The following is a 1,016,194-nucleotide window of genomic DNA, read 5'->3' on the forward strand; positions in this document are numbered from 1 at the left end:
TTGAGGCCACACCCTCAATTATCTAACTTTCTTCCACTAAGCCCCACCTCTCAAAGCCTCCATCGCTTCCCAATAGCATCAAGCTGGGGATAAAGCCTTTAACACATGGCCCTTTGAGTAACATTTAAGATCCAAACTAGCAGAGTTAATCAGTATAGGTTTGCTAGAAAAATAGAAGCTATAGAATCTATCATCTATCTACCTATCCAGGGAAAAGTAAACAAAGATTTAAAATATTGGCTCATGTGTTTATTGTTGGGACTAGTAAGTCTGAAATCCACAGGGTAAGTCAGGAAGCTGGATATAAAGGTGAGATCCGATGCCTCAATTTTAAATCCAAAGGCTGGAAACAGAATTCTGTGTTGCAGTCTGGAGGCAGAATTGTTTCTTCTCTGGGAAACCCATCTTTCTTAAGTCCTTCAACTGATTGGATGAGACTCATCAGCATTAAGAAGGATAAGCTGCATTGCTTCAAGTCAACCAATTGTAGATATTAATCACATCTTGATAGCAACATCCCGAATGGTGTCTAGTCAATCAATTGGCCACTGGCATCTAACCAAGTTGATGCATGAAATTAAACAGTGCACAAAACAAGCATTTGGGAAGAAGTGTCTTTGTAAGGTATAAGGAAGGCACGAGAGTGATAGCCTATTAAATATAGGCTTAAATAGCCAGGAACCTTTGGAGGAAGACTGTGATGAATTCCATGTTGTGCTTCTTAGTGGTTATAGGATCTTGGAGATGCACCCTCATCAACAAATGCAACTTCTCACAAAGAATCTGGATGATTAAATGGGAAAATAATCATAGACCACTTAAATCAGTGGCTGCCACAGAGTAAGTGCTTCCTTAAGAAATACTGTTATTATCATTAGTCACTCAACACAGTCCAATGATAGCTGACAAGACTGACAATTTGTAATAAAATGAGAGACAGTTGAGTATACAGATATTCACACAAAAAAGTCTACCTAAGACATCATCTTTCCACATTATATTTGGTATTTTATGAATATTTTAAAAAATACTTGTAGGAGGAGGGAAAAATGGGGAAAGGTTGATCAATGGGGACTAAGTTCCAGTTAGGTAGGAGTGAGAAGTTGTGGTGTGTCATTGCAGAGGAGGGTGACTATAGAGAACAATAATGAACAGTACATATTTAGAAGCTAGAGAACAGTAAAGTGACAGTTTTCATTATAAAGAAATCGTAAATGAGGAGCTGAATATGTTTAGCCCAATTTGAAAGTTACTCAATGTATACATGTATTGAAATATCCACTCCATCAATATGTATAAATTTTTATGCTTTGTGTATGCTAAAAATTATGTCAAAAGATATTTGGATATAATTTTTAAGAAATATTTTTCATTTGCACATGACTTAAGAAATTATTCACTTTAAAATACTTTGCTACTATTTTTCCCTTTATAATACATTTATTTACATGTTACAAATATCTGGTTTTCTGCTATTATTTAATCTTTGTCCTTATTATTAGCTCTTATTCTATGTTCAAAAATCTTTGTATGAATCAGATTTGATTAACCATTGCCATTATTCAAATTCTGATCTCTTTTATTTTAGAAAGTGTGTCCTGTTGTACTTTTCATTTTATCCTTAGCAAAGTCCCTGGCCTCCCCCTCCAAACTTTCCTGTAGTAGAAGTAAGAATGTCATTTATTATAAAATGTGCCTCTTTGAGAATCTCCTTCCCCACTGTTCATGAGAAGATCAATATTATTGTTTAAAAGCTTTTAAATAGAGATCATGAAGTGCTTTTCCAGAGGTTAAAGAAAAAATTGGTAGCAGCCCTTGGAAGAAACAGTCCCCTGGATTTTGAACAGGAGGTATTTGGGGGTTTAATGAGAATTGGGACCCATGTCCCTTTGCACTGAAGCAAACATTGAAGATAACAAGACAATAGGAGGCAAGGTGAACCTAGGGAACCTGGATCTAAGCCAATGAGCCTCCAATCCATAGCAAAGACTCTGCACTTAAGCATTAGCAGAGATGCAGAAGGGCAGATTGCCTCCAGGACAACATGTAAGTACCTCAGTGATCACCCCAGGGGAAAGAACTCAGAGGGCCCTTGAGAAAATTTATAGCCATCATTAGATTCCCAGGACCTTTGCACAACCATGGCATAGGATAAATAGGCCCTGTGAAAATTAATACTAGGTTTTCTATCATTTTTTACAAGATAGGGGCTCAGAGAAGAAATATAACTTAAGAAATATGAAGAGCTATTAGTATTTGCAAATTAACATTCACTACACATTACAATTTTTACTGAATAACAGAAACAAGGTTTCACATTCAGGAGATTTATAAATAATTTTTGATGCTACTGGCTTGTGACAAAACAGTTTTGACACATTCAACTTTTAGACAGATCTTCACAGTATGCGTTCAGTTATTCACTTATTCACCAAAAGTATATTGAGTTACTTTTATGAAAAGTCATATAGTTTGAAGGATAAAGAACCTGCAGTTCTGTCCAAGAGCAGGAAAATATGGGCATTTTCAGTTACAGAAGACGTAACACACACACACACACACACACACACACAGAGAGAGAGAGAGAAACAGAGAGAGAGAGAGAGAGAAACAGAGAGAGAGAGAGAGAGAGAGAGAGAGAGAGAAACAGAGACAGAGACAGAGAAACAGAGAGAGAGACAGAGAGAGAGAGAAAGTGAATTTGCCTTTTCTCTCCTGAGTCCTCAACTGATTAGATAGTGCCTATCTATGCGGACTGGGTGAAGACAGATCTTCTTACTGGGTCCACTGATTCTAATGCCAATTTCCAGTCTCTTCTGGAAACATCCTCACAAATCTACTCAAAAATAATGTTTTACCAGCTAGCTGAGTAACTCTTAATCCAGTCAAGTTGACACTTAAAATTAACTATCACAGTTCCACAAACTCATATAAAGGCCAAGAAAATGGAAGAAGTTTGAGAATATACATAACATATACTATGCTATACGCAAAATCACCTCATTAGATTCCCAGGGCCTATGTGAAATCTTGGTGTGGGATAAGCAGGCCCAATGATGATTAATATTGAAGTCCTACCATTTTGACAGGTTAGGAGCTCTGAGCAGAAATATAACAAGAGAAATGAAGAGCTATTAGTATTTGCAAATTAATATTCACTACAAATTAAAATTTATACAGGATCACAGGTGACTTAATCTTTGCCATTGGACCAATCCCATGCATCTGATTCTTCTTGCCGTTTATCTTCTAGGAGGTACTTCATTCCTACTATAAATAGATTTCTGCCATCTCACTTATCCTCCAGATATGCATCATGTTTTGTCTCCAACAGTGCACGCAGTTGCAGATCACACTGGCACCTCAACTACACACTTAATCAGTTCAAATATAACTACCACTTCTTTGAACAAATTAGCAATAGACTTGTCTTCTTTCCTTGTGATTTTAGGAAAAGTGTGTTCAGCATTTTATATCAGTGCAAAATTAAATCTTCTAAGTCATGAAGGAGCTGATAAATTGGTTCCTTTTGAGGGCCTTTAATTTTAAGAAGTTCTTGATTTGAAAAAGTTCCTCTGAAAAAATCTACAAGATTTTACAATGTGACTGAAATTTTACATTTCTAGACTTTGCTTCATCTTCTTTTAATAAGTCATGTCCTAATAGTGTTGAAAGTCCAAAATGAAGAGAAAAGTTTCAAACTTGATCTCCTTTTCTGTTATACCATGCAAAAACTGACTGGCAAAGCTAACAGCATAAAATCTCTTAATAATGTAAAATGGTGTGGTGTACCAGCCTCCTGACTGGCTTAAGCAAACTGCTGGATTCTCTTTTACATTTCTGTTACAGGTGGTGCTCCATTTTTGATAAGTTTATTCAGCTCTTCCAGGTTTATAACAGACTTCTCAAATTCTTTACCTGCAAATAATTTAACTCATCCTAGATTTTGTGTGCCTTTATATATCAAGTTTTATTGTATTTTGTCTTTGTATTAAATAGATTCTTAAAAATTATCAGGCATAGTTCTAAGACATTTTCTCCATATTCATAACACCCTACAAGGCAGATATTATTCTTCACATAGAGCAAATGAATTAACTGTAATTAAAAAAATAACTTTACTCACTTGTCTAAGGTCATCCAACTAGAAATTATAAATTGAGATTTTAAAAAAGTTTTTGGTAAATATCTCATGGTTCCCTGTGTTACTAATACTTAACACAATAATATGCAATGCTGTTACAACACAACTGTGGTTAAAAGGAAATATGAAATTCTGTGGTTTAGTTAATGCTCCAGAAATATGTTTTGAAAACCAACTCCACCCAGTTTCCTGTATTTATCTTGCTGATACTGATATTTCTGTTGGTTTACCTTCTAAGCTTGCAGCGGCAATTATTTCCTGGAACAAATAGTAAGTCAGGTTTGCCTGATCACAAAATTCTTTGCACCGGGATATGAAAGTATATTGGCTTCTGTCCTACCAACAGTTAGGTAGATATGATCCTTTAACTCTGGTGTCATCACTGCCACCAAGCTGTGGTAGCACTCTGAGGGGATGTCCTCCCAGACCATGTTCCACCTACTCTGAGAACCAGCAGTATGAATGATCCCAGATTAACAGTAATGATGTATGCTCCTGATGTACCCTCTCCTCATTCTCCCATGCTGTCCAACTGAGAAGATTCCTGGCCTAAACCACCCTACCTCTAGCCAAAGTCTTTTGCTCAAGTATGTCCAGCAGTCATTTAAAGCACTCCCAAAATCCATTCTCTTTTCTTCATCTGAATACATGTAAATTCTGAAGTAGCTATGCTTTACCATGTAACTTGCTTATTAGTTTAAATTTAACTGCTATATAAGCCTAATATTTTAAAATAATTATCCCTTTATTGCTAGATAGTGACTCCCTTAAATGCATTTTGTTTAGGGTCATTAATCTCTTAGTTACATTTTTTATTTGTTATTTTTAGATATATGTGATAGTGGAGTATATTTTGACATTATACATAAAGTATAACTTATTCTGATTAGGATCCCAGTCTTGTGATTGTACATGATGTTGAGATTCACTGTGGAGTATTTACAGATGTACATAGGAGAGTTATGTCTGATTCATTTTATTGGTTTTCCTATTCCTATCTCCATTCCCTCCCCTTCATTTCCCTTTAGACAAAGGACTTCTATTGAAGTTCTATTCAATGAACTTCTATTCTCCCCAGACCCCTTGTTGTGTGTTAGCATCCACGTATCAGAGAGGACATTCAACCTTTGGTTTTATGGAATTGGCTTTTTTCACTTAGCATGATAGCATACAGATTTATCCATTTTCTAGCAAATGTCATAAAGTCATTCTTTTTTATGGCTGAGTAATATTACATTGTGTGTGTGTGTGTATATATATATATATATATATATATATATATATATATATATATCACATTTTCTTTATCCATTCATCTGTTGAAGGATACCTAGAGGCAACTATTGTGAATTGAGCTGCTATAAACAATGATGTGGCTTGTGTAACTGTAGTTCACTGATTTTTAAGTCCTTTGGTATATGCCTCGGAGTGGTATAACTGGGTCAAATGGTGGTTCTATTCCAAGGTTTTTGAGGAATCTCCATACTGTTTTCCAGAGTGGTTGTACCATTTTGCAGTTTCACGAGCCATGTATGAGTGTATATTTTTCCTCACATCTTGCCAAAAATCTCCACCAGAAAACTTATAGAACTCTGTTGAGGGCCACAGCCAAGTCGGGATGACACATGGCATTTTTGCCAGAAGTAGTGGTTGAGAGGTGACGATAGCGAGCCATTAAGATGATGACTTTTGAGTTCTGGTGGAGTTCCCGTTGAGTTCCGCTTGAGCTCTCACGGGGATTCCCAGAGAGTTCCCATTGGTTGGGGAAGTGCTGGAGGAGGGATTTTTTTCCGGTTGCTGGTTCCTTGTGGAGCCACGTGGGTTCGGGAGAGTTCCTGGGGAGCGTGTGTGGAGTGTGCTGGTGGAGTTCAGAAATAAAGTTTATTCCTCTTGAGTGGCTCGTGATTTGTGCCCAGCCAGACTGCGGCAGAACTCATAAATTAATTTAGCAAAGTAGCAGGATATAAAATAAACAACCATAAATCAATTATGTTCCTATACATCATTTCCCCATCTTGGGCAGGAGAAGTGCTAGTGGAGGCTGTGAATGATGGCCCAGGATCAGAGGACTGTTCTTAACACACTTTGTTCAAATGAGTCCCATAAGAGAACAGTTCCCAAGTATTGGCTTAATTATGGGACATAGGATTTCTTCTTTCGTTTGTGGGTCTGGGAGTACTGGCCTGGATCTGAGCTCCTCCTTGGTACTTGTAAACTATCTACTCTGCAATGTCTTGCAGATGGGGTCCCAATAAGTGGCTCTCTAGGTTGCAGAACTGGAAAAATTAATCAGCGGTGTCTAGGCCCTACAAAGGACCCCATTAAAATGACTACTAGAAAATAACAACTAGAAAAACAATAATTAGAAAATTTGAAAAACAATTTTTTTAAAAAAAGGAGCAGGACACAATAATAGGAAGAGAAATCAACAAATTTTCTATTAAACAATGTAATTTGATCTGAACTCCGAGACAAGCATGAATTGGAGAATCCATCTGATGAAAAGCATTCAGGTTGAGGCGAAAAACAGGTGGATGTGTTGGAAGTATTTGGATATGGCACATAAACAATCATGTTTACACCTACACCCTGCACAGCCAGGTATATACTGCCTTCTTTGTCAGATAATTCAAGGCTCATTCTTGCAGAGATAAGACAACAGATACAAGGACACCAGATACACCCAATGCAGTATATGAGGAATGAAAGCATAATATTAAAAACAGTTATCAAGAGAAATACTGAGAAGACCCTCTGATTATTCTCCTCAGGCTACTATAACAAAGCACCACAGATGAGATGGTTTAAAAAACAGAAATGTATTTTCTTGCAGTTTGGGAGGCTAAAAATCCAAGATCAAAGTACAACATGATCAGTTTCTAGTAAAGTCTCCCTTGCTGGCCTGCAGATGATCACCTTCATACTGTGTCTTTACACATTATATATGAATATATATGGAATGAAATAGGAGATATGTGTGTGCATTCTATATTAGCACATGTGATTATGTATGCGTAAATACATTAGCACATGTGATTATGAGGCTGAGGATTCTCAAGATTTTCAGATGGTACGTGGGAGCAATGATGGCATAGTCCCAGTGCAAGCCTCAAATTTTAAGAAATAGGAGAGATAATTAAGTAGAAAAAGTGAATTCTCTTATTATTTCACCTTCTATTTTATTCAGGCTTCCCACAGATTGGATGAGATTTCATCCATATATTGGAGAGCATTCTGCTTTATTCAGCATACCAAATTCAATTGTTAGTCTTATCTAAAAACTTCTTTACAGCCCAACCAAGAAATAATGTTTAGCTACATATCTGTACATCACATGACCTGGTGAAGTTGACACATAAAATTAACCAAATGTGTGTATGTCTAAGAAAAAAAAAAGTTTAAATCTCAATGGAAGTTCTATAAGATAAAGTTGAGAAAACCTCACAAGATTGTTTTTTTCAGTGCTGAGGATTGAACCCAGGGCCTTATGCATGCTAGGCAAGCACTCTACCACAGAGCCACATTTCCAAACTAAAATATATTTAAAAGAAAAAAAAATAAGAAAATTATGAGAGAAAAATGAACATCGGGTATTGGTGTAAAAAATCTAACATCTACAATAACAGTTCTCAGAAATAGAAATTATATCAAATTTCCAGACAGAATGTATTTCTTATATATCCATCATAGTGAAGGATAAAGATTCACACAAGGTAAACTTAAGAAATCCCATAACACTTGAAAATAAAGAGGTAAGCAAAAATGTTTCAAAGGAAGAAAGTATTTTATTGAAAAGATCTGAAATCAACCTAATGTTAGTCTTTTTACCACAACATAAAATGGTAGAAGAAATTTGAAAATATCTCTTCCAATTTTCAAGAGGAAAAATATATATTCAAACTGAAATTCTATTCTCAGTCAAATTTATCAGGTGAGAGGGTAAAATAAACTTTCAGACATGAGCTATCAAAATTCTTAACTGTCCACATACCCTTTCACAATGTACCCTTTCCCAGAAAGGTGTTGGAGAATTTGATGATGAAAATGACGATGTAAACTGAGAAAAAGGGAGAGATGGCATATTCACCTGGGTCCTACCTCAGAGAGGTGTTACACTCAAACTGGGCCGTTGAGTTGAGTTTGATAGAGGATGGCAGGTTTGCAGCCTATGAGTAGCAACAATGGGGAGCTATTACTATTTTTATTTCCAAAAATATAAGGAGTAATTATTAGACACTCTCACTCCAGGAAAAGTCACCTAGAAGGAGGTGTGACCTATGGCCAATAACACAGTCAACCTGCAGCCACCTCTCAGGACACAGGGTAGAAGAATAAGTGCCTTAAATTTCTTCTTCTCTAGGCTGCCATCTGCCAGTACCCTCATTGACGGAACCCAAGCAGAAACCAGAAATGTTAGTATCCTGGGCAGAGAGGAAAAGCTTGAAAATGGATCTAGAAGGACAAACAAAAATTATCACATATCTAATATGTGTATTAGCTTCACAACTATAATGAAATACCAGAAACAATTAACTTGTAAAGAGAAAAGGTTCATTTTGGCTCATGGCTCTGGAGGTCCTATTTCAAGACTAGGTGACCCCATCACTTTGGGCCTTTGGTGAGGGTGGCACATCACAGCAGCAGTGCATGGTGGAACAAACCAGAATCCCATAAATAATGAAACAAAGTGAGATATAGAAGTGCCAAGGCCCCCCAATCCCCTTCAATGGCACTCACCAACAACCACAGAACTTCCCATTAGCCACCCTCCTCCAAGGTTCCACCACCTTCCCCATTGTGTCACACTGGGACAAATTTTTAACACATGGATGTTTGGAGAACACTTACTCATACCACAGCAACATGGTACTCAAACAAGTGACTCAAACAATAAAGAGCACTCACTCAAAGGAATTCCCAGGAAATGGTTAAGGAAAGTCCGAGGCAGGTCCACTCTAACATTTGTGTGATCTGGGACAAGGAATGTACAAAGCCTCTTATCTAAACTCATCTTACATGTCCACTCTTCATACAATGCTGGATATCCTGCTTCACTTGCCCCCCAAACAGTGGTTACTCCTTGATTATCATTAAGTAGCTGTACATGGAACAGTCTGCCCTCACAAAGACAGACTTGGAAACAAATTACCAGGCCACATGCACAAATTTGCTACCCCTGATCAATGAATTGCAAAATACTGCATACCTGGAACATGGTCTATAGGGGGTTATACAGGATCTGGATAGAAATGCCCCACGTGTTGACCCCACAGATTCTTCTCTCTTTGGGGAGAACTCACATATAGAAATGTCAGAGGGTCTGCAAAATAGAGGGCAAGGTCCTGGCTTCCCTGGTCTGATACTGGTACTGCTCCCAAAGGAGCACTTGTGCAGAAAGCCTGGTGAGCACCAGAGCTTATCAAATAGGGAGGCAATGACTGCTCAGGCCTGTCACCATGAAAAAGGAACACAACCTTTAGTTTGAGTGACTGAGTGTACTGAAAGAAACAAATGGTTCAATAAGGGAATTCGCCAATGAACTTGGTAATAGGTATACAGGAAGACAAAAAACAACAACAACAACAACAAAATGGAAGGCAATTATTAACTCCTAGGGAAACCAAATGGTTATAAATTTGGAAATAATAATAATAATAATAATAATAATAATAATAATAATAATAATTTCTTTTATGGCTAGGGTAAAAGTTCACAATATTTTAACCAATATTTATTAGGTAATAAAAATTATTTAGTAGTGTTTTCAGAATGGGGAGGGAAAGCCTTGTGGTATAAAAAAGTGAAATGTCCCCAAGTAGTTAGGCTGCAGATGATATCTGTTTATTTTTTAACTAAGAAAAAAGAGTGTTAGCATAGAAGCATATAGCAGCTAAAAGAAACAGCTAAAAGAGTTGAAAGTAATCATCTCTGGAAGAATTGTGGGTGGGAATAAAGTACATGGACTATAAATTTTTGTCAAATCCCTTATGGATTCCTCCTCCCCCTTTTCCCTTTTCTTTTCTCTTAAAAATATGTATTAATTATTTATTTTTCCTTTTTCTTGTAGAATCTTGGGCTAGCAAGTCCTATGGAAATATTCAAATATGGAAAGAACAAAAGCTTAAAATGAATAAATTCAATGCTAAACTGTAATTGGATGAATCAGTGTACACTCGTCTTTTTTTTTTTTAATGCAGAAATAGATGCAGGCGTATGTAAGTATTTGTGCCTATGAACTCACACATCTCTCCTCCCTGTCTTCTGAGAAGCCTAAAAATAAGGATGCCTCAGGAACAATGAGAACATCTAGTACTTCACTCTTTCTTTCTAAATAACATTAATAATAAAATGACTCAAGGAGAAGAAGCACAAGATAAGCCTTGTACATCTTTTTGTGTCAGAAGGTGCTCAAAAATGATTGAAGAAGTCATCAAAAAGGCACAGGAGCTAGCATTAAGAAACTCCTGATGTGAATGAGAAAAGAATTCATAATTCTACACCCAGATATTTAAAAATGAGTGAATGAATGATTGTTTAAAGTAAAAATGGGAAATTTGTATATTTTAATCAAAGAACAATCAATATAAATAGAAAGAGTGATAGTGAAAAGAATCACCATTTAGGAATTGATCCTAAATTGAACCTAATAATCGATTCAGGATTGACTCATCAACGAATGAAGTGGGTGGAATTTTGTTAAATATCAGTATAAGCATATATATATATATATATATATATATATATATATATATATATACATTTATATATATACATTTTTATATATACATATATGTATACATACACACAAGTGCACACACAAATATTTGTTTATAAATTTTAAAGTAGAGAAACTGAGTAACTATCACCCTACAAAAGATCAAAATTAACATTATAAGTAATGGCATAAAATAACTAAGGATACAGACCATTTTTATGGAATTCCAACCAAAAATCTAAGCTGGACTTAATCATGATATAACACCAGGCATGCACACATTGAAAGATATTCTATCAAATAATGAGCCTATACACTTCAAAAATATCAGCATCATAAAAGACAAGAAAACACTGAAGAAAATTACCAGATTAAAGTTGATTTAAAGAGTCATTTTAAATAAATGCAATACACACTTCTAAATTAAATCTTGGACCAGAAGAAAAAAAATGTTTGCTTAAAAAAAAAAAAAAGCGTTATTGGAAGACAGATCAATTGGTCATTTAGTTCAGGTCAATTAGCCTTTTCCAGATGAAAAGCTGATTTAAAAAGCTAAAATAATCTTTATTTATTGACTTACTTATTCATTCATATATTTATTTTTGCTATGCCAGGGATTGAACCCAGAACTTTATACATGCTAGGCAAATGCTCTACAACTGAGCTACATCCCCAGCCCTAGGACTTAAAAACAGCATACTACAGGGACACAGCCACATCAATGTTTACAGCCGCACAATTCACAATAGCTAAACTGTGGAACCAACCTAGATGCCCTTCAGTAGATGAATGTATAAAGAAAATGTGGTATATATACACAATGGAATATTACTCAGCAATAAAAGAGAATAAAATCATGGCATTTGCAGGTAAATGGATGGAGTTGGAGAATATAATGCTAAGTGAAGTTAGCCAATCCCAAAAAATAAAATGTCAAATGTCTTCTCTGATTTAAGGATACTGATTTATAATGTGGTAGGGGGAGATGGAGGGATTAGATGAACTCTAAATAGGGCAAAGGGGAGGGAGGGGAAAGGAGGGGGCATGGGGATAGGAAAGACAGTAGAATGAGATGGACATCATTACCCTAAGTACATGTATGAAGACACGAATGGTGTGACTCTACTTTCTGAACAACCAGAGATATGAAAAATTGTTCCCTATGTGTTCAATATGAGTTGTAATTCATTCTGCTGTCATATATAACAAATTAAAATTTAAAAAAAAAATATCTTTTATCTAAAAAATCCTAAGAAATCCAGCAAAAAGGTGTTAGAGCTAACATATGACTTTCAGCAAGTTTAAAGTATGCCAGATAAACATCCAAAATATCATTTGTATTTCTATATATAGTATCAACTAACAATCTGAAAATGGGAAATTAAGAAAACAATTTCAATTACAATAGTAGCAAAAGGAATAAATTTACTGAGGGGAAATAGTAACAAAAGAAGTGCAAGACTTGTACACCGAAAACTATAAAACATTATTTGTTGAGAGCCACAGCCGAAGGGGCCCCAGCAAACTTCCAGCTGCCAGCAAACTTCCAGCTGCCAGCTGATGATGGGCTCACAGCGGCCCCAGCAAACTTCTAGCTGCCAACTGATTGGCTCCTCTGCAGTGATGCTCATTGGGCTGTTTCCCTGCCCTTTCAGACCACGGAGCTGCTCATTGGGGGACTTTTTTGGCTCCGCCCACTCGACCCAGCCAATCGGCCTCAAGAGCAGGAGGAGTTAGGGAGGTTGAGAGGCTTGTGGGAAGCCTGTGGTGGCAGTTGGGCCCTGAGGGTTTTTCCTGAGGAGCTGTGTGGTGTGGTCATTGATCATTGCCACTGGGATTTATCCCAGGAATGCAAGAATAATTCAACACATAAAAATAGAGTACAGCTGGGCATGGAAGTGCACGCCTATAATTCCAAGAACTCTGGAGGAGGCCCAGACAGGAGGATTCCAAGTTCAAGGCCAGCCTCAGCAGTTTAGGTCCTCAGCAACTTAATGAGACCATAACTCAATTAAAAATAAAAGGAATGGTGATGAAACTCAGTGGTAAAGCATGCTGGGTTAAATCCCCAGTAACATCTCCCTCCAAAAAAATGCATTATAGATGGTAGTCTAAGACATTATCAACAAATCTGGAAACTGGAGAGATGGCTAAGACTGACCCCAATATTATGCAGGATCTCATTTGGTGGGCACATGCTCCTGCAATGAATGCAAGATACATGTCAGATCACGTCAGATCATTACAAGAATTGACAATATTGGTAATCACATCCATGATTGGATAAAAATACTTCAGACTTTATAACACAGGCTGTGGTGGAAGTTTCAAAATAAATAAGATATTGCCACACTAAAGAGTTGAAGGTTGCTAGTACTTTACACTGAAATCTGGGACACCATTTTCCTAAACTAAGAATGGTTTCTTTCAGCTAACTACTATATGTAGAAAGGTTTTATATTATAATGTGAATTCTTATCATATACTATTATAGTTAGTTGAGAGAATAATTTTTTCACCAGCTTCTTGAACAGAGTATCTTCCTCTTTTGGACCTGTTCAGTCATGCTATTAATTATCAAACACTGAAACTTGTTAAAAATGTCAATTATGTAGTGCATCACATTAAGGGGAAGGAAAAAATCAACACAATCATGTGATGCAGAAAAAGCTTTTGGCAAACTAATACTTTACCATAACTGAAAAAGACACACAATCTCTCTCTCTCTCTCTCTCTCTCTCTCTCTCTCTCTCTCTCTCTCTCTCTCTCTCTCTCTCCCCTCCCCCCTCCTCTCTCTCTAACACACACACAAACCAAATTTTTTTAAAAAAACTTCCTCATTTTGATAAGGGCATTTATGAAAAATCTAACATAATATTTATTAAAAGTTACAGCCACAGAAATTAGGCAAAAAAAAAAAAAAAATCCACCTCATAAAGAAACAAGAAAATCCTGCATACAGAAAAAACTAAGCCAGATATGGCAGTGAACTCCTGTAACATTTTTGGAGGCTAAGAGGGAGGCTGAGGAGGAGGACCACTAGTTGGAGGCCAGCCTGGTCAATTTAGTGAGACCACAACTGATTATAAAAATCGGCTGGGGATGTAGCTAAGTAGTAGAGTGCTTGCCTATCATGCACAGGCCCTGGGTTTCATTTGATTCCCAGTATCACACCCAATCTCAATCTCTCTCTCTCTCTCTCTCTCTCTCTCTCTCTCACACACACACACACACACACACAAACACAAACACACACACAATTCTAAAGAATTCACACAATTCAAAATAATAAAAAATAAGTTCCCTTTCCTAGTTTCTCTTGTGGAATAGTTTGAGGGGCACTTGGTATTATCCTGGATGGTCAGTTTTCTCTCCTCTCAACTCCAGCCCTTGCCAGGAAGCCAGCCAGGTTAGGTGCTGTGATTATTGGTCTTGCCACATTTTAAGGATGAGAGAAATGCTAAGTGTCTTGCCCAAGGTCAAAGAGCCAGATAGTGTTGGTTCCTGAGCTTGGGTCTCCAGAGAGCAAGGCTCTTCCCTCCCAGGAGGCATTGGTCCCAGCCCCTCAGAGCCTCCCCCACAACTGCAGAAATATGGTTCTCTGAACATGGAACAGGCTGGCAGGGCAGCCATAAAAACCAACAAAAAATGTTTCTAAGAATTAAAGAGTCATGGGGGTCAAGGCACTCCCGACTGGGGAGTGAGGGCCCAAGTCCAAGAGGCCTTCATGTGGGGCTCACATCCTGGGTGGGATGGGGCCTCCTGCTGCAGCACTGGGTGGATGGGAAGATAAACACAGGGTCAGTACATGGGGCTCTCCCTAACCTCCACCCCAAAGCTCACAGTCAAGTCACTGGGCCTCTGGAGGCAGGACAAAGGAGAGGGCTGGCACAATAAGTCACTAAAAAGGCTCTTGGGTGGCAGTGTGGGTTGCCCATCCCACTGTACTCTTAATGCTCCTCTACTCTATAGATTTCACATTGAACTTCAAATAAATATTTCAAAAAAAATTATAAATTACTAGACTAGTCTCAGTCCTCATTACCAGCTGAGGAAACTAAGGAACAGAAAGGTAAGACTGGCCCAAGGTCAACCAGCTAGTTAGCGATACAGTCTTTTCTCTTTGTCTATTCAGGGACAACTGGGTGTGTTCTGAAGCCCTGTGACCTGGACCCTACATCTTCCAGGTCTATAATCCTGCTTCTTAAGCTCCAAATGCTTCAGCTTCAAGGCTAATGCCACCTCAAGGGTTTCTTTAACTCATGTGCAACCCACAGACACCTCTCTCCCAATGCACACTCACCACTCCTCACCTCCTAGAGAGCTTCATGCTCACCACTCTGTGGGGGGCCCTGCCCACCTGAATCAAAATCAATGGTTGGTCCCAGGGAGGTCTGTGGGATGGCATGGTGGGGAGAATCTGGGTGAGAGCAGGGCTGCCATGGGCTCCCACTCAGTCTCCTCCTTCCCTGGAGCTACACAGCTTCCAAAATGTACCTGGGGAGTGACAGGCCAAATGCATAAAAGGGATCGATATCCACCTTGGCCTGGTCTCCCTGACCACCCTCACCCTTCATCTTGGAAAACACAGAGCCCAGGGCTCCCAGCCAGGAGCCTCATCCAGGCTGCAGTTCCCCTCTACCTCATTTCTTGGGGCAAAAATCTACAAAGGTAAAAAGAGGAACATTCCCAGAGGCTCTCAGGGTGCTCTAGAGAATAACACCAAAGAAAAGGAACAGTGAGTGTCAGGCCTGGGAGCTGGGGTAGGGGACCAGGGAAGAAGACCCAGCTTCACCCCACTCCACCTGCCCCAGGGTCCACCACTTGAGCCTCTGATTTACCAACTCACTTGGGTCTCAGGGGTACCCACAGGGTGAAGTAACAGTTCTGGGCACAGCCCTGGTTGAAGAGGTTGTCCTCATGAAGGAATTGTCCCTGGAGGGAGATGGGCATGGGAAGAGGAGCTCAGAACCAGCAGGACTGGACAAGGCCATCTCCAAGTGACCCTCCATAAGTTGGTCAGCTAAGCCAGGGCTCAAACCCAGGCCTAGAGCAAGACTCCAAGGCCAGGGAAGCCCAAGAGTGACCCAGAGCATCCTGCCTTCCTGGGATTCTAGGAAGTGTGTCCTCCCCCAACATATTTGTGAGCAGCTCTCCCTAGACACTGCTGACTCTGCACCCACCCCTCCTGCCTTCTCAGGGCTCCTCATCCCCTTGTGCCTCCCTGTGCAGCATCCTTGCCCTGTCTCCATTGGCCACAGCTGTCCTCCCACCACGTCCTTCCAGATGCCTTATAAGCTCTTCCTTGTGCTGCTTCACAACTGCTCCAAAGACAGTGTCATCACACTGCTCCCACTTTACTTTCCCACCTCTCTTTTTTTCTTAAACATGTGCCTTCACTGAATTTCACTATCTGGAAGAGAAAGGGCAGCGAGAATGCCCAGTCATCTTTTCCTAGTCAAAAAACCTTGGTTCAGGAATCCTGAGCTAAAGGCCTGTAGTAATCAAAGCAGTAAGGTCAGCTTCAAAGATCAACTCCTCCATTGGATACTGGCCTCTTTTCTCCCTTATTCCACTTACTCCTTTCCCCCACTCCATCCATTCACATCACCCATTCCTCCCCACCAGACCAGGTTGAGGCTGACCACAGCTTCAACAGCTTTAGCTAGTGAATATTCTGTCACCATGGGAAGTGGCCCAGCAGCACCTCTCTCCACCCTAAACTCTCCCATGGCCCAAGCATGAAGACTTTGATCTTCGCCACTATTCTCCATTAGAAAGAAAGTAGGATTCCTCATCAGGGCAGCTCTGGAATATCCCGCCATGTCCAAAAAGCAACATGAACCACTGTGCTCTATGAGTCTGCCTCCTTTAATGTGTTCACAGCACTTAAGAAACTAGTATCCAGCCAGGTGCAGTGGTGCACACGTGTAGTCCCAGTGACTTGGGAGGCTGAGGCAGGAGGATTGCAAGTTCAAGGCCGGTCTCAGCAACTTAGCAAGGCTCTTAGCAACTTAGTGAGACCCTATCTCAAAACAAAATATACCAAGGATTGGGGATGCAGCTTCAATGGTAAAGCACCCCTGGGTTCAATACACACTATCAGAGAAAATTAGTTAGCAGCAAAATATAAAAACACAGAATTTTTAAATTTGGAGAAAGAATTTTTGATTAGATGTTGACAAAATATAGAAAACGTTGATTGTACATAAGGTATAGAAAAATCCTTAAAGGAATGATAATTAATAATTTTTTAGGAACTGAGCAGTAAATTTGAATATCTTCCTCTCCCCACATGAAACCCTATCAGACATGAATAGACAACAACAGCTCTGAAGCACCCAGACCAGCTTCTTTCATTGGCTTCCTCCTGGGGCTCCTGCTCCAATTCTCTTCTCATAGGCTCTCACACTCCACAGGACCAAAATCAAGTGGCATCTTCCTCTTGCTCCACCTTCTGCCCAACTTCCTGCTGCCCCTCATTCTTCCCCTTATCCCAGGGAGATCAGGGCAACAGGCTTCTCTCTGTTTCTTTCTCTCTTCTGTCTGCAAATGTTGATTCTTTTGTTTGTTGTTTCACTCATTTATTCAGATTCATTTTCTTTGTGTGTTGGAGATTGAAGAACCCCGGGCCTTGTGCATGGTAAACACATGTTCTACCACTCAGATACACCCCCAGCCAGACAGGTCATCAAGGATGCCTCACTCCAGCCAAACAATGTGGTGCACTCCTGATATCTCAGAGACTAAGGAGACTGAGGCAGGAAGATGGCAAATTTGAAACCAGCCTCAGAAATTTAGTGAGGTGTGTTTCAAAATAAAAAAGAGAAGGGACTGGGGATGAAGCATCTGTGCTAAAGTGCCCCTGGGCTCAAGAACCAGTAGCTAAATAAATAAATAAAGTCCCTGCACTGGGGTTTGAAAGCACACTGCAAACAGCACAGCCAGACTACTTTCAGGATGGTGATGTCACTGGTACAACAAAGCCCTGAGCTCCCTGGGGAGTGGCCAGGATAGTGTAGAGAGAGGGTATCACGGGAAAAGAGTAGGCAACCCAGCCCACAACAACTAGGTACATGGAGTAGAAACCCAGAGAATTAAACAATAAGACACAAAAGAGGGATATTTCAGCTACTTCTGGTTTGGGAGGTTATGTCCAGTCCAGAAAGAGTAGTCTGAAGAATGTCTGCTGGCTTGGGCCATTCATGACAGTATCACTGTGACAGTTAAGTGTTAGAGTCTGTAAACAAGTCAAAATAACACCTGGCATTTTGCCAGGGGAATGTTAGAGTTCGTAAACAAGTCTGGATGGTGCCTGGCAACATGCCAGAGGGAGTGGTTTGAGAAGTAACAAAAGCGAGCCATTAAGTGTGGAGATTCCTGATTGGTTGACTGCTGTATCTAGTTTATGTTAATTAGATAAGCTATGTGGAATGTATAAATACTGCTCCTGTCCTGCAATAAACAGCTTCCACTCCTGCTGTATCAATCTACACAAGTTGTTCGTCACCCCCCAGTTATTTTGCCCAGCCAGCCAGGCAGCGGCAGTTAAGGACTGGGGCTGGGCTGATGTGGGCCAGGAAGTAAAGGATGGAGCTAGTGAGCAGGGTCAACTTTTTCATGGAATAAGGCACAGAGGGTTCAACAGGGGAGTGGAGGCCTGAGACATTAAGGGTGGGGCTTGCTTGGCTTTTAACATGAGGCACAATATTTGTAAATGACCATGAGAACCAACGGTAATAATACTAACAGCAGCACATAGGGCACTTTCTGGTACAAGCCACTGTTTTATGAGCCTTTTGTGATCTGAAATCAGAGGTAGACTCAGTTCTACTCTGGGACAACCCAGAGCTCCTCATGAGGACTGGATCTTCTGAGGTCAGACTCACAGACCTCAAGGACAGATCTAAATATCCAGACTAGAGCCAGACCGTGGAGACACCACCAAATGTCACCAGCATTACCAGCCTCCCACAGTTCCCTAAATGCAGCAGGCACTCTAGACCTCTGTGCTTCTAACTATATATCCTTCTTCCCCTCCAGACCCTCTCTCTCCACTTCCCTGCCTCTGCACTATATCACTGTCTATTTTCCCTTCTTTCTCTTTGTAAGAAACCTGACAGCTTGCAGGGAGACTAACGGAAAGGCAAAGAACACGCCACTGACATTCAGCAGCCACAGCATGTTGAAAGTAGCAAAAAGACCAGGGATAATCCAAGCATGTCCAACTGGATGTTGGTGGGGGGCTTCAAGTCATTGGAGAATGCCATAACTAGGCCTTCTCTTCTGAGCAAAATGAAGCCACCAGTGACTTCTTTTGAGTTGACACCCATAGTGTCATGACAACAGCAGGGAAGGAAAGAATACCAAGTGTGACATCACAGAGATTCCAGAATGGGGGCTCTGTCTGCTTCCAGTGACTTCTGAGAGCAACCTTCCTCACCCCCACATACCCACATGTTGTGAACAGGGACATCCTGCTCTTATAATGTTGGCTTTGTTGGAGCTTGTGATGATGTGATGTGGTTTGTCCCCCAGAGGTTTATAGGCTGGAGGCTTGGCCCTCAGTGTGGCAGTGTGGAGGTGATAGGACCTAAGAAGTGGGGCCTAGTGTGAGGTAATTTGGTCACCAGGGATATTGCCCTCCAAACAGAGTAATGTGCTTCTCAGGGGCCCTCACAGATGCTGGCTTAGAACTTGTGATCCTCCTGCCTTAGCCTTCTAAGCCACTGGGATTACAGGCATGTGCCACCATGCCTGGCCATGTAAATTAAATTGATTAAAAATAGATCAGGTCTGATGGCACTGAGATGGGGGCAAAAGGTCAGTGTAGATAATAAATGATAGTGTCAGGATGAAGGTGGCTGATTCAAAAGGAAATAGCACATCCTCCTCCTCCAACTTTTTGCCAGGGTTGCCTGCCTCCAAGGACTTGTTGTTAATGAGTACCCTCTGGGTACCTCCCTCCCTGACTTTCTGGCGAAATATGGAAAATAGGGAGAGATACTAAGATGGCTCCCTTCCAGCCTTTTGGCAGGATGGGAGGAGGGGGACATGAGAAGAAAGGAAACCTGAAATCTATAAAAGGTGCAGGACATCCTCACTCTATCAGGCACTAGCTTTGGTCTCTAGCTCTGGACCCCCTCCAGAGTGTAACAGGCTGTGACTTTATGGTTTGAATATGTGTGCTCTGCCACTCTCCTACCTAATCTCTCCCTCTCCTTAATCTCAGGGGAAACAGGATTACCTTTCTCCCCCATTTTTGGCATATTTTTCTGTCTGTGTGTACACATCCACCATAGGAAAGAAGTAATCCAGGCTTTGGGGATGGTACTAGAAGATCTCAGAAGTGATATCTTCCAAGTTAACAAGTGAATGACAACTCCCACAGAGAACATGTGGAATATGGCTTTTGTATGACTTCTTTTAAAGCCCCTGTTCCTGCTGATAGGCAGAATCACAGCCTCAGGGACAGGAGTCCCCTGTGTTTCTCCTTCACTAGCACAGCAGTAAACCTTCTTTTTCCTTTTTCTCAAATAAATAAATAAATAAACAATAGCATTATCTACTTCAAAAGACAACGTATCTCTATCAAATTAAAGGACCCGATAAAACATTTGAGAGTATTTTGTGTAGTACATACTTAATTTAGCTCTCATATCACTATTAGTCATATTGTCATTGCAATCAGATCAAAATATATGAAAAGAAATCAGAATATTCTCCAGTAAATCCATAGTAGCACATTTTTCATTAATAATGCTAACCAGAATATTTTGGCATAACTGAGATAAGAATGGGATTTTTCATTGTTAAAGCTTTGGCTTTTGTTCAAAATCTGATTCATCTTGATGGTGGCATTTCTCAGTGAAAGATAACGCTTTCAGTCCTTTAAAGTATTCATCACAAGCCTACCTGTCAAGTTTTGATGATGGGTGGGAAATGATATAGACAGTAGGGAGCACTCTTATTAATGTCCCCTGAATGTGGCATTTAAATTTTTATATATTAACTGTAAAACTGAAATACTTCTGCCAACTAACAGAGCCAAGGTGGTATTCATGAAGTATACAAATGAAGCCAATCAGAATAAAGTCACCCATCTAAAATGGGCCAAAGAGTTTAATGTTAGCTCATCTCAGCTACAGGCTGTCATTAAGCTGTGTGACTACTTTGAAGGGATTAAGATAAAATTTTGAGAAAATCATCAACGAAGAGGCATCAGACACCTGCCTCTGATAACTTTTGATACTGGCATTTCCAAAGAAAATAATTTTCAAATTTCCCTAAAGCCTTGGGTCTCCTCATCTTAGACATAAGTCCTTTCTTACTTATTGCAGTAAGTAATTTCATTTTGCCTTTTATACTTTGAATACTAAGGAAATTCTTCCATATTACTAATTTTTAGAAGGAAGTTTTATGCATTATCAAACAAAGCACCTTAGCTTATTATCAAAAGAAATGCTGACATACATGGTTATTTTATTAATATATTGCTTTTATCTTAATAATTTACATGCACATCACATTTGAAATGCATTATTAGCCAAGCAAAACGGCATATCAGTAAATCAAACCCAGGCCAAATCCTGATATCAGAATGCTAATATAGAGCACATCTCCAGGTACCAAGAAAGAGAGAGCTAGAGACTGATTTACCACATGGATAGACATTTTTAAAATTATTATCTCCAAATATAAAAATGTACATATATACACACACACACATATACGTACATACATATATATGACCATATACTTATTAAATGTAATTATTTAGATGGGCTCAATAAAACATAAATAGAAAAGCTGTGGAGTTAATTTGTCTGTCTTAAAAAGCAATGTATTCTCCATAGCAGCATTTTCTAAACTAGATAGGCTTCAAATAATCAATTAATGCCCATCAATTTGGTGTAAGTTTCTTATTAGAATCTCCAGTGCTTTACTTCAATTCTCAATGAATTATGTCCTTCCAAAATATTAGATTCATGAGATTATTTCAATAAATAATTTCTGATATTTATTTAAATAAATTTTGAAAAAAAGTCCATCAAAGTGTTATCTGAACAGTGTTACAATGATTTAATTTGAAAAATACTGAAAGTATACAAAGAAGCAGCCTACACATCCATCAGTATATAGATCACCGATGTTTGCTCTCTTCCCAACCCCATCTCATACAGGAAACTACGTCAACAGTTTGAGGCCTGTCTTTGTAGATGCTTTCCTAAGTCTACACAGGCATAGTTGTGGATGTGGATGAGTGTGTGTTGGGGGGTATATTTATATGTAAAGGGGAACTGAGCTATTTGTATGAAACTTTTTAAATTTGTTTTGCTTAAAAATACATTGTGGACATATTTTGAGGCTCTTCTTAGTCCTTTTTCTAAGAAGCAGACTGGGTATGTTGTAAAGAAAAAGGGTTTATCTTGGCCAACAAGGCTAAAGGATCCCATTCTAATGATGGCTTTCTTGCTGGCAGGTATCAGAATATCATACCCAAGGTAACATAGAGTGTGCCATGGCAAGAGACAGAGAGCTCTGAAGACCTAGCCAAATTGACTCTTATAGCAGACACAATCCCAAGAAAACCCACCAATTCATTAATCCATTTACCTGTTACTCACATTAGTAGATTCGTGAAGGCAGAGACCTAGTCATCCATTAAAGGTCCCACATGGTCTCACCTGTTATTATTTTATTATAGGGTTAAGATGCAAAATAACTTTTGGAAGAGACAAACCATATCCAAACCATAGCACATGTGTTTCTACCTTATTCTTTTATTGGTGGTATAGCACTTCTCACCTTCTGCTATATAATTTCTTAATTTGTTGTGTTTATTATTCACTTTGATAAGAATATTTTTTGTTTTCTGCCAAATCTAAGTGCTCAGGAAAATTCCTACCTATAGAAGGTTCTTGATAAATATTTGTTGACTGCATTAAGTTCTGACTAATGTAGACCCTTAATTGATTTTGTTACATCTTTATTAGTGAGCATTGCTTGCTTTTGTTCTTTGCAATTAAGAGAAATGTTTCAAGATTCTCCTTATAGATATGTCATGACTTGCTGAGGCAGTTATTACTTAAATGTCTAGAAGGTATTTCCTAAATTATAATGATAGGCTCTTAAAATATTTATTTTAATAAAAAATTTAAATATATATGTATATATATATATATATATATATATATATATATATATATATATATGAATTACTCCACACACACAAAAAAATGTTATACAAAGAAGGTTAAGCTTGACTTAGATGACAAAAAAAGGAAGTCTCGGTCTTCACTCCAATTCCCCATAGAGAGTTTGACTAGTTCCTAGTTATCCACAGACAAGAAAATGTTTATGAAAAACTCCATACCTGGGAAGAAGCTTGAGACACCCACATGGTACGTAGAACTGAATGAAAGTTACCTTAGAAGGATAAAAGGAATGGTCTCACTTCTACTATTCCACCCCTTTACCTCCTTTCAAGCCAGTACACCACATAGAGGGGGCCCTGAACCCATTTCTACAGAAGGACAAGAGAACTGGAGGCACATATCCAGACTTCCTAGCTTTCTGAGTTGCTGCTCAGGAAGGCTACTGTAGTCTTACCTCACAGGGTACCCAGGGAGAACAGCATGGCTAGCCTGCCCAGGATCAGGTTAAAACAAGAAGACAGTGTTCATAGTGACTAGTAGGCAGATCCTGGTCATAGCTCTGGATTTCTGGCAGTTGTGGAACCCAATAGGAGAATAAGCTGCAGAGCCCATCCATAATGGTGAACTCATCACTCTCAGAGATGGGACATTCAGTCTAACTTTAGTCCTGAAGGCTAGCCTCCATCCCCCAGCTTCAGAGCCAACCTCCAGGCTCTGCGAAAGAAGAGAGATGCCTATACATTTTGGAGAAGTGTAGGGACTGTATTTATTTAATATGGGAGGATAGATAACAGCTCAACTCAGCAGAAGTTCAACCTGCAGTAGTTCCCAGGCAGGAAGATACCCACCTCTGTGCAAATCTGAAGAAATAGGGCTATTCTACTCAAGAGTCTAAAGAATAACTCAACAAAAATAACAAATAAAGACAGGAAGGGAGGCAGTCCTCAATTCTACATTTCAACAGAGCATAGTTTCTGGGTCTTGTATATTGCAAGCAGGGAGTAATATAATATCAGAGCTTATGCGACAGACTTGCCCAAATTCAGAGCCCAAATGGTGGAAATGCTGGTCACAGGGAATACATCCTGTGACAAGCTCACTCAAGGTCATCACAGTGACTAGCCAGTACACCTGACATTGAAGCAAAGGGAATAATGCACCCAACTGGAGAACCCACAACAATCTCAACCTGCTTAGGGTCATTACTAGCTGGACCTTCCAGAATCACAGGCTAGATTACATAGTGAAAGTCTGTCTTGTCAACAGCACAGACAATAATAAAAGGACTCAGGGATTACAAAGAATCAGACAATCATGACATCTCAAAAGTCAACTAGTAAAGCTCCACCAATGGACCCAAGAGAAATGGAGATCTCTGAAATAACTGACAAGGAATTCAGAATAATATTAAAGAAGTTCAGTGAACTACAAGAAATACAAAAAGAAAACTGAATGAAATTTGGAAAATAAAATGTTATTTATAACGGTTAGTCTGGCTGCAGCAAACTAATCGGGGGGTGATGAGCAACTTGTGAAGGTTGATACAGCAGGAGTGGGAGCAGCTTTATTCTGGGACAGAGAGGTATATATACATAACTGAATACACAGCTTAACTTAATTAACATAAACTAGATACAGCAGTCAACCAATAAGGAATCCTCACCTTAATGGCTCGCTGGCGTTGGCTTCTCAAACCACTCCTTCTGGCAAAGTGCCAGGTGCCATCTTGACTTAGTTGTGGTCCTCATCAGAATGGGATAAAAAGTTCGACAACAAATAAAAACAATTAAAAAAAATAGAAATTCTAGAGATGAAGAATACATAACTGCACTGAAAATTCAATAGAAGGTTTCAATAGTAGACTTGAGTAAGTAGAAGAAAGCCTCAGGAAGCTCCATGACAGAATACTTGAAATTATCCAGAGGAGCAAAAACACAACAGAAAGAAAAAAAATGTGAGGAAGGTCTATGACAAGTAAGAAACATGATCAAAAACCCAACATTCAATAATAGGAGTTATGAGTTACAGAATAAAGGAATACAAAGGTCAGGAAATATTTTTGAAGATATAAAACTTGCAAAATTTGAAGATGCCAATATCCAGGTACAGAAATTGCAGAAGTCTCCAATAAAATTCAATCCAAAGAAGAGTTCACCAAGACATATAATAGTCAGAGTATCAAAAACAAAGACAAAGAAAAAAGTCCAAGAGCAGCAAAAATATAAGAGATATATCATAGACAGTTGGGTCCTAATACAATTATCAGCAGATTTCTCTGCAGGAAGAAAAGAGTAGGAAGATATATTAAAAATGCTGATAGAAAAATTAAAAAGAGAAACAAGAAATCTTTACCCAGAAAATCTACTTTTAAGAAGTATGAAGAATCTACTTTTAAGAAGTATGAGGAAGGTGCAATAGTGCACATCTGTAATCTCAATGGCTTGGGAGACAGGAGGATCATGAATTCGAGGCCAACCTCAGCAACTTAGCAAGGCCCTAAGCAACTCAGTGAGACCCTGTCTCAAAATAAAGTTTAAAAAAGGGCTGGGGTGTGGCTCAGAGGTTAAGAGCCCCTGGGTTCAATCCCTGTATGTATGTGTGTGTGTGTGTGTGTGTGTGTGTGTGTGTGTATATATATATATATATATATATATATATATATATATATATATATATAACCTGTTTTCCTAGGGTTACTAAAACTAAAACAACAGGCCACTAAATTATAACATAATGCATACTGAAGCTCAAAAAATCAATGGCATAAGTAATACAAAGCCATTTTTAGAATATTCTAATACTGTAACAGTAGTGTATAAAACAATTATATCTCTAGAAAGAGGATAAAAGAAAAAAATGTCCACAACTAAAATAAGTCATCAAGAAATACATATTACAAAATGATGTCAATTCTGACATTAAAAAAAATGAGATGAGACAGTAAAAGTGTAGAGCTATTGTATATAGACAAAGCTAAGTTGTTTTCAGTTTGAAAAAGGCTGTCATAAGAATGAAATATTTTATGTTATCCTCGTGTTAACCACAAATTAAACATCCATAGTGGACACATGAAATATAAATAAAAAGTATTAAAAGCACACCACTGTAGAAAACCATCAAATCAAAAAGGAAGAGAACAAGAAAGAAGAAAACCCCCAAAAGGAAGTGCTTACAAAATGTTCAGAAGATCAGAAAAACAATGAAGAAAACATAAGTGATAAGTACTTATCTACCAATAATTATCTTGAATGTAAATGAATTAAATCTTCCAATGAAAATAGCATCAAGTGAGAAAGAGCATGGGTAAGAAAGCAAGATTCAATTCCATGTTGTTGACAAGTCACTCCATTTTTTAAGACATGTAGACTAAAAGTGAGGGATGGAAAAAAATATTCGATGCAAATGGAAACCAAAAGGGTAAGGTTAGCTATGTTTATGCCAGACAATATGTACTTAAGGCAAAACTATAAAAAACTACAAAGAATGGTATATTTAATGGTAAAGGGGTCTATTCAGCAAGATATAATAATTGTAAATATATATGTATACAATATAGGACCACTGAAATATAGAAAACAAATATCAAACAATCAGGAGGAAGTGATAGATATAATACAATAATAGTATGACACTTAAATCCCCAAATTTTCACACTAGCCAGATCATCTAGACAGAAAATTAATAAGGAAATTTTGGACTAGAAGAACAATTTAGACCATATAACCCTAACAAATATAAAGAATATTCTCTCAAATAATAGATGCATACCCTTCACAAACAAATAAACAAAAAAAATATTAAGGGGATCCCAATAGGATAAAAAGAAATAAAATCATTCCTGTTTATAGATGACATGATCCTACATGTAAAATCCTAAAGAATCCATTTTAAAAACATTAAAATTAATAACTGAATTCAGAAAAGTAGCAGCATACATAACTAACATGCAAAAATCACTTTCATTTCTTTACACTAATAACAATCTAACCAAAAAAGAAATCAAGAAAACAATTCCATTTGTAATAGCTTCAGAAAACTAAAATACTTAGAAGTTAATTTACCAAGGAGCTGGGAGACCAATACGGTTTACACCAAATTGAATGGAAATGGAGGACATTGTTAAATAAAATAAATCAAGCTCAGAAAGACAAATGTCCCGTGTGCTCTTCTGTACGTGGTAATGTAAAAAAGTTGATTTGATTGTAGAATAGTGACTATCAGAGGCTAGAAAGGGTGATGGGGAGGGAGGCGAAAGAGAAGATGATTAACAGGTACTCAAAGCCAATTAGATAGAAGGAAGAAGTTCTAATATTATACTGTACAGTGGGTGGACAACAGTTCAATTTTCTACTGTATATTTTACAAGTAAATAGAAGTGGGGCTTGAAGACTCCAAATACAATGATAAGGAGATAGAAACATTAATTATCCTTATTTTATTAACATACATTGTATACATACTGAAATGTTATATTATAATATAATCATTATACTCCTATAATCTATCAAATTACCAAACTGCACCCCATAAATAAACACAATTATAATAACCATTGTTTTTAAAAAAATTAAAAGAGGGCTGGGGATATAGCTTACTTAGTAGAGGGCTTGCCTCACAGGCACAAGGCCCTGGATTCAATCCCCAGCACCACAAAAAAATAAAAATAAAAATAAATAAATAAAATAAAAAGGAAAGAAATTGAAGAAGACACAAATAAAAATAAAATTAACCAGTGTTCAAAAATAGGGAGGATTAACATTGTTAAAATACTCATATTATTCAAAGTGATCTATAGATTCAATGCAACAATCCCAAACAAAGTTCCAATGTCATTTTTCACAAAAATAGAAAAAAACAATCTTAATATTCATGTGGAACCACAAAAAATTCTGAGTATCTCAGCAAACCAAACAAAGATGGATGCATCAGATTACTTGATTTCAAACTATACCACATGGGTACACCAATTAAAACACATAGTACTGGCATTAAAATAGACATAGTAATCAATGGAATAGACCCTGTTTCTCACCAATTAACACACAAAAAACAATTCAAAATGTATTAAAGACTAAAAATATAAGAGAAGAAACTACTAGAATAAAACAGGGGCAGTGTGTCAGGATGTTGGAATGGTCGAAGATTTTTTGGAGAAGACTTCAAAAACCAAAAATAGACAAATGAAATTATAGCCATCTAAGAACCTTCTGCACAGCAAAGGAAATAACAGCACAGAGAAAACCTATAGAGCAGGAGAAGATATCTTCAAACTAGGCTCTGACAAGCTATTTACAACTATACATCTAAAAAGCTGTTGATATCCACAATATACAGAGAACTCAAAAAACTAAAGAGCAATAAACAAATAACAATAAACCCAAATGACCCAATTTAAAAATAAACTATAAAAACTATAAATTCTAAATAAACATTTCTTAAAGAAAGACATACAAATGGCCAACAGGTATATGAAAAAAAAAAAAAGAAAGAAACATGTTAAACATCACCAGTCATCAGGGAAATGCAAATCCAACCACGATGAGATATCACCTCCCCTCAGTGAGAATGGTTAGCATTAGAAAGAGTAATAATAACAAGAGCTGGTGAGGGTGTGTTGAAAAAGGAACACTTGCACACTGCTGATAAGAATGGAAATTAGTACAGTCACTATGGAAAATAGTGTGGAGGTTCCCCATAAAATTAAAAATAGAACTACCATATGATCCAGCTGTCCCACTCCTGGATATATATCCAAAAGAAATTAAATCAGTATGTTGAGGAGACATCCGCACTCCCATGTTTTGTAGCACCCTTCATAATAGCGAAGATATGGCTAAGTGTTAATCAACTGATTAATGGATAAAAAAATACTCATAAAAAGAAAGAAATTCTGTCATTTATAACAACATGGATGGAACTGGAAATCACTGTTCTAAGTGAAATAAGCCAGGAACATAAAGAAAAGTATTACTTACATATGGAATCTAAAGTTGATCTCCTAGAGGTTGAAAGTAGAATGGTGGTCATCAGAAGCTGTGGGGAGGAGTGGGAAGGGGTGAGGTTGATAAGAGTTGATCAATGGGTACTAAGTTATAATTAGGAGAAATAAATCCTCCTGTGGTATTTCACAATAGAGAGACAGTAGATAATGACAACACACTGTACATTTTGGGAAAAAAAAACAGAAAAGGATTTTGAATGTTTTTACAAAAATATATGACAAATGTTTGAGGAAATGTTTAAACTTATTTAGCCATTACTCAAAGTATATGTGTGTGTGTATGTACCCCATTAATATGTATAATTTTATGTTTTTATTTATTAGTTAAAACTAATTTTAGTTTAAAAAATAAAAAATAAAAAAGGCAGTGATTTGAGTAGGCATTGTGTCTGGAGTTGAATTTCATGATGCTTCTTCTCAGTATTATTTTAAGAACTATAATGACCCAGTAGCTTTGATCGCTGACAAACACAATAGGATAGTTAAGGGAGCTGTCAGATCTCACTGGGTCATCCAGATGAACTGAATCCCTTTGCCAAGCTGAATCTGAGCTGAATCCAAGACCTAGACCATCTTTCTAAATTCTGATTTTTAACTTTCTCCTCCCAAATTAACATATCTAGATCTATTTAGATTCCTTCATACATCCCTCCCACCCCCACCACCATCTTTCCTCCATTAAAAAAGGTTACCTTTCCAACTTCCTAATGAAGGAAGGCCTGTGAGGGGCCTACTTAAGTATTTTCATAAATGGACTTCAAAAGTTCTATTTCTTTTGGAAAAAGACAATTCTTTGAGTTTAAGGTATGGTTTTAATTCTAACAAGAATAGGACAGTAATCAAGTCTTTTCTTGGTTAAAAAAAAATAATAATCTTTAAAAGTGTTTGCCTAAACCAGAGCAGAGAAGTGATGCACACCTGTAATATCAGTGGGGAGGCTGAGACAGGAAGATCTCAAGTTCAACGCCAGTCTCAGCATCCTTAGCAAGGCACTTAGCAACTCAGCAAGACCCTGTCTCTAAATAAAATATATATTTCTTAAAAAGGGATGGGGATTTGGTTAAGCACCCTTGGGTTCAATCCTTAAACCAAAAAATTAAAAAACAACATAAAATGAAAGTGCAGAAAACCTCAAAAGATGTTAAATTATTGTGAAATTATTAAATGATGTGTTCTTATACTTATCCATTCTCTCTGTCCATTAATATCTCATGATTTTTTTTTGCATTAATCTTTTTCCAGGCAACTTCCAACTTATTCCCTTGTTGGAAAGGCACCACCATATTTTTGAAACCTATAGGTAGTCAACTAAAGATTCACTGAATGACTTCATTATAAAGACATTGATTGAACATCTTCTGTGTGCAAAGCAAAATGGTGGCTGTTGGGGTAAATACAAAGATGAGTTATCACAGACCCAATTCTCCTAAAGTTCACAATCTAGTAGAAGAGTTGGTAACACAACATACAATTTAGTGATAAGTAAGATGTTGAGAAAAAATAGAGGAGGAAAAAGAAATCTTTAGAATAGAGAAACTTTCTAATTTACCATTATGCCAGATTTACATAATTTCATGTGTTCCACTACAAAGCTGTAAGTTTTCTTGTTTAAGTTCTCATCTCTTATTAATTAATATATTACACGTAATTATTGAGTACTTCCTGTGTGCACACTATGGCAAAGGGATATGTCAGAATACAGAACTGACATCATATATAAATAAAATATTAGTGACTTAATTTTTCATAGGGAAGCATATATAACTTTGTTTGAAGTTTAATAGAGAATTTTAGCTCACTTTCATAGAAATACCTCTTAAGTTTTATCTAACACTTTTTATGTCATTTTTTCTCCATCCCAACATTTAGAACTGAATTTCCCTGCTTTTGGATTTTCATTTCAAAAGGTCTTTGGATTAATGGGAAAATCCAGGATTTCTGTCAGTGAACAGAAGCATAAAAGAAGTCATTACAACACCTGTGAATCTTGGTATTTATCTGGCAGATCTGTTAGAAATAATAATATTCAAAACTGTTCTAATCCTTGCAACTGGAAGTGGATATCCTATAGCTTACTAAATTTTCTTGGGCCTCAAAGTAGATGACTGAAAACCTATAAATTAACAAAAGTCACTGTTTGTAATGTATACAGGGTATTTCACAATTTTAACATTGTAAAATATTTAACTCCTTTAGTGATACCAAAATATATTTAGATGCAAAAATGCCCACCCAAAAATACAGATTGCAGTTATCCTTACTGTTTTAATAGCAATAAGTTCATAAAGTGAAATTTTTAAAAATTATTGAGAAATTTGGTTTTTATTATGAAAAAGAGAATTGCTCCTGTTAGAAAAGTGCTGTGAGAAAAAAAAAAAATTCTTAATTTTATACCCAAATGATGAAGTGGGGGGATTGAACAGAGAATTTGAAAAAGAATAGGAACTCAAAATTTCATATCTACATTTTCAGGAAGCTACTGTAAGATGTGTTCCATCAAAATGTGCTACTAAAATAAGAAAGAAATGGACGGTTGCCCAGATGATGGAGGAGCAAACACAAGAAAGCTACCAAAGTGACAGTTCAGATGTAAGTGGGAAGAACAAAGGCTCTTAGTTCATGTGGGCTGCAAAATTACCATAGCCTATGTTGCTTATGAACAACAGAAATCTATTTCTCACTGTTTTGGAGGCTGGGAAGTTCACAGGCAAGGCACTGACTGATTCAGTGTCTGTGAGGGCCCACTTCCATTCACACTGACTAACCTTATATGGTGGAAAGGGTGAGGAAATTCTCTGGAATGTTTTATATAGGCATTAATCCCATGCAGGAAGAATTCCTCTGCCTCGTGATCCAATCATCTTTCAAAGGCCCCACCTCCAAATTACCCCACATTGGAATTAAGCTTCAAAATATGCATTTTGGGAAGATACAAACATTCAGTTTACAGCAAAAAGTTAGTGTTCTAAATCATCACATTTTTTGGAACATTTGAAAAATATTAGCAGTGGGTATATGAGTGATCTGAGAGAGAATTTGAAAAGATGTATTGAAAATCTAACAAGACTGGGAACAAGGCAATTATTAATTCAAGAAAAGTAAAAGACTGAATAAAAGTAAAATGTAATCATAATAATATATACTTGGCTTATTAATAAACAATATCTACATAGTAAACACTGACCAATGACTTAAGCAAATATTTTATAAAGATATTTGGAAGATAGAGGAAGGGAGGAGAAGTGAGTTTGGTAAAGAGAAATGTATATCTTCAAGAAATATCTAAATGTGATAAGTCAAGAAAAAATAACATACTCATAATTTATATTTGGAAAGAAGAATCAACTAAAGCTGTTGAAAACAAATGTCGCTGGTTGTAGACTTGAAGTGAAAAAAGAGAAGTTTCTCATGTTTATTATAACTTTTAAAAAACTGCACATATTATTTTGACAAAACATCAGAATATTTTCAATTAATTTTCAAACAGCAAGATACAGTCTACCTAATCTAAGTAGAGAAAAAACTTGTTAAAGGATATTGAAGAACTCATAGTTTCACTAGGTGGGCTAATGAATATCAAGGGGTGAACATCCAAAAGAAGACAGAAAATTAACACAATAAAGAAATTCCTGTGGCTGAAAGTTGCACATCATGGATATGAACCATTCCAGAAAAAAAAATGGATGCTACATACTCATGTTGTTCACTTCTGAATCAATCTTTCACAGCATGAATGAACAAAGCTATTATATTCCATTCCCTTGGCTTAGGAGAAAAGAGGTCTAGAAAAGTGAATTTTCCTAATCCAATGAAGTTCATTAGATTAGACAAAGGGGAATGAAGAAATGGGTACGGTGATAAGACTTTCTGACAGTAGAATGAATCTGACATAACTTTCCTATGTTCGTATATGAATATATGACCAGCATAACTCCTCATCATGTACAACCACAGGAATGAGATCCTAATTAGAATAAGTTATACTCCATGTATGATAATATGTCAAAATACATTCTACTGTAATGTATACCTAAAAAGTACAAATAAAACATTTTTTAAAATAATATTTTTTTTAAAGTGAGTTTTCCAGATTTCCCTGTGGTTGTCCACAGTAATAACTATACAGGACACACCAACATAACAGTTCCTTTCCTAGAATGCATGTTTTCCTTATTGATATATGAACATCACTGATAATTCTTTTAAAAGAGAGAAAATGTCATAATTCTGAATTGGCAACTTCTGAAAACATATTATACATCCTGGTGGACTAGAAATACCTAAGCAAGATCTATTCAAAGGAATATGAGTGTAGATTTGGAGCTGAAATATAAGTAAGCCAGTTTGAACAAAAGCTGAGAAGGGATAGAAAACATTTTGTTATACTGAAATGTCAGAAGTTCAGATTTTTTTTAAGTAAACAACTCTGGAAAATATTTAAAGATTCTGGCATAAGAATGGCTTCCTACTGTTAACTTTATCTCTTCTACATGCTATGAACTAAAGATTATTTTTGTTTTAGTTGGAAATTGGGGATCTTAAGTACAAATCTTGATGATTATATTTTTTTTAGCTAGAATTACCATAAATGATGTTACTTATTAGCAGTGATTTTGTGACAGTCAACTAAATTGAGAGGTAAGCACATCAATTTGCCTCCAGGGTAATCATCTATGCATAATTAGAAATAGGAAAAGACATAAAGAACACAAGAAAAACAAGTTAAAATCCATTCTATAATACAGAACAAAAATTGGAATAGTTACAGCATGGTAGAAGGGTCCTGGTTTTATCTAATCTGAATCAACCTAACACCAATAAATAAGTCTAGCCCAACAATCCAAGTATTTATTTATGTATCTATATAAGGACTTCCAGGAATATTTTCACTTCAAAATTCTTCAGACCCATCAATCCTTCAAGACAGAGTAATAGATCTTAAGATAGCAACTCAAGTTCTCAATATAGCAACTCATTAATTATGTTTTGCCTGAGAAAGACTGTAACAGTCATTGATTCCAAAAATGCACATGATGGTAATAAATTCAGAGTGGATTCAGGATATAACACCTTCATTTTACAGCTGATAAAACCAAAAATATTAAAATTTAAAAATGATCATATGTTCACTTTATATATGAAAAAAGAAAAAATTCAGGAAGTAAGAACAACCAGAAAATTTTTAAAACAGATTTTTGATAACAACTGATGAATGAATGAGATATCATGTCTCTTGATAAATAAGAAATATTTATGATTAATAAACATGAAAAGTCTTAGCTCAGTGATAATTAAGGATATCTAGCTCAATAAGAGGAGAACACTGTACACACAGTTGATTCTTGTTATTCAAGGTGGTAATGTTTTCCAAAGTTCCTAGATGATGGAACTAGCAAATACTGAGCCACTGTTTAAAGGAACATAGGATAAGTTTCTTATGAATTTGTTACTCACATTTTTATCAAATATTTGTATATGACTTTAATTATATATATGCATTATCTTTTAAAAATAGTTTTAGTTGTAGATGAACGCAATACCTTTATTTATTTATTTTTATGTGATTCTGAGCATAGAACCCAGTGCCTCAGACATACTAAGTAAGCACTCTACCAATGAGCTACAATCCCAGCCCTGCATTTTCTATTTATAATAAAACACTAGCCAGGAAGGGTTTGTCATTTTCTTAACCCTGGGTAATATGACATAAATTTTATTGGCTTTCAGCCTCACAACAAGGCTTTCTACTTTTCATTATTTATTGGTCATCATCTCATGAATCCACAATTTTTCTGCTCTTTCATCTTTGCCAATAACATCATCATGGACTACAGATATACTTCAGTGTCTTCAAGAACAGATCAGCAAATTTCCTCTTCCTGTTCTGGATTCACCATATTGTTGATTTATAACATTGAACCCATTTCCAGCAGCATTATAACTCGAGCCTGAATGAAGCTCATCTGACTCATGGCATTTTCTTCAGAAGGCACATCACAGCTTTCTTACTCATGGGAATACCAGACAGACATCATTTCACTGCTATGCTTGGAGGCCATCATGAGCAGCAAAACCACCCACAAAAATACAAAAGTGCAAAAACTGTGGCACCAAGTTGACCATGAAAAAGATATTGGTTTGTAGAATAAGGTTAAAATATGAAGGTGGAGTGCTGCCTTGTCTGACCTTGTTTGACCTTAGCTAGGAATGGAAAACTCAATTTTTTTGCCACTCAGCTCATGTTCATGAATGACAGGAAAATGTCTGGAGTATTGATTTTGGAGTTAAAAGTACATTTTAATGAGTAGGCCAATTCATGAATAATGAATATTGATTCTATATTGATAAAAATTTCAAAAGAATGATAAGACTAGGATCAACAAGGATGGGGGACAGTAGACATCTTTCACTGCTAGAGTGTGACTTTCCTCTAAGTACAGAATATTAAGAGGCCAACCTAGGAAATATGAATCAGAAACCTTAAAAATGATCACAGGCTGTGATAGTTAATTTTATTGTCAATTTGGGTAATGGGGTTGCTGAGATTTTTAGATAAATATTGTTCTGGTTATTTCAATGAGGGTGTTTTGGGGGTGAGATTAACATTTAAATTGGTAGACTAAGCAGATTACTGTCCCTGGTGTGAATGAGCCTCTTCCAATTAGTTGAAGGCCTAAAGAGAACCAAAATGCTGACTGTCCACTGAGGGAGCATTCCTTCTGTCCTGGTGCCTGCAAATTGAGAAATTGGTTTTTTCCATCCTTTGGAACCAAACTGAAACATTCACTCTTCTTGGGTCTCAAGTCTGCGACATTTAGACTGAAACTTCACAGGCCTTCCTGGTTCTTAGGTTTTTGGACTTGAGCAGGAAGTTATAGCATTATCTCCCCTGTGTTTCCAGCTTGTTGACTCACCAGCCAAATCTCCCTCTACTCTTTTTTTGACCTTGACCCCCCCCACACACACACATTATACATGTATATGCATCATATATACTATTATTGTAAATATCTTTATATACACACATAACACATGTATCACAGCTTCACATCATGGGCATACACACATCATGTGTATGCATATATTATATGTATGTATCCTATTGGTTCTATTTCTCTAGGGAACCCTAATAAACATACTTCCCCCTAGAGATGTACTTCTAGGAATATAGTCTGAGAAATTAATCAAACTATATGCAAAAAGATTATATAGATATAGATACAAAATATAATTATGAGTTTGTGAAAATATTATCTATAATAGTAACAAATTAGGAAGACTAAAAATATCCACAACAAATCATTTTTTACATCACATTATACTATTACATCCATAATTATGATATGGATATGTTTGTTTACATGAAAAGAGGCTTAAAAATATTAACTAAAAGTATTAGTACCAACCAAACATAACTGAATCATGTTTTAAAAATGTATATGGTGTGTGTGCATAAAAAAATGAGAAAAAATGAACACACACACACACACACACACACACACACAGTAGAAGGAACTCCAGACTGGTGTTAGAGACCAGAGTTCTGAACCTAGCTCTAATTTCAAATGGTGGCTTATGATTCTTTGGATTCTTTGGTGAAGTTTCTAAGTACCCTCCTGAGTTCAACACAGGAATCTAAGGAAGCACAACATGAATGTGTTCTCTGTACACTGCATGTTGGGACACTAAATTCTGACCTGGGGGCATGACCTTGACCCTAACTTAGCTTAGTCCTGGGACCATCATCCCAGAATGGAGGGATGCAGATCAGACATTGCTTTGCACTGTCTGATTGCCTTGTTCAAGTGTGCTAGCAGGGAGAAAGAGATGGTATATAGTAAACAGAACATGGATGGGACTGTTTGAATAGTAATTCTTAGGAACATTTTACTCAGAGACTGCTTTATCTAACTAATGGCATTCTTGTAAGTTCTACATTCTTTAAAGAAGGTAAAATGCATTGTAGAGTATAGAGATGTGAAAAAGAAATCGTAATTGTTTCCTTCTCTTCTTTCCTTCACAAATGATGTAATTTAAAATTAGGTTGATGATGAATAAACTGGTGAAAGGAAGATCTGTTTTCTTCATAATTGTCTTTGAGCTAGAAGTTGTCCTGGTCTACCTAATGATTATATAGGTTAGCTGATAAATTATAACTTACAATGAATATGTTGTCACAGCAGTAAAAAAATATATAAAGCAAGTTAAGCAATAAGAAGCAAGAACAAGGATTTAATTTTGGGATCCAATTTGGAACACAATTAAGGTGATATAGGAGGCTAACATTTCATTCATCTAATAAAATATCTCTAGGCTTGCTTGTGATTAGATGCAGAATCATTTTCCATCCCCTCTAATAGATAATAGCTCTGACACTGTGTCCTTTAACCAAGTGCCAAAGAAATAGCTCAATATACTCCACGAGGAAAACAAATCACACCTTGTCAGAATTACATGATTCCTGGATTCTGCCCATTGAAATAGTAACATAGTCTGACCTTTATTTTTTTTTTACTTAAGAATTCTGACAGGATTTTAGGATAAAAGGTTATTGCTTTATGTTGAAAACTTATTATATTCCTTAGAAAAAAAGTTATGTGAACTCAAGCGGATGCATAACTGGGAATAAATTATAAAGTCTTCTATGAATTCCATGCATCTTAGTTTAGAGAGGAAACCAATTGGGCATCCAAAGAGATAATCTCCCAAATATTTTCCTGGTCCCAGATCATAGTTTTATTTCTGATTTCTCTCAAATTCTCTAAATCTTCATTCTACAACTATGTGCCAAGTTACCTCAAGGTGATATAGAATGTTCATAGGGGGCATGAGATATTTTATATTTTTAAGGGGAATATAGTCATACTTATCTGTGAGAGGTCCTGTGAATTAATTATAGTCTCAAGGTAATTCACAGCTTTTGTAACATTTCTTTTAATGCCATCACACCTCTTAGGAGCTGAGTTTTTTACAGTTGACATGACAAAAAGCAAGGAATATAGAAAAATAAATGTGGAACAGGAAGTATGGCTAGTGGTATCTAATTTGTTTCTGAGGTTTGAGAAATGCAGGGCCCAATGAGGGCACACATCCCATTAGGACATAATTGTGATTATTGAAGATTGATATAAAATATTTTTCAATGTATGGGTATTATTTTTTCAAATGGCTACTAAATTTCTAGGACGTGAATACTTGTTTGGACTTAACTACTTAATATAATGAATTGTTAGATATTTCTTTGGCCTAATGATGCTGTGAAAAACAACCTCACAGAAACACTAAAGTCCCCGTGATGGAAAAAGTTCTGTAAGCACTGTCCTACAGCTTCTTCCACCTTGTCAATAAAGCTCTGATGGATGTTTGTCTTCAAAGGCACAGACATCACAATCAACTGCCTGAGGGTGCTGGGGAGCTTGGTGCCCCCTTTCACTGAAGCAGAAAAAGTTAAAATAGATTTTAGGTCATTAAGATATTTCTAGCCTACTGAGGAATTCTTGCTATGGCTCATGTTAAATATTTGTCACCTGAGGACAGCCATCTGTTCTTTACAATTCTCATTTGGCTGCAAACTCCTCTCTGCCTGCCAAAAGTATTAGATGGTTGATGGCTTGATTTACAAAATCAGGATGCTTTTGGATTGCTTATTGTATGTGCTTATTTATAGCAATATTTATTCTATCTGATCTACTTTCTGCATTTTTCAAAATAAAAGATCTACATCTCATAAGTATACTATTTAATTTCTAGTTATGTTGCAAACTGTAAGCTCCATAAAATAATTATTTATCCTTTCTGTTTAAATTAGAAAGCTGGAAAATAAATATTCAGAACAGTCTCAGTTACTTACATTAGAAATAAGGCACAGAAATTCCAGTTCATAATTGCTTATGAAAGATCTACTAGAATCTGTTGGAAGACGTTCCTCTATATTCACCCTCTGGGGTCCCACCCCATTGCTACCAAAGGGGAATACCAATGTAGATGACTCCCTTTCTTTTTTCTATCTTTCCTTTTATCCTCTCTTAATCATAGCCACTCTCTCCAGATTGCCTGGTTACCCTACAGACCCCCAAAACATCATGTGCCCCAAATTGTTCTCACCAACTTTCCTCTCATAGTGCAACTCCATCCACCTTCTTTTTTTCAACCAATATCTTAGTCGTCCTTTATTCCTTCTATCTCATTCCCATTAACCAATGGATTGTCAAGTCTTGGCAATTTATCTCTTCCAATCATTCTCTATTCCCACTGCCACTTGCCCAGTTTGGTCCTTTATTTCTTCTCTCTGCAGTTCATTCTTTACAAAGCTATATTTACAAAGTTATATTTACAAGATTCACATAGGCTCATGTCACTTCTATAACTTAGTTTTCCATGGTTTGGGTGTGTATGATTTGATCTGTTTGGATCTACAGGATTTATCTCATAATCTTAGTTCACTAAAGCTTTGACCTTCTTTTGGCTTCTCAGATATCCTAGCACATCCCTCCCCTGTATATAATGCTATTCCCGCTACCTGAGAAAGTTCCTACTTTGTAGTCTCTCTCCTTTCATATTTGAGATAGTTTTAGACTTCTGTTGTTTAACTCAGGGATTCTTAACCACTAAACCACATCCCTAACATTTTTTTATTTTGAGGCAGGGTGTGAGGCTGGCTTTGAACTTGTGATCCTCCTGTCTCAATCTCCCGAGCTGCTAGGATTACAGGTGTGCGCCACCACATCCAGCTCTGAAGGAATTTTTAATGCAAGACGACATATATCTGCTGGCGCCAGCAACTATCCCACTCCACCTCCAGTGGGGGAAGAAGTGTATTCGCCTCTACTTAAGTTTTGCTAAAGTTGGCTTCCAATATGAAGGAGAGAATAGTTTAAATATACATATGTAGTGGTACAGTGGTGATCTGTATGATCCACAGTAATAAAAACTCAATTCTTAACTGATTGTTAGAAATCTTACAAACACTTGAAGAAGTCATGAACAAAGTTCTTTATAAGGTGGGAAGATCTCTGTTAACCATGTTTGCAACTTAGACACCAAAGAAGAAAATATTGACATATTGTCTTCATAAAACATTGACTATCTATACACTGCAACATATATCCAAGTATTTATCTATTTATTCAATTGTTTAACACATATTACTGAATCTCTACTATGCTTTAGGCTTTGTGCTAGCTCCAGAGTCAGTCCATCTTTGGATGGACTGGCAAGTTAAGGAGACTGGCAATCTTTATCCCAATCAGTTAGCAATTTGCTGTGGGTTGCTCCAGGTGTTTGAGGGTGCCTGGACAAGAGGCACCTGTGTTTCCAGGGTCACTATTTAAACAAGGCTGCAGTTGTGATCTCTTAAGAACCAACATTTATAACAGCTGTGGCATGGGTTTACTGACCTTTTAAAGGTTATCTGGGACACTGCAAGATATAGATTAATCTTGGAAGTGCAAATCTAGTACAACTCTAGGTTAAGCAAGGGTCTGATTAGCATAATTATTGTGTGAGTGGACAAGGATATACTAAAACTAATTTCAACACTAGTTAACTTGTGGCAACAGAATCTACAGCCAAATGGGTTGGTCACTTTCAAATGTTTTTTCTATTGAGCCTTCAGAAGCAAGAGTGGCTTCTTTGGATTGAGTGAGCTCTTGGGGTTCTGGATTGATTTGTGGAATAGAAAGGGATATTGAATCTGTTGGAAATCTATTATATGAGGCATGCAGAGGAATAAAACACTAATAAAACTGACAGACCTCACCATGCTTGTACCATTAAGCTAGCAAGGAGCCCCACCAAGTATAGGTTGAAGAGGAGGAAATCATGCTTAGAAAGACCCCCTGAATATGCTTTTTTCCCCATGTATGTGGGGCTGAGAATCAATAACTTTGGAAATGGTGAAAGTACATAGCTTTACTATGTAAAACTAGTAGTCAAGTTTTACATAGTGCCAATCTCCAGGCCTGAAAAAGGAAAGAAAAAACACATGAAAGGATTCCTTATTGATTGACCTACTAAGATAATTTTCTGTATTTGTGCAGTGATTGCTTAAAATGTCAAACACTGGTGAAACCAGAATCCTCACAAACTTTCCAAAAGTATGATGATTTTATTTATTTATTTATTTTTGATATTTTTGGTAGCACTAGTAGTAATAGTTAATGTTGAGCAAAATGATACTTATTTTTTCCTAGGTCTGTTTCTTGATTCCTACTAAGACACCTTGGTTTTGAACTTTAAATTCTCTGGTTATTAAATTGCAAATAGTTGAGCATGATCATATATTTTGTGTTTTATATATTTTTTAAATGACTAATACATTCACATAGCTCAAAATCCAATATCTGTGACATGGTAAATGAAGACAGAGAGAGTGTTTTGCTGGAGCTGGCTCGCACAGGCTCATAAGAGCCACTGTGCACAGCTTCTCCCAACTCTGCTTTCAGTGGCATCACACTGGTATCTTGAAAATAGACATGGTGGCATATTTACACGACAGAGATTGGCAGGTGCTAAAAATCAAGTCTCCCCTCACTCCAGCTAGTTATTAAACATCTACCAGAACCCTATGGTTCTTATCCCCATTTCTTACCCCTGGCTTCCTAATTTTGCCCTCCACTAGCAACTACTATTATTTGGGAATACTGAGATACATTTACAAACATATTTTGAGCATAAATAAGCAATATATAAATATACACATATATTTATCCTTCTATGACACAAATACACAAATAGTAACTTTCTTTTTTTTTTCTTTTTTCTTTTTCTTTTTCTTTCTTTCTTTTTTTTTGATACTGGAAATTGAACCCAGGGGCATTTAACCACTGAGCCACATGCCTAGAGTCTCACTAAGCTCCTTAGGACTTCACTAAGTTGCTGAGGATGGCTTTGAACTCCTGATCCTCCTGCCTCAATCTCCCAAGCTGCTAGCATTACAGGCATGTGCCACCATGCCCAGCAATAGTAACATTTTATACATGCTGTTCTACTCCTCGGTTTTTCATTTAGATCACTTCATCATTGGTGCATACAGCATTTCCTCATCTAGTTTTAAGTGGCTGCAAGGACATCTGTTAAATGTGTACACCATATTTTTTAAATTTAAACCAACATATGAACATGTAGATTGTTTTTCAACCTGATGGAGAGACAGCATTCAGCAATTACTTTGTTCATTGGTCATGTTGCACATGAAGCACATATATGCAGAGTAAATTTCTGAAAGTGGAATTGTTGCATATAAAACAAAAAAAATTAAAATTTTAGTGAAGAATATCATATTATCCTCCAATTGAAAGTGTTCCAATTTGCACTCCATCATTTATAATTAAGGGATAGCCATTTTATCATTCAGCTAATATAAAGTCTGTGTTACAGAGAGATTGTTTTTCTATTCTTCCTCAATAAACATAGGGTAGACACAGTATGGCATCAGATCATTAAGTGAAAGCCTTCTTCAACTACAAGTCTCTTGCGCAACTTAATTCTCACTTGTAGTGCTTTGTATAAAATGGTTTCTCTTGAAACTCTTAAGGAGAAAAATCATAAGACTTCACATGAGAAATATTTTTATATTCACTTTTCCAAATTTATATCTTATTATTGCCACAATCAGAAAAAAAAAGAGTATGAAATGATGTGGAGAACTTAAATTAGGCATTGTTTTATCAGAAAGAGCAGGAGCATGCATTTAAAATGTTCATCTTTAAGGAAAAAGAAGGAACAAGTTTTTTTAAATTACTTTGCTGTAGTGCTAACAAAAGAATCAATATCTGGCTTTTGCAGGAGCAATCCTATAGAGAAAACAAAATCATTCACCCTTGTAGCTTTAAACAATAAGCTTCTGTGCCTAAGGAGAAAAGGGCATCTTCTAGCGAAGCTTTACAAAATAATGAGAAGCAGAAATTACTCATGGTCCATTCTTTTAAAAGACTTGTTTCATGAACATGAAATAATTAATGCACCACTCCTAGTGCCCAAAGCCTTAAAATAATTCCTCACAAAGTTTACCAAGTAGATTTTTAAAAGCACATTTTAGCCAAGAAAACTTAAAAAGCAGAGAGTGTGTGTCTTCCTTTCATAAACTATTATTTTACTTGAAGACTTTAACAGGCAAAATGCCAACAGAGTTGTCAGATAGAATAAGCTTTTCAAAAGCTACAGGGAAGAGATTAAAGAAAAGGTGCTCAGTTTACCTTAAAGGAAATAAAGTGAAATGCAAAGGGGACAAAGCATTTTACAACCACCAGTGGCCTTTAGGCTGTGTGCTCCAAGTCTCTGAACCCTCTTGGTGTCTTGAAAGACTATAATATTTATTATAATTAAAAAGTCAAAGCTAACACAATGTTCTATGTTTATTCTTCATCTAAAACACTTCCATAATGCTTAAAGTCCTCTCTGTTGGTGTTTGCTGTTGTTGTTTGTAGTTGTGGGGATTGAACCCTGGGTGCTTTACCACCGAGCTATATCCCTGGTCCCTTTGAGACAGGGTATCTCTAAGTTGAATGCACAATCCTCCTGCCTCAGCCTTCTGAGTTGCTGGGATTACAGGAGTGTACACCACCATGCCTGGCTGTTGGTTCTGAAAACCACATTTTTGGCACATTGAAAATCTGCTGTCCACCCCTCAGGACAGAGTTCTCTTTAACTCACATATCTTACGAGTTTCCTTTTACTGCAGGAAACTATAGAACAAGAAGTAAAGTTATATGACAAACCATGAAATGACTGATAGAATGAGACTATGAACAGGGAATTCTGGAAATGTGGTCAGATCTGGCAAGAACCATTGCTGGGAACGCTATCAAAACTTTCAGGTCAAATCACCTACGCAGAAACACCACAGCAATAAATAAATAAGTCTTTGTTTAGTGGGAAGTTTTTGAGTAAAATAAGTCATATGCAGAGTGTGTTAGTCATATTTTCATCGTCTAGACTAAAATATTTGACAAGAACAACTTAAAAGAGCAAAAGTTTATTTTGGCTCATGATTTCAGAGGGTCATTCCATGGTCAGCCAGCTCTATTGCTCAAGGCCCAAGATGTGGCACAACATCGTGGTGGGGGAAAGGCTCGGCAAAAGAAAGCTGTTAGTTCATGGCAACCAGATGCAGAGAGAGCAAGAGAGGAGCCAGGGACAAAAAATATAAGCCCCAAGGGCACACTCTCAATGACTGGTTTCCTCTAGTTACACCCCACCTGCCTACAATTATCACCTGTGGATTAATCCATTTGAATTATTAATCCATCAATTGGATTAATCTACCAATCAGGTCACAGCTCTTATGATCTAATCATTTCATCTCTGAACATTCCTGCAACTTTTGGGTGAAGTCTCACATCTGAACTATGACACAGAGAAAAATTATCTTGTTTTCTTTCATATGTGGAAGCTAGATTGAAAACAGGGAAGAAGGAGAAGAAGAAGGAGACAGGGAAGGAGAAAAGAGCCATGAAATTGGAAGTGAGACCAATTGGGTATAGAATGAGGATTAAGGGAGGGAGAGGGTATTGGGTAGTGAAATTGGTCAAATTACATTTTTATGTACGTAGGGACATCCCACAATGAAACCCACCATTCTATATAAGTAGTATGCAGAAAAAAACTAAATGGTTAATTAATTATGTTTAGTGTGTTAGATCAGAATCAGAACATCTTATCTTTAAAAATAATTGTTTTTTAAAAACCCATTTCCAAATGAAACATGATAACCATGCTGCTGCCTCAGGAGACCTGTTCAAAACAAAAACTCAGACAACAAGGTGGTGAGAATATGTCCCAAGAGACCTTGTCTAAAGATGCTAAATATAGGCGACAAGGTTAGCTTTAAGATAAAGAATCACTTAAAAAAAAAAAGAATTGCATCACCTTAGATTGGGTAGAGAGAAGTGATAGGAGGGGAGGGAAGGGGAGGGGAAGGGAGGAAAGGAAGGACAGTAGAATGAAATAGACATTATTATTGCTGTGTGTATATAGGTGACTGCATGACCAATGTGATTCTGCAAACTGTACACTCAGAATAATGAGAAATTATATCCCATCTGATTCAAATGTATGATATGTCAAGGCCATTGTACTGTCATGTGTAACTAATTAAAACAAATAAATTTTTTTAAAATCCCCTTATTTTCACATCAGAAAGAAGTGTTGCTTCTGCACTGGGAACAAGTCTTTTTCTCAGCCAGGAAGTTGAAAATGCAGATCTGATATTCAAATGCATGTAAATATGAAACTCTTCAACATAAAGATCAGGGTTGAAAGATGGGGTGAGGTAGATGCAATCACTGGGTTCATGCAACACCCACTTCAACGCCTATTTGCTTGTCTTCTTGTATGGTGGCCCTGGAACTCTAACAAAACTTCCCTGGTGTGTGGCCCCGTTCCAACAAGATTTGGAGATTAAAGTGGGCAACAAGAGGCAGCTGCCAGTTATGGGAAGAAGTCACTTTCACACAGGCAGGTGGAGTCGCAGAGGTGCTTGAGTCTTCTAGAACAGCTGTCCAGAAGCTCCTAGCTTGCTTTCCCAGCATCAGGAACCCAGTGGTGATCAGTCCTAACTGGTCTCTTCTGAGCTTTTCTGCTGGCTGCATCCCTACTGGTTTTACATTTTAGCTTAGGGCTCAGGAAACTTGGAGTTCCTGTGAGTTTCCTTATACAGTTTTGTGAGTCTCTTTATGTTTACATTTGCTGAAGTAGGTTTTGTGATGTGCAAATGGGAATACATTACCTAAGGAAGCCGTAAAGTAAGAGAGCCATGGTAAAGGTATTGGGCAAATTGAGAAAGAAATATCTGAGAAATATCTGTAGTACTCCTACATCAGTGTGATGGAAGTTTATGTACTATTCTGTCATAATGGATGTTAGGCCTTAGTTGGTCTCTGCCTAAGAATCTTCCCCTGCTACATCCTCTGTCTTCCTCGCCTGGCCCAGGAGAATGCTTTCTACACAGCCACCTTTCAGGTCCCATCAAGTCTTGTGGTGTCCCTGATATCTTCAGACCAGACTATCACTGCTGATTAAGGGTCTCTGTTCTCTATGGCCTTCCTGGTCCCAAACCCAGTCCTCTTCTCTTCCACTGTACCCTCAGTATTACTAAAGTTTAAGGGGGTTCCAGAAACCCTCATGTGCTTCTTTCTCCCTTCAAAGTTGCCCTCAGACCCATGGCCATAGAATCTTTCCCTGACCCTGCCACTAATGCCATGTAGAATGCTAAGCCACTTCAAGCTGGGTACTATGAAGCCTTGTCACCTCAGCAGGAAATGCTGGGCAAGGGAGCATCAGTCTCCAGACCTTATTTCAGTGATCATTCTATTATTCCCACCCCACTCTTTCAAAATTTTCAGAGTTGGGAAAGCCCCCAAACTGATGTTTGCTGTAGATTTATTTTAAACATCTGTTGTGAAGAATTCTCATATATTTCCAGTTGGAGTTTAAATTAGTAACACCTCTATGGGGGGGTAATTTTGCAATATTTAATAAGTTTTAAATATACTTGAACTTGAGCAGCAATTCTACCTTTAGAAATTGATACTCTAGCAACAATCATGCTCTCACAGAATGCCCTTTTTAAGAGGTTATTCATTGTGGGATTGAAGTAGTAAAAGATTGAATACTACATTCATGCCCATTAATAAAAGACTAGCTAATAAAAATTATCCTAAATCCACATGATGGAATACTATAAAAGTATGAAAATAATGAAGTGGCTCGTTGTGCACTGATTTGTAAAATATATACCTGGAAGGTTAGACCAAAACCAGAAACATTAGTTGTCAGAGTGGAAAGCAGATAGGTAGGTATGGGTAGGAAATAGATGGATTTGGAAAAGAAGAGGCAGAGAGAATTTCCACCAGATATTCTTTAATACTTCTTGAATTTTGAGCCTTCTGACTGCAGAACCTATACATATCCATAAATGTACTTTTTATCTTGAAATACATTTATTTTATGTTTTAAATCTACCCTGTCCCTTAAAATTATAAAACAAAATTTTTTTATAATAATATAAATTTTTTTTCTAAGCTGAGAAATTACTTCTTTGTTCACTGGATTTTCTTTCTTCTCCCTAAAAATACAATTGCTTCAGTTTTAATGAGAGAAGAGGCTTAAGGCAAAAAGGAAGCAATTCTTAGTTCTGTAGAAAAAGCAATTACTGATAACTAGAATTGAATGATATCAATTTAACATTTTCAAAACTATCATCTCTCTATACGTGGGTAATAACTGAAATTTGCATTGTTCCTCATTTTGATTGTTGTGGGTTCAGTGTTTATTTTCAGTTCATTCAGTATTTACAACAAAACTTATTCTAAACCTGACTTTGTAAGGTTTTATAGATTCCATAAAATTATATCACTTGGAAAGAAAATGATGAAACAACTTTTTGGTGGTTTCAGATAATTAAAAAGCAGGTACTTGTTTTAGAGTGCTTAGTACATATCAAGCATGTCCTAAGTTAATTATTTGTTTATTCATTTGCTTATTTAATAACTCTATTAAGCTGATATTTTTATTATCAGCATTATACACATGGGGTAACTGAGGCACAGAGAAGTTCACCAGAGTCACACAGATAAGGTGAAAGGAAAGGAAGATTCAAACCCTAGGTCCTGCCTCATTAAAAGATAATGGTTCTAGTATGTTCAGTCACTGTCCTAAACACTTCCATTGATCAATCTTTCTTGGAGGGCTTAACCAATTAAATCCTTACAACAGTTCTATGAGTAGATACTATTACTTTCCTATGAGAAATAAGCACAGAACATTTAGGAATTTTAAAAAACTTCATCATGTTCTTAGCTACTATACTATAGTATTTTATCCCCCCAAAACACTCAAATAAACTTATCTCCATCTTTAAAGAGATGACTCCAACTCAGTGCAATTTCCTAGTTCATATTGTAATGAGTATAGAGACAGGGTTTGAACCTAGCCCTGCCTGCCTTCCACAGTCTGGGATCTTCCCAGTGTAATGCTCTACATCTCCCTCAAGAAAGATATCTGGACCACGTAGCAGGAGGAGCAGGGTCTGGGCTTAGCTTTGTTACTAACCCTCTATTGCTATGGATAAATTTGTCTAACCTCTCTGAACTTTAATTGGAACACATTTGGTTTGGGGTTTGGGGGTTTGTTTTTTGATTTTTGGTACTAGGGATTGAACCCAGGGGTGCCTAAACACTGAGCCACATCTCCAGCACTTCTTTGTATTTTATTTAGAAACAGGGTCTTGTTGAGTTGCTTAGGGCCTTGCCAAGTTGCTGAGGCTGGCTTTGAACCATAATACTCCTGCCTCAGCCTCCAGAGCCACTGGAATTATAGGCATGTACCACCACACCCAGCTAACTGACACACTTTAAAAAGAAGTAGGGGGTGGATGGGCTAGGGATATAGCTCAGTTGGTAGAGTGCTTGCCTTGCATGCACAAGGCCCTGGATTGAATCACCAGCACCGATAGATAGATAGATAGATAAAAGGAAGTGGGGGGAACAGATGATTTCTAATACAGTTACATTCCTGAGAGGCTCTACCATGAACTTTCCCTCTCTGTCTTTTCTATCCATTTAGAAATTCTATACAAAGAAATTTCTATTTATCCTTCATATTTTGACTCTAAACGCCCAGGAAAACCATCTCGTAGCTCATGTATAGGCAGCTAAGGGCAAAGTTTGATGTTTTGAAATAGAAGAAATATTCCTCTAACAAAACTTAGGTTCAAATCCAGACCTGGGTTCAAATCTTCGCTCTCTTATGGATCAGTTGTTCCCAATTCAAACCTGTACCATTGCTCCTGCAGATCCTTCTTCCTCCAATGCCTTCTCTTTTCCCTTCTTCTCCTTTGAGATCGCAAACCCATAGTACTCTTCAAATCCCATTTTAATGCTCCTTCTCTATGAACCCTTCCTGTCCCCATGCTCCCCACATATGAAACAACTCCTCTAGCATCCAGTCCATTCCTTTTCCTAGACAATTTACAGGGTACTGTAAATGGGGTAGTTCTCCTCATTTCCCTTTCAGAGCACAAAGACATTTTGTTTATTTTGTTATATTTTAGCAGTTTCTCTGTATCTTAGGTCAATTTTGCCTCTATACTAGAATCCTGTCTTTTACTTTCATTTATTTTTTTTTTACATGTGAAACCATAACACATGGTTATTTCTTCAAATAACAAAATAATCCAACCCTTTGATCTTTTCTAAAATAACATTCCCCTCTCTATTAAATATTTTCATTACTTTTCCCTGCCTTTCTGAATCCCCTTCTCTCTTTTTTCCATTCTTCCTTTTTTAAAATTTATGCTAATTTGTTGTATCTGACAGCAGAATGCATTCCAATTCATATTACACACATATAGCACAATTTTCATATCTCTGGTTGTACACAACATTCATGTCTTCATATAGAGAGAGTGATGATGTCTATCTCATTCCACTGCCTTTCTTACTCCCATACCCCCTCCTTTCCCCTCCTCCCCTGTGCCCTATCTAGATTTCATCTATTCCTCCTATGCTCCCCCAATCCCCATTATAAATCAGCATCCATATATCAGAGAAACACTTGGCGTTTGGTTTTTTGAAATTGCCTTACTTCACTTAGCATCATACTCTCCAACTCCATCCATTTACCTGCAAATGCCAAGATTCTATTCTCTTCTAATGCTGAGTAATATTCCATTGTGTGTGTGTGTGTGTGTATCTCACATTTTCTTTATCCATTCATCTACTGAAGGACATCTAGGTTGGTTCCACAGTTTAGCAATTGTGAATTGTGCTGCTATAAACATTGATGTGGCTCTGTCCCTGTAGTATACTGTTTTTAAGTCCTTTGGGTATACACCAAGGAGTAGGATAGCTGGGTCAAATGGTGGTTCCATTCCCAGTTTTCCAAGGAGTCTGCATACTGCTTTCCAGATTGGCTGCATCAATTTGCAGTCCCATCAGCAATGTATGAGTGTGACTTTTTTCTCCACATCCTTGCCAACACTTATTGTTGTTTGTATTCTTCATAACTTCCATTCTGACTGGAGTAAGATGAAATCTTAAGAGTGGTTTTGATTTGCATTTCTCTAATTGCTAGAGATGTTGAATATTTTTTCATATATTTGTTGATTGATTATATATCGCCTTCTGAAAAGTGTCTATTCTGTTCCTTGGCCCATTTATTGATTGGGTTATTTGGTTTTTTGGTGTTAAGGTTTTTGAGATCTTTATATATCCTAGAAATTAGTGCTTAATCTGATATGCATTTGAAAAAAAAATTGCACTCATTCTGTAGGCTCTCTATTCACCTCGCTGATTGTGTCTTTTGCTGAGAAGAAGCCTTTTTTTTAAATCCATCTCCTTTATTGATTCTTGATTTTAATTCTTGAACTATAGGAGTCTTATTAAGGAAGTCAGGGCCTAATCCGACATGATTGAGATTTGGGCCTATTTTTTCTTCTATAAGCACAGAGTCTCTTATTTAATTCTTAGGTCCTTCATCCACTTTGAGTTGAGTTTTGTGTATGGTGAGAGATAGGGATTTAATTTTATTTTGTTGTATATGGATTTCCAGTTTTCCCAGTACCATTTGTTGAAAGGGCTATCTTTACTCCAATATATATTTTTGGCACCTTTGTCTAATATAACTGTAATTATGTGGGTTTGTCTCTGTGTCCTCTATTCTGTATCATTGGTCTACAAGTCTATTTTGGTGCCAATACCATGCTGTTTTTGTTACTATTGCTCTGTAGTATGATTTAAGTTCTGGTATTGTGATGCCACCTGCTTCACTCTTCTTGCTAAGGATTGCTTTAACTGTTCTGGGTCTCTTATTTTTCCCAGATGAATTTCATGACTACTTTTTCTGTTTCTATGAGGAATGTCATTTTGATTGGAATTGCATTAAATCTATATAGTGCTTTTGGTTGTATGACCTTTTTGATAATATTAATTCTGCCTATCCAAGAACAAGGGAGATCTTTCCATCTTCTAAGGTCTTCTTTAATTTCTTTCTTTAGTGTTCTGTAGATTTCATTGTAGAGGTCTTTCACCTTTTTTGTTGATTCCCAAGTATTTTATTTTATTTTATGATACTGTAAATGGGGTAGTGTTCCTCATTTCCCTTTCAGAGAATTTGTCACTGACATACAGAAATGCCTTTGATTTATGAGTGTTGACTTTATATCCAGCTACTTTTCTGAATTCATTTACTAGTTCTAGAAGTTCTCTGATGGAATTTTTTGGGTTTTCTAGGTATAGAATCATATCATCAGCAAATAGTGCTAATTTGAGTTTTTCTTTTCCTATCTGTATCCCTTTAATTTCTTTCATCTGTCTAATTGCTGTAGCTAGTGTTCAAGAACACTAGAAGTGGTGAAAGAGGGCATCCTTGCTTGTTCCCACTTTTAGAGGGAATGCTTTCAATTTTTCTCCATTTAGAATGATGTTGACCCAGGACTTAGCATAGATAGCTTTCACAATGTTGAGATATATCGTTATCCCTAGTTTTTCTAGTGTTTTGAACATGAAGGAGTACTGTATTTTGTCAAATGCTTTCTCTGCATCTATTGAGATGATCATATAATTCTTATCTTTAAGTCTGTTGACGCAATGAATTACATTTTTTGATTTCCATATGTAGAAACAAACTTACCTCCCTTGGATGAGCCCCACTTGCTTGTGGTGTACTATCTTTTTGATATTTTTTGTATTCAATTTCCCAGAATTTTATTGAGAATTTTTGCATCTATGTTCATTAAAGATATTGAAGGGTTTTTTTCATTGATGTGTCTTTGCCTGGTTTTGGAATCAGAATGATATTTATCTCATAGAATGAGTTTGGAAGTGTTCCCTCTTTTTCTATTTCATGAAATAATTTTAAGAGTATTGGTATTAGTTCTTATTTAAAGGTCTTGTAGAACTCAGCTGTGTATCCACCCGGTCCTGGGCTTTTATTGCTTGGTAGGCTTCTGATTGAGTCTTCTATTTCATTACTTGAAATTGATTTGTTTAAATTATGTACATCACCCTGATTCTGTTTTGGCACATCGTATGACTTTAGAAATTTGTCAATGCCTTCAATATTTTCTATTTTATTGGAGTACAAATTTTCAAAATATTTTCTAATAATCATCTGTATTTCTGCAGTGTCTGTTGTGCTATTTCCTTTTTCATTACATATGATAGTAATTCGAGTTTTCTTTCTCTCTTTGTTAGCATGGCTAAGGATTTATCAATTTTATTTTTTCAACAAACCAACTTTTTCTTTTGTCAATTTCTTCAATTGTTTCTTTTGTTTCGATTTCATTGATTTCAGCTCTGATTTTAATTATTTCCTGTCTCCTACTGTTTGGAGTGTTGATCTTTTCTCCTTTTTCTAGGGTTTTGAGATGTAATGTTATCATTTATTATTTATTTATTTGTTGACTTTTTCTTCTTTTAAGGAATGAACTCCATGCAATGAACTTACCTCTTAGTCCTGCCTTCATAGTGTCACAGAAATTTTAATATGTTGTATCAGTGTTCTCATTTACCTCTAAGAATTTTTTAATCTATTATTTGCTGTCCTCTGCAACCTTTTGTTCATTCAATAGTATATTATTTAGTCTCCAGATGTTGGAGTAGCTTTTATTTTTTATTTTATCATTAATTTCTAATTTCATTCCATTATGATCTGATAGAATACAGGGTAGTAGCTCTACTTTTTTGTATTTGCTAAGAGTTGCTTTTGGCATAATATATGGTCTATTTTAGAGGATCCATGTGCTGCTGAGAAAAAGTGTATTTGCTCATTGAAGGATGAAATATTCTATATATGTTAGTTAAGTCTAAGTTATTGATTGTATTATTGAGTTCTATAATTTCTTTGTTCAGCTTTTGTTTGGAAACTCTATCCAGTGGTAAAAGTATTGTGTTAAAGTCATCCAGAATTATTGTGTTGTGGTCTATTTGACTATTAAACTTGAGAAGAGTTTGTTTGATGAATGTAGATGCTCCATTATTTGGAGCATATATAATTATAATTGTTATGTCTTGTTGGTGTATGGTTCCCTTGAACAGTATGTAGTGTCCTTCTTTATCCTTTTTGATTGACTTTAGTTTGAAGTCTATTTTATTTGATATGAGGATGGAAAACCATGCTTGATTCCACAGTTCACGTGAGTGGTATGATTTTTCCCATCCTTTCACCTTCAGTTTGTGAGTATCTTTTCCTATGAGATAAGTCTTATTGTTGAGACTTTTTTAAAAATCCAATCTGACAGTCTATGTCTTTTTATTGGTGAGTTTAGGCCATTAACTTTCAGGGTTATTACTGAGACATGATTTGTATTCCCAGGTAATTTTTGTTTATTATTGGTATTTAATTTGACTTGGTTTCTAATTTGATTAGTTTTTTTGTTTGTTTGTTTGTTTGGTATGTAACTTGACTTGGTTTCTAATTTGATTAGTTTTTTTGTTTGTTTTTTTAGGGTGATACCTCCCTCTGCTCATTTTTATTGTTGTTTTTCATTTCCTCCTCCTGGAATATTTCATTGAGACTGTTCTGTAGTGCAGGTTTTCTAGTTGTAAATTCTTTTAACATTTGTTCATGGAAGGTTTTTATTTCATCATCAAATTTAAAGCTTAATTTTGCTGGATATAAGATTTTTGATTGGCATCCATTTGCTTTTAGAGGTTGGTATATGTTGTTCCAGGATCTTCTAGCTTTCAGGGTCTGGGTTAAGAAATCTGCAGATATTCTAATTGGTTTCCCCATATATGTAATCTGATTCCTTTCTCTTGTGGCTTTTAAAATTCTCTCCTTATTTTGTATACTAGGAATTTTCATTATAATGTGCCTTGGTGTGGATCTGTTGTGATTTCATACAATTGGTGTCCTGTAAGCCTCTTATAGTTGGTTTTCCAATTCATTCCTCATGTTGAATTTTTTTTTTAATTTTTATTGTTGGTTGTTCAAAACATTACATATTTCTTGATATATCATATTTCACACTTTGATTCAAGTGGGTTATGAACTCCCATTTTTACCCCGTATACAGATTGCAGAATTACATCAGTTACACATCCATTGATTTACATATTGCCATACTAGTGTCTGTTGTATTCTGCTGCCTTTCCTATCCTCTACTATCCCCCCTCCCCTCTCCTCCCCTTCCCTCTTCTCTCTCTACCCCCTCTACTGTCATTCATTTCTCCCCCTTGTATTATTTTTCCCTTTCCCCTCACTTCCTCTTGTACGTAATTTTGTATAACCCTGAGGGTCTCCTTCCATTTCCATGCAATTTCCCTTCTCTCTCCCTTTCCCTCCCACCTCTCATCCCTGTTTAATGTTAATCTTCTTCTCATGCTCTTCATCCCTACTCTGTTCTTAGTTACTCTCCTTATATCAAAGTCATGTTGAAAATTTTTCTGATATTATTTCATTGAATAGATCATTCATTCCTTTGGTTTGGAATTCTGTACCTTCCTCTAACCCAATAACTCTAAATTTGGTGTGTGTGTGTGTGTGTGTGTGTGTGTGTGTTTCTATCCCATATTTCATGAATGTTCTGCTCAAGGTTTCATACCATCTTTACTACGAGGTCTACATTCTTTTCAAGAATATATATTTTGTCTTCATTGTCTGAGGTCATGTCTTCCAAGTAGTCTAATCTGTTGATAATGCTTTCAATTGAGCTTTTGATTTATTGTTTCTTTCATTTCAAGGAATTGTTTGTTTTTTTCCCCAAATCTCTATCTCCTTTTTGAAGTAATCTTTTGCTTCCTGTATTTGCTTATGAAGTTCTTTATCAAAATGATCTTTTGTTGCCTGTATTTGCTCTCCTTTATCATCTTTTAATTCATAGAACATTTTAATTATGTACATCCTGAACTCCTTCTCTGTAATTTCTTCTGCTGTGCTGGCCATGGACTCTTTTTTTTGGGGGGGGGAAGGGGGGGCACTTTCTTTCCTTGTTTTTTCATGTTGGTTGTTTGTTTTCCCTTTTAGGACTGTGGATCTGAGGAATTACTATATTTACCCTATAGGCTTATAGTGTCCCTGCAGGATTCCAATACCTCTCCTTTGAGGGGAAGAACAATGTTAACAGATCCCAATACAAACAATATACAACCTTAAACCAAATAGTTGCTATTAAGACATTATATTTTGATCACAATATACAGAAATGGTGAGTTCAATTATTATCTACAATAATCAGTAGGTTTGAAAAAGAGTTTGCTGTTTCTGATGGTAGACAAAGAACCGGGGATGAAGTATAGGATGAGATGTTGAGGGGGTAGGAGCTGAAGATATAGAGTTAGTAGATCTTAGGAAGTGTGAAAGAGGAATCTAAAGAAGATGGTTAGTAGAAGGAGAAGAGAGAGAAAGTGATTTGGGTTAAACAAGTAAGTGGGAAGACAGTAGAGTTCATAAAAAACACATAAATAATGAGAAAAATTTTACAAATGTAAAAATATGAGAAAAGAGACTGCACAACTGTAATATACTATTCTGACATTCCAGTCCTCATATCCTAATTCATACAAAGTACTTAGTTTCATATATGTTGTGGATGTGAGGGTGGGAGAATACAGAGGGAGGAAAAAAAGAAGAAAACAAAACAAAACAAAAGCCTCAAATGAAGAAACAAGGACTGTTTTGGTTGGAGATCAGTATCTTTCCTGCTTCCTTTCTCATTCAATAGTTGGGGTCATCTGTTGTTAGCTGGTATCTCCACCCTCAGGATGGTGAAGGTAAGCAGGGTGGGAGGGTTGGTCTTGGGTGCAGGGCACTTGGAAGTTGGGTATGGCACTTGCCGGTCCCTGATGGGAGACTGCACCCAAGGATCTCCTTTGGGGCCCACTAATGTGATACAAGCTCCTGATCTGATCTCCTTATATCACTGTAAACCTCACAATGCCTGGTCTCTAAATTAGTCTCTAAACTGTATCTCACTCACCCTCTCCCTTTCTACTTCCAAATGGGAACCTTTCTCTCCAGAAGGCTTGTGGGTTGTGTTCTGGGGGAGGCGCACCTGTCTTGGAGAGCAGTTTTCTATTGGGAAGTCTCTGTGTGGGGTTAGTGGCTGCAAGGAGAGGAGGGTGTTGGGGATTTTAGGTACCTGCCCAGCAGATGTTCCAAACTGGGAGTTGCCCCAAGTAAAGACGATGAGGATAGTGATCCAAGATGGAGGTGACTGCTTTGAGCAATGGGGAGTCGAATCCGGTGGGGAGGGGACCAGGTGATGGAGTTGGACAATGTGTTCAGAGATGCAGCTGTATGCTCCTTCAGACCCTGTGGGATGTCTCCAGGTGCAGGCAGGCTACAATGCATAGGGGACTATGGCAGTGGCTGCAGAGTCCCAAGATGGTGGCTATGGGGGAGCCCCACATTGGTAAATGGGAGTTCATATGGGAGTGGCATGAGTAGCGGCCAGGTGTCCTGTGTAGCAATGGCCTCTGGGAATATTGTGCAGGTGGACAGCCAGGAGTCCTATAGGGTGCTGATGTCAGTTGTCCCCCTTGGGCACCCGGGAACCTTGTGTGGATGTGTAGTCGGGGGTCCTGCAGGGACACTGAGGCCTGGAGCCCTGAGCAGGCACAGCGGCTGCGATTCCTATGTGGGAGTCTTCTATCACTCCCAGTGAAGCATTATTCCCACTACTTGAATCACATTATTCCCACTACTTGGAATTACACAGAATGCTGTTTCCCTCTAGCACATCATCATGGATCTCCTCTCGTCCTTTCTTTCTTTTTAAATGTGTAAATTTAATTAATTTAACGGGTGTTTTTTGAAGTCCAGCTTCAAAATGTTCAGAACTCTATCCCTGTAGGACAGAGGTTGAAATTCTCAGAAATAATCTCTCCCCTCAAGGAATTCATAATCTACTCAGAAAGAATATGCAACACAACACAGTTTAAGAAACATAATTGCAACACAATCACAGTTTAAGACATGCTTGGAGAATAGGAGATTAATCTTAGTTTAAAACAAATAATGCGATACACACATACACAAAAGCTATCTTGAAAGCAAACTAGCAAAACTTATAACACATTTTCAAGACAGTGTTTTTAACTTTATTAAAAGAGAACCCAAGGTGCAAATTAATTATAATTTTGAAAGTTCTTCCAATTTTAATAAAACAGGAAACAAGGTATTTATTACTGTTAGTTTGATAACTAATCAGATAAACTTATATCTAAATATCAAGGGACTTTATTCAATATTTATTTAAGAAAAATTTTCATTATAGCATAAAACTTCTTTTTGTTTTGTTTTTAAGACAGGTTAAGCATTAAGCTGTTTTTAATGGACACCCAAGTCCATTATCTTATCTATAAGATAATGTTTTTTTTTCTTTTTTTTTTCTTTTTAATTTTTTATTGTGGGTTGTTCAAAACATTACAAATTTCTTGACATATCATATTCCACACTTTGATTCAAGTGGGTTATGAACTCCCACCTTCACCCCATACACAGATTGCAGAATCACATCAGTTACACATCCATTGATTTACATATTGCCATACTAGTGTCTGTTGTGCTCCGCTGCCTTTCCCATCCTCCACTGTCCCCGCTCCCCACCTCTCCCCTCCCCTCCCCTCCTCTCTCTCTACCCCCTCCACTGTATAACCCTGAGGGTCTCCTTCCATTACCATGCAATTTCCCTTCTCTCTCCCTTTCCCTCCCACCTCTCATCCCTGTTAAATGTTAATCTTCTTCTCCTGCTCTTCGTCCCTACTCTGATCTTAGTTACTCTCCTTAAGATAATGTTAAATTTATGTGGAAAATTTTCAAAGGAGTCCACTTCAGTTAAATGATCAGAAGCTATTTATCATCCTGAGCAATCAGTGGATACTTTAGACTCAAACAGATAAAAGACTGCTTTCACCTGGCTAGTATTCCTATGGTTTCAGAACAAGTGGCTTTAAAATCTTTGGCATCTAAACTCTGGTGAAGAATGAATGATCCAACTTGGCCAGAGCTACCTTTCTAGCCCACAAGAGGCCACAGCCTCTTTCCCTGGAAGAGCCAAAAAGCAATTTAATTAATTTCGTCATTAGTCTTAAATGAGCTGCTATATATTTTATAAGCACAACCATAAAAATAGTTGTTCATAGTCCCATTAACATATTAGGTTGAAGATATAATCAATGCATTAATTTACTTTTCTATTGAAGAAATAGAAATAGTGTAGAGGGCAATGCATAAGTAACATAGTGCAGTTCCAGCAGTTGGCATATATAACATTTTTTGTTAGTGAGATTAGAATAAATTAAATTAATTTAAACCTTGCACCAGTCACACACATACAAACAAACATGAATAACTATATACATACTGGAGTATAGAGAGAAGAATCAGAGAGGCTGTTGTTCCATGACCCTTTGCAGAATTTTACACATTAGCTGACATATTTTTCTTAACTTAACCAAAAGCCAACGTTTTAAAATATCTCACACATTGAAAAGTAACTTACTGCAAAGCTCAGTGAACAACTGCTCTACTGAAAACCATTTTAGGACTAAGTGTCGCTATACTAGAGTTATTTATCCATAAAGCCAGTCAGATGCATATTTATCATGTTCTAATTCATCAGCATTAAAAACTCAGACAGTATATAAGTGAAGCACACTAGAGTTTTCCCATTATTAACAACAACAAGGAAACATAAATACCACCTCCTGTTTCATCCAGGGTATGCTTAGCAAGATTTGCAATGCATTTTATTATTATATTCACATAAACTATGCAAAAGGAAATTTAAAGTAGAACATAAAGTTTTTATTTATTCCTATTCATTTTCAACATTTCTTCTGATATGGCTTTGAAATAATGATAACATTTTATTTTAGTCAATAAAACCAATATTCTGTTTTTAAGAAAGGAATTATTAAAAAAAATTAAAATAATAGAAAATGATGCATTGGCTGAGTTCTTTGTATTTTAAAAATTTTGTATCTACAGCACAAACATATTTTAAAACTATGACATAAAAAGAACTGCTTGGCCTTTGAATATATTGTAATCTCTATAAATCCTATTTTGAGGAATACTGAAAGAAAATTTGCTTTAACCAGGAATGTCTTTTAAAAAGGAAACAAACAAAAAAAAAGTTTAGTTTTTTCTTTCTTTCTTTCTTCCTTCCTTCCTTCCTTCCTTTTTGTCTTTCTAATGTTAGCTGTAGGAATTTTGTGTAGTTATGTAGTATTAAAAAGTAGAAAGAAAACAGAGCAGCTATAATCCCACTATTAGTAATATATTAGTTAATTTCTTTTAGGTTTTAAAAAAAATAAATTTTTTAGTTGTAGTTGGAACAATACCTTAATTTAAGTTGTTTGTTTGTTTGTTTATACATGGTGCTGAGGATCCAACCCAGCACCCTGCACATGCTAGGTGAGCACTCTACCGGTGAGCCACAATCTCAGCCCCTTCTTTTAGGTTTTTTAATGCACAATTTTTGGTTTGGTGCTGTTTTTCTCCCATGGTTATTTTGTTGTTGTTTTTATCCTGCTTTAAATTCAGGGAAAGGAATGTTAGAATGATACCTAGATTTCCATCCTGGCTCTACCTCTAACTAGTTTTTGACACTTTTTTCTCTAAACTATAAGTTACTCATCTATAAAATGGAGATGATATTGATATTTCTCTGTTGCAATCTGACTTAAGCATATATGGTTCTCACAATTGTCACATTCTTTAGGTGGAAGATGGTACCTGCCATAATCAGGACTCTTTCTAAACTCTCTCTTTGCTAGAGAACCTGCTGCCATGAAAGATAGCAAGGCTCAAGCTGATTTCTACCATCATACAAACATTCCATTGGTGTCAGGAACGCTAACTCAGTATCTTCAGATAACTTCACAGCAATATTCTTCAAAATTCTCACTCAGAAACAAAGATATTAGCAATATTTTAAGATCCTTCTAAGAGGATCCTTCTAGCTAGAATAGATGATGAAATCTTATGTACAAACTCAGAGCTATAGGCCACAGGGTTTTCCAGATCCAAATATAACACTCAAGCAAGTTTGTAGGTATCTATGAAGTATTTCTAGCTAATCAACATATTTGGAACATCACTCATTTCGCCAATAAGAAATCACAACTAAATGTTTCTTATGCTAATATTTAGTGAAAAATCACATAGTGATATTTGAAACACTGATATAAACCCTCTGGCATATGGATTCCTGATTGATGACTTTCGAATTTCAACTAATCATCTCCAAAATGAATATTTCTTCATTAGAATACTTGAATTGTTGATGAAATGTCTGTGTTATAAATAAAAACTAGCATACAAATATCTATGATAAAATATTTTAAAGATGACTAGGGATAATTAAAAACTATCTCATATGCTGTTGCGAAAATTCAATGATTAATAATTTTTATTGAAATACAAAACTGTGCAAGAATTATTCTAGGTTTGGGGAATATGGAAATGAACAAGAAAAATCCCTGCTCTCTTGGACACCATATCAACATTGTTAGCATCCAGGCACTGTGCTCTCAGTAAATTATCTATTAGAATGAATAGATGGTTGATATTTCTGCTATTATCATGAATAGATGATGATGCTGACGATTTGTTTTGTACCTATTGACATGCTCTCATACACACATGAACATTTTCTCTGAATACTGTCAGTTTGCAATAGTGTTCCAGAGTCTGAATATGCTGCAATTTTCTTAACTATTCTTTTCAATGGCATTTAAACTGCTTTAAAGTTGTTTTAAATTAGTTAAGATAATACTGTGAGAACCATCTAAGTGCAAGGAAGCTCTTTAAATCTTCTTCTTTTATTCTTCCCCCTGATCTTATTCTCCCTCCTAGCATTCTTTTTTATTTGTTTGTTTTTCCTTCTTCTTTTAAGAAGTTTTTCCCTAGAGAAGGTTCCCAGAAACCCATGCATTCTCCCCCCCCCCCCCCCCCCCCGCAATGGTACTTACAGGATGCCAAAGAGGTTTCTGGGCCACGTCGCTCAAGCAGCAGAGCTCCTTGTACCACAGGTTTATATTGCAGAAACCTTTTCTGTGCCACGTTTCACTCAATGCGGGCAACCTTTGGTGTCCCCTGATAAATGAGTGAGAATCATTTTCCAACTGTGGAAAGTACTTCCTCCAGAACACGAAGTGGCACCCCACCACCCCCTAACAAGAGACATGTTCTAGTCCGCTTTTTCCCTTCTGTGACTTAAAGACCCCACCAGAACAACTATAGAGGAGGAAAAGCTTATTTGCAGACTCACAGTTTCAGAGGTCTTGTCCATAGAAGGCCCGCTCCATTCCTCCGGGCTTTAGGTGAGGCTGAACATCCTGATGGAAGAGGGAGGCAGAGAGAAGCAGCTCACTCCGCCATTCAGAAGCACAGAGAGAGACTCCACCTGCTAGATGCAAATATATACCCCATAGCCATGCCCCCAATGAACCACTTCCTCCAGCCACGCCCCACCAGCCTCCAGTCACCACTCAGTTAATCCCATCAGGGATTAGTTCACTGATAAGGTTAACCAGTGAATCCTGTTCCCTCCAAACCTTGCATTTTCTCACAGGTGAGCTCTTGGGGGACCCCATATCAAATCACAACAGGACATTATATTGCTACTTTAGATGTGCTTTGCGAAAGGACTGGTAATTGTTACTATGTCCTTCTTTGCCTTTTCTTAAGGGAATTCAACTTTCCTTCATTAAGCGGATTCTAGGTTATAAAATTAGCTAATTTCTGGAAACTAGGGAAAGAATCATGAATTTTTGAGGGGAAGCTGACCCAAGTGTTTGGACTATCTTTGACTTATTTTAGCTGTTTATGTTGAAAATGTCTATGTTGACTTCCATCCATCTTAATTCTTAAAATACTGTATTCTAGTAATCATCTTTATAGATTGATGTATTCCTAAATTAGCAAAATTTTTAAAAGGTTATTTAAATGGAATATTGATTGACATGAACTGTAAAAGTTCTAAGATTTTAATTTATTCACAAACTAACAAGTTAAACCACCAAAATTTCATGAATGTCTATAGACGACATAAGACTTATGGATCAGAGACACAGCATAGTTTATTAATCAGAACAATAGCAGTACTAACCAGAGTATTGGTATATTTTGTGCTGGTTCCCCAAGCTCCAGTTCTCAAAAGCCAATGCAAAGATGAGATGATACCTGAACATGCAGCAGAATATATTATAGGAAACCACAGGAGATACACTCTTGAGATTAGGGAATGAGTCTTTCATAATGGCCAATAAGCATGCCTGCCCCTTGCTTTACAGGAAACATTATTTCCATCTTTCAAAACTGTTTGCTAAACAGACACCCTTATAAAGATAGCTGAAACAAAAGGCAGTCAGTTTGCCAATTCTCAAAATGTGGAGAAACATGAGAGATTCATGGAGAATTGTGTCCAAAATGTGTAACATCCATTTTAAAAATTCACAGTATTTGTTTAGCAAAATATGTAGGATCTACAGAAGGGCTACAATGTTGGTTTGGGAATATACGACCTTCATGAAAGGATTATGGTGTTTAGCCTGGTAAATAATCCCTTAATGACTGCTTTGTTAGCTGAAATTTTTAAGTTTGGATTATGTGACTTGAAATTTTGTTGATTGTGGAAAGTTGATTTCCTTGATTTTATCTGAAATTATTTTATTGTGCTTCATTGAATCTACAATTTAGATTATAAGATGCACCATTATTTTGTTTACCATTAAGAAAAAACATAATAACTATGATCCAGTGTTTCTTATCACATCCACTGTAAAATGTATAATGATTTTAGAGATATTTAATCATGGAAAATGTGTGTCTTAAGATCAATAAGATATAAAAGAAGAAATACGAATGGCAAATAGACATCTAAAAAAATACTCAGTCTCATTAGTCATCAGTGAAATGCAAATTAAAAACACAATGAGATATCATATGTATGTCTATTACCAGTATGTGCAGAAGAATGAACTCCTGTACACTGATGGTGGTAATGGAAATAAATATATTCATGATGGAAAATAATCTGGAAGTTCCTAAAAGATATAAAATAGAACCAGCAGGTAATTCATCAATTCCTCTTCTGGGTATATATCCAAAGGAAATGATACCGGTGTGTCAAAGACATATCTGAACACCACATTCTTTGCATTGCGATTCACAATAGCCAAGAAATGAAACAATGTGTCCATCAATGAATAAATGTATAAAGATTATATGTGTGTGTGTGTGTATATATATATATATATATATATATATATGTTCAAGGTAATATATAAATAAATATATAATGATATATGTATAAATTTGTACATAATAGCATTACTAATATAAACTACACATTTAGTCAACCACAGAAAGTGAATTAAGCCCAACACAGAAAGACATGTTCTCACTTCTATAGGAAATCCAAAGAATTTAAACTCATATAAGCAGGGAATAGAATGGGTTTTGCCATTCAATGGTGAGATGTTGGTCAAAAGCTATATAAAGTTTTAGTCGCATAAGAGCAATAAGTTCTGAAGATCTATTGTATAGCATGATGGCTAAGATAATGTGTTATATAGTTGAATATTGCTGTGCAGATCATAAACGTTCTTAGCCCAACAAAGAGTAAGTATGTGAGATGCTGACTCTGTTAATTCATTTAATCATTGCCCCGTGTGTGTGTGTGTGTGTGTGTGTGAACATATACAAAACATTCTGTTGTATATCATAAATAAATGTGATTTTTGTATTTAAATCTTTAAAAAATTGAAAGTCAGTGAGATATGTATGTTTTTATTGTCTGCCTTTCTAAATAAATTACAAACTCAAAGAAGGTAGAGACTTTCTATATTGATCATAAATATGTGCCCAGTGCCCAGAACAGTGCCTGGCATATAATAGACATTTGGCAAATAATTGCTGAATTAATATAGAAAAAATTTTTGTGCTCTAGCTTCCTCTTTTCTTTTTTGCTTCTCCCCACACCCAACTTTGTCTTACAATAGCATTCAGTTCCACTTACATATAGAATCATCTGGGGAGCATTAAACACATACCAAATGCCTTGGCCTCATCTAGACTAATTAAATTAGAATTTCTTGGAGCAAGGCTCAGACATGGATGTGTTATAAAAACTGCCCAGGTAAATCTAAAGCACATTGAGAAATTCTGAACCATTTATCCATGCTATGTATTAATTACATATATACATGCAACAGCCATGCATCTCTGCATTACAGTTTCTCTATCTATATATATTTGATGCAAAGGAAATCATTGATATTCCCTTAAAGAGTAATAATCCAGAATGCTTGCTTAATACGTTCATATCAGTTATATCATTTTATTCTTAAATAGTCAGTTGAGAAAGGTAAACCAAATATTATATCAAATTGGAAAAAATTTGAATCTCAATTATTTACTCAAGTGAAAAGTGAAGGATAAGCACACTTTTTCCTCCTCTGTTTCATGATTTCAAAAGAATCAGAAACATGGTTCTAAATTATCCTTAAATCTCTATATTCAAATGACTTTTTAACCCAGGTATTAGCATTAACACTGAGAAAGACCTAATTTCTGTGAGCCATTCATTCATTTAACAAATATTCACTGAATGCTGATCTGTTTGTTGAGTGTACAATATTCCAGATGTTATTCTAACGCAAGCTGAGCTTTCCCTGTTACTGTTACTCCTCACAAGCAACCAGTACATTTTTCCATCTTACTGATTCTTAGCACTCTCTAGATCTTCCTTTACCTTCCTGGTTTAACCCAGTTCTTTAGGGTTAAACCAGGTTACCGAACAACACAAGTCCGTTCATACTGTTCCTTTATTTGAAAGACTGTTAATTTTATTTTAAACTTCAGTGCCCTGCCTTCTTCACACTTCAAACAGTGATTCTTTCCTCTTTCCTTCCTTCAGTTAATTTTAATCACTTAGTTTGGGACCCCCTGAAAACAGATTGAAACATGCTAAGAAATAATATCCAATTAACCATTGGAGAATTGAAACTTGAGAAGTAAGTTCGTGTTTTTTTTTTTTTTTTCAGGGAAAGTAAAGTCTATATCTCTAATGTGCTAGAAAATATTTTTCCTTGAGGGTAAAGATAATCATTAAACTCTCATTATAATTTTATAAAGTTGGAAACATTTTCTAGAATTATAAGAGAGAGAGAGTTTCAGCAACAAGGAATCTGCACTTAAATGATCTTATGTCCATAAACGAAAAGGACTTAAAATAAGGCATTTTCCCGAAACAACTGTTAAAGACTCTTAAAATCAAAAGTCACCATGATGAAAGTTTAGGCAAAGTAGATACACTGCTCTAAGGTTCTTAGGGACAGACCAATTTCCTCCTGGGGTATTATTACATTATTAGAAAGCTAATAAGACATCAACCATCCTTAGAAATATTTAATCCCAAGGATTTATGTTACACAATTAAAGTCCTCATTAAGGAGTTTCATCCAGAGGCATTTAAACTGATATGAAAATGATAATGCCCTCTTTTTGTTTTACGTAGTTTCTTTTTGACTTTGAAGTGAGAGTGTGAAGAATCTATTGCTTCTAAATACAACCAACTACAACCAACATTCACAAACTGTTCAGCCCAGATCTTAACATGTTCCAAACATAGTTTTGGGAAATGCTATATACTATTTCTTTCCTAAGCAATCATTTGCTAATCATCCTGAAGATTCTCAAATGACATGCAATAAATTGGGTAACTATATATTTGTATTTGCCCAATTTTTTATTTACTTAACCTTTGTTCCCGCAGAATTATAATAGTGTTCCCTTTCTCTCACACATGTATTCTACTTTTGACAGTAAGTTATATGGTCACTGTTACAATTTTAGTTTGCCACAGAGTAACCTAATGTTCCCAACCTTATTTTACCAAGGAAGCTGTTTATCCTGTAGCACTTATCAACCTCCTTGGTAAATTCTATTTTATAGCTTTCCTAATTAATACTTAAGATAGTATCTGTCATTAGTTAAATTTTATGAGAATTTATTCCTGTCCTTCTCTTAGCAGTAACCATAAAATTCAGTTGCAGGAAACAGATGTAGTAGAAGAAATGAAGGCACATTGAGGCTTGTGAGAGAAGGTTGCAATCTACAGCTTCTTTTTCAGGTAGAACACTTGCTAAATTGTAGCTGGGGGACATCTGGTCTGTCCTCCTTCTTAGCAGGGTAGTACCAACTCAGCTGTACCACAGTAAGTGGATTATAGCTGGGATTTGTAGCAGCAGGTGTTGCATGTCCCTCGTTAGTCCCCAAACTCTCTCCTTTCCACCACCTGTCACCTATTATCCCCCTTGAATATTGGTGATCAAAACAAATGAACCAACAAAAATACACCGCCCAGTGGCCAGGGTGGAGTTGAACTGCTAGGAGCTTTGTGATCCCTCAGTGTCCATTCAATGTCCACACCAGCTATGACTGAGTTTGGGGGAAGAAACAATCAATATCAGAGGAATCCAGCTGCTCTGGGGAGGTAGCCTTTTGTCTGGGACAGCAAATATTGAAAGAAATATGGCTGACCTGAGAGGTCCATAGCAGAAGAGGAATCCTCTTTAGAAACAGAAACCTATAACTAAGGTGCATTTAAAGTGTCTGTGTCATTTGGTTTGGACCAGTATTACTTTTTATGGAATATGAGAGGGAGTTCAGACTTTTATTATCACCATTGTTACAGGACTTCACAAAGGAGATCATTCAAATCTACGTATATCAAAAACACAACCATGCCTTTAATTTTCTTCAAATATATACTTTTTCAACTTGACTCCCTTTTGACAGCAAATTCACATAAAAATAAATCATTATACTATCCAGGCAAAAAAATACTCATTACATTGAAATAGACACAGGATTCCTGCCAATAAGAAAATCAATTGCAATTTCAAAAAAATTGTTTCTAACTACAACATACCCAGTGTTCTATGGAAGCCATTTTCTGGGGACTATCTGGGTCCCCAAAAGACTTTGCAATACTCTCCCACACCATTTTTAAATATTCATATGCAGTATTTTTTCTTATAAAAATAGCTAACATCTATACATATATTTCATGTGTTCAGGCACCATTCTAAGCACTTTCCATGGATCTGTTCACTTAATCCTTGTACAGTTTAGATATGAGGTGTTCCCTCAAAGTTCATTTGTGACACAATGCAAAAAAAATGTTCAGAGGTAAAAATTATCAGATTATGAGAGCTGTAACCTACTGGTGAATTAATGGATTAACTGTATGACAGGAGAGTTAGGTCACTTTGGATGTGCCTGTCTCTCCTTCTCACTCCCTCACTCTTTGGGTCTCTCACTTTTCCCCTGGCTATTGTGAACTACTTTCCTCCACCACACCCTTCCACCATGATGTTCTGTCTCATCTCAACCCCAGAGCTATGGAGCTGATTGACATAGACTGAACCTCTGATATCATGAGCCCAAATAAACTTTTCCTCTTCTATATTGTTCTTTTGGATATTTTGATCACAGTGAAAAAAAGCTAATTAATAAAATCCTCACAACGATCTTCTGAGATAGATACAAATATTACCAACCCCATTTACACATGAGGAAACAGACTCCGAGTTTACTAACCTACCCATGATTACCTCTCTGGTAAGTAGCAGCTAGTAATGTCCTCACCAACTACCTCTCTCTTTTTATAATATACTGTATCTTTATGTGAAAGCTTTTGAGGAGAAGTACTGTCTTTTACGTTTATTTCCAATATCTCATGGCTTTCTTTAGATGCTGCAAGAAGTGAAGGATATGATAAATATTTTAATCACTAGTAATTATGTTTCAGATAAATGAAAGACCAATGTTCTATGCATATGTGTCAGACAGATTAAGGATTTACTAAATATTTGGTGAATTTTTTTCTGCTAAAGTATACAAAGACTATACCAACATTTCCTAAAAATAGTAAATACTGAGTTATTTTCTACTTCTGTAGTCTATAAAATTAAATAACAATTAAGCAACTGAAATTATATTCAATACATGTGTGGTTATGTCCAAATGAACTCCATTATCAATGTATAACTATAATGCACTAATAAAAACATTAAAAAATTGAACAATATTTCTTCCTAAATAAATATATATGAACACTAAAAAGTATATTTTTATATACTAAAAACAACATTAAACAACATTTCTTCCTAAATAAATATATATGAACACTAAAAGTATATTTTGAACAGCTTTTGGGGGGGGGGGGCAGGGGGGAGTACCAGGGATGGAACTCAGGGGTACTTGAACACTGAGCTACATCTCCAGCCCTATTTTGTATTTTATTAGAGACAGGGTCTCACTGAGTTGCTAAGGACCTTGCTAAATTGCTGAGGCTTTCTTTGAACTCGTGATCCTCCTGTCTCAGCCTCCTGAGCTGCTGGGATTACAGGTGTGCGACACTGCACCCGGTTTGAGCAGCTTTTTTGAACTCTCAATTCTCTCCTTGCACAGGTTAAGACACTGTATTGGGTTAAATAGTTTTCCCTTAAAATTCACATCTCACCAGACACCTAGAATATAACCTTACTTGGAAATAGGGTCTTTGCACAAGTAAATGATTAAGTTAAGATAAAGTCATATCGGTTAAATTAAGCTCTATATCCAATGACTTCAGTCTTTTTTCCTTTTTCTTTTTCTTTTAAATTTTATTTATTTATTTTTGTAAATATCAATGTGATTTAGTTTTTAATGGCTTTTACATATATACAAGAATGGAATGCATTACAATTCATATTACACATGTACAGCACATTTTTTCATATCTCTGGTTGTAAATAAAGTATATTCACATTAATTTGTGTCTTCATACGTGTACTTTGGATAATGATGGTCATCACATTCCACCGTCATTTCTATCCCTTGCCCCCTCCCTTCCCCTCCACTCCTCTACCCTATCTAGAGTTCCTCTATTCCTCTCATGCTCCCCCTCCTTACCCCACTATGAATCAGTCTCCTTATATCAGAGAAAACATTTTGGCATTTGTTTTTTGGGGATTGGCTAACTTCAATTAGCATTATATTCTCCAACTTCATCCACTTACCTGCAAATGCCATGATTTTATTCTCTTTTATTGCTGAGTAATATTCCATTGTGTATATATGCCACATGTTTTTATCCATTCATCTATTGAAGGGCATCTGGGTTGGCTCCACAGTTTAGCTATTGTGAACTGTGCTGCTGTAAACATTGATGTGGCTGTGTCCCTGTAGTATGCTGTTTTTAAGTCCTTTGGATATAGAGCAAGGAGAGGGATAGCTGGGTCAAATGGTGGTTCCATTCCCAGTTTTCCAAGGAATCTCCATACAGTAGACCATTGGTACAAAATAGAAGACACAGAGACTAACCCACCAAATTACATTTATCTTATAATAGACAAAGGTACCAAAAACATACATTGGAAAAAAGATAGCCTTTTTAACAAATTGTGCTGGAAAACTGGAAATTCATATGAAACAAAATGAAATTAAACCCCTAACTATGCACAAAACTCAAAGTGGATCAAGGACCTAGGAATTAAACAAGAGACCCTGCGTCTAATAGAAGAAAAAGTAGGCCCTAATCTTCATCATGTGGGATTAGGCCCCAACTTCTTTAATAAGACTCTTATAGCACAAGAATTAAAATCAAGAATCAATAAATGGGATGGTTTCAAACCAAAAGGTTTCTTCTCAGCAAAAGTAACAATCTGTGAGGTGAACAGAGAGCATACATCTTGGGAGCAAATCTTTACCCCTCACACATCAGATAGAGCACTAATCTCTAGGGTTTATAAAGGACTCAAAAAGCTAAGCACCAAAAAAACAAATAACCCAATCAATAAATGGGTCAAGGACCTGAACAGACACTTCTAAGAAGAAGATATACAATTAATTAACAAATTTATGAAAAAAATGTTCATCATCTCTAGCAATTAGAGAAATGCAAATTGAAACCACTCTAAGATTTCATCTCACTCCAGTCAGATTGGCAGCTATCAAGAATACAAACTGCGAAACTGATGTGACTCCATTTTTGAAAATAAATAAATAACACCAGCTCCTACCTCAAGGCCTGTACTAAGGAATGGAGCTTGACTCTTGTCTTTGGAAAAACCCACAGAGCCTTTCTAGGCACATACCCACCCTGCTGAGTTGTTTGTCTGCAAATAACAGGAGAGATCTGAAGCACCAGGTGTCCCTGACTCAGTTAGGTTAGGTGAAGACCCATAGCAATGCCCTAGCAACCACCAATCAGCATGAGACAGGGAAAACACCTGGGTTGCCAGATGACCCCCCAGTAGTTTATGGTGGTTGATAACATGTTGGGAAACCATGTAATTTAGCAAGTACACCCCTCATGGCTTAAACCAATCAGTTCAAATGAATACCCCTTTTGTACTGATCAATCACTCCTACCCAACTTGTTCCCGTCAGTGAATGTGCTAATCAAGTTTTTTCTCAGCAAAAGAAACAATAAGAGAGGTAAATAGGGAGCCTACATCCTGGGAACAAATGTCAGGAGAGGCCACATCCGGAGCCCCTAAAATTCTTAACTATACTTTAAATTCAGTTATCAAGACAGAATCTCCTAAGATGATTTACATGAGAAATGCACATGCCTGAATGTTGAGAGCCACAGCCGAAGGGGCCCCAGCAAACTTCCAGCTGCCAGCAAACTTCCAGCTGCCGGCTGACGATTGGCTCACAGCAGCCCCAGCAACATCTAGCTGATTGGCTCCTCTGCGGTGATGCTCATTGGACTGTTTCCCTGCCCTTTCAGACCACGGAGCTGCTCATTGGGGGACTTTTTTGGCTCCGCCCACGTGACCCAGCCAATCGGCCTCAAGAGCAGGAGGATTGTGGGAGGTGGAGAGAAGCTTGTGTGGGAGAGAGAGGCTTGGGGAAAGCCGGTGGTGGCAGTTGAGGCTCTGAGGGTTTTTCCTGAGAGACTATTTTGTTTGTCGTGTGTGGTTCTAAAAATAAAGTTACTTTCTTTTGACAAGTGGCTCCTGATTGTGCCCAGCCAGACTGCGGCATTTGGTGGCTCGCACGGGGAGCGACTGAGGGTAAGTGAACTGCTCGCCCCTGAGGGCAGGGCGAGAGGATGGGTAGCCATTTTAAGATTCTTCTTTTGTTATTTTGTTTCACTTTTGTTTTAAGTTGCCTGTCCCTGGAGATGTGTAAGATGGAAGAAAAACCGCTCACATTTGAGGAACAGATAGGGAGAAAGGACGGATGGACATTTCAGGAGGCTATTATAATGATTTTGTGTTGTTCCAATTTTGTTTCACTCAGTTTCAGTTTTGTTAGGCGTTATCTTGTTGGGTTGTATTATAGTAGAAATACGGGATCAGAAATTAGTAAAAAACAAACTGAAAGAGTGTTAAGTAAATTGTTAGAGGAAGGAGGCATCTCAGTAAAATCAAGAACAATCAGGGCATACGTTGATACAATACAAAAATGTAGCCCATGGCTTTTTAAGGAGGAGTTGTTAAATATATCACAATGGAACCATCATGGTGAAGATTTAAAAAGAATAGAAAAGAAAAGCCCAGGGACTCTGCCAGTTGGCACATTGCCATTGTGGACATTCGTATCTTGTTTGCTTAGTCCAAAGCCTTCAGTTCAGACAATGGTAGAGGAAGGAGAAGACATAATGATTCAAGTAAAAGAGAAGGTCTCTCAAGTTAGTCAGACAGAGGAAAAGATTCAAGTAAAAGAGAAGGTCTCTCAAGTTAGTCAGACAGAGAAAGAAAGTGTAAAACAGAAAAAGCCATCAGGGGGAAAGTTACAACAGGAGACTGCTACTAACACCTTTCTATCACCAGAGGGTGTAAGTGTCCAACCAACAGCACCACCTCTACAGGAGACTGCTACTAACACCTTTCTATCACCAGAGGGCGTAAGTGTCCAACCAACAGCGCCACCTCCATATGCTGGGAGGCCCCCAACCCCCGCAGTTGATAGTTGGGATCCTGAGACAAGGTCTCAAATATTAACATGCCCTGTATTTGAGGCAGGAGGGCAGCGATTTTACCAAGTTTTAAATTTCAAAACAGTGAAGCAGCTAAAAGAGGCTGTAACAACCTATGGTCCTCAAGCACCCTTCACTGTAAGCTTGGTCGAATCCATTAACAACTTGAACATGACGCCAGCAGATTGGGCTAATATGTGTAAAGCTGTGCTAAATGGAGGACAATACCTGTTATGGAAGGTTGCCAATGAGGAATTTTGCAAGGAGACGGCTAGGCGAAATGCAGCAGCTGGTTATCCTCAGAGAAATCTAGATATGTTGTTAGGAAAGGGACCTTATGAGGATCAGCAGCAACAAATTGCATATGATCCTGGCGTATACGCACAAATTGCTGCAGATGCAATTAAGGCATGGAAGACTTTACAAGGACATGGAGGTTTACAAGGTCAATTATCTAAGGTAATACAAGGAGCTAATGAACCTTATGCTGAATTTGTAGATAGGCTTATTCAAACAGCTACCAGAGTTTTTGGGAATACAGAACAAGCAATGCCATTACTAAAACACCTGGCTTATGAGCAAGCGAATCGTTGGTGCAGAGATATCATTAGACCATGGAAACATGAAGATTTAAACACATATATTAAATTATGTAGAGACATTAATTAACAAGAGCAAGTCGTGGCAGCTGCAGTAAAACAGGCTTTAGATGCCAGAGACATTAATGAACAAGGGCAAATTGTGGCAGCTGCAGTAAAACAGGCTTTAGATGCCAGGCCAAGAACATGCTACAATTGTGAACAAACAGGACATTTTAAAAGGAATTGCCCCATTGGAGGAGGGTTTAACAAAACTAGGTATCAAAGGAGTAGAATACCAGGTATTTGCCCACGATGCCGTAGAGGGAGACATTGGGCTAATGAATGCCGTTCTCAAACCACCATAGAGGGTACTCCATTATCAAAAAACGAACAAGGACCAGGTGTTTATCCACGATATCGTGGAGAAAGGCATCGGGCTCCATTGCCAAAAAACGGACAGGGGGGCCCAATGCTCCGGGGCCCAAAACCACAAATATACGGAGCACTGGAGGAACCCAGCAACCCCATCAGGGTAGTGCCCAGGACACATTGTCCATCAGATCCCTCATCAGACAAACCAGAGGGAGCGCAGGGTTGGACATCTGCGCCTCCGCCAGAGCAGTACTAACTCCAGAGATGGGAGTTCAAATCATTCCCACAGGGGTGAAAGGACCTCTTCCCAAAGGAACAGTAGGCTTATTATTGGGACGCAGCTCTTCTACTCTAAAAGGACTTATGATAAGTCCTGGGGTAATTGATCCCGATTATGAAGGTGAAATAAAAATTATAGCCAGTTCTCCAAAGGGTATATCAGTAATTTCACCAGGAGATAGAATAGCACAGTTACTAATAATACCCAGCCTACATGATAAATTTTCCAGTCGTACTGTAGAAAGAGGTTCCAAGGGATTAGGCTCCACAGGTGTAGATTGGGCTATGCTTTCTTTAAATTTAGATTCTCGCCCCATGCTAAAACTAAATATTCAAGGACATGAATTTAATGGGCTACTGGATACAGGTGCAGACCTTAGCATCATCTCTCGTCAAGAATGGCCAAAACATTGGCCATTACAACAAGCCACTCAAACGCTTCGAGGCCTAGGAGTGGCGACTAATCCCCATAGAAGTGCAATGGTATTAGATTGGAAGGATCCTGAAGGATGTGAAGGAACTATACAGCCATATGTATTGGATCATCTTCCCGTAAATTTATGGGGACGAGATGTCCTAGATCAATTAGGTTTGACATTAACAAATAACATCAACCAAAATGCACCCACTATTATGACTAGACAAGGTTTTAGGAAAGGAAAAAGATTAGAAAAACAAGAACAAGGTATAGCAGCACCAATACAAATAGATCAAGGAACGGACAGACATGGGTTGGATTTTCAGAAAGGGCCACTGAGACAATAAAAATTACTTGGAAATCAGAAAGACCAGTATGGGTTCCTCAGTGGCCCCTGACTAAAGAAAAGATACAAGTAGCCCATGACCTGGTCAAACAACAATTAGCAGAAGGACATATACAACCTTCTGTATCTCCCCATAATACTCCCATTTTTGTCATCAAAAAGAAATCTGGTAAATGGAGATTAGTGCAAGATTTAAGAGCCATTAATAATGAGATGGTTATTATGGGACCTGCTCAATCAGGGATTCCTCAGTTGTCTGCTTTGCCAAAAACCTGGTATGTTTTAGTTATAGATATTAAAGATTGTTTTTTTTCAATTCCAATTCATCCTGAGGATAGTCCACGTTTTGCATTTACTATCCCTGCACTGAATCATGAAGGTCCTGATCAGAGATATGAATGGAAAGTACTCCCTCAAGGGATGGCTAACAGCCCAACTATGTGTCAAATTTATGTTAACAAAGTAATCCAGCCACTTAGAAATCAAAATCCTGAACTACAAATATTTCACTATATGGATGATGTATTATTAGCACACAAAGATAAAAACACATTGCTAGAATGTTATGCCACACTTACAAACTTATTAAAAAATTATAATCTAGAGATAGCAATAGATAAAGTACAATTAAATTTTCCAATTAATTATTTAGGAGTTCTATTATCCTCAACCATGGTCCGTCCACCAAAAATTCAAATACGAGTAGATCAACTCAAATCACTTAATGACTTTCAAAAGTTATTAGGAGACATAAATTGGATAAGGCCTTATTTAGGTATACCAACAGGAGAGTTGGGACCTTTATTTGATATCCTAAAAGGTCCATCAGATCCAAATTCACCCCGAATGTTAACGCCTGAAGAAAGAAAGGCATTAAAAATCATTGAAACATATATGGAAAATATGCATTTGGATAGAATTGATATAAGTTTGCCTTTATTATTTATTGTACTACCAACAAAAAATATTCCTACAGGAGTATTTTGGCAAGAAGGTCCATTATTGTGGATACATTTATCTTATTCTCCTAACACTATTCTTACTAGGTATCCTGAGGCTGTAGGACAATTAATACTCAAAGGAATAAAAGCAGCAAAGGGAGTGTTTGGAATTTCTCCCAATAAAATTATTACTCCATATACTATGAATCAAATTGATGAGTTAGCTAATGAGTTAAATACTTGGGCAATAATCATGTGTAAATCTAATGTTTCATTTGATAACCACTTACCATCTAATCCTTTATTGTCTTTTTGGTCATTGCATCCTGTAATTTTTCCAAAAATGACAAGAAAAACACCTATCATAAATGCTCCAAATATATTCACTGATGGGTCAAATAATGGTACAGCAGCAGTAGTTACCCCTGATCAAACTTTTACATTTTTAGTACCCAAACAATCAGCTCAAAAGGTAGAGCTTAATGCAGTTTTACAAGCTTTTGTGATGTTTAAAGATTCTGTATTTAATTTATTTTCTGATAGTCAGTATGTAGTTAATGCTATAGTATCTCTTGAAGATGCTGGTAGGATTTCCCCTTCTTCTACTGTTTTCTCTTTGCTTTCCACTATACAAAGTCTAATCTGGGACAGAAAAGATCCATTCTTTATAGGACATATCAGGGCACATACAGGATTGCCTGGAGCCCTTAGTTTGGGCAATGATTTAGCAGATAAAACTACACATGACATACATATTTTCTCTACACTAGAAGAAGCTATAAATTTTCATAAAAAGTTCCATGTCAATGCTAATACTTTACAAAAGCATTTTAAAATAACTAAGGAACAAGCTAGACAAATAATAAAACAATGTCAAAATTGTGTGACCTTTTTACCACAAGTTAATCTTGGAGTCAATCCTAGAGGATTGATACCTAACCATATTTGGCAGATGGACGTCACACACTTGCCAGAATTTGGAAAATTAAAATATTTGCATGTTACAGTTGATACTTCTTCTGGATTTTTGATGGGCTCCCTTCATGCCGGAGAAAAAACTAAAGATGTTATAGCTCATTGCTTACAAAATTTTGCCACTGTGGGTGTTCCAAAACAGTTAAAAACAGATAATGCCCCTGGTTATACTTCTACCTCTTTTAAACAATTTTGCTCAACATTTGGCATTACTCATATAACAGGAATCCCATACAATCCACAGGGACAAGGCATAGTTGAAAGAGCTCATCAAACTATTAAAATGTACTTATTAAAGCAAAAAGAAGGAATTGGGAAGGGGTATATATTCCCCAAAGATAAACTTAAAATAACCCTTTTTACTCTAAACTTTTTAAATTTGGATTCATCAGGACTTAGTGCTGCAGAAAGGCATATGTGTCCAAAAAATGTACATAAGCCCAAGGTACTTTGGAAGGATATTCTAACAGGACAATGGAAAGGTCCTGACCCAGTAATTGTCTGGAGTCGGGGGTCTGTTTGTGTGTTTCCACAGGGAGAACAGCAGCCGATTTGGATTCCAGAGAGATTAACCAAGGTCCTGACCCAGTGATTGTCTGGAGTCGGGGGTCTGTTTATGTGTTTCCACAGGGAGAACAGCAGCCGATTTGGATTCCAGAAAGATTAACTAAAGCGATTTCTACAGACCAAAAAGAAGATGATTTGGCTGAAATCCATAACAACTGATATCCAAAACTCCAGTTTGGCTATTCTTACATCTGCAACAGAACCAGGATGCTTTTTTCAATATCTGTTTTATTATTGCCCTTTGCCATATCATGAAGTTCTATTTTGTTTTTTGAGCTCATACAGACCTAGGTTAATGTTTTGCTGATCAGTTCTATTTTTTGACTATAGAGTTTTTAAACATTGCAATGGAGATTTCACCTGTAAAAAGTTATAAGGCCTTTACTATAATGTTATGTGTTGTATGTATTATATTATGTGTGCACACTTGTGTTTTGTGTTATATGTTTGAATGTACGTATGTCCATATATCATATATGATGAGCGCTCATGATAAAATGGATCCAAATATTTTTTTTTCACGTGATTTATATGGTTTAATTTAAATTGGGTAAACAACTGTTGAGGATTGTTTTAATATGTAAACAAAAAAGAAGGTTAACAGATCTGTTTGTTTACTTTTACCTTTCCTTTTCATTATATTTAATAATTCTCTTAAAGATAATGTAAATTGTTAAGAAAATTGTTTTCTTTTAGTGCCTTCTGTAGTGTTACATAATTTTTTCTTTAGCCATTATTGCCAGAATTCCTATCTTCATCCCAGTGCCGGTGAAGACAATGTAAATTGTTAAGAAAATTGTTTTCTTTTAGTGCCTTCTGGAATGTTACATAATTTTTTCTTTAGCCATTATTGCCAGAATTCCTATCTTCATCCCAGTGCTGGTGAAGTGAAAGATAAAACCAATCTACAGCTTCTACAATAGCCATCACTGAACTGCTTGCAGAACTTGCCTGGACACATTGTGAGCTCACCTGTATGCATTGTGAACTATCTGTTGGTACAGCGAATTGTGGTAGTGCTGGAGTATTTTTGCTGATGGTGTCACCGGTGGTACAATTTAGGAGCCCTCAATTGGCTTAATGTCATGGCATTTTGCATCCTCCTCTACTAGTGATGGTCTAAAATTTGGGGGCCAACAGAGGTGAGGCAAAGAACCTCACCCCCCCACTGGTGCAAAGGCCTATCCACAAGTATGGCTGTATGCTGGACCGGTAGTCAGTGACGGGTATGATCCAATTGCAGTGGTACCAACCTAAGACAGGAGGCTGACGCCTAGAGGTCAGTTCATCCGATGACGGGTAAGGACCATATGTTGAATTGGACTGCCTAACAGGCACGGTCCCTAAGCCACATGCTTGTTGTTTAAACAGAGAGGGGGAGATGTTGAGAGCCACAGCCGAAGGGGCCCCAGCAAACTTCCAGCTGCCAGCAAACTTCCAGCTGCCAGCAAACTTCCAGCTGCCGGCTGACGATTGGCTCACAGCAGCCCCAGCAACATCTAGCTGATTGGCTCCTCTGCGGTGATGCTCATTGGACTGTTTCCCTGCCCTTTCAGACCACGGAGCTGCTCATTGGGGGACTTTTTTGGCTCCGCCCACGTGACCCAGCCAATCGGCCTCAAGAGCAGGAGGATTGTGGGAGGTGGAGAGAAGCTTGTGTGGGAGAGAGAGGCTTGGGGAAAGCCGGTGGTGGCAGTTGAGGCTCTGAGGGTTTTTCCTGAGAGACTATTTTGTTTGTCGTGTGTGGTTCTAAAAATAAAGTTACTTTCTTTTGACAAGTGGCTCCTGATTGTGCCCAGCCAGACTGCGGCACCTGAAACAGTATATTTCAATCTTCTTCTCATGCTCTTCGTCCCTACTCTGTTCTTAGTTACTCTCCTTATATCAAAGAAGACATTTGGCATTTGTTTTTTAGGGATTGGCTAGCTTCACTTAGCATAATCTGCTCTAATGCCATCCATTTCCCTGCAAATTCTATGATTTTGTCATTTTTTAATGCAGAGTAATACTCCATTGTGTATAAATGCCACATTTTTTTTTATCCATTCGTCTATTGAAGGGCATCTAGGTTGGTTCCACAGTCTTGCTATTGTGAATTGTGCTGCTATGAACATCAATGTAGCAGTGTCCCTGTAGCATGTTTTTTTTTAAGTCTTTAGGGAATAGACCGAGAAGGGGAATAGCTGGGTCAAATGGTGGTTCCATTCCCAGCTTTCCAAGAAATCTCCATACTGCTTTCCAAATTGGCTGCACCAATTTGCAGTCCCACCAGCAATGTACAAGTGTACCCTTTTCCCCACATCCTCGCCAGCACTTGTTGTTGTTTGACTTCATAATGGCTGCCAATCTTACTGGAGTGAGATTGTATCTTAGGGTGGTTTTGATTTGCATTTCTCTGACTGCTAGAGATGGTGAGCATTTTTTCATGTACTTGTTGATTGATTGTATGTCCTCCTCTGAGAAGTGTCTGTTCAGGTCCTTGGCCCATTTGTTGATTGGGTTATTTGTTATCTTATTGTCTAATTTTTGAGTTCTTTGTATACTCTGGATATTAGGGCTGTATCTGAAGTGTGAGGAGTAAAGATGACCTTGCCTTCATAGAAGGTAAAGATCAGACAAGAGTTTTGAAAATAATTCCAAGTATCATAAACGGTTTTGGAAGTAATTTCTAATGTTATATTTAATCCATTAATTAAATTTGAAATTACTGAATAATAAATCTGGTAATTATTTTTTAAGTAGCCAAAATTTAAAAACCTGCTCAAGTCAGTTCTGATTCTATGGAGCTATTTTGTAATTCTACAAAAACGTTTTAACCCTTTGTTTTATTTCCTCATGTAAGTCCCTCCCTTTTTACAATAGGATCTTCAGGTTGGAATAAAAGGAATGAGAAAAATTTCATGTTTATAATTTGCCTTTGGTGCCACTTGGCAACTATATTAAACTCTGAAAATATAACTCAATTAATTATACTTAAAATATAATGGTGATGTTAATTGGAACCTAGTGCTACCAAGTTTTTTCTTACTTTAACAGTTTCTTGATTTTCTAATAAGACTTAAGAGGCTAAGTGTATTTCCCAGCATCAAGAGGGAGAAATATGTGGTTTTAATTTGTTATAAAAGTAATATTTACAGTTTGAACTTTTTTCAAATTTTACATTGGGGACTTAAGTACTTGAATCACTGAAAGAGTTTGGTTGCTACAGACTTCAAGTAGCTCTGGAATTGTATCCCTGGAGAAACAACTAGAGAAAGAAATGAGAGAGGAGTGTGAGGTGAAGGTGATGACTAGTTCTTTATTCTAGCCATGAAAATATAATTGACAGTTCATTAATTTTTCATATGCAAGATAAACATATGACTATAGTTTCTCAGTAGAGAAAAAGGCACTTGGAGAAGCAGTATAATAATCAAATGATTTCCCTTCAAACTTTAGGCTGGAGAATATATACAAATAGATGTTGCACTCCAACTTCATTCATCAAAGATACAAAGATGCTGAGTTACCTTTTCATTTAAACAGGTCCTGAGTTCATACGGGATCCTTGGCTACATGCCAAATCAATACAGTACTATTTAGTTCTCATGGAATATATTTATTAATGTCTATGGCAATCTTGAATGGTAATTGAAATTTCTATATAAGGTAATTCTCAATAACAAATATAAAAATTACTAGTGGCATCAAGCCATACAATGTTTGCTTTTCTAAGCTATCTAAAAACAGAAAAAGAAGTCAGTCCCTGGCTTAGTGTTACACTTTTCTTTATTTGGTACTCTTATGATATCAATTAAAAAAAAAAAAAATGTCAGGAAACCATGGGATGCTGACCCATGGCCAGCTGGTCCTCCACCCTGAGACTTGGTTCACAATATCTTGAATCCAGCCTGGTAAACCGGTCTGATAGTGTTAAGAGAAGGGATGGTCAGGTGGGGAAGCAGGTGGCCAAAGCCAACCCTGACTATATGGAGGGAGTAGATGTCACTTTAAGAGCTGAGAATAAAAAACAGAGGAATACCAAAAAGGATTAAAACTCACATATGCACCTTGTACCATGTGCAGATACAAAGGTATTTATTAATTTAGGTCTTCTGTCCCCCCAAACCAGGGACATTTGTAGACATGGAGCTGAAGGAGGAAAATGGAGACAAAATCATTGGCATCACAGTCTCCATTCCATTACCCTCGATGTGCCTGGGTGCCATCTTCAGCGATAAGGAAATGGAAGCCAAGAGGCTGTGAACTGGGAGAACAGAGAGGCTTAGGAACTGCTCTATCCACTCCAAAGTAGAGGTGCAGAATAAAACTACCTAATAAATCAGGATCAGCCTGGTGTGGTGGCACATGGGTGTAATCCCAGCAGCTTGAGAAACTGAGGCAGGAGGATTGCAGGTTCAAGACCTTGCAACATAGCGAGGTCCTAAGCAACTTAGTGAAACACTGTCTCAAAATAAAAAAACAAAGGGCTAAATAAATAAACAAATAAAGGGCTGGGGATGTGGCTCAGTGACTGAACACCCCTGGGCTCAATTCCTGGCCAAAAAAAAAAAAAAAAAGAAAGAAAAGGGATCAGCAATCTGTTGGGATGAAAGCAACTATACTTTGCAAAGGACATAATCTTTGAACTTTAGTGCAAAATATTTTTATTACACTATTCAGATCTAAAGGCAAACAGGGTGGGTAGGCTTTAGACAAGTTGGTCTGCCTTTCTCCATTTTCATTCTGCCTCTTAGGGGCAATCAGAACCCTCTGGATTTTACCTAGTGATGCCCCAGCCCCAAATCACCAGGATTCATCAATAGTCATTTTAGCTACCCCAGACTTTGGAGGTGGGTAACCTACCTCATTCATACAGAAACCTGTACCAATCTACTCATCTCCAATTGAGGATTTCAAGTCTTCAGGTCTTAGTTAAGGAAAATTTCAAATATTACTAAACTTGTTAGGGAAAAAGAAAAAAAAATGAGTAGTCTGTTATTATAATTCATCGGTATTTATTACAACCTTGTGGATAGAGCATGCAGGGCCAGGAAAAGGTTCCCAGGGCATTCAGATATAGGGCTTCTGATCCTGGCTATCCTATTGTGTAACTAACTGGTGTTTCAAAAAAAAAAAAAAAAAACACAAAGTAATGTGTGTGTGTGTGCATTAAATACAAATGTATTTTCTAGGTGAAAAGCCCATATTTCATTTTGCAGTTCATTCCATTGTCCCCAGGTAGATTAAATGTATTGGTTTCAAAGCTGAGGTTGTGGCTCAGTGATAGAGCACTTGCCTAGCATGTGTGAGACACTGGGTTCCTCAGCAACACATAAAAATAAATAAATAAAATAAAGTCATTGTGTCTATCTACAACAACAAAAAATATTTTTTAAAAGTATTATTTTCAGGTTAGATACTGACATTTTTTCCTTTCTATGTTTATGCTATAGGTGATTTTTCTTCCAAACTAGTTTTGTTCTTATTAAATATGTATGAATGAGTGCTCTTTAGCCATCTCAACAAAGCAGCTTCTTCTGGTCTTCAATAGACACTTGGCTTAACAGCACATTTGTGATTTTGAACTGTATTGTCCACACTATGAGCAAATAGCAGACATGGCTGCTGTGGGACAACATCTTTTCCCTGACCCTGCCCAGGATAGCAGAAACAATAAATAATAACTAAATAAATACCAGAAACCAAAGCCTGAACAAAGTGGCTGCTTTTGCATTACCATGATACTTCTTGGTTTCATCTGCATTTTGCATGGTTTATATTTATGTAAGTAGAGCATAGTTTTTCCATGCCTCTATTAATTTTCATGAAGTGCCCTAGTGAAAAATCAATAATTGCTGAGTTGTTAGGTCCAGATTTGCCTGGGATACCTTGGATGTGAGTGAGCAGTCCAGAATTCAACCAGGGTTGTGAGGACATGTCCTTCTATAGAGAGTGTTTGCATGACACTTTATTTACCTTGGATGGTCATTTTATTTTCCCTAATATGCTATTTATTTTCTTTAAGTGGAATCTATGAAAGTGAAATCTGCTTGATTATTTGAAAGTAAGTGGTAGATGAGGCAGATCAACTTAGATTATTATTCTGTTTTCTTTGGCTAGACTAATTAATTTATTCTTCTGCCTCTAGTTGGTGTGTTTCAAATCAATGGAGATTAAAGAATTTATACTTCTCTGGAGATCTTTAAATATTTCGTTTATTTAAAGCTCTGATAAGGCCCTGCTACTACATAATATCATTCAAAGGAAGAAGATGGCTAGGTGTGGTAGCCCATGCCTATAACCCCAGCTAATCAAGAGGCTCAGACAGGAGGATTGCAATTTTGAGGCCAGCCTCAACAACATAATGAGATTCTGTCTCAAAATAAAAATTTAAAAAATTGATAAAAGTACTGGGAATGTAGCTCAGTGGTAAAATAACACTGGATTCAATCCTCAGTACTGCAAGAAGAAAAAAAAGGCGGTGGGCAGAGGGTGGGGGGGTGGGGAGATGATGACGAAACCAGGTTTTCTTCTGGCCTCTAAGCTAAGAAATAGTTTATGGCTTCTGTTCCACACCCATCCTCTTGCTCAATGAGACTTGATGTGGAAGGAGGGAAGAGAAACCTGAGAGTCGAATGAGTCAGATGAAGATTCAGGGACCCCAGCTCTAGCATGAACATTGCTTAGGTTATTCCCATTTTACTAGAGAACACAGACGGGCATCTTCAGACTAAGATCTTTGGAAAGCTAGTGCATAGTGTTGCCAGGGATCCAAAGGTGTCTCCTTGCCAAATCAGGAAGAAACACAGATACCTGATACTACTATTAGAGCACAACAACCATGATTTGTTTACCCTAGTGCATCGCCATATTCTGACCCATGACTGAGCATTGTTTCTTGAAATTTTAGTTCATTTATATAATATATACACATATTCTTATACACTGAGTCATGGTATATTTATTTCTTCCTGTAGTTTTAGTCACAATCGAAACTAATTAAACTGCCAAAATGCTCTCCTTTGGGGATTCTTTGTTATTCTATAAAAGCCACAGTGTATAGGTTCCAGAAACATTGTTTAGAGGCAAAGCAATCCCATTATGATTTTTTTTTCTCAAAGAGCAAGAGATTAATAGAACTATTGACTCGTGCAATTCCCCACTGCAATATTCTGAAATCTCCAGTGAGAATGTGTGAAAGGCAGCAATATCTCACTTTTACAGCATTTGTAATTTATTTTAAGATACTTTGCATAGACTGAAGTATTATATACAAGGATGTGGGTGTCGGTGTGGATAGAGGAGGTTAGTTCACTCAGGAAGTCGACATGGAAAGTACCCTAATTATGAATTCACCCCCTAGGAATGGTTGATCAATCCTTGATGGAGCAAATCAGTGACTCAACCCTGGCAGAACACTAACATCATCTGAGGGCTTTTATAAAAAAATTTAATGGTTATATTATTTTACTTTACAAATTATCATACAATAAAATGAACCCTCTATTCTCATTTACTGTGCAGTTTTGTGAGTCTTAATAGATGCATAGATTTATATAAGTACCCTCACAATCAGAAAGTAGCTCTCCCAAACTCCTTTGTGTGTTCTACCCTTTCCAAATCAAAATGTCCCCATAACCCCTTCCCTTGGCAAGCATGATTTTGGGGGAAGCTTTTGAAAAATGTCCATGCCCAAATTCTGCCCTTAGAGCTTCTTAGATAAACCGGAACGGAGGCTGGGATCTTTTGCAAAAGTTTTCCCAGTGATTCTGATATGCAAGCAGGATTGAGAAACTGGGGCTCTCACCAGAGTTCAGATTCAAGAAGCAGCTGCCACAGGCACTTCCCCACTCTCCATTTCAAATTAGCATTGTCTCACTGGACATTGTTTTATAGGCCTGGGATGGGGAGGATTGTGTTCAACATAGTGGGTGAGCTGGAGGGAACATTGTACAGGTACCACCACCCTCTCACCAAGTGGGGTGAGGATCTAGTGTGTCCAAAACTCTTGCAGAAGGGCAGACAAAGACATAGGGTGTGACCAGAAATCTTGCAGAACTTTGTTCCTGGAATATTATAGGATCTGTCCTGAGCAAATCCTTCATGACTAATGATTTCTAGAATGCCCCCCAAAAACAGGGTATTGTGACTTTCATAAGAGTTTAGATGTCTTTTTCCATTGGCCTGTGAATATTTTCTTTGCAGATTTGGTTTGAGATTTGGTTTTATTTAATGACCATCTGATGGAGAGATGGTGAGGTGGGAACATTAAGTCCTTTCAACTTCTTATAAAGCAGTAGCTCCCAGCCTTGGCCATACCATTAGAGTTATCTAAGGCAATTTAAAATTCCTAATGCCCAGACTACACCCCCAAAGCAATTGATCCAGCAACTCTGGGATTGAGTCCTAGGCATCCCTATTTTAAACCTTTTCACATGAATAACCAAGGTGGAGATTGTACCAATAATATATTTTAAAAAATCATCTAAAATCTTAACAAATAAATTGGCTTATTCATTTCATTAGGTTGAATTCTGTCTTCCATCACCAACACACCCAAGCCTGGCTTCCAGCAGAGCAGCTGGCCAGATGCCCAGGTACACCAGGCAGCTGCACATCATCTTTATAGCTGACATCTCCCTTTTAAGTCATAAGCACTGCTTAGAAGATGTTGTAGTTATCTATTGCTGCGTACCCAATTATTGCAACACTTAAAAAAGTAAACTTCATCGTCTGGTGTTTTGTGTGGGCCAGGAATCTGGGATGACTTATCTAAGTAGTTGTTGCTCAGAGTTTTTCATGAGGCTACAATCAGGTTGCAATCATCTGAAGGCTTGCTCCAAGCTCACTCCTACTAGCAGGAGGCCTCAGTTCCTCCCTGGTTGCTGGACAGAGTCCTGAATTCCTTGCCACATAGATGTTGGTATCATCATAAGGCTGTTGGAATATTCTCATGACATGGTCCCTGGATTCTTCCAGAGTGAGCGATCCAAGAGACACAGCACAGAAGACACAATTTTATTATACAATCAAATCTCTGAGGCCCACAGTTACTTTGATTAAATTTATTTGTTGGAGGTCAGTGACTTAGTCCACATTCACGGGAAGGGGAATAGTCTCAACCTCTTAAAGGGAAGACTATGAAAACCATCATAAATGATAAGTAGCAAGGGTAAGGGGACATAAAAGGTGTTTTGATCATCATTGTGGGGGAAAAAGAGTAAATATGCTGGGGTATATGAATTTAAAAGGAATCAGATACTTACAAAAAAAAAAAAACAGCAAGAAAAAAAACTAACAAAAAAAAACCTCTTAAAGCTGAGACCACAAATTTGACTCTAATATATTAATGGTCACCCATTGTAATTGGATCTTAAAAGAAGAAAGAACACAGCAGATCAAAAGATGTCATCTCATCTTGTTCAAGCCCATGTTTTCCAATGAACCAGTTCTTTAGAAGACATGTATTTTATGGGGAATGCTATGTATGTGTTAATGGATAAACAGAAATGTGTTAACAGATAAACAGAAATGACATTTAATTTCAAGCTCCATTAGTAACATACAGGGAATGGAGAGAACAAGGTCAGACAAGATGGTAAAGGACAAAAGTATTTCATTTCCAATTACTTAAAAGAGTGTACAAATGTAGAAGCTAAGATAATGTTGAGGGCTTGCCAAATGAAAATAGAAGGGATCAGAGCAAAGAACCAGAAAGCTTTAATACCTGAATGTCTCAAAATCCTCTATATTCTATGGAAATAATTGTTTTTACAGCAAGCATTTGGACCATATAGTCTGCAGGTCAAATCCAGTTTTTTTTTCTGTTTATGTAAATAAAGTTTTATTGGAACATAGCCACACTCACTCCCTTGCGTGTTGTTTTGGGTAGTTTTCATTGTACAACAGTAGATCTGAGTTAAGTTCAAGAGAAGACCTATGGCCTGAACAGACTAACAGAGTTACTACCTGGTCCCCGCAAATTGTCAATCTTTGGTGTAGATTAGTGAATGGGGATACATGAGTATTCCTAACTTCATTAGGATAATCCCTAAGCTTTTATTACATATTCTCTGGGCTGCAAAGGCAGATCAAAGAGGAAAATCATGTTTGTTTGTTTTTAAGGCATGCAATCATTTACTTAAATTTGCTATGTTTGGGTTAATATGACTAAAAGTTAGTCAAAAGTATTTCCTTTGTCAGGCTAATATTATTCTTCCTCGTAAAAAAAAAATAGTGCTGAACTTAATTTTCTTTAGTCTGTTTAAGAATCTCAAACTAGCTTAAGAAAAAAAGGGGTGGGGTGGGGAGGGGGAGCTGGGAATTTATTGGCAAATAGTCAAATGAAGTCAGACCCTGGGAATCTGAACACGATTCGCTTTCTTGTGTCTCTTGGCTTTCTCATTTTCCTACCATGTTTTTCTCCTCCTCCTTTTCCACATTCCTGCTCCTTTTTCTGTTCTGGCCTAATGTTTTCCTACTGCAATTGGGTTTTCTCTATGAGAAGAAAAGTATGGACTCTTGACAGCTCCGGATGTGTTTGCTTCATGCCACAATCCAAGCAGCCTGAGGGTATTTCTCTCATCCAGGTTTATAAAGAAATCCCAAAGTGAGAGGCTGCAAGGCTATTTGGGGATTTATCCCTCCTTTCCTATGACCTCGTATAAGGGGTGCAAAAGTTTGGTCTATCTCAGGTCTCAGGCCCACTCCTGTGGTACCAGGATCTGCTACAAATAAAGAACAGAAAAGCAGGTGGTGTGCAGACAAAAGCACAGAGCTCATTCCCCATATCCAACGGCCTTTTCATAGCACAAGAGTCAAAGGGAGACTCTGAAAATCAAGGGTTAAATGTCTTCTCTCATATATGGAAGTTGAAGAGTACAAAGAAATAATAAAAAACAGAGATCTTGAGAAAATAGAACAGTAGATTAGGAGCAGAGGACGAAGGTGAAGGGAGGAGTGGAGACAACTGCGAAGAAATGGGCAATAAAGTGGACCAAATTATTCTATGTGTATGTATGAACATGCACTCCAATTGTATATATATATATAACTGCAATGCATCAGTTAAAAGTAAATTAATAAAAAAATTAATTAATAAATAAAAAATATGGACTTTTGACAGCTCAGGATGTGTTTGCTTCATGCCACAATCCAAGCAGCCAGAGGGTATTTCTCTCATCCAGATAAGTGGAGTAGAGGAAGGGAATCAGGTGGAGGGAGGAGTGGAAGGAAGGAGCTATTACTAGGAAACAGAGAAGATTGTTCTATGTGTATGAATGTCATAATGAACCCTACTGTTATGTGTAACCATAATGCACTAAAAAGAGTCAAAGGAATTTCAAAGAAGATGTTGCACCTGTTCTTCAACTTTGGCAGGCCTCTCCTGACACATAATTGATTATTAAATATATTCTGATTTGAAAACCTATCTTGATTTCATAGCTTCATCACCTGTTTCTCAAGGAATGATTTATTTTTCGTCCTTCAATTGAGCTTCAAGGACAGACATACAATGCTACAAACTGCTCTGATTCTCCCTTTCTCTGATCAACTTATTCCAGTTTCTTAGTTCCTCCTCAAGACTCTGTGGTTGAGATTTCACTTATTTTTGACTCTCTAAAGATTTGTTACTGTAAAATTTAAAGCACACCTTCTTAACACATGAATCTCAGAATGTGACACAGAACAATAATCCAAATGACCCTGCATATATTTGGAATTAAAGGCAGAATCAGATTTACCTGGAAAGAATTCTTAGCTCTGCCACTAATTTGTTGTATGCTATTGAAGCAATCAAAATTGTACTTAGAGAAGAAGTATAAGACATTCAATTAAATAAACATTTATTGAAGATCTGCTGTACATCAGCAATGAACAGTATGTCTTGACCCTCTCAAATCATATATGGCTTGGAGAAAATAGACAAGTTTATAGGCTGCTTTCATACCCTGTGATATGAAATGGATGTGCAAATACTATAGGAAGACAGAGCAGGGATTCAACCTGGACATCCGAGTGAGTTGAATTCCCCTCTTCCCAGAGGAATCACTATATGAAACCAAAGCAATCAGCCAGGCAAAGCAGCAAAGAGTGAATAAAGGGATGAACAGTGTTTCTGGGGGACATTATTTTTCAGATGTACCATGATACAAATGAGCATGATTTGAAGGAGCTAAATATTATCTGGGTATCAGTCAGGAATCTTCAGGTAGCAAGTAATAGAAATTCATTTGTAACTGGTCAAAGTATGAAGTGTTTTGCTCATCAACTGTTTTAGTTTTTTCATCACTGTGACCAAAATCCCTGAAAAGAACAACTTAGAAGAGGTGAAGTTTATTTGGGGCTCATGGTATTAGAGGTCTTAGTCCATAGATGGCCAACCCGACCCCATCTGGGCCCAAAGAGAGGCAGCACATCCCAGGAGAAGGGCTCACAGAGGAAAGTCTCCCACCTCATGGCGGGGTTAGGAAGCAGAGAAAGAAATGGGGAAGGGGCTTCCAGGAAGATGAACCTTCCAGGGCAAACATCTAGTGACCCTCCTCTTCTAACTATGCCCCACCTGTCTACACTTATGACCCAATTCGTGAATGGACTGATTAGTTTACAGGTGTCATAATTTAATAATTTTACCATCGAATTTCCTGCATGAACAGGAGCTTTGGTTGGGATACCTCATATCCAAACCATAACATAAAACAACCTATAAGTAGACTGCGATGGCATTAGTTATAGAGATCTGGGATTGGAAAAATGCCGCAACTCTTTTATCTCTGCTTCTACCTTTTGCTTCTTTTCATGGGTTAGGTTTTTTCCTCTACTTCACTTGTTGACTGTTTTCTCCATACAATTAAGTAAATGAGCACTGGAAGCTAGATTCATGAAACAATAGCTTTTCCATTGGAGAGGAAATATGAGGGGCTATTTTCTATTTGTTCTAGCCTGTAAGAATACAAAGCATTGTGAGGGTGATGTTTTACCCACCTAGCAATTAAATGAGTTAGCCTGTTAGTTTCCAAATGTTAGCAGAAGTCACTAGGCTGTTCAGGCAAACAGAGGATTTTTTGCTCATGATACAGCAGGTAGCATAGGCTTCGTGTTCACATCAGTTCCTTTGGTTTACAAGTGTCATGGGGATAAGAGGATGTTAAACACAATGGGCTTGTGTCGAAGCTGAGGATCCCAGATCTTAGGAAACCTTCACTTCATAAAGTGAAATGCTAGCAAATCTATTCAGGTTTTGTACTGAAGGGAGACATCATCTTCTTTATCCAAATCAGAGAATCAATCTGCTCTTTGACACAGAGGGAAATGTCTTTAGCTTCCAATGAGGATTGCTATGCAAGGGTCTTTTAAGGTAGTCCAGGATAAGAATTGTCCTACAGTGTGTAGGAATACTACAGATTGCCTTCCAGCAATACCAGAGAAGGAAATCAAATTGATGTGTCTGGGGTCAAGTGCCTAAACTGATCATGTACTTCTTTTCAGAGAGATGAAGTCCAATTATTGGCTTTGGTTAAGTCAATTTTTCCAACCAGAGGCTAGGGTCAAGGTTGTTTACCAAGACGTTAGAATGTGCTTGACAAAGACAGTGAAACAGTGTATATTATCAGCCTGGTTTGCTAGCACTTCACACACTCCTTGTACTATGAAGACATTCAACGCATTCAAATAATTTTCCTTCGTAAGAATGAGTCACTGGTATCCGTGGCTAAGATAATGGTTATTATGTTTGAACAGAGGTTGTTGTTGTTTTCTCCCCTTCTGCTGATTGTCACTGATACCAAATCCTTTGACTTTCAGTTGCACCAAAGTCACAGATTAATTGGCAGGATAAATACAAGTGGTATTTTACTTCTGTTCAGCTATTAATACAGGTCAGCTCAGGCTTAGTTCTCCTGTAAACATTGGTTACAAGGGCCCCCAACATGGTGCCATACATTGATCAGAAAGGTTCTGACTGCTACTTTCTTGGGGGGATTTAATAGTTGTTTTTTTTTTTTTTAAATTGTGTATGTTCACATGACACTACCATATATTTTCTGTCCATTTCTTTTTTTTTTTCCTCCCAGAACTAACTTGATACAATAAAATTTGAGCTCTATTTTTAATGTAAGGGGGAAAAAATCCAACTGTCAATCCAAATAGAAAAAGATAAGGAAAATATAAATGGGGGGAAGAAGGCATTTTATAATTCATTAATTCATATCAGTATCTCTAAATATATTTTTTATGAAAAAGAACTGAAAAATGTTAGATCAGAAACTAATAAGAAATCACACATTTTAAAAGATTTATCACTTGCTTTTTAGAGCTTTATTGACTATTACCTGTTTCAATATGTTTCAAATAATTAAATACTGCAACTGGGACATTAAAAATACAAACTAATTTACCAAAATAATTGTATTCTGAATATTATGTACAATATTATACATTTTACATTACATAAAAGGGTTTCTATACATAAAGGTAAGATTTGATTCATCATCATTGGAAATCCAAAATACATTTGAACAAAACATTCCTATGCATACATACACAATTGCTCAGCTGGGATAATCAAAACCATACATGAGTGTGGTTATTAAAAATAAAATTACATTCATATAATAGTGGTAGAAAATGAAATTTGTTTCTATTACTTTGAAAGTATTATTTTAAAAACCACACACATGAATTATATAACCTAGTTCTATACATTTAAAAAATATTTATGCTTGTAACTGAAATATGTTATTTCAGGGGAAGTTTTTGACTTTTAATTTCCTTATTTTATGGGATTTTTTATAATTCATAGTCATTAAACTAGCAAAAACCATGCTGGTGCCCAGCAAGTAGAAAAGCCACAAGGGCCTATCTTATCACTGTGTATATATTTCACCACATAATTTTGAAAAATAATCCTATGAAGTTGTACAGTTTGGTATGCCTTCATATTCATAATTGGCATCAAAGTGATTGCATATTGAGGCACAGAGCTTAAGGGAGAAATACATACTGTGGTGAGGAACTAGATACTGAAAGACAGATATCATTAGGTGACTTCAGAAAAAAATATCGTGAACAGGTGCTTATGTATAAAACAACACACACACACACATCAATTTTCTTTTTAGGCAAGTTTTGTCTTTCAAAATTGTGGATACAATGATGTGTCTGTTACACCTTGTTTGAACACTGAAATACCAAATTAAGTACATGATGCTGCCATACAAGTCTTAATAGCATCTCACTTTGAAGCTTGATTTCCCTCAAGCAGAACAGTTGTGATTTGAAGTAACACCAAACATTTTCTTAACTGATCTGAAATGCTTGAAAAATGGTACATTTACCCTGCAACAACAACAACAACAACAACAACAAATGGCTTTCCATTTTGAAATCTGTATGTCACTCTGTATAGAGCTCTCATTCCAGAGATACACAGTCTGGTGAAAACTCTACCAGAACTATACACAAGAGCCTCAGAAGAGCAGCAATCAGTAAAACTAGCCATTCGCCTTAGAGTTTACACAGCACTTTTGCAATAGGTCTTGTTTTTTCAATTCTGTATTATATGAAAGGCAAATGAAAGAACACCTGGAAACTAGAAGACAGGAAGGTAACAAGTTGAAACAAACACCAAAGCAGTGCTCTTTCCAACATCACAGATTTGAGAGAAATGAGAATCAGAGCCTAAGGTACGCTTTACTGTTTTTCTTCTTGGTCATGATTAGCCTGTATATAAAAGTTCTACCCTACGTTATCAAAATATATTCATATAAATGTATGAGCATTTCTAATACAAAAGTTAAAAAAAAGTCTAAATTCTTTATTTTTTGTAATTAAATATCCTAGAGTTCAGTAGGCAGATTCCGAAGCAGCTTGAAAAAAATTTGTTGGCCGAGCACTGTCCGGAAGTTGGGCACAGCTACATTTCAGCTCTTCGATGGGATTTCTCAGCAACGGCAGCCCCATCTTCCTCCTCTTCCTCCTCTTCCTCATAGTGTTCCTCTCTACCTTTGGGGCGGTTGTCCTCTCTAACTTCTTGCTCTTCTCCATCGTTGTTCTTATCATCAGCCTTAACATTAAAAGAAAAAAGAAAAACTAAGAAATAGGGAATAGAGCAAGTGATGGACAATTTCTCTCTAAAACAAACAAGGTGCGAATTCATTCAGTTTGGGAGAAAGGGAGGAAAAATGATCCTATAGGCAACAGTGCTACAGCCTCTCCTGATCGGCATGTGATCAGTCTCCTAATTCTAGGCCGACGTCTTCAATTCAGGGGCACCTTACAGGTATCCTCCACTGGTGTCTGTCCCAACTACACCTACATACCTCCTACCTAGTGCATGGGTGTACATACACACACTCATATATACTCAGTAGAAATATATTTTCCTGAACATACGTTTTCATCATTTTCACCATAGGTCTCCTCAGCATTACGCTCCAGTTCCCTTTTTTTCTCTTCAGTCAAATCTTCCTGAACCTAAAGCAAACCACAAAGAATATGTGATGCTTTCATCATTTCAACACCTAAAGCAACATGTTTTGATTTCCAAAAAGTTCATTTGAAATAGCAGGAACATAATTACACTAGAAGTAAATTTGAAAAAAAAATAAGTCAAAAGTCTGATTTGTCTATTAAGGATGAGGAAATATTCAATATACCTATCACGAAGATCAATGTGATAGATTCTCGGTCTGACCTTTTGTTTGAGTTTCTGATTTCTCTAAATAAGAGTTAACTCTTCAAGGATAACACCTGAAGAAATTCCAGCTTATAAAAGTCTAGGTCCCTCTTTGCAAAATGAGAGAACTGTGGAACTCTGAAAGCTCTGACAGAAAGTAAGTTGTATGAAGGCAGGAACCTTCTAATAGAATGCATGGTCTTCAGTAATCTGATGCACAAAAGGCACATTGAAATGCTTAATAAATATCATTGAGTGAGTTACTGAATAAACCAATGTAAAAACTATCCCCATAAAAGCACAAAAAAAGATACCACTGTCTATATTCAAAGTAATAGAAAATTGATGGGTCTGTTCTCTGGGCATATCAGTGACAGAACATGGGACACCGTGCCCTTGGTTCAGCTTTCTTTTTTTTTTTTATATTTCAATGTATTCCAATTTGAAAATAAGTTCACCCTTTTGGCTAATGGGGATGACATATAGAAGTCAGGTTCTCTTGAGATGCTTGAGTTATTCATGGACAAAAATTCTGATTCTCTTCATGTAATTTGTCAAATACTAATAAAAATGGCAAATATACCAAAAAAAAAAAAAAAAAAAGAACAAACCTGTCACGTTTAAATACCCAGAAAACAGAACACAATCATTTCAATTTCTGTATGAAGTAGTCTAATAAACTAGTTTAAATCCCTATCTCCATTTAGTGTTTTAACACAGCATCCGTTTTAAATAGTTTTCCTTTATGCATCCCACTATTACTGTTTCATTGATCCTAACTATTTATTCTCAAAATGCAAATCAAAGAAAGGATCTAAATTTTTACTGAATAATCTCTCTTTAATAACCATATCTCATAGAAATACAAGATAAAGTATTTTCTAACTTGCTAACTAGTTTGAAAACCACACATATACCAAAAGGTCTAGGTCATTCTAATTTTTTTTAAAAAAACTGCTGAATACAAGTTAGGCATAAAGTAGTGTCCTGGTACAGACCAGGATCATGGTATGGGTATAAAAGTCCTCTGGGGTAAAAAAAAAAAAAAAAATACATGTTTTTTGGGGAAGAGTTGAGTAGTGGTTGTTGAAAATCTGAGAAATGGGCAAGGGATGGAAAGTAAGCAGATACTATAATTAAGCAGGAGCAAATCAAGTGCTGCCTCAAGGTAGCTGGACTCCCAGCTCTTTGGATTCAGTGTGGACTTTCGGAAGCCTACAAAGGTGACTCTTCAAAGATGCCCTAGACAGAGCCAACTCTTCGTGAATCTCTTCTAATCAGCCCCCGGTACTGATTAGAAGACATTTGGCTAATGGGGATGACATATAGAAGTCATCCCCTAAATGAAACTGGTTTCAAATAATACAGTTTGAAGAAAGAGGCACAGAGCATCTCTATATTCACATTTCCTGATGAAGTAAGCTAGGGATACCCTTGTCTCACCCTATGGCTCAATCAGTAGTCCAATGACATCTCTTCTGCCATTTGTCACAGAACCTCATAGCAATGTCCCACAGGACATTGAAATGAAGACAATGAAGCACCTATTTCAGACTTCATTAAGGTCTAATTGAAACGTTAAATTGCTTAAGCGTCCTTGTCTATTTTGATGAACAAAGATGTCTTCTATGTGGGTAATAATGAAAGTTCAATTTGTGAACACTAAACATGGTGTAGTTGAGAGTAGGAAAGAACTGCCTCAAAATTATGCTGTATGGTGGAAAGAGTACATAAATCTGGGGCAGCGAAGTCCAGACAGTAATTATTTAGTCTTTCTGGGCCATAAGTTCTGTCACAACTGCACAACTCCACCAGTATAGTACAAAAACAGCTATAAACAAGGTGTCAACAAAGAGGCAAGGCTGTGCTCCATAAAACTTTATTTACAAAATAGGCTGCAGCCTGCATTTGCTACCTCCTAACATACTCTGTGAAGACAGACAGACCTGCACCAAAGCCTCAGTGGTAGAGTGCTTGCCTAGCAAGGGTGAGGCACTGGGTTCGATCCTTAGCACCATATAAAAATAAATGAATAAAAAAAAAAGGTATTGTGTCTATATACAACAATTTTAAAAAATAATAATTAAAAAACCCCCAGTAAGTTCAACTTTCTATTATGAAAATCTTCAAGCGCATGCAAATAATCATTCAATATAAGTTTTATAAATACTTCCAAGGCTCCAACTGTCTCAATATTGCCACACTTCCACAGTCTATCACTTTTCTATTTTTTCAATTATTTATTCTTAAGATTTCTAGATATCATGTAATTTTACCCTTACATGTCAAGGTATGCACCTTTAAAAGAAATGGACGCCTTTTTATACAAACATAATGCTAAAATCACATGATAAAGTCAATAATTCTGTGGCATCATCTGATGACACTCTTCTGATTGTCTCAATAATGCCTATTTACACTTGATTTGTTCTAATCATGATCCAAAGTCCACACATAACATGGGCTTCCCTCCATTATTTTTATCTTGATGCTATTGACTTGTTCTATAGAAGCACCCACATTTTGGATTCATTTGCTTCTGTATGGTATCACTTCACTCATTCCTCTAGTCCCCATATTTTCTATAAATCAAACTTAACTTGAATATGAGTTAGTCAGAATTCAAGATGCTGAATATTTCACATTTTCATCACATCAGGAAACACATAATGTCTGTCCTACTTTTAGTAAGGCTGAGGTTGGTCAGTGAGCTCACATGGTGACTGTCTGATCTGTCCCTGATAAAGTACGTTGTTTATATAGTAACATCATTGATGATTAATGATTAAATCAATGGCTTTAAATAGGGGTTACAAAGATACCAAGTTTCTAGTTTCATCCTTCTTTCTGCATCTACCAATTTAATACAGAACTCTCCCACATTAACTATACACTTATCATGCCTGGTGCACTTAAAAATGACATCCCTTGAAGTTAGACCTGCGGGGGGGGGGGGTGCGGCTTCAAGTACAATTCTAACAACAAAATAACAAGCTGTGGGACTTTGAAAAATTCAACTAACTTCTCTGAAGGTCAAAATATCTTATGTATAAAATAAAAGGGTTGGGTATAGGGTTTGAGAATCATAGTGATATGGGCAATGACCGAACAGACTCCATTTTACCCTGAGACCCCATATCATGTAAGAAATGCTTTTCCTGTGAGAAAGCCCCACCTCTGTACCCATTAATAGTTACCTAGCATAACATACTTGGCAACACAAAATAATAATTTTTATGCAATGTAAAATTGTTCTCTTTGCTTTCCATTTTTCTTGGGCAATGTACCTAGACGTTAGTAACCATTCTCTAACTTGTACTGAATTAGGGTCATTTTGACCCACTTCCATTCTGCTTGCTTGCTGCTATGCCAACCTGGAAAGTCCAGTGGAAAATACCAATGTATCCATTGCATTGTCTTGCTACTTGACCAATCCAGCTTCTGTATGTGTTTGCTTATAGCTACATCAACCCAGATATAGTTTTTGCCTTTAAATATCCTAAAATGCTCAGGCTTGGGGCTGTTCCTTGCAGAGACAGTTATGGGTCCTGCGGGGAGCAGTCGCTGGCTGGCTGGCTATATAAAGACTCTTCAATTTGGACAAAATTGGGACTTGGTATGTTTTCTGAGTGACCTGCCCCACAACAATAGATGCTTTTAAGACTGAAACGAAAAATGCTTTAGCAAATGTGCTTAGACACAGCATTCTGCATAAATGTTCAGGGGGTTACACTTCCCCAATTCCTCCACCATTGTCTGCCTCTAAATAAGGTGTTCCTGAAACATGAGCATCATCTTGTGGGTGGGGAAGGGACTTCTGAAGAACTGATTCCAAGCCCCACAACAGAGAAGATCCAAAATTTCCTAGAGCAGGGTTTAATCCAGGGATTTGTATTTTTCACAAACTCTTCACTATGATTCTTGGGTTAGGCACCATAGCATACACCTATAATCCCAGCAGCAGCTCAGGAGCCTGAGGCAGGAGGATGGTGAGTTCAAAGCCAGCCTCAGCAATTTAGCAAGGTCCTAAGCAACTTAGCAAGATCCTGTCTCAAAATAAAAAAGTTAAAAAGACGGGATGTGGCTCAGTGGTAAAGCAATTCTGGGTTCAAACCTTGGTACCAAAAAAAAAAAAAAAAAGGTGGTTCTTGGTCATAGTAAAAGAGAACTATTTCCTTAAGATGCTGGGTTAAGAATGTCTCCAGCTTGGGGAATAATCTTCCTTCTCTGAAGCCTGTTTTCTCATTCTCGGCACCTATTATAAAACACTTAGCCTGTTTACCAGTTATCAGTATATTCTTGAGAACCACTGATTTAATTTACTCTTTAATTTAGGGAATCCATCCACAAATGAACACTGTAATTTTCCAGCCATATACAAGTATATAAAAACAGAGTCTTATATTCACATTATTTTAATAAGATATTCTAAATGTTTGGGGTAAAAGTAATTCAAACTCATCTTAAAGGCATCACTGAAAAGAATGGCGTGGCATTTCTAATTGACCTTTAAAATACCCTTTGACAAAACCAGAGGCACCCTGTGTTACTGTCTGATAGCGTAGATGCAGCAATGACGTCTGCTATACCGAACCCTCTTTAGAATCCTGATGAGGCTGAGGCAGCGACTCTGTTGAAGATTTCCCATAGGGGTCCTCATTACTCATGTTCCTCCACTGGAATCTAACGTTTTAGACATTTGAGAAATGAACCTTATGTGATAAGGAAAAGTTTAGTAAATGGCCAAAACAAAACAAACCAAATCACTAAATCTAAAATGTGCTTTCACTAGTTACTGGGTCCCGGCCAAGTGTGCTGACACCTTTGTTTACACACAGAAGACACTGTGGGATGAGCCAGGCACTAGCTGGCTAAATTCTGAGCAGTCAAGAATGCTAGGATCCAATGAGGCAGGCAGCATGTGACAAGGAAGTCTTTGGCAAAGTCGGCTAGAATGAAGGACACCACTGCCTGAGAGGCCATGCTAAATGGAAGAGTTTCCACCCATCAGAAGCTTCTTAACTTAGGGAGTCCCAGGCCATGGTCTGGGTTGGTACATATACATAGCTGGTCACTGAAGGTGAGCAAATAACTTTGGACTTGCTCTTTCCTGAGTGTTCAGATTAATCTGTTTTCTGCTACGTTTGAGCAATGAAAGCATTCCAAGTTTTCAAGCATTCACTCTATCTATATACATATCTGTATGTATTTTAGCATTCAGATAATTCTGAAGTATAACACAGCACTTTTTGCCTATGTGATAACTTGTCCTATTTGCTGAAAAGTAGATAAAATATACAGGATGTAAGCAGTATGAAGAGAACATTATGGTGGGTATGCCCTTTACCCTGACATCAAACAAATAAATCAGGATTGCTGGTCAATAATCATAATTTTTATGTCTTAGACAATGCTGCTGCACTAAGATTTAAATACCAACAACAACAACAAAAAAGAAACAAAAACAAACAAGGATAGTGCAAATTTCCTAAAAGCACACTTGTTTTGGGTGATCTACTCATCGTTCAGATTTGTGAGTCTGATGGCTCCTCCTCTGAACAGGTTTCCCACTGGCAAGATACAGTTCCTCCTGAGGAGCAAATGCTGGCAGCTAGAGTTTGGCTGCAGGCTGGGAGGGAAGGAAACTGAAGGCCGCTGCAGCCCTACAGCCCTTTGGCCAGGTTTACTGGAGATGAGAACCATGCAGTCACTCAGCATTAAATGGCTTTCAAAGTGCTTCCGAAAATTTTGTCCCAGATTCACATACAATTATAAACAATACCATGGGTGCTTCTAATTCATTTTTCTCATTTTAACCACAGTTTGCTGAGTGCTTCAGCTATGAATTATCACTAGGGCTCAAATGGTATTTGGCAACCATCTTTCTCTCCCCTCTACAGAATATGACCTAGGAATGATGGAAAGATGCAAAAACTAATCATGTCAGGAAAGACCAGAAAACATACAACTCCTCCTGAACAAGGGATGTTCAGGGGACAGGAGGAAAATGACACTGGGAAGTAGAAAGGTTCACAGGGCCTCCTTGGAACATTCACCTGGGAATAGTCTTGAATGAAGGGTGGCAACCTGCAGCCTATGCAAGAAGGCTTAGAAAGCTGGGACAAACACTATTATAAGAATTCTGGGCAAGGAATAAACAAAGCAAAAGAATTAGAACCTGGGGCTGGTGCAACAAGAGGAAAACAGCCCTGTCAATTTGGCCGACCTGGCGGGAGGGGCTGCTGAACCTCTGGGTGCACAGCCTCCTTTGCCTTGTCACCCTCTCCTGCCCCTTGCCTTGGTGATTCCTGTTTTTCTGCCCTGCTCCCTACCGGATCTCCGGATTTCTCTCTTCCACCTTACCTGATCATAATACAAAAGTGAAAAAGAATCAGTAAATACTGATTAAATTTTTATGTTTACCCTTCTGAATTTTTAAAAAGAAGTCAAGGTGAACCCTTTTCTCTCTTAATCCCTCAAAGATTCCTGGTATCTGACATCATGAAACAAAGTAATATTAGTCTAGACATCCTGTTACCAGAGAAGCCCAGATGAATATCTTCTTCTTGCTAAATGTCTTAATATTCAAGGCTGTGGCTTCTCTAATGCTCTCTTTCTGATAAGACAGCTCAGAGTCTTGATTAAGATGAACAGCAGGATGATAAAAGATAGAGAATAGAAAGATCAAGCCTGTTAGACAGAACATAACTTGAGATGTTGCCACTGGCCATTAAAGGGCAACACTCTTTTCTGTTTTCCTGGCATCAGCACAGATTTTAGCATTAGTTCCGTGAAGCTGCAAATAGCAGTAAAAATAAGAACGCAGACCCAGGCCAGGGAACTGAGTGCATGCTGAGCACATGCTTCCTGAACAGGATGTCCAGTGGTGGGCGTGTTTCTTCAGTGGGTCATGGTCAACCTCCCCAGAGGTTCCCTTAGGGATAAAGCCATGCATTTGCAAGACACCTGGCTGATGAGTGGCTCTGAACCAGGCATTTCATCCAGGAATTACTTACTGGTCCTGAGTGAGACTAAACGTGGGGTCAAGGCCTGATTCATATCATGTTCCATCATATTCCCAAGTACTGCAAGTGTCCAGGTAGGAGAAAGCCATGGCAAAAAAGGCTGCAGCAAATAGCCTTCGCCAGTTGATTGAGCACAGGAATGTGGCATCACCATAGATGCTAACTAATGATAATATGCCAGATGCTTACAAGCTAAAATTAAGTTATTAAGAAATCCTACCTAAAAGCATTTTATTCAAAACAGTTCCAATACTTCCCCTTCTCTTCACTGTTTTTGTGGTGCTGGAAATTGAATCCAGGCCCCCATGTATACCAGGTAAGTATTCTGTCACGGAGAACAGTGACAAATGCTCCTCCATGTCTGCTCCTCACTTGTTCAGCTTCCTCAAGGTCTGGTTGCCTTCCCAGACCTTGTTTTGGTTGAACTTAATTAAGATGCTAAAGGTCTTATGAGGGAAGGGGTCAGAGGGAAAGATTATAAAACTAATAAAAATGTCTGGCAGGTGTTAACATGGATTCCAGCTGACATTGCGGGGTATCCCTGTGAGGCAGACTCAGGGGACATGTGCCCAGAGAAAGTGACAGGGTCAATCCATACTCCCTCAAAGGTGCAGAGCTTTGTGCTCTCATTTGTGATGGAAAGAGACATGAGAAAATGTTCTCATGAAGATCACATAAATCTGTCTGCCGTTCCTAGAAAGTCGGCTTTATTTGAAATTTCTGAATCAAAAGTCTCCACTGCCATGGTTCATTTCCTCTTAAGCCACCCTTTCGTACCCTGCCTAAGTCTCTCTGAACATTTCTCTGGAAGGAATGTCAGAGTCAATACTGCCAGGGTTTGTTTACGGTTGGTGTGACAGACCAAACAACTGGATCAGCCTCCTGCATTCAATCTTCCTACCTCCTCCTCTCCCTCTTCCTGGTACTGTTCATCAACATTATCCTCCTGCTGGTCTGGATTTCCTGCCATCTGTTGAAACAAAAGGGGAGGCTCATGTTACTGTACATTGGAGATGCCTTGTATAATACTTGGGGACAAAGAAGAAGCATGCCACCATGAACAGTGCACTCACAATGCACTGGTGGCCAGGAAATGATGAATAATCATTGCTAACACAAAGCACAGGGTGTCTGTTACCCTGAGTGCAGGCATGTCTTTTCACATAATGACCTCGAAACCACTAGAGTGGCAAACCTTCTCTCAGTGCAGATTAGGACTAACCTTTCACATAAACCAGGCATTTATTAAAGTGCTCCGGTTAAATCTACCCTTGGTAGTGGCATCTGCTTACCACCAAATGCTCCTCCATGTCTGCGTTCTCTGGCTTTCGATCGCTTTGTTTTGGCTCTTCGTTTTCATCTGGCAGATTTTCTTCTCTCACTTGTTCGGCTTCCTCAAATTCATCTTCGCCTTGATTATTGGGGTCATCTGCTGGGTTTATATCCTCTACAGCTGCCCGCTGTAAAATTTTAATAAAAACCAACCGCCACTTCAAAACAGAGGATCAAGTTTAATTTCATTTGAAAGGCCACACACTGGCAGAAAATGAAATAACCCTTCACTGCATCGTTCATCCCTGTCCCTGCCAGCGCTCACAAGTACCAAGCACCCCACTGTCACAAGGTAGAACTCCTGCTTCACTTGTGAGAGGCTGAGGAATCAGAAGGAAGGATAAACGGTGCTTCCTTTCTGCCAAGTAATTCCAACAGTCTTCCAACCGCTAGCAAACCAAGAAATGTGAACAAAACTACACAGACAACCAGCAAAACAGCTAATAAGTTGGAAAACCAAGTGGGAGGAAAACAAATCAATGCTAATGTATACCGAAGACTTAGATAGGTGAAGTGGTAATTCTTTTCATGGTGATGTTGATTTTTATACAAATCTCCCTTTTATGCGATTTTAAACATGTAAGTAAGTGCAAAGCAGCTGATGGGAAGGAAGATCTCTATCTCTGAGAAGACCCAAGCCAAAAAAAGGACTAACTCTACAGAAAATGGTATATTTGTAGTGTGGACCATGTTCCTTCCTTCCTTCTTTCTCATTCATTCATTCATTCATTTTTTATATTTTTGGTAGTGGGGATCGAACCCTAGGGTGCTCTACTACTGAGCTATATATCCCCAGCCCTTTTCATCTTGTATTTTGAGACAGGTTCTCACCAAGTTGCCAAGGGTGACCTCAACCTTGTGATCCTCCTGCCTCAGCTCCCTAAATCATTGGGATTACAGGTGTGCTCCACAGCACCTGGCTGAACTATTTCTTCCTTAAGAAACACCACTATGAAACTGAGAGAGACTACACTGGCAAGGGATAGGAGAAAATCTTTGGCAACATATTACAAAAAAATATACCTCCAGACCCACCTTTGAGTGGTTCTCAGTTACTGTGGGATAACAAATGTCCTTCAAACAATCAACTTTAGAATTATTTCAATTTCCCACTTAAGTTCCCAAGGCACCTTCCAAATAACACACATCATAACAAAAATTCAGCTTTTAGGAACAGAGAAGGGCAGAAATGGTGATGTTTGCTGTGAGCGTCCCCAATCCCTCCCAGGTCATCTATGGGACACTTACTGAAGTGGCAATTGCTTTGGAGAGACACTGAAGCTACGCAGTAAGATTCAGTCTCTCCTGGTGTTCTCCAGACAAGATTGTACTTCACTTTGCTGAAGAACCCTGAACATGCTCAAGAGCTCATTGCTCTCAGCTGATCTATTATCTGTACACCCCTGGCCGTAAACTTCATTCAAGTGCAAATAACACTCTTCTCAGGAATACAGTGACAAATCCTCACCTTTACACTAATTTCTAATTACTCCATAAGCTCCTGTCATACAGATTTCCTTCATTGTTGGCAATAATCTGTATGGGAACAGAGGAAAAGAACAGCACCCTCTCTTCAGGAAAAAAAAAAAAAAACACTAAGTATGTCTTGCTATAGTTCTTAAAAATGTGCACAATGGTTCTAAGACTGACCAAGTAATAAGTGAGGGCTCACAGGCACAAACAGTTATATTCAAATAAAACAGCTAAGACAAAGAGGGACAAATGGGCTGACAACTTCTAATTAAAAGAAGGCATGACAGAAAGACCAGTGTTCCCCATATGTCTCCAAAATGTGGAGAGATAAGAAGAGTAAAGGGTCACTGGCAAGTAGTCAGCCTCCAGCCACTCCCAGCAAAGTGACTGTCCTTCACTCTCCATGCACACTTGCTTCCTTGCTCTCGTGGGACAGCCTCTCACTCTCTCATTCTCTAACCCTTGCTCTATCATGACAGTATTTCAGGGCTGTGTCCCTGCTGCATGCTTTCCTATATACCAGTGAGGGTACAGCAGAAAAACCTGCTCTGTGAGTCAAGTGGAAAAGCCATTTCCATAAAAGGGCTGAAAGTGGCCAGCAGAAGGACTCTCTCTGTGATTATCAAGGAAGGACATGGATCTTCTTTTCAATTCCCTGGATCAATATAAACTGGATCCACATGGCAGTAGGGATTGAATATTATAAGCACAGGGGGTTGCTTTACTAGAACAAAAGATGATAGCAGCAAAAGGTAATGAGAAGCCAGGAGCAGTGGTGCATGCCTATAATTCCAGAAGCTCAGGACACTAAGGCAGAAGGATCACACAGTTCAAGGCCAACCTCAGCAACTTAGTGAGGACCTAAGCAACTTAGTGAGACTCTGTCTCAAAATCAAATACAAAAAGAGCTGGGGATGCGGCTCAGTGATCAAGAGCTTTTGGGTCCAATCCCTAAGAACAACAACAACAAAAAAGGTGATAGAAAATTAAAATAAGTTGTGAACGTCATCTACACACAACACATGATCACTCACTGAATGTTGGCTTACCCCCCTTATGAGCAAGGTCAAAGCCCTAGACAACCCAAGTGAATCAGGGGTCTCATTCCTTTTTTGGAAAACACAGAATAATGCCAGTTATTAGATGTCTACTTAAATGTTCTCCTCCCTTGTGGTACTCGAGCACTTCTTTTCATGAGTGAAACCACATATTTCACCAACATATTTATTAAAATGGCCCCTGGACTGTTGGGAGGTGACAGAGTCACATGCCACATACCCTGGCAGGCCACTGGACAGGCTCAGGAAAGGGTAAATTCTCTAACTTCCTTGTTGGCCTGCCCCGTCCCCTCCATCTTTCAGTGTTACCTCATATTTCAATGCCTCTAAATTTTACTTTTCTAGGTTTTAATTTTATTAAGTTAAAAAGTGTCAAAGGGAAAAACTTTCAACATTATTTTTTCCCAAAACAGCCTTTAACCCCGTCTCATCTCACACCCCCTACATCCTGGTTGAGGGTGAACTATGCTGCTTATAGGTAATTATTCAAAGCCCTCTGTGTGCTGATGAAATGACATGCACATCTGGGGCTGGACACCAGAGTCAGACAAATGCTTAAGGTTTCTTTCTGCCTGTGCGTTTCCAAGTGGCAGATCCAGGGGTGAGGATACTTACATCTGCCTCTGATTCCGGGTCAGCTTCGGGGGGCCCTTGTCCGTGAGGCTCCTGTCCATTTCCTGGGTCTCCTTCTGCTTCATCTTGGTGCTGGTTGTCTCTTTCATAGGCTAGCAAATCAAAGGAACTACAATCAGCTGAAAGAATCAAGCAGGATTCCTCCCTTTCAACTCAAAGGAGAGCCTCCAGGAGGCCTCTGGAGACCGAGTCCAAGTCACCCACTCTTTCCCATGCCTCGGTTAACTCAACAGCTTTCTTGCGTAGTTTTGTCCTTTTCCCAGACTGTGTCTAAGAGGTTGGGTGGGGGTGCGGGGGGAAGTGTCGCTGTTCTAATTTCCCAAAGCTATTTTTTTTTAATTTGTTCTAATCAGTTACACACGACAGCAGAATGTTTCTAACAAGCTGCATTTCCCCCTTCGGCAGGAAAAGGACCACAAATCAAACTTCCTTCATAAAAGAAAAGTCCAGACCATTGGACATTGCTAAAATAATCAATTAATTTTTGGATAATATTAAAGGTAATGGCAAATTTCCAGTGAAGGTACACTGGGGGGTGTCATTAGGAAATGAAAGACAAAATAATCTCAATTGTGTAATTCAAAAACAAACAGAGCCTGTCATGGATGCTACTATGGCAACAAGGATACCACAACAATACAGGCCATCACACGGTTATGCTCACACATAAAACTGGAAAGTTTTTTAAAAAATACTTAGATGAAGAGAATTTTAAGAGCACACAGGAGAAGAGCGAATCACTTTTTTAAAGTCAGATACAAGAGGAAAGGTTTAAGAGTATGGAGAGCATTTAATTTAATATAAAGACAAAGAGTAGCTCACTATTAGGCTACAAGTTCATAAAGGGGTTAATTAAATAAAGAAGGGGAAAAACTGTTGCTCAACAGTTTTACTGATAACAGAAACAAAAAGCTCAAAGTCACCACAGGGGACAAAAGGGAATAGGCTCTTCACTCTCAGGGCAACCAACTTCACAACAAGCTGTTGAGGGAGGTGTTGTCATCTTACTTTAGACTCTCTCTAGAAAAGGAGAGTTGCCTTCCAATTCTATCATCACAGCAAGGAATGCATGACTAGGCGCTTATCATGAGAGAAAGCCATTGCTGATTTAATCTGAAAAAGTTTTAAGGCAATGATGTAAAGACTTCCAAGGTCAGGAGAAAATGTAGAATTTCTCAAAGCATAATAATCCTGTGATAATTTGTCAGAAATAACTATTTGATATGCAAGAAGCTTAAATGATGGGGAGAATAGTGGAGACAAGAGAGATTATCTTGACCAGTTCTCTTTTCTTTTTGTGGTACTGCAGATCAAACTCAGGACAACTATGGAGCACTATGGCAAGGATTAAGACTCAAGAAGTGACAACAGAGGCATGACTTCTTTGACCTCACTCAAGTATGCATTTGGCTTGTTGATGTTAGGGAACACTGGCTCACTGATACTGTTTGATATAACCAGGTAATGTTATTAAAACATTCATCATCTGAGAAGTCTTACCACCTCCTTCCTCTTCCTGGATTCCCTGGTCCTCTGCTCCCTGAACGATATCATTATCCATAGCATTATAATGAGCTTGCTGCCTGCCCGGGACACAAACATTATATATTCAGAGATACAAATTAAGTGGCACAGTTTGACACAAGTCATTTATCTTTTAAGGTAGTAATAAACAAGATTTCTCAACATCTTTTAAAAAGCCATAAATTCTTTTTTTTAACTTTTAGGTACATGATAAAGTATGATGAAAGTTCTAGATATGCTTCCAACAGATACATTAAAAAGGTAAAGCACCGTTCAATGATAAAATTAAAAGGTTAGCACAAAGTCTTCTAAGCTACTTTGAGACTTACTCTATCGCTTTAGAGAAGAAAAAAAGAAAACCTGATTATTTTTAAAATTAAAGATTTGCCCTTTAATTCTCAATTCTCAGCTCTTCCTGGACTGCATGAGCAACATGAGCCCCTCCTGTTCCTGGATCACAAATACACAAAACTGCTTGCAGTGGGAGAGGGGCTTCTATGCCCATCGAGAGAAGGGGCAGGCTACCGTAGCTGCTCCTGGCGCCGCTGCTGGTCTTCCTCCTGCTGGTCTTGCCTCTGCTGGGCCATCTCCTGGGCCAGAAGCTGCTGCTGCTGCTGCTGCCGTAACAAGTGTCCCTGCAGCCTCTGCTGGTGCAAAGCTTCCTGGTGTTCTCGCAGCCGCTGGGCCTCCTCATCCCTCCTTGCCGCCAATCTCTGCTGTTCCAACTGCTCCTCATATGGGGACCGGGCCCTGGTGCCCGGCTTGGCTGAAGGGTATACCTGGGGCAAAGACAGTTGATGCTGAACAAGAGGGCTCGGCTCCCCAGGGGTTTCTCTCCCTTTGTTCCCATGACAAACTCAGGAGACAGGCTGGTTTATTAACCTATTTGTCACATGAACTGTGATTATAAATAAAGCCCAGAAACTCCTATTTTCCTGCTATCTCTGAATTGCCCTTGGCTTTGTCTAGTGACTGTTCTTCCCAATTTGCTGGCACTAAGGCAGACTTTCAATATGCTCCCTGATCAAATGGAGCACAGGGCACAACACAAGAAATCAGTTTTGGACCATAATTAAATTTGTATTTACAAGGCTCTGACGCAAGCAGGCACGTGGTAACCTCACACTAATTGGGCAATATGTGAAGCTAAGGGTTTCTCCATGAAGAGTTAAAAGATCTAGGGATACTAACTTCAGCAATGTATATGCCCATCACAGGCTAAGCACAGCCAAAATAATAATGTCAAATTCCAGATTACTGTGAAAAAGCAGGAACTGAGTTCCTTCAAAGAAACTAAGAATAGGTGAAGAGACAGTATTGTCTGATTAAAGAAAAATCAGATCCAGCAATTTTTTTTTTTCTTTTGGTACCAGGGATTAAACCCAGGGATGCTTAGCTACTGAGCCACATCTCCAGCCTTTTTAAATATTTTATTTAGAGACAGAGTCTTACTGAGTTGCTTAGGGACTCTCTAAGTTGCTAAGGCTGGCTTTAAACTCTTGATCCTCCTGCTTCAGCCTCCCCAGCTGGTTGTATTACAGGCACATGCAACTGCACCTGGCAGATTCAGCAATATTTAAAACTCCACTTCCATCAAGTTTTTCCTCATCTTCCCCTCCCCTCCTTGACTAACATAAAAACAAAATCTCTGCTACAGAAAGAAAGCAAAGTATGGAGGGGAACTGAACCAAGTGGAGAACTCTTACGGAAGGGCATAAAGTGGCAGAGCTTCTCAGGCTAAGGTGGCACTTACAAAGGCTGCCACACCTACCCAGTCTGAAGCCTCAGGAAGCCTCAAGTTTCAGCCTGAAGCTTCAGAGTTATAAACAGGTGATCAGCTGGGTACAACGGTGACCACTATCACAGAGGCTTGGGAGGCTGAGGCAGGAGGATCACGAGTTCAAACCCAGCCCAGCAACCTGGCAAGGCCCTGTTTCAAAATAAAAATAAAAAGGGCTTGGGATGTGGCTCAGTGGTTAAGAGCCCCAGCCTTCAATCCCTGGTACAAAACGAAAACAAAAGAATACACAGGTAATTACATCCAGGTAAAGGCCAGAGGCCCTGTGGCTGGATATCAGTGTAGAGCTAGCAGAAGAAAGGTACCTAGTTGCCCTCAGTGTGGATAGATTTCAAGTTCTTTTAAAGTTTTACTTACAATAATGGCTGTTTTATTAAGAAAGGGAAAAGTGTACTTATGTAGAAGAGTGTGGGCAGGAAGCAGGGTCTCAGCAAAAACTTGTTCAACACACTCACCTAGTGCACTGTCCCTAAGTGTTAAAGCAGCTTGTCACAGAAGCTTTTTGATTCATCCTTGACAGAGAACAGGCAAAAGCCAACTCACCAACTGGCGAAACTAAACAGAAGGAGGGGGACTATGGATCACAGAAAAATGAAGCCTTTGTCTGCCTCAAGCTGCTCAAGACAGGACTTGACCCCATCTTGGGAAAGTGTCCATCAGGTGGTCCCGTATCCACCCTGTCGATAATGTGAGGATGAGTCTCTTACTTGCACCACTGACAACAAGGACACATCTACACACCAGCATCAACTGCTCCTGTCACCAGCCATCTTTCTGAGCTAGGTAAGAGCTGTGCTATTAATATTACAAGACAACTTAAATATGTACACATGATGGTTAGTGAAATCACCTATTTTTGTAGAGATTTTTCTTTTTTTATACATATATATTTTTTAAAAATTCTTTCTGTACTTGTAGATGGGCAGAATGCCTTTATTTTATTTATTTTTATGTGTTGCTGAGGATCATACCCAGTGCCTTAGGCATGCTAGGCAAGTGCTCTGCCACTGAGCTACAGCCCCAGTCTGGCCCTTTTTTTAAAAAAAAAAAAGCCTTAAGATCCACTTTATTTTTGTTCCCCATCCCAGTGGACGTGGGTGGGTGACCACACACCTCAGCCTGAGCGTGCCCCTCCAGGAGGTTGGCAGCCTGATTTCGTTCCTGCTGTTCTTTCCACTCTCGGTCCTGCTCCTCTGGTGAGGGATCATGTTCTTCCTCCAGACGTTCTGCCTGCCCAACCTGCTCCATCTCCTCCTCTTCCAGGGCTTTTCTGTGCTCCTCTTCCACCTGATGTGCCTCTGGCTCTGGGGGTACCACTTGTTGGTTAGGCTGGGCCACAGTCTGAAAATGTGCCTCTTTCTGGGTGGGAAAATAAGGTTTTGCGTCTTCTGTTCTTCTCGGCATTGCTTCATGTTTCTGCCATACATTGCTGTATCGAGACACCTAGGCAAGCAAACCATAGGAAATGTTGCTCGTCCTTTTCAAAAGCAGTGATATCATTCATTAGCATGTCCTTGGAGGTACAACATAAGAAAAATTCTGGAGTCTTGAAAAATATACATAGTCTCCTGACTTAAAAAGATAGGAGCAATGGAGCTACTTAAATTCCACTGTATAATTTCACCTATAAAATGGAGAGAATACGGGCAAACTTTCATCTCAAAAGAATATAGTCAATAACCAGGGCAGTGAATCCTCTAAGTAGCCACATCTCAGAAGTAAACCTTTCCCAAAAAAGCAACCTAACTCTCCTACTTTCCCTCAGAATAAAAAAGGAAAAAACCTTGAACTTGAAGTGATGAAATGTTTGCACAATTTTTTCAATGTAAATTTAATTTGCAATTAATTACTTGAAAAGAGAAGAATAAAGATGCAAATGAAGAGGAATTGGGTTTATTTTTTATTAGTTTGGTTTACTGGTAATTAAAAGAGATCACCATTACTAATGGATATCTCTGTTGTTTTAAAAATGCCTGTTAAACAAGATACAATAAAATATTCTTAATATTTTTAATGCATTTAAAAAAATTGTAACCACAAAGGGTCTTTTGTACATATTTTGTATTGTCAACATAGAAAAATCAGAATAGAAAGAAATAAAAATAAATCTTTTTTTTTTTTAAGAATACTTCTCACTGATTGGTTCAAATCAGTTTTTACTTTAACTTTCAGACATCTCTATGTGATCCGAGTTACAGGAAGCTGTGGGGAAAGTGATACAGCATTGATAGCAGAGTATGTCATGCCCTTTACCCTCAATCTTTTTCATCAGGAAATAAATAACTTCTTCAAGTGAGATTACTCTCTCAAATTGAAATAATTGTGAAAACACTATTCACAGACAAGCAGAGATATAATTACCAAGCTTGAGAAGCTGGGCTACATAAATAACACACAGGAGAGAAAAACCCTTTCTTAGGCAACTTTCATAGGTGTACATTTTACCAAGGCCCTCAACTATCTGGAAAGTTTGACATAACACTGCCCTGGCTTTATTGCAAATACTTCTCTCAAGGGCTCTAAGTTCTCTGAAATACCTGTCATTTATCTTTGCAATATCCCTGTGAAGGAGGTTAGAGCAAATAACTACCATCTCCAATGCACAGATGGACAAACTAAAACTCTGAAGCATCAGAAGATGAATCCAGTAAACTAGAACAGAATCACACTAGGAAAGAACAGAATCAAATGCCAGGCCAGTGATCTGGCCACACTCTCTTAAGTTAGCAGCTAACATAGGGTCCAGGGAGAGAGAACGAGAATCATGAGGACACTGAGCCTGCCTGTTAACCAGTCACATCAACTCCATTATTTCCACAAGCAGGAAGGTCTTCTCAAACATTTATTGTTGAAAATAACTTTGTCAGGGGGAAGATAACAATATTTCTCATTTTTCATTAAATACATGATTGAAAAACAACTATGTAAGAATTAATGATAAAGAGGACAATACTTTTGATGTTCCCCTTATGAAATATTCTTAATCCAGGTTTAATTTTCATGAAAAATAAGAATAAAGTGCATTATGGGACTAGCACTCATACACCAGGCAGTGTTTTAATGCAAATTTTGACCAGCTTTGTATGGACCCAGTACTGCACTAAAGTCAAATATATTAACTTTAATACCTGGGTGGGCTGTCACATAATATCCTCATGATCATTTGACCTTCTCACACTATCTTAAAGAGGGAAAAATATCCACTGACCTTGAAAAACTCAGACACTACAATTCCTTTAAGACAAATCCACATGAAAAAGACAAAGCCAGGAAAATCTTTTCCAGAAAACACTACAATAACAGCTCTCAAACTTCTCTCCAGACCAGCTGAATCTGAATTAGAAATGCAAATCCTCAGGCCTCACCCCAAAATAACTCAATTTGTAAGTTAAGGAAACTGTGGGGCTGAGGCTCAGCAGTCTGAGCTTTAATAATCCCTATGGAGGATTCTGATATACACTAAAACTTCTCTGAACACTTCTCTGTAGTGGGCAATATTGAGAGTGGTTCACCCCGTGACAGCCTGACAAGGAAAGTGATCTAGTTATCACCAGTTTTGCCTCTCACCTCTTGTGGCTCTCTGGTTGGCTGCTCCCTTGCTGCATTGTAACCTCGTGGAGAACGTGCCACCTGGGTAAGGGTAGCATTCTGCGGCTCTGCTATGTCAGGATTTCGAAAGCTTGGGATCCTATTCAGAGTATCTTTCAGTTGCTTATATTCTGCAACTTGAGTCTGCATATAAATTGCACAATTGAATGTAAATTGCACAATTTGAGGAGGGAAAAAAATATCAATCATAGATGAGCATTTAGGTTCACTGGAGGACTAGACAAAAATATTATACCTAAATACAAATATGTGGATTATTTTCATGCATTACTATTCTTCCTTAGACATGCTTAACCATTTTTGAGCACATGCAAATTAGAGTTAAAGGAAACAGAAAAAGTATTCAAGACAAATGTTAGTTTTATGCTACATGAAACAAAGAGAGAACTTCTGTAAATAACTTTCCTCTATAATTATGAAAAGTAAGACAGCTATGCAATCCAAGTTTTATCACATTCAAACATCTATTAAAAATCGACAGTTATACAAATACAGGTGCAGATATCTTTTACCAATATGGTATGAGTAACATTTTTCAGTGAAAAGAAATATATGCATGTATATGTGTGTGTAACATAATTGTTCAAGCAAGCTTCTCTCACTACCCAAGTTGCTAGTTAGTTTGGGCTCAAACAGGGTTCCTGCCTTGCTAAAACACTTCTGATGCTGTGTTCTGTTTTTGTTTGTTTGTTTTGTTTTTGAAAGCAGAGAGAAATAGGCAAGAAATAGAGCTGGATTTTTGTTCCTCAATTCTGAACGTCCTTTTCTTTCAAAGTGACAAAGGTAGTGATGCAGCTATAGGATAGAACTGGAATACACTCATATAGGAGAATCTGTGTGATTTATGCTGTGGGAATTGTTGGGGGGATACATGTGCGTGTGTTTGTAATGTTTTTAATACTAGGAGCTGGAAAGGTAGAAAATAAATCAACAGACACTGTGTATATATAACTCATCATATATATCCACTTTGTTATCATGCAAGCAGAAATGCTGTGTGTGTAAACACGCACTGACATAAACACATACAAAGAACACAGAAATCTTAAACAAAATCCCCAGGCAAGGCTGCTTCCCTCATTGGAGAGTGCAGAGCAGATACATGGAGCCATGGCCAGCCAGGCCTCTGTGGCCACAACCCTGCACACACTACCCACAGTTTTCTTCCCCTAGGAAGAGGTGTCTTTCTGCTTTTTTGAAAACTTAAAAGTAAAGAAGTTAGCTTGCTAAATCTATGTCAAAGGAGCACCATCATAAAATCTGTATAGCAGTGCACCACTACCTGGCCGGTGGAAATCCCTGGGGTCTCACCCTAGAAATGATGATTTGAAGGGGCTGATGGGGGTTGGGGGTCTCACTTCAATACCAGGAAGACCTGAGCTTCAAGTCTGACTCCTGGTCACTAATCTTGGGTCAGCCACTTGGCTTCCCTTTTGGCCTCAGTTTTTTAGTTATAAAATGTTATATGCCTCACTAGATTATGAAGAATAAATAAAATTCTTTTTTTAATATTTTTTAGTTTTAGTTGAACACATATCTTTGTTTTCTTTTATGTGGTGCTGAGGATCGAACCTAGAACCTAGTGCCTCACGCATGCCAGGAGAGGCCACATCCGGAGCCCCTAAAATTCTTAACTATACTTTAAAATCAAGTTATCAAGACAGAATCTCCTAAGATGATTTACATGAGAAATGCACATGTCTGAAACAGTATATTTCTGCCCCACTCTGAAGAGATTTGAGGAAAGTTCTAACATGGTTATGGACTGATTCTTTGTATCTTTCCAAAATGCACATACTGAAATCCTAACCCCACATGTGAGGGTATCAGAAGGTGGGGATTTTGGAAGGCAATTAGGTCATGAGGACAGAGCCCTCACCATTGGATCAGTGCCTATGATAGGGTTTCTGATAGCTTTTTCTGTCTCTTTCTGCTTTGTGAGGATGCACAGAGAAGTCAAGTGTCTACAACCTGGAAGATGACTTCATAAGAACTGATCATGCTGGCATCCTCACCTAGGACTTCCAGCCTCCAGAACTATGAGAAATAAATTTATGTTGTTTATAAGCCACAGTCTATGGTGTTTCATGGCAACAGCTCAAACTAAGACATATGGCTTTAATTTAACTATTGTACCTAGTTATATAACTATTTAAAAAAGAATAGGAAAAACTTGGAGCACCCTCCCAACAAAGGAAAATAGACAACTACACATAAAATATTGCTTCTCTTACAAAAAATACAAAGTTAATACGGACAGTGTATATATTATAGAATTTGTTTTTGGCTATTAAATCAACCGTTTCACTTATATTTGCATAGATTTTCAGATTGTGGCTTAGTCTAATATTTTACACACAGTGTTCAAATCTGTTTGCCACATTTTACAGTATAAAGAACTGCTTCACATAAAATAACACTTGATAAAAGTTTACAAAGAAGGCTTGGAAAGAAATAATCTCCTCTAAAGTCAATTTATATTTACATACATGTTAAAAATTACCACACAGCAACAGTTTAGTAGAGATAACCAGTTAATGACCATCTTTTAAAAAACAAAAGATAGAAGCTACAGCCTCTGAGCTGGGTCAGGGTCTACTATAGTATACTGCTTAAAAATTTTATAAAGACAAAAATAATGCACAGCCTCTTGATAAGCCGAGATAGGTGGTTTCCTTTTGCCCTTTTCTTGTGACTCCTTCAACTGGAAGAAAAGTGAAGACCTGGCTGAACACAGTGACTAAACAAGCCATTCCTGTTTCTTTGCTTCTACCAGAAGCACTCCACACAGCAGCACTTTAATAAGCTCTGCAACAATTGTATTTGTTCTTGTTCATTTAGTAAATATATGCCGAGGGCCTGCCTGCCTGTACCAGGAGTTGTTCCAGGCTTTGAACAAATGGAGATTATGACTCTTGTTTTTCCTTCTCTATTGACCCTTCTGCTTTTCTGTACTTTGACCAATACCACATAAGCCTTGTCCCAAAAGGAGTGTGTGCAGGCTGGAATGAGGAAGGGATAGAAGAAAGTCTGACAATGATTTATTTAGGTGGCTAGCATCATAAAATCCTACAGATTCTATGCCAAGAGTTGACACAGATAAGATTAGTTGTGAAAGGCCATATGTACAGGACAAAAATCTGTGACTTAAATAAATATTAGATAATTGCATGTAGGATCTGGTAGAAGTAGAAATAGTCAGATGCACCATGTCACCAGTGCAAAAAAAAAATCATCAAGAATTTATTTAATATTCTCTGGAGTGAATTTTAAAAGCATGCACTGTGCTCAGGATTAGGATAGCTCTGTCCTAAGTAACTCACTGGCTTGTCAGAGTCCACATGCATAAAGGAATTCAGAAATATTAAGCAGACTGTAAAAAGAACCCACAGAGGCTGCTACCCTTCTAACCTGTGCAGCAGCTAGTGCACTCTTGTGGTCTTCCAAAGTCACTACAAGTTGTTCATGCTCGGAGAGTAAATTCTTATGCTGTTGCTATACAAAAGAGAATTTTACACATTGAACTTTATATTATAAGACAAGTTCTTCTTTGGTATGACCACCCCAATGTTACCTGCTTGTTTTTTTGTTGTGGCAGCAATTGTTTCGTTTAAAAATTATTGGAGAGAGAAGACTATGATTTTTTGTGGTATTCCAAAATCTCAAATGTGCTACCCAACTATAACCATTTACAATGAAATCAAAACCAAAGCAGCAAATATCTCTTTATTTTTAAGACTTTGCCAATAAAAATCTTGTTAATATGCAACCATCTGACAAAAGAATAATTTCAGTATTAATGAAAATATTTCAATTTTCGGACCACCTTTAGCTTACAATACTAAAGGGTGAACGTATCAGGTACATTCCAGTTATGCAAAGCCCACAGTCACAGTCTGGATTTGTAAAGCAGGTCAATTAGGGGATGACTTTTAAAGTCATTCTACACAGTATGGCAGGCAAACACCCAAAAGGCAAATGTCTGGTTAAATTTTACCTTGACATCTTGAAGCTGTGTATGTATGTCTTGGTGAGCTTTCCTTAATTGTCTATTCTCTTCTCTCAAATGGTACACAGTTTCTATTTTAGAAAAAAGAAAAGAAAAACCACACACACATAAAGCCTTGAAATTCTCAGGTTTTTGATTTTATTAAATCTGAAGCCTCTATCTTCCCTCCACCCCCTATACACACACACACACACACACACACACACTGCCCCAGTACTGGAAACTGAACCCAGGGGTGATATACCACTAAGCTACATCTCCAGCCATTTATATTCTTTTTATTTTTGAGACAAAGTCCCACTAAAATTGTGGAGGCTAGCTTCAAAATTATGATTCTCCTGCTTCAGCCTCCCAAGTGGCTGAGATTACAGGCATATAACACCATGTCTGGCCTTATATAACTTATTTTTAGGATTTGCTTTGAACTTTGATAGGATAACAATCCAAATCAACAAAAACGACATGATATTGGGATACAACGGGGATTTCTCTGGACCTGGCTCAGTGGTTTACTTTTACACAAGCTATGTGTTATAGATGAAAATTTAAAAAATTTTTAACTAAACATGAATTAAAAATGAAATATTTATGTTAATAAGCAAGCCCTTAGGAATAAAATGTAAAGGGCAGGAATGGTCTCAGATTTGAGTGTTTTCACAAATTAAAGTTATCAGCAAGTACAGACTCTATTTCTCACGGTGTAATTTGCATAGTCCTCTAAAGGTACTTCAATTACAAAGGCAGCTCACAAAATTACAGACAAACAAAGAGAAATCCTATTTATCTGTGAAAAAACTAGATGTTTTCTTTTTCTTACCATTGAATTCTTAATTAATCCAGGCTCAACTTCTAATAGCTATATGACAGTTATTTTTGTTTGTTTGTTTGTTTTCAGAGCAACAATGTAAGACTGTAGCAGTCAGAATGAAGTCCTCTTCTCCCAAGCACTACTGTTCAGGGAAAACTTTCCACTTAAAGATTCTAGATCCATCTCTTTTATCACCTTGGTGGATTTTCATCACTTCCTGTATCTGGGCATTGCAGATTAAGAACTGACAGTTGCTGAGCCAAATTCAAGCCACAAATATCATCTGACCCCTGAAATGCTGGCCTTTATAGTATTTCTCACATCGCCACCATTTCAAAATAAAGAAACTGATTCTGACAAAATCCAGCAACACTGGACCAATTCTCATGTTCAAAACACTGTGCAGAAACTGAGTGTTAGTATAGTGGCTATATAATCATTTTCCAATGAGAGATGCTTTGGAGATGTAAAGTGGGTTCTATGATCACCTAGTTGGGACAGCAGGTATGAACCTGGACTGTCCTGGGGCAAACTGTCCCTAAATAATAGCCATCTCCTTCAGCCAAGGCTCTAACTCACCATGTATGCTTAGTACGGAAGGAAAGTATTAATCACCAGCTCTCATAAAGCTCTTGCCATTTTTACTCCCTTATAGACCCTTCCTGATCCCTGGACATTGGATTTGTGATTGGGTTTGGGGGAGAGATCAGGAATCAGGTGGGAATTGTGGCTAGTAACTGGGTAGCACACCTACATGTAAAAATGGATTTTCTCAAGAGTAAAAACTGGATACCACTGGCAATCTAAGAGGACTCTATGATGTGTGCCATCGGATGGTGGCCTTCAGTCTAACACAACACACATTTGAAATACCAAAACTGTGCTAGTGTTTGAAGAAATTTCAGGCTATAAACTTAATGGTGGTGGCCCCTGGGCCTTTGCTGGGCTCCCCTAAGCTAGCTGTTTAACTAGAGCAGGCCTCTACTTCTTCATTTGTTGAATGAGGCTGAGCAACAAACACACCTAAGTGGCTGTTATGTTAAATGAGATCATCCACATGAAGAGGTTCACTTGGTTCCGTGCTGGCGATCAGAATGATGATAATGAAGGGTGATTATCTTAGCTTTGTGCTATGGGCTCACCTTGCTAGGAGTCCCAAGTTCTCTCCTTGTATCACATCCAACTACCGGAGACTGCTTGGACTCCACAACTTAGTTGGCCACCACTGACCTGCACTGATCACAAGGTGCTTTAACTTACTGTCCTGTGGTTTTGTCAAGAGTCATAATCAAACAAAGGTGCTAGTGTGAACACTGTCTGTGAAAGTGTCAAAGTCACTGTCCACACTCAGTTGTTTCAGGTCTCCAGAAAAGTTTCTTTTAAAATTGGTATCAGAAGTACTGCTGTCTTTGTTCTCCTAACTCACCGGTATGTTCTCTTTCTGATGACTGAACCCCCAATACTTACTGTATTTCCCCTTTTGTCCTGGGTGCCAGGAAGTTCAGATCAGATTATGAGACTCAGTTCTCAGAACCCACCTATGTGTCCTACTATTTTCCTCGGTTCTGCTTTCTGCTCTGTGTAAGTAGTATGGTTTAGATGAAGTGTCCCCCAAAAGCTCATGTGTGAGACAATGCAAGAGAGTTGAGAGGTAAAATGACTAGGTTATGAAAGGCATAACCTAACCAGTGCATTAATCCACTGATAGGAACTAACTGGGTAGAGATGGTAGGAAGGCAGGGTGTGGGTAGAGGAGGTGGGTTACTGGGGATACATGCCTTTGGGGTTTATATTTTGTCCATGGTGAGGAAAGCTCTCTCAGTCTCTCCACTTCCTGGTGTCATGTCCTAAGCCACTATCCTCCACCACATTCTTCTGCCATGATGTCCTTCCTCTCCTCAGGCCCAGAGCAGTGGAGTCAGCTGTCTACATATTGAGACCTCTGAAATCATGACCCCAAATAGACTTTTTCTCTTCTAAAATTGTTCTTGACAGGTATTTTGGTCATAGTGACAAAAAGCACAACTAAAACAATAAAGTTAAGAAATTCAGTAGTTTAGACAAAGGGGAATGAAGGGAAGGGAGGGGTTGGGAATAGGAAAGGGTTAAGGTGGTTAAACAAGAAAGACTAAACACTGGAAGCATTCACAAAAGGTGGCAAAAAGGAAATGAATCTGACATGATTTTCCTATGAACATATATTACTATACCACAGTGAATCTCCACATCATGTACATCCACAAGACAGGGATCCTAATTAGAATAAGATATACTCCATGTTTGTATAAATATGTCAAAGTAGACTGTCAAGTATAACTAAAAAGAATTTTAAGAGTAAGGGGTAAAAAGACCTAAAAAAACCTGTCTTTCAGGGTTATTGCTGAAGTTGAATGTACTGAAGTATAAATCAGGCCTCTAGAAAATTTTATTTCTCATTTCTTATTGGATCTACGTATTATCCATATATTTTAATGAATTTACATAAGTTAGCAAACACTAAATAGTGTATCCACAAGCTAATATCTCTTGCCCCTCCACACAAAGCTGTGACTTTCCCAGACACTAGAATCCTCTGGTTTTCTCTTCCTTTATGCCACCTTTTGTGAATGCTTCCAGTGTTTAGTCTTTCTTGTTTTCCGTATCCAATAAATCCTCACCACCTCCCCACTATGATAGACATGCCAAGGACACCTTCACTGTCTTGGGTACCACCTGCTAACACTGGCCCAACTAGCAAGACCACCTTAACCCTTCCTACGATTGCCTCAGTCATAGCTTACCTATTTCTACAGGGCTTTTGTTATAGCTTGTTCTTTTTTTTTTGGGGGGGGGGAGGGAGGGATATTTATAGACAAAATAAAAGTATAGAGAGGCCATATGTGCCCATCACCCAGCTTTCCTCCATGAATCTTAGTAAATGTGGCCTACTTCTCACACATGAGCTTTTGGGGGATACTTCATCTAAACCATACCACTTGTTTGCATAGTACAAAAGATTATAGCCTTATTCAGATTTCACAACTGGTTTTGCATGTACCAAGTATCTTTTAAAACCACTATTCACACTCCAAACTTACTTAGCGCTAATGCATTGGACTGCAGAATGCACTTGTTTCCTGAACTCATTCATACTCAAAGAAGTAATGCCTTTTGTTCCCTATTACTATGAAAACATCTGCCCCTGGTGTTAGTGAAGTGAATGCGCTGTCTGCTGATCACTATTCTACCTGCTCACACCATACCCTACCAGGTGTATACATTTATGGTCATCCTTATTTAACAGATAAGGACAATGAAGTCTTTGGTGATAACACAACTTGCCCATTATCACATTAGTCTTTGAAAAAGCCCAGGTTCACAGCAGTCTGCAACTAGAGACTGAATTTTTTGTAGCTCCTCTCAGTTGTCAACCAGAGGTCTCCCTGCAAACCCTGGGGAGTTTTGGAACTGTATGGAACAATTTTTGATCATGACAGTAACTAAGGAACACAGAAGACATGTAGCAGGTAGGGAATCTAAGATGCTAAATGTTTCAAAACACACATTCAGAGAACTGTCTTGCCCAAATTGGCCATATGCCCCATTGAAATAGAATAGAATAGGCTGAGTCATTTATTTTGCTTCCCTATACAAATCCATTAAGATAAATACGAAAAGTTACAAAGAAGCAAGTAGCTGGTAAAGGCACACAAGATACATGGAAATCAATCACCACACAAAAACAAACAAGATGAAAATGTATTATTCTACAGAAACATTCACATGACTCTTATGTACATATCATCTGGCTAATTTGATTTTCAAAATACCTTTTAGCTTAGAAAGTTCTTGTTCCTTTTCTTCCTGAAGTTGCAAGTATTTCTGCTTGTGGTCATTGAATGTTCTACTGAAGTCTTCTCCTTGTTTACGATGTTCCTCTTCCAAGTCACTGTGCTGTTTCTTCAGCTCCTCATGTTGACTCTGCAAGACAAAAACTTGAGCAGAGATATACATTCTCTAAATCATATAACACCCTTTTTTCTTTTCTTTCTTTTTTTTATCGTGGTACTGGGGACTGAACCTGGGACACCTGAACGCGATGGAGATACATCCCCTTCCCTTTTTAAGACAGGGTCTTGCTACATTGCCCAGGCTGGTCTTGAACTTGTGATCCTCCCCAGTCCCTGGAGTTACAGGCATGCACCACCACACCTAGCATAACAACCCATTGCCTGACTTTTTCTTGGATGAAGTAGGAAGAAATGCAGACATTGGCTTTGTTTTCCTCAGCTTGGTGTTCCTTTGTGCAGCAATCCCCCATTTCCCCCACATTTCAAATGAATAGTTTAGATCAAGGCCAAAAATAATTTTTCCCTTAGTTTTTAGCATCATTGGGAACAACAAGAAGTTAGCATGAAAGATGGAAAAGAGAAGGATTTAGAGAAAGTCTGAGGGGCTCAAATTACTGTGGAAATGAAATAAAGCTAATTACCCTCCACAAATATTATAACTTTCTTCTTTTCAATCTGTTAATTTCCCAGCAACACCCAATTCTCCCTCAGTATTCATGGAGGATTGGGTCCAGGACACCCCTTGGATGGCAAAAGCCACAGACACTCAAGTCTCTTAATAGCACAGTATTTGTGTATAACCTCTGCAGAGCTCCCCCAACCCATATTTTAAATCATCTCTAGATTGCTTATTATATACTTAATACAAGGTAAATGCTATTTAAATCACTATTATATTGCTAAGGGAATAATGCTAAGGCCAACAGTTGTATGTGTTCATTACAGATTCAATTTTCCCCAAATATTCCAGAAACATGCAGGCTGGTTAAATACATGGATGCAGAACCCATAGATACACAGGGCCAAATTTCTCTTCTTTGGTTTTCAGCCTTTCAAGTAAATCAGTTTAATAAAGAGAAAAAATAAACAAATCAGACTCTTTTCCTTTTTCAGGAGGTAATAAGTCAATAGAATTGATTTCTATTTACCTTATTTTTATTATAACCCAATATGAAATCATAGTTCAGTTAAATGCCACAGCCTCCAAATGATTATTGTGAAATGACAGTCAACTTTAAGTTGTGTACTACACTCATGACAATGGGAAAGGTTCTGGTTTCAATAAAAAGCCTGTGCCCTACTGATATGGGGAAAAGAAAACACAAAACAAAGAGCTGGCGGGACGGAGTGGATGGCAGGATTTGCCCACGCCCTGTGGAATGACGTGATGCTCATCTCTTCTAGCTTGACAGAAACAATGAGTTTTTTCCTTTGGTCTTCCTGATCCACAGTAATGAATTTTACCCGAGGACCAAGGAAGGAAAATGTTTAAATAGTAAACTATGTTCCTGTGGTAGGTAAAAGTACATTTATTAAATATTGGTAACACAAAGGAAGCATTTTAAGAGTTCTACAGTCTCCAGTCTGTCTTAGATAAAAGAAAATGCCTGAGGAAAATGACTGAGAAATTAAATAAACAATTTTAACAATAAAAACAGCAAAATAGGACTGGAGTTGTGGCTCAGTGGTACAGTGCTTACCTCACATGCGTGAGGCACTGGGTTCAATCCTCAACACCTCGTAAAAATAAATAAATAAAATAAAGGTTGTGTCCATCTACAACTAAAAAAATATTTTAAAAAACCCAGCAAAATAGGAAATGAGGGGACCAAAGAGCCTGTTGTAAAAGAAATCAGGTGATACATCAAACATGTTCTTCGTGAATAGTATGTTGGGATACTACAACTATATGTAATTTTTAACTAAATATGGCTTTAACATACTATAACACAACCAACCCTCTGTAAACTTTCTTTAATCACTTTAAAGATCATTGATCCAAATATTAACTAATCCTTTCATTTATTCATGAAGAACAACTTTAAATTACTCACTTTCAACATCTGATGTTGGACATTCAATGCACTGTATCTGCTATTGGAATCTTGCTGTAAATTGGAAAAAAAAAAGTCAACAAAAGGAAACTAATCTGGTTCTCTTGCTAAAGACAGCTTCAAGGTCCTAATAAAAGATTTTCATTTATTTCACATGTATAAGATAAAACGTATTCTATGCTTGAAACCGGATGTCTCTAGGGCTACCTCTCTATTTAATAGCAGAAATAAAATTTTCATATTCTCATAGGTTTGCTAGATTTTAGAGAAGAAAATGTGGGACACTGAATCATAAAATGAAAGGATGACAGGGCCCTTAAAGAGATAATTGAGCTCTGCCTCTCATAGTCTGAAGAACCAAGCAAGGCCCAGACACAGGGAGGAACTGGTGAGACACATGATCACTGCACATGGCTAATACCTTGCGCTGGGTGCTGCAGGCAAGGGGGGAAAGGGAACATGTCAACTGCACCCCAGGTATCACAAGCTCAGCATGACTTAAGGGAGGGAAGAGAACAGATACGTTCCTTCTCTCATTTTTGGTGGGTAAGAAACTCAACATAGATGGATTTTACCACAGAATGGGAAATGAAGATAGGCCAAGGACCAGGCCCAGGGCAAATGCTTCATTAAGCAGTAGAGTCAGGGCCAGAACCTGAGCTTAAGCCTGTGGCTCATCTGCATGTTCAGGTCCATGTTTCAGGGGCGCAGCTCTGGGGTCCAGTGGAGCATCTGCATGTAGGGGCCTCACACACTGCCACCATCCTGGGCAGCCACATCTAGTCAGTATACAAAAGACACCTGGAATGTTCCCTCCCTTCACTATTATGATTTACCTATACCCAACACACCCCTGCTTTTCTCCATCACCAACACAAGTATATTTTTAAGTATGTTTTTTCTTATGCTCACAGCTTCTAAAATAAGCTATATTTTTGCTTTATCATTTTATTTCACTGCTTTATGACTTTAACTTACAAAGAAAATCACATTACAAAATGTAGAATAGATTGCACATGGTCTTGGCTAAGGTTTTAAAATCAAGTAAGAATTGAAAGCTGAAGGCCTCCTAGGCAATTCAAAGAACTGACTTTTCTCAGTTTTAATACCCCCAAACACTAGCGTTTTATTCAACTAAGGCTTGTATATTTTTCTTGGAGTAAGAGAATGACTTGCTTTTCTCTAGTAAATTTGGACTTTACCAATATTTTTAAATGCCAATATCATTCCTTCCTTCCTTTATTCATTGCACAATTGTGTTTAAATGCCAACTCTAGGCCAGGTCTTGTGTTAGATTACACTTGCAAAACCTAAGCAAAGCATGACATCCTATAACAAGAGACCCAATAAACAAATAAATGAGTGAATAAAAATAATCTTCTCTGCATTGTTAAACATTGAAGCTATTCTCAGTTTACCACTATCATCAATAATGTGATAAGTAAAGGTAAATTTTAAAAAAAACATATTTTAAGAACGTCCTCTTAGAGTTTTTTGGATAGTAAAAGAAAAAAAAAATTCTGTCAATCCTACAATCCTAGTGATCAACAGAATGAAATATTTTGCAATTGTATTTCTCTTTCCTTCAAGTTTCATGAAAACAAATTAAGGGAAGAAAAAACAAAAGCAAGCAAACAAAAAACACTTACCCTTCCTTTATTTAGTGTTTCTTGTGCTTCTAATTTATAAACAAGGAAATCTAGGAGACAAAATGGAGAAAATAGAGTATAAACTCATTCACTGTGGAACTGTAAAACATCTAGAAGAATAAAGGCAAACCACTCAGACTTGCAAAAATGTTTTAGGTTTAAATCAATCTACTTGATGATTTATATACTTTATACTACCCTCTGAATGCTTTAGAAAATTTTGAAGAAAACATTACAGTCTTCTTCCTTACCTTGTAGTTGTAAATCCTGCATCAACAAAATTCACATTAAAACCAATTGATTAAAAGTGCACTTAGAATCTCTCTGTGGTTAATTTGTTTTGAAATTGAGGGGGGAAATACTTGCACATCTGAAGACAAGGGTGATTTATGGCTACCCTCTAGATGGCATACTAAAATTCTTCAAGCCCTAAAAAGAGAAATCAAGCCATCCAAGCCATCTTTAGTGCTCTGAAAACTTTATTATCCACTAGATGGCTCTATAAAATCACTCTGCATTTGAAGACAAGAAGACTCAATCCTCTCAGAGCACTGTAATGATGTTAACTTCTGTTCTTCACATAGGCCCAACTGAAAGGTCAGCCAAGCTCCCAACCAATTCAAACCTCCCCGATCGCCTTTCTACCCTACCAAGGGTTCAGACAGAATACTGACTCTGTTTTCAAAATTTATCACAAAACATGAATAACTAAAAATAAGACTGTACTTTAACTTCAAGCCATGAGCTGGATGAGGGCTGTGCATTATAGGAAAATCCTAACAAAAATCAACAGCATTGCCTAAAACCTGCATACAACGCTACTTTTTCAAACTGAACCAATCAGCTGTGCCAATAAAGGGTTTCAGGGATTAAAAAAGAAATATTTAATTCAAAAGACAGCAGATAGTGTGATTGATTCATTGTATTATACATGGGTATCTGTATGTCTCTCAAAAGTGTTATCTACTGAATAAGGCTTGCTGTCCCCCACCATCTGGGACAGAAGTTCCAGGTGTTGGTAATATATCTATGTAACATTCAGATAAAAAGTCATTTACTTCTGAAATAATACACATAACCAATATATAAACTACCTTGAGGTGGCACAAACAAAACGAAAGATTCCAAATGTAATCTCAAGCAGGAATAGCTGCACAATGCTTAGCATATCTCTTTCTCTATCTAGAACACTGATTTCAAGTTGATTTGAAAAATATTTCAGCCAAAAAATAAATAAATAAAAGTCATAATCAAGCCCATGATGCTTTAAAATTGTACGAAAAGTACAGAAGACACATGGCACAATTTACTTACCCTCCTTTGCTTTCTTATGTTCAAGTCTTTCCTTTTGCAAGGATTTCTCTAATCTTGATCTATGTTCGTACACAACTGCAAAGAGAAGAGTTAAAAGTTTTTCTTCAAAGAATTAGAAATTCTACAATAATAATGACATCTGTTCAAAACAGGAAGAACGCAGTGTAGGGCCCTTACACAATTATAATAAAAACAAATGCATTATACGTTCTATTTTCTTGATAAGGGATAAACATATTAAGACACATAATTATTGGCTGACTCCCAGACAGTGTCCCCTTTTCTAGAGTAAATACTCTGATACATCTGCTTTCTTTGCCAGAAACTGTTTCTTCCCCTGTCTTCAAATGCAGGTTATCTCTGTGAGGTTCACTATCTCTTTCTAGCCAACAATGTCCACCTTCTTACCCTCAACCACCACCTGCAGATCAGCTGTCCCCACATTTTTATTTCCTGCTCTCACCTGTGTTAGCCACTATATTTCCACCCAGATCTCTCCTCAGTACTACAAAACCAACATGATCTTCATCTGAGCAGAGACTGCCTGGACCAACCTTGTCAGGAAACCTTGGCAGCACGCCACTGGGGTGAAAGAGAAGGTGCAGTCCCACCCTGGCCTAAGTCAAGGCAAACAGGTAAGAGAAGCATAGAGCTGGAGTGGGGAGGGACTCTCCAAAGAACCCATAAAAGAGCCCACAAAAGAATGAGTCAGGTCTATCAGCTGCCAAGGCCCAAAGAAGTCAATGGCAACAGAGGTCAGTTCTGTAAGACCCTCTGTCCTCCCCGCCCACCCATCTACTCTGCAGAGGCCAGGGATGCCGGTGAGCACAGGCAGTGTGTTGGGGGAACCAGGGAGAAACTGAACCCAGCTCTCTTCCCTGCTGCAGGCTTCATGACTGCAGGAAGCAGAAGCTGCAAGAGAGGGAAAAGCCCAACTTTGAATGAACCAAGTGTTTTTAATGACACGGGACCAGACAGAAAAACTGCCAAACGGACACTGTGTGGGTATAAGCCACTGAATGTTATGTTTTGTTTTTTCGAATCTGAGAAAAGCAGAAGCAGCAGCTAAGTCTGTCTTAGGCTTCACCCATGAACAGAAAACTTGGCCGCCTGAGTGGTTGGAACAGGCAATGAGGGGACATGGGGAGAGGATGGATTACATTTCTGATGTACCCTTTGGATCCTGTTTGTTCAGCATTGTGTAAGCATGATCTCATTCCCTGGCATGTGAGGCCAAACCCGTTATTCCATTCTTTTACCAGACCTGAGCTCCATGGCATTCCATGATTTCACCATCAATCACCAGCTGACAGGTATGATACACACAACTTCCCCAATGCTACCGGCTGCTGCCAAAGTCATCATGGTCCCAGCAATTCGCCTCCCCAGCCCTACTCTCCGCTTGTGCTGCTAAAGGGATTCTCCTGCCCTTTTCCCTCGATCTCAGCTGCCATTTCCCAGCAACTGCCACTCTTTTTCCACCACAGCCACCATCTCCTGGATCCTCCACCTTCTCCCACACTGCATCTCGTCCTGTCGTCCCACATAAGCCTCCCTTTCCTGGGGTTCCACATGCAGCTCTCACAGACCCTGTGCCTACTAGCACCCCTGCTAACATCTCTGCCAAAACACCTGGGACTCCTGTGACCACACAAACTGGCCTGATGCAGTCCCCGATGGCATGAATCCTCAGCCAATCACCAAAATAAGCCCTGCCCCATTTCCGTCCTTTACCAGGCTGCCTATTTGATTCACAAGACATCCTTTTCCCTCATTATTACTACAAAGGGATTCAATACAACCCCACATGTATGGGGTCCCTACCTGGACTAAAATTCCAGTGTTGGGAAACCACATTTTTTTCAAACATTTATATGTGTGGTCCTGGGTCAATTCCAAAAGCCTGTTGAAATCAAAAGATTTCCTGGATTGCTACTAATATCCTCATCTTGAATGATTTGGTGGATAAACAGACAAAGGATAAAGATTAACACTATACAGGTTCAGTAAGCCAAGCCCTAAACTGTACGCTCATTCCACGACAGGGAACATAAGGGGAATTAAATACTAAATTAAAATACTATCATGATACAACAGAAACAAGAATAGGCTGCTACAGAAACACCTAAGCTGCCCAGCTGGGCGCAAAAACACTGCGTCTCTCCTAATCCACTGGCCAAAGGTCTTATGGTCTGGGTAGAAAGCTGTAGGAACATAAGCAAGAAGGTGAAAAGGGAATCTGAAGCCAAGCACTGAGGCACACCCATGTAAGTCCAGCTACTGGGAGGCCGAGGCAGGAATGTCAGAAGTTCAAGACCAACCCGGGCAACTTAGCAAGACCTTATCTCAAAATAAATAAAAAAGGACTGGGGATGTTGATCAGTGTTAGAGCAGTTGCCTAGTATGTGCCAGGACCTGAGTTCTAGTCCCAGTTCTGGAAAGAAAAAAGGAAAGAAAAGGGAATCTGGGTATAGTAGGTGACATTACAGACTGGACTTCAGCAAGCATGTGCTTCATTTTTAAAGGACAAAACAGGCAAGATCTTGCTGAAACAGCTGAAGCAGAAGCAATGGGTCCCAAGTCTAGGGGCTTCTGAATGGGAGGTCACCCATTAAGGGGGAAACAGCCCCAGCACAGCAATACCATGATGATGGCGATGATGATAAAGAGCAGGACAGTCAAGAGGCATATGTGAGGGCTGGGGTGCTCATCACCCACCCCCAGCAACCTCGGGTTCTAAATGTTAAACATTATTATGGAAAGCTAAGGATAGAGAAAAAACTGAATTTAAAATCTTGTGAAGTTATTTACTTAGTAAAATAAGGCAGCAAAGTGTGTTTCCAGGGAACCAGGTAGTGACGATTTTTGACTGAGGAAGCAGACAACTCATCAGTGTGATTTCATCCTCAAAGAGAATAGAGTCCACCAGATTGGATCAAGCAGAGAGGGAGCACGGGGGATTCAGGTGGAGTGTGCTGCAGAGAGGTAGGAGATGGTGTTTCAGTCTGTATTCTCTTCCCTGGAATTCAGTCAAAAAGATAATGTGCAACCTAGGTCCAAAGGACCCATTTATCAAGTTGAACCATACAACTGTCTCTGACAGTCTCATTCTCAATGGGAATTTACACATTCAACATATTAGCAGCAGTGTGTCTGGAGAGCCAGGAGACTCTAGGATACTTACTTAAAAACTGTCATAAATAACTCACATAAAGCCTGTGCAATGCCCCCCCACCCCCCATGGAGGCATGTTTGGGCACTCTGGTAAGGATTCAAAGATCCTGGGAAATCTGAAACACATGCATGACTACACAGTCACATCACTAATTATAAGGTCTAAGGCCAGACAAATGTGATTTTTGCAAATATGGTAGGAAAAAAAAAGATGTGGTAAACAGGAATGAAGAATATATGAAGAAACCATGAGGTAATTGCACTATTAATAATGTCTCGCTCAGAACTGGCCAAGCCATTATTTCAGCAGCAGCTTCTAGTCCTGATGTAATATAACTTAAGAAGTCAGACTTGGCTTGAGGGTTGGAGGATACCACACTGCAGGAAGAGGAAAGAGCAGAGCAGCAAAGAGTGATGGAAATGTGGAGACGCACTGTTCTTCATCACTCTCAGGAGAAAGAGAAATAGAAAAAGAGGCCTTAAATATAAGCTGAGGAAGGCACATTAGGTAAAGGGCAGCAGAGTGGAAACCAACCCCGGGTTAAAAAGTCTAGAAAGAAGGGGGAAGCGGAGCACAGAGGGGAGAGGCAGGTGGTAATGTAATGGCTAAGAGCACAGACCTGTGCCTGAGTTCAAATCCCAGATTCATTTTTTATGGGGTGAGCTGCTGAATTTCTTAGCATCCGAGTTTCCTTTTAGGGTCTATAGGGATAATAACATTACCTGTTTCTTCAAATGCATACCAGAGTTAAATAAGTGAATATGCAGGAAGTCCTCAACTTCTGATTCTTTGACCTCATAATGGTACAAAGCAATATACACTTAGTGCATACAGTACTTTGAATTTTTATTTATACAGTGGCTGGTGATAGGTGACTGAACATTCTCTTGCAATGCTGGGCAGAGGTGGAAAGCGGCAGCTCAGCCAGCCAAGTGACTGAACACCCCACACTCTGCAGTGTACCCTGCTGCCAATTTATGAATTTCAGAAGGTTAGCTATATGAAATGCCTTTTCAACTTATAATACTTTCAACTTATTAGTTTATCAGGACATAACCCTATCATACATGGGGGAACACTCATATATTAAGTGCACAGAACACTGCCTGACACACAGTGAACAATATAAAATACTGAAGTTTTTTAACCTATCTATTGGCTTAAAAGTGCAAGAGAATGCAGGTCACAATGGTACTCTGGAGGCTGGGGCAGGACAATTCCAAGTTTGAGGCCAGCCTCAGCAATTCAGCAAGGCCCTCAGCAACACAAACCCTGTCTCAAAATAAAAAAATAAAAAGGGATGGGGATGTAGTTCAATGGTAGGGGTCCCCTGGGTTAAATCTTGGGTACCAAAAAAAAAAAAAAAAAAAAGAAAAGAAAAAAATGTACAAGAGAAGGAATCAAACGATCTCTCATAAGTCCTTCCCATCTTATATTTAAAGTTTAATAAAAAACAAAGAACACACACATATTACCATATATACACTGACTTGAATGGCAATAATATGGTTCTGTTTTCTTTTACTTACAAAAATTCCCCTGTAAATAGAGAAGCAAATAAACATCCCCATAGCTCATTAAGCCTGTAAGCCTTTTTTTTTTTTAAATAAAAACTGGAGAGTAAAACAGACCAAATAGAATCTTTGTGTCCTTATAGTACTTCTAGAAAATTTCACTATTTAAACACACACGCTCACACGCACACCCTTAATTTCTTTTACTAACATTTTTCAGGCTTTTAGAGTGGCAATTTATCTAGCTAGGTTTACTGTTGCACTTAGAAGGAGGATTGCTAATCAATCCTTGTCACCGATCTCTGTTTTTCTATTTATACTATGGAGTCAAGGGTATCAGTCAAGATGAACTAATGCTGCTAGATACTCTACGACAAAAAAATGGTATATAATGAGTATTCTCACAGCACCGAACGAGCCTAAGGAAAAATAAGTATAAAAACAATGGCTCAATCTCAGTGTTCAAGTTATTTAATGCAAAGTTAGACTGCAACAGGAATAGGATCTGAAACACAAGCATTTATAAGAAAAATATGAAAATCCATAATACTCATTTCCTCCCCTGCTTACTGAAAAATGAATATAATTTTTTCCATGCAGTGAAGAATGGAAAGAGGTTTTATTTCCTCTTAAAAAACACTCAGGAGTTTTAAAAACATGCCAGCTTCCTGCAGCAATTTTCCATTTTAGCTCTGACTTCCATCTGAAAGCCACAAAAGAAATTAGCTGTATATATTCACTTGCGGGCAAAATAGGCATTTATGCCAGTTCAGAGCAAAGTGCTCCAATTCAGAATTAGAATGTGACATTCCAAAATTAGGCAGAAATCACTGCTAAGTCCCTTAACACCTGAAGCCAAGGGACCGCAATGTTTCTTTGGCGGCAGTGACAACCCATGGAACTTTGCTTTCAGTTCAGACTACAATCTGATGTTTTTATCTTTACAAAGCAAACAAGTGACCCAGGCTTGGCATCAAAGTCACATCAAGATCTGGAAGCAACTTTATCATCTCTGTGTGATCAAAGTTAAAACAAACCCATCTGTGCTTTGGAGAACTCTGGCTGAGGAAAGTACCAGAGCAAGAAGGATGACCCCTCCCTCCCAAACTAAAAAGAAAAAAATAAAAAAGGCACATAAAGGAAATCAATACACACAGTTCCCAGAACCCAACAATTTTAGGTTTGGGAGGTTTATTAGGCCTAAAGGCCTATATATTTGTTACAGTCTTTAAGAAAAACTTTGGGTTATGGTTCTGGTAGCCGGAAGTGGGGTGGATGCCAGGCACAGGTCCACCCCTCCTCCACAGAACAGTGTGCTGGTGATTCAACATGAAGACAACAAAACAGATACATTTTTTCCATCTATCTTTTCTTCCTTTCATAATTTTACTTCAAGTCTAAGAAAGAAGACAGGAGATGGCCTTAGAAAAAAAAATAAAACAAATAAATAAAAGAAAAAAGGAAGCAGACAAGTATTGCCATTTCAAGGCTCATACTAGGTTCTTCCTGCAGCCCCCGGTGGTAGGGAAGGAAGGGGATCCTCAGGCACAGCCTGCTCTACACCCTCTTCATGGCTCACTGTGGTCCTTCACAGATGACTCCAAACTTTATTAAGTCCAGCTTTTATTTCTCACTCAGTCCTGTCTCACAATGCTATGCTCTGGATCTGGAATGTACCCTAAAGGTTATGTGAAAGGCTTAGTTCCCAGGGTGGTGCTACTTGGAGGTGGTGGAACCACTAGAAGGCAAGGCCTACCAAGAGCTTCTTAGGTCATTGGCGATATGTCTTCAAAGAAGATTTTTGGACCTCACCCACCACCCCTTTCCTTTTTTTCTGCTGTTCTCTATCTCATGTTGTAAGCAATTTTCTTCTGCCATGCACTGCCACCACAATGGGCTGCCCTGTTACATTCCCAAAAAAATGGAACCAAAGAATGGATTATGAATGGGAACCTCCCAGACTATGAACCAAAATAAACCTTTCTTTTTTACAAGTTAATTACCTCAAGTACTTTGTTGTAGTGACAGAAAGTTAACTGACACACACAACCTTTCCAATCTCCTTCACAATTTATAGCTGAATTCAATTATTAACAACACTTCATGTTCAAGGCCAGGATGGGGCAACCCCTCCCAATTCATATGCTGAGTGAAACCAAAAGCCTTCACAAGGCTTTACCCACTGTTCATCCTGTTCTGGCTTCACGGCCTCCTTACTCCCTGAACATGCCAGAAATCACTGCCCATACTGCCTTTTCCTTGGGTTTCCACTATGTCTTCTCCAGGTATCTAAAAGACTAGATTCCTCACTTCTGTCAAATTTTTACTAAAAAGACATCTTCCTGCTAAGGACCACCTCTCCAATATTGCAATCTGCCTCCCACCTTCAAAATTTCCAATCTCTTTTCCTACTTAATTTTTCTAACACTGATTACTATCTACTACATATTTTGCTTATTTGTTGTATGCTTATCCCACTAGAAAAGAAGCTTGAGACTGAAACAAAAGCTTCTCATTTGCTCAATTTCATTTTGATACCCCTGGTGCACTACTAGATCACAGGCATTCTATAGATGTTGGATGGATGAATGAATGAGAGAGAGAATAAATGAACAAACTACCAGCCTTGTAGCCTGGGACTGGCTGACTCCTTTTCTTCTCCTTTGTATGTCAGGTCCCCATTACTGCATCAGTCCCCATCCCTCAGTTCTTAATAGCTAATGGTACTCAATAATATTTATTCAATGAACAAATGTATTTTGAAGACTGTTTGTTCTTTCCTTCCTGTGTCTGCCATCATTTATGCCCCAGCATTCCTAACTGAATTCCTACACTGCCTGGCTCATTAGTACTCATACATCCCAGAGAACAGACAGATAACAAAATAGAGATTAAATATAAATTCATCTGTTGATGTATAGGCTCATAAGATTAGCATTACTTAAATCACAGCCCTGAAATATAGATGCTTTCAGAATGTTGAAAGAAAAAAAAAAAAAAAAAAGAACAGTCTGATTAGATACTTCTCTACTGCATGGCAATTGCAGTATTTTTTTTTTTTAAACTGCACAATAAAGTTCCTATAATAGTTCACACAAATGTCTATTTTTAAGTTTGCTAATGCATACAGTCTATGAACTAGTTTAAGGGGAAATTTTAACCATGATTTGAATTGGTGCTTAACTGCCTCTTCTATTTTAAATAAAAATATACTTGGGCTTTTCCCCCATGCACTCTCTAATTGAGATTCGGATTTTTCCAGCAAGGGCTGTACTAGCTGACTTAGGATATATTTGTTGCACTAGTTTTCTTTCTGGCATTCTTTCAAGTGTTGAGCCACTAATAATCATTCTGATTTTCAGACACAATCTATTCACTCTGGGGAAAGGATTCTTCTCTCAACAGCACAGAGCTACTGTATTACAGCCCAACATGTTCCAGACACCCTGGGAAACACCAAGGTGTAGGAGTTACTCTTACAAAGGCTTACAATCAATCAATTTAAGTTGTCAGAAGAGGCTAAGACAGGTAAGACAGAAGATGATTATAGAGATCACCAAAGGTTAGGCAGGCTGGGACGAAGCAATGGTTGGCTGAGCCAGCACATTTTACTAACTGAATCTGTTAGAGTGCTGAGGGGAAAATATGCTCCTGTCCCATGACAATGCTTCACTCTAGAAAGCAAAGCTATATACTTCAAGTCATGCAGGACTGCATAGGTATATACAGGTTAGGAAGGCAGGGACACAGAGTAATAACAGCCAGTTATTCTAAGGTTAGATATTATCAATAGACCTGTGTGGCAGAGGTAAGATTTTATCTGAAGAGCCTATAGTATTTCAGGAACGAATGCAGGAGAGAAAGGAGAGGAAATGGAGAGGGGGAAGAGACAGAAGGAAGTTTCCTGGTCCCACAGACTGACACAAGGGTGTGTTAAGAATACCCTTAGGATGAGCTAAATATGCAAAGGCACACTATCTTTACAATGCATCTATGAATTTATGCATATATTCTTCAAAACTGATATGCTTGAATCAAACAAAAAAGGACATTTAATTTTCATTAGTCATCTGATATTCCTCCCCCCCATGGAAACCTACTTCTAAGAATACTTTAAGAAATGCTAGCAAGGAGGGAACATCCTAAAATTTAGTGCTCAAGTATCAACCCTTAAATGATTTTTCTATTGTATTGCAGAGAACACCCACATGCAGGTCAGAATGAACCTGGCTACCGCTGGCTTTTCCATCAAATCAATGCAGCAGTAAACAAGCATTCCCACCTTTATCGCCTTCATCACCTTCAATTTCAAGTTTTTACTTCAACATGTGAAAACGGGCAACATATCTTGGAAAAGGTTTTCATAAAATTCTGGCTTATAAAGAGATACTATTTAAGGTCTTTTATCTCTATTACATCCTGAATATTTCATTTAACAAATCAAATATTTAAGTGAGCACTCAGTATGTCCGGGCATTTAAAAAAAAAAGCAGTTTTTGAGGAGTTTATATACTGACAGAGAGATACAGATGATAACGAATAAACAACAAATAATATATAAGAATGTAATTGGTGCCACGGGTAGTGGGGGAGAAAAAAATATAAAAGACACAGAAGGAGACTGGAGGTATGGAGAGGGTGAACCAGGTTTCATTTTTAAATAGATGGCGAGGGCAGGTCTCACTGAAGAGACATTTGAGCCAAACCTGAAAAAGTGAAGCAGCTGGTTTCACAGGCAGCAAGGAGACAAGTGCTCCAGGGAGAGGGAGCAGCCCACGCAGAGGCCCTACAGCACCAGCATTCCTGGGATGTTCCAAGAGAAGCAGTGAGGTCAGTGGGGTCAGTGTGCCTGGGGCAGAGCCACCTTCCAAAGCACAGGGTGAAGGAGGGGAAAGGGCAGGTATCTGTGGGTCTTGCGGGGCTTGTGATGACTTGGGCTCTGACTTGCAGAGAAATGGAGAACTCTTGCAGAGTCCTGAGCAGAAATGCAATGCTGACTTCACAGTAATCAGTTCGACTGAATGGGTCCAAGGTGCTAACAGGGAAAGTAATTAGGAGGGGCCCTCTACAAGGGTCCAGCCTGAGGAAAGGTCGCAGCAGGACCAGAGGGGAGGTGATGACAAGCTCAGGTTCTACATGGGCGCTGAAGAGCAGTTCACTGAGCATTCTCGGCTGACATGGAGAAGGTTGCTGGTACCACAGGTTTGTGAGGAAGATCAGGAATAAGAACTTATTTATTATTCAGTGATGAACTCAGTCTGGAAATGTCAAGTTAGACTCCCAGAGAAACGATGACACTAGAGGAAGGACGGGAAAACCTAGACAGCGGGGAAAATGTGTAAGAGCACCAAGACCAAAACAAAATTCTTCAGACCTTCCTGAAGATGAGTATAATCTGTATCTGCTGAAATCATAAGCTCCTGGGCCTCAACCCAAATCAACTGCATCCAAATTTCCAGAAAGAAGGCCCAGCACTCTTGAGTGTTTAGCAAGTATGCTGCACCCACTGCTGTGGACATTTACAGGGGAATTCTGCCAACACTGGAGTCAGCACAGAGTTTACCACAGAGCTGACAGGAAGGTGGTGACACAGTCAGGGGCAGAACCAATGAGTTGGTGCTAAAAATGACTTAACTGGATCTATGTGATTATCAAAAAGAGCTCTAAGTGTGTAGAAGACAGAGCAGAGAATCTAAGAGAGAACACAGTTTCACAAAATAATTAGGAGGTTGCCACAATGCAAAAGATAAAATAAAAATAAGCCCAAAGGAAGGTTAAATTTCCTTTTGCCCAAATATAAGAAGATCTTCAGTTTTGCCAACATGCCAATGACACACTCTTGTAAAAATGTTGATTTTTTTTTTTTCTAAACGGAATATACAAAACTTTAGGGAAGTGAAAAAAAAAGTGGGACAAAGAAGATGAACAGGTATATTTTAATAAATGTTTTTTAAAAGATATTTTAATGGCCATCAAATGTATGAAAGTTTCAATTAGTCATCAGAGAAATGCCAACTGCAATCGCGGTGCAATACCACTATTTTCTCATCAAAATATAAAAGTGACAGAAAACAAACTGAGAGCAAGAACGTGCAGGAGGAAGCTCATGCCTTGCTGACGAATGTAAACTGTTCTCACCATTACAGAAAACTGTTTGCAAGTGTTTTTCAGAGCTGCTGAGGGCACACCTTGACTCATAAATCCCACTCCCAGGCATCCACTCAACCGAACACTTGACATTGATTCACCAAAAGTCACATAGGAGAGTTTTAATAGCAGCAGTGTTTACAACAGTCCCCAACTGGAACCACCCCAAGTACCTATCACAGTATAATGAATCCGTTGAAGCTGTTCAAAACCTGAAACACCACCCAGCCAGGTGAACAAATGCACTGTAACCACCTAGATGAATCCCACCAACGAAACCTCAAGGAGAAAAGCCAGACAGCAGAGTGCGACTTACTCAAGGATTCTATTTATGAAAAGTTAGAAAACAAGCAAACCTCATTTATGGTGACAGAAGACAAGCTACTGTTTATGCTGTGCATGTGGCGGAGGCCCAGGCAATGACGGGAAGACAGAAAGAGGGAACATTTTGGGGCAGTGGTGGTGTTTTGATTCTTGGTGTGAGCACTGGCTATGCTGTCTGCCTTGTAAAAACTCACTGAGCTGTACGCTGCTGATTTATGTACTTCTATGAATGTATGATTTGATAATTTGCCAAAAATTCAAGAGATTTATGATATAGCTACCTCTATATAAAGTCATGGCATTTGTTATTTTTAGTTACATAAATAAAATTATCTGTGAAATGTAATATAAAACACATTTAGATAGGTCCCTTTTTTCTATATATCTTTTAAAAACAATTTATTAAATTCTTCATATGGTTAATATCTATGTACACATCAACTTAAGTCATTTTTTTTCCTTCTTTGACCATTTTCTAGAGCACACTTCTCTATGCTTGAGATAAGGCATTTGGGGGACTACTGCCTGATGATGTGACGAAAACCAGGATGATTGCCATTTCCATTTGTTCCATAGGGGCATATTCATGCTTTTTCTATCACCAGCTCCTGAATGTATTGATTTTGTTTTTTGTTTGCTTGTTGTTGTAAAAAGCCTTGCTTACAAAGACATTTTGCATTTGCAATTGTGAGGACACAATCTTGGGAATAAATACCCACATTATTTTAAACAATACTGCAGTCTTTAAAAAAAGATTTTGTCAGGTGCCTTCCAGAAATATCTAACCACATTAAACAAGGTCATTTTGGGCTAATGTGTCTTCCTCACACAGTGCTCTGCTGTTTGAAATAAAGCAGTGAAGAAAGCAGCCAGCAATAGCGGAGGCTTTGTACTGATTCCAGTATGAGATGCCTTCTTTTTTGAGGGGGGATTTTGCAAAGAGAAAGGAAACTCACTTGTTATGTGCACATATACAGTAATCATTGACAGAGGAAGGGGAATGAACAGGAGCAAAATATGTTTAGGATACTGATTTAAAACGCAAAAGTGACTGATTCAAAGTACACTACAAAAACAGATTCAAGGATGGGTGAAATGTGGACCAAAGATCAAGGAAGATGAGGAGAAAGTACATCATTCGTTCCATTTTAGATGTGTTTCATGTTGAATGGGAATATCAAGGTAGCACAGAGGAGCATGGACACTAGTCTAAGTAATGTGCAGGCTACTGGCAGCTGAAAGGCCACTATGAGGAAGGTCTATGTTCCCCACCACTAACATGACTAAAACCAACACCGGACCCCCTGGAGTATATCCCTGTTTCCTCCACAGCCACCTAAAACATCCTGGCATCCGATGTCGATGTCCACCACTACCAGCTGCTCAACTGCTTCTGTTTACCACTGAGGAATCTTAGAACTGAGTTATAAGAAACTATAAAAAGTCTTCACTGGGGAGACAAAGTTGACAGTATATATCTAAAAACCTGCTTCACCAGCTTGACTGGGATTCTCAGTGAAAATCCTGTATTCTCATTTTTGGCAACTTGAAGCTCTCCTTTAGGACAACAATCTAAAAATTTGCAGACTTCAAAAAAAAAAAGTTTTAGGTTCACAACAAAATTGAAATAAAAGGTCAGAGATTTCCTTATGCCACCCTTCCCATTTAATTTTTTCCTTTTCTCATATTTGCTACAGAAAATGAATACTTTCCTGAGGGTTTAAAAACACATGTGGCCCTGAACATGAGTATCTTCTGCCCTAAGATACTGGGTACTGCTACATGAGGGGAAGGGGATGGGCACTTCATTATTTATTTTATTTTTTAATATTTTTTTAGTTGTAGACAAAAACAATATCTTCATTTATTTTTTTTATGTGGTACTGAAGATCAAACCCAGTGCCTCATGCATGTGAGGCAGGTGCTTAACCACTGAGCTACAACCCCAGCCCTGGGGTGGGCATTTTAATCAGTAATCACTGCACAGCGTGTAAAAGCCCTTAACAGTTGAAGCTGAGATCACCAGGTGAGACCCTCCAGGTCAAACTGAAGAGTTACTCCTCCTTCATTCTTTAGGAGAGGACACAGTATTTAAAGAAGATGTGGGTTTTAGAGTGGATAGTGGGAGACCTTTGATGAGGACGGGAGGATGTGGAAGGTTTTATAAAAAAAAAAAAAAGCTTTTCTGGTGGGCAGGTCTGTCCTGCATCATGTGAAGAGTCAACTGAGTTGGTAAAGGCAAGACCTCAGAGGCCTCCCTGGGCTGATGATATCCATCCTCTTCTTCCCTAGGAACCTCAGTACCTCTTATCTATAGTCTTTTTTTTTTTTTTTTTTTGGTACTGGGGATTGAACCCAGCACTCAACCACTAAGCCACACCCCCAGTCCTATTTTGTATTTTATTTTCAGACAGGGGCTCACTGAGTTGCTTAGTGCCTCAGTTTTGCTGAGGCTGGCTTTGAACTCGCCATCCTCTTGTCTCAGCCTCCCAAGCCACTGGGATTATAGGCATGTGCCACCGCACCCAGCAGTCCATAGTCTCTTTAAAATGTTTATGTATACATCTGTCATTCCCACTGCATTGTGGGATTACTTATGAGAAAACTGACCTCTTTTTAAACCTGTGTCCTAGCCTTGAGTCTGGTACAACACCAGTACATGCTGTTCCTTCAATGACTGATTTTTGCAAACCAAAGAATAAATGCATCTAACGCAGAAAGTCGTGACGTTACCACTGTAGTCTTTCTATCAAATGTTATTTCACAAAAAATACATGAATATAAATATTTACATGAAAAATGTAAATGGTTACATTTGAGACAAGACTGCTAAGAGGCCAGTTTCAAGAAACTTTAATTTCAATACAGCTGATTTGTACCATTATAAGCATAGGAATTCACTGGCAACCTCTAAAGTTTTTATATGAAAGGTAGAAAATATATCTACATTTAACAAAGCATATTGAGAGTTTTGGAAGCACAGTAAAAAAATCAATCAATAGCCAGGCTCTATGGAGAGGGAGAGAACCAGATGCTAAAAGCAAGAAAAAATATTTGATATCAGCATTCTGATTAGACTTTGAATTTTTCTATTCCACCCCATGCCATAATCAGAATTCAGATAAAATCTACTGAAAATAACTTAAATGAGACCGAGATAAATTAGCTTGGGAGGAAAAAAAAAGATAAAGGAAAAATAAACAGAAAAACAAACAGAAGCAGATAATGCCAAGAGATAACTTAATGAGGATTTTATAGTAGTTTGAAGAAAATAATGCTAGCCAGAGCCAAGATTCCTCAGCAACTATCTGACTGACAAATCCGGTTCTGTCCCCCGAGTCAGAATCTTCACGTTTTTGATTCCTCAGCAGTAGAATGAAGTAGCTGAAGAGCTGAGTCATCAAGATCCTACCCATGTGAAAATTCTGTGATTTTAAAGATGCACATTTATAGTAAAGGGAAAATGTACAGAGGGTCCTCGACTTCAACACCTCCACTTGCAGTTGTTCAACTTCATAACTGTGTGGAAGTGTTGTATGTTTAGCAGAAACCATACTTTGAATGTTTCATTTTGATTTTTTTCCTCAGGATAGAAATAAGCCGTACAATACTCTCTGGGGGCAGAGAGCTGAAGCACCCAGGCAGCCATGGGATCAGAGGAAAAGCAACTGGTCTTTAAGCGTGCTGTTGTGCTAAGCCAGGATGGTGCATAGGTTAGGTGCACTTAATGCATTTCCAACTTGGCTGTGAGTCAAGTCAATTTCAACTCATGGTGAGTTTACTGGGATACAACCCCACAGTGAGTCGAGAAGCATCTACAGTAGTATCAGCAATATATGATTCATTTCAAATTGCTTTTGAATACTCTGAATGACTTAAATTTGAATAAGAAAGAAAAAGATTCAGTTTAGCAGAATGCTAGTAAAGGCTCTAATTTTTAAGGAAAAGGATTTTACAAAAGACGACTCTGTCACTTAAAATTTTCAATGACTTGAAAACTATTACATGTGAACTAAGACCCTATAACATGCTTAAGTTGTCCAATAGAGGGGCTCTCCTTTTCTATATGTATGATTGACAAATGCAATCACATTATCTTATTCTGACATTGAATGAACAATAATAGCCGCAGGTGCATACAAACACAACTGCTCTGACTACAAGAGGATCTAAAGTGTGAGGCTGCTTAGATTTCCCCCATTTTATGTATGAGTTTCTATTTAATCCTCCAGTAAAAACTTTTATATGTCCTGGGAGATAACCAAGTATGTGTGGGGACCACCTTGGCTCAGGTAGGAGAATGTTAGGTTCCTCCACGGAATACACAGGGCTCTGCACACATCTGCTTATGTGTTTCTGCAGGCCACCTGTCATGGTGAAATGGGCCAGGGGTTAGAAGCCCAGAAATTGATTTAATTTTTAATCTGAAGAGTATTTAATGCCTCAGACTTCATTTAGCAAATGATTTACAAACAAGGTCTCTTCATTCTTTAATATTCTCTGGTTCTCCAATCTGGTTTAGTAGGCAAGGACATACAATCAGAATTATGAAATGACCTGGATAAATGTTTAAGATCTGAGAGCCTAAGAATGGTGTGTGTTCAAAAAGAACACTGTCTTAACAGAAAAGAGAACCCAGTGAGGACATAAAAAAAAAAGACAAGAACACAAGAAACAACATCTTTTGGGCTGAAAGGCTAAAACTGGAGCTGATGGGCTTATGCCCCTTTTTCTTCTGCAAAGTATCTGAAAATGATTAAAATTGTTTTGACAGCTGCAAGTAATTTGGAGGTAGGTGAAAACAGGAAGTTCAAGCACAGAATAACCTCAGTAGTTCCAGATTGTACTAATTCAATACCTGATATTCATTATTATACTATATATTCATTTTCAAGCACTAAGAGTTAAACTAATTATAATCATAGTACTTAAACCAAGACTCATTAGCATACTAGACATTTCACCTTCATGTTATTTTCCCATTGAAAAAATGTAAATTAGAATTTCTCAGGAAGAACAGTCATTCCATTAAATATCAGGGTTCTATCCTTTATCACCTTGTAGAGAAACCTGTCACTAAGAGGTTAAATGTATTTGAGAATGAGTGTTTTTGAGGAAAAGAAGTCCTTTAAAATACACTTTAGTAGCAATCATGATAAACGATGCTTTTATGGTCCTTTACAGGTTATATACCAAGAGGTTTTATATCCAATTCATATATAATCTGTGGGTGAACAAGTAAGGTACTAATTAGAAATTACTCTGTCTAGTCATCAGGGATAGAGTGACCTTTCTTTCACCAATAGCTCATCTTTTGTGTACAGTACTGAAAAATGCATTTACTTAAAATGCATTATACATTTTGGTGATGTAGTATGGTCTGTAGTATGATCTTTCATTGTTCTGAATCCTGAAGAGTTACTTCATAAGGAAAGGAAACTACTTAATATGGTAATTTTGTGTCATTCATGAATCTGTGAGAAAGAAAAGAGACTATTATCTTCTAATTTACCTTCACATGTTCATGCAACATATGCTCCCCTTCAAATCTGCATGAATACAAGGAAGTAAGAGAATTAGGGTAATTTTTAGTTAATATTCATGCTTCATTCTTCTTTTTTTTTTTTTTTTTAACCGGGATTGAACTCAGGGGTACTTGACCACTGAGCCACATCCCAGCCCTATTTTGTATTTTATTTAGAAACAGGGTCTCTCGGAGTTGCTTAATGCCTTGCTTTTGCTGAGGCTGGCTTTGAACTTGCAATCCTCCTGCCTCAGCTTCCCTAGCCTCTGGGATTACACGCATGTACCCACCATGCCCAGCAATGCTTCATTCTTTCATCTTTATTTTAGATTCTTGAGAACATACTAAGAAAAATTTTGGTGGATCTTTGACCATGTCAAAATTTTGACATGGTCAAAGATCCACTATTAAAAGATCCAGTATTAATCCATTCATGAGGGTTGAGCCCTCATGGTCTAATCATTCCCTCATGAATGGATTAATACTGATTATAAAAGAGCTTGAGGCTTTCAGTTCAATCTCTTCCTTCCACACTCTGGTAAGTTCTCTCACTCTCTCACATTCTCGCCCTTCTGTCTTCCACCATGGGACAAAGCAGCAAAGGGGTCCACACTAGAAGTGAGCCTTTCAACCCTGGAGTTCCCAGATCCAGAACAGAAATAAATTTGTGTTCTTTACAAATTCTCCACTTTCATGAACCCTGTCATAGCAGCACAAAACATATGAAAGACACCTTCTGATTTGAAAGTAGTTGCTAAAATACTGACTGAACTCAGTAAATCATACCCATCAAACGCACTGGAAAATATAACACAAACATTTGAAAAATAAAAAAGCCAAGACTTATAAATATTTCCTGAAAGGCAAAAGAACAAATACTACATTATCAATATGCAGAATGTGTGTGTGTGTGTGTGTGTGTGTATATATATAAATAACATTTATGTATGGGATAGAAATCAAGTATTTACAACATCCTTTTAAATGTTTTGTGGCTCTGAAAAGAATATAAATGAAACCTAACAAGAATAAATTATAAATTAATATTTTCTAGCCTGGTGTTTCTCTGATTATATAAAAAAAATAATTTTATAGTTCTTTTAACTTCAGAACTCAGAAATAAAGGACATTATGAGTTAAATTTCTCATTCTTTTTTTAATTTTTTTCTGTATTTGTAGATGGATAGCATGCCTTTATTTTATTTATTTATTTTTATGTGGTGCTGAGGATTGAACCCAGTGCCTCACAAGTGCAAGGCAAGTGCTCTGCCACTGAGCCACAGTCCCAGCCCTAATTTCTCATTTTTTTTTAAATTAGTTTTTAGTTGTAGTTGGACACAAACCTTTATTTTATTTGTTTGTTTTTATGTGGTGCTGAGGACTGAACTCAGGGCCTCGCTCGCACTAGGTGAGTGCTCTACCGCTGAGCCATAACCCCAGCCCCTAATTTCTCATTCTTAACTTTAATATATTTATAAAATATCACTATCTGGTGAAAATATGTATCCAATATACTACACTATACAATGAAAATAACTTTCACAGATTTTCCTTAGAATGTTAATGAGTAAGAATTAATTAATCTATGCAAGATAAAACAAATGCTGATATTATGGGTGCATTTTTCTGTCAGATTTACTTTCCTTACCATGATGAAAAAAAAGTGAAACCAACAACAACAACAACAAAAAGACTATGATTAGAAACTGATCATTTAACACTCTAAGGAAAAAAGCAAAAAAAAAAAAAAATATTTTTTCTTAAAATTTGGCCTCTAAGTAGTTACATTATCAGAGCAATTTTTCCCCTGAGTCTTGAAAACAAGCATATGATTTTTTTTACATATCAATTTCTTACAGAATAAAAAGTTTTTTAAAACAATGTTCTTTTTCCTATATACTAAATAAAACATTATAGTATTAAGTATAGATATTATAAAACATGAAGAGATGCTTCATTTGTTTTTTTTCATCTATTTTTTTCCTTATCATTCTCTAAAATTCCAATTGGAAATAAGAATACATAAAGCAAAACACCAACTTAGATTAAGAAAAAGAACTGTGCTTCCATTTGCTTTGACTTGGTAAATAAAGATGAAAATAAAATTTTACAGATGTTTCCTTTGATGAGGAACATCACTATGAATATTGGCATCTTTTGCTTCTCAAAATTTTCTGCACTTTTCAAACACTGACACAATCATAAACTGGTATTTTAACTTCATATTAATGAATTATGACAATGCTTGTTTTACTATAACTCCACATAGTAGGATTTTTTTCGTTATGCGCTCAATTTTTAGAAGGGAAAAAACAGGAGCTGGGGATGTAGCTCAGTGGTAAAGCACCTGGGTTTGATCCCCAGCACTACCGAAAAAGAAAACTAAACTAAATAAATAAATAGGTAGAAATATAGATGAGAAAGATCAAACTCTACTCATAAGGACAGCTGGTTCTTTATCCAAGGACTGATACACATGTGGCTGATTCTTCATATCTATGTCACCAATACAGAATGATAATTGATATTTTGGTGATCCTCATTCTTACTACTGAAATAAAGCAAGTAATTGTTTGGAATGCTTTTCAATAATATAACTTGAAACTAAAAGGATTTTCTTTTAACCGATTTCTCTTCCTTTTCGAGAGGAAAAAATACAAACTCAAATGCAATAGAATGATTTTAAATAGAGGCCAGAATCCATACAAGTAGAGAAGATAATGTTTTCTATTTAACACTGACAACTAAATTCACCAGAATATTCCATTTCCTGACTATTCCACCTAATTGAGTTTTGCTGCTTTGATGTTCATAGTCTGAATAAAATGAATGAACAATGGTAACGACAGCCTTTCAAAGATATATAGTGTGAGAGAAATAAAAATGCCTGCTAAATATAGCATGTATTATAATATGCTCCACTTACATTCCTTACTAGAGACCTTATAGTAGGTCATCAGAGCTTTATGTGATCTCTATTTTTATTTTCTAAGTTAGTGTCACTTTAGATCTTTGGTCTAAGGTGGTTTGTTTCCAACTCTGGAGCCTTTGTATATAGGAAGATGAAGTTGCTAACTCCCCATTAGGTAAGTACTTGTTTTTTCAGATGCTGTAGTTTGTTACCTATAAATGGCGGGTGGGGCTGATTCACTTTTTCAAGATGTTTACCATGACTAGGCACATGTCAATGCTCTCACAATCCTGATAACCAAAATACTCTTTATTTTAACAGGCAATGGTACAGGCTAAGTGGCTGTGTAACTTACCAAGGTCATTCAGGTATTTAACTGGAGTCCAGATTTGAACTCAGGTCTACATTCATTCCAAATTTGGGCAAGTGCATAGCTGTTTCATCAGTTTCTGAGCAGGCTACTCACACTGTGGCCTCCATAAAGTCTCTGAAGTAATTGTCTACCTCACCAAACAGATTTAAAAGCAAAGTAGTATAAAAATTCATGATGAAGTGGGGCACAGTGGTGCCCACCTGTAAGCAGAGCAACTGCAGATCTAGCTCAGTGATAAAGCATACCTGGGTTCAATCCCTAGAACCAAAAGAAAAAAGAAAAATGATAAATCCAAAATAAATTATTTTTACTATTCTCCAATTAATAGATCATTAATTAACCAATAATTGTCTTTTGTTTTTCAACCCAGGGAAACCACATTAATTTTTATTAACAGGTTCTTAAATGAGTTACTTAAAACCATTCATTTCTGTGACTTGCCAAGATGAGGCACATGGCTTTATACCCTGAAGGGAAAGCTTATTGGTTCAATTAACACTTTTCAGATTAGAAATGAAATCCTATATTCTGAAAAAAAAAAAAAAAACAAAAAACTGAAGTCAGACAGAAGTTCCCCAATTTTATACTTTTTTTAGAGTAAGTTCAGTTTTCTCAGTGAGCGGTCATTTTCTATCCTAAGGTGTTAAATCTCTTCTAAGCCCAGTCCTTTTGATGTCCACAGTGAAGGTGACAGCTTTCTCCCTATCCCACAGACCAGGGCTCTCCTCACAGAGCCAGAGTGGATCAGAGACAGGTGCCTGGGGCACACTGCATAGGGCAGCCACTGGAGCCAGCAGAAGACTCAAACATGACCTAACCAGGCCCCCAGCCAACATCATCAGTGAGCCTCAACTCCAGCACTCCTGGAGGAAAGGGGAGTTGTACTAAATTGGAAAGAAAAAAACTGCATTTGGTGTCAGCAGACTTGCATTGAACTTACTTCTATATTTCATTCCCTTTGTCATTTGGACACATAACCTTTCTGAGCCTCATTCATTAAATCCATAATGTCAAGGATAAGGGCCTAATTCAGTGTATGGCACATAACAAGTACTCAGTGAAATTCAGCTGACTTTAAAATAAGACAAGAGCAGAGTCCCAGCACTTGTCCCAAGGCTGAATGATGAATGGATAAAAGACATGCAACATTCTGGAGTTAGCAACCCAGAGTGAAGGAGCTGGTGCAAGCCAGGAGCCGGCCCAAGGGGGAAAACAAAGCAATGAGCAGCAGGAAGAAGTCAGAACTCAAATGGGATGTTCTCGGGCAGACAAGATAGTCCACGAGGCCAAGCTGATGACCCGGTTTTGCTTGATGACAAAGAGAAATGCTGACTTCACTGTTTCTGCTACTGAATAAATCACAAGGGTGGGTAACCTCAGAAAATATGTGAAGGAGTAGGAAAACACAGGTAATTAATGGAGGTTGTAGAATTTTAATTTAAAAATTCCTCTCTCTGAATGTTATTCTAACTTTGGGTATTTACAGTGACTGGCACATCCTCCCATGAAACATCCTGGCTGAGATGCCTGTAACTGAGTTCCATGGTTTTAAGCCCCAGGGAGGGTGTGAAATACCACGCAGCAGTAAAAACTGCTTCTGGGTATCAAATCTCTGAAGGATATCTAGAAAACAAAGGGCAGGCAATGTGGATGCTGCTTACCAAGGTGTTTGTCACTGGGCACAAAGTAACAGAGCTTGAATCTAGTTCAACCCGGTTGAGCAATGATGGGAAGGAAACACTGTTAAGGAGTAACATTCTGCCCTTAACGTACTCATTTACCACTTAACACCAACTCCGTAAGGAAAATGTGTTTGTTTTCAATAAGGCTCAGAAAGATTCAACCCTTGCTTCATGACCAAAAACTAAAACTTGGCCGAGTTATGCGGCAGTCTTACTTCAAAGCCAGCTAAGATACATTCATCACTGTCAAAAAGTTAAATAGAAAACCCTAAGTAAAATATAAGAAGTTTTAAAAAAAATAAAAAATAGGTGAGTCCCAGACACACGCAAAAGTGGACCAAAATGAGCTAAACTAAAAATAAAATCTCACTTAACACTTAATTCCTTGAAAGAAAAATTGGGGATATGTAGCCTTAAGTCCTTAAATATAATTCTATATAGTCCTACCAGGATTGGTTATTTGGATTTCAAGCCCACAGCAAAGTCAGACGAAACAAATTTAAAGAGGGAGATTCAATAACTACCCTAAGAAACCGACAACAGCAAGGAGTACTATTAAAAAAAAAAAAAATCACGACTCAGAACTTACACTAAAGGTGCCCTGATCCAGGACTATTTTTTTTTAAGTTGTAAGATAATTTTATTTCTGTATATACTACTAAATGTATAGTTTTTTACATTTTTTCCAACTTCACTGAAATATAACTGAGCAATAAAAACTGTACATATTTAAAGTATAGAACTTTAAGTGTATATATATATATATACATATATACACACACAAATGTATATATGCATGCTTTGTAAAATTATTGCCATAATCAACCTAATTAATACACCTATCCCCATTCATAACATATTTTCTTTTTTTATCTATTTTTTAAAATATAAATGATAGCGGAATGCATTACAATTCTTATTACACATATACAGCACAGGACTATTTAACATATGAGCAAACTGTTCTTTGTATGATGAGCATGAATAGTGAAACAGACTTTCATGTATTTTTAGTCATGAATAACATACTGAGGTTTTCTTAACTTTTTTTTTTACTTAACTTTTCTAATTTTTTTCGTTCAGATAGTATAGTTTGTTTCTTTCTTATATTCTGAGGATGTTAAAAAGAAACACAGTATTAATAACAGAGCAAAATAACACCCATAGAGACATCAAGAGGGTGCTCTATCTCAGAGCCGCCTCCAACTTTCATACTTCCTCCAGTTCTGAAATTTTTTCTCTCTTCATTTTATTTGTCCTCATGTGACCCATATCATTGTGTGCCTTTCTCTACTAACAGGACTGCTTGAGAACAAGGACCATGTTTTATTTGTGTTGGCAACTTCACAGTATCTAGCACAGTACCTTGTACATACACAGAGTAAATATTAGTTAAGGCCATTAAATTTTGTTCACATATTCAATGTTGCCATACAGGCATGCATGCAGAAATGATTTCATATAAATGGTTAAAATAAAACTTCCAGGGCTTGAAAAGGCAAACTTACTTATCCATAAATAAACAAGTGATTACGTACTGTAGTTCAGACCTTGTCCTCAGCTCAAAGACTGTAACAGTGGACAGAAGATAATAGTTCTCTGCATGGGAAGTCCTTATAATCTTATAGTAGAAAGACAGACAAAGTAGGCAACATCCAAGGTGACATACAAATGAGATTTCAGGTCATTATAATTTCAAATAAGAAACTAATGTAGGCTGATAGGTTAGGCAGAATTTGGAGAAGTGATGAAGACAGTCCTCTGTAAGCATTTCTCTTATGGCTTATATAGGTCTTCCTCTTAACATGTCAAAGAAGAGATGTAGTTAGGACCTCTACAGAATCCTCAGAGGTAAAACCACAAATGTGCAGCTTCAAAAACGACAGTGAAATCTCCATGGACAGCATGCCAGCCTCCGACATTGCCCCCAGTGATCCCCACCTCTTGGTACTTGAACACTTCTTGTACACTTCCCTCCCACACAGTACAGGTTTGGTCTGTGTGACAACTAGCACACAGCACAAGAGATGGTTATAAGAGACCGTGGTTTCCACATTAGGCTCCTCCTCTGTTGGATCCCTTACTCTGTGGGAAGCCAGCTGCCATGTCACGAGGACATGCCGACACTCTATGGAAGGGCACACGTGGTAAGAAACTGAGGTCCCTGGCCAACAGTGAGGAAGAGCCACGTGAGTCAAACGTGGATTCTCCCCGAAGACTGCAGCCCCTGTTAACAGCATGATTACAACCTTAAGAAAAACTCTGAGGCAGAACCAACCACCCAGCTGAGCACCCTCAGGAAACCACATGAAATAACAAATATCCAAGGTTTTGTTGCTTAAGGGTATTACATCTTAGAGCAATTTGTTATTCTTTTTCAGGAAGAGGCCTAAGTAGCTGAAGTCTGAGCACAGACCTGAATTAAGAATAACTAGTGATTAATAGATCTTAGGAAGAACATTCCAGACGGAATAGTAGCCCCATGAAGATGCTAAGACAGATGTGAACTTGGAATGTTCCTGAAACAGCTAAAATGCCCTCATGGCATTAGGTATGTTAGTGGCATACAAGAAAGCTGGAAGAAAAGGGCTAAAACATCCTTCAAAGAGATGGAAAGCAACATTACCTAATCTACATTTTATAAATGATAATCTTTGTAAAATACTGGGCTACCTTGTGGGAATGAAGACTACCAGCAAGAAAACCAAGTGGAAGCCTTCTACTCGTCCAGTCAAGTGGTGATGCGTATCATTTCCAGTAACTCAGAGTAGGATGTTAGAAATAAAAACATGGCTTGGTTAGATGAAAGACACATCCATATTTTAAAAGTAGAGTGAACACAACTGAATGAAAAACATATCCATGTAAACTATAGCATTCCAACAGGTTCTGGTTTTTGAGTGACACAGCACCCAAATAGATTTAGACAGTGGCAACATTAAATGTGATCTAGTGATCTAGGGTAACTCAAAATAAAAAATAAAAAATCATTTGTATGGTCGTTAAAAATCATTATCTTGCCTGGGGTTATAGTTCAGCAGTAGTGTGCTTGCCTAGCACGTGCAAGGCCCTGGGTTCAATCCTTAGCACCACATAAAAAATAAATAAATAAATAAAGGTATTTTTAAAAAATCATTATCTCTTGTTATTAAAACTATGGGGCCTATGTGCTGGGGTTGTGGCTCAGGGGTAGAGTGCTTACCTAGCTCGTGTGAGGCCGTGGGTTCAATCCTCAGCACCACATAAAAATAAATAAATTAAATAAAGGTATTGTGTCCAACTGCAACTAAAAAATAAATATTAAAAAAACAAAAAAATCTATGGGGCCTAGAAACAAAGACCTTTCCATTTATAAAAGAACTAAGTAATCAGTAGAACTTTTGGTGTCTGTTTTGACTGGTGCCAACCAGACTGTTTAAGCAAAAACTAGTGAAGGAAAAAAGAATTAAGTAACAAAACAGAGATGAGGAAGACCAAAAATAAAGCCAAGTTTTGTGTTTTTTTTTTTTTCACATCAACATATTTCCAAAGGAATGACATTAATAACAAGAAGTATTTCTTTAAGTTAGAGAATAAATATACTGGGAACTGGCAGACTATTCACTAGTTTCATAAAGCATTTAGAGTTTCAATTATTAAGGCTTAACAAGAATCTACATGTCCTCACTGAAAATTTTCTAAGGAGGCACTATTCACAAAAAGTACACAAATGATCCTGTCAAAAAAGGTCTGCCTCTTCTTACTGCTTCTTCTATTATATGCACAAAAAGCATGTCAAGATGACTCACAAGAAATATCCATTTATAAATCAAGTCTACATTTGTTTACCTAGAGACGAATTTTCAGCTTCTAACATTATTAGACTGACAGACATGAAAAAAAAATCAAGATTTAAAATGCAAAACACAAACTGTTATTAAGGTTATTTTACAGAGGGGCTGGGGTTGTGGCTCAGAGGTAGAGCGCATGTGAGGCACTAGGTTTGAGTCTCAGCACTACATTAAAAAATAAATAAATAAATAAATAAATAAACAAACAAACAAAGAAAATAAAAATACTGTGTCCATATGCAACTAAAAAAATTATGAAAGATTATCTTACGAGGGCTCTACCTCTGAGCTATAACCTCAGCCCAAACAAAGGAGCTTCATGATTCCACACTGTACCCTATCTTGAAACAGACTGTGGTACATGGGGCCATCATTCCAAATGTTTCCTCCCTCATGCTGGAGTTATACATCCACATCCTGCTATGCACTCTGTAGTGCTCATCACTATAGGCAGAGTGCTCTTCACCTTCCCATTTATGTTGAACTTGTCTGTGAGATCTGTTTGATCCACAGAATGTAAATGGAACTGACAGTGAGCCGCCTGCAAGGTGTTAACACTCACCCTCTTCTGCTCCTGTGATCTCCCATGAGAAGATCATCCCCAGGTCACAATCCTTTCAGCTCCAGGTATAGATTAGAGGTATGAGGAGACAACCTGAAATCCACCAAAAAACCTGTTGTTCAGGCCCAGTCCCAACCCAGCCCATAATGGCCAAACCACAGACCTGGAACATGATTATGTTTGTTATTATAACTTTGCTACTATAAGTCACTAAGATCTCAAATTTTAATGTAATGGTCTGTGTTACCTACAATGAAAAAAAAATGATTAAAAAGTAGTATCTGTATGTCACAATACTAATTTCAAAATTGTTAATATTGAACTTATCATTGTTGATAATACACATTCTAAATTTTCACTATAAGTACCAGGTAAAATAAAGTTATATTTAACAAAAAAAAAAAAATCCACAGTGCTCTTTTTATATTTTATATAAAATCATTTTTGTATTGCATACCATGTAAAAATGAGGAAAAACAAATCACTGGTGAGATTAGATGTTATAATGAAAAGGTTTTGAGAAGTAGAAGAAAAGTCGCGCAGTACTTTAGTAGTAAAAGAAACACATGGTAGGTAGAGATCTGTGACAATCCCAGGCCTGCCATCCACAAGCTGTGTGCCCACCTCAGGTCAGCACTATTCATAGGAAATGCTCTTTTAGCAGTTATGATTTTTAAAATTTCCAATAGCCACATGTGAAAACACAGAAAGCATATGTGCAGTATAAGACTGCAATAATAATCTGTTTATCACAACAGTTAAACTGAAATGCAGTTCCACAAAAACAAGAAAGTTATGTTTTACAGAAGCTGGGTGTGGTGGCACCTGCCTATAATCCCAGCTAATTCAGCAGGAGGATTACAAATTCAAGGACATCTTAGGCAATTTAGGGAGACCCTATATCAAAATGAAAACTAAAATGACACTGTAGATATAGGTCAGTGATAAAGCACCACCAGTACCAAGTAAAATAAAGTTATATTTAACAAAAAAAAATTCACAGTGCTCTACTTTTAAATTTTGAACTTAAATTTAACAAAATTTGAGATTCAGTTCCTTGGTCACACTAATACTTCTAGTGTTACCGCCACACTGATACTACTGTATTGGGCAGCACAACTGTAAAGTCATTCCATTTATCTGAGGGTAATTTTCTTCATGGATACACTTCATGGATACAAATAAAACAGTTATTTGAGATAAAGAATTTCAAACATAAGTGCTTACAGAGGCTGGGCTAGTAATATGAATGATCAAGGCAATTAAAGTGGCATTTTAGCCAACTAACGCCCCCTTCGTATCCTATTCCAAACAGGAATGTTGGTCCCATCTTATGGGACCTCATGACTTTTCCAACAAAGCTGGAAATCTGGATGTTTACCTAAAACCTCTTTTCTTTTTCATTTTTCCATGTAGACACTACTATGAAATTTTTCAGAGCACTGCATGGGCAAAACCAAAACATGTCCATATGCTGATATTTGCAACAGGGGCTCTTACTTTCCCTGCTCTACCAATCTATGATTTATTTAGAGGAGTGGTATGACTTCCACATCTAGAAGCTAAAACACACAGCTGGATAACTGGTTGAGTGGTGAGCTTGAAAGCCCCTCTGTGAAGTCAAGGTGAAGTCTGAGTTGCCTGGTAGTCTGCGGTGAATGTCGGAACTCTAGGGTGAGCTTAAGCTCTTTCTACGCACCGGGATGCAGAGGAGTCTGAAACGGAATCATGCTAAAGCAGACAGCCTAAGTCTCCAATTCTGGATAAAAAACAATGTGCCAGAAACAGAAAAGGTGGTAGAGCCAAGTTCCCAACAGTGACTATCTCCCTCAAAACCCTGGAACCCAGATCCTAGGGAGCCTGCCTGGGCCCTGCCTGAAGGAACAAGGTAAGCTGAGAGTGGAAAGCAGAGGGGCAAGAGGGATTAGTAGTTTGGGGAGCCATCAGGACCTTCCATGTACACAGAGGACAGAGATGAAGAGGGGTGGCAAGTGGCAGTTGAACTCTGAGGCCACCAGTTCTTAAAGTCCAGGTGAGTCACCACCTGGGAGTATTCTTAACAGGAAGAATATGAATTCATAGCTTCAAAGGAGATAAAGTGGAAAGTTTTTGTGAATACTATAACACCTCATTTTAGTTCCAGGGTAAGGAAGCCTTGCAAACTGGGATAACAGCAAAAGCCATGAGTTAGGATTCAAGTAACTTGAGCATTAATTCCAAAACATGCCACCGTCTTTCTGGGTGACTTGTTTCTCAAAATTAAAATAGTAATAATGAAGCATATTGCTTTACTCTATAACACAGGGTTGTTTTCAGACCAAATGATATAAATATTAAGCAATCCGGAAGTATAAATTTCTCATAATTTCAAGACTTTTTATTAAATTTACTAAGCAACTGCTAGTGGATTCTAGGAATGCAATTTTTAAAATGCCATTTAAGTCTCTGATTAGAGACTTATTCCAATTGGGGGCAGGAAACAGTGGTTATGGATTCAGGAGGAGAGTGACAAGCACTGACAACCCCATTTCACACTCAAGTACCTTGCAGCCATGTCTAAAGGTTCATAGGGTGAGACCAGAGGAGCTCACATTCCAATATGCACTTAAAAGGACCTCAAAAGGAAGAATATACCCTGAAGCAGTAGTTCCTAACCTTTTTCAGGTCACTGATGCTTTGAGAATCTGATTAAAACTAGGTTTCCATCTTGGAAAAAGACACATACACAGAAATGACGTGTTTTTAGGAAATTGGTTTAAGGACCCCCAATGGATCCCAAACTGAAAATGTTACCTGTAAGAAAGAGAGGGTCACAGACAAAACTCTCAATATGGTCTTAGGCAAAGAGTAGCTGCTAAATAGGAGGCTGTCTTGGAAACAGCTGGAGGCCAAGAATAAGAAAAAGAACAGACTTTATAAATGTTCTACCCTATTCAAAATATTGCTACTGTAGGCCCCTCAGGAGAGTTCTTAGACCCTATACAAAGGGTCTTAGACAGACTCACAAATACCATCATTCTAGCTAACTGGCAGCCACTGAGTCCTTGGCCAGTGTCAACAGGAGGAAGTATCCTCCAGTTCAGCCCCTAGGAATCCTAGCCAAACTCAGAAAACAAAAGGAAACTCATATAAGAAAAATATAATATGTAAGTCTCCTTAAGAACCATATGCACATCATCAATACATTTCAGAACAGGTGGGGGTTGTATTCATTTTGGCTTTTGGAACAGAGAATAGAAAAGAGATTATGTCATAAGGGTCTTAAGGTATCCATGGAAATACCACCATGAGCAGAAGGCCACAGGCCCCACAGTGCCAGTGAGTATCGCAGCAGCAACCTGGCAGCCACACACACAGCAATGATGGGGGATGTAGGGGTGGGGATGGGGGGGGAGATGGCTGATGCTATAGAAACTCAACAGCAACTTCTCAGTGACAAGAGCAGACCTTGCCTCAAAGCTCAAATGGAGCATGGATGCAAACGAATGTTGATAAAATATTCTCATTTCCAAATCCAATCTCACATGAAAATAGAGACGTTTCAGATAGAAGATGTATCAGATATTAAGCTGATGACAGATATTATACTTGATCTTAGCCAAAAGACTGAAAAGCAATGAAATACATTTCAGAAAGTTCAAAGAAAGTCAAATTTAAAATAGATATAATTATCTTATGTATTTCTAATGACTAAAACATGTTTATGAGAATGAGGACATACTCTGAACTTAGAATTACAACTGTCCAGACATACTTAATGACTTTTTCATAATGTGCTCTTATACTTTACTTTTGATTTTATTTTATTAATACTCCATAATACTATTCATATATCATAATTTTTTTAATCTTGACTTTCAAAGTAGGAGTCAATAAAAAAAATTAAAATTATCAGTCATGCAATTAATGCTTCAAAGGTATCCAAGACCAGTAAAACTTTGTGGGGAAAAAAAAGTAAAAAACAAGGACTTCGAGCTGTGGCTTTAGATCAGTGGCAGAGCACTTGCCTAGCTTGTGTGAGGCACTAGGTTTGATCCTTATGATCACATAAAAATAAACAAACAAAATAAAGGCATTCTGTCCATCTACAACTACAAAAAAAAAAAAAACACAAAAAAACAAACAAAACAAAAAAAAACAAGGACTTCAGCAAGGACTCCAGTCTATGAAGTCAGAAGCAGGTGAAAAATGTTGCTTGAAGAGACACACTGTTCTCCCTTTCTACTTACTTGCCAAGGAAATGCAGTCCCTGTTAGGAGGAGGAAATTTTAACCTATTATCTACGGGTTTGGAAACACCCCCAATGACAGGGTACCTTCCACTTTGTTATTTCTGTCAACAGTCTACTAGCTGCTTTATATTTCAGAAAGTCTCATGGAATTTTAATTTTTCCAGGTCAGATAGTTAAGCACCAGATGATTTTCCTTCCAAGTGCCATGATTTCAAATGCCACTTCTTGCTAATATACTATGAACTTTATAGCGAATCACATTTTAATATGTATTTTTACAAAATTATTAAGTAAATAATCCAAGAAAATAACTGAGAACACAGCCTGCACATAGCAAGTACTAACTGGATGCAATGACTTTGGTAATGATGATGTGGCCACAGTGACAGCATAACATTCAAATAAGGATCCTTGCCTCATGGTAGGCAGGGACTGAGGTAGTCCCCAATGGTTCCAACCTTCTTTCTTCATATCCTCACAAACCCTTTTCCTTTGAGTCTGGGTTGAACTTGGTGATTCGATTCTAAGGAACCAAACATGGCAGAAGTGATGGAATATCACTTCCAAGATTATTAAAATACTTTCACTTTCTTTCAGTGCTTGCATCCCTCTTGCTTTCTTGGATCTCTTGCCCTAAGCACAGCCAGACACCATGTTGTGAGGCATTCCTGTGAAGGGCCCTGCAGAGCTGAAGCAAGTTGGAGGTGCATCTTCCCAGACCTGCCAACAACCCCAGGAGTGAACTCTGAATCAGTCCCTTCAATTCCAGTCCAGTGCTGAGAGGAATTCAACTCTGGTCAGCAACTTGACTGCAACTTCATGAGAGACTTTGAGACACCCAGCTAAGCCCAGATTTCTTTCCCAAAGATGTTAGGAGATAATGTTTGTTGATCTAAGTCAATTCATTTTGAGATAATATAGCTTTTAGAGAAGTAGAAGTGGATTTGGAATTGTGTAGTGGACTGTAAGAAGAGTATTTTGAGAATGTAAGAATTTGGGAACATAGCATACACAAGTTTGGACTTCAAGAAAACAGATGGAAGGATTTAAGCAAACATGAGAAAAATTTATCAGAAAGCAAAAAGTATGGAATACCCGAAAGTTTAGTAATACACACCATTATGTATAGTTATGTGACCCAGTCATCTGCACTTATATAGGAAGTAAAAATTGACAGATAAACAGTTAAGACTTCCTAGAAAATGTTACAGATGTCACTTTGGTTTCTTCTTACTATTTAATACCAAACTACAGGGAAAAGGTCAAATGAGGGGAAAAGGGCTAAACAAAAAACAAAGCCAGAAGCCAGAATTTGATGGTTTCGGAAATTCGCAGCCTCTCTAGACAGAAAATCATGCTAAAATTAAGAAAGGCACCACAGGAAAATATGGCACCACCAGGACACTATCATAGAAACATGATCTCAGGACAAAAGCTGAGAGTATGGTCATAACTCTCTTTATTACAAATTTGGAGGATTAAAAGGAACGTCTTGAGGTACATTCAGTCCCACCACAGGACCTCCAAAGAGTGTCTCAGATCCTCTAAACAGATCTTCAAGAAGTTTAAGGGCCTTGTCCCTCACCAGTTTCAGCATACACCAAAGTAGAGAAGAACAAATCTCCAAGAGAAAGGTGGGTGTGGCTTCTGTCTAATGGAAAAAAAAAAAAAAAACTTCAGGAAGTTTTGCAGAGAGCCCACAAAATTTTTGAGAGGGCTGTATCAGGAGAAACAATGCCAATATGAGTCTGAAGTGAAAAAAAGAAGCCACGGATCTCCAAAATTCTACTGGCAGAAAATCTGAAAAAATACTCAGCTGCAAACATATTCTACCTTTCATTTAAAAAGGCAGAATTACTCAAAGGTTAGCACTCTTTGCCCAAAGGTAGTGTCAAGAGACATTGAAAATTATCGCCAGGCCTCAAGATCTAATCAAGAGCAGTTGCCAGCTTGGATTTTAGAATTGCTAAGGACCAGTGACTCCTACCTACTTTACATTTTCAGCCTTTTTTGAACAGAAAAGCAGCATAGGTAGTCTATGTTAAAGGCAGATAATTGGACGATTTAGTTTCACAGATAAAGAGAAACTGTATTTGAAGAATTACACATAAGGAATTATATCCAAGAAAGCTCACCACACTTGGATCAAACCTGGATGACTTTCAGATTTTGAGCTGATATAGTAAAAAGGATTTAGTTTTCATATTCTAACAGAAGTGATGTTTGGGGCTGGGGTTGTAGCTCAGTGGTAGAGCATTTGCCTAGCACTTGTGAGGCACTGGGTTTGATCCTCAGCACCACATTAAAAAAGAAAAAAACAACTAATTAATTAATTAATTAAATAAAGGTATTGTGTCCATCTACAAAAAAAAAATTAAACAGTGATGTTTGACAGTATTATTTAACTTGTTTTAGAGCATCCAAACCTCTGAACAGAATGCAAAGTCCTTTTAAAAATTCCCTCTCAGCTTATTAAAAGGTTGTGATATTGAGACAGTATGACAAAAATTACAGATTTATAACATTAAATCTGGCCAATGTAAAACTTGATTAATTACTCTATTTAAACCAAATTAAGTAATTGAATAATTATCACCTAGCCAATTTAAACCTGTTTATCATTAATTTTAGCATTACAGCTATCGTCAAGACAGCACATAAGCAATGTCAAAGCCCTCTCAAATATCTTCATTTGAAATTTTTGTTATTTCTTACAAATTTTCAATTAAGGAAGAAATTTTGAATTAAATGTGAACTGAAAAATGGAATGTTTGATTCCCCTAAAATGATTATAATATTAATTCACTTATTCTCAAAAAAAAGCAAATGATATCATTCAAATGTTCCACAATACCTATCCTTCAGAATGACAGCACATCTTTTACTTCTCTGTTCGCTATCTATCATATTGTGACATTTTATATATGAGAAATAGTTAAAGCAATATTTTTTAAATGTCAGACTCTTACAGAGAACAATTTATTTCATACCCATGTCCCCCTAGGCCATGGGCCTGTTTAGTGAAGCTTATTAGTGAAGGCAATGACTGACAGACATGTCCTCAGTGTAAGCACTCATGGGCCAATAAAAACAAAGAACACAAATACACCATTCAGAAATACACAGCATTGTTTAAAAATAGCTGTGCCTATTGCTATTCAAGCTAAGGAAAGGGTGTTGTTGGGTCTGTAAAGACAGAACAGGGAAGTGAAGGAACAGTGTCTTGTTTTCGAGTCTGGGCTTAACTTCAGACACATGGCAAATGACTTACCCATCTCAGATTTAGTTTATTAACTGTAAAATTCAGTGTTTGTGTAAGGTTTGATCAGTTAGTACATTTCTAAACTTCAGACCTCTCACATGGGTTCTTTTTTAAAAAAATTCTTATTTGTTCCTTTTACTTATATATGATGGTAGAATGTATTTTGAAATATAAATACATGGAGTATAACTTCCCATTCTTGTGGTTGTACATAAGGAGGTGGAATTACACTGATCATGTATTCATATATGAACATAGGAGAATAATATCCAATTCATTCTACTGTCTTTCCTTGCCCATTCCCCTTCCCTTCCTTATATGAGTTTTTATCACACTGATGTAAAACCTGTAGGATACTTAGTTAACAAAGATTCACTTTCCCCTAAAATAAACTTCTGGAAAGAAAACTTGACACCACTGTCTCATCAATTAAAAATCTGATTTACATAGCATTAATGGATGGTGATCAATAGATCATTTAAGTTAAAATTATATAACATAAGACAAAACAATTATTAAGTTCTAGCTGTCAGTCTGTTGTCTACCCACAGTCTGTTTTTCTTTGGAAAAACAGGTGAGCAGTCATATCTAGCAAAGACATTCTAGCATCAAACCGAGTTTATCCTTGTCAAGAAAGTACTAAAAAGGAATTATAAGTTTTTCGTCATATGATTCAATTTCAGGAAGTATCTGCATCCACCTAAAATCAATTCCACTGCCAACCAAAGTCATCTTCCACAGCCGCAGCAAATGTCCTACACCCTGGAGATGGTGCCTCAGATAATCACAACTGTTACTTTCAACCCTTAATTTTATCTTGAATTCTCAGATGACCCACTTAACCTACTTTCTCCAGCCATTAATATCATCATGAGAGATACTAAAATAATTTTGAGGGCAATGGTTTGTCATGGAAAAAACACAGGCTATAAAGTCACATTAGGGTTCTAAGCTCAGTTTCATTAGATCACATCTCTTCACTGCCAGGTTAATTAACCTAAGTCACAGACTTGTTGATCAGTCACATGAAAGTGTCGCTGATTAACAGTATTATGCATGTAACATGCTTAGCAGAGTACTTGAACATGGTAGGCACTCAATAAATGTGTATTAAAAATAATTCAATCTCTTCAGATAAATCTTCTAAATCCTACCATGAAAAATTTACTCCACATTATCACTGGCTCCAAAGGGAAATACATATTACCATTTTTCCTTCACAGTAAGCTACATTCATATATACCTTTCATTTCTAAAGAAAGCTAGAAAATTCACAAATCACCTACTGGCCAACACATTTTGTCCTTCATGATAAAACAGGAACATTTGGTTGCCAAACTGAAAAACAGCAACTCTTATCTGCTGTTCTGTAAAGTGTTTTCAGGTTTTCTTCCCCCGACCCCTGCCAAAAAAAAAGGTAAAAAGGGTAGAAGAGACAGAGAATGTGTGTCTTAAAGTTTCATGGGCACATAGCTCTGAAAACAGCCACATTTAGACCACAACTAATAACACCAGTACCTATTACATATAGCAAAGGACAGGCCCAATACAAGCAAGCCCAGTACTAACCCAGCAGCAGCAGCAGTAGTCCTGGTCATCTTATACACGGTAGGAATAATGTGCTCCAGGACTCATGCTAGTCACTTTAGATATAGTATTTGTAATTCCTACAAGAGTGCAAGACAGACCTCCTTAGCCCTAATCCAAATGTGAAGAAACTGAAATCCACAGAGGTCCCCAGTCTACTTGAGATCAACCTATTGGTAAACACCACCACCTTTGCTGCCCGAAGGAGCTCTCCCTTCACTATTCTCTACTGTCTTTTTTAGAAGATATGAACAAGAACCTTCCTCAGTGCTTGAAAAGTCATCAGTTGATATCAATCCCCTTTTTTCTCCCTCCCCTCTTCTGGTTTCTCTCCATTATTTTGCTTTTGGGTGCTCCATCTTCAGTCTTCATTTTCCCAACTTCAATTCACTTATTCCTTCAGCCACTGAAATGCAGTCTCGTATCCCAACCCTACAGGAAACTGTCCTTGCTGAGTCAGGAAAAAAATTTAAAAAGTGGAGGTAAGGTTTTGGAATGCACACTAAAAGTGCTTTCATAATACACAATTCTCTTACATGGTCAACCAGTTATTCTCATTACAGAGTTGGCATGTTCCATTTTACAGGGATGACTAAGACACACATCATGTATAAAACTGGTTATATATTTTTGTATGAATCATATGCAAACTGAATCAGTTTTTAAAAGTAACTAGAGCTTTTTATCTTTTAATCGGGGAATGAATGTATATGTAAAAACCTACTGAATTTAAAGAGCATTCTTTTAAACAACAGCTTGATAAAAACCTACTTTCAAACTGTATGATGCGCATTAGTGAAGCTATTTCACCAACAATGTCTAATTGATATTAATAAATCCCAACTTTGCCCTTGATTTCGACTACATCTACCATAACATTGCCCAGACTTGACACCTATATTAGAGGTCTGTGAACCACTCTGTTGCACTTGAGTCTCCCCAATAGACCAAATGCAAGTTCAAACACTAATGATCATGATAGCCTATTATAAATCCTATTATCCTGATTATTACACATGAAGAAACTGAGTCACAGGGAAGTTCACTCCCTTGCCAAATATCACAGTAAAAAGGATAGCAGAGAGTTAAGCCTATGTGCTCAGACCTGAGCTACTACATCTACTACACCTCACTTCCCTCCATAAATAAGCACATTCTTAGGCAGAGAGAAGACTAGATAGATACAGACCTACTATTTACTGAGTACCTACTGTAGGCCAGGTACAAGGCAGTGGAAGATGAAGGAATTAAAAAAAACAAAAACAAAAAAACCCTTGCTCCTGACTGAAGAGATTTTTCTGTTTTGAAAGAAGATTCAGCCAAAGTGGAAAATCAACATGTATCCAATTTCAACAAAAAGTCTTCATGTTTAGACTAGTGGGCCATAGTAAGTGTCAGAGAGCATAATACAAAGGACAATAACCTTAAACAAATGTGACTCTCAAAAGCACCCAATTCTTTTATTTTAATTATCCATAATACACTTTTCTGAAATAGGAACATTTAAAACATTATGTAAACCTTTTTCAATGTTTTTTTTTTTGGTCATCATATGGAAGATAAAAGGCACTGTAGTACTGTAACCCAGTGTTGTTTTAGGAACATGGGGCTCCTTGCCACTAAAGACTATTTATAAAACTGTTTCACAGTTATCTTTCTCCCAGATCTTAATGAACATGCTATTTCACTTAAAGTTGCACCCCTCTCCTAATCTGGGATGATCCAGAAGAGAGTCCATCAGTAACCATACTCTTCATTCTATATTTAAACATCAAGGAAGAATCCTTTTCCAGAGTAAAGTCCCCTGGATTTATGCCTATCTGTCTATTCTCCTTGATGTTCATTTAGAAATATCCAAAGTACGTGGCTAACTACAAAAACAAATTCTGTCAATTTCAAAATTTGTACAAACCTGGGAAGAGAAAAAGAGACAAACCAACTCAAACTCTGATAATAATAATAACAGCTGGTCTTTAAAGAGCAGCTGTGTGCCAGGTATGCGCTAACAGTTCTATGTGAATTATTTTATTTAATCCCCAAAACACCCCTGCAAAATGAGTCATCCTAACTTCCATTTTATAAATAAGAAAAATGAGGCCAAAGTTCATACAAAAAGTCGCAGAACTAGAATTTGAATCATAATCCAAAAACCTGTCTGGCTTTAAATCACATGCTCAGGATAAGATGCAAATGTCTCTGGGGCCTAACCAAGTAAAATAAATGTATGAAGTGGCTCAGTTTTAAGATTATAAAGCTGTGTTCCTCAACCATGGCTGCACTCTGGAATTACCTGGGGAGCTTTAAAGACTACTGGGGCTTGGGTTCCACCCCTTGCAGATTGTGATTTAATTGGTCTGGGAGCTGCTAAGTGATTCTAATGGGCAGTCAAGCCCAAGAAACACCACTGATAGGTACATAGAATGGTGCACTTGAAAAGCAGTGGAAAAAAAAAATTGAGTGTAAAGTAAATACTGTGCTGTTCAAAGGTTGTCACTACTCTGCTACCAGCATGTGACCTATGCACTACTCCTCAGTGTAACTAAGGTGCCAGTATGGGAGCTAGAAACATTGATGATGGATGGATGGATGGATGGATGGATAGACAGATGATTGATTGTTTGAATGAATGACAGAGTCAGACACAGACATGGTTTTTAGTGGAGAGGGTAGGCTAGTCTCTCAACTTTCCCATATCACCTCTCACTGTCTCCTGTTTATAGGACTATTCCACCACAAAATGTACTCAGGGTAAAAAGTAACCTACTTTCAAAGGAATCTCTAGAGTATAGCCTACTCTTCATGTGAAGATGAGCTAACTATGCTCATTTAAAAAATGTATATTATCAGAACCAAAGTACTTGAATTTTTTCAAGAGTCAGGTTTTTTAAAAGAAGGCCGCTCAGAATTAACTCTGATTCTAATCCAAGCCAGGTCAAGAGATCTTACCTCACTAACAAGTCTTAAGAAGGGAGAGTCTGATGCTCTAAAAACCCATCTATGCAGGTAGTACATGAAAATGCTAAAAAATATCATCTGTCATTGCAAAAAGAAAGAAAAAGTTGCATGCCATCAGAAAATGTTCATTAAATGGCCTGCAAACGTGAAATTCAAAATGTTACAGAAGAGTGAATCCATTAAAAAAAAAAGAAGACACTTTAATCTGCTTGTGAAATAATTCTTCCTACATAGTCATATTTTAAGTGTTGCATCACTATAATCCAAGAGGAAGTGGCAAGAGAGTAAATTAGGAAATGAACTTTAAAGCCACCCATTCAAACTAGGTAGAAATATTTTCATCTCCTGCTACAAAGCAAAAGTTGTGCATGTTAATGATTCCCTATTACCATTTTCCACCCCTCTCCCTACAACCCCACAGAAGGAAGACAAATTAAAAAAGAAAAGAAATTGAGATTGATTTTCAAGTGGAATAGTGCAAAAAAAGCTGTGATTTAGAAACCAGGGCCTCTGTCAACAAGTTCTAGCTTTGGCAGTTAAGGCAAGAGAGCTACTTGGGCAAAATATTTTGTTGTTTAGTTTGATTTTTCAAAAAGCAGAGACACAGAAGCAAAGCCTAATAAAGCAGACAGAAGTGCCTGGGATCAACTTCTCACCACAGTTCAGAGTAATTCCTGTTGGTTGTTTAAATTAATACATATGGATTCTCCTTTTGAGCATCAGGTACTACACAGTGCCAAGGATGTAATGGAGAAAATGAAGCCCTGCCTTCCTGGGTCTCCTAAATAAGAAACTAAGGCACACAACCTCACTATGCATGCCCCTGCCACACCTCTGTGAAAATCCAGTCCTCGTTGTTGTCCAGTCCCTGTGTCTCCCCTCAACCCCATGAACTAGCAGACAACAAGTTCTTCTGTTGGTCCTGGTGCACTAAAATTCACAGGGAAACTGCTGGTAACTTCTAAATAAATAATGCCCACCTGCCTTACCCTCCTCATACCAACAACTCATGGGTAAATCTGAACATACTAAAAGAAAAATTTTTAACCTAAGAGTATGTCAAAACAGGTTTTCCTTTTGAGCCAAGCCCAGCCACATATTTTCATTGCCTGTGGCTATGAAGGCTCAGTGGGCTAAAAATACTTTCCTTTTTCTAAGTTGGGAAGAACAAATGAGTCCAAGCAATCAGCTGTGTATCATTTTCTCTCATCTTAAAGTTTTTACTAGAAAACACCCGGAATAGCTGGAGCAAGGAAAAGGCATCTGTTTCATATTTGTATTCACACACACAAACAAAAAGGACCCTCCAGCTTGCTTCTGCCTAATACTATAAAATAAGCTATATTTGCATTATCAGCTAAGACTGTCAGCATTTCACTATTTATCACTTGGGGGTTGTTGGAGGATGGCATATGTGTTGAAAACAAACCACAAGTAGAGGTAAAAGCTAAAAGCTTTCAAAAAATATATACATATATGTGATGACTATGTCCTTAACAAGACCACATGGTACAGTCATGTATCATTTATGTTGAAATTTACATTAAATGATATTCCAAACTAGAAGGACACAAGCTTTAATTCTTTCTACAGATTTTGCACATTATGTTTGCTGTGCCTGACAACGTGAAAAACTGTTTCTGCCCTTTGAGTTCCCAAGACTAACTGTAAGTGACAGACACAGACACACACACACACACACACACACACACACACACACACCTCTGATGAATTAAATGCTACTCAGGAAGACAAATCTTTTTTTTTTTTTTTTTTTTAAGACAAAATACCTGCAGCATAGTGAACAGTTAGGTAGTCTGGGCTTTTCCCACACACCCAACACCTCTCAAATCACCCTATTAAAGTATCAATTAAAAAAAAAAAACTAGCAGGTTTAGGTCCCATTCAACTGCTACTAGTTGGGGCTATTATTTTTCCTTGAAAAACATCAGTTTGAGAAATCTCTGCTCAACTCCTCATTTCTTAGGCGATTGGTAAAGTCAACTGGAAAGCAAACACCTAGAAACCACGGAACCATACCTCTCTGGGATAGGCTGGCAGAAGCGGCTGGAGAGTTACCAGTATGCCTGCTTGGACTGTAGCTGGGCCTTTGACAAGTGCTGGGTTAAAGTAGTCCCTGATCACCCGCCCACCAAACGCCCCGCTGGAAGATGGACTGGTGCTACAGATTTCAAAGGAAACCGCTGAAAGGAAGGAAGAGAATGGGGATGTCATCTTCCCTGACACTTGGGCGGGGGACGGGGGGGGGGGGGGGAGACCTGCACCGCTCATTCTGATGTCCCTGAAGGTCAGAGGTGACAGCCTCTGTGTCAAAGGCTAATAAACGTCACTTTTCCAGCCTCGCTGAAAGCACAGGGCAAAGTTGGCCAAGGGCCGCGCGCGTCCACTGTACCTTGTAACTGGGCAGAGAGGGACTCCTGGTGCTGCTGGTACTTGAGCGCCACCGCCTCGGCTTTCCGCAGCTGTGTCTGCAGCTCGTAATAGAGCATCGCGCCATAGAGAAAGCCAAATACCACGGTCAGCAGCAGCAGCGTCTGGAAGATCCGCTTCTGTTTTCGGGAGCACATCCCGTTTCCCATAGTCCCGCCTAAACCCTGCGCTGCGGCGGTAGCGGTCGCCTCCTCTCCTCCGCCCGAGCGTGCGTTCAGCAGCGGCCACCGCAGGAGGTGGCCGGGCGCCGCATAAGGAGACGCGAGACACAAAAGCGGGGCTGGAGGGGAAGTGGCGCCCGCTCAGCCCCCGCGCGCCGCGGGGCGCACAGCCATCAACGCCGCCAGGGCAGGGGCCGCCAAACTTCTGCGAGGCTCGCTCTCAGCGAGTGCCCGGGCCCAGGAGGGGGCCCTCCGCATACTTTAGAACTGGCTGCCCTAGCGCCAGTCCCCAGACACCGCCTGCTTTTTTCCTCCTCCCCACTTTTTGGCCTCGCTGTCCCCGGCGGCTCTCGGGAGTCCCGCCCCGGCTGCTCCCCGCCCCCTCGCGCCGGCTCCCACTGCACGACTTTGTTGCCACTAAAAGAGAGGGTGCTAGCCCAACAAAGGGAGTGGGCTCCGGGCGGAGCCCCCGCTCTTGGCTAGCCGGGTGGGTGGATAGGTGTGGGGGGGGGCAGGTTGCTTTGGCCGGGTTTGGGGAAAGGTGGTACAATGTCACTGACCCGGCTGCTGGAGCCTCGGCCGCCGCCACCTCCCACCCAACTTACGTGTCACCCACGGCCCCGCTATTCTGGCCAACGGGATTCCGGGAGGAAGTCCCACTCGGGCTCCCCGCTCATTGGGCCTGTCCGAGCCGCCGCTCCCTCCCTTCGGGGAGGCAGTGCTAGGCTCGATTGGACACTCGCTTTGTCCGTCCGACCCCGGGCCGCGCCTTCCCTCCCAGATCGGGGCCGGCTCAGGGCTCCGTGGGCCGCGCGATTGCCTGGCGCCGGGGTGCGCCCACGTGGAGCCCGGGCGGGTCGGGGAGAGGTGGAGGAGCGGGAGACTCTGGGTGGGCGGGGGACAAGTCTGGGCCTGAAACTGGGTGAGGTTCCGTGTGCGTGCGTCTGTGTGTGTGTGTGTGTGTGTGTGTGCGCGCGCGCGGGGGGGGGGCGCTCTTGGAAGGCACGTGGGGAGTAGTACAGTATTTGCACAGATGAAGACGTGGATGGCAGAAACCGCGTGCACCCTGCTGAGTACTCCCTCCACTTTTTTTTTTCTTTCACTGATGCGGCAGCCACAGAGGATAGCCACAAAGTCAGCACAGTCTCCTTAGTTGAACAGGAGATGCCCTGTGGATGTCTTGCCCCATCCAATTTACTAACCAAGACGCTTGCGTGGTCACAGATGGTATGACAGGAGTTGGGAGACTTTAAGCTTGCTAGACTAGTACTGCTCAACTGTCCACGTGGGGTGGGGAAATCAATTTGCTGTTGGCAGAGAAAAAGACATGATCTCATGTATTTCCCCTGGCTGCAAATAGAATAATTTAAAAACAAATCTTACAGGCTGAAATGAGTTTGCATTCTTTTTGTCATATGTATTTGTTTTATTGGTGGCAAAAAGTACATCAGTTACATTTGCAAATTACATTTTAAAGGCCAACAACAGTTCCCTTTGTCAAAAGGAAAATAAAATAAAATAAATGTATAATCCCAAATCGCGGCAGAGAAATCAATAGTGCGTTCTTTTTATGTACTTGGAGGGGGGATTTACTTTACGCATAAATGATCATTATTTCTTCTCTTGATCAGAATTCTAAGGTAAGTAAATTATTTTTCAAATGCCACAATAATGTGCATAATTTTTATATATTCTAACTGAACTTTAGTTGTCACCATCAATAATGGGGAGTGCTCAGGATAGGAGTAGATCTATTTAGCCAATACAATCTAAACATAGTCCCTGTTGCTGAATTTTTTAGGTGGACTCTGAAATTATAAGTTGCCAAGAGCCATAAAAGTGAACCAATTTACAACCAAGCTAGCCTGTGACATTTATACTACTGCAGAGATTAAATGTGCCTGATACGTCCTTTTTGCTAATGAAGAATAACATATATTGTTCAAAATGCTTTCACTGTCTTACTTATTAAAACAGGGTATTGAACATGTTGCTAAATAAGCCATATTTTACCAAAGTGACTGATAGCATTAGAAACTTCCAGGTCTTGCAGAAAGTTGCTCAGCAAGACTGGAATCTAGATCAGCATCCTCCTCTTTCCATCTCTCTTCTATAGAAACCAAGTTCACATTCTTTTTAAACATGTAATATTAAGAAATTGTATTTGGTTCATTATGATGAGAAGTACCTAATTTGAGAAGAAAATGGTCTAAAGTATTTTTGGAGTCTTGTTCTGTGTAAATAGTATGTGACTTTACTTGCTATTTGACACTTTAAATTTCCCTCTTTCTGTTTTAGACATTGAGACTGGTTAATTACTGGGATCCCTGTAGAATTCCTCATACCTAAAAATTCGTTCTGTTTTTCAGTGTAAAAGTTGCTATACAAATATCCATAACACTACCCAAACTGCTTTGGAGGGCTTAATTAAGTTTATAATAATTATTCTGGCCTACACTTGAATTGAAAATTTTCTTGGCCACAAAAGGAAAAGAAATTTTACAGAGCATTGGCAAACTATTGCTCATCTATCACTCAGTATGCAGTATTTAGTTGTATTTCGGGATCTTTGGGAAATTCTTATGCTTCTTGAATACATGATTATTCATTTTAAACTTCTGATTGCTTCATATCTAATTCCAGACTCTAAAGGTATTCTTTGCCTAAAGCTCCTGTCTGACTTTACAGAATATAATGAATGTAGACTATAAAACACAACTCAATATTTTAGTCATAAAATTTGAAATGGAGAAAAAATTATTATCTGAACTTATCCATTATTTCAAATTCAAGAAGAGTGTGTAGGGGCTGGGGTTGTGGCTCAGCGGTAGAGCACTCGCCTAGCACAAGAAAGGCCCTGGGTTCGATCTTCAGCACCACATAAAAATAAATAAAGATATTGTGTCCAACTAAAATATAAATATTTTTTTTTAAAAAAGAAGAGTGTGTAAAAGTACATAAAATCACTAATGGCAGTGTCTTTAAAATGTTACATTTCCAAGGTGAAGTATTCTGCTAGTCTCTTGAAGATATCAGTACAGAGTTGAATAGCTAACACAAAGGAATCCAGGATCTATTATTGAATTTACATAACATTGCCTTTGAGTAGAGCTTTTAATATATGAGCTACTTATACTGCTCTTGGAAGGTCTATTGTTACTTTTATTTTTTGTTTCCTTATTATTTTAAAAAATATTATATTTCTACATGAATATAATTTGACACAGTTAAAAATATATGCTTAATATTTGAAAATTGTAAACCCTGAGGAATTTTACTGACATTACTTTATTTCTAATTAGGAAGAAATTAAAGAGACTCAAAACCTTATATTCAAGAAGGGCTAAGTTAACATTTGGGAACTTTAGCATTCTCTCTGGCTTAAGAGAATTTGTCATTTTAAACAAATATGTTCATTTTCAAATTGGGGGAGATTGAGAAAAATAAAGTTGGGAAAGAAAATGGATGTATACTTTAAAATAAAAAGATGGTTCTAAATTAATAATGTTTGGGATCATAGAGTAAATAATTTCCATTGTCTGAAATTTTTATTTAAATCTCTTTACTACAAATGGAATTCAGTATTTTAATTTGCAAAGGAAATCAACACCTAAAACAGATGAATACGGGAAATTTAAAAATGGCTTTTTAAAGTAAAAAAAGTCAAGGATCATATGTTTTTTCTCACGTGAAAGCTAGAGAGATAAAGGGGGGAAGGGGTGGGGTGCGGGGGGCACAGACAGCATATCATGAATAAAAAGGAGACCAGGGAGTAGATGAAGGAGACCAGGAGGGATTGGAAGGGAGAGAAAGGAGGGTACCAGTCTGTGTCCTTGCATGAATATGTAACAACAAACATTACCAGCATGTATAATTATCATGCACCAAATAAAAAAAAAAAAAACAGCTTGCTAGTATCAATGAACAATTGTTTCAACCTTTTAATAATTACAGAAATCGTGTATCTTTCATCCTTTACAAGACTTCCACTCTATTTAAAATTGTCTTTTTGCCACTTCATCCACTTGTTGTCATCTAATTAACACACTTGATTTGCTGCTTGCCACCTTTACCAGGAACCTTCAGCAGGTAATGGAAGCTACATTCAAGGTATTCTGTGTTTTTGAGAATTGTGTAAGAGATGTGTTATAACTCCTTTTTCACAGGATGTTGCTCAGGACCTGATGGTAATTGTCAGCAGATTAGCCAAGAAAAAAATGTAGCTGGTGGCTAAAAGCATGGCTGGGTAGCTACACTCCACTCACTGTTTCTGGGTGCCTTGCTGTGGTCTGTTACTAACCTCTACCTTTGCAGCTTTCAGCTATTTAAGGAGTCAGGCAAAGGTAAAGAGGGAGGTAGATGATGACCTTTCATAAGTAAAAAAAAAAAACTGTGAACATTTCTAAAGCACAGTACTTTGGTAATGGAGAAAATTATTTAGGATGCCCTACTGCCACAAGATATATAACTTGACTGAAGAAGCAGGAACTATTGTTTCAAATTTCTTGGACAATATTTGACAATATTCTAAAACAGGACCATCAAGCACACCCTAAATTCTGAAATTCAAGACAGCACATGAAATTATGAGTTTATTGCTTAGTGCTTATAATAATTAGTATATAATGAGCTAACTAGCACAGTACTTTTAGGGGGGGAAGTTTAGTTTTATAGAACTTTAGAATGTACAGAAGGGAACCATCTATGAGCCTCAGAAGTAAACTTTCAAAGTCTTCCAATGGCTCATTTGGCTTTTCACTGTAGCACAGCTTTTAGTAACTCAGAGACCACAGGAAATATCAGTATCCAGGAAAACATAAAACATAATCTGTGTGTGTGTGTGTGTGTGTGTGTGTGTGTGTGTAGCTAGGAATTGGACCCTGGGCCTCTTGCATGCTAGGCAAGCATTCTACCATTGAGCTGCATTACCAGCCTCAAAACATAATATTTTTAATGTCCCCCTCCACACACATACTCAAATGTAGTTTGTTGGATTTCTTTGTCTAAAGGATACACTTGGCTTTTCTGTGACTTTTATAAAACTGGTACAATTTCTTCCATATTTTTACTGGTGCATTATGGTTGTACATAATGGTGGGATTTGTTGTTAAATATGTGTACATGCACACAATATAACATAATTTGGCCAATATTATTTATTTCCCTCCCCATTGGTATTATAATTTTAATGTTATATGATAAATATTAATAATTAATGTTATATGATATATAGTTAATTGTCATGAGACATAACTGGTCATATTTCTGATGTATCCAATGCTAACTCTTGAGTAAGATAGTCACCATTTATTTTAAAATCTATTCCTAAAGGAAATAATAATCTGTTTCATAAGTATTCTTTTTAAAAAAAATTCATTAGTTGTAGATGAACACAATACCTTTATTTTATTTATTTAATGTGGTGCTAAGGATTGAACCCAGTGCCTCACATGTGCTAGGCAAAGCACTCTACCACTGAAGCACAACCCCAGCCCTCATAAGCATTCTTTATGCTATATTTTCCAAGAATATTTTAAGTCATAACAAAGGAGTTATCAGTAGCATTACTTAAAAATAAAATAACTTGTCTAATAAAATATAATAAGAATCAAGTTATTACAATATTAAATTCAGCCCAAATTAAAATTATGAGATAGAAACAATATCTGGGATCACACTGCTGTTTCCCATTTTATTCTGTAATTCCACTCTGCAACCCCTGGAAACAATATTTTAGTAACCGCTTTTAATTTTCCAGAGCTTTCACAATGACAATGCCCTTCTCTCACAGCCTCACTTCACCCACATGCATACACACTGGACTTTCCTTCTCGAAGACAAAGTAGGCTAATCTAAAATAACCCTTTGGCAAAACTCCCATCACTGTCAGTTTCTTTTCTTGAAATAACTATTAATCAAAGGAAAGCAAATTGGATATGTTAATTAATAGGAAGATATTTTAAATGAATTATTAATTTATTTTTCCTTCTGAGCAAAGACTATGGATCTAAAGGGTTTTTTTTTTTTAAGTATTTTTTTAGTTGTCAATGGACTTTTTTTTTTTTTTTTTTTTTAATGTGGTGCTGAGAATTGAACCCAGTGACTCACACATGCTAGGCAAGTGCTCTTCCATTGAGCTACAACCCCAGCCCTGGATCTCAAGGTTTGACTTTTCATTATCTGATCCTTGATGCTTCAGCCCAATTATAAAAGGGCATTTAATACATGATGTGAGCTGGCATGGTGGCCAGCGCCTGTAATACCAGTAGCTTGGTAGGTTGAGACAGGAGGATAGTGAGTTCAAAGCCTGCCTCAGTAAAATCGAGGTGCTAGGCAACTCAGTGAGACCCTGTCTCTAAATAAAATGTAAAATAGGACTGGTGATGTGGCTCAGTGGTGGAGTGCCTCTGAGTTCAATCCCCAGTATCCTCCACCCCCCAAAAAACAGATGTCTTGATATGCATAGTGTCATGGTACAAAGCCCATTTGAGTCACAAACTATCTGTGAGGTCAAGAGGAAGTGAATGCCAGGGGTGTGGCACATATCTGTAATCCCAGTGACTCAGGAGGCTGAGGCAGAAGGATCACAAATTGAAAGCTGGTCTCTTCATCTCAGCATGGCCCTAAGCAATGTAACGAAACCCTGTTTCAAAATAAAAAGTAAAAAGGGCTGGAGATATGGCTCAGTGGTTAAGTGCCTCTGGGTTCAATCCTGAGTAAGTGAGTAACGGTTAGGACCATTAGTTCTTTCATCTGTAAAAGGGAAAGGATAATCACATTTGTCCTGTCTGGTTCACAGGAAATCTGTTCACAGGGCTCAAGAGAGAAGTGAAACTTTAGACTTTCAAATGAAATGAATGTACTTGATGTTGTCTATATGCTTTGAAAAATGACATATGATTTTTTTAATTAAGCTTCAGCTACCCAACTTAAAATGATAATTTTCCTATTATAATTATTAATGGAGAATTTTCATTGTTGAGTAGGAGTATGTTATGACTTCAAAACAAAGGGATGTATGTGTGTGTGTGTGTGTGTGTGTGTGTGTGTGTGTGTGAGAGAGAGAGAGAGAGAGAGAGAGAGAGAGAGAGAGAGAGAGAGAGAGACTTTCCTTGAAGCCCAACTTCTAATTCTTGGGTTACCATTTGCAGACTAATGTTTTCAATACACTTTAAATCTCAGTTTAAAAAAAAAATAGTTACCACATACAAGGCACAGTGCAGGGACAAAAGTGCAGGTGGCGGATGCAGGGATGAAGGCACCAGTGATCCTTGATGCAAAGAGCGTGCAGATTTGGTACTTGTTTAAAAGCTGTATTGAAGCTGTGGTTGGAAATTTAATTGCACACAGAGCGGGCAAAACAGGGAAGGAAGATGCCTTCTTATGCAATCATGGGAGAACCTGGCTTTAGTAGAATCAGTTAAATCTGGGAATTATAAAACTGATGCATAGTCACCTTAAAACCTCAAAGTGTACTTTGATTAAATTGTCTTTTAATGTAGCGCCAGTGTTTTTGGTTGTTGTTAGAGGTTGGTTGGTTGTTTTTGGCTGCTGTTGGTTAGAGCTCAGCTTTAGCTTTGCCTTTTTTTTTTTAAGATGGACACAATATCCTTATTTTATTTATTTTTATGGGGGTGCTGAGGGTCAAACCCAGTGCCTTATGCATGCATGTGAGGCAAACGCTGTACCACTGAACTACAACCCCAGCCCTCAGCTTTGCCTTTTAAGCCACAGAGCATCATCATTTACAGATTTCAGTCAGACCATCAGTGAGAGGTACATGGTAAGGTAATCTCAAAGTAAAATACAATTAGCTTTTGAGGATTCTTTTTTTTGGTCTTATTTTTCACCTAATTTGACTGTAATTTTTATTTAAGCCACCAAGCTCTATGAAGCGTTCCCAAAGCACTCTCTTAATTTTCATAGAAACAACTCTTTTTTTTAATCCACTCTCATATTTCTAAGTTTACATAATATTTGATTAAGTTGCATAATTAAAATAGCAAATACAATCTGTTTTTAGAAAAAAATGCTTGTTTCTACTGAGCATACAGATCAGTAGACATGCAAGGCTTAATACAGATTAGTTTCTGTGCCACGAGTTCTCAGCCCTGGGAGATGAAAGAGAGAGGCAAGTGGTATCTGTCTGACAGCTTGACTTTAAGGAGAGGAGAACCATCCCCAACTCAGTGAGTTGGTTAAGTGGAACCAAGTTCTTCTACCACACATTGAAATTACTAGTGAGGTAAAAGGAGAAATCAAGGAATCGGGGTCCAGAAAAGGGGAGAGAAATTACCAGAAAACCAAAGGAATTGAGAAGAGAATTCTTTAGAAGAATGGGGAGTGTTACTGACTGGACTAAACAGAAGGCAAGGAAGAAAAGCCTAAAAAAGGCCATGCAGTTAACAGCAGGGGCAGAGGTAGAAGATCGCAATCAGTTGGGAAATAAATAGGTAAGAGGTAAATAAGTGAAGAGCCACATTCAGGATGGACTCTGCTTTTGACGACGTGTTTGGCTGAGAAGGGAGATAAAACCAGGTGTGGCTTCAGGAAGAAACTTGTTGAAAGAAGGTTTATTTGAAGGGTTTTGTTTCAGTTTTGGTTTTTGGCTTTTTGGTGTGGCACATATTTATTAGTGCTTGAAAGGGGAGTGGGATTGATGTAAGATGTAAGGTGCTATATTTAAACATAGACTCTAAGAAGCAAAGAAGGCTACGTTTTAGACATTAGCATGTATGGAACATTATTTCTTAAGGCAATACCCTCTTTTAGTTCATTTTCCATATGAGAGGCTTCATAAGTTATTGAATAAATCCTTTCAAGTGTTACTTGAAAGAAGAAAATCGAAGAAATTGCCTGGCAAATTGAACAAGAAACTTGTTTGAAGGACGAAGGTCTTATAAGCTTCTATGTATTCACAACAATAAACAAGACAGCAAAACCTTATTTTGTAAACAATTAGCAAAAAGCAATTATATTTCAGCCAGTCTCTGAAAAGCATGAAGACGGTTAACTCATAATCTTATCAGTGAAAAACAGATCAAGTTTATCAATATAAGAAGTTTAGGAAGATTTGTAGGTCCATGAGATCAGACTCAAATTAACTCAGGATATATTTGTGACTCTAGAGTCCTTTGCGATCATAATTATTAGGCACTCCCACACAAGAATCCTTCCTTTTATAACCTCCAACATCATAAGAGCAGGATGTCCCTGTTCACAACATGTATATATGGGGGTGAGGAAAGGTTGCTCTCAGAAGTCACTGGAAGCAGACAGAGCTCTCATTCTGGAATCTCTGTGATGTCACACTTGATATTCTTTCCTTCCCTGCTGTTGTCATGGCACTCTGGGTGTCAACTCAGAAGAAGTCATTGGTGGCTTCATTTTGCTCAGAAGAGGAGGCCTAGTCATGGCATTCTCCAATGACTTGAAGCCCCCCACCAATGTCCAGTTGGACATGCTTGGATTATCCCCAGTCTTTTTGCTACTTTCAATGAGGTGTTGCTGCTGAATGTCATGCTGTGTTCTCTGCCTTTCCGTGAGTCTCCCTGCAAGCTGTCAGGTTTCTTACAAAGAGATAGAAGGGAAAATAGTCAGTGATAGTGCAGAGGCAGGGAAGTGGAGAGAGAGGGTCAGGAGGGGAAGAAGGATATATAGTTAGAAGCACAGAGGTCTAGAGTGCCTGCTGCATTTAGGGAACTGTGGGAGGCTGGTAATGCTGGTGACATTTGGTGGTTTCTCCACGGTCTGTGTCTAACCTGGTTATTTAGATATGTCCTTGTGGTCTGTGAGTCCAACCTCAGGTGAGCCAGTTCTCATGGGGAGCTCTGGGTTGCCCCAGACTAGAACTGAGTCTGCCTCTGATTTAAGATGCAGGTGGTTTGCTCTGAATGGGGAGTGGGGCTTTGCCCAGGTTATTGCCTTCCTCTTTCTGGTCACCTTTGGCAGCCTGGTGTCCCTGAACTTCTCTAACCCAGGTATCTTACACCGAGGTAAGGCCTCAGACCCCTGGGAGAAGGAGGTGGCAACCCAAGTGCTGAGGCCTACAGGGGTGATTTCTAAAGTGCTGGTCCCATCTATGGCTCAGGATCCCTTCTCCCCATGTCATCATCACTTAGGCCCTGGCACTTCATTTCCCAAGCCATGGAGGTGAGAAGAAACAGGATCCTGGAGGTTTTCCAGTTGCTTTAGAAGGGAGGACTGGCAGAGAGGCCAGCAGGTTCTTCCAAACCACACAGTTCCCGCTTTCTCCTTCTCATTTCACACCCAACTTCAAGCACTGATCACTATTCCAAAGTGGGGAGCCCTATAGAGAGCTCTTGTGGCTGGAAACCCTCTTATCTTGGACTGCCAGCCCATGGGATTGGACAGCTTGCTCAACAGGGACTGGGATTCCACTGCCCACCTCCTCCCCACCCTTCTTGTTGCCCAGTGATGCTATGGGGCTGTCCTGAGTAGCCACATGATGGAAAGGCCTTCTGCCACTGCCCAAACCTCTTCCCATGCCAGGCTCCCTTGAGCAGGACCCTGAGGCAGCATACATCGCGTGGATATATCAAAAGGCTTTTTGGATACCCTGGTGTCCCCATTGCTCCTTCCACTGCCCACCCAGGACCTTCCACTGTGAATATTGTAACATCTGTGTGGAGGTGATACTCTTCTTCCCTGTCCACTCACTAACCCATCAAGGGGCACCTGGCCAATACTGGGAACCTGACAGCATAAGTGGGCCAGGAGTGGGTAAGAGACCATCTTTCCACACTGCTAAAAGTGGCTCCCAGCCACTCTCGGTTGCTTATGTTTCTTATCACCTCTGTATCTGCACCTGGCCTGAGAGTCTGGCCCTGTTTGCACAGGTGCTGACATGCAAAAGACTATCACATCTGTACGGAGCCTGGTGGAGTCAGGGGGAGTAAAGGCAGCACCTGTCCCATCCGCTGGTTTGCTGATACTAGATACCCAGACCCTTAGGCCAGCTGCTGCTGTGTTCCTGGGGGTCTTTGCCTGTCTTCCTCTGGGTGTCCAAGTTGGAATCCTTCCTGGTTTCTGAGTGCTCCTCTCTCATGTGCACACCCTGCATGGGTTTCCAAATGAAGAAGGCTGGCTGGGCCAGGGAGTTCTTTCCATGCTTATCTAGAATCTGAGAAAACAGAGGCCCAGAGTTATTCTATATCCTGCTCTGAGTGACACCAGGAGAATCTAGTCCCTAAAGACCTCATTCATGTGAGATGACCTGATGAGCCATGGAGTCCTAACTGTGCTCTAACAGTGGAAATGCCAGGTTCACCCTGATATGGGAGCCCACATGTAGGCCTAGAGGGCCACTTTGGTGGAAGCCTGAGCATTTGAAGGTGATGGAGGCCAGGCCAGATAGACCCTCGAGGCCTGCCTCCTCTCCCCTAGGAGTTTGACCACCACTGTATGTGGGTGAACCACTATGTGGGGCACTGTAATAGCCAGCTGTTCCTGCTGCTACTTGGGTCCCTTTGCCTTTACGTGGGTGCCGTGCTGGTGAGGTGCATCATGTTCTTGGTGTGCACCAGAGAGATGCCATTCTTCTTGGACAAAGCCATGGCATATCCACACAGTCCCAAGGGCACAGATGGGAACAGCAGGGGTTGTGGGGAGGAAGGGGCAGAGAGCCAAGGGGTGGTATAAGTGGGGGCGGGGGATGTTGTGGGTGGAGTAGAGGGAAAAGCCTCTTGGGAGGACCTATCAATGACATGTTGAAGGTGAGTCAGGTCAGGGAGATGGGGGGGTGGGTAGGATGGACTGTGCAGTTGAGAATCTAGTGGGTCATAGAGAAGGGTAATGAAGGTTGAAAAGGGACAGGAAGGAGGACAGCGTGGTAGAGTGAGGTTTCCCTTGGTTTTACTGGACTAACAGTCCAGTCCAGGGAGGAAGAGTAGGTGACAGGTCCAGTAAGAGTGGAGTCGTGTCAAGGAGCGGGTCCAGGGAGGAACTGTCCCCAGGCTTGACTTCTTAGCCAACTCACAGCTTCATAGTGGCTCTCCCTGCCACCTGCACCCTGCTGCCACTCATCTTGGGGCTCCTGAGCCAGGCTGTAGCAGTGAGCACCGTCACGCGCCCCTATGAGGGCCTAGATTCTCAACTAGACAGGTAAGTGGGGCCCAGTGCCTGTGCTGGGATACCCGGTTGTGCACCTCTGCCACGTGGCACTTTCTGTGTCTTCTCCACTGCCGTTGGCCCTGATTGTGCCTCATTAGTCCTTCCAGACCCACCTTAAGATGCAGCTCAGATCTCTCCTCCCCCTGGAGCTCACTGGTCATTCTCCTTCCTAGGTGTATTGCTTCCAGAGCCTACTGTGTGCTAGGCTATGTGTTATTTGAGGGATGGGTATAGAGGTGAGTAAGTACATCCTGCACTTGTGTTGATAAGCATCCTTCAATCAGAATATCACCAAGCAGACACCCAGGAGCACTCTGAGGGGGGTGTCAGTCCTCAGTGGTGTAACAGACTGGAAGAAACTGAGAGTTTGGCAAGGCCCACACTGTAGCCATTCTAGAGACCTAGGTATGATTGTGGAGAGGCAGAGGACAGGAGGGCATTGCCTATGAGAGAGACACCTGTGCAAAAGGCACTGAAACTCAAAAGAAGGATGATATTGGAATGATAAAGATATTGCTCTAATTTCAGATTAAGGTGGCATGGGCGATGAAGTTGACCCTGTGGGGATCAAGATTAACAAGGCCCAGAAAGTCAACTATAGAATTTAGTTTGGATGAAATAAAAACCTGGGAGCCATGTAGGATTTTTTTTAAAGTCATTTATTGAGGCATATTTTTACACAGTAAAATTCACCCTATTTGGTCTATGGTCAAGGATTTTGACAAATGGATACTGTCCTGCGCTCTCAACCATGATCAAGGCTAGACCAATTTCACTACTCCAAAAAATCCTTTCATCATCTTCTGTTGTCAGTTTCTCTCCCTACATTCTTCTGGTTTTCTTTCTCCAGAATCTGTATAAAGGGAGTCTTTGCCTATTTAGCCTGGCTGCATTCATTTAGTACAATGCATTTGGGATTCATCCTTGTATTGCTCCTATCAGTTCTTTATTTCCTTTTATTGCTATAGAGTATTATATGAATGCCCTACACATTATTTATCCATTTGCCAATTGAAGGGTTTTTACACTGTGTCTAGTTTTTCTGCAGTGTCTCTGTTTTGTTTTGTTTGTACCAGGGATTGAACCCAGGGATGCTTAACTGCAAAGCTACATCCCTGGCCTCCCTATACCCACCTTTTTAAAATTAGTTTTTTTCTTTTTCAATCAGGGTTTCACTAAGTTGCTGAGGGACTTGCTAAGTTATTGAGGCTGGCTTTGAACTTGCAGTCCTCCAGTCTCAGCCTCCCTTACACTGGGATTCAGGTGTGGGTCACTATTTAACATAGTTTTTGACAGTTATAAATAAAGCTGCCACCAACATTAGTGTGCAGGCATGTGAACATAAATTTTCATTTCTATTGGGTCAATTCTTAGGTGTGGCATTGCTGAGTCATAAAGCAACCATGTGTGGAACTTTATAGGAAATTGCTGTTTGTCTTCCAAAATACTGTAACATTCCTAATTTCTACCAGCAATGCATGAGAATTCCAGTTGCTTCACATCCCTACCACAGTTGACACTGTCATTTGTTGTTATTTTATTTTGTAATTTCATTGTAACCTGGCTAATATATGAGTATTGGCATTTTATTAAGGCTTCCGTTTGTGTTTTCCTAATGAGTAATGACGTTGGGCATATTTTCAAGCCTTCTTGGCCATTGGTATGTCTTTGGTAAAGTTTTGGTAGAAGTTCTTAGTTTTGTTCTTTTTCCAACACTGGTGATTGAATCAGGGGTGCTCTACTGCTGAGTAGTGTTGCTCATTGTATGCGGAAAATCATGTTCTCTGTGAAAAACTGTTTTATCACCTCCTTTCCAATCTGTGTGTCTTTATTTCTTTTTCTTTTCAGTGTTGAATAGGAATGATAGGAGTGGGCATCTTTGCCCTGGGATTCCTTTAGTATGACAATCACTTGACTAAAGGGTCTTTCAGGAAGTCTGTGGGCAGCTTCAGTGGGGGAGGGGGAGGCTGCAGACCCTGAGACAGCTGAACAGACAGAGGAGCCTCTCTGCTCATCACCTCCCATCCTTTTAGTCACCACCCCTCCACTGCCATATCTGGTGCCCCTCCCACCTGTGACTCCTGTGCTTGGCCCTTATCCATCAGCCCTGTGGTCTGCCTGTCTTCTCCTCTCTCCAGCTTCACTCCATCATTGAGTTTGCCTGGCAGCCTTTTCCCTTCCTCCATCCTGTGGTTCTTCCAGCCCCAGATTAGGCCATAAGCCATTGCCCTTCCTCCTCTGCTCAGAATGAGGCCCTCTAAGTCCAGGATCCCTAGTCTCAAGAAACCTATGTGTGGCCTGCCCTCTGGGATTCACCAGACAGGGCTCCTTTCCATTAGTTGCAGCACCCACTTCAGGCACTGATTACATGCTCTAACTTTCATTCCCTCCTCACTCCGTTCCCTGACTGCAACTCCTCCTGAAGCCACTTGTTTGTTGCTTGGTAGCAAGGACTCTGGAGCCAGACCACAGAAGTCTAAATCACAGCTCTACAACATACCAGCAGACAGACCTTGTGTATGCTACTTAGCCACTTGATCACTCTGTTTTCCTATCTGTAAAAGAGGGAAGCATGGGTTAATTCACAAACAACACACAGAACAGTGGCTTGGACCAGAAAGTGCCCTATGTGCTGCTGTTACTATTATTACCATTGCTTCTCATGGATATTAACACATTTCTCCTCATTTTAAAAGCCAAGCAAGCCTCACCCTAATATCTGCTGTTGTACTCGCTGTGTTTTACTCCTTGAAAGAGTTGACCCTGCTCACTAAGCTCCACCCTTCATTTCCTGGCCCACAACAGCCCAGCCCCAGCCCTTGTTCTCACCATGATGCTCTCATCAATGGCCAAAACCAGCAGACATTCTTTAGACTACTCTCTCTGAATTGAACACAGCCTCTGAAACCAGAAGTAGCTGAAATAACCCTCTTTTGTTTCTTATTGTGTAATTCTCTGGGCTTCTCCTCTGCATGTTCCTGGGTGCTGTGAACTGGGTTGCCTAAGCACCAAACTACACCCTGAGTGACCTTTGTGCTTGACCTTTACTGTTTAGTTTACTTCAACCCAGATTTTCCTGGGCCATGATATTCTCTCTCTGCACTAACCTGGCCAGTTTCCACAGAGCTCAGGGCCTTGTGTTGCTGCTGCCCTCGCCAACCTGAAAGTAGGCTGGCTGTGCTGTTTATAGTGTGCTTTAACCCCCCATGCAGTGACTGGGCTTTATGTTTTTGCTACTGGGTATTGAACCCTCAGGCCTTTAAGCACCAAGCTACACCCCAGTCCCTTTTTTTTATATTTTGAAACATGTTCTCACTAAGTGGCTCTGGCTGGTCTCTACCTTGCCATCCTCCTGCTTCAGTCTTCCTAGTTGCTGGGATCTTGCACAACCATGCCTGGCTTGACTGAGGCATCTTTGATGCCCTGAAATATTTCTGGTGGGGCATATGAGTGGTAGAGCATATGCTTAGCATATGTATGGCTCTGAGTTCTTCAATCCTCAGCACACAAAGAAAATGAATTTGAATAAATGAGTGAAACAACAAACAAAAGAATCAATATGTGGGAATAGAAGAAAAGAGAGAAAGAAATAGCAAGAAGCCTGATGCCCTGATCTCTCTGGGATAAGGGAAGAAGGAGAGGCAGCAGGAAGTTGGGCAGAAGATGGGGCAAGAAGATGATTCCATCTTATTTTGGTTCTGTGAAGTGTGAAGGCATTTGATACGCAGAATTGGAGCAGGAGCCCCAGGAGTAGAGCCACTGAGAGAAGCTGGTCTGGGTTCTTCAGAGCTGCTGGATTGTATTTGTGTCTGATAGGGTTCCATGTGAGCAAAGGAAGGAATTCAAATTTACTGCTCAGCTCTTTTAAACATTTTTTAAATTATCATTCCTTTAAGGATTTTTTCTATACCTTATGTGCAACCAACATTTTCTATATTTTTAAACATCTAATCAAAAACTCTTTCTCCAAATTTAAAAATTCTGCAAGTTTTTTAATACTCTGCTGTTAATTAATTTTTTCTGATAGTATGGATTGAACTCAGGGATGCTGCATTGAACCACTGAAGCTGCATCCCTAATCCTTGGTATATTTTGTTTTGAGATAGGGCCTCACTAAGGGCCTTGCTAAGTTGCTGAGACTGGCCTTGAACTTGCAATCCTCCTGCCTCAGCCTCCCAAGTCACTGGGATTTCAGGCATGCACCACTGCTCCTTGCAGAATACTAGTTTCTTATGTGCTGTGAACACATTAAAGGAGGCAGAGCCTCCTAGAGCACAATGGTTCATTTGCTTTTTGAACATGGTGAGATATTCCAGAGCTGCCCTGATGTGGAATCCTAGTTCCTTCTAGTGGAGAATAGTGGTGAAGATCAAAGTCTTTATGCTTTGGCCATGGGAGAGTTTAGGGTGGAGAGAGATATTGCTGGGCCACTTCCCATGATGAGAGAATATTCACTAGCTAAAGCTATTGAAGCTGTGGTGAGACTCAGTATGGTCTGGTGCAGAGGAATGGGTGAGGTGGATGAATGGAGTGAGTGAAGGAGAAAGTTTAATACAGCAAAGAAGAAGCCAGTCAATGTGTCCAGGGCAGTGACCTTTGAGCTTGACCTTTACTGTTTAGTTTACTTCAACCCAGATTTTCCTGGGCCATGTGATTTTTGACTAGGACAATATGTCTGAGCATTTCCACTGTCACTGCTCTCCTAGATAGTGAAATGAAGGCACATATTAGGGAAAATGAGAAGGTGAGAAAGTGAAGGGAAGCAGGGTTGGTGTCTTTGGAGCAGTTGTGAAGCAGCATAAGGAAGAGCTTATAAGATATCTGGAAGGATGTGATGGGAGGACATGTATGGCCAGTGGAGACAGAGTAAGGTGATGAGGGAACCCTGAGAAGGCAGGAGAAGGTGCAGTGTCAGCACTATCTGGAGAGAGCTGCTCACAAGTGGGTTGAGGGAGGACACACTTCCTAGGAGTCCTGGAAGGCTGGAGACCTAGGGCCATTTGGGTTTCCCTGTCCTTGGAGTCTTACTCCAGGCCTGGGTTGAGCCCTGAACAATTTAAGGAGGGTCACTAGGAGATTGCCTTCCCAGTCTGCTGGTTCTGAGCTCCTTTCTCCATCCCCATCTCCCTCCAGGGACAATTCCTTCAAGGGGACAACCCCTTCGATCAGGGCAGTGCCAGGAACTGTTAGATCACCCGCTGTGCACCCCTGGAAACAAATTGAGTTGGTAAACCAGAGGCTTAAAGTGGTGGACCTGGGGCTGGTGGTGTGGGGTAAAACTGGATCTTCTTCCCTGATCCCTTACCCCAGCTCCCAGGTGTTGAGAGCCACAGCCGAAGGGGCCCCAGCAAACTTCCAGCTGCCAACTGATTGGCTCCTCTGTGGTGATGCTCATTGGGCTGTTTCCCTGCCCTTTCAGACCATGGAGCTGCTCATTGGGGGACTTTTTTTGGCTCCGCCCATGCAACCCAGCCAATCGGCCTCAAGAGCAGGAGGAGTGGGGGAGGTGGAGAGGCTGGTGGGAAGACGGTGGTGGCAGTTGGGCTCTGAAGGTTTTTCCTGAGGAGCTGTTTTGTTTGGTGTGTGTGGTTCTAAAAATAAAGTTTCTTTCTTTTGACAAGTGGCTCCTGAATTGTGCCCAGCCAGACTTCGGCATTTGGTGGCTCACACGGGGAACGACTGAGGGTAAGTGATAAGGTAAACTGCTTGCCCCTGAGGGCAGGGCGAGAGGATGGGTAGCCATTTTAAGATTCTTCTTTTGTTTTGCTTCACTTTTGTTTTAAGTTGCCTGTCCCTGGAGATGTGTATGATGGAAGAAAAACCGCTCACATCTGAGGAACAGATAGGGAGAAAGGACGGATGGACATTTCAGGAGGATAGAAAGGCTATAATGATTTTTTGTTGTTCCAATTTTGTTTCACTCTGTTTCAGTTTTGTTTGGCATTATCTTCTTGGGTTGTATTATAGTTATAGTAGAAAAATTCAAGTAAAAGAGAAGGTCTCTCGAGCTAGTCAGACAGAGAAAAAATTCAAGTAAAAAAGAAGGCCTCTCGAGCTAGTCAGACAGAGGAAAAAAATCAAGTAAAAGAGAAGGCCTCTCGAGCTAGTCAGAGGAAAAAATTCAAGTAAAAGAGAAGGCCTCTCAAGCTAGTCAGACAGAGAAAGAAAGTGTAGAGCAGAAAAAGCCATCAGGTAGAAAGTTACAACAGGAGACTGCTACTAACACCTTTCTATCACCAGAGGGCTTAAGTGTCCAACTAACAGCACCACCTCTACAGGAGACTGCTACTAACACCTTTCTATCACCAGAGGACGTAAGTGTCCAACTAACAAGGCCACCTCCATATGCTGGGAGGCCCCCAACCCCCGCAGTTGATAGTTGGGATCCTGAGACAGGAACTCAAATATTAACATGCCCTGTATTTGAGGCAGGAGGGCAGCGAATTCACCATGCTTTAAATTTCAAAACAGTGAAGCAGCTAAAAGAGGCTGTAACAACCTATGGTCCTCAAGCACCCTTCACTGTAAGCATGGTCGAATCCATTAACAATTTGAACATGACGCCAGCAGATTGGACTAATATGTGTAAAGCTGTGCTAAATGGAGGTCAATACCTGTTATGGAAGGTTGCCAATGAGGAATTTTGCAAGGAGACGGCTAGGCAAAATGCAGCAGCTGGTTATCCTCAGAGAAATCTAGATATGTTGTTAGGAAAGGGACCTTATGAGGATCAGCAGCAACAAATTGCATATGATCCTGGTGTATACGCACAAATTGCTGCAGATGCGGTTAAGGCGTGGAAGACTTTACAAGGACATGGAGGTTTACAAGGTCAATTATCTAAGGTAATACAAGGAGCTAATGAACCTTATGCTGAATTTGTAGATAGGCTTATTCAAACAGCTACCAGAGTTTTTGGGAATATAGAACAAGCAATGCCATTAATAAAACAACTGGCTTATGAGCAAGCGAATCGTTGGTGCAGAGAAGTCATTAGACCATGGAAACATGAAGATTTAAACACATATATTAAATTATGTAGAGACATTAATGAACAAGAGCAAGTTGTGGCAGCTGCAGTAAAACAGGCTTTAGATGCCAGAGACATTAATGAACAAGGGCAAGTCGTGGCAGCTGCAGTAAAATAGGCTTTAGATGCCAGGCCAAGAAAATGCTACAATTGTGAACAAACAGGACATTTTAAAAGGAATTGCCCCATAGGAGGAGGGTTTAACAAAACTAGGTATCAAAGGAGTAGAATACCGGGTATTTGCCCACGATGCCATAGAGGGAGACATTGGGCTAATGAATGCCATTCTCAAACCACCATAGAGGATACTCCATTATCAAAAAACGAACAAGAACCAGGTGTTTATCCATGATATCACGGAGAAAGGCATCAGGCTCCATTGCCAAAAAATGGACAGTGGCCCCAATGCTCCGGGGCCCAAAACCACAAATATATGGAGCACTGGAGGAACCCAGCAACCCCATCAGGGTAGTGCCCAGGACACATTGTCCATCAGATCCCTCATCAGATAAACCAGAGGGAGCACAGGGTTGGACATCTGCGCCTCCACCAGATCAGTACTAACTCCAGAGATGGGAGTTCAAATCATTCCCACAGGGGTAAAAGGACCTCTTCCCCAGGGAACAGTAGGCTTATTATTGGGACGCAGCTCTTCTACTCTAAAAGGACTTATGATAAGTCCTGGGGTAATTGATCCCGATTATGAAGGTGAAATAAAAATTATAGCCAGTTCTCCAAAGGGTATATTGCCGCAGTCTGGCTGGGCACAATCAGGAGCCACTTGTCAAAAGAAACTAACTTTATTTATTTTTAGAACCACACACGCCAAACAAAACAGCCTCTCAGGAAAAACCCTCAGAGCCTCAACTGCCACCACCGGCTTTCCACAAGCCTCTTTCTCCCACACAAGCTTCTCTCCACCTCCCACAATCCTCCTGCTCTTGAGGCCAATTGGCTGGGTCACGTGGGCAGGGCCAAAAAAGTCCCCCAATGAGCAGCTCCGTGGTCTGAAAGGGCAGGGAAACAGCCCAATGAGCATCACCGCAGAGGAGCCAATCAGCTAGATGTTGCTGGGGCCGCTGTGAGCCAATCATCAGCCGGCAGCTGGAAGTTTGCTGGCGGCTGGAAGTTTGCTGGGGCCCCTTCGGCTGTGGCTCTCAACAGTATATCAGTAATTTCACCAGGAGATAGAATAGCACAGTTACTAATAATACCCAGCCTACATGATAAATTTTCCAGTCGTACTGTAGAAAGAGGTTCCAAGGAATTAGGCCCCACAGGTGTAGATTGGGCTATGCTTTCTTTAAATTTAGATTCTCGCCCCATGCTAAAACTAAATAATCAAGGACATGAATTTAATGTGCTACTGGATACAGGTGCAGACCTTAGCATCATCTCTCATCAAGAATGGCCAAAACATTGGCCATTACAACAAGCCACTCAAACGCTTCGAGGCCTAGGAGTGGCAACTAATCCCCATAGAAGTGCAATGGTATTAGATTGGAAGGATCCTGAAGGATGTGAAGGGACTATACAGCCATATGTATTGGATCATCTTCCCGTAAATTTATGGGGACAAGATGTCCTAGATCAATTAGGTTTGACATTAACAAATAACATCAACCAAAATGCACCCACTATTATGACTAGACAAGGTTTTAGGAAAGGAAAAAGATTAGAAAAACAAGAACAAGGTATAGCAGCACCAATACAAATAGATCAAGGAACGGACAGACATGGGTTGGATTTTCAGAAAGGGCCACTGAGACAATAAAAATTACTTGGAAATCAGAAAGACCAGTATGGGTTCCTCAGTGGCCCCTGACTAAAGAAAAGATACAAGCAGCCCATGACCTGGTCAAACAACAATTAGTGGAAGGACATATACAACTTCTGTATCTCCCCATAATACTCCCATTTTTGTCATCAAAAAGAAATCTGGTAAATGGAGATTAGTGCAAGATTTAAGAGCCATTAATAATGAGATGGTTATTATGGGACCTGCTCAATTGGGGATTCCTCAATTGTCTGCTTTGCTAAAAACTTGGTATGTTTTAGTTATAGATATTAAAGATTGTTTTTTTTTCAATTCCAATTCACCCTGAGGATAGTCCACGTTTTGCATTTACTATCCCTGCACTGAATCATGAAGGTCCTGATCAGAGATATGAATGGAAAGTACTCCCTCATGGGATGGCTAACAGCCAAACTATGTGTCAAATTTATGTTAACAAAGTAATCCAGCCACTTAGAAATCAAAATCCTGAACTACAAATATTTCACTATATGGATGATGTTTTATTAGCACACAAAGATAAAAACACATTGCTAGAATGTTATGCCACACTTACAAACTTATTAAAAAATTATAATCTAGAGATAGCAATAGATAAAGTACAATTAAATTTTCCAATTAATTATTTAGGAGTTCTATTATCCTCAACCATGGTCCGTCCACCAAAAAATCAAATACGAGTAGATCAACTCAAATCACTTAACGACTTTCAAAAGTTATTAGGAGACATAAATTGGATAAGGCCTTATCTAGGTATACCAACAGGAGAGTTGGGACCTTTATTTGATATCCTAAAAGGTCCATCAGATCCAAATTCACCCCGAATGTTAACGCCTGAAGCAAGAAAGGCATTAAAAATCATTGAAACATATATACAAAATATGCATTTAGATAGAATTGATATAAGTTTGCCTTTATTATTTATTGTACTACCAACAAAAAATATTCCTACAGGAGTATTTTGGCAAGAAGGTCCATTATTATGGATACATTTATTTTATTCTCTTAACACTATTCTTATTAGGTATCCTGAGGCTGTAGGACAATTAATACTCAAAGGAATAAAAGCAGCAAAGGGAGTGTTTGGAATTTCTCCCAATAAAATTATTACTCCATATACTATGAATCAGATTGATGAGTTAGCTAATGAGTTAAATACTTGGGCAATAATCATGTGCAAATCTAATGTTTCATTTGATAACCACTTACAATCTAATCCTTTATTGTCTTTTTGGTCATTGCATCCTGTGATTTTTCCAAAAGAAAAACACCTATCATGAATGCTCCAAATATATTCACTGATGGGTCAAATAATGGTACAGCAGCAATAGTTACACCTGATCAAACTTTTACATTTTTAGTACCCAAACAATCAGCTCAAAAGGTAGAGCTTAATGCAGTATTACAAGCTTTTGTGATGTTTAAAGATTCTGTATTTATTTTCCAATAGTCAGTATATAGTTAATGCTATAGTATCCCTTGAAGATGCTGGTAGGATTTCCCCTTCCTTTACTGTTTTCTCTTTGCTTTCCACTATACAAAGTCTAATCTGGGACAGAAAAGATCCATTCTTTATAGGACATATCAGGGCACATACAGGATTGCCTGGAGCCCTTAGTTTGGGCAATGATTTAGCAGATAAAACTACACCTGACATACATATTTTCTCTACACTAGAAGAAGCTATGAATTTTCATAAAAAGTTCCATGTTAATGCTAATACTTTACAAAAGAGTTTTAAAATAACTAAGGAACAAGCTAGACAAATAATAAAACAATGTCAAAATTGTGTGACCTTTTTACCACAAGTTAATCTTGGAGTCAATCCTAGAGGATTGATACCTAACCATATTTAGCAGATGGACATCACACACTTGCCAGAATTTGAAAAATTAAAATATTTGCATGTTACAGTTGATACTTCTTCTGGATTTTTGATGGGCTCCCTTCATGCCAGAGAAAAAACTAAAGATATTATAGCTCATTGCTTACAAAATTTTGCCACTGTGGGTGTTCCAGAACAGTTAAAAACAGATAATGCCCCTGGTTATACTTCTACCTCTTTTAAACAATTTTGCTCAACATTTGGCATTACTCATATAACAGGAATCCCATACAATCCACAGGGACAAGGCATAGTTGAAAGAGCTCATCAAACTATTAAAATGTACTTATTAAAGCAAAAAGAAGGAATTGGGAAGGGGTATATATTCCCCAAAGATAAACTTAAAATAACCCTTTTTACTCTAAACTTTTTAAATTTGGATTCATCAGGGCTTAGTGCTGCGGAAAGGCATATGTGTCCAAAAAATGTACATAAGCCCAAGGTACTTTGGAAGGATATTCTAACAAGACAATGGAAAGGTCCTGACCCAGTAATTGTCTGGAGTCGGGGGTCTGTTTGTGTGTTTCCACAGGGAGAAAGTCCCCCAATGAGCAGCTCCATGGTCTGAAAGGGCGGGGAAACAGCCCAATGAGCATCACCGCAGAGGAGCCAATCAGTTGGCAGCTAGAAGTTTGCTGGGGCCACTGTGAGCCAATCATCAGCTGGAAGCTGGAAGTTTGCTGGCAGCTGGAAGTTTGCTGGGGCCCCTTCGGCTGTGGCTCTCAACACCCAGGCCCTGACACTCACTGTCTATTTCCTTTGGGGTTATTCTCCAGGGCATCCTGGGAACTTTCCTCTTCTTGGCTTTCTAGATTCTTGCCTCAAGAAATGTGGTAAAGGGAAACTGCAGCCTGGATGAAGAGCCTTGAGCTCTGTGCTTTCCAAGTTGAGGGTGAGGGTGGTCAGGAAGTCCAGGCCAAGTTGGGTATTGACCCCTTGCATTTGGCCTGTCACTCCCCAGGTACACATTGGAAATTGTGTGGCTCCAGAGGGAGGAGGGGACTGAGAGAGCTCATGGCAGCCCTGCTCCCACTCAGGTTCTCCCCACCACACCATCCCACAGACCTCCATGGGCCCAACTCTGAACCTATTGATTTCAACTCAGGTACACAGGGCCCCCCGCCAATGGAGTGGAAAAGCTGAAACTATCTAGGAGGTGAGGAGTAGCAGGTGTGCATTGGGAGAGGGCTCTCTGAGGTTTGCACATATGTTGAGGGAGGCCCTTGATGTGCGGCTGGCCCTCAAGCTGAAGCACTTGGAGTTTTAAAAGCAGGATTGTGGACCTGGAAGGCACAGGGTTCACATCACAGAGTTTCAGTGACAGTCCCCAGAAAGATGAAGAGATAAGACTGCACTGCTAACTAGCTGGTTGGTCTTGGGCCAGTCCCTTTATCTTTCAGACAGTGTTGCTTCCTGAGCTTGGGTCTCCAGCTTGGGCCTCAGTTTCCTCAGCTATTAATGAGAACTAAGACTAGTCCACTAGTTTATGATGTTTTAAAGGTTACGTGAAGTTTTATATGAAACATACAGAGTGGAGCATTAAGAGTGCAATGGGGTAGGTAACCCTCAGTGCCCCTCAGGTACTCTTACAGTAACTTTTGGTGCCAGCCCTCTCCTTTTTCCTGGCTCCAGGGGTCCAGGGACTTGCCTGTGAGCTGTGGGGTGGAGGTGAGGGAGAGCCCCATGTACTGACTCTGTGTTTATCTTCCCATCTGCCCAGTGCTGAAGCAGGAGGTTCCATCCCACCCAGTGATGCCAGGATGTGAGCCCCAAATGGAGGCCTCTTGGGCCTGAGCCCTCACTGACTCCCCTGTTGGGAGTGCCCTGCCCCCATGACAGTTTAATTCTTAGAAACATTTTTTGTTGGTTTTTATGGCTGTCCTGCCTGTCTGTTCTAGGTTCAGATAAGTGTGTTTTCTGGGGGTGTGGGGGACACACTGAGGGGCTGGTCTCCTGGAAGGGAAGAGCATTGCTCTCTGGAGACCCAAGCTCAGGAAGCAACACCTTCTGGCTCCTTGACCTTGGGCAAGACACTTAGCAATTCTCTCATCCTTAAAATGTGGCAAGACTGATAATCACAGCACCTGACCTGGCTGGCTTCCTGGCAAGGGCTGGAGACGAGAGGAGAGAAAACTGACCATCCAGGATAATACCAAGTGCCCCTCAAACTATTTCACAAAATAGAATGGGAACTTATTTATTATCAGTTCTAATTGTGTGTGCACTTGTGTATATTCTTAGGGGTGTGTGTGTGTGTGTGTGTGTGTGTGTGTGTGTGTGTGTGAGAGAGAGAGAGAGAGAGAGAGAGAGAGAGAGGAGAGAGAGAGAATGTGTGTGGTACTGGGCAATCAAATCAAACCCAGTGCCTTATGCATAGTAGGCAAGCACTTTACCAGTGAGCTACATCCCCAGCCCTTTCTTATATTCAGACATGTTCTGACCAATTGACAGGCTGACCCCCTTCTTGTGTTCCTTCTGTTTCAGCCTCTTATATAGCCTCCAAGATCTTACATGAGTTCACTGCCATATCCAGTTTGTGTTTTCTATATGCAAGATCTTACCATCAGCAAATAGACAGGTTTTTTTTGTCTTTCTTTCTCAAGTGGATACTTCAAAAATTTTTCTTGCCTAATTTCTGTGGTTCTAACCTTCAATAAATAATAAATATAATTTAGATTCTTAATAGATGCCTTTCATGAGTTTGAGGAAGTTTCCTTTTATATTTGTTGCTGTTGTTGTTGTTGTGTGTGTGTATCTTTTTTAATTATAGAAATGTATTAGATTTTGCCAAATGCTTTTTATGCACCAAATGATCATGCTGATTTTTTTCTTCACTATTAATGTGGTGTACTACATAATTAACATTAATCCATTTTTATTGTTTAATACTTAATAGCATGACCTTCCAGGTCCAAGACGTGAAGCTACTATTGTTTACAAAACTGGGATGGAGGGGGGGGGGTCACTCTATAAACTAACTTCATAGTATGTGATAAGAATGTGCGTAATCATATAAAACTTTTCTACACCTAGTAGTTAACTGCTAAAAACCATTGTTAGCTTAGGAAAATGATATTCCAGATTTCAGTGTAATCTATTAGCAACCTTCAGCTCTTTTGTGTGGCAGTCTTATTTTTGTTTACAAACTCTTCCACTCCAGCCTGAGTTACCATCTATAGTGTTTTTCTCTAATCATGGGTGTGATTACCAATATTGTCAATTCTTGCAATGATATGATGAGACGTGGTCTGACATGTATCTTGCATTCATTGCAGGAGTATGTGCCCACCAAAGTGAAGTCCTCCTTAATGTTGAGGTTTTCTAGTTATAAAATCATATTGTCGGCAAATAGTGCTAACTTGAGTTCTTCTTTTCCTATCTGTAACTCTTTAATTTTTTTCATCTGTCTAATTGCTCTGGCCAGTGTTTCAAGAACCATGTTAAATAGAAGTGGTGAAAGAGGGCAACTCTGTCTTATTCCAGTTTTTAGAGAGTATGCTTTCAATTTGTCTCCATTTACAATGATGTTGACCTGGAGCTTAAAAGATTGCTTTTACAATGTTGAGATATGTTCCTGTTATCCCTAGTTTTCCTAGTGTTTTGAACATGAAGGGGTACTGTATTTTGTCAAATGTTTTTTTCTGCATCTATTGAGTTTATCATATAATTCTTTATATCTATTGATGGGATGAATTACATTTATTGATTTCTGTATGTTGAACCAACCTTGCATCCCTGGGATGAACCCCACTTGATGATGGTGAACTATGTTTTTGTATTCAATTTGCCAGAATTTTATTGAGAAATTTTGCATCCATGTTCATTAGAGATACTAGTCTGAAGGTTTATTATTTTTTTCTTTGATGTGTCTTTGCCTGGTTTTGGAATCAGGGTGATATTGGCCTCATAGAATGAGTTTGGAAGTGCTCCCTCCTTTACTATTTCCCGAAATAAATTGAAGAATATTGGTATTAGTTCTTCTTTAAAGGTTTTTGTAGAACTCAGCTGTGTATCCATCCAGTCCTGGGCTTTTCTTGGTTGGTAGTCTTCTGATGGTGTCTTCTATTTCATCGCTTGAAATTGATCTGTTTAAATTGTGTATTTTATCTTGATTCAGTTTGGGTATAACATATATGACTCTAGAAATTTGCCTTCAATATTTTCTATTTTATTGGAGTAAAAGTTTTCAAAATAATTTCTAATTATCTTCTGTATTTCTGTAGTGTCTGTTATGATATTTTCTTTTTCATCACATGTTAGTAATTTCAGTTTCCTCATTCCTTCTCTCCATTAGCATTGCTAAGTGTTTATCAATTTTATTTATTTTGTCAAAGATCCAACTTTTTGTTTTATAAATTTTTTCAATTGTTTCTTTTGTTTCCATTTCATTGATTTCAGTTCTGATTTTAATTATTTCCTGTCTTTGGCTGCTTTTTGGTGTTGATTTGTTCTTATTTTCCTAGGGCTTTGAGATGTAGTGTAAGGTCATTTATTTGTTGTCTTTTTCTTCTTTTAAGGAATGAACTCCATGCAATAAACTTTCCTTTTAGAACTGCTTTCATAGTGTCCCAGAGATTTTGATATGTTGTATCTGTGTTCTCATTCACCTCTAAAATTTTTTAATCTCCTCCTTTTGATGTCTTTTGCAATCCTTTGTTCATTTGGTAGTGCCACAGTCTGGCTGGGCAAATAACCGGGAGGTGACAAGCAACTTGAAGTTTGAAACGGGAACTAGTTTATTGCAAGTGAACTCAGCAGGGACTGAGCGAGAACTCAAAGTAGCAGGCACCCGAGGCAGCAGGAGCCGCTTCTCTGCAGGACAGCAGAGGTACATATACCCAACTAATGACACACAGCTTAACTTATTAACATCATCTAGATACAGCAGTCAGTCATTAAGGAATCCTCAACATCTTAATGGCTCGCTGGCATTGCTTCACAAACCACTCCTCCTGGCAAAGTGCCAGGTGCCATCTTGACTTGATTTGCATCCCCAACATGGTAGCATATTATTTAGTCTCCAGGTGTTGGAGTAGCCTTTAATTTTTATTTTATCATTGATTTCAAATTTCATTCCATTATGATCTGATAGAAAGCAGGGTAATATTTCTACTGTGCTGTATTTGTTAAGAGTTGCTTTGTGGCATAATATATGGTCTATTTTAGAGAAGGATCCATGTGCTGCTGAGAAGAAAGTGTATTTGCTCATTGAAGGATGACGTATTCTATATATGTCAGTTACGTCTAAGTTATTGATTGCATTATTGAGTTCTATAGTTTCTTTGTTAAGCTTTTGTTTGGAAGATCTATTCAGTGGTAAAAGGGTGTGTTAAAGTCACCCAAAATTATTTGTTATGGTCTATTTGACTCTTGAACTTGAGAAGAGTTTGTTTGATGAACATAGATGCTCCATTGTTTGGGGCATACATATTTATAATTGTTATTTATTGTTGATGTATGATTCCCTTGAGCAGTATGAAATATCCTACTTTATACCTTTTCATTAACTTTGGCTTGAAGTCTTTTATTTGATATGAGGATGGAAACCCCTGCTTGTTTCTGTAGTCCATGTGCTTGGTATGATTTTTCCCAACCTTTTACCTTCAGTGTGTGGATATCTTTTCCTATGAGTTGAGTCTCTTGGAGGCAGCATATTGTTGAATCTGTTTTTTGTTTTTTTGGTTTTTTTTTTAAATCTAATCTGCCAGTCTAGGTCTTTTGATTGGTGAGTTTAGGCCATTAACATTCAGGGTTATTATTGAGACATAATTTGTATTCCCAGTCATTTGGGTTTTTTTGTTTTGTTTTGTTTTTGTTTTTTTTGTGTGTGTGTGTTTAACTTGACTTGATTTCTCCTTTGATTAGTTTTTCCATTAGTGTAACACCTCGCTGTGCTGATTTTCATTGTTGTTTTTTCAATTCCTCTTCATGGAATATATTGCTGAGTATGTTCTGTAGTGCAGGTTTTTGAGTTGTAAATTCTTTTAACTTTTGTATATCATGGTAGGTTTTTATTTCATCATCAAATCTGAAGCTTAGTTTTGCTGGATATAAGATTCTTGGTTGGCATCCATTTTCTTTCAGAGCTTGACATATGTTGTTCCAGGATCTCTTCTAGCTTTCAGGGTCTGGGTTGGAATACCTGCACATAATCTAATTGATTTCCCCTATATGTAATCTGATTCCTTTCTCTCTGGCTTTTAAAAATTCTCTCCTTATTCTGTATGTTAGTCATTTTCATTATAATGTGCGTGTGGATCTATTATGATTTTGTACATTTGACATCTGATAAGCCTCTTGAATTTGGCTTTCCAATTCATTTTCCATATTTGGAAAATTTTTTGATAGTTTCATTGAATGCTCATTCCTTTGGGTTGGAACTCTATGCCCTCCTCTATCCCAATAAATCTTAAATTTGATCTTTTTATGCTATCTCATATTTCTTGAAAGTTCTGCTCATGGTTTCTCACCCTTTTCACTGTGTTGTCTACATTCTTTTCAAGATTAAACATTTTGTCTTCATTGTCTAAGGGTCCTGTCTTACAAATGGTCTTATCTGTTGGTGATGGTTTCAATTGAAATTTTAATTTGGTTTAGTGTTTCTTTCATTTCAAGAATTTCTCTCTCTTATTTTTTTAGAACCTCTATCTCCCTATTGAAGTAATATTTTGCTTTCTGTATTTGTTTATGTAATTCTTTGTCAAAATGATATTTTGCTGGCTGTATTTGCTCTCTTATATCATCCTTTAATTCATATAACATTTTAATCATGTATATCCTGAACTCCTTCTCTGTAATTTCTTCTGCTGTGCTGGTCATGGATTCTAATAATGTGGCATCTTGATATGTTTGGGGCACTTTCTTCCCTTGTATTTTCATACTGCTTGTATGACTTCCCTTCTAGCACTGTGGGCCCAAGGCATTATCATTTTTACCCTATAGGCTTATAGTGCCCCTGAAGGGATTCAATACCTCTTCATGGAGGTAAAGGACAATGTTATCAGATCCCAATATAAACAATATACACCTTAAAAACAAATGTTTGCTTTTAAGATGTTTACAGTTTGGTCACAATGTAGAGAAATGGTAAATTCAATTATTATCTATAATATATTCAGTAGATTGTACAGTTTCTGATGGTGGACAAAGAACCAGGGGTGAGGTGTAGGATGATATGCTAAGGAGGTAGTGTTGTTGTATCTTGGGAACCATGAAAGAGAAATCTAAAGAGGAAGATTAGTAGCAGGAGAAGGGAGAGGAAGTAATTTTGGGTAGGCAAGTAAGTGGGAAGACAGTAGAGTACATAAAAAAAAAAAACAACACATATATATTGAGTAAAATAAAAAATGTTAAAATAGTAGAAATTGGTGGGATAAAAGAATATATATCTAATAGCTATAATGTACTATTCAGGTGTCCCAATCTTCAAAATTCTAATTCATGCAGAGTACTTGGTTTCACATATGTTAGGGATGTGAGTGTGAGAGAACAGAGAGGGAGAGGGGAAAAAATCTTGAAGGAAGAAACAGGATTGTTTTGGTTGAAAATCCATGTCTTTCCTGCTTCCCTTCTTATCCAATAGGTGGGATCATCTGTTGTTAGCTGGTATCTCCACCCTCAGCATAGTGAAGGTAATCAGAGTGTCACTATGCCAGGGTAGTGGCTGCTGGGGAGATGGGGAAGTTAGAAACTGGGTACCTGGCCAACCGGAATTCCAAACCTGGGAGTTGCCCCCACTGAAGATGGTGATGAAGGTGGCCCAAGATGGAGGTGCCTGCTTTCAGCGGTGGGCCATCAGGTCCTGTGGGGGGAGCCAAGCAATGGTGTTGGATGATGAGTTCAAAGACAAGCTTGTGCAGTGTGGCTGTCAGCTGACTTCAGAGCCTGTGTGAAGTTCTTGAGTGCAGGCAGGCTACTGCGTGTAGGGGACTATCTGCTGCTGCAGAGTCCCAAGATGACCACAACCAGGGGACCCTCATGTTAATAGATGGGGGTCTATAGAGAAGTGATGGATGGAGCTCCTGCAGGTAGGAAGCTGACTGATATTCTCTGTGGGAGTGGCGTCAGTAATTTCTACTCAGGTGGGTGGCCAAAAGTTCTGCTTAGGTGTTGATGGTGCCTGCTTGGGTACCAATAGTCCTGAATGGGTGAATATTTGGGAGATCTACTCTGATGTTGAGGCCTGGAGCCCTGGAGGGGCATGGTGACTGTGATTCTCATGCAGAAGCAGGGATTTCCCTTGCAGAGAAGCAGTATTCTCACAACTTGAGTCCCAGGTCATGGAGCAACACAAAATGCTGCCTCCCTCTGGCCCACCATCTTGAATACCTACTCCATTTTGTATGTTGAATCATTCTTGCATTCCTGGGGTTAATCCCATTGACAATTGAAAGGCGAGTTCTCACCCAAGATGGAGATTCAACCAAGAGATTTTATTGGGGGGCTGCTCAAAGGGGAAGAAAAGGAGAGGCAGAGAGGAGAGATGGAGGACAGAGAGGGAAAAGGAGAGGAAGAGAACAGAGAGAAAGGGAAAAAAGAGAAAGAGGGAAAGAGCGTGAGCTTGCAAGCTTCGGCTTAAGAAGGGTTGTGTAGTTAATGTGGCGGGTGCTGATTGGCAGGGTGATTCAGGAGCTGTGAGTGGACACTGTGTCCCATGGGATTGGTCAAGAAAACTTTTGAATTTGGAGCCCTTCAAAGAAGAGGAGAGGGGTAAGGGATTACGTGATGTTTTCATGAATGGAAAATTTAAATTGAGTCTTCCACACACCCCAAAACAATGATATGTAATTTTTAAATATGCTTCTGACTTTGGTTTAGTTTTTTTTAAGGACATTTGCATCTATACCCATAAAGGGTATTAGTCTTAAGTGTTTTTCCTGTCGTATCTTTGTCTGGCTTTGGTATCAGAGTAATATAAGTTGGGATTTGTTCCTTACTCTTCTACTTCTTGATAGAGATTGAGATGAGTGGTATCTATTGTTTAAAGGTTTGGAAGAATTTACTAGTGGCAGAAGCCAACATGCCTAACCTACAGAACAGGTGATTAGAAGCCACCTTGACTGTTAATTTTGGCACCCAAGTCTTGTAGATGGGTAGCTTGTACTAACTACTTCTAATTAGCTGATGGGTGGGCATTACTGTCCTCCAGAAAAAATACAGAAAGACATAGGGGTATGGAGGAGCTTACTCTGATGATCATCTCTACAGAGCCCCCATCTGAAACTGGTCTTGAAAATCAGGATAATGTCCTATTCTCTTCACTGTTGAACATTCAGCACCCAAAAAATGCCAAGGCAAGAGCAAGCAAAAAGTTTTATTTAAAGGTAGGAGAGAGAGAGAGAAAGAGAGAGAGACCTCTTTGAAGGGATAGCGAGAAATGAGAGACGTGTGAGAAATGGAAGATGGAGACCAGGCAGAGATACATATGAGAGTTTATTTGTCAGAGCTGACAAATAAAGTCCATCTCTCTATAGGAGAGAGAGGCAAAGCAGGCTTGAGTGCTGGGACTTTTATGGGGGAGGCTCAGGAATCGAGATGGGTGGATCCTAGTGTGGGTGGTTAAGGGTTGGGTTGGTATGAGGGAGTGGTGAGCCTTTCTCAGAAAGGCCCTTGAGTGGGAAAGTGAAACTTTTTCCTTAAAATAGTGGCTGTCACTTAAGATGGCCATCCAGATGCTAAGCAAGGACCTTATATTCCCCCCCCCCTTTTTGTTTTTTATTGGGACCCTTAGGGAACAGTGACTAGGTCAATCTTCTATAACTGCTTCCTGCTGGAAAGGGGTGGCATTTGAATCCCTCATTAGGGGCATGGGATGTCGCACAGATTGAGTAGTGGTGGAATGCTGTCCCCAGTGCCCCAATTTTTGATAAGGGATTGGTATTTCTGTAAGAAAAGCTGGTTTAGAGTTTGATTAGAGATTTTTTGGATCTGGTATTGAACTGATTTAATGACACAGGGGGTAAGCATTAACAGAAGGCTTATGATAAGGAGAGGGGTCAGAAAAAGAAGTGCTCACTGGAGAAAAGGGGGTAACTTAGCTGCCATTCTTCAGTAGAGGAGAGCTGTTGTTTCCAATGTTTAAGGTCCTGTTGGAGTTGTTTTATCTTATCCTTTAGTATACCAGATTGATTGACATAAAAACAACATTCTTTATGTAGATACAAAGTCTGCCTTTTTTGGCCTTAAAAATATCAAGATCCCTTTGATTCTGCAGAACCACAGCAGCTCAGAAACTGAAGGAAGGTTGGGGGTTCTGGCCTTGGAGAAATGTATCTTGAGAGGGCCTCTGGATGTCACTGAATTAAAGGGCAGAGAAAACCATTTTAAATGGTTGTTATGAACAATATGGGATGCCTCAAGGCGGGCTGCTGAGGGAGTGGTGAGAAAGACCTGATAAGGTTCATTCCATTTTGCAGAGAGTTGAGACTGGGGGGGGGGGGCGCTGTAGGGAGGGTTAAAAAGTACCAGGTAGCTAGGAGACAGAGTGGGAGAAGGGGAAGAGGCAGAACTAGGCTTCGCCAGAACAGCATTACTGTATGGCCGAAGAAGGAACCTAATGTATGCAAGAAGGGGCCAGAAAAGATAAGGAGCCACTGGGGTAGTGAAGAATCAGAGGGTGGTGAGCTGAGCAGGAAGATCAGTGTAGACATTGAGGGAGGCTCCCTTCCAAAGTGAAATCTCTTATGAGGGCAACAAGTTCAGCCTGATGATTTGGATGTATTATTGGGAGGGGAGCTGCCTCTACAACCAAGGTTAGAGAGACTATAGTATACTCTGTCTGACAAACTCCCTCTATGTGTATGTTGCCTGGAGCAAGGAGCCTTCCTGTATGTGGGAGGGATGTGGAAGAAGCTCCTCCAGAGTTTCAGTGCATAATGGGTAAGAGGAGAAGAGGTGGAAGAGTCCTGAGGAGCAGGGAAGAGAGTAGTAGGGTTTAAAGGTGAGCACATGTGAAAAGTAAGACTGGAATCTTCCATCAGGGAAACCTGTAGAGATAAAAGGCAGCAAGGAGATAAGGAATGTAAGCCCTTGTAGGTAAGGAATTCCTTTAGGTGATGGGAGCCAGGATGGTGAGTTGGGCCCCAAAGGTGAGTTCCTTTGACTTGTTAATGAGTAGAGAGGCTGTGGCCAACCTTAGTAGGCAAGGGGCCCATCCCCAAATAGGAAGGTCAATACCCTTTTATAGATAAGCCACAGGGACAAAGGTTGGCCTCAGCATGTGTCAGAGGACCTTAGAGCAAATTCCTGCTTTTCAGCCACTTAAAGGTGAAATGGGCCTGTGAGATCAGGGAGATGGAGAGCAGGGGCCTGGAGGAGGGCCTGCTGGAGCATGGGTCAAGGGCTTTATAACAGAGTGCAATAGGGGTTCAGAGAGTGTGCCCTGAGCCACATTATATAGAAGCTTAGCCAATATAGACTAGTTAAGAATCCAGGTTCTGAGGAATCCTGCCATACATAGAAAGGAAAGAATTTCTTCTTTAGCAGAAGGCATGGGTATATTAGAGATAAAGTCCTTTATATTAACTGTAATGGCTTTGTGTGTAGGAGTCAGGAGGAGGCCTAGGTATGTTACCATTGCCAAGGAAAGCTGTACTTTGGATGGAGAAACCCTATAGTCACAGGGAGAAAGAAATTTAAGAAGTTTACAGGTGTCCTGATGACTGACTTCAAAGGAGGGACTGCAAATAAGGGGGTTATCAATATACTCTAGCACCATAGGTTGAGATGTACGGATGCTAGGTTCTTAGCCAAGGCTTGTCCAAAGATATGAAAGCTGTCTGGGAACCCTTGGGGGGAGAATTGTTCATGTCAGCTGAGTGGAGTTATAGGGCTCAGGGTCTGTCCATGTAAAGGCAAAAATGTCTTGAGAGTCAAATGGAGGGGAATAGAAAAGGGGGGATCTTTCAGGTCTAGTACTGAGAATTAAGAGGTCCCAGAAGAAATGGTGGAGAGAAGTGTATAAGGGTTGGTTACCACTGCAGATTGGATGGATTGGGATGACCACAGAGTTGATAGAACAGAGGTCTTGGACCAAGCAGTAGGAACCATTAGGCTTTTTTACTGCCAATATGGGGTGTTATAAGGGGAATGAGTAGGTCTAAGGACTCTCTTTCACAAGAGGTCTTGTAAATGATAGGCTGTAAGCCCTGGAGTTTTTGTCGGGAGAGCAGGTATTGTGATTGGGCTAGAAAATGGAGGGGGTCTTTGAGAGGGATGAGAATGGACTTATGGTGTGAGGCAATAGAAGGAGTTGAAACTTGCCAGACAGTAGGGTCCACCTCAGAAGAGGGTAATGGGAAGGCACTGGCAGATAGAATACGGTATGGCCCTAAGGTAAGGGTGAGGATCAGGGGAGCAGCAGGTGAGTCTGGATGGAAGTGTATATGAGGGGAGAAGGAAAGTGTAATTCCCCATAAGGGGAACATGGCACTGTGGAATGACCAAAAAGGAGTGAGTAAAAATTAGAGAGCCAAAAGTACAAACAAGAGTAGGTGTTTGTAAGGGTTGGTAAGGTTTACCTTCTACTCCAACAATAGAGGTTATAGAACAAATAGTAAGCCCCAGAACTCCTTGAGGACTGAAGATATAGCCCCAGTGTCTAGGAGGAAGGAGATATGCCTACCAGAAATATGCCGAGTTACCCTGGGTTCCCATGGAGTGATGGTAGTGGTCGGGTGATGGGGACTTGAGCCTTGTCAGTCCTCTGCAGCCAGTCCTAAGAGTTGAAAAGGGGAACCAGAAGGGCAGAGTGGCTGGGGGCCACTATAGACTGGGGGACAGTCAATGGTTCAGTGTCCTTTCTGATGGCATTTAGGACAAGGGCCCAGAGGCATGCAAGGCTTGCAAGGACATATATATGAGCCCAGTGACCCATATGACCACATTTAAAACAGGGTCTGGGCAGTCTCAAGGGACCCTTCCATGGGCCAGCAGAACCAGGGACAGAGGCTAAGGCTGGACCAATGGCTTGAGCAAGAATCTGATATTTCTGTTTCTGGGCCTTCTCATCTCTCTTGTTATACACCTTAAAGGCCACTTCCAGAACCTCAGAGAGTTAAGGGTCCCCTCTCGAGGCACCTTAGTTTGGCCTTAATATCAGGGAAACTCTGGGAGAAAAAATAGGTCATTAGTAGTTGTCTCCCACCTGGAGTCTCAGGGTCCAGGTTAGTATATTGTAATAAAGCCTTGGCCAGGCGATCTAAAAATGCTGAAGTGTTTCCAATCTTATCTTGGAAGATTTCCTGGAGCCTTTCATAATTGATAGCCTTATGGGCTGCCTTTCTGCCTTTCTGCCATGAGGCAGGTAATGAATTGGTTTCTGCTAGTTCCTCCTCTAGGCAAATTATAATCCCAACTGGGGTTCCCATTAAGAACTGCTTCATTGTCAATCGGATGGGCAGGGGAGATCTGATGTACCTCAACAGCATAATTTCTAGCTTCTTCCAAACTCGCCTGAGCTCTTTGGATAGGAGGGTGTTAGATAAGATCATATGGACATTGTGGAAAGTCAAATTCTATGATTGAGTCATATATTGAAACTCTTTGATATATGCGGTATATCAAAGTACAGGACCCAAGCCACTTTTCTATCTGTGAAACATCTGACAAAGAGAAATGCACCCAGATTGCACCATCTACCCCAGCCACCTTTCATAGAGGACACAGAGATTTGGGTTGGGCAGCAGCAGCCTGTGAATGTGTGACAGGAGGAGAGATGGGTGGAGGGGCCAAAGGGACAGTTGCTGTGGAGGCTTCACTTGAAAGAGAATTGTGGTGTGGTGGGGCTCATCCACTGGGTCAAAGGAGAAGGAGTCCTAGGTAGGATCTTCTGTCCCTTTGGAAGCAGGCATAGGGGAAGTGAGAGCTAAGAGGACTTGTGCAGGAGAGCAAGAGTTGTAGAGACATTGCTTAGAACATAGAAAGGATAAGGCCTGAACGTATGATATCTCTTTCCATTTTCCTGAATGCTCACAATAGTTGAAAAGATCCTTGATAATATTGGAATCTGGAGTGGCATTAAGCAGCCATTTAGAGTCGTTATCCAAAGGATATTGAGGCCAGATCTGTTTGCACAAGAGGATAAGTTTTGAAGGGGATAAGGTCTGGGGGAAGAGAAAGAGAACTTAGGTTATCCAGGAGGCAGCCTAGGGGGGACTATGGGAGGGAATGAATGAGGAGCTGCCCATCGTGAGATGTAGGAGGTGAGTTTAGAGGTGGGGTGTCCCCTGGTCTCTAGTATCACCTAGTCTAGAGGACAGTTACACTTGGGGTTGTCAACACCACTGGGTAAGCATCGAGGCAGAAGCCCATAGAGGAACTTGGGCACCCAGCTAGGACTATGTAGTATGAGTTGAAGTTTGTAGAAAGGGCAGAAGTCCATAGAGATTAACCCAAGGCTGAGAGATAGTCTTACCAGGAACAACTCCCAATCATCCTCGGTGTTTTTTTCTCAAAACCTAGGACCCAAATAAAAAACCACCTATGTACTTGATTGACAGTAGGGATGAGCTGTAGGGATCAGCTGTGGCTGGGGGTGCACCTGACCACATGAGAACCCTGAGAGTGCCTGATGATCAACAGTCCACTATCCTGGACCCATACTCATTTAGGTAGACCAGAGAAATGTCCAGTGGTGGGTGCAGAGAAGGCGTTCAACAGAATGAAGAGCCTGGTCCCACGATGGAATTCAGATCTGGGCCAGAGGATGCTCAGTGACCCTCCAAAAGGGGACGGGCACACTGGGGAACCTGATCCCAGGTTTTGGCATCAAAATGAAGGGAAAGCAAGGAACAGGAGACGGCTAAACAGAGACCTGGCAGAGATACACATGAGAGTTATTTGTCAGAGCTGACAAATAAAGGTCATCACTCTATAGGTGAGAGAGGCAAGAGTTTTGGGACTTTTATGGGGGAGGCTCAGTGATCAGAGCTGGGCGGGTCTTTGGCAGGTGGTTAAGGGTTGGGTTCCCATGAGGGAGTAATGAGCCTTTCTCAGAAAGGTCCTTGGGCAGGAAAGTGAAACTTTTTCCTTAAAATGGTGGCTGTTACTTAAGATGGCTGTCCAGATGCTAAGCAAGGCCCTTATACTCTCTTTCTGAAAGCTTCATCCTTGTCCTCAATGCCAATTCAACAATAAGGACAGTTTTGTATTGTTGTGGTTTTTTTGAATACTTATGTTTTAGTTGTAGGTGGACACACAAGTATCTTTATTTCATTTTTATGTGGTGCTGAGGATTGAACCCAGTGCCTCACACATGCTAGGTGAGCGTTCTGCCACTGATCCACAACCCCAGCCCACTGACACAGTTTTGAAAAAAAGGAAAAATGATCATTGCTTTACTAATAAAGGAGAACAGGGGACTCCTGTTCCAAAAACTGATTCTGCCCATCAGTAGGAACGGGTTATAAAAGAGATGATCCCAAGGCTACATTCCATGCATTCTCTGTTGGAGTTATAATTCACTTGTTAATTTGGCAGATAGTCATTTCTGAGATTTTCTGGTACCATCCCCAAAGTCTGATTACTTCCTTCCTAGGGTACCTATGTACTCAAGGACAGATGAATCTGCTTAAAATGGGAAAGAACGGTAATCCTGTTTTCCCTGAGATTAGGGAGGAGGAGACATTAAAGAGGAGTGGGAGAGAGGAAGAGAAACAAATATATCCATTTTTAAAAATCCATTGCAGGGGCAGAGCATCAAGGGCTATATCCAAAAGCATGAAGTGTTCCACTGATATATTTCCCCACTGTCAATTTCTACATTCCATATCTATGGAAAAATGGATGACAACATCTCCAAACGGCTTCCTGCTGAAAGAGAATGAAGTTGGGGGGAGTAACTCAAAGTGCTTGTTCTCTATCAGGTGCCTGTGCGTGTGTGTGGGGGGGGTGGGCATTTTAGGGTATTCAGCATCAGAGCAGTCCCGAGGTCCACAGTGACAGATGCAGGTGACTGAACAAGGCATACAGAGGGTAGAAATCATACTAAGACAGCAATAAACAGACAGTAAAGCATTAATTTCTGTAAACAATTAGCACAAAAGCAATTATTATTTTAGCCAGTCTGTGAAAACCATGAGGACAGTAACACATAATCTTATCAGTGAAAAACTGATTAAGCTTATCAATGTAGGAAATTAGAAATATTTATAGGTCTATGAGATCAGACTCAAATTAACTCAAAATATATTTGTGACTCTAGAGCCCTTTGCAATCATTACTATTAAGCATTCTCACACAAGAACCCTTCCTTTATAGCCTCTAGCTTTACTTACTTTTGGGAGGGCTGACATGATTGTATGTCTTAAGTTACATTAAAAAAAAACATTGATTTTTCCCTTTTAAATGTCCATATAGAACTGTGCTTAGGCTATACTCTCCTTCCAGGTGTTTTAAGACCAAGTTGGTCAAAACTGATATTGTTCCTATTTATTCTTAAGAGTCAGATGAGATTCCTCAGAGATCTTTCTTCAGCATGTGTGCAAAGCCTCTTGTATTCCTTCATTTTGGAAGGAAAATAGAATAGTTATCAACCATCTTAATTACAGTACATAATGAATGGGATAGCTAAACTCTGTGAGGAGCATGACCAACTCTGCTTGGTTGAATTAGTGCTGAATAAATTCACAATTCCCTCATATCCTATGTCTTTTATGATCCTACAAGGGTTTCTTCTGCCATTCCTTCAAAAACCCTAGGAACAGTTATTTATTTCTGATTTTGTTCTTTTTTTTCTTTATGTTTATGAGAAAATAGGGACATTCATTTTCATTGATTCATCTGATCCTATTTCTAATATATTTGTATTTTGAGGTAAGGACTATAAAACACATTCATAAGGGTATTCAGTCTAGAGGTCCATTGTGGCAGTTGGTGGGGGACCAGACAAGGTATACGTAGGTCAGGGATCATACTAAGACAACAATGAACAAGACAGGAAAGCATTACGTTTTTGTAAACAATTAGCACAAAAGTAAGTTGTATATCAGCCATTATCTAAAAACCATAAAGACAGTAACTCATAAGTATACCCGTGAAAAACAGATGGAGTTAATCTATTTAGGAGATTAGGAAGATTTGTAGGACTATGAGATTAGGCTCAAACAGATTCAGGACAAACTTGCGACTCTACAGTCCTTTGTTATCACTATTATTAGATACTCCCACACAAGAACTCTTCCTTTATAGCCTTCAGATTAACTTACTTTTATACCTTCCTACTTTTAAGTAATTAGACAAAGAGAACAAAGGGTGAATATTATCAATAACTTATGACAATCCGTTGTTCTTAGGATAAATGATGCTTTATGCTCCTTTGCAGTTTTTAACATTGTTGAGCACATCCCTCATCATAAGATATGATTCTTCATGGAGTGAGTGATATCACACTATGCAAAAGGAGCAGGATCCTTAGCATGTGGAGTTACCTTTGCACACATTTCCACATTCCCCTTTCCCATGATAATAATCAGTCAGGTGGCCTTTCCCACAGATCTCAAATGTGACTAAGATATCCATATCAACATTTGCCTCCACTAATCATATCTAACACTGTGCCTGATCCATAGTTAGCCCTGAATTCATTTTTATTGAATAAATAAATATTGATTGAATGAATTTTTATTGAAAGATGGAATCTACTTTTCATCCCTGATGTATATCAAAATAAAATTTAAAAAAAATCAAAGAAGTTCACAAGAAAAATGTCAGAGGGAGAAAGAAAAGAAAAAAAAAATTCTGCAGGAAAATGTGAGATAAAATTAATCTAATTTTAAATATAAAACATGCTTTTAAGTAGAGAAGCATTAGAAGAAATAACAACTAAATAGATTGACTACTTGATAATTAAAATGATCACATTTCAAACGCTAAAATTTTAAATACACAGAGAAAATATTTGTATAGATTAAGTAGATTTTCTAAATCACAGATTTAACTTTAAATCATATGATTTTAAGTAAGTTGTTTAAAACAGAGATAATTAATAAAAAGTCACAAAACTCATAAACAGATAATTCATAAGAGAAACAACCAGAAAATATGTAGCAAACTATTCAATTTCATTAGTAATCAAAGTAATGAAAATAATACTAGCAATCTTTTATCACTATAAAATCAGTAAACATATTTTTTAAAGTTCCTGTTAAGATTTGTTTGATGCAGTAACATTTTTTTTAAAGGGATCTTGAAAGGGAACTCTGAATTACTACATGTTTTCTGAAGAGCAAGTTGGCAATATGGCTCAAATACCATAAAATATTCAGGCCCTTTGATTTAATGTTTTCCCTTCTAGGAATCCATCCGTAAAAAATAATGTGGGACACAGCAAAACATTTTTACATGCAAAGATGATCATTGCAAAGCTAGAGCTGTGGTTCAATGTGATTTATTCCCCACAGTTCATGTATTGGGAGGTTGGTCCCCAATGTGGTGGTGTGAGAGGTGGTGGAACCTTTAGAGGTGAAGCCTGGTAAGATGTCCTTGGGGTGGATGCCCTCAGAATGGATTAAGGTAGTTCTCTGCTTTAGTTCTGGTGAAAATGGTATAAAAGAGCAAGCCTGGCCCCAACCCTTGCCCTTCCTCTTCCTCTCCTCTCACTACATGATCTCTTCCTCTCCCACATGCCCACAGTGCCACTACCCACCCTGAGGTGGAGCAGCCAGAGGCTAAGCTGCTTGCAGGTTGGGTCTCCAAAACTCTGAGCTAAATAAACCTCCTCTTTACGTTTTCCAGCCTCAGCTATTTCATTATAGTAGTGGAAAAGAACTAGCTAGTCACTGCAGAAAACACTCTGGATAAAGATTTGTCTTGCCTACACACAAAACGTCTGCCAAAATTGCCATCTGTGGCATCACATTATGCCTTATCCATCATCATGGTTATTTCACACAGCATTGCTTCTGATCAAGGAAAACACTTCACAGCAAATAAAGTGTAGCAAGGAACCAATGCTCATGGAGTCCACTGTTCTTAACACACTTCCCACAACATCTGCAGAAGATGATTTGTCAGAACATTATAATGGTCTTTTGAAAAATGAGAAACAGTACTAACCAGGTGGTAGGACCTTTAAGGCCTGGTCAAAAGGTTTATATGCTCTGAATCAGCATTTGATAATACATGGCACTGTTTATCCCATAGTCCAGATTCATAGGCTCAGGAATCCATGGGTGGAAATGGCTTCCATCTATTTGCCCTTTCTCATAATATTTCTCCTTCCACAGGTCAGTTAAATCAATATGGGGATTCTGCCAGCTGCTAAGTATATCTGTGTTTTAGTCAGGTTTCTCTAGACAGAATCAATAAGATGTTTGTTGGGGGGAAAGGGAGAGAGATATCAGAAAAGATCTATGAAGGGAACTGGCTCAGATGTCACTCAATTATGGAGGCTGAGAAGTTCTACGAGATCATCTGCAACCTGGAGATCCAGGGAAATTGGAAGAATAGCTTATCAAGTCTGATGCCCTCAAAACCAGAAGAGCTGATGGTGTAACTCTTACTTTGAGGCTAAAGGCCCAAGTATCCAGACAGTCACTGGCCCAAGTCCTGGAATCCAAAAGTTGAAGAACCCAAAGTTCTGATGTCTGCAGGAATAAGAAAAAGGGCATCCTGGATTCAGGAGAGAGTGAAAGAATTTCTCCATCTGCCTTGTTTTGTTTCATTCAGGAATTCTACCTATTGGACGATGCCCATCCATACTGAGGGTAGATCTTCCCCAGTCAGTCCATTGACTTTACAGACTAAACTCTTCTGGAAACACCCTCACAAGAACACCTGGTATAGCCCAGTCATTCTAATCAAATGCTGAAGCACTGGCTTTCCCTTTCACAGTAGGACTTGCTCAGTGCCTACTGAAGCACTGAGAATAATTAATACAATGATTGAGAATTCATAATTCTTTATAAGCTATCTGGATATCCCTTAATTCAGTCAAGTTGATACTAAAAATCGATCATTGTAATCTATTCCAGTTATGCACTCTGAAGGGGGGAAATAACCATAGAATGGGTTTGGCAGCTATGTTAGTCCATTCAGGCCGCTATAACAAAATATCATAAACTGGATTGTTTATAACTAATGAAAATTTATTCTGCATAGTTTTAGAGGCTGAGAAATTGAAGGCTAAAGTGTCACTAACTTTGAGACACTAGTGAGAGCCCATTTTCTGGTACATAGAAGGTACCTTTGGACTGTGATCTCACATGATGGAAAGGGTGAGGCTTCTCTCTGGAGTTTCTTTTATAAAGGAATTAATGCCACTTATAAGGGATCCATCATCTTGGCCTAATAAGTTCCCAAAGGTCCTACCTCTAAATATCATCACCTTATGGGTGAGGATTTCAACATAAGAATTATTAGAGGGGACACAAACATTCAGACCATAGCAGAGACTTGCTGCTCTAATGTAAGACAGACCTGAGCTCAGACTTCACTGATCACCTGAAATGCACTAGACTCTAATGTCTGATGGGACACAGTAATATTTGCAGTCTCCTGGAATACTGTCAATCAGAGCCAGAGTCTGATAGTCCTTGAAAAGTTTTATTATTTCCTTCTCTCCAATGCATATTTACTCTGGCTAAAGGCTTTAGGTCCGTTTTAGGGAAGCTGGAAGAAAAATGAACAGAATAGATTTTTTGGCACTGTACTGGGGTTCTTCTTCAAGGGAAACTGGCTCCTTGTATTTGAAAGAGTCTATAAACCATGTTTATAAACTGACTGGAGTTTGGGAATTGATGAAGGGACTACGAATCAATTTTATTTTATGACTTAGGTTAGACTTCATTAACTTGACCTAGAACTTCTCTGCTTATACAGATCATGTAAGAATTTAGTAGGCATTCCATTTGTTTCACTAATGGGAATATTAAGTTAAACTAGCCACATGTATGAGACTTCATGGGTCAGACTATTCTTTTGTTGTTGTTTTTCTCCTCTGTGAGGGAGATCGAACCCAGGGCCTTGAGCATGCTAGCAAGTGCTCTACCTCTAAGTTGTGTATCCATCTTGAGTCAGACTATTACGATTGTTACTTTGAGTCTGCTGTCTATTACAGTACCCAGGTCCACCTTGCCTTTGATGACTGAGTGCTGCTAGTTGGCCTGCCACCCTGAGATCTAATTATTGTCATTGCATTTAGGTTTTTCAATTCAGTGACTCAGTCTCCACTATGAGCTCTGGCCTAAAGAGAAGAGTAATCACAGAGCTCTTCAAGGTTGTTAGGGCCCCCATTACAAACTTATTTCTTAAAGTTGTGGTGAAAATTATGTACTTTGGATTCTCCCAGAGTGGATGAGTTAGAAATAAATGACAAGTACAATCTAATATTCACAATTTCTCCCAAAGCCTTTGAATCTCTTCATTTATGTTAAACTAAAGCATGTCTGGCAGTTATAATTCATTCATGGTAGGTCAACTTTTCATTCATATTTGAAAGAAATAAACAAGATGGTAGAACCCTTCCTAATTTCCAAAGCTGCAACACTATATAGGATCTCAGCTTTGTGAGCCCATATTAATAAATTCGGATTGATTCAACTCTACATTCCTACCACCATATCTACAATGTACATTCCCACATGTTCCCTGATTTCTGCCTGTGTACATATAAATTATTTTTTTTCAGAGTTTAACCCACTGTGTACTTCCTACTGGGACTTGAGACTAGTTATAGGTATAAAAGTGAGGTGGTAGGGTGTCCTGAGAAGAGTCTATATTGTCTTGTATGGTAGTTGTCTCAGGGATGGCCATTGTGGATTCCTCAGGTAATGCAGGGTTAATCCCATTAGATGAGGGTGGAGAGGCCAGTTAACACTGGGTGTGGGTAGCTATGACCACTGGAGATGGGGAGACCAGTTTTTGTACTACAGGAAGAGGTGGATTCCTTTGGCAAAGAAAACTCATCAGAATACAGAGCCTCAGTGTCCTCAGTTTCATTATAATCTCCTCATATGTCCCCCTTAAACTTATGGACCCTAATTTTCCTAATCAGTATCCTCACTTTAACAGTAGGCAATGTTCAGGACTGTGAGTTTAGTTTGTGTTCTGATTCAGGAAATTGCAGGATTAGATTATGCATTTGTTTTTTCAGCATTTTCATCCTTGCAGCTACAAAAGAGAAGAATCTCCTTAGGGCACATATGGAAGCTTTCAGATCATTTATGAGATGTTTGAACTGGGAATTTACATCTCTAAGCTTATCATTTTCTTTCATTACTCTTTCCAGCTCCATTAGGAGCAGTCAACCTTTTTATATTTGTTATATTTCCAAAAGTGTTTGGAAGTATCATCTACACAGTCACCTAGCTGCTTGCTTTTTGTAAGTGTTTGATGAGTATCCAAAAGAGATATTTTGCTTACCCCTATTGCCAGATCATTTGATGAACTATCATTATCCCTTTACTATTAGAAACAGTCATTGGTATCTCTACATCTAATCAGATCAGAGAGCTGTCTTAATTCATCCAGGCAGCTACAAAAAATACCTCAGACTGGATAATTTATATACAATAGAAATTTATTCCTCATGGTTCTAGGAGGCTGGGAAGTGCAAGATCAAGGCCCCAGTGGGTTCAGTATCTGGTGGGAACTTGTTCTCTGGTTCATAATGGCACCTTCTTGCCACATCTTCACATGCAGAAAGGGAAAACATGTATCTTTTATAAGGTCACCAATTATGAGGAAAGAGCCCCCCTGACTTAGTCACTTCTCAAAGACCTCACCTCTTAATACTATCACACTGAGAATTAAGTTTCAACAAAACTATTTCAGAGGAACACCAAATTCTCAGTGTATTAGTACTAAGACCATAGCAAAATCTACTTCCAGCAACCACAGAACCAATCTTTAGAGATATATTCCTCTAGACCCACTCTTGACACTAAAATTTGTATATATATATATATATATATATATATATATATATACACACACACACACACACACACACACTCCAGAAAAATAGAAATGAGGGTATATATATATATATATATATATATATATATATATACCTTATAGAAATAAATTCACCTTAAAGAATTGGCTTACACAATTATGGAGTCCACGAAGTCCAAGATTTTAGTCTGAAAGATGAAGCATAAGAGAAATTTTAGTATAGTGTGAGTCCAAATGTTTGAGAATCAGGAAGGCAAAGAGAAGAAGCTCCATTCTAAGTTCAAGTCTGAAGGCAGAAGACTGAATTTTCTGTTTTAACACAATTGACAGAATTATTTCTGGGCTGAGAGATTGTGATTCAGTGGCTGAGGGCTTGCCTCGCATGTGTGGGGCACTGGGTTTGATCCTCAGCACCATATAAAAAAAATAAAAAAAGAAAATAGAGGTATTTTGTTCATATACAACTAAAAATTTGTTTTAAAGAGAATTCTTTCTTACTCAGCTTTTTATTCTATTCAGGCCTCCCATATGTTGAATGAGGCCACTTGAGATGGCAACCTGCTTTTCAGGCCTACTGATTCAAATATTAATCTCATCTCAAAATACCCTCACAGATATACCCAGGAAAATGTTTAACCAAATATCTGGGTTACTTGTGGCCTAATCAAGTTGGCATGTAAAATTAATTACTCCATGGAAGATAAAAGAAAAGAAAGGAATCAAAGATCCTTCATGTTTTCTACCTTAGATTCTTTTATGAATTGTGGGTCAATAAATTCTGAAGACAATAGGGAAGGAAGGATGCAGGTGAAGGACAGGTAAGAAATGCAGTGCTAGGCATGTTTTATAAAGCCTATATTGGACACTCAGTTATAAATATATGGCTTTGAATCTCAATTGGAAATGTAATAATAAATATAGCCATCAGTACAGAAGCTTTAGAGGGAGCGAATGGGATGCCCCAAAGAAAGTATACATAATGAGAAGAATAGAAAGTGAAAGATGAAGCCCTGGAGGATTTTGAACCTGAAAGGACAGAAGAAAGTTAAAGGTATAGAGGCAAAATAAATAAGTCTGAATGAGAGGAGAAAAGTAAGGCAGGAATTTCCAAAATAAAGGAAAGTTAAATTATATCATCCACTGCAGAGAGGTTAAACACAACAAATACTGTTAAATTTCCAATAGAAATGACCAGGAGAAGGTTCTTATTATCTTCAAGGAGAACAATTGCAGAGGTGGAATGGATTAAGAAGTAACTTACTGCAGAGAAGACAGAGACATATACTACTGTGTCAGCAGCTTAGATGGATGAGGAAGTAAAGTGATGTAGATGGAAATAGGGTCAAAGAATTTTTATTTTTCTAAAATGTTGAAAGGAAGATAAGTAATAGGAAGAGGAAAGATAGGAAACAACGGTCCCTGGAGCCATAAAATAATGGAAACCAGAACACAAGACCATTTTGGACGTGCTGGGATCCCTGTCTGTTTATGATTTTCTGGTCTAGTTAAACATAGGAAAGTTTGTCATTACATTATTAAATTGCATTCTGTTATAGGTGATAAATAACAATTTCTATTTTTTAGCTATGTGACCTAGGCTTAGGATCTTACCTAATTCCATGATTTCAAAAAATATCTATATCTAAATGGGAAAAAAATATTTGAAAGCGCTATGCAAACTACAAACTGAAAAGAGCTATTATAACTGCCAGGAATATAGCCACTGGTGGGAGTGACTTCAAAAAAATTGCAATTTTGTCTTTTATGTCTACCTAAAATATATCCCAGGATATATTTTGTTTTCTTTGGCAAAAGATTCACAAATTTCCTTTTTGGTTTTTCATTCTTTTTTGTTAATTTTCAAAATACCTACTAAATCATGCCTTTGCTTTCTATTCTATGGTTCAGTTGTCTGCTTTCTTCTTCATTCATCTAATGATTTTTTGAGGGGGGGGGGTAGTTGCTGAGGCTGGCTTTGAACCTGCAATCTTCCTGTCTCAGACCCCCAGGCCACTGGGATTATAGGCCTGGGCCATTGCACTTGGTTTCTAACAATCCTTTAAAGATTATCTATTTTTATCAATTTCTGTCCCTTGGATCTATCCTGAACACTGTAACTTAAATTTAACTTTCCTAAATCACTCATTGCATTTCCATTATTCTATTCAAAATCCTTCAGTGACCTCTCTTACCCACCCCCCCTGCCCAGGTGATAGAATTTGGGGTTCCTCTGTGTGAAGCAGGCTGGCTATGAAATATAGCTAAGAAAAGAAGGTGGTGAAAAAAACCACACCACAAAGAAAGTAATTCTAGAAAGTGAGGGCGGGATGGCTAATCAACCTTAGGGGTCAACTTCCACACCAGAAAAAGAGAGTGAGAGCTTGCATTTGCTTTATTTCTATGGAGGAATTTCAAAGGCTTTCTACAGAATGTTCTTCTCCAAATAAGGTAGGAGGTGGGCTGTCCAGTTCCCAGTGGGTCACTCCCAACTCCAGAGCTAGGAGATCAGTCTTCCTAGCCAAGGGAAGACAGAGGTCATTGTGCAATTCATTAAGTGAGAGGAGCCACAAAAGAGCTTGCAATGCCAAACCAAAATCTCCTTGGCTCAAGGCTGAGAGAAGACTTCTCAAATAGCTCAGGGGTGGCTCTGCCCAGACCTCCCCAGTCTATCCCCTGTACTAAATACAGGATAAATTCTGAATTTCTTAGCCTCACATCCAGAGAACTCCATAATGTAGTCTCTACTTTTCTCTTCAACCTTCTAACTTATACTTTGTATCTAGTTATCTTCCTCCTGGCTTAAATTTTGTGTGTTCTTTGTTTCCTAAAAGGCATCTAGATGAGCCATGCAGCATAATAAGAATAGTGTAGTGCCAAGAACCACCATTCCCTCTGAAATGAGATTGATGTCCACACAAGTTCTACACTGCACGACCTGCATAAACATAAGTGGAAGTCACAACAGAAATATTCCAACTTCTTGTATCATAACCTGCAGCTGGGTTGCCATTTCCATTCATCTAGAAACCTACATGTAGTGAAATTCTAATAACTCTATCTTTGAACTCATAAACCTAGTACTCACAATCTTCTTTAAGTTAACTTCACTATAACCATCTGGCCCAATTTTCAACATAAATTCTCCATTATAAGTGAGTCTATAAGTAAGTCTCTACAAATAGAGTGTCTACTTTGAAATTTTGTTCTTTGTCTTTCCATCTTATTCTTTCTTAACCTATCCCAACAATTAAAAAACAATCTATCTTTTGTTAATAAGGTGTTTCTCACCACCTCCAAAAAATCTTCAGTGACTAATCTATTCCACAATCATCCTAAGTTATTACTAAGGTTATAATGTGTGCTCAATATTTAACTTTTAGTTAATACCATGTTTTATAATCTTTTGTTTGTCGAACCTCAAATTTTATCAACTACCTACTAGACTATGATTCCTTGGTGATTGTAACTTTGGCTTTTATATCATTTGTATTCCTTAAAAATAATACAAGTTCATGCTTATTCATGTGATATTTTCACTAAAATTTTAAAATTATTGAGTTAACCCTCATGGCAATCTGAAAAATTCCTAAAAAGCTCACTCAATTTGAAATTTGTAGTGTAATTTTGTTAAATATTTTTATCATTTGCCTGTGAGTGCCCTCATTCTGGACTTGATGTGACTATCTGAAACCCCAGCTGAGCCAAGGATGGTCTTCCTTGGAGTGTGCGCTGTGAGGCTGCTTGTCCTTCTCTTGACCACCATCTCCATTAAAAATGAAGTCATATAGTCACAAAAAGAGTAGCAAGACTGAGAGGAAAAACTGCAATGATATTCTCTTCAATCTTTTTATACTCCAGGTCAGGTGTATGCTAGGACTGCCCATTTATATGATCCAGTGAATTCTTCTTTTAGAAACAAAGTGAGTTTCAGTTATTTTGCAACTGAATGGGATCTTACTCATAATTATGTAATATTATTCTATTATCTTCATTTTGTATATGCAAAACCCATTTTTGGTGTTATGAGTAACACCTATATGGGGAAGATAACCTATATTCTGCCATCAAGTTACTTATAATCTAGTAAATGAGATAAAATATGTGAAGATAATAGCACAGCTTGATATATGATAAATGCCACATGGCATGTACAAAAAAAAAAGTAGATTTGGATAAAAGATATCTGGAAGGATCACAGAGGCTTCCTGTAGAAATTGATAGTAGAAGTGGCCCGAGGACAATGCAAAGCTTTTTCAAGGAATGATGAAAGATCTAATAGTATGGAAGTATTTTGTATAGAAATAGAAAGTAAACTAGCAATAAGTTAGGCCAGAGTACTTAAGCTTAAAAACGCACGTGGGCTTTGTTTTTTAGAAAACAGGAAGCCGTAATAGGATTTTGAGATGGATCAAAGTATTATAAAATTGCACTCAGTATAAAAAGAAGAAAATTGGCACCAGTATATAATCCAAGAATTGGGGAAAGGAACATTTGATAGTATGAATCATAAGATCTTTAAATCTCTTTTTGTTCATAGTGTTTTCTTAAATATTTCAAGTGAACAAGAATGTGAAAGAGTTTAAATTAGTAGTTGTCTGGTGAGGATTCTAATTATTTATTATATCTGTATTTTTCAAAGATTAATATTTTGCTCAAATCTATAAAGCAAGTGTTGTTATCGCTGAGTTTGAATTACTTTGTTACTCTAAAACATTTAATAACCTTAACTCTCCACTTAATTCAAGGGTGGGAATTATTATATTTTCATGAAATACCCATAGGATTGAAAGTAGAGTGCATTCTTTGGATAGTAATACTTAGGTAACTTGAGAGAATAAATTTTCTTTTTCTTTGTCCTTTATTCAGTTATGATTGGCACTTGGAAGCCTTGTTTTTGCATTGGGAGCACATGCTTAGGAGGGAACCCAGAGATGTTCTCTTTCACCAAGTTGTGGGCAGAAAATGACATACAATTCAGCACAAAGCCAAATAAAGAAGCAAACACCCCACAGACTCCTGAGACAGGCGCATCTGGAATTCTGGGTGTAGCTGTGGTCACATGCCAAAACTCTACTCTGGAGGAGTTAAATAGGACCCTTTCCCAGAACTTCTGAGAACAATCATGGCAGGGCCTCATTTGACTGTCACGATGTCAAGTATCTGATGACCAGTTGCTCAGAGGTTTGGAGGAGTCCCTTCTGCCTAGCAGCTGCCCAACTGGTCCCAATCACTTAGGAGAAACCATGTTGCTCTGTGACAAAGAAACTCTCTTAATCTGGAAGATTAGAACTCACTTGATAATCCCGAGATTCGTAAAGAATTAAGTTATATTTTGTTTGCTTTACTGGTAGAGTCGAGGAATCTTGTTATGCATTTAGAAAGATTTTCACTTACTATTAATTTAATTTCACTTTTTTAGAAAAACAAGTTCTGTGTAAGAAGGGTGATTGCCTACATATTTTTGTAACTCAGAAAAAAAAATACAGCTGTTGCAAAGTTTTTCTCCTTGGTTATTGGCTAAATAAAAATCACTGACATTTCTACTTTGAATTCATATTGCAAACCTGAACAGATAAACCTGTTTCAATTTTAATAATCTCCACAAAGCAATTATATCTGACATGAATTTAGTCAATAATACACACTTCTGTTTTTAATCTGTAGAATTTACCAGAGAAAAAGCAGTTCTAGGAATAAACTGGGGCTGTGAAAAAAAGCAATTGAGAGTGCAAAGTTTTAGAGACAAGGGGACTGAGAGAGAATGCTATTTCTAAGGAGTGGCTCCTAAGGGAATAGTGGCCTTATTGTTGTGAGCATGCCTAAAGGGATTATTCCTCCTGTTTATTTATTTTAGTTCCTATGTACTCATCTGTATTAGCATTAATAAATTACTCTTTGCTTAAGCACCCCCATGTAAGAGCCTATTTTCCTCCTAGCCTGGAACATTGCCACCACTACCACAAGATGAAACAAGCATGAAAGATTGAGAAGTGTTGCAGTGAAGCGACATTCTGCTTTATTTTCTTTGCTCTTCAGATAATAATAACTCTGGGGAAGGGAGAGAAGCTCCAGAACTGCTTTGTTCTCTTCAAAGCTCAAGCCTGGGGAAAGAAAGTAAGACAAGACACCTTTCAGGCCAAGGGGCCACAAAACACATCAGTCCTCTGCCTGTGTCCTTGTAAGTTCAAAATGACTTTTTTTTTTTTTAAAGCTATGAGCAACAGGTAGGGGGGTAAATCCCTTAATGGTGACATATAAACCAACACTTTGCTTTATGTACCCGTTTCATTGCATTTTCTCTTGAAAAATGCAGAATTTTAAGTGTAAAGAGGAAACAAAACTAATAAAAGCATAATGAGAAACTCTGGATTCTCATTGAGCAATCAGATACTGTAAATTAAAGGAGCACATCTTTTATGGACATAATTGTAAATGGTTCAGAGAGTAGATATAATTACAACTTAGAGGTACACAGATGAATACAGATTTACTGGGGTTTACTGTTAGTTGAGATGCTGGTTTTCAGTTGAAAAAAACATAGCACCCATGGATCCTCAAAAAGAGCATTGTGGAAGGAACCTAAGTGGCCATTGATTTGCAGCAGGTGAGTACCCAGACCCCCGGAGGGAGGAAAGGATAGGAGCAAGACTTCCTCCAGGAGCATATGCTTTCCAGGTCAGATTCCTCTTCTTCCAGCTCACTCATGTCCAGGTTCCCATCCTCACCTCGGCATCAGGTCTAGCCTGCCCGATTCCAGCCAACTCTGCACACTCTGTCCTTGACTAAGGAATCTTGCTTTTCCTTCCCTTATCCACTCACCTGTAAAATGAGATGTCAGATGACCTCTTATGTCTTTTTCAAAACTAACATTTTAAAGTTGAAGTTATGAATTTGAGACAAACAAATGGATACTATATTTACATGTCCTCTTGGCTTGAATGTAGGTGTGTGTGTGTGTGTGTGTGTGCGCGCGCGCATGCCTAAGATTCTTTCTAGATCCTGTTGTAATTACTCATGCTTTTTCTAGATGTCCTTGGTTAGTCCTTAACTTACCTCTGTCATCACTGAGAGTATCAAATTGCCTCATAAATTGTCTCTTACTACTCAATCTAACATTTTCCATATTCAAATCATGTGAATGTACTTCCATTTCAGCTGAATCTCTCAGCTCCACAACCGTGGAAGTGTCAAAGAGAAGGAATCTGGAGCTCAGGGTGTGATGGCAGCACATCTCCAGAGGAGTAGATTGTTTTAGGAAAATTTATGGACATAATTGTAAGTGGTTCAGAGAGTAGATGTAATTACAACTCAAATACTACTCATGCACTCCATTATCCTCACAATCTCTTGATGCTGATTGAACACATGAGTCTTGTTTGCCACGATTCCCTCACAGTTGATGAAACAACTCTCCTATTGCTGATTAGGTATTTGATTTTGAATTACTGCTGGCAAGGTTTGGAGTTACGGCCACTCTTCTTTGAATATTGAATGGATGAAATATATCCAATTTGAGATTCTTAAAAATCAAATTTATGACAAAAAGTTGGTTTTGATATCAAAGCCTTAACATATGAAGTCCTGAAACTGTAAGATGTCTTTTTTTAAAATTATAAACATATTTTTAAAATAACCCCAAAGCTTTGTGTGTTTACTTATACAACACATACTATCATTTTTTTTCTTTATTCTTTTTCTTTATTTTTTTAAATTTCAGGAAGAAATTGGTAAGGGAATTTATAGACCTTTGTATGTTGTTCAGCTTTCCATTACCATAATAAACACCTGAAATAATCAAGTTATAAAGAGGCCAGGTTTATTTAGGTTCACAATTTTCGATGTTTCAGCCTATTATTATTATTTGGCCTTGTTACTTCGGGCCTATGATGAAGCAGCACATCCTGGCAGGGTTCACAGGGTGAAGCAAATTACTCGCCTCGTGGCTGGGATGTGAAAGAAAGAAAAAGAGACCAGGTTCACATGGTCCCTTTCAGGGCATGTCCCAGTGATTGGAAGACCTCTCACTAGGTGCCACCTCTTGAAGTTTCTATCATCTCCCAATTGTACCTCCCTGGGGAACAATTCTCTAACACATAGGCCTTCAGGGGACATTTCAGTTCCAAACTAGCATCATGAAACTGAGAGGTACAAGAGTTGGGTGGGTACATCCAGTTGCTCAACACATTTGTCCAGAGCTCACCCTCTCTTGACTACTTTGTACTCCAATGCAGTTTTATTTAGAGGGATAAGCAATAATGTACCTTTGGAAATTCATATTCAGAATTGCTGCATGACTCATTTCTGGAAGAAGAGGTCTTTTTCCACCTTATAACATTTGCAAAAGACAATAGTTATCTTTGCATGGAAAACTCTTGACTGCTCAATTCATGAGGATTGGAAAATCAAGTCCTCTGAATGCTTGAGGAGATTGTCTTTCCAAAGTCTGGGTAATCCCCAAAGAACTCAGAAGATGACCCCTGACTAGGTTTGTTGAGGAAGATTATTTTTATATCTTCTTCTGTGCACAGACAGATATCAATAACTTGAACTTTCAAAACTCAGCTCCATAACTTCAAAGATGTTTCATTTAAAACAACTTGTGCTCTTCTCTTACAGGTTTTGCCCAAGTAACCGGGGTAACTACTTTGCCTTCCTTTTATTGGCATACCAGTAATATTTCCTATGTGTACCTCATAGTGAATAAACATGACTGTTCATTTTATCTTTTTTTTGGAAGGAAAAAGGAACAATTATCAATCATCTTATTTAGTTACAGTACATGATGAATGGGGTTCAGCTAAACTCTGTGAGGAGCTTGACTAACTCTGCTTGGTTGAATGAGTGCTGAATAAATTCATGAATTCCTGATATCCTATCTCCTTTTATGATCCCTACAAGGCTGTCTCCTGCCAGTCCTTCAAAAACCCCAGGAATGGTTCTTTGTTTCTGATTTTGTTCTTTTTTTTACTTTATGTATATGAGTTTCACCAGAGGAAATAGAGACATTCATTTTCATTGACTCATCTGATCCTATTTCTAATATATTTGTATTTTGAGGTAAGGATTTTAAAGCACATTCATATACATCTGAATTAATCCTCAGAAATACCTCTGAGACTAGCTTAGATGGTCAGGATATACCTTGTTGTAGCAACTGCTTTTCCTTTATAGGACATAAGATTTATTAATTGCCTATTTATTATCTGTGTGACTTGCTCAGTGCTTGACACACAGTTACTGCTCCGTCAGTACTCGTCAAATGAATGGATGATATTATGAATAAAAAATTTTATCTCTATGTTATAATCGGGAAGATAGACTCGGAGTAACTTGCCTAAATTCAAAGAGTTGAAAATAGTCTAAGTCAGGGCTCAAACTCTTCCAGACTTTCCTTTCCCATCCTGCAGTTGCTAGACTGGAGACAGAGTACCCAGAGAAATTTCAAGAACAAATAGAACTGGTAGTAGTCCAACAGGAAGTACAATGATGTATTACTTTCCTGTGTGCCATGAAGGTTGGTGGTTTAGAACAATAGAAATATATTCTTTTATAGTTCTGGAGGCCACAAGCTTAAATCAAGGTGCCAGTCAGGTGGTTCTTTCTTGGAAGCCCAGAGGAAGAATCTCTTCTATGGTTTTTGTCTAACTTAGAGTATGTTACCAGCAATTCTGCATTCCTTGGCTTGCTGCTGCAACTCTCTAATTTCTGCTTTTGTCCTCTGTCTCTTTTTAATTGTTATTATTTTTGTGTGTGCTGGGGATTAAACTCAGGTCCTCATGCATGCTAAGCAAGTGCTCTACCACTGACATACACCACAGCCCTATGCCTCTGTCTTCCCATGGCCTTCTGCTTTGTGTGTCTGTGTGTCCTCTGTTCTTACAGGATACCATTGTCATTTTTTACAAGGGATTGTTTTAGAGACTTCACTAATCTATCATGATCTCATATTTACTTACAGTTTAAGTACATAGGCAAAGATCTTATTTACAAATAAGAATCAGGGATTATAACGTCAATATATCTTTTGCAAGGACACAATTCAACCCACAATAAATGTTTGTTTTTAAACTACTAATATGTGAATAATTGAAATATTAGTAAAATATTGGCAAACCACATACAAAACACATTAAAATGATACTGCACAAAGCTCAAGTGGGTTTCATCCCAGGGATGCAAAGGTTGGTTGATTGGTCTGATTTACAGAAATCAGTAAATAGAATTCACCACATAAATAGACTTTAAGACAGAATCACATTATTGTCTCAATAGATGCAGGAAAATCATTTGCCAACAGCATCCATTCATGTTTAAAACACTAGAAAACCTGAGGATAGAAAAAACATAGCTTAACAATGTAAAGGCTATATATAAGGAACCCAAGACCAACATTATTCTAAATGGAGAAAAACAGGAAGCATTTCCACTAAAACCAGAAATAAGACAAGGATGCCCACTTTCACTACTCCTATTCAATGTAGTTCTTGAAACTCTAGCCAGAGCAATTAGGCAAGCGAAGGAAATTAAAGGGATAGGAAAATTAGGAAATTAAAGGGATAGGAAAAGAAGAACTAAAATTACCTCTGTCTGCCAATGACATGATCCTATATTTAGAAGACCCCAAAATCTTGGCCACAAGCCTTATAGAGCTCATAAATGAATTCATCGAAATACCAAGATACAAAATCAACCCCTATAAATCAATCACATTTCTATACTCCAAGGATGAACCCGCTGAAAAAGAAATTAGGCAAACTATCTCATTCAAACAGCCTCAAAACACAAACAAATAAAACTAACCCCTGGGAGTCAATCTAATAAGAGGGTTAAGGACCTCTATAATGAAAACTACATAATACGAAATAAATTGAAGAAGACCTTAGAAAAAGGAAAAACCTCCCATGTTCTTACATAGGCAGAATTAATATTGTCAAAATGGCCACACTACTAAAAGTGGTACACAGATTCAATGTAATTCCTATTGAAATTCTATTTCCATGACGTTCTTCATAGAAATAGAAAAAGCAGTCATGAAATTTATTTGGAAAAATAAGAGGCATAGAATAGCCAAAGAAATCCTTAGTGAGAAAAGTGAAGCTGGAGGCATCACAATCCCAGACTTTAAATTATACTACAGAGCTATGGTAACAAAAACAGCACAGCACTGGCACCAAAACAGAAATAAAGACCAATGCAATAGGATAGAAGTGACAAATGGAATAGGATAGATATGACAAACCCATATAAATACAGTAATCTCATACTTGACAAAATTGCCAAAAACATCTGTTGGAGAAAAGATAGCCTTTTTAACTAATGGTGCTGGAAAATCCATATGTATTACAATGAAAACTGAAAATCCATATGTAGTATAATGAAATTTAACCCTGTCACCCTGCTTTAAAACTCAACTCAAAGTGGATCAAAGATCTAGCAGTTATAACAGAAACCCTGCACCTGCTAGACGAAAATGTAGGTTCAACAATCCATCATGTTGTCTCAGAAACTGACTTTCTTAACATACTCAGCATTGTAAATAAATTCTATATATAACAAACCCAAGGCCAAGAAGGAAATAAAAAAAATCAATAAATGGATGTTATCAAATTAGAAAGCTTCTTTGCAGCAAAGAAAAGAAGAGCATGAAGAGACAGCCTACAGAATGAGAGAAATTCTTTGCCATTTGCTTCATAGATAGGGCATTAATATTCAGGATATATGAAGAACTAAAAAAAATAACACAACAAAAATAACCTAAGCAAATAACCCAGTTGATAAGTGGACAAAGGAACTAAAGAGGGACTTCTCAAAAGAAGAAATATGAATGCAACAAATATGTGAAAAATGTTCAACATCTCTAGCAATTAGAGAAATGAAAATTAAAACTTCATCTGATGCCAGTCAGAATGGTAGTTATCAAGAACACAAGTAATAATAAATGTTGGCAAGGATGTTATGAAAAGGGTATGCTCATACAAAAATTGTTGGGGGGACTGCAAATTGGTGCAACCATACTGGAGAACAATATGGAGATTATTCAAACAACTAGGAATGGAACCATCATTTGACCCAGTTATCCCAGTTATGGAGCTATGGAACCAATGCCCTTCAATAGGTGAATGGATAAATAAAATGTGGTATATATGCACAATGGAGTGTTACTCAGCCATAAAGAGGAATGACTTTAGAGTATTTGTTGGTAAATAGATGGATCTGAAGTCTATCATGCTCAGTGAAATAAGCTAATCCCCACAAATCAAAAGTCAAATGTTTTTTTTTATCTGATATGTGGGAGATAATCCAAAGTAAGATAGGGGGATTAATAAAGAAGAATAGAAGAAAGATCAGTAGAGTAGACAAATGGGAAAGAAGGGAAGGGAGGAAGGATGGGATAGGGAAAGATAGTGGAATAAATCTGACTTAACTTTCCTATGTATATGCATGAATATACCACAGTGAATCTCACTATCATGTACATCCATAAGACACTAATTTAAAAAAAAAAACTATAAGTATATAACAGAAAGATTAATAGAGTAAAGGGAAGGGAACAGGAGTGGATGGAAGGGAGGGAAGTACTGTAGACTTAATTAGAACAAATTATATTCCATGCTTTTATAATCACATCTAAATAAATTCTATTGTCATGTATAACTAAAAAGAACCAATAAAAATACTAATATGTGAATAATTGAAATATGGCTGAATTATTTCTACTGCTAACATTTGTCAAAGCATTGATATTATAACTTTATTAAATGTCTTAGTACACTATTCCCTAAAAAAATGTTTCTTGGGCTTGTTGTGATGGCACATGCTTGTAATCCTAAGTCACAGCCAGCCTCATCAAGTCAGGGAGACCCTGTCTCAAAATCTTAAATTTTTTTAAAGTGCTGGGGATGTGGCTCAGTGGTTAAGTACTCCTGGGTCCAAACCCTAGTACAAAGCCCTGCTCCCAAAATGTTTCTTTGAACATTAAGAGGTACTGTCAATGGTGGGGGGATAAAGGTTTTATTTTAAAATAATATAAAGAAATAGAAGATAAAAGAAAGTTAGGTAGCCTTGATGAAGGACTCCTCAGAGCCTTATGAAACCCTGGCTTTATAAGTACCACTATATTGTAATGATCTTTTTACAAACTTGTCTCAACTACTAGATTTTAGGCTTCTGAAAGGTAGAATCTCTTGTTCTTTCACCTCTGAACCCCCCAAACACACTTGGTGTTGGGCAGCTACGGGGACACTTGGTTGTAGGAGAACAACCCCCACAAGGTTTGCTATACTAGCATATCAACTGCACTGGATGCACAGGACATCTATCAGTTGGGTTTCTTTCAGCTACATGTCACAAATTATGACCATTCTTCCTTGACCAAAGGGGGTTTCTTCTTCTTAAATAGTTAGAAATATTAGAGGTGGCAGCCTTGAACTGATGTGCAGTTGCTCAAAAGGTACCATCAGGGATATAGATCATCTTGTTTCTGTGTTCTACCTCCTGTGCCAGGAAGGTTTCACCTCAATTTTGCAAAATGGCTACTTTATAACCAGTTATGAGCTCCAGGCAGTAAAAAAGGGAAAGTTTTTATCTTCTCTCTCTCTCTCTCTCTCTCTCTCTCTCTCTCTCTCGCTCTCTCTTCAGGAAACAATAGCTCTCCTGGAAAACTCACCAAGAATTTAAACCTATTTATTGCCAAGAATACATGGTCATCATCAGCTTGCAAGGGAGTTAGGAAAGTTCATTTTCAAGTAAAAAAATGGGGTTCTGTTGGAAAAGAATGAGAAAAAGGTGTTTGAAGAACAGCATGTCCAGTAGTGCTCAATACATACTCCATTGTCACTATGGTTATTGTCCACTGGGTTACAGTTGTGGCTAGTGCTGGCTTCTTGTCTTTATGCAAAAAGTTTTAAAACTTTGTAGGTTTTAAATTCCATTGGAAAAAAAAATGTTGTTTAATAATTACTTAGGCTCTTAGGTTATATAACATATTAGTAATAATTTATCTTGATGGAGGAGAAAAATGTGTTGGAGAATGTCCCAGGAATTCTCGACCCAGAATAGTAGGCTCATTGACTGATTATGCAATTGCTGAATAAACTCAAAATACAATTGAATGAGGAATTAAATATATTATTTCAAGATATTCCATTGATTTATTATGTTGGGGGGAAAAAGTACCAACTTTACTGCGTATCTTATTGATTTGGCTTGATAAATAGAGTGTTTTAATGGAGACTTTGATTCAGCAATGTGGCAAAGTTCCGAGCATGTGTAGAAATCTTAAATCAGACGGAAAACAACTAACAAGACTTGGGCCATGCTGATAAGATGTTTGCTTTGCAATCTTGCTGCCCTTTTCCTCCTAGATACAGCCATGCTCAATTAAAATCCTACAATGTTGACTAAGTAACAGGGCAACAACCAATGCTTCAATTGTGGAGGAAAAATTCCAAAGTGCATTTGAATAATAGGAAGCACGAACTCAAAAATAGAAAGAGCTTTATGCTGTGATCACACCAGTACAGCTGCCAGAGATTCCCCCCCCCCCCCATTGATTTTGGGAGTGTAGGAGATGCCAATTAAAAACAAATAATTTTAGCAGCATTGTCATGACTTTCTGTCACATTTAATTAAACAGAAGTTGGGGGAAAGTAGAACTTTGATTTAGCTGCTTTGTCTTTCATTCTATTCATAGGCTTCCTGTTTATATTTAATAGGTGGATTCTGGGATATAGGACTAGCGGCCCTTCACAGTTTTTTTTTTCTTTAATGCTTAACACCAAGACAAGTAATTGAAGAGTTGCTCATGATTTAACAAGATACTGTAGGACACCTGTTTTCTCAAACATCAATCCAATGGGTCTGAGTGACCACTTTCTCTCAGGGTCATCCCATAAAATTCTACTTTTGGGGACAGAATGCAGAAGTTTTGGTTCTGTTCTCTGTCCCAAAGATTATGAAATTGGGTCTAAAACCTGAAGAAAACTCATTTTGATGGGACCCAAAGTCTTGTTAAAACTCTGTCCCTAAATTTGTGGTGTGACCACCCACAAGAGCTCCTTGATAGAAGCTCATTTTTTTTAATGGTATATATTTAAGGTATGAAATATGTTGTTTTTGATAAATACATGTAGTAAAATAATGTTACAAGTAAGGTAATTAACATATATGTCCCTTTCCATAGTTAGCTTTTGTTTCTTATTTTTCTTTTGGTGTGATAAAATATACTCTCTTAGCAAACTTTCAGTATACAATATTATTCACAATAATATCATTAGTGCTATACATTAGATCTCCAGACTTATTCATCCTTATATAACAGCAACTTTGTATGCTTTTGAACCACAGGTCCCCACTTTCTCCCTCTCCCGACCCTGGTAACTACAATTCTACTCCCTGTTTTTATGTATTTAACTTATTTTTTATGTTCCATGTGTAAATTAGATTATGCAATATTTCCCTTCATTTGACTTATGTTACTTAAGATAGCATCCTGTAGTTTCCTCTATATTGTCCTAAATGGAAGTATCTATCTCTTCTTAAGGCTGAACAAACACACAGACACACACACACACACACACACACACACACTACATCTCACAAATTCTTCATTCATTTGTTGATGAACCCTTAGATGATTTCTACAATCTGGTTTTCATGAATAGTGCTATAATAAACACAGGAGTGCTGATTATCTCTATGATGTGCTAATTTCATTTCCTTTGGATACATGCCCAGCAGAGGGATTGCTGGGTCATATAATAATTCTATTTTTATTTTTGAGGAAACTGCATACTGTTTTTCATAATGACTGCACCAATTTATATTCCCACCAACAGTGTACAAAGGTTCTCTTTCTTTTCTCCTCGCCCTCACCAATACTTATCTTTTGCTTTTTTGATAATAGCAATCTTAACTGGTAGAAGGTGATATCTCATTGTGAGTTTGATTTATATTTTCCTGATTATTAGTAATGTCCAACACCTTTTTATACAAGCGTTAGCCATTTTTGTCCTCTTTAGAAAAACGCCTCGTCATGTATTCAGGTCCTTTGACCATTTCTTAAATTGGGGTTTTGTGTCTTTTTTTTTTCCTCATTGGTCATTCATCTATTAAATTTTGTGAGTTCCTTATACATTTTGTGAGTTCCTTATCACATACATGGTTTGCAAATATTTTCTCTCAATCCACAGACTAACTTTACACTGTGTTGATTTTTTCCCCTTTGATCTGCAAAAGTTTCTTAGTTTGATGCAATTCAACATTCTTTCTTGATAATAATTCTCAACAGAATAGGTATAGAAAAAAATTTCCTCGACCTAACAAAGGCCATTTATGAAGAGCCCATAGATAATGTAGCCTATGAGGAAAAACTGAAAACTTTTCTTCTTAGATCTGGTCTAAGGCCAGGAGGCTCACTTTTGTCACTTGTATTCAACACAGGACTGGAAGTATTAGCAAGAGCAAGCAGTTAAGAAGAAGAAAGAAAAGGTATCCGAATTGGAAAGTAATTCATAAAATTATCTCTGTTTGCAGATAACATGATTTTATATTTAAAAAAACCTCAAAGATCCTACAAAAAATCCTTTTAGAACTAATAGATGAATTCAGTAAAACAGCAGGATATAATATTAACATCCCAAATCAGTTGCATTCTTTATATTTCAGATCTATTTGAAAAATCAGAAAAATAATCCCATGAAAAGCAACAACAAAAATAAAATAGTAATTAATTTAATCAAGAAAGTGAAACATTTGAACACCAAAAAATATAAAACATTGATGAAAAAGTGCAAGAAGATGCAAATAAAATAAAAAATATGTATTGATAGATAATGGGAATTAATGTCCATACCATTCGAAGCATTATATACATTCAATACAATTGTTCTCAAAACTGAAATAGTATTTTTTACAGAAATATAAATTTTAAATATGTGGAATCACAAAAGATCCTGGATAGTCAAAACAATCTAGAGAAGAAAAAAAAAACAAGTTGGAGACATCTCTTCCAATTTCAAATTACATTACAAAGGTATATTAATCAGAACAGTATGAAAGTGTCAGAACAACAGACATGCAGACCAATGGGATAGAACAGAGAGCCCAGGAATGGACCCAAGCATATGTTGTTAGCTACATTCCAATAAGGCCATCAAGAAGACACAATGGAGAAATAATGGTGTCTTCAGCAATTGTGTTGGGAAGATCACTATTCACATATCATGAAATTGGGCCCTCTTCTTACAACATACATAAAAATCTATTTAAAAATGAACTAAACCACTGAGCCACTTCCCCAGCCCTATTTTGTATTTTATTTAGAGACAGGGTCTCACTGAGCTGCTTAGCACTTTTTAAAAAATTTATGTATAACAGCAGAATGCATTACAATTCTTATTACACATATAGAGCACAATTTTTCAAGTCTCTGGTTGTATACAACGTATATTCACACCAATTTGTGTCATCATACATGTACTTTGGATATTAATGTCCATCACATTCCACCATCATTTCTAACCCCATGCCCCATCCTTTTCTTTTCCACCCCTCTGCCCTATCTGGAGTTCATCTATTCCTCCCATGCTCCCGCTCCCTATCACACCATGAATCAGCCTCCTTATATCAAAGAAAACATTCAGCATTTGTTTTTTTGGGATTGGCTAACTTCACTTAGCATTATCTTCTCTAACTCCATCAATTTACCTGCAAATGGCATGATTTTATTTTCTTTTATTGCTGAGTAATATTCCATTGTGTATATATGCCACATTTTTTTTATCCATTCATCTATTGAAGGGCATCTAGGTTGGTTCCACAGGTTAGCTATTGTGAATTGTGTTGCTATAAACATTTATGTGACTATGTTCCTGTAGTATGCTGTTTTTAAGTCCTTTGGGTATAGACCGAGGAGTGAGATAGCTGGGTCAAATGGTGGCTCCATTCCCAATTTTCCAAGAAGTCTCCATACTGCTTTCCTTATTGTCTGCACCAATTTGCAGTCCCACCAGCAGTGTAGGAGTGTACCTTTTTCCACACATCCTTGCCAACACTTATTGTTGTTTGTCTTCACAATAGCTGCTATTCTGACTGGAGTGAGATGAAATCTTAAAATGGTTTTGATTTGCATTTCTCTAATTGCTAGTGATGATAAACATTTTTTTCATATATTTGTTGATTATCTTATATTAGACAAAGGTGCCAAAAACATGCATTGGACAAAAGATAGCCTCTTCAACAAATGGTGCTGGGAAAACTGGAAATCCATATGCAACAAAATGAAATTAAACCCCTATCTCTCACCATGCACAAAACTCAATTCAACATGGATCAAGGACTCAGGAATAAAACCAGAGACCCTGCGTCTAACAGAAGAAAAAGTAGGCCCTAATCTCCATCATGTGGGATTAGGCCCCAACTTCCTTAAGATGACTCCTGTGGTACAAGAATTAAAATCAAGAATCAATAAATGGGATGGACTCAAACTAAAAAGTTTCTTATTAGCAAAAGAAATAATCTGTGAGGTGAACAGAGAGCCTACATCATTGGAGCAAATCTTTACCCCTCACACATAAAATAGAGCAATAATCACTAGGGTATATAAAGAAATCAAAAAGCTAAACACCAAAAAAACAAATAACCCAATCTAAATGGGCCAAGGACCTGAACAGACACTTCTCAGAGGAAGATATTCAATCGATCAGTGCCTCTCTTTTTGCTGAGGGTGGCTTGGAACTCACTGTTCTTCCCTCTCAGCCTTTGGAGCCCCTGGGATTACAGAGTTGCAGTGGCTGCGAGCCCGTCTGGATTTCCTTCAAGTTTTTAAGGAAACCTGATTAGTATGCCAAGAGCACATCAGGACTTAGGTTCTAGGGAACCTCTCAGGATCCTTTCTCAACCTCTTCCTACCTCAAGGCCTTCACCCGGGCCATTGGTTTTGCCCAGAACCACTTTCTCTCCCTGTTCCTTTGGGTCTTACATGCCTTTCGGTTCTCATTTTAAATTTTATTTGAATACTAGGTGAGTTTTCCTTAGTTCTGAGATTCTTGGCACCTCTCTGTTTTATAGAACATAGCATATTTATAATTATTAATCATTTAAAAATTATTTGGCTAGTACATTACTTCCTTCCTTGAGTGGACCTTAGTGGAGGCAGGTCTGAAAGGTATAGAGGAGGCGTGGAGCACCCAGCACTGAGCTTCATCTCACTTTAGCTCTTACACAGTGTGTTATATTGGCCTCTTTACTTGGTGCTTGTTTCCTATCAGGTTTGTGCCCCAGCACTGGGTACTTATAATCTGGCACTGGCTATTCCCAAGCCCTAGGAGCTGACAATCTAGAACCTAGTAACTAACTTTTCACACTAGCATATACTAAATACCAAACAAATTAGCAACTATGATAGACTTGTGCTGTCCATTACGGCAGCCACAAAGCACATGTTTCTATTAGGCATCTGAAATATGACTAATGTGAATTGAAATTTTCTATAACTACAAGATACACACCAAAGGCAGGCATGGTGGCACATGCCTTTGATCCCATGACTAGGGAGACTGATCCAGGAGGATCACAAGTTCGAGGAGAGCCTCAGAAACTTAGTGAGGAGAGGTCCTAAACAACTTATCTGGGAAAAGGATTGGGGATGTAACTCAGTGGTAAAGTGGCCCCGAGCTCAATCCCCAGTATCCCCCAACCCCCTAAATGCACACCAGTCTTTTTAAAATATATTTTTTAGTTGTTGATAGACCTTTATTTTATTTAAGTATTTATATGAGGTTCTGAGAATCAAACCCAGTGCCTCACACATGCCAGGCAAGTGCGCCACCACTGAGCCACAGCAACCCTGCACACCAGATTTTGATGACTTTGATGACTTAGAATGAAAAATTTTAAGAGAATGTGAAAATATCTCAATAATTCAGTGTTTTATGTTTAAGTGATGAAATTTTGGGTATGTTGAGTAAAATTAAACATAAAATTAATTTCATCCATTTTTTTTTTACTTTTGTAATGAGCCTACTAATTTTTTTGGTGGGGGGGGATTGCTGAGGATTGAACTCAGGGCCTTGTGCATGCGAGAAAATTTTTTTAATTAAATATGTTTCATATATATGGGACTTACATGATACTTTTTTAAAAGTATTTTTATTTTTTATTGTAGTTGTACACAATACCTTTCTTTTTTTCTTTTTTTTTTAATGTGGTGCTGAGAATCAAACCCAGAGCCTCACACATGCTAGGCAAGTGCTCTACCACTGAGCCACAACCCCAGTCCATGATACCTCTTTGTAACCTGGCTGCTATGTGATTTCAGAGGAAGTATTCTTTGTGGGGAATGCTTAAGTAATTTTGATGGGCACTGAATGAGGTGGACATGAGATCAACAAAGAAAGCTGGAGGAGACAATTTAGACCAGTGCTAACAAAAATCAAGATGCATATGCTTGATAATTCATAGGAGGCATTGATTAGATCTGTCTGTCTGGGAGCAAACAGTCATGGACAATAGTTGTCTAGAAAGTATTTGAGTGTACACAGAGCAACCTCTAGAGTAGGTATGGGGAGAAGAGCGTGGAAGTATTTTGGCAATGTTTAATGTGCCAGAAAAAAGAAGAGTGTTTTTCTTACATAACTAATGGTAACTGCTATGGTTTAGATCTGAGTTCCCCCAAAGCTCATGTATGAGACAATGAAAGAATGTTCATAAATGAAACAATTAGGTTATTAAAAACTTCACTAATAAGTGGATCAATTCACTGATATTAATTAACTAAGTGGTAACTATAGGCAGGTAGGGTGTGGTAGAAGAAGTACTGGGGGAGTGCTTTTGGGGGTTATATTTTGTCTCTGGTGATCTTAGCTCTCCCTCTTCTTCCTGGTTTTCATGTCCTGAGCTGCTTTCCTCCACCATATTCTTCCACCATTATGTTCTGCCTCATCTCAGGCTCTGAGCTGTGAAGTTGGTCAACCATGGACTGAATCTCTGAAACTGAGCTAAAATAAACTTTTCCTCCTCTACATTGTTCTTGTTGGGTCTTTTGGTCACGGTAACAAACAAGATGATTAAAAAATAGTAGCAGTCAGGGAGAGAAGTTTAAAGAGAAGGGTTTGAAGAGTTGAACAGCAGAGGAATGATCAGGGGTATCAGACCAGGGAACTTTAATTCTAAAGGCAAATACTATAAGGACCAAAAGCAGGTTATAGTCAGTCAATTGAGACAAGTCAAAGTAAGATGTTTAGAACCAAATCTTTTACAGGGGCACTTTGATGTGTGGGGCAGGCCTTAAAGCTCAAGTTTTTAGGGAAGATGAGGCCATAGTGGGCTATGTATGGACTTGGATGCCAAGATAAAGACTTTGAATACAGACCTTTAGGTTCTTGATCTTTGTGAGTGGGATGTTCCACTTCCAAAAGTCAACCTTAGCAGGGGGAATGACGAAAAAGTAAATTAGAAATGGGTAATGCTGAGAAAGGCAAGATTTTCATTCAGGAGGGTGCCCAATGGTACACCGCAGAAAAGAACGGCAATCAGAAGATGAGGCTGTTTGGGTGGAATGCAGGTCAGGCCCTTGGTTTCTTTCAATGCCAGGGAGAGGAGCCACTGATGGAGTTTTTCGGGAAAATCCTAGAAAATACATCCCTGCAACAAAAATGATCACTGGCATTAAAAAGAAGGCAGTAGCGGTAGACTTAATAGTTTATCTTAAAACATCTATTAAAGAGTAATACTTGGGCACTGCCCACCTTACTACAAAATAGAAGTGCCTCATGTCTTTTCATGTATATTATAATTTAATTGATTACAAACACCAGAATTCAGATCATAAATGGCTGACAGAATTATTTTTGATGGACAGTACTGATTTAAGTAAGTTTGGCTTGTGGCTAAATGGATATATCTTGTCATTTGTTGTTAATTTTCATTGTAATTCTGGTTCAGCAAGTACTGTTTTCCTCTTCTAAAAATATGATAGGACTAGACGGGTATTGCTCAACATTTCACAAAGCTGAGGAATGTCATTTCAAATCTTACTGGTCTTACATTAAACTTATGTAACTGTTTATATTGACATGTTTGAATACTGGGGAAATCCCTTCACTGTCTCAAAACTGAGCAAGATTTTCTTCTGTTTCAAATTGTGTTCATTAGCCTGTTCACGGAATGGCTGAAGATAAGGAAGCAATGTCTACTTTACATTTTTGGTCCTAACTATGCCAATCTAATTATATTTCCCTGTATCTAAAATGCTATCTTTTACTTATTTAAAGTAATTTTAGCATGGCTTATAGATAATGCAAATCAAAAATATTTAACACTACTCACATTTTATACATGACCTATAAATTACAATGCTTTTGAAAATCAACATGACAAGATACAATAACAAATTAAACATTATTTTAAAATTCTTTACCATCCAAGTCAGACTAAATTTTAATTCAGGATTGTTTTTAAACAGAAACATGCAAGATGGCTGCTTCTTAATCAGCTTTTTCACTGTTGCAACTAAAAGACCAGACCAGAACAAGTGTAGAGTAAGAAAAGTTTATTTTGGGGCTCATGGTTTTAGAGGTCTCAATCCATAGATAGCTATTCCTCTGGGCTCAAGGTGTGAGGCAGGACATCACAGCAGAAAAATACGGCCCAGGAAAGCAGCTCATGTGATGATCAGAAAGGAGAGAGAGAGAGAGAGAGAGAGAGAGAGAGAGAGAGAGAGAGAGAGAGAGAGAGATCTCCACTTGCCAGATACAAGTATATACTCCAAAGCCACACCCCTAATACCTCACCTCCTCCAGCCACACTCAACTGCCTTCAGCTACCACTCAATTAATTTCATCATTTGATTAATTCACTGATTGGGTTAAGGCTGTCATAACCCAATAACCCAATAATTTCTTCTCTGAACCTTCTTGCATTGTCTCACACGTGAGCTTTTGGGGGACACCACATCCAAACCACAACAATGGCAAAATGCATGTGTGTGTATGTGCGTACATGCACACTTGTAGGTATGTGGTTGGTGCTTTTGTTGATCCATTAGAAAGATAAAGTATAGCCAGTCACAGTGGCTCAGGCCTGTAATCCCAGTGACTTGGGAAGCTGAGGCAGGGGGATCCTAAGTTTGAGGCCAGCCTCAGTAATTTAGCAAGGTCTAAACAACTCCGAGAACTCCTGTTTTAAAATAAGAGAGCCCCCCTGTCTTAAAATAAGAAATAGAGCTGGGAATGCAGTTCAGTGGTAAAGTGTCCCTGGGTTCAATTCCCAATACCAAAACAAGAAGAATAAAAGAATATGATATAGTATATATATAAAATCAGAACAACTTTAGAAATTATATGATCATAAGATTGTCAAAAACAAAATCAGATACCATGAAAAAAAAAAGTGTTGGGTAAAGAGTAAGTGGATTTGATGGATCCTAAGAGAATACAAGTGATTCACCTTCTATAAAGATTCATCTGAAGAATGGGTCTATTAGTCAAGCTAGAGGATGAAAAGCAGAGACAAAAAGAAAAAAATTAAAAGTTTTATGAAATAGTCCCAAATTATGTAATAAAGACAAGAAAGAGGCAACTGGAGTAGGATAAAGAGAGGTTAAGAGCTAAATTACACAAAAAGATTACAAAGTCTAGTGATGGCACACATATTGAAAACCAAAGAAGACTCCAAAGTTGTGATCCTTCTTTATCAAAAGAACATAAAAAGCATGAAATTCAATCGAGGGACTTTTTTAGGTGGAGAAAGAAATTCATTATTAAGCAGGTTGAATTTGAGGTACTTGCTTAAGATACTCAAAAGGAGATTTTCTTTGGGCAGTGAGAAATATAACCCTAGGTGAAGATCAACAAAAGAACAGAGGAAGGAAATTTGGGACCATTTATAGAGAATTAATTGTGCAAATGGTCATATCACAGTGAGAGAAAAAGAGAGTAGCAATAGGACTTAAAGAAAGGCTATAACTGGGCATGGTGGTGCATGTCTATAAACCCAGTGGCTCAAGAAGCTAAGACATGAGAATCATGAGTTCAAAGTGAGGCTCAGCAACTTAGTGAAGCTCTAAGTAACTTAGCAAGAAACTGTCTCTGGGGCTGGGGATGTGGCTCAAGCGGTAGCGCGCTCGCCTGGCATGCGTGCTGCCCGGGTTCGATCCTCAGCACCACATACAAACAAAGATGTTGTGTCTGCCGAAAAACTAAAAAATAAATATTAAAATGCTCTCTCTCTCTCTCTCTCTCTCTCTCTAAAAAAAAAAAAAAAAAAAAAAAAAAAAAGAAACTGTCTCAAAATAAAACATAGAAAGGGCTGGGGATGTGGCTCGGAGGTTAAGCACCCCTGGATTCAATCCTTAGTACCAAAAAGGGGTGGGGGTGGGGAAGGCTGTAATTATGAAAGCAGAGAGGGAATAAAGCCAAAAAAAGCATTAAAAAAGATGGCCAAGACACGGGACAGGGGGTGGGCTAGAGAGCCTAGAAGAACAGTTAATCCTGAGGTCAATTTCTTGGGTGTGGCCATCATTTTAGAGAGTTTGGTTTCAATAAGATAAAGAGGGCCTCTCTGGGTGACAATTTTGATAATAACCTACAAACAGTCTAATTTTAATTTCAAAATTATTATGAGTAAATTGCCTATGAATTTATCTTATTCCTTCATTATTCTATTTATTAATTTATTCCCACAAGATCTAAGGGAACACCCTATTGAACATATTTGAATATGTACTATCTTGGCAGGACATTCAAAGGCAATGTGCATCAGTGGAAATAATTTTAGCTGCAAAATGAGATCAAGATTCAGGGACCAGAGACTGGATTCTGGTCTCAGATGTGTCATTCGTTAGATATACGATCTTGAGCAAGCTGCTTAATTTCCCTGGGCCTAAGTCTCTTGCTCTATAACAGTGTGAATTTGGACCATATGCTAGGTTTTTCACATTAGCTTTTCATCATAAATTTTTGTTTAAAATTTTTTAAAATAAAAAAAATTGTGTTATTGTTATAAGAATCTTAAAACTGATCATACTTCTCAATGCTAGTAGACCTTTTGCAACAAACCCTATGTTACATTATTTTATATTATATTCCTTATTCCTATTTCCCACACAAGATGGAGAAACAATTTATTTTAGTAGCCATTTTATTGAGTAGGCGAGAGATAAGACATTAAAATAAAGAGTTGGCATAAGCCTATATGTATATATAAATCTAAATACTTCCTACTTTATGAATTATACCCTAATGATGTTCTGCATTCTTGGTTGAAGCAATGTCTTAGAATATTGAAGGTGCACATACAGTGTTAAAACTAGAGGGCTGAAATATCATATCAGGATATGGACAAGGAACAAAATGTGATATTAATGGCAATTGACTATTTTTAGAACTGCTTAGGGCACAGTCATGTCTCTCAACAATATATCAAACTTTGTAAAATATTATTAGCTTCTGAATTTTGTACTCTATGAGTGAATTACTATTCAAAAATAAAATTAAGAGCAGGAAAATAATAAAAATGGTAATATTAGTACATTTTTTCTTTCAGTTTTTTTAATATTAACTAATATATCTTTTCAAACTGATTACATGGGCATTATTATACACTTAAAAGATTATTTTAAAAACATACTTTAATAAAAATATATTCTTGGACTGGAGCTGTGGCTCCGTGGTAGAGCACTTGCCTAGCACATATGAGGCACTGGTTTGATCCTCAGCACCACATTAAAAAATATAAATAAAATTATTGAATTTTTTTTTAATTTAATTTTTAAAGGCAGGATTTAGAAAATCAAGATGAAATGTGTAGCTTCTGTGACAGTGGGTTGAGGGAACCATAGCTGTCCACCATAGAGATGCTGCAGAGAAGTTATAGAACTACTTCCCAGACAGCTGGTTGTATAGTTCTCCCATGATTTTTCAGAGTTCTGACTTTTGTTATCTTTGTTTTGTAACTAAGAAGCTGTAGTTTTCAAGAGTTTTCCCCTTTGATGTTCTTGAGATGCAGAATGTCCTTATTCTTCCCCATCCTCAAATTAGTTTCCTACCCAGTTATTTTTATTATGAAGGAAATGAACATTTTAAACATTTCTCTATGGCAAAAACATTAGGAGTGTGTCAGTTTTTATTATGAATATAATGGATGCACAGTTTCCAGTCTGTATTTCTGTTTTAACGCTTGGCTGCTGTTTAATGCGTTCAATAAATGCTATCGATTGCATTAGTGAGGTCCATTTATAAAACAGCTGTTCTTTATAGTCAATATATCAATATTAATTACTAGATAAATCTTCCAAATCTCCAAAATGAAAACGTTAATGTTCATTTTGTAATATTGCAGAAGTACATAACTCTCAAGACTCATAAAAACTTCAAATAATTTCAAAAGCAAGTCTGCTTTTTGTTTCTAGCTTATATGGAAAAATTGGTCAATTTATAACAATTGTAAGTTGAATGGGAAGTTTCCTCTGTTTAAAAAGACTGAGAATTGATTTAGGAGAAAACATTAGACCTCTTAGATTTGCTTTCATGTATTTAAAACAAGGCTCTTAGGTTATTTAGCTCTGTGTGTCACATAGGGATTTTGGAGAGGAAAATGTCTATCACAACAAAATCCATGTTATAATAACAACAAGTAGAAGCAGAAATCATGTGCAATTACATTTTGATTAGCAAGAGAATGTAGAGTTTATGAATCCTAAAACAGCTATTTCTCAATACTATATTTTAAATATAATACAAAAGGGGGAATATATCTTCCCAAGTGATACATATTATTTTAGTGAAACACTGGTTGCTGTATTAACCTGGTAATTCTCCCATTAAAGGTGTCTGTATGTGGGCAGTAGCAAGATAAATTCTGTTAGATTATGTTATTTTTTGTAGCACTCAAAATGTGTAACATTGTTAATACCTTCTGATGTAGCAAAGAAACATTAAATTATATTTTTCAGGTTACTTCAGTGTCCAGGAAATGGCAATTCTTTGTAAATATTTAATCTAAACACTATGTGAATGTTAATTCATTCTTTGTTAGAACATCTTATTCTAAGCTATGTTAAGAAAATAGGATTGCAATCTTTTTTCAGTTTTCAATCTTCTTTGAAGCCTGTCAAAAATTCCTGCACACAGGATGCAATTTTTACTTTCCTTTTATTCATTGATTCTTTGAAAACATGAAGGTAGAATTACAATATTTATATATCTTTCTGTTTCAGGAAGCTCACAGTGATGAAACATTGCTAAGTTATCTGATTCTCTTAAGAGTATAGTTAGTAAAGATTTTCTTTCTTCTAAATAGGAACTTAAATTTGAATAATTGGAATTTTCTCTTTTTTCCCATTAGTATGTTCTATTTTTAGAAATTTTTATTCAAGCCCTTCATTAATTTTTAAATCCCACTATTGAATTTCCTATATATTTTATTTTTTACTTTTTTATTTGTTCTTTTTAGATATACATGACAGTAAAGTGTATTTTGACATTATACATACATGGAATATAACTTATTCTAATTAGAATCTCATTTTTGTGGTTGTACATGATGTAGGGTGAAATTTTCTAAGTGTGAAAAAGAGACTGATTTGCATGTGTGTGTGTGTGTGTGTGTGTGTGTGTGTGTGTGTAGTCCAAACAAAAGGGATGGATTAGGTTCAGCATTAAAAGTGACAGCATATACATCAAAATATAAAAAAGAATTTTGTGGCATAATGAGATATAAATTAAACCAACAGCCCAGGTTTTCTATTTTGTGTTCTATTTTATTTATAAGTAAAGACTTATCTAATCTCTGGGTGTAACCAAGCATCTTTTAGGGCCATGAGTTCACTTGCCCCCTTCCTCGGGTTAACCTCCATCACTTAACAATGGTTCAGAGGTCCAGTGGATCTTACACTAATCCAAAGAGCACTGGCAACCCAAGCAACCAAAGTTAAGACAGGGCACAATTCATGAACCTGTGGGGTTTGTATCTGGCACTGCTTAAAACTGAGGCAGATACTCTTCTCAACATGTGTGTTAAACTAAAAGAAGGCAAGCCCACATACCCTATTGCTTCTGTCTGAAATCCAGGGAAAGTCTAAACCCAGCGGACAGGACTGTTAACCAGCCTTGCAACCTTTTTCGGCCCCAGAATTTACTTTTCCAAAATTCAAAGATGGAATGAATCTTTAGCACAATATATTCATTTCCACTTCATTTTGTCTTGGCTTTCCACTTAATATATGACCTTAAACTTGTTTTAATCTTGAGAAAGTGCAAATCTAGAGGTTCCTGCAAAGTGAAGCAAGGGGAGTAGTTAGAGTCTTAAAGAATCCACTATGACTAAGATCCCAGCTGTGCCAAACTTTGTTCTGGCAAGTATAAGCTTCTGACTCTTGGTAGTGTCAGGAGAGTCAGAGACAAGATTCTTCATCTTTAAAAGGAGGTTTGAAACACTTTGAACAGGGATCATCACTGTTTAGGATGTTTAGGACTCAGAATGAAGAACTTGGCATACAGTGGGTTCTCAGTAATATTTGTTTTGAATCCCTTTTGTCTTTTTCCCTCCCTCCTCCTTAATGGGAATACAAGACTCTTGATAATAGCAGATTCTCTGAGTGTTTTTCTTTCCGTGTGGCACTCTGACTCTTATCTTTTTCTCCTTTCTTGAAAATGAATACTCTGTTTTCTATTAAATTATTTCATGTTGGAATGGCCTTCTTGCATTATAATAACCCCTTATGAGTTAGACATCTGTCATTGAATGCATGGGCTCCCTCTCGTCCAGCAAGGAGGTCCATGGAACAGGTCCATAGAGGAGAGTGTGGCTGTGGAGACACTAATCAAGACCTCTGGAGACCAAGCAGGAAGCAGGTCTGATTTTATTGTGCAGTTACCATGTGTATATACTCAGGCAGAAGCTAAGCAAATTATAGGCAGCCACCAATGCAATTATGCAAACTGCCCTTGCAGTGACCAATCAAGGAACGGGCTATAGAGCAAGCACAGGGACTGCAACACATGGCCTCATGCCCAGGACTGTGCCTACAGGTAAGCAGCCTGCCTCTCATAGGCCTAGCACGAGGGGAGTAGCCTGCCACTCAGACACCCTTAAGGTATGCCATGTATGCATTACTCCATGCACTTGTCCCCACAATTGAAAAACAGTTGGCTTGCTGAAGAACTGTTATTTTAATGTTAGGAAATCACCCTTGTATAGTAGTAGATTTTATTTTGTGTATGGGTTTTTTGGTTTTGTTTTGTTTTGTTTCTGTTAACCTTTATGGCTATACTGATTTTCAACTCATATTTTGGATGGAATTTCTTTTCTTTTTCTTTCTTTCTCTTTTTTAGTTGTATTTGTAGATGGACACAACACCTTCATTTTATTTATTTGTTTATTTTTAATATGTGGTGCTGGGGATTGAACCCAGTGCCTCGTGTATGCAAGGCAAGTCCTCTACCACTGAGCCACAACCCCAGACCCTGGAATTTCTTTTTATTATAGATTGCAGTTCCTGCATTTTACCTTTTCTGAAAGAGATAAAAGTACATGTTTTCACTGTTACCATTGGGAAGTTATGAGATGAAAGGGAGAGAATATTGTCACTGGACAAAAGATGAGTTAATTCTTTTTCCTCTTCTAATTTTGTTTCTTGAACTATGGATTCTGTATTTACTTTCCAAACCTAAGAAAGGGAAAATATCTTCTCTCTATGGTTTTCAGGTTTTGTTGTTGTTGTTGTTGTTTAATGTGAGTGTTTCTAAACATAAAAAATATGGATTACTGCTAAAGCAAGCAGACTGTAAAAGAGTGAAACTGTAGAGCTCATGTCTAAGGTACTTACTAAGTGTGAGCACCAGTAGAAGAATTGTATGTGAACTAACTTGTTCATGTCATGAAAGCCTATCATTATCCATGAGGATAATGTTACAGAAGAGGACACTGAGGCACAAATATGACTTGTCCACTATTCCTCTGAACTGTCAGAGCTGGGATCTGAACAAAGAAATCTTGTACTATGACTTTAACTACCTTAAATTGTATGACATGACCTTAGTCAGGGATAGTATCAGCTCCATCTCCTAAAATAACGCTACTCAAAATGTCATCCTTGACCAGATGAACCAGTAGGACCTGGGAGCTTATATTCAATGCACAATCTCAGGTTCATACCCAGGCTTATCAAATTATAATTTGCATTCTAACAAGATCTGCATATGTACAGAATACACATTAAATTTTAGGATTATATATATATATATAGTGTGTGTGTATTATATATACATATATATGTATATATACACATATATATAACTTCTTTAATATATATTATTTTTGCATGCTACAAAGAGGAAAAAAAATCCTGAATTTTAGATCTCAAAGGGATTTAGAGAAAATATAGTTCAATCTTCCTTTTGTAAGTGTTGAAAATGAGTTATAAGATGGTTAAATATGTATTTAAGAATAAATAAATATTTATGAATTCTTGAGAATTCAATAAGCATTTACTGAGGGCCTGTCACCTGCGAGACAACATGCCAAATGAGATGGGGATACAAACATAAATAAATCATGCCCTTGGAGAACCTAGTGGAGGAGACAAATAATAAGTTCTTGAAATTTATCAGGGCCATGATAAAACCATTATGTCTTTCTGTTTTTTAGACTGTGAGTCACATATTTTCTTTCCCAACCTAAGGAAGGGAAAACATCTTCTTTCTACAGTTTTCAAGATGTCTTTTAAGGTGAGGGTCCCCAAACATATAAAATGGATCACTGCTCAAACAAGTGGATGGTCTGAAAGGAGTGAAGACTGCAGAGTAGAGATCATAGACAAAAGGAGAGTGGGGTGGGGACCAGAAGAGACTTCCTTAAGGATGTGATATTGGAGCTGAGTTCAGAAAGATCAATAGTACTTCCAAAAGGTACTAGAAATTGAGCCTTTTCATTTGCAACTGAGCCAATAAACATCATCAGAAGAACTTTTCAGAGGAGTGGATCTCTATTTCAGCTTCACACAGAATCAACTGGAGAATTAATGTGAGATCAAGGTCGTTAGAGCTCTCCTGTGCCAGGTGTCCTGCTTCATTGTCTGGACCTTCTATTTCATCTAGTTCCTGACCCAGGTTTCTACACTGGAGTCATACTTGCTACTTACACAATTTTGAACTATATCTCACATCAAATGCCACATTCTTGTGACCCCCATAAGCATGGAAAACTTCTTACACAAATTCCAGTCCATAGTCTGGGAGGCCAGACCGAGGGCAGGACTTCCTGATCTCTAGTATAACCCCCTTTCCACAGTATACAGTGTCGTGATTTTCCTCAAAGTAAATTAAACATAAGAAGATTTTATTTCACCATTTTGATGAACATGATTTCACAACTAATGAGGAGACCTGGATTCAGTGAGAGACTAGGCAAAAGTCTTTGTAAATGAGGTAGAAATGTGATACGTTTTGCTGATACTCTATGGGCCATATACAAGTGAGACAGTTCATGTTTCTCAAATATTGGCTTGGGGGGATCACCCACATTAAACTTTCCTGGGGAAACTAAATAAAATTCAGATTCTGATTCCTTCTTGAATCCACCAAATAAGAAACTCTAGAGTTGGAATCTAGAAGGTAAATATTTAACATTCACCAGATATAATTATCATGGACATTAGGTTTGAGAAAAACAGGGTAAGTGTATGATTTTTATCTGAAGTAATTTTCTTAATCTTTCAGATTCATGATATTCATTTTTCTTCACTTATTCTTTCATTTATATCCAGAGGAAAATGTGTTGTAAGCTGTTAGTGAACATTATAAATAAAACAAGAAGTGCATTTCAAATATTTGAGCTGGCAAATATGCTGCTTATTTTTTATGTTGGACTTTTTAAAAATGCAAGAGTTAAAAAATGCTTGTGTTTTCAATGTTTGGAGCATGTATTTATTGAAGTGATTTCATTTTACAGCAGTGATTTTGTTAATCAGGAGTAACTAACAGAACTGCAACAAGGAGAGTCTGGCACAAAGCCCAGGGATCATGGATGCTCCATATGTACTGCCAATGGGTAGTGCTGATGAGACACTCTGTGTGTGTGTGTGTGTGTGTGTGTGTCAAGCCCAGGGCAGGCACATGCTAGCAAGTGCTCTATCTGTGAGCTACATCCCCAGCCCAGAAGTTCTCCTTTGAATGCCCAGATTTGCAAGAGTATGAAAGATGTCTTCCCTAACACTTGTCAACTTGCCATGTTGTGGAGCAACTGGTGTAACCAGACAACAACCTGGAGTTGAAGTCACATGACTAGAGGCGAGTGTCTTCCAGGCTACTCTCTACTTCCCCTAGTTTCTCCCTTTCTCTCCCTGGCCTTTTGACCACTACTCTTCATTTCTGCTGCCTATATTGGAACCCTTTCATATCTGCCTTGGATTACTGCAAAAACTTTCTGATTTCCCCTTCATCTTCTCTATTCTACCTGCTGCCAGAATCATCTTCTAAAATCAAATCTGTTTCAGTTTTTAGCTTAAAATGTTTACATTAATGTATTATCATTGCCTACAAGGTCAAGTCTAAAATATTTACCATCATAATGATGATACCTGGCTCCTGCTAACCCTTCTCCTCCTTGACTTCAGTCACTCACATGCTGTTTGCAAACTTGCTCCACTATGCGGAGTGCAATTCATTTGAGTCATTCATGAGATATTACCTCTGAGTTTCTTCCTCAGGCTAGCGATAAGAATGCAATCTATCAACCCTCTTGAAAGTATATATTTCTGGCCAAGTTTCTCTACATTGGTGCATTACCATTATACATAATAGTGGGATTGGTTGTGACATATTCATACATGCACACAACATAATTTGATCAATTTTATCCCCCAGGACCTCACCTTTTCTTCCTCTCTTCCATCTCCCTGGTCACTGTCCTCTGTTCTACTGGTCTCCTTTCTATTTTCATGGGTCCCTTTTAAAATATTTTTTTTTCTCTCTAGCCTCCACATAGGAGAGAGCACATATGACCTTTGACTTTATGGCTTATTTTACTCAACATGAATGTTCTCCAGTTCCATTTATTGTCCTGAAAATGAAATAATTTCATCCTTCTTTATGGCTACACAAAGCCCTATTGTATATATACACCACATTTTCCTTATCTATTCATTTATGAGAGACATACAGTCTGGTTTTATAACTTGAATTGTGCTGCTATAAACAAGGGTATGTATACATCACTAGAGCATGCTGACTTTAATTCTTTCAGATAAACACTCAGAAGCCATATAGCTAGATCATGTGGGGTTCCATGTTTAGTCTTTTGAGTGACCTCTGAGCTGATTTCCATAGTGGTTGTATTAATGTACAATCTCAATAGTACTTAAGTATTCCTTTCCCTCCACATCCTCCCCAGCATTTATGATTACCTGTATTCATGCTTACCTGTATTCTTGCTGGTTATGATTTTAACTGGAGTGAGATGAAATCTCAAAGTAGTTTTGATTTTCATTTCCCTGATTTCTAGGGATGTTAAACATTTTTTTCATGTTTGGCCAAGGGTTTTAAAGGTCAAAATATATAATATTTTCCCCTTCAACATCAGCCTGAGTTCCTAATGTGTGCAACTGCTACTGAGAAGGAAGGAGGAAGTAATGGAAAGAAAAAGAAAGAATGTCATCTTGATACCAAGGTTTTTTACCTTAGTCAGTGAAAATGCGTCCTGGGAACTGACAAGTTGCTCTGATTGTCACGTGAGCTGACAGAATCTTATGACAGCCCTTTACTATCTGGGGCTTTTTCCTGAAAGCCTTGGTACTTGTAATCCCTTTTCCATGTTCAGCCTTACCCAACTGGGACATTATCCAGAATATCTATATTCCACTTTACCAGCTGGGGAAAAGATGAAGCACCTGAGAAAAAAGTCAAGACCTGTCACATGGTGTGTCATATGTATCTGGAGACAGGAAGAAAGGGCTCTAACACTGCTGACTGCTGACTCCTTCAGCAGTTATTACTCCAGGCCTGATTTTTTCTTGGTCGGTTGTCTAGCATACTTAGAATATTCAATTAGAAGATAGGCTAACTTTAATATTCTCTCTCCAGCTTGCTAAAGACATACCTAAGATTAAATATTAATGAGATGCAAGTGAATAATTCTGCTCAATTCCTAACATTTCTCTTTTTCTTTAAAAAAATCCCCAGCTGTCTTCAGATGCTTAGATGTTTGCTCTCCAACAAGATTCTTAGATGTTTTGGGGCAAATATTCTTTCTGTCTCTCAAATAAAAATTCTTTTATTAGGTTACTTGATTAAAAAATTATATAGCAAGCTTTAGGGGCTGCATGTTTGCAAGATGGAGACAAGCCAAGAGCAGAACAAAGTTTGACAGTCACAGTAAAACAGTGTCATTAAAGGCTGACTTTCCTTTCTTCCTTTTATCTCTGTAGTCTCTTTTTCTCTCTCCCGCTTGGTATTGCCATTTCTGCCTCATCTTTTTTTTTCTTTTCCTCTTTGCTTCCATTCACTTATTAAACAATGTAATAGAAAAGGAACAAAACTAAATATTTAAAATAAAAATATGGAAAAAATCCATTACTGCTTTTGGGGAACCTACAATCTAGTTTTGGGAGAAATACACAAGCACACAAGTAATTACTAATATTTTAAAGACAGAAAAGGCTTTGCTACCTCCCCTTTAATCATATAGGTTTTCTTTCTCAGTGCCAGGACAGCCTGTGATCTATACATGTCACTCTCAGTAGCGAGTTGGACAGTTCTAGGAAGGGAGCTAAAAAAAAGTAATAATGGTCCTATAGTTCATGCTAAGAGATTTAATATTTGTCTTGAAGTCTGTGAGAAGCCATTGTTAACGGATTTTGAGCAAGGAAATAAGACTTGCATGTTATTAGAAAAAATATTTGGTAATAATGAGGATAACAGGTTGTAGAGAGGGGTAGAGCTTTAGAGGTAGGGAGAACTTTCAGGAGGGTATTACCATCACATAGATGATAATAGAGACCTGGAGTAGATCTTCTGAAAGTTAAGCATATGTAGAAGATGCAAGGCTATGACTTCTAGGAAAGATGTGGGAGAATAGTGGAAATGCAGAAGATTAAGGTAGCCCTGAGCTATGTGTGCTTGGTGCTGTTTACAGAGATACTAACCACAGGCTGGGTTGGAGGGAAGTGATAATGGGTTCAGTTGTGAACATGTTGGATTGGAAGTCTTTTACTGGACATCCAACATATATTTAGGGGACAAGAGTTTGCAACTCAAAAGAGAGATCAATATTAAAGACAGATCAGCTTTGTAAATTGTTAGTCTATAGGTGAAATTGTTAGTCTACAGGTAGTCATTAAGACCACAGGAGTGCGTACAATTCCACTTGAGGATGAGGTGAAGAGTGAGGAGAGGAGGAAGATCAGAATATTAGGGAACACTATTACTTAAAGAGATGGCAGCTAAGAAGACTGAGATTAAATGGCCTGTGAGACAGAAAGAGAGGCTAAAACAAGTGATTTCATGGAAACCAAGGAAGAAAGTTTCAAGAAAAGGTAAAAATTAGAAATGAATGTTGTAAAGAATCCAAGTTATGAAGGAACAAGAATGTTCATTGCATTCAGCAACACAATGGATTCTGGTGACCTTAGTGAGAGATGTCACTGTGGAGCAGGTAGGGAGGGGAAGTCACATGGTGTTGATTAAAGAGAGGAGAGGAGGGGACATGGGGAAGCTGGAGAAAAGCTCAGAAGGTGAAGGCTCCATGTGGAAACATGGCAATACTAGATTGAGAGCAGAGAAGCTGTGACTTAGCTTGCACACCTTGCATGCTGGGGCTGGGGACAGCCTTTCTGTGGAGGTCCAGGAGCTGGAAGGGAAGAGAACAAAGATGTGCCAGAGCTACATGGCCACAGGAAGGCACTGGACCTGCTGTCTCTCCTCTGCTTACTCAGAGCCCTCACTGTGGAATGGTCTTGTAGCAGGTTGTAGTGACTTTGAGCACCTTGTAAGGATTTGTGAGAGTCTCAGGAACAGAAAACTGACTCTATATTCTATTCATGTGCAATTCAACCTCAATATGTAAAAAGAAAGGAAAATATACAATTGTTTTCAATCTCTATTCCCCGAAGCACTGTACTCTTCACATGAAACCCCTCAAAGAGTGGGACAGGAGAGAGAGAGAGAGAGAGAGAGAGAGAGAGAGAGAGAGAGAGAGAGAAAGAGGAAGAGGAAGAGGAAGAAGAAGAGGAGGAGGAGGAGGAGGAGGAGGAGGAGAGAAAAGTCTGTCCTTGCTTGACCAATCTCATTTATAGTTTATAATACTGAAAATGGAAAGAAAGGTGTGAATTCATTTATAGAGGAGAGTTCATATACTGGGTCACATTTCTATTAGTTATATCACTGGCCCATGATTTTTTAAAAATTTCTTGTTATATTATTTTTTAAAAGGGGTGTGTGTGTGTGTGTGTGTGTGTATCCCCCCAAAAAAAATCTTGAAAAGAAAGAGTCTGGAGATTCTAGAAAGGAATGATCTCAGAAGAAGTGGCTCATGTCAGCAGATGTCACATGTAAGCTGTGGCGAAGACTGGAGGAAAAAGCTCTTTCCACTGATTTGAAAGAGCAGAGAAGTCAGAGTCAAATGTGAAAAGTAAGGAATCTGACTTCCTGTTTGTTGGTCTCTAGTTATTTCACATGAAGAAGACTTATCTTGGCCCTGAGATGCATCCTTGGTAGGGCTACAGGCATACCCGGGCACAGTGGGTAAACTGGAGAAACAGGCTCCAGAGTCATCAGTTATATAAGTCAGTTTCCAGAATAGCTTTATTGTTCTGTAAAATGAGAAAGAAGACAGAGATTTTTGTTGGGAATAAAAGTGGGAAAAGGGGGGCTGGAGTTGTGGCTCAGCAGTAGAGCGCTCATCTAGCACGTGCAAGGCCCTGGGTTCGATCCTCAGCACCACACAAAAATAAATTTAAAAATTAAGGTATTGACAACTACAACTAAAAAATAAATATATATTTTTATATGTTTATATTTATATATTTATATATATTTAAAAATTTATATATAAAATATATATAAAAATATATATTTTTATATATTTATTTTTTAATTGTAGTGGGGGAAGGGATAAGATGTTTACTTATAGCCCCTCCAAAAGGAAGCCACACCAAAAAAAAAGCTGTAAGATTTATATTCCCTGAGACATTTGGGCACTCCCCTCCCATTTCCTGATTTCTCTGAGATATCCGACTCTAGGTAAGAGTTGTTGGAACAAAGCCCTATCTGGCATCTGGAGGACCCTGGCACTTTGGAATCCTCAAACTGCAGTGGCACAGGCATGTGTGAAAAATAAGGAGGTGCTCAGGGATACAAAGCTGGAGATGGTGTTGGTCTCTATGGTATTGGTGTCTCTTAATTTGGAATGGATTCTCCATGCAGACGCCCATGAAGTCACAGACTGCCATCCTAAGGGTGAGGGCTATACCAATTCACATTACATTTTCATGGAAAAAGAGGCATGTTTCTACAGTGTAAAGTAGGATGGACATCTTTAGGAGATGGCTCTAGATAACTGGAGAATGGGACAGAGCCCTGTTTGGGAAAGATGAAAGATTACTGCACAGGTTAGAAGTCCTTGCTGAGAATGGTGAAGGTAGTTTGTACCACTCCGATTTATCTGCTTTTCTTTAGTGTTTAGTGTTTGGATGTCAGAATGTAGAATGCAGACAGCTAAATAAACCCAAGGCTGAGAAAATGGAAAACAGAAGGATGAGGTCATAATAAGACAACCCCAAAGAATTCCCAGAAGGTAGAGAAAGGTACCTAGAATTCCCATGGACTGAACAGGAGAACACAGTTGACTACAAAAGAATAAATCCCCTGTTTTAAAGCTTACTGTGGCTGGTGTGGCTCAGGGGAAATCTTTGTTTCAGTTCTGGTAAGGCAGACCACAATTGCATTAGCATTTTTGGCAACCACATCATACCGTTGGCATATATTGAGCTTATAGTCAAACAAAATCCCTAAATCTTTCACACACACTCCTCTTAAGCCATGCCTCTTACCATCTTACACTTGTGAAGTTAATGACTGTTTGGGGCCTAGAAGTAGGGCTTTACGTTTATGTCTAATAATTTCACCTTGTTGATTTAGGCTAATGGGACAGCTTTGGGTGAATATATTATATAGTGATTCGGGTTCTCACAAACCTTTTTCCATACTTTCAAGAAGAGAACCTATAGAGAAATTCTTTCTCCACAACCAAAATAATGCATTTACCCAACCACCATCCTGTTTTTAAGTCTACATCTTCATTTAGTCTAAGAGAAACTCTGTCCTCTTTGGCAGCTCCTGAGCTTCCAAACCACCTTGGTTAGGATATTTTTGCCTGTAAAGCTGGAATGGTAAATCAACCTGGAACAAACAGTAAGAACATTTATTACTGCATAGAGGTTGGGAGGGCCCAGGCATGGTACAACCATGGATGTGACTTTGCTTGTAGGTGGGCGATACTTTCTCCCATGTGTTTTCCTCAGGTCAACTTTGTGGTTGTAAGTTGGGCTTACTGTGTAGCAGTAAGGGTAGCATAATTCCTTGTTGGTGTTCAGGGAAGACAGGAAGGAAAGTACAGATGGAAGATTATTCTTTCAGTTTAATTAGGACACCTACTAAGTCCTAGTCATTCCTGATTTGCTTAGGAGTGAGGGGCTTCCTGAGACATGGAACTTGCCGTGCTTAAACCAAGAACATCTTGGGCACACAGAGATGGTGGGTCAACCTAGCACCTCTATTTGGACCAGTCACCATTGTCAAGATAATACTTGATGCCCAGTGGCTTAAGCTAAGGCTCCTGGCAAAATGATGGTTACTCATAATTTTTGAAAGTTACACATTTCTGAAATGTGACTCCAGCCCATCTCTACTAGATTCACCTGGATGCAAATTACTGGCCCTCTAGATCTACTAGTCATGGGCACTGGAAATCAGCTTTCACCAAACACTATGAATTGCATTTCTATGCACCAGTGCTTGGAGAAACACTGATTTAGACAAAACAGTACTCACCCCTGAAACTGGGATCAACACCCAAAATGGCAAGATGCTTCATGGTGTAGCAGGGCAGGAAGGTATGCTGGACCTTATATACCAGTGATATACTTCCCTGGGTTTCTAGTAAAGTCATCCTTCTGCTCAGAATAGGGTGAGGTTGGTTTGGGTTTGCTTGGTCTTAAGACAAATCATCCTTTTACTAAATACAAATCATGCTCGAGAGGTCACTCTTTTTTTTTCCTTCTTTCCTTCTGGAATCAGTATTAAACCCACAGAAATAGCTTATAGGACCTATAGTTATCTTTTTTTTAAAAAAAAAAATTTGTTTGAAAGTCAAAAAAATGTTTCCTCATATTCAGTCTGTGGGGAAGCAGCACAGGTTTGCGGTTAAGAAATTGAGCTTTGGTCAAGCATACTAAGCAAAGGATCTGAGCCCTTCATATGCACATACTGATTTTGCATATGTTTATAGTTAAGTTATGAAATACATTGTACAAAAGAATAATTTTAGAATTTACCTTGTTGGATATTTAGAGAATTAGATGAGATAATGTTTACAAAATTTTAGGACAGTGCTTCTCTGATTAAGTGGTAAGAAACTTTTGATAATTCATACCTTGCCTTTTCATTCATTTATTGCTTAAGGTGTTATGGGTAGTGAGTAGGGCTCGGTACAGTATTTACCACTAAATAAAACAGATGAATATATATTCATCTGTCTATATTCATATATAATGTAGATACATAACAGATAAATGGATAAATGTAGCTGTGTCACTGTAGTATCCTAATTTTAACTTCTTTGGATATATACCAAGGGTGGGATAGGGAGCAGTATTTTTAGGATTGGAATTTGTGGTGACAAGAACTGCCAGGACGATGCCTCAGCAGAAGGTGTAGATCAGATGAGGACAAGAATCCCCAGAAACAACAAAATACATAGAAAGATCAGTTAAAACATGTGGCTCAGCGGTAAGAGTGTTCCCCTTGCACATGAGAGACCCTGGATTAGACCCTCAGCACCACATAAAAATAAATAAGTGAAATAAAGGTATTGCATCCAACTACAGCTAAAAAATAAATATTAAAAATATTCTGGAGGGCTGGGGATGTGGCTCAAGCAGTAGCGTGCTCGCCTGGCATGTGTGTGGTCCGGGTTCAATCCTTAGCACCACATACAAACAAAGATGTTGTGTTCGCCGAAAACTAAAAAATAAGTATTAAAAAATTCTCTCTCTCTCTTAAAAAAAAATTCTGGAAATAGGGGAGTGAACGGCTCTAAAGCATTGAGTCCTTTTGGTCTGGACTCTGGGAGAATATGCAGATGATCTCACCAAATCCCTGTTGAGTACCTTGTGTTTAACTGATCTTTCTAGTCCCTTGTTTACCTTCAAATAATAGATTTAGTCCAAATTTTTTAAATTACATTTCGAGAAGTTAGTTTCCTAAGTAAATGTTTCTAGTTGTTTAGGAAACATTCATATCCACTTTCTTATGTTCCTGCCCCAAATCTGGACAATTCTAAACAGAAAACTTTCAAAAATATTTACTTTAAAATGTTAATATCACTTCTGATGGAGAAATGAGAGTGGGAAGCATAAAATATGACAGGCTCGCAAAGGCAAGCAAAATATAACAAAATCCATGACGAAAAAGTATTTTTAAGAGAGGAAAATGCATGTTTTTACTGTAGCTATTCTGGTATTTAAACGAGCTGCACCAAGTTTCTTCAGTCTATTTTTCCCCCCTTCAGCAGTTACTGAGGCAGCTTGGGAAGATTAGCAGGGAAATATCCCAGGAGTATCGCATAGGAAGAAAATATAAAAGCCTAGTGAAATAGTCAAAAAGACTTTTGCCAACCGCACACAGGAAACCATGGGTCACTGGGGAGAAAAATCTGAACAGCCCAAGAAAGAAGGAACTTCGGATGGCGGACGCCACCTAGTGGGCCTCTGGAGGATTCCACAGAAAATAAAATGATGAGGATTTCAGATGTTGTGGAAGGCTTGAAATAATTATTAGGAGCTTTCTTCACTCTTTAAATAAACATCCACTGCGAACTTCTATGTAACAGGCACATTAATGAGTACTGGGACTTAGTAATGATTTGTAGTTGAGTCCATGAACCTAGATGTCCCCGAAATTCTAACTTTATTATTTTTCTGACATAATTAATATTTATATTAAACCTCTGTTTTATTGGTGGTAAAAATTTAATCTCAGTTACTAAAGAACTCCTATGCCCCATGGCCTGGTGAGGTCTGAGTCCGGGGGGTTTGATGATGGAGAGGCAGCTGCACAAGGGAGGGTTCATCTAGCTTCCTGCAGTGCTATCTTTATATAGTCTTCAGCTGAGATGCTTTTTGTTTCTGTCTGCTCTTTGAACGTTGGCTCTCATAAGTCATGATGAATCAGCTCTTATTTCTAAGCACAGAGTTTCTTTGAGTTTAGATCATTCTCAGTTATTTCCGTCACCTTCTGCAACATTCTGCTGCTCTTTTACTGCTGTTTACTGCAGACACAATGATTACCCATAAAAACTGTCTTGAAACTTCCCTTAGTTTCATGTCATTTTGGCCTCGAATTCTCCAGATCTCTCTTGGGCATCTTTTGCTCCATTTTCTAGAGGCACAAAAGAGTGTATGTTCAAATCACCTCACATGGCTAGATCACAGGCTACATTTTGACTAGTAAAGGTAGCTGAGGCCAATTAGCTAAGTTGAGGCCATACATCAAAAGATTTTATATGGTCTGCTAAAGGATTTTGCACATATTGCAGTTAGTAAGTGGCCACAGTGGTATAGGTACTGAGTTGGACACTGGAGAATTGTAATTTAAGAAACAATTGTGTTAGTACAACTGATTGGACTTGGAAACACCAACCACACTCAGTCCAAATATCATCATTGTGCAAATATGACAAAAGCAGTTCCTAGAGATAGAGACAATCCATGGGTGTACAGTTTGTGGAGTAGAGTGGTCTGGGATTTATCCCAAACTTGGCCAGGTGTCTTGGGTAGTAAACAATCTGCCTTTCCCAATGTGGTGACCCTAAGCATTGAAATGGAGCGTCAAGTCAATATCCTTGAAAACATGTCTGGAAATAGATTTCTACTTACTAGTTTCAAATATTTCTGAATTTGACAAGCCAGGTGTAATCAGATGGGTGATGTGAGTTTCTTCAGTTTTTCCCCCCTTGAAATTATCATAGAGTCAACAAACATAAAATGTCTTTAGAAAAAGAAAATACATATCTTAAATGATTCTTATGAGAAAAATTATCTCCTGATTAAATTTCTGAAAAGCGTTTTTCTTGAGAAAGTCTAAAACAGTCACATTAAAGAGTCTAAAGAGACATAATGGGTAAGCATGACTAGTAAACACAGTTATAATACATCCTGGATGTGATCCTTGAATAGGAAAAGGAAATTACTTGAAAACTAAAGAAGTCCAAAAAGTTATGGGCTTTTACTTAATAATAACATAACAATATTTATTCAAATGTTCTCTAATATGAGATTTAAATACCAGGGGAAACTGGCTGTAGAGTACACCAGAAATACCTTTACTACCTTCTCAATATTTTAAATTCTAATTTGTCATATATGACAGTATATATGAATGTATTACAATTCATATTACACCTATAGAGCACAATTTTTCATATCTCTGGTTGTATACAAAGTATAGTCACCATTCATGTCTTCATACATGAGCTTAGGGTAATGATGTCCATCTCATTCCACCATTTTTTCTACCCCCATGTGCCCTTCCATCCTCTCCCATTTTTCTACCCCCATGGGCCCTTCCATCCTCTCCCACCCCTTTGCCCTATCTAGATTTTGTCTAATCCATCCATGCTCCTCACACCAACCCCATTATGATTCAGCCTCCTTATATCAGAGAAAACATTCAGCATTTGGGTTTTGGGGGTTGGCTAATTCTCTTAGCATTATATTCTCCAACTCCATCCATTTACCTGCAAATGCCATGATTTTATTCTCTTTTAATGCTGAGTAATATTCCATTGTGTGTGTGTATGTATATATATGTGCATGTACCTGTGTGTGTGTGTGTGTGTGTGTATATATATATATATATATATATATATATATATAAACATTTTCTTTATCCATTCATCTTTTGAAGGACACCTAGGTTGGTTCCACAGTTTAGCTATTGTGAATTGTGTTGTTATAAACATTGATGTGGCTGTGTCCCTGTAGTATGCTGTTTTTAAGTCCTTTGGGTATAGACCAAGGAGTGGGATAAGCTGGGTCAAATGGTGATTCCATTCTAAGTTTTCCAAGGATTCTCCATGCTGCTTTCCATATTGGCTGTACCAATTTGCAGTCCCACCAGCAATGTATGAGTATGCCTTTTCCCCCATATCCTTGCCCATACTTATTATTGTTTGTATTCTTAATAGCTGCCTTTCTGACTGGAGTGAGATGAAATCTTAGAGTAGTTTTGATTTGCATGTCTCTAATTGCTAGAGATGTAGAACATTTTTTCATATATTTGTTGAATGATTGTATATCATCTTCTGAGAAGTGTCTGTTCATTTCTTTGGCCATTTAGTGATTGGGTTATTTTGGTTTTTGGTGTATAGATTTTTGATTCTTAATATACTCTAGAGATTAGTGCTCTATGTGATGTGCATGTGGTAAAAATTTACTCCAAAACTGTAGGCTTTCTATTCACCTCACTGATTGTTTCTGTTGTTGAGAAGAAGCTATTTAGTTCGAATCCATGCCATTTATTGATTCTTGGTATTAATTCTTGTGCTATAGGAGTCTTATTAATGAAGTTGGGCCTAATCCCACCTGATGGAGATTTGGGCCTACTTTTTCTTCTATTAGATGCAGGGTCTCTGGTTTAACTCCTAGGTCCTTGATCCACTTTGAGTTGAGTTTTGTACATGGTGAGAGATAGGGGCTTAATTTCATTTTATTGCACATGAACTTTCAGTTTTCCCAAGACCATTTGTTGAAGAGGCTATCTTTTCTCCAATGTATCTTTTGGGCGTCTTTGTCTAATGTAAGATAATGAGTTAGTCTCTTTGTCCTCTATTCTGTACCACTCACTGGTCTACCAATTTGTTTTTGTGCCAATACCATGCTCTTTTTGTTACTATTACTCTGTAGTATAATTTAAGCTCTGGTATAGTGATGCCACCTGCTTCACTCCTCTTGCTAAAGATTGTTTTAGCTATTCTGGGTCTCTTATTTTTCCAGATGAATTTCATGACTGCTTTTTCTATTTCTATGAGGAACGTCATTGGGATTTTTATTGGAATTTAATTAAATCTGTATAATGCTTTTGGTAGTGGTCATTTTGACAATATTAATTTTTTGCCTATCTAAGAACAAGGGAGATCTTTCCATCTTCAAAGGTCTTCTTTAATTTCTTTTTTTTATCATTCTGTAGTTTTTATTGTAAAGGTCTTTCACCTCTTTCATTGATTCCCACGTATTTAATTTATTTATTTATTTACTTGAGGCTATTGTAAATGGGGTAATTTTCCTCATTTCCCTTTCAGAGGATTTGTAACTGATATACAGAAATGCCTTTGATTTATGGGTGTTGGTTTTATATCCTGTTATTTGCTGAGTTCATTTACTAGTTCTAGAAATTTTCTGGTGGAATTTTTTCAGTCTTCTAGGTATGAATCATATTGGGAAATAGTGATGTTTTGAGTTCTTCTTTTCCTATGTGTATCCCTTTAATTTCTTTCATCTAATTGCTCTGGCCAGTGTTTCAAGAACTATGTTAAATTGAAGTGGTAAAAGGGGGCATCCCTGTCTTGTTCCAATTTCTAGAGAGAATGCTTTCAATATTTCTCCATTTAGAATGAGGTTGGACTGGGGCTTAGCATAGATAGCCTTTATGATGTTGACATATGTTCCTGTTATCCCTAGTTTTTCTGGTAGTTTGAACATAAAGATGCGCTGTATTTTGTCAAATACTTTTTTGCACCTATTGAGATGATCATATGATTCTTATCTTTAAAAGCCTATTGATGTGATGAATTACATTTATTGATTTCCATATGTTGAACTAACCTTCCATCTCTGGGATGAACCCCACTTGATGGTGGTGCGCTATCTTTTTCTATTCAATTTGCCAGAATTTTATTGAGAATTTTTGCACCTATGTTCACTAGAGATATTGGTCTGAAGTTTTCTATTTTTGATGTGTCTTTGCCTAGTTTTGGAATCAGGATGATACCGGCCTCATAGAATGAGTTTGTAAGTGCTCCCTGTTTTTCTATTTCATGAAATAATTTGAAGATATTGATATTAGTTCTTCTTTAAAGGTGTTGTAGAACTCAGCTGTGTATCCATCCGGTCCTAAGCTTTTCTTGCTTGGTAGTCTTCTGATGGTGTCTTCTATCTCATCACTTGAAAATGATCTGTTTAAATTGTGTATATCATCCTGATTCAACTTGGGCAAATCATATGACTCTAGAAAGTTGTTGATGCCTTCTATATGTTCCATTTTATTGGAGTACAAGTTTTCAAAATTATTTCTAATTATCTTATGTATTTCTGTAGTGATATTTCCTTTTTCATGAATGTTAGTAATTTGAGTTTTATATCTCCTCTTCTTAGCATGGCTAAGGGTCAATTTCATTGATTTCAGCTCTGATCTTAATTATTTTCTATCTTCTACTGCTATTGATGTTTATTTGTTCTTCTTTTTCTAGGGCTTTGAGAAGTAATGTTCAGTCATTTATTTGTTGACTTTTTCTTCTTTTAGGAATGAACTCCATGAAATGAAATTTTCTTTTGGTACTTACTGCTTTCATAGTGTCCCAGAGATTTCAATATGTGGTCTCAGTGTTCTCATTTACCTCTAAAAGTTTTTTAATCTCCTCTTTGATGTCTTCTGCAATGCTTTGTTCATTCAGTAGCATATTATTTAGTCTCCAGGTGTTGGAGTAGTTTTATTTTTTATTTTATCATTGATTTCAAATTTCATTCCATTATGATTTGATAGAATACAGGTATATCTCTACTTTGCTGAATTTGCTAAGAGTTGCTTTGTGGTATAATATATGGTCTACTTTAGAGAAGTATACAAGTGCTGCTGAGTAGAAAGTGTATTCATTCATTGAAGGATGAAATATTCTATATATGTCAGTTACGTCTAAATTATTGATTGTATTACTTAGTTCTATAATTGAGCTGAACAAAGGTTTAGCTTTTGTTTGGAAGATCTATACAGAGGTAAACGAGGTGTGTTAAAGTCACCCAGAATTATTGTGTTTTGGTCTATTTGACTGTTGAACTTGAGAAGAGTTTGTTTGATGAATGTAGAAGCTCCATTGTTTGGGGCATATAAATCTATTATTGTTATATCTTGTTTATGTATGGTTCCCTCATGCAATAAGAAATGTCCTTCTTTATCCCTTTTGATTAATTTTGGCTTGAAATCTACTTTATTTGATGAAGATGGACACTCCTGCTTGCTTCCACAATCCATATGAGTGATATGATTTTTCCCAACCTTTCACCTTCAGTCTGTGGATGTCTTTTCCTATGAGATGAGTCTCTTAGAGGCAGCATTGGGTCTTTTTTTTTTAATCCAAGCTTCCAGTCTGTGTCTTTTGATTGGTGAGTTTAGGCCATTAACATTCAGGGTTATTATTGAGACATGATTTGTATTCCCAGGCCTTTTGTTTATTTTTGGTATTTAACTTGACTTGGGTTCTCCTTTGATTAGTTTTTCCTTTAGTGTAATACCTCCCCATGCTCATTTTCATTGTTGTTTTTCATTTCCTTTTCATGGAATATTTTGCTGAGGATGTTCTGTAGTGCAGGTTTTCTAGTTGTAAATTCTTTTAACATTTGTTTATCATGGAAGGTTTTTATTTTATCATCAAATGAAAGCTTAATTTTGCTGGATATGATATTCTTGGTTGACATCCCCCTTTTTTTCAGAGCTTGATATATGTTGTTATATAGGACTTCTAAGCTTTCAGGGAAATCAGCACATAACCTAATTGGTTTCCCCTATATGTAATTTAATTCCTTTCTCTCCTTACTTTTAAAATTCTCTCCTTATTCTGTATGTAGGTATTTTCATTATAATGTGCCTTGGTGTGGATCTGTTGTGATTTTTGTACATTTGGCATCCTATAAGTCTCTTGTATTTGATTTTCCAATTTATTCTTCATGTTTGGAAAATTATTTCATTGAATAGATTGTTCATACCTTAGGTTTGGAACTCTAGGCCTTCCTCTATCCCAATAATTCTTAAATTTGGTCTTTTTTATGCTATCCCATATTTTTTGAATGTTCTACTCATGGTTTCTTATTATTTTCACTGTGTGGTCTATATTCTTTTCAAGATTATATATTTTGTTTTCATTGTCTGAGGTCCGGTCTATTCTGTTAGTGATGCTTTCAATTGAACATTTAATTTGGTTTATTGATTTTTTCATTTCAAGAATTTCTCTTTGGTTTTTATAAGAACCTCTATCTCCCTATTGAAGTAATCATTTGCTTCCTTTATTTGTTGATGAAGCTCTTTGTCGAAATAATCTTTTGCTCCTGTTTTGCTCTCTTATATTGTCCTTTAATTCACAGAACATTTTAATTATGTACATCCTGAACTCCTTCTCTATAATTTCTTCTGCTATGCTGGCCATGGATTCTAATAATGTGGTATCTTGACATGTTTGAGGCACTTTCTTCTCTTGTCTTTTCATATTGCTTGTGTATCTTCCCTTCTAACACTTTGGATCTGAGGTGTTATCATTTTTACCCTATAAGCTCCTAATTCCCCTATAGGGCTCCAATACCTCTCCTTTGAAGTGAAGGATAATGTTAACAGATCCCAATATAAACAATATACAACCTTAAATCAAATAGTTTCTATTAAGATGTTTATAGTTCGGTCACAATGTACAGAAATGGTGAATTCAATTATTATCTATAATATAATCAGTAGGTTTGCAAAAGGGTTTACAGCTTCTGATGATGAGCAAAGGACCAGGGATGAGGTGTAGAATGATATGCTGAGGAAGTAGGAGGTGAGGATATAGAGATATTATATCTTAGGAAGTGTGAAAGCAAAATTTAAAGAAGAAGGTTAGTAGCAGGAGAAGAGACACGAAGTAATTTGGGGTAGACAAGTGAATGAGAAGACGGTAGAGTATATAAAACAAGCACACATATATATTAATAAAAATGTTAAAATTATAAAAATTGGAGAAAGAAAAAAAATAATATACAACACAATTATAATATAATATTCCGACATCCCAGTCCTCAGTGTCCTAATTCATGTGAAGTATCACATAGGTTGCAGATGTGAGAGTGGGAGAATAAGAGAGGGAGAAGGAAAAAGAAAAAAAAAAGAAAAATCTCGAAGGAAGAAACAAGGATTGTTTTGGTTAGAGATCAGTATCTTTCCTGCTTCCCTTCTCATCCAATAGGTGGGGTCATCTGTTGTTGGCTGGTATCTCCACCCTGAGGATCGTAAAGGTAACCAGGGTGGGAGGGTTGGTCTTGGATAGAGGGCACCTGGAAGTTGGATGTGGCACCTTCCAGCCTCCGAAGGGAGACTGCACCTCAAGGATATCCTTTGGGGCCTGCTGGTGTGATGTGGGCACCTGGTCTTATCTCCTTATCTTGCCTGAGGTCCTCCCAGTTCCTGGTCTCTGTGTTAGTCTTTAAACTGTATCACACTCACCCTTTCCCTTTCTACTTCCTAATATGGGATCTTTCTCTCCAGGGGGTCTTATGTGTTGCATTTGAGCACTGCACACCTGCTGCACCTGCTGCACCTGCTGCACCTGCTGCTGAGAACTATTTTGTATTGGGCAGTCACTGTGCCGGGTTAGCGGCTGCTGGGGAGAAGGGGAGAGTTAGAAACTATGGGTACCTGGCCAGAGTTCCAAACTGGGAGTTGCCCCCAGTAAAGATGGTGAGAAGGTGATCCAAGATGGAGGCAGCAGTTTTCAGAGTTGGGGTATCAGGTAGGGTGGGGGCAGCTGGGCGATGGTGTTGGATGATGTGTTCAGAGATGAGCTCTGTGTTGTGCAGTAAGTGGCTGTCAGCTGACTTCAGAGACTGTGCCATGTCCCCTAGTGCAGGCAGACTACTGCGTGTAGGGGACTCTCTCAGTTGCTGCAGAGTCCCAAGATGAAGGCAACCAGGGGAGCCCTACATTGGTAGATGGGGGTCCACACAAGACTGGTGGCCAGAGTTTCCTGTATGTGGGTAGCTGCTGGGTGTCCTGTGTGGGAGTGCTGTCTGGGATTTCTGCTGGGGTGGGTGGCCAAAATTTCTGTGCAGGTCCTGATACTGGTGGTCCCAATTGGGCATCCAGTAGTCCTGCATGGGTGAGTAGTTGGGAGACCTACTTTGATGCTAAGGCCTGGAGTCCTGCATGGGCACAGTGGCTGTGATTCCTGCACGGGAGCAGCTGTGGGGTGTCCTCTATAACTCACAGAGAAGCAGTATTCTCACTACTGAGTCCCAGGTCACAGAGAGACACAGAATACTGCCTCCCTCTGGCCCACCATCTTGGATCTCCCCTCAATATTTTCATATATCTAAAATTTCTAAAACTAAAATCTACCTTTATAAATTAAATAAATTGGGGACAAAAATATAAGAAAATGTTTCCTTGAGTTAGATTTACCAGATTGCTCCTTGGCAGATTCATTCTGATAATCATCAAGGGATGTTTGGACTTACCTACAGCCTAGTTGGGAAGATGAGCCATCCAATTTTGTATGAATGTATCACAAACAGGTAGCATATATTAAATTCCGAAAGAGTAAAATGCAAAAAGAAATTTTGGAATTTGAAGCAATATCTTTGGTGGAAAAGAAGTGTTGATTTGTGGTAGGCAAAGAGATATGCAACAATTTTATGTAAATGATACGAGGTCAAGTGGACCTAAAGAAAGAGTGAAGCTTAGATCTCTTTTAATTGGCATGATGTCACCTTCTTCACATACTAAATAAAAGTTTTTAATCTTGTTGAAGTATAATTCATGAATTTCTTCTTGCATGGATTATGCTTTGGTGTCTTCTAAGAAGTTCTTGCCAAGTCCCAAAGATTTTATCCTATTTATTTTCTAAGTTTTATGCTTTACATTTAAGTCAATGATCCCTTTTGAGTAAAATCTTTTTATAAGCTGTGAGGTTTAGTTTGAAATGACTTTTTTCTTTTTCTTAATTTCCCTCTTTTCTTTAATTTTTGCCTATGAATATCCAATTGCTTCATCACTATTTGTTGAAAAGCCTGTCTTTGCTACATCTAGCTTTCCTTTGTCAGAAGTCATTTAAGTTTGTGTGGATCTATTTCTGGTTTCTTTATTGTGTTCCAAGAGATGCAAGCACCTATCCATCCACAAGGCTTCACTGCCCTGATTACCATGGCTATATGGTAGGATCTAATGTTGGGTAAATGGCTCTTTTCATTTTACTCTTGTCAAGATTGTTTTAGCCATTCTAAAGCTTGGGCCTTTCCATATATTTTTTTAAAAATAATATTTATGTTTTATTTGTAGTTGGACACAATGCCTTTATTTTATTTATTTATTTTATGTGGTACTGAGGATCTAACCCAGCGCCTCAAATACATTAGTCAAGTACTCTACCACTGGGCCACAATGACAGCCCCCTATATCAATTTTAGAATAGTTTTATCTATACTCACAAAAAAAGTGTGCTAGAATTTTGAGAATGCCTTACTGTACTCTATTCAATCTTATTTTGAGGAGAATGACATACTGTACTGTATTCAATCTTCCAATCAATACAAATTCAAATAAGAGAAGTTAAATTTCTTCCTTTCCAATCTGTATAACTTTTATTTCTTCTCCTTGCCTTACTTCAGTGCTTAAAACTTCAAGTAGTATATTGAATAAGAGTGGTCAAGTGAAAAAGTGCAAGGCGTGGTGGCACACCTGTAGTTCCAGGAAGCTGAGGTAGGAGGATCGAAAGTTCAAGGCCAGCCTCAGCAAAAAGCAAGGCACTAAGCAACTGAGTGAGACCTTGCTCTAATTAAAATATGAAATAGGGCTGGGGATGTGGCTCAGTGGTTGAGTGCCCCAGTAACCAGTCCCCCAAAAAAGTGAATAAGCACCAAATTTTTCACTTTTTACATTTCAAGATATCAGTTATAGATTATTTGTAGATGCCCTTGAAGTAATTCTGCTTTATTCCTAATTTGATGAGAAGTTTTAACATTTCATGTTGTATTTTATCAAATGCTTTCTCTGAATTAATTGATTTAAATATATAGATTGAATTACAAACATTGAACTAAGCTTTAATACTATAAAAGAAAACTGCAGACCAAAATTTCCCATAAATTTTGGTTATGGTATATGATTATTCTTATACATTATTGCACTTGGTTTATTAATCTATGGATGAGGAATTTTTTTCACCTAAATTCATGGGAAATTCTGATCTGCAGTTTTCTTTTATAGTCTCTATTTGGTGTTGGTATTAGGGTAATATGGATCTCTTTTTGTCTAGTTATTTTAAAATTTATCATAAATTTTTGTAGACTAGGCTGGAAAATGTTCCTTTTTTCATTTTCTGGAAAAATTATATAAATTTGGTGTTAGTTCTTCTTTAAATAATTGATATGAATCTACAGTGAAACAATTTGGGCCTGGAGATTTTTTTTTCTTTTTTTTTTTTTTTGCGGGGGGGGGGGGTGTGGTGGTAAGCACAAATTCAACTTCTCTAATAAATTAATTATTTAAGGAAAATTAAATTATCTGATTCCTTTAGTTGGAATTTTTGTAGTATCTGGTATTTGAGGAATTAGTTAATCTTTTCTAAGTTTTTAAATGTATGGGTGCTCCATTGTTTGTAGTATTGCCTTATTATGCTTTATAATGGCAAAAGAACCTGTAGTAATATCTTCTGTTTCAGAACTGGTAACTGTGGCCTGTTTTTTGTTTTTTTGTGTTTTTCCCCCCCAACTATTGTCAGTCTTGTTAAAGGTTTACCAATTTTACAGACTGTTTCAGAGAACAAGCTTTTATTTCGCTGATTTTCTCACCTGATTCCCTCCTATTACCAATTTCATTGATTTCTGCTCAAATTTTTCTATTTCCTAACTTTCATCTTTGGGTTTGTTTCAGTCTTGGTGGTTTTGTGGTTTTGGTTTTGTTTTTTTTTGTTGTTTGTTTGTTTGTTTGTTTGTTTTTAGGTAGGAACTTTGATTACTGATTTGAGAAGTTTCTAATATTTAGTGGAATAAATGTCCCTTCAGGACCATTTTAGTTGCATTCTACATATTTTGGCATGTTGTATTTTCACCCAATTCTCTGTATATTTTTATTTTCCTTTGAGATTTTTTTCAGCAGGCATATACCATTTAGATTTGGCATGTGAATCTTAACTTATTTTTGTGGGCATGTGAATCCTAACTTAATTTTTAGAGATGTATGGTGTTATTCACTTTTCCTTTATTTTTTTCTGGGATTCCCACTGGCCTGTTTGTGCTGGGAGGTAGAAATGTTTCCGAGGATGGAAGCCTGTTGTCTCTTGGTGAAGAAGAGTAGTCTTAGGTCTATGAGGTCTATGAGGGCAATGAGGATTCCTGAGATGGTCAACTTGTTGAGGCAGGTTTTTTTCTTGCTGGTGTTTCCTACAAGACAAAGGTAGAAAGTTCCACGCCTGGAGGGGGAGCAGAGAACTTTCCTGGCTGTAGGACTCTAGGATCCAAACCTTTTGCTAGTGGTGTCCGGCTCATCTAGAGTTGTCAGGGCAACTCTGTGTAGGAGCAACAGGCCTACTGGACTGATTTCTGTTGCTAAGTTAGGGGTTGGGAACCACCAGGTCTGAGTTGCCCTCCTCTGTTGTTCTGTTCTGTGCTCCTGTCCCAGTTCCTCTTACCACCTTTTGAAATTCTCCTTTAGTTTCCTCTTGTGTTATTTCAGGAATTATACTTTTATTTAAGGGGGGGGGGACAAGGAGAAATAAGTCCATGCTATTTTGTCTTGACAAGAAGTTTACCTTTTTAAAATTTTTTTATAAAGCAAAAGTTGAAGCCAGCAATGTGCAGTGGCCTGTGCCTATAATTCCAGATACTCGGGAGGCTGAGGTAGGAGAATCACAAGTTCAGCCTCAGCTGACCTTAAGACCCTGGTTCAAAATGAAAAGGGGTAGGGATGAGACTCAGTGGTTAAGAATCCCTGGGTTCAATCCCTGGTACCAAAAAAAAAAGTTTATGTATGTATGTATTTATTTTTAACAGGCAAATAATATATATATATATATATATATATATATATATATATATATATATATATATATATATATACACACACATTTATGGGATATTCTATGATAATTCAACATATATGCTCAACAAATAAAATCAAAACAGGATAATTTCTACATCCTCAAACGTGTCATTTCTATGTGCTGAGAATGCTTGGACTCTCATTTCTATTTTTTTTTTTAAGTTATAGATAGATACAATATCTGCCGCAGTCTGGCTGGGCACAATTCAGGAGCCACTTGTCAAAAGAAACGAACTTTATTTTTAGAACCACACACACCAAACAAAACAGCTCCTCAGGAAAACCTTCAGAGCCCAACTGCCACCACCGATTTCCCCCAAGCCTCTCCACCTCCCCCACTCCTCCTGCTCTTGAGGCTGATTGGCTGGGTCGGGTGGGCAGAGCAAAAAAAAGTCCCCCAATGAGCAGCTTCGTGGTCTGAAAGGGCGGGGAAACAGCCCAATGAGCATCACCGCAGAGGAGCCAATCAGTTGGCAGCTAGAAGTTTGCTGGGGCCACTGTGAGCCAATCATCAACTGCCAGCTGGAAGTTTTGCTGGCAGCTGGAAGTTTGCTGGCAGCTGGAAGTTTGCTGGGGCCCCTTCGGCTGTGGCTCTCAACATCTTTTAGATACAATATCTTTATTTTGTTTATTTTTATGTGATTGAACCCAGTACCTCACATGTGCGAGGCAAGCACTCTGCCACTGAGCCACAACCCCAACCTTCTAATTATTTTAAAATGTCATACATTGCTGTCTACTACAGTTGTTCTACTGTGTTCTAGAACACCAGAACTAATTCCACCTATCTAACTTTTCTCATTCTCTATAGACATTGCTACTCTACCCTCTTCTATGAGATGAATTATTTTTAGCTTTCACAAAGGAGTGAGAACACACAGTATTTGTCTTTCTGTGTCTAGTTTTATTCATGTAGCATGATCCATGTGACACACATTTCTTTTTCATCTTTTTGGTGTGAGTAGGAAATATTTCTCTAAATTAATTCCTCAAACATTTTATCTTATGTTTTCTTCTAGAAGTTTGTTAATCATGTTTGAGATTATAATATATTTTACATTTTTTATGTATGCTGTGAAATAACAAGGTTCGTATTTTGTCTATGGCTAGTTAATTGTTCTAGCATCAATTATTGAATATTTTATTTTTACCAGTATTGGATTGTCTTTAATTATTTAAGAAACATCAATTATTTATACATAAGTGGGTCAATTTATGGACTCCATCTGTTCTATTGATTTCCATTTCTATTGTTACACCAGTAAAAGTCCTCTAACTTTGTTCCCATTGAATTTCTATATTATTTATAGAATCAACTTTTTAATTTCAATAGCAAGTGGCCTGCTATGATTTTGTTTGAGGTTAGGTTAAATTCACAGAACAGTTGGGCACAAATTATTTTAACATTATTGAAATTTCTAATCAATGAACATGGTATATCTGCTCCATTCTCTAAAATGTTATTTATTTTCTGTAAGCAATGTTTGTAATTGTTAATATGCATGTCTATTCATTATTTTTAAAAGTATCTCCACATATTTCAGGGCTTGCAATGCTATTGCATTAGAAACTCTTATCAAAGAATGTAGGATCAATGAATAAATCAGTTATTATCAAGGAAAAATTGAAAATAAAATTGCTAAATAAAAATAGCATTCATATTTTCTAGGACTTTGAGTGTAGCATGAAATAGTCTTTTCTTGTTCCCAATCTTAAGAAAAAAAACATGTAATATTTCACCATTTGGTATTATGTTATATTAAGAAAGCTCTCTGAATTCTTATTTGGTGAAAAATTTCACTTGTTTATTAAGAACAAGTTTAAATTATATAAAATGATTTTTAATCCATTGATATGGTCATATTTTTTATCCTTTAGTTTAATATCATGCACTTTTATTCTACACACCAATTATCTGAATATAGTGTGTGTGTATATATATATATATATATATATATATATATATATATATATCCTTCTTTTTCTCATTTGTCAAGATTTTATTAAATATTTTTATATCTTCTTTTCACAAAGAATAGTGGTGTGTGATTTTTGTTTTATGTGTATGGTTTTAGGACTAGAGTATGCTGATCTTATAAAGTAAGTTAAATATTTCTTCCTCCTTTATTTTTTTTTTCAGAATTTGCATAGAACTTGTATTATTCATTCCTTAAACAGTTGTAGAATTCAATATTGAAGGAATGTGAACCTGAGAGGGTCATTTTTCAGTTTATCAGGGGGGTGGGAGATGGAAGGGGGTGTGGGGGTTAGGGGGGAAAAGGCAGACTCTCTTGAGTTGTTATCTTAAATATTTCTTCATATTTAACCAATAGCAATGGTTAAGGTTAACATTTTCAGGCCCATTAAATTCTTTCAGGTTGAGATATGCATAGCAGTAAAGTTTTCAAAAATTTTAAGCAAACACTTAGGTCCATTTTTATTTTCCTTTATAATTCCTCACATACATGAACTTCCAAATACTACCACACTTGTCCAATAAATTTAGTTTTCCTGTGGCTTAGAAGCCATTATGGTACAATAAGAAGTTTCCCCTTGACAGTTGAATTTTCTCTCCTTGATGATATAGATGAGTATAGTTTCATCATTCTTCATTTCACTCAATGGGAAACTGAAGTATTTTATTATATATTAGTAAGGAAAGAACTCAGGAAACTCATTGAGAAAATTTTTTTAATTTCTTGGTTAATTGAATGCTTTCCTTTTATTCTAATTCTTCCTTCATTATTGACTTTTTGGAACTTTGAGCCTATCTCACAATTTTTCCCTTTTCATTTTAAGTAAAAATTGGAATATAGACACTTCAAGTGTCTATGTTTTTGATCATCTTGGATACAACAAAAAGTAAATATATATATATATTTTTTTAATGAATGTACTTTAAAAAATAACTGCTGTTGAACCACAAAACTTCTTTTCTCCACACTAAAAATTGAGACTGGCTTCTTTTTATACTTTTTTACTATGACTTTTTTTTCTCTCTTCCTCTTTTTTTTTATAAATACCTAAAAAACTCACAGCAGAGTTGGAAACTATGAAAATAATGCCATTGATGGAGAAGAATAAAAGGACAACATAATTATTTTTTAGAAGTGAAATTATACACAAAGGAAAGATTAAGACTAAAAATTTCTGGAATGCCACATCATAATCCTTACATGAAAATTACATTCCAGTTTATAATCCTTTCATTAAATCTATTTTCATCACATACCAGCATTCAAGACATAAAGCATTATTATGCATTAAATGCACTATCTTCTAGGGTTTTTTTTTTAAATTATAAGTGTTGCAATAGCATTTCTCTTCTCTAGTTTTTTCTCCAAAAATAATATTAAAACTGTTGCTTAGTGGCATAAGATGTTTTGTTGTGTAATTTGAATATTTTAAAAAGTTTTAAATTTTTGATTGATGCATAATATTTGTATTTATTGGGCACATCATGATAGGTACTAATTAATTCAGGTAAATTAACATATCTGTTACTTTAATTTTTATTATATTTTGGATAAGTACCTTTCAATTCATTTTTCATAACAAATTTTGAGATATATAATATATTACCTTTAATTTACATTTGCCCTTCTGTTAGATACCAAAATTTTTCCTCCCATCAAACAATAATATTTTCCATGATGCAACCACTCTCTCTTGAATCTTCCATTTTCCTCTATTTTTAATCATCAAGCTACAGTTTCTGGTTTTCATTATGGACTAAATAAGTGCTTTGGGCTGACCTAGGTTATTACCCTCTAAGGTAACATATTTTTGCTATAAGAAATTATACTTCAAATAATAATCTTTCTTCATCCAAAACAAGATTTCTTAAGAAAGTTTATGTTTATTATCTTTAGTTACTCACCTTCTATTCTCTCTTCAACTATGACAGTCTGATTTCCATGACCAATCCCTCCCTAGAATTAACTGTTGTTGAAGGTAATGAGAGTCTTGTATTCGAATTCTCATTCTCCTTGACTTGTTTTCCCTCTCGATTGTATTGATTCTGTTAATTAATATAATAATATGACAATTTTATCTGTACTTTTTAAAAAATATTTTGTTTTAGTTGTGGTTGGACACAATATATTTACTTTATTTTTATGTGGTGCTGAGGTTCGAACCCAGCACCCTGCATGTGCTGGGTGAGTGCTCTACTGCTGAGCCACAACCCCAGCCCTTTTTCTGTACTTTTAACTAAATTTTCCCTTTTCTGTTTGAGCAGGGCTGGTTTTCAATTTTCTTAGACTTGAGTATATTTTTGCTTCACATGCACTTCATCGGTTTGGTCAATCTCATTCACTCTCAAGAATTTAACCCTCTAGACTTCCAACACTTACTTTTTCTTGAGTCCCAGTCTTCAATTCCCAACTCTGAAAAGTAGTTCTCTTTTTCTTCCTTTCCCTTTTTGACTTTTGACTAGTGCAGGTCATTCAAAATCAACTCAGCTTCTCCGAATTATTTAAATGTTAGCTAGAACCCATTCAGTGTTGGAAAAGTGACAACTATCAGATCTACACCTTCTAGATGTCCATATAATGTCTTTGAAAATTAGACACATTTAACCCTTTATATGAAATATTGCACTTCCAAAAACAATGTATAATCACTCCCATAATGTAATGATCTATTTATAATAAAACATTTTATACAAATCTATGGTGAGGAAAAGGTAGAAATCCCCCCTCTTTAGCTGCTATACCATCAAGCAGTATACAATCTATACAAATATACCAGAAGAATAATATATCGCATCTCTAAGGCTAAGAAAAAAAAAAAGGTCAAGATTGTGGTTTTCATTGCTGTGGGCTCCACCACAACTGAAAAGACCTCATTTTAGTTATCTTTTACATCACTGTGACCAAAAGACCTGACAAGAGCAATTTTAGAGGACAAAAAGGTTATGTGGTGCTCACAGTTTCAGAGGTCAGTCCATAGGCAAGTGACTCCATTGCTCTGGGCCCCAGGTGAGGCAAAACATAATAGCAGAAGGATGTGAAGGAGGAAAGCAGCTCAGGATATGGCCATCAGAAAGCAAAGAGAGCTCACTAGTAACAAAATATCTACCCTAAAGGCACATCCCAGTGACCTACCTTCTGCAACCACTCCCCACTTGCCTACAGCTACCACTTGGGTAATCCATTCAAGGAGATTTATTCACCAATGAGGTTAAGGCTCTCATAACCCAATCATTTTACTTCTAAACTTTCTTGCATTGTCTCATATATGAGCTTTTGGGACACATCCTAAAAATTCTTAGTGATTCCTGCTACCTTCAAAACTAAACCATAGAAAAATTAGACAATCTTATTGATTCCTGCTACCTTCCAATGAACAATTCATAGAAAAAATGATTTGCATTGTGGATTATTGGGAAGAACACCTTTATTGGCATGAGATAGCCATATGAGGCAATATCTTGGAGACATGTGAATAAATGTCTTGAAAATATAAATTCTATATTGTTCCTTGTTGGAATATCCATAATATGTGAGATACTCAGTGCCCAAGCAGATGGTAAATAGAAACCCTGAGAAAATATAGTTTGTAAACTCACTGACATTTCCATAACAAATTTCCGTTGGTTAAGGAAATTTTTTGTGTTCAGTGATTTGGTGCTCAGTAGACTTAACTATAGGTTCCAGATAATTAGCAAGTCATCATGAAAGGTTGAAAACAGATATTTGGAAAACTCTAGGAGAAGCAGAACTTATTATCTTTTGGTGATTTTGAGAGCTTTCTTTGGAGCATTATTAGTCACCTAGAAATAGCATCTGATGACAGATAGTGACTGTAATTCCTGACAGAAGTTTGCAATGTCCAAAAAGGTAGACCAGGAGAACACAGCATAGGAGTCTAGTTACTTATTACACATACATATAATATACATCATAGACCCATGTTAAATAGAGCAATAAAAAGATCACACTTATGCATTTGTACCTTATGATTCATTTGATTTATATGAGCATTTTGCAGTGCTCATATATATATCTACATGTATTTCTCAGAAACATCATTAAGTTAATGTAACAGTTCACTAAGAGCTGTAGCTTATTCATAATTCTATTTTCAGTATGTTTATGTGTTTGCCTTTCTAAACAATAAGGAACACAGAAATAGGACAATGCTAAAAATATAAAGTTCATAAAAATATTTATGTTTAGAAAGTTGTATTATTTTTCTTGGTTATATTCCTGAAGGGAGATTTTGTGAGATGGTTGAATAAGAATATTTTTGTGAACTTTGGTATAGATTTCTTCACTCTTTTCCAGAAGGGTTATTCAATAATTTTCTCTTCCTCCTCCACTTCCTCCTCCTTCTTCTTCTGTACTAGGGATTGAACCCAGCGGCATTTAACTACTGAGCCATATCCCCAACTCTTTTTAATTTTTAATTTCTATTTTTAATTTGAGACAGGGTCTCACTAAGTTGCTCAGGGCCTTACTAAGTTACTGATGCTGGCTTTGAAATTGCAGTCCTCCTGCCTCAACCTCCCCAGTCACTGGGATTACAGGCATGTGCCACTATGCTTGGCTACAACTTCTTTTTGACACATTAATTTGACTACTTTATCAGTGGGAACTATGGGCATAATGTAGCTGGATTTTTTTTAATAAGCTGATAAAGACTTACTTTATTTTTAATAAAAAGTTTTAGAAATGCAAAGGAGATAATAGCTCAATAAAGTGGATTTAACATAGCCAAAGGGGTGCTGATAAATATAAAGATAAAAGTTTAAACAGGTTTTTAGCAGCTTGCTATCCTGTATTCTGGACTATATTTTCTATACAGTGCTTCTTTTTTTAAATTGATGATGTGAATAAAGACGAGAAAATATGTTTAAAAAACTTGATGATCAAGAAGATTGAGTTTTAGGAGGCATTTGTCTGGTTAAAGTTTGTAGACAATGGAACATATTGGTTAGTTTCATGGGGTTTGGTTTTAAAAGCAGCCCCATTACTTGCTGGTTCTCTTAACTTTGGTCAAGTAACCAATCTCTCTCCATTTCATTATCATTTTCATTTTGCTCTTTCTACATAAGCCTTTTCTTATTTGTACACGGTGGAGACAAACACATTTTTTTTTCATGATGTATCTTAATTTTTCTTTCCCTTTACACAGTTCTTTATATCATTCTATCATGCCAAGATTGCTATTTACTTCCATCAAGAAATGAACTTTAATGAAAGATTTATGTCTTCTTTGGTGGAGGTGTGGAGGGGGAAGTGAAAGAAGTTGGGGACAAAGAAACATACTTCTGATGGTATTATCATGAACAGTGAAATAAAAAAGTGTGCAAATTGTTCTCTAGCACACAGGAGCTATGCATTTAATTATTATGAACATAAATGAATTTTGGCAAACTGGAAATCTGAGTCAATTAATAGGATCATGTCGTGCTAGGGATAAGTATAATTTATATACCTGGGTCTAGAAATGAAAACATGATTTGGGTGCTTTCGCTGCCTGGGAGACCCTGGGCCCAAATGCCAGGACTTCCTTGCCAGGTTCCCCTTCAGTTCCCTGCCTCGGAGGCAGCTAGCTGTTCCTTCTCTGCTCTGGGTCAGGCATTCAGAAAGTCCTTGCTGAAATCCCCATTCTTTGGAGAATTTGGTAACATAGTGTGTGATGTACGCACTCGGCCCTTTCCACCAGGGTTGGTACAGTAGGCTTCATCAAACTTAGCTGCAACTCAGAATAGCTCCTTCAGCACCTGAGTAAATGCCAATGGTCTTTCAGAGTGTGGATTAAGAGTACAAGCTAAATTCTCAAATCCCAATTAAGAAATGGAGGGAAATTTAAACTGTCTCCTTCAGAGTTTATCATCAAGACAGGAAACCAAAGGACAAAGACTTTGACCTGCTGTATTGCTCTGTACAATCCAGTTCATGTATGGTTTACAGACTTGGCTGAGGTTACTAATAAGTAAATAAAAAGTTGGACACTTCTGTCATTTGTATGCTTTTATTCACAATTTACCACAATGAGGGCTGTTCTGGAGATAGCAGACATGGCCACAGTGGCCCTGCATTTTATCCTGGTGATGTGCATTTTTTTTTTTTTTTCCCCAGGTGGAAATCTAATAGAAGCACCCTACGTGGATACTTCATGGTGAGTAGCTCTATGACCTGGGTAGCAATTGGTGCCTCTCTGTGAGCAATATTGGGAGTGAGCCCTTCATTGGGCTAGCAGGATCTGGAGCTGTGAGTGAATTTGCAGTGGGCACATGGGAATTCAATGCCTTACTGCATTTGCAATTTCTGGGATGGGTTTTCATCCCAATTTACATCCAGTCAGGGGTATACATCATGCCTGAATACTTGTCCAAGAGATTTGGTGGCCATAGGATTCAGGTCTACTTGGCAGTCTTGTCTCTGAATCTCTTTATCTTCACCAAGCTCTCCATGGATCTGTATTTGGGTGCCTTCTTTATCCAGGAGTCTTTGGGTTAGAACTTCCATAAGTCTGTAATCTTGCTCATTGGATGAGCATGACTGCTTTGCTGACTGTCACCAGAGGCCTTGTTGCAGTGATCTACACAGACACTCTGCAGGCTCTGCTCATGATTGTTGGGGAGCTCACACATATACTTTCTCACCTACCAATCCCCATAATCATATGTCGGCCTCACTTAACATCCCTTTCATCTTGTTGACATACAACTTTTTAAACACAAATTCTTGTAACGTCTACCCTAAGAGAGAATCCCTAAAAATGATGACAGATAGTGATTGTAATTCCTGACAGAAGTTTTCAATGTTGTTCCATGGCCTAGATTCATTCTTGTGTAGACCCCACCTTCAGTGGTACTGGTGTGCTGACCAACTAAGTCACTGTACTTGCAACTTTTGGTAGCCAAAAACATTGCTTACGCCAAAGGCTGGCTTCTTGAAGCTTCTGTCAATGTTTATGATAGTTGTCCCAGGAACAATTTCCAGGATACTATTTACTGATGACATAGCTTGCATCAATACAGAGCACACTGCATGCAAGTGAAGTGTGAAAGCCAAGCTGGGCGCTCCAATATGGCTTACCCACGCTGGTGATGAAGCTTGTTCCTTGGAGCTTGATGATGGCCATCATCATTGCAGCTCTAAAGAGTAACTTGGACTCTATATTTATCAATGCCAGTACCAAATTCACTCTTGATGTAAACTCATCCTTGAGAGTGTAAACTCCCAGCACTAATATTTGTGGGGAGGATTTGTGGCTTTTATGGTGGTGATCAGCATAGCGTGGGTATCAATCACTATGGAGATGCATGGAGGCCAACTGAACCTTTATATTCAGGAGACAGCAGATTACCTGACCTCCCTAGTTATGACCCTGTTCCTTTTGGCAATTTTCTGGAAGTGTTGCAATGAACAAGGGGCTTTCTATGGTGGAATGGCTGGAATGAAGGAAAGCTGCTCTCAGAAAGATGAACCATAAAAGATACAGGAGAAGAGCATTCTGCAATGCAGTGAGGACATCATTTATGTCATTCCCAAGGGGAAATCTGAAGGTAGAATTAAGAGATTTCAGCCTGAAGATGTCAATCTTTTGGTGACCTGCAGAGAGGAGGGCAACCCGGTGGTTTCCTTGGGTCATTTGGAGGCAGAAATACCAGTAGATACTTATTCCAATGGGCAAGTGGCTTTCATGGGTGAGAAAAAGAAAAAGAAAGAAATGGAGAATGGAAGCCAGTAATGGAAGTTCAGAGACTGGTTTTGTGGATTTAAAAGTAATAAAAGCATCAGCAAAAGGAGTCTCAGAGACTTGATGGAGGAGGAAGATGTCTGTTTACAAATGTTAGAAGAGACTCCACAAGTTAAAGTCATACTAAATATTGGACTTCTTGCTGTGTGTTCTCTTGGAGTTTTCATGTTTGTTTATTTCTCCATATAATGAGAAAACACTAGTCTTTGGGAAAAAAATTATGTAACTGTTGCATCTCTTAGGTATTTTTTACACTGTAGGTTTTAGCCAAATTTTACTTAGCAGAAAATCATCTATTTGCAAGACTTTATTTTCCCAGAGATGGATTAAGCTAAATCTTCAACTTTTAAACGAAGCAAAACAGACTTGAAAAGTTTAAAAATGTGGTTTAAAAATTTCCATACCAAAGTAAGGAGAGACCAATTATTCTCAGATATCTTCGAGCAGAATATATGTTAAGGTATCATGAATAAGATATTGTCTTCTCTCCCAAGCCTTGGGAGATATTAATGCTGAAGTAGAAGATTTATTTATTTCTTTTTTCTGTCTCTGTAATTCACACTACCTTTTTAAAATACAATAACTTAATTCTCACATGTTGTACAATCAATTATGTTCTGAAATGCTAATGTGTGGTATGCATTTCAAGACAGGTTAGTTTGCCAGGTTAATTTTTTGTGTGTGAGTCTGTGGATTCTGATTGCCAAAAGAGAGGAAGAATGTTATCTTGTAGGTATTTTTGTACCATCTGTATGTGGAATGTTGGGAGTGAGGATTTGATCCCATTCTTCCCCCACCACCACCTGTTTTTTCCTACTTCCACTGAAGTTTAATGAACCACATAATGATCGTGAAATCTGTTTATACAGTTACATATTAAAATTGTATTACCAAATGATCATGAGGGGAAGTAAAATAAATGTTGCTGATGATCAGAACCCCCCTACAAAAAATGATTGCTGTCAGCTTTAATTATAAAAACACTACTGAATTAATTAAATATAAGGTTAATGGTATGATGTATCATTTAAAAACACTAACAACTACATATGATCTATGAATGATTTAGTACAAGTGTTTAGAGCAAGAGAGATGAGAGCCCTTTGTCTACGCTGTGCTGGTCACATCACTGGGTTTGGGATTAAACTCCAGTTTTTAAAATTGATTTGTTTATATTATTAAGATTTTTCTCTTTCAGTAAAGAAAAATTTTTTTGAGGAGACATTTTCTAAAATAGTTACATTTCATGTGAAGAAGAAAAGTCAGGGAAGATATGATAGCGATCCACAAATATTTGAAAAATACTATCTGGGTTAATTAATTAAAGTTCTTTTCAATGCAGGTAGTAGGAATTATGGAAATGTGGAGAATTTCACAGCATCTATGGGAAGTCTAGCACCAGGCATCAGTTTCATAGCTCCAGGTGTCTCACAAGCAGCCCAGCTCAAGTCTCCTTCCTAGGGAGCCACCATTTTTTGCCTCAGCACCAACAAGCCATCTCTTCCTGGTTCTCTGGAGAGAGAAACTGACTATGCAACTGACCTTCATATCTACTCTTTAGATCAAGGAGTGTAGCAGGGAATAAAGTAGGCTTTAAATTTAGCTTCCTAGGAGTCATCACTGAAACTGCCTCCCTTCACTTTCATTTCATGCCATCTCTAAATCCCAAGTGGATAGATTTTTAAAGAGGCTTTATTGATAGTGTTCTCCATTTCTTTCAGTGTATTGCTCTAAACCCATTACCTGACAGTTGCTGTTGAGCTTTACTTAAGGCTGAGCAGAAGAAAATGTCCTTTATTGAGAGTTTGCTTTTCCTCTGAAATTAATGATTAATATGGTGCACCTTCAAAGGTAGAAGGAATAGCTGTAAGGTAATGGGTTTATTTTAAATCTGGGCCTACAGAGGATAGACCTTTTTATACTAACATTTTAAGTAGTTATAGAATTATAGTAATTTATTTATATAAGAGATGAACTTTGGCAAACTGAAATTTATAATATAACCTATCTCTGTTAACCTATTAACATGGGAACATTAATAGTGAAAGGTATCAATATTTATAAACATTTAAATCAATATTGATAGACTTAATAAATTAAATATCCCAGTGGATATTTATACTCATTTTTCTGATGGAGAAGCAAAAGCATCAAAGAAGAATTATGCTTCAAGTTGAGTTTCAATATTGATTTAATGGCTAAAAAAGCTATGCTTCTCCTGGATCAGTAAAATTAAAAACAACAACAACAACAAAAAAAAACCTCTTAGATACTTTATAGTGGAAATTGAGGATTGGCAAAACATTTTTTGGTAAAGGTGAGATCAATAAATATTTTTGAAGTCCACGTAGTCTCTGTGCAACTACTCAGTTCTGCTATAAAGGAGAAGCATGTTCTCTGGAATATGGCTGTGTTCCAGAAAAACTTTACAAAACCAGGTGGTACATAAGATTTGGCCCAGGAGCCTCAGTTTTCTGATACACATTGTACCTAATTATGTCTCTGTACAAAAAAAAATCTGAAGACTCCCCAAATCTAGTTCTTCAAATAGGTCCAGGAGTCTTAGAATGTCAGCTCACATGACCAGTGCATTTTAGGTCTAGATGTATTTAAGGAATTTGTCTGATTTTTTTCATTGAAATTAATATTCCAGAAATCACAAATTTTTCTTATACAACCTTCATAATTTTTGGCATATTATATAGAACTTTACCTTTATTTGTTTTTGAATTAATTTTTTTTCATCTAACCAAATTATGTAAAATAGAACAACATATCACCAATGTAAATGTAAAATCAGCATCACTTATCACAGAGAAGGTGCTTAAAAACATCAATAGAAAATGTGTATTTGACCTAATGTTATCATTTTACCACCAAAGTAGTAACTATTTTTGGAAATAGTGGTTTAAATGGTTTCTGCTCCCTGTTTGCTTTCCAAATTCTAGCCTAACCAAGCAATCAGTCAGCGAATCAGTCCAAAACTGGGGCTTCCTTCCCCACAATTTTTTTCCTACCCTTCCCCTTGTCAGTAGCCTCTACTTTCCAAAAAGAAGGAATCTAACAGAACCCACCTCATCTCTCCTCTCCTACCCCCTGAAATGATAGTATACAAATATATCCAGTAGGCTTCACATCCTTCTTACCAATATCACACAAAATGCCACTCAAGTCAAGGATCACCAAAAACCCCAGGAAAGGACTTCATGTGGCAAACCATGCATTTTGTCTTTTATTAGAAAATGAGTTTCAGACTTGATTTGCTTTGTTATATTGAATTTCAAATTGTTTTTTTCCCTTCAACTAACATTGGTTAATTAGAAGATTAATTTATAGAAAGCACATAAAATTTTAATCATAAATATACATAAAGCTATTCAGAAAACAAAAATTAATGGAGGAAGAGATGGTCCTACCTTTCCTTAGTGCAGTATGTGCAGCTCATTGCATTAAAAAATATGGACATTGTTTCAGATTATGTCATATTTAAGACTTGGTCTCAGGCCTTTAAATCTCTTTATGATGTAAAATTTATTTCAAATACCTCAAAATATTGTTTGTATTATGGAATGTTGACTTATTTGGTATTACTTTTTAAAGTTGAGATAGATGCTAAAAATACTTGATAAACATAAATTTTATCTAACCAACAAATGACCCTGAATCTTCACCTCCTGCTTGGCAGAGAGCATTTCATGGAAAAGGCACAAAAAATTGACCTACTTAGTCTGATACAGAAGTTGTCCTTCTAAATTTGAGAGATTTCCAGTTGGCAATGCAATATCAAAAAGGCCTAATCCCTCCACTAACTGCCATTTCTACAACTACAAAAGATTATAGAGGGTCACACTGTCCATCTGCCATCCTTTCCAATGAGTAAAATTACTGTGGAATCCATTTAATAACCCACAACCAAACTCCCTCCAAACTCATGGCAATGCTGGTTTTGAAGGTGGATCCACTAACCCAGTGCCTGCTGAGCCTGAACACAGTGTTCTACCCCACTCCACAGGGAACAGGAAAGTAAATAAAGGGAAAATGCCTACCCCAAGATTAGTGGTTAATACTCCATAGATATTGGCCTCATTTCTATAATTCCTCCTTAATGACTCTTTGTGCCAGTCGTTTTATAAACAATAATGATTATTCTAACAACCATCCAGCCTGGTGGATATTTATACTCATTTTTCGGATGGAGAAGCAAAAACATCAAAGAAGAATTATGCTTCGAGTTTCAAGTGGTGTCATCTTTAATGTTTCTGTTTTACCTCATAACCTTCTTTTCTTCTTCCATGCATTTTGAGTCTGGAGTCTACTTGATTGCTTAAGTTAGTACTTAATAGAGTACTTTTCTCTATTCTCTACTTTCGAGGACTTTCTAGAATATCGTATTTGGCTTGTGTATGGAAACTGTGATTCCGTGGTAATATTTCTACAGGATTCTGTGTCCTCCCTGGATTTATGGATCAATGATGGCTTGTCTCTACTCCTTGATCTCCTAAAGAATATCTTCACCAGGACCCTTCCTTTTCACTAAGGTTCCAGCTGTAGCCTCTTCTACCACTCTTTCAACTAGGAAAGAAGCTATTAACTAACAACCAGCAGGCCATACCCACCTTAAAATATGTCTGTTTATCCCAGTGATGGTGTCGGTGTTGTTCTAACATTGTGAACACATTTAAAATTGAGTGATTCCTGAAGCCAGACACAAAACACCATCTTCTGATAAAATTATATTTGTATGAAATATCCAAAACAGATAAATTCATAGAAATAAAACCTAGCATGGTTGCCAGGGTGGGAAAGGGAAAAAACTGCATAGTGGGTACAGTTTTACTTTGAGAAGTGTTTTGCAATTGACAGAAGTGGTGATTACACAACAATTTGAATATATCAGATGCTACTGAGGCGGTCATTTCACAATGATTAATCTAATGCTGTGTGAATTTCACCTGAATCAATGAAGGAATGGACGAATTTCAGATTTTCTATTTTTTTCATTCTCATCATGAAACTGTCCACTAAAGCTAAGGAGTCACTAACCATTTAGATGAGAAGATGCACTTTGGGGCACAACAATCCCCAGCATTCTGGATGGTTTATTTGACTCAGAGACTAGGAAATCAGATCCAGTTACTATACTCCCAAACTCTTAACGTGACTACAGCAGAGATTTCTTCTTATTTTCCATCAAAAGTGAGAAAACAGGATAATTTCCAAGGTCTGTATATTTGAAGGAGAAAAGTGGAATCAAGAGAGAAGGAGTGAAATTTATTTTCTTTGTGGAAAAGAAATATTATCTTTTGTATTGAATCTATTATGTCTTGGCATCCCATATACAGGATACCCATAAACACTTAAACTGAGCAACGAAGTCACTGTTAAGTGGTAATTCTGCAAGTGAAACACATTCATGTTGCACAAATGTCAAATGGAAGGCTCACTCCCATGCCCGCTTCTGTGGGTATTTGTACAGGTTATTTCTAATTCAGGCCAGCCTTCCAGTAATCAGACTCAAAGGAGTGAACAAGTAGGAGAGAACAGGAATCAAGTGAAGTAAAGACCTGCCGTGACAAACAAAAAATTGAACAGCATCCATTTTCTCCCATCATTTGCAGATGCTCCAATGGTAAAAAGTACTGATTCCTTCTTCTAAAGAACTTCATGGAATGATGTCTGAAATCAATTGAAAATAATCAGGATGAATGTTTTTACTCCTTTAATGGTTTCTTCACTTGGGAGCCTGTGTAGTAAAGAATTCAACCTTGCCCCAAAAGAGACCTGGCCTTTGATCTTGCCTTCTGGAATGTATCTTTGATGTCTGATAGGTCTGAAAGTAGATTGATTGTTTGCCTGGGCCTTGGTTCACCAGATAATCTAATAAAATAATATATGGTGAGAGACAACCACACACACAGGTAGGCTTTGGATGGGATGTGATTACACCAGGACAACAACCAGTTTTATTTAAGGTAGGGGATTTGGGCTATGTGATGTCAGACAGGCTGGAAACCAAGAGCAATCGTGTAGGCACACAAATCTACCTATAGTTGTTGAGAGCCACAGCCAAAGGGGCCCCAGCAAACTTTCAGACTGCAGCTGATGATTGGCTCACAGCGGCCCCAGCAACTTCTAGCTGATTGGCTCCTCTGCGGTGATGCTCATTGGGTTGTTTCCCCGCCCTTTCAGACTGTGGAGCTGCTCATTGGGGGACTTTTTTTGGCTCCGCCCACACGACCCAGCCAATCTGCCTCAAGAGCAGGAGGAGTGGGGGAGGTTGAGAGGCTTGTGGGAAGCTGGTGGTGGCATTTGGGCTCTGAGGGTTTTTCCTGAGGAGGTGTTTTGTTTGGCGTGTGTGGTTCTAAAAATAAAGTTAGTTTCTTTTGACAAGTGGCTCCTGAATTGTGCCCTGCCAGAATGCGGCATATAGTGTTGATGCAGCGGAGTCTTAGTACAAACTCTAAGCAGTGAGGCTCCAAGGAATTTTCCAAGTTGCAATACTCCATGTGTATTGACAAACATCTATGCCAGGAAAGTAATTCACCCTGAATCCAGGGAGAGAAAGCTCCATGTTTAGTACTTTCCTGGACTCCTTTCTATATGCATCATTCATTCCCTGGCTGATTTTAAACTACATCTTTTTCCTGTAATAAAACATAATCATTAGTATAATAGTTTTCAGTGAATTCAGAGTCCTTCTAGACAATTATTGAATCTGAGAGTGGTTTGGGGGTCCCCAGGAAGTTGGTTGTCGGAGTGAGCACCGTCTTGTGTGGACTGGGTGCCCTTTAAATTCACATTTGTGTAAACTTCTCACAAAACCTCCTTCCTAACTTTTTAAAAACACATACATGCTCACATGCATGCACACACACATTATATCTTGATTACTTCACAGAAGTAAAATGAGCAGGACAGATTTCACCTCTTCCTTTATCCATTTTCAGATTGTTTTAAACTTTCTTTTAACTATGCACTTGTTTTTAAGACCATTAAAAAAAATTCAGAGTTTCATCATTTCAGCATTATGCCCTTATAAGCAAGAAAAATTATGGAGGAGGAAGGTGGTTGACAATGATAACAGAAATAGTAAATCTGGAAACCAATCACAGAAATACATAATTAAGGTGAAATTATGCACAATACACTATAATTTACTTTAATCCTTGGCATAACATTTTAAAGAAACATATTGAATTACGTATCATGTGTCTGATTTTGAATAGCAATTAGGTCATTTAAACTATAATTAGAATTTTTTCAAAAATCATCATGACTCTCTAAATATGCATTCTGAGCCATAATATTGCTTTATGGAAACCACATGAGAAAACTATTTAAGGCATTGAGAGTTTCATAAATTTATGTATACATATATTTTGGACAATATAGAGGTCTTTTGTTGGGGGAAAAACCAAATTCCTCTAAATGCCAACTTTAGAGTTGTATTTGGAATAATATTGGGAGACAGAATTTAGGAAGCATGGAAGGTACCCAAAATAAATAAATGAAAATAGCATTTGCTGATTTCTCCCTCCACTTGTCCTTCTTGGAATAAGGTGGCACTCTATACTTAGGCAAAAGGTGTAAACGTTTCATGATGTCAAAGATAAAACTGTGTCAGAGACAAAATTAGCAAAGGTAGTATATTTATAAACGGGGCAAAGAGACCCATCTGTCATCAATCTCCATAGCAATTCTAAGGTGGTAGAAATCAGAGCAAGGCTGATAGAAAAAAAAAGAGAGAGAGAGAGAGAGAAAGCACATAGTCATATTCATATTCGCCTATACATAAAATGTAATTATATCAAAAAGTCACAATGAAACCCACCATTCTGCATAAATAACATGGACCAATAAAAAAAAAAAAAACAGTAGTTAAAAAAAAAAAAAAAGAGGAAACACAGGCTCTGATGGGGAAGCATTCTATTAAGGTGGGGCCTTTGGAAACCAGAGACTTTATATCTCGTCTTAGGCACGTTTGGTCTCCTTTGTTGACTTCAAGGGGGCAAGTGAACAACCAGGGGAAACTTGAAAAGTGGTGGGAGTGTTCAGAGTTAGGGATGGTCACTTTCCTTAGCTGACCATTTCCTGGACCTGGTGGTGGTCAATCCAGTGCTGTTTCTGAGATTTAACTATCATAGGCTTATGAAGCCTATCATGACAGTTTCTCAATGAAGACAGGGTTGAACATTTATCAACTAATATTCTAGGGTGAATCACCTGCCTCTTCCTCCCTTTCTACCTTTTCTCCTGTTGTTCCCTTCCTCATTCACTCAACTATGAGCATTGTGATGACCTTTATAACTTTTTAAATTAACACATAAAAATTGTATACAAATGGCCTTTCTGTGATGTTTTAAGACATGCATGCACTGTGTAATAGGCAAATCAGGGTAAGCATATCCATCTTCTCAAAGATGTATCATTAGTTGGTGGTGAAAACATTCCAATCTTTTCTTCTAGCTTTTTTTTTTTTGATACACAGTGCTTTGTTGTTCCTGATTCTTTTATTTGTTCTTTTTAGTTAAACATGACCATGGAATATATTTTGATATATCATATACACATATATACAATTCCCATTTTTTGTACATTATGTGGAGTTACACTGGTCGTGTATTCATATATGAACCATAGGACAGATATGTCTGATTCATTCTACTGTCTTTCCCACTCCCATCCTGCTTACCCCAAACTCTGCCCTGTTCAATCAGGGGAACTTCCCTTCCCCCCAACCTACCTGCCTATTGTGAGTCAATATCAGCATATTAGAGAGAACATTCATCTTTTGTTTTGGGGGGAGTTAGCTTATTTCACTTAGCATGAGGGTCTCCAGTTCCATCCAATTACCAGCAAATGCCATAATTTCATTCTTCTTTAAAATATTTCACTGTGAATATATACCACACTTTCCTTATCCTTTTATCTCTTGAAAGGCATCTGGGTTGGTTCCACAGTTTAGCTATTGTGAATTGAGTGGCTATAAACATTAATGTGGCTGTGTCACTATAGTATGCTTATTTTAAGCCTTTTGGGTATAAACCAACGAATGGGATGGCTGGATCAAATGGTGGTTACCTTCCAAGTTTTCTGAGGAATCTCCATACTGCTTTCCAAAGTGATTACACCAATTTTCAGTCCCATCAGCAATGTATGAGTGTACTTTTTCCCCCATATCCTCACCAACATTTATTGTTGCTTGTATCCTTGATAATTGCCATTCTGACTGGAGTGAGATGAAATCTTAGAGTGGTTTTGATTTTCATTTCTTTCATTGCTAGAGATATTGAACAATTTTTGTATATTTATTAACCAATTGTATTTAGTCTGTGAAGTGTCTGTTCAGTTCCTTAGCCACTTATTGATTGGGTTATTTTTTTTTCTGGTGTTAAGCTTTTGAGTTCTATATATATCCTGGAGATTAGTGCTCTATCTGAGGTGCATGTGGTAAAGATTTTCTCCCATTCTGCATGTTCTCTTTTCACAATGTTGTTTCCTTTGCTGAGAAGAAGCTTTTGAGTTTGAATTAATCCCTTTTATTGATTCTTGATTTTACTTCTTATACTTTAGGTGTCTTGTTAAGGCAGTCAGGTCCTAAGCCAACATGGGGAAGATATGGGCCTACTTTTTCTTCTATTAGGCATAGGTTTTCTGTTCTGGTGTCTAATTCTTTGATCCACTTTGACAACTCCTACTTAACCAGTGCCACAGATGTCTATTCTATACGAAGAGGGACCAGATGTTCCCACAAAGTGGAAACCAGATGTATAGAATCAAGGGTCTCAGTGTGTACACTGGGGGACCTATCAGAATGGCGAAGGGTGTTGTGACCTTACTGAGTGTAGTTTCCTTTTTCTCAAAGTGGACCATGATGGAGCAACCTATACCATTCGGGGAGAGAAGGCGGAATTAGTTTCCCAAAGCAAAAGGAGTTTCAGCAGTTGCAGGGATGGTCCCTCAGTCCCTCCCTTTACTCACAAGAATAGCTCCTCTGGTTCAATCCAAGGCAAACTCACTCATCTCCCAACACTCCTGCAGTTGCTGTCAACAAGTTCACTTGCACCTTGAATCCTCAGCATGGAGTGGGTTTCCTTGAGAGCCTGGCCTGCCCAAGAAAACTTAAGCAAGGCCTGCTCTTGGGTCCCATCTGGAGGATGCCAAATTTGTTGCAAGAGAAACACAGGAGACTCTTATCCATAAGCCTGTGATTCTGCTCATCAGCAGAAACAGGGGACTATAAAAGAGGTGACTCAAAGGCTACATTCCATGAGTTTCCTGTGGGAGTTGTGATTCACTTGTTAATTTGGAAGATATCACTTCTGAGATTTTTCTGGTACCATTCCCAAGGTCTGCATTACTTTGTTCCTATAGTGGATTTGTACTCAAGGATAGATAAATCTGTCTAAAATGGAGAAGAAAGGGAATCCCATTTTCCCTGAGATGAGGGAGGAAGAGAAATTACAGAGGAACAGGGAGAGAGGAAGTGAAAGAATCATATTTATTTTAAAAATCAGTTGAGTGACAGAGCATATATATGCAAAGCATAAAGTTGTACCATTGTTACACACTGAAGAGGAGGGAATCCAGAGCTGCTGTCTGAGAAAGTGGGGGTGTCATGCACCTTTTATAGATTTCAGGTTTTCTTTCTTTTCCTGTTCCCCTCCTCCCCTTCAGCCTATGTGGCCAAAAGGAAGGAAGAGAGCTCTCCTGGTTCCTCTCCCTATTTTCCACATCAGCCCAGAAAGGCAGGAAGGGAGCCACCCAGGGGGTACTCATGAACAAGTCCTTGCTGGAAGGAATAATTCCCTAGAGGCAGGCAACCTTGGCAAAATATTGGAAAAGGGAGAAGTCCTCTGAAGATATCAACATTTTATTTCCTTTTGAATCAGCCCCCATCTTCTTGAACCGATCATTCATTATCTAAGCTGACTGTCCTTTCCCCAGGCCTCTACCACCAGTACTGATCCATTTTTAATCAATTTAATTTCCTTGGCACAACCTGTAATCCCAGTGTTTTGAGAGGCTGAGGCAGGAAGATCATAGGTTCAAAGCCAGCCTTGGCAACTTAGTAAGACCCTGTCCCAAAATAAAAGGGCAGGGGATAAGGCTCAGTGATCCTGGGTTCAATTCCCAACCCCCCCAAAGGGAAGGGGCTCTTCATATGGGCTTTGAACATTTGTACAATTTCTGCATCTGAGCACAGACTTCTCAGTTGATGGTATCAGTTCTAGAGTGAAATTGATGTCACCTGGGTCACAGGCCTCACTAATCACTGCCAGAGAAGCCACAAGTATTGGGACATTTTCAGCTCTAATTGAGATGGGAAAATGGTTTCTGCCACCCACCAAAAATATGGTGAGCAGAATCTGACAAACACAGGGGGTTTCGGGTGCTCAGTGACCAATATAATGACACATTCAGTGTAACAGAAACTCAGTTATTTTCTCCTAATATGCAGCGCAGGGGGAGGTAGTTGAGGGATAGGACGGGGATTCAACAATGTCACAAGTTATGTCAGGGTAGCATGACTTGTTGCCTCAAGGGTCCCACATGGCACCCCAGGCACCAGGTGTAGCTTCAAGACAGAAGGTAGGCAGAGCTCTGCCAACTGCATCATCTTCCCTTTTATTGAAAAGGCAAAAGCTTTTCCAGAAAACCTCAGTAGACACTGGCACATGTCTCTTTAACTGGAATTGTGTCATAAAGCCCACCCTGGAAATGAGAGAAACTGGGAAGCTATTTAGTTGGATAGATTGCTATATCCTTCCTCAAATTGGAACTCTGTTACAACAAAAAGGAAGAAGTGGAGATAGGATAAGCAATGAGCTCTGTCTGCTTCAATTAGCACTGGGCCTGGAAGGGTGGTAAGAATTAGCCAGCAACTCCCCATGTCATCTCCCCAGAGAACTTGTATTAGCCTGCTTCCTGTTGCTCTAACATAATACCCCAAATGCATACTTTGTACAGAGATGATGATTATTTACCTCAGAGTCCAATATTTGGCAGGCCCTATGATTGACCTTTGATGAAGGTCATCATAACATGGTGAATGGCATCATGGTGGCAGGACATGTAAGGGGTAGAGATTGCATGACCTGAAACCTGGGTAGGGATAAGTTTTGTCCTTTATATAACTCACCCACTCTCACAGGACCATGAGAAGTATGTTACTCCCTTCTGAGGCCATGATGCCCAGTGACCGAATTAACTCCCATTAGGCCACGTGTCTTACAAGTTCTACCACCTCAACACTGTCACACTGAGGACCAAGGCTTAGCCTATGAACCTTTGGGGGACAAACCACATCACACCATCACAAACTCCAACAAAGCCAACACCATAAGAGCAGGATTTCCTATCCACAACATGTGTGTATGTGGGGGTGGGGAAGGTTGCTCTCAGAAGTCACTGGAAGCAGACAGAGCTCTCATTCTGGAATCTCTGTGATGTCACACTTGATATTCTTTCCTTCCCTGCTGTTGTCATGGCACTCTGGGTGTCAACTCAGAAGAGGTCACTGGTGGCTTCATTTTGCTCAGAAGAGGAGGCCTAGTCATGGCATTCTCCAATGACTTGAAGCCCCCCACCAATGTCCAGTTGGACATGCTTGGATTATCCCCAGTCTTTTTGCTACTTTCAATGAGGTGTTGCTGCTGAATGTCATGCTGTGTTCTCTGCCTTTCCGTGAGTCTCCATGCAAGCTGTCAGGTTTCTTACAAAGAGATAGAAGGGAAAATAGTGATAGTGCAGAGGCAGGGAAGTGGAGAGAGAGGGTCAGGAGGGGAAGAAGGATATACAGTTAGAAGCACAGAGGTCTAGAGTGCCTGCTGCATTTAGGGAACTGTGGGAGGCTGGTAATGCTGGTGACATTTGGTGGTTTCTCCACGGTCTGTGTCTAACCTGGATATTTAGATATGTCCTTGTGGTCTGTGAGTCCAACCTCAGGTGAGCCGGTTCTCATGGGGAGCTCTGGGTTGCCCCAGACTAGAACTGAGTTGGCCTCTGATTTCAGATGCAGGTGGTTTGCTTTGAATGGGGAGTGGAGTCTTTGGCCTGGTTACTGGCCTCCACTTTCTGGTCACCTTTGGCAGCCTGGTGTCCCTGAACTTCTCTAACTTCAACATCTTACACTGATGGAGAAGCAGGTAGCACCCCAAGTGCTGAGGCCTATAGGAGTGATTTCTAAAGTGCTGACCCCACCTATGGCTCAGGATCCCTTCTCTCCATGTCATCGTTACTTAGGCCCTGGCACTTCATTTCCCAAGCTACTGAGGTGAGAAGAACAGAATCCTGGAGGTTTTCCAGTTGCTTTAGAAGGGAGGACTGGGCAGGCTGGCAGAGAGGCCAGCAGGCTCTTCCAAACCACACAGCTCCCTCTTCCTCCTTCCCATTTCACACCCAACTTCAAGCACTGATCACTATTCCAAAGTGGGGAGCCCTATAGAGAGCTCTTATGGCTGGAAACCCTCTTATCTTTGACTGCCAGCCATTGAACAGCTTGCTCAACAGGGACAGGGATTCCTCTGCCCACCTCCTCCCCACCTTTCTTGTTGCCCAGTGATGCTATGGGATTGTCCTGAGTAGACACATGATGGAAAGGCCTCCTGCCACTGCCCAAACATCTTCCCATGCTAGGCTCCTTTGAGCAGGACCCTGAGGCAGCATACATCACCTAGATGCCCCTTTGTTCCATCCGTTGCCCACCCAGGACCTTCCACTGTGAATATTGTAATATCTGTGTACAGGTGAGTACTCCTCCTCCCTGTTCACTCACTAACCCATCACTGGGCACCTGGTCATACCAGGAGCCTCACAGCATAAGTGGGCCAGGGCTGGGTATGAGACCATCTTCCCATATTGCTAAAAGTGGCTTTTTAGCCGCTCTTGGTCACTTACATCTGTTATCACCTCTGTTTCTGCACCTGGCCTGAGAGAATGGCCCTGTTTCCATAGGTGCTGACATGCAAAGGGCATCACATCTGTGCTGATCTTGGTGGAGTCATGTGGAGAAAAGGCAGCACCGCCTCTCCCATCCCTTGGTTTTCTGATACTAGATACCCAGACCCTTTGGCCAGATGCTACCCTGTTCTGGGGATCTTGCACTCTGAGAGGGAGTAGGTATAGCAGACTGGAAGAAACTAAGTTTGGTGAGGCCTACACTGTAGAGTAGAACATGCCACTCTAGGGACCTAGGTGTGATTGTGCAGAGGGGGAGGACAGGAGGACATTGCCTGTGAGAGGCACACAGTGCAAAAAGGCACAGAAACCTGAAAGTAAGATGTTAAGGGATTGATGAGGATACGGCTCTCGTTCAAGCACAAGGTGGCATGGGCAATGAAATTGACCCTGTGAGGGTCAAGATCAACAAGGCTCAGAGATTCAAGCATGGAGTTTAGTTTGGATGAAGTAAACTCCTGGGAGCCATGGTAGGATTTTTTTAAAAAGTCATTTATTGAGGAATAATTACACACAGTAAAATTCACCCTTTTTGGTCTATGGTCAAGGATTTTGACAAATGGATACCGTCTTGCACTCTCCACCACGATCATTACCCCAGAAAACCATTTCATCATCTTCTATTGTCATTTTCTCTCCCTACATCTTTCTGTTTTTTCTTTATCCAGAATCATATGTAAATGGAGTCTTTGAGTGTTTAGTCTGGCTTTATTAATTTAGTACAATGCATTTGAGATTCATCCATGTGTTTCTCATATCTCATAAATAAATATTATTTATTTCCTTTTATTGCAGTGTAGTACTATACCCTGCACATTATTTATACATTAACCAGTTGAAGGATTTTTATTTACATTGCATCTAGTTTTTTCAGTGTTGTTGTTTTGTTTTGTTTCTACCAGAGATTGAATCCAGGGTGCTTAACTGCAAAACTACATCCCCCACCCTCTGCTCTCTTTATTTTTTTCTTTAATTTTTGTTGTTCTTATTGTTTTTCAGTCAGGGTCTCACTATGTTACTGAGGGCCTCTCTAAGTTGTTGAGGCTGGCTTTGAACTTGCAGTCCTCCAATCTCAGCCTCCCAACAACTGGGATTCAAGTGTGGGCCACTGTGTCAACCTAGTTTTTCACAGTTATAAAGTTGCTACCAACATTGGTATAGAGACATTGTGAACATAAGTTTTCATTTCTGTTGGGCAAATTCTTAGGGGTGCCATTGCTGAGTCTTATGGTAACCATGTATGGAACTTTATAGGAAATTGACAAATTTGTCCTCTGAAACCATTGTACCCATTCCTAATTTTTAACAGCAAAAATGCATGAGATTTCCATTTGCTCTACATTCTCACCAACATTTGACACTGTCAGTTGTTTTTGTTTTGTCTTTTTGTTACAGCCTGTGTAATAAACGAGTAGTACCTCATTAAAGCTCCAGGTGTGTTTTCCTAATGAGTAATTATGTATGTTGAGCATATTTTCATGTCTTCTTGGCCTTAAGTATGTCTTTGGTAAAGTTTTGGTTCAATCTTTTGCCCACTTTAAAAAAAATGGGTTGTTTCCTTACTGAGTTTTATAAGTTATCTATACTGGATTCAGATCTATACTTTGTAAATTTTTTCTTGCAATCTGTGTCTTGTCACTTCATTTTCTTCTTAGCATTTTCCAAAAAGCTGAAGTTATTACTGTTGTTGTTTCAATACTGGTGATTCAATCAGGAGTATTCTACTGTTGAGTGGTGTTGTTCATTCTACGTGGAAAATCATGTCCTCTGTGAAGAACTGTTCCATTACCTTTATTCCAAACTGTGTGTCTTTATTTTATTTCTTTTTAGTGTTGAATCGGAATGATAAGAGTTGGCATCTTTGCCAAGGGATTCCTTTAGTATGACAATAACTATTATTACCATTCCTTCCCATGGTTGTGCCTCATCTTAAAAGCCAAGCAAACCCCTCCCTTATCTTCCCAGGCCTCCACTCCCCATTCTCACCCTTTGTGCCTTATTCCATGAAAGAGTTGACCCTGCTCATTAGCTCCACCCTTCACTTCCTGGCCTCCATCAGCTCAGCCCCAGCCCTTGCTATCATGATGATGCTCTCAAAGCCATCAGTCATTCTTCAGACTATTACTCTTGGACTGGACAGTCTCTGAAAACAGAAGTAGCTGAAATAACCCTCTTGCATTTCTTATTGTGTAAGTCTCTGGATTTCTACTCTGCATGTACCTGAGTGCTGTGGGCTTGGTTGCCTACTCTTTTTCCATGACACCCTCTCTGTACCACCCTGGCCACTCCCTAAAGAGCTCAGGGCATTGTGTTGCTGCTGCCCTCACAACCCTGAAAGTAGGCTGGCCATACTATTTGCAGTGTGCTTTCAACCCCTAATGCAATAACTGGTCTTTATTTATTTATTTATTTATTTATTTATTTATTTATTTATTTATTTTTTGCTATTGGTTATTGAACCCACAGGCCCGTAAGCACTTAGCTACACCCCATTCCTTTCTATTTTATATTTTGAAATACATTCTCACTAAGTTGCCAAGGCTGGTCTCAAACTTACCATCTTCCTGCCTCAGTTTCCCAAGTCACTGGGTTCTCAGGCTTGCACCACCATGCCCAGATTGACTGAGGCATCTTTGATGCCCTGAAATATTTCTATATGGGGGTGTGTCTGAGTGGTAAAGCATGTGCTTAGCATGTGCAAGGCCCTGCATTCTTCAATCCCTAGAACACAAAGAAAAGAAACAATCAACATGTAGGGATAGAAGAAAAGAAAAGAGAAGAAAAGAAAGAAGCCTGATGCCCTGATCCCTCGGGATAAGGGGAAGAAGGAGAGGCAGCAGGAAGTTGGGTAGAAGATGGGACAAGAGGAAGATGCCACCTTATTTTGGTCCTGTGGAGTGTGAGGATGTTTGAGACACAGAATTGGAGCAGAAGCCCCAGGAGTGGAGTCAGTGAGAGAAGCTGGTATGGGTGCTTCAGAGCTGTTGAATTCTGTTTGTGTCTGATAGGAGTCCCTGTGGAGAGAGGAAGGTATTCAAATTTACTGCTCAGTGTTTAAAAATTTTTTAGTTATTATTCCTTTAAGGATTTTTCTATACCTTATGTATAATCAACATTTTCTATACTTTATAAACATCTAATCAAAAATTTTTCCTCCAAATTTAAAAATGCTGCAACTTTTTTATACTCTGCTATTAACTAATTTTTTTCTGGTAGTAAGAATTAAACCCAGGGGTGCTTCACCACTGAAGCTGCATCCCCAATCCTTGGCACATTTTGTTTTGAGATAGGGTCTCACTAAGTTGCTGAGGGCCTCGCTAAGTTGCTGAGGCTGGCCTTGAACTTGCAATCCTCCCACCTCAGCCTCCCAAGTCACTGGGACTACAGACGTGTACCACTGCACCTTGCAGGATACTAGTTTCTTAAGCACTGTGAACACATAAAAGAAGGCAGAGCCTCACAGAGCATAGTGGTTCATGGTGCTTCTTGGACATGCTGGGATATTCCAGAGCTGGCCTGATGTGGAATCCTAGTTTTTTCTAGTGGAGAATAGTGTTGAAGATCAAAGTCTTCATGCATGTACCATGGGAGGGTTTGGTGTGGAGAGAGGTACTGCTGGGCCACTTCTCATGGTGACAGAATATTCACTAGCTAAAACTCTTGAATCTGTGGTCAGCCTCAACCTGGTCTTGTGGGGAGGAATGGGTGAGGTAGATGGAGTCGGAGGAAGGAGAAAGTGAAATTAGGAAGAGAAGAAGCCAGTCAGCTTGACCTTGAGCTTGACCTTTACTTCTTTGTTTACTTCAGCCCAGATTTTCCTGGACCATGTGATTTTGACTAGGAAAATGTGATTTGGCATTCCCACAGCCACTGCTCTCCCAGATAGTGAAATTCAATGAAAGCATGTGTTTAGGAAAAAATGAGAGGTGAGAAAGTAAAGTGGGAGCAGTGTGATGACACTGTCTTTGGAGCAGTTGTGAAGCAGCACAAGGAAGAGCTTATAAGGCATCTGGAAGGACGTGGTGGGAGGACAAGTGTGGCCAATGGAGACAGGGCAAGGATGCTGCACAGGGAGACACAAGAGGATGAGGAGCCCTGAGAAGGAAGAAAGGGTGGGTGCAGAGTCAGCAGTGTCTGGGGAGAGCTGCTCTCAAATATGTTGGGGGAGGACACACTTCCTAGAATCCCAGGAAGGCAGGATGCTCTGGGTCACTCTTGGGCTTCCCTGGCCTTGGAGTCTTGCTCTAGGCCTGAGTTGAGCCCTGACTTAGCTGACCAGCTTTGGGAAAGTTACTGGGAGATGGCCTTGCCCAGTCCTGCTGGTTCTGAGCTCCTCTTCCCATGCCCATCTCCCTCCAGGGACAATTACTTCAGGGGAACAACCCCTTCAACCAGGGCTATGCCAGGAACTGTTACATCACCCTGTGTGCACCCCTGGGACCCAAGTGAGTTGGTAAACCAGAGGCTCAAGTGGTGGACCCTGGGGCAGGTGGGGTGGGATGAAGCTGGGTCTTCTTCCCTGGTCCCTTACCCCAGCTCTCAGGCCTGACACTCACTGTTCATTTCCTTTGGAGATTTCTCCAGGGCACTCTGGGAACCTTCTGCAAATAGATAGTTTTTCTTCATTCTTTCTCAACTGGATATTTAAATTTTTTTATTGTGTAATTTCTGTGGCTATAACTTTTAATAAATATGATGTTCTATTTTTTATAAATGCCCTTCATCAGGTTGAGGAAGTTTCCTTTTACCTTTGTTTGGATGTGTGTGTGTTTCTTTTTTACTTATGGAAAAGTATTATATTTTGTCAAATGTTCTATGTGAATCAAATGACCATGTCAGTTTGTTCCTTCACTATTAATGTGAATAATAATAATTATTAAATAATGATAATAAATTAATAGTTAATAATAATAGTTAATATTATTCCAAGTTTTGTGTTTAATAATTCATAGCATGGCTGACCACGTCCAATACATGAAGATGCTATGTTCACAAAACTTCAGGGGGAATCACTCTATAGACTAGCTACGTAGTATATAATAAGAATGCACATTTTAACGTAAAACCTTTCTACGCATAGTAATTAACTGCTAAAAACCATTCTTAGCTTAGGAAAATGGTATTTTAGATTTCAGTGTAAACTACTAGGCACCTTCAACTCTTTTGTATGGCAATCTTATTTCTGTTTTTAAACTCTTCCACCCCAGCCTGAGTTATGAGGTCTGCAATGTTTTTCTCCAATCACGGGTGTGATTACCAATATTGTCAATTCTTGCAAAGATCTGATGAGATATTGTCTGACATGTATTTTGCATTCATTGCAGGAGCATGTGCCCACCAAGGTGAGGTCCTACATGATGTTGGAGTCAGTCTTGGTCATCTCCCCAGTTCCCAGTTTGGTGATCTATCACCTATTGGAGGGTCAGGTGTACTGGGGATTTAACCCAGGGATGCTTTACCACTGAGTTCATCCCCAGTCCTTATTATTTTTAATTGAGTCAGGGTCTCATTAAATTGCTGAGGACCTGACTAAGTTGCTGAGGCTGGCATGGAACTTGCAATCTTCCTGTCTCAGCCTCCAGAGTCACTGGAATTATAGGTGTATGCCTCCATGCCCAGTTACACTCCATTTTTATATGTTGAATTATTCTTGCATTCCTGAGATTAATCTCAGTGACAATAATAAATAATCTTTTAATATGCTGCTGACTTTGGGTTGTTAGGGTTTTTAAAAAATATTTTTTAGTTGTAGATGGACAAAATACCTGTATTTATTTGTTTGTTTATTTTTTAATATTTATTTTTTAGTTGTAGTTGGACCCAATGCCTTTATTTTATTTTATTTATTTTTATGTGGCACTGGGGATTGAACCTAGAGCCTTGCAAGTGCTAGGCGAGCACTCTACTGCTGAGCCACAACCCCAGCCCTATTTATTTATTTTTATGTGGTGCAGTGGGACCAAACTGAGAATATGGAGGTGAGAAGCAGAAGGCAGTTTTACCCTTATATATTTTGGATATTTTGATTTTAAAACCATGTGAATGAATAACCTATTCAAAATATTTTTTAAGATGAAAGTGCATTTACATAAACCATAGCCGCTCAGTTAGCCACCATTTTTATGGTTTTTTTTTTTTTGTGTGTGTGTGTTTATATTCTATTTTGTTTGAAAATTTTTATTCTACCTTTACAGTGAGTTAATATTTTGGGTATAGAAATATAAATTTAAAGCAATTTTAGCACAGAATTTGAATACAGTTTTCTAGTATCTAATGTTCCTGATAAGGTATCAGGTGCACTTATTTTTTTCTCCTTTTGGTAGATTACCTGTATTTTTTTCCTCCCTTTTAGAGTAGGCTTTTAGTACCACATATTATTCCTTGTAGATTTTTTTTACTTTTTATTGTGATAATGTACATATAATGCAACAGTTGCCATCTTAACTCTTTTTAAGCATACAGATTAATGATGTTAACTAAATTGCCATTGTTCAACTATCACCACCATCCATCTCTATAAGCTTTGAAAAACTGAAACTACTCTACACCTTTTAAATAATAACTCTTCTCTTCCCTTACCCCCTAGTAACCCCTATCTCTGCTGTCTCTAGAAATATGACCACTCCAGATACCTCATATAAATGGAATCATATGTTAACACCCTGTGTTTTATGGTAATTTTCTTGTGTATTCATTTTCTATTGTTTGTGTTTTCTACTATGTTTTAAGTTCCCTGAGACCCAGGGGCCTGGCTTTCCTGCTCATCTCTGGATCCCCAGAACTGAGAATAGTGCCTGGAATAGAGTAGGATTTAGTTCAGTGGATGTTAACTGCCACCCAATTTGGCAAGAGGAGCTTCTACCCCACTTTCCCAGAAAGGGTGCTGGCACGGCAGATATTAACATGTCACCAACTACCCAGGACAGAGGGTGGGTTTGGAGTTTGGTTTCATTGCCAGAAATTCTGACTTACTGTCCATTTAATATTTAAAATAGAATAACCATTCATCTATTGAAGGGCATCTAGATTGGTTTCACAGTTTAGCTATTGTGAATCGTGCTGTTATAAACATTGATGTGGCTGTGTCCCTGGAGTATGCTGTTTTTAAGTCCTTTGGGTATAGACTGAGGAGAGGGATAGCTGGGTCAAATGGTGGTTCCATTCCCAATTTTCCAAGAAATCTCCATACTGCTTTCCATATTGGCTGCACCAATTTGCAGTCCCACCAGCAGTGTATGAGTGTGCCTTTTCCCCCACATCCTCACCAAGACTTATTGCTGCCAATCTGACTGGAGTGAGATGAAATCTTAGAGTGGTTTTGATTTGCATTTCTCGAATTGCTAGTGATAATGAACATTTTTTCATGTATTTGTTGATTGATTGTACATCATCCTCTGAGAAGTGTCTCTTCAGGTCCTTGGCCCATTTATTGATTGGGTTATTTGTTTTTTTGGTGTTTAGCTTTTTGAGTTCCTTATATACACCAGTGATTAGTGTTCTATCTGTTCCCTTGAATAGATGAATGGATTAAAAAATGTGGCATATATACACAATGGAATATTACTCAGCAATAAAAGAGAATAAAATCATGGCATTTGCAGGTAAATGGATGGAGTTAAGAGAAGAAAATTCTAAGTGAAGTTAGCCAATCCCCCAAAACAAATGGCAAATGTTTTCTTTGATATAAGGAGGCTGATTCATAGTGGGATAGGGAGCGGGAGCATGGGAGGAATAGACAAACTCTAGATAGGGCAGAGGGGTTGAAAGGGGAAGGGAGGGGGCATGAGGTAATTAATGACGGTGAAATGTGATGATCATTACTATCCAAAGTACATGTATGAAGACACAAATTGTTGTGAATATACTATGTGTACAACCAGAAATATGAAAAATTGTGCTCTATATATGTAACAAGAATTGTAATGCATTCTGCTGTCATATATAAATCTAAAAAAATTTAAAAATAAAATAAAATGGAATAACCAAAATCAGTCTCCACTTCATATGGTTAGGGTCAGACTACCACTATAAGACAATCTGGGGGGAATTCTTATGATGAGAAGTCATTAAGTGGAGTTTCTTATTTGGCAAAGAACTTTTTTTCTTCTATCCGGCCTTAAAGTGGAAAACTATTTTTTAATCATCAGATAAATACCAGCATATTCTGTCTAGTAGAATCTTGGCTATGATCTTATTAGAATATCAATGTTCCATCTTTTCGAGGATACAGGTAGGCTAGACGAGAGTCAGCAACATTTTCTTAAAGGCCCAGATACTCAATATTTCAGACCTTGTGGTTCTTATGATTTCCTTATACCACTCATTTCTGCTGTTGTAATATAAAAACCAACTAGACAACATGAAAACGAGTGTGTGTGGCTGTGTTCCAATAACACCTTATTAATGGAAAGTACAATATGAGTTTCATGTATCATAAAACACTACTCTTGATTTTTTTCTAACCATTTAGTAAAAAACATTCTTAGCTTAAAGGCTGGACAAAAACAGGCAGTGGAACAGATCTGGCCCATAAACAGGAGTTGTGCACTCCTGAACTAGACTGTTATTATCTTAAAGGAAGGATTTCCTGGAAATGCAGCCTACAGGGCTCACAGAATCCAATACATAGATGTTTATATTTCATTGAGTGTGGATGTTCTTGAAATCAAGAAGACAAGGACTTTGTTCCTTTATAAAGGAAAGATTGAGAAAGAATATCAACCATTGAAATCACTTAGACTTACAGCATTTATTAATGGTGAAGAAGAAAATCACCACATGGAAGGATGAAGTACTCTGATTAAGATTTGCTTTTAGAACTCACTTGTAGCAATCTTCACTTTGTTCACAAACATCCTGATAAACTGAACATATCACCCTGGGTGTTAACTTTAGCTTCACTCCTAAAAGAAATTATTCTAGTACTAAAATTAGGCACTAGCTGAAAAACCCACATTGATAAAAATAAAGTAAGCTATGGCCTTCTTACAGGAAAGGAAACACACCACACAACCTGGTAGCCTTTATGCACATAAATGTATGATTTCTTGTATTTGGTGTTATTGTTGCCCTTAGGGTTCTTTATCTTCACTCACTCAGCCTAATGACTAAGTCCACAACATTTAGTGAGTTTTGTGTCCATGCAACAAGCTTAAAGATGAGAGAGCTGAAGTGGAGAGTAATAAAGAGACGTGCCCAGAGTCACAGAGCTGCCACATGCAGAGCAGAATTTAAACCCAGGCAGTGTGATCTCAGAGCCTGCTCCTTTTTAAAATCAATACACCTTCTAATTTTCATGCTAATAATATTCTTTCTTTCCAAGGAAAATTTTTCCCTCTCTGAAGAGAGAGTTAGTTTAAAAATATTTTACCCACTTCAATAAATAAACTTATGATATGTGCACATTCAAGTCTTAAGGAGAGGCTAAAATGTGAATCATCAGCCAAAATCATCAGCTAAAAGAGAATCATCAGCCTGGCAAAGTGAGTCCTATCTAAGACTCGCTCAGACAAACCACTTAAATTGTACACATACCTGAAAATTTTGCCTTTCTGGAACAATGCTTAGGAATGAGTGTATATGTGTGTGCATATCTAGGAGCAACATAGGATAGAAATCCTTCCTCTATGAATATGTTCACTTTGCCAGGTTTCACCATATATGCAAACCCTAATTAAATGAAAATTTACATTTGTTCTTGAAAAAGGCCTCTCAAATGGAATTGTCTCCATCAAATATAGAATGCTAAGCAAGGTTATTTTAAACACTGATTCTAGAATACCCTGTAGTCTGCTCTGGAAAATGAACGCCGGACAAATGTCTGCTTCAGAATGGTTCCAGAATGGTAAATGCAGGGCCAGAAGACAAGCCCCTATGGCAGTTTAGGTGATTTCCTTTTCATCTGACTTACCTGGGAAACTATATTACAAAGAAATGAGACCCTGTAATGGTAACGGTTTCTTCTTTCCCAGCAGTTAATATATTTTTAATCTCATAATTCATCATTGCTATTGATAATAAAAACGCCAGTATACATTGACCTCCAGCAATAAGGATTAAAATTAGACAGAAATTATACTTTTGATGAGGCAGTTATTGAGTGTTCTTTCTTCTATTTAACACTCCATCTTCAGTCATTTCTATCCCAAATAAGAAATAATAATATTATAAGCTTAAACTGCACATAGAGTATATAAAACATTTTTACATATATGAGCAAGTTTTATCTACCCAACTTTGATAGATTTTTCTCACTTCTCTTTATGGAGGAGGAACTTGAGGAAGATTAGGTGGGTTTGCTGGTATAATTTTTTTCCTATTCTCTCTCCTTTTTCTAAATGAATCATTTTATTACTGGAGATTTTGTAAAAAGAAATTGTAGAGAAATGAGACTATTGTAAGTATTCCATAATTCTTCCTGGTAAGTGATTAAATATATTTAACTCTGGGAGGGGTAGGAGAAAGACACACTGATGTTTATCCTTTGACATTTTTCTTAATATTAGCCACCATTTGTTGAGCTTTTACTCTGTGGTAGGCTTTAAAATAAATGTTTTATGCACATTAACTTATTCAATCATTACCCTGAGTGATGGGTGCATTAAACTCAAATGTGAAATCTAAGCCTTAGGGATATTAATTTGCACAAGGTCATGTATCTAGTCAATAGTAGAGTGGGGTTCAACCCAGACCAGATGACCTTATAACCTGAGCTTTTCTATGTGCTCTGTTAATCCTGTAGAATAATACTGCTACATTCTGTTATTTTCCTTAGCCATGTTGTTTATGGTCCTTGGAGAAAATCAAGTTTCCTGTATCTTATATAAAAATTAAATAACTTGAAAAATATGTGACTGCTTGTAGGCTATGATTTGTTTTTTGTTAATATTGCATACTGTGAAGGTCAAAAAGATGAGGTTATCAAAGGCAGTAGCAGAAGTCTCTCCCACTGGTGTCTATTTTTGGATATGGCAACTGGCAGAGACATAGAAGAGATAATATTAGGCAGTTACAAAAGATAGGGTTGAAAGAATGGTGGCTTATAATAAATGACAATTAAAATCTCCTTTGATGAGTTAGACTCAATATGGGGCCATTTACTCCAATGGTGTCCTATAAATTATGGAATCATGAACTCTCTTAATAGTACTGGCAGTGACCCCAGATCTTAAGAAGCATGACTAGAAGGAAATGTTTCCAACAACAGGGACAGATTTCAGCCATGTTCAACCAACTGGCATGTGGCAGAATTTGGTCCTCAAGCCCAAGTGTTTTCACTATATGTTTGAATTACAATATTATTTTAAGGCAACCATGACCAACTCTAGGCAAATATTAGGGTTCACATTTATATATTAATATTCTCATCTCTGGGAAGCCCATTTCCCTGGACCCTTGGCACTCAGGAATGTCAAATTATTCCCAGGAATAACACTTTATTCGGCCCTGCCCCCAGCCCCACCCCAGCCTTGCCCATCTGAGTATATCAGTGTTTCCCAACCACACCTCTGCCCTGTTGAGGCTCTCTCCTAGGATTTAGTTCAGCATGTCTGACAGGACCCACTGACTACAGTGAGCCACATTAAGGTTTGAAGAACTGACACCTAGCATGTCCTATACATAAGTGTTTTAATGAAACAGGAGAATTCTGATATTTTGATTAGCTGTCCCTCTCCCCACCCCAAGAAAATAATTCTGGATGGTGAAATTTTAGCAGTGATAACATGGTTAGGGTGAGAAATGAAATTTAGAGAAGGAAAAAATTATTTCAGAAGGAAATTAATCTTTTAAAAATGTTTTTATTAGTGTGTTACATTTATAGATAAGAGTGTGGGACTCATTTTTTAATAATCATACATGAATGGAATATAATTTGCTCCATTTCAGTCCCCAGTACTTCCTTTTATTCATTTCCCTGTCTTCCTTCCTCTGTGGGACTTCATTTTAATTATTCATTGTTCTTTTAATTACAGATATACTAAAGGTGGAATTTGTTGCAGTATATTCATATGTGTACATAGCATAATGTGGTCAATTTCATTTTGAAGTTTCTCCCTTTCATCTATAGATAAGAATCTTTCAGAACTATATTTGAGCACAGAATGTACAAGTACTTATGCTATGTGATTATATAAAAGTGACTCAACTTTCCTAATTCCTAGTTTCTTTGCCTGTAAAATGGAACTATTTCCAAACTCTACCTCAGAGGATTGTTGTAGAAATAATTTGAGGTCTTGAGGGTAAAGTACTGTGTTTGTATTATGGGAATTGGTCTTGTACAGTTAAGAAGAGTTGTTTATTCTTTCTTGGGTCAGATATACATGCATTCAATTACTTTCAAAATTTATCCAAAGAGCACAAACCTTTCTTTTATTGACAATTCAAGAGCATTGTTACCCAGAGAAAATACCAGGTTACTGAGTTTACCCAGGTAACTCTCCAGAATCCTTTGTTATTTTGTGGAAATTTGATCTGTATAGATGGCATATCCAAGATAAAAGGACAGCTTTCTAATGACTCCCTTTTTAAAAATGTTTGAAGGCCCAGGGAACTAATTATTAAGCCATCAATCAAATATGTCTTTCTCAACTGTACACATTGCATTTCCAAACAATGGGAGCAGGCAAACTTGTTAGTATACATAAGACTGATACACTCTACATTTCTATAACATTCTCTCATTTGTGTTTAGGCGCAGATGCTGATCTTAAATATTCTTGACTAACATACTTTGGAACAGTAAGACAACCTGATTGAGTAAATATTTATGGAAGGCCTGTTCTGTACAATGCAGAATGTTGAACACATCATTACACTTCAGTGGGAGCAGGTGTGCATTTCAGACTAAAAACTCAGGTGTACAACAATACAAGTCAATTTTCTTCACTATGTAAAGTTAGCAGATGAATCACATTTTTATACTTTCCCCCCACACACTTGCTTTGAATTTTTGCTCCTGTCATCCAGAATGGCATGTAGCTTACTCTGCTTCATTCAGTCAGGGAAGAATATGACACTTGCCAAATAAGTTTCAGCAACCCTTCCTGGCTTTTGTTTCCAAAGCCCTAAGTCAAGGCTTCAAATCCAAACTTTTAGAGGGCCTTGGCAGTTAAAGTGATGGGAGGAGTGGGCTGGAGAGGTCTGTGATAACTGCAGGGTGTGTGGCTTGATTAAAAAGGTGGCAGCTGCCACACTGTCCCAGCCTTTGTTCTATGGGATGTTAACCCAGGGAGGTCAGACTTCCAATTTTTTAAAGGAATCTGGAAATTCACCTTTTTAATATATAAAATCTCTGGTCTCAACCTAGTTAGAGGAAAAGATCAAAGGGAGAGATAATTTCCCCCAGAGTGAAAAAAAAATATTTTTCAAGGTTCAGAAAAGAAGGTTATTTTGTGGGTTCTAAAGAAGAAGTAATCTCTACCCCAAACTTCCTTGAAGCCCTTTCATGGGTTGCAGAGGGCAGGGCTAGCTTCCTAGTGTTCTGCGGAAGAGGGCTTCCAAGCACTGGGGTTTCCAGAGGAGAATGAGTGAGTGAATAAGATGAGCTTTGGTGAGAACCCCACTTCTAGGGATGAGAAGAATAAATTTGGGATTTTGAATGTACTTGCATATGATAACATTATATTGAGTTACCTGCAGCAGCAAGATTAAATATAAACTGTCTTAAATACCAAAATTTGGAATTCAAATATCATGAATCCTGAGTTAACTGGCTGTATGTTTTATGTCTTTAGAAAACTTATCTCTCTGTATCTTAGTTTACTCTTCTTTAAAATCATAAAATAACTCAAAAATACTAGGACATATCTTATACTACTATGAGAATTAAGTACTATGTGCAAAACTAGTATATTAAACAAGTAGTTCTCATGGGCCATATCAGAAACAATCTTTGTTTTACCTCCCATTGTTCTTTTAGATTTTATTCAGCAAGGAAATCTTTCCCAAAGGGTTGATTGGAAATAGGTTAACTGATTAATTTTCTGCTACATTTTATGTATTTAAAAGGTCTTTTTTCCAGATAATCAAGGTTGAAAATACTTTCTTGATTCTGAAAATAAAGTCTGATTTCATAAAATAATGAAAATTCCAGATTTTATTTAAACTTAGAATTTCTCTTCTCTCCTCTCTGAATTTTCCATCAATGGGAAGGGAAGGAATGAAAAGTTCCTACATTTGGGGTATAATTACAAGACATCCAGGGCTGGCAGGTGACTGAAATTGACTATTCTCTTGCCATTATTATATCTTTCAGAGGTCCCTACTCAGAATCTCCTACTGATTAGAGCAAAATGTTGTCCTGTAGCTGGCCACTTCCTCCTCAGTCCTTGTCTTCTTCTTCTTTCCGCTGGTGTCACAGTATACAGACTCTATTACTGGCTACCCTATTAACTCTGCAGTCCCCTAGGTTTTAAAACAGCTCCATGCTACCACATGGCAAGAACAAAATAAGTGCCATTATTATTACTATAGTTCAAAGTAACTTGTTGAGAAGATAACTCAAAGACACAATCTATCTCCAAATTAGGACCCTGAAATGTTTAAGTGTTTTGTTTTCATATTTTGTAGTTTGGGTAGTACTGGGGACTGAAGCCAGAGCTTCATGCATGTTAGGCAAGCACTGTACCACTAAGCTACATATCCAGCCCTTAAACACTTTTTGTTACATAAAAATGTTATAAGTAGAAAATTTGACCATATGCTGCTGGATATATATACTTATTGTAAGTGTCATATGAGCTCCTCAAGTGTGCATGGGGCCCCATAGGTGTCATTAACTAAATATATGTGGGTTTTGATGAAGGGGGCATGAAAGATTTCCTGGAAGGTAGCATTTGAATTAAGTCTTTCCGGGGGGAGGAGGGAGAGTTTTTGCCAAGTGTTTTAGTTTGGTTGTTGAATGCTCCTCAGGGGTCCCCAGGGTGGTGCTATTGGGAGGTACTATGGACTTTTAGGAGGTGATGTTTTACAGAAGGTCCTTGCATCATTGGGAGTATGCCCTCTAAGCAGATTGTGGGACTCTGTGGTCTCTTCCTCTTTCATTCTTTGCTTCTGGCTCATGAGGTAAGCAGTTTGCTCTGTGTAGGGCAGGTCCAGGATGGCTATAGTAAGGCTCTCTCACTGAGACTTCTGGCCAGCTACAGTCAAGGTCATAAACACCCTAATGCAGCATGTGTACTCAAGGTCATAAACATTTGTTAGTGAGCATGCATTCACTTATGTCACCTGCTGAAGGCTGTCACCACCTCTGAATAAAGCGTATCTACTATTTCATCTTCTTTCACCTGCTGAGATATCCTGAATGTGTTTCCCAGGGTCTGAGCCCCTGCAGCTTATTCTGCCACGTTTTTACCCTGATATTAGAATCCCAAAGTAATGGGATCACTCAATCACAGACTGAAACCTTCAAAAGTATGATCTAAATAAATATTTTTTATAAGTTAATTATCTCACAAATTTTATCTCAGGCATTTTGTTATAATGGTAGAAAGCAGAATACCAAGATAGGCCCAGATAGTAAGAAATGGGGAAGAAGTGGGAAAGCAGAAGCAAATGGAATGTGTCTGAGCTTGACACCTATGGGTAACAGTGTGTTGCAACAGAGTTCACTTAAAGCTGATGATAAAACCTACTATTTTTTAGAGGGATTACTGAGAACTTCATTTGAGCTACCTGATTTTCTCAACTCAGTGAGGCAGGTACTATTGGAATCCCCTTTTCATGCTTACAGCAACCGAATTATAGAGGGGGAAGGTCATTGACTGTGTTTTCCAAGCCAAGGTTGGAAATGAATAGCATCCTAACTACTACATTATGTGGAACCCTTTGCTATTAGAATTAGAGAAGGGTATTCACAATATACATTGGATGATAAAGAAGGTTCTATTGGTCAGCTTAATTAAACTTTTATTTATGCATTTTTTAAAAAAACTCTAAGTCTTTACTATAATAACTATGCTCCTTCTTTCCTTGTTTACTTTCTCCCTCTCTTCCTTCTTCCTTTACCAAATATTTATTAATCTAAATAATGTGTTAGTCCTTGGGTGTACAATGGTGAATCAACAAACAGGCTCTGTTCTCATAGGAATAATATTCTATCAGGGAAGATAGATATTCTAAGAATTTCCAAAATAAAATTGCAAGTGTGATTTTTATTCAAATAAGAGTAATTTGGAGCTCCTAGACATTAAAAACAGGGGTTGGTAGGGGCTGGGGTTGTGGCTTATGTGGTAGAGCGCTCACCTAGCATGCGTGAGGCACTGTGGGTTTGATCCTCAGCATCACATAAAAATAAAATAAAGATATTCTGTCCACCTAAAACTAGAAAATAAATATTAAAAAAAGAAAAAAAAACATGGGTTTTGACTGCAAAAGGCCAGGGGAGAATCAGTTGAATTCAAACAATGAAATATGAATGAGAGTTCACCAGATGATATGGGAACGCAGAATTGCTCAGGCAAAGAGAGCAGCAAATGCAAAAGTCAGGTTATTGGAAGAGCTGGCTGTAAAGAAAGCAAAAGTGGAAAAGCCGAGTGCACACAGGGGTTAGGGTGCAGAGTAATGCTGCAAAGATGATCATATAGAGACTTGCAATTTATGTTGGGATGTGGTCTTTAAGTTAGGGCTAGGGTTCTGACAAAAGGAGTTTAAGCAAGGATGGCCCCATGATAAATACTGCATTTTTAAAATGCATATAGCCTTGTCTCCAATGTGTAAAGCAGATTGGGACTGAGAGAAGTGGAAGGTGGTAGATGAGTCAGGAGCCTGTCCAGTCAACCAGGTGAGAGAGTAGTTGCTTGAACCAGGTGGTGACAGTGTTGAAGAGAGAGGGGCAGATTCAAGAGATAAGGGGAGAAATCAACAAGACTTTGGGATTAGCAACATCTGGAACATGAGAAATAATAGTGGCTCTGTGTTTCAGCTTGGAAACTATATGGCTTTCCAATACTGACAAAGGAAAAGTAGGAATAATTAGTTGTTAGTTTGTTGAAGGTTGAGATAGATGATGGTGGTAGGGCAGGCCATGAATTTCACCTTGTAGCACCTGAGAGTCCTCCAGTTTTTTAAGTTGTAGCTTTGACTCTTTAACACAGTTTCTGCCTCCACCTTACCTCTGATTTTCCATTCCGGGCTCAGTTCTTTTCCTGTGGGGGTAAAGAAATCTTCAAAAACCCAGACAGCCAATTGCTGTCATCCAGAGACGTTTACTGGACATGACTGTTGACCTCTTCCTCCCACAGGTCCCAGAACAAGCACAACTGCCCAGATTAGACTTCACCTGGCCCAGGTGTTTTGGGTTTGCAATCTTAACTCAGACCTAAATGTGTGACCACTTCCAACACTGATTTGGTCATCCTGCTACCCTCTATCCTTGCTGGAGTTCTTGCTAGTTCAGCTTCATCGGCACTTTCTCCCACCCTCCTGGTCGTCCCACACCCATCTTCTTCACCTCCTTACAAAATTCCCAGTACATCTTGTGGTTGGTGCCACATTGTTCATGACTTGTGAAGATTAATAATTTTTGCCCTTCCTTCCTCAGGTCCAGAAGGACCTTCTTTCCTCAGAAACTTTTCATTAGATCCTTAAGTGAAGCTGCAAATCTGGAAATTATACACCAGATGGCACCAAAACATTATATTCCAAGTGTTAATGCCTCACTACACTTTTTAAGAGAAAAGATTAAAACCTTCCAGTATTTTGAGGTTACGAAACAGAGTCCCAGATGCAGGTTCAACATGAGTTTAAATTTTCACAAAATATGTGATGTTGGATTTATCCATTGAGGTGGTGTGGAACATTTCTCAGGAATAGATCTTTATTATTTCCCTCTTTTGACTCAGACCAAGGACGATGATGGACATTACAAAGTGAGGGACATGAATATTCCCAGGGAACCTGTCATTTTTACTCTGGGTCTGCTTGCTTGTCCTTTTCTTGGTGCAGAAGCTCAGTTACAGAACTTTGTTTTGTCAAGGATAGAAATACAATAGCTTCCTTTTTGCCAAAATATGTAATTTTTACAATTGAAAATAAATCGGCATCCAACATCCTAGGTAAATATAGGAGTAAAATTAACTATTTTTTTTCATTCAAAAATATAATTATTATTTTTCTTCCATCTTAGAATTTAATTATCATTGGTATAACAAAGATAGCATTGATGACCACTTAAATTATTAAGATGGTTTATAAAATTCATCTTCTTGTATTATGTTCTTCCCACAGGAAAAAAAAAATTGGTTCAATCAACATAATTAACAGTTGATGGTGCTGATGATATAGTTTAAGAAACTGAGGGTTTTTAAAGTGTTAGCAATATTGTAATGGTTGAAAGAATAACATCTTTCCTCAGATGATAAATCAACATCTGATAAATCAACACATTTTTCTGGGTAATCAGGCATCCATTTGGGCAAAATTTGATCAAAATTTCATGTGAGGAAAAGTTTATAAGGAGTTGTTCTTTCAAATTTGGAAATCTGATCAATGATTTTGACAGGGTAACAGGATATGAAGGAAGAAAAAGTCGATATTAACATTTATTATTTTTTTTCTTCTTTGGAGAAGGAAGAAATAAAAGATCTATGAGAAAATACATAGCATGAAGTGAATGTAAAAAAATGATGCCTAATTAAGAAATAGGTTGATGCTATTAGTTTTGCATACACATTTTATAATACTTTGTATGCATCTATTTTTATAATATTTTGCCAGGAATTTCAGCATACACATACATACAGTATATTAATGTTCCATGTTTTATAAAGGTGTTTATGTGTGTGCAAGGAGGGGAGTGCTTGGATTTTTCCACTGCACATAATAGAATGTGTCTTGCTCTCGGGTTTGGATGAGTGTCTGGCTGCTTCCCTACCCCTGGGGAGTCATCTGAATGTCCACAGTTACCAAGGTGTTTTGGGATCACTTAGGCTAAAAGATGCTATTTATTGTGGAGCGATCTCATTTTATTCCCAAGGGAATTTTATCATTTTTGTATTTGTGAAAACTGTCAGTGTGTCTTTCTCAAAATGCAATTATCTGAAAGAAGTAAACCAACACAGAGTGGACCCCTTGTCTTCAGAGTCATTTTATTAAGAGTAAATTAGACTGGAAAAATGATAGTCTAAAATGCATTTTCAATAGATTGCTGTCTAAAATGCATTTTCAATAGATTGCTGTCAGGCTTGCTACCTGTCAAACAGAGAGGCCTGAAGTTTCATAGTGACATATGGATTAGCCCAGTCTTCCCTGCAGCGTGAAAACAAAAGACAATTGGTGATGCATGGGGCAAACTCATCTTAAAACAGAGATATCAACAAAGGAATATGACAGCATGAAAAGACAGAGTGCAGTCTGCTGTCCATATTTGCAAAGAGATTCTGTCTGAATCCATAACTTCAATACACTATGAGACAGAAAAAGAGAAAATACACATTAAGTGTAATTGTTCATTGGGTACTTCGTTTCAGCAAATGCTGAATTTCATTCTCTAAAATGGGGAACGAGTGGGAACAATGGGTAAAATTGATACCATTATAAAAAGTTATTATGAAAAACCATATGGAATTAGAATTATCTGATTTTTAAAAATCATCCATCATAAAGACTTGAATGTTCAAATTTCTCATCCACTAATCAATCCAAAAAGAAAGGCTTAGAGCCACAAAAGAATCTCAACAACAAAAATTCTTTTCACAGTTGGATCTTTAAGCTAGACCAGTTAGGGCTTTTAGTTCAGTGTGTGTTTGGAAAAGAAGTGCATATCAAAGTTAAGAAAATCATGTGGATCTGCTTGGGTCTGGGAAAATACAATATGGATTTTTTTCTTTAACATCCCATGTGAACAATTACATAGAACACTTCTCTGACCAGTAACTTTCAATTAAATAGAAATGAAAGTTCCTCTAATAGCCATTTTAATCCATGTGTCCTAAGGGACTAGATAAACAAATGTAATAACACAATGTAAAAGTTTGTGCAAGAAAATGGTAAATTAAATTAAAGAAGCTGTTTGCTTTCTAAGTGTAGGATTAGAAGCTATAAAATCAAAGTAAGGTAGTTTGGGACTTAACACCATGCCTACTGAAGAACATTGTGGAGTTCTGTGGGAATTTAGAAAAAGGTACTTTGGAGTATCCTAGAGGAATATGTCTATGGAACACAGGTCAGTGATGAGCATTATTTTATCTAACCATCACCTGTGAGATGATTTCCTCACCTGGGACAGATCTGGCTCTGCAAAAGGAACAGGTCAGCTCCCTACAGATGGTCATTTAAGGGGAATTAGAAGACCCATTGAGGTGCCATGGTATGCAAAGATCCTGGGATCAGTCATACCTTAAAGGTCTATTGTAATTGTGTTCATTTTTCATGAGTATTTTATATAAAGGGGGGAGCATATTTCTTATTAATCTATTATGATTAAAAATGTCTTAAAAATTTGAAAAACAGGGCAAATGAGTATTGGGGCTGTTTTAACCAGTCCAGAGTTTCACATATATGAGGCACTACATCAGAAGCCATGGGGACTTAGTAGGATCTGAAGGTGTTAGAGTTCAGTAGGGAAATAGCAAAAATATATGGGGCCTTGAAGAAAGCATTTCCCAAATTCACAATTTTTCTTTTAGGTAGAGCGGTACCTGGAGAATTTATTTGCTTTAATACAATAAAGTGTTAAGCATACATAGAAAATTACAAATTAATAAAATAAACATTTAATATCATTTATATGCTGTATTTTCATTTAATGTCCCTTTGCTTTCTCTATTGATTGTATCTCTTTTCAATAAATGTCTCTCTTTTGCAAGAGCCCATGAGAATCTGCTTCGATTTCTCATTTTGAAGGGTATAAACGCACACCCCAGAAACCTCAGTGTGTACTGTTCTGCTGTAATTATTGATGGTTTTGTTGATAGCAGATTTGTCCTTGTTGTTTTGCTAATGTATTTAATTATTCTCTTACCTTAGCATTAGCACACTGTGGTAGATAAGAATTTTTTTAACTACATGAAATATTTCATAGTTGATTATTCTCCTAAGGGTTTATGCTCTGAGAATACCTCAGGGATCAGCCATGCAAGACAGTTACAGTGGCTCTTGGTCTCATCTGAGTCTAGACAATTTTTCTCCTTCTGCTCCTCTATTTTTGGCATATGATTTTTCATTCATATGGAAATTATGAATCCAAGATTCTCTATCTCTAGCCTTCCCTGAGCATCGCAGGTAAAAGAAGAAAAAAAGCAACAGGGAGAGGAGATTGTGTCCTTTCCAAGAAAGCAAAACTTCCCAGATATTCTCAGTCATCTTCTGCTTCCATTTTGCTATCCAGAACTGTACCTGATGATTATTCTACTTGAGGACCAGTTTTTGACTGGCACAAAACCAAACTTCAGGTTTTTAAAAATTTATTCTAATTTGTTATATATGACATCAGAATGCATTTCAATTCATATTACACATATATAACACAATTTTTCATATCTCTGGTTCTTTACAATGTAGACTCACACCATTTGTGCCTTCTTACAAGTACTTAGAGTAATGATATCCATCTCATGCAAGAAGAGGAGACTAGGTATTGTTAGGTAACTGGCAGACTGTATCCCACACTGGCATCTCAGACAGTACATGTGGAGGGGAATAAGAAGATACACTTTTAAGAGATTCAATTTGACTACTTAGGATATAAAGAAAATATATTGGAGGGAAATGTAGATCAATGGAAGAAGGATGGCTGAAAATTCTACTTGGGGATGTGGACAATTTTATATTGGCCCAAGGGAACTAAGAGTTGTTTTTTTATCTTTTTTTTTTAATTGAGGTTGGCTGTTTAGAATGAAGAAAGTGAAGCACAAAACAACAAAGGAATAGAAAAAGATAATCATGGCTCCTTCCTTCATTATATTTGAAAACCAAAAGATAAGCTGCCAAATATGGCTTGACACTGTGCAACCTGTTATGACTTGGCCAGGTTACTGAGCTTCTATCCATGTGTTGGTGAAATAGAGACAATAACTATTCCTATCTTATTGGCTTATAGGATTAAATGGTATAATGCTATAACATATAACAATAGCAGCAGCACTAATACGATCATTTATCTTACAACTACAGACCAGGAATTATTTCATTCTTTCTGGCCCAATCCTCACAGCTGTTCTTTGTGACCTTGGACAAGTACTTTTAATTTTAGACCTTCAATTTTTATTCTTCAATAAAGTGAATGTGGTAATACCAACCTCATGGGCTAGTTATAACAAACAAATAACAATTATATAAAAAGTTCTTTCAAGAGGGAAGCGTTTTTTATCTAAACCTGAGATAGTAATAGTGTTACTCTATTGTCTAAACATTGTTTTCCCTTCCCATTCATTACTTTGTTTTCTGTTCTACTCTTTACTGGCTCCTTCAGATGAAATTGGCAAAGGATAGGGTAGATATTATTTGGGAATCTTTGAAAAAAATAGAGTCAATAATTATGGATAGTATTTCTTCAATACAGCCATGAGTGCTCAAATATTTATCTACAAGAAACTGAGCCATAGTCTAAAATATTCTTTGTGATTTTTAGCTCAAATGGAAAAAAGTGTGTTTTCAAGCTGTGTGTGCCAGAGATGAACATACTATTCTGACATGTTCTAAATTCTCAGTACTTTCTTTCAAATTTGGAAGAAATTAAAATTGTCTATCTTTGTAATAAGCAATACCCATTAAAAACAGTCCCAGTTTTCAGAGTTCCCAGCAGAGAGCAGGGCAGAATGTCTGCCCCTGAAGGTGGGAGCTGTCACTGATCTCTGTTACCACCTGCCTCCAGCCCTGGGGCCCTTCCGCATACACTTGGCTTCAGCTGTACCACAGTTCCCCAAGGCTGTCAGCTTTAGTCACTTTAAGTGGTCTCCAGTAAGTACTCTAGAAATGGTTTCAGTAGGATATTCCTAATTTTTAGAGTTTACATAGTTTCCAACACATTCCTTTTATGTCTCCCACATAATTTTCTATTTTGCAATAGGTTGAATTTCTATTCCAATTTTCCATAACTTTACTTAAGGGACACTTAGTACTTGATAACAGCATTTCTTCCAAACTGATGCATCAGATCTTTTGTTTTTCTGCCATTAATTTTAAACCTTTAAAATGAGGCTGAGTAATGCCTGGCATTTTTCTTTTGTATGAGTTAAAAAGGATACTTCTTAATATTTGGCTTCAGCTCTTCTGTGGTTTATTCCTATTTTCTGTTCTTTCTTACCTTCCTTATGGACAGGATTCTGATGTCATCCAGAAGGTCATCAGGCACTTAGGCAGAGCACAGGAGTGCCTTGGGCTTGAAGTGGTCTCTGTGGTTTAGGTCCAATTCTCAAAAACAGGAGTAGGAAACTCAGTTGATAGGATGCCAAGGAAGTGGTTAAAATCAGGAAATTTTCCAGAGATGGATTTATAAATGAGATGGTTGATGTATTATTTTATAACACAAAATAATTTTTATCATGGTATTTATGATTTACTATCTTTGGTATTATCAGGTTCATCCTACCTTTTATGGGACTTGGGACAAAAGTATAAATGGAGACCCATGAGCCAGATCAAAGAACAGAGTTCAAAACTTCCCAATACAAATAAGTGACAAATTCTTAAAGACAGGGAAATGCTAATTACCCTGATTTGATCATTATACATTGTATACATCTATCAGATGTATCAGGTTACACAATTACCTGTAACCTCAGTAATTCTGGAGGTTGAGGCAGGAGGATGGCAAGTTCAAAGCCAACCTCAGCAATTTAGCAAGGCCCTAAGCAACTTAGCGAGACCCTGTCTCAAAATAAAAAAAATTAAAGGGAGTAGGGATGTGGCTCAGTGGTTAAGTGCCCCTGAAATCAATTGGAAGACTTGAAAAGTGAAAACCCACATGCTGGCTCATTTCTGTGCTCTGATTCAGTACATCTGAGAGTGTGGTGAGAGGAGGTGAGATTTGCATTTCCAACACATCACTACATGACACTGATGCCACTGGTCCAGGGAGCACACTTTGAGAACCATTGCCTTTCAAATGTACTTCTCACTTCCTGTCCTCCAGTTCACCCTCCTAACACAATCTTTCCTCCAATCTCACCATCATGGGCATGGCTCTAACCAGAGACACCAACATTCTCCCAAAAGCTAAGTCCAATGGGCACTTCTGATGTCCATCAGAATCTTAGAAAGTTTCTGTTGCATTTGATGTCCTTGACCACCGCTACTATACTATATGCCTCTTCTAGTAGATTCATGTTACCAAAAGTTCCTGGATGTGCTAGTTCTCTGGATGCTCTGCTTTTCTCGTTGCAACTCTACCTGGAAAGAGCCCCCGACAACCTATCTCCTCAATGAAGGCAATCCTTTCCTTGTCTCCAAAATACAAATGCCCCTTTTTTTTTCATTTCTATTCTACTCTATTTGTGCTTATATCTTCCCCTCTATAACATCTGTAAGGAGGTATGTCTTACCAGTTTCTTTGCTCAGGGATAATCTTAACCAGTTTTATTTTGTTCTCCTCAGGATTACTTAAGAGTAGGAAGTAGGCTTCCCAGATATCAGTGCCCACTCTCATTCTTCTGGATGTAGTGAAGGTATGTGCATCTGAGGTACACAGAAGGGCAAAAGCCACGTGCCAGGGTTGGGACAGTTGTCAATGGCTGGGTGGTCTCTTGACAGAATGCTGGCTGCTCACAAAGGGAAATCCTCTGAAGTTGCAGTCACCAATGGGAGGAGCTACTGGGAGAAACTTGGGTGCATGCAATGTTTCTGCAGGCCTGGTAGTTAGCTTGAGGATGAGAATTCAGCTTCTATTCAGCTCCTAGATGGTTGAATAATGTTATGGTTTCTTGGCTGAAAATATTTTTCATTTGCATGGTTTTAACAGCTTTGACCCTCTCTTCCCTTTTTCATTAAACTCTCTGTTCTCATCCTCTCCCTTTTCATCTTTCCTCCTTGCTTCAGAAAAGGAGAGTCTTTATCTTTCAAGCAAATGTTTTATCCATTGTATGAATTCACTGTGTCCTCAAGGCTTAAATCTTTGGAAGCAAAGTCAGGAAGAAGGCAGATTGGGTTTTCTTTTTTTTCCCTTCCTCTTTGCTTTCACCCAATTATGTTACTCTCCTGGGTAACGTAGCCAGCATGGAGCAGGTGCTTCTCTGTAGGTTGACATGAAGGTAGGAAGTACACTGTCTGCAAAAGGAAAATATGTTGGTGATTATGTCAAAACACAGCCTGGGATTCAATTCACCTTGCTGCTGGAAGACTTGACTATAACCAGTCCATGGCCAGGAATTTGGTGCTATTCCTATTGATCTATGTAGCTACCTTGGCTGTCACCTACAGTGCCTGTCATAGTTACTAGGGGATCAGGGAGGTGTCACAATTTTACCCAAAATGATAGCCTGTTGTCACCATCTTAGAAGAATTTCAAAGACCCCTGATATGAATGCACCCTTGGGGCTTTAGGTCAGCAGGTTTGCAAAGATCCTCTTGAATAATCATCCTCTCCCTCCTCCCAAGTCCTATTTCTCCAGATAATCCAGGGTCAGTAGCAGCAGCAGAATGCCAGCAGCAGCCACATATGTGCAAGTCAAGCTTCTCTCCATCTGCTTCCTCCTTAGGGAAAATCTAACGCTAAAATGACTTTCTAAGGGGGGGGGGAGGCACAGCTGCTGTCACCACTATCCTTGTAGAGTCGCACGAAAAAAAAAAAGCAACCAAAAAAACCCCTTCTTCTCCCCCTAAGCTCTAGTTTCTTTTGGATGCATTTTGAATGGCAGCAATGATTCACTTTGCCACTGCAATGCTGTCTCCAGAAGCACCTCCTTCACTGCTCTGGCCCCCACCCATTTGTCTTGGGAACCTGAGAGCCAGCGACACAAGACTATTTCTATCTCAGGCATCTGTTTTCTGATCCAGCTGGTGTTTTAGACCAGTCTAAGAGTGAGGAAGAAGTACTTCACATTTCTCTAAAGTTGTGCTGCCATTTGGTTGATGGGCAGAGAAGCAATGCTGATGCCGTGAAGCCAGAGCCAAAGGGCAGGGACTCTGGAAGGAAATGCTATTGCGGTCTCCGAGAACCTGGGTGTAATTCTGGACCTTTGAAGCAGGAAAACTGGAGAAATCTGGCAAATCCATCATGTTTCTCTGTCTAATAATGAAACGACGACAGATAGAATCACCTTTTATTTCTTTAGCCCTTGAAAATACTATTATAGACTGGTTGAGCAGTCTGCTTTTTTACATTAGTTTACTCACATACAGAGGCCTTGATTTCCCGGGGTGCTCTCAACTTTAAAAAGTTCAAATTTTTATATTAATAACTCATAGTTTGTTTTGCTTTGTTTATGTAATTTCATTCTCCTTAAGAAAAAAAAAATTAGTCACTTTAAATATAGGGCCTGGACATCATTATTATTTTAGTGTTTTCCATGTGATTCTATTGTTCAACCAGGACTGAGATCCACCGATTGAGAATCAATAAGTTTATTTCACTCTAAAATGTTATTTTATGAGTCTTAAGTTTTGCTAACCACTTACTAACAGCAACTTATTCATTAGTATCTTGCTCTATAGTATATCAGTATATAGTTGCATATTTTATTTAATTGTGCAATTTAATTTCAAAATGACAGTACATTAGAATCAGAATATAGGAAAAATGAATTATTTTCTTATGACTTAGTATATCTGATAAGTTAAATTTGTATGGTCCTTTACATTTATCAACAACATTTTTTGTTGTTGTTGTTCCAGGAATTGAACTCAGGGACACTCAACCACTGAGTCACATCCCCGGCCCTATTTTGTATTTTATTTAGAGACAGGGTCTCAATGAATTGCTTAGCACCTCACTTTTGCTGAGGCTGGCTTTGAACTTGAGAGTCTCCCAAGCCACTAGGATTACAGGCATGCGCCCCCACACCCAACTACATTTATCAATAATTTTCAAGTCATTTCATTTAATTCTCAAAATGACCCCACATAGTCAGTGTGTAATGAAATGGAGGAATGATTTCTGGAAAGCTTCGTGAGGAATGTTATCAATAAAATGGCATTTGCCTCTGTTCCAGTCCATTTTAAGTACCCAGCAAGAGGTCACAGTCAATGGTGTGCAAACGTGAAGAAGTGTGAAGCCCACCCCTTCCACCTCATGTGAGTGGGAAGAAGAATGGGCTAGAAAGTGAGGGGTCAGGTATGTGTGTGTTATGCTTTAGATGTGATGTCCCCCAAAAGCTCATGTGTGAGACAATGCAAGAAGGTTCAGAGGAAAAATGATTGGATTATAAGAGTGTTAACCCAAAGAGTGATTTAATCCCCTGATAGGATTAACTGAGTGGTAACTGAGGTGGTAGGGTGTGGCTGGAGGAGGTGGGAATTGGGGTGTTGCTTTGGATATATATTTGTATCTGGGAAGTGTAGTCTGTCTGCCTGTCTCTCTGTCTCTGCTTTCTGATCACCATGTGGGTTGCTTCCCTCTGCCACACTCTTGTGCCATGCTGTTCTGCCTCATCTTGAGCCCCAAGGAATAGAGCTGGATTTCTATGGATGGACTAAGACCTCTGAAAATGTGAGTCCCTTAAATAAACTTTTCCTCCTCTAAAATTATTCTGGTCAGATCCTTTCATCTTCAGAGAAAGCTGACTAAAACTTTTCATGATTTTTGTTCCCTAGAATTAAAACACTAGGATGAGGGCATCTACAGGAGTGGTGATCGTTTTGAGGGACAATTGAAAGCAGATCTGTACACTGACTCCTGTGGGAACACAGGCATAGATTAAAAAGTAGGCCCAGGACATGGTTTTGCAAAAGGATATAGAAGAGATCTCTTGGCTCCATGAGGAAAGCAAAGGTAGCTCAGTTGAGGGTCAATGAGATTTCTCTGAGGCTATGGGGTGGAGAATGTGGAGGAGACTCTGAGAGTTCTATGGAATCAGCAAGAGCCAGGGTAGGGCCAAATTGTCAGGGGAGGGCAACTCCGTATCTATTTGTGTTTTCCTTTATTCGAATGGAAGTGACTCTAGGCTCCTGGATTATCTAACTACTTTCTTCTTATCAAACCATTCCTACTTTATGTCTTTCCTATGTGGACACTGGCCTAGATTAAGTGACAGATGGATGATTTAATATGGCTGATTCAAATAGAGAAGGATGCAATAGGAATTCTGTGTTGTCAGACAGACCTAGTCTAGTTCCAGCAATTTCTAGTTGGAGTTCCTTAACAAATCACTTAGCATCTCAGAGCTGAGAATCTGTTCAGCCCCAGACATTTACATCTAGCTCTTAAAGTTGACGTAAAACCTGAACTACATAACCCTGCTTACTGGTTTGGTCTCTATGGGTAATTGCAGTAGCTTCAGTGCCTAATACAGTCTAGTTCACAGTAAGCACAAAACACACAACTGTTGAATAAATTGTATGAATGGCTCTGCTAGGAAACTTTTAATTATAAGTAGTAATAGAAATCCAAACTCAGACTCTTGATAAAATGAAGGAATATATTGAATAATATAATTGAGAAAGTTCAGATGTTTGGCAGTGACCAGGTATGGTTTGAACTGTGGCTTTATTTCTCTGTAAGTTATTCCATTTTGCCTTCCTGCCTGTGCCAACTTCTTCCCCACACTAGTACTGAGATGGCTACAAGAGTTGTAGGACTTATAATGTACAAAGAAAATTCAGAGAAAGAAGCTGGGCATAATGGTGCATGCTTGTAATCCCAGCAGCTTGGGAGGCTGAGGCAGGAGGATTGCAAGTTCAAAACCAGCCTCAGTAAAATCGAGGTGCTAAGCAACTCAGTGAAACCCAGTTTTTAAATAAAATACAAAATAAGACTGGGGATGAGAGTCAGTGGTCAAGTGCTCCTGAGTTCAATCCCCAGTACAGGGAGGGAGGGAGGGAAGGAAGGAAGGAAGGAAGGAAGGAAGGAAGGAAAGAGAAGGGATGGATGGAAGGAAGGAGGAAGGGGAAAGAAAGAAAATTCAGAGAAAGAGAGGCTTTAGGTGACTTAGTCTTTGGAATGAAGAAACATCTTTCTCAGAATATCCATCAAACCTCTCTCTTTATTCATCAAATCATACCCAATGCCTATTTGTGAGCCAAAGTCTTGTGATTTAAGTGATATCTTTTACTGCATAGTCCATATTTGGGCTTCTAAACCAATCACATGCAAGGAAAAATAGGGTAACATTTAGAGTAATCAATTAGCAGTAGGGGAAACTCTGCTTGAAGAGGATAGGCTATGTGTGTGTGGCGGGGGCATTATCTGAAACCAAATTAAGGTGATTTGAGGAGAGAAAAATGGTTGCTGAGGTGGGTGTGGAATGCAGCCAACCACTAAGATATTTACCACAATATGTAAGTGTCAGTCACCAGACTTGACATGTGGTGAGCTCTCAGTTAATGCTTCATCTTCTTATAAGAATGACTTGTGTCCGGACTCAAAGAAAGAGATTAAGATTTTAAGTGGTAGACAGCAATTTGGTGGGATTGGGGAAGGATGAAGATGGAAAACAATCTATAGCACAAGCAAATGAGAAAACTGAGGAGAATTTTAATAAGAGGATTATTTATAAAAGCAAAAGGAACTGGCTAGGGTTAGAGAAACACTGCAGTGCTAGCAACAAGGGTTCCATTACTACCTCTGAGGGTTCCATTAATAGGCCTGAAAGAGCCAAGGGAAGGAATTACTAACAAACCTGGAGAAAGTAGCTGTCCCTTGTTCTCAATGATGTGGGTGGGGTAGGGAATAGAAGGAGATTTTGCCCCACAGCGGGCATCTGGAAATGTCTGGGAACATTTTGGACTGTCATAACTAAGGGGATACTTTTGGGGATGCTATTGGCACCCAGTAGGTAGAAGTCAGGGATGGATTTAGACAGATGCCTACAGTACAGAATTTTTAGGCCCAAGAAGCCAGTAGTGTCAAGATTAAGAAAAAGCATTGAGAAAATGAAGGCCCACTGAGAATGTGGCCTTGTTTATAAACCAAGGTATCTTGAGGCAGGGAGAAAGTTAGGGCAACAGATCCCTGACCTCCCAAATTTCTGCCTGCCATATCCCAGTGACTTTCATTAAGTAAACCCAACCTGAAGACCATAAATGTAGATTATGGTAGAGGAGGGTGGAGAAGGGTAGTGGAGCTGAAGGGGCAAAAGGAAGAGACCCAGTGCACAGGAGAAAGAGCTCAGATGTGGTTCAAAAAGCATCAAATATGGATAATTTTACTTGGTTCCATTTACCAAGGAATCTTCCAGGTGGACAAGATATAATTCCAATTAAAAGAAAAGCTTAAACACTTGGCTCTGAATTCCAATTGTACTCAGAACTTTTTTACAGGGCTCTGAGAATGTGAGACAAATGGGTGTCTCCCAAAAGAGATTGTAGGTATTATGGGTGGGGCATGAAATGACTTTTAACTAAGTAGTTTGGGAAATGCTTCATTAAATTATGAGCAATAAGACTAATCAGAGATTTTGGATATACCAATAGTCATGTAAATTTCCCAGAGAGGGATCGATTTGAAGACCTTTGTGTTAGTCAAAGCATTGTGAAAACGGAGTTTGGTTCCCAGATTTCTTTGATACAGTGAAGAAAACACACATGAATCATTTCATAAATTACTGCTTCCAAGGGTGTAGATTGGAAAATAATGGCATATCACTTGCTGAAAAAGACAGATTTTCTTGAATTGTGTCTGGAAAGACAGAACAGAGAAGAGTATCAATAGGGAAACTGGTGGATTCTTTTTTACTTTTTCTTTTTAAGGTCAACTTTTATTTAGTTGATCTTGGTGGTCTTTAAATATCTAGCAGTTAGACACCAAGTATATCATGACTTTTAACTTAGATCAGTATTAATGACTTGTTTTCATTTAATTCACAAAACACACATTGAAGGGAGGGGGTTTTCTTTTCATGTTATAGGGGCCTCATTTTTGTAGTAGTGGGCAAATGGGATGGGTGATCTATTGGTCTCTCTATGGAACAGTGAAAGATTCATGGGTAGCAAATGGTTTTAAAACACTCAATAGGGCATGTGCAGTAGTAAAAGGACATTCTCATTTCCATTGACCCGAAATTCACCTTAACAAACATAAACTTTAAAAGGAACTCATTGATTCATACAATGGAAGTTTTCAGGTTACCTTGATTTTGGGTGTGGTTTGATTCAGGGGATCAAATAATGTTATCATGTAATTTCTCTTTCTATTTGCCCAACCCTCTGATTGGATTTATAAGTCAGCCCCAGGAGTCCTAGTTTCATAACATCCTTAGGATTGATTGTCCCAGCAGTTCAAACTATCACTGCTTCTTATTGGAGTTTTCTGGATCATATAACAATGGCTTTTATATCTCTTAGGCCAGAGAATCAATGGTCAGCACTGACAACATTCCCCACTATGAAGCCAAGTGTAGTCAGCTCCATCTAAAGCACATAGTAGAAAGAAGGAAGGAAAACCCCACAGGTTTCACCAGAATGGAACTTTTGGGGCAAAAATAGCAGAGGTCCACTTGAACAGGTATTGTTTCTTAGGAAAACTCATCACATTTTAGAGGTGGGAAGGACCCTCAGAGTTTATTGTCTCCAACTGTTCTTGTACAGAGGAGGAAACCAAGGGGCAGAAAAGTTAAATGGTTCTTTGAAGATCAAAGCTATTGACAAAAGGTAGGTTATAAGCTAAAGATTCCTAAATTTTAGTTCAGGTTCTATTCTATTTGATATTGCATTCTTCTAAACAAAGGCAAGTGCCCACTTAGATCAGTATTAATGACTTATTTTCATTTAATTCACAAAATACACATTGAAGGCACTTTTTTTTTTGTTTCTTTGGCACTTTTTTTTGTTTCTTTCCTTTGTACAAAGGACTCATTACTAGTCATAGGTCTTGCAGGATGCTGTCAACAAGCCAGATCCCCATGCCTTTTGATTTTTTTCTCTGAATTTACAATGGCCCTATTTTCTGATCCTTATATATTTGGTAATATCTCTCTTAATGTTGATAAATGCCTGAGACATATGTATCAAGCAACTGTGTTAGCATAAGAATGTAAATGCCATTAAAGTTGAGTCTTATAATTATATCAATCAATTAATGTGCATGTCTGTGTAACTATTTAATTATGGCAGTCAGGCCACATAGATACACTTAGATATACTACCCACTTTATGGAGCATGATCAGTGTTAATCTTTGCCTCAGATTTTATTCCTCTTTGTCACCATAGAATACTGATGCTAATATTAGTTTCCTTTAACATCTTTTACAGTTAAAGCTTAATGAGTATCCTTGGATCTTCTCTCAGGGAGAAAATCTTACAATTCTAATTTTTGGTATATATAATACTGAGTTTCCAGGTAAAAAACAATGAGGAATAGAAGCAGGCCCTGATTGGAAAAACTGCAAAGAGAACTAATTTCATCTTTCTTGCCTTCGGCATCTTTTATCTACAACTGTTGGGTGTCAGTACCCAATGCCATCAGCATTTGCAGGGCTATTGTTCAGAGATGAAATTTATTTTAACTGTATTGGAAACCAAGTAACCTTTTAAGACTACAAAAGGCCTATTTCTAGTTTGTTGTGACAAAACTTATAATTCTGTCAGGTGAATCTGAAGAGACTGGCGTGTTAAGTGCAATAGTAACATTTATTAGAAACAAAATTGTAAGTCTAATGTTTTGAAATCAAAGTAAGTATTTCCCCTCTTTCCTTTGTTTTTGAGGCCTAATAGTATTCCATCATTATATTCAGTCATGAGCTACATAAAGACATTTCCATCAACAACAGACAGCATATATGGCAATTCTAAGACTATTTTGCCTAATGAGCAATATAATTTGCTGAATGTAGCTATCTTAGTTTCTGTAATTATACTCTATAATATTTGTACAGGATAAAAAATGCCTAATATATTTTTCAGAATATACCACTATCTTTAAGTGACACAAGACTGTATATTACATTTTCTTTATTCATCAGGTGATAGATGATTAGACTGATTCTATATCTTGGATATTGTGAAAAATGTTATAATGAATGTGATATATATATTAGTTTTAGGTGGACACAATATCTTTATTTTTATTTTTATGTGGTGCTGAGAATCGAACCCAGTGCCTCACACATGCCAGGTGAGAACGCTACCACTTGAACCACATCCCCAGCCCCTGAATGTGGTCTTTAACAAATTGATTTCATATCCTCTGGATAATACCCAAAAGTGGTATTGATGAATCATACTGTTGTTTCATTTTTAATATTTCAAGGGTCTCTTCTTTTTTATTTCATTGTTATCAAAAAAGTTGACACTTTATAAGAATATTGACAATTTTAAGAAAAAAATTGAAATTATATTAAACAAAGAAAGTAGACAACTACCTGGGGCATGCAGTAAGTACTAAGTCTCTATACTTGCAAATATGTTTCTTTCAACCAAAGATGATAAATGGTGGCACATGCCTATAATCCCATCTACTCAGGAGGCTGAGACAGGAGGATCTCAAATTCAAGGCCAGTTGGGGAAACTTAGTGAAAATTTATCTCAAAATAAAAATAAATAAGGCCTGGGGTTGTAGCTTAGTGGTTGAGTGCTTCCCTTGCATGCGTGAGGCACTGGGTTTGATTCTCAGCACCACATAAAATAAATAAAACAAAAATATAGTGTCCATCTACAACTGAAAAAAAATTATAAATAAATGAATAAATACATAGGGATGAGAGTGTAGCTCAGAGGTAGAGCACTCTCCCAGCATGTGCAAAGCCCTGGGTTCAATCCCCAGAATGGGAATGGGAATGAGCATTTACTGGTAGGTAGAACCAGAAATAAATGTCAACCAATCTCCTTCAACAAGTGAAATTAAGAAGAACAAATTATGTCACAGCTATCTTAGTAAGTATGGGGCAAAGTTTTTCATAGCTTATTATAGTTATCATCTGACCTTGTTATTTAACAATAATAGAGAAAAAGTATGAATGACAAACATATGCAATGCTCACTATTTTATTATGTTACACACTTTTTGAAGGTGTTCAGTCTGTTGGTCCAGACATTTTATTTCAGAGTGTTTTAGTTGGAGGACTAAAGAAAAAAGGTGTTCTGAACCTTAAGCAAATGAAGGTAATTCCAGACCCCATGGCTCCAGGCTAAGTAGTAAGGAGTAGATGGATGCCCACTAGAATTATCACCAAGAAGCACCCTGTTATGACAGTCAAAACTGTTTTGAGTGAGATTTAGGATAAAGCAAACTTATTAAGAGTTTGAAGAAGTCTAATTTTATGCTTATGATATTTAACTTCTTGTTTCCTTCTTTTTGAAATGTTTATTCTTAGATTTATTTATTTACAGCTAAATGAACAGAATCTTCTAACATCTTGTTAACAAATACTGACATACTTATCAAATTATGTCTATGGAGTATCTTGGAGATTTATAATTATTTTACTGTAAAAATCAAACCTGAACAATTTCACAGTTTATGCAACTCTAATAAGCTATTGGCAGCAATGAACAGGAGATATCACAATCCAGATTAGACCCTTAGAACTCATGTAGGTCATCCCCCTGTGCATATGGACGGATGCAATGATAAACACACCTCTAAAAAATGAAAAAAAAAAATTCATAAAAACATTATGACCTGGAAATAACTGTGCAGAAAAACAAATCCTGGTGATTTGTAGCAAGATTTTGTGGTTCTTCCACCTGAATTTCTATGTAAAGCTGTAATTTTTTAGAGTAAAATGACTAATGAGTTATTGACTATAAACTGTTACAACATTAAAACATTTTGCAGAGGAGTTCATTTAGCCTGCTGCTTATTCCTCATCTAAAAGATCATGGTTGCTGTTTTGCTTTTGATATTGCAGAGAATTGAAGTGAAGATTTCTATATCAAAAGAGGAAGCTAGAATTTTGGGAGATAAACAAGTAACCAGAATAGCTAAAACCCTGAGAGATAAAAAGATGTTCTTTTCAAATTTCATTAGTGTCCTTCTGTTTCCAACCTCCCTGCTGTCCGACAACAAAATTTTTCAGAAAGTTCCTACATGTGCAAACCAAATATAATGAGCCGCATTTTTTTTCCCTAAAGAGAACATACTGAAAAAGTTTTCAAAGGTGTTTAAGAAGGCAGACAGATTCTGACCTTGTTGGTCTTACAGTGAGCGTCTGGAGCTAGACTCAGTAGAGAACACTGCAAAGGCTGCCCACCCAAATCATGTCACCTGGGAGGTTTGGTTGCAGGACATTGTATATGGACATAGACACTAAACCTTTAGCCTTATTCTCCTAACCTTTTACAATGGGAACATGTCTTGGAGACCCAGGAAATAAGCTCCACTTTAGCTATAAGTTATATCAACAAAGTAACTTATCAGATTTTCTCTCCAGAACCCCTCCCTGCAAATCCAGTTTCACATATCTTGTCACACTCCCTACATAATTCTCCAGTGACTTGTATGTGTGCTTATACATGGGCAAAATATCCATAATAGACATTTTTGTGGAGGTGGGGTCATTACCATCTATTCCAACTTGACTCAGGCTATTATGTGTGACGATCACTTTCTGCCATGACTCTTCTGTTTTTCCACTCCTCAGTATGTCTGTGGGCTGCCATAGTGTGTACAGTTACAGCTTATCCTTTAATTAAACATTGTAGCTCAATACACAGTTGTATCTCAGATGTATGTATACTATAACAGATGTATCCTACATCAGGCCCTTGCTCCTTTTTTATTTTTATACATTTGTTTATTTATTTATTTTTATGTGGTGCTGGAGTTCAAACCCAGTGCCTCACATGTATGAGGCAACCGCTCTACCACTGAGCCACAACCCCAGCCCCCAGGCCTTTGCCCTTTCATTTTCCTTGACAGGCTTCCCCAAAGTGACAATGCTGGGAAACAAGATGAAAAATCATGAGTCTGAGAAGATGAACCTATTCACCTTCCAGATCAAGAACAAGGATTGCTTAATGTTTGCTATAAGAGTGGCAGATTCCCTCAGCTCACAGTTCTCCAGCAGCACACACTACACTGCGCTCACGTTCTTCCTGGACATCCACATGGTTCTGTGAAAGGACTATAGGAGCTCAAATATGCTGGCACTTCTTCTATTGTTTTTGCTGAAATTCAGTTCTTTGCTTCTGACAAAGAATCTTATGTCTTCTGTTAGTAATCATGGAACTAGCAGGTTATGCATTAGTTTGTACAGTTGGAGTTCAATGGCTTCCAGCCTTCCTCTGCTCAAACTTCCTTAAGTAGAGAAAAAATTCCACATTTCTAAGACTTTATGATTGTCCAAATTTACTATAAGACTCTTGAGGGTTGAGATCATGCTATGTACTTTTAAATCCTCCCAGCACTTAGCAGGGTTGGGAATATAATAAGTATCTGATATGCATTTGATTGATTTGTTCAAAAGTGATCTTACATTATTTGAGCACCTTTAAGATAAATATCATTACAACTCTAATTATTTTCTTATGGGGATGTCAATATTTCTCTCATCTCTTCCTTTCCATTTTCTTTTTCTTTCAAATTATTCCCCTTCCTTCCTTCCTTTCATTACTATTTATAACTTTCTATAGACTATCTACACAACTACCTCCTTCTGTCATCTACCATCTTTTGCTTTACTCACCAAATATTTCCTGAATGCCTCCTATATAACAAATACTATTCTAGGCTCTGCAAATACAGTAGCAAACAAAACAAGCTAGTCTCTCATTTTTATCTTTTAATAACTAATTTTATTTAAAAATTACTAAAAACACATTATAAGGAATATCTACAAAGAGCAAAATGCAAACTAGAAATAGGCAAAAAAATAAGAGATGGAAGATAAGGAAGATAAAAGGTAAAGAAATTAAATAGTGCTCAGGAAAGAGTCTAATAAAGTATATGAAACATACTTGTATTTTGTCACAAATTTGGCTCTAAGGTTTAAAATTTTCTAAGTTCCTATGGCATAACAAAGATCTCTACAATTTTTAAGAATTTTTCTTAAGAAGGCCAGATGCCCACGTACATGTTTATCTTCTCCATACATTTGATTCTAAGGCAAATGTTCCTCTGTTCCATGGGAATATCTGATCATGTGGACCACATGTAGAAGCCCTGGGGTAGAAGTTCAACAATCCACATCCATCTCTGGGATCTAAGTTCCCTGTTCATCATTGTATTGTTTATCATTGTACTGTTTATCATATCTCTACAAATTTTATCTCTGCACTGATGTGGAATTACGTGTTACAATATATGAATCTGGAGGCCTATGAAGATGAAAAATGATTGTGATTTTAATCTGACAGAGTAAAATGGCATTTTGGATAGGATCCTGAATGGATAAAATGCATTTTTATTCCTTTACACGTGTGTCCATCATTATCCCCAAGTTCTGGCATTTCAGCTCCTTAAGATTCTAACTTAGTCTTTTAAGACATCTTTCATATATTAAACAATTGCAATAAGAGTTTCTCAGCATGTTACTTGTTAATAAAGGACATCTGCATTTGTCTTAATGCTTATTTAAAAAGAAATTGGGATTTAGTGCTTGTCGGCACTAATGGAATCAATGGTACTTTAATATGTGTTAATGGCACTTCAGTTCCCTTAACAGCAGAAAACAGTGAGGCTATTAACCAAACACACTATTGCTCCATCAAAAGAGAAAGTATATGGAATCCAGAAAAAGGCAAAGATGACCCATGATTTTGCTAGTGTGAGATCATTTAAAACTGAATGAAATGTATGCATTTTTCTCCTTTGTAATATTTTAATTCAATTAAAGTTGCAATGGTGGTTTGGAGTAAAGTTATTGTGCATCTTATCAAAACTGGAGGAAAAAATACATGCTCACTGATCCTGCTTGTGAAATTTCAATGAGATGCTATGGGCCGCTTGCTGTAGGAAAGGATTTTTCTCCCCATTGATTTATACAACTTCAAAGGACCAACCAATTAAGAGTAATGTAAGGGAAGATGTGTCCTAAAAAGAACATAGGGTAAAACACTGAGTTAGGCCTTAGCTTATCACTTTAAACTCAACAAAACAGGAAGGCCAAATACTAACCGAGGCTTTGACTTGCATTTGGACCATAAACCTCACTTTACCTGGTACCTCTACAGAGTCTTGATTTAGGCTCATTTCTGGATACATTCATCACATGGCAGAATTTATAATTTAGACACCACATGTTGTTTAGTCAGAAACTAGAAACAATAATATAAGAAAGTAAGACATAATTTTCTTCCAAAAGAATTCCCTTCCATTTGCTATATCTTCCAAATGATCCTGAGTATTTCCTAATGAGGTTAATCTTGATATCACTTTTAAAGACTGGTGAAGGTTTTCTGCAGTGAATGGTTAGCCAAACATTTTGAATTAGTAAAAAGTGTGTTTAATTCTTAGAATATTTTGTGTAGTTACTGGAAAATATCTATTTTATTGACATTTCCTTAACATTCATGTTATTCTCCTATAGAATGGAAAAATGGACTTAAATTCTTAGCTGAAAAAGAAAGTTACTTGAATTCTCACACAATTGATTTTTAAACTTTTACTTAATGGTTTATAGACTCTAAAAGAATCTCCTCTAAAATATAACCTTTTTCAAATCTTATATCGAATGGATAATTTTTGGCATTTTTGGAAGCTGAAAGGACAGGTAATGATTAACGTTTGAAATGCTAGATTGGAAATCAGGAACCTTAAGGTATTATCTCAGCTTAACACTCTATGGTCTCAGATTCTAGGCATCTTCAAGTTTTTACAAATCCCAATAAGGCAATTTTAAGAAAGTGCTTTGTACTTTGAGGAAGAAAGGCTTTATATCAAAATAAAGCATTAATATGAGTCACTTGGAGTATCATTGCTTGAAATCTGAGAGTCAATACAGTGTTTGCTGTTGCTAGTCTCCAGTTAAATAAAACATTCTAGGATTATACTGTCAATTTCATATGCACACAGGGTTTTTGTTAAAACCCACTATAAAAGGGGATGCTAAGCAGTGAGACCAATAAACTATTAGAAGTCACTCTGTATGTGGGCAACATTTCTTCCTGTATCATCCCTCTCAGTTTCCTAGAGAAACATTTTCCTATCTTGAGTGTCAAGTTTTATTTATTTTATTTTTTATTTACCCTTCATATCACAAAGACAAACATATTGTTTAAATTTTCTCTCTTTTCAAGGACAATGGTACACAAAAATCAGTAGTCATGTGTGCTTCACAAAGGGGAATAACAATTCCATTGTGAATTTACCCCACATTGCTGGACACACAAGTCAAACAGAAATGAATTAACTCAATAATGTGGCAGCTTCAGTCTAGAGAGAATGGACTACCTAAAAGGCACGATCATAACACAATTTCTGCCACAAGACTGTAGCTATTTTAAAATCTTTTAAAATGTATTTCAGGTAACATTCTTAGCACTTTAATGCAGGGCCATTTTCTCCAATGTTCTCTGAGGTGAATAGCTATCATCCTACAAAATGAGAATTCAGACCACATGTCAAACATTCAAGAAGGTACACTGGGAGGTGATAATGCCCAAAAGATAAATTGGAAAGATACCATAGGTATTAGCTTGTGTAAATGCTGCTTTCAATTTGTGTAGCAGCCACTGTAGCATTTTCAGAACAAGATAATGAATTAAATGTAATTCTTGGCTGTCCCCTGAAGTCCTAATAAGGACCAAATAGCTGGATTCAAACTGATTTGAAACTTATTCTGGAACCATTCCATAGATACCTCATTCTCATTCTATAATTGGGCCAAGACAAGCTTTGATATAGCTTAATTTCTACTCTCTTTAAAGGACTGACAAGAGTGGCTCTTGAATTAAAATACAACCTTATGTGTTTTCCTGCTTATTAAGGACTCACCAAGTGCCAAAACTTGTCCTTGGTTCTCATTTCTTTGGTGGGACAGTATTTGTATTTTAACCCAAAGAAGCATTGTTATTATCTTTCTTTTTATGTTGTCCAAGATATTGATAATAGTTTAAGAAGCTCACTTGCTAAATAGTTTTCTAAGTTAAAAATTTAGTTTTAATTAAAAAATTTCAATCATTCTATATGACTTCATCAAATACTGTCAAATGCTTTGGATGATATAAATGAGTGTAAAAGACACGTTTCCTGTCTTAAGGGACTCAAATAAAATTGAATGGGGGAATTGGACCATAAATTAAAATGTTTGGCTATTAACTTGAGACAATAAATTTCATGTAATTCTTTTACATGAAGTGTAACATGAAGTTTTACATGAAGTGGATAGAAAATGTTACCATATTTTTTAACTTTCCAATATTAGTTATTGCTAGGAGTATATTGAAAAGGGGTTTCTCAGGAGGGCAAATTGTGAGGGCAGGTTAAGAAGAGTATATCTTCTTTTGGAATATGCAAACTAATATTTTCTAATTCAATGTATATTTTGATTCATGCTTTGCAGAGTATTTCTGAAATCAATTCAGCAATCAGTCAATAAAAAAGGATTCATTAAAACATTTCCCTCCAAAACACCATTTATTTAAAATTAAGCAGAAAGCATTACTTAGGTCTGAATGTTGTACAGGAAGACTAAGCATATGGGGTCAAGGTTTCTAAATGAAGAAGCAGGCTTCAGAGCTTCCTCCTCCACAACTAATGGTCTGAGAAACTTCTTTCCCATAAAAACATCCAGGTTGTTGGTTTACTTTTGTTTGAATCTCTCTCTGACTCGATAGGCCATTATATTACACTTCTCTGTGACATCTTTCCACTAACTGCATCAAAACTTGTGTTGAATGTAAATACACCACACTGAATGTTCTACCTGATTCTGATTGTCTTGTCAACTTCTTTCCATGGTTGTTCCAGGTTCTTGGTGAGTTTTCTAGTATTTAAGGTGTATGGAGGGTTTTCCTCATATACGTGACAGCCTCATTTGTCTTCAAATCCCCTTGGCCTTCTCTCTTTCTGAAGGTCTATCTGCTATTCACCCGGCAGACCAAGCATGGTGTGTCTCAGCATGGTCTTTCTCAGCTGGATGTATCTCCCTTTTGACCACTGATACCATGTGGGTGGCCTAAGGAGTTGTGCTAAGCCACCACCCACCATAGCACAGAGATCAGATTCCCAACATCTTTTTGAAGAGGGAAAGAAAGCTGCAACCTGCCTTATTTGCCAGAGCCCCTGTGTATGTGGCTTCTGAGGAATTACAGTAAATCAGATAGCATTCTTGTTTTTGAGACTTTAACAACTAATACTTAGACAGTGTAAACCCAGAGCTTTTCTGGATTTAAGGAAAAAGGAGTAATCTTAAGAGGAAAGAAAATTATTGCCTCTGGAAAGTCAGAGTTAGAAAAAGCATGAGATCTTAACAGTAGTAGGTTTATGATTTTATTCAATAGGTGGGAGGATTAAAAATAAATGTTACATTCCTAAAAATTTCCTAAAAGTCTACCTTCATTTTCAAAATTCTTTCTGTACTTAGTTTCTGTTTGTAGTTTGGGCATTTTTTTTTTAATTGTGTTAAATAAAAATGTTCCTTGAAAAAGAAAATGAATGTCTATGCATTAGCAAAAGGCATTGTTCTTTGCATGCTCTAGAAAACAACTTGACAGAGATTGGAGGCTATGAATAGCAGTGTTGGCAAGGAGACCTTGGGTCAAGCATCATATTTTGCTATGTAGTCTTCAGAATGGAGTCACAGTGGCACATAGTAATTCATAAAAGGAATCACCAAGAAGGAAATTCAGGATTCTAAAATCAAGGGGTAGACCTGAATTAAAAGTCAAATGGGAATTCAGATATTGGGATATTGGGGAAAAATAAGGCTATCAAGCAAGGTAGTTTCTTAAGTTTCACTGAACAGTTTTCTTTGCTATAGCCAGTTTTTTACTGGTCCAATCTGATTTGTAAACAGATAAACCATTGGTGCCTTCTGGGCACTCAGGCTTCTGACACAATCACTGTGACAGAATTTCATTATGTGAGGATACTAAGAAATATGCACATAAAAACTAGCCAAATAAGTCCATTTATCTAAAAGACATTCTATGTTTCCCAGAATCTATTCATCACCTATGTGAGCAAGAATCCTTCCAAAGAGAAAAAGAAATACTTTAAACTTTATATCCACTACAAAGCATGAGACTCCAATATGTTTTAGGTTTCTCTTAGATTACCTATCAAACAACAAATAAAGCCATGAGCAAAGGTTTGGGGAGAGTCCCCAGTGAGGGCTACTGTGAAGACAAATGGTTAATGTCTGCTCTCCCAGCTGCTCAGTTAATTACTGTAATAGAAAACATCTTGAGGGAAAACACTGCATACAGTTATTAGCAATTAACCCACAACTCTAAAAAATCACAATTCTTACTAATAATAGCACATTGCCCAGCCAGCCTATTACAATTTCTACACAAGAGTCTTGTATTTTCAGAAAATGTGACATATTATAAGTCACTACTGTTTAAAATGCAGATAGGAAATCAGGATGAAGAAGATTACATAGAGAAAAGCAGAATGGAGTGGAGAAGCTAGAAATGGGACGGAGCATGATTTATGCGGTAATGAACTAATTCCCCGACATGCAATAGATTCAGATATATGAGTCAAAGAACTTTTTTTCTGAGTGTTTACTCTAATATAGGGCCCTGTGGTGTTAATGGTTGATGGTACTAAAGCGCTGAAGAAGGTACAATAGAATAACACAGGGAAGAGAAATCCATAGAATAAAGTATACAAATTTGGTAGTGCTTTTCTTTTCTTTGAATCATTGAATCGTTTAAGTTATAATGCAACCTATTTCCCATGCTCCCTTTGGTTCTGGGGATAGAATCCAGGATCACTTTACCACTGAGCTACATCCCCAGCCCTTTTTATTTTTTATTTTGAAGCAGGATCTCACTAAGTTGCTGAGGCTGGCCTTGAACTTGCCATCCTCCTGCCTCAGATTCCTGAGTCCCTGGGATTACATGTGATCACCACCATGCCTGGTTTATAGTGCAATCTTGAAGCTAAACATTTTTTTTTCTCCCATTTGGATTTGTCTGTTCTCTTCCCCATGTTGCTGACTTTGCTCAATGCTTACTGGTCTTGTTCTCTCTAGAACACACTAAGTTAATTCTTGCCTCAAAATCTTAGCACCTTGCTCTCACTTCCACCTGGAACATATGTACCCCAGATGTGGCATGACTGGTTCCTGCCTATTCCTTCTAAGAATTCTATATCTGCTAAGAGAAGCCCTGATCACACTATCAAAAAGCCTGCCTCTCCCTTCTCATTCTTATAGCATTGCTTTCTTTTCTGCACATAGACCACAATCTGATAGAATATCCCATTCTTCTATTTCTTAATTTATTAGTATTAAGTATACTAATTGGCTTCCTTCCTGTTTTGGATCTGTTAAACTGCCACTTCCCAACCCCTCCTTATGTTTTCAGTATGGTTATGTCATAAATCTGTATAAATATTTACCTCATTTTAAAAGGGGAATATTGTTTACAACTAAGTCACATAATGTCCTAGAATATTTTCTTTCTCATACAAATTGGTTTTTTTCTATAGTTAATAACTTTCTCGCATTTTTTCCTCAAAATAAGTAGTTAATTTTCCTCCCCAATGCTCTTAATACCTAGAAATAATTTCTATGACTCTCAAATACACTAAATGACTCCTTCCCATTTTATCCCCTGGAGGTTTTCATCAGATACTCCCTACTTATTCCCATCATATAGGAGGCTTCTTAGTTCTGACCCACAGCTTGGGCTGTAAAATTTTCCTTTGGAAATCTCCTATGAAATTTACCTCCCTGGAAATTCTCTCTGCCTCTTAGTTGCCGGAAGCCTGATTTTCTGATTGTATTTTCCTCTCTTAATTCACTTCCCCATTTTACGGAGGCATTTCCTCCAGTAGCTTCCTAAGAGGTGTTTGGAAGGTCCATTTTCTAAGTATGGTATGTTTGAAAATGTCTTGTTTTATGCTGGGTTGATAGTTCAGTTGAGTATGAAAAATTATTTCCCTCTTCTGTTCTATGTCATTTTGGTGTTACTTTTCTGGAGCACAATATCATTCTGAATGATATAATCTTCTGTGCACACCATCTCTGTCCCTTGTAGGGTTTTCTCCCTGTCCCAGGTGTCTGGAAATTTCACAATGATGTGCATTAATGTGAGTCTTTGTTTCTCCAGATACTCTGTCAACGTTTTCATTTTTCAGTCTGGAGATACGTCTTTCAGTTCTTGAGTTATTTACTTACAATTTCCTCCACTTTGTTTTCTCTTTCTTCTTTGCCTGGTTCTTCTGGATTAATTTACTCATTTTATTTTATTTTCTTTCTTTCCTAATCTCTCTCTCCCTTGCTCCTTCTCCTTTCTGGAAGATTTCTTTGATTTATTACTAATCTTTTTATTGACTTTTTTCATTTTTGTTATCTTATTCTTCATCTCAAAAACCGATTTCTCATGTTCTGGGTATTTTTATAGCTAAATATGTTTGTTCCTATGAATGCAATATAATCTCTTCTCTTCCTGAAGATATATGTTTTTGGAGGGGAGAATATTTCCCTCTTCTCTCAGATTTTTTTTTAAAATTAGAAAAAAAAAATATTTTTTAAAAAAATTTCTTTCATGCAATAAAAGAGAATAAAATCATGGCATTTGCAGGTAAATGGATGGAGTTAGAGAAGATAATGCTAAGTGAAGTTAGCCAATCCCCAAAAACCAAATGCTGAATGTTTTCTCTGATATAAGGAGGCTGATTCATAGTGGGATAGGGAGGGGAGCATGGGAGGAATAGACGAACTCTAGATACGGTAAAGGAGTGGGAGGGGAAAAGGAGGAGGGGGCATGGGATTATAAATGATGATGGAATGTGATGGACATTATTATCCAACTCACATGTATAAAGACACAAATTGGTGTGAATATACTTTGTATTCAACCAGAGATATGAAAAATTGTGTTGTATATGTGTAATAAGAATTGTAATGCATTCTGCTGTCATATAAATTTAAAATAATAAAAAATATAAATAAATAAATTATTTTCATGTATGTCCCTATATACTGAAAGTCTTCTTGACATCTGGTAGCCCTTTGTAGTTAAGAGTAAGCACCAAAAAGTTACTGGAAGGAAGCTGTTTTTTTTGTGTGGGAATAGCTGAATGGTAGACGTCACTGGAAGGTGACACATCACTGGCGTTTTCATTGGGGTTTCCAGAAAACAATCCTCCAACCTCTTGCATAAGTAAGAAATATACTTTGATCAGTTTTTCTGGGAGTTGCAAATGAAATTAACTATGGGGGCCCATCAGCTCATAAGGTAGACTACCATCTAATCCTCTTAAGCTGAGTGCTCTGCCTCCTCCCTGTTAAGGGTGGGCTACTGAAGTTCAGTTTCTCCAGATAAATCATCCCCTGTCTCCTAAGGAGAAGGGGACATCTGGGAGTCAACCTAGTGTACATAGTTTATAACCAGATCCTCAGTTAGGCTCATACATCACTTCCACCTTTCAGGATGCTTGGACCTTTAAGCACTAGGTTCCTGGACTTACTCTTCTCTCACTTCCCTCTGGCATCATCTTGCCCCTTGACTTTTGTGAATTCTATCTACCAAGGCAGTTGAGAATCCTTATCAGGATTCTTGTGTCTTCTGAACTATTCCTGAAGTAGTTGGCCCATGTTTGTCTCTTCTTTTGTTTGTCTTAATTGGATAATAACTTAAAACATTATTCTTCATTTAATGAGATTTGGGAAGGGGAAAGACATAGGATAATGTGGTCAATTTCTTCTGTTAAACCAGAACCCTCTCTAGGATTTATTTTTTTTCTTTTAAGACTAAACATCTATTTTTGAAACTACTTGCCATATTTATTGAAAACAGTGGTTGTAAAAATTTTAGTGTGCATCAGAATCACTTCAAGGGCTTGTTAAAACACAAATTGCTTTGCTTACTATCAGACTGTCTGATTCAGTAGTTAGGGGAAGAATTCAAGAATTATTTCTAATAAGGCCACAAAAAAATACTGATGATGCTAGTTTGGGGACTACACTTTTGACAAACTATCTGTCTATCTATGTAATTTTAGTTAAATTAAGTCTGATTCTATTCCTTCATATTCACATAAAGATGACTAGTCCTATTCATCCTTTATGTCACATGTCATATAATTCCCATGAAACATTCATGATCCAAGGAGAAGCTTATCTTGAGACAAAATAACCCTTCTTCTATTGTTTATAACTTCTTCTTTCAGTATACTAATCGAATTGAACAAATCAGATGTCTGACTTCCATAGAATTTAGTGAACTCTTTGCACAGTAGCATCTGCCTTAGTGTTTATTTACATTATTGTTCCTTCTCCTCTGCTTCCTCTTCTCCTCTACTTCCTGTCTTCCTCCTCCTCTTTCTGCTCTTCATCTACCTCACCCTTCCTGATACATAAAGAAATGATGAATGGAAAAAAATTATTTTCATGTACATTCAAGAGGTAGAACACAAGTTTGAAATGATCTCTCTTAAAAATGCTGAATGCCTTAATTCATTCATAAGTGGATCACATACTTAGTGACAGGTACACCCCTGCAGTCAGTCATGTTGATTTACTCAAAATAGCCAATCTGTGAACTCTTCATTAGCTGGTCCCAAGGATGATACAGAACTTACCTCAGAGTGAAAGTCAATAGATAGCTTACTCTATTGAAAATGCCTTGCTATTAAAAAAAAAAGTCAGATGAAATAAATAGGGTGTATAGTGATATAATCTACTTTCATTCAGGCATAATCCTCTTTTCATCCCTCATACCACCAGGGACCAGTATGAAAACACCTTGCACTTTGACAATAGTATGAAGACTTACTTTTTAAAAAATGAGAATATAGTTCACATACTGTAAAATTCAACCCTTTTAAAGTTTACAATTCCTTTTTTTTTTGTATTTTCACAAAGTGGTGCAACCATCACAATATCTAATCCAAAATGATTTCAACACCCCCAAATCACTACCAATCACTACTAATTTCTTCCTGCCTCTGGTTCCCGAAAACTACTAATATACTTGTTGTCTATACGGACTTATCTACTAAGGAATTTGTGTATAAACATAGTTATAACTCAATATGTGGCCTCTTGTGTCTGATTTGTTTCAATAGCATATTATTTTCAAGGTTTACCCATATTCTATCATATATCAATACTGATTACTTATTGCTCAAAAATATTCTCTTGCACTGTATGCCACATTTTGTTTATGTAGCCATCAAATGATGAACATGTAGATACTTTACACTTTGGGCTATTATAAATATTGTTGCTATGAGTATTCCTGCCTGAGTGTTTGTGTGGACATATGCTTTAAATTCTCTTGACCTAACAATGGAAATTCTGAATCATATGGTAACTTCATGTCAAATGTTGAAAAGAAAGGCCAAACTGTTTTTCAAAGTGGCTGTACCATTTCATGTTCCTACCACAATGTGTGAAATCTCCATTTTCTCCATTATGTGTAGTAGGTGTGAAGTGGCATCTCATCAGGGTTTGAATTGCATTTACCTAATGACTAAAGATGAGATACATTCCTTTTGGAGAAATGTCTATTTAAATTATTTCCCCATTTTTCTTTTTATTGTTGTTAGCTTTTTAAAAAAATTGTTCTTTTTAGTTATATGTGACTGTAGAATGTATTTTGACATATCATACATACATGGAGTATAACTTCTTATTCTTGTGGTTTTACATGATGTGGAGTTTCCCTGGATGTATATTTACATATCAACTTAGGAAAGTTATATCTGATTCATTCTACTGTCTTTCCCATTCCCATCCTCCCTCCCTTCCCCTGTCCAATCCAGTGTACCTCCACTTCTCCCCTTCATGCACCTGTTGTGAGTCAGCATCAACACATCAGAGAGAATATTCAGCATTTGGTTTTGGGGGATTGGCTTATTTCACTAACACGAGAGTCTCCAGTTCCATTAATTTACCAACAAATGCCATATTTCATTCTTTTTATGGCTAAGTAATAGTCCATTGTGTATACGTACCACATTTTTTTTTATCCATTCATCTATTGAAGAGAACCTAGGTTGGTTCCACAGCTTAGCTATTGTGAATTGAGATGTTATGAATATTGATGTGGCTATGTCAATACAATATGCTGATTTTCAATACTTTGGATATATGCTAAGGAGTGGGAAAAAGGTGGTTTCATTCCAAATTTCCTAAGGAATCTCCATACTGCTTTCCAAAGTGATTACATCAATTTGCAGTCCCACCAGCAATGTATGAGTATACCTTTCCCCCCACATCTTCACAACATTTATTGTTATTTGTGTTCTTTATAATTTCCATTCTGACTGGAGTGAGATGAAATCTAGTCTAGTTTTAATTTGCATTTCTCTAATCACTAGAGATATTGAACATTTTTCCATATATTTGTTGAACATTCATATTTCTTCTGTGAAGTGTCTGTTCATTCCTTTGCCCATCTATTGATGTGTTATTTTATTTTATTTTGGTGTTAAGTTTTTTTAGTTCTTTATATATCTCTATATATATTTTGGAGGTGCGGTGGCAAAGATTTTTCTCCCATTCTGTAGGCTCTCCATGTTTTTGACATTTCCTTTGCTATGAGACTTTTTAGTTTCATTTTAGTTTGATACCATCCCATTTATTGATTCTTGATTTTACTTCATATACTTTAGGAGTCTCATTGAGGAAGAAGTTGGTTCCTAAGCTGAAATGATTGAGATTTGAACCTACTTTTTCTTCTAGTAGGTATAGGATCTCTGGTCTAATGCCTAAGTTCTTGTTTCACTTTGGGTTGAGTTTTATGCAGGGTGAGAGAGAGAGAGATCTAATTTCATTTTATTACATATAGATTTCCAGTTTTCCAAGCATCATTTGTTGAAGATGTTACCTTTTCTCCAATGTATGTTTTTGGCCCCTTTGTATAGTATGAGATAATTGTATTATGTGGGTTTGTCTCTGTATCTTCTAATCTGTACCATTGGTCTTCATGTCTGTTTTGGTGCCAATACCATGTTGTTTTTGTTTACTATAGCTCTGTAATATAATTTAAAGTCTAGTATTGTGATGCCTCCTGCTTTACTTTTCTTGCTGAGGATTGCTTTGACTGTTCTAGGTCTCTTATTTTTCCAAATGAGCTTCATGACTGCTTTTTCTATTTCTACGTAGAATGTCATCAGAACCTTCATAGAAATTGCATTAAATCTGTAAATGGTAGTATAGCCATCTTGACAATATTAATTCTGCCTATAAAAGTTGGGAGATCTTTCCAACCTCTAATGTCTTTTTCAATTTTTTTTCTTTAGTGTTTTGTAGCTTTCATTGTAGAGGTCTCTCACCTCTGTTGTTAGGCTGAGTCCCAAATATTTTATTTATTTGAGGCTTTTTTGAATGGGATAGTTTTCCTAATTTCTCTTTCAATCGAATCATCACTGATGCATAGGAATGCAATTGATTTATGGGTGTTAATTTCATATCCTGCTACTTTGCTGAATTCATTTATGAGTTCTAGAAATTTTCTGGTGGAGTTTTTTGGCTACTCTAAATATAGAATCGTGTTGTCAGCAAATAGGATAGTTTAAATTTTTCTTTCCCTCTTTGTATCCATTGAATTTCTTTCTTCTGTAAAATTGCTCTGGCTAGAGTTTCCAGGACTATGTTGAATAGAAGTGGTAAAAGAGGGGATCTCTGTCTTTTTTCCAGTTTTTAGGGGGAATGTTTTAAATTTTTCTCCATTTAGAATGATGCTGGCCTTGGATTTAGCATATATAGCTTTTACCATGTTGAGGTATGTTCCTACTATCCCTAGTTTTTCTAGTGTTTTGAACATGAATGGGTGCTGTGTTTTGTCAAATGCTTTCTCTGCATCTATTGAGATGATCATGTGATTCTTGTCTTTAAGTCTATTGACACAATAGATTATGTTTATTGATTTCCGTATGTTGAATCAACCCTTGCATCCTTGGGGTGAACCCCTCTTGATTTTGGTGCACTATCTTTTTAATATGTTTTTGTATGCAATAAGCTGCTATTACGAATTTTTGCATCTATGCTCAATGGGAATATTGGTCTGAATTTTTTTTTTCCTTAACATGTCTTTGTCTGGTTTTTGTATCAGGGTCATATTAGCTTCATAGAATGAATTTGGAAGGGTTAGCTTCTTTTCTATTTCATGGAATATTTTGAGGAAGATTGGTATTTGTTCTTCTTTGAAAGTCTGGTAGAACTCAGCTGAGAATCTGTCTGCTCCTGGGCTTTTTTTTTTTTTTTTTTTTTTTGGTAAGTTTTTGATGGCATCTTCAGTTTCATTGCTTGAAATTGATCTGTTTAAATTTTCTATGTCCTCCTGATTCAATTTGGGTAAGTTATATGTCTCTAGAATTTTGTTGATCTCTTCAAGATTTTTTATTTCATTCAAGTGTAAATTTTCAAAATAGATCTGATTATCATCTGTATTTCAGTAGTGTCCATTGTGATATTTCTGTTTTCATTGCAGATGTTAGTAATTTTGAGTTTTGTCTCTCTTTCTCTTTGTTAGCATGGCTAAGGGTTTATCAATTTTATTTATTTTTTTGAAGAACCAACTTTAAAATTGTTTCTTTTGTTCCAATTTCATTGATTTCCATCTCTGATTTTAATTATTTCCTATCTTTTACTGCTTTTGGTGTTGTTTTGTTCTTTTTCTGGGGCTTTGAGATGTAATGTTAGGTCTTTTATTTGATGACTTCATATTCTTTTAATTAATCAGTTCAATGCAATGAACTTTCCTCTTAAAACTGCTTCATAGTGTTCCAGAGATTTTGATATGTTGTATTGCTATTCTCTTTCACCTCTAAGTGTTTTTTTTTTAATTTATTCCTGATTTCTTCTGCTATCCATTCATCATTCAGTAATGCATTATTCAATCTCCACGTTTTAGAGTAACTTTTTAAAAATTTTATTGTTGATTTCTAATTTTATTCCATTATGATTTTATAGAATGCAAGGTATTATCTCTATTTTTTTATTTGCTAAGAGTTGCTTTGTTGTCTAAGATATGATGAGAAAGATGAGAAGAAGGTGTATTCAGTCATTGATGAATGAAATATTTTATGTACATCTGTTAAGTCTAAGTTATTAATTGCATTTCTTTGTTCTATAGCTTCTTTATTTTTGTTTGGAGGATTTATCCAGTGGTGAGAGATGTGTGTTAAAGTCACCCAGTAGTATTGTGTTGTTATTTATTTGATTCTTAAAGTTGAGAAGGGGTTGTTTGATCTACGTAGATGCTCCATTGGGGGGGGACATAAATATTTCTGATTATTATGACTTATTGGTATATAATTCCATTAAGCAGTATGAAATGTCCTTCTTTGTCCCTTCTGATTAAATTTGGCTTGAAGCCCACTTTGTCTGATATGAGGATAGAAACTCCTGCTTGTTTATGAGATCCATGTGAATGATATATTTTTCCCCATCCTTTTACCTTTGGTCTGTGAATTTCTTTCCTATAAGGCGAGTTTCTTGGAGACAGCATATTGTTGGGTCCTGTTTTTTAATCTGATCTGCCAGTCTATATCTTTTAATGATTGATGAATTTAGGCCATTTACATTCAAGGTTATTATTAAGATATGCTTTTTATTCCCTGTTATATTGATTTATTCTGGTTTTTAATTTGAATTAGATTGATTCACTTTCCTTTTAGTGTAGTTCCTCCCTTTGCTGGTTTTCACTTTTATTTTTCATTTCTTCTTGAAGAAAACCTTACTCTGGGTATGTTTTAATAGTGCAAGCTTTCTAGTTGTGAATTCTTTTAACTTTTGTTTATCATGGAAAGTTTTTATTTCAATATCAATTCTGAAGCTTAATTTTGCTGAAAATAGTATTCTTGGCTGGAATCCATTTTCTTTCAGAGTTTGGTATATATTATTCCAAGAACTCCTAACTCTGTGGGTCTGGGTTGAGAGATCAGCTGAGATCTGGATTGGTTTCCTTCTAAATGTTCCTGTTGTTTTTCTCTGGAGGCCTTTAAAATTGTATTCTTATTCTTTATGTTAGGCATTTTCATAATAATGTACTTTTGTGTGGGTCCTTTGTAATTTTGCTTATTTGGGGTCCTATAAACCTACTGTATTTGATTTTTCACTTCAATCTTTAGGTTTGGGAAATTTTCTGATATTATCTCTTTGAAAATATTATTCATTGCTTTGTTTGTATCATTGAGACTTCATCTATCCCAGTATAATCTTAAATTTGCTCTTTTCAGGATATCCCATATTTCTTGGAAATTTTGTTCATGGTCTCTTAATATCTTTTCTCCACAGTCATCTTTGTTTACAAGATTATATATTTTGTCTTCATTGACTGAAACTCTGTCTTCCAAGTGATCTAGTCTGTTGGTGAGTCTTTCAATTGAATTTTTAATTTGGTTTATTGATTCCTTTATTTTGAGGATTTCTGCTTTTTTTTTGATTTTTCAGAATCTGTGTCTCTTTGTTGAAGTCATCTTTCACTTACTTTATCTTGTAATTTCACTCCTTACTTTGCAGATAAATTTAACTATGTACATTCTTAACTCTTTCTCTGACATTTCTTATATTGTATTGTCAGTGGATTCTGTCATTGGAGTATCTTGGTTTGTTTGGGGTGATTTGTTCCCTTGGTTTTTCACTTAGATTTTGTGACTACCCATCCAACATTATGGATCTGGGGCAATTGAGTTTCTACCCTGTGGATTTATAGTGTCCCTGAAGGTTTCCAGTACCTCACTATTTAAGGAGAGACAAATAATAACAACAACAAATGCAAACAATATACTGCATTAAAAAATATATACTGCATTAAACGAAATAGTTTCTGCTATGAAGTCTATTATATTAATTATCACAATAACAGAAAAGATATGATCAGTTATTGCCTACAATAAAAACAGCAAATTTGTAAAAGGGTTTACAATTTCAAATGGAGGACATGGAGATAACAGAATTGATATAGGACATGATGATTATGAGAGAAGAGGAGAGAAGATAGAAGTAAAATTTCAAGAAACAGTGAAAGAAAGAACAATAGAAATTTGGTTGTTAGTGAAAGAAAAAAAGAGTATCAAAGGAAGTAGGTAGGACAAAAAATATATATAGTATAAATTAAAAATAAAAAATACAAAACAAAAACTAAAATATACTAACCAAACATCCTAGTTCACAAAAAAATCTAATCCTTGAAAAATAACTGGCTTCAAAAATGTTAGAAATGAAAAAAATATGAATAAGTATAAACGTCCATGTACCATTAAGGTTACAATTAAACAGAGAAAAAGAATTTTAAAAAGAAAAGAAAAAAATCTTAATGAAAAGTTAAAGAATTCTCTTCATTGGAGTTCAAAAGTTTCTCAGCTTCTCTTCTCAGGGAGTTTTAGTTGGGGTCCTCTGGAGCACCCTCCAGATTACTGGAGTGAAAGAGTTAATCCCATAGGCCAAATTCCTGGAGGCAGGGTTTAGGCTTAGGTGGGTTCTAGGCTGTTTGCTGAATGCCAATTGGTCTGGAAATTTTAAGTCACTGAACCTCCAGGACCCATTACTTGCTGGTCCATGCTGGAAGACTGTGCCCTAGGGATCTCCTCTGGAGATCTCCACCATATGAGTGGAAACTCATATGATAGAGGAGCCAATTCTTAGTATCCTATGTCACTTGTGGACTGCATGTTTCCTGTTCTTGGGTTCAGTCTCCAAATTCCTTCTCTTCTGCCCCTGCCTTTCTGAATTGCTGGACAGATGCATCCCTCCTTCCATTCTTGCAAGCAGCCGGGTTGAAGGGATAGGGGTAGAGCTGGGTGGGTTTCCATGACCAGTTGTCTTCTGTGTAAACCTCTCTCCATGTTTGATTTTTTTTTCTGACCACTTAAGCACACTCCATGTTGTGCAGTGTGTGTTTACTTGGTCTGTATTTCAGGCCAAACTCCAGTTTGCCAGGAATTCACTCTCTCAGCTGCCAGCTCCTGCACTGTGGCTGCAAAATGATTCCTTCCTTTGTCCTTCACAGGTTGCCTGGAGAGATGGTGGCTTCTTTCCCCACAGGGATATTGTGTAGCTCGTCTTTCAGTTTAGTTGGCAATGTCCTTGATCTCTAAAGGCTCCATACCCAGACATGCCTCAGGCCTCCTAAAAGTGCAGGTTCCTTGGGGCTGGGGTTGTGGCTCAGTGATAGAGTGCTCACCTAGCATGTGTGGGGCCCTGGGTTCGCTCCTCAGCATCACATAAAAATAAATGAATGGAATAAAGATATTTAAAAAAATGTGGGTTCCTTTAAATCCCTTATCCCTCTACTTTGCTGGCTGAGGGAGCACTCTGGCTGGTGCTTTTGACCCAGCCATGGCAGTGGCTATGCCACTAGGGTGACGTTTTTCCTTATTTTATTATACCCAACTTCCTGAGTCCCCGATCTGCTTTGAATGTCCAGTTTTAAATTCCAGCAAAGTCCACTGATCTCTTTTGCCCATCTTGCTGAGAAGCTGCCTATATGCTTTCTTGGTTTCATGTCATGGAGCAGCCAGGAAGGTGAATCCCCTCTATTCTGCCATATTTTAAACTCCCTGTTAGCATTCTTTCTATATGCTGGATACTAAACCTACCTCAGATATGACTCATAAATATTTCATTTTATTCCGTTGGTTTTCTTTTCACTTTCTTGACAATATGTTGACTGTATTTTGGACATCAATTTCCATAGCTATATAGCTGAAGCTACCCATCTCATCTGCTACATAAAACACACATACAAAACCATAGAAATATTTCCGGTGCAAAAATGTGAAAAAAAAAATCTGAAAAAACATGTTATAAATAAGTTGTCATATAACCCAGAAAATCCATGCCTAGAGAAATTTACCCAAGTAAATTAAAATGTATATTTATAAAAAATAATATTTCAGGTGCAAATGTGTAGTATGTTTGTATATAAATTTATGTTAATAATTTTCAAGTACCCTAAATTTGTGCTAAAGAATTACATAGGGGTGTAATTTTTACAGCCTTATTAAAATATTAAAGAACACTGAATTTTGCACTTTAAAATGTTGAGTTTTATGATACATAAATTACAATGTTCGTATCTCTGTAATTTAAATTATGGCCTTAGTCATGATTTGGGCTTGAATATGCCATCTGGATTGATCTTTTTTTCTTAAGTGGATATTTTTACTTATTTACACTGGGTTTCATTAATTACTATTTCCCTCATTGGTGTACTTCTATAAAATTCTCTTCTAAATTATCCTTATCAAGTTGGAAAAGAAATAGAAAACTACATTATGGAGGTTTGGTTTTGATCATTCCTAAATATGAATGTTTATTTTGCAAAAGTGAGCTAATGGTATAGTAGTAGTATCTTTTGCAGCTATTTCTTAAATAACTAGGTCAGAGAATCTCCAATATCAAGCACATATTAGACTGTGTTGATCCATTATATGCTTCTTTATAATCAGATTTATTAAAAACTTATTTAGTATGGTTATGTGTAGAGGCATTGGTAGTGGCTGTTTGAATACAATCAATTATCTGAGGTAGTAAGACACAAAGAATTGGACTAAAATTTGCCTGTTATTAATAACCAAAAAAAAAAAAATCCCACAAAGTAGTGGACTTCAATATGTTGACAGCCTGAAACAGAAAAATAGTAAGGGACAACAAAACTCTACTTTCATCAATGGATATATTACACAGACAGAAAATCAACTGAGGAGATATTGGCCTTGAACTATACTTTAGACCAAATAGACCTAATTGATATATATAAATATTCTATCCAATAGTAGCAGAATATACATTTTTCTCAAGCACATCTGAAACATTCACCAGGATAGATTATTAAAATCAAATCAAATATCTTTTCCAAACACAGTGGTATGAAACTAGAAGTCAATAATGAGTAATTTCATAAAATTTGCAAATATATGGAAATTAAGCAACATGCTTTTGAATAAACATTAGGTCACTGAAGAAACTAAAAGATTAAAAATATCTTGAGACAAATGAAAATGAATACACAATACATCAAAACCTGTGGTTTGCAACAAAAGCTGTTTTGAGAGTGAAATTTATAGTAATAAATGCCTACATCAAAAAAGAAAAAAGGTCCCAGATAAACAATGCAATGGTATATTTAAAAAAAAAAAAACAGAAAAGAAATGACAAAAATAAATTCAGTTAGCAGAAGGGAGGGAAATAAATGAAATAAAGTCTAGAAAAACAATGGAAAAAAATCAATGAAAATAATAATTGGGGGGCTAGGATGTGGCTCAAGCGGTAGCATGCTCGCCTGGCATGCCTGTGGCCCGGGTTGGATCCTCAGCACCACATACAAACAAAGATGTTGTGTCCACGGAAAACTAAATAAATAAAAAAAATTTTTTTTATAAAAGAAAATAATAATTGGTTCACTTAAAATATAAACAAAATTGACAAATCTTTATCTAGGCTTAGAAAGAGAGAAGACTCAAATATGTAAATTCAGAAATAATAGAGGAGACATTACAATTGATACCACAGAAATACAAGGGATTATAAGTCCATACCTATGAAAAATTCTGTGGTGATAAGCTGGATAACCTAGAAGAGTCAAGTGAATTTCTAGAAACAGATAATCTATCAAGACTATATAACAGAGAGAGAGAGAGCGAGAGAGAGAGAGAGAAAATCTGAACAGGCCAATAATGAGTAAAGAAGACTAAATCAGTAATAAAAAAATTTCCCATCAAAGATAAGCCTAGGCTCCACTTCTGAATTCCAACAAACTTAAAAACAAACTAATATGGATCATTGTCAAATTCTTCCAAAAATTGAAAAGGAAGGACTTCTTCCAAACTCACTTTACAAGGTCATCATTACTTTGACACCAAAGCCAGATGAAAGTACTATAAGAAAAGAAAATTAGAGGCCAATATTCTCAATGAATATTCATATGAAAATACTAAACAAGTACTACCAAACAGAATTCATCTGCACAATGTAAGATCATTTACCAAAATCAAGTGAGACTTATCCTAGGAACATAAGGTTGGACTAATATAGGAAAATCAGTCAATCAACAGAATGAAGGACAAAAAGTTTTATGATCCTCTCCTACATCAATAGATGTAGAAGAAGCATTTGAAAATATTCAAGGAGCTTTCATAATAAAAACACTCAGCAAGCTAGGTATATAAAAATGAATCTCATTATAATGGAGGTCATATGTTACAAGCCCACAACTAATAGAATATTCAATAGTAAAAAGTTTAAATCTTTTTATCTAAGATCAGAAAGACAAGGATGCGCAATCTCATCACTTCTACACAACATAGTACTGAAAGTTAGGTCCAGAACAATTTGGCAAAAAAAGGAACTAAAAGGCTTTCCATAATGGAAAAGAAGTAAAATTGTCACTGTTTGCAGATGACATGTTCTGCTATGTAGAAAACTCTAATGACTCCTCCCCCAAACTCTTAGAACTAAAAAAGTCAGTAAAGTTGCAAAATATAAACTGAACATATACTATGAGGTATCTAAAAAAGAAATCAAGAAAACAAATAATAGCTCCACAAAAAAAAAAAAAAACACTTAGAAATAAATTTAACGAAGGAGGTGAAAGATCTCTATAATGAACTTAATGAAACACAGATGAAAGAAACTGAAAAGACAACAATAAGTGGAAAGATATCTCATGATCATGCACTGAAAATTCATATTGCCAAAATGTCCATGTTGCCTAACATGAGATATGTTAGGCAACATGGACATTTTGCATGTACTTTCTATCAAAATTCCAATAACATTTTTTCACAGAATAGAAAAATTAATCCCAAAATTCATGTGGAACAACAATTAAAGCAACATTGAGCAAAAAGAATGAAGCTGGATGCCTCCCAATACCTGGATTCAACATATACTACAAAAGTATTGTGATCAAAGCACTAAGGTCATCATAAAAACAGACACGGACCAATGGAACAAAATAGAGAGTCAATAAATAGATCCAAGCATTTAGAATCAGCTGATTTCCTACAAAGATACCAAGAACACACAATGGGGAAAAAAGATGATCTTTTTAATAATGATATTAGACCCTTACCCCACGCTAGATTTAAAAATCAACTCTAAATGGTGTAAAGACTTAAAGAACAAAACTTTAAAAACTGTAAAACTAGTGAGATAAAACACAGAGGGAAAGTGCCATATTATTGGTTCTGGGCAACAATTTTTTTGCCTAGGAATCCCAAAGCATAGACAACAAAAGCAAAAATAGACAAATAGAATTACATTAAACTAAAGAACATGTTTACAGCAAAGGAAATAATCAACAAGCGAAGGGACAACTAAAAATAGAAGAAAATATTTGCCAACCATACCTCTGATGAAGGATTAATATCCAAACAATGTAAGAAAATCAAACAATTTAAGGGCAAGGAAACAAATAACCCAATTAAAAAATGGGAGGAGAATCCAAACACACATTTTCCAAAGACATAAAAGTAGCCAACAGATGCATAAAAAGTTGCTGGATATCTCTAATCATCAGGGAAATGCAAATTAAAATCAAATGAGATCTCACCTCACACCTGTTAGGATGCCTCTTATCAAAATAATGAAAAGACGCTAAATATACTAAGCCTTTCACAAAAAAACTAAAACAAATACTTTATGATTCTCCTGTGAAATATCTAAAGTGGTCAATATAGAAAGAAAAAGTAGAAAGGTGACTGCTAAGGGCTAGAGAGAAGGAGGGAGAATTTATTATATTAATGGGTATAGAGCTTCAGTTTTGCAAAATGAAGACATTCTAGAGATCTGTTGCACAACAATGTGGATATACACAACCCTACTGAACTGTACAGTTAAGAATGGTGAAGATTGTAAATTTAATGTTACATGTGTCTTATTCCATATATACCGAAAAGCATCAGCTATGCAAATGCATAGTATAGTTTCAGAAAAAAGTACAAATGTATGTCTGGGCTAAGCTTCTAATTAGGTTCCAATAAGCATATGTAATTTCAGAGCTAGTAATTCCATTATCACTTACATATGATTTGTAAGTCATTATGACCAATAAGTATCACAGCACTGAGTAATTATGTATAAATCACTAGACAAACATCTTAGGAGTTTTATGTTGAATTTTTAATCCCTTTAAAGAGAGAGAGGAATATAGGTCTGTAAGAACAATATTTAGTGGCAGATGAAATCAAAGCAAGAATGATTATATTCACATCTTGGTGTGACGATCCCAGTTGGTTCCTGGGTGAATTTCATTCTATTTTTTCCTGACATCAAGATTTAAATGTACATGGCTCATTAGTGCTTGTAGGCATTTCTGTAATGGCAATTTATTACACTTTCAGGTGACAGAAGCTATCCTTTGAAGAATTGCTTTCTGACCTCCTCCTCTTTCAACCCACAACACCTGCCGGATGAAGTGGCCTGCTCTTTTTTTCTGTCCCCGTATAGACACGAGAAGTTTTTGTGCAGAAGGAGAGCAGGGCTGAAAAGCTTTGGCAGGAAGGTTTTTGCAGCAGCCTGCTTGTCGTACTGCATGGATCAACAATTTCTCAATTAGAAGAAGATAGACGAGAAGATAAAGTATTTGGTGACTGTAAAGCTTCAAGCAGCAGCTGAGGAAGATTTTGAGAACATCTGGTCGGAATCTATTTCTTTTTAGGTAAGCATTCCTTTTTACAACCAGCATACATAAAGCATGAAATTGGCTTACTCCACCTCCTAACAAGGAAGAAGCTCGTTAGATTTATTATGCCTTAGATGCAGGTATGGAGGGAGAGAGAACGGTATGGGGCATGCCCACTGGAGATCGCCCTCCTCTCCTAATCTTTTGGACTCCTCTCAGAGAGAACATTCATCTACTTTGTCAAATCTATTTTTAAGAGCCTATCTAGGTAGGCAAGTGTAAAAGATCATTCACAAAAGTAAAGCCAATTCATGATGAATCTGGTTTTTGTACCCCATGAAATTTATGTCTGAGCAAGGGGTATTATTAGCATAACACTTCTCTTAATTTTTAAAACTGATTCTTTGTGTACCTGGCTCATTCTCTTTCTTTGTTAATTTAATGTCTTTCACTCTGGGCAATAAAGGTATAATTAACTGGTATTTTCTTTTCTTTTTCTTCTGTATCTAGCCTCATTTTATGTGTTCATAGAACCCTGAAACCACCAAACTATTGCTATTTTAATCTGTAAGACTGTAGCCAACAGGTTTCATAATGCTCACCTGTTTTAAAGATATGGCATAACCAGCCAATCAAACCACATAACCAGTTATTTTTAAACTGTATGCACAAATTACAAAGGAAGTGCTGGATTCATGTCAGTTTATGGTAAAAACTTTAATGCATTTGCTTTTTCATTTAAGGATAATTGCTTACATGGCATTGTTTTTATGTTATAAGCCGTACTAGAATAATATAAAATCGACATTACTTTATGAAATGTACACTAATATTTAGCCTGTCACATCCATACTATTTTAAATGTTCATCTACAATAAAGTGCCTTCAAAATCATGGAAGGAAATTTTTCTAATTTGTGATTTACTTTCCATGTACCTAAACTGTCCTTTACTAAACAACCATGCAATCAAATAATTCACATATATTTTTGTATTATTTAGCTCTTAAAATAGCTCTTTTCAGCCATGACTTTATACTAAATTTGTCTTTCTTTAATATAAAGAAAATTGTATAGAAACTTTTTACATACCCAAAGGGAATGAGATTAGTTGAAGATAGACTCCTGCAGAGTTAAAACTAGTCCAGAAGCAAAGAAAGGCTTAGCAAGTCACAGGAAATTTCAGGGAACAGTTAATCTATATCATCATCTTTAGGTACACTATAAATTTTCATCAAAACAATTAAGATCAAACAGTATTGAAACAAACTGGAACCTTTAAGTTTCATCCAAAGGACAAACTAGAAAACTGAATCCATGGAGAGGGTTAATCTTTGTACCTGTACACATACACTATACAATCATTACACTAGTTCAGAAGCTGTAATCATTATGGCTTATCCAGTTTCTTAATTCATCCTTATAGTACCCCACCTGCCTTTGGTCATTTTACTGTTCAATAGTGCTTCCCTAGAAGAGGGAGAGGAAAAAGAAGAGGAGGTGAAATTAAGTAATCAATTCTGTTGAGGAGAATTTAGAATTAACAGTTAAAAATAAATTTTAAAATTACCAGTGTATTTTACTAACCTGTGCTGGGCCTATTGTTAGCAGAACTAATTTAGAGTTAGCCACAGGAAAATGCATCTCCACAGCTGGTGTCAGTACCAAGTCCACTATCTCTTGGGTTTGGAGAAGGCCTGGTTCATGTATAACTGGTGTTTAGAAAGGGAAGTAAGAATGAATTCCTCTTTCATGAAACACAGGGGTCAGATAATGATTTCTATTGTGTAAACAGCTCTAAAATTCTGTGTTCAAGATACTTGCCAAAAGATAAAGATATCATCTAGTTGTGTTTTTACAGAATTTTTCACTGTAAACTTGATTTTAAAAAGTTAAAATTATACAGACAAGTCTAAGAGGAATAGAAAACATTGCAAGTTAGCATGAATTTCAAACTTAAATAAACAAGGAGAGCAAAGTCACAGAATGCTAAAAAATTCAGGAGTGTGGTTCTCTCCCACTCTCATCTTTTTATTCCTTTTCAGAAACCCCCCAAAAGTGTGCTCCTCCGTCCCTCCTGTAAATGCCCAATTGCTTCTTTAGTCACAGAAAGAGAAAAAAAAGGGAACAAAGGCTTAGAAGACTGAAATTAAAAGCCAGATGGTTAATTCAACTATGAAGGGCAAGAGGGAGTCCAAAAACACCTTCTGAGAAAAATCATTTTAGGGGTCCTAGGACTGTGGAAATCAGGTGTATTGCTTTTAGTGTCTGATTATGAATGAGTCCTTGGATAGACACTTTTGGTAAGTTTAGTAATAAAGGAAAAAAGTTGTTTCACTGCAGACGGTTCCATTTTCTGCAGGGTTAAACTGCAGACGTTGGCTCCAGAGCTTGGGCTGTCCTTGTTGGAGGGCACAATGCACCATAGATTTTTATTTTCACGAAACAGACTCCAGAGGTTTGCGGCCTTCCAGACAGCAGCTGGCGCCGAGCACAGGCACTGCCTCAGGCCGGAGCTGCTGGCGACCGCGCTACTCTTGGCTGTGCGTCCCGGGCAGCGCTAGCCAGCACCGCAACCCAAGATTCCCGTTCAGAGCAGACGCTGTTCCCTTCTGGAAGGGCCGTGGGGGCTCGCAACTGACGGCTTCTCCGTATATTTTTAGGGAAAAGGGAGTTGGTTTGCAGGGAAGGATGGAGTAGTTTTATAGAACGGTTGGCTCCTTCCTATAACTCTGGTGCCTAAATTGGGTGAGACGGTGGCCAAATAAAATGAAGGGAGATTATCTCATTTTGAGTAACTAGGATTTCTGGATGAGCTGAAGATGTGTCCTGCAACTGTCGATTTGGCAAGAGATTTGACTCAATCAACTACCATTTGGTTTTCACTTCAAACACACCTCCCCCTGTCTGGTGTTCGGACCCACTCCCCAGACTCGAGGTAGGGAGTGAGCTGAAGGAGAGTGAATCAAAAGTCAGCCTTCTTTTGGTCTCTGCCTGTAGCAGATGCACAGCTGGTTGGTTCTGAGCAGGTTGGTGTGTGAGGCTGAAAACCGGAGCAGCTTAGCGTCTTTAGCGGGCTTTGGGGTGTGTGTGCTTAGAGGGTGGATCGGAAGAGGTTGGGAGTAGAGTCAGGCTGAGTATTCAGCGAAACCCCTGATTTTGCGTCCCAGCTGCTTCTTCCACTGCCCCCACTGCCCAGCCCCCGCCGCTTCTAGTCCCCGCAGCGCTGGCTTGGAGAGGAGGGGGTGAGGAGGGCGCTAGGGGGTGGGGGACGCCCAACAACGCGTCGAGCCCGCGGTGGCAGCAGGGCTGTCTCTTTAAGCGCTCCGGAGGGGCCGGGGCTGGAGGGCGGCGAGCGCGTTTCCATGGCACCCAGGCTGCGGGGGCTGCGGGGCCGCTGGGCTCGCTGTGCTCCAGTCGCTCCCGGCGGAGCAGGACCGTGCAGCTGGCTGGCCACCGCGCCTCGGGGGCTCCTCTGGCCGCTCCTCCTGGGCTCCCAACCGCCTGTGACGCCCGGTGGGGCCGAGCCGCTGCCGCGCCCTCCTCAGGGAGACGCACCTCGCCGGCCCGCAAGCCCTGCACTCCAACTTCTGCCCGGCGAGCCCAACTTCTGCGCCGGGTTCGGACTCGGCGGATTCTGAGCGGCGCGCAGCGCGCAGTTCGGGCGGTGGCCGGAGCGGCTTGGCCTCGCTGAGATGACCTCGCGACTGTGGCTCTGGTGCTTCTGCGCTTGGGTGGCCGCCAGCTGGCCGCCAGGAAGCGCCCCACAGCTCCAGCCAGGCATGTAAGTGGCGCCCGCGTGCTCCCGAACGAGTGGAGAGAGCCGGCGCCCGTGCGCCCCCGCCCCACCCTGACCTGCTGCGGTCACCGCGGGCGGAGCCCTTCGCTCCGAGAAGGGAAGGAGGGATGATACGCTGGCAGGCACCAAGAGGGATCTTTGGGTTGTCCCTGGCGGAGCGCCGCGGGAACGCTGTCACCAGCGTGTCCTCTGGGAGCGTCAGCTCTGGAGCAGAAACCACGACCCAGGGCCGTGTGCCTTTTACCTAACTCATACTTTCTAAGCGCCTGACCGATTCCCCCCACCCCTCCAGTTTGAGTGTTGTGCACGTGTGCTTGATGTGTGTGTGTGTGTGTGTGTGTGATTGGTGTGTGTGTGTGTGTGTGTGTGTGTTTCAGTTAATTTCCTGTTTAGGAGTAATTAGCTATTACAGATGCCACTTTCTAAAAGGATTTTAAATGAAATCCTATCGAATTGCGAGTTTCTCGACATTGTCTTTACAAAAACCAATGAGCTCCTGTACATTTTTTAAAAGAGGTATCATTAAGTCCAAGGAATGGATTATTCCACAGGTTTGAGAGAGGCTAAGTGAGAGATGAGTGTGTCAACCACTGAATGAGCTACTTGCGAAGCTGCTTGGATGCTTGCTCCTTTTAGTAGAGAATTGAAGAGTTCCGAACATGACTGGAAAGCATCATCTGAGGATGGGACATGTTTTTTTTTTTTGACAGGTCAGCAAAGGTGAAGGATAGGAAATATTAAGTCTTGATCATTGTGTGAAGTGTAGCTACATGCTTGTGGCAAGTCTTTGCAAATTGTAAGGTCTCCTTGACTGTCTGGATAAGTTTTTACGAAATTCGGTGGCGTCAGCGGGATCATCATTGAAAGGTCTGAAAGAAAAGCCAGATCAAATTCTGCTTTTCATTTTCTGCTCTGGAGCAGTTATGAACAGACAGTATTTTGAACATTTGAATATTTTTTTCTACTTTGCTACTTCTTTGCTTCATTTTGCTTTTCTGAAATGTGAATATTTTATGATAGAAAAGGGGATTTAGATAAGTACACAAAGCCATCCATACATTTCCCAGGCTTCACTTTTTCGGGTAAGGAAAATACTATTTTTGGACTCACTTTACATTTCCATATTTCATCCCTTTCCTGTGAGATTCAATTTGCTACCTGGTTACTGCAAATGTCACTAACTATAAATCTTGAGACTTGGCCAGGATATCAGTGGTATCACACAAGTTCTTTCCTGCATAGTTTGTAAATACATATTTGGCAGAAATGCAAGGAGTTCTTGTGAATGTGATTTCTCTTGAATTGATAAGATTTGCCTTGTTTATTTTGAAGAGGTTGCTTTAGACTTTTCAGTTTATCTCTGAGAACATCTCACTTTGGATAACTTGTGCATGCATAAGCCTTCATATCGTAGAAATTGCTTTTTAGCAAGCTTGCCCAGTAGCCCTGCTCTTACCTTCACAAGTGCCCTTATTTAAGTGATCCCAGTTTGCCTTATTAGGTAGTCACAGAATCACCCAGGCACATTGAGACTGAATAATCCCTTTGGAGAAAGGAATGGAGGCTTTGAGGAACAACAGAAATAAACCACTTTTTTTTTTTTTTTTTAACATTACTTAACTATTGTAACTCGTGTTTCAATAGTGGTTCTTTGGTTGAAAAGGCTGGGGGGATGACTTTGCACTTTTTTTTTTTTAAGGAGGCTGCTCCTGCAGTTCATTTATTTATCAGATGAGATGAAATCAGATATTAAAAACAATATAAATTTTTGATTGTTTAATAGAGATGTGTTTTCCAGGAAGCTATTGAGATCACTCTGATGACTCTTAGTACTTTCAGAAAACTAAATGGGGAAATCCAATCAAATTTATGTTTTGTCCTCTCTTGTATTAGAGTTAATGGTGGCTTCTTCAGTAGGAACCATGTTGGGATTTAGTGCTAGGTTTCTGCAGATGTCTTTGCAATTTTCGTAGGCATGTGGAATGCAACCATGTACAGCTCTTGGCTTCCAAATACCTGTCCATCTGTTAAATTAAAGAGAGTTCTTTCCCAGATTTTTTTTTTTTATTGACCTCTGAGGTCCATTATCAGTGAAAGCAGGCTTCTAATGAGGTGAAGACCACTAATGAGAATGCATCATCTTACTGACTGGCATTTATAGGTCATTAACACAGGTAAGAGTTTTATGTAGCTGATCTTGTACTTGTGCAGATTTGGGGAGCTAGAGAGACAAGGGAAATTAGGAAATGAATGTTCAGCTAACTAGCGGTCAGTTTAAACATAATGTATTTAATTCATGGTGTAGTCCTCAGAAAGTAAACACTTTTTATTTTATTTATTTATTTACTTTTTTAGTAAACTAATTTTCAAAAGATATTTTATTAATGAAACAAAGAGATGTATGGCATATGGATTTTCCAGTTCTAATGATAATTGATTTGTGCAATGATCTTGTTGTATTTAGGAAACCTTGCATAACTTAAGTTTAGGCAGATTCATAAAATCAGTATTCTCTAAAGAGTGCTTAAGTACCCACTATGTAAGCAGGCTTTTGAAATCCCAGACCTAATCTATTTGAATTTTTTCTTAGATGCTGGACAAATTTCTAGATACTTTTAATGTACTATTTCATTTAATCTTGGAAATAGCCCTAGAGATAGGCATTATTATTTCCATTTTATGATGAAGAAGAGACATAGTAAGTTTAAGTTCAGACTCCAAAAATTCAGAATATCTGAATCCAGGCAGTCTGAGTCCAGAGCTGGGGTTCTTAACATATGCCCTATTTTAGAACATCCAACCCCAGCCTAGTTTTTTTTTTTTTTCCTTTTTTCTTTTGGTTGTGCTGGGGATTGAACCTAGGGCCTTATGCATGCAAGGCATGAATGTATAGAAGTATATAGAAACTTTCTATAGCTAATGTAGAAATTCAGGGGTCAGAATGGGAGTGGCAGAGATTTAGGTCTTACAAAGAATCCATGGACTTATAATTTGTCAAGAAGCTACCAACTGAGCTAAATCCCCAGCCCCCCAGGCCATTTTTAAGAACTTCTTAAAGCAAGCATTTTCAATGGGAATGGAACTGAAGCCTTTGGGGTCTTTTTTGATGGTTGAAGTAGCTATAGGGTTATATTGGCTTTTGATGCTAGTTTGGAAAAGATGGTTATCCTACAATGGGTGTAAGTTCTCTTGCCTCATGGAGACTCCTTCATGCTTGTAGACACTTAAGTACTAAAATGATGAACTAGGCTTAAATGGGATGTGTAGGGTGGGGAAAGGTATCCTTGGCAAGTGCATTATGAAATCCAGAGTTGTAACTGGTGATGGCATTTTGATAAAGGGATATTGAAGAGTTTACTTATGTTAATGGTGCTCTGTAAATGTTTTGTGAAGGATTAAGTAGGAGGAAATAAACTCTACCCAGATCTTTGAGACATCAAGGAAAATGACTAGCTGTAATGCATTCTATTAAAATTTATCCTTTGTAATATACTCTTGTAAATACTTGCATAGTAACATGATGAGAAGTAGTAAACATGGAGGGGTTGGAGCTATCATGCCAGACAGAAATGAATAAAGGCAGAACCAGTGGCTTAATCTCCTGGAACTTGGGATACATGGATTTCTCTGATATGTGGAGGGAATTTTAAGAAGGTGTGGTACTTTGTGGCTCAGCAGTCTTCTAAGTTGTGCAGGACTCCTCACATCCATCCCTAATGAGGATATCCAATATAGGCAGGTTTGTTTTTTTTTTAATAGTTTTTTTAGTTGTCAATGGAACTTTATTTTTTTTATTTATATGTGGTGCTGAGAATCAAACCCAGGGCCTCACACATGTTTGTCAAGCACTCTGTCACTGAGCCACAACCCCACCCCAACATAGGCAGTTTTGACATACAAATTTGAAGTGTGCTAAATGTGATATTGTTCAACACTCATGTATAGAAGTATGTTTTATTTCAGCTTTCTATAGCTGATGTAGAAACTCAGGGGTCGGAATGGGAGTGGCAGAGATTTAGATTTTACAAAGAATCCATGGATTTAGAAATAGAATTTGTCAAGAAGCTATGATAATAATCTTGGTGGTAAAAGGAAGTTGAAAGTTGTCTCTTGTCCCACATACTATGCAGGAATTTTTTTTTTTTTTTTTTTACTTATGACAAAGCCTGAAATTGACCTATCTTAGTTTGTTCAAAATACTGTAACAAAAATATTATAAATTGAATAGCTTATAAAGAATAAATATTTATTTCTCACAGTTCTGGAACTGAAAGCCATAATCCAAGGCATTGATAGGTCTAGTTGGTTGGTGTTTGACAGGGCCTGTTTAATGGTTTTTAAATCCAGCTATGTCCTCCTAGGATCAAAGAGTCAAATGAGTTCCCTTGGATCTATTTTAAAAGAGCACTACTCTCTTTCAAGAGAGTTCTACCCTGAGGATCTAATCACCTTCCAAAGGGTGATAACCGCCACCTTGAGGTTATTTTAAAAGGGAACAAATATTCAGACCATAGCATGAGCAAACTAGAGATGTCTGGGACTAGTAACAGTCCACTTTAAAGCATGATTTGTGGTCTGTCATTTATTCATTAGTGTAAATTATTTCAAAAATTTGTTTCTTTCTTGTGGGTCAACCACATTAATGAACATATAATGAATTCAAAAAACAAAGCTGTGTGCACTCTGAGAGAAACTCTATTATTAGCAATTTGTATTTTATTAGAATCTTTGATCCAAATGACAATCACACAAAGTGGATAATATCATCATATTATCTTCAGATGAGGCATAGAGAATTTGCCTGAAGTTTCATATCTGAGAAGCAGCAGGATGAGTTTTGGACCTAACCTGACTAACTCTAGGACCTTGTCCCTAATCACCATACTCTGGGGGTCCCTTGACTCTTGACCACTCTGTTGTACACTCTTGAACTATCAGACTCTCTGATCTTTTTACTTTGTTGGGTCTATTTACTTATATGTAGTCATAGGTGTTCTTTCTCCTTTTCTCCTAGTTAGACCCAAACCTTTGATTTGTAGTTTCAGCAATTCATACTGTATTGATAAATTGACATTATAGGCATTTTCTCAATGTCCCTGTCCTCCATTTCAGTATTTTTTCCTGTATCTTTACTTCTTTCTTTTTTGTCTCATGGGAATAAATTTCCTATTCTTGTTTCAAGGTAATCCTTTCCCTAGTTGTTCCAGATTCCATCTTTGGAATAATTTCTCCAAGTCATCTATTTTCTTTTATTTCCAACTCTTTCCTTTCTACTGTTTACTCTCCTTTCTACCTGCTTTCTGATAATTGATAAATTAACCCATTGCAGCCTGGCTGCCTCTGAGATTATCTTTTCAGAACTTGCCCCATTATTGTTTTTTTTTTTTTTTTTTTTTTTTTTTTTGTAGCACATGACATTACCAGCTATTCCTGTTTTCCACTCTCCCACATCTTTACTTATGCTTTTCCTGGGGACAGTTAGTATTAGTTGTAGCTCTCTTCCACTGGCCACTACATTCTACTTTCTATCTCTGTTTCTTTCCCTATTCTTTACATGCTACCCTGTTCATCTCCCCCCCCCCCCACACCACATACGATTTCATCATATTTTCTGTTCTGATGGGACCCAGATGTGCACGTAGCTCAACTTCTTTGGAGCACAGACTTGGCATTTTCAACTGGTGTTATGGTTTGGATTTGGAATGTCCCCTGAAGATTTACATGTTGAAGGCTTGGTCCCAGCTGATGGTGCTATTTGGAGGTAATAGAAAATTGAGGAAGTGGATCCTGATTGGAGGAAATAGTTCACTGGGGCATGCCTTTGAAGAATTTATTATATTACTAGCCCCCTCCCCCTTCTTTGTGGTAACTATGAGGTGAGCAGCTTTGCTTCACTGCACCCCTCCCCCTGCTGTGATGTTCTGCCTTATTTCAAGTCCACAGTGATGAGACCAAGTAGGTGTGGATTGAAACCTCTGAAACTATGGGCTAAAATAAATCTTAACTCCTTTAAATTACCTTTCTCATGTATTTTGTCACAGCAACAGAAAGCTGACTAACAGAAAATCGGTACCAAGAGGTAGGATTGTTGCTGGGAGTATGCCTATTCATGTGGTTCAGAAACGTTTGGAATTGGTTTGTGGGAGAAGTTTCAGAAGGCTTGGAGGTTCAGACTGGAGAATCCCTAGAATGTTGTAAACAGAGTTTAATGTATGATTCTTGTGTGAACTCAGAAGATTGCTGGCAGCAGATCTTGGCATCATTCACATGATGCTGGTTTTGCAGGCATGCAGAATGCAGGCGTTAGAAGGGTCATGGAGGCTTCCATTAAGATTTCCAAAGAAGGCCTGAGAATCCAAGCTTGTATGGCAGAGTCAGAATTCCTGCGGGTAGCCAGTGAGAGTAATATGTGAATCTGAAGGGACAATGGAGATTTGTGGAAGTTAGCAGTGCCAGGAATGTGGAACATCTGCTGAGAGAAGCTGCAGGCAGCAAGCAGAGCGAGCCCATGGGGAAGGCCATGTGAACTAACTACAGCCAGTAAGGCTACCGGGTTGGGCCTGCCAAGCCTTTTGAAGCTCACATCATGCCACCATGCACCTGGATGCTAGGCATGGAGCTTCAGGGTTTGAAGTTTTTCTAGCTGGGACTTTTGAGCAATGCTGGAACTGTTAAGACTATATGGACCTTTTAGAGATGGACTGAATGGTTTTTGTTTGTTTGTTTGTTTGTTTTTGAGATGGGAATGAGCCTTTGGAGGCCAGAGAAGGAATGTTACAGTTTGGATCTAGAATGTCCTCTGCATGTTCATGTGTTGAATAGTGCCAGATGGGGGCGCTATTGGGAGGTGGTGGAAACTTCAGAAAATGGGGCCTAGTTGGAGGAAGTAGTTCACTGGGGGGCATGAATTTGAAAAATTCATTTTGTCTCCTGACCCACCACTCCCACTTCTTGACAGCCAAAAGGTGAGCAGCTTAGCTTCACCACACTATATCCCTACAATGATGGTTTTCTTTACCTCAAGCTCACAGCAATGGGGCCAAATAACTGTGGACTAAAACCTCTGAAGCCATGAGTCAAAGTAAATCTTGCCTCTCTTAAGTCATTTTTTTTCCTCAGGTATTTTGTCATAGCAATGGAAAGCTATCACAACTATAAACTTACAGGGTTTCAGACTCAGAATATCATAGCCCTCTATAGTCATCATTGTTTCCTACATCTTTTTAGGCACTTTGCCTATTTTCCCTTTATTATGTTTACCGTCTTACATCTGTTACTTTTCTCTGAGTTTACTCATATTATAAGCCTCAGGTATATAAAGAGGCCTTTTATATAGCAATTGTATAAATATAAGTTAATATTTATATTTCTGTCATTTGCTAAATCCTGTAAGTACCAGCAATAAAATATTTCTTGAATTATATTTAATTTCTGTTGTTGACACATAAAGCCCTGTTATGATGTTTTTACTCCTATTCTATTACAGCTATCTCTTGGTGGATCCTCTCTTTCATATCCTCTCAGTTCTCTTTATTTTTATTATATGTACCATATAATAATTTTTAAATGTTTTAAGTTTTAATTTTTAACTGGTACATAAACATAAATATGTACATCTGATATAATGTGATATTTTGATACATGTATACATTAGGGTAATCCTATCTATGGGCTCAAACTTACAGCATTTTTTATGTTGAAAATGTTCAAATTCCTTTTTTCACTTTTTAGAAAAAACATACAGAATATTATCATTATCTATAATCACTTTACTATGCTGTAGAAAAGAACTTCTTGCTCCTGTAACTTAGTACACATTAATCAACCTTTTGCCATACTTCTTCCCTATCCCTTCCTTCAGTATCCATATCCTCTAATTACTACCACCATTCTAATCTCAACTTCTTGAAATGAACCCTTTTAGATTCCTCATATGAGTGACATCATGTGGTATCTGCCCTTCTGTGCCTGGCTTATTTGGCTTAACATAATTATTTCCAGTTCCATTCATATTGTTGCAAAGGCCAGATTTCATTATTTTTAATGGTTGAAATACACACACATATGCCTATAAACATATATGTGTATATACCATTTAATTTTTGTCAAGATTGGTTTCTAAAGTAAATTGGTAAATACCTAGTAATGTTATTTCCTTTCTTCAAAACTGATTATGGAATGAAGTTCAAGCATCAGAATGCACTTCTTAAATATCAGTCTTTATATGCCAAGAACAATTTAAGCCTTTTGCATATTTTGGTTCATTTAATTCTCACAACAACTATAACAGAATGTAATGTTAGTATTTCTATTTTATGATGAAGACTTTGAAATCTAGGGAAGGTAAGGTTTTCTGGAGAAACTGCTTATGAGGGTATAAAGCTCAGAGAGGGGTCATATAGCTAATAAGTGGAAGAGTTAGGTTATGAACCTATACTGACGGTAAAGTCTTTTCTCTAACTACTATTTAGTATCAGAGTCTTATTTTCTGGCATTATTCAATTTTATAAACATTGATTGATCACCTCTTCTTTTTTTTTTTTTTTTTTTCTGTCTTTAGTCCTGTCACCCTGTGAAGAGTCTAAGATTTTGCTCCATTGTATGGGAACAAGTTAGTCTGCCACAGCTCATAGCTGCTCAAGGAAGACATGAGATTCCTGAGTCAGATGACTTTATTCATCCTTTAGTTCACAGCAGGTGGCATGCATGCCATGTTTGCTTTGGCTTACTTTGCACCTCTATCCCACCTAGGTTTCCTAGGAGCAGTGAGGAGTGACTCAAATGGATCCTGTGCACACAGTCATAGATGAGAAACCTGGAATGTAAGAAAACCTCTAATCTCACAAGAAGCCGACTAGCAAAACTGCATAACATCTGTTCTTAGATAATTATATTATTATGCTTAGGAAAAAACACTGTCCTTATCCCTAGCAAGAGATCCTTTCTCTACCTTCCTAGGCTGTTTGCTATATAAATATCCATTCATAAAATAAGCAAACTCTTAATGCTTTTCTTACCTCCAGTGCTGGGATGAAACCCAGGGCCTGATGCATGCTAGGCAAGTGCTCTACCACTGAGCTCTGTCCCCAGTTTGATGTCAATTATTTTTGTAAGAAATGCAGGAGACCTTAAAGAAATATCACCTAATGTCCCTAGCATTTTCCTTCCCATTTCTATCAGTGTGTTTTTTTTCTGAGGTTAAATCTAGTTTTGCTCCCTTTTGTTCAATTCGGCGCTCCACCTTCCCAATTCTTTTTAGCAGGTAGAAACACATTGGGACTAGATGAACACAGGTTTAGTGAGCTTACCCAAGGGGTTGTTTTCAAATCCCTAGTATTTGTTTTTTTCTCCTTTGACATTGAAATCAAATCTCTAACCCAGTTGCTTAATATGTGGCTGATTTCTTTTCTTGTTACATCATTCAACAAACATTTATTCAGTGTCGAGTACTTTGTTAGGCAATGAGGATTCAGAGAGGAATAAGGCAATTCCCTTTCCTTAAGCAACTCATAGACCTAGAGGGAGCAAACAAATAGACCAAAGCCTCCCTACACAATATTCCAACCCAGCTGGAAGGAAGAAAATACAGGACTTCTGGGTAGGTTTTTCCAGAGCTTATTTTTCTGAGGTTGACTCTTTTGTGGAGATTAAATGAGTGGTGATGGTGGTAGTTTCTGGGTGGTGAGAAGAGCAAGAAGGCAAGATATCCCCTTTATGAAAATCATAACTCATTTGCTTAACAGTCTATCTGCAGGGAAGAATCTGTATGGAACTACTGCAAAAAAATGAGATTAGGGCAGCTTAGGTGGGACAGCTCAGGAAGGGTCTTTTGAATATCAAGACTTTGGACGTTATAATAAATGGTGAGCTAGGAGGATACTGACTAAAAGCAGAGGAGTAACCTAATCGTATTTATGTTTTTAAATACAGAATGAGTCGTGGAGGAATGAAACCAGAGGGACAGAAGGTCCTATTTGGAGGTTCTATCAGTAGTCTAGGGAGAAGTAGTGTGAGTCTTACAAACAAAGGAAATAGTGCTGGTGATGAAAGGAAGGGAGAGATCTTCAAGATTAATAATAAGAGAAGTTAATGTGTGCGTGGGGGGGTGAGGCAGTGAGAGAAAGAGTTGAGGGTAGCCTCAAGAAAATGGAGAAAATTGGAAACAGAGAAAGGAGGAATGTGAGGATGAATTTGGTAGGGACCATGTGGGTATTCATTTATGTTTTTGTGGAATTTCAGTTGAAGACTTTCTAGAGAAGCTCCCTCTAAGTGTTTGAGTCTCAGGAGAGTGGTCTGGGCCAGAGCTCTATCTTGATGCTGATGTTATAGGAGATAAGTAAGTGAAAAAGATCACCAGAAAAGAAATCTAGAAATCTGAATATACAAGAGGAGGACAGATGAAAAAGAGCCTAAGGAGGAGAGGTAAGTGCAACAGAAGGCCCCAGGGAAGTTACATGAAGTAGGATCTTGGAAAGTGAACAGTGACACTCCTGAGGTTCCCTAATCATACCCAATGGAAGAATATTGTTTTCATTGAGAATGTAACTCTCAGAGCCATCACTGTTGGTCATGGCCATGGAGATGTGAAAACTCTGACAGAGGAGCCTCATGTACCTTCTACCCTGACTTTTTTTAAAAGAGAGAGGGGGGGGAGGGAGAATTTTTTAATATTTATTTTTCAGTTTTCGGTGGACACAGCATCTTTATTTTATGTGGTACTGAGGATTGAACCCAGCGCCCTGTGCATGCCAGGTGAGCGCGTTACCGCTTGATCCACATCCCCAGCCCTGACTAAACATTTAATTGGTATCTGCCGTCATTTTCAGCTCATTATTCCATGGCCAAAAGTGCCAAGAGAATGAACTTCTTTCAGGACTAATCCAGCAGAATTAATCACCAATGGGGCACGAATCAGCATCAATTCACAGTCACCAAGGCATTTTCCTTGCACCTGCAAATATTACAAAGATGGGTAAAATTGAGTCTCTCCCCCATAGTCAACTGTAGTGTTCCTTGTTGTAGGATAGTCTGGAATCATAAAGGAGTAGGACCAAAGCATTCCTGTATTGAGAAGCAAGGTGAAGCCAGACTCATGAGAAGCTTTGTGGCAGCTCTGGAAGCTGAGGTGGGATTGGGATTAGAAGAGCATTCATGGCAGGAAGACAGCAGAGCTGGCAGGACAAGGTGTTGGAGGCAGAGCAGAAACTTCTGGGGATAGCGTCCACTCTAGGTGAGTGGTGTCCTCATGCACATAACAGGGCATTCCAGGATCCCCAAACATATGCCACATTTGGGTGCCCTGGGGCCTTTGTTCTCGGTGAACTTGATGAATGAACTCTTCCTCTTCCAGGCCAATCTCTAAGGTCCAGCAAAATGTCTCTTCTATCACAGGTCCCTCACACAGGAGTCATTGTCTATCTGTCTGTCTCAGCAACCTAAACTGACATTTTTTTTTTATTTGACATAGTTACCTGGATGTCTCCATTTTCTTAAATCTAATTGAATAACTATGTGACAATGATGAGGACATGTTTGGAATTAATAAAGATGCTTCTAGCAGACTTTGTGTAAATTTGGTTCCTTGTGTATAAATTATGTGGCTTGTCAACTTGTGATCTGGAAAATGTTTTGTCACTCCTCAGAGGACAGTTTTCAGTGGTGTTTAATGTTCCTCCTCATTGATGTGGTTAATTAGGAATTGGCAGTAATTCTGAGCTTTAGTGGATTTTACTCTTGAAAGAAGAGACTCTCCCCAGGAGACTTGAGCTGTACTTTCTCTGAATTATTAAGAAAACTATTTTCACAGTTTGGTGTAGTAGATGCTGACCAGGGGAGAATCAACCTAATTTTGAATAGTTTTTCCTTCTGGAACTCAAAGCACTAGTATTCAGTGGCAGAACCTGCAGATTTTTTTTTTCTAATACTTTGAAGGGTTTAGTTAATAAAAAAAAATATATGAGGATCTAATTTACAGCATGGTGCCCATAGTTAGTGATGCTTTATTGCATACTTGAAATTTGCTAATAGATCTTAAATGGTCTTATCACACACAGAGAAAAGGTAATAGGTAAGGTGATAGATTCGTTAAGTAAATGGATTGTGGTAATTATTTCAGAATACATATGTATCAAATCATCACATTGTGCACTTTCGATTTATATGATTTTATTTGTCAGTCAGGCCTCAATAAGAGCTGGGCGAAAGAATATCATAATAAAATAATAGTCAAATTGTATTGCATCTTTATTTATTACGGAATTTAAACAAATTTTGTCTATCCCAGCTTTCAAAGTCCAAAAGATAAGAAAACAATTCTCAGCATGAATAAACGGGGAATGTATCTTGACATCAAAAATTTATTTTCCAACGCATTTCACAGTTTACTCATGCTGAGAACCACTTCTTATCTTTTGAACTTTTGAACTCTCTGTGTATTGGGATGAACAAAAATTAACATGGGTTTCCTTTAAATGTACTGGAATGCCAAATGTAAAATAAAAGAAGTAGAAATGCAAGACACAGCAATGCACATTAGCCAATTATGTGATAACAGAATAGCATTTGTGTTGGGCTTTAGGCATGTATATGTAATACTGAAATGAATTCTGATGTAGGAAGCACCACAGGCAACCAGCCATTCCATCATACGGATGCATCCCTTACATCTTCCTGTGAAGCAAATCTTGCTTGAATTCAACTGACAGTAACAAGTGTGGGCCAGAAAACAGCTCAGTCAGCATTCTCCTTCTTTCATAAATCTATTTACAGTAGAAACCCCATTAACATTTTAATTGTTTCACAGCTAAAGTTGCTCTCAGTGCCACCTTTAAAGGGCTCAGGTTCATTAAAATTTAAGGGACCAGAGAGTTCATAGTCTATTCTAATGACCTAGTGTTGGTTGTAAAGGCTCTACATTTTTTGGTGGGGGGATGTTCATTGAACAACTGAGAACTTTTTTGTAGTAGCCAAGGATGCATGAAGGTGGATTTTTTTTTTTTTTTTTTTTAATATATTGCCCTGTTTCAGTTCGGTCAGAAAGCTCTCTCCCTCATCTGAATCCTAGAGTCTCTTAATGTCCCTGTCAGCACTTTCTGTCAATTATTATTTCATTGTCTACATTATTTCTACAGCTAGGTTTCAATTTCTTTGAGGGCTAAGTAAAACCAATAATTGTCAAATTAAAACTAGTCACTGATAATCTACTTTCAATCTATGTTTCTCTACCTCCCATACTGCCCCCCAATAAAAACATATACCCAAAATTTAAATTGATATACGTTTCAAGACTTTTTTTTTTTTTTTTGGTTGTAAGATATATGTGCTCTGATGATTAACTAGTCTTAAAATGTTACTAGTGTGATTTGTTATATTTAGTTATTTAACATTGGTCATTTCAGTGGAGAGGAATGTCTGCCCCAAACCGTAGCTCTTTGTTTGACTCCAGCTTTATGTTAAGCCCTCCCTAATAAAAGGTAAAGTATGTGTTTTTGTCCTCAATATTTCTTATTAATATATCTTATTAATAATATTAACATTTATTATTAATAATAACAAAAACCTAGAATTTGTGTATAGAGAAAAATGTTAGTTTTTTGTGGGTAGAATGAGATGGAAAGAGGTAAAGACTAAGGTCAAATTGATCAAAAAGCCTTATATCAGCAAAGTGCATTAAAGCCAGTAAGACCCAAGATCATCAGGCTATAATAAATTACTATTTGGGTGCTAAGAGTCTATTTTTAATTATAATTCTAATAAGATGCAGATTATATAAAAATAGTAATAACTGGGAATATGTGATCACTTATCCCTTTTTAAAATAATGTGTTTTCTATATATTTATAAGCCTGAAGAATGAGGTGAAGCTGGGCCTGGTAGTACATGCCTGTAATCCCAGCAACTCTGGTGTCTGAATGAGGCAAGAGGATCACAAGTTGGAGGCTAGACTTGGCAACTTGGCACGGCTTTAAGCAATTTAGTGAGAATCTGTCTCAAAACAAACAAACAATGTAACTTAGTGGTTAAGTACACCTGGGTTCAATTCTTAGTACAACAACAACAACAACAACAACAAAAACGAAGTGAAATATATTTGTGTCCTTGTCAATTTCTAGAACTGGCTCCTGTGGGTTTTGACCATAGTGTGTGTTCCATTTCCAAGTGCTCTTCTTTGTCTTTAAAATAAGTCTTTGGACTCATCTCCAGAAGGTTTTGGTTGATAGTAGCAAAGGCCGATTAGGATAGATTTTTAAGTATCATACCAAGATGGTGCTTTTACAGGCTGAATCATCACTAGAAGCTTTTTAAATTAATTTTTGGTTTAAGGGATGTATACTTCAGTTTCACTGTCTTTTTGTAAAACAAAAAAAAAATTCTTAATTGTGGTAGAAACATAGAATATACTATTTTAACTATTTGTAAATTGCTAATGTTGACTGTTCGTTTTGTTCTATCATGGGTCTTGAGAATATTTTCATCTTACAAGATGGAAACTCTATGCCCATTAAACTCCATACCCTATTTACCTCTGCCCATTAAACTCAGCCCCTGACATTCCATTCTAGATTCTATTTCTATGAGTTGAGCCACGTTAGAAGTGCAATCATACGTGGGAGTTGCTTTCCTATCACTGATTTATTTCACATGGCACAATGTCCTGAAGGTTCATTCCTGTTGCAGCACGTGGCAAGATTTTCTTCCTTTTCAAGCTGGATAATATTCTTTTGAAAGTAAATACCATGTTTTTTTTTTTTTATCATCACTTGATGGACATTGCTTGCCTTATATCTCTTTGTTATTATGAATGGTGCTGCTATGAACACGGGTATGCAAATATCTTTTCCAGATCCCACTTTCATTTTTTTTTAATTATTCTGGCTACATAATCAAAAGTGGGATTGTTGGATCATATGGTAGTTCTACTTTTAATTTTTAAAGGAACCTATGTACTGTCTTCCATAGCAGCTGCACTATTTTACATTCTCACAGCAAGCTACAGAGTTTTAATTGTTCACAACTTTATAAACATTTCTTATTTAGAAAATTCTAATTCACAAGATTGTACATGTTTATGGTGAACAATGTGATGTTTTCAAATATGTGTACATTGTGGAAAGGCTAAATCAAGCTAATTAAAACCTGCTTTACTGCACGTATTTATCAGTCATTTGTCACTAGCTCTTTTATCTTGTGATTTTCATAAAAGCTTTTTCTATTTCCAGTGGTATTTTTTCCTATATGAAATGAGCATAAAGTGTCTCTATTAATTTCTTAAATTTTTCATTCTCCTTTAATTTACACAGTAGACTAGTATACCTGACAGTGCACACTAAAATCAAAAGTAATTTTGCAATCCCTTATCCATAATCCTGAAATCCTAACACCGGCAGGTACCATTTTTTTGTTGTTGCTACTGTTGTTTGTCACAAATCAATTAGGTGGCAAAACCTACACTGAGCTGTGATGAATCTAATTATGGACTTCATTCATATCTATATGAGGTCCCTTAAGTTTCCCTGAAGAAATATTAATGTATTTGGTTGAGGTGTGGCTCTCTAGACATGTCTGGGCATGTATGTACTACATTGGTTTTCTAAGATCTGAAACTTCTGAATTCCAATCAATTTAGCCCCAAGAATTCTAGATAATTCTAATCTGGATTTGTCTTTAGTGTTTAAAGAACATATTGCTTTTCAAACAGTAATTTGGACTTTTAAAAGTTTGCTTATTGGAACAGGTTTTATAACAAGGAATTGCTTTAAAGCCAAGAAGTGTCCAACTACTTTTGTTTGTATGAATTCTGGATTTTGGTTGATAAGAAGCATGGAAGGTTCAGCTCCATGTGTTCCAAAGTGGTGGGGGGAGCTTTCATCATATATTAATGGATATTTTCATCAACTATCCCCAGATTTTATAACATACTCTTTCAAAAGCTTAAAAAATAAAAGTAATTGAATCTTATCATTTAAAAATGTTCCCATTCATGATAAAAAAAAAGTAGAGTTTAGATGATCCATTAAGGGCAATGCATGAAAAGGAGTTTTGTTATCATTTTATTAAGTCCACTCATTGCTTCTGTATAGAAGAAACAGCCAGTTGACATCTGTAGCATCTCCATTCCAGGCAACATAGCAAGGACTTTTCATATTATTTCATCTGAATGAAAAACAATGTGCACTGTACTTAGCCATTATTTAGGGATAAAAGGATAAGATTTAAAAAAAATACCATTTTGTGTAATTTGGATACTTTATTCAATCCAGTTTTGTTTTCTGTGCTATAGGGATAAATGCTGATTGGTCTCACTATTGGTTACTTTGGGTAGTATCCAATTCCATAGAGTGTGCTGGTCTTTTGAAGGGTAAGGTGATCTGGTCGGGATCAGGCTGCTGTACCCCAAGCACCAGTTTTAATATTAATAAAAGTGGACACTGAAGTATTTGCTCTTCTCTGCTCTTCAGACTTTCCTATTTCATCTTTTCATAAATTTTATTCTCTTTGTCTTGTGATGTCCCTATTTGACCCTAACAAGGTGTTATATTTTTTTTTTTTTTTTTAAATTTTTTTTTAAAGAGAGAGAGAGGAGAGAGAGAGAGAGAGAGAGAGAGAGAGAATTTTAATATTTATTTTTTAGTTATCGGCGGATACAACATCTTTGTTTTGTATGTGGTGCTGAGGATCGAACCCGGGCCGCACGCATGCCAGGCAAGCACGCTACCGCTTGAGCCACATCCCCAGCCCGTTATATTTTTAATTTAGATTGCATTCATGATAGATCTATAGATGTTTAGACTCTGGTAAACTACGAGGTTCAAGGAAAGTCAAGTGAAATGCTGAATTCACTTTGCTGGAGCCTTGCATTTTATATTCAACGTGCTTATAAATATTCTCTTTTGTATGTGGAGTCTTTATGACCACATGTTGCATTATTAATCACCTCCCAAAGGCTTTGCTTCTTGCTGTGGCTACTTCAATTATCCCAATGTTTAAGCTTTTCATATGGTGACACAGGTAGAACATTTATGTTTCTAGCATGAATTTCTAGTGTAAAGGAAAGAGTCCTGTTCTAAAGAAATAGTGTCTTTCTTATGGTGGGGCAGAATCCTTTCTTATGGTGAGGAGCTCTGGTGCCCAGGAAGACAGATAATTTTAAGAGAGCTCAGGACATAGGTAAAAAAGTTAACTCTGGAGGACCTTGGAAGCCCAGGGAAGGCACTTCTGCATCAGAGAGACTGGCCAGGGATTGAGCTTGAAGAAGAGGTAAATATTCTCACAAAGGAGGAGGGTTTCACATGAGGAGGATTGTAAGTGAGGCTTCCTGCCTCTGTTCAGTGTGGCAACAAGAGATAGTAGGGCTTTTGACCTACAGACAAATTAAATGCCACCTGTCAAAAAAGTGAGCTTTATGGTGGAGTCATTGCAATTGTGTGAGATGGAAAACACGTTTGTGAGGAAGCAGCTAGGAATGGAAAGTCTGAATTAAAATGAATTATTGCTTGAAGGAAAGATAAATGCCTATTCTGATTGAACCTGAGGCTAGCAGTGAATCCATTACACTAACACATCATCACTGTCTGTTTCCTTGAGTACTTCATTTGTGGACGAAGTAAACTTCTTGCTTTCTCTTAAAAACCATCTTTAAAATTTCAGTGTTTTAGCTTAAAAGAAAAAAAAAATAAAAAGAAGGAGCCTAAATGTCCAAGAATGTAGAAACAGTTAGGTAAATTATGGGATAGTCTTACAATAGAACATTTATGCAGCTATTAAAAACATTGCTTATGAGGAATTTTAATGCCCTATAAAATGCTTACATTATAATAAGTCAAAAAAGAGGCAGGATACAAATGCCTATAACAGCATGATTTTATATACAAATGTATAAATATAAAGACAGTAAGCACAAAAGGAGGAACATGGATCAAAATATTTTAATAGTACTTATCTCTTCGTTGTGAATTATGGATAATTTTTATTTCCTCACATACAGTTCTCAGTTTTTGCCAACTTTTCTACAATGAACATCTATTGCTTTTTGTTAGAAAAAGTACTTTAAAATTTTTATCTGCCTCTGAAATTATTTTCCAACCCATAACGTATTACCAACCACAGCCACTTGAAGACAACTCTGTCAGAAACCACTTTTAAGCCACCAGTGGCACAAAATTTTATTATATAAAAGAACCTTTATATTATTATATTGAATATTCTATTATACACAAAAGAACCTTTCTGGTTCATTTGTAGTTCAGTAATAATATGTCATCATGTATTCTCCATCTGGGTTGCTCTTACTGCAATGGTCAAATATAGGATAAAGGCAATTTCCTATATTTGAAGGCTGTTGAAGCATCACAGAGGAGGCAGGATGAGGGGGCCATACCACCTTGTGCTATGTTAACTGATGCATGCATATTCAGAACCAAGTAGGCCAGGGACATGGCTTCTTCAGACTGAAAGTAGGTGATTCAGGGTTACAGTCTTATGCCTCCCCCCCCGCTTATTTTTTTTTTCTCTCTCAAAATTCCATTCAAAAATGCCACTCAAACTTTAAGGTGACTTGGCTTTTTAGGTGACACTTACTTCTGAAACAAGTTGCTTACATATAGAAATAGTTTGCTTATCTTGAACTCAATTATCTGGCAGTCTCTATATCTGAAAAATAATTAAGAACCAGGAAGTGAATAACAATAGCAGCATAAATGTGATGGTCAGCTTTTCATTGTTGTGATAAAAAAATACCCAAAAAAGAACAACTTAGGGGAGGAACATCTTATTTTGACTCATGGTTTCAGAGGTCTCTGTCCATGGTTGGCCAACTCCATTGCCCAGGGCCTTAGGTGAGGAAGAACATCATGGTGGAGGGGCTTGTTGGAGGAAATAAGTTCAGCTCATGACATCCAGGAAGTAGAGTGGTGGGGGAAGAGAGAAAGAAAAGGGCCTGGAAAATAAACCATTCCAGGGCCTACCCAGTGAGCTACTTCTAGGTCCCACTTCCGAGTAGTCTATTCAGCCCTTAGTGGATTAATGTACTGATTGGGTCAGAACCCTCATTCCAGTTACTTCCCCAAAGCCCCACCTCTGGACAGTGCTTCATTGGGGTTGCATGAGACTTTGAGAGACATTCCAGATCCAAACCATAGCAATAAATAACAAGAGTTACCTATTGAGTACTTGCTATTGTTTTAAACTTAATGAGTAGGACTTTGCTCATTATCTTATTTATCATCACAACCCTATGCAATATTTATTGCTTTCCCATTTATAAATGAGAAAATGTAGCCTCAGAGAAGTCAAGTAGCTTGTCCAAGGTCACATAGCTCGTTACCATGGATCTAAAAACTGAACCACATTCTGAAGTCCAAACACACTCTCAACTATTACAGGAAATTGTATGTGTAAATGGATCTCACAAAGTCTGTGCTCTAAAAATGGCACACTTTATATTTCAAGATCCAAAGAAAGGATCCCTCTATTTTACAACTGCTTTTGGCAAATTTTCAAATAACATCTTTCAAAAGAGGAAGAAGGAGCTTCTAAAAGTAGGAATTGATAGCAAAAGTAAGATTTGGCTGTACAGTGATGGTGAGATGGGTTGAAAAACCCAGAATACATTCCCAGGAACTCTAGCTGTGACCTTCTAGGTTGGTTAGGTCAAGGCATCTTGCTCACTTTATTAGGTTCTAACTGTATCAGTATAATAAACATGGAGTTGAATCATGGTATAGATTTAAGTTATTAATAAAAATAAAAGTCAAGTCAATATAGTTCTAATTTTTTTAAAATTTATATTTTTATTATGGAATTTTTACATTTTATTGTAGGAAGATTAGAAAATAGAAGTGAGAGAAAAATGACAAAACAAAAATATCTTTCAATTTCACTAGCAGAGTCATCCACTATTAACATTTTGGAAGAATGACAAAAGAGAAATATAAATGTAAATACAAAAATGTATATTAATGTTTAAACAAACATGAAACTGTGCTTTAATTTTAAAAGATCATATCCATTTACTATTCTTGAGTATATTTTAAAGTATGTTTGATTATTAAAATAGAGAAATATATAAAACATTTGGGAATGATTTTTTTTTCCATTATCTATAAAAACATAAAAATGTGCTTTAAGGAAAAATACACATTAATCCAGAAAATCATTTGATGTGAATCAGTTCATTTCTTAATAATGTATATCAGTGAGGCACCACTGTATCTTAGTTATGTTCATGCCATAGAATTCTCATTATTTTCCTGTATTTACATTAAATATTTAAAAGAAAGCCCCCCCCCCCATATCTTTTATTTATTTATTTATTTTAAGAAAAAAGATCAATACTGAGAGTGACAATTTAAGGGTGTTTTGAAAGGAAAAGAGTATATATTCCCTGGCTGGAGCTGATGTGATTTAAAGCCATCTGCTTCTCTCACTTGAAATGCAGTTAGCTGTGTATCCATCAGCCTACTTAATTCAGGAGGAAAGGCAGGGCCAACTTCCAAAAGCTATGTTTGCATTTGCTATTTCATTTGACAAAGATTTATTGGGCTCCAACTTTGTGTGGATCTTGTGTTAGGTGCTTATGTAGTGGAAAGGTGTAAGACATGCCCTTTGTATTCCAAAAAGTCCAGTCTAGTCATAAAAGACAAATAAACAGGTAATTAAAAATTGGTATGGTGGGTCCATAGAGAGAAGTGAGTGCAGAGGGCTATAGGAGGATGTGGGAAGTAGGAAAGTTTCTTAGGCTATAGAGATGCTCAAGTAAATAGGCAGAGTTAGAGGGAGCCAAAGAAAATGGGTATGTGGGAAGGGGAAGGAGAGTGATGGAAGGAGAGGGCTGCAAGGACAGAGTTTGGGGGCTAGAAGAATGAACATGCAGTGCTAAGGTCACCGAGATTAGGATATGAGGTGCAACAAGGCTTGAGAAATAGCCATAGTCTATTCCAGTCACTGGAAATATTGTCAGTGGAGCAAGAAGAGACCAATTGTGATTTAGAGAAATCATTCTGGCTGTTGTGAGAAGGGGCCCCAAGTTGGAATAAGACTGAGATCTGAACAAAGGTGATACAGAGGAAGAAGCTGAACTGATGAAATCACCAATTGCTGGATGTGCGAGGTAAGGGTGCAGAAAAAGAAACATCATTATCTGTGAGTTAGGTGACTGGGTGCATGATGATGTCCTCTGCAAGCAAAGAAGGCTCCAAGGAAAGCAAATTGCAAGGATATTACAAAGGTGACGAGTTTGTTTTGGATGTGTTCAGCAGGCAGTTGGATGTATGGAACTTGGGCTGAGAGAGCAATGTCTAGAACAATGATCTGGGGTTATCTGGATGTACAAGTATGAAACCCAAGAAAGGGAGAAGGATCACTCAGGTCATATTTATGTGGGTTCAGAGGTACCCTTGAGAACCACTATAATTTGAGGATTAATAGAGAATAGTAGTTAAGGGCTCTATTTGGGTTCAAATCCTAGTTCCACCACTGAGTAGAGTGAGCAGTGGTCCTGGAAATAAGCATAGTTCCCTTGTTCTTCAGTTTCTATTCTATAACATGGCCATGACACATAATTGAGTCAAAGGGTGGTTGTAAAACAAATGAGTTAAAACTTTAAAGTATACATAATAGGGTTGGCTCCTGGTAAAAAAAAAAAAAGTTGAATAGATATAGCTTTACTATATTGTTAAAATATATACAAGGGGAATTTGTAGAGAGAAAGAGGAAGGGAGAAAACCAGTGAAGAATACAGAATGTGTGTTGTCAAAGATCATAGGGGAACTTTGTGAGCAGAGTCCTAACAATGAAGGCAGAAATTCGAGAAGAAAGGTGAAAGGTATTAAATGTTGCAGGAAGGACAAGCGAAGCAAGAGCAAATAGATGTCTTTTCTTTTTAATTAGGAGGTTTTCTGGTGCCCTGGGTGGGATGTGGCTGGGTTCCTGATTCAGTGGTGTAAGAAATGAATAGGAGGAGAGAGTGGAGTGAGCAAGAATAGGCAGAACAGAAGCCAAAGAGTGGGGACAGTGGTGAGAGGGAGAGCAGTTGTGGTTGTATAAGATAATTGGAAACATTTTGAGAAAGTGAGGTAAGAGCCAGTGCAGGGAAGAGAAACAGGCCATGCGTAAGAAGAACCCCTCATTCATTTATCAAAATTTGTCACTATATCCTGTGTCTAGCTAAGTAGATACATGAGGGAGGTGTGGGGATAGATGGTCCTCACTCTCCTGTTCTTATGTTCTGGTGAACTGTAATGTTAGCAGAGGGGCTTCTGCTTCCTTGTGGCTGAGATGCTCCTGTGAGACTGTTGTTTTGATTCAGGGTGGCAGGATCACTGGGTGCTGGCATATGAGGACATCCCAGTCACTTCTCCCACAGGTCAGATCACAGTTCAAGGAGCCTCCTAGAAAAGAGAACTGCCCTTCATGCTGGCTACTCTGTAGTAGTGCTGACCAATCTGTGGCTCTGTAACTTCTGGCCATACTTTTCATATGAGTACTTTGACTTTCAAAGGCAGAGCAGTATATTGGAAAGAACATGAAATTAGATAGCAGAAAATCTGTTTCAGTTCGGTTACTCATTCATTTCAAAATGTGCTTTGAGTACATACTGTATACCTGACAGTGTGCTGTGGGTTGGCTGGACAACCGGGTCAGGACAAGTAGGGCACCTGTCAAAAAGAACTTGCATTCCAGTGAGGGAGACCAGCAATTAATAAGCAACCATACTCTGTGGGCAGGACAGAGGTCACCAGGTCTGTCCAGAGAGGCCAGATTCATCTTGCAGTAAAAGTGATTGATTGAAAAGCTGAGAGCTAGGAGTTTAGGCTGGGATTAGCCAGGTGCAGGGGACGGGGGATTAAGAGTTTCCAGGTGGAGGAAACAGTACGTGTGGCGTCATTAACATTATGAAAAGGGTCCCCTATTTCCTGGGCCTGAGAAAAGTTGTGTTAGGTGGGAATATGAAGAACTGCTTTCTCTTACTGGTTAAGTGATACTGGGCAACAGCAACCCTGATCTTCTGTCTCTTCTCTATAGCCAAAAAGTAGGTGGAAGGAAACCCTTGCAGGCTGCTGTTCCTAGAATGAATGCAGAAATGTTGGAGAATTACTCCGAGGACCATAGCTCAGGGTGCACTGGGGTGCAGGGAGGGCAAGGGAGAAACAATAATCAAAGAGATCTGTAGGGAAGCTACCAACTCCTGAGATGACTGTGCCAGAAATGTGGATGGAGAAAGGAGTGTTCTGGGAGAAGATCTAGTCGAGAGCCAGCTGCACAATTAACTTGAGAATTCCTGGAAGGTGGGTCATTTGAGAGGGATCATCTGTGATGGAAATGGACAGAGTTTTCTAAAGGAGAAGTTTTAGAGTAGACAGGGCAAGGGACAGGATCTGGAGAGCCAGTAAAGAGACACAAAAGGTACCACACTAGAGAACTCCATGAATTTGGGTTCAGGAATTTTAAAAGAAAGCCTTTTGATGGGACAGAGACTATAGGTCAGTGGTAAAGTGCTTGCCTAGCACTCAGGAGGCCCTGAGTTTGATCCCCAGTACCCACATCCCCAAACCAAACCAATAGACCAATCAAATAACAACAACAACAAAAGAGTTTGGAACAAAACAGATTTAACTCTAACTTGGATTTAGTTCTAACTTTCCTTTGATAAATGATCTTTCCAATCTGGTTAATTGGATCAAGTCTGGATTTAACAACAAAGAACTAAAAAGTGTCTGTTGGTGACCTGTCACAGTATACTTGGCAAATTATAGACGTTGCTTTTTTTTTTTTTTAGCATTTTTATAGTTTATTTATTTTGCTAGTTTTGAGTATTAATTTTTTGAAGTTTCCAATATTCTGTATGGGGTAGCAGCACCTTTTTATTCCTTAGCACAGTTTTATTGGGGCAAACTCAGAGAAGATTGGATTCTTATGTGAAGGCTTTTCAGCAATTATTTGAAGTGGAAATGTGTGGAAATTTGGCTCTATTGATGTGCGTTTGAGTTCTGAAAGACGCCAGAGATTCCCGTGAAAATGCACCGCGCGTGTTTGTCAGGTAATGGGTTTGCCCAAAAGAGCACAGCCAATGCCTGGTACAAATTCATCCTTGATCTGCCTGGTGCGAGCTGGGCGGGGCGGCCTGGAATCCATAGGCAATCAGGGGCGCTGCGGGAGCCGCACCGCGCCCCCGCCTCTCCCAGCTCTCCTGGGAATTCAAGGTTTCCTTAGCCTCGGACGAGGCCGCTGCCTGGTTAGCAGGATACTGTCAGAGAGGAAACTTGGGCCTTTAAAACAATGCTGTGTTGGGCTACTCGGATTTGGCTTTGGTTTCATTTTTCTCAGTAGTCAGAGAATAATGTTTCCAACCAGAACATCCTTCCTATTGTGCCCTTCAAAGGACTGATTTATGGTTGCCATGGGAACTAAATTATCAAATTCTGAAAATTAGTATATTTCGGGTCCCTGGAGACCACAACACCGTTTGTGTGCATGTGAGTGCGTGTGTGTGAAGGAGCAGGACCTATAGAACCTTTTTTTTTTCCCCATCTAGTGAAACATACATTTTTGGTAAGCGAATTAGGGAGTGTGTGATGTGACACTCCTTTCACTCATTTATTCAGATTTATTGGGTGTCCCCATTGTTGCACTTGTAGGCACACACTAACTACAGTGCTGAGGGAGACAGGAGGTTACTTTGATGTGGTGACAATTCTTTCCAGTTTCCTTTTTAATGTAAAATGAATGATTTTCTCACAGTCACAGGGATAAATAGGTTCTCTCTCTCTCTCTCTCTCTCTCTCTCTCTCTCTCTCTCTCTCTCTCACACACACACACACACACACACACACACACACACGTTTCTCACCCTGTATGGGGACTTTTGGCCATTTGATTGATTTTGAACAATTTCATGGTTTTCCCCTCTGGAGTGCTGTGTTGGTGTAAGGGGTTTGAATAGGTAGGTATGGACACCAGTTTCCCCGAGTTTATTCTAAAACAATGTAAAACTTTTTATTCCCCAAGTCAGGAGTCACTGGTTATCACTGCAAGGATGAGGACATAGCATCTTCCTGCCTTCCCTCCCAAGGACTTCTGTGTCCAGGAATACAGGGAACTCAGAGTTGCACTTCTCTGATGGCTTTGCAATGTTCCCCCTTCTGCTGTCACTCTCCCCTTCACACCCTGCTCCCTGCATCACCCTCCCCCACCCTGATACTGTTCCTTATTGGAGGATGAGGGTCTTGTTTCAGCCTCCCTTGGAGTGGGATGTCACTACCTCTCCCAAACACACCCTCCATCTTGTACATTTTTATGCCTTATGGTCAAAGGATTTTTTTCCTCCGTGGTGTTTGCTGTTTGGCCCATTCACTTCTTACCTGGCAGTTTTCCTTTGTTCTGCAGAAGTTGCTTACCTGCATTTTAGTTTACATAACTCCAAGTAACATGTTTCATGATATTAGTGTTTTTTGTTTTTTTTTTTTTTTTGTCTTCAGTCCTTGACTCAGTTTTGTTTTGCACTCCACAAACACTACTTGAAATAAAAGATCCAGCCTCTGACCACTCCTTGACATCTTCCTTTTGGTCATCTGGTCCAAACCATCTGCATTTCCTATCCGAATTATTATAGCCTCTTAGCCAACCTCTTACTTTAAGCCTCTTCCTATTTTCTCTAACCTAGTCCTAAAGTTCTTCTGTTAAAATGTCAGTATTTTTAGTGTGTGTGTGTGTGTGTGTGTGTGTGTTTGTCTATCACAAAACCCTCCATTTGGTTCTCATGTGACTCAGATTAAAAGCCAATGTTTTCACTGTGTTCCACAGGCCTTGTGTGGTAAAGTACCCCCACCACCCCAATCCCCCCCCCCCCCGCCCCGCAATAACCCATGTCTCTGCCTTCCTCTCTGACCACTGTCCTCCAGGTTCACCCTACTTGAGGCACACGCAACTTCTGGTGAGGAATTCTCCTGTCTCAGGGCTTTGGAGCTTGCTGTTTCTTCCACCTTGGACAACTTTCCCTCTGGACATGTGCTTACTCTGTCTCATCTTCTTCAGGTTCTTGCTCCAATGCCACTTTTGAAGGGAAGCTTCCAATTCCCCCAAAACCTTACTCTTCCCTTTCTCTCTTCCATATTTCATTTTCTTCCCATAGCACTTAAAATAATCACATCATAATATGCTTTGCTTATTTAATTTATTTATTTGCTCTTTATTACTTTTGTCCATTTTGTTCATTGTTGTATCCCAACATTAAAAAAACTAGTATATAGTAGTTGCTAATAAATTACTTGCTGAATAAATAGATGAATTTAATTGTTGTATACTGCTTTGCATAGTGGTGTCTGTTTCTTCTAGGACTAGCTGTTCTGTGCCTATTCAAGAGTTAATGATATATTAATCACCAACTAGGATCCATCATCCCTAACACCAGTGGAATGCCCACTCCCATCTGTGGGGAGTCCACTTTCAAGAAAGGAGTCAGTTAACTACAGGACATGGCAATAAGTGCAGTGAGACAAGAAAACTCAGTATCTTGGGAACAAAGGGACACAAATTTAGCCACCATCTACGAAAGCTTGCTAGGTTCCTAACCATTACTCTTCTATTTTTCTGATGAGAAAATACAGGTTTTGGTGAGCTAACATGAGTTTCCCAAGATGATATGATCTGCAGGTTAGAAAGTTAAGGCTGGACTTGTCCAGCCCTTTGCCTGTACAATATCAGATGCTACATTACTTGTTTATTGGGAGGAGTGTTTAACTCTTACAAACACCTATTTGCTTTTTTCCTAATGGTCCTAGAGGCAGAGAAGAAGAGATTGCATAAATTCATATGATTCTTTCTCATCATTAAATATTCTGAGGTATTGTGTCAAGGTCATCATGAATGAGAGCAGTAGGGACTCATCTTTCTAGAGTCCTCTTTGTGAAGGCTCCTGGTCCACAGGCAAAGCTTTAATGCTTTCTTTTCTGTATACTCATTGTTCTCACGTCCATATTCCTATCAGATTTTGTATAAGTGTATGATTATTTAGATCACTCCTTTATCAGATTAGAGAAGACCTTGAAAGAGAGTTTTTTTTTTTTTTTTTTGGTCTTGATTATCTCTGTGCCCAGTACCTCTGAAAATGTTTGTTGAGGAAACAAGTCCACAGGAAGAATCTACAATTTAAGCTATGAATCTTTAGAAAACATTTGCGGCATGGATGAAACTGTAGTGTCTCTTAATCTCTAATTGCATCAAGGAGTTGGATAGCAAAGGAAAATTGCGTTTGCGAACCATCTATTCAAAGCTGGACAGTGACAAGATATAGGAAAATTGATTTCTGAAGTGGAAGAGCTGATGACATTTGGAAAAAGTCAAAGAAACATGATTCATAATTAGGATCCACAAATTGCTTTAAAATTTACCAAGTGTCTTCACAAATATTGTTTAATTATTACAAAACTCAATGAGATAGAAAGAGAGAGGAGAGGAAACTATCTTATTTTTACAGATGAAGAATCTTCAAACAGGTTAGGTGAAATTTTATTGTTTGTTTGTTTGTTTATTTATTTTTGGTACCAGGAATTGAACCCAGGATCTCTTAACCACTGAGTCACATCCCCAGCCCTTTTTATCTTTTGAAACAAGATCCTGCTAAGTTGCTTAGGGCCTTGCTAAATTGCTGAGGCTGGCCTTGAACTTGTGATCCTCCTGCCTCAGCGTCTTCACTGTCTGGGATTATAGGCATGTGCCATCACTGTCAGCTAGGTCAACTTTGATCTGAAACATGTCACTCAGTTAAATTGTGGAGACTACATGCAGAACTAAAATATTTTGATTCTAAATTCTGTTTATTTCCCACTATATCATGTTCTTTCCATAATATTAAACTTTTTCATCAATAAGATAATGTAGGCTCTGTTGTATAGTCTCTATTCTTGCTATATACAAAAAATGAGTTTTTTATTGTTTGTTTCATATTTTTCTACAACATGCTTTGGCTTATCACTTAATAAGATCATGGAATGTATGTTAAGCCACGTTTTATATTTTACTGATCTTTCCTCTATTTCACTGAATAACTTGAAGTGCTTTAGAATAATCTTATACAAAATCCAGATGCATGCAACAATTTTATAATTCTAGAAAATGTTTTTATGTTCATCATTTGAGCTGTCTTGAATATCATGACCTTTCAAAGGCTTGTGGTTAAACCCAAAGTAACATACTCCCAATGCTATTTTCCCAAGAAGCTATTAGCATGAGATTTATATATGATAGAGGGTAAATGTAATCTTTGCACATGGATGCTAGTAATATGAAGTAGCAGATATTAATATGAAAAATGATAGCTTCTTCAAAAAACATCAAGTGAACTTTTGACTTAAAGTTAATACAATAAGCCTTCGGGGACAGTAAAGACCAGCTACAAAGTCCTGTTCCACACCTGCATATTTAAATCAACTGAGTCTGGTTTCCCTCCAGCATTACAGTTTCATTGATTATAGTTCTAATTTTTCTTTGCACTTCATCCAAGTTTCCAGACAATCCAAAGTGGTTAGATGATTGATCTGTGTATATTTTTGATTGATTGCATTTATCAAAAACCACAATGGAAAAAGTTGTCATCAAGATCTCGATTAAATAATATACAAGCTGCCATGAACAAACATCTCATAGTTGAATTTTAGCTCAATACACTGGGCTGCAGTTTTTCATTTCATATTGATTGGACAGTCTAGTGATTGCAGATAGGGTTTGAAAATAGTTCTCTAGAGAAATTCTATCCTTACCAGTGTCTGTGCAGGTAGGTTTATCTGTGAAGCAAGGTGAGAGTGCTAGGAAGGTTCATGAAGTAACTGTTGATCTGGCATCTGGAATTTAGTTAAGATAATTTTTGGAGAGTATAGCAACCTCTATTCAGATTGTAAAATAACATAAACTGAGACATTATTTATAGATCATGGTTAAATAGTAATGCTGGCTTTGTCTGCCATCCTGGCTTAGTAAAGACAGAACTAAATTTCTGCTCTTTTCCCTTGTGGTTAAAAGGGAAGGGCAACGCCCAAGCCCTGTATCAAGTCAGTGTTCCTTCTTAGGGATGCTTTTCCCATCAAAGGCACTGTCCAATATGGGAAAACTAACTGTGTATAGTGATGGTGATGTAGGACACGATGTATCCACTTGGTAGAGTTTTTGCAGGCATTGAAAATTTTACTTACAAATTCTCTGCAGCATGAAAATTGCTTTGATATGTGATAAGTGAAATTTGTTTTTTGTAGATAAAATTATAGATAACCTACTGTCATATTTTGCCATAAATATGTATATGAAAGGAGATTTAGGGAAAAATAGTAATCACTTGTTGGCTCTTATGATCAACATTCTATAGATGAGAGGACCAAAGTTCAGCGCGGCTAATCTTTGATTGACTGGAGGCTTGGCCTGATCCCAGCGTGTCTGCTTCTAAACTCCATGCCTTTAACATAATATTGAACTCACAGAATTGCTTCGGCATTGAAAATATAAATATATTTTATAAGGAAAATCCAGAATCCACCATTCAAATATTTTTCTTTGACTTATTTTGTTCGGCTTTTTAATACTTTATTATTTTGTTTCTTCTTCATTTATTCTTCCCTTCCCTCTCCTATCTTGTACATCTTCTCCATACTTTCAGTTTTCGATTAAATGGAATGATATTTCTATTAAGACTAATTTGAGTGACGATTATAATCAACTCTCTGCCTCAGTTATGGACTGTCCTCTCTCAACTTGACCATTGCCTCTTGGAAGCCCCCTGCCCTTTCAGGTTCTCGATTGAGGCTACTGGAAGTAGCCAAGGGAATATGCAGACCCTCTTTTGGTGGTGATGTGCATTGAGTCTCATAATATTTTAAATTTGGACAATTGGAAATTGCTGCTCCTGCTCTTGAACTCTTGTTTGTGAGTTGTCTTTCCTGAAGGTAATGACTGTGTGGAGCAAAGTTAACTGTTTCTAGAGGGTTCACACTGATTTGGCTTTTAAACATTTTAAGCAGAGAAACTATTGCCCCTGGCCTATTAGGTGTAATGGATAGAGGTGCAAGATGCTGGTGTTTATCTCATGTTTTCAATTAACATGTTTGTTTTTAGGGTGTCTTTTCTTCTCTGACATTTCTCCCTCTGGACTCAGCAAGTTGTGAATCGCTGGCGGTTCTGCCAGGAGAACATCCTTTGAGAGAGGGCTTGGAGATGTGAAGAGACTCAGGAGATCTGGGGAGATGTTAATTAGTAGAAGTAAATAAATGGCCTGTTTATTGGTATGCGCATTTTAATGCTGTTTTTTTTTTTTTCCTTTTTTTAAATGAAGAAGTAGAGAATGTGCTTGTGCTTAAATGTAGTGTCAAGTTTCCTATATTCCTTTGGGTGCTGGTATATCTTCCCTGATTGCAGAAAATGTGTTCAAAAGAATTTGTATCTCTTGAGAATGTCCCTCCTCCGTTATTGCTTTTTATTGTTGCTGCAGCACCCTCTACAGAAACAGTATCTGAACAGTAATAATATTTTATAATCTGCAATAGTAACCATACTGATTTAGTTGCAAAAATTACACAGAACTGGAATTAAAGAAACGGAGTTGCCCATCATTTGCATAAAACTCTTTTTATCCAGAAGCATAAAAATTTAGAGTGACAGAGCAGGAAGGAACCTTTAGAATATCTCTCCATTCTTATCTTCAAGTGACCTCTCACTTAAGACAGCTCAAGAAAATGAAATGCTGGCCTATTTTGGAAGCTGTTGAAATTATTTTCAAAACTTTTGCTACTGTTCTCCTTTAAAAATATGCTAGATCATGGCAGTTTTCTTATTAGTATTTTACTTAATCTCTTGTGGCAGAATATCCTATTCAAGAGTGGCACTACGGAATGTGCTATGGAGTGATGGGCATGAACTCTGGGGCTTGACCTCTGGGTTCAGATTGTGACTTTGCCACTTCCCATTTGTGAAGTTAACTTCACTTAGCCATGGTATTGTCTTCTCTAAAGTTGGGTAATACTGGTTGTGAAAATTTAATCAAGTGTTACATATAAGAAATTTAGAACAGTGTCTGTACATAGTAAGCACTTAATTGGGTTATTGTTATTGGGTTAGATTTACAGTTATGAAAAGAAGAAGATGATCTGTAGTCTGGAAAAAGTAGAGCAGCAAGTGAGAGGGAATTGAAGCTCAAGATGTCAAGAGATAATAAGAAAGCCCCGATGCAAAGCTTTCTAGTCTTAGACTAATTACATTCCAGATTACTGAGATAATGTGCATATGTTATAATAGAACCATTTTTGGCAATCTGTATGGAAGCTTTGAGATATTTCTGAAGTTAGGCAAGCAATGAATGATATTTTCAAGAGCCATACAGCAAAGCCTAATAATAGCATTGTGTACATGATGGAGCAGTATTGACTTGATTGTAATACTGTTAGCTGGATTTACAGATTTAGACTAATACAATTACAGTGCTAACTCATGAGTCATGAAGAATTTTTGTTCTATCAGGAATTCAAAGGCATTTATAGTAAGAATACTAATAATAACAACCAAAAAAAGAAAAAAAAAGTAGAAAATTGTCACTACGGAGTGGAAAAACCAAGCTGTGACATCCTAAAATCTCATATACTTGCTACCATTGAATTCAGATTTAACCCTAAGGATCTTGAAAGCCAAGATGACAAGGAAGAAGTGATTAGTTGCTTTACTGTTCTCTAAAGAGGAAAGCAAGATAGTTTCTCAGGAGTTAATTCTTCCTTGTGCAGATTTTTAAAAGAGATTAATCACATGGGACCAAAGATGATGAGCACTGATTTCACAGGCAATTCCTTCAACAAAATTGTTAAAGCAAATGTTCTCTTTTAAAGTAACCTTGGGGGAAAAGTGTAAAGGTTATCATTAAGTATCAGTTCAGTAAAGACACTCTTGGTGAAGAATAAACTAATGTGACCTGAGCACAGAAACTTCATGAGGTCATGCTTGATCCTTGCGTAGTTTGGAGTACCAAACCATTCACTCTGTATACAGTAGTGTTCTTCTAGTCACTTCTCTTGGCAAGAACTTAAAAAGAGCTGGGTTATAGATTCTAATTCGAGAAGTAAGAAAAGTAGGAGTATTCTAGTTTGGGAGTTTTAGCTGGACTAGCATGCTTTAGAAATCAACTAGGAAGCTAGTAAAAACAGTTTCCTATCAGGAAAACCAGAAAGTATTTCATTAGGGGTGTGTTGCGGTGCTTGGCTTCTGGGGAAAAGGAAAGTGTGAGGAATGTGAGATTAAGCAGCTCGGTTTTGTCCATTTTTACATGTTGGGGTTTTGCAGAAGACTTAGTATGGCAAAGAATAAAAGAGGTCATTTTGCTTAGAAATGTTTGAGAACTATTGTCATATTGAATGGCTATAATGATTTTGGTCTCATTTCTTATAGCAGTAAAAAAATCCACATTAAATTCTTACAGATTGGTTTGTTTTAATAAGAACCTTTCCTGAAGATCTAGCCCGGTGCTTTAGTTGCAGTATATATTTTTAAGAATAGAAAAATAAGCAAACAAATAAATAAATAGATACCATTTGCTGTTTGAAGAAAAATTTTCAAATACATTGATTTTAGCTTTAGAGTAATTAATATTAATTCATAAATCCATAATCCATTATTAGTTTTTATTTTGGCTAGAAAAGAGAACAAATTATATTTTGAGACCAATGTAGGAAAAAAAAATAAAACCTTATATGAGCATAGAGAAGAATAATTATTTTTCTAATTTCTGTGGAAATGGAGAATGCTTCCAGTTCATCTAATTATTTATGACAAACTTAAGACACTAAAACATAGTTATGCTCCAAGCAAGTGGAGCTCATTTGTTCTGTTTTGATAACCTTGATTATTCCAGTGCATAAAAATACAAGTTTTGCAAAAATAGTCAATAATGGGATTTCCATATTGATATCAAACAGCTTAGGTCATAGCTAGTTTCTGTCTCTAGCATCAGTGCAATTTAAGGTACATAAAAAGGTGACTTTAATCTATATTGAAAGGGCAAATTATCAGTAAATAATAAGGCCTTTATTTCCATCTCTCCCCTATAGTCGAAAATAGAACTTTAAAGTATTTTGAGACTGAAGAAGACATGTCATGGATTTGAGGGTCCTTTACCCTTCCAGGAACTTATGTTTCTAATCCTACAATTCAATTAGAATATGACCACCATTAAATTTATTTGTAATCCAGAAGGATGGACACGGTTAATGTCAGGGCAGGTGGCAAAAAGAAAGGGTACTTTCCTGGGAAACCTCATGTATAGTCTACAAGTAGATAGATACAGGGAGCTCAGTGTATAAGGGGTTAGGAACATGGGAAAATGGTTGATTATAAATTAATAAAATGAAACATTCCCTTTTGGCTAGTTGGAATATATAAAAATATAAGTAAGAAAACACAAATAACCTATGAACCTAATTTGTAATGATCATTATTAATTTTGGGGTGAGTGAATTTTTAACTAGAATCTTTATATGTGAACTGGAAAAAGGTATCTTTTTCTATTTTTTAAAAAATGAAGATTAGATTTAATTACTGTTTTGTATCTGTTGCTTTTATTTAACTTTTAATCATGAGTATTTTTACCCATGTCAAATGTTATTAGAAAATACTCTCTTTTAGGGCTGCAAAGTATTTTATCTTAAAGTTGTACTATAATTTAGTAATGTTACCTAATTATTAATATTTTGAGTCATTTCTAAATTTTGACTCTTTTAAGATGTGATAAATGACTTTGTACTTCAGTTTTTGAGCTCAAAATTTCTTGAGGATGAATTTATGTTAGTGAATTAATGAGTCAAGTTTAAAGGGGTTTTGGTATGCATGTCTGTGTCTGTGAGTGTATATTTGTGTATTCACATTGTCCTTCTGCAAAAGTGTGTCAATTAAAATACCACCAGCAATATATTAGATTTTATTTCTCTTCTGTAACATTTATGACAACAATACCTGAAATCTAAAAAAATATATATATGTGTTATGTTTGAGTATGTGTGTATAGTTTCTTCCAGATATACTGATTTGCTGTGTGGCAAGTAAATAGAAAATAATTACATCATTGAGATGCCTTTTGCTTTATTAACTTTGGAGAAATCATGAGATCTTTTATTTTTATCTTTTAATGTTTTTATGAAATGACATTCAGTGTGTTTGGGGTTGGTTATGAAAACATAAAAAGTTAGAGGGAATTGGCACCTCAATTAGTGTTGAATTGGTACTTTGGACTTAAGTACCAATCAGGCAGAGTGTGTGAAGTGGTGTGAACATCAGGGCTTCTCACTTAAATGGATATTCCAAATAGGATGGTTGGGCACTTTGATTGGGTGAGAGGAACATCACCTGGGGAATCATGCCTTTGCTCAGTTGTAGAATATAAATCAGATTATTTTTCAGGGGCTTAAGTCTATCAAACTGGCATTGTTCTTTATTCAGAAGATGGATAGGTGATTAGAGGGCTCATCCTCAGAGGGCTAGTGTGATCAAGACACAGCAAGTGAGTAAAACATGTACTCCATTTTAATGGATCTCAGGAGTTATAAGTAGGACTTTATGAGTCATCAGCAAAGTTTCTTCTCACTCTATTCTAAATGTCCTATTGAGAAAAGTACCAGCTTCAGATCACTTTTTCTTTTCCTCCAAATTAAAGAAAGAGAATTGATTAGTTCAGCATTCTAGAAGGATCCTTTCGTAACCATGTCATGCTTAAGGCACATAAGGCAAGAAGGCTTCTCTACCTGGTGATAGATGATCCATGGTCCTTTTATGTACTTCTCTGTCTCATGTGCACATTTCATGAGGTCTGTACAGTGTCTTTATTAAGGTTGGTATGGAATATGAGAACATGATATTAGTTGGACAGTTCAAGTGTTCTGCTAATACGTGTAAGTTTCCTGGACTAGTGAGCTTTTTGGATTTCCCTGCGGAAGGTGAAATCTTAAGGGGAGCTGGTCACACCACCATATTGTGTGAAAGGCTGGATTAGCAACTGTAAGTTTCCAAGCTTAAAGCCAAATCTTTCAATCCTTCATAGGCTTTTGAAACAAGATATCAGCTTAGAAAAGATAACTGTGCTGGAAGGATAAAAGACATAAGATGTCACTGACGGAGACAAAAGTGTATGTACTCTTGTTTTCTAATGAATAAATAATATAAAAGACAATATCATCCAAAAGAAAACCAAAATAGTGTCAAGAGTTTCTTGGGACATACCTTGAAGTTCCTCCCCCGACAAATTATACTGAAGAACAGTGTTATGCTTCATGCCTAGCAATAGAAAAGGAGAGAACAGTGTTTTTAGCTTGCAGTGTGAAAAATTTTAGGTGGGTTACAGGAGTCACATTGCGGTAGGATTGTTAAAACTTTGGAAAGGAGAGAGACTGTTCAAGCCCAAAGGTGGGAGGCAGCGGTGCAGTCACCAGAGGTTCTGCATGCATTGCGGTCTTTAGAAAGCTCTTGGCAAAGGTTATATGAAAAGTGGCTGGAAAGTCATGGCTACAGAAAATTGTGTGGAGCCTTATTATAATGTATGAGGAATAGCAAAAAACCACACCTAGGCCAAGAAGGTCGGGGTGGAGGCCTTTCAGGGACAGTGGAAGAGGGAAGTGCTGATGCTTATGAAAACAGGGAACAGTCACTGAAGGCACTGTCTAGACAAGAAAGCACCCTGTGAAAAACATAGAAAGGGAGGAGACTTCAAATGTGAGCTTGTGTTGTTTATAGGAGGTATGTGATGGTAGAAATGTTTCCATTAGGCGGGTGGAAAATATGAATAAAACGTAAATATCTATTTTATTTAAAACATTTTGAATTACTATCTAGAAGAGTATTAAATAGTGATAGACTCTCAATTGACTGAGATGTTTATATGCTTTCAGAATGAAGGATAAAAATCAATGGTCTCCAAGAATCAACTCTTACGATTTCCTGATGATTTGAGATTGATTGTTGCTGTGTGTGTGTGTGTGTGTGTGTGTGTGTTACAAGGTTCCCAGGGCATATGATAATGAGTAAACAAATTTACTAAGCAACCACTCTTGGAAAAATCATGGGATATAAGGTATTTTGACAAGACATGGTATTTTTTTAAAAAAGGAACTTGTAATATTTACAGGGGATTTGATGGTAACAGATCTGGTGAAGTTTGCATGGGAAATGCACAGTGACTCCTGAGAAGACAGAGCAGGCAACAGTAACTTTGGACCATAGAGGACATTTAAGGCCTTCCTGGAGGGAGGGCCTTTGGGCTGAACCTTGAAGGGTGGGGGGGATATGGGGCTTTTGACTGATGGAGATGGGCAGGTGGAGAGGCAGAGGTCTTGGGCACAGAGAACGTAGATGGTAGTGCAGTAGTGCATAGAAGCTGGTATGTGTGATGTGCTAACTGTTTTGTAAAAAGGTTTTGAGGAGGAAAGGGCACCATTGGAGGTTTAGGAGATGACCTTGGGAGATGAGAAGACCAAAAGACCAGTTCGGCAGCTGAGAGAGGACATCTGCTCATCCCAGGTGAACAACTTAGAAAATGAAAATGAAAGCTCATGAAAGAATTTGGGAAGGAAGGCTTGGATGGGTGAAATGGGAGAACTCATATACACTGAGACAGCAGAATGATTGGTCAATGCTGAGACCACTGAAAAACAGAAGAGAAGAAAAGGATACTGAAAAGCAGGCCCTTGGACTCAGAGCTTGCTTATCTTCTGACTCCTTTTTTTTCCTTCCCATTCCTCCTTCCATCCTATCCAGTCCCTAGTTGGTACTTATCTCTGTGCAAGATAAGGTAATGAAAGGAAATAAAAACATAGAAAAAATATCCCTCTGACCTTTAAATGTCTACCATCTAGTTTGGGGAGTAGGATCTATCCATACATATGAAAGAGCACCCACCGTTATAGACAGTATAACCACTGTGTGAATTCAAAGGAGAAAAATGAGGTGTTGGGGCCTCCGTCCTGCAGAAGCTAATCTTTAAGGTGCAAATATGCAAAGCATACTCTTTCAGTGGGGTATCAGGTAGTAAATGAGGTCAAGCTCACCAATTCTTGTTCCAGTTTGCTATTAACAGATTTCTCTTTCAGGTGTTCTTGAAGTTGTTAGCATGTCTTCATGTGTTGTCACCCTCATATCCAGAGATCAGAGGAATATTAAATAAGTTTGCGACAAGCGATTCCTGCCCTCTTGTTATTTATTAAGATTCCTTACCCCTAGGAATTATTTTGCAGATGCTTCTTTTTTGAAAGCTTTTCTGCATTTCAATTTTTTTTTCTGTTGAACTAGCGAATAGGGTGACTTTTCCAATTAACTGAACCCCAACTTTCAAATAAAGCATTCCTTGATGAAGCAAAGTCTGCAAATGATTTCAGAGTCGGATTTGTCCTTATAGTAACTTAGCATAGGATTCAAGCTTCAGATTTCACATCTGGGAGTTGTGAACTAGAATATTTAAACAACTACCCTACACACTTCCTTTCTTTAAAGGCTCGGACATTTCAGTAGAAGCTATAAGACTTTATTCTTGGACTGCAGCTTTCAAATATCCTAAAAGAATCTAAATGGGCTGGTTATTTTGCACTTCTCTCTTAATAGCACCCAGGAACAAATACCGGTATCTTTTGTTGCCATCTGTTTTCTAGTTTCTAGGTCTATTTTTATTTAATGTTTCTATTCTGTTAAAAATTTAATTCTATTTATAAAAAAAGTACATATAGCTGGCAATATGAAATATGTTTGCATCTCCTTTTGCTTTATGAGACAAATTACTTGATCATTTTGGAAGACATAATGATTTGTGAAATTTGAATGTGAAATCTAAAAGCCAAGGGAGGAAAGCAGTCAGAGTATTTGCCAGAAGGAAGATGCCTTGCTGCTCTTTCCAAGGCCAGGGGTGAGAGCCCCTTGACAGGGAAGCCTCCCTATGGCATCTGATCTCCTGATTCTCACTTGGGGCACCCACGGACTTCACTCGAGTTACTGTCTTCAGCAGTGATCCCGGTGGGGTACTTGACGACATTTTTTCCCCATATTTTTACTCTTTCGAGGCTCAGTTCTCTAATTAAAGTTGGTGTTTTGGAAAAAGAGAACATGAATTCAGAATATGGTAATAAATTATATCCTTGCCTCAGATGGAATTAAAATGACTTCAGACTTGAAATTTCCCTGCCTCTGAAAACTTAATTTGATATTTTCTGTTATACACCAAGTAGTGATTTGCAGAGGCGCAGACTGTAAGATTAATTGAGGCAGCCATCTCTTCTGGCGCATCTAATCTTACATCTAATTATCTGATCATCTGAATCGCAAATACAGTAGTTAAAGGGTATCTGTTGAAAGGGCAGCCTTAAAATGTAAATATTAAAAAGAAGCACTCTGGTTTTCAGGAGGCAGACATGTAGACTTGTAATAGCCCTCAAGTTATTCATGGCATTAGGTCAGCAGGTCACACGAAAACGTGGTTACATTGCTCTATCACTAAAATGTGAAGATACTTCTGAAGTCTGTACTAGGCTTGTTTTGACAATTAACCTCCATTAGTATTCTAGACCACATAAGAGCAAAACTCTTAAAAGGCTCTCTTTTCATGAATGTACTGTCAAATTGACTTCATCATTTAAATAGGACTGTAGTCACAGTAAATGATGAGTTGATATTTATACAAAGCATAACCTTAATTAAAATATTATGAGCAATTAAACCTAGTGTTCACGGAATTATTGTGCATTTATATGTAACAGAGTAAAAACATTGCATAGGACTGTTAAGCTTTTTGTATGAATCTAATTAACTTTGACAGGCTTTGGGCTTTTCTCCCTCTTATTTTTAGAAGTGCTGTAGATAAATGTACTTGCATCTGGAAAACTTCAAACAGTTTTGATCAGCATTTCAGGTCTGATTTAAAATATATGTCTTGAGACGCTGTCTTAAATACAGAATTGATAGACATGTGGTGTATCACTTTTTTGTAGCAGGAAGGCGGATGTGGCAAAGAGATCAGCTGTAGGCTGGAGCCCAGGTGGGTATTGTTTTTTGTCACAATTTAATGTCAGGTGGTCATGTCTGTGAACAGGTCTTTATATATTTGGCTCTGGTTGAAGCTGGGGATGTGAAAAAGTAAATTCACACTGCCGATACCCTGCAAGGCAATTAGGAGGGACATATTTCTCTTCATCTTTATACTTCTGCAGCTTTCAGAGAACAGAGGCACCATAAGCAAATCCAGGTTTCCATGGAACCCCAGTGTCTTCCTGTTTTCATAAGTGCTGTGGTTTGAATGCCACCTCCAACACTCATGTTGAAATTTAATTGCCATTGAACTAGTATTAAAAAATGGGACAAATATGAAAAAAAATACTCCCTCCATGTCTGAGGTTTGACTTTCCATGATTTAGTTAAACACAATCAATTTAGTTAAACACAATCAAATTATTAAATGGAAATTCCAGAAATGAACAATTATAAGTTTTAATTTGTGCCCCATTATGAATATAGTGATGAAATTTCCTGCCATTCTACTCTGTCCTGCTCAGTTTGTAAATCAACCATTTGTCCAGTGTATCCACAATATATATGTTACCTGCCTGTTTATTCACTTAGTAGCTGTCCTGGTTTTTAGATTGACTGTCATAATATTGCAGTGCTGATGGTCAAATAACTCCTACATAGTAGTCTAAACACTGTGTCAAAAAGCCTATGTCATTCACCAAGACTTTGTCTTTTCATACGTATTTTATCATCTCTCATCCACAAGAAGGAAAGGCTTGAGTACAGTACAAAAAGATATTTTGAAAGAGAAGGAAAGAGAAAGAGATCACATTCACATTTATATCACTTTTATCAAAGTGTATTGCTATAATTGTTCTATTTTGTTAAGAGTATTTGCTGTTAATTTCTTGCTGTGCCAAATTTATAAATTAAACTTTAATCATAGGTATACATGTCCAGAAAAAAAATAGTATAGCATTTGGTATTACCTGTGGTTTCAGAAAGCTACTGGGGATCTTGGACTTCATCCCACTTGGATGAATGGGGATCACTCTATGCACACATATGTAAATGTAGATAGAAAGAATCAGAGTTGAGCACAGCAGGTGGCAGGTAGTGGTTATTTTGAGGTGGCTGAGCAGAGAGAAGTACAAAGCAGAAAGTTTTCTTTAGTAATTTCTTATATTGTTTAGAAGGATATTCAGGTTTTGTTCAGTTATTTTTCATATTGTTTAAATCTCCAATTCATGTGTTGCTTGGATAATTGCAAATTTGAAGATCAAGAAAAGACTTTTGCTGCTAAAGTAAACATCTGAAAACAAGAACATCCAAGTGGAGAGTGGTAGCAGCTGTCCCTTAACTGGTATTGTGGGACTCCAGCATTTGTACTTTTCCATCAAGCTATGGGGACTTTTTAAAATCTATATTAATGTTAAAAATATCCATGTAAAGGGATGATCATTCTCCTGACCTCCCCTTGGTCCTTATAAAACCATGCTTACACTTAGATGACTTAATGATATGCCAGAATTCCATTTTTAATAATTTTAAACTAATGCACAGATGTTAGTATCTATGATGTACCAGTTCCATTACAAATCCCTAAAGAGGCTGCAGAGATAGATGAGGCATTGTCTTTGCCCATTTAAAAATTTTGTATGTATATATATCTGATTGAACCCAGAGGCACTTTACCACTGAGCTACAGCCCCAGTCCTCAGTTTATAATTTTTTTTAAAAAATTTTGAGACAGACTCTCACTAAGTTGCTGAGGATCTTGCTAAGTTTCTGAGGCTAGCCTTGAACTTGTGATCCTCTGATCTTAGCCTCCCAAGTCTGTGTGCCTGGCTTGGCTCTGCTCTTACAGTGTGAACAACTGACACCCAAGCCCAGCATTACATATGTGACAATAATGGGAGAAAGCAGTGTGCTATAGGGCTTTAGAGAAAGGCAAAGGATTGTAAGAGCAGTTCATTCAGAACCTAGGTAGGTGCCCACGGGTTATGCATGATGGAAGATACTGATGTGACCCTGTCCTTAATGACTGCTATTATTGTAGGAGGGATAACATTAAAACACATGAAAATATTAAAGAGAAAGAAAAGCCAAGAATAGTACATACTTGATGGCTAAGTGATAGAAGGAGGGCCTTAAGTGAAACAGGATATAGAAAAGTAGGTGGTCCCTGTGGGTGAGAATTTTAGAAGGTTTCATAAGGAATAAGATGACAATACCAGTATTTTTTTTTTTAGCTTAGCAATTACTCTATAAAAGAAGAGTGGCCAGGAATCTCATTTGCAAGTAGAAATTGGTCTTTGAATGGAGTCACTTTTCATTCTCTAAACCTTGTTAAACAAATAAATAGAATAACAAGTCTATGTATGCAATTAATATATTAATCTAATACATGCATTTAATTGGCATGTCAATGCACATGTATGTGTATATATATGTTTTGTGTGTACACACAAAATAAGGCATCACAGATGTTTCCCTTCCTGTCTTTCTGACTCCTCCCTTCTTCCCTTTCTTATTTAATTTCTTTCTTTCTTTTTTTTTTCTGCTGGTACAGCTAAGACATTGAATCAGGTACACTTGGTAAAAAGAAACTAAAAGTATTTTGACATTAAAAAATAGAAGAAGGAAGTGTGGTGAAGCCAGCTGTTAGGGAGGTTCCCTGTAAGAGTCATTACACCTCGTATCTAGATTCCTCTAAATACTTTAACACAGAATCCTGTATCTAAAATACCTAACACACTGTTGGAGCACACTAGGCATTTTATAAGCATGCAACTCTTCCTTCTACATGAGCCCTTCATGATGGAGACCAGGAAGGAGAAAAATCCACAGGGCAGGGGACTTCACAAAAAAGAAAAAGACTTTTTCCTCCACGGCACCCTTGCCAGTATTTGTTATTTTTCCTTTTCTTGATAATAGCAATTCTGACTTGGATGAGATGGGATCTCAGTGTAATTTTGATTTGCATTTCCCTGATGGCTAAAGATGGTGAACATTTTTTTTCACATAATTATTAGCCATTTGTACTTCTTTTGAGAAGTGTCTGTTCAGCTCATTTTCCCAATTATTGATTGGATTTGGATTCCTTGTTCTTTTGTTAATTTTTTTTTGAGTTCTTTATATATAGCTGGCAGAGATTTTTCTCCCATTTTTTAGGTCGTCTTTTCACTCTGTTGATTGTTTCCTCTGCTGTGCAGAAGTTCTTTAATTTGATGTAATTCCATTTGCCAGTTCTTGCTATTTCCTGAGCTATTCAGGAAATCATTGCCTGTTCCAGCATCTTGAAATGCTTTTCCAGTGTTTTCCTCTAGTAGTTTTAAATTTTCAGGTCCTACTTTAAGATCTCTGATCCATTTAGAGTTAACTTTTGTTCAAGACAGGAGATGAGGATCTAGTTTTAGTCTTCTACTCATGGATATTCAGTTTTCCCAGCACCATTTGTTGGAGAGATTTTCCTTTGTTTGAAGAGATTCTTTGTTCAGAATCATGACTGTAGAAGTGTGGGTTTATGCTGGATCCTGTCTTCTGTTCCATTGGTCTATGTTTCTATTCTAGTGCTAATACTATGCTGCTTTTGTTATGGTTGTTCTGTAGTATATTTTTTGGGGTGGAGTGGGTACCAGGAGAATTTGACCACTGAGCCACTTTGCCAGAACTCAGGAGCACTTGACCACTGAGCCACATTGCCAGTCCTATTTTGTATTTTTATTTAGAGACAGGGTCTCACTGAGTTGCTTAGCACTTTGCCATTGTTTTGAACTCGTGAGTCTCCTGTCTCAGCCTCCCTAGGTGCTGGGATTACTGGTGTGTGCCACCATGCCTGGCTCTGTAGCATATTTTAAACTCAGGTGTTGTGTTGATTCCAGCATTGTTCTTTTTGCTCAGGATTATTTGGCTATTTGGGGTCTTTGTTGTTTTATATGAACTGTTGTGCACTGTTGGAATGTAAACTAGTACAACCACTATGGAAATCAGTATGCAGGATCCTAAAAAAACTAAAAATAGACTACCATATGATTCAGCTATATCCCTCCTGGGTATATACCTGAAGGAATTGAAGTTAGCATTCAATAGAGATACCTGCATATCCATGTTTACCGCAGCACTGTCCATGATAGCCAAGTCATGGAATCAATCTATATGCTTATCAGTGGATGAACAGGTAAAGAAAATGTGGTATATATACACAATGGAATATTATTCAATCATAAAGAAGAATAGAGTTATGTTATTCATAGGAAAATGGATGGAATTGGAAAATACTTTTAGAAAAGCAAGTATCACATGTTTTTTCTCATCAATAGCATCTAGAAATTAAAAAAATGATGACAGGAAAATAGAAGGAGGTCTATGAGGGAAGAAGAAGGTCACAAAAAAAGGCTTGAGGGGACATGAGGGAGTAACGCAGAGGACAGATACGATCAAAGTATATTATATGCGTGTATGAGAATGTCGAAACCCATTTTTTGTACAATTAATATTTATAATAATAAGAAATTGAAAAGACAGAAGGTTGCACATTGTAAGAAATATTATTTTCAGTAGCCTATTTCTGCCAACATGTCAGTAATACAGCGATTGGGTCAGTTATTATTAGCTCTCAACTCATCGAAGGAAAGATGACAGTGAAAGTCATTAAAAGTCAGTATATGTTTGTTGACAGAATTGTAAATTAGTAGAACAACTATAGAAATCAGTGTGGAGGTTCCTCAAGACTAGGCATGGAACCACCATATAACCCAGATATACCACTCCTTAGTATTTATCTTAAAGAACTAAAGTCATACTATAGTGATACATGCATACTTACATTTATAGAGCAAAACTCACAATAGTCAAACTATGGAACCAGCATAGGTGTCCCTCAACATATGAATGAATAAAGAAAATGTGGATATATATAACATAATGGATTTTTATTCAGTCATAAAGAAAAACAAAATTATGTTGTTTGCATGAAAATAGATGGAACTTGAGAGCATTATGTTAAGCAAAATAAATCAAACTCAGAAGGACAAAGGTTAAATTTACTCTCAGATGTGGAGAGTAGAGAGGAAAAGGAACAGAAAGGTGTGCCCAGGGGAATCTCATGAAAATTGAAGGGAGATCAGTAGAATAGAGGAAAAGGGACCAGGGCATGAAAGGAGGGAAGGTAGGGGGCAAGTGCTGGGGAGTGATAATGATCAAATTAAATTGTTACATTGTTTGCATGTATGACTATATACCACAAATCCCATCATTATTTACCAGTAAAAATGTGGAGGAAAAGCAAATAAATAAATATATAACTAAATGGAAAAAATCAGTTTAAATGTATAAAAAATACATATGCATTTATGGCAAACCACATATGCTGTTAAGTATCTAAGACAGTTATTTATTAAAAGATATTCTATAGGGCTTAGGATGTAGCTCAATGGTAGAACTCTTGCATAACATTCATGAGGCCCTGGGTTTGATCCTCAAAACAAATTATATAATATAAACTTCTTTCCACTTCTTGTTTTTAATCATTTTAAAGCAGATAAAAAGTCATCATGACCAGTCTGACTCTTACTTACTTAATTGAAGATCAAAATCAAGTCAGTCTCTCTGTGCATTTTTTTTAAATGATAATTTTCTCAATTAAATAAGGATGTACTCTCACCATAGAAAATCTGTAAAATAAATAAAGGAAGTTTAAAAACAAACAATAAAAGACTTGTAGTTCTAATAGGCTGAAAAAAAAAGCTTGTTAGCATTTGGTTCCAAATTCTTCTTGTCTTGTTTGTGCTGATTCATAACGTAGGTATTACATGTTTGCTTGGGATCATACTGTTTGGATTTAGTTATGTATTTTCTAGTGTGACAGTGAACACTCACTATTAACTCTCAGCACATTCCTAAAGTGGCCTCGGAGAAAAGGTGCCGCAGTCCGGCTGCAGCAAAATAACCAGGGGGTGACGAACAACTTGTGTACATTGATACAGCAGGAGTAGGAGCCGTTTATTGCAGGACAGGAGCAGTATTTATACATTCCACACAGCTTATCTAATTAGCATAAACTAGATACATCAGTCAACCAATAAGGAATCTCCACACTTAATGGTTCGCTGGTGTTACTTCACAAACTATTCCCTCTGGCATTTTGCCAGGCGCCATCCAGACTTGTTTACAGACCCTAACATTTCTCTGGCAAAATGCCAGGCGCCATCCTGACTTGTTTACAGATTCTAACAAAAAGGCATCTATGAGTCTGGTTGAACACTCCATGCTAAGGGCCCTTTCCTCCCGCATTGCCCCCAAGTATGGAAGCTAGAGGCTGGCTAGGGGGAGCTACACTGCGCCTAGGAGGGGGACAGTTGGGAGCAGGTGCTCAGTCTGAAAGAGGTCACCACAGCTGGTTGGTACAAAGGTTCTTGAATGGCTGAGTGGATGGGGTCAAAAATAGGAAGCAATTTGAGCAAACTGGTATGTGTCCTGAGATTTGTGCGCAAATAGAACAATGGGTTAGGACCTGATATGACCCAAAGGTGATGGAGCACCAACAGGCAAGAGGAGAGGAGAAATGCCAAGAATATGTGTAGATGGAGGACTTTGACTTTCAATAATCTTTCTTTCTTACTGAAACTCTCTGGATATTAAGGTGCCTGCGTGTATCTATGTCTGACCCAGAGCAATCTGTATTTGAAGGGTTAGAACAATATGTTTGGAAAGGGAGACACAAGATGTTTATCCTTGAACTGTTTTGGTCTGCTTATATGTAATTATCTGGAGTGTTTCTGGAGGCTGTGACAGAAATTGTAGGGAGGAGGATTAAAGGCTCCTTTTTGCAATCATCCCTTGGTACCCTTACTGACTATTTATTTGGAATTCAAGAACCTTCCTGAGTTCAGGGGAACCTTGGAACATTATTTGAGGGAAGACCTTATTATCTAAACTAACCAAGGATGCCATGCAATGTCCCTAGACTCATGAGGTCCTGGAAACCCATGTCCTTTTATGTTGGATGATTGACTAAAAATACTCCTTTATTCAATATATATTTATTAAGCATCAACCAGAGTGTGCTTTATACTGTGAAGAATACTGTGGATTAAAGACCTAAAGAAATAGTAATCTTCACAAAGAATATATAGACATGTAGCTTTATAGAGATGAATATAAGTCTTAGAAGTGGTAGGTTCATGTTGTTTGTCCAGTCATGGGGGTTGAAATGAGTAGTTCCTAGTGAATGTTGGATAATCACATATTATGTTTGCCTACGTAATATAACTTTTAATCAAAAGCTGAATTTTATAAATAACTTGTATCATGCAGAACATCTCATGCTATCAATTGTGTGTTAAAATCTGAGCAACAGTATTTTTATCCATTCCTCTACTGAAGGGTATCTACGTTGGTTCCACAGTTCAGCTATTGTGAATTATGCTGCTATAAACATTGACGTGGCAGTGTCCCTGTAGTATGCTATTTTTAAGTCCTTTGGGTATATACTGAGGAGAAGCATAGCTGGGTCAAAAGGTGGTTCCATTTCCAGTTTTCCAAGGAATCTCCACACAGCTTTCTATATTGGCTGTACCCATTTGCAGTCCCACCTGCAATGTATGATGGATAATGTTGGACTTCATTATCCAAAGTACATATGTGAAGACATGAATTGGTGTGAACATACTTTATATACAGAGATATGAAAAATTGTTCTCTATATGCTTAATAAGAATTGTAATGCATTGCGCTGTCATGTATTTAAAAAATAAAATCAATAAAAAAAGAAAAAAAAAAAAAAACCTGAGCAACTTAGGAAGCCCTAAGCAACTCAACAAGACCCTGTCTCTAAATAAAATATAAAAAAAGGGCTGGGGCTGGGGTTCAGTGGTTGAGCACACTTGGGTTCAATCCCCTGTATAAACTCAAAAGTAGAGACTAAAATAACCAGAGGTTGAGTAAGTAGGGAAGATATTGGGATATTGGTCCAAGGAAACAAAATTTCAGTTAGACAGGAAGAATTTGTTCAAGAGATTATTGTACACCACAGTGACTATAGTTAATAACAGTGTAGAGCATTCTTGAAAATTATCAAGATGATAGATTTTTAACTCTTCACATCACATGACTATTTTCCCCTCCATTGTTACAATGGGCTTTTGTTGGAATAGTCCTTTTGATATCCTGTTTTTTTTTTTCTTAATTCAACATTCAATTTAATTTATAATCCAATAAACCAGGAAGTCAACTTAGAAGTTTCCAGTTTCATTATTCCTCTAAATGGTCTTAAGATCAGGTTTCAGGATTGTAGCACCAGCTCTTGAGGCTCGGAAATGGGAGGAACTCACTGAGCAACGGTTTTCTGACTTCAATAGAAGGAGGGCATTGGAATATTTGATAATATTTAATATTTGGTATTGGAATATTTGATAAGCCTCCCAGATGATCAGGTGCTTATCACAATTCAAGTATCATTCTTGATTTGGAGCTATAACTGAAGACTGTCTCTGGACACACCTCAGGTGGAATAAATACACATCTCATGATGGAAAACTGTACAACAGTGAGTCTGCCACTAGAGACAAAAGTGGATCTGAATTTTGGCCTTTTTAAAGTGAAAAAAGTTGAAATTTATGGAAATCATCTAGTTCTCTTCCCCTTTTCTGGTTCTCTTTTCCCCCTTCTCTCCTTTCTACTTAATGTCTCCTCTTTTTCTCCCCTGTCATCATCCCTCCCCCTGCTCTCTCCACACTTTGTGATAGTAGAGGCAAGATGGTGGTGTGGTCAGGGTTGACTTAAGACTGCTTGGAGAGATGTGGGAGCTTCTGACCCAGTTGATAGATCTCTAGGGTATAGTTTTCAAACTATAACATACATTAGAATCACCCAGAAGTGTCTAAAACCCAGATTGCTAGACGAGTCCTCCAGAATTTCTGATTTGGTCCATCCAGGTGGAACCAAGCATTGGCATGTTTAAAAAGTTCTGAGATGGTGCTGATGCTGCCAGTCCAGGGATGACACTTTGCGAACCATACATTTTAGGAGATTCCCTGTGTAAGAACTGGTTATTACTGTCTTAAAAAGTAAATTTGAAAAAAAAAAATATGTTGAGGAATGGATTCTCATTCTGAATACCCATGTTTCTGTGGAAGATTAAAAATCTTCTTTTTAAGTGTTTTCAGAGGAGACAACAGATTTCCCAATAACTTATTCAAGTATTTTTTCAGTGGAAAAAACACATCTATTATAAAGCCTTTTCCTGAAACTTACCTTATCTTTATCTCAGACACTTTGGCCTTGGAAAGGTGATATTATATGGTAATTGAAGACAATTATCAGTCTTCTCTATTTGCTCCCACCCTTGTCTCCAGTACAAGCAATGTATTATTTTAGTACCTTCCTACAGTCCTTAATTTAATTTTGGTGAAAAAAAATGATGTTGAAGAGTAAGGGCAATTATCTTTGATGAAAGAAGGCTAAATTCTTTTAACCTGCACAAGAAAGATTTAACAGAAGACATTCACCTTCCTGGAAGGAAGATTCTTTGACCCAAACATGACAGGCAGAAGTGACTTTAATATAGCATGACTCTTTCAAGTATAAAGCTTTATATCAGAGATTCCCATATTGCCAATTGTGTCTTCCAGTTAATAATTAATGGATGTTATTATACTGTGTATGTAGAATAGATGTACAACCTTTCCTCAGATATCAGAGATAAATCTCAGGATTTAAATTTTTTTCATATTAAAAATCATTTTAATTGATAAATAAAATTTGCATGTTTACTAGGTACAACATGTCCTTTGGAAATACATACACATTGTGGAATGACTGAACAGCTAATTAACATATGCATTATCTTACATCCTTTTGATATTTTTTGTGATGTGAAGAGTTAAAAATCTATCATCTTTATAATTTTCAAGAATGCTCTCCACTGTTATTAACTATAGTCACTGTGGTGTACAATAATCTCTTGAACAAATTCTTCCTGTCTAACTGAAATTTTGTTTCCTTGGACCAATATCCCAATACCTTCCTTACTTACTCAACCTCTGGTTATTTTAGTCTCTGCTTTTGAGTTTATACAGGGGATTGAACCCAAGTGTGCTCAACCACTGAACCCCAGCCCCAGCCCTTTTTTTATATTTTATTTAGAGACAGGGTCTTGTTGAGTTGCTTAGGGCTTCCTAAGTTGCTGAGGCCGGCTTTGAATTTATGAGCCTCCTGCTTTAGTCTCCCAAGTCACTGGGATTATAGGCGTGTACCATCATGACTGGCTCTGAGTTCAACTTTTTAGATTCCATTTGTAAGTGAGATCATATAACACTTGTCATTCTGTGCTTGGCTTATTTCAATCAACATAATGTCCTCCAGTCTCATCGATTGTTGCAAATGACAAGATATTCTCTCTCTTTTCTTTTTAAGGCTGGAGAGTGTTCTGTTTTGTGTGTTTATGTGTGTGTCTCACATTTTCTTTATTCATTAGTCCACTGATGGGACACTCAGGTTGATTTTATGTCTTAGCTATTGTGAATAATGCTGTAAAGAACACAGAAGGGCAGAGGTCTTTAGCATAGTGATTTCATTTCATTTGGATATATACTCAGAAGTGGGATTACTGGATGATATAGTAGTTTTGTTTTTTTAATTTTTTTTTTTTGAGGAATGCCCACACTTTTCTCCATAGTGGCTGTACTAATTTACATTCCAAGCAATAGTGCACAAGGGCTCCCTTTTCTCCACATCCTCTTTAACACTTATCTTTCATCATTCTGATAATAGTCATTCTAATAGAAGTGAGATGATATCTCATTATGGTTGTAATTTGCATTTCTCTGATGATTCGTGGTATTGAGGATTTTTTCATGTACTTGTTGGCCATTTGAGTGTATTTTTTTTGAAAACTGTCTATATTCAGATCGTTTGCTCATTTTTTAATTGGGTTGTGTTCTTACTGTCAAGTTGTTTGAGGTCCTTATATTGGATATTAACCTCTTATCAGATATATAGATCACAATTTTTATCTCTCACCCTGTAGATTGTCTTGTCACTTTGTTGATTGTTTCCTTGGTTGTGTAGAAGATTTTTAGTTTGATATGAATTTATTTTCCTATTTTTGCTTTTGTTGCCTGTGCTTTTGGCTTCGTGTCCAAAAATGCGTTTCCCAGGCCTGTTATGTGTGGAGCTTTACTCTTATGTTTTCTTTACTCTGTGTTTTCTAAATCTTACATTTAGTTCTTTAATCTGTTTGGAGCTGATTTTTATATGTGATGTGAGTCAGGGTCTAGCTTTATTCTTCTGCTTGTAGATATCCAGTTGTCCCAGCATCATTTATTAAAAGAGATGGTCTTTCACCATAGTGTGCGCTTAGTGTCTTTGTAGAAAATTGACTCTAAATACTTGGATTTATTTCTGGGCTCTTTATTCTGTTCCAGTTGGTCTGTGTGTCTCTTTTTAAGCCAGTGTCATGCTGTTTTATTTGTTATAGCTTTGCAGCATATGGTGCAATCAGGTATGATGATGCCTCAAGCTCTGTTCTTTTCCTTGCAGATTGCCTTACCTATCTGGAGTTGTTTGCGGTTCCATGTGAATTTTAGAATTTTTTTCCCTGTTCCTGTGAAAAATGTCATTGGAATTTTGGTAGGGATTGCATTAAATCTATACACTGCCTTCAGTACTATGAGCATTTTAAGAATACTGTTTCTTCTAAATCAATGATTATGGGTTACCTTTTTATTTCTTCCTCATTTTTTCTCATCAGTGTTTTATAGTTTTCAGTATATGGGTCTTTTGCCTCCTGATTAAAGTCAGTCTCAGTTGGCTTTAATCAGTTGTCTCCTCTGCTCTTCAGTATGTGTGGTCAGGTTAAAAGTCATTTTATGGAACATGAGGCTTATAATAATATGAGGCCATCCGTTCAAAGAATAAAATTATATCCTGTATTTCAAAGTTTACAGAAACATGTACTAATATGAAAACATTTTTTAACTTCTTTCAGGGCTGTAACTAGTGTTATTTCATTAACTTCAAAGACAATTCATTTCTGATTATATTATGGGCCCCTGATACAATTGTTGATACCTTGTAGATGCTCAGGGGAATCTTGTAGAGTGAATTCATGAATTCTTCATCACAGTATCTTCAAAGCAGTGTGCTTTCCATTATTTTTGAATTACTTGATGTCACTATGTATGACTTGAGGTTGAACATACATTAGCACTATGAACCTTTTTTAGATAAAGAAAGCACACAATCTAAATCAATCAGTTTTTTTCTCTGTAGAATCAATAATATATTCATAAGGGGCTTTCTGTCATAGGCTCAGGAGATGAGCAGTGAAGACAAAATGGTGCAGAATCGTTCAGGCCAAAGAGATGCCAGCTGGACACATCTGGCAAAGGAGATGTAGGGTTGGCTGCTTGGAATTCTGTAGCTATTGTTGTTCTAGCTTCTAATTTTTTCAAGGAGACATTCTGGGAGTTTTTACATGGTGGAGAATTTCTGTTAATGAAGTTCTTGAGTCAAAAAGATGTTGGTGAAGCTTTAGAAGGTCAGGTTAGGGAGGACCAACAAGAAGAGACACAGTGGCCTCTGATCCTGGAGCTCAGCCTGGGTGGTCAGGATTAGTTGTCTCCTCTGCTATTCAGTATGTGTGGTCAGGTTAAAAGTCATAAGTAAGATGGCAATAAAAAATAAGAGAAATCTAAGTAGTTGCAGTTTTCTCTTGATTAAGATCAATATAGTGGCTTCTTCGGTCTTCCCAGAGATTCTGAAAGGAAATATAATAAAATTGGATGATTGTGGAGGTAGGCAAAACATTTAAAAGGTTTATTTTTCAATGATTTGATTTGAAATTGCAAGGTGATCATTTAGAAGAAAAAGAGGCACATTATTAGCCCATTATATCCCAGATCAATATAGACCACCCAATTCCTTTTAAATAGTTTATGCATCAACGCTAATAGATTGCCCAGGGAAAACAAAGTATCATTTATAATTGTTATTTGAATATTTTATGTAAAAGCTAATCTTCTGAAGACTTAGAGAAATCATTGTAGATTAAAATAAGAAATAAAGATTTGCATTTATAAGATATTAATGATGGTTCTGAAATTGAAGAACCATTTAGTGCTGGGAGAAATAAATACAAATTGTAACATCTATCTGATGGAGTTTTGTTTAGATTGCTTCTGGTGATAAACCATCTATAATAATATAAATCAAGGGCTGGTGTTTGCCATAAATTTGCAATATTTAGCATAATTTTCGTTTGCACTTCATACTAAAGTGACACCAAGAAATATGAGATTAATAGTTAGTTATTAAGTGAAAATGACTTTCATGTCTGTAGTCATTTTTAGAAACGGTTACGTGTAATTCATTTAGGGAGCAGAGAAAATTAATTTGCAGCTGTGGAGGGATCTAGCACATTAAAACAAAGAGGGAAGTGGCGTTTGGTAATAAACTTTCAAAACATGAGGGTGGATTCATTTTTTACCCCTCATTTTGATTTCTCTATACCTTAAGATGCCCCTCAGGTCATTGTGCTTTTGTTGATACCAGAATATTATACCAATAGCTTAGGGAGCAGGAAAGTTGGTACCTGTGCTTCAAATTCTATCCTAACACTGGCCAGTACAAGTTTATGCCCACCTAAGGGGACAGAGGGTCGGACAGCAGCAGTGGCCAGTATTAATTTTAATTAGTGTTTTCATTATGAAGTGTCATATTGAGTTGTGATTCTTTAAAAAAATGACACACTATCTGCTTTTACTTATTTTACTGTACTACAGATCAGTAGTGATTGAAGTTAAGATACTATAGATAATATTTCTTTGAGAAATTTAGCTTCTGAATTTCTTTATGAGCTAAAAAGACATAAAACTAATATTTCCTAAGCACATTTCACGTGTCAGGTTCTATTCTGAATGCTTTCTATGTCTTAACTGATTCATATTATCTTCATTACTGGTGTCTTGCTCAGGCAAAGTCACACGTTCCCTTATTCAGGGTGAATACCTCATTAAATAACTTTCCAGGCAGCCATTGGACTAGGCTGGAAGCACCTATATTTTAGAGGAGTAAAATGATCCTATTTATGAACTTAAAAAGGTAACTTAGGACTTCAGGTGAAAATGGTATCATAAATTCATATTTTGAGGCTTCACTTATTAAAATCTATCAAAGCTATATAAAATATTTTTAACATAATAGTGGTAAAAACAGTATTATGTGAAAACCTGAAATTAAATCTCTAGAGGAATTTGAAAAGGTATGGAAATGCTAAGCAGCAGTGTAGTAGGCTCCTTAAGCTCTGGGTCTGGAAAACAGGCAGAGGTAGCTCCGATTTTAGTGGCCAGGTGCCAGAGAACAATAGTATCTCAAAGCCAAACTCACAACATGAAATGAGGAACTGTCTTTTCCTGTTGTCTCTCCTCCCTGCCACTGCTGTTTGGGACAGTGATTTTCCTGAAGCTGACAGCTCGTTCTGGATTGGGACACCCAGGGTGACAGTTGGAGGGAACTATACCAATCTGCCAGGGCTGCTGGTTTGGAAGAAGTTTCAGTGTGCTGGAATGTGACACAGGACTGTATTTATTTTTATTATTGTTTTTCTAATTATTAAATTACATTGCTTGGTTCCTTTTCCCCATTTTTACAACATATCACTAGCTTATTTCAAAGCTGGATAGTCCCTTTGAGTTATTAGCTTATTCTAACTTAGTTTAAGATTCAATTTAAAATTCAAATTTCAGAACCTGGCTTCTCCTTTCTGACATCATAAGCTAGAAGTGTAGCCCTTGTAGCCTGAAGGAATTATCAAGGGCTAGGGCAAGAGTTGCTTGTGGTCTGGGTCTGAGGCATCTCCTTTTTCTCCCATTGTTTTTCTAATGACCCTAGGTCCTCCTGGGTTAGGAGGGGCAGGGAGAACAGGTTAAGGATGTAGACTTTCTGCTAATGGTGGAGATGGTGCCTGACATACTTGGCTGTGGTCTGAGGTTGGTGCCCTCCATTTTAGGTGGTATATATACCCAGTGTTCTTGGAAGAAGTGTGTACAAACAACCCAGTCTACCTCTAAGGGTCATTGCAGAGTGGGCAGCCCGGTGCTTCTTTGGCTGCCAGCAGTGGTCCACATGCTCAGCTCTTCTTTGGTTGAATGTGTGATCCCTTGATGCAGCAGCCCTGTGAAGTCTGACTGCTTCTTCTCCTAATCTCTATGTCTAGTACATGAATCCAAAGGAACCCTCCTAAGGCTGGGGGAACTAAGATGGGGTGAGAGCTTACTACAGCTCTGTAAATCCTATTTCATTAGCTCTTTTATCAACAAGGTCTCCTAACTTTAATTAACAAATCTGTAAACCCAAAATTGTCACTCATTTACCTGGACTCCAAACACCAGGGAACCCTTGCAAAAGAATTGCAAGAATGGGCCTATTACTTTGCACTTTTTCAGTTTAGAGCTGAAGGCTCTAAACAAAGATCAGCAAAGATCAGCCAGGGCAAAGAGGCTGGGTTCTCTTCTGGCTCAAGGTCAACAACTTTATTCCTTTCCCCCCATTTCTCAGTCTTTTATTGTAAGGGGAAAAGAGAAAAGGGGGAGTAGATGTTGATAAGTAACAGTGAGTCTAGTTTTCCAGTCTTTAAGAACTTCACACAGTGAGGTGTCTTACAAGTTTTCAGTGTCATTCTCTGGAATGTGGGGACATTTAGTGCCTTTTGCTTTTAGCTCTTGTCCCTGGTCACAATTCTAAGACAGTAAGAAAATGTCTCCTAAAAATCCTTTTGCCCTTGATAGGTGAGGACAGAGAAAATAACTTTTCAATCAAGACAAGCCTGCAAACTAGTAAACTAGTCTAAAAGGAATAAAGAAACTAATTCCAAGGAAGGCAGCTGTCAAAATCACCAGACTACCAATTCCTGCAGAAATAAAAATAACTCAAAATTATGAAAAATGTCAAATTATTAAGTGTTAAATCCTGTAAGGAATAAAGCCAAGCATACCTATATTAAATATGAGAATGTGTACGTTATAAGAAAGATAGCTGAGCTTGGGACTTGGCAAGATAGTTTGGTGATTTAATCAATTACTAACTGTTAAAGTCTCCCTTTCAATCTGGGTATAGTGGCACACACCTATGATCTCAGTGACTTTGGGAAGCTTAGGCAAGGGGATTGCAAGTTCAAGAACCAGCTTTAGCAACTTAGTGAAGCCCTAAGCAACTTAGTGAGACCCTGTCTCAAAATAAAAATAATAAAAGGTTGGGGGATGTAGCTCAGTGGTTAAGTGCCACTGATACTGGGTTCAATCCCCAGTATAAAATAAATAAATAAACAAACAAACAAATAAATAAAGATCTCCGTTTTAGTGTGTAATTTGGTAGTTAAAAGTTGCTATATTTTTTTCTTGTTTGAAGGAATGTACAATGACTACTGTGTTTCAGCAAACCTATCAGACACTACCTGGCTGTGCTGTTATTCAATTCTGACATTTATCTGGCATTAGCACAGACCCCTTGAGTTAAGGACATGACCCTCCACACAACTGCCTTCACTGAAAGTGACAAGTCTCAGGAGGTCCCCAGGCTGCCCTTGCTTCTTATCAGCTACAAATATAGTGTTTTGCATGACCTCCTCAGGTTCAATATGGTAGTTTGCTATAATGACTCATAGCACTCAGGCATTGTAGTTGTTATTATATGCCAAGCTTCAGTGTCCAGGGTTTCTACTGGGGTTTCATTACACAGGTAGTCAGATGGGTTGCATTGTTGGTCAGTGATTTAACCCAAGTTCTAGACCCTCTTCTGGCCCCTTCCCAGAGGCCAGGCAGCTAAAAGTTTTTACCCTCTGATCTTGTGGTTGGATTTTCTGGTGACCAGCCCTCATCCTGAAGCTACCTAGTTTCCCATAAGTCACTTCATTAGCATTAGAAAGATACTCCTATCACAAGGCATTTTCAAGAGTTTTAGAAGCCCCTTATCAGGAATTTAGGATGAAGATCAGATAAATTCTTCCTTATATCACAAGGAATAATGTTCAATTCTATCACAGAGAAGGCATATAATATGTATAAAATGTAAAAGAAGCCACTAAAATATTAGAATTATAATATAGAACTATGTCAAAGAAATTGTGCAAAACAGAACATAGGAAACATTTTTCATCCCAAAGGCATAAGAGAGAGGGAAAGAGTTAATGCACACTGCTGGTAAATAGGAGCCACAGAGGGAGATGACACTAGTCCATTTACACTTGTAATGAAAATGTGTGTAACTATATTTACTTTACCTATTAAAAGACAGAAATTAACAAATTAAAAATTTAAATGCAGCTATAAACTGATAAAATAATGTATGCAATACCTAAAGTAACAGAGCTAGATATAACTAAGAAAATGTTAATCAAATGAAAGCCAGAATAAAAATGTTAACATCAGACAGACAGATTTAAGATAAATCAAAGCAATGCAAAACATGTCATCATGAGTTAGGAGAAACACTGTGTAATGAAAGGAACCATTTACTAAGTATATCCAATAATCATGACCTTGTTTATCTTCAACAAAATAGCTTAGAATATGTAGAGAACTATCAAAATCACATGTAGTATCCAAAATAACTCATGGGGAATCTCAATAAATATCCAAAACAAAGCAGAAGAAAGCATTTATTAAGTGTGAGAGACTCATCAAGAAAAACCATACCAGCTTGAATGTAGGGGTCTGTGTTTGTGTGTGTGGGGGGCGGTTACAAACATATATGTCCATGTTTCTGTTACCAAAGAATGCATAGTGTTAAGTACACATGTATGCACAACACTTAAATACATTTAAACAGAAAAGGACTTGATTGTTTCAAAGTACTAATTGGTGGTAGATATTTTTATGCTCATAGATTTTGAAGAATTAATACCACACATGACAGTCTTTGACAGTCATGTATAAAAATTTAATTTAATACTCAGTTTTTCTGTGTGTTGGAGGAAGGAAAAACCATTCTGCTATAGACCAAGATCTGAGTGGTGTGTGAATTAATTGATACAAATTAATAGGAGAAAAGTTTGTTTCACACACATGTGTGAGTATCCTATAGGGAATAGGTCACAGAACAGCTAGAGGTAAGAATTTATGTACCCCTTAACAAGGGGCTATTTGATGGGGCTCATTTAGACAGAGTTTTTTTTTGGAATGTCCAGGTACCTAAGGTGAGTAACCTCCCTGGCTGGAGTTGGGAAGGACAGAGGCTAACTAACTCTTGGAAAGTTTTGCTATAGAAAAGCTGTAGCTAATGCCTGACAGAGTATCACAAGCCCAGCTCCACATCCCAGCTATAGAAATGTATACAAAAATCAGAGCTCTGGAAGTCTGTGTGCATTCCTGTGCACTGAGAATAAAATCCAAAGTCTTTGGCCTGGAAGGTCTGCCCAGTTCACCAAGTACCCCATCATTTGAGCCATTTTGGTCTTCTTTCATAGCCTTAGGAAGACAAGCATTTTTTCTTACAGCACCCCTGCTCACTCTCCTCCTTCTGCCTGAATGGCATTCTCTGGCTCTTTTCCCTGGCTGTCTTCTCTTCATTGTTCACCTCTTCAGCACAGCCTCTCCTCATTAATGAGCTCTAATGTGCTTCCCTCAATTCCAGCTCAGCTCCCAGATATTTTTACCCTAATGTGTCACATTTTTGTATCCATTTGGGTGTCTTTTACTTTCTTTTCTGATTATTGATAAATATGCAGAGAATGTGGACTTTGTTTTGTTTGTAATATTTACAGCTGAAATGCAGTGCCACACCCAGATACCTTCTCCTTCACCCCTGTGCACTTCCCAGGCTCTCAACTGCCAGCATACATTTCTTGGCTTTGAGGACTCACTTTGGTTTCTAGATGCTAACTCTTGTACCACTTTGGGCCTGAAATTCCATGGAGGAAGTATCCCTGGACCAAACACCAATAGGAATTAGTGTATAAATGCTCAGGGTCCCTCACCCTGTTGGAGAGATATGGTCCACAATGTCTGGCTCCATGATGCATCTTTTATTGGCTGGCTGTTCTTCTGTGTCTCATTTTATCACTTGTTGATCAGTGTTTTATGTATCTCCTAAGAAAACTACTTATATCCAAGTCCTTATTTGGAGCAATGCTTTTGAAACATATAATTACACAATAAGTATTTTTTGAATGCATGGATGGATGAGTGAGTGGATAGATAAAAAAGAGATTCAAAGGGGAGGTCAAGGCGGGATGATGTGTAAGGTTTCAAACTGTTGACAAAAATACAGGTGCTGTGAGCACATTCTAATTAGGGATAGTTGGCTCACAAAAAGCATGTAAGGCCACATAAAGGTGTATGTATGGCAGTTTACAAAAAAGTCTAATATGGAATTTTTAAAAGCTAAGATTTTCTTTAGGCTTGCTGCCCAATTCTTGAAGATTTTATAGATTCCTGGTTTATGTGCAGTTTTTACACTTCCTGGTTTTATTACAATATTTACCTAAAATATTAAAGTGTGCTATGCAAACTCATAAATAAAGTTCATCATGAAATTTATTCAATTTAAGTGAGTTTAACAGTCCAAACAATCGCCTTTTAGAAATACATCTGGAAGTGAGAATTGGGCTGTAAGTGAAATCAGATGGTGAGATTTAGAGCCACAGGAAAAAAGTGATAACCAAAAGAAACTGCAATCACACTTGATGATATAACTGATAAATGGTGTGGGAGGCACTATTGGACATTCATCAGCATTATTATTGTGTCACTGGACAAGTTCACAGTTTTGTATTTTGGGGGGATGCTGACTAGAGCTCCTGACCCAGAGCTCATTGGTTTTCAGCAAATTATAGGTGTGGGAGACTCAGTCAGACTGTGACCTTCCTGAAGTCAGGAAGCTTTAAGTCTGAATCATTTTTCACATTCTCAGTGGCATCAATGCTTGGCTTGACTGGAATGTATAAGAAGTAGGAGTGGTTGGACTACCTTGCTATTATAATGAGTAGTAAACTCCAATGCAAAATGATGTGAACTAGCAAATCATTCATCATTAAGAGTTCCTCAAACTACAAAAGGAGATTATTTTAAAATAATAATTCTGATACTCCAGGCTTTCAGTATAATCTAGCCCTACTCATTTAAAAATTAAAGATGGCTGGTCTAAAATCCTGTAAAATGGTATTAACTTTTTATAAGGGGATATTACTATGATGCTGGTTGAAAAATATTTGTGTTTAAACAAGCATTATATGTGAAATCCAATTAAATGTTCAGATGGAAAATATTGTTCAGAAATAATTTCCAGGAAAAATTTAACTTCTTTTGATGAATTGGCTTGCTTTTTCTTCATGGGTATTGAAATTTCTAACATACTGTTCTTTTTCAAAATTTTGGCTACTAAAGAACTCAGAACTTAATTGGCGGCTCAATTTTTCTACCCATGTGGGAAGTTATGACTTGTATATTTGCCTTTTAAATTTTTTCCTGGTCTTTAAAATCTAGTCTGATTTTTTTTCTTTTCCCTGGTACTGGATTTTTTAATTTTACATTTAATTGACCTGCTTAATTTTTTTTTAGATTGCCTGTATTTTTCTCTCAATATATTTTTTAAGTCATGAACTTTTTATGTTAAATAGAAAAATAAATGATTTGTGCTTTATATATAAAACATATATATTTCTGACACAGTACTGCTGTTCTTTTTTCAAGGCCCAATGTTTGTGAAGAACAGCTGGTGACTGTGGTGGGACTGGCGCACCCCTGTGTTCGGGCCTTCACACACACCGTCAGGCTCTGGAAACAAGGCTGTACCGGCCCACCCTGGTGCATGGGTTATGAAAGAAGGTGAGGGTGCTTTCTCCTCTTTTCGTGTGATTATGACTAATGAAAACCAGAAGCCTCATCTGCTTCTAAATATTTCATCCAATAAATTTGGGGAAATAATTGCATGCTTAAGTAAATGAGCATAAGGTACACTCACCAAGAACTTTCAGAATAATGTATTTTCTTCGGAGACAGAATGTACGATCACTTCACTTGGGCTTCATTTATGTGTGAAGTATTTTAGGCTAGATGCCACTAATTTTACCTCATGACATGATACACCATTGAAAGCCAAAGATCAGAAGCCTGACAGAAACAAGGAATATTGTGTCGGTGTGCTAAATTTAGCACGACTTGGATCCAGGGGATCTACAGTTGTGAACCATCCTCTGACCTGCCCTTGTACTCTTGTAGCACTTTGAAACCTAGAGCTTCTTTAACTTTATTATGGCCTTTGAATTAGGATTAACTCGGCAGGCTGGAAGAGGAGAGAAAAGCCAGTGTCCACAATGCTTTCTGGGAGCCAGGGCTTCCTGCAGATATTTTTTTTTTCTCAAAGTTTTAAAATAGTTTTTAAAAACATCTAAGAACTTATTGATACAAACTGTTGCTGAGGGATTGAGTTTTATGTAAATCAGTCAACTGAATCTGAACTCAAGATACTTAACCTTAAAAAAAAGTGTAGTTTCAGGTTAATGAAGAATTTAGTATTGATACTATTATTGCCAGTGGAAAGTTGGGGACATTTATACATAGCTGGGTTTGCCATGGTAGAGAAATATCAGAACACTTACAATATAGAACTATGTACAGTATGATAAGACTAAACAGTTTATGACTGGGGATATTTACATATACTGTGTTGTGCACGTGTGTGTGCACATGTGTGTTCAACCTTTACTCTTATTTTTGGTCCAAACTAAGCATATTTAATTGACATTTAGATCAGAAAAATTTCCCTGACTTCTACTTGCTCTGTGGTCTTACACAAAAATCCTAGATTTTTCTGTGCCTTAGTCTATAAAGTTGGAAAAATAATGCCATGCATGGGTATTATGAGAATTAACTGAAAATATATTTAGCACATGTGGCACAATGCTTGGTACATGATAGGGACCCAATATATTTTAGGTAGTATAATGCTGTGGCAGAAAAATTTATTTTAAAATAAATTAGAATGGAAACCATACTTACAGGGCATATGATTTATTCATCAGAGTACTTGTTTTGTAAATGGTTTTTCATTTAGATTTTCTCTACTGCTCACATGAGGTTTAATCATTGTTGGTATTAGTCAGAGCCAAAGAAAGAAATACCTATTCCTTACAGATATGCAGAATTGGGAAAAGGAAATCTAAATAAGTAAAACAGATTTTATATTTATATTCTCAAGAGCTTAGTAGTTTTAGACATTCCGTGTATGACTCTGGGTTCAGAGTGGTGGCAGCATTGAAAGATGCTTGGGGCTTTGTACATTACTATACAACCCTATACTTATATTCTAATCAGAGAGAGACACTCTGAAATATTAGGTTATACTTCCAGGTGGTAAAAAAAATGCTATGGTATGGCCAGTAAACCCTATTTTTGAGAGAAGAGAAAGAGCATATTCATTGCCAGGGGAGAAAGAGAAATTGGAAGAAGTAAAAAGTAAAATTGACCTTGAACAATGAGGGAATTTAGGCTGGAATGTGGGGGGAAGGTGTCTGAAGGGGGCAGAATATGATAGTGCTTTGGGGAAAAATAATGAATATAACATTGATCTAACAGAAAGGAAATCAGACTGGAGATATTGGTATAATACTCTATTGGTAGGTCAGCGCAAATACTTCAGTGTTGTTCCTGGTCTCTTCCCTAAGGAGCCTTTTTAAGCTTTTCTTTCCACAATTTCCCCCTCCCTGTGAGACTTTAGCATCACATGTATATTTTATATCTATTTATGTGCTATGCTCCTTTAGGGGCCACACACCATTGAATCAGTTGATTATTTTCATTTTCCCTTGAACTAAAGACTAACTGTCGCCACCCTGCACGTGACAGCACCATGGTTGAGATTGTGTGCTGTAGTGGAACCAATACCCGGGGATCTTCAATGCCACCTTGAAAAGCATGTATCCATAATCTTTCAGGGTTTCTTGATTCTCTTTATAATTTTGGGTTTAATTCTCTCTCCCACCCCCCAATTTTATAGTTGTAAATGGACAGAATGCCTTTATTTCACTTGTTATTTTTTTTAATGTGGTGCTGTGGATCGAACCTAGTGCCTCACACATGGTAGGCAAGCACATGTAGTCCCTGAGCTCCAGCTCCAGCCCTGAGTTTAATTCTTGATAGCTTGAGTGATCCTCAGGGTATTTTTTACTACAGCACATAGGGTCCTTCTTAATTTTTATTACCTATACTTATAATTTATTTTGGTTGCCTATGTAAAGAGGTATATGTGTATAATATATTGAGATTATATGCACATGTACATATATATAAACATATATACATGTATCTCTATATCTATCATCTATGTTTCTGTCTTGTTATATATGATAGGATTTGAATTGGAGAGAGGGATTTTTTTTTTTTTGAGTGTGAAAACTTTGCCTTAAAAGGAAGCATTACATTCCCCTGATCCAAATTCTTGTGTTCCTTAGGACTCGGTACTATACCATCTACAGGCAGGTATACAACAGGGAGCAGCAGACAGTCTACAGGTGCTGCCCTGGTTGGAGCCGATGGGATGATGAACCCGGCTGCCTACACTGTAAGTTATAATTCTTCCTGTCTAACTCTATGTCATTAGAAAGAATGGTTTTGCTCTGTGTTTGGCTTCAATCATCTTATGCCTGTCAAGTTTTCGGCATCTTTAGAAGCACCACAGTTCACAGCATCTCTTTGGACTGAATATTCACACATGACATGTGCAAAAATGCACAAAAAGCCTTTCTGTTAAGCGTTTCTAATGATAGGTCATGACTCAGGACCTATGGAAGTGCTGCTTTATATTCTGTCTCTTTATTTAAAAGACTGTTGATTTAAAGCCAGACGGGTTCTACCTTGACTTCCATTTCTCTTTTCTGTTTGCCCCTTTCCCATATCATCAAATTTGTAATCCACAGTTGATTCAGAAGTCCAGAGGGAAATCACTGTACTAAATCTAAATGGGATTTCTCCACTTGTGCTTGTCATGATTAATTGCAGAACTCTGGAGGCAGTTTACTTTTTAAGATGAGGTATGCAGTCCTCTTACAAGCCTCTGGTGTGGGTGTTTCAGAATCTTTCAGGTATGTTTGACAGCACTTGGGCAAGAACTAGTGGCATTCTGTAGTTCATTCTTGCCAGGAGAAATGGTTCCATTTAGCGGCTCCTTTACCTACATTATGTGTTTATGGTTATTGCGAAATCCCTTAAAATGCTTCCGTGTGTTGCAATCAATGCAGCGCCACAGCACAACAATTCATCTCTCCTGCTCTGCTGTACCTGAGGGAGTTTGTTGGCATCCTGCTTCCTTCCCTAGTGTGCTTTCTGCTCTTGAAATGTCTTTGTGAGGTTGCCGCGGGCTTCCCATATTAAGCAGGCTTAGCGTTGAGTGGTGCAGCAAGGGTCACTGTCTATTTACATGAAGCGCAAGGCCACTGCAGCTGACTGGTTTAAGATCATCGAAAAGAACTGCCCAACATACTATTTCACTATGTTATGAACTTCTGGAAATTAACAACTATGAGATGAATTCTTTATGTTTGTGGTAAGGTACCTATCACAGTCCTTTGCCTCTGATTAAGAATCAGTAATTCATTTGATTTTTAGATTGTTTTGACCACACAATCATCTTATCCATGCATTTTGACCACACAATCGTCTTATCCATGCAGACTTTTTAGATTAGTGCTTATCAAATTTGAATGTGAATGTGGATCACCTGGTGTCTTGTTGAAATACGAATCTGATTCAGTGGACCTGGGATGGAGCCTGGAATTCTGCATTTCTGCAAGCTTTCAGGTGATGGGAATATTCCTACACAAGGAATTCTTTAAAGCTTTGGACAGTAAGGCCTTAACTTGTAATGAAAACACTCTTTATCCATGCTTTGAAGGGGCTAAGAGAAATGTCTAGAATATGTTATATTAACAATATGGAGCCCATATTCATGATTTTCTTTCTTTCTCTCAACTCCATTCTCCTACCCTGCTTGATTGCCCTCCTTTTAGCTATCTCTGCTATGGGAACTCATTTCAACAGTAGGAAATGCTCAGATGGTGAAGTCCAGAACTGCCAGTGTTCACAGGGATTTCACGGACCCCACTGTCAATATGGTGAGTCACCAACAAGACCATTTATTATGAGTTGGAACTGTCTGCTTTGCTTTTAAGGGACAGCCAGTTATGTCAATGCAAACTAATGGCAGGGTTATCCCTTTGGGGATTGGTGAGCGTTTAAAATGAGCCACTAAGCAGAAACCTACAACCTAAAGTGTAATCAGCCTCACAAAATATGCTTTGTAGTTTAGTTTTAATTATTCACTATAAGAGTTCAAAGGGTAGCAGTAAGTACAAAACAGTCCACTTTGTAAAGGAAATGGCAGCTTAATAAGAAAACCTCATCCTGACCTCAGATGTTAAATCTTTCACAGAGCCTTGCTTTGAAATTGCTGGTACAGTATTCTTCTGTGAGATCTCTATGGTTTATGAATGAACAAAGTGGGATTAACATGAATTCGTTGTATTGTGGTACTTAATACTTTCATGCCCTTAATTTAAAAAGTTCAAAAATAAAAAATCAAAACTTACATGATTCTCAGTTTCAATACTTGCTTGGCAATCTGGTTTTCGAGGTTGGTTTTTTATCAACTGTCAATTTCAGTATATTTAAGATGTTTCCTGTAGTACAGGAAAATTTCAGAATGGTCAATAATTGGTCCTTAACTGCATCAGCCATGAGATGGGATAGTTTCAAAAGGATTTGCTTTGACTTGATCATTTGATTCTAGTCTCCAAAGGATATGGGTGCACCTGCAGTTAGCTTTTTAGAGGAGGAAAAACAAAACAAAACCTAGCTGAAAGAAGTTGACGGGACAGATGTAAAGAGTTATCCAAAATTCTGCATTTATTGTCTTCTACTGATATGGGTTTCTTCTTTCTCTACTATTTGGATCTTTATAAATGAAATTGGAAGATTGCTAAGAGTTCATCATTCATGTTCATGTGTTCCTGCTGCCCTTGGCAAAAGGTGAAGGCTCCTGTTTTTCATGGGTCACCTCAAAGCTATTCTTCTTGTAAATTAATCCTGATACTCTCTTCTGAGTTGATTTTTTTAATTAAAATTAAAATAAAACTGCTTTTTAACCCCAATTTATTCTTTGACTATGGAACACTGATTCTGAAATAGAGGTCAGTGGATGCTTTAGAGCTGCAGGATGTATCTTCAGCTATTTCATGATTTTAAAGAAGTAGCAGAAATTCTACATTGATCCAGGATAACAGAGTATTTGTCTCTAAATGAATTGTTTTAGCTGCATGTACAGCACTGGTTTCCTTATCTCGATCAGTAACTGTGACGGCTAATTGAACATATCATTGATTCATTAAGAGTTTTTAAAAATTAATTATTACTTTATAAATGCTTTTGTTTTGGTAGAAGCAAATCTTGCAAAACATTAAGTCCCATAGGAGAAAGGTAATGAAGGAGACATATGGTAATGATAACGATCTGGAAATCATACCTGAGTTAATTTATTCTTTATTTTTCATATCAGTACTTGGATATTTTGATTATTCTAGCATCTTAACAACTTTTATACACCAAAATAATTAATATGCTTTCTTAAGTTTATGTAGGTAGATTCTTTTTTTTTTTTCTTCAATTTTTGGTTGGCGAAAATCATCTTACCTTTCCCACAGGTTTATGGACCATAAAGTTTAGTAGTCATGAGAACCCCAACCTTACAAAGTACCTTTCCAGTCTCCATTGCATTTTTCAGTATCATTGTCCAAGTGTGCTCCCCTTTAGATTTTTAACACTGTTCCTTCTCCCAACATGATAACTCCTGTAGAATTTTAAAAGGAATTGATAAACCCTGAGAGTTATTCAACCTGAAATGGTGGGAGCTCACACATTTGCTACATGGTATTACTTTTCATCTATCAAAATAAAAGGAGATACAAAAACTATGTGAATTTAAGGGAGTTTTAGGCAGGCATTTTGAAGACTTTCTAGGAAATCAATCAAATTTGGGAAAGAAGTTAAGAACCAATTAAGAAGAAATGGCATTAGCTGAGACTTGAAGGAAGATTAAAAATTAAAATTAGCAAAGACTATCTTTAAAAGGAATGTACTTGATAAAACATATAGTCTATCAAGGAGAATGATTAGAGTCTCGCAAAAGATTTTCTAACACAGTCCTTATCCTGTGGTTGTATTTGAGTTCTGGGTTATGAGCTTAGAACCCTTGGGCTGCTTGATGTGCTCTCATTCTCTCTCTCTCTCTCTTACAATAAAATAATTATAGTGATGTTTTCCAAATTATATAAATAATATAAATCTCACAATAAAATAATTGTAGTGATGTTTTTCAAATTATATAAATAATAACTCAAATGAAAACAAATTGAAAAATTTCAAATGATAAAAATGCCAAGTTATTTCTTAGTGGTTCTGACCTGATTTTTGGTATCAGATACTTCCTTCAACATTTTATTACTTCTGTTAAACTTATGAGTGTCCCATTGATATTTTCTAAGTTTGGGTTTTGTTTTGTTTTCTTATCTATTATTTGACCACCAAGCATTAAGCTATATTTTATGTTTGAGGAATTCTGCTTAAGGAGGATGCCTGTGTTCAGGAAATCCTAATTGTAAAAGATTGACTTTTAGCTTTCAACTTTGAAAGCCTAAGAAACTGATCACCATGGAAGATAATGTATACAAGATTTCAAATAAAACAGATATATTTTAGGGGGAAAAAGTCCAGTTAATAACACTGCACAGTACTCCTACCTTTAGAAAGTGATGGTGGTCATCCTCTTAGGCACATTTATTCTTACCCATATCTTATATACTGTTTTGTCATGAGTGCTCTTCTTCTTTTCCTTTGCCTTTTCTTCTCTCCCCATCCAACATACTCTCCCCTACCGAGTAACAACTGGCTGAATACTCCTTTCTATCTTTCTCTTAACTCATGTTGTCATATACAAATAGGTGAATAATATTCTTTGATACCAATTCACCAGAAATTTGCAACTAGTCATTTTATTGATAAACGTTCATTTGTTTCAACTTAAACTTCTTTATTGTTTTTACACAATAATCAGTGCTTCAGTAATATGGTGTTTTTAATTTTGTGGGACAGAGTCCTTATAGTGGAATGGTTGATGATGTCAATGTATATTTTTTAAAAAAAGTTTTTTTTGGATACAGGGAATTGAACCCAGAGACACTTAACCACTGAGCCACATTCTCATCCCCTTTTTGTATTTTATTAGAGGTAGAGTCTCACTGAATTGCTTAGGGCTTGGCTGAGTTGCTGAGGCTGGATTTGAACTCATGATTCTCTTGCCTCAGTATTCCGAACCTCTGGGATTATACATGAGTGCCACTGTGCCCAGCTGTTTTAAAATTTTAATGTGCTTAAGAATAAAAATATTTCTTTAAATTATTTGTAAGTTTTTCTTTTTTTGTGTGCCTCAGAAATGGCTTTACCAATTTATTTTTTAGAATGGATTATATAGTCTAGTTGAATCCTAGTTATTTGCTTCCTTTTTTGACATATACCAAATTTTCCTTGCATCTGCATCCAAAACCAGCAATGTGATACTGTATCTGTGATCAGGATTATTGTAAACATGGATTGCTAATATAGGGTAAAGTTGACTTTATATGAGATATATGGAAAAAAGAAGTTTTAAAAATAAACCAGATGGCTTTTTTAAAATGGTGAAAAGACTCTAGTCTTCGAGAGAGAAGGGACATGCTAATAACTGAGAAAAATGCTTGAAGTTAATAATGATTCTAAAATTGCTGATCTACTTAACTCATTTGAAAAATCTGCCTCTAATAAGGAAAAATGAAGAAAATGAATTTGGACAATTAGGAAGTAATGAAGAGCTCTCTAAAATAGCTATTGATTAAAGGAATCAAAAGGAATACTTTGAAGATTTGAACACATGCAAATCAGGCTAGATAGCTGGTAGTGAAATTCTTTCACTCTTTTTAATTTTATGGATTCAGGCAGAACAACTTGGAGATTCATTAACTGATTTATTATCACGCACAAAGTTACACCTATTTTCCTCACTACTTATTCCATCTTCCTTTTCTCAGAAGTCAAGAAGACTTCCTTGGTCAGAAGTCAAGTTAAATAAAAATACCCCTCTGGTTTAACATAAGTCTCTGAGGTCTCTTTCTTTTATTCATATATTCATTCATTCCATGTTCCAGTTAGTAAATATTGATATAACAGACTGTATGCTAGGTATTTCAGACACCAAAACAATTAGGCTATTATTAGTGTGGTAGGAAATAGAGACCAGGAAGTGAATGATCAGAATACAGCTCACAAGTACTGTGATGAAGGATGTTTTTGTCCTAAAGGAAACAGGAGAGGGTTTATCTATGTCATGCAATGGAGGTAAGGGAGTTTTCTCAAAATACTGGAAAATAAAAATACTACTTATTCTCAAAGATAAGCAGAATAATATGAAATTTAGCAGAGTGAATAGTGCATTACCCAGAGACATGAAAGAGTACTGCAAGTTCAATGAACAACAATAATAATGAAAGTAGTAGTTCTTTTGCCTGCAGTAAGAGATATACATGGAGCATGCCAAAATATGGCTTTCCTTCCCCACCCTCCCAAGGTCAAGGTCAGCAATTCCTTAGTCTTTTTTGGTACAAACCAGCTATTTTAGAACCTTATACACAAGTGACTGTGTAAAGGGATTCTGCCAAGACTTACCTTTCCCAAGTTCATTCTCTGTCCAGGTGGTCCTACAGTTGGTGTCTTGAACTTATGGTAATACTGATTAGTACTCATTCTCATGTGCTTATGGAGGAGTTCCCAACTGTCTGCATTACGTCAAAGTGTGGTGTATGATGTTTAGGCACACAAAAAAATTCTTGTTTCTGGAATGTTAGGCAGTGACATGGAAAAGTCCTCAAGAGTTCTGAAGTTGAGGTTGGGTCTCACCATTAGCTGCATGCATTATCTTGGAGAAGGCATTTTATATTCCTTGCCTCAATGTTATCATTTGTAGAACAACAGCTTTAATTTTCCTTAGTATCTGCCAAGCATCAGGCATTATTCTAAACATTTTAAATGAATTACATTATTAATCTTTACAGGTCTATAATGTGAATATTCTTACTTGTCCCACTTTCATACCCAGCTAGGCATACAAATTTGTTGAAGGTCAGACAACCAGAAAGCAGAAAACATGGGTCCAAATACATGCATTCTGGCTCCAGAGCCTGTAAACTTCCAAACAATGATGGCTTTTTAATAATATTTAGTATAATTATGTATCTTCCAGGGAGTTACTTGTGAAGAGTTCTATGAGATAACACACATGATTTGGAAAGTATTATCTAAGCAGTGCATCCTTTTACTGATTCTTTGAGAATCATAAGGGAAGAGCTCAAAGTGAGAAAGGAAAGGCTCTTACTGTTGCTTTGTTTTCCATCCTGTGGGAAATCTGAGCAAATCTTGAACATTGGGCCATTGGGTAGATTGTAGTCAAGGAGTCTAGTGGACTCTGTATGATCCATCTTTTCTGCTTGGATAGGAGTTTGAATCAAAGGATTATATAAAATTGGCATTTCCTTAAGAGCATTTTTTTGGGGAAGTTTATGGTTCCCCTACCTCCCTCACCCCAAATTTATATATTGAAGATCTAGGAAAGTAATCTTATTTGGGTATAGGATTGTTGCAGATATAATTATTAGTTAAGATGAGGTCATACTGTAACATATGGACCTTGATTGAATCCAATAAGACTGTTGCCCTTATGAAAAGGGAGAATTAGAACACAGAGGTACGCATGCATGCAGGGAGAATACCATGAGAAAATGAAGTTGGAGATCAGAATGATGCATCTGATACAAACCTAGGTACATCAGATTTCCAGAGAATTACCTGAAGCTAAGTGAGAGGCATGGAAAGTACTGTTACTCACAGCCCTCAGAAGGAAGCAACCCTGCTGTCACCTTGATTTCAGACTTCCTGCCTCCAGAAATGTGAAACAACAAGATTTCATTCTTAAGCCACTCAGTGTGGTACTCTGTTACAGCAACACTAGCAAGCCAGCATAGGAAATTTAGAAAACATTGTCGCTTTATCCACAGCTTCATTTCAGCAGTTGGCCTATTGAAACAATGAAAATGGGGAAAAAGTGGCAGGGGGTTTATAAAGAGCAAGTCATGCTAAGAAAACTTGATGGCGTATTTTAATTGAATTATAAAATTAATCTGGAAAGGCAATTTATTTGGAAAACGTGCAAAAATCATTAATTGATGACACTTAATAATGCAATCGAAAATGAGCATTGTTAGGAAATATTATGAAATGAAATGCAGGTTATATTGTGGAGGTAAATTGATATGCATTCTTAGCATGAACCAACAGTGTTAAAATCTATAATTATTTTGTTTGTCACACAAAGATGCATTGTATGAGAGCCTAAACCGTCAGCAAGGTTCTAGCAAGTCCATATTAAGGTGACTTTATTCTCTTTATATAACTTGACAGAGGTTATGACAATATTGATAGGTTTTGGAACCAGTATGTTGAAGTATGATGGACCATTTATGAGGATATTCAAGCAGGAAATATCTGACCCCTTCCTGTGTACCCAGAAAAAGAAAATCCGGCTGTTGGGAACCCATGCAGAAGATTTACTATCCTGACACTGATCTGAAAAATTGAAGTTTTAGAGATGTTTTCGTTAACATTCCCTTTTAAATATGGTTTGCGTGGCCATTGTTAGCACTCTTTAAATGCAATTTTAAAATGTAGTCTAAAAAATGACTGCATAATAATCATTTGATATTTGCAAATACAACAGACTCAGAGGAGAATGACCTAACACCATCCAGGGTTATTTGATTCTACATGGTATAATTAGTGATGAACTAGAACATGTTGAATGTGGATAATAATGATAATTATAGTTAACTCATAAAGCACGTATTTTATACACTGGGAGCGCTCCTAAGTGCTCTGCATGTGTTGCTTATTTAAGATTCACAATAATCCTATAAGACAAGTGCCATTAATAGGCCCCTTTTAGAGATGACGTATTTATTAGCCTGTTTCCTATTGTTAATAATACAATACCACAAACTGGATAAATTTTAGAAAAAAGGGATTTATTTTGGCTTCTGATTCTGGTCCAAGGCTGGGGGGCCATATCTGACAGTCTCTAGGTGGTACAGGACTTCACAGGGCGAGAGAAAAGCAGCAAGCCTGAGACTTGGCCAAACTGTGTTTTACAGGAGACCTGCTCTTGAGATAATCCATTAATCCATTGATCCATTGGTTTATTAATTGCATGATTGGGTCAATCCATTTGTAAGGGCAGAATCCTTACCACCTCTCAAAGGCCCCACATGGGGCCTTTTAATATCTCATAATAAGGATTAAATTTCAACATGAGTTTCAGAGGGAAATAGCCATATTCAAACCCTTGCAATACAGTGGAAATAAGAAGTAAAGCAATTTTCCAGAGATCCTACTGGCTCCCAAGTTCATCTTTTTTACCACTATGTAATGTTCTTTCTTTAAAATGGAAGAACATTCTATTAATTAAAATATACTTGATATAATTCCCTTGAAAGAGTTATAGAGGATTTATTTTTAATATTCAAACCTGTGCTTAAGAAACAATATTCATTTATTAAGTATGAGCTAAATTATTATCTTCATTTAAAAGTTTGATCACTACACATACATGTATTGAGTGACTTTTTAGGACCTGGGGAATACATAAAAGCTTTGCTAGTGAAAGCCCACGTTCTGGTTATGGAAGTAGGAAATCAAATCCTTATACTATGATGAATAGCATTCTCAGAAATAATTCAAATTGCCACAGGAACCACGTCCTGGTGGGAGTTGTGGTAAATAAGACTGAAAGTTTATGCTACAGCACAGATTATTGTCATGGTAAATATCTTGGATCTCAACTCTGGATGAGCAATTACACTGAAGATTTTAAGATGGGGCATTCATTGTGTGTGTAAAGGTATATTTTTAAAATGTAGTTACAATACTATGGAAATATGGTGAAATCCCAAAGGAAAAGAAAATGTACCATTGCAATGGTCAGATCTTATATGGTCATTTTGTGTGTGTGTGTGTGTGTGTGTATGTATGTTATTGTTGTTTTAAATCAAATTTCTCTTATTCTTTCAGGCACAAAGTAAGACTTTAAAATGACTTTTTTAGATTATTGACTTGAGTTTAAATCGTATTTTTTCTTAGGGAACATGATGAACATAGTGTGAAAGAAGGGATCTTGAGTAAGAAAAGGGAACACGCTTTATTAAGAAATCAATATTCTGCATTCACTATGTTTTGGAATAGTATAGCTAAGTTCTTGTCGTTTGAATTTGAAGTATGTGATATGTGAATGCATGTGCGTATGTGTGTAGTGAGATTTTACAGAACCTTATTTATTTTTGGGTATACTGAGCTGGAAATGCACTAACAGCATAATTTGGTTTGGCAGTTTCACTTAGTTATATTTGAGACCATCAGTTCCTTATTCTACCATAAAAGCCTTCTAGTAATGTTGGTATATGGAATGGCACATTCCATTCCTCTCTCCTAGAGTTTAGGCTGGTCATTGTTATGAACTTTAATTATGATAAGCAATCATTAAAATCCTCTTACATGATTAGGGTATCTTATGTTGAGTAAAGAAAAATGAAACTTCCAAGATTCTCTGCATTCAAGAATTTCTGGTGAGTCTGGCCTTGAAAGGTAGGGATGGGAGCAAGCACCTGGTGGTCCTGTCCCCTCAGAGGTGTTCTCCAGACAGGAGGGTGCCCTGGGGTCCTGGGAACCCAGTTCACCTAGGTATTAGCTCTTTTGATTTAATAGTGTATTTCCTGAGAGAGATCAGGAGACTGGAGAAGACAGCCCAAAGTTGAATCCTTTATCATAATGTAAAGAGAAGAGAGCAGTGAGAGGAGATTTGAGAAGCTAAATGATATTGTAGGTGCACATTTAGCTGCATAGGTTAGGACACTGTTCTTAACAGGAGCATTTGTGGTGGACACCCTCTTACTTATCGGTCAAGCATAGGAAAACACTGAATATGAATAACATAATGAATTATTATTTTGTTTTTAGACATGAATAATCTGCTTAACGTACTCTGTTTCTCAAAATTTATTCTCTGGATCACTGTTCTCATTGTATTTTAAGAAGTATTACATGAAATTAAGTTTCTGTGTTTAAATATGTTTGGGAAATGCTGCATTATATAACCTTAAATAGTGTTCCTTTCTGTAGGACTTTTCCAGAGTCTTCAATGTGCTAATTTGTATTGTGACTCCCACACAATAGTGTATTGATTCTGGTGTATTTAAACCCATGTACCTTTTAAAGCCCTTTTAATGGGGGTATCTTGACTTGAAGCATTATTATTTTGGGGGGTGTACACACACACACACATATAATAAAAAAGCAAAAGTTATTTTTCCAATCTGTTCAACTAATAATAACACATTTGTATAGTAGTGGGAAGAAGACACATTTAACAAGGTGCTTTCCCATATGTTACCTCATTTAAGCTCACACCCACTCTGTGAAAGAGTTCATATTATTCCCAAATTAGAGTTGAGGTGACAAAGACCCAGAAAGCATAATTGATTTGCCCAAGTCACAGCTTGTGAGTAACAGAGCCAAGACTTCAGCCCAGATGTTGAACCCTAAAGTTTTATGGTATTGCCCCAGAGCTACTGGGTTAAGCAGGGCTTGCGGTGGTCCTACGTGCTCTTTCTTTTGCTGATCTGTGCACTGGATGAGGCCGAGTGTGGCTGAGGGCTCCTTTCTCATCCTTTTCCTTTGGGCCCTCTTGCAGTTTTTATAAATATATTTTTTTTCTATTTCCGTTTCTTTGCCCATCAGAATTTAGTTCAATTGCTTCTTTCAATAAACACCTTCAAACTAACGAATTTGTGGACACTGCTGATTTACCATATTTGCATTTTAATAGGGGCTCCAGAGGACAGGAAACCTAAATGGTGATAGATCTGTTAGTCAGCAGGTATGCAGAGGAGCTTTGAGGAATCCCCCTAAATGTGCTATGAAGGCTGCTGTTCATGTTGTTTTCATTCTGAGTTGAATGAGTCATTACCTCCCAGGCAAGTGCTAGATATTGGTGGTAGTTTGTTCCTTTATTATTGCCCATGTGTAAGACTTCCTGTCAGATTTGCTCCAAGCACATAATGCATAGTCTGGGTTTCTGAGCAAGCATCACACTGCATTCCACCCCAAACACTCCTTCCCTTGCCTCCACATAGTCTCATGTAACCTGACTTTTGTACCCTCTGTTTTATTAAATGAATCTCCCTTGACTTTCAAAATGCCATTCTTACAATGATAATGAGTATGTATAATATAGAGACACATGCCCCAAATCAAAAGTCTTAAGAGACAAAAGTAGAGGGAACTGTGACCACGCAGAGAGCAGGCCCAGCGGCCTGCTGAGGGGCAGAGCCGCCCCCCACCCCCCGCGCCTGCCAGGTAGGTGGAACTGTGACCTCGGACAGAAAAGGCCCAGGGGCCCGCGGCTGGACAGAGCTTCCAATCACTCCTGCAAGGTAGGCGGGCCTGCGACCCACCGGCAGAAGAGGAGCAGCGACCTGCTGAGAGGCAGAGCCGCCCCCTCCCCCTGCACTGCAAGGTAGAGGGAACTGTGACCACGCACAGAGCAGGCCCAGCGGCCTGCTGAGGGGCAGAGTCACCCCCCACCCCCCGCGCCTGCCAGGTAGGTGGAACTGTGACCACGGACAGAAAAGGCCCAGTGGCCCGCGGTGGGACAGAGCTTCCAATCACTCCTGCAAGGTAGGCGGGCCTGCGACCCACTGGCAGAAGAGGAGCAGCGACCTGCTGAGAGGCAGAGCCGCCCCCTCCCCCTGCACCGGCAAGGTAGAGGGAACTGTGACCACGCACAGAGCAGGCCCAGCGGCCTGCTGAGGGGCAGAGCCACCCCCCACCCCCCGCGCCTGCCAGGTGACCAACAACAGAAAAGGCCCAGGGGCCCGCGGCTGGACAGAGCTTCCAATCACTCCTGCAAGGTAGGCGGGCCTGCAACCCACCGGCAGAAGAGGAGCAGCGGCCTGCTGAGAGGCTGAGCCGCCCCCTCCCCCTGCGCCGGCAAGGTAGAGGGAACTGTGACCACGCACAGAGCAGGCCCAGCGGCCTGCTGAGGGGCAGAGTCACCCCCCACCCCCCGCGCCTGCCAGGTAGGTGGAACGGTGACCACCGACAGAAAAGGCCCAGTGGCCCGCGGTGGGACAGAGCTTCCAATCACTCCTGCAAGGTAGGCGGGCCTGCGACCCACCGGCAGAAGAGGAGCAGCGGCCTGCTGAGAGGCTGAGCCGCCCCCTCCCCCTGCGCCGGCAAGGTAGAGGGAACTGTGACCACGCACAGAGCAGGCCCAGCGGCCTGCTGAGGGGCAGAGCCGCCCCCCACCCCCCGCGCCTCCCAGGTAGGTGGAACGGTGACCACCGACAGAAAAGGCCCAGTGGCCCGCGGCGGGACAGAGCTTCCAATCACTCCTGCAAGGTAGGCGGGCCTGTGACCCACCGGCAGAAGAGGAGCAGCGGCCTGCTGAGAGGCTGAGCCGCCCCCTCCCCCTGCGCCGGCAAAGTAGAGGGAAGTGTGACCATGCACGGAGCAGGCCCAGCGGCCTGCTGAGGGGCAGAGCCGCCTCACACCCCCCGCGTCTGCCAGGTAGGGGAACTGTGACCACCGACAGAAAAGGCCCAGTGGCCCGCGGCGGGACAGAGCTTCCAATCACTCCTGCAAGGTAGGCGGGCCTGCAACCCACCGGCAGAAGAGGAGCAGCGACCTGCTGAGAGGCAGAGCCGCCCCCTCCCCCCAGCGCCTGCAAGGTAGACGGAACTGTGACCACCATCAGAGCAGGCCAGACCTGCAACCAAGAGACAGAACAGGCCCAGTGGCCTGAGGAAGGGTAGAGCCGCCCCCCCCCCCCGCGCCTGCAAGGTAGGCGCACCTGCGACCCATTGGCAGTACAGCCCCAGAGGCCTGCAGAGGGGCAGTGCCGCTGCCTGCGCCTGCAGAGTAGACAGAACTGTGACCACCGACAGAACAAGCCTAGCGGCCCGCAGAGGGACAGAGCCGCCGCCCGCGCCTGCGAGGGAGACTTTGCAACTATACAAGACCAATATAAATATATAAGGGGAAAATTCAATAGCACAACAGTTTCACCAAGTAGAAAGGAACGCGAACAGTATGAAGAGACAAGGAAAGAAAGGACCACAAGCATTGCAGGTCAACTCAACGTTAGAAGAGGTAACAGCTGCAGCAGATGGAATGTCAGATAAAGAATTCAGGATATACATGCTTCAGATGATCTGGAGTCTCAAGGAAGACATCAGACAGCAAAATCAGACAATGAAAGATCACTTCAACAATGAATTACATAAACAAATCCAAGAAGCAAAAGATCAACTATACAGGGAAATAGAGGTTATAAAAAACAAACAAACAGAAATCCTAGAAATGCAGGAAGCAATAAGCCAACTTAAAAACTCAATTGAGAATACTACCAGCAGAGTAGAACACTTAGAAGACAGACCATCAGACAATGAAGATAAAGTATTTCAACTTGAAAAGAACATAGACAGCTCAGCAAGACTGTTAAGAAACCATGAGCAGAACATCCAAGAAATATGGGATAACATCAAGAGACCAAATTTAAGAGTCATTGGGATACAGGAAGGGACAGAGTTTCAAACCAAAGGAATGAGCAATCTATTCAATGAAATAATACGAGAAAACTTCCCAGACTTGAAGAATGAGACAGAACCCCAAATCCTAGAAGCCTACAGGACGCCGAATGTGCAAAATCATAAGAGACCCACACCGAGACACATTATAATGAAGATGCCCAACATACAGAATAAGGAGAGAATTTTAAAAGCTACAAGAGAAAGGAAGCAGATCACATTTAGGGGTAAGCCAATCAGGATAACAGCTGATCTTTCAACACAGACTCTGAAAGCTAGAAGATCCTGGAATAACATATTTCAAACACTGAAAGAAAATGGGTTCCAACCAAGAATTGTGTTTCCAGCGAAATTAAGCTTCAGGATGGAAGATGAAATTAAAACCTTCCACGATAAACAAAAGTTAAAAGAATTTGCAGCTAGAAAACCATCTCTTCAAAACATCCTTGGCAAAACATTACAGGAAGAGGAAATGGAAAATAACAATGAAAACCAACAGTGGGAGGTAGGACACTAAAGGGGGGAAAATAATCAAAGAGGAAAACAAACCATGTTTAGTAACATAAATAAACAAATATGGCTGGAAGAACAACCCATATCTCAATAATAACCCTAAATGTTAATGGCTTAAACTCACCAATCAAGAGACACAGGCTAGTAGAATGGATCACAAAACAAGACCCAACAATATGCTGCCTACAGGAGACGCATTTGATAGGAAAAGACATACATAGGCTGAAGGTGAAAGGTTGGGAAAAATCATATCACTCATATGGACTTCGGAAACAAGCAGGAGTATCCATACTCATATCAAATAAAATAGATTTCAAGCCAAAGTTAATCAAAAGGGATAAAGAGGGACACTACATACTGCTCAAGGGAACCATACACCAACAAGACATAACAATCATAAATATATATGCCCCAAACAATGGTGCAGCTATGTTCATCAAACAAACTCTTCTCAAGTTCAAGAGTCTAATAGACCACCATACAATAATCATGGGAGACTTCAACACACCTCTATCACCACTGGACAGATCTTCCAAACAAAAGTTGAATAAGGAAACTATAGAACTCAATAACACAATTAATAACCTAGACTTAATTGACATATATAGAATATACCACCCAACATCAAGCAGTTACACTTTTTTCTCAGCAGCACATGGATCCTTCTCAAAAATAGATCATATATTATGTCACAGGGAAACTCTTAGACAATATAAAGGAGTAGAGATAATACCATGCATCCTATCTGATCATAATGGAATGGAACTGAAAATCAATGATAAAAGAAGGAAGGGAAAAGAATACATCACTTGGAGAATGAACAATAGGTTACTGAATGATCAATGGGTTATAGAAGACATCAAGGAAGAAATTAAAAAATTCTTAGAGATTAATGAAAACACAGACACAACATATCGGAATCTATGGGACACATTGAAAGCAGTTCTAAGAGGAAAATTCATTGCTTGGAGTTCATTCCTTAAAAAAAGAAAAAACCAACAAATAAATGATCTCATACTTCATCTCAAAACCCTAGAAAAAGAAGAGCAAAACAACAGCAAAAGAAGTAGAAGGCAAGAAATAATTAAAATCAGAGCTGAAATTAATGAAATCGAAACAAAAGAAACAATTGAAAAAATTGACAAAACTAAAAGTTGGTTCTTTGAAAAAATAAACAAAATCGACAGACCCTTAGCCATGCTAGCGAAGAGAAGAAGAGAGAGAACTCAAATTACTAGCATACGGGATGAAAAAGGCAATATCACAACAGACACTTCAGAAATACAGAAGATAATCAAAAATTATTTTGAATCCTTATACTCCAATAAATTAGAAGATAGTGAAGGCATAGATAAATTTCTTAAGTCATATGATCTGCCCAGATTGAGTCAGGAGGATATAGACAACCTAAACAGACCAATATCAATTGAGGAAATAGAAGAAACCATAAAAAGACTACCAACTAAGAAAAGCCCAGGACCGGATGGGTATACAGCAGAGTTTTACAAAACCTTTAAAGAGGAACTAATACCAATACTTTTCAAGCTACTTCGGGAAATAGAAAAAGAGGGAGAACTTCCAAATTCATTCTACGAGGCCAACATCACCCTGATACCTAAACCAGACAAAGACACTTCAAAGAAAGAAAACTACAGACCAATATCTCTAATGAACCTAGATGCAAAAATCCTCAATAAAATTCTGGCCACTCGGATACAAAAACTTATCAAAAAAATTGTGCACCATGATCAAGTAGGATTCATCCCTGGGATGCAAGGCTGGTTCAATATAAGGAAATCAATAAATGTTATTCACCACATCAATAGACTTAAAAATAAGAATCATATGATCATCTCGATAGATGCGGAAAAAGCATTCGACAAAGTACAGCATCCCTTTATGTTCAAAACTCTAGAAAAACTAGGGATAACAGGAACATTCCTCAATATTGTAAAAGCAATCTATGCTAAGCCTCAGGCTAGCATCATTCTGAATGGAGAAAAATTGAAGGCATTCCCTCTAAAATCTGGAACAAGACAGGGATGCCCTCTCTCACCACTTCTGTTCAACATAGTTCTCGAAACACTGGCCAGAGCAATTAGACAGACGAAAGAAATTAAAGGCATCAAAATAGGAAAAGAAGAACTTAAATTATCACTATTTGCGGATGACATGATTCTATACCTAGCAGACCCAAAAGGGTCTACAAAGAAACTATTAGAGCTAATAAATGAATTCAGCAAAGTGGCAGGATATAAAATCAACACGCATAAATCAAAGGCATTCCTGTATATCAGCGACAAATCCTCTGAAATGGAAATGAGGACAACCACTCCATTCACAATATCTTCAAAAAAAATAAAATACTTGGGAATAAACCTAACAAAAGAGGTGAAAGACTTATACAATGAAAACTACAGAACCCTAAAGAGAGAAATAGAAGAAGATCTTAGAAGATGGAAAAATATACCCTGTTCATGGATAGGCAGAACTAACATCATCAAAATGGCGATATTACCAAAAGTTCTCTATAGGTTTAATGCAATGCCAATCAAAATCCCAACGGCATTTCTTGTAGAAATAGAGAAAGCAATCATGAAATTCATATGGAAAAACAAAAGACCCAGAATAGCAAAAACAATGCTAAGCAGGAAGTGTGAATCAGGCGGTATAGCAATACCAGACTTCAAACTATACTACAGAGCAATAGTAACAAAAACAGCATGGTACTGGTACCAAAACAGGCGGGTGGACCAATGGTACAGAATAGAGGACACAGAAACCAATCCACAAAACTACAACTACCTTATATTTGATAAAGGGGCTAAAAGCATGCAATGGAGGAAGGATAGCATCTTCAACAAATGGTGCTGGGAAAACTGGAAATCCATATGCAACAAAATGAAACTGAATCCCTTTCTCTCGCCATGCACAAAAGTGAATTCAAAATGGATCAAGGAGCTTGATATCAAATCAGAGACACGCCGTCTGATAGAAGAAAAAGTTGGCTACGATCTACATACTGTGGGGTCGGGCTCCAAATTCCTCAATAGGACACCCATAGCACAAAAGTTAATAACTAGAATCAACAAATGGGACTTACTCAAACTAAAAAGTTTGTTCTCAGCAAAAGATACAATAAGAGAGGTAAATAGAGAGCCTACATCCTGGGAACAAATCTTTACTCCTCACACTTCAGATAGAGCCCTAATATCCAGAGTATACAAAGAACTCAAAAAATTAGACAATAAGAGAACAAACAACCCAATCAACAAATGGGCCAAGGACCTGAACAGACACTTCTCAGAGGAGGACATACAATCAATCAACAAGTACATGAAAAAATGCTCACCATCTCTAGCAGTCAGAGAAATGCAAATCAAAACCACCCTAAGATACCATCTCACTCCAGTTAGATTGGCAGCCATTATGAAGTCAAACAACAACAAGTGCTGGAGAGGATGTGGGGAAAAGGGTACACTTGTACATTGCTGGTGGGACTGCAAATTGGTGCAGCCAATTTGGAAAGCAGTATGGAGATTTCTTGGAAAGCTGGGAATGGAGCCACCATTTGACCCAGCTATTCCCCTTCTCGGTCTATTCCCTAAAGACCTAAAAAGAGCATGCTACAGGGACACTGCTACATCGATGTTCATAGCAGCACAATTCACAATAGCTAGACTGTGGAACCAACCTAGATGCCCTTCAATGGATGAATGGATAAAAAAATGTGGCATTTATACACAATGGAGTATTACTCTGCATTAAAAAATGACAAAATCATAGAATTTACAGGGAAATGGATGGCATTAGAGCAGATTATGCTAAGTGAAGCTAGCCAATCCCTAAAAAACAAATGCCAAATGTCTTCTTTGATATAAGGAGAGTAACTAAGAACAGAGTAGGGTCGAAGAGCATGAGAAGAAGATTAACATTAAACAGGGATGAGAGGTGGGAGGGAAAGGGAGAGAGAAGGGAAAATGCATGGAAATGGAAGGAGACCCTCAGAGTTATACAAAAGTACATACAAGAGGAAGTGAGGGGAAGGGGAAAAATAATATAAGGGGGACAAACGAATGTCAGTAGAGGGAGCAGAGAGAGAAGGGGGAGGGGAGGGGATGGGAGGGGAGGGGAGGGGAGGGGGGATAGTAGAGGATAGGAAAGGCAGCAGAATACAACAGACACTAGTATGGCAATATGTAAATCAATGGATGTGTAACTGATGTGATTCTGCAATCTGTATATGGGGTAAAAATGGGAGCTCATAACCCACTTGAATCAAATTGTGAAATATGATATATCAAGAACTATGTAATGTTTTGAACAACCAACAATAAAAAATTAAAAAAAAAAAAAAAAAAAGAGACAATGAAAGTTTGTAGTAAAAATATTAACTACTAGAAGAGAGTTCTGTCTTTGACCTCAGCTTCTGGGAGATATTCTCTAGCCCTTGGCATATGAATACCTGGAAGGCTCCTCTTTCCCTGGAGATCTTAAGTCAACAGTTAGGCTAACCATGTAACTTAAAGTGGGGCTAGGCACACCTACATTGTCAAGTTAGGGTTTTTACCACACCAGTATGTCCAACAAAGGATAGGGGATTTGGGTGAAGCCCAGAGGAACTGAATTAGAGACTAGAATCAATCCCATGGACAGTCAAAATCAAACATACTTATCTAATGGAGAGGCAGCAAGTACCCTGAACTCTGGAGATTGAATAGTTTTTCTGGTTGGCATTAGTCAATGCCATAATTTCACATATGGGTAAGAGGAAATGAACTCATTTTAGCCACATGGGGAGAGGGCAATGGAAGATCCTTTTGGTGTCTCGCCAGACTCTCCTATGCACTTCTTCCCTTGGTTGATTTCAATTCAATAGCTTTTACTGACTTCTGTGAGTCCTTCTAACAAATTATGGAATGTTGGGATGGTTTTTGGACCTTCCTACCGAACTTGCAGTTGGTGTCAGAAGTGAAGGATGGTCTCTGGTGGAGATTGTTCCCTCAAATTTCTCAGTTGACCCAAACTCTCACAGAATGGAAATCTATTTTCTTTCTTCAAGAATAAGAAAAGTTTTGGCTTCTGTTCTACTTCTTTGTGAGTGTGGGATGCAGAGAAAATTAAGGAGCACTCTGGCTGCTCAACTGTGCAGGATGGCACTGAATGGGGGCTTTCTCGTCATTGGTGAAGAACAATAGTGTCTGGACTGCCTAAGTGGGTTGAAAGTAATGGCTCAACACACCCATTTATTGAATCAGATGGCAAACCACAGAAGGCAAGTGCAAAAATAACGTTATTATAATCTGTTAGTTCTGAACAGTGCTGGAGACAAGGGTATATGGGGGAGTGGAAGAATAAAGTACAGGAGAACCTGAAGTTTCAAGAACCGGCCTGAATTTTGAGTGAACATTACTTGAAGTCATCATAATGGTTTAAAAATGGTTTTTTAAAACTATACGTTAAAGAATATTTAGCAACTGGATATTTACTTAAATAACTTAACTAAAGGCTATTTTTTTTCCCATTTTGACAGAAAAGATGATATGTTTTGTTGTGTTACAAGTTCTCGTGACCCCTGCTTAGCTTTCATTTATCACAAATAATCTTCTCCGGGATACTGCAATTGCTTCGATGTTGAGATGCTTATATTACATCTAACCTTGGAGAAGGGTCAAATGAAATCTGTGAATTAAGTAAGAATATATTACAGCTGGCTGAAGAATGTGTCAGGAATACCTGAAGAGAACCATAAGACAGACTACTTTTCCTTACAGCCCATATCCAAGTAGACGTGCCTCTTCTTTCATCAACCTGGTATTTACTAGAGAAAAATAGTTGGTTCTCTGTATCAACATGTTCCTCAGATTCAGCCAATTGCAGATTGAAAACATTTGAAGAAAAATTATGAACATGGACGGTCATTTTTTCTTGTCATTATTCCCTACACAATGTAGTATAATAGTGGTTTGTGTAGAGCATTAGGTATTTTAAGTAATCTAGAGATTACTTTAGGGAAAGATGTGCAAAGCCAATAAACAAATTCTGTGGCCTATTACATAAGAGACCTGAGCATATGGATTTTGGTATCCTGGGGGAAGACAGTTAGAACCAATCTCCTATGGATACTGAGGGATGAGTAGTGTTCTCTTGGTCCTAAAGTGGGTAAAGTAGAATAGAAAAATCACATGGCTGCATCCCTTGGGTTATTCATATATACAAAGGAGGAAATATTCAGGTAAGGCACTAGCTGTGATGATTTATACTTATCCAGAAGCAAAAACATACAATTAAAAGCTGAACCATTTTGACTATAAAAAAGTATCATTGGCGGTGGGTTAGAGATGATCCTGATCATCAGGAAAGCTCAATGGTAAATTCACTGTTAACTTAGATTGGTGTATAAATACTGATGGTACATACAGAAGATGTCCTGTGGAAAAGGATATAAGGAAAGCAATAATGTAGAAACAAAAATCAAAGGGTATCTCTGTTACTGTATTGAAGATGTTATATACTAATTCATTTATTAATTCAACAAATCACTGTGCAGACACTTGGCTATATATCATCTGATTATAAAAGTGAAAGGCTCTCAATGGTTAAGAAATTTTCTTGGTGTGGTTAAGAGAAATAGGTGAGTTCTTTCTAAAAGTGTAAGCAATATTTTGTTTAGCATAAACTAATAATAAATACTTTCATTGACTTATTAAATATAATGAAATGTATGTGACCTTAAGGTAATCATAATTTTCTGGAGAATAAGAACATTCTTCAAGTATTCTGGATCAATTGTATTTTACTACAGAATAGTAAAGATTGAATTATGGCAACACAACCACCAAACAATCTTTCAAACTTCATGGAAAAGTGATCCACATTGTACCCAAAGGTTCATTATTAATATATTCAAAATTTTCTCTCATGTTTAAAAATTGTTGTATATCCCTACCTGTTGTATAGAAATGCAGTATGTCCTCTCTCTTGGCCATGTTGAGTCCTAGAATAATTAATCTGGTTGGACAAAAGACAAGTTTCCATATTTCTTTGTGGCTTTAAACTGCATCCAGTCCCCTTGGTTTTACTTATCTTTCTTCACAAAAGTGTTGCCTCTGAGAATCAGCCAGGGATCAATAGGTGAGGCTCAACATTGTGATGCTAAATAGCTTTTTACTTAAAAGACAGTCTTTTGATATCTGTCCATTAACATCCTTCTTATATATGTGCTATTTACCTAGTTACACAAACATTTCCACTAAGCAAAGATAAAATAGAAAATACATGAAATCTAATTTCAGAGGCTTAGTTAATATGGCTAATTCTTCATTTTGTTTGTTTTTGGACATAACATCAATCCCTATTTTATCTGTACATTTTTTTTTAAGGAAGAACTTTAGAAAATTTCCTCTCATTGAAGATGTACAGCTGGGTAGTATTTACAAAGAAGAGATTGCAAAGTTAAAATGAATGGTCTAGGAAAAAAACAAAAACAAAACAAAGATGCTTAAGGCCACTTTAAACCCTCATGTTGTGTTATCTCTGGATGGTGATTTTGAGGCAAGGACTGAATGAATCTTAGCTTCTTTGTATCTGGCCCCCAGCAAGGGACAATGCGAATCAAATTGAGCTTGAAATACATGTGTTGAATGAGTGAATTAATGGCTTAATCCGAATTTCATTTAACTTGCCACTGATGGTTGTGCAGCTTTAAATCTGAGACTGCAAAGTTAGGCTTAAAGGCAGTTTATTTTTCTTTGAGTCATTATGTCAGTGGCTTGGGTCATTGTCTCAGAATGAAAAATGCTGCAGGGCTGTGGCTGTCTGATCAGCTCAGCTGGGCTTTCCCAAAGACCCTCCTTCCTTAGTCTCATATCATGCCACATAATCCAATCAATAACATGATTTTTAAAGAAATAAACTTTTGATCAAATAAAATATTCATATGAACCAATCATTCACATCAGCATATGTTTTCAAGGATGAAAAACCTCCAGAGCAAATAAATAAATACCCAAAGAAATGTAAATATTTTTCTTCAAATACATGTCATCACTAGATTTCGGAGGTAACTAATCACTACCTAAACCCAGTCCTGTGTCCTCCCAGGGATTAAGTAACCAATCCATCCCAAAATTTGTTTGGAGTTAACAATCTTCTCAGCTGCACTCATGGCTCCACAGTGCTTTGGGGCTACAGAGCAACTTGGGCATCAAAGCTTTTATTTTAGTCTTTGATCCTTCTCTTTAGGTTAGACCTTTTTCTGCCTGCTTGCAATTTCTCAAAGAGAAGGCATTAATAATTTGCCATCGGAAGACTTCCAATTTCGTTGTCTTGTTTCTTTGTCTACTCTGCAACTTTTTTTTTTCATCACAAGGAGAAAGAAAAGGCTTTTTTTTGACACCAAGTGCCTGGCTTCAGCAACTGGGAGCAGGGCTAGAGAAGCACTCCTGTGGCTTCTCTGGCAGGACTCCCCTGTGTTAGCCTTCTCACTCCACTTGACCTGTTTCTCTTGCCTAATTCCTAACCTCTTGGAACCAGCAGTTGTGAAGTTACTTTGCATTGAATTGAATCTTTTAAACAATCCTTGCAGCTTTATAGCAGTTGTCAAAGACAGTATTAAGCCAAAAGCTTTTTAAAAGAATAAGTCTCATCTTCCTTTTGCCTATAAACATTTAAGCAGAATATAAGTTTTAAAATGAAGATGGGAGTGGATTACTAAGCAATAATTCTGGATGATTGCTCCACTGTGATAGGAACTCAGTGTGTATTTATTATTGAATAAATGAGAGCGAGACTCTCAGTTGCTTTCCTAATTTCTCTTCCCTGATTTTATAGAGAAACTATTGGGTTAAAAGAAGAGAAGATGCATTTATGGCTTATGATTCTTTTATATTCCTCCAGAGGTGATCTTGGTACTTAGATGAAATTGCAATGGACATTTGAAAATAAGTTTTTTTTTTCCATATTGGCTTATTTCAGACCGAAACTAGTGGGATGCAAATCTGCCTATCTAATCTTCTTAGTATAAATTTGCCTTTGATGTTGTTGTTTCATAGACTAGATGTGCCTCTTTCACATTCTGTCTTCTGGCACACTGGGATGTGGGAGACATTTTCATTTCGTGTGCTGGCTTGACTTGGGGGGGTCTAGTCTATCAGACACCCTGCTTGATAATCACTTACTAAAGCTTGCATGTATTGAGTGTGCATGTCAATACCTTTAGGCATAAACCTCTGGAAAGCATTTCTGCCCTGGTCAGCAGGCAGCATCTGTTATCTTCAGCTCTGTCCCTTTAGGAGGTCTCTCTTCAAAGAGGCATAGGTACAAAACAGTTGCTAGTTACTCTCAGCAATGTAAATGCATACCAAAGTTCTGTAATTGGTGTATTCCTATAGTGTAATGACATTACTGTATATCCTGACATTTTTTAGGTTAAAAGGTGAATGCCGAATACTGAGATATGATTAGTCAGACTCTCTAAAGCACTAAGATACATGTTAAATAGAAGAAAATTGTCTGGCTTTGTTACAGTCAATCATAAAACATCACTTTTCCCATACTGAAAATAAAATCTTTATTTGAAAACAAGAGGGAAACCGATATGTTTGAAGGTAAAATATTTGAAATTAAAAGGAAGGATGAGAGATTTATTTGAAAAAGTTGGTAGAATGTAAGAGGGGGAAATGGCTGCTGATTTTGTTTGTACTTCTTCAAAGGTATATCTCCTGGCTGGTCACAGTTGCAAAAGGATTGATTAATCATGCTGACTGGCTTTATATTTTCTGTATTGAAATGGACGGGTAACCAGGCACAAGCAAAGATTGGATATAATAGGACCAGTTCAGTGCTATAGTTCATTTTTAATCTAAACCTCTAGGTGACCTCCAATTTCATGTGTAATAGTTAAAATATATCAGGCATTTGCTTTGTGCCTCACAGTACTGTCACTTATTATGTACAAGAGCACTTGGCATTTTTTCCAAATTAAAATAGAAGAGATATACTGACTCAGATATCAGTGCATTGACTCCCCACAGCAGCTCTCTGAAAGATGTATTTTATTATCATCCCCATTTTAGAGATGAGAAGAGAGAGGCAAAGGGCAGTCAATAAACAAAAGTCAGTAAATTGCCCAAGGTCAGCATGTGTAATGAAACTCAAATGAAGAGCCAGCAATCTCAACTTTATTCTGTCCCTTACTGTGATACTGTGTGGGAATCAGTGTTTGCAGCTGACACTGCTGTTTCCTGCCTTGTATGACTCTTGTCACACATTGTGTTAGAGACCCTGTAGTTTAACTGGGAAATGCAGAATCCCCTTTCTCTTGCCTGTTAAGATAACTCCTGGCCAACAGGATTCTCTTCTGTGGATTCAAAGCAATGTTGTAGGTTTTTATCACATTATAAATCATAGTCCCATTCATCAGAAACAGTTTTATTGCTTGAAAGTGCACTTGCCACAGCTTCAGATGCTTTATGGAACCTGTTTAAAAGTGAGGCTCTCCTGTCATTTTTCCATGCTCCTTAAAAAGGAAACAGCAAAATGGTGATTGGAAAATCATCAGCCAGTTAAGTTCTGCTGGTAATAGTCCATCTTGAAGAAGCACTCACAAGTTTCTGAAACTTCTGCAGCTGTTCCTTCAAAGATGCAGGGAGATAGACAGTGCACAAAATAGCAAACAAAGCCACGGCAGCCTGCAGGAGAATTGGGATTTCATTGTGTGTGTCAAAAGTAAATGAATTCAAGAATAACCACTTGAAAAGGAATTCTCCCTTAATGTCTTTGGTGCAAAAATGTGCTCAGATTGTACTGGCTCTGAAGAGTGAGACTCAAAGAAGTAAATTACTTTCTAGCTACTAGCTTTCAATTGCTACTGGCTCAAAGTGCTGGCTAACCTTGCAAACGTGGAGCAGAAAGGAGAGTAGTTTGCATTTTTCTCCTAATCAAAATGGAAGAGAGGGACTGAGTGAGATACCAGAGTGGCACCGGGATTTCTGATGGCAGAAGTTTATAAATAGGCATAAACATCCCATCACAAGCCTCAACAAGAACCACTTAAGTGTCCTGTATACATTTTTCAGGCAATTTTTATTTGGAATAAAGGGTCTCGGAAATGGTTTGGAGGTGTGAAAACTGATGTTTATAGAGAATAAACTGTTTTCTTTGAAGGCTTTTCAAGTATATATTCAGCATTCATGTCATTATGTAAATCTGTCTGAGACAGTTAGCTAGTTAGAAGCCAGTTCTAATGAAACACTGGGTTATAGGTTCAACCAGAGTCTGGGCCAATGTGTTTCATCCACAGAGAAGACTTTAGCATGGCCCAAGAAGCATCTCATAGCACATCCTGCAGCCTTTTGGGCTTCTTTGGTCATGAGGAGACTGGGGACATAAAAATCAAACCATTTCTCAGAAAATCTGAATGGCATGGTGGTTTGCCTCCTTTGTATCACAAAAGGGTTGAACTTGGTATTATATACATTTTAAAAGGGAGAGGCTTCTTGTTCTTTTTAAATTTTAAACCCACGAACCCAAGCAGCATGGTATATTGTGCATGGAATAAACAATGAGTAATTTCTGGTATGGATTCATTTGAATGAGTTTCAAAAATCTGTAACTTCATTCACAAAATCACTCCAATGATTGGATTGCTTCTACTTTGCTTTCATCTATATAATGAAGGCACTAATGCTTAGTTTCAGGGTTATTAAAGGATCAATAAAATCATGTATCCATAGTACCTACCTCAAGTGCCAGGCACATGGTAAGTGACCTAATAAATGGTGTGTATTATTAGTCTTAGGATTCTCTAACAAATATCAGTATTAATTAGATGCAACAAGCACTACTTTGAAATTACTTGTGTCAATTAATGAAAATACCAGCTGTCATTATAAACAGAACATTGGTAGATTGGTTTTATGGATCTCTGAAATATAACATGTTATGCTGCATTGTATAGAAGATAGTAGATTTATTTATTTATTATTTTTTTAAGAATCTGTGACCATTAGTTCAATCTGCCACATGCCAGGTGCTTAGGAGCCACAGAGTAGGCACATGTGCTATGTAATATTTAGGCAAAAATATATTAGTGGTTTAGGAAGCACTAAGAAATGGACTCCAGTTTATATAAGACTGCACATTAAGAACCTTCTAGCAGATATCTAAAGTGGGAGTGAGGGAACAAGAAGGCAGAAGAAATTTCAACCATTTAGACCAGCAAGATGACTTGTCTTCTGGCAGACAGTGTTTAGGGGAGGGGAGAAGTAGACCAATTCTTGAAAAGATCACGGGCTTAGAATGACTAGGTTCCGGCCTTCTTTATGTTATAAAATCTTTGTGTTTTCCCTGGGAAAGTGAATTAATTTTCTGGGCTTTGTTATAATTCTTCATATGAGGAAGGTATTAAACCCAATTTCTAAGTTCTCTTACTGCTCTCATATTCTGTGGATTCTGTGGTCTGAGAGAGGCAGGAATTCCTACAGGCATCTTACCCTCTCAGCACCAGCAACCTTCATATTCTTCTTATCGTTTTGAGAATTTATCCTAAGTGAATCTAAATAGTAGGTATTCTAGAGGCCATAATGATAAACAGCTGGGATTTTGGGGGGGATGCGGGGGAGGGTGAATATCAGAAATTGTCCAGGAGCACTCTTACCACTCAGCTACATATTCCCATCCCTTTTCTTTTTGAGATGGGGTCTTACTAAGCTTTTGAGGTTGGTTTCGAATGGGATCCTCTGCCTCAACCTCCAGAGTTGCTGGCTAACAGCTGGGTTCTTAAATAGAACAAACAGGCTGCTAAAGAATGCTTGAGTCTTTATCTGGGTGTGGTGGCTCACACCTGTAATCCATGGACTCTGGAGGCTGAGACAGGAGGATCATATATTCAAAGCCAGCCTCAGCAACTTAGTGAGGCCCTGTCTCAAAGTAAAATGACTCAGTGGTTAAGTGCCCCTGTGTTCAATCCTTGCTACTAATTAAACAAAACAAAACAAAACTGAGTCTTCACAGTTGAATGGGATATATTGTTTAGGAAAACACAAAAGTGAGAAGAGCTGGAGAATGAGGACAAAGAGGCCAGTAGTTAGTGGACCTAGGGAGGAATAGAATGTAGAAGTGTGGAAGTAAGCAGCACTAGTCAGAAGGGGAGGAGTGGACTTTCTCATGCCTGCTTCCTCTTCTCATAGCAAACGTTAGGCAAATTATAGAATCCTTTCCATGGAGTCTCTTCTTTAGTCATTTCTGAAGAATCATCCTGAAGCCCATTCTTCATGGACTTCCACAAAGCCACTATCAACAGGAGCTGAAATATGGGAAAGGAAATTACATTTTGGGATTGTAGAATGAGTTCAAGTTTATAGCTTGTGAGCTTTTTAGACCTTAGTTTAATTTTTTTTTTTTTTTTTTGTAAAATCTACTCTGGTTTCACCAACTCATTATAATTTCTTGTCTTAATTCTGATCACATTTTTATTTCTTTCAAATATTTCTGGTCCTGAACATTTCCTGTTATGAACTTCATTATGCCCCTTTCGGATTCATAGGTTGAATTCCTAACGCCCATTGTGACTCTTTGGACGTAGAGCCTATAAGGAGGTAAAGCAAGTGAATTTATAAGGGCAGGATCAGGACAGAACAGGATTAGAATCTTTGCAAACCATGAGAAGAAGCCTCAGAATGGATCCTACCTTCTGGCACCTTGACCTTGGACCTCTCAGCTTCTAGAACTGTGAGATGTAAATACCTCTTGCTTAAGCTACTTGGTCTGTGGTTTTCTTTGTTATGGCAGCCCAAGCTGGCTAATACATTTCCTCTGCTGTGGTCTGCATCTTGTCCCAAAGTACACATAAACTATTTGAGCTCAAGACCATATTTATTATGTGTTTTGGCTTTCCTTACAGTTCGTGCTTGACACTGACAAGTTCATAGTTTATTTGTGATCAGATCCTCACCATATTTTGCTTACTGACTCAGGAAACTATGTAATCAATTTTGGAAGCTTTATAAATAGTTGAAATAAAAGCTTTAACATAAAATTAAATAGCCTAGAATACATATTTCATTAACTATTCTGAGCAGTTGGCAGAGAGACATACTAATTTGTTGAATGCTAATATTTGCTAGTTTTCAGACTGGACCATGTGCCCAAGACACTGGGGCAAGCCCATTGAACACCTCAATATCTCTTGGCATATTTGAGTGTCAGCTGTGATTCTGGGTACTGGCAGAGCTCAGACTGGACCCCAGATTGCTTGACTTGAAGTTTCCTAGAATTCCTAGAATTCCCATAAGCTGTATTCTTTTTTCTTTCCATTCTGCTGGAATTTTGCAGCTGCTGAATTGATGATGAAAAGTATCCCTGTTCTATTACTGCATGAGTATTTTAAATGGTGGAGTGTTTTCACCTTTACTAATGCAGATGAAACTCTACTAGTTCATTTACTGAGCACCTGATATTAGCCAGGCACTGTTGCAAGCCTTTTACATGCAAACTGCTTTTTTTTTTTTTTTAATCCTGGAAATATCTCTATGAAGTAGATATTCATTATCACTACTTAAAGCTGGGACACAGGGTAGTTATGTAACTTTGCTAAGGTCACAGCTAATTAATAAAAAAGCATGGATTTGATTTCAAGCAACCCAACTCCAGAGTCCAAGTTCTGCAGAGCTGCTCTATAAGCTTCTCCAGGTGAGTACATGCCCCAGAGGGCTTGTCTTCGATTGGTTTCATTAGCTAGTCAACGTTAGCTAATGTTCTCTGTTGCTCTGAGTGGTGGTGAACAGCCGGCATCAGTAAGGATGATTATTTTCTGGAAGGATAGCATCCCACATAATGGCTGCTCTGTCCTCTAATTTGTGGCAATAGGGTGTAGTGGTTAAAAGTATTCTGAAATTAGACTTTATGATGTTTTAGCCGAGTTCTGCAGATTTCTGTTTGGTAACCTGGGAAGGGCTATTTATTCTCTCTGTACCTTCATGATGTCATCTACAAAATGAAAAAGAGGAACAGTTCTTACCTGATATTTTTATTGAATGATTAAACTCATTTGGCAGAGAAGTAGCCATGCTACAGTGTCTAGCAGCCAGGTATGTTCTTCATTTGCTTTTAGGTGAAAGGGACGAGTCAATCACAGAGTTATAGGGTTGTGTGGCCTTTTGCTAGACCTGGCTATGCTCATAGGACAAACTATAAGTGGATCTATATCTAGAAGGACATATTGAACATACTGAATAATTAATGGCCCAATCATGATCCTAAATAGTGATGATATTATGTCATGTTTATTCAGGGTCTTATGAATGGGTTTCAAGACACGATATATTTTCTTTTATTAAAAAGACAAGTTACATTTAGGGCATGAAAGTTTAGACTTTAACTATTTAGGGAAAAAAAATTGAAACATAGACTGATTCACTCCCAGAGGATTCCAAATAATGCTCATTTTGCTTTTTTATCTTAATGTGGTACCATTTTAACATCCAGTTACAGCATAGATTAATTAGTTAGATCACAAAAAAAATATGCTGGAAGACAGGAGGGCATGATTTATGCCACGGCCACTGTGGTGGAAAAAGGAGCATTTCAGTGAGGCTGTGATGAGAGGTGAGAGGGTGGCTGAAACTGCCTTCCAGCTGCACGGGGGGAGCTCGCTCAGGCAGAGTCTTGCCTTTGTGCCTATCAGCTATGCAACCTTTGGAAGATTATTTAACCTTTCTCAGCATGTTTTGTCACATGTAAAATGGGGACCATAAGTTTCACCTTGTAAGGTGAGGATTATGCTGCACACAAACACCTCCATCCTCAACACGTATTTTTAGAGCACCATCCTTAGTGTCATGCGCTGCCATTCAGAAACAGTGGCCACTCTTCCTGTGATTTAGAGTAAATATAAATACGATGCCCCATGCTGTTAAAATGTAGCCTTCCCTTTGCCAAGAAAAGAATCTGAAGAGATTCTAGGTGTGAAATGCATGCAGTGGAGGAGAGTCGCCTCCTTAAAATGCCTAGACTTGTGTGTATCTGTTTTGGTAAATAAGCACAGAGATAGACGAAGATACACAGTGGACTTGGCAGCCTGAGCTTTCAAAAACTGTTCATACGAAGGGAGACGTCCTATAAATTAGTGATAAAAACCTCCCAGATGAATATGGTACTTATTACAGTGTGGGATTCAGAAGACCACCTGCAGGTGACACTTGACCAAAATGCTAATAGATGATTAGGAATTAGGGTAGATCCCAGGAAGAAGAGTTTCCTCTGAGCTAGTCCTGCTTAATGAGGTGACACCTGCTTCCACACCTGTACACTGCTGCCTTCTCTGTGAGGCTTGGCCTGGTCTTTACATCCACATCCTGTCCCTGCTTACACTTCTTGTCCTCCATACAACTCATTTTTCTCCTATTTAACACTGTCTTTTACACTATCTACCTTTATTATTGACTGTATACCTCAATAGCATGATCTTTTATTAAGGATGGGACTTTTTGTCTGTTTTGTTCACTGCTAATATCTCAATGCTTAGAAGAATAGCTCGGACATAGGCACTCAGTAAACTATGTCACACTATATTTGCATAAATTTTAGCTATTATGTCTGTCATTTAAGTAAACTGTTGATAGTCTTCACCAATTAGAATTAGTAATTCTCATTAGGTCTAGTCTGGAGCCCACAAATTGTTGAGCAGAAATATGTTCACTGGTGGACCAGAACCCTGATATCCATCACATAGGTTTGAGTGTCCAGAACAGGCAAAGGCCTACTCCAAGATAAAGGCCCTTCTCACCAAACAGTGACTAAAAAGAATTGTTTGAACCTACCCTGAAAATGTATGCACAGTTACAAACTGTATTGGTTTCACGTGGTGAAGTGTGAAAAATCAACTTCTAAAGTCATAGGTTACCCCCTAAGTAGGTAAGAGAATGATTTCTGGACACGAGGCTTGTCATCAACCATTCTGAGGTTGGCGACATCCTGTTTATTTATTCTGTAAGTCCTTAGGGCTCAACACTTAGGATGGTAGAAGAATGTGAAGCAGACAATCCTTTTGTACTCTGATCAAACTCATGGCTGTTAGGATTTCTTTATCAGCCACCTTATTCTATGATATTAAATTCATTTCATTTACGCTCTTAGGACTTTAAACATCATTGTCAATTTTTTTTCTGATGAAATGTAATATTTTGCCATCATAATATGTGATTAAAAGAAAAAGGATATTGAATTCTTAAAAGCAAACTTACTTAATTCAGGGACATTTATCTTTAATTCTGATAATATGTATCATGTATTAATGTAATCGTGTAAACACTCGTGTAGGTAGAATAATTGCTCCCCCAAAATGTCTGTGTCCTAAGAACCTGTGAATACTTTGCAGATATGATTAAGAACCTTGAGATATGGAAACTTCTTGGTTTGTCTGGATGGGTGCTCTAATCACAACAATTCTTCAGAGTGGATAACTTTACCCAGCTGTGATCAGAGAGAATAATATGAAGATGCTGTGATGTTGGCTTAGAAGAGGGAGGAAGGAGGGCAGTTAGTCAGTGAACTCAGACAAACTCTTAACAACTGAAAAAAGCAAAGAAACAAATTCTCTTGAGCTTCTCCAAGGAACCCTGCCCAGTTCACAACTTGATTTTAGCCCAGTGAGACCTATGTAGGATTTCTGACAACAGAACTATGAAAGAATATATTTTTGTTCTTTTAAGCCATTAAGTTTGTGGTAATTTGCTACAGCAGCAATAAAAAATTAATACAGCCACTGGCTGTTGAATAAGCCATATTTATAAAGAAACGGTAGTATTTATTTATTTTGAAACTTTTGGTGTGTAAAAATGAAACAACTATTATTAGACTTATGCAAGGAAATGTGTTACTATCATGGAAATTTTTTCTTGCAAATAATGTCAAGTGCTCATTAAATGGCTCGCATTATAGTGCATTGTGGGCTATGTACTACTCTGGGTGCCATCATAATTTAAAAAACATGTGATTTTAGAATATTTAAACTGTGACATACTCTCTTACCATCAAGTAGAAAGCACGTGAGCGCATACAGGTGCGCACACACACACACACACACACACACTAACACACACTCACCCACAGCTATGAGAGCACTTTGATATTGTTTCAGTGGGTACAATGTTTGACAAGTTGGCTCTTTTACATTATGAACCATGTCTTGTTTATAGGCTCTGGAGTTAATTTTTCATGAGCCATAAATTGTCAGTTAACAGGAGATTTTGCAAGTGAAACCTAAAACTATGTCTATATGTTGAACACAATATTAATGTGTATGGGGGTCAAATGGCCAGACACAAATAAGTGATGTTCTGGCACAGACTCAGCATTCTAATGATCCACTGCATTCCTTTGCATGAATAGTATTTATAGTAGCTTAATTCATAGTATTCTTTAGCTCTGAGTTTCATTTAATCTAAGAAGGCTAGTGAAGTTAATTATGTTGTCTAGAAATGGAAGAAGAAACCCACCAACAACCACTAAGATTGCTACTAATGTTGATATGATTGAATTCATAGTAGAGGCAGCTGGATTTAATTATCAGTTTGCAACGTTGTGGTTTCAGCAGCAGTTGCTGAGGAATGGATAATGCAAGTAGCCTTCAAAGCCACTCACATTAGAGATAAAAACCTTGTCATTCAGTCAGACAGCTGACTGAACAAGTATTAAAATGAACAAAGATTTCCCAAGGGAGGTTGCAGACTAAAGTTTGGTTTGTCTCGTTGGCTTCGATTCAGATGTGTCAGACACACGGGATTTTATTCTTTCTAATTTAAAATGTTAGCCATTCTTAGCATTAGGGGTAGGTTTTAGGGTGAGGTTGAGGGTGGGGGCATTAGGTGGTAATTATAGAAATCCTTAGTTAGCTAAATACTCCACTCTTTATTTGGCTCATACATGGGGAAAAATGTAGAAAAGAATATTTAGGTTCTAATTGTCTTAGTAGGATTATTTTAAGTACCAACTTAGATCTGGTCCTAGCCATGACTGAGCCTTCTAAGAGCGACAGTGGCTACTGGTAGCTGAACTCAAATATTTTCCCTCTAACTCAAGGTTTCTCAACAGTGCTCTTGATATGTGGGCTGGTTGATTCTCTGCTGTGGGGCTATCCTGTGCATTAAAAGACACTGAGCAGCATCTCTGGTCTTTGTGCGTGGAATGCTAGGAGTACCCGCTCCTAATGGGGAAGAATGAAATGTCTCTAGATTTTGCTAGAAATCCTTTGAAGGGAGGGTGAAGAATCAACCCTCATGGAAAGCACTGCTATAAATCTGTGAGAGGAAGATATGCAAGTGACTTTCGGAATGCAACAAATTTCTCATTGTTACCAACTCTTGGTTGCTGTCCCATTACCATTCTATGAGGAAGACAGTTCTTGTGCTTAACGTTCCCAAGAGAATGGATTCCTTGCAGAAATATCAACAGCTTAGCGTTTGTGGGTGTGTGCACACCCAGAACCCTGCCCCCAACCTCTATGCATTATTTCTGTTTGCTTTTATAAATAATATACTTATGATTTTCTAGAGAGAACATTCAGAAGCATAACGTGTCTCACATAAATTCCATAGTTGGTGTTACTTCTCTGCACAGCAGTGCTTCATACTCTAGGAAGCAGCCCTTTAGCTGCATAAGATATGAAACAGCAGGATGCAATAAGAAACGAATGAATCTTTAATGAATAGTTTTTAATAGAAGTCGCATTGTTTTAATAATGGGGAAGATAGCATGGTATTAGTGCTGGCAATTAATTAAGGAATTCTTGTCAAGATAATTGGTAATCATTTTCTTAATTTCTTTGTGTGATTCAATAAATACATTTTGAGCTTTGGGCTTTTTAATTTTTTATTTATTTATTTTTTCAAGTGTGCGTAACACTAGCTGACTGAATCGTAGCTCCCTTCACATGTAGCTTAGAGTTCAAAAATGTTAAGGGAATTTTTCCTGTATTGTTGTTAAGCAATAAATCAAAACAATAGTTCAAATAAGGATTTACCTGTCTTTTAAAGTATTATGTGTTAATAAAATGAAATAAAATTTTTAACAATAGAAAAATATGATTCAAGAGAAAAAGCCCCTTTGAAGTCCTTTTGGTTGATTGTGTTTGGGGTTATATTTGAATTATCCTCTCTTCCCAAAGCCCCAGTCCAAAGAACACAGGAATGCACAGATCAGGTGCAGTTTGAATGCAGAAGGAAGAACTGGGAAATCTGAGTTTTGTTTCTGGCTTTTTCACCTGTATGACCTTGAGCAGGCTGGGATTTATTCTTTGTTTCCTTATATGTGATAGGCAATAAACTACCTCCCTGCATACACAAATCTCCCATTAGATGTTTTAGGGATTAATTAGAGAAGTCAGTACAGTGTTGTGAGCCTCTAAGAAAAGCACTATCTATAATACAAGATATTCCTCGTTCTTTCTCTTCCCATTCTTCTCTGTGCTTGGCAGCTCGGCTTCCCCTATCTGCTCTCATCTATCCATTTAGCTGTTGGGGGTTGATTAAACTGTTACTCACACTCTCTTTCCCAGCTTGCATTAAAGGAACTGTATTAGATTTTGTTTTGTGGAGAGATTTAAACCCTACCATGTCTGACAGATTTTGAATTCACCTCTTAAATGCATCCTACAGGCCCCAGTCACGGTATCAACAAAGTTGAAAGCACCAACTTTATTTCTTAGTCACCTTGAGTAAAAATGATGCCATTTATTTTTAACAAGTTTGGAATATTCTGATACAAACACCATCAGTTCTGATGGACTTCAGTAATGAGAATAGTGTCTATGCTATTTTTTTTATGGAAAACTTATTTCTAACGGTTTCCTTTTTTTGTAAATCTAATTGCTTTTGGTTCACCAAGAATTCATGGGCAATTGCTTTTCTCACTATTACAAATATATTGCAAGTGGAGCTTTTGTATTCAGGGTTGCTGACCTGAATCTGTTTTCCTTCACAGTAATCTTGTGCTGTTTCCAAGCTTTGGAAAGCTGACAGAGTTTGAAAAGACAATATTCATCAGCCAGAATATGGGTGCTGCTTTTGCATCCTTTACACATAATTGTCAAAAAATCCTATTAATACCCAACTATAGGCCAATGCATGAAAATAAAATCAGAACATTGCAGAACTGATTCAGAGACAAACAGGAACTTGAAACTGTCTGTCATTTTCGACCCCAATTTACTGCTATCCCACACAAATTTGGTGTTCTCAATTTCTGAAGAAATTATCTACATCAGACGTGCAGACTCTTGGTCCAGAGGTTATACGAAATGTCACTTTATATTAAAAAGGAACCCACCTCAAATCTGGTTTTGTGCTTTGCTCTTTGCATTAATAATGATATCTTTCCAGTCCTCGTTCTGCCTTTCAGTCCTGGGGGACACATATTTTAATTTTTTATTGGCTATGGCAGAGTTTCAGCAGATTCATGGGAAGCCCTTCCCATATGCTTCCTGATCCATTCAACCAGAGATTGCAGAGGGGTGTGTGTGGTTTGTGTGTGTGTGTGTATGTGTGTGTGTTGATGAGGGAGGAGTGGCAACAGTTGGTATCAACTAAAATAGCTCATTTATGTTCTTATTTAAATTGGATGCAAATTGGAATATTTTCATGCACTAAGTTATTTTGCTCCTCCTAATGGGGCTTGGACTCTAAAATTTGAAGTTCAAATGGGTTGGGTGAAATTCAAGGCTTTGTAAGGTCAAACTATAGTAGTAATTTTGCTTACTAATAACATAGTCAACTAGTTTCCACCCTCTACACGACTCCTTGACTGACAACATTTGAAAGGTAGGGTACTACATATGCATTGGCATACAAGTTTTATTTATATTCCCTAAATCTTTATGGGCAAATATTTTTTTCAAATTAAATGTTTAACCACAAAACATACCTAGAGGTTTGGAAAAATCAGAATATATTACATTTATGATAATTTGCCATTTGGAGAAATGACAGAGGGCTTCTCCAATAAGTAATTGTAAGTTTTGACTTTTTAGGTAATGTCAGCTTTCTTGATTGACAGGCAAGTAGATAGACATTGTCCAAGGAGTCCATCTTTAACCCAGGTGTAAATAGCTTAGCTGGGCAGAAAACAAGTATAAAATGTGTGATACAGCTATTTATGTCTGAAATCTAATATTTATTTGTCACCCAAACTATGCTCTATTCTGGCAAAGTGTCTCTGGGCTCCCCTATTTGCTCATGGATGTCACATTACTAAATGATATAGGATAGAATTGTCAAAAAAGTTTACTGTGAACTGATCTGAATCATATTTTCTGTTGGAACCTAAATGATTTTTTTAGAATGAGAAGTCCTACATTTCATGTACATGAGTGGAGGAGGTAACTTGAAAATTTTCTACCCTTAGATAAGTTAGTGGTGTTTTACTTCCCAACATCTGTGAAACTTATTGGTGTCATAGGGTTTGATATCCAACATAGTGCCTTATTTATATACTGCTCGCTCGGAGTCTGATTCTTGAACTCTTCTAATTGTATGAAGTGTGTCACCATGGGTGGTAAGCTCTTTGAAAATTGGGAGGGTTGGTATTTAGCAATTTCTCAGGACTAAGTATTTCTAGAGCATCTCCTGGCATTTTAAAGAGGATGAGGCCATGTCCAGAACTGAGCACCTTTCTTCTCCGGAACTTACTACTCCCAGAGCTTCCCCCTTGATGGTTAACACGATTTTTTTTTTTTTCAATTGCTAAGACCAAAAATTTGAAAGTGTCATTCTTGTGTTTTTTTTTTCTTTGATAACCCATGCTTTTCTTTGATAACCCATGCCCAATCCTTCCAGCAATCCTTTTGTTCCTGTATTCAGATTATGTCTAGAAGGTGTCACTTTTCACCATCTGCATTGCTACCCTCATCCAAACTACCATCCTCTCTTGCTTTGATTGGTGTAATAGTCTCATAGCTGAGTCCCTGCTCTCCTTTCTTTTCTTACAAAGCAAGTTGAGTGACCCTGGCAAAGGCATGGTCAGACCATGCTATACCGTTGACTATGTGCTGCAATGGCTCCCCACTGACTGAATGCATGAGAAGCCACATGATCTGCCCTCATGATCATTTTCATGCCAAACACACATCTTCCAGCTTTCTCTCTGCCCACTTTCCTTTTCCACCACACTGGCTTCTGTGTGCTGGGCTCCAACAGTTTTCCTGGCATCTTCCATCCTCCTTATCCTGTTTATTTATTTATTTTCTTCTTGACTGGAACTTTCTAGCAGACTATACAATGTATTTATTTTTTGTTGTCACCTACCAGAATGCCACCTCTAGGAAGGCAGGAACTTTTTAAAGTTTTGTTCAATGTCCTGTTCCCAGCCTGGAATAGTGTTTTGTACACACCATATTCCAATCATCTTTCTCATTAATTTACAGTTTATTGTTGATAAATTTCCACTTTCACCATTGGTCCTCCTCTGTACTTCTTGGGCACATTAGCAAAAGAGTTGTATCTTGACTTGTGGGTAGACTTAGAACAGAAGGATGGAAAAGGAGTTCAGGGAGCTGGAAGAGAGTATACCAGTGTTCCAAAATGTGAGAGCAGCTTATGAAGATCTGTGAGTGAGGGATTCAAGAGTGTAGCGAGTGAAAGGATGAGAGAATGACATGCACAGATTAATGGCAAACAGAGTATTAGGTGTCTGCATTTATTTCTGGGCAGTAGTAACTCATTAAAAGTTTACACAAGTGTTGACTTGATGATTAGTATTTTAGAAAGGAAAAGCTCTAATATATATATATATATATATATATATATATGTATATATATATATATATATATGTGTATATATATATATATATATATATATATATATATATATATATAATGAACTCTTCAAATATATTGATGGTTACAGAGAATAATTTTTCTTACAACATAATTACCCTAAAACAGTACTACCCTGGACAGGCTGTAACTGAAATTAATTTAGGCCGAAATTATAGACACAGCTATGTTTACACATCTGAGCTTGAACAAGGGCTTGTGTGACCAAAACAAAATAAGTGCCTTTGGACTATATCACAATTTTAGGAGTTTTGTACTGCTGATATGATGTTCTTGTTTACCATCACAATAGACTCGTTATTACTACACTTCCTGATCATTCAACATATTTTATATTATTTGTTGCAAAAAGGAAATCAATAAACTTTTAAAATTAGTAGCACTTCAATGGTTTTTTGAATGCACATTCATAAAAATTATTAAACTTTTAAAATTAGTAGCATTTCAGTGGTTTTTTAAATGCACATTCATAAAAAAATATAACTTTTTTTTTATTATGAAATCCACTTGCCTTGTGAAAATAAAGGCTTTTCTTTGTGTTAGAAAAAAATAGCCCCTAGTGGAAGAAATTTTATTTTTGTAGGAAGCGTTGGAGGATGATCTTTTAGAGATAGTTTGTAGGTTGCCAGTAGTGATTGCAAATTTCCAGGTAAGGAAAGCGTCTACCAGTCTCTGGAAACGGCCACATGTTCAATTAAAATGTTTTAGCAAATTTAGAGAGAGTCGGATAGTTTTTCATCTTTATCTCAACTTCCAGCACATCAAAAGAATTTAGCTTTAATTGCCTCTTGTAGGAATTAATCTGTGTGGAAGCCTATCTCTAAATAGCCAGAGAGGCCATGCCCAAATGTGAAGCCAATCTTCTCTCCACACTTGCAAGTGCCCCAAAGAGATTTGCTCACATGTAAACAGACTCCTATCGGGTTCCCATTAGTAGAGGTAGCAGAAACTTATTTTAAATTGTGATTTTAGAAATTCTAATAAGTTTTTTGTCAGTTGGGATTCTTGGTTCCAAGCAACAGAAGCTGGCTGTTTATTTTAAGCCCAAAAAGGATTTCACTGGAAGATGAGTGGGGAGGAGAGGGGTGCACAAATCAGTGGAAAGGTAGAAAGGCTGATGCAAAAAGTTTACAGCAACCAGGGAGTTCTGGGGGGAGTGGGAACCACTATCTGGTTTGTGCATGGTATTGCTGCTGCAGGGAGTCTGGCCTCCAGACTGTTAAGTCTTCCTTCTTCAAGATTCAGGCTGCCAGAGCAAGTGCTCCATGGGTGAGCAGGGAATGGTATTGGAAAACTGCCCCTTTCTGTCCTTGGTGGGAGGCAACAGTATGAAGTAGGTTCGCTGCCAAGATGATACCCAATAGACAATTTCCTCCAAAGAGAAACCAAAGTGTTCACGGGAAATTGGGGGCAGGGTTGGATGCAATCAAAATGATCAATGTTTGGTATTTTTATTGCTTGCAGTTTTGCTTTACTTGGAAAGATTGGTAGAGTGAGGGATAAAGGTTCTTGCCTTTGTAAATGGGTTTAAAATATCTATATATCTTCATCTATTTGTGTAGTATATAGATTTTTTTTTCTTACAGAAAAAGAGCTGCGGGTTAAAATGGAAAAATGGGGAAAATTTGACACAAACACATTTACTGTCTGCTTGTATTAACTCAGGATTATCTGCAGTACTGTGGACACAGAATGGCTGGTGGGAATTATGCTTGAATTGTTCGTTTTCTTGCCCATGCCTTTTAAATTGCTAATAAGAGGGAGACAGGGAAAACACAAAAAGTCTTTTTATGCTTTACTACAAATCAATCGAGGATCAAAAGTAACTACTGATTAAAACTTAAATAGTTATGTGTATACACATACATGTACACACACAGATACACATATGTATTATGTTCATATATTTTATTTAATACCTTTCACTGTTGAGTCAGTTTCAGGCCTGATGCCCCTTAACACTTAATAGAACAAATTATTTTATGTAACTATAGGAGGTTTTTCAAAATATGAACATTATCATGTATTCAAACCTATTTTATAATCTATAAACCTTAGTCAGATTTCAACAAAATGTCATTGGCCAAATTTTCTTCTTCTTTTTATTTATTTATTTATTTTTTTGTCTTTGTAATATGGACAGTCCCTCACTGATCTGGAAAAAGTTTCTTTGTATTTTGAGATATGGATATTTTTAGCTTCATGTGGTGGAGTGTGCCTGTAATCCTAGCAATTTGGGAGACTGAGGCAAGAAGATTGCAAGTTCAAGGCCAGCTTCAGCGGTTTAGTGAGGTCCTCAGCAACTTAGCCAAGCCCTTTGTCAAAATGTGAAAATAAAAAGGGCTGGGGATGTAAAGTGCTCCTGGGTTCAATTCCCAGTACCCCCAATATATAAAAAGTAAAAATAAGTTATGAATATTTTTAATTAATATGAACCAAAATTTGGTAGAAAGTCCCCCATTTGGGGTTTGGCAGGTGATTCCTTATGTAGGATTTGGGTCCCATGTTCTGGTAGGAGGATGATAAAAATGAAGTGCTTTCAGTGCATCAAGAGGCATAGGAGTTCAAGTCCCATGGTGGTGCTGTGGACTGTCTCTTGGCTAAGGTGGTGTCTACCAGGACTCACCACTGTAAAGGTACTAGTGTTTTTTCCTTTTGTCATTAGTAGGCATTTTAGTGGAGAGATATATTGGGACAATGGAACTCGTCTGATACTTCTCAGACTTTTACCTATTGATTTTAGTGTCTATTGATAATTCTTGCCAAATGCTGATTTTTCTAATTTAATTACTTCTTCTGCATTTATTAGTTATGTTATAAGGAAGATTTTTTTTCTTATTTGCTTATTTATTTGTATCACGGTAGACTTAATGGATGCTTATCCACTGAGTTATAATCCTTTAATCTCATTATTTATTTTAATGCTCAGCTTATCCCAGATTTGTCCTGTGGTAGCCCTTTTAAGGTGACTCCTGTGAGATCCTATTCTTCTTTGCCTCCCTCACGTAGGAAGATACTGTTTATATTCTCTATAGGAAAGAACTTTACCAATTATAGATGCTTAGTAACTACATTGATTTTGTTAATAATCCATGAAGTGTTTCCTCTGAAAATTTTCACCTTAGGCTTGTATACAATTTGCCTTCAAAATAAACTTTTCTAGAATGCAAAATAAAGGAAATATACAAAACTGTTTAATTATTTTTCTATTGAAATGATCATGATTGAATAAAATTCAAATTTTTGTCTAAATTGTATTAGGCTTTTTTCCTTTATAAACAATTTGTTTTATATATATTATTTATTTTATGTAATGTTAGATAATTTTCAAAATTTAGAATGAGAGTTCAACTGTGTTGTTTGAAATAAGATTCAGACAAATTGTTTTGTGTGTTACCTAGCCATTTGTCCATCCTGAGAGAAGCTGGGAAACTGTGCTAGATGAATGACAGTAGAAATTTTCTTCCACAATTAATTCTCTTCTGCCATACCCTCCTTTGGAACTGGTTTAGAACATTTTCCCCTCTGTGCTAATTCTCCAACTTCTTATATAGATAAATGTTTTTTAAAATAGTCAACATTTACCTCTTATTTTCTTATAAAAATTGTTAAAAGATTAAAAATAGACAAAATACCAAATGCAAAAATACTGTTCATATCTTGAATGTTATCTCTTTTTTTTTTTTCTCCCAGTACTGGCTATTGAACCCAGTGGGTTCAGTGGGCTCTACCACTGAGCTATATCCCCAGCCATTTTTATTTTTTTATTTTGAGATAGGGTCTCACCAAGTTGCTGAGCCTGACCTTGAACTTGCCATCCCCTTGCCTCAGTCTCCAGAGTCCCTGGGTTTATAGGTATGTGCCACCACAACTCCTGGCTTTTATCTTGAATATATTTTGACACATTTTTTTGTTAGTCTGTCTTTCTTTCTTTCTTTCTGTCATTTTTGTTCATTATTATTCCTCCTCCCCCTCCCCCTTCCCTCCCCCTTCCCCTCTCCCTCCTCTTCCCCCTTCCCTCCCCCACCCTCCTCCAGATTCAAACTTGGTGGAGCCCTTCTACAAAATATACTCCTGACATCCACCCCCCCCACACACACACTTTTTTCTTTTTTAACTTTTTGGGAAATGTCTCACTAAGTTTTCTAGGCTGGCCTTGAACTTATGTTCCTCCTGCTTCAGCTTCTGAACACAAATGACTGAACAAAACCTTCAAATTAACCTGGTGAAATGTCTTGTGTGGATGATGTTAACTCATCCAGCCTTAAATAGAGTGCTTATTTGTGGCAGGCACTGTGCTCAGGAACTTAAGTTACTACATCATCTTCAAGTGCCTAACAGTATAATTGGAGGGATACACAAGCAAAACATCCCCCAACATTTAGGGCAGTGTACCAAGTGTTCTGAGGTGGGGGGGGCACTTTCTTTGTCTGGAAGAAACTGGTTAACAAGATGCTTTTGAAAATAATGTGCAAATCAATGGTCCAGGGGGAGATTTTTCTTCCTATCATGGTTGAAGTCAAGTGAAAACTTAGTTTATTTGAACAACACACTGATAATTTTAAATCACAACAATGACTATTATAGAACCACTGTTAGGAATTTATGGACATGTTCTGTCTGACAAATTTGCTTTAGTATAACAAGGTGACATTATGGTCAAATAAATGGATAAAAGTAGTAAATGAAGCCTTTTTAGAATTTGTTCTGATTAGTGTTCTAGGACATAAGTGGAGTATTATGGATTCTTCATATTAAAGAATCAAAAAATACTAAATCAGGTGTTCATGCACCCTGGAGGAGGGGATTGCATGAATCAACTTCATGATTGTATGAAATCCTTTAAGTTGTAAGTGAACTTTTGGTGAGTTTTCACTTACGTAAATTTTTGTCCCAAAGCATCCTTAACTTTTATTAGGTTTTCTGTGCGTCCCTCAAATCCTCCTTAATGAACAAGCATGTGTTGGGTATGTTGAAAATACCACTGACTAGAACTATAACTCTACACAAGTTACAATCAGTACAGATGATAATTTAATCTTTCAAAGCCTTAGTTTCTCAATAAGCCTCTTATTTCCAGAATAAGAGCTTTATTAAGGCCAAAACTCCTCAGTATACATATCTCAATTGACAAATACATCTTAGAGATTTTTCCAACCTTAATGGACACAGGTGCAGGTTTTGGTCCATAGTGTTGACTCTTACTGTGTACTGAGAAATTCGTAGCCCAGCTTTCAGTTTCCCTAGAAAATATCTGAAGACCTATTACTCTAAGCCCACACTACTGCACAGCAGCCACCTGGAGCAGGTCAATGCTAATACATTTGGGCAGCCGCTGGGGTCAGGTTCTCCAGAGGCCCTGCCTGGCAGTCTCATACCAGCCAGCACTGCTCACATGTATACTGTTCCTGCACTGGGAGTGTTGATGTAGTATCCTCAGGGATGCACAGTGTACCCTTCAGCTAGCAAGCAGAATGGATCAGTTCACAGAGAGGTTACCTAATATTAGGAATGCAGGACCTCAGTATGCCTTTCTTTAGTGAATCCTAAGGCTCTTTCTGTTCCTATGTGTACCCTGATTATGGAAGAATATTTATCACTTGTTACTTAATTTTTTTTTTCTGGAAATTGATTACCAACTTGCATTGTACACCTTATAAGACATCCTGAAGCATTTGCCATCCCCCAAATTTTAGGATGTTGTATTATCCCAGATTTAATAAATTCCAACTTAGACTAGAGAGGGAAGTCTGAAAATATTGAAAAAAGCATAGGATAAAACTACTCAGGCCTGTTTGCTTATAAGTAAAATGAAACCTAACCTTTCATTAACCGGGTCAGGGGTCTACAAATTGTTCTATAAAAAAGCTAAATATATATGCTTTGCAGTTGATGGAGTCCCCATTGCAAGCAATAAAGTCCCTTTAGACAGCACATAAATACATACAGGAATTACTGTGGCTGTGCTCCAATAAAACTTTATTTAGAAAAACAAGCAGCTTTGACCTGGGGGGTTGTAGTTTGTCACCTCCTTGGCTGGGTGCTCTTTAGTCTGTGGTTTCTGGTCTTACAGACTTGGAGAGTGAGCACAAAGATTAAAACAGGACGCTGTTTGAGAAGTTATTTGAAAAGAATACCCACAGGAAAAACCATGTGAGGATTGTTAACTCCACGAAAAGGAGATTGATGGACAACATTCTTTATCTTTGACATAAAAAGTAACTTATTGACAATGAGTGGTTGCAGTTTAGATTGAATTATTATCATTAGGCAGCACTGGATGGTGAAATAGGAAAGCAGAACTTTTTGAAAATAAAGTTGTAACTACAGTGGTCAGAAGCAGACAATTATCCTAAAGTTCTTTTAAAATCCCTAGGATGTATTTATCTAATCTCTGAAGATCTCTGTACAGATTTTGTGTAGAGGCATCTCAAGATTATCTATCTACATTGCACTGTCATTTGCTTATGTTGTGTGGCACTGACTTAAGGCAATAACTGGCAATTTTAATTGGTTTTAGGTTACTGTTTTACTTAGATCAAGGAGACAAATAGAAGAATATGACAACAGCATCGTCAGGAACTTTGAAGGATACCTAGTTCAAACCTTTCATATTTAGCACAGAGAAACTGGAACTCTGACTTTGGTACCAGTGCCCCCTAATAGATAACTAGAACTTCAAGTAGGTTGTTTATTTTGAAAAACTTAACTTTTAAAATTAGAGGGTTTTGTTTTGTTTTTTAGCCTGAACCAAATTGATCATAAGAAGGTAAACTCAGGTTTCCAAGATCTATTTTACCAAAGGCTTTATTATTGCATAAAACCCATTTATGTTTATATATCCAATTCTTTTTAAGGACCGTACTCTGGTCATTCTGATAGCTGCATCTTTCATTTCCTCCCTTCTTTCTTTCCTCCCTCCCCCTTTTCCTTCCTTCCTTCCTGCCTTCCTCCCTCCTTCCCTCCTTTCCTTCCTTCCTTATCTAATTGACACATAAGAATTGTACATACTTATGGGATACAGTGTGATTTATTTGATACATAAATGCAATATATAATGATCAAACCAGTGCAATTAGAATTTCATCTCCTTAAACATTTAATATTTCTTTTTCATGGGAACCTTAAATGCTTCCTATCTAGTTCTTTCTAGAATATAAAATTATGAACTGTAGCAACCCTACTGTGTTGCAGAATGCTACAGTTTATTCATTGTGTCATTGTATTTTGCTGCCTGGTATTCAATTCCATCATGTCCACCTTCTCCCCGCCCCCCCGACTTCTTAACCTCTAATGATTTCTATTATCAACTATTATGAAATCAATTTTTTTAGCTTCCATGTATGATTGAGAACATGTATTTGTCTTACACGTTCTGTAAGCTAGTTCTGAAACCTGGCTTGTTTCACTTAACATATTGTCTTCCAGTTCCATCCCTATAAATCACAGTATTTAATCCATTTTATGGCTCAGTATTATTCCATTCTGTATACATAAATATTTTTTCCATTCATTCATTCATTCATCAGTAGACATGACAATTGATTCTGTTTGTCTATTTGGATACTGTTGTCAAACAACAAGAGTGCAGGTATAACTCCCACATACTGAATTCACTTCCTTGGGATATTTATCCAATGTTGAGATACCTGGGTTGTATTATAGTAGTTCTATTTGAGTTTTTTGAGCAACCTTCCTACTAATTTCCATAATGGTTGTACTAACTTACATTCATACAAATAATGTGCAAGGGTTTCCCTTGCTCCACATCCTTGTCAGCATTATTTTTGTCTTTTTTTTTTTTTAATAGTCATTCTAACTGGGGTGAGATGATACCTGGTTGTGGTTTAGATTTACATTTCCCAGATGATTAGTGATGTTGAACATTTTTTTTTATGTACCTGTTGGCCATCTATATATCTACTTTTAAGAAATGTGTATTCAGATCATTGGTCTATTTTATAATCAGGGTTGTGTTTGTGTGTTTCTTGTATATTCTCAACATCAACTCCTTGTTGGATGAATAGTTCTCAAGTAGTTTCTTTAACTTTATAGGTTATCTAATCACTCTGTTAATGGTCTGATATAATCTCTTTGCCTATTTTTTGGTTACTTGTGCTTTTGAGGTCATATTTTAAAAATTGTGTATGCCAATATCTTGAAGTGCTTCCCTATGCTTTTTTTTCTAGCAGTTACATAGTTTTTGGTGTTGCATTTAGGTATTTGATCCATTTTGAGCTGAATTTGTAACTGGAGAGAGATGAGGGTCTATAGTTCCATTCTTCTGCATATGAATATCTAGTTTTCCCAGTGCCATTTATTAAGACTGTCCTTTACCAATGTATGTTTCTGGGACCTTTGTCAAAGTCAATGGATTATAAATGTGTGGATTTATTTCTGGATTCTCTATTCTCTTCCAGTGATCCCTGTGTCAGTTTTTATGCCTGTGCAAATCTGTGCAGGCCACTCTAGTTTTGTACTATGTCCCAAGGTCAGGTATTGTGATGCTTCCAGCTTTGATCATTTTGCTTAAGATTACTTTAGCTAGTCAGGCTCTTTCGTGGCTTCATATGAGTTTGAGAATTGTTTTTCCTCCAGTTCTGTGAAGAATGTAAATTGGTATTTTGTTGTGGGCTGCATCAAATCTGTAGATTTCTTTGAGTAGTATGGACATTTTAACAATATTAAATATGACCCATAAACATGGAATGTCTATTTTTTTGTGAGTCCTCTTCAATTTTTGTTCACCAGGATTCTGTGATTTTCATTTTAGAGATATTTTATTTCCTTGGTTAAATTTATTCCTAAGTATGTATATTTGTAGCTAATCATAAATGGGCTTCCTTTCTTGATTTATTCATCAAGTTCATAATTGATGTATAAAATGCTATTGATTTTTTTGTATGTTGATTTTGTATTCTGTAACTTTACTGAATTTGTGTATCAGTTCTTACAGTTTTTGGTAGAAGTCTGGGTTTTTCTATATATGAAATTATGTCATCTGCAAACAGGGATAATTTGATTCCTGCCTTTTCTACTTGTATTTTCTTTCTTTCTTCATTTGTTTTACTTCTCTAACACACTTCTATGTTGAATAAAAGTAGTGAAAGTGGACATCTTGTTTTCTTTCTGAATTTAGAGGGAAATAAATAGTTTTTCTGTATTTCAGTGTGAAGCTAGCTGTGACTTTGTCCTATACAGCTATTATTGCACCAAGTTATGTTCCCATTCATTGAAGGGTATCCATGAAGAATGTTGAAATTTATCAAATGCTTTTTCTGCATCTATTGAGATGACATTGTTTTTTGTCATTCATTCCGTTGATGTGGTATATTGTTCATTGTTTATGTATGCTGAATCACTTTTGCATCCCTGAAGTAAGTAATTGATTGTGGTATATAATCTTTTTTGATGTGCCTTTTGAGTGTGTTTGTTAGTTGAGAATCTTTATATCTGTGTTCGTTAGAGTTATTGGTTTGTGGTTTTATTTCTTATTATGTTCTTTTTTGGTTAAATATCAGGATGTGTAGAATTATTTGGAAATGTTCCACCCATTCAATTTTCTGGAAGAATTATTAGTTTCAGTTTTGAGAAGAATTGTTAGTTCTTCCTTAAAAGTTTGGTAAAATTCAACATTGAAACCATTCTGTCCTGGTTTTTCTTTCTTGTGAGACTTTTTATTACTGAGTCATTTTCATTACTTTTTTTTTTTCATTCATTATTGTTGGTCTGTTCAAGTTTTCTACATCTTCATTGTTCAATTTCAGTAGGTTTTGTATACCCAGGAATTTATCTGTTTCCCTACATTTTCCAATTTATTGCTATATGGTTGTTCATAATATTTCCCTATGATCCTTTGTCCTTTGTATTTCTGTGATATCAGCATCCTTTTCTTATCTCTGATTTTGGATATTTAAGTCTTTTTTTTTTGTACCAGGTAATTGAACCCAGTGGTACTTAACCACTGAGCAAAATCCCCAGCCCTGTATTTTGAGATTGAATCTTGCTTGCTAAATTGCTTAGGGCCTCCTTAAGTTATTGAGGCTAGCCTCAAACTTTTAATTCTCCTGCCTCAGCCTCCAGAGTTGCTGGGATTACAGGCATGTGCCATCATGCCCAGCTCTTTTTTGTTTTTGGTTAATCTAGCAAAAAGTTTGTTGATTTTCCTTTTCTTTTCAAAAAGTCAACTTTTGATTGATCTTTTGGAATTTTCTTTTAGTTTTTGTTTTATTTCTGTGTTGATTTTTTTATTTCATTGTTCTGCTAATTTTAGATTTAGCTTGTTTTTTCTTCTCTAATTCCTTGAGTTGTATTGTTATGATTTTATTTAAAAGTTGTTTTTTGTTTATGGTTTTGTTGTAGTAAAATCAAGCATTTTGTAAACTTCCCTCTTAGCACATTTTGCTGTGCACCATAGGGTTTAGTATGTTGCATAGGCATTTTCATTAGTTTTAAGATTTTAATTTCCCTTTTGATTTATTCATTGACATATTTGTCATCATAAATAACCACATTGTTTAATTTCCATATAGTTGTACAATTTCTAAAGTTTCTCTTATTGATGAATTCTAGTTTTATTCCATTATAATCAGAGAAAGATTAATGATATGATTTTGATTTTTTAAAAATTTGTTGAGATTTATTTTGCTACCTAACATATTTTCTAGCCTGGAGATGTTCCAGGTGTAGATGAGAAAAAAAGTGTCTTTTATAGCTATTGGATGAAGTGTTCTGTGAATATCTGCCAGCTTTACTGGGTCTGAAATGCAGTATATGTCCAAAAGTTTAAAAATTTTTCTATCTGGATGATCTGTCCATTGTTGAAAGTTGGATGTTAAAGTTCAGAATTATTATTGTATTGGAGTATATAGCTCCCTTTGAATCAAATAGTGTTTGCTTCATGTAATTTAGAGTTCCAATGTTGACTGCATATGTATTTACAGTTATTTCCCCTCCCTCTTTTCCTTCCTTTTTTCCCCTCCTTTTCTTTCTTCTTCTTCTTCCCTCCCTCCCTCTGCCCCTCCCTCCTTTCCTCCCTCTCTCTCTCTTTTGTTCTTTCATTCTTGGATTGAATCCAGGGCCTCCTGCATGCTAGGCAAGCATTCTACCTCAAGCCCTCTTTATCCGTCTTTATAGTTTCTACCTCAACACGTATTTTATCTGATATAAATATAGCTACTCCTGCTCCATTTGGTTTTCTTTTTCATGGAATACCTTTTCCCACCCTTTCATTTGCAGTCTATGTGTATTTTACTGGTGAAGGGAATTTCTTTGTGGTAAGATATTATTGGGTCCTTTTTCTTAAATCCATTCAGTCTTAATATTTTTGTTGGGATTTAAATTCATTTGTAGTCACAGTTATTATATATAAATAAGGACATGCTTTTGTCTTTTGTTGATTCCAGTAGTTGTTTTGTATATTCTTTGTTCCTTTCTTCCTGTGTTATTGTTTATCTTTGGGATTTGGTAGTATTCTGTATTGGTAAGATTTGATTCTTTTCTCTTTCTATTTTATATATCTGCTATATTAGTGAGTTTTATATTTCCATATGTTTTTATGATGGCAGTTATTGTTCTTGTAATTCTAGTGTAGGATTCCTTAAATATATGTGTAAGGTTCATTCTATGGGTGATGAATTCCTTCAGCTTTTGCTTGTCTTGGAAAGATTTAATTTTTCCTTCATTTCTGAAGAATAGTTTGCTGGGTAAAATATCTTAGGTTGGCAGGTTTTTATTTTATTTTATTTTTTGGGGGGAATTTGAACACATCATGTCCTTCTCTCCTGAACTGTAAGGTTTATACTGAGAGATCTGTCTAATGGAAATTCTTTTCTATGTGAATTCTTTGTCTTGTACTTTTGACAGTCTGGCTAGATATACCTCAAAAGTCCTTTTTAGGACAAAATTACTTGGAATCTTTGAGCTTCCTACACCTGAATGTTTGTATCCTTCCTAGTGTTTGGAAAGTTTACAGTCATTATTTTGTTTTGAATAGCTTTTCTATGCTGTTCCCCTCTCTTCTTCTGAAAACACCAATAATACAACTATTTGTTTACTTAGTTGCATCCCATGAATCTTGTTGGCTTTTTTCATACTTTTTAGTGTTTTCTTGTTGTTCTTTTCTGTGAGTAATTTTGGAAAAATAGTATGTCATTAGGTTCAGAGATGATTGCTCCTGTCTGAATTAGTCTTGAGGTTCTCAATTGCATTTTTTATTTCATTTATTGAGTTCTTCAGCTCCAAAATATGTTCTTTTATGATCTCTATGTCTTTGCTGAATTTTTCATTCTGATCACAAATTGTTTTCCTAATTTTGTTGACTTGTATTCTCTTGAGTATCAATAACTTTCCTTAAAATGGTTATTTCAAGTTCTTTTGCAGAGTTTTTCAGGCAGTTCATCAATTTTTCTTTACTTTGGGTTCTGTTGCTAAAGAGTTACTATGTTACTTTGGAGGTGTCATGTCACTTTGCTTTTTCATGCATTTTGTGTCATTACATTGATATTTGCACATCTGGCAGATCCATTTCCCCTGCCAAATTTATAGGTCAGCTTTCATAGTGAAGATTTCATCCTGGAGCCTTGTCCCAGGGTGTTGTGTTGGGTAGGCTGTGTTGGCTGTGGTTCCAGGTGGAATGATGTATTTTTGTAGCTGTTTCAGCTGTAATCATCATTGGTGATGTCTCTGCATGTCTCAGTAGCCAAGGCTGCTGAGGTTTGTGAGATTGGGCAAACAATGGGGGTGTAGCTCTGTCGGGTAGGGCTAATTTACCAGTGGCTCTGGATTTGTCCTGTGACAAGTCACCTGTGACCTTCAGGGTACCCGTTAGTTTCCTTGAGTGGGGGGTGAAAACCCTTTAGTTTCGTTGAGTGGGTCCAGCCAGCATGGCACATTGTGCCAGGTAGTGGAGGCCAGGTTCCTGTCAGTGTCTGAGAGCCACATGGGGACCAGATTGTACCAGTGGGTCTAACCGTGACAGCCATCAGTGTTGGAGACTTGTGCAAGTGTCTTCTCAGGGTCCTAAGAGTCAAATCTAAAAGTACACTCCCCAGGTATAACCTGGGTCTAAGGGTGTGTGTGTACAGGATCACTTAGCTGCCTTCTGGAGGCCTTGGCAGGACAAACTGCTCAGGGTGGGTTGCACAGCTACCTCCTGGATGCCCTGTAGATAAGCCACTCAGGAAAGACTGCCTGGCCTCTTCCCAGGACACAGGAGGGTAAGGATAGCTATATGGATAGTTCAGAGGACCCTGTAGCTTGAGCTTTTGGGGGCACTCTTCCAGCTGCTTCATAGGCCTCTGAATGGTCAGGATCTCAAGATGACCCTGTCCAGCAGGAGCCCAGGTTGGGAAGGGCACAGCATGGGTTAAGCTCTTTTTCTGGGGCATACAGCAGTGCAGATTTCCCAGCAACTCCCTAAGGTGGGCTTAGGGGTGATCTGTGAGTTCTGCAGACTTCCTGAGCAGCAAATACTTCAGTTGTCTGTGGTGTTAGCAAGTACTGCTAAGGTCCTTCTGCTTATCCTTTCTCCACTGTGTGAAGTCCGGTTTGGTTTAGTTGATCTTCACTGGAGAGACAGAACAGTAGATGCTGTGTTCTTAGTTCCCATTTTTATAAGGTCATCAGGAGTCTCTGTGCTTCAAACATCTCCGTTCCATCCCCTACAGTCTTGTGTTCTGTCTCAAACACTGCAGTAGGGGTGAAGCTTTTTCTTTGTTTTGGTTCTTTTTGTTGGGGGAAAGCATACCAGACATTTCTTGTCAGACATCTTGCTGATGGTCTACTTCTTTTCTTTTGCTAACATAGGCTATGTGACAAGAGAATCTATCCTTTCCAACCCATTAATGGAAAAAAACAAGACACTGATAGTGGAGAACGCTATCCCATATAATGCTATCCCATATAACCTTTAGCAAGTTAAAGTTTAATTCTATTGTGTTTTAGTCTGGTTGTAGAGAGACAACAGGGAGACAAATGTGATGGCTGTATTATACATATTAGATGGTAAATAAATTTTAATAGAGAAGACCTCTTTCTATTAGGAGGGATTAAATGTGAGCATAATTGCAAATTAAAATTTCATCTGAGAATATCTGTCTCTGAGATATTAAATCAGACAAAAATATGAGATATTTCTTCCCCAGTATAGATCTATTTTAAACCATAGTGTGTGTGTATGTGTGTCACAAAATAGGTGTAATTATCTTATCAGTGCAATTATACTTTACTCTGCCATTCCTTCCAAACATGATTGAAGTTGCTCCCTTTAAAGAATTGACACAGAATGGCTTGGACACTTTTAAACCACATATAACCAAAGGATTCCATATTTACCCAAGAAGGTTTTGGAATGCTTAAATTGGATTAATCATATCAATCAGTTTTGGGGTTGCTTGTGTGTGTATTTGTGTGTGAGTAATCAGTTTGTGAGAAAAATCAGCCTCATTGAATTAGCCACTGCTCCACCAGGATAACTAAAACAGTTCTTTTCCAGCTTAACCATTTGTGTGTGCAGATTTGACCCTGAATGGTGCTGAGTATTTCTGAAAGTTAATTTCACTTGTAGGAAATTTCTGCCATCGATACCAGAGAAATGTGTTGTGGTGGCTAAATATAGTTCTATAAAAGAAGTATCAGAACCTCTGTGCAACAGACACATAGTATTCCAAGGATGAATCTCCTCAAGAGGAATTGTATGTGATACACATACTAATTCTTTAAAACATGCAGTAAAATTTACACACAGTCAAACACACAGATCCTAAGTGTACAGTTCTGTAGGTTTGGAAAGTTGCATGTATCTGTGTAACATACAGCCTGTCAAATGTAGACCATCTCATCTCATGGGGCTAGAGAGGCTGGGCTTCAAAAATTTTGACTGAAGCCACACCCCCAGTGGACCCAAAGACCTCCCACTAGGCTCCACCTTTAACATTTTTTATTGTTACATTATATTTGTACATATTGATGGGATTTGTTGTTATATATTCATACATTCACAGAATATAACAACATAATTTGGCCAGTATCACTTCCCCAGCATTTCCCCCCCTCCCTCCCTACTTTTGGTCCCTTTTCTCTGCTGAGTTTGAGAAGATCCACCCCCACCTTTCTTTTCCTTTTTCCTATCTGCCTTCTGCATATGAGACAAAACATTCAACCTTGATCTTCTGATTTTGACCTATTTCACTTAACATAATGAACACTAGTTCTGTCCATTTTTCTGAAAATGCTACAATTTCATTTCTTTAATGGTTGAATTCCATTGCATATAAGTACATTTTTTTTAAATTCATCCATTTATGGACACCTAGACTGGTTCCATAGTTTGGCTATTGTTAATTGTGAAGGTGTAAACATGGGCATTCATGTATCACTGTAGTATGATGACTTTAATTCTTCCGGATAAATACTGAGGAGTAGTTTTGCTGGGTCAGATGGTGGTTCCATGCCTAGTCTTTTGAGAAACTACAGACCAAATTCCATAGTTATTGTACTAATTTTCCATCCCACCAATGATGTAAAAGCATTCCTTTTTCATCACATCCTCTCCAGAATTTATTATTATTTGTATTCTTGATGACTGCCATTCTGACTGGTGTGAGATGAAATCTCAGTATTGTTTTGATTTGCATTTCCTTAATTGCTAATAATGTTGAACATATTCTCATCTATTATTTGGCTAAGGCTTCGTTTAAAGGATTTTTCTCCTCCATGTAGACCAATTACAACTATACTATATCCTATCACTGAAGGTATTTCTTGATAAAAATATTCTCATCATAATGACAGCTGACAGTGCCCATATTTTGGGATAAAAATTGTATCAGGGTCTTAGCATTGTTAATATACATCTAAAATTTATTAATTTTATGAGATCTCTAATTCTTTGGCGCCCTACTGTGTGACAGACATAGTAGTATATGAATTTTTTCACGGTTTTCAAATGATACGAAAAGCTGTCAAAGAAAGGAGGCATTAGTTACTGGTCCAAATCTATACACTTACTTATAATGAATGATTCTAATATTAGTCAGTCGCTTATTTAAAGGCTGATGAAAAATGGAAAAAAATGTGAAGTTGTAAAATCTGTTAGAATGATACAGGTACTGAGAAAAGCGAATTCCAATGCTGCATTTTTCAAAACCAGTTTGTCCTGGAGGCTTTCTTTCCTGCTTGTTGTTGAAAAATGGACTCCATGGGGTTGAAGCATCATGGAGATTTTAATTAAGTTTTAATTAAATGTTTTCCATGGTTTTGCATAATAAGGAGATAATATCAAATCTAATTCCTGCAAAATCTAACATGCATCTGGGTAATCAACACATGAGGAATCTCTAAGCATCCACATAATTTAGTACTATTTCTATTAACTGTATTTTAAAAGGACAATCTTCACAATGTCTCCAAATATGTTGATTAAATTGGCAAACTTAGTAGAACACAATAGGAGAGAATTTTATTTTGATTTACCTTTTATTTTACATTTCATGGTTCTCTACACTGACAATTTAATAATTTTATCTCTCTGAAATTTGTGTGATTTTTGCATTTGGTAACAAACATTTCTTGCATAAACACTCTTTCAGATTTTTTTGATGTCTAAGGAGATCAGATACAAAATGTTGTATCACTTTAAACTGTATGAACATGGCAGAGGTTGCCTAAGTTCTTTGTTTTTTATAATTGGATATTATAATATACCAAGTCCATAAAGTTGTGGCTAGGCTGACAGGAGATGGTATTGTAGAGTAACACGTTATCACACATTAGCTGGAAACCCATACATTAAATTTACAAAGATCAACTGGCAGGATTAAACATTTAAATACATATCATAGTTGTGTCATTCTTCCATTTTTCATAGATTGCAAGCCTCAAGCAGGTGAAGTGCTCCAGGCCTCTCTTGACCATTGAGAGACTCTAGTTTAAAAATCTGTAGAATGGAACAAGTCCAGTTGACCAAACATATATTGAGTTTTCACTGTTTACCAAGAACTGTAGTAAGTACTGGGAATATGAAAAGGAATAATGCAAGATTCCTCATTTCCTTTTCCCTATTCAGCTTTTCTCTTTATTCCTTTTAACTTTTCATTCAGCATGTATTTATAACCCTAATTTCAAGGCCTGTGTTTTCACTATAAATGAATAGATTAGACTAGATGCTTTCTAAAATCTCTTCCAATTCTGCAAAATTCTCTGCCTTCAAAATCGATTCTTTAAATACTAACATGAATGTGTACAAATAATGAAACAGGTTTTTCTGAGAAATACAGGAAGTTAGAAATTACATTACATACAAGTTCAAAAAACTGGGCTTTGGAGTCAGGCAGGCCTCTAGCTACAAATTTTGGTAACACTTGCGTAAGCTAACAAATCTGGATAAATCCAAGAAATGAGATAAAAATACTACTTTACATCTTAAACTGTTATGACTGAATGAGATAATGCATATAAGGCATTTAAATGGATGTTTCAAAATATAATGAGCTCAAAATAAATATTAGTCATTATTTATGTACTATAAATATAGATAATTTGCCTATACTAATTATTCTCATATTAGGTAAAGTGCATTTGTCTTTGTTTTATAGGAGAAATAAGAGAACTTGGTGATATTGATAAAATTAATATATTTTCTGTCTATCCTAGTTATGTTCTTGTCAAGAACAACACTGAGATTCTTTTTTTTTTTTTTTTTTTTTCTCTCTTCTGGGGATTGAACCCAGGGGCACTCTACCACTGAGCTACAGCCCCAGCTCCTCCCACTACCTTGCTTAAAAAAAAAAAAAAAATTAAACAGGGTCTTGCTATGTTGCCCAGGCTATACTTGAACTTGTAATACTCCTGCATCAGCCTCCCAAGTCACTGGGACTACAGATGTGTGCCACTGTCCCTGGTAACACTCTGAGATTCTCTGCTGGCAGAGGACCACAGCACAGTGGAACCATTTTACCTCTTGTATCCTCATTACTCAGCACAATACTGAACACAATGCTACATGTTTGCTGAAAGGTTAGAGAAATGGTCGAGTGACCCAATGAAGGAAAAGGATTCTACAAAATCATCTGTCCTTACTGAATAGACAACATCTTGCTTAAGCCAACATTAGTAAATGGTTGAAAAGAGGCCAGAATCCAGATTGCCTACATGTTGGTGTTTTCTCATAATTTTCTCATCCTGTTTCCTGCAATGACACAAATACATGGGGACATGTTGCATTATAGTGACTTTACAAAATGTGAAACAATTATTATTTTTTTTACTTGTTCACAGCAAGAATCCCAAGTACTGGAACCGTTACCATTAGTTTTCCTATTTTATATTCAGAACATGTGGGACTAGGAGAAAACAGATGACCTGGGATTGCAAATCAATTTTTAGCAAATCCAGTAAATGTGAGTGTTCACAAGGAAAGTTACAGTGTTACTCCATCTACTCAGAGACGAGATGGTCTTATGACCCTGAAATGAACCTTCCAACTGTGCCTTGGGACTCTTTTACACTGTGTTGACCTGTTGTGATTACAGAACCCCATTAAGAAGATTCCCTCTGAGATTTTGAGATAAAAACTCTGAGTGTGTATGATTAAAAGTTATATAGCAAGGGGCCCAAGTCATGCTTTCCTTTCTATATCTTCGATTTTAATAATTTTGAGTTTGGGCCAGAATGGTGTTAGCACTTAGAACAGTGTCTAGGGTATGAAAGAGAATTTCTGAGAGAGATGAAGATTGAGAATTGTGAATTAAAATCAGCACTAGAGGGATTAATTCAGGAGCTAGGTATGAAAGATATCTGTGTGATATCTAGCACCAGTACTATTGATAATGCACCAGTACTTATGGGTCTAGAGTTTTAAATATATCTTAATGAATTAAAAAATGGAAATAGGCATCTTTCTGGAGTCCCTGAACCCATATTTTATGTCTTGAGCCATATAGAAATTAGAATTATAATAGGGAACTAAAAAAATGCTAGTAGGAAAATCAATTGAAATAATCCAGATGCTTCTATCATTTTAAAGGTCAAATCTGGTTGGCTCATAAAACCCAGAGTAGTGTGAAAGGAGATGTTTAATAAATCTTGGAATTTGGTAGTAGAAGAAAAGTGGTGAATTTACAGACCTTAAGCATGGTTGCTTAGATTGTCACATTATGCCATCGAAGAGTGGAAAAGATTTCTTCCAGCTGTAAAATTGTGGGTTAAAAGAAATATCACACTTTTAACTTTTTTTTTCTTATTTAAATGAATATCCATATGCTCTGAATGCTACCAGATTTCTCAGGCTTTAGAAACTGAGGGCTTTTTATTCATAGGACAGGCTTTGTAGGAGCTACTATAGTGCAAATTCATCCCCACAACTGCTAACATACATACACTTCTCTTTGGAAATATCAGCTCTTGGGTAGCGGGAATAATTTCATCGTGGCCTTCATAGCTTTTGGCTTTTGTCTGAAAGATCCATAAAGTGCAGAGGTTATGATGTATTGCTTCAGTGACACGAACACTTGTCCCTTAGGATTGACATTTCAGGAACTTCTTCATGTGTTACAAAGCCACATGCAGAGAGTGTTTGAAAGTCACTGGATAGCTGACTTCACCCACAGGGAAAGTGACAGGGACCTGGAATAAAGCCTTTTCAGTTGAAACCTTTAGGTATAATTAGATTATTCTAGCAGGTAGTGGATTCATGTCAATCGAGCCATCTCCAGAGAATGCAGGGAGCTACCAGCATCACACGACAGCTTTCACTGGCTGGTTGCCACTGAACTCAGAGTTAACTTCAGGGACCTTTTGAACTGCCTTCGGGGTGTGGGCATAAGAATGCAGCAGGCTCAAGAGACATTTTAAAGATTCTTTCTCCTCTGAGTTGACTCTCGGGATTCAGAGAGAACTTGGGATGGTGGAAGTAATTCTAGGATCCTCTGAAATGTGAACTCTGGGATAATATATAGTGAGCTCTTCTGGTATTGCCACATTAGTGAGCTCAGACTGATAATGGTAAATGCAAAATGTTTATAAAATGCTGGTCTGACATGTAGTGAAATACACTGACATAATAAGATATTCATGTTCAAACTAGGCTGCTATGATGTTATAGTGAATTGGGTTTACATGATCTACTTTAGCATTGTTATCATGGCAGGTATGGTTTTAAAGGGACAGTTTGGATCACACAATTAGTAGTTCTGCTGTGCAAAAATATTTAGAAGGATTTTGTGACAAACATGCTACTTGTACCCACCATTTCCTTTCTTTCTTGTTTAGCCCAAGACAATGTCAGTCCTGTGTGGCATTGACTTTCCCTGCTTTCCCAGCCATGTGATCCCATCTTACCAGTGAGATCTAAGAGCAAGCAGAGCAAGGTAGCTCTTGAAAAAGCCTTTACTTTCTTCATAAAAGGGAGCACCCACCCTTGGCTTATCCGCCCTTGGTATTTTAGCTTTCATTTTTTTTTTGCTTGTTGCCTCATTTAGAAGTTGGACTAGTGTAGAATTACCTTATACTTCTGGTTGTGGAAAATAAACTCAGTTATTTAAGGCATTTCTGAATCATGGTTGCAAGGTGGCTGTTACACCTCTAAGTATTACATCCTTTCTTCAGCTAAGAATAAAGCTCGACATGACTACCTTCGTTTTATTTTTGTTTTAGACTCTCATTTGTTTTCATTTTTGTTGATTTTGTTTTTGAGATCAGGTCTTGCCATATTGTCCAGGTTTGCCTTAATGCCTGGACTCAAGTGATCTTCTTGCCTCAGCCTCCAGAATAGGAGGCTGCATCAGGAGGCCACCACTGTGTCCAGCCCTGACTCACTCTCAGATCTTATTGGTCACAGGTTTATATGCCTAAAAAGGCAGGGCATAAACAAAGAAATACCCAGATCCCAGGTGTCTCTATTTAGTAGCTGACTAATAGTTAAAATGTCTACATCTGAGCATTGGTTATATTTGTTAAAGTACTATTTTATGTTATTTGCAGCTAAATATACTGCAGATAGCTCAGTTGTAGAGAGCTTGCCTACAATGAGTGTAGTAATGGATATATATTTTGAGGAGGGAGAACACTGAAGGATGATATAGAGAATAGATTGTTTGAAGTAGATAACTATTTTCTAGCCTAGTGGAGAGGAGGTCATTAAATCCATAAAAGAATTTTTTTTTTTAATGAGAGTCTATTCTAACATCATTTTATGTTTTATTAATAAAAATCATAGCTAAAATATTTTCCTGCCTTTTTCCCCCTAAAAACAGATTCTTAATCAAGATTTAGGAAAAAACTCTTAACTATGGAACTAACTCAAATATAGGCAAATTATATTTATATAGAGAGGGTGTGTAATCCAAAATGTTCATTTTGAAATGTGTATGTTTCTATGTATCAATCAGGAAATGCTTTATAGCACATTTACTTGCTATAAACTGACCAGAAGGGCCTGAAGACTGTAGTTGTATGGTTAATTTATTCATGAATTATTAATAATTAATTCTATATAACTCAATAGGTAGTAGCCAGTATTCTAAAAATTATTTCCTTCTGTTTAGATTAGGTATACCTAAAATGTGTTCACTAGTTTTTGATATTCAACTTTAAGCATCTATATTGTTGTTTAAAAGCATCTATATTTGTAGTAAGATCTGTCCTTAAGACTAATGAATTTGAAATACTTCAGTAAAACAAAGAAGAACTGATTTAGAAATGACGAATTTCCTATCCAATAAGCCCCTGTCCTAAGTCTAAAAAAAATCCAGTCTGGTGTGTCAAAATGCTTTTTCACATTCCAGTGCCTACTGGTGACTATTTCATTACTGCAGCGGAGCCCGATGTGGGTGAGATGTTACAGACACCAACAGTGAGGAGATCTGGTTCTTTCAAGTCTGTGATTTTGGCTGAGGCTACACAGTTTCCCAGTGGTGTCTGTTATAAAGCAACATGCAGGACTTGGCAGCAAGTTAGAGATAACAAGACTTCCATCCCAAAGACCGTCCAAGCTGCATGCTAAATTTTGCCCATCTGTCACCAGTCTCCTCTGTCCCATGTGGGAGTCAAATTTGGAAACGGGTGACATTGGAGGTACTTGTTATGCCTGGCAGAACAAAACCCAAAGGTCTTATTGTTCATGACAGTTCAGATGTACTTGAACAGTAATTACTGTTCATATGGATCTCCTTGTGGTGTTCTCCTGTTTCATGAGCTTCCGTCTTCTCTTAGATGGTCTCCGTGTGCAGGATACTGAATATGAAAAGCAGTAAGAGGCGGTGCCAGAAATTATTTTTTAAAAACTACTTTATATGAAAGTCAACGAGTGCCACTATATACCTGATGTTTTTGGACTGTATTTGTAGCTTATTAATCAAGCAGGTAAGGATAAGTAATATAGAGCTATGACTTTATTTTCCGAGGGCTATTTAAAAAATTTTAGTTTTGTAAGTATATAATTGGAAAACTTACTCATTTGCCCACAACAACATGGGTAGATCTTGGATATAATTGTTGAGTGAAGGAAACTCAGACCCAGCAAACTATGTGCAGTATAATTCTTGTAAAGTTCAAAAATAGGCAAAACTAGTGCATGGTCTAAGAAATTATTAGTATTGATTCCCTTGAGTTTGGACCTGAATGTGAGGAAAAGTAGGGGCTCCTGGGCCATTAGCAATGTCATCTGGGTAAAATTTACATGATGTGCCAAGCTGTGGAAATTTATCAAGCTGTATATTGATGGTTTGTGTATCATTCTTTCAATTGAAAAAGTTAAAAAGAGAGAATTACATTGTAAAGTAAATTAAGTTATTATCTTTTACAAATACAAAAGAAACACAAATCAAGAAAATTATTTTTCAACATCATTCAGAATTACTACAATGATAATGGTGCTCACTTATAGAACTCATCTCCTGTGTTAGCTATGGCTCTAAGTGTTTGAATTACATTAGGTTATTTAGTGATCACACCAATTCTGAGATGCTGATTATCCCCAGTTGCTGAGGAAGAATAGGGACTTGAAGAAGGTTAAGTCCTTGTTCAAGGTCACATGGCAGGTTGGGTGTTGTTGGGAACTCGAATGCTTATTTGTTTGACATCTAGGGAGGTATTCTCTCATATGTCACTCTCTTCCACTTTGTCATAATTACACATTGAGACATGTTGCTTGCTAATTTTAGAATCTGGACTTAGTTTTCATATTTGGGACAGGCAGTTTTGGATTTAACTTTTTTCATGATAATCAGTGCTTGTTATTGCAAACATTTTGCTCTCAATCTGTACTCAGTCTTTGTAGAACTCAGGAAGGAATTAAATGTAAAGCAGCAATAGTGGATAAACACTAAGAATTGGAAAGCTAAAGAGCTAGTCATATTTCAGACAATTGCGACAGGTAAATTTGGGGGAATTTTGACAGGCAGCTTCAACCTTTTTTTAGGAAGTTGCTTCCTAGTTTTTTGACCTTGTGCTTCTAAAACTTATATTTGAGAGAGGGAGGAACAGTAATTTTTAATTTATTGGGGAAACATTGAATAATTAGATTTTGAGAAATCTGGTAGTCCAAGGAACTATGTTTTATTTTTCATTATAAAGTTGAATGTTTTCTCTGATATATGGAAATTAACCCACAATAAAAGGTGGATTAGAAAAAGAGGAATGAAAGAAAGGGAGGAGGGATGGGAAAGGAAAGAAAATGAAAAGAATCTGACATAATTTCCTATGTACATATATGAATGTACCACAGTGAATCTCGCCATTGTGTATATCTATAAGAAATTAATTTTAAAAATACTATAAGTGAATGTCAGAAAGATCAGTAGAGGGAAGGGAGCAGGAGGTGGTGGGAGGGAAGGAGAAGGAGAGGTACCCGAGACTGAATTAGAACAAGATATATTCCCTGCTTTTATAATTATGCCAAAATGGATTTTACTATTATGTATAACTAAAAAGAATGAGAAAAAAAAGTTGATTTCCTCTCATAGGCCACACAGTACTGGTGAAGAGAGGTAAGAGTCTGGAAGAAGGGGATATAAATAGATAGTCCTGTGCCTCGAGGGGGATATTTGTTAGCTTCTGTGCACATAAGAATTAAGAGATGGAAGAACTAAAACATTCATGTCAGGTAGTTGAAATGCACTTCCTCACCTCGTTTTACCCTCAGGATTCTACATGATTCATTGTTAGGTCCATTTTGTAGATTACAAATCCAAGGCTTAAAAGACACTATTTGCACTAATACATTTACCTAGTAAGAAACAGTCTGTGGGGACGAATGGGTTGAGGAGTTATTACTAGATAAATTGGGAAGGCTTTATAACAGAAATAAATGCTATTATTTTCTTAAGGAGCAAGGAAGAGTTGAGCACAAGAAAGTAAGGGGAAAGTTACTGTCAGTTGAATGAACTCTGGGTGCCCAAATGTAGCCTAAATGTAATAAAAAGCATGTCTCTTTTGGTCTATGGTCAGTCGTCCATGGGTGGAGAATAGGCACAAGAGCCACTATAGTTTGGCCAGCAGTAAAATTCTTCTTACATCAGAGATTGTGATAGAAGGAAAGCACTTATATGATGGGTGGTTAGAAGAGAGATGGAAGATGTAGGAGGAAAGGGAATATGGGCTTGGACTAGGACAAAGTGGCAGAATTTGGAAAGCAGGTAGTGGGATGGCTGGAGAGCACCCCAGCCATGGGTGACTTGTTTTCCAATGAGGCCCAGAGATATTACCTTTAGCAGGCTTCCTATATGATCACCATGATGGAGGAATTTCAAGGAATCTGATAGAGGAATTATTATAACCTATTGACTGTTTTGTGAAACTAGGACTCTATAAATTTACTGAGATGACCGCAAGAGTAAATACAACACTTCTCATTTATTCAGATCATTTCTTTTATTTTATGTAGATACTCTATAATTCGCTGTACCTCATTCTATTTCATATTTACTACAAAGCTTTTATTTGAAGTAAATATAACTCGCTGTACCTCATATAGCCAGGACTTCCTACCTTACATACTTCCTAGCTTGCATATTTAGCATGTTTAACACCCGGAGCAGATTTTTTTTCTTTTACACTACATAACAAGATTATTTTCTGGTAATAGTCACAGGATAATCAGTAATGCTATTATTTTCTTGATTTGTTCTTTAGGTTGAAAGCAACATTGAAATTAGAATATATTTTAACTTCAAGGTTTAATTCAAATACTATAAAACATTCCGCAAATGCAATGGAATTTGTATTAGCAAATGAAAGTGTTACATGTTATAGTTTGTACTGCTTCACTGTTTAAATTTTAAACACACATAAAAATTCCAAGTAGTCACATAGAATGACAGGATTAAAGTACTTCAAGTTCCGTTTGTTCTGTACAAGACTGTGCTACCGTCGCTCATTTACCATCTACTGATTAAATGTAGGAACAGACAGTACTACATCTGTTGAAGACATTGCACCTGAAGGGAAACTGAACGGTGCTGAACTATCAAAAAAAAAAAAAAATCACACTGGAGATGAACGTGTGTAGCTTAGTCTTCATCTATTAGGAATTACTTGTGTCAGTAGGCATTAGTTGTTTATTGGTTGTTTTCTGAACTTCTCTGCAGAATACAATGTTAATGAAAAGATTCATTTAAGAAGTGCCAGTTTGAAACAAATATGTATATGGCTCTTTTTATGAAACTCAATAATATTTGTGCAATTATTTAGATCAATTAGAACACAATATTATTTTTAAGATATTTTGTCATTGATATTTACAGAATAACAGGTGAATAGTGATGATCAGAAGGTGACCATCCATTTAGTCAGCCTTATGAATGGTTTTGTATGATGTATAGGCAAAGAAGCTCTTGATTGTCTGTGCCAAGGGTAGGCTGATCCTTGGTCCCACACTGTATACCACTGCCCTGATTAGTGACTTTCCTCTCTCTGAAATAACTGTTTTCCCTCACCCTACCTGCTGTCTGTGTGTGCACTGCCTCTCCAGCCTCAGATAGTACTTGCACCACTAGGCCCCAGGATGTTGTCTCCTTCTTGACATTCGATGCACCATTTCCATTACTCTCTTGACTGCCTTGTGATACTAACTTTAAAAATGCTGTCACTGAAAATAGAATCTTACTCACTTTTCCCTTTTCAGCACCTCGAATTGAATATTCTTTTTAAATTAGCCAAATCCATCCTTAGGCACTTCATAATGATTAAACAAAAAAGAAACTATCACAACAACAACATTTGTTTTTGTTTCATTGTTTTTATTATAGAAACCCCCCAAAATAGGATTTGGAGGATATTAATGCATAAAAGCTTTCAATTAAAAATTAAATTTAACTATGCTTTTTCCTAGTAACATCTAAATTCATTTAATTCCTCCTCTAGAGCATGGCAAAGAATTCTGCCCCAATCTATCTATCTATCCCCTGTTTCCTGTTATCTTTCTAATGCCTGAAGTTTTTAAAGACTTCTAAATTAATTTTTATACTCGGTTTAATTATAATTGCAAATATATTTAATAGTTACTTTTGTCACTACTTTATACATTCCATTCTTTCTTTCTTCTTTCAGAAATATATCCTTTAGTAATTTTGTAGAAAGTGTCTGTTGATGGTGCTCTTCCTTGTCCTTGAATGTCTGGAAGATATCATCACTGTTAAAGGTTAGTTTGAGCTGAGCATATAATTTTAGATTGATAGGTATTTCCTTTCAGCATTTTGGAATATTCTGATCTCAATTGTAGTTGATGAGAAGATGGCTGTCAGCCTAGTCATTATATATAATAATATTATATATATATATAATTTTAGGAAGCTTTGAAAGTTTTCTCTTTATCCTTTAAGTGTACTAGTCTTGTTATGATAACTCTAAATGTGAATTTATATTTAATCTTTCTTTCTTCCAATTTCCACTTTCTCTGTGAGAAAACATTTTCTTAAGTTTTGAAAATTCTCAGGCATTGTTGATTCCTTTTTTTCAGTATTGGTTCTTCACCATTCTCTTGACTTATTGCTTCTGAAACTTCTATTTGCAGTGTGGGAGCAGAGTGACATCACTAGTGCTCACCAATTTGAATGTTTATTTCTTCAAGGGCATTTGTAAGAGCTCTACCTCTTAGCTCCTTGCAGTTAAGCAAAATCATGGTAACTAATTATTGCCTATAAAATATGGGCAGAAGCCCTTGTGTGGCTGTCCAGTTCTTTTCTTCGGCTTCAGCAGGTATGGAAGAGGGCCATGAGTGAGTGATTATATAAACTTAGATTGAGCCACTGAGATTTGGAGGATAAGAAGATATTTGTTTCTGCAGTGTAGCTTATTCTTCCTGAATAAAGTAGCCTCTCAAGTCTTCCAATATTTTTGTCATGGTTTTTATTCATTTCCTTGAAACAATATTTCAGTTGAATAATTATTTCTGTAGCTGTATTACAGTCATGATTAGTTCCTTTTTAAAAATGCCCATTCCAGTGACTTTACTTTTTTTTTTTTTACATTTATTTGTCTTCATTCATAATCCTATGATGTGGATTTGTAATTATTTATAATTTTTTATACTTGAATTATGCTATTCATTTATTTATCCAAGTATTCTAAACATATTCATTTGTAAATAAATTTTAGAGAGTTTATTGTTTGCATTCCCCCCAAGTGAATTCTCCTCATTGTTTAGGATGCCAGCGGTCTTTCTTGATAGTTTTCCCATGTGTTATGAAAGTTTTCTTTGTGAATTCATTTCGATTATGAGTCTTTTTGTGTTGTTCTTGTTGCTGTTTTTTTATATAAATTTACCTATTCTAATTTGTTACACATGACAGCAGAATGAATTTCAATTAATAGTCCACATATATAGTACAATTTTTAGTTTCTCTGGTTTTACACAAAGTAGAATTCACACCATTCATGTCTTTATACACATACCTAGGGTAATGATGTCCATGTCATTCCACCATCTTTCCTCCCATGCTTCCCCCCACCCCCATTATGGATCAGTATCCACAAATCAGAGAAAATATCTGGTCTTTGGTTTTTTTGTGATTGGCTTATTTCATTTAGCATGATATTCTCCAACTCCATCCATTTACTTGCAAATGTCATGATTTCATTCTCTTTTAATGCTAAGTAATATTCCATTGTTTGTATATACCACAGTTTCTTTATCTACTCATCTATTGAAGGGCGTGTAGGTTGGGGTTCCACAATGTAGCTATTGTGAATTGTGCTGCTATGAACATTGATGTGGCTGCATCACTGTAGTAGGCTATTTTTAAGATTTTTGGAGTGGGATAGCTGGGTTAAGACCCAGAATAGCCAAAGGCAATCCTTAGCAAGAAGAGTAAAGTGAGTGACATCACTATACCAGACCTTAAACTATACCACAGAGCAATAGTAACAAAAAATGGCATGGTCTTGGCACCAAAATAGACTCGTAGATCAATGGTACAGAATAGAAGATACAGAGACAAACCCACATAAACACAATTATCACATACTAGACAGAGGTGCCACAAACATATATTGGAGAAAACATAGTCTCTTCAACAAATAGTGCTGGGAAAACTGGAAATCCATGTGCAACAAAATGAAATTAAGCCCTTATCTCTCACCATGCACAAAACTCAACTCAAAGTGAATCAAGGACCTAGGGAATAAACCAGAGACCCTGTGTCTAATAGAAGAAAAAGTAGGCCCCAACTTCCTTAGTTAGACTCCTATAACACAAGAATTAAAATCAAGAATCAATAAATGGGATGGATTCAAACTAAAAAGCTTTTTCTCAGCAAAGGAAACAATCAGTGAGGTGAATGATCTCTAGGGTATATAAAGAACTGAAAAAGCTAAGCTTAACTCCAAAAAGAATACCAAATAACCATATCAATGAATGGGCCAAGGAACTGAACAGACACTTTTCAGAAGGTGATATACAATCAATCAACAAATATATGAAAAATTGTTCATCATCTCTAGCAGTTAGAGAAATGCAAATCAAAACTACTCTAAGATTTCATCTCACTCCAGTCAGAATGGCAGCTATTAAGAATACAAACAAGAAGTGTTATTTTGTTTTTTTTTTAATCTCTTCTCCTTGAGTTTATGTATCTTCCTGACTGACCTATTTTCCATTACTTGTATCAAGTTATTCTATATTTAAATTTAGATCATGCACTGACATTTTGGTTCTCCTGCAAGAATCTTGATATGATCAAAAATCTTTCTGCTGAACCAGGGAATGCTTGACCAAAGGCAGGATGAGAAATATTCTAGGGTCCCACTCACTACCACTGCCCTGACTACAGTTTAATGTGGTCTCGGTCACCATTTTGTTGAGGCTCCTTTCATGAAGTCAGGAGAACCAAGCTCATTCTCTCCTTGTAATGGCCTGAGTCTGGTCCCTGTCCCTTGACATAGGTGGAGTCAGTGTCACCCCTCCTTAAAATTTTCTATGTGGTCCAGTCCAGAAGCCTACTAAGTTACTCATCCTGTTTCATTTTTGGTCCAAGATATGTATCTTGTTTCTGAATAAATTATTACATGATTTATGTTTTTAAATTATTACATATATATATGAAATGTAACATAACTACATAAATATGTGTATTTCATTACTATAGGCTCGAAGCAGAGGTAGTGAGTGTTTATACCTGAACTTACAATTCCAACTTAATAAGAAATAAGAGTTTCCAATTTAGGTGAGATTACCTCTCTGACTGCTCATGTGGTAATCCTTTTCCTCCCTCCACCCTATTTTTGGTACCTGGTACCAAAAATAAGAACCAGGATTCTTAGCCACTGAGCTACATCCCCAGCACTTTTACTTTTTTTTATTTTGAGACAGGGTCTCACTAAGTTGCTGAGACCAGTGTAGCTGGGCATGGAGGTGGATGCCTATAATTCCAGTTGTTTGAACTTGTGATCCTCCTGCTTCAGCCTGCCAAGGTGCTGGGATTCCAGGGTGTGCACCACTGTGCCTGGTTGGTGATCATTTTCTTATTACAAATTATAGATATTTCATTTGATTTATTTTCCTAGTAATGATTTTCATTTGATATTTTTTATATATTTTTAAAATTTTGCTGTGAGGTAAGGCAATTATAGGCCATGATACTATAGGCCAATCAGAACCATTAAATGCACTTGTCATTCAACTATCTCCTGTGCTCAGATAAATTCCAACAAGCCTTTAAAAATAGAAACCACTCCTTCTCTAACTCTACCAAGAAGTAGAAGAGGAGGGAACAAATCCCAACTCATTTTACAGATCAATATTACCCTGATACCAAAGCCAGACAAAGATATCACAGCGAAAAACTAAGACTAATACCCTTTATGAGTATAGACACAAATATCCTTTTAAAAAAAACACCTAACAACCCAGTCAGCATCATTGGAATTAATCCTAGGATTGCAGAATGATTCAACATATAAAAATGGAGTGTAGCTGGGCATGGAGGTGGATGCCTATAATTCCAGTGACTCTGGAGGCTGAGACAGGAGGATTGCAAGTTGTAGGTCAGCCTCAACAACTTCGTCAGATTCTCAGCAATTTAATGAGACATGACTTAGTTAAAAATAATAAGGACTGGGGATGAAACTCAGTGGCAAAGCATCCCTGGGTAAAATCTGTAGTATACCCCATTCTCCCCAAAATGTCATGTAATTGATAATCTGAGACATTATCGCTAAACTGGGAACTGGGGAGATGGCCAGAACTGACTCTAACATCATGCAGGATATCACCTTGGTGGGCACATGCTTCTGTAATGAATGCAAGATACATGTCATACAACATCTCATCAGATCATTGCAAGAATTGACAATATTGGTAATCATACTCACAATTGGAGGAAAACACTCCAGACCTCATAACTCAGGCTGGGGTGGAAGAGTTTGAAAACAGAAACAAAACAAAAACAAAAACAAAAGAGTTGAAGGTTGCTAGTAGTTTATACTGAAATCTGGAACACAACTTTCCTACACTGAGAATGGTTTCTTGCAGCTAACTACTATGTGTACAAAGGTTTTATACAATAATGTGCATTCTTATCACATACCATCTAGTTAGTTTATAGAATGTGCTTTCACACAGATTCTTGAACACCAAATCTTGGAATTATGTCAGTTAAGTAATACACTACATTAATAGTGAAGGAAAAAAAAATCAACATGATCATTTGAGGAAGAAGCATTTGACAAAATCTAATACCTTTCCATAATTAAACACACACACACACACACACACACACAAAACAAAGATAAAAGGAAACTTCGTCATCCTGATGAAGGACATTCATGAAAAATCTAACATCATATTTATTAAAAGTTACAGCCACAGTAATTAGGCAAGAAAAAAATTTAAATATCCATTTGAGAAAGAAAGAAGAAAAACTATCTATTTGCACATGGCAAGATCATGCATATAGAACACCCTAAGGCAGTTATGGCAGTGAACTCGTGAACACCTTGGGAGGCTAGCCTGGTTAATTTAGTGAGACCATGTCGGAAAATAAAAGTGGTCTGGGGGTGTAGCACAGTGGTAGTTTGCCTACCACGCATAAGGCCCTAGGGTTCATTTGATCCTCAGTATCACAGACAATCAATATCTCTCTCTCTCTCTCTCCCTGCCCCGCTCTCTCCCCCCCTCCCTAAAGAATACACACATGTGCACACACAACTAGAACTATCATTTCAATTTGTGGAATAGTTTGATATTATCCTGGATGGTCAGTTTTCTCTCCTCTCATCTCCAGCCCTTGCCAGGAAGCCAGCCAGGTCAGGTGCTGTTGATTATCACTCTTGCCACATTTTAAGGATGAGAGAAATGCTGAGTGTCTTGCCCAAGGTCAAAGAGCCTGACAGTGTTGATTCCTGAGCTTGGGTCTCCAGAGAGCAATGCTCTTCCCTCCCAGGAGGCATTTGTCCCAGCCCCTCAGAACCTCCCCCACACCCCAGGAAACACACTTATCTGAACCTAGAACCAACATGCAGGCCAGCCATAAAAACCAACAAAAAATATTTATAAAGATTAAACTGTCATGGGGGCAGGGCACTCCCCACAGGGCAGTAAGCGAGGGCTCAGGCCCCAGAGGCCTCCATGTGGGGCCCACATCCTGGCATCACTGGGTGGTATGGGGGTCTCCTGCTGCAGCCCTAGGTTGATGGGAAGATAAACATAGAGTCAGAAGTGGGAGTCTCTCCCTAACCTCCACCCCACAGCTCACAGGCAAGGCCCTGGACCCCTGGAGGACAGACAAAGGAGAGGGCTGGCACCAAAAGTTACTACAAGGGCCCTTGGGAGAGACTGTGGGTTAGCCACCCCACTGCACTCCTGATGCTCCACTCTGTAGGCTTCACATGGGACTTCAAGTAAAAGTTTCCAATCCAAATTACCAGAAAAAATTAGTTAACAGAATATATATAAAAAAAGAAATTGCAGAATTTTTAAATGTGGAGAAAGAATTTATGATTCGATATTTATAAAGTATAGAAAATATTGATTGTACATAAGGTATAGAAAAATCCTTAAAGGAATGATAATATTATTTTTTAGGAACTGAGCAGTAAATTTGAATACCTTCCTCTGCCCACGTGGACTCCTATCAGACACAAATAGAATCCAACAGCTCTGAAGCACCCAGACCAGCTTCTCTCACCGACTCTACTCCTGGGGCTCTGGCTCCAACTCCATGTCTCAAACGCCTTCACACTCCACAGGACCAAAATCAAGTGGCATCTCCCTCTTGCCCCATCATCTGCCCAACTTCCTGCTGCCTCTCCTTCTTCCCCTTATCCCGGGGTATCAGGGCATCAGGCTTCTTTCTGTTCCTTTCTCTCTTCTTCTGTCCCCACATGTTGATTATTTTGTTTGTTGTTTCATTCATTTATTCAGGTTTCTTTTCTTTCCCTGCTGGGGATTGAAGAACCCAGGGCCTTGCACATGCTAAGCACACACTTTACCACTCAGATACACCCCTCAGCCAGAAATATTTCAGAGCATTAAAGATGCTTTAGTTAAGCTGAGGATGGTGATGAATGCCTAAGATCCAAGTGACTTGGAAGACTGAGGCAGGAGGATGGCAAGTTTGAGCCCACCTCGGCAACTTAGTGAGAACATGTTTCAAAATATAAAATAGAAGGGACTGGGGGTGTAGCTTGATATTTAAGGGCCCATGGTTTCCATACCCAGTAGCAAAAACATAAAGCCCAGTCACTGCACTGGAGGTTGAAAGCCCACTGCAAACAGGATGGCCAGCCTATTTTCAGGGTGGCGAGGGCAGAGCAACACAAGGCCCTGAGCTCTGTAGGAGTGTCCAGGGTAGTGCAGAGAGAGGGTGTCATGGGAAAAGAGTAGGCAACCCAGCCCACAGCACCCAGGCACATGCAGATTATAAGCCCAGAGTATTTCACAATTAGAAATACAAGATGGTGTTTCAGCTACTTCTGTTTTCAGAGGCTGTGTCCAGTATAGAAAGAGTAGTCTGAACAATGTCTGCTGGCTTTGGCCATTGATAAACATATCATCCTGACAGCATGGGAACAGAGGAGGAATGGAGGCCTGGAACACTAAGGGAAGGGCTTGCTTGGCTTTTAAGATGAGGCACAAACATGTGGAAATGACCATGGGAAGGAATTGTAATAATAGTAACAGGAGCACATAGGGCACTTTCTGGTATAAGCCACTGTTCTATATGTCTTTTTCTGATAAACCCATGCTTCCCTCTTTTACAGATAGGGTAACTGAGTGACCAGGGTAACTGAGTGACCAGGTGGCTAACCCCAGGTCTCCCTGCTGGTATGTTGTAGAGCTGTGATTTGGACTTATGTGGTCTGGCTCCAGAGTCCTTGCTACCAACCACCAAGCAAGTGGCTCCAGGAGAAGTTACAGTCAGGGAATGGGGTAGGGAGGGAATGAAAGTGGGAGCATGTAATCAGTGCCTGGAGTGGGTAGTGCAAGTAATGGACAGGAGCCCTGCCTGGTGAATCCCAGAGGCAGGCCACATTTAAGTCCCTTGAGACTGGGGATCCTGGACTTAGAGGGCCTCATTCTGAGCAGAGGAGGAAGGACAATAGCCTGTGGCCTAATCTGGGGCTGAAAGAACCAAAGGATGGAGGGAGGGAAAAGGCTGCCAGGCAAACTCAATGATGGAGTGAAGCTGGAGAGAGGAGAGGACAGGCAGACCACAGGGCTGATGGATAAGGGCCAAGCACAGGAGTCACAGGTGGGAGGGGCACCAGATATGGCAGTGGAGGGGTGGTGACTAAAAGGATGGGAGGTGATGAGCAGAGAGGCTCCTATGTCTGTTCAGCTGTCTCAGGGTCTGCAGCTTCCCCCTCCTCCTTTGATGCTGCCCACCAGTCTTCCTGAAAGAGCCTTTGGTCAAGTGATTGTCATACTAAAGGAATCCCAGGGCAAAGATGCCCACTCCTATCATTCCTATTCAACACTGAAAAGAAAAAAAAATAAAGACACACAGATTGGAAAGGAGGTGATAAAATTCTTCTTCACAGAGGACATGATTCTCCATGTAGAATGAACAGCACTCAGTGGTAGAGACATCCCTCATTCAATCTCCAGTACTGGAAAAACAACAAAAGTTAGAACTTCAGCTTCTTTGGAAGATGCTAAGAAGAAAATGAAGTGACAAGCCACAGATTGCAAGAAATGATTTGCAAAACATAGACCTGAATCAAGTATAGAGAACTCAGTAAGAAAACAACTAATTGTTTTTAATAGGCAAAAGATTGGAGCAAACACTTTACTAAAGACATACTGATGGCCAAGAAGACATGAAAATGTGCTCAACATCATTATTTATTAGGAAAACACATATTGGAAGCTTAATGAGTTGCCACTACTCATTTATTATAAAGGCTACAGTGAAAAGACAAAGCACAATAACAAAAAATGACAGTGTCGACTATTGGTGAGGATGTGGAGCAACTGGAATTCGTAGGCATTGCTGGTAGAAATTAGGAATGATTTTGGGAGACAAATTTGGCAATTTCCTATAAAGTTCCACCAATGGTTACTTTATGACTCAGTAACACTGCCCCTAAGAATTTATCCAACAGAAATGAAAACTTATGTTCACATACCTGTACACCAATATTTGTAGCAGTTTTCTTTATGCCTGCCAAAAACTAGGTTAGCACAGTGACCTGCACCTGAATCCCAGTGGATTTTGAGGCTGAGGCTGGAGGACTGCAAGTTCAAAACCATCCTCAGCAAACCTAGGGAAGCCCTAAACAACTTAGTGAGAGACGAAATGAAAAAGAAAACTTTTTTAAAGAAATTATAGAGAGCAGGTGGGCGGGGGATATAGCTTTGTGATTAAGGATCCCTGGGTTCAATCACTGGTATAAACAAAACAAAACAGAAATACTACAGAAAAACTAGAGACAGTATAAAAATCCTTTAGTTGGTGGTTGTATAAATAACTGAAGGGCATCCATACAATACTAAGAGGAAGCAAATAACTGAGAGGAGCAACACAAGATGAATCTCAAATGCATTGTACTAAAAGAATGAAGCCAGGCTAAATAAGCAAAGATTCCATTTATACATGATTCTGGACAAAGAAAAACCAGAAGGATATATAGAGAGAAACTGACAGCAGAAGATGATGAAAGCGTTTTCTGGGGTAATGAAATTGGTCTAACCTTGATAATGGTGGAGAGTGAGTGCAGGACGGTATCCATTTGTCAAAATCCTAGATCATAGACCCAATAGGGTGAATTTTACTGTATATAATTATTACTCAATAAACGACTTTTTAAAAAAAATCCTACCATGGCTCCCAGGTTTTTACTTCACCCAAACTTGTTAATCTTGACCCTCACAGGGTCAACTTCATTGCTCATGCTACCTTGTGATTGAATTAGAGCCACATCCTCATCATTTCATTAACATTCTACTTTCAATTTCTGTGCCTTATTTGCATGGGTGGGCCTCTCACAGGCAGTGCCCTCTTGTCCCCTGCCTCTGTACAATCACACCTAGGACCCATGGAGTGGCATGTCCTACTCTATAATGCGGGCCTCACCAAGCTCAGATTCTTCTAGTCTGCTACACCACTGAGGACTGACCCCCTCTCAGAGTGCACGTGGGTGTCTGCCAGTGTTATTCTGATCTCAGGTTACTTAACAACACAAGGGCAGGACATACTTTTACCCACTCCTGGCCCACTTATGCTGTGAGGTTCCCAGTACTGGCCAGGTGCCCCTTGATGGGTTGGTGGATGGACAGGGAAGAGGAGTATCACCTCCACACAGATGTTATAATATTCACAGTGGAAGGACTTAGGTGGGCGGTGGAAGGAACAATAGGGGAAGCAGGCCATCTGAAATGCCTTTTGGTACATCCATGTGATATATGCTGCCTCAGGATCCTGCTCAAAGGAGCCTGGCATGGGAAGAGGGTTGGGCAGTGGTAGGAGGCCCTTCCATCATGTGGCTACTCAGGACAGCCCTATAGCATCACTGGGCAACAAGAAGGGTGGGGAGGTGGTGGGCAGGGAATATAAGCACCTGTTGAGCAAGCTGACCATGCTGATGGGCTGGAAGTCAAAGAGAAGGGGGTTTCCAGCCAAAAGAGCTGGCTATAGGGCTCCACCCATTGGAATACTGATCAGTGCTTGAAGTCCTGTGTGAAATAGGAATGAGGAAGAGTGAGCTGTGTGGTTGGGAAGAGCCTGCTGGCCTCTCTTGCCAGCCTGCCCAGTCCTCCCTTCCAAAGTAACTGGAAACCCTCCAGGATTCTGTTTCTTTACACCTCCATGGCTTGGGAAAAGAAGTGCCAGGCCTAAGTAATGATGACATGGAGAGAAGGGATCCTGAGCCATAGGTGGGGTCAGCACTTTAGAAGTCACCTCTGTAAGCCTCAGCACTTGAGTGCCACCTCCTTCTCCAAGAGATCTGAGGCCTTACCTCGGTGTAAGATGCTGGGATCAGAGAAGCTCAGGGACACCAGGCTGCTGAAGGTGACCAGAAAGAGGAGGCCAGTAACCAGGGCAAAGCCCCATTCCCCATTCAGGACAAGCCACCTGCATCTGAAACCAGAGACAGACTCAGTTCTAGTCTGGGGCAACCCAGGGCTCCCCACGAGGACTGGCTCACTGAGGTCGGACTCACAGACCTCAAGGATGGATCTAAATATCCAGGCTAGGGACAGACCATGAAGACTCCATCAAATATCACCAGCATTATCAGCCTCCCACAGTTCCCTAAATGCATCAGGCACTCTAGACCTCTGTGCTTCTAACTATATATCCTTCTTCCCCTCCAGACACTCTCTCTCCACTTCCCTGCCTCTGCACTATCACTGTCTATTTTCCCTTATTTTTCTTTGTAAGAAACCTGACAGCCTGCATGGGGACTCACGGAAAGGCAAAGAACACAGCACTGACATTCAGCAGCCACAGCATGTTGAAAGTGGCAAAACGACCAGGGAAAATCCAAGCATGTCCAACTGGATGTTGGTGGGGGGCTTCAAGTCATTGGAGAATGCCATGACCAGGCCTCCTCTTCTGAGCAAAATGAAGCCACCAGGGACTTCTTCTGAGTTGCCACCCAGAGTGCCATGACAACAGCAGGGAAGGAAAGAAGTATAAAGTATGACATCACAGAGATTCCAGAATGGGGGCTCTGTCTGTTTCCAGTGACTTCTGAGAGCAACCTTCAGCACCCCCACATACACACATGTTGTGAACAGGGACATCCTGCTCTTATGATGTTGGCTTTGTTGGAGCTTGTGATGAAGTGATGTGGTTTGTCCCCCAGAGGTTCATAGGCTGGAGGCTTGGTCCTCAGTGTGTTAGTGTTGAGGTGGTAGAACCTAAGAGGTGGGGCCTAGTGTGAGGTTATTTGGTCACAGGGGGTGAGGCCTTCAGAAACGAGTAATGAACTTCTCATGGTCTCTCATTAGTTCTTATGAGAGTGAGTTGTAAAAAAAAAAAAAAAAGACAATACTCGTCCCTCCCCAGTTTTCTGACCATGCAGTTATCTACCCCTTGCATGTTCTCCCACCATGATGCCATTCACCATATCGTGATGACCCTCACCATAGGTCAGTTGCAGGGGCATCCAAATCTTGGATTCTGAGCTAAATAAATGTCTTTTTATAAAGTAACCATTCTTTGTATTTTGTTAGAGCAAGAGGAAGCAGGCTAATACAGGTTCTCTGGGGAGATGGCATGGGGAGGAGCTGGCTGATTCTGACCACCCTTTCAGGACCAGTGCTAACTGAAGCAGACAGTGCTCATTGCTCATCCTATCTCCACTTCTTCTTTTTGTTGTAACAGAGTTCCAGTTTGGGGAAGGATGGAGCAATCTACCCAACTAAATAACTTCCCAGTTTGCATCATTTCCAGGGTGGGCTTTATGACCCAATTCCTGTTAAAGAGACATGTGCAAATGTCTGTTGAGTTTTTCTGAAAAAGCTTTGGCCTTTTCAAATAAAAGGGAAGTTGGCAGAGCTCTGACCCCCTTCTTTCTGACTTGAAGCTGGACCTTTTGGCTAGGGTGCCATCTGAGACCCTTGAGGCAACAAGTCATGCTACCCAGACATGACTTGTGACATTGTTGAGTCACTGTTCTATCCCTTAACTCCCTTCCCCTGAGCTGCATGTTATGAGAAAATAACTGGGTTTCTTTTACACTGACATGTGTCATTGTATTGGCTATGGGGTACCTGAGACCCTCTGTGTTTGGCAGATTCTTCTCACCATAATTCATGGTGAGGGGCAGAAATGATTTTCCCATCCCAACTGGAGCTGAACATGGCCAAATTCTTGTGGCTTCTCTCACAGTTATTACAGAGGCCTGTGATCCAGGTGACTTCAATTTCACTCTAGAATTTCTACCACTGACTGAGAAGTCTATACTGAGAAACAGCAATTGTACAGATGTCCAAAGCCCATATGTATTGCCCCCTCTTTTAGGACTGAGGATTGAACACAGGGGCACTGAGCTACATCCCCAGCACATTTATTTTGAGATAGGGTCTCATTAATTTGTTGAGGCTGGCTTTGAACTTGTGATCCTCCTTCCTCAACTTCCTAAATTGCTAAATGGAAGTGAATCACATGAAGTGGAAGTGAATGGACATGAACCACATGCCTTGTTAAATTGTTTATTCTTTCACTGAAAAATGCTTTACAAAAGATAATTACTTTGGTAGAAATAGTTGGCATATTCTTTACATTCTGTAATGAGTTGAGTAGTGCTCTTCCAAAATTTATGTCTACCTGAAACCTGTGAACTTATTGGAAATAAGGCCTCCATAGTTGTATTTAGGTTAAGATGTGGTCATACTGGAGTAGACTGGGCCCTAATCCAAAGACTGGCATTCTTATAACTGAGAAATTTGGAAATAGACACAAAGAGAGAAGAATTATTAATAAGCCAAATTATTTTGAGGAACACTGTCTTAAATGGAAAAAATGTCTGTTTCTTGCTAAGCAGTTTTCTCTAGGCCAAGAGCTGACAGTGTTCTCTGTGGGCCTTCACTGGTTACTTGCAGTCATCAGAGGCATAGGAGACACTCATTGTTCCTCAGAGCCTCAAGAAGAAACTAGCTCTTTTGAGGTGGGAAGATGGCGGCGAGGGGAGTGCATTACCCCCGTGTGCTGCTTCACTGTGTGGGAGTATGACAAGTCAGGACGGCTAAAGGATATCTTGTTAGGAATTTCCAGCAATAGTGGGGTGCGCCGGAACCTGGAGGAAGGATTTCCATCGCATGAGGATCGGCTACGGGGACTCAAACGCGAGAGGTTTGTCGCACGGAGGGTAATACTGCTTATTCAGCAAATCGCCCCGCGGCTAGAGTCTGCAAGGCGCGCTGGGATAGAGACGCAGGGTTACAGCGCTGCAGTTTCTGCCAGACGCGCAAGCACCGCACTCAGGGCTGAATTCTGGGTTCGAGACGGGGAAGGAAGCGGTCCATCTCGGTTCTCCACACCGGTCAGACCACAGAGGAGGCCAGCAGCCACCATGTTGGTAAACTGACGTCACCACACCTGTTTTTGACTGACCGCAGCTCATTCAGCCATAGAACAGGTAATTTCAGGCTGCAATTCGCCTGCGGCTTGCAGACAGATTGCTAGGGTTCAGCGCCTGGGGGCTTCTTAAAATCTGATCTTATCGGAGTGAACACGGAGCGCGGGGCGGCCAAGTCCCGGCTCCCGGAACCGTCCCGGAACCGCCCTGGCTCCGGGCTGCGGAGCCTGCGGAGGCTGCTTCTTGGACCCTGCTAATATCAGAGCAAACACGAAACACCAAGAAGCCGAATTCCAGCTCCCGGAACTGAGCCCGCGGGGACTGCTTCTTGGAGCTTACACTTATAGGAGCTTACACCGAGCACAGAGCGGCCGAGTTCCGGCTCCCGGAACCGTCCCGGAACCGCCCTGGCTCAGGGCTGCGGAGCCCGCGGAGGCTGCTTCTTGGACCCTGCTACTATCAGAGCATACACCAAACACTAAGCGGCCGAATTCCGGCTCCCGGAACTGAGCCCGCGGGGGCTGCTTCTTGGAGCCTACACTTATAGGAGCTTACACCGAGCACGGAGCGGCCGAGTTCCGGCTCCCGGAACTTCCCTGGACCGGGGCTAGGAGCCCGCGGAAACTGTGTCTCGGTCCGGGTCCTGCTGAGGGCAGGTCAGGACTCACCCATTGCTTGGGTTGCCTGGCAAGGGGAACGAAATGCTGCCATTCGCATAGGATACCAACATGGCAGAGATCTGATGTCAGCAGAAAGCGGTGGAGGAGAGATCTTCATCAATACCAGCGGTGACATAAGCAGTTGGTCTTCTGGTAAGGGGGGTGAGGCTCAGTCACCCGAGTCTCCTCAATTTGTCCTCGAGCCGGAGGGAAGGAGCCGGGCCGCCGCCAGCCCCCGGAGCAGGCCCAGCGGCTCGCCAGCGTGGTGACCGCGTGACCCCAATTGGAGAGGGGGCGGAGCGGAGCCGCCACCCACACCCGCCAGGTGGGCAGACCCAGTAGTACATGGGCGTGGTAGGAGGGGCAGGACAGAGCCGCCCTTCGCGCTTGCAAGGTAAACAGACCTGTGACAGCCTGGCGGGTCAGGCCCAGTGGCCTGCCAGTGTGGTACACACGTCACCCCAACTCGAGTAGGGGCAGAGCAGATCCTTATCCCACGCCCGGATCAGGCCCTGCCGGTGTGGTGGTCACGTGACCCCAATTGGAGTGGGGGTGGAGCGGAACCGCCACCCGTGCCCGCAGGGTGAGCAGACCAGTGATCAACCTGCAGATCAGGCCCAGGGGTCCGCAGGCGTGGTAGGAGGGGCAGGGCAGATCCGCCGCCCGCGCCTTCAAGGTAGGCAGACCTACAACAGACCGGCGGATCAGGCCCAGGAGCCTGCCGGCGGGGTACAAACACCACCCTAATTGGAGTAGTGACAGAGCAGAGTCGCCTCCCTTGCCAGGAACAGACCCAGCATCCTGCAGGCGGGGTAGTCACGACACCCCAATTGGAGTAGGGGCAAAGCAGAGCCTCCACTCGTGCCCGAAAGGTGGGCAGATCTGCGACCGACCAGCAGGACAGGCCCAGTGGCCTGCTGGTACAACAGACACGTCACCCCAATTGGAGTAGGGGCAGAACAGAGCCGCCACCAGCTCCCAGAACAGGCCCAGTGACCTGCCGGCGTGGTAGCCACGACACCCCAATTGGAATAAGGAGAGAGCAGAGCCGCCGCCCGCACCTGCAGGAAAGATACGCAAGCAGTATGAAAAGACAAGGAAAGAAAGGACCACAAGCAATGCAGGTCAACGCAACTTTAGAAGAGGTAACAGCTGCAGCAGATGGAATGTCAGATAAAGAATTCAGGATATACATGCTTCAGATGATCTGGAGTATCAAGGAAGACATTAAACAGCAAAATCAGACAATGAAAGATCACTTCGACAACGAATTACGCAAACAAATCCAGGAAGCAAAGGATCAACTATACAGGGAGATAGAGGTTATAAAAAACAAGCAATCAGAAATCCTAGAAATGCAGGAAGCAATAAAGCAACTTAAAAACTCAATGGAGAATACTACCAGCAGAGTAGAACACTTAGAAGATAGAACATCAGACAATGAAGACAAAGTATTTCAACTGGAAAAGAACATAGACAGCTCAGCAAGACTGTTAAGAAACCATGAGCAGAACATCCAAGAAATATGGGATAACATTAAGAGACCAAACTTAAGAGTCATTGGGATACAGGAAGGTACAGAGCTCCAAACCAAAGGAATGAGCAGTCTATTCCATGAAATAATACAAGAAAACTTCCCAGACTTGAAGAATGAGACAGAATCCCAAATCCTAGAAGCCTACAGGACGCCGAATGTGCAAAATCATAAGAGATCCACACCTAGACACATTATAATGAAGATGCCCAACATACAGAATAAGGAGACAATTTTAAAAGCTACAAGAGAAAGGAAGCAGATTACATTTAGGGGCAAGCCAATCAGGATAACAGCTGATCTTTCAACACAGACTCTGAAAGCTAGAAGATCCTGGAATAACATATTTCAAACACTGAAAGATAATGGGTTCCAACCAAGAATGGTGTATCCAGCGAAATTAAGCTTCAGGATGGAGAATGAAATTAAAACCTTCCACGATAAACAAAAGTTTAAAGAATTCGCAGCTAGAAAACCATCTCTTCAAAACATCCTAGCCAAAGTATTACAGGAAGAGGAAATGGAAAATAACAATGAAAACCAACAGTGGGAGGTAGGACAGTAAAGGGGGGGGGAAACAATCAAAGAGGAAAACAAACAATGTTTAGTAACAGAAATAAACAAATATGGCTGGAAGAACAACCCATATCTCAATAATAACCCTAAATGTTAATGGCTTAAACTCACCAATTAAGAGACACAGGCTAGTAGAATGGATCACAAAACAAGACCCAACAATATGCTGCCTACAGGAGACGCATTTGATAGGAAAAGACATACATAGGCTGAAGGTGAAAGGTTGGGAAAAATCATATCACTCATATGGACTTCGGAAACAAGCAGGCGTGTCCATACTCATATCAAATAAAATGGATTTCAAGCCAAAGTTAATCAAAAGAGATAAAGAGGGACACTACATACTGCTTAAGGGAACCATACACCAACAAGACATAACAATCATAAATATTTATGCCCCAAACAATGGTGCAGCTATGTTCGTCAAACAAACTCTTCTCAAGTTCAAGAGTCTAATAGACCACCACACCATAATCATGGGAGACTTCAACACACCTCTCTCGCCACTGGACAGATCTTCCAAACAAAAGTTGAATAAGGAAACTATAGAACTCAATAACACTATTAATAACCTAGACCTAATTGACATATATAGAGTATACCACCCAACATCAAGCAGTTACACTTTTTTCTCAGCAGCACATGGATCCTTCTCAAAAATAGATCATATATTATGTCACAGGGCAACTCTTAGACAATATAAAGGAGTAGAGATATTACCATGCATCTTATCTGATCATAATGGAATGAAACTGAAAATCAACGATAAAAGAAGGAAGGAAAAAGCATACATCAATTGGAGAATGAACAATAGGTTACTGAATGATCAATGGGTTATAGAAGACATCAAGGAGGAAATTAAAAAATTCTTAGAGATAAATGAAAACACAGACACAACATATCGGAATCTATGGGACACATTGAAAGCAGTTCTAAGAGGAAAATTCATTGCTTGGAGTTCATTCCTTAAAAAAAGAAAAAACCAACAAATAAATGATCTCATACTTCATCTCAAAATCCTTGAAAAAGAAGAGCAAAACAACAGCAAAAGAAGTAGAAGGCAAGAAATAATTAAAATCAGAGCTGAAATTAATGAAATCGAAACAAAAGAAACAATTGAAAAAATTGACAAAACTAAAAGTTGGTTCTTTGAAAAAATAAACAAAATCGACAGACCCTTAGCGATGCTAGTGAAGAGAAGAAGAGAGAGAACTCAAATTACTAGCATACGGGATGAAAAAGGCAATATCACAACAGACACTTCAGAAATACAGAAGATAATCAAAAACTATTTTGAATCCTTATACTCCAATAAATTAGAAGATAGTGAAGGCATAGATAAATTTCTTAAGTCATATGATCTGCCCAGATTGAGTCAGGAGGATATAGAAAACCTAAACAGACCAATATCAATTGAGGAGATAGAAGAAACCATCAAAAGACTACCAACTAAGAAAAGCCCAGGTCCCGATGGGTATACAGCAGAATTTTACAAAACCTTTAAAGAAGAACTAATACCAATACTTTTCAAGCTACTTCAGGAAATAGAAAAGGAGGGAGAACTTCCAAATTCATTCTATGAGGCCAACATCACCCTGATACCTAAACCAGACAAAGACACTTCAAAGAAAGAAAACTACAGACCAATATCTCTAATGAACCTAGATGCAAAAATCCTCAATAAAATTCTGGCGAATCGGATACAAAAACATATCAAAAAAATTGTACACCATGATCAAGTAGGATTCATCCCTGGGATGCAAGGCTGGTTCAATATACGGAAATCAATAAATGTTATTCACCACATCAATAGACTTAAAAATAAGAACCATATGATCATCTCTATAGATGCGGAAAAAGCATTTGACAAAGTACAGCATCCCTTTATGTTCAAAACTCTAGAAAAACTAGGGATAACAGGAACATACCTCAATATTGTAAAAGCAATCTATGCTAAGCCTCAGGCTAGCATTATTCTGAATGGAGAAAAACTGAAGGCATTCCCTCTAAAATCTGGAACAAGACAGGGATGCCCTCTCTCTCCACTTCTCTTCAACATAGTTCTCGAAGCACTGGCCAGAGCAATTAGACAGACGAAAGAAATTAAAGGCATAAAAATAGGAAAAGAAGAAATTAAATTATCACTATTTGCAGATGATATGATTCTATACCTAGCAGACCCAAAAGGCTCTACAAAGAAACTATTAGAGCTAATAAATGAATTCAGCAAAGTGGCAGGATTTAAAATCAACACGCATAAATCAAAGGCATTCCTGTATATCAGCGACAAATCCTCTGAAATGGAAATGAGGACAACCACTCCATTCAAAATATCTTCAAAAAAAATAAAATACTTGGGAATCAACCTAACAAAAGAGGTGAAAGACTTATACAATGAAAACTACAGAACCCTAAAGAGAGAAATAGAAGAAGATCTTAGAAGATGGAAAAATATACCCTGTTCATGGATAGGCAGAACTAACATCATCAAAATGGCGATATTACCAAAGTTCTCTATAGGTTTAATGCAATGCCAATCAAAATCCCAATGGCATTTCTTGTAGAAATAGAGAAAGCAATCATGAAATTCATATGGAAAAATAAAAGACCCAGAATAGCAAAAACAATGCTAAGCAAGAAGTGTGAATCAGGCGGTATAGCGATACCAGACTTCAAACTATACTACAGAGCAATAGTAACAAAAACAGCATGGTACTGGTACCAAAACAGGCGTGTGGACCAATGGTACAGAATAGAGGACACAGAAACCAATCCACAAAACTACAACTATCTTATATTTGATAAAGGGGCTAAAAGCATGCAATGGAGGAAGGATAGCATCTTCAACAAATGGTGCTGGGAAAACTGGAAATCCATATGCAACAAAATGAAACTGAATCCCTTTCTCTCGCCATGCACAAAAGTGAATTCAAAATGGATCAAGGAACTTGATATCAAATCAGAGACGCGCCGTCTGATAGAAGAAAAAGTTGGCTACGATCTACAGTCGGTGGGGTCGGGCTCCAAATTCCTCAATAGGACACCCATAGCACAAAAGTTAATAACTAGAATCAACAAATGGGACTTACTCAAACTAAGAAGTTTTTTCTCAGCAAAAGAAACAATAAGAGAGGTAAATAGGGAGCCTACATCCTGGGAACAAATCTTTACTCCTCACACTTCAGATAGAGCCCTAATATCCAGAGTATACAAAGAACTCAAAAAATTAGACAATAAGAGAACAAACAACCCAATCAACAAATGGGCCAAGGACCTGAACAGACACTTCACAGAGGAGGACATACAGTCAATCAACAAGTACATGAAAAAATGCTCAACATCTCTAGCTGTCAGAGAAATGCAAATCAAAACCACCCTAAGATACCATCTCACTCCAGTAAGATTGGCAGCCATTAGGAAGTCAAACAACAACAAGTGCTGGCGAGGATGTGGGGAAAAGGGTACACTTGTACATTGCTGGTGGGACTGCAGATTGGTGCAGCCAATTTGGAAAGCAGTATGGAGATTTCTTGGAAAGCTGGGAATGGAGCCACCATTTGACCCAGCTATTCCCCTTCTTGGTCTATTCCCTAAAGACCTAAAAAGAGCATGCTACAGGGACACTGCTACATCGATGTTCATAGCAGCACAGTTCACAATAGCAAGACTGTGGAACCAACCTAGATGCCCTTCAATAGACGAATGGATAAAAAAAATGTGGCATTTATACACAATGGAGTATTACTCTGCATTAAAAAATGACAAAATCATAGAATTTACAGGGAAATGGATGGCACTAGAGCAGATTATGCTAAGTGAAGCTAGCCAATCCCTAAAAAACAAATGCCAAATGTCTTCTTTGATATAAGGAAAGTAACTAAGAACAGAGTAGGGACGAAGAACAGGAGAAGAAGATTAACATTTAACAGGGATGAGAGGTGGGAGGGAAAGGGAGAGAGAAGGTAAATTGCACGGTAATGGAAGGAGACCCTCAGGGTTATACAGTGGAGGGGGTAGAGAGAGAGGAGGGGAGGGGAGGGGAGAGGTGGGGAGGGGGGAGGGTGGATGATGGGAAAGGCAGCGGAGCACAACAGACACTAGTATGGCAATTTGTAAATCAATGGATGTGTAACTGATGTGAATCTGCAATCTGTGTATGGGGTGAAGGTGGGAGTTCATAACCCACTAGAATCAAAGTGTGGAATATGATATGTCAAGAAATTTGTAATGTTTTGAACAACCCACAATAAAAAATTAAAAAAAAAATAAATAAATATATTATGTGCATCTAAAAAAAAAAAAAAAAAAAAAAAAAAAAAAAAAAAAAAACGTTCTTTGATAAAAGTGTAATGAATCAGAAATGGGAATAAAGATAACTTTAAAAAAAAAAAAAAAAAAAAAAAAAGAAGAAACTAGCCTTACAAATACCTTGATTCTGGACTTCTACTTCCAGAACTGTGGAAAAATAAGTTTTTGTTCTTTGAAGCCACTCAGTTTGTGGCACATTTGTTGTAGAAGCTCAAGGAAGCTGATACACATGGTCATCTCAATGTAGCCTCTTCCATACTGAATAAAATGGATATGAATGTTTGCCATCATCTTCAGGGGCCATGGAGGTTCATTGGACTTGCTTTGCCCTTTTAAAAAACTAAACAAGATAACCCTGCTCTTCCTACTGGGTGTTTTGCCTTCCTGTCTTATTCCTTATGTTTCTTTACATACTTTTCCTTTTTTCTTGCTCTTTGTGTTTATGCAGTTGTTGTACTTTAAAAAGGATTGAAGGTTTCCCAGGAGAGAAAAACAAAACAAAGTTTGTGAAGTCAGTTATTGACTTTCATATACAGTTCTAAGTCCAGGGACTCAGGTCTGAGAGTCCTTGGTTTCTCAAAGTGTATTTGAACATAGGTGCTCTGTTAAAAAAAAATAGTGTTAGTGGTGATGGTATTTATGGTCAAAAATGGTTTGGGAAAATCTGCCTACAGTATAACTCCTTTGGCAAATTCATTTTCTGTTGTTCTGTCTGTTTTGTCTCTCTCTGTATGGAAACACACACACACACACACATCTCCAAAAAGTTTTAAAGAACCTTGTTAAATTACCATTTGATACCTGAGTCCCTTCTTCTTTATCTTCTGTCAATATCTCAAGATTCTACGCAAATTATTTTGAGGAACACGTTCTTGAATGGAAAAAACGTCTGTTTCTTACTAAGCAGTTTTCTCTAGGCTGAGAGCTGACGGTGTTCTTTGTTGGCCTTCAGCTCTGTGAGTTTATTTTGGATTTGTGATATTACCAAAAACAGGAGTGTCAGAGACATGAGGAGTTGTTCTAATTTGTTCTTAAAGATAATTAATCTTTGCAAAGTTGTTTGTTGTTGTTTGGGGGTTATTTGCATTTATTTTCCTGTCATAATCTAGGCATTGAGAAAGATTAAATAAACCTTTATTTTGAAAATGCTGTATAAAATTGAAATCAAAGGCAGAGAAACACTACAATTGGTTTTTATTTTCTGTTCCTTACATTTCCCACACTGTCTTGTTTTTGAGCTAATTATGTAGAATCATGTCTTTTATCTACAATTTTAACCCCAGAAACCAAACAGGGCTGCTGTATCAGTGTTGATCCAAGTCCTATGGGGAGTTGGAACCCATAGGTTGAGTTGTTCTGAGACAACAGCTCTGATGAAACAAGTGCTACTGTAGGAGCTGGTCATGCAGCAGGGAACAAAGCACAGGAAGTCCTGGCCTGAAGGAGTGTGGAAAAACCAATAATAAATATCAGTTGATAAGATTTTTCTAGTGTAGGAGATAAGTGTTATGGAGAAAACCAAAATTGGCCAGGGCAGTAGGAATACAGGTAAGAATGTGTGAAAGTTTGCACTTTGGATAATGGTAGTCAGAAAATATATCACTGAGGTAGTAGAATTGGGTAAGACGCCCAGAGAGGGTACATTCCAGGAAGAACATTCCTGGAGAACATTCCAGGAAGAAAGAATGGCCAAGGCAAAGGCTCAGAGGCAGGAATGTATCTGGGGTGCCTCAGCACCAGCCCAGACTTGCAGAAAGTGAAGATAAGGGGCAGATAGATGGGGTGGGTAGAAGGGTGGAAGGACACCTATGGTGGGCATGTCATAGAAGCTGTTATAAGAATTTAGTTTCTATCCTGAGATGGAAGTCACTAGAGAGAATGAGCAGAGAAATGACATAATCTTGCTCACATTTTAACAGGAAGATGATGATGATCCTTGGGTTGTTGTCACCAAGGCTCAAATACCAAACCTAACAAAGACATTTTGATAATGACTGAGTTAGTTTCTCGTGAGTGGATCAACTACAGTGGAACAGATGTTACAGTAATTATAAACAAAGTGGATACTTTCAACAGGGAGGAGAGTAGCCTAGGAATAACAAAGAGTCACTGTGGTGGGAGAATGTTTTATACAATGGGAGTTGAGAACCTGTCTGTGTTCTGTTCTTCAGCTCTCTGCCGAGAAAGACCTGCTCAGGCTGACAGGTGTCACTATCATTTTGGAACTTGTCATTTCTGCTCTGACAGATTTTTAAAAATTTTGGCAGAGCAAGTCTTATGTTATGAGGAACCTAGGTGAAATTAGAAGCCCAAGGTTCAAGGGTGTCTGCATTCAGCTTAATGAATATGCTATCATTAAGTAGAATTTTGAAAACTGGTAAATAAAGGAATAGAATTAACTTACCATGTTTTTCTCAAGCAAATGACTATATCTCAGGATAGTCAGATAGTTGGTGTGAAGTATGTTCTCTTTAAAGTACATGAGTTAATAGAGCGAGGGTCACACTTTGAACAATCCACTGATGAACCAACCTTTGTATCCCTCTCTGACGTCCCTTTGTTCAAATACCCATTCTGGTTCCATCCCATGGTGTTGCACCTTTTCTGAACCAGAGTATCAATATATAGTATAACACGCTTTCTTGATCAGTGTGTTGATGTGCATATATTAAGCAATAACATGCAAATCATTTCCAAATGATGATGGGAGGCACAGCCTATAATCCCAGCAATTTGGGAGGTTGAGGCAAAGGATGGTAAGTTCAAGGCCCATCAGGTAAAGTAGCAAGACCCTGTCTCAAGAAAATGAAAAGGATTGGGGATATAGCTCAGTAGGAGAGCACTCCCAGGTTCAATCCACAGTACTAAAAAAAAAAAAAAAGAAAGAAAGAAAGAAAGAAAGAAAGAAAGAAAGAAAGAAAGAAAGAAAAGAAAGGAAGAGAAGTTGAGATTTAATGAAGTCAACCAGAATAGTAGTTAAATGGTTCTTCAAACTACTCAAAATTATCAATAAATAAGAGTCTAGCAGAGTGATACTAGTTGCCATTTGATGGAGAGAAAAATAAACATCATGGATTGTCAGAGATGGTGCTTCTGAAGTGAAAGTCTTGTGAATGTAAGAAGCTAATAATAATAATAAAGATAGTCATCAATTATTTAATGCCTACCATATGTCAAGTACTGTTCCAAGGCCTTTACATGTAAACTCAATTGGGATATTGGTTTGTTAAGTGTGGCAAAATGTCACAATAACAGGAGGTTCAGATAAACTGGAAGTGTATGTTTTTAATTATAAAAGCCTGAACAGATACAATGCCTTTTCTTAGCAACATGCTCAGAGACCCAGGCTTTTGCATTTCTCTTGGTTATAGTTTTCTTCCCTTTAGTGATCAAAGCTAGAAGTTACACTTATCACTTTTGATTTTATTCCATTGATGAGCACTTAGTCATTTGGCCACATCTAGCTGAAATGATAGGGGAAGTGCGGTATTTAATTTTGGGGGCTGTATGTGCCAGTGACTGCCAACAGGCTGTGTCCCTGAGCAATTATTTTATTATTATCCTTCTAGGTAGGTGCCTTTCTTATCTTGGTGTTATAGATGAAACACTTTAGGCATGAGGGTTTTGATGATTTCCTCCAAATTAGGGTGTTATTTAAGTGTTTTTTCAATATGACCTGTTATGATGTTGTTTTGAAGAGCTTAAAGAATGCCAGTGTTTTTCAGGCTTTTGGTGATGAAGGACCTGGGTTTTTTGTTTTTTTTTTTCTTCATAGTCAAACCCAGTCTCATACTTTTGCAAAGTACAGCAGAAATGTCATAGCAATTGCTGTAAGTTTCTCAACACTCTCACTTATATTTATATCTTGTTGTAGACCAGGAAAAATAATTTATATACTTGTACCAGTCCTCAGTTCAGAATTTGTGAAACCCTAAATCAAGCTGTATAATTTTAACAATCAATCTTATTTGAAAAAATGATACTATCCTCACACTTTGGCAGGGTTACTGCATCCAGTGTTTGTTTGCCTCAAAAATTATGTACAAATATTATTATAAAAAATATGGTATGATATATATGTGTATCCATACATATATCTATGTGGATAGATAGATACATGCACCATATATTATATATACCTTAAATATCCAAGAGCATATTAGAAATAAGAAACAGTTATGCATATATGTACTTAAAGGTGTATATTTATGTAAATTTATGATCACAATTTTTAGTTTTAACTTTAAAAAAATAAGTTCTAATCATTTCTTCCTCTCTCTCTCTCTCTCTCTCTTTTTCTCTCTCTCTCTTTTGTACCAGGGATTGAACCCAGGGGCTCTTAACCACTGAGTCACATCCCTGGCCCTTTTTGTATTTTATTTAGAGACAGTGTTTTGCTGAGTTGCTTAGGGCCTCACTAAGTTGCTGAGGCTGGATTTGAACTCACAATCCTCCTGTCTTAGCCTCCCAAGCTGCTGGGATTACAGGAATGCACCACTCGGCAGTTCTGGTCATTTCTTAAAATTCTTTTTTATGATTAACAATGACATTATAAATTTCATTGTGTTTGAATTTTCTGAGAGTCATCTTTTCTCTTTTTTTTCTTTCTTTTTACTAATTATCCTCAGGGACCACTTCATTTACATTCACAAGTGTACTTAAAACCTTTGGCAATCATGAGAGCTTTAGGATCTTTTAATTTTCAAAAATATGATTATACTTATGATGAAAAGACATGTCAATAAAACTAACACATATATAATGAGAAATTTTTAAGAAATCATTTGCAGGAGGGGTAGCTGATAGAGCTGTCATGTAGGCTGGTTAAAGCCATTTCATGTCATGTGCAAGTTCTGCTCAATTGGTCACGGATACCTAGAATATAATGTTGAGAAAGATTTTGAGTCCAGTTGGGTTCAACTGGGAAGTCCTGTCATGCTTGATTAATGATGTCTAGTGGAGGAGCAGGTGGGGTGGCACAAGTCCATGCTTTTCGTCCATTAACTATTATACTGGTTCTGAGCTTCCAGCTGCAGAGGGAAAGCATTGAAATGGGGAGTTATTTTAATTATCTAATAAAAAGATATTCACATTGGTAAGAAAGATCGGCTCTTTTTTGGTTCTCAATCCCAAGTAATTTTTTAATAGATAGAAGAACATGGAAAAATGCAATGATTTGCTATTTTCCCATAAAGAATTCTCAGAGATGATTTTTCAGCAGGTGTGTAAATAATTACATAATGCCACTTTAAAAAATATCAACCCTTGATAATCCAAAAGCATGTCAGAAATAAGAAAATAAAAGTTTATTTTTGGTAAGAATATCTATAAGTAGTTACTTGTAAATAGTAAGAAAGAGAGAATAAATATATAGAAAGTTAAAAGATCAGGCTGCTAGACCCTCTGTTTTTTTCTATGCAAGTTATAAGTTTGTATATTTTTTATTAATCCTTTCATTTTCCTTTCCTGACCAAAGAGATGATGTGACATAAATACAGAAGACAAAGAGATTCAATAATGAAGTATGTATTAGACAGGTCAGGGAGGCTAGAAGGCCCTGGATGGTGATATTTGCAAACTTCCAGATTTTAATTGATGTCCTAACAGTGGTTTTGATAGACTGTGATATGGCAAAAGTAATGTGAACTTGATTTTTAATAATTCATAGAGATAGTAGGTAAAACTATTTGTCTTGCTTCTCTGTTTCTTTTATCTCTTGTTACTGTCTTTTGTCCAACAGTTTACAATCTTTCCCCTTACTCACACTCCCAGAATTTTAAGTTTTTAAAAAAATGGGAACATATTGAAAATAATCTGAAATTTTGTTGTTTTCTTCAGTTGACAAAACTGCCTATAAGCTCTTAACTGCTTAAAATGTAGCTCAGTAGAAAAACAGGTAGAGTTCATAGTTAAGTGCTTTCTGAGACTGCATGCCTCAACCTTACAATAATCCTTTCTCACTTGCTTTTGTCTATCAAATTGAAAACTCCTCAGTGCTGTCCATACACTAAATAACACAGTATTATAGACAACTCTCCTAGGAAGTAAATGCATTTTACACTATTTAAAATGTTAATTGTGGGAGATTTCGACTTCTGATCACAATAGAGTGGCAGAAACTGGAAATAGGTTCTGTCCAAAGAACTCTCTCAAAACAGATAAAATACGTGAAACAGTGTTTTTCAAATCATGAGGCATCAGGCCATGAAAGACACTCATCTCAGAGACAGAAATCAAACGAGGTGTTGCCTATGATTGACCCAGTTTAAGGCCTTAGAAGATCTTCTGTTTCCAGGCCACTGTACAGAGCTTGCCTGCCGTGGGTTGGGGCTCTTGGTTAGATCCCCAGCACAGGAAAAACAAAATGAAACAAAAATCTCTGAACAAAGTAGGAAAAGAAAAGAAGCTCCTGAACCTGAAAAAGAGTAGCCACAAAAAATTCTACAGCTTCTATCAAAATTAGCGGTCAAAAAAACCCACAACAATAACAACACTGCATGCTTTCCTAGGAAGGCGGAGTATAAGAATACACACCCTTACCACTTCTGTTCAACATCCTGTAAAAATTCTAGCCAGTACAATTAGGCAAGCAAAAGAAAGATGTCGTGATTAGAAAAGAAGCAAAACTGGACTTATTTGCACAGGAGGTTTTTTATGTAGGAAATCTGATAAAAACCTATGAAAAGTATTTTCTACTACTAAGAAGTAAGTTTAGCAAGGTTGCAGGATGCAAGATACATATTGAAATATTATGTGTTTACTGTATATATTAGCAGTGAGTCATATATTCAAGTAACAAAGTAATACTGTTTACAATAAAATTTTTAAAAAGTACGAAATTATTTGGATTAATTGAGACAAAAGAGATAAAAAGATGAAGCCTGAGGGTAGAGCTCAGTGGTAGTGCTTGCCTGGTACACCAAGCCCTGGGTTCAATTCCCAGCACCATGGAAAAAAAATAAACAAGTAAATAAATGAAAATATATAAAAGAACTATATGAAGTTGTAAAACACTGCTAACAGAAATTAAAGAAAACCTAAGTAAACAAGGGAGATATATCATGTTGATTTATCAAAATACACAATACTGTTAAAAGTCAGTACACCCCAGGATGATGTAAAGAGTCTATATAATTTTAATCAAAATCCCAGAAGATCTTTTATTTTGTTGGTAGAAAGTGAGTAACGTAATTTACAATTCATATGGAAATTTAAAGTAGTCAAATAGCCCAAACAACTTTGCAATAGAAGACAAGTTAGAGAATTAACATTACCTGAAATCAAAGACTTTGAAATTTTCAATAGTCAAGACAGTATGGTATTGGCATAAGGATAGACAAATATATCAATGGAACAGAAGAGGAGAGCCCATAAATAGTCCCACACATACACACACAGACAGCTGATCTTCTACAAAGCTGCAAAGCCAATTCAGTGGATAAGGGATACTTTTTTTTCCCTTTTTTTCACCAAATGGTGCTGGAATTATTGGATATCCATATACAACAAGAAAGAACAGAACAGAAAAAAAAAAACTAATTCAAAACGAATTACAGATCTAAAATATAAAACAAAGACTATATATTTTCTTAAAGGACACGTAAGAGAAAACATTTCTTAGTTATAATACCAAAAGTTCAATGCTTTAAGAAATCAAATTGATAAGTTGTACTTCATCAAACTTAAAAGCTTATGTTCTTAGAAGTACACTGTCGAGAATATGAAAAGATAATCCAAAAATGTGAGATTACTTAATCAACACATGTATCTGATAAGGGATGTTTGTCCTGGATACAGACAGCATTATCCAAACTCAACAAGAAACAACTTAATTTAGAAAAAAGTTGGCAAAAAATTTATATCATCAAGGATGATATACAGATGGCAAATAGTATATGAAAAGATGTTCAACATTGTAAGTCATTTGAGAGATGCAAATTAAAACCACAAGGAAATATAGCTACACAGTTAGTAGCATGTCTACAATTAAAAAGACTGACCATGTTGGCAAAAATGTGCAAAATCTGGAACTTTCATGCTCTACAGGTGGAAATATAAAAATGGTATGATCACTTTGCAAATAATTTGACAAATTCTTACAAAATTAAAATGTATAACTCTCATGTCACTCAGGCTTCCTCTCTTAGGTATTTATTTACCCAAGAGAAGTGAATGTATATGTTCAGACCAAAAAAATGTACTTATATATACATATAATATATTACATATATTTATATGTAATAGCCATATCTGGGGAAAAAGAATCTAATATTTATCAACAGGTGAATCTATACTGTGATGTGACCATACAATGGAACACTACTTAGCAATAAAAAGGAGTGAACTATTTATATGCACATTATGAATGAATCTCAAAATAATCATGTTGAATGAATGAAGCTAGAGAAAAAGGACACAATGTAGTTGCATTTCATATAATTATAGGAAATGTAAATTAGTGTTTAGGCAGAGAAAATAGATCAGTTTTTGCCTAGTGGTGCTCAGGGGGAGGGAAACTGGAGGAAGGTTGGAGGGAGAAAGTGGAAGCTTTGGGGGGTAATGAATACGTTCATGACGCTGATTTTGGTGGTAGTGTCATGGGCATATACCTACATCAGTACTTATCAAATTGTATATTTTAAAGGTGTGCTGTTTTCTATCTATCCATTTTACCTCAGTAAGTCACTTTGGAGGGTTTTCATGTTGCCCTTTGCCAACTATCTGGGGATATCTAGCAGATACACAATTTCAGCCAAGAGTAAAATGCATGAAGATGCCTGATCAGTGTCGCTTCATTCCAGGCTGCTACTCTCTGTTTACTCCATCTTCATATTTGGAAGTAACTCCGTAGTACCACAGAAGTCAAAAACTCCAGTTTTTCATCTCTAGCCCAGAAGAGACCTTGACTCACTCACCAATGATGTTCCCTGTGGTCTGTCATCCAATCTGTGCTGCTTGACCAGGAACCTCATCCCTTAACTGGAGGGTACTGCAATTGTGGGCAGCTTATTGTTAGAAGGGTCTTGAGTATACTGACTAGTTTCTTCTAATGTTGTCATTGATTGGACTGAACAGATAGGTTATTGTAGAACTATTTAGTATTTTAAAACTCAAATCTAGGAACATGGTTCAACTCCTGAGAGAGACGTCACCATGTATCCTGTAGTGGTTTTTTAACCAGGTTTTTCTTTTGCTCCACCATGGCGGGAGGGCCAGTTTGGCCATCTCAAATGTCAATGGCTCAGCCAATAAGGCCAGGGGTCCCTGATGTTTGTTTGTATTTCTTTCAAATAAAATTATTTTTATCTGTTTTAATATCATAGTTTTGTGTAAGTAAGTTCTTCTTGTCAACTATTTTCTCTGTATTTTAAAATTAGTAGAAAGGACTGTTGTTTGAGCAGAGGGGCAGGAGTTTACATCTTTCCCATGCATGTTAGTAACATTGGTTAGCCAGAGTTAGTGGAAAAGGCATTGTTGAGAGTTCCTACATCTACACTATTGTTTATTAGTTTGCTAAGCAAACATAAAATAACACAGAATGGGCGGCTTAAACCATAGAAATTTATTGTCTCACTGTTGTGGAGTCTGGAAGTCTGGAATCAAGAGGTCCGCAAGTTTGGCTTCTCTTGTGGCTTTTCTCCATGATTGCAGATGGCTGTCTTCCTGGGGCTACCCCTTGATGTGTGTTGTCTGTCTTGATTTCCTTTTTTTGTAAGGACACAGTTTATATTGATTACAGCCCACACATATAAGGTCACTTTACCTTAATTACTTCTTTAAAGGCCCTATTTCCAGATGCATCACATTCTGAGGCACTAAGGATTAGGACTTCAGTATTTGAATTTTAGGAGGATACTATTCAACTGCTAACAGCTTTTTAAAAAATAAATAAAATAAAATGAGAACCTACCCTTCAAGATTCTTTTTTTTTTTTTTTTGCACAAAAATGAGACAATCTATGCAAAGCACTAGTAAAGCATCTGACATATTTTAGGTACTCAATAGATGATAATTATTGTAATTGTGAAATAAATATATGAATCTAAGCTCAGGCAGAGAAAAATATTTCAGATCATTGGTGTCTCAACTATAATAACTTCAGGGTTTTTTCTCCTACAATTTTAAATGTACGATGTAATAGGAATCTATAAAGACATCATAGAAAATGCTATTCAGTTTACAAGGCATGTCTATTTTTAACGAATTAGAATTAAATTTGAATGGGAATGGCAAGACTTGACTTCTGCTTACACAGCTCTTCATGCAGATGAAAAGAACAATAGCCCTCAATGCTCCATAGCTTTTAAATTAGGAGAAGCCCAAGGAGGAGCACAGGTTATTGAGAGTGTGTATAATGGCAGTCATGGCAATTCAACCAGCCTCCAATTCCACTCCTGTTTTGCCTCAATTCCAGGGGAAAAATGAGGATTTACTCATTTGCATTCAAAACTGTGGTCATAAGAATAAATCATTTTGTTTCCTTTGCTAGTGAGAAATTTGAGAAGTCTGAAATCCAAACACACTGCGAAATGCAAACAGTTTTATTTATTAATGGCCACTAATGGTCGGTAATCATTCCAGTTAAGTAAATAAGCAAATAATGTATTATAAGTGTTTGCAAAATTGAATTCACAAATTTTTAAACTGTTTTTTTTTTCTTCATGTGGATGTAGCCACATCTGATCTTGAATTAAGCTAGGGGAACTAAGCTTTAAAAGAAGACAATTTGAAGGAACAGAGGGATATCTTATAATTATAAAACATCATGATACTCCTTAAAATTCTATATGTTACTCATAATTTCTAAGCTCAATGATCTGTGCTGTTATATTAATTAACTCTCAAAATTCTAATAGCTGAGCAGATCACTTGATTTCACTTGCCTACACTACTTTATGTTAATTAATGAAAACCATAAATTTGGAACCCTTGCAAATTGTGCTGCTTCATTGCATTTAGTGCTCTTGTAATTCCTACCCTTAATTAAATAATGAGGCTCCAGAGCACATTCCTAGCTGTGAGTTACACTATATTGTAGCTATAGCTGAGATTCCTACTGGCCAGTCAGACCCATCAATGTGTCTTTTCTAATGGATAGAAGAATTTATTATTCAGTTTTATAGTCTAATGTGGTGGGAGATATGCTATAGGGAAAGCCATCTTTGTTTTGATCAAATTGCCAGAATTGGATTGTCATTTGCTTTTTCCTGTTGTACCTCTGTGGATTGGGAGGTGTGAATTATTTTGTTTGTTTGTAATTGGTGCAAATCACATTCGTACAGAAAAGCTGCAATTGGGGGTATAGTGTATTCTTTCCTTTTTGAAGATGCCTCTATATATCATTCATTCATAAGTCAACAAATATGGATTGGACATTTTCAGAGCACACTGGGACTACTGCAGTGAGCAATAAGATTCTTTGAGGAAGAATCTCCATTCACTTCAGAGTTTGAGTCCTGAACTATTTTAACAGAGAGAAACTGCATAGTATTTTGAAACTTTTCTTATGCAAAGCAATTTTTCGTGTAAAATGCATAATAGAAGAATTTAAACTGAAAGTCCTCATAATTAATAAGCCAGACTTGGTTTTGACCTAGACTTATGTTATTAATCTATTTCCTTCCTTGTTCCTAACTACATTTCCTATCTAATTTATTATTTCATACTTATACTTGCAGGATCTTTTATTTTTTATGGGGTTGTATAGCACAAAGTGAGATGTTTCTTATGCTGTACATTATTCAGGTTTTATCATTAGGCTGAGAACATCAATTACAGTTTATTAATTATTTATTTTAACTGATGATGAGTGCATATGTACGTGTATGTGTGTATGTGGGGTGTGTGTGGTGTGATGTTTTGAATTATGTATTCATTATAAAATTTTGGTAAGGTGATGGGTATGTATATTTTATTTTACTTTTATGGAGTGACAAATTTTTTATCATATATAAGTTTTACTATAAAAAAGAAGCAAATTTTTCACCAGTGGCAAAAAACTTAAGGACCAAAGTAACACAGAATATTAGGATATTAAGCGACTGTCCTTGAAAGCAAGAAATATTTAATTTGACAGACATTTCCAGTGGATGTAATATCTTTATTTTTATTCTTCTTGATTCTTGCCTTCAGACATTTAATATTTCTGGCAAAAAAGTAAAATATTTGATTTTACCAGTTGGCCTACTCTAAGAAAATATATTAGTTAATCAAAATTCAAAATTATATGCAATAAGCACTATTCATAATAGCTATAAACTGGAAACAACCTAAATGTCCATCAACTGATTGATAAAGAAAATGTACATATACACAATGGAATACTTTTCAGCTGTGAAAATTAAATCTTGTCATTTGACAACATGGATGGAATTAGAGATCACTTTGTTAAATGAAATAAGCGAGGCACAGAAAAACAAGTATTGCATGACCTCACTCATATATAGAATATTAAAAAAAAAGTTGATCCATGGAAATTGAGACTAGAAGGATAGATTTATAAGAGATGTGGGAGAGTGAGGAGAAGAAGGGATGGGAAAGTTCAGTCCATGAGTACTACTAAGTCATGGTTAGTAGGAGCAAGAAATTCTAGTGTGCAATTGTACAGTAGGGTGACTACCAATACGGACCATGTGCTGTACACTTCAAAAAGTATAGGAAAGGATTTTAAAAGTTTTTATCGTAAAGAAATGATAAATATTTGAGGAGATATGTTTGAACTGCTTTAGTCATTAAAAAAACATATATGAGTCAAAACACCACATTACCCCTTTAGTAGGTACAATTTTTGTATTTCTATGTCCCAGTTATAATAATAAGTTTAAAACAAGCAACAAAACAAAATAGTGGCTATCACAGTATTTCATTGGCTCAAACAGGGTGCTATTGAAAATGTTGTTCCAAACTATTATAACAGGAAAATAATTGGAAAGAATGAGGGGTAAATTAAAAAAAATTGTAGTCCTTCACCACAGATATGATATTATTAATTATTAAATGTGTTATCAATTTTAAGATGTATCTTTCAAGTTCAGAGATGTTAAAATGTGGGGAAAAAAAACCTGTTACCTTAGGATTGTTGATAGAGTTTTCATTATTTATCGAATCCTTTATTTCCCATGAGGGATTTCTTTTTGCAGGGGTGTGGGGGACAGTCTGAAGATGTTTATCTCATATTATAGGCAGTTATTTCAACAGCTGTGTGGTAAGAGTAGACGTAAGGATTTGACTTCAGGCTGACTTTTACTTTTTTTCTCTTTTTACTTTCACGTTTATTAGGCTTCTGATCTTAGGCAAGGTTCACATCCCTTTATGGAAAAGTAATAAGAATGCAACTCAGAATTGCTCAAGCTTCTTTCTTACCTCAATTTGACCAATGGAAGCAGGCACTTGGAACATGTTTATTATTATTTATAATAAAAATATCAAATATGTGCACATAACAACACACATACATAATTTCTGATGCCTTAAAAATAAATTAATAGTTTCAGTATTTACCTTACTATGTACCTATGATTGTATTTATATGAATAAGTCAAATTTTGAGAATGAGGTCAAGAATTACCTCTCATACATTGACTCGCTTACTTCCACTTGAGTAATATCTCGTTGAACAAATATTTGAAATGCATTCTAGTATTCTTATGACTTTAGTTTTCAAATTACTCATTTGTTGCACCAAAATATTTGATATACATCTTCTACAGAAATAATATTTTGTAAGCCAGTATCTTAAATTATTTGGTATTATGAATAATAACTCAATCTTGAGTTCTTGCTAATTTTTTTTAGTGAACTTGAGTTATATTTAAAATTTTCAGGGATGGATATGTAGCTTAGTGCTAAACACTCACTTCCTAGCATTTGTGAGGTCCTAGGTTCAATCCCCAACACTGCAAATACATACATAGCAATTATTAGTTAATGAAGAGTTCTTTGAATTGGAATACCTACTTTAAGGAAATAAGTCACTGGGGGTTGAGGATTTAGCTCAGTGGCAGAGCACGTGCCTAGCATGCACAAGGCCCTGGGGTTAATATTCATCACTGGAAAAAAAGACAGAAAAAGAAAATAAACCCCTAACACATAGTGCTCACTAGATAATCTTGACTATCACACTTGCATAAATAAATTCATGTTTAAACAGCTTTTATTAAATGCTGTAATTTTGTCAGAATTATATGCTAATGCCCAATTATTGCCCAAACATTTATTTTAGATTATACTTAACTTGTGCTTGATATTTATTAAAGTTTTGATGTCTCAAGTTGCATTATTAGAATAATAGCACTTTAGGACTGGGGTTGTGGCTCAGTGGTAGAGTGTTTGCCTAGCATGCGTGGGCTCAATCCTCAGCACCACATAAAAGTTAAATAAAGATACAACTAAAAAATAAATATTAAAAAAAGAATAATAGGACTTTATTTAATCCTAGGTTAATAATAAACTGGAACTCCTGTGGAAATGAGCTAAATTGCTGTATCTATAGAAAATAGACTTTCTTAGCTTTATTTTTATTCAAATAATTTTATTAAATAACAGGAATATTAGTAGCATATTGTGATGTGCAAAAGAGTTTACACATATTATAAGTATTTTTACAATTATAAATTATATAATTATTATAAAAATAACCCATAATGAAACTGTACTAATATTTAGAAGACTATCTCTTATTGAGTCTTTATGTTGGTTCCAAAAATTTTTATTTTTATGTGCTATATAGTATTCTGCTTATATCTTTAGGTGTGCTTCACATGGTGTCTTGCTATCCTCTGCAGATAGCAAGGATTGGTTAATAATTGTTTTAATTTCTATTAATGTATTGGGAGGTTAAGATACCACTTCAGTATCGTTAAAAGGATTTCAGACAAGAGAGATTGTGTCCATAATATATGTTATGGCAGGTATAGAGTTTCTGTCCTCATATAGTTAGTGGCAATGAAATAGATTATATGGTTTTGTTTAGATTAGGTTTCAGTGTTAACAGAGCTTGTTACCTATCTTGGAAATGAAGTTAAATACAACATAAAATAAATGAGAGTGTCAAATAAGTATACAATATTTGATAGAATGATGATTGGCTTGCTTCTGCCATCAGCTAAAATGGAAGAGAATGCTATTTCATTCTTCCTGGTCAGCTAAAATCAAACTTGGTAATCAGGAGGTGAGCAGATGTTTGTGAAGGCCAGCCTCATATCTGATTAACTAGAAACTTATTTAGAAAACCTAGCACTAAAAATTGATGTGTATGGATTCAACACTCAGTATCCCACATATGCATTTAAAATTAACCTAGAAAGTTATATATTAGAACATATATCTTTTAGAAAAGATGGGCATATTCTACCCTTTTGTTAGATTAGTATTGTTATTTCCCTCATACCCAGTAAAAGATGTGGCAGTTCCTGGCTGATTCACTCCCTATAATGGTATGACTTTAATCTCATCTTCTGTTTTAGGGGCTGCTCTTTAATTGAATCATGGGAGTTGTTTGTGTTTCACATGAGCAAAGCTGGCACACATCATAGGCAGTGGACAAGCACATAGGGCTATAAAGAGCTCATACTTAGCTCTGAGCAAAACAATAACTGGCTCACTGGGACCTTCCCCTTCTCAAAATGCTGAGGGCAGCTGCGAAGACAACCAGAGAGAAGAATGATTTACAGTATTTATAAATGGGAAGTGCTGAATTGCTGCTGGGTACCACCCTGCTGCAAAATGAGTGAGCCACACCAGAATAATCCACGTAAGCGTGTCCATGTCCCTGTCCTGGCTTGGTCCCTGTCACCAGAAGAGCTCTCTTCCCATTCTTTTTGCCTTCTGAAATAAGAATTCTAACTTGATTATTTATATGCCAAACTCTCTAAACAATAATACTGTTCTTCAAAGATGGTTCCATCAGATTTCATGCTTGTTATCTGGACTATCCACAGGTGTAGTGACTTGATGAGATACACATTTTCTTTTTTTTTTTTTTTTGTTCTTTCATGAAGTGCTAATACAACATATTTAAAATTTTCTGAGCCTCTATTTCCTCTTGATAAAATGGAGAAAAATAAAGCCTGTTTACAAAGGTCTTTGTACGTAAGATGAATGTTCCATACATGATAGCTATTATTATTTGTGGAAGAGGTAGTCATCATCATCACAGGTTTGTGTCAGGTACACCTGTTTTGAATTTTCTTTCTGCCACATCTTGGCTGTGTGATCATGGTCGAATAATGTCGCTGAGCTCCTATGCTGTGTTATTATTGGCAGCTCTCTTGAGTTCCTTAGAGAGAAGGCACAGGTAAGTATTTGGGGTAAATGCTTCCAGTGTCAGAAGAACTTTTCTGGAATTATTTAAGAGCAAATTGAGAGTAATTTTATAGTAGTCATTAATTTTTGGAGAGCACACGGTTGAATTTGGTTGTCAATATTTTGTAATGAGGGTAATGTATCATGAATGCTTGACATTCACTGTTGTAATAATAATTTAAGCTCATATAATGAATCCGTTCAAATCACTGAGCATATTTACCAACCTGTACACATAATTAACATTTTAATTCTCCCAAATATCTTATCTTATTATCCCCACAGCTTAGGAAAATTTATTAAATAGACCATGGCAACCAGCAAGCTTAGACTCTGTTAGACCCCAAGAGAAGGACACAGAGTTTCTGTTAGTGACCAGGTTAGTTTGAGTTAACTTTTGAAATGAGGATAGAGTAAGTTGCACATGTTTTTATGAGTACACTCACTAAGCAGAGCTTTCGGGGATTGGAAGTTGGACTTTGGATTGTGTGGGTGACATTTTAGGCTCTTTTATCTTAGAAACTTTAATTTGCCCCAGTATAAGCTACTGGGCCGAAACATTTTCCAAGCCAACAAATGGGTAACTCTATAGTGTCCTTCCTATTCATGATCATAAACCACACATGCTATTCATGCTCTTTGGATTTCTATATAATCGAATTGCCATCCAAATTCAAATAAAGTTTGATTCCTTCCCTTAGTAGTTCTTACTTGCTTTCTACATTACTTTATTCTTTCTTCTGAGATTTATTTATAAAAAGCAAATGTTCAACAATAGGATAGGTTTTCAAAGAACAATATTCAAGATCTGGGGTAAAACATTATCTTAGGAGCAGTACCTGAATTATCATTATAATTCCCACTAGGACACAGAGGGGGGGAAAACTCAGAATGTTAAATGCCAAGACGTACAATTAGTCTATTGCTGGAATATGAGGAGCAATTTATGATAATTACTAAAGTGAAAAAATAAGAGGATTAACTTGGGTAGAATTCCACACAATTCACAACATTTTTGAAAAGATATATATTTCTAGCTATTCATTAGGTTAAAAATTTAATTGAAAAGACAAATAAGAAGTGTGTTGAAAATGGATTATTTTAAGGAGTACTTCTGCCAATTGAGGCAACTGAAAATTGAGATGTTAAAAATGAAATCTTTGTATGAAAAAATGAGATCAGCTTGAGATAGTACAATAAATAAATAAATAAATAAATAAATAAATAAATAATTGTTTTACATTTGTTAATAAAATTCAGTGGAAGAGTTAAATTCTTAAAGTATGATGGGAAATGTGAACAATCACATCATTAAAAATTGATTGAATTTATATTAACTAAAAACCTGAAAGAATGTGTTAGAGGGTAAGGACAGCCAAAGTGCCCTTATCTTTATTACCTACAGAGAAAAAGTTATAATTTTATTTGGTTATTGATAATTTAGGACTTTAGGATAAATTAAGACTTTGAAATTTGTAATTTTAAAGATAACTATTAGTGGAATTAAAATATTCTGTACAGTATGCAAATTACTGGAGAATATAAAAGTATTAACAGTTATAAATCAAAGTATTATAAAGCAGCATAAACTTATAAAATTGAAGATCAAATATAACAGTTCTGTGAATTAAAATAAACTCCTATTCTTCCAATTAAAATAAACTGCTCTATTAACATGTAAGTCTTTCACACTTGATTAAAAACTGCTTTCCCAAGGACAGAGAATTTCAAAAGAATAAATGGTTAGGACACTATTCAGACAGTTACAAACAGAAAGGAAACCAAAGGAGTTAATTTTAGGCAATTTTTTTCAGGAAGAATTTATTTTTCTTTGATTTAAAGGAAAGTTATAATCTCACTGACAGGGTAAGAGGAAATGAATGTGGCAGATACTATTAGCAATAAAAGTAGAATAGACAAATATAAATGTTCAAGAGGAATTTACTATTTCATTCAGCCAATGAAAGATGAAGTAAAATCAAATAATACCACTAGTAAAATTTGACCAGGTTAAAATAATATACATAAAATTGAAATTTGTACATTTCAAAGACCATATCCTTTTTAAAAATTGGGAAACATTTCTTTACAAAATCCCTTCAAAATTAAAATTATATAGGGTACACTCTTTGATAACATACATACTCATCAATAAACAGTTAAGGAAAGCAAATAGACTAGAATTTAATGAACTTTTTTAGTGAAAAATATTCTTCAGTACCAATAAACTATAACTGGAGTATGGGAATGAGAATGATTATCTTAAGCAGTGCAGCTAAAACAGAAAGTAAGGGAAAAACTCTTAGCTTCACATCCTTTCATTTTGATAGACAAGAATTAATTCTACAAGGTCAAAAAATAAAAATCCAAGCATTAAAAAATTTGGTGAAAAATAATAGAACTGAAGGCAGAAATTCATAAAAGAGAAAAAAAGCAAACATACGACCTGATTTTATAGAACATACTATTAAAATTAATAAGAATGAGAGATAACAAAACTAACATTGAAAACTAGAGATCATACAGATATTATGAGTGAAGTCTTAAAAATATTTTAAATGATATTATACTAAACTACAAGCTATTAAATTTGAAACCATAAATGAAATTAAACTTTTCTGAAAAGAAAATATACAAGTTGCAAAAATTTATTCTAGAAGAAGTCAAATGTTAGACCAATCCGAACAAGAAAACAAAATTAAAGTCACATTGTTCATAAGTTTCTGAAATCAGATTTTACCTGAGTTCTTATAGATGTTTAGAGATATGTACACATAACATTGCATAACATAGAAAATTTAGAATATTGCACAGCCCATTTCAGAAAAGCAGCATCAATTTTGGTTATTATATATAGTGAATTTTAGCACAAAAAGGCTATACTTCTGAAAAACATAGCTATGGTACCTTACTTTATTAATTTTATGCTTGAACCTTCTCCACTCCATTTGTTCCTTGCTAATAAGATCTTCATCTTCTTTGTTTCGGATTCAGTCTTCCAACCCAAGGTTGGAATGGTCTAACTTGAAAATCATGATTAGTCTAACTTTCATGTTTCTGTTTTCCAGCCATTCACTTTCCCAGCCCTGTTAGAGACTACATTTGGCTGATTGCAGAGGTTTTGGAATGGAACTGTGGGAAACTCTGCAAGAGAGGAGTAGGGAAAACTGAATAGATATCCTAACAGGAGAATCGCACAGGAAAAAAAAAAAAAAGAAAAGAAAAAAGAAAGGGCTTTTTGTGTTTTCTGGAGCATCAGCTGCCATTTTACAAACATGAGGTGTTGAATGGAAAAAAAAATGAAAGTCTTTGCCTGTAGTTATAGATGATGTAGGGCAGATAAAAGAGCCTGGATCACTGATGACACATGACTGACCTGCTTAATCACTTTTGGAATCTCCTCTTGGAATCTGTAAACTGAGAAAATACAGCATGTGCACATACATACAGATACATATACCTGCACACAAACACAGACGCACATGTTACATGTTACATGACATGGTACAGGGTACAGGGTTTTTGCTTTTGTTTTGTTTTAACACCTGAAAGTCCTCTACAAATTTGAGTTACCTCATCAGGGGGCCTAGATTTTTTATCCTAGATCCACAAAATGGTTCAAAATCACCCTTAATCACCTACCATGTAAAATGCAGATTCAAGTATAGGAAACGTATTTAAAGGGCATGACATTCTTTCATGATACATGAAAGTGCAGGGCGCATAAAAGTTGTACGTGCCAAGGCAAAAGCTTAGTATACATTGACAGAAACACTTTCTTAAGGTAAAAAAGAAAAATGTCCTAGAAATAATTTTATAAGATACACGAGGAGTCAGGGACTGTGTTTGTCATAAACAAGATAAGAAAAGGGTTTGATTGTATTAATGTGTTTTAAAAATACTCATGTAAATCAGTAAAAGTAAATCCTTATGATTTCATGGTATAAGAATATATTTAACAAACGAGATTAAAAATGGAGTTACAGTTATTTAAAATTTCTCATGAGAAAATGAAATGTTTTACATATTGCCATACTAGTGTCTGTTGTGTTCTGCTGCCTTTCCTATCCTCTACTATCCCCCCTCCAATGGATGTGTAACTGATGTGATTCCGCAATCTGTATATGGGGTAAAAATGGGAGTTCATAACCCACTTGAATCAAAGTGTGAAATATGATACGTCAAGAACTATGTAATGTTTTGAACAACCAACAATAAAAAATTTTTAAAAAATCAACATATTAAAAAAAAAGAAAATGAAATGTTATTTTTTCTTGTATCAATTGAACAAAAATATTTTTAAATAACAGTTTTCAGAAAGGATAAGTGAAGTGATAAGACCTTCCTTTAAAAAACATCCACACATATTCCCCCACATATACACATATATACGTGATTAAAGATTCACACAGTATAGAGAGGTAAAAAGTAAAGATAAAATTCTACATTCCACCTTCCTGCTAGTCCCAGTCTCTAGAGAAAACTTGTATTTTCAGTATTTTTTGGCTTTTTTGGCAAGCATTATAAGAATCTTAAAGCCGAATACCTTTGTTTGTCAACTTGATAATCAAATATTATTATCAACTATAATATTTATAGTCTGCTATTTTCAAAAATTAGTGGCTTAAAACAACTTCGTGCCAGTCTTTATATGCTTTTATATTTTCAATTCCTCTAGGTTTCGTAATTTATTACCAATGTATATGCATGTACGTGTGTGTGTATAATATGTAACTTATCACAGTTAAAGGGAGTCAATAGATTTCATTACCATTCCTCTTTTCTTTCATCCTCTATTTTATATAACTTGCCACATTGTTATTACATTGTCAAATTTTATAATATTTAAATTATCTTCTGGCACTACATTTATTGTGTGCTTTTCCTACAGATTGATTTTAAAAAAGCTAAAAGCCCAATAACATTATTAAAATGTTTTGATTTTGCATGTAAATATCATTGTAAAGCCACACTGTCATTGGACCTGTGGAAAAGTTATATGTCTCCATAACTTTGTTGCTTCAAGTATTACTCTTCCTGGCACAGGTTGTCATTGATTTTATTTCTTTCCCATTTTTCTTACCTTTTCCTACTTTTTCTTTCAACTGTCTAGTGTTTTATACTCCATGTCCTCATTACTCTTGGAATTTTTTTGGTTTGGATGGAAAATCTGATTTAATCATTTTTTTTCCACATAGAATGTGTGAGCGGAAAACTTCTGTTTACTTGCATTTGCAGAAATGATTTCTGTTTCCCCTCTAATTTCATTTGGCAGGGTATAACATTTTAAATTCAATATTTTCCTTTAAGATTGAAAATTGACACTCTTTGATTTTCCCCTAAGCACAATGTGACTGGGAATGGAGACAAGGAGTGTGACGTCAGGCGTGCACAGGTCCTTTTTGCATTGTGTGTAATTTGTTTTCTCTGGAAGCCTTCAGAGTCTTTTTTAATCTTAGAATTCTGAAATTTCGACATTACATTCATGGATGTACGTATGTGTTGGTTTTATTTTTAAATTTTAATAATCTTGCTCAACCTTATTTAAACTATTCCCACAAAACATATATTTCTGTTTAGTTTTATTATTTTGTTTATTCCTTTCTCTTCTTTGTTTCTTTCTTACTGCTTGAATCTTGTACTTCCTAGATATTTCATATGTGATTTCTGACTTTCCACTTTTTTAACCCATTTCTGGTCTTTTCTTTCTTTGAGACTTCCTTATTTTGATCTATAAACCACTCCTCGGGGTTCAGTTGTTTTATTCTACGATTAAATCAACTGTTTTTGTGCTCTGGATCACAGCTTATCAATGAGTCATGAAATACATTTAATGAGCCCTTTTAAAAAATGAGTAGAATTATCACAGAGAATGCATGGCTGTGAGGAGAAGCATAATTTGTTGGAATATATACATATATTTATTTATCTGTATATTTTCACATATGTATAATATGGATATATGTATTCAGTGTTATATGCTTATTAATCAAAATGGTTTAAAAACAATTGACTTAGCCCATAATTAATTAGTTTTGTTTAAAAAATTCCAAGCCCTCTTTTTTTGTCCTTGAATTACTGACTTGTCATTGAAGGCGCATCTTGATTTATGAACATAATATCCTCTTGGCTCTCTCTGAAGATACTGAATAGAATATCTTGAAGAACCATTTTCCCCACTGATATGACTCCATTTTCTATAGGGTTTATTAATTTGTTTCTTTGTTTTGATTCCTTATTCTTATGCTATTAATATTCTTCTAATATCTGGTGATATTTCTTTATGTTTGTGAATAAAGCACTAGTTGACTGGTGTAGGTAGCTTATTTGGGATTTTTGTGCAGTGCAATAGGTCTTTTTTTCCCAAACTCCCTGACATATGAGTTTCTCATTTGGAAACTGTAAAGGGTGCAGCTTAGTGATGGAGGCTCTGCACAGTGGTGTTGATGGGCCAGGAGTGTGCTGTCCCTGGTGCTCTCCAACACCAAGTAATGAGCACTTGCTTGGGGAGTGAGGGATTTCAGTGAATTACTTTTCTTGGTCAGATGATGTATGCTCACTCTGCTGTCATATATTATAGAGGTTCAAATTTCTTAAATCCCTGTTCTGCTTTTTTCTCTGAGTCTTTGACACTCATACCAGAACTCTCCACTAGAAGATGATCCATTATCTAAGGAGAAAAGTTCTCTGGGCCTAGTCCTGAGGAAAAAAGTCACTAGCCTCTATGTGCAAAGGAAGAGGAGAGCTTACCTGGTCTAACTATTCTAAATATAATGCTTTAATTGATGTGCTTACATGATGCATCCTGGGTCCTTTCTGTGCTTGTACTCACTGAATTTGAACTGGAAGCTTCTAGAAAGCTCTTTTGGGAGAACCCTGTTAATAAGCAATGGTGTTGGGGGCTGGAGTTTCTCTTGCTGTTATTTTCTATGATCAGGTTACATCTGATTTTTGTGTTTCAGGAATTTTTCAAATATATGAAATTTGTTGACATCTTTTCCTCCATATTAAAAATATTATAGTTTCTTTTTTCCATAACTATTACGATTTTTTAATGCAAACTTGTGAGAGAAAGAAATAAGATATGTTTGTTATATGACTTAAAGTGCACAAATATAGCCTTACCTGAACTAAACTTGGCTTTAACTGGTAAGAGCCTAAGATAATTTTACCCTCAGGGAACACATCCTGAAGGAAATAAAATGACATGCAGAAATAAATTTATGTTTGTATTGAATTATGAGAACACCACATAATGCCAAAAATCCAATATAGGAGGATGGTTAAGTGGATTGTGACTTACCTATTCAATAATATGTCATGATATTATTAAAAGTCATGTTTCTGAAATTTCTTCCAGTTTTGTGAATATTCTTTATAATATAATGCCAAGGTAAAAAATGCACAAAAGTTGCATATATGTGAGATTATCACAAATCTGCAAAGAATATTGTATAAGAAATATAAGAAAAAAAAGAATCAAATATATCAAACTATTGTCTGTACCAATTTGAGCAGGTCAAATTGATTATATTTTCTTTTTTGTAGTTTTACAAATATTTTTTATAATAAATATATTATTTTGCATTAATAAATTAAAAAAAATTAAGACAAATTCCATGAGAGGAGAGGCCTGCCTCTATTCTTTACCTCCATGTATACTTCTTGACAGTGTGATAGCAGTTGTCATATGCCAGGTTGAAATTATCATTGTGTGTCTGTTACACCAATATAACTTCATTGCAAGTTCTTTAAAAATAGGGAAAATATGACTTTTAAAAATATAGATATAACATACAAATGAATTTGTATGTTATATCTTTTTCTTCTTTTTATTAGTTGTGCATGACAATACAATGATCTTGACATATCATATATTTGAATCAAATGGGGTATAATTTCTCATTTTTTCAAGTGTACAGGTTGCAGAATCACATTGGTTATACAGACCCATATATACATACAGCAATGCTAGTGTCTATCTTTTTTCATATCTTCACTTTCAGTTCGTGTGTGTTTATCTTTATTGCTCAAGTGTATTTCTTATAGATACTATATCACTGAGTCTAGTTTGTGTTTTGTTTATCCCATTTAGCCACTCTGTATCTTTTAATGGGGGGATTTAATATGTTTATATGCAAGGTTATTATTGGTAAGTAAAGACATTCCTATCATTCTGTTATTTTTCTGGTCGTTCTGGTTATTTTGTATACCCTTTGTTCCTTCCTCTCTAGTTTTTCATTTTGGTATCTTTCTGGGGTTTTGTAATGGATGAGTTTGATTCTCTTTATCTTCTGTTTATAGGTTCTAATGCCAAGTTTTATACTTCACATGTTCTCATAATAATTCTTATCCTTTTCTTTCTAGTGTAGAACTCCTTTTAGGCATTTCTTCAGGCCAGCCTCAATGTGATTAGTCCCTTGGTGTTTGCTTATTTTGGAAAGTATTTCTCCTTAATTCCTATTGGATATCTTTGCTGAGTATAGTGTTCTTGATTGGCAGTTTTTTCTTTCACAACTTTGAATATATCCTCCCATCCCCTTCTGACCTAAAAGGTTTTTATTTAGAAGTCTGCGGTTATTCTTATAAGGATTCACCTATATGTGGTTTAATGTATTCTCTTGCTAATTTAATAATTCTCTGTCTTACACTTTTTTTAGTACTGGGATTGAACCCAGGGCCTCATGCATGCTAGGCAAGCACTCTACCACTGAGCTACATCCCCAGCTCTATCTTATCCTTTTGACGATTTGACTCTAATATGCCTCAGAATCAGGTGATTCTTTAGGGTCCCTGTAGCTTCATCAGTTTTAACCAGCATTACAACCACATGGCTGTTTCCAAAGGCAGCAGTAGAGTGGGCAAGGGAACCTGGCTGCTTCCTGGGATGTGTGGCAGCCTTAGCTGCTCAGAGATTGTTGACTGTCTGCTTTGTGGGGCGAAGGATATAATGAGTGAACCATTTGGTTGCTTTTGGGTTACCCAAAAGGTAGTCTATTCCCTGGGAAACTTACAGGCCAAGATACTCCGTGTGGACCATCCAAGCTGTGGAAAGATGAGTAGGACCTCCTGACTCACTAACAGGACTGGGTCAGCAGACCTTCTAAGGGCACCTGTCCAGCTTTTTCACAGGACCTGTGAGGAAAAGTTTGTCTTCTAATCAACCCATGTATTAAAAACCTGGGTGGGACAAAGGTAAAATATAGATTAGGATTTTTTTTATTCAGGGCCATTTGCTGTATGGTAGCCCAGCAGCCCCATAAACTGGGCTCAGGGCCTGTAGGGGTGCAGGGTTCTCCCACAGGAAATTTTTTAGTACCTGTGGCATGAGTAGGTTCTTCTGCACCCCCTTCTTCCCATAGAACAAAATCCCTCTTAGTTCAGGGTTGATCTCCAGAGGTGAAATGATAGATGGTGTGTGCTCAGTTCCCTTCTTATGAAGTCACATCTCCACGTTCTACGTGTCTCTGCCGTATTCCCCCTGCAAGTCAACATCCTGGCTTACACTCTCCCCTAAAATAGCTGGGATTTTTCTTCTTCTGTTTTTTTTCCCTTTGTTTGGGGCCTTTGTTGAGTGAAACACACCAGGTACCTCTAGTCATCTTGCTAATGTCACCTTCATAATTTTCAGTTTTAGAGAGAAAATTTGTCTTTATTTTACATTGAGGAGAAAATGAAAACTGTTTTGAGTTTTACAGCAAATGTGAATGAGTAAGAAAAAAACAGAAGTTAAATATTATTTCTTTCAATCCATCTACAGGTCTGAGCACTTGACATATGAAAGGCTAATGGAAAACTTAAAAGAATACCATAATTTATTGTGCCCAATGTTTTTACAGGTAAAATAAAAGAATATAAAATTGGAAAAAAATAAATAAAATAAAATAAAAATATAGAACTGTATTTCTTATAGAACCAATACACAGATTGTTTTTTCTCAGTGTCTGCAGAATCTTTGATGTTTCTGAGTAACAGCAGCAGTTCTCCAAGTGTAGGTCTTTGGATCCCGAGGTGTTTCCAAGATACTTTCAGGCATTCTGTGAATGCAGATTATTCCATTATCATTTTTTCACTGTGGTGAAAATTATACTGATTATACGAAGCAATAGTGAGTAAAAATAAACCTTAACGCAAATGAGGGCAGTGGTCCTAAATCACGTATCATATACATGATCATTGTACTCTTCTTCTATGCTTTCCTCTCCTCCTCCTCTTTTTCCTCCTCTTTCTTCCTTTTCTCCTCCTCCTTCCTTTTCTCCTCCTCCTTCTCCTTTCACTAGTCCTCCTTCTCCCCCTTCCCCATCCCTTTATTCTGCTGTGGATTGAATCTAGAAGTACTTTACCATGGAGCTTCATCCCCAGCCCCTTTTGATTTTTTTTTTTTTAATTTTGAGGCAGTATCTCCCTAATCTGCTAAGGTTGGCCTCAAACTTGAGATCCTTCTGCCTTAGCCTCCTAAGCCATTGGTATTATAGAGACACACCACCATGCCTGGGCTCATAATCATTGTACTCTTCATTGCCACACACTTAGATTTAAAAAAAAAATTGCCAGTTTGACTTAAAATCTGTGTTGAAACAGAAAAAGGATTAATTATATTAAATTATGACACTTGCATACATATTTTTTAAAATATTCTTTGAGTTAATACTGCGATGTTTGCAAAAAATCACTTCTGCTGCATTGGTAAAAGATCCATCAATCCATTTCACATGCAAGGCAGAGTAATGAACTTTAGTGTAAAAGACAACACAAAATTCACTTATTTGGTTTCAGATACCTCATTGCAACTAACCTTTAAGAAACTACCACTTGTCAAATTTCAGTATACTCTCAGAGGAGAACATCCATTATTATCTTAAAAGATAATTGAAATATTCCTTACTTCCCCAGCAACATATCTCTTTGTAGCTGGATTTTCTTCCTATACTTCAACCATAATAACCTATTTCAACAGATTGAATGCACAGGCAGCTGTGAGAATCCAGCTGTTTTCTATTAGTCAGAACCACAGAGATTTGCAAAAATATAAAATGTGACCTTATTCTATTTTGAAAATAGGGTTATTTGTATAAATATGCTAATATATTTATTATCATTATTATTAATTTTTAAAATTGATTTTTAAAACTAAATGACAGCGGAATACATTACAGTTCTTATCACACATATACAGTACAACTTTTCATATCTCTGGTTGCAATTTGTGTCTTCATACATGTACTTTGGATAATGATGTCCATCACATTCCACCATCCTTGCTAATCCCCTACCCCCTCCCTTCCCCTCCCACCCCTCTGCCCTATCTACTATTATTATTTCCATTTAAATAAATTGATGAGTAAATTTTTTTTAATTCTCAGTTTAAATTGCTCATATGGTGGATAGTGATAGATATAAACCCCCATATATAAAAATTATGTGTTCTTCAATAATTTTTAAAAATATAAAGGAATACCTAATAGTTCCACAGTTTCTCTTATTATTATTAGATGTTAAGGGACTTGCCCAAAGCTATATCTTACCAAAGACAAAGGCAGGATTTAAACTAAGATCTGACTGCTCCCAGCCCTTATTCATAAAATTTTTATACTGAATCTTTGAAACCTAATGGGCATTTTCAGTTCTCTGTCAATATCTCATTCTGAGTATTTTTTGCTTGATTATCACTTTCATCAGTCTAGCAGCCAGCAGGTTCTGAGGACTGAGAGAGTGTTTTTATAAGGAGAGCTTTTGAGGAATCTTGTACACATTTCTGAAATATCCTTGACATCCTTAGCAGTTATCAACCATTCTTTCTTCAGTTAGAATTGACTTCCAGTTATCACACCTGTGTCTATTCAAGCTTTCAAACACTCTGTGAGTTATTTTTTTTCCAATTCTTTGTCTCTTCTAGGTTTGAATGTTCTCAATTCTTAGTGAGCACATTGTTATCACAAACGCTGTTAACAGTATTGTAGGCTACAAGTAAAACAGCCCTTGTTAAGTGCCTTCTATAATTTACTGTTTATCACTATTATAATATTCCTCATGTGATATTAACAAACAGTATTGTAACTTCGGTATTTCTATGCGCAATCACTGGGACAGTTTAGTCTCTAGAGGCTACTAAGAGCCCCCTCCCCCCTCTAATCCATAGTTTCAGTTTTCATTTGGGAATGGTGCTACATGCAAAGTTATAGTGCCACCAATGTGGCTTCTTTCTCAAGTCCTGAACTGTGCAGTTCTGCACCTACGGCTGGCTTTTGTGGGAATTTTTCATTTAACATATCTGCCCAGGTAGATCACTTCCTCGCTTCCTGCAACACCCCCACCTCTGCCTGAATTTGACTTGGCTCTCCTGTGGCAGTCCCCAGAGTCCCTGTCAGCTAGTGTACAACATTTATAATAAATAAAAGGCACTCTCCTTCACCAGAGCACTAATAATCCTGAAACAGAGACCCATGAATAGGTTTCAGTTTCCACTCATCTCCTCTACCAAGCCCTTGTGGAGACCACCTTCCATGGCCCCAGGTGACCTCTGAGAGGTCATACTGGGAAACTGATACAGATATTCTGTGACATTGGTTTTTAACACCACTACAATGTTCCAAACACTTTCTGGATTGTTTACTGATTTCTGGGTAAGAATACACAACATGCTCTAATTTTCAAAAGAAAATGTCATCTTTGCCAATTGTAGATCTGGACTCTATGGAAAAGGCTATCTTAGGTACATTCTGAATAATGTGTGATGCAAACATTTACTCCCTGTGATTTTAGTCCAAATTTTTCTGTTCTTTGGGTTTTTACTCCAAAATTACTAAATGATAGTTGCCTTGTCAGTCCAGAAAGATGCTATGAAGCTAAAATAAAATGAATGGCTTAGGTGATTGACCATAATGTGTACCCTTTCTCTGGGGTCTCCTTTCATTAATCAATTCCATTAATTATCTGATACATTTGCTTGTTTTTTAGTATTAACCCTTGCTTGTCTGAATCCATTCAACTTCATTATTTTTGACTCTGAACAGATACATATGTTCATCCAGTCACTTGATCTTGGCTTTCTCCACATTTCTCTGAAGAGATCTAATGATAATTTCAGATTAGCTATTAATAATCTCACTTTGAAGGGCTGGGTGGTTTTACTTCTGAGACATTTACTTGTGGGCAATCTGTACTACATTTGGACTTTTTTTGAATGTGAATGTGGAAATGTCAACTAATCATTCTTCCAAATTCTCAAGCCTAGGTAAAGTCAGACCACCAGGTAGCCATAGAGCCTCACAGAGGAGATTTTACTGTTTTTTATTTTATTTATTTACTTTTGGTACTAGAGATTGAAGCCCCCAGGGGCACTTTAACCACTGAGCTTCATCACCAGCCCTTTTTTATTTTCATTTTTTGAGACAGTATCTTGCTAAGTTGCTTAGGGGCTTGCTAAGTTGCTGAGGCTGGCCTTGAACTTGCAATACTCCTGCCTCAGCCTCCTGAGCTGCTGGGATTATAGATATGAGCCATCATGCTCTGGTTACTCTACGTTTTCACATCATATTTTTTACTTTACTGAGAGTTAGATTAAGTTCTGTCCATAATAAAATTTCTACAGCCTTTGTTAGCTTTATATGATCCTATTATGATCATTGTTATTATTTTGATCATCATTATAGAAAGATTCACATGACAGATTCTTCTTAGAATATTTTACTGGGTAAAATTTATCTTCCTTAATTGTCTTAATTTAGGCCAGGTATCATAGACTTGGGGAACTTGATAAAAGAGGTTCATTTTTCATAGTTTTGAGGCTTGAAAATCCAAGATCAGGGCTCCAACAGATCCATTTTAGTGAGAGTCTTCTTACTGGTTTGCAGATGGTCATATTATCATTGTATCCTCGCAATGCAGAGACAGAGAGCAAGAACAAGTTCTTGTATTTCCTCTTATAAGGGCATAATACCATTCAGGAGAGTTCTACCCTCATGACCTAATCACTTCCCAAGGGCCCCATCTCCTAATATCATCAAGTTGTGGGTTAATATTCAATGTATGAATTTTGAAGGACCACATTCAGTTCATGACACTAATGAAATGGTACTTGCATATTATTATGCACACGATGTGATATGCCAATTATTGCACACATTACATAAACAGTCAAGTAATTTGTCATATTTCCTATTTTACGTTGGCCACTAGGAAGCATAGAACTGTATGCTGTGCTTATGTACTATAAGTGTAGAGTAGAATAGACTTATTTTTTGTTTGTAAAATTTCTTAACTTCACTTGGTAACAAATTAATCCGTAATCTTATACCTTGCCTCAATCCAACAGACAAGTAAGGACAGAAATAGATACATAAAAATAATGAGCCAGGTAGAGTGGCACATGCTACCTGTAATCTTAGTGATTGGGGAGGCTGAGGCAGGAGAATTGCAGGTTCAAAGCCAGCCTCAGCAACTTAGTGAGGCCCTAAGCAATTTAGCATGACCGTATATTAAAATAAGAAAATAAGTAAATAAGGAATAGGGATGTGGTTCAGTGGTTAAGTGTCCCTGGGTTCAATTCCTGGTGCTAAAAAAAAAAAAAAAAGAAGAAGAAGAAGAAGGAGAAGGAGAAGAAGGAGAAGGAGAAATATAAAAATAATGATAACAGGACAAGAACCAGGTCATAAAGAGAGGAAATAGTTGCAGAGACCCAGAAAGGTAAAGAGAAATTAAAGGAAATTGAGATAATAAGGTAATGTTATCTGGGCCAATGAGAGAAAGCATTACTCTAAGTCACCCTTTCTCCAACACATGAAGTGTTCCTACCACCCTCACCTCCCCCTTGGTGGTGTTGGAGGCTTCTCACCTGGACTGCTGACACAAGGACTCACATGATAGTTTTACCTTGGAATATTTCCATTCAGACACATCCTGCTTGATCGTTAAAGGGAGTGTCACAGACAAGGAAGAAAATGGCATTAAGCCGTACTTTGTAAGGCACAGACATAATGGAGATTGCTGTAGCACCCGCATGTATGAAGATGTATGACCACGGTGATAAGGAGAGGTTGGGATCTTGTCAGTACTGCCTTAGTGCATGGGAGGTTTATGGGCTGAAATCTTTTTTTTTTTTCTGTACCATCTTTTATTCATCTTTATTAGCCCCTTCTGATAGGTTTCTTGCTATTTCTTTCTTTTCTTTTCCTCTCCAGGCACCTCTTTGGTAAGGCCCAAGAGTTCCCTCTGAGGCTGCTGCTCTTAGATGATTTGTCCCAATGATCTTTATGACACAGCTTAGATTATTTTTTTGTGGATTATTATTTTTGATATGGGAAATGTATTTCCAAAATATGAAACCAGGGTTCACAAGAGTGAACTGTTTATCAAATCCTCCTAGCAAGGAAAGCCAGAGTGAGAATCACAGCTGAGAATGTTCTCTGGGGAATTGTGGTACAGGTTTCTAGACATTTCTGTAGACTTGTTTGTAACCTTGGTGGTCACCCTTCCAGAAGGTACCTGAGAAAAAGAGAGCTAAGTAATCTCAGTCTAATATATACCATCTTTCTTTTTCTAAGTGAAATTTTATGATCATTAACATTCTTTACAAAAGGAAGTAAATTTTTAGAATTTAAAATAGGAATTCAGAGACTCATCATAAGAAAAATTATCCTAATCAATAACATACATACCCCACCCCACTCTTTATTTTTCTCTGTTCTATTTGATATGCCTCTTGACAATTTAAATTGCATTTTTTCTTTCTTTTCTGTTTCTTTTTCCTCATCTTTTTTCTTTTTGAGAGGAGATCTCACTATATTGTCCAGAATTCCTGGGATCAAGGGATTCTACTGCCTCAGCCACCCTAGTAGCTGAAAATACAGGTGCATGCCAACATGTCCAGCCCCCATATTGTATTGTAAGTGTTCTGTGCTTGGCTTTGCCTGCTGCCATTTTCAGAATATTTTTCATTAATTTTTTTTTTCAAAATTTGTTGCTTTGAGAAGCCCCCCAGGGTTATGTAGGGTGTAGGTCTACACAATTATTATCTGCTGTCAGCAAAACTGAATAGCTGGGAGGGAATAATTATATGCTCCCTGGTGCCATAAGCCACTTCTGAACATATTGCAATATAGACTGGATTCGTTTTAAAGTGGTTGTAACTAAATGAATCACAACCTTTGGGGGATAGGGTAATAGATAGATATTAAGACTGTGTAAAGTCTGTAAGAAATCAGTATATTAAAATCTGTCAAAAAAGGTCATCATTGACTATGGGTTAATATCTGTAGTCAGTACCTTGAATAGTGCCAATAGGTCTTTGTCCTTATCTTTGATATGACTCAAGGCAGGAAATGAGATCTGAAACTTTAGCTGAAGGGTGTGAACCAGATTGCCAAACTCCTTAATGGAGACAAGTTTCTGCCTTAAAAAAAAAATGATGATTTTAGGTGTTTTAATGTTGAGGTATATATAGTATTTTAAAATCATTGGACTTTGGGACCCAGTAAGAGGAAAGAAATACCCTTTCTCTCTCACTCTACCCCCAGCCAATTACCTTTGGAAGAGTGAGTATCAGCTGTGTTTTGCTAATGAGCATTGCCTGAGGACTTTCTGGAAGCTCCCTGAACAGAGGGACTTGTAAGAGTCACAGTGGAACCAGACAACCTGTCAGTCTGTTTATAGGTATGCTCACATTTTTCTTTGCAAGGCATACAAACCAATTAGAGGGAGACTGCCTGATAACATTTTTGAGGGGGTGGACACTTCTTTTAATGTTTGTAATGGGCATCTATTATATCTCAGAGAGGGGAATCCACAATTTTATTATCAATTTTTGGAAGGGAATTTGGAATGAAGATGAAAAACCAAATTTCATTGTAAAAAGGATCAGCAAAAAAAATATCTGAGTCCTTTATCTCTTTAAGTTGAGAGTTCAAAAGAATGAGAATAAACATGTTTCCTTGGCCATGCTTTTCATTAAGTACCCATTGTTTTGATAATTAGTTCATTATAAAGGAGAGATGTGAATACTGACCTCTGTCCAGGCTAGCTCATGAAAAACAAATGGACTGATTTCCTTTGGGCAATGTGATCAATTACCAGTAATGAAACTGAAATGAATGATTCTCATATGCCTTTGCACATTTTATTTTGCAAAGAAATCAGTGTCTTATGCAGTTTTGGAGAGGTTAGGAATTGATGTTAGCACTATAAACCATAAAGTTCTGCTGTCCACCCTCATTCTTCCCCCCATCAGTACTTTCAGATAATTTCAACTGGTGCCTTGAGGAGAAATCAGGTGAATGTGGGGCACAGACAGTGGAGCTACATTTTGAAGGTTTCCTACTATGAGAGTAGCAGCCAGTTATAGAATAGGTAACTATCAGCAGTTTATTTTAACTCTTTGCTAGATGAAACCTCAGGGGGAAATGTTCTTATATGTAGGGAAGAGGTCTTTTTTTTTCCCCCAGTTGTACAATAATTGAAAATTATGGGCATCACTATTTGTAGTTTTACTATTTGCAATTATAATAAAATGATGGTGATATTTAGAAGTTGATACCGAGACTATATAAACCTTTATTGCACAAGCTGGCATTTAGCTTCAGCATCCAGAATTACCGCCACCACATCCCATTGAAAACCTGACAAGGATCTCTGCCACTGGATGATAGGTGGGTATTGTTACCTCATTCTTCATAGGTTTCTCTCCAGCTAAATATGTTGGATTTAGGAACTGTGACCCTTTACTTAAGAGGTATGGGACAAAAGAGATCAAGTTTAAGCTCACTTGAGTTTTGTATGTGTCAACTGTTTCTTACTTAGACAAGAACTTTAAAAAAGTGATGCATTTGCTTTGTTATACTACCAATGACTGCAAAGCGTTAACCTCATGTTTTGCTTCTCATAGCTCATGGGAGAAAACTCTTGGGCCTTTTATCACCTGATTCATAATTACTGCAGAATGAAGAGGTAACAGATGTATTCCTTTAATACACTCATTTATAGGTGTAGCTTGTCAAAATGATAATATGCCGATCAGCATTTTATGCTGCAAAGAGCTGAATAACTGTCATCAGTAGACCTAGTCTGTGGTTCTGCTATTTATGAATGATGTGATCATGAGAAAGTTGTCTAGCTTTTCGAATAGAGTCCTCTGATTTTTTTTCAATAGGATTTTGTCCTAAAAAACACATCACCCCTAACTCTAATGGTCCATGCTTTAGTGATCATTAACAATAGCCATCTATTAATATGTTTGGTAGACTATGCATAGGCAATGGAGAGTCAGGAATTTACTGGATATTGAGAAGATAACAGATGAGTAGTAACAAACTGGTTTTTAGCCTATAGTCTAGAGGAGAAAACAGAAGGTAAATAATTAAATATAATAGGGAGGCAAATACTCGGTAAGACTCATGTATTTTTCTACTTTTCTGGGACACTTGTGTGATGGTCAGAATTTGTGTCTCCATTAAAGGGAATAATGCCTTACAAAAGAGGACCCAAGAGGTAGAGAGTGGCAATAGATTGTGTGGGAGCACTCAGGTACTAAAGCAATAGAGGCACAAGAAATATTTCAATGTAAGGATCTTAAATATCTTTTTTTTTGCCATAGCCCATTAAAAAGGGCCAAAGGTCCTTTGCTCCTCCAACCCATAGATTCAGTTTTCCATTTATAAACTTTGTCACATTCCCCTAAATTTTATCAAACCTAACATGTCATTAAATTTAAGACACATGATTATTTTAGATATAGTTGATAAAGAAAACTGTACTGAGAGAACTAAGGCTTCATCATCATATGCATCAATAGAGCTCTCTAAGTGCTAGATGAGTTTCCTCCCTCTGTTTTAAACAACTTAAAACAAAGAAGAGTACATTTTTTCCCTTGCTATTTTACCTCAGCTGGCAGATATCAGAGCCAAGCAATGGTGCAAAGAAATCTAGTGCTTCCTACAGCATGGTTGCTTGGTGAAAAACCTCCCAGTGTATAGTCTAGGGGTTCTTTGATTTTAGAAAGAGAAGGACAGAAAATACGAACAGCTCTCTCCTCACTGGGGAGAAGGGTTGGGGAATAGTGACGGCACAGTTCCCAGCTGTCAGAAAAGACCAAACATTTGTAAGATGCTTTTAATTAATAGATGCACCTGATTTCAGATGTATTAAAATGTGCATCTTAGAATAGGAGTAAAAGTTGTGTGTGTGTGAGAGCTGTGTAATATTGACAGGCATTGAATGTTGAAAGGCAATGAGAGGCCACATACATAGATACTGAATAGATTGCCAAGTAATTCTGTTGATCAGTTACTTTTAGTTATTTCAGCAATTCACCAATCAACTAGTAATCATCCCATAGTCACAGGTAAAAATTATAGTTGATGAGACTGTGCTTCATTCTCTTCTGAGAGAGAGAGAGTGAGAGAGAGAGAGAGAGAGAGAGAGAGAGAGCGAGAGAGCGAAAGAGATGAATAGCCTTAATCGGCTTTTTCACTGTTGTGACTAAAAGACCTGACCAGCACAATAGATGTTTCAGTCCATAGACAGCAGACTCCATTTCTCAGACCTTGAGGCTGAACATCATGGTGGAAGAGTGTGGCAGAAGGCAGCAACTCACATGATGATGAGAAAGCAGAGAGAAGCTCCACTAGCCAGCTACAAAATATATACCCAAAGCCACACCCCCAATGCCCCACCTCCTCCAGCCATACCCTATCCACCTTCAGTTACCATAGTTAATCCCTATCAGGGGATTAATTCACTGATTGGGTTGAGACTCTCACAACCCAATCATTTCTCCTCTGAACCTTCTTGTGTTGTCTCACATGAGAACTTTTTGGGGACCCCTAACACCCAAACTATAATAGGAAAGAGGGAGAAAGAGACAGGCAGACTGATTCTGTTTTGTGCTTTGAGAAGAAGCTCCTGGGGTTGATACTCAAATCATTTAGAGAGACTAATAAGGAGCTAGGACCTAGCTTTGAAAAGGATTTTTTGCTTTGTAGTGAACAAGAGTCATCTCAGGGTCCTAGACAGAAAAGAAATTTGGATGTAAGTGGTGTGGTAGCTAGATAGAGAATATAACTTTAAAAAATCTTATTTTTGTTAGGACTCATATGCTTTGTTCACTTCTCTCAGGTCTTCTTGTGCTGCAGGATTATGGACAACATGGTAGAGGAAGATGATAATATATGCTTTTTTATCTCCCACCTCCACCCTGGCTGAGTAAAACTCTCATGTGCCCAAGAGTGAGTTGAAGGGCTGGTTAGAAAATGCTCAGTCCAGGACTTGGAAATTTGGGGGTCCAGTAAAGGGGAAGGATCTTCAAATGTATTTTTTAAAGTTTCCCAATCATATCTAGTAAAGGTGGAAGAGGTGTCACATTTTGAGAAGCATGCTCTCATAGTTAATGTAAGTCATTTTATTTGGAAGGTCTTCATCTCTAACACTTTCCAGGTAAAAAATTACTTCCTTCTTGAAGAATCCACAGTACCAGAAAGATTTTATTTCTCCCTAACAGGAAGTCTCCACTGGCACACAGTGTTTGGTTTAATTTGAGTTAGATGGTCACTTTTAAAAAATGTGTGTATTAACACAATTTCTTTGCATAGAGATAGCCTTCTTCCCTGAGGGCTTCACAGATTCACACTTTGGTGGCAAGCTAAGTCCTCAGAAGTCGATTTCATCAGCCGTTGGACCTGTCACTGCAGTGCAGACAGCTCTGCAAACAGCATTCCAACCTGCCATGCTCCTTGTGTCTGAAGCTGCTCAGACACCACCATTCAGGCTTGTCTGAAGAAAAGAAAATCCACTCATGTGTTAAATTGTGTGCTTGGTAATATATTCATAGAGAAGAAGGAAACATACGATGCCATTGTTAATTGGGTAACCCAAGCATTTGTGATAATGCTCGAGCACATTGTGCAGAGTAACTAATGTGGATGGTTGTGTGGTGTGGGTGGAAATATGTCAGCTGGCTCTCAGCCCATTGGCAAAAGGTTTGGACCATTTGTGTTGGAAAACTTGCTGGTGGATTTAAGAGAATTTGTTTTCCTTCATGAAGGAAATGATGCATGCAGTATTCCATATGTAATGTTTTGAGTAAGAGATAATTGCCCTACACACTAACTGACTATTTGTATTTATTTAGCAACAGTTTCTACTGGGTTTTATCCACTGTAATGTTTCTTTTAAGTAAATGTTTGGTATGTGCTTGTCGTTTTTAGTAACTTTTAAAAGATATTGCTATCCCTCAATACTTCTCAAGGTTATCTAAAAATCTTATTCAAGAAAAATATTTTTAAACTCATCATGATAGCTTCCCATTTTCTTGTCTCTCTGAGGGCTTGTACTCAATGATATTTGTACCAGCACTGACATGCAGTTGAAGTTATTTGTAAGGTATAATGTTATGTTTTTTTAGAATTTTATTCAGTTACAACTTAGTTTGTGTGTTTTTTCAAAAAGAGGAATGAGGACATGTTCTAAAGCAGGGTCTTTCAAAGCCTGGTCCCCGGGCTGTGTATATGAAGCTCACCTCAGATGTTGACTAAAAGTGCAGATCTCTTGGTATGATGGCCCAAATTGTGCCTGTGACCCCCTCCAATTCGTATAGTGAAATCCCAGCCTCCAATGGGATTACATTTGTTGTTAGGGCTTTTAGGAGGTAAAAATGGTGAAATGAATTCACAAATGTGGGATTCTAATTCCAATAAGATTATAGGGTTGATGGCCTTATAGGAAGAAGAAGATATCTCTCTGCCTTCCCCCACCCTCTCTTCCTCTCTCTTTCTCCATGTGCACACACTGGGGAAAGGTCACATGGAAACACGTGAGAAAGTGGCTGTTTACAAGTCACACTGAAACCTGACCACTCTGGCATCTTGGAATGGATTTCAACCTCCAAAACTGTGAGAGATTTAATTTCTATTGTTAAGTCATCCAGGCTATTTTGTTATGACATCCCAAGCTTAAGGAGAAAGATTTTGGTGCCAAGAGGTGGAGATGCTTCTTTAACAAAAGTTTTAGAATGTAGAAGCAACACTGGAACTGAGTAGAGTAATGAGTAGAGGCTGAAAGAGTTTTGAGATGCATGTTAGAAATGTAGATATTAAAGGTGATTCTGGCCAGGCATGGTGGTGCACACCTACAATCCCAGCAGATCGAGAGGCTGAAGGGAGTAGAATTGTGAGTTCAAAGCCAGCCTCAGCAAAAGATAGATGCTAAGCAACTCAGTAAGACCCTGTCTCTAAAATACAAAATAGGGCTAAGGATGTGGCTTAGTGGCTAAATGCCCCTGGTACCAACCCCCCCCCCCAAAAAAAAAAAAATAAAAAGGTGATACTGGTAAAGATTCAGAAAGAAAAGAAGAGAACTGGAGAGGAAGTCTGCATCCTGTTATAGAACACAAATAATCATGATGAAATGTAAGTAGAAATATGGAATTAGAGGTCATTGCGATGAGGTCTTAGATAGAAATGAGGAACAGGTATTGGAAACTGGAGGAAAGGTGATCTTTGTTATCAAGGGCAAGGGACTTGAGTAAATTTTGATCTAGTATTTTGTGGTAAGTAGAACATATGAATGATGAAATTGCACAGTTAACAGAGTATTGGAAATATGGCTTGGCTCTTCCTTACTGTTCATAGTAAAATGCAAAAGAAGAGAGAATGAACTGAGGAAGAAATTGTTAAGCAAAATGGAGCTAGAAACCTAAACAATTTGGGAAAATTCTTGCCTGTCCATGTCATTAAAAATGAGAAAGCATATTCAGAACAGAAGACCAAGGGTGTGGCTGGACTGTCACTTGGTAAAGGAATTGATGGTTTATATGAACAGAAACACTGCCAGTTTTAACCAAAGGAAGCAAAGATGGAATGAAATAGAGGAAGGCTGTCAGACTTCTTGGATCCTGTAAGACAGGGTGAAAATGCTGTTCACCTACAAAAGTGTGCTGCTTGTCAATAAAAGAATAATCCATATGCAATTCAGGTGATTGCAAACCTGGCTTGTTTTCAAGGTCATATGCTTCCTGCGGAAACCACAAGGATGTGATTGCCTGGAGCTGTGGGAGTGTGACCCACAGAAGACAGAGCCACCAACCCAGTAAAGGTGGAACATCAAGCCACAGAGGATTAGTTTTGAGTCTTTAGATCTAATGAAATATGTCTTGTTAGATTTTGGACTTGCTTGGGTCCTGTTGCTCCTTTCTTTCTTCTGGACTTTCTCCTTTTGGAACAGGAATAGGAATCCTAAGCCTATCCTACCATTGTATTTTGGAAGCATATAATTTGTCTCGTTTCACAGGCTTATAGCCAGAAAGGAATCTGGCCTGAAGATGAATCATACTTCAACTTGCTCATACCTGATTTTAAGATTTTTGATGAAACCTTGGACTTTAGAGTTAGAAGTGATACTGAAATGAGTTAAGACTTTTGAGGATGTGGGGTGGGCTGAATTTACTTTGCAGGCAAGAGCATGAATTGTGGGGGCCTAGAATATCATGTTATGCCCCACCCAATTCAAATGTTGAACCTATAACCCCCAACATGACTGTGTTTGGAGATGAAATTTTTAGAAGGCAACTAAGTTTAAATGAATGGGGTTTCTAATATGAAAGGATTAGTATCCTAATAAAAAGAGAAAGACCTCTCTCAAGGAGGACACAAGAAGAAGCCAGTCAGAGAACCTTCACCAGAAACTGAATCACTCAGCTGACTGGGAAATCAGTCAGACTTCCTAGTCTCCATGATTATGAGAGAGTATATTCCTGTTGTTGAAGCCACTCCGGTCTATGGTATTTTGTTATAGCTGACAAAGACACTTAGTTTCTCCCAAATCTTAGTGAACATAAAATATCAGAAATGAGATGACTATGAAATCTGTATTGCAAAGAAGGCCCTACCCCTGGCACATGTAGGCAGCTGACACATGGTGAATGCGTAGGAGGGGTCAGACGGTGTTACAGCAGCAGGACTGCAGGGACTTGGGTTGAGGTATGGTGGCATCGTTTGATTTCATGGTTTAAGTGTCATGGTGGCCAAGGCCTCCAGCTGACTCAGGGAGGCACTTAGTGCTGCAGGCAGACTATGGTCTATGCTCAGATAGCCCATGAAAAGTTTTGGTGAATGTGGAACATCCTGATGATTTCTTGAAGATGTCATCCTGCAAGGGACACTGAGTCCAGGGACACAGGCCACTGACTCTGGTGGACCCTGGCACTTTTGCTTTTACTTTTCTCATGAAGAGTTGTATATAAAGTGAGTGGCATCTGGGGAGCAGTTCTCAAAGGCCAGAATTTGGGCTTGATGGCATAAATGTCTTATTAGGGAGCTTTTTGTCTCCTCTCCAGGTTATCGGTAACTTTATGCTCTTCCCGACCCAGTCCTCTCAGACTGTGATTTGTGTTCCAGATCTCGTTTCCTTGTCTGTTCTACCATATATTTCTCTATTACAAAAGTCTGGGTGTGTGCTTGTGTGCAAGTGCCATGCTGTCAATATATGCCATAATGGACTTGCCTGGCCCCAGCCCTTGACCAAGGAATTGATAAACTCACCCTTCTAAATATGTTAATTGATTTTCAGATGATGACTTTTCAGGTAACTTATTTCCATTTTAATAGAGAGCCTCCAGAAGGCAAAGCCTTGAAGCATCACAGGGTTATTCTACTGACACATCTTCAGGTCATTTTCCTCTTGGATTAGGCAGCTGTCTCATTGACTTAAGTCAAAGAACCACCAGGCTCAAAGGTATAAATAAAGCAGAATGAATCCAATTCTTCTCCAGGTCATAACAAGCTATGAAGGAGACCTCCTATACCCCAGTCTAGCACACATGTGCGTGAATCCTATCCTTTCCTTATCCTTTTTGTTCAAGGATTATGCTTTATCAAAATTGTCATCCTTTCCACACTTCTCTCCCTCTCCCCCTCCGCCCCGCCTCCTATCTCCCTCTCTCCCTCCCTCCCCTTACCTGTGTGTGTCTGAATCTCTATCCCGTCTTCTCTGGCCATTTCCACTTAAACTCATTCACAGATCTCCTAAGAACCAGCCCCAGCCCCGCACCCTCGTTTCCCTTCTTCCTTGCTCTGTGCCTCCTGGGCTGTCTATCTAAGAGCAGGAGCCTATAAAGTCACTTCTGCTCACAACTCTCACCCTTTACATGTTTTCAGCTCAGGTCATCAAGAACTTATGCTTTACTAAATTTAATCAATGCTCCTGACCTTTACCCTGGGAGAGGAATTATGTCCTGTTAACTATTCCCTGATTGTTTAAAACAACATAACCACCAACACTAACACCTAGCAATTGTGTATCTTCTACATCCAAAAGAGAAAACTTCCAGATTATAAATAACAGCTGTAAGAATATGCCCTTGATCCCTAATCTTTATTCCTTTGGGCCCAAATAGGAGGAATAGAAGCTATTGTGAGATGGGGTAAAGGAGGGAATCTCAGGGAGAATGAAGCATCATATCATTCTCTTGTCACCTGTGCAGAATTTCAGGTCTATAGTAGACTCTGAGCCAGAGAGATATGTTTTTAAGGCAGGGTCTATTAAGCTTAGCATTATTGAGATTTTGGAACAGATGATTCTTTGTAGGATGATTAGCAGTGTCCCTGTTCAACTCACTAGGTGCAGGTGGCTTCCTCTCTTCCCAGTTGTGCCAAAAATATATGTCTCCAGATATTCCTGGAAGACTCTTGGGGAAGAATACCTCTCCTCTTTTATCACCTCACTACCCAAATTGAGAACCACTGTTATAATGGATATTCAGTTTGTAGTTTAATTATCATATTGGACAGGATATTCAAATTACTAATTTGTGTGTGTGTGAGTGTGTGTGTGTGTGTGTGTGTGTGTGTCTAAAGAAAGAGAAGTAATGGGACCTGCTAGAACTTTATTCACTGCCTGAGAGGCAAAAGTTTAAGAAGACTCATGCAAAGAAATGACTATGTTTTCTTAACTGACTACATCCTGATTTTGTCATCTTTTTGAATAAAATTGTTGTAATTATTTCCTTCTCTATAGGGTAAATGCATGAACAAATCCATATTCTAACTTGCCCCTACCAAACACTCACGTCCACACCAAATTGTTAATGGAGCCTCTTTGCACTTTCAAAGTGTCTGTTTTGGGTACTGAATTATTTGGCCACCTGATTATTTTTTCAAGTACAACTTTCATGAAGAAAGCAGATTTCTTCCATGTTCGTCTGTATCCTCACAGTGCTGTTACATGGTGGCCTAATGGTTGATCAATAAATATTTATTGAACCTATTTATTGAATGTTTACTGAAAATAAAACTCACTTCTTATGTATATCACCAGCAGAATTGTCCTGGTCCCTAAGAAAACAGTGCAGGCACTCATGCAGAGTATCCCTCTGTGAACCATGGTGCAGTTTGTAGTCTGTTCTAGGAGATACTGGAGCTCTGCCCATATTTCAGCCAGAGCACCATCCTAGATGCAATGAGAGAGCTGGCTGATTATGCACATAGTTGAATGCATTTAACTGTCACTGCTCTGTGCACCTAATTATATTTTGAAAAAATAACCATTATTCATGCCTTATACATCATTTGTAGGTCAGGCGTTTTTGTTTTTCCAAAGGAGAATAAATGGCTATAGAAATCAGGTGGTGACGGATATTTCCTATATGTATAAGAGTGCAATTCCAAAGAGGTATGCCTCAAAGAACTGTTTTAGATTGATATCTTTGTTCCCTCATTCTACTTTATCCCATCCCTCATCACTACTGAATGTGTACTGGCACACATACAAGACACAGATCCATACACTCTCAAAATAACTTCTACATACTTTAGCTTTCCTTGTCACTTGCAGGTTCCCATTTTGGGGGTTATTTTCTGAGTAAATTGAGGTGCACTCTTTACGTAGGAGCCATTAAGGAACAGACTTTAATAAGACTGGTAGAATCTACAACTGGCTTTTAACAAGAACAAAATGGAATGATTGGGATGACCTCATCATCAATTTGAAGGAAAGCTTCTAATCATAAGCAAATGTACATTTACACTAATATATTGGAAAATGCCTCACTCCTCTGGAATTGCTGAGATGGTTCCTTCCAAAAGTAATGGTAGACTTCGGGAAACATTTATAATTCAAGTAGGTTAAGAACAAAAAAGTAATATTATTTTCCTGCTGTGCCTGGTAACTTTCACTTGCATTAATTTCTTATGACCCTGTGAATCAGGACTCAGCTATTATTGGCCTTCTTGTGTGTTTGAGTAAATTGTGATTCTGAGAGTTCAGGATTTAAACAGGTCTTTCTGACTCTGAGCCATTCTACCTTCAAGTATTTCATTAGGAGTCTTTTGATCAATTAAAGGTCAAAAAACAAATATTCTAACAGATTTATTGCATTTAATGTTGGGAAATCTTTGTGAGCTTAGATAAATTGCTTAAACAATTTTTTTTATCTGCAAAGGGGAGATAAAAGAGTAACCACCTCATAGGACTGTTAGGCGACAAAAAATTAATTAGGTAAAGTATACAGAACTTGGCAAAATCTCAGCACACAGTAAGAGTTCAGCAATTTTTATTAAGTTCAGAGAAATAATGCATTCTGATACATTTGTAAGTTATTTTTAACACATTTGAAAAATAATTTAAAAACATTAATGAGTCCTTAAATTTTTGTTTTGTTTTCTGCAGCCAACAGACATGTCACGTGTCCTTTGGCAGCACTGTGCCAGACAGATATCATGAAGAACATACAAAAAGTGTAAGGACCAACAAGGCCCTTTGGGTGAAAAGTGAGGCTACTAGACAGACACCCCTACCACTACAAAAAAAAAAATATATATATATATATATATATATATATGCCAATTCTATTAAATTCTTCAAAATATTCCTATTCCTTATGGAAAACTTGAGAAGTGTATAAAGTAGATCTTTTTTACTCTGAATTGGTGCTTGTTTTCTCATTGCTTACAGTAGTGAAGGAAGCAGAGAAGCAGAACTTAGGTAGTGCATGGTTTCCTTGTGTGGCTTCTCTGCACACAAGTAATAGGTACAAAAGTGCAAAAGCCATCGCATGAAATGCTCTACAATTGTGCATGAAGTAACATAAATGGGTTAAAATGTATTTAACTTCCCTGCTAACTCCTCTGCCCTAAAAAAAAAAAATTTAAAAACTGTATTTAACTACTCAGATGCAGTTATAAGATACCCCTTGCCTACATTTTGACCTTTCCTTTCACCTAACAAGTGAGGACTCTTTATTAGACTGAATAGTATTTATTCTAATACTTAATGTCATGGTTTAGATAAGGGGTGTTCCCCAAAAGCTCCTGAGTTGACGCAGGAGGTGAAATGATTAAATTATGACAGCCATAACCTAATCAGTGAATCAATCCACTTGGTGGATTATTGGGTGGTAACTGTAGACAGATGGGGCATGGCGGGAGGAGGGAGATTACTGGAGGCATGCCTTGGGGATTATATATTTTGTTCATGGATCCTCCTTCTCTCTCTCTCTCTTCTCTCTCTCTTCTCTCTCTCTCTCTCTCTCTCTCTCTCTCTCTCTCTCTCTCTCTCTCTCTCCTTTCTGGCTGCCATGAGCTAAGCAGCTTTCCTCCTCCATACCCTTCTACCATGAAATTCTGCCTCATCTTGGGCCCAGAGCAATTGAGTTGGCTGACTGCGGACTGAAAACTCTGAAACTGAGCTCAAAATAAATTTTTTCTCTTCTAAGTTCTGCTTGTCAGGTATTTTCTTCACAGTGATGAAAAGCTGACTAATACATGTATATATTGTTGATGTTTTCAACTGTTTATTTCAGTGGAAACATTTACTTTCTACAAAGAAATTTCCAGTGAGATGTTAATAACTTTGAATCTATTGACTGAAATCTATTTATTGAAATATCTGTGTTTTCAAGGGTATATATTCAATTTATATACCATACAACTCTTACTCAAAGTATTCAATTCAATAGCTTTTAGTGTATTTAGAGCATTCTGCCAAAATCATCATAATCAGTTTTGGAATATTTTCATCACCTCACAAAGGAACCCTATACCTTTAACCATAATCTTTAACCATCACCACTCACTTTCTTTATCCCCCAAACCAGCAAGCATGTAATACTTTCCATGTCTGTAGGTTTGGCTACTCCAGGCATTGATGTATAAATGGAATTATACACTATGAGGCTGGCACTTTTCATTTAGCATGTTTTCAGTTTCACACATGCTGCAACTTAGACTACCTCTCTGGACTTTCAATCTCTATATCCAGATGTTGGATATTAAATAGATCTTTTTGAATATCTCACAGGGACTTCTAAATTAAACTTCTATTCCTGTCTATTCCAGTATGCTCCTCCTCCTATATATTCTAACAAGGTGAATGACACAACCTAATAAGAAATCCAATAGACATGTGAGGCTTGTTCCTTCCCTTATACAATCCATCACAAGTCTTATTGATTCAGTCTCCTGAACATATCATGAATCTGTCCCTTCATCTCTACTCTTTCACTGTCATTGCCTTTTAAGCTCTCAAGACTCTGTACAGTAGCCTCTTAACTTGCCCTTCAGTAGATGACCTTCTTCCTCCTCTTTCATTCTTCCTGAGGTTGCCGGAAGGACTGCTCTGAAGCAGAAATCTGTAAATATCATTCCTGTGCCCACAATTGCTCATTGTTTCCTCATCCGCAGAATAAAATGCAAATTCCTGGGCTAGGTATATCAAACCTTTTGGGATCTAACCCTAACCATCTCTTGAACTTCTTCGACTGTTTTCATCCTGAGTACAGACACACCAAAATCTTTCAACATCTTCAGATAAGCTGTGGGTATTTTCAACTTCACACCTTCATGTCAGTTACCTCTACCTAGGCAGTTGTCACCTTTTTCGCTGCTGTGACTAAAGGATCTGACCAGCTCAGTTGTAGGGGAGGAAAAGTTTATTTGAGGGCTCACGGTTTCAGAGGTCTTAGTCCAGAGAAGGCAGGCTCCATTCCTTGGGGCTTGAGGTGAATCTGAACATCATGGTGGGAGAGTGTGGTGGAGGGAAGCAGCTCGTATCCTGGTGATCAAGAAGCAGCGAGAGAGAGAGAGAGACTCCACTCTCAGATACAAAATATATACCTCATAGCCACACCCCCAAAGAACCACTTCCTCCAGCAACACCCCACCTGCTTCCAGTTAATCCTATCAGGAATTAAGTCACTGATGTTAAGACTATCATAAGCCTATCATTTCTCTTCTGAACCTTCTTGCATTGTCTCACACGTGAGCTTTTGGGGGACACCTCACATCCAAACCATACCAGTAGTCCTGTCTTCAGCTTCCTTTGTGGTCTGGGAAATTCTGCTACAATTTTTCTTTGTGTGTGTGTGTGTGTGTGTGTGTGTGTGTGATGAACAAATAAAGAAATACATATTATAAAATATAATTATTATCTCTTAGTTTTTTGAGATATCTCTATTCTTTGGGGAGAATTTTCTGTAATCTTTGTTGGATATGAAACGAAAGTGAATCTTACACTTTACTTTCTTTCACCATAATTTTCATTGGGCTATGTTTTAGGCGTCCCTTGACTGGTCTGACTATCTCAAGTGACTCTTAGTTCTTGAGGTATAGAACAAAGTCTGTTTTATCTTTGTCATCTCTGCACTCTACATTCAGGTTTTATGTTACTGATTCTCTATTTTATTGGTCTCAACTTCTTCCAAGCCAAAAGCAGCCAAGTGACAGTATAAGCACTTAATATGCAGGACTGGCCATCCTCGATTCTGTTGGCCTTATTTTAACACTACTTTGCTGCTAGCTGCTAGCTTGCTTTTCTTTCCAGTACTCACAATTATTATTGCTATTTTGCCTCAGATTTGGCAAGGTTGGCTTCCTAGATGGGTACACAAAGGCCACAAGGCCACTCTATGGCTTGTGAAGGACTTATGTGTATCTAGCCTTCAAGCTGAAACCTTATTATTCTATACGGCCCTGCAGGTGATTTTCTTTGCAAATGGATATAATGGGAAATGAAACATTTGCTTTTGTAATAGCTATTGCTTAACAACTAAAGAAAAGTCCAAATAGTTTTACAAGCTTTCTGTAAGTTCCTTCTGATTCTCCCTTTGAAACAGCTGAATTTACTAGTTAGATTTTTTTTTTAAAGGATGGGGCTGGGGGTGATAAGGTAATTCAACCCATGCACACCTCTTGTCCCACACACAGTTCTAGAATCACTTCTTTAAACATCTGCTTCTGTTGAAAAGAAAATAGCTTTTATTGTAGTGTCCCTGTGGGACTCATGATTCCTCTTGTTCAAATGAATATATTTGCAATTTGGAGGAAGAATTAATAAGGCTGTCTTGTTGAATATTGAAATGGAGAATGAATACATGTTAGACAAAAAGAAGCTTTTGCTGTACACATAAAATGTAAAATACTGTATGAAAATATTGATGATGTCTAATTCCAGAAATATAGCTGATGTCAAATCTCTTAATCAACAAAATTTTCAAAGCTTTCTTTTTTTTTTTGTCATTTGACTTGTGATTAATAGATTCAAAACACCTCGTATTTTGGCATTGATTAACATGAAGAAGTAAAGAAAAAGAACTTAAGAAAAGTTTTTAGCTTTTTTGATAGACAAAAAACCCAATTATATTGGTGATTTTGTAATTTGACAAATAATAGACAAAATAAACAATTATGTTGGTGAGTTTGTAATTTGAGTTCATCATCAAAAGCTACATTGCTCGTGAGTTGTTGTTTTCTTAATCTCTCAGAAGTTGGACATTTGATTTAAAGACATTTGAAAACTTTTTCATAAAGTGAAGGGAGAGGGGCTGGGGTTGTGGCTCAGGGGTAGAGCACTTGCCTAGCATGTACAAGGCCCTGGGTTCAATCCTTAGCACCACATAAAATAAATAAATAAAATAAAGATATTGAAAAAAAATAAAGTGAAGGGAGAAAACAGTGGTATCATAAGGATTGAATGTATTTGCCACACAGAATTGTTTTTAGTTTCAAATACAGTAGGTCTGAAGGAATATGAATAGATTTTCAATCAGAAATTTCCTGAGAGATTGCCAATAAGGTCAAGTTGGGAGGACATGAAAGCAAAGAATAGAAAGTAGCAACTTTCATAATGAGACATTGTTTATCCCAGGAGATAAATAAGATTCACAGATGGAGACAAGAGACATCTGCATTAAGTGTAATGCACTCAGTGACTATATGGTAGTCTCTTTCAGAGATTTCCCTTTGACTTTATGAAGTAATTTCAAATTCTGGAAATTTTCTACATGTGGCTTGAGAGTTGTTTTCTTCATTATTTGTAAATGTTTCTTGAAACTACCATCCAGATACCTGTAAGCTTAGAGAAATCAAAAAAGTCTAAGTCTGTTGGAAAAAGCAAGCATTCTTCTATGTTCCCATGTACACCTCCTCAGGCTCTGCTTGAAAGGGAGAGAACCAGGAGAAGGTAGGATTTGAATGCCCAGAGTTATATAACCATCCTCTGTGGGTTGTCACAGTACAAAATGACAATAAGCAGCAGCGTGAACAACAAGCACACCCCAAAACAATGTGGGGTTGGTGGAGGGCGAGGGTCCAAGCAGCAGCTGCCCCAGTTGCTTTTGTTGGTTGTCTAACGGAAGTCTGTAAATACAACTGGGTATAGAAACAGAGCCAACACATCACTTGTACTTTTATGGAGTAGCATATGAATACAGAACACACTGGGAAAGAAATTTTATGAGGTAGCAGTCTTTTGATGGAATGCATCCCATAAATTTTATGCTTGACTATATAAAAAGAGATAAACTGAAAAGCCAAGTCATTTTCCAAGTTAAGAGCAAAGGCTTATTAAAATGACACATTTTTCCCTTTGCACTGGAGTTTAAGCTCTGAGATAAGGTTTTCAAAGAGTTGGGTTAGAGCTTTTCAAATATATTGACAATAGCAAGAGACAGATGTCTTATTTAGCTTCTGAGTAGGTTTCTCTCTCTTTTTATGTATTATTGTTAAATGCTGTTTCCTACCTGTTGTAACATAACAAAAATGACTGTCAGCAATTCAGTTCTTACCACCAATCGTGTATGCCTGATGTAGGAATATTCACAAAGATTAAACAGCAGTGGCGGCGGCAACGCGGATTCTTATTGTTGACAATAATAAGTGTGTTGAATATCAGGAATGAAAAGTAGTATACTGTGGGACTTGAAGGATGTTGATAATTACCTCAACCCCCACCTCAAATCCCCCACTCTGCCAACTGCCAGGCAATATTTCTCAGCAATCTGAAGCCTAATATTCCCAACATGCATATAATTATTTGCTCCTTTATTTAACAAACACTTACATATATGGCAATTACCATGTGCCAGGCACTGTTCAAAGTACTTAAAAATCTGATAGGAAAGCTAATCTTATTATCCTTAATTTGCAGATAAGGAGACAAAGGCAAAGTAACATATCAATTACTTTCCCAATTATTTGAACTCAGATAAACTGGCTCCACTAAGCTGAATTATAAATATCTACCTCTTCAAATGAAGAATTCATACAGACAGCCTGAATTTTAAAGATGAATATACTACAGTAACAAGGAACAATATATTGATAGCAATGAAGACATGAACTCTAAGCAAGATAAAATCCTCATTGAGAGCGGACTGGTTTTCCCAGAGAGGAACTGAGCCTGACACGTTTAGTAGAGGGACAGAAAGGCTTAAAACCCAGGCTGTGAGATCAAGAAGGCTTAAGAAAGGCTCTAGACATATTTAGAAAAGGGAATTTGGAAAGTACAATAGATGCACAGTGGACTTCTGTACAGACTTGACTATTGGAGAATATTAACTGGCTCTGAACCCCTTAATTTTGTGCACCTCATTTCATTCTGTTCATTGTTATTATCTTATTCTTCCTCTTCTTCCTTTCTTCTTCTCCTACTCCTTTCTCCCTCCTCTTTAAAAATTAATGCCAGGGTTATATGCTATGTGTAGCAACCTAAGATTTTAGTTTAATTTTTTATTGAGTACAATGTACACAAGCCCTCGTGTTAAACACACTCAAGGTGATTTAGACTGCAAACCAATGGTCCACGAGAAATTCAATCCACATGGTGTGGTGTGTGGGTTATCCCACTTAGTGTTGTATTTATGTTTTTAATGGAGTTAGTAGCTATAATCAGCCAGGATAAGCTTTTTACAACACCACACACAACTCCACACCCATGTATATCTTACCAGTTCAAAATAACAAAGTTTTATCTCTCACTCATGTGACACATTTATCATGAGAGGACAGTTACACTAAATAGTCTTCACTCTGAACCTGGCTTGAAAAAGCAGAGGCTATCTTGAATATTAGTAGCCATAGCAGAGAGGAAAGAGTTTAGGAAAGTCATGAACTCAAAGCTAAAAGCTGGCATACAGGGGGGATCCAACATGGCGGCGAGAGGGGAGGCAGCGCTTTCAGTACCTCCTCAACAAAGGGGTCAGAGAGACGCATGGATACGCTTAGATATGACCTGCTGAGAAACTCCTAGCAAAATTCCACTAAAGAGAGACCGGCCGGGAATTGGAAGGATTTTTGGAGGTGACAGTCTGCGCTAGACGAGTGAATCTCCGCCACGCAGCGCAGAGGTCCAGACCCGCCAGCCGCTGCCCGCGCGACTCGGCGACTGTTGGCTGCCTGCACGCGGCCCCCGCGTCAGGGCGGATAGCCTCCGAGGCGCAGCGCAGCAGGAGCGGTGCAGGGACTCTAGGAAGAGGTCTCTCGCCAAGCCTTCATGAAATAGCAAACCGGGAGCTGAAACCAACCAGAGACAGACCAGTCCCACCCCTCCCTTCGGACACTCTGGCAAGGAGCCTGGGGCCTGCCATAGCAGAGTGGTGACATCACCAGAGTTCCGCCGACAGAATTCCTTCCCAGCGGAATCCACGTTAGCAGGTGTGTGACTCCCACCCCCTCCAGATACAAGCAGCCAGGAAACCACCGGGGACGTGTCTGTAGGGAAGCAGAGGGGATTCCAGATCCCCACCTCCCCTTAACACCAGCGGCGACACCCAAGATCTTAGCCGCCAGTTTCTGGGGGCGTGCCCACCAAAGGGGTCCTGAAAAATTAAACTGTTGGTTCCCAGATCACCCCACCACAGCACTGGGGCTTAATTGAATGACAGAGAGGGTGTTCATCGTTCGGGATATAGGACACGCGGTGGGGCTGCAAGTGTAATCAGATCCGTGGGGAACCGCCTCTGGTGAACAGGACCTGCCTGGCTGGCTGGGAGGAGGAACAGGGGGAGGGGCCGGATAAGTGAAAGGGCTCTGGACTAACAGGATTGAGAGACTCCCAGGAGCCACCTTACAGGGATTTCTGTCAGCACATAGAGGGCAGAAGCTCGGCTCAGAGGGCACAGCTCCGCCTATTGGAAGAGAAGAAAATGGGATTCAGCCATAGAACAGGGGATGCCAGCATGGCAGAGATCTGATGTCATCGGAGAGCGGCCGAGGAGAAAACTTCATCGGTGCCAGCGGCGACGGAAACAGTTGGTCCCCTGGTAGGGAGGGTGAGTCACAGATACCCGAGTCTCTCTCGCTTTGTCATCGAGCCAGAGGCGAGGAGAGGGGCCGCCGCCCGCGCCCGCAAGGTAGGAAGACCTGCGACCAACCTGCAGATCAGGCCCAGCGGTCTGCAGGCGTGGTAAGAGGGGCAGGGCAGAGCCACCGCCCGCGCCGGCAAGGTAAGCAGACCTGCGACAGACCTGTGGATCAGGCCCAGCGGCCTGCCAGCGTGGTACACACTTCACCCCAACTGGAGTAGGGGCAGAGCAGAGCCTTAGCCCGCGCCCAGATCAGGCCCAGCAGCTCGCCTGTGTGGTGGTCACGTGACCCCAATTGGAGTGGGGGCGGAGCGGAACTGACACCCTTGCCCACAAGGTGGGCAGACCTGCGACCAACCTGCAGATCAGGCCTAGCGGTCCCCGGGCGTGGTAGGAGGGGCAGGGCAGAGCCTTCGCCCCCACCTGCAAGGTAGGCAGACCTGCGACAGAACAGCGGATCAGGCCCAGGGGTCCGCGGGCGTGGTAGACACCTCACACCAATTGGAGGAGGGGCAGAGCAGAGCCCCTGCCCGCACCTGCAAGGGAGAATTTTCAACTATACAAGAGCAATATAAATATATAGGGGGGGAAAAAATTTCAAAAACACAACAGTTTCACCAAGAAGAAAGAAACGCAAGCAGTATGAAAAGACAAGGAAAGAAAGGACTACAAGCAATGCAGGTCAGCTCAACTTTAGAAGAGGTAACAGCTGCAGCAGATGGAATGTCAGATAAAGAATTCAGGATATATATGCTTCAGATGATCTGGAGTATCAAGGAAGAAATTAGACAGCAAAATCAGACAATGAAAGATCACTTCGACAAGGAATTACACAAACAAATCCAGGAAGCAAAGGATCAACTATACAGGGAGATAGAGGTTATAAAAAACAAACAAACAGAAATCCTAGAAATGCAGGAAGCAATAAACCAACTTAAAAACTCAATTGAGAGTACTACCAGCAGAGTAGAACACTTAGAAGATAGAACATCAGACAATGAAGACAAAGTATTTCAACTTGAAAAGAACATAGACAGCTCAGCAAGACTGTTAAGAAACCATGAGCAGAACATCCAAGAAATATGGGATAACATTAAGAGACCAAACTTAAGAGTCATTGGGATACAGGAAGGTATAGAACTCCATACCAAAGGAATGAGCAATTTATTCAATGAAATAATACGAGAAAACTTCCCAGACTTGAAGAATGAGACAGAATCCCAAATTCTAGAAGCCTACAGGATGCCGAATGTGCAAAATTATAAGAGATCCACACCTAGACACATTATAATGAAGATGCCCAACATACAGAATAAGGAGAGAATTTTAAAAGCTACAAGAGAAAGGAAGCAGATTACATTTAGGGGCAAGCCAATCAGGATAACAGCTGATCTTTCAACACAGACTCTGAAAGCTAGAAGATCCTGGAATAACATATTTCAAACACTGAAAGAAAATGGGTTCCAACCAAGAATTGTGTATCCAGCGAAATTAAGCTTCAGGATGGAAGATGAAATTAAAACCTTCCACGACAAACAAAAGTTAAAAGAATATGCAGCTAGAAAACCATCTCTTCAAAACATCCTCAGCAAAACATTACAGGAAGAGGAAATGGAAAATAACAATGAAAACCAACAGTGGGAGGTAGGACAGTAAAGGGGGGGGAATAATCAAAGAGGAAAACAAACCATGTTTAGTAACATAAATAAACAAATATGGCTGGAACAACAACCCATATCTCAATAATAACCCTAAATGTTAATGGCTTAAACTCACCAATTAAGAGACACAGGCTAGTAGAATGGATCTCAAAACAAGACCCAACAATATGCTGCCTACAGGAGACGCATTTGATAGGAAAAGACATACATAGGCTGAAGGTGAAAGGTTGGGAAAAATCATATCACTCATATGGACTTCGGAAAAAAGCAGGAGTGTCCATACTCATATCAAATAAAATAGATTTCAAGCCCAAGTTAATCAAAAGGGATAAAGAGGGACACTACATACTGCTTAAGGCAACCATACACCAACAAGACATAACAATCATAAATATATATGCCCCAAACAATGGTGCAGCTATGTTCATCAAACAAACTCTTCTCAAGTTCAAGAGTCTAATAGACCACCATACAATAATCATGGGAGACTTCAACACACCTCTCTCGCCACTGGACAGATCTTCCAAACAAAAGTTGAATAAGGAAACTATAGAACTCAATAACACAATTAATAACCTAGACTTAATTGACATATATAGAATATACCACCCAACATCAAGCAGTTACACTTTTTTCTCAGCAGCACATGGATCCTTCTCAAAAATAGATCATATATTATGTCACAGGGCAACGCTTAGACAATATAAAGGAGTAGAGATAATACCATGCATCCTATCTGATCATAATGGAATGAAACTGAAAATCAACGATAAAAGAAGGAAAGAAAAAGCATACATCACTTGGAGAATGAACAATAGGTTACTGAATGATCAATGGGTTATAGAAGACATCAAGGAGGAAATTAAAAAATTCTTAGAGATTAATGAAAACACAGACACAACATATCGGAATCTGTGGGACACATTGAAAGCAGTTCTAAGAGGAAAATTCATTGCTTGGAGTTCATTCCTTAAAAAAAGAAAAAACCAACAAATAAATGATCTCATGCTTCATCTCAAAATCCTAGAAAAAGAAGAGCAAAACAACAGCAAAAGAAGTAGAAGGCAAGAAATAATTAAAATCAGAGCTGAAATTAATGAAATCGAAACAAAAGAAACAATTGAAAAAATTGACAAAACTAAAAGTTGGTTCTTTGAAAAAATAAACAAAATCGACAGACCCTTAGCCATGCTAGCGAAGAGAAGAAGAGAGAGAACTCAAATTACTAGCATACGGGATGAAAAAGGCAATATCACAATAGACACTTCAGAAATACAGAAGATAATCAAAAATTATTTTGAATCCTTATACTCCAATAAATTAGAAGATAGTGAAGGCATCGATAAATTTCTGAAGTCATATGATCTGCCCAGATTGAGTCAGGAGGATATAGACAACCTAAACAGACCAATATCAATTGAGGAAATAGAAGAAACCATCAAAAGACTACCAACTAAGAAAAGCCCAAGACCGGATGGGTATACAGCAGAATTTTACAAAACCTTTAAAGAGGAACTAATACCAATACTTTTCAAGCTACTTCAGGAAATAGAAAAAGAGGGAGAACTTCCAAATTCATTCTATGAGGCCAACATCACCCTGATACCTAAACCAGACGAAGACACTTCAAAGAAAGAAAACTTCAGACCAATATCTCTAATGAACCTAGATGCAAAAATCCTCAATAAAATTCTGGCGAATCGGATACAAAAACATATCAAAAAAATTGTGCACCATGATCAAGTAGGATTCATCCCTGGGATGCAAGGCTGGTTCAATATACGGAAATCAATAAATGTTATTCACCACATCAATAGACTTAAAAATAAGAACCATATGATCATCTCAATAGATGCGGAAAAAGCATTCGACAAAGTACAGCATCCCTTTATGTTCAAAACTCTAGAAAAACTAGGGATAACAGGAACATACCTCAATATTGTAAAAGCAATCTATGCTAAGCCTCAGGCTAGCATCATTCTGAATGGAGAAAAATTGAAGGCATTCCCTCTAAAATCTGGAACAAGACAGGGATGCCCTCTCTCACCACTTCTGTTCAACATAGTTCTCGAAACACTGGCCAGAGCAATTAGACAGACGAAAGAAATTAAAGGCATCAAAATAGGAAAAGAAGAACTTAAATTATCACTATTTGCAGATGATATGATTCTATACCTAGCAGACCCAAAAGGCTCTACAAAGAAACTATTAGAGCTAATAAATGAATTCAGCAAAGTGGCAGGATATAAAATCAACACGCATAAATCAAAGGCATTCCTGTATATCAGCGACAAATCCTCTGAAATGGAAATGAGGACAACCACTCCATTCACAATATCTTCAAAAAAAATAAAATACTTGGGAATCAACCTAACAAAAGAGGTGAAAGACTTATACAATGAAAACTACAGAACCCTAAAGAGAGAAATAGAAGAAGATCTTAGAAGATGGAAAAATATACCCTGTTCATGGATAGGCAGAACTAACATCATCAAAATGGCGATATTACCAAAAGTTCTCTATAGGTTTAATGCAATGCCAATCAAAATCCCAAAGGCATTTCTTGTAGAAATAGAGAAAGCAATCATGAAATTCATATGGAAAAATAAAAGACCTAGAATAGCAAAAACAATGCTAAGCAGGAAGTGTGAATCAGGCGGTATAGCGATACCAGACTTCAAACTATACTACAGAGCAATAGTAACAAAAACAGCATGGTACTGGTACCAAAACAGGCGGGTGGACCAATGGTACAGAATAGAGGACACAGAAACCAATCCACAAAACTACAACTATCTTATATTTGATAAAGGGGCTAAAAGCATGCAATGGAGGAAGGATAGCATCTTCAACAAATGGTGCTGGGAAAACTGGAAATCCATATGCAACAAAATGAAACTGAATCCCTTTCTCTCGCCATGCACAAAAGTTAATTCAAAATGGATCAAGGAGCTTGATATCAAATCAGAGACACGCCGTCTGATAGAAGAAAAAGTTGGCTACGATCTACATACTGTGGGGTCGGGCTCCAAATTCCTCAATAGGACACCCATAGCACAAAAGTTAATAACTAGAATCAACAAATGGGACTTACTCAAACTAAAAAGTTTTTTCTCAGCTAAAGAAACAATAAGAGAGGTAAATAGAGAGCCTACATCCTAGGAACAAATCTTTACTCCTCACACTTCAGATAGAGCCCTAATATCCAGAGTATACAAAGAACTCCAAAAATTAGACAATAAGATAACTAACAACCCAATCAACAAATGGGCCAAGGACCTGAACAGACACTTCTCAGAGGAGGACATACAATCAATCAACAAGTACATGAAAAAATGCTCACCATCTCTAGCAGTCAGAGAAATGCAAATCAAAACCACCCTAAGATACCATCTCACTCCAGTAAGATTGGCAGCCATTATGAAGTCAAACAACAACAAGTGCTGGCGAGGATGTGGGGAAAAGGGTACACTTATACATTGCTGGTGGGACTGCAAATTGGTGCAGCCAATTTGGAAAGCAGTATGGAGATTTCTTGGAAAGCTGGGAATGGAGCCACCATTTGACCCAGCTATTCCCCTTCTTGGTCTATTCCCTAAAGACCTAAAAAGAGCATGCTACAGGGACACTGCTACATCGATGTTCATAGCAGCTCAATTCACAATAGCAAGACTTTGGAACCAACCCAGATGCCCTTCAATAGACGAATGGATTAAAAAAATGTGGCATTTATACACAATGGAGTATTACTCTGCATTAAAAAATGACAAAATCATAGAATTTGCAGGGAAATGGATGGCACTAGAGCAGATTATGCTAAGTGAAGCTAGCCAATCCCTAAAAAGCAAATGCCAAATGTCTCCTTTGATATAAGGAGAGTAACTAAGAACAGAGTAGGGACGAAGAGCATGAGAAGAAGATTAACATTAAACAGAGATGAGAGGTGGGAGGGAAAGGGAGAGAAAAGGGAAATTGCATGGAAATGGAAGGAGACCCTCAGGGTTATACAAAAGAACATACAAGAGGAAATGAGGGGAAAGGGAAAAATAATACAAGGGGGAGAAATGAAGGTCAATAGAGGGGGTAGAGAGAGAAGAGGGGTGGGGAGGGGAGGGGAGGGGGGATAGTAGAGGATAGGAAAGGTAGCAGAACATGACAGTCACTAGTATGGCAATATGTAAATCAATGGATGTGTAATTGATGTGATTCTGCAATCTGTATATGGGCTAAAAATGGGAGTTCATAACCCACTTGAAGCAAAGTGTGAAAGATGATATATCAAGAACTATGTAATGTTTAGAACAACCAACAATAAAAAAAAATAAAAAAATAAATAAAAAAAAAAATAAAATAAAAGCTGGCATACAGATCTAGTTGCACAACCCAGTACAGCCACTAGGGGGCCAGACAGTGCTGTCCCAGCATGTACCCAGGAGACGCCCATAACAATCAGTTGCAAAATTTGGAATTCAGAAGTGAACACAAAGATTGGAATTTCTTTTCTTTTTTTTTTAAATGGAGGATTTAATAACAACACTTCCCAATTCTTTCTAGGAAACAGTTGGCTAAAGCTATATTGTAGGTGTCCCCTTTATATAACATCTGTAGCAAGTTTCCCATATTTCTATTCTCCTTAATCTACCTGATTATATTCCTAGGCCATATTTATTGTACTTGTGCTACATTTTTTCTTACAGAGGATATAAGAGGGAAGTATTTTTACCTATGTCTATCAAAAGTGGGGAAAATAAAGAAAACAGACAAAAACAAATGGATTTTAAGAAGAATGGAATAGGGCTGGGGATGTGGCTCAAGCGGTAGCGCGCTCGCCTGGCATGCGTGTGGCCCGGGTTCGATCCTCAGCACCACATACAAACAAAGATGTTGTGTCCGCCAAATACTAAAATATAAATATTAAAAAAAATTCTCTCTCTCTCTACCTCTATCTCTCTCACTCTCTCTTAAAAAAAAAAGAATGGAATAGGTTTTTAAATGTATGTGTGGGAGTTTTTAAATGTTTCCATTTGCTTAATATTGATTACTTTTGGAAGAATAATTGTCTGTCAAAATTTACTTGATTTTACCACTGAAGACATTTGAATTATTTGCCATGTTCTACATAAGTTTAAAAATTGGGTAGCTAGAGATTAAATTATGTATATTTTAAAAAATCTTTTAAAATTCCACTTAGTTTTTTAAGTTATTATTTAGTGGACATGGTTTATTATGAGGAGAGGTTATGATAGCTGAGCTTTGAAAATAACACTAGTTCAGGTAGAGTCTAAAATAAAAATGTGTGAGCAATGACATGCCTTTTCCCTCTTGCCATTTTAGATATTCTTAAGAATCTTATTTTCTCTTAAAGGAAGATTCCTATATATTTTCATATTGACAGTAATAGAAAGAGTGTGGGATTTAGTTGATTTAGAGATTGACTTAATTTTCCAATTCGAATAATTATTCATGTTAACAGACTCAGAAGTAAATTTTGTTGCTCGAAAAGAACATTGGTCAGCCTAATGTTTTTGAAGTTTAAATTAATTTGGGGTGAAATTTGGGGATGCATGATTGAAAATAATATTAAAAGATTTTCCAAGTGTCACTGGACACTACTGAAGTCAAACCATGACACTGTGCTTTTTATCATTTCATCATCATCCACACTTCAAAATTGATCCATGGTATCTAAAAATTGGCATTTCACTTACCACTACTGTGAGATCCCTACATATTCCAGAGAACTTTTTTTTAACTTTTTCTATTAAATTGGGATGAAAAATGGCTATTTAAACCTGAATATGAAGTGTCACACTTTAAAGGATATTAAAATTTAGATGGCTCAATATATATTGCCAAATCATATGAATGGCCACAGACAGCTGAGTGAATAATTTTGAGGAATGACAACTCAATGTGTTATTCCTTTCAAATGAAAGCTGTAAAAACTCACTGTCTCTATTCTACATTTTTAGAAGTTAATATAAGTTCAATCTATTTTCATATTTCAATTGTACCTGAATTTAAAATGCCAGGTTTCATCCATCTCTTACAGTAGCTCTGAGTCTAAGCATTTCCCAAAATATTTTCTAAAGTGCATATAAAAGATTATTGGAAAAAAACCCCAAATTATAGATTGGCTCTTGCAGGTTAATCAAAATATGGGTAGTTAAAAAGAGACTCTCCTTAAAACAAGATTATTGAACATTTTTGGATGAAGGTGCATCTCATACTGAAGTATGATAGGCTCCAATTTCTTTTGAAGAGAGTAGAGTTGAAATCACAACATATTCACAGAAAGTCAAGTATCCAAATATCCATAGTTTCTGGAAGGAAGGGATTTTGAGATGATGAGTCCCTTAAGAATTTTGATCAGGGGGTCTGGGGATATAGTTTGGTGATAGAGCACTTACCTGGCACACACAAGGCCCTAGGCTTGATCCCCAGCCCTGAAAGAAAGAAAAAATAGCTTTACATATTAAGGACAGTTTGCTCACAATATATAAAATACAGAATCCATAAATAGTTACTTGCTTCTGTTGTTTGTCCCACATTGTCACCATGATATACATTATCATACCTAATGTCTCATGAACTTTTTTTGGCTAGGTTCTGTTCCTGCATCAAATTTTAGTTTTCTAATTTGAGCATTTAGTCTGTTTATTGGATTTCTTGTCCTATATGTTACCAGTTTTGTGCTATTTTTCATCCCTCACCCCCTTCCCTTTTTCCTTCCTTTTTGGCCCTGGGGATTGAACCTAGGGGCACTTAACCACTAAACCACATCCTCAGTCCTTTTTTATTTGAAACAGGATCTCATCAAGTTGCTTAGGTCCTCACTAAGTTCCTGAGGCTGGCTTTGAACTTGCAATCCTCCTGTCTCAGCCTCCTGACCCACTGGAATTGGAGTCATGTGCACCTGTAATCAACACATCATCTCTTTTATTACTGAAGTACACCCATTATTTTGTTACTGGAGATATAATCTAGAAATCCTTGAAATCTTTACCTTTTTTTAACCTCTGTTTATTTTTCTTTGAAAACTTTTAACTTTCCTGAATTTCAGGGATTATATGTATTACAATAAGTATTACAGGTGCTGTATACATCAACGAAATATGTCATTATTTTCCCAGGCCTCCATGATTTTCTTAATCCATTATTTCTTCCATTGAGTCAGAATAGTGTTGGGAGGGGTGCTTCTCATTACTTTTCACCCTCCTGAGAGATAGTTGGGAGTTAAATAAGTAAAACTTTTACCATATTCTCTACTCTTTGCCGTGCCAGCTAGGTGAAGGCTTCCTCTCCTTGACATCACCTCTGAGTTCTCTTTACCATCAGGAAACCTAAATATCTATGAGCTACTAGCTATCCACCCTTCAACTGTATAGTATATTATTTAATAAATGATTTTGCAATGAATTTTTGTTGAATAATACAATAAATGACTGATTCCAGACTAATTTCCTCTATCATAAGATTCCCCTGTTTTTCTCTTCATCCTCAAATACATCCATGTTCTGACCTCAGGTTTGAGATTTTAGTGAATATCTTCTACATCTCATGCAGCATTTTGTACAAGGTGAGCACTTTTTTATTGCTTCATTGATTTGTGAGTTCTAATTAATGTGTTAGGGAAACTAATGAGAATTTGTTTACTAATCATATGAGGTTTTCAATCTAATTTTACTGGTTATTCTTATTATATACATTTCTGTTTTCCTAAATTTTAAGTATTATACCTGATAATCTTTCAAGTTAGCTATGATGGAGGATTTATGGATTCTTCCACCAAGGTATTCTTTTGAGACTTTAGGTGGTGACCAATAGTTTAGTCTTTATTTTAGCATTTTCTCTCTCCTTTTCTACATTTCAGTTTTAAAAGATCCTGCTGAGTTTCTATTTTGTGATCTCATGTTTTTCTTTGACTTTAAGTTGCTTTCACAATAAGAAGACACTAAAATTACCATAAGAATTTATACATTTAAAAGATGCTTTCAGCACGTAAAAGTGTCTGTGTAGGTTCATAGAAGAAGTAGTTAATACATGTGTGTTATGGATTCGAACAAAGACCTTTCACCTTAGATTCAAGATTATCTGATTATTAAAACACACTCACATCTCAAATCCTCAGTTCTCTTATAATGTCATGACCTTTAACTGCAAGAAGAGATGCAAATACCACTTGTTCTCACAAACACTTAAGTCATTAGAGGGGTATTTTAGATTTCGTTCGGCTTTTCCACTATTCTCAGAGGATTAGCTGAATTGATGAGGTTCGGTGCATTTGGGCAGGAAGAGAGCATGCCTCTCTATTAGCTCTTGATATATATCAATTATACAGTGCCTTCCTTGCGTTTAACAGCAGTGCACCAAATCAGCACCCAGAATTCTGTCCATCTACTAGTCCTTAAAATTTTAGGGCACATAGAAAGCTCTGGCTTAATTAAAAAAAAAATACTGGCCATCTTCTTTGAAAAAATGTTAGAGTCTAATACCCCTGTTGTAACTTCAGAACTCTTAAGGATACCGAGCAGTGGTATTCAACCAAATACATATAGAGAGCTTTTGAGAAAAGCTGTGGGCTGGCATCCATTCCCACTCGTCCTGGAGGGCAGTATTTTGGGGAAAGTTTCTCCAGGTGATTTTAATGTGCAGTCAATCTTGAGAACCACTGAGCTGGTTAAATCTTAGTGCACATGCAGATCCCCTGGGGGTCTTGCTGAGTCCTTTTATGGCCTATGAATCTTCATTTTTAACCAGTCTCAAGGACAAAGAGCTGCTGCTGGTTCATGGGCCACATCAGGGTAGTGAGCATGTAAAATTTCTTTCTTTCCCACTTTGCTGTATTCTTCCCACTCTCAGAGCTTCGATGCTAAGTTTTCATTCCATGAAACCTTCCTAGAGTCTTTTTCTTTTCTGCTTTGCTTGTGGGTTTTTGCTCACAAGGTTTTCTAAGAGCTCATCCCTTTCTAGTAAACCAGGATATAGAGGGCACTCCTCGACCCTTGTGCCTTCTCTTCCAGCAAGGAGGCCAACTTGCATTTATAGGACACATAATTGGTGAGTGCCTTAGGCAGGAAGATAAATATAACTCTGGCCACTGCAAAGTTTCCTTCAGTGGTCCTATCTCCCTTGTCTCAAGTTGAAAAACTGCCTTTTATCTCTCCCCTGGGAGTCCTTCCTGCTAACTTCTGGGACACATGATATCTATGTGATCTAGCCAACCATTTCCCCCTGCAGCTAACCTCTGCTTAATTGCTTGTTGTTGATAATTAGCTCTAATTTGCCCTAGCTCTCTTCAACTTTGAAAGCAATATTCCAATATTCAATATTCTGTTTTAAAACCCTAGCTTTTTTGTGTGTCTTTTAAGTTACAAAGAGAATCCCGGATCTCTGAGCTATGTTAAATGGTGTTTTTCAACTTTTACATGGGTGAGAACTAACTGGGTTCCATATTAACAATGATGGTTCTCAACTTCAAAACTGGCACTCTGAATTAGGGAGTCTGTTGAGGGCCCTCGTATCTGCATCTCCATTAAGCGCCCACAGGGGCAGTCCATCCTTGTGGAGAAATACTATTTCTGATGTGGCTTTTCAAACTTTAATGTGCATACAGATTACCTGGAGTTCTTCTTTTTTTGGGTACTAATATTAAATGCATATTTAGATATTATGCTATATGTAATTTATATATATACCATATATTAATATATCATACTAGTCAGCAAATACATTAATCTAAATAGTAATTGATTGACCTAAGATAATGGAATATTATGAGATTTTTCACTGTCCTAATATCTATTCAGATTTATATATCAGCCTGGACATTACCTCTTTCATAAAATTTCACCTGCCCCTTAGCAAGGTCAGGTATTTAGCATTCACCGCATCAGTACATTTCTCTCTATATGGGCCTTGTACATTTGTCCTATCTACAACAACAACTCATGTGAAGATAGAGACTGACCCTTTTGTATCATATTTAAATTCCTAATACTGCACTTAGTAAAAAGAAGGCATTCAATAATGATTTTAAATGAATGGGGGAGATAATATAATGTTCTGCTGTATTTAGAGGTTATTTTTAGAAAATATTTATAGAAAAGCCTCATTTTTCTTTTTTTTAATATGTTCTTTTTAGATATACATAATAGTAGAGTGTATTTTGACACATTATACATACATGGAGCATAACTTATTCTAGTTAGGATCCCATTCTTATGGTTGTACATGCTGTGGAGTTTCGCAGCTCATATATTCATGTATGAACATAAGAAATTGGAGTTCTTGTTACATGTCAGATTCTGTTTTAGCAATTCTGATGGTAGTTATTTCTAATAAGCCTGGGAACCACCATACACTAGTAAGGCTTTAAATCATAAAATTAATACCACAAAATTTAGACTTATAAGTATACACTGCCTTAAACTAATCTATTTTTATTCTCATCCCTATAGTTAAAACATAAATTTAAAGGCTAAAATCTCAAATCATAGAATTCTCACTTGGAAGTGAACCTCTGCATAACTAGTACAGAGGTTTATTTTTTCCCAAGCTCAGCCTAAAAGCCCAAATCCTAGACTCTACCTCATTTTCTATAGAGAAAAACATTAAAAATAACTATCTTTTAAAAGACTTGATTTTCCAGTTTCTCTTAGGCTTCAGCTGGCCTTTGACAAGGCATCAGATCTGTCAATCAACTGAAATTCCAGGTCTCCACTTGTGGCCAGGTACAGAAGTCTGCTGCTCAGCACCACACTAATAATCACTGAAGAGTTGGGACAGGGCCTTAAAACTGCCATGTATGTGGTGACCATGTGATGTAATCTTCTTCATGGTGCCAATTCTAAGAGTTCTTTGGACCTGCAGATCTTGTGAAAGACATAGTCCCTGTTTTTCTTTAATATTAAACATCAAAAGTTACACAAGACTGCCCTGGAGATCCATTGTTGATGGAGATAAGTTGGTCTTTGCCTTTTGTGTTGCTTTAGCAGCTCTAACATGAGAGGGATCCCACTAAAGCTTCGATAAACTGACCTCTCTCATGTTGAAAGGAGATTTCAGCTTCTCAAAACATCTTTTCCAGGTTAAGAGAAATTCTTGTGCATCATCTGTAAAATTTATCACAGTGTAGAAAACATTCATATATTTACTTAAGAAGAAAAGTGAATCAAAAAGCCTGATATGGACTGAGCAGAAATCAGGCTGAATTCAATCAAGGTCCTGCCACCATCTGTGGAACAGGATTTAGATTATTTATTCTAGCATCTCTATAGTGATTTTCCCTCCTGTGAAACAGAGATAATAATAGTTAATCACAAAGCTGTATATAATTATAAAATGTGATAAAAAATCTATAACATAATATGCAGCAATGAATAATCATTAGCTGTCTTTCTAGATTTGTTTTCTTACATATCATGGCTACTGTAAATTCTCTTTGTTTTTGCACATTTGCTTTCTCTGAACACAATGTTTAATTTTTTGCATATTTAGTATATTTAAATCCTGGTAGTTTTATATATGTTACATTAAAGACATTCATATAAATGGAAGATTGTGCAAAAACAGTAAAAACTATACAACACCATGGGACCTTTTTAATAAAAGCCAGGTCAGGTATTCAGAATAAAATTCATGAGAGCAGCAGGAGGATACATTTGTACTGGATTATAAAATTGAACATTATTAGCTTTTGAGAAAATGATCATTTCATAAGATAAATCACTTCTCTGAAATATTTGCTATAAATGGTCCAATATTTATTGTTCTTTCTGAACTATGTAGTTTGAAATGTAAATAAATGTCTTTTTCTGTAACCTGGGAATTCTCACCCAGGAGCAATTTCCCCTCCCTTTGTCTCTAAAAGGGGCATTTGGCCGTATTTGGGAACATTTTTTGCTTACTGGACTCGAAGGGAGTGCTACTAGCATATAGTGCATAGAGGCCGGGAAAACTGCCCAACGTCCTACCATCCATAGGGCAACTGCTGCATGAAAAAATTATTGGACCCAAAGTATCAACACTCCCGAGGTTGAGAAACCCAGGTACCATTTATAGAAACATTAAAACAAATGGTTCAGTGTTAAAAAAAAAATCTGTGGCTCTGAACCATGCTTTCTTAATCAGGGCAGTGTTATTTTCAATGGTGCAAAAATTGGTTCTTGGTGGGTGAAAAAAATCTTAAGCATTATAATCATGTGTGACCCTCTAAAGTTCAACCTTACCCAACACCATGAAAGATACACAACGTATCTATGATGTTAGAATTTCATAAGGCTAGACGTGGGCACGATTAAGGGGAAAAAAAGGTCTAACTTGGCTCTGTAGTGGGTGGTAATGAAAAAACAAAGCTGAGAAACACTGCTCTGTTTTTGCTGATTTGTTATCAGGGGGGCCACTTGCTAAATTATGCCCTCGTGCCCTGGTGTATTCTCTTCCACTTCTGTGACTTCTAGGCACTGTGACAGCTGATCATGGACCTGGCAGTAGTCATGGGAACTCTTCTACCTGAGAGCTCTCCACCATTCCCTGGCTTCCTTCTTGTTTGAACACTCCAAATGTAATCCAGCCACAAGTAGCCTCTGCACTCCTGCCCACTCCCTCTTGCTTGTCTCAGATGAACCTTCCTACCTCCTTTTACTTGTTATTTTGATTCACTCTTTGTTCTACTTTTAAGTCAGAAAATAACCCTACACCTGACACTTCTCTGCCCAGGGAGAAGAAAACCACAGAACTGTTGCTTTAGCCTTGACAGCCTGAGTATTCTTCGGCATGTCCATTCGTTCCTCTCTGCTTTTTCTCAGCTGCCCTCCTTGAACATCAATATTTAATTCATCCAACGAATAATGTTTAAATGCCTCCCATAAGTCACCCAGAGCAAATTCTTTCTGTTGAGAAATATGCATTTTAGAAAAGGAGACAAAACATAAACAGTAAACATAATTAATGAGTAAGTCATATAGCACATGAGGTAAAAATGCTACAGAAGAAAAACATACAATAGGATAATGGGGATTTGCAGGTGCCTGGACAGGAGGGTTTGCATAATGAAATGGATCAGTGTTTGATATATTGATATATATATATATATATATATATATATATATATATATATATACATATATACACATACACATATATATATATACATACACACATACACACACACATTTCTTAATCATTAGATGGTCACTATTTATTTATTTATTTATATGTGGTACTGAGATTTGAACCCAGTGCCTCATGCAAGGCAAGTGATCTACCACTGAGCTACAACCCCAGTTCCATATTTTTTAATCATTAAAAATAGCAATTTTAAGACCTAAATTGTGCTGCTTCCAGTTAATTTTCATTAAAAATACCTGTGAAGTAGATACTATTATCACCATCTCTGCTTTACAGATGAGGCCATCAAAGCAGAGAGCATAGGCTGCCGCAGTCTGGCTGCAGCAAACTAACCGGGGGGTGACAAGGAACTTGTGAAGATTGATACAGCAGGACTGGGAGCCGTTTATTGTAGGACAGGAGGGGTATATATACATTACTGAATACACACAGCTTATCTTAATTAACATAAACTAGATACAGCAGTCAACCAATAAGGAATCTCCACACTTAATAGCTCACTGGCGTTACTTCACAAACCACTCCCTCTGGCAAAATGCCAGGCGCCATCTTGACTTATTTACAGACCCTAACAATAGGCAATTTTTCTAAGATCACAATGTAGTAAGTAGCAGAGCCACATCCCAACCTAGAAGTCCTGCTCTGACAGCCTCACCCCAACTGTCATGTTATGCTGCATTTCTTCTGGATTTAATTTATTACTACTAAATTTCTGTTTAATTACATTTCACAGATGATACAGCATGTTGATTATTAAAGAAAAAAATATATACCATACATTAATTTAAAATGGCAAGGAAGACCTTATTTAAGACTGTTGTGATGGGGAGAGGTTGAGCTCAACTGTGAATATAGCAAAGACAGCCGAGAAGTTATAGCCAATGCACAGAGTGCAGGGTCAGTAGATGTACATATACTAAGAGGAACTTGGTTCAATATCAAGGATGGGATTCTTGATAAATCAACTGAATATAATTCTTTGTTACAACTGTCTTCAGGAGGCCAAGGATGAGACAGCAGTCACGGTTTACTTGAGAAGAGGTTTACGCAGATCCTGGGGAGAGTTTGGTCAAGGAGGGAGTTCTTGTCATGACAAGAACGGATGGATAGAGGACTCTGATATTGGGTGGCTGGATCTGACTTCTGGTTACCATTTATCAACTGAATGACCCCAGGAAGGTCACTTGAGGTCTTTGTGCTTCAGTTTCCCCTGAATGCTAGCTCACAGGTTGTCATCATGAAGGCTGAAGTGACATTAGCTCCACTTACTGAGTGTCCACTATATTTAAGTCCATATGTTCTCCTTGTAATGTCACTCATTAGTACAATGGTCCTGAGAGGTAGGTATTATTGGCTCCATTTTATAGATGAAGAAACTGAGGCTCATGGAACCTATTTATGGATTCAAAACAAGCAAGTGGAAAGGACTACATATGATTTCATTTCTGACACCAAAGCCTTTTTCTTGGCTTACTTATAATAAGTGTATTTATTATAAGTAATTATAACTATAGCTTACTCTATAATAAATGGTATTACATCGCAACGTTGCAAGAAGAAAGCAAACACAGTCTAAGATTTTCATTGGGAGAAGACATGGTTAAGTCTTTTGCAGTCCCAGCAATCTCAGGAAACTTGTTCCTTCTGCCTTTCAAGGTTGACTTCTGGGAAGGTCTCCCTTCTCCATCCCTGCACCTACCTTCTCTCCTGGGATCTAAGACATGTGCCAAAGCTTCTTTTTTTTCTCCCCTGCCTGCATTTTTCACTCCATTAGGGCCAGCTCGCTCTCTCCAACCTATCCCATGCTCAAGTCTCTGAGTTCTTCAACCCTGCAACTCCCTCTGGATACTACCCTATCCCACTCTGCTTTTCCCTCTTAGGCATCCACATTGGGAGACCCATTTACAGCTCTTTTCTTCTTCCAGCTGCTTTTTACTGTTCAGCCTCCCCAAATTATACTTCTGCTCTCAATTACCTAATCTCACTGCACTTGACCTATCTCTGGGGTGTACCGTGTAGATACCCTTTTTCTACTTGAATTTCCCTATTGGAATCTTCCTATAAGACTCCCTACTCTTTTAGTTTCTGAGACATGCTTATTTTCTGGTATTGCTCTGACCTTCCTGGTCATTCCTTTGTGAACCTCTTTCACATATACCAAAATGAGGGTGTCCCGCAGGGTTTTGCCTTGCCTGTTTCTCCTCCTGTGCTTCATGCTCTCTTTACCTTTCACGTATCCCTATCTTGTAGTCCTGTATCCCGGTCCATATATTTGCCTATCACCTACCAAATATCTCCATAGATTCATCACACCTAAAAGTAAACCAGTCCTGTCCTTTTCCCTGCAATGTAATTCTCCTTGTCTAGTTCTTACGTGGATATTGGTATCATCATTCAGGTCACCACCCAAGATAATGTATGCACCAGGTCTAATCTTATTCTTGGTAACCAGTTAATAGATGGTGGTTATTCATGTTAATCATAATACAACACTATGGTCTGAAAGCTAATATTATTGACATTATATTAATTAGATAAAAGAGACACAAAATTATTTGCTCAGTGTTAGTGTTATTCTTTCTTCTTCGACTGCCTTTGTTCAGATTCTCTTTATTCATTTTGTTTTGGGGTACCAGGGATTGAACTCAGGGGCACTCGACAACTGAGCCACATCCCCAGCCCTATTTTGTATTTTATTTAGAGACAGGGTCTCACTGAGTTGCTTAGTGCCTTGCTCTTGCTGAGGCTGGCTTTGAACTCGTAATCCTCCTGCCTCAGCCTCTGGAGCTGTTGGGATTACAGTTGTGCGCTCCGCTCTCCTTATTTCTTGTGGTCTACCATTTTTTTTTTCCTCTCTTTAAGAATTTAATCTTTATTTTTTATGTCTTTGTTTTTAATGTGGTGCTGAGGCTTGAACCCAGTGCAGCTAGGCATGCGCTCCACCACTGTGCTACAACCCTAGCCCTACCTTTTTTAATAACTCCCTTGTAGTGGTTCCCTGGCCGCCTCACTCCATCTGCATCCTATCCAGGTCAGAGTGATAATTGTAAACAATTTTACCTGTGATGCTGCCTTTCTAAACTCTCCAGAGAGTTGCATGACTTGCACCTGATTCCAAACACTGCAGTGACCTTCGAGGCCTCCTGAGCTCACCTGCCTGCCTCATCTGTGTCCGTCCCCAGTCTTGAATCACATGGTCAGACCCCAGAGAATGATGAGTCTCATCTCCAGTATATCAGGCTGGGTACACTTCTGCGACTCCATTCACACAGCCTCCTCTACAAAAATGCTCTTTTTTTCTCCTTTTTCCCCAAAGAATTCCTGCTCATTCTCTATGGATGACCAAGAAATGAAATAAAATAAATAAAAATTAGATACCTTGGGAGGTCTTACTACCTGGAATCTCAGGTACAATGGAGCATCATTTCCTCCCAATAAACTCTACGTGCATATTCAATATAGCATCTTGCACAGTTCAGTTGTTCTAATTTGGGTGTCTGAGCATTTCAGAGGTTGAACTCTGGGATTGAACTTTTCATTTAACTCAATGGTTCTGTGTCTTGAGGCAAATTACTCTTCCTCTCATCTTACAAAACAGGGGTCAAATAGGGCCTTTTAGATTACTGAGATCATTAGCTGAGCTAATCTTAGAAAGTGTTAGGCTTATCAGACCATCTCCCTCTCCTGCTCTCAATATTCCAATGGGTTCCCATCCCAATTAGCTTAGACTTGGAACTGTTATTTTTGCTATCTAAATGTATTCACTTCTGACTCAGGAGGGAGAGAGTGAAAGTTGCCTGGATTTACCCTTACACTTTATCATCCTGTCACAGATCAGCCCTTGCCTGTATTTCTGACTTGATTTCCTTCCCTTCTCCTTTGCTCTCTCACTTCATACATCCTGGCTGTCTTGGACGGTGGCATGTAAACTGTTGCATCAGGGCTTCTACACAGTGTACTCCACCTGGACTGCTCTTCCTACTGTCCAAGTGGTTCATCATCTTCTTCAGCGAAAGCAGTGCTCCAAGGTCAGTAGGGACCTAATTCAAAGCAAACCTCCTGCTTCATTCATTTCCCTTTGACTTTCTTTAATTTTCTTCATCTCTCTCGTCACTGTTTGACATATCATTCTCTCTCTTTCCTTCTTTTTTTCTTTTCTTTTTCCTTTTTTTTTTTTTGATCTCTCCTCATTCATTGCCATGAAAATACCATTGTTGCAAGGACTTTGTTTAGTTTACTACGATTGCTTCACAACAGGAATAATTGTTATATATCAGGAAGAAGCACTTTAAATATATTTCTTGAATGAACAGATGAGTCAGTTAGGAGATTATACTAATATTAATATTTTTCCTTATCGGATATTTTCTGGAAGTTTTGTAACCTGTCTTCCTTGGAGTCCTAAGGATTTACACTGACACTCTGCAGGGGTCCAGTTGTCCTGGTCTTAGGGTTAGAGTTCCAATATTATTGTTTGCATATATTGAAAAAGGCGAAAGATTTATACAATCTGAAGAGAAACCAGAGTATGCATATATTGATCTATAAAAATGGATTCACAGCTAAAAACCTTAGAAAGCTACTGACATAGTGATCTTCCCAACACATTCTCTTAAGTCTTTTGATGAATGTTTGCTGGATAAATGAGTCAGGTAGAATAAAACGGCAAGAGATATCTTTAACATAAAGAATAACATAGAGCTGGCACTCTCTTGAATATCCCACCCATAATAAAATATTCCCAGCAGCATTCACTTTTATTTGTGCATCCTTGCAAAACTAATTTAGATTTGATTAAAAAATTAAAATATAGATTTAAAACATTTTCCTAATACAGTTTAATAGCTTTTCTGCTATTGTGGCGTTAGTTTTATTATTTTCCTGATATTATTAAGTAGTCAGTGAATACCAGTGCTGAATATGGAAACCCTAAGCTCTAATTAAATTAATGACTGTAGTATAATTGCTTTATTATTATTAGCAAACTAAAAGAAGATATGATACAGCTTTCTCTGCATCTTATTAAAATATTTCTTACTAGAACTATACTACATTTTCAAGATGTCTAGTGATATTTGACTTGAACAGCAGTGATTTTTTATTTGTATTTGATGATGCTTTTGAAAAGATTGCATAATTATACTTGATTGACATGTATAATTGATGCAAATAAACTCATTTGAATTGATAAATTAGGCATGGCCATACTGAAATGAAACTTTTAAGTTTATATTTCTTATTTTATCAACTTAAATAGTAATAATGAAAATATTACAACCATTCGAGGATTAAATAGAATTATATATTTTGCCAGGTCTGTGCTGCATGCCTTTAATCTCCGTGCTTCTGGAGGCAGAGGCAGGAGGATCAAAAGTTCAAGGCCAGCCTCAGCAACTTAGTGAAGCCCTAAGTAACTTAGTGAGACCTTATCTCAAAACAAAATATTGAAAGGAATGGAGGCATATTTCAATGATAAAGTGCCCTCCTTGGTTAAATCCCTAGTACCAAAAAAGAAAAAAAAAGAATTTTATATTTCAGTATAGAGGTGGGTTTTTTTTGGTATTTGTGCCTGGAAGAACTCTCATTCTTCTGAATCTGTCCACCATAGTAATTTCCAAGATAGTGTTTTTGATTCTCTTTAGTTCCCATCTTCCCTCTTCCTGAGGTGGGGGGTTGGGTAGGGACAGAAAATAGTAGTGTTGGTGGTCAGAATTTGAGGTGGAAGTTGAAGTTTTACAGAAGTCAGCATGAAGGTAGATTGTTGGTTATCACAAGAAAGACAGAAGCTGATTCTGGCTATGGAGCAAGAGGTACTTGATAAACAGAGCTAGTTTGCACTGGAAACAGATGGGCAGTTTGGAAATTATTAGGAGGTATTTACTGCATGTTGGGAAAGAACTTCACTTTCCCATGGAGAAAGTGAACTGAAGAAAAATGCATCCAACTAATCTGAACTGCTTACTAATGAGTGACCCAGACAGATTCCAGAGGTATCATTAATTGGAAAATCAGATTACCTAATGAGTTTGAAAAGGAGGAAAACCTACATGGTTTGTTTCAGAAATTCATTTGTCTGCTTTGTCATAGTCACAGCAAATGTGTTTGGGCAGCTCTAGATGATTCAAATGAACACTGAAAGGGAAGGCTTTTTATTCTTATGGTTTAGGTTTCTCTCAGATCACAGAGAGATTTAAAACCATAGGAATGAAAAATGCCATTTTTTCATTTTTTTAGTTATTCTACCCTATGATTAACTTTTGAAATTGCAGACTTAAAATCTGATGTCAGAAAAAGCATTTTTGCACACACATCCACAAACACAGATTGAGTTCTACTTTGTTATATGAAACCAATGTCGAACAGTGTCATAGGCATATTTTAATAAAGTATTTAGTAGTGATATTGAGAAAGACAATACAGAATATAGATTTTTATATTATAAAAATATCTACTTCAAACATCCCTCCTTTACAAGTATGGAATCTGAAATATACACAAGATAATAAGTTCAAAGTCTTATAAACCAAAGTATTAGTAGTTATCAGGTCTAGATTCAAGGGGTCTAGGCTCTCAGCCTGATATTCTTTATCACTGACTATATAAGGGATATCTGGATAGATCATATATTTAATACATCATTCAGATGCTTATTTTGAATATTTAAGTGAACAGATTCAAAATATATTTTAAAGTCAGTTCCCAATTTATACAAGACATATGTTGTGAATCTTTATTTCACCCAATAAATGAGCTTGAGTTTGCATGTTTCCCTCTGAGTATATCTCTTACTACATCCCATAATACTTGTGTTCTCTTCCTTTTTAAGAGCTCTTAATTTAGTAGTATTTGTTTCTTTCGTTTTCTTTTGGGTAGTCCTATTTGGGTTATTCTTTTTCTAAAAAAAAAAAAATCTTATTTTTTTCATTGAGGATTAAGGTTTGATAGTTTTCTACTTTGGGAAATTATTTATTTTTTAAAATTTGTTCTAATTAGTTATACATGACAGTAGAATGCACTTTGACACATCATACATAAATGGAGTATAATTTCTGATTCTTCTAGTTGTACATGATGTAGAATCACACTGGTTGTGTAGTCTTATATGCACATAGAGTGATAATGTCCAATTCATTCCACTAACTTTCGTACCCCTATACCCCCTCCCCTCCCTTTACTCCCTTCTGCCTAATTGAAAGTAACTATATTTCTCCCCACCCACCACTTTATTGTGAATGGAACCACCATTTGACCCAGCTATCCTACTCCTCAGTTTATACCCAAAGGACTTATAAATCAGCATATCACAATGATGCAGACACATTAATATTTATAGCAGCTCAACTCACAGTAACTAAACTGTGGAACTAAATCAGGTGTACTTCTACAGATAAATGATAAAGAAAATGTGGTGTATATACACAATGGAATATTACTCAGCCTTAAAGAAGAGTGAAATATTGGCATTTGCAGGTAAATGGATGGAGCTGGAGAATATCATGCTAAGTGAAATAAGTCAAACCCCCCCCCCCAAAAAAAAAAAAAAACAGAAGGTGAATGTCTTCTCTGATGCTTATTTGATATTTTAATGGCCAAATACATAATGATTTTTTTGGTGAGCATTTTGTGAAATTACATTTCCTAATCTCAAAGGAAGGAGTGGAGAAGAATGTGTGCATGCCAGTGTTTATGTTCAATCATTTGTTAGTCCATCACATATTCTTATATTTTGTCTATTTTCTATTTACTTAAGCTCTTGCTTTCTGACAGGCCTAGGATACAATTCTCCAATTTTATTGTAGATATAGCACTCTTCTTTTATTTCTGGTTTTGTTTTATAGAAATATTATATATTTACTAGAAATTTACTCTGTATTTACTAGAAATATTATCTGTTTTTGGTCTACATTATTAATGTATGAAGGTTAATGACATATATTTTGGTAGATTATAAATTTAGTTATCACATATGACTTCTTGCTCTTGAATTTAATTGATGTTAGTATTACTATACTTATTTTTTTTATTATTTTCACATTTGCCTAATGCACTCTTCCTAGCCCTGTATGTCAACATTTCTGAGCTATTTTTTATCAATTTTTTTAAAAAATAAATGACAGCAGAATGCATTACAATTCTTATTATACATATACAGCATATTTTTTCATATCTCTGTTTGTGTATAAAGTATGTTGACACCAATTTGTGTCTTCGTACATGTCTTTTGGATGATAATGTCTATCACATTCCACCATCCTTGCTAACCCCCTGTTCCCTCCCTTTCCCTCCCACCCCTCTTCCCTATCTAGAATTTATCTATTCCTCCCATGCTCCCCCTCCCTACCCCACTATGAGTCAGCCTCCTTATATCAGAGAAAATATTCGGCATTTGTTTTTGGGGGATTGGCTAATTTCACTTAGCATTATCTTCTCCAAGGACACCCACCATTTACCTGCAAATACAATGATTTTATTCTCTTATTGCTGAGTAAAATTCCATTGTGTAAATATGCCACATTTTTTTTTATCTATTCATCCACTGAAGGGCATCTAGGTTGGCTCCACAGTTTAGCTATTGTGAATTGTGCTGCTATAAACATTGATGTAGCTGTGTCCCTGTAGTATGCTGTTTTTAAGTCTTTTGGGTATAGATCAAGGAGAGGGATAACTGGGTCAAATGGTGGTTCCATTCCCAGATTTCCAAAGAATCTCCAAACTGCTTTCCATATTGGCTGAACCAATTTGCAGTCCCACCAGCAATGTATGAGTGTGCCTTTTTCACACATCTTCGCCAACGCTTATTGTTGTCTGTCTTCATAATAGCTGCCATTCTGACTGGAGTGAGATGATGTTTGAATTTGCATTTCTCTAAATGCTTGAGAAGATGAACATTTTTCACATATTTGTTGATTGATCATATATCCTCTTCTGAGAAGTGTCTGTTCAGGTCCTAGGCCCATTTGTTCACTGGGTTATTTGTTTTTTTTTGTTTGTTTGTTTTGTTTTGTTTTTTGGTGCTTAGTTTTTTGAGTTCTTTATATACCCTAGAGATTAGTGCTCTCTCTGATACATGAGGGATAAAAATTTTCTCCCAGGATGTAGACTGTCTGTTCACCTCACAGATTGTTTCTTTTGCCGAGAAGAAACTTTTTAGTTTGATTCCATCCCATTTATTGATTCTTGTGCTATAGGAGTCTTATTAAGGAAGTTGGGCCTAATCCCACATGATGAAGATTAGGGCCTGCTTTTTCTTCTATTAGATGGAGAGTCTCTGGTTTAATTCCTAGGTTCTTGATCCATTTTGTGTTGAGTTTTGTGCATAGTGAGAGATAGGAGTTACAACCAATACATGATCAGATTAATTAATTTAGTTCCTATTGATTTGGTATTCTATTATTTTATATTTTCTAGTTGTCTCTTCATTTTTCTTGCTTGATTTCTTTGTTTATTTCTGTTTTTCAAAAAATTGATCAAGTTTTTAATATTTTACATTTTCTTTCATGTCTTTTGGATTTTATTCATCCCACTTTTATTATTAATTGTTATCCTCAAAAATTTTACACACATTTTTAAACTGGTATTTTCTATTTAACATAAAATGTTAGTCAATATTTGTACTCACCCCTGTTTTTCCCAAACAAAATGATAATAATATTCTTTCCCATCTACCATTATGCCCTCTAACTATTATGTCTTCAAGTTTTCTTTTCCAAAGAAAGTTGCATTCATGATTTGTGGGTCAATTTATTTTTTGAGGGGGCAAATTATACCTACCTCAACAGACAAGTCAAATTCATATGCAAGTACCAATATGGTGACATGGAAATGAGATTTGGTCTGAAGGTTCATTTGCATTGTATAGTGTGAAGAATGGAGTGTCAGCATTAAATTGAGTAAATATATGATGGTCAACATTTTACAATCCATATTATGTCTCCAGGGCATTTATTCTCAAAATGTGCTGCTCCTACAGTATCGCATCAGGTCTCTTGTCCAAAATGAAGGTATTGTGAGCTGGAGATATAGCTAAGGGGTAGAGCACTTGTATAGTACAGAGAAGGCCCTTCATTTGATCCCCAGTACCAGAAAGAGGAAGGGACTGGGGGAAGGAGAAGGAGAAGGAGAAATATAACATTAGGTAGACTAGCTTTTTTTTTTCTTTTTTTTTGCAATTCTGCCCTGGCAGGCATATCGAGTGATTCTTACACATTGTGGACCATACTTCTTGGATGCTTCTCTGATGGAACACTGTTCCAGTATACCCCTTCTACTTCTCCTTGTTACTGCTGTCAAAAATCATCTCTTCCTGGTATGCAGTACTTTTATAAATTAAGTTTTCCTTTACAGTCTGAAAGTAGTTGTTTGTACAAAACTCTTAATGCTGACTACATTTAAGGAGTGATTAGTCTCTGGGGTATGGGATGTAAGGCTTGTGACTTTCAAAAATTCCTCTGATACAGTTCTTGAGTTTATAGTTCTCTGCTGGAGGCATCATGGGATAGAAAATGAGGCATGTGTTTAAAATCCCCATTTCCCTACTTGGATGCTCCTTAGGCAGGAAATAAATATCTCATCAGATGGCTTCAAAGATGAAATGAGATAACAGATGAGTGCCTAACACGGGGGCTGTTACACAGAGTACAGGTGCCTGGTCCATCTATTATTGTTTTTATTTCCTACGGCTAACCTATGCTGTAGTGCAAGAACCATCTCCCGTTTTTGGGATGAGATAATTTAACATTTCAAAGCAATTCTGTAACTTTTCCAGGAAGTCATACAATGGGGAAGGAGCAAAAAAAAAATGATATCTCCAGTGGCCTGACCTTACTCTTGGTCATTGCTATAATTCTGAGATAATAATCCAGAGAACTAAATCAACTTGATTCATAATAACCAATCTCTCTCACTTAACAATAAGCTTCCGAATGTATGAGTAGCTAGAGGTAATAAAATGCTGTTTGTTTCACTTTAAATACTGGTACAGAGATATTGTAGTTTCAGGCATTTTAACCCAGGAAATTACTGAGAATACAATTTTCAGTGATTGGGTGGAAATGCTTTTAATTTCCATCTTCTCTTGGCAGTTATACTTTTTAATAAAATTCTTTGCTGTACATTTCAGTTTTACTAATGTGATTATGTGGGCTAACATCAAAAGGGGCTGATTGCTTAATGACCAAGAACCAAGCATGTCAGGTTGCAGGAGTTGAAAATGGTTTTAAATAAATCAATTTCAAGTGAATTAATCTTTGAAAACAGTGCTTGAGCATTTTCCATATGAAAGTCATTTCCATTATGACTTCATAGGAGCATTCAAAGTGTCTTTTTGATGTTTATTGTCTTTATGGTACTGAGAGTGGCTACATTGTGTTATAATAACATGGTTTATTTCTGCTTCTAAATTATCCACGGATGAGAGTGGATTTATATAGCTGTGTGTGTTTGCTCGGCGCCTCTTCAATATCCTTCAGAGTCACTCAGACATGGCCTATGGTTGTGTGTGTATCTCTGCGAAAATGACAGCAAGCGTTGAATCAGAGTGGTGCACCATTTACTCTGCCGTGCTTTATGTATTGTCACCACAATTGCATGTTCACAAGCAGCTCGGTGTACTTAAGATTTATAAGTCATTTGTTTGCTACCAAGAAGCCATCAGAGACAGCAGTGTATATTAAAGTCACTAAACAAATTATGTTTTTCTGCCTAAAACTTCATTCGATGCAAGGTGCACCTTCCTTTTCTCTTTCTTTTTCCCCTCTCCCTGTCTCCCTTCTCTCTTTCCTTCTTTCATTTTTTCCCCAAAAAGCATTATGTCTTTCATAATTCATTAGATAACTTTGTTGAGAACCTGAAATCATTTTTGTAAGAAATCCCTGTTCTTCCAGCTTTTGCCTTTGCATTTATGTTGTCTCTGTGTCCAATTTAATATTTAAGTCTCAAAGGATTCACATCTTTTTTCCAGCAATGTTTTCCGTGGTATTATTATTGTGGTATTATGAAGCTTGGAGTTTTTTTTTTTTTTTCTTTCTTCATCCAAGTCAATAAATTGATTAGGTCAAAAGCTCAGCAAATGATGTGTTTTCTCTTTAAGAAGTTTTCTATGCACTTAGTATGTGGAAAAAAAAACAATAATATGAGAACAAAAGTTAATAAAAGAATCTAAAGCTCTCTACAAACTAATGAAACATCTCTCTTCATTTCAAAAGGATACATGGAATTCTTAAAAAATGCTTTTGGTAAACATTTATGGCAGAGCCTTATTAAAATACTTAAAACTTTCTTAGAATGTAGCCTTAGATGATTTTGCTCAAGCCATGTTCCTGGCATTGAACCTGAAACCTAGACATAGCTATACTAAAATGTCAGGTGAGAGATCTTAATTTCTTTGGCATTTATTTGTAGAGCTCCCTCTCCTCTTCCCCAGATGAGAAATGGATTCTTTATTATGTAATTCAAAGTAGAATTTTGTTATGATCATAGTACTTTAGATAGAAGAATATGGTGAATGAGAGCCTGTGCCACAGGCAGAGTGGTAGAAACCCATATGTAATTTGTGCTCATGAAATGCTAGTTCCAGTTCAGACTCTATATCATTCCAAGTAGATAAATCCCAAACACATAATAAATATCCTTTTATTTCTTCTTTTCCGCCTTTCTGCTTCCTTATTTCTTCTTACCACAAATATAGCTTTGAGTTAGAAATGAAAATACAGAAGTGATGAGTACCAGTACCCTGTGGTGGCATTCAGACATAGACTTCTGGTGCCACTTCTGGTGTCACACAATTCAAAGTATTTTTCGAACTGTATAGGATTTGAATCATCAAATTTGAAAGAATTTGGCAGTTATTCAGCCCTCCATCTGCCTCCAATAAAAGCTGCTATTATTAAGTCATCTCAGTGAGATGGGAATCTATGCTTTCTTTTAGGCTTTGAGAGAAAATGATTCAATAATCTCTTTTATAACTTATTTCAGTGTTTAATAACTTGAACTGTCAAAAAAGATTTTTTCATCATTAGCCTAAATTCTTTTTGTTGTCATCTAAGCCCAAGAATCAGATGAACAGCCTCATAGAATTAATCTGTGAATACAACATCAAAGGACACAATAATTACCATCCAGGCTGTTTTGCATCAGTCAAGCCATCCTAATTATAAAAAGTCCAGAACTGGGACCCTTATTAATAGTGATTAAATTTTAGTATTTAATACTTCTAATATTTATAAAGAAGGAATTTCTACGAGGTGGCTCTGAATATGTTAACTTGTCTCAAAAACATATTAATGTTATTTTTTGTGGTGCATACATTGTTATTCTTTGTTTCCTGTGGGTGAAATTGTTAAGTCCTCTGAATACTATTATTAATAGCACAAATGTGTAGAAGCGAATATAAAAGTATTTGTTCTTATGGAAACCATTTCACCAGAACTTTAATTTACCTAGTTGGAACTTTAGAGAATGTCAGTAATTTTTTTTTGTGGGAATTAAAATCCAAGGTCATTAAGCCATTCCATTCAGAGTCCTATGCTTTTCATCCAATTCAGTCTAAACCTTTTTTTTTGCTTTGGTCACCTTCCTGAGCCCTCTGGTTCAGGTTCTAATCCTTCATGTCTGCTCAACCTCTAAAACTATTGATTTTTCTTTCTTCTTTTGCCCCAGTTATTTTTGCCCCAAATACTGTCATTATCCTCACCATACCATTAGCCGTCCCTGCTGCCAGTCCTGAAAAGCCTTGATAGCTCATTGCTATAACTTGGATGGGGAATGTCCCCCAAGGCCCAGGTGTTAAGGGCATGGTCTATGGCTTGGCACTATTGGGAGGTAGTGGAGCCTTTAAGAGCTGGGGACTATTGGAAGGTCCTTGAGTGTGCTTTGAATGGGTCAGAGAGACCCCAGGACCTTCTTTTTCCTCTTTTATTTGCCAGTCCTGAGGTATGCAGATTTACTTCTTCATGTGTTCCTGCCTCAGAGTGCCACCACAGGGCAAAATCCCTGGGACCAACTGATCATGGACTGAAACCTTCAAAATTATGAGCCAATAAACTTATTATCGCAGGTGTTTGCTATTATGGTAGTTTATTGCTATTTCTATACTTATGCCATCCAGTTTATGTATTAGTCAGTTTTTTATTAAAAGAACAACAACAAAATACCTGAGGCTGGGTAACATTTTAAAGAAAAGAAATGTACTTATCTTTCAGTTAGAGGTACTAGAATATGGTACCATATCAGGTTGGCTTTAGTGAGGACCTGGCACTGGATAGCATGACAATGGTAAGATTATGTGGTAAGGAGGATGGATCACATAGTGAGATAAGAAGTTCAAGGGAGGGGAGGGGCCAGTAATAACCTCCTACTAATCCCCATGTCTTAAAGGGCCTGCGGCCTCTTTACATCACCCACAGAGGGCTGAGGGTGCAAATAGTCAGTGGTAGAGCACATGCCTCATGCTAAAACTATTTATTTTTCTTTCTTCTTTAACCCCTGTTATAACTGTTGCCTCAGATGCTGTCATCATTGCCAGGTTCTGGGATTCTACCTCCAACAGCACAGAACAAAAACAAAACAAAAAGCCGTCAACATGCTAGTGACCAAGCTTCCAGAACACAACTCTTAGGGCATAAACCACATCCAAATCCAAACCACAGCACCGGATAGTTATATGAAAGAAGTGGAAATCAATAAACTATGTGGAGCCTTAGAATTGACCTTTCCTAAGATCTTTATTTCTTTGTATGGCTTCTAGGTACTATCTAGAGTCCTTTCATTTAAACTTTCCACACTACCTTTGGCATTTTGTAAGGGGCAGGTATATTGGTAATAACTCCTTCAGCTTTTGATTGTCCAGGAAGGTCTTAATTTATCCCTAATTTTGGAGGGAAATTTTTGCTAGGTACTGTAATCTTGCCTGACAAATTTGTTTTCTATTATCCCACTGCCTTCTGATCTCCTGAGTATCTTATGAGTAACCTGCTAATAAATCTGGAGATTTTCTTATATGTGATAAGATTTTTCTCTCTGCTCCTTTCATAGCTGTCTTTATTTAAAGTTTGACTACAGTCAATGATTCTTTGATCATTCTATTATATAGCTCATTGACCTTTTTGGATATTTATATTCAGGTCTTTGACCAAATTACAGAATATTTTGGTCCTTTTCCCAGTTTTCTCTCTTGCCCTTTCTCTCCACATTCTGCTTCTGGGACTTCCACACAAAGTATGTTTGTCCATTGGGTGAGCCTCACAGATCCTCTAGGTTTTGTTCACTTTTCCTTGATACTTTTTTCTTTCTTTTTCTTAGACTCTATATTTTCCATTCTCCTATTTTCTTTTTATATATTTTTAGTTGTAGATGAAAACAATACCTTTATTTTATTTATTTAGTTTTATGTGGTGCTAATGATTGATCCCAGGGCTTCACATGTGCTAGGCAAGCACTTTACCACTGAACTACAATCCCAGGCCCCCATTCTTCTCTTATTAAGCTCACCAATTCTTTCTTCTGCCTACTCAAATACGTCTTTAAATTCCTCTAATGAGTTTGTCAGTTCAGTTATTGTGCTGCAGAATTTTTTTATGTTTTACTTCTATTTATTGATATTTCCATTTGATTCATATATCATTTTCTTGACTTTTCCCTCACATCATTCTTTAGTTCTCCAAGCATCTTTAAGACAGCTCTTTTGACATTTTTGTGTAGCAGAGTTGCCTCCAGGTCTTTATCAGGAAAAGTTTCAGTTTATTTTTTCTTTGAGTATGCCATATATCCCTGCTTCTTTGCATGGTTTGACTTTGTTGTTGTTGTTGTTGTTGTTGTTGTTAAAAAATAGACATTTACTGGGGCTGGGGTTGTGGCTCAGTAGTAGACGACTCACCTAACTCATGCAAAGTCCTGGGTTCCATCCTCAGCACCACATAAAAATAAATAAATATAGGTGTTTTGTACAACTACAACTAAAAATAAATATTAAAAAATAGGCATTTACATCTAATAATGTGGAGACTCTGCATATTAGAATCTCCCTCGTCCCCAAATTTTGCTGGTTTTTGTTGTCACTGTGTTTTTGATTGTTGTAGGCTGTCTCTATGCTAAGGATCATCCCGATGTGAAATCTGAAGGTCATCTCAGATATTTTCTGAGCCCACTATTCCCCCTGAGCATGTGCCAAGACTTTCTGAATTTCCTGGTTTGTGCATTTATTTTTGAATGCTGTAGTCTTCAATATCTGGCTCTTGGAAGGAGATAAAAATAAAAGAGGAGAAAAAAAAGTGCCTGTCCTTTCAATTTCTTGGAAATCATCTCAACCAGAGGGGGTGTATCTTGATACAATGGAGCAGGTGCAACAACAATGGCTACTGCTCATTGTCTCTACCTCTATGATCAGAATACAGATCTCTGGTCTTTAGTGGACAGGATCCTTTTTTTCCCCACTCTGGCTTCTCCAGTCCATGCTCAAGCTATTCTTGGCACAAATGCACAACACAGGGCTCAGGGAAGGGAGCTGAATAACGACTACATGGTAAGAGCTGAGATAAACCTAAATTCACCTCAATCTCCCATCCAAGCCTTTGCCTGAAATTTGCAAGCCTTCAGTTGAGGCCAGACCCCAAGTATCAGGGAGATTTGGTCAATGCAATTATTGCCTAGATAAAGGGACAGATTCCTGGTGCTTCCTCCTCCACTGTCCTTCTAGAAAACATCTCTATTGTTCTTTGTATACACATGCCAGTTAGAAAGTACCCAAGAGGACCTAAGGAAGGGGCTTTGTGTTTTAAAATTCATCCTGGAACATTACACATTAATTGAAATAGTTAAAAACCCCATTACAAGTAAGAGAAACCCAATTCAGAGTAGCTCAGGCAGAAGTGAAGAATTTATTATCCTAAGTAACTTCATTAAGTAAAGGAAGGGAGATGTCTGCTATCCAGAATAGGAGTGAGTATACCAAAATCATAGCAGAACTCTCTCCATAACCCCTCTCTCTTCTTTGACTGAGGAATCTCTTCTCCTAAGGTGAGTTTCCCACACAGTACACATCCGGTTCTTCAAAGTTCATAACTTTGTTGCTTGGTGAGCATTAGAATTCTTTTTGTAGTTCCTATGTGGAAAAAAAATCTAATTTTTAAATGAAGATTCTTGTTTTAAGGAGATATTTGTTAAGATTGTCAAGCAGGAGTGTGTCTTGATATGGTTTACATCTTAGGAAGATCACCTTGGCTGCCAAGTTTGAATGTGGGAAGATGGGGATGGGAAGAGAGGAGAGAAAGTTAGGAGCTCATGATGATTATTCAGGTGAGAAGCAACAAGGCTTGGGGTTGGAAGGTCAGAATACAAAGGGTGGGAATATTCAAGTATATGAAAGATAACTGACAGGTCAGAAAGATGGATTGGAAGTAAGACATGAGAAATAAAAGATGAAACAAAAGTAACTCCTGGATTTTTTAAGAAATAAGGTAGGAAGTGATATCATTAAATAAGGAAGAAAATGTTTGTGTGGAGCAGGAATGGAGAACAGTGGTTGAAGACTAACATGCTTATTAAATACTCAATTGGAGACTCAAGTGGCCAGTTGTTTATCCAATTCTGGAACTCAGGTCAGAGGCAAGAACAGAGATAAAATTATTGGAAGGACATTATAAGATTATCATTATATGAAGATAAGTGTTGTTTGCCCATAAAGTTTTATAGAATGATATAAAAATTCTTAGAATTGGAATAAGGGAGTTTAAGAAAGTAGTAAATCCTAAGATAAATATTACTGTATACTAGTAATAAAAATGTTAGAAGATATCAACAAGAAAAAAAAATCTAGAAATAGCCCTAGTAAATATACAGTCATATTTTTCAGCATTTTTTTTGTAATTTTTATATGGAGTCAAAAGATGTTCTTATATTGAAGACAGAACTTTGTCAACATTCTATCCAATTTTATTTTTTATCAGAACCAGAATGAGTCAGAGAAACTGGTAGGAAGAACCTTAAAAAATACAAGACCTTGCATTTCTCACTTTCTCTCCATGAATGATTAGACTGATGGCAAACTCAGATAATACCAGTACTGTGCTTGGTATTCTAACTAAATATTTTAGTATGAGTTTTTTGTTTGTTTGTTTGGTACTAGGAATTGAACCCAGGGATGCTTAACCACTGAGCCACATCCCCAGCCATTTTTATTTTTAATTTTTTTTCATTTTGAGACAGGGTCTCACTATGCTTAGGGCTTCATTAAGTTGCTGAGGCTGGCTTTGAACTTGTGATCATCCTGCCTCAGCATCCCAAGTGGCTGGGATTACAGGGGTGTGTCACCACACCCAACTAGTGGGAGCTTTTGACTACATAATATAGAAACTATAAGTTAGGCAGAAGGAGAAGAAGCTTGGTTTTAATAGAGGAACCGAATTGCTGCAAGGAGGCTAAAATCACACACTGAGTTTGGTGGAAGTAAGAATCATACAGAAGCAGATCAACTGGCACTGCAAAGAAATTCAGAAGAGTGCAATAGTCAGGAAGCGAGAAACTGAAATAAGAGACTTCTCTGTGGTTTCAGAGAGAAAGGAGTAGCCTTGATGTTTGCCCCCCCCCCAGATCCAGTAAAGACTGCTTCCATTTCCTTTATTCTTCTTGAGTAGCAGTATCTCCTGTCCTAGGTATAGAATCAGTAATGCTGATTCATGTAATAAAGAAATTATCCCAAATATGGAAAATTATGTATGTGGCCAAGTTAAAGGAAAATAACTTAAATCATCAGTAAAGATAAATAATTAAGTAGTAGTATTCATAAAAATATTATAATTGAAATGACATTTATCAGTTATGAATTCATAAATATATTGTTTTACACATTCATATATTCATATTATAATATATATAACAATTATATTCAATGACAATTCAATTGCATGTATGAAAGCTCATGTTATGCTATTAAAAGCAAAAGTAGAATATAATTTTGGGGAGCAGATATAATGACACAATTATAGATGCATTTCCTAAACCATCAAACTCACCTGCTTGGGGTCATGTGCTATTTCTGCACACTAGCCACCCTGTCAAAAAGCAGGGTCCTTGAAGTTCCCTCAGTTATCTCTGACAGGTTTTCATAGGGTGGATCTATTCATGCTTTATAATAAATCCCTCTCTGGCCTTTGCTCTGGCCTCAAGTCTTAAACTAACTATTGAAGGACCTTGTGAGATTTCCACTCTGATGGGACTGGCTACTATCCACTGGCCAACCAACATTGCTGCTCCAGTCTTGCAGTAGGAACCACTTTCTCCCTAAAACCCACAACACAATTATTCAAAGTTTTGCTAAAGGCATGGGAACAACAGAAGAAGAGTTCAAATTTGCTTTATAAGTAATGATTTATAGAATTTACAGTCTAATTGAAACCTCATATCTGGTCTTTGCAGAAAGTCTCCATACACAAGTTTAACTTCCAGAAATAGGAATTTCTAAAAAGGTCCACATCTAGAGTCATGGCCCAAGTGCTGTAGCAACAGAGAGAAGAAGGCATTTCCCATAAAGTCCACCCCCTCTGAATTTTCTGACCCAGGATGACCAAAGATAAAAACATTTATTTCCTGCAAAATAAATTTATTCTCATAAGGAGGATGCATTGATTTGCACAACCCGTCATTATCACTGTATTCCTACTAGATTTCCCAAAGTTCAGATTATTTGATCTTAAATAACATTTCAATGGACTCAGTCTAAACAAGGTGATTAGCCTATGGAGAATAAAGTCAGACATTCTCTGATTAGGGTGATGTGTCCTCTGCCATGATTCAGTCTTCCCATTTCTTTGTGATCAAATGTTTGTATGAGAGTATACCATGCACTAAAGAATAATGATAAATGTTATCGTAGGATAATCCAAATGCGGACTTAGGAGGCAAAGTATTTTCCAACTCTGCAAAGGTACAACTCTGCTAATAGAACTGCTCTATAACACTACCAAAACCCACAATGCTTTGTTGTATGTTGTCCCTGTAATATACAACAAAGTAATGGAAAAATGCCAACTGAATGCCTGATTAACCACACGGTTTGCAAAAATGACTCTTTAAGAAAGAAAATTGCCTTAAGGGACATTTACCTTTCTACCCCAAAATTCTGAAGCTGTTTACAATCACCAAAATGGTGTTATAAAAAAAAACGAAGTAATTTAAGTTACATTTTTCAGTGGTCATATATTTAGTGATGCTCTCTGGATAATGAGATGGTACCTTTTTAAAAATGTTTATACTTTTCAAAATAACTATATTGAATGTGTATTTTTAATGAGATAATTTTAAGAAGCCTATGATGAAGTTTATTTACCTTCATTTATTGAAAATGATAATATAATTCTTTGCCAAGATAGCTTATCAATGGCTTGAATGCCACTGAACTGACAGAGTTTCATTTTAAATAAAAATTTCTCATCTTGGATAAAAATTAGATATTTCTATTAGTAGATGATGGATACATTTATAAAAATCTCAGTTGGAATTTATGCCAATTAGGGTGGATAAAGCCCAAAATTCCTAAAAGTTACAAAAATATTGAATCTCCTTTTCCCCTCCAATTAAATAAGAATATTATTGACTCTATGCTGTTTGGAAATTGAGAGGAGATTCTTTTTGGTTGTTTTATAAGTTTTCTTTGGGGGTATAGAGAAGAGGGGTCTGTCCAACTGGGGTTAATTACTGAACTACCAAATGAATGCTTTTTAAAGGACAAAGCCATGAATCATTCTATGGCATGGGCTCTGAGATAACCAAGTTTTTAACATTAACAAAATTACTTTATCTTTATATTATCATTGTGATAGCATTTCTTATCTCGGATTTAAGTAATCATCTCAACTGTAATTTTTGAGCCAATTAATCATGCATACCAACAGAGTTCAAGTTGAGTTAGATTTAAACTCAATTCCCTTTGACTATGGTAGAAACTGTAATTCAATTTTAAGTAAAAAAATAATTAAATGGATTGAGCTTATAAATGGAATATTCCAATTGGAAATGCCAAGAAGTCAATTAAGAAGTTTTACAGGGTCCCTGTGAATGAAAATATATCTCTAAATAATGTGATAAATATTCCCTTTATAGTATTGAAACTATTGTTGATTTCATTGTCTTTTTTAAAATTAGACTTTAGTACTTTCATTATATTTTACAAAAACCATTATACATGGTTGAAGCTACTATTTCTTAGTATAGATATCTAGGGAGACCTTTATCATTTCTTCTCCTTTACCAAAACCCTTTGGAGACATTTATTTTGATTTTTAGTTCTCTTTACAAAAGTAATTTTCCTTTGGGTTATATTTTGGAATACTTATAAGCAATATTTTGGATACTGAGATTCAGTTCAGACATATATTGTCTATAAACATTAAAACAACTTTCATAAATGTTCTAAAAATAATGATTAGGAAGATGCCTATCACAGCATGATCTTTAGATTCATTCTAGGTGTTTTGAAACTTCTCACAGAATGTTATTGCCCCTGGACTCTTCTTTCCTTCCATCAGTTGAAATGCCAACCTTTTTTTAAATTTCATGTTCCACGTTTTGCTTTCAGATGTAACTTACCCATGCTTTTTCTGACTTTTATAAGTGGTTCTCTTTGTTATAAGAACAAAGTGCCTGTGCCCTCTTATTTGATAATTATCAAGAAACTACAGGATCAAAAAAGGAATAGTTAATTTTAAGTCCTATTTTTTTCTCTGAATCTTCTATGCTGTTTGATGTCACTTCTTATTGACCAGAAAAGACAGTCTACCTCCAGTGGAGGTACAGATCAGCATACACAACTTCTGAACTCAAACAAAAGACATCTTTTAAAATAAGAATAGGATTTTTATTTAATTATTTTTGGACAGATTCTATATGCTGTTTATTTTTTCTGTCAAACACATAGCAAACAAGTCAAAGTGTCTGGTTTCCATGAAAATTCACATAATTTTGGTAGTACAGTATTGCATCTGCCTATATTAATTAGTTGAGAATGTGTCCATTTTTATAGAGTAAATATATTAGGCGAAAAACCATAATCCTAGTCTCCACTTTGTAATTATTGGAAAGGGGTGCATTTGTGGTCTTGAATTTTTTTTCTAGGTGCATTCTTATGCATTAGGTAGCTATTTGTTCTGCTGGATAATTTCTGTTAATTAAAGTTGATAATCCCAGGAAATGAAGCCAGCTTCATTCATCTCTTGAGTCATTATCGCCTCCTCTAAGTTTTAGATAATGAGGTCATCTGCCTCTTTGAAATGCCTCATGATTCTTAGCTGTTCTGAGAGATTGTCCATCTAAAACAGACTAAGATAATGAGACTCCTTTCCCACCTTATGGTGAGAAAGAACATTTTTTCTTTTTGCTTAGAAATGCTGTGTGGAGATAAGATTATTCACCTAATAGTTTATGGTCTTCCTTCAGGGTTATTTTCTCATGTTTTTAGTCTAATACATCTTGTTAAACAAAGAAACAGGTATACTACCAATTGGCTTTAATCATGAGCTGTTTAAAAGCATAATCCATTCATCAAATTTATTTTTTAAATTATGGTTCCCTAGGCCATTCGTAAATATGCATTGAAACAGTTTATTAGCGTAAAGATTAATTGTGGTAATTTCATTGTCTAGGGATTAGATAAAGAGACCTTCAAGAACTCCTTTGGATGAAAGAAGTACTAAAAGGAAGAAGCAGCTCATTCTGTGGCTTAATATTTATGTGTCTGTGCTAGAAGCTTTACATAAATTTGAAAACTTTTTGTAGGTGTTTGCCAAGTGAAAATACTGTACACTTGCTCATAAGCCCCTCTAGTCTTTGGGCTCATGGACTCTGTCCAATAAAGTTTGATATCTCCTGAAGGACTCAGAATTTATTGGCTTAATGAAGCAACTTGGAAAAAGTTTTGTGCAATACCTTTTCTGTGCTCTGGGTGCTTTATAAGAGTTGCAAGGTATGTTCCAATTTTAAGCAATTTTTAACAAAGGGTTTATTTTCAATGTGACAAAATTGGACCTGAGAGAATAAATACATGAATCTCTCTCTCTCTCTCTCTCTCTCTCTCTCTCTCTCTCTCTCTCTCTCTCTCACACACACACACACACACACACACACACACACAAATACACTAACACATTCTGTAGACTATGTTGAGGGGACCCAAAAAGGATCTTCTAAGCAACAGTGCCTATTATATTAATGGAAAATGGTTTGTGATTCTAATGATTATCATTTTGTTATGGGATAAGATCTCTAAAAGATAGATTCATCCCTTATCTTTCTGAGTTTTTCTCAATACACAGATTTTCACAGCTAGATCATTAGTACTGTACAGTGAGAATCCTAATTTTCTTTACTAAATCAGTTTCTAGCAGAAAAATTATCAGTCCTTCACTAAATCAGTTTCTAGCAGAAAAATTTTCAAGCCTTCTTAATTTAGAAGATAAATAAAAAGGAAACAATGTACAAGTTTGTTTACTGTTTAGAGATTAGATGGATCAGTAGAGATGAATCTGGAAAATATCCTTTCAGTAAGCATGGATAGGAGTAAAAACTTTTCTTAATTGTGGCTGTATTTTAAAAACACTGATTCCTAGGTTCTTACTTGTAGTTAAAGGATGCATTTTTAAAAGACCATTTATTTCATTATTTTATAAATTTGCTTTCTAAATTTATATTAAATAATAATCTTACCTCAGTGCCTCCGGTCAGAAAATATATTCACTATTCTCTGAAAAGGCAAATAAAGTCTCTAAGACTACCTATGAAGTTTATAGAAACACTTAAATGGTCAGCCAAGAGAAACATTTATAAGAAATGTTAAAAGATAATTTCTTAAAAGACAAATTAATGGCTCATACAAATATAAAATGAATATATGTCAAAGATTTGATTCATTAGTTAATGAGAAAACCAGGAAGATGGTACAGCTGGTTTGAAGGACATTTAAAAATAAAAAAAATTAGAGAGATAGAAGCAAAAAAGGAAAGGTAACACAAATGTATAAGTTGATGCTAAACTTCTCTGTCTAGCAGGCAGAAATGAATAGCATTCATAAGAAGTCAACTAATTTGAATTTCTATAGATAAGACCCATCTGTGTTAGTTTTCTTCAATTTGCAGTGTTATTAAATAGTTAAATGACAAATAGAGGCAGAGGTGACCAAGAAAAGCACACCAGACAAGATGTTCAGCAACCTTTCTGCCCTTTTCAAAGCCTTTCTTAATTTTTCCTGATGGTTTCCCATCTTCCCACAAAGCTTGCTCATTAAGCAACATCCGTGAGTTTTGTTGTTGTTCTTCTTTTTATTAGAAAATATCTGAGAAAAAATAATCCCACTATATTCAGGAATGGGGATGCAGCTCGGTGGTAGTGTGCTGGCCTAGCATGCAGGAGACCCTGGTTTTCATCCCCAGGACCTCAACAACAACGTCAACAACAACAAAAACCACAGATTCAAAGAAATAATTTTAGGGCACCTATGTTTCCAAGATCCATAGAGCATGCTCCCTGCTTTCAAAACCCATTGAACTTCTTGAGAGCAGCAAGATCTGGAATGACATGTGTAGTAAGCAATGAGTTGAGTGTTGAGAAGGCTTGACCTGGGAAGATGGGAGAGAATGGCGCTGGATATTAAACATCAGACTCCACTGCCCAGGAATAGACACTCCTCATCTTCCATATCTAATTCTTATCACGTCCAACTCTTGGTGCAGAGGACAGATTCTCCCCTCCATGAAGGAAGTCTAGTTGAGTGAGTGAGCTGTGTCCAACTCATTTACACAAACTTTGAACACAGAATTCAAGAGGCTGTAGATGTAATTTCCTGATCTAAACTATCCTGCTCTGAGCTGTAGGGAAAAACATATGAAAAAACAATTTGATATCTAATGTTGGAAGGTCAGAAGTCCAGTATGAAGGGCTGGGGATGTGGCTCAAGCGGTAGCACGCTAGCCTGGCATGCGTGTGGCCTGGGTTCGATCCTCAGCCACCACATACAAACAAAGATGTTGTGTCTGCTGAAAACTAAAAAATAAATATTTTTTAAAAAAGAAGTCCAGTATGAAGAAAGTTGCGTCTCAGCTTGGACATTTCTGAAACCCGTCGGCAAGGATGCAAGTAAACATAGTTAATGTGAAGGAGCCAAAATTCACTGAAATTAAAAACTCTGTATCTATTCACAAAGGAGGAAACTTTGTGTGTACCCTGAAAGAGTTTAGTAAAATCCAAGTGTCATTTTAAATAGTTTCCAGGCTGTTACTGTGATCATTGAGTTTGGGAGACTATATATGTAGTGTTCTTACTTTACAGAGTTCTGTCTTACATTTTAGTATCGTAATTAATTACAGTAAACTTGTAAACTTTGCCCATGACCATTTTTTAAACAGGTTTGGAAATTTCTTATGCTCATTTTACTGAGCCCCAGGTCTCATGTGGTAGTTCGTGTAATAAATGAGTCCTGTCCTACTCATTAGTAGGACAGATGTTTCCCCAGGACTACTGAGACCTGTTCTTAGTAATGATCATTAGAATCTAAAAAAAAAAAAAAAAAAAAAAAATCTCTGTTTTATTAAGATGTGCTTCCAAGGAGAAATCTTTCATTTTAAAAGATAAAGGGCTTCTGGCTTGTCTTATTCACCAGAGCCCCAAAATCTAATGTAGGCTGGTAAAATATCCTAAATACAGTTGTTTGGGATCTCTGTCTTGACTGACATGTGATAAATTATAAAAACAAATAAAATAAAGTAGCTGAGAAATTAATTTTGACTTTTCCTAAACTTGTGACAAAATTCAAAATTTAGTGAATTATAGGATTATGAACCATAGTCAATTATTAATTTACACTCTCACTTTTAAAAAAAATCTCTATAGTTGTGTACATCAGTTGTTGAATGAATTTGTGCAGGGATTGGTGATTCTCACTCTGCCCTTCCTACCGTTATAACTTTATTCTTGATCAAAAGGGACATTGCTTTTAGATAGAATTTAAAAAATCAGAAATAGTGTATCTTCCAATTTAAAATGTAGAGCACAGATTAAAGAGAAATTTAATAATGAGAGGTTTCTTGGAAATTTGAGTGTTTAGGCAATGTAGATGTGCCTGTGAAATTTATGGACTTGGTTAAAAATTATCACCTGATAAAAATAAATTTAATAAGAATCAATTGAAATGAATGATATTTGCATTGGCAGATATATTTGGCATCTAAGAGGAAAGGTTATGCATATGTTGCTGATGAACTCATAGAATAACCTGGCATCCTTTAAATCTCAGAGTAAAAAGAGTAGAAAATCTTCTGGATATTAACTAAAATACTATCAGTATAAGATTTCTCATTGATCTCAGGGTAATATTAAAATAATGTGTGTTTTGTTTGACTGATAATAAGTAATATTAGAAACTCATAGATAGGAAAGAATTAATTTAGAATAAAGTTGAGAAGACTTTCCTATGTAAGGGATATAAAGGGGAGGTAACCAGAAAAGTATATTTTATATTATAAAATACATTTAATACTTGATTTTAAAGTCAGGAGACATGCCTTGGGTACCACCTTGTCACTTGTTAATCATCTATCCTTGGGAATATTGCTAAGCTGTTTCCTCTATCCCCACCTTTCAAGCAAGATTAATGATACTATCCCAGACTAGTTGTGAGGAATAAATTAAATAAAATTACCTATACTAATAAAATTATCTGTACATAGTAGGTGTTCAATAATTATTTATTGACATTGTTTCTTCCTAAAGTCTATTTGGAATGATACACTGAACAACTTAGTTCCCTTTGCTATGATCCTGTGATAAACCTCTCTACGTATCTCACTGCATCAACAGGGGACCACATCAAATTATCCTGGTAACAGAGACATGTACCAGCGGTACCTGTGTGATGCTAGAAAGTCTAGGTAATGTAGTGGAAAATATAGAGATATATAGTTTGAAAAACAACTCTCAGCTGATTCTGATATGATTCCCTCTAAGAAATGACTTAACGTAATTTCAAGTTTTCGAAGCAAATTAAAAGCAGGCAGTGGGTTTGTGAATGAAATGTACAATTTTTCTGGCTCTGGAAATTAAAAGTATAAATTGCCTCATTATTATTGTGAATCATTAATTAATCATTGACTGTGTTCAGGTGAGCTATTAAGATTCAGAGCTGTATACCTGAGGACCCAAAGCATTACAGTGGAATGGCCAGGGAACTAATTTTTCTCACATATTTTTGTCTGTGTTACTTCAGGAATGGACTGTGCTCTTTCATCAGAAGGGCTAGTTGTCCGATCAACCAACCCTCTTAAACCAGAGGCACACAATTTTGGAGACTAAGTAACATCCCATCAGTTGAACTGGAAACCTTTTCTTGAAGGCTGCGTTCTGGTTTCAAGCAAAAATAAGGAAAAAGTTTAATAATAGAGAACGTACTTTTAAGTATGTTGTTTTTTCTTGGGCACATTGTATATGCTGAAAAGTTAATGCTGTTTTTAAAGTTAATTCATGATAATTGAACTGAAGTGCTCTGAAAGTGCTGTTAGAGTCTATTTATGAACCCAGTGCCCTCTTTGTCAATTCAGTAAAAGCACCATTCAGTAAAAGAAAGGAGAGTGAGATGGCTGCATGGTGTGCACTTAGCCATATGTGCGTCCTTTCCCCCTAAAGTATCTGTTTTTCTAAGTGCTTTTTTTTTTCTTTTCATCCGTCCACCTCATTGAGTCAGCAGGCTTACTAGGCCCATTATCACTCCACTCTGAGCACTGGGAAGGGCTGATAAATGTGTTTTGGTAATGATTCACCACAAATCACTTTTGTTGATCTGAAGGTCAGTTTTGGCAGTGTAAGTCAGCAGGAGGAGTGTTTGTGGGACAAGCGACTTAAATAAATAAAAACCCATACTGACAAATATTTTTAAAAACATGTAACACCTCAACTTTGTTTGAGTGTGGTTATATTAATTGGTTATGCAGGTGCTGTCAGGAGAGAATCTTTTATGTGAAATATGATACTTCTACCTAGCAATTGCATTTTATAATGGCAAAAAGTTGCGAACCAACTTTATCTTCAACAATAGCAGATTAATTGAATTATGCCTTATTCAAATGATGGAATACTAAGTAGGCATTTAAATGGTGATGTAAAATAATATTTAATTACATGTAAAATTGTCTCCAGGGAATTAAATGAAATAGGATAATATAGAACAATATTATTATTATTTTTTAAATTTCTCCATATGAAAGAATAAAGACATACACACATATAAAAATCATAGCACAGCAATGTGATTTAAAATTTTTATTTTTTCATTCATTCTATTATCTTTAATAAATATGAATCATAAGAAATTATAAGAAAATAATAAAAAAAACCCTAAGCTTTTAAGAATATGTGCCTATCTAAGAAGTTCAGGCTTTTGAACAAAAGGAAATTAGAAACTGGAAAAAGCTTACTTCAGTATATTTCTAATCAATTACTCAACCATATTACATAGCTCTGAATTGAGCATTCTAGGAACCTTTATAAAATAAAACTATACTGAAGAGAGAATCATATAGTGACCATGAGCATGTATTTGGGGGGAAAAAGGTAGAAACCTGAGCAATGTGTATGGAAGCTTACAAATTAATTGAATCTATAATGATGATGGCTTCTTATGCTGAAAATGGCATTGCACTTATTTGGAGGTAATCAACTAGAATGCATTATTGTGTATAAAATTGTGTTTTAAAGTGTTTGCAATATAAAATGCTTATAATGTAAAATATTTCATGAACTAACCAGAAATTGTGGAAATTAAGGCAATTTTAGCTAAAAGTTCCAGGCACTAGAATTGGCCGAGGTCCTTTGCAGCAGTGTTAATGTAAAAGCAGGCATTCTGGGGGTTTCGGCTGGTGGTAATGGGAAGAACAGGGAGTCAGAATGGCTTTCTGTTTACTTTGTTGGCCTGTGTGACCTCTTTGGACCTTGGTTTTCTAATCTGCAAATTGGAGAAAATAAGAATAAATACCTATTAAAGCTATTAAATAAAAAGCAATATTTAAAGTGCCTAGAAAAAGGCTTGCCAAATAGCAATGATTCAATGAATATTAGCTCTGTACTTGAATTTGGAATCTCCCTTGGTGATTCAAATTTAATTATTGGAAAGGCTAATGGCTTCAAAAGTAGCCATTTTAGAGAGTGAATTCACAGCAGGGAGAAAAGCTCAAGCAGTTATTCCTTCACAGAACTCCATGAACGGGGTCCTGGGCTAATTTATTCAATTTAATACCAAAGGGCCGTGGAACAGTGAGTTTTCAAATTTCTATCATTTGTTTGGGTTCATTTTTGACTTTGATAAGTTCACAAGTGCAGAGATTCTTTTAGCTAGAGAACAAGTTGAGTTTTCAGCCTAGAAACTTCATATTCCATGGGTTAGCTTGATTGACAGCCATTCTGAGGGAGAGATTCAGAGGTAGAATAACAAGTCTGTGGCAATTAAAAGACTGAACTTTTGAATAAGGAAATTAGGTTGGGATTTCGTCATCGTGACATCTATTTGACTTCCACGATCAGTACCACAGGAAAAAAAAATTGTGGATCTCTTTTCAAAAAAAATAATTGTTGTAGGGAAAAGGGAATGCTAAAACGGCTTTATGAAATTTCCTTATCTGGGGTGTTGTACCAATATACCCTCTGAAATGCAGTTCACCTTTAAACAATTTGGAATCACCAAAATGATGATTGTGACTGTAATCTTTATCCAAAAAGTTGGGTGATAGCAGCACATGGGCTCAGCTATGTCTCTAGCAGCACATCCCCACCAACTGGGACACAGATATGAGGGTATTTTCTTGGAGCCACATGAATCTAGAGGTTTCATTCAGCTTACAAAATAAGAATCTTATCTCTTTTAATCTATTTCATTCTCAAATCATTGCAGCCTGGAACTCCTTGTACCTATTTGTAAGTCACAATAATTCTGGAATGATCGTTTCACTAGCCAGGTGGGGGGGAAAAGTTCTCCAAAAGCTTTCAGGATAAAAACAAAGCAGTTCTATGATTGTAAAAAGCTTTAAACATCTGAGTTTGGTCTTGGAAAAGAGCACTGTGTAATATCTTTTCAGACTTGTATAGCACATAGAAATGGATAGTATTAGACATATGGAGTTGTTCATTTTGCAGAATACTAGCTATCAGATGTTCTTAAATAACAGGATGAAGAACACATGCTTAATTAGCTCAATTGTTTGTGGATAACTGTGTTGATGCTCGACTTTTCTTTCCATTTCAAGTTTAGGATGCCTTCAAAATTCTCTCTGAAACCTGCTATAGTATATAATGCTTGAACATTCTATTTTAATACAATTAGCCTGACTTACAATTATATACTAATACAATCTAGCCTGACTGAAATCCTGCTGTGGTCCATCAAAATCTTTCTACTCAGCAACAAGATTATCATGTAAAGTGATATAGCCATACCTAAAACTACAATTTTATGGGCTGTACATAAAATTTGAGGACATCATACTGTATGACCCACATTCAATTGTGAGCACATTTTCCTATTATTTTTATTTGTAAAAGATAGGCTTTAATATGACCTAGTAGATTTAATTTTTATTTTAGTCATTTAGTCATCGGATGGCTGTTTTAAATTCGATGAAGTCAAATGCTGAAGATATCAAGGATAGGAATGGGTGCCAACTGTGTTCAACTATAAAGGGTGCAACTGCCTCTCAGCTCCTGTGAGTTGTTATCAGGCAATAACAGGGGCCTAATGGGTGCATATGTATTTGTTTTCTGTGACTGCTATGACAAGTTGGCATCACCTTGGGGCTAAAAGCAAGACCCATTTATGATCTCACAGTTTTAAAGTAAAAGGGGTCTCACTAAACTAAAGCCAAAGCATTGGCAGGGCTGGACCCCTGTGATGTTACATCAGATTCAACTGGATGATTAGGGTAATATCTTTAGTGTAATATAAATTCACTAGTAAATTCCATCTGTAGTCTTGATTCAACCTTACCATGTGTATTAGTGAAGTTTCACCAGAGAAATGAAATTAATAAGACATAGACTGATGGTAGATGATAGACAGATAGATAGATAGATAGACAGACAGACTGATAGGTATAGACATATGTGACAGTATGTTTATTATAAGCATAATCTCATTTCCTGCCTGAAAAATCTTGGTGTCTGCATGCTAGAGAACCAAGAAAGCTGATGGTGTTATTTAGTTCAAGTTCGAAGATCTTATTTGAATCAGAGTGCTGATGATGTAAGTCCTTGTCTAACTCTGAGAGCCTGAGAAACAGGAGCACTGATGGCTAAAGGCAGGAGGTGATGAATGCCCCATCTCAAGCAAAGAGAGTCAATTCATGCTTTCTCTACTTTTTTGATTTATTGAGGCCCTCAAAGTATTGCATAATGCTCACTCACACTGGTGAGAGTCAGAACAATCCTTTACTCAGTTGGCTGCTGGACATGCTAATTGCTTCCAAAACATAATCACAGAGACAGCCAGAAATAAGTTCTTGCTAACTATATGGGCATCCCTTGGCAAAGTTATATTGACCCATATTCACAGATCTATGGGTTAAGATATAAGCATTTGGGGGGAGCTATTCTGCCAATCACAGAATATATTTTCATTTTTAAGATATCTGGAATTCTCAATTTTAAGTGAAATATCTGGATATTTCAATATTGAAAATGAATTATTACCTCTTTTAAAGCTATGAGGTACAAAGTATCTCCGTAGGTCCATCTTGACTTCCAGGCTGCCTGTTGACAGCCACTGGTCTATTGCATACCTGACCATGCAGAGTATCATGTATCTGTACTCATGGTTTTAAAATCTAATTGAGAAAGTAAACACTTAAGAACGTCCTTAAAGCAATATTTGAACAACAGTACACAGAGCACTGTGTAGGGACGAAGGGAATGATCACTGTAGGATGAAGCAAAATAAATATAAAAAAATGATGGACATAGACTAGCAAAAATGAATTTAAAAAATATTATGATTGGGCACAATAAGACTATCAACAGAAGGAATAGTGAAAAACAGAATGTTGAGATGTCCAGAGGCAGGTTTTGCTAAATTAGGGACCAAATTGAGGATAGTTTCTTTGTTAAAATAGATCAATAAGTAGGACTTTCTTTAGAAATTGTCTTTTGAGATGTGATAAACTGTTGTTTTAAATTCTTGAGCCAGAGAAATACATGAATATATTTTAAGAATGATCATAGAAGAGAAGAAAGCATAAATACCAGGAAGATAACTGTAAGTTTTAGTTATTCAGGAATGAGATAAAGACAATGATAAGCTTTCAAGAGTGGGGACAAAGAACACAGAGGAATCATTGACTGAAACATAGAATCCAGTATTTAATACCTTGAATGGAGTGCATTTTTTTGCAAGAGCAAAGAGCTTGAAGTCAAGGACCAAGCTTTAAGAGATACCTACATCACAGTAGTGGGGAAAAGGTGGGAAAATAAAAGGAAGGGAAGAGTAGAACACAGGGTCTCAATACTCAAGTGAGAGGAAGTTTTAGGATACTAAAAGGATTCCACAGTAACAAATACATTATATTGCAATGTTAGATTTCTTGACTAATACAGAAACAGAGAAAAAATATTTTAAAAGAGACTTGTTCAAAAATGTTTGCATTGGAGTTTGAGGCATAAATGACATGTCACCTGGGTGTGCAATAATGGGATAACTTGTCTAGAGTGCTCAAAGTGGGTTGAAAACCTGGATAACCTGAAGAGGAGGGTGCAGCAGACATATTTGAAGAGTTTGTAAGGTCACAGCTTCATCTGTGAGATGTGCTCATTCAACCTCTGTTAAGTCTAGGAAACCCCTTTTCTCCTATATAATTGTATCCTGCAACAGCATCAGACTCAAGCTAGGAAAATCAGAATCTCTCCTCTAGAAATTTCTCATTGAGCTTGAAAAACTTGTCAATTATTTCTGTGGTGACAAGAAATGAGGATTTATAAGCTCAGGTTCTGAATGTGCTATGTGCACATTCATAACAGCAGTGAGAATCTGTCAAAGGGTAGGGGGAGAGAGGAAGCAAGGACAGACATAGGGTGGGGGTGGAGAGGTAGGAAGGGGCAGAATGAGGCAGAGGCAGCCCACATTCCTGCTGGCTTTGCTGGTCCTGCTTTGAGCTCCTTCTGACATTTTTCTCATCCCCCAGGTTTTGTGATGATCCCATTATTTTACTTGGGCATTTCCCTCTTCTTGCACAAGGTTGAAGTGATGCTATTGCTTTTAAGTAAAACCATGATGAATAAGACATGAGCAAAGGAAAAATGTAGAATATTAGCTGATGTCTTGGGGTTACCTTTTCCCTAAGTGATCGGGAAGTGGATTATACAATGAATAATCTGGAAACCCAGAAAAAAATTGTGGTATTTAAAAATGTTTTTTTCTAGTTAGTTATACATGATAGTAGGATGCATTTTGATACATCATACATAAATGAAGTATAACTTCTCATTTTTCTGGATGTACAGGATGTAGAATCATACTGGTTGTGTAATCTCATATGCCATAAGGTAATAATGTCCAATTAATTCTATCTTTCCTATTCCCATACCTCCTCTTCTCCCTTCACTCCTCTCTGTCTAATCCAAAGTACCTCTGTTCTTCCCTAGCCCACCCCTCTGCCTTATTGTGCAAAAGTGGTACTTTGGAAGGCTCATGTTCTTCATTCCATGATTATTTCAAGCCTCAGTTTAGAGGATATTTCTGAGAGGTTTTTCTTAAAATGCTACTCTAGTTAAGGTGCCTGCTACAGTTTAGATCTCAAATGTCCCCAAAAGGCCCATGTGTTAAAGGCTAGGTCCTCAGCATGGTACTGTTGGGGTATGGCAAAATGTTAAACAGATGGGGCCTACAAGGAGGTTTCATGTTATTGGCAGGTCTTCAAAAGAGATTATGGGACCCCATCTCTTGTTTTCTTGAAATTCCCAGCCAGGAGATCAATTGGCTTCTGCTGCTACTCACTCACTCTGCCATGGCATATTGTGCTACAATAGAACCCAAAGCAATGGAGCTAATTGAATATGGCCTAAAACCTCTCAAACTGTGAGCCAAAGTAAACCTTCTCTCTTTTTAAGTTGATTTATTTCAGGTGTTTGCTACAATAACAGAAAACTAACAACAATTTTCAATATGTGTCTTCAAAATGTTTCTTCCAACATATTGCTGTAAGCATCCAGTATCACAGCTTTTATTTTACTGTATTTAATTTGTTGAGGGTATTTATTTGTAACAGCCTCTAGATTTTAAACTCTATGAAGTCAGGAGTCATATATTTTCTAAAAACTACATCAGATCTTCCCTGCAGATACCAACACTTGTCTGTTTTCTACGGTGTAAATAAAACCTCTTTCAATGAAAACAGCTCTTCCCTGAAAAGTTTAAAGTAGAAACTTAAGAGTTGATATTTGCAGAATCATAAGAACATTCCTCAAGTCTGAAAATGCTCTGCTTAACTTACTTTTATAATTTTGAAGTATTAAAATGTATTTAGAAACTTCTTTTAGGAAGTTGATGATTTCTTTAACTATTGATAACAATTACTTTCAAAAGCAATCTTGAACGTTATTATATGATGGATTTAAGAACCTACGTTTGCTTTATACCAATATGAAAGATAAAGAAAACTATACAAGTTTCCTGATGATTTTTAATTTGTTTTAGCACAAATGCTGTTTTAAGAAGGAATATAAAGTGCAATTAGGGGGAAAAAGAGGGGAGAATACAAGAGAGGGATTCCTACCATGTCATAAAATGAGTTGGATACTTGACCAGTCTACATAACTAGTTTCTAGTTTTTGAATATTTGGATAAAAAAAGTTTTTGCAGGTAGGTCTCCAAGTTCATTGCTGTAAGGAGTGATGCTCACCCCTCTAGTGATCTAAAGTGAAAGCATCAGCCTGGAGCTTCTCTCGGTTAAGACCTGAGACCTATGATAATAAAGATAAAGTTGCAAAGGTGATGACAGAGTTGTACAGAGTTCAGATCCAGTCCGTATATTTTTGGATCAAGAGATGGAAAGCTTAATCATTGTTTCCAAGGCTCCATTACATACTATGTGCTTTGTGCAAATTTGCCATCTTCCTAGAACTGACTTGACCAAAGTTGACTCCTATGTTTGAAAACAACTCCAAAGATGCATTTTGGGCTTCTGAACATAAGAACACATTTATTTATTCATACCCACACCTTAGCTCCATCTTTCCCTTGCACAGAAAAGTAGCCAACACATAAGGTGAAGGCCACCATGTCATTCATGTCGGTGTCAGCAGGTGTCAGGTTGTCAGTCCTCCTTGGTCTTCCTGCACGCACTTGAGCTATCTGAATCAATTTTTTTCCCCTCATTGAAACCCATTCCATCATCTTCTGAACATATTGATCTTCAGTCATGCACATACTCATCATACTCTTCTGGTGTTTCTGCCTGCAGGCCTCTCCTTCTCATTATTTCTGTATTGGTCACTCTGTCCTCACAGCTGATACCAATCACAATTCTTACAAGTGCATTTCAAAGGCATTGAGCCTCTGGTGTTGCGCTCAGGAAAATAACACTGGCTCTCTCCTGTGTACCTGCAATATAGGTTCACTTAGCTGATTTAATGTGACTGCTAGCCAACATTTTTTAAAAAATCATAAAAGTACATGCATTTTGAGCCCCTCCTCATATTCCCTTTTTTCACCCTATACACAAGTGAAAAGAGAAGATTTTCATATAAAGAACATATAGAACAATCATAGCACATAGAAAAAGAAAGGATCAATATTAATCATGACTTGCAGCCATATTCCCTTTGGCTATGATCATCTTAGAGCCCCTGAGAGGGGCTCAGCTGGCTGCATTTTTAAAGGAGGACCCTGTGGGACAGCCAAGAGGTGGCCAGCAGCACGTCTGGTGATTCTGTTTGTGACACTGCATTCCAACAACTCCACCAACCTGCCTTCTTGAAAAGATTATGTATGTTCACTGGATTTCAAGTGGAAATTTTCACAAAATTGTAACTAGTTGATGATAATCCTAGGTGAGGATTTGATCCTTCCTCACCTATTGCACAGATTCTTTAAGACATTTGTCCAAGTAGATTCATAAAAAATAATACTACTAGTTAAACCTGATTGAAATGTTATGATTCCATTTGTGGAGCAATCTACTTTATTACAGCAAATTCTCAGTAATTTAAATTAACTGCTGTCCACATACTACAGGTAAAGCAGTTGTGCTTTAGAAACATGAAACCTCATATGCCACCTATTCTGAAATGAACATTTTTTTTCACAATTTAACACTTTCAAACTGGGCTGGGTCTTATTATTAATATGTCTTATGAATATACTGGCAGTTTTATTTTTCTGAAAGACAAATAAAATAAAAATATATTGTATGTCCAGCAGCAACTTAAATTTTACAGAGTATGATACCCTCTCTAAAGGCCAAAGAATTCTAAAAACTTTTGCTGTTCTGGCTCCAATTTTTAGGAAGAATAATTATTCAGGTTAAAGGAAGCCATCTCTGTGGCACTGGGTAGGGAGAATAACCTTGGGAATATCTTCCAGCTTTGAGTCTTTCTGATGCTCATATTTCATGTGAAGATAAGGAGAGGACCTTTAAGTCTCTTTGCATTCTGTTTTTGGAATCTTATATTCCCTGAACTTTTCCTATACTCTTTCCTGTAGTCCTCTGCAGTCCTTGAATATACAGGTTATCCTCCCAGGATTTATAACCTAATTAATCAAAGACAAGGGCAGCCATCTCTTTGCTTAGGGACTGATAGTTTTCTGTTACACATTAGAGGATGTGTCCCAGAAGGCATTTATCTTTCTTTACTTGCCGTTCACATTGAGGAGTGAGTGAGAAAAGCAGAAAGTGGTTTCTCCTCTTCTGAGGGTTTCAGCATCCTTTTGCATGGCTTCTCATGTTCCTCGGCCTCCTGTTTTAGTAGCACTTCAGAATGTCTGCCAGTCTGTTTTAGAGACAGTTTATTGGCTGTGATACTGAGAAACATGCAACTTATGTTTCTTAGCTTTTTTTTTTCTGCTATATTTTCCTTTCCAAATTAATACCACAAATGGCAACCATTTAAAAAGTGGGAACTTGTCAAAGGAACTGGAAAAAAATATCATCCAATCCCAGACTTCTGTGATATAATGTTAATGAAATATTTTGGTATGCTGAAACCTCAATTTAACACTGGCCTGGTAAGTGAAACTGTCTTGTAATGAGTAACTTTAAGTCACAAAAACTCTTGAAATGTTTCCAAAGATAATTGTAGTTTTATAATACCAAATTTAATCTTGGAGTAAATCATATAAATAACTCCAAATACTTAACAGTCTCCCTGTCAAAGATCAATCTCACTTTAGTTGTGAGATCAAAGTTTTTATTGACCTTTGGTAAATGTAAATATTCAGGAATCTTCTTGTAACTGGATCATTTGTCATAAGGTAGATATTCTTAAAATTACAAATTAGATGGCAAATTTTAATACTCTGATAACAGATTTTTAAATTACAAGATTCTAAAACAATCTGTAAATCATAAAAAAAAAAATAAATTTTAAAACCATGACCCCGGTCTTACACCTATTTTTTTTACTAGAATTATTATTATTTTTATTTTTTGGCCTATAAGCAAATAAAGGTCAAATTCTCATTTGCAAGAATTGAGGAGTTTCCCACCAGAAGAAGTTATTTCTTGACTCTCCTTCCTCCTGCCTGACTTCCACTTTCTTGTCACCTGTCTGTCATGCAGTTCATGCACATTCGTTTTGTTTCATCCTGGGTTGAGAAATGTGGTTGAGTGATTAGTCCAATTTTATGCTCTTATCTAACACATCACACTTACGTAATTGTGACAAAATGCTACTGCATATAGACTTGCCTGAGTTTGTACCTCTGTCATTTATCACACAGCTGGTGTAAGCATCACTCCTTCTGAAATGAAGATGACTAGGGCAATCTATATCAGTTGTGGGACTAGGTGTCAAAAAAATGCAGCCTTCCACTGGGAGCTAAGAAATCTCTTCCCACAGGCAGTGAATGGGTGACCTCCAAGGGACTGCAACCTCTGGCACTAGATGCCAGAATTTGGGGTGGGCAAGAGTTGATAGCTTAGTGCATTGTAGTGCTGGCAGCTACCTGAGGCTTGGTGCATGCCTGATTAACCTTCCTGTGCTCTCACCCAGGCCTTTACTCTAGTGACCAGACCCAGTTGCCACCACTCCATACACAGAGTGACAGTGGCATTTGGCCAGGGATGGCACTAGAAGAGGGGAGAACAGGTCCAGGAGAGGCAGGACACCTTGTAATAACCCCAAGTTTCTGATGCATGCTCTATTGGCTTGTTGTTCTCCATTTACTTAGCACAAACATGAAGATAAAATGAGTAGGAATCTCAAGATGGTGACCACAGAACACTAAACCCATTTGTAGCCATACTGATTCCATCAAGTCATCCTGAAGATAACTGGTTTTTCTGTTGGGAACCACTTTTTTTTGTTTGTTTGTTTGTTTTGTTTTGTTTTTTTGCTTGATATTCCAAATACTTATTTACATCACATATATCACTCCTCATTAAATATGAACTATGGAATAGTCTGATGGAAAGAGAAGTATGTCTCTTGGAATTTCTATTATGTCTTTAGCTGCTGTTCTTTACATAATAGGTTCTTTTTATTTGGACAACCACATCAAATAAAAATGCATGACTCAAGGAATATTATTTGAACCCTATTTTCTAGATATTTAATTAAAGAATGGGACAACTGCTTATTCAACGTACTAATATCTACTTGGGTGTGATCTCACTTTTCAGGTTTAAAGCCCAGAAAGAATATAAGGAAGTTGATTATTGTCACCTGCTAGTTTTCCTATGCACCAGTGGTTTTCAACCTTGAAATAAAAATCACAATCATAATCACTTGGGAATTATTTCATAAAGTTCTTCATGATTTAACTGACCGGGAGATGAGGGTCTGCTCATTATTGCTTTTCAAAACCCCAGGGGAAGATAGATTGAGGAGAGGGGTTGGATATTAGTTACCAGCTTGGGAAGTCAACTGGAGCCCCTTAACATGTTGCCTGTCCACAGGGCTTGGCCTTCTCAGAGTGAATTTTGCAAGAGGCCCAAGTGGAAGCTACAAGGCTAGTGTTATAGTTTGGATATGAGAGGTTCCTGCAAAGCATTTGTATTAATACAGGAATATTCAGAGGTGAACTGATTGGATTGTGAGAGCTGTAGCCTGATCAATCCATCCTACTTTGAGTGTAGTAACTAGGTAGTAACTCTAGGTAGGCAGTGCATGGCTGGAGGAGGCAGATCACTGGGGATGTGTTCCCTGCAGCACCCCCAGCCTGCTTCCCAGCCACCAGATGAGCAGCTTTCCTCAGCTTTCCCCCTTCCCCCACGATGTTCCGCCTCACTTCAGGCCCCAAGCAATAGAGTCAGCCACTCATGGACTGAACCTCTGAAACCATGAGCCAAAATAAACTTTTGCTCTTCTAAATTGTTTTTGTTGGGCATATTGGTCACAACAACAAAAAGCTAATTAACATGCCTCCCCTTAGAAATTCTAAGGCATTACTCCTGCCACATTCTATTCAAAGCAAGTCAGTAAGGCAACCCAGACACAGGAGCAGGGAATTGGACTCTGCCTCTTGTTGGTGGAGTGTCAAGATGACCCTGGAGAAAAGCAAGTGAAGTATGAACTATTGTTGTGGTTATCTTTGGAAAATACAATTCGTCAGAGTGTTATGGACCCTTTTAAAGTCATTTTAGGCAGAACTGTAACATTAATAAAAATGTCAAGAAAATAGCCCTAGGTGTGGTTTGTTCCCATTATTTTTTAATTCATAAGATAGACTTTTAAAAATTACCAGCCTGTGATTCCTACCTCTGACTGTAAAAATGTATATTCATTAAAATAAAAAACTTTGTAATGATAAAGGTACATTGCTAAATTAAAAAATTATGAAATCAAAAATGGCAATGGGCCTTTATGATACTATATTTTCCTTTCTAGTCCCTCTTCAACAGAACAAGTTCCACTATTTTATGTAAAATTTAGGATTTGGAAGGTTGGTCAGTATAAGTCCCACATTTTGTATATACATACTTAAAAAAAAGTAACACAAAAAAGCTGAATCTGTTCAAACCTTTACTTGACATGATCCCTTGATAGCTACCATCTTAAATGAAGTCCCCATTAATTCTTTGTCCAACATGACTAGCCCAGCCACCAGGTCTGTATGGTAAGAGGTATTTGTTCACACCTGCCTGGATTTAAGACTTTCATAGGCATGGTAATGTTAGGGAACTTTTCAGAGGGAGACATTTAGATTCAGTTTTTAGAAGCAAAATGGTATTCTTTTCAAGTTACAAATGATCACACACAGTTAAAAAGAGTACCATAAAGGTTTTTTATTCAGCATATTTATAATATCCACTGAGTAACCTAAACTCATTTAGGCAACCTAAAATGAGTGTACAGTACACAGAATATATAGATAGTTTATGTGACTCTCAGGAGCATTCATCTTTGGTGAGAGCACACTCAGCAGTACTAAATGCAGGCAAAGGAAGCATCTGGGCCTTCATTTTATCATAGGTAAATTTACACTTAACTCATATTTTCTTTCCAAGAACTATGAGCTATAATTAGTAGCGGAATCTTTGGCATAGATCACTAGACCAGTCTTAAAGTATAAGCTGGTATATTCATTTTGTGGGCAAAGATTCAGCCATAAGGAAGAATCCTGAAATTATTTGCACTTAAAATCAAGTCAGTTACTGATCCAGTCCAGAGTCATTAATCTCTTATTATTCTGAGCATTTTTTTAAAAATTTAAAGGTCTCTTTGTACTTTTCTAAATGATCTTTAGATATTTCTTCCCTTTTAAAAAAGTCACCAGTATTCTTCACCCTCCCTTCATCTTGACATTGCTTTGGCTTTTCAAAATGCCAGAATGAACACCTTCCTACCTTTCATTTTTGTCAGTGCATCAGTAAGTGAAGGCCCACCTCCTCTACTTCAGTATCACTTGGAGTACTCACAAAAAATTGTGGGTTCTTAGACCTACTCCAGATTCTATAAAATCAATAAAATGCCCACCAGTGTACATTCTTATCTGTTTCCCAGGTGATTCATACCAGAAATTTCAAGATTTACTGCCCAGTGACCTTGTTACATTAAGTATAATCCTAGGACCCGAAGAATGGGCATCTTTGGGGAACTGGTTAGAAATGTAGAATCTTGGGATCTAACCACATCTACTGAAACAGGATCTATATTTTAGCACATGCCCCAGTGATTCTTTTTTTTGTTTTGTTTTGTTCTAATTAGTTATAGAAGACAGCAGAATGCCCAATGATTCTTATGCATGTAACAGGTGAGAAACAGGGATGTAGACTGATGGTTAAGTCCAAATCTCTAAGCATGTCAAATACAACTCAATATAATTGTTATTTCCTGTGCCTCTGGCTCCTCATTCTACCTCAAGGTGCATACTCTACATGAAGCATTCCAACTATGAAGAGGAGCCTTCTAAAATTGTAAATATTCTATGATCTTTAAGCTATCAGATAGCATTTTCCTATGCTTCAGCATAAATATGTCCAATTTCTTTTATAAGGGTTGCTATTTCTCCATTCCTTGCTTTTGGACATTGAATTTCTGCAGCAATGACCTCTTTTCCCACTTGGTGAATTGTCATTCATTCCTGAAAGTGACCCTTTTCTAGAGGTTGCCTTCTAAGACTCTGTTTTCATATGCTTATCACTCACTGCATGCATAGAATATATGATTAGCCCAATTCATATTTATTAAATCAAGAAATAAATGTATAAATACTTCACAAATTTTCTTAATTTTACCATACCACAAATCCCTTACTTGTGATAGGATTTCTTTTTATTGATTCCTTTATAGCAACTAATATTGAAAGAAAGAAGAGTGAAACTAGATCTTCCAAATAAAAAAATGAAAGTGATGTAAAAATATACTTTGAATCCTGCAAAATTCAGGTCTCAACATTGTGGCTGATTATGATATTAGTTTTAAAAAAGGGAAAGGTTCATCTTTCTGAGGTTTTGGTCTCTGTGATATATATATATATATAAAGTCTTGACTGTTAATATGGTAATAGGCACTCTTACATTACTAATTTTTTAACTGTTTTGTTGCTACCTTTACTGTTTTGGTGAGGGTTGGCAGGGAATCTCTGATTTGATTCCAGAAGAAATAGGAAACTAGAGAACATCTTTACATCTCAAGTTTTTCTGCTGTGATATGACTATGACAAAGAACATAGCTTGGATCGAGTTCAGCTTGGCTGGAGAATACATGCCTCACATATGCTCTTTGACTTTGGCAATGTTATCTTTCAGGGTTTTCCTTTTGGTTGGCAGGTTTTCCTTCAGATGAATGTATCCTTGATGAAAATGAGATCTTAATAAAACCTTACCTCAAATACCACAAAATCACACACATACTCTATAAGAAAAAAAAATTAAAGAAAGATTTTGCATCAAATACTAACAGAGAATTTATGCAAATTTCTTAGCCAAAGAATATCTGAACAGTTTAGATTATTCATTTCTAAAAATCCTTCGTTATTATTTTTTCCTGCTTGCAAAAGGGATGCTTGATTATGCTATAAATTCTTCAAAGATAAAGTTCCATTCCATGGTAATAATCTTTAATATTTTAGTGCATAGTCTTTCAGATTTAAGTCTCTGCATATATAGTGTACTATATATGTTATGATCCATAAAAAGCAGGAACAACTGTATTTAGATGCACTTAAGGGACCCACATGTTTTCCAGTGTGACTATAAGTATTTTTTATCAATGGCTTATGCAATAAGTGAGTTATAGCATATACCTAAATGGCATGATTTCCTCTTGGTGTTTTGCTTATATATATACATTATAAATATTTACATTTTCCTGCTGAAAGTATAATGTAGTATTAAATGAAATAATTACTTAAGAGTTTCACATAATTATTTATGTTTTCCTGGAGTTTTTAGATGTTTTAATATTTATTTTTCAGGAACAAATAATTGGCAGAACTTTGTGAGAACTGATTGTTAAAGTAGTTTTTATTTTCTTGCCAATTGTGGAAGAATATTTCTAAATTGAGATTTTTTTATCTGTTCTAATTAGTTGTACTCCACAGAATGTATTTTGACATATCATACATAAATGGAGTGTAATTCCTCATTCTTCTGGTTGTACATGATATAGAATCATATGGGTCACATAGTCATATATGTACATAAGGTAATAATGTTGGATTCATTCCACCATCCTTCCTACCCTATACCCCTCTCTTCCCTTCACTCCACTCAGCCTTGTCCACAGGAATTACATTCTTCTCTATCCCATCTATTGTGAATCAGCATCTGCATATCAAACAAAACACTGGGCCTTTGGGTTTTTTATTGTGTTTGTAAGGAACAAAACGAAAAATGGTCACTTTAAAGTGAACTTTATTAATGAAAAATTTACAAGTCAGGCCTTTTTTCAGTTTTATTTTGAATTGACCTTGAGACAAGCTTAATTCTATTCAAATTTTGGTGTTTTCTAACTTGTATTAGTTTATATTCTTGTTGGTTTAATTTCCATCATTATTTTAAATTTTCACAAGTAAAAATCCTCAATCTTCATTTCCTTTTCCAAGATATGTGTGCTTTACAAAAAATTCACTAAACCGGCTCATGCATACACACACATATATTCACTTACTCATATTGGAAGCACATTTTAAGTTCAGGGTCAAGGTCTAAATATCTCAGTTGATTAAACTTAATGAGGATAAGGCATTTGAGACACTTGAACAGAGGATGCTATTCATAGTTCCAGTGATTATGTGATAATTATAAAAAGTGGACCCAAATGACCTTTATCTAGGAAATTCTCTAAAGAAAGGGAAAATCAAGTTCTTATCCTAATAAGATATTGTTCTTTAAGATGACTCCTAAAATGGCAATAATAATTACCCTGGAAAACTTTTGAAATGCAATTCATCAGTAGCATTGGGTGAGATTTAAAGCTTGGATCAAGGTCAGGAATAAAATTACTTTGCTGAGCCAGAATATTACCTTTGTAACTGGAATCAGAAAGGACATTCACTAAATATTTTGCCTACAGATACTTTGTGTTTTTAATTTCCTTCTATCTTTTTAAGAAACTAAAATGAAAACTAATTTACATTTTTAGGAAGTCTATATGACCTATCTTCTGAAGTATCAGAGCCAAAGTAGATCTGTATTTATATAGACCTTTACATCTTAGTTATCTTGAATATTGGTCCAGTTTGTGGAAATATGAAGGAAATAGCTTTATTAAGCTGATGACTTTGCAACAGTGAAGGCTGTCTTTGTGGTGTTCTACTTGGGTTCAAATTGCTATGGCTATGATGCCCTTTGCTTCATAATAACAGCGATACCTTAGAACCTCTGGGTCATCTGGATCTCAAAGTTCACACCAGCACAGATGCTTTATTAATATCTACCATGAAAATGAGTGAAGTGTTCACACTTAATAACCACATATCCTACACCTATTAGATAGGTTCCTGTCCTGCAGAATGCTGCAGAATTTCACATTAGGATTTGGGTTTATGAAGGAAAAGAATGGGTGGCAATGAGAGAAAATAATAGAGTTAAGGAGGATGGTTGAAGATGAGGGATGTTTTACTTGGTTTTCAGATATTAGAGAAGAACTTTTTGAACAGATGTCATCATAAATTGGGTTCCTGGGGAACAGACTCTGAGATTTGCTATCAAGAGTCTGACCAGGGCTACTTTTGAGAATGACATTTAAGGAGTGAGAATTGACAAAGATTGAGCTGTGATGTAGTTGCAGCAGAGGCCTGGCTATTCCCACTGAGATGTCTGAAGCTGTGGTGGTCCTTCTGAGTTGTTCCTCGCTTGAAGCAGCTGGTCCTGACTTAGCCCTTGTACAGCACTTCCCACACACTCACAACATACAGTCACTGGGTAAGGACATGGCCTCAGGTAAAGTGGCTCTCCTCAATATAAGGATAATTCACTTCTGAAAAGGAATCTGGTTAGCAAGCTAGATCAGCCACCATAATTATAACAATCCCCTGAGAAGGAGAAAGCAATAGCAGGATGAAAATGGTGAAGAAGGGCCTTGCAGATAGGTAAGCATTATGGGTGAAGGTCACGAATGGAGGAAAAGCTTGAGTTATTGAAGGAACTGAGATTCAGGAGGAATACCATTATTATTAGTTGGAGAATTTGGTTTTGGTAAGAGTATGAAAAATGTCATGATATTAAATTGTTCTGAGGAAATTAAAATTATGGCTTAGATTTCATAGCAAACATGAAGAAAAAGTGTGATTTAAGGTGCAATCAATGAAACTTGGTGGTGGATTATACAGTGTAAATAAGAAGAGAGGTCAAGAATGCAGTCCACATTTCTGGATTGAATAGTTAGGTATAGAGTGGTGCCATTTATCAAGATGAAGTCTATAAAGAAGCAAGATGAAACCTATTATTAAAGAGTGATGGGTTTAATTAATGCAAACAAAAATGCAAATAACCATAATTACCTTGCAACATTTTAGAAACTGACAATGTTGTTTCCCTTCAGAAATGTTTATCAACATGGATTTCATGATGTTCTGTAGCACCTGTATAAAATAACAACCAAGTTCCAGATGGTTCTGGATACTCTGTATGCCTTGGTATAGAGCACATGCCTATGGACAGATATCACACAAAAACTTCTCTGCTGAGTCAGTCACATATTCAATTGTTGTTATCACTGTTGTCTTTGTACCTACAAGTTGCTGGAGAGTGTCCTAAAGTGCTGGGAAACAGAACTGTGGAAAAGACCCTTGAGTTTCTCATGAAGCTTAAAGTCTAGTCAAGGGGAAAAGACAGTAAACCAGTCAGCAACTAGGTAAAGAAAATCATTTTGGAAGTAATTAATATATTAAAGCTTGAAGGGGCAGTGTGCTTATGAGTGCCAGATGCAACAGGGAGCACAGTATTCAAGAAGGTGGGCACAGAAAACCTCTCCAAGGAGGTGGAAAGCAAGGAGAGAACTGAACAATAAGAAGGAAGCATTATGTAATTTCTGGGAGATCTTTCAGGACAAAGAGAAGAGAGAGTTCAACTGCCCAATGTGAGAACAAGTTCAGAATGTCCAAAAAGAATAAGAAAGACCAACTGAGGCTGAAGTGCAGTAAGTGATAAGGTAAGTGCCAGGAAAGAAGGGTAGAGAAGTTTACTAGAAGCATCATGGAGTACAGTGGCACATGCCAGTATTCCCAGCAGCTGAGGCAGGAGGATTGCAAGTTCAATGTCAACCTCAGCAACTTAGTGAGCCCTAAGAAAGTTAGCAAGATCCTGTCTCAAAATTTAAAAATTACTTAAAAATAGGACTGGGTATGTGTTTTGCCCCTGGGTTCAAGCCTCAGTACCAAAAAAAAAAAAAAAAAAAGGTATTGATATTACTGAAGGAGGACTACAAAGCCATTGAAAAATTTAAGTAGCTAAGTGATGTGATTTAATTTCTGTTTTCAAAAGATCACCTTGACTGATATGGACAATGCATTTTAAAAGGAACATGTGTGAAGTTAGTAGAAAATTCATTGTCAGGAACTAGACTGAGATTTTTGTACTAGGGTGGTCATACTGGAGCTAGAGAGGGGAGTGGCTTGAAATATATTTTGGAAGTATATCTGATAGGAATTGTTGATAGAATTAGTAGGTGAGCAGAAAAGATACTCATTGATTTCTAACTTGAGCAGAAGTCTGGCTATTAGGAGGGTATGATAAAAAATGGAAGTTTGTGGGGATAGTGTTTTCCAGAAAGAATCCAAATGTTTGCTTATGAAGATGCAAGTACCCTACTGGGCTTAATGTGGAACTGAAGGAAAGAAGTCTATTTTGGAGTCATGAATCTGGGAATCACAAAAGAAGGGATATTGATTTATACAGTGGGATTTGTTGCCATCACAATTAAAAGAAAGAACAAGACTTAGAACCAAGCCTAAGAACGGCCTGATACCTAAATTTCTGATAGAAGAGGAGAGTTCAGCAAAGGTCTGACCACATATGTTTTTCTCCACTCCCCACTCATGGTATAGGATGCCTAAGGATGACATTTCATTAAGCTGTGATCTAGGAGAAGAAACAGAAGATTGTGCTGTTACAGATAGTAACAATGGGGGTGGGAGAGATTTCAAAAGGAGATAATGGTCAAGAGTACTGACTGCTGCTGAACAGTGGGCACTGGTAAGTGAAGGTCCTTGGCAGTCTTAGTGAGAGCAGTTTCAGGAGAAGGGAGGGGACTGGAACCAGATTGCCAAAAATGAATAGGAGAAGCTTTTTAGTTTGATGCCATTTCATTAATTGATTTTTAGTTTATTTCTTGTCAGGAAAATCAGTTTCTGTGCCAATATGTTGGAGTGTTGGGCCTACCTTTTCTTCTAGCAGGTTCAGGGTTTCACAGCAAAAGAAACAATGAAGAGCTCACGAAGAGAGAACCTATAAAATGGGAGAAAATCTTTGCCACCTGCACTTCAGATAGGGCATGAATTTCCAGGATATACAAAGAATTGAAAGTGCCTAACACCAAAAAGACACAAATAACCCAATCAATAAATGGGCAAAGGAACTGAACAGATCCTTCTCAAAAGAAGAAATATGAATGATCAGCAAGTACATGAAAAAATGTTCAACTTCTCTAGCAATTAGAGATATGCAAATTAAAATGACACTGAGATTTCATCTACTTTATTCAGAATGGCAATTATCAAGAATACAAGTAACAATACATGTGGGAAAGGATGTGTGTTTGGGGTGGGGGAGGAATACACTTATACAGTGCTGGTGGAACTGCAGAACGGTGCAGCCACTCTGGAAAGAAGTATGGAGATTACTCAGAAAACTTGAAATGGAAGCAGCATTTGACCCGGGTATCCACTCCTCAGCATATATCCAAAGGATGTAAAATCAGCATACTACAGTGATAGAGCCACATCAATGTTTATAGCAGCATAGTTCACAATAGCCTAGCTATTGAACCAACCTAGATGCCTATCAACAGTTGAGTGGAGAAAGCAATTAAGGTAGTACACAATGGAATGTTACTCAGCCATGAATAAAAATGACTTTAATACATTTGCCAGTCAGTGGATGGATCTGGAGACTATCATGCTAAGTGAAATAAGCTAAGCCAAAAAACCAAAGTTCTTATGTTTTCGCTGATATGTGGAAGTTAAATCACAATAAAAGGGGGGAAGGGAAAAGTGAAGTTCAGTAGATTAGATAAAGAGGAATGAAAGGAAGGGAGGAGGATAGAGATAGGAAAGATTGTATAAATCTAACATTATTTTCCTATGTGTACATATGAAAACACCTAAGTGAATCCCACCACAATGCCCACCCACACAAATGGGGTCCTAATTATACTAAGATGTATTCTATGCTTGTGTAATTTTATAGAAATGGATTCTACTGTCATGTATAACTAAGAAGAACCAGTCAAACACAATAAAAATAAATAAATTTTAAAAGATTTTAAAAAATGAATGGGAGGCAATGAAATACAAACACCAGACTCAATACCCTTTTGATATGTTTCAGTGAGAAATTGGAGCAGAAAAGGACAGTGATCAATAAGAAAGAATGAGGGGACTAGAAATACATTTTCTGGAGAAGAGTGCTTAAGCATAGTCTTTATGTTAATGGGAAAATTCTAGCTGAAAGGGGAAATGCAGAAGAGAGATGGGATAATTGTAGCAGTCATGTCCTGGAATGATAAGTTGGAGAGAGAGCTGGAGCTCAAGTAAAGGGCTCAACCTTTTATTGAACAGGGACAGGATGTGCCTTCCACAGAAGGAAGGCAATGAGTGGGTATAGATGCAGAGACTAGCATGTATAGTGATGGAAAGGTGGAAAATGTTCCTGCTCCATTGCATCCATTTCCTCCCATGAATTACTGGGCACTGAGATGGCAGGGGAGGCGGACAAGGTCAGCATGTGGGAGGTGTAGAGCAGAGGAATACCAAAGCTATAAATCTTGCATGTCTTCTGGGGAAAGGTTTGAATGGAGCATTTTTTCAGGTTATCACTAAATAACCATACTTAATAGATAAGGAAATAGAGAATGGCAGCAACCAGAAAGCACACCCAGGGCTGACGCCAAGGAGCAACCAGTACTGACCACAGGGGAGGTGACTCTGCATTTTCTTTGCTCTTCTGCAGAAGTGAATATTTCTAATCACTGAAAATTATGGACACATCTACTTCCCCTTGGTATAGACTTCTCTGAAGAGAAGTTAACTTTGTTGGAAGATTTTCAATGTTAGGTGTGTGTGTGTGTGTGTGTGTGTGTGTCCAAGACAATATTGAAACTAAGAAAATATTTTATTTTTAAGATAGGAAGTTTTCAATTTGCCCTTTTCCTCTCCAAAAATAAGGGGTGACCACCCCTTTTAGAGCCCATGTAGGGCAGCTTTAAAAATATCTAATTTTAGGGCAGAAAAACTCACCTAGAATGATCTTGTATGTCTGCATCCTCAATTCATTTTCCTCTTTCAGCTGTGCAGAATGTTAATTGTGTGAAGATCACAAGGGTGAGGGGGGGAGACCCTACCCATGGAAGTGCTTTTGAGGGCAGATTTTATCAAGCTTGATAAAATGTCTGCATAGTCTATCTTTAGGAAAACAGATCATTCTGATCTTACAGCTTCTCCAGGTGTTTACACCTTTCTGGATAACTCTAAGTAGGAAAAAGGTCAACCTTGTCTGAAAACAATGATCTGTTCCATTTTTATTGCTGTTGCTTATTTACTGCATAATTGACATAAGAAAACAAAACTTAGGTTTTGAATAATGGGGGGTATGTGCTAAAAATTTTTATTATCTACAAAACATACATACCTGCGTATGTATTTTCTATCCCTCTTCATGTTGCTCACTCAAGGATGACTTTTTACTATGCAGTGTGATTTCCTTTGTCATGATTAGCAACACTTATTCTGTTTATTTGCATTTAGCAGTTCTTAAATTGCAGAATAGTGATTGAGGATTTAAAATATCCAATACAAGAAAGAAAAGAGAGATTTGGTGTTGTTGAAATTTACAATTGAGGAAGTACAGATTTGGAATTACTTAATGTTTTTATTTAAGTTTAAAAATATTTTTGAGAGCTGAGTTATGATTTACAAGGTGGCAGAAATGGAAGTTTAGTTTTAAGCAAGTATAACTTTGGAGAAATTGAAATCTGTATCCTCTGGAGAAGAACAAACACCTAGAAAGTTGAAATGGTACCTGGGTACATAGAATAAAGTGAATATGACCATAAATTTTAAAGATTTGTGGACTGCAGCCAATTTGCAAAACATTTCTGAGTCTTCAGTGATCTTATTAAAATGCAGACTCACACACGGTATGCTATAATGATATGCATTTAAGCACCAACTTTGTATGCCTCCAAGTCTGCTATTCTCATCTGCAAGAGAGTTTAAAATACACAATTCTACTTTTTTTTAATAATTATTTTATGCTTGGATATTAGAATGTTTTGTTATTGGTTAACACTTATCTTCATCATATGCACATATATGCATGTTCTTCGGAGACATGATACTTTATAAATCTGAAAAATAAATATGTACCTATTATTAATGTAGAGCTGCCAGTGTATATTTATGATACATGATATTTTTCTTTGCTCTTTTAGAATGATTGATTTTTGTCTCTATGTAGCTTTTATGGTTAGATTGAGTGATGATTTTCTCTCTCAGAGGTATCAGTGGAAACACTTCCAACTGCCCCAGGCAGTCATATGCCACAGCTGGCACCGTATTTAAACTACTTCCTCACGTAAGTGCATAATTTTGTCACCTGGTGATAAACAGCAAAGAGCTACAAAAGGAAATTTTGCAAAAAAGTATCCTATTTTTACTGAGCTAATTTTGCAACTCTGTCAATTAGGCCTTTCAAAGTAGATGAAGACATTTGTTTGCCAATTAAATAACTCAGCAGATTTCAGCAAGACTCAGCAAAACTCAGAATGTCACTTCCTAAAAACACACTCACATTTTTTCTTAGGCATGGACAATCAGATATTGTCTGTGACCTTTAGCAGCTCCCCAGGTATCAAAGCTTCTAAGACAAAGAGACAGCAACACTTAATTAAAGGAAGGTCAGAAGAAGATAACAAATAAAACCAAAATATTGAAATGAGTATTGTTGAAAAAGATATATTCTGGAGAAAAGAAGGTGTGAGAGATGATAAATGGAATTTGAGTTGGTAAACCTTTTTATTTTATATTTCAAGGTCTAAGTCTGATTTACTTGTTGCTAAATGATGAGAGTTCATTAAGAAATAACAAGCATGCTTATTGCATGGATTGATATCTCTCCAAGTGTTTAAATAGAGAATGGTGAATTAGTAAAACTCAAGACATCCACTTAAAGTGACATTTGAGGAATCACCTTAAAATATATATTTTTAAAGTTTTATACTTTTAAAATTACTGCCTGTTTTTTTTTAAACAACTTCATCAAAATGTATTTCTGTTCCAGAAAAAAAATACAGAAATATTTATACTGGCACTAGTCCCACGACCACCTAATGGGGCCTGCTCCCTTGCTTTCCCAGTACTGTCTTCACCAGGATGTCTTTGGCCTGTGTTCATATTTCCCTAACTCTTTGTCACTATTAACTCTTACCTGTTCTGGATTCCATCTCTTAGGTTTCCTATATTTCAGCTTATTAATTTTTACTTCCAAAGTAAAATGATCCTCTCATCTAATGGATGTTTGTATCCTTGTTGGGAGCAGGGGGAGAGGTGTGGTGGGGGACACAATTCAAGGCATCAGCAGACAAACATGTTTGTCCCCATGGAAGCTGGTGGAATGATTTGCTGCCTCTCTTTCCTTCTGTCCCCACCAAATTATGTTATGTTGAAATCTGCTACTTTTGCTCTTGAAGCTTGACCCTACATCTCTCTACAGAGAATTGAACTGTCAGCCTTTGATATAACGGAATAATTTAGGTGATGAGGTTTTGTTTTTTTCTTCTCAGAAGATCATACTAAAAAACATTACTTTCTACACAGATAAAACTCAGATTCAGGAAGAACAGTAAGAACAGCGTCTCTTTCAAAATGGCATTTATGAAATAAGCATATATACAGTTCACATAATAAATTTGAGGTAGATCTTTCTTTCAGTAACATTATTGGCAATGAAATAATTAAGCTTCTCTGGGAACAGGAGATTGAGAGAAATGGGATTGGTTTTGATTCTAGGTAGATACTGAAAGAAAATTACTTATAAAACAAAGAATTATAGTTATTTTTATTCGATGGGATAAGAAAATAAAATGCTGGATTAGAGACCATTGAGCAGTTTTATTTTTAGGTAATGTTTGTTCATAATCTGAATTCTGGGGGCAGGGCAGGGAAGGGAAGTGGTAGTCAGTTTGCTACAAATGTCCTCCAAATGATCCCAGGCCACTGCTGGGGGTATAATCTACAAATACAATGTGACCAGGTTAGCTCTCAGCTGGTGGTTGATGTAGTTCCTCCAGCTGGGCCAGCTGTTTGTCAGGCTAAAAATAAGAAGACTAGAAGAATAAATTTAAAGAGAGAAAGGATTGTGTGAGAGCTAATAAGAATTCAAGCTAATGTCAACTCTTCTTATATTCAAGCAAGGGTGAATAAATAGCCCAGTCAATGCCAAGTTTGAACAGTAGATTCAGTCCAGGTTCAAGTTAAGCATTTGAGGTACAACCAACTTGTGCAGGTGGCTTACTTCAAAGGAAATTTGGAACAAGTTTGAACAGATTTCACAGAGACTTAAACCAGTATGATGCTTGAGACTCCATGTAACAAAAATTAATATGAAATTCCAAAGTCTACAAAACTAGGTCCACACCTTTGGAAGGGGTTTATAGAACTGAGAGAGCCTGAAGCAAAAGTTTTAGAAGCTTCCTGGTAAACCTGCCTCTGAGTATGTGTCCTTATTACCTTTACAAAATTTTGATTACTACAGATTTTATCAAGGGTCTACATGCACGTAAATTAAAAGAAGAGCCACTTGGTTATACAATGTTAAGATAGTTCTCCTTAGTCTTACTGTCCCCATTTCCATTTTTTCAGAAATATGTGTGTGTGTGTTGTGTGTGTGTGTGTCTTTCTGTCTAACTAACAATTTGCTTGGTTTCTATTTTATTTATTAATTTGGGCAATATCTATAGACTTCTTTCAGAAGGTGAGAATTAAATTATTTTCCCCCTCCTACCCCACAGCACACATACACTTAATTTGAAATTTAATCACTTACCAAAGTGGTTAAAAATAGGCACATTAATTCTTCCTCAGAACCCAAACTTAAACTGTAATAAATAATGTTTATTAAACAGTGGATTTAATCCACTTTAGAGGACACACACCCTTCTGTGGGGTATACGATTGTGGATTCATGGAATTTCCAGATGTGTGAGAACTTATTGGTGCAGGAGTAATGTAAGGATTAATATTTCAAGTCAGAGGCAGAAATTGGAAAACTATCAGAAGTACTAGGTTTAAAGGCTAGGTCATCCCAGAGGGAGTAAGAGCTGTAGGAAGAAGGTAAGGCATTGACCCAAGATGGAACAGGACTGAATGTTAGAATCACTTGGGGAATGTTTAAACAAAACCTTATCTGGCACCATTTTTACAGATGTCCACCCAGACTATTTGGAATGGTACCAGGTTATTAGGATTATTTATACTCTGTCCCCCATATAATTTTATTATGCAGCCATGGTTGAAAGCTATTGATAGTTTTTAATAATGGAGGTGAACAAAGAAGATACTGTATATGGAACATGCCTTTTGTGTGAGAAATACTGCCTCAAATCCATTGTAGGCATCATTCTCTTTCTACTCTTGATCTGCAGAGACATGTGTATTGCTACTATCAGTCTCTTAGCAGGATGCTTCAGAGGCTGACTGAGGTGATTCAGGTCAGACAGCAAAGTCAGGAGCCAAGATCTAAACTCTAGCCAGTCCTGGTTCTTTCTATAGCTACATATTTCTACCTCCTCAGTTGGCAGCATCTGTGAGAGGACCAGAGAAAGCCCAGGACCTACTAGAATGAACCAAAGAGTTAACTGGATCCCATTTGAGGAATTTGCAAGACCAGCCCGTCAAATAATCTCTTGGAAGACCAGGAACACAGCAACAGGGATAAAGATAATTATTTACTATTTCTGGATCTCAAAGATGTTCTTATGGAAACTGAAGCTTTTTGTGTCCTCTCTCTCATTGCATTTCCCCTACCCCCATGCCCAAAATGTGAGGGTTAAATCATGATCAATAGTAGTGATACAAGTCTTTGTCATACTTCCTCTCATTCTACTTGTCTTTCTTGATGCTCACAGAGGGCTCCTTGCTTCCTAGATGGATATCACTGCCTCTATGGAATCCCTTCTTTTCTTTCCTAAGAAAGGGGATCTTACTGTGTTGCCCAGGCTAGACCCAAACTTCTGGGCTCAACCAATGTTTCTGCCTCAGCCTCCAGGTAACCAGGACTATAGGCATGCATCGTAGTGCTGGCCTACTTTTTCTATTTCCTGTTTTAATTCCTTCCCTGCCCCTCCTCTTTTCTCTCTGCATCAATTATAGGCTAATGAAATGTGGTTGTGTATACTGCTGTATTCATGGATACAATTTCTGGCTTAAATCCTTAGTTCTGTTACTCAATTACCAAAAAGAGGGTTTTGCAGCTGCCCTTGATTTCTTATAGCACTTAATTTTAAATTACTTGTTCATGTCCTGAAATCTCTTTTTCTGTTGATAACCACTCAGTTCCATATCCTGGGAACAGAATGACTCCACACCAGGCCAGGAGCAATTTTTGAGAACCATCATGTCATATTTGACTCAAAATCACCTACAGATGCTGACCAGCAATCTATACCACTACAGCAAGTTTATGTACCAAGTTTTACCCCATGTAGCTGGCTCTCAGTTCCAAAATCATGCAGGTTCTTCATTGACTCATGAAATTTATGATGTCCAGTCACCATTCCTAACTTGCAGGAAGATAGGGGAATTCTCAAGGTGGCTGTGACTTGGTAAGTTGCTCTGATTCTCTTACCCCATGAATAAACAGTGATATGCAGAGGAAGGAACATAAGAGATGGGGGCAAAATACTGAATTGAAACTTGGCTTCATCGCTTTTGATTTCTAGTTATGGAGGTTGGACAACTTAGTCACTCTGTCATCCTCTCGATAAAATGAAAATGAAGTGCCTACCTGATACAATTTTGAAAGGTGTTAACATGAAAAACTCTTGAAATGTATTTGGTGCATGAGGATGCTTACCAATACATTTCCATTATTGTTTTTTTTTAATAAAATATATCCCCCTTTGTCTAGAAAGATGAGTGCTATTCTAATTCTTTCACAGAAGTCCCTCTTTTTGGGAAAGCATTTTTTAGAAAGTTTAGTGACCCTGGTTATACCTATCTTGTGTGATTCTAATAAGCTGTCAGAAAAAGCAGTCCAGGTTCTCTGAGGAATGGACTGTGGATTCAGAGATTGCAGATATTACCATGTTCTGCTACTCCCTGCTTGCTGACTTGAGGTCTACTGTCAACTTTAATACAAAATCAGGAGAAATCATTAGGAAATATCTCAAATTCTTCTTTCTTACTCATGTAACACGTACTCAGTACTGACTCATACATGGCATTGCATGTGCTATTTTTTTGCTTTCAGGTAATTGGTGAAATGAAACAACATATGTTTTATTCTGTATAAGCAGCAGAAGTAGAAATATAGGATACTTTTTAATCATGTAATTTTCAGGAAAAATAATGCAGAGATTACATATGAATTCATTAATTATATCAGCACATCACTGAGTGCGTGGTCTATGCCAGGAACCATTCTAAGTGGTGGGAACACAGTGATGAACAGACAACACAGAAGTCCCTGCCCTCATCAAACATAAATTCCACAATTAAAACATGAAGACAGATTTCCCTCATATTAGTATCACATGCCCACTATGACCAGTAGCATATATTTGCTTGTTTGTGTTATTACATTTTTCATATAACTTAACCTAATTAAATTTTTCTAGCAACATTTTGAGGACATGATTATACTTCATCTCTTCTATATGTGAGGACAGCCTTATAGCAAAGCCAGTGGTAGAGTTGACCTTGAACTTCAGATTTTCTGATTTAGGGTGAATTACACTTTCCACTCCTTCCATAATCCTTATGTTAACATTATTTCTTCTCCTCATGATTTAACACTATATGTATTTCCTGGGGAAAAAAAGAATTGAAGCATTCTATTTTTTCTTGCTTTGTGACACTACAAATGGAAAAATCGTAATTATATGCATTTCAATTAATCAGTGTAAGTCTAAGCATCCTAGAAGTTAAATAAAAATGAAATTACTTCTATTAATAAAGCAATCATACAAATCTGGCAGTAGCTTACATCTGATTATGTCTTTTTTAATTTTGTTTGTTTTTGCTTTAATAGTGGTCTGGGTATCACAAAAATGTTCTATTAACCCCATAGGTGGTTTGAGCTTGGCCTCAGACTAGACTTTCATTTTTCTGCTCTCATTATTTTTACTGTGAGCATAACGTGACAGATTGGCTTTCCCTTGTGTGTAACTTCAGTGGTCTCCTCTTGTTAGTTAACCCTGAATCAGTATCTGTAGGTAGATAGATCTCCCTTAAAAAGATGATGATGATAATGGTGATGGTGATGATGATGGTGATTTAGACTATCTTTGGATGTGGATTTGGAAACAAGACCATTTTTAAAGAGGTCTATTGCATTAAGGCTTTCATTCTCCCAACAGACCATTTATGAACTATTGCATGGATACACTTCAGCAGAGAATTGTGGATTGTGGATTTTGGGGGAGACATACTTTTTTTCTGTGGGACAACAATGACTCTGGTTATTAGGAATTGCTGATCAGTGCACGCAGATGCTTTCCCATGGGTTGTGCGTAGCTAAATGCTCCTAGTATAACACGGTGTTCCCGAAGCCAAGCAACAGGAAATAAAATGATCCGTATTTTTCACACTCTGAGAAAAAATTCCTTAAGAGGGAAAGGAAAAATGCCAACTAAGGAAGTGAGACAAACATTCCCAATTGACAACTAAGGGAAAAGTTTCAAATATTAGAATATTCACACACATTCTACCAACTGGCCACTTCCAGGGCACAACAGTTCATGTGCCCTTCGAGGTAGTAGTTCCTTTGAGAAAATGTGCGAGATGCAACAGAAAGGTCATGGATCCTCAGACTTTGATTCCATTCCTCTCAGAGCATTGAGGTTCAACATGAAAAAAGGAACAAGTCAAAGCGTGGTGAGGTGAATGCTGAGGGATGTTGTATAAACTTGATTCAATTTCCTAAAAATCTTGTAAAAATGACAAAGAATAATAATGAACTTCTAAAAAGAAAATATTAATCATGATCTCACCATATTGTTTTTTTTAAAACAAATATCCTCATAATCCCCAAGCAAAATTAGTATATAAGTATTACCCATTTCTGTAACTTCCTTATTATGATCTTCGAATTATATTTGTCAGCCAACAAACATTATACTTTTAAATTTCAGAAACTCTACAACAGCACTAAAGTTTCTTGATAATTACTTGGTGAACTTGTTTAGTATCCTCAGTTACTATCAAAACACCTGGCACATAGTAGGTGTTAAATAAATATTTGCTGAATGGATGAATGGACACTGTATCCTCATGTTCAAATCATTTTCATTGCTAAGATTCCCTTTTTATTCCCATCCTACTCTTCCTAACTATGCTTTTTTAAAAATACTGAGATCTGCATTCAGAATCTCTTCATCTTTCCAGAAAGCAACCACTCTGGACAGCTCCGCACTCTTAACCTCCCTTCAGGTCCAGGCAACTAGTAGTCTAGTAGGAGTTTGTGGATTTGTTATTCTGAGAATTTCATGTAAATAGAGTCATATGATTTAAAGCATTCTTATGCCTGACTCCTTTCACTGAGCATAATGTTTTCGAGGTTTATCCCTTTGCAGCTTGTGCTAGTACTGCCTCCTTTTTATGCTGAATAATGTTCCATTGTATGGGCATAACACATTTTGCTTATTCATTCATTTATGCTCATTTGAGTTATTTTCACTTAATTTTTTTTACTTGTAGATGGACAGAATGCCTTTGTTTTATTTGCTTATTTTTATGTGGTGCTAAGGTTTGGACCCAGTGCCTCACACATTCTAGGCAAGTGCTCTGCCACTGAGCTACAGCCCAGCCCTGTTTTCACTTTGTGATTATTATAATGCTTCTATGGACATTTATGTACAAGATTTTTATGAACATGTTTTTAATTCTCTTGACTAGATGCACAGTTGTGAAACTGTTGGATCATATAACTGTTTTACTTTTTTTTCTCTTTTTTGGGGGGAGGGATACCAGAGATTGAGTCCAGGGGCACTTAACCACTGAGCCACATCTCTAACCCTTTTTTAGTTTTTATTTTGAGTCAGGTTGCCCAGGGCCTTGATAAGCTGCTGAGGCTACATTTGAATTTGATATCCTCCTGCCTCAGCCTCCCAAGCTGCTAGGATAACAAGCGTGCTTCACTGTGCCTTGCTCTATTTAACTTTTAAACAGCTATCAAAATGTTTTCAATAGTGGACATGCCATTTAACAATCTCATCAGCAGTGGGATATTTCTTCTAAGAGTTTTTTCTTCTAAGAGTTTTATAGTTTTAGTTCTTAAATTTAGGTCTTTAGTCCACTTTGAGTTAATTTTTCACACAATGTGAGGTGGGTGTCCAAATCAACCCTTTTGCATGTGTGTGCAGAGTTGTTTGAACACCCTTTATTGAACCAAGTTGCTTTTCTAATTCCATCAAGGCTTCTCTTTCTGAATCTGCTAAATTGAATCTTCCAAACTGTGTTTTTTTGTGATTTAAGGCAGTAATGTAGATGAACAATTTGTTTTTTTTTATTTTAATGATAACTTGTTTATTTAGATAAGTATCTCATGTTTTTTATGTCCAGTTTGCCAATTGTTGTAAAAAAATTAATTCAGTAGAAATAATGTTGTTTTAAAGAAAAATATTTAGAAAACCATAGTATAGGAGATACTTGGATTGACCTATATGACAGTGAGGTTAAGAATAAGAAGAGATGGGAAGTATTGTTTTATAAGTCATAATTGACTAATACTTAGATTAGATATTAGAAGTTAGCACAATTATAGTGGGGAATGAGCTAGGAAATATTTTTAACTAGTAACCGCTGCCATCTCTTTGTGAGTGCTCATGAAGTCCCAAATAATGATCAAGGTCCTTCCTCATAAATTACTGCCTTGAATCCACGTGCAGTTTATTCTACTGAAATCTCATGGCTGGGAAAGAATAGATCTGGGTTGAGAACCCAGCACTGTCTCACCCCTCAGCATGCACAGTCTTCTTTATACCAGGTGAACTTTTACCTTTTAGTTCACAGGAAGTAAATCTTTAATTCAGAGGAGTGGCTTCACATGTGGTAGTTCAGGCCACAAGTTGGAGGTCAGGTGTGGCAACAGCAGGTGGGGACCTCTGTCGAGGCAGCTATTTGACCAGCCTTTCCCTTTCTCTCGGCCATTCTCTTTTTCTTCCCCTATTTTCTAGGGATATCCATGAATGTACATTTATCATCTTGTGGATATATACACTTGTGTGCCATTTACCAAGATCTATACTTAAATAGATTGACAGTATTTAAAAATCATGTATTTATTGTTTCTGTAACTTATCATAAAAAGTACATAACTTCAAGTTCTAACATATTACCTTAGCTTCATAAAATTAATCTTGAATCTCTTCACTTCTTTCCTTCCTTCCTCCTCTCTCAGGTACTAAGAACCTGAAATATTAATATTCAAGATAGGAAAAACTTTGGAGTTAGTTCTCATTATCCTGAGAGGCAATGAGATGAAATTTGGCTTTTGAGTTTAAATCTTGAGACATTCCAACTAATTATTCAATCTTTCTGAGTTCTATTTTTCTCACAAAATAAGAGTAAGAAATATATCTTATTGAGTTGTTCTGAAAATTACATGGCATACATTAATAACACCTAGACCTACAGCAGCTACCCAACAAATACAGCCATTTTTCATTTAGTTGTATCATTTCATCATCATCCTCATTGAACAAATATTTTGGTAAAAATCAAAGTGCATAAACATTCGTGCATAGTGAGAAACATGATTGGTCTGGAGGCGATTGTTAACTGGCTCCCCCTGCAAAATAGATAAAACTCTTCCATACTGGAGTACTGGCAATCCCTTACTAGTTAGTGTTCAGAATATACAGAGATTGGAAGTGTGCTTGTGCCTTTTAAAAGATGCTATGTTGTCCTTTCCATATTGAACATGATCTTAATTAAATCTGTTGGCAACACTGATTTATATATTTAATAAGCAGACATTTATTACCTAAAATAAAAGTAAAGAGTCATGATCCTTGACTACTGTGCTTCCAAAAATACCCTGATAGGTTTTGCACATTTTCTTTGGATTAAGTAGTATACTCCATGCAACCTTTGTAATAATATTTCTACAGAAGTATTCCAAACATCTTTGCAAACCACAATCCTCTGAGCCTAAAGAGAGAAACTGCAGGTATTGCTTTGTCACTAGGACCTGACTTGCTATATACTTTTATGGTGATATAAAATATACTAGTGCAGTTTTTGAACATTTTGATCTGGTACACAGGAAGTCATATATTTATATTGCTAGCTAGCACACAGGTATTCTTAACTTAAATAAAAAAAAAGCCTTACCTTTGCTATATTCAGTGTCCCCCTGTATTTTCTGATCTGTTTTATTCTATTCGATTTCATCAACCAATGCTGCCAAATTGATTTCACAACCCACTAATGGGCTACAACCTGCAGTTGGATAAACACTTTGTTTCAAGAAACAACCACTTCACTTTTAACTTCCTGCCAGCCACAGTTTAAGGAATTTTTATGAAACACCTAGAAAAATCTTAAGATTTATGAACTTCTTTAGTATTTTCCATTTTCACAGCAGATCATTCTCTTTGGCAATATGTTGCCTTCCCCCTTTCACACTGGTCAACAGCACACAACATACATGCACTTCAAATAAGGGTGCAGGCACAGTCAGTGCATCATGGAATTGTATTTTGTTTCTTTAAGTACAATGAAAGATGATTCCACTAATTTTTTATTATGTTCTTTCAGTTTTTTTCCTCCGTGATTTCTATTAATTTTCCTACATTTGATAAGGTTTGTATTTCATATGAAATTCTTCTAAACGAATGATTTGTATTGAATGTCATGTTTTAAATGTGAAAAAGAGTATATTATCACCATGAAAGGGATGGATGTCAAATAAAAGAGCACACGGACAGAGCTTGATTGATGTTCGGAAGTTATTTTTGCTGTGAACTCCTGTCAGCCAAGAAATCATAAAACAGAAAGGAGGCTTGGTTCAGCTCACACACCCTTAGGGGATGTATGGAAAAGGATTTAAAATTCTGATAGAGTTACTTCAAAAATGGAGCTGCTGAAATAATTTATTTCACTACAGAGCAACCTGCTGAACTTTTACGTTGAAATGATTCTTTTTGAAGTTCCACATGGTAGAAGAAAGCTCAGTGGTCTCTGCACCTCTCTGCTGAGGAAGCCAGGGTTGCAGGGCTCTGCTTTCCTTCCAGAACCTCAGTGCAGCCACTGCTCTGGTCCTTCCTGTGCATTTTCACAGATTATTCCTGAATAAGGGCAAAAATCAATCCAAAGTCTGTAATTTCCAAGGAAGGGTGAAGAAGAAGGAGGTTGAGTGTCATAATTAATTAATTATTTTATATTTTTTATTTTTTTGGTTTTGGTCCACATTCAGTTACCTGCATTCTGATATTTGAGCTGGCAGACCTTAGTATCATCTTAGAAGAAGCAATAGAAAAATAGAGAAGGCAAGGGCCACTGTTGATTGATAGTACACGACATTCCCTTTTCTTTCTCTCACGTTTCTGTAAAGCTGCAGTTGGGCAGTTCCATGCATCTGCTGTGCTCAGTGACACTGAGATGTAACCATCTCCTCTGAACAATATTTTTCAACCTGATCCCATCTGTGATAGTTGCATAAATATTTTAGTTACATAAGATTAAGCAGAATAATGACAATGGGGACAATAAACTGTAAAATGAGTTAGCACTATGTTAATTAAAAACAAAAACATACATTTGATAAATGATGTATTAATCTACGTATATGAGAATTGAGAATTCATGGCCTATGGTGTGTCCAACTTATAAAATATTTTTGCACATAGGATTTCCTAGAATTCTTACAATCTTCCCACATATCTGTAGTGATCTGTAACACACAAGTTGGAAGCCACTGCTCTAAAATTTGAAAAAAAAAATCACTATTCCAATCAGAGGAGGAATGTGAACCCCAAAGGGGTCCCTGAATTAATCATTTGTAGGGTCAGAAATTTAAATACACAAGGAAAGGAACTGTGAATAAAGAAATATCTATTATCTAATTTGTCTTTACTTATAACTATGAAACAAATTGGAAAAACACCCCAAAAGATGGAAATTCATCTGTCTGCTTTTGGATTACCATTTTCCTAAAATTTACATTTTTTTGGATGTGATCCTACTATCTTGCACTAATGTAAAAAAACAACAGAAAATATGCTGCTACCATAAATGATGTTTGTGATTTTTACATTTTCCATTGCTAATTACCTAGACATGTGATCTGTTACTAAAATAGATAAGGTAGATAATTGGAATTAAAAAGAAAAAAAGATACCATGACAAAAACAATAAAAACTAGTTCTCATATACATTTCTAGCAAAGGTGAAATAACTATACTAGAGTGCATTTTCAATTTATATTATTGAAATTCTATTTAAATATTTTAATTTAAGGAAGAAATGTCTCTATTCTTTTTAAAAAAGTTTCATGATCAGATACAAAAGTTGAAAACTGGAAAATTCTCTTCAGGGTGGAGGTTAGTATGGAATCATTTCATGGTTTACAGTTAATTAGCATCTATCAAACGCTTAAAAGTTATAGCAAACTAAAAAGCAAGCCTCTAGGTAACAAGTTTACAATTGAGAGTAATTTTTGTTCCCTACTGAAGAACAACTAGATTGAATTCTATGCTAATGAAATTGTCTTTCAGTGGAGCATACAGTGATTTTCATAATTCTAGTCCTGGCTGGGATGTTGGGAAAATGGCACATAGCCAGAATAATTAAAATGGGATTTAAGGCCATATTTTGGAAGGATTTCATTTTCAAGATGGTTATATTTATGACTGAAGTTACTTTCAAAGTCTCAAAAATTTCAGACCTGAGAGTAAACTTGGTATCAAGGAAAGTCATGATTTCTGATTCATATTCCAATTTTCATATTTAGCTCTTTGATTTTGAGTAACTTAACCTCTCCATCACTCAACTTCCTAGCTGAAAAATAATGTAATACCTACCTTACAGGTTGTTAAGAAGGTTCTTATGCCCAGCATGCACAAAATGGTCTATAATCCCGGTGATTCTGGAGTCTGAGGCATGAAGATTCAAAGTTTAAGCACAACCTGGGCAAGTTGGAGAGTCCTTGTCTCAAAATAAAAAATACAAAGAGCTGGAGTGCAGTCACTGGTAGAGTGCCCCAGGGTTCAACCCTAGTACTGGGTTGGGTGGGGGGATAGGGAGACTAGGTGCCATGGGAGGCTGAGGCAAGAGGATCCTAAATTTGAGGTCAGCCTCAGCAACTCAGTAAGAGACCCTCAGCAACTTAGTGAGACCCTGATAAAAGGACTGGGAATGTAGCTCAGTGGTAAGGCATCACTGGATTAGATCCCTAGTACCAGGAAAAAAGAAAAAAAGGTTCTTGTTACCTAAAGTATCTGTTGTCATGCTGTGCTCAATAAAGCATAGTTAGTATTATTATTAACATTAGCAGTATTACCAATATAAGCAATTAGTGGTTATCATTCCTCTCTGATTTAGGTGATCCTTTATAAATATACCGAAAGCAAACTCCTTTCTAATGATGATGACAGGTTAAATATATCCAATTAAAAAAATTATTTTGGAACTTGCAATCCTCCTGCTTCAGCATCTGGAATTGCTGGGATGATAGAAGTCACCACGGTGCCTGACTTCATTATAAAATAAATCAATGGGGCTATGAATTATGTACTCATGGTTATGAAACGTGGAAATGCTAAATCTGGTAAATTGCCTCAGTTTCTTAGAACAGATGGGATTTTTGAAGGTCTCAAGTCCATAAGTTATTTAATGACCTGTGGGACCTGCTCTTTTTCAAGTGAATATTTCTCCTTTGGTAATTGCCCACTAGGTTGTAAACTGTCAGCACATCTTATAATTAATACTCCCTTCTTACTTGGACTGGACAACAGTATTGATTTTTCCTGGAATATCCCTTGGTTTTGATCCAACCTGCAATGTACTCTCCATTGGCAAAATAAAATATTTCCTTTATACTAAGAAGGGCAAGTAAAGGTAAGTGGGCGAAGTCTGGGAAAACCTTTGAACTTTCATAGGCTTTGTCTAGGAAAAGAAAGGAAAAGCTTAAGGCAAAGATATCACAGATACTGTAGGTGTATGTCCCTCCACAAGATGGCACTCATTGTCCCCCCCACCCCACCCTTTTTCTTTCCCCCCTTTAATTGACAAACAAATGTATGGGCCTGGAGGAATGCAGAGGAGGAGCGAGAGGGAAAGTAATCAGGATAAATTGATCAAAGTATGTCCTATCCAAATATGTAACAATGAAACCCACTATTGTCTGTAATTATTATACACCAATAAATATTAAATACATGTATTATTTTTAATACACAGAACAAATATATTACTGGCTTATGGAGTTAATATAGCTGATTTCAAATATTTTTAAAACACTCTATCATGTATATTCCTCAGTACCAATGGGGTTCATTTTACCTCCTCTGTAGGTAAGTCCATAGTTTAGGTATTAGGGGAATATATTTATCCCCATTCTCACTCCCAAATGCAGCAAAGCTCATATTGACCTTCAAAAACTCCTCTTAAAATCTGCATGGAATATAGACTATTGGGAGTTCATAACCAACTTGAATCTAATGTATGAAATATGATATGTCAAGAGCTTTATAATGTTTTGAACAACCAATAAAAAAAAAAAGTAAAATAAAGATGTTGTGTCCACTGGAAAAAAAAAAAACTGAAGATGATCTAAAAAGAACCAGAATACCACCCCCTTTTGTTTCTGTCATTACTTTAAATGTTAAATGGATAGACCTTCAGATTGTAAAGAAATCCCTAGGATATTTTTATTTGTCTGCAAGTCAGAAGCATACCTGCCTTTGAAGAGCATTGAGTTTCCTTACCTTTTTTTAGCAATATGAAATATCACAACTATATTCTTGCCATCTTGAGCAAACTTCAACTGGAATATCTATAAACATTTAATATTTCTTCAAATAAAAAAATTGATACACTAGATGAAAGGCAATGTTTATTACTTATTAAAATATTAGAGAACAATGTGAGGCTATTTGGACTTGGAATGATAAATGGCAAAGAAAAAAAAAATGGAATTTTGTGACAATTCTGCTCTTACAGGTTTAACCTGTATCACATACTTCCTAGTTACCAAAATATTTCAAAAAATTGAGGTGTGAAGTGTATGTGGGTAAAATTATAATGTATTTGATTTGTTAATGAGTTGATAATGATCCTCTGTTGGCAAACTCTTGTTTTAGAATAATTTCCAATACTTATATTTTCTTTTGGCAACCATAGAATCAAACTTTATGGTTTCTTAAGGCTAATAGCTGAAGGTTACAGTAGCCTTTCATAGAGTATTTCCCTCACTTTTTAGAATGCCATCACTATGTTGGAAGATAATACTTACCAACCTACAACAAAAATTACATTTAGAAGGAAGCAAGAAAAAATCCAGAGAAGGCACTAACAAGAGAAAAAAAAATAGTACATTAGGAAGAAAACTGATGTAGACTTACATCAGAACGTTCATAAGAGAGCAAGCCTAATGCTTGCATTATTTAATAAAGATAATAGGAACTGCCATAATAGCTTGTTAAGGGCTGGACGCTAAGCTATGCACTTTACATTTATTAGTTCATTTATACTTCCAATGTTGCTAATGAGAAAAAGATGATTATCATCTTTGTTAACAGGATGGCTGAGAATCAGAAAGGCTAATGGCTTAGATTTCTAGGTAAGATTTAAACCAGGTGTGGCTTATTCCAAAGCTTTTGTCTTTACCCACTTTATGTACACAATCCTACCTCCCTAATTTGTAGGGACATAGAATATTAGAATTTGTCTAATCAGTTGTTCCACCCTTTCAAATATTAAGAACTTGAAAAAATACATTTTCAATGAACTAAAAAGATTTTATTTGATATAGAAAGTTCTTGATCCTCAGAGTCTGGAAATATGGGAAAAGCAAAATAGGGACCTAATATAGATTCAGAAATAGGTGTTTCAATAATTGCATAGTCAAGGTTGTGGGTGGTAGTATATTCCTGTAATCCTAATGGTTTGGAAGGCTGAGGCAGGAGGATGGAAAGTTTAAAACCGGCCTCAGCAACTTAATGAGGCCCTAAGCAACTTAGCAAGACCCTATTTCAATTTTTTTTTTTTTAAGATGTATGTAGGACTTCTGGGTTCAATCCCTGGTACAAAAAGAAAAAATTCATAGTCAAAACCAGCTTTTATAAAAAGAATTTTATGGGTCAACCCCATAAAAGAACACAAGTAGCTGCACAGGTATCTCCTTTTAGAAATTTTTGTTATGATTGTAAACACTTTTATATGAAAGGTATTTAATAAATGCAAAGCTTAACTCCATTGCACATTCACTTTGGATCAGTGTTGGTGTAAAGCCCTAGATCTTTAAACAGTTGGTGTTATTTGATATGACTTTTCTTATATCATATGACTTTTGCACACTCATTCATTGTATACCTTCACTGATTATAGCTACATGGAAATTTCTCCTGTTACTATGTCTTCAGTTACCTAGGTATCCATATACTGTTAGGTGTTTAGATTTCCCCTGCCTTTTTGTCTACTATGGGTGAATATTTTTTGGGTGGGGAGAGGTGCTGGAGATGAAGGGGTAAATGTTGGTTTTCTTTGAAATAAAGTCCCCAAACATTAATAACTTTTTCATTCTTGCTAAATATTTCCAAACTTCTGTTTAAGAAGAACAAAAACTGTTTAACGGTTTCAACAATATATAAATGATAGATCCCAAACTCACATCCTACATAAGTTCTCCACACTTTAAGATGATTGAGTGTAGTTGATCAGGTGTGTGACAACAGGAAGTGGTTGCTCATTTAGGCCTGCTTGTTGCTTTGTAAAAATGAAGACCCATTGTTAGTATGGAACCTTCCATGTTTATGGAGACTAGAAATCCAGGTTTTGTATGAAATCAAACAACTTTTAAGAATCTGCAATATATTCCAAGTGTTTTGTAATATTGTGTAGGCAAAATAACCTTTCTGACTCCCAACCATCCTGTTAGCAAAACAGATAATTTTTTGTGTCACTAAGAAAGTTATATGTGTAAATGAATAAATAAATATAAAGTGCACAGTTTAGTGGCCAACCCTAAAGCAGTCCTGCAGTTGGTGACATTTTAGGTTTGTATTCTACCTCCCCAAAGTTCCACATCACGCCTTACCATTTTGCATTTTATCTACCATATCAGTAAGAGTGTGTATCATTCATGTTCTCCAAAGAAACAGAATCAACAGGATTAACATAGAAGGAGATATATTATAAGGAATTGGCTCATGTGATTATGGGGGCTTGAGAAATCAGGGAGTCTGCTGACTGGAAATTGAAGGCCTAAAAAAGGTGGTGATATAGTTCCAATCCAAGTCTGCCTGTGGAGAACTAGAGGAGCCAGAGGTGAAAATCCCAGTCAGAGGCCAGAGAAAATGAGATGAAATGTTGGAGTGCAAGCCTGCAGGCAGAGAGGGCTGAATGACTTCTTCCTCTGCCTTTGATTCTATTTAGGGTGTTAGGGAGTTGGATGATGCCACCCACTTCCAGGGAGGAGAGTTGACTTCACTGAGCCCAACAATTTGAATGCTAATCTCATCCAGAAACACTCTTCAGACATATCCATAAATAAGGTTTAATCTGAGCACTCTATGTCCAAATTGACACATAAAATTAATTTGTCAACTATGCACCCATGCACATCTCTTTAAGACATACTGATCCCCAAATAATGACAATAACAAGGCCCTAATTGTGCACAATGTGAAATAACTATTCTCCCTACAACCTAAAACATGCTGATCTCTTTTTCAAAAGAAAGTCCCTAATGAAGTTTATTCTTCTCCTTCATTTTTTCTAAAAACTTAGTAATGCTAAATTCCATGACATGGAAATAAATCACATGTCACGCAATAAGAGAATAAAGAAATAAAGAAAAAAATATATATGTAACAAATCATGGTCATAGCAAATAAAGAAGAAATAAATACACATGAAAATTCTTGTTTCTGTATTTGTAACTACCATCTTCTAATACCCATGCTGTGTTCCTTTTGCCTTCAACAAGCACCCTGGTAGAGTGATCTAAACCGTCATTCCTGAACGGTCTTAGCTATTGTTAGTTCTGCATTGATTGAGTTGTTTTAATTTTCCATTGTTATCATAGAGCACAATAATACTAAGAGTTGTTCTAAGAAAGCTCCTGTATTCCAGACACAGTCTTCTGGACCCCCATTGTGAAGTAGTAGTCTAATTGGTAATCCTTTGGTAGTCAAGATCCCTCACCCCTGTCAACACCAAAACTCACTTCTTTGCCTCTTGATCCAGGCGCAAGGAGCCCAAAGTGGCCTGGTGCAGTCCTACCTTCCAGGTCAACAGGATCACTTTTGTGTGTTCTCATGGAAGCATTCTTCCCTCTGGAAGGAAGACCTCCAGGACAGAGAACATAAAGTTACAGAAATGGGAGGCAAAAATGTATGTGTTTGCATATATACATGTGTATCTTTTTCAGACATATTTATTACATTGTTGTATCAGGTTGCTTTCTTTTTGTTACATGGAAGTTTTAGTTGTACACAACTGTGCTTTCCCATCTTGCCTCTGATGAAATCCTCCTATACTCTACTTCTTTGGTATTAGGAATGTATCTCTTTGCCACTGCTGGAGAGGAACTGCTCTTTTTACCTCTAGTTTTCAATAAAATGTTTAACTCTGACTCTTCTGTAATTCAGTATAGTATGTGGTATAAGAAATGACTCTAAGGTAATTTTTCTATACTGATTGGCCCAACACTACTTATTAAATAGTAATTTATTTCTCTGTTGTTGGGGATTCGAGTAATCATTTGAATTGATTTTACCATTCTCAATTATATTTTATCAGCCTGGTGTTATGGGCTTTGAACTTCTTTGTAATACATAATTATTGCTTTGCCAGTTTAATCTTTAATATAGCAAATCAGACAGAGATGTATCAAATTTCTTTATTGTGTAGACAAGGTGATCTCTTTGTGTCCTCTAATGTACTCTTTTACCCTTCATCTCAAAGTGTCATCTCCTACAGCCATATTAATGGGCATGGAGAATTAATTGGTACCAGTTGAGAATGAATGACAGACTATTTCAGATAACATGTGCTATGCCAAATGAGTTGTATCAGATGAAGCAGTAGTGTGATTGACAGTTTTTGTTGAATATTTTATGAAATTATGAAATCAGGAAATGAAATAGATGATCTCTAAGTTTTCTTATAGTGCTGAAGTTCTTTGACATTTTTTTTTTCTGAAATAACCAACTATAATAATTTGGATGATCTCAAGGTCTGATAACACATTCGCTTGTGATGTGAAGATAATCTTAAGACATAATGTCCTTTGGGGAACCTTGTCTAAATGCCATCAGAAACTCCATGCCCAAATCTCCTACAATTTTTTCTGGCCTCTCCTCTTTGTACCCTTGGGCTTCTGAGGCCTGTGGAGTGATCTTCACTGACACAATATTCCCTCCCCACGGGTGGAAGCCAGGCTCCAAACCTGCAAAGTTTGTAGTCCTGGCAGCAGGAGAACTATCTGGGCTGTTGTCAGGAGGCAACTTCATACTGGCTATGGCTCATATGTTTGAGATTGGAGTGAACATTAAAATGAGAACTGATGTACCTGATAACTGTAGTGACAGAATGAACATATTTGGGATTCTTTGAATTCTTTTCTTAATCCAAGATGAACAGTGAAACTTGTATATAGATACAGAATTAGAAACTTAGGATATTTTCATACTTTGTCCAGAAAATTGCAGAGGATATCCTGAAGTGTAAAACTTAGAGTTGTTGCATCTTCACACTGTAATTTATTGTTCACTGCTAGTGATAAACTGGTTATTCCTGTTGAAAAAAAAATGTTCCATGCTAAGATGCTGGGAACTATATTTACCTAGACAATGATAATACATAACATAGTAAATACAATTGAAATTTTTCCATCTAGCATGTTTTCTGATTATATCTTTCGAAGAACATTTTGGTACATATATCTAAAATGAAGGTGGGGATATTTTACAACTGTAAACCATCCTTGCATAGCAGGGATGTAGTCCATTAATTCTCAGAGCTTGAGGCAAGGCTGACAATTCATAAGTGGTAAATCCAGGGAGTTATGAAGATATTAAATCTCACATCTGGTGAGAAAATGTGTTATTTCACTGGGTTGATTGATGGACACTTTCCCATTACAGTGCAATTTGGGAAACCGCACTGTTAATTGCTAGGGTTTTAGCAAAGCTCTGGAGTTCAATTCCAATTACTTTAGTTTTGAAAAACAGAACAGCTGGATGGTAAAATTGCCCAGAGCCTTCACTGAGGGAGGGCACAAGTCAGCAACCCGACCTCTATGATTCCTGACTTGGATTTTCTATAGCTATTAGTTAGTGAAATTGAAGGCTCCTGGTGCACCCCTGTCAGGTGCCTTCTTCCTATTGGGAGCACTTGGGAGCAGGCTTTTTGCTTACTGTTCAGGTGCTCACCACCCTAATGGTCAAGCACCCTCCTATTACAACTCATTTGCCTTGCTCTTCACAGGGGACAGATGAGAATCCCAAATCTCATCACATCTTAATCTCTTTATCACAGGGTGATCTCTTCCTTGCTTTAGATCCCAGAGGGTTTTCTGCCTTCTCTTCACAAATTTCTTTGGCTGTGGAATTGACCTTTAGGGCCTCTTTCTGTGGGGTGAATTACATGTTTCCACACGTAATGTCTTTGTCTCTGGCTAAATCTAGAATGAACAACTCCAGTTGTGCTTTGGAAATTACCTGGTATCAGGGGCTAAATGGAATCAAACTGGGTGGTTCAGCTGCCCACTCCCTACATCTGTCCTGTTCCCTCCCTGTTTGCTGACTGTTTGAACCAGATAGCCATCAAAGGCTGCCTTTTGTTAACATAAAGAATCTCCAGGAGGCTCCTTGCTTGGGAGAGCTCTGCATATATAAGGGGCTTTCTTCTGTAGCTTTAGGATTTAGGGATCCTAATGAAAGAAGGGTGTGACACTTCTGATAAAATCTTTCTGAGGAAGGTTTTCAGGGGAAAAATGCTATATTTGTGAGGAAAAGGAAAGCTCAGTTAGGCAGATAGGAAATTTAGAGAAAAGAGTCTCTAGTGTTTCTAGAACTCCTCCTAAGTAGTCACTGTATATTTTTGATATTGTAAATTCAAACTAACAATTTTTTGGTGTCCCTCCAAGATTCATACTCTTAAAATATATGTTCAACCTGTTTAGACAGAGCAGGCTGCAGGAATCAGGCTGGATGAGAGCACTGGCTACAAGAGAAGAGCTGTTTTGTTTCTTTCTTTCTTCTTTTTTTTTTTCTTCTCACTCGCAATTGTTCTGGGCAGCACTGGCCTCAGAGTATCCTGATATTCAGCTTAAGAGGAGAAAAAAATAACAACAAAACCTGCTCTAACTACTTTTATTCTTGGGGGAATACGATAAAGGGCTTTTATTCCCCTACATTTCTTGAGAGGCTTGTTAATTAAGTAGCTATATATCTGTGTGGTTTGTGCCTTGTCTAAACACAATTATTAGCAACACCCCTCATAACTCTCAAAAGAGTCCCAATGATACCGCTGTTGACCGGTGACGAGTCCTTGCTTCCCCAATGTTGAAGAATAACACCAAAGAAGCACGCCGAGGCAAGGTCAGAGTAGAAATTAGAAGTTTATTAAAGGACAGCAGAAAAGACTTCTCCCGGAGGAAGAAGGGGACCCAAGAGGTGGAATCCGTGGAAGGGATGTTGTCTCCCCTTTTTATAGTTCTTTCAGTGATGGAATGTAGGTGGGAAGGACCGAGGGGTGGGACACAGGTGGGCCAAAGAAGTAATCTGGTCAGGAAGGACTTCTGAGTCAGCACCTTTTTGCTGGGGGCTGTTCATTAACATTTCTTTGAGGTGGACTTTGGCCTAGGGCCTTTTCGGGACTTCCATGAGTTGTCCTGTGTTTTCCCTGAGTCATTCTCAGAATGGTCTCCATTTTAGATTTCACTCAATATTAGACCCGATTTATCTAACTACACTGACTACCTAACTTTAAATCTGGCTTCACCAATTTGAATGATAAATTATAACCACCTTATGGAATGGTGTAGACATTAGGTGCCCCCCAAAAGCTCATGTGTGAGACAACACAAAAAGTGGTGAAATGATTGGGTTATGAACATTAACCTGATGTGTGCATTAATCCCCTGATAGGGATTAACTGGATGGTAACTGTAGCCAAGTAAGGTGTGGCTGCTGGAGGTGGTTCACTGGGGTGTACCTTTGGCATGTAGATTTTATACATGGTGAGTGAATGAGTGGAGAAGCTCTCTGCTTCCTGATCATCACATCCTGAGCTGCTTTCCATTGCCGCATACTTCTGCAACGATGTTCTACCTCACCTTAGGCCCCAAGGAATGAAGCCAAATGTCTGTGGACTGAGACCTCTGAAATTGTAAGCCGCCAAATAAATTTTTCCTCCTCTAATTGTTCCTGTCAGGTATTTTGTTCAGAGAGGTGAAAAAGCTGACTACAACACCCTACTTATCAATGCATGTTTTTAGAACTATATTCAATTACTTAACTCTAGAGGAAGTGTGGTAAGTAAAACTTTCTTAGTCTCCCTACATGAATCGTCCTGTTTTTAACCTCTGTAGATTGATGCCTCAGTATGTGGCTCACTCCTGTCAAAGCCATATCTAAAATTCTGAAGTCAGAGAGATGTATGTCTAAAAAGAACCTTAAAACAAACAAACAAAACCACTTGGAAAATTAAGGGACCTGGCTTACTTTAAAAAATCAAGAAGTAGTTGTTCACAGAAATATTGTTTTCATTGGTTATTACTTTTTACTTGGTATTTTACATCAGTGGCAAATATCTCAGTTCTGAAATCTTTGAAATACTACTTTTCTAAACCTTTGTTGTGCTTCTTGTAACTCTTTTTTCTTCCTTATATTTGACAAGCCTCTCACTCTCGCTTTTCTCTTGTAGGTCCTCTCTTCCATCTTCTATTCCTGTGGACCTGTACTGTAACTTTTCTATGCTTATCTTGCTGGAACGCATCTAGTTTCTGAAGAATGGGCGGAGCCTTGTGAACAAGGTGTGTCTGATTATGAGCAGAGGTAGGACTATTTGTGTGGAACTTGTTTTCACAAACTCAAGTTCTGCTGACTCCATTACTAATGTATATTTTATCAGCAAAAATCTTGATTCTTCTCACATCAAAATCTGTCCAAAGCTGTTCATTGTGGGATTTTATTACTCTTGTTTAAGTGAATGTACTGGTATGTTTCTTTATTGACTTTTATGAACTTACACTCCTTACTACAGGGACCATTTGTTGAGATTTTGTTCTATATTCAATCCTGCAGTTCTTCAAGAAAGTCTCTGACGTTCTATTTTGTTCTCTCCTTTCCAGACCTGTTATTGCACAGAAAAATGAATATTTTTTCCCTTGGTGTTCAGTTATGCATAGTTCTGTAATCATTTCTCTTTTGTGATTTCTGTCTCCCCAACTATATTTAAAATTAACTGACCATGTTGTCATATACTTGATAGATCTCTTACAGAATTGAGGTTCTTGTGTAGTGCATGTAAAAATTGCATTAGTCAAATTGACAGGTCCTCAACCAAATATGCCAGCACTGATACAGAAACTGTTTTAGTCAGGACCCTGATTGCCAGCATAAGAAACCTCTTCTAGCATACTTAACAAAAAGGAAGATATTGCTGGGAATATTAATCACCTCTTCAGGGTCTCACCTCTTAGTACTGTTAAAATGGCAATTCAATTTCAACATGATTTTGGAGGGGTCAAACATTCAAACCATAGTAATGCTAAATTCATATGTCCTATACAAGTCTGAAGGTCTAAAGGTGGCTTTAAATTTTTAAGGAAAAAGGAGTGTGTATAGTCAAAGTTAGCCTCCTGGTAAATTTAGAAGATATGGTAGGTGCTTATCTTAGCCCAGTTGTGTGATATAGCTTAAGTATCTGAGATTGGGTAATTTATTAAGGAAAGAAATGTATTTCTTCACAGTTCTGGAGACTAAAAAGGCCAGAATTAATGTGCTATCTTCAAATGAAGTTCTTCTTGCTGCATCATCTCATGGTGAAGGGAAGAAAGGCAAGAGAAATATAGAAGGGGTCAAAATCCCCTTTTTTTTTTTTTTTTTAACAGTTTCAGTCTCACCCAGCCTCACCATATGGCTTAATTACCTCTTAAGGGCCTCACCTCTTAGTACTGTTATAGTGGCAATTAAATTTCAACATTCTTTTTGGAGGGGACAGATATTCAAATTGTGTCTATGCCAAATTTGTTATGTCCTAAACATTTACATTAGTTTTTCTTTGGACCTTAAGTGTACTGTACTAGATATAAAAATAATTTTTCTTATTTTATATCATGTCATAATACATTTTATTAACAATTTTTATTTATTAATTAACATTAAACATTAACACTCCATTGTAAGACTGGCAAGGTACCATAGATAATTGATTTAAAATAATTTCTGCATTTTAAAATATGTTTGTACTATATTATACCTTTATCATTCTTCTTTTTTTGGTGGTAAATTTCTTTGAGGTTTTTTTTTTTTTTTTTTTTTTTTTTTTTAATGAAAGCCTGTAGAAAGAAAGCTACTACTAAATTTTATTTGTAGTGCAATTAAGGCATCATGAAGTAGTTTTATATTTTGTGTTTAATTTTATTTTTTATTGTAACTGTGATTTGAGGACAAATGACTTAGGCTGGGAGCTTTGAGATGCATAATATCGATTAGCCTGCAGACTGGATCCACCATATGAAAAATCAAGCAATCCTACTATGTAATTGAGCTCCAATAAAAACAGAGAATATTAAAGTTTGGGAGAAGTACCCTTAGGGTCAATTATCTGTGTGTATTGTCACACGTCAATGCCATGAAAGTGACATGGCCTCATAGGATGGCAAGAAGACAATGGAAGCTCGATATTGGTACTTCCCTAGATTCTTCCCTTACCCCTTTGGCCAATTTCAGTCTGTATCTTGCTCTGTTATAAACTATAACTGTAAATATAATAGCTTTCCATGATTTCTTCAAGTCCTCCTATTTATTTTAAGCACAGATTTGGGAATCCACAATCTTATAATTGGTCTAACTTTTCACTCACCAAATTCCTAAGAAGTTGGCTCAAACTCTTGCAGTAAGGCACCAATGTTATTATTTTTTTTCCTAACCTATCATGTCAGTTCTTTTGTGAAAGAAACTAATTTGAATTCAGTTTTGGAACATTTATGACAGACTTCACCCAATTTATTATTTTCTAAGTTTATCAAAGGAAATGTATGTGTTTAAGGAAATCAGTTAACTAGAACGGCAATAGCCAGAAAATCTTTTTATGTTTTTTTTTTAAATCTGTTTTTATTAGCAGCTAGCTAATCTGATTTTTAGTTTTAAAAATAACTAAAAAGAAAGTAAGATAAGAAAGGAAAGGAAAGTGAAAAATAAAAGGAAAATAAATTCTCATGCATGGTAAAAGTTCAAGCAGTACAAAAGAAATTGTGGGAAAATAAATCCCCTGCCTTCCTCTCTGATGAGCTCTTTTATGTTTCTTAAAATAAGAATTGCTTCCTCCTTTTAATTACTACATTTGTGAATTTATTAATATTAAAGAATCCCTTTCAGATTGACTGAGGGTCTTAAGGCTCTTCTTGTGTGTGAAGTTTCATACCACACATTTGCTCAAAATGTCTCAGTGTTCTTTCTGTCTCCCTATCAATAATTATCAGCCCCCAATTCACTTTTTTCGAATCTTTATGTGCATTAATTTTTATTAGTCTTTTTTTTAATATCTTCCAGCTACCACTTCTTTAGCCTTTTGATTTGGTACTTCTTTTAGAAATATGTGTCTCTCCCTTACCATATTGGTTCTATTAGTAGTTTGTTATTGTGGACCTACTATGTGTGAAATACCACTCATGAGGGTCACATTTTAGAAGAACTGTGAGTTTTAATATGTCTCTCAATTGTGTCTTTCATTCTGAACTTAGGTTTGTATGTGCCTGTTTGCCAGCCTTTTTGAAAAGACTTTTTGTTTTTTAGAACTTCCCAATAGACTGGCATATGGTTCATGCCTGTAATTTTAGCCATTCAGGAGACTAAAGCAGGAGGATCTCAAGTGAAGGCTAGCCTGGAAGACCCTACCTCAAAATGAAATTTGAAAAAGTGTTGGGGATGTAGCTCAGAGGTAGAGTGCCACTGGTAAAATCCCCAGTATCAAAAAAGAAAAAAGGAAACGTCCAATATTCTGTGATGAAATCTTCATTTGTTGATGAGAGAAATAAGACACATATCCGTACAACTCTCTATAGAAGTCTTGAATGGATAATAATGGTATCAAATGAATTAGACTGAATGAAGTGTTATACTTTGAAATAGTACATACTAAGTGTCAAGATGCTGTAATGAGAGTGTAATCTCACAGCAATTAAAACTCAGAAGATCTAAAGAAGTTGACCATTAGCAAAAGCCCAGTTGAGAGTATCTGTCATTTTCATTAGTAGATATTAGATCTTCAGAAGATATCAAGACAGTAGTATGGGAATGAATTACTTAAATTAACTGATTTGAAAGAGATCATCAATTAGAAAAAACATGTCTTAGTTAAGTCCTCGTATGGTACTCTTATTCCATTTAATAGATATAAGCAGGAACTATAATTCTGTGAGAGTGTATAATAGAAACTATGTATTTTTTTACCAAATCAACAATTATTCCTATACCTCTTTATAGAATTTTCCCCTCTTTACTATGAGAAGCAGATGACATATTAAGATTTCTTAAATTCTAATGATGATAACAGCTTGCACACTTTGAATGCTACTGTGTGCCAGACAGAGCATTTTATTTTTTTTCATTAAATTTATTAAATTACTCACAAAAACATCATGAAGAAAGTTCCATTTTCATCCCCATTTCGCATGAGAAGAAACGGAGTCCTAAAATAGTTTAAATCAGGTTTGAAGTTAATTCAAAATGGATCAAGGAGCTAGATATCAAATCAGAGACTCTGCACCTGATAGAAGAAAAAGTTGGCTCCGATCTACACATTGTGGGGTAGAGCTCCAAATTCCTTAATAGGACGCCCATAGCCCAAGAGTTAAATACAAGAATAAACAAATGGGACTTACTTAAACTAAAAGGTTTTTTCTCAGCAAGAGAAACAATAAGAGAGGTAAATAGGGAACCTACATCCTGGGAACAAATTTTTACTCCTCACACTTCAGATAGAGCCCTAATATCCAGAATATACAAAGAACTCAAAAAATTAAACAATAAGATAACAAACAACCCTATCAACAAATGGGCCAAGGACCTGAACAGACACTTCTCAGAGGAGGACATACAATCAATCAATAAGTACATGAAAAAATGCTCACCATCTCTAACAGTCAGAGAAATGCAAATCAAAACCACCCTAAGATACCATCTCACTCCAGTAAGATTGGCAGCCATTATGAAGTCAAGCAACAATAAGTGCTGGCGAGGATGTGGGGAAAAGGGTACACTTGTACATTGCTGGTGGAACTGCAAATTGGTGCGGCCAATATGGAAAGCAGTATGGAGATTCCTAGGAAAGCTGGGAATGGAACCACCATTTGACCCAGCTATCGCCCTTCTGGGTCTATTCCCTGAGGACCTTAAAAGAGCATACTATAGGGATACTGCCACATCAATGATCATAGCAGCACAATTCACAATAGCTAGACTTTGGAATCAACCTGGATGCCCTTCAATAGATGAATGGATTAAAAAACTGTGGCATTTATACACAATGGAGTATTATGCAGCACTAAAAAATGACAAAATCATGGATTTTGCAGGGAAATGGATGGCATTAGAGCAGATTATGCTAAGTGAAGCTAGCTAATCCTTAAAAAACAAATGCCAAATGTCTTCTTTGATATAAAGAGAGCAACTAAGATCAGAACAGGGAAGAAGAGCATGAGGAAAAGATTAACATTAAACAGAGAGGAGTGGCGGGAGAGAAAGGGAGAGAGAAGGGAAACTATGGAAATGGAAGGAGACCCTCATTGTTACACAAAATTACATATAAGAGTTTGTGAGGGGAAAGGGGAAAAAAAAACAAGGGATAGAATTAAACAACAGCAGACGGGGTAGAGAGGGAAGATGAGAGGGAAGGGGAGGGGGGATAGTAGGGGATAGGAAAGGTAGCAGAATACAACAGTCACTAATATGGTATTATGTAAAAATGTGGATGTGTAACCGATGTGATTCTGCAACTTGTATTTGGGGTAAAAAATGGGAGTTCATAACCCACTTGAATCAAATGTATGGAAGATGATATGTCATGAGCTCTGTAATGTTTTGAACAACCAATAAAAAAAAAATCAGGTTTGAAAGGAAAACATAGGGGCCAGGGTTTGATCCTGTCTGACTCCAAACCCCTCCCAATCAAAAACATTAGGGATAGAATGTGCTGGAAAATTCTGTTGGCAAATATTTTCAGGTTTCAGCTAAAGAAACTGAGGTTCAGCAAGTTAAATGACAGCTAGCTTATGGCAAAGTAGGCAGCAGGGTGCAATTCTCTGGACCTCCATTTAGGGCATCGTTTTCATTTTCTTTTCTTTCAACATGTTAGTTCAAGACAGTCCCAGCCTCAAATCTTTCCAACTGGAGTCTTGCAGAACCTCTTTATACAATTTGCAAACTCTCTGCAATTTCTAAAACAAAGTCATCCAGTCTTTTCTTCAGCAGAGATCCATGGTTCTAACTATTTAGATTAATTATTAATTTATTCAGGAATTATGAGAACTTCTTTTCAATACAGTTGCTAATTCATCTCCAATCTGCTCTAAGCAAGTTACAAACTGACAAAATTGCCCACCCTAAAACAGATGGAAAAGATTCATACCTTGAACTCCTTTTGATCTAGATGAGTAGGGCTGCAGTTGGCAGCCACAGACAGTTAAAATGTGTTGTTTCTACAGAAGATAGAGTAAGGAAACAAGCTTGTGTGTTACTTTAGGAATGTTTTTCTCTTGTTCTTTCTTTTTATATTTAACTGATAATCCAAACGTAACAAAATATGTAACTTGCTTGAAATGTTGGAAAGAGCAATTGTCTGTTTGAGATCCCACTTCTCAATATTTCCACTGAAGTCCTCTGCATGGCAGAAGGAACTGTACTCATTCCTAGGTGCCCGGGGTGAGGTGGGGTGGAGCAGCATCCCATAAGCAAAGTGCTTTGAAGTAATAACTTTTTCTTTGTTTTCATCAAAAATACTGTTTTCCATCTTTTAGTCTTTAGCTATTAAAGTGGTCATTCCAGAGCTATAGCCCATTCTTTAGTTTGGAATTTGGGGTATTTCTGCCCTATAATTGTCTACTCTTAACTTGTTCAAATGTATATTGTAGTCCAAGAAGCACAAGGATAGAAAATGCCAATTTTGGAGGCAATATGATCAGTCAGACAGGTTCTTGCTGCAAAATTGCAAAAATTTTGGTGCATTAATATAGACTGAGAGTGAATAAATAGGGGACAACCAACTAAGCATCCCCCAAACATATGTTAGCATATCAAATTTTCATACAGAGCACTTGGCAGCATCTTGAGGGTTCTAAAGAACACATTTTTGGAAAGGCTGGCCTAATACATTGTTACCTCTCTGTTTTATTATGCAAATGCATTTTTTATCAAAATAATTGCCTTCATTTAAAAATTATATACTATGAATATTAATTCTATTGTTATGTCAAAAAAGATTTATGTTTTGACCACTTCTTTTAAAGCTTATCATAAAACTCTATTATTTGAATAAAGATTTTAAAGAGTTTTCTCGGTGTTTAAAAATAATGTCACTAGGTCACTAATCTAGACATTTGTAGAACTTGTCACTTAGATTCTGATGCCTACCAGCTCTGAGATTCAAATCTTTCTAGTCATGTAAACTTTCTTAGCCTCAACTGCTTGTTTTAATTTCTTTTTAAAATGATAACACCTGTTCTATCCACTTCACAATGTTTTGAGTATTAAAATAGGTAATTAAATTTACTGCATAAACTAGGAAATGTGATAGCAATATCATTTCCATTATATGACTAATTGTACTTCCCTTTAATTATTTGTATGTGTTGGAGGAGACTTCCAAACCTTGCCTAAAACAATTTGAAGCAAGGAATGATTGACTATTGGAATATCTTCGAGTACTTTCTTTCACTCTCTTTTCAAAAGAACCCTGTCTATATGTTTATATGGGTTAGATAGCTTTAATTTGTTTCTTTTTATTTGCTGTCAGCGATTACAGCTACCATTCCCATGGGAAGCTTTCTTTGTCTTAAAATACATTTTTAAGTGAGATGGCAAAACTGTTTTAGTTTAATGCATTTTTTTTCCTTCAAGTTTCCTGTAAGTGGCATTTATGAGCAATTTCAGATTTATTCTGTTATAATGGCATTTTAAAAAGATTATCCTTAGGCATTATTATGGCTTTAGAATAAATCTAGCTAAAAATTTCATCCTCGGTGTGAAAAAGAAAGCTCCTAAAGGTCTTTAAACATAGTCCATCTTTCAGAGACCTTTCTGTTTGGAGACAAGTTTGTCTCCTGAGTATATTGAACAACAGTAATTCATGGCATTTATTCAGCATTGTGTATTTCCAAAGCAATTTGCAATCATCAATTCATTTAACCACCTTGTAATCCCAGCACTGAGAAGCAAATGTGACCCTACCACCACCTGAGCTAGCATTAGCACCCCAAATTGCCTCTGTGCTCACATTATCGAGCCTCGCTTTGATTAAAAATCCCCCTTGGACCAAAGGGAAAAAAAGTGTAAGTATAAGCTACTTTCTTGTATTTTCTGTCCTTAGTTGCTCAGAAGTAGAATAATCTATTGCCATTTCTGTTGGAGCTGTCTACAATCCCTTTAGTCCTTAGAGGTAGTTTGCCTGTATAAATATGACAAGCTGTTGTGGTGAGATCCTTTCAGGGAACTTTTTGTACTCTCCCTTTAAGGTCCAACTCAGATGTTATTTTATAACTAAAATGTTCCATAAAACTTCTCCTTCTGTCTTCCCATGATTTAATTAATTTCTCCCTCCTGTGTTCTCACAAAATTTTATACATACTTCTGTTACAGCTTTTGCCATAATTTTGGTGTAAGCTCTCAGTCTACAATGGAAGCAATTATATGGCCTGGAACCACATCTCATTTGTTCCTCCATCTATTGTCATCCCTTAGCACAGTGTCTGCAGCATGAGAACTCAAGCATCATTAAATCCAACGTTAGAACTCAGCTGCTCCAGGCCTCCAGGGTTTTTTGACCCAGCCACCTACCCTTTGCTCTGCTGCATATGAAGAGCAGAGGAAGGGAGCCAAACCAGATGGATTTGGGAAATCTTTCTAGAGGCATCAGTTCTGAGGCTAATTCTTCATAAGGACGAAGTATTCTGTAATGAAAAGGATAGGAAATAGCATGTGAAGACTTCAAGGCAAGAAGCAGCACACCACATCAAGCTACAAATGGTCCTAATAATGATGGTGGTGGCCAGTGAGTATCCTCCTCATTGTCATTGCCACCATCATCATCTTACAGCCACCTTTTCCTGAGCACTCTTGAGGATCCTGACACTGTCTGTGGTATCTTAGAGACTATCTCACACAACTATCAGCATAGTCATGCAATGCAGGAATTATCATCATCATATTTTTTTTTAGGGGAAAAAAACACACACACACAAGGCTCAGCAAGACTAAGAAATTTTCTCAAGTTCAAGCAAGGTAGCCAGGATTTGAACCTTATGATAAGGATTGTAATTTTTTTGTGTTGTGGAGTGCCACTTGGATGCCATCTCAGGACTGCTTGCTTCTTGGAATACCTGCTGATTGTATCATTTCTCTTTTCTCCTTTGTCTATGAACCTGTGAGTGGTGAGAAACCCAGAGGCTACATTCAGTGGAACTTTTCAGTTCTGTGATTCTGTTCACAATCCACACATCCTCTAAAAGGCTTCCTATAGAAGGTGTCCCCATTAACTGCAAATGGAGCTCTGATCACAGGAGGAATGAGGGCAGGAGCTGAGACCATTATTCTCTATTCTAAGATGTCTAAAGCAGACCATAGCAGCTTTTATGTTTTCATTCCTTGCTTTGAGGCCTATACCTTGAAGGCTACCTTTCTTCTCAGGTCCCCAAAATGGTTTTTATTCTCGAAATTATAAAAGGCAATGCTATTAGTGCATGCTCATGCTGTTTAAGGAAGCAAAAACTTTCAGAATCTTGAGTACAATTACTTAGGGTATATTTAATTTTAAACAAGGCAAATTGAGCTCTATTGTTTGAGGTTAAAGATGTGATATATTCCTCACAGTACTTTGGACCATGTAGTGGCTCATTGCAGAGTCAGCTAGAACCACTTGAGAATTGCCTGACACAATATACAGTCACTAGCAATTTACATCAATCAAAGAAATCGATTAAATTTGCAAAGTTCTGTGGTTTTCTGAAGACTTAGGTGTTACCTAGAGTGACACCAGTAAAGAATGGCTTATTGTATTAAAGGGTTCTATTCCACCTTCCATCCCAAACACAGTATGTTATAATATGAGCATAAGAGACATTTAATTAATAAGAAAAGGATATAATGCATCATGCAGGAGTGGGTGTATATGTATGTATATGTTTCTGTACCATTTTGGGGTGTAGACCATGCATTTGGAGATTTAGAAAACTTGTGATGGGTATCATTTCCTCCGTTTCTATTTTCATAACACACACATATTTTTGTTTGATAGATTACATTTTGAGGGCAGTTTTAGATTCACAGAAAAATTAAGCAGAAGATACAGAGATTTCTCTTATATCTCCTGCCACCTCACATGCATAGCCTCCCCCATTATTAATATCCCCCACTAGAGTTGTACCCTTATTGTAAGTGAAGAACCTATATGGACATTGTTACCACCTTAAGTTCAAATTTTATATTAGAGCTCACTTTTGATGTTCATTTTTACAAATATATGTCATGTATCAACCTTTATAGTACTATACAGGGTGGTTTCGCTGTCCTAAAAAATCCTTTGTGCTCTACCTATTCATTTCTCATTCTCACCTACATCCTGGCAACTGACCATTTTACTTTCTCTATAGTTTTGCCTTTTCCTGAATGTCATATAGTAGGAATCATGCAGGATATAGCCCAATACATACAATATGTGTTGTTCAGCACTAAAAAGAAACTAGTTGTTCAGCATTAAAAAGAAACTAGCTGTCCAGCCATGAAAAGTTATGGAGGAAAATTAAATGCATATTTGTATGTGAACAAAACCATCTGAAAGATGCATTCTTTATGGTTTCAACTGTATGGCTTTTCTTCTAATTCCCGCCAGCCAGTTGCTTATATGATCTTGAGAAAACTTGACCATTGACAGTTGAACATTACTATTTGTATATTTATCTTACCTGATCCATTTTACATTTAGTTTCTTAAAAGTGTATCATTAAAGACTATATACTTTCTTGATCTTACCCCATGAAGACTTTTCTTAGATTGTAAATCTAAGCTGGATGACATGAACAATGACAAAGCATGGAGCTTTGAAAACATGGAGATTCAGGACATCCTTAACAAGAGATTTCAGTCTTGGTCTTAAAATATTTTGAAAGCAGCTATTGTAATAGATGTTATTGAACTAAAACCAATAGGAAAAAAAGTAAAACAGAGCATGAACTATGTAGCTTTTTTGACACTGATGGCTAGAAACCTGTTCATTGGAATTAAAAAGTGCCGGTAATTATATATTTTATGACATTTACTTGGAAATTATCAACCTAAGTAGGTTAACAAAGGCTTCCCTAAATAAGCCAAAAAATATGGTGCCATTTCAAAAATATGCACGGGCTACATATGAAATTGAGGAAATAACAAGGATTATAAGTGCTCTATTTGATAAAAAAAAATATTGCAAAATGAGTGTTTCTGAGATGGTGGCAAGTGAAGGTAAGACATGGGAGTTTCTTAATTGGGGAACGAAAATAGCTATTTTTAAATTAATTCATCAGGGAAAATTTTACAGGATATTTGGATTTCAGAGATGATTTAACAAAGAGAATAATGATAAAATAATGATAATTACAAAGCAGAAATTGCATGAAATTTATTTGTCCTAATGACTAGGTTCCTGAAAACTCTCAAGTAGCTGACTTAGAGCTTAAGTTATTTGAAATCTAATGAGAAAAAATAGGAGTGGGGGATAGAGATAGGGAATAAACCACTGAATGCTCTTACATAAATATTTTATGAGCATTAAAATAAAGCAATTAAGGCACACACTAAGTATATATCACATTAGTCCAATTTTGTAGGCCTTAAAATTAGTACAAATTTTTACTATATTTAAGAATTTCTATTTACCAGTCACCAATTCAAAGTTTAATGTGTTCTGATTGAATCTCCCTGAATTGTTGACCCTTGCCACAGGCTTTTTCCAAAGACCTGTTACATGAATCTCAGACATGGCTTTTTCCTAAGCATAACCTAAGCATGTTTCTAAATCCACAGGTCTGCACTCTCTCTCTCTCTCTCTCATTGTGTTTGTGTGTGTGTGTGTGTGTGTGTGTGTGTGTGTGTCCTGTGTCCTTTCTTTCTCTCTCTCTAGATAGATAGATGGATAGACAGACATACAGATCTCTCAAGAGTGAGGAAAGAAATTCTCTTACTCTCTGCCTTTCATTATATTCAATGAGAATCACAGTTCTTATTCTAATTGTTCCCAAATGTAAAGACTAGGCATTAAGAATGTTTGAACCCTTTTTTATAATTACTGACCAAGCATTTAAAAATTAACTCATATGTATTTGATGCTTGGATTTAAAATAGAGAACTCCTGGCAGAATTTTGTATACCACTTGTATAGTAATAAAAATAAAGCAATTTACTTCTAAAGCTCTTAAAAATGATAGTTTTAGAAAATCTTTAATTGTGCTAGGCACACAATTAGCTTTATTATATGTATACTAAAGAAAAACTCTTATAGCAGTGAACTAATGGTTTATAAATATTTTTAAAAAATTGTTGTAGATACTAAACTTTTTGGTCAACATCTGAAATTTCTTCCATCACTAGAGTTCCCTAAGTCTCACTTTCTTCCTCTTCCTCTTCCTCTTCCTACTGCCTTCTCTTTAGACGCTTTCACTTCTTGCCAGAGGATAAAGCAGATGTGGAGCTTCAAGGCAAATGGGAGACCATCTGATGCTATATCTCATGTGAGAGCAAATTCCTAAGAAGGGTTTCAGATTTGATGCATGGAAATCACGTGGCATCTGTTAAAACTGAAGATCATGTGTTTCAGAAGGGTCCATTTCAGTGCTGAGCTTTTAGCTCCAGAGGGCTTAAGGATAGTATCAACTTTTTCAAGCTTGTGAAGAATTCATATGCATGAGTAGAACCCATATTTCCATGCATTTTTGAATAATGGACATCTCCTGGTCATAACAGATTTAATGTCAGGAACAGGTGATTTTAGCAGTGATTGAAATTCAGAGTTGAAGGATGGCCATTTCCTAGTATTTTCCACATTTTGGTTTTTCATAGCATTGACATGTTAAAATTAACATGTTAAAATACTGGGCTGAGGTGTCTCTAATGTCTTGGGTTCCTACTTAAAGAAATCAAAACATAACTCAGAATTGAAAATTAAGCTCAGCTAATCATAGTCAAGTAGACATTACCCTGTCAGAACTCCCCCACTCCCAAGGTAATACAAATAAGGCAGTCCTTCAAAATTTAACCAATCAAGTGATTTATTTGCTCTTCTTCTGTGATTCTCTATAATAGCAGACTCTTGATGCCCCTTCAGCAGAATCCCAAAATATGCCCCCTTGGACCTGCCCAACACATTGTCTGTTTAAATAAATGCTTAAATTTTAATGTGCCAAGTGTATCTTTTAACAGATGTATACATCCTTTATATCATAACACCCATCTACCTGTAGCTTTTCTCTTTTCAAGTTCAAATGAGCAATGGGTGAGAGTCAGCTTTCTGAATTCTAGTCCCAGCAGAATATTAATTAGCCTTGTGGTTTTAGCAAAGGCTCTTTAACTCTCTGGGCTTTAGTTTAGTTGTTCAAAGGTAAAATGATTCATTCTTCATGACCTTTAAGACAATTTACAGCTTAAAAGGTCTTCAATTCTATGCATTTCTGAATACTGATATCAGTCTCCATGAGGCATGGCTTCTGTATCTGACATATCTAGAACAGTGCTGGCTGTATAATTGAGGCACTCAAGAAATTTAATTCGTTCAAAGGAAATAAAGTATTAAGGAATACACTTCTGCCATAAATTAAGGATTATCTTTCACCTCCTCATTGCTCTCAGTAATGTACTGTTGGTGTACAGAATAGGGTTAACTGAAGCTGTTTATGGTGAGACTAGTCTTCCTCTGGCTCCAAATTGAAAGACTGTCATAACTGGATGTTTGATCCTGTGAGCTGTGTGTCTACAGATAACATGTGGAGAAGAGTATTGGAATTGTGATGAATTTATATAATTTCCTGCTGGCAATGGAGAAGACCTACCTCTTCTTCCATTAAAAAATCTTTCTAAAAATATGAAAATTAATTTAATCTATAGATTATTTACCTAGGATGATTGGTTACTCACCTCAGAATGATCCTACTTTATATTTATTAATTGGGGGTGAAGTAAATGAAAAATCATTTTCTGGGAAAATGTCAAATAAAACTGGATTTTTTTGTTCAGTGATTTTCATTGACAGTGAGGCTGTATTTTCTTCTTCTTCTTCTTCTTTTTTTTTAAACCAAGAACTCTGAGCTTTGTTAGGGGAAACCACAACTCTCACAGTTGCAGTTAGGTGTGTGGGAATATTATTAAGAGTGTATTTTCAGTAGAAGTCTCCAGAATGTGTTACTGCTAATCTTCCGAGCCATTAGTGGCATTCATATGATAAAATGTTAATGTTTCTCTTCTAATTTAAGTGCATTTCTGAACATACCTCAAAGCCAAGCCACGCTGGGTTGAAATGAGGAATGTGATTGGATTTGATTTTAATAGAACATAACATTGATGGAATTGAGATTGACCTCATTATGATTCTCAATTCCATACTAGATCTTTGCTTTAGGCATTAAAGAGCATATGGTAATAACTCTCTTTTTTTTTTAAAGCTTTGCTGTTAAAGATTTAGTGGAAAGATTATCTAGAATACTTTTTATCAAATATCTTATTTAAATAAGAAGAATTCTTTAAAGCATTAGCATTAAAAATTCACAGAGCCTACAAAATTAAAGATAGAAAAATCTATTAGGTTATCTTTCTTCTCCCAGACAAGGATTACTTCAGAGGAAAGAGCTACAAAAATGAAAATAATAAGTGAAACAATTATAATATCAACATTAGAGATGGGAGAAGAAAGAATGTTCGATTGGTTAGAGAAATCAACTGAAATAAATACTTTGTTCTTTAAAAACTATTTTATCCTATTTTTATATGTTATAGCATTTATCATTAAATCATCAGTTATTTTTGTATTATAAACGTAAGTGATTTTGAGACCTTTTTGTTAAAAATAAGAAGCTGAAATTCAAATTTGATTGAAAAACCTAATTCAGATGATCTGCATGTAGTGCTTTAACATGCATTGGCTTCTTTGTTTTGAATTATCGACATAGAATTCAGTTTAATCACACATATATGACATTTTCATTTTGGTATATAATGTGCACACATATTAAAATGTGTCTTTGTCTTATGTATGTATTGGAAAGGAATTATCAGCAAATTTATAAATAGAATACTGTTTCTGATTTTATTTTCAAGAACCAATGAGCTCTCATCCTACTGAGCATAAAGTGAGAAAATAAACTTTAAATTTGTCAGTTTAGAGCATCAGTGATACTTTCAATTTAAATAATCTCTTTTGGATGATTAAATACCATAGGAAAAGATTCAGTCCTTCAGATACGCCCATCCTGGCTTTGCTTCTCTTTGGCAGGATTTATATGGCTTTGTCTCTTGTGGAGGGTATGTTTCTAGCAATAGTGTGACTTGTCTGATATGCTCCCGGGGCTGGAACCTGTGAGGTGACTGGTATAATCTATTACCCCAACAAAGCATCTCCTTTCATCTCCTCCCTCCCTTCCTCCCTCCCTCCCTTTCTTTTTTTTCCTTTTTTACCTGGATTTTTCAAAAATTGGGGATTCAATCAGGGGCACCTTACCACTGAGCTACATCCTTAATCCTTCCTATTTTTGGAGACAGGATGTTGTTAAGTTGCCAAGGGTCTCACTAAATCGATGAAGCTATCCTCAAACTTGTGATCCCCCTGCATCAGTCTCCTGAGTTGCTGAATTTAACGGTGGACTTACAGGTGTGCATTACCATGCCCAGTGTGTTACTTGTGTTAAAGTTCTATATTATACACAGTTTCACATCCCTTGTTAGATTTCAAGGTTGATTTTACAAATTAAGGTAGAATTGATACCAAGGGTCAAGTTCTCTTAGCTCTGGAGGGAGAAAAAAAATGTGATGATCAAATAAAGAGGATGGCTTTGATAGTTACATTTAAAATGATATTAATTTTCACATTTGAAAGGAATTAACTTATTGTTTGCCAGTAAACATTCAGGTTCTAGTCCATTACAAGCAAGCAAGGAATAGAGGCCTTTAAGATTTTCCTTGCCTGCCTCCCCCAAATTGTCTTCCTCACTCTCTACCATTTACCAGCCATACTGACCTCCTCTCTATATCCCTGTCTTCTCAAACTCCTTCTGAAAGAGCCTTTGAACTTATTTGACTCTCCCTAAAAGGCACTTTGCTTGGATGGTTTCATCTCACCCCTTTCTACCTCGACACGAATGTCCTTTCCTCAGTAGTATGTCTTTGTCCTTTATATAAATTTTTTTAAATTTAATTCTGTTGCTATATTCCTATTGCATCGAATGCTGCCTGATATATTTCATAAAACATATTAATTGAATGAAAATTGAATGAATGGTATTACAAAGTCTTCACCGTAACCTGATATATTGCCATCTCCTGTGCCTAATGGGAAAAATTAGAGAGGTGACTTGTCTGAATTTAACATACAAGGGTGAGGCAGATATGGAATTCAAATTCAGGTCTGTATGAATGCAAAGCCCATCTTTGGCCACCAAACTATACATTCTGCTTCTGTAGTGTGAATTTTATCACTTATTTCTAGTAGCTTGGTCCATATGCCAATAGACTAATGTATTATTTTTTTCTCTATGTGCTACACAGCATAAGCATCTTTTATACACACACACACACACATATACATATATATATATATATATATATATATATATTTGAAGTAGATTCTTCTTCCTACATTTTAAGTGAGAGCAGAACCATATTTGCATATTCATTTTTTCTTAAAGCCTCCTAAAAGGGGCTGTTGAATCATGTCTCTTAACAGTAAAGCTGAAAATGTCAGATCCACACTTAAGTAAGGAAATAATTTTCAAAAACAACCCAAAGATATTAATTCATAGGATAATCCAAATGTTTTTAAGTAATAACAAATTTCTAAACTTTGAAAATATGAAATTTATTATGATATATGGGTTTTATTCTCAGCTCCAACTGGAAATTTCTATCATGATGTAACAACACATTTCAACTGAATGAAAAGTTCAGGTAGAAAAATTCAAAGATACTAAAGACTAGCCAAAGCTTTATTCATATATTAACATAATTTCATTCATTTTTGGACAGAGTTCCAGGTCCTCTGTGACCATAGTTATACACACTCTGCTTGCTCAATGGGCCACTAACACATCTGTACAGCAGGTGATAGGGAACACTCTCAGATAGGTTTTATCACTTTTCCTATAATGAGAGATATTTTTTGTGCTTCTACCTGGTGTGGTTACTTTGCAGTACATCTGGCTGAAAACATCTTTTCTTATTTTATGGATGAGAGGAAAAATATAAGTATTTTTTTTCCCATCAAATTTCCAACCTATTCATGTTTTGCTTCAACAATTTGTGCATTGGGAGGTGAAAATCTGAGCAGTTGCAGGGCTGTGCGTTTCTGTAAATCGATCCACAAAGGACAGAACAGGGTGCAGTCTGAAGAGGTAAGAATTAGAAGGCAAAGCCAAATCAGCAAAACTAAACAAAGCAAAGAAACTGAAGCAAATTAATCATGACAAAACCTGTACAAAATCTGGAGAACAAGTTGCTGTACTTGAACTTTCAATAAACAGATTCTGTTTATTTGGACTTTACTAGGGTGGAGATTTAAATGCAAACTGAATCTACATATAAAACAAAGTCACTCAGATATGTCAGATGGACTAGCCTTCAATGGGAGAGATTGATTTTGAGAGAAATTAATTATACTAACAGAAATTGCTGTTAAATATTTTACACTTTGGAAACCAGTTACTAGAATATTGCTGTTGTAAGGTAGAAAAGTGACAGAGTTTTCTTTCCCTTAAAATAAAACTTTGCTTGCCTTTATTTAAAGTAAGATGAGACTACCAAAATGGAGGGCTGAAGTTTGGTAAGGTCCTAATATTTGGGACTTGATTGTTGACCTGGAACTTCAGAAAATTTTAATGTAAAACTGGCCAGTTGATGAATAAAAGAAATTGTAACCATTATAAAGCTAATTCCCTTTCTCTAGGAGCACCTGTTTATTAGAATGGTTTCTATTACAATATCAGCTTTGTTAATAATCACTTGCCTTGGTAGCCATCTTTGCTGATTTTATGATAAAGAATGTTAGATTGACTTATTTGCTTGCTTTTGTATTGCTTCTTGTAAAAAATCAACTGCCAAATTTCTAGCGGCGTGCTCCAGAACTCAAAAGCTCGTCACTGTCATACCTTATTTCTTCCTCTCAAAACTGGTGAGAGATTCTTGTAATTAGAGATTCTCTTTTGAATGAAAGACATGAGTGCAGAAAAGAACTGTCTAATGATAATTACATGCCCAGGAAAAAAGAAGCTAACATATTATGAGATAGAACTTGCTGAGATGCATGTTTTATGTAGTAGGGCTAGTAACACTAAATGTCATCCAGAAATTCAAAAAATCTTTGGTATTTCTCAAAACTTAGGTTGAAAACAGAAGATTTGGTGAGCACAGTTGGAAGTCTCTTGCTTCTTTCTCTAAATGGGTCAAACAATGGAAAAGACAAGGGTGGGAATACAGAAGATTGACCAAAAAATATCATACTTAATGACCTGAACTTGAATTTTTGAACCTTGGCTTAAGATACAAGTGATCTCTGGGTAGGGATCAAAAGAAAGAATAAAATGACAGATTTCTTCTCTCACAATTACTCTGCTACAGTTTTTGTAAAAAATAGAATGGGCTGCATCAGAAGGTAGAATTTCTTATTTCTGGGAAATGTGGAAGTCAATGAACACCTTCTTGCTGAGAGAAGTAAAGGTTCTCAAGCATGAGTGATAGCACTAGATGATTTTTAAATTTCCTTATACTCTGAGTTGTCATGAAATTTTTTACTTTCTGGAACTCCAAAAAATTATTTTTAATGAGGATTTAATTTTTTAGAACCAACTAACTTAAGTTATGAAACATAAACTTTTCTAATTTAAAGAAAATTGTTATCTCTATTATATTCTAATCAAATCCATAGAATTTTTATAATATGTATGTGTATGTATTCTTACTTAATGCATCTTCTCAAACTTAAGAAGGTTTAGAAATGACTATTTCATGTGATCCCACATTGGGGGAATGGTGATATTGCTTATTAACTCTACTTAACCACCTTTGAAGGGAAAAATAGAGAGCAAAACCTAGAACTATTGGGTGTGAGTCCAGAGGAATCTAGATCTCTAAGAAGAGAGTAATGACCAATGGAGCAGATGAGTTTTCAGATACTGGATGAGCATGTACAACAATGTGTAGAAACTGACTCTACTGATGATTGATAATTGATGATATTGAATATTCTTTTATTTACCTGTTGGCCATTTACCGGATGCAAGGATATGTGGTACATAGGCACAATGGAATATGATTCAGATAGGAAAAAATAAAATAAAATCCTGTCATTTGTGACAACTTGGATGGAACTGGAGATCATGATGTTAAGTGAAGTAAGCCAGGCACAGGAGGACGAGAAGAGGAGGATGGGGAAAGATGATCCATGTGTAATAAGGTACAGGTAGATGGGAGTAAGTTATGGTTTGCTACTGAAGTAAGGTAACTGCAGATAATATACTGTAAATTTCAAAAAAGTAGAAGGAGTGATTTTGAAAGTTTTCACCATTAAGATTTCATAAATATTTAAGAAGATAGTTATATTTAACTTGATGTAAACATCATACAGTGTGTACTTAGATCAAAATATCATGTTACCTCATTAATATGTATCATTTTTGTGTTTGATATATCAATTAAAATAAATCTGATTTTTTAAAAAGTGAGGTAAACTATTAAGCCAAATTTTCCAGCTCTCACAAAGCCACACATACCCTTAGATGACAACTGTCAAAGTACTTCAACACATAATTTAAAGTTGACCTATCATTTTTTTTTGTCACAGTGTGGTAATATATACCTTTGATAAATATTCTATAGCATTGAATGATTTTGTTTTATCTTATGCTACTGGCTTGTGGCATTCCTAAAACATAATTAATGAAAGTTATTTGAGTCAACACATTCTAATTTAACTAAGCCCAATTAAGTAAGATTCAAAGAAAGTAACTGCCATAATTTTTGTCTTTTAATTTTTAGTTCACATCATTTCAAAGAAAACCAAGTTGTTTCGTGGAATATACTATAGCTTGAAACCTCTCTTCATGATGGATAAAATTAATACCTCAAACTTAATAGACAAGATTTTTAAGGTAGTGTATTTTCTATTGCCATCAGAAGGTAATTAGTACTGACATGGTCACTTATAACTGTGATCTCCTGGTCTCCTGAAGCTCCAAGTGTATCTCCATTTTTAACAAATTATATAGGTGGTCAGGTGATATGACATCTCAGGTCCTTTTCAACCTGAGCTTCTAAAATTCCCTTATAATTCTTTTTTTGAGAACTTGCAGTAATTATTTTTTCTTTAATAAAACTTTATGATGTTAATAGCTCAATAGTATAAAAATAGTTGTCAATAGGTTGAGTTCTATGTGAAATACCTAAAATTAGATCAGTTTGTTTTGCTAAGTGTAGCCAGCCACATTGGAAATGTGAATGATTAGTTAGTCTACTGACCACAGTAAAATTGACATTGAGTGGATAATGTGATCAGACAACATGCCCATCTCCACACTAAAAGATGCTAGTATAAATACATTCCTTGGGACCTGTTATGGCTAAGATATGAGGTATCTTCCCAAAGTTCATGTGTTAGACAATGCAAGAAAATTTAGAGGTGAATGAGAATTTTGTGTTATAAGAGTTTTAACCTAATCAGTACATTAATCCAGTTGAATGGATTAACTGGGTAGTAACCACAGGCAGGTAGGGTATGGCTAGAGAAGGTAGGCTACCAGGGCCTGCCTTTGGGGTGTATATTTTGTCCCTGCTGAGCAGAGCTCTCTCTGCTTCCTGATGGCCAGGTCCTGAGTTGCTTTCCTCCACTGCACCCTACTGCCTTGATGTTCTATCTTACCTTAGACCCAGAGCAATGAATTGGCCATCTACAGACTAAGATCTCTGAAACTATGAGCACCAAATAATGTTTTTCCACTAACAGCTTTGGTTAAAGCAATGAAAAAGGTCCCAAGTGACTACAGCAATTGTAAAAAGCCCTCTTATTGAGTATAATTAGGATCAGAAATTGGCTTATTTATGAACATGTTGGTTGCAGTATGGACTCCAAATTCGTACATGATAACCTAAAGCATTTATTTCAACTTAAAATGTATAAATATACTTTCAGTGACCAATCTTTTGATAATCAGATTTTTTTCTTTGAATATGGATCCTCGCTCAGATGTTTAGTACTGTATTTTTATCATAAACCACATTCATTACATACCATTTCAATATCCAGTATTATTTTCTTGAACAAGAAGTGAAAATGTAAAGATGGTTGCAAAGTATTTATCTGTGAAAAATCCTTTCGGGATTTAATGATTTTTTTCCATGCCTAATCTAATCATACTTTTTCAGTGTTTTACAATTAGCAAGCTTTCCCCAAACTTCCAACTAGTTCTGTATAATTTAACACTCAGATTTTTTTTCTATAAAATAAAATCAAATTTACATAATTAAAATTAAAAGTGCAAAGAATAGATGTTTTGGGAACAAACATCACTGTCTCGCTGTAGGTATACAGTTCAATTGGGTGAAGAAGCTCATTAGCTCATTATGAAAGCATAGTCACTCCCTTAAGTGTCCAACATACCTCAGTCATGTCATTGTGTTTAAAAGAAGAAATGGTGAATGAAGATTAGTTCAGGAAGTCAGATAAATGGAGGTCAGTTAAGAACATGCCAGTGTTTTAATTTCCTTGATTATAAATTTCTTGAATGATGTGACTGTTTCTTCTGCATATTTTTATTTCCTGTTTACCTGGCACAGTACCTAGAAATAATAGATATAAGCATTTTTTCCCCTTCACTTGAATTAATGCTTTGACAACATATAATCATCTCAATGAATAACTGCTTCCTCAAAGGGTGTGAGTGGCGGTTGTGTTTTGCTTTGTGTTTTCCCATGCTCAGTGAGCAATAAGGCAATATTAACATCATGTTTGTGTTTCATTTTGATTGCCATTTGGTCAGCTGGAGCCTGAGAAAAAAATTATGCGCAGTGTTTAAGAGGACCAATTTATGCTGAAAGCTTTGGAATTATCTTAGAGCCATCTTGAAGCCACTGCAAATTGCAGTTGGAGTCATAGAAATGCTAGGAATCAAATGAGTCCAGTGACATTTGGTACGCAATGTCAAAACATGTTTGGATTACTTCCTTGAACACAAAAATAGAAAAGGGCTAGACTTTAATGGATTATAAGATTTTTGTTAGATGTGTGCTTCAATAAACTTATATTTGTATCTAGTGAAAGAGACAGTGTTCATAGTTTTTAAAGTCAAAGAAAGAATAACACAAGGTTAATTATTTTTTTTGTGGGAGGAGCTCTCTCCTTACCACTCCTACTCTCTTAACTAGACTAAACCTTATACCTTATATCAATCTTTTTATAGTTGTTTCTTCCCATGTGTATTTCTGTCTTCCTACATGTGACTTTATTGTTGCTTTCTGATATATCTGTTCTAGTTATGATCTTTGTACTGTAGAAAATGAGGACTTAACTCTCTTTGTGTCTGTCTCTCCCCCTTATTATACACATTTTCTCTCTCTGCCATCTTCCTACTTACACCACTTATTTTTATTTAATTATTATTATTTATATAACCATATGAATATTGATCATAAATAAGGCATTCCATGTACTATGATTACATTTCTTTTCTAACATTTTTGGGAGGAGTCAGTAATTGCTTCATTTTTCCACATATATTTTTCTCTCTAACTGTCTTTGATTCACAGCAAACGTTCTTGGAGAGTTATAGAAAGGGATCAAACCCATGAAGGAACCTAAGTGTCCTATTTTCTCTTTAAAGATGGCTTCCCTGGGAGCCAGCAGATGCTGCTGCAGTGAGGTTGGCTCCCTTTGTCTGCATCACTTGCTGGTGTGAGACATCTCTACCTTCTCACTCCAGGAGTTGCCTCTGCCTCTCTCACATTCAGTCTTCATATCCAGTTATTTCTTATAGTGAACAGCTTTCAGTAGCATCTTGAGAAAGACTGACAGGGGTAAATTTCTTGAAATCAAACCTGTCTCAACTAGTCTTTCTTAAACCTTCACGTACATATGATTGATTATATGGCTGGTTATAGAATTCTAGGCTGAAAAAAAGTTACCCTTCTAAATTTGGAAGGCAGCACTCCATTCTGTTCTAGACAAACTTCCAGTTTGATCATCTGATAACCTTCAGGCTCTCCATGTATTGTATCTGACTGGGGTTTTTTTGGTTTTTTTAGATTTTTACAATTTTTCTTTCTACCAGGTATTCTGCAATTTCACTATATTGTGTCCTAGTGTGGGCCTTTTGTCAATTATTTGTGCTATGAATTTGGCTGACTCTTTAAATCCAGAAAGCACATCCTTCCCCACCTGAAGATCATCCTCTATTATTTATTAGGTCATGTCTGATCTTTTTGATTTCTCTTTCTGGAAACCTAACTAATCAATATTGATTCTCCATTGTATGCTTAGTCACCTATTTTCCATCCATTTTTTTTATTTTTATATTCTGAGAGATTTCCTCAAATGATTTTTGGACAACCATTATTTTAATTTCTAGGAGTTTTATTCTGTTTTCTAAATGTTTCCATGTATACTTTCTTGATTATATTACATAAGTACAATACCAGCAGTATTTTTTATTTTATATCTGAAAATACATGTAAATAAAAACACAGACAACTATCAATTTAGTTTCTTTCTTATGAAATGTACTATTTCCCTTAAGGTTTTGTATTTTTAAATTACTGTTTATTTTTGTCTTTCTTTTTTTTCCTTAAATATAACTTTGACTAACCATTTACGTTTGAAAGCAAAGGACACAAAAGTCTGACTGAAAATCTTATGATGTGTGTCTAGGCAGTGTTTGTATAGGAAGAGAGTCATCTTAGGGTTAATGAACAGGGACCAGTTATATTTTTGTTAGATTGTGTTTTGGAGAGAGGTATCAGAATGTTAATCAGAATCCATAGGTCTTTTTTCTTGGGCCAGTTTCCTCAGAAAAGAATTCCCTGGTGCCACTCAATGTGGACAGTATATTTGACCTCTCTTTTCAGTGTATTACTTCACCCTCACCCTCATCTGGTACCCCTGAATCTCAACATAAACTTCACATGAGGAAAAAGCAGGTATATGTCTGCCCATGGGATCTGAGAGTCTGGATTTCCTTACAGAGACTTGGAAACAATTCTTCTGCTCCCAGTCACTCTGTGTTCCCTGGACTTCAGAGGTCCCTAGTGACTGACCGCTAACCTAAAAAGGATTGTGCCCGTTAACCAGGCTTCATCCTCCTGGCAAGTCCACTTCCTCTATTCAGGCAGTGACTTCCTGTTCAGCTCACTGACCACCTCTTCCATCTGCATTCCTCTTCCCAAAACCCAGCTACTGTTGCCTGTCCCCTGATGTCCCATCTCCTTCCTGTTCTGTGTACACTGCTGTTTATATCTGATTTCTTATTTTCATTTTAGTGAGGTTTAGGGAGGGAATGGAATAAAAATTATGAGGGTTTCTTTTCTCCTAAAGTCACAAATCTGTATTTCTCTTCAGCCATAACCAAGATTCATGCTGAAGGAAAAGTCTGTTAGTAAAAACTGCACAATATTTGCCTTTTAAATACAAACTGTACTGTATAGTAAATTGCTATTGATTTATTTATCAATTCTGACCTTTGGTTAACAGTGTTTTAGCTTTGGACATTACTTTCCCAAACTCATAAAACCATTAAAATCATTTATCATTTATTTTTATAACCTGAAAAATAAATAGTCTGAGTTCCCATAAAATCAGTTAATTTGCACACTGTTGCTTTTGAATGTTGTATTTAGATTATATTCTTAAGCTTGTCTTATCTAGTCTAATAATAATGTTTTAATGCACATCTGATTCTCTGTCAACCTCACAGGTATTTGCATTTAGTGCTTTGTTTTCTTTATCTGATTCACCTTATAAAATATTTGTTTTACTAGAGATTAGAAATAGTGTATTACTTATTTTCTGAGTCAATGAGATTTCATACATGTAAATATTATATTTCAGTTATATGGTCTGAATACTTCTGCATACATGCTTGAATCATTCTCTCTACTAACATAATTGTCAATTGAAATATATTACTTTCTTTTGCAGATAAAATGTATTAAGGGTCTCTTTGTTTTAAATAATGTATGAATTATAAATCTGTGCTTATAACTTTATGATGCCTTCAAGTAGGCAACATTGTCAGTGGAAGAATTATGGTTCAAGTTTGTTTTTATGCTGCTAATAAAATGAAACTGTGTTAGGTAAGAATACATTAAAAATGATAGTTAAAGTTAAATAGGCAGCCACTAAATTGTGTTTGTGTTCAAATTTAAACAAAAGGCAATATTTACCCAGAACTCCTTGAAGCAACCATTCCAATGAAGTTTTTATTGAACTTGGCAAACAGATGATGATATTCATATTATTAAATAGAACAAATTTCTGGGAAAATGAACAGTTTCACCTCAATGACCACTATTGCTATTTTTTAAACCAAATTTTGACTTAAGCTGAGCTTAATGGGTGGTTTCCTTGTGGTTTGATTTAAACAGAAATTTTAGCATGTACATGTAGGATAGTAAACTCGGGTTTTTGGTGCTTTTCCTAATTGGAGTTAATTCAACACAGAAATTACTTGAGGAATCTTGACCCTAGTAAAGAACCCAAGGCAGTATGGTAGGCTAAATGATATTTCCCTCCATCCGTATCCTAACCTCCTAATCCGTGATTATGCTACCTTATATGGCAAAAGGGACTTCATAGATGCGATTAAACTAAGGACTTGGCCAAGGGAAAATTATCCTGTATTTTTCAGATGACCCAAGTGTTCTGAGAAGGGATTGACAAACAGAGATAATGCTTCTGACCTACAAGATGATGTGGAGATGGAAGCAGAGAGGTTTGAAAATTCTGCTGGTAGTTTTAAAGATGGGAAGGGTACATGAGCCAAGAGATGAAAGGAATGCTACCCAGGAAACTGGAAAAGGAAAGCAAAAGGATTCTCTTCTGGATTTCTAGAAAAAGTATGGTCTCTCCCACACCTTACTTTTATATTAGTGAAGCAGATTTCAGACTTCTGACTTCCACAACAGTGAGAGGGAAAATTTGTGTTAAGTGTAATTTGTTATAGCAGCAATACAAAACTAATATAGCCAGTTATCCCCAAGTCACTTCAGAACCCAAAATACAAAAATAAAATCACAAATCTTTATTTCTCTTCAGCCATAACCAAGATTCATGCTGAAGGAAAAGTCTGTTAGATTATTTGCAAACTTATTCCAACTGTCCCTATTTTTGTGGAAAAATTCCTGAGGAGGTTTTTCATTAGGAGGAATATTTAGTGAAATGGTTTGTAAAAGTTATCAAAGGTAGCCAAGCTTAGAAATATCCTGAGGTTCAGCAAGAGAACAATTTTGTTTTAATCCCTCCAGGAATTTTCCTTTTTATACTGTGTTCTCTAGAGGAAAATGAAGTGAATTATATAACATAGCAATTATGAAGAAACTTCAGGCTAATTTATTTCCTGGATTTTTAAGAGATGGCTATGGCACTTATCTCTTCTTTTTAAAAGTATTCATGGAAGAAAATGATATGTACATGTATGACTTTAATGGAACTTACTGGGGAGAGGTTGAACTGCAAAACACTGTATGAAGTTGCAACTTCAAAAATTAACTACTAAGTTATGTATAATATACATATAGCAAAGCAAGCAAAACAGCCAATTCTTTTGAATATTACATTAACCTTTATACCAATTATCTCTTAGTGCATGATAAACCACCCCAATACTTACTAGATTAAAACAGAAACCATGTATTCGTTCATCATTCTGCAGTTTAAGTTGAGGTTACCTGGTGGGTTCTTTTCCTGGTCCTGCTGCTGATGCCTGTAGACAACATTGATGCAGCTGTAGATGTGTAACAACTCAGCTGGAGCTGGGTGGTCAAAAAGATCTCACTCACACAGGGCAGAATCTGGCAGCTGGCTGTGGCACCTCTTTTCTGTCTTGCATCTCATTTTCCAATAGGCTGGAAGCAAGCTTTCTTCAAATGATGATAGGAGCGTTTTGAGAGGGTAAAAACAGCAGCTGCAGGTCTGGTAAGCCTAACCTGAGAATACACACAATGGTACTTCCATTGTATTTTCTTGGTGAAATTACTTACAAGAACCACTCACTTTCAAAGGGTGGAAAAATAGAATCCACTTCTCCTAGGAGGAATGATCCAGTTACATTGAGAAAGATGTGGATACATGGCGGTGTGGTAAATGAGGGCTACTAGTGTAATCATCTGCTACTCATCTCCGATGTACATGGTCTCCACATTTTTTTTTTATCTTTACCTAGACAATGTGGGTCTCTGTGTTTGTCATTTATTTTTAAATCAATGATGACTGAAGGTGGGGAAATATAGGCATGGTGGTAGAGAGAATTGTGGAAATTTGGTTGGGAAAAGCAAATTACTTAAATAGTATTGTCTTTTTCGCCACTTTCAAATATTTTTTAAATATCCAAAATATAGTACTCTGAATGTAGAAAACACTGTGAGATTATGCAAATTATTTGATAGGAAGATATTGAAAACCAGATTGATTTGATCTCTGGTTCTATGTGTTTGAGAAGGGAAAGTGATTAGATCTAAGACTTGGTAAAACTGGAAGTGAAAATGGATGATGGGAACAACCAGGAAATTGCTATAGGTGGTGGTTCTCAACCTGGCTGAACTTAGCTCACCTGAGCTGCTTGTGAAAATGTTGATGTTCAAGTCCTGCCCCAGCCCAATGTCATCACATTTCTAAAAAAAAGCTTCCTAGGAGAGTCTAATGTGCAGCCAGAATTTAGGACTATTCTCTCTTTAAGGATCAGAGATTTGGAGGAATGTTTTGAAATAACAGGGTTCCTGGATAGAGTGGTAAAAGGTTGAGTTTAGACAGTGGCCTCCAGCCATAGCTGATAAGTTGTCCGTGTTTCAAGGTGGAGAAATTATTAACCTTTCTATTCAATTGGACAGGGGGAAAACGTCCTAATTTTTTGATGGGGCTCCTAATTTTTGAAATACATTTGCAGAGAGCAAAACAGCATCAGTGACAACACATTATTTTGAGCCAATGTATGTAATTATACCACTCTGATAGAAAGCTGGCTAGACATAAAATAATGGTAAAATATTTTCAAATATCAAATGCATTTTTATATTTTCTACCTAAGAGAACACACTCACTTATAACTAGAGTTGAAAGTATATTATTTAAAAGATAGTGAGGCTTTTCAAAAGAGCAAGAGGCTATGCTACATTATTGTAATCATTTTTAAATATATTACCTCCAGGAAATGGAAAACCACATCCGATTAAATTCACATTTGTCCAGTTGCATGGCTGTATATAGGGGGAACTGTTAGCCACCATAGTTGGGAAATTTACAAGGCCCTAGAGTAAGCTGAGATGAATAGAAATATAGCTTGCATATTGGTGCCACTATAGTTTAGTTTATTATACCAAAGGTCCTTTTTCAGTGATAGTTTCCATAGTAAAAATAACAAGTATTTGCATCAAATCTACTTATAATGGACTAAAATAATATAATGGAACTCTTCATCTGTTGACCCTCAGAAGTGACTAAAAACAAAGTCTTGATGGCCCAACACTGTGATCCCTAAACTTGATTCAATCACAATCAAGACCTGATTGTGAGTGGAAGAGTAATCTGATACTGTACCTGAAGTGAAAGATTAATGTCTCAGACTGGGTGAAACCATAGAGTAGGTAATATTTCTTTTTTTTCTCCTTAAAAAAGTAATTACTGGTGGAATAAAAAAATACACACAGGCATCCAAAGATTTAAGATGACATGAAATCTTTGGAGTTACAGTTATAAAAAATTGATTTATACTACAGGATCCCAAAAAATGTTTCAATGCAACCATCTCTACATGTTGAGACTATTTGCTTCAACCCAAGCCTTTATGATAGAAAAATCAGTATTAAGATAAAAAAATTTCACCCAAGGAAAATGCTCAATGTAAAAGCTTAGGATTTAAAAAAATTAAATAAAATTACTCCTTTGATCCTGAGGCTAAATCTAAAGTAATCTGGAACAATAGGCCCTTTCTGCTTAAGGATACCCAGTCCTTTGAGGTGAGGTGAGTGCTGTGTTTAATAAAGATTATGTGACTGATTACTTATCACCTACTGACAGCTCCCTGTGGTGTCTTTTATATGGATGGAGGAGATTATATTAAAGCTCTCTCTTTCTGTATGGTGGCCACCTGCTCTTAAAAAGGGTTGTATGAAACTTTCTTGGAAAATGATATTAGGGGTCCAAAGCAAAGTGCAAGAGTGCAGGAATTGATGGGGCTGATCTGCAACTAAACTGAGCATTTGGTCCATAGCAATGAGGCTAGGAGGACGGAGCCCCTGCACAAGTTAAGATATATGCTCAGTTGTTGTATTTATTAAGAATTACATTGAAGCTTAATTCTGACTCTCAACAGAGTGCTGAACAAAAGACAATGAGCAAATAAGAACAAGTAAGAACCTTCTTTTTCTGTGATATGTATGCTTAAATGAACTTTACAGATCTATTTTCCTAATTGATTTCAAGGAGGAATCTTCCTGGGTTAGTATGAAAAAGCAATTTTTATAAGAAGCTTTAGTATAAGGTAAAGTAAATGACTATTAGAGGTCCTCAAGGTAATTGTACTACATGGAAATCAATATAAATGCTATATGAAGCATTTATTTCACTTATGAACCTGCATGTGCATGGTAGAAATATGTCCAATCTTGTAATAATCTCGGCTGAAATTTACATTCAAAATAATAAAAAAGTAAATACCTTCTATGTTAATGTCAAATATGGTTAAAATCTGAGATTGGATAAAAATAATACAAAAAACTTTAAAAGCTTTAAATTTCTCTAGGATGATAATATGACTCTCTATGGCCTGTATAAAATTTAGTATGCACTTTTTTTTTTCTTTTTCCATCTTACTCTCTCCCCTTCCATTTGGGGTCCCTGGTTTTTTGTCCTCTGTCATTACACTTTCTCTATATGCTGTCCTTAGAATGTCCTGACCATTCTTTTGTTTCTGTTTCCTGGGTCTTAAAACTTATGATTCTCAAGTCTAGTATTTCAAATTCATCATGTTTAAAATTGAGCTACTTTTCTGTCTTCTTTACATCCCTTAATGCATTCTTTTTTTTTTTTTTTTCTGAGTAAATGGCATTCCAGTATCCATGATCAGACAAGCTGGAAACTCAGATATCATCATGAGAAAAATGCTCCCTCCACCCAATATCCAGTTTTCAAGTTGTACTGAGATTCAATATTCTTTTCCTATCTTCACTACCAAGGTCTGATTTTATATCCTCGTCATTTTTCACCTGAAAATTGCATGAGCTTTCTAATTAGTCTCTAGTATGACATCACTTCCGGGGAAAGCATCCATATTCCCTCGCAGTGCATTCAGGGTCTTTGGCAGTGTGTTTCTTCAAGTCCAAACTTTCATCACTTTTCTGCATCTGTCACTGGGTCTCCCCCTTGTCCTCTGGTGATAATGAACTTCTGGAAGTTCCTGAATAACCCCTGTCTCTTCTCTTTGCTCACCTTTCTCTCTTTTCTTCAGATGTCCTTTCTATTTTGATTGTCCACTTAGAAAATCCCTTTTATCTTCTCTGTCTCCACTTACACAGATACATCCCACATCATGTATTACAGTACATCCCACATCACGAATTAATGCTGGCCCTCTGGAAGATCCCTGTTTTCAGTGCCCTTTGAGAAAATGCTATCCTGACATGAAACTTTCTACAAAGAAGTTTTGTTGGTAAAAATGACACTTGGGAATGAAAGCACAGTGCCTTGAGAAGTTAAATCCAGTAACTTTAAAACTAGAAAATGTTAACTAAGGGGCTGTCTCCAGGCTGGCACACTTGAGAGGTGCAGTGTTCATATGAGGGACAGAGCTGACGGGGAGGAGGAAGGAGTGTTGGTGGTAATAATAGTGGAGGGGAGAGACCCAGACGAGATGGGTCTTCCAATCTCAGCAAAACAGAAAAGTAAAAACCAAAGACAGTAATATAAGGCAGTTTTTTAGAGAGCACTTTAGAGAGATCCAAAATGCAAATATCAAGTTTAAATATTGGTGCAAGAGCAGATGACAATGAAATGAAGTTGGTAGGGAGCCAGGTAGAAATGGAACCAAATAGGAAAAGGGAAAGAATGGAGCAGGGAAGTTTCTAAGCCATTCTTTAGGATCAGTCATGAAATGTTGTCAGTTGTCATTCTTTTTTGGAGGGTGCATAGAGGCATGGAACTCAGGCAAGTTGGACCTGCGTGGGTCACAGATTTTAGAAACCTCAAGTGTCACATTTCCAAACTCAGATAAAAGAGAAGGACAGTGACATCTGCAATACCATTTCTAAATAGTCAGGGTTGGTCTAGGATCTTATTTCTAAGGTATCTTTCAGTTCTATTGTGCTATGACTCAGGGATTTTTTTTGTTTCATTTAATAAGCTTATCTGAACTATAATTGCATTTTGCAAATTTAGAAGGATGTCAGTGTGCTTTTCGTCTGTAACTTAGCTTCTGGTTTTCATATTGAAAGATTATGATACACAATTATAATACCCCAAATGAACAGACAACATAACTCAAGTCTTTAAAATTTTTTAAAATTATACAGTCTACTTTTTTATAAACACTTCATTTTTCTAAAACCAAATATGTCACATGAAGTTTTAGGTACCGTGAAGGAATTCAGTGGATTTATGTATTGGCAATATATCTTAGATTGTATTTATATATCTTTTTCTCTTGATGTCTCATAAAAATGTACACCCATGCTAGAAGGACTCTATGGAAGTGCACGCTTTGTAAATACAATCTGATGATGGAAAAAGTTAGACATCTAGGTTCAGAATGATTGGTGTAGAGTACATTGGATGAGACTATGTAGTTGAATTTTCCAGATGATATAAAGTAGACCATAAAGAAATATATACAAAACAAATTTTAAAAGAGTTGTTGAATGTTTGCCTGTCACTACAAATTATCTTGGAGGCAGTACAGATAATCTGAATGGAAAATTGCACCTGAAATGTCTTCCTCTGAGCCATTTTTACCAGCTCTTTTCTAAAATGATATTTATTTCAGGATTTCAGAGCACCTTCACTTGCTTTATTTATCCTTTGGCCTTCTGCAGCTGCTCCTAACTGCAGATGTTCATTATACCTGCCAGATGTGCTCTCGTGGCCAGTGAAATCAAGCGTGGGTGAGACCTGTTGCAAGCGGGAAGGCGACCCATACTTGGTTTCAGAGGCTGTGAGAATACCTGCGTTTTGAAGGAATCCTATTTATGTTTATTTGGGACTTCCAGAAAAGAAAAACATCAGGACAAACCTGTGTGAGTACAGATAGAAGCAAAAGAGAAACAGATAAAATTCATGTTTCAAAAGGATAATTTGACCTTTCCAGATGATTTGAAACCTTTTTGGAGCACAATGACTGGATGCCTCTGTTTAAGGATTTGACAGCATTTTGCAAATCTGAAGTTTCTTCCACTTCTCCAACTTCTCCAGCTGGGGTGGTCATTTTGCTCATGGTCCTGGGCTAACTCCTCAGTGGACAGACACAGATGCAGGGCAAGAGTGTGGATTTTGCTGAGGCCTTCTTTTATGCTTGGGCACCTACCAACTCTTTTTCTAACCACATTTCACATTTTTTTCCCCACACCCAGCCTTACTCACATATGCTTGCCTATAGGGCCAAAAAAAAAAAAAAAAAAGTCTCTAGTTAAAGATCTGCCAGAATCCCACTTTTCTGTGTAGGAGATTGGAGTTATTTCAAATAACCCATCTGGTAAGATGAAGAGAAGTAAAGAAACTGAGGTAAATAAAATATATATTGTTAAATACTTTATTGCACGTGTTGTATCTTTGCTGATAATTCATTTATGTACTTTATTTATTAAACCACTTTTTGTTAAGTTTTTTTTTCCTTTATTATACTATAATTTAGTTTTGCTGGGGAAGCATGGGGCATGGTGGTATTGATATGTATTGTTACCCCTTAGGCAAGAAGAGCCATTCACAATGACCTTTTATTTCTCGACCAAAGATCTGTAGGCCCAGATCTTTGGCACAGAAAATCACACCAGAAAGGCAAGTTCTGCCAAGTATATATTACATAGCTCCTGGCCATGGGTTTTGGTAGACTCTCTTGGAAAAATATGACAGTCATTTCCAATGAAGAGTTATTTTTTATTTTCTTACTTGACTTTCATATTTTTAATATAATCTTTCCTATTTATACATGGTATTTCTTTATTCCACTTAAGGTCTTTTAATGTAAAAATAAGTAAAATTAACTAATGATATATCCCCATTTTTGTTAGGCTCTGATACTTAACAAAATCTTTGTCCAAACTTCCTTTGTTGGTAAATGATTTGGAGAAATGCAGTTTCCTCGAACCTTTATCTTGTATTAAAGAACTTTCCAGGACATTCTAGAGAAGTACAATAGATAATTTTTTTTGCAATGACATAGATATGAACTATAATCTATGCCAATTTTGTAGCCTTTAGCCACAGGATGCTGAAAATTTGAGTAATAAGATTCAGGAATTAATTTATGTCGCTGCACGTAGTTAGTGCCTAGTACATCATCCAGCAAAGTTCTAAAGTACTTTAGTCACTTGAACAATTTATCTAGGTTAGAAATTCACCAAATTTATCCTTATCAATTCCCTTATGAATTTGGTAGGCTTGAGTTGGTAGCTTCTTATATTTTAGAGTAGACTTAGTTCATCAGACCTAGAAGCTGAGAAGTTCATAGTCAAGACACAAGCATATTCTGTGTTTGGTGGCTGCCAGTTTCCTGGTTCATACAGAGAGCCTTCTGTGGTGTTCCCACCTAATGCAAGGGGCAAGCAAACCTTCTGGGTGGCTTTTATAAGGACACTAATTGCATTCATAAAACCTCATTCACAACATCCAGGCCATAACATCTTTAGACAATAAAATATCCTAAAAAGAGAGTGAACTTAAACAACTTTCCACGTTTTAAAATATTTATAGGTACACCACTTAAATTTTAATAAAAATATCCTTTGGATTTTTGTTGAAAGCTAAAAGCTGGCCAATTATCAAGGAATGATCACATGGTCACTTAGTGCAACTATTTGGCCCACATTTTAAAAACTACTCTTTAGTTTATAAAAAAAAATTAAAAAAAAAGAATTTGAGGTGATTCCTCACCTCAGCAATAATACAGTCTTGCTGGAAAGACAAAACTAGAAGGCATGAAATAACTAAAAATAAATCAGTGCCAAGTTCTATTATGGATATAGGTGTATAGAAGAAAGAGAGATCAGTGTGGATCATGGTAGCTGATCTCTGTATTTTAAAGTCAAAAAGACCCATAGAAGTCACTTGTTCTGAGATTTAGAGATGATAACCTTGAAGTTTAGCCAGCTTAATCATTAAAAGTTCACAACCAGCTAGTGAGAGGTCCAGTATTTGAATGAAGGTCTCCTGACCTACCCCCATCTTTAGTCTTTTGCACTAGTTTGCCTATAAGAATTCTTAAAGAATGCTTAAAACTCACCAAGAAGATACCTTGGGGTCAACCAATTATAAACCAAGTTCTATTTTAAGTATATATTATCTAGCAGAACATTTCACTCAATACATTCATGATTTTTGCCATATCCTTCTACCACCTATACTACTGCTTTCATATTTGGATTTTCCTTTAAATTTAAATCTATTACAAGGAAAATGGAAAGCCAGAATAATTTATTATAAGTAAAACCAGGAAAAAAACCCTGAAAGATAAAAACTAAACTTCGCTTTTAATTCTCAGGCAGACATTTTGCTTAGGCCAGGGGTCTGTTTTCTTTTTATAAAAAAGATAAGTGGCAGAAAATGTTAGGTATAGTAGTCTTACCTTATTATAAAGACAGTCCATTCCTTAATTTCCAGTTTTAAAACTGTGTGATTTACAAAATCCAATTGCTGAACTAACTGGCTCTCCTTGATCCCCCTGTGGCTGTTCTGTGACTGCTTAAGGAAGAAATTGGCTTATCTCTGTACCAGCCCATACACACATCTGTGTGAATTTGTTGATCTGTGTTGGTTGGTGGAGGGGGATAGTGAATGATGGTTGCTTTTACAATTGTTTAATAATTGTGTTAAGTTTTTTTGTTGTTTTGTTTTCTTCTTTGAATCAAAGCTCATTTGAATACTGGTTGCTCCTCTTAATGAGAGAAAGTAATTGTATAATAAAATAATCTTATCTTTTAAAATGTTAATTAAGTGGAATTTGGATAGATTATCTCCCCTGTATAAACATGAAATACTTATAATTCATGAAGTAAAGGAATAAACTATGTAGATGGCAGGGTAGTCAGGAGTATGTAAGTAACTCTGTGGCCCGTAGAACTGGTTGACCAGAGGGAAAGAATGACATGCGTTTTCCGCTTAAAAGATGAAAAAAAAAATGCTGTCAAAGTATGGTTTTAAAAATCTTTAAAACATGACTGATAACAAATATCAAGGAGATAGGTCACAGTCTATCTAACTCATTAATGAGAACCCTTAGGATGATGAAGGGGTCTAAAGAACCTTCAAGGAGCAGACATTTACCTTGTTGTTTGGGAAAGGTGTAATGATATGAGTTTGCTAAGTTAGAGAAACTGCCAATTAATGTTCAACATGGCAATAAAACATAACATTTGAGTACTTTTTTTTCCTACTAGATAGAAATCTACAATTTAAAAGTAATTTGACGGACTCTGGGTACTTAACCAATTGTAAGTCACAAACAAACAATTATATATTTTCCAAGAGCAGTGTTCCTGGGAATACAGGAGATTTTGTCCCCCAGGGTTTATTTGGCAAATTCTGGAAACATTTTTATTCTTGCAATCTGGAAGGTGCTACTGCATCCAGTGAGTCCAGCCATCCTGTTAATCATCCTCCAATGCACAAAACAGCCCTCCCTGCCTTTCTCCACTCACCCAAGAAAGTATCATCTCACTTTAATCTCAGTAGTTCTCAAGTTGGAAAACTGTACCCTAGAGAATTTAATGAACCTTGTGCTGTCCTGCTAATGCTCCAGTATGGAAGACCCTGCTGTCATCCTTTTGCCTTATTTCCAAATTTTATATATATTTTTTTAACAATGCAAAGAGACTTGTCATGCAATCCAAGGTTTTTATATTTTCTGATTCTACCTAGGGGAAGTAGACATAGTGAGGTAGGCTAGAGCTCTGCTATGTTTTCACAATTTTTGTCCCTCTCATTCATTCTATGGTTGCTGTCTTACTTTTGAATCTTTTAAATTCTAAAAATAAATGGTGAAGAAATGTTGAAACATGTATTATCTGTCACTGTGACCATTTTAATGAATGCTTCATTCCATTTTCTATGGGACAACATCTTCCTCAACTGACTGTATCCCTTCCTGATTGACACTTGTGATTCTTGAAAAAGAAGTACAGGCTGATGCACAATAATATTGAATAGGAAAGAAGGACATATCAGAAAAGCATAGACTGCACGCATCTTCCTCCACAGTTAGAAAGTTAAGGAAAACTGACATATTCTCCATAAGGAAATATGGAGTAGATAACATCACACCTTATTCTTTTCAACCCTTCAATGGATTGAACTCAGAGTAAGAAATTAAGGGAACTCTTATTCCTCCAATTTAGTGAAAAATTAATAGAAGAAAGATTCATTCATAACCTATTGTGATAACCCAGCAGCAGTCACTATCATTTTTGTATATTAATTCAGTCTTTTACTGGGTACAGCCTTATAGTTTTATTTGCTTTAACTTAGTGCTATTAACTCAACATATACTTCTCGGACTAGGCATTAGCCTACAGAACCTAGAATGAAGACTTGATTCTGCACCCAACAAACTCTAAAGCTAATACTCAAAGTTGTAATTATACAGAATATGCAATTTTATATACCAGTTTTTCTCTTGATGTAGTAGCATCAGCATTTTTCATGTTGTTACATTGTAATTCTCGTTATCATTTTAATGGTATGATTTAGATAGGTTTAAAAACAACTCAAGTTTCTTGTAGGAAATATGTATTGTTACATTCCTAACAAATTTTAGCATAGGATCAACACGAGTAAAATTATCCTCCAGATCATCCAACACAGTACCTGGTACTTGGTGGGTACTTGGAAATGTTTGTTCTTTTTCTTCCTTCCACCTTCTGTTGAAGCAGAATTTTCATGCCAGAAAGAAGCTTGGTGTAGACTCTTTTCTTTTCCTTCTTCTTCTTCTTTTTTTCTTTTCTTTTCACAGGAAAAAGCCTGAGACCTAGTTAACTTAATGAAGGCAATGTAGAGCTTCCCACTTGAACTTTGAAGATTAAGTTCAAGTCCTAGTTCCACGCCTTATTGACTATATCATATTAGATAAGTCCCTTTACTTCCTGAGGAATTTTTCCTTGTAGTAGGGGAGTGAGTGGCACTAGATAACATGGAACATTTAAGATTTAATATTTTTTGCTTCGATCCAAGCAAAAAAAGTTTTCATGCTAATAAAACTGATATAAAAATTCATAGTCTCTTTAAGAAAAAAAATCTAATAAGGTGAGACTTAATCTACCAAATAAGCTCCTTGTATAATGAGCCCCAGAGTACTATAAAGTAATACATATTCATTTGGAAACAGAAACTAAAATTTTCAGAGCACACTATGTATTAAGGACGTCTTTAAATGTTTTATGTGGGTTTTCACTATTAATCCTCAATAATGCTTTCAGTAGCATGGTTCTCAGTTTATTTAAGGAAACTACAACTCAGGGAAGTTACCACATTGTCCCAAGTAGCCCATTTAGTATACTTTCTAATATGTCATGCCAATGTCTAGAAAATAATGTGTTCATTTAAAAACATTACTTACCTTGCTACTTAATAAGCAGTATTTCCCCTTACTTCTTTAAAGTTTTAGAAGGGCCTTTTGAGAACAGTCTTTTAAACCACAATTATTTAAGAAGCTCTTCACACAAGTAGGAGGTAGCTTCTTTTTTATCTGACAAGAATTGTCCCTCTAGCAAGGAGACTGTCAAAATCCTTCCTTTCATCATTCTTCAGGAAAATGATAGGCCGTGAGGCCTGGTGGAACCTATAACAGGATGTCCAGGGGTCCAGGGGAGCTGGGGAGAGCATGAGAATGGAAGTCAGAGCTCCCCACTCCCTGCCCAACACAGGTGATAACATGGTGTATGAACTTGCTAATTTCCAAGGTCATCTACAAAAATGGGGAAGATGTATCAGATGACCCCCAAGATCTTATACTGTTTTCTACCCTGTCCCTGTACATCTATTTTTTGGTTAAGTGGAGCAGGGGATCAATAGTTCTACTGACAATGTCTCAATGTTCAAGGTTTCAATATCCAATATTCAAAATTTCCCCCCAACTTTGAGCCTCATATCCTGTCTCAGTCATCCACTCTGATTCTATAAGTACTAAATATCTTTGTTGTGTTGTTGTTGTTGTTGTTGTTTAATCAGGCAACTCAGCTTTTTATGATCACTCTAAGTTCAACATCCATTTCGCTTTTACATTTTTTTTTTATCTGCGCCAAAGGGATTTCCAGGTTTGTAATGAGATCTCTTATTCAGACATAACTCCTGCTCTATAATCTTTTTGTGATAGGTTTTATTATCATTATTTCAGTATGATTTCTAGACAGAACAGAGATGAATACATGTAGGGGTATAATATGAAGTAGCCATGGGTAACTCGGGATAAGTTACTGATAAGTTAGAGTGAAAGGCAGAAAATATAAGTGGATGCTCCCAACGAAGTTCCGGTCTGGAGAATCCCAGAGACAACTGGTAGAGCATCAAGAGACAGGGGAGTTATTTTGAACCACCAGAGAAAAATTTGTCAACTTTTCTTTTGTATTGTGAACATCTGGTCGAGAAGGCAATATTATGCATTAATACCTGCATTAATCCAGTAGATATTTCCTGAGCACCTTGTGTGAGTAAACTCTACCCTGGATACTACTACTATTAAGACCAGTAAGATACATGGTCTGTCTTCCATTTGCTCATGACATTGGCAAAGAGTCAGACTAAGCAAATCAAACAACCAACAGAATAGAAATGTAACACAGGAAGTGCCAAATAGAATACATCACAATTTAGAAGTAATTAACTGCTCAAACTAAAAGGGAAAACTATATAACCCATATTATGGGTTAATATCTTACAGAGTGGATGCTCATTAGCTTTTAAATTAATCAGAAATTTGAAAAATTATTATTAGAAGGTCATATGATTACATCCAATCTAAGATTAATCCATGGCATATAATTCCAAATCATGTTTTGGATATATAGTCATAAGGAATATTAGAAGTGAAGCTCTGAAAGGAAGAGTTAATTATGGCTAGAATTCATTCCTATTTGGAGAAATACAATAAATAAATAATAGGTAATGAAGCAGTGTTTGATATTGAATATACCAGCTCGAGGTCTGATATATATTCAATAAGGTATGCACTTTAATGTACAGATAATACCTCATAGGGCAAGGGGCTCAGATGTCTCTTGGTTTAGAGGGGGACAAGTGTTTTCCAAAGGGTAGACTTCCCTCAAGTATTCCCAGAGAGATTGTAACTACTCACATCTAAGCTTTGAAATGATGGGGACTTCAGCATGCACCTATCTGTAGACAGAATCTCCTGGGTGGGAGAGATAACTGCATACAGCATACCAGTGTTAGCAACCTCAAGATCTCTCTACCGCTTACCATACCATTATCTACCTCTACAGTTTCTCTTATCCTGTAATTGGAAAGGGCCATGAAGGACCATAATCTTGTTGCCCATCCCTTCACATCTTTTCTAATGATCAGGAGGAAGGAACTGTGAGATAGGAAACATTTACTTCCAGACAGGCACTGCTTTTTTAATTCATTTTCAACAAGGAATTGTTACCAGGCACAAGTCATGCTATTATTAATTTCAAATTAAAACTCAGACTATGTATGACCTCTTTAAATCAGCTATTTTCCAATTCATTTATTTCGGCTGTAATTATGACTGATTGCTCAATTCTTATTGAAAATAGTATGTGTGGTTTAATTTTAGTTGGAGCTTTTACAATAATAACTAGGGAGTCTTTTTCACATAAATGTGCATGATACCTATTTTTACCTTATAGAATTAACATGACAGGTCTGGATACCTGATATATTTCTCTTTACCGGCTTGTAGAAAAGAATTTGTTTATTTTATGGTTATGGCTATGTAGTTTAAACAAAGAAATTTATTTCTTATTGTTAAAAAGATACATGTCAGCCATGAAATAATTATTGATATCAAATGTATAAGTTCGAGCACCTCCCCACCTGTTCACATGTAGTCACACACACACAAACATGTGACAGCAGAAGCAAAGTATTCCTTGATAAGACAGTTTTAAAGACTTATCAAAGTCCGTGTCACATCCTCCCTCCTTTTTCTTTTCTTTCCTTTTCTTTTTCCATTTTTTTGTTTCATTTTTACATATTGAAACTAGAAAAGAAGCTTCTTCAATTGCTTTTATTTTGTTAAAAGGCCCAACCTTTCTATTTGACACTGAGTTATATTTAAGCCCATTCTTTATCATCTGACAGAAATCCATTTTAAATATTGTTTTGGAAGCCAGATTTCTGACGCTCTGTACTGCTGCTAGACCTTATTTTTGTGTGTGTGATGTACTGCACAAAATTGTCTATTGATATGAAGCAGGCTGTGGAACGATTTTTCAGCTTTGATCACCAGAATGAATCGATTTTTAACAAGCCCTCGGTGTGGCAGCGGTTGCTGATGTTGTGTATCTAACAACTTCATTGAAGGGCTGCATTTGATTTGCTGTTGCTAAGTGCTCTTTCAGTGAGCTTGTCTGTGAAGATTTCCTCACCCAACGGAAGATCTTTTATGGGGTTAGAAAATGCTGCTAAATGTTATTTACTGATTAAAATATAATTATAGGCAGTCTCCATCACACACAATCATCAATTTGCCATTAGTGCAACTTGGTGTAAGCTTTGAAAATGCTAATGAAACTCAAAACCAGCCTTCCCACTGAATGTGCTGAATAAAATAAGAAGGTGTTTCATCACTTGAATGTGCACAGTTAGTGGCAGAATGTATTGTGGTATTACTTAGTACTTACTGTTATTTGTGTTCAGCTAGTAGGCTAGATTAGAAGGCATTGTTGCCTTCACGGAAGAATCCTGCAATCGGAAGTCTCGTGAACGGTCAGCATCCTAACATAATTGGCAACATGAAATCATAATCCCACTGGCTATTTATGGCCCATTTGTGAGCCATAGTGGGGATGAGTATGCCAAGCTGGACAATTAGCTATTGTCATCAGCTTCCTGAAAACAGCAATATAAATTCTTAATCTGCAATAGAATTGTCAGTCCCACTCCTTTTAATCCTCATTTGATTTCATACAGTTAGTTGATAAGCCAAACTGGGTAAAATGTCAATTAAGAGGAAGCATTTTTTAAAAAGGAATTTTCAATAATATTATTGCAAGCTTTATTTATCAAAGTATTTTACTCTAATCTTTATTTTAATGCCTGTTATGAAGTTAATGGATTAGTATGTTGATGTGGATAGGTGTATATGTGTATTATTAGCTCTTTGAAGCATGGGAAGAGATTTTTTTTTTCCTGAAAAAAAATTCAGCCTAGTTATGAGGTTGTATTCTCTTTTTCTTGTTGGATTCTACTAAGAATGTAATGTCCTTTAAATATATTGACAACATGATCCCATAATATTCATAATTTCTTCTCTCCACTTAAAAACATAGTTTAATTTTTTTACTAATCTTCAGATTTTCATCTTGACCCAAGATTGACAATTTTAAGAGTATTTTTGACAGCTGTGACTGTCAAGAATAGAACAGAATCAATGATTAAACTGGGTAAATCCAAGAAAACCAACCTGCCATAGCAAAGAAAAAAATTAATTCTCGTTTTAGAAATAAATATGTCAAAGTAAAATGATTACATTTGTCTGCAGCCCACTTTCCTGAGAGGTTTGGATTCTAGCCACTTATCAGCTTCTTACTGCCATGCAAGGATTCGGATCAGAGAAAGAACAAATATTCTGCAGTTTCATAAGTATAATCATTTAGTATAAGAAATTAGTCTGCTATTAAAATAGTTTAAGTTACATGAAAATGGGAAGAAACCAAGATCATCATAAACTTTGAGTTTCATTTAATAGACAAGCAAAGTATGAATGGAAATCAGATTATGATAAAACTGCTTATAAATTTCACATTAACCCTTCTTCTTCTTTTCCTTTTTTGCATTTGCTTCTTATTTTTTGTGTTGACAAGAATTGACCAAAACTCGGGGAGGGTTTTCTGTTAAATACATGATGAAACACCAGACTCAGTGGGAGCCCCAAACACTGTTTAGTAACAATATTTGTCAACTCTCATTTTGTATTCCCTTAATAAGACTGAGCGAAAGAAATAATTCAATGAGTTTCTGTGTTTATTCTGCTTTTGGGGGTGATCTCTGGGTCTCAGTATAGTATCCTTTTTTTCTATATTTTTAATTAATATGTTATATGTAAGATGGGACTTATTGTCACATATTCATACATGCACACAATATAACAATATAGTTTGGCCAAAATTTTCCCCAGTATTTTCCCTCTCCCCTTCCTCCTCCCTTCCCCTGGTCCCTTTCCTCTACTGATCTCCCTTCAATATTCATGAGATTCCTCCCCCCACCTTTCTTTGCCATTTTCCTTTCTAGCTTCCATAGATGAGAGAAAATATACTCTCCTTGACTTTCTGAGTTTGATTTATTTCACTTAACAATGTTAAGTTCTTAAGTTCTATCCATTTTCCTACAAATGGCATAATTTCATTTTCTTTTATGAATGAAAAAAACTCCAGTGTGTGTGTGTGTGTGTGTGTGTGTGTGTGAGAGAGAGAGAGAGAGAGAGAGAGAGAGAGAGAGAGAGAGAGAGAGAGATACACATATGTCACATTTTTTTTTATCCTTTTAGGAACATCCATTCATTTATTTCATTCTTAAACATAAAAATAATAGAGTAAAATATTTAGAACTTTGTGATTTTTATCTGATTTTTCTTTACTCTAGCAGGGCTTGAAAGACCTTCAAGGGTCTGACTCAAGACTGTCTTTGCTGACTAAAACTGCTCAGATCCAAACCATAGGCTACCATGTGTTACCCACACAGTTGTTAACTGCACAATAGCCTTTTATTAAGACCTCTTGGTGCTCACTTATTTATTCACCAAATCACAGGTGCTTAACAACTTACCACTTACTGCCTGTTTCACATCTTAGAGTAAAATTAGACACTTCCTTTAAGTAACTTTGTTTCCTTTCATTCTTCTTTGGGGGAGGGAGAATATTTTGTGACAATTGCCACATGTTTGAAGACCATCCTTGCTTAGATAATTTTCTCAGAGAACACTCAAAGTTTCCATCACCTTTCTGAAATGGCAATTCTATCCTCCTCTCTGAAAACATGTTAGAATAAAAGATGCCTGACAGCTGATTAGGAAAGTGACATATATTTTACCTCCTTTCAGATGAAACCTTCTAAAATCGTATTTACTTACCAGGGGCAGTGACAGCCTGTCTGGCAAAAATAATTGATATCCTTTCTGGTTATTGTCGAAGGGGAACAATGAAACAAGAAAGACCTTTCTTCTATCTTCAGAGACAAATAAACTGGAAGAAGCTGATTGTCATTAAATTAAGGTTTCCTTTTGGGCACATCTGACCACTGACACATTCTTATATAATTGTAGGAACTCTTTGTCTCACTGGGGTTAATAATCAAACTTGGTGTGGTATTTTCAAATATTTCTGCCATGGAAACAGGCATATTCTGCCTTTGAAGTAGCATAAAAATGTCTGAAAATAAGTAAGTTTAGATATCACTGTGTCCCTGAAATATCAGTTGCATCAAATATAGTGAGCCTTTAGCAATTCAGATTGATATGTACAAAAGTCTTTTCTAAATGAAAGCTTATTCAGTGTTGAATGAGATTTGAGCTGGATTGTTGGTTCCAGTAGTTATAAGCTAAATGATCTTAGGGAAGCCAGGTCCACCTTTTGGAATTTTTACTTTTGACATATATAAAGTAGATAAAGCATTCTTATTATTCTAGATGTAAAATAGATAAATGCATATGTAGTATGCACTTCATAGAGTTCTTTGTTGTAAGGCTTCTCCGCAGTCATGCATAAGGAATTACATAAACATTATTAATTATCATGAGATACCTTTAAAGAAATATGGTTTGGTTCTTATCTGTATAAAGAGAAAAAAATGAAAGAAAAATGCTCTTTTATTCTGAAAGAAAATTGTCTGTTCTGCTTTAAGAAACAAATAAAGCCTGCTTGTTAATAGTATATCAATTATTTTTTTTCAAAGTGTTGTAGCCAATGTTGCCAGAATTGTTCTTTGAAGCACCACTTTGTTCATAGGCATGTTTACAACATTAATTTCTTAGAGTTTTTTTTTAATATAAATGATTTTTTCTTCTTGGCACTTTAACCCCATTTAGATCAAACCACCATCTGCAAGTGTATTAATGTATATGTTTTTTATCTATTTTTAATCATTATAGGTCAGTGTTGCTCATTTTAAAACTTGATAGAGTGAGGTTATTCACTCCTTGGAAACTATTAATCCATGGCAAACCTGAGAACCAGAATCTGAGTCACTCTTCCTGTTATGGGGAGCTGCTTCAGAAAACACTGTAAGTCTGAATTCAAATCAAAGAGAGCTTTATTTACCTGGTCAGTGACTATCATCCACCCATAGAGACTGAAGCTCTGTGGGAGAACAGCAATTTCCTGGCCTGTGTCTTGGGAATTTAAGGACAAAAGCCAACCTCAGGGACTTTCCTCAGTATCATGTAAGCAAGCCAATCATAGAAGGTAAGACAACAATTAGCACAGCAACTTAGACAATTGCATATTGGGTATGAGCAGGTGTTAGCAACCATATGCTGAGTTTGAGCAGGTGGTTAGCAGGGGCGAGAATCTACTTCAAAGTCTTGGGTCACCAAGACCACCATATCCTGGGTTGAGTACATTTTGTGGGATACAAAGTATAGAAAACAATATATCATAAGAAAACAGCTTTCATTTCAGTTTCTTAGAAACAGCTCTTGTAACTTTTTTTTAATAGAAAGCAGCAAAATGGAGTCTTAGGCCTATGACAGTTCTTGCTTTATCTTTGTCTTATCTCACTTATCAAAATCTTATATCTATAATATATATATTTTTACTAATCTATAACCTATAAATTACACTCTTATTGATTGTATTTATCAGTTCACACCACAACATGTAAAATTCCATATTTTCCAGGCACCTATTTCTATATGGAAGCATTCCACAATCCATACATCAATATGTGGCAGATACCATCTGATTAGAGCAGAGTTGTAGGGCATCTGTAGAAGTCATGCTTTGCTGACCTAATGGAATCTTTGTCTTCAGAGAAGGAGAAAATTGGTTGTTTCTGTAGGTTATAAAGTTCCAAGCCATTGCTTGCCACCTGAGAGCATTAATTCCATTATATTGGTTGTTTCCATAGTTAAGGAGTGGCTTTTCAGAGGGCTAACTGTCCATGTCTCTTCCCCAAGCCATTAGGTAATAAATTGGATATAATGTGTAATTTTCATTTTTTTATAATGAGAGATTATTTTAATTCTGTGCACTCAAATGTTCTTCAGCCATTTCACACAATCTCATGTTTTCTGACCTGTGAAAACTGCAAAAACTCCTGGTTTTCAAGAGAGATTCCATTTTGCCACCAGGTTTATAAGTTTCCTCCATTAGATAGAATGTTTGAGTTTACGGAAATCCTACATAGCTTTTTTTTTTTTTTTTTTTTTTTTGGCTTGATTTGCATTTTATTAAACCGTCCTTTAAGTCTTTTTCATTCCTTAATAATAGTGCAATTTTTAATGGATTTTGAGAAATCAAGAATTTAGCTGAACTTTTTTTTGGGGAGACTGGTACCGGGGATTGAACTCAGAGGCACTTGGCCACTGAGCCACATCCCCAGCCCTGTTTTGTATTTTATTTAGAGACAGGGTCTCACTGAGTTGCTTAGCACCTTGCCGTTGCTGAGGCTGGCCTTGAACTCGTGATTCTCCTATCTCAGCCTCCAGAGCCTCTGGGATCACAGGCATGCATCACAATGCCAGGCATGGCTGAACTTTTATATAATGTTGTCATATTAATAACGTTTCCATGGATATCCTTTATAATATTGGAAGTTAATTTTATGTCATAAATTAAAACATTGAATACTGAGAAGTAGCAATTTTTAAAATATAATGCATTAAAATGTTTCTTTTTTTTAGCACATTGTAACTTTTTTTAGAGAGAGAGAGAGAGAGAGAGAGAGAGAGAATTTTTTTAATATTTATTTTTTAGTTTTCGGTGGACACAACATCTTTATTTTACTTTTATGTGGTGCTGAGAATCAAACCCAGCGCCCCACGCATGCCAGGGGAGCACTACCGCTTGAGCCACATCCCCAGCCCAGCATATTGTAATCTTTAGAACACATTACTCTATTATCTCACTACTTTTCATTATTATTTGCTTCTTTATGGAATTTAATACAGTTTTCCTGAATTGAGGAAGTTGGACTGAGGAGGGTGATTTGACCAATGAAAGACCATACAACTTGTTAGTGACATTCAACCACATCTGGAGTGAGAGTATCTGACCAGTTAACCCATTGCCAAGTTTTCATGTTTGGAATCTGCCCTGTTATGGGTAAGACATTCTATGCTACTACTTGAAAAATGTGAATCAAGACATTTTCTTGAACAGCAACAAAATATTTCAATTGAAATGTCATCTAAATACAAAAACAACACTGTTTTATCACTTCCCCAGAGCATTCTAAATCACCCACTATATCACCAGTCATAATTCTTTCCATTATTCTAGATGGACACACTGTCTTTATTTTATTTATTTTTTTATGTGGTGCTGAGAATCAAACCCAGTGCCTCGTACATGCTAGGCAAGCACTCTACCACTGAGCCACAGCTCCAGCCCTCTCTGTTAGCTTTTCTTTTTTGTTCCCTCCTTCCAGAGAACAATGCAACTACTACTATTGCAGATTCTCAAAATGAAATTATAGTTTAAAAAGCCACACAGTTTCATGTTTTTGCCAATCAAAATTTCACGAACCTTTTGGATTCCCTCTTGTTTTGGTAGAGAATCAAAGAAGCGAAACTGTGTTCCCAGTGGAGAAGCCACAACGAAGGCCTTATGTAGAAGCCAGAGTTAAAATGATGCCAACAGGCAGATGGAAACCATGTCTGAATGAGAAAATTCTGAGCCAGGCCTCTTGCTGTGGCTTTAATGTAACCCGGCTGTACCCTGATTTTGCTGTCCTTATTACTGGGATTCCAGTTATTTATGAATTGGATTCCCATGTAGTTATCTTGCTGTTATTGTGAAATGCCACATGATATTTTGTGCTAAGTCAATAAATGCCTCATGCCACCCCTGTATTTATTTTGGGTTTGTAATATCTGTGCTTTTACCCTTTTTCTGACATTTTCCAAGTCTTTCCCTGAAAATCAGCTGGCCACGAAGCAGAGCTTCCTTTCAGCAACTGACAGGCTGCTTCTGCAGGCCTAACTACCAATTCATACCCCAGGGGACTCTCCACCCCAGGAAGAGATTTGCTATCAGTCCTCTGACACTTTGGCTAGTTTAAAAATTACTCCTAGGATTTGGACTTCTTGAAGGTAATTTTTAAAGAGACATCAAAGAAAATATTGTTTGATTGTAGCTTAAGCTTAAAAATAGAAGCATAAAGCAAGATCATTTGAGATGGAGAAGCAGAGGCTATTTCAAGAGGTCATTGGATAAATTCTCTGTGATTCTCAAACTCTTTTGTACAAGATCCGTAATAATGAATGCAGTTTACAGTGTGACGTTATATTCATACTCTGAACCAAAGTTGTATAAAATAATACTTGTCCTTATTACATAGGATTATCAAAATATACTTTTTAAGAAAAGTTAAATATATGATTCTTAAATATTATGGTTAATTGTATGATTTGATTTGACTGGGTCAGGGGTGCCTCAGTAAGTAGAAAAGTATGCCTGGTGTGTGTGAGACTCTTTCTGGAATAAATTAGCATTTGAATCAGTAGACAACTCAGTAGATTCAAGAAGATCCATTCTTGAGTGGTTCTGCCAAGGTAGGCAGACATCATTCCCCCAGTCTTTAGAGAATGCTGCTAGGAGAAAAACGAGTAGGAAGCATGGGTCCCCCCTTAAATGGGTCCCCCCCCCAATTTCTCTCTCTTCTAGAGCTGGATATCCATCTTCTCCTGAGTGACAGAGCTCTCCGTTCTGAAACCTTCAGACTCCAGGGCTTACACCAGTATAGCCCTTCTCCTACCCTGACTGCCCCTAATCTCAGGCTATGAATTTAGGCTGAATTACACCTGTGGCTCCTGTGGTTCTCCATGTTGTACATAGCAATCATGGGACTACACAGGCTCTATAGTCTCATGAGCCAATTACTATAATAAATTTGCTCTTCATAATGATTTGCAGTTCTGCTAGATAAAAATGTACAATTTAATATGAAACTTCACTAGATCTGTGACTCTTTGTTAGCAAGAATTCAAACTAACTTCATATCCCTAAATAATTCTTGGTTGGGCCAATAATGCCCACATAATATTAAAAGACCTTCTGCCCAACGTTTTACTTATTTCTTCCAAATTTATTGACTTTTTAAAAAAAGTCAGGATTAATTTTTATATTTTGTTATATTTGTTATATTTTGTTATATTTTTATATTTTGTTTTATTCTATTTCATTTTTTTTGAAATGCTTAGTACAGGCCACTAAATTATTTTCATAAGCCACAATAGGTTATGATCAAGTTTATTTTTTTTAAAGAGAGAATTTTAATATTTATTTTTTAGTTTTCGGCGGACACAACATCTTTGTTTGCATGTGGTGCTGAGGATCGAACCCGGGCCGCACGCATGCCAGGCGAGTGCGCTACCGCTTGAGCCACATCCCCAGCCCCACATGATCAAGTTTAAATAACACTACTCTAACATAAATATGATGCTCCCAAACACCATGGGAAGAGTCAGATTTCTTTCTCTGCCTTTTGAATAAAAAAACTAACAAGAAGCATGAAGGAGGTAGGAGAAGGGAAGATGTGAGAAGAGCAAAGGTTCAATCCCTCTTCAGGATGTCAGTCTTCTAGAAAAATGATAAGACTTTCCATAAAAGTCCTAATTCTTTTGTCTCACAAAGCACCAATATTGCTTAAGTTCCAACTCTGGCTCTTTTTCTCCTGATTAGAGTGGAATTCAGATGATTTTTTAGAGTTTAGCTTAAAGTGAATTAGTTTCAGCCTCATTTAAAGATGAGGAAAACTGTGACTCAAAACCAAGAACTTTTCCATCCTCAGAAATTCCATGGGAAGCCCCATGGGAACTGCCCCGGGACTCAGAAGGTTAAGTGACAGTCCCCAAATAGGAAATCTCAGGCAAAGTACTTACTGGTCCTCTGAGTGCAACTAGCCTCATCTCTAAAATGGGGAGGGGACTGCTGTAAGGACCAAAAGTGGACCATACATAAACATCTTTGTAGATCATAAAAGCACTTTGAAGACACAAAGAAGCTTTAATTATTCCTGATACTTTATACAGTGAACATGTTTCTATCCCTGGAATATTCTGTAGTACATAAAATCTAATTGTTGCTCTATTTACACATATTTAGAAGCAATTGAGATCGTGAGTATAACATCTAGGTAAGTCAAGTTAATTCTGTAAGTGCCTTCTCTCTTCTACATCCAGTTTAGATTAAAATATATGAAAACGTGATAGCTATTATAGTTAATAGACCATCACTGTAAAATGCTCTAAAATTTCCAAGTTAAAGAGCACCATTCTGATAAAATGTGCAATTATTATATAAGGCTTTCCACCTGTGGAGGCTTCTAATTATGCTTCCCATGCATAAAAAATGCAGCTAGAAAAACTGATAAATGGCCAACAGCTACTTCCCTGCTGATTACACAAAATTTCATTATAGTAGAACATTTAACAATTTAATTCTGAGCTCTCTCAGGAATAGTCTGTAAAATGTTTTGCTTAGGTCTCTTTTTAAGCACTGAATTCTCAGTTTAAATAAAAGGCACATCAAGCCTTTGCCATAAGCAGAGTTAAATCATTTAATCGCCAGAGATAAGCTTGAAGATGACAGGTAAAGAAAAAAGAAATAAACATGACCAGAACATGCTAGAATATTTTCCTCTCTTATTAGAGAGACAATAATTGTTGATATGGAAATGAGGCAGTTTTATGGCAAAGGCCATTTCAGATTCCTAAGAGATAGTTTTAAAATTCCCTAAAAATACTAGGGGGAAATATCTTAGGTATATTTATGGCTTTTATTCATATCTTTTACAAAGTGTTTCAGATACTCATAGTGATAGTTATTTTGAGCTTTCTCTTTTTGGGTGCCTTCTTCCGCCTCCGCCTCCTTCCCTGATTCTCCTGATTGCATAAAAGAGAAAGCTTCATTCTGGCACTAATGTGTCTGTTACATTTGCTGTTCCTACACTGGGCAGGTGCTATTCTCCTGTTTTTAACTGGACAAGCAGGCCCCAAATTGATGGCCCTGGGACCTCTCCAGGCAGTAGAGTCTGCATCTGAGAACCAGCAACGCTGGAGCCTAGGATGACATACCATAGTACATTTACACCCAGCTTTTCCATGTGAATCCAAAAGACTTACAAGCCAATAAAGTCCCAGGAATCTCCCTTTGATTCCTGCATTGTATGACTTACATGTACACCATTTTTGGATACCATTTCCTGTTGCTAAATTCTGAGCATCTTAATCTCTTTCTTCCTTTCCAAGGATGCTGAAGGAAGCTCAGTTACTTCACTTATCCCTGGATACTTCCTTCCTGTGCTCCTACTAAGATGTTGTAGCCCTCTACTGCCGACCCCTTCTCAGTCACACTCTAGCTCCCCTCTCACTTCATGCTCCAGCTACAAGACTCATCACCTAGGCCCTTCCCACACACATGAGGGGGATTTGGTGTAGGGAGGATCCTGGGGCTGGATCAGATCAACCTGTTCTTGGGTCCTGGTGCTCACCAGCTGCTTGACCTCAACTTTGATTGCTGTTGTATAAAATGGCAACTATCTCAGGACTTGTGGTGAGACCATAGCCTTCCACCCACAGCTTCACACTGTCTTACTCCCAGTTCAAGGCCTCTGGAAAAGAGTGCTTCTCTACTACTAGTGTTTCTGGAATTTACCTGTCATTTCTCTTCTCTCCTTTCTATTAAGTTAGCTTAGCATCTTCCAGTGGGCAGTCCTCCTTAGAACTTGGGAGAAGAGACAGAATCTGAAGAGGGATAAAGTCAGTGAAGAAATAGGAGAATTAGGAATGAAGATATCTATCATTTTTGTCCTATTTCATAAACTTCTCCTAGAATAACTCCTTTATTCTCCATTCCCTATATTCGCAAATGGTGCAGTTCCGATCTGTTGAAAGCCCAACACAGATTTTATCACATTATTAAAATTGTATTTGATTACAATATCTGGAAGTATCTTCTCTAACCCAGAACTTCTCAGGGGTTTTTTAATGTTATTTATTTATTTAAACGTATTGTCTTGGTGACTTTCCTCATTTAAGATAGGTGTGTGTGTGAAGTATCTTTTTTGTTTAATTGACCCAAAGAAACCAGTGTGTGTGTGTGTGTGTGTGTGTGTGTGTGTGTGTTTTGTGACATGAGAAATAAGTGTTTTACTTAGGTGGTCGAACTCACACCTATAAATAGAAATATTAGATTTAAATTATCACTTGATATGTGCAGCATCCTGATACTGTCCTACCATCATGGAATATTTAAAAGGAAATAATTTTTGAAAGATTAATTTCTTCTAAGGCCCCATGTTGACTCTCCTTGTCATTCAGATTGCTGATTGTGCCAGTCATTTAGTAATGTATGAGATGATTATTTTCCATAGATGTCTTCCTACCTTGGTAGCAATTCCAACAGCTGATGTGTTGGGCAGGATTCCAACCAGAACCTTCTGGGGAAAGTTGCAGTGTCATCACTGAATTTGCGAGCCTCTCATCTTGTAGTTTGGAAGTTTCAAATGAAGCTTCCCCACCCCTCACTTCTTATACACTGTGTTTAAAGTCAGAGCAGACCCCCCAAATCTCATTTTTTTTAAGTTTTAGAAATTTAGTTAAATAAAGTTGGTAACTATTTTCATTTGAGTTGCTTTTCCCACAAAAGGGCTCAGAGGTGTTGTGGAACACATTTTAGTGAGAATAAATCTATGAAAATCTATGGTTTAAAGCAAGGTGGGTCTCCCTATTATGGCAACTGGGTCTTGTGTTAAAGCCTGACACTTTAGCACAGGTCTGCTTCATGCCTTCAAGACTTTTGGTGACTTGCCTTTGCAGAACCAAGATCACATCTGTAAGTTTTAATTTCTTAATGACCAAGAAGACAGCAGAGAAGAAAATTATAGTTGGTGAGTAAAGGGGAGGTGTATATATTATATGTATAAGACATAGATAAAGATAGATTTAACTATGATTCAGTTATCCAGAAGATTAGCCAACAAATGCCTTTGTATTTCCATAATGGCCTCCATTTGTAAATCAATTGTGCCCTTAAAACTGAGTTGCTACTTTCTGAATGCCACTCGCTTTGGACAAGGAAATTCATATGTATGCCCTGAGGGGAAAAAATGGAAAGCATGTCTTTCTTTTACCATCTATCTCTGTCTTAGCATAAATTTGCGATTCTATTGTGATTATTCTTTTCAGGAAAGGCAAAGCATGAATGATTTTCTTTGTAACAAAACATTGTGATTTAATTGTTTTTAATAGTTGATTCTGGTTTCTGACTTCAGCTGTGTTCTTCATGACAAGCTCCTATTTCCTGATCTCCCCACTCCTGCCTTCCCATCCTGTAACTTGACAGGAAGACATTAAAAGACTGATGAAAAACTGCCTATGCCTCTAGCATGCTGCATCTTATCTCAACAGTTACTCAATAGTTCACTATTGAATGAGAGCTTAATTTTCCCTTTTATGCAAGACTTGGTGTGGCGCAGAAGGCAGTAGGCTGGAAGTGGTGTCTCATGTAGAGTGCAGAGCTCAGGAAAGATGAGTCAGAGGCAGTCAGTAAGGAGGCACAGGGAACAGAAGGAATGATGCTCTCCTGCTCCTGACTGGGGACCATAAGGACCACTTGGAGCCATTCAGGACCACTGAATTTGTTCTATGAGGTTAGAACCTCCCTCTTTGTTCTTTTGCTCTTTAATCTCACACCTGGCACAATAACTGATATGGGCCATTGAAAAATGCTATTAATAAACTTACTGTTAATACAAACAAAATTAACATTCTCTGAATGCAAAATGGAATGAAATGAGTCCTCTTTCACATCTGAAATACTTTAAGATGTTTCAGAGTGATTTGAAAAATGATTCTCTTTTGATGAAAGTCATGTTCCTATGAAAGACACTAAGGCTATCTGCAAAATCACTACAAAATCAAATACTGAAGTTGCCTGTCTATTTATTTTTAATCTTGAGTAGCGAGGCAGTGGTGCACAGTGTTCAATAAAATATTTGGCGACACAGACACAGAAACACTTTAAAAAACTTCTATTTGGGGGAGCAAAAATAGGATTTCTAATCAGTGCAGCACCCTTTAGAATCATTCAATTGATGCCTGTGTATTTAGGGAGAAAAGAAATGAGGAACATGAATAGATTTCCTGAGAGAGTTGGAGTGAAAAGTGATTAAGCTTAGAACATAAAATTACCATTTATGATTAGTTCAGTTCAATTAATTCCATCTATCTATCTATCCCTTAATTCATTTATTCAATCAACCCACATTTATTGAAAAACCTATTTTGTGTCAGGCTCTGTGCAATGCCTTGGGGACCCAGGGATCAAAGACACCATCAAAGAATTCATAGTCTTGTGGTAAAGACAGAGATGTAATTGCAGTACCCCAGGGCAGCCCGAGTTTCATGCTAGGAATTACAAGGGGCTCTGGAGCACATAAGGCTGGCAAGTGGTGCCAGTTATCCATGGGGTCGCAATTACAAAACCACATGGGAGGCCAGAGGAAGAGACATCAAACAGTGACCAAAACATAGTTTACACTGAAACAGAAAATATTCCCTACCTTCAGGGAGCTTTCAGTTCTTATTTATCTTAGTTTTAATTCATATGTTTTTAGGCAATCATCTTTGAAGATATTTTTAGTTCTGAGAAGCTTCAGTGAAATTTTCTGGTAATAAAACTGGGTATGTAACCCCTTGCCTCTGATTGCTTGTTTGTTTAAAGATTCCTGATTCATCTGCTAACCATTCCTATCTGCAAAGAATTTCAGCACTGTTACAATTTTTGCTTAATGCTATATTCAAAAAGTCATGGAGACATAGCAACAAAATCCAAGCAACTAATGTTAACTTGGGTGACATGGCATGTTCATAAGTTCTTGCATATTATCTATGAAATGCTATAATCCAGTTTGTCCCAAGAAAACTCTTGCATTCCTGTCTTAATTAAATCTCTCAAACCAACCGGTTTTCTGCAGGCTATAATCCATTCATTCAGGTGTGAAAGGCCGGAACCTATTTACATATTCACAACCCTGATAGCTGTGTCTGGGATAAAATAAATTTATTTCTGAGTTGTCTGGGTTCTGCAGATATTGCAATTACTATTGTGTATTCAAGCTTTCTCCTAAAGGACTCATTTAGGGCAGTTCTGAAAAATACCGAAAATATGAAAATAGATTGTAAGCTCTTGGGGCAAAGACCATGTTTTGATTTTGGTTCTCTTTATTGCTCTGAAAATGCTGTATGCCTGAAGTTCCTTATAAATATGTAAATAAAAATAAAATGATTAGCTGAACTAGGAGAAAGACAGGAGGTTCTTTCTTATAAAAGAACCTTTATGTGAGGAAATAACCGCCCCCCCCCCCAAAAAAAATGCAGCCATTGGGGAAAGAATGTTCTGGATTATATAGCTCTAGGTTTATTTTCTTAGGCTTGTCACAATGGGAATGATATTTGTTTGAAGTTATAGCAATAGTCTGAGATGAAAGAGGCAACAAGGAAACCAGTAATTCAATACCTGGCAAGTAGAGTAATTATAGTACTCCGTCCCTCGTGCTGGGGAAATGACAGAATACTAAGGAAGGAGAAGGAGCAAAGAAACAGAATTCAGAGAGGGATGAAACAGACCCACAATTGGGCTTAGCATGTTTGAGGGTCTATCTGGCAGACACCGACTCTCAGAGGAAAAGTGGTGCAAGCGAGTTCTGGGAATTATTTTAAAAGTGAAAAAAAAATAAGAGCCTATGAAAGGCGAAGCATAGGGATAACCTCACAGATGAAAAGCAAGATAAGGAAACCATAGGAGTCCACCATCTGCAAAGCCTAGTCTGTTTTTTAAGATCTGAAATGCAAAAGCAATTATCTGCTGAATAGAACAAGGGCAGATCAGCAAGGAAGAGAGTAAGGGAACAGCAGAAGCCTGCAGGGCGGTCAGAAAGGCCAAGACACAAAATGAGTTCCAATTAGAGCAGGTCACCAAGGAGAAAGAAAAACCTTTCATAACACATTTGAAACAAGAGCAAGGCAAAAGGAAGTACAAGCTCCCCAGTTAATAAGAGGGGAAACAAATAACCCGAGATGGAGAAGCTTCAGGTTTTATATCTATTTGCTTTTAGTTTATGGGGTGGGGGTGGGGAGGGACAAGCATCAACAATAAGAGACTGAATACAAGCCACAAATTGAGGCTCAGAAATGGTGATTAAAGGAAAGACCAAGCAATTAAAACTTCACTCATCCTAGCTAAATTCAATAGAGAGATTACCTGCAGTGACCACTGACATGACTTCTGAGAGACTCTGCCTTTCTGTGATTCTGTTCCTGAGCCACTGGGGGTTGGACAGAATTCTGTGAATTAGTATTCAGAGGCCTTTTGGGATGCCTCCCTTCTACATCAGAGTCCTGGAAATGAAGTCATTGTACCTAATTTCAAGTATTGGAAATAGCATGGAAATAAATAGAAGTAATACCTTTTTTTTTGTACTGGGAACTGAACCCAGGGGCACTTTACCACTGAGCCACCTCCCTAGCCCCTTTCATTTTTTTAGAATTTTGAGACAGGGTCTCACTAAGTTGCCCAGGCTGACCTCAAACTTGCGGTCCTCCTGCGTCAGCCTCCCAAGACCTGCGATTATGGGTGTGTGCCACCACGCCTGGCCAACAATACATGTTTTAAACACACTTTCATACATAGAAACTGGACCATTTCTTCACAAGTCAAGCAGTCATGTTTTAATTAGTAATGAACACTGGTTTGTCAATAGGAAATTAGGTAAATTAACTTGACTTCTTTTTAGGAAATTACTGTACTTTAAGTTAAAGAGGAAATGAGCCTGTTTACATTTTTCTTTATATTTTCAAGTAGTACAATACAAAGCATAAGGCTAGTGATATTGTTTTCTAGTATCTGGAAATATCAGAGCATCTCAACATGGTGTAATAGATTCCTGGTCTCTTCAGAATTAACTCATTTCAATAAACATTTATCATGCCTCTCATATGTATATGCAACCAGTTTATTGAGCAGTTGAACTCAGTGGGAGAGTAATAGGAAATGGCTCTGCTTTTCCAAATGTCTTTTTAAACTGCATTTTTGTGCCTCCCTTACAGTTTCTAATTGCTAGAGTTTGAAGAATGTGGTGTCAGTAGTGAGTACCTAAGCCACCTGGTTCTAACAGGAGATGGTCATCTCATGTCACCCCAGGAAACATACTTAACCCTTTGTGTATCATTCGACATCTACCAAATGGGAATGACAGTGTTTGTACTTCAAAGGACTGTGGTGAAGATATAAGAGATTATTTATACCAATTGAAACTGAGCCTTGTACATAGTGAACACTCAGCAGGCATTCACTATGGTAAGGTCCTTGCTTAGCATCTGGTGGGCCATCTTAAATGACAGCCGCCATTTTAAGAAAAATGTTGCTTTCCTGTTCAAGGGGCTTTCTGAGAAAGGCTCACCACTCCCTCATACCAACCCTACCCTTAACTACCCACATTAGGACCCATTCAGCTCTAATCCCTGACCCTGCCCCATAAAAGTTTGGAATCCCAAGTCTGTTTTGCCTCTCTCCATTTATGGAGAGATGTGTCAGCTTTGACAAATAAGCTCTCCTGTGTATCTCTCTGCCTGGTCTCTGGGTTTTCATTTCTCGCTGGCCCATCTCCCGGTTCCTCGCTTTCATGTCAGCTATATTGTTATCTCAGTCAATTCCATGTTTCTTTCAGTTATGCTCAGTTACTGAATACTTAACATCTCCTGAAACTCTCATCTTGTATCTTCTCTCCCAGTTCAGTTTTGACCCTAAATTTGAGGGAACTGCTTTGAAGAGAAAGGCGAGCTCTTTTCTTATCCTCTCTGAAGTTGAGTCAGACACTTAGGATCAGGAATAAAAGCAAGATTACCATGAGCAGGCCAGATTTGGGTCTTCTGACACACAGTTGAGATTGACATGGTGGGTCTTAGGCAGAGACACAGGATCCATATGGCAGGAGCCCATGCTTAGCTTTCTCATAAAACAAACAGATGTGTCCTTAGAGAGGTTTCTGTGGGAAGTACTCAAAGTATAGTCCCCAGTGTAGAATGTGGCTCCTCCTTGACAGTTTTGACATCCCTTACTTCCTGCCAACTGGTCAACCCCATAACTAGGGTCTGCTCTTACTGGCGGCCCACAGTAGTAGGAAGGCACTTGCAAGACAACCAGGATGCTATTTCTGGGAAGTCTCTCAGCTCTCACATTATTGCCCTGCAAAGTGAGAGGAATACAGGCTACTTCTGGCTACCCTCAGCCTTCTGATTATAAGATTTGGGGTGGCAAGTGCAGCAATACTTACATGCCTATCTCTTAATTAGCCCTGACATAATTGTTGGCAGCTCTTTGTAGAACACAAGATAATCAATGTCTATTTGGTCTCAGCTTTGAGGCTTGTCATCAATTCTAGGAAAGGGAAACATTCCCTATGAACTTGTTACCAATATATGTGCCCCTTAGTTTGAGACCAAGGCTACTCATTGTAGTCTTTTATCTTCAGAGGTTCTCTCAATGTTCTATCCTCCCATGCTCAATAAGCACATACCTTGTTTGAGTCCTGCATATCTGATTTATTTCCTCATCCCTGTGTTTACCTTTCACTCCCATATTTGAAACTCACTATTTAAAAAAATATTTTTTAAACATTTTTTAGTTTTGATGGACCTTTATTTCATTTATTTGTATGTGATGCTGAGAATCGAACTCAGTTCTTCACACCTGCTAGGCAAGTGTTCTTCCACTGAGCTACAACCCCAGCCCTTGAAACTCACTTTTAATTATTGACATTTTTGTAATTCCCATGGATACTTGATACAGAACAACTTAGATAAAGGTTAGTTCATCAAAGTTTTCCAAGCCTATACTTATGGTTTGACTCCACAAAATATGCTGTAAGAGTAGGTATTTTGTAAGAAGTTTATTAGATTCAAAGGCAGAAAAAAAGTTGAGACAGTAAAGTTGTGAAACTAGTCACTAGTTCCTATATTCCTGGTCCCATGTCTTAAAAATCTGAACTCCAGATGAATGATGCAGTGAACTCTTCCTAAATTACTGCTTCACTATTTGCATCTCTATTTTTATTTTCAAGGACAGATGGAAAAACAAACCCAGTAGATTAGTTTCCATGTCATCACATTAATAGCAGAAATGGACCATTAGCGGTGCCAATCTCAGGAAATGGGATGCAGATTTTTTATAATGCCCTCCTGATCTTGGGTGTGGTTAGACATAGCCAACTTTTCAGGAGTCTCTGTCCCCCAATACCATTACCCTTGAAATGATATGCTTTCATTTGTTTATCTCAAAACTCATGTGGAAGAAAGATCTGGTACTTTGTCTTATGTTTACTGATTTAAAACTCTAAACAATATGGCCTTCATTCTTCCCTTCCCCTCAAAAATTTTTTTCTTTCTTTTTTTTTGTTTGTTTGCAGTACTGGTGATTGAACCCAGGGGTACTCTACCACTGAGCTACACCCTCAGCCTTGGCACTTTGTATTTATTTATATATTGAGATGAGGCCTTGCTAAGTTACTGAGCCTAAACTTGAACTTGGGATCCTCCTGGGGAAGACTTCAAATCGGATTACAGTTTTACGCCACTATAGCCAGCTTCCTTCTGATACAGTTTTAAACATGGGGGAAATGCTTGTAAAGGAAAATTAGCTAATGTAGGCTAAAATCTGCTTTAACTTTTGTATCACAAGTGCCAAAATTCAAAAACTAAAAAGAAAAAAAAAATCTTTAGTCTTCTTATTAAGATACTGTTATTTCTCTAGCTATACCTCCCCACAAGCTCATTATGCCAACTTTTCCTTTACTATTGTGTGGTAGTCCCTTCTCAACTTAAGTCTGGTGTGAGAAAATTGAGAAATAACACTTTAATCCTGGAGGACTGATTTCATTAAAGATCTTATTATACATTGGTGATCCAGCCTTGCTGTGTTAAGAATGGCTTTGAGATGACATTGATGAAATTGCTCCTGTGGATAGAAGTCACTTCTAATGTGGTTCCAAAACCCAAAGGCATGAGAGTGTTAAATCATGTCAGGTGACTCCAGATTAAGAATTAAAACTCTTGGATTCTACCAGTGCAGAAAGTTACTCCATTTCTCTGGGCTTCAGCACAAAATGTAAGGTGAGGTCTCATTCCAAATCATTCCTGTATCTTGTCAGTCAGCCTCCCAAATAAAATTCATAATGCTTTAATTAGTAATAGGCATCATGCTAAATATTTCGCCTTCATTATCTTATTTAATTCTCACAAAAACCCTTTCAAGAAGCGATCTTGAATGCTCAAGCAAGTCTTTTTCACAAAATCTGACATTTTCATGTGGGGGATCAGAATTGAATACAGGTCTTTGTAGTGTATGACTTTTCACTTTTAACTACTAATATTGCTTTGAAATATTTAGACTCAGTCCTTTTCTATGAATTTTTAGATTATTTATCAGAGAGTAAAATGATAAAATTGAATTTTTTAAGGATAGGTTTTTTATTTACATTGCCAAATAATATTTGTAGACAGTATCCTTCAGATGGGCCAGGAAACCTTTACTTTAGGTTTGAAAGTTATGTCATATATCAGAGTTGCAGAGTTTCATGTAGAACAAATTATAAACCTCATGAATAATAGCAGTTGTTTATATAGTGAATCTTCTGTTTTGTTTTTCTGTATGAGCTCAGGGTTGTTGGTCCTGTTCCCATTTTCTATTTTCTACTCTTAGTGGCCTATGACTTGTCTGTATGTTTTTGTTCATTATAGTTCCTTCCATTGCCTTTTATGAAGTGCCTTGTGTCTATTTGTGTTATATGCCTCAAAGACTTTTTGTTAAGTGATTTAAGATTACTACCTGAAAATGGTATTTATCTGATGTTGGGGTAATATCAAATGGAAAGAAAATTCTAAGAAACTGCCAATTTATCTCTTAAGGGAAGTGTTTAACCCTTTCATTAATCAGGAACAAGTGTAGTTGACACTGCTATTAATAACAAGTGTTGACATGCAGTGTTATTCACTAGGTGTCAAGTTCATGTGGAATATTCTATCAGAGTTGCTGTTACCCTAGAGATTCTCTTTTTTCTGTGATTATGTTTTTATTTGTGATACTGCAGCAGCTTCATTGCAAAAAAAGAATCGGATAAATCAGGAATGATTTAAACAAATCAGGAGAGAAAAAAGAAATAAAGGGAGAAGAATTCATTTGTGAGCAGATATCAGCTAGCTGGAGATAACATGTAATTCTTCCTTTTCTAGCCCTCCCCACTTTCCTGTGGGAACCTGAAAACTTGGAGCCAGACAGTCTAAATTTGGGCTAATCCTGAGCTTTTTATGTGTAAACTCTTCTAAAGTTACCTTAGGCTAGTCCTCTCATCATTTGGCAGCAAAAATTTTCTACAAAAGACTGAGATTTGGGGAAGGGTATTCCTGGATGCTTCTTAACTACATAGATTGTGGACATCATCTATTTTTAAGGCATGTTCATTAGAGCATGTTTCCAAGAAAAGATGAGACCAAGTGCTAGAAAAAGGGGGGAAACTCAGTGGGAGGTATGTTTGGGAAACTTGGACAAACAAATTTAAACAGTTGCCTTTTTGACAGGATAGCATAGAATTTTCTGTGTAAAGCGAATCTCTAATAAACAGGTGAGTAAGGTCTATGGCCTGTGTGTTTGTGTCCCCTCTCAAATATTTGGGGTGAAATCCTGACCCCCATGTGATAACATTAAAAAGTGTGAAATTTGGGGAGGTGATTAGGTGAGTTGGGCTCAGTCCTCATGAATGACATTAGTGCCCTTATAAAACAGATTATGTCATTTGAAAGAAAAAAAAAAGGATTAGAAAGCTTGCAGCAATATGAAAATCCTAATGAGAAAAAGTTCTCATAAGCAGAATATAAAATCAATATATATAATGAATTTGTAAATGACAAAAGAAACTAAGGACATTTCCCACAGGAAAATACAAAAATTCTATTAGTATTTTTTTTTAGGTTTGTGGGTTTATGCACGGTTGTTTTTGTTTTATTTTCTAATTTTTAAAACGATGTGGTTATTTGATATTTTTAGTAGTACTTTAAAGGTATTTTTGCTAAATAAAGACCAAGGAATTAAAAAAAAAAAACTACTATCCTCTTTGCATTCAGATTGAGGCTTTTAATTGAGCTAGACTTGTTAATATTACTTATGATAAACAAGACCCACCTTTTTCACCCAAGGCAGATGGCCTTGCTCTGAGGGATGTGGGAATTCTTCCAATTAGCCAAGGATACTCCTGTCCAGACCTTCACTGATCAAACTGGAGAATTTTAGTACAAACTGCAAATATTTGTGAAGTCAGAATACATAGAATTGCAACATAGCTTTTTGTGCTGTCCATGAGTGATCAGGTGATAAAATGCAAAATGAAGAGAAGCTGACACAAACATTTCTGTTTTATTTCATTTACATGAGCTCTTAAAAAAAAACCCCACAGATGAGCTCTTCATGTCTAAAGTTATTTCACACAGAATTTTAACATCTTATTATTGAAATGAAAGAGGAAAAAAATCAATGATAAACATCCTGTAGATGGAACACATTTGATTTCAATTTGCACCAAATTGTTGGTTATTAAATCCATTGTGAGGATCTCTGCTACTTGCTTAAATTCCTCACGCTCTTGACTGCAGAACAACTGCCTCTGAGTTTTCTGATACTTATTGACAACTTTTTCCCATAATAGATGAATTGCCATTCAGTGAAGGATATAAAAGAAGAGAAATTTCCAAAATATATCCACATTCATTTTGGCATCAGGAAGTTTACTTTATTGGTTTGACTTTGAGAGAGTAAGAGAACAGGAATGAATCATTTTGTACTAAAACAAAGCTCTTTTGACTTGAAGCTCTAGAAATACTTGCTTATGGATGCTTCTCAGTCTTCAAAAGAAAATTGGGGTGGGCCGTATTGTGCTTTGGATATATATATTTCCTTGGTTTATGTGAAACTGTCTTCAGCAGTTTTGAATTCCTCTTGACCATATTTTGCAATTCCATAATATCCTTGAGGAATATTTAAAGACAGAACAAATTCCATGTCATCTGCCTCTTGAGATACCAAGTATATGATACTCAGGTGTTGTATAGACTATATTTAACTGTGAATAACTAAGAGAAGCTTAAACAGTCAGTAGTATATTTGTCTCCTATTATAAGTAATCTGGGGAAGACATGCAGGGCTGACAACAAAGCTCAAGAATACCTCAAAGAACCCCAGCTGTTTTAATTTATCCACCCCAGCATCCAAAGAATGCTCACTTTTATTTCAGACTTTCCATCTATGGTTTTACAATGGCTTTTTCCATCTCCAGGCCTTCATTTACACCTACAAAGTCTGAAGCAGGGAATAGAATATGTCTGCATCTGTATTAGGAAGACCCCTGGAAGCCCTCTACAGACTTCTGTTTACATTCCAGTAAACTGCCACTCTGTCACACTGGCCACCACCAGCTGTAAGAGAGATTTAGGCCTCAACAGAAGAAAAACAGGGATTAGCAATGGGAGTCAAGTGGATCTGACTCTGGTAACTTCCACATATCTCAGTAGAGCACAACTTAGAATCACAAAATAATCACATTTTTTTTCCCCTAAACCAAGTTAGATGTTTCAATGGACAAACACTTAAAGTGATGAACTTTAATCTATCAAGCATGTTTCCAATTCTGACTAGAATCATTTCAGGGAGAGAAAGTGACCAGGATAATATTATTCTGGCAAGTTCCAACAGAGAACACTCACAGTGGATAAACCAAAACTCATGGATAAGAAAGAAACATGAGGAGAATAATCCTATAGAACTATTCAACACACAAGGTGCCTGGGTTCATTTAAAGTAGGCACAAGAAGCTGCTTACGGTTACAGTAGAGTATAATAAATGAGCCTTCAGTGGCCTCTGTGTTCTCATGAAGAGGAAAACTACGATCCGACTTTGGTTTTTCTAGTAAAGATGACATGACAGAAAGATTTTCTGTGTGTTCATAGTTGAACTTGTGATGAGGAAGCAAATTAATAGGTCACCTTGGATACACTACTGACTAAAGAAAAGTTCCAAGATAGACTTTGCCTTTTTTTTTTAATGAGGACCCTCTCATGTGAGGATATTGGGGGGAAATTTATCTATCAGCATAATTTCATATAAGAAGCTGTTTTAGCCCGCCCCCCCCCAAAAAAAGAAAAGGAACCATCTAATTTTAGAATTTTAAAAAATTTCTTAAGTTGAAGAAAAGTTAACCTTTACTGGGGTGAGGGGACATGCTTTTCTATTTTTTAAAAATTTGGCACAAATGAGTGTAAAAACTTGGTCTCAGATTAATATCAGTTGAGGGAAGGATGTTTGTGGAATGGTGTGAAGGATTTTGGAATATTTGGGATTTGCTTCTTCTTGTCCATGTCCCTTCCCCCCAATCTTTTATAAGCATGAAACATTCCTGTTTGTTTGGTAGCTGTTGTGTCTCATGCCCACTGCAGCCATGTATTTGGTATGATTTGTTATGTGTGGTGAATTATTTCTCTTCCATTGTGTGAAATAATTGTCTTGTTTGAGGGTTAAGGCCATGTTGGCAAACACCATACCCATGCCATTGTTGACCCCATTTTATTTCAATGGCAAACTTACTATTCTCAGTAATTCTTACTGCTGAGAGTGACTATGACGTCAGATTCTGTCTTGACACAACACTTAGGAAGCCACATCCAATCCATCAGAGCTGGCACATAAAATCTCTCTGTCCTTCGTGATTTAGGTATTATCCCCAGAAGGCCTTTGTTAAAATGCACTTGTTATGTGAAAGGGGAATCTTATTGACACATCAGGACAGAATAACCTGCTGTTACATGGCAGAGAGAGGAGTACCAAGGGAATAAAATAGAAATCAATTATGTCTTAAAAGCTGTGGGTGGAAAGGGCTGAGAATAGTAGAGAGCCTTCGACAGAGTGAGATGAAGGCAACCTCTGAGTGGAGGAGAGAATACTATCAAATGCCTTGGCTTTGAGCTCCTGTAATTCCCGTGCTCAAATGAGCCCAATAGCTTCTCATGTGCTCATCAAATTTCATGGAGCCCCCTCAATTTGGATTTCCACCAAATATCTTGCACAAACTCTAGCAAGCCTGTCATTGATACCATTGATGCATTTGCATCTCTGGGCTTTGATGTGGCTGCTCTGGAGATTGCATGCTTAAGTATTCCAGGTAATTGCACCCAAGTAACAACCAATACAAGAATTTTACAGAAATTTGGAAATGTTAGCCAACTCTCAGACATAATCTCTTCCATGATTTTTTTCCATAACCACCCGCCCTTTTTTTGTATTTTTTCCTCCCACCAAAGTAAGATTAGGGATTCATTTCCTGAAGAAGCAAAAGAAATATGTCATAAAACCTAATTTCCTAAAATGCTTCCACAAGGAGCAGTCTCAGGGTTACAACTAACCACAGCATTAAACAGAACAAGTTGGAAGTGTTTATACTGTTCTAGGACAAAGTCTGAAATATATTATTGTAATTATAATTTTAATTAAAATCCATTTAAGTAAAAGATAGTAGTAGGAGGATAGCAGGAACATGAAAAATAATTATTCAGAATTGCACTGTATTAGTACACATGCTCTGGCATTGGCTGCTTTTCCTCTCAGTCTCCTTCTTCCTCTTTTTGGTGGGAGAATCCTATACATTTATATTGTACTCATTGAACAGATATTCATGCATGTTCTACCTGGGGGACACACTATGCTCCTTTATTATGGGAACAGAGATTTTACACTGTGTGACTTTTTTTTTTTACATGCGTATATATGTTTTCATGGTTTTTTAAGCCTCTTTCAGCATTAATGGATACAAATCTACACAATTAATGGTTCCATGTTATTATCAAATTTTCAATGAATGAAAGGCACAATTGTACAGCATTTTACTTCATATTGACATAATTCTTTCCAAAGTTTAGATGCCTACATGCTATTCTATAATTCCTAAAAGAACAAACATGATCTTATTGTACCTTATTTCATAATTTGAAATACAGTTATATTTTATAGGTTAAAAACATGCTACAGCCTGATGCAGTGGCACACAACTGTAATCTCAGTGGCTCAAGAGGCTGAGGCAGGAGGATCGCAAGTTCAAAATCAGCCTCAGCAACTTAGCGAGACCCCATCTCAAAATTTAAAAAAATAAAATAAAAACAGGCTGGGGATGTGGCCCAGTCATTAAGCAACCATGGTACAAAAAAAAAAAAAAAAAAGGAGGTGCTGCATTATTATTGTACTAATTTACTTTCACTTTATTTCTAGTGAGAATGATGTTTTTAAAATGTTTTTTTAAAGGTGGGAATAGCCCTTGTACAGATTTTTCTTACAAATCTATTTAGTAATTTACTTATTAATAAGTATACTGTCTTTCATAAGGATGGTAAACTAATATTTTGATATATTTTCAAACATTATGGTTCATTCTTTCCTTTTTTCTGTTTTTATGACATGTAAGTTTTGAAAATAATTTTACAAACATAATGATTATTTTCTTTATATTTTTGTTCTTTTAATTATAAAAAATTATTTCCCTCTTCAGGTATTTGATAAGTATCCCATTTTAGTTATTTCACAGGTTTTAAAACACATATAACTCTAGCCCACTCAAACCTATTTTGATAAATGATGTGAGGTGAGGCTCTAAATGGATTTTCCCCAAGATTGACAATCCTTTATTTAAACATAATTCATTGAATAATTTTCTTTTTATTATAAATTGTGATTCATATTCTACAAATATGATTCAAATTTCATATAAAATACCCTGTTTCTGGTCCAAAATATTAAGTTGAAAATTTAAAAATCAAAACCCATTTTTTAAAAATGCAAATTATTGTGACATTCATTTTCATTTTCAGGGTACACATAGCAGACACTTTGAAATAGGTCTCTGAGGAGAGAAGAATATTGAAATCGCTATTATCACATTAAATGCAGAGTTCTCTTGCAAAATTTCCTTTGTATGTAGAACTTTCAGAACAGCATACAAATGACAGGTTAGCTTCATTTGTGCACAGTTGTTTTCAGCAACATTAAGGACTCAAATTATAAGCATGTATATTTAGCATAACTATTTAGCTAGAAGGATGTTAATAGTAGCATTATAGTAGTAAAAAAATAGAAGTAAACTAAATTTCTTTAACAAGAAATTCTCTATACAAATCATGGCACTTCCATAGAAATATTAAAACTGATTGTCGACTTAGAAGCAGGAGCATCTCAAGTCCAAGTCCCGTCAGAGCAACTTAAATAGGCCCTCAGCAACTTAGTGAGATCCTGTCTCAAAATAAAAAATATAAAAAAGAACTGGTTATTTATCTCAGTGATAAAGTGTGCAGGGGTCCAACCCACATTACAAAAAATAACAACAAAAACCTGATTATAGAATGGCCATAGCTTGAAAATGTTCATGGAATATTATTAAGTTTAAAAAAAATATAGTAGCTGATTAAAAAAAAAAAAAGAAAGTACAGTGTGGCCCAATATTAGTAAAACTATATGTATATAAAATTATATATTCAATTTTTGCTTTTTTTTTGCTATAGAAGTCAGAGCAAAAAATATTTGAAAGATATCCAACACAAAATAATGAAGATTAGCTCACTGTCTTCATGTGGATCTAGGACGTGTCTACATAAACACACTAGGATTAAGCAGCTCTCTGCTCTGGTTCTTTCCTTGTTTCTCTCTGATTCCTTACTATAAGTAGACAATTGGTATTAAGTGAAATTACTTTAAGGAGGTTGGCTCAATGACATAAAAACACTTTCTGTGGATACTGCGTTTTTGTTCAGATAAGAAAATGAAACTGGCACTGACATTACTCCCCTCCCCGTCTTTCTTTTCCTTTGCCATTAACAGAATTCAATGAAAAAAAAAATTCAAGAGCATTCAGTCAGCATCCTTCCCAACACCCCAAAATACCATGATTTTAATTCCTGAGATCTATATAAGAAAAATAAAAGCAGGATCCTGATGAATAAAACCTTGGGATAAGCGGCTATCCTGAACTACCCATGCAAACATTTTTGTGGCCCCTTTGACATGTTCACATGTACCTTATGGCCACTGTCTGAAGAATTATGTAATCGGTGCTAACAGGACCAAGCCACTGAATATAATTTGCTTGTCCTCCTTTGAAAATTCTATCCCCATAAAAATGGTGTACCCAGTGTGGTTTTTATATTTTAGTCATTTTGGATTTACAGGCCATTTTTTCGTGACATCGATCACATTATCTTATACCAGATAAAATTCTGTGTCCTGCTCCTAGAGCAAACTATGTCAACAATGCCAGAAAAGAAAAAGTGTGGTGGGGGTGGGAGGACTGATTAAACTCTGGAATTCTCTAGAAACACAAAATCTTCCTATTATAAAAAGGCTTCATGTACATGAAGAAGAGAATGCATATTTTATTTGGTGTATGTAAGAAGTTCTCTTGGTCAGAAAGCTAGTTTTCATCTACTGTCAATACAAAAGACGTTACTAAAATGTAATCGGGGAAATCCTATGAGCCACACGGGAAAATCAGTTTTATCACTTTATTAGTGACGTCTCATATTCACTTTATCTCATGCTGTGCCAGTCTTGGGAAGGACCACTGAAATTGGAAACAGTAATTGAAGCTTTGAATTCAATGCCAGTTATATTAATATTCTTTTCTGTTAACCGTATAGATAAGGGTGATGGTGGGGAAAATATCTTACTTTTCTGTGAAGAATATGGAAGACTAGTATGAAAGGTAGGGCTGATGTAGTGATGTTGGAATGAAAAACAACACCACAATGTAAGTGCACTGGGAGCAGTGGTGTTTGCTTGTCACCCCAGCTACTTGGGAGGCCACGGTAGGAGGATCTTGAGTTTGAGGTCAGCCTGGCCAACCCAGCTTCAGAAAATAAAATATCTAGTGCTTCACCTTGAGTGTGGAATTTATACAATGGTGATATTAAAAGTATATACTATCCCAGTATAGACTATCCTGGAAGCCCCCTGCCACAAGGCACTGGTGACTTCTTTTCTGGACTGAAAGCAGGCTGGGAAGTCCTGGGAAGGAGGGAAAGAGGCAGTCCAAAAAGTGATGGGTACTTGGGGATCAGTTCAGAGATTATTTTATAACTGGTATGGAAATACATAATATTTTAACAATCAGAATGCATATCAACAACCAAAGTCCTTCCAGGGAATTAATTAGGGGATATATGACCAAGAGTTCAGATTCCCAAATGTGACTCAGAGTTTAGGATCTGAGATTTTTTGATTTCATGAGATTTCTTTCAGGCATTTCCTGCAATCCCTTTCCTTTGGGTCCTACTCTTTTGACTGAACTTGGTAGCCCATGCTTCTCAGCTGAAGTCCTGAGAGGAAGTTTCCATTGGCTGGTTAAGATCATCAGGAAGATCATTTCCTGTGTCTTCTGATGGAAACAACTGTCAAGGTAGTGACCCAGACCTAGGACTGCTGCTGTCCTTTCTAGAACCCCTCCTCTGAGACCCCTTGCCTGTGCCTGTGATCCCCTACCGGTGCTGCTCTTCTGGTAGACATGTGGGGCCCCAACACCTGGGCCTGACTCAGAGAAACATGACACTTCACAGGCACCTTTTGAAACTGTCAATTAAAGGTGTCAAGACACATCTGTTCAATGTACAGAAAATCCTACTTGCCCTGGGAAGACCTCTGTTGTTCCTTAAATTTATTAATGACTTGATTTACATTTGTAATTTAACATATCTCTCCTTAGCAAGTATTTGGATTTTTATCTCTATTCTTTGTCACTTTGGGGAGGAGAAGTTTGTTTCTGCCCTTAATTTATTCTCCTCAGGCTGATTAGACCTTAAATAACCCCGCTCTATGAAATAAGTTTTTGCTTTGGGGGGTTTAAATGTAAGTCACTCAAAATATATATCAGTTACTTTTAGATAATATAGAATCCATTTATATCATATTTAAAGAATTTTTCACTTTAATATCTTTTTTAAAAAAAAACATTTATTTATTTATTTAGCACACCAATCCTTAATTTTTCTTTACATGAGTTCCCTGTAACTTTGTCATTGGGAGAAGTAGGAGAATTGATCTCTAGGTGAGATAATTCATGAACTGATGATTTCACAAAAGGAAAAAGAAAGGCAGTGCATACACAAAAAAAAAGGTGGAAATAATGATAAATTCTGCTAAAATTAGTACAGGGGAATGCAAAAATATTAGGAGAAAAGTCTTAGCAGAAATATTTTTAATGGACTGTTGGGGTCTCTTTCTAATTCAGTTTTAATCCTCCCATTACTTACCTTCCTGGGGTTTAAAAAATAAGCAAAGAATAGGAATCATTTTCCAAAAGCTTACATAAATGTGACATTGATTCATTGATATACAGTCCATTAGCCTAGAGTTTCATCTCTTCATCTATCATTTCAATTATCTCCTGATTTCTCCAGGGCATTTGATAAATGGGAGACCATTTACATTTGGTGCATTAATGACCTTGGTAAATTTGAAAATGCACCCCTTTTATGTATCTTTATTTTTTCAAAGCTAACCTACTAGTTCTTTGGGCATACTAAGGGACAGCATGACATCCATGCAACCCCATTACTTGGAGATAATTTTAAAAATAAATTTCTGAAAATGTAGGTGTCTCATAATGATATGTTGTTACATCCATAACAAGAAGTAATTGTGTAAGAGTTAAAAGTGCTTACTAGGGAAAGAGGCAAAGGACAATGTTCAACATAAATATAAACATTTTTGGTTCTTTTCCACTTTTGTGACCATTCCCTAAAGTCTACATTATTAGAAATGGTTACAAAATTATTTTGTTTCAATATTAACATCATTTTATTATTGGAGTTTTTGTAATGATAAGTTGAGTTACTTATCTGAAGTTTTTGACAGGCTTATCCCCAGATGTACAAAGGAAACTTTTTATACATATATACATGTAAATAAGACACAAATGGATGTGTCTCTCCTTAGCTAGTATTTGGATTATCATCTCTATTCTTTGTCACTTTGGGGAGGAGAAGTTTGTTTCTGCCCTTAATTTATTCTCCTCAGGCTGATTAGACCTTAAACAACATGTGTCTACCTGCCTACCTACTACCTACCTGCCTGCCTACCTGTTGAGCCTTATTTGTAGTTATTTCTTTCTTCACAAAGGGATTGTGGGTGAGAAAAGCACACTCATGGTCCTACCCTGCTGCAGTCTGGTATTCATTGCTCATCAAGAATTGACAGAATTCTGCAAGAAATAAGTGTGTGTAGGAAGGAGCTCTTGGGCATCTCTAATCTCTTCCAGTCCTGGAGAAGTGGAGATAGTTAATTGTTCACATAATCTAAATTACTTCTAAGCAGCTTCACTGGCCACAGTATCCAACCTATTTCCTATGGAATTCGGGCTTTTAATTCTTCACATTAATTGAAGCACATCAATTATCATCATGGAAAAGAAATTCATATCCCTTCAATTAACTTATATCAAATATGCAGGATCATCTCTGCTGTTGTCTCTTGCATTAATTTCCTCATTAGTTTCATGATATTGCCCAACACATCTTTGATCAAATAAACTTCTTTAAAATGAGAATAAGTGTATTCTTACTAAAGGTAGTTTGAAATTATAAGATAAACATGAGATTTAGATTGAATAGTTTTAGATGACTGGTAATTAAACCAACATTGCTGAGAAATAAAACTATTGATATTTTTGTGGACTGTTAACATTTAAGTTTGTCACAGATACAGTCAAATCATTGTAAAACTAAAAAAAAGTAGCTTATAGATTCGTTAATGTGGCATCTTTAATTTTTTTGTGTGTATTTGAGGTAAAACTGTGGGATATTTTGGATTAGCAAGAATCTCTGTGATGACTGTCAAAATCCCGAGGATGACAGTTAGATTTGACTTAGGAGAACTCCTTGAGTTTCATTTCTGCTTCCCAGCCCTTCAGGGTTACAGTCTAGTCTGTTTTGACAGATGACTCCTTTATGTGCAGGGCCTCTGAGCAGACATGTGCAGACCTGGAATGTACTAGAAAAGGTCAAATGTTCATTGCTTTATAGCCCTCGGTGGTTCAAATTTTGGATGACAAGGATATATTTTATTTGTCTATATACCTTCCAGCACCCAGCACAGTCCTGAACAGACAAAAGGCATTTAGTAATTTTTTGGCAAGCAAATGAATGAGTGAAACTATGGATAGGTGAATGAATGAATGCTTTACTTAGCGGTTACCAGAGATAATTACAAATCACATGACAATTACTCAGGACAGAGGAAAAGAGACCAGTGCTAGTGACAACAGAAGACATGGAAGGCCAGAGTGAAAGTTAGAAATCACATTTATTAATGGGAAAAATTTTCATCTCTGTGCAGGTGACACGAATCCATTTTTCTGGCCCCTCTTTTTGGGCAGGACTCACCTGAGCACCAGCCAAATGAATTTGGGTTCTTCATTTTTAGGTCTAGATTGGTACCAGTATATCCTGCCAGAACTTTTAGGTGAAATCTGGGTCTGAGGTGCTAGGCTAGCCAAAAATAAAAGCTAAGGATAACCAACCAGAACCAAGAACAAAGGAGAGAATCCATACCAAGAACACAAAGCCAAGATATGAAAGCCTGTTAGGGGCATCTGATCGCAGTGAAGAAGATTGGTAATGAGGAAGACAGAGGACAGGAGGAGTCTTGAACAGTTTCCTCAGGTTTCAGCCTAGCACCAGTCTCAGTTTCATGAACTCACTGATGAGGGATATTGAAAGGAAAGCGAGGAACCAGGAGACGGGCGAGCGAGAAATGAAAGATGGAGACCAGGCAGAGATACACTGGAGACTTTATTTGTCAGAGCTGAGAGAGGCCATGAGATGTTCCGGTATTCAGCTTTTGTGGGGTAGGGGTTTGGAGTTGTAGTTGTGTTACTATGGGATAGGCTCCAGGTCCTTGCATCAGAGCTAGGTGGGCAGGGAAGAGCATGGGATTGGCACCATGGGGCTTTCCAGAGTCAAGGAGTCATGTCCTTCTGGGATTGGCTTAGGGTTATGGTACCAAGGGGTAGGTCACTAATGCGGGAGGGAGGAGTTTGGGTAAGAGAAAGTATAAGAAAGCAAAACTTGTAAGAGGGCTGCTAGAATGTTAAAGCAATACCCTATAGATATAGAAAGAGCAAGCAGAGCTGAGAAATGTCTTCCCACTTGTCACTCTACTGATAGGCAGCTTCACATTTCTGATTGCATACCGGACTTTTTCCCAAGTGTTTCTTTGGCATCGCATATTTAACATATCTAAAATGAAAAATAAGTGTCTCTTGCATTGACTGTCAGAAAAAATAGTTCAGGATTGGAAATGAGCCAAAGAGGATACAGGGTGTCCGTCCTCTCACTGGAGTGCTGAATGTCATTTAGAGAATCATCTAGGGATTATGCTTTCTTCTCTGCTGTGACTAAAAGACCTGACCAGAACAATTTTAAGGGAAGAAAACTTTACTTTAGGACTCACAGTTTCAGAGGTCTCAGTCCATAGACAGCGGGCTCCATTACTCAGGGCTGGAGGTGATGCAGAAATCATGGTGGAAGAGAGTGGTGGAGGGAAGCAGCTCACATGATGATCAGAAAGCAGAGAGAAGCTTCACTAGCCGGGTAAAAAATATATACCCAAAAGGCACACCCCGGGACTCACCTCTTCCAGGCACACCCTACCTCCCTTCAGTTACCACTCAGGGGATTTATTTATTGATTGGGTCAAGACTCTCATAACCCAATCATCTCTCTTGTAAACCTTCTTTCATTGTCTCACATATGAGCTTTTGGGGGACACCTCACACCTATACCACAACAAATTATCTAGTCCTAGAAGAGTATACACCTATGATTGTCTTTCCATTGACTGGGTTATTTTATAAATCTGAAGGCATAAAAGTTAAATTGTAGAAATAAATCTGATAGTTGTGGAAATGAGTCTTCTTCACAGCAATTCAAAGATATTTTGTCCCATTGAGACACACTGTATTTCTGCATTATGAAAAAAAAATGACCCAAATAATTTTACAATAATAACCATTTGGGCATTTATTAGCAAATTAATTTCAGCATTCCTGATTGCCTCTGTGTGTATGTGTATTATTGGTTTCCTTGTTAATTAATAAGTTGAACAAAATCCTCTGTTTGCAGGAAAGTGAAGTTTTTAACATTTTGAAAGTTATACTAACATTGTTATTGCTGTTAAATGTCTTCACTGTGCTAAATGCTCAGTACTATTGAACCTTCCGGATCTCTGGCTCTAGGTTATATCATCAGTGTCTAAGTTAAATACACTTTATGTTAATCTCTTTCTCACTGTCAATGAGCCAGTCTGGGTCACCATTGTGTTATATTTGATCTGATCCAGTGATGCAGTACTCTCCAAAACCATCTTCCAAATTCTTCTGCCCATGACTCCACTTCAAACAAAAAAGCCAAACCTTTCCATCTATACCCAGATCATCAGGACATTTTAAATTCAATTTCCCATTGACTGATCAAGTCCCCAATGATCAGCTCTTTAACTGTAGAGATTTGAAGTAAAGAGACTGGGTGGGTGGCTTTCATCAACAGAAATTGATTTCCTCAGTGTTCTGGAGACTATAGGTCCAAGCCTAAGCTACTAACAGGATTGGTTTCTTCTTAGGCCTCTCTCTTTGGCTTGCAGATTGCTGCCTTCTGTTGTGTCTTCACTTGGTCTTTCCTCCGTGTCTGTGTCCTAATCTCCTGATCTGACAGGGACACCAGTCATCTTGTTAGGATCTACCCATGTACCCTCATTCTGCCTTGTTACCTCTGTAAACGCGCTATAGCTAAATACAGACACATTCTGAGGCACAGGGAACCAAAGGCTTCAGCTTATGAATTTGGGGAAGAGACTCAGTTTAGCCCATAACACCACTACAGGAAGAAAGAAAATTAATGTTTGCTGTATATTTACTGTTTGGGTCTGCTTTTTCACTGCTGTGACTAAAATATCCCAACCAGAACAATTGTAGGGACAAAAAATTTATTTGAGGGCTCACGGCTTCAGATGTCTTAGTCCCTAGAATGTTGGTTCCTTTCCTCAGGAGTCAAGGTGAGGCTGAACATCATGGTGAAAGAGTGTGGCAGAAGGAAGCAGCTTGCGTCATGATCAGGAAGCAGTGGTTCTACTCTTCAGATACAAAATATACACCCCATAGCCACACCCACAATGAACCACTTCCTCCAGCCACATACCCCACCTGTCTCCAGTCACTACCATGTTAATCCCATCAGGGATCAATTAACTGATTAGGCTAAGGTTATAACCCAATCATTTCTCTTCCAGACCTTCGTGCATTATCTCACACATGAGCTTTTGGGGGCCACCTCACATCCAAACCAGAACATTTACTGAGTCAAACACCATGTGTTTTCTGTTTTCATATAAGTTAAAAATGATGTTTTCCTTAATATAGTTGACTTTCGATATCCACGGTTAGGCATTAACCAATCAAGAATCAAAAATATTTTTCAAAAAATTGCTTCTGTATTGAATATGCGTGCACTGTGTTTTCTTGCCCCTACTCCCTAGACAATACAGCATAACCCCTATTTACATAGCATTTACAGTGTATTAGGTATTATACATAATCTAGACATGATTTAGAGCATATGGAATGTATATGTAGGTTCTGTGCAGATACTATATCATTTTATATAAGGGACTTGAGCATATGCAGATGGGTGTCTACAGGGATTTCTGGAACCAATTCTGTGTATTCACAACCAAAGGTTGACTGTATATCCCTAGCCACTTGATACTTGCAATATATCACGTTGGCTTAGATGGCTCCCTCTTTAAGACTCCTGGTGTCCTCCTGTCAGAGGTGTTATCTCCTTAGTCTGAAGCCTCTCATGGCCCTTTCCTCCCTTATACTACTTTTAAATTCTACCAGGTTTTATAATAATTTTTGCACTTACGTTTATCAATAACAGATGATTAATTCCATAAAGATAAGACTATTAGAATCAGAGTGCTCTAGTGGTATATGACCTGTTGTGTAGAATATGAATATTTGTTTAATTAATAACATAAAAGAAAAAGAAAAGAATTGTGAAAGAAAGAAGACAGAGTAATCATGATTTCTTTTTTTGTCGGGAGAGAGTATAGGGAAAATAAGCCAAGAGGAAGAAGCAGGAGAAATGTTAGAAAAGAGCTACAATTATAAAGTTTTTAAGTTAGAAGTCAACTAATAATATACTACTTTTGGAATGTGGTGATTCTAATACTTTATCTTTTAATTGATGTTTTTAGCAAATCAAATCATTTAAATAGTTTCATGCCTTCAAGCAATGGAGAACATTTTGATTAACAGGATCAAATGATTTTAATATTGATCTTCAGCCAGGCGAGGTGTTTCATGCCTGCTGTCCCAGCTTCTAAGAAGGAGAAAGCAGGAGGGAGGATTTCTTGAGTCCAGGAGTTTAGAGCGAACTTGGACAACACAGTGAAACCCTGTCTCAAAATATATACTGATCCTCATTTCCATTCGATCACATTCTTTTTCTTTTTCTGAGACAGGGTCTCACTATGTTGCACAGTCTGGCCTAGAATTCATGCTCCTTCTGCTCCGCCTATCCAATAGCTAGGACTACAGGTGTCTTAACACCATGCCCAGCCTTATCACTTAGGGTTGACTATCTGATTTCATTTAGATCATTTGTCTTCTAGAGTCAGCTAGGGTATGGTTTATGGGGACTACTTACTGTGTTACAGCTAATATGTTCCTCAGTTCATAGCATTTTAAACATGAAAAGACTTGAAAGTCCAAGCAAAAGTACATTTCATACGTCATATTCCCTAAGTATTACACATGTGAGGCTGTGGTCATAACTCTATCTATTGCCACCACAATGTGATATTTATTGCTGTGAAAATGTCCATGACAAATTTGTTTCTGTGGCACATTTACCATTATGAATTGACACGGAGCCATAGATGTGATGGCATCTGACATATAGGCCCTGATAGTTAACTTTTTTTTTTCTTCTTAGACTTAGAATACTGTGGAATTATTAGAAGTTCCTGTTTTCTTGAGATATTAAAAATAGTAGGGGCTGGTGTTGTGGCTTTGTGGTAGAGCAGTTGCCTGGCATGTATGAGGCCCTGGGTTTGATCCTCAGCACCATATTAAAATTAATAAATAAAATAAAAGATCAATTGACAACTAAAAAATATTTGAAGACAAAATAGTAAATCATTCTTTTAATAGATTATATTATTATTCAAACATTTTTGGAAACAAAGATTCATCTGACTTCTAAATTTAAATCATGCTCTTATCTTGAAATTTCAGTCACCATCCCCTTAACATGTATTTTTCTCATTATTGAAATATTACAGATGCTTCCCTTTTTAAAAAAAACTTGAGACCAAATTTAACAGGGAAGATACACACACACACACACACATAATTTCCCATTAGAATAGGTCTTCTAAATTGAGAATTGAACCTTGGATTTTTGATTCAGTGAGTGTGGATCTGTACTATGTCTGGGTAACATAGGGATGAATATGACATTGTGTGGGCTCATAGGAAGGATACAGCCACCCACCCAATGTAAGAAGCAGATAAAAAGGTATGAGCTCCCTAGTGCTTCTCAGCAGGGAATACTTTACCATGATCCAGGAAACAGTCATGATATGGGCGTCCATCAAAGAGTTAGATACTATTGGTACTTAGACAAGGACACACCTAGGTAGAATGTATTGAAATTCTGAGGACTTTGAATTAAAGGAAATTGGAAGGCTTTGAAAGCTGCCATAGAATCAAGATCTCTTTCGAACTTTCCCTGATTCCTCCCATGTGCCCCAGTGAAAGAAGGGACTTTCCTCTGAAATTTACCTATTGAAGTAAAGACTTGATCCGCCAGAAGGGAGAAAATTACCTTTGATCCCACTCCCATACCCCATGGATTCCATTAATCAAGGATGATTAAACTCATATGTCAGTAAGGAAGACTCTGGAATGTCATTACACCTAGACAGACCTTGTCACAATCTGTTGTTCTTTGGGTACATTCAGTTCCCCTGAAGATCATTTACTACCCCACAAAATTACCTACATTTTCCTCTCTCCTATGAAGAAGGGTATATATAATTTATAGAATCTAATTGGGTAATTACCTTCCTAGGGTACCTTTTGCACATAATAAATCTGGGTAATTTTTTTTCTCATTAATTTGTATCTATTTTCAGTTCATTTAACTGAAATAACAGAGGGCAGAGAGGAAATTTCCACATTCCATGTATGGACAGTTAATTGAACACTGAGCTGCAGATATAGATGTGGTAGTCTTAACCCAATAATTGTTAAAGGTAAAAGGTAACTAGAGTTATCCAGCAAGAATATATTGGGCATTTGGAGGGTTATGCCTATACTTAAAAGGTTATGCCTGTGTTTAAAAACGGACACAAAAAGATGAAATCACAAAGAGATGAATCACAAAGGCAACTGAAAAAGTTATAGCACAATGCTAGTGAACATTTTTAGAACTTATAATATGCAAAAAACTGTGCTAAGCACTTATATTAGTGTTCATAACTTGCATATTACTGTCTTGTTTTGTTCAACAATTAAGGGAGGCCAATCATATCAAATGCAGCAGTTATCCATTACAGTGAACATAAAGTGTCCATAGATTTTGCAGTTAGGGGTCATTGGTGACCTCAGTGAGAGCAGTCTGGAAGGCAATGGAGGTGGTCCAGTGGGTAGAAAAGTAAAAGAAATTTGAATTAAAAGGGAAAAATGGGACCCAATAATGTCTCAACAAAAATAAAACAACAAGAGGGCTTTTTTTTTTTTCCTCTCCAGGGTGGAAGAGATGAAAAGTTAGAGGAACAGACATTGTTTACAGAACTTGGGGAGAAAATGAAGATTCCTTATAGACTCTAACTAGAGAGGCTTAACAAAGGAGGACAGAGAAAGAGGTGTGAGAGGCAGTACCTGGGGGCCAGCTACAACTGGACTCCACTTTCTCTGTCCCTCTGTCTGTCAACCCCCTTTTGAAATCTTTTCCCTCTCTCACTCATTTTGGCTTATCTGAACTACTCTTTCAGGAAGATTTCTGAGTGTCTCATCAACCAAATCACATGAATAACTGCATTGTAGGCCTGCTCTGCTTCTGTAACCAGGGAGTTTCTTGCCTGGGAAAATCATACACTGGGGTACACCCAGGCCATCTTGAGGGAAGAGGTTCCCCTGGACGAGTGTGACAGTATCTGCTTACTCTCTGTGGCCAGTTTACCATAGTATGTCAATGCATATTGAACATTTGTTTTCCTCATTGCAATGCTTATGTGGATTTCCTTCCTCACAGACCTTCCCATTTCTGCATCTTAGTCTGATCAAAAATGTGTTTTCTCTACTTTTTCTAGTCTCCCTCATCTATTCGGTTATAAGTAGTGAAGATCTGCTGTGTCTTGGTTGCTGTTTTGGCAGATGCATATGACATGGTTGTGTGCTTGAAAAGGCATACTCTCTAGGAAAAAGATAGGCTAATAACCATCTAAAATAGAAAAGAATACGTGCCTTAATAGATACAATACATAAAGCGATTATGCAAGCCAGTGCAGTAACAATAGCCCCCTTCCTAAAAAAAGTCTTTTACCCAAATACCGAATCACTTTATTTTTTTCAAATGAGCTGTCAAGAATAGAAACACCCCTTTTCTTTGCTTGATAGATTTTTTTCTCCTTTTTATTTCTCTTTTCTCTTTTTGATTCTTACCCTGCCAATTCTCTGCATGGGCTCCTTTTATATTCTGAAATCCCAGTTAAGGGACTTTCTCACTGATTATAATGACATAGGTCTGTTTTCACAGCTGTAATCTTAAGGTTTCTTGATAATGCTATGTTTTAAAAGTTATTCTGAAATGCTAGAAGGTTCGAAGGCACCCCAAAAGTAAACAGTTAGCTCATATAAAAAAGAAGAGTGAAAATATAAAACTTTCAACAATTTGTATCAGATCAGAGACACTTCATTGAAAATCGCAAACTCTTAAGGCAACAAAAATTTCCTCCAAGGGAAACTAATTCACTAGACATGCATGTACATTAGAACCAGATGAAGGTGAAGCAGGGAAATTGGAAAGACAATTCCTGGGCTTATTAGAGGCTGGAGACCAAGTATTTGTGTCTACTGGCTTCTTTGGCCTTGACAAGAATCATTTTCCCGGAAGAACAGATTTTGAGAATTTGCATTTATGTTCATGATCACCTTTGACATCTGAGACTCTGAGGACTTGACATCGCATACTATTATTATTATAAACAGAGCTCCCAAGCTGTTAAGCTCAAATTGCTAGTTTGGTGTTAACAAGAATGGTGCCACATGGTGAGCATATGCTGTTTGTGAAAGTAAATGATGCTTTAAGGGTGTTTTACTCTCAAAAGGAAACCTACGAGGCAGATAGCTTGTATTAAAATGCTGTATATGTTTTCATCTGACCACCATAAACAATGTTTAAAGAGTCAAGGTTGTTACTCGAGAATAAATCAGGGAGCCCTGGAATATTTGGCTGACTATATTCACTATAAAACATAGCGGACATTTTCCCCAATGTTTATCCTTTTAAAAATGTATATATTTCACTTCAGGGCTCGATAGATTTTTCAGATGCTATCTTAATAGAGCTTCCTCAGCACAGAAGTGATTTATTTCTTTCAGTGGAGGATTTACTTAAATCTACTATTTAGAAATTTAGCATTATTATAACTGGGTGTAGAATTCCTTTACTTTGGACAGACTTAAAAAAATTCCCAAGACTAATTAGGCAGTTTAAATGGTGAATAATGCTATTTCCCTATGCATTTGCTTTGTGAGTTAAACTGATGGAGATTTAATCTTCTTTTTTCACAGTTCCTATTGTCTACAAAACTAAAGATCCATTTTTATAAAAGATTTTTCTTTGTTTTGGTTTAAAAAGAGATTTGACACCTGAATAGTAGTGGTAATGAAATTCTCTGTGGGTTAGGCTTCAAGGAAGAATTATTAACATGCAATTAATGAAGTATTAACAAATAGATTGAATTCATAATAGTTACCATTTCCCTATGTTACATGTGATAACTGTAGACTTATGTGTGAGTAGTGTTGAGCTTTGCATCTGATCACTCTTAGGAATGCCATCGATACATTTCTAAAAATAAAGCAGCTGGGAAAAACTATAATTAATAACTTCACAGAATGAGATTATTAACTCCTCAGCTCTCTCAACCCTTTTTTTTTCACTTTATTTATTTTTTCTCATAAGGACTGAAATTCTAATGTGTGATAGTCTGAAATTGGAGATTAAAATGAGTACAGCTGAAATCGAATTAGGAATTTCACTTCCATTTTATATCCTATAGATTCTTATTCTTTATGGGAAATGGCTGTAGCATACAAGATGCCAGATTAATCTTGCTTAAATTTGGCTATCAACAAATAACTGTTGTGCACATCTGATGAAGGACCAGCAAGGCCAGGGGAGCCATAGAGATCTAATGCAATAATAGAGGTAGAGCCACTGATAGTCTGAGAGCTACCAAATAATAAGATGTAAATGCCTTTAAAGGACAATTAGTCTGGAAACAGGAATCAAATAGGCATGCCAGATTGAAAAAATGGAGACAAAGAGACAGTGCTCATATCCTGGAGAACCTAGCGTCAACTCAGGAAATTTTCTTTCTACCTGGTATGGCTCAAGGCAAATTACAGTGGAGAAAAGGCCATTGTCCTACAATGAGGAGACCCTTGGTAACTTTAAGGATACGTTTTTTTTTTTTCAGAAAATTATGGAACCAACTGTAACTTGAGGGGAATTTGAAGGGAAAGTTTCTGTAAATATAGAGAGATACAATAGGTATAGAGAATGAGGTCTGATGCAGGAAATAGAGAAAAATGGAAAAATAGACACAGGAAGAAGCAATACTATTTCTAATATGCTAAAGTCATGAGCGATTTGGTATAACACAGGAGTGATACCCAGTGATGATAAGTAGGTGTCTGCTGTAAAATTGGTGACTTTGAGGAATAATTCAAATCGCTGAGTGCAGAGGTCTTAAGAACTCAGATCTCCAACCAGGTTGCCCCCATGCCTGGGGAGCAGTAGGTATGCAAATATAGCTTATATTTTGGGATTCGGCAAATGGTTTGATTTACTGAGGATAAACCTTGTCAATGAGTCCACTTTCCCAAGTGACAGATGTTTCACAAGGGCCATAAGTAGGAGATCCTTTGATGTCTCTTTCAAAAGCAGGAGGCTGCCAGTTCTTGGTTTGTATAAAGAAAACAAAAGAAAATTACAAAGGGAAAATAGAATGTTCATTAATATTTCCATGAATCACATTTTATAGTCACAGCTGTCCCCAGCAGGAAAGGAAATCACAGTATCAATGGCTGGTGGAGGGAGGGAGAGAGGAGAGAAGGAAGAAGATTTGAAGGGGAGGATACTTACAGTGTGTGCAGACATGAATTAATTTGCCTTCATACCAGGAGCTGAGTTTTCTACCAAAAGTTTGTCTGTAATTAAAATGCTTTAGATGTTTAGTTTCAAAGACATGCAGGTTGACCAGTCGTTTATAGAGTCGTAAATTGTTGGATAATGATCTCAATCCAGCTCCCTCCTTTCACCCAAACAAAACCCTTCAACCACCAGCAGTAATTACTTGGGTTTTAGCTTTCAGGCACTAGGCAGCTGATCATGATCAATAGCAGCTTTGTCATTTGGGAGATGAGGCTGCAGGTAAAAGGTGAGAGGCACTTCTCAATTCACAAGCTTCTGGAAAGTAAGTGTCTTCTCCAATATTTAGCCTGCTGCACTGAAGCTCCGTGTGTGTGTGTGTGTGTATGTGTGTGTGTGTGTGTGTGTGTGGTGTTTTCCAGGTTCACATTTCTCTTGTTCACTTATTTCTTTTTATTGAAGCTCCTCTAAATTTGGATCTATGATATGCCAAATTCTAGACAGTTATGCCCCTGGTTCTTAAAGCATATGAAGCTATATTTCCCTTTTGTCACAGATCACCACTGTTACTGAAATTCTTGGTTACGGAAATTCTCTATTTTCAAAGACAGAATAGGATTTAACGCATCTACAGTTTAGAGGGTTTATTTTCTCAGTTTTTTTTCTAGTTATGGCAAATGTAATATTTGAAAGACAAGTATCTATCACAAATCAAAATGATGTTTAAACACAAAACATGCATTTGCCAAATTACTTCTTCTCCCTGATGCTCCTTTAGGGACATATGAGACAGTAAATGGAAATTAATTTTTGTCATATGCATGTCTTTCTCCCTTTCTCTGAATTTCACTGGTTTCATTCAAATTGGAAAGCCCATCCTTTATCTTTTATGGTCTTCAGTGAGAAGCTCATAGCCCCTCTCCCCCTGGCTTTCTCTAGTCCTGTTGTTGTAGCAGTATCACATTTCCTTTTTTTCTTTCTTTTCTTTTTTCTTTTTTTTTTTTTTTTTGGTATTGTTGTTTCTATTGTCTTTGTCTCTGTCCTGTACCTTTTGCTGAGCATGACAGCAAAACTCTTCATAGTTCATTGTAATTTCACTCTATAATAACAGGGTGAGTGAATTATGTTGCATGAGGTTCTTTGGACAGAGTGAGGGACAATTGCCTAAGAACAGCAGGATCAGAGGACTCAGACTGATGCTGAACAGGATGAAGCACCTAACAAAGAGTCCGGGGGACCCTGAGAGAGGATATGCATACACAGCTCAAAAACAGAAGTGCATTTACTATGTCATTACACTAAGTATCTAAAGACTTATCAAGTTTTCATCCTGATTTTTCTGCTTCCCAGCTCCGTGGCCATGAGCACATCACTTCACAGAGCTTCATTTTCCCTTTTGGAATATCTAGACCATAACACCCTGGTGGGATTATACTGAGGAAAGCATGAGTCCTTGCGCAAACAGTGCTTTGAATATCATTAATTCTTAAAACCATATTATGCTGGAACTGTGGAAGCAAATGAAAGCAAGCTAGAGAAGGGCCATGGGAATGTGATTCTTTGTAGTTCAGGCTTTGCAGGGTAGCATTGGAATTTACCCTTCATTTGGATTGAAGTCTAGGTGCTATTTTTTAGGCAGAGTGACAATTTCTATTTACTGCTTTCATCAGCCTGACCTTGCTTCCAATCCAAGTAGTCGCTTCTCCTTCACTCTCTAAATGGCAGATTCTTTCAAGGAATGGAGTCTCATTTTCTCTTACCTTGGTGTTGGCCCTGTTGGTTTGGGCCCCGGTTACCTTCTAAGTGGATTATGATAGCTCTGCTCAGCCCATCTTCCTGGAGACCTCGTGCTACACCTGCTTTTGAGCATTTGTCCTTGTTCAAGTGGGCTTCTCCAGCTTTCTCAGTGTCAAGGCAGTGAAACTCTGGGTTTGAGAAACGTTCCCGAGTTGTAGAAAGGATGTTCTTTTCATTTAGTGGGTTGATCTAAAGGTGGCCAAGTGAGTTTTGTCCCATTTCTCTGTTGTGCATGCCATCTTCCTTTAGCCAAAGGTGAAAATTCTGAAAGACACTAATATAAAACTGAGGGCTTTAATTTTCATCCTCATGTTTAAACATCCAGGGGATACTAGTAAAGTGGGTAATTGTGGGTTATTAGAGAAGACTTTCGCATATTTAAATTGCCATGTTCCCGCACAGTAATTTATGTCAACTCTTAAATTATAAGCGTTGTTTGTCTCTGGTGGGTATAATCAGCCTGATCCAGCTCTGTGACCCTCTGTTGCTCCCTCTGGCAAAAACTCATCACTAAACTTCATCCTACACTCGATAATCTTGGCAGCAGCATAGAACAGAAGAGTATGCAAATTGGCAACTGGTGGGGCAAATAAGCCCCAAGAATGTCATGTTTGGTCCATATAAATTGTGTTAACATTTTTTTTTTCTTTTTGATACCAGGGATTGGACCAAGGGCCACTCAACCACTAGGCCACATCCCCAGTCCTTTTTATTTTGAGACAGGGACTCACTAAGTTGCATAGGCCCTCACTAAGTTTCTGAGGCTGGGTTTGAACTTGTGATCCTTCTGCCTCAGCCTCCTGAAATGTAGGATTGCAGGCATATGCCACCATGCCCATCTGTGTTAACATTTAAACATTGAGAGAGTTCATATGAAATTTACTGATTATCTTAACACAGCAAAAGATATCCAACAATCACAAACCAGCTTTCTTCTTATGGAAAATCTTATTCACCTTGTTCACCACTCACAGTGTCGACTGATCATTTGTCTTCAGTGTCTTGGAACTCCCATCAGGTATATAAGTTCATTCAAATAGATTTGGTTTATGTATGTGTTAGAAGAATGGAAAAATGGTACTTAATTTTTCTTATGAGTATGCACAAAAAAAGGAATGGGGAAATCTGTTTTGATAGAGGATCTTTAGTGCATGTAAGTGAAAATGGAGTGTGTTTTCTTCCCATTTTCATAATATGCCTGTACCAAAATTCACTTTCTATCAGAGAAACTATTCTGTAGTTTAAATTGTAGGTAGGATGATGGAATCCTGCATGACTAGCTTAAGTGAGGTTATCATATGGGTGAATGGATTTGCATAGTATTGGTTGAAATTTTTAAAAATGCTATATAGAGATACTCAAGAAACTACACAAAATATTAGTGTGTAAAATATGGTATAACTTTTTAATGATTCATGCTATTTCTCTATTTTATTATACTTAAGTGAAGTTTCCAGGGCAAACGAAGATACATTGTCATAATGATAAATTATACAGTTAATCCAACTTCACCAATGATAATTTAAATACCTTTTACAAATGTAATGAAAGGACATCTTTTTCATATTTGCTTCTAATTCCAGCACAAACACCTAATTATAGAACAATAGTAGCAAAACAAAAAATTGCTCAGGGAAAAGGCTTTATAAGTAATCAGAGCAAAACAGAACTTTCTTGCTGGGAATAATGTGGGCCAGCTAAGGTTTCTATGAGGATTTTTGTTTTGGTTTGGTTTGGTTTGGATTTGTAGTGCCTGAGTGACCTCTTCCTCTCATCTATCACTTCATCAGGAAATCAAAAGACAGCAAGCGGCAAGCCAGACTCTCGTTCAAGATAAACCCTGTGACCTCTTAACAGGTTACTGAATCTTCAGCTGGCCAAGTGACTTCTTATATTAGGGAATTTATTCATGAGCCAGCAAAACTCTGACTGATCTTACAGAGCTTGAGAGTATTAATGTGTTTGTGGCTTCATTTTTAGGTACAGCTATTCTATTCCCTTTCAGAAATTCAAATGAGGAATCAGACCTTTAAAATCAAATATTTCAGATAAAAACAGCATCCACTTTTCCCCATGAGCACACGTGTATCTTCCATTGATCCTAATGAACTAGGGCCATTTTGAACACTCCGATAAGGTAACAGCACTCCTTTTTTTTTTTTTAAGAAACAAATGGGCTTTCTGTGGGGTGTAGAGAGCAGTTTATTTTCAACAATTAAATTGTTTAGAGAGGAAGCATGTAAGACTGGCATGCTTTTATCCCTTTTGTATTTTCTGAAGACAGTTCTGCCTGCGAATCCACAAAATGGTACAAATACAAATACATCACATTTGCCTGCTGTGATTATATTTCTCTAATTACACAACCACACTTGATATGTAGGCCGCTGCATCACCTCTTTTTTTCTCTTTGTAATCATTGTTATATCCATGGTCTATAATCAACGTTCATCACAGCTAATTAGAGTTTCTTCGTCTGTTGTTTCTGAAAACTGACATTCCTAGAGTTCAACTGCAAAATTCATTTTAAACATCTCTGGGCTCTGGGGGAAAAATGAAAATTCTAGGGTTGTATTATTCGCAAATGGCTTTTTGAAATTTTAATGTGCTATGATTTTCTTTTTTATTGAATTCAAATGATTATTCTTAGATCAGGAAACCAAATTCTGCTCATAGTTTTGCAGGGCTGTCCTCTGATTTACAAGTACATTCCTGTTAGTAAAAGGAGCCAGCAGTCTTTCTTGTTGATAAAGGTCGCATACATTTTTATATGATACCCGAGAACAGATATTTCTGTTGCATTAGATTGACATTAATGTTGATTTCCCTTCTAAAAGGAATGAAATGCTGTGGTTTTACATTATTTACAGGTTCAACGCTTTTGTTCATTCTCAAATGCAGCTGACATTAAGCAAAAAAATTTTTTTTTAATTGTGGACACTTTAAATGCTAAATTACCAGGATAAGAATGCTAGCAAATTTGAGGTAGTCTATTACAACAAATTTAACCTACTTTCTAGGTGTTATTTCAGGACCAGAGTTTTCCAATTCACAGCAATGTTGTCTCATCTGGAGATCTGGTCTCTTGGTACTCCTCATTAAGGTGATTATAACCTTTAAAATGTTGATAGAGGAGCAAACCTAACTGGAAGCCAAACATTCCTTATAGTGTTAGGAATTACCTGCTTATTCACCACCTTCTTTACTTTGTGTTGTCCTGCCTTGCTTTCACCATTATCCATAATTTGCATTTTCATTACTGCTATTTGTATATGTCCTGTAGAGTGAATCATCTCCTGCCTCCCAAATAACACCTATATTATGGGACAACTATTTTGATTCCTGATCCTGAGAAGTTCACAGATCACTGGGGGATGGAGGCACAGTGATATGTGCTCTGCATAATTACAATAAAATCTAAAAGTTCTGTTAGATAACAGGCAACTTCACAGCCATGGTATGTTTGAAGAGGGTGAAAACTCAGTGAGAAAAACGGGGAAGTCTTCCCAACAGAGGTGATAGTTGCACTGAGACTTAAGGATATAAATTATAACTAAAATTTATGGGGTGATAGTGTGCATGTCAGGTACAGTAGGAACTTAAAGTATATTACCTTCTTAAAAGTCTCAAGAAAGTCTCAAGAAAATCTTATGAGGAGCTACATAGAATGTCCCTATTTAAATAGGGGAACTGACACCTGAAGAAGTTAGGAAGTTTGATAAAGGTCACTGGAGGATTTTCTTTACCAAAGATAGCTGTAATGATATCTTCCTCTCTCTGTGTTCTTCAAAAGCTTTGCCATTACCACGTTAAGGGGGTAGCTTAATTCCTCCACTTGTATCCAAATTGGTTTGGGACTTGTGTGAAACTAACAGGAAGTAGCAGACGGACTTAGGTCAGAAAGAAGATAGACATCCACCTAAGTCACTGGAACACATCCAAAAATGTGCCAGAACCCTGAGCTGCCATGCTGCTAGCCCGGCTGCCCCTGGCTGTCATGCTCTGATGAAGCCCAAAGTAGCCCAAGTGAGACCACGAGAGGAAGCTGGAGATTACAAAGAAGGGGAGAGAGAGAGAGAGGGATAATTGGCCAATCCCCAACATTTCTGGTTCTTCACTGACATTCCAGCTCCAGCCACTACCTGACTGCAACCATAAGAGATATGGGGTCAGGGTTGCCCAGACAAGCCTTTCCAAATTCCCAAAGACAGAGTCTATAAAATAACAAAATAATGGTTATTTTCAGTCACTAAATTTTAGGATTATTTGTTACACAGCAAGATTAACAGAAGCATTCACAGAGCTAATAAGCAGTAGAGCCAGAATCTGAAGTCTGACTCAAGAGCTACTTGAGTTTTATGAATATTCCTCCAGGTTTCAATAAAACCTGTGTTTTAACCCAATCAACAAATGGGCCAAGGACCTGAACAGACACTTCTCAGAGGAGGACACACAGTCAATCAACAAGTACATGAAAAAATGCTCAACATCTCTAGCTGTCAGAGAAATGCAAATCAAAACCACCCTAAGATACCATCTCACTCCAGTAAGATTGGCAGCCATTAGGAAGTCAAACAACAACAAGTGCTGGCGAGGATGTGGGGAAAAGGGTACACTTGTACATTGCTGGTGGGACTGCAGATTGGTGCAGCCAATTTGGAAAGCAGTATGGAGATTTCTTGGAAAGCTGGGAATGGAGCCACCATTTGACCCAGCTATTCCCCTTCTTGGTCTATTCCCTAAAGACCTAAAAAGAGCATGCTACAGGGACACTGCTACATCGATGTTCATAGCAGCACAGTTCACAATAGCAAGACTGTGGAACCAACCTAGATGCCCTTCAATAGACGAATGGATAAAAAAAATGTGGCATTTATACACAATGGAGTATTACTCTGCATTAAAAAATGACAAAATCATAGAATTTACAGGGAAATGGATGGCATTAGAGCAGATTATGCTAAGTGAAGCTAGCCAATCCCTAAAAAACAAATGCCAAATGTCTTCTTTGATATAAGGAAAGTAACTAAGAACAGAGTAGGGACGAAGAACAGGAGAAGAAGATTAACATTTAACAGGGATGAGAGGTGGGAGGGAAAGGGAGAGAGAAGGGAAATTGCACGGTAATGGAAGGAGACCCTCAGGGTTATACAGTGGAGGGGGTAGAGAGAGAGGAGGGGGGGGAGAGGTGGGGAGGGGGGAGGGTGGATGATGGGAAAGGCAGCGGAGCACAACAGACACTAGTATGGCAATTTGTAAATCAATGGATGTGTAACTGATGTGAATCTGCAATCTGTGTATGGGGTGAAGGTGGGAGTTCATAACCCACTTGAATCAAAGTGTGGAATATGATATGTCAAGAAATTTGTAATGTTTTGAACAACCCACAATAAAAAATTAAAAAAAAAAAAAAACCTGTGTTTTACATTATCTCTTCTTCAAATCAACATTCTGAGGAGCAGGAAATATTTTTACAGAGTGAGATTTTTTCTTTTATGGTTGAAAATTAAACAAAGGAAGCAAAAGAGAAGGTTTAAGGAGCTCATAAATACATCAGCTGTCACAATTGTAAAAGTTGATTGTCCAGTGATTGGGAAGATATATGTTGCATCATCAAGGTGATGACTTTGATCTGTATTCAAATGATATGAAAATTTAGATAGAGGTGGGACTGGTAAATTCTTTCAGTGAGACAATAAGTTCTGATATAGCACCTCAGATTAGAAAATAATGAAGACAGAAAACTTGGATTTTCATGAGCTTGAACTTCAGCCTTTCCTTTGATTAATTTTACAGCAACTTGTTAAATGGCATCTCCTATACTAGCCAGTAAATTATCAGCATGGGAATGAGGGGTTATCTTCTAAAAAAAAATTATGGGGTTTATCCTTGGATTCCCTGTGCTCAGCATAGAGAAGACACTCTCTATATATTTAGTAAGGAACAAATGATGATACTCCCTTAGAGCCTCAGTTTCCTTATTCTGAAATGTAAATCAGTAGTTGAGTTTGCAATCCAGAAATCATCAGCATTTGTCAGACTGGTCTAGGGGACTTTCTAGGTCATGAAGGGCCTGCGTTTCATAAATAAATGAATAGTTACATTTAAAATTTATCTCCTTGACATGCTAGAGGGTAGATCAATGTTATGTGTAAAGCAAACACTATTAACACTAATGTGACATCTGTTCCTTCCATTGTCCTGTAATGATGCATGAATGAAGGAGCGCAAGAATCCAGCAAAAAGATAGATTTAGGATATTTCATTTTACTTCAGGCTACCGAGGTTCATGTGATTTCTTACTACCCTTCTGGGATAAGTTTCTCAACCATGCCTAGCATGATCAGAACGTTGTATTTTAACACTATTAATAAGAAGGTATATTCTACCTCCCTGATCATGAAGTTCAAATGAATGTGAAACTATAGTGCAGATGTGCAACTGCTGATTATGTAAAACAATATATGTTTACTAATTTTAATTATTCATCATGACTAAACGATGTTAATAATAAAATTATTATTTTATATAGTAATTTAAGGAAAATTATTATTTTATATAGTAATTTAAGGAAAATTATTATTTTATATAATAATTTAAGGAAAATGTAGACAAAGGAAATATAAACAAAAGGAAATATAGACCAAAGATAAAATTATTTTTATTGTCTTCTCAGATTTTTTCTGTGTTGTAGACTTTGCATGTGACTTTTTGTCTTCATGAAGAAAAACTTATAGTAAGACTATATGCACACACCTGTAATTCCAGCAGCTCTGGAGGCTGAGGCAGGAGAATTATGAGTTTAAAGCCAGCCTCAGCAATATCAAGGCACTAAGCAACCCAGCGAGACCCTGTCTCTAAATAAAATACAAAATAGGGTTGAGGATGTGGCAGTGGTTGAGTGCCCCTGAGTCTAATCTCCCGGTATCCCCCCGCCCAAAAAAGATTATGTGTTATACAAACTTCAGACCTTTCATCATATCACATAATGGAGCAATTTTTGTGCAGCTTCTTGATGGAAATTATTTATAAACTGCAAGAAGCATTTTAACTATAGGCAATTTCCTTTGGAAGGTTACATTACTATAAATAGAACCAAAAAAAAAAAAGAAAAGAAAAGAAAAAGAAAGAGAGGGAGAAAAGGTGGGGGGAGTCAGAGAGAGAGAAAGAATACATTTTATATGTAATTACCATTTGAGAAGTAATGATAATAGTAATAATATTATATTTATTGAACCTTTACTATAAAACTGTTCTTTTTACACGTAATGATTCATTTGTATCACTTATTTTACAGATGAGGACACTGAAGAATATTGGGATAAGTGAATTAACCAAATAACAGAGAATCTGAGATTCAGATTCAGCCCAAACCTCAGAGCCTTGACCATGTCACTACAGTTAGTATGTGATTATTAATTTTAACTGAAAATGTAGGTTAAAAATTTTAAATGAGATAAAATCTCAAATATTTTAAATATGCCCTAATTATTAACAGATAAAGACTATGGTAAGAAGGTGAATAATTTTAGGGATGTTTACGGATTCATCACAAGTTTTGTGAGCAATAACATAACTTTAAAATCAGTATAATTTTAGTTTTAGTATTTCCTTTACCTTTTGATGTCTTCTTAAAAAGTAAATATATCCCTAGTAGCAATGTAGGCCGCATTACATGGATGCACTCATATAATGGCTCTGTTTTCAAAGCTCTGATGTCTTATTTGAAGCAGCATATTTTAATATAAGATCTTTTCTACCCAAAAGTATCTTGCTTTTTTCCACAATTCCTTTTATTAGGTGAATTTCTGCTGAATCTTTTTAAAAAGTCTGCTAGTAGAGATATGAAAGAAAAAAAATAAACCATTTGTATTTCATACCAGAGAGTGCACTTAGTTTGTATTTCAAAATATATAAGCCATTTTCATAGGTTTTATCACATTTATGCATATCAATATTTCTAGAAAGTATCATCATTCTCTTTTGCAAATGAATAAGAAAAGCCTCATAGTGCAAGGCGAATTGTATACAGTATTTCACAGAAATGGTAGAAGAGAGAGTCAAACCTGGTTTTCAGAGCCTGAAGTTTTTGATATTCTGTTGTCTGATGGCTGTGATTGTTCATTTTTCCTTTCTTTATCTCCACCATCTGTAATGAATAGTGTAGGAAGAAACTCGGTGGGGCCTCAGGAGACTATGAAGGTCAAGATTTTTGTTTTGAGTTTCTTTTTGTCCTTTAATGACTGAAATAGAGTGAGCTACACCAGTCTTGAACTGGACCACATCTGCATCATTTTAATGAAAATCCTAGAATTAAAGCTATGTATTGAAGTTATTCCATTGGCATTGTCTAAGTTGTTCAGATAGACCTTTTTTAGTACATTTTATATATACATCTATAGTTTCAACAATGAGGTTATAAAGTTACAGGACATTGGGGCATTTGTGAATTTTCCAGTGATGTAAATGAATGCCATAGCTTACTTTAACCTAAAGAGAATGACATTAAGTGTGGTACCTAAGAAAAATTGACTGACTTGATGTAAATGCTAATTGCAATAAGAAGCTTAGGTTCTCACTTCATGAACCTATTGATTTGAAAATGACTGTGATAAGCAAGATGCTATATACTTCCAGATAATTTTCAAAAAGCAAACAAAAATTCTTTGAAAATAAAGCAAAAATACACATACTAAGTTGGGTCAAATATATTTGGTTTGAATTAAAACATTTCTCATTTTGCTTTTTTTCTCTGTGTTGTGGTCCCCTCTGTTCACTTTATTTGCCAAGATTTTGAATGCAATATAAAATATCACTAAGACTATACAGCACATACTGAATGGAGCACACAACTTAAAATAGAAGCCTGTTTTAGGAAAACAATCAAATATAAGGAACCCCACTCTCAGAATTTTCTTTAAAGGTAGAAAAATAAAGCTAATTTGTGTAGCTAATTTTAGAGACCTTATATTTATTTGCAGTTCTATTGTATCTTTTTGTCCTATAAGCAGAAATGCAACACTGCTCTTGCAAACATTATATTTAATTCTTGAAGAGCCTGTAGTATGTCATTACAGATGGATTGATAGCCTTGATGATATCATTGAACTTTTGTCATGACTAACCTGGAAGATTTGCTATATGTCAGAGAATTTTTGTCATTCATCTTGCTTTTGAAAGACCAAATTTATTTGCAACCTTGAATGACATTGGACACATGAAACAGCCTGAAATCCATCATACCATGAGTATCTTATAAAAGTGCAATTTAAATCCTAAGTATTGACCCTGTTTTCAGAACTATCTTCAAAGCCAATGGCTTTCAAATTTTTAACTTATGAACACTGATTTTCATCTGATAATAACAACTTTATATTTTCATTTATTTATTTCTGAGTACACAATTCCACCAAATGTATGCCATGTTTTTATTTACTTTTAAAAGCAAAGTGGAAAACAACAGAATGGGAGATTTATGTATATACTTCTCATTTATTAATGTCAATATGTAACTGACCAGTGAACAAGGAATCTAACTTCCGGCTGGCTTATTCAGACAATATTTAAAAATATTTAAATTATACATACATATAGCATAATTGCATGACAATAATAATATCGGAGGAAAAGACATATTAATTTTGAGTTTTACATGTTATGTATCAAGAAGTATTATATATTTTCCTATGAATTCATAATTCTATGCATATTGAAATTGAATTCATGTTCAATAAAAATTAAATAAGAAAGCAACTGAGTACCTTCTATGAACTGGACTTGCATTTTTAAGTAGGAAAATAATAATAGTAATGTTTAGCTAATGATAATAATAGCTACAATTTATAAGGTATTTTTTATTCAAGAAACTATGCTAAGCATTTTTAACATGTATCATTTGATTCTCACAATAGCCCTATAAGTGCTTTCTTTCTTTCTTTTTCTACCATAAATATGACAATTTTAAGATGTATGGAGTTAGAGAGAAACCTTTCACAAAGGTGTTGACTCTTGTACTCATTTGTGCCCTGACAGATCAAGATCCAACTGAAGTTAGACAAGAGTCATTCCATTAGAAGTTTGCACCTACTCAGGAAGGTTGCCTGCCTGTTAAAATTAGTTGTCCTTAAAGGGTTCTACTTTAGCCCTGACAGGAGGTTTGTGGTATAGATGGTATGACATCTTTTTGTTTTATCAAATCTTCAGCATATAAGTGTGGCTTGAGTTCTCAGGGGAATACATAGTGTCTTACATGCCTTCCACTGAGGATATTCTAGAACGTTGGCATCATCATTTGCATCTGGAGAGTCTTCCAGAGCACAAAAGCATTCATATGCCTTGCTGCTGTCTCAAGTGTGGAACATCCAACTGGATATCCAGGATGATACAGCCTTGGCCATCAAAATTGACTGAAAAGAATGCAGGCTTTCTGTACCATTGAGCAGCTTTTGGTTCTTTAGGAAACAATTTAATCAAAATCTTGGAGATTGCCATGCATGCTGGCCCAAGCCTGTAATCCCAGATACTTGGGAGGCTAAGGCAGGAACATGGCAAGTTCAGGACCAGCCTCAGCAATTTAGTGAGGTCCCATCTCAAAATAAAATTAAAAAGTCTGGGATGTAATTCAGTGCAGAAAGCTTTTGGGTTCAGTCCCCAGTAACACCCACACAGACACACACACACTGTCTTGAAGATTATTTATTTTTAAAAACTCACACTGCATATTCTGTTAAATATTCTAAAACATAAGTAAATACAGAATTTGAAATAAAATTAATATAATTGAACACCACGGCAGAGAATATAAACAAAAGGAAGGAAGATAGAAGGAATCTTTTAGTTTTAACTTTAAAGAAATTTTTACTGTTCATTTGCTGTTTTCTTGTTTTTTTTTTTTTTTTTTGTTGTTGTTGTTGTTGTTTTCTGAAAGAATACTTATCACAAAGAAATTGGGAATCAAGCAAGTACAGAACCCAAACCATCTATAATCATTATATAATGATTATAGTAAAAAAAAAAAAAAAGACAAGAAACCATCTATAATCATTTCATTCAAAGTTAGCATGTTTGACTATGTGTTTCAAAGCACAAATAGTTTAGAGATATAGATACATATGGGAATAACTTCTATGTAAATATAAGTAAAAACACCCTTTATATGGAAAAAAATTTTGCAAATGTAAATAAATGTTATTAAGAAAAATTATATTAATTACTGCATGGTAGTCCTTGACTTTGATACATTATAATTTTCTTAAAGTTCTATTGTTTGCTATCCAGGTAGTTTCTACTTTTCCTCCTGTGGTATTAAAAATATGTAAACCATTATGCACAGTGTGATTATATCCTTAGGATTTGTTCTTTAAAGTGGATTTGCTGGGGAGAAAACTACATGCATATTCTGATATTTGTAGCCACTTTAATCTCTGTTATTCCTAACTTGTGCTTTTAATAGCAAAATATGGTACGTCTTTATGCTACACCCCGACCACCCATGAGTAATAGCACTGATTTTAATATTTATAAATCCAATAATGGAAGAATAGTATTGACTTTATTTTACTCTTAATTTTTTTGGTTACTAATGCAACTGAACAGCATTTGACATTGGACATTTGTAAGTTTGACTTTTTTTTCAACTTATTTTATTTCATAAGAACAAATTTCTGTTTGGGAATGTTCATATTTTCCCATTTAATATAATGATATATGTAATATATATTAAATAAATGTAAATTTATTTATAATTGTAAATGTTTTTTACCTTTGCCTTATTTGTGCCAATTTTGTTATCTTCATTTCTCATTTGTCTTTGAATTTTGAACACTCTGAAAGGGAAATTTTAAAGTTTGTATGCACATATTGATTATCCTTTTCATTTGTTTTCTATTCCTGGTGTTATTCTAGTTCCAAAAATACCAAATATATGTGTGAAATATTTTTAGCAGTTTTGTGTTACTAAAATTTTCTTCATGCAAAAGAAAGAGACTTTAAGTCCTTTCTGTATCATTTTTATACACTAATTACTTTGATCAACAAAACCTCTAATTATCTTTTATTTCTTAACCCCTGCCAATGTGCAAGTTTAATATTAGCAGTTTGTGAGTTTTCTAAAGGCAAGGGGCCAATTTAGTTTTGCATTTGTTAATAATGTGCATAATTATTAGCTTTAAGGTAAATAAACCTACAGAAAGGGTCCCCTGCACATAATATTTATTATTTTAATATTTCAGACTTAAAGCTGAGCATCTTTATTAATAGTTCTCTCTCATGTTATCTTACAGATATATACATATTCATATACATTATGAGTAATAGGCATTGCATTCATCTCCCCTATAATCAGATATGACAGTTTAAGGGAAGAAATTTTTCAAATGTTTTTTAATAGAAAAACAGTCACTTTATTCAGATATATTTTAAGTAGAGAGCTACCTGATGTGCACAGTGGATTAGAGCAGCTTTCACTCATGGACTGGATTTGATTTGCTAGGGTATCCTCCCCCTCAGCCTCTTTGCTCCCTGCCCAGACCTTTCCTGAAGCAGCTCTGTGGGTCCTTATGGACGTGAAGCCAAGCCTTTTATATCATAGAGTCAGTCAAACGAATAAATGAGGTTGCTCAGTGTGAAAGAATAGGCTGTGTGGATGTGAAATGCATGTATTTGATCCAAAAGTATAAATTATTTTTCAAGAAAACTCTGTTCAGAACCATGAAAACCAAATATTACTTTTTAAAAACTCTATAATTCAAGTAAAACCAAGCAGAAGCAAGTTGAATGAGCCACATTCACTTAACTTTCCAGTGAAGTAATTTTGCTAGAGCATGGTTTTACATTAGGTGTTATATTTTAGTACTGGTCAACATTAGTAAGAAATTGATAGAAAAAAAATGTAGCAGTTTTTGAAAAAAAATCACTGATGGAGACTGCATTGATGGATACATTCAATTTACTTAATTATTTTTCCCATATGGATGAACATTTAAATTGCTGCAAACATTTTTACTTCACACACACACACACACACACACATAAAGCATATGATCTTTAGTGTTCTTTTTGGTGACCATACTTTTCTGAATAAACATAATTTCATATAGTCTCATTAGTTCATTATATCTGCAAAATATTATATAGGAAAGGTGACTAACTTTGTTTAAATGTTACATCATTTTGAGTATATTTTTAGATAAATTTTTAAAAGTGGCATCATGAGACTCTTGATACCTGAGATATCACAACATATCTCCTCTCTCTCAGAAAACTAAGCTTGGCAAGTTATACACAAATTTATTTTTAAACATATACCCTGATGTTCCTTGGAAAGTCAACCTTCATTAATCTTTTTCTCTATGATGATATTCTGCAACACAAAGCACAAGACCTAATTATAAAGTCTTATATTCATTGTTAATTACGTTATGTTTATGAGTCACGAAATCCTGGCTTCTTGAATGAATCATATGTAAGAAAGATAAACAACTACATAAGTCTCAGTAAATGACATTTTCTTTGGAATAATCTTAAGTAAAAGTAAGGAGAGTTATTATGGTTTAGATTTGGAATATCCCCCAAAGGTTCATGTACTTAAAGTCTTGGTCTCCAATATAGCAATGTGCAAAGGCAAGGCTTTTAGGAAATGATTGGATCACGAGGGCTTTAACCTTACCAGTGGATTAATCCATTTGATGGATTAATCATTTGAGTGGGCTACTAAATGGAAACTGTGGGCTGGTGAGGCATGGTTGATGTAAGTATGTCGCTGGGGACATGCCTCTGAAATCTCTATCTTGTTCTCTAGCCCCTGCCTTCTTCAGCCATACCCTTCCATTATCACATTCTTTCTTACCTTAGGCCAAAGCATTGGAGTTAGCCAACCATAGACTAAAACTTTGAAAACCATGACTCAAATAAATGTTTCCTACTCTATGTTGCTCTTGTCAGGTATTTTGGTCATCAGGATGAAATTCTGACTAACACAAGGATTGAGAAATAATATAAATAGGCATTCTCTTCCTAGCTAAATAGTACCAAACTGATTCTCTTACTGAGAACAACCAGAACAGTTAGATCTAAAATCAGAATCATTCATTGGAAGACATCAGAGAATATCATTGCAGCCAAGGAAATTCATGAGGTGAGCTTCCCAAACCTGGAGGGATCAATTCATAAGTGACATAGTGAAAAGGCTGAAAGATATGAAAATAAAATTTCTATAAATAGGCAGAACAAGTAGGCTGAAAAGTCTGCGGCCTCATTGGTATGAAAACAAATGAGTTTAAAATGAACATGGAAGCCAAAAATGAATTCAAAACTAGCAGAAAGCTAAAATTTGAAGGATCATGGTACTGGAGGAAAGGCATATCATTCAAGGTCCTGCAAGTGACTAAAATAACAGCAGGGAGTTGGTCAGAGAAAAAAAATCATAAAAGAATTATTCATTAGAAGCTAGATATGAAGTACTAAGAGTGGTAAAGAGAACATTGAAGGATACAGGAATGGCATATATATAGTAGCCACTGTGTCTAGGACTCAAGAACACCCAAGAATGGAATTCCCAAACCAGGATGAAAGTAAGCTCTCACAGGAGAGAGGGTGTGGCAGGAATCTGCCTATTGTGGTGGGTGGAAAGATTCATTGGAAGCCGCTTGCTAGAGCACTGGTGAGACTGGATGGAAGTTAGGTACCACTAAGCTCCCAACTCACCACCAGCAGGGTTACTGCTTACTGGTAAAGATGCTTCTCACTGACAAAGCAGCAGCCTGATCACAGGTGCAACACAGAAGTCTGAAAAACATAAATCATTGGCACCAAAGTGAGCAGGCTTCCTCCTGCCGCCTTCCTCCAATGCACTCTACTAAGAAGGCTCAACATTGACCAGATGGCAAGAAAGAAATGTCTACAAAGTTCAATTCAATTGTCATATAACAATGCAAAGAAGAGTGTAAGAACATTGATGACAACATGGAAAATTTCACCTGAGAATGATAATATATATAAATATATATATTTAAAAAAACTTTAAATAATGGAAAGGAAAAAGATAGTGTATAGTAAATAGATGAGATTAATTGGTATTATAAGCAGCTGATGACAGAATTGATAACCTGGAAGACAGGTCACTAGGCAGTATCTAGACTGAAACCAGGAACAAAAATATGTACATAATATATTAAAACAGAAAATAGCATAAGACAAATGATATATAGATAACAGAGCTCAAAAACATGAGTATGGAAGTACAGAGAAATAAGGCAAAAGCAATATTTGAGCAGGTAATAGTGGGAGCGATTTCTTTAAAACTGAAAGACCTGAACTACAAAATCAGGAGGCATTACAAACTCCATGGAGGAAAACCACAAAGAAAATATAGCAAGGCATATACTAGTCAACTATATAAAGAACAAAAACAAAGAGAAAATTTCAAAAGTAGACAAAAACCAGTCGCATGATTTTCAAAAGGATATTTAAATGATAATGGAATGACTTTTACTGTTTAAAGTATCCAACTGCCAATCTAGAGTCCTGTCCCCTTTAAAATATTCTGCAAAACTTAATTTACAATAAATTAAATGCAGGCAAATTTGTTATGGAAGAATTTCAAATCATTTCTGTAGATACCCACTCTGGAGACGGGGAGCTTAATTCTCCACTCCTGAAGTGTGAGCTGTGCATGACTTTGTTCCAAAACTTACAATTTAAAAGGGGGGAAAATTGAATAATTTTATTATTATAAAGTGGAGAAACTGACAAATACTATATCAGCCAGCGGGGTCAAGGTCAACATTAACAGTGTTGTCATGTTGACATGAAACCAGCACTTCACCTCTCTGATCTTCCTCTTTGAAACACATAATACCAGTATAAAATAAGAAAAAGTCATTAAAAAGACTCAAGTTGAGAGTAATTCTACAAGATGAACAGTCTTCCTTAAGGTGCAAGGTTATCATAAACAAGGAAAGCCTGAGAAACTTAAAACCAAGAGGAATCTACAGAAATATGACAAGTATATGTAATATCACATTCAGAGGGGAATCTTGGGACAGAAAAAAGGGAACTGTAAAAACTAAGGAAATCTGAATACAGTGTGAACGATTTAATAATAAATATCAATAGTGATTCATTAGTTATAATGAATGGACCATAATAAAGTAAGATATTTCTAATAATAGAATATGGGATACATGGGGTACAGAGCAATTTTTCACTATGTTTGCAACTTCTCTGTGAATCTAAAAATGTTCTAAAATAAAAATTGTATTTAAAAATTCAGTTTAAAAAATATCATTTCTTGACAAAAAAGAAACCTGAAGAAGAATTTTTGCCAGCTGATACATATGAAAAGACTAAGACAATTTTTGAACAAAAGAATCATTGTTCCAGAAGGAAGCACAGAAATCCAGAAAGCAATAATAAGTACCAGAAAATATACATATGTAGATAAACCACAGTGGCTACCAGTTATTCAAAATAGCAATAATAAAGTCCATGTTATCTAAATATATAAAATTAAAATACATGATAACAATAATATAAGAAGTTCAAGATTAAGGGAGTTGAAGTGTTATTTGGAAGTGGTTAAAATACAAATTATATTAGACTTTCATAATAGAGATTGTAATATCCAGGGTAACTACTGAAAAAATAATAAAACAATGTATGGCTGACAATCTAAACAGAGGGCAAATAGAACACTAAAAAATAGATTTAAAGAGAAAGAATAATGGAGGTAAAAGCAACATAAAATATATGGGAAAGTTAGAAAAATAGTAAACTGGTAAATTTAATACAAACATGTCAGTAATTACATTGAAAGTCTATGTTATAATTCTACTTTGTCTAATAAAAGACATAGAATATATTAAAATAACATTTTAACATGTTAAAATAAAATTTATAGAAAATTTTGAGAGAAAATTCTCAAATATATGAATACAGAAAATGGTTCAAAAAGTAAACTTAAAAAAAATGAAATTTCAGGCAAACACTAACCCAAAGAAAACTTAAACAACAATAGCAACATCACAAAAAGTCAATTTTAATGAAAGAAACATTGGTAAATCCAAAGAGGTACATTTTATAATAACAAAGGGTTTTATCTACTAGAATGCTGTTGCGGTCTAAATTTGTATGCACCTCAAAATAAAGCTTCAAATTAGACAAAAAAAAATTGTGTTTATGAAAGGACAAATGTAAAAATCAGAAAGATTTTACTATGCTTCTTTCACTAACTATAAAATAAACATAAAAGATAATCCATAAATAATGAAATTAATGTAGTTAAAAGTGTAATTAATGGATTTTCATATGTATTTTCATATGTATTTAATATATACATATAAATATGTGTGTATGTATATGTTTTGTTTATTTGTATATATTTGCACATATCTACATACAAGAAACACATCTGGCAATTGCAGAATATACATTTTTTTCCAATAAATATACTTTTTTTAGCCAAAATTGATCATGTGTTAATTTCGCATGATCAAGCTTTAGAAAATTTTGAAGAATTGAACTTACACAGAGTATATTCTCTGTTCATGGTACTAATCTAGCATTTCATAATAACGAGATGATTAGAATTTCCTCAAAGATTTGAAAAACACCCAACATACACTTTAAATAGTCATAGAAAGAAATGTCAGTGTAGATTATGCAATATTTTGAGTTGAATGATAATTAAAATAAAACATATCAAAAATTGTGGGATATAGCTAATACTCTATTTTTAGGAAAATATATCACATCAAATGAACACATTGGTGCAATACACTGGGTTCAGCAAGGCTATGTTCAGAGGAGGTATTGCTCCTGTTCTTCAATTCTCAGCTGTCCTGTGACTGACTTAGTCAATAAATATCTGAGGAGTGATTCTGTCTGACTTCTAGATCCTAAGAAGCATGTAGCTTCTGTTTGGATCTCTGGGAATGGTCCTTCAGGGGAATGATAGTTACCATAAAATACATCTGAACTCTCGAGACCATTAAGCAGGGAGGCTGCATGGAGAGAGAGGGAAACACTCTACCAGCCACACACATGTCCCAATCACTGCCGTCCTATCCCAGCATGTAAATGAAAAGCCTGTCTATAAGTACAGTCCCATCTGCCACTGATTCCGCTACCTGTGGGACCACAAGTGAGGACCAACCAGCTAAGCCTTCAATCCCCAGAAATGAGAAAAATAGTAACAATCAATTGTCTTTTTAAATCATTTGCTGTTGGGGTAGCTAGATGCATGTTGATAGATAACCAGAAACATTTTTAAAAGAAGAAAAACTAAGCAACTATTTAAATCTCCCTCTTGTGAGAAACCCAAAGTAGAAGAAAAGCAATAGTAAAGATTGTAGCACAGATTAATTAAGTGGGAAAATATGCAATACTGAAAGACTAATAAAGCCAAAAAACATCTTCTTCTTGGAATGACTAAAACAGACAGATCATATAGAGCTGAGGGAGATAGCTAAGATAGAGAGCTGAGACAGAATAGAGAGATGATAGATGGGAAGATAAAATTGATAACTCCCTTATAAAACTGGTCAAGGAGAAAAGAAGAGCCAAGCATAGTAGCACATGTCTGTAATTCCAGCAGCTCAGGACCAGAGGCAGCAGGATCACAAGTTCAAAGCCAGCCTCAGCAACTTAGTAAGACTGTCTCAAAGTAAAATTTTAAAAATGCGGGGAGGGGATGCTGAGGATATGGCTCAGTGGTTTAGCACCCCTGGATTCAATTTCTAATATGAAGAAGAAGGAGGAGGAGAAAGGATGCACATATTATGAATTTCAACTGTAGGGAAGGGGGCCTAACTACAAGTTGGACACTCATTCAAAAGAGAGTAAGAGAATATTATAAAAAGTTTAACAATAGTGCACTGGAACATTTATATTAAATGGATAAATTTCTCAAAACATAACTTTTCTAACATGTTTAAATTAAAACTAAATATCATATATAGTCAATAAATTGATTTTTAAAATCTTTTTCATTGGTTCTTCTTAGTTATACATGACAGTAGACTCATTTTGACATAATTATGAAAGCATGGAATGTATCTTGTTCTAATTAGGTCCCTAGTATATCCCCTTCCCCTCCCCTACTCCCACCCCTTCCCCCTTCTCTGCTGATCTTTCTGTCATTTACCCATATTTTAAAAAAATTTCTTGTGGATATACATGATAGTGAGGTTCCCTGTGGTCTATTCACGTATGTACATAGGAAAGTTATGCCAGATTCATTCCACTGTCTTTCCTTTTTCCATCCCACTTCCCTTCCCTTTGTTCCCCTTTGAATAAATTAAATTTATTAATAAGTTTACTCACACAAACACACAATCCGAGGCCCCAGATAGCATCATAAATGGACTCATCCAAACATTTAAGTAAGAAATGACACCAATATTATACAGTTTCTTCAGAGACGAGACAAAGAGAAAGAGCTTCCAATTTGTTTTACATATCCAGTACAACATGGGCACCTAAACCTAGTACTATAAGAATATTATACAAAAAGTACAGACAAATGTCTCCCATGAACTTAATCACAAAATTCTCAACAAAATATTAGCTGACTGACTGATATATATATATATATATATATATATATATATATATATATATATACATACACACACACACACCCATATATAAAAATTAGTGTATCATGATCAAGTTTATTTCAGAGATGCAATGATCAATCAATGTTATTCATTACATTACAGAATTTATAAGAAAGATCATATGATTATAGATTCGCAAAAAGCAGTAAATAAAATTTACCATCTATGATACAAATATGTAGAAAACAAGAAGTGGAAATAATTTTTAATTGATAAAACTAATCTCTTTAGATAGATAGATGGAGATGGAAATAGAAATATAGATGTATCTCCAAACTTACAGCACACATTAACCTACTAGGAAAATTAAAAACTATCCTTCTAAGATCTGAAGGAAGACAAAGATGACCATTGCCATCACTTCTATTTAACATTGCACTTGAAAACCAACAAGTAAAAGAACCAATATTTTAAGAATTGAACAAATGGACAAAATATTTGAATAAGCATTTCAACAAGATGTCATCCAAATGGCCAATAACATGAAAATGTGCTTAACCTAATTAATAATCAGGAAAATGCAAATTAAATTTGCAACATGATGCTATTATAAACTCCTCAGAAGAGCTGAAATGAAAAAACAGAAAATCCCAAATGTTGGCAAAAATGAGTGGCATCTGGTCCCCAATACACAGCTGGTGTGAGTGTAAATCAGAATAATCTCTTTAGAAGGCAATTTGGCTATAACTACTAAAGTAGAACATGTCATACCTTTTGGCCAAGAAAAGCCAGTCTCAGATATATTACCCAACAGGAATGCATATGTAAGTTCATTGAAGATATGTATGGAAATGTTACCAGCAACACTTTTCACAGTAGCCAAAAACAAACAAATCAAAAAATAGCCAATTGTCCATCATCAGTGAAATGGATAAACAAATATTGTGGTATATTTGTAGAACAGAATAATATACAGTAATAAGAATGGATGAACTATAAGTATTTGCAACAACATGATATGTGTTATAAACGGGAATTACAGACAAAAGAAGCCACACACACACACACACACACACACACAGACACACAAATTATTTATGGTATGATTCTATATATACATTATCAAGATAGTTACCTTAAGTAAGATAGAGTTTTTCTTGGGTGTTAGTCATGATCTAGTGGTGTGTTAAGATTGCACTGGTGAGCTAAGATGTAGCTCAGTGGTAGAGCACTTTCCTAGCATGCACAAGGCCCTGAGTTTGATCCCCAGCAACACACACACACACATGATAAAGAAAAAAAAATGCATTGATATATTTTTATTTCTGCAAAATCTTTAAAGTGTGTAGTTAGGAATTGTATACTTTTTTATATATAAGACACAGTTTCAATGAAAAGTTAACTAACAATGAGTAAAAGCAGTCTCAAAAGCAGCACATTGAGGGGCAGACAAAATCAATGGTATCCAGTCAAGAGGCACAGTCAAGATCCCTCTGCCTGGTACCCTGTTGCTCCTGCATCCAGTTGTTCCCCTCTCTGCAGGCTACATTATGATGGCACAGCTCCTCTGTCTTGCTTTCATTTTTCTTCTGCTGTTCCCGACTAACTCATTCTCTTTCTCTCTCTAGGTCTTCTAACACTCTCTCCCACCTTCACCTATGCACTTTCTCTGCACTTTCCACCCACTGTCTCTTCCGGGCACACTCATCTCATGGGAAAAGATCTATCCAAGTCAGCTTGTCAACATGAAGTAGAGGTGCCCTTTTTGAGTATAACTTCAGTAGCAAATCAGCTGGGAGCAATGCTGCACACATAATCTCAGCAATTCTGGACGCAGGAAGGATTGCAAGTTCAAGGTCAACCTCAGCAACTTAGTTAGATTTTGTCTTAAAATATAAATTTTAAAAGGCTTGGGATATATATAGCTCAGTGGTAAAGAGCCCTTGGGCTAAATCCCCAGTCAAGGAAAAAAAAAAAAAAAAAAGGAACCTTGGAACCTTGGTAACAAGTCACCTCACAGGCCACTGTCAAAGTTGCAGAGAGGTTGGAATATTTGTAAGCTACAGTTGGATAGTAGGAATACATAAAATTCAGCTCTGTCTGAAATATGAAGTCTAGTCACAGGATTAGAAATGGGAATATCCAATCCATGAACACAACATATCACACTTGGTTAGTCCTCAATCCCAGCTAGGTGTCAACCTTTGGAAACTACAGAACGACCGGCTCTCCTTCCTCCCATTGTCTGGCACATGGCAGAATATGCAAGAGGAGATGCTCAGCAGTTATTTATTTGAGGAACTGATAACAACAAATAGGTGACCTAGTGTCCTGACTCTAATCTCTGTCTCTGTTCTCAGACTCATCCTCAAACAATGACTTGGATGTGAAATATCTGGATCTGTACTGTAAGTCTCCAAAATCCATGTCACAACATGAAAAGCCACACCGTGTCCTCAGTTCACTGTTCAAAAGTAGCATTTCAGATACCAAAGATTATAATGTGTCTCTTTCTTTACATCAAACCTAGAGTGCATAGGCTCTAACTAAAATGAGATGCCAGTCTATTTCATTTAATCTGCGGTCAAAGGATGATGTCACGGTGCTGGTTCATTTTTAGGAGAGCCACTGAAATTTCTTTCTGTGTGTTTAGTTTCAGGAGATTGATTCTGTTTAACTATTCAATTGCAGATATAAATGAATGTACTATTGACAATGGTGGCTGTCAGGACCAGTGCTGTAATACAATTGGCAGTTATTATTGCAAATGTCAAGCTGGCCAGCAGCTGGAAGAAGATGGCAGAGGATGTGAAGGTAACAGTTAAGACTGTCTGCTTACTGATAAGGAAAAAAGAGAGCATGTATGCAATGCAAAAGAGGGGTTTCTCTTTTATCCAGAGCCAGTTGAAGTGCTTGTGTTGAATATTGTCAAGAGCACAGATCTTCCTCTCATGCCTAGATTACAAAATTGTAACCCATTAGAACACTTCAAGTAGCTTATTATAGGAAACATATGATTATATGCTGGTTTGGTTGTGTCATGTTCTGATTATGGAATTTCAATCATTCATTTAAATCCCTGGGTAAAGTACATATTTTTGAAAGCATTTCATTTAATTCTAAAGTAAAAATGGTGCTTATCATAAAATACTCATATGTTGCTACAATAGAAAGGCAGAGGCACAAAACTAACCACAGGAATAGTATTCTTAGTGCAGAATTAACTTTTTGCATAAACTTCAATGCTCTGTCTCCTTTTAAAATTAATTCCTTCCTTCCTTTGTTTATTGATTTGTCATCTTATTCATTTGACACTCGCTGAATTTCTGCTCTGTATTAGGCATTATTTGATGCTCTGGAAATATAAAAATTAATGAGGAATAAATTCTTCCCTGAAGGAGTTCATTGATTAGTAGGAAAGATTGAAACATTTGCCCAAACCTTATAAAATGATGTTTGAAGACATTATAGCATGGGGTTAAGTGAACTAGAATTTGAGTTCTAGCTGTGTCACTTACCATTTGTGTAACCTTGGGCAAAGTATTTCAACATTCTAAGACTCTCTTAATCGTAAAACTTAGGATAATGCTAGTTATCAAAAAGTCACAAAATTTGCTATGAGAATTAAATAAGATAATGCACGTAAGCACTTAGCATAGTGACTAGCACAAAGTAGGAGCATTGTACCTTTGAATATTAACTCAGTTGCTGCTCTTACAGGAACGGAATGGGAGCCAGAGAGTGCTTCCTTTTCTTAAGCTTTAAGAAGAGAAATCTTAGACTAAAGGGAACACTTGTGCCATGCCTTATAACTATTTTGACTTTCCCCCTGTCTATTCATGTTGCTAAAATGCCCAGACATTTTATGTATTCAGGATTGTTGTTTATTAGTTTAATTTCACAGTATAAAAGCATTGGTCCTAATTGTGTTTTACCATTGGCCTTACAAAATCACACTATTTTTTTTTCTTCCTAATGACATCTACTCCTAATGGGGGGCCCATGTGAGTAAGTTGGTAGGAGAAAGAATAGACAAAAGATGTCCCTACAGAGGATGCCTGGGGCTGGGACTCTGGGTGTGGGGACTGCCGAGTTTGGATCTTTGATCCAGTTCCTTTCATTAGTATCTTCCAGCAGGCTTGGACAGGCAGCAACAGGAAACACTTTGGATGTGTTCAAGGACAAGGGAATCAGAGCCTTCCTGAGACAGGCTTCACCTCAGACAGGGTCCTCTGCCTGGAAAGGTAGAAATTCACAAAGGCAAGTCCTAAATTCATCCAGGCTCTTTTTCGTCAAGTGTAATAATGCTTATTTCTGGATGTGATTATTTTGTGGTAGTGTTCTCAGTATGGATTCAATGACAGGGAAGAGGAGGAGTCGGGACCAGGGTGGTGATGGCCACTAAAGACAATGCAGTCTTGTAAAATGAGAATATCATTTTTCACGACATTTTCCTTGTCTGCGAGGCAGTAACTTACTGTTTCTCTTTAGTTGGGTGTTATTATGATCATCATTGTCATTATTATGGATACATTCCCAGTGATTAGTGCAGTAATTAGCCATTGTTAGGTATAACAGTTTTTATTATTAGTTTATAATAGCTGTTAGGTTGATAAAGCATGTTAAACTTTATACCCCCTAGCTCATTTAATTTCATTCATATCCTATTTTAATTGAAGTTAGTTACTCTTGGTGGCTCATATAAATGTTAAAATATTGAGAAAAGAGCTTTCCATGGCTTCATTAAATTGAAGTCTTCTTGTACAGACTGTGTAAAAGTGAGGTCAGTATTGGTGAGACTCAAGAGTTTGATAATGAGATAACATTGACATGCCCCTTCCCAGAATGTAGAACCGCAGGTAGTACCATGGATTGGAGCCCATTGCCCGCAAAGGACCCTTCCCTCAGTCTCATTCGTTTTAGCATCTTTTCCTTGTTTCTGTAAGCTACTATTTGGTGGAGATAGTAATGTTAGAGATTCAGCTTGTTCAATTGTTGTCCATACCATGATCTCAGATTTATTTATATACATAGTTAAATAAAAAATAATAGAGGTTCTTTTGCAATCCAGTGCATTCTAAAGTCACAGCAAATGAGCATTGTGCCAGCCACTACGCAAAAACTTCATGTGAGTGCACTAATGAGTCATCCGTGTTCTTTCACTAGCTCGAAACGGTAAAGGTCAGTTGGTTTCAAACAACATTGTGTTGAATGCTACAGCCATAGAATTAAGCAGTCATTTTAAAAGACTTTTTCTTGGCATTAATATATATTTGAATTGCTTTTTAAGTACAAATCAACATTTTAGTGGACATTTGTGGTGCTATTAAAATAAATATAGAGTCTCCTCTTAAATGGGATTGAAACATTTGCAAATGGCCTTGTTAGCTAATCTTTTTCTTTAACTTTTTCCTCTAAAGAGATATAAACCTGTGGAGAAGCAGAAGATTCTGATTAGCTCAGTTGCACTGGTATCCCCTGATCTCAGGCACAGTGCTGAACCTAAAGCATGTTTTCTGATTCATAGTTCACATGGATTCTTACAAGGAACAGATCAAAGGAGCAAATGAGGGAAGGCACTGCCTGTCGCTGGATGCTGTGGATATTTTAATATATGTACATATATGTATACATGCACTCAAAGGACAAGATTTTTCTTCTTTAATTTATTAGTGTGTTAACATTATGACATTTACAGATTTTCAAGTACGCAACTATCTTTGCATTTCAAGTGACAATCCAATGGGATCTTAGCATTTTATTTGCTTTTAAATTCAGTTTTCCATTGCTATATGATTTTTGGTTCCCACAACCATGAATGAAATAGAACAGTGATTTTTGTTTCTCACATGTTCTTTATGACAGTGGTTCTTCCCTGAAATGGTTTGGTCCCCCAAAGACATGTGAGTGTATTCATTTGCACAACTGAGAAGAGTGAGTGCTGCTGACATGTGGGGTAGAGGCTAGGATTCTTCCCAGCATCCTCTTCTATGGCTCTGATTAGACCTTCCCATGCTAGCCTCCTTGTCTCTTTAATATATTATATTTTCTTTTCTATCTTTACTGCATATGCTCAACCAGTCTATTGAGTTTTAGATTTCAACAATTTACATTTTTAGATGTCTTATGTTTCTTATTCTCAAATCCATAGGTTCCTTTCTATATGTATACTCATTTTTATCATTGTATATTTTCCTTTTACTATTTCACATATAGCCATTCTATATTCTGAATCTTATTCAACATCTGTGGTCCTTGTGAGGAGTCTAAATCTATTGGTTCTTATTTCTAGGCATTATTTACAAAGTGTTTTTGCATTGCCTTTCCTTTCCTTTTGTGTATACCATGGTGTAGAACTTCTAGTAGAGCACTGTAACTATTTACAGGTTCCTACTGTTATTAATTAGACTGGGAATCTTGGGAAAAGGATTCCCAAGTTAAAGGATCTTGTCTTTCCACTTTTCCAATCCCAGCTCAGAGTAGAATTCCATAAATATTCATTGAATGAATGGTTGGATGAACACCCATCCTTTCAATGTGAATACATGCAAGCACCCAGTCAATACACCTTTCATTAATTTTCTTATCTACAAATCCCAATCATGTTGGTGTTGTCATTTGAAAGTTTACCAGTTAAGCCATTGGGTTATCAGTAGGTCTTACTGTGAATATTTGCTCAAAGTAAATCTGATATATTTGAAAGGGCACAGCACATTTTTATTTCTAGAGAATAAGTAAAACTTTGAACTTCCTGAACTCTTTCTTCATGTGGCTTATCTAAACCATTGGTGCAACAGCATAACTAATGAGACTAGTAGTCCTGTGGAGTCAGGAAACTTTTTTGAATAATTACTGTACATTTTAATAAGTTAACTAACAAAGCTAATAAACATTGATTAGACACTTGAGACAAATTCTTCTACTTGAGAGAAATAAATGAACATACATTATCCATTCATAAAGGCATGCGATTTTATTAACTGATTGTTAAAATATTTTAAAGTAATTTTATTGATATTTTAGAGTGATATTTCCCCCAAAACACATTGGATGGGATAATGTGAATAAACAGAAATTCTAATTCAGAATGCCATTGTTGTAAGTTATAGGATATTTGAACTGAAAAAAAAAGCTTCTATAGATGAAATCTCAGAGAAATTAAATGTCTTGCACCAGTTCATAAAGTCAGTTCGTAAACAAAGTGGCACTATATGCCATGCTTTCCTGTTCACTATGTATCCTTTCCAGTGTCCTTTCCCTTGGATGTGGTTAATAAGCAGCATACACTAGATACAGAGCAGGTTAATCAGAACCATAGAGTCACAGTGCTGCATTGGCCCAGGGCCCTCAACTCATAGAGGCCATGATCAACCAAGGACAGAAATTAAGACCTGGAGAGAATGACCAATTTCCTCCAAGTTTCAAACAATTAATTTTAGAAGTAGAAATACAATCTAGTTCCCCTTTTCCATTTGTCACTCTTCTCAATTGATCCATCAACCTGGCCAGTAATATCTTCTGGGTAACTACTAGATGTAGTTGGGTATTTGAGAATACCAGAGTAATACAAATTATGTTTTGTTTCATCATGGAGTTTCTCTCATTGATGCAGAGAGAGAAGAGGAGGGGCAGGGAAGGAATCTAAACAGGAAATAGAAAAAGTGGGCCAGCACAACGGTGCATGCCTACAATCCTAGTTACCTGGTGGCTGAGGCCGAAAGACTGGTTGAGCCCAGAAGTTTAGGTCTAGTCTAGGCAACACAGTAAGATCCCTTTTCTTAAAAAAGAAAAGAGGGGATTCCATAGAGGCAGTGATATCCATCTAGGAAGCAAGGAGCCCTCTGTGAGCATCAAGAATGGCCAGTAGAATGAGAGGAAGTGTGACAAAGACTTGTGTCACTACTATTGATCATAATTTAATCCTCAAATTTTTGGCACAGGGGTGGGGGCTCGGGAAATGCAGTGAGAGAGAGGACAAAAAAAGCTTTAGTTTCCATAAGAACATCTTTGAGATCCAGAAATAGTAAATAATTATCTCTGCCCCTGTAGCTGTGTTCCTGGGCTTCCAAGAGATTGTTTGACAGGCTAGTCTTGCAAATTCCTCTAATGGGATCCAGTTAACTCTTTGGTTCATTCTAGGAGGTTCTGGGCTTTCTCTGGTCCCCTCAAAGATGCTGCCAACTGAGGAGGCAGAAATATGTAGCTATAGAAAGAACCAGGACTGGCTAGAGTATCATTAAGCATCCTGGGCATAAAATTACTGTGTGAAACCTTAAGTGAAAAAACAGAAGACAAATAATTATTTCATATGCTTTGCAAGTTCACCAAGGCCAACTCTGTACTCAACAGAAGCATTTTATCTAAAGCAGTTGGTTATTTATGCTGATGAGAGATTTCCAAGGTGGGGTTATCTGCTTAATAACCTTACTATCATATCAGGAAAGCCTTGCCTATTTGTAGTCTGTATTGTTCTTGCTAAAGTTTAAACCATCTGTGTGTGTGCAGACACCTGAATGTATGTGAGTATGTATGTGTTGCTCGAAATTGAACCAGGGGTGCATTTTACCACTGATCTGCATACCCAGCTCTTTTTATTTATTTATTTTTAAAATCTTGAAACAGGACCTCAAACTTGTGATCCTCCTTCCTCAGCTCTTGAGTAGCTAGAATTAACAGGCATACACACACCTGGCAATTTAAAACCTTTTTGACTTTACTTATTTGTTTATTTAATTTTTTTGTTCAGAAAATGTAACTGATCAGAATCCTCTTTTATGATAATTCTTCCTACATTTAGAGAATGTTGGAATGTTTCTGTGTACCATTTCAACTAAGGAAAAACATGAATTTTTGCCAAACACTAAAGGCTTTTGGTAATTGAAGAAAACACTATTATGTGTATATATTCAATGCCCATACACACCATTGTTTTTGCCTTCATAAAAATAACTTGAAAACATTATGAAGGAATGTCTACTTTTGTGTATTTTTTTATCTTTGTCATTTATGAAGTAACTCCTAAACTTGTGCTGTAACAGAATGTCAAGGTTGAAGCAGTTCCCTGATGAAGACTGATACATACTGCAGAAAAAAATTCGGAACATTCCCAGACAGTATACCTTCATGTACAAAAGAAAGAGTTATCCTTTTTTAATTTATTAAGACTCACTTACAATACAAAACTCATTGTGTTTAAAAAGGTTGAGTCAGTTAAAATTACAGACACATACCGGAGTTATGTAGATATATGCAGAATTTTTCTCTCTACTCATTCATTCATTCATTCACCAAACATGAATCTGTGTACAGTGCATGGTCAAACAGAGAGCACACAAATTTTACTTCTATCCTCCTTAAAACAAAAATTCTCTCTTATGCACTTTGGTTTCAAACATTGCCTCTGACATTTACAAACAGTTAAATTTAGAGCATGTTGCTTAGCATATGTGCTTCCTATTCTTCGTCTATAAAACCAGGATAACAATACTTAAACTGATATTGATGATTCAATGAGATGTTGTAGGAAAACACTTTGATGGTGGGAAGACCCAGTTTCATGGCCATATGAAGAGAGATGAATGTTTGTTAGCATAACATTCCTGGTGTCTCTTTGTCCCCTTACTCACTTAGTCTACTCTTCCCCAGGGAGGAAGAGTGAATTACCTCACGAATTACCTCACTGGTGAGTTTTGGGAAAGAAAGTAGGCTGTGGTTCCACCCACCTTCCTGTATTCTCTTTAGGATCTATGAATGTCTGCAAAAAGTGCCCATTCTGGACTACTCTGCTGTTATGTACACTTTGAGCAGGGCACCCCATGGAAAAGACTGAGATTTTACAGCAACACCTGTGTCCAGGTGGGATAGTTTGCCTAGAAATTCCAACTGCTGCACCCATTAATCCTATCCTCCAGTTATAATTTTAACACAAATAAAGCTGATATATTGTCTCTATCTGCCTATTTTGGATTAGATAGATAGATCTCTATTAATTCAAAAGTCAGGCAAGCAACATAAACTTGTTACTGGATCCTTTGAAAGTACCAGCATGTTACATCGGCCTATTTCATAGTAGATGCTTAGGAAATTTTACTTCTGTCCACATTTTTTTTTGTTTGTTTGTTTGTTTTGTTTTTTTTTTTTTTAATTCTCTCCTTTGCTATTTGTTGTTGAAGATAAAACTATGTCCAATGTTATCTTTCTCTCTCCAAGGGGCTTCCAGTTCAATAAAGGAGATAAGATGGATACACAAGCAACTATAGTCTAAGATAGCAAGAGTAAATATAAGACACAGGCATAGTGCTATGGGACTTAAGAAGAGAAAGAGATAACCCACCGTTGAATCGAAATGAGCTGCAAAGAACAAGGACAGACACTAATCACTTAGTCCTGGGACTGAAAAACCCTGCTTCATTTCCTTCACTTCCTTAATCAAGTTCCCTATCAGAGTATACCTAGGACCACTGGTCCTACTGTTGCTTTCTTCTCTCCTGATTGACACTGGAGGCATCTGAGATTCTAACAACAAAGCTGCCACTGCCACACCAAAGGCATCCATCCTTTGCAGAAACTCTGAAGGTATTAAGCCTCTGGGTCTTTTAGACTAGAAAGAAAACACATACCCTTTAAATCTGAAACTCTGCTATCAAAGTAAAAATCTACTTTATTTCTTTTTAAACCAATTTTTTAAAATAAAGCCCATCATTCACCCCCTAGTAATTCAGAGCAGTCATCTTAACACCTCAGCTTTCAGCTAACACTCATTGTAGTCAACAATTTATTTGGTAGTGAGTCAAACTGGAAGAGACCTTAACTGATACAAATTCCCTGAAATGAGGTGGCTCACTTTCCCAGTGTCATTAGGGACATGCAGATGTATGGTTCTTTCAGCTTTCCCAGGGAGTACCAACCTTTTGATGATATTCCAATCATAGGGCCATCTGATGATACAGAGGGGCACTGCTTACTGTAGAAGGCCCTTGTTGGCTAGAAGTAGACCCATGAAAGACATTAGCCTTGGTTGATTCAGCATATCACAGGGTCCCACTAACCCCAGTTGGTATGGAGAAGAACAGAACCAAGAAGCCTCAAGTTTCTTTATGTGGGCATGAGAGGTCAGAGAGAGGGGCCATAGACAGGAGAAATTAGAATAATCAGTAAAAAGGAATACATTTTTATGTATAGTTAATGCACACAATTCTAACTTACAAAGTTCTCTAGTTCCAACAACCTCAGAAAAGTGGGATGCTTCAGATCTTAGAGCACTCCCACCAATAGCACATACCATCCAATGGGGGTCTGCAAAAATTGCCTTTTCTCTGCTTCCGATATTTAAATAATCATCACACTTTGGAGGCCTGACTGAGTGCTGAAAAACACATTAAAACTGCAGCCAAGAAAATGAGGTTAATTGTAATTCATTAGATGCTGTCCTTATTAAAAGTGAATCGATTTAATCCCCACAATAAGCCCTAAGGCTTGAGAAAGTAAAATAGCTCCATAAGTATGATGTGCTTATGGAGAAGATACCACAGTTAATACTGCAGTACAGGATTTCTAAACTTTAGTGTGTGTGTGAATCACCTTAGAACTTGTTAAAATTCAGACTCCAATTCAGCAGATGTGGAATGGGCCTGAGAATCCACATTACTAACAGGCTCCCAGGAGATACAATGCTGTTGCTCCACAGAACACACGAAGTAGAAAGTCTTTTCCTAGCTTTTTCTCTCGGTCAGTTTGTCAGATAATTATTAAGCATTTACTAATTATAATATGTTTAGATAGTACAAAATAGTTTGAAATATGGTCTCTAGACCTTTTTTAAAAATGGCTAATATTACATACCCTGCAGTTCTTCCTTCTAAAGTATTGATTCAATGGTTTTTGGTTTTATTTTTGTATATTCACAAATACATGCAGTCATAACCACAGTCAATTTTGGAACATTTTTATCACCTTAACAGGAAAACCTGTTCCTTTTAGTATCACCTTCTTATTCTTCCATCACTCCCCTGGCTCTAAGCAATTTTGCCTTTAGTCACCATAAACCTCCTTATTCTGGACTGATACAAAACTAGAATCACCTAATATGTAATATTTCATGACTGGCTTGTTTTATTTAGCATAATGTTTTTAAGGTTCATCCTCATTGTAGCATATAGCAGTACTCGATTCCTTTTTATGGCCAAATAACATTTCATTGTATAGACATACCACTTTCTGTTTATGCATTTGTCAGTTGATGAACATTTGGGATGTCTTCAGCTATTGGTCATTATGACCAGTGCTGATAAAAACATTCATGTGTAATTATTTCTGTGTTCATAAGTTTAATTTCTTTTGGGTATCTACCTAGGAGTTGAATTTCTTGGCTCTATGGTAACTCTACATTTAATATTTCTGGAGTTTTAAATTTAGATAAGTCAAACTATTTTAAAATGTAGAGATCAATATGTGTATGTGTATGAATATATTTATATCAACAACTACATTCATGTAAAAGGGGTCCATTGTCCAATGATTTTGCAGAACACTGCATCCTAAAGTTCTCATAAGGAAAACCAGGCACAAAAGACAGTATTTAGGGGCTGTGGCTCAGTGGTAGAGCACTTGTTCTGGCATGTGTGAGACACTGGGTTCAATTCTTGGCACCACATATAAATAAATAAGGTCTATCAACAACAAAAATATATTTTAAAAAAGAAGACAGCATTTAACTACACAAAGTTGCACAAAACACAGGTTTCCCAAACAGGTTTAAAACTTTGGAAAGTAAAATATTTACAACTCAAGGATTTAGTATTTTGTAAAACGTGTTCTGAAAAATGGCTTAATTCATGCTCTGAAGATAGAGACAATACCTATGGCAATGGGCAGAAAATATGTTCAAGAAATAAATGCATGATATGTGGGGGCTAGACAGACGGTAATAACTCAAAAGGTAAACCCTATAGATAACTGGGTAAAGGACCAATTTTCCAAGTGAGATATTTGAGTAGAGCAATGATAGAATGTAAATGTGATTTCTGAAAGTTTCTAATGGCTTTAAAATGATATAGGCAAACATGAAAGATATGGAAGTGACAAGAGAAGAATTTATAGACCAATGAAATGGTTCATCTATTGACATCTATAAGTTGTGTAAGGAAAGAATGTTCAGTGAATTTTTATGACACACTGAACCCGGGAAAATGGGAAATATAAAATTCTTTGAGGGCTGGGGAATATATCTCATTTTGTAGAGTGCTTGCCTTGCATGCACAAGGCCCTGGGTTCAATCCCCAGCATCACACAAAACAGTAAAAAAAAATTCTTTGAAAATAAGATTATAAATAATGTGGAATAAATTATTGGTAACAGAAATGCCAAATACAGCATGACAAAATAAGTGTATTTTTAGACACACTAAACACATCCCAACTATATTTGTTAGAAAATCTGTATAAGTTTTTCTACCATTATAAAAAACAATTCCAAACGATTTCTTCATCATTTCTCATTTTAAAATCAGCACTTGGTTTCCATGCATGACTCTGCCATAGGTTTTGATATTACCATCTGGCAGAATCTGCTTATTATCTTCATTATGAACCTCAGCTTTCTTTTTATGCTAATTCCTATTTTTGTCCATTAAATCCTAAGTTAAGTCAGTTTCAAATTAATTAGAAGTAAGATAAAAGATGGAGACTTCCCCTGCATGTTATTATTAATTATGTTGTCAGGGCATAATATTTAGCACTGCTTCAATCTGGTTGTAAATAAGTTCTCTTTGATGAGATGACCTATCTATACTTTTGTTCCTGTTGCTGTATTTACCATTTCCCTTTTGTTAGATGTCAATGAAAAATGGAATTGCCAGATGGTTTGGAAAGACAATTGGGCAAGAACTTTGAAAAACAATTCTTTATGTACAAATAAGCAAGTAAACAAAGAGGTTTGCCTGGAAAAAAAATTTTTGCTTAAACCACATATAATTCTCTCAGAATCTCATAGTGTTAACTATATTGTTTCTATCAGAGTAAATATAACAAATAAAAGTAAAGATCCCTAACTGATGTAAAAATAAAGATCTCTAAGCTCCTCACATTGTTAGCATGACATATGATGTGTAGACGCCCCGATTACTCCCCATAAAACTGAAATGGGTTCTGAGACAACACTTATCCTTAGAATTTAAATCTCTGAAGTGCCCTTTGGCTAGCCCTCTTTCTTCAGCTGTAGTAATTTAAATCTCTTGTCTTCACAAGGAGTGCACTTTGATTCTGATAATGATCCACCTGTTTTGCCCACCTGAGCTCAAACTGTGGGATCACTCAATGGGGCTTCAAGAGACTTCCATGATGGCTTCAGATCCACTCTCTACACAACAGGGAATGTGTCTATTTTCTTCTTTGTGTCTTACTTTCCTTATTTGTAAAATGAGGAATTTTGAATGAAAAAATGTCAGCATCTTCTTCCAGGCTGTAAATTCCATATTTCACAAGCAGCAACTTAAAACTTTAGACATTCGTCCAAAAGCTCGAATTCTGTGAAAGAGGTCAGGAAGAGATTTCTAGAGGTGATAATAGCAATATAAAACGGCTTCCCTGAAGCTTACAGCTACAAAGAGAACCTAAGATATCTAGTAAGATCTGAGATTATATCAATTTAGAGAGTGGAAAAGAGCAAGGCATACACAGAATTAAACTGTATCAGAGATTAGAGTAGCCACAAATTCTGCCTGGTCCTTTAGGCATTGCTTTAAGGTAAGCTTGTTTTCCATTTAAGAGTTGTTTCTGAGTCTCTCAAAATAATAATAATAACAAATCTTAGATTCCCACAGCTCAAGCCCATTATTAGACATCTACCCTGTGTTCAACATATTCATGTTGATCTTATTGCCATCAATTATTCACCTTGGTAGTCTGGAGGAGATTTCAGACAAGAAAATAAAACACAATATCATTTCTCAAACAATTCTTTGAATTGCTCATTTTTTTTTCAACTGAGAGGAATAGCTATAGTTTCTATAAATATTTCTGCAAAAATTATATGCACATATTCATAAAAAGTATGAGCTGAGTTCTTTTGTGTCCAACAGAATACTTGATATGTGCTGTACTGCTTCATAGAAAAAAATAAATTTTAAAGAGCTGTATGATTCTTAATAAAACATAAGTATAAATTTTTATTTGTGTTTTTTGGATAATGTAATTATCACATAATGTAATTCATAGTTATCATACATTAACAAACTTATCAGAAATGAAAGGTAGCAATTATAGCTTTAAGGAGGTGGTGCCTTTTAAAATGTAAATGTAAATGTGTATATGATATTAGCCTAAGTGAAGGGTCTGATGAGGCCAAGCACAACAATTTGGATAGATGAAGAAAATTAATGTCCTCTGAAAGTCAAAATCAAGTACAGCAAAAATCTGGAGAATTAAATCTTTTCTCAGAGAGGGTTGAAGAGCCTGACAATAACCTTAACTACTGACAGAGCTTAAGAAAGAATTTGACAAGCAAGATATGTATAAAGAGAAAAATACATCCAAGCATGCCCAAGAATGATGGAGCATTAACCAACAAATTTAGAGAATCCCAGTTCTATGTGCAAGTGAATAATTTAGGCTGATTTATCCCATTGAGCAAGTTTCATCTAAATGATTCCATTTGTTAGATCTCTGTGATAGCTTATAATATGATTCCTATATCAATTTGGGTTCAATCAGGAGAGAAAAAAAAACACTAATTTGAACACAGGAAGTTTAACATAAAGAACTATTACCTGTGATAGGAGGATGATGTAATAAGGAATTGAATAATAAGAAATAAAGAGAATATAAGGAATTATTCCTCTATAAGGAATATAGAGCTTCAACAACCTCCTTCCAGGGATGAACTGACTCCATTTTACCCAAAAAGGATCCCAGAGAGCTGAGATCCAGACCCTGTTGGTAAAGGCACATCCATTGTTTAGTGACTAGCAGAGAGGTCACTGTGTTGCCACACTAGCAAAACTTGGAAATCTGGCTTCTGGAATTTGCTAGAAATCTGCTCTCAAGTATTCCAGAGAAAAGTGGTCATGGAGAGGTATCTTTTCAGTACAACATTGCTGAAGGGATGAACAAGGGGAAATGCTGATCTTTGGGTACTACTGGCCACCAGTCACTGCAGGAGTCAGATTTGAAGAAGCTCATACCAGAGAAGCTGTGTGCACTGGAGAAACTAGCACTGGAGAAGCTGTGTACAATGCAACTGTCTAATTGCAAATCTTAGATGCCAATCATGCTAGAGAAGGGCAATGCTGGAGAAACAGGCTGCATTATAGACTCTAGGTGCTGGGGAAGATGGGCACACCATAAAGCTAGGTACTGAAAAAGATGTACAGATTCCAGGAGCCAGATGGAAGAGTACCTTCTCCAGGTGAGCCAGCCACTGGAAAAGTTCTACCAGGAGCCTGACTAGAGGAGTACACTGTTTACTTTGCTGTGCAGAAGCTTTTTAATTGGATGCCATCCCATTTATTAAATATTGGCATTATTTCCTGAGCTTTAGGAGTCCTATCGATAAAGTCTTTGCCTGTGCCTATAAGCTCGAGTGTTGACCCTATATTTTTTTCCAGAAGTTTCATGGTTTCTGGTTTAATTCATAGGTCTTTGATCCATTTTGAGTTGATGTTTGTGCAGGGTGAGAAATAAAGGTCTAGATTCATTCTTCTCTACATGGATAACCAGTTTTCCCAGCACCATATGTTAAAAAGGCTGTCTTTTCTCCAATGTATGTTTCTGGCATCTTTTTCAAAGATCTAGATGTGTGGGTTTGTCTCTGTGTCTTCTGTTCTGTACCATTGGTCCAATGGTCTGTTTTCATGCCTATACCATGCAGTTTTTGTTTCTATAGCTTTGTAGAATAATTTGAAGACAGGTGCTTTTTTGGCTTAGAATTGCTTTGGCTATTCTTGGTCTTATTCAGCCTCAAAGGATGACTTCTTACTGTACAATATCTCTCCAGTGCTCTCTGTTGGCAAGACTTAATGTCATGCCCAATTACAAAAGGATATTATTTGAAGGGCTCAGAACCATTTTCACAGAGAAGGCAAAAAGAGTGAATTTGGAGCTAAGAGGCTACATATGTACAGTAGTATGGTTCCCAGTTATTCTTCCCCTACCCAACAAAAGAATTAGTAAAATGCATGATCTTTGCCATATAAATTTTTCTCACTCTAAGGCAAAGATATTTCTTCTACCCATTGGCTAACTTGGTCATGTGATTTGCTTGGGTCCATAGCATGTGAACAGACATGAATAAGTGTTGGTTCTGAGCAGAAGTTTTAAATGTGAATGTACAGTTCAGCCTGGTATGTTGCATTCTTTGCCCTCTGCCATGAAAATAAGCAGGTCTCAACAAGGGCTACCCTTTTGTCTAAGTACCAGTATGAGGTACAAAGCTGAATAGAGCCATAGCCAATCTCAGCTGCCTAAACAAGGAAAAGATATTGGTGGCTATATATCCATGAGGTTTTTTGTTATTACAACAAAAGCTGATTAATGCAGTTTCCATGCTTGATGTCAAACAACTTTGTGATTTATTTGGCTTACCATGATCTTGTCATTTAAACTGTTGTGTAAACCATTCAATTTTTTTTTTGGATTTTATATATTCACCTGAAGCAATTGGAAATCCAACAAAGTGACATAGCCTTGGATTGAGGGAAATTCATCATAGTAGTGTCATTTTGGAAGAAATATCAAGAAACCACTAGCCAACACTTCTCAGATGGCATCTAGTCTTGCTTGAGTATAACTCCTTGGATAGAAAGTTAGAGATGGAAAGATCAATCTCAACAGCCTTTCCCCATTCCTGAACTCTTCTCTCTTTGCCAGTTGTGGTGACCTGCTGCTAACATATTGCTTACCTTATCTCATCTGGGCTTCATAAAATGTCCTCAAATCATTTGGGATACTGGATTGTGACTTATCTTTGAATAACTTACTATTCTTAATGAGACTTGGCTGACTTCTACAAAACTTTTTGTGGAGGAAATCTTTGATTAACAATGTTTATAAATTCTTTAACTGTTACTATACTCTGACAACACAAACCCACTTCATATTCACATAAGCTTTCTTTATCTTCAATGATTTGTTAAGTGAAAATCATTTTCTAATTCATTGTAATAATATTTATTGTAACTGATCTCTTTATACATTGCTATTTTAACTATTATTACTTTTGGTAATCTCAAAACATTCTCTAAACACACACACAAATACACACACTGCAGGTTGAGGCTAGATATTTCAGCCTTTTTCTGCTGACAAATCATGCTGCTATTTAACACATTTTTAAATTAAAATTGGAAATAATAATTCACTTGTTATGATCACTGAATATTTAAATACATGGGTCAAATATTAACATGTATATAAATATATGTCTCAAAAATTAATGTTTTTACTTGAGTGCTAGGACTATTATTTCCTATATCAATGTGTTTACTTGAGTAAAATCAATGTGTTTACTTGAGTGCTAGGACTATTACTTCCTATAAATATTTTTTTAAAATATTGATTAGGACTTTAAAACACTGTTTATGAAATAATAATCATTACTAGAATGCATTTAATTTGAGGAAGTGCATGAAAGACATCAAAAGAAGGCAGAAAAAAGCCATATATTCAGTCCAGTCTCTGCTTATACTTACAAAATCTCACTTTTTTCATGTCTAAAATGTGGATAATAATGTCTGTCTGCTTTATTCATGTGATTTTTTTTGAAAATTTAATGAGCATTTCAATGAAAAGAACATGTTCATGTTAAAGATATTTTCAAATATGGAAGATATTGATACCATGATGTAATTAATTAATGGTGTGTTAATGTTTTCCTGGGTTGACATAATTACAAGAGTAATCTTCAAAACATAGCCTACTACAAAGGAAAAAAAAAATACCAGAAGATATTGAGATAGACCCTAAAGGTAGAGGTAGATAGAAATGTAATTTCTTCTTCTTCTGAAGTGGTTAATAACCTGATTATAATTTCACCTATCAGGAAGATCCTATTTCCCAATCTCATGACAAAATTATGTGGCCAAGAAGCACGGAAATTTACTATGGGAGAGTGCTTTCATAATTATATGGTATTAGCACTAATAAAAGGAAGGGTGAGAATTGGTAGGACAGAGGGTTAGTGGCAGGAGGAGACCAAAATGGCAGGAATATAATCACTGAACTATCCTTGGCATGATATTCCTTTCTTACTTTATAGTGAATGTTCAGTTCCTTTATTTCTCTGTGAATCCATGGCCCTTTGGGCAAATGCTCTATTAGAATATAACATGGTATTTTATATCTATTTCTTTCACCAGATTATGGATGCCTTAAATGTAAAAATTATGTCATAATATACTAATATCCCTGACTGATGCCTTACACAGGACTTGGAATGTATTCTCCATAAATACTAGAAAGGATAAAAAGTTAGCAAACAGATTAAAGTTATTGAAAGAGAAAAAATTTAGTAAACTTTAAATGAAGCATTGTACTTCTTAATGTTAAGGAACTATTTTCAGGATGCTATACAAAGCAAATGTTATATTACAATTTGATTTGAAAAGTAGTGCATAGACTTGGCACAAATATTTCTCAAGGATAATCTAGAAAATATGATTAATTTCTAATGTCTGAGTTCCTATCTTTAAATTCATGTATTTCTTTAATATAGTCTTTAACCCACTAAGATATTTTGCTCCAAAAGTAACAATTTTCTTTGACAAAGGAATGTAGTTTCAGAGTGGAATGGTGTATGAAAGGAGATATTATGAAAGTCAGAGAGGTATACGGTTTATGTAAATCTAAAAGCGTAGGAAACTTTGTCATAGCATACAGAACATTGTAATTACTCTGTAAATGAAATTTTATAAAAGTGTGTGGATGGAACATATTATAAATTAAAATAATGGCATTGATTTCCTTTTTTTAATATATATGAAGGTAGTGTGGGGCTCTCAACATTTTCTGGTAGTTTCGAACAGACATAACTATTAATATCCATAAATAGGTCATCTAACTCTTCATCTTTAGCATGACAAAAAAGAATGTATAAATTTTGAATATGCTTAAAGGAAATATTAGGAAGAATACCATATCAGCCTGGCTGTTCCTATTTGACTTTCAATGGGAATGTTTGGTGAGGTAAATCTTACTTTGTCCATTACCTTGCCTGCTATGTGATATAAATTCTTTGCCTACTAATCACAAATCTCAAGATCAGGGAAAATGGAGTTCCCCAGAACAGGCTCTATATTTTTTATTGCCATCTCAAATCAAACCAATGCCATTTTTCACAAGAGGACTAATAAAAGTCACAATCTGTATTGAAACATCCCTGTATTTTATGGACCCATCTGATATACCCTTAATAAAGTTTTAAAACAATCCATAATGGATTTCACAAGAAGCTCAGATCTGCCAACCCTCTCATTAGCAGCTCAATTTTAAGCATTACTTTAGGCATGATTATCTGCAAAATGTTAGTGGGTTGTTTAATATTGAAAGACTAGTAGCTGAAGGGACAGGAAGCTCAATTATTTAAAAATCCAGTTATATTGCTATTTAGAGTAATTTAACAAACAAAATTGCATTTTGTTCTTATTTTCAAAGTACAGACTTGCATTCATTTCCTCAAATATGTAGTTCATTGAAAATGCCAACATTTCTAAGTGATTCTGCATGAGAAGAAAGAGTTGATTAAAGCAAAAACACCTCTCAGCTTGTTAAAACACAAATGTTTTATGATTGACATTTTGCTCACAGAGCAATTCCTCAATTGATGATATTATATAAAATAAAAATCCACAACCTCTGCCTCACCTAATGTTTGCAGAAAAGATAATCAATTAGCAAATTCATCAGTGTGATTGTATTTTATATATAATTGTTTTTTCCTCGGATTCTCTATCTGGGAAGGTATCTATCTGTCTCTAGACCTATTTACAAAAATATTTATTTACTTAGACTTTCCTGCCTTAATCAAAAACACTAGAAAATTAAAACATGAGGCAATCATCAGAGAGAATGAGAGAGTAATCTATGTTGAAATGAAAAATTATCTGCACTATATTAATCCTTGTATATCTGCATGTATGTATGTGTTAGAATTGGTATTGAAAGTGTCTGGAATGAATTTAAAGTAAATTATTAACAGTGTGACATGTGAGTTAGGGAGTATTTAAGGGGGTGGGCTAAAGGAAGAAAGAATTTAAGTTTAAACTGTTTTATCTCTGCAGTATTTTCATTTTCTTGAGCATGTAACACTTTTGCAATGAAAAATATATTCAAAATGAACCATTCTGTTTCCCTATATGTTAGCATATTTTACATCCGATAAAAATATTCATACAAACAAAAATAATGAAATGTAAGTTTGTTAAAAATGTGCAAGAATGTTTTTATTTATCATTAGCTTCAAAGAAAAAAAATCCAGGTTGTGCTTATTAGACTACTAGCACTCATAGCAGATCTTTAAAAATAATAACACAGAGACTTTACATACTTGCTAGTAATCATACTGAGCATAATAGTGGAATTTTGGTTCATGTTCATGCTTTATTGCACAACTTAGACATCTGTTATCACTTTGGCATTAGAAGGCAACACAGTTTTTACTATGTCACTTAAACAAACTAAATTTAGATCATATATTAAGATTTGGAGTTACAGGACTAAAATTAACATTAGTCATTTGTTCTTGTTCATTTTTATTAGTGTCCAAATCACATATGTCTAATTCATGAATCTATTTATTTCTTATTATTTATCCAAACTATTTTAAATTCCCAAATACCATGAGGCTAGAGGTAGGTCAAAATCACAAAATATATCATATTTGAAATCATTTCTCCCTCTAGTTTGATTGGCTGTCCTCATTGTTTCATCCCTAATGATTACCTAATCTGGCATGAGACCAGAAGGACAAAATGAGATAAATTAACATCCTGGGCTCCTGGGTCCAATTCAATAAGTGACAGTTTCCACTGCCCTGCAAAGAGAATTGGTCTCCTTGAAAGAACTGCTCACTTGACTCATAGAAAGAGGGGAGCCCCCCTGCTTCCCTATGAAAGGTAATACTTACAGGATTTGTTTTTCACTTTGATGTATCTGTGTGCTTTTCTGAATGTCACTCCTGGGCTGTCACTGCTAATGCAGTATTTCAAACACTAGCTTAGATTATGTCTCTATGTGCCAAGGAGACCTGGCTTTTGAAATTACGTTTTTTGGCCCCACTTCCTCTTGTTATGTTGATGATATTCTATATGATTAAATCTACAATATCTTCTTATTTTTCAATTTTGTTGCTGAGCTCATGCTAATTTTAGTTTGGTATTTTTAACATGAAGAGTCAGAAACACTCCCTTTAATGTTAATGAGGCATTAGGATAATTGGGGGATTTATTTTCAGATGTAGGTTTTTGGTTTTTTTTTTTTTTTTCCTAATGCTAGTGAAAGAATAATTTAGGATCATTCAAGAGGATCCATTACCTGACTTATAAATTGGAACCACTATTTTAGGCATTATTTTTTGTTTCATATAAATGAGCATGTTACTCAAATTTTGTAGAAATGTCCTGATTTACTAAGAGCTACTCCTTTTTTTTCCCCCTTGCTATTCCTTTTTAATAAAGGCAATTTTTTAGGGATGTTACTAAATATATGTTGATTTTATGACATTTTATATGAATGAATTTATAAATAAAATACCATTTATCAATATGTCCAAAAATTCAGCTCAGAAAATAGAATCTTTATGTTTCCCTCTCTGGCAAGTATATATGAAATATTATATATTAAATATATACACGAAATCATATATATGATTATATATGAAATATAATCACAATGCAAGAATTCTGGAGATTCAGTGACATAAAATTCTTCCTTGTTATGGTGAGGTTAATAGAATGACATGTTGAGCTTACCAGTAGCCACTTAGAGCTTCTTGTTCTGGCTAAGCATTGAAAGCTGCACTGGATCTAGTTCAGGTTTGGTGAAATAGTAGGCAATTATCTACTCTACATAAATATCAGTAAAGAAAACCCTGCTTTCTATGGCTGGGTGGAAGTTCAAGGACAGTCATGATGAATCCAAGAGTAACTCCATATGCTGTTGCCCAGATGCACAAGGCCAAGTAAGTATCAGGATCACAGAGTAGGAAAATCATTACATTTATTGCTTAAACTAGGACAGTTTGGAGAATACAGATAGGATAAGAAATGCTTAAATTATGAAAGTTTTATCATTATAAGTATTGAAACATAAAGCAATGTTACATTCCATAAACAGTATTCGTGATTTATCACTTGTAATAAATTAAAATATCAGTGCAGCAAGGACACTCACACTGTTCTAAGCCCTCGCTTGTGGCAGGTCTTCTCAGCCTCCTACACATGAACCCCACTGTCCACTGACCCTGTCAACCGATTGCATGCTATGGCAAAAGGACTATCGGAGCCAATCTTCTCCAGATTTATAGAGGACGAGGTGACTGTAGCTAATATATGGGCTATATCTGTACCTCATAGAGTTCTGAGAAGGTTAAATGGGATGGGAGAGTGTGTGGAGAGTGCCTACTCTCCTGTCACCCTACATGCCCCAATGGTAGCTGGCTTCTGTTTCTTTTTTCACCTCTTGCTGCATATTTTCATAAAACTTACATAGGACTCACTTCATCCTATCTTTATTATAGTTAGTGTTTGTCTGTCTTATTAGGTTCAAAACTTCTTGAATACAGCTCCCCTAATATACATGTATGTCTGTATCTGTAACAGCCTAGCTTATTAGTGAATTAAAAAAAAATAAATGTTGGCTAACCAAATGTTTCTGACTCTGCCGAAGGAAGAATTTTCTTTTCTGCCCATCCTGCTTTTAAAAAGGAGAAATAATATATAATAAAGAAATTCACTGGGTTTGTTCACCTCGGTGGCTATAACTGTTAAAGGCCTATGACTTTCTTTGTTCATAGTGACAAGGCTACTTTCTCATCTATAATTTGGATTCCTGAATAGCCTTACTCCCTGGGAGCGTGATTCACTGTGAAGAACAGTCCAGGTTATTAAGCCACTAATATATCCACAAATAGGAAGTCAGATAAATTTATGTGTGCATGGTCTCTCAAACCCTCCCTGTGAACCAAAGCATTCAAACCACTACCTCCACCATGCTGAGTCAGAACATGAGGCAGAAAGGTCAGGGCCAATCTATCTGAGTGCCATCTATTCACTTAAGTCTTCCTGGAGTTTCTGACTAGATACACATACACCTTTTAACAAGTTGAAATAGCAATGCCATCACATTTCTTTGCTTCTCAAAGAGATCATGAGTCTATGCTGAATCTTATTTTTGTTCTCAGTTTTTCCCCCAGAATTTTATGACAATGTAAATAAAGGCTTACTGTTGACTAACACTTTGTTAGTCACATAATCTACCATGTAAAGTGGAAGGCATTAGTTTTTCTATTTCTACTTATCAAGAAAGTAAGGCTCAAAACCATTACAGTTTTCTCACGATTGAGAAAATTCTCTGATTGAGGAAATTGAGGAATCAACATTTTTTTTACTCCAAATCTAGTACTTCTTCCCCAGTGCCAACTGCCCCCATGTACATATTGTGTAAAGATATTCATAATCCCTCTAATGAAGTATTTAAGCTGAAAATGTTAGTAAATCGCTCAGAAATGTTTCCTTTTAAAAACAATAAAATTTTGATACGAATTTTATAGGGGATAATACCATTATATATCAATTGTATTTATTCTCTATCTTTTATGTATATGACCTAGATCTCAGTTTTATTGGATTTTTTTAATGCATGTTTCACACTGAATTCAAGTCTATTTAAAATTTTCTAGGTTGTTTGATTTGTTTCTGGGCCATGGCTGATGTTTGCAGACATTCTGAATCTGGAATCATTGCGAGGTTTTATTAACGAGTCCTTCTCAAGCTGTTCATCAATGAAAATAGCACAAATGCATATGGATGTTAGTTTCTGTGTAGCAGAGTATGTCTTCATGCCCGGCTTCCCTGAAGGCCTAGGAAGCTTGGCACTCTCATTTCTTACAGGACCCAATTTAACATATTACTTTTTTTTTATTACTTTTTTTTTCTTCCTTAAACAGACATGTGGGTTAAGAGCCAGCTAGTGGAGGAATTAAGGGAAACTTTGGGTCTAGAACAGTGGATTAGAAAATATGAAAGTAATTCAAAGGCAAGTGGAAATGACAATAGATTTTGATTACTGATGGGGTAAGACTTTTGCCTGTTCCCTGGAGTCTGTGTGTGAAGAAATCTTAATTCATGCTCTGAGAGGAATGTTGATGTCTTTCCTTTGCCTCTTAACTTTCTCTCTCTTCACAATTTTTCATTTTCCTTTGTAAAATATTGTTAAGACCATAGATCAGACTATACATTGTTAAATGACTCCCTTTGCCTTAAAATGTCTTTTACTATTATAAAAGAATATATGTCTTTATGGAATACTTAGAAAAAGGTGGCATATGAGTTTATCTATTAAACTCTCTTCATCCTCTCCAGATAGAAAGGGATGAGTGAGTTCAGAGAACACAGAGAAAGAAAATATACTTTCATGCAAATTGAACTTGCCTCCTAAAATTTTAAAGTACATAGAAAAATATCAGTGCAGAGGAAAGAAAGAGCAGAAGAGTTAGATGAATTTGGTTCTATCAAAAAGCACATATTAAAATTGTCATAAGTGACTTTTACATAAGTATGGTCAAGATGCTCAAAGAGGCAGAGGAAGGAATACAGAAGGAAAATAGGGAAATAAACTATATTTTTAAAATTGAGAAGAACTACACTAAAAAATTAAGATTAAAATGTATAAACTTTTTCATACAACAAAAAAAAAGAAACAGAATTGCCAAGTCATCAGTGGGTATGGATGGAGTTAGCTAAAGTCACAAACCTTTGGGGCTCCAAGTTTGGAAAGAGGCAAGTCACTGGGAATTGGACTCATATCAAAGACTAAAAGAACCCTACCTGTGGTGGATTTGCTAGTGCTACAAATTAACATAAATGATGGGATTTAAATAGCAGAAATTTATTGTTTCATAGCTCTGGTGGCTTGAAGTCTGACGACCAAGAACTGGCAGGATCATGCTTCTGCAGACAGGAAAAGTATGCTCTAGCTGTCTCTCTTGGCTTCTGGTAATTTTCTAGCAATCTACCTGGTCAGCATCAACCCCAATCTCTGCTTTTGTTTTCACATTCTGCTCTCCTTATGGGCGTGCCTTCCCTTCATATGGTATTCTTATAAAGACACTAGTCATATCAAATTAGATGCCTACCCTACTCCAGTATGACCTCATTTTATCTAATCACATCTGCAACAATCTTGTTTCTAAATAAAGTCACATCTGAGGTCCTAGAGGTTAGAGCTTCAGTGTATGAAATGGGAAGGGCCTGGGGGGTACACTTGAACCCATAGTATCAGGATACCAGGGCCAAACTCACTGCAGGAAACCAGAGGCCAGGACAGAATTTCCCTAGCTTTGAAAGGAGGCTGACTTAAGGCATTTGTTCTAATTTGGGTAACACAGATGGTGAGGGAGTTAAAACTAAGCCAGATTATCTGCTTGTTTAGACTGTGTCTGCATTAGCCCCGTTAAAAGTATGATTGTCCCCTACAGCAATACCTTTTCTGTATGGCCCAGATGAAGGCAACTGCAAAACTGATAGAAAGGGATGAATGAGTTCAGAGAGCACAGAGAAAGAAAATATATTTTCATGCAAACTAAAATTTTAAAGTACATAGAAAAATATCCATGCAGAGGAAAGAAAGAGCAGAACTTAAAGAGTTAGATGAATTTGGTTCTATCAACAGCACATATTGAAATTGTCATAAATGGCTTTTACATAAGTATGGTCAAGATCCTCAAAGAGGCAAAGGAAGGAATACAGAAAGAAAATAGGGAAATAAAACCTGTCAGATATAAATCAAAAGCAAGGGGCACAAAATAAAACTAGCTGAAATTATGGATCTAGTTACTTTAAGAAGGAATTAGTGAACTGAAAGGGCTGGGAGATTTCTTTTAGCATTCAGGTCGATGACATGAAGAAATTACATACGCAACAAGTTAAGATATACAAGTGACAGCCAGAGGTTCTAATACAGGTATATTAGGAGTCCCAGATATAGAAGAGAAATGGCAGAGAAGCAATGTCTGAAAAGAGGACAGAGAATTCCAGAATTAGGTTGGAAGTAGACATTAACTGTGGCAAACGTAATTAAAATTAAAGTCATACTTTCTAAGGAAGATTTTAGGACATCAAGAACAAAGAAGTTTTTAAAAACAACAAGACAGAAAAGATAGAATACTTAAAATGGAAGATGATTTATCATAGTAAAATCTAGGAAAAAAATGAAGCAGTCTCTTTAAAATGGTGCTTTTTAGTCAATCCTCATTATTTCTCAGTTCCAAAAACCTTGCCTGGTATTCCCCCTAGGGACAATGGTTAAAATCTCACCCAGGAGTTAAAATATGTGTCCACATTATGTACATTTTTATTCACAAAAATGCTGATTTTTTAACCCTAGAGTATCTACAAAGAAATTTAAACATTCATTGGCAAGTTCATTAAAAGTATATTCTTCATAGACTGAATAGGACATCACATCTTTAGCAAGAAGTTAAAAAAAATAGTTTATCACAAGTCTACTTCATTAGTTTGCTTGCCTTAGTTACCTAATGTTATATGATTTTTTGTTTAGTTTTTCTTTTTCCTACATTGTCCTATGTGTAAGAGATGTTTCATTTTTTGAAGGCCTTACTGCAGACGTCACCTTTTGGGTTTAGAGATTTTAATACCTTTTAAGTTTAAAAGAAATGATCTTGGGGCTGGGGATGTGGCTCAAGCAGTAACATGCTTGCCTGGCATGCGCGGAGCGCTGGGTTCGATCCTCAGCACCACATAAACATAAAATAAAGATGTTGTGTCCACTGAAAACTGAAAAATAAATATTAAAATATTTCTCTCTCTCTCTTTAAAAAAAAAAAAGAAATGATCTTGATGGAGAGCACTTGCTCTATTCCATTTGGACTGTCAACGTCTTTGTTGGCATTTCTCAGGAGGACTCTACAAAGCCCTGTGAGAGGGCATTCATTTAACTGCTAAGGAGAAGCAGCTATTTTCCATGGGAGATCAATCATTATTTTCTGTATTCCTTATTCAAACCTTATTTTCAACATGTGTCATGTCCAGCTGAGGCAGTGTTCAGGGGGCCTGTCACATAACAGAGCTGGACACAGCTTGAGTTTTGAAACAGCAGACTTTCAGCTGAAAAAAGGAGTCCTACATTTTCTTCTTTAATGATTCAGCTATTATAATAATAACGTGGTGTAGGGAGGCCAGTGGAGTGTGGAGGGACTCCACTGGCTGGATAGGCATGCATGGGAGTTAAGAGGGGACAGGGCAGACCTCAGGAGAATGTCTCAGTTCACTTAGTTGCTTTCAGCTCTTTTGTGTTGTTGCCTCTGTGTTCTCCTTGGGATAGCACTTTCACCTTTGTCAACTCCTATTAAAGCCCCAGTGGTCTTCATCTTATCAAAAGCACAATATGAGAAGGATATGAGATTGCTGATTTAATCCCTGGTATTACTAGAAGTAAACCCTTTCAGGGAATTTTATTTAATTTTTATCAGTTTGTCTTTGGTTCAAGGGATTTCAGACATCGTGAAGTAGGAGAGAGAGAGCATTTGAAAGGATTCTCCTGAAACCCCTTAATAATAATGAAAATCATAAAAATAATCATAGCGGCTAACCTTGTTGACTTCTCACCATGTACCAAGCTCTGGGCTATTGATCTTCTCAACCTCAAAACAACCCTTTGGGGTTAGGCACTATTACTGAGCTCCATTTTTACAGATGATAAAAGCCTAGTTAGGTCGTGCTGAGGTTTCTGGTTACTTAACCTAAGAATTTGTTAACACCCCAGATGATCAGGCCCCACCCCAGACCTATGAACTTGGAACTTAGAGGGCAGAGGCTAGCAATGCATAAGAACAACTCTCCAAGTAAATTGGATGCCTAGTGCCCTACAGTTTGAGAACTGTTCTGCTAATTTGTACTTTCCAGGTAAACTTTTGATGAGGGTCCTTTTTGGTTTTTGCCAGAGTGTAGGATGTTTGTTTCTGTATTTCAGTGCCTAAAAAATGTATCTGATACAAGGAAGGTGCTCAGTAAATTTACACTGTATGATCATGGATAAATCTATAATAAATCATCTCATGTTGCTCTATGGCAAGATGATCCAATAATTCACTTGCCCATTTTAACCAGATGTTTTCTCTTTTCTTGGGTAGGAAGGTCTGTTATTCATTTCCAGCAAGCATCAGTCTTCTGAGACACCAGGACCAATGTGTAAGGATGGGATTTTCATTTATGCATTCACATATTCTTCTTAAGACCTCAGTCCCTAAGCAGTTCACCTGGATGACTATGTTTATATTTTGACAGGCTGGGGATGGAGAGTGGAATGAGAAGGCTTTACTATATTCTAGGTATTCAGGGAGTCACAAAAAAAAAAAAAAAAGAGTAGCCAAGCAGACAAATTATGTGCATGCAAATAAGCCTCGGAGTTTTCAATATTAATCTAAAGCAGTAAAAAGCTAAATTATAAAGTTGATCAGCATTAATAAAATCATGCATGCAAATAGTATATTATCTTCTCATCACTATAACAAAACACCTGAGACCATTAGTTTATAAAGAGAAAAGACTTATTTTGGCTCACAGATTTGAAGGTTTCAGATCATGATAAATTGAACCCATTGCGTTGAAACTATGGTGGCACACCTTGGCAGGAACATGTGGCAGAACAAAACCACTTACCTCACAGAAAGGAAGCAGAGAGAATGAGGAGGTGACTGGTATTTCATAGTCCCTTCAAGGGAATGGGAATTCCCAGCGATCTAAAGCCCTCCCATTAGGCCCCACCTCTTAAAGTTTCCAGAACACTCTAATAGTGCCAGCCAGGGGACCAAGTCTTTTTAACACCTGGGACTTTGGTGAATATTTAAAATCCAAACTATAATAGATTGTTGTTAAAGACATTGAGTTTGTTACTATGTTAGGAGGCCTAGAATATCAGTCAGCAGATTAGGTTTCCAATCTCTTTTCTGTGATTCACTTGCCATATACTGACAGACAAACCATTCAGCTCTCTGGGCCCATGCTTTTTCATCTACAACATGAAGAAAAGAAAAATAAGAAAAATTACCTACCTTTATTAAGAGACTCAAAAAATCAAGTTACAAGTATTTCAAATGTAATATGAGTTCTTACAGAACCTCACGGCACTAACACAAAATTACAAACAAATGTAACTTTATAACCAAAGCTGTCTCTCAAAGTGATCAAAACAATATAAACATGAATTTTGAAACACATAAATTCCAAATGAAGAAATTGTCCAGTAAATATATGACTTTACCTTTAGCGTGTGTGTATGTGGGGGGGGACCCACTTCATAAGGGAGAAGAGAGGCTATGAAGACAGATAAAAGTATGCTGAGTGCAAGAATATATGTGCTTCAAGTGAGAATTTGGCTGACTCAAGCAAAGAAGAAGAATCTGGGAGTGGGTATGGAGGCAAGAAAGATGGTGGAATGAGTTGGACACCATTACCTTAATTACATGTATGGCTGCTGACATATGGTGCAATGCTACGTTGTATACAATCAGAGAAATGAAAAGTTGTGCTGTGATTGTGTACAATGAATAAAAATGCATTCTACTGTCATATATACCTAATTAAAATTAATTAATTAATAAAAAAGAATATGGGAGGCATTATATATAGCTCTAAACACTTGCTGTGTTCAGTTGTGCAGTGTATATGTAGATATATTTGCTGGAGTAAGACCTAATATGCTGGGAAAAATTCTAATCTGAACCATTACATTAAATTTACATAGTTCTTAAAAACAGGATACTACAGGAACACAGCCACATCAATGTTTATAGCAGCCCAATTCACAATAGCTAAACTGTGGAACCAACCTAGATGCCCTACAGTAGATGAATGGATAAAAAAAATGGCATATATACACAATGGAATATTACTCAGCAATAAAAGAGAATAAAATCATGGCATTTGTAGGTAAATGGATGAAGTTGGAGAAGATAATGCTAAGTGAAGTTAGCCAATCCCAAAAATCCAAATGCCAAATGTTTTCTCTGATATATGGTGATTGACTCATAGTTGGGTAGGGTCAGGGAGCATGGGAGGAAAAGATGAACTCTAGATATGGCAGAGGGGTGGGAGGGGAAGGGAGAGGACACGGGGTTAGAAATGATGGTGGAATGTGATGGACATCATTATCCAAAGTACACATATGAAGACATGAATTAGTGTGAACATACTTTATAAACAACCAGAGATATGAAAAATTGTGCTCTATATGTGTAATAAGAAATTTAATACATTCTACTGTCATTTATTTTTTAAAAATCAATTAAAAAAATAAGAAATTACCATTTGAAAAAAATTGACCTAGTTCCCTTATTTACTAATAACTTATACACTGAGTCTCATTCCAGGAACACTTATAACCAAACAGGGTGTATTTGAAAGTGTTGTAAAATGTGCTACAAAAGTAAGCTAGTTTTATTAACACTATTTTATTTAGGTTTATTAAGAAAGGTCTGATTTAACCCAAATCATTAGTGTATTCTACCATCTGTGTGGACAATTCCATCTTTTTTCTTTTTTCTTTTCTTTTTTTTTTTTTTTTGTCCGCTGGCCTCATAAAATAGTCACCATGTGTCAGATATTGAAGTATTAAACAACATGAAGGGATTTTGCTGGACACTAGTTGTGGAATACATTGTATCTCTAATAAAAGTATGTGGATTTGATTTAACTTTGCCCACTGATGAACTTTACATACATGCATGCATTATATTTACCCTTCTCAAACAATGTAATGTAACACTCTGATATTTAGAAGTATTTTGTCTGCTTTATATAATTTCCCATCCCATCTTCATTCTTACTGTCATTTCCTAGTGCTACAGGTAGGTAGCAGTATTCTTGGTTTCCAATCTGCTCCTCTTATTTAGCTATGGACTTACTTGTAGGTTATAAAGTTCATTAAAAATATAAAAATATTGGACTGGGGATGTGGCTCAAGCAGTAGTGCGCTTGCCTGGCATACGTGTGGCCCGGGTTCGATCCTCAGCACCACATACAAAAAAAAAATGTTGTGTCTGCCAAAAACTAAAAAAAATATAAATATTAAAAATTCTCTCTGTCTTAAAAAATATAAATGCCCTGAAATATTAATTAACAATTTAAAAATTACATTTACAGAATGTAAATGTACGTTTACATTTACAGAAAATGTTAATGATATGCAAGTCAGCGAAAAATCCAAATATAGACACAGCTTGATCTGAACTCTTTACTAGTAAAATTTATTTAGAAGATATCATAATTTGCGCCACAAACCAGATTGAAATGGGCTTGAGAAATTCTAATTACCTGGTAATAGAGCTGTTCTAGGTTGAGGTATGAAAGGTGATTAGCATCAGATAAAGATTTGCTTTTTATTTTTCCTAAAGAGAAAAGAAATGAAAAAAAATCTAGAAATTTCCGACAAAGGTACTTTGAATGGCCTTGAAAGAAGAGACAATGAAATGGAAGGATAACTACCGTTTGCGGATCACCTGATAGACTGATGTACGTACAGAGAGATTGAAAAATAAATAAAGCAGAAATAGAAGTAGGAATTGATGCAGACAGTGATATGGAGTCTGGGAAATAAATTTATAAAGATAGAAATACAGATACACATGAGATATGTGAAGACTAGAGAGAAATACACCAAAATGTTAACAAACTTCTATCAATAGTGGCTTCATGGAATATTTAATTTTCTTTCTAAAAATGATTTACCATAGTATCCACTTGTCACCATAGCAATATGTGACTTTTATGACCCTAAAAATATTTTAAGTGTTTTATGCAAGAGCATAATAAGCATATTAATAAGTGTTTAATAAGAAACCTATTTCCTTAGCCAGTTAGCTAATTATTTATGTAGAGAAGAGATGTAATTAAGACTGATACATAATATGTGTTAAATGAATTTTTGGTTTTTCATTGTGATCTGAATCATGTTATTCACATTTTTCCTTTTTAAAAAATTATTAACAAAAATACCCATGCATAGGATCTGCCTAAAAGTCCAAGATTGTAAATGGCCTCCCCTCAGTCAATTTTTATGGGTAATTTTTAAATTTTTATCCTGGAATCCCACCTGTAATCTTGGTCTTCTTCAATTCTTTATTCTCCTGTTGAACTCATTGACATATTTGAAAAGAGTAATATATTTTAAAGTGAACAAGTATTACCAAAAACATAAGAAAGAATTTTAGGAAGCTGGAACCACCCAAGAATTCATCAGCTCTAGTCATCTTTGTCTTTCAATTTAGGGGAAGTGGAGAGTAAATTAACCCTTTCTGCTGTTCTTTAACATCTCAGGAGATAACTATATAAAAAGGCTCATTATCTCTATCTCCTAAGAAAATTGTCATGGTTTTTAATAAAATATTCTAAGAAGTTTGGATCAGATGCTAATGAGCATGCTACACTGTATTCATTATATTGAAAACTCATTCGCTTCCTCCAATCTATGCTTAGAAATGTTCTAAAAACCAGGTATTAGATTTCTTCTTTTTTTTTCCATATTAATTGAAAAAAAAAATTAAGGTCTTGAACTTTGTGAGTTTTGTGTAAGGAAAAAACAGTAGCTTTTTAATATTCAAGTTCCTTTTAGAAGAAAAGCTTTCAAAGATTGGTAATAGATTCAGCATATTACTTTTGTGATGACATTTTGATAATGTGTGATTTAAATTGGATAGATGTGTATTAAATATCTGTAAAAATATTCATGAGAATATTAGACATACATTTGATGTAGGAATCTTTAGGAATAATCTAAGGTATTTTTCTAGGTTAAAATATTTATGAACAATTAACTTGGTAAAGCTCTATTTTTAGATTTTTAATAAGGGGGAAAAAGCACTGAATGTTGAAGTTTATTTTCACATGATATATTTTTAAAACAAAGCTTTGATATCCATATGCTGTAATTTTTGTTCTTATACCAATTGTTATTCTTATTTCAAGAATATTTTGAGAGATCCAGGCACTGTGGCACACCCCTGTAATCCCAGCAGCTCAGGAAGCTGAGGCAAGAGGATCAAAAATTCAAAGGCAACTTCAGCAATTTAGGGAGACCATGTCTCTAAATAAAACAAAAGAAAGGCTAGGGTTGTAACTCAGTCGTTAAATACCCCTAGGTTCAATCTCTGGTTATACACACACACACACACACACACACACACATTGAGATAATATTGTGTTCAGAATTAATTAAAATTATAGTTGAACTTTCATAGTGGGTGGTTTGTATAAAATTTTCAAGCATTTGTAGTAATAAAGGTGATTCTAACAAAAAAGTAGAGTTCTCTTTGTAGCATAAATTAACAATTAGATGAATTGAAGAAGAGTTTCTTCCCCTTTCCAGTTGGCTAAAAATGTTCCAGCCTCCATTCAAAGTGTACATACAACTATCAAATTTTAAAAAAAAAAAGTAGGGTTTTTTTCTTTGAGAAAAGTTTTGTCTTAGGGAAGTTTTAGGAAGTGCATTTTAAGGTTTTCCATGTGGGCTGAGGATGAGTGTTCTTTGTCTTTCCTATTATCTCACACAGCTATATTATAAGTCATTATTTGTAGTTTACTGATTTAACCAGAAATGTATCTGCTTTGTTATTTTCAAAAAGCATGTCAAAATAATTTACAGTTTGGATTTTTTATCAGCTCTTCCTGCTAGAAAGACTCTTCTCTACAGGTTGTTATGTGACTCTTGGTTGAGAATGTGTCACTCCTGTGCTGGCTGCATTGTCTTCTGCAGTAACAGTGTCAGGGGTGCTCTGTCTAGGTTCTGAAGGTGGGTTTCCGTCTCAGGTGACCTTTCATTTATTTCCCAAAATTATTGACCTTTTTTTTCTTTTTTTTTTAAATTTTTTTATTGTTGGTTGTTCAAAACATTACATAGTTCTTGATATATCATATTTCACACTTTGATTCAAGTGGGTTATGAACTCCCATTTTTACCCCATATACAGATTGCAGAATCACATCAGTTACACATCCATTGATTTACATATTGCCATACTAGTGTCTGTTGTATTCTGCTGCCTTTCCTATCCTCTACTATCCCCAACTACCAACTAAGAAAAGCCCAGGACCGGATGGGTATACAGCAGAGTTTTACAAAACCTTTAAAGAGGAACTAATACCAATACTTTTCAAGCTACTTCAGGAAATAGAAAAAGAGGGAGAACTTCCAAATTCATTCTACGAGGCCAACATCACCCTGATTCCTAAACCAGACAAAGACACTTCAAAGAAAGAAAACTACAGACCAATATCTCTAATGAACCTAGATGCAAAAATCCTCAATAAAATTCTGGCGAACCGGATACAAAAACATATCAAAAAAATTGTGCACCGTGATCAAGTAGGATTCATCCCTGGGATGCAAGGCTGGTTCAATATACGGAAATCAATAAATGTTATTCACCACATCAATAGACTTAAAAATAAGAACCATATGATCATCTCGATAGATGCGGAAAAAGCATTCCACAAAGTACAGCATCCCTTTATGTTCAAAACTCTAGAAAAACTAGGGATAACAGGAACATACCTCAATATTGTAAAAGCAATCTATGCTAAGCCTCAGGCTAGCATCATTCTGAATGGAGAAAAATTGAAGGCATTCCCTCTAAAATCTGGAACAAGACAGGGATGCCCTCTCTCACGACTTCTGTTCAACATAGTTCTCGAAACACTGGCCAGAGCAATTAGACGAAAGAAATTATTGACCTTTTATTAATTTTATTTAGATTAAATAAACATCTAGTCTCTAGCATGCTTTTATCTCCCTTCATCATGAACGTTTTTTGCTTTGACTCACAGATGCTTCAGAAAGGAAGTTCAAGTTTCACCAATGGACTCCCTCTTAAAAATTAATAGCAAAGTGTTGTTTCAAAGAAATATGTTACATGATCAGAAATATACGTTCACAGAAATATGGAAACCAAATCATTTCCAACGTTTTACTGTATTTTTAATTTTTTTTTCTTGTGAATTATTCTGTTTTGAATTTGATTTTTAACCTGAGTTTTTAGATTAGCAGTCACAAGAAGCAGACTCTGACATGAGATTAACCAGCAAATGTATTATTTGGGAGATACACTTAGGATCTCCAGCTGTAGGGGAGTAGAAAAAAAAAAGGAACAGGCAGGAGAAAATGGAGTATGGAGCTATGACACAAAATCTTCTGCATCTCATGGCAAGTTTGAGGCTCAGGTGGTCTTTATGAGTTGTCCTCACTTGAAGCCAGAGGTCAGGCTTTTAAACTCCATCTGGCAAGTCACTGGACATGGGCCACTCCAGAAGGGAACAAGTACTGGAATAAAGAGGCCCTGGTGAGCAAAGACAGCTCCCCAGGAGAGGTAACAGCTGGGGATCTGTGGAGTACAGTGCTCCTGGCACCTGGCAAATGATCACTCCAGTCCTTATGGGACATTAGGGTGACCGATCAGGTAGCACCCACCAAAAGCAGAGTACATTCAAGGAGTTAAACCAAGCTGTTTGGTAGAGAAACAGAGCTATGTCACACAAAATGATGAAGCATGTATTGTGTGCTTTGCCTACTTCTTTGCCTCCCTGATATTTAGTTTTCTTTTTTAGAAAATATTTTTTAATTGTAGATGAATACAATATCTTTATTTTTATTTACTTATTTATTTTTTAAGACTTTTTAAAAATTTTTAAGTTGTTGATAGAACTTTTATTTATTTATGTGTGGTGCTGAGAATCGAACCCAGTGCCTCACACATGCTAGGCAAGCCCTCCCACCACTGAGCTACAACCTCAGCCCAATTTATTTTTTTATGTGGTGCTGAGGATCAAACCCAGGGCCTCACATGTATGAGGCAAGTGCTCTACCACTGGGACACAACCCCAGCCCTTAGGTTTTCTTTGAATGTTTCGGAGACCAACTACTATGTGCCTGTGTCTTCTGATATTTTGTTATAAATCCACATGAAGATGGCAATAGATTCAACTGACAATGGGTCTGTATGTTTCTCCTTATGGATAGTTCCCCTAAAAATATAATAGTAGGTCTGAATATAGTTTCTTTGGTGACCTTGTTTAATTTGAATGGACACTTTTAATTAGAGCCTGCAAAATTTCTAAATGTGCCATATGGTTTGCATAAAAGATTTAGAATAGAAGGAAGATAATTACTGTCTGTGGAGTAGCTAAAAGAATGTTCCACCAGCCACTATCAAATGTGATTCAGATGTAAAAGAAAAACTAAAGCAAGAATAATCAGTTTTGAATTATATGTAATAATTTCTTTTGGGCTTTATATTTTCTTTAGAGTTTGTGAGTATACCTTAATAAGAATAATGATCACTTCCCTCTCCCCCATACCCTGCCATATCATTATTGAGATTAGCTGTAACATATTCTGTCATCTGTTAATAGTAGTTATTTGAGCACACATTAAAAGTTGCAAAGGAACACCTGTTCTCTGATCATACCAAATTTGTGAAAACTCTTCTGTGATAAATATTGAAGTTTTTTTTCCACTTAAGTTCTGATTTTTAAATATGAGCAGTAATATTTGCTTGTAATCCATCTTTAGTTACTGAGGATGTTAAAGCAAAAGAAGCACAGTTGATAACTAGGAATTATATGTAGACTATGTAATATGTGCACTATCTGACAAATAGTGATTAGCTACTGCCAGGTTCCATCAGTGACTTCAGTTCCCCACTTTGAAGACAAAATGCATGTAATCTAAAACATGTAGAAGTTATCCATTATTATTAGAATATATATAAATAATAAAGAGAAATCTAAAATAACTTTAGTAACCATTTTTACATTTTGTGCTTACACTTCCTTTACTTAATCACTGTGTATCAGTTCTGTGTGCATTGTTAGTCGTCTCCATCTAAGTATTTACAAAAACACATGGATGTGCACATGCAAAGTACATGTGTGTGTAGATTCTGAGTATTTACTTAGAATTTAGAAATTTTGAGGCAGAGAGAGAGATTCATATATCCATAGCATGACATGTGCATTATTCATAAATTTATCTTACCCTCCAACTTAGAATTATGACATAGATATTTTCTTTGTCTGCACATTTAAATACAGCTTTTTCTTTTAAAACTGTTGCATAATATTCCGTAGGGTAAATTTACTATTTTTACATAATCATGCTAAAACATATATATGTGTTCGTTGAACATATATTCATTTGATTTGTTATAGTTCATTTATTTTGTTAAATAGATGGATAATTTTGTATTATTTTACTTATTCCCTTCTAAATAAAACAGAAATGCAACATGAAAAAGATTAAAATATGAGGATAAAAGGAGTGAAAACATTGCTCTCTATTATTTGATGCTTAAAATTTTTGTAAAAGTTCAAATATTCTTTTTTAAATTTATTTTTTTACTGGTACACTGTAATTTTCTGTTATGGTAGAAATATTTACGCTATATTCATACATATACATAACATAATCTGATCAACCTCATTCCCTAGTACTTTTCCTTCCACTCTAAATAATATCCTTGTCTAAATGTTTTTAAGGCTGGAATGCTAATTCTAAAATAAATCTTCTATTGTATTGTTTAAAAATATTTTTATATCCGTCTCTTCCATATGTTCCTTTTCTGTAGGCAGCTTCTTCTCTGGCTTTCTCTCCTTTTGAGAAGACAGGTTCTGCTACAACATTATGTGATACATAATAGCAAATACCAGGTTATTCATAAATAAGTGCAAATCCTATAAATTAAAGTCTACCTTTAAATAAAGTTTATATGTTGGGTTAAACTTCCCGTTTTTTGAGACATGCATTATAAAATCCTGACCCACTACAGCACATTCTTCCAATTTCTAATCAATGTCCATTCAACCAGAGCAATAACTGCTTCATAAGCTAAATTAGAGTGCCTTCTTATAGCTGATAATTCTTGGTACAGCCTCTTGAGCATCAAGTGCGAATTTCAAGAGAATCCATCCCTAGACAAGTTCAGCGTTATCAGCTTGAATCCAGACAGCTTTTGCTTCCCTTTGAATGTTACTAGCCTGTACTTTTCCATCTCTTTCATTTGTGCTGCCTTTGTGAAGCCACAAAATCACGTTCAGAACAGTAGTGGAAGAAAGAGCACAGGGGCTAGACGCATGTTTTCTTTGCTAAAGCACTTCAGGCCCTACAAATTTCTCCTCCTTGTTCAATTCTCACTGAGAACCTCATCTATGTTTGTTGGCCTGCAGTTGGAATCTTAAATGATAAACCTGGAAATGTATTTTTCTTACACTGACACATCAGGTGCTAACAGCGTTCCCCCTTTTTGAATTAGTTCCACTCTCTAAAATTATTATCGACTTAAATCTGTGTCTGTTCGGCAACATTTGTTGGAATAGTTCTAACTTTGGCTAAATATATTCTTGGTACCACCGACTCTTTCAGATGGAAGATGGGTCTCTTGATAAGTGAGCTGTTTTATTACATCTCTTTTATGTCAATTAAGCAGGTTGTTTTGCTTCTAAGTACTTTGTGTACATTATTTATTTTTTAACTGATATATCTCTCTTGGGTGTCTACTATACCCGAGATAATATGCTAAGCACTGGGGCTCATTTCTCTTTCTATCATATAAAAATGATTATAGATAGTATAGTATGAAGAGTACTAGATTTATCATCAGAAACTGTGGGTTTGGATCCTGTCTCAGCCATTTAGTTGCGGTCTGACCTTGCCCAAATTACTTAAACTACCCCTGCTTCAGTTTCCATTTGTATCTCAAATGGAGCTGATAAAACACTTCTCACTGACTTCACAAGAATTAAGTGAATGCCAAATCACTCTGAAATTGAGTAATGTGCATGCTAACTATAGAAAATTAGTCATCCATGTTTCCTATTCCTAATAAACTTATATTTCAATGGAAGACAATACAAATATTTACAAATAGTTACAGGCAAGGTAGACTGTCCATAAGAAAGAAGGGCAGAAAATATAGTCGTTTTCCTGAGAATTTTAAATCCATTTCTACTTGAAGAAACAAACAAACAAAAAAAAGTCTTCATAGGACCAGAGAGACAGTGAATTTTGGTATGTAGAAAATGAAAAGTTCACTCCCAGTGCAGGGGTTTGAGTGACAGCCAGGAGTCATCAAAATTCATTTTTGAATTTACCAAGATACCCAAAACTTTTAATAAATAAACAACACATTTTAGTTATTAAGTCATGAAACTCTTTGACAGGGATAATTTTTTTTTTTGATGGAACAGAAGTGCAGGTAACCTTTGACCAAGCAATTTTAGCAGCATGAAGGGCAAGATGATCAAAGTACCAGATGGGATGACAATGAATCAGAGACTATAATTTTTAGACCACTGGCTTTTGGAGTAGGAGGGGTAGTAGAATGGTGTGTGGGGTGGGGAGAGAATGTGCAAAAATGGAAGATAGGGATAAATAACCAATGGTAAGGGAGAGAGGAGATTGAAGCTGAAGGGGATAACTGATGTTATGAAGCCTGGGGAATGGAAATAGAAACAGATGGAGGGCATCCTGTAGCAGAATTTATTTTGAATCCATAGGAAGAAGGGGAAGAAGAGTGGACAAAAGGCATTTTGTGACAGAAACAAGTTAAGAGAGCAGTCATTAACTAGCTTAGGGTCACAATAAAATAAAAGGAGAAGAGGTCCTGAGAAGCGAGGAGTACAGGGCCCAGTGAAAAATGAACACATTTGGTCCTTTATTCAAAAATTAGGGAGAAGAGTGTTGTTAAAGATATTAAGATATAAAAATTTATTTCGTGCCCCCCCCTTTTTTCCTCCCTCCCTCACTATCATTGTATTTTCCATTTGCTCTTATGCTCTGTGCTCCTTGGCCATGAAGATACTTGAAGTAGAAGGTGGGTGGTGGATACACCCAGGTTGCAGGAAGGCTAGCCCCATAATTCAGCACATGTATGCTCTAGGGATACATGCCCTTACATGGGGCAGGAAAGTCAGTGCCCACTTCCCATCAGCTTGTGCCCCTTTCCACAACAGATAGATAAATGCCAAGTGAATGCAGCCACTACATTAGGACTCTCAGAATACTGGATTGCTTGAAGCTCAACCCTAGTAAGTCACCCTACAACTGCGCTGTGGTGCTACCAGTCTTGGGTAGAGCTGCCTGTGGCTATCACCTGTTGTGATACCATGAAGATTCTGCACTACCTGACGCTCTCCCAAATATGTTCAGGGACCCACAAAGGGCGGGAACAGAGAGAGGTGGTGGCCGCTGGCTAGAACTGCAGTAGGATACTGGGCAACAGCAAACAGGCACACCAGTAGGAGGTGGAACTATATGTGAGATAAGGCTCCAAGTCCCTAATACATGCTCCATTGTCCACCTTGCTTACAAAATGCAAATTCCATGTTAAAATTACTAGCGGTTTTGAGGTGTAGCACCAGGCATGAAGCCTGTGTTACCTTTTCCTTGCTGAGACCAAAATATCTAACAAGAACAACTTACAGATGGAAAAGTATATTTTGGGCTCACAGTTTCAGAGACTCAGTCCATGGTCAACCAACTCCATTGCTCTGGTCCTGAAGGGAGGCACAACATTATGGCAGAAGGGTATGGTGAAGGAAAGCTGCTCAGTACAACCCAACACTGTAGTCCATTCAAATTATTAAGCCATCAAATGGATTAATCCACTGATTAGGTCATACCTCTCATAATCTATTCATTTATCTCTGAACATTCCTGCATTAACACATGAGCTTTTGGAGGAAACACCCCATATCTGAACCATAACAAGGCCCTTCTAGTTAGACACCCTTGTGATTGCACTGTGAAGTCAACACTGAGTGTGTGTGTGTGTGTGTGTGTGTGTGTGAAAAACATACAAAACAGAGTAATCACTGCAGAATTCAAAAAAGTATCAACATAGAATAATAAGTAATAGTATCTTCAATAATGCATTACTTGGTTAGTGTTTTTAGGGATAAAGGGGAGTGAGTGGATAGCAGAGCCACATTTATGGGTTTTATGGGCCATGAGTACTTTTCCTATAGTAGACCCCTTTCTCTAGAAGAAAAAAAAAATTCAAAATGTATGTTTTATGACTGCCTTGGCATAAAAACAAATATGTTAGTATTACATATGAAAATATATTTTTAATCTCAAAGCTTATTTTTCTCTTGATTTTAAGATATTGAAACATATGTGGGATTTATAATAATATAAGTATTATGGTAGTCAGAGGAATGGGGTAATAAACAAATGGGAGCTTGGGGACAGATTGAGAACTAGTTTAGGTCTTATGTTGTTAAAGTTTTCAGAAAATAAGAGATTTAATTCTTTTATTGAGAGGCCAGTTATGTATCATTTGACTATTTTATTTTATGTTTAATTTTATTAATTTGCTTTGTCATATGTGCCACATATTGTAATCAAGAAGTAAGTCTCCGGCTGGGGATGTGGCTCAAGCGGCAGCGCGCTCGCTTGGCATGCGCTGGGGCTGGGTCGGATCCTCAGCACCACATACTAATAAAATAAAGATGTTGTGTCCACCGAAAACTAAAAAATAAATATTAAAAAATTCTCTCTCTCTCTAAAAAAAAAAAGAAAGAAAGAAAGAAAAGAAGCAGTCTCTAGGAAATAAATTCTAAACCAAAAATAATTTTGAGAGGGAAATATTCTTGAATTATTTTTCTCCCACTTCCAATTTATTTGACTGAGATTTTTAAAAAAATATAAAGAGAAATATTGGTTTCTTTCAATTGGGATAGTTAAATATATTTTGTGAAGAGTAACTTCAGGGTTTTTTTTTTTAAAGAGAGAGAGAGAGAGAATTTTTTTTAATATTTATTTTTTAGTTTTCAGCAGACACAACATCTTTCTTTGTATGTGGTGCTGAGGATCGAACCCGGGCCGCATGCATGCCAAGCGAGCACGCTACCGCTTGAGCCACATCCCCAGCCCGTCTTCAGGGTTTTGAATCCAGCACATTTATATTTGACTTACAAGTGTTAGTATTTCTGAGATAATTTTAAGCAATAGAGCATCAGATTATATATGAGCTATTTTATAATAATAGAAGTCACTTTTAACTACAGGTTAAGTGACTACATTAAAAGGGAATACAATTATTTTAATGGATTTATAATTAAGTACCTAAGTCCTAGATAGTTTAGAGGTGCACTTTAAATTAAATTGATCTTTCTTGGAAGCTTGGTTGAAAGCTGTTGGAAAAGAAAGGAAAACTAAATAAAAAAATTCTGGTTTTAGTTTTATAAACAATAGAGAAGAAAAGGTACAGGGAAAGAACAAAAGAATATCATTAAACAATAAGTAAAAAATTTCACCAAAAAGGAAGTATAACTTGTGAACCAACATAAAGCATTTATTCTCAATAGAAATAAAGTATAAACTTAAAAAAGTTACCAAATTTGCTAAATAAATTGGCAAAATATCCATAATTTTATTTGTATATCTTATTTATAATATTTTTAATGTTTTAAAATATTTCATTTTTTCCTGATGGAATATATGCATAATTGTGAATTTTCCTCCCTTAAAATAACAAGGGGAAGAAGAAGATGCCACAGCAGGAGAGATAGAGAGACTTAACAAGGATTAGCTGGTGAGTTCCCCATAACTCAAAGTGTTTAATTAGAGTCTGTGTTGCCATTGGTTAAACATGTTAAAGAAGGGACTCCTATAGTGTGCAAGAGTCCAGAATACTTCATCTTTTAAGGTCCTCTTAAATCTACAATTGGATAAATCAGGGGTTTCTCCCATATCCATTACTAGAAGAGAAAAAGAGGGACAAGCAGCTTATCGGTTTTCAAAAACTATGAAGAAAACTGAAGATTTTGTGATATACATAAGGAGCAATTGGATACCATTCTGTCATTAAATGTTAGCTGTACATGATTTACTAGGTAAAGGAATAAAATAATTATTTCTTCATTATTTGGGGGCTCTTGTGTTGGATAAGTTACTTTAAATCTTAGATTTTAGGTCTATGTTTCAGAAAGTGTAGTCTTTGGAATAAAACACCTGTAGAGCTTGCTAAAAGGCGAGTTCTGAGGCTTGTACTGAGACTTGCTGAATGAGAATATCAGAAATCTCAGAGTTCTAGAAATCTTCATTTTAATAAATTTGGTTTAAGTGATGTTTGAAACTGAAAATGTGACCCAGGAGCAGCAGCACTGTTTTATGGCTTGGAGTTTGTTAGTAATACAGAATCTTGGGCCCTGCCTCACACCTAGAGAATCAGGTTGTTCTTTTTACCATGATCCCAAAGTATTTTGCACACACGTTAAAATCTGAGAGGCCCTGATTAGATAATAACCAAACAGTGACAAAATGAACCAATTTATTTTAAGTCAATTGTGTAATCAGTAGTTCATTTTCATTTAACAAATATTTCTTGAAAATGAACACAGTCCAAACTACTGTTAGAGAAGAAATGAAAGACAGCATCTCATGGTGACAATGATGACATCATTTGACAAGTGCAATAGTAGAGACATATCCAAGAGTGTATGTGGAAGCCACCTAAATCGATGCACATCAACTCTCCACTTGAACTGAGTCCTAAATGATATGTTAACCAGAAAAAGAATGGGCACAGAAATGCATTCCAGGAAGAGCCTTGTTCTATGAGAGAAAATAAAACCTAGAGACACACTGCAGTACAAGTAAGACTGAGGACAACCTAATGCTGGTGTTATACCAGCAGGATCCAGTTGTAGTACTGATAGTAGACACATGAATATGGACCCATGTCTTAAATTCCACGTACCTCAGTTTCCCCATTTGTAATATGGGGCTCTTCTTAATGTCCACTTATGTATTTGGAGGATTAAGTAGAGTGCTTAGAAAAATACCTCCTAATTATCCAGTGCTCAAGAATATCTAGTGAATGTTGTTTTTCCTGTTAATAAAAGTAACTATTATTTCCTGAACATTTGAGAAATTATGTTAGACTAATAATCTTTTTTTTATTATTTCTCACAGTCATTCTGTGGGAAAGGTAATATAGCCCACTCCCTATTGAAGAAGATGAAGGGCATAAAGACATCTTAACTCATCTGTCCAAGGGCAAAAAAAAAAATATGACCAGAGTTTACATAGAAATTATGGTAATAAAAGAACAAATTTTAAAAAGAAAAAGTCTGATTACCCATCCAAATGAGTTACTAGTTTTCTTGGCAGTGGAAGAGATGCAGGACTTTGCACGCCAAGGTAAGGTGTTTGGAGGAGAGGGAAGGGATTCAGAAGAACACTACACCCAAATGAAAGTAAAGAAAGAGGAACCCATGAAGGGCCTCCAGGAAGAATAGGAGAATTAGGAGACAGTGGCGTTGAGGAAGCCAAGACAAAAGAGTGAGTCAAGAATGTTCAACAATGTTTAATGATGGAGAGGTGGAATGAAATGAGGGCAAGAAATGCTCATTGGATTTGACTGAAAGTTTCTTTGTGATTGTCCCAAAAGCATTTTCAAAGAATTAATGTCTTAATAACCCAAAATCAATGGATCAAGGAGGGAATGAGCAATGAGTAAATGAAGATAGCGGGACAATTTTGAATGAAAACAAGAAGATAATAAGTTGGATAGGGTATGGAGAAGAGAATATTAAAGATACAAAGAATTTGCTGTGTCAATTTCTTGATAAGTTAAAAACAATTAAATTCCAAATATAAGTGGATTTGTAAGACTGAGTACTTTCTAGATCTGTAGTACCAAAAGATGTTCTAGATTTAATTTATACTTCCCTTGCTTCAGTCCTGGAATCAGCTATTTATCCAAGAACTCTGTTTCCTTTGGTAAAAAATAATAAGTCCTAGATAACTAAGGATATAGCTTGGTGGTAGAGTAGCCAATGCCCATTGGACACCTTAGTCCTAGCATGTGCAAGGTCCTGGGTTTGTACCATAACACACACACACACACACACCAAAAAAATAGGAAGGAAAAAAAAAAACAAGAAAAAAAATTAAGTTCTGGGATCCAGATGTCTTCATTTGTTCTCAATTGGTATTCATTGCTTTAAGGACCTTTCAGGGAATAGAAATAAGAAATAATATAATAATATATGCCTATGAATATATTATATGTATTTATGCACACTCAAATTATGATATAATAAAATTCACACATACATTTGATAACATTATTTCATCCATTTTAAATTTCTTGACTGTGTTCAGGTAATATAGTCATGTAGGAGAATTTTTTCCCAAAGAGAGAAATATTAAATTATTCATGAAAATAACTTAAAAAGTTATTTTCAAAGGTTTATACAAAATAACTTAAACATACAGGTAGATGATAAAAGGATAAATAGAAGTAAAATAATAAAATTTCGCAATAAGAAGAGTATGAGAATGTTCATTAACAATTTTTTCAACTTTTTGGGTTTGAAATTTTCAGCTATAAAGATTTGGAAAATAAAAACATAGGTGTTTTTAGCTAACTCTTTTTGCGAAGATTTGAGATAGAGAAATATAGATATTTGTGTATGTGTATAGATAGATAGAGAGATAAATAATAAATAAATATAGAGAGATATTGAAAATATGGATAAATAAAAATAAAGGTAAATATATATTTATATTTTATGGCATATACATATCATAAATGAAAGTCTTGCTTGGGATTGTAATAAGGTAAACATGAACTATTCTAACTGATATTTTCTCTTAGAGTCACTGAGAGCAAAAGATGTGAAATTTGAGAGTAAATTGCAGAGAATAAATAGGGTGTGCAATCACTGTTGAGGTTGATGGGAGATGCTTGCTACTGAGCACTGGGGATTCCAGCAGATGTTGGAGAAAAAGCACTTGCAGAGACACAGTTCATCATGGCTACTTGATACTCTCCAGCAAAACTCAACAACAAACTACAGAAGTTGAAAAAGAGTGGATTATTTGAGGACCACCATTTCCTAGGTATTTGTAAGAGAAATATAATGTGGCAAAATTATAGATAATATTGGCAAGGGAGAGACTGTGTTGGAAGGATAAATTGCGGAGTGAGAAATACAAACAGGTTGAGAATTGAAAGTGGGAACAGTTTTGGTTGACAGTGCTCCAGAATGGTTGGGGAGCTGGAGACTGGAGTGAGATGGAGACAGAGCCCAGTGAGTATGAAACTGTGGAAGTAAGGTGTCCAGTGGGCATTGGCTAGAAAGTGGGCTGAAACTCACATAATAAGGTGACTCTGTGCCAGGTACCACCACCCTCAACATAGGGGCATGACTTCAAAATTAAAAGAAGGGAACAAGGAGGGGGGGCATGCCAGAAGTCACAGTTTCCAGGAACCTCCATCACAGAATATATCTCATTGAATCAGGTCCTTTAATAAGGAATATTTTTATATGTGCATTATAATTATATATAACAGTAGGATTCATTAAGCCACATTCATATATGCCCATGACAAAATTTGATCAATCTTATTCCTCATCACTTCCCTTTCCTTCCCTTCTTCCCTCCCTCTGATCCACTTGCTCTACTCTGCTGTCCTCTGTTAAGGGACTTATGTATATTTAAATTCTTTAAAATTATTTTACGAGGAGTAAACAATGGGAAGTCTTTAAATGATTTAAGGAGACAAACGTTTGTGCTAAGAGAAACAGGATATGAATTTAATTTTTAATTCCTTGTCCTACTTTTGTGACTTTATATATTGTAATTGGTATACAACTACTTTATTGGTGCTCTTATACATAACTACATTCTATGTATTTGGGAATGTGATAGAAGGAATATTTGTGGTAACTTCAGGAAGGAAGGCGTATTTTTAGAATTGCTGAGTAAGCTACAATTAGAATAAGCCTATTATAGATAACCATAAACTTGATATTTGCATGTGTTATTGTTTTTTTAAAAATTACCTAAGAGGGGCTGGGGATGTGGCTCAAGCGGTAGCGCGCTCGCCTGGCATGCGTGCGCCCCGGGTTTGATCCTCAGCACCACATACAAAGATGTTGTGTCCGCCGAAAACTAAAAAATAAATATTAAAAATTCTCTCTCTCTCTATTAAAAAAAATTACCTAAGAGTGAATAGAGGAATGAGGTAACAATCTCATTTTTAAGGCATTTTAGCCTGAAAACAAGTTCACACCTACACCTGTGGGCAGCCGAAACAGGGACAGTATGTAGTGGAGGACTGACCCACATATGCATGTGAGGGAGCTGCACAGGTTCAGGATGGAGAACCCAAGTACAAATACTTGGAAAGAAACAGTTCCCTATGGTGTTAGCACAACAGGTAGAAATAGTGCCTCTTCTCAGCGGCCAGCCTGGAAAACTTCATAATGACAAAGCCCTGAAATGAATAATCAATATCTCCTCTCAGTATTGGAGTATTTTTAGCCCTCAACTAAATGCTGCTCCTGTCACATAACGAGTCTGAAAAGCAAGGCCTACAAGGACTAGACTGTTTCTGAATAACTAAGTTATATTGATGAGCAAAGTTCAATAATATTTAGAGGAATAGGAAGCTGTCCAGCACTCAACAATATAAAGTTCATGGCATCTGGAATCCAGTTAAAACATTATTAGCTCAGGATGCATCAAAGTATGACTCATCATGAAGAGGAAAACCAGTCAATCAAAACTGAGATAATTTTTGAACCTGGGGGTGGAGGGAAAGCAGCAAGATTTTATTGTTGTTTCTAAACATGATAATCAAAATTCTTGCTATCTCCACAGGGAAAATATTGGTGGTTTAATATGGCCTACTCCTTCCTGAAAATTGTGTCATCTCCTTTGCCAAGAAAACAAGAAACTTTACATTATGGGAAGGCAATTGGAGAGGTCTTAAAGATTTCCCCCCTAATAATATGTTAGCAGGCATATACAGAATACTAACCTATTATTTGCAATTGTATTTGTAAAAATATCTAATTAATGGTTACACTTTCCTGAAATGGAGGTTTGGATAAAAGTCACCAAACACTGTAGAGGAAGGCAGGAAAAGTGGCAGGAGGTAAGGGGGGTGGGAGAGACAGAGAAGGAGAGAGAGAGAGAGAGAGAGAGAGAGAGAGAGAGAGAGAGAGAGAGAGAGAGAGAGAGAAGAAGAAGAAGAAGAAGAAGAAGAAGAAGAAGAAGAAGAAGAAGAAGAAGAAGAAGAAGAAGAAGAAGAAGAAGAAGATTGTATCCTAAGCGGTAATAATAAAGTAAATATTTTAAGATGTAAAATAGAAATTTAAGTAGTCAAGTTCTTGAGCATAAGTTGGACAGGTATCTATGGACCTCTAGAGAACCTCTCACAGAACAATTTTCTCTTCCACAGTTTACAATCTCTCTGCTATCAATTATAATTTGATATCCCAAGGGGGACAATCTTAGGTGAGGAATGTGATAGAATATAAAACATCATGAAATTAGCCTAGCAAATTAAGAACCATTCTATTTGCTCTGAGACACAGGGAAGTTTTTTGTTTTTGTTTTCATAAAAATACCAACTCAAAATATACAAGTAAATATCTAAGTATACAAATAAAATTTTGTAGATAGGTCTACCATTGTTATTTCATATAGCCCTATCCAGCTACAAACCTGAGTTTCTCATAACAGCTGACTGGTAAATGACAATAATGAGATAACAAAGTGGATAATGGGGAAAATGGAAGAAGAGGGATTCTCTCAAGGTAATTGTTAGCAGAGTTTACACTAAACATTCTATCATCTAACCATTCATCTTATTCTCCTTTCTGCAGAGCAAAAATTATTAAACCACCAATGATAATATGAACAGAAAGTTTATTTAAAAGAGTTTTGGTGTCAGGCCCAAAATTATCTGATTTTTTAAAAATCTGAATTTGAATCCTAGATGTGTCAGTAGTAAGACTTCAGTAAATTGCTTAATTTCTTAGAATTTTAGCTTCATCTTTAAAATTCATAATAATTCCTATCTCAAAGAAGTTTCAGGAAAGACAAAAGGTGGTAAAATAGTTAAGGTGTGCAGCATATTATGGGAACCTACATGTACCAGCTCCCCTTCTGCCACTGCCTTTTATTAGATGAATCCAGAATATAGAACTATTGGCTACAAAGAGTCTATGGACAGGCTTGACAGAGTCACAGTCAAAATCTTTACCTTTTCTGGCAAATATTTTTATTATTCCATACTGTTTGATACTCCCCCAAATATTATTTAAAGCATATAATGATAAACATGAATAATGACAGAGATATCCTGAGAATAACAATTCCTATCTCATAGGGATTCAGGAGACAAAGCAATGACAAAACAGTTTCCTGTCAGGGATATGGAATAGCGGATACTTTTCTCTAGAGATGTTCTTACATCCAAAATAGTGGCCTCATTTTGAGATACTCCATGAATTAATCAAGATTGATCTGGTTGCACCTGAGAGAGATCCACATCACACTGACTTGCTATTATTGCTATTTAATTGCGGGGGGGAGGGTGTTATAATAAGTAACTGAAACATTCAACTGTGCTCTGTGTGATAGAACATAAGACATCAGGCAGAGTTGTATATGGGCACTTAAACACTCTCTTAGAAGGCTATCTGTTCTCCCCATGGTGGAAAATACATCCCTTGAAATCTGTAAGCTTTCCCTGTATTTATAATTGCCGATCCATGGAAAAGATAGCATTTCCAATTAGGAAACTGGACTTATCAAAGGTCCTTGTCAGGATTCTGCATCATTTAGCTTGAGTCACATGCCCATCCTTGAACTTCTCACTGTGGATAGGGAGATGGAGTCCTCAACTTGTCCCATAGGTCCTGTGCCTACCTTATGGTTTAGTGGTGGTGAACATGGGGCAGAAAGGTGGGAACAGGCTCACTTTATCCCCGCCCACAAGAAAGAAAGAAAGAAAAAGAGAAAAAGAAAAAGCTCTGTGTGGATGAAAGTATCCACAAGAGACTTTCAAAGTCAATATTGATGAATCATTATTACAATGATTATTATTACATTAAAACTGCCATCCATGGGATGAATTGTGAAGTTTTGGGATATTATAAAAGGAATTAGTTCAGATAAGCTAACTTGACCCTTTTGATTGGGATATGGAATATGGTCAGTTATAAAGGGTCCCTTGGAGGTTACCGAACAGAGAAGTTGGTTCCTGAACTCCTTTTCTGAGTCTTAATTGCCAGCCTGTGGACTCTTGTCCTGATACCCCAGATGCCCAGTGACCTTGAACTTTCCCAGGCCCTGAGGCTATCCCTGCTCATCTGTCTTTCCCTCCCTCATTTCCATTAGAGATCTTCCTCTTCCCTGCATCTCAGCCATGTGGAGATAAAACCTAATCAACACAGCCAATGAAAGGAGAATGTTAGTCATACATTCATTTTCCTAGAAGAGTTTTCCTGTTGACACAAATAATCAGTAAGAAAGAGGTTTGGGCCTGGGAGCTTCCCTTATACTTTTCTGTTATAGACTCCAGTGTGCACTCTGTCTATACCTAGGAAAAGTTGAACCCTCCAAGCAATGACTTCTTAAATACCCAGGGCTCCAGATGTCTTTCCCTAAAATAAGACTACTTGAGTTAAGTTATTCAAGGCTTTCAGAAGGGTGTTTGAGTAATATCTAGATCAATCCAGTTTATTCAGTCAAGCAAGTAGTCAACCAGACAGACATTATTTATTATGTCTTCAATTTTCAAACCCATATTGGTTTTCCTATCTCCTGCGGTTTCTCTTCTTCCTGTCTAGATATGTCTCTATTCCCCATTCCTTTGGGAAATGCCTTCTAATCATCATCTGAAAGCTAAAGTCATGTTATACACAGAGGGAAACAGTCACTATCCAACAATTAAAATCTCTGAGGAACACACCATTCATTTTCCTAGGGAGTGAGTGAGATATGAGTTTGGTTCAAGGTTTATGCTTCTGAAAACCTTAACTCATTTATTCCTGGAAATATTATCTTTAGTTCTTAACTCCCCACATCTCCCAGAGTATTTGGATTTTCTTTGAAAACTGGAAGACAATCAATGTATTTTGGACTGAGTAAACATAAAAGTAGAGGCAATTGGCTAGGCCAAAACAGTTATATGAATATGTGTTCATCCTAAGTTTTATTGGCCCACCCACCTTCTTTTGCTTAATCAAGAAGCTCAAAATAACTTTGTGTATCATTAAATATATGTCAAATTTGTGTTTCTAGTAGTCTCTGTGAACATGCTTTATTTTCATTGTTTTCTGTTCCCATGCACAGAAAAAGTCTAATGATTATATTGTATCACAATATAACAGAGCTTTGTCACACTGTGGTCATCATGGGTGATACTGAATCATGTTATAGATGAGGCAGAAACATAACAGTTCCATGAAAACATGATGTTGCCAGAATCATTTTCAATAAGGAATAAAGAATAGGTCATTCTGGGCTTGGAAAAAAAATTAAAGAATTAGAGGTCCCCAAAATGTTTAACTTACTACTCACATTCTGCATGGCAGCAGAAAGATCTTATCATTGCCAAATTTACCAGATTATTTGCCATTCCCATTTTATTTTCGCAGTAATAAAACAATTTTTAGCAATATTAAAACAATTGTTCCTTCTCTTTTCTGAAGACTCCCCTCCTTGGGTGCCAACCTATTCTCCTACCTTCTCTCACTCCTCTTTCTTAATCTCATTTTCTTTTAATTTGACTTTCTTCTTTGGTCAATTTGGTTATCAATCATTTTTTTCATTTTTTGACAGATATTTATTATGCAACTACTATGAAACACACACTAAAATAGATACTAGAAATAAAGTGGGAAGCAAAATATATTTCAGAGAGCTAACAGTAAAGTTACTAGTTTCCTGGTTTGGGTATTTGTTTCCCTGCTGTTCCTTAAAATCACATGAAGGCATGGTGGTATGACATCTCTTCCTTCCTCCCTTCGAAGCTAACACAAAGAATCAGATTTTCAAATCCGGCTCAGACAGAACAGGAATCTATCCTGGATCATGCTTTACTAATAATTTCAGGGCTGTAAGCAATCAACAGGCATCAGTAGAACAGCGTGAAGACAGGAACATCCTCTGTGGGTCCCCAGATTCTTTAATTCTGCAACACACTACTCTAATCCAGAACAGAAGAAGATCCTGTGTGTGGTTTTTATTCTGCATACTATCAAGAAATACATAGGGTCTGGGATTTTACACTACTTTCATGCTAATAAGTTGTTACTGTTTCACGGATGCTGACAGAAGACTTGAGATTCCTAGGTCAAAGGCAAAGGACTTCATTATTCATGGCAAAAGCAGTAGCCAGGGTTTCATTTGTTTGTGTCAATTCCCCATGTTTCCCCAAATCCCACAGCAGTGGCACGAAGGGCCTATTATGGATGTCTATGTGTGCAATTGGCTACCTTGTGTCGGGGAAACACTGAGCTTGGGGTATCTACTTCTTTTATATTAGTGGAAACAAGGCTGTTCTTTTTCTCAAGGGAGATGTTAGCTCATTTCTCCGTGCAAATACAGACCTAAAAACTGGCTTGGGTAAAGAGTGATCAGGGCCATACATTCTTAGCATACCCAGCCAGAATGTATAGAGTCTGTGTCAGATTTTCTCCTCACATCTACCTTCTATTGGCATGTATTAATGTAATTTGAGGTTCTCAATGATTTGAGAATCCCCTACTCTCTTTTATATATCTTTAAATTAACTCTGTTGGTCCCTCTGCATGAGTATCAATATTTCTGCAAATACTGTCATAAGTAATCTGAGTTAAAAACTCTGTCTCACCATCACAATTTCCTTTTCAATGACAAACCTTCTCCTTAGTAGTCAAACTTACAAGAAGGCATATCTTAACTCACACCTAAGAATCTATCTCAGCAGATGAGTTAATAGCTCCAAAGGGAAGGCAGTACCAAGAAAGTGTAACACAGAAATCAAATCTGACCTAGAGTCAAAGAAAATGTCAGGCCTCTCTGAAGTGGTGGTGTTTGGGTGAACATCTATAGGGTACATAGGTACTAACTATGTAAAATATGTGAAGATGAAGTAAAAGTGGGTATACAGCCTTCAAGGAACTTAAAGAACATTAGTGTTGCTAAAACATTGTAAAATGTAGATCAGACCATGCAAGAACTTGCAGACTACACTGGTGTTCAGTCTAACCCTAAGAGCAATGAGAAGTGATCAGAGGGTATAAAACCACAGCAGGAGTGAGGGGTGAGGGAGTTGATCACATTTTTATTCTTAACACATCACTGTGATAGAGCATGGAGAAGGTATTGGAAAGCCCAATGATAGACGTGGAGAGAGCTATTCTTAGGCCATTTTAACCATCCTCAAAGGTTAAATTAGTGTGGTTACAATGAAGATGAGAATAGATTTGACATGTATTAAGTAAATCTGATGCAGTACAATCTGACATGAAATTGAATATGAGTGAAGGTAAGGGAATTATCAATAGGAATCAATGATGTACATGTCAATGGATGGTAGCTGAATGTCCCACAGATATTTTTTCTCCTGATCTTAATCTACATTCTCAGTTGCCTAATAGATATCCCCAACTTTCCATCTAACTTGCCCATCAAGTAATTTAAGTTCAAAACTGAACTATTCCTCTTCATATCTAATATTTCCCAAATCATGCTATTTCAGCAAATGCCATAACCATCCCTCCAATTGCTCAAGGCAATTAGCCTTGAAATATTTCTCTCCATCACTTCCGCTTAGTAGCTACTGCATGTCCATTTCATCTAAGTTATTTTTTATCTGCCCATATCTCTCTATTTCTACTACTAGTACCTTAAGTCAAGTCTTCATCATCCTTCATCTGGATTTTGGAAAAATGATGAATCAGCCTCACTTTATTACTGACATTCTCCTCAAGAGTCCTATTTGCCTCTTTTCTGAATTAAGTGCTTTATGCTGAAATATTCTACCTTTATTCCTTAGTGAAGTTCTGGGTTAGAAAACTGAAGACGAATTAGGGAAATAATAGTATCCACAAAGTTATCAACATTCATTCATTTCCTACCAAGTAGGATCAGGGAGTCAAACTACCACAGATTGTAGCTGCCCAGAAAAGAAAAAAAGGAAAAAACTGAGGGCAAAGATTAGCAGGGCAGGGGTGGGGGTTATATACAGGTTATATAGAGATGGATTATATACAGGGAGAGTGGGAGGAAATAACTTAAGGAGGCATTTCACCAATCCTGGCACTGTGAGATGTACCATGACTTGGTATAGGCAATTTGATACACCCTTAACATATGTAATACAGAGGAACCAAGATTGTCCCAAATGCCCAAATTCATTAAAACCTTGATAGAATATAATTTCCCCAATAGATACTACACAGAATAAATAAAAAGCATAACTTTTTTAGACCCTTGATGAAGCACATTTTGAAACATTTTACTGATTAAAAACATCTCTTTGGGGGCCAGAGTTGCGGCTCAGTGGTAGTGGCTTGCCTAGCATGCGTGACTCAGCACCACATACAAATAAATAAAATAAAGGTCCATCAACAACTAAAAAAATATTTTTAAAAAAATCTCTTCAAAAAGTAGATGATAAAATCTACTTTTGAGCATCACTAAGTGGCTTCCCTTGGCACACTTGGCTTTACCCACATGTATGTAAAGGATGATTTTACTTATGAGCAACAGAATCGAGATGCTTAAATAACAAAAGAGGGTTATTGAGTCACTTGACCAACAAGTTCAGAGGTAGTGAGGACTTTAGATATTATTCAATCAGGGATCCAACTCCAGTCCTCTGTTGAGTCCTTCCATTCCATCCCACTTGTTGACTTCATCTTTGATGTTGCTTCATTCATGTAGCCAAGTGGCTACTGTAAAATGTCTCACACATATACTTTACAATTTCCAGAGCAAGAGAATATCTATGTCCTAGGATTCCCAACCTATATATTGAGCTTCATGTTGATTGGTTCACATCTGAATTTGTTCACAATTTGCAAGAAAGCCATGCTAAGACAGATAAAACCAATCCAATTGTTGTGATTAATGGAGATGAGATTATAGCAAGTCCACCTGGACTTTGGAGAGTGACTGTGTTCAGCAATTCCATATAAACTACATGACATATCTAAAGTTAAAGATGGAATTTCCAAAGGAAAACCTGAAGGTTATTTGGAAAGAGAAGACTGGAAAATCCCAAGCAGGTAACCAATCAGTCTTCACTACAGGCACAGTTTAAATGTGTTCATCAGCAACTTAGGAGTTGTATTGTATCCTGTATTTTAAAAGCTACTTTTGAATAATCAGAAGCAAACATCAAGTGTCTGCTGCAGGAGTGAAGAAAGAGTAAAGAGATCCAAAGAGCCCAATTCTGAGAAATCTCATTGATGAATATGGGAAGATAGGAAGATTGAGTGTTGTGCATGATTCTCAAGCCACTCATTCATTCATTCATTCATTCATAGAACATTTTTAGAGTGATTAGTCCATGCCATAAATGCTTGATACAAAAGGATATTTGACTTCAAGGTATTTTTCCTATCACACACTATGGAATTATAAGTAAACGTCAGAAGTTTTGATATCCGGAGTAATTGCCACTTAGTAAAAGTAAGGCCACATAGGAAACATAATGGTTTCTTTACCATACCATTTGATATTTCCTCCATATCTAACTCTTATACAATGCAATCTCTAACATAAGCAAACCCAAGAATACTTATTTTTCAATGAGCAGCTCTCTGAGAACAGTATATTAAAATGCAAATGGAAGCATAATTTGTCTTACTCTGGTTCTCGTGTAAACAGTCACAAAATCTAAGAAAAATAATATGATCCAACTTTGGTTGTTTGGTAACAATAGTGGATCATTGTTGTCTCAGGGAGCTTTTATGTGCAAAATACATTTTGATAATAAAGTGAATTCCTTTAAGCTATTAAATTCTGTGCCCATCTGGGGAAATATTTGGGGAGATAAATATAGCCAAAAAGATATTAAAAAGAAAAATAGCAAACATAGTTGATTTTTGACAGTCTTTTTTATATTCTGAAATCCTAGGTCCGTATCATAGTGATAATACTGAAAAAATTCTAATCACTTTGTCATTATTCCCAGCAGTGTCCTGGAGTTCCAATTCTAAGGGCAGGGCTTTCTGGAGGCATCTAACATGAAGATATAACTCAGAGAATTTTTCGAGAAATTGTTTCTTCACATGAAGTATACTTGATAATAACATTTTAATGTAATATTGACATTTCTGGTTTTTAACTCTGTGGAGCAGAATCTTGATGAAAAAGAAAATCACTTGTGACAGCTTCAGCCTGAGTGTCTAATATCATAGCAATTTAACCTGGTTTTATCCTATATCAGAGGTACTCTATCAAAAAAGAAGCAAAGTTTCCTTCATGTTTTACTTCATTTACGGAAGTGAATCATTTCTCACAACAGATAATGCCAAAATTGTCTTAAAGTTATTAATTATTAGAAAGAATATTGTGGAAAATATTGATAGCTTATTTTGGAGGTTTGTGGTAAATAGTTGAAATATTTTATAATTTTATTTATTCTAATATGTACAGTTTTATATATTTAAGTATTTTTATTGAGAATTTATTTGGACTGAACTGGTCTGAGTCAGTCAAGCAACTAAGAAGTTGAGCCAACCATCATATTCTCGTGACAGTTATGGCTAAATAGAAGACTATCTTTACTCTTGCCAATTGTAATATGGTCCACATATCGATAGCATCAGATTTATCTTGAATCAAGTGGGAAATGCAGATTCTCAGGACTACACCAGATCTACAGAATCAGCATCTGCATTTTGAATAAAATACACTGGTAATTGAAGTCCTATCTACACAATGTGATTTTGGCTATGGCTACACATTACAATCACTTAGAGTACTTTTAAAATGTTTTGATTCCCAGGCTTATACCCAGATCAATTAAATCAGACCCTGTAAGAATGGAACCCTTTCTTTCTTTCTTTCTTTTTTAATAGTACTAGGGATTGAACAACCTCTGTATTTTCTAAATGCTCACCAAGTTATTCTAATGAGCTACCAGGTTTGAGAACTATCGATTAAACAATGCCCAAATAATCAGCTAATTCAGTATATTCTGAAACAACAACAACAAAAAAAGTCAAACCAATTACTTAGCATTTGGTACCACTCTATAAATGATTGATTTTTTTTTAACTTTTAATAAGTTTGCTTTGCTACTGCGTGAACACAGCCTATTACGGCTCCAACTGCCCAGAAGTGTATTGTATTGTTAATCAAGAAGAGGAATGCTTTACTATCCCAATTAATTAAAAAAGGTTTTATGTTTGTTTCTCAACTACTTCCTTTTACCAACCCTATTCTCCAGCCTGACAGATCGAAATGATGAATTTTATACACTGTGCACATTTTAACCACTGCATCTATGGATTGTCCACTCACTTCTCCAAGCACTCAGTTCTCATTTTTCGCCTTGAGCATTCCCTTCTCACCCTAAGAAAAATGAATCCCTCCCCTAATTCCCATATGGCTCACGTCTCTTCTTTTATGGTCTTATGTAAGATCTACCATTTAGTGAAGTAAAATTACCTGTTGTTTAATTTCTCTATGTAATCAAGAATTAACAATCTATATCAAAATCTTAAATATGAATAGAGAAGAAAATCACAGCATAGTACATGTGACTATCATTGTTCCCATTATAGGTGAGAAAATTGAGTCTCAGGTAGGCCAGGTGACAAGTATGTAAGATTCAATAATTAAACTATTTTTCCTGTGACCATCTGTCTAAAAGTACAGAGAAATTTAGATGGTCTTTGGGTGTGTGGGTACATGAGCCTGTGTTTGTGTTTCAAACAGAATATAGTATTTAATTATAACTCTGGTGTTGATTAATGATGTGGAAACACAAAAACATACTGAGAGAAATTTCGTTCTCAAAATCTATGACCACTCTTGTCTTTGGAATGAACGCAGAGATTTTCTTATTTTTACTAACTTTGTGTCTTTGATGAAAAGCTATTAAAACTTCATGGGTGAGTCAGGAGGAGGTGGTTAGGGTGGTCAGATTATACTTCTTTCTTTTTTTAAAAATTTTTATTATTGGTTGTTCAAAACATTACATAGTTCTTGACATATCATATTTCACACATTTGATTCAAGTGGGTTATGAACTCCCATTTTTACCCCGTATACAGATTGAAGAATCACATCGGTTACACATCCACTTTTTTACATATTGCCATACTACTGTCTGATGTGTTTTGCTGCCTTTCCTATCCTCTACTATCCCCCCTCCCTTTCCCTCCCCTCCCATCTTCTCTCTCTACTCCATCTACTGTAATTCATTTCTCCCCCTTGTTTTTTTTTCCCTTTCCCCTCACTTCCTCTTATATGTAATTTTGTATAACAATGAGGGTCTCCTTCCATTTCCATGCAATTTCTCTTCTCTCTCCCTTTCCCTCCCACCTCTTCAAAATTGTTTTTTTGTTGTTATGAAAGTAACACAAGGACAACTTTTTCTTGAAAAAATTAGAACACTATACATTTGACAAAAATAACCAAAAATCTTTTTGTCATTCAATTCCAATATGCCCATCTCAGACTCCCTTTTCTCAGTAGCAGTCAATTATTTATATCTGTGAACATACTTTAAAATATTTTTCAGTGTGCTCAAGAACATATAAATAGTGTGCTATATAATTCTCAATGGTGGCAAAGTCACTTATTATGTGAAATGAAATACTCTTGGGAATTAAGAGTTTCATTTATATGTCCAAAAAAAAAAAAAAAAAAAAAACCGGGAAAGATATCTAAGTCAGAGGTTGACGGAGTTAAGATTCAAAATTATATCTCAACTCTGCAGAATAATGCCCTAAAGACAGAAAGATAAAAGTTTAGCCTGCATAAATATTAAGTCCTGCATAAAATATAGGCAACAAATGGAGAGTTCTGGTTTAATATTAATTTATATGAAAAAAAGACCTAGAGGTTTGGTTATCATAGACTCAAAATGTAATAAAAATTCTAGTTCTTTGAAAAGTCAGTAATTCTCATATCTAAAATAAAATTTCTTTAAAATATCAGGGATTACTCCAAACTAAATTATTTTTGAAGGAAAATACTAAATTGTGCAAGATATAGTGATCTCCTGGTCTTAAAGTGTAGGACTTAATATGTTCTTCTTAATTCTTTCTTTTTATATTAAAAAAAAAAACAACAAAAAGCAATGCCAGGTAAAAGAAAGCTCTTTTGTTTCCCTTCACTCATATCTTGCATCTTTATTTTAATATAAAACATTCATTACATATCATGAGATCTTTGCATGTCAGTTATTGTGAGTCATTGCAATAGTATTCATCCTCCATGTTGATGTCTTCTTGAATAAGGAACTTGCCTTGTGGAATGAATGTCACTCAATGTATTTTATCCTGATAATTGTCTTGTACCATGATTTATATTTTGGTGAAGAATATTCACACCCAACATTCTTTGCTGCAAAATCTGGGATGAAGAGCAGGAAAAATGAGGACATTCTCTGCATGAGACTTGTACTTCCCCAGGCTAAATCTCCACCCTGTACTGGAAGATGATTTTTTTCTTTGGAACTTGCCAGACATAGATTTTTATTTTTTTAAATTCTGAAACAAGAACATTTAGAAGTTCTTCGTCCTCTGATTACCTGAAAATCCCTCCATAGCCTTATGCTTTATGGATATTTTCTTTTTATGATTATATATGTATTTTATATGATTATATATATATATATATATATATATATATATATATATATACTGATTACACAGTGCACAAGGAACTACAGGTTCACAGAGATGAACTGATTTTTTCCTAATGAAAAATTAATATTATATCATAAAATATCATAAGTCTTGACCTCTACCCGGTTTTTCTAAAAATAAAGTAACCTTTCATATCAACATGGTGATTCAGAAAATGGCAGCTTGAATGAGAAGGAAGAAGCTGAATCAGTGGAACAAATGTGTTGATATGTTTTTAAGGACACCAAACCATGGTTTTATTTGAATTTATCTGTCTTTGCCCTGACGTCTACTGCAGCATATGAGAAGGAGATTCAAGGTCTTAACTCCATTACTGGTTTTATTCAACAGTGTCAGACCAATAATAGGTGTTTATCTACTAGTTTGTGCTGCTCCAGATAGAGTAGCTCATTGTAATTCTTCTCTCCAGTTTTTCTTCCACAAGGAAATATCTATATATCTTGGACCTGTCTAATTATCTACTGTGTGAAGAATAGAAAACTGTGAGACAATTCCTAGGCTCATTGTTTCTGGGCTTCAAAAAGCTCAATAAAGTTTCTACCTACATTTTCTTGTTTACATAGTAGAGCAAAGTGGATCAAACAGGTAAAGATTTGTGGCAACAGAGATGTTGCCTTTGTACAATATAACACATACTGTGTATCACAGAAATATTGTGCCACTTCTCCGAAGCTGACATTGGAATGACATTGTAATCCTGGCCATCTGTCTTCCTCCTCTAGATGTCGATGAATGTGCGGTGGTGAATGGAGGCTGCCAGCAGCGCTGTATTAACACTCTGGGCACCTTCCACTGTGAATGTGATACGGGATACAGACTCCATGCTGATGCACGCACCTGCATAAGTGAGTAAATATTAGAACCAGCTTGAAGCCATTTTCAATGAAAATCGACCTGCCCATGTGGGGACAGAAAGAAAAGGTTTTCCTATTGTGGAAATATCTATAGAAGCTGATAGTTCTCAAGCACAATTCTGTCCTGTAGAATAAAAAAAAATGCTATTAAAAGACTGAAAGAAAAGAAACATGGGGAAAGAAATATAGAAATTAACATTCAAAAGCAAAGCTTGAATCTCTAAATGTGGGAGTATTTCCATAGCATATAATTTCTGTTGTATTCAGAGAAGTATAATTTGTTGGTTATTGCTTATGTACAGCAAGTACAGCACAGAGCCACAATGAAGTGAGGATGCTGAGCCGTTGTAATTATTAGCTATAAGTTTCTCATTTCAACCGGGGCTTAGAACCGGATTCAAAATCAGAGTCATGATTAAAATTCAGTCCTCATAAATATTATAACAGATTATATGTCGAAGACCTTAGGGTTACTCAAGCACAATTAAAACTGCACACATTGAATCTACATTATAATATATTTATTTGCATCACACTGTTCCTAAATATAACTTTTGTGTGATGGGATTATTACTTTTTATCTTCTTTGTATGTTTCTAAATTTTTATGAATTTCTTAAAATGAGTGTATACTACTTCTATAAAGAGAAGAAATAGAATAAATTTTAATAACAGTCCTAGACTTACAATGTGTAAATGTTCCTTGTTGTTTTCACTGAAGTCATGTACATAAATGTATTTTTTAATTAAGTCATGATCCTAAGATGATGTAATGGTATATTACACTTTTAAATCCAGAGGCCCTTTAAAACTAGCCATCACTTTAAAAAGTAGCACTTAGTGTAACTGGCTTTATTTAGATAGAATGTGTTAACTAGTCCACCCACCCAAGATTATAGGCATCTTATAATTTATTCTACACAAAACTTGTAATAGAAGTCAGTCAGTTTCCCCTAGTTTCTTAACATTTTCTCCTTCTTTCTATATTTTATTATGTATTATATGAAGTAAGAGAAGACCAAGGTAAACAGGTGAAGACATCCTGGTCATAAATCTGATTTTGGTATGAGAAACAAGTTATGAAAGTATGTTAGCAAAAAAAAAATACTTCTCCTAAGTCAAGGTCAAGTAATTGTACTAATATCTAGGGAGCCCAATATCATAATGATTCTATCTACTGCAAACACAAGCTGTGGAACAGAGCACATGCACATTTATTTAATCAAAACACCCTCTTCTTTTGGCAGGATTAATAGTCTTAGCAATGAGATTCCTTTTCCCAGCCCCAATCCTAACCTTGTAAGTCTTCCACTGGTAGCATCCTTAAGCTGCCTCTATCAATTCTCTGAGTCACAAAATATTTAGCAGCAGCAGGATTATTGATACTTGCAGATGAGGTATTTATCAGTAAAAGCTAAGCTGGTGAATTTTTGTATCTGATATTCAAAATATTTTGCAAAGTAGTGATTTATATGAATCAATGATATCTGGTCTTTGTGATAAGGCAAAATAAACACTCTAGTTACCAATTAAATTGTGTTTACAAGAATAATTACTTCTCTAAACCCTGGAAGTTATTAGCTATTTCTGAGTAAAATCATTAAGCTCTCTTTATTCCTTACCATCACTGCCCTTGAATTTTCCAATTTTTGTTTTAATGACATCAGGTCAAAAGTTGAGTTGGATAAGGATGTTATGGTTTATCTTTATATTCCCATTTCTTAAAAGCCAATTCTTATTGTGTGTGTACATGGACACTATGATAATAGCTTATTTGCAACTCCATAAACTGATTTCTTTATGCAGAATTTCAACATAGTATGCAAATTAAATTGATTCAAGTATATATATATGATGAGTAAATTAAGCTAATGATAAGTAGGAAATTCATGAGTGTAATTATTTCAAAGACTTTAACTCCTTGGATTCCATTCCACAGGAAGTACTGGACTTAAAACCCAGCTCTTGACCTTCATGAAAAATTTTATACTATTGTCACATGCACACATAGAAGTATTTGTTTCAAAAGTCCTCTCAAGAGACACATCTGACACAGTTTATAATTACCTCAGTCTTGTTAAAAGGAGTTCAAGAAGAATTTCAGCACTTTGTATTCAAAGTTTAATAATATGACCTTGAGGGCAACTGTTTGTTTGTTTATTTATTTTAAAAGAAAGGCTTTACTATAGAGAACTAAGTGTTACATTAGTCTATTTTGGATTAGATTGTAGGAAGGTTCAGTTATTTTTTTAATACGGGAAAACTGAATTGTCTCACTTTTCCTTTGGGATATTTTAATCGACAGAAAACTGAGAACAATGGTTGATGTGTATTAGGAGATTATGTTAGAAATTTGTTATGACCAATGGTAGAGTCACAGAAGAGAAGATGGAGCTATGAAAATTTATGATTTTGGCCTTGTGGTCTCAGTTTCATATAACAAATTTATCTGCAAAGTTTTGGAATGCATGTAATTTTTTGGAGGGAAGGGCTTATAATTTCTCTAAGATTCTTAAGTCTGTGGTACCCCCAAATATCCCATAAATCCTTTTGTCTTTTTGAAGGCACTTCTTAAAAAGACATGTACATGGGAGAGTCTCATGACACTTACCTTATGACACTGACTTATGATACTGCCATGTGGACTGAGGCCAAGTTGTCAGTGACTACTTCTGCCTACATTCAATAAGATTTCAGGCCAAAGGCCTCCATTCCTGCCCTTGAATAGCATGGCACCTGGCTCACTATCATGGTCCTGAAAGGCAGCATCAGGAAAGCTAGTCGGAGGAGATGTCCCTCAGGTGAGGAGCATCACAGCAAGTGAAAACAATTGGCATTGGTTGGTGGCACAGCGCAAGCGCAGCATAGGGAAGCAGACAAGTGGAACCCCCGCCAGATTTTCAATGTTCTGCCTTAACACGGATGTTACCAAGATTAACAGTTGGAGATCAACAACTTAAAAAAGGAAAACTAGCCTGGGTGTAGTGGTGCATGCCTGTAACCCAAGCTACGCAAGAGGCTAAGGCAGAAGAGTTGAAAGTTTGAGGCCAGCCTAAGTAATTTAGCTAGACCCTGTCTTAAGTTAAAATAAAAAGGATTGGGGATATAGCTCAGTGGTAGAGTACTTGCCTAACCTGTGAAAGGCTTGAGTTCAATACCTAGTACTGCAATTAACAACAAACAAAAACTACATTTTAGCAATCTTTAGAAAGTCAGAGATGTTTATGTTCATATCATTTGCCCATTCAATCTCATCCATGTAGATTAGGGACAATGGTACAGTGGAATTCGAATTGGCAAGTGAATTCCAGAAAGTCATTGAGTCTCTCTACATCCCACTTTCCCTGTGTGTAAAATGTAGAAATCAGATAAAGTATTCTTAAAATTACTTCCAATCTGAAGTGTTGTAATTTTACAGAATTTTCAAAATCACTAAATCATTACATAGCATCTACTAAGTAAAGCTATTGGATTGTGCATAATAACTCTCTTATAGAGCTGTAATTAAATTTGAAAAAAAAAGTTTAAAGAACTAAGACTTTACAAAGATCAAGCATAGAAACAGAGTGAAGATTCCATGATCTAGTTTATTTTTAAAAAGTGAGAAGCTGACATTCCAATTTAATAAAAATCAGTGGGTAAGAAACGTTTTATTGAAAAAAAAATATTCAGTGGGTGGTGCTTTTGCACTGTTTTCCATATCATAGAAGCATATCTAGAAGGAATTCAAGGAATAATCCAGCCCCAACTCCTTTCTTAGAGATAAGAAGACTCAGAGCCAAAGAGATAAGGAACTTTCACTCTGAGAAAGAAAAACAGTTTCAGGAAAACCTAGCTAATACCACTCCTGATCCAATGCCTTCAAATAATATCTGATATATATTTTTAAAGATAGACCAGGAAAATCATAAAGACACTACCAGATGAAATTCTCACATTCTGTTATAGAAAATGGAGCTAAAACTTAAAACAATATATTTTCACAATAGCTATCAATAACAGAAACTAACCTTATGTCATCAACCTATAAACTTATACTTAATATTTCTCTCCTATATTTTGGTAATAGGCTCCAAAATACCCTGGCTGCTCTCTGTTCTCTTAAGTCACTCTACTTTAATGACTTACTTTACTCTTAAATTACAATATATCTCACACTCCACCACCACCGTCTCTATCAAATGGTCCATGTTAAATGTCATCTGTCCTGTTAAGCTTTCTCTGAATACTCCAGCTGAAGATATTCTTTTTTTTCTTTAAGAAACACCATGTCATTTGTGTTGCTTTCATGACTATATAGATATATAACAATCTTGTGAAAGATGACCAGCTCAAATCTTCATTCAGAATCATGTCCTCCCTCTGATGTATTTGCTGAAATTGGCCTTCTCAGAGGGGTGAAATTATGAAATGATTGAATATTTTAATGCTTGCCTAGTTCTCTTTCCTCTCTTTCACACCTTTGGCACATAGGTCTATTAACACACGTTTTCACAAATAAACAAATGGAATCACTTATGTATACATAGAGAAAATTTAGGTAGAGGAGATTTTAATTACTTTCAATCTCTAACACAAGAATTCTTCATTTCCAGTTGCTTGGAATGGTCTTTTTTTTTTTTCCAGTGGCCCCTTTTTATTCTTACTAAATGAGAAGAAAAAATGAAAGGTTACCCAGAACTAAAATTTAAAGATTTTTCTGTGTTGGTAAGTATATAACATGGTGAAGTCAGTGTTATACTTTAATTACAAGTAAGCAGATGTTGGGTGGCAAGAAGGTATAACTGAGAAGGTTGATTAAAATAATGATATTCTCAGTGAAACTTGGAGCTTGAATAAATTTCCTTATATCAGATTTTCATGAGTTTTATATTTTAAGATAATGCTAACTTTAAAAATATAAAGCTGAGAAAACCATTAGAAGTGCTGGTCTTCACACAATGGATTCTTTTGTTTTTGCACTCAATATTGTCATCAATGATGTCTGAGTTTTATTTGATAAGAGGAGAAGAAGGTACTTTCGAGGAAATGCACGAGATTTCCCTCAAATTGGAGATGAAAAAGGTTAAAGACTTTCATTGTAACTACCTTTCAATTAGTTGCATTATTTATGAAGACAAATTAGAAACAGAATTCACTTCAGATGACAGCTGATGTCTTGAATAAGGCTATGTCAGGTTAAAAAATTTGTTTAGTTTGTCAGATTGATGGCATCTCTCTGTCATTATCAAATTCATCACCCTTGAAATATTAAGCATTTTTGTGTGGTAGATGGTTAAATTTAACTCTTGAAAACTGAATTTAAAGAACACTTCCCCTCTGCCCACCTTGTCCCCATTCTGTGGCTCTGTGGAAAATGATGAGCTTCTCAAATTTTCAAACAGAGTTTTGAATATTAAACTCAATTCAATAAACTTTTTTTATCCACTTGAATTTCAGGAACACACTTAGAATTTTCTCTTTTTTCCTTCAATTTTTCTACAGATTGTAGGCTCAGGAAGATAAGACTTGCAGTTTTAGATAGACATAGATTGAAGTTTGAATTCTGACTACATCAAGTAAGAATTATGTGATCTTGGCCCAGTTACTCAGTCCCTCCAATTTTCAGAGGCTATGTCATCTGTCTCTATATTTGTATCTTTAGCTAATAAAACCAGGAAAATAATTTACAATGTTCAGTATTATACATTGCACAAGAGCACATATCTTATAGAAGAACATCTTAACACACAGCAATGGTTACCCATGAGGCTGAGAGTAAATGAGAAATTTTTCCAAGGACCAGAGTGTGATGAGAAAGTCCCTTGAATGACTCACTGTGATAAATTCCACTCTCTGTACCCGAGGTTAGAGTAAACACAAAGAAGATAAAACAATGAAATTCTAGCACAATGGTCTTCATATTTGGTAAGTGCTTTTTCTTCTTTATCTCTCTGTGGGAAATATCTTAACATGCCACCCTTTGGGATAACTTTTAGGATTTTTTTTCTAGTTCCACTTATAAAATATTTAGAAAATATTTTATAGTACATATTATATCAAATAATAAAATCCTAATGTTAAGCAGTAATTAATTTTGGTTTCCTGTGTTTCTTCACTGACTTCATAATGCATTGTAGGATACCCACTGTGGGATTAACTCAAATGTGAAGAGATTAAAATAGTAACTGGCACACAATGAATGCCCAATAAATAGTGGCCTAGATCAATAATTTATAACCATGATGTATCTACTCCTACATTATTTTCCCACAATCAGAGCACTCATTCAATGCAGAGATACTGAGAATGGGAGATTCTTCGATATGTACAAATAAGAATCCTAGAGCTTTAAATTACACATTTATGAAAATATATCATGGCATTTAGGATTGTGAGAAAAAAAATAATGCTAATATGAGAGTGGTACATCTTGGGAATGATTTTCGCCTCCTCTTTGGGATGATAATGTTAACTTCATCATGTAGTTTAAATATACACACACTGTGTGTAGCTTTGATCTAGCCAGTAGTCTCTATGTTGGGTGCAGTAACGAATGTGACAGTATAAATTAAATCCTTGATTCTTTTCCTGACACTGAGCAAGCACTCAGTATACATCAGCTAATTCCTGCAGTTGGCCATAAATCATGGTACTAAACAAAATTATGGAGGGTCAGATGCCATAGGTACAAACTTGCTTTGGGGATCAGATAGCTTCCATTGTGCATCTTTGTTGGTAGGTACAATAGTAAGAATGTGTGTTCTCTCCAAATTCACATGTTGAAATCCTAATCCATCAATGATAGTATTAGGAGATAGGGCCTTTGGGGAAGTGATTCGATGATCAGGGTACAGCCCTTCTGAATGGGGTTAGTACTCTTATTTAAAGAGGCCCATGAGAATTTGTTTGCTCCTTCCACCACATGAGCATGCAGACAGAAGGCACAGTCTATAAAGAATTGGCCCTTACCAGACAATAATAATCAACTGGTGCCTTGATCTTGGACTTTCAGCCTCCAGAATTATGAGAAATAAGTTTTTTGTTATTTATGAGCTACCTAGTCTATGGTATTTTGTCATAGCTGCCCAATGGACTAAGACAATCGATTTTTAAAATATATATTCATCCTTTTAACACCTTCTCCATTTTTGCATTTTTATTTATTTTTTTTTTTTAGAGCAATGTTCACAACTATATTTTGACTATATGATGGAATTCTCCCATTCTCATTTATCAGGAGGTTGCAGATTTATACTCAATGTTTCCAAAAGCACTGGGGGCAGAGAGCATCAGGCAAGCTTATGCGTTTTTACAGGGCACAAAATGCAAAAAGACACTGAACATAAAATAGTACTTCCTGCCTCTCAAAAAATCAGGAGGAATAAGTGCTTGCAAATAACAGCTAGAAACAGAAAACTTAAATCCAAATCTAGTATCACTGTACAGCTTCCAGCTACTGAGAAAAAGAGACCACAGGGCTTCATACTTTGAATTTTCTGAAACAACAATCATAGAGACATTTTTTTTGGTGGGTTGGGAGAATTTAGTGATTTCATAACCTATGTCTTTTATTTTACAGAGAAAACAAATCCTTAGCCAAGGGGCTTCCAAAATTGTAATTCCCCCCAGAAACCCAAGAATTAACCCTCATCTCTGTCTGCTTTGCTCTTACGTCAGAAGAAAAAGGTGCTCAACTGTGTTTTAAAACTAATTTCCTCATATCTGAGAACCCATCCTGACATCCTCCTTAGAATCTTCTCTCTCCTCTTTTACCAGCTTCTTTCTCTCCATGTTAAAAAAAAAAAAACTCCTCCCTAAAACATTTGCCATGGTTATTAATAAATAATTCACTGTTAAGTTCAAGGAACACTTTTAATTCCTTATTTTGCTTAATATCTTGAAAGTAATTACCTTTCCTTCCTTCTTGATTTCTCTTCTCTTGGATTGTAGGTCACAATTTTCACTTGATTCTCTTCCCTAGAATGATTCCATAACTTCTTTCATGGAGTCTTTTATTTCTATCCACCATGAAAGTCCTCATGATCTTCAGAGTTCAAATTTTGTCACTTTCTTCTTTGCCAACTGTGATTGTTTCCACTTACAATGTTTTACCTACCTCAATTAGTTAGAGGGGAATGATGCCCAAGTCAGTATCCCTAGAGGAGCTCACTCGCCTTGTTACCTCCACCCATAGATTTGGCTACTGCCTGAGTCCCTTTCTCCTAGAGGATGTCCCCTTGCATTACCAGTAGGGTGGGTCTAAGACTGAGTCTTCCTTCCCCACCCAACCAACTCTTCCCTTGTATTCAGCTTTTTGAGAGTCAGGACTTTAGGTCACCCTTTCTCCAGGCCAGGATAGCATAGCCTATTCATGGCTTCCTGTCTCTGATTCTACACATCTAATTCCCCAGTAATGCAAATGGGCACCACCACCATAGCATTCCTCCACTATGACTGCTCTAATTAAGGCCCTTATAATTTCAGAAAGGTTTTTGCAATTTATCTGAACTGCTATCCAGTATACATGTCCCTTTTAATCCATTATCTTAAGTACTGCCAGAGCAATCCTTTTAACATCTAATTTAAAAATTAAGCCAAGCACCATGATACACACCTATAATCCCAGCTACTGGGGAAGCTGAGGCAGGAGGATCTCAAGTCTGAGGCCAGCCTCAGCCACTTAGGGAGAGTCTGTCTCAAAAATAATAAATAAATAAATAAATAAATAAATAAATAAATAAAATTAAAAAGGCTGCGGATGTAGCTCAACGGTAGAATATCCCTGGGTTCAATCCCCGGTACCACAAATATAAATAAATAAGTAGGTAGATAAAAATTTATTTTGCCATGCTTAAAACCCCTTTTCATTTCTACCTAGTGTTCAGAATTAATCCCATGCCCTGCAGTGGCTTAAGAGATGCTTTGAGGCTGGGGTTGAGGCTCAGAGGGAGAGCACTCACCTAGCACTTGTAAGGCATTGGGTTTGATCCTCAGCACCACATAAAAATGAATAAATAAAATAAGGATATTGTGTCCAACTATGACTAAAAAAAATTTTTTTTTAAAAAGAGATACTTCAGGCTTTGACTTCTATTTACTAATGTCTTGCCTCATATTTCTACTGTATGCTTCAGACTCCAGCATCAGACACAAAGAAAAGTTGCAATTCCCTAATTGACCCAGGAAGATCCCATCTTATTCCTTTCCCTTAGTGTTCTATCTGCCACACTCCCCCTGCCTCGGTGCCTGCTTCTCCCTTAGTTTGGATGCATGACAACACTTCTCCTCTTCTCCTCATGTTCTCCTCTTCTCTACCTTGTTTTTAAATTATTATTTTAGTTTTGTTTGTCTGCCCTTAGTTTAAAGTCACTTCCTCTATGAAGACTCTATGAAGACTCCCATATTCATAAAGCAAATACAACACGTCAGCAGTTTAAAGATTCTTCTGATGGCAGGACATAACCTAAAGACACTCAGTTAAATGAAACTCAGAACTTGTTACCTACAGCCTTGAATGAGAGAGCACTGATGAGCAGGGCTGCACTCTGGGTTGTCCCTGGGCAGGGTAACAGCAAGTTGAAAAGGTAGAGAACTGCTTGCATATGTAAGCAGGGTGCTGATAGGCTAGGTCTCCTCATCTTCATGCAGACTAGTTATTTTGAAAAATTCTACAAATCAAAGGAAGAAGGGGCTACTCTTGGGTATTAAGTGTCTGGGGGACCCTGACATTTAGACTTGTAATTGGACATATGCATTATAACCCAGAAATATTACAGCCTAATAGGAGAAGTATCCAACCTACAGGCTTAGCTAACTCCTGTGAAGGGGAACCAAGAGATTTCAGTCATGTTTTCAAAACTGGGTCAAGATTGGACTTCTAAAGTGTTGTTTTATACTATCACATAGAACAAGAGCACTACTCTAACATGGAACCTCTCACAACAAACTCTAAAGGGTTCACTTGTTTGTCTATCCCACTGATATTACTTCTGTGTCCTCAGTTTCTAGTATGTGCCTGAAATAAAGTGTTTAATGTTATTTCATGACTCTGTATGAATTCAGTGTTCAAAATATAAAGATCCTTGCCATAAGTTATGCTTTGTTTAGAAGTAGGAACATTTTGTCTCCCTCATGATCATCTCTTCTTAATTAGATAAGAATAATTTTATAATGCATGACTTTGACTCCTAGGAAACCCGACACTAAGTTGAAGGTTTAATTGCAGGGACCCTATTTAACCTATATTCTTAATTTAGCTTTCTCTACCCTACTTCATAACATGGTGCTTATTTTCTGCAACCATTATTTTTGTACTTTTTTTCCCTCTACTTTTAAACCTTAGTGTTAGTAGTTCTATTATAAATGTGTTTTACTCCGTTCACTACCTCAAATCATCTTAGGAAGTCAGCAAAATGTAAATGTAATTTTAAAATACTAAATCTAAGCCTACGTTTGTTACCTGGATCCTCACAAAAATGAATGAGTGACATCATGGACAATATTTTAAAACCCAGCTGTACCAGCGATATGAACCTGTCATTCAGCTGGATGGTGTGTATATTGGTCCTCTAAAATCCTGGATATTGCTGCCTTTGCCAGGACAAGTGAGGGAGAGCATGTCAGTAGGACAAGAACTGGCTCCACACCACAAGAGTGGGAAGGATACCTAGACAGACCTAGAGCCTGGTGTCCGGTGGCCACTTAATAAAGACATGTGTGGTTACCAATGATGGTCAACAGCAAGGCTTGATTTGAGTCTGAGCTGTCATTTCTAACCTCAGGACAAAGCAAGGAGTAAGAAACCAGACACAGGTGAAAGGGCTGAAGTCACCATCTAGAAAATCAGGCTGAATTATAAGCTGGTACATAGAAATTCTGAAAATGAGAGATGGAAATCTGAGGTGAAAGTATTGTTAAACAAGCAATGACCCAAGTTAGGGTTAAAATCCAAGTTAGGGTTAAAATTTGAGACAAAATAAGGAGGTATTCAGCAAATAAATTGTGAATTCTGACTCTGAAAGTTTTTCAGGAAACTTTCGTTCAGTAATCACAGAACAAGACTAACTACGGACCTGACCATCAAGACCTGTGTCTTCTGGCCCACAGGCTGGTGGGTGTGGGTGGAGCCAGGCTGCTGGGAGATGGAACCTTACCTAGGAAAGCAGCTCTCCTCAAGCATCAGTCCTGTGGCTTGCATGATATGAAGAAGCTGAGCAATCCTGGCATGGTGGTGCACACCTGTAATCCCAGCAACTTGGGAGGCTGAGACAGAAGGATTCCAAGTTTGAGGTCAGCCTTAGTGATTTAGTGAGACCCTAAGCAACCTACTGAGACCCTGTCTCACCAAGCGTGGTCTAGTACTCAGCTTCAGACATTTTAATGAAACTAGTAATTAATACTGGAATCCAGATAATTGTAGTTTGTAGGTCATTTTGGCCATGTGTGTTAGTAATAATAATTACTATGATTTAAAAATATTATGTCTAATCTTCTCAACAACCATAACAGGCAAAAGTTATTATCTTGAATTTTAAAGTACTGGAACTGGGGTTCTCAGAGGTGAGTATCATAGAAGTTTTGGAATCTCAGACTCAGGTTTACATCTCTACAGATTACCTCTTTTAGATCACCTTAGGGAAGTGAATGGAGATGTGCTTTACAACGTAAAAAGGGGAAGAAGGAGATGGGAGTATTGTTAAATACATCTGCCCTGTAATCTTTATAATGAATTCTCTCTTCCAGTCAATGCAGTATGGCAATTTAGAGTTTTATTTCATCTCAAGTTTTAGAGTTTAAGAAGATTCTCTATGTTCCCTCTTGGCAAGTACAAAGTTGACTCATTCCATAGACACACTTGGACTTCAGTGGGTTGGCCTTCTGTTTGTTCAAGTCAGGATCTTAAGCTTTCTCAACAGAATATCAACCTTGCCTCCCCAGTGTCTGGTGTCTAAATCTTATGGTTCTCACTTCAATCACCAAAGTAGAAATTCTGTGCTCTAGTCCCATGTTGGAGGATTTGACTATGAATTGAATGGGATCCAGAATCCATCCAAATCTCCCCTAAGACATCTGATATAAAGAGTACACAGCAGAAAGCTCATAAGCCTTGGCACTAAGACGCTCTAAGTGAAAATCCCAGCTTTGTGCCTACAAGCTGTGTGGACGTGGACATGTTGTTGAATGATAACAATGTCTGATGTTTATGAAACACTTGTTAGCATGGGGCACAGTGTTAAGTACTTTACATCCACTGGTTCATCCAGTGTCTGGTGTGAAAAAACGCTCATAAAAATCCCTGTGAAGTAGGCACTATTGTTGTCCTGTTTCACTATTGTAAAAAATGAGACTTAGAAAGTTGAAGCAACTTGAAAAAGTCACCCTGTTGTAAGAAGGAGATCCAGTCCATGTTATTTGGGTATAGCTGACCCACTGAATCCAGTTGTACAAAATCAAACCAAAACTGTGTCTATACAAAAGTAAGGTGCTGGGGTTTTATTAAAGCTTTTTAAGGAAGGAGACGTCAGTAATTGAAATGTGAAGGGCTCACATCACAGTGTTTTATGGAAAATGGGTTAGTCACTTATGGGATTGAAAAACCTGGTAAAGAGATTATTGGGTAAAGAATGGATTGAAGAATCTGGAATTTTGGAATATTATGATAGTGAAGAAAATGAATGGCAGGAAGTAGTTGTCTTTTTTCCTATGGATTCTTAGTTGTATATATTTTATTTTACAAAATATAGTATCATACAAACTCCATAAAATTTTCTAGTTGGAGTTTTCACAAAGTTTTAAAATTAGCTTTATCAAAGTCAATATAATCATTTGAATATGCATTCTAAGTACATGGATTTGCATCAAGTTCTAAAACTTTGCTGGATTGTTTAATAATAACCCAATGTCTTGTAATAAAAAGAAGGGCATTCCATGACTTATTCTTGTTTGAACTGTTGGAAATTTGATTTGAAGGATTTATACTGTGTGGTTTCAAATTTACTAGAAACCTTCATCATGTTGGTCCCTACCAAATGAGATTCATAGATTATAAAACAATAGCATGAAGAATGCCATTCCTGTTCTGCTTTATAGTATCTCAGTGCCCGCACTCATTTATTTTAGAAGTGAATATAGTATATGACTCAAGCTTTTAATAATTGCAGTGGAATGGTTTGATTGATTTTCTGCCTCCAACATTTTCTATATTGCACATTGGAAAAAAATGTGCAAGATTTCAACATTTCTCCTGGATTCAGGGTACAAAAATGTAAATTTATTTTCATACCTCTCTGATTAATTAGTCCTCTTTCCTCTGTGGAGAATGTTCTGATTCTTACAACTCACATTTTTAAGTTCTTTAGTTTAGAAAACAGTCTAATTTCAACCTGGTCTTATTTCCAAAAGAAAATGATTTAATAATCTTCCTTATTTCTCATTATAACTTTTATGAGACCCTGTGGTGTAAGAACTACACTATTTCATCTCTTAGTATATCCATGAGACCAGTGAAGGTTTTGCTAAGTGCCATATCACATACATATCAGAACAATGGATTAAAACTAGGAAGAAAAAATTGTATATTAAACCTCTATAGCCCCACTCAGAATGTTGAAACAGACTGTCCTGCCTTTGTTACACAGTTGATTAAGCCCATGGTACAAGGAATTTAAACTTGTATGGAATCATTGAACTACAAAATTTAAGATGTGGAAGAATAGGTTTCCTTCATTCCAGTGATTGACATATTTGCTAACCCTTCTCCTTGTAGCAAGCATAAATTAATAAGTGCAGAATCTCAAATTCAGTAGGATACATCTTGCATTTGAAGCAAAAATTAGGAGATCAAGAATAATTGATATTCCATGTGACCCATTAAAACAGGTCTCATTTAATGCAATACAGATTAAAATTGTATCTCTTTTAAGTAGGCTAACCTGAATGTGGGCACCCTTTTTTTTTGCACTTTACAGAAAAACTGAGCAATTCCCTCAACCATCCCGATCAGAGGACCTTGAACCAAGAGCACATGTTTAATGATGCCCGGACTAGCTATTGATTAAACACTGACAATGTTCAGAGGAATTGAGAATCAAAAAGCCTCCCCCATGGCCAGCTCTGCCATGCTCACTTCTTAATAGATGGCAAAGGAGGATTCTAAATGAGATCTGCTGCCCTGCTCATCCTCAGAACTCCACAGGCAGTGGGATTAATTTCTGCTTTGCAGTCCTTTGGAACTACCATGTCTAAAATGTCCATCATTCTCCAGAATCGAATACAGATGGTCCTCCTTTTCTATTTTTTTTTATTCTTCCTTTTAGAAGAAAAAACATTTTATATGAATTCAACGTATAAAATGATATCATTCCAAGTATAGAATGAATTAATATGTAAAAAAATTAAAAGGATGCTAATTTAGGCTACATAATTCAGGATAAATAATCATCCCCTCTGAACAATAAAATAAACAATAACAACAAAATGGCCCAAAGAACATGCAGAACAAAAGAAAATAAAAAAGAGACAAAGGTTTCAGAGATAGGACTAATATTCTCACTGCATTGCTCTGAGGAGTTAGTTACTACCAGAGGCTCAGGTATTTTTAGGATACTCTTTTTGTCTTCATAGAGGAGTGTGACCCTGAACTGTGAAGTAAGGCTGTTTTTACATGTTTAAAAAAAATAATGTGATTTCCAACAGTGGAACCACCCAGCTGTTTTACCTTCAACAAACATTGATGGAACACCTAGAGGGTGTCAGGCACATTGCTTGTCTCTTTCTCTTTTAGTTATTTAATCCCTTCAACAATCCTGCCAAATACTCATTATAATCTTTTTAAAGATGTGAAAACTGAAGCTTACAGGAATTAAATAAATCCCCTATTATCAAACAATCAGCAAATAGGTGAGAACAAAGTTATGCTGCTAGGAACTGTCAGAGCAAGGATTAAAACCCAGATATTTTAATTAATAGTCTATTGAGCTAATTACCATATAATACCTTTCTTAGTTTAATAATACACACTTAATGAAAGGTTTTGTGAAAAGCTCAGATTTTTTTTGTTATACGTTATTTGACTACTTCATTTGTTTTTTATCCAAAAGTTTATATCCTTAGTGTTCAAAAAAATTGGAAGTACAAAATAATGTAAATAAGGAAAGAATAAAGCAACCATAATCTCACCACTCAAGGGTAACCATTGTTAACATTTGGACTTATTTCATCCCAATCTATTTTATATGTATTTTTTCCTTTATAATCGAGAGCATGCTATTTTTCGTTATATATTTATATTTTAAAAAGCACTAGAACACATACACACCCATCCCGATATTTATTAAGTTAAAATGTTTGTTAACTTCATTTTAATGGTGGCAAATACTTTTCAGTACATATGGATATAAACATATATATTGTGATTTTTCTCTTCCAACTAATAGGCTGATATTAATATATATTTGAATAAGTGGTTTCCTAGAAATTCTGTTGTTTTCTTTGTCAGATTTCTATCATGGGGATTAAATAAAAGTAGTTAAAACACTGGTTATTTTAAAAAATTCTTGATTCCATTTGTTAAACTGTTTCCCAAATTTTAATGCAACTTACTGATTCATTACCACTCAGTTAATAGTTCCCGTCTTAATATCATTGACATTGAATTTTACTTTCCTTTTTATTCTTCACTAATTTGCTAAGTAAAATTTGATATTTTTCACCTTTTTTATTAAATTTTACTTTGCCTATTGTGAATTTCATCTTAAAATATCATATGCATAGATTGTCTTATAAAGCAAGCATAATTTTTTGTCATCCTTGTTATAAATGTTGCCATAGTTAACTATTTTAATAGCACAGTGTATTTAAGATATAATTTCAGCATAAAAGCAAGATATATACACACATACACATGTTGTGTACCTATATTCAGATATATATGTGAATGAAAAGATATATATATAAAGTTACAAATCATCAACCTCATCACCAGTTAACTATTGTCTTTTCACTTACGTACTGGGGCCTGGATAGATCTTTGGGACAAATGTAAAGATAAATCTAATAAATATACTATGTACCTATTGTGTTTTTACAGTCTATATATTTATCTAAATGTTGTGAGAATAAAAGCTTAATATAAAGTTTGAGAATTTATTTGAGCCAGAAATAATTCATGAATCAAGAAACATCAAACTGAAAGGAGATGGGGTGCATTCTAGGAGCATGAGCAGTCAGCTTTTATAGGCTGAACATGAAGCAAAGTGGAGAAATGGCTTGACTGTGACATCCAGGCCTCCCCCCCTCTTTGGATGTGGTTCAGTGGGAAGTAGCTATATAGCTAATCAGATCTAGTTGGGTAAGGCTCAGGGTTCTTTTGCTTTTTTTTTTTTTTGCTTTGTTTTAGTCAATTACAAAATAATTGTAAAATTGTCCAAGTTTAGTTTTGATTTCTTCACATAAGAGATCTAAGTGAAACAACCTCAGGGTAATGGCTTCATTGTTTTTTGTTTTGTTTTGTTTTATCTAGCTCCTAGCTAGCTGTCATCAACCAATCTTCTTTACGGCTTTAGAAGCTTTTGAACTAGGGCTGCCTTCCCTCTTTCCTTAGCAGATGAAACAGTACCTCCCTTCTCTGGATTGTAATTAAATGGGAAATAGAAGACTCCAAGGGAAACTCATCAAAGGGATCCAGTCCCCTGTCCCAACAAGACCACATTTCACAGTCCCTGACATAGCTGTCCTGGGTGTGAGATTCTTCCCAGGGTCCCAGGGCTGGTAAACACAGAGACAACCAAATAACTCTTCAGATGGAAATAAATTCTGAATTCTTATATGGTTTTATTCAAGGCAAAAAAAAAGTAGGGCCCATGGTGACATCAATTTAAATTTTTATTTTTAAATGTTGGGACATTAGTAGGTAGTCATTTCCTTGATATTATGTAAAGAGGCATACATATTTAAAAGAGCCTAAAAACATCCATTTAAAGAGGAAGTTCTTAGGACAACAGTTACACAAGTGTGGTTATTAACTTTCAAAAAGGACTAAGTGATGTGGAATTTCCTATCATTACTGCAGCTAGGAAAACAATTTCTTAAGAGCAGACACAAAAGTCTTGACACAGTGTCCTCAGTCTGCCAGTCATCTGCTTCCTACAAGGAGAAAAGACAGCAGATTTGGAGTCTTGAGTGTAAGTGAATACATACTTCTTTTCCTTTCCTAACAGAAATGAAATCATACTTTATATGAATTTTAGAGACTTTTAAATATATATATTCTCACCCATGTATATTTTATAAAATCATTTTAATAAGTATTATTTTATGATATTTAATTTATTAATGATTTAGCTCCTTATGGATTTTATTCTGTTTTCTCTCTCTTCTTTATGTATTGAACACTGCCATATGAGTACATGTGTAGCCAAATCTTTAAATCTCTCCAGGGTTATTCCCTTAAAATAAATCAGCACAAATAGAATTACTACCATAAAAGTGACGTTTATTATGAAATTTTTCTTCAGAAAGATATCAATTTAAATTTATATCTACAACACATTGGAAAAACTTAATTTTTTCATAATACCTACATAAAATTTATGTATTTTCTTTTGTTTTATCATTTCCCCTAATATGATAAGTGTCAAAGGCTGGATTCCTAGAATACAGACTGTAAGCCCTTTTGCATGAGGTTTATCGGGAACTATGCAAGTGAGGGATTGGGACCGGTATAAGGCACTGGGAGAAGTCAAATGGAAACACAATTTCAACTAGTGCTTTATCAATCTTTAGAGAGAACTCCAGAGCTGGGGTGTTTCTTCAACATCATCTTGCCTTAGCCAGGTGTATTGGCATTCTCCTGTAACCCCAGCCATTTAGGAGGCTGAGGAAGGAGGTTTGCAAGTTTGAGGCCAGATTCAGCAATTTAGAGAAGCCCTTAGCAATTTAGCATGACCCTGTCTCAAAATAAAATATTAAAAAAAAAAATACAAGGGCAGAGGATGTGGGTCAGTGCCCGTTGGGTTCAATCCCCAGTATCAAAAAAAAGAAAAGAAAAAAAAAATCATCTTGCCCAGGAAACTGCGATTTGAAACCCTTGTAACAACCTGAAGCCTGCAGTGGGATAGTTGTGACCTTGGATGAGGAGGCTCATTCACCTGAGGACAACTCATGGAGGATTTTGCCTGAAGCTGTGCTTACAATGCTAACCATTGAGGAATGTGTATTGTTCTGGGTGGTAAGCCAGAGCCTCTGCAATGGTCCACTTGCACAGTGCAGTAATTAGTGGAAATGGTTCCCCCAGGATTTTGGTTGGCTTCTTTTTCAGGATTTACAAGAGGAAGGTTAATGAAATGAACCATAGTCCCTGTTCCAGCAACTGATCTTGGGGTTGCATCTGAGACCACTTCTCCTTACAGTTCTAGAATTCTCTTACCCTACTTCCATTACGGACTATGGTTGATAAGGCTCTGTGGAAAAACAAACTCTGAGATGTGTATATAGGATGCTTGTTGAAGCACACCCTGAGGAACAATAAAGGTGAAGGGTGAGAGAAGTCTAATTGGGCAGAGGGATGAGTTAAAATGGAGATACAGTTGCAACGGGCCTTGGCCAATTATGTAGGACTTTCAGAGCTGAGATAGCTTTTCAGATTGGCCCACCTTTGTGTCAGGTGGCAAGACTTTATATTATTGCATTGGACCAGTCATTAGATGTTGGCTGCTGGCTACTGATTGCTATAAGGTGGTGGATGTGAACTTGAGCATCATGACTCTTGTCAGTGAGTATCACTTCCTAGAGAAAGACTCAGCTGAAATCTATGAGTTGCCTGAACTCCAGCAGCTGAGAATGTGCATATGACTCCTAAAATGGACTAGAATCTAGGACAGTGATTTTGGATGACATTTCATTATTACTATGGATCATTTCATATGCTAATTAATAATATGCATTTTTTCTTTTAATTATATCTTTCTTCCATTTTTATGTAGCTAATATTTATTTCATTTCCTTTTTTTCTTACATCTGTTGCAGATATTTTCTGTTTTTCAATTATCTTCTTTTATATATGTATGTTGGAGTTTTATGTAGTGCATTTCTTTTCGTTTTCTATCGCTTTCTTCCATAGCTTTAAAAATCCTATATTTGCTAAATTCAAATGCTTGATCTTTTGTTGTTGTTGTTTTGGGTTTTTTTTTTTTTGTTTGTTTGTTTGTTTGTTTGGTACCAGGGATTGAACTCAGGTTTATTTGATCAATGAGCCACATCCTCAGCCTGATTTTGTATTTTATTTAGAGACAGAGTCTCACTGAGTTGCTTAGGTCCTCTCTAAATTACTGAGGCTGGCTCTGAACTCATGATCCTCCTGTCTCAGCCTCCCAAGCTGGTGGGATTACAGGCATGCACCACCATGCCCAGCATAAATGTTTGATCTTTAGAGAATTTACTTTGGTGCATGGTGAAAGGCAAGGACTTAAATTATGTGTGTATGTGTGTGTTTCCCAGTTACAATATTCCAACAATTATCCCAACACCACATTTGAATAATAATTCTCATATTCAGTGATTTTTGTTTTTACCTAATGTATTAAGTTCTTTTATGTGCCAGGTTTTGATGTAATATTCTACACCTCAACTAATCTGTTTATATTTATTTCTAAAACACATTGCCTAAATTACTATAATTTGTGGCATATAGCCCAGTTAATCTAAGCCACCAAGGTTTATCAATACAGGGGTAGATTACTATGATAATATTAGAAACAAAAAGTCTATACCATTTTGCCTATATGGAAACATCTATATTTTTTCATTTCTGACCATCTGGTCTATACACTTAACCACTTGACAAATGTTCAGATGCTGTTTGGAAGTGTCACACTCTTGTCCTTCATGATCCCCACTTCTCCCCCCCCCCCCTTGTGGATTGTCAGTCTTTTCAAATAGCCATTGAACTGCGTGTTTCTTTTCAAATTACTCGTACTTTCTATCCCAGGACTCAGCATATAATACAACATAAATATCTATTAATTGAGTGTTGGATGAATAAGATCATCATTTCCTCTATGTGTCGTCTCTATGGCTCTTGATTTCTCTAAGTTACAAGCCATTTCCAGAATACCTCACAATGTGGTAGGAAAGTGTGAAAACAGTGGTTACATTGCAATTCACTGAAATGACATATAGATATGTACTTTTCTTTCTTTTTTCTAAAGAGATTTCATTCATGAGGCTCTTAATATTTATAATTTGGATATCTGGTTCTTCACACAATTTAGTTGTGGAATGAATTTTTAAAAGTACTTATCTGAATGCCATTTAAGCTGGGTTAACTTTCAAGAATGTTATATAGAGCCTGAATTTGAAGAGCTCCAAACACAGCTGAAAGTTTTGGAACTCCATAGAATGAAAATGTTAGATAGTGGCTGCTTTTATCAGTTTATTTTTATTCGTTCCATATATTTACTGAGTGAAAGACCAGCTACACAACTTACAAATACAAACATGAAAGGTGGTGTCCTTTATTCAAAAAGTGTATTAAGAATTTCAAGGGGGCTGGGTTGTAGCTCAGTGGTAGAGTTATTGCCTCACACATCTGAGACACTAGTTTTGATCCTGAGCATCACATAAAAATAACAAATAAATTAAATAAAAGCATTGTGTCCTTCTACAACTAAAAATATTTTTTGAAAAAGAGTTTTTAAGCTGGCAATAGCAAAGCATTCAAAACAGTGTTTGCAGTTGTGTAGGTTGAAGGTCCTTGAAGTTGGCCCCTGTCTGAACATAACCTATATACAATGTGCTGGTCACTGAGGTCCTGGAGCTGAGAAACTCCTGTGGTTACTTGTCCAACATGGAACTCACTGAATTAATATTATGTGAGGACAGAAGAATAACAATATATTTCTTCGAGAGTTCTTTATCTTCTCTAATTCAGAATTGGGTTTGGAAATTTGATTTCTTCATGTTCATTCCCAAACCCCAGGATAGTTTTTCATCTTTCATTTCCTTAATACTCATTTAGGAGAATTTTTTAAAAATATATTTTTGTAGTTGTTGATGGACAGAATGCCTTTATTTAATTTATTTATTTTTATGTGGTGCTAAGGATCAAACCCAGTGCCTCACACGTGCTGGGCACACACTTTGCCACTGAGCTACAGCCCCAGTCCCTAGGAGAAATTTTAAATAATAATTGTTTGCAGGACATGTTTCTATGAACTAAGTAATGATAAAATCCAGAAGATTATTATAATCTTTACAAATATATTTTTCAATAAAGCAATACAAAGTCTCTTTATGGAGGGAATTTCATATCAATAGTGGGCACGTATGTGCTATGGATTGTAGTAGCAGCTGGAAATTTTTCTCTCATTACTCTGACATCCTGAAAGGATATTGTCCTCCCAATGTGAGAAGCACTGTCACTAGGAAAGAAATGCATCTTATTAGAATGAGAATGTTGTAGATAATGATTATGTGATTTGTCTTGAGTTTGGGATTAATGCATATGTGATGGTTTTCTTTGGGGAAGGGGGTTATATCAAAATATATTAGCCCCAAACCCTCAGGAGTAGGTAGGAAATAGACAGAAATATATTCCCTTTGGCAATTGATTTCCCCAGCATGCTAGTTATGCCCAAACAAGCACAGGATTCTTTTGACATCTGTTTTATTTTGTTTCTTGCTTTTTCCAGTATTCAAGCTGTCAGCTCCTGCTCTGTTAACAATGGGGACTGTGAGCTGGAGTATATTCACATCACTGATGAACACTACAGGCACTGGTGCTTTCCCCACCACCAGCTGAAATGAGATGGCAAACACTGTGATAGGAAGTCACAGTGAGCACATATTACCTGCTGCAAGGGAACAACGTGTAGAGAGCAATACAACTTTTCTGGCACTGTGTACCATTTTGCAACATTGTGTCTTTCATATAATTTTTTTCCCTCTACAATCTACTTCACACATTGCTTGCCATAAACAGCTGCTACTTTTTGAGTTTTTACTTTTTTGTCTCTCAAACTATTTGTAGCTCTAGGTTCATATTCATTCTCTTTGAAGAAGGGCAGCCAGCTATAGCTGTGTGATTCATGGTGGTGAGCTGTGATAGGATTCAGGAATTTAAAGTGATGTTAAGTATCCCATTGAGTTTATAAGAAATCCCAAAACAAAGATTTCTGGAGAATGCTTAAAAGCGCAAACTAAGCCAGATGGGTGAGGGCTTTTATTTTCCATTACATATTTTGTTACTGTCGACTCCCTAGTATTTGTTCATAGTAGTGTTTTTGACAAAAGTCTGCCTCTTGTGCATGCGTGTAGGTAAGACATAAAAGTCTGGTTTCTTTTTTTATTTAATGAATTAAAATTCTCTGAAATGACTTGGAAGTTTGGAATGCTAGCTCAATTCTTCAGTAGAGGTGGGAAGAAATCGAGGAAGCTTCAGCCTTCATCCATCATCTCCCTCTGCTCCTTGGGCAAAACCCAAATGGGTATATTTGCACATTCTTCAGTATGGCAAGATACTTTTCTCAGTTACTTAAGTAACATTTAAAGAAAATCATCCTTCGAATTTCTGAAATTCTTATTCATCTCTAACATGCAATCTAAACAGTGTACTTGCCATGAAAATGAAGGCTCAAGTCTTCTCTTTCTTCAAAACACTTTTTTTTAAGCTCCTTCTGTATAAAACTACCAGTGTTCATTCCCCAGATGCTTACAGCTTTTTTTCTAATACATCTTTGGGTTTCTTTTCATTTCCCTACCTTTTGAATGTTTCCCCCTCTCCTAGTTTTCTCATCAGCGAATCTCCAACTAGGCCATAAAGCTCTCCTAATCAACCTCCCTTTGTACCGTACTTTTGAATCATTGCTGCTCCTTCCTTGCACCTTCTCATGATCAAAGAGAGACACTACATTTTAGGAGTTCTTTGATGAGGAATCATTTCTAGGTCACTTGGCATTGTCCAAAAGAATGACAGATTTTCATGCAATCTGGAATGGACTTTCCTAAGCAAAAGAGAGAGGACAGTTGGGATTGAGTGTAATATTGCAAGGTGATGGGGTTCGGAAAAGACTGGTTATATACAGAAAGAAAAACTACCCTAGCTATTTTTTCACATGGTGGACCAAAAAAAAAAAAAAAAACCCCTTATTTCCAACTGAAATTATGTATGTTTTATCAAATCAAATGTATGGTTTGAGTTTTGGATGATTCTGCTGTAGTTTTTCAGAGTAAGCAATGGGAAGTAGCAAAGGCCATTTTTCTGAGCCTTATCCCATCTGTTGTCTGAATTGACAACGCTAAAGTTCATAAACGTTTGGTAGCTGATATCCATCACCTGTATTTTCAGTTCACCATCATCAGACAGCAATATTGGAAAGAAGTAGGAGGAAGAAAATGATTAATGCTTAAGAGTTCTTGCTTTCAGAATTATGTAGATGACTAACATAATGTATTATATAGTGTACACAAACTTCCCATGACTGTGATTTTGCTGCATTTTGGATAACATCAAGGACTCAGTCTTTTTTCTTCTGGTATCCTGGTACACGTAGCAGGAAACTGCAAGAGTCCCCAAGGGACATGGTCTTATAGGTCCCACAGACGTTAGTCATTACTCTGTTTAACTAAATCCAGTGTTGATATAATCAGATTTCTGTCTACAGTCATCTAATCCTAATCTGACAAAAAACAGTCTCCTTCATTTGTTCAACAAATATTTGTAGATCACCTCCTTTTAGTCTAGCAGTGGACTTAAGAGTGATTGCTCTGCCCCTGAGAAGGATTCATTATAAATTCAGTTGAAATGTTAATTCAGCTGTGAACTGAGGTTTGGTAGCAGTACCCCTGTACCTAGAAACCAATCATGGAGTACTGAATAGACTGATGGGGAAGCATGACCATTTTTCAACTTCTAACTTAGATCATCTCACTGATATTTGAACATTTTATTTCAATTCACTGATTGGGACTTTGCTGTTACATATTTTATTTTTCTATCAAGAGCTATGTTTTTCCAATTACGAAGTCAAATGAGAATTCATTGATTTAATTATATTGATTTGTCCAATTTTAAATAGAAGTGTGAAAACATGCAATTGTGCTGAAGAAGTTGATTTTAGAAAACATTCAGCCCTCTGAGATGAATCATGGTGCACCTTAATTCTTATCCAGTCCCACCCACAAAAAATCATTGTGTCAGTTGGAAGGACATTTGCAATGCTCATATACACAGGGCTGTGATCTTGCTGGCATTTTGTCACTGCCCATAGAAGTGGAGAGAATATAACGAGATTGAGATTAGAAGCACAACATCTCAGAGGCCAGCAGTAGAAATTACCAAACAATTTGGCATCATTCATAAATGAGATTCCCCCCTCCCCAAAAAATGAAAGCTAAAGATAAATAAAGGAAACCAATACTGAAATAGTTGAGCTACTATCTGGTAGCAGAGGTAACAACTTGAGGGAAAAGTCCCCATTAATGAGCATACAAAGACACTGGCTTTAGAGGAATGCATGTGAGGCTTGATGAGCAAAGCAATTCCAGCTGTTCATGAATCGGGAGTAGTATCTGCTCATCACTTGAGGTTCATAATAAAGCATGGGAAAAGAACAGATATGCTGGCTTTTCTTTCTCTACATCTCTTGTATTTTCTGTGTTCTCTGATTTAAGCATGCGTTGTACCTCGGTTTCTTCTTATAAACTTGTCCTAAAATTATCTTCTTTAACTGTAAATAGGAAACAGTAGAGACATATAAGCTCAAAGCTAAGTTGGGGAAGAAGATACTGAGGCTAGGATGGGAAGAATTAAACAGAAAAGACCAGGATCACAATGACTTGCTTAGATTCCCCTGGGGCAATTGAATGGCCATCAGATCATGAGAGTAAGGAGCTAGCAAACATCAATGTCAACAGACATGGCCCTTCAGACACACACACACACACACACACACACACACACACACACACAAGAGGAAAACACACCACCAATCGCCTCCAGAAACCCTCTTCAGAAAACTTCTGCCCATGTGTGCCTTCATTCAGTTATTATTTATAGGAGATACATCTCATGTCCCTACCATTTTGTTTTAGCTTTTTCTTCCCTTTCTTAAGAAAACAATAAGTGTTTGTTGAGGATGAACTAAAACAAAACAAAAAAAAACCCAAATAAACAAATAAATAAACAAAACCCAATGAATGAAAAAAAAAAGAACTTCACCCTTAATCCTACAACCTCAACACCAGTGGATTTGCCTTTTATCATGTTATTCATTCTTCCAGAACTTATATGTGTTCTTTTTGTTTTGTTTTGTTTTTTGGGGGGCAGTTCTGGAATCACAGTGATTGTATATTTTTGTCACCTAACATGTTTTTTTTTCCTTACCTCATATTTTATGAATATATTTCAAAGTCAGTTAAAATATTTATACAGATTGAACAGCCTTAATGACCAAATCTGAAATTTTTTGAGCACTAACATGATACCACGAGTAATCCCACATCTGACCTCATATGACAGTTTGCAGTGAAAATGCAAGCACACTAAAAATATTGCATAATGTTACCTTCAGGCCAAGCACATAAGGTATATATGAAACATAAATGGATATTTGTTTAGACTTCAGTCCCATTTCCAAGATATTTTATTATGTACATGTAAAATTACAAACACTGAAAAAATGTGATATCTGAAACACTTCTGATCCAAATGATTTCAAATAAGTGACTCAACCTGTGCTATATAATTTCTAACAGCTGTATAATTTTCCATTGAATGAATGTAGTGAATGTCCTTAATTATTTTTCATTAACAGAAAACAACTATATTTTTTTACTCTTGCTATTAAGAACAATGCTTCAGTGAACACTATTGTAACTATGTTTTAACATTCTTAATTTCTTCATAGGTGAAACTCTTAAAAGTGTAATTTTGGGTTCAAATATTATGAGTTTTGATATGTAGCCCAACTACAATTATGAAGCTGTGTTTCATTCCACCAGGAGTAAGAAAACCCATTTATTCTTAGGTTCACCAGTTGAAAGGCTCAGTATTTCCTGTCATTATTCCTGTTAGCCCTTTGCTTTTTAATATATGAAGTTGAAATTTGCTTATGGATTATTTAGCAATTAGAACACATTTTGTATTGTGTCACAGCTTCATGCCATTTGGTCACTTTTCTATGGGCAGTGTCTTTTTCTTCAAATACATATGTAGGAATTTATTATATATTTATTATATAATCTCAATATTAATGAATACTTAAGCATAAATATATATTTAAATATTTTTCCTAATTTGTTATTTGATTTTTACATCATTTATGAAAGAGATTCTTGTCATTCTGAAGTTTTTTTCTTTTGTGTAATGTTTTCCCCAAGTAGAATTTCTATCTAAAATATTTTACTCTAAAATACATTCACCAAAATATGAATTTTAAGATTAATAAAATGTGGACAACTTTCAAGTGTGGAAAGCTTTCACATTTCAAATGTGTGAAATCTCCATTATTGAAATATAAAAGTATAAAGTTTTCTCGATGTTTTATGTTTAGATAGTGTTCCATTGTACAAATTGCCATCATTTTTTGTCTAGTCCCCAATCAATGGAAGCTTAAATTAATGTGCTAATGCATAAATTTTGGACACTGGTCAGATTATTTCCTTAAGATAAATTTCTACATATGAAGCATACAATGTGTAGTGTTTTAGGCTTTTGAATACAATTTACTAACCTGTCCTTAAGAAAAAGGAACCAGGGCTGGGATTGTAGCTCAGTGGTAGAACACTTAGCTAGCATGTATGAGGCACTGGGTTCGATCCTCAGCACTGCATAAAAATAAATAAACAAAATAAAGGTATTGTGTCCACTTATAATTAAAAAAGAAAAAAGAAAAAGGAACCAATTTATACTTCCACCAGTATATAAGACGGATGGTTCTTCCAAATCTACCAACATTGGGTAATGTCATTCTTGTTTATCTTTGTAGGTAGTTAAAAATAGCTTTATATGTAACTTGAATGTTAATAATTGATAGGGAGAGTAGAGGAGTCTAATTTTAGGAGATTTCAGGGTTTAGACTTGACAATGAAGGAAAAAAAGTGCCAGGGTAGTCTGTATCTGTTTTCAATTTAGAAGTGACATGAGTAAAGGTGACATTTTAGGAAAATCAGTGATTCAGAAATGATTTGCAATGATTCAGCAATGATTAAGCAAGTTCCAGCAAAGATGTATAGGAAGGGTTAAAACTCAATTGAGGAAGAAACTGATGGATGTGGTGAAAAATTAAAGAGAAAAGAATTTTAGGATTTCCTGTTTGGGAGTAAGAGATAGCAGTAATAGGACGATTGGGAACATGGCAATGAGAAAGCTATTGGACTGATGAGTTTAAGATGATGATCAGTGAGGGAAGTAGGGAGAGCAACAGTGTGGAGGGACCTTTTCAAGCTAAATAGGGAAAAACACGGGCAAGGCAGAGGAGAGAGCTCAAGAGTATCTCCATGCTGTGCCTGAAAAATCATCAAGAAATATCATGCTTGCCCTTCTGGCATTACAAACCAAGGAGTGGGACAAATAGGCTAATGGGCTGAGTATTCCCAAAACTGGAACATTAGGTCATGCTAATTGGATGAGAGACTGGAAAGCAGAAAAGAGAACAGCTGGACAACCTTTATTGAAAGGCCCCAATTCATAGAAAAAATTTTAGAGGTTGCATAGTTCAATAGTTTTCAAATTAAGTGCTCCCAGAAACTTAAAATAGATTTAAAAGGTTGTAGAAGGTAAGTCAGAGAAAATACTGTGTGAGTGTGTGTGTGTGTGTGTGTGTGTGTGTGTGTGTGGTGCGTGCACACCTGTGGAGAGAGGAAAATATAGATGTGACCTTGGTGACCTTGGACAGTTGTGACTAAATACTATAGACTGAGTCACTGAAACAACATTGCATTTATTTCTCATAGTTCTGGGAGCTCAGAAGATTAAGGTGCTGGAAGATTTAGTTCTTGGTAAGAGCACTTTTCTTGACTTGAAGACAATCACCTTCTCCCCTGTGTCCTCACATAGTAGGGAGGGAATTATGGTCTCTTCTTGTAAGGACACTAATCCCATCACAAGCTTCCACCCTCATGACCTCATCTAAATGTGATTAGCTCCCACAAGTCCCACTTTTAAACACCATCACATTAGTGGTTTGGGCTTCAAACTATGAATTCTGGGGAGCTACAAATATTCAGTCCATGACATGTAGAACTGTTCTAGGTTTTATATCCACTATTTAATCAGAAAGACTCCATATTTAATTTACTAGTATATTGGATTTTTATCATGTATAACCAGAGAAATGAAAAGTTGTAGTGCAATTGTGTACAATGAATCAAAATGCATTCTGCTGTCATATATATCTAATTAAAATAAACAAGTTAATTTTTTTAAAGTTAAAAAAAATAGTTACTATGGCATTAAAAGATTTGAAAACCAGTAGTTTAGTCCTAAATCCTAAACTTAAAAATTATAAAATAGTGAGTTTCCAGGAGATTAGGTGATTTGTTTAAACTCACTTTATTCACACTGAAATAGGAATTGGAAGTCCAGCAATGAGTAAGAATGAACAAAGAGAGAAAACAGATGTTGATCATAACCTCCACACAAGCAGGTATACAAATGCAAAGTGAGGTGTAACTGGTCCTGGTTCAGCAGTGTCTTAGCTCACAAATCATCCCAAAATGGTGTCCCCAGGCTTCCACTGGGAATGAACCTGCCCAGACCCTGAAATGATATCTACTACTGGACTTAAACATAAAAATGATCCCAAAGCATAAAGAAATTCACAAATTTAATCATCACCTTACATATTTAACTCAAGGTGAAATTACTAGATTTCCAGCTAATTAGAAACATCCTCTACTTCAACAGTAGTGGTCTTAATGTAAAAGTCACAACTTTTGTGTTTTCTGTAGACATTGACTTTTGGTCTGAATGTCATCAACCTCAAATGCTATTACTTTATATTGAATACTCGAATCTCCCCCCACACCTTCCCTCTCCCTGTGGTCTTTTTGGGTTCATTAGCATCTCTTGCCTCAGGAACTATTGACAGACTGATAACAGCAACTTCTACTGAGATCCTTTAAACTTTGTCAGGGATCAATACATGCCACACGATTTATTTCCAAGGCTTTACACTTTCCATTATAAAAGTAATATGTGTTCATGGAAAGAAATTTTGGGGAGGGAAGGATAATAAAATAACACAAATGAAGAATAATAAAATCACTTGCAATCCCACCATATGGAAGTAAAAATGATTAACATATTGGTATATATCTTTTTAAAAATCTTTTTTTAAAAAAAATATCTTTATTTATTTATTTTTATGTGGTGCTGAGGATTGAACCCAGTGCCTCACACCTGCAAGGCAAGCGCTCTACCACTGAGCTACAGCCCCAGGCCAGTATATACCTTTTTTAGTATTTTATGTGCATAAATAAACACTCCTTTGTAAAACAAGACTTTTAAATTCTATTTTACAATTTGATTTATTAAAATATTTTCGCAAATTAATTGATATCATTCTCTACTGTTTTCTTAATGATGACATTGTAATGACAACATATATAGAATTTTCTTTGAGCCTCTCAGTACTGAAAAGTATATTTTTATGCATTGTCTCATTAAGATTTCACAAAAACCATGCAAGATGGTCACTTCTGCTATTCCCATCTTATAAAAGAAGAAATGGAGCACAGTAGAGATTTGATAATTGGCCCCAAATTTCATAGTATATAACTGGCCAAAGCTTGATTTAACCCAGGAACTATAACTTTGAAACTCCAGTTTTTTCAACTTGGCTGTATAATGCATAGCATGCCATTGTTTTCAATAATTTCACAATAACAATTTCTTAATGTTGGCTACTTGAATTTGCACATTCTTATTATTTTAAAGAAAATTACAACAGATTATTGTTAATAAATTTTTGCTCTTGTTCCTGCTGATTTCCTTAAGATAAATTCTAGTGATTAAAGCTGTAGAGCCCAATAGTTATTTGCACAATTTATGTTATTAAATTTTTATGCAAACTTAAATCTAAATGCAGTTCAGTCTAGCAACTGTAGGCTGAAAACTGGAAATAATAGAGCATTAAATTCAAATCCTTTTCTGACTTTCAGTGAATCATATCACCACTGTGTATCTTGTGAGAAAAAAGTCTAATAATATTTTTCTTGCCTTGGAATTAAGAAATATTTTGGAAATATAAAATATGTTTGATATGAATTCAACTTTGGTAAATGTTAAGACAGGGATTTTAGGAAGTATTTTAAGGCAAAATTTGATACTTAGAAAGATTTCTTGAATATGTAATGAATCCTCATTAGGGCATTGGTGACTGATTTGTCCAGATTGGGAAAGTGCTCTGTGTTTCTTATTTTTGTGATATTTGTCCTGACAAAATAATCACCTGAATTCTTAAATAATTACAGAAATTGAGTAAAGACCTGGTAAAGGATTAAGGTTAAATGACTTTCAGTGACCTATTATGCACTTTACATTAAATAATTATATTTACCATTTAGTGGAATTTCCTACTAGGCTTGTTTCCAATGTTATTGTGTCTGGAAATGTCTTTTATAACTAGAAATTGCTGTGACATGATTTTAAACTATAGTAGCACTTTGAAACAATTGGAACTTTTTTCACTTTAATATTATTTAAGCCCCAAATTAAAAGGCTCATCAATACATGAACTTGAAAATTTGACTTTTCTTGAAAAATATAGTTCCTAAGTTGCACACCAGTATGCCAACATTTCTCTATGCACCATTAAAAAAATAACTTTTCTTTTTTTTTTTTTTCTAGTTCTCGGCGGACACAACATCTTTATTTGTATGTGGTGCTGAGGATGTAACCCAGGCCGCACGCATGCCAGGCGAGCGCGCTACCGCTTCAGTCACAACCCCAGTCCCCCCAAATATAACTTTTCAATAGGGCTGAGATTGTAGCTCAGTGGTAGAGTGCTTGCCTTGCATATGTGAAGCACTGGGTTTGATCCCTAGCATCACATAAATATAAATAAAATAAAATAAAAATTGTCTCCATCTACAACTAAAAATATATTTTAAAAAATAGCTTTTTGATAAATAATTTCCTGAAGATTCATTTCCATTGTTTCTCTCATTGTTGAAATGAGTTGATGTTATCAGATTATCTTCAAATCCTCTCCCTTGCCTCTATCACCTACCCTATGAACATCCTCTGTAGAAAGATTGCTCAAACAAGAGAATAAGTTTTCCCTATTCAGCACTCCACCTGGGTTCTTGGGGTTTGTCTACGCACACAGATAATTTCAAAGAAGGGATTTCCAATTGCCCCTGCTATCGTTGTTAGCCTCCTGCCTTCCTATCTATGGTCCATATTTGTGGGTTGGGTATAAAATTATAAAACTTGTTGTTGTTGTTGTTTGTTTGTTTGTTTTCTCACTGGCAGCATTGGGTCATTAGAGATGTAGTATGGCATAGTGATCTGGGATCAAATAGGTCTGGTTGGAGTCCTAGCTCCCCCACTCACTGTGATGTTGAGGAGTGTCGTTGAGTTTCTTAAACTCATTGGTCTATTTCTTTTGAGACTCGAGGATAACAATAGCACATACATCATAAGGTTACAAGTGAAGGTTAAATAAGATAATGCATATATAGTGTTTAGTTGGATGCCTCAATCATGTTAATTTGCTTAGAAATATAAAGCGCGGAGCTAGATGGTGACAAAACTGTTTCTTGGCAGAGTCAAGGTTGGAACCCAGGCTCATGACATCACCATATCCTATGCTCAAAATTTACATACACTATCCATCACAACCTTTGCTGGGCCTCTTCTTGATGGGTTTCAATGCTTGAATGCTGAGTTTTAGGAATAAGTTCCCATATATTGTCAAATATGTCTTACACTTCCGACCATCTCCTGATGCATTTTCCCCCTTTAGCTATCCTGTATCCCTTATCCATCATTAATATCATACTTTGGTTCTCTTTTCCACTTATCTTTCAAAAAGCTATCATCAGCTTGGTTTATTCCATGCCTTATAATTTATCTTTCTCAGCATCCCATGTCCATATCTGTCATAAGAGAACTCAGGCCTTTCAACATCAAAAGAGTGCGAAAATATCCATTGCAGCCAAACTATCTGAGTTTGAAGTGTTCTATTTCCACAAATGCCAGTTCAATCACATTTTAGCTGGGGGACTTTGAAAACATTCACTGCTCTAATTTCCTTGTCTGATAAACAGAGATTAAAATTATATGTATTGGGGTGGAGTTGTAGCTCAGTGATAGAGCACTTGCCTACCATGTGTGAGGCACTGGGTTCTATTCTCAGCACCACAAATAAATAAGTAAATAAAATATAGGTACATAAACAACTGGTGGGACTGCAGAGTACAATGACTAGAACATCCACTAGAACAACCACTTTGGAAAGTGGTATGGAGACTCATCAAAAAACTAGGAATGGAACCATAGGACCCAGCTATGTCACTCCTTGGTATTTATCCAAAAGAACTAAAATCAGCATACTGTAGTGATGCAGCCACCTCAGTGTTTATAACAGTACAATTCACAATAGCCAATTTGTGGAATCAAATGAAAATCCAGAGCATATTTACGCTTTTATATAAGTAAACAAAATGGAATTGATGAAATTTTAAAATAATCCTTATGCAGTAAGTGAACAGAATCAAGACAAATACCACAATTAACAAAGTTTTCTCAATTCTTATTATTTTAAAGATACTGATAGAGAAAGATAAAATGATATTCCCACTGCCTTCAGAGAGCTCCCACCACTGATGCCCATCAAAAGATGAATGAATTAAGAAATTGTGGTACATATGCCCAATGGACTTTTATTCAGCCATAAAGAAGAACAAAAGTATGGCATTTGCTAGTAAATGGATAGAAATCAACTCTATCATACTAAGTGAAATAAGGCAATCTCAAAAAATCAGGGGTTAAATGTTTTCTCTCATATGTGAAAGCTAAAGCAAAATAAGGAAAAGAGGGAGGGGAGTATTAGATATAAAGTAAAGGGAAGAACAATGGAGTAGAAGATGAAGGGCTGGGGGAAGAGGGTCAGAAAAGGGGAGGAAGTGCAGAATAATTTTTTTTAAATCCTGTTATGTGAATATTTAAGTATACCACAGGGGACTTCACTTTTAGGTATAAGTAGGAAAAAAAAGTTAAAAATAAATAATAGATGAGCAAAAGGAAGATCAGTAGAGGAAGGAGAATGGTGGATGGAAGAGGGGAGGGAAAAGGGGAAGAATGTGAACCTAATTCTATCCATGTATGATTTTGTTGAGATGAACCCAATTACTATATATAACTATAATGCTCTGATAAAAAAATAAGTGAAATAAAATTGCATGTACCTCCCTGAGTTGTTTCAAAGATCAAATGCATACACGCAAAGCACTTGCAATTGTGTCTTGAACATAGTGAATGCTATAAAAATTTGCATAATATTGTTGTTAATGTTCTCTGTTAAAAAAAATTTGAAATGGAACTCAGTGGTTTCTTCCAAATTCATATTCTTATTCCCTTTTACCACCCAATAAATGGACCTTCCTTGAATGATGTATCGAACAAATGTGTGAAGAGCCTGAAACTACACTTAGCACAGAAAAGCACTCACAAAATGAATCCTTTTTGTTGACTCCTAACCTCTCAAGATTTGCTGCAGTAGCCCTTTATTTTCTTGAAAATCTCTTCCTTTGGATTTTGAGATTCTATTCTTTCCTGCCTCTCTTTGTTTTTGTCTTCTAATACTTGAACATTTCCTTCTTCACCTCTTTCCCAGTGTACATGTTCCTTTCTCTATGCGGTGTGAGCTCCCTGAAGGCAGTGGGAATATCATTTTATCTTTCTCTATCAGTATCTTTAAAATAATAAGAATTGAGAAAACTTTTTTTATTAGTTGCTCAAGACAATACAATGATCTTGACATATCATACATTAGATTCAAATAGGGTATGAATTCTCATTTTTCCACGTGTACAGATTGCAGGATCATATTGGTTATATATCCAGGTGTATACATACAGCAATCCTAGTGTCAGTTGTATTCTGCTTCCTTTGTTAACTGTGGTATTTGTCTTGATTCTGTTCACTTACTGCATAAGGATTATTTTAAAATTTCATCAATTCCATTTTGTTTACTTATATAAAAGTCTAAATTATGCTCTGGATTTTCATACCATCATGGTTGTTTTACTTGAATAACTTAAATGGTAAGATATCTCTTTCTGATGCTAGCTATTATCCTTCTGTCCATTTTAATTCCTCCTGTTTATTGCACTTATACTAGTAATGCCTAACATTCATTGAGGGCCTATAATATTCCTGATACTGTCTTAGCTGCTTTACATAAATTATTTCACTTAACATTCACATGTTCCTATGAAATAGTTATTATTTATTTGTTTTACAGATAAGGGACTTAAGGATCCAAAAAGTCACATGATTATCCCAAGGTCCCAGATATAGTGGCCTTGACAGACTCAGGCTATAAATTCATGTCTCTTTGATCTTTTCTCTGTCTTTTTCAAGGTTTTAATGTATTGAATGTCAGCATGAATATTCTAGACAATAATTAGCATAGAAATTCTGAGGAATAGAATCTTTTTTTCCATAATATGCCTTAACTTTAAAAAAGATCTAGTCCTAATCCATTTCTTTTTCACTACATCTATTAATACTTTACAAAACAGTCTCCCAGGACTCAGAGAATGTGGCATTTGACTACCAGACCTCTTGTCTGGGCTGGTTGCAATTGTGTTGGAAATTGGCTCCCCAGCTGGGCTGGACTGCAGTTGGGAAACGTGATTGTAGATGGTGAACTGCTGCTGCTGGGATGTGAACCAGACATGAATGCTAAGCAATAGTATCCACAATTTGTAACCCAGGAACTGCCAAATTGACAGCTAGACTAAACTACAGCTGCATAGGAAGATGTGGCTAGTTTCACTGCTCAGTCAATACAAAGTCTTACATTATACCGCGATGAATACGGTCTTACTGTTCCATAAACCGAGATGCTGTCAATTATGAATCCCAGTTAGATTCTTAGTGAGCATTTCATGTGTGTGCACCCTTGTATGCCTCGTAATGGCCCTAACTTGAGTTGGTTTGGATTAGCCTTTAAAGTGAACATGCAGTTCATTAAGCTTATAGTAGCTCCACTGCAACGGCACTTCTCTCCATGAACTAAATAGATTTCTTGCATTTTATCTAGGACTAGATGAAAGAAATCCATAATACTGTGCTAGAAATAAGCCTTGACTCTGAGGGACTTGAACAGATAGAGTATATGAAATGAATAATATTAGTAATGAGCGGAACTTGAAAGGAAAATCTAAAGGTTTAGAAAGTTTTCAGTCTCTTTTTTAAAGAGCATGTACCAAATGATTGTTTTATCTCACTTTTGCTTTGAGGATTCCTTACCACAGGCTTGGAATAGTCATTTAGTATTTCACCAGATGGAAAATCTGCTTACTTTCTTCACCATCCTCTCACATGTTGCTTTGTCTTTCATTTCCTTCATGAAGAGACATTTTCAAGTTCCTATTATGGGCCAGGCACTGGAGCTGTACTGAGGAGCTCTTTCACACAAAAACCAATGGTCTCTGCCCTCAGAAAGTTCCTTTCTAGTGGGGAAGTCAAATGCTTAAAGAGGGAGTGTGGTAACACAATGGTATAGATGTTTATAGTGTATTAAGGGAACTAAATCGTTTTACGTGAGGAATAGAAATTAGTCCAAAGAAAGCTGTCCCAGATAGCTCTCCTGTGACAGATTTTCTGCACAGATAAGGAAGGAACACGTTATATTTCAAATATCAACAATTGAGGAAGTTATTGGGGTTTTAGAGTGGATATTTATTTCTATTTACAATATAACCAACTTTTTTTCCTTAGGAACCATTTCTTGAGGCTAAAACATGTTTCCCAGTAAGATGTCACTGTATCTTCTTACAGGAAAATGCACATTGTTCAAACAAGCTGTGCTTTGTTAAACATGGATATCTCCACCCTCTGAGTAGAATCACTGGCTAAGGCCTTTTTGAAAGTCAGGAATAAGAATCCAGATATAGGTGAAATCTCTCTACTAGTGAAATACCTAAGCAAATACACTGGGGCCTATGGGGATATGCATTTTGTTCCACAAGAGTGTTCCACGAGTGTATTAGGAGGTAGACAGATCAGAGATCAGATCTGAGGTCAGAATTAGGTAGATCCTTTCCAAAGCATCAGTAATCCTTTTGTCTTTAACTTTGAAAAAAATCTGTTCACTGGAAAACACAAGAAAATATTATATAGAATCTTTTAGGAAAAAAAAATTGGGGGCTTACTCTTAAACTTTGTGTCACTGATCATAGGAATATAACATTTAACTGCTTTAGGGTATATTTGCATATATTCTAAAAGAGGTTTTCCTCAAACTTTCAGAGATATAAATTGGCTATAATAGTTTGCAAAGTAGATGAATGGTTCATTCGATCATTCAAGAATCCCTCTCCAGCTTTTTGTGCAATATAACCTATGATAACTCTGGGTTAGTGGGGAGTGGCGAGAGGTGGAGGGTCACTGGGAGTGCACTCTTGACAATTATATCTGCTCCCTCTGGCTCCTCCCCCTCTCTCTGCTTCCTGACTAGCCCTCCTCCTCTGTGCTCATTGACCACAATGTTCTCCCTCACCTCAGGCTCAGAGCAATGGAATCAGCTGATCATGGACTAAACATCTGAAGCTGTGAGCCCAAATAAACTTTTCTTCTTCTGAGTTGTTTGTGTCAGATATTTGGTCACAGTGATGTGAAGCTGAATAACACACCATGTTGTGTAATAACTCTGCAGAACTTACTCTATCTAACTGAAATTTTATGCCCTTTAACTTACATCTTCCCCTTTCTCCCTTGCACCTTCCTCCAGGTCCCCTGGCAAAGATCACTCTACTCTCTGGTTCTAAGAATTCTACATTTCTAGATTGCACATAAAGGTAGTATAATTTAATATTTGTCTTTCTGTGCCTGGCAGTCCTAACACCTGGGTTCACAGGATAATCCCAAGACTCCATTGAGAACAGGCCTGTCAACTGAGACTCTAAGGCAAGTACTGGAGCTTGGGTTCACAGGGTTGTACCAGGAGCCAAGGTGCACAGGGGTTACCTGGCAATAGAACGCTATTTGAGTCTGAGTCAACAAGGTCTGGCTTGACATTTGGATAGTGCTGGTGCCTCCTTCCACAATGACAGACCTAGTCCTGAGTCTGTGGGACTGGCATAAAGCTAAAGTACAGTGAGCCTCGCTTGGTATCTGGCTCACCAGGGCAGACCTGGAGCCTAAGTCCGTAGGGTCCATGTAAGCACTTTGGCCAATCTGGATCTTGATGAGGAGGGTAATCCTGGCACTCTCTGGACTGCAAGGACCAGCCTGATGCTAAGTTCTACTGTAATGAGCCTGGACGCTGGGTGATCTGGAGCTTAGGGTTCCAGGATAGGGCTGGAGCCTGGGTTTGTGGATGCCAGCCTGGGGTCTGGGACTGCTGGTAAAGGTCTGAAGCTTAGGGCCATGGGGCCATCCAGGAGCCTGGGGTCCCAGGGTCCAACCTAGAATTGGGATAAACATGTAGGCTTTGTCAGGTCTAAAGCCTGGGACCATAGGATTTGGCCTGGTCCTGGGTTTCGCTGGGAAGAACTAGTGATGATATCCATGGCAAAATTATGAGACTAATTCATTCTCCTTCACTTGTGCAGAAGGTATCTCTCTCCATACTGTCAGAGGGTATCATCCTCTTTTGCTGTCAGGACATAGAGTAAGGTGATATGGGCAATGCAAAACTGTCCTTCCTACTAACTCAGAGCATCTTTCTTATTTCTGTCCTACAATCAAATGCTATAATCTCACACCTTGATTTTTTTAGCTCTTGTGAAGGTGTTTTCATGTGTGACTGGTTGTTCACATTGATGTTTCTTTGAGCCTACTACTACTGGAAAATGTTACATTGCTATCTTGGTGATGTCATTTTCCAATTTTTTAATCTTATGTATTTTATCCCATAGTTCTTACCTAAAGAAATAGTTAGAATTTGGGAATACATAAAATAAAATGATTTTTTTTAACTTAAGCATCTTCCAAAATTGTGACTAATAATTTAGTCCTTAAAGTGATTTCTAGCCAGGTTTGAGCTGTTCAAGATAAATTGCAATGCATTATTTTAAACTAATGTTAAACTAATGTATTTAGTGAAATCCTTGCCAAGTCATCTGTCCAAATTACCTTCTTATTTATATTATCCAAGTCATGTAGGAAGTGCAAAGGAAACAACAATTTCTTTTGAATTTAAAAATGCATTAACTGTGTGTAAGTGTGAAAGCTATGGAGTGATTTAAGAATGCAGTGAGTGGCCTACTATGTGACTTAAGAATTACCATTGTGGAATAGGCATTTTCTTAATAAAATATGTGTATTTAAGATAATATAATAAAAAGAGATTATTGAACCCAGAACACCTGGGAATTTTACTTAAAACCCTACTACTTCTCTGTTTATAATCTTTAATGACTTCTATTGAATTCATTACAAAATCATTACCTTGAGCCGTAATATCTGGCATATGCAGCTAAAGAGGTTTCATTTTTGTTCATTGAACATGTGCTACAGTTTGGATGTGGTTTGGATATGTTCGAGTGAGTTCTCCAAGTGTTTATATATGTTGAAACGTGGTCCTGAGTATGGCAGTGTTGGGAGGGAGGAAGACATTTAGAGGTGGGACCTAATCAGTGGCAAAATTAGATCATTTGGAGTATCACCCTCAGGAATGGATTAATATGGGATTGATGGAATTAGTTCTAGAGTGATCAGTTACAAAAATGCAAGCCTGACCTTGAATCTCTGGCTTCCTGTCTTGTCATGTGCTATCTTCCACATGTGTACTTTGACCATCACAATGCCATCTGCCACAAGGTCCTCAGTAGCGGATGACCCAATGGGGCCACACAGTTTTTAAATTTCAGCTTCCAAAACTGTCAGTTAAATAAAATTGTTCTCTTTATGCACAACTTAGCCTTGGGCATTTTGTGATAGCAACAGAAAACAGACTATGACAATAAGCTAAGCCTATCGTATCTTAGTGTCTCTAGACCTTTGCCCACAGTTTTTCTTTTGAGAGGGAAGCTTTATTCCCTTCTTCTTTAAGGCTTTATGCTCTAGCTACTGTTTGTACATCTTCCTATTTCTTTTTTTATCAGTCACAATAAACTGTGATGATTTTTTTTCTTACTGGTTTACTCAGGTACTGTTTATCTCACACACTAATTAGATGCTCTAAGAGGGCAGGGAGATGATCCTATTCAATACAATGTGCCTCAAGTCTGTCACGTTGCATCTATTGAGTGTAATTCAAAACAACATTTGATTTTTCTATCAACTGCCAAACCAATATCTGAAATCAGATTTCTGACAGCTAAATCCTCTTTCCATTAAACCAGAGTATCACGTATCTTCTTTGTAGGTTGAACCATATATTGGTATATCAAGGTATAGGAATGAGTATTATGGCTGCCTTTAAGGAATTATAACTTATTCAAAAGTACAGAATGTGCTGCTTCTTAAAGTTTAAGATAGAAAAGGTAGTAAAAGAATTAAATGTATGTCTTCAATCATTATTTCTCATATCTGCTCAATGAAAGATTTGTTAATTGGATAGTTTATAGTAAAGCTATCATAGTCATATTTGTGTGCAAAGTTAGTATCTCATCATTTTTGGGTGACCATAATGCATTCCATATTAAAGGTTCTGAGACATTCACAGAGAACAGTTTTTTTTTCTCATTCACAAGCTTTTTTTGATGTTGGAACTTTTATCATACAGTATTTATTAATATCCCCCAAAAGTACTATTGTAAGGGATCCAATTTGAGAAAAGCAGGCTCCTTTCAATCATGAGAGTGGTCACTGAGAACAATGGAGAAAGGTGTCCTTGCAGGGAGGTTGTAGCTAGAATTCAGTCTTGGAAAAAGAACAGATCTTAGTCAATCAGATAGTGAGGACAATGACTAACCAGTAGAATATAAAATAGGTTATGACAACTGTTTTCTTTAGAAATAAATTAAGAAGCATGTCATTTATTCACATTGCCATTTAAAACATTAATGTTCATTTATTGAGTATATTTGAGTGTCTTTAGAATAGAAAAATAAATAAGACATGGTACTTGCCCTGAATGAGGCCACAAAATTCACTGGAACATGTGGAAAGAATGATATATATCAATTGCTCTGATTTAATGTAAATCACAGGCAATCAAACAAAAATAGCTAGCCCTTACTTTTTATTATTGTTGTTTACCTTTTGGATTCAACTTTTTACTAGTATAATTTATATTCAACAAAGTACAATAATTTTTAATTTTATATATTAAAAGATATATACCATGTAACTATCACCACAATAAAGATGAACATTTCTATCACCTCCAAAGTTTACTTTATGAAATTTTTTTCATACAATCTTTATACTGTCAATCCCAGTAATCAATGATCTGCTGTGTGTCACTATAGATTAGATGTGTATATTCTGGAGTATCAGATAAATAGTATAATTCTCTGTGATTATTTGTGTCTGGTTTCTTTTGCTCAGCAGAAATTTCTTTTAAAATTCATCTAGGTTTCTGCACATATTAGTAGTTCATGCCTTTTATTACTAAACAACATTTTATTACAGAGTAAATAAGCAAGAGTAGAATATATGGTAAGTAAGTATTTATCCTTATGAAATAGTGCCAAATTATCCTCTAGAGTTGACCAACTTTAAATTTCCTCCCAGTGTACAAGGGTTGAAGGAGCTCTATCCCACTGCCAAAGCTTAGAATTATTAGTCAAGATGTTATGTGGAGTTTCTGCATCTGTGTTAATTCAGATTATTTTCTATAATTCAATGTTTTGCAATGTGTATCTGGTTTAGTTCAGTAGGCTTAATAAAGGAACTTGAAAGGCATTGCTTCCCAACTATTTTCTATAAGAGTGTGTGTGGGATTAGAATAATTTTTAAGTGTTTAAGACAATTTACCAGTGAAGACATTATGATCAAGTGTTTTCCTTGGGAAAAAATCATTTTGGAATTCCATTTTTAAAAAAGAAATAAAGCTCCTTTTAAAGGGTTTCATTACTTCTTGAGTCAGTCTTGATAAATTATATTAAATTATTCTTTGAAAGGTATTTGCCTATTTTATATAAATATTCAAAGTCATGTAAAATTATTCATAATGTTATATTTTTATCAGTTTAACTATATCTTTGACAATTTCATTGATGCTTTTAAAGTAATCTTTGATTTTATTTATGATTTTAGTTTTTTTCACTGATTTCACTCATATTTATTACTTTTTAATTTTTTATTCTAATTTGTTATATATGACAGTGGAATGCATTACATTATGTTACATATGTGTATAAATTACATATGTGTAATTCATATTATGCATATAGAGCACAATTTTTTATCTCTGGTTGTCTTCATAGATGTACTTTAGATAATGATGTCCATCGCATTCCACCATCATTTCTAACCCCATTTCTAACCCCCACTCCCTTTCCCTCCCACCCCTCTGCCCTATCTGTTCCTCTATTCCTCCCATGCTCCCCCACCCAACCCCATTATGAATCAGCCTCCTTATATCAGAGAAAACATTCAGCTTGGCCTTTGGTTTTGGGGGATTGGCTAATTTCACTTAGCATTATATTCTCCAGCTTCATCCATTTACCTTCAAATGCCATGATTTTATTCTCTTTTAATGCTGAGTAATATTCCATTGTGTATATACATCACATTTTCTTTATCCATTCATCTACTGAAGGGCATCTAGGTTGGTTCCACAGTTTAGCTATCGTAATATATTTGCCATAAAGCAACTCTTAATAAATACAAAAAAGTAGAGATACTACCCTGCATTCTATCAGATCATAATGGAGTGAAATTAGAAATCAATGATAAAATAAAAATTAAAAACTACACAATGGAATATTACTCAACACACAAAAAATAATAAGATCATGGCATTTGCAGGGAACTGGATGGCATTAGAACAGATTATGCTAGGTGAAGTTAGCCAATCCCCCCAAAAAAACAAATGCCGAATATCTTCTCTGATATAAGGTGGGGGGTGACTCAAAATGGGGTAGGGAGGAAGAGCATGGAAAGAAGATTACCTCTAGATAGGGAAGAGAGGCGGGAGGGAATGGGAGGGAGAAGGGGAATTGCATGGATGGTGGAAGGAACAATTTCATCATAACATAGATGAAATTGTTCATTGTTATATAAAATACATGTATGAAGATGTGAGAGGAAAAAAATAGCCTTACCTTAGATCAGGTAGAGAGAAGTGAGGGGAGGGGAGGAGAGGGGATGGGGGGATAGGAAGGATAGTAGAATGAAACAGACATCATTATTACTGTGTGTATAGATGTGACTGCATGACCAATATGATTCTGCAACCTGTATACTCAGAAAAATGAGAAATTATATCCCATCTGATTCAAATGTATGATATATCAAAGTCATTGTACTGTCATGTGTAACTAATTAAAACAAATAAAAAAACTAAAAAATTAAAAAAAAACTACTCCAACACCTGGAGATAAAATAATATGCTTTTGAATAAACAATGATTTGCAAAAGATATCAAGGAAGAGATTTAAAAAATCATATTTATTACTTTTTATTAATTTTGAGTTAATTTGTTTCTTTATCTGTAGTTTCTAAATTCCAGCTTCATTTATATTCTTATGTAAGTACTTAAACTGATACATTTCCTAACACTATGTTTTTCCCCTGTGCATTTTGATAAATATTTCTTTGCTTATAATTATTTCCTAATTTCCCCTGGAAAGATTGAGTCATGGAAAACAGAATTCTGTTATTTAATTTCTTAGCATTAGGGGAATTTTCAGATGTTATTTTGATTTCATGTTCTAGTTAAATTCCATTTTTTTTCAAAATATATTTCTTATAACTATAATGATTTATATTTATTAAGATTTTATTTTTTTACTTAGAATATGGAGTATCTTGTTCAATGTTCTATTTGCACTTGAAAATGTATGTTCTGCAATTGTTGACTAACATTGCTATACATATCAATTAATTTATAGTTATTTAAGCTATGCCTATATGCTTACTATTATTCTGTCATTTTTTTATTGATTAAAGGTAGAGGATTGTTGAAATATCCAACTATTTATATGAGTTTGTATACTTCTCCTCATAACATAGATGAAATTGTTCAATTCCTTGAAAGACACAGTCTGCCAAAACTCATACAAGAAGAAATATAGACTCTGAAGTCTTATATCAAGTAACAAAATTGAATCAATTCTTAATAATCTTCCAAAATAGAAACAACTAGACAAGATCACTAGTAGACTCTAACAAATACATAAGTAATAAGTTAAAAAAAAAGATTTGGTATTTTTCAAAAGGGAGAATCAGAAGAAATACTTCCTAATTCATTTTACAATGTCAGAATCACCCTAATACCCAAATCAAGGTAAAAGACGTTACCAGAAAAGAAAATTACACAAAACCAGTATTTCTCATAAACAAAACTCCTCTACAAAATAGAAGTAAATTAAATTCAACAGTGACTACAAGAAGACACTAGGACCAAGTGGGATTTAGCTCAGATATAAAAGATTGATTCAGTATTTTAAAATCAATTAATGTAATCATCACAAAAAAATAAATCTGGGTTCCATCCCCAGCACCACACACATACACACACACACATACACAAACATACATTGAAACTCCTATATGAAAACATAGGAGAAAATCTAGAAAGTCTAGATCATCTCAGGTTTGTTAGTCAATTTTTAGATTGAACACCAAGTACATGCTCCAGAAATAATTAATAAATTGGATTTCATTCAAATTAAGATTTTCTGTTTTATTAAAGACAATGTCAAGATCCTGAGAAGACAAGTCACAGAGAAGGAGAAAAAAATTGCAAAAGACATATGATAATAGACTATTACTCAAAATATGAAAAGAACTCTTAAAGCTCAACAGTAAACACACACATACACACAATTAAAATAAGTGGTCCAAGGACCTTAACAGGCATTGGACCAAAGAAAATATACAGACAGCAAGTGAGCACGTGAAAACATGTTCCACATCATGGGTCATTAGGTAAACTCAGGTTAAAGTGTCAAGGAGATACCATCACATACTAATTAAAATTGTCAAAATCAAGAATGCTCATAGCACCAAAATTTTATGAGGATGTGGAGCCACTGGAACTCTGATTCCTTATACAAAATAGTACAGACACTTTTTAAGATGCAGATTCTTACAAAAAGAGACATTTTTACTATACAGTCCAGCAGGAATGCGTATTAGAATTTGCCCAAAGAAATTGAAAATTTATATCCAGAGAAAAACCGGCACAGAGATGTTTATAGCAGCCTTAATCATAATTGTCAAAGCTTGGAAGCTACCAGGACATCTTTCAGTAGGTGAATATATAAGCTTTGCTACATCCAAACAATAGAATATTATTTAGTACTAAAAATAAATGGTCTATCAAGTTCTGAAAAATAAGAGATGCAGATACATATTGCTAAGTGGAAAAAATCCAGTCTCTGTGAAAAAAGAATTCACATCATCTCCCAATAACCTCTGCCCCTAGGGTGCTATAGCCAAAAGCCACCTTGAGATAACTGAGTTTGGACTGCTGTAGCAGTCAGACACCCCTGTGTGTTCCCATATCTGAGACCCAACAGACATTCTACTGCATTGGCTCAGTGGGTAGCAGACTCATAATCCAGGCTTGACTAGGTGTGGCAGGGGCGTGGCTGGGGGGGGCAGTAGTCTAATGCAAACCCACTGATGATGCCACACAGTGGAAAATGTATGCTTCAATGTGGAGAATGTTTGAGATTGCTGCCTCCAAAAACCAGGGAATCAGGGAGCTTGCCCTTTGAGACTAGGGACGCAACAAGTCATGTGTGATTTCACATGAGTTTCAGGACTAAAGGTAATTATCCAGTTGATTTCCACCAATCCTCTCTCCGTGTTGCAGATGGACACCTGTCACTAACAAGTCATAGAGAGAACTCTGAATTTCTGCTGTTTCCTTGCCCACAGAGGCATGCTGGGAAGTCTTCAGCCACATCACCATGGCTCCAATTGTAGCCCTAAGTGTTTATAATCTAAGAAGATCTGGAGAGAAACCACTTAGTGTTGGCCATGTTATGCTCTTGCTTGAACCTATAAGCACTTCAGCTCCAGCCACGACCCACTCCTACTCAATCCCTGAAGGGCACTACAACTGAAAAAAAAATCAGGGGAAGAAAAGTCATCCATCACTCCATAACCAGGCCTGCCCAGCTCAGGGATTTTGAGGTGGGAAGGCTTGTCCACGGTAGCAACAAAGAGGAATAACACAACTTTTGTTACTACTGAAACCTATATGGCCACCCTGATTCAGCTGGCCCCACATTTGTCTAATCATGCACTACTGATAAGAATGAGTAGAAATGTCACAGAGGGGACTCTATGATTCCATGAAAAGCATTTGTACCCACAGCAGTATCTGATTTGAAGATAAATGCTTCAGACCCCTGACCCGTACTGGAGTAGCCAATGCCACAGTTCCATTCAAGTGGCACAGCCAATATTAACAGTACATGAGGAACCCCCATCACCTGACAGGGGCCACTCCACTTCTATATAGGAGAAACTACACAGAGTACACTCTCTTGTGTTTGCACATATCTACTGGAGTACTCCCATTTTTACACAATGAATAGAAACAGTGGGTCTAACTCTAATATGGTACAAACTGTGCCTAAACTGACTAATTATAGCTAAAGGAGCTACAGGTAGATTATATTAGGGCACTCGAGCTGGAAATAAACTTAACATTGCCTAATAAATTAATACCCCAAAACATCTTCAGGAGAAAGCCACTTACTAAGAAAGCCAACCCACAAAAATGGTAAGGTATCCATTTCGCCAAATGTGCAAACATTAATGAAGAAATACAAGAGATGTGAAAAATAAGGAAATATGACACTGCTGAAAGATCAAAACTCTCTAAGTAATAGATTCCTAAAATATTCAAGTGGATGAAATGACTAGTAAATAACTCAAAAGATGTATTTTAAAAAACTCAATAAATTCCAAAAGAATGCAGATAAACAGTTAAATAAAATTAGAAAGACAATGCAGGATATAAATGAAATATAACAAAGATATTCTGAAAAAAAAACCCAATTCAAAATCTTGGAACTGAAGAGCCTAATGAGTCAGACTTTTAAGAAAAAGTATTGAAAGCCTCAACAACAGAATAGACAAAGTAAATCAAAATATCAGAACTTGAAGACAGGTATTTCAAAATACCATAATTAGACAAAAATAAGGGGAAAATAAGAATAAAGAGAGTATGCAAGATATTTGGAACATTATTAAAAAATTAAATGTTCATATCATTGGCATACCTAAAAGGGAAAAGTAAAGATTAAGGGCATAGTATACCTATTCAATGGAATAATAGCAGAAAACTACTCCAATCTTGGAAAAGATATTGACATTCAGATACAGAAACTCAATGGAACCCAATGTAGACATAACCAGAAAAAATCCTCACTGCTAGATATTATAGTCAAAATGTCAAGTCTACAGGACAAAGAAGTACTTTAAAATATGTAAGAAAAAAACTGCGAAATCATATTTAAGGGCAACCCTATTAGATCAATACCAGAGTTCTCAGAAAAAAAAAAAAAAAAAAAAAAAAAAACCTTCAAGCTAGGAAGGCAAGAAACAATATATTTCAAGTCTTAAAGAAAATAATTGCCAACCAAACATATTATACCCAACAAGTCTACCCTACTGAATCAAAGAAGAAATAAAGACCTTCCAAGGTAAATAAATGATAAGGAAATTTAAGACTACCAGACCAGCACTACAAAAGATGATTTTAATGCAGTCCTACAAAGAAAAGGAGAAAAAAAAATAACTACCATTATGAAATTATGTGAATATATGAATCCCATTAGAAGAGGAGGTATACACATGAGAAATTTTTAAAAAGAATCAAACATCAAATATTATCAATATATTAAACCATCAAAGTTCAAAGATGAATGAGAGGAAAAATGAACAAAAAAATATTAAAAAACAACTAGAAGAAAATCAACAAAATACAGGTACAATTCCAATAACTCTGAATGTAAATGCTGTTGATTATCCAGTTAAAATATTAAAATATTCAGATTGGCTGAATAGAGTAAAACACAAAACCCAATAGTGTGCTGCCAATAAGCAACTGATTATAGGCACAGATTGAAAGTGAAAGTATGGAAAATGAATTTCCAATCACGTGGAATTGAAAATTAATCAGAAGTAGCTACATTTATACTTTAAAAAATAGGCTTTAAGACAAAAGTAGTATGAAGAGACAAGGATGCCACCATATAATGATCAAGGAATCAATTTACAGAGAAGAAATGACAATTATAAATCAATATGGACCTAATATTGGAACACCCAATTTTATAAGCCAAACAATATTATACCTAAAGGGCAAGATAAGTTCCAATACAATAATATTGGGAGATTTCAATACTCCATTCTCAGCAGACAAAGAAGAATTCAACAAAGAAACATCAGTGTTAAACTACACTACATCTACAGAACATGTTGTACAAAAGCTGTACAATATACATTCTTTTCATTAGCACATGGAACTTTCTTTAGAATGGACCATATATTAAGCCACAAATCAAGTCTTAATGAATTTTAAAAAATTATAAACATGTCCTATATCTTTTCTGATCACATAGAATGAAACTAGAAATCAACAGCAAGAGAAACTTGAGAAAGTTATAGTAATGTGTGAAGACTGACCAACACAATTTTGAATGACAGTGAGTCATTGAGGAAATCATAATGGGAGTTTAAAAATTCCTTAAAACAAATGAAAATGGAAACAAAACATACCAAAACCTGTGAAATAAAAAAAAAAAAAACAGTATTAAGAAAGAGAAAAGTTTATAGCAATGAATGCTACATTTAAAGAAAGAAAAAGAAAAAAAAAGGGTCTTAGATTTAAAAAAAAACCCTAGCATCTCAAGGTCTTAGAAAATCAAGAATAAATTTGTAAAAGGGAAAAAAATAAAATTACTAAATGGAAATAAATTATAAAGATCAGAGCAGAAATAAATAGGGTCTAAAAGTGATACAAAAGAACAATGAAATAAAGAGTTGGCTCTTTGGAAAGAGAAGCAAAACTGACAAATCTTTAGAGAGGCGCGAGAGAGAGAGAGAGAGAAAGGAGAAAGAGAGGACTCAAATAGATAAAATTAAAGAAAAAGGAGACATAACTACTAATATCACAGAAATTCAAACGATATTTGGGAATTATTTTGAAAAAATTTTATGTAACAAATTGGAAAATCTGGAAGAACTTGACAAATTTCTGGAGACATGTGACCTAGCATAATTAAATTAAGAGGATTTAAACAAAACCTGAATAGACAAATGAAAGCAATGAAACTGAATTAGTAACAAAAAAGTATCCCAATTAAAAAAAAGCCCAGGATCACATGGTGTCACTGCTGAATTTCTCAAACATTTAAAGAAGAACTAACACCAATATTTTCTAAACTATTCATGACTCCTATTCAAAATAATGCTAGAAAATTTTAGGTAGAACAACTAGGCAAGAAAAACAAAATAAAAGGCATCCAAATAGCAAAGAAAGAAGTCAAAAGTATCCCTGTTTGTAAATGATATGATTCTACACACACACACACACACACACACACAGATTTCACCAACAGCCTCTTAGAACTAATAAGTGAATTCAGTAAAGTAGCAGAACAGAAAATCAATATGCAAAATGAACAGCTTTTTTATGTGCTAATAATTTTCTGAGAAAGAAGTAGTAAAAGGAATTCCATTCACAATAACCACAAAAATAAAATAAAATACACAGGAATAAACTTAACTGAGAAAGTGAAAACTACAGTAAATATTACAAAATACTGAAGAAAGAAATTGAAAGACATTAAAAGGTGGAAAAACCTCCTGTGTTTATATATTGAGAAAATTAATATTGTTAAATTGGCTATATTACAAAAAGCAATCTGCAGATTCAGTGCAATCCCCATGAAAACACCAATGACATTCTTCACAGAACTAGAAAAAAATCCTAAAATTCATATGGAAGCACAAAAAGACTCCAAAGAGTCAAAGCAATCTTAAGCAAAAAGAGCAAAGCGAGAGGCATCACAATACCTGATTTCAAGACATACTACAGAGCCATAGTAATAAAACCAGCATGGTATTGGCATAAAAATGAACACATAGACTGAAGGAACAGAATAGAGAACCACAGAATAAATCCACACAACTACATCCAACTGATTCTCAACAAAGCTGCCAAAAACTTTCCACAGGACAAAAGACAATCTCTTCAACAAATGGTGCTGGATATCCACATACAGAAGATCAAAACCTGACCTTCTATATCTCACCCTGTAAAAATTGCAATTAAAAATGGATCAAGAACCTTAATATAAGACCTTAAACTAATTAAGAAAAACATAAAGGAAACACTTCAAAATGTTGGCACAAATAATAATTTTTTTCGAGAGGATTTCAGAAGTAGAGAAAACAAAAGCAAAAATCAGAGATATACTTCAGTGGTATAATGGTCGCCTCACATGTGAGAGAGGCCCTGAGTTCAATTCTTAGTCCTGAAACAAACAAACAAAAGTATTAAAATGGCTAAATGATCTGACTAGATACTTCTCAAAAGAAGTAAGATGAATGGCCAATAAATATGTGAAAAAGGTTCAATATCATAAGCAATCGAGGAAATGCAAATAAAAACTATAGCAAGGTACCAGCACACTCCAATTAATTTTTTTTTTTTTTAATTTCAGCAAGGATGTGAAGTTTACAAAAAAACAAAAAAAGAAAAAAAATGCTTGTACACTGTTGGTGAGAATTTAAATTAGTACAATACTATGGAAGTCACATGTAGATTCTTTAAAGACTACAAATAGATCTACCATATAATGCAGCTATCATATACCTGGGTATATACTTGAAGGAAAGGAAGTCAGCCTATAAAAGAGACATGCCCATATTTACTGGGCTCAATTCACAATAGCTAAGTAATTTTAGCTAGAACAATTAGGTGCCTACCAACAGATATAAAACTCAGATATATACAAAATGGTGTATTGTTCAGCCATAAAGAAGAATGAAATCCTCTCATTTGCAGCAAAATGGATGGAACTGGAGGACATATCAAGAAAATAAATCAGACACAGAAAGACAAGTATCACAAAAGACATGCTCTTTCATGAAAATGGAAACTGAAAACAAAAATTACCTAAAAGAAAGAGAGGGATTACTGTGAAATGGGAAGAACGCCTGTAGAGTATAAGGAATGAGAATAGAAAAAGGGTGGATTGACATGATCAAAGCATGATGTAAATGCATGGATGTAAATATCACAATGAATCCCACTAATTTGTACAATTAATGTATGTTGATAATAATAATTAATACAAAGAAAAAAGCCACTACGAAAAAGCTACATAGTATGTGATTCAAGCTACATTACATTCTTCAAAAGACAAAATTGTGGCAATAATAAAAAGATCAGTGGTTGCCCGGAATTGCTGTGAGGAAAGGGATGAATAAGCAGAAGAAAAAGAATTTTTGTAGCAGTGAAAATTCTCTGTATGATATTATAATGGTAGATATATGCTTTATACATTTGTTCCACCCACAGGGTGTGTATTACCAAAGGTAAATGCTAAACTATGATGTGTTCATGCAGATTCACCAATTTAGAAAAATTGTCCCACTCTGGGCTGTGTATGTGTAGGAACATGGGTATGTATTAGCTTTCAATTGCTGTAATAAGTATCTGTGATAAATCAACTAAAAAAAAAAAAGAAGAAATGCTTGCTTTGGCTCATAGTTTCTCAGGTTCCAGTCTTATGGGTCCTATTGCTTTGGGCCTGTGGCAAGGCAGCATATTATGGCAGGAGCATTTGGCTGAGGAAGTCACTCATGGTGGCTGGGAAGCAAAAGTGAGAGGAAGGGGTCAGGTTCCCAGTATTTCCTCTTCAAGGTCACATTTCAATGATCTAACTTCCCCCAACTAGGCCCCACCTCTTACAAGTCCTACCACTTCCCAATAGTGCCATTGACTTTATGCGTGCTCCTTTGGGAGACGCTTCAGTTCCAAACTGTAGCAGGGTATATAGAAAATCTGTGGACCTTCCTCTCAATTTCACTGTCATCCTAAAACTACATTTAAAAGGAATTTATTAAGGCAAGTTGTCATATTTCCAAATAACCAATGGATCAGAGGAGAACAATCATGAGGAAAATTAGCTAATACGTCCAGATGAGTCAAAATAAATATGCAGTATAACAATACTTTGGGATGTAGCTAAGAGTAGTGATAGAGGGAAATTTATTGCTACCAGTGCCTGTAGTGGAAAAAGAAAAAGAATCTAAACCAATAACCCAACTCCCCACATCAAAATGATGGAGAAACAAGAACAAACTAAACCCAAAGCAAGTAAAAAGGAAGACAATAATAAAGATTAGTGTATAAACTAATGAAATAGAGAATAGGATAACAACAGATGAAACAAAAACAAAAGTGTTTCATTGAAAAGATCAATAAAATTGATAAACTCCTAGCTAGACAGATGAAGAAAAATAAAGGGAAGACTTAAATTACTAAAACCAAGAATGAAAGCTGGATCCTGTTTACTGACCCCACAGAAATAAATAGTAGAATAAAGAAATGTTACAAACAACTTTATAACAACAAATTTAAATGAAATAGACAAATTCCAAGAATTATTGAAATTGACTTCTGAAGAAATAGAATATCTGATTAGACATATAATAAGTAAAGAGATTAAATTACTCATTTTCAAGCTTCCAATAAGAAAAGTCCTGGGCAAGGACTTTTTCAATGGCGAATGACAATACACATTAAAAAAAAAAAAAAACTAATACAAATTTTTCACAAATGTTTCCAAAATATAGAAAAGGAGGAAACACTTCACATTCATACCATGATATCACCTTGATAACAAAACCAAGGATATTGCAAGAAAGAAATTGTAGACTGATATCCCCTATGAGTATAGATATGTAAATCCTCAACAAAATACAAAGAAATCAAATCCAACAACATATAGAAGTGTTATGCAGTATACCAAAGTGAGAATTATTTCAGGAAAAGAGATTAATAAAATATCTAAAAATTAATTATTGTAATAAACCATACAAGTAAAGGACAAAAACCTCGTGATCATATCAATAATGGGTGAAAAAAAGAATTTAAAATTTTAAATATTGTTTCACAATAAAATTACCTAACAAATTTGTAATAGAATGAAAATTCCTCATTCCAGTGAAGGGAGTTTATTTTAAAAAACATAAATATAATCAATCATAATAATTTTGTAATTGTGAAATAGCAAAAAAGCTTTCCTTCTAAGATAAGGAATAAGACAAGGTGTCAGCTCATTCAGATGGTATGTCTATTCAGCATCATACTGAAGGTTTCAGCTAAAGCAATAAGGTAAGGACAAAATAAACAGCATCCAGTTTGGGAAGGAAGAAAAGCAAAATATTTTTTTCCACATAGCATATCATATTCTCTAGAGAAAGTTCTAATCACACTGTACCCAGTATATTTGTGCAATTAAATAGTAAAATAAAAAACAAAAAAAAATTCTTAAAAAGACAACCCTTAGAAGTACATTTAAAATCCCATTAACACTGATAAAGGAATTCAATAGAGCTGCAGAATACCAGATTGACACATTAAAGTAAATTGAATTTCAATATACTATCAATGAACAATCCAGACATGAAATTGCAAAACAATTCCGTTTACAACAGCATCAAAAATAATAAAACACATAGGAACAAATTTAACAAAGAAGTGCAAATGTACATACTGAAAACTATGAAATGTTGAAATAAATAAATAAATACTAATGTTGAAGGTCTAAATAAAAGGAAAAACATGCTCATACTTCAGAAGATATTGTTCAAATGGTAATACTCCCCAAATTCATCCACATTTCACCTCAATACCTCTATATCCAAAAATTAAGAAGCAGTACAATGTATATTGTTCTGTATGTGTTATTTATATTTTCATAAAGCCTTGGCTTCACATGGAGCAGGCAGGGGCAGGAGTGGACATTCTGAGGTCCCATTCCAGCAGCCTGTAAGACAAGGCAAGGCTATATTCATAGATTCAGGCCAGAGTCACTAAACAAAAACTGACAAATAAGCTCTGTGCAGACTCCTGATAGGTCCTGTGGCTTCCCATTGCTTTGAATTTCCAGATAATATGACTAAGAATGATTAAAATAGGAGCAAGTGAAGCAGAAAAGGAGGCCAGCTGATTTAATTCCAGTGGAGGCATTTCAGCTTCTTCAGGGCTACCTGGATGCCTTCTAGAGCTAGGACTCTCCCTCCATCTCTCCAGACTGCAGTCTCCTGACCCCATGACTACTTGTTCAAAGGCAGCAGACCTAGTAGAAGAAATAGGCTTTACTTAAGGATGAGCCTGCTTACTCATAGAAACAGAAAAGGTGGAAAGAGCCAGAGGGAAGGTCAAGAGGTATCTGAAGGAGTCTCTGCTGGTTCTTCAATTCAGATACCAGAGAGCAGGAGGCATACTTTGTGGAAGGGTGACGATGAATTAATACTTCTTTGGCCTTAATCTACATTTAGATTAGTCTGAGTTTGAGGTTCAGATCACAAAATGGGAATGCTTTTGTTGAACAAGTTCCATGGGAAATGGGGAAATGTCTTTGCGGAGTCCTTTCCATCTTCCTTTCCGTGGGAAATCCAGGGGCTCTATGGCTGCTGGGTTCTTCTTTGTCTGCCCTTCTACTCTGCTCATCTTTCTAAACTGAATGAATTGTAAACTCTCACTGCTTAATTGCTTTCAGAGATGGACCCCTGCATAGGTGGGAATGGATGTGCTCACATGTGTCAGAGTGAGAATGGGGTGGCCAGGTGTGCCTGCCACCCAGGGTACCAGCTGTCTGAAGACAAAAAGGCCTGTGCAGGTAGGAAGCAGAAGCTGATGGCTTAATTGTGTAATTGTTTGAAATTTTGTGGTAGCTCAGTTTTGAATAGGCAGAACAGCTAGGAGCAAAGGTGTTTTCATTTCTGCGTAAAAGGGAACATTTAAATTCTTATTTGATCACTCTGAAAGGTATTTTTATAATGCTATAAAACTAAGTGAAATTCTTAGTTACAATTAAGAAAAAAGACCTTGTGTAGCTTCAGAATTAATGCTTTTTGTTTTCTGTTTTTTTTTTTTAATTCTGAAATGACTTCTAGAATTAATATTTCAAAACCTTTCATAACCACACAGGGAGATTTTTATTATAGACTGCAGAAGGTGGGGATAACCTTTGAAAAGCAAGTGTGTGCAAATGAATGTTCTCAGAAGGTAGGAATAATTAAAATAAAAAAGAAAGAAACTCTGTAAATACAAGGTTACACATTTCTGTTTCTCAGAAATAGCAAAACAGTCATACTTCAATTCAAAGATGAAAGTGATAAATTATTCCATGACCAGGACTGATAAAGGAAATCATTCCTGTGGGACAGTCTTTGTTTTAATAACTTCTGAGAAATCGCAGAATCCTTCATTTTTATCATGACATTTTCGTGTAATGAGAAACAGCTTATTTAGATTAATTATGAAAATACAAAAATGTTTCCTGACTTACAGAACTGATAAACATTTTGTGAAATTGAAAAAATAATTAGACATAGAAATTAGTGTTAAGTTTGCTTTATTCCTTTAAGCCAAAACTAAGATAAAATGTTTTTATGGATTCGGTTAGCCTACTATTCTAAGGAAAACATTTTGCTTTAGACTTCTCTTTCCACAGATCTGCACCTGGAACAGAATAGGGTCTTATTAAATAGTTGAAAATTGATGAATATGAATAGGCAGGCAGACAGATTCATATATATACACATACATACATACATACATCTCTACCATCTTTTTCAACCTTTTAAGATCTGATACATTATAACCATAAAATATATCCTTGAAACTACTGCCTATTTAGATTTTTATGAACATATTAAAAGAATGAGTATTCCTCTCTGTGCCCTGGTTTGAAACATGTAGGACAGTGGAAAGAGGAAATACTAGTAAAAAAAAATCATGATGAGACCTGACACTTTAAGAGGAAGGAGCAGAAATTACCTGCGCCTCAAAACTGAAGTCATACTGAATAGAATTAATGGTCAACACCAAGAGCGAAGGTTCCAGAGTTCACATGGCCTGCCTGTAACATTCCCTTGCACAACATAAACCTTGGATTGCTACATATAAAAGCCCCAAACCTGCCTTGCCAGCAGCCACACATATTGTCTAATTTAAACCAGAGCAGTGCTGTTTTTGATTAACAGTGTGATATATATTCCTAAAGGCAAATTTTAATAACTAACTTCTACCTGTATTATTGAGGGACCTATTTTTTTTCTTTTATTTTTTTTTTAAAATAATAGATAATTGTAGGTTCTACTAGCTAGAAGTGTTTATGAGCATAAGACCAAAGGTAGAAGTAAGAGAAAGTTGGTTTTTATAAATGCCCTCTTCATACTAAGAATATGGAGCCCATATGGTATTTGACCCTTCATTGTATGCTAGGGGATAAATGGAGGGGGAAGGGTAGTTTATTTTTATAGTTTACAAAGAAGTCTTAATTAGAGCTGCTAAGACATGGCTATTGTCTCTCTCTCTACAGATATAAATGAGTGCACCGAAGGGCTTGCTCACTGTGGTCATCGCTGTGTGAACTCAGTGGGGTCTTTCACTTGTGCCTGCGACCCTGGCTTTGAGCTGGGAGCTGATGGACATCAGTGTTACAGTAAGTGGCCACAACTGCTGCTCAGGAAATAAGTATGTTTGACTGGTACTAAATAAATGCAGTAAACAGAAGAACAATACTGCATATCTTGCCAAAGCAGAATCTCCTGACAATTTCCCCCTGGGGTAGGATCAGGGTGAGGGCTAAGAAGTCCATCTCCCTCCATTTTACGGATAAAGAAAGAGGGGCTCAGAGTCAGAAGAAAATGGTTGGTGTAATGATCTGCCATGTGGGTGAGCAAGAACTAAGCTCTCAGTGTTTCTGACTTGGGACTCTTGGGCTTGAGAGCTCTTCTTTGTGAAGTAGTGCCTTTCTTTATCACTGCTGCCATGCGTTATTTATTAATCACTACAAAACTCAATGTAAAACTGAAGGCAAAGGAACTAGAAGGAGTGAAGGAACCATCCTGCAGGAGACATGCTAGGCTGCAATATCATGCTCGACTCAGTGGGGGACCAGGTGCCTGTCTTCCACACTGGCTTTTTTCCTCCTTCCCCCATCTCCACTCAGCTTGCCTGGTTAAGCAGCTCATCCTACTTTCCCGTCTTTCTCACTCTTCCCTCTACCTCTTCTCTTCAAATAAATCTGATCCATGTCCTCTGACCTTAACTTATTCCTTATCTAGGTCCAGTTACACAATTTAATATGCCCCTTATTAGGGATATGTTGCCATGTTAGTGGGCTGAGCTCACTGTAGTAGCTGCTGTTGGTTGGAAACCGTGGTTTCCCTACTGGTTTTCATCTGTGGATGAATACATTTCCTATTTCACTTAGCTTAGAACTATCTGATACAAATTCCTCAAGTTTTCTTCCTCAGTATTTCCCATCCTTATTCATCTCAACTTTTTTCCACCCTCTTTTTCAAATGACAGACGTTTTTCTCTTGTTTATGACAGATTTCTTCATCTCTACCTCTTAGGTGGTCTTCATCCATCGACAATAAAATTTTCCATATTCTGATCCTACCTTCTCTGAATGCCCTCTTCCCTGCTTTCTCTATTCCATATCTGTACCCTAGCAGGTGAGTTTTGCTGTGTTGAAAGCATAGACGTGCTAACTGGTTTTGTTTTAAACTTCATGCTGTAACACTCAGATGATTAAGCAGCATGGCAGGACCCACAAATCATGCCAGAATATATCACTTTCACCCTCTTTGCTCTTCCAAATCTTTTTTTGACAATCTTTCCATACTTTTGCCTTTATTCCATCTTAACTCTGACCTCATCCAAAAATGTAGGCAATCTATCCTACCAACAATCCCCCAGTCTCCCCTAGAATCACATGGGGAAGCCTTCACTCCTATTAGTATGAAAGAGTTGGCCTTATTTCTATCAAAAGCCATCTTGTTTAGATTCCATTATCTCTTAACATCGCCATAGCTTTGCTTTTGCAATTATCTCCCTCTTTTCTGAATAGTCATTTCTGCCTCTGGAATGTTCTCTTCAACCTAGAAACATGGTCAAGTGTTTTCTATCTTGAAAGTATGTTCACATGTATGGGCCCACATCCCAGTAGAACTTTCACAGCAAAATTTTTAATGACCATGATCAGTGTCTCTCTTTTCTCATCTTACAGCCCATACTAATCAGGATTCCATCTCTACCCCTCCATGGTCAGGCAAGACCTCCATGTTGCCAGATTAAATGGCAGTTTCTCTGGCTTTATACTCCTCTGCCTCTCAGCATCTTTCAACACAGTGGACTACCTTCAGTCTTCTTAAATTTCTCATTTCCTTTCTGCAGTAATATACTTTCCTCTCCATCTGTGTTCTATTTCAATGTCAAATATTTCCAACGTCTCTCTTGTTTAAACTACATATGAATATAATTAACTATATACTCAATGTCTTCATTTGTATGACTTCTAAAACCAAAATTGATAGAGCCAAAACCAAACTGCTGCTTACAAGTCTACCTCCCAGAGATGTTCTTCTCCGTTTTTTCCCATCTTTGTAAACTATCCATTCAACACTAAAGCCAAAAACCCAATAACACAAAATCAGCAAGTGACAGAACTTGGGTTTGAAAGAGGGTCTTTCAGTTCTATATATACTACCCTTTCAACTTCATCATCTGTTTATATACATTACATGTCTCTTTATTGTTGTTAACCAAGAAGAGGCATAGATATGGTGATTAATAGAATATGTATTTTAGCATTTTTAACTGAGCTCCCTCCTGAAGAGATATTATTAAGGTCACTGAATTCATTAGTCTCCGCTGCATAAAATTCTGTGGTTCTTGGTTTGCCAGTGTGGCCTTCAAGTCTTCTGGTATATTTCTACTGTTTGTAGACTGAAGTTTTTGCTAAGGTGATATTTGCCTTTTAAAGAACAAACTAAATAAGATGGCAAGGAAAAACTGACTACTGATTAAGATACAACTTCTAAAGTCAGTCTTTTCCTGAATACCCTAAGGAATCCTTTCAGGAAGAGAAAAATGTTGATGGGTTTTCCTTTATTTTTAATATTTGGTTTTTAAATATGGACACAGTTTGAGTGGGTGAATATATTTACAAATGTATGAAATAAACCTTTTGTAGTCTGAGTGGTGCATTCTCAGTTATCATAAAAGAGGGGATAATTATTGGTAATGATTTATGAACAATAGACATTCTGTAGAATTTAGCTGGGAAAGCAATTTGCCCTATACTTGACTACATTTAATAGAAATATATTTTAATTTTCATTTCCCTTATGTGACTATTTGGCTAAGTTATTCCCAAAGTCATCACCAGACCTCAGTATTTACTCACATATAAAGCTTTCTTGGTGAAAACTTGTATTATGAGGTGTTTCAAAACCTATATGCAGAGGAAATCTTTCCAGAGCATAGTAATATTTAATAATGAATTATTGCCCATCATCTAACAAGCGTATTTTAGGGGACTTACTTTACCTTTTGCCTAGAAAACAATGTTTTATATTGATGTAATTTCTTGAGGAGGGTCTCAAAACATTTTATAGTATAACCACTATATCCTCACACTGAGCTATGAAGTACCTCTCACTGATTTCCAATTAGAAATTGGAAAGTTCCAGACATAGCATGGTTAGACAAGCCTTCCTTCAAAAACATGCATAATACTGTTTAAATTGAGTTTTATGAATACTTATTACAAATAATGTATTTGCTACCTATGGGAATCTGTGAGGATCATTTTTTAGTATGATTTTAAAAAAAAAAACAGTATGATATTAAGCCATATTTGTCATGTGGATCAAGAACTCAAAATGTCAATTACTTCTAGTAGGCCGCTATAGATACGAGTTTGAACTTGTTTTAGTCATATTGATACATATATACACATATATACATATACATCTATGCACATATACACATATATGTATAAAGCAGATTATTCATGTGCATATATATACAAATGCACATGCATAATCATATGTATACATATATGCACATGTATGTGTGTGTGTACATATATTTGTACACATATATATTTTTTGTTCGGCAATGAGGATTAGACCCAGGGATGATCTACCACAAAGCCACATCTCTAGACCTTTATAGTTTTTATCTTGAGAAAAAATATCACTAAGTTACCAAGGCAGCAATCCTCCTGCCTTAGCTTCCCAATTAGCTGGAATTACTGGTGTGCATGACCATGCCTGGCTTAGTCCCAGATTTTTTTTAAAGAGGTTACTATACTATCATTAATTTGTACTAAATTACTATCAGAAGACATAGAACTGTACTGATGCAATATCACAGGAAACCAGCAAGAATGAAATGAGTCCACATTCAATTCTTCAGATGGATACTTCTGATTTCCCTCCTGAAACTCTGATACATATTGGAAAATGTATTGTAGGTTCCGGTACTTTAAGTAGAATCTACTCCAGGGACCAGCACAAGACTAAATAGAAATGTGTAAAGAAGGCTGAGTATGAGGAAATAAAGAGCTATGGGAACTGTGTTGAACTGGAGAGGGAATTCTGGTTCTAAAGAGGACACTTACTACTTACTTCGTATGAAGTGTTGCCCAAAAGGAGCAAGCACTCTGTCAATGTGTCTGGATTCTCCGACTCAACTAACCAAGTGCTTTGTGAACACCCACCATGCGCCAGACACTGTTCTCAGCCTAGAGACACAATGATCAACAAGTCAGACATTCCTTTTGTAGAATGTAAATTCATACAGAAGAGATAGAAAATGGAAGAGCTATCAAATAAATATGTTCTGTCACAACACATATTGATAATACAGGTTGTCTCTTTCTAATTCAAAAATTCAAACTCCCAAATGCTCCAAAATATGAAACTTTCTGAGCCCTGACATGATGGCACAGTGGAAAATTCCACACCTGACCCCATGTGGTGGGATGCAATCAAAGCGCAGGTGCACTACAAATATTGCGTAAAATTACCTTCAGGCCACACATATAAAGTGGCTAGGAAACAAATGATTTTCGTGTTGAAACTTGTGTCTCATCTGCAAGATATCTCATTATATATAAGTATATATTCTACAAGTTGAAAAGTTTAAAATGGAAGACATTTTGGTCCCACACATTTCAGATAAGGGATATTCAGCCTGTTTGTAATGAAAAGAAGATCCAAGAAGCAAGAACAGTGAGAACTAAAACTCTAAGGTAGGGCTGAGCTTAGTGGGTTCAGGAAACTGGTCAGAAGCCAGTCTGGGCTAGAAGTGGTGAATAAGGAGATAAATAAGCAATGAAATCAGAATGGTAGGCAGGGAGTAGGAGGAGGCACATCATACAAGGCCATTGAGCCAGGGCAAAAGTTAGCAAGAATTAGGACTTTATTCTAAATGGGATGAGGAGGCATTAGGGGTAGTTGTGAATAAGCAGTAAGGTGCTATGATATTCATTTTTTTAAAAAAGGTCCATGTGACTTTAGCCAAAAAGAATAAAGGAATTATGTTGCTTGCAGAAAAATGGATGGAGTTAGAATACTTCATGTTAAGCAAAACAAGCCAGTCTCAGAAAGTCAAGGGTGATATGTTTTCTTTGATATGTAGAAGCTACAGAGATAAAAGGGATCTCATGAAAATAAAAAGGATAAGTGTAGAGCAGAGGAAGAGTATCAAGGAAGAAAGAAGGGAAAGGAAAGGGAAGGTACTAGGGAATGAAATTGACCAAATGATGTCATATGCATGTACAAACATCTCACAATGAATCACACTATTGTGTACAATTATCAATTATCAATGTACCAATAGTATAACTACACTTCAGGGAGCTGACAGTGGGTGTGTGTGGGTATGTAAAAGTTCTATTTTAGGCATCCAGTATAGCTATGTGGTGGATTGAATTGAGAAATAGCAGCAGATATGGCAAGGACAGATTTGAGATTTATTTTGTAAGTGAAACTGAGTATTACTAATAAAATGTAAAGAAAAGAGGAGTCAACAAAGACCCTTGGGTTTGGGGCTTCCGGAAGGAGGTGAATGGGAATGACTACTTCCAAAATGTGGAGTTCCATGGAAAAAGAGTATTGGACCGTGAGATGTGGTATATTTGGAAATCATGAATTCTGTCTTCATTGTGTGAAGTTTGAGAGATCAAATAGATCTGAGAAGTGGGCAGTTTCTGCCTATATTCTATCTAGATAGAACAATCTAGAAGTTTATAAAAGGCAAGGCTGGTTAGTAGTAGTTAGGCCATAAGCAAGAATGGGATCACCTACCAAGTGAGAGCATCTGGAGGCATGGACAGAGAACTGAGGCTGGTGACCTCTGCACCTGGCAACTAGAATATGACAGAAGGTCAGGAAAGGCTGAAATGTCCAGGAAAGTATGAGGAAAACCTGAAAAGTATGATTTCCTGAAAGGCAATCTAAGAAAAGGTAGAAGGAAGAACTTGGCCAAAGATACCAAGTACTGCTGGAAATCAGGCAGTGTGAGGTCCACTGGAGAAAGCTCTGGGATCCAGACAGGATTATCTTCTCTCCTAATTGAATCTTTTAAATTAGCAGATGGTAAAATTTTCTTTTTTATTATATAGTTCTATCCATTTTACCACAGGAATAGATTTACTTAACTACTATTTGCAATCAGAATTAAGTACATTTTCATCAATCCCAGAAAACTCCCTGAGCTATTTGTGGCTTGCTCTCTGTTCCCTACCCCTAACGTTTGGCAACCACGGATCTGTTCTCCATCACTGGCTTTTTGTTTTTTCAGTAATGTCAGATAAATGGAGTCACAAGGTATAGAACCTCTCATCCAGCATAAGGCCTTTGATTGTCAGCTAAGTTGCTGCTCACCAAAGAGTTCTATTTGGGGGTGCGTAGTAGGCTATTATATGGATATACCATAGCTAGGTTATCATGCACCCCTTCAAGGACATTGAAGTTTTTTTTTTTCAGTTTTTTTGGTAATTTATGAAGAAAACTGCTGTAAGTATTTTTATATGGTTTCTTGCATAAACATACCCCAGGACTAGAATTGCAAAGTAATAAGATAAGAGTGTATTTAGATTTATATGAAAGTGCAAAATTATTTTTTGGAATAACTGTAATATAGGTTATTAGCTTTTTAATTTATTTTTTAAAATAGAAGACTTTTCATTTTTTATGAAAAGGTAAACCAGGCTCTGTAGGGTTTACCTGTAAACCCAGCATCACAGGAAGCTAAGGAAGAGGATCCCAAGTTCAAATCTCACCTCTGCAACTTAGTGAAACTGAAAATATAAAAGGCTGGCAATATGGCTAAGTAGTTAAGTGCCCTGGATTCAATTTCTAGTTTAAAAAAAAAGAAAGGGAAGAAGAGAGAGAGGGAAGGAAGGAGGGAGGAAAGGTGGAAGGAAAGGAGAAAAAAAATATAAACATTCAGAATTTTATGAAAATTTTCAAAACATCTTAGGGGTCAAATTCTTTCTCTCTGCAGACCACTAGTTTTCAAACATTGACATAACCCAATCCCTATGTTAATAATTGGTAAAAGTTGAGAATGAGAGATTAAAAAAATAATTTGCTATTATTGCAGAGCCTTAAAGTACCAGGTTTTTGTTTGTTTGTTTGTTTTTTGGGTACCAGTGATTGAACTCAGAGGCACTGGGCCACTAAGCCACATCCCCAGCCCTATTTTGTATTTTATTTAGAGACAGGATCTTTCTCACTGAGTTGCTTATCATCTCACTCTTGCTGAGGCTGGCTTTGAACTTGAGATCCTCCTACCTCAGCCTCCCCGATTACTAGGATTACAGGAGTGCAAACTTCTTGTACACCCTGCAAATGCCAGGTCTTTTGACTTTAAATATTGTGTTCTTTCTACTTTCATACTACCTCCCTTAGAACTATTAATACCTTTCAGTGAAATAGGTTGCCCTGCTACTCAAATCATTTTCTGTTAACACATATTGATACCGCCCGTTACCAGTGATGAGTCCTGCTTCCCCACATGTTTAAGTCTGAACATTAGAGAAGCACGCTGAGCAAGCATATAAAGCAGGGTTTATTTTAAAAGGGGTAACAGAGGCTTCTTCCAGGAGGGAGAAGGGGGCCATAGCTGGTATCATGGTATCCCAAGAAGCTAGGTGTTCTGCCCTTTTTATATGTCCTATGCTTGCTTTGTTCTCCTGCCTCCTACTCCTTTCTCCTTCCTGTATAGGCCACTAAGCCCAGGAATGCTCTTTGGGATGGCCAAAAGGTGGGAAAGGTGGGCTGAAGAGGGAAGAGCAGGATGGAGTAGCCAAAGACACAGTAACAACCTTATAGCTCCCTGTAGGGAGGAGAAATCCTGCGACAGATTACCTTGGCAACAGTTTGGAGCAGGGGCAGGTTCTTGATAAGATCCCTCAGGGGACAGTCTTCAACTTCCCAGACTCACTCAAATTGGCCTCCTTGATCCGACCTGACTCAGTTTACCTATCTACACTGACTGCCTCTCTAATTCTAGCTTCAATATGACAAAGGAAAACCCTTCTGAAATGGAAGACTCTCCTTCTTATTAACTCTGTTTTCTTAATCCTTCCTGAACCTCATATTTCTCATCTGTAAACAAAGTTTTGATGTTATTTTTAAGTCTTAATTTGCATTGTTTAACTATTCAAATAAATATAATAAATCATTTAACTTTAATAGTATAATTCAAAAAAAAAGAAATTTTAAAACGAGTATTTATCTAAACTCTAACTACATGAAAGCAATCTGGGAAAGATAACATTATATATTAGTAAAACTGTCCTGGGAGATCTAACTTCTAATACCAGCAATTCTCTAAATGTTCTTAGCAATCAACATTTCCTTTTTTTATATCAATCTTTTTATTTACATATGACAGTGGAATGCATTACAATTCATATTACACATATAGAGCACCAATTTTTCATATCTCTGGTTGTATACACAGTATGTTCCCACCAATTCGTGTCTTCATACATGTATTTGGATAATGGTGTCCATCACATTCCACCATCATTTCTGACCCCATGCCCCCTCCCTGCCCCACTCACCCCCCTGCCCTATCTAGAGTTCCTCTATTTCTCCCATGCTCCCTCTCCCTACTCCACTGTGAATCAGCCTCCTTATATCAGAGAAAACATTTGGCATTTGGGTTTTGGGGATTGGCTAACTTCACTTAGCTTTATATTCTCTAACTCCATCCACTTACCTGCAAATGCTATGATTTTATTCTCTTTTATTGCTGAGTAATATTCCATTGTGTATATATGCCACATTTTTTTATCCATTCATTTATCGACGGGCATCTAGGTTGGTTCCACAGTTTAGCTATTGTGAATTGTGCTGCTATAAACATTAATATGGCTGTGTCTCTGTAATATGCTGTTTTTAAGTTCTTTGGGTATACACCAAGGAGTGGGATAGCTGGGTGAAATGATGGTTCCATTCCCAATTTTCCAAGGAATCCCCATACTGCTTTCCATATTGTCTGCACCAATTTGCAGTCCCACCAGCAGTGTAAGAGTGTGTCTTTTCCCCCACATCCTCACCAACATTTACTGTTGTTCATATTCATAATAGCTGCCATTCTGATTGGAGTGAGACTTGATGAACTGTCAGATATCTAATATGATTTTAAATACTTTAAAATAATGTAAGAATGACAATAGAAGTCATTTGTAAAAAGGAAGAAAAAAAATCCCAATTCTGTTTCATAGAGATGTGTATACCTACCTTCACTACCAGACCCATAAGTTAAAATACAGATCCCAAATGTATATTTTAAAATATTTGAAAAAATCAGTTTCCTTTACAATTTTAATCTTTCTTTTGGCAGTCCAATTTTCTTCGGACAAAACAACTAGTTTAGTTGTTTCTAAACCCCAAAGGGTTCTTGCTTTCAACAATAATTGATTAGCATAATCCGTCTTTAGTTTATTCAATCATTCAAAACCCATTTTGAACATCTGTTATGAGCTGGGTAATGCAAGATGATGATGGCACAGTGGATTGAACACAATGACAGGGATGTGCACCGGATGCTTTGGGAGCGTGCAGGGCTACTGTCTGCCCAGAACTCGAAGCTGTGGATCAAGGATCATCAAGGTTGATCTCTGAAATTCTAGCCAATATCTAGGCAGTTGATGATTTGTGCTTTCGAGAAGTATCACAATCCTATACTCTTATCCTGTTCTTTTCCCCCTATCTTCTTCCAAAGGATTCATCAGTTAAGATGGGAAGGGAATGAATCAGTATAGACACTCAGTAGAAAAGCTGTGTCCACACAACACAGATGAAGGAACATGGACTCTAATAGTTAAAAACAGCAGTCAGACTATCTAAACTCCATATTGGTAACATGGTAAATCTTTTCTTATTTCTCATCTCCTCACTTAGAAATTCAGGCTGTAATACCTGCATGCTCAGGACAGTTGACATCCATATGCTGAAGCCAGTGCTCACTAGTATGTCCCCAATTAGTAGCCTCTTCCAGGATTGGCAAATTGGTTTTCAAAGTAATAGTATGTTAACATTACAAATGAGTCATATACATCAAAGCTGACTAATATACCCACTTGACACTACTTACATGTGATCAGCTAATTCACTGGTGTTACTTACATACTTTTGTCCCAAGGCTATTTTTAACAGCAGTTTCATGTACTTGTAGACCCTAAAAAAGGACAGATAATAACATACAATTAGCTGAGAAAGAAATGTCAGCTGGAAAACAACTTATTTGCTTTCTGGTTGTTGATTCAATACGTGTACTTTTGTATCTTGAAGATACTGAGAATTCCCTAAGTTACCTTACTTATGTGTTTAATAATCACTGATGGGCTTATCTTCATCTTTCTGCATCATCTGGTCAACTTAACATTATTTATAGATTTATTAGTATTTCAATATGGTATAGATATTTACAATGCTAAATAGCTCTCAGACATTTACTTTTAAATGTACAGAGTGTTGATAAATTTCCAATAAAGTTTGTCATCCTCTCAACAGAGAAAGTGTGCTCATTGTTGACATATATTCAGGTTTCTCTTTTGTTATGTTAATGATCATCTTTTGCTTGTTTTGGAAAGGAATTGAATTGGAAATTGTCAATAGCTGTGAAAAGAACAATGGTGGCTGTTCCCATCACTGTGAACATGCAATTGGTGGGCCCCTTTGTTCCTGTAACCATGGACACCAGCTTGATTCGGATGAGAAAACGTGCATAGGTAATGTTTGGTCAATGCCATCTTCATTCAAAAGTTGCCCTGGATTCATTTAATTCTTTCATCTTGATGCTCATTGCTGTAAAGTGAGACACATCTCTCAAACTTCAAGGAGAACTAGATTGGATAGTGTCTCTGGCTACAAAATAAATGTGAAGGAAACATCTCTTGGCAGAAGATATCATTACAATTAGATATTGCCTTGAAATTAAGGAGATTAAAAGCATTTTAACAATATATATGGGCTTAATAATTTAATTCAGGAAAATATCCCAAGGTCTACCTAACCATTTCATGTGATTCATATTCCAACAACAGATGCTATCATGTGCCCCATGCCTCAAACAGAAACTAAATCAAATGTACTGGTTTTCAAGTTAGTAAAGATTTAGATGAATATTCAACTTTAAAACAGCAGGTTACTATGTTACAAAAGAAAACTTTGGAAGATAATCATTTTAAACATCCCAATCCAAACCTATTCTTAATGGCTAAGCTCTCCTGACATATTATTAGAATTTATATCATTTGAGACAATGATAAGAATATATTCCACCCTGTCCTTCCATCATAATGAAATATTTAATCAAGACCTTTATTTTGGAGGGGAGGGCAGGGGGGGAGAAGGAATATCTTTTGTAAAGACAGAGCATCAAATCACATTAGTATGGGCTTTGGTTCTGAGGACACTTTCAAGCCCCTAAACAGTGATTTGCCATCACTTGTCAAGATACTGTATCTGTTTCTCTTCTTTTTTGATGCTCTTTTTAAAATTATAATGTAAATGATAAAAAAAAATCTTTGGTCCACTTCATGCTATTCACTAGGGTGAGAGACAATCTGAAGTATAAATAAACAAGTAAAATTCTATGATTTAAGAACTGCAGGTTTTATTTTATTTTTTTTAAATCTTGGTTGATTGATGGGAGAGGATGAATCTCAAGATATTTTGCAGTAATCTGGTTTCATAAATTATTTAAGAAAAACACTGACATTACTTATATTTCTTGATCCAACCTTGCCTTTTACATTGCTGTCTGAGTCGATAGTGGTTACCTTATGGAAATCAACTGTTTTCCTTGTCTCTTTTTGTATAATGAAAAAAAAATCTTGTTTTTTTTTCCTACCATGCAATGTTCATATTTATGGAAAATTAATGACTATCTGACTTCCTTCCTTCCCTCCTTCCTTCCTTACTTCCTTCTTTCCTCCATTCTTCCTTTCTTCCTCCCTTCCTTCTTTCCATCTGTATTCCTTATTTGAGTACTAGATAAGGGAAACTGAAATTTTACTAAATCTTGTCTTTGCAAATTATAATTGATGTCTTTCTTTATTCTTTGAAAAGTACAATTCAGTAAAGTTCTTATTTACAGTTAGAAAAAAACAGCATCTGCCAGGGTCAAAATGCAGAAAATTGCATATTTATGAGATTTCAGCAGTCAACATGATAGTGTTACATTCTTTATGGTATTTCAAATTTATTTCATTTTCCAATGATAAAAAATACTTATTTATAAAGACAAATATTCACTTAGTGTAAAAGGCAGTGATTCATTTGGAGTGCATATATACATACTTTGCTTATTTGCCTGGGAACAGATTAAAGTCATGGATGCTTTGTAAAAACATTTATGCATGAAGGAAATGAAAGAATTTTTAGCTTATTTTAGTATCAAGTATTTTTTTTTAAATTGTGAATGTACAAAGAAATGTGAAAATAATTCAGCCAATATGCAAATGGTCAACCAGTCTTGCCAGAATAGGAAAACTTATCAGTGCTACAACCTAGATAGAGTTGTAACACAATTTGAAAGACTACTATTTATAACATGCAAGCATCCAACCAGCAACAAACTTAATAAATTTAACAATTATCCAGTTATTAGAAAATATGTTTTTAATTCTAACTTACTGAGCTTTAACAAGTAACTGTAAATTAGATAAAGAAGATGATGCTTTTCAGAAGTCAGACCTGAAATGTTTAATTATTTTGCCTGGCTACAATTGGTGCTGTACTTTTAATTAGGGCTAAATTTTTCTGTACGGGTAACTGGTGCAGTATGTGTCCATAGTGAGACAATATCTGATAACATTGTCCAATTTAGATAAAATATGATCATCATAAGGGAGGAAAATTAAAAGGAAAAATGAGTCAGTGAAGATATCAGCAAATGTAATCTGAAAAGAAATCAAGAAATTTAGAAAACCAGGGATGTAAAGCTGAAGTACCAGGGCAGTCTAAGAAAGGTTTGTGGTAGAGGAAGAATGGGGCTACAGATGAATTTAGAATTGAAAAATGGTATATATGAAAGAATCTAGAAATAGCTCCTGAGGAATGATAATGGAATAAGAATCCAAAATGAATCATAAAATAACAGTCAGAACAAGGGGATTATTTTCCAATTATAAGAGGCAATTAAGCATCTTGCTATTTGAGACCTGTATGTTTGGAGGCTCTGGTGGTAGCTAAGAAGTCTTCTTTAAAAATCTGGAAATTAAAAAATAAATAAATAAAATAAAATAAAGGGTAATATTTTAGATGAAATAAAACAATTATATTTTTGAACTTTTTTTAATCCTCCAAGTTCATACTATTTTGTCTAAAAGGCAGAAGTTTTAATAAATGAAATTGAGTAAATTATACTGTTCTGTTGTGTGCACATACAAATATGTAACAATGAATCCCACTGTTATGTACAATTACAATGCACCAATAAAAACTCATCTAAAGTGAAAGTGCTTATCATATTTTACAGGAGAAAGCATGTTTTGTCTCCAAATGACCTTCATTTAGATATTTTATGTTGACCCCTCACCTTGATTGACTGATTGCATTTTCTTTCCTTTCTGTCTCTTGTCTTCATTTCCTTGCGTTGTTCAGTACCTTTTCCCAGGTTAATTGAGACACTGACCCTTTTTTATCTGTGGCTGCTCATGTAGTTATGGAGCAATGGGATTTTGTAAACTCAGCAGTGACAGACCACCCAACTTAACAGAGAGAGCTGAATTGAACCAAGGGCTTAAAGCCAAACACCTTGACCACACAATTCCCAGGAGCCCAGCTTAAGGAAAGCAGAAGCAGGTGTTTGTTGCTCCTCTTTGGTCATTATATTAAAAAGGAGCACTTCAAAGGCAAAAGAGATTACTCTTTGGCTGAGGGGTTCAGTTTGACATCTTCTGGTATGTTTCTATTTTCCCCAGGGCAATTGTGTTTTAGGAAGAAACATTCAGGCTTCTGGAATTCTAGAATAATTTTACTGCAGGAGATTTAAAGATCATCATTTAGAAAATTGCTCATTGGGCTGGGCATGACAAGGCAACAATGTCATAGTTGTAACAAAAAAAACCCAGACTTCACTCATCCTAGTCAAGCATCACCTAAATGTTCAAACAAATGTTCTGAACTATTCTATGTGTTAAAACACAATATGTTAAATAAACATTCTGTCCTCTCTCAGGAGTATATTACCACTTCTCTTCCCAGTTGTGTGAGAAAGGAACTTTTGCTGGAGAGCACTTTGAGATCTGAAGTTCTAGAAGAACAAGCACATTGTGGAGTTTAAGATAGTCTCCTTTCTGTAGCTGTCAAATGCTACTAAATGGAATTCTTTGTCTCATCTTTTTCAAGCTGTTTTTTGATTCTTCAGGTTTATTCATTCGAATTGCTGTTTGAATTAGAAAAAAATAGCAGAGATTTCTTCTCTTGTTCTTATAAATGCATTTCAAGATTATTTACATTGTTCTAAAATAAATAACAGGCATAGAAGAAACATGCTAGAAACCTAAGCCAGAAGTAGGTCTTATTATCTTTGTGTTACAGTTTCTTCGGTGTTTGTACTATATGACCTGAGAAAGAGAAAACAGTAGCAACACTGTTTTAATTTGGAAACGAGGCTTCTCAGAGCTTCCTTAGGTTTGCTAAACTCCTATCTCTGCAATAACAGGAGTGTCCTTTTCCCTGCAGATCTCGATGAGTGTGAGAACGGAGAGGCCTGCTGTGCCCAGCTCTGCACCAACTATTTAGGAGGCTACGAATGCCATTGTCAGGAAGGCTTTCAGATCAGTCTGGACGGTTGTGGATGTGATGGTAAATTTCTGAGATCTAACATGCAATAATGGATGTGATGGGGCCATCAGTGAAGGACGACTCTACCTCTACTCTAAGGTAGAGCGCTGAGACACTAAAAAGAGATTGGATTTCTATGTGGTTCTACCACTATGGTGTTGGCTTAGGCAGCTCCAACTTCTGTGAACCTCAGATTCTCATCTTTAAAATGAAGGCAGTATTAGGATTACTGAAGTAAATTTTTAAAAGTAATAAATGAAAGTACAATGGTTGGCATACAGAAATCACTCAGCTAAAAGTAGCTATTGTTATCATCATATTCATTAGTGCATGATACCCTTCACTCCATCTCACACACATACACATATACATGCATATACACACATAAGCAATTAAGAGATTCTGGAAGGTTACAGCCCAGTGCCATAGGAATCATCCACAGCAAACTTGACTGAAAGTCATTTTAACCAATGACAAGAGTATCAATAGAAAAGCAATTATCAGTTCATGATAATTCTGTACCAGAATCCCTTGTATATATCTGATATTAATGTATAGCTGATGTATGTTTTAAGATAAATCATCTTACAATTTTCTAACTTAATTTCCAGGTGATTTCTAGCTTATGTTTTCTTGTCTGTTTTTTGATATAGGAGCATTTGACTATAGTGAGTAGAATCAGTTAACTTTATTCAATTAAAATTAGGTCACATAAGTCATTGCTTGATTTTCTTTAAAAAGTTACCTTTAATGTATAATCTTTAAGTTTTCATTTTTAATCACTATTACTCCAAACTATATTTTTCTTGAAACCAAAGCAAAGATCAGAATGTTGATCTTTACGCAAATAACTGGTCAAATACATGGCTTCGATGTCTCAGAGAAAATAATGTTTCTTTTCTTAAAGAAACAATTACCTGAATTCTGTTGAGATCTTTTTTTTCCATATAGATAGCAAGCCCCCCCACCCCCGCAGCCTTGCAGTATAGATAACAGCAAAACCCACACAACTCTGAAGTCTATATATACTACACATACTAGAGTATATTACCATTTACCACACTGTAGCCAATTAACAGAGCCAACAAAAAATTTTGAATTTTATGTACCATCTGCTCTTCAGCAGAGTGAGCCAAGAAATGATTGTATGGCATGAATGTACATACTTGCATACACGTATCCAAATGGAAAATCTATCTGTAATCTCAGGCAAAGCCTAGAAATACAGCTTCATTGGTGAATTTTTAGTATCTTGTACACATTGACCAAAGTCTGGACTCAGATTGGTCATAAACCACTAAGTCATATGAGGTCAGAGACTAGAGTTCTTTAATCTCTAAAATTCTCTACAATCCTTGTGCACATATATGCACAGAGTTAAGTGTTCTATCCGATATTTGAATTCAAGAGTGAATGAACATCCTCCAAAATGGTGCAGAGCCTAAAATCATGGAATTTAAGTTTTATGTTCTTTATCTAACTCTCATAATCAAGGTCTCAGAAAGACCTTACTTATATAGATAAGCTATGGTAAGCTTGGAAATAAGCAAAGAAAAAAAGAATTGGCGGGGTACAGTGGAGAAAGAATTGGGGGGCTATGCCTGCTTTCTAGATGGCAGTGTGCTGTTATTGGCTAATGAAGGCCACAAAAACAACACAAAAAGCAGATGTTGTTTACATCCTCCTAGATGTGGATGAGTGTCTGGATGTCAGCATAGTCTGTGACCAACTATGTATCAATTCTGTGGGAACCTACGACTGCACCTGTGCTGAAGGCTATAGAATTGGAAGTGACAGGAAAACTTGCATCTGTGAGTCACTAAAGAATTTTCTTTTGTCTTTTCTAAACTGCCTCTACCCTCACCTTGCTTTCAAGAGCAACAAAAACCACACATTCCTCAACTCAGTGTCTTCCCCTTTCTATCTTCATAATCTGAGATCTCCCTCCCTCCCTCCTTCTTCCCTACCCCTTCTTTCCTTCCTGCTTCCTGTTTGTGTTTCTTTCCCCCTTCCTTCCTTCCTTCCTCCCTCCCTCCTTTCCTTCCTTCCTTCCTTCCTTCCTTCCTTCCTTCCTTCCTTCCTCCCTTCCTTCCTCCCTCCCTTCATCTCTCCCTCCCTCCCTTCCTTCTCTACCTCCTTTTTCCTCTCTACCTCTCCCTCTTGCTCTCTTCCTCTCCCTGTCCCTCTCTCTCTCTCTTCCCCTTTTGTTCTCTCTCCCTCACTTTCAACTCCCAGTAGCTTCCCCTTCCTTTACAATAGACATTTGAACTAGCAATCTCAAAGTGCTTTGCCTGTTGGTGACCTCCCCTGGGCTGCTTGGTTCAAATCCTCACTGCTCTGTCCACACTTGATCAGTGTTTCCCTTTCCAATCCACATGTGAAACCCAGCATTTCCTCTATGGTCTTAGCTTTAGATGATGACGAGCTGGAGGGTGAAGAAGAGGAATTAGAAATTGTGAGGTTTCCAGGACTTCAACTCCAGAGCCCACCTCAGCTGGGTCATTATGTTGCTACGGCCCTGGTTGCCTCTAATGAAGATGAGGAAGATGAGGGAGAAGAGGAAGAGGATTTCCAGGAATTAACTGCTTTGCACAAAGTTGGTGAGTAAAATAATTGACCTCAATAAACTGGCCTCTCCTTATTTTTAGGTAGCTCACATATATTCCGTTGAGGCAGTATCATTATCAATATTTAATGCCATCAAATGTTTTAACATGAAGGTTGCAAAAAAGGTTTGGAGCAAGATCACTTCTTTACAGCTTCTATCAAATTTACCACCTTTTGCCTTTCTTCCTCCTGCACAATAAAGGGGCACTGTATAAGTATTTGCAAAAATCAGGATGCAGGGTGAAGAGGTGCCCTTGCTATGTTATACAGAGAAAAAGAACTGGAAAAATCTTTAAATTTGCATAAAAGGGGGAAAGAACCAGGATTTTAAATTCTTATAATTATTATAAATTTTATTAGAAGTCATTTTATATAATTAAAATCTACCTTGAAGAGCCTTAAAATATAGCTGCTTTTCTAGATTTTAAAATAGAGAACCAGTTGTTTAATATGCCCAAGTAGACTAAGAAAATATCTTCAAAATGTGAGCAGTTTTTCTCCCATATCCAAGCAACAGAGCTCAAGCATTAAATCATTTCTGATCAAAATAAATTAGCACAACCTCTATCAAAACTAACTGTGCACAGCCAGTCAAAAACTGGGTTTTTTTCCCTTTCTTTGTTAAACAGAGCTACTCATTTTGCTCTACTTCTGTTTGTTGTTTTTTAACAATATAAAAGCTTGATGACTGCTATATAAGGCATTAAGTAAAAGAACAGAAATATTTTATGTTATGGAAAAATCATCATAATAATATCATTAAAGGCTTCTGCATGAAAAGAGGAATATTTTAATGTTTGTTAACGAAGCTTCTTTGGCTACTCAAATCAGAATGGAAGTAATTCAGGGCAACAGGCAGTCAGAACTTGATTAACTTGAGTAAGTTTTGTAAAGAAGGGAAACAGACACATCTCTTGCTGTGTCCCACTCCTCCATCTTTTTTCCAATATATGGACTGTGCCTGGAAATCCAAAAGACAGCTGCTAAGAGGATAAGGAGCAAGGCACAGCTCTCAGCAGTACAGTGATGATAAGGGAGAAAAAGTTGTAGCTCAGGGTCTGCCAAAGTAGAGAGGCCTTGTTGGAAATGGCAACTTTTTGAATCATTTTATCTGAAAGACCTCACCCTTAAAAAAAATTTAAAAAAAAAAACTTAAAAGGAATGGACCTTAAAGGAATGAAAGTCTATCCATACTTATTCAAATTGAAGTAATCTCCCTCAAGTACAGAATGGAGAAATAAATTCATTTGGTATATTTTTGGAATGGAATATACACATAATGTAAATGAATCTTACGAACATTATATTAATGAAAGAAGCTTCATACCAAAGAGCACATACTGCATAATCCCATTATATAACCTTCAGAAATAAGAGAAGATAATCTCTGGTGTTAGAAATCAGGATTGTGCTTAATTTGTGAGGTTAATGACACACTCATCAAGTCACCTTTGAGATTTTAGGTAGCTGGTAATATCCATTATCTTGACCTGAGTGACATGCATATAAGTTGTTTACATTATTAAAAAAATTTCTTGAAGTATACACTTGGGATCTGTCTACTTTTTGCATATGTACTAATTTTTGATAAAAAATTATTTCTAAAAATTCCATGCACATAAAACCTGGAAAGAAAACTACTAAACTACCTAGGATATTTGTTATTATTGTATTCTGGAATTAAGAGTGATTTCTTTTTTTATTTTTTCTAAAGACTCTAGACATTCTCTAGGGAACGTATTCTAATATAATTGTGGGAAAAAAATAAAATGAGTTCTATTTTAAAGCTATCTCTTTGTTGTGGTCTTTTCCTGGGACTCTTTAGAATGTATGCTGTCAAGAATCCTTGGGGCTGGGGATGTGGCTCAAGCAGTAGCGTGCTCGCCTGGCATGCGTGCGGCCTGGGTTCGACCCTCAGCACCACATACAAAGATGTTGTGTCCGCCCAAAACTAAAAAAAAATAAATAAATATTAAAAATTCTCTCTCTCTCTCTCTCTAAAAAAAAGAATCCTGGTTTTCTTTCAGTAAAGAAGGATTTCCTCTCCATTTCGTATTATAGACAGGAACCAACTAAGATAGTATCAGGTTGCAGTCATTTAGGTCACACCTTGGGACAGCCTTGCATCCTGAGCCCTGAGGACTGCATGAACAGAGACATGCCTGGAGGGAAGGACCCAGGGCTCCTGCCCTTCTTTGCAATGAAATTAAGTAGTAGCCTGAAAAATGGTACAGGCCACTAGCTACTGGGGACAAGTTCTCTCTTTTTTTGGTACCACAGATTTAATCCAGGGGTGCTTAATCAGGCCTTTTATATATTTTACTTAGAGACAGAGTCTCACCGAGTTGCTCAGAGCCTCACTAAGTTGCTGGGGCTGGCTTTGAACTCTCCATCCTCCTCCCTCAGCCTCCTGAGCTGCTGGGATTACAGGCATGCACCACTGAGCCCAGCTTTTTTTATCTTTAAGTCGTGCTCCCTAAAATGTTGAAATAAAATAAAGAATTGATGTGGGTGAGAAACCAAGTCATTTGCTATGCATACAGAAGGCCTATGAATGCTGAGGGTTTAAACAGAACTTGTGAGCACAAGAGGAGATTTTGTGTTTCCTGGGAAAGCAGATGATTTGTCTCTTTTTTCTCCATAAAATGTAAAAGTTAATAAAGGATCCTAATATTTTAGACTTCTAAAATCCCTCCATTTAAATAAGTCATCAGATTGTGGCAAACTATTCCCAATGAGGGGAGGTGGGAGGAAAGGAAAGGATTTGTGGTACAAAGTGCAAACTAAATGAAATTGCTTGACTTCTTGCTGCCTGTTTTTTGTTTCTGTGTTCTTTTTTCTTTTCTTTTTCTCTATTTTTATATATGCTAACAGAGCCATTTACATTGGTTTAATTGTGTTTAACAAGTTTCTTATGAGAAAATAACAAAGATTTGGGGTTGGTATCACTGGAAAATCTTTTTCTCTTCATATTTTAAAGGAAAATATGCTTTCTGGAGTTAAAACTACCCTGTGATAAAATAAAGTATATTGACTGTCTTTGTTTTCTTTTTAAAAATCTAGCATACACATCATTTCCTGGAAGGGTTTGTCTTAATCTTTGTGATTGGCATGGAAGATGGTATAAGCAGATTTTCTTCTGAACCTCCTGCACACACACACAAAAAAGAGCACAAATATTTTTTTTCTATTACCTGATATAGATGCAAAACATGAGCCATGGCACAGTGAAGTGGTGTAGCCAAGATTACTCGTTAGGATTTTGGGCATCTTTCTCAGGCAGCCTCTGATCATGTTTCTCTGCTGCTCTGAAGCTTTAATTAAGAGGGCCCTGTTGACTGTAGAAAGGTGTGCAGTGCTTCTTGTTCAGACACTGGTAACCATCTAAAATCAGGCTCCCATAAATCCCTTTTGTTTTTACCCTAGGCACGACTCTTTGCCCAGCCTATTATTTCCAGCAAACTAAAACACCTGCTACTTGCTTCCCTGGACTTTGCAGCTTTGTGCCTTTTGTCAAACGGCCTTCTTTGATGGTCCATGCTGCCTATGGCATGAAGTCCTAGATGGTGGCCCCAGTCTTAACACAACTATTTATCTTTCCAGTGGATTAAACTCACTGTCTACATTGGTTTAAACTCACTTACTAGGCTGTGGACTCGTTGTCCAGGTCCTATTCCTGTAAATTTGTTGTGAGTTGCTCCATATCGTGAGCGCCCACTACTTCAGTGAACAAATGACAAAAACAAATTTTTAAAAAATTGATATTGGGACACCCAGCTATACAGCTATGTTGAACTGTAATTGGACATGCTCAATTATATAAAATTGGAATTAAGAAAATGTTTTTTGCATGATTTTTAAGAAGTGAGCACTTACCTTATATCGTAAGCTGTGTTAATAAATATGCATCTTCGGAACACTTGATCCCTAACATGGTAGCATGATAAATAAAACAGAATTTCCGTGCCAAATACATCAAAATAAAACATTTCCAAAATAAATTGAATATAGAAATATTACAATTAAGCTGGCTGATTAAAATAAAGATAGGATGGCCCCTTTGGCTTTGGAAACCTTGAGCATCTTCTGTATACTCATGAGGTCCTAAAAAGGGGAGTCTACTTATGAAAGAAACCTATGACTTATTAGCATTTTATCTTCATCCTCTTTCATCATTCTTGAAAAAATGAAAACAAAACCATCCAAATCCATCTATCAGTAATGAAAAAAAAAAAAGATTCACTAATTCATTAATAATAAGAGGGTTTGGGGATATTAAAAATTCCTATAAATTATAATAAATAGAGTTGATCAATCAATCATTACCCATATTTTTTTAAGATTATCAGCTTTGAAAACACAGCAAGGGAAACAAAAAAAAAAAGCATTCATCAGGGATCTAGAAAGTAGGCTTTCCCATAGATTAGATCTTCTGACCCAATATCTTTATTGTTCTATTATGAAAATATCTATTTTGGCTTCTCAGGAATTTCTCTAAGTAATTATAATGAAACATTTTTAAAACTATCACATATTTAATTTTAATAGCATATTTTTAGAACCCTGTTCCTTCTGAAGAAATTTCATGCTGAAAGCATTTATTATTGTGAGATTACTTTGTGGTTAGGGAAGAAAAGAATCATTTCATATGGCAGATGAATGGACTAGATGGAAGGGAAGGTTTATGATGTCTTCCAAATCATCCAGCTATGGTTAGGGACACATCTTCCAATTCTTTTCTCCAGATCTTTGTTCTATTGGGTGCTAATGAAATATTTGGCAAATCCTTGTATTTTATGATATAATATTCTGCTTCATGGGGCAGTGCCAGATAATAGCGTAGGTTTGCCTGTATTGATGACTTGCTATAATCCAGACGCTGTGGAACCTACTGAGAATTCTTCAGCTTCATTTCACAGGTGTATTTTTTTAAACTGTCCCTTCTATAGTTGGTGTGAGAATTCAGACACTTATTACATACAGATTAATAATGTAGAACTCAATGAATTGTTCATTTCTAGTCTCTGTGTCTTCTCTTCCTTTGTTTTCCTCTCTTCTTTTTTTTTTTTTTTATCCTTGCCCTTTTATGGTAGATTGTGGCTTGAAAGCAAAGAAAAGTTGAATAAGAAGCTGAGTTCCACATTGGCATCTGGAATAGTGGGGGAGGGGTGGATGGAGGAAATAATTAAATGTAGTTTTGTAATATTTAACCTATTATGGTAAAATTTCAATTAAAATGATTGCTAAAATTACCTCAACAACTGTATTTACTCAAGTTCAAATAAAACCAGACATTTTTCTCAAAGTATTTTTTTATTCAAATATTAAACACTTTCCTCCAAAATCAACAAACCAGACAAAACTATTGTTTGCTTAACTTCATCAATCTTTGACTATGCCAAGTACCTTGGGACCCTCAAGAGAACCTTAGCTGCATTCATTTCTGGTTAAAAACTAAATGACACTTTTTAATGTGTTTTCTTTCCATTTTTCAAAATAGAAGATATGTTTGTTTCTCATTAAGGTTAGTTGGAGTGGTTCAGCAAAGGTGTCTGGGCAGCTCTGGAAATGGAGAGCTAGAGTTTAAGGAAAGAGGTAAATTTCACATTTGAACCTTGTTAGCATTTCTTTCACTCATCATTATTTTAACTAGCTGCATCAGTAATTCCCCCAGGAATGATTATGCCATATGAACTAGGAATATGCTGGAGATTTTTTCCTGGGTCTGCAAACTAGTGAGATTGTAATTACTTGGTATCTATCATAATAGATGAACTTTTTCTTCCCCTCCATTTGTAATGCAAGAGGTATGTTACACCCCTTGTTTGTCTTTCTATTTTTTTTCACAGCTTGTGCCCCAGGGACAAATGGGAAAGAGTGTGACAGCATCTGCAAGTGTCAGAATGGAGGCACCTGTGATCTTCTGACTGGACAGTGCCAGTGCCCCCCAGGGGTTCATGGGAAGACTTGTGAAGATGGTAGGAATGTCTGTGCCAGTCTTGAGGTTTCTAATGGAAATAAACTGAGTCAAAGTTTCATCTGCATTTTTCAAGACAGCCTTTACTGATGAAGTCAAAGGCTGTGTCTATACATACAAGATGCAATGGCTTTGACTGATGCCGTGTGTAACGGAACAACATAATTGATAATTAAATCGCCAACTGTGATCTAAGCAGGATGAATCTTGAGACACAGAAAGCATTTTTTTTCCTGCTGAGCAAAAAGTTGAGTTTGTGTCCATATGTGTGTGTGTGTGTGTGTGTGTGTGTTTTATACTATAATATAACACACTATGTTTTGGATGTAGAACCTGGGAAGACTTGATTTGCTTTACATAGTGAAAGAAAGAGCAATGTGATTTCCAAGGCAAACAGGGAGGGAGAGAGATGAAAGTCAGGGAAAGAAAGGAGAGGAGGGAGAGAGGAAAGGAGAAATGGATACAAATCTCACAAAATGCCAATGAGTGCTGTGTACGGATTTTTCATGGAAACCAGTGAAAAGGCCACATTTCCTACATGGGTTGATGAAGCACAAAAATAAAGACACTGCTTGTACAGACACAAGAGCTGAAGGCAGAGAGTCAGCGAGGATGTACGTCTCCAGGGATTGCCAGAAATCATGGGGAGTTTATTAGATTCTCACAGACCACAGAACTGGGAAGACGGAAACCAAATTTACTTCACTTTCAGAGGTACAGGAAGGCTTCTGCTGGCATTCCACTTGCATATCCCTGTGAGCCATGTTTGTTTGTCTATTTTAAAAATATATTAAGTGGTTGCAAAGAACTGTGCCTGGTACTATATGATATGATAACAAAAAGGGAAAAGGAAAGTTCCTGGTCCCTCCATGTGGAGCCTGTAGTCTTGTCCAAGACAAACATAGATATTATAAATTTATTAATGCATGGCTGGAAGTGAGACCATGAGGACAGGCTGACTGTGTATGATGGAAGAGACTTCTGGAGAAGTAATACTTAAGCACAAGTCTGCAGAATGAATGGAGGAGACAAGAGAAGAGCAAGGGGGTAGCTTTCTAGACCAAGCCAGGAAGATGTGCAATGCACTGCAGAACCCCAAGAAGGAGGAGCAAAGGCAGTTGAGGAGATAGTAGTGCAACTTGAGCTCCCCCAGCACAGGGCTTGCAGTGCTGAGTCGGGTTTCGAACCTGTAGCAGTGGCAAGTCGCCGCAGGGTTTTAAGCAGAGAATGCAGCATCATGTCCGTGATTTTCAAAATCTCTCTCTAGCCTCAGTCCAGCCAGCTTGGAAATGTCTTTAGTGTCTCAATTTCATACAGCAACAGCTCTAGCAGGGTTTGCATATGGGTTAATGTTTTCTTTGTTTGTCCTTTCACCCTCCAGGATGCCCAAAAGGGTTCTTTGGGAAAAACTGCAGAAGAAAATGTAACTGTGCCAACAACGGCCATTGCCACAGGATGTTTGGTTCCTGTATGTGTGAGGCAGGGCGCTATGGGAAATTTTGTCATCTGAGTAAGTCACAAACGCCAGTTGCTTTCTATGCGAAGCATGGTGGCTCAAAATGTATGGGGAATATATCAGACAAAGAGGAGTAAAAACATAGTGTGTGTGTGTGTGTGTGTGTGTGTGTTTGTATGATTGTGTTCTAGCTTTTATTGAATTTCTTTATAGAATCTAGATAAATGAAAATATTTGTGATCTTAACTTTTATTCTAATTAATATTTCCCTAAATTATTTTTAATTTTTTACATTTTTTGTAGTTAATATTTCTCTCAAGTATTGAGAAAGGATAGTTAATAATTTAGTTAAGAGGACATGTGACACTTTAAGGAGTTTAATATCAAGGGCCAAGAATGAGTCTCTTTCTGGGTTCTAGCCCCAAACATTTATTCCCTCAAGTTTCTAAAACAAGCTCTTCATTTTCCATCCTCCCTATTGATCACATTTTTCAAAAGGTGCAAGAAAACACAAGCACTAAAATATATATCTAGATAGGGGCCCCCTCAGGGTCTTTTAGAGTTTCTCCCAGCAGGATAACTCTGGATGTTCACCAGCCCGCCCTAGAGCTGTGTTCAGGAATCCCTGGGCTGGAGTGATCTCAGCTCCACTCCTCCACCTATTCCATTTCCCTCCTCTTTCTCTTGAAGGACCCACTTCTCCAGAAATTTCTTCTGACTGAATGTCAGTGTCTCAGTCTGTTTGGACTGTTATAACAGAATAGTGTAAACCAGAAAGCTTGCATACAACAGAAATGTACTTAGTACTGGAGGTTGGGCAGTCCCACCACAAAGCACTGTGGATTCCAGGTCTCCATCTCCTGAAGGCTGCTTTCTGGTTCATGGTCAATGCAATTTGCTGTGTCCTCATACGGCAGGAAAAGAAAATTGGCTTGTGGGCCTCTTCTATAAGAGAAGGAATCCCACTCATGAGGGGATTCCTCATTCTGTAAGAGCAGGAATCCCCCACTCATAACTCACCTTCAAGACCCCACTCCCACCCACCATCCCTGTGGGTAGGTTTCAACGTATGAATTTTAGGAGGATACAGACATACATACCATTGCACATGACAGTATCATTACCACCTCTTAATAACAGACAGCTTTTAGAGTTTTATAGTCTATCTTAAGTTCAATATCCATGAGTCTTATCTATTTATAAAAGGTATGTACCTGGAAAATAGAGTCAGTGGTGAATACTCCAATATGAAAGCCAATGGAGGGATCATAGGAAACTCAACTTGGATCATGAGGAATGGTTAATCTTAAATAAGCAACATATAAGAGACAGGGGTAAAGCATGGGTAAATGTGAGCAATGGTGATGTTGTGTTCCAGAATATCATATATCTCATGCCCAGTGAAGACAGGCCTAGAAACAAAGATAGTCTATTTCTATTATTGTTTCTGAAATGTAGCAAGATATGTAACCCCATATTTAGTAATAGGGTTTTTTAATACTTGGGAATTGCTTAACCACCGAACCACATCCTCAGCTTTTTTTTTTTTTTTTTTTTTTTTTTGTATTTTGAGACAGGGTCTCACTAAGTTGATTAGGGCGTCAATAAGTTCTGAATCTGGCTTTGAATTTGAAATCCTCCTGCCTCAGTCTCCTGAGCTGCTAGGATTACAGGCATGTACCATTGTGCTTGGCTAGTAATAGCTTCTGAATATTTGACAAGATAATATCAGATGTTTGGGCACAAAAATTAATCATAAAACATCTGAGTGAAAAACTTTCAGAGCTAATTTGTCAAAAACATCTAAAATTGAAGTTTTAGTTTTAAATATCAACCTAGCATATTTTTATTCCTTTTCATGCTATCAGGTTTGTTGTTACTGGTGGTGGTTAGCATTTTGAATGTGACCATCTTCAAGTTGGTTGAAGTCCAATTTCAAGGTTTTAGCAGGGTTATGATCCCTCTGAAGAGGCTAGGGAAGGATCTAGACCTCCCAGCTTCTAGTAGATCCTCGTCCTGCAGCAGCATAACCCAGTCTTCATATGCTCTTCTCCCCATGTGCATGTCTCTGTGGACAGATTTCTCCATTTATAAATATACTAGTCACCTTGAATTAAAGGCCATCTTATTCTAGTATGACCTTATCATAACTTCACCAATTACATCTGCAATTTCCAAATAAGGTCACATTCTAAGATCCAGAGAATTAGGACTTCAACATATGAATTTTTGGAAGATACATTTTAATATATAACAAACCCTGAATAGGCACTTGGTTGCCAATACAGGTTACTTCTACTTTCTCTTTTTTTTCCAAACGTATTGCTACAATTATATGTTCTTAATATACCCAAATGTCAAATTTATGCATTCCACTGTGCCTGAGTTGTCCCCGGAGCCACAAATCTATATGCTGAATCAGGTGGAGTAATACATGAAAGTCAATCTAGGGTGAGTATTCTGAGATGACAAAAAGAGACTTATATCAGGGCAGACTGAAGTCTGAGAAACCCTGGGGCTTGGAGGGACTGAGAAAGAATTACAGACTTGAACGTCATAGAAAATGTGACAGGGGAATCATGAACAATTTTGAGAACAAACTTCTGTTAATAATTTTGTTTTGCCTCAGTAGTAACTGAGTGTCCCTGGCAAGTGGCACTAGGATCATCCTAGGTGGTACCTTTATAACCACTGCTTTGAATGATCTCTACTTGTCCCTCTCCATCTACCACAAAGTGGAGTGGTGTGTTTTATTTTCTGCAAGCAACTTTCTGTAGCAAAGCCCATAAAGACACACGAAACAATTACCTTGAGCCTGGAGGGCACTTGAAAGGATCTCTCATTTGATAAGTCCCTTGAACATCTGTAATAGGGAAGAAACGATGTCAGAGAAACATTTTGGAAAGGGAAATGAATTATTCTAGTAACTCCTCAGAAAGGGAACAAGTATGTTTTCTTAAATGCAAAAATGAGACTTTTTTCAATTGGGATTCCAATGCTGACGACCATCCCTAAAGCTCAATGGCAAGGGGAAGATAATATGACATGAGGGCAGGCACCATTTGCCAAAGATGTGGTCAAGATTACGCTAATGTCACTGTGAAAGCTCTGTGCTATCTGCATGATGTAAATTTTTTTCCGATTACCATATAATAAAGGGGAGTGAAAACAATGGCAAGCCTTCACATAAATGCTTGTCCATCATCTCCATGCTTCGGCAGGATGGCTATGGGTCCTGGCAGCAGCAGCAGTCTTTGGAGAATATTAACTATGGGCACCAGTGGAGCACATTGAGAAGCAATTTCTCTCCTGGAAGCACCAAAGCCTTTTAAGTAGTTTAGGCTTCACTGTTCATGTCCAGTTGCCAAAAAGCAAATGAATTGTCTGATTTGAAAGACATTTGTTTCCTTATATTATTTTGGCAGTCAGGATGATCCCCTGTTTTCCTCATAATCAGGCCCCACAGAACGACATGCCTGTGCACTAACAATTTAAAATAAACAAAGCGTGGTTTTCAGGTGACCGTTTTGCTTCAATCTGCTCGCAGACTGTCCCAAGGGGGCCTACGGAGCTGGCTGCTCTTTGGAATGTCAGTGTGTGGAGGAGAACACCCTGGAATGCAGTGCCAAAAATGGTAGTTGCACCTGCAAATCTGGTTACCAAGGCAACAGATGCCAGAAAGGTACAATCTGATGATAGATTTTTCTTTCTTCTCTAATAATAATGCTCAGCCTTTGTTCAGCATCATATGATCATTAATTAGTTAATCCACCAGTGTCCTCAGGTGGTGTGGTATGCTTTATTAATCCCCTATTTGCAGGTGAGGAAACTGAGACACAGGGCAATAAAGTTATTTAACCTTATCTTCTCAGATTCTGTTATAAGCAATCCCCTTACTGACTTGATAAGGGAGGAAACATCACATTATATAGTATCTTGTCCAGAAAAAAAGATGAGAGCTCCTTGTGTCCACTTCTTTGAACTGAACTAACCAACCAAGAACACTGCTGGCTTCCTGAATTAAAGAGTTATTCTCTCTATATCTAAAAATGGGTCACTCAAACAAACAAAATGCAAAGATACTTAATTGTGGAAAATTTAAAATGGCTATCAGTATTGTCCTTTCTCAAATTTTTAGATGTTACATAACTTTTAAATTTAAACTACAAATAGAAAGGTTTGTGTATAGCATAATTTCAATTATAAGTAATATATTCATGTGTGTGTATGTGTGTGTGTGTGTGTTTGCATGAAAATTTGGAAGACAGGGTCCCAAGATGTCAGCGATTTTGTTTCTGGCTTGTGGACTCACACACGCAATGCTCCTCCTCAGTTTTTCAGGGCATTTTTTTATGTGTTTTCAAAGCCTCATGTCACCTTTGCACCGAATTTTATCAGTCCCACCCTACCTAACATTGCAACCTGCAAGTTTCCCTGAACATTTTTCTTTCTCTCTCATGCTTATCATATTCTAATAGACCACATATTCTAATTATATATTGTCTAATATATATTGCCTGTCCTTCCCTGCTAAAATCTGAACCCCATGTGGGAAGAGTATGTGCAATTTTATGCCAGTATCCCTAATCTCCTAGAACAGTCCTGACATAAGAGACGTTTCCCATTAAATGATTTCTTAAATTAATACATAAATATGCATAGTTATTTTTTATCTTTTATTCATTTTTCTTATATGGTGGATAAAGCCCTAGTTACTATTTTATTCAGAGGAAATTATCACAGCATTTTTTCTCTTTCATACAAAATACTGACCATACCACAAATACAATTATCATAACTAATGACAAGTTGTGATACTTTTTGCCTTTGCAGGACCCAAAAGGCAATGTTGCTTAAAATTGGGAGAAGATAATGGGTTTGAAAGGAAACCATCATGTACCAAGTTCACTTACAAAGGGAAGCACTGAGATTGACAGTTGTTCTTGACCCTCTTGTATCCTCAACTGCTCCTTATACTGCAATCTTCAGAGAGTCTAAAAGGCTTTTCTGGAGCTGAATGAGAAGGGGAGTGTGACTTTATTCTGGGTTATTCTGTGCCTGTGGAACTGAAGCATGTGAGCAGTAATGTCCATCTGAATTTTGTGGAGAGTGAACTCTTTAGATAGCTGGATTGTGAGTTTCTAGGTAATGGGGAAAGGAACCTGGGGATATCACATATCACATGAACATGTTTAAAATGGTATAAGTGGGTCTTGTGTCACTCTCTAAATCTCTTGCCTCAACTGATTTTTAAACCCAGACTTGGCCCCTTCTTTCTTTCCCCACTGGAGAAGTCATGCCCTGGAAGCTAATGCCCAAGGAGATAATACCATATCCACACACCTGGGTAAATTTAATTTATTCTGATAACATTTTCTTAAAGCAGCTGCTGAATATGCTTTATTGGAAAATGCTTCTGAGATTCCCACTGTGAAAGAAAATGAGTTGAAAGTATATGTAAATCAGCAAAATAGAGAGGTCACCATAATCTCTGGAAAACATATTATTTTTCAATCAGATAACTTTGTCCAATTCTGATATTTTTGTCTAACCACAAAATGAAATTATGAATCAGACTGGAGCGGGTGAATGGGCTTGCCATGATTGACAGCTGAAATCAAGGCAAAAAGAGCTCTTTAAGAGTTGTACATGATGAAAATCAGGCCTGTTGTTTTTCTTTTTCCTTTTTAAAAGAGTGAAGTAGCCCAAGTGCTCCTAGAGCCAGACAGATCCTTAAAAATCTTAACTCCAGACCTGTGTCTAGATTGCAGATGAATAGTTAATTAAAGACTTCAAATTGTTTCAATGGCACTAATGAACAGTATTCTCCACAATCAACACCGGTCCTTATTTAGCTTATCAGCAGTGACTTCTAAGAACAGAGGAGCTGGTTTCTTCAACTAACCTGTGAAATACCCAAAAAAGAAATACCAAAAAAAGAAAAGAAAGGAAAAAGGTTCTTTTTTAAAAGCAGCCAATGTCTTTGGCTTGTATGTTCATTAGTTTATAGCCTGGGATATTTTGGACCCCAGCTACCTGTAGAGGACCCTCTGGGCCAGCAATTCCCTTAAGTCCATTTAAGGTGGTCCATAACAACCTTCATGTCATAATAAGAATGACAGATTATTGTTAAAGTAGTTCCACATTAGATGAACTTTGAAATTTGAACTCTCATGGGTCTCTAAGGGCAGATTAATTGACTCTGAAGGTCCTGAGTACTTAATATAGCTGGGAAAGCTGACTGCAGTGGCTGATGGCTCCAGTTTCAGAAGCCAGATGGTCTGGGTTCAAATCCTGCCTTTGCTACTTTCTAGCTTGGTAAAGGAGTAGGTCACTTAATCTCTCATGTAAAAATAAAATAAAATGATCATGGGGAAATTTTTGTGGAAATATAAGCTAATTTACATAAAGTGCTTGGTGCAGAGTAAGCGATCAACAGATCAGGTACTAACATCCCAGAAAATAATTCACTCTGCCCAGTTCAGAAGATACTTCATGATTCGATTTCAATTGCTGTGACTTTCTATAATTACCATATGTTTTGGAAAATTTCACCATTTTCCCCTGTGTTAAAAGAATGCTTCCCACTAGGTTTCTAATTCCAGTGATTTTGATGGTAGAGCATATGCTGAGACCTCTGAGTCTCAGTGTTGATACAGCTTCAACTGTCCTTTTCTAGTTCAAAGGACATTCAACAAAGAAGCACACAATTTCTCTTTAGTGCATCGTATACTTTCATAAAATCCACAATTTGCAAACCTCTGGTGTGATTATTCTGACTTAGGGAAAAAAAAAAGCAAAGACTGGGAGCAAAGGATTGAGGCAAGCATTTGGGGGCAATTTCCTGAGCACCATGCCTCCTTTACAAATTACATCTCATTTTCATGTTTTGTTCTGTGCAACTGCCTCCAAAGATATATATCAAAATTGCTTCCATTGTTACTGTCTGAAAAACTACATTTTCAGCAAAAAGCCAACCACTGTATCTGTGTTTCCAAAGTGACAAGATAGAGCATCATGTTGATTTCTTCAGGGAATATTTTTGGAAGTGCTATAAATCCTCAGAGGCTACTAGAATGTTTCTTTCTTTGCAGCTCAGACACACGCACGCGTGCGCACACATAAGCACACAGACACACATGCACACATTTGCCAACTCACTTAGGCAACAGTAGAAATCTGGGACCATCTTGAGCTTTATTGCAAGTCTGAGCTCCTTTCTTTCTCTATTTTACAAGCCTGCCCTGATGGCCTCTGGGGACCAGAATGCAGGTTCTCCTGTGGACCCTGTGAAAATGGAGGTCAGTGTGACAAAGAAACTGGAAACTGTACCTGTGCTCCTGGTTACATGGGAAAATCCTGCACAATGTGTAAGTAATAAACCTAGAAAGGAGACCCAACAGAGTCAATAAAATTGTTGGCTTTATAAATGCTTTTCTTATTGACTGCTATACAAGGTGTTGCTGTTAGATAGCTGTTCCAGCTATCATTGTACAACAACCCACCCCAATACTTTGTGGCTTAAAACAATAATTTATCATTTCTCTTGATCCTGTGGGTTGATGAGATGGCTCTCACTGCTAGTCGCTCATGCATCACTCGTGTGGCTATTTCAGGAAGTTGATCAGCTGGGAACAATTGGGCTTCTCAACTCTGCATAGCATTTCTATGAGGTTCCATTGGACTTCCTCCTCACACAGCAGTGTCAGGACAACACTCCAAGAAGGAGCATACAGAAAGCGTGAGAGCAGAAGCTACAGATGTCTCAAAGTGTAGCCACAGAAGCCACACATTATTATTTCCACCGCATTCCACTGTTTAAAGCAAATCATGAGGCAAGCCAGAGTTAGGGGGAGGAGAAAGAGGTTCTAACTCCTGATGCAGAGGAGTAGCAAAATTTCATTGCCAAAGACTTGCAAACTGGGAGAGAAGGTTGCAGTCATTCGGGGAACCAATCTCCCAGAGTATAGTAGTTAATGTTATACTGAAATGCATTTTAAGAAATTCTAGACTAGGATTATCATTCTTTGCAGAATGGGAGCAGATTATAAACTGCTAAAAAGTGATTAACTAAATTGAACCTGTTTAAAAGAGTCGGATAGAACTACTATCCTGCCATACCCTCTTCTGATTGTGATTCTTACCTACACCTAAGCTAACCCCCACTGCCTTATCTTCTCTGCCCCATCCGCAGTGAAACAGAGTAGCTGGAGAAAAGCTGTGGACTGGATGATAATGATGGCGTTTTCCACATTACTATTGCAACTTTGTCTAATAAAGATTAGCAAAACTCTATTGTTTGTGATTAGCTATCATTTGGTAAAGTGTGGGCTGTATCTGAATGAGTTCTGAGTGCTTAGGACTTTCTATAAATAAACAATTAAAACCAGAAATATAAACTGTAAATATAAAATATAGTACAGGAGAGTATTTAGCACAGAGCTAATCATCTGATCATTTGAGGAAATACATTACTACCCCTAAGGATAACCCTCAAGCAGAAGTGACAGGACAGGTCTTTGCCTGACAGTTTTTCTGTATATATCTAGACAGTTTTTATTTCAGCACCATCATTCTGGCACTGTTGACAATCATCTCAAATAGTCTAGAAGTTTACCAGAGCAGCAGTTGACTATCCCTAACCTACTTGTTTGCTTAAAAAAAAAAAAGATTTAAAGGTAAGAATTTACATATTCAAAAAGTAGTTTCTTGCTCTTTCCACAGCACAGTGACATTTTCTCTTGTCTAACTCAACATTAATGGAGTTATTATTAAGCAGATAGTAATAAAATTTACATTGTTTCAATTGTCAGGTGATATAAATAGATTATTTAAAAACAAGGAAAAGATAAACTGCTCATTCTCTCAAATATTAATTTTAATAGTCGTGCTGTGTTATAATGCTTCCATCCTAGTATTTCAAACCCCAAGAGAATATTTTATGATAGTCCTGAGAAATTTGTGGTGAAAAGCAATGGTTATTTAAATTGTATTGGCAAGCTGATTATGATACATGTACTGAATTGACTAGACAAAAAGTGCCCTAACTCCTGGTCCAGTTCAGTTTTAGTGAGACATGCTATTATCTGATTTTAATCACAGAAACACAAACACGTATTATATAATCACCGTAATAAGTTATTTAGGAAAATGAGTGAAACTGAATGATAGAACTCATAAAAAATGCTTCACACATACTTCACAAAGACTATGTATGGCATTTTTTAAAAGGCTTGTATTTGAAGAAAAACATACAACATATCTCTAAATACCCTGGTATGGTGCTCACAGAATTTTAAAACCTACTTACTCTGCATAATGAACTGTAAAAACACAGGCGATACAAAGTAATATTTTTTATAGACAGGAGAGACCAAAAAGCTATTTCTTAAGTTATTGGCTTTGTAAAAATTCCATTGTTTGGAAGTTATAAATACACATACTTGAGAAATTTTTTCTTTTAAAAAAATATTTTATTTTACTGGTAGGAAACCCTCTAGATTATGTCTTATGCTGGTTAATGTTTTATGCAAATGTGTGGGTTTTGTGGGGTTTTTTTCTTCTTCCTGCATGGTGTGTGAGGCACAGGGAGGTGGATGGCTTCCCAGGCCCTCACACCTTGGGAAAATGCCACCTCTGGGAAGGGCACTGTAGCTTTCTATCAGGCCTTTTATCGAATATTCAGAGAAGTGGTCCTAGCTTTTTCTTTATCCTGACGTTATTTCTCATAGCAAAAGTACAAAATGGAAACAGCTTAAATATCCATCCAAGGGGAGAATGATCAAACCATTATATAATACATCTGTGGACTATTCTTAGGCGGTTAGGATTCGTGTTTTTTGATAAATGCTTATTGTCAGGAGAATTGACGTTAAATGCTGTATATAGAGAATGATCCAAATTTATGAGAACACGAACCCATGGAAAATTGTAGTAGAAAGGACAGCTGTTGTTAACAGTGGCTGTGGGTGAGTATTTTTCTCCTTTATACGTTTCTGTCTTTTCCATATCTACTGCCTTACAATTTTTCCTTGGAAAAGTTGTTAATGTAAAAAGTAGTAAGGTAGTGAATACCAGTGCCCAATTTTTGTCGTTACTTAAAGTAGCCTTTGAGAATCTTCACTGTTCCCATGACAGTGAATACCAGTCTCACTGAACTTGCTCTTTTAATTGAAGTTCAATTTTCTCTGTTTTGTTGTGAATGTTGAACACAGTCCATCAATACTACCAAAACTTAAAAAAAAAAAAAAAAAACCTTAGTAGTATGTCCCTGAACATTTGTTTCCTTTGCCTTTCTTCAGAAATTCGATTTTCTATCTATTAGTCATTTTGCTAATATATCTCTGATTTTTGTCATGTTTTTCATAAACCTTTATAAAATAGGCCTCTGAACTACTAAAGTGGAGTGACAGAGAATAGGGAAAAGATATAAGGAGGGAGATTCTAATAACAAATACAACCATGTTTCCAACACCACTAAATGAAACTTCATGGAAATCATATTGAACACAGGTCTAAGTTCCCAGTGGAAAGCTGGTAAATATTTAACAACTGGCCGTCTGAAATATAAAAAACCTGGGTTGCAGCGTTCACCTATTTCCATGGCGTAATACTCCCACCGTGGTCCTTTCAAGCAACCAATGTGATGTCAAATGGCTTACAAAATTCCTGAAAATTTAATGGTTGGTGTCCCAAGCTGGTAGTAATGGCTCCAACAAACCACTGGCTGACAAACATTGTGTTCTGAATACACAAAATGATTTCATGACCTTTACTTTCTCCTTCGATATTAAGAAATGATTGCTTTTCAGGTAGTGGTTTTACATTGCTCTTTCTAAACAGCTAACCAGTTTGACCTTTCTGGTTGAATTAACCAACAAATAGCTCCAACCAACAAAAAAATTGGCTATTTAGCCAGTCTAGTTTATTTTTAAGACAAAAATCAATTGTTTGAACCCATACAAGATTCAAAAAACTGACCAAAAAAATATTGAGCTGGAAACAGAGCCTTATTTATCCTTTTTTTCTAGAATTCATGTAAAATTCTGATCTAGAGGGATCGTTTGTTTCTTTTAACCACCTATAAGCTATTTTCAATTTCTACTACACCCACCACAAACCAGGGCTGGCGTTTTCTTTATGACACATTGTTATTAAAAAAAGAAGAAAGAAAGGACAGTTATCTAAAGTACAAGAAAAAGAAACTATTATATGTAAAATCAAGAAAAGAAGTAGATGAATAAAAAGAAAAACTTAAGAAGAACAATTAAAAGTCCTCAGTACCTCCAAAAACAAAGAAGTAAGATGAAACAAAAAGCCTCTCCTTCTCTGAAGCCATTGCAAATCTGATTTTTAAAGTTGCCGTAAAATAAATTGTATTTAAATAATACATCGCCCATCCTTTCCTGCAGTGAGATGCATTTCCCTTACCAATCTGGTTCTCAGCAGGCGGGCCAGCCTGATGAAGTATCAGCAAAATGTCAGCTCCCACAGAGAAGTGCGACAGAGGCGACACTGAAGCAGTGACAGGCCTTTCAAGAAGCTATTGTGCAAATTCGGTTTTGAAATAGGGATGTGGTTGAGGACGGATGGGTATGTCATTACCAAGGCGTTCATCTCCCCATCATCAGGAGGCAGAGAAGGGAGTCCTGGAGCAGCTGATGTGCAGACATTAAGTTGAGGGGTGGTAGAGCTGGTCTCGAGGAGATTTGTCTTTATATCTATATTTTTAAAAAGTTAATATTCAAATTAGCTTGCCTTTTTAACATATACACATTGAATGCAACCTAAGAGCAGTCTCACCCCTACTGGATGAGCATCCATCCTGTCTGTTAGATCATTAAGAACAAAGTTCATCTTGGCATTCCTTAATAACCCTCATTGACTTATACTATACACAAGAAGTGACAATACCATAATGTTAAAGGCTCATCATCAACCTGTCCCTCACCTCACATTGACCACTCTCACATAGAACCCACCTATTCAATCATAGGACCCACCACTGTGCTTCCAGAGATGACCCTCATACTTCAGCCCTGAATTCCCCCCAAGCACCATGTACATTTAAAATATAGTACCATAGTTCATTGTTCTTTACTAAATATCTTTTTTTCCATTATAATTGCTAGCTAAATTTCTTCAAGGATTTTTATTTTTTTAGTCCTATGCAAACAAACCAAACCATGAAATTTCTTTCTTCCATAACATCACTGATCATAGTGCCTGATAATTAGTTGTCTGTTTGTGCATGATGAAGGCTATCATTCATTTTTTTTATAATCTTCAGCTCTCTCTGTACATGAGATGCTTCATTTGATGGGCTTGATTCAATTAAGAACATCCTTAACAACTTAGTAAAGAAGGTTGGGCTTTAAGTTTCATAGAAATAACTCATCCCATACAAAGGAGACCTGAGAAACACCGAGATTACTGTACTTCTGGATATCACATGTCCTAGGTTGAATTATTAGACCTGTTAAGATGGTTAAAGGGGAGAGAGGAGAAGGAAGTTGTAGCTTATGCCCAGCACCACAACTCCACTGAATTCAACTTCCTTTCTTTAATTGCAGAAGCTTTTTCAATGTTTTAGAAGACTTACAATATCAGACAAGGGTGATGTTTGTTTTTGTTGTGTTTTGTTTTATACTGGGGATTGAACCCAGGGGCACTTTACCACAGAGCTACATCCTCAACCCGTTTTTATTTATTTATTTATTTATTTATTTAAGACAGGGTCCCATTAAGTTGCTGAGGCTGGCTTTGAACTTGCAATCCTCCCGTCTCAGCCTCCTGAGCCACTGGGATTGTAGGTGTGTACCACTGCACCCAGCTTGTGGTCAAGTTTTTATGATCCCTTAGCTTTTCTCTGAAGATTCTTGACTTATTTCCTTCTATACACACCTTCAGTGTATGCATTCTCTTCTTTAAAATAAAATAGCCATCTTAGACAAATGAATAAATGTCTCTGGCTCTTAGTGAAGAGAAAGGAAAGGAAAGTTTCAGTTAGGTAATAATATATATATATATATATATATATATATATATATATATATATATATATATATATATAGTTCAATGTGTAGTAAATAATAACAATATATGGTCAATAGAAACTCATGTAGCATAGTGATGATACATTACTCAAAGCTCTTGTTAACTGAGCTCCAACTCTGTTATCTATGGTGCTGGGTGTTTTCCATTAGATTTCTCACTTAATCCTCAGAACAGGCATCTGAATTTGGCATTCATCTACCCTCATTTTATGAATGAGGAATCCAAATCAAGGGAACATTAAGTGACTTTGCTGCAATAATATACTTAGTAATTCTGAACTAGAGAATCAAAGAAGCACATATGGACATGACACATTTGTGCAATGAAATAACATGTGATATTGTAGCTACCTGCTTGGGAATTTTAGAGGAAAAGAAAAATTTTCATGAAAATATTCCATAGAAAAACCAGAGTAGTCAAGAAGTTCAACAAATGTTTTTCTCTTTTGAACCCCACATATGTAGGCTGCCAAAAGTTGACACAGTCCAGAGCATTGTTGGAATGTCAAGGGCCAAGAGAGTGTTCTCAGTTTACTGAAGGAGAGAGGTCTTTTGTTTGTCTGTATGCAGCATGCCCAATCTATTTCTACAGCCAAAGTTGCTACTGTACCTCACTGGTAATGACACTTCTCAGAGGGACCATGATGCCAGCCAGTGTACCTGCCTGTCCAACTGGGCCCAGACTGATGACAGATGCTGTAAATCAGGAGCTGATCATAAATCCTGTTCTTCATCTAGCATAAATAACGACCTGAGGAATTTTCTCCACATTCTGCAGATGCTGAGTGGTCCCGATTCTCTTTGTTTTTATCTTAACTGTGTTTAAAATTCTCTTTGTGTGTTGGTAAATAGTGTTGGCTAGCTGCCTCCAGTAATCCATGATTACTCTTGCTTCTGGCTTCCAGAGTCCTGTGTTGAATATCTGGCAGAGTATAAAATAAGTTCTGAGTCATCCAGAAGTTTTACCCTCTAATACACACACCTTTCATAGGGATATAGGCACAAACCCTTTATGTGTTCTTAGTTGGGCTCATGGTCTACTTTGTCTTGCAATTTTTATCTACTTGGGGCTGAATATTCATTTTTACTTCTTTGGCTTGTATTCATTCTTGTGCTATAATTCCTTAGTATGCAAATATATAAGGACCAGTCTAACATTAGAGGAAACTTCTTTCTCTGTAATTTGATTTTCGTTTTGCTGTTGTTGCCACTGTATCCAAGTATCATTGTTTCTTTTGCAAGCAGAGATTTTTAACAAGGTCCATATGGTGGAGAATTTTGCAGAATGCATTGAAAGTGAATAAAGTCTCTGGTCATAATATTCATTAAGGTTTAATTTTGTGATTGTCTATTGAGACTTCTGTATCCATGTAGTTCGCTTGGTGCTATATGGATTACTAAAAACAATAAGACATCTTCTTACCCCCAAGGAATTTATGCAGAATTTAGTGAATAAGAAAGATATATAAATTACTAATTTTAATTATACTGTAAAAGAGGATAAGATAATAAATGTGTGATAGAAGGCTATGATCAATCCTACTAGGGGGATACCTGAGTCTTTCTTGAAAAGGTTTATGGTTTAGCTGATATCCCAAAAAAAACCCTTGAAGTGTGGGCAAATATAAAGTTCATCTCAGGCAGTCGTAAGAGCACAGACCAAGTGGTGTTAAATAATACAGATGTTAGAGTAAGATAGGATCTAAGTTTGAGTGTGCTGAGCAATTAAGGAAGTAATAAGGAAAATCTAAAGCTTTGGAGAAATAAATCAATATTACCTCAAGTTGTAGTGTGCAGCCTTTCTTTGTGTATCTGCTCCACCCGGCCTCCATGTGGATTCGTTTTTCTCTACTTCTGAATGAGTATCCAGAAAGATACCAAGACTTTGCTAGTAATTCTCAATTGTGATTGTGTAATTAAAAAGCATAATTCTCTTGCTGTAGAGGGGACCTGCTGAGGGAGCCTGAGGGAGGCAGCTCAGAGGTCCCCACTCTGGATCCTTGTGGTCTTGCCAACAGGATTCCACGCAAAACAGGACACTTAGTAAAAGAATAGCAGTTTATTAGAAGACATAAGAAAAGGGAGAAAGAGGACCTTCTCAGAGAGGAGGGCAAGTCAGGGGTTTTTAAGGATTTCTAGGTCTCATTTTTATTGCCTTGATTTCTCAAAGACCCTCAATCTATATATTGCCCTTTGAATAGCCCGCAGCAAACCTTTTTTTATTTTTTTTTTATTGATAAGGGTCTGAGATATCACTCAAAGAGTGGTTGGGGGTGGTTTTGACATAATTTTTGTGATAATGGAGCATCCTGACCACCTGAAAGGTGGGACATAAAGTTGAAACAATAGTTTTTCTTAAGGGGATGTAATTGATTATGGCTGGGGAAGATTTTGACATACCAGGACCCCATCTTCCAGGTACTTGCCTGTCCCATAAGGCTCCCTGTGGTTTTCAGTCACCTTTCCTTCCCTTTCCCCATTCACCAGTTCATGGTTCACTACCTACCTACCACTATGCGATCAAAACTTCAATTTCAAATCTAACTTAAAGCTTATTCCTTGTCTAGTGCAAGCCTAATGCATACTCAGAAGTGAGAAAGGGAAATGGTGGGGCTCTTTACTCTATCCTCTCACTGTTCTTGTTCTCTACCCTTTTTGGTGGCATTTGTCCTATAGAAAATGTTCTATGGGGGGCTGGGGTTGTGGCTCAGCGGTAGAGCGCTTGTCTTGCACGCGCGGGACCCTGGGTTCAATCCTCAGCACCATGTAAAAAATAAATGAGTGAAATAAAGGTATTGTGAATAAATATATTTTTAAAAAATGTTCTGTGGTTGATAGAAGTGACACTCTGTAGTCTGTCCTCTTCAAATGAAAGTTATATATCAGCTCATGGATCTCCCAGTTTCCAGAAGGCATAGACCAAGTTTTCAAAGTGGTTTTCTCAAAACCCTCTGCACCTGGCTTAAGGCAAGAAGAAAGTACTGTGTGGAGAGCGGAGAAGGAAGGTAGCAATCCTTGGACAACTGAATGATGCTATTTGGCATGGTAATGAACACCTGCACCTAGAAACCAGACTTCCTAACCTCTTGTACCCTGGCTTCTCTACTTCAGCTGTTTCATTAGGGAATTACTTAATTTGTCTTAATTTCCTCATCCATAAAATGGAATTAATAAAGCACTTATCAGATTCTCATAAAGATCAAATAGGTTAATATATGTTGTACCCTTGGAAGAGCATTTAGCACATAATTTAGACACAAAAAAAAATAGAAAAGAAAATACTAGATTAGCTCTTCTTAGTAAGACCCAAATAAATGATCTGTCACACATTAAGTCTCTTATGCAAATCTGGGCCCAAAGAAAATTTCATTTTTTAGCCTGCTATCTAGTCATTACTTTTTAATTCTTCATTATAATCTCATAAAGTAGATAATATTGTGATGCCATTTCCAGGTAAGGGAAATGAGGCACAGGGAGGCTACTTGGTAAGTAAGTAAGAAAGTTGGGATTGAAACCCAACAGTTTGATTCCAATGACTAATTTTAACTATTATGAAATATTACCTATCAAAAAACCCCTATAAATTCAGAGAGAGAGAAAACAAAGTTAAATGAATACATACAGAAGATGAAAAATGACTAAAATGTTAAGCCATACAACAAACAAAGAAGGTGATATTAAAGACCAAAAATGAAAAATATTTGGTTAATGTAGTTTGAGTTATGCTTAACAGGACATGTATGAACAATATTTTGTTGGAAAAATCAGAACCTAAGAATTCAAAATAAAAGACAGAACAAGAAGTAAGGGTAGGAGAACTATCCACATGGAGATGGGCTTGATGGGATGACTAAGCAGAAAATTCTAAGGGGAAGTCAAGAGGACTGTGAGCACCATCTCAGTGACTTCCTAAATTTGAGATGATGCTCAGAAAGGGAGACCAGTGAATGAAACTAAGATTTACTTAGAGCAGAAGAAACTAAAAGCCAAATTTGGCTTGCAGGTGTGTTATAAATGGCAAGCAAATTCCTTTTAAATAGGTGACTCATTATTTTAAGATCAGAAGATGTATGAACACTGGGCCTCATCCCTGGGTGGGCGTGAATAGCTCCTTTCAACCAGCTGTTTAGGGGTGGGCACTCTCCAGGTGGGGTAGTCCCTAGGTGCTCTGGCAGGTTCACAGGCTGAGACTCCCCTGCTGACTCCTATGTGTTACTTGGCCCCTGGGACCTGTGTTTGTGGTTCCTGCTTTAGAAAAAGGGAAGAGGAAATAGAAAAACTCAGAGATGTGATTCCAGAGAAGAAATCCTTTCAAGAAAAAACTACAATCACAGTCTCACATACTGCTTAAAAAAAGAAAAGAAAAAAGAAGAACAAGTGAAGAACTTGAGATTTAGTACATAGTAGTTTTCGAAAAAAGAACAACAACAACAAAAGACACAACATGAAATGCAGGTTGGGATTAAAGAATGAATGGAAAGTAAAGAGATAAAAATAGCACCAATAGACTACGCTTTCAGAAAGTTTGATAGTGAACGATAAAAATGGTTGATTCTTTTTTTTTTTTCCTCTACTAACAAAATGCTTAAAATTTTCTTTTCTCTACAAGATACATTATCCCTCCTGGTCATCAGCATACATCACTTATCTACTGATGAATCTTATTCAGTCTGGATCTCTCTTGTTTTAGAAGGTCATCATAGACAGAAGGTTTCAGAAGCCATGAGAGTTATTAGTGCTAAAATAAAGTCAAATATTCAAAAATTTCTTTCTACATGAAGCTTGCAAAGAAAATATTCAAATAATTCTACTGATGGATATTTCTAGAAATAATTTTCAACCCATTGAACTTTTCTCCCCATGTCACATTTAATATATCCACCCCCCAACCCATTTGCTCCCTGCATACACACATGTCATATTTACATTAGGCATTCTAAGTAACAACTTTTGGTCATTTTAATGTCTCTAAAATTAAAGAATGTCTTACAACTGATAGCAATATAATCCATTTTCTAGGAATACCTTGAAGGAAAGTGTTTATGACTACATTACAAATAATTTCAATCTCCTGGGCCCAGAGGGAGATAGAACGTGAAGGGAAAATCAGTTGAAGTATGTGTATTTAATCAATTTTCAAACAGTTTGAAGTGGCTCAATTTTAAATGCCTGATTGATCATAGTAGTTATTTTCAAGTTGAAATAAATAACTGCTTGTTGGCTTCAGAGACAATAGTGATACTCAGTCTAAGATATCTGTATTTGCTTTTTTTTCCCCCTCTATAATAAAAATGACAGGTCCAAGAAACTGGAAAAAAATATCCTTCTGCTATTTTAAGATGCTGTCGATCTTACTAACTGTGTTTTTGTGCCATCATTAATCAATTGTCTGAATATGGAGAAGAAAGGGAAGGAAGCCTTCAGACCACTTAATGTGCCTTCCTTTAGAGCAGTGGCAAAGTGCTCCGACTTCCTGCTTGTCTACCTTTGTGAGAGTATCCACATAATTAATGTGCTTTGGAAACTCACCCTGCAACTTTTCAAATCTTGAAGAAGCAGCTCTGCAATGTCATTGAAATTGCTGATATATTCCCTCAGGGATAATGTGTGTGAGCTATCATCAGAAAATTACATTTTATTATATGATAAAATCTGAAATATACCCATTACCTATTTCAACTGTAGGTTGCTCATTATTAATTTAAATTTAAGAGAATGCAAAATGAGAATGCTAACCCATTCATATGTAGCATCCATAGAAGTTTGCATGGTATTAAAGGATGTCTACAATTTAAACCAAGATTAAGCAGTCTGATATACATCTCTATAATCATACCAAGGTAAAGAATTGTTTGATACTTCAGACTTTACAAAACATTTTCACATCTATTATTTTGTTCAAACATGGAAATTTTTTTTCTAAGGAAAACAACAATGCCCACTTCAGTGTTATAGTACTATTGAAATGCTTTATTATTTCCATCAATCTTGAATTATGTGTTCTCTCTGGTAACTAATGTGCAGTCTTAAGATTTCGTATCTTGGATTTCATACATTTTTCTTCTTCTAGGTGTTGGGAAATTTAAAATAAGACAAATCAATTGAAAACATGAAAAGACTATGTATTAGATCATGAATAGCTCCAAGACTGAGTGCCATGCAAACATTTGAAAAGCTACTCTTTACAGAGTTGTACATTCTCACATACTTGATATTCAAGCACATTTCACTCCTGACAAGACAGTAAAATAGGACACTCACCTGTTCAGGGATAATTTTTCAAATTTTAATAATTTTATGAGTCCATGGCAAGCCCTTTTAAAACTATGCAAAGAATATTAATATTAATTAATATTAATTAGTGGTTAATTGCATGTCATATTTGAGGTCACAGAGTTTGAGTGGTTTTTGGTTATCTGAATTAGCATACATCTGCTCTAATAAGAATACATAGTACAAGGCTGTCTGCCTTCCTCATAACCCTAAATTCTTATGAACACACACACACACAGAAACATTAACTCAATACTTTTTCACAAATGAAAAACATGATGGCAAGATGCATACAGGTAAAGAATTTTGGTATGGAGGAATGCTTTCAAGGTTCACTCCTTAACCTTATGTAACTTAGTTGGGTAAATCAAGGGTCACTCAGAAGTCATGTCAGTTGAGAAGCCTTTAGTCTAAATCTGTGCAAGGCTGTCATGATGTGTGACTATGAAAGTAAGTTGAGCAAGAGTCTGGGAATAAGAAGATAAATTTAAAAATAGATATCTAAATAAAGAATAGAGGAGTTTTGAGAATCATAAGGAACTAGGCAAGAGAAATGGGAATGAGAAGAAAGTCCAGAGAAGTTTTTTGATTCTTAGATAATTCTGACTTGGATGTGTTCATACAGCCACCAAAAAAATAATGATAAATGTGGAAGTGAAACGGACTGAATTTGCCCCATCCTCCCAATTGGGAACACATTTTTCCTGCCAAGAGAAGGAAGCTAATGGGCTGGGACCCCCACACTGAGAGGCACCCAAGAAGATGAGAAAGGAGATGGCCCATTCTCCTAACACAGGGTACCTAAATCTGCTTATGTATATTTCCTGCCTTCTCTAATTTTGCCCTTTTTCAGGCCAACAAAATCTACACACATGTATCATTTGGCTTTTGTTGCTATAAATTGTAACCGCTTCTGTGGGACCAGTAGGGAGAAGCAGCTGGACTGCTTCTCCCCAGTTTGATCAAACTGCCTGAAGTTCACTATTCATTTTTCCATCTTTTGTCTATTTCCTGTGTAGGCGGGTAGCCCAATCCCAATAGCCCCAATCCAGGCAGTCCCTGGGCTAGGCTGTGGGTAACAGAAAGAAGTAGAAGAGATACATTTAAATTATTTTCTTGTTTTTTTGTTTAAATCATTAATGTATTTCAAATGTGATCTCTGGTGAATTATATAACATTTCCCTCATCTTTCAAATCAACATAACCATACCACCTGTGTTGATGAATTGTTGTGAGGACCAGGGTTACTATCTAAAAAGAAGTTTGGCACAGTAGATCCTCAAAAACTAGTAACTGTTATGATGACATTTAATTTTCTAAATATCTAGATATGATTTTCCAAGATCTTTTAAGTTTTAAAAAAGGATAATCTAGTGAACTATACTATTTGGTTTAGCATGATTATGTAAATTCCTGAAGTTGTCTTCACTTCCAATTTGGGGGAAATTATAGTTTCTCTGCCTTTCAAAGGGTATAGTTCTTTTATCGTAGGTGCTTATGCATCTGTCCCGAAAGGTTTACTGGTTTATTTTTGGCATTATATATATATATATATATATATATATATATATATATATATATATATATATATATATATATAATGCTTTGGGGGAAATTACACTTCCTTCTTGGAATCCTGGAACTTGAATTAAGGAGTCTGCCAGTCAGCATCGCCTGTTTTCCCTTGGTCCTGGCATACAGCACATAAATTGGTTTCCAAGGCAAAGCATTCAATAATCTGTATGCAAAGTAGTATTTTTACATAGCTCTGAATGTCATATCCAAATGTAAAGCTGCCTGTTGCCTCAAGTGTGAAATTCATTCTCATTTAAATTTTATGTTTCTTTGCAACTAGTGATGCTGGTATTTGGGGACTGGGCTATGGAAACACATGTGACAGTGCTTAAAAGCAGTAATAGCTGTGACCCTTCCCACTGTTGCTTGTCTCCATGACGAGGATTTCATGCGGAAGCTACCCTTGAGCCAAAGCAGTAAATCTGCAGGAGTCAAGGGAATAGAAATGTTTATTTTTTTTTGTCTTGATGATATTTTACAATCTCTTCCAAGTTGTAGATTTTCCAATATGTTGTGAGCACCAGTGTTTTTAGAGAGCCCATGTTTAACATTATATCATTTGAATTCAAATATGTAATAGATTGTATACCAGGTTATTTTCAGATTTCTTTGCTTGTGAAAGGTCTGTTTGCTTAGCAATTAAAGTTTGGTTTTTCAGGGAGAAAGACTATTAGGTGTTTGTCTTTGTTCACTTAAGTTGTAAGACAAGTGATCACAGTTGGTCCCTAACCATGATGATTGAAAGATGCTAGTCTTTTTTTTTTCTGAACACAATTCATTTTGATCTTTTGACATTGATTTCAGTTCAAAGTACCAGTTGAGGATGAAATGGTGAATAGAGGTTTGCCTATTCATGATGCAACCCATTTTTCATCTGGATCCCATGCTAGATCACTTTTAATCTTCCCACTGCTTTTCTGTACTGGCTGCTGCTCCTTTGAACTACTGTTTCTAATGCAGAGGGTCAACAGCTAGAAACTAGTGTCTCTGTGGTTAGAAGCAGACCTCTCATTTAGGTAAAGGGCTACACCAGAAACCTGGATTTCTAAAGCCATTACTTATCGTAATTGTTCAGGGTACTAAGAACTGCATATCACATGATATAGCAAAAATGATAATGATGGCAATAATACAGAATTTTAAAAAGAATGTGAAAAACATCCTTTTCTTAGATAGGTGACTCACCATAAGAGTAAGCAAGAACTGTAGCTATTACTGTGTCTCACACTGCCCCAAAATGTAATGCAATGAAACACTAGCTGTAATTTCTCAAGAGAACATGGATAGACTAGGTAGTTGTGTTGGTGTAGACCTGGATCATTTCAACTCTCTCATGTCTGCAGTCAGCTGGCAGGTTGGCTGTATTTGCCTGAACCACAGTGGCCTCCTAAGGCCTATCTCAGAATTGGCCCACAGTTACTTCTGCCATGGTCTACTGGCCAAAGCAAGTCAGCCATCTCAGGATCAAGGGGTAGGGAAATAAACTCCAGCACTTCAAGGGAAGAGCTGAAAAGTTACATTTCAAAGGGAAGGATTACAAGGCTGGATGGAAGATTGAGGCCAGTTGTATAGTCAATTTTCCCAATTGCTTCCCAGATTATGAAAAGCAGTATTGTTGGCCCTTCAAATACCAAATCTTGCCAATACACTCTTGGTAAGCTCCATGGGTCAAAAGTGAGACGTGAGGTTTGGAATGATCTCTAAACTTCAGTGAATTATTCTATTTGCATTTGAGAAAAATTAATAGACAACTTCATATTGTTGTTTTGCACAAATTAAAACACTTTTGCAACATTTGGTTTAAAGTAGTTGTGGTTTTCCTATTTCATGTAATTTTGATTTTTATAATAGCATATTCTGAAAGTGTTTTTTCTTGTCTATTTTCTTTCATATACATGTGTTTATATTTGCATATGTGATTGGATGTGTGTATTATATAGAGAGATATATAGATATATACAGATGCATTTGTGTTTTAAGCATATGGATGTACCTGTCTATATAATATCCATTTTTCTAGTTCACTTCTGCCAGCACTCCAGTGTCTGTTATTCTTTCGTCCCCTGAACTACCAAATTATGGTTATATTCTGAGGATGCTGATTACTCTAAAGGTGTCTCTGCCCAGAGGAGGACATGCTTCCTGCCTCACAGGGGCCAGCTAGTTATTTTACAAAGGAGAAATCTAGGTGGCGATGTTGATAAGTATGTTCACACATCTGTTCATGTGGTAGTTCCTAGGGAAATTTCAGTGCCTCAGCATTAGGGGACTCGAAATCTGGCCCATAATTTTGCACCTGAGGTAGCTGCATTTATAATCCTTCATCGGGTGGAGTGTTGTCATCTCCATTAAGAATTTAATGAGCACCCACAGGCCTACCTAATGCACAGAACACAGGTAGCCACATCCTCTGCCCAGCAAGCTGCTGTGTGATTACAGGGCTGCTGGTGTGTGCAAAGAGCTGGGACCTCCCTGTGTTTACTTACTTCATAAATCCAGACACAGACTTCACTTTGGGGCTCATATTATTAAGAGGAGACTACAGAGGAAAAATAAACCCCATTTGGTAAAGTAAATGGTATGCCTGCTTCTGTAGCTACCCGTGGTTTATTACTGCTGTATGTTATTTCCGGCAGTACTTATAACAGTGATCATAAGGGACCTTTAAAGACTTGCTGATGCCTCTTGGGCAGTTTCAGAATAATACAGTTTATAAATAATTCTGCCTATATGTCTATGTCTTCAGGATTCCTTTTGCCTTGCTCTGTTTGTTATGAGTATATTTGCATGGAAACAGGTTATTTGGAGATCTGTCCTTTGAGAGCGCTTGCTTATTCTTCCTTCCAACTCAGAATCATGTTTTCCATGCCGTAGTCATTTCCACACCAAGTGAAGATTTGCGAACCAACTGTACCCAGGGATGCAACATAGAAACAGATAAAGTTCTAAGAAACCAATGTGATCTTACTGGGATTTGTTTTGCTGCCTTATTTTTAAAACTTGCGTACTGTTCTTGGAGGATTTGAAGTTGACTATTTGGACTCTGATTTAAGTACATGGGTGTGGAGGGGACATGTTTTCATTAGAATGACATTTAATTGGGCAACAAGCGTATATGCTATGTTTTCTATAGATGTGTCGCTTCTTCCTGCAGCAGAAGTTATATGCTGAAGGCAGCAAACTATAGTCTTTATTTTTATTTTCTAAAGATAGTTAAAATAAGAGCTTCTATATTTAAGTTTTATTTGTTTGGCCCATTTTAAGAGAAGTTAATAAAAGCACCAAATATCCTATGTGTATGCAATTAAACTGTGATTTCCATTTGGAATCCAAAAGCAAAAGTATTTATCCAGCTTGCAAAAAGTATCTGCATTTTTTAAAATATTTTTTAGTAGTCAGTGGAGTTTATTTATTTATTTCTATGCGGTGCTAAGAATTGCACCCAGTGTCTCACACATGCTAGACAAGCGCTCTACCACTGAGCCACAATACCAGCCCTATCCGCGGTTTTATTCCTTTGTTTTACAAATTATTATCACGAGGATACCTGTTGAAAATACATATTCTTGGCCTGTTAGCAGTCCTGCTGAATCAGAGTCCCTAGGAGTACAGGCAGAGTATCCCCATTTTAAATCAATCCCCTAGGTATTTCACATACATATTAAAGTTCAAGAAACACTGCTAAACTTATTGCAAAATTAATTAATTATTGGGAAACTAAATAGTGGGTCCTCATTAATTTAATTCCTTAGAGAATTATCTTCATGGCACAATGATTCACTATTTTGTACTTGATTTTTTAAAATCAAGAATCAGTATAAGAAAACAAACAAACAAACAAAAAGAATCAGCATAAGAAAGGGCAACATATAAAGTGAATCTGTGCTTTTAAGAAACTAAAATAGTAGTTCACTGTGTTTTTCAGAGGCCCTCAAAAATTCTCAATAGTTTTTTTTCCAACCTAAATAAACTGCTTAATGAATCATATCATACATATAGAAGATGAATGAATCAGAAGCATACAGCATGATAATTTATTTTCAAAATGAAAACATCTGTGTCACCAGCACTCAGATCAACAAACAGAACATTACTAATACTCCTAGAAGCCCCACGGGCCTCATGCAAGGATCACCACCATCCTCATTTGGATCCCTGTAAATTAGTATATAATGATATGCTCTATAGTGTTCAGGTTTTTTCACTAAACCTTGTCAGATTTATCTATAATGTCACATGTGGTGGTAATTTATTCATTTCCATTGCTATTTAGTGTTTCATCTTATGATTTTCCCACAATGCTCCATTCTGTTGTTCGTGAAAATACTAGTTACCTATTGCTGCATAACAAAGTATCCCAAGTTTGCGACAAAATTTGTTCAAAGAATGAACATTATCTCACACAGCTTCTAAGTGTCAGGAGTGGGTGAATGGCTTGGTCCATAGGGGTTCTGGTTCACAGTCTCTCATGAGATCATGTTTAAGTTACCAACCAGGCTCGGTCTCTGAAGATTTGCCTGAGGCAATGTGCTTCACTCTTGTGGTGTTGGCCAGAGGCTTCAGCTTCACTTGGGCCTCTTCATAGGGCTTCTCATGATGTGGTTTACCATGAGGCTTTAGAGTAGATTTTGTTTTTTGGCCGATATAAATAATGCTGCCTTGAACATTCCTTTACATACATTCCATAAATACATTCTGCATTTCTGTTAGGTCTGTACCTAATAGTGAAATTCCTGCATCATATGTTATACAGAATCTACCTTTAGTAAGACGCTACCAAAGAGATTTAGAAAAGTGCTTTTATAAATGTATAGGTTTACAAACAACTTGTTCCATCCTTGAAAACATTTGATATTGTGTGTATTTTTCATTCTGGCTATTCTGGGGATGGGGATTTTATAACGGTATCACATTGTGATTTCAATTTGTACTCCTCTGATAATTTTTTTGTGTATGTCATTTGTGTTTTCTGTTTTGTGAAATCCCTATTCTAGTAGCATGTTTACAGTAGGCTGCCCATTTTTTATTATTGGTCTACAGAGGTTCTTCCTATGTTCTGATTATGGTCCTCACATTTCACTTTGTTAATCATATCTTTTGATGAACAAAAGTTCTTAGTTATAATATGGTCCAAATTATCATTGTTTTTTCTTTTCTCTTTGGGTTTAAATTTTGAGCTTTGTTGAGAATCTTTTGCTTATTTAAGATAAAGAACCCATTTGCTTATGTTTTCTTCTAGAAGTTATATTGTCTTACCTTTCACATTTACATCTACCATCCATCAAACTGCATATATGAAGGATAGTATGTCTTGCCTCAGAGGGTTTATAATAGGAATTCAGATGTGGTCTTGCAATTAAAAAACAATCAGTGCAGAGTACTACATTATTAGGGGGGAAAGGACAAAATTATATGATCATATTAATAGGTGCAGAAAAGTATGTGATAAAATTCAATACTCATTATAATAAAACACAGCCATACATGCATGCACATATATATTCTCTCAGCAAATTAGGAAAAGAGCTTCATAAATCTGATTTTTATAGATAAATTTCATAAAATTCAAGTCAAATAAAAAACACATTGTTAGAGGACAAAATTCTGATTTTAAAAATCCTGTGAACATACATACAGCAAACACTGGCAATAAAATGCTGAAACCATTCCTTGAGACAATGGGAACAGGACAGGGAGACTGCTTCCAACACTTCTTTTCACCATTGTATGGTCATCAGTGCTACATCTAGTGGAGCAAGTCACAAAAGAGACCTACAGGAAAGGAAGATGTAAAACTACCATTATTCTTAGATGACATTATTATTTGTCTAGGAAATCTAAAAGAAACTACTTATTATTAGAACCAATAGGTAACTTTAGCAAGGTCATTGGATACTGTGTCAATAAACAGTCTAATATTTGTACATCAGAAATGGGTAGAAGGGTTTTTTTAAGATACCACTTATAATCACATTAGAGAATAACAAATGTCAAAAAAATAGATACAAGATTCATAATGCCTCTAACTTGAAAATACACTATATTAGTGAAAGACATGAAAGAAACCCTAAGAAAATGGAAGCATATACCATAGTTATAGGTTGGAAGATTTGATCCAACGCGATTTATAGCTCCAACTCAAACATAATCAAGATCCCCACAGTATTTTGGAATCAACAAGCTCACTCTAAAATGTATTTGGAAAGGAAAAGTTTCGAAAAGAGCCAAGACAATTTTGAAGAATAAGAATACAGCCACCAAACTTACACTACTGTAAGATTCTTTAGTGATTAAGATAATTTGCTGTTGAGTCAAACGTACTACTAGAAGATAATAAAAACTAGAGAAAATGACCCACTAATAAGTTAGTTGATTTATGACAGAGATTACCCTACAGTGCTGTAAATATGTGAAGGTATTTTCAATTAATGGTTCTGGGGCCAATGAATATTCATACAGAGGAAGATATTTCTCTTAACCCTTACCTCATACCACACAAAAGTCAAAGATATTTGTCTTTTCTTAAAAATTAGCATTCTTTTAGTTAGAGAATTGGATTTTTATTTGTTTATTTGTTTTCTTTTGCGACTAGAAATGCAACTAAATCACATATGATTTTAGCAGTTTTCTGTGGGAAAAAAAAAAACACTATTGGATACTGTTCTCTTTTTCCTTTTATTACATGGCTATTGTTCTTCTATACATGCTTTAAAGATTCTATTTTATGGGTCTCTCCTTCTTGTGTAAATTATTTTAATCATTTTTAAAATAGAGCTAAATAATGAATAAATCAATCAATGAGGCAAGTTAAACCTCTCTTGAATTTTGAAGCCTGATTGAATTGTCAAAAAGAATTATAGTGCCTATAGTAATCTTAGTAATTATGCTTTGATAAAATGATAACTGTCCAACATCATATTGCTAATACATATTATGCATATAAATATTACATAGAATATTCTTTAAATGTTAACATATGCATCTGTATTCAAAATAAGTAGCATTTACATAGAGACAGAGCCGACTTTTTATAAACTGAATGTAATATATATTTGGATAAAGAAAGATAGCGTGTTCCTTTTCAGGAAACATTGTCTGGATGTGAAAATATCTTTCTCCTATGGAAAGAGTACATAGAAGGGAAGGAATAACCATCTCGAAGGTGAGGAGTGAAATGACAGAAAGCAGTTTTAAATGCTGTTGATAACTATGTACAAGGATTTATAGTTATTAGACCTACCTGCACAGGAATCCCAGCTTTGCTACTGTGTGGTCTTGGGCAAGTTACATGATCTTCTTAAGACTCAGTTGCTTTATATCTGAAATGGGGATAATAATATCTACCTCATATAAGCTTGATGCTATAAATGGCTGAATGTATACATGATACAGATTTTATGCAGAGTGTAATTAAAAACTTTAATACCCACCCTTTACAGACTTGATTTCAAGATTTGGAAGAAAATAAAACTGGACACCTCTATGCAATAAGCAAACTGAATATGTAATAGATCAACCAGGAGAACAGGTGACAAACTTGGATGATGTGGGGTAAATAAGAAATTCTGAGTACTGTGTGCAGCCCATCAATTGCAATGAGGATCTGGGGAGTTGTAACCTCTGTGACTGTAGCCACGGCTGCTGTACTGTGGAGCACTGCAGTGCCCACGGGCTCTCTGAAGGCCCATTCCACCTAACTCACGTGGCAATAAAGTGCAGCACACAGTACCCATGTCAGAGCAATAGCTCCATCCCCAAAATAACATTGTAATGACATCTCTAATCTGCATCGGAGGTGATGATTTCAGACCTCAAGTCTTCTCTTTTTCTAGGTTAATAGACTTTACTCCTCAGATCTCTGCATTTGGGGAAATATGTCACCATGTATTCCCAGAGTACTTTGTCTGACTCAGAATGCCCAGAAGGAAACTTTGATCCAAAATGTAAGTTCAGCATCAAGAACCAGAATCCATGTCAGTGGTGATGTGAGAAGTCTCTACATATTCAGGAGGATGGAGAGGGACACCTTATGTCCCTCTTTTCTGCATTTTTCCTTTGTTTTCTTTTCATCTGATGTTTGGTTTTTGTTTGTTGTTGCTATTAGCCTGGGTGTTTGGGGGTCCTTTTAACTTTGGCAAAGGTAGATTTTGAATTCCGGATTGCAAAGCAAACTTCTAGGTCCGTTGTTCTCTTCTGTTGACATGCTTATCTATTGGTACTTGCACCGGTATTATTTGGTTTTTGTGTTGCTTGGGTGATCAAAGAACTATATCAAGATGCAATTACAAAGAAGTTGGCATTTTAAGCCAGCCCACCAACTCCAGGAAACTACCATTTCTGCTAATAGTACCAAATATTCTGTTATAGGACAGGAATTGGAATCGCTAAATGTAATCTCCCATCAAAGGCTGTGCCAACTCTTCCCTCTCTAACTTCACTTTGACAGTACCCTGATCTAAGAATTCTGTGCTTATCTTACAGTTGCACGGATTATAGCGTCTACCTTAACATCAATTTAGTAAATCAGAACACTAAAGACTCAATGCCATCTTAAAATCTCACTTAGAGATACGAAGGACCCAAGTAGATAATTTAGTAAAAAAAAAATCAAAAGCTGAATTTTACTTTTTGCAAGAAACATAGAGGCATGTAAATATCTAAAATTAAAAATGCTAGAGAAAAGAATTCACTTTTCAAAAATGATTTAAGTGTAGAAGTGAATTTGCTATCACACAGTAATCTGCTAAACTGAAGCGGGAGTTATTTTGGATTGAATTTGTTACATAGCTCATGCAAAAAATGATCTGTTGCTTGCTCTTGTGAAGTTGTTTTCACACTATGAAACTGCAAAGGAGAAGAATGCATTCTGTCTCAGGCATTGTAAAAATATTGAAAGCTCTGACTGAAGTTTTTGTAAAGGTATCTAGCTACAACTTGTCATTTATACTTTATGGGCCAATAATTGTTATGCCAAAATTGCAGATGCTTAGCTTTCAGAATTATCTCTTAATTTATAGTGGGTTCAGAGACCCAGTTCTGGAATCCTGAGACTGCCACTCATGTGATTACACTGCCACCGTGTGGTTTTAAAGAATCTTTTCAATTAAAAGAAAATCAAAGAAATGGTCTCACCAAAAAAAAAAAAAAAAGAAAAGAAAGAAAAGAAAAAAGAAAGGAAAAGAAAAAGAAAGAACAAAAAATAATAATTCAAGTATTTTTAGCTATTTTTGTTGTTTACCCTGTGTTATAATGGCACATAGAGTGCATGGATTATTTCAGAAGGTAGAGCAGAGGAGACCTTAAAAGAGGTAGAAATATGGGCTTCATGAATTCAGTTTCTTTCCAGTGAATGCCATCAGGACATTTGCTAAAAGACGCTGCCTTAATTAACTTTTTCTATATAAACTGAGCACTTCCAGTGTCTAGGAAATCTAGAAAAATTCTATTATTAGGCATTGGCCAGTTCACACAGCAACACATCATCACCCTGGGTGAATTTGTTAGAAATATAAAATTTCCAACTCCATTTCACCTACCTAATCAAAAACTTCAGAGGTAATGCCCTGAAATCTGTGTTTTAACAGTCTTCCCGGTGATACTGGTGCTAGTTGAAGCTTCAGAATGTTGGTTATGGACTAGCACACCTTCTTGGGGTAGATAAACACATACTTCCCTAGGTAGTGCTAAATTTGGCCCCCTGCTCCTGGCCACTGAAGAGGGCACAGGAAAAAGGAAGACAAGGGTCCCCATTGCCCTCAATTGGGTCATCCAGCAACCTAAAGCCCTCCTTGGGAAGCAGAGTACCTGTGAGTGTTTTCATTCCCATTAAAGGCTGTGCCAACTCTTCCCTCTCTAACTCCACCTCAGAGAGTTGCTGCACTCAATCGGGAATAAATCTTTCAGACTTTTGGGATTATTGAAGCAGGAGTCAATTATGACCAAATATTACACATCAGACATTAAAATATGGTTTTGAGAAAGAAAACTAAAAATGTGAAAGACCTCTAGGCTTTAGAAAAATATTTGGAATAGAGGGTGGAATGAATTGGCAATCCCCTCTTCTGTCACAGGGACTGTTCATTAAACTACTTCCCATCTTTCCTGTCTGTAGTCTAGCCATACAGGAAGGATGGCCCTATAATCAGGATTCCTGACATGACTAAGATGAAAAAACTAAAACTCACAGATTTCATGTGAAATATTCCATTTGTAAGTGTGAATTCAATTTTCAGTGAAGGTTTCATTTGAAAAATAAATTTGATTCTGTCCACTGTCCTCTGATTGTGCTTTCTGGAATGGACAGCTACTAAAACTTGTGTATCAACCTCACAGGTCTTGTACTGAAACAAATTGTATCCACGTGTTCTCATCTCCCTATGTGTAAATATCTATATGCAAAGCACAGGCTCCCAGCATCTCAACACATGAAGGAAGCTATCGTGTTCAGCAATAACCTGAACAGAGTTCAAGAATCTGAAAGGTACTTGAGTTCAAAAACGCACACCCACAAAGTACCATGTTTAAGGGGGGGGGGGGGAAGCGTGATATTTCTATTAAAGTGAAATGTGCTTTCATGACATTTTAAAATCTTACTAATTTCACAACACATATAGAATAAAAATACAGATGCTATCTAAATTACTTGTAGTGTAGCTTATTCTTAAAGATATATAAAATACTTCAAAAATATTAAGCTCAAAAATAAATTTAAGGCACTCATTTGGAGGGGGAAAATCATATTTTAATCAATTTATTTTATCCTTGGCTATGAAGGGAGTGCTTAATAAATGGCTGCAGAACTAATAGCATAAACACTAGTCAGGTGTTACCCAGTAAGTTTTCTTCGCCAGGCATGCTCACTGTGGTTTGACCCTCTCTGTCCTCACTGCATCCAAGATTCAGGAAATGCTATTTTATTTTACTGCAAATTTTAAGTTTTCTGGGAAGATTTTAAAGGTAAAGCCAACTTTAGATGGACTCTTGATTTGCTCTGTGGTTTCTTTCCTAGTCTGGTCTGACTGTGCACTGACTGATACCTTTTGAGATCATCTAAAGAGGGACTTAACTCTAGGGTAGTGTTATAGTTTAGCTGTGAGGTGTCCCCCAAAAGCTTTTGTGTGAGATAATGCAAGAACGCATAGAGGCGAAATGCTTGGGTTAGAAGAGTTTTAACGCAATCAGTGTGTTAATCCACTGACAGGGATTAACTAGTAGTAACTATAGGCAGGAAGGATGTGGCTGGAGGAAGTGGGTCCCTGGGGGCGTGACTTTGGGGTTTATATTTTGTGCTTGTTGAGCAGAGCTCTCTCAGCTTCCAGGTGTGATGTCTTGAGCTGCTTCCCTCCATCACACTTTTCCACCATAGTATTTTTTCTCATCTAAAGCCCTGAGGGATGGAGCCGGCCATCTATGGACTGAGACCTCTAAAACTGTGAGCCCCCAAATAAACATTTCCTCTCCTAAAATTGTTCTTGTCTGGTCTTTTGGTCACAGGAGGCAAAAAAGCTGAATAAAATAGGTAGGCTGTGGGGCTCACACTGAGCTGAAAATCACCTTGCTCACTGAGGGGTCACGGCCTGGATGTGTTCCCATCCATCTGTGCAACTGTTTTTTTTGGTGTTTTTTTTTTGGGGGGGGGGAAAGCTCATTCTTCAGACACTGCCAGATTAAGTGAAGAGATTCTAACCAAATTACTTTGTCCTAGAGTCATCATTGTGCTTAGGATCCTGACCATGGGGATCCTCCTCCTGGATGCCTAAATTTCAGAAGTATTTCACTGGTAGAGATTAACACATGGTGATTTCTTCATCTGTCCAGCAAATACTGGGAATCTAGCATTAGCACTAGAGGCAGCCTAATTAAGACTTTTACATGGTTTCTGGCCAGGAAGAGCCCAGAAACCCGAAACCAAAACATAACAAATGGGTGGTGGAAAAACAAAACAAAAAATATCTGGGGTCCACGGGGAAAAAGAAACAATCATAAATCTGTTCCAAGGGATCTAGGTTGGCTACACAGAGTGGTTAATATTGAGACTGAGTACCCCAGGATTAATAGTCCTTTACCCAGTGAAGGGGAATAGATAAGAGTGAAGCCCTAAAAGAAGCTGATACAGTAGTACCCCTTATCCTACAACCCAAGACCCCAATGGATAGATGAAACTGCAGATACTACCAAACACACACACACACATGCTCACAGGTTTTTTTCTCTATGTACATAACTATGATAAAGTTTAATTTATACATAGGTATAGTAAGAGATTAGCAATAATAGATAATAGTAAAGTGGAACAATTATAATAGATACAGCAATAAAAGTTATTAAAAACTTCATAATTGTTTATTTCTGAAATTCTTCAGTTAATAGTTTCAAACTGAGGTTGACTCAGGTTAACTAAAATCATTCTGCTTTTGAAACCTAGCACAGGTTCCTATAATGAATTCAATAGTTATTCTTTGAGTTCAGGAATAAATGAGCAAAAGAACTATTTGTCTCTATGTAGGGCAGCGAGAGTAGTAGAAGAAATAAGACTAGAGAGATTGGTTAGAGGCAAAGACCTTGAAGTCAACACTTAACTGTGATTTTATTCCTTGGAATGGTGTGATCTTTTGTATCTGTAGGCTCTTGAATCATCGGGATCTGCTAGGTACCTGATAAAAATGGCAGATCTTTACCACAGATCAACTAAATCAGACTTTCTTGAAGATTGAACAAAGGAATCAGCAACTTAAGCACTCTGTGAAAGAACACTGCTGGCAGCCATGCCCCCAGTGCTTAAAACATCATTTTTCAAACTTTTTGTTTCTTGGGGGGTGGTTCTCTGAATGTTAGAGGAACTGCTCAAAACCATGCTGGTTCTTTCTAGAAAATGTATGTGCCCATTCTTTTTCTTTTTTAGTATTTTTTAGATGTTGACGGACCTTTATTTTATTCATTTATTTATATATGGTGCTGAGACTTGAACCCAGTGCCTCAGGCATGCTAGGCGAGCCCTCTACCACTGAGCCACAGTCGCAGCCCCCGCATTCATTTTTGCTAACAGTTTCAGAGAGGTCACAAAACTCCTGTGAATAACTCATGGTCTCAAGCTAGTAGCCCCTGAAACAGATTTGACTTACGGAAAGTCAGATAAGAATCATTGTTACCAGGAGTTACAGCAAGAAAGGCTTTCAGGTGAAGTTGAAGCATATAGATTCCTCTGATGAATTTTGTCCAGGACCAGCCTAATCTCATCCTGTCAATGTTTACCATAAAAAAAGACATGTTCACATTGAAAAAGAAGAATTCTTGCTGTGAGCCAGGAATCTTCTAGGTCATTTCCATCCTAAGTAAAGCATTTAGTGAAAAATTGGAATGTTTCAAAAGCAGGGGAAAAGTCTTCTTTCTTGAGCATTTAGAAAATGATATGCTGTTTTGCCCTGTTTCAAATAATAAATGATGTTGCTGGCATTGTAGAAAATGCATGAGTTAACTGTTTATATTCTTAAAATTTTGCAAATTTAGATTGTATCTTAAAAACTTGGTATCTTTCTGATAATCTTCCATTTGGAAACCGCACAATAGTTCTATTTCCCTCAAAATCAAGAGCTACGTCTACAAATAGTAACTCAAATGGTCTATTGCTGGAGATATGTCACATGGAACAAGATAAAGCCTATGAAAATAGCCCTCGAGAAAAGTCATGGCTGACCTCTCAGGACCTAGATCATTTAATGCAAACATTCTGCGTAACTTTTGAGATTGGGGACAGCCCTCCCTATAGTCAAACTAAAACAAGCCTGTTTAGGTGGAAACAGTTCAGGGGCACAACTTGCTATTCTTTGTACTTGGGGCAGAATCACTGAACTTCATTCAAAATTGGAGCAGAATCAGAAACAGGGTGAGAGGGTGTGCTTGGTGTGAGCAAGAGTGTGCACAGCCTGTGGCAGAGCTGGATGCTCCATAGAGCACCGCAGGCAGGGAGCTCAAATCGTGTTCCGCTTACAACATGTAGCATCATTAAGCAAGCTTGAAATCACCGGTGAACCAATAGCGTCATATTGTGACTCTCAACCTGAAAACTTGTCGTTTCACTCAGCATTACTTTGGGAGTTCATTTGGAATGATGAATGTTGAATGTGTCCCTTTTCTTTTATGTGTGTAAAAGCTCACTGTTATGTGAAGGAGCTACAACTTTGTTTTCCATTCTTCTAAAGGGAAGACAAAGGCCATTTGGACTGCTTAGTTTACAAAAATCTCTCTACATATATGCTTGTGCATGTCTCAGCGTTTCTTTGGGGTTTGTAATCCGTGGGTATTTGCTGAATAGACAAAAAACTGACTCCTTCATCAACTTTGCTAACTTAACACTGAGCCACAACCGCAGCCAAAGCAGGTTATCTACTGTGTGTCTACCTTGCATCAGATTTTAAAAGATATATTTTTTATTTTTCTGATTACTGGTGTGGCTTGGCACCTTCTTTTATATGGTCTCTTCACATGGAGTGTTCCAGGAATTGCTGGTTAACATCCTAAACCCATATTTTATATGCAAGCAATAATCTTGGGATTAGCTAGGTTGTACCCATGAAGGAAACAAAGAGAACTGTCCTCCTAGAGCTTACAGTCTAGCAAGAGAAAACATGCAATAGGCAATCAACATAACAAACTAGTACCTTTGGTAGCACAATAGAAGGTAAGTGCTATTGGACAAATACAAGCAGAATAGAGCAAAAGGGATCAGGAGTGCAGAGCAGGCAACAGAGTTCACAGGGGTCAACAGAAGGCCAGACAGAAGTCAAGGTGAGGAAGTTAAGAACAACTAAGGCTCATGGGTCAGGAGTGGAGAAACAGAAAGAGCTAAAGTGATGAAGTCAGAAAAGCAGGAGGAAGGGCCTATTTTATAGCACCTTAGGGGCCGGTGCAAGACTTCTGCTTTTAGTAGACTGAGTTGGGGGGAACCACTGAAAGGCTTTGAGCAGAGTGACATGATCTGGCTTATGTTATAAAAGGACCACTCACAGTAAGTGCTTCCCTGCTGTAGTTTCTACAGAATGAGCAACTTGGCTAAGGTTTTCCTTCTTTTGGGGGAATATGATTATCCCGTAATAGAACATCAAGGAAGATAGGGAAACTTTGAGCTTGAATGAACAGTTAAAGTTAAGGACTTGATAAGAATTTTGAGTTCTAGCTGCTCTTGACCTTTGTCCCTTAGTTTACCCACTTGTCATTCAGGAATAAAGCCTCCCATTTCTGTTGTATGCCAGGCCCTGGCTCAGCTGATCTTTATGCTTTATCTCTAACACCTGATGGTGCAAAGTGTAAATACTGTCACCTTCATTTTGCAGAGCTAAAATAGAGCCATATTCCTTCAATCCTTCATTTTTCATTATACTGTAGTGTCCATTGAGTGTAGTAAGGATGTCATAGAATTTTTAAAACTAGCTGTCAATGAGGATTAAGATAATATGCTTCAACAAAATGGCATTGAGGGTTGCATTAAGGCCACATTAAGATTTTCTAATATCATAATTATTTTAATTTATATGATATTCTAAGTATCCAGTTTCTGTCTTCTTTGACAAGAACTGCATTACTCCTTTCTCATTTGAGTTGATACATGAAATGATCCAAAATTTATGGGGTGAATTTTGAGTCTCCAAAAAGATCTATTCTGCTTCTTTAAGAAAGTATAAGTGTCAGTCTAATATGGTAATGTGTTATGGCAATTTATTATCAAAACCCAGTATAAGTGACTGGTTCCAAGCATTTTTAACAAATTCAAAATCTTGAAAGAAAAACAAATTTCTACCCCCATGGATTTTGAATAACAAACTATGTCTTATTTTCTTGAGAATATGCCATATGCTGACAGGTCTTTCTTTCTCTGTGTGCCTTTATGTATTCTTTTCCTTCATGTGATGGTAACACACATAATCCAAGCCCCAAATGGGTTCTATCAGTTTTAAAATTAAGGCAGCAATTTAAGTCTTCCAAGTTAGGATTGTTTAAAGGCAGTCTTAGCCAAGGGATGACTGTTATTTTCCTATAACCATTTAAAAGCCAAATAATATGTCTCTTTCTTGAGTCTAGAAGTCTATACTAATCACATATTGCCTTTAGGTACAGTTGATTTTAAACAAACTTCAAACAAACAGGTCAGAATAAATTATTTCAATGTGGGATTATAATAAATTGGTAGGCATATCATCATTTACTGCAAATAAATTGCATGTCTGAAATGGGGAACTTTGGGCTGAGGTGAACTCAGCCACCTAGTCACTACATAGTGACATGAAGCAGTGCTACTCAGTGTCATGGTTACCGACCTGCTCTGTTTGGACAAAAATCTTCAAGTTCACCTCAGTTGCATGAACCAAAGAATCTAGAGATTAAGATGCTATGCATGTGTGTAACTGTGTCCAGTGGAATAACATTTTCCTCTTACAGAGCATTTGTTATAACAAAAACACAAAAGGGCAAAACAAAGCACACAAAACAAAGCTTTCTAAAAACAATATCAATTTATTCATTTTGCAATCTACCCTAAAAATCCAACTACTAGGGAAAAAAAATATCAGAAGATAAGAATGATGCCCAAATACACATCTCTTCAAATGACACAGCTTAAGAAAGAGAAATAATTAGGGATCCTTATTACTTGTTTAGAAAAATATTAGCCTTTCCAGAAAAGTTACCTCTTATTTTCTAGGCTAATATAACCAAAATTTCCCTTTCCCACACTTGGTGTTTAACTGGAAATATTAGTGGCCTGTTCTCCATCACATTTTTTGCTTACAAGTTTAAAAGGCAAGATTATGATATAAATGTGTCTGGTAGATTCTCTTTTGCCTGGGCAAAATCTCGAGTTTACTTGTTCTAGATGATAAAGGGTTAAATCTAGAGTTCATAACATGACCTTATCCCATGACATTCCCTCCCCCTTTTACTTGATGAAAATATGTTCATGTGAAGTGAATTCTGAAACTGAATCCGCTGAACACGCTCAGCATTTGGTACCAGATTTGTACTGTGACATTCAAACTTCTGCCATGGCCATTGCAATGTAAATAGGAAATTCTAAATGTGATTTGAATTGCCCTTTGGGGAGTTTTACAATGAGAGACGGTACATTTCCAAGGTAGCCAATAGTTAATATGGAGCAAACCACAGTGGTCGGGCTGGAGACTGTTCTGCTTCAGAGCGCAAGTTGACAGGAAACTCCGCACGCCTTCAACCCAACCGAGGGAATTTGGCGGTTGACATAACCATATATAGTTTTGAAATATTTTCTCTTGTTAGAAATGTTTTAGATTAGCCCATGAACATAGGCACCTTCATTATTCACATAAGTGATTCAGTCTTGAGGTGACAGCTGCCTATGGAGATTCTACTTTAGAGATTGGCATAAGCAATGGCTGCTTCTCAATTAGAAACCAGCTTTGGTAATTACTGGAGGTCAGAATTTCCTATATGGAAACATTTTTAATGCTAACAAATGTACTCTCACAGCAAATGGACATGCTCAGAGCTTTCCCATGAAATGCAACTGAGTAAGTGGACGCTGTCATGTTATGCACAGAAAATACATCATGAATTCAAATTTTATCAAGATATTTCCAGGAATTTTAAAGTCAGAAATATATTCAACAGCATTGAATTTTGTTATATTATTTGATGTAAGATTTTTGGTGAGACTTTTCCTGGAATGTGGTATTAAGTAGCCTTAAGAGAAGTGCATTGCTAACGTTGTCCACTAGAGGGCCCTAGCTCCCACATTCACTGGGAGTCTGGACCAAGACTCAAAAGAAAAAGGTAGATGCTATTATTTCCTCTCAAAGTCTTTATTTTATATATCTCATACATATCACAAACATGGGATAATAAGTTTTCTAAAATAAATATAGAAATGTGCAGAGAGGAAAGAAGCTTCTCTGTGGATTTCCTCTCCAAGCTCACCCCTCTCACCTAACCACATGAGAGAGCTCTACATGGCCTTCCACAATGAAGCTAAGCATATTTTTTCCCAAAAATGTGATTGCGCTAAACACTTATTATGTTTGACTTAGTTTCTATGCCTTAACAATATATTGAAAGCACCTTTTTACCTCAGTACACAGATTTGCCTTTTCTCTCATATGGTTGAAGAGTATTCTGATGCTTGTCTCTAAAATGATTTCTTTAATAAATCCCATAGAGGTGACATGTAGATTGTTTTCAGTACTTTGCTATTAAAAACATTGCTGCTGTGAACATTCTTGCATTTATTTCTTTGCACAGTTGTGAGAATTTCTCTGGAAGTTAAAATTTCCTGTTTAATTTCAGGGCATGTTTATTTAAAAATAGAATCACTCTTGTAAATTGGGTCTATTTTTCCCACCCCAAGAAGTTGTTTTCACTGATTTACACACACACACACTGTGTGTGTGAAAGTGCTTTTTAGGCCTGAACTTGAAAAACACTAGAAATATAAAAGCCTTGTAATCTTTGCTGAACTGCTAAAGGAAAAATAATATCTTGTAGGTAGTTTTAAAATTTTCTAGACCCTTAATAACTTACTTCAGTCAATGAATTAACTAGTCCCACTTAAATTGTCTTAAACTTGTAAATATTATCTTACAAATTTTAGCAGGAGGTGGAAGCAGGATTACTAGAAAAGATACTTCAGGCAAACTGACGGGGCTTCCATACATTAGTGATAATAAAACCAGTTGTACATCTAAATAAATGATTACTATTTCCCCAAATACTTTATTTCACTTGAAAATTTTTTATTATTTTGAAAACTGCAAAATAACATGATCAGACATTATCATTTCTATTATACAGTTAAGACCAAATTTTCAAACAATACTTTTTCCTTCATCACTATTATAATTATCAGTTTTTAAAAATTTGACAAATAATGTCAACATTTCTTTTTTATGATAACCTCCTTTTTATTTTATTTTTATGTAATTTTTTAATTTATATATGACAGCAGAATGCATTACAATTCTCATTACACATATAGAGCACAATTTTTCATATCTCTGGTTGTACACACAGTATATTCACACCAATTCGTGTCTTCACCCATGTACTTTGGAGAGTAATGATCATCACATTCCACCATCATTAATTAATTAATCTCAACATTTCTAATCTGAATTTACTTACCCTTCTAAGGCTCTTTCTTTCTTTCTCCTTAGAGGATACTATCATTTGCCCATTCTTTCCATTCTCAGCTACAAACACACCCTTTCCTCTTAGTTTTTAGCAAAGAATAAAATGCCCAGAATTGAAATGTCAAGTATTTTTATCCCTAACAAAATATTTTTATTACTAGGTTAATTATGCCCCCAAAGTAGCAGGTTATAAAATTATAAAAGTTGGCTTATTTGTTGTACCAGAAGTGTTCATTTTCCCTTGAGGGAAAACTGGCTCTTTGTGTGATAGCCATGCATATTCTCCATGACCCCAAATAACATCTCCAGGGAAAAGTCCACCTTAAAGAAATAACAAAGAAGGCAAGACTTGTCTGTTGCCACCTGCCCTCCCAGCATTGTCCCCATCTGACTCCTTCCATCTACTCACCACCTGCCTGTGTTTAGCTCTGTCTAAGTAGTTCCCAACAGGGAAGAAGGTTCCTGAACTTCAATGTTAGATTAACTAATAAAACGTGGACAGAGCATTAAATAAAGGACATTCCAGAGACTCAAAGGAAAGTCTCTCTCAAGGGGATGCATTAGGGAATGGTGAGCAGGAGAGGTGTATTCAAGCAGGGAGAATTTCATAGGTGTTTCCTATGCTTCCTAATATGCGGCAGCTCCAGCTCCCAGATGGAGCAGCATTGAATGGCAAAGAGCCATTAGTGTCCTGGAGCATCTCTTTCTTTCTTTCTTCCTTCCTTCCTTCCTTAAAATTGAACCCAGCAGTACTTAACCACTGAGCCACATCCCCAGCCCGCTTTATTTATTTATTTTTTTTTTTTATTTTGAGTCTGTGTCTCTCCAAATTGCTGAGACTGGCTTGAACTTGTGATCCTTCTTCCTCAGCCTCCTGAGTTGCTGGAAATACAGGCATGCACCACCATGGCAGGCTTATCACTATTTCAATATACTGGTTGACTTATTTTTATGTGGGCATTTTGTTGTCATTGCTTAGTTTTGTTGTCACTTATACTAAAGCTTAAGAATGGAATGTTTGCTGGACATGGTGGCGCATGCCTGTAATCCCAGCAGCTTGGGAGGCTGAGACAAGAGGATCACGAATTCAAAGCCGGCCTCAGCAAAAGCAAGGTGCTAAGCAACTCAGTGAGACCCTGTCCTAAATAAAATATAAAATAGGGCTGGGGATGTGGCCCAGTGGTCGAGTGCCCCTTAGTTCAATCCCCAGTATCAAACAAACAAAAAAAAGAATAGAATGTTTTACATCCATGTTCCAGCCTTTCTGGGTCTGGGGATTCTGTTCTTCTCTGGTGCTAAGGAAATATACTCCTCTTCTACTGTGTCCCCTACAAATAAGAATTAGTGTAACCTGAGGGCTTAATATATTCTTATTTTGGATTTTTTAATTGTCCTATATAATTTCCATTTCTAGTGATTAACTAATGATTAACTAATTAAATAAAGGGGGTGAAATGAGCCAGGATTTTTATTAACTGACAATTTCTGAACTAAAAATATGGCATTGAGAGAAAAGGAAAATATATATGAATCAGGAAAAATGAATTAGCTAGTATATGGATATGGCTTTTGTCTGTGAAAAATGAGTTATGTATATGGGATGAATTCCTGAGTGGAGTGTTGTTGTAAAAAAAATAATAATTTAATAAAAATGTGTTCATGGAAACCAGAAAGGAGATTTGTGTAGATAAATTTGAATTTATTCCTGCCTTTTGCCATAACTTTCTGTGTTGAAAAATATGATTTTGGATTCTGAAGTTGTAGCTGTGCAGTAATGTCTTATCAGTTGTATAAAATGACCTTTGGACTAGATATTTTAAAATTGTTGCATATTCTCCATAGCACATATTATGCATAAAATTCTCCATGCTCCAGGTCAGAAAGGTAATGAATAATTTTACAGAGGGTCAAATTCTTCTAAACATGACTAAAAAATTAAACGATTTCCCAGTGGTTGAAACATTTATGTCCAGAAACCTAGAAACAGTACTGATACATTTACCAGACAATAGAGCAGTACATAGAAGAGGCACAAGACAGAGGGAAAACTGATTTATTATTTTCCTTTTTCAGCTTCATCACATGGATGTCTGTGGGTTGAACTGTCAACCAAGCATATGACACTACCAGTCTCTCTCAGTGATATCCCAACACCTCCCTGACATTGGCCATAAGAACAGCCATTCTCCTATTACACAGGCGGATGCCCCACTTGTAGTTCTCACCCCTTTTTGGTCCAAAGAGTCCTGCAGTTACAAATGATTGAAATTCTGGTTCATAAAAATACACACAAATAAAAAGTTGTCCTACATTCTATTTACAGTCAACTTGCAAAAGTGTCTCCTTTAAAAACATTTATACACTCATATATAGAAAAAGGAGCCATACATTTCCAATCCCTGAAGATAACATAGGCTTGGCTTTGTAACATGAATAATAGCCCAGTAATTTAAAAGGAAAAAAAAATTGGACTAGTTAGAATAGGCAAAATAGCCAGGTGAGTAATTGACTTGTTCATATTTTAACCAGCACTTTTGACAGAGGTTGATTAGGTGACAGAAAGAGGTGCACAGATGCATCAGTCTCCCCAGTGTGCACACACCTTGCCCGTGACTTTTGGTGGACACATGCGCTGTTGGCATTATCAGGTGTGGGAATGCCACTTTCTATTTGGTTGCATTCTCCAGAGGCAAAAAGAAATGTTCGTGTTTCTAAGTAACTAGCTGTGCCAATGTTTAAACCTTCAGATGTCACAAGAGCTTACACTTTGGCAAACTCTTAAAAGAAGAAATGTCTACAGTGTTTCTGGGATGTATCATCTTTTGTTGGAAACATTAGATTACAATGCATTCTGGGAAGAACACTCTACAGGGCTTATTTGCGATTTTTTTTCCCCCTAGAATAATTTTCAAAAAGGTTTTGTTTTGGAAAACCAATACTTTTATAGAGACATCAAGAGCAATAATGTTGACAGGTCACATGTCTCCGGACTGGAAGCGGAGTTCTATCCCCTTCCAGATCTGAAGCAGAAAAGTAAATAATAAATATAACCTAAAATATTAGAATCCGTGTTGTTCCTTATCAATACTAGACATGTTTCACCTTTCCATTTTGACTTTGGTTTTAAAAATTAAATTTTATCAGCAATTTTTAAAAATCATTAAAAACATTTTAGTTTCTACCTCTATTTTCCAGTCAAAACGCAGTGGAAAAAGTAGAGTTCATATCACAAACCAAGAATAATAATGACCTATTATTATCTAAAGTTCCAACTCTCTCTTTGCCTCAATTGTGGATCCATACTGCTTCAATTCAGTTCAACCCACATCTAATAAAATTGCCATCTAACTCATGACATGATGAGTTTTAATTTACTTGTAAAATTCTTATTTGATGATCATGTTTGGCCTGGACTCAGCTCTCGCCTAACCAACCTCACCACACCTTCTGCTTTTACCAAAGTCGTTTGTCTTTTTCTGGAGCAAAAATTTTCCCCTTGTTTCCCTGTTAGCAGCCTTTTTACTCCTTCCTCTCTGCTCTTATCTTGCTTCTAAAGCTTGCAAGCAAAGGCTGTTAATAGAATATAATTTACTAATTTAATTTGGTGGCAGCAAGGAAATTAAGAGAGTATTATCCATGTCACAGGATAGTTTCCTTTTTGTTGTCTCGTTCATAATCTTAAAAAAAACTTTGCTCCCCAGAACTACGCAGTTAATTCTCAGAACAAGCCTATTGATTCATCAAACTATTTGGAACCGCGGCAAAGTTTGTTCCTCCATATTTTATTAAACTTAATTAAGTAATGGGGTCTTTTGTCATCAGTCTGAACTTCATCTTCCAGGGAAAACCCACAGCACTTTACAGTTCATAAGATGCCAACCATTCATTTCTTTGTAGTGCTGAAGGTAATTTGATTTATGACTTGCTCTAGTTAAGATGCCCAGGTCTTCAAGTGTTTGGGACTTGGAGTTAGAGGCTAAGGTCAAGTTAACAATGGTAATCTGTCTCTCTGTTTGTAAACAATGAATCACCACTTGGATTTTAGGACCGGATGGTGAGCTTTGACTTGGCAGTTTGGTTCAAAGGTTGCCAGCAAAAATGTATGAAAGTGGCCTGTGTCTGGAACCTCTGATCAGAGATGTCAAGGATTTTCTAACAAGGCCACCAATATAGTCATGAATAATTGGTAAGAAGGAGGTGTGGTTAGAAAGCATTAGTTCCATGCTCTATTTAGACTAGATTGATTTGATCTAGACTTAATAATATTAAAAGCTCCTCTAGTCATTCCCAGGGCACAAATGAAAATGCTTTCAAATTATTAAGAAAGAATGTGACTTATTCAGGACAATATGGAAGGAGAGAGTGATAAAATGAAGTAGTGATTTCAGTCCCTTACTTTGGACCAAGCAAATTGCCACCAGGAAAGGAAAGAGCTTCGTGGAGAGTTGTAATATTTTATTACTAATTGAATTGGAGTTTGTTTTGGAGAGTTGGCAGTTAAAGTAGCTAAAGTAGAGATGCACAATTTATGAAGGTTAGAGGCCAGTTTTCTTTAAGCATCTTCTTGTTTTTATTCTTAAGAAATTCATATGAGTGACTCACATAAAAAAAAAAAAAAAAAAAACTCTGGTGAGATCAGTTCAACTTTAAGTGTTTCTCAAGTAACCTCCGTGCCCTATAGCACAGTAAGTTTTTAATTAATATTTGCAAGTTGACTGAATTCAGCCATCATGGATGTTTTGGAGTGAATGTTTATATTCATATTTAAATTATCAGTGTTAAGAAAAGAGCATTTGATTTCATAGCCCTGAAAATAACAACTCTATGGTTTGAGCTGACAAAAACCTACTTACTCTCCTATTGTTTTTTCATTTTATTGCATCATGCAGTGACATTAACTTCTATTTCTTTTTCTTTTTCTTTTCTTTTTTTTTTGTATCAGTGATTGAGTGCTTAACAACTGAGCCATATCCTCAGCCCTTTTTATTTTTTAAGACAAGGTCTCACTAAGTTCCTTAGGGCCTTGCTAAATTTTTGAGGCTGGTTTTGAACTTGCAATCCTCGTACCTCAGACTCCTGAGCTGCTGGGATTACAGGCATGCACCACTGCACCTGGTTTAACTTCTATTCCTATATTTCTATTTTTTGCTGCTAATTTATTTACAATGGTAAATGGGGAATAAGAGAGGTAAATAGGGAGCCTACATCCTGGGAACAAATCTTTACTCCTCACACTTCAGATAGAGCCCTAATATCCAGAGTATACAAAGAACTCAAAAAAATTAAACAATAAGAAAACAAATAACCCAATCAACAAATGGCCCACGCTTGCATGTTCCTTTAAGTTGTATTGATGAACTTGAGTAGAAGCACAGGCACTCAAGTGTTTTGGATTCCAGGGATTTTTGCCTACTGGGTAAGCAGCACTCTCTCTGGTCCTGTCCTTTGTCTAATTATCATATCACTCACCATCCAGCCTTTGAGTCCTAAATATATATTATGTACATCCTCCATTACCATTCCAAAGGACAATTCTTGCATCGAGTATAATTGGTGAGATCCACTAACTTAGCACATTGGACAAGGAGGTCCTTTTTCTCTATACAACTCCTTTCCTCTGAATTCTGTAGGTCTTTCCTCAAAGCATTGGTGACATTCTATCTCAAACTCAATGTTTAAGGTTTTTTTAAAATAGAGGAACAGAAAATTATGAGATTTAATCTAATATAACAATCACTATGGTCATGAATATAGTCTAGCCAACTTATTATATACTCATATCAAAGCAGAATGCATCAGAATCTCAGAATCTCATTGTTAAAAGTGCTTTGTTGATCATTTTTATAACAAAAATTATTTGAAATTTTAAACTGAATGGAACTATGGAAATTACAGAATTCAATATGGGCCTTAGGGAAGAGGTAACTCTCCCAGGCTAACAAAAGGCAAGAATAGGTAACTTCCAATACTCAGCACAGATCTCTTTCACTGAACTTTACTGATTCTGTGAAGTGAGGTAAGGACATGGATTACAGATCCTTCTTCAAGGGCCCATGAACCAATATGGCATGTTCATATTACCCATTAGTGTAGTAACTGCTGGGAGGTAGTATATCATAGTTAACAATGCTGCCTCTAGGGAAATGACTTCACATCTGTTTCCTTAGTTTCTCCTATAAAATGAAAAGGATAGTAGTTGCTCTCTCAGAAGTTGCTTTGGTTATCAAATGAGATAATACAGCTAGAAGGCTTCGAATAGTGTCTGACACATATAGGTACTCAGAAAATGTCACCTGTTTAATTGTGATTCTTTCTTCAAGTTTCCATGAAATTCATTTTTAACATTCTTATTTTTCTGCAAAATTTTCTTTCATTTGCCATTACTCCTGCCTTGAGTTCCTGTGTACTGAATATCTACTGAAGGCTAGTCTCCTAACCACAAATATTTTTAACAGTGCTAATTATTTTCTTCTTTTAGTCACTAACCAAAACAAAGGAGAAGATTAAAGGACAGTTATGGATAAATTAACCCTTGGTTTTCTGAATGGATGCACTTGTTCTGTGGCTATTAATATAATCCATCAGCTTTACACTTATTAGGAATTGTGCCCTGTATGAACACATACTCAGAAAGGAAGTCTAAAAGGAATGGGCCAAGTAAAACTTGCTTTCAGGACCTATCTCAGATTTACTCTCTTAGGAGCATCCCTCTCCAAATGCACATGCTTATATGGCTTCCCAGTCCTGAGCTCACTGAGTAGACACATTCTAAAGACTTCAGTTTCTCTACTCTGTCTTGTACCATCTCCAGCCAGTGCTCCAACTGCCAAGCTGAGCTGACAAGACCTGTTATCAGAAGTATCAGAATGTTTGCATGTCGGTTCAGATTTCCTTGTTTGCTGTCACCTTCTGACGCCAATGTCTTAATATTTTTAAGTCGATTTGTAACTGGAATATAAGACTCTTGGGCCATTTCAAATTAGAGAAGCTGCAAAGCAAAAGCAAGCAAACATTAAACACAATCAATGGAATAAATGTTTAGAAAGTGAGAGATGCTATCTGCTATCCTCTGATCTCTCATGCAATCTTTCATCCAGTACTTTCCATTCCACCTCAACTTTTTTTTTTTTTTTTTGGTGCAGCTCCTATCCCCTTTGCTGTCCAGTTTAGTAGCTCAGGTTCTTGGTATCTGTTATGGTTTGGGTGTGAGGTGGCCCCCAAAAGCTTACATGTGAGACAATGCAAGAAGTTTCAGAAGAGAAATGATTGGGTTATAAGAGTCTTAACCCAGTCAGTGAATTAAGACCCTGATAGGGATTAATTGAGTGGTAATTGAAGTGGTAGGGCTGGAGGGGTGGGAATTGGGGCATGGCTTGGGGGTGTGTATTTGTATCTAGGGAGTGAGTCTCTCTGCTTTCTGATCACTTTGTGAGCTGCTTCTCTCTGCCATGATGTTCTGCCTCACTTTGAGCCTGGAGGAATGGAGCCACCTGTCGATGGACTGGTAACTCTGAAACCATGAGCCCCCAAATAAACTTTTCTTCCTCTAAAATTGTCCTGGTCAGATCTTTTAGTCACAATAGCAAAAAAAGCTGAATAAAACAGTTATCTCTTGCTAGGATGTCTCCAGTGTCCCCCAAACTGGGTTCCTATCTTCCAGTTCAATATGCTTATTATCATCAGGCTAATATTAAACCTTCAGCATGATATTGGGAAAAAAACCCTCATTTTTGAGGATCAGTTCAACTCTAACACCAAACTTATCCCTACATCCTGTCCTCTAGTCATGAAGCAAAAATAACTATCCCTTCCATTAAAAGACTTTAGTCTTTCCTGTCGTTCCTTCGACTAGGGCATTTCTACTCATTTTTCTAGCCTCAGTTCTGGTGCTACCTCCTGAGGACACCCTGATCCCTCCTAATAAGATTAACTATTTTTTATTTAGGTGACTTAGCTCCTTTTACAAGTCTCTATTCATAGTACTAGTTAGATTTTTTCTTCATCAGTTTTTCACCTGTCTTCCCAAATCAGTATGTTTTTTTTTATTGTTGTCAATGGACCTTTTATTTATTTATTTACATATTTATTTATTTATTTGTATATTGTGCCAAGAATCCAATCCAGTGCCTCCCACATGCTAGGCAAGCACTGTAACACTGAGCTACAACCCCAGCCCCCAAATCGGTATGTTTAATACTTGAAAATAGACACAAATCACATTCAATTTTATGGCATCTATGCCAAGCACAGTATCCTCTTCCAGTTTATAATTGTCCAATAAGCAATTGAATGTATAAGCATTCAATATAGGTAGGCTTGCATATACCTATACACACACACACACACACACACACACACACACACATACACAGAGTATTGGGCTAGAAAAGTTATTTTCTCTGCTTTCCTTTTTTCCCATAAACAGTTACTGAGCCCCTTCTGTGTTCTGGATCCTGTGTGACGTATCAGACATGTTGAAAATAATGAAATATCATCTCCCTAGAAGTGCTTTGAATTTTAATGTGAAGGAAAAGAGTAAATAATAATATAATTTGGGCGTCAGCATAGCAGTTACAAAACCATGTTTGTAACTGAATTGTGGAGATGCCCTCTGCTCTCTAAAGGCCAGATTTTGAGTCGAGCTTTGAGTGCAAATGATCACCTCCATATTGTGCCCTGACATATTAGCAGCAGCTATTGACAAAATCTACTTCAGTGGTTCGTGGAGAATAGTATCTGAGGGAGATAATTAAAGGGTCATTTATCCGAATGCCTGGGTCCCTGGATTCTAGTTCTAGCTCTACTACTAATTAGATATGGCCCTAATTCAATGGCTCAATCTATCAGAGACCTTATGTATAAATTAAAGATACTGGTCTAGATTAGAGATTAGATGTTCTCAACCACAAGTTCATATTAGATTTTAAAAAATGAAATGTATACATAATATACTACTATACATATAAAATTCACTGAATTAGAATCTCTTAAAGGATCCCAGGCTATAGAGGTTAGCAAAAGGCTTTCCCATGATTCTGAGAAACTCTGACCTGAGCTCTATCTATTCTTGATGATTTCATGATATGTGAGGTTTGGAGCCTCTGTGATTTTATGACACAGTCTGACAGGCCCCCACCCTGATTGAGCTATAGAGACTCTCAGTCCCCTTCTGCCATTCTCCTTTAATAGGCTGTGAGAACCAGGAACATTGTTTCAAAAAACAATCAGATCAGTAGCTGACATCATAGGTCTTCCTGAAAGAGAGGAAAGAGATGCAGAACAGAGATAAGACCAAAATAATAATAATAATAATAATGCTAGATGCCTGCAAGTCATCCCAGCCAAGGCTATCCACAGCTTCAGCTTCTTGAACTTCAAGATGGACACAGTTATTCTGATGCCCTGACTCCCATATATTTATTCTCTGAATGAGGCACAAAGATCTGGTGAGCTAATGCATCAACCCATGAAAAATGAACAATTAAAACAATGAAGTTGTCAGTTCTTTTACCAGATTGCAAATAAATAACCTTCCTGTCAGACTGGCTGCTCTGCTGGACCATTAGTTTAATACAAAGACATTCTGAGGAACGGGTGGATGACAGCTGATCTATCACCCTGGTGGTTCCAGGCCTTTGATAAAGACCTGAGAAAAAGATGCTGTCATAAACCACAGAAGGTCAATCCCAATTTGTGAAAAGCAAAGTATTAGACAAAATTTGAATATACCTCTCTGTCTACCGTGAGAGTGTAAGCTATTTTATTTTAAAATTGGCAGGGTAAAGGGCACTTCTTTTAACCATCCAAAACACTATTCTTTCTGCCAATGCTTATTTAGCTTGTCAGGGACACTATGCTACTGGAGATAGTATGGAATTTGTAACTGCCACAGTAGAAGGACTGAGAACTTAGGGTTGCACAATGATCTTCTTGTTAGTCTGGACAGGGTCTTACTAAAGAAGTTACTGTATGTCGTGCCAAACAGCCATGATTGAACAAGCAAAAATTAATTAATTACATTTTCTTATAGGTATGGTTTCTATATGCCATTTTATAAAATGTTTGCCATGCAGAAATATTGCTCAAGGACAGTACAATAATTATATAAACCAATAGATCAGATAAATAAGAAAGAATTCTTTAAATACTCTAGTTGATATTTCATTTATCTTTAAATTTTATAGAAAAAGTAGATAATTACCTTTGAGAAGACACTTCTTATTCATCAGAAACAGAAAGTTAAATTAGAAAATGTTTCCTAATATCTAACTAGTTGAGGTGCAGAGTTTATAAGGTTGTCAGGATTAACCAACTTGTCTCTCTAATTCACTTTGTCTCAATTTGAATCTTAGTAAAGCTGGCTTCTCAATTTTTAATAAAAATCATAATCAAAAATAGCAAATTGTCTTCTTCCAAAATCTTTTGGGTACTATCTATATCCAGGTTAATCAATGGCCAAACTGATTTAAGTTATACTAAATTAAAGTAAATCACCATTTATTTTTATTGATGAGTATATTCACTGGTCAATTTAAAGAGTAAAATGTAGGTTTATATGTCTATGTGGAAGCCATCCATAGATTTTTGTGGTCACTTGGTTGCCCAAATGTTTCAACTAAGAAGAGGCTTCAGATACATTAGCTCAAACTGGGTTGACCAGTTCTTGCAATGGCTAATAAAATGTAAATGGGAATTTTTATTATTATTATTATTATTATTATTATTATTATTATTACTATTATTATTACCAGGGGCATTTAATCACAAAGTAATATCTCCAGCCTTTTGTGATCCTCTTGCCTCAGCCCCCTGAGCTGCTGGGATTATTATAGGTGTGCACCAGCACACCCAAAGAAAAAATTTTAATGTAAAATTTTCAGACTGATTTTCCTATCTAGTGAGTTAAAACACTAGATGTCTTCAAGGCTAAATAATATTAACATTAATCTTATTTCCTAAGAGCAGCCCTGGGAAAGAGGAATCTCAGAGCTCATCTTGAGAACACCTGGTATTCTTCCTCAGTATACCACTTATTGGCTTTGTCATTTGGTCACATGGTTTAATGTCAGTTTATCTTATTAGGTGTACAATAATGCTGGCTTAAGGGAGACCTATATAGAAAGTAAATGCTGTTCTGAAGATAGTTGGGAGCCCTAAAATATTTTTTAAATGGCACAACAATGTTATTATCTTTTTATATAATATATCTAATATATAAATATATAATAACATTACATATATATATATTTTTTTTTTTTTGATGTACAGTTCTTCTTCCTGGGTCTGTTTTTACATATCTTGGGAATCCCAAGTCAATTCCAAAGATTTTTCCTGAATCCTGATCTTCTCTGAAGATTCTCATCATTTTTTTAATCTTAATTTTTTTGTAGTTGTAGATGGACAGAATGCTTTTATTTATTTTATTTTATTTTTAATACTTAATTGATTTTATTTTTTAAATTAATGACAGTGGAATGCATTACAATTCTTATTACACATATAGAACACAATTTCATATCTCTTTTTGTATATAAAGTATGTTCACACCAATTTATGTCTTCATACATGTACTTTGTATAATGATGTCCCTCACATTCCACCAACATTGCTAACCCCCTGCCCCTTCCCATCCCCTCCCACCCCTCTGCCTTATATAGAGTTGCTCTATTCCTCCCATGCTCCCCTCCCTACCCCATTATGGGTCAGTCACCTTATATCAGAGAAAACATTCGGCATTTGTTTTGGGGGGATTGGCTAACTTCACTTAGCATTATTTTCTCTGCAGTGCTAAGGATTGAACCCAGTGCCTTACATATGCTAGGCAAGCACTCTGTCACTGAGCTATATAGCTCCAGCCCCCAAGTCATTTTCAATGTGACATTGTATTAAAACTCCTATTTTGGATCCATAAATAGAATTACTTTTAAAATAATTGACAATAGTTTTTCCACATAAATTTTAATCTAATATAGTTGAATATGAGATTTGTATTCATTTTTATAAAGAGTTATATATCAGGTTACTATGCAGAACATGACCCTGTATGATAACATAGCCTCTATGGAATAAACCAGAAGTTAATTGAAATTATTCAGAGCACAGAAGTTGCAGTAGGCTGAATAATGGCCCCCAAAATACCCATGTCCTAATTCCTGAAGCATGACTTTACATGGTGAAAGGATTTTGTTGACGTGATTAAGTCAAGCATCTTGAGATGGGAGATGTTTTCTGGTTATCTGGGTGGGCTTAATGTCATCACAAAAGTTCTTACAAATAAAGCAGAGAAGTAAGAACCTAAGCTGGTTGAAGATGGAAGGAGGTGCCACAAGCCAAGAAATGCAGGTGGCTTCTAGAAACCTGATAAAGCAAAGAGGGGGCTGAGGTTGTAGCTCAGCGGTAGAGTGCTTGCCTCACACTAGCGAGGCCATGGGTTCGATCCTCAGCACCACATAAAAATAAATAAATCAGAAACTTGATAAAATAAAGAAGTAGATTTCTATTTAAATCTCTAAAAGAACAAAGCCCTGCCAGCAGCTGGATTTTAGAATTCTGGCCTTCAGAACAGTGACAAATGATTTTGTGTTGTTTTAAGTCACTAATTTATAATGCAAACTTGTTACAGCAGCCATGGGCTATGCAAAGTTGATGAGAGCATGATCATTGTCGCTCATACATATACTCTTGCCCATGCTCTCGCAGATGACCAGCATTTTCCCTCTGAAATTTCTTCTCCTCCCTACTCTTTCCTCCCACTCTACTTCTCCCTACACACCCACTCTCTAATGTTTCAGCTCTCAGTTAAGTCTTGCTCTCCTCAGAGAGCATATCTGCAAACAAACACCCATCTCTCACCTGGTGTCTAAATTGGGGTCCCTGGTATTATTCCCCTCATAGCACCCTGTACTCTTTTAATACGTTTAAATTAGATATTTGATTGAATAACTATTTGATTGTTTTTGTTTCCCAGTATTGTGAGCTTGATGTGTACAAAAATCATGTCTGACTTTGCTCAGTATTTAGAACCTGGCTCATAGGGTTATTCAGGAAGTAATTCTTGACTGAAAGAAATTCTGAAGATTCCAGAATTCTGCAGGTTTTGAAAGATGGACCTAAATCACACACTGCAGTGAAGTACATCTGGAAGCATAAGAAAATAAACTAACAAGAGGAATTGCTTTTGTTCCTTTTGACCTTCTCTTGCCAATAACAGAGGCTACCGGGCTTTGCATTCATTCACTCGATTTCCCCTGAATCTTTAGTTGGTCACATTTTTTAGCCAAGTGACAATTGATAATGTATTTCCGAGTGACTGTATAATCTAAGAAATGCTATAGTATTTCTCAAAACTTCTTTTTGCATAACATTTAGAATGCTTTTTTTCTTGCTTTCATTTCTTTATTTCCATTTTCATTTTATTACTTTGCAGTACAAATTGTGAATTCCTTTAATGAGGTTTAAACATCCACTGGAGAACTGACCGTAAGAGCACTGAGAGGTCAACTTTTCATGAGCAAATTATTTATATCTTCTAAAATTTGATTTCTCCAGAGTTCAATAGTCCAAGCTTAAAATGTCTCTGGGGTTCTCCAAAGATAGAAAAGTAGCCAACAGTTGTGAATGGTTTCATAAAGCCCCCCAAAAGTGAGAAATTAATGAGAATGTGGAAAAGTTTGATTTATATGTGTAACAGAAACTTCATATCTAGTGATTTCATTGTTTGTTTTTAAGAAATAATTTTCTCTGAATAGCAGATACATGGAAAGATGGTCTTTAAATGCTAGACAAAGTTTCTGCATAATTATGCAGAGTTATTCTGTGGTTTGTCTACATGGAGCACCTTTTTTGGACAGTTGATTCTGATTTTAAATGTGTTTTAGTAGAGAGGGAATACATGTTGCCTAGGCACTAAGAGTTATATGTTTCTATATGTTACTGTGTCCTCTGTGTTACTAATAACAATCTGTGAGATAGATTCCATTAATCTCATTATGTGGAAAACATAATTGAAAGTCTTAGAGTTTAACTAACTTCTTCAAATCCAGAGATAAGGTCAATGGTAGCATAGGGTCACCTGACCTTGGACCACACCTCCTTCACTGGATACTTTCAGACCTGTACATTTTTTTTTTTATAGCTCTCTCATAGCACAGCAGCCCAAATGTCACTTCCCTCAAAGCCCTATGCCAGATGGGGAATGGGTATGAAGATCAGGACACTGCAAATTATTACACAAACCCTATCGTGCTCAGCCTAGCCACTTGGATTTCTCAGTGCAACTAATCTTTTTGGAGGACTCTTTTGTGGGATTATTTGCTGTGGGGAGAAGAAGCTTTTGCTCATGCAATCCCTGTGACCAAAATGGTTCTTCCCAATGATGGGAACAATTTTTGGTAATTTCAGCTCTGGGGTTCTAAAGCTTTCAGAAGTCTCTAATGACACACATTTTGACAGTTTTGATTGTTGGTCAGCATTTCCTGCTAGAAACCTCCCATTAAGCAGTTCCTTCCCTCATGTGCTTCCTGATAGGAGCTGAACGGAGCAAGGACATCCTAGATCTACTCCTGTCACCCCCTAGATACCATCATCATTGGTAGTTCTTATTCAGTCGCTTATCAACCTGTTAAATAAGCTTTTTAGACAGGAAATACAGATGTACTTCTCATTGTATGTGGAAAATTCAGGATGAAATGTGTCTTTGATAGATATTTGAACAATCATTGGCTTCTAGATAAAAGAATGTCCAGACCAACAGCAGAGCACATAAATGGCTGTTCAGATGCTGAATCAGATCCCATTTATTGGTCTCACATTTGTGAATTTCCCAGTCAAAAATCAAAGGAAAAATCCTCTAGTGAATATTTTGGGTTTTTTTTTTTGTGTGTGTGTGTGTGTGTGTTTTGTGTGTATACATGTGTGTTTGGTGGTTGTTGTTACTCACCCTGAGTTTTATCAGTCTTTGATGTTAGTACTGAGCAAGCAACCACTGGCCCATAGTTAGAAATTCTATCCTTGCTATCATTGTTACTTAAAGAAAGCTGGAAGATGACATATTCTTAAGAAAAGTGGATGCTAAGAAAACAAGGTACAGTATGGACTTATAGTAACCACAAACAAAAATGTGGAGGGAGAGAATAACACAACCGAAAATTTCTCCAGCACAGGTCTTTCAAAACAGTTTAATTCTTTCTTATACTCCTGATGCCAGATCTTTCAGTAGTAAATAGAAAGGTTGGTCCAGAAATTATTATTATTCAATTTTAGACATGCAGAACCTCATGACCAACTTAACTTGTCCACTTTTTCCATCTGAATGTTCCTGTGAAACAACCATGAAACTCAAAATGTCTACTTGACTCCATTTTATAAGATGAAATATACCCAGAAAACCTTTTTATTTTCTCCAAAAAAAGGCATTATTTTATTTAAAAGTTGGAGGGAAAGCTTTTACTGTTTGGTTTGTAAAAAAGAAACAGCAGAACAGAGCAGAGTGGCTGACAAGTGACATAAATATAGTACATGCTAATGTACAGAGAGAAACAACCTTGAGAGTTTAAAACAGCTGTACCAGAAAAAAATATCTTTATCCAGATATTCGGTCCCTCATGAATTATACTATTATTTTAGTTGATTTTACCTGACATCACCCTATGATTTTTTTCAGTGACAAGAAAATTGCAGCTGGCCCTTGACAGTGGGTCACAAATTGACTGAACAAAACAAAATCAAACAGTGAAGTAATCCCCAAGTAAATTTAATGAAACCGAAATCCCGAAGGGCAGCACACTTCTGTAGGCAATGGTCTTATTTAATAAATTTTTCCCTGCTTTCACTTTTAGAGCTATATTTACACAGACAAATTTAATTCATTGGGTTTACATTTCCTCTTCCCCTTAGTTTGTCCACCAGGCACATACGGGAAGGACTGTAACCAGGTATGTCAGTGTTCAGCTGAGAATGAAGAGTGTCACCCAGTCACAGGGAGATGTACCTGTCTGCCTGGCTACCATGGAAACCACTGTCATCTCCGTAAGTGTGGGCTCTGCTTAGTTGTAATTTACTGAGGGGATACCAATAGGGTGGGTCACCACTCAGAATATGAAAAGGTAAAAGTTAATTCATCCCAAATTCCATGGGATCTCTTCCTTGAAGTTGAAAACCTATATTTTCTTGTGCAAATCATTCCTTTGTTTGCCTTTTCTATTCAAAATATACCCTAGTTCTTCACAAATATCCAAGAAGAAAAGAAGGAGATAAAGAAAAGAAAGTATGAACTTATTATTATTATAAATCAACATGTGGTAAATGACAATGTAGTTAAAGTGATTCATATAGTAAGTTAGTTCCAGGGCCTGCTTAGGAACAATTGAATCAAATTCTTATTCTGGTATGTAAATGATAACTTGCTTAGATGACAAAATGCCAGTTGGCTCCCTGTTGTGTAATAAAAAAGAATAGTCCCTAGACCAAGACCTTAATATTGACTTGTTAGGATATTTTAACATTGAAAATGGTTGCTGAGAAATGTACAAGAAAAAAAAATATCCCAAGGAGCATATAAAAATGTTCAGGCAGCTACTTAATTTTTAAGCTTGTAATTATTTATAATGTACTTTTTATTGGTTTAAGAATAGAATGATTTGGCCTCAGTTTCATTCCACCCCCCCACCCCCACTTGGCTCTGACTACTGTCTTTCTTCCCTAGTCCTTCCCATAGCAGATTCCTCGGCTCTCCTTTCCTAATTCTACAAGAATCCAACTGATTTGGGGATTTATTTCCCCCCAAATATCACTTAAGCATAAACTCATGATCAAGCTATTTAATTTTCTACAAGCCATAGAACATATATATTTTGAATGTCACTTCTTGATTTTTCCTAACTGTAAACATTACCGGCTAAAAACACAATTAAACACCCACGAAAATGTTTTCAATTAATATCTTGTTGGAGGCCCAGAACTATTACAGTTATTAAAACTTAAGCTGAAGAACTTAAATATAAAATTAATCAATCTCTATGAGTTTTCTATTATGGCAAATTTCAAACACCCTTCTGCTAGAAAAAAGGAAGATGCCTATCTTGAGAAATTTTCCTTCGTGATATCCAGGATATCATCTTTCTCTTCATAAAAATAAGATCAGTTTGCATACACCCAGGTTATGCTTTCATTCAGAAGGGGAGCTAGCCCAGGATAAAGGAGGGTGGCTTCACCTTGCGACAGGAGGCTGGCTGGGTCAGGGAACCGCTCCCCTGCCTGGTGGAATGGGCTGAGTTCCAAGCAACACGTGGTGAGTGTGGCTGCGAGGGTTCCTTGGCAACATCCACTATAATTACAGGACTATGAAAAAAGATTCAAGAAAATATCCATAGAAGGTGTAGCTGGCTCCTAAGCAAAAGTTGCCGCAGCCAAGAACAACTGGGCTTTCATGTTCTCAGGTTCAGAGTAGAGAATTAAAATTTTCTCTCGGCAGAGGTCAGAGGAAGCAGGGAAACTTGCAGTAAGAATCTCACCACTTCTTAATTCACATAGGCAGGTCAGTCCCAGCATGTGGATAACAGGTAGGAAAAACACAGTAACTGTCCAGTAGAGGCAAACTCACCCTATTATGTTTTTTTATGACCCATGAGAGGTCTTAAAGTAGCACAGACCCTGAAAACCTTTTATTTCTGCAACTTGCTGTACATGCTGTTTATATCTACTCTTCCCAAGAAAAGTTAAGGGGTCCCCTATAACCATAGTCAGTTCTTTTGAAAGTATTCAGAACAGCCTCACACTTGGTATAGAATGCTTTGAGAAATATGGGCCACAAAATAGCCTACCAGGGCCAAGAGGAAGAAATCAAGTCATTCATGGATGCTTGGCTGTAATGTTGTTGTTCATAGCAATAAATATTCAGCAATATCACATGTTAGTATCTCTTTTTAATAATAAAGCAATACTGTGTAACAATGGCTAATGTGAATTACCTGGTCAAATACTAGGAAAACAGGCTGTGGAAAGCTGATGCATGCTTTTTACTTACTTGGGAGCTATGTCTCAGGATTTGGTAATAGTCTTGTTTGTTCTAGGTTTCTAACGAAACTACCAAATTCCATTCACAGCAACAGAGCATACAGTAACAGCGAGACTTGCCATTCATGCTAAGCAACTTAATCTTTAATATTTAAACAAATTAGAACTGTAAATGTGAATCCAAGCTCCTTCTTGGAATGAAGAAGCGAGAGAAGGGGATTGTGCAAGGATGGGGTAAAAAAAATCACTTTGTAATGGAAAATAACTAAATACCCTTTGCCAGGGAGACAAGATTTCCAGGGAGAAATAATTGTAAAAGATCAAGCAAAGGCCAAGTAATGATCAAAATGGAACATTAGGAGATGAGGGAGGAGGACTGACTTTTACTCAGAAAAGCCAAATGAAATCATTATGTCCTGGGTGTGTTTCCTTGTTAAATACAGTGAACATTTGAGCAAAGCCTGTTTGCATGATTCCAGAAATTCAACTTTCACAAAATAGAGAATTGAATGGGAAAGTAGAATTATCAATAAAATAATTATTCTTGAAAAAAGTTTAGACTGCTTTTATAAATATAAATATATTGATATAAATTTAATGAGTTGGGGGACTAAGAGGTTAGCACATACACTATCTTTGAAAGATGGCATTCTCATTAGTAGGCTAATTTCATCAAATCCAGTGTCCCAATTTTGAAAGGATAATTAAGTCGAAGTCCAGAAATGAGGTGGTTTTTTTTTTTGTTTTTTTGTTTTTTTGTATGATAAAGGAATACTTAGGGATGATGCTATCAAATGTAAAGCCACCATTAAGATAGTGTGCAGTTGGGTATATGCCAAAGGGAAATTATGTTTCCCAAGGAACTTCAACTTACGTGAAAATTATCTTCAAATTGAGACCATCACATGTATCAGCTGTTTGAATTCATCAAATATTTATATATAAGCCCTTCATTCCTTTCAACTGAGATACTGACTCTTTGTTACTCAGAATTATATCCTCAGTTCAACATTTCCTCAAATAAGAGCATCAGTTTCATTTCATAAAGATTGCTCTTTTCTTTACTTGCACAGAAATTCATGCCATCTTTCACTTCACAGTAATGTGACTCCAGAGTTTTCCATACTAATCAACAGTTGTTAATTCAGCCTCTTTTTTTAGAAGCAACATGTCAGCAATACACACCACAACTCCCGGCTTCCATCTCTCTATTTTCAGCTTGTGTGTCTTTTTTTCTAAAACCAAGTCACTGAATATTATTTTTCAGCATCATACATTTATTTGACTACATTAGTAACTTGATAAAAACTATAAACATTCACAGTACTAACCCAGCTGGATGTGCCAGAAGAATTTTTTGTCTTAGTGAATGGGAGAAGAGAAGAAGACACATTTTTAAATCATTAATTTTATAGTGAGTATTACACTCTATTAAGTTTTTATAAGGGCTGGTGATAAAGAACTACTTGGGAATACTAAAGGATGCTCTACACCAAAAAAAAAAAAAAAAAAAAAAAAAAAACGGTCAGTTAGCTTTGAGAAATGATATCCCTTGGAAAGAGAGTATGACAGGAGAGAATGCAGAGTGATTCCATCATTTTTCACAGAAGAGAAATAAAGAAACTTAACAGCTATGCCAGAGAAACAAACCTTGATCTGAACAATGTTGGGATATTGGGCTTCCCACTTCCATTCTAGAAGAATTCATTTTTTTAAACTAGAAGGAGAAGAGAAGGAAAACCGAGCCACTCTTTGAATCTATAAGCAAAATCTAAGACTCCAGGTAAGAACTATGAGTTTGTAGACAAGACATGGATGGAGATTATAAAAATGTGAATCTCAAAAGAAAAAAAAAACATTCTTTGAATGCTTAATTTTCTCTTATATAGGTATCCTGCTGGTAGAGCATACATCTATGGATATGAAAATAGACAATTGAAAACAACAGAAAATTAAAAGCATTCTTTATTTGGTATCTTAGGAATTCCTCCATTTATTAAAGAAGCCTAGATCATTCCAGAGAAGACAAACTATAACATTTAAACATTAAGCAAAATAATAAATTTATCTATCTAGGTTGGAAAGAAATACTCTTGTTTAGGAAAAGTCTCCCATTCTAAGCTTTCTTTAGAGGTAGATTTCCAAGGTAGCTCAAGTTAAGTCTAATGTTTTCTTAAGCAGCAACAGGTACTGATATCCATCTATCTCTACATATTCTCATATCCTCACATCCTTGAACCAGTAGCTTGAAATGATTGAAAATACCAAAGAACAATAATTGGAATGCTGAGTTAACCACATGTCTATGGGTACAAGTTTGAACACTGACTGTTTTAAGTTATACCACCACATATGGTTTTGGATTTCTTTAACAGGGTGCCCAAAAGGCACTTATGGCCCATATTGTCAAATGACATGCAAGTGCTTAAATGGCGGCAGCTGTGATACCATGATTGGCACCTGTAACTGCTCTCCTGGCTTCATCGGAGCAGACTGCAGCCAAAGTAAGTTACTCTTACCTATTATGGAATGGATATACTGATGGTTCCATGCTGGATACAGGTACCAAATATGCTAAAGCTAAGGTTTTTAAGGACTGCAGTTAGAAGAGTAAATGTTATAATTCACTTAATAATTTACTGCAGCAACAGCAAACACAAGCTGACTTAAATTCATGGTTGAGGAATACTCACGAAAGACTGGTTGAGAGCTAAAGTTGGTGAAAGTGACAAAAGAGATCCTTTTGGTCATAATCCCTCCCACTCCAGCCATGCTGGCCCCAAGTCAAGATTAGAAAATCTGTTTGCCAAGAACAGAGCAAACTGGCAGTTCCTGCATTCACAATGTCAACCTCATTGTCCAAGTCCCACCGTTTCATTTATCCTTAGCAATTTGCTAGCTCCAAAGTAAGCAAAAAGTAAACACCAAAAAGTAAATAGCACCACAAAACCCAAAGACCTTAGCTGCATATTACAAAAACTATTGACATAAAGTTTAAGGGACAGAAAGGTGAAGAACGTTTAAAAAGGTACAGGTTTGAACACACACACAGCAAATACATTTTATTGTTATCAGATCTTTCATTTTCTAAATATTTGGGTAGTTTTTTGCTTAACCCAAATAACTCTGGATGTACTTATCCCCTGTGACTCTGAGTCAGAAGGAGACCCTAGTGTTTGAAGTCAGTATCATGATGATCTTTTTTGGAACATAGAGGAGGCAACAAGAAGGAGCCCACGTAATGGGGTCAGTCCTGGCCTTATGGATTTGGGGGCCTGGAGCTTTTGATGAGGATGTTCATTTTGTGATCATTCATTGAGCTGTGCATGATGTTTTGGGGCTGTGTTCTGTTATCACATACCTCACAGTGAAAGGGCAAAAGTACCATTGGAAACTATCTTCAAAATAGAAAAGCTGCTTTATCATGCATGCACACCTCAACTTATGTGATGGGATTGTGAAGCTCCTTTATCCATGATCCTGTTTGGAAGCTGAGTTTGTGCATGGACAGAGGACTAAGTCATTCTGTGCTGAAGATACCCAAAATGTTTGTATTTCCCTGGCAGGTAGCTGTTCTGTCTGCTTTGTATAAAGGTAACTTCTCTGTTTGATTTTTCTTTCTGCTGTGCTGAGGACAAAAAACAAATAAGACAAAGTCTTGAATCCAGGTAGGGGACAATGGACACTTAATGGATACAGCCTCTGAGGTCTCCACTGCCAGCTCAGTTTTGAGTCAAAGCCATAAACATCTCCCAAGGAAGGTCCTGGCTGACTCCTTTGTGTTTGTTCTTCAGAGAATCAATGGACAAATAGGCTCATGCCAAAGCATTTTCAAAAACTGTGGTTTCCCTGAACATTAGGAACACATTGTCTTTAGAAAGCTGTGATCTCCTATAATCAGCACTTCCGTTTGCCTTAACTATGAAGACTTGAGCCAAATTTTCAACCCACTTCTCATGCAAGGTCAAGGATGGATGATGTTGGTTTCTGTTTATGTTGCTGCCATTTTTCCCCCTCCCTGGATTCTCACAGATAGTCATTTTTGCTTATGTATTAACTGCATTTTGGTAAGGATTGTAATGAATTTTTGGAATAAATCAAAATAAATAGTTAATTAGATTAATAGGTACAAATACATAAATCAGTATTTGAGAATGTAAACATGATGGGTCCTCTACTGATGTTTAGGATTGTAAACTAAGGTTCCATAATGGACTTTAAGAATAAACATAGTCAAGATTATTACAAATATAATATATATGCAATGCAAAAATATATACATATACACACACCCTAAGCCAGTGCCACATGGCAAAGTGAGACCGGATCCATGCTGTGAAGAGTTGGTGTTCCTTATTTATTATTTTGTTTTGTTTATTTTATTTTTTGCAGCATTGGGGATTGAACCCAGAGCCCTATACATGCTAGACAATTGCTTTACCACTGAACTACATCCCTAGCCTGGTATTCCAAATTTTTAAAAGTCATATGTAAGTTTTTGACAATAGATATTTGGTTCTCTGTTTCTAATTTCAACTAAAATAGCACTAAAGTAAGTGACATTTGAAGAGTTCCTCCTTCTGTTTTTTTCAAAGTAAACTTTTAGACTACAAACCAAACTGAAAACTAGACAGTAGATCCCATTTGACAAGAGAAATGGCCATGTATTTAAACATTTTTTTAAAATCTCAACTGGCAAGATATTTATAAGAAAAGTGTGGTTTTGTTTTGTCCGATTTTGTCTTGCTTTTTCCTGCAGCTTGTCCTGAAGATCACTATGGTCAGGATTGTGTCCAAAGGTGTTCCTGTGGTGCAGGACAGTGTGACCCAGTGACTGGAGGGTGCCAGTGTCCCCCTGGACAAATGGGAGTCACGTGTCAGCAAGGTAACAATGACTGCAGAGTTACCTTGTCCATCCAAGCACTAAGCCAAACCATTAAAGCAGATTTGGTGCCAAGGAATATAATTACATGGGCATTGTTTACAACACTTTCTTCTCTAAATGCTGCTTTAATAACATGAAGGTTCACACTCCTGTAGCACTATTTAGGAAACAGTCCAAAATAAGGTTTAAAAAAATAGAAAACAGAAACAAAGAATAATTTATGAATTTTCTTGACTGGAGGGAATGTTTAAGTAACTGTGGCTAATTTTGTAAAATTGCTAAAAATTTTGTGTTGGAGATGTCAAATAATGGGAACTGAAGAAGTGCATATCCTCTTCAACCCTCAGAAGCCAACTGAGGGTAAGAAAAACAGGAGACACAAAGAAAAACATGATTTTTGTTGAAAACTACAAAACTTTCTTGTTATAAATTATAATGTTGATTGTTATCATAATAATCATAACAATAGAAGAAGTATCAAATTCAGTTCAATGAGTACAGGTAGAGAGGATACTGGGCCCCTCCAATCTTAGGTGGGGATAGCAAAGCGGCTATTTCTCCTGGGCACACACAGGTGGGCAGAACTAATGACCCCTCGTTGAAAAACAAGGACTCGGTGAATAGGTGTGTCACAGGAGATAGCATAGGGTGAAGGAAAATGGGAGAAAAGCACAGGAAATATACAGACATATCATGTTTTCTACACTGTATTATGACAAGAACATAAGCAGCCATGTGGGTGACTAGCAGCCTTGTAGCTAAAGGAAGGCTAACTGTACGTATACATACCCATGCCTACACACATACACATACACAAACCCACATGCATCCTCAGATACACACTTGCACAAGCATACACATATACACAAACATATACACATGCATACATACATACACATATACATCTACACATGTATGTGTACACACACACACACACACACATACACACACACACAAATTCTGTAACTTCTATTATACGGAGCTTTATTCTAACCAAATGGCTGAAGTCAGTTTCCTAGCCCGGGAGCCACACTTTTAAAACTGGTGCATTAAAAACATGAAGCTGGTGAATAAAACATTCCCCTCATTTTAGAAACAAAAAAGATGAAACCATTCAAAGTTTTGCTTGCATTTTTTAGTGCAAATTTTGTAAGAAGGACAAAGGAGAAAAGGGATGGAAAAACGAAAAGCTGATGAAACTAGATCAGAAAGATTTTGCTATGGAACTCATGAAGGTATTACCCAGAATCACTTCCAAGAATTCAAAGGACATAATGAAAAAGAGTTCTCCATAAAAATGTGAGTGCAGTACAGAGATACAAGGGTCCATGGAATAAATGAAAAGACAACAAAAGGAAATGAAAAAGTAAGCTGGCAGAGCTCAGAGAAGAAGTAAAATTAATTTTAAACCTCACATGATACAAATGAAGGCCACATTAGAAGCAGGTAACAGGAGGACAGAATCTGCTGATGATACAACTAGGAACCCGGAGAGTATGCTGAAAATAAGGAAAGTGAAGTAATAGACTGGAAAAGAACAGAGATGATAAGTGGAAGAGGTAAACCTTCAAATATAATTTTCAAGATTTTTTTTCTCTGAAATAAAAGATCTGATGCTACCTATTATTATATTTCTGGGAAATAATAGTTATGATTGGTGGCAGGCCAGGGGCAACTCTGTTGAGGATATAAAGGAACATATAAGATCACTTAAAAATGGGTAAAATCAGCCTGGCTTTATAACTCACAGCAGTATTCATTGCTAGCATGTGATTAATCAATGCCTATTCAGTTCTTGGAAAAAATGTAAATCAAGTATTTTATTCACAGTTAAAATCGTTACTCAAATATAACATGGTGGCAAATAAACAACTTTAAAAAAAATAAAAAGTTGTTGGAAATCTAACAGCCTTAAAATATTTTTGTGAAAACAATTGAAAGGTAAATTTGAGCAATGAAATAATAAATGGAAAATCTCTGTAGTTAAAAGACTGCATTTTAATTAGGGCCAAGTTTAAAACAACGGTTGGAATATGACTAAGTGACAGAAGGTAAGTATTATAAATTCTAACAGTGCAGAATTTTAACATAACTTTAACAAGCTTTTATAAACAGGAAAAACAGAGAAGGTGAAGGAGTACAAGGATCTTTTTTCTTCACTCAAGGTTTTCAAGTAGGGGAGGACCAGTATGTATCAGATGTTACTTCAATAAGTATGTTTATATGTATAAATTCTAGAATTTAGAATGCTGTAATTGAGAATTTAAGAACAAAAATATAGCCAACTCAAATCAGATCGAGGAGAGAAATGAGAAAAATTAGGTGAAAACAGAACCATATTAATCCCCTTGCAATTCATACTGTGTAGTCAAGGTGTAATAAATAAGAAATTCACTATATTACATAATATTATATGCACAGTCTAAAGAAAATCCTCCAGATTATATAAAATTATATAAGACTTTCACTTAGATAATAATAGAATACACATACTTTTCCCTGTTTTCCCTCTGAACACAGTTAAAATTCTAGACCATATGTACAAAACAAACATGAAAATCACCATAATGTGGAAAAAAAGAGGCAGACTGGCTAGCGACCTCATATACCTAAAGAACAACATGATGGCAAGATTTCTGGCCTTTCTTTTTGTCTTTTGTATCCTGGAATGAGTGTCAGAGAAGCCTACAACTCAGAGAGATAATTTGTCCAGTTGAAGGACTAGGAATAGGGGCAGTTCAGCAAGACAGAAAACTTTTGGACAATAACTGGTCTTCTTCTGCAAACACTACAGAATAAAACGGCTTCCCTAATTATGATTCTATCAGTAAAGGCTGAATGAAGAGTGCACTTTCCTGAGCCTATCTGGATGTGAAAAGTGACCCTTCTCCTGCACTGGGGTAGTGGAATTGAGTTGGGACTTATAGCCTGCCCAGGTAGTAATGAGTCCCCCATCCTTGCTGTCAGTGTGGAGTATAGGGAATGAGAACCTGCACCGAACCAGGCAGTAAGGAGTCACCAGCCTTTCCCTCTGGGAGATCTAATGGAGGGGTAGGACTTCCATCACCACCAAGCAGCAAAGAGCCCATCCCATGCAGTATCAGAGCAGGTCCACTAGAGAGCCACATGGAAGCACCTCTGCCCGTCTCAGGGAGTTGGTGTCTACAGAGACCTAGTGAAGATTCTGAACTGGCCTAGGAGGAAAGAAGCAGATTTCCCACTTGAAAGCCAACTAGGAAACTTTGACTTTAACTCCTATTTGCTGAATCTTCTCTCTCTCTCTCTCTCTCTCTCTCTCTCTCTCTCTCTCTCTCTCTCTCTCTGCCAGTGCAATGTCATAGGAGGCTTTAAAAAGTGGAAGACTTAAATGAGATCTGTAGTCTCATTTCACAATATTCAAAATGTCCAGGTTTCAATAAAAATGATTCATCATACCAACAACAGACAAGGTCCACTTAACTGATAAAAGACAATAGATATCAGCCCTCAATGACTAAGATTAGACTTGTCTAACAAGTATTTTAAACCAGTCATCATAATATGATTCAATGAGCAACAACAAACATGATTAAAACCAATAAAAATATAAAAGACTCAGCAAAGAATAAGAAACATGAAGAAGAACCAAATAGAAATTTTGTAACTGGAAAATGCAATAACAAAAATTTAAATAGCTCGAGAGATGGATTAAGCAGGAGAATGAACAGGACACAACCACAAATTAGTGAACTTTAAGATATAACCATAGAAATTACCAAACTGAACAAGAGAGTGAAAAAAAAATAACAAACAACCCCCAAATAAATAAACAAATAGATAATGGAATCACAGAAGCCCTTGAGACTACAATAAAATATATAACATTTATGTCATAAGAAGAGAAGTGAGTTCTAGAAGAGAGGAGAAATGGAGAAGGCCAAACATATATTTGAAGGAAAAATGACTGAAAATGTCTCAAATATAACAAAAAAAGGTAAGTCTACAAAGTCAAGAAAATAAGTGATTGCCAAAAAGGTTAAACTCAAAGAAATCTTAAAAACACATTTTAACTTCTGAAAATTTAAAAAAAATATATCTGAAAAGCAGTGAAAGAGATAAGACCTCAGCTAAAGAGGACTCCGCACATCGAATGGCAGCAGAATTCTCATTAAAACCTTGGGGAGAGATGCAGCATTTCCCAAGTGCTGAGAGAAAAAAATCAAAAATCAAAAAACTTTGAATCCAGAGTCCTATATCCACTGAAAGCATCCTCCAAGAATAAAGGAGAAAAACATATCCTCAGAGGAAGGAAAATTACGTTTATTGCCAGTAGACTTAACTTAAAGAAATACCTAAAGGAAAATCTTGAAACTGAAAGAAATGAGGAAGAATATTAGGAAATTTAGACTGCAAAAAAAGTTAAGAATAAATTACAGATACATGAAATTTATTTTCCTTCTCTTTTCTAAAATATGCTTGACAAAGGAAGCAAAAATGTAGTTCTCAATGGATTTAGAAGAAAATTTTAAGATAATTGCATTATAAATGGGGAGGGTAAAGGCACATAAAGGATCTGAGGTTTCTACACTTCTTTCAAACTGGTAAAAATGTCACAGTGGAGCATGACAAGTCACACATGTATACTGTAACATCTACAGGAATCAGGAACAATCTATATGGAAAGATAAGCTGGAAAATGCTATAGATAAATCAGATTGCATTCAAAATGCTAAAGTAATTAAAAAGAAGTTGGAAAATGAAAAACATGGAACAAACTAAAAAGCAAAATGACAAACTTAAAATGTTAGCAATTACATTGAATATAAAAAATCATCTAAATATACCAATCAAAATATGTTCTGTCATTCGTGACAACATGGATAAACCCAGAGGACATTCGGTAAGCCAAGCACAGAAAAACAACACATAATCTAACTCCTAAGCTGAATCCAGAAAAATTCATCTTATATTGATGAATTTTATATTATATTGATTGTTAGAGGCTGGGTAGCTGAAACTGGAAGGAGGGAGCCCTGAGAGATATTTGTTGCAGGTACATAATTACAGGTAGAGAGGAGGAATGAATCTCAGGAGATTACTGTACAGCAAGGAAACTAAAGTGAATAAGCAAATGCAGTTCTTGAGCAGTGTAAACTGGGAATGTTATATGCTATTACCAAAAAATCTATGTGAGATGATAGATTTCTTAACCATTCTGCAATGTGTATGTACTTCAAAATGTCATATTCCACACAATAAAAACATACAATGTTACCTTTCAGTCTACCTATATATGCATAAATATAAGGAGAGAGAATATAACATACATATAGATTAGTTGGAAAAAGAATGGAAAACAATATACCATGTGATGAAGTAGACTTCAGAGCAGAGAAAAATTACCAGTGACAGAGGGCCATTTTATAAGGATGAATTCATTCCTTAAGAAGACACTGAACTCCTAAATGTGTCTGCTTCAAATATCACAGCCGCCAAATATACGAAGAAAAGTTTGATACTTCTAAAGGGAAAAACAGACAAATTCATTATTATAGTTGGAGATTTCAACACCCCTTTGTCAATAATTGATAGAACAGAAATTCAGCAAGGCTATAGAAAAATGCAATCAAAATGATCTAATCAACATGTATGGACAGCTCCATCCAATAATAAGAGAATACATATTTTATTTCAAGTGTCCATAGAACATATTCCAGTAATAACAAAACTTATGCTATTTCCAGGAAAAAAAACTGTACCACATCATTTAAAAATAACCTTCTTAAATACCTAGTAGATTTTTTAAAAAGAAGCAAATAAAATTGGTATTCCAGAAATTTAAAAACAACAATCATGAAATCTAGAACCCTTGGGGTAAAGCTAATTCAGTAATTAGAGGAAAATTTATCTTCTAGAATACTTTAGTATATAAGAAGTGATGAAAATAAAGAACAATAAAACAATAAAATAAAATGAAAATGAGAAATTACTGAAGTAAAAATAGGGAAAATATGACTTAGGTAAGAAGTTACATTAAGACCATTGACCACCAATCTAGATAAAAGTAAAGTTGGAAATCTTATATAACTTTGTTCTCCACATTACTTCCGGTTATATAAAGTACTTAAAGATAACTGACAAAAACCATGAGGGTACAAGAATTAACATAGGACTTTAAAAAGAAATTATGAGACCATATATAAAGCTGAGAAAAAAAATCTGAAACCATGAAAGAAAAAGAAATAACATTGTCTTTTGGGTTTAAGGGAAACCAAAAATGTCTTCAAAGTATAAAATATCCCCACCACACACACACACACACACACAAAATCAAAAGATAAACAAACTCTGAAAGAATAAAGACCAACAAAGGACTAACTTTCTTAATAAAGAAGTGTCATTATATGTAGATAAAAAAGGATCCACACGCTCAATAGAGCTTATCAAAAGCCTCTTTCTTAATGTGAGAAATTCAAACTTAAGTTCTATTTACATCCCATTGTCTTCCCCATCAGATTTTCATAGTATGCTACATTAACTAAACATTGAAATAGAGCCACATTGATAATACTTCTTAGTATTTATCTCTTTGTAGAGAAATTTGATAAAGTTAACGACGATTTAAAATGCAAATACTGTTTTATCCAAAGAACCTTCCGGTAATTTACTCTACCAATATAATGTTATATTTGAATAAACACATAATATATTCATTATGGCATTGTTTATACTAAAATTATTTTAAATAATCTACTTGTCCATCAATAGTGGAGTGAGGAATATAAATTCTGTGTGATGGAATAAATTCCAATGCACCTATTTTATTTATCTATTTTTTTAAAAACTGGTCAGTCCTATGCTAATTAGGAAAAATCTTGGGGGAATTTTATTTATCAAATAAAGCAAAATTTATGTTATTATTCATCTCTATTGACCTTTTGCTAAAAAAAAAGGTTAAAGAGGAAGATAGATACACCTACAAATACTTCATTAATGTGGAATACTTCTGAACCTATTCAGTCATCCTCCACTTAATTTGACAAATTTTTATTGAAGTCAATGCCTGTTTAAGCATACAGAACAATATGTGTAAAATAGACAATATTCTTGCAAATTGCTTCCTAAAGGGTAAGGAAGATAATAAACAATAAACATAATTAGGAAGTGAATTACATGTATTCTAGAGGGCATAAAATATGTGGTAAGATTACAAATGGAGACTGACTGGGGCCAGAGAGCATGGGGTGGACCAATGATTTCAATAGAGTGGACAGGGTAAGTCTCATTAAAAGAAGAGAAACTATGCTATGGAGAAAACCTGGTGGTGGTATTTAAGAAGAGAATCAGGGAGACTGGAATAGGGATAGAATGCTTTATCCCATAATATATATTATTATGTACTGTTTGAAAGAATTGTGCAATCACCTTAACTCTACAAGAGCCATGTTCTATTCACAATTCTGTCTAAATATTGTCCTGAGACTTAGGCCTGCAGAAACATTTCTAAGTCTTCACTTTTATCTTGGGATAGCACGGGTTAGAGGTAGTGGTAGTAGGAGTTCTATATTTTCACAGTTCCCTGGGTTCCACCAAAGCATTTCAAGGTTTAATTTGCCTTAAAGGCAAACGTTAACTTAGGGAAGTTAACTTAAAGGTGGTGAACTTAAGGTAGCCTATTACAATTGCAATGGAGATTCAACCATTCATCATACAACTATAACTGTTACCTAACAAAATCAAAACCCTTCTTTCATTTGGTTCTAAAGTTAAGTGCAGCTATTCAGTCAAATAAAGAAAAGTGTCATGCATATTGAATTCAAATACCTGCTCTGCTTTGTATTAACCAATGCCTCTGGGCAAGTTTAAAAAAAAAAAAAAAACCTGTCTAATGTTTTTCCTGCTAGCTGGAATTAAAAAAATAAAGAAATCTCTAATGTCTCTCCTGCTAGCTGGAATTGAAAGAATAGTTGATTAGAAGTCAGATGTTCTAAATTTGAGTCTTGATTCTTAATCTTACTGGCTGTCTCTGAGTTTCGATTTTCCCAAGAGTAAAATAAGAATACTGTTACCCACATCACAGGGATATTTGTGAGCATTAAATGAGATAATTCATGTGGAAAATATCATTATGTAAAAATACTATAAACTGGAGGTCATAAATGGCAGGCTCTTGGCCAAATCTGGCCACAAATGTGTTTGAATTGGCTGGCATAGTTTGACTTCCACCGTGCTGTAAAACTATTTTAATTAGTTGCCAACTTTCAAAGTTTGGATAATTTCATATAAAATATGGATTTTCAGTTTTCCTGAAAAAAAATCCTATTAGCTGGCAATATTGGGCCCATATTCCTCATGACAAAATCAACTAAATGTGAACATTATTCTCAGGCTAGGGGGCTCTACTCTCCCATTGGTAGCACTTCCCGTCGTTCAGGTGCTTCTCCTGCACATGAAGGAGAGTCTCAGTTTTCCTTATGTCTGGTCCTTGTCACTTACCTTTGTCTTAACTTCCCTTGGCAGTGCATTTTAGTTTGTGTTCTTCACTGCTCTCTGGTGAAATGCTCTTTTGATTTCAGTACACAAATGTTAAGGAGCAAACTGCTCATCTTTCTTCTTCAACAATTATGAGACTAACTATATAAAATACTCCCTCCTCTAATTGGGAATTATTGCTGATTATTCATTAGGATACCTGCAGTTCACAGTGTGCCAGGCACATAGTACAAGCTCAGTAAATATTTATGGGGTGAATGAAAAGTGAATGAATAACAATGATGTGCTTGTGAGCATACAGATAGATCTGGGGGATTCTTTAATGGTGTTATGCTTTTGCTGTCCAGATATGGCTACTTTATCTGGAGTAAAGAAAGATGTTTACTCATATGACACTTTCATTCAGTTTGACATTTTAAAAACTTTTTTTCCTGCAGGATGTCCCCAGACAAGATATGGCACAAATTGTGAATTAAACTGTAACTGTAAAAATGGTGGACTTTGTAATATCGTGGACGGAAGCTGTACCTGTGGTCTTGGGTGGACAGGAAATTATTGTGAAAAAGGCAAGTTGTTATAGTACCTTCTGTTTCCATATATATATATATATATGTGTGTGTGTGTGTGTGTGTATATACACACACACACACACACACACCCTTTAGCGTGTATCATCACTGGTTATAATAGAGGCCAGTGAAGAAACTGTTTTTCAATTAAGTGCATGCAAGTTTTTTAAGCATTTCCAATAAAAATAGGTATGTAAATATTGATTGTTATCTTGTTACTGGAATATCACATGAAAACTCTTAAACCTCTTAAGTAATCGAAATATTATTAATGTGCAAGAGCTCCTCTGAGACCAAAATTTCATTCTCTCTTCAGCCAGTTCTTAAGCTCAAAACCATTGTGTATATAAACTCATCCTCCTAACCTTCAATGTCTAGGCACAGAACTGGAGAACCTCAGTCATCACTGAGGCCTTGAGGCAGGCAGGCAGGGTGGAGGATGTGTGGCCTGAAAAAAACCAGTTCACATTAGTAGTAGACCCAGTGCTAGGAAGTGATAGTGACCTGCCAGAAGTCTCCAAACTTGACTTCATCAGGAAAAATGTAATCCTGTATTGTTATATATGCATTTAGTATAAATATTTTGATTTATCAATGACATTCTTGTACTTCTTGATACATTGTCTATCATATGTATATTATACAATATATAAAAGTTTTAATTAATAAAAATGGAAAAAGATTGGGCTGGGGTTGTGGCTCAGTGGTAGAGCTCTCGCTTTGCATTTTCGAGACCCTGGGTTCAACAGCACCACATTTAAAAAAAAAAATGTGAATGTATAAAATAAAGGTATTGTGTCCAACTACAACTAAAAAATAAATATTTTTTTAAATGGAAAAAGATAAATATTAATGGTTACTTTCTTCTTGAACCACAATTTATTATTTTGTTCATCACTGGAAAGCAGCTACTAACTACAGTTAGAACCAACTATTATAGAAGAAAATTTGTATTTTGGCAGAATACAGAACAATGGTTCTTGTTGTGAGACAGTGTGCTGGAGGCCTAAACTTAGGGGGCCCTAAGTTTAAACAATATACGTGTGTGTGTGTGTCTGCATGTATATTTATTTATTTACAGTTAATTTTTATCTAGATGTTTTCAACTGTGAGTGTATGGCTCTTTAGGTCACAATGAATGTGATTATACACCATCCATCACTTCTAATTTAATGGTCATGAAATTTGACAGCATGATATATAGAAAAGAACACCTTGCAACTTGAGTGGATAAATATATATATGCTAACCACCACTCTGCTAATATCATGCAGGCTGTCTTTGGGTAGCCTCTCTGTGGACTACTTTTCCCACCTAAAGTGAGAGAGTATGGAGCTGAATAGAACCCAATAGCCCTTCTAAATTTAAGATTCTACTGGCCTCTCTTTGTACAAATGCAACACTAATCTATGGAGGCTTTATTAGATATGTTTAATATGAAAGTTCTATCCTTCCAATTGCTCTTCTTATCCAGAAATTTTCTTCCTATTCTTGTTCATTTGTTCTTCCAAGTGAAATTTATAATCAAATATCTAAATGAAAAACAAAACAAAAAATAATCAGATGTTTTATTGTCCCTTTGTCTACTTTCTCTCGGGAAGAGTTAAGATTCTTATATAAACTCATCCTATAAGAACAGACATGGTATATCTTTCCATTAGTTCAGATATTTTGCTCCCTATTCAGTATGATGCCATATTATAATATTCATATTAAAATGTGACTAATTAATTTTATAACTTATTCAATATTTTATTGTTTCAATGTATTACAGCTTTCTTTTCTTCACATATGAAATTAATAATATGAGTTTTCCTTTTAGGCTGATAAATATGATATATTATGAATTTTTAAATTTTGAATGACCTTATATGTTAGGAATAAATATTTGGTTATAATGCATTATTTCATATTGTGCCTTTGGAATCTGTATACCTTTAAAACCAAATCTGTATTGTTATTTATAAGAGAAATTGAGCAGAAGTTATTTATGCAATTTTGTTCAGTATTGGAATTGATATTATAATCACTCAATAAAATATATTTGAAATGTTCCTTCCTTTAAATGCACTGGAATAGTTAAAGTGGCAAGGTGATGAACTCATTGGTAAATATTTATAGAATTTCCCTGTAAACCAGTACTGATGCTTTCCCTTTTTAATATGGGAGCAATTTTATATTTTTTTTTTCATTGTAATTGACTTATCTAGGTTTCTGCCTCAAATTAGGACAATTTTGGTAAGTCATTTTCTGTAAGATTTTCTATTTCATTTAAAAAATCTATTTGGTTATAATTTTGAAATTTATCTTTTTTGATGGTTATTTCCTCCATCCTTTAAAAAATATTCTGTACATGTGCATGCTTTATTTTAATTTGTTGAGCTAGCCAATGGTTCATGTGCTTTCATTTTTTTCCAGCCTTTGAACTCATTTTTAAATTCAGTTGTCTGTTAACTAAAAATAATGGCTTCATGGTTTCTTTCTCAGAATGTTCTCCTGGTTATTATGGCCCAAACTGCCATTTTAATTGCACATGTCAGAACTATGGAATTTGCAACAGATTTTCTGGAAGCTGTGAATGCCTCCAAGGTTATTATGGACAAAGCTGTGAGCATGGTAAGCAGAGAAATTAATGGTCATACTATGGTATTTGTAACTTTTCTATGCTTTCAAAATAAGTTCAAATCATAGAAATAATATATTCACATTATATCAAACTAGAAAGCTTTTAGTGTATATTCTTGCAATTAGAGCTAATTTCACAGTTAACATTTAATCTCCAGACGTTGACAACTGCCATGTTGAAAAAAAATTGGTCGTTTTAGTTCTTTTTGGTTCTTCTCTGCAAGAAATTGTTCTATGCACCCATGATTATTTGGAGTAGACACTGGCAGATAATATGCCCTGAGAGCCACCACAAGTCCTTCAGAACAAAATTGTTCTTCTGATAGCTGCCCAAAAGCAATAACAGATGAGGAAGCTACTTATTTCTGACATGTTAATCTAGACTTGACTCTGAAATATCTGCCTTCAAGTTCTCTTTGAACATGTTGATTTATACTGTCTCTTAATTTATATTTTCAGCTAAAATTAGGAATGCAAGTAATATAGAGTAATTTGTCTTTGGCATCAGAGAGTTCTATTGGAAAGACAGTTAAGAGATTAAGATATGAGAGTTTAGGCTCTAGAATTAGTCATGTGTGGTCCACCTCTCCCACTGTCACCATCTATAGAGTGGAGCTAATAATAGCCAGCTGCCTTTTAAGGTTGTCATGAGGACCAAGTAAGAAGATACCTTGAAAACATTTAGCACTGAGAACTTTGGCAAAATCTCAGTGAATGTTAGTTATTTAGAATGAAAAACATTTTCTAAAGTCTCTGAAATTATATTAACTATGTTCCTTTTTGTTTCATCCTGACAAATGTATTTCATAGGAACAGATATTACCAAGCCTTTGAGAATTTAGAACTCTGGCAATGGTTCTAAGTTTGGTTTTTTTTGTTTGTTTTGTTTTTTTGGATCAGGGACTATGGGAAAAATGTCTTATGGTGTTTGTTTCTTTCTTTGTTTTGTTTTTGAAATTGGAATAAAAGATAAAAAAAGAAAAATATTTATTTGAAACCCATCGATTTTATCCTACATGCAGTGGGATATCAGAGAAGGTTTTGATTAAATAAAAAATATCACTCTGATGAAATAACTCTGAATGTGGGGACATTATTGATTATTAGGAAAAGGACTCATCAGTGGAGGACACTTGGGAAACTTGAATGATAATCCAGGGTTTTAAAAATCTGGACTGGAATGAAATGGAAATGAATGAACATTTTGAGAAAACTATTGACTGCCTTAGTGATTGAGGTGGTCATGGATATAGGAAAATGAAAAATTCAAAGATGGTTCTAAACTTCCAAACCAGGAAACATGGAAGAATAGTATTATTTAAGGGAATGAAAAGGTCAAGCAAGGCTACCTTTATGATCCTAGTTTTATACATAATTAAATATAGAAAAAATCTGATTTTTGTATGCAGTCTCAATCAAAATTAATTTCATAAGAATGAAAAGCAGAAAAATCTGAACTAGATTTCCACTTATTGTTTGTTTTTAAGATCAGTAAATGGAGGAATATATATATATATATATATATATATATATATATATATATATATATTTCTCTTGTTATTTCCTTTTGTGTTTGCCTCCTTTTTCTACTCCTTAATTATTGTCTTTCCTAATGATATATCTGTCCTGAGTAACTCTATGCAGACATGAGAAGGGTCCACTCCATCAACATGGGCAAACTCAGCTCTGTGTGCCCCAAACGGGGTAGGGAACCAGGGGAGACAGAGAGAGATAAAAAGTAGAAAGGAAGGATGATGGATGGATGGAAGGAAAGTAGGAAAGAAGGAAACAAAGAAAGACAAGGGGAAATAATGGAAATTAAAGGGTGAGTAAACTTTGTTTCATAGGTGGACAGCAGACACATCTCTAGGGAAACCTGGAGATAAGAAATGGAAATACTTTGTCCTAGTCAGGCTTAGTTCTGGCACACTTCCTCAGGAGGACCATCTCCTTAGGCAGATAACAATTTAGCTTATAAAGAAACACATTTGCTTGGATACAAGGTTTCTAAAGGTGAACCATTACTCCTAATGGTTACAAAAAGTAACTTACAAAAGTAGTGATCTTCAACTCTGGAGGAAAAATAGAACATGCTGGACTTACCAGAAGGCCGTTGTGTATTGTATTTAATAGGTGATGTAAGGAAAATTTTCAATGATTAAATTTCATTGACTATAAATTCCAACTTCTGGCCAGGCAAGATGGTACACACCTGTAATCCCAGCAGCTCAGGAGGCTAGGGCAGGAAGATCTAGAGTTCAAAGCAAATGCAAGGCAATAAGCAATTCAGTGAGGCCCTGTTTCTAAATAAAATACAAAATAGGACTTGGGATGAGGCTCAGTGGTTGAGTACCCCTGAGTTCAATCCCCAGTACCCCTCCTCCCAAAATTTCCAACTTCCATGTAAGATGTGCACCATATTTCTTGTTTTTTATCCTCTTTCTCTCTCCTTTATTCCCATTCCCACTGTGCTTCATACCCCCTCTGTTGTCCATTCCCAGGATTTTAAATATCAAAAACTATATGGGGGGCTGGGGATGTGGGTCAAGCAGTAACACGCTCGCCTGGCATGCGCAGGGCACTGGGTTGGATCCTCAGCACCACATAAAAATAAAATAAAAATTTTGTTTCCACCGAAAACTGAAAAATAAATATTACAAAATTCTCTCTCTCTCTTCTCTCTCTCTCTTAAAAACACTATATGAATCATCTTCCACAGACACTGTCTTATGAAAAAACAATTCAAAATTATTATCATTAAATTTATCTTTAATCTGAAGTTTGAAGACTGTTCTTTTAGGTGTTTATAGTTTGACAGGGTTTAGTGATGTTTTTGCCAACTATGGCACATCAGAGCAACTAAATTCCACATACATGAAGATATTTCAAATTATCTTATGGATGTTTCTAAACTAGTTTCAGAGAATGGCATCTGTATGTTCACTTATTCACATGAGTAAACTATTGTCAATGTACTTCTCCATATAGCTTTTTCTTATTTTCAAATTTTCTTTTTCCTTCTCCTTATTTGGTCTTTAGAAACAAATGACCTGGAGCATATTCTTTAATTTTTCCTTTATTTATTTTTAAGAGTTAAAATAGCATTTTGACATTTCTGTTTTCCAGCATGCCCACCTGGTTTTTATGGCTTGAATTGTGCTCACATCTGTGACTGCAAAAATGGAGGCAGCTGTGATATAAGAAGTGGACAGTGCATTTGTCCAGCAGGTTTTCATGGCAGCCAGTGTGAAAAAGGTATAGCCAGAGCCATTTTAAGTGTCGGAACATGAATATTCTGTGTGACTATGAGATCTTCCCAACCAGGGGCAGACATGCAAACCCAAACTGAAATTCTGTAACAGTCTCATAGTTTCTGACATCAAAGTAACAGGAATTCACTCAGTGACCAATTTAATGGGTCCTTCTGATTTTGCTGCTTCATTGTGGCTTCTAATTTGTTGTTGACTTTTGTGCACAAAAAATGTTATTTTCCCTTAAATGAAATTGTTTAACATCTCAGAACACAATTGAAGCTGTTAGTCTTCAACAGATGAAGATTCTACCTCTGAATGAAAGGAAACATTTCAGTAAATATTTTTGAAGAAATATGACTTATATATTGAGTTCAATGGTACTGAAACTAATACAAAGACTACGAAAATATTAAAAGAGGTGTTTAGGCATTTATCACTAGAATGTGATCACAGCTATGAGTGTTTATGAAAATATAAAGGTAAGAACTTAGGCTACTCAATTTGAAATATTATGAAACCCCTTAATGACACTGATCAATTCAATTAGAAGTAATGCCAGGAAGACTACATATTTTGGGTTAACAACTAGGAGTACCATTTTGACCTATTTTATGTACATTCTTATGCACAGAATTACAACAATCATGATGATGTTAATAATATAATGATAATAGAAATTTAACTTTATGTGATAAATCAAGTTATTGTCTGTGGCCTTTTAAAAGCATCTCTATTAGTCCCATACCATATTCTCAGATGTCACTAAAGCTTTGCATACTTTATCTCTTATTCATCCTCTATTCATATATTATTTAGTAATTCAATAAAGTGATAATTATTATATTCCTGTTTCTGTGTTAAATTCTGGAAATATAATGGAAGACATGGAACTTATAATCTTCTAGAAAGATGCACAATAAATAACACTTTGAGGGAAAATGTTTTAAAAAATAACACTTAGCCAGTAGACTTGGTATTCTTCCTTAAATTTCTATCTTCAGTTTATTTATTTTCTCAAAAATATAAACCAGTGTCAAAGTAAGTCAATTTTAAATCCTAAATATCAAATGAGAATGGACCTTATTTCTGAGAATTCTAAAACTTTCTTCTTCTGACCAGCAAATCTCATTTTATCATCCCACTTTGCTATTTGGAACTCAATCTTGATGATTTTATCATTAATCTCAATTTAAAGGTTTTATTGTTCAATATGGTAGTCATTAACAGAATGTTGCTGTTTAATTTAACTTAAAATTCACCTCCATAGTCACACATGACACATTTCAAGTACTCAGTGGCCAGTTGTATCTATTGACTACCATATTGGAAAGCACAGTGTTACGGTTTGGATGTGAGGTATCCCCCAAAAGCACACATGTGAGACTATGCAAGAAAGTTCAGAGGAGAAATGATTGGGTTGCAAGAGTCTTAACCCAATCAGTGAATTGATCCCCTGATTAGGATTAACTAAGTGGTAACTAAAGTGGTAGGGTGTGGCAGGAGGGGGTGGGAATTGGGGCATGGCTTTAGGGTATATATTTGTATCTGGCAAGTAGAGACCCCTCTCTCTGCTTTCTCTTCACCATGTGAGCTGCTTCCCTCTGCTACATTCTTCCACCATGAGGAATGGAGCCAGCCTTTTCTGGACTAAGACCTCTGAAACTATGAGCTCTTAAATAAACTTTTCCTCTTTTATACAGTTGTTTTGGTTGCATCCTTTAGTCACAGCGGTGAAAAAGCTGACTAAAACACGCACAGTATAGCACATTTCCATCAGTGAAAGCTCAAGGGGTTCATATTTCAGCGTTTCTCTTTCCTTTGTAGAGTGTCTGCTGGGAATGTTTGGAGACAACTGCCATCAACTTTGTGACTGTGAAGGAAAAAGTTACTGCCACCCAGTGACTGGGAAATGCCTCTGCCCACCAGGGAGAACTGGAGCTCGATGTGAAGCTGGTATGAGCCAAAGCACCTCAGAACTCCCCTCGGATTCATGTTCACACAGAGATCTTTATGCTAGAAATAACATTCTATTAAAGAACACTGTTGCTTTACACCTTGCCCTTAGCAAGATGAATCAAGGTTTGTATTCTTACATCACAGGCACCTACACTGGCAATTTGGTTGACAGAGGGCATAAGGTAAGTACCTACATAGTCAACCTGATAACAAAGGTGATTCACAGAATTCAACAGAATAAAGTAATTATCATACACAGTCCCAGAAATATTGTTGAGACTGAAGCTCCCAGATAGTCTCTGCAAATTGAAATCTATACTTTATTTTCCTTTCCAATCACAGGAAGAATGACCCAGAATGAAAAGCTCTAATTCTTCAGGAACTATCCTAAGAAGAGGACAGAGTAGACTGAGATGATTGCTGACTAATCATTTATTATTAGACTTGATGAATGCTCGCCAGATCAAAAGGCTTTAAATAATTCACAATAGTCCTGAAAGACAGAGCCTGCCTCATATATGACCCAAAACAGTGTGTTTAATGTCAGGATTTACTTTCATTCTCTTCAAAAAGAGAAAGGCTAAGACTATGTATTTCTAAGATCATTTCCTGCACTAATAATCTGTGATCCTGTAACGTGGGGTTATAATAATGGTAAGAAAGCCACAGTAACCTTCTAGCTCATTAAAAAAAAAAATGCTATTCAGCAGCGCTTTCACCTCTGTACATCCCACTTGCTTCTGAGCAATAGCAATACAGCTGCTTTCTTTGAATGCCAGGGATTATCCTAAATATTTTGCCTCAGTTCATTTTGTTCTCACCACAACCCTACAAGGTTGTCACTAGTCAGTCATATTCCTATTTGTCAGAAGAAAAAGCTGGAGCACAGAAAGTTAGCAAGCGGCAGAACCAAGATTTAAACCCAGACGGTCTGGTTCCAGACTTTGTGCAAGGCTATCCGTAGACAATACTGTATGTGAATGTGTGCATATACTCCAGAATAAGAAACCACCAATGGCTCTCAAGAATGCTACATTCCTTATTATCTCTTCTTCCGTTTTTCATAGACTTGTCTAATATGATCAGGAGGTTATGAATACTGATTTGGAATCCTTTGGCTTTTCCAACCTCTCTCTCTCTTTCTTTTCTCCCTCCCTCCCTTTCTTCCTCTTCTTTCTTTTCTTTTCTTTTTTTTCAAAACTGTGTCATTTAAATTTCTGATCCATGTGTACTATAAGCTTTTTGAGAGTCCAGTCCAAATTATTTTTAAATTTTTCTTTTACCAGAAAAGAAGCTTAGAGCACAGTTTAACACTTGATAAGCTTCAGCAAATGTTTGTGGAAAGGATTCTTCTCTTCTCAGCATTCTTCAGGAGTGAGAGTGGACAGAGGACTTGAACCTTGTCACAACTAAATCTATCAGAACAAATATCTGCAGTACATACGTCATTCATTGAATGGGCACTAAAAGCAGAATGCTTAAAGCATTTGTGGTCCCACCTGAACACTGAAGACAACCACAGATGTTTATTGAGTGCACATTATGTACCATGCATTTTAGTTTATTTTCTGTGCCCTTCCTGTCATCACCACTCTCGTGTTACAGATGAGGAAGCTGAAATAAAAAAAAAATTTAAAAAAAAAAACAGCTAAGTACCTTGCCCACTGTTACACAGCTAGGAAGTGGCAGATTAGGAATGTGAAATAGATAGTCTGGGTTCAGAGCTGAACTTTTACCATCCCCATTATATCACCTCTCAGGGGACAGAAAGAATAGGAAGTGATTTTGCTTGTCCAAATGCACTGTCCAATATGATAGTCATTAACCATATATTGCTAATCAATTTAAATTTAAAACTTAAAATTCACCTCCTCCCTTACACAGGACATACTTCAAGCACCCAATGAACACATGAAGCTATTCACAACCAATCTGGATAGCACAGTATAGGACATGTCCATCACTGCAGAATGTTTTATTGGATAGCACCCAGCAGTGTTTTAAAACTAATCACTAAACCAAGAGAGCTTATGGACAGGATGTAAGTTAAAGAAGCCTCTATCTTCTATAGTCTAAATTCCTGTATCACATATCTCTCACCATCCAGAAGCAAATTGCCACATTACTGTGGATCTCTGGGTACCCCAAGGTCCCTCTTGTCATGAGCTCATGAAGGTGCCTACAGCCTACACAGATGCACTACCATGTCTTTTATTTGCATTTTTATTTTCAATTAGGCACAGTTCATCTGCTATATTAACTGTGAGCAGCTGTGTCTACGCAGTCGCCATAAAGATAAAAGACCTCATTTTAACTTGAACTCTGGTAAAGGGCCTATTAAACAGCCATAATATTAATTCATAAAAGAATGTAACAACTTTTTATTGGATTATTCCCCCCCTTGGTAAATTAACATTTGCAGACATTCAAACAGATGTCTTAAATACACACCGTTATTAACATGAAAATGTGGTATTTTTATAAATTAAAATCAGATTCTGTACTGCTCAGGAGAGATCCTGACTAATAACTCTCTTTCAAACAAGAAAACGTGGTCTTACCACCAAACTAAGTAATCCTGCAGTACACTGGACCAAGGTGGGCATGTGGGGCTAAATTTGAAATAACATATAACTTCTTAATTTTTTTTTTCACAAAGCTCAGTGGTTTAGAGAAAAGAATCATTTAAAAGCAGCATTTGCTCTGCCTCCAAAACTTCCTTCTGAAGGAAGATATTCAATTGCTGTTTGCTAACATTGAGCCCCGTTTAAAAAAACAAAAAGTTACAAAATTGGTTTGTGTTTCTATTTGCTTCATATTTAAAATCTAATTAATCTAATTAGTTGATTAAGATGAGAGAGGTAGACCACAACTTAGCCTACCTTCAAGAGAGTTGAAAAACTAAGCATCCAACTGCTCATGAAATATTTATGAGGAACCAATCTCTAATCCAGAAAAGAGGATATTGAGGCAATAAAGATGTATTCAACAACATTTTGCTCATGGGCTCAAATTAATGATCCTACCTATATCCTCATGTTTATAATGATATTTCTGAAATTTTTACTTTTTCCAACCTGCTACTTTCTTGTTTTGAGCTTTCTTCTACATATGCCTTATGTCTTCTTTGTAGTAGTGCAAGAAGAGGAAAGAACACTAGGTGAGAATTCAGAAATGCAGCCCTGCCATTCAGCAAGGATGTAACAATTGAGAAGTTCACTTATGCCATATCAAACCTCAGTTTATTTCTCTCTAGAATGGGAGAGCTTACCTCACTGCCATGCCCACCTTAAAGGTATTTGTTAAAATCAATTAAGATAATGTATTAAGAAGAACCCCCTTTGCTAACTGGACAAAAGTAGGTGATTGTCCTGAAAGCAAAGCGAAGTCTCTGTGGTCCTTAAACATTGGTAAATTGAATGACTTCCCAGTCCTGCCTGACTGGCCAGGAAATGTGAGGTTACTTTTTTCCTGTGGGCTGGGCTGGGCTTTCTTATCCTCACAATCCTTCAAAAAATGAACCTTTTTTTTTTCTCTGCTAATTCTTTCCTGGATACCAGACTAAGAGCAAACACCCAGGCTGCTCCCTTTTATTCCACATTTAGTTATTTATAAAGCTAACACTTTTTAATTCCTTCCCTTCATTTTCCTACTGGTTGTAAGTATAGTACGATTCAACTTAGAGATCGTTTGAATCCCTCAGTGCCAGTGCATAGAGCAGGATTTTGCAGCAGCCGACACACAGGGGATCTATGGCCCTTTGACATATTTTAAGAGATGAAAGAGTTGAATTTAAAGCCATTTCACTTTCAACAACTGAAGCACAAATAATCGTGTTTTTAACCTGAAGACAAATCTCAGGTATTGTGTATTCAGGGTGCATCTTGCCGTTTTTCTGACCTCCAGGCAACTAATCCATTTTCCCTGTGTCCCTCACAATGCTACTTCTATAAATGTTACTGAATAATCTAATTCTGAGAAAGCACTTTAAACATATCAGTGGCTGTCCTGACTTCTCCTCTTCCCATTTTGTCACACACTTCCTTCTTACTCCCTACCCTCCTCCTGGTTGCTTTTGAAATAGTTGCTTTCATTATATAACATTCTAGCATGGGAAAAAGATACCACAGGATACAAAAAGGTTTTTTTTTGCAAGTCTATCATTATCCTATTATATTCCAAGAAGTAACAGTGAGAAGAAAACTGTGCTTGAGAAACATATTTGAATTGCTGTCATTTTTACTTATTTTCCCTCACAGAATGCAAGCCAGGCCAGTATGGATGGAACTGTGCTCTGGAGTGCCAATGTGCTCAGGGAGCTACTTGCAACCCTCTCAATGGGAACTGCACTTGCCCCTCAAGGAGGATGGGTCCAACCTGCGAGGAAAATGGTTTGGACCATCCTCAGTAACCAAATACCAGCAGATTATTGGTTGGCTAATAGACTTTTGTTGAAGTTCACCCACAGTTTATCATCTGAACTTGGCAGAGAGATGTACTTTCTCAACCATCTTCTTCCCAGCCTTACTTGTTATGAGGGGAAAACGGGACATCTCCAGTTTATCACTTCCACTCATTAGTCCAGTCCCTTGCCTAACTTCCCAACTTCCCTTTGCTGAAGAACATAACCCAAGAATAAGAGAATGTTTTTTCAGGATCCGAACCATAGTAACATTTGGACTAATAAAAGAACCTCTTTTTTATGTGCACAGGAGGTATTTAAATTTGGAAGGAAGAACTGCTTTTCAGTTCAGGTTGGACTGCACTGAAATATTCACACCTATTCAGTGAAGACCTCAGTGGCCATTAAGGAGCTGGATCCTCTTTAGAAATGTCTAGAATTTCATCTATTTATTCTGGGGATCCTGCTTCACAGCTAACTCTGCTTCACACTGCTAATGTATTGTATTTCAAACATGACTCTTGTTGTGGCAGACTCTGAAGATTCTAGCCACATAAAGATCAGGGTAAAAGGATGACATACATATTTACAGTGAATCATCAAAATGTTTAGTGCTGTTTTTCCTGTCACTGGCCAGGGGGCAGGAAAAAAAAGCAGATAGAAGTGGTTAAGGCCAGTGCTTAGCCTACTCTGGGGGACATGAATTTCCCATAAATCAGGATCAGATTGGATTTAGACTCTTAATCCAGATTGGTAATCTTGACTCAAATTGCTCATCATTTAGGATAATTTTACAGCCACTTGTAAGCATAAAATGGGCCCTGGGAAAAGCCCAAGAAAACACAATGATAAATACAATTTTATTTTTGCTCTCAAATATTTTATAAACATTTAGATTTTCAGACTGCTAGCTAATTTACATTAACAAACAATAACTTTCTTGATTGGAAATGTTACTCAGGTTACCTGTTTCTCATGCTTTTTCAAAAATAGAAAATAGCAAAAGTACATGACTTGATGTTATTTATACAAATGATGAGAGAGTCTTTTAAATCAAAACTGATTCAGGATAAATTGAAGGCAGAATGGATAAAAAATACTTATTTCTATCAATTCAATACAGTTGTTAATCTTTACTTAAACTTATCTTCCTCTATTTCAGCCTACCTGCATGGAAAGCCTGCCACAATTAATGTCATTAAGTGAAATAAAGATTCTAACGAGAGAGCATTTCCTCAGGGATTCTTTATAAATAATTTAGCTTAGTCTTAAAAGAGATACAATTTACTTTTTAATTTTTATTCAATATTTGGAATTAAAGTTTTACATTTACATGCATTTTAACTATTTATATAGTAATTAGTATTCCAATTATTTGTTGGAGTCAATTAAAAAACATGTTTTTTTTCTGAACATTTGCCCACTTTCCTTAGTCAACATTTTCCATTTCTCTCGACTATAACTATCTAACCTACAGAGAGACTAAGAAGCATAAAATCAACATTCTCTCTTGGGCTAATATCCACCTGTGTACTCCTTTTATTTTAGCAGTTATTAAAGACAGTAACTCAAACAGGGTAAAAAACAAGAAATCAGATTTCTTTTCTTTACCTGAGAATCTCCAATAAGACGTAAGAGCAACTCTAGATTTAGTAGAAAGAAAAGAATTATGGATTTTTTTGGCAAAATTTTTCTTTTATATATATTTATATTTTCATATATATATATGAAATATATATATATATTACCTATTTCTTTGTAAGTCAGAAGCCAAGTGTTGAGCACCAGTTTTCAGCAAGGGTTAGACATTCCATATATTATCTTATTTCATAATCTTTTCCACCCTGGACATGCACATACACATGTAGAGGCAAGCGGGCAGGCACACACACACACACACACACACACACACACATACTTATGAAAGCAAGAAAGAAAGCCATAGCATGAACCTGTATTTGCACTACCACAAGACTCTTTAGACAAGTGGAGTTCCACTTTCATCTTGATATAGTCAGCTAGAACAAATATAAAAGTTGCCACAGTCCCTTTTCTTTAAAAAATTTTTACAACTTGTCTCTTTCATATTAAAAATGAAATAGAAAAATGTTTAAAATCCAGAATGTTTCCATTGTCATTTTGGTTACCTTAAAAAACTATCTTTGTATATGTACTAGTCAGCTTTCCATTACTATAACAAAAACTGAGATTATCAACTTTAAAGAAAAAAGGCTCATTTTGGATCATAGTTTGCACTATTCCAGTCCATGACTGGTTAGGCCTATTGCTTTTGGGCATCTTGGGATGCAGGCAGCACATCACCATGGGAGGACATGGTAGAGCAAACCTGCTTATCTCATGGCCACTATATGAAAGAAGAAGAGAAAATGGTCAGGAACCTACTATCCTCTTCAAGGACAAGCTCCAAATGGCCTGAAGACCTCCCACTAGGCCCCTCCTCTTGAACATTCCATCATTCCCCAATAGTGCCATGCCAGAGACCAAGTCTTCACCACAAAGACCTTTGGGAGAAACTTAGGCTCCAAACTTCAGCAGAGCGATATCCTGCAAAAATTAATGGTCAGTGCAGTCAGACTTCCTAAAATAGTCCAGTTCTCTTGCTTGAGGATACTAGCACATTCTGAAAATCATTAGAGGCAATATTTCACATGTAGATGAATGTGTAATAAATGTTAATCTCAAATAATATGATAGCCAAAAATGTATAAAATATAATTTCCTTCCAAAATCATATAACATCATTTTAAAATATGGTTTCTAATAACTGCCATGTTAAAAATGTTTCAAAAGAAGAAAATAGTATATAAAGCCATCATGCTTAGAACAAATAAAGCATACTGTTCACTTTCACATTATATGAGGATTTGCCTGAGGTTTAGCTATTTGGGTAAAGTGTGATTTAGTTACCAAGAAATAATTTGCACAAAATTGTAAAGAATCTATTGTTAGGTATGTACCCTTTAAGCTACAGTTCAATGCAAAATTGGAATCCTTGTCACTGAATAGGAATAGTTTGTAAATTGCTTCTCCTACTTTTCATCTCTGAATAATCTGTCCTTTAATATAGAACTGCTGATCCCCAAAGGAAATTCATCCACGCTTAATATTTAACCTCTTTACAAAAGTGCTTGTGCTGTGATGCTTTAGGCACTTTTATTTGAAACACAAGATCAGAGTGGGGATTATTATGCTTTTCTGCAATAATATAGTTCAAGTTTAAAGAAAAGTAAGCAGATGGATGGAAGTGTGTTGGCTAATTTGGAGTCCCAACCCAACATGCCTGGGATATACCATTTCAGTGTAACACCTAACTTTCCCTACTCTTTCTAACTTCTACATTCATTTATTGAGTTTTCCAGATGAGACAGCTATTTGACACAGGTTAAATTATTTTTAGAGAACTTGGAAATCATTCCAAGAGTTAGTGGCAAGAATGGCATTTCCTTTGTTAGAAATAGCAAAGAGGGTCTGGCCTCTCCTGGGCCTCTTTCACCTTGGTTTCTCCAAGACCTGGTAATACAGATGTAGCAAGAATTTAAAAGAGCATTTTGATGAAGTGAACAAATAATAGCAACTGTCTACACTCTAGGAGTTATGTATGCAATTCAGTTGAAATAACTTTTCATGGTTCTGTAATAGAAAAAAAAAATCAAAGTAGCTGAGCTTTTAAAATAGGTTTCAAAGCGATTCCAAAGTTTTGTCCTTTTTTAGCTAATCATGTGGAAACTATGTTCCAACTTTTCCTGTTTACATTTTAGTGTTTCTAAATCCAAAACTCCAATACCAATCACTGAAATCTGGGATATATATTTAAAAACAGTTGGACACCTCTTCATTTTCTTCCAAATATTGGTACTTTTTTTTTCATCTCTAAATCTTATATCAAGATTACATGAAACATTTAATCACTTCTCATTTTAATGTTTGTATGCAAATAGCTCAAATTTTGAGGACTATTAATTAATTTAAATAATATTAATATTTTAAAGTATTTTTCTTCCATGGAATATCTTAAAATATGTAGGAAATTATATATTAATGCTTCTAAAAGGATACAAAAACATTTATGAAATGTAATTTTATTGCTCAGATTTCATGAGGAAAGTTCAACAATAGTCCAACAGACAAAAAGATTCATGTGAAGAACTGGATACGAAGTGCTTAAGTGTTGACAATATTGGTCTCTTGAAATGTAGTCATTGGCTTATGAATAAAATTCCATATGTGAGATTTGGATGAATTTGAGAAAGTATTTGGTGAATGATGGAACCTGTGACTGATTAGATATCTAAATGATTAATTGCTGATAATTCAAATCATTTATTAACTGAGAATAATTTACTTGATGTCACTTTTTAAGCATTACCAAAAACGCAGGTTTTTAGTTTATTTTTTTTTTATTGTTTGCATTTTAACCCTATAATGAATTGACTAAATCATTTAAAAATCTTTACTAGGTACATATTACACTAGATACTGTTTTAGCCAGGAAAAAAAATAGTATTGAACAGAATGGATACATTTCCTGTCCTCATAAACTTACAGTCAGGAGACTACCTTAGCTAACATGAACAAAGGTTTTAGATATTCTTGGCTATGCAATCAATTTTACCATTCTCCATCCTTTTAGAGCTCACTGATCCTTGCCTAGGAATATGTCTCAAATTTGTTAATTCTCCTATATTAATGCACACTATGATAAATCAAATGTTTTCTACCTAACCTTAGAGCAAGTTTTACTCTTAATGCTACTAGAGGAAGTGAAATAACTTTTTTTAAAAAATTCATTTTTTTTACATTTCAAATTTACAGAAGGCCATGTAGGAGGGAGTTTCACTTTCAAAGCTGTTGTAGCCCTAATGTGAATGGGATTTAAATGGTGAAAGCAGAGAATATACCCCCCAATTCTGACCACTGTTTGTGCTTTCCCACATCCATTACTGCCTTCTTTGTTGGTGGAGATGAGAGTGAGACAGCCTCTCCTCTATCATGCTAGGTTTAGATACTTTTAGGAATCTGATTTTATTACAAGGCATATAATTCTAACAGATATCTAAAAATATATTGCTATTGAAGTGGTATCTCAAAGCATAATTTCATTTTTTTTAATTGTGGTAAAACACATGTAGCAAAAAGTTTGCCATTTTCAGTGTACCATTCAGTGCCACTAAGTCCACTGTGATAGTAGCACACCTTGTTGTGCTACTATCACAAAGGATTTCTTTTTAAATTAAGGAAGAACTTCTTTTTGACAATTGAGTTTCAAGCAGGGCCTCAAGTTCAAGTTATTGGTCCACTTGAATGGACAATCCATGTCATGCTTGCTCATCTGAAGTTTTTCATAATCATTGAAAATTTTGGTTATTTGTAGCTTGGTTATATTCAAACATATAACCAAAGTATAACTTCTTATCATTTTTTTCCATATTTTATGGCAATTTCTGCAACACAGACATGTTTTCCAGGTAAGCAGTTATCCATTTTCTGGGAATCCACGGGCTGGAAAACACTCATTTTAGTGAACATATCATTGTCACAGCTCATTACTTATAGTATTTCTGAACATACTGGAAAAGCATGATGCAACAAACAACTCACTGTGCCCTAGGAAATAGCAGTTGAACTTGGAATCATATTTTGAACAACACTCAGGGATTGCTAAGATTTTACTGTTTTCCTAAATGCCTGTTTCCAGGACTATACTCTGGCCTGCAACAGTCACAAGACTGAGATTATGATGTAGAGGATTTCCTTGGGGAATGGAGCAGTGTTTCCTGAAGAGTATTTGATGGAATTCCAAATTGGTAGCATTTAATAAAAGGGAAAAAGAAAAAAGGAACAATCTGGTTGGTTCTTATACACCACACCAGCACCTACAACTGAGGAAATGCTCTTTAAACAGAGCTAAATAATATATTTTAGTGCGGTAACTGTTGGGAACTCAAGTGCATTATTGTGATCTGTGAATTTCCAATAAGAAGATTCCAAATTTTTCAACCAGAAATTCCTTTTTTGAGTAATATTTTGGAAACCTAGAGTCCCAAGTAATATTTTTAGTCAAAAATAAGGTTAAATGTTAAGTGAAGCCCAGAAACATCCTTGATCCAGACACCCCAACCACACATTTTTATGGTGTTTCCAGTAAATTCCTGAGACATCTCTTTAAGTAAAACCTGTCTAGTTTTCCAGGGATCCCCTATAAGCCAGTAAATATTTCTCAAAATGGAGCTTTGGAAATACAAAGCAGAATGTTGATGAAGGCTTTTAAGAAAATCTTCCTCTCTTACTTGTCTGATTAATATGAAAAATTGAATAAGTACTTTTTGAAACACTAAGGACTGTTATGAAGATGTGAAATGTGTTGTATTTATATGGAATATTCTAAAATTATACAGGAATAGGTGTTAGAAAAAGTTGTTAGAAAATAAAAGACCAAACTTTTGCTAACATCTGGGCATTTTATAGCAGTTTCACATACCATATTTTGAATAACCTGTAATGATTATTTAAATGCATTAAAAACTCCAAAGAAACAATGTTTAAAATATCTCACTAGAATGATTATAATTATAATCACTGAATGGTTACATAAATTGTTATCATATCATGATTGAAGTATATGGATTCTGTGTATCATTGGCTCATGAACTTCTTACAGCTCACTAAATAAAATATTTAACATAAATTATCCCTTACACCCCAACCAAACACACATACGGAGCACAATTTATGTTGTTCTCTGAAGGGAGTTATATTTACCATGATATATGTAAGACATCTCAAAATAAAAAATAAAAGAACTGGGGATGTAGCTCAGAGGTAAAGAGATTCTGGGTTCAATACTTACCCCCCCCCAAAAAAAAAGGAAAGAAAGAAAAATGCAATTTATTTTAGATAAACGTACACATTTTTATTCACAAAATCTGATTTAAAGATACCTCTAGTTCTACATGGTTTTTATAGACATCCACTTGAATTTAAAAATTAATAAATTAATAAATAAACCTAATCTAAATTTGTGCATGACCAGGCTATAATGCAGCCTGAATTCATAATTTGGGATACTTCATCTTTGATTTTTGCTATACTATGTTATTTAGCCCAACAAAACAGAGAATCATTTCTTATAGAGCAGAGAACCCTGAATGCTTGCAATGACAGAAGTGCAGAAAAGGAGAGACCTAAGGTGTCTCCAGTTCTTATGTTTAACAGTCCAGGAAAGCAAAGCAAAGAGATCAAGTCCTACAATGAACAAGTTATAAAACCAAGACTTTCTAAGTCTTATCTCTGCTCTCTTGATTTCTCTCATCTTGTGACATTTGATCTGTCCCTTCTCTCTGACATGTGAAAAATTATTTTGGCAAGGAGAGTCAGTGAGCTTTACTTTACTAAAATCCTTCTGAATTTCAAGCTTGTGATGTCGACACTTATTAGATATTCACTCTACATCTGAGAGGAACAGTTAAGTATAGATATAAAGAATTCAAGCCAATGAGAGGATAGTGGTCTGTAATGATTTCATTGTCTTCCAAGAAAAGTAATTTTACATTTAATATTTTTAGATCTTCTTTAAAATATATTATTCAAACTCTATATTTTCTGTTTAAAAATACTTTTTTCCAGCATATTTTAACAATATCTTCATTTGTCTCAACTTGATAGTTCCTGTAATGAATGATAAACACAATTCCCCCATAAAGATGTTATATAAGCATGAATTCCTCCTTTATGTTGATTATATAAGGGCTAAAGAAACCTGTGAGAAGCATTAGTGGTTAATACCCCTTTGCAACTATAAGGAAAAGTTGCATTAAGTTTATCATCTTATCATTAGAGTGAGAGCACTTGTGATGGACACCCCAGAAAGTATCAGTGAACCTATTCCTCAGGGAGGTGACTATCCATGTATGTTGCCTCATAGTTTCCTTACTCAACAGAGATATAATCAAAGAAATTTAGAATAATTACATAGAAATGGATAATCCAGATGTGTGTGCCCTTCTAAAGTGGTGATATGTTAGAGTCTGTAAACAAGGCTGGATGGCACCTGGCATTTTGCCAGAGGGAGTGGTTTGTGAAGTAACGCCAGTGAGCCATTAAGTGTGGAGATTCCTTATTGGTTGACTGCTATATCTAGTTTATGTTAATTAGATAAGCTGTGTGAAATGTATATATATATATATATATATATGCCTCCTGTTCTACAATAAACGGTTTCCACTCCTGCTGTATCAATGTATACAAGTTCTTCGTCACCCCCCGGTTATTTTGCTGCAGCCGGACTGCAGCAGTGATTCTCAAACATGATGAGGAGTCAGCACCTCTGAATATCATGGTGCTCAAAGAGGAATGTGAATTATTGAAATATTTAATCATATATGAGCTGGAAATGACACTACATAGAGAAACTATATGTTTTACATGTAGTAAAAAATCTGAAACATGAATACATATGATGATGGAAATTTAGTAAATCATCAGTCAGGCAGTTAACTTTCTGAGAAATTCCATCAAAATATTTTACCATATTTGTATAGTCACAATTATTGGTTACTGGTTTTTTTTTTAAGTTTTATTGGTGAAAATATTAAATATTGGTGAAATGTTTGAATTAAAATCTTCTTTGACATACGTTATTACGTTTCCATATCTTCTGTTTTAAAATACTCAATATGCCAACATATTTTAACAATATCTTCTTAAATCAAAAATATTATTGTTTTCTTTTTGGTACTGGTAATTGAACCCAAGGGTGCTTAACCACTGAGCCACATCTTCAGCCTTTTTTATATTTTATTTAGAGATAGGGTCTCTCTAACTTGCTTGGGCTTCTCTAATTTGCTGAAGATGGCTTTGAACTTGGAATCCTCCTGCCATAGCCTCCTGATCCATTTGATTACAGGCATAGACTATTGTGCCTGGCTTAGAAATATTTTCTTAAATAAGAAAATACATTCAAATGTAAACTTGGAGAAAGATTGGCCAAATTCAAATTTGAAGTAGAACAAATTCTTTTCCCAAGTTTTTTATCATATCATTGTATAATTTGAGGACCATTACTACAAAGACTATATTTTAGTTTGTTGGTGAAAAGATAAGTATGGCAACTGTATTTTAATCCCTATATTTAAAAAAAAATTGAGAACATGAGGCTTTACTCAATTATTCACATCTTTTAAAATAATCCTAGGTATTATGAAAATGGTGCTTATTTTAACTGAATGTGTCTACATCTACAATGTGCATTCTTTGTGATATGGTGTGTTAAAAGTCACAAACATATCTAAAATATTACATTGGGGATGAATGGTTAAACTTGAGAAATAAGGAGATAGCTATTTTTAAAAAGGTTAAGTAAGTCTGGTATTTTTAGATCCCCATCATTTTATTTGACAGTATCAATTCACTAGCTGACATGATGTTTTTTCCACTCTGGTTATTTGAAAGTATTTGTTGTGACAAATTAATCTTTTTGAGAGGTTTCCCTTCTCCCTTCATTTCCTTGGTCTATTCTGGCATGAATTTGTGTGTATTTTTTTTCTTGAATGTTTTATGCTGATTTTTTTCTTTGTGATCCATAAGAATATTCTATATTTTAAGATTCATAGTGTTGTTATAAAAACACAATTATTTATTCTTAAACACTGAAGTATTTTATTTTGTTAATATCATTACCCCTTGTAATCATAATTTAATCAAGCAAAATGTACTCAATCAACTGGCTTGAGTGTGCAGATAAAGTTGTTTATACAGATGTTTTTTCTCAAACTGATTATGCATGTTTATCTTTGGGTGATAATAATAATTATTTAATTGACTAATGACATTTATCAGGTTATTAGTACCTACCAGGCACCATAATAAGAATTTTTCAAACACTTTTACTTAATCTTCACAATAATTACTTGTTAGATAGGAGAAATCATCAGATTTTTCTTTTTAACAGTTGAGAAACTTGAGACTTAAAAGAATTTTATAACTTGCTGAGGTCATGTGACTCCTAAGAGGCGCAGAGCTCAGGTTTCCTTGGTTCTGGTGACTGAACTCCTGACTACACTATGCATGCAAATCTAAAACACTACCACACAGAATAAAAGTCCATAGCTAAATGTTTTGGGAAGTATAAAATCTGGATAAATCCAGCTTAGAATTCGGTCACACTCCAGATACTAATTACAAAGGAGCATTGTCAACTGTGTTTATTTTGTGTCATACAAAATATATATGACACAATACATTTTAGTTAGGGCTTTTCTTTTTGACACATAGATAAGCAGTGATTTAACTAAGGGTATCTCTGAGTGACCTTCAATTTAGATCAAAACCCAATAGTCACATGGTAAATCCATCTGTACCCTGTTATTTATCAATCCCCAAACAAATTTCTAAAAATCAGAATGACTATAAATGATGGGGTAATCTGTCTAGAGTATTGAATATTTTGCTTCTTAGTTTTATAACCATACTTCTAGGTAATTTTTTCCCCTAGTCACTGGTCCGGTTAAGTTCAAACCTATATTTGCAGATGTTCTTTGTTTGGAAGAAGACACATCATGGTTTCCTGTCATGCTTTGGGGAATGTACTGTTCTGATTTTCAGTATTCATAGAGTTGTCATCATCCAACTATCTGTATCAGGACGTCCATCTTCCCTGTCATGCCCTTCCCACCATCCTGTCTGCATTCAGGCCACCATGTGTGCTCCAGCCACACAGGACAACTTGCTGTCCCCCTGAATGCACCACACCTCCCTGCCATTCTCTCTGCTTGAAATGCTCCCTCCTCTCTGCATGGCAAAGCCATTCATTCTCAGAGACTCATTCAGAGTCCCACTTATACTTAAGCCCTCTATGCAAAGTATAAAGAAGCTTTCTTTTCAGGTTTCTACGGCACAGAAGCCAACAAGTAATGGGAGACAAACAAATGATTTATGGCATTGTCAGCTACATTAAAAATGAGTTAGAGATGGATCTACCTTTCAAAAGGCCTCTTCTCCCTTCAAAAATTTAGAGTTCTTTATTTAAACTTCAAACACCTACTCCCCTTGTGGCTATAATTGGCTTGGACTAGCCAAAGCCAAATGAACATATGTGGACAGTAGATGCCAAAATAATGCAATTTTATTGAAATATGCATGTGGCTTTTTTGTTGGCGACAGAGTATATTGCTATCCCACCATATATACTTAGTTCAAAAAAATGCAGCATAAGGAAAAAACCAGATCCCATCTGCCAGGCAAAATAGCTATAAAGTGGAAAAATCAGTTTTCTAATGAATCCATCGAGAGTAACTTGAGTTATTTTTTAATGTAAGGGCAAATAAACTCTTGAGCAGAGCTGCATAGCCATGTAGTATTCTTTTAATTTATAGTAAGACCAAATCCAAATCCTGGTTTTAGATAAATTAGAGTGTTCCCAGAAGAGAGAATGATTAGACAATACAAGTAGGCTTATGCTGGCCTCCTTCTAGAAGTTGGCTCACAGTCTATAGGGACTAGAATTCCATTCTCAAGACAAGTAAACATTTCTTCCTGTATTCATGAGACTCACTGAACAACTTGGCCAAATTTTTATGTTTTCTTTAGCACATGTTCACAGTAACAAGAGGGTTGCTCTACTGTATTCCAGTCTGAAGGAGTGTGGAATAAGGGCTAACACCTGTTATTTCTTCTTTTTGGACCAGCATCTTCTGGCTCAATTTTAGGTCTTCCATTTTGTTGAATACTTTTCTTTTTTTGAAAGTAAAACTCCTTCATAGGAATTAAATGTTTCTAAAGAAAATTCTATATTCAAAACAATTAATTATAATGTGAATCATGTAAAGACCAAGGAACTGAAAACAAGAATTGGGGACTTCTTGTTGTTAAGATCCATTGTTCTTCTTGAGAGGTATAAACTTCACAGCCTCCTCCTGCGCTGCAGTGTGGATCCAGACATGTGACTTTAGATCCCTCATTTATCCTATACAAAGTGATCTTGGCAGGTAGTTTAACACATCTGACTCAAGATGGAATATCTTTCGTCATATGTAGTATGCACCTTACAGATTAATGTGTACATTTTCACATTATTATTAAATAATACAAGTTGTTTGGGTAATTATACATAAATCAAGTGATGGTATCATAAAAATGCTTTGCCTCAGTTTTGAAGGCATGAGAATTTAGTTAGTGCTTTTAGCTCTTTGCAGCTAGGTGCTTCAAGCAACCAGTTGATCCTTCCAGCAAAGAATCAACCACTTGATCCTTTGAATGTCATTTTACTCATATGAACAAAGAGGAACAAGATTCTTCTCTCTCCTAGTGAGCAAGGAATTTACATGAACACAAAAAGCACATCTATATACCTGGAACACATAAATGCTTGACAAATCCCAGTAGAATCTGGACTACAAATGTGCTTTTCCCATTAACTACAATAATAATGGCACACAGATTTTTTTCATTCATACTGTTGGGTTCAGAACAAAATATTCCCAAATATGACAAGTTGGCATACTGCAGGTTTTAAGCTAAAGGAAATTGACAAAAGTGTAGAAACAGGAAGGTCCCTCTCTGACCTCCTTCCTCCCCTGAAGACTCTCATGTCATAGGTGTACTGCCCTATACCTGAAGGAAAGAAATGTCACAGAGAGTCCAACAAGAATCTGAACAAAAAGACCTTGCTAAGCTCCTCCCAGCTCATTGCCATTAGGTCATATCCTTTTGTTATCCAATCATACTCTTTCTTTGCACAAGTCTATAAAAAGATATAATTTTACTGGTTTTCTTTGATGAAATGCCTGTGTCCCATAAAACTTTGGTTCAGTGAACTTTTTATGCTTTTCTCTTATTGATTTCTTTAGGAGTTTTAGTTATGAAACTTGTAATAAGTGAGAAAAAGATCTTACTAACCCTGTCTCCTCTTCATGACTGAACTCAGAATGTAATTCTATGCACTGCATGTGTGTTAGCTACTGAACACCTGTGGCAGCCCCTGAGGAAGTTACTATTGATATATTCTTTCATTTATAGGGTGTGGTATCAATACTGACTTGTGTGGGACTGCCGCAGTCTGGCTGGGCACAATTCAGGAGCCACTTGTCAAAAGAAACTAACTTTATTTTTAGAACCACACACACCAAACAAAACAGCTCCTCAGGAAAAACCCTCAGAGCCCAACTGCCACCACTGGCTTCCCACAAGACTCTCCACCTCCCCCACTCCTCCTGCTCTTGAGGCCGATTGGCTGGGTCGCGTGGGCGGAGCCAAAAAAGTCCCCCAATGAGCAGCTCCGTGGTCTGAAAGGGCAGGGAAACAGCCCAATGAGCATCACCGCAGAGGAGCCAATCAGCTAGAAGTTGCTGGGGCCACTGTGAGCCAATCATCAGCTGGCAGTCTGAAAGTTTGCTGGGGCCCCTTCAGCTGTGGCTCTCAACATGGGACAGTATTTTGCAAACCAAATGTCAGAACACAAGGTGTGATAAAGGAAAGTTTACCATGAAATATTTGAAATTAGAGGCTCACTCAGAAAATTCAGAACTCAGAATTTCAGTTCTGATTTGGCACACTAAGACAGGAAGATAACAAGTTTCAGGCTAGCCTCAGAAACTTAGCAAGACCGTGTGTCAAAATAAAAAATAAAAAAGGCAGGGGATGTAGTTCAGTGGTAGATCATCCTTGGGTTCAATCCCCAGAACCATCTATAGTCTCCCTTCCATGAGAATGATCTTCTATCTAAGAATCAAAGTTAGAATTGTTCAAATTATCTACACCTTTAATATTATCAAAGAAAGGGGCTGGGTTTGTGGCTCAGGAGTGGAGTGCTTGCCTAGCACATCCAAGGCCCTGGGTTCGATCCTCAGCACCACATAAAAATAAATAAAGGTATTGTGTACATATACAACCAAGGAATAAATATTTTTAAAAAAATATTATCAAAGAAATACACTTGAATAACTGAATCATTCCTCCAGGTTTTATGTTTTGAGTGGAAGAAATTTGCTGAATATCCAAATTATCTAAAATTCTAAATATCTATATTAAATTCTTTTTGTTAGAAGATAGTCATTGATATTTGTGAAAATTTCTGGTACTCTCGAGCTGATTCCTGAATGAATGGTGTTAAGGATATTTTCTTCCTATCTTGGGCCATTGAGAGGTAAGTACCACACACATTATCACACTAGGAGCACCCTGAATTCAGGGACTGAAATGTGGGTGCAGTGGCACATGCCAGTAATTTCAGTGACTTGGGAAACTGAGGCAGGAGAATCGCAAATTCAAGACCAGCCTGGGCAATTTAGCTAGACTCTGTCTCAAAAGAAATAATAAAATAAAAGAATTAGGGGTCTGGAATGTGTGGGAAAAGTTGTTCAAAGAATATCTTTGACCCTTTCCAAGCAAAACGGCATGAAAATTGATGAACTGGAGGAAAGGATGGACAACATGCTCATGTTGGAGTGTGCCATCAGATAAGTCATTATTTGGGCCCATCCCATTTTCTATGATTTGTCTTACATCCCTGGAAGCCCCAAACCAAGAGACCATTTCCCTACTGCTAAAAGTACATAATTAACAAATGGGGGCAAATTAGACAAGTCATTCTTTTCTGTGTCTTCTGATTCTACACTAATCAGAAGCTTTCTTATGAGCAATTTGCTGCTCTTTTAGCATTGTATCCAAGGGCAATTTGCCCCAGTGCACAAGTCAGCAATTTCTGTCAATGCAGGGGGGAGGTGGAAGTCAGGTGGGGAGAAGAACAAAGAAGAAAAGAAAAACCAAGAACTGACACATCCCCCAGCTCTTTTTAAATTTTTTTTATTTTGAAACAGGGTCTTGCAAATTTGCTTAGGGCCTCCTTAAATTGTTGAGGCTGGCTTTGAACTTGTGATCCTCTTGCCTTAGCCTCCTGAGCTTTTGGGATTATAGGAGTGTGCAGCAGTTTTTAAGGATCTTAAAAAACCCCAAATCTTATTTTTCAACTAGTGGAGCAATCATTTTTATAAACTGATATCCACTCAAACTTGTATTAAATGTCCTCAGTAATTCTGGAATATCATTCTGTCCCTTTGTTGCTAGAAAAAAAATTATTTAATTAAGAAAATGGTTCTCTTCATAGAATCTCTGGTCTTTGGAAAATAAATCCTTTAAATGTTTGAAGTTAGCTTCCATGTTACCTTACCCCGTCTAGTGCAGGTAAAAAATCATTAGTGTTTTCCCAGGTTCCCAAGCTGTTTGTCAATCACCCCTGAAAGTATTCCAAATTAGCAGAGTCCTATTTGTAGTTGCCAAAACTGTGGATAGAGTTTAAAATTCATTTCATATAAAACATATTGGATATCTCCTGGTTTAGAAGTATATGTTTACTGTGGTGAATCCTTCTTACAACCAACCTTAAGATAAACACTGTTTACATTTTCATATGCCTCCTTTCTTTTTTATATGTTTCGTATCATTTAAAAAAACAGATTATGTGAAGAATTTTGAGTCCTGCTTTGTCTCTGATGTTATGGTTTGAACAATTTCCTACATCTTTAACCATCTTTGAGAAGATAACTCCAGCAGTTTCTCCTAAATCCAGTATTCTAAATTCTACATCGATAGTCTCTTCTTGACCCCTTCACCCCAAGTATCTGCAGAGATTCTTTTTGAAGCACTCAGTCAACATCAGGAAGAAGCCTACAAAGACTTGAAGCACTTGCCAGGTAATCATGGATAACAAAACACTTCAGCTACAATAGAAAGCCAAGGTTCTTATTGAGTTAGCTTAAACTGAGAACACTTCCTCTTGTTGACTAAGTCTTCTTTCCTGAAAAGACACTTCTCAAGCAGATAAAGAAATTTGCACTCTCTATTCATAAGGTATTTAATCTTTGTATTCTCATGGTGACAAACTGAGTGCCATTAGCACAAGGAGACTCTCTCCTGATGACAGAGGTGGATCCCCAGTGAAAGGCACCAAGTGAAGGTGAAGCAGCCCGAGGCTTTGTAACCATAGTTACTTTAAGTCTGAGATTATAAATGTGTTGTTTCCATTATGAAGGAAGCATTAACATTCCTTTATGTCCACTCTTGGAAACCTTGTTATCCTGGCCAGCCTGTTTACTTACTTATCTCTTCAGAGATGGCTAGGCTTAATTAACACTTAAACATTAACCTTGAAGATATGTCCTGGGGGTTGGAGAGAGAGTGAAAGGGACTGTGGACTTCTTTGAAAATAGGATAATCTTGACAAAATCCTCAAGTTCTGAGAGAAGCAAAAACTTTATTTTAGGATAGTCTTCAAAAATTTGTTCCTACTAACACAGAAAGTTCTGGAAAAGACTTCCCATGTTCTTCATCATGCACCTGAAAGAAGTGAAGGGTGAATTCAGGGTACTTTGGAAAGCAACCCTTAAAATCAAAATTGCAATCTACTCTGCAGCTAATCATGTATTTAGTTGTCACAGATGTTTTCTTGTAAATGGTAAAAAAATATTCACAGTAAACCACTGGAATGATTCATATATTCATAACGATGAAGCAGGCTGTTCTTTTATGACTAGGCTGTCACCACATTTTGGAAAACTATTGCCTTTTTCCTTTGCAGCAAACATCCTGACAACCACAACGTATTAGTAGTTGCACTAGGAGGTGGGCTATTGTAAACTGCTGTATCTATTATGGAAGCATTTTACTGTTTCTATTTCCATGAGAGTTTTGAAGAGAGTATCCCAGTTTGAGTTATCCCTTGTTATTCATAATACATTTTCAGGATAAGGAGTTTTCAACTCATTTTCCAAAAACATTCTAAGCTCTAGTCTTAGCTTTACTCAAATTCTTTTCTAAAGTTTCCCTTTGCCTTTGTAAATTAAGGGAACCCTAACTCTCACTCAAAGTAGGACTCTTGTCACATAATATGATAGTCCTCCCCAAGTTTATTCGAGTTGTTTACCTGACTCCTATGCATCCTGCAGATTTGGGCTTAAATATAGCTTTCTCAAAGAAATCTTCTATTACTTTGCACTAAATTTATCATTATACTAACCCACTACTTGATCACATTTTATATACTCATAGCACCCTAAACTTTTTCATATGACTCAGCACACTTTCAATTCTTATTCAACACCTGTCTTCTTCATCAAGTTAGAAAAAAAACTTTGTAAAAAATATTTTTTACTTATGCTTTTCTAGTGGTGTTTCCTTAGGATCAAACATAGTGCATTGCATTTCTCCATAAATATTTGCTGAATGAATAAAATAACACATTCATTATGCTGTCTTGTGTTCCTTTAAAATGAAAATGAATTTTTCCATAATACTGCTTTATTAGTTTTACCTGAGAAAAGAGGTGAAGAGTGCAACTCTGCTTTGGAAGGCAAAATCTGGAACCTCTGACTTGAGTTTGACCAGGGTTAATGGCAGGCTGCCATCTTGGGAGAGGCTCAGGGACTTCTCCTCTCTTTCTCACCTCTGTTTTGCCTCATGAGGAGTATAGACATAAATCAGGGGCCATATTGGGTGACTAAAAAGGATATGATACTCTCCATGTAACAATGGAAGAGTTTACAGCATCTTGTGTTCCCATAGTAAGATTTCTTTGTAACTGGAAAGAATTCTTTTTGACCCATTGAGAGGATTAAACAGAGCTTGTCAATTTGACTCTCTCCTCTGGGGATAAGGACAAAATTCATTATTAAAACAGCAAATGAGTAAATGAATATTCAGGGAAATGCATTTTGGAAATAAGATTTCACAGAAGATACTCTCTTTTCATTTTTAGCACTGTCAAAAATCATTTGATGTTAAACACAACATGCAGGGCATACAAACTGGACCAGAAGGAAATGTATTATAATCATGTACACTGATCCTTTAAAATCTGTGTGAAAAGCCTGACAAAGGATTTATTTTCACATTTGGAAATGTATTTATAATAAAGGCATAATATCAAATAAATACTTGTAAGGCAAATAATAAATTGCCTTTCTTGAAGTGGATAAAGTTAAATTAAGTCCAGATTGCCTGTAAAACCAGCATATTGGAAAGAAAACCAAACTTGTAGTCTGGGGCCCCAAACTTTAGTACAACTTTTGTTCTAAACCATCCAGCTCATTAACCTATTCGAGATTCAGTTTCAACACAGATTAAAAAAAAAAAAAAGTAGTACTTAGATTAAATGACCTTACATATCACTCACAAACTGTTAGGGTTTAGGTATTAGGAGTCCTCCAAAAGCTCATGTGTGAAACTATGCAAAAACATTCAGAGGTGAGATGTTTGGATTATGAAAGCCTTAACCCAATCAGTGAATTAATCCCCTAATGGGGATTAAGGGAGTGGTAATGGTAACCAAAGGTGGGTAGGGTGTGGCTGGAGGAGGTGGGTCATTGGTGGTGTACCTTTGGTGTATAACTTTTGTATCTGGCAAAAAGAGTCTCTCTCTTCTTTCTGATGTGAGTCCTGAGTTGCTTTTCTCCACCACACTCTTCCACCATGATGGTCTATCTCACTTTGAGCCCTAAGGAATGGAGCCGGCCATCTATCAACTGAGACCTCTGAAACTGTGTGCCCCCAAGTAAACATTTCCTCCTTTAAAATTGTTCTTGTCAGATCTTTTAATCACAACAACAACAAAAAATCTGTGTAAAACACAAGCTTTACCATTTTCTGACTCATAATACTTAAGATGTTCAGAAAGTTCCAATTGGCCACCACATAAGCTGCCTCCACCATATCCTGAGCTGTCCTGAAGGGGATGGACTGATAAGAAGATCAACTGGGAGAGGAGGAAAAAAATGTTTGTATGTTCAAAGATGAATAAATTAGTGAAAGTATGTTTATTGGTCTCCCAGGGCTGCCATAACAAAACACCACAAACTGTATGGTTTAAAAAAATATATAGGTGTCTTACATTTCTATATGCTAAAAGTCCAAAGATACTAGCTGGCCCATGCAGCCTCTGAAACCTGTGGGGGTGAATCCTTCACCATATTTTTTCTAGCTTTTCTGATAATCTTTGGCATTCCTTGATATGTAGATTTATCATGTGATATCCTTTCTGTGTTTCCATCTCATTATGTGACAGTCTTTTTATAAGGACACTAGTTAAACAAAAATAATCCCATTAGATGCTCAACAAATTTTACCTCATCTTAATTAATTATATCCTTATTGATTCAATTTACAATAAGATCATATTCTGAGGTACTAGAGGTTAGGATTTTAATGTCTCTCCTTTTTTTTAGAGGCAGGAGGACACAGTTGAATCAATAAAAAAAAATTGCATCTGAAGCTGGCACAGTGGCACACACCTGTAATCCCAATAACTTAGGAGGTGGATGCAGGAGGATCAAAAGTTTCAGGCAAGTCTGGAAAACATAATGAGACCCTGTCCCAAAATACAAAATAAGAAGGTTTGGGGATGTAACCAAGTGGTAGACACCCCTGGAATCAATCCCCAGTACAATAATAATAATAAGAAGAAATTTCATATGAAATAATTTTCTAGCAGTTTCCTTGATCTTTTTCACCCTTTGGGACTTTTTTCAATTGTTTTTCTTGGGAATGTTATAAGTATACCCTGTATCTGTTTAAATCATGTAACCCTTTAGCAGGTCATAAGCCACTGTAATATCTAATAATCGGTTTTTTTATCCCTGCAACCAGCAGACGATTTTTAGGCTATAAAGAACAGAGAATACATGCGCCAATAGAGAGGGGAAAAGGTTATATGAGCAAAGGAATGCTTTTAGTAAAACATACCTATATTTTTGTTTGTCTGCACCAGGACACACACACACACAGCCGGAAGAAATTATTTTGAAGTTTTTATCACAAAGAAATGATAAATATTAGAGGAGTTAAACATGCTTATCTTGATTACACAATAAATACATATATTAAATCATCAGACGGTATTCTATAAATATGTTCAAATTTCAATGGTCAATTTAAAAATTAAAACAAATAAAACTCATTTATGCTATTTTTCAATTTAATTTTCTTCTGGGTATAGTTTTTCTTCTTTCAGTATATTGAAATTATACAGGTAATTACAGTTCAGTCTGTTCTGTTGAGTACTTAGAACCACAAACTGTGACACATGATCATGGGTGTCTGATGGTAAGTTTTAAGTTTTCATTTCTTCATCAGAAATATCCTTGGCTTTGGTTTGAGTAGATTGTTTTTAACATTAGTTATATTAATTGTGTGAGATTGAGGGAATATACTGTGAGATTCCTTGAAACCTATACTTGGCTCTAGGATGTTGAAATTGGAGGCTAAACTTATTTCAATGTTGAGTGTGTAGGAAAGAAATTTTGGTAGAGAAAACCTATTAATGCAGATAAAATAGATATGCTCTACACGATGAGTTTCAGAGGGAAAAAAACATATTTTGCTGAAAATAGTAAGTCAAGGAGACAGGAAAATACTAGAAGAGATCAGTGTTGAACCAAGAAAGAAGAATAAATAAAACTCTTTGTTTAAAGTAACCTAATGATCTATATAGAAACCTTGAAAGAATCAATCAACAAACTAACAAACTCCCAGAATTATAGCAAGGTTTTAGGATACAAGGATAATATACAAAAGTTTAATACTTTCCTATGGATCAGCAACAAACAAGTGGAATTTGAAATTTTAAAATACCATTTATAATATCATCCCAAAAGTGAAGTACTTAGGTATAAATTTAACAACAACAAAAAAATTATACAAGATCTATGTGAGGAAAAGAATAGCAGTAATGAAAAACATCAAAGAGCTAAACAAATGGAGAAATACTTTGTATTCCTGTTAAGAGGAAGAAAAGACTCTCAAAATATCACTTCTTTCGAACTTGATTTATAGGCTCAACAAAAAGCCAGTCAAAATTCCAGCAAATCATTCTGTGGATATTGACAAACTGAGTATAAAGAAGCGAAAGTATAAAGAGCCAAAAGAGTTAGACTTGCCCACACAAAATGTTAAAGGAATACAGAGTTGGAGGGCTAACACTACCAGACATGAAGAATTACTTTTAATATATAGTAATCTTTCCATGCGATGCAGCCAATTAGTTCCTTGGTATTGACTCAAAGGAGCCGAAAACATATTCACACAAAAAGCTGCACACAGTTGTTTACAGCAACTTTCTTCATAATTGTCAAAACTTGGAAACAACTAAGATGTTCTTCAGGAAGTAAGTGGATAAATGAACGAAGGTGCATTCATGTAATGGAATATAATTGAGCACTACAAAGAAACAAGCTGTCAAGGTATAATAAGACTTGGAGGGAACTTAAATGCATATTGAATGGAAAAAGCTGAGAAAGGTCAAATACTGTGTGATTACAGTTATACAACATTCTGGAAAAGGCAAAACTATTAAGACAAAAAGTATCAGTGATTGCCAGGAAATGGGAGGAGAGAAGGATGAATCAGAGGAGCATAGAGGATTTTAGGGCAATGAAACTATTATGTATGATACTAGAATGATGGATTTATGTCATCACACATTTGCTAAAACCCACAGAATGTACCAAGTGTGAACCCTGATATAAACTATACATTTTGGGTGATAATGACATGTTGATATTACGTATGTGATCAATCAATTGTACAGTGAGCAATTCTGTGGTGGACTGTTGAGAGTAGGAGATGCTATGCATGGCTGGGGAAAGGGAGTATATGAGAAGTCCCTGCCTTCCATTAGATTTTGTTGTAAACCGAAACTCTTCTAAAGAAAATATGGGGCTAGAGCTGTGGTTCTATGGTAGAGCACTTGTCTCACACTTGTGAGGCACTAGGTTTGATGCTTAGCACCACATGCCAGCCAATAACACACAACAGAAGAAGAGCCCGACTAGATTCTTGAAATGAAAAAGTAATTTCTAGGCAGATAAAACTTTGAATCCTGGTGGGGAATGAAACTCTATTTTTCCATTGACCTGGCCCTAGGAGTTTGTTGTTGTTGTTCTAATTAACCCTAGGAGTTTTTAAACTATGACTGGTTGTTTCTCTTCTCTGGAGGTCTCTTAAAGTGGGGGAGAGTTATAATTTCATGGGTTATATCTCTAGGAAACATAACAGGTTCTCATTGTAAAGACCCAAGAAATATCCCCTTGTGGTTCTAGAAATGTAAGAGGGAAAGTAACCATTGTGAAATATGCCCACAGTGTTTTCCATAATAAAAACCTGCTGTTCAGGTGAAAATTGTCTACCAATGGCTCTGCTAAAACCATCCTAAGAATGGCCTTTCTCCAATTCCAGCACACACACACTCCACAACTTACTGTATCACCTAAAGATGAAAAAACTAAGAAACACCTGTGAAGGACATTTTTAACAGGCTCACTGAAAGAACTAAAATTTAATCATAAGATTATAGAAAGCTTCCTCTCTCCAGCATTTTACAACTCCCCCCACCAACCCCGCCATTGTGTGTCAGTATAAAACCAGTGGATTATAGCTGAAGGACTGAAAGAGGCAGACTCTTTGCAAAGAGGAATTCTTAGACACAAAACAAGACTATTGGAATCTTAAGCCTCTGGTACCCACAGCTATAGCAGACATTAAGCAGAACATCAATCCTCACACTAAGACTCATTTACCTTACTTTCTATTACCTTATATAAATTTTTAAATTATAAGTCATGCTAAAATGCAAGAAAAAATACAGTCTGAAAAGACAAGGTGAGCATCACAATCAGTAACAAATATGGCATAGATTTTTAAAATTATTAAGTAGAGAATTTGAATTAACTATCCCTAATATGCTAAGGGTGTGAGTAAAAAAAAAGTCAATAACAGCCAGGAATACATTTGTAAAGTAGGCAGAGAGCTAAAAGTCTAATAACTAATCAAAATTAAACCCTAGAAATAGAAAACAATACCAGAAGTAAAAAGAGGCAAATGGAATTACATCAAATCAAGATGTTTCTGCATAGTAAATGAAACACTCCACAGGCTTCAGAGACAACCTACAGAATGGGAGAAAATATTTGCAAATGGTACATCTAACAATGTTTTGACATCCAGAATATATAAGTAGCTCAAAGAGATAACATCAAAAAACAAAGGAAAAAAAAAACAATTAAAATGGGCTAAATAATTAAAAAGAAACTCTCCAAAAAAGACATACAACTGGCCAATAAATACATAAGATATATCTACTCACTAATCATCAGGCAAATGAAAGTCAAAACCATAACAAAGTATCTTCTCACCCTATTTAGAATGTTCATATCATCAAAAAGACAAGAAAACAAATGCTGATGAGGATGTGGAGAAATGGAACACTTACATGCAATTGGTAGACATGTAAATTAGTGTAGCAATTATGGAAAACAGTATAGAGATTCCTCCAAAAGCTCAAAATAGAACCACCAGTAGATCCAGCACTTCCTCTACTGGATATATACCCAAAGGAGTAGAAATCTTTATACTAAAATGATACTTGCACTTTGATATTTGTTGCAGTCCTAATGGGTAGTTGACTTTTCATTACTATGACCAAAATATCTGAGAAGAACAACTTAAAAAGAGAAAATTTTATTTTGGCTCATGGCTTCATAGGTTTTGTCCATAGTGGGCCAACGGTTGCTCTGGGCCCAATGTGAGGGAGCACATGGAGGAAGAGTGTGGTGGAAGACTGCTGCTCCATTCATGGGAGCCAGGAAGCAGTGAAGGGGGAAGGTTTTACAGGGCATGCCCCTAGTATCCAACCTTCTCCAGTTATATCCTACCTGCCTACAGCTGCCACCCAGTCAGTCCATTCAAATTAGGATGGACTGATTCGGTTACACCTTTCTGAATCCCATCGTTTCACCTCTGAATATTCCTATGTTAACACAGGAGTTTTGGGTGGACACCTAACATCCAAACCATAACATTCCACCCCATTGTCCCATCGTGAGACAGACATGAGCTCCCAAAAGCTCATGTCCATCTCCCAATGCAAAACGCATTTAGTTGATCTCAAAGAGCCTCCATAGTATTAATATAATATTTCCGGGATTGACCAAAAGTTCAAGTCCAAAGTTTCATCTGAGACTCAAATCAAAGTCTTGGTTATGAGCCTCTGTAAAGAATAAAAGCAAGTTACATACATCCAATATACAGTGGTATACAGTAAACATTCCCATTCCAAAAAGGAGGAATAGGGGCATAGAAAAAGGGGTGAGACCAAAACAAGATTGAAACTCAACAGAGCAAACAGATCCCATAGCTCTGCTCACATCATCTATGACACATGATTAGGTGTATTATCCAATGCATTTGAGTAGTCCAACCACTTTGATCTTGCCAGTTGGGGGGCACAGGCTTCTCTTTTAGCCTAGCTCTCTCTGCGGCCCCCAGCTTTTCTTTTCAAATAGTTTACCTTACTGGCATCTCTTAATTCCTGGGGTCTTCATTCCATAATTACATTTTGATTTTGCAGCTTCACACACATCACTCTCAGGGGGCATCCTGCAAGGACTCTAATACTTTGTCTAGTCTCCCAAGCCTTCTTTGGAAATCTTGGTGAAAGCCTTAATGATACCCTAACTCCTGCATCCTACATTCCTACAGATCCAGCACCATGTGGACGGTGCCAAGGTCTGCCACCAGCTCACCCATGGCTGGGGTTGTGGCTGCAGTGGCCTCTGAGCTGAGCATGGTGAAAAAACTTCCTGCTCATGGATCATTCCACAGGCAGGAAAATGATTTCTTCTCAAAAGAATTTTCCTTTCTATACCCTTGAGACTAAAATGGGTGTGATCTTGCAAATTCCTGAGTTACTGTCAAGTCATCTTTCCTATTGTCTCTGTGAAAAGTACTTACAGTGTATTCAGTGGCTATAATCCCTTCAACAACCACAACTTTCTTGGCTCCAGCTTTACACACACTTTTCTGGCCAAACTGAAAGTTTTAGAAATCCTTCAGCTCTGTCTTCTACTCCCCCATTATCACAGTGAGCCAGGCTAAAAGCTACCAGCAATATCCATGTATTCACTGCCTGAATGCTTTGCTGCCTTGAAATCTCTTCCACCAGATTATTTAGTGCCTTACCTTTAAGTTCAGACTCACCAAAAATCTCAGGCATGGTAAAAATGTACACAAATTATTTGCCATAACATAAGATGAGTGTCTCTAGCTAGTCCCATTCATAACATAATCCTCATTTCCCTCTGAAGCCTCATAAGAACAGTCTTTTTTGCTTGCATTCTGGTCTTCTGAGATTCTACCAGAATCACCCATTAAGCTCTGCTTACAAAATTCTAAGTCTTCACCAACCTTCATCTTCAAATATTTCCAAACTCCTCCTGCAAACCAGATCCAAAGACTTCTGATTCACACAGTCAGGTTTGTCACAACAATGTCCCCACTTCTGGTATCAATTTCTATATTAGCTTTTCATCAATGTAACCAAAATATCTGAAAATAACAACTTAGAGGAGGAAGTTTATTTTGTTTCTTGGTTTTAGAGATTTAGTCCATGATGGGCTTACTCCATTGCTCTGGGCCCAAATGTTAGGAAGCATATCATGATGGAAGGGTACAGTGGAGGAGCACTGCTCTGCTTATGCGTACCAGGAAGCAGATAAACTGAGAGCGAAAGGGGTCACAGGGAAATTCACCTTTCCGGGACATGATTCTACCTCCTGCAGCCAACCAAGACACCTAATATCCAAACCATTACACTATTCACAATAGTCAAAATATGGAATCAGCCTAGATGCCCTTTGGTGTATGCGTGCATAAAAAAAAGTGGTATATTTATACAATGGAATACAACTCCATCATGAAAAAAAAAGGAAATCTATAGTCATTTTCAGCAACACGGATGCAACTAGAGAACATTATGTTGAGTTAAACAAGCCAGACAGAGAAGGACAAGTGACACATGTTCTTACCTATTAAAAGAAACAAATAAGTCAACCTAGTAGAAGCACAAAATGGAATAGTAATCATTACAGATGGGAAAGGTGAAGAGCCATGGGAGATAGGAAGAAATTAGGAAGGACTTTGAGGGACTGGGAAGAGGTAGGAGAGTTCAATGTTTGAAGGATGGTGAGACACAATTAATGCATGATGTATACGTGCATGGAAATCCCACAGTGAATTCCATCAATATGTGTAAATAATTACTTAAAAAATACTACCAGAAACATGCCTTTGTTGAACTCATTAATACACCAAATGAGGTTAAAGGGAAAAAAATTAGTGAACTTCAAGATAGGTAAATAGAAACTTCCCAATCTGAAATGCAAAAAAAAAAAAAGAACATTAGAGAAGAAATTAATGAAGAGAAGATTAAAAGGGTTGGGGTAGAAAACCAAAAAGGAACATCCAGGAATGGTGAGAAATTTTTGAAACTTAAAAACATACACATATTTAGTATACCCAGAAGGAGAGAGGAAAAAAAGAAATGTAAGCAGAAGAACTACTTGAAGTAAAAATTTCTGATAATTTTACAAAACTAATGACACAAAACTACAAATTCATCAAACAGAATAAATAATGACAGTTATAAGATTGGTGTTGCTCAGTGGTACAGCATGTCTTCAGATGCCTGAAACCTTAGGTTCAATCCCTAGCACTAAATAAATAAATAACAAATATAAGTCTATAGATCATATTCAAAGGGAGATAATCTTAAAAGATGTCAGAGGCAGGGAAAACAATTTTACTTATGGAGGAACAAGGACAAAAAACCATAGTGATCTTTTCTTCCCAAAGCCATGTAAACAGGAGTTAGGTAGAATGAAATTTTTAAGGCATTGGGAGAAAAAATCCACTAACATCCAATTCTACATTCACCACAATTATCCTTCAAAAGTGAAAGAGGTATAAAGAATTTCTCAGACAAATAAAACTTAAGGTATCTATCACTACAACTTCTGCCAGGCAAAAAGTGATAAATGATGTTCTTCAGGGAGAAGGAAAATTATGTTAGTCAGAAACTTGAGACAACATCGGGAAAGAACATTGGAGAAGGGATTAATGAAGAGAAGATTAAAATCTTTTACTTTTCTTAGTCTTAATTTGCCTAAAAGATAACTGTTTCTTTTTTATCTAAAATATACATAACTAATTATAGTAATGTAATAAGGTACATATCATTACATATGGGAAAGTTAAATGAATTAAGGCAATATCATTGGAAATGAAATGAAGAACTGAGAATAACTACTTATAGATATCTGCACTACATATGAAATAGTGGTGTTTGAAGGACAATCTAGGTTAATTCAAAATGTCTATTGCAAATTCTAGAAAAGTGTGAAGATAAAATGGAATCATATACAATTCTCAACCAAACCAGAAGGAGAGGAGGATTAGATTATCAGTATAAACAATTCACAATATCCAGATTATGGAATTAACCCAGATGCCCATCAAAACATGAATCGATCAAGAAAATGTGGTATACACAATGGAGTTCTAGTCAGACATAAAGAAGAATGACATAATGGAATTTGCTGATAAATGAATGAAAATGAAGAAAATCATGCTAAGTGGAAATAAGCCAAGCTCATAAAATCAAAAGCCAAATATTTGTTCTCCTATATGGAAGCTACAGCAAAATAAGGGAAAGAAAGTGGCAGGAAAGGAGACTGGATATCATAAACTTTAGGTGGATCAGTACAGAAGAAGAAGAGGGAGAATGAAAGGCAGGGAGGGAAGAAAGAAGGAAAAGGGTAGAAATATGGAATGAATCAAACAATAGCATGTTACATACATATAAAAATGTTTCAAAAGAATTTTACTATATATGTATATACACACATAAACACACACACAACACAAATCAAAAATAAATAAATTAATAGTGAAGGAAGATCAATAGTGAAGTGGAGAAAGAACAGTGGAGTGAGGAGGGAAGGGAAAGGGGAATGAGGAATGGGAATTTGTTTTAGTCAACTTTTTTGCTGCTGTTGCTAAAGGACCCAACCAGAGCAACTGTCGAGGAGGAAACATTTATTTGGAGACTCGCGATTTCAGAAGTCTCAGTCCACAGACTGCAGGCTCCATTCATCCAGGCTTGAATTGAGGATGAACATCAGGGTGGAAGAGTGTGGTAGAGGGAAGAAGCTCTCATAATGATCAGAGAGCAGGAGTGGCATGGGGCGGGGAGAAGGAGGGGTCGGGGGAAAGGAGAGAGGGTGGGAGGGAGGAAGGGAGAGAGATAGAGAGATCTCTACCTACCAAATATAAATATACACCCCAAAGCCACGCCCCCCACCTCCCCCAGCCATAGCTCACCTGCCTCCAGTTACCACTCAGTTAATGCCATCAGGGGGGCTGACTTACTGATTAGTTTAAGGCTTTCACAACCCAATCATTTCCCCTCTGAACCCTCTTGCATCATCTCACATGTAAGCTTTTGGGGGACACCTAACATCCAAACCATAACAGAATTGAAATAAAATTCATTGCAGGTATTATTCTCTCAAAATGAACCCAAATACTATGTATAATTATAATGCTCTAAAAAATGAAAAAGTAAATGACCAGTTCAAAGAATGGAGAACAATGATAACAGGGTAGCTACTAATCTAACTAGATCAATAAACATTTTAAAGATGAAAGATCTGTATATACCAATTAAAAGAGAGATTGTTGGAGTAGTTTATTTATTTAGTTTTTTGAAAGACACTACTATATGTTGCTTACTTGAAAATAATTATAATTACATTAACACAGATTGGTTAAAAAAAAGGCTGGAGAAAGATATGCCATGATAACACTAAACAAAAGAAAGCTGAAATAGTTATATTAATTTCAGGCTGAGCCACCTTCAGAACAGGGAAAACGGTTAGAGATGAAGAAAACCTTACTTGTCAATTGTCTTAGAAGAAAGAACAATTCTTAACCTGTGTACAAGTAACAATAATCAAAAGGCAGGAGGCAAAACCTGATAGAACTGCAAGGATAAACAGACATATCCACTCCGAAGATAGACAATTTCTCCACACTTCTATCAGTGATTTGTAAATCAAACAGGCAAAAAGCAAATAAAGTTGGCTTGAACCTCACCATCAATCAGCAGAATCTAATTGGCATCAATGGAATACCTCATGTTGCCATAGAACACACATTCTTTTCAAGACCACATGGAAAATTCTCTAAAACAGAACATATTCTGGACCACAAAATAGATCTCAATAAATTTAAAGTTATAGAAATCATATGAGGATATTCTATGACCACAATGCAATTAAACCAGAAATCAAGGACAGAAAGACCATTGGAAATTTTCAGCCTATTTGGAAATTAAAGAACACACTTCTAAGTAACACATAAGTCAAAGACATCTCAAGAGTAGTTAAAAATATTTTTAACTGAAGGAAAATAAAAATAAAATATTAAAAGTGGTGGAATGTAGCAAAAGCAGGCTGAGAGGAAAATTTCTAGTATGAAATGCATATAATTATAACAGAAAAAAGTTCATATTGAATTATGACCTAAAGCATAAAATAAATATCCATGAGTCTGTATAGATACAAAAATTATCAAACAAATGAGAGAGAAAAGACATCCATTACTTAAGGGAAGGTTGCACATAATAACTTCACTCATTGGGTGCCTCATGTGATAGTGGTAGTACTTGGATAGAGCTCCTGTTATCTTCCACACTAGAACTTGAGTTTTCTGCATGGTATCTTGGAATTAAGTAATAACAGTCCCCTTTCTTAGGCCAATCAGATTTTGGGCTTTATTACATCTACACTGACAAAATCATAGCTAAAACAGCAGACATACCTACCAGCTACTTATAAAATTGACAACAATGTTTAATTTGAAATGAGCTTACATTAGACTTGATTCGCACATTTTCCCAACTCTCTCTCTCCGTCTTCTCCACTTTCAACCATATTTAATAGTCAAAATGTTCAAACATGTTCATGGATTACAGAAACTGATCAATCATAAAGAATTTTTCAAAACACGATTTAAAGAAACATGATCAGCCTAATTAAGCCTTTTGAGATAACATATAGTCATGAGGGCACAGTCCACGGAGTACATCTGATAGGTGGACTCCTCAACCTATTAGATTTATAAACCCACTTTGTGGGCTTCTCCTATCCTCCTCCTGATCTGTAAGCAATAAAATAAGCAAAATGGGTATACCAGACAGTAAGTTGGATATGACAAGTGGTAAGGAGAAAAATAAAGTATGGAAAATAAATATGAAATAATGGATGTGGAACTTTAGGCAGTGTGTCCAGGGATGGACCAACAGAGGAGATAACTTTGAAGGACTACAGGGAATGAGGAATACAGATGGGTGACTGTCCCTAGGGAGACAACAAATGATGTTCCAGGCATGGGGAACAGCTAAGGTAAAAGCACCAAGGAAGGAGCATGCCTGGGATGTTTGAAGCCAAGGTAACTGAAACAGAGAATGTGGAGAAAAATATTGAGAAGAAATCAGAGAAATATTATGGAACTAGATTATTTAGGTGGTTATTTAACATAGTGAGAATTTTGTTTTTTACTCTGAATGATGTGGAAATTCTTGTTAAACTTTGTTCAAAAGGAATAATTAGCATTAAAATAACAGTTTTTTGTGTTTGATTTTTAATTTTTTATTATATATCATTAGTTTTTGCATAGAGACTCAATTATGGAGAATAAGAACAGAAGAACATAGAACACTTAGTAGTTACTGCAACAATTCAGGCATGTGATGAAATGGTGGTTTAGGCCAATGTCAGTAGTGGAATGAGAACAAGAAGTTAATTTTGGATATAATTTCATGGAGAACAAAGAAAATTTGGTGATACAATGAATGTGCAGTGTGAGAAGAAGAGGAGCAATTAAAAAATAAGAATAACCTCAAGGCTTACGGAAGAATTGAGGTTCTATTTAACCGAGATGGGAAAGATGTCATAAAGAGATAGAAGTTTATTGGAGAGACGAAGCTATGAGGAGGTCAGTTTTAAACACATTAAATTTGAGGTCCATGTTAGATTTTCAGCTGGATATATCAAGTAGCTCCTTGGATAGAATTTAGTCCAGGGTTCAGGGAAGAATTCTGGGCCAGAGATATGAAATTTTGAACCATTACCATATAGATCTTGAGATAATGAAACAACCTAGGGACTATGTAGGCAAAAAAGAGAAATGGTCCAAAGACTGAGCCCTAGATAATTCATATCTTAATTTTCATTCCTCTTTTGATGTTCCTTCTTGGTGTGTGCTACAGACTCATCTCTCTCTAACTAATTATTAATGATTTGCATTGTTCTTCTGTATATCAAAACTCAAATGCTATAGCAATTAAAAGAGGGTGGTATTGGTTTATAAAGGCATAAGAAAATAAAATTAGTAGAATCAAGAGCTCATCAACACACTGATGCATATGTAAGTATGATATTTACAACAATGGTGGTACTATAATATTGGAGAAATAATGTTCTTCTCAACAAATGATTTGGTGGAAGTTGAGTATACCTAGGAAGATTTTAAAAAGGCAACCTTTACTTTGTGTAACAGAGATTAATTCATTGTTATGGTATATTTAGATGTGCAAGGTAAAACAAGCATCTAGGAGATAATGTAGAATATCATCATAATGTTACTATAGACAAAACTTCTTAAATGAAAATAAAAGTGCTAGTCATAAGAGAAAGATTGATAAATTGGGCGATATATTAAAATCAAACATTTTGGTTTATCAAAATATACAAATCTGGGTCTTTTGTTTTTCCATATGAATTTCATGATTGCTTTATCTATTTCTACAAGAAATGCCATTGGGATTTTGATTGGAATCGCATTAAACCTGTAGAGAACTTTGGGTAATATCGCCATTTTGATGATGTTAGTTCTGCCTATCCATGAACAGGGTACATTTTTCCATCTTCTAAGATCTTCTTCTATCTCTCTCTTTAGGGTTCTGTAGTTTTCATTGTATAAATCTTTCACCTCTTTTGTTAGGTTGATTCCCAAGTATCTTATTTTCTTTGAGATATTGTGAATGGAGTGGTTTTCCTCATTTCCATTTCAGAAGTTTTGTTGCTGATATACAGGAATGCCTTTGATTTATGCATGTTGATTTTATATCCTGCCACTTTGCTGAATTCATTTATTAACTCTAGCAGTTTCTTTGTAGACCCTTTTGGGTCTGTTAGATATATTATCATATCATCCACAAATAGTGATAATTTAAGTTCTTCTTTTCCTATTTTTATGCCTTTAATTTCTTTTGTCTGTCTAATTGCTCTGGCTAGTATTTCAAGAACTAAATTGAATAGAAGTGGTGAGAGAGGGCATCCCTGTCTTGTTCCAGATTTTAGAGGGAATGCCTTCAGTTTTTCTCCATTTAGGATGATGCTAGCCTGAGGTTTAGCATATATAGCTTTTACAATGTTGAGGTAAGTTCCTGTTATCCCTAGTTTTTCTAGTGTTTTGAACATAAAGGGATGCTGTACTTTGTCGAATGCTTTTTCTGCATCTATGGAGATGATCATATGGTTCTTATCTTTAAGTCTATTGATGTGGTGAATAGCATTTATTGATTTCCGTATATTGAACCAGCCTTGCATCCCAGGGATGAATCCTACTTGATCATGGTGCACAATTTTTTTGATATGCTTTTGTATTCGATTTGCCAGGATTTTATTGAGAATTTTTGCATCCAAGTTCACTAGAGATATTGGTCTGTAGTTTTCTTTCTTTGAAGTGTCTTTGTCTGGTTTCGGGATCAGGGTGATGTTGGCCTCATAGAATGAATTTGGAAGAGCTCCTTCTTTTTCTATTTCTTGAAATAGCTTGAAAAGTATTGGTATTAATTCTTCTTTGAAGGTTTTGTAAAACTCTGCTGTATACCCATCTGGTCCAGGGCTTTTCTTGGTTGGTAGTCTTTTTATGGCTTCTCCTATTTCTTCCTTTGTTATTGGTCTGTTTAAATTGTGTGTGTCTTCCTGACTCAATCTGGGCAGATCCTATGACTTAAGAAATTTATCGATATCTTCACTATCTTCTATTTTATTGGAATATAGGGTTTCAAAATACTTTCTAATTATCTTCTGTATTTCTGTAGTGTCTGTTGTGATATTGCCTTTTTCATCCCGTATGTTAGTAATTTGAGTTCTCTCTCTTCTTCTCTTCGTTAGCATGGCTAAGGGCCTGTCGATCTTATTTATTTTTTCAAAGAACCAACTTTTAGTTTTATCAATTTTTTCAATGGTTTTTTTTTATTTCAATTTCATTGATTCCTGCTCTGATTTTAATTATTTCTTGTCTTCTACTACATTTGCTGTTGTTTTGCTCTTCCTTCGATACCAGATTTCAAACTGTACTACAGAGCAATAGTAACAAAAACAGCATGGTACTGGTACCAAAACAGGCAGGTAGACCAATGGTACAGAATAGAGGACACAGAGACCAATCCACAAAATTACAACTTTCTTATATTTGATAAAGGGGCTAAAAGCATGCAATGGAGGAAGGATAGCATCTTCAACAAATGGTGCTGGGAAAACTGGAAATCCATATGCAACAAAATGAAGCTGAACCCCTTTCTCTCACTGTGCACAAAAGTTAACTCAAAATGGATCAAAGAGCTTGATATCAAATCAGAGACTCTGCGCCTGATACAAGAAAAAGTTGGCTCCGATCTACATATTGTGGGGTCAGGCTCCAAATTCCTTAATAGGATGCCCATAGCCAAGAGTTAATAACAAGAATGAACAAATGGGACTTACTTAAACTAAAAAGTTTTTTTTCTCAGCAAGAGAAACAATAAGAGAGGTAAATAGAGAGCCTACATCCTGGGAACAAATTTTTACCCCTCACACTTCAGATAGAGCCCTAATATCCAGAATATACAAAGAACTCAAAAAATTAAACAATAAGATAACAAATAAACCAATTAACAAATGGGCCAAGGACCTGAACAGACACTTCTCAGAGGAGGACATACAATCAATCAACAAGTACATGAAAAAATGCTCACCATCTCTAGCAGTCAGAGAAATGCAAATCAAAACTACCCTAAGATACCATCTCAGTCCAGTAAGATTGGCAGCCATTATGAAGTCAAACAACAATAAGCGCTGGCGAGGATGTGGGGAAAAGGGTACACTTGTACATTGCTGGTGGGACTGCAAATTGGTGAGGCCAATTTGGAAAGCAGTATGGAGATTCCTGGGAAAGCTGGGAATGGATCCACCATTTGACCCAGCTATCGCCCTTCTCAGACTATTCCCTGAGGATCTTAAAAGAGCGTACTATAGGGATATTGCCACCTCAATGATCATAGCAGCACAATTCATAATAGCTAGAATGTGGAACTAACCTAGATGCCCTTCAATAGAAGAATGGATAAAAAAAACGTGGCATTTATACACAATGGAGTATTACGCAGCACTAAAAAATGACAAAATCATGGAATTTGCAGGGAAATGGATGGCATTAGAGCAGATTATGCTAAGTGAAGCTAGCCAATCCTTAATAAACAAATGCCAAATGTCTTCCTTGATATAAAGAGAGCAACTAAGAACAGAACAGGGAGGAAGAGCATGAGGAAAAGATTAACATTAAACAGAGACGAGTGGGGGGAGAGAAAGGGAGAGAGAAGGGAAATCCTATGGAAATGGTAGGAGACCCTCAATGTTACACAAAATTACATATAAGAGGTTGTGAGGGGAAGGGGGGGGGAACAAGGGAGAGAATTGAACAACAGCAGATGAGGTAGAGAGGGAAGATGGGAGGAGAGGGGAGGGAGGATAGTAGGGGATAGGAAAGGTAGCAAAATACAACAGTCACTAATATGCCATTTTGTAAAAATGTGAATGTGTAACCGATGTGATTCTGCAATTTGTATTTGGGGTAAAAATGGGAGTTCATAACCCACTTGAGTCAAATGTATGAAAGATGATATGTCATGAGCTTTGTAATGTTTTGAACAACCAATAAAAAAAATATATACAAAGCAACAAAGTGAAAAGGCAAAATACCAAGAGAGAAATAATACTTTAAACATAAATTACTAGCAAAGAGCTTGTTTCCTGATTACATAAAGAACTGCCACATAGGAACAAGAAAAAAACAGAAAATCCAAAAGAAGAAAGAAAAAAAAAGAAAACAACTGAAAAGTACTATACACACATTCACACAATGATTGACATATGTAGTAAGTATACTAAATACATGAAAAGTTAACCTAATTAGTAATGAGAAAATGCAAATTAAAGCCACCTTCAAGAAAGGCTGTTTTTAAATATTGACAATAGATATTAGGAGGTAATAGGATTAAATATGGCTACAACTCCTTGGAGAGATGTATCTAATAAGTCTGAAACTGTACTTATGTTGTATGTACTTATAATTTTACTCTTTAATATAGACCCAAAATTATGTAGATCATGCATTCCTGGAGGAATGCACAAAAATGTTCATGACAGCATTGTTTACCATAGTCAAAATTGGAAACAACCCAATGTCCTTTAACAGGGGAATGGTTAAATAACTTGTGGCATATGCATAAATGGATGGATATAATGTTGAGTGAAAAGAGTCAAGAAAATTATATATATGTATATATTTCATATATATGTATACATTTATATATGTATATTGTGTATATGTGATACACAAACACATATTGTATATACTAAAAATAGAAAAAAATGTATTGCTTGACAATGCACGTTTACATGGTATAAAGAAAAAATAATATAATAATTATTCCAGCAAGGTAATTGTAATTTTTGAGAGGGAAAGAATGATTGACAAAAGGCACAGAGGGTCATTTTGGGCACTTAGAGTATTTTAATCCATGGTCTTGATGATAATAACACTGGTGTTTGCTTTGTGACAAATAATGACATTCTTAAAAAAATGAATTCATGATCTGAAAGATAAGAGAAAGCAAACAACTACTCTTTTGTTTGTTTGTTTTGTTGGTGTTATAGATCTTTTTAAAAGAGGCTGTTTACTGCAGTGTCATATCATATGCCGCTTTTGATTTTATACTTGGTGTGACTTTAGAATCGGAAGAGTACTATAACAGAAAAAAAGGAGGTACACAGAATGATATAGTACACCCAAGAAAAAGGTAATGATGAAGAAAAGTTTTGATCTCACTTGACAATCTGATTCATTGGTATTCTGACTGATTTGGGGACCACTCATGAGCCAAAAAAGAAACTAAAGTGTGATCAATTATTAATATCTATTGGTGGATATTTGTTATACTTGTCCTAAAATGGAGAGTTCCTAGGAAACAGATTAGCTCCAAATTCTGCTGAAAGGTAAGTTTGAAGAGGGAATGGTTCAACTAAGTTTAGGCTGAAATAGAACTCCCCCATGCTGTGATATAATTTTAGCCTGTGTTTTCCTTCTGCGTGAAAACAGGGTATGCATACTGTAGGTGTGAATGTGCATGCCCTGTTGGGGAGTGGAATGTAAAGCAAATGATTTCTCAATAATAGGAAATCACTAAGTGCCTACTCATCAAAAGAAAGGGGATGTAAAATTGACAAAAGAACGCTAAGATTTTTCTTATCATGGTCTTTTTACATTTGTACAACAACAAGAAACTATTGATTTATGATTTATTGGAAAAACGTGAAAATATTGGAAATGTCACTAACTTGAAACCAGAAGCCTGGGTTTCTAATTTCAGTGATGTCACTGGTTGGGTATGTGAATGCATACAGGTCGCATTTTTTCCTTTGTTACTTTTCAAGTGAGCCATTAGGACAAGATGGCCTCTGCCTTTCTTTCTACTCTGAGAGTCTATAACTCTGTGGTGGAGACATTTGGAGTAAGTGGGGAAACCCTGAGCGTCAGTGTCAAGTCTTTGTGACACAGTATGTTCCTTGGCCTCTCGGGGCCTCCTTTCCTTATCTGTAAAATGGAGTTGATAGTATTCACAGCATTTGATAGTGAAAATTAAAAAGAGATGAAATCTTCAAGAGCTCTGCCTGGCGCTTTGAACATAATGAGCTTTCCAAAATGGTAAATGATAATGGGACTGAAACCACCTACATGAAACTATCCAAGGAGAGATTCCAGGAACTTCCCTTCTTCTGACATCAGAACAATTGGTATCTGTAACCAATTGTAAATTTTGGGCATCTCTTCTATTTTCATCATTTATATTGTCTGGATATGACATTATATGACTAGTCATGATAATAGTGACTATCTGTCACTAACTTCACACCAGGTACTGTGCTAGGTAATGGTATATAACCTTCAGAGCAGCACTGGAAGGTAGGTATTTCCTGGCATGAGGTTAGGGCTGGGTCATATTTTATTAAATACCCCCACCACACAAAGCACTGCACCTTGGACACAGTAGATCCTCACTACACATATTTTTGATTGACTGAAATGTGGCAGTGCGTTCCCTCCCTCTCCCTCTTAATGTATGTAGTTATTTGATTTATAAGAAATTTCTGTCTCTGGCTGTGGTCAGTTATTGAATTTATGTACGACAAGAAAACCATAGAGTTTGGCAACTCTGCCGTGATAGGTGATGTGTGATTCATTTGGGGGAAGAATAAACATTTTCGATTCAGACTTGGAGTACCTGGGTCCTACGGTGAGTTAATCATGTCTACAGAATGCGTGACTGAGCAGACAGGTTCAAAGGTAGGGAACTTTAAATCACTCCACTGTTGGTTTCCAGATATCATCTTGTTGCTGATTGCTAATATTTTCTATAGCCCCCTGCTCAAATGTGTGAGACAAATTGAGTCCAGTGTCCTTTCGTCTTAAGAGAAATTCTGTAGTGTAGGAAACAGGATGGAAGCTGGGAGATCCAGGACACGGTGACCCTTCCAGAGTCCAGTCCCAAGGAAGTCAGTCACATGCGTCTGCATCAGGAAGAAACTCTGGGGTTTGACACACCGGGAGAGATTCCTAGGAGTGTGCTTTTTGAAAAAGAAGCTTCAAGGCAGGTATTAAAAATGGTTCTGAAAGCTTCTCAGAGACAGAGTAGCAGGGGAAACCTGGCAGATGTCACAGTGGGCCATTGGTCCACAGGGACTCTCAAGCATCACTCTCAGGGTACTAACCCAGGCAGTTCCTCAAGTAATTACTCTTGGCCTCCTGGACCTGGAGGTTCCCAGTGGATGTTTTTCCTCACTTCCCTATGAAATCACTTGAGTCTGGCCAGTGGTGCGGGTGGGGAGTAGTATGGTAGGTGCCGAACAATTCCAACTTCACTGGTGGGAGAAATGGCCCTGTAAATCCTTTCAAAGAGCGCCCACCAACCCTTTCAGTAAGAAGGGGCAGCCAGTGACATGAATACGATTATTGTAATAGAGCAAAATGTGTGACCCATCAGGATTCTGTTAAACTCAGCCAAAGGGAATGCCACAGTTAACCCGCGTCCCTGGGGAGCACTAAACCTGAAGCAGACTTATTAATTAGGGCTTCTGAGGGGCACAGAAAGGAGGAGGGGGCTTTCTTAGTTACAGAGACAGAGCTCCATTCTAACCAATTCCTTTCCATGGGGGCAACTCCTGTTTCTTTCTTTCTTTTTTTCTTTTTTTTAACCAAACAGTTTGAGTTACACGTTCACAAGGTCTCTGTTGTGCCAAAGAGCATTTTCAATTCAAAAAAAGAGAACAGGGGGGAAAAAGGTTTTAGAATGAATCAGTAGGTGGAGCTCTTTCTTTTTATTTATTTTTCAATCCAAGGTCCCATTTTTAGTGAGGGACCGAGAGCTTTTGAATGAAAAAAGAAAAAAAGAAAAAAAAATAGGCATTTTAAAAATGAAAACACATATACGATGTCCTTTCCTAATTGAAAGGGTATATTGTGAAATCATTACTGTCACAGAACATTTGCGTTGCATGTGAATGCTTAAGCAAAGAAAATATATAAACCTAAATTGACTTTAGCAATTTGAAAGTGATAGTGGACATCTGTGTTCAATAACTTTTTGCTGGTAACTGGTGTTTAATATTTCATGTCAAATCAAGAAGAGTGATAGAAGGTTTTCGAACACAGAGATGGCTGGCATTTTCGCAGCACAGCCTGCCCTTTGTCATAGTCACCATAAAGAAACCTGCTGTAGTTGAGGGTTGAAACTGCACCAGAGTGACTCCTTTTTTGGAACTTACATAAACTTCCAGAATACACTGTCTCTATTTTCTTTTGGAAAGATGTCTATAAGAAAAACAGGTTAAAGGACTTCCAAAGCTCATTATTTATTTAAGGAAAAAAAGGGTGTGTGTGTGTGTGTGTGTGTGTGTGTGTTGGGGGTAGGGAGCTCTTGGAAGAAATTACAGAGAATAAATCATCTAGAACAAATCTTACCTTTGTGTTTTCGTCAGTCCTGTTTCTTGGTGCACAGTGATGTTAAGGAGCAGGGTTGCCAATAGAAACATGTAAGCCTTCCTATGACTTACAATGAGGTCTAGATAGCGTTTTAATTTTTATGTGGTTGGGCAGAGTGGGGGTGGAGATAGGAGAGTAGGGACGAAAAGCTCTTTAAATAACTTTATACTTTGTTTTACCACATATCTTAGAAACGCAATCTAGACTGTAAATGCAATATTTTGTCATTTGGTCTTAGCAATGAATGTGATAAAAGGAAGGATTGAAGGGGCAGTAATGTTCTTTGAGCTGTTCACAGGATTAGCATTGACTCTGGAAGCTGGTCTTGTTTATCGGCTACTCATGTTAGGTCATGCTGACCTCAGACATCTTCCATTCACTTCTCAAAGTCTAAACCCTTGGGTCTACTTTATCTAAATTACAATGCAAGCAATATAGGAAGGCCTAGGCAGTTTGAGATACCCTTGATGTTAATCTAGACATCAAGGCAAAGATTGACATTTATGTTGATTTGAGGGATTTTGTGGCTGAGGAGATCAATGCTACCCACTGTGTCCCCAGTAAGGTGATTCTAGAATGATCAGATCCTTATACAGGCAGATACTCATCTTCATTCTAAACAGATGATTCTAGGGACAGAAAAGCAAGAAATGGAAAGTATTCCCCAAACTGGAGAGATTTGTCTACAGGCTTTAATTTATCTAACAGGGTCAAGAATGGAGGAAATAAGACTACGCAACTTGCTTACTTCTTAATTGAAAAATCTCAGCAACATAGGATGGAAGGGTAGGAATATGTCCAGTGACACAATAATATCTAATTAGCCAACCAGGCTAATTTTGTACCCAGAAATGCATATCTGCAGACAAAAAAATTAGGTAACTAGATAGAATAAGTCACATGGAAAAGGTGTGAAGGACTCCTTCTTTGGTCTAAACGGACATTACCAAATAATATGATATCTTGTGCTTTGAAAAATTACAATGATTTTTTGTCACTTGTCACAATATCCCTTTTACTATCATAGAAGTGCAACTCTCTTCCTTGTTTAGGACATCAGGAAGGAGGTAATGTAGAAATCGATTGTGCCCAAGATTACCTAGAATTTGTGTAGGCACGATTATCAAAAGAGCCCAGCAGCATGGCCACGCAGCGAGGAGTCGTGTTCCTTAACGCAAGAAGCTACAGTTGTCCATCAGACTTGGACATTCAATGTGCAGCATGCAGGGCACCAAGCTGTTCTCCCTGGCAGATGTTGAAACAATAGAGAAATGCAGATAACATACATGGGAAAGTATAGCCTTCTCTTTCTACAGCTGCCAGGGTGATCTGCCTTGGGGCTTAGTCTGTTTCCCATATAGTCCTTAAGTACAATCCCAGCTATTGTGGCTAGTTAAAAGGGTGAAAGAAAAAAGATGTCATCACTCAAAAGTTTCCCATGTAGGGTATGTTTATTAGTCATCAGTCTTATATATCACCCTTCAATGGCAAGGTCCACATTTACAGTAACCATCAGCCCCTTCATTTTCTCTAGACGGCAACTAAGCCTGGACAATTTAATGCCTCCATAAGCATCCATTTGTGAGACATTGGAGCTTCTTGCAACTTATCGTGGCATTGAAGTCAAGGGTGTAAACAGAACTTTATGGCACAGCTAGAGAAAATGATATTTCCAGTGACATATCAACATGCCCCATCTGCCTCTTCATCATCAAAGAGGACCCAATGCCTCAGTCGCAGAACACCGTCATTCAGAAAACTGATTCTCACTTTATTAGGAGCCTGCTTTAGCCACCGAATTGCAAATTTGCTACACATCAAAGAGATCTGTTTCTAAATTGTTTGTTCCTGGTACCTGTTTTATTAATGATCACTGGTGTCTTTTCAATTTTAGACATTAACTATCTTTTAAATCAAAATGAAATGTGTACTTGGCAACTTCTTCCTCAAGCATGTGGTTCTCCATAAATCCTGGAAATGACACAATGTGCACTTTGCCTCTGGCGTACCTCTTCAAAACCCAGAGTTATGCAAGGAGGGCCACTTAAGAAGTAGGGAGCCCTATCCTGAAAAGCCTCCCCAAAAGCTAGGAAGCAGTGACTCTTGAAAATGACAAAAACAAAGCTCTTAATCACATGGAATTGTGTGTGTGTGTGTGTGTGTGTGTGTGCTGGAGTATGCCAAAAAGAAAACTAAGCTGAATTTTACTTCCTACAAGTCTTAAGCAATAATATCTTGGAGTCCAACATTTTTCCCATTCGTTTACACTTTTCAAATAATCCACAATTTTCAATTCTGATTTTTTAACACTCATGTTTCTCACCTTCTTGTCCCACTCAAATTCTATAATTTACACAATTATATACATTTCTCCAAAGTGTTCTTTCACCCAATTAAAAATCAGTTATTTTTATATTTCCTTTTTACCTGTCTACTCCTACTTCAAACACAATGAGATTGGGCATGTTCTTAATAAGCTCATCGTCATTCTCAAAATTCCTTTACCTAAGATTCTTTTAATGATCTAATAGGAAATAAGAAATGGAGAAAGTATGATTTTCCAATTTAGAAAAAAAGAAAACTTGAGCACAAACACTAATACTTACCCATTATTAAAACACTTCATAAGATCAGAAATCAAGAATCCTAACTCCTAATAAAATCTCTGGTGAAAATCAAAGCTGCTGTCCATGGAACAGTTTACCAGGAACTGCAGACACTGCTTACATAACTTATCTCCTTGAATCCTCATAAAACATAACTTGGTAGATATTAGAACTCTTATTTGTAAGATGAGGAAGAAGGCTTCAAAAGATCAGAAGCAAGGAAGCCAGGAGGTAAACCTGTCTGCCTAATTCTCAAAGTTTTGGCCCAAGTACCTTGTTCCTCAGGTTCCTGTGCTCCAGTCTGCATTACTAATGCATCGATTGTACCAGTCAATAGAAATGATGTTTGGCTTGCATGTGAGGTGTCTCCCAAAAGCTCATGTGTGAGACAATGCAAGAAGGTTTGGAGGAGAAATAACTGGGTTATAACCTTACCCTAATCAGAGAATTAGTCCCTGATGCAATTAACCGAGTGGTAACTGGAGGCAGGTGGGATGAGGCTAGAGGAAGTGGTTCATTGGGGGCGTGGCTATAGGTATACATTTTGTATCTGGAGAGTGGAGTGTGTGTCTTTCTCTCTGCTTCTGATCACCATGTGAGCTGCTTCTCCCTGCTACACTCTCCCACCATAATGATCAGCCTCACCTCCAGCCCCAAGGAATGCAGACAGCCTTCTATGGCCTCTGAAACTGTGAGCCCTAAAATAAACCTTTCCTCCGCCACAATTGTTCTGGTGGGTCCTTTAGTCACAGTAGTGAAAAAGCTGACTAAAACAAATACCTAAGATTCTTTTAAGGATCTAATAGGAAATAAGAAATGGTGAAAGTATGATTTTCCAATTTCCAAACATCACTAACTTTGTCTTGAAGACTGTATATTTTTCATTTCCTTGAATTTTAAAAAATACTTCTATGGAAGAGGTAAGGACTGGTTAGCACACATTACTAACAATGAGTAGTAATCTTTCCAGAGAATTTATTGAGAGGAGAAAGACAAGGTCACAATAACCGGTTCATAAAATGAGATCAATTGGCAGATGACTTCTGGTTCAGTGGGATTTTTATTCTGTATTCTGTCCCCACTAAAAAGAATATGAAAAATGAAGTGCATGTTATCACAATGAAAGAACAGATAGAAGACTGTTGTGTTCTCAGTGCTACTTCTCATGATGACTTCAGCCATCTTCACTTCCTGTTTTGAAAGACTTAGGTGAAAGGGAAGACAGATGCCACACTAGGTATAGACTCCTACTTTCTGCCGCTATGGATCCTGTCAAAACTCACACCTCACTGTCCTTAAACAAACCTGTTTACTTTTAATAGAATCCACTCAATCGAGCCCTTCTTTTCCTTCCAGTTGTCTGATTCCAGATCCAAGAGCAGTGGTTCACAGGGGTGCTTCACCAAGCACTCCTTTTCCTCTACATTGCTGAAAATAGCACATCTTGTCCCCTCACAGCTGATGTGAAGAACTCAGCTCTTGAATTTCTCTTATAATAATTTTGAAAATTGGGTTAATTTAGATATGAAACACTAGGTCAGAAGCCAGTGTACCTCTAAAGAGCAAAAATAACTTTGTCATTACCAAGGTGAGAGGTCTGAGAAAGTGGTAAGAAAATTCTAGTGTATTTTTCAATATAATTTTTGGAAGGAATTTTGAAAAGAATAATTATGAAACTAGAAAATCAAGGGTACAGTTGATAAAATATATAAGTAACTCCTATGGTTTTGGAGGCATGTTGTAATACAATATTAGCATTTACTGTGTGATTTATGCATGCCTCTTTTCTTACTAGGCTGAGAGCATCTTAAAAGTCAACTTGATTAAGGTATAATCTACATATGACAAAAATGTTCCCATGCAACATCAAATACATACACCCCTCATAACCATCACCATGATGAAGATTTAGAACATTTCTACTGCCCGCAACTATTTCCTTGTATTCTACCCAACCTATACCCTACTCGCAAAACCAGATAGTTCTGCTTTGAATTCTATCATGAGGCACTGGAGTTGCAGAATGAAGTTTGTTCTTGGCACCATTTTCTTGGTAAAACATTTTTCACAATTATCCACATTGTTGCATGCAGAAAGAACTTATTCCTTATGGTTATGCAGTATTAATTTGTATGGCTGTTATACATTACCTGAGTAAGTTGCTATGCTTTATTTAGGCAGTATATATTTTTTCTTTTAGGTAAACTTATAAGGTGGAAGTGCAGAGTCAGATGGTAAGTATATATTTATTTACCTTTATAAGAGACTGTACACATGTTTCCAAAGCTTCATACAATTTTACAATTCCACCAGTTCTGAGGTTCTAGGTTCTCCACATGCACAGCCTCACCACTACCTGGCATTATCTTAATTTTAACCATTTCAGTGGGTACAAAATGGTGTCTCTTGTGCTTTACATCTGTGTTCAGATGAGAGGTAATGAGTTTGGGCTTCTCTTCATGACTTATCACCATTTATATATCTTTGGTAAAATAATCTGCTTAAGTCGTTTTACCCATTTTAACTCAGTTTGTTTTCTTATTATGACATGTAAAATAAATTCTTCATATATATATATATATATATATATATATATATATATACACACACACATACATGTCTATGTATGTGTGTGTATATATGAATATGTGTACATATGTTACATATATATATACAAATATAAATATATCTCTCATATGCATATGAAAGATCTTTTGTCTGCCCTTGGATTACCTATTGATTTTCTTAATGGTGACTTCTGAAGAATCACCATTATTTTTTAACTTTGAGGAAGTCAAATTTATCAAACATTATTATTTGTGCATTTTATTGCCTAAGATTTTTGTGTATGCTTTTTTTCCCTAGAAATTTGTATCAGATTTTCTTTTACATTTAAATATATTATTCATTTTGAGAGATTCTGCACATGTGTCTGAGTTAAAGAGAGAGGTTGGTTTTGTTTTTTGCAGTTTTCTTTCTCCCATATGAATATCCAATTTTCTGGCATACTTTGTTGAAAAGACTAACCTTTCTTTGCTGAATTACATTGGCACCTTTGTCAAAAATAAATTGACCATAAATGCGTGGGTTTATTTTTAGAATACCTATTTTGTTCCATTGAATGTATTGTCTATTCTCATGCCAATACCATCCTGTTCTAGTTACAATAACCTTACAGTAGGTAAGTTTGGAAGTCAGGTACTCTAAGTTCTCTAGCATTGCTCTTCTTTCACAATGTTCTTTTGGCAGGCTAGCTCCTTTGATTTTCCACATGGATTTGTAACTAGCTTATCATTTTCTACTTTTATAAAAATACCCAGTGGTATTTTCATTTAAATTATGTTGAATGTATACATCAATTTAAACAACATTGAGTCTTCCAACTTGTGAACATATTATAATTACTCGATTTATTTAGGTCTTCATTTTCTTCTAAAAATGTTGTTTATATTTTAGAGTCCAGACTTTTGCCCATATCAAAATAACACTTTACTTTTAGAGCAGTTTGGTTCACAGCAAAATTGGCACAAGATACAAAGAGTTTCCGTATAGTCCTAGCCCCTGCACAATCGTAGCCATTATCAACATTCTTCACCACAGTGACATATGTGTTATAATTGAGGAACCTATATTGACACATCATTATAACCCAGAATCCGAAGTTCACATTAAGGACCATT

At 36.9% G+C, this 1,016,194-nt stretch overlaps 2 protein-coding genes and 2 pseudogenes across 17 annotated transcripts; 2 read left to right on the plus strand and 2 right to left on the minus strand.

The window, feature by feature from the left end:
* Window positions 1-90,703: 90,703 nt before the first annotated feature.
* On the minus strand, window positions 90,704-166,503 carry Golim4 (golgi integral membrane protein 4). 5 transcript variants are annotated; one of them, XM_046422947.2, is made up of 16 exons: window positions 165,692-166,503; window positions 125,202-125,276; window positions 123,888-123,937; window positions 122,239-122,292; window positions 120,164-120,314; window positions 115,535-115,617; window positions 114,949-115,032; window positions 111,496-111,660; window positions 109,042-109,371; window positions 106,656-106,909; window positions 106,110-106,189; window positions 104,589-104,698; window positions 101,403-101,570; window positions 101,012-101,080; window positions 92,803-92,883; window positions 90,704-92,473 (listed from the first exon to the last, which is right to left on the minus strand). In XM_046422947.2, the coding sequence occupies exons 1-16, from the start codon at window positions 165,876-165,878 to the stop codon at window positions 92,324-92,326; spliced, it is 2,091 nt and encodes a 696-aa protein (XP_046278903.1). In that variant the 5' UTR covers window positions 165,879-166,503; the 3' UTR covers window positions 90,704-92,323. The 5 variants fall into 5 exon arrangements, with proteins under 5 accessions (XP_046278903.1, XP_046278902.1, XP_046278906.1 ...); XM_046422946.2 differs by having other exon boundaries at window positions 106,107-106,189; window positions 165,692-166,502; XM_046422950.2 differs by lacking the exon at window positions 114,949-115,032.
* LOC124078242 (U2 spliceosomal RNA) lies at window positions 154,685-154,861 on the minus strand (annotated as a pseudogene).
* A 106,442-nt stretch (window positions 166,504-272,945) lies between the features above and the next one.
* LOC124078193 (sodium/myo-inositol cotransporter-like) lies at window positions 272,946-274,849 on the plus strand (annotated as a pseudogene).
* A 76,002-nt stretch (window positions 274,850-350,851) lies between these two features.
* On the plus strand, window positions 350,852-974,615 carry LOC124078218 (multiple epidermal growth factor-like domains protein 6). Of its 12 annotated transcripts, none has more exons than XM_058572255.1 (25): window positions 351,689-352,063; window positions 411,754-411,888; window positions 414,513-414,622; window positions 415,731-415,857; window positions 416,067-416,171; window positions 640,494-640,624; window positions 746,665-746,787; window positions 805,597-805,719; window positions 859,761-859,880; window positions 861,588-861,710; window positions 872,181-872,318; window positions 876,280-876,402; window positions 878,070-878,192; window positions 878,790-878,981; window positions 884,838-884,966; window positions 886,347-886,475; window positions 889,969-890,103; window positions 893,660-893,791; window positions 942,367-942,498; window positions 946,860-946,988; window positions 949,244-949,369; window positions 958,279-958,407; window positions 960,898-961,026; window positions 964,162-964,290; window positions 966,114-970,624. In XM_058572255.1, the coding sequence occupies exons 6-25, from the start codon at window positions 640,615-640,617 to the stop codon at window positions 966,539-966,541; spliced, it is 2,802 nt and encodes a 933-aa protein (XP_058428238.1). In that variant the 5' UTR covers window positions 351,689-352,063; window positions 411,754-411,888; window positions 414,513-414,622; window positions 415,731-415,857; window positions 416,067-416,171; window positions 640,494-640,614; the 3' UTR covers window positions 966,542-970,624. The 12 variants fall into 12 exon arrangements, with proteins under 12 accessions (XP_058428237.1, XP_058428238.1, XP_058428234.1 ...); XM_058572253.1 differs by lacking the exons at window positions 351,689-352,063; window positions 415,731-415,857 and adding exons at window positions 391,050-391,097; window positions 402,608-402,697; XM_058572254.1 differs by lacking the exons at window positions 351,689-352,063; window positions 415,731-415,857 and adding an exon at window positions 350,852-351,217.
* The last annotated feature ends 41,579 nt before the right edge of the window (window positions 974,616-1,016,194 follow it).

Source organism: Marmota monax, unplaced genomic scaffold (assembly GCF_021218885.2).
Source record: "Marmota monax isolate L192 unplaced genomic scaffold, Marmota_monax_Labrador192_F-V1.1 WCK01_AAM20220418_F8-fsc00110, whole genome shotgun sequence".
Classification (NCBI taxonomy): domain Eukaryota; kingdom Metazoa; phylum Chordata; class Mammalia; order Rodentia; family Sciuridae; genus Marmota; species Marmota monax.

Coding starts and splice junctions, on each gene's coding strand:
- Golim4 (XM_046422946.2), bottom strand. CDS start 165,878: ATGGGAAACGGGATGTGCTCCCGAAAACAGAAGCGGATCTTCCAGACG. Junction 111,661..114,948: donor GTGCACTAGCTGCTGCACAG/GTTAGAAGGGTA, acceptor ATTTATATGCAG/ACTCAAGTTGCAGAATATAA. Junction 101,081..101,402: donor ACATGGAGGAGCATTTGGTG/GTAAGCAGATGC, acceptor TTGTTTCAACAG/ATGGCAGGAAATCCAGACCA.
- LOC124078218 (XM_058572250.1), top strand. CDS start 746,565: ATGATGTCACGGTGCTGGTTCATTTTTAGGAGAGCCACTGAAATTTCT. Junction 876,403..878,069: donor GGACGGTTGTGGATGTGATG/GTAAATTTCTGA, acceptor ACATCCTCCTAG/ATGTGGATGAGTGTCTGGAT. Junction 878,982..884,837: donor AACTGCTTTGCACAAAGTTG/GTGAGTAAAATA, acceptor TTTTTTTCACAG/CTTGTGCCCCAGGGACAAAT.